The sequence below is a fragment of the Schistocerca gregaria genome, chromosome 3, assembly GCF_023897955.1.
Source record: "Schistocerca gregaria isolate iqSchGreg1 chromosome 3, iqSchGreg1.2, whole genome shotgun sequence".
NCBI classification, from domain to species: Eukaryota; Metazoa; Arthropoda; class Insecta; order Orthoptera; family Acrididae; genus Schistocerca; species Schistocerca gregaria.
In genome coordinates this window covers 380,006,221-381,084,088 of record NC_064922.1, presented here as the reverse complement: position 1 = coordinate 381,084,088, position 1,077,868 = coordinate 380,006,221, and the positions used below count along the sequence as shown (strand labels likewise).

The window sequence follows — 1,077,868 nt, the reverse complement described above, 5'->3', positions numbered from 1 at the left end:
GGGGAAGAACAAAGATTATTGCAAGTGATCCAAAAGAGGAAAAAATCATGGCTGAGACATGCACTGCATAGGAATTTCTGCCAAAAGAATTAAAGAGAGGAAAAATGGAAAGAACAAGAGGAAGAGGTAAAAGAGATTTGGATGATGGACATCTTATAGAAGAGGACGAAGTTGCAGACAGATGAAGGAAGATGCAGAGAACAGGAGACGATGGAGAATCTCCAGTTGAAACCTCTTGTAAGACAGATATACTAAAGAAGAAGAAGAAGAAGAAGAAGAAGAAGAAGTGATCAAAAGTTTGGGGCTAGCTTTGTACACCCTATTTTTTGCTAAAGACAATGTGAATGCGAAATAATGAATATAATTTTTTTTTCCAGATATGATAGTTATGTACATACTTGTTGCATTTGAACTGTAGTGGGTTAATTAAACAACTGCAAAAGGGAATAAAGATAGTGTGAAGCAGTTGTCAGAATGCCTAGTTCCTCAAACAGATGTCTACAAGATGATCGTGGGTGAGCTCCAGAAGATTTGCAATGATGTGAAGTGCAAATGTATCTGAGCCAAGTTGCTTCAGGTGTTCCGTATTTTCATCAATATGAAAATCTAAAGTTTTTATCCCAGTTATCATTTCCTCACCATGCTGTACACTTCTCTGCAGTGCAAAATTGAGTAGGGGAGACCGGGGCAAAAGTAACATATTGCATTTTTTAATTACCTCCCTGTAAACTTTTGGAACATAAGGAACTAATGTGTGTGTTCTCTGAAGCTTTCCTAACACAAATGAATTTAATTTCTACAAATTACATATATTTGGTATTTGTAAAACTAATTGTAAGGCATCAGTGTACCTGTTACTTCTGTCCCCGTTACTGGGGACAATAGTATCACAGGTAGGTTACAAAAGTAACATAATAAGTTAAGCCACATTATATTACCTAAAGGACGCATACAATAACTTAAAGTGCAATACCATTACAAAACATTAATTAAACATCAATAAATTTAAATTCTCATTCATTTACAATTATTATATTAATTGAAATAGCAATTAATAGCACTGAACGAACTCGGGCTTTATGAGTAAATATTCAGTGAGTCAATAAAAGAGAAAAGTAATGCATATCTTAGTCCTATTCAGATTCTAAATTGTGGAACACGTAAATAACACCCCCCCCCCCCCCCCCTTCTCTTTTGGTACAAGCAACATGAGACCAACCCTTACATCCCCAACACTGAATCCACTTCTCTTTGGGTTGACTGTGTCGGAAAGGCTCAATACATACAAGCCAGTAGCTATCATTGTCTTCCGATAATGATTCTTCAGGTTTTTTTCTGCTTTTGCACTCTTGGCGACTGCTTTTTAAATTTACCTTCTTTTCCGCTTTTTTGCCTGGGGACGGACCTTTAGCTCTTCTTCTATAGCCAGTTTCTCTGGAGTGTCAGTCAAAACTGCAGACTTTCACCTTTTTCTTCATTTTCTTGTTTCTTGCCTTGGACCTGCTTTTGGTAATAGATGAACACCACTGGGTCCTGCATTACAGGCTGTGACATTTGAAAGTGTTTTCTCGCATATTGCTACTGGATCAGGATTAGATGTCCTCCCAGCTTCAGCTTGGTAACTAGAAATCACTAATGATTCTGCTAAGGACATAGTTTGCTTTCCATAGTTGGAAGCTTGTGCTGGGTGATCAGTGACAGAAGATGGTGCAAAATCGATTTCACTGAACACATTCCTATTAAATGGTACTATGTCTGTGCAGTGAAACCCTGCTGCGGTGTTTTTGGGAGTTATAGCAAGTGGAAGTGCTTCCCTTACAATTGAAGGGATTTCGTAAATTGACATGGTCTTTCTGGATGATTCTTGATCCAGTTGTCAGCAAAAGCATTCACCTTCTTTTTAAATGGACCGTAAACTGAATGGTCTAGAGGCTGCATCATGTGTGTACAGTGCGGTGGGAATGACAGCATAACAACCCCTTGCTTTTGCGATAATTCAGGCTTCTGATGGATATATAAGATTCGTGATTGTCGAGAAGCAGTAAACATTTGTGCTCAGCAGTTGGTTTAGCAAATTTTATGAAATGGTGCAAGAATAACAAATATTCTTCCTCTTGCATCCAGCCACTCGCATTTCCTGCTCCGAAGCAAGCAATAGGACCGTCTTGAATAAAATGGTCATGATACCTCAAGTGAGGGAGTACAAAGAGAGGTAGTGTACCTTTTCCCTGAGCATTGATGGCGATAGCAACATTGACAAGAGAGCCTCTTTCACCCTACATGATAGCTCCTACCTACTTTATTCCCTGTTTAGCAACAATCCTGTTTGATTTATGAACAGTGGTGACACCTGTCTCATCCATATTCCAGATGTCCATAAGCTCGAATTTATATCTCTCCATAACGATAGCCACATTGTTGAAAAAGGCATTCACATTTGTTGGATTATATCTTGTTGCTCAAGCAAGACTTGTGGGCTGAGGGTACTGAATAGACAACTGGAGATTCCTTTTCATGAATGCTGAAAACAGTCTGGACCAGCAGTTTGATTGTCCACCCAAGTTGATGGAATTGGTATGTTGTTTGTTGCTGCTAATTTACGGATATCCTTAGGGCAAAGTCTGTATAATATCCCCGACACTTTAATCACATATTCAGTTATAATTTTTTCTAGTTCATCAGAGAACACTTGTTTTACACTTCTATATCCAACACGAGGCATTGGTGTGCTGCTATCACTCATATGTTTCTCTTTCTTTTTAATGTACCGATGCAATGCACATGGCATACACTGAGTTTCTTTGCTGCTGCTCTAATACGTACATTATAATTTGGAACATCATCTGCCGCAGTTTGATATACAGTGGTAAGTGTTAGTCCTTTTGTAGTCATCCTAACCCGTGTTTGTGGCATTATTCCCTGTAACAAAATAACTAAGTAAATAATGAGTCTGTTCAGTAATAATGAGTTTGTTCAGCAAGACACTGATACTCCTAACAATATCATGCCTAATTTACTGTTCGCTATTGCGGGGGGGAGACCTGCAGCTAATAATACTTTTTCAGTAACGGGGACGAAAGAAACACTGTTACTTTCGTCCCCAGCAGTAATATTTCTTTTGTCTCCGACCACACTTTTCTGTTTAATTGATATTTTAGACACAGTCTTTACAAGTAATGAAAAGTTGATAAAGGTGGCATAAAACTGAAAGTTCACATAGTTAAATTTTTACAGTAGACTTACGTTTACAGTGTAATGCCACTGTTATCACAAAACTAAGAAAATTGAGGAAACTTACATGGGACACTGAAAAAACATTTTACTGCTCCACACTCAACAGAGACTCTCCAATACTGCCCAACAATTGGTAGGCAGTTAGAAACATGAAGGGATTACAGTGTTTGAATTACGTGATTTTTGGAGCTACATGCGAATGTAGGGGAGGGATGTCACTTTCATACCCTGTTACTTTTGCCCCGATCTCCTCTATGTTACATATTTCTGAAACAAAGAGAAAGTACATTTGTAAAAAATACTACTTTCAAGAAAATTGCACAAAAATTCCTCTGTTATTGTATGTATGTTTGGATTGATTACAATACAAGCATCATCTGCAAAAAGAACTAATTCTCCTTGATGTATATTAGATGAAAGGTCATTTGCTTACGTGAGAAACTATAGAGGACCCAAGATTGTGCCTTGTGGAATGCCATAAGTGATTTCTCCCTAGACAGAAGAGTCTCCCATACCTACATGTTTGAATTATTGAGTGCAACTTTCTTTTTTTTATTTTTATTTTTTTTATTTTTTATTTTTTTTACATGACATTTATTGATTGGCAACACCATCAATTCCACAAAACTTCTCCTTATTCAGGAAGACATTGCGCATCATACAGTCAAATGCCCTCGACAGGTCACAGAAAATACCAGCAGATTATATTTTGTTATTTAATGCTTGTAAAATTTGGTGAACGTGTAAGTGGCATTTCAACTGAACATCTCTTCTGAAATCCAGACTGTAATATACAGCGTATATTATTTTTGCTCAGTTGGGATACTATCCTAGAAAACATCACCTTCTTAGAAATTTTGGAAAATCGTGCCACTAGTGAAATGGTTCAGTAGTTAATGACTTTTCTCCATTCTAATTTTAACTGTTAATGTGACTGCCTTTTGAGAATATTGTACCGGCAGTTTAACTGATCAAAGTTAATCACATTTAATAAATTTTGCCACCTATAGGTGTTACATTGTGCTTGGATAGTTCACTTATTACAGCACTGCCTACAAAAGTTAATAGGTTGAGATATTGAGATATGTGTCTTGCACTCGGTTTTCTGTGTTTCTTTGTTTAATTTAAACTGCTTAGGAGGTATGTAGGTCTTAAGAAGTGAACAGTTCTGGACAGCGGAGTGAAAAATGTACCTATCTTGTTGGACGCATAGTTGCACTGGGCCGGAGAGATGCTTAGCGTTGAGTGTGGTCCTCCTGAGCCTGTTGATTCCATGTTGGTGTGCCAGTCGTATCACAGTGAACAGGAGCAGCAGTATCACAGAACAATAAAGCACTTCCTTGATGGGCCAAAATCCTGCCACTGTTGAAGTCCAACAAATGCTGATACATGTTCCTTCTTCTTCTTCTTCTTCTTACACAAGGCATAACACAATCTCCTCACACACAAACAATATGAAAATATGATTTTTGGATGAGAAACCCACTTCAAAATCTTTCTTCATATGCACAATGTAGATGGCATTACTCCTATCTCCTTTGTATCATTGTACTGAAATGCTAATCGTTTGCATTGCGACGCCTGACAATTTGACTTTTTTTACATGCTGCCATCATGAGCTTGCAATTTTAGTTGTGAGTGGTGTTCATATGATATATCTGTTTTTATATCTTGTTCCTAAGTATTTCTTGTATCCATGTCCTAGTTCAGAATTAATGTTTCCATTATATAGATGGATTGTAGTTTAATGGTGGGGCTGGTAGGTTTGTATGTTTAGAGGTGCACAGTATTGGTACACAGTTGCTGGTTTTTGATATTTGACTTCCTTAGCTATACTTTTGATTCAGTTTTCGTGATTTGGAAATAAAATCTTCAGGAAACCTCATTCTGCACTTTTCTTAAAAAATGTATTCTGTTTTTGGGCTGCTGCAATACTAGGAGTTGTAGACTAACAGATCATCTGCATTTGGAAAGGGGTCTGTTTCTAATGTTGTTGTTCTTGTACAAATGTAATTGGATGAATTTCAAAACTTTATTCTTGTATGCTCCTGTCTTATGATGCTTTGCTCAGGGACTAAGCTGAGGAGCAAATGACAGAGTTGATCACCATTTCTTTTATTATTATTTTTATTAGTGAATTGACCACTTAGGATCATGCTACAACTTCATTTCTTCTTTGTCTGAAGTTTCCTCTTTCTTCAGTATTCCTTCATATGGACGCTGTGCTGTTGCTTCTGTTCATCCGTCCAGGCTCTTTCAATCTTCTTAATTCTTTCAACTTGAAATCCTTCCAAATTTGAAATGTATCCCTATTTAACATCTGAACTTCCCGAATGTTGAACCTTTCCAGGTTTTATGAGTGTTCTTAATCCATGTCATTGTTGTCTTCTTTCTCCACAGGTACTCGTATATCCTTTGGGTTAATCTGGTTTAGTCCTCTTTTTCATGGTCTTGAAGTTTTTTGTCACCTTTTTGTAGATTTCATTGTTACTCGGATGTTTTCAGCCAGTTTCAACCTGGGCTGAACCCATGATTTTCTGTAATATTCTTCTTTCTAGCATCTCCAGCTTTTACAACTTGTAATTCATTGACAGGCATTCACTGGCATACAGGCTTTCTGTTTTTACCACAGCGTTGCATTGCTTTATTTTGGAATTCCAAGAGATGCATTTTTATTGTAAATTTTTTTAGTTAATCTGTAAGCTCTCTCTCTATTTTTGAGATCTGGTCCCCCACAGCAGCTTTCTCCAGTTCATTCTCTTGTATTGCTTCACCAAGGTGTTTGAATTTTTTTACCCTCTCAATCCCATCCAATCTCTGTTTCAAGGAATTGTGGATTAATTGTGGTCAGTACTGCTGCTGCTGCTGCTACTACTACTACTACTACTACTACTACTTCTACTACTAGCAGCTGGAGAACTGTCTTAGGTTAATAATTTTTTTTTTTTACAGACTAAACAATGATTAGCTAGTTATATATGAAAAGTTCTGTATAGCATAAGACTCTTTTGATGATTGTGTACAGTTGAAATAACATAATAAATGCCTGACCACATTTCAAAAAATAGTAATGCACTAAATTCCTCATTTCAAGGTATTGGTGCTGTGTTCAGATAGTGCATGAAAACAATCTTGTAACACAAGGTAACTTTGTCATGTGCACCATCACAATATCACTAATGCGTGCCAGAAACTGCAGTTGGTATGTTGCATAAATTGTTATCAGGGGAGTCATACTGCTCCACATAGAATAAGCCTGTGACAGTGTTACAAGCAAGAGTGAATTGGCATGCCTTCCTTTATTCAATGAGCCAATGACTGTGGTGAGGGATGTGGTTCTTATGAAAAGCCATGTGCTACTAGACTGGTTGTGATGTTGATTGGGGTGCAAGGGCATTCCATAATGCTTGTACCCATTGGTGTGTCTTGCCTTTATCCATTTTCAGTGACACTGCTGTTTGGGACAAGTTTAGATATATAACAAGAAAATGTTTAGTCTTCACTGTTTTGATTGAAGAATGATGTATAACGACCATCAACATGATTTTGTGCTTGCAAATAATTTTGTAATAGCCGGAGAGATAATGCAGCTATAGGTGACTGCTGGAAATATCTTAAAAAAGAAATTGGATTTAAAAAATTAAAATGGCCACAATAATATTGGATTTGAATGGACAATACCACTTGTTGTTGTTGTTGTTGTTGTTGTTGTTGTTGTCTTCAGTCCTAAGACTGTTTTGATGCAGCTCTCCATGCTACTCTATCCTGTGCAAGCTTCTTTATCTCCCAGTATCTACTGCAGCCTACATCCTTCTGAATCTGCTTAGTGTATTCATCTCTTGGTCTGCCTCTACGATTTTTACCCTCCACTCTGCCCTCCAATACTAAATTGGTGATCCCTTGATGCCTCAGGACATGTCCTACCAACCGATCCCTTCTTCTAGTCAAGTTGTGCCACAAACTTCTCTTCTCACTAATCCTATTCAATACCTCCTCATTAGTTACATGATCTATCCACCTTATCTTCAGCATTCTTCTGTAGCACCACATTTCGAAAGCTTCTATTCTCTTCTTGTCCAAACTAGTTATTGTCCACGTTTCACTTCCATACATGGCTACACTCCATACAAATACTTTCAGAAACGACTTCCTGACACTTAAATCTATACTCGATGTTAACAAATTTCTCTTCTTCAGAAACACTTTCCTTGCCATTGCCAGTCTACATTTTATATCCTGTCTACTTCGACCATCATTGGTTATTTTGCTCCCCAATTTACTACTTTAAGTGTCTCATTTCCTAATCTAATTCCCTCAGCATCACTCGACTTAATTTGACTACATTCCATTATCCTTGTTTTGCTTTTGTTGATGTTCATCTAATATCCTCCTTTGAAGACACTGTCCATTCCGTTCAACTGCTCTTCCAAGTCCTTTGCTGTCTCTGACAGAATTACAATGTCATCAGCAAACCTCAAAGTTTTTATTTCTTCTCCATGGATTGTAATACCTACTCCGAATTTTTCTTTTGTTTCCTTCACTGCTTGTTCAATATACAGATTAAATAACATGGGGAAGAGGCTGTCTCACTCCCTTTCCAACCACGGCTTCCCTTTCATGTCCCTCGACTCTTTATAACTGCCATCTGGTTTCTGTACAAATTGGAAATAGCCTTTCGCTCCCTGTATTTAACCCCTGCCACCTTCAGAATTTGAAAGAGAGTATTCCAGTCAACATTTTCAAACGCTTTCTCTAAGTCTACAAATGCTAGAAACATAGGTTAGCCTTTCCTTAATCTTTCTTCTAAGATAGGTCTTAGGGTCAGTATTGCCTCACATGTTCCAACATTTCTACGGAATCCAAACTGATCTTCCCCGACGTCGGCTTCTCCCAGTTTTTCCATTCATCTGTAAAGAATTCTTGTTAGTATTTTGTAGCTGTGACTTATTAAACTGATAGTTCGGTAATTTTCACAACTGTCAACACCAGCTATCTTTGGGATTGGAATTATTATATTCTTCTTGAAGTCTGAGGGAATTTCGCCTGTCTCCTACATCTTGCTCACCAGATGGTAGAGTTTTGTCAGGACTGGCTCTCCCAAGGCTGTCAGTAGTTGTAATGAAATGTTGTCTACTCCCGGGGCCTTGTTTCGACCATTTAACAAGAGCAGTTAATAAAGTCCAGAAAGATAAAATGCTTCACTATATTCACTGAGCACACATTTTATGCCAAACTGTGCTTGTATATCAGAAACACGTGGTCTCCTACTTAGGGGCAAAACGAAAATAGGTTAAAATAATTGTATTGTGACTAAACTGAGGAAAGTTTGTGATGCTGATGATAACAGTAAACATCAGTGGCATAGGTATTCGATGAGTAGTCAAGGTTTTAACTGTCACTTTAGATTAATCCAGGTGAGACGTGAAACTTGATGATGGTGTTAGGCGTTTCTACACATTCATCGTTCGATGAAGCCATTCCAGTCCCAGAACCTTTCTTCGTGATGATGATTGAGTCTTCGCTTTTTGCATACCTGTGAATCTGCGTGTTTCCACTGCTTGTTTTTTTCCTTTGTCTCAAGCTTGTAGTGTCATCCTGACATTAAGTCCGTGGTTAGACAGCTAAATTGGCTTGACACAGCTATAGCTTTTTCACCACTGCCTCAGTTCAGTGTGCTCTATGAGTGGTTGTCAGCAGTCATGGAACCCAGTGGGTAGTGACCTTTGTCATATTTAAAAAATTGTGCAAAATATCGAAAAGAAATTATTTATCGGTTTTCTTTTTTTCCTTGTTGTCTCAATTGTTATATGTTGGTCTTTAAATACCTGGGCCTCCATTTCTCTTGGTGCTGCCAATCCTTTGCAGAGAGATGACCTGCCATTTCTTTCTTGATCATTCAGACTTGGTTGACCATACTGGAAATGTGAGCTCCACCTAACCACTGTGCTACATGATGATACATTGTTGTGTGCACTTTCACATCTCAGCATGGATTGTTTTAGCATTGTTCCCCTTCATGTGTAGTGAACAAATTACTATACAGTACTTAACTTTATCAGTAGGCTTCATCATTTTGTTTTGACTCCTCTAGCAGCTGGCTTTAATGTGTACCAGGTCTGTAAAAGATACTTGCAAACAAGCAAGGAATTAATTATGCAATTTAAGTGTCTCGACATAATGATTAAAATTTGAAGAACAGCAGAATAGCAAACATAGTCTAAACACCCCTTCAATCACTCCAAGGTGGATGCTGGGCACAAAAAAACTATGCCATGGTTAGTATTCCTCCTCTTGTCCGATCTAAGCATTTGCTCATATCTCTATTGCTCTCTTTGTGATGTTAAAGTATGAGCTTCCTTTTTTTACTTTTGGTTAATTCTGTGATTACGTAGTTAGCATCAACCGACTGGAAAGCTTTTCTGACATGGTAATTTGATGCAAGATCTTTTGAAAAAGGCTTTCTATCAGTAACATTTCCAAGATAATTTTTGTTTTTCTGAATTAGTTGGAATGATTACATAGAAGGAAAGAGTGGAAGGTGATGGACACTCAAATCTGAAGGGAAATACCTGGAGACACTGATGGACACTCAAAAGCAATTTTTAAAAGAATAATTGCACAATAATGCTTTATTTCAGTTCCATGGCGGAAAACACCGAATACTGCTTGCAGCACAGTGTAGGGCTTTCTTATGTCTTTAATAGTTGTACAGTGTTGCATCTTTCTGGAAGTACGGGTGCGGAGCAGAAGTCAGTCATTCTCAAAACATCCAGAATGTCTGTTATATAAGAACGAAAAAATTGTTCATGAAAATGTGAATGATGTAGGTAGGAGTATTTTCATTTTATAAGATCGAGTCTACTGTGTTAAGTCTCAAATCTGAAATTTTCTACTGTGATAAATGTATAAATTGGCCATCAGATGTAAGGAGAAAGTTCTAAAATGTTTTTATTCATCAAAATTCATTCCAGCAAATGCTCCAGGTACAGATTTGTTGACCAACAGTGCTGATGATATTTTACTGCTTGATGAGATTTTTGGGGCAAGTGATGGACAGAGCAGTTTCGGCTCCCAGTGGGATGAAGTTTTTGGTGACAACCCACAAGAGGATTCATCAACATCTTTCTTGCTGGATCACTTAGCTTCACTTCAGACTACAAATGATAATGGTAAATTATGCAATTAATGTTAGAGATATTAATTGTTAGGTAACATTCATAATGTTTTGTTTTTATAAGTTGTGGTTTGTTCAGATAGTTTTTGTAGCTATATGAAAATAGTGGATGTGTTCTTTCAGCTGAAGTTACCTCAAATACATCACTCAATTCTCCAAATATGGCACTGGGCAATGTGACAGAAAATAAAACTGTAAGTTCCCCAGTTCATGGCCCTAGCCGAGTTAAGGAAAAGGCAAGTATAAAAAAGATTTTTCTCATTAGTTTTTACAATGAATTAAATGGGAGACAAAGAATTCTGACATGTTTTATGTTAGGCATATCTGTAATGCTACTGTCTTCACATTGCACACATCTTAAAAAGAAGTGTGTGTGTGTGTGTGTGTGTGTGTGTGTGTGTGTGTGTGTGTGTGTGTGTGAGGGGGGGGGGGGTTTATGTGTGTGTGTGTGGGGGGGGGGGTGTAGGTAGGTCGGGGGTAGGGTGGGTGAGTGGGTGTCAGTTTTAATGAAAGATAGGCAGAATTTTTTAAATCAGTTTTATAATGAATACTGAGGCTTATTACAGATTGTATTTTGGAGTTTTGATATATGCAGTCTAATCACATTAATGTGACCACTGACTGTATTGGAAGTCAACGTGCAGTAATGACACACTGGTGGCAGGTGGCAGCACTAGCAGGATAGGATAGATGTAACGTGTCGGTGGACACAGAAAACCATGCATTTGTTGGTGTAATGCGGAAATGGGACGATTTATTTGGCATCAAGAAGGGCATGATCATGAATTTCAGGTCAAGGATGGAAGCATTTCTTAAATGGCTAAGCTTGTAAACTGTTCGCTTATGCCTGTGGTTAATGTGTACTGAGCATGGCAGAATGGTGCTATAGAAAACTGGAGTCGAGGCAACTGTGGTACACATGTGCCATTGATGATAGGGGCGAACAACGACTGCGGAGATGTGTACAGGTGAATAAATGTGCAACTGTTGAGTAACTGACTGCTTAGGTGAACCAAGGGGCTACCAAAAGTGTCTCCTCAATGACTGCACATGTAATGTTGCTGCGTATTGGTCTCTGCAACAGACATCTGGATGATGCACCCACGTTGATTGCTGTTTGGATCACACACACACATGCTGGCTGCTGTTGATCAGTGACAAAGGCTGGAATTTGCACATCAGTATCGCATCACTTAGTGATGGTAGGTGGCCTTTTCAGATGAATCACATTTTATGTTCCACGAAATAGATGCTCTTTGGTACATGTGGCTCTGCTGGCAGGCAGGAGGAGGGAGCATGTATTCATGTCATTCCCTGGTGATCTCATTATTCAGGAAGGCACAATGGGTCAACTCATGTATACATCTGCCCTTGGGGATTATGTCCAAATTTACATTACATGCAGTTTCGTTTTCCTCGGCACAGTGGCACCTGACAGCAGGACAGTGGAAGATGGCACACAGCTCACAGTGTAAGTGCATGGTTTGAAGAATACCCCAGGATCCAGGATGAGTTGACCATACTCAAACACCTCCCCCTCCCCACCACCACCACCCCCAGATTTAAGCCCAATCTAGATCTGTGTGGTCACATTGATCTTGCTGTTTGCACCGTGGATCCTCAGCTGAGAAACCTATCACAGCTGGCCACGCCACTGGAGTCGTCGTGGCTCCACATTCCTATTGGTATCTTCCAGAACCTCATTTGACACCATTCCCGCATATTCGTGCTGCAAAAGATATTTACTCAGGCTTTTGACAGATGTGAGTGGACCATGTAGAAGAAGACTGAAGAATTATATTAATTGTCCATCAAGAAATATGTAGCCCATTTCCAGCTTTTTGTTGGTAAACCCACAGCCAAATCTCTCCTTCCTGAAAGCGGTTTGTGTTATGGTATGTGTGACTGTTGCATAAAGGATAGGTTCTTCATCAAATCATAATACGATTCACAGAATTTGTGACTATCTCTGTAACAGCCATTCTTGAGATTGTAGAATACCAGCTAATTTTACATTATTTTTCTCAACTAAAGAGTGATATGGTCTGCAAATTTTTTGTAATTATTTTTATTGTTGCTGAAGAGTCAAAAATATGTAAGGTATTATATTTGTTTGAACAGTAAATGGATGCGTGAATGTGTGTGTATAGTAGATGGACCTATGTGTCACCTATATGTGACAGATGGGACTGATAGACCAAAGGAGGGGTGAGGAGTAAAAGAGAGAGAGAGAGAGAGAGAGAGAGAGAGAGAGAGAGAGAGATGTAAGTTGCAATGCCTACAGGATAAAAACATGGATAAATCTGTTCAGGAGTTATACTTAATGACTAGAACATTTTTGATGGGACTCCCTTTCTTTATGATTTACCATCTCTTTTTTTGTCATGCTGACCTCAATCATATGATTATTCATAATTTAAATGATATTGTTTTGTGCTATTCCAAATTCCTCTTTAGTTATCCAGAGGGTAGCATATTAATATGACAATCATGACAAAACATGTTTTCAGGACAAGAAAGCTGCTTGGTTCAATCTCTTTGCTGAACTGGATCCTCTTGCTGATCCAGATGCCCTTGGTTCAAAGAATACGGATGGAGAACATAACTGTTAAGACTGTCCAAGAGTGTCGTGTCTCATTATTATTATTATTGTTATTTTATGAAGTAATCCAAACATTCCATTATGATTTTTAATACTATTTCAGTGGTTTTGTATGTGTGTTTATGTTTTTTGTTGATGTTTTATGAAAACCTAAAGATCTCTACAGTACTTGTTATTTTGTGCAGTACGAATTTTTAACAGAGCACCCTTGAAAGTGTCTCTGGACTCCTAGTCAATGCCCAACCAAAATTTTTCTCTTCCCACCTCTGTTGTGGAGTTAAATTTAAGTAATAATTTAGTTTTATAGCACCAATCGCAATGGCAATTCAAATAATTGAAATTGAAATAGTTATAAATATGCTTGTGATTTATTTATCATGTCGAGGATATTTCTATGGAGAAATGGAAATCGGCAGTAAACGTGATGAACTTTTTTGTTGAATGTTTTACCCAAAGATTTTTTTTTCAGTGCAACTGAGTATAATAAAATTATATGTGACAAGTTCAGTATTTCTGTCTTTAATTATAATGAGAGCTGAGAGTGAAATCCTAATCCAAACCTTCTTGATTCCTCGATACACTCTGAAGTTATATATCCAATTAACTAACTTTTTTGGAAACTGTAATTCATTGTAATAAGTCGGTGTTCAACATGTACAAGGATTTTCTTTAAAGTGTATACATAAGCCAAATGCAGTGTTAAAATCCATATTATGCTTATTCACACTTTAAAAGCAGTTATTTTATTGTGTACCTCTGGTGTACTACTTGTATATCTAGATTCATTATGACCCCGTGTTCCTATTACCAGTGGAGCAGTGATGTGTAGTTTGTACCACTAGTCTTCAACAAAAAATTAAGATCACAGAATAGGACCAAATGTGATACAATGTTTTGTAACTGGCTGCAAGGTGCAGTATGGAAACAAGTAATGGTTTTTGGAGTGTGCTGCTGTTGAATAAGAGACTTCAAAGATAGCAGCATCATTGATGGGGGGAGGAGTTGATTGCTGGTACCGTAGATTTGAGTTGTTTGATTTCCAGCATTGTTTATCTATATGTTTATTTAGTGTTTGGTAATACGTTGCAACTTTCTTGTGGTAAGTAAATCTATACTCTTCTGTATTTGTCTACATCAGGTTCCAGTAATTGGAAATTCTGTATTTGTAGTGATGTATTTCTATCCAGTAAAATGTCATTGTATGGTTATATATTGTGACTAATTTTTGCATATCCATAGTTTTTATCGTTTCTCATTTCCACTGAATGGAACTTCTCTGGTTTGTTTTGCAGTTAATGTCATATACAGTGTTACAGTTTTCATGTTATAAGATGTCTGAAGATTAATGCAATCTGATATTTCCTTACAGTTTTTATTCATATTGCCGCACCAGAGACACATGAAAAAGATGTCAACCAATTGTTTAATATGTTTTATACCATTGATGGTGGTGAACAAACATCATGCTTTATTCTGAAACAACATTAGAGAATATAGGTAAAGTAGTACATAAAAGAAAGGAGGCAAGTGCTCATCTGTAGTGGATTGATATGTGGAGCATAGTAACACACAATGAAAAACAGCATTCACGCTAGTTTTGAGCACTAGCTCTTTTTCTAGCAGTAGTACACACATTCACACAGACACCTAAGCCCACACTTCGGTGGCCGTGACAAGAGTCTTGTCATGGCCATGGAACCATGCATTGCTGTCTGTGTGGTTGTGTGTATGAATGTGTGTAGTATCGTGTGTGCTGTTGCCAGAAACAGTGTGTGTACTATTGCTGAAAAAAAGAGTTAACTACTTCATTTTCACACAGTATTTCAAAGACTGATCTAATCATTGTCATCATCATCAGATGATGTGAATTAAGTTCTGTGTGTTTTTGTCACTAATTGTGAACCACATTGTGCATAAAAATGGGAAAAAGTTGAATAGAATGTCATAGCAAACATTTGTTATCACATTAAATGCCTCAAGACAGTCATGAAGTGATTTAGAGGTATGGCTCTGAGCACTTTAACATCTGAGGTCATCAGTCCCCTAGAACTTAGAACTACTTAAACCTAACTAACCTAAGGACATCACACACAACCATGCCCGGGGCAGGATTCAAACCTGCAATCGTAGCAGTCACGCGGTTCCGGAGTGAAGCACCTAGAACCACTCGGACACCGCGGCTGGCGATTTAGAGGTATCATCAGTTTCAAGATTATAAGGTGAATGTCATAATCTACTTTGCCAAATGGAGTGTAGTGGTTTTCTTTGGCTCCAATACTTCCAGTATTATTTAATCTGGCTTGAACTAGCAGTGTTCTAGGAACTCGTTTATGGCAACTGTGCCTTTAACAACCTACACTGGGCTCAAAGTGTTTGGCGGGACATAGAAACTGTGCTAGACCTCAGTGAGCCATGTATGCCACAGCAATCTCAGCCCAGACCTTCTGTCCCAGAGCTTGTGATCAACACAAACAGTTTTCATGCTGGCCATTTGTCACCAGAATCTTCAAGTCTCTAGACCATACCATGATTTAACAGACACTCAGTTTGTTTGTCATCCACATTGCAGTTATTTATTGCAGGAAATAGTGGACTTTGTCACACCACACTGTCTAAATGCTAATGGTGACCAGCCGATCCATATTTGTTCTCATTAAAGTGACCCATTGAAATTGATACCTTAGGGGTACTAAGAGTTGCATGGAGTAAAGGCCTGGATCGGATGTAGGACTCTACGTTAATTGGTTCCTGTAATCCTCACAAAGATGTTATTGAAGGCTCTCCTCCCAGTTTTTAAGCTGTATTTTGCAGCCATGGTATATAATTTGAAGTTTTCCCTACAGGATCAGTCTATGGCTTCGTAACATGTATTTTGGCGTGTGCCTGGAGTTGTGCTGATAGGGAAGGAAGTATCCTCAAAAAGTTCTGTATTTTTGTTTATGTAACTCTAGATGGAAGTTTTCATTAAATGTTTTGCAGTGTTCTATGTCCCACAGTTACTCTTTAGAGTAAAAGTCTTGATTGGATTAGGTAACCCGGCTCCCCCAGAAAATTATGCTTTCTCCAGTGACTGAAGCAAAAGATCCATGGTACTCATTTTTGAGCTAAATCAGGGATATTATTTAAGAGGTTTTATCCAACAATGGAAACTCCTTGTAGGAATGTCAACAATGTAGGAAAAGACAGATTCCTACTTACCTTAAAGAAGACACATTAAGTTGCAGACAGTTACAATTAAAGGACACTTGTATACAAAAGGACACTTGTACAAAAGGACACTTGTACAAAGCTTTTGGCTACAGCCTTTATCAGTAAATAAGAGACCACACCATTCATACACACAAGCAAGCACACCTCACACTTGTACAAAAGGACACTTGTACAAAGCTTTTGGCTACAGCCTTTATCAGTAAATAAGAGACCACACCATTCATACACACAAGCAAGCACACCTCATGCGCACATGACCGCCAACTCCAGCACTTGGGCCAGAACGCAACTATCACATGGGATGCAACCAGCAATCTGGAGGGGGGCAGGGAAGTGGAAGGGATAGCCGTGTATGGATGGGGGGAGAGACGAATGCTGTCTGGTAGTGTGTGCAGGGACTAGAATACCAACAGGTGCAGTTTCAGGAGGTTGTGGACAGTGAGGTGAGGAAAAAAGGAGAGGAGTGGGGAAAGACTGGTGGATGTGTCGGCAGAGGGTGGCAAATAAGAGATGAGAGTGGGGAGGAGATGATAGGACAAAGAGGTTGGAAACTGTTGGGTGGAGGCTGTGGGTAGAATAGGTTTCTGTAGGTTGAGGTCGGGATAATTACGAGATGTATTATAAGGAAACTCCCATCAGCGCAGTTCAGAAAAGCTAGTGATGGAATGATGGCTCGGGTAGTGAAGCAGCCATTAAAATCAAGTGTGTTATGTTCAGCTGTTGTTCCACAGGGTGGTATACTTTGCTCTTGGCCACAGTTTGGCAGTGGCCGTTCACCTTGGTGGACATTTGGTTTGTTGTAGTCATACCAATATAAAAAGCTGTATGGTGATTGCAGCAGAGCTGGTATATGACATGGCTGCTTTTCTCGGGTGGCCTGGTCACTGATGGGGTAGGATAAACGTGTAAACTTGTGACAGGACTGGAATAGGGAGTGCTGTGTGTGTGTTGGGGGGGGGGGGGGGGGGGAGGATTAGACAGGTTTTGCACCTGTGTCTTTCACAAAGGTATGATCCTTGTGGCAAAGGGTTGGGATTGTGAGTGGCATAGGGAGGATAGAGTAGGATGTTGTGGAGACTGGGTGGGTGACAGAACACCACTTTACGAGGATGGAAAGTATCTTGGGTAGGATGTCCCTCATTTCAGGACATGATGATAGGCAATCAAAACCCTAGTGAAGGATTTATTTCAGTTGTTTCAATCTGGTGTGGTACTGGGTAATAAATGGGTCACTCCTTTGTTGCTGGTCATTGTGGTGCTTGGGGTGGTATGAGGGGAAATGGCATGGGAGATCTGTTTGTGGACTAGGTCTGGGGGATAGTGCCTGTCTATGAAGGCCTTGGTGAAACCCTCAGCATACTGAGTAAGAGTGTTTTTGTCACTACAGATGTGCCATCCCAGATGGCCTTTTGATGAAACTACTCATTATGTTGGGTAACCCTGAGTGCTGAATGCAGGTTATTTAGATAACTTCTAGAAAATGGGTAACAATGAGATAATCTATAGTTCTCCATTTTATTGTGTTTATGTTTTGTATGCAGATTTAAGAGGTTTGTGAGATAAACAAGAATGTTCAGTTGACTCACCTTTATATCCACATATTACTCCTCAGCATGTTTTATTTACCAGCACACCACTGCATTTGATGCTGTATGACAGTGTCCAGTTGCACCCCTTAATTATAGCCTACTTGTTTTATGAGGCATAATTGACTTATGGTGAAACAAATTATATTCAGTTGCTGTCAGACAGTCCATAAGTAAAAATTATCAATATACTGTGATATTACACGCAACTGAGGAAGACAGAGCTACAAAAGTTGAAGAATAATTTAGCTTCAAATTATTTTTCAACTCACATTTTTGCTTCCTCACTGTTTGCCAAACACTTTTATTAAACCTTTCAGTTTTACAGCAGACAATTGCTGTTGAGTTATGTGCATAGAGGATGATTTCAAACTAAATGGCATATCATTTATATAACCCAAATATATGTTTATATATTTGTATAATATATTTATATAATATTGTATTTATGTGATACAGATATACTGTTAGCCATAATAGCCATCATATAGACTCCTCAGAACAAGAAATTGTGTGTCCTATCAGCCAGAGAGGAATTTCTTGCTGTTGTGAAGTACTTTTTAAGTTCTGTTCATTAACAATGATACTATCCAGCTCAGAGAGTGTTCTGGGAAACTATAGCGCATTAATTTGTAAAACAAGTCATGGTTTCCAATACTAAAATCTATTGAGAGATCACAAAAGATACCACACACACATGCTTTTATCAAGGCAACTACTTTCTTCTGTGATTAATTTGTTTGTTGCAAAAATTAACTATACATTTCTCTGAAACTACTCGTTATGTTGGGTAACTCTGTGTGATGAATGCAGGTTATTTAGATAACTTCTAAAAATTGGGTAACACTGGAATAAGTCTATAGTTCTCCATTTTATCCTGTTTGTCTTTTGTATGAATTACTTCAGATTTCTTCAGTTGATCAGGGAAACAACTGGGAGTATCAGTATTAGTACTACTGTTTTTGCAGAAACAGCAGTATCAATTTTCGCAAAATTATAGCATGCCACTTGGCGAAACTTTAAACCTGTTCATTTTCTCTCCATTATTATATGATTTGTTTTTTGATGGTTTGAAAGTACCCGTTTCATTAGAATTTATCAAGTAGTAGTCATTATTAAATGGTTCCCTGATGACACTGGAATCTGTGACAGCAGTAACATTTATCACTACTTGAGAGTGTAATTTTTTTGTTTTTATTTTTTATACTTACTACTACTATTATTTTATTATTCTTATTAATGCTGTAGGAATAGTAGAATGTAAATGTTTTTGGATCAGAGGAGACCACTCACCAAAAAGCAAAAACATTGAGTCATCAGTAGGCACACTTTTCGATTACTTAATGCTTCTGCTTTTTGGTGAGTGGTCTCATTTTATCCATAAGTATTTATTATTATTTATGGTAGACACAGCAAATTTGTTCTCTGTGCTGGGTTTCATATTTTACCTCCGTCAAGGATTGCTGTTGTGACTCGCCGATCTTTCAAAGTGCCGCCCCGCAGTTACGCGCGTCCTCTACATGCGGCGCTGTCTGCCAGCCATGCAGCAGCAGCGCCACCTAAGGGGCCAGCCAGCCAACGGCTGCTAGACTCTAAGCAACTGCAGCAAAACCCGTGGCAACTTCCTTCATGTCCGCAGTGTTTTACGAAACATTCACGAGAAGATTGTCCACAACGTTGGGTCGTGTGTCACAAATGCTAAAAAAAAGGGTCATGTGTCATCTGTTTGCAAATCCGACTGCATACATGATGTTCATGAACATGACGCTGATTCTGATTCTGTGTTGTCTGTCAATTGTACTTCTTCCCTTTCAGGGAAGTTATTCCTCACTGTCCAAATACTTGGTCGAGATGTTCGCATGCAGGTGGATACTGGTTCTGCTGTCACTATCATCAATTCTCAGATGTATCTTCAGTTGGGTTCTCCAATCCTGTCACCTGTCACTAGGCAATTACGGACTTACAATAAACGGAAGATTTCTCTCTTGGGACAATTTGATGCTGAGGTATCTTACAAATCTGTCATTCGCACTGTTCCCATATTTCTGGTCGACCATAGTAACATGGAGAATCTTTTTGGTTTCGATGCCTTTCGCGTTTTTGGGTTCTCCATAAATGACTCGTGTCAGTATCGCCTCTGATGCTATTCCTTATGCTCTATTGGATTCCTTGTCGACGACATTTTCGTCCCTTTTTTCTTCTGGGTTAGGCCGTGCAAACGACTTTGAAGCTCATATCACGCTCAATCCCACTGCTCGGCCTAAGTTTTTCAGGCTCCGCCCATTCCTGTGGCCCTTCGTGATCAGGTCGAACGGGAGCTGGATGTCTCACTGCTTCAGGGGTCTTGCTTCTTGTCACTTCCAGTGAGTGGTCCTCTCCCGTCGTCGTCATTGCTAAGCCAAATGGTGATATTCGTCTCTGTGGCGATTTCAAAGCCACTGTAAATTCTCATGCTTTATCGACACTTACCGTATGCCTTGACCTGAAGAATTGTTCACTAAACTTGCTGAAGACCAGTATTTTTCTAAACTTGACCTTTCAGGAGCTTATCATCAACTTCCTCTCGACCCTGCTTCCCGGCAGTTTCTGGTCCTTAACACGTCTTTCAGCCTCTATCAATACCAACGATTGCCATTTGAGGTAGCCAGTGCCCCTGCTGTCTTTCAGTGATTCTTGGAACAATTATTGCTCACTGTCCCTGGGTGTATAAATTACCAGGACGACATTGTTGTCACTGGCTCCACCACTGATGAACATCTTCAAAATCCCCGCACACTTTTTCATGTCTTACAGACTGCCTGTCTTAAGTGTAATCTTCAGAAATCTAAATTTTTTCAGGCATCTATCACGTACTTGGCGTTTCAACTCTCTCGGGATGGTATTCGTCCGCTTCAGCAAACTGTCACTGCGATCGATGCCCTTCCTCGCCCTGCACCTGTTAAGGAATTGCAAGCCTTCTTGGGGAAAATAGCATACTATCACAAGTTTTTACTGTCTGCTGCTTCGGTGGCTCAGCCGTTGCATCGCCGGTTGCATAAAAACGTGCCTTTTCACTGGTCCGCGTCATGCGATGCGGCTTTCCAGAAATTGAAGACTATACTGAAACAGGCCCTGTGCCTGGCTACTTATCGACCTGGCCAACATCTTGTTCTTGCCATGGACGCCTCTCAATACGGGGTCGGTGCAGTCCTTGCACACCGTTTTTCTGACGGTTCTGAACAACCCATTGCTTATGCCGCCAAAACGCTCACAGATGCCCAACAAAAGTATTCTTAAACTGAAAAAGAAGCTTTGGCCATTATTTATGCTCTTCATTAGTTTGGTGTTTTTCTCTATGGATCCAAAGTTCATCTTGTTACGGATCACAAACCACTTGTTTCCTTGTTTCATCCATCAACGTCACTTCCCAACAAGGCTGCACACTGCCTCCAGTGGGGCTCTTTACTTGTCTCGTTTCAATTATGAGATTCATTTCCGGACGACGGCTCAACATGCAAATGCTGATGCACTGTTTCGCCTTCCCATGGGTCCTGATCTGGCATTCGATTGGGGCGAACTTTTGTGTTTCCACCTGGATGTTGCCAAGCAGCGGGTTGTGGACAGGTTCCCCATCACTGTGGACAGGCTGGCAGCTGCTACTTGTTCTGACCCTACCCTCTCCCGGGTTTTACGCTGTATTCAGAAGGGTTGGCCAGATCATCCGTCCGCTAAGACTTCTGATCCGTTGCGGAACTACTACGCTTTGCGTTACCGCCTCACGGCTCAGTATGGTGTTATCCTCCTTTCCACCGAAAATGCTTCGCCGCGTGTTGTAGTACCTGTGTCTTTGCGTGCTTCGGTCTTGCGCCTCCTTCACCATGAGCACTGGGGTGTCTCTCGCACAAAATCTCTGGCACACCGTCATGTGTACTGGCCCGGCATAGACTCTGAAATTGCACACATGGTCGCTGCCTGCGGTCCTTGTGCGTCACAGGCCTCCGCCCCGAAGTCACCTTTGTCATCGTGGCCTTCGCCTGAGAAGCCCTGGGAGCGTATTCATGCTGACTTCATGGGACCTTTTTTTAGGTACTTATTGGCTTCTCGTTATTGACGCCTTCTCTAACTTTCCTTTCATTGTCTATTGAACGTCGCTTACTACCGCGGCAAGCACCAATGCTCTAGCTCGCATTTTCTCTTTGGATGGCCTTCCCTCTACTCTTGTTACTGATAATGGTCCGCAATTTGCCTCTTCCGATTTTGTGGATTTTTGTGCCCGTCATCGTGTCATGCATGTCACGGCCCCTCCATTCCATCCACAATCATATAGTGAGGCTGAACGACTGGTCCGCACATTTAAGGCTCAGATGAGGAAACTCCTGACTTCTGCTGTTGATGATGCGCTTCTTACCGTTTCACCCCCATGGGCGACCATAGCCCAGCTGAGCTGTTACATGGCCAACAGCCCCGCACACTACTTCATCTTCTGCGGCCTTCCACCTCACGGCCGTGGGTGCCTTCGCTTGTCTGGTTCACCGCCGCCGACCTTGTATGGGTACGGGGATATGGCAGGCAGCCAAAATGGAGTCTTGGCCGCATCTTACGACACCGAGGCCCACGGCTGTATGAAATCCAGACGGACACGGGTGTTGCAGTGCGTCATTTGGACCAGCTTCGGCCTCAGAGCAACTCTACTCACCTCCTTCTCCTATGGACGCGAACACATCGCCCATGGGGTCTCCTTTTATTACAATCAGACTTGCCGCAACGGGCAGATAGGTGCCCAGGGCCCCAGCAGATTCGACCCCCACGTCTCCTGTCATCTCAACCCGTTATCATCGGGGACACTTCCGTCCGTACAGGAAGCCTCCTCCTCGAGACTTTACGGCCAGTCAAACAACACCTATGGGCATTAGCAATCTACAAGCCACCTCCATCAAGACCTGTGCAAAAACTTCAAAGGAGGATCTTTTAAAGTGTCGCCGCGCAGTTACGCGCATCCTCTACATGCGGCGCTGTCTGCCAGCCATGCAGCAGCAGCGCCACCTGAGCGGCCAGCCAGCCAGCGGCCGCTAGACTCGGACTCAGTTATGATTTGACTGTTACAGTGTACACACGTCTTACTCTGTTTACTTGATTTGTGACTTTCATGTATTGCGTCTTCCTTGAAATATATTTGTTCAACTTGAAGTTATAACATCTGTACCATTAATTGGCAGATAATTTCTGCATGTCCCAGTAAACTGGATTATTGTAGTTGGCAGATGGTTTTCAAGTAACCACTAAGACCTTTTGGTACTGCTACCAATTGGCAGAGAACCACTGGGACCACTTTCATTGTGTCGCTGTACGTTGATTTTCAAGTAGTTCTATCTGACAAACTTTTCAAATTGTTTCTCATCGATTTTCTATCGGTGATATACGTTTGCTTTTTATCGACAGTTGTTACGTCTGGTGTATTGTGTCCCAGTATTAGATCTGTCTGAAGCCCAAAGCCCTACAGTGATTTGGTGGCCTGCGGTTCCATCAGTTTGTTGCCACTAGCAGATGGTAATTTTGGTATAAAGTCTAGTGGGTCATTCACACGACACCGTTATACCTTTGCTTGTTGTCAGTCTGAGTGATCTTTTGCAACAGCTCAGGATAGTGTCAGTTGTTTCATCAGGAGTCGGCACTTTGGGTCTTCTGCTGCTTTCTTGCTTCTTGTTTTGATCACATATGTCTGATGGCTTGCTCTTGTGCCGCATAACTCAGTCTTTCAGGTTCCTTCTTTAGGATTCTGTTGGTCAGCCAAGTGCAGGTTTCTTCTGTGTGTATTATGTCCCCAATCTTCTCCAAAAACTGTCCATGCAATGCCGTTTTGCACAGACTGTCAGTCCCACATTGAATTACTGCTTTATGGTATTATTTCTTTGTCTGGTTTACTTCGAGAAGTATTCTGTTGCTGACTTCAATTAGACCTGATTCTTAGCTACCTTTCACATAGTTTGCCAATGCATACTTTTCTTCCACACACTGCCAAGAATCCTCTACCACCTGCTTTTCAGGGCATGTACAGCCTGTCGACATCTCTGCGAGCAACTCCACTTTTGTCCAGTAAACAATTCCTGCAGTGTATGTGATTATGGGTGTGCCCCGAGCATTTATTGCTTTCATGTTATTGCTGTCAATCAGTTTGCTTTTCAAAATTTTTTGGCCCTTTGTACTTCTTACGTGCCCATGCTTGATGTTCTCCAGCTGCAGAAAGCTTAGGTATTTGTAGGCTTCTGGCAGCTGGTACTTGATGGCATATCATCATCATGTAAAAACTCATTAAAACAAACATTATTAACATTCTACACCTTTATTCTTCATGTCTTCATATTTGCAGCCCTTTGCCACTAGCTGGCTCCAAATTGTAGCTTGTAACATCTACATCCATACTCCGCAAGCCACCTGACGGTGTGTGGCGGAGGGTACCTTGAGTACCTCTATCAGTTCTCCCTTCTATCCCAGTCTCGTATTGTTCGTGGAAAGAAAGATTGTCAGTATGCCTTTGTGTGGGTTCTAATCTCTATGATTTTATCCTCATGGTCTCTTCACAAGATATATGTAGGAGAGAGCAATATACTGCTTGACTCCTCGGTGAAGGTATGTTCTCAAAACTTCAACAAAAGCCCGTACCGAGCTACTGAGTGTCTCCACTGGAGTCTTCCACTGGAGTTTATCCATCATCTCCGTAACACTTTCGCGATTACTAAATGATCCTGTAAAGAACCTACTCTCCGTTGGATCTTCTCTCTCTCTTCTATCAACTCTATCTGGTACGGATCTCTCACTGGTGAGCAGTACTCAAGCAGTAGGTGAACAAGTGTAGTGTAACCTACTTCCTTTGTTTTTGGACTGCATTTCCTTCGTATTCTTCCAATGGATCTCAGTCTGGCTTCTGCTTTACCGCCGATTAATTTTATATGGTCATTCCATTTTAAAGCACTCCTAATGCCTACTCCCAGATAATTTACGGAATTAACTGCTTCCAGTTGCTGACCTGCTATATTGTAGCTAAATGATAAAGTATCTTTCTTTCTATGTATTTGTAGCACATTACACTTGTCTACATTGAGATTCAATTGCCATACCCTGCACCATGCATCAATTCGTTGCAGATCCTCCTGCATGTCAGTACAATTTTCCATTGTTACAACTTCTCGATATACTACAGCATCATCCACAAATAGCCTCAGTGAACTTCCGATGTTATCCTCAAGGTCATTTATATACAGGGTGTTACAAAAAGGTACGGCCAAACTTTCAGGAAACATTCCTCACACACAAAGAAAGAAAATATGTTATGTGAACATGTGTCCGGAAACGCTTACTTTCCATGTTAGAGCTCATTTTATTACTTCTCTTCAAATCACATTAATCATGTAATGGAAACACACAGCAACAGAACGTACCAGCATGACTTCAAACACTTTGTTACAGGAAATGTTCAAAATGTCCTCCATTAGCGACTATACATGAATCCACCCTCCATCGCATGGAATCCTTGATGCAGTCCTGGAGAATGGCGTATTGTATCACAGCCGTCCACAATACCAGCATGAAGAGTCTCTACATTTGGTACCGGGGTTGTGTAGACAAGAGCTTTCAAATGCCCCTATAAATGAAAGTCAAGAGGGTTGAGGTCAGGAGAGCGTGAAGGCCATGGAATTGGTCCGCCTCTACGAATCCATCGGTCACTGAATCTGTTGTTGAGAAGCATATGAACACTTCGACTGAAATGTGCAGGAGCTCCATCGTGCATGAACCACATGTTGTGTCGTATTTGTAAAGGCACATGTTCTAGCAGCACAGGTAGAGTATCCCGTATGAAATCATGATAATGTGCTCCATTGAGCATAGGTGGAAGAACAAAACTAAAATGAGCTCTAACATGGAAATTAAGCATTTCCAGACACATGTCCACATAACATCTTTTCTTTATTTGTGTGTGAGGAATGTTTCCTGAAAGTTTGGCTGTACCTTTTTGTAATACCCTGTATAGCAACGATCCTACAACACTTTTGTGTGGCACACCTGAAATCACTCTTACTTCAGAAGACTTTTCTCCTTTGAGAATGATATGCTGCATTCTGTTATCTAGGAACTCGTCAATTCAATCACACAATTAGTCTCTTACATTGTTCATTAAATGACTGTGAGGAAACTGTATCAAACTCCTTGCGGAAGTCAATAACAGCATCTATCTGGGAACTCGTGTCTATGGCCCTCTGAGTCTCGTGGACGAATAGTGCAAGCTGGGTTTCACACGATCGTCTTTTTCGAAACCCATGCTGATTCCTACAGAGTAGATTTCTAGTCTCCAGAAAAGTCATTATACTGGAACAAAAATCTGTAGATTCATGAGAAACAGTGGGCTGTATAGAGTTTTGAATTCGAAGAGTTCATCCACAGATGGAGCACCCTCTGCTTTAGCATGACAATGCCAGGTCACACAAAGCACTGCAGCATCTGCAACAATTTGACACCTTGGGTTCACTGCCATCTATCATCCTGCTTGTAGTTGTGACTTGACATCATCCAATTTTCATGTTTCCAGAACTTAAAGAGTGCCTTTGAGGACTTCACTTTGATAGTGATGAAGTAGTGCAGGCAGAGCTGAAGAGCAAATTCTTCATCAGCTTTTACACATGTGTTGGAGGCACCAAAGATAACTGCTTTCTTATGCAACAATTCAGTTTTTAAATTGTATGACAATATTTCAAATTCACTCTTGAGTAAAGAGCTTATTTTCTACCCTGGGTTGCAATATTTGCTTATGTCTAGCAGGTTATGATCTTTATGTTCTATGTAATAGCTTCAAAATGTAATTTCTTCATTCAGATAGCTGGAATTCTGACTAATTTCATGGTTTACTGAGGAGTGGACAAATACGCAGAAAGTAGACAGGCCTTTGGTCGACAAAAGTGGGCTGCCAATTTATAGCCTAAGACATTTGAACTTTTTCATGTTAATTGTTCCATAAAATATTATTTTAAGTGCTAGATGCTCATTATGTGAACCACAATACGTTAGTCCAGTCTTCTGGCCATCGTGAGGTGTAACACTAACATCTGGCAGTTTTCCTGAAATTATTTTGGAACAATTTGTAGCTGGTCTGTATACTGAGAAAATTAATAGTTTTGGTATTCATTTAAACTTATTACATGCATTGTTTCATACCATAGCCTAAAGCTTCTTACCATTTCTTCAGGCAGACTGCTCATAATTCAAATGCATGATCAAATTGCTCCTGTATACATCAAGTAAAGTATGTTTACAATTAATTGGGTTATTAGATAAATTAACTTCCTTCCAATTATTGAATACTTGCTTTGGATTTTAAATCTTGGGTCGAACTTTTCACTAACTTCTCTAGAGTCTCTGAGTGGTGGCTAATTTGTTTTTACTATTGTTTTTTCAATATTTCTTTAATGGTATTGCTTGTAGCTGTGTCACGGGTTAAATGTCCATTTATTGTGATGATAGAAGTTTCATAACTTTTCACTCAAGAAGTATTATGTTTAAACTTCAGGCAGAAGTATTTTAATTTCTGATTAGTTAATCAAATTTTATTCTTCATGCAAAAGCAGTCCGCTAGAAAAAATCGCATAGACATATTTGTTAGTATTACATTTGTAGCTGACAGCAGCTGTGATGTTTCGTGTTTTTCAGTATCACTATGAGAATAGGAGCAACTTTTTGTTATTTGAAGACATTTATTTGCCTATATTATTGATCATATTCTTGTATTCTGCTCCAAGCTTAACAACAATGGACACATGTAAATGCATCCAAGAGGAGTGAGGACCAAATCCCTGTCTGGCTGTCCAGATTCAGATTTTTGGTGGTTTCCATAAATTTTCAAAGTAAAATGCTTGGTTGGTTCCTTTGAAAATGACGTGGCAAGTTCTCATCCCTGTACTTGTTTGATATGAACATTTGCATGTGGAGTGATGTCATTGCCAATTTAATGCTAACATCTAATCTTCCTTCCTTATTGTTTAGTATTTTGATGTAAGTTTTTATATAACTCACTCCACATTGTTTTTATGCTACATTTGTTGTTGTACAGCTGCAGAGGAGTTTTTTAAAATATATTTTTAATGTTAGATCACGAGAGTCCACTTCATAAAAGTATAAAAGTATTTGTAATGCAGAACTGATGTCAACTGCATTCTCAGATGCAGTCTTTTGTCTTGTTTATGTTTCTGTTATGTGTAAAGCGCCATTCTGTGCACACTATTGTGGCACTGTTTTTTCTTGTAACATTTTTTTCTGGGCGCAGTATCTTTCCTGTTCATGTATGTAGTCGTTTTGAAACATTGCTATTTTCTAGAACTCTCCATTTGTCTTATGCAGCAGTGCATTTCATTTTTAACAAATGAAAATCACTTTGCAATATTTTTATTACTTCATCCCATATATCTTTACAAATGACACGCACGGCCACAATAGTAGACAGTTACCATTTTGATGTTTATTTTGCAGCATTATTCATAATATCAACAGTTTTACAGCTGTTAGACCAATCTGCACCATCTGTCTGCCTTTAGTGTTTTGTTATTTTTGTGCAACTACATGCAAAATGAAACTATGGAAATTAGTGGCCTGTGACTAATGAGGAATGCTACATGTCTTGCAGCTTCTATATCAAAGCAATTTTAGTTAGCTTCTCAAGGCTATGACCTTCTGATAAAATTGAACAGTAGGGCATACCATATACACACACACTGTCTGATGCCAATAGTCCCCATGTGTAGCACTGATGGTAGAGGAAGAGAGAAATAACTGAGGAAAAGTGTGTGTGTGTGTGTGTGTGTGTGTGTGTGTGTGTGTGTGTGTGTGTGTGTGTGTGTGTGGCAACTGCACTAGTTGCTAGAATAAACAGTACCTCCTTGAAGGTTGTATGTGGTTAAATAAGTTAGAAAAAAATTCACATATAGTAAAACTGCATTGATGTCTATTGATATTGCCATAAAAACCATTCAGAAAATAATCTAAGATATTTCTAAGCAGAGTTCCTTAGTATCATTATGTACTTTATGATGAAGTCCTTTCATATCAAGCTTCACTTCCTACAGGAATATAATATGAAAGACAGTAAGTGTGGTTTTTTGGTCATAGTATTCCTGGATAATCTTGCAGTTTTTGAGATTACTGTTGTAATCATAATATTCATCATCTCGTATTTGAATTTTTCTTCATATGCTCCCTCACCATGCTTCGACAGGCATTACTATCATGTTTGATGTTTTCTAAACCCAGTTTACAGCAAAACCAAACACCGTGTTTTTCTCATTGCTGGTAAGTGATAATGCTTCTGCAGTGGTACCACAGACCTCCACCTGGACTATTGGTTGCATAATTGGTCTGGTACATCATCCTCCAACACTGCAGATTGTCAAGAATTCATCACCAATAAGGTGGTATCAATATATGATACCATAGAGACTGCCTTGCCTATACACTTATTACCATCTGTACCAGCACCATTGTTCACCTTGCTTCCTCCACTTCCTCAATTTTCATTTGTTTCTGTGATGTAGCTTGTTCCTCAAACAAACACCCTAGTATGGTGACTTCACACCTTCTCTTTCTCCTGTGCCACTTCAGATCTTTCCTTACTCTCATAAATATATCTGCTTCTCAACTCTTTGTGTAACTGTTTGAGCTTTGCCTTCAGTATGGTGTTCAGCACAATTTACATTCAACCCATCTGTTCTTTATCTGCTCTGCATAGCAATGGGACCTGTTGTTGCTGCTAATATTAACTAATTTCTTTGTGAGAATATCAGATACCTCCTGGTGTTCAAGTTGATGATTTGGATATTTGTGACATACAGTTAAATTTCAACTATATTCAAAAGCATTCCTGTGTTCTTGTATTCAGTTTGCTTTCGCTTTGACCGATACTTGGTTTGAAACTGTTCCTGGAGTTCTTGGAAAGTCCATACTTTCTTAGACCATTCAAGTCGCATCATATTTTACCTGCCAAGAGCGACATAGCTTCTATGACCTAATCCTTGTCCATCCAGTCTCAGGCCACTGAAAATCACATTCTGGAAAACACTGTCCAGCCTTTGATTGAAAGCTAGTGCACACAGTTTGTCTTTTGGATCACATTTCTGGCCTCTGAAATTTAGTCCTTTAATGTTTTGTTCTGCTGATAATTCTACAATTTCTGGATGCACCTTACCTACTTCTTTGTTCACACCTTGGACTTTATGTTCAAAAACATTTATAGTATTAAAAGATATCTTTTTCTCCCGAATCATTTTAATTTTTGGTGGCTTTGTTTGAACCCTTTCTAAGTTTATATTGACTTCTGTGGAGTTTCTGTACAAGGTCCTGTTTGGATTTATGTTAAATTATTGGGTTCCCCCTTACTTTGCTTTTAAGTGGATAAAGTGGTGTTTTAAATAGCATGTAAATCCTCCCATGAGTGATTTTATTGTTGCTGTCTGTGGGTCATCTTTGGTTGCTGCTCTCTCTACCTAAGCATTGACAGAGTTTCAGACATTTGGTTATTATATAGTCCCAATGATCTCAATGGTTTCTACACCAACGTGTATGCCCTCTCCACAGACTACCTCTTCAATAGCTTGCTGTACTAAGGATAACTTTTTCTTAGCTTTGGACCTCAAAAGAATTAAGCGAGACCCTGACCTTCTGCCACTCAGTGGTTCAGGTTCTGATAAAATTGAACAGTATGGCATACCATATACACACACTGTCTGATGCCAACAGTCCCCATGTGTAGCACTGATGGTAGAGGAAGAGAGAAATAACTGAGGAAAAGTGTGTGTATGTGTGTGTGTGTGTGTGTGTGTGTGTGTGTGTGTGTCACTGATAATAGTGTATATCTTATTACTACCTCCCTCGGCCATTATCACATGTGTCCCATTACCCACATTACACTACTTGAAAACATTATACACAATAGCACAAACATGCAGCAGTACTGCCAGCCTTAATAGGGAGATCCTTGTTTTCACCAAACTGGTAATTTTTGCCTGCAGGAAAGTGAGTGTAGTGTGACATCAGTTGACAGTTGTACAACATGCTCCACAATTCAATGGGTACAGAACTTTAACTGATGCGAAGAACATTATTTGAATAGGAAGAATGTATTGAGATTATCTGCAGAATATAGTTTCACAACAACTCGCAGCAGTTCTCTGGTTACAACTGTGAATAGTCTCTTGCCATCCCATATTTTGTTTCATTTCTTTGTAGCGCTCTGGAATGCTTAGAGCTCCAGTGGTTTATTATCAGTTGTTGTGGCTTTTAACACTAGAACTGTGTTTGTTATTCTAAAGATTAAGTGGCAGTCACTTTTTGAAGTATTTCAAATATCTTGTTTTCTTCTAATGCTAATGTTCACTAGTTTCTTAGGATATGTCTGCTAGAGACAAAACTACGCTTTGCTCTGTCAGATACTTCAAATGTCACTGATTTTATTACACACACACACACACACACACACACACACACACACACACTTTCACCTTGAAACAACTTATGGGATTTAATATTACATGCCAAGAAGAAGAAGAAGAACTGGGATCTGCTGTGTTTAATGCAGTATTGTTTGCAACATAAATAGGTCTATAATTTTTAGATTCATAATTCTTATTTTTGTATTCCAGCCCTCAAGTAAAAAATATTCAACATATAAATGACACAAGTTGTTCTTATTTTATGCACTTTCTGTGTTTAATGTTGGAATATTTTCTAGTATAATAATAACCAGATTTTTGTATGCACAAGCCTGTTCTATTTATCAGCCATAGTACAAATCAAACCAGTCCAGAGTGGTAACTGCTACATAGAAAAATATATTCAAATTAAAGGTACTCTCAAAATTCACGTGCATGCCCTTCGTTGTTACTAATTATTCCTTCACAGCCAAGTGAGAACTGTTACCACAAAGGTTTTTACAGACTATTTGAAATGGAATTAAGGAAGGAGGTCTACAGGCAACCACACATTAGTAAAGAGTAAATAACTGGAGGACGGGAAGTGACAGACCCAGAGGATTCTTAACATATTTGGTATGCATGATGAACTGGTGGAATATTGCACTTATTCACAGTATTTTTGTCACTGTCTGTAGATCTTATAACCTTTTGTGCAGATGATGTATGAGCTTTAGAGAGTATTATTGTTTCATTTTCTAGGTTGGATACAGTGCTCTTTAAAAAAGCTTTCTGCCAAATTAATAAAAAAAAGAAAGATAGTGAAGCAAGTATCATGTTTGTATCAGTAATTGGTAACAACCATCCATCCCAAACAGTACACTGGATTGTACTTCTCTTTAGTAATGAAGAATACTATAAATGTGCTGTTGGAATATTAATTTAAAAGAGCAAATTAGTAAGTTAAGAAGGTATTGTTTTCACTGGATCATGAGGTTGCTCGAATATCTTACTAGTGTACTGTGTATGAAGGATACTTTCAAATGGTGGAAGATTCATCAAAATCACAATGTTTACTAGACATCACCAGCAATTAGTCATTTTGGAAAGATTTTTTTTTTCCTTTGTCATTAGTGACATATCCTAATAGTCAGTGGAGGATTTTTCATGTTTTAAGAATACTATGATGCCCCATCAGAAAAAGTTTTTATTTTGCTTAACTCCACATTTACCACAGCTTAAATTTTCTAATTTTGTAGTGTGAAACTTTGTTTATAGAAGCAAAAGTTTTTCTCTAGTTAAAATCTCCAATTAACCTTGCCTAGATCTGTAAGGGAATAAGCCTGTATTCTCATAAAGCAGGAGGTTGTTTTTTAAGGGTTTGATGCTAGACTCTGCAGAAAGAATGTAGATGTTTATTAACATAAATTTTTTCTTTTATTCATACAAACAAATGCACAAAGCAGTTGTTAGCTTTGCCTTGTGAATTAATGCCACAGTCTCTCTTCAAACTACTTTTTGTAAAATGTATTACACAGTAACAGTCTCCTAATAAAAAAGACAAATTAATGTTGTGAAATTAACAAACTGTCCATAAGTCAACCCTCTGAAAACTGCGTCAATGCTGTCTTTACCCTGTAAAGAGAAGATAAATTGGTGCATAAGTTCTGTTACTTTGAAACAAACAAACACATAATAAATAAATCAAATGATGGAAACTCCAGGTAAGGATATCAACAATGTAGGAAAAGATAGATTGCTACTTATAAAAGAATACATGCCAACTTGCAGACAGGCATGATTAAAACAGCCTTCATCAGTAAAGAGACACACACAACCACCAACTCTAGCATCTTGGGCCGGAATTCCGGCCTGAAATTCTGGAGTTGGCAGTTGTACGTACATGAGGTATGCCTTTCTCTCTTTACTGACAAATGCTATGCTCGAAAGTTATTTGTGAGTGGCCCTGCTTGTCTGCAACTTGACATTCTTTTCCTACATAGTAAATAAAATTAGTGCATGTGCTGTTTGACAATTTGCAAAACCGGAAAAGTTGGTGCAGAATATGTAATTAACCCAGTACTTTCTTGAACTGCTCTTCAATTGCTGTCTTTTGACAATGTTGGCCGTTGGTACCACATAAGTTCTGACAAATTTAAATAACACAAGACGTCTCCAGAAACCTGTGGTTCAATATGAACTTCTTGTCTGCCAATACTGCCAACAATGAAAAACATGTATTGCTCCCATTTACAATAGGACATTAATCATTTTTTTTAAAAGTGATACTGATTACGCTGTTGAATCAAATCACAAACTGCAGCTCCACTATGTTGTTTACCACTCTGCAGACTGTGGCAGTAGAACATACTGTAGGTGATACTTTTCCAACATTAGCCTGTGGAATTTGTTTCCCACATTTAAAATAGTGCCACCTACTTCATAACACTCAAAAAGCCATTATCTGTGTCTATTTCTTAATTTCACTGATAAACAAAATATCTGTTACAAGTAAGACCTGAAATCAATCAAACTCACTTGTCAAAAAGCAGTGTGTCACTAGTGAGGATAAGCTGCTGAAGCAGTTTGACCACACCCAGCTCCCGTAACCTGGCTTGCCTTTCACCGGCACCAGGTTCCTCTCTCCACACCAAATTTGAGATGCAGAATATGGCAGCTATCTGTAGTTTAACATTTGAGTGCATCTGAAAATATTTACCACAAAAAATTAGAATAAGACTTATTTTTGAAAGTGTTCTTTATGAATATACTGAGACATTATTCCTTACCATTTATTCTTTTATCAATGTTTAATGTGCTCTGCTAATCATCAAAAGGGGTAACAAAGCACTTACTTAAATATTTGCGAAGGATTAAATGGTTCAAATGGCTCTGAGCACTATGAGACTCAACGGCTGTGGTCATCAGTCCCCTAGAACTTATAACTACTTAAACCTAACTAACCTAAGGACACCACACACATCCATGCCCGAGGCAAGATTCGAACCTGCGACCGTGGCAGTCGCACAGTTCCGGACTGCGCGCCTAGAACCGTGAGACCACCGCGGCTGGCTGCGAAGAATTATTCAGTTAAACATTGGACATCTCTCAACAGATTGTCTCAGGGGAGGGGGAGGGGGAAATAAGTTGCTACATGTGTGTTCACAACAATATCAAATGTGAAGTTTCCAGCACATATTCATTCCTTATATGCTGATTTATGAACTCACTACAGTCATCAAGACACAAGCAGAAAAATCAATATTTGGTTTCAATGTATGTCATATAACCAATTCCTAATTTTTCTTTAATATACCCTACAAGCTGACACAAATCTGTTATCATCAAGATCATGGATCTTCACCAGTTTAAGCCCTCGTAAGCCTGTAAGTGTTTGGCACAAACATATGTACAGCAAAAATCTCTTCAAAAATAAGTTACAGTGTGGTTAGCAGAATAATTGAAATTCTTGTACGAACCTGACATTGGACCACCCTTTTCTTGTTATAATTCATGTGGAATGTACGCGTTATTATCAAATAAATTTTAGACAGATTATGCATTTTTTCTTTTTAGCAGATTCTGAACTGCCACAAACGTGTAATAAAATTATGTCCCATGCCAGGACTGAAATCTGGATTTGTACCTATCACTGTGAAACTCACTCCCCCCCCCCCCCCCAGGGAACGTCTCACACCAGACAAGTGTAACCCTTATGTTTGTGTGGTAGAGTACTGGTGGAGTATGCGTACGTGGAGAACTTGTTTGCGCAGTAATAGCTGTCATAGTGTAACTGAGGCGGAATAAGGGGAACCAGCCTGCATTTGCCGAGGCAAATGGAAAACCGCCTAAAAACCATCCGGCCATGGTTCACCGGACCTAGAGACAAATCTGCCGGGGACCAGGCACTCTTCCCGCCCGGTAAGCCGTGCATTAGACGGCACGGCCAACCGGGTGGGCACTGCTATATAAAGTTCATTACCATGTAACATTCAAAGTGGTTGATTGAGTTTGGAAGGCAGAGGTACTGAACTTCTACAAATTCATGAAGCAATGAATATACACAGCTAGTTATGTGTACAGGAGGCACTTGGCATTCTTGAGAGGTGGTACTCGAATCAGGAAACATACATCTATGCCATAATTCTTTACTTCTGTCCATCTGCAGAGAATAACAATAAGGCAACAAGAGTACATTCAATTGTGACCCATATCATCACAGACCTGTCTCTATTATTACTGCCTATTGGCAATTTTTCGACCTGTTTTCTCTCTCTCTCTCTCTCTCTCTCTCTCTCTCTCACACACACACACACACACACACACACACACGCTCGCAACCTTACACAAGTTGCAGCAAGTAAATAAAAAAAACATAAATTTGCTACGATGCCCAGTGAGGTACGCAAATCATACAAATCATATTGAACATTGTTGTTCTCAATAATATTTGCATTTTTTTACAAATTGTTCCATGCAACTAAACTCAAACAAGTAGGCCTCATTGAAAATCAGAATTTTTTTTTTAGGTGTCTATTATTACCATGGACTGCATTTTTTTTTACCAAAAAAACACCCTAGCCATGTCCAGTATCTGCCAGCACTTGTCAGATCAGTAAACTTCTCTTCCTTGCCTAACTTGCCCTGTCTCGTATGCTTATCCGTACTGCACTGTCTGTCTGCTACCTACATTATTCAGTCACTGCTAGTTTACTACTTATCCTTTGTGCTCTGCTGTCCCTGTTAACACACATAATTAAACCAAGTAAAAAGTTCAGTGGTAAATGTGCCGTGCATTGCTGAGAGACTTACTGTAAAAATTCTGTGGCTAAAATTACAGTATGAGTCATGCTGCAAACTGCCCAAAAAATAAGTTATACACCACTCTCATAATCTACATAGTTGTGTTTTTGATTGGAAACCACCTTCAAATCACTCTCTTGTCCTTAAAAATTGCTATGTACTCAAGCTGTGTAATGGAGGTACACTTGCATTCTCAGAGCAGTTAAACAATTTGCCCTGTGCCTCTAATCATAAATGGGACAATATAGCATGTGCACACTTTTCAGTCCGTCAATGTGCCTCGAAAGATTGTTACAACCTCAGGCCCTATGTTCATTCTCATTTTATGGCAAAAATGGTCGTCAGCATGGGAAGTGTCTGCTGAGTGATGTAGACCACAGTGACATCGTTTGAACATTCAGCTACTATTGTGAGACAAAAAACACTGAGGATGTGCCCTGGAGTAGATGCCCAATGTCAGCACTGCCAGCTAAAGTCCACTACTTATAAATAATGGCTCTAATACCTCAAGGAGAATGCACCAAATCTGCATCCTGCCTTTCTGAAGACCTATCTTCACATATTCACTTTAGCTTCTTGGTAATCCATTGCAGACAACAGTATGTAATCCTACTGTGGTGGGTGAGGAAGTTGGTCAACGTAACACTTCGAATGGAACCTGGATTGCTAGCACCGAGTTCTTTTCACAAATGAGTGCAGGATATGCCAGACAAATGAAAATCATCTTGTGTGGAGAGGGAGCTCTGTACCAATGCACGCCTCAGGCAAAGAAGCAGCAGCAGCTCCCCCCCAAATCAAATTCTGCAGGGAGGTGGATCAGTCACATTTTGGAACAATAACATGTACAGATGCTGAATGCCTCTGCCTATTGAGAATAATTTGAGACAATTAATTTGCCTCTCAAAATGAACACACCACACCATGTAATACCTTCCTCTAGGAGGCAGGAACTGACTAAATGAAGAGGCTCCTGGTATATACTGATGTGAACTGATTGGACACATTTGGAGTCAACTGAAACTTGCTATGCATCGCCACTATGAACCTCCGCACTTCATGATGGGGCTTCCATTGAAGAATGGTTGGGGCCAGCAACATCTCGAACACCTTCTGAAAAGCATGGTAAGGATGTTACACTGTATGGGGGTGGAGGAACACAACACTGAATGCTATCCAGCAGTAGGTTTAGATTTCACACATGTGTCAAAATGTGTACCTCAAACAGCTAGCCTTTTTTAGTCACTTTTTGTTTGTATTTCATAGTAAAGTATTTCTTTAGTGTCATCTTGGTTATTCTATCAAACATTGCTTCCCTTGTATCTGAAGCCCACAAACCTTTACGATATGCAGGTGGTTCAAAACTGCAATTATATGTCCAAGGATATGGAAGGGGAACAGTAGTTGAGAAGGAAGGGAGACAGGGTGTAGTTACCCTTATGTTATTCAATTATGTCCTGAGCACACAGTAAATGTAACCAGGAGATATAATGGGAAGGGAATGAAAATGTAGTGAGAAGAAATAAAATGTTTAACTTTTGGTGATAACTCAATTCTATCAGAAGTGATAAAGGACATGGAAGATCAATTTAATGGAATGGTGGTGTCTCAAAGGTAATGGTGAGAATCAGGGGATACAGAGAAAATTAGATAAAAGACACAAGTTAAAAGAAGTGGCAGATGAGTTATGCTGTTTGGTCAGCAAACTAACTTATTATAGTTAAAGTACATACAATATAAAATGCAGAGTGGCAACACCAACAAAAATGTTTTTTGAACACTGTTTATAAATTTAAGTGTATGAAAACAACAAAAACAGACAGTTTTTAAGCCTGTTGTTTCAAAAGAATGCTGAAGAGTAGATGGGTAAATCAAGTAACTAGTGCAGAAGTAAAGAATCAAATTGGGGAGGAAAGGTAAGCTGAAAGAACAGATCCTGAACATCAAGGAATAGTTAGTTTGATAATGGAGGGTACGGAGAACTGCATCAAACTGGTCTTTGAACTGAAGATTGCAGTAGCAATAACAATAGCAGAAAGCACACCTACATGTATCTGTCATCTAATTGTGACTATAGTGAGGGAGTAATAGTAGAAAGCAGAAACTGTGTACACCTTTACAGTAGGTTGATATAGACTTAGCAGGTGGACACACATTCTGTACTGCTACATGAAGTGAAACAACATATCGTAGGTTACCCACCTTAGTTCAAGAACATCCAACTGCCAGAATAACTTGCCCATAATACTATGCTGCAGGAAAACGGTCTCTTAGATCTTTAAGAAATAGTAATAGCATAAAAAGCTTTGGAATAAAAAGAAGGATCATAAATGTCTGCCTTGTTTGGAAAATGTATGAACAATAAACAATAAAATAAAGTCTGAAAAGATATAAACCATGAAGACAATAAGTCATCAAAAGTGCAACAGAATTCACAGTCCTACCTATTAGATAAGTAGGTCACATAAAATTTGGTGTACAGTGAGGAACTTTCCGAGAGTGTTGTTGAAAAAGTTTCATACTACTTTGGTAAAGGAATCAGAAATCCTCTTTGTCATACACTATGTAATCAAAAATATCCAGACACCAGGCTGAAAATGACTTAAAAGTTCATGGTGCCCTCCATTGGTAATACTGGAATTCAATATGGTGTTAGCCCCACCCTTAGCCTCAATGACAACTTTCACTCTCGTAGGCATACATTCAATCAGGTGTTGCAAGGTTTCTTGGGGAATGGCAGCTCATTCTTCCCGGAGTGCTGCACAGAGGAGCGGTATCGATGTCGGTTGGTGAGGCCTGGCATGAAGTCGGTGTTCCAAAACATCCCAAAAGTGTTCTATAGGATTCAGGTCAGGACGCTGTGCAGGCCAGTCCATTACAGGGATGTTATTGTCATGCAACCACTCCGCCACAGGCTGTGCATTATGAACACATGCTCGATTGTGTTGAAAGATGTAACTGCCATCCCTGAATTGCTCTTCAACAGTGGGAAGCAAGAAGGTGCTTAAAACGTCAATTAGGCCTATGCTGTGATAGTGCTATTCAAAACAAGGGGTGCAGGCTCCCTCCTTGAAAAACATGACCACACCCTAACACCAGCACCTCTGAATTTTACTGCACTACACAAGCTGGCAGATGATGTTCACTCAGCATTCGCCATACCCACACCCTGCCATCGGATCGCCACATTGTGTACCATGATTCATCACTCCACACAAATTTTTTCCACTATTCAATCCTCTAATGTTTATGCTCCTTACACCAAGCGAGGCGTTATTTGGCATTTACTGGCTTGTTGTGTAGCTTATGAGCAGATGCTCCACCATGAAATCTAAGTTTTCTCATCTCCTGCCTGACTGTCATATTACTTGCAGATTGGACTTTCTGTGTGATGATGGTCTGGATAGATGTCTGCTTATTACACATTATGACCCTCTTCAACTGTCAGCGGTCTCTGTCAGTCAGCAGATGAGGTCGGCCTGTACACTTTTGTGCTGTATGTGTCCCTTCACATTTCGACTTCACTATCACATCGAGAACAGTGGACCTAAGGATGTTTAGGAGTGTGGAAATCTCGCATACAGACATATGAAACAAATGACTCCCAAGCACCTGACAACGTTTGAAGTCCATGAGTTCCGCAGAGCATCCCATTCTGCTCTCTTATGATGTATAGTGACTACTGAGGTCGCTGATATGGAGTACCTGGCAGTAGGTGGCAGTACAATGCACCTAAAATGAAAAACATATGTTTTGGGTGTGTTCGGATACTTTTGATCACATAGTGTAGCAAATAGTGGAAAATCCAGTATGGAATGTAACAATATTATGAAAAAGAAGTTGCTGCTCACCATATAGTGGAGATGGCACAATAAAAAGACTCACAAATTAGCTTTCAGCAAGTATGGCCTTTGTCAGAAGGACAGACATTGAGTATAGTGATGCATTAGAAAATAGTAACAAAGGAAAACAGCACTGGGCTAGGATCGAAGAAGAGCCATCAGGCATATATGACTTTGTGATATGATTCTTTCATTACAAGGAGTAGTTCCGCAGCATGGGAGTGTCAGACAGTTCAAAATGTTACACACGGGTGTACAGGTCTTTCATTGCAGCAGCTTAGGTTCCATTATGTGTGTCCCAAATCTGTTCATGCTTCACTGCAGTATGGTTAGCATTCTATGGATGCCATCTCAACCTTCCCACATTTCTGCTAGACAGGGAGCCTACACAAGGTGGGTTGGAGAACTGCTGACTTGTTTATGCAGATATCAGTATGTGTAACTTCTGTAATGCTAGTCAGACACAACTGGTGTTGTAACTCGTGATTTTCTTCCCCTTCAGTGGCGTGTCATTGGCTTGTGGGACATTTTGTGAATTTTATTTTCCTCTGTTTGGCATTTACTTTTTCTTCCCTCCATTTTCAAAAGATGCTATTTCTCTTTTCACCAACAGGCTTAAACAAAAATTTTGTATTGCTACAGAAACTTACTTTTTTGGTGCAGGTGCATTATATCTTTTAGAGGGAGACTTCACACTAGATAAGTCCCAAATATGTTATGTTGAGTGCACCAGCATACTATTTCTTCATTTACATATGCCTTTTGGATCTTTCAGTGCTGATATGAAAGAAGTTGAAAATGTTGGAAGAGGCATCCACTTTGTTACTTTCAGCTCAAACCTTCCTCCACATTGGACACTTAGTTGAACAGTCAATGTGCATTTATAGTGAAAAATACATGATGGAACCCATTGGCATGTGACCAAGCTACTGTTGCCACACGGGGCTTATCCTTTGAAAAAAAAAGAGTAGTGTACCCATATTTCTGCAAAAACAACTTGTTGGTTTTGGAATGAATGGCTCCACTTTAATTAGCTGGTTCCTATGACTCCCCATTCACTCTCTTTTGTGTATCAGGCATGGTAGCAATTTCTGCACTAAATCAGTTTTGCTGCAGATGTTTCAACATGAGTATCAGTTATTGAAACAGAGGCATTCATCTAACAGTAAGGATACAATGGTCTACACAATGGAAATATGAAGAACTACATTTCAATTTTTGGGTGCGTAGACTTCTTCCTAGAAAATTCCATGAAACAGAGAAAGGGGGAGTGGTTAATTATTGGAACAAAGAGCACTCGAAGCAAATGGTAAAGTTCAGTGATCTTTTTTCCCTGTGTGCAAATCCACAAAATGATTGGAGTTATTGGGACTTTTTGCTTATGTGACAGATGACCTTGCTGTTATACAAACTGTTACATTTGTCTGTGTTCCCTCTCTGTATATGTAGGAAGATTATGCTTTAACGTCCTATTGATGAAACAGTCATTAGAGATGAAACACAAGTTCTGACTGAATGAGTGTAGGACAGGAAACTTCAAGCTAATTTGATAGTAGCACGAGGAGTTAGTGCAACTGCAAGCTGCACTTTGCAGTAGTAATGTTATGGCTCATACAGAAGACATGACATCTTCCAAATCAGTGAAAGACCCATTAGACACTTCTAAACTGATAGTTTCACTCTAGATATAGATAATAGCTGTAATGTCTTGGAGATTGTGGACAAAAGCATATCAACAACCCAACAAGTTCAGAAACAGTCTTACAATACAGGTCAAAGGTACGAGCTAAAGGCACACAGGAAATTATGTGGTAATAATCAATGCTCCTCACACTAATGTGAAGATTAAGTGGAGTGATAGGCCTTGAATGAAGTGCTCTATGGAACATTTTAATATAAAACTTCAAAAACCACCCTCGGAGGGAGAGAGGTGTTCACAAATGAGAGTGAGCTATGCCTCATCCCTCACTCAGTTGCATCATGGAATGGTTTTCATCTGAATACTTCTGGTACGAGACGACGTGTGGTAAATTACTTAAGTATTCTCTCTAACCAAAGCAGTATCCATCCTATAATGTGATTTCCAACATGTTTCCAAGGACCTTTTTAGGGTAAATTCATCCAACAGCCAGAGCTGCATAGTAAACATAGTAGAAACAGCTACAAGCACAGCATGTCATGAATATTAAAGGATATTTATCTTCAACCAAAATATCAGAATACTTAATAATTAAAAGGTGAACCTCCAACACCCATACAGGAAAATGAAAGAGCACATGGGATGTAAGCACATGCATTGTGCTTACTAGAACTATTAGAACATCACATAGGAATCATTTAAATCAAAGAAATACAGGACACCAAAAATTGTTGATGTCCAGGTTTTGATTATTAATCACACTAAAATTCCCAATGATTGAAGGAAATACTGTTTGCAACAGCCATGTACAATTTGGTTCAGACTTCAACAGTGGGTTCAATCTTGCTCTTAATTCTGCATAAATGATTGTCCAATGATTTTTAAGGATGATTCAAAACTCAGTCTTGCTAGACACCTGAACAGACCTACAAGAGATTTACAGCTAATGTACAGTCCAGTTACACTAATGTGACGACACCTATGTTCAATATCAACATGCAAGAACCACTCCCAGACAGCAGGTGGCAACACTAGCAATGGAATGTATATAAAGTGTTTGAAAAAATCATTTTTGTGCCTTCAGGTGGTCCCTTCCTGCATGTCTTATAGTGGTTTGCACTGCAAAAGAGGTTATTTAGGCTTTCGACAGGTGGTCACATTAGTGTGACTGGACAGTGTAGTTCAAGTCTTAATCTCACAGAGATTCATGTTATTTAATTTCAAATGAACAAAAGCAACTGATGGCACCAGAAGTAAACATTAATGGTCATACACTAAGATACTCTACATGAAATGTGTCCTGGGATGCATTAACCGTGCAGTCGAAATGTGGAAATGGTGTGATTTAGCTACGTCCAAAAGGGCATGATCATTGAATTTTGGGGCATGGGTAAAAGCATGTCTGAAATGGGTAAGTTTGTAACTGCCAATTTGGTTAAAGTATACCGTTCATGGCAAAATGGCACTATTCAAAACCAGCCCTGAGGCAATTGTGGTGCACCACGATCCATTGATGACAATGGTGAACAACAGCTCAGAGATGTGTACAGGTAAGTAGATATGCAACTATCGAGCAGCTGACCACCCAGACGAACCAAGGGGCTACCAAGTCTAAGTCCATTCAGCGAGTGTTGCTGTGTATGGGTCTCTGCGACAGGCCCTGGTTCATGCACCCATGCTGACTGCTGTTCATCGGCGATATGATGCTAGAATTTGCATACCACTACTGCAAGTGGATGTCCTGAGTGGTGGTAGGTGGTCTTTTCAGACAAGTCACATTTTATGTTCTGTTGGTGTGAAATGTCTAATAAGCAAACAGCCTGCAACAATTGCTGCAAGGGTCCAGGCCAGAGGAGGGAGCATTATGGTCTAGGAAATATTTTCGTGGTATTCCCTGGGGAATCTCATCATTTTGGGAGGTGCAATGGATCAACACAAACATGCATCTCTCCTTGGGGACCATGCCCATCCCTACACACCGTTTGTTTTTCTTCAGCATGATGGCACCTACCAGCAGTACAATGCAATATATCGACAGCTCTCAGTGTAGTGTGCAATTTGAAGAACACCAAACTCCCCAGATTAACACCCAATCAAGAATCTGTGGGACCACCTCGACTGGGCTCTTGGCACCATTGATCCTCAACTGAGAAACCAAGTGCAAGCAACCAAGGCAATGGAATTGGTAGGCCTCAACATCCCTGTCAGTACCTTCAAGAACCTCACTAACACTCATCCTGACATCTTACAGCAATCTGCAATGCAAGAGGTGGTTATTCAAGCTTCTGACAGGTAGTCACATTAATGTGACTGGATAGTGTAGTTGAAGTCTTAATCTCACAGAGACTCATATTATGTAATTTCAAATAAACAAAAGAGACTGATGGCACCAGAAGTAAATATTAATGGCCATACACTAAATGAAACACTTTGCAAAATACTTTCTTGTCCAACTACATAACAATTTAAAATGGAGTCAACACATAGCACGGTACAGCAGTTTATGATCTTAGAAATATATCTCACTGAGTTGATCTAAAAACAAGTGTTGGTTTATTTTGCATATTTTCACCCTCTGTTGTCTTATGGAGCAGAGACAACCTAAAATAAATAAAGAAACTATTTATTAAACAGAAGCAACCAATCAGAATAATCTGTAAATTAGATAACTGCACGTCTTTCAGATGCTGTTTTAAGCATTGAAATTCTTATGTTAACTTTAACAATTAATTTACTCCTAATCATTTCCATTGCTGATGATAAAAATCACTCAATGATAATACAAGCCACAAGAATAAATTTCATGTAGACTCTGTCTTCTTGTTTAAATTCAGAACTGAGTTACATACTCTGGTGAGAAGGTATTACACAAGCTGCTGCCTAAAATTAACATAAAGCAAAAACCTGGGACTGCCTGGCAATTAAAAATATACTTCATTAGCCACTCTTTTGGTGAATTATCTGAATATCTATATAAAAGGATTGAAAATCTCTATTATCTACACTGCAAGTGGCATTGTTCTTTGGAAAGTTGCATGACAAGCAGTAGGGTGTTGTAAACAAGTCTCTATTGTTACATTGTTGGTAACTACTTTCTCTGAAAATGTACGTAAGTAAATATTAAGCTACCAACAGAAGGTAAACAACAGCTATTTAATATAGCTAAAGAAGCAATAGTTTTTTTTTTTCAAGGTAATAGCTTTCCTTGTTATTTATTAGGTTAATTTAGCTGACATAAACACACACAGCATTAAGCAATATAGCTGTAATTTACTGTCAATGCAGTGCATAGATTAAGTTTCTATGATTTGTGCCTTTTGCTAAGATAAACCTCCTCTTGTTCGACAATCCAGAAACTTCCTTTTATGGTATCTAAAGAGCACAGTGAATTAAGAGCTGAATTAATTAATGAAAATGAGTGATGTCATTTTTCAAAGAAACTGTTCCTGCATTACTTAAAGTGACTTAGGAAAACTATGAAAAATGTAAATGAGGGTGGCTAGATAGGAATTTGATCTCTGTCTCCTCCCAAATTGTAGTCCATTGCTTGCTCATATGGCTCAGCCTCTAATGGAGATACTGAGTGTAGTATTGACAGTTTCTGTCTCATCCCCCTTTTCTCTTCCATTCTACTAGCTGATAACAAAAAAAATATTCAGTGCTAAATTCTTGAGTTTCAGAACTGATGTTTACTTGATGGTGTGATTTCAGCTTTCCAGAAGCCAATCTTTTCCCTGCACCTACATAATATGAACAGTGAAGTGAAATACAAAACTCCCCATTAGAATAATGATACAACAACAAGGCATCCTAAATAAATTGAGACTTTATTGCCATCAGTAAACATGGGGCCACAGACAGTATCTACAATTTTGATTGTTACACTTTCTTAATGTAAGTAGAAACCTTCCGATCATCTGAAGCAATTCTTAGCACATCTGTTGGTTTTTACCCTTGTACAGGACCCAGTAATGGTCTGCTCAGAGTTCCTTAACGTGAAACAAGTAAAATGAGTTTCCCCCAACGAACCAATATTTTTAGAAATGTATTCTTTATTCAGTTCTCCTTGAAATAACATACATCATTTGCCTCTAAAAAGGTGTGCAAGCCTAGTCAAGGTTCAATAACTGTAACAGCTGAAAAAGTATGTAATTGAAATCATTGAGACCCAGAGTCCTGAGTGAAATATTCATATAACAGATGTAATTGTCACAGACTTGTGCTTAGCTAAGCATCTCAAATTAAGTGGGGCCATTCAAATTTGGAAAGCAAGTGACAAACACTCATATAGCTGACATGGCCAAAGAGACTAGTTCCATTCAACTGGGGAACAAAAATAAATAAAATAATATGACTGACCAACTGGTACTACTAGGTACAAGATACCAGTAAAATTGGAAACAGACACAGATACATTTATCATAGACCAAAAGCCGGGAGACGTGTGAGTGTGAGTGAGAGAGAGAGAGAGAGAGAGAGAGAGAGAGAGAGAGAGAGAGTGTGTGTGTGTGTGTGTGTGTGTGTGTGTGTGTGTGTGTGGTTTTTTCCCCCTTCTCTTTTAGCTCTTAGAAAGGACATTTGTCTGAAATCTCAGTTATGATTTCAATCTTATTTATGTGCTCAACAATACAGTGAGTGGTTACTTTTATTCCTTCAAATATTTGTATTTCCAGTATCATGTTACCAAAACTGCAAAAAATGGTATGAAGAGGAAACATATAACTAAGCAACAAGACACCATTCTGAAGAACAAAAGAATGATGGTTAACGTGTTGAGACAATGGAAAAATGGGAGTGGGGGAGCACTGTGTGATTGACATAATAGCCGATGTTATTTGATTTCCTTATTCTCTAGCACTGAGAAGGAAAACAAGATAAAACGAAGAACAGTAACAGAAAGAAGATAGTCAACAGCATGTCATCATGATCTTAAGGCTAGCCTGTTAGACTACTAATCAAAACAGCTTTGGTTTCAGATTCAATACCAGCCACTGCTCAGATTCTTAATTAAAAGTATCAGCAATGGTGGCTGAAAACTTTGGATACAGAGTCATCTGCCAACAGCTTTGCAAAGAAGGTGGAGGGGCTGATAAAAGTTCAGCGTATCCTCTTGCCTCTGGTGAAGAACTGCCCCTAAAAGCAACAGACTCAACAATGATCAATGGCACAAGGATGCAGAAGGCAATATATATCCATAAGAAATGTTGCCTGTAATTGAAAAAGTATCATGATGATTTCTCATTGGTAAAAGGTTCCAGATTAGCTCCCCATTTGGGTCTCTTGGAGTGAACTGCAAAGGGAGAGGAATATTGAAAAAGGTACTATTCTGCAAGTGTGGCATGCCTGAAGCATATATGTAAATAGGGAAGCTAGAAAATGAGAAAAGAGAAATCCAAAGGCTCGATCTGGTTATAGTTGGCGTCAGTGAAGTGAAAAGAAAAGAAGATAAGGATTTCTGATTAGACAAATGTAAGTTAACATCAACAGCAGCAGAAAAATGGAATAAAAGGAATAGACTTTGTTATGAATAAAAATAAAGGGCAAAGAGATCAGTGATAGCATTGTTCTGAATCAACAACAATAGTTTGGGTATACAATGTGGTTATAATTACACTTTTACTACTTGAGCCAAAGTAGATGGAAAACTATTTACCATATGGGTATCCAACTTTATAGGAATTATGATGCAGACTGTGTGCTGCAGGATCTGTGCTGTTAGTGGTGTTGGTGTCATGACTTCTTGTTACGTGCCGGTACTGGTATGACATTGTAGGGTTTAAACATAGGCATCAGTTTGCATTACAGTCCCACACAGTCAATGTAGGTCTGGACAATACGAGCAGGGCTTTACTCTTACAAGTGTTTATCAAAACAATAGCAACAGTGCTGCTGTTCTTCACAAGTAACAACACATTACAGAAAGAAGAAAAGATTCTCTTTCCACACCGAGGCTAAAGAAAACAATTTGGAAGTTTGAATTAACTGGCGATTTGGGAAGGAGATAGCTAATTGTTGCACAAATTGTTGAAGTTACTGTTGCCATGATGGAGAATGCTGGATGCAATGTGCGTTCTATAAGTAGCACATGAGCCGTGTCATGACAGCTGAACATTCCAGGGTCCACTGTTCGAAAAGTGCTGCGAACAATTCTGAAATGATATCCTTACTGCAGTTCCAGGCTGTCATGAATGCATATGGTTATAACATTGAGCAACATTTGTGACTTGGAACATAAACATGGCATGCAATTAACAAATATTACCCTTGAATGCTTGGTGCTCTGCAGCTTTCAGATATTTATTAAATGACATCTTCTATACAATTTGAGTTATACTGGATATGTTTTACCTGCCAAAACCAGTTTTGGGGTTTATAACCCATCATCAGTGATATATTATGCACTTCTGAAGCAATAAAATGCTTGTCATTTAATACAACAAAATCTGAAATACGTACTATAAACGTAGCACAGTTTGCCATGTATGTTATTGCTGTCAAATTTTAGGCAGTAACAATTCTTGATGATGTTTGACATAACTGTCATATACAATAAACCTGTCTATGTGACAGTTATGCCCAACATTATTAAGAACTGCCATTGCCTAAAATTTGACAGCGGTATTGTACATAACAAGCTGTGTACCATGTAATCATGGCAGACTGTAATGCTATACCAGGGGAAGAACCTGAAGACAGATTTTTTATCGACCCAATTAAATCATTTTATCAATAATTGTTTGAAGACAGATTTAGATATAATATTGGCTCATTAGCAGGAATAAAAGAAGAGAGAGAATCCTTGTGTTCAGCAATAAATTTCAGCTAGTAATAGCAAATAAACTGCCTCAGGATCATAAGAAGAGAGAGTATACCAGTACCTGAAAAAGGCCTGGAGACATGGGATGTAACCAGCTGGATTAAATCAGAGAGAGAGAGAAGCTGAAATCAAATACTGGAATGTAAGGTGTACCTGAGAGCAAATATAGATGCAGGAACAATTTGCTAATGGTGAAAAGGAAGCTGAATTTTATGGAGATCATCAAGAAGAACCAATGTGTGATACTAAAGTGTTGAGGAATGATAATGGTGAGGGGGGTGGTGGCGTGTGCGTGTGTAGTTCTCTGGCACTGTAGATGCAATGATAATTAATGTCATAATAGGCAATTACATTGAAGACAAATGGAAATTTCTAGAAAAAAAGGCAACCACTGTAACTGGGCAGACGTATATTAATACAAAGATGGTAACTGTGAAGAAACCTTGGATAACTGATGAATTAATTTAATTGATCAATGAAAGAAGGAAGTACAAAAATGTTCATTAAAAAAGAGACAGGAATACAGTAACATATGTCACTTAGGAATGAAGGACAGTGCAGGGAAGCTAAAGCAAAATGGCTGCAGGGAAAATGTTAAGAAATCAAAAAGTAAATGATCATCAGGACAGTTTCAGCTTATTGAAAATTTAATATAATCTACAATGAAATTAAAGGCAAAGGTTTCAACATAAAGACTATAAAAGGCATTACACTGTTATTCACAGAGGAGAGAGAAGATATGGGGAAAGAGTACACTGAGGATCTCTATAAGGAAGAGGAACTACATGCTGAAATGATAGAAGAAGAAATGGTTGCTGATTTGGGAGACATATGGGGGTCCGGTATTAGAGCCAGGTTGGAGGCAGAAAGGATAAACAACATTTCTTCAAAATTTCTATATCAGTAGGGGATGTGGCTGTCAAATAATTATTAAAGCTAGAGTGCAGAATCCATGAGACTGGAGAGACACCTTCAGACTTCCACTCACTTGTGACGGAAATCTGAGAATTATCACATAATCAGCTTAACAGCTACTTGGGATCTGTCAGATGACGATCAGTTGGGCTTTAGAATGTTGCATTTGATAATGGAGGCACAAATTAGACAAATATTAAGACACATTCACTGTATTTGTTGACACAGAAAAAGTGTTTGGCTACATCAAATGATGCAAAGAGGTTCAAAATTCTCAGGTAAATATGTATATACTATAGTGAAAGATCAGCACAATACAATATGGACAAGAAGCAGGAGGGACCAATAACAATGGAAGATCAAGATAGAAGCCCTTTGATTTAAAAATAGTATGAGACAAGAATGAAGCCACTTTTCTCTACTATTCAACTTTAATATCAAAGAAACAATGAAAGAAATAAAACACAGATTCAGACATGGGATTAATAATCAAAGTGAAAGGACATCAATGATAAAATTCACTGATGACATTGTTTCCTTCTACAGAAACAGAGTAAATCTATGAAAGTATTAAGAGTTAAAAGAGATCACTAACAAAGGGTGAAAACAGGGAGCCCATGTAGTAGACTAACTGAAGGAATTCTGCTACCTTGGAAGCAAAATAACGCAACTGCATACAGCAAGGCTGACAGAAGAAGCAGACTAGCTCAGGCAAAGAGAGCATTTGTCACCACAAGAAGTCTTCTATCATCAAAGATAGACATTAATTTAAGGTTCACTTTTCTGGGAATATATATCTGGAGCACAGTACTGATTGGAAGTGAATCAGGAACTGCAGGAATAGTGAAGAAGAAAAGAATCAAGGTGTTTTCAAATGTCTCTAAGCACTGTGGAACTTAACATCTGAGGTCATCAGTCCCCTAGACTTGATGATGATGACGAGTCCCATACTTTTTTACAGGGCATAGGGGAGCGATGCGGGAGACCCGTGCCGCCTTACTAGGCAAGGTCCTAGTGGAGGTGGTTTGCCATTGCCTTCCTCCGACCATAATGGGGTTGAATGATGATGATGAAGACGACACCCAGTCATCTTGAGGCAGGAAAAATCCCTGACCCTGCTGGGAATCGAACCTGCGACCCCGTGCTCGGGAAGCGAGAACGCTACCACGAGCTGCGGACCCCTTAGACTTAGAACTACTTAAACCTAACTAACCTAAGGACATCACACACATCCATGCCCGAGGTAGGATTTGAACCTGTGTCCATATTATTAGTGAGACAAGGAACATGTGGGGGGGGGGGGGAGGGGGGGCAGGAAATGGGACAGGATCATAACATGTGTTCAGGCATCATGGATTAAAGGAAGCCACAGAGGGTAAAATCTGTAAAAAGAGGCAGAGATTGCAATATATTCAACAAATAATAGAAGGCACTGATGTAAGTGCAATCCTTGAGATGAAGAGATTGGCACAGGAAAAGAAGTTATGAGGGGCTGCATCAAACAAGTCAGCATACTGATGAAGGTGAACAGATATGTGAAAAACCAACACTCACAAGAAAGAATGTTACTTAATGAGGCAATATAAAAAGCAGATGGGAGTGGGCAAGGAGCAAGATTCACGTTCCTGGCAAAAGAATGATTGAAGTATTCCTGGCAAAAGAATGATTGAAGTATCTCTTCTTTGACATGTTCTTTTGAATTCAAACCCTCCACCTCCTCCCCTCCCAAAAGGACCATACTCACTGATCTCTCATAAATTTTTTGTTTCTCATTCCTTTTCACATTATACTGTCTTCCTTTCCATCACTAGACTTGATCAAAACTTCTCATTTCATTAACATGACACTGTCTTTTACTAAGGTTTTTATTGGTTTGATAACTTTACTGATGTTAGTATTATTGATTACTAGTAACAGTGAGGTACTGAAACTATTTTGGCAATGACAAAGACTGAAAATGTGTGTGAATTCCTAAGGGACCAAACTGCTGAGGTCATCGGTCCCTAGATTTACACACTACTTAAACTAACTTAATCTAACGCATGCTAAGAACAACACACACACCCATGCCCGAGGGAGAACTCGAACCTCTGGCAGGAAGGGAACAAAGACTGAGAAAGTCTGCAGTCATAATCTTATTTGATAAGAAAATGAGATACTAGTCTTGAACAATTTGGGAAAACTCCTCAAGACCTGAAATTGAACGGTTAGACTCAGATGCATGTTTGGCTTCTTATAAATACATCTGCAGTACTCCCTTGTCGTGGCAAAACCTGATTTACATGTTTATACTTAGTGCTTCCAAATGCTGATATTATCACAGTACACTCTGTGTTCAACATTGTGTGGAAACAATCAAATGATTAACATCCAATGATCTTCTGGTTTTCATTGTTGGTTAGTTCATTCCAATCAATTTCCAATGCATATCCAGCATTTTTAAAGCAGTTTTGATTTATTCTTAAAAGCATATTATTCCATATTACTTGAAATATCAATTTTACACTTTTATAGCTTTATAATAATTCCATTTTTCAGCTATTTTAGCAGTAACACTTACATAACACATTTTCCCTTGGGTAATGGATACATTTCACAATAAAATTCCGTCACCAGTTGAAAAATTTGGAAATTTATTTCACTTTAGCTGTTTCAGCAGATTAACTTGTCATCTCCAAAAGCTTAATATTGGTTTAGCAGATATAAATACCTTCTTTGAAGAAGCATAATGCCATGCTATGTGAAGAAGTGTGCATATTGTAAGTGATAAACACAGACTGATAACTTATAGTAAATGAATCATACTTATTTGCATGGTGAAATGCTAGAACAACAACTTGACTATGTAATAAATATGATTCATTTATTGTAAAATTATCAATCTGTATTTATAATTATCACTTACAGTACCTTCATTTTCAGCACGTCATGGTATTATGCTTCTGCAAAGAAGATACTGGCATCTGCTAAACCAATATTAAGCTTTTGAAAATGACAGAATAATCTTTTGAAACCAGTAGAATTGAAATAAAGTTCCTAACTGTGTAACTGATGACTGATTTTTATTCTGAAATATATACCACAGCTGCTGAGGAAATAATAGCTATGAATAAAATATAATGGATTTTTAGGAGGAAACGGGGAATTTAAAATCTAAATGCCATTTTATTCATACCATGAAGAAATGTGTGCAGTACATTCCAATGGTCAATATGCCATTTTATCAGCTAATGAATGTGCTCGAAGTGGCTACCACATGTCGTCGGACATTTATGCACATGGCAGAACAATACTTCAAATGCACCAGCCTGCATGTAAATAGAATCCTGGCAGCATAAATGTATTCTTACAATGTCCCTCATGTACGAAACACCTTTCATGCACTAAGGCACAAATCAAACTGGTTAAGTCCAGTAACATGTGGCATTATTATGTAGCAACCATACAATCCTTCATACCAATAAATGCATTTGTGCCAGCAGGGTAGGCAGTGCATCCTGCAGGACATTCAGGTACACTTAGCCTGTGGTGTCACCAATAATTCCACTTAGATTAAGTACTGATGGTTTGAAGTCACCATGCCACCGATACTTTCCACAACCACACACTTTATTTCATGGATAGTTGTCATGACGAGTGACTGGAAAGGTAAATGATAGGAATCCTGAAATGGTAATGGCATGGTGAACAAATCTACATCTACATGGCTACTCTGCAATTCACACTTAAGTGCTAGGCAGAGGGCCACTCTTCAATAGCACTCAGGAAACTAAATCTTTCTGTACAAGTTCTGATTGCTCTTATTTTATTACAATGGTAGTTTCTCCCTGTGTAGGTGGGAATAAATAAAATATTTCTGCAATCAAAAGAGAAAGTTAGCGACTGAAATGTTGTGAAAAGATCAGGGGGGAAAAAATTTCTTTTAATGATTACTACCCTAACTTGTGCATCATATTTGTGTCACTCTCTCCCCTATATCTGATAATATAAAATGAGCTGCCCTTTTTTGAACTTTTTCGATGTCCTTCATCAGTCCTCTCTGGTAAGAATCCCATATAGCACAGCAGTACTCTAGAAGATGACGGACAAGTGTAGTGTAGGCTATCTCTCTAGTAGATTTGTTCACGTTCTAAGTGTTCTGCCAATGAAACAGTCTTCGGTTATTTCTGTGTGATGGTTCCAATTTAAGTTGTCTGTAATTATAATATCTACATGTTTAGTTAAAGAGACAATCTTAAAATTTGTGCACTTTATCAAGCAGCTGAAATTAAATGGATTCCTTTTAGTACTCATATGGAGGATACACCTTTTATTGTTTAGAGCCAACTGCCACTTTCTTGCACCAATCAGATATCCGGACAATCATTTTGTAGTTGGATTTGTTCTTCTGATGACTTTACTAGGTGGTAAACAACAGCTTCATCTGCAAGAGGGGCTGCTCACAATGTCTCCTAAATGATTTGTGTAGATTAGGGTTGGTGACTTTCTGTCAGTTACTATAAACTGTAAATCACAATTCCAGTCACATGTCTGTGACAATTCTCCATAGGCATGCCACTTGATTAGATACTACTAGTGAGAAATGGTGTCAAAATCTTTCTGTGAATCTAGAAATATGGAATCAGTTTCAGGCCCACTGTTAGTAGCACTTGTTATTTTGTGCGCATAAAGATCCAGTTGTGTTTTGCAGAATGATATTTTCTGAAGCTTTGCTGACTGTGTGAATAGATCATTTCCTTTGAGGCATTTCATAATTTTCAAACACAGTATAGGTTCCAAAATCCTACTGCAAATTGATGCCAGTGATATTGATCTACAATTCAGTGGATTATTCGTATTTACTTTCTTGTGTATTGGTGTCACCTGTGTAATTTTCAAGCCCTTAGATGAGAAACTTTTGTTGAGTACGTGATTGCATATTATTGCAATATGGAGTTATTAAATCAGCATACTCTGAAAAGAACCTGACTGGTATAGAATTTGGACCAGAAAACTTTGCAGAGGATATCTCATCATTAACGTACCTTGCACACGTTGCATGATACAGGTAGTAGTTTTCATGAAGAAAGTTCCTTTTAAAAACCTGGCATATCTCACACTCGCAGGCCACCTGCTTAGTGTTAGTGCATGCATATAATTCACTTGCCCCCCTTGGTAAGCAATATTATAAGAATAAAATGGGACCTAGCATGGAAACCAGCATTTCTGGATATCTATTTATTTGGCCTCATTTGTTCCTTACCCTCTTAAGAATCATATCCTACAGCCTTACTCAGTTGCTCAGAATTATGCTTAATTCATCAGCTGCTATAACGTTATTACACATCATGGGCATCATTTTGTGTATAAATACATAATATGATAATGTATCAGCGTGTTCATTTATCCACAGACTCATGTCCATGATATGAAATACATGTTATAGTGATAGTAGAAGCAGAATATAACTTTTTATGTAATTGAAGGTGGAGGGGGTGCGAGTGGGGGGGGGGGGGGGGGGGAGAAAGGAAAGAAAAGAAAAGAAAAGAAAAGGGAAGGGAGGGGAAGGGATTACTGAGGTCCACTGCATCAGGACATAACGTGGATTCAGTGGCAACAAGTGAAAATGCATATTGGACCGGAATTCGAACCTGGGATCTCCTGCTTACTACACAGGTGCATTAACCATTGCGCCATCTGAGACAAAGTGTTATCACAACTGCATGGACTATCTCAGCATACCCACATTCCCAATCTACAGTCCCTATCCATTTCCTCCAAGCTCGCTACTCACAGGAAGTCAGACATACTTGTGTATTCACACACAAGGAGGTGGATCCATTGCCCATCTAGGTGAATCAATTTTATGAATGCGGGTTGTCTGCTCTTTTGGACATGTCCAAATTTTTTGTTACACTTTTTACAGCCACTGCCATGCTTGTTACCCATTGCTATGTGTGGCCTAGCACCTGCTCAGACTTCTGTAGCTGGACCTGCTGCTGTGCTGTTTGTCAGCATGGTATGGTTGGGCAGCATGTCCATACTCCAGTTCGTGATTTTCCCGAGAGTGTAGTGAGGTTTACTCACATCCATAATAACAAGTTTAGTCCCCTTATCTCTGAAGGTCAGCAGTACCTGCTAAATATCACCCATCATTTCAGATGCTGGCCAGAGCCAACATCAACTGCTGGAATCTTGGCTGAAACTGTGGCACGTGCATTTTTGCCTATGTCGATAGCTCTCTTTGGTTCCCCACTCCACATCACCATGAACTGGGGATGGCAGTTTGAATCCTAGCTGTTCACCAAGCTTTCCCAACTCTGTGGAACCCATCATCACCGCACAACACCCATCCAACCATAGTACGGTTGATCGATGGTATCATTCTTTAAAAGCTGCTCTGTTTTCCCATAACACAGAATGGACTACTGCACTCCTAAATGCATCTGTAGCCAAGCGGGTGTATGGTGAGGCCTTTTGAAAACCTGGAGAATTTTTTGAGTCCTCTGCTACCACACTGCATGCATCTATCTGAACCCAAATCTTGGCATAGCACCCTATCTTCATATGTTCATACAGATTTCGGCACTTCCTCACACGTAATGGTTTGGATTGAAGGGGTCAGGCAAAGTCTCTAACCTCCATACTATGGTCTTCACAAGCTTGTTGGGCATGGTCAGCATACCCTTGAGGTCTCCATCAATGGGAACACACAGACAGTGTCGTTGCACACAATAAGCCAGCCTACACCTTCTCATCTGAACCTGACACTACACTCCCGCTACCCCTTCAGATGGTCCCACCATGCCTCTCCAGCCAGCACAGCCTTCAATTCGAGACTATCAATCCTGCTCTGGATGACAAACGCACTTGTGTGCTCAATTTTCTCCAACACTCCACTACTCAAAGGAAGGGAGGAGAGGATAAGGGGCGGGGGGGGGGGGGGGGGGGGGCTGTGTAGCAACTACCATCCACAATTTCCAACCACAGCTAGCCAACTTATCACCATCTCCAAGGTGCAAACTTAAAGCACAGACTGGTGCCAGCAACCTTAGCCAACCTGCACTGACCACAGCACAGCACTGCTACATAGTATGCGGATGGAACAGCCCACATAAAAGCAGAAATACAGGATCTTAATAATAGTGCTTCCAAGTGTGGCATCTGGTTCTTACCAACTGTAGATCATTCCACTGTGTGCCCAATTTAGGGAGCCCAGCAGGATTATGTAGCAGAGCAGTCTAATGTGTTCCCACTGCTGCAACTTCTCTGGACCCATATATAACTGCACACAAACAGATGCACATTAGACCATGCTGGTTCATTGTATGTGCTGTAACAGTGCTATGATTTCAATGGTTGACAGAGTGAAAGACTGTGTAGTGTTATCAGTGATCAATTGTGCGACAGGGTATGCTGCGATTTCAGGGGTCACCTGAACAACAAATTGTGTACTGTCTTCAGTGTTCACTTGTGCGTTGGAATACATCAGAGACTGTGGTGGTTGCTCTGATGGGCTGAGCACAGTGTTTCCAGTGGTCACTTGTACAATGGGTCCTGTTTCGTGACTAAGTGCTAGGCCCTTTGATGGAAATGTTTAGTGATCGTGGTGACTGTTTCTGTGACCGCTTTCTTGTATCAACAGTGATAGCAACAAATGTTTCTTTAGCGATCAACAGTGTGTTTCATGTACCAGAACATTCCTGTCCTACTTCCTATGTAAATTATCCCACAATCACAACACATTCAGCAACACAATAAAATCAATGATGGAGCATTATACAGGTAGCACCCTTCCTGAAGTTCTTATTGTTTTTGACTGAGATTTCTAGTTCTTTAAGACTGCTTTGGTAAGTGATTGTGGTGGCAATCTTATCATGATCATCACAATTCATTTTTGCATAACTTTTTAAAAAAAAATGTCCTCACAAAGCAATGCCAAATAAAACGGTAGAGTTAACAAGAGCAAAGTGCACAGTTCTCTTGGTAGTCAAGACACCCTTTTTGGCTGAAAGCCAAAGGTTTAGCAGAGGCTACTCATTTTTTCCAGCAATTAATCTCCTTGAATATTCTATTTTAGTGAATTAAATATCCACAGTGTTGATATCAGTGCCATTGGCCTGTTAGTGTCTACGATTCTTTGATGGACAGTAGATAATATGAGCTGTTTTATCCATGTTGAGTACAAGGCTGGTATCATAGAGTCAGTACATGAGCCTTTTACTGCTATTTTTAAATCAATAACTTTTGTCTTTAGGAGTGGTAGTACTTGGTGCAGAAGTTTCACTTTGTCCTTAAGGTGTAGAAGTGGCTCTTCATTCTTTTGACTAGTAAACAACACAACTCCACATAATGACTAAATGAAATAAGTACATCAAATGTCATCAGCTTGAAAGATGATGCTACAATTTGAAATTCATACTGAAAAAGGCAGATAATACTTCACTTTTGGCCAGAGTCAAAATTAAACTAAAAATGTTCTTATTACTGGGTGGATACATCAGTTCAAAGGTTGATGGAAGACAAGGTCATAATATCAGCTCCACCAGGACCACACTTAGAAAAGCAGAATGGTATTCAAACCAACCTTTGAAAACCTTCGATCTGAGGACAACTTTGCTTTTTACTTTACATGTAAACATAGTAACTCCTTGAAAATGTCCATGGAATTGTTTTAAACCAGGCACTAATATTCCACAACAGAAAAATCCCATAAATTCTATCACTGACTCTTCGATCATATTCTAGCAGAAGGTGCACTATGCACCGCTGTAAAAAGGCCTCTCATACTACATATGTGTTCTGTATATAATACTGAGCTACTAAACTGTACACATACTACAAACTCGAACTATGGTTCTTGTCTAATTTGTTATGGTTATTATATATAAAAAAACAAAGATGCTGTGACTTACCAAATGAGAAAGCACTGGTAGATGGACACAATAAAAAACCCACACAAACACACACTAAAATTTCAAGCTTTCGCAATCCAAGGTTGCTTCATCAGAAAGAGGGAAGGAGAGGGAAAGGCGAAGGGATGTGGGTTTTAAGGGAGAGGTAAGGAGTCATTCACATCCCGAGAGTAGAAAGACTTACCTTAGGGGGAAAAAAGGACAGGTATACACACACACACACACACACACACACACACACACACACACACACACACACACACACACACACACACACATCCATCTGCACATATACAGACACAGGCAGACATATGTAAAGGCAAAGAGGTTGGGCAGAGATGTCAGTTGAGGCGGAAGTACAGAGGCAAAGATGTTGTTGAAAGACAAGTGATGTTCGAGGGGCGGCAACTTGAAATTAGCAGAGGTCGAGGCCACTAATTTCAAGTTGCCGCCCCTCGTACGTCACTTGTCATTCAACATCTTTGCCTCTGTACTTCCACCTCAACTGACATCTCTGCCCAACCTCTTTGCCTTTATATGTGTCTGCCTGTATGTATAATGTGTGTGTGTGTGTGTGTGTGTGTGTGTGTGTGTGTGTGGACGCGCGCGCAAGTGAGCGAGTGTATACCTGTCCTTATCCCTCACTAAGGTAAGTCTTTCCGCTCCCGGGATTGGAATGACTCCTTACCCTCTCCCTTAAAACCCACATCCTTTCGTCTTTCCCTATCCTTCCCTCTTTCCTGATGAAGCAACCTTGGGTTGCAATTTGTGTGTGTGTTTTTTATTTTGTCTATCTACCAGCACTTTCTCGTTTGGTAAGTCACAGCATCTTTGTTTTTTTATATATATTTTTCCTACGTGGAATGTTTCTTTCTATTATATTCATATCATTAACTTGTTATGGTTATTTATATTTTTACAGCTGAAACAGTAGAGATCTCATTTGTTTGGCACTTCACATTAGAATATGCACGTGCACAGAGCTTGGGTAACATCAAATTGCTTTCATCGCCAGAGGCCACCCTTCTGCCAGAATCTGACACAGAATAATCAAAACTTATAATGTCAGACATTACTACCATAATTTGACTATAACAAAGTGGAGCAATCATGTGGAGGTCTCTCAGACCTGTATGCAAATGATCGTGCATCCCTAATACAGAATAAGGCTTTCTTCTGGATGCCTGTGTGGTTCCTGCCAGAAAACTGTATACTGTCAGTCCTGTCAACATCTTGGTAGCTCATGCAGAGAGTCAAGAAGTTGCAAATTCTTTGATGTACCTACAAAAAATGATTCTAGTATTTCATCTGGCAACTGTGCAAACCAGTACACAGAAAGCTGCTAAAGGCATTTGAGACTTTGTGAAAATGGGACTCATGGTCAAGATGGCAAGAAGAAATCTGGGAAATGTAACACTTCACTAAGCAAAAGATTACATTCTAGCAATACAGGTAATTTTGCAGAGTCTTTTTTATGTAAAATCTCAGAAATGATATGTTGTTGAAGGTAGTATATTGAAATTTTACCTTCAATTTTGGATCTTATTGTTAGCACAGCAGTGACAGGACAACTATTAGCACCCGATTACAAAGCATAAGTGGACACAAAATATAAAGCTGTGACTGGTTTTTGGCCATTTCATTCACCACTTCCCTATTTTGGAGTGATACATAAAGAATACCACTGCCTGCGACAACACTAAATTGTCTCCAAAAGGATGAAGGCTCACAAACTTGGGTCAGCTTTGTATCATCTTTGTATTATGGCTATGCTGCTTTCAAAATGGCAGCAATTAGATGATGTGAACAACTCATAATTAGTGGTAGTTTGTGAATTTACTATAGTTTCAAGAGTAAGTAGTTTGTGGTAGCCAAACCAATGTAGATACAGACAAACTGTTTCATATGCAGGAAAATCCAATAGGCCAGTTGACTTAGCAGGAAGTTGCCCACTGCAGCAGTTCAGCTAAGGAATGGTCACCTGCCAGCAGCAGGGAATGTGAAACCTGAAGTTTAACCAATTATTCAAGCATGCTCTTACAACTGATGCCACATACATCTTCCCTTGCTCATCATTACATACCAATATAGACTAGCAGCAATGGTAGCGACTATATTTACAGTCAATGACAGTCCAAAATAATAAAAGCACAGTGGTCACACGTTGTTCCATAAAAATCCTTGCTTGGCATTTATGATTTTTGGGTGATGGTGCAGCTTTGCAACAAGATTTTTACAGAGACACCTTTGATTCGAAACACAGAACTTACTCCCTTATAAATACACAATTGCATAAAAACCAGCCCTGAGTACTAGACCGCTCACTGTTTCCCATCAACTGCCATCTATTCTTTCGAAGCTGTTTCGACTAAAATTCGTGTTGTCACTACGAAGGCTGTTGCAACTTGGTTAAGGCATGTGAAGTAAATAACTCAGTGATATGTATCCTCTTCTAGAAAGAATTGCAACACTGGATGATGATGATGATTAGTGTTTTAGGTCGCACAACAAGGAGGTTATCAGCGCCCGTGCAACACTGGAAGGCCATTTCTGTAAAGAATTTTTCTGATGTTTTCACACCAGCAAAGGGCAGTATACAGTATTTGGTGACAAAGTTCTGTACTACAGGATCAGTTTCAAACGTGAAAAGGAGTTATGCCCCATCTATTTGTACATCTGCTGTTATTGCAGATATTCAAGCATAAATGATCCAGAGTCCAAAGAGGTCAACATGTAAATTGTCACAATGGTATGCATCCAAGAACTAAAGGAGGAAGATAAGGGAAAACATGTAACTTGCTCTAAGTGGCTATGTAAACAATTGAGAGCCAAATGTTGACTCCACTGCTGTATATCAGGAATGATGAAGCCTGGCTCCATCTGACAGGGTATGTGATCTTCCAGAACACCAGATACTGGTCAACAAACAATTGCTATATACTAATGGTAAGTAACCTCTTCACTGTGAAAAAATCAGAGTGTGGTGTGGAGTGTCAGCAAGTCAGACACCCATGTCAGATCCCATGTTTTTTTCAAATAATAGTGAAACTGCTGTGTGTATGCGAATCTTTAAGGATTATGCAGTTTTCTACCAGCCCCCCCCCCCCCCTCCCCAAACCCCCATACATGTACATGCACTGCCTGCCAAAGGATGGGGAAACCTGTTGAACGTCACATGAGTCAAGGACTCCCAGCAAAGGATTGTTGTCACTTCATTTTCCAGATATAACCACTTGTGACTTTAATCTGTGTGGGCGTCTAAAGTGAAAATTGTATGCAAATAACCCAATAACATTAGAAGACTTTAAGAACAATAACCGTAATGAAATTTTGAGAATGGATGTGGCAGAATTGTGAAAAGTTTATGTTAACATATTAGGGCACATGCAACAGTGGACTGAAGCACAAGGTGGTTATTTTCAGAAGGTAATGTAATGTACTGTACAAGATGAGATCAATTCAGTAAATACAGACCATGTCAGCTTATTTGTTATTTCCTTATTATCTAATTATTACACAATTATCTATTTGTTGTTGCATCTGCTTGTGGCTGGCAACAATTTTTATGTAATTGGCAAGCAGTCTATACTTCGGGATGATTTCTTGTGGACCACCCTATACAAGTTCAAGTCCTGCCCAACAAGTTGATGCTGGAAGAAATTCAGCAATCATCTTCCTGTTTTAATTATAATGGATATTACTTAAAGTAAAGGATGTCCCACATTTGATCAACACTGCAAGTGACAGAAATCAGATATCATTCAATCACCTTTTAGTGACCGTTTAACTGGGTATGGTATCCATTGCCACAAAACCTACCATGGAATGTGTAACACTCAGCTTGAATTTTCTCTAGGAATTGCTAGGGTACTGGAAAAGGAAACGACAATTAAGGTTTAATGTTCTGTCAATTTCCACAGCTGCTTGGAATGACTATAAAAAGAATCCACACCTTCTGTGAACAGCAAGGTACCACAAGTACATTCATAAAGCACCTGCTAAATTCTATGGTACAGCAACACAAAATGTTTTGGAAAATAATGTCTTTCATTTGTTGTATACAGTGGGTTCTCGCTACTCATGTGAGGGCACAGGACTGTCAGTGAGCCAGAAAAATGAATTGGTAGACACGGTTGCTATAAACTTTACCTGAATACATGACTCATCTGTTGCAGTAGTTATCACTTCGATGGCGGAACATCTCCCAGTATTCTGGTAGCTTTCTGGTGGAGACAAAAACCATACAGGTCATCCAGAAAACGATGTTACTCAGTGGTTTTGACATGCCAATGGAAGCTGATCAAGCAGATGCTTTCCAGATGTTGCTGCTTACCTAGTGAACTCTTTAACAGCAGTCTGTAGATATGTGATATTTTCAAGAGCAGCAAGGATCTCCAAGTTCTATACAACCACTATCTTGCAAGTCTGCAACTATATTAATCTCAAAATTTTCAAAAACATATTCCTGTGCCACCTACTGTAATGTACCAAAGTCAAACACCAAATTCTGTGGAAGAATTCTGCATATAGAAAGTGGTGGTCACGTTTCACTGTACAACACTTCGTCACTGAGTAGCACATTTTGAGCAAAACACATTCATGTATCTGATTTTTCAAAAGCTGAGTGAAATACTGTCCTCTTGTATAAGGATTTCATTTACATACATGTCACTACTTAGAGGTCAAGTCCTTCCATGTACATATACATGTGGACACTTCTTCACACTAGCAGATACTTACACCCAAGCCACCTCCAGATGTCAGACACTCAGATCAGTTCCAAATGATGTGTGTCAATATAGTACCAACCAAAACACTGATTTAATTCAAGCTGTGTGCTCTCATCCAGAACATATGTAAGTGGTAATTAAAAGTAGCACCAGAATTACAGAACATATCAAAAGCGTATCTGTGAGCTGTACACGTGGATAACTTTGGTAGGTGAGTTGGTAGAGCATCAGACTAAAATTCCTGAGTTCAAAACCCACTGATGGCGAATTCTTTTTTAACAGTTTACATGTAAAATTGTTACATGGGAGAACATTTTTCTGACATCTAAAAGGACATTCTGAGTTTGTAGCACTGTTCTTTTGAAAATATGCTTTTCCTTCATTAGTTGAAAGTAGCAAACACATAGAGTACATTTGTATACATAGGTGTGGTGATATTTATACAAATGTACCCAATAGGTTCGCTGCTTTCAACTAATGAAGCAAAAGTAGACTGCCAAAAGAACAGTGCTACAAACTCCAAAATGTCCTTTTAGATGCCAGAAAAATGTTCTCCCATATAACAATTTCACACATAAACTGTTAAAAAAACTTTGCCATCAGTGGCTTTCGAATGCGGGGACCTTTAGTATGACAATCCGAAACTCTAGCAACTCACCTACCAATGATCTTCACATGCGCAGCTCACAGATACGCTTTTCCTTAGTTCTGGTTTTACTTTTAATTACCATTTATGTGTTGTTTACTGGATGACAGCACGGAGTTAATCAGTGTTTTAGTTGATACTCTATTGACACACAACGTTTGGTATTGATATGAGTGTCTGAGATCAGGAGGTTTGGGTTTTAGTGGCACAGAGCAATGACCTATGCTTTATTTACTGTGAACATCAGATTTACCACCTGCTTCCTACAACAGTAGCATCATTCAGCAAAAGTAAGACACCACAGTGTCTGCAACTGGGTTATGTTACCTTCAGAGAGAGGTTGTAGAATGGTGACTACCACCCAGTGCCACAAAGATGCTTGTGAGGATCACCTACTGCTGTGTCATTAGGGAGCATTACAAAATATCTGAATGGAGCATATGACTGGCACCTCACCTGGTACACGAACTGATGCCCAGATGGGGATTTGAACCTCACATCTTCATATACAAAGGTGTTCTGAATGCAACTGGATGTTTAAGAACACACTGTCTTTTGCCAATTCTAAAATTTTTGTTACCTAAACAGCTCAAAATGGCATTTTAAATATTGTACAAAACCTCACACCAAACCAATCTGAGGATTTTCTTGCCACAGAGTACCACAAATTCTCTGGCATCCAAGTGAGTCAATGCATTGGTATTAGAATAGTAAATTGTGGGCTCTAGGGAACAGGATAGATAGATACAACACCATACTATGGTCTGGCATGTTGGCAACTAATGAAGTTGACAGTAAAAATAAATCAAATTAAGCAAGTGTGTCAGCATCAAATAATGAGGGAACACTAAATTCTAACTATAGGAGAAATGTAGGAATACCCAGCACAGTTTTAACCTCCACAAAAATCTACAGTCTGGTAGCTTGGCTCACAGCAGTCCTGTGCAAGCACAACAGCAACAGACTCAGAAGTGATATGTCTTAGGGAAATAGTTAGATGAAACACAGATTATGGAACATGTAGGTGAAGGAGGTATGACTATTTACATAATGGTACAACCAGCACATGAGACAAAGCACAAACCATCAATGACACTGGACTGAAAGATCCATAATGATTATACCTAGTGATAACAAAAGGATTGTGTAACAGGCACTGTATGAGCTACTACTTACTTTCAGCACCAAAAAGTTGTATGATGAATGCATCCATTATACAGAAATGCTTTCTTGGCTACCTCTAAAATCAGCGAAGACCATGGTGGTACTTCAAGAAGTTATGGATGCCACTTTTGTTTAAGTAGCAGTAACTAAAAATAAATGTTTGCAAAAAAATAAAAAATAAAAAAAGGAAGGAAGATTAGTGTTCAGTGTCACATTGACAACAAGGTGATTGATTACAAGCTTGAATTGGACAAGGATGGGGCAGGAAATTCTCCAAAAGGATTCTCTCAAGACTTGTTTTAAGTAATATGAGGAAACCAGAGAAATCTGTAAATCAGGATGGCTGGATGGAGAGTTGAACCTCACATCTTTATATACAAAGACATTATTGCTAATGCTGCAAAGCATGGTCAGCACCACTCAATGTGCTGGCGTCATAGTATGATTGACTATAATAGCAAGACACATGCAGTATTCCTTCTACGTACATTAGTAACACATTGTTATGCTGAGGATATCCAGCACATAGTTGTCCATTACCCTCAATCTTGTTAGCAGGGTAACATTGCTGCAACATGAGTTTTGATCTACAACATTTATCATATTAGGATCATACCTGAAGCTACCATCACTACTCCATGACATGCAGTGTTGCCTAAAAATTCCGTAACAGAAAATATACAGGGTAAAATTCAAGCAATACAGAACATATTTCCACAACGCAGTGACTGGGAACAACATGCAGAGATCTGAGTTGCCTGCAAAGGATTATATTTAAAAAATATATACCTAAGAGTGCACACAGTAGCCCGAGTTTGTCATTATTATTTGCTCTATTTCAAGGTTTCAAATTGAAGAAAAAGTGACAGTTTGCAATTTGGATGTGACATACACTACCAGATATCTAGACACCCATATGCAATGTGGAATTGACCAATTGATGTCATGAGAGGTGGGCCTTCCAGTATAAAAGGAAGCAGGGACTATTGTGTTGTCAATGAGGAGAAGTAACGGCAGACTGGGTCAGTCACTAGAGCTCAGTGGCTTCAAATGTTGACTAGTTATTGGATGTCACCTGAGTAACAAATCCATCAATGACATTTTAATCCTTCAAAAGCTGCTAAAGTTGACTGTTGGTGGCTTAATTGGAAGTGGAGACATGACAGAACAACCACAGCTAAACCAAGACTAAGCAAGCAGAGTGAAGTTGTAAAAAATCACAAGAAACCAGTGGAAGAAATCACTCAAGAGCTCCATAGTGCTATCAGCTATCCAGCTAGCACAATGACTGTCCATAGGGAGTTAGAAAGAATGGGATACAACGGTTGAGCAACCACTCATAAGACATACATTTCTATAGTTAATTCTAGGTGATGCTTGAGGTAGTGTAAACAGCAATTTGACATGGTGTATTATGCCGTACTTTGTGGCAATCTCATAGGAGGGTTTAGGATTGGTGAATGCCAGGAGAATATTACCTGCTGCCACGTATAGTGCCATCAGTGAAGTATGGAGAAGCTGCTGTACAGTATGAGAGGTTTTTTATGGTTGGAGTGTGGTTCCCTCATTGCACTTAAGAAAATACTACATGCAGAAGGATATAAATACATTTTACAGCATTATGAGCACAATACAGTATAGGAACAGTTCAGAAACGATGAGTTTTTGTATCAGCATGACAATGCACACTGTCATGAAGCAGCATCTGTGAGGCACTGGTTTGTGGACAGTAACAATCCTGAAACGGACTGGCTTTCCTGAAGTCCTGATCTGAACTCAATGGGACACCTCTGGGATGGTTTAAAAGGTTGACTGTGTTCCAGAACACAGCACCTGTCATCACTACCTCCTCTGGTTTAGGCTTTTGAAGAAGAATGGTTTGCAATTCCTCCTCAGATATTCAGAAACCTCATTGAAAGTGTCCCCACTAGATTAAAAGTTGCCATAAAGGCAGAGTGTGGACATATCCCACATTAATGTCCAGATACTTTTGGTCTGACAATGTATTAAAATTTCTGTGAAAGATACTGTACAAAGGGGATGTATTTCAAAATGAAGAAAGTTCTTGACAAGGTCTAAAAAACTATATTATTATATAGATAATGAAAAGTTTCAAGTTGCTTTAACTTCATTGACAGAGGTCAATTACTTGTCCTTGGTATATGTAAAATATAGCTTAGTTGGTAGCTGGCTTACTTAAGTAATTCATTTTAAGCAGTTTGTAGACGGCTCTTAACTAACAGTGACCTTACAACAAAGTCAAATTAGTTACTTCATGCAGTATTATTAAGTATTTCAGCTTAAACCCTTGTCTAATGTGGCAAAACCACATGAATACTGATACAATCAGTATCCAAATATTTGTCTCAAAAGAACAGACAATCTCTGGAAACAAATATTAGAGAAAACAGGAAAATTCTTAAAAACTATTTTGTTAAACCTCTCAATTGCAAGAAAACTAAAGAAAAATTACACTTCATGAAAACAGTACCAAACCCAAATTCAAAACCACCTTCAATAACAGATTTAGAAGAGATTATAAAACAGCTAAAAAACAACAGAGCCCCAGGAGAAGACATCATTACCTCCAAGAGCAGGAAACTCAAAGACCAAGCCATGACAAAGAAAATCCATAAAATCCTATGACAAATAAAATCCATAAAATTCTCACAGAAATATGGAATACAGAGAAAATTCCACAGGAATTGAAATGTGGGTTGATTCACCCACTTCACAAAAAAGGTGTCAAGACAGACCCTAATAACTACAGAGGTATCTAATTACTACCAGTCACCTACAAAATTCTTTCCAAGGCATTACTCACCAGACTAAAACCACAAGCTGATACAAAGACAGATGAATACTAAGCAGGCTTCAGAAACAGAGCTTCTGTCTCGAATGGATTTCGAACCTGTGAACACTCATGAAGGTCACACAGACGAACAACACTGTAGTCATATTTGTGGACTTTAAGAAGGTCTAAGACCCCACAGATAGGCAGATTGTCTTTGACACACTAGAAGAATATGGAATAGGCAGAAAAACTAGGACACTTATACAACAGACATTTACAGACACTACATCCAAAATAAAATCTATGGGAGAAATCTTAAACCCATTCAAGATACCTGTACATATGGGGATCAGACAAGATGATTATCTCTCAGTGCTTTTCTTCAACATGATCTTGGAAAAATTATCAAACAATGGGAAGAAAAAGTAAAAGGAATTCAGTTAGAAGAATCAAGACGATCATAAAATGCCTTGCATTTGCTGATGACCTGAAAATACTCAGTAACAACAGACAAGAAGCACTGGAATCCTTACACAAAGTTTCTGCAAAAACATGTCTACAGACATCATGTGAGAAAATGCAATACATGGAAAGAAAGAACAAACAAGCCATGTACACAAAATACAGAAAGGTTAGAAGAGTGGAAAAATTAAAAAATCTTGGGAAATATATACAAACGGGGGGATCAAACAAGGCATCCAACATAGAAAGAACAGAAGAACAGAAAAACTTCAGAAAGTGTATAAACTGGCATAGACACACTACAGTAAAAGAAATGTTTCAAGACATGGCAAACAGAGGCACTACAGAACAGCTGTATCACCAGAAGCACTCTATGCATCAGAAACAAACACAATTGGAGTGTCAGGAATTGCAGAGACAGAAAAAATAGAATGTAAAATAATAACAACAATTTTTGGAGCAGTACACAGAGATGGTAATGGATAAAGAAACCAACCAAAGAATTATATGAACACACAAATAGGCTCATAGAAATGATCAAAAAGTGCCGACTAACATTCTATGGACGCATACATAGAATGAACAACAACAGACACAAGAGGATTTTTTACGTAGTAAACAGTTCAATAGAAAAAGCTAATTGGATTCAAGAACTAGAAGAAAATTTAAATTTGCAGGGACCCGTAATCAAATGATAAATGAAAGAAACAATTTCAGAAACAAAATTATCATTATGAAATTTGAAGTAAAAGAAAGGTAGAATACAGGCAAAATAAGGACAGCGCAAAGGAAACAGGAACACAGCCAAAGAGTGGTTTTGGGAAGAGACAAAGAAGAAGAAAAAACAAGGAAAAAAAGGAATAATCATGTGACATTCAAGTTAACCACTGCCCTGGGGGCAAAAATTTGTAACAATAACAACAATAATAAAATCTTTCGTAAGTACCATGTGTAACTACTATGGCTACATGCACCTTGCAGCAGTGTGTTCTTCACATATAGTAATGTATTCCCATTTACACTACAGTATATTATCTTCACTATGTTACTTCTTACAAATATCCACAGCTGTGACGACATAAGTTCCAGTTAGATTGCTTTCTAGAGAACAGTCACAATTTTTATAAGACAGGATGACGTACATTTTGATTCCACACTCAAAGCACTGCTAGTATTCACGTAATAAGTCTCTGTGGATACTTAATGCCCAAAGCCACATTTTGCATGCATTATTGAAACAATTTTCCCTATCCTAACCAGTATACTGCATCCCACTGTCTGTGTTTTAGGTGATGGACATGCAAGACCTTTCCAATCTTTCTAGGTCTAAATATTGCAATGAATGCAAAATTTTAACCACCTTTTGCTATATATTTTAAATACAAATTTAATAATGCATATTTTTGCAATTCAATTCTTTGATACAAAACATTCTTTTAAACACACATGCATAAATATATAAATACACAGACAATACATAATAAACACAAACTAGTTTGGCCCTCATAACACAGAAGATCTCATTTCATCTACCAACAATTCCTGTTTTTATTTGAAAATAGTTAACACACTGTCATCAGTAACAGAACAATCATATACATTCCTCGTAATTAGCACGTTACGAATGGGCACAAGAGCATGTAAGTATTGATAATACAAAACATGCTGCAGTAGACATTTGATAGTAAGATAAAAGTTATTCTTGCATCTCTGAAAAGACAAAAATGAATGAGCAGGGGAGAAATGGCAAGTTTTACAAAAAACATGATCTGCTCTTTTCTCTTCAAGTTCGAAAAAGCAGTGACATGGCTCTGGAAATTCAATACTTAATCTTTCAGTATAATCACTTTGTATTACATTTTTCCTTGCCTGGTAATTATCACAATTTCATCATAATTATACATAACAACCAACCCACCCCAGCTTCAAATAGGTAGTAATCAGTATCTACGGCTGGACAGCAGTAATATTTTTGATGGGCCACTGCATATAGTTATGACAAAAATTCTGGGAACAATGTTAGGTAACTGAATTTTGGCACTTTCATAGAACATTCAATTTATGCAGCAAGTGCATGTCAGAAAAATTCTCCGGAGGCATAAAAGTTATCTGTTCAATACTTAATTTCTGTTGGAAGTGACATCTTGTGGCAATAATAGGATCTGCAAGCCACTGTGCCATCCAGTCTGACTGATTGCAGTGCCAGTTTGTCTCCAGCTATGGCCACTTGCCAGCTGTCCAACTCCAGTACCACTCTGGGGCAAGCTACATTTCCTTTATGATCTTTTCCCATACTTCCACATGTAACACTGTTACAAAGCATGTCCTGAGATATATATATATATATATATATATATATATATATATATATATATATATATATATGCTTGTGTCTGTGTATGTGTGGATGGATATGTGTATATGTGTGTGTGTGTGTGTGTGTGTGTGTGTGTGTGTGTGTGTGTGTGAGAGTGTACACCTGTCTTTTTTTTTTCCCCTAAGGGAAGTCTTTCCGCTCCCGGGATTGGAATGACTCCTTACCCTCTCCCTTAAAACCCACATCCTTTCGTCTTTCCCTCTCCTTCCTGAAGAAACAACCATTGGTTGCGAAAGCGCTTTCCCCCTTATATATATATATATATATATATATATATATATATATATATATATATAGAGAGAGAGAGAGAGAGAGAGAGAGAGAGAGAGAGAGAGAGAGAGAGAGAGAGAACTTCCACATGGGAAAAATACATAAAAAGTCTAAGGTAAGTCTTTCCGCTCCCGGGATTGGAATGACTCCTTACCCTCTCCCTTAAAATCCACATCATTTCATCTTTCCTTTTCTTCCTTCTTTCCTGACGAAGCAGCCGCCGGTTGCGAAAGCTCGAAATTCTGTGTGTGTGTGTTTGTGTGTTATTTTATTGTGCCTGTCTATCGGCACTTTCCTGCTTGGTACGTCTCGGAATCTTTGTTTTTAATATATATATATGGCCAGCTTTACACATCCGTCCACATCAAACCCACCAACAAGCAACAGTACCTCCATTATGACAGCTGCCACCCATTCCATATCAAACGGTCCCTTCCCTACAGCCTAGGCCTTCGTGGCAAACGAATCTGCTCCAGTCCTGAATCCCTGGACCATTACACCAACAATCTGAAAACAGCTTTCTCATCCCGCAACTACCCTCCTGACGTGGTACAGAAGCAGATAACCAGAGCCACTTCCTCATCCTCTCAAAGCCAGAACCTCTCACAGAAGAACCCCAAAAGTGCCCCACTTGTGACAGGATACTTCCCGGGACTGGATCAGACTCTGAATGTGGCTCTCCAGCAGGGATACGACTTCCTAAAATCCTGCCCCGAAATGAGATCAATCCTTCATGAAATCCTCCCCACTCCACCAAGAGTGTCTTTCCGCCGTCCACCTAACCTTCGTAACCTCTTGGTTCATCCCTATGAAATCCCCAAACCACCTTCCATACCCTCTGGCTCCTACCCTTGCAACCGCCCCCGGTGTAAAACCTGTCCTATGCACCCTCCCACCACCACTTACTCCAGTCCTGTAACCCGGAAGGTGTACACGATCAAAGGCAGAGCCACGTGTGAAAGCACCCACGTGATTTACCAACTGACCTGCCTACACTGTGACACTTTCTATGTGGGAATGACCAGCAAAAAACTGTCCATTCGCATGAATGGACACAGGCAGACACTGTTTGTTGGTAATGAGTATCACCCTGTGGCTAAACATGCCTTGGTGCACGGCCAGCACATCTTGGCACAGTGTTACACCGTCCGAGTTATCTGGATACTTCCCACCAACACCAACCTATCCGAACTCCGGAGATGGGAACTTGCCCTTCAATATATCCTCTCTTCTCGTTATCCACCAGGCCTCAATCTCCGCTAATTTCAAGTTATCGCCACTCATACCTCACCTGTCATTCAACATCATCTTTGCCTCCACACTTCCGCCTTGACTCACATCTCTGCCCTTACTCTTTGCCTTTAAATATGTCTGTCTGTGTATGTATGGATGGGTGTGTGTGTGTGTGTGTGTGTGTGTGTGTGTGTGTGTGTGTGTGTGTGAGAGAGCGCGCGCGCACGTGTATATACCCATCCTTTTTCCCCCCTAAGGTAAGTCTTTCCGCTCCCGGGATTGGAATGACTCCTTACCCTCTCCCTTAAAACCCTAAAACCCACATCCTTTCATCTTTCCTTTTCCTTCCCTCTTTCCTGACGAAGCAGCCGCCGGTTGCGAAAGCTCGAAATTCTGTGTGTGTGTGTGTGTGTGTGTGTGTGTGTGTGTGTGTGTGTGTGTGTGTGTGTGTGTGTGTGTTTTATTCATTGTGGCTATCTACTGGCACTTTGCTGCTTGGTAAGTCTTGGAATCTTTGTTTTTAATATATCACTATACATCAATAGTCATAGCAATTTGTATAATTGCTATATGGCATGAACATTAAGCTATCAGGCATCATCCAACTGGAAACTAATTATATAGGGAGTCCCACGATGTTCTATCTCAGGGTCTTTGCTTTTTCTTTTTGTATCAATGACTTTCATCAGTAACATTACCAGATGCCAAGTTTGTTTCGTTTGCAGATGATACGAACATTGCAGCAGTAAACAACAAATCAGGCATAGTCTTAGAATGATTGGCTAATGAAATTTTCATAGACATTAGTAAATTGTTCCTAGTCAATATCTCATCACTTGAAAAAACACACTATGTGCAATCCAGAACTTTTAACAGGATTCCCACCACTACATGCCTAAAATATTATGATCAACAGATAGAAGAAGTGTTAAATTCCTGGTACTACAGCTTGATAATGAATTCAACTGGGAGGAACCCACTACAAAATTGTTGAAGCAACGATCTCTACTTGCAATGTGAATATTGTCAGACATTGGGGACACAAAAAATGAAAAAGGTGGTATACTATGCTCACTTTAATTCCAAAATGCCATGTGGGGTAACCCATCAAGCCAAGCTAAAGTTTTCTGGATACAAAGATGTATAATAAGGATTATTTGTGGCATGAACTCAAGAACATTCTACAGAGGCCTGTTTAGGGAATTTGGGATATTAACTACCGCTTCCCAACATACAGGTATATGTTCCTTAAGGAAATTTGCCACTAAAAATATTTCCCTTTTCAAACCAACAACTCAGTTCATGGAGTCAGTACCAGAAATAACAATAACCTTCACAAAGATTTAAAGTCACTTACTTTGGTATAAAAAGGTGTCTGTTATTCACAAACACACATTTTCAGAAACTTGCCAGCAGCTACAAAAACTTTAACTACCTATATAAATGAAATAGAAAGAAACTTCCACATGGGAAAAATATATTAAAAACAAAGATTCCAAGACTTACCAAGCGGGAAAGCGCCGGCAGACAGGCACATGAACAAAACACACAAACACACACACAGAATTACGAGCTTTCGCAACTGGCAGTTGCTTCGTCAGGAAAGAGGGAAGGAGAGGGAAAAATGAAAGGATGTGGGTTTTAAGGGAGAGGGTAAGGAGTCATTCCAATCCCGGGAGCGGAAAGACTTCCCTTAGGGGAAAAAAAGGACAGGTGTACACTCGCGCACACACACACACACACACACACACACACACACACATATCCATCCGCACATCCGAGTGTACACCTGTCCTTTTTTTCCCCTAAGGGAAGTCTTTCCGCTCCCGGGATTGGAATGACTCCTTACCCTCTCCCTTAAAACCCACATCCTTTCATTTTTCCCTCTCCTTCCCTCTTTCCTGACGAAGCAACTGCCAGTTGCGAAAGCTCGTAATTCTGTGTGTGTGTTTGTGTGTTTTGTTCATGTGCCTGTCTGCCGGCGCTTTCCCGCTTGGTAAGTTGGTAAGTCTTGGAATCTTTGTTTTTAATATATATATATATATATATATATATATATATATATATATATATATATATATATATATATATATATGTGTGTGTGTGTGTGTGTGTGTCTGTGTATGTGTGTGTGTGTGTGTGTGTATGTGTGTGTATGTGTGTGTGTGTGTGTGTGTGTTTTAATAATAATATAATGTGAATATCAGTACAATCTGACTGCTGTACAACTTGGTGCTCTGGTGTGATTGTTGCAAATAAGTATTGTGAACTGAGTCTTCTATTCAGTGTTTATTACCTCATAAACGAAAATATGTTTAAACATTGTTTGACTTGTTCCACACCCATTCATTTGGGATCTGTGGAATGTGCATTAGCATACTCATATTTGTCTTTCATTGCACATATTTACTGTGTGTTCTTGTTCTTCTGACATATTCTACATCCTCGTCAACTTCCTGACTATTATCAACTGTAGTGAAAAGTACATTAAATCTAACTTAATATTAATTTTAAAGTGTGCTGTCTAATGAGAACTCATCTGATACAGAAAGGTTCAAGAGTAAATTATACACTGAGTTTGATATCACATATTTACAGTGCTGTGTTCATGTTTAGGAGGAGCAGAATTCAGATCTTTGTTTAGTCATCCAGCTTAAATTTATCTATGGTTCCCCTAAATCATTCCACGTGAATGACCAGGAGGTTCCTCTGAAAATCCCACAGATAATTTTCTTCCACAATCATGTCCAATCCAAGCTTGTAAAATGTCACCAGGATGTTAAACTGTTATCTTCCTTTTTTTATTTTAATCTACTCTTTAGCAAAATCACTGCTGAAGTGTTTGGGATGCTCTTTTCACAAAACACTGCTGTGAAAATTTAGAGAACCAGCATTTGCAACTAACTACAAAACTATTCTACTGCCACCAATTTAAATTTCACCCCAGGACCACGAAGACAAAACAAGAGAAATTAGGGCTCATACAGATAGTCTTTTTTTCCCTCACTCCATTTGCAAGTGGCACAGAAAAGGGGTGTCTGGTAGTGGCAAATGGTATTCTCTGCCATTCACCTTTCAGTGGCTTGCTGGTAGTAGATAGATGAAATGACTGTCATATTTTGTCACACTAAAATATAACTTAATTTATATAATAAAAGATAATAACATGTGGGTAAGCTACAAACCCCTGAATCAATGTGAAAAGGTAGAAAAAGACGTAGCCCCATGGACTCAGCCTATATATGGCTGAGCAGTTCTTGGTATGCAGCTTACTGGAATAAAAGATTACACTTACTGGTCAATGACTTTATTTTTAGTATTCAACTTTATGAATTACACCAGTCTGTTTTGCACTGACATATGCAACCTCAGTAGAGTCAGTAATTCCTATTCTTTCAAAACATTTAGAAACAGTATGCTTCCTATTGTGAGACAGGAAAAATGACTGTATGGTATTATTGTCCAGAAGACCCAATCTGGGGTTGTTTGGCCAACTGGTGCAAGTCTTTTCATTTGATGCCACTTTGAGGATCTGAACATCAGTGATGATGAAATGATGATGAGAACCACACAACACCCAGTCCCCTAGTGGATAAAATCTCCAACCCAGCCAGGAAGTGAATCCAGACCCCTGAATGGCTATCAGCACTCAGCTTCAGAGGCAGATGTCTTATATTTATTAATTACTCATAATATCACTTGGGCCAGCAATCCAACATGCTAATATGTAAGCTCTTTGTATACTTAACATGAGGATTTAACTGCAGTACAATGATGCAAATGTGTCCCAGTTATGTTGCACAATCTGACTATGCTTGTGCAACAAAACCATACTATCTAAGCCAGGAGTGATTACCTGCAGCATAGTAGAACCAGGTGTATATGTGGAAAAGTAACAAAAATATATATATATATATATATTCCCTTACTACCCGGTTAGAAATAGACTTTTTCCTGGGAGAAATTAGATGTATAGAACACTTTGACATTTTATGAAGTGAAACACAGGAAAAAAAAATGGAAATATCTTTGATGTGTGACAATGCATACAGTTCATATTTTTGTATTACGAAAGTACAAATATGAATTCCACCAACCACAGCTCGGTAGCTTCTGAACCACTGAAATAAGAGACTGAGATGCGCTTTTGTCAGCTAGTCATACCTCAAGTTACGTGATCTCGGCACCCAATGATACCAGATACTTAAAGCATAGAACATGTGATGTAGTCAGACAATAGCAACATGACTGTTAGGTAGTGTAAACAAACAAATAGGAAAGGTCAATGATTTAAATTAATATACATACTGCACAGCTACAATAAAAGCTAAGCTTTCACATATAATATTGCTTTTTAGTGTGTGCCAATAAAATTTTAAGTAATGGCATAAATGGCTGGTCTTATGGGCCAGAAATTTTACTACATGGCTGGTCCTCAAGCAACAAGTTTTGAATGAGATCAAACACTTCGTTATTTAAGAAATTCATCAGACATTCTCAAAAGTGCCATAATTCATCTTGAATAAAAGAAAATTTACTTTGAAAGTAATGCTTCTCAAACTACAACTCGCAATATTTTCCCGCAACTTGTTAGAAATGTAAGTGGCTGTAAAGTCATGCTCATGAAAATCTGTTTATTGTTACAAAGAATTGCATAGTCTTTGTCCTAAAGCCTATTACTCATTTTGCTGTCAGCAGACACTTGTGTGTGCACTGCATTTTTTTTTTTTTTTTTTTTTTTTAGGAGGTACATTTTCTATGCATCTGAAGTTTAATTTTGGTTTTATTCTCTCATTTACATTATACTGCTGCAGTATTATTCTGCAGTAGAGGACTAAAGCACAATTCTCTGTTGGTATATGAGTCATTACCAGTCAAAATTAAAAACATTTTACTGAAAACTATAACAATGAAACATTCCTGGAATTCTTAAATTTTCCATTATTTTCTGGGATTTTTCCCAGATGGAAAAATCTCCTGGTTTTTCCCAGATTTCCCAGTTATCCTGGCATGTATACACCCACAGATGAACTACATAAAAGTAAAAGTTACAACATTACTCTAGCTTTTGGAACTATTACTTACTTCTTTGGGGAGGAGAGACGGACAGGATGAGAGGGATCCAGTACAAGTGGGTACTAAATATTTTGCCTCCTGAAGGAAAGTACTGCATTTCTGTCTCATAGTTCATGTTTCCTCGATTGAATTTTCCTTCGATACAATGATACACGAGCCATGTGTTTTATACGAATGCATGTCAATCTTGTTAAGTAGAATTGATAATGACATTCAAAATAAAACTATGCAGTGCGCTGAAACTTTAAAATGCATTCATGTATGAGGAAATTGCTGCGTGTATTTTAATATATGGACACTAAATATCTTTGAAACATAATATTAAACAAACACCTCTGCCTGTTGGGAGCATTTTACAAATTTTTTCTTTCTTGTTCACTTTCACCCTCATCATCACACAGCTTTAGCAATATCATATTTCTTGCAAGTTACTTGTTAGAAGATATGGCCAATCTCATCATTGTCAGTAAAGCAACACTAAAATCTGGGGCTGAGTTGGGTTGATTTGCGAGAAGAGACCAAAAATCGAGGTCATCAGTCTCATCAGATTAGGTAAGGACGGGGAAGGAAATCGGCCGTGCCCTGTCAAAGGAACCATTTGTCTGAAGCGAGTTAGAGAAATCGCAAAAAACCTTAATCAGGATGGCCAGATACGGGATTGAACCATTGTCTTCCTAAATGCGAGTCCAGTGTGATAACCATTTCACCACCTCGCTCGGTTAAATCTGTTAGGAATATCAACAATATAAAAGGGCAGATACTACACCACATAGAGGAGGCACTTTGTGGCAGACAGGCACAATGAAAGAGACTGATAGATAATATTCAGCTATCGGACCAACACACTCTCCCCCCCCCCCCCCCCCCAATCTCTCTCTCTCTCTCTCTCTCTCTCTCTCTCTCTCTCTCTCTCCAAACCCCCACCACCCACCCACCCACCCTATAGACCCACAACCCACACGGCCACTGTTGTATCTGGGCAGGGCACAGACGCCCAACTTCTTTTAATTTTTACTTTCACTTTAATTTCGTCCTGTTTTCCTGATTATTTTATTTCATTCTCATCTCATTTTTGACTACACTTACTTGGGTTTTACCTTGTCTTTCCTGCACTTCATTCATTACATTTTGTTGGTGATTTTTTGTCTATGCTCGTATATCTTTACATAATTTTAAACTTTTTTTATCCTTCATTATGGATCCTTGTTCTTTCCATCTGCACCAATACAGGAAAATTTCCCTACCCCATGCCAATCCAAACTCAAATAGTGTACCAGCATTGGTTACCTTACTCTTGGAATCCTCCCAAATGACCTGACCATCAAATTACACATATCCAGCTAGAACTCTCTTTTCCACAATGACCTCTATCCATTAAAGCTCCTTTACTCCATATTCCCCACCAACTTGGTGAAAAATGTCAGGTCTTCAGGCCCAGAGAACACATTGGTCATGTGTATGTGTGTGTTGCACTTGTGTGAATGTGAGTTTTGTTGTCTACATCTGACATAGGATTTAGTCTGATAGTTGAATATCATCAAGCAGTCTTTTCACTATGTCTATCTGCCACTCTATGCCGCCTCTATGTGGTGAACAACATATATCCTTTCATAATGTAGTTAAAACAACACTAACATATATATGGTCATGCTTCAACTTAGAAGGAACTTCATCAGTGAAATATATTCAAATGGCCAATGATAATTCTTTTTTAACAACTGAAGAAAGAACTAATGCTACAACACAGTTTTTGAAGGCTCAAGTTTAGGAAGCAGTACTCTGTCGAACATGCTACTACACATGGACATTAAACCTGCCATTTCCTCTCAACAGTATGTGCTGGTTAACCTTTACTCAGGATAGTGCTGCACCTATTGCAACAGAACATAGATTTGTAATATCAAGAGAAAATGAAAAGAAAATGTTGACTGACTAATGTACTAAATAGTTTAATTTGTGTATTTTCATAAAAAAAACACGAAGGAAGGAAAATATTTACAGTAAATTATATAGTATCACAAATACATAATGTTGTCTCATTTTTGTGACATAACCACATGTCAAACACTGAATATATTCAAGAAAACTACCATTTTCAACAATAAGGGATAAAAATATCTACACAGAAATGCAAGTTTTTGAAAAAAAAAATTCTCACATGAAAAGAATAGTTTAAATTGTTTCAATCTAGGTTGAAAATGGGCTTCCATCATCTCCTAAAGAGTACACTCATGCTGACACTTCCCGTTTTCATGAAGTAATGCATGACGCAGTATAAAGGCACCTGCTATTTCTGCCTTGCAGACCACTTTTTGCGTTAGCCCATAAAAAGCAGTCCAATTTATTTAGATCTATAGAAAAAATTTCAATAATTATGAAAAATAGAATTAAATGACTCACTTGTCTCCTAAAATGAAAAAGGTGCACAATCTTGTATGAACCACATTTTTGTTTCTGTAGCCCAATTGGCAGTTTGTAATCATTCTGAAAAGTTTTGTTGTAGGAATGTTAAAGTTTGTAGGTGTAAATAAATGTTACAGGATGTGAGGTCTAAGTTTTTACCAAATACACTCCAAAAATTGTATTTGGTGTTTCTTTAATTTATAAGTGTTTTCTACTAACAAGATGCAAGAATTCTGTGTACTGAACACTCAATAGCATATTTAGGAGAACTAAGGCATACTTGTCACATCCAATTGGAGAAGTTTGCAAGCACCAACCTTCAAACTCATTTGGTGTGATGCAGATGGTACTTACGAATGTGACAAATAAAAAGAAGTGTGTGCCTGATCATGCATCTGTCATGTTTAAAATGATTGGTTGGAAACAGTGTCTACCATTTGTAGTATAAAATTTTCTGGTATTTTGAAGCTTTCTTATCTAGCCTCTACCAGTGTACAGATGAAGCACTTCTTCAGCATTACCCTGTCTGAGCTGTAAAGTATTTGTTAGAAAACGTTTGCACAATAGAATTACGTTATGTTGTTGGAAGAGAAAAGTTCACTGTGCCCGACACAATGTGACTTCCTATGGACTGGCATGAGTGAGGCTCACATATGGGTGTGGGTAGCCATGCTTGTGACACATTAAACAATACAGCATGTCACAATAGTGTGAAGTCCTGTTCCAAAGTTGCTCTTTGTCTCTTTCACAACTCTAACTTCACATATTTTGTGGCGATCACACACGTTTTCCCTGCAAAACTCCTTGAGTTGTTTATGAAATAACTGTGTTATTCGTAAACCATTTCATTGTATGCTGTTACAATTTTTAGTTTGCGAGACTGAAAAATGTAGTGATAAGACAGTAAGTATTCTGCTGTGTGAAGAATGTAATATAACTTTTAAGTTCTCTTACATGCAATGTTTGCAATCCATACATACTACAAAGCCTAGAAACCTAACAGGTGCCACAGGGATAGGTAATTCACCTGCAGATACACTGCAATACATACAAAGGAAGTAACACTCACTTAGGCCCTTCACTTTCGCCTTTAGTTTCTTTCTGCTTCAACAGATTGAGATGTAGCAGTATCATTTTGGGCAGGATCGTAATGATTTTTCAATCTGATGACTACATCTATTTACCTATATATATCAACATTTACATTTCACAGAAAAATATTAATAAAAAATTAAATAAAAGAGAAAAAGTAATGGAAGGCCACACCCTTTGATCACTGGCTAGAAATGCAACTGTCACTGTGAGTTCAATTCTCCAGAATATTGTGCCCTTTAAGATATATACAAATTCATCACTGCAATGTTTTAAAATTAATTATTTACAATTATAAAATGTGCAATAAAATACAACTGTAGACCATTTCTAGCCACTTATGAGCTAAAATAAATGGCTTCTGGATATTTAACAAATCTGTATTCAGTAGCTCCATGTACAAAACTGCAGCAACACCGACTTTCAACACTTATGTGGAAAGAAAAAAAATAGTTCACTGTTTAAAAAGCACTACTAACCATATAGTCTGTCAGTTTCTTCAGAACATCTTCATTTGCCATTATGTACTCTTTGGCACTTTCCCCGTCCCCAATGTTTGCAAGGATACATAGCGCCTGCTCCTTCACCTCTGCGCTGTGGTTGCCCTCAAGGATAAGTACGACTGCCTGGAGCAGAAAAAAAATGAACTTTGTGAGTGGCACATCTTAGTCAAAGACCTACAAAAATAACACTAGCTTGTCCATTCCAATACTGATACTGTTTTAATGTACAAATCTAAGATACTTACAAATAAATAAATAAAAATAATAAATATAACAGTGAAAACCTTGGGTGCAATACAGAGGCTAGATAAAATAACATAGGATCTTGGGACAAAAATTTCATTTATGAAGCATGTTCTGCAACTTCCTTACAAACACTGAGGTTGCCTTTTGTTTTTCCTCTTGCTATAACAATGTTTTCAGAGCCACCAGTATCTAATGACTATTATGATATTTTAGTAATCTACTGTGAAGTAAGACATTATAGTAATTCAATAAGAACGAATAGTTGACAACAGTTGCAAATCTGCTATGACAATCAACAGCTACTACCTCTAGTCTCATGACAGCGTACAGAATTCAAGGGAAAACATCACCTGCTACACATGATAATCGAAGAGATAGTTATTGATACGAACAAGGTGCATCAAATCATTGCTGTCTTTAATGAAAAAATAATTAACTGCCCATCATCCTCCTGTAGCACTTCAAATAAGCAGAATAATGTCTTAGCACAAACAGTTATAAAACCCAACTGCATGCTTTTTTTACTTATATTCACAGATCTTGAGAAGGATTCAGGCAGTTTAGTATGCCAAAAGTGATGCTACACAGTATGTTCACTTGTTTTGCGAATATATCACTAAAAACATACCTGTTACTGTGTTTACATTTTGATAGACTGCAAAGACATGACAAGTGAGTTGCAAAATAAAAAGTGTTGTATTCCAAAAGAGTGTTTGGCTTAATTGGATTTTGTGCCAATCATAAGGAATGAGCTCACTCAAGTGATGATCCCAACATGATTTATTAGGTATGACAAAAAAGTAAAAGATCATGGAAGTCACCACCAAAAATGCTGCAGCTCCAGGAAAAGTTGAAGTGGACAAGATCATCATGATATTACCACCATTTGGTGCTACCAAACCTGCTTCTGCAAAGGTGAAGCACAATTTCAAGTACCCAGCATAACAACTGAATCTACAAAGTTTAATTATTTACTAGGAACCTGGGGTCACAATTTGTTGAAAATATTTGGGCACCTATCACAAGTTCTAAGTTAAAGAAACATTCCTTACATAAAAAGATCCTCTTAACAGTGTTGAAGAAAGTGAGCCAAATGAAAAGCTTAGTCAACAAACTGTAGTTATGCAACCAAAAACCAAACTCAGCTGTTGTTAATAATGAAAGGTTGTGCAGTAAAAAATGTGACACAGAAGACTCTGAAAACTTTATGTCGTTAGACCAACTTACAGGATATTTTTGAAGCATTGTAACTATTTCTGAAGAGGGTGTAGATAAGTAGGGTCTCGTGATAAAATAAATTATAGGAACTGGATCAGCTAATGAAATCCATTCAATTTCATAAGAGAGGTTGTCATCAGCTGTATATTATACATTACAGTTACATGAATAGCACGCATGGATCAATGAGTAAGCTGAGAGAAAGCAGGAATCAAAGACAACAACATTCTCGTAACAGATGCAGAAGCCAACCGAGATACATTAACAGAGGGAAGTACTGCTACTATCATTTTCTTTTTGAAGCAAGTTGGAGTGAAGAAAAATGTGCTCCACCTTGTGAATGGCAAAATCAGAAATGAGAGATGAGGCAGACACAATGGTGGTCAGGTGTTTTGTTGTTACACATTGCCAATATTGACTGTATGTCAAAGATTATACCTCAAAGGCTACTGTTTCTGGTAGACAACAGAGCATACATCTCTGTCCTACCAGCAACAAAAAATTACAAAATGAAAGTGGCTGAGTTTACAGCCAATGGTTCTCAAATTGCAACCTATGACTCAAAATTACTGCATAATGATATTTGATTAAGGTACAATATTCAGTCATCATTTATTGTCACAAGCACTTCAAAACACATATTAAGACATCTTTTTTTTTTAAATAATTTTCATTTTATAGTTGACACAAAAAACAGAAGATTAGTTGAAAATGAATGGATATGTGACATGTATTCAGGCAACTGATACATTTAATTCCCATAACATTTAATTTCAGTTTTCCAGGATATATAAAGAATGTAAACAGTGGCTAAAAATACACTATTTATTTTAAGTAGTTCCAAATTATATGTTCACCCGTTTCATAAAAATTTATTCAATAAATGTTACCAGGTCTACATTTTAATTTTGGTTCTTAAGGAGCAAAGACTGTAATGAAGTGAGAACTGAGTTGTGAAATACAAAAGATTGCAGTCTGAAATGGTGTAATAATTAATACCAAATACAAGATAGCAGCAACATCTGTATACGAGGATCATGCACATGCTTTACATAGAGTCCATGATGAGGAAAGCAAGTATAAGAGCTGAGTTAAATGTTCAACAACTTTTTAGGCTTTTATATCTCATTTGGTACAAACGGAACTCTAAAGCATCACTTCATTGTCCATCTGTTTATCTGTCTGACTGTCAAAAACATTTTTCTGCGAAACAGATAGACTTATCAAGTTGAAATTTATGTCACATATTAAGGTCTTCAGACCCTTGGCAGTGCAAAAAATGTAAGTTTCTAAGTCAGTGCTATCATAAGATATGTCCAGTTAGATTGCATATTTTGATACTCAAAAACTCACTCATCAGAGTACTTCCTGTTGACCTAGGGTCATGAAATTTGGCAAGAAGCAAGGTTTCGCAGCACTGGGGGGGGGGGGGGGGGGGGGGGGTCAACTAAAATTGTTAATTTGTAATTATATCACACACAAAATTTTAAAAAAGGGTTTTGTCATTTTTCAGACTGTATGTTCATCCATCCACCTGTCCATTAAGCCACCTTTTCCTTGGGAACAGGTAGCCATACAACATACCAAGTTGAAATTTACACCAAATATTGAGGCCTATAGTCCATCATTTGTGTAAAAAAGTTAGGCTTCTGGATCAATACAATCAAAAGATATGACCATTTATGTCTCATATTTTGATACTCCCGAACTCAGTCATTAAAACATATAGAATACTTCCCATTGACATAGAATCATGAAATTCAGAAAGAAGCAAGGTTTCACTGTACAAGTAAAGGACAAAAAATCAGAAAACTGAAAATCTGTAACTATGAGTAGATCACACAAAAAAATTCATTTGTTATCCATTGTTAAACTTGAAATTAAAACATTCCTGAAAGTCTGGGAATCCCTGGGACCGACATCTTACCAGCATCAACTATGATAACAGGCAAAAATTGTCAATATTCTCAATTCTGGGAACTGATGAACTGTCTATATACATAATTATATTTGTACAAAACCCCCAGCATGCATGTTCTGCTAGCAACTGAGCAACTTTTTATGTCTCTACCTGCTGCTCAACACATTATCTGTATGTTGAGTCAGTATCTGTTCACATATTACATACAAACTAAACAAACATTCAAAAGTCTTTTGACTGCCTATTTTATGTGAAATAAAGCAGTAACCAGCTTGAAAGTTACTTTGTAAACCTCAATATTTTACTAGCGATGGTCCTATTGTAGATAATACAGCATCTGAGAACTGGTCCCCATAACTGTCCCACCTCTCTCTCTCTCTCTCTCTCTCTCTCTCTCTCTCTCTCTCTCTCTCTCTCTCTCTCTCAACACTGCAAGCTGGTTAATAATTACATAAAACATGCTTATGTTGAAAAATGTGGCCTTTAAAATTTTCCTGATGCAGAAGCCCTTTGCTCTCATGTTTAACTGCTGGAACTCTAACTCTGATCTCCATGGCATGAAGGTGTAATGATCACAGACAAACAGTGACACACATGAAGACACGAGGATGTGGCTAAGTCTTTGATGTACAATGTTAATTGGTTGCTGTTGTTGTGGTCTTCAGTCCTGAGACTGGTTTGATGCCGCTCTCCGTGCTACCCTATCCTGTGCAAGCTTCTTCATCTCCCAGTACTTACTGCAACCTACATCCTTCTGAATCTTCTTAGTGTATTCATTTCTTGGTCTCCCTCTACGATTTTTACCCTCCGCACTGCCCTCCAATGCTGAATTTGTGATCCCTTGATGCCTCAGAACATGTCCTACTAACCGGTCCCTTCTTTTTGTACAGTTGTGCCACAAACTCCTCTTAATTAGTAGGGGCCTGCAAATGTGGCATCTATTTTTGGTAAAATTAGCATCAATTTTTTGGTGTAATAAAGAATTTTAATGTAAATAAAATAGAAAGAAACTTGCACATGGGAAAAATATATTAAAAACAAAGATTCCAAGACTTACCAAGCGGGAAAGTGCCGGTAGACAGGCACAATAAATAAAACACACACAAACACACACACAGAATTTCTAGCATTTGCAACCGATGGTTGCTTCTTCAGGAAAGAGGGAAGGAGAAGGACATGTCTGCTTGTGTCTGTGTATGTGAGGATGGATATGTGTGTGTGTGCGCGCGCGAGTGTACACCTGTCCTTTTTTCCCCCTAAGGGAAGTCTTTCCGCTCCCGGGATTGGAATGACTCCTTACCCTCTCCCTTAAAACCCACATCCTTTCGTCTTTCCCTCTCCTTCCCTCTTTCCTGAAGAAGCAACCATCGGTTGCGAAAGCTAGAAATTCTCTCTCTCTCTCTGTGTGTGTGTGTGTGTGTGTGTGTGTGTGTGTGTGTGTGTGTGTGTGTGTGTGTTTATTTATTGTGCCTGTCTACCGGCGCTTTCCCGCTTGGTAAATCTTGGAATATTTGTTTTTAATAAAGAATTTTAATGATTAGATATACAATATAAAAGTCTGCCCGGCTACATGACTGAAGATGAAACTGTTTTTTTTTTTCCTTTTTTTGTGGTAGAATTGTTACTGGATATAAAATAATAAAATGACATAAATAGTTTTTATTTTCTATAATAACAGCTTTCTGAAAGAAATATCTGCTTCTGCTAAACCTTCAACAGGGATTATTTTTATTTTATTTTATTTTATTGCAAGATAGTCTTAGCTTGTTTTCTCCTTTTGGCTCTACAGAGGGGTCCAAAAAAATGTATCCAAAGTTTAAAAGTCCGTAACTGGCAAACTAACTGATGGAGTTGTCTCATCTTTGCTAGTGTAATAATTTGTAGTTCTGGCAATTGCCACACAAGCATTGTATTGAGTTGTTTTGTTTTGTCAGATGGCAATCGCCAGATAGTCGGTGTATTGTTCTTAGTTGCACCTAGTTGCAAGGCTGGTGCAAGGCTTACATTCAATGAAAGGAATTAAGTTTTGAAGTGGTATTTTAAGTACAAAAACATTAATGAGGTTCAACGGCAATGACGAAATGAGTATCAAACAGAGCCACCAACACATTTAACGATTTGTCGCATTCGACACAAATTTGAAGCCGAATGCTGTGTTAAGATGCACACAAACAACGATCTGGATGACCTGTAACAGTAACAAGTCCAGCTAACTCCCGCTGTGTGTTACAACAATTCACTCTCTCACCACAGAAGTCTGTGAGACAGTGTGCCCGTGAAACTGGAGTGAGTCGCTCAAGTGTTCAGTGAATTTTGAAGACAGCAAAGTGCAAGTGCTACACACAATGAAAGAGGACGACCCAGAGTGTAGAATGGAGTACTGCGAGTGGTTTACTAACATGGCGCGCAACGATGAAGAGTTTGCAGAGGTGATTGTGTGGTCTGATGAGGCACGGTTCAAACTCAATGGTACAGCAAATCGCCACAACTGCATCTACTGGACCGCTGAAAATCCGAACGTCCATGTAGCCAAGCCGTGAATTTGCCAGGAGTAAATGTGTGGTGTGGGTTGTCTTACCGGGGCTTGATTGGGCCATTCTTCTTTGACGGCACAGTTACCGGTCAGGTGTACCTTCAGAAGCTACAGACATCCATTTTACCTGCCATCCGAGACTTGCATGGAGACGGAAGAGTTTACTTTCAACAAGATGGTGCCCCAACCGACAGCCAAAATCATGTTAGGGCGCATCTCGACGAAAATCTAGCAGGAAGATGGATAGGCCATAGAGGTGCACTGGAGTATCCACCACATTACCCAGAGTAACTTCTCTAGACTTTTACCGGTAGGGAACTCTAAAGGACGTCATTTATCAACAAAAGCCACACCCATTGGATGAACCTCGAGAATCCGTCGTACATTCATGTGCAAATATCCAACTGAACACGTTGCAGTCAGTAGTTCATGCTGCAGTTCGGCGGCATCGTTTGTGTGTGGATGTTAATGGTGAACATTTTGAACACCTACAGTGATATCTTTAAGTTGGACTTTAAGCTACACTTTCTCCAAAAATGAGAAAACTCTGTCAATTAGTTTGCAAGTTATGGACTTTTAAACAGTGGATACATTTTTTTGGACCACTCTGTATTCAAGTTTTCAGCAAGTGATTTGTTTCTTTTGAGAAGCAATAATTGCTTCTTGCTGGTGAACAGAGATTTTCTCATAAAAATGTTTCTCAGTATTATGTATCTTCCTTTTCACCACCACCCACTCCAATAACCATGAAACCTGAAAAACACTGATTTTGAGCATGCAGCATATAAGCCCTGATTAGCCTTAGCCCTTTTTTGAGCTGTGCAACCTGTACTTGACAATGTTATGGGTAGAACTGAATAGGTACCTAGAGTGGAAGTACAACTGAAAACAACTCTATTCATCTTTTTACTGGATGTCTCTCAGCATGGTCGCTATCATGCAGGTATTAAAATGTAGCAGGGGGCTGTGAAAGTAAACAAATGAGACCCTTTGACTGCCCTATAGGTAAGAAGCAGTGCAGGGGGTGGAGGCAGCACAAAAGACCTGCTTGCTTCTCGCCATCCAGCCTATACCCATGTACTATGTTTATGTGAAAGCAGAATTCATACATGGATCATCAACCCCTTCTGGTGTCATTAAGTATCGTAATCTAAGGCTGTGGTGGACTAGGATTAGCCTCTTTGCTCACTGCACAATAAGAAAAGAAAATAAGCTACACACAATGCAAAGCAAAGCTGAGTGTACAAAGTATTTGTTAATAACTACCACATACTTGCTTGCTGAATTTGGCAATAGTGTAAGTGAGGTAGCTCAAGCCCAAGCTCTATCAGTATCTCATGCAACTGTATTTCAAAACACACTGCACACAAAACTACCACATAACAGTGTCTGCAGTTTTCCATAATACCAACTTTAGCCAGAAAACATACAAGTCCCTTGTTATAAGATGTTAAACCCCACAGCTGAGTTCTACATTGCCATATATGATGTATATCTTATACAGACCAGGCAGCCATCCACTGTTTGATGTGGGTCCAGAGCTTAATGTAAAACTGCAGCAATACATTACTGCATTCACGCATAGCTGCAATCTGTATTCTGCAAACACATTCTACATATGTTCTCTTTTCAAATTTGGCTTTGCCAGATGTTGTGCAATTTCAGCAACAAAAAAATTAGTTACTTGATCGGTATTTATATGCAAAAAATAAAGTCATTTCAAATTATCTCAGATGAAATAGTTAATTTGGATATAATTTGCTATGAAATAGCATTGTGTAAATTCGTATTTTTGCATTTTGAGGCAGAATTTGCATATATATTCGCATTTAATCACAAATGCTAATCTTTTAAGGCCTCAACTACAAGGGTGGCTCACGGAGTGTTTCTTTCAAAGATGAAATGATAGGTGTAGCTTAAATAATACTGAAAAATATGAAGTACTTGTAAAATCTTAATTGATGAGAACCTCAACAGCTGGGTCAAAATGATTTATCAATCATGACTGGTTTTGTGACATTGTAGTCACATCTTCAGGTAAAAACTAGCATCCTAAACGTGGAAAAAAACAGGCCCCCCCCACAACAAGTTTATCGGACATATGTGGAATGTCTTCTCAGGCAGCAGCCAGCTACACTGGTGTCACATAGACAGAATAAGCACCCCCATCCTAGGAAGACTGCACACAGGAACATGCACTGAAACTAGGAGAACTGACACAGCAGGCCAAGAGCCAGCAAGCCAACATGAGAAGCATCTATCTATATCTACATCTATACTCTGCAAGCCACTGTGAAGTGCATGGCACAGGGAATGTCCCACACTACTAGTTCCTGGAGTTTCTTCTCGTTCCATTCCTGTACGGAAAGTGGGCAGAATAATTGTTTAAATGCCTTTGCGTATGCTGTAATTCATCTAATCTTCCTCACAATCCCTGTGTTAGCAATGTGTAGTGGGTTGTAATATATTCCCAGAGTCATCATTTAAAACATGTTCTTGAAACTTTCTCAGTAGACTTTGTAAGGATAGTTTACATCTACCACACGGATATTAAATTAACTTGACACAGTATCACAAAAACAAGTCAAAAGTTAAGTCATAGAAAGAGGTTATAAACAGTGTTTAACAAATCTGTACCATAGACATTAAAGATATCCAAATGGTGTGACAATTGGCAGCTGACCCTAAATAAAGAGAAGTGTGAGTTTATCCATATGAGTGCTAAAAGGAATCCATTAAACTTCAGTTACACGATGAATCAGTCAAATCAAATGACCATAACTTCAACTAAATACCTAGGAATTACAATTACGAACAACTTAAACTGGAAGGAACACACAGAAAATGTTGTGGAGAAGGCAGTTTGGTGAACCCTCTGCCAGGCACTTAAATGTGATTTGCAGAGTATTCATGTAGATGTAGATGCAGAGAGGGACCTCTGTTCAATAGTAAATTGTGATAAATATTCTGATTAATGAACTCGAGAGGTCCATTCATTTTTTTAAATGTTATTCTGAAAATTGCAAATCTAATGTTCAAAATAGGAGCTTTTGGGATTGATGGATTGTTTGGTAAGATTTATTTGAAAAGTCATTCTTTTCCATATTTTGTGTAATATTTTGAAATCCATTTTAATCTTAGACTTTAAAAAAAATTAATTATCCTATAAATTTCATTTGTTTCTTGCTTTGACAAGTATTTCACATTTTGCAATACTTGATTATGAAAATCCGACACGGTCAATAAAAATAAAAACTGTTACAGGATTTCATAAATCTCAGAAAAGAACTTGACAATATTGTAAAATGGTATCATTTGTACTTTGCACCAAAGAGTTGTGCTACCTTTTATATAGATTTGTATCATGCTGTCTTTAATCAGTATTTGTGCAAATTAGTCTTGGGCTCACTTTCATGTAAGCTGGAGTAAAAAAGTGTTCGATTAGATGTGGAGTCAGCATTGTTGTTTTAGGTATGGAACAGAAGAGTCTTTGTTGAGTTGTGTAGACATAATGGTTATGTTGAGTCGAATCTTGGACCCGCTTTCATTTAAGATGGAGAGGAGTATTAGTTTTTGGACTTATTACTCTGAACACCGTGTGTAACACGACTATCAATCTTGCTATAATTCGATAACTATGGAAAGCAATGCAATCTCATCAATCATGGTATCAGTGTCTATTAAACTATGTCTCTCTCTCTTTACGAAGTTTCAAAAATTTTAAACATGAAGTTAAGTGTCGTGTGTGTGTGTGTGTGTGTGTGTGTGTGTGTGTGTGTGTGTGATGTATATATTGTTGTTGTTGTTGTTGTTGTTGTTGTTGTTTTACTCTGTCTCATCAAAGGTTAAAATCAGAAAGCTAGCAAATTTTCTTCCTTGTGTGTTTGCTTTTCGGTGAGTGGTCTCCTTTAATCCTTAAGGAACTTCTATTATTTACCCTTAAGGAGTTCTAAGGACATTATAAACTGAAAGAGCCATATATTCCACATTTCAGTCAGAATTGTATTAATTCTGTGTTTTGTTAAGATAGTTATTGTACCTTCTTTAGGTCAACAGTTTGTTACCGGGAGATGGAACTATAAAGTCACGAACTAGCCATGATTAATACATCATTTTGATGCATCCATTGCAGAAGATGTGGGAGATCCAAGGTTCAATGATGACACACTAGGATTGAAGGCTATATGCCCAACTGGCTACAGACATGACTGACTTCATTCTACAAGGACACCATATCATTGTTACCTATTTACTGGTAAAACATTTTGATATTCTCTGAAACCACCCAGAACAGAGTCAAAAAATTATAATTTACATATTTATGTGATATTCAAGAAGATTTGCAAGCAGCTACTGAAAAAATCAGAGAACACATTAAAATCTTGAAAAATAACAAAGCCACTTGAAGTATCATAACAGCTAAACTTTTAATACGGTCTAATTTCACATTTTTCAACCGTTTTTTCTTTTGACGCACACCAAAGTACATTTCAAACTTTTGTGACACTCCCAGATGTCGATTTTTTTCAGATAAAAAATAAAACACACACACACACACACACACACACAAGTACATACAACACATTTTTTCTTTATGTAACAACTATGAGATACAAATTTCCCAGATCTATTACTCCAAGAAACAATTTGGTGATATTTTTTTATGTTCTAGATATTTTATCTGTGGAAGATTAGAATACAATAAAAATCTTGCAACACACCTGACATGCATTCACAATATGCCAATGTGTCAGGACATGGTGGTTGAGAAATGCTTGTCTAAACAAAAAATCAAGGATAATCAACAAATAAGATCCCAGAGGAATGGAGGCAAACTTGTTTCTGGCTCACATTACCACCTGTGACAGTATGTGGTTTCATTATTACATTCTCCAATGAAATGAAGCAAGCTGGAAATGGAGAAAGAAGTGGGAGGTCAAACCATATGGCAGCTTACTTTTTTTTTTTTTTTTTTTGACTGTTGTGGGGTTTTGCAGATCAATTTTCTGCATGTGGTGCTGTATACTACTAACACTAGACATTCATGTCATCACAGATTATGTGACTTACTGATGAGAGAAGTAATTAATCTGCACGGCAATGCATAACTTTATAAAGTAGCCCTAACCAAACAAAAATTGGAGTAATTCAGTGGAAAACACTTGAACACCCTTCATACAGCGTAGACCTATTTCCCTGTGGTTTTTATGTCCTTGGTTACTGAAAGAAGATGAGGGAGATCAAAGGTTTAATGATGACATTGGGATTGAAGGCTATATGTGCAAATGGCTACAGACATGCCGACTTCATTCTACAAGGACAACATATCTTTGTTACCTATTTACTGGAAGAAATGTGTTTTGAAAGCAGGGAGCATTGCACAAAAATGACCTGCACTTGCACTTCTTATTATCAAACAAAAAAGTCTTGTTTGTTTGTTTCACTCTCATATGGCTGCACTTGCATTTATCATGAATCTCTCACCCAGCACAAGTCCCAAGTGACTGTAAAAAGTGTAGTTGGTTCCTGTATATCAGAAGAGTACAAGAACAGACCCACGAAATTACAGACCAACATCGTTAACATCAATTTTCTGCAGAATTCTTGAACATTTTCTGAGTTCAACTACAATAAATTTCTTTGAGACAGAAAAACTTCTGTCCACAAATCAGCAGACTTACAAAGCATCACTCACTTGCTCTTTTCTCACATGATATCTAGCGAACCACTGATGAAGGGCAATAGGTAGATTAAATATTCTTACACATTCAGGAAGGGTTTGACATGTTGCCCACTGCAGACTGTTAATGTAAATTTGAGCATACAGATTAGGTTCTCAGATATGTAAGTGGCTCAAAGACTTTTTATGCAAGTAATCCCAGTACACTGTCATTTGCTACAAGTGTTCATCGGAGTCAAACAGAGTATCAATCATATTCGGTCAAAATGTACGCTAGGGCAGAACTGAGTTGCAACAGAGCCAGCAACAGGCAGGCAAGGGTGTTATGCATTGCGAAGCAAAATGTGGCCGACAGGCACTGCGAAGCAGAGCCAGCTGGACATGGTACAGCAACAGCTTGCAATACCATATTTTAGAAGAAGGATCGAAGCCTTTCCTCAACTGCCACCATGGAAGTGTTTAGAGCACATGCCTTAAGCCCTAAATGAACACAGTCTGGAGCATTTATGTATTCAGTCATTCGTGTACTAAAATATTCTCGTCTCCATATCACAGCCTACATCACTAGCCTGTGAGGTCCGCTGTTCGACCAAGGGACGGGCCAGCCTGCCCCGAGTCATGAGACCAGCCATTGACAGAGCAGGAAGCATACGCTCACTGGGGGGAGGTCATGGCCACCTCCACAGCATTGCCAATGGTGGTGCTGTGCTGTCATCACAGTCACAGCTGGAGACGTTGCTGACAGCAACATTCAAGTGACGCCACACCCAGGCCCGCTCTTTGTGCTGTCAACAATGAGAATGCTGGACATCTATTGTCTTGCATGAGAGGCAGCTGGACACATCCAACAACGTGTTCCATGTACTATGGATGAGGTCTGGAATAAAGAAGTTAATTAAACAAATCTACTGCCTTTCTGGCATCATATTTCACTCTCCACAGGTGATAATCCATGGGTCATCTAACACAAGGATATTATCAGAAGTTCCCCAGGAAAGTGTGACAGGACTGTTCTTATTCTCTCCGTACAGACACGACCTGACAGACAGACACCACTCTGCAGGTGTTTGCTGATGACACTGTGGTGTATGGGAAAGTATCATTATTGAATGACTGTAGGAGGCGACAATATTACTTTTAAAAAAAATTTTGTTGGTGTGATGAAAACAGCAACTTGCTCTCAACGTAGAAAAATGTAAGCTAATGCTGATGAATAGGATAAACAATCCCATACTGTTAGAATACAGGATTGAAGATGTGTTACTGGGCATAGTTATGTCAGATAAATATCTAGCTGCAACACTTTTTAAAGTGACTCGAAATGGAATGAGCATGTAAGACTGGTAGTAGGGGAGGTGAATGGTTGTCTTAGTGTTATAGGGAGAATTGTATGAAAGTGTAGCTCATCTATAAAGGAGACCACTTATAGAACACTAGTGCAATCAATTCTTGAACACTGATCAAGTTTGTAGGATCTGTATCAGGTCAGATTAAAGGAGGACATCAAAGCAATTCAGAGGAGAGTCACTTGTTTAGTTTCTTACTGGTAGATACCATCAACATGCGAGTATTACGGAGATGCTTCATGAACTCAAATGGGAATCCTTGGAGGGAAAGCAATATTATTTTTGAGGAGCATTATTAAGAAAATTTAGAGAACCGGCATTTTAAGTTGACTACATAACAATTCTACTGCCAACATATATTTCACACAAGGAGCCCTAAGACATGATAAGACACATTACAGAGGCATATAGACAATCATTTCCCCTCACTCTATTTGCAAGTGGAATAGGAAATCACTAGCAGTGGCAAGAGGTATCCTGTCGTCTGCATCTACATCTACATACATACTTTGCAAGCCATTATAAGGCACATGGCAGAGGGTACCATGTACCACTACTAGTCATTTCCTTCCTGTAGAGATAGGGAAAACAACTGTCTATAAGTCTCTATGTGAGCCCTAATTTCTCTCATCTTATTTTCATCGTCCTTACACAAAATGTACATTGCAGTAAAATCATTCTGGCGCTTCAAATGCCTGTTCTCTAAATTTTCGCAATAGTGATTCACAAAAAGAATGTTGTCTTCCCTCCAGCGATTCCCATTCAAATTCATGAAGCATCTCAAAATATTTGCATGCTCACTGGATCTAACTTAGCAGCCCACCACCATAAAGCTTTGATGCCTCCCTGTAATGTGACCTGTTGGGTATCCCACACTGGCTCACACTAGTGTAAATTCTCCCTATAATATGAAGTTGACCATTCGCTTTCTCTATTACCAACCTGATATGCCTTCCATTTCATATCGCTTTGCAACACTACACCTAGATTACGGTATATTGATAATTTTTACTTTTGGACCGTCTGACAGCAACTGAATAAAACACAATTTTAGTGCCATATGCTTTTTGCCTTTATTTTCTGCAAGGCATCATCAGTGGCAGGTTGCGTGGACAATTGCTTACATATTACGCTCCTGTTGCATTTTTGGTGTTGTTGTTCTTCTTATGCTCGCCAATTTGCGTTTCCCCCCCCCCCCCCCCCCCCCCCCCCTTCGACATTCCACAGCACTATGCACTGAACGCTTGTTTTAATGCAATGTTTTGGTTTCTGTTGTTGACTGGCAGTCAGATCATTTATGTACACAGAGAGTAAGAATGGTCCTATCACACTTCCCTACAGTACTCCTAAAAATACCCATGAGAACATTCACCACTGAGGAAAAGAGACTAGGTTCTATTACTTAAGAAGTCTTTGAATACTCACATATTTGGGGAGCCTAATCTGTACGCTCGGACCTCCATCGACAGTCTGCAGTGGGGCACCATGTCAAACACCTTAGGAATTAGGAATGCAGAATCTCCCCGTTTCCCTACATACATAGCTCATTGGGTATCGTGTGAGAAAAGGGCATGCTAAGTTTCATACAAGCTAAGATTTCTAAACCTGTGCTGATTTTTGAACAGAAGATTTTCTGTCTCTAGGAAATTTCTTATATTTCAACTAAGAATGTGTACAAGAATTCTGCATCATATGGAGACTTGTGGAGTATGTATGTAGAAGTACTTGTACTAATTAACATAGATAATGAAGTGTGAAGTGGGCAACAGTCTGCCAGCACTGAAACCATCAAACATTGACGTAAAAGGTCAAGAAAAATGATGCTTTATGAATTTGTTCTCATAAAATAGGTCTTCTCAAGTTTTAAGCAATATCATTAATGAAATTATTAGGGTAATTGTGTTAACAACTAGGTAACAAACTTGCTAACAGATGTGCACAAAACTGAGTAACAAGTGCTTTGAATCTTCTTCAGAAGAACAGCAGTGAAAATGATAAATATCTAAGTTGAAATGCCAATGGAGACAAAACATTGGTGTCTTATGTTGTACCAGAATCAAAACAACAGTCCATCAAGCAGAAGCATTCAAAATTACCAAAGAAAGTTAAATTCAAATAAACAATTCCATCTTGAAGAGCCATGTATGCTGTGCTCTGGGAGAGGCAGAGTAAATTGCTTTTGGTCTTTTGAACACAATCAATTCTGAGACACTGTGGGACCTTAACTAAACTGAGCCAAGCATCCAAAACAAAGGCATGGAAAGTTTAATACAGGGATATTTTTGTGCCAAGACAATACTTAGCCATATGTACTTCAATGAACACAAGAGCTCATCACATCTTATGGCTGCCAACAACTCAATCACCCTCCCGAAAGTTCTGATCTGATTCACATTGATTAACACCTGTTTCTGTACTTAAAAGAACATTTGGAATTTCCTTATTTTTCCCCTCAATGCATGTGTCTGTGTAACACAAACTGCATGCGTTTTTGAAGGCGGTTTCATTCTGCATCACCTCCTGTGTTTTTACACATTACTGCTGTACTGATACATGTCTAAAAACACAAAAATACAGAAATTCAGTTACTATGGCTCACTGACACTGCTAGTTGACTTTAGAAATTGAATAACTCAAACATAATGGCTTGGATCTAGATAATCTTTCAGGAAAAATAGCAAATTTTCAGGAGACTATGATTACTGATGTGAGCTGGTGATGAAAACTTAACTGTGTACAGAAAAGATGGAAGTTGTTATGAAGCTGAAGGGTGAACAGAGAGAGAAGAGATAAGATACAATTGTAAGTAATGTAACACAGATGTCTGTGTTCCCAACTGATTTTAAAAATGTCATATCAAAGCAATGTTTTCTAATCAGTAAAAAATTTCACTCAAAAGCTAGATTTTCACGCATCTAACATTCATGATGTGTTATACATCGGACAATGATATAATTTTGCAGGTACATTCAGCAATCTATGAGGATGCTGTCTGTGGACTGTGTTAAGAATACAGTTAGCAGTAAGAAATAATAAATTAAAACATCATGTCTGATGCTGATGTTTGACTGCGTGAACAGCAAAAATGTGGTAAGTGATAAACTTTTATTTCTTTTCATCGTGTGTGTGTGTGTGTGTGTGTGTGTGTGTGTGTGTGTGTGTGTGTGTGTGTGTGTGTGTGTAAATTTTGTTGCATATCAGTAAGCAGTCTCATTCTCAAATACTGGATGAATGAAGTCCATGAACTTTTGCACCATCAGTTAATGTTTCTAACTATAATACTAGTAACAAAGATTCCAAGACTTACCAAGCGGGAAAGCGCAGGCAGACAGGCACAATGAACAAAACACACAAACACACACACAGAATTACTAGCTTTCCCAACCGATGGTTGCTTCTTCAGGAAGGAGAGGGCAACCATCGGTTGCGAAAGCTAGGAATTTTGTGTGTGTGTTTGTGTGTTTTGTTCATTGTGCCTGTCTGCCGGCGCTTTCCCGCTTGGTAAGTCTTGGAATCTTTGTTTTTAATATATTTTTCCCATGTGGAAGTTTCTTTCTATTTTATAATACTAGTAATATTGTTCCAAACCTTTAACATAAGATTACATCATTTAACGAGTAGATTGTGGTATCATTTTAAATTTTTTTTAAAAATTCAGTCAATAATTATGTGAAATATTGGAAATCGAATTTCTATTGTGTTGCCCTAATACTGCAACTGGTACAACGTTCCAGGTTATTGTTTTAGTAGTATAGCTGATTGCATGAATTATTTTTGTAATTGACTTCAATGCTTCACATTACAGCTGTTAATTCCCTTTATCATTTGTACCAACTAGGACCAGCAGTTATGATAAATTAATGAACTACGTCTTATTAGATGTAAAGGCAAGCCTTGTGGCCTCATCTTGAAATGTAAAATAAATGTGCAAAATTAATGAATAAATGCTGCATGTATTTGGGGGGGGGGGGGGAGTGGGAGAGAACAATAATAAGGATGTAAAAATTAAAAGACTTGTCTAAGGCAGCAGAAATGGTGGGTGTAACTACATATGATGACCATAAGGTATTTGCAGTGAAACACAAAGGAAACACATGTACAATTGCTGGAACTGAAGTGTGTAAAATATATCTGGTACAACCTGCATTATCTGGTTTCCATGTCTTCCCATGATGAGGTCAATGTGTGGTTTGGTAGACAGAAGATTGCGGAGCAGTCCCAGTGTCTTCATGAGTACATCCACTTCAGGATCCGACAGCAGACGGAATATTTGGTCAGTACCCAATGTGTCCAGGATTTGCGATTTTATTTTCTGTTCGGCTTGGAAGGCCATGTTCTGAAGAAAAGAATATATATATATAAGTTAAGATCTTAAATAAATCATTTCTGAAACAACTAAGAAAAATTAAATCAACTGTACCAAAAACTACTTGTTTGTATTTTCCCGATTTCTCAAGTTCACAGCGTACAAAATGCAATTAGTTACTTTGAGTAAACACAGTTGTTAAATATGTATGGGAATTGGATGTATGGCCTTATCTCCTTCTCCCCCATCTCTTTGTCTGTCTATCTCCTCCTCCCTCCTGTCTGTGTTCATTTCCTCCTCCTTCCCTTACCCCACACTCTGTCCATCCTCTCCTTTTCTCCTCTCTATGTCTGTTTCCTCACCTCTCCTCCTTTCTCAGTGCACCCCCTTCTCCCCCCCCCCAGTCCCCTCTGACCTTCAATCCTGTTTATTGGTACTACAATACTACAAACAAAAGCTTGATCGGGAACTGAAGTTGCTTAAATGAGTGGGTAAATCAGTTGGGAACATTGGTATACAGGCTATGAGAGACATCTCTCCAGCTGCTAGATCTGTGAGGATAGTAGCTTCAATGACATTATTTCACATATTTTAACTTGCAAATGGGTAGGATTACAAGGTTTTGTACAATTCAGATTCCATAGCAGTGTTCTAACCATAAGCTGATAAGCCATAAACACAATTTTACTCTTTTCTGTTAAACAAAACAATGTAGTATTGTGTATACAATTTTTGTTTAAAATTATATATAAGGAGAAAGAATATGCATGGGAGAAACAATTTTTCTAATGGCTCTAATGCCCTGATATCATAGGTAAAACTGACACGAGAAAGAAAATGAAATGGAAATGTACATTTTCACAACACAGCCTTTTTTCCCCTCATGGTCAATTTCAACAGGAAACCTGTAAATTATGGTTTAAAAAATGTGTAGTCTATGTATATCTGACTGTTTATTACAGTATTGTGTAAAAATCTGAAGTATAACGATCAAGAACTTTTTGAGATTTTTGCTAACAATGTTTCCTCTTTATATACTATATACAAGGTAGTCAGAAACAATTGAAAGGTTTGTCAGGATGTTGCAGGGTAGGTTGTGCTGGGAAATAATTGTTAAGAAAAAAATTTGATGTGTTGCACTGTTTCCAAGTTAATTAGCATTTAAGTTAACCAATCAGTCCTTTGCGTGCACAAATTCAAATGGCTCACCAGTTGCAATTAGTGCCACTTTCTGTCATAGCATAGACGATAGTGCAAAGACTGCTCAGCCTTTAGTTGACATTCAGTCATTACTATTGTCCCATGTCCACTTTTTGTATTGCTCTCTTGTTCAAATTAAAGAAATAATGTGAAGGTAATGTTTGATGAACTGTCTTCGTCATGATGCTTGTATTTTCAGGCACATAAGCCTGATTGGCTAACTTCTATGCTAATTAACTTGGAAACAGCTCAACCTACCAAATTTTTTCTTAACAATTATTTCTCAGCACAGATTACCCCGAAACACTCTTACAAGCTTTTCAGACTGTTTCTGACCATCCTGTGTATATTTATAAACTGCAGATATTAATAAGTGGCCATTATCTGTCCACCATTCATTAGTGTATCATGGGAAAATCTGAAGTAATTTGGTCAAGAACTTTGTGAAGTTGGATAACAACATTAAACAATATAGCTCCTGGCTGTTATAATTAAACTGACACTATTCCAAGTGCTGCAGTGGGGGCTGTATATATCACAGGATGCTGAAACATCATAGGTATGTTTTCATTAATTGGTGCACTCATGGAATATGCTGAAAAAAAATATTTCCACTTTCTGCCACCAGGTGAAAATATGGCATTGTAAGCAATCAGAATGTGAAATGTTTCCTGTTTTGACATCAGTATGTTGACTGTCACTTGGTGATGCGCGTTGATTTCTTTTGTGAAGTGAATGTTAGTGTAAAGGGTTAAGAAGATAGAAGGTTTCTGTAAGAAATGCTATTGCTATTGAGAAAAAAGGTGTTGCACTCCTCGTAAAGTTGTTTTTATCACAATAGCAGAAATAGCAGTGCTGCATTTTGGGAATATTGCCAATAGAAACTAGTGCAAAGAGGCCCCTTGCCAATAAATGGACTAAAGAACACGATCAAGAAATCTGAAGAAACAAGTGAGTTACGTAATGCAGCAGGAAGAGGGAGGTGATCTATTTCCATGGCAGTTGTTAATGAAGTTGATCCAGCTAAAGCTGAGCATGCACTGCACGCCTCAAATTCTGCAGCTAGTGCTCCAGCTGTGTCACAGGAATCCACTCTCAATAGTTAAAAATTTTTTGCAGTATACTTTACACTCGAATCCATACAAGATTCAGATTGTGCACCAAATGAAGCCCCAAGATAGGCTACAACACTGTGATTTTACCCTTCATTTTTTGGCACACATGAAAATGGATGACAAAGTGGCCACAGAACATTCTTTGGAGGGATGAGGCACATTTTATGGACAAGGCACATTTTACTCTGCAAGCTGCCACGAATGCACAGAACTGTCACATTTGAGGTTCTGCTCGATCACGTGTTGTGGAGAAAGGTTTACTACACTCAACTTATGTGACTGTGTGGTTCCACAAGCTCTTAGTCAGTTTTTCTTAGAGGGGATGAAACATCACGGGCCTGTTAGCTGTACAGTGACATCTGCACATTATAATGACTTCCTTGTGCAACATGTGATTCCAGTTTTCGAGGAACGCAATTGTGTCCACATCGCTATTTTCACGCAAGATGGAGTGACATCACATGTTGCTTGGCAGGTGAAAGATTTGCTTCAAGAAACCTTCAGTAACAATTGCATCATCTCTAGGCAATTTCAAGATGTGTGGCCTTGCAGATCTCTGACTTAAAGCCACTTGAAAGATTGTATCTATTGTTGCAGCCACATGTAGTATGTTGCATCATGCAGTGGAGAATGGCAAAACAGAGGCACGCCGGCGACAGAGGCGTTGCGAAGTAAGCACGGACGGATAGCTTGCTGACAGCAGCAGTCTACCAACAGACTGATGCAAGGACGCACACAGACTGAGCACCGAGCTAAGCCTGCAGAGTGCTGAGTAAGGGGAAGTGAGGCCAGCATGCTAAGTTACGCTGCAATATACTGTGGGAGTAATAACAAAAAGCTACCACCGAGGGTAAAAAACGTCCTCCTGCCAGATATAAATAGCAGAGCGCAGGCAGCAGCAGACAGAAGCCATTAGGAAGCAGTTCAGATCCGAATGTTCAATCTTCATAGGTGACGATTCCGGAAGTCTGTTCCAGCTCACAGGAGTCATCCGTTCGCCGCCAGATGTCAACTTCAGCTCTAGAGGTCGGCCCAAGGTCGGTCGGCACCATGGCTGACTAATTACAGAGAGAACTTCCAGCAGGACCGGCCACAGCGCGGTCTTGGTCACAGGCGCTGCCACGAACTGACGCCAGGACTTCACGGCAACCCGGCCGTGGTCCGTCCATGACGGCACCAGCAGCTGACCTCACAGCGATGTGGCTTCATTGGCGTGCCCGTACTGGGGCGCCGAGTTAATCTCAACCACAGGGGATCCTGGCTTCAACGGAGCACTGGTGGCCTGAGGCTCCCGAGTGCGATCAGCGGTGCGCATTGCGAGCATTGGCGGAGAATCTACACAGCAGCAGCCAGGCGGAGGGACCCACAGGGCTGGGCAGGGGCAACGAGGGAGAAATTGTAAAGAAAGTTCAATAAATAATTGTAAAACTCCACGCCGCCTTAGTCTTTGATGCAGCCACTGTGTCTGCTGCTAACAAGTGGTGCAGAAGCAATAACACCATCAGGGATGTATCTGGTCTTTTCCTGATCTGAAGGATCTGCTTACGCTGCAAGCAACTGACGAACTTTCTATGTTAAGGATGCAGTATGTTGCTGAGTTACGAGACCACACTGAACAAGTAATAACTCGGGACCATGTCATACTAAACGAGCCAGAACTGCCATCATCATGTGTGTAATTGTTCCTCCCCTTCTTTTCCACCACATCACATTCTGACTTCTTATAGTGCTATATTTTCACCTGGGGGTGGCAGGAATCATGACTGTTACTTTTTTCAGTACACTCCACAAGCACACAGATTAATGAACACACCTCTGATGTTTTGGTGTCCTGCGATACGTGATGTCCATACTGCAGCACTCTGAACACTATCAGTTTAATTATAACCATCTGATAGAATAGATAATGCAAGAAGTTTTGTGGAGAACATTGTCTCCTTGGAAAAAAAAAAGAGGGAAGACTACACTTACACTGAAAATAACATGCTGCATGCAGAAAATAATTGTGAATGTCACTGTCATATAAAAACATGTACCACAGTCATTGTGACAGATCAGTAGCTCATTCCTATATACAAGAAAGAGAGATTACAGTTTAACACACTGTTGATGTCAAGGCCATAAGAGATAGAAAACAAGTACAGCCAGACAAGGATGAGAATCTTAACTTGCCGTGGCACTGTTGTTGAGTTGACAGAAAATCTTAATAAGTTAACACAGAAAAGGCAAAAAAATTAAACATCTTTATCCAAAACTGTTTCACAGAGGAAGATTGCAGTTAAGTTTCTCCTTTAAATCGTCGTGTGGATAACAAAATGACAGATGTCAAAGTAAGTGACCAAAGGCTAGAACACAACTGAAATCAATAAACAGAGGAGAGGCCACTGGACCTGATGGGATACCAGTTTGATTCTACACAGAGTAAGCAAAATAACATGCTCCTCTTCCAGCAACAGTGTACCATAGGTCTGAGCAAGCATTCCTTAAATATTAGAATAAATCACAGGTAATACCTGTTTAAAAAAAAAAAAAAAAAAAAAAAAAAAAAAAAAAAAAAAAAAAAAAAAAAAAAAAAAAACCAGTCCTCAAACACACACACACAAACCTGTATTATGACATTTCTGGAGACAAAAATCTTTTCTGCAGAAATTGACATGGGTTCCAAAAACAACATTTGTGTGAAATCCAGCTGATTCTGCTCATCCATGAGACCTAGATAGCAGCAGATAAAGGTGTCCAGGTATGAGGAGCTGCTACAAAAAATTCCTGGCTTTGTTGCCTTGAAGTTGAAATAAAAAACAAGTGGGGGCTCATCTGACAGTTTGAGATCTTAATATGTAACTGTGTAAATGTCAAGTATTCACTATTCATATGATTTGTTCTGTTGCAGGTGATAGGCAGGTTTCTCGTCAATGGGCTATCGTGAAGTGTTTGATACTTCAGGGAAAGTCTCGGAAAGGACATTCACACTGAGATATCACAAACAAGGGAACAGAAGTGGGGTTCCTACAGCACTGTGAAAACTTGGATATCTCATTTATACACAGATCATTTCACTGTTGAAGAGGAGCCCTGCAGTGGTCGCCCTCAAACTGCAACGGACAATGCAACATCTGATGCTGTGTGTGAGCTGACTCTTCAGGACCGACGAATATCCAGCAGAACGGTAGCCAAGATACTGGACATCTACTAGGAGTGTGCTGGTTTCATCACCACAATTTTAGACATGTGCAAGGTTTCAGCGAAATGGATGCTAAAATATCTGAACTGTCATCAGCAGAAGGGAAGTGTGCTGAGACTATGAAAACCATTTTGGAGTTCCAGTTCTCTTTGACAAGTTTAGTGACTAAGGATGAAACTTAGCTTCATATTATGACCTTGAAACCAAAGAAGAATCACAAGAATGATGCCACAATGGGTCCCCACAGCCAAAGAAGTTCCGCACCCAGAAATCAACCAAAAACGTGAAGGCATCCGTTTTCTGGGACAAAAACGGCATTTTGTTGGAGGACTATTTACCTCTGTGATCTACTACAATCAGACAATTTATGCTAACCTGCTGGACCATCTGAAGAAAGCAATTAAGAAGAAATGCTGAGGAAAGTTGACCAAAGGGATTCCTTTGCTGTATGACAACGTACCTGCGCACACGTCCAATGCTGTTGCTGCCAAATTGATGACCCTGGGCTTCCAACTAATCAACCATCCTCCCTGCTTGCCAGATCTAGGCATCTCAGACTGTTATCCATTTCCAAAGTTGAAGAAATATCTGAAGAGTAACCATTTTCAGGACACTGAAGGCGTCAAATGGACTGCGGAAAGATGGTTTTGCAATACACCATGCTAGTTTCATTTGCATGTACGAGAAAAGCTTTAGCAACAAGATATCCAGCGTATCAGTCAAGGAGAAGGACTACTGGATGACTGGGTCATTTCAAAACTCTATCTCTATTCTTTCTATGCACAGCCAGGAGCTTTTCAGCACCACCTCGTAGATGCCATTTTCCTTGACTTCCACAAAGTTCTGATACAGTTCCACACTGCCACCTAATGAACAAAATACGAGTGTACAGATTGTGACTGACTGGACTGAAGAGTTTGTAGCAAACAGAACACAGATTGCCCACTAGAAAACTGTAGCGAAATGCAGGAAGACCTGCAGAATATCAAAGCTTGATGCAGGCAGTGACAATTGAGCCTCAAAATACACAAATGTAACCAAATAATTATAATTATAATTATTATATATAATTATTATATACAATATAATAATGTAGCTATAATAATAATAATAATAATAATTATTATTATTATTATTATTATTATTATTATTATTATTATTATTATTATTATTATTATTATTATTATTATAGCTACATTTTATGAAATTTAATTTCAATGAGTCTGTATAAATTACACCTTATCTTCCCACCATCACATTTGTCCAACAAAACTGAAAATGCTCAAATATACATTGCTTCAACTTGTTATACATTCTGCTAATGTATCTGGATGTGAATGGCTTCTATAAGAGGAAGTCTCTTTTACAAACAGTTTTCTTAATACTGCACTTACTTCCAAATGGCTATGAGATTGACCCCACCTTTTCTTGAAAGTGACACATTTTAACTTTACTAGATGTTTCACCACTTCAAAAGAGAAAAAATAGGATGCACTGCTTTGTGACAACCCTAATATTTGATGCAATTGATCTGATGCTAAAACCTCTTAAAGTAAGCTCTATTTCTTGGAGGTGATGGTACATATAGTGTTCGTCAACTGTCAGCTTCTGAAAGTGATGAAGTTACTGAAAAGTAAAATATTACATATCCTATTCAGGTAATTTACATTTATCAGCCAGAACACTATGACCACCTGCCTAATAGTATGTCCACCTCTGGCACAGATAACAGCAGAAACACATCACGGCATGGAAGCAATGCGGCTTTGGTAGGTTGCTGGAGGGAGGTGGCACCACGCCTGCATTCACAAGTCACCTAGTTCCCGTAAATTCCAGTGAGGGGGCAATGACCTCTGAAACCACATTTAATCACATCCCAGATGTGTTTGACTGGGTTCAGATCTGGTGAGTTGAGGCGAGGGGGGGGCGTGAGGGGGGGGGTGGGGGGGGGGGAGGCAAGCACATCAATTGGAAACCGCCATTGTGTTCCTCGAATCACTCCAAACACTCCTGGCCTTGTGACATGCCACGTTACCTTGTTGAAAAACACCACTGCTGTCGAGAAATGTGATCGTTATGAAGGGGTGTACATGGTTTGCAACCAGTGTACAATACTCCTTAGCCATCATGGTGTCATATGAGAACTCCACTGGACCCATGAACACCCATGTGAAAGTTCCCTAGAACATAATGGAGCCACCAGTAGCTTGTCTCTGTCCCGTAGCACAGGTGTCAAGGAGCTATTCCCCTGGAAGACGATGGATTTGTGCCTTCACATCGGCATGACGAAGGTATCAGGATTCATCAGATCATGCAATGCTCTGCCCTTGTGCCAATGTCCAGTGCCAATGGTCACATGCCTCTTTCAGCCACAATTGCCGATGTTGTGGTGTTAACACTGGCACATGTATGGGTCGTCGGCTGCGGAGGCCCATTGTTAACCATTTGTCAGTGCACTGTGTGCTCAGACGCACTTACAATCTGCCCAGGATTAAAGCCTGATGTTATTTCAGTTACAGTTCGCTACCTGTCCTGCTTTACCAGTCTGCCCAGTCTACAATGTCCGACACCTGTAATGAGGGCCACCCGCACAACCCCACGATGTCGGGACGTAACTTCACCTTGGTTTCGTCATGTGTTAAAGACACTCACCACAGCATCCACGAACATCTGACAAGTTGTTCAGTTCCTGAAATGCTCATGCCTAGACTCCAGGCCATCACAACCTGCCCTCGGTCAAAGTCTGATTGATCATGCACCTTCCTTATTCTACACACGGACAGCATGCTCACTGATTGTAATTGCACCGTGTGAGTGTCTGACTAGCAGCTGTTCCTCGTCAGATGACACTGCTATCAGCTGGACAAGTTTATATCTATAATAGATCACTGGTCATAATCATTCTGGATGATCAATTTGTATATGCAGACTTGATAAATTCAACACTGTCTCTCCTATCAACACCTGTATGTCTTATTTTCTGAAGCAGTTTAAGCAGGTATGCACTGGACATAGCTACATGTAAGTGCGTTGCAAGTCCATCTAATTTCATTATTTTCGCTCTTGATGTAACATTTATTTGCATTTCAATTACATACTGCTGATAGCCTGTATCAATGACTGAGCCATTCTCCACAGTACTTCTGTAGAACATAGTAATGCACTGACAATACAAATAAAAGGATATATTGCTACTCACCCTAAAGACAACCCACTGAGTTGCAGACAGGCACAACGAAAAAACTATTACACATTATAGCTTTCGGTCAAAGCCATCTTCAGCAGAGAAAATACACACACACACACACACACACACACACACACACACACACACACTTTCACAAAAGAAAGCACACTTCATGCACAGATGACCACTACCACCAATCAGTTGTCAACTGAACTGTTGAAATATCTGACAAAGACATATTTTTATGTTTTGTACCTACAAGAATTCTAACATTATGTGCATGTTCCTTGAGTTTTTAATAACCTTTCTTAGTAATTCTGAGTAGTCCTTTAAGTGTACAACTACTGCAGGAGTTTTCTTGTTACTGCCAACACATATATTTCTCTTTTCCTTTCACAAGCTACTTTAATCCCTCTAGTGACTAGTGATTCGTGGTTTTTTATGTGGCTGTTTAAAGTCCATTCTGATTAGCTTATGTGGAAAGCTATTCTCAAATAATGATATGAATTTATCATGGAAGAGATTAAATTTTATGTCAGCATTTGGATCTTTATCAATTTCATCCCAGGTTATCTCTTGTAAACTATTCTTAAAAACATTTTCCCTGATTACTGCTGTAACTGATTTCCATTGAGTAGTATCCCTATTAACTGTGAATCATGATAAGAGGAAGCCTTTGTTACTGGGTAAACAGTGTTTTATTGCTTTCAGCTCCATCAAAGAAAACATTACCAATTATAATCCTACTGTCTTGATCCACCCATGTCAGAAAGTTAATTACTGAGATCAAATTGTAGGATCCACATAAGAAGTCCAGGTCATTTTTCCTATCAGAAATGTTTAGAAAATCTACAATGCAGTCATCACAGACTATTAACTGCACAAGCTATTAAAATACATTTTCCAGCCAATGAAATAAAATAAGTGGAAAATGTTAAGTTTTAGGCCTACAGATGACTCAAAAATTTATTTGAAAACCCAATGAATACAATCAATGAAGTAACTTAGTACAGCTATGTCCCCAGTAACTACAATTATGCCTATAGGTGGTTTAAAAATGAAGAAATTAGTTTATTCTGCAATTTTTTCAGGGATTCAAGTTAGGCAGACAGTAGTTTAATAAGACAGATGAGATTTCACAGAAGTAGTAAGGTCTACCAAGGAGGTGTGCTGCATCTGCGTACTACCTACATCAGTAAACTGACTGAAAAAAAGAGAAAGATATTTTAGAAGCAAATCAAGAACTTTTAATTTAGCTTGTAGGCAGATGGATTCTATTCCAGGGTGTATACGCAGAGAAGGAAAAAAAAATTCCCGGGTTTTTGCCGGATTTCCCGGTTAAAAATACACTTTCTCCCGGATGAAAACACACTTTTACATGCTAGAAGATGGAAACGTGCACTTGAAATGCAGCGAGCAGTTGAAATTAGCCAATAGTGTGGAACTAAACACTTTGTTTCAAACACATTGACTGCCTCAGCGTAAAAGATTAATAAAAACCAAATTTCTTTAGCAAACCGACAAAAATAACTTCATTGTTCTACAAGACGATTAATGCATGGCTGTCAGAAAAGTGGAAATAAAATAAAATCTGAAACTAATAACGTATATTAGCCTTATGTAATTATGTGAATGTATTTTAATCCACTTGATAGCAATTGGTCACAGAAATCCATTTTGTTTTTATTTGACGTGAGAGCAATAAGCTAATAGGAAACAGCAAAATCATTAAATGTAAACACGGGTCACCTGGAGACTACACACTTCCCCACTATAACTCAGACTGCTCTGCACATCAGCCTCGGATCTATGGTATTTCCGAACCGGGGCAATACTAAGACAGTGGCACCACAAACCCCTCCCACACCCTCTCTCGAGCGTTTGAGATACGCCAAAAATTAAAAAAATCGAAGTTTCAAAAATATGTTTCTTTGTAGTGCACATCTTTCTGAAAAGTCTGATACATAAAACATATATGTTTGAGGAAATGTAAGACATGTTATTTTGTCTTTAAGTGTGCCAGAGTGCAGTGCCACCCCTCTTCACACAGCATTCTTCTATCGCCCGTCACTGTATTTCACTCCGTGGAATTGAAATGTGCATATTTTGTACTGGATGCCATCAAACTATATTCAGGATAGTGGAAATTAAAATGTTCTTAAAGAAAAATGTGCATGCAGCCCTGCAAATCATGCCGATAACGCAATCTCATGCTACTCCAACACAACATGACTGTCACACAGAGTAGCCTACATGCCAGGGACTTGAAAACTCCCCCCCCCCCCCCCCCCCCTCCACACTCAACATGTAGGCTGTCCTATAACACAGCTCATATGGCAGGCTCATACTGTTCCAATGACACACACCTGTTGTGCTGGGCAGGCTACAAGTCAATTGATGGAAAATCTTTCCTTGACCCCGATGTTGGGGGCTGGCCTGTAAAGCAGATCAGTAAGGCCGGCTGATACTATTCCCACCTTATCTCTCCTCCTATTGGAGCTAGGAGGTTATAAATGCCACAGTGCTGATACTTGTGAAATTTTCTGTTTGTGTGCCTTATTTGGTTGAATTTGATCCAAGGGTGTGTGTGTGTGTGTGTGTGTGTGGGTGGCCGAGTATCAGCACTGTTGGATTCATAACCTCCTAGCTCCCGTATGGGCACAGATATAGGCAAAAACATGTTTTTTCCAGCCGCTGCTACATTAGGTGCCATGCTATCAGGGACAAGAAATGGTTTTTCCAGGCCCCAACATGTAGGGTACCCTGCACCACAAGTGTGTTGTGTTGGAGTAGTGTTGGTCTGTTTTATCGACCTACTTTGCTTGGCAGCCTATGTGTCAGGGACAAAAATGGTTTTCTAGCCCTTGATGTGTAGGCTGTACTGCACAACATGTGCGGTGTGGGAGTACTGTCAGCCTTCTTTATTGACATCTGTTGCAGGCACTACACTTGCAGATGCTAATGGCTGGCAGAAGGTTGACAAAGATAATGGAAGAGTGCGAGAGAGAGAGAGAGAGAGAGAGAGAGAGAGAATGGAAGAAGATGTAGGAAGCTGAAGGAAGGAAGGTGTGAAGGGAAGAGGAAACAGATAAAGAGGATGGGAAGAGGATAGAGACAGGTTGAGGGGGAGGAGGAGATGGACAAGGAGACCAATGAGCACGGAGATAGACAGAGAGAGTTTCCTGCATCTTCTTCCATCTCTCTCTCTCTCTCTCTCTCTCTCTCTCTCTCTCTCTCTGTCCAACTCTTCCACTATCTTTGTCAACCTTCTACCAGCCATCAGTACCTGCAAGTATAGTGCCTGCAAGTATAGTGCCTGCAACAGAGGTCAATAAAGGAGGCTGACAGTACTCCCACACCACACATGTTGTGCAGTACAGCCTACACATCAAGGGCTAGAAAACCATTTTTGTCCCTGCCAAGCAAAGTAGGTCAATAAAACAGACCAACACTACTCCAACACAACACACTTGTGGTGCGGGGTATCCTACATGTTGGAGCCTGGAAAAACCATTTCTTGTCCCCGATGGTATGGCACCTAATGCAGCAGCGGCTGGAAAAAACATGTTTTTGCCTATATCTGTGCCCATACGGGAGCTAGGAGGTTACGAATCCAACAGTGCTGACACTCGTGACACACACACACACACACACACACACACACACACACACACACACACACACACAGAGAGAGAGAGAGAGAGAGAGAGAGAGAGAGAGAGAGAGAGAGAGAGGAACCAAAGACAATCAATTTTTCACAATATACAGGAATTAGATAGATAAAATATCTACTCACCAAGTGGTGGTAGGAGAACAAACATTATATAAAGAAGGATTTAGGTATGCAAGCTTTTGGAGCCAGTGGCTCCTTCATCCGGCAGAAGAGTTGAAGGGTAAGGAAGAGGGGTGAAGAAAAAGGATTGAAGAAGTTTATGAAAAGCAGCAGAGTTCAGAAAAGTCAGGAGAGTCTTATCGGAAGGGATAAGAAGTAAAGAGTGATTGTTGGGGATTGCACTGGATAAGATTTGAAAACTTGAGAGCTTAAAGGGAAGACAGGATAATATGCAAGCAGAGATTACTGCTGAAACATAGTGAAAGCGTTAATACGAGTGAAAAGCTAAGTTTATTTTATGTATTGGAGGCGAGTGCGGGACAGTGTAAAATAGACGGGTCAAAAAATGAAAGATGTAGGGGGGGAAAAAAACGGGGAGTAGCTACTGTGAAGAAATGGTGAGATGGATAAATTATAAGGACATGTTGCAGCACTACTTCCCACCTGAGGAGTTCTGGGAAAAAAATCCAGATAGCATGTGTGATGACATAGCACCAAGGTCACAACTGTCATGTAGAGCACACTCTGCAGCAGGATATTCTGTGTTACCCGTATACTACCCCTGCCTACACACATTCATCCTAACTAATAACTTGCTGGCAGTCATGCCGATGTAAAAGGTTGAATATTATTTACATAACAGCTGGTATATGACGTGTCGTTTCACAGATACTATATGTTTTGCTAACTACAGGGCTGGTATAGGTGGTGGTAGGAGAGTGCAGTAGGGACAGTCACATGGGTAGGAGCCATAGGGCAGAGAGATGGGTGTAGAGACAGCACAGGGTCTGACAAAAATATTGCAGAGATTGAGAGGGCAATGAAAAGCTATTCAAGGCTTGTGGGCAAAATCTCAGACAGACAAACTCGTTTCAGGATATGATTTTAGGGAGTCAGGGCCTTGTCGAAGTAGCTGATTAATAGATTCAAGACCAATACTGAGTGACAAGTGGTGTGCTCCAAAGTTGTTTTTTGGAGGGGTCAGCAAGACGAGGGTTGGATGTAATGCCTGGGATATCTGATTTTGAACTAGGCTGGTGGGGTAATTACATCCACTGATGGCTGAAGTGAGACTGATGGTGTATTGCTGTAAAGAGTCTGCATCCAAACAAATACATTTGCCCCGAATGCCAAGGCTGTATGGGAGAGAACATTTGACATGTAAAGGATGGCAAAACTGTGAAAAGCATGAATATACAGGGTGTCCGAAAAAGAATGACCCAATTTTAACTTGTAATAATATTGAGACAAATGTCAATAGGTAACCGAAACAGCACTAGATGTAATCGGCATGGTCTAGAGTTTCAGAAAAAATCCGCTAGATGTCGATGTCGCTACGAGCGCTGACCTGGAGTGTGCAGCCAGTCTTGCGCAATATGGTGTCCGTGCAACAGAAGGCATATTGTGTTATTGAATTTAGTCGTACTCAATCAGTGATCAGCGGGCATTTCATATTCGATTTTGTGCTAAACGTTCCTCCCTTACCTCATGACATTGATGAACTAAAAACCAGGATATCAGCTATTGTAGCTTCAGTGACAGAAGACACCTTACGCTCAGTTTGGGATGAATTCGGCTATCAACTAGATGTCGTCCGAGCAGCCGTTGGAGGACATATTGAACATTTATGATGGATTTTTATAAACTTCTGTATTTTCTGAGTACTTTAATATGCAATTTTTTTAGTGTTAAGCCCTTCTTTCTCATAAATAATTCTATTTAAAATCAGGTTATTCATTTTGGGACACCCTTTATAACCAGGACCAAACATAACTTCTACAAATACTTCAGAGGGTCACAACAGTAGTACAGAAAGTGTTTAGACATATTGGTACGTATGTATTCGATAACCTACTACAGCACATTAAACATTAATAGATAATGTGGTGGAATTTAAGAGTGAATTAAAGAACTTTCTGCAGGGCAAGCTCCTTCTATTCCAGTGAAGAGTATCTACTCAGAAACTCTTAAATTTGATGTTTTGGATTATTAAATATTTCATAATTTGCATGTAATACAGTAATGATAAGTCATTTCACTGTATTGTACTTAAATTAAATTACATGTACATCTTTGACTTCCTTCCACATCTCAGGAACTACAATCCATGAGACTCACTGAATATGACAAATGTAACAATGAACTTCACTTTCTTGGATGTGTCATATTTTCTGTATTGAACTGAAGTAGAGTGGGGCTATAATTCTCTCTCACATTTTATTTTGAAATAAACTGTTCACTCACCTCAGCACATTAACTTTATTTTTTGTGTAACTGTTTAATATTCTTTGGCAATGTACTGTGCCATTTTCTACATGAAGTCCATCATTGTTGAGAAAAACTATTCTCATTAACCCACCATTAATTGTCTCCAAAGTATTAAAGCTATTAGTAACTCCCAGTTGCTACTGTTGTGTCAACATTTGTAGCTGCCAGATGACCACTCACAGTAACCAGATTTTGCCTACTGTGGTGTAACGTCATGGTCACGGCAACTCAACTGAATAAATTTCTTTCTGCATGGGTGTTTGCCACAATTTTCCTTCGACGAAAACATAATCATGCTTTCACATGATTGGCAGACACTAACACACTAACCACAAGCTTTGACTCCCTTTTAAATAACCACAAACCAAAGGACTTAATTGTCATTTGTTATTATCAAATTTCTGATTCTTAGTTAGTCTGTATTAGCTTTCTTTTTCTTTTTTTTCTCAGACAAAATTCATATTGTGTTGTTCTATAATACTGTGATGTTTATGATTACACATAACTCTATTGCAGCAAGCAAATTCTTGTTGTCTGCTTCAACTGAAGTGACTTTTGTTTACAGTTATGATAATGCTGAAATCAGAACAACATTATGACAATAACGTTTTTATTCACTCATTAACTTTAAAGTAAAAAACAGAGAAAAGCAACTGTAGAGATGAAATTACTAACCTTGCTCTGCTCAAACAGAACATTGTTGCTTAAATATTAATCCTGAATTTTTTGAGCTGTTGGTTGTATCTCAGTTACATTAATGAGAATATAAAATACAGAATGCAAGAAACATATGATAGTAGACTGTACAATTAGTTATGATTTAAAATACATCAAGATTTCCTTGCACCAAAACACTTACCATTAATGCCCATATTCCATTAAGTCTCAGAAAGGGATCTTTGTGTTTTGTGAGCCCACAAAGCAGATCAACAGCACCAGATTCCAGAATTGGCTCTTTTGAAGGTGAGAATTCAAGAAGAAGATTACAGAGTGTCGAGGAAGCAACAGTAAGAATGTCGTCAGAAGCCCCCTGCAGCAATGCCATCAACGGACGCCACACGGAATGGTCCTGAACAAGAACAGTCAGTGAAATCAGTTGCTTAGTCCTAAAAGCATTTACACATTTAGTACAAATGTAACAGTGCTCTGAGATATACACATGAGAATGAGAATTAGAATTAGCTGTGGTGCTAATATTGCACGCACTCATTTAGCAATCACCTGTAGATAACAGCCAGTGAAGTGAATTTACTCAGGAATTGATGCTATTCACGTATCAAAACTAATCAGTAGGGACAAATACACTGAGTCAAAAAATTATGACCATGACCTACCGCAAGATTAAATGCTGGTTGGTGGCACTTCGGGCACATGACATGGTACAGAAAGAATAAAGCACGGCAGAGATGAATAGAGAACGATTCCAGTGAAGATACAGGAAACATGAATAGAGAAATCCACTGACATAGGTGATTTTGACAAATGATACACTGTTACTGCCCAGCAAGTACAAACAAGTATCTCGGAAACGGCGAAGCTGGTCAGCTGTTCATGAGCATCTATGGAAAGTGTTTCATGGGCAGTTAAGCCAGGAGTAACCGGTGTTGGGCACCCATGCATCATCAAAGTACTTGGAGGTCAGTGACTTGCCCACTCCATTAAGCATGAAGGGTGACGATCTGTGACAGATCTGAAAACACAGCACAAAGCTGGTGCAGGCACAAGCACGGCAAACATTCCGTTCAGTACACACGACTGAACATGGAGCCTAGAGAAGATGACCTCTAACTGCTCTCATGTTGACTCAAAGCGTGCCCCCCCCCCCCTCCCCCCTCACACACACACACACACACACACACACACACACACACACACACACACACACACACAAGAAAAATGGTTGATGCACATCATGAGTAAGCTAAATAAGTTCAGATGGAATGTTGTAGTAACAAATCTAGACTCCCCAGTCATGAACCTTTATTTTATTGAGTGTATGTGCCCTGCACTGTCCTCAGTTATTGGTACAAAAATCTGACATATTTGCAAATTGATATGTTGCACAAGTGAAATTGACAACAATATTTCTACCTTTTTCTAGATGTGTAATGACTAAAAAGTGCTCAAAAATATATACTAAAGGGGATGCAAATTTTAAAAAAAAAAGGTTAAAATGGTTCTGAGCACTATGGTAGTTAACATCTGAGGTCATCAGTCCCCTGCACATTTACAAACCAGGCAAATGTGCCTGGGGAGCACATAAATGTAAGCTAGCAAAACAGAAGCAGTTTGACTTTGATGACATGAAACGATGACAGGAAAAGACAGAAAACATTAAAATTAAACAGCCTTTCATTAGGAACTCAAGATGATGTATGAAGGCGTGCTGAAAAGTAATGTCTCCGAATTTTTTATGCGATAGCTCTTAAAGTTTTTTTTAATAAAACGAACTTTATTAACTTTAACTATGTCTTTATTCATGTCTGTATATTTATTTTTTAACAAGGTCACCCTGGCAACAAACACATTTCTCTCAACAAGAGACCGGTTTGTTGATACTGTAGCAGTAGAATCTTTGACTTTTGTTGACAGAGCTACAACCTCACTTCTGCTTGCACCACTTCATCACTATCAAAGTAAAGTCCTCGAAGATGTTCCTTAAGTTTCGGCAATGGATGAAAATCAGATGGGACCAAATTGGAGCTATTAGGAGGATGAATGATGATAGTAAACCCAAGGTGTTAGATTGTTGCATATGTTGCAGCATCCATGTGTGGTCTGCCATTGTCATGCTGAAGGAGAGGGTGCTCCATGTTTGGACAAACTCTTCGAATTTGTGCTTTAAGTTTTCTGAGGGATTACAGCAAGCTGTTTCTCATACAGCAACATAGTTACATTAAACACTGCAAAAGTGGGAAAATCAACCAAGTAATATGCATGACATTTAATATCTCAACCAATATTGAGAACAAAATAAAAAATTCAGGGCATTACTTTTCAGCAGAAAATTTGGATCTAGAAAAGTTGCAGTGGAGCAACGGAGATTGTATAATTGTAAAGTAGAGTATTAATATGATTTAACAAGTGAGATTGAATTTCCACACACATAACACAATTTCTTCAGGGAAGTCGTCATCCTGCATAGGTTGTTCTTATTTTTGAATTAAACCTTTTCCATCATGATTTTACACTATACACTAGTTTCAGTCTCTTGGCCATTTTAAAGCTATGTAGGTGTAAATCCCATATTGTTTGTCACCATGCCAGCCACATTAAATTCATTTGTTTCATGTTTAAAATAAAACTGGACATGATGTAGTCACTGTCTTCCCTGAAAACAATCCTAGCACCTGTGGATCCATATACAGGAACCAATGGATTTAGTGTGGCTGACGCTGACACGGAAACAAAGCAAGGGTTGCATTTCATCATTTTAGAGACATAATTTGCATCTGTTGTTGTCCTGCATAGGTTGTTCTTATTTTTGAAATAAACCTTTTATATAAGGATTTTTCATTACTAACTAGTTTCACCCACATTGGGCATTTTAAAGCTATTTAGGTGTAAATTCCATCTGTAAAATGATAAAATCCAACAATTATGTGGGTTGGCAATGCCCAAGGGAGCAAAATTAGCTATTAGCAAAAAAATCATGAAATAAAGTGTTTATTTCAAAAATAAAAACAAGCTATGGAGGATAATGACTTCCCCGAAAAAATCTGGTGCGATTGTGGACCCATATACACAGAAGACAAACAACAAGTATAATGATCAACTATAATTCACTAGACAGGTCTATTTCCATGGGGTCTTTTTCTGTGTGTGGTCACATATCAGAGCTACTTGCAGTACAAATACAAAAGTTTCATTGGACTGACCATTTTAGCCCAAAATTCTGAGATATAATTGACATTATTAAATTTTAGTTCACTTATAACATGATTTTGGTGCTGTGTAGTAAAATAATACATTTATGTCAAAGCTAATATTAATGTCCAATATAAATACAATGGAGCTTTATGGTAGTCACAATTTAGCAACACCTATAAAGGAACACATTATTTGTTTGAATCTACAGAAGGTTATCACATTTGGTAACTAACCAGACAATTTGACGACAAATAATGAAATCAGTATCTTCCAAAAGTCAGACGTGTGCTGACCTGAAGGAAGAAGAAATTTTCAATATTATCATTTTTGCTAACCTTCAGGAGGAGGAAAGGAAAACTGTTTATACTTCTAGAAGACTACCTAAGCACTGCTTGATTGCAGCCAATCAGTGCATGTTGCTGTTTTGCTATGCTGATGGCAGTCTTACATAAATGTTTATAGGTTAGAAATTGTACACATGTGAGTGTACAATTTCTGACATGAACCATTTGTAATGACATACACTGAATAGTGTGTTCCAAAATATTTGTCTCTCATCTGATAGCTAGGTTGCTGTCTACAACATACAGTGAGCAAGCCTGAACATTCACATTCATGGAATGAGGCATTGATAAATTCACTTTCAATACACAGGATTTCCAGAAATAGTCTGAAATGTCTGTAAGGGTGTTGCAGGTAGATTGTGCTGAGAAATAATCATTAAGAAAAAAAAAATTGATATGTTGTGCCAAGTCCAAGATAATTAGCACTGAAGGTAGCTAATCAGGCCATTGCACAAACAAATTCAAGCAGCAGTGTCAGTTGTTCTCATAAAACAGATGGCAGTGCACTAGACTGCTCAGCCTTTGGCTCGGGTTCAATCATTACTACCATCCCATGTGCAGCTTTTGTTTCACTCTCTTGCTCAGTTTTAAGGAAACCAAACAAAGAGCACACATGGCGATGGCATCTCTGTTGGGCCACTTGAATTTGCACATGCAACGGCCTGATTAGCTAACTTCAACGATACTTAACTTGAAAATGGTGCAACATACTGAATTTATTTTCTTAACAATATTATGAAAAGGTAAGTTGCTAAACACCATATAGCGGAGATCGTCCATGCAACTTGCGCATACGTCTGCAGTCTCAGATAGCTGAAACCACACTTTTCATAATATTGTTACATTCCATCCTGGATTTTCCATTGTTTGATTTTTTTCTTAACAGTTATTTCTCAGCAGAAACTACACACCAACACCCTAATAAGCTTTTATGACTGTTTCTGACCATCATGTGTATTAATAATGGCTGCTAGTTAACATCTAGTCTAATCTGCCTTGCTCCATTTATTCACACCTGTTTGCCCACCATCATCTGTTCTTTACCTGTATTTTCTTAAACCAGCAGCTGCCCCAAACTTTTGAGTAAGGAGTTAGTCACCTTAACAGTTTTTTCTATATCGCTATAAAACATTCAGTTCTCAGGCACATGCTACTTATGTTCCTCAGGTTTGCCAATTATCAGCTTATGGTTAGTGTCAATACTTTGTGTGAACAGTGTTTCTGATTTTCAAATACAGAAGGTGGACAAAAATATGGAAATGTGGGGAAAAAACATACCTAATATGATGCAAGAAAATCATTGGCCTTCAAAACACCTGCCAGTCATCTTAGAATGAACAAATAAATACAGGTCCTGTATGGTTCGCAAGGAAATCTTATACCATTCTTCCTGCAAAATAGTGCAAGTTCAAAAAACGATGATGGAGGTGGATAGTGATCACACACCCTTCTCTCCAAAGTAGACTACAAAGACTCAATAATATTGAGATTTGATGGCTGTGGTGGCCAGGTCAATGCGACATTTCATCCTTGTGCTCACAAAACCAGTTCTGGACAATGGAAGCTGTGTTAAAAGGGGCACTGTCATCTTTGAACACAGCATCACCACTGGAGGATAAAACACTGTATGAGATGGACCTGATCAGCCAAAATGGTGGAATAATCCTAGGAAGTAATGTAACCTTGCAGAGTAACCGTGGTGCCCATGGAATACCATGATATTGCTGCTGAAATCATCACTAAACCCCTGCCATGTTTCAGTCTTAGGATGTAAACTTAAGCCAGAAGTTGGAGCAGTGTGAAAAGAGACACATCCAATCAAATTAATTTCTTGCATTGTATCACAGTCCAGATTTTATGGCTTCCATGCCACGTTTTCCTGTGCATTTGTATCATGGATGAATGGTTTCAGAATTTCAGTTTTCCCTCCAATTCTACCTTTCCCAAGTTCCCTTTATGTTTTTTTGGCACTGATAAGAGTTCATGAGTGTAACATCCAGTTCTGCAATAACTTTCATAGCTGTTGTCCAGTTCTTTTTTCATCACAATCTTCTGCAATGGTTGCCTGTCACTAATGCTCAACACATGCTTCTGACTACATTTGACTTGGTGGATGATGTTTTCCTGCTTTTCCCTGTATGTGGTATAAATCTTCTATACAAATCACTATGATACCTTGGTTACAGAAGCACCCACCACACGAGCATCAACAAGTCACCCATATTTGAATTCACTTAGCTCTGGAATAATGCATGCACAACTACAAAGAACACTGTTCTGACCATGACTGACACTCGCAACATATTGAGCACTTTACAAACATGTCATTTGTGGTCAAATACAACAGCCCAACCTGCAGGTCTGGCTAGCATCTGCATTTATGTTCCAGCATGCATTTCATTTCTCAAGGTATTTCCATATTTTTGCCTAACCCCTGTATTTACCTCCAAGCTGACATGATACAGTCATAACAGCCTTAAAAAGTGTTTCTGACAAGTCTTGTTACGTCCATACCATATAAATGACCATCAGTGGTCACAACTGTATAGGCAGGTAACAGTGTGATAGCTACAAACCTACAAACTGGATGGGAATCATTGGCTATTGGTTGAAATAGACATTATTACTAAAGAAATGAAAATAATCAATAAGTGGACATTATTAGCAGACACTTTAGTCTTTATGATACACTGTAACTGTTAGGTTAGAATGCTTTGAAACAACAAATAATTACCTGTCAAATTAGGCAAAAGGCACTGACATGTAGTATTTCATGATAAAGAATATGGTGAGTATCTTTGAAAGCACAAGTTGCATCCCCCATGGGATGCAGCTTAAACACTGAGAAAACACAGATGCTGCCACAGAATACTCTGACCATAAACAACTAAAACTCCTACTTCAGTGCTTTGAAATTTATTGCTCCTGGGTTGTCTGCTTGTATGACACAGATAAATTTGATACATATATTGATTTTTGCAAATAGTAAAATTTTCATTGCAGAAAAGATGAAATAGTCTTTTGTTTCTTGTCTAGGTTGTGAAGTATAGATGCTGTGGCATGAACTCATCTTCAAATGTTATAATGCAGTTTTTAAATTTGTTTCACATGATCTTTTGTAGAATTTGGCATTAATTATCATAACTGAAGATGATGTGAGTGCTATAGATGCTGTAACTTACCAAATGAAAGTGTTGGTATGTTGATAGGAGACAATAAAAAACACACACAAAAATTTCAAGCTTTTGCAACCCAAGGTTGCTTCATCAGGAAAGATGAAGCAACCTTGGGTTGCGAAAGCTTGAAATTTGTGTGTGTGTTGGTGTGATTTTTATTGTCTCCTATCAACACACCAACACTTTCATTTGGTAAGTTACAGCATCTTTGATTTTAGATATATTTTTCCCACATGGAATGTTATATATCGCAACTCATGGTTGCTTCATCGGGAAAGAGAGAAGGAGAGGAAAGACGAAAGGATGTGGGTTTTAAGGGAGAGGGTAAGGAGTCATTCCAATCCCAGGAGCGGAAAGACTTACCTTGGGGAGAAAAAGGGACAGGTATACACTCGCGCGCGCACACACACACATGTCCATCCGCACATATACAGACACTAGCAGACACATATAAAGGCAAAGATTTTGGGCAGAGATGTCAGTCGAGGCAGAAATACAGAGGCAAAGACATTATTGAATGACAGGTGAGGTATGAGTGGCGGCAACTTGAAATTAGCAGAGGTTGAGGCCTGGTGGGTAACGGGAAGAGAGGATATATTGAAGGGCAAGTTCCCATCTCCAGAGTTCTGGTAGGTTGGTGTCAGTGGGAAGTACCCAGATAACCCGGTCAGTGTAAAACTGTGCCAAGATGTGCTGTCCATTGTCCAAGGCATGTTTAGCCACAGGGTGATCCTCATTACCAACAAACACTGTCTGCCTGTGTCCGTTCATGTGAATGGACAGTTTGTTGCTGGTCATTCCCACATGGAAAGGTTCACAGTGCAGGCAGGTCAGTTGGAAAATCACGTGCGTGCTTTCACACGTGGCTCTGCCTTTGATCGTGTACACCTTCCGAGTTACAGGACTGGAGTAGGTGGTGGTGGGAGGGTGCATGGGACAAGTTTTACACTAGGAGTGGTTACAAGGGTAGGGGCCAGAGGGTAGGGAAGGTAGTTTGGGGATTTAGGAGTGTTGAACCAGGAGGTTACGAAGGTTAGGTGGACGGCAGAAAGACACTCTCGGTGGAATGGGGAGGATTTCATGAAGGATGGATCTCATTTCAGGACAGGATTTGAGGAAGTTGTATCCCTGCTGGAGAGCCACATTCAGAGTCTGATCCAGTCCCGGAAAGTATCCTGTCACAAGTGGGGCACTTTTGGGATTCTTCTGTGGGAGGTTCTGGGTTTGGGAGGATGAGGAAGTGGCACTGGTTATTTGCTTCTGTACCAGGTTGGGAGGGTAGTTGCGGGATGCGAAGGCTGTTTTCAGGTTGTTGGTGTAATGCTTCAGGGGATTCAGGACTGGAGCAGATTCGTTTGCCACGAAGACCTGGGCTGTAGGGAAGGGACCGTTTGATATGGAATGGGTGTCAGCTGTCATAATGGAGGTACTGTTGCTTGTTGGTAGGTTTGATGTGGAGGGATGTGTGAAGCTGGCCATTGGACAGATGGTCAACATCGAGGAAAGTGGCATGGGATTTGGAGTAGGACCAGGTGAATCCGATGGAACCAAAGGAGTTGAGGTTGGAGAGGAAATTCTGGAGATGTGTTTGGAAAGATCTTAATGTGACAGAGACAAATTCATATTTTCGAAATCTGCAGTATGAAAATAAATTAATCTGGGAGTTTTCAGATGTTACACATTTATTTAAATTAAAGAGGAATGACTTTCTGGGTGACAGAATAAGACTTACAGATGGCAAAAATTGTTAATATATGTGTTGTAGAAAGACTGCTTGCATTAGATAGGAGTGAAATGAAGTTGTCTCCTAAGCCATCACAAATTCACCACACTGTCAGGGGCAGAGAACATCAAAATGTTTATTTAGCTACGCAACTTTTTTTTGAGTATGAAACAGGTAAAGTCATAAGATACCTGATGCCCAAAGAAGAGGAAGCAACAAATTTTTTTCAGCTTGCAGATGACACATTTGACATCCTGAATGCCTGAAGATTGAACGAGAAGAATATGTTATCCTGTGGTTATGGGCTGCACATGGTTTTTCAGGAAAGAATATTAAGGGAACAGTACACATGCAACAAAAAAATGCATGCAGGCAGTACAAATCATTTGCTCTCATTCCGGAAAGACATCATGACAACTGTTCAGTCATTATTTGGACTGTTTTCAGACTCCAGCCACTGGAGATGAAATATATTTTAACTGCACGATTGAAACAAGCCCCACTCGAAAAAAATTTCTCACATATAAGAGGACTTGGTCATTTCAGTTGAATCCTTCTCCAACTGAAGTGAAACATCAATTATGCCTGCTACTCTTGGGTCAAAGTACTCTTAATATTCCTGCACCAAATGAAACTTCGGTAGAGCCAGATGACAGTGATGCATCTTTGACGTTATACGAGGGGGGACCCAAAAGTAACCAGAATCATAATTCTGCACATCATGTACTTGTAGCAGCAGGTTGCGCCGCCGAAGGGTTGTAGTAGGAGCTCTGCTGAGTCATTCTGCCACGCGGCGTCACCCAACAGTGAGAAGTGTGGTTTCTTTGGCAGTTCTTTGAGTGCGTACAGTGCAGACGTGACACATGGAAATGGCTAGTTCTAACGAACAACGTGCGGCAGTGAAGTATTGTTTTTTGCACGGCAAGAACGCAGTAGAAACTGTTGCGATGATTCAGACAGGCTACAAAGACCATGCCCTTAATAAAATGCAAGTGTACGAATGGTTTTCTCAGTTTAAAAAGGGAGAAATAGTGGTTGAAGATCAGCTCTGTTCCGGTCGACCTTCAACTGCTGGAAGCGAAGACAACATCAACAAAATCTGTGATCTCATCAGTGAAGATCAACACAGGACGATCGACCAACTCGAGAATTGGTCTGGGTTGTCCTGTAGCTCAATTCAGTGCATCTTGACCATCGATTTGGGGATGCAAAGAGTGGCAGCAAAATTCGTGCTGATGTTTCTTACCAGAGATCAAAGGGATCGTCGCGTCCAAGCCTGTCTCGAAATGAAGGACGCGTTCAAAGATGATCCACATTTTTTTCAACAAAATCATTACAGGTGATAAGTCATGGTGCTATGGGTACGATCCAGAAAGTAAACAGCAGTCATCACAATGGAAGTCACCTGGCTCACCTCGACCAAAAAAGCTGGACAAGTGAAATCAAATGTGAAAACGATGTTGATCTGTTTTTTTGACATCAAAGGGATTGTACACTCTGAACTTGTCCCTGAAAACCAGACAGTAAACCAACAAATCTATTTGGAGGTTATGAAACAGCTTCACAGAAGTTTGTCACAAAAACGTCCGGCTTTGTGGGATTCTGGCGTGTGGTACCTGCATCACGACAATGCTCCCGTGCACACGGTTCTCAGTGTTCCCCAGTTTTTGGCCTCAACGAAGATGACTACCTTGACCCACATGCCCTATTCACCAGATTTAGCACCCTTGGAGCTGCCTTGCTTTGCTCCTGTAGTTATGTCACTACGCCAGTCAATCGCAGTCCGTGTCTCTTCAAGCCCAACCTCCAGTTAAATAACCTTGGATGATACTACAAATTCCGCATCCAGAAGGTAAACACTGGCCAGCAGTTCAGTCTCATAATTAGTTCCCACGGTTTAATTATTCTCCTCTGATACAATATTATGAAAAGATAAGTTGCTGCTCACCATATAGCGGAGGTCAGTAGTCGCAGATAGTCACAACAGAAAAGACTGTCACAATGTAAGCTATCAGCTAACATGGCATTTGTTGAAAACAGACAAAACACACACACACACACACACACACACACACACACACACACACACACAATTGCAGCCTCTGGGAGCTGAAGTCACACTGCTATCAACAGCAGCAGTGCATGATGGGATTCGCAACTGGGTGGAGGTAATGAGGAGGCTGGGGTAGTGAGGGGGAGAATAGCAGGGTGGTGGTGGTGGTGGTGGTGGTGGTGGTGGTGGTGGTGGTGGTGGTGGTGGGGGTGGGGGTGGGGGTGGGAGACGGTGAAGTGCTGCTGTGGAGTGCACAAGGACAAGGTGGAGAGAGGGTAGGGCAGCTAGGTGCAGTTGGGAGGTTACACAGAGGGCAGGGAAGAGGTAGAGGGAGATAGGGAAGGGGAAGGCTAGGGAAGGGGAGGGGGGAGGGGGAAGCAGAAAAGGAGAGAAGTAAAAAGACTAGATGCATTGGTGGAATGGGAACTGTGTAGTGCTGGAATGGCAACAGGGAAGGGGCTGGAAGGGTGAGGAAAATGACCAATCCAGGTGGAGGCCAGGAGGGTTACGAGAATGTAGGATATACTGCAGGGAAAGTTCCCACTGCGCAGTTCAGAAAAGGTGGTGTTGGTGGAAGATTCCGTATGACACAGGCTGTTAAGCAGTCACTGAAATTGAGGATGTCGTGTTGGGCAGTGTGCTCAGCGACAGGGTGATCCACTTGTTTCTTGGCTGCAGCTTGTTAATGGTCTTTCATGCGGACAGACTGCTTGTCAATTGTCATGCCCACATACAATGCAGTGCAGTGGTTGCAACTTAGCTTGTAGATTTCATTACTGGTTTCACAGTTAGCCCTGCCTTTCAGCGAATAGCTAATGTTTGTCACAGCACTGGAGTACGTGGTGGTGGGAGGATGTATGGGAGAGGTCTTGCATCTATGTCTATTACAGGGATGTGAGCCATGAGGCAAGGGTTTGGGAGCGGGGGTTCTGTAGGGATGGACAAGGATATTGTGTAGGTTCGGTGGACTGTAGAATACCACTGTAGGAGGAGTGGGAAGGATAGTGGGAAGGATAGTGGGCAGGACATTTCTCATTTCTGGGCACAGCAAGAGGTAGTCTAAACCATGCCGAAGTATTGCTCCAGTCTTGGGTGGTATTGAGTTATGAGGGGACTGCTCCTCTGTGGCCAGACAGTGAGACTTTGGGAGGTCATGGAAGACTGGGAAGATAAGGCACCGGACATTTGTTTCTGTACAAGGTTGTGAGGAGACTTACAGTCTGTGAAGACCTCAGTAAATTTCGACAGAGATCGCTTGTAACTGCAGATGTGACTACCGCAGGTGGCTAGGCTCTATGGAAGGAACTTCTTAGTATGGAAAAAGTGGCAGCTGTCGAAGTGGAGGTATTGCACGTTTGGGTGGTTAGTAGGTTTGTATGGACAGAGGTCCTGATCTAGCCATCTTTGAGGTGGAAGTCAACATCTAGGAAGGCAGTTTGTTGGGTTGAGTAGGACAAGGTGAAACAACTGGGGCAGAAGCTGTCGTGGTTCTGGAGGACTGTGGATAGAGTGTCCTCACCCTCGATCCAGATCGAAAAGATGTCATCAATGATTCTGAACCAGGTGAGGAGTTTAGGATACTGGATATTTAGGAAGGATTCCTCTGATGGTCCACAAATAGGTTGGCATACGAAGGTGCCATGTGGGAGCCCATAGCTGTACCCTGAATTTGTTTGTAGGTAGTGGCTTCAAAGGAGAAGTAATTGTGGGTGAGGATACAGTTGATCAAGGCAACTAGGAAGGAGGTTGTTGGGCTATTGGGAAAGGTAGTGTTCAACACCAGTAAGGCCATGGGCATTAGGGATGTTAGTGTAAAGGGAGTTGGCACCAATAGTGACGAGCACAGCACTGTGTGATAACTTGACAGGAACTGTGGAGAGACGGTGGAGGAAATGGTTGGTGTCTTTTATAGAGGAGGGGGTTCCATGCAATAGGTTGAAGGTGTTGGTCTACTAGGGCAGAGATTCTCTCAGAGGGGGCTCAGTAACTGGCCACAATGGGGTCATCCTGGATGGTTGGGTTTATGGACTTTAGGAAGCATGTGGAAGATAGGCGTGCACGAGAGTGATAGGGGTGAGCAGATAGATGGACACTCCGGGGAGAGGTTCTGGGATGGGCATAAGGATTTGAGGAGAGACTGGAATGGGGTCACTGTGGCAAAGTTTGTAGGTGGGTGTATCTGACGGCTGGCAGAGTCCTGCAAGGTGGTGGAGCCTTTGTCTGCAGGTAGGATCATAAGATCATTCTCAGTTTTTAGATAGTGGACTGTGGTTATTTCTGTGGATGTAAGGTTAGTTTGTATGTTGAGGGATTTGGGGAATAATGGTGAGGCAAGGTTCCAGGTTAGGAAATTCTGGAAAGCTAACGGGTGATTTGGGGGCAGTGGGGCTGGATCATGGTTAGAGAGAGGAGTGAACTGAAACAGGCAAGGTTCAACATTGGTCTTTGGTTGAGTCTGATTGGTAGGGTTGGTGTTGAAAAGTTGTTTGCATAGTAGGGACTCCATCTCCTACCTCACCCTCCAAAACTCACTCCCACTACCACACAGATTCCAGACACTAACCTCTATATACATAACCTACATATTATAACTTTGGCTATCCACCATTTCCTTCACACCCCCCCCCCCCCCCCACCCTTCCTTCCTCTTTAGATCTGACAATGAGCTATTCATCAGATAAAAATCAATCATAAAGAAACTGATCCAGCAAGTGTCTTCTTTCATTATTTTTTTCCCCTCTTGTAATAGACTTCATGTGTTTCCTTTATCATCCTAAAGACCAGGTACCATTTCTCAGCTTGTGCCTTGTTCATAATCAGCCATATTACTAGCCAAAAATGTGGCATTATTCATCAACAATACAAATTTGTAGTAGCCACATACTGCTAGTGCAATGTTTGACACCGTATCTGAGTTGAAGAGCTTTGTCTTATGAAGTACCCTGAATCTGTCAGATAAAATTATGAATTATAATCAAATATTATCCACAATAGTGTTACCTGCTTAGACTTTCGTGTGTACTCATTGATTAAAACTACTCATTATTTGGAAATTGTCACATATGTTTTCACTGCAGCCAGTGACAGTTAAATTGATTGCTGTCAATGTCCTGTAACTTAAACACTTCAACTGAACTCACACTCTTTTACCACTCATTAACTAATTTTAATCAGACTGCAGTAGTTTCATTCCATACAAATGTATATCTGATTTAAATTCATAGTCAGAATATTGTCCTCAGTCTTTTCCATTCTCCTGTTTTCTTTCAAAACAAATAGTATCAGCATGAAAGTGGCTACATGTTTTCCCTCAAACAAACACACTTTGAAAAGTGTCAACCAGTGGCTACAAATACTACCTAGTGGATGGAAACAGTCTGGAGACTATCACATGAAAACCCACTGTGGTGAGGTCATCACACAGTTTTGAAATTAAATTTCACCAATATTGACTCTCAGGTGGATGGACTAGTACTTGGGCTAAAGACCATTCAAAATGGACATGCACTTTAACTGTACCTTGACATAAATATAACAGGAAATACACAAGATGGTGATGTATGTTGTGGAATTATTACGAATGGGCTTTCCTTGGATATGTGATTGTTTCAGAAGGCGTCATCATAACTGAAATTGTGTCAGTATTATTGATGATCACTTTCATGTTTTTTTCATTGGAGACACTGGCTATCCAACAAGGCCAGAATAATGCTTCACTGGTTAGAGGAGCTGGGCAACTGAGTACCACTTGATGTATTAGACCACAAATGTGATTGATGAAAAATATTATTTTAAATGCAAGAAAACATTTTGTTAACTTTATAGTTACAACCTGGATATGAAAAAAAATACATTTACTGGGTAGAAAAAAAAAAACAGAAGTTGCACAAAAGCCAAGAATAAAGGTATTGACAGCAGTCATGGAGCAGCACATAAGCGTAAACCTCAAGGAATTTTTTCTATTCTTTTCTTTTAACACTTCCTCCAAAAGAAAAAATCATGAAATTATTGCTTCACTTTCTGCGACTGACTTGGCCATGACACTGCACCAACTGAGTACTTTGCAAGAATTCCAGTTGTTGAGCGCCTTGTCTGGTTATCACCTGCGAAATCTGCATAGGTAACTCTTCTTTGGTTTTGCAATACTTCAGTATTCATCGGACGGTCAACCAGAACCCAGGTATTGTTTTTCTTTAGTGATTGAGGTTCTTCACTGATAGCTTGCATCCATTCTTCCTTCTCGTTTGACTGCAATATTTCTGAAAAACAGTTTGTATCTTTATGTACAAGTGCATCAACTTTTGTTGCCATACAAAATTCACCACTTTCCATCCAGGTTGGTTTTATTCATTGTCTTTTATTCTTCTGTTTCTCTTCATTAGAAGATTCAGCAGCTTCTGCTTTTAGAAATTCTGTTAATTCTTTATTGTCATCAGATTCACTCAACTCTTGACTTTCTCTAGAACCGAGAGTGCCAATTTTTTCTTGAGTTTGACTTCCTCCAGAAGTTTACAGCCTAGGAGATTTACATTGGTCATCTTTCGATGAATTCGGATCATTAAATTCTTCCCGAGGGACCTCAAATTCAACATGATCACTATGTAAATCACAAACAATTTCTGACTTAAATTTCACATCGTGACTCAACACCACTTTCCTTTTAGATGGAATCCAAACTCTAAACCCATCATTGTCATTAACATATCCAACAAGTCAGCCAAAAACTGCCTTATCATCAAACTTGGAATGGAATTGTTTGTTAATGTGAACATAGCAGCCTGTGCCAAAAATTCTGAGATGATCAAGTCATCCTACTGGTTGGTTAAACTATAGTTCATAAGGGGTTTTATTTTCAACTGAAGATTTTCCTGTACGATTTATTAGGTAGACTGCTGTGTTACATGCCTCTGCCCACAACCCTTTAGGTAATTCACTCGGATTTAGCATTAACCGGGCATCTTCAACAATGGTCCTATTTTTCCGTTCAGCCACACCATTTTGTTCAGGAGTGTAAGGAGGAGGAATCAGAAGCTCTATTCCCTTGTCTGCAAGCGGTTCACTGACAATCTTATTGTTAAATTCTTTGCCACCATCACATCTAAATTGCTTGACAACATGTTCATTAGTTCGTGCTTCATTCAAAAACTGCTTAAGCCCAGTACACACTTCACTTGTGTGTCTTAAAAAGAAAATTCGACGAAATTTACTAAAATTGTCTTTGAAACAAATATAATAATGCTTACCTCCAAAATATTTCGTGCTCATTGGTCCATTGACATCCGCGTGGATTAATTCACCAGTACTGGTAGAGCGTATTGTTCGTGTTTTGAATGGCAGCCTATGCATCTTTCCAACCGCACAGCCGTCACAAAATTCACTCTTGGAATCTTTCACATTAATGTTCATTCCTTTTAAAATATTCTTCACATGTTGTTTATTTTTATGACCAAACCTTTCATGGTACTCTTGCAATGTTTTGGATGAAGTCATCAAGTTCACATGATTCATTTTTGCATTTCTAACAACACGCATGTTCAACACATAAAGTCCATTTTTCACATAACCTGTCATAACAATATTGCCATTGACTTGTTTTCGAACAAAGACATTATTGTAACTAAAATTAGTACTATAGCCTCTGCAGGCAATGGATCTCGCAGAGAACAGATTAGCACTTGCATCAGGGACATACAAAACATTGTCCATTCTAGCATTGTACCATTTATTGTTTCGTCGAATTTGGATGTAAACTGTTCCTTGACCGTACGCACACATTCTGACATCTTATTTTCCCAATGAAATTACTTGAGGAGCATCAAATTCACTATATGAAAGAAAATACTGTTTGTTGGTAGTGATATGATTTGTAGGGCCACTGTCGCAATACCATTTATTTGGGTCAATGTGATTACTGGTACACACACCCATAGCGTATGAAGTAAATGCAGCTTGTTCACTTTCTTGCTTCTTCTCTTTTCTTTTATTGCTGTCACGAGTGTTCTGTGGACACTCTGCTGCCCAGTGACCTAATTGTTTGCATACATTACACGGAAACCTCTATTTTAATTGTGACTTCCTCATCTTTACTTGCTGATTACTTGTTTGCAGTTTTTTTGTTTTAGAAATGACGAAAGCTGCACTTCCATTAATGTCTTGTTCACGCAGTTCAATAGTACAGTTTTTCAATTAATAAATTCAAGCTTTGCTTTTCTGTTGGTATCGTATCTCAGATATCCTTAAAATTGTCGTAGTCTTTTCCCAGTGTAGACAAAATTCGACCATTTAAGGTTCTTTCAGATAGCGTATTTTCTTCATGTTTTGCTAATTCATCGTTCAGGTCCACAAATAACTTTTGCAGTTTGGCCACATGTGCACTAATATCTTCCGTTTCATCACGTTTAACACAGAACAATGTTTCAATCAACATATTCAAACGCTGAGTACGGCTATGTTCCAATCGGGCACATAATTTGTCCCAAATTTCTTTAGCATTCTTGCACATTAAGACGAGTTCTGCAACAGGTTTACTTCACGCAGTTGCTATAAGACTTGCTGCCTTTGCATCGTCCTTGTGCCCTTCCACATACGCTTCTTTTTGTGAGCTTGTCGCATCTTGCGGCAACTCTAAATGTTCACGCGTACCGTTAATATTATCTTCTAGTCCATATGAATGCAGCACCATAGAAATATGCCATTTCCACTTGGCCCAGTCCTCAGGTCCTTCAAGCTTATCAATGCTCACCTTATAATCGCCACTAGCAGTCATGTTTCTTTACAGACATAGGCTCATTTCAAATATTGTTTTAATTAAACTCTGTTGTTTGCCTTTACACATGTACCGGGCCCATAACCTGATGAAAAATATTAATTTAAAGGCAAGAAAACATTTTATTTACTTTATAATTACACCCTGGATACGAAAAGAAACACATTTACTGAAAAAAACACAGAAGTTACACAAAAGCCAAGAATAAAGGTATTGACAGCAGAGTCATGGAGCAGCACATAAGCATAAACCTCAAGGAATTTGTTCTTTTCTTTTAACAATGATGAATATCAGCTCTATAAAACACACTCAGCTTACTAGCTAGCTGCAATCCTGTAACCCACCAGCTAGTAATCATATAGCAAATGTATTAATTGGATAGCAAGTATAACTGCAATTGGCCATATAGAGAACTTGTAGAACTGATGCCATTATTGTTACAGTTTTTTCTGCTGTAATGGGCGATACGTGATACTAATTCAGTTGTGAGAATGTTCTACCTTATCAGTGTATATTACAGAGGAGGTTTATGGAAATAGAGCAACAGAAAATATACGCTGGATAATGATCATATATATAAGAACATATCACTCCTAATCCAAGAAATAAGTCATTGAGTAGACAGGCAGATAGAGATGAATTGCCAGTAAAGGTTAGCCCCATTTGCAATAAATGCACATACACACACATGTGCATGGATGCATAGGCGTGCAAGCCCTCTACTCACTCACTCACTCACTCACTCACACACACACACACACACACACACACACACACACACACACACACACACAAAGAGAGGGAGCGGGAGAGTTTTGCAATCCAGCAAAATTGCAAAATAAATTGATATGCAAACATACTCACGGAATGCGAATGTATGCTTTCCTGACATATACAGCTGGTGAAGAGTTCTTGGGCTTCCAGCTGGGTGACAGTGTCTTCAAACTGTTTGAAGACATCGCCACCCGGCTGGAAGCCCGAGAACTCTTCACCATACTCACGGAAGTATTAGTTGTTGTTTGTGTGTGTGTGTGTGTGTGTGTGTGTGTGTGAGAGAGAGAGAGAGAGAGAGAGAGAGAGAGAGAGAGAGAGGGAGGGAGGGGGGGGGGGGGTGCAACCCAGCTCTATTTATTTTTTAAGATAAATGGATGAACTATTCATTGTTATGCAAATATACTTACAGAAGTATTCCATGTAATAAATTTGTCTGTATTTGATGTATCACATTAACCATGCAATGAATTTTCTTCTTCAGGTTCTCCATTGGTAGGACTTGGGGTTTGGTAACATAAACCCTTTCTTTAAATATCTTTGCAGTAATTATGTCTGAGATTTTTTGCTATGGAAATATTTATAGAAAACACATGTATTACCACCCTTGCCAGGTGGAGTAGCAGGATACATGGGAAACATGTATTACCGCCCCAGTCATGTGGAGTAGCAGAATACAGATGATGTCACAATGGGAAGTAACATGTTCAGAAACTGCTGCTTCATAATTTTAATTGGAACCTAGTTGGATGTTTAATTCTGCTATCTGGTTGGAATCACACATGATAGTTTGCAGTGTATTAGTTGCATAGCTCTGGTGCCGAGATATTGCTAAAAATCCCAATACAGCTATCTTTGTTCATTGTCACTGCATGATCCTTCTCTTGGGAAAGAACAGACCAATTATCCTAACAAACTGACATCATACCACAGTATCATTTTTTCTTTGTTATAGTTTGTCACACTTATTGCCTAATGTGCATTCCAAAAATTTCGTTTGTTCTTAAAACTGGACTAATCACCACAACACCCAGTATTTTCAGCAAACAGTTTGAAGGTCCTGGCGGAGTTCAGTTTAATCTGGAAGTATACTTTTTATCAATTAAAGCAGACAAATCTAATAAATCACACTTCCAGCATAGCATGTGCACAAGCCCTTTAGTTTACTTAAACATCATCACTGCACAACTTTGCCACAAAAAGCATTTTTAGGCATGAAAATTTAAGTTCAGATGCAGAACTCTTCTTACTGACTGAATGTATAGATGCTGGGCCTGAAAGTGCTGATGAACATCAAATGCTGTCCCTAGTTTCCACACTAGAAGGCAGTCCGTGAATTTCCTGCTAATGCTTTAATGCAAAAGCAACCAGGCAAAAATGTTCCCCCGTAACAAGACTGTACCACATGCAAAAATACATATATGAAATCCACAAGATATTGTCAAAATTGATGATGAGTACAACGACACAAGCCTTTCTTCACATATACCTGTATTATAAATGTTTGATGTATAAAATTACACAGCATCACGCAAACTAAAATACTATCACAAATAGGGGTTCATCCACACTATTCATTTTCATTAAGTGACAATGTTACCATAATATTATGGCTTTCAACTGACCGCTGGGCAAAATTGCCATGGTAGCAACATGAGAAGAGACAGGAAATCAAAATACAATAAAATACCTGGAATGTTGTTCGCAGCTGCTGTACAGAGCGTGACAAGGAATGCAGACACCTGACAGCTGCTAGTCGTACTTTTGGGCATGGATCTTGAAGTCCACTCACTATGTGGTCCATAAGATTGTCTGTATCAATAATTTTCTTTCGTATATCCTCATCGTTTGCTCCCAGTGAAGCAAATGCCTGAAAAATCAGTTAGTAAAATAATACTACTGTTGTGAACACCTTTCACAGCCAAATTCAGTCTATGTTTAAATTTTCTTTGTGTTTTGCTGCACAAAGTAATGAATTGAATCCTTCATTTTTGTCATTACTACAGATGATCATTGTCAAGGTGATGAATACCACTTTCAGTGTGCTAATACTCCTTGTCAATATACTACTGACTGTTGCTCTCTGTAATTACTACATAGTAAAAGCTATATATGTTCATTTGATATGAAATTATAGAAGGAAGGATATTGATTTTATTTTATTGGTAGGTTTCAATGAATCAGATGGACCGTGTTGTCAAATGAAGTAGCAACAAAACCAATGGCAGAATATCAAAATTAGTCACAGTACAATTGCACAGTCACAAGCGGCCTGCGTGACACCTAGGCAGAACACACTATTATAAAGAAGAAATAAAACTTCAAGAGATTGCAAAATAATTTGTTTGTACAAAATATGGTGATGCACTCCAAAAGGAGTTACAATAATTGCTGGCAGTGAGAAAAAGAAAAAGAAAAAATGTCACTGAGTGGCAATCAGTCCAGGTGTGGACATAGAAGTAAACACAGTAAGAGAACTGAATTCATTGTGTATTTCTAAACACTGCCAAGAATCAGATTCTGAGTCCATTAGTGCAGTAAGTGAGACAGAACATACAAAAGGCTGTGGTCAGGTCCAAATTTTTTTCCTGGCACACAACTTTCATTTGCGGCTAATGTTTCACTGCTGAATACATTCTAAGAGTACAAAGGCTGTCATCTCACTGCTGTAGTAGTGGCAACATAAGCATGTGGGTGTGCAGGTTTTTTTTTTCCTTAACTTTTTACATCACATAACACATATTACAGTTTTTCTTTACTACAGAAGGAAATCTAAGACATTCAGCCAAGGGTTTCTGCAGTTGTAATACCTAGGAATATCTACTTTTAGCATACCTAGTAATGTCTACATTTAGCACACAGTCAAGTACATTCGTGACTTTCACACAATCATTGCACTCTTGCAGGAAACTAATTAATGTTTAATGGGTGCCTGTGCCTTGCGGTAACACAGTAATGCATAAAAATAAGTGAAGCTGTAAAGTAGTCTCATAAAAGTTACTCTGCTTCACTGAGTGAGGCATAGAAGTCAGATACCAAACTTTGTTCTGCTTATTTAAAAGAACTGTCTTTACTTTGTTTCAATGTGAGTTTTCTGATATACTAACAATGGATATTACAATTAATAGAATATGAATGAATACACTTTCAATGACATCACTGCATATACTTCGATTGCACAGTTGATACGTCAGTAACAGATATCGTGAAAGTGCATATAATTCTTTTGTGAATTTAACAATTTAGGGAAAGATACACATAGATTGCTACTTACCACAAAGAAGACATGCCGAGTTGCAGACAGGCTTCAAATACATTAGAACTAGGCAGAGCAAAATCAGAGTTAGCATGGCACTAGGTATCTCAACACTCGGGGTCACGGTTACCTGACACATACCACCCTAATACTGTTCCACATGCCGCAACAACTGTTCTGCAGTGGTCCCTACCTCCAGTGCTGTTATCACCCAACTTAATGGACTGTCAGCAGGTGATGTCTGAAGTGGTCACTGTGGCAAGTAGATACCTGTAATACCAGTATCGCTGGTCCCTACTTCGATCACAAGCAAGGTAGATTATTCCTGCACATCAGTCAGGGGCCTTGAGATGGCATAATAAAGTACCGATACTGGTTGGATAATAAAATAAGTTTGAAAATAGGTGGCTGAAAGAAATTTAATTTGACATCATCAATCGAACAGCCGAGTCCCGTGACCATCACTAAAAAAAATGGACATACAGAGACTTAGTGTTTTTGCTTCTATTCACTGGTGACATTGGGCAATAGTGACACATTCCCATTATTCTCTGTTCATTTGCCATAAACTCACAAAACTGTGTTCTTAGACTGTATGTTAATCACAGGTTTAGAGATTAAATGAGTAAATAAATGGATTATATATGTACAGTTTTATATACTGTAACACATTTGAGAGAAAAGAATTGATTGGAATTCTGCATCCACAATAGTGGCATAAAAATAACATACCTATTTTCAGTTGAGCTACTGATGAAAAACAATTAAACTTATTGAATTTCAAATACAAAACCTTTCTACACATACCCTGAATGCCGCATGTTTCATGTCCTGAGCTACACGCATCTCTTGTTCAGTGCGTGATGGGCTGAGGCCATTGGTGTCTGGCTGATAGCGTAACAACTCAGCCAGTGTTGAAACAAGATGATTTGAGATTGAGGCCAATCTCTGTAATTCTGTGTCCACTTCTGTTAAGTATGCCAATGTCTCAGCTGCCAGCACACGTTCTGTGTTTGGACGATCTTTCTTACACAACCTCACCTAGGACAGAATGCAAGTCATAGCACCTCTATTTTCAGAATTAAAACACATTTATTTTTTATACAGACAATGGAGGTATCTTCAATGTCCATAAGAAAGTAATAAATATGATTCACTGATTTCTTTCCCCTCTTGAATAAATCTGTCTATTCTTCGGTGCTACACAAAACTCTTAAGAAAGAAAAATAAGATGAGAAAGATATAAAACAAAGATTACAAGACTAAACACAAGACTGCAGCAAGGCTAGTGCACGAAAATAGTAGTTTGATGGTGGTAGTACTAAAAATCAGTTGGAATGAGAGCTAGCAGAAACAGAAATACATTTCAATGGACTTTCATAACCAACAATTACGGGAAGATAAAGAAACAAAAATTAAAATGAACTGGAAAAAAGCACGAAATGACTCACATAAAACACCAACAATATAAATCATCGTGAAACTAATGATATGTTTCAATGTCTGTTTGGGACACTTTCTAATCTCACACCATAAAATACTGCCTAGATTCATATTCTTGTTTACAGGCTACAGAATGGGGAGCATTATCTCATCAATCAAGATCTTGTTTGCTGACCAGATTCTTTGATTTGAAGAGTAGATAGTGTAACAAGCTATATAATCTGGATCTGGTTAGGGGTTGTCTCAAGCACACATACATACACACACAAACTCTCTCTCTCTCTCTCTCTCTCTCTCTCTCTCTCTCTCTCTCCCTCCTTTGCCAGCTAAACTTTTTTTCCTACCTGTCTGCCCATTTTCCAACTCCTGCCCTCTCCAGCCTCACATGGATATACACACTTGGAGAGGGGGAGAGGAGAGGGGGGAGAGTAGGGGGAAGGAGGGGGAGAGGTAGAGGAAGGGGGAGAGTAGGGGGGAGAGTAGGGGGGAGAGTAGGGGGGAGAGTAGGGGGGAGAGTAGGGGGGAGAGTAGGGGGGAGAGTAGGGGGGAGAGTAGGGGGGAGAGTAGGGGGGAGAGTAGGGGGAAGGAGGGGGAGAAGTAGAGGAAGAGGGAGAGGGAGAGGTAGAGGGGGAGAGAGAGGGGAAGGGGAGGGGGGTGGGAGGAGAGTGTAAGGGGAGTGGGGGAGGAGAGAAGGGGGAGGGGAGTGGGGGAGGAGAGAAGGGGGAGGGGGAGGGGAGGAGAGGGGGAGGGGAGGGTAGGAGATGGGGAGGGGAGGGTAGGAGATGGGGAGGGGAGGGGAGGAGAGGGGGAGGGGAGGAGAGGGGGAGGGGAGGAGAGGGGGAGGGGAGGAGAGGGGGAGGGGAGGAGAGGGGGAGGGGAGGAGAGGGGGAGGGGAGGAGAGGGGGAGGGGAGGAGAGGGGGAGGGGAGGAGAGAGGGAGGGGAGGAGAGGGGGAGGGGAGGAGAGGGGGAGGGGAGGAGAGGGGGAGGGGAGGAGAGAGGGAGGGGAGGAGAGAGGGAGGGGAGGAGAGTCGGAGGGGAGGGGAGGAGAGGAGAGGGGGAGGGGAGAGGAGAGGAGGGGGAGGGGAGGTGGAGGATGATATGAGGGGAGGGGGAGATGAGGGGAGGGGGAGGGGAGAGGTGGAGGGGAGGGGGAGGGAAAGGTGGAGGGGAGGAGAGATGGGAGGGGAGAGAGGGAGGGGAGAGGGAGAGAGGAGGGGGAAGGGAAGCGAGGGAGAGTGAGAGGAGGCAGAAGGGGGAAGAGAAGGCAGAATTGGGGGGGGGGAGGGGGAGGGGGAGGGGGAGGGGGAGGGGAAGGGGAGGGGGAGGGGAAGGGAGGGAGAAGAAAACATGCAATGACGGCATTATCCAAATGGGATGCAAATCGGTAGATGTGAAGTACATGTACAGACAAACAAATGATTAAAATTTCACAGAAACTGGTTCATTTATTCAAGACAAAGAGCTTCACAAATTGAGCAAGTCAATAATGTGCTGCTCGACTCTGGATTTTGGCAATCTATGTCACGAATTGCACAGAATTTGGCACGATATCCCCCAGGAGAACATCCAACAACTCTAGCAATCAATGCCAAGCCGAATAACTGTTCACATAAGTGACAGAGATGGGCCAACAAATTATTTATTTGCTCCATTAGTGAAGCTCTTTCTCTTGAATACATCATCCTATTTTCTGACATTGTAATCATTTGTTTGTCTGTACACATGCATCACATTTATTTATTTCCATTCTATTTGGATAACTCTTTCATTGTGCATCATTTTCCTTTGTCCTAAGTGCATATTACTTCCTAAACGTAAGTGACATGTCTTATACTGTGCCATGATGGTAAAAAAAAATAATGCCTGAAACAATGAGCAAATCAAGATAGGCCCTGTTTCTACATCACAAACACAAATCTATGATAGTGTAATGTGCAAACATGTGTGTTAATGAAACATTTTTTATTACAATAGAAAATATGGGACAAAACACAAATAATAAAAAACATAGCTAAGTACTGTCTTACCAAACATGGAAGTGTTTTGTATAGTATCTTGGGGTCTTCTGCACTAATTGCACCAGCTCTGTGCATATATGTTATACATCTAGCAGCTGCCATTTGCATCTCACTCGGCTTGTCTCTTGCCATTAATGACACCAAGATGTCTGGCACTGATTTGCCACCATAACTATTGAAATCAGATCAAAAAACACAAATGCATAAGACAAAAGCTGATAATCCACAATGTCATTCACACATCACAAATATCTTACCTTCAATTACATGTAAAGCTGCTAAAACAAAAACAAGCAGACAAAAACTGTAGATCAAAATTCATAATGTTCTTTCTTCTCTTCTGTCATACTCTATTGGCTGAAGATTGTCCTACGCAATTCCCTGTAGCTAAACAAGTCATAGTCAAAAGTAGTCTTTTTGTCTGTAAGCAGTCAATCAGACTGCTGGTGACCAAGCCACGGATGACTCAACAACAGCCACATGTGATGCATCAGAAACTAACCACCAAACATTAGCCCACTGAAGGAGACAGATCCCCAAAATGTAACACCTTTAGCCACTAGCCATCTGTAAGAAAACCAAGCAGCAACTGAGTGGGACCTTGCGGAGGTAGTATTGTCAAAGAATCTAGACTGCAAGTGTGATCACAGAGGTCTCAGTTGGCCTGACCTAGACACAGTGAAGTCCATGTTGCCAAACATTCTTAGCCAATAACTACAGAAGCCATTACACTCATGTTGGCAAGATTTATCTCACTTTATTCACTAAATTTCTGCCAAGTACATTAGCATACTACTTCCACAGCACTTTTCTGCAAACAGAGTATGTCCATTACCATCATTAAGAGAATTGATTACATATGTGTTTAAGGATAAGCACTATGCCATCCACACAGGAGCTTCAATACAACATTAGATACTAGTGAATACTGAACATGGAGCAGCTGTTCTGGTGCCTACTCAAAGGCCCACTGTACTTCTTCAACCACATTTGACAAATTGGTGCCTAGGACATCAACACCGCACAACTCTAATGCTGGTACACCCATTGCCGACATACATGGTGCTGAATAACCCACATACACCTATAGGGGCAGACACCAGTGATGTGCCCAAAAGTGGTGTGGCCCCAAAGGGTACCCTCATTCTACTAAATTCCATTATGTTAAGGATCACCATTTCAAACATCTGTCATAATGTATTACAACTAGCATATTAATTTTATCACTGTCAATAACTAAACTTGATGCTGAAATTATGATACATCCAGGTGAATACCTGCCACCTCACTAACAATTATCAAAATGGGCCACAAATGATTATAAATGGAGTATTCACATTAAAAAAAAAAAAAAAAAAAAAAAAAAAAAAAAGTGCTACTAACGGCTGAACCATTCACAGTAATATACGAGGGTCACTCCAAAAGAAATGCACACTATTTTTGTAAAAATACAGTTTTCATTCTGCACGTGTGAAAGTTTTACAGTGTGTAGATACAGCCTTCCTGCTTGTTTTCAAACTTAGTTCAACCTGTTCCTGTGAGTGGCGCCGTCACAGCATGTCTTCAATGTGGATGCTACACTTGACGTTCGTCAGAAGCAATGTGCTGTCATAGAATTCCTGTGCTGTGAAAATGAGAAAATGGGAAATATCCACAAGAGATGCTGCTGTCGATCATAGTACAGTTAGTCGGTGGGCAAGCAGGTTATGTGATGAAAACGGGCATGGCAATATTGAAGATTGTCCTCACAGCAGCAGGCCTCATACTGCACACACTCCAGACAATGTGCAGAGAGTTAACAAATAGGTGACTGCTGCCAGATGCATCACAGTGAACGAATTGTCACACTACGTTAAGATAGGGGAAGGGAAGTGTTTGCAGAATACTGAAAGTGTTGGTGTTAAAAAATGTTTGTGGCAGGTGGGTTCCCAGGATGTTGACAGTGGCTCACAAAGGAACAAGAAAAACGATATGCAGCGAAATTTTGGAACAGTGCGAGAATGGTGGAGATGAATTTCTTGGAAGAATTGTGGCAGGTGATGAAACATGGCTCCATCGTTTTTCACCAGAGACAAAGAGGCAATCAATGGAGTGGCATCATGCAAATGCACCCAAATGCTGCAATGTTATCATTTACTGTTCCAGACAGTAAACTGACACCAGGCAAATAACCAATTCTGCAAGTGAATCTATATATGCTCTCAAGTTAAATGCCTTAATTAGTGGCCAGATCATTAAGAGAATTTTTTTAAATTTCACATTAAAGATGAAAAGCATTTGCAACAATAAATATCTACATTTATGATGCAAAAAATAGAAACTTTAACAAATTCGTAAGGATTGGGTTTCCTATGAGCTGCCAGATTCAGATGCCAATCTTAAGACATTCAAAGACAGCATAAATTCTAAAGCATGGAATTACCCTGATCATAATATGATAACAGAAGGCGATTTGTAATTTTATCAATAGTGTCTTGAATGAGTTAGTAATCATGAGGCCATAATAGATTTCTATAATATATAAAAAAAAAAGAAAAAGGAACAAAGGAACAACAGCCACCCCACGTTACTGGGTGTCTATTGTGCTCTGACACGTCACATGATTTTTGTGACACATACTGGAGCTGCAGCATATTTCTTTGGCACACTACTATAAAAGATGCATTTTGAAGATGCATGTAAGATTGTCTGAACAACACTCAGTATGAAGGAAGGGTAAAAAATTACAATAAGATCATTTTATCGACCACCAGATTCTTCTCCTGCTGTAACAGAAAACTTTAGAGAAAACTTCAGTTTGATACTTTAACTATCCAGCAATCAATTGGGATAATTATAGTTTGTTAGTGATGAGTGTGACAAAACATCCTCTGAAATATTACTAAATACCAGCTCTGAAAACTGGCTCTAGCTGCCAGAGACTTGGTCTTGTGTGTGTGAGTTGCCTTTGTGTGCATATGTGCGTGTGTGTATGTTATCTAATTTTGACAAAGGCCTTGTCGGCTAAAAGCAAATTGTGTGCCAATCTTTCCGTTCTGCCTTTCTGCGACTCAGCATCTCCGCTATATGATGAATAGCAACCATCCTTTTCATTATATTGTTCTGAAAACTACTTAGAAGAGGTAGTTCAGACCACCACTCATTACAGAAATTTATGAGATCTAATAGCAACAAACAGACCTCTGAGGAAGTCTACATCAAAACTGGTACCAGTGTCCATGAGACAGTTATTAGAACAATGAACACCAAACACAAAGAGCAAATAAAAACAAGCAGAAGGATTTATATGTTCATTAAACTAGACAGAGAAACAACAGTGTCATATCTCAATGAGGAACTTGAAACTTTCAGCACAGAGCAGGAGCATGTAGAGGAACTCTGGTTCAAATTTAAAAGAATAGTTGACCATGCACTGGGTAGATTGAACCCAGTAGAACAGTTCATAATGGGAAGGAACCTCCGTGGTATACAATCAATGTAAAGAAACTTCTAAAGAAACATAGATTACTGCATAATAGGTGTAAAACAAAGTGTAGGACTATAGATAGAGATATGCTGAATGAAATGCATTAGGCTGTCAAGGCAGCAATGTAAAGGTTGTTAGTGGCAATAAAGTTAGTGTCCATTCACTCATGGAAGAGACTGGAACCGAAATTGAGAATTGCAAAGCAAAGGCAGAAATGCTTAACTGTTTTCAAATGTTCTTTTATGAAGGAAACCTCAGGAGTATTACCCCAACTTAATCCTCATACCACTAAGAAGGTGAGTGAAATGGATGTTATTGTCAGAGGCATTAAGAAACAGCTGAAATCATTAAAACTGAGCAAAGCCCCAGGGCCCAATCCCTATCAGATTCAGTGTCAAATTTGTGGGTGAGTTAGTCCTTCTGTTAACAATAATCTATTGTAGATCCATCAAACAAAAATTTGTGCCCAGTATTTGGAAGATAGCACAAGTAACACCTGTCTACAAGAGGGGTAGCAAAAGTTATCCACAAAACTACCATCCATTACCCTTGACATTCACTTGTTGTAGAATCTTGGAACATATTCTGAGCTCAAATATAATGGATTTCAAAAACACAGGTCATGCGAAAGCCAACCTGTCCTTTCCTTGCATGAAATCCTGAAAGCATTGGATCAAGGCAGTCAGGTAGATGTATTTCTCAATTTCCAAAAAGCATTTGACGAAGTACCACACCCATGTTTATTATCAAAACTACATGTCTAGTCATATTTGACTATAGTGAGGCTTTCTTGGTAGGGGAGGATACTGCATGTCATCTTGGATAGTGTGTCACTGACAGATGTAGAAGTAATTGTGGGTGTGCCCCACTGGTGATCTTGTAGATATATTAATAGTAACCTCAGACTTTTTACAGATGATGTAGTTATTTACAACAATATACAATATGAACAAAGCTGTATAAGTATTCAGTCAGATAAGACTTCAAAATAGTGTGATGATTGGCAACTTCCTATATTGTTCAAAAAAGAAAAATTTTGCTCTTCACAAAAGAAATTAAAATAAAACATAGTATCCTATGAGTACAATAATAATAATTATTATTGAGTCACATTTGGATTTTATTGATTCATACAAATAGTCAGGGGTACCACTTAAAAGGGATACGAACTGGAAAAATTACATATTCAAAGTCATAGGTAAAGCATGTAGCAGACTTCAGTTTATTGCTAGAATAATAGGGCAACGTATTTGTTTTGTTCGGTCTGAGATATATATTTCATAGATCCAGTATGGCGTGATTACGCATGGATGTGGAACGAGTCAAAGCAGCTACAATATAGATATCATACAATACAATACAATACAATACAATACATACTTGTATATTACACATGGTAGATGAACAATTCAAAACTGGTACAATACAATAATATAATCGAGATAATAAACAATACAATACAAAAATACAATACTGATAAAAAACAATACAGATACAATGACAAAGGAAATAATCTGAATTACTACTCAAATTATTTATCTCTGCTGAAGAATTCTTCTAAAGAATAGAAACATTTTTCCAGTCGGAATTCTTTTAGCTTTTTTTTTAATAGCATTTTCTTTTCTTTTAGACACTTTATGTTACTTGGGAGTGCGTGAAAGATTTTTGTACTTGTGTACTTTACCTCTTTTTGTACCAGAGAGAGAATTTTCTGTTCACAGTTGCATATCACATTTCCGTCTTGTGTTATAATGACGGTATGCCTCATTTGTTTCATATTCAGAGGAATTGAGAAGTGTGAAAGCCATGAGTGAGAGGAGATATTGTGTGGTAGTGGTTAATATACCTAACTGTTTAAACAGATTGCAACATGAGGTTCTTGGAGGAACACTACATATAAATCGGACTACTTTTTTCTGGCTTACAAAATCTTTTTTTAAAGTGGTTAATTGCCCCAAAAGATTATTCCATAGCACATCACTGAATGAAAGTACCCAAAATATGCAGACTTTGATAGATTGAAGTCTCCAATTTTAGAGATTATTTGGATGGCAAATGTTGCTGAGCTAAGCTTTTTTTAGTGTTTGCTGTATGTGGAATTCCCAGTTGAGCCAGTTATCTATGTGAACGCCTAGGAACTTAGTGCACTGAGCACTCTGTAACTGTTAGCTCTTGTGTGCAATGTTAATCTCTTTTGGGCTTATGTAACTGGATTGGAACTGCATGTAGTTTATTTTACTGAGGTTTATTGCTAGAGAATTTGCTGTAAACCAGTTCAGGGCTGTTGCAAATGCTTGGTTGGCATTTAACTCTAAGTCAATGGAGGTTTTGCTGGATGTCACTATACTTGTGTCATATGCAAACATTGTGATATTGCTAGCACTGTTTGAGGACAGGGGTTGTTGTTGTTGTTGTTGTTGTTGTTGTTGTCTTCAGTCCTGAGACTGGTCTGATGCAGCTCTCCATGCTACTCTATCCTGTGCAAGCTTCTTCATCTCCCAGTACTTACTGCAACCTACATTCTTCTGAATCTGCTTAGTGTATTCATCTCTTGGTCTCCCTCTACAATTTTTATCCTCCACACTGCCCTCCAGCACTAAATTGGTGATCCCTTGATGCCTCGGAACATGTCCTACCAACCGATCCCTTCTTCTAGTCAAGTTGTGCCACAAACTCCTCTTCTCCCCAATTCTATTCAACACCTCCTCATTAGTTATGTGATCTACCCATATAATCTTCAGCATTCTTCTGTAGCACCACAATTCGAATGCTTCTATTTTCTTCTTGTCCAAACTATTTACCATCCATGCTTCACTTCCATACATGGCTACACTCCATACAAATACTTTCAGAAACGAATTCCTGACACTTAAATATATACTCGATGTTAACAAATTTCTCTTCATCAGAAACGCTTTCCTTGCCATTGCCAGTCTACATTTTATATCCTCTCTGCTTCGACCATCATCAGTTATTTTGTTCCCCAAATAGCAAAACTCCTTTACTACTTTAAGTGTCTCATTTCCTAATCTAATTCCCGCAGCATCACCCCACTTAATTCGATTACATTCCATTATCCTCGTTTTGCTTTTGTTAATGTTCATCTTATACCCTCCTTTCAAGACACTGTCCATTCCGTTCAACTGCTCTTCCAAGACCTTTGCTGTTTCTGACAGAATTACAATGTCATCGGCGAACCTCAACATTTTTATTTCTTCTCCATGGATTTTAATACCTAATTCGAATTCCTCTTTTGTTTCCTTTACTGCTTGCTCAATATACAGATTGAATAACATCGGGGACAGGCTACAACCCTGTCTCACTCCCTTCCCAACCACTGTTTCCCTTTCATGCCCCTCGACTCTTATAACTGCCATCTGGTTTCTGTACAAATTGTAAATAGCATTTCGCTCCTGCCACCTTCAGAATTTGAAAGAGAGTATTCCAGCCAACATTGTCGAAAGCTTTCTCTAAGTCTACAAATGCTAGAAACATAAGTTTGCCTTTCCTTAATCTATGCTCTAAGATAAGTCGTAGGGTCAGTATTGCTTCACGTGTTCCAACGTTTCTGCGGAATCCAAACTGGTCTTCCCCGAGGTCGGCTTCTACTAGTTTTTCCATTCGTCTGTAAGGAATTTGCGTTAGTATTGTGCAGCTGTGACTTATTAAACTGATGGTTCGGTAATTTTCACATCTGTCAACACCTGCTTTCTTTGGGATTGGATTTATTATATTCTTCTAGAAGTCTGAGGGTATTTCACCTGTCTCACACATCTTGCTCACCAGATGGTAGAGTTTTGTCAGGACTGGCTCTCCCAAGGCCGTCAGTAGTTTCAATGGAATGTTGTCTACTCCGAGGGCCTTGTTTCGACTCAGGTCTTTCAGTGCTCTGTCAAACTCTTCACACAATATCATGTCTCCCATTTCATCTTCATCTACATCCTCTTCAATTTTCATAATATTGTCCTCAAGTATATCACCCTTGTATAGACCCTCTATATACCCCTTCCACCTTTCTGCTTTCCCTTCTTTGCTTAGAACTGGGTTTCCATCTGAGCTCTTGATTTTCATACAAGTGGCTCTCTTTTCTCTAAAGGTCGCTTTAATATTCCTGTAGGCTGTATCTATCTTACCCCTAGTGAGATAAGCCTCTACATCCTTACATTTGTCCTTCAGCCATCCCTGCTTAGCCATTTTGCAATTGCTGTCAATCTCATTGTTGAGACGTTTGTATTCCTTTTTGCCTGCTTCATTTACCGTGTTTTTATATTTCCTCCTTTCATCAATTAAATTCAATATTTCTTCTGTTACCCAAGGATTTCTACTACCCCTCATCTTTTTACCTACTTGATCCTCTGCTGCCTTCACTACTTCATCCCTCAAAGCTACCCATTCGTCTTCTACTGTATTTCTTCCCCCCATTCCTGTCAATTGTTCCCTTATGCTGTCCCTGAAACTCCGTACAACCTCTGGTTTAGTCAGTTTATACAGATCCCATCTCCTTAAATTTCCACCTTTTTGCAGTTTCTTCAGTTTTAATCTACAGTTCATAACCAATAGATTGTGGTTAGAGTCCACATCGGCCCCTGGGAATGTCCTACAATTTAAAACCTGGTTCCTAAATCTCTGTCTTACCATTATATAATCTATCTGATACCTTTCAGTATCTCCAGGATTCTTCCATGTATACAAACTTCTTTTATGATTCTTGAACCAAGTGTTAGCTATGATTACGTTATGCCCTGTGCAAAATTCTAACAGATGGCTTCCTCTTTCACTTCTTAGCCCCAACCCATATTCACCTACTATGTTTCCTTCTCTCCCTTTTCCTGCACTCAAATTCCAGTCACCCATGACTATTATATTTTCGTCTCCCTTCACTACCTGAATAATTTCTTATATCTCATCATAGATTTCTTCCATTTCTTCGTCATCGGCATAGCTAGTTGGCATATAAACTTGTACTACTGTAGTAGGCATGGGCTTCGTGTCTATCTTGGCCACAATAATATGTTCCCTATGCTGTTTGTAGGAGTTTACCCGCACTCCAATTTTTTTATTCATTATTAAACCTACTCCTGCATTACCCCTATTTGATTTTGTATTTATAAGCCTGTATTCACCTGACCAGAAGTCTTGTTCCTCCTGCCACCGAACTTCACTGATTCCCACTATATTAACCTATCCATTTCCCTTTTTAAATTTTCTAACCTACCTGCCCGATTAAGGGATCTGACATTCCACGCTCCGATCTGTAGAATGCCAGTTTTCTTTCTCTTGATAACGACGTCCTCTTGAGTAGTCCCTGCCCAGAGATCCGAATGGGGGACTATTTTACCTCAGGAATATTTTACACAAGAGGACGCCATCATCATTTAACCATACGGTAAAGCTGCATGCCCTCGGGAAAAATTGCGGCTGTAGTTTCCCCTTGCTTTCATACGTTCGCAGTACCACAACAACAAGGCTGTTTTGGTTAATGTTACAATGCCAGATCAGTCAATCATCCGGACTGTTGCCCCTGCAACTACTGAAAAGGCTGCTGCCCCTCTTCAGGAACCACATGTTTGTCTAGCCTCTCAACAGATACCCCTCCATTGTGGTTGCACCTACGGTACGGCTATCTGTATCGCTGAGGCACGCAAGCCTCCCCACCAACGGCAAGGTCCATGGTTAATGGAGGGAGGAACCTTAGTTAGATTACAGAATATGCCAACGGGTAATTTTTTCTTGTCAAGGCATTCTAAAACGTTATTTGTAAGTGCATAAATTGCTTTGGTTGTGGATATACCTGATCTGAAACCAAATTGTTGTTTACTAATTAGTGCAAATTTTTCTATGGGTGACTGACGATCCTGACATATAATAATTTTTCACAGACTTTAGAAAATGCTGTTGCAAGAAAGATAGGATGATAATTGGAAACATCTATCGGATCACCTTTTTTGTAGAGGGGCTTCACAGTAACATACTTCATTCTGTCAGGGAAGATGCCTTGATTTAGAGAGGAATTGAATATATGAACTAGAGCTTTAAGAGAGTTGATTACAGCTCGCTTTTAGGAGTTTGCTGGAAATATTGTCTACACCCGATGAATTTTTACTTTTTAGAGACACTATTGTTTTTCTTACTTCTTGCACAGTTATGCGGGCCATACCTATCAGGTCTACAGAGTTAGGGAAAAGTTCTTTCAGAGTTTTTATTGCCTTTTCTGAAGAGCTTTTGCATTCTGTTTTCTCAGCAACAGTTAAAAAGTGTTCATTAAAGATTTTAGTTGCAATATCTTGATTTTGAACTAGCTTACCTTCATTGTTAAGAGCAATATTTTGGGTCTTGTTGGAGTAATTTGCACCAGTCTCATTTTTTATCACTTCCCATATAGTTTTGATTCTTTCAGTGGAGTTATTAATTTTTGATCACAAATACATATTTTTTGATTTCTGAATGACTTTGTTCAATATTTTACAGTATTTTTTATAGTTATTTAAAAGGTTAGGGTCATCTGATTTTTTTGAGGCAATGTACAACTCACTCTCTCTCTCTCTCTCTCTCTCTCTCTCTCTCTCTCTCTCTCTCTCTCTCTCTCTCTCTTTTGCAAGACATCCTAATTCCAGTGGTAATCCAAGGCTTGTTGGTGGATTTTTTACTGTGGGTTTTAAATATCCCTTTTTGGCAAGGTAGTTTCAAATATTAGAGCCACTTCATTACTGAAAAGATTGTATTTGGAATTGGCATTTTCTACATTATATACTGGACCCCAGTCTATGTTTTGGAGATGTGATTTAAAGATCTCAACAGTTTCATCAGTAGATTTCCAAGTAATTTTCCAGTTCGGACCACTGTTAATCTCACAAATAGTTGAATTGTTAATGATGAGTCTTTGTCCATCATGGTCAGAGAGACCATTCAGGACTTGCCTGACAGCTATATCATCAATCTTGGTTATGTCAATAAATACATTATCAATTAATGATTTTGTTCGTGAAGTTAATCTGGTGGGACACTTTACAACAGAAGCAAGATTATATGAGGGCATCAACTTCTCAAGATCTACTCTGCCTCTGGAGTTTGTTAGGAAATTTGTATTGAAGTCTCCAACAACTATGACATATCTACTGAGTTTAAATATGTATATTAAGAGTGCATCTAACTGTTTATTTATTTTTTTAAAGCTAAAGTTACCTGAAGGTGCCCTGTATAAAGCTACTACTGCTATATAAGAATCATTTAAAGCCATCTCTATGGCACAAGCTTCAAACTGTTGATCTATACAAAAATTCTGCACATTAATTACACTACATGTGATGCTGTTTCTGACATAGACTGCTACTCCACCTTTTTCTATAAATTTCCTACAGTAAGATGTTGCTAAGCAGTAATTATTCACAGCAAGTTTTTCAATATCTGACATAACATGGTGCTCACTAAAGTACAGAACATGGGCACAATCTATACCTTGGGGTTCCTGGATATTAATTAAGAGTTCATTAATCTTGTTGCTCAGGCTACATATGTTTTGATGATAAATAGTCAGATTTTGATTTCCAGAACCACTTACACATTTATCCCTAAAAAAGAAATATTAGTTGACAGAGTGGGTTTGGTATTTTTTCACTATACATTTATTCAAGTTGGTATGTTTCCATGTACTGAGAGACTGGGAAGAATCAGCTTTATCTGGTGTTTTCAGCAGCCATTTGTCCAAAGTTGTCTGTCTATACCCATTCCTGCAGTCTTCTTGTGTTGTGGAGCACTCATTCTATGATATGTGTCTTTTGAGTGTATGTTGTTCCTAGCATTTATGACAATTTCACAAATAATGGATGCTAAGTGACTTTTTTTCACGCCAATTGAGGAGAAGGCCGTGAGTAGTGTACAGATCTCTACTAAAATTTTGCATGTTAACCATTTGTACATTTGTGTAACAATTGCAAATTTCTGCATATTGACTGTTTGTATATGGTACAGCTATCTTAACACACAAGAATTGAGGCAAGTCATACCTGTGTGGAATATTGAGAACAATGACGTTTGAGTCATTTAGGTGGTTTAGAGCAAATTTTAAGTCATTAACAGCATGCAAACCATCGTTGTGTGCAACATCATTTGCACCACCACAGATTACAATGAAGTCTCCCTTCACTGTCTTTCGAGAGATATTGTTTACAGTTGAAAGCACTTGGTCAAGACAAATGCCAGGTTTAATAAAACCTAAAGCATTTACTTCATTGTTTTAAGCTTTTTATTTCGTGTGCAAGGCCTCTAAGATAACTATCACCCATTAAACATAATTTATTCTTCTTACTGCATTTGTGGTGTTAGTTAAATTAACTGTCATCTTAAATGATGAATTTACATTGCTTCTGTTTATGAGTGATGGTTTTGGCTGGCAAGGTTCCACAGTCTGCTTAATAACAGGCTTTTCTTTTATATGGTGCACAATTTGATCTTTTGTAGATAAGCCTACCGTTTTTTGGAGCATGGCAGGAGAATTTATTACTAAAGATGACGAAATGATTGTGCTATGGTTAGTGTTACTGGTACACTCAGAATGTGTTGGAATACTTGAAATGGCAACAGAATCTTCGGTCACTGTGTACACTTTATTTCCATCGAATTCTCTTACGCCCTGCTCGGAGGTTTTTAGTTTTAGTCTAAGAGGGTCTATACAAGGCCGATGTACTTCAGGGAAATTTTATGGAAATGGAAGAGGATGTAGATGAAGATGAAATGGGAGATAAGATACTGCTTGAAGAGTTTGACAGAGCACTGAAAGACCTGAGTCGAAACAAGGCCCCAGGAGTAGACAACATCCCATTAGAACTACTGACGGCCTTAGGAGAGCCAGTCCTGACAAAACTCTACCATCTGGTGAGCAAGATGTATGAGACAGGCGAAATTCCATTAGACTTCAAGAAGAATATAATAATTCCAATTCCAAAGAAAGCAGGTGATGACAGATGTGAAAATTACTGAACTATCAGTTTAATAAGTCACTGCTGCAAAATAATAAAGCGAATTCTTTACAGACGAATGGAAAAACTGGTATAAGCCAACCTCGAGGAAGATCAGTTTGGATTCTGCAGAAATGTTGGAACACGTGAGGCAATACTGACCCTACGACTTAGCTTAGAAGCTACATTGAGGAAGGGCAAACCTACGTTTCTAGCATTTGTAGACTTAGAGAAAGCTTTTGACAATGTTGATTGGAATACTCTCTTTCAAATTCTGAATGTAGCAGGGGTAAAATACAGGGAGCAAAAGGCTATTTATAATTTGTACAGAAACCAGATGGCAGTCATAAGAGTCGAGGGGCATGAAAGGGAAGCAGTGGTTGGGAAGGGAGTGACACAGGGTTGTAGCCTGTCCCCGATGTTAATCAATCTGTATATTGAGCAAGCAGTAAAGGAAACAAAAGAAAAATTTGGCATAGGTATTAAAATCCATGGAGTAGAAATGAAAACGTTGATGTTCGCCGATGACATTGTAATTCTGTCAGAGACAGCAAAGGACTTGGAAGAGCAGTTGAACGGAATTGATAGTGTCTTGGAAGGAGGATATAAGATGAAGATCAACAAAAGCAAAACGAGGATAATGGAATGTAATCGAATTAAGTGGGGTGATGCTGAGGGAATTAGATTAGGAAATACGAAACTTAAAGTAGTAAAGGAGTTCTGCTGTTTGGGGAGCAAAATAACTGATGGTGGTCGAAGTAGAGAGGATATAAAATGTAGACTGGCAATGGCAAGGAAAACGTTTCTGAAAAAGAGAAATTTGTTAACATTGAGTATAGGTTTAAGTGTCAGGAAGTCGTTTCTGAAAGTATTTGTGTGGAGTGTAGCCTTGTATGGAAGTGAAACATGGATGATAAATAGTTTGGACAAGAAGAGAATAGAAGCTTTTGAAATGTGGTGCTACAAAAGAATGCTGAAGATTAGATGGGTAGATCATATAACTAATGAGGAGGTATTGAATAGAATTGGGGAGAAGAGGAGTTTGTGGCACAACTTGACTAGAAGAAGGGATCGGTTGGTAGGACATGTTCTGAGGCATCAAGGGATCACCAATTTAGTGCTGGAGGGCAGTGTGGAGGATAAAAATTTGAGAGGGAGACCAAGAGATGAATACACTAAGCAGATCCAGAAGGATGTAGGTTGCAGTAAGTACTGGGAGATGAAGAAGCTTGCACAGGATAGAGTAGCATGGAGAGCTGCATCAAACCAGTCTCAGGACTGAAGACAACAACAAACAATGATCATTTTCAAGACTTTTGAGTCTATCAGCTAACACTTTGTTTTCTGCCAAGAATCTGCACACAATTTCTTGCAACGAATTAATAGTTTCAACTAGTTTTGCTTTGTCAGGATAGACTTTCACACATTACACACTTACATTTTGATCTGGATGATTTTTCACTGCGCATTTTTTTGCGTGGCACTAGACTTGAAACTTTGTGAAGCACTTTTGTTGATCATCTTCTCGCTATTGATGCCGGATAACATTTGAAAATTCGAAATAACTGGAGGCACAAATTCACTAAACTTCTCAATTGCCGCCATCTTGTTTTGTAAACAGTCTAGTGTGGAGACTGCTGACAAATCACAAGTGTGATCCATCCTAAAATATTGCTCAAGTGTGTGGAACTCAGGCCAAACTGGACTAGAAAGGGATACTGAACGTATAAATAGAAGGCCAGCACAAATGGTCACAGGTTTGTTTGACCCATGGGAAAGTGTCACTGAGATGTTAAAAGAACTGAACTGGCAAATTCTTGAAGACAGACAGAAACTATACCAAGAGAAGTCTAATAACAAAGTTTCAAGAACAGGCTTTAAAAGATGATGCTGGGAGTATACACATCGCTCCCACAGGCATCACTAGGATAGGATTAGATTAATTCAAGCATGCACAGAGGCATTTACACAATCATTTTTTCCCATGTACCATATATGAATGCAAAGGGCAAAAGCCCCAGTAACTGGTACAGTGCCGTGCACACTCTGCCATGCACTTCACAGTCATTCACAGAATACAGATGTAGGTGAAAAAGAAAATTCACTGCAAAAACAAGAAATGGAAATGAAATTTCAAACTATGGTAGAGTTTTCTAAACTTTGGAAGACTTCAGAAAAGAAATGAAAAAAACTCCATTGAACAGACCTCAGGCCTAACAGTACCAACTGACTGCCACATCATCCTCAGCCAAGAGGCATCACTGGCTGCAGATATGGAAGGCCAGGTGGACAGCACACCGCTCTCCCAGCCGTTGTCAGTTCTCAAGACCAGAGCCACTTCTTCTCAGTAAGTAACTCTTCAATTGGCCTCACAAAGGATGAGCGCGCACTGCTTGCCTACAGAGCTTGGCAGACCTGGATGGTCACCTATCCAAGTGCCAGCCAAGCCCAACAGCATTTAACTTTGGTGTTTCTGATGAGAACTGGTGTTATTGCAGTAAGGCCACTGGCCAAAAGAAATGAAAGATGATATCAAAAATGTTAGTGAACAAATTTAAAGAATGAGCCTGCAGAACAATACAACCTTACAGACAGCAAAGTAGAAAATTTTAACTGGTAACACTGCTGAGAAGAATATCTTTAGCTCTATCAGAATTCATTACAGCAGCATGTGTAAAAAAGCAGAGGAAGATGTGACATTACCTGACCATTCTGGCATTTATGCCAGATATAATTAATTCCAAAGCTACTCTGGAAATAAAATACAAACAACCAAAGACTGGAATAAATATCATTAAGTAAAGGGTGTCATGAAGTAATCCTTCACAGGGAAGCTCGAAGTTTTGTACAGAACTTATGACACCATCATCATTGGCCATTTGACACCCACTAAGGGATAAATGCTTCGTTTAAAACTTGTCATGAATTGCACCCATCAGTTTCACACATCCATGTAGCTCCTTCATGTTTCCTAATATCATCTACCCATTTTGTACCCATCAAAGTCAGTGGTACCTTGTAATTCCTTCAAAGTCTCTGGCACTGACTTTGATGCACCTTTATTTTATATTTGAAATTGTATGGCCAATCCAATAGTCAGATCAATAGATGTCAGCTAGGAGGGGGAGGATGTCGTAACGAGCTATCTGCACTTTGTGTTATACCATCTCTGTACTCCATACTATGTTTGCTTTTCTTGACAGCAAATAAATGTTCTTGTTGTTGTGTAAATTTAATATTTACTTTAGGTCATCCACGATCACAGCTGATCTTCCATAACCAGATTTCCATTAATGTGTGAAATTTTCAGTTTTTGTGACACTTGAATCACAATGAGAGTTCCAATTTTCTTCTCTTTCCTTTTCAAACTACTACTGCTACTACCAATAACAATAATAAATATTATTATTATTATAACAACACTAACTCAATTATTTTAAACACAATTAACAACTATGTTGGAAAAGACAGATTGCTAATTACCATAAAAAAAAAAAAACACGTCAAGCTGCACACAGGCACAATTAAAAGACACTCACATAAGCTTTCAGCCACACCCTTAGTCAGTAAAGGACCGACAGTAATCTGGAGGGAGTTGGAAAGCAGAAGGGATAGTACAAGGTGCATTCAAGTTCTAAGGCCTCCGATTTTTTTTTTTTTCCTAATTAACTACTCACCTGAAATCGATGAAAATGGCGTTACTTCTCGACGTAATCGCCCTGCAGACGTACACATTTTTCACAACTCTGACGCCATGATTCCATGGCAGCAGCGAAGGCTTCTTTAGGAGTCTGTTTTGACCACTGGAAAATCGCTGAAGCAATAGCAGCACGGCTGGTGAATGTGCGGCCACAGAGAGTGTCTTTCATTGTTGGAAAAAGCCAAAAGTCACTAGGAGCCAGGTCAGGTGAGTAGGGAGCATGAGTAATCACTTCAAAGTTGTTATCACGAAGAAACTGTTGCGTAACGTTAGTTCCATGTGCGGGTGCGTTGTGTTGGTGAAACAGCACACGCGCAGCCCTTCCCGGACGTTTTTGTTACAGTGCAGGAAGGAGTTTGTTCTTCAAAACATTTTTGTAGGATTCACCTGTTACCGTAGTGCCCTTTGGAACGCAATGGGTAAGGATTACGCCCTCGCTGTCCCAGAACACGGACACCATCATTTTTTCAGAATTGGCGGTTACCCGAAATTTTTTTGGTGGCGGTGAATCTGTGTGCTTCCATTGAGCTGACTGGCGCTTTGTTTCTGGATTGAAAAATGGCATCCACGTCTCATCCATTGTCACAACTGACGAAAAGAAAGTCCCATTCATGCTGTTATTGCGCGTCAACATTGCTTGGCAACAGGCCACACGGGCAGCAATGTGGTCGTCCATCAGCATTCGTGGCACCCACCTGGATGACACTTTTCGCATTTTCGGGTCGTCATGCAGGATTGTGTGCACAGAACCCACAGAAATGCCAACTCTGGAAGCGATCTGTTTAATAGTCATTCGGCGATCCCCCAAAACAATTCTCTCCACTTTCTCGATCATGTCGTCAGACCGGCTTGTGCGAGCCCGAGGTTGTTTCGGTTTGTTGTCACACGATGTTCTGCCTTCATTAAACTGTCACACCCATGAACGCACTTTTGACACATCCATAACTCCATCACCACATGTCTCCTTCAACTGTCGATGAATTTCAATTGGTTTCACACCACGCAAATTCAGAAAACGAATGATTACACGCTGTTCAAGTAAGGAAAACGTCGCCATTTTAAGTATTTAAAACAGTTCTCATTCTTGCCGCTTGTGGTAAAATTCCATCTGTCGTATGGTACTGCCATCTCTGGGACATATTTACAATGAAGGTGGCCTCATTTTAAAGCAATGCGCATGTTTCTATCTCTTTCCAGTCCGGAGAAAAAAAATTGGAGGCCTTAGAACTTGAATGCACCTCGTAGTGTAAGGGGACGGGGTGAGACGAATGCTGTCTGGTGAGCTGTGCACAGACTAGACAGCCAACAGGGGCAGCATCAGGAGGTTGTGAGGTGGGGGGGGGGGGGGGGGGGGGAGGGAGAGAGAGAGAGAGAGAGAGAGAGAGAGAGAGAGAGAGAGAGAGAGAGAGATGGCCTATACACTGGCAGAGGGCTGCAAATACACAGAGTAGGAGATGGAATGACAGGATAGCGGGGGTGGAACCTGTGGGGGGAGTGTGTGGGGACAGTATGATACCCTAAGTTGAGGCCAGGATAATTACAGGCACAGAGAATGTGTTTTAAGGGTAACTCCCATCTGCACAGTTCAGAAAAGCTGGTGGTGGAGGGAAGGATCCAGTTCACTTGAGTAGTGAAGCACCCATTTAAATAAAGTTTGTGATGTTCAGCTGCATGCTGTTCCACGTGGTGATCTACTTTGCTCTTGGCCACAGTTTGGCGGTGGCCATTCAGCCTGATGGACAGCTGGTTGGTAGTCACATCAATATAAAAAGCCGTCCATTGATTGCAGCAGAGCTGGTAAATGACATGGCTGCTTTCACAGGTGGCCCGAGTGCTGATCGGGTATGATAAACCTGTGACAGGACTGGAATAGGAAGTGCTGGGTGGGTGGATTGGGCAAGTTTTGTACCTGGGTCTTCCACAGGGGTATGATTCTTGTGGCAAAGGGCTGGAATTGCGAGTGGCATAGGGATGGACTAGGATGTTGTGGAGGCTGGGTGGGCAACAGAACACCACTTGAGGAGGGGTGGGAAGTATCTCAGGTAGGATGTCCCTCATTTAAAGACATGGTGAAGGATAGGGTTCAGTTGTTCCAGTCAAGGGTAGTACTGGATAATGAATGGGACATTCATTTGTGGCTGGCTCTTGAGCGTGGTGGGATGATTGGGATGTGAGGAGGAATGGCATGGGAGATCTGTTTGTGCACTAGGTCTGGGGGATAGTGTCCGTTAGTGAAGGCCTTGGTGAGACCCTCAGCATACTGAGCAAGAGAGTTTCTGCGACTGCAGATACACCGTCCCTTGGTAGCCAGGCTATACGGGAGGGATTTTTTGGTGTGAAAGGGATGACAGCTGTCAAAATCTGGTACTGTTGTTGGTTGGTGGGTTTAATGTGGACAGAGGTGTGGATGGAGTCATCAGAGAGGTGGTCAACATCTAAGTAGATGGCAAGCTTAGTTGAGGAGGACCACGTGAAGTGGATGGGAGAGAAGGTGTTGAGATTGTGAAGGAACAACAATAGTGTGTCGTGACCCTGAATCCAGATCATGAAGATAGCATGAATGAATCTGAAACTGACTAGGAGTTTGGCGTTTTTGGAGGCTAGGAAGGTCTGCTCTAGAAGGGGCATAGAATGGTTGGCATAGGAGGATGCCATGCAGGTGCCCATGGCTGTGCCACAGATTTGTTTATATACCTTCCCTTCAAATGAGAAGTAGTTGTGGGTCAGGATAAAATGAGTAGGTGTATGAGGAATGAAGTAGTGGGTTTGGAGTCTGAAGGACATCGTGAAAAGTGGTGTTCAATAGCGGTAAGACCATGGGCATGAGGGAAGCTGGTATATAGGGAGGTGACGTCAACAGTGACGAGTTGGAATCCCGGAGGTAAAGGGGTGGGGATGGTGAAGAGTTCGTTTTAAATACAATTACATTTAGATAGTGTCTGCAGATAACATTGGCAGAAATAAGGAGTACAGGAGCCGCAAATGTTACATAAATGTAATATTCATAGTTCAACAATTGTGCTACTGACCACAAGGAAAATAAGAGAACATACACTGGGCAAGAAGCATCAATAATAATAATAATAATAATAATAATAATAATAATAATAATAATAATATAATACTTATTATTATTCTTGTTATTATTTCAGAATAAAACAGTAATCAGTTGCACAATTAGGAAATTTATTTTGTTTCATTGGTTTCAACAGATCTGTCTGTCTCTCTTCAGAAGCTTAATATTGATTTAGCAGATGTCAGTATCTTCATCACAGAAGCATCACTCCACGACATGTTGAAAAATGTACATGTTGTATGTAATAAACACATGTTGATAACTTACAGTCTTACAGTGAATCAATCACATTTATATACAGTACATAAATCTTGACTGTGTACATAAACATGATTCACTCACTATAAATTATCAATAAGAGCTTATAGCAACCACATAAAATAAGTGAATTTTTTGACAAGTCATGGCATTATGCTTCTGCAAAGAAAATACTGACATCTGCCACAACAATGTTCAGCTTCTGAAGATAACAGATTAATGTGTTGAAAGTGGTAAAACGAAATACATTTCCTAAATGTGAGACTTACGATGGAATTTTATTCTGAAATGTATTCTACAGTAGTTGAGAAAATAACATCTATGAGTGAAATCAGTAGTAATAGTAACAACAACAGCAACAATAACAAGAGCAATAACAATAATCCTTAGCTGTAGCAAAAATTACCTTGCTGTTGCTACAATAGCAGAAACTTTCTGATTTTTGAAACACATGTTGGCCAAACAGCTAAGGCTTGGCATCTGCACTTTGTAATGTGGTGAACACAGCAGTGATGCTAAAATAGGAATTGCTCCCTGGTTACATAGTAGTGTTTGGTTTTCCACTGTCTATAAAACAAATAAGTTTCTATTAACTTTGCACAAGATCACATTAGTTTAAAATATGAACACAAGCAAAAATTGATCTATGGATTATAATTAGCATAATAGTTATCATCGCTAGCCATTTACAAGATTTAAAAAAATAGTAAATAATTTGATTAAAAATTTAGTTCCACACATGCAATGGAATGGTGGAGGGAAAACGAGGAAGAGGGAAAAAAAAGATATCAAATGCTGGACACTATCAAAGGAGGCAAATATTCAGAAATGAAAAAACTGGCTATGGACAGACAAAAGTGGAAGAGGCTTCATCCATGACAAGACCTGCTGTAAGGCAGAATACCATACTACTGTTACTACTAAATGCAAGACAGGAAGTTCAGCAAAAGAAATAATGATGATAACCATACAACAAATGTGTGCACTTTGTCACATAATACTATACTTTTCTGGACTACAGTACTGAACTTCCCTGCCAAAAAAATGATTTCCTATACTCATGTCACAAAATATAGCCTACACAATACGTTGTTAACAATTTTTCAAACATCACGTAAAGTAACTTTCTGACATCCGTGTATCATATTTGCCTGAATGTGTACCCCATCCCTATTTGCTTGTAATAAGATTCATATCTTTCTGATTACTACTACTACTGTTAAATTTGTTCAATATACTTTCTTGTGCTACTACCTAATCTAGCCCCACATATTTCATCAACAGCAGAAACCTTTGAGGAAAATCATGTTTTGGTATGATAAGCATAGAGATACCACTGAGAATAACAGATTTAAAGAGAGTGGCACTATTAACAAATGATACCCTAGCACTTTATGTTGCTGGCAACATGATGTCTGTGTTGTTGGCGGCTTCTTCACTACAGAACCAGAACTCTGGATGTGAAAATTTCATGTACAGTGTAACTTGATTCAACACTGTACCTAGTTCATAACAGATACATTCTAGTGACTTTTCTAGCAACTATTTTGTTTATTTCTCCCATTATTGTTTACCTTCTTTCCAATTCTCCCCATCTTCTCATCGTCTCATAACATTTTCTTGAGTCTTAAAATCTAGATTGAGAAAAGAATACGTAGAAACCTAAATAAGGAAATTGTGTCAGTGAGAAATTAATATTGCGCCACTAACTCTGCTGTCGTGCCTTCAAATGCAATCTGTTCCTATTTTTTAACTGCAGGAATTTATAACATGGAGAAACATCTCTGAAAGCATTCATTTATTTCATCAGCTATAAAATGTATACTGTGGCTTCCTATGAACCGAATAAATCTCAAAAAAATTTACTTTTGCCTGAATAGGCATACAAAAACTATGCATTCGTAGTACCCCATGGCAGAGAATGCTCGTTTTCATCACTAAATTTATTTCCTGAAATGACCCAAAGTGAGAGGGTCAAGGGTAAACTTCCCACAACATTGCAGTGAGTCGCTATGGTTTATAATCTATTTTATATGATCTGCCTAACATGAGTTGTTGCAACATTCATTATGTATTGCCAGAATGAATTTTTCACTCTGCGGTGAAGTGTGCACTGATATGAAACTTCCTAGCAGATTAAAATTACATAGTGGATGGGGATTTGTACCTAGGACCTTTGCCTTTCCTTGGGCAAGTGCTCTACCAACTGAGCCACCTGAGCATGACTCATGGCCTGTCCCTCTCAGCTTTACTTACCCTAGGTCTCAGGTTTGAGTCCCGTCTGGCACACTGTTTTAATCTGGCAGGAAATCAATCAAAGTTTTCTTATGTACAGCATTTTCTTCCAGCCATCTAGAATATGCTGTAAACACTTTTAAAAACATTCTATTCGTGCCCCCATTCTCTACATTCTGGTCTGTGCTGTCATTTATCATATCTCACTCACTGTACCTTCATATATGTCTTTCATAATCCTAAATACTCTTGCAATATTTCCCACATTTAGCTGTTCTGTTCTTTCAGACTGTCTGGACATATTCATTGCCCACTCCATTCCTTTTCTGACATACACCTACATCTACACTTTGCAAGCTGCCTTGCACTTTGAAGTGGAGATTATTTTTGATAGCACTCTCGCTTCTCGCTCTTATCTGTACCATTTGTGAAAGGTACAAGGGAAGAACAGTGGCCTATAAGCTTTAGTACAAGTCCTAAGTTCTCTAACTTTCTCAGTGGTAATCATTCTACAAGATGTATATTGGAGGAAAATAATTCATTCCTCAGTTCTTTTTGAATGCTTGTCCTCAAAATTTGAACAGCAAACCTCTCCATGAAGAACAATGCCTATCTAGTAGCTCTGCTGTTGGAATTTGTTGAACAGCTCCACAATGGTCTTGCACTTACAAAATGATCTTGTCACAAAATGAATCACTCTCCTACACACACACTCTCTCTCTCTCTCTCTCTCTCTCTCTCTCCCCCAGTCCCTCTCCCTCTCTCCTTTTACTCCAACCTGGTAAGGATTGCAGACTGATGAGAAATACACATGAACTTATCAAACATAAACCATGTTGCTTCCTGTTTTTCAACATCTAACACTGCTTTGTTGCTCACCATTTATTCCCCCAATTAAATTTGTCTTCTTTGATGTCACAATGGTATTCTGCTATTCAGAGAATCATCTCATTATCATTATTATCCTATTCACTAATTTTTTTTGAATACACATTGCTGCAACTGGGACTACTCAATTCTTGATTTATTGTTCAAATATTCATTTATCACATTTATTTTTATTGTTGTTGTTATCAACAACATTATTATTTAATAATCTGTAGATAATTTATCTTTGATTTACTGCTGCAATAATACTGTTTTATTTTAGAGTAGTGACTATGCTACAGGAGGTTTCGACAAATCAGTCGTCCAATCCTCTGTTCAAGAGTTCTTTCAAGTCTCCTAAATAATAAATTTATCTTGATTGGGCTTTGAATTACCCGCATCCTCCTTTCATCTCAATTCTCTGTGTTCTCTATAATCAGTTTCTTCACCATTAGTCAAGAAAATTGAACCTACTTTCTGGAAGTGCAATAGTTTGTGTTTGTTAGTTTTGTGGTGGTTTTCATCATCTTTTGTGATTATACTCATTCTATTATGTTTTATTCTAAAGAAACTTATCATTGATTTTAAATAGACCAAACCATACCAAGCATTACAATGAACCACTCCCTACTCTTGAATGAAAGACAATTTGCACACATAAAAAGACAACCTGTATTGCCTATAAGAGTAAATATACACAGGTGTGGGATGAATAATTTACCTTGCATGCTGCAGAAAGTATTGTAGTAACACACACTTGGTTGGAAACATAAAAAGACAACCTGTATTGCCTATAAGAGTAAATATACACAGGTGTGGGATGAATAATTTACCTTGCATGCTGCAGAAAGTATTGTAGTAACACACACTTGGTTGGAAACCGACTGATGTGTAAGGTTTAACAAATGTAATGGAAGGCCCTCATCTTGACATATTAGCCCCACTGGTGCACATGGAGACTGGAATATTGTCCGCAGGCAGCAGAGGCTCACTTCAACTAACTTAGTACTTTCACTCACCAGACCTGGAGAATTACACATACACACACATTTTCAATTAGCAATTTTTTGAAAAACATATTTTTGATTAAAATTTGATTTTTTTGTTGATAAAAATCCCACATGCACATACATGCCAGCAATCTCTCTCTCTCTCTCTCTCTCTCTCTCTCTCTCTCTCTCTCTCTCTCTCTCTCTCTCTCTCATCCCTCCCAAACACAGAGAGAAACCCAGCATTGCCCAGGTGTTGATTTATAGCTATGCGTCCACACCCATATCACAAAGTGTCTGCTCTTGTACTTAATGTTTATAACATCATATCTCTTGAACTATGTGTCAAATGAGGATATAATTTAGTAGAGACATTCAGTGACATATGTAGTTACTGTCTGTAAAATGTTTTGTGTATGGAGTTAGTACCAACAAAGAAATAAATTTAATCATCTTGCACAATGTGGCTGTTTTTCACATGTCTCCATTTTTATGATATCATATTTTTTTAACTGTGTGTCGTACGATGATGTAATATCGTAGGAACATTCAGTGACATATGTGAATACTGTCTGCAAAAAGAAATGATTGTGAATAGAGTTAATGGCAAAGAAGTAACAAATTTAAATGTCACGCAAGATTTGGCAGTTTTTCAAGCATCTTATTGTTTATGACATCATATCTCCTGAACTATGTATCACACAATGATACAATTTTGCAGTTACATGCAATGCCATATATGTATACTGTCTGCAAAATACGTCACAAATACAGTTTGTAGTAAAGAAGTAATAAATTACAATGTCGTGACTCATACGGAATTTTTACTGCATGAACAGCAGAAAAGTAGTAAGTGACATACTTCTTTCTTTTTATCATTTTGTAGGGATTGTCAGTGAGAAAAAGATTCTGTAAAGATTGGAAATTGTATGTAAAATTTGGTGCAAGTTGCCAAGTACTCTCATTCTCAAATACTGGGTGTATAAAGTCTGGGAATCCATGTATTGCGGGCCACACTTATTTTTCACCTCCAGCCTTTCGATATGTAGTTTGTTCTTACCCCCATAGCGACTGATGCCTGACAAAGATGTGTGTATCACGACTGCAGAGGCACAACAAGCAGTGTACAAGTAGCTGGAATCTATGTACTTCCTATGTGCTGGAGAAAGTGTGTTGAACAACAGGGAGACAAGATACGTCAAAAAATGACACACTTGTGTTCCACTTTCGCTCAATTTAAAAAGTATTTCAGGTTTTCATTTCACTCCCCTTCACGCAGAAAACAGCTGAGGCGGGAGGGGGGCAAAACTAATAGTGTGAATGAAGTAGCCATCAATAAGGACTCAATAAATATATACAAAATTTTGTTTGTACTTCACATATTTCCACATCTGCTCTCTACACTACAACTGAGAATCATTTCTCACTGCAAGTTTAAGGTGTTTTTTAGGTGTTTTTGTTTGATATAGTAGGCACAAATTGCTTTAATGCAATGTTTTAGTGCAAATCTAAAAATAATAATGTTTTCTCTCACAAAAGGACAAGGAAAAATACAATTATTCACAGTAACATTTGAAGTGATAATAAATGGCGCTACTGTGGAGATCAGATAAGAGGGGAAAGGGAGGGGGGAGGGGGAGAAAATGCACCAGTAAATGTAAATCTTGATTTTCTTGATTATCGTGATGAAGTGAGTCTTTTCAGTTCTAGACTCATATGGCAGGTAGATCCATCTTAACTTCAATTGATCACAACAGAACATGCACTTACCTCTCATATCAGAAATGTTTCCGACATAACTTTTGATACAGTAAATATGAGGGAGTGCTGGAAAGTAATGCCTAAGATGTTTTTTACTTCTCAACAGTCAAAGACTAGTTTGTTGCTGCCATCACTGTAAAATGTTTGACTTTGTTGATGGAGCCACAACACCACCTCCGCATGCACCACCTCATCACAAACAAAGTGAAGTCTTCGAAGATGTTCTTTAAGTTTTGGAAGATTGGATGGAGCCAAGTCAGGACTGAATGGAGGATGAGTGACAACAGTGAGCCCAAGGCATTGGATTGTTGCAGATGTCGCATCGATCATGTAAGGTCTGGGCTGTCATGCTCAAGGAGAGGGTGCTCCAGGTGTGGATGAACTTCTCATTATGGGCATGCTACAATTTGGAGCGCTCTAGAGACAGAGGGTTACAGCTTACGTCTGTAAAGTGGGAAAGTCAACTGAGTAATATGCATCATATTTAACACCTTAACTGATACTAAGAACAGAATAAAAGATTTGGAGGCATTACTTTGCACCACACTCTCATACCCTCAACAACACCCCATCTGCCATGCCTTTCATCAAAGTTTTAATTTAGAGTCTCTCACAATAACGATATAACACAGATACACTCCTTTTTGTTCCCATAATAACTTTTCCTTAACCAGCTGCAGATGTTCAAAAATTGGACTATTTTCTAGTTCTAACAACAATTCTTGAAGCATATGTACATAATTTACAGAACTGACAACACTATTAAAAAAAGTTTGATTCACCCACTGCTGAAAATGCCTGCTAATACACTCAAACCATGCGAGTTTAAGGCTGTCCCCATCGCCACATGTGGATCTGCAAATCCCAGCAGACACAGCTGTGACTGCTCACTCTGCCATTCACACTAACAATAGCTTAATCACTCTAAATAATGCTTTTGTAAAATATACAAATGGAATGACGCAATTTCAGAAACTTGACTGGTCTCATACAGATATGATTTTATGTATATAGACTGAAGCAGCGAGTGAAAATTTCTACCAAGGCCAGGAATTGAAAACGGGTCTTCTACTTATGAAGTATGTGTGTTAACCATCAAACCACCTTGGCACACCTGTTCACACAACTGCATGGATTACCCTGGCTTGCCTACCTCTTCGATCCACATTCTAACTGCTGCACCAGTCTACTTTAAATCTCCCCTTACACATGAACAGAATGGCTGAGGTTCTCCACGTTCTGGAATAGCACCTCAGTAAGTAAGAGACCTAGGTCCCGTTCCCAGCCTTGGTACAAATTTTCACTCACCACCTCAGTCTATATAAACAAAATCATATTATTATGAGACCAGTAAACTCTCTGAAATTGTGTCATTTCATCTGTATGTTTGATGCTGGAGGTGGTATTCCAGAAAATGGAGAGCCTTAGCAATTCTGTTTGAGTGTAAAGTGGAATTTAAAGTAGACTGGGGCAGCAGTAAGAATTTGGATCAAGGAGGGAGACATGCCAGGGTAATCCATGCAGTTGTGTGAACTGGTGTGCCAAGGTGGCCTTGTGGCAAAAGCACCTGCCAAGTAAGCAGCAGACCCGGGTTTGATTCCTGGCCTTGGCACAACTTTTCACTTGCCACTTCAGTCATATACGAGGGTTGGAACTTAAATAGTGCAACTATTTATTTACAGGTCGTACAAAATAGGTACGTGTTTCAGAGTTTTACTGACCTTGAAAGTAGTCACCAGCATTGTGTATAACCCATTGCCAGCGATGTGGAAGTCGTAGAAAACTCTTTGCAGTGTCAGTTGTGTTGACAGTTCAAGCGGCGCAGTCTATTGCCGGACGAATTTGTAGCCATTCTGAAGCGAATGCTGTGAAGTATTTACTTCAGTTTAGAAATAGAGTTGAACTTACGAGGGCTTAAGTCAGGGAAGTGGAGTAGATGGTATAGCATGTAGCAGCCCCATCAGTCAAGTAAATCAGTAACAGCTTGCACTGTACGTGATTGAGCATTGCCCTGCAAAATGATGGTCAGGTCCTGCAGAAAGTGTCGTCACTTCTGTCTCTATGCTGTTCATTTTTGGAACACAACCTACAACCAGCTTGGATACAGAAGTGATGACACTTTCTGCAGGACCTAACCATCATTTTGCAAGACAATGCTCAATCACGTACAGTGCAAGCTGTTACTAATTTGTATGATTGATGGCATTGCTAAGTGCTATACCACCTACTGCACTCCCCTAACTTAAGCCCTTGTAAGTTGTTCAACTCAATTTCTAAACTGAAGGAAACACTTCACGGCATTCGCTTCAGAACTGCTACAAATTCGTCGGGCAACAGACCGCGCCGCTCGAACTGCCAACACAACTGGCACTTCTAAGAGTATCCTATGACTTCCACATCGCTGACAAGAGGTTATACACAATGCTGGTGACTACTTTGAAGCCCAATAAAACTTTGAGAGACTTATCTATTTTGTACGAGCTCTAAATAAATAGTTATCACTATTAAAGTTCCAACCTTGTACACAAAATCACTTTTCTATAACTTGGGATCACCTTCTTGTCAGATTTTGTACAACTTTAAGAATTGCCTGTCCAATCATCTTCATTTACGACTTTAAGTAAAGTAGGCCTATATGGTCTCACTTTCAGCATTCTCTGAATCTATGTAGGCTTGCTCTTGCTATTCCATTCTGCAGTAACAGACTTTGGCCTATCTGAACAAAGAAGCTCCACTACAAATGTAGTCTTCAAATCTTACATTTAATTCACAAATACCTTGTCAAGATGGAGGATGGATGTTTGGAAAAAGTCCCACAAACAAATCACAAACATCACTATAATTATGAAAAAACAAATACATGCTGCTCTGTGGTTAACTTTCTATTCACTGTTTCTTACATAACAACACAGATCATAATTTCAAATTACTAGTGTCAAGTGACTTATGGCTATTACACACTAGTCCATTTGACAACTGACTACCACTACACTAGGCAAAACAAAGTACGAGGATTACTGGTGATAACTGACTTACAGCACACCCCGCATTTGTACTTTGAAATTTCAGATTGCTTTGTTGTGACACTTACCATTTATGAGAGCTGGGACCACTTCAAGATCAATAAGAGCCTTAATATGATCTTCAGTTCCCTTTGCTAATGAACCCAAAGTTATAGTTGCTTCAATTTTTATCTGTACTGGTATAGCTGCATCAGCCAGCAGCTGCAGCAGACGTGGCACCACACCTTGGGATATTACATTTCCTTTCTGCTTGTTGCTTCCAATTACAGAATTCTTAAGACATCTAAATGAATAAATGAGCGTAGATAGAAACAAGAATTGCAATTTAAACAACCATAAAGGACATGCTGTAAAATTCGCAGAAAAGAGAAACAGGCTTACATATAAATTACATAACTAAAATAAATAATACAAAAAAAGCAGAATGTCAAAAGTGCACACAAAATAACTTGTCACTTCTCATGGGGGTGCTGTGAATGCATCTGTTTCATCCCCACTTCACAGTCACATTGCTCTTGTATGGATGCATAGAAAACAGCTTATAAAAGAAACAGATTTGTATCTCTGTTCTGCAATGGCAAAAATGACATGGAATGTTCTGTATAATCAAAGATGAAATCTTACTGATACAAATTACAGAATGACACTAATAACACTTCTACAAAATGTATTCTTCACTAAGGTTGGTACTAACCAAAGGTAAGTCAACAAGAAATGGCTTCTGCCAATTCCTCTGCTCCAAGCAACCCCCCGTAAAAATAAACACATAATTGTGTGTGCACAGCTTATGTATTTTTCTTCCTGCAGTGGAGTGAGCACTGATTTAAAACTTTCTAACAGATCAAAACAGTGTGCTAGACCACAACTCAAAGCTGGAACCTTTGTCTTTCTGTTGAATGAGTGCAGAACTGACTGAGTTCTCCAAGCATGAACCACAAACCACAAAAGGCACAGGTTTCACGTTCAACCCCTGGTCCGGCCAACAGTTCTGATCTGGCATGAAGTTTCAGGTCTAAATTTCTGTGTCGGTGTAAGAAAATTAACTGCCACATATCTAATGATGTGATGATTACCAGTCATTAAGAATTAACTGAAGATCATGACATAATTACTGAACTCCAAGAAGTTAGCTTCCATAATATACACTGCTGGACATTAAGACTACAACACTAGGAAGGATAGCAAACAACAGAATTTTGTTTAGTAAAGCAGGAAGAATACGTGATTAAATCTATAGGTGATTTGGGGGTATAGGACATGAAAAATTTAGTACACAGAGTTGACATTCCTGGCAGCAACATTGCCTCCAACATAGCTGGGCATGCTGAGACTGGAAGGTAGATACGGTTATGTCATTCCAAGATGTTTCAACTTTTGCCTCGAGTTCATACATCATAGTGGTGGTAATCAATAATGTGCCAGTCTCCCAGCAGCCCACAATCAGATGGTGAGAGATCTGGAGAGTGTGCTGACCACAACAGTCAAACACCCTCCATACTGAGGTAGTTCAGGACGGTCCAGGCAAGATGCATTCTTTTGTTGAAAGATAATTTCACAAAGACCTCAAAGATATGGAACAGCTGTCAGCCTTAACATGTCAGAAATGAATGTCTGTTGACCACATTACCAGCTATGTGAATCGGAGGTGATTGTGTTCTTTACCTAATTGTACTTCCCACAAAGTCAGCTGACATTCCTGGCAGCAACAATGCCTCCAACCTGGCTGGGCATGCTGAGATTGGAAGACAAATATGGTTATGTCATTCAAAGCTGTTTCAACTTGCGGCCACAGTTCACAAATCATTCATTTGGCAACATTCATTCTCATCAGTGATACATCCATCATGATGCTGTATCTGGAGCCAGGACTCATCTGAAAAGATGGTGTGGTGCTGCTCCTGTGTGCAGTATTGTTATCGGATGCATCAATGTCTGAACAGTGCAGCTGTGTCATGGGAAACTGCAACAATGGTCACCAACATGACAGCATGTGTATTTTATATGTTCTAGTACTGTCCGTGTTTTACCTAGAAACATACAGGACAATGGTGTTACTACAGGTTTGCTAGACACTTGTGAGTTACTGTTTTTAATGATTCTGCATCACAGTGCATATTCCCATCTGTGAGCACCATAACGTAATGACTGTCTCTGGCTGCAATTTTTAAAATACATCACAAACTTGACTGGCAGGGTTAAACAAAGTCTGTGGTACCACCTGTCTCTTTGAGCTGCGACATAAATGTTGGGTTTTGTGACGTCATGGTGGCACAATGTATTTGAAACGGATTGCGGTGCAAAGTGCGTGTTGGAGTATACAGTGGAACTCCTTACTGTGAGATGTTTATGTTTCTAAATTGTTTGTGAGTAGTGTTATTGATTCACTGGACTTCTTGAAGACTGTTCATGGGAATACACTGGAAGATTTCTGGTGGTTTGATAGCGAGTTATTTTGATGTCAGCGAATGTGGGCAATATATTAAGTTTTGGTTTTGGATTTATTGGAGTGTTGTGTTGTTTGCAGTTGGAGATTTAATTTAACTTTTTGTGTTTTGTTCATTATGGACATGACAACAAAATTCACAACTAGGTCGCTGCATACTGCAATGGGTGATAACATACTGATCATGATTAAAATCCTATAGTTATATGGTTTAACTGTTGATTATGTGAAGTTTTATGTTTGTGGAGAAGGAATGAAACTGGCCAAAGTCACTACATCTCCGAGCAGAGGCCAGTATGCATATGTGGCATTATCAGTGGGATAATGGCAGTCTATCCGGAGGTGTTCCTGGCTTGAGAAGTCTAGGTTAGTCATCTGAGAGATTGAGCTGATAATGTACCATTTTTGCAGTTTCAATATTTGTGTGCCAACTGAATTTGGCTGGTAAGTACGCTTTCAAGGTTTTACTTTTATTAATTGTTGTATACATGGAAAGTGTGTTTACGTGCATAATTGTGTTTTTTGTACATCAAAATTAGTGTTAATGAATTTTTTTTACAAATTTGTGTGTTGAGTCGTTAGTTGTTGGCAGTTATATTGGATTGTGATTGGTAGATACTGTGGAGTTTGTTTTACCTATATTGTTGAGATCAGGTTTTTGATGTTAGTTGTATGAGCGAATTTGACTTATTGATACCTTGGAATGAGTTCCAGCTATATAGGTCAAAGTTAGTGCTACGTGCCAAATTTGTCAAGATGTGTATGGTTTTGCGGTACCATGGATTTCACCTGAGCTACACATAGGTCAACTGAAATTTACGGTATTGGGTTTTGGAGCTATGTGCTGGCTCACGGTATCATGGAATTTGTTTGAGCTACAAGTCAATTGAAATTTCCTGGTATTGAGGTTTTGTTGATTGCTGTTGATTTCAGTTGCTTCATTTTTGCATCAGGTACTTGTTTTGATATATCTTTATAACCAGGATTTTCATACATTTAGTTTGTTTCCACCTAAAACCCTGTAATTCCTGTGGTTGTCCCATTACTTTCATGCTGTTTTTGTAGTTAAATTTTTTGTATTATTTGTGCCTGTTTGGGGGTTGACCGAAATGGCTGATCCCATCCGTCAGCTTTGACCCATGACGTAAGGGTGTTGTGGTGTGTGATGTCGTGACGGTGCAGAGTTTAGTTTGTAAGGTAGCATGTTTGTAGGTGTCGTTTTGATGTGATCAGTGATACTCTCTGGTGGTGTGTTTATGTGTTATGTGATGTTTTTGGTTTAGTCTGTGTGTGTGTCACGTTTATAGGTGGCATAATTGTTGTGGTCAGTGGTTCTCTCTGGTGGTGTGTTTATGGTTAGCGTGTTATGTGGCGTATGGGGTTCATTTGCAAGGTTGCATTGCACATATGTGGTATCGGTGGCGACTGCTTTCAGTGGAATATTTTTCAGTGAATTAACAATTTTGGTTTTGTTGTGTCGACATTATTGTAGTTTTTTTTCTGTTCATCATGTGTCAATTTTGGTAAATCGCTTTATGTCTTTGGTAGGTGTGGATATGACTCACTAGGTCAACAGTTTTTTGTTGTTGGCAATGATGGTGGACAGTGTGTTGTCTCTAATAAAATTTCTTCAGCTATTCGGCCTGTTGGCTGAAGTCATTAAGTGTTCAGTGTGTCGTGAAGAAATGAGGCTAGCTTAAACTTCCGGCATCTCGGATCAGGGACGGCTATATGTGGAGATGTCGTAAGGATAACAGCTCAAGGGAAGTGTTCCATTCCAATTTTGTTGTGTTTTTTAAGTTAGTGATGACTGTGGACGTGGATAGAGTTTTGGGTTTCATGATTTGGTAGTTTCTTCTGGCCTATATAGGTCAAGGGAAGTGTTCGATTTCAGTGGATATTGTTTTTAGTTGATTTTGGGAATGTTGTGGTTGTTTTATGTTATCGTTTTTGTCATTTGGTTTATTGGGGTGTGTATTTTTAGTTTGTTCCCGAAAACCCCCAGTTTCCCACACTTGTCCCGTTGGTTTCCTTAAGTTTTTTGTGGAACGTGTGTTTCTTGGTTTTTCGATGTATTTTCGTGTTTGTTGTCATGTTGTGTAATGACGTCATAGGCACCATATAGGAGACGTGGTGTATGGTCGACTCCACCATATTTGTGACGCCAGGGATCAAAGCAGACGGGTGGAATTGGACGCTTCTGTAATGTGTTATGAGTGACATCATGGTCACCATATTGTTTAAGCATGAATTAGGGATGTCCTTTATCTTAATGACATCATGGACCAAAGCTAACAGGTAGTAACGATATATTTTGCTACCCCGAATGCAGGTCAATAATCATGACATGATTCTTTTGGACAATCCAGTGTCATTTATTACTACTCACTATGATTAGGTAGCTTCCTCCTATCATTGCTTCAACTTGAAATGGAATCCTGTCACATAACTGAGACATTGCATCACATTTACATGCCTCCAAATTTTTACTAACACTGAACACTCTTAACACCAGGAGGACCAATATGTGAGTATTGTCTCACTTATCAATAGTGTCTTGACAATGTGTTCAATTGAGTAGACTGGTCTTTTTGCTCAATTTGAAGTTATACTGTATATTTACACTTCAATCTGTCGTAAACGTGGTATATTCCACAGTGTGCATCAAGGATGTTTAGTCTAGTCATATAACTGATGTGAACATTTATAAGTGAAGCACGGAACAGGCCAAAAGCGCACTTAGACATACAGATATTTCATTCAGTGCATTATTTTGTTTCTCCAACTATCAATAGTAAACCTCTTAGATGATATTATATTTGGCATTGTATATTAATGACAATTGTACAAATAATTTGTAAACACCACCTCTATAATATATTCTTGTTGACTATGCAGTACTTCTGAGCCTGCAAATAATACAAATATTTTAAAGCTTATATTTAGTAACATTGACAAACTGAATATATTTTACACATGACAAAGAAATCCTGTTTATACTACAGAAGTTGATGGCTGAGGTTGATAAGCACCCATTGAGCTGTACCAATTATTATTACACACAACTGAACAATTTTTGGAGATTTGCTATATAGAAGTTTACTGATTTTTATTCAGTGGTGAATAAGTGAACATTTATTTTAAATTAAATAATGTCAGTAGCGTGTACTATATGAATGTAGGCATACTGGAAAAAGATAAAAGCATTTCAGTCACTTAAAAAAATGCATAGCTACCAATAAACAAACAGCCAAGGATATAGCAACCATTCACGTCACAGATTTTAAACGCGCGCTAACAGATCAGATGAGAAATTTAAAAAAATATTAAAACTGCGCCTAATTTTATCAGTATTCATCCAGTTACACAGAACGGGCTTAATCGAGACTGAATGCAATGTATCTGTGCTAACTTTGAAGCTGTGAGGTGACAGCTTTGCAAATAACAATCATTACAAATATTTGGTGACAATAGCAATTTTTCTCTTTTAGTGATTGTGCTGAATGTTTCCTCCCCAACTTGTCCCAAGCGCAGCTTATTCCACACTGCATTTGCTGGCAGTCACACTATTGTTGCCAATTTCATCAGCAAAAGATCGTAAGGGATGCGTAAACTATGCCATAAATTACTTTGTTTGAAAAGAGGAGGCATTACTATGAAGCGTTAACAACATTATCGCTATGCTAGTTGGCACTACTTACACGATTGCCTGCAAACACTTCTCGGCATCACCCGAATACAACTCGTCAATATACGACCGAGAACTCTCAACATCCTGCAACCAAAAATTTTTGTGCATATTATGGACTTGCAATTCTCTGTTTACCTCTGGATGAAGGATGCATTTCTGGGGAAGAAATTTATTTACTTTCAATTCAGCAAATTTAATTATCAGTTCGGGCAGCAACAAAACTGTGCAAAAAAAGTGAGGTTAGGCTCTATAAGTGCCGGTATCAAAATGCAAAGCAAGTAGTCTTAGGCGAAAGTAAGTACCATGAATGGATGCATAGCGGTAACCATTGTAAATATTTTTGTTTCTCGTATATTGCAGTTTCATCACATTTGCTCCCTCAATAACCTAAATAACAACTGTCACCTTACATCTCAGAGATAATACGCCTGCCATAGATTTCTTTGAACCTGTTTACCGCGACCACGGCCGCCAGTATTGACTAGGAGGATTCTAACTACCTTGGCTACTAGCGTACTAATAAGTTACTTGGCTGTAGAAAAACGAGTACCAACATAGACCATTTAGTTCTTTGGTGGTCAAAATTCATAGGGAAAGTCAAGGAAATATAAACTGTAAGAATGAATAATAAAATTCCAGTAAGAGACCCCTGTTATATATATTTTAACGAAGGTTGACGCCTCTATATAATGAAGAAGCACGTAAATATATTTGATTGATACGGACTTGACAGTTGAAAAGAAACAATGTTATTTACTTACATACTAACAGACTCACTTTATGGTGGTCAAATTTGAAAACGGAAATACCAATTAAAATAAAATTTTACGATTTCAAGAAAAGGGAACTATCTTCTTAGTAAGTGCAAAGAAATAATCGTACTTTGTCAACAGAGAGAACGTAAACAAAATATTGTGCGTGTGTGTTGTCATCGAATTTTGCAGAGGACTGCGTCATTTCATTTTGGTCTCACATTTATCTTATAGTGACAGTAAGTCTTTATCTTACTCATATGTGATATGAATGTGTATGTGACATAGATTGTGCTGCTTACAAGTACGGCTATTTGCAACACATCTGTCATCGCAATGAATCGTGCCTGCGGCTGTAGCAATACACAGATTCAAATCGTATTTTATTAGCATTTCAGCAAGTACATTGACAATAACCAAAAAAATCGTTGCTTCGTATGGATACAATTGATGGAGATGACAGCACACTGTTGTTTATTCGTTGCAGTACACTTTCCCTCATGGCACAACTCTTTCAGCTGTTCATCAGTGATTTCTGAGGTTGCGTCTGTGCTCTATCTCAAATTTACGTGATTACAGAGTAGTTAATTTCATGTTCCATGAATCATTTTGCATGATAAAGCATAATGATGTGGAACGAGTCGTTTTACATTGACATTGGAAAATAATTTTTAAATATTGCCACATGCTGAACATTTCTAAGATATGTGAGCTTTATTTATTTATTTTAAATACACAGTCTTGAGTTTGTGACCTCTACCCATCACCTTTTATAATTTGTAATAATAGAAATTCTTCTATAGAAAAGGAGTAGTTGTCAAATAGAGGCTTTTTCAACGTGTTTTCAAATTTCACTTTTCTGTCTTTCAGACGTTTTATATCTTTGGTGAATGACAAAAAGATTTTATATAGCATTGTGCACCCCTTTTCATTCTAAAGATAACCTTAATGTGGAGTGATGAATGTCATTTTTCCTTGTGGTCTTGTAATTATGAACTTCATTGTTCCTTTTGAACTGTCGTGGATTATTTACAGTATACGTCATGAGAGAAAAAGTATACTGTGAAGCACTAGTTAGATGGCCTAACTCCTTAAAAAGTGTCTACAAGGTGATTGTGGATGAGCACCACTTGTTATTCTTACAGCACAGTTTTGAGCAGTGAAGACTTCCTTTCTCAAAGATGACTTAATCCACATCAATTCTGTACGAATCACACTTAAGTGAGTGGCAAAGGGTTCATCGAACCACCTTCACAATAACTCTCAGTTATTCCACTGTCGAACAGCAGGCAGAAAAAATATACACCTGTATCTTTCTGTGTGAACTCTTTGTTTTTCATTGTCTTAGTATGGTGATCATTTCTCCCTGTATAGGTTGCTGTCAACAAAATATTTTCTCCTTCGGAATAGAAAGTTGGTGATTGAAGTTTTGTGGAAAGATCTTGCATCAATGAGAGATGTCTTTGTTTTACCGATGTCCACCCCAAATTCTATATCTTGTCTGTGACACTCTCTCTCCTATTGCAAAACATACTGTCTTTCTTTCAACTTTCTCAACGTACTCCATTAACTCTATACGTACTACAACAGAGGACAGACAAGTGTAGTGCAGGCAGTACCTTTAGTAGACCTGTTGGACCTGCTAAGTGTTCTGTCAATAAAACACAGCCTTTGGTTGGCTAGCCACCCCCCCCCCCCCCCCAACATTTCTGTGCGTTCTTTTCAGTTTAATTTGTTTGTAATTGTAATTCCTGGGTACTTAGTTGAATTTACGACCTTTAGGTTTGATTGATTTATCATGCGTTTGAAGTTTAGTAAGTTTAATGGATTCCTCTTAACACTCATGTTGTTCATTATTTAGGTTCAATTGCCAGTTTTTGCTTCTTATAGATGTATTTTCTAAATCATTTTGCAGTTTGTTGTGACATTCTGATGACTTTAAGTGATAAAAGACAGTATCATCTGCAACCAAACAGACCGTTGCTTAGCTGAGCGAGGTGGCACGGTGGCTAACACACTGGACTCACATTCGGGAGGACGACGGTTCAATCCCGCATCTGGCCATCCTCATTTAGGTTTTCTGTGATTTCGCCAAATCGCTCCAGGCAAATGCTGGTTCCTTTGGAAGGGCATGGCTGACTTCCTTCCCCAGCCTTCCATAATCCGATGAGACCGATGACCTGCTCAGATTGTCTCCTAAACATCTATACAGATAAGGAACAGCAGGGGGCCTGTAATACTGCCTTGGGGAATGCCAGGAATCACTTCCGTTTTGCTTGATGCATTTCCGTCAACTGTTTCTAAACTACACTATTGGCCATTAAAATTGCTACACCACAAATATGACGTGCTACAGACACGTAATTTAGTCGACAGGAAGAAGATGCCGTGATATACAAATGATTAGCTTTTCAGAGCATTCACACAAGGCTGGCGCTGGTGGCGACACCTACAACGTGCTGACACGAGGAAAGTTTCAAACCGATTTCTCATAAACAAACAGCAGTTGACCGGCGTTGTATGGTGAAACGTTGGTATGATGCCTTGAGTAAGGATGAGAAATGCGTACCATCATGTTTCCAACTTTGATACAGGTCGGATTGTAGCCTATCGTGATTGCAGTTTATTGTATCGCGACATTGCTGCTCTCGTTGGTTGAGATCCAAAGACTATTAGCAGAATATGGAATCGGTGGCTTCAGGAGGGTAATACAGAACGCTGTGCTGGATCCCAATGGCCTCATAACACTAGCAGTCGAGATGACAGGCATCTTATCCGCATGGCTGTAATGGATCGTACAGCCACGTCTCGATCCCTGAGTCAACAGATGGGGATGTTCGCAAGACAAGAACCATCTGCACGAACAGTTTGATGATGTTTGCAGCAGCATGGACTATCAGCTTGGAGACCATGGCTGCGGTTACCCTTGACGCTGCGTCATAGACGGGAGCGCCTGCAATGGTGTACTCAGTGACGAACCTGGGTGCACGAATGGCAAAACATCATTTTTTCGGATGAATCCAGGTTCTGTTTAGAGCATCATGATGGTCGCATCCATGTTTGGCGTCATCGCGGTGAACGCACATTGGATGCATGTATTCGTCATCGCCATACTGGCGTACACCCAGCGTGATGGTATGGGGTGCCATTGGTTACACGTCTCGGTCACCTCTTGATCACATTGACAGAACTTTGAACGGTGTACGTTACATTTCAGATGTGTCACAACCCATGGCTCTGCTTTTCATTTGATACCTGCAAAACCCTACATTTCAGCAGGATAATGCACGACCGCCTGTTGCGGGGCTGTACGGGGATGTCTGGATACAGAAAATGTTCGACTGCTGTCCTGGCCAGCACATTCTCCAGATCTCTCACCAGTAGAAAACGTCTGGTCAATGGTGGCTGAGCAACTGGCTCATCACAATACACCAGTCACTACTCTAGATGAACTGTGGTATCGTGTTGAAGCTGCATGGGTTGTACCTGTACATGCCATCCAAGCTCTGTTTGACTCAATGCCCATACGTATCAAGACCGTTATTACGGTCAGAGGTGGTTGTTCTTGGTACTGATTTCTCAGGAACTATCCACCCACATTGTGTGAAAATGTAATCACATGTCAGTTCTAGTATAATATATTTGTCCAGTGAATACCCGTTTAGCATCTGCATTTCTTCTTGTTGTAGCAATTTTAATGGCCAGTAGTGTATGACCTCTCTGACAGGAAATCACAAATTCATTTGCATAACTGAGATGATATTCCATAAGCACACAATTTTTGATAACAAGCTGCTTGCAAGATACAGTGTCAAAAACCTTCTGGAAATCTAAAAACACGGAATCAATATGAAATCCCTTTCAGTAGCAATCAACACTTCTTGTGAGTAAAGAGCTAGTTGTGTTTCTCAAAAATGATGTTTTCTAAATCTGTGTTTGAACAAAACAAAAACATTGGTGTTTTTTTCCCGGTTTAAGTTCTCATCAATTTGGGCACCTAAATATTTTGAAGTTTACACCCCATTTATTATTTCCTCTCTGTCTATTATACTTATCATTGACTTGCAGGCTTCCCATTTTGTACTATGTTTATTCTGTTTGTTGTGTAACAAACATTACAATAAAATATACATGTGCCCTTTTATTCTGTTTGTTGTGTAACAAACATTACAATAAAATATACATGTGCCCTGTTCCTGTAGCATGAGTTCCATCTTCCATGAAGCATCATTGTATATGATATTGCATAGTGTATTTATGCTTACCTGCATGTACCTATTTAAAGCAGTATTCTGATGTTAACCTTCAACACTCAGTAATGAAGTATTTGATGCTTTTTACTAAAAGCCTTGATCAGACACCTTTTTCTTTCGTTTCCTTCATTATGTCATCAGTTTTTTCCCCCTCTGTGTATTAGTATATTATCTGTACAGTGATAGTGTAATGGGATTAAGAATTTTCAAACCACCAGTTTACTTCTAATATCAGTGTTCTCAAGCGTTAAATATAAAAATAACTACTTCCATAGCCCTGGGTCGTATCAGAGGCTCCATGAAATTGTTAAATTGTGGGTAAGTGTGCATATCTCAAGAGGGTTTGTACTTAGTGAAGTGTACAGTATTTATTATGGTATGAAGAATGGGTATCGAGCCAAGTACAGCATCTTGTATTTTATATATGGATCTCAAGTACAGCGAGAGACTGACTTTAACAGAGAAGACTGATCTTAACTTATGACACTAAAAATTGATAAAATTGGCTGTCCTGTTATTACTGCAGAAAAATATATTTAGCTGAGTTTATGTAATGTCATAGCATTTCATTCCACCTACATGAGTCTGGTAGGATCTCTCACTTAATTTTCGTCATGATGGCAAACTGATCAGGGCCATAGCCTGACATATACAGCCTGACATATATGTTAGATTGGAATATGCCTATATAGATATATCTATATATGTCTGGATGATACACAGATCTGGCCTTGTAACATCAAGCAAAACGACCTTCCTGTGCTGGTACTGCCAACGGCTGAAAGCAAGGGGGAACTACAGCCATAATTTTTCCCCAGGGGATGAAGCTTTATTATTATATGATTAAATAATGATGGTGTACTCTTGGGCCAATTATTCCAGAGGTAAAATAATCCCCCATTTGGGGTCGACAGAAGCGTCCGATCCCACGCGTCGACTTTGACCCGTGACGTAAGGGTGTTGTCATATGTGACGTCATGACGGCGGGGAGTTTCGTTTGTGAGTGTGGCGTGTTGTGGTTTGTTGTGCTCTCCCGTTGTATGTTCAGGGTTTTCGTTTGTGTGGTATTATGGGGTCAGTTTGCTTTTGCTTATTATCCAGAATTGTTAGTGTCGGCTGTGTTTGTAGTGGAATTTGTTTCAGTGAGTTAACGATTTTATGTGAACGTTAATATAGTGTTGTTCACTGTACGTCGTGTGGTAATTTTAGTAAAATTAATCGGTTGTTGTTTTTGTTCAGGGATGGATTTGACGGATAAAATTAAGTGTGCACGTCAAGGGAAGTGTTCGATCCCAATGTGTGGCTGTGTATGTTGGTATTGGTATCGGGAGATATTTTTGAGCTATATAGGCCAAGGGAAGTGTTTGATCCTAATGTATGGGATCGGAAGCTGCTGTTGAGCTATATAGGTCAAGGGAAGTGTCCGATTCCAGGTGATATTGTGTTTAGTGGTATTTGGGGAGTTTTGTGATGTTGGTTATTTTTGTCGTTTTGTGTGGTTTTGTATGGGGGTGGGTGTCTAAATTTGTTTATATTTAGTTTGCTCCCACCCAAAATCACTCCATTTCCCATGCTTGTCCCGTTAATGTCATTAGGTTTTTATGTAAAGTGTGTGTGTTTGTTTTTCAATGTATTTTCGTCCTCATAATGTGTACCTAACGACTTTATATCCGCCATATTGGAATCGTGGTTTATTGTCGTTTCCGCCATATTTGTGACGTCATGGGTCAAAGCAGACGGGTGGGATCGGATGCTTCCGTATTTCCCCCATTTGGATCTCCGGCCAGGGACTACTCAGGAGGACATCATTATCAGGAGAAACAAAACTGGAGTTCTAAGGATCAGAGCATGGAATGTCAGATCCCTCAATCAGGCAGGTAGGTTAGAAAATTTAAAAAGGGAAATAGGCAGGTTAAAGTTAGATATAGTGGGAATTAGTGAAGTTTGGTGGCCTGAGGAACAAGATTCCTGGTCAGGTGAATCTAGGGGTATAAATACAAAATCAAATAAGGGTGATGCAGGAGTTGGTTTGATAATGAATAAAACAATGGGAGCACAGATAAGCTACTACGAACAGCATAGTGAACCCATTATTATGGCCAAGACATACACAAAGCCCACACCTATCACAGCAGTACAAGTTTATATGCCAACTAGCTCTGCAGATGATGAAGAGATTGAAGAAATGTATGATGCAATAAAAGAAATTGTTCAGATAGTTAATGGCGATGAAAATTTAATAGTCATGGGGAACTGGAATTCGATTATAGGAAAAGGAAGAGAAGGAGAAGTACTAGGTGATATGGCTGGTGGTAAGAAATGAAAAGCGAAGCTGCCTGGTAGAATTTTGCACAGAGCATAACTTAATCATAGCTGATACTTAGTTTTAGAATCATGAAAGAAGGTTGTATACATAGAAGAGGCCTGGAGACATTGGTACGCTTCAGACAGATTATATAATGGTAAGGCAGAGATTTAGGCACCAGGTTTTAAATTGTAAAACATTTCCATGGACAGATGTGGACTGTGACCACAATTTATTGGTTATGAACTGTAGATTAAAACTGAAGAAACTGCAAAAAGGTGAGAATTTAAGGAGGTGGGACGTGGATGAATTGGAAGAACCAGATGTTGTGAAGAGTTTCAGAGAGAGCGTTAGAGAAAAATGAACAAGAATAGGGAAACGAAATACAGTAGAAGAAGAAAGGATACCTGTGAGAGATGAAATTGTGATTGCAGCAGAGGATCAAGAAGGTAAAAAGACGAGGGATAGTGGAAATCCTTGGGTGACAGAAGAGATATTGAATTTAACTGATGAAACGAGAAAATATAAAAATGCAGTAAATGAAGTTGTTGGAAAGGAATACAAATGTCTCAAAAATGAGATAGACAGGAAGTGCAGAATGGCTAACATAGATGGTCAGAGGACAAATGTAAGGACATAGAAGCACATATCACTAGTGTTAAGATAGATATTACCCACAGGAAAATTAAAGAGACCTTTGGAGAAAAGAGAACAACCTGTATGAATATTAAGAGCTAAAATGAAAAACCCGTCCTAAGCAAAGAAGGGAAAACGGAAAGGTTGAAGGAGTATATAGAGAGTCTGTACAAGGGTGATGTACTTGAGGGCAATATTATGGGAATGGAAGAGGACTTAGATGAAATGGGAGATATGATACTGCATGAAGCATTTGATAGAGCACTGAAAGACTTAAGTCAAAACAAGGCCCTGGGAGTAGACAACATTCCATTAGAACTGCTGATAGCCTTGGGAGAGCCTGTCATGACAATACTCTTCCATCTGATGAGCAAGATGTATGAGAAAGGCAAAATTCTCTCATACTTCACACACCGTCAGGTGGCTTGCGGAGTATGGATGTAGATGTAGATGTAGAAGGATATAATAATTTCAATCCCAAAGATAGCAGGTGTCAATAAATCCGAAAATAACTGAACTATCAGTTTAATAAGTCACAGTTGCTAAATACTAACATGAATTCTTTACAGACGAATGGAAACTTGTAGGAGCTGAACTTGGTGAAGATCAGTTTGGATTCCGTACAAATGTTGGAACATGCGAGGCAATACTGACCCTACAACTTATCTTAGAAGATAGCTTAAAGAAAGGCAAACCTATGTTTCTAGCATTTGTAGTCTTAGAGAAAGCTTTTGGCAATGTTGACTGGAATACTCTCTTTCAAATTCTAAAGGTGGCAAGGGTAAAATGCATGGAGCGAAAGATTATTTGCAGTTTGTACAGAAACCAGATGGCAGTTCTAAGAGTCGAGGGGCATGAAAGGGAAGCAGTGTTTGAGAAGGGAGTGAGACAGGGTTGTAGCCTACCCCCCATGTTATTCAATCTGTATATTGAACAAGCAGTAAAGGAAACAAAAGAAGAATTTTGAGTAAGAATTAAAATCCAGGGAGAAGAAACAAAAACTTTGAGGTTTGCCAGCGATATTGTAATTCTGTTGAAGATATCAAAAGACCGGGAAGTGCAGCTGAACAGAATGGACAGTGTCTTGAAAGGAAGATATAAGATGAACATCCACAAAAGCAAAATTAGGATAATGGAATGTAGTCAAATTAAATCAGGTGATGCTGTGGGTATTAGATTCGGAAATAAGACACTTAAAGTAGTAAATGTGGTTTGCCATGTGGGAATAACTGACGATGGTTGAAGTAGAGAGGATATAAAATGTAGACTGACTATAGCAAGGAATGTGTTTCTGAAGAAGAGAAATTTGTTAACATCGAGTATAGATGCAAGTGTCAGGAAGTTTTTTTCTGAAAGTATTTGTATGGAGTGTAGCCATGTATGGAAGTGAAACATAGACGATAAATAGTTGAGACAAGAAGAGAATAGAAGCTTTCAGAATGTGGTGCTGCAGAAGAATGCTGAAGATTAGATTGGTAGATAACATAAGTAATGAGGAGGTACTGAATAGAATTGGCTAAATAAGAATTTGTGGCACAATTTGAATTGAAGAAACGATTTGTTGACAGGACACACTCTGAATCACCAAAAGATCACCAATTTAGTACTGGAGAGAAGCGTGGAGGGTAAAAATCATAGAGGGAGACCCAGAGATGAATACACGTAGCAGATTCAGAAGAATGTAGGTTGCAGTAGTTATTCAGAGATGAAGAGGCTTGCACAGGATAGAGTAGCATGGTGCGTCAAACCAGTCTCTGGACTAAAGACCATAACATCACAGATATATACATGTCACATTAGTGAGTTATGGATGCTAATGCTATTAGATTCATGTAAATTTAAAGGAAATTTTATTTTCTCTGAAGCAGTAGTGTGAACAGCTCTCTCTTTTACCAACAGTTTGATTACATTCCATGCTTTATAGCAGGTGGTATAACTATAAATGAGATTCTTAGGAATCAAATGGTATTTTAAGAAGTTGGGAAGATTCATGTCACCTATGGTATAAAGTACTGATAACATCCATCTTATAAAGATTACTTTGTTATACTGGCTGTAACTAAATTCCCATTACATACTTCGAGTACTTGTAATGGGGACTAAGATAGTTCAGTTAGGCATAAGACCTCATGTTGAGAAATGTACCATTTTTCTGCTACATGCAAAATACCGCACCCCAACACATATTGCTCTCTGATTCCTGCTGCTCGTCGTATGGGTTACAAGTATGGCTTGATGTGACAGCTGCTGATGTCAATACACATACATTACCTCCATACCATGTTCCGGTACACACGATCATGAGTCCCTGGTCCACTAGCATCCACCATAGCCATAACCCTCACCTGTAGGCCTTCCTCAGATGCCACAGCGTCCTCTTAAATCAAGCATTCCATGTGACTCCACAGGTAGTAGTAGTCTTGTGAATTCATTTCAGGAGAATGTTCAAGGCAAACAAATGCACCTCCATGACCTATCTATTGCTGCCCAAATAACTGGTACAGATGATCACAGACCATATGTGAAAAATGAGGTGGTGCATCATTGTGATGAAACCAAGTGTTTTGATGCACGTGCAGTGGTACACATTCCAAGAGACCATAAGGGATCACGTGTACACAACCCCTGTGAGATGTAGTGGCATTATAATGGCCCAGTCACAAGTCCATGCGGGAACTCTGCCTAAATGTTCAGACTGTATTGCTCCTGTACAGAATGCAGGTTTTCATCAGCCCAAACATGACTGTTGTGGGAATTGAGAAAACATTCCTTGATGAATTATGTTTCATCTGTGTAAGGGATCTGCCGTGGGAAGCTGAGCTCATTCACACAGTGGTGCAAGAACCACCTGCAGAAGTAGGCTTTTGGTGCAAAGTCCTGTAGTTGCATTGCCTGTACCTTTGGTGGGGGGGGGGGGGGGGGGGGGGGAGTGTGGGTCAGTTGCTGCTCATGCCGAACACCCAAGACAGTCTGGTGATACACAATGTACCTGCTATGTTTCCTGTATTCGTCATCACATCCGCTTCCACTGTATGGAGCATAGCATCTTCAAACTCTGGTATGTGGCACCACCATGGAGCACTGCAGTCAGCCCTACTGGCGATTAATGTACCCATCTCCAAGGCCCACTGGCATACCATAGCAAAGAGGGACTGTGAAGTTGCCTGGCAGTGTGGAAAACGCTCTGCATACAACTTATGAACAACATTGCTATTGCATCGAGCTTCACCGTACAGTAACATCATGTCGGCATATTCTGCAAAAGTGTAGTTCACCAGGGTCAACAGCAACACACTAATAATGAAACATACACACAGCTTGGATCCTGTACTGTAGTAAATGCTTACTGCAGTACAATGGTATGGTACTAACAAAGACCACAAGCAGGTACAACCCTCTCTGGGAAAAACACAACCTCAACCGCATGCCATGTGAACAAACCTGTAATGGGCATGGGACATCAGATAATTGGTGAATGACGTACCTAATATCTTAGTCATGGTTCCAGAAATGTGGGAGACTGCCAGGTGTGTTGTGGTATTTTGTGTGTGGTGGCAAAATGGTACAGTTCTAGATCTGCGTTCCTATGCTAAACTTTTAAGTTATGGTTGCCACTACAAGTCCTCAGTGCCTGTAAAGGGAGGTAGAGTGCCTGTTCTGAGTTTCCTGTTCTGAGTTTTGAGTCAAGTGGTGGTGGTGTCTCATCTAATCCAGTAGATGACCTGACAGTCGTTGTTATCTCGCCAATCTGTGGAAATTAACTAATAGTGATCTGAAAATCATGCATACTCAAATACAGTGGGTTACATATTTAAAACTACATTTATGGAAATTGGAAGGAATTACAGAAAGTTGTGATTCCACCCATCTGCCTTGACCAATGACACCATCAAGATATCAGACACCCCTATTGCAAGTACATACATTATGACGATCATGACACCACACATTACACCTGTGAACAATCTTGAATAACATATGAAATATGTATCTCTATATTTATAAAATGAAACAATGGCACAACAGTAAGAAGTAGAGGGTTAGAAGTGGTGACAGATTACTTGTACACTTTAATATCCCCACCAGCAGACGACATAATGAAGGCAGACAGGCTGGTATGGGTAGCACAGCAGAATAGTATGGAAACCTGCCATGGACAGTACACATGACACATAGTATGGACGGACCCGCATAGTGTGTCACAGACTCATATCCCATTCTGCAGCAGGCAGAGTTGTTGGCAACTCAGAGCAGGTGGGAAAGGGGGGGGGGGGGCAATGTTTTTCCCACATTGACTTGTGTGATGATTGCCTCCAGTTGCCGTTGGCTTTGGTTTCTCATTCTTTTCGGGTCATGAATACCCTCTTTCGGCTTTATTAGTTTAACCGCTTGCCTTTCGGAATCTCATCTGCACCAGGCATTTACCAACAGTATTTGGAGCAGTTGTTTCAGGACATTTTATGTTGCATCATTTACCATGATGACATCTGGGTCAAGGGCTGTACTTAGGAGGAGCATTTACGAAATCTTCAGTCAGTTTTCCAACACCACCTGGAGAATGGTCTTCATTGCAAGCTGGATAAGTGCAGTTTTTTCTCCCTAGAGGTCCAATTTTTGGATCATATGCTAAGTAAAGATGGTCTTGTGCTCACAGATGATCACATCAAGGGTATTTTCAGTCTAACAGTGCATAAGAACCTGAAGGAGCTCCAATCATTTTGGAAGATTTTGTATTATGCTCTGTTCACCCCAGAGGCCGCGCTTATTTGCCAGCCTCTTAATGTGATTCACCTGGAGCGTGTTAAGTTTGTCTGGTGTGTGGAATGTCAGTCGCCTTTTCAGTCTCTCAGGCAGTTTTTGTGCTCTGCTCCCTGTGTGGCTTTCTTTACACCAGGTAAACCTTTAACCCTATCCTGTGATGTGTCCCAATATAGCATTGGTGCAGTCCTGCCCCCATAGGAACCGAGCGGCACCAAACAGCCCATTGCTTATCAACCAAAGACACTTTCTACTGTGCAGCATAATCATTCACAGGTGGGAAAGGAGGTGCCAGCTATTATTTTTAGGGTTAAAAAAAGTTTCATTTCTACATAAGGGGCAAGGTTCCTTATCATTGCCAACAACAAGCCATTGGTTTCCTTATTTGGCCCTCATTCCAAGTTGGCAGATAGGACTTCCCACCAGTTGCGATAGTGGGCCCTCTTTCTCAGTAACTATTGCCGTGATATTTGTTATCACTTCACCACACAGCATGCCAATCCTGATGCGCTATTGTAGTTACTCGTGGGGCCCAGTTGGCAAGAGGCTCATGTATTCATGTTGGATGATGCCTTGCAGCAAACCCAGTCAGACTTTCCATTGACTTCACACACAATTGCGACCAACACCACTGCTGACCCATTTTTCCAGCATATATTTTTGGCAGTCCAGTTGGACATCTCTTTGGCTGTGGACCAGGTGTGCCATATGTTTTTCATCTTACGTGAGTGGCTCAACATTGTCCAAGGGGTAATCATGCTTGCCACAGAGGAGCAATGCTGTCATGTGGATGTTTTCCTGGCTTTGCGTCCACACATACTATAGTTGTGGCATGCGTCACTCGGTGTGTTATGACTTGTGTGAAGGCATTGGCATGGCGTCATGTCTACTCGTTTGGTGATTGATTGTGACGTTGAACATCTGATGCATTCTTGTAGGGCTAGTACATAGAACCAGGCTGCACTACATTGCCAGTTCTCTCCTTGACTGGTCCTGGAATCCCCATGGGACATGGTGCACATCAGTTTGCCACGCTCTTTTTGGATAGCTTGTGGTTATTGGTGCTCAGTGAATTGTCCAATATCCCACACATAGCCAACCTGTTTTCCATGTTGTTGACAGCCATGGTTCACACAGTGTTGGTTATTTTTGCCATTGAGGGATCCCCAGGACCCTGGTATTTGACAACTGTCAGGAATTTGTGGTTGTGCGAGTTTGAGGACCGTACATTCACAATGGTATCCACCATCTGAATACTGCTTCTTTTCACCCAGTTTGTAACTTAGAAGTGGAACACTTCATGCATACATGGAAGGCCCAAATGAAAAAGTCCATGTCTGCCACTTCCCATGATGATAGATTATCGAGCTTTCTAGCTACATACCAGGTAGGTGATGCTGGTGCAGCCCAGCAGAGTGTTTGCACGAGTGTCAGTCAGAGGGCTTTTTGATTTGCTGCACCTGAGTTGTATGCTATGGACTACCGTGTTTCATTCATGGGTCTGCTGTATGTGCCAGGTCCTTCGAATGGTGGCAGGGGTGACTGCTTCGTGTCATGGTGGACCACAAAGCTCGGCAGTTGTTTGTGGTGGATGTAGTTAGGAAGAGCTGACCTGCCATGCATATCAGCTGCGCCCGTGCTCTGTTGGGCCATCACCACAGAAGTCTGATGGTTTGCTGGGCTGCTTGTTGGTTCATAACATTATTCGAGGTGAGGGGTCCCACTTGCAGCAGTGTGCTTACCCATCTTCCCCATTGCCAGCCCCTCCACACTGTCATCCTGTCACCTGCAGCAGTGGACCTCCAAATGAATCTCACATGTGCCATTGTGGAGCTCATTGATTTTCATCCACCCTCCCTCTGCTGCCTCCTCACCCCCTCCCCGCCTCCCTCACCCCTCTCTTCGCAAATTGATTGGAATCACCACCAGTGGATCTCCCATTGCTACAGCTGCTGTGCCCTTCTGCCATTTAGTAAAGCCATTGCTAGTGGTTGGTCTACTGTATTCTCCAGGGCCCTCTCTGGTTTCGTGCTGCAGGCTTTGGCCGAAGCCTGGTCATTTTGCCCTTTTGTGGCCTTTTTTTTTGGGGGGGGGGGGGGGGTTATTGTTTAATATCCCCCATCAGCACACTACATGAAAGAGTTAGCATGGGTAGCGCAGCACTGCGGGTGCAGGTGACATGAAAGATGGGCAGATCTGCAGTGGCGGTGTTTATCTGAGGGCATTCGTAGGCTGGGGAGGCGAGTGCTTACTCATAGTTCAACCAACATGGACGTCACTTAGCATATTGTGCTGTGTGTTATGCCAAGTGCTTAGCCATTAGCCGTCTGCACCAGCCATATGCTGAGTTCTTCCTCTGTATCTCAAATATCATTTGACCTACATGGCACCTAATATGAAACCCACAACACCAAATTGTCGAATGTATTATCCAAACATTCACTTACCCAATCTATCTAAATGAAGTCCCCATAACAGCAAACAAAAAATTATCTCCCATAACTAATATCAAAAACATAACCTTACCTACAATACAGTCACAAAAAAATAACAAGAAAAACCTCAAAGTTGGTGAAAACTTGCAGTGAAATCAATTTCAGTACACACAAATGACTGCAAATGTAAACACACATACCATACATATTGCAATAAAAAGCAACAAGCAATGACCTGCTCTTAAATTTCTCTCATGTCCAATAATGTTGTAAAAAAAAAAAAGTTAAATTTTCGATCATAAGAACCACACAACACTTATAATGCCAGATACAAACACAAATTCATCATGAACAATACACAGAATTGAAGTAACTCACTAGCGAACCTCAGATACCTGACAAACAACTTTGAGACATAAACAACCAACACAACAGAGCAGCAGCAAATACTACAACATGCCATCTGCAAACATGACCCAACTCAAAATCACAATGCCACCACACACCACAAACACAGTTACATTGTGGGTTGAAGCAGACTGGTGGAATTGCAACTTTCATTTGACCTAACTGGAAAATAAAGAAATAGGCCTAACACTGGAATAAGGGACACTGAGTGTAAGTTGTGTAAAATGTGCTCGGATGTTCATCAAGCTATAACACAGAACTAAGATGTTGCTGGTAAGAACATTGTACCACATTGAAAACAATTACAAAGAAAGTTAGTAAACACCTCTGCTGACACATTTCACTAACCTCAGCCTATCTCTCTCTCTCTCTCTCTCTCTCTCTCTCTCTCTCTCTCTCTCTCTCTCTCTCTCTCTCCCCCCCCCCCCTCTCTCTCTCTCTCTCTCTCTCACTCTTTTTTTTTTTTTTTTATTTTTTTTAAAGGGGGAAATGGGCAGGAATGTTGACTCATTTATCTGACCAGAACTTGTTAACTGCCTCTCAGTTTGGCATTTGTAAATGATACTCTTGAGAGAAAGCAATAAAAATCTCATAAATGAAGTAATGACAGCACAGTACAAGAAACATTTCCTGCTGTTACATTTTGTGACCTAGCCAATTTATTTCATTGTGCAGATCACGAAATGCTACTTGGCAAAATAAAGTAACATGGCATCCTTCTTGCATAATTGGAGTCTTATCATTATAACAGAAACCAGAAAGTTACATGGACAGATTCTGTCACAGGAATGAATACAACATCAGTATGAGGGAATATGACATGTAAGACCCCCCATGGACCAGTACTGGTTCTACTCTCATTCTTAACCTCTGTAAATGATCTTACAGTGACTATAAAGGGATGTTTCAGAAACTGTAACATTTGTTGATGACACAAGCATACTAATCAAGTGTCCAAACACAACATTGCTAGATGCAGGCCTACAACTGTTCCACAGCATGTAGTTAAGTCTTAATCTTACAGAGAAATATATATTACATGATTTCAAACAACCAAAAACAACTGCTAGTTCTGGAAGTAGACATTAATCATCATATACTGAATGAAACATTGTATGTAAAATGATATTAATATCCTGCTGAATAATTAAATTAAAATAGAGTCAACATGTAGATAAACTACCTAGAAGCTCTTATAATTAATTTTCCTCAAGACATTTAAGTCTCATCTTTATCTACGATAATGATGTAAGCTGAAGAAATGAATTAAAATTTGTGCCACGGCCTAGTAAGCAAGGAGATACGGGTTCAAGTCCCTGCAGTGGCACAAATGTGTCATCGTCACATTTCTATATTCCACACGTGTATTTGTATATGGCCAGCCAGAATGGATGTTTTCATGGTATCATAGAAATATGGTTTTCCATTACTACCCATTCAGTAAGTTGAATGGACGGAACGAGTGCCAAGCTGATGGGAGTGCACATGGAGTGGCTGTGCATCTTGGTACGCATGTCTCCCCCCCCCCCCCCCCCCCCCCTGTTCTTGTGCCCTTTCAGTTTGTTTCTGACCTGGCATTCCTTACCTTCATGTGCCTATGCAGGTATTCATAGTCAGTGCATGCTATGTTCATAATGAGTGTATAGATGGTGAGAGCCTTTTATAGCAAGTTGTACTGTTTTGGCGCTTACAATACCTAAGACCGTAGTGCCAGACAGGTAAAGCCCAGCATACCAGGTTTTAATCACTCGTCACATTGTATCTAAGTCGTGCTATGAACAGCTTACTATGTGCATATTCATGACTTTCATACATGAATAAGGGTAAATTATAATATGTAGTTTTGTATGGCACTAATGAATAATGCCTTTGCTTCAGATGTTTTTACTCTGTAATTGACATACTTTATAGTATGTATGGTATGAATAGTATGCATGGTATGAATAGTATGCATGGTATGTATAGTATGTACAGTAAGTGTAGGTGAAAGTGTTCCTTACATGGGTACTCGATTAGCAGTAATAGTAAAGTTGTATTCTAGTAGTAATGAGTGGTTATATCGTGGGACTGTGTGTGCACTGCTTGGACAGCGCTATCTAGTGGCTGGTTGTGAACCACTAGAATCTCAGCAGGTATACCTGTGTGGAATAAAGCAGTGTGATCCCGACCAGTGTTAGTCGAGCAGCGGTCATGTGCCAAATAGTTTTATCTTCTGGCTGCGGTTTTACATATCTTATGGAAAAGAATGACCATGAGGACAGTTGTTTTTTATTTTTTGTGACAATAATTTTATATCAGCTGGTCTGCCTCATGTATCATTATATGCAAATGGTTTACAAATGTTAATCTACATTCAGGTATGTGGTACTGTATTAACAGTAATGTATATAGTGTAACTCATGTAAGCCCTCCCTCAAACCTGTCATGTTATATCTTCACAGATCCAATGATGGCATCTTTAGTGTGTTGAAACTGGTAATCCAGTAAACGGTATTTAAGCGATCTTGGTTTTAAATTACTTCTACAACAGTGTGATCACCACACTACGCACTATGTGTTTACTGCAAAAAAGAAAATGTGTTCAAGTGTAGAGTCAAGTGTAGAGAGACAATGGGGGGAGGGGGGGGGGGGGAGGTCGCCATAGCTTAATATACACAGCTAAAAGAAATAATAAATGCAAAATTAATGAATTTGTGCCCACATTTCCCATGATTATTGTGATTCAGCTAGAGGCTGCTGCTAGTGGGTTTGGTGGGTGAACTACAGAAAGCAGCTCATGTACACATCTTCACACGCTAAGGTACTTATATAGCATTTCTTTTCAGTGTTGTACTTTGCTGGGCCGACTTATGTATTCAGTGGTGGTGTCTCCACACAAAAAAGAAGGAAAATTTGTATTGGTGTCTGCAGACATCATTGATGCATGTGTTTTTAAAATGTTTGAAAATGCACGGTAAAATAGAAGAATCACGGCTCAGTCTTTGGAATGTCTCTTTACTTGACCAGGGGATAAATTTCTTATTGCCCAAAGGCACTGATAAAAAATTATTAAAAAAAACAACTGTGGCTATTTGGTATCTTTTGTGATTTATTGAAGGCTTTCACCTCTGTATAAAATGTAATGTTTCTGAAGAAATTAGAACATTCTGGTATTTGAAGTAAAGAATTGTGTTAGTTCAAATCTTATCTTACCTGCAGTAGGAAGACATAATTCAACATCTGTCTACTTTGTTGTAATGTGGGATTTATGTAAGTGTAACATACATGGTCCACTTTTATTCCTGATTGACAGATTTGTTACAATTAAACTTTCGCTACATGGGAGGACCCCCCCAAGAAAAGCAAGTGATCGAAGGATAATGAAACTTCGTGGAAACATTTGTAAGGACATGTGGAAGAGAAATAATGGATAATCCACTGAAATAAACACACTTTAATTTCCACGTGGGAGGATAACATTTGTTAATTGCAGACCATGTTTACATTCCAGGTTACAAACGTTGCTCTATCCAGTGACATATGCAGTGTCTTTCTGTCTTTCATAGTTTGTATTAAACAATTAGAATCTGTCCTTTCTTTTTTAATCACCCTGTCCTTCCTCACCCATCACACAATCGTGAGTTAAGCCCAACAAATGATTTGTTTCCCAAATTGAAAGAACAATTCTATGTAACCCACTTTGATACTATTGATGAAGCTTCCAGTGGGGTGATCCAAGTAATCAGAGAGCTCAACAGTGAAGGTGCCCTATTCAGAATACAGAAGTTGCCAAAACACTGGGAAGCTATCATAAGCAAGAATGGAAATTACATTGATAATCTGTAAATGTATTTTGTAAAATAAATTATTTTCTTCAATTTTATCTGCAGTGTGCAGAACTTTTGAAATCACCCTCGTAGTTTCCCGTTTACACTGGTTCAAGTAACCGAAGTTTAATTATAACCACCCTTTACATTAATGACTTGCCTTCAGATATAGCATAGAACTTTGAAGCTGTTTATTCAAACATAAGTAAGCAGATTTAGCATTGTCTGTGTTGTGGAGAGAAACAGCCATTGCATTAACTAAAGAAAACACTTTTTGCCTTCTGAAACAAGACAAGAAGTGCTTAGGTCATATAGTGTCTAATGTTTCATCAAGAAGCCCTAGTTGAATCAGTTAAAATAACTTGTGGTTTGCAAATATTAAGCTGACTCAGTTAAAAGAACATGTGGTTTTCAAATATTAAACTGACTCTTTATTTCCAAATAGAACAGATACACTCATTTTTTACACATTCTTCTGTTACCACTGACAATCACCTTTCTTATGTTGGTAACACTACTACTGAATCAGAACACAGCAGATTTGTTGGACTGAGGATGGAGGGTAATCATCAATGGGATGTGCCCCCTGTCACACACCTCATGGTGGCTTACAGAGTATGTCCTGTAGAAGATGAATGCAGCTACTTGAACATTTAAAATATTGCCTATGATTTGTGCCTTTGATACAATAAAATTTGTTTACTTCACATACTTTTGAGTCTTTAATTTCATCTGGGATAATATCTGGATGCAAACCACTTCAAGTAGAAATAGTATTCTTAACCCAGAAGTGAGGCATTTAGAACAAATGCCGTTTCAGTTTCAATAAGCTCATCTAAGCATTTATATAACAAAGTGGGATATTATACATCTCTTATGAGATTTGAAGCTGGCAAACACAAGACAGTTCTTCTGTTGGCAAGTTTGGGATCTCAGCTCTCTCATGGGGACTGCACTTTCTTCCTTAAGCAATGACATTATGATCTCTCCAGCGGTTTTCCAGCTTGTTTCTGTTTGAATGCAACTTATATAGCATGTCAGATTGAATTTAAGTTCTTTTATATACAAAGCTGTCATCCTATCATTTTCTGACGGTTTTGAATTAATTAAATTATATAATTTTGGCATAATACAAAAATCCAATTGAAAATGGCCTGCCTTGGGCACCTGGTATTGTTTCAGATACTAGGGCATTGAGATGCCTAAGAAATATGTAATGAAATCAGAACAATAAATATGTGATGTTGTGATGGCACTGGCCAAATTAAGCCCTTATGTCGAGAAAAGTAGCCATAATGTAAGCCTTCAGAAGAAAATGCGTATAGTTCCTGTATGTTATTTTCTTTTCCACTTAAAATATTTGGTGTGATACCTCATAAAACATTGGATCAGAATGTGTTAGTGGCAACCATGGTTTGGGTAAGTTCAGTTTTCCTTAGAGTGGTCCTTTTACTCCACCTTCCCCTACAAACTTCGTACACTTGTCCCTTAGTTAAGAACATTGTAGGTATCTGTAATAAAGTGGTAGAATTAGTATGTTTCATGTTAATAAACACAGTTTTTCAGTAGTTCCAAGTTTTATTTTGCAAGAAATTGTGCCTAGTTTCTGCCATCCTCTCCCTTCTGCAAAAACATATGTCAGTTGCCCCACCATATTGCTCTAGCTCAGATCCATGGCATGCTACACCTCTAGTAGGTCGGTGCTTGTCTGTAGTGCAGAGATGAGGCCAGAGCCAGAAACGCATTTCAACATGACAATGATCCAAAGCATACGTGGCCTGAATACTGAAATATAGTCCCTTTACAAAGCTCTAAGCAGCGATCACTCCTGTTTAGACTTCTCATTTAAATGTGACTGAAAACTGCTGGAGGATCATAGAATTCCATTTTATAAGCTACGGCATCATACTGCAAATCATAGCGACATAAAGAAATACTTAAGGAACAGTGGGACAAAATCAGAGAGCTCAGCAAAATGTCAGAAGTCGAGATATCAAAAGCAGTGTAATCAGTCAATAAACGCTCTAAAAAGTACTTCTTACTCAGAAAAAAACAGAAAATCGTTGATAACGCCACTTTAGAGCCCCAGACACCCGCGCACCGACCGATAAATTGGACGTGTATAAGCGGTTTGTTCACTTGACTTGTTGGGCTGTTGATTGAGTATGGCCACCAGATTCTTTTAACTCTTTCCCACAGTTCTAATGGGATAACCTTCACTGTAACATTCATGCCCGCTCATATGATTTCGATTGACGAGATATTGAAAGCTGTGCAGTCATGCAGAATTTGTAGCACCATGTGTGAGCGGTAGCACAGAACTTTGAAGCTGTTTATTCAAACATAAGTAAGCAGATTTAGCATGGTCTGTGTTGTGGAGAGGAATATCTATTGTATTAACTAAACAAAACACTTTTTGCCTTCCGAAACAAGACAAGAAGTGCTTCGTTAGTAAAGCACTCCGTCGTCAGGCCACGAGTGGCCTACCGGGACCATCCGACCGCCGTGTGATCCTGAGTGGAGAATGCGGTTAGGAGGGGAGTGGGGTCAGCACACCGCTCTCCCGGTCGTTATGATGGTATTCTTGACCTAAGCCGCTACTATTCGGTCGAGTAGCTCCTCAATTGGCATCACGAGGCTGAGTGCACCCAGAAAAATGGCAACAGCGCATAGCGGCCTGGATGGTCACCCATCCAAGTGCCGACCACGCCCGTCAGCGCTTAACTCCGGTGATCTCGCGGGAAGCGGTGTATCCACTCCGGTAAGGCCGTTGCCAAGTGCTTAGTGAGTACAGTATATAATGTTCTATCAAGAAGCCATAGTTGAATCAGTTAAAATAACATGAATCGGGCAGAAAGCAGAGTTCCTGTCTGTACGCACTGCGTGAAATGGAGCTGACAGTTACAATTTCCCTCATTTGTAGCTGCATCAAGCGTGGTTTCGACAATTCAACGAACTGTAGTACTACTATTACATATGTAGTAGTGCAGTTACCTAGTTTCTCCGAAATTCCTGATAATAAAGCGGTGGCTACCGTTTTTACATGTGGTGAAATTGAAACGTATTTTTTTTTTCTTTTTCCGCTATGTATTCTTGTAGTTCTCTGCTTCCACGGGAGTGTCAGACAAAATAACAATTTCGAACGCAGTATTAGTTTTCTAACGATTCCACAAGAATATGTGTGAAATGCTTTTTTACGAAAGGAAATTCGTTTATGTGCAAAACGTCAGGTATTTACACAAAATAAGGACGAACGCGTTTTGACTTTTGCGTAATCCAGTACAGATACCGAAACGATATCAAGATAGGAAACGCAATATGTAACGAAACGTTGATTGTACTGGTGTAGTGATCTGTCGTCTCAAATTCGTGGTCATTAATCAAGTTTTACATCCAAAGACCAACCTCCAGCCTAACTTTCAAATTATGGAAATACCTCTGCAAGTATTTTAAATAATAAATTTACACAGCTGAGATTTTCGCCATTTTACCTAATCTGTAGGATACAAAACAAGACTAATCTGAGCATATTTGAAGGTTTTTACTTCTGCATCTAGTAAAAACCACAACATTTGATCTGTAATAAAAATGTCATAAATGTGCACTGTAAATGCGTAATGAAATGCTCGGCTTCGTGCCCCGAGTCACGTGACTTAGATGACGGTTTCAGTCGAGGCCTACCAAAAAAGAAAGGTCTGCGCTCTCTCGCTCAGCTCAGCATAAAACTAGGTTTCTACACCTGTTAACTCGTAACTGGGTGTATACGTACAAAACGAAAATTGCATCTTTTACTGTAATCCGTTATTATGGAGTGTTACTGTTGTTAGTCCTACAGTGATGGGAAGTCCACAGGCCTACTTAGAATGTTACGGCTGCACTGGGTTAAAGTAAAATTAAAATCATGCCAAACAGATTATCAGTTGCATAAGGTGCCACTTCTTGAATGAAATGAGGAGTGTTAAGTAGAAGAGACCAAACGCTATAAACAAGCCGTTATACCATTTATATCCAGTACTGAACTTAAATTAAATTTTGTTGTACAGTGTGCGGCGCGTGAACTTCCTTATTTGAAAAGCGCAGCACACAGCGGCTCTTCCTCATATTTGCGTCGGTTTCTGTGCAATCAAAAGTGTGAGACTTTAAGTTTTTTTTTTTTTTTTTTTTTTTTTTTTAAGGTTAGTTTAGTAGCGATCATGCGGCAAGAGAAGAGCGGCGTTCGCCGTTGCGACCTACTTTTCGAATGGACGTTCGGTCATCAGGACTCAGCGTGCATTCAGGAAACAGTTCAACATCGCGCCTGCAGGTCGTGTTCCTTATGGGAAATCAATAGTTATATGGGTAGACACCCTTATGGATACTGGAAGTGTACAGAAAAAGAAACCAGACCTTCAAGAACCACCAGAGCGCCTGAAAAATCGAGAGGGTAAGGTTGTCGATTTTGAATTCCCCCAAGCGATCTGCGCGCAAACATGCAGCTCCCCTTGCAATTTCTGAACGCCCAGTGAGACGGATTCTTCATGAAGAGTTGAAATTTCATCCGTATGAGCTGTCAGTGGTGGACACACTTCATCCACATGATTTTGTTTCACTAAAAAATGTGTGAGAAGCCTTGATCGATGAGCTGCCTCATAACGCCTTAGTGTTCTTCGGCGATGATGCACATTTTCATTTGTCAGGCTGCGTGAATAAACAAAATATGTGATATTGGAGTGGCACGAACGTCCGAGAACTTCATGAGCAGCCCCTGCATTCAGAACGTGTGACTGGAGTGCACTATCGACCTAAAGTTGGCATTATTGGCCCATGGTTTTTCGAAGAAAACGGTAAGGCGTTATATTCAGATGATTGAACTGTTTTTTTCTTCCAGGACTTGAAGAAATTGATGTGGGTGATGTCTGGTTCCAACAAGAAGGCGCCACAGCTCACAGCACGAACATCGATTACAATGTTGCGCGAACACTTCCCCGATCGTCTCATCTCTTTGAGGGGCGATCTCCAGTGGCCAACAAGCTCGCCAGATTTAGCGCCATGCGACTTTTTCTTATGGGACTCTCTCAAGTCCTTGGTGAATACCAATAGTCTGCAGACCCTAGCAGACCTACGGAACAATATTCGTGTTGCTATTGCCAACATCGACAGAGACGTTCTCGGAAAAAGTGGACCGGAACTTCCGATTTAGACTCTCCAAATGCATTGAGCAGAACGGATGCCACCTTCAAGATATCATTTTCAAAACTCAAAGGAACAAAACTTCAGAGGTTTCTCTTTGCAAAGAAACAAGAATGAAATTGATGTCTCAAATACTTTCTAATTTATGATTTTTTTTAAATAAGGAAGTTCCCGCGCAGCACCCTGTAGTATTATTAATCAGTAAGACTTCATAATTACAGATTCCAGTAGAAGATGCAATTTTCGGTACTACACACGCGCCCAGTTGCGAGTTAACAGGTCTAGAAATGCATTTTTTCTGCTGAGCTGAGCTGAACAGGCGAGTTAAGGCCTGCCTTCGGAGGAAGAATGACATACACAGCGAGCATAGAAATTTGAGCTTGGAGCAAAATGGTGTACACTACACTGAAACAAAGCTCTTCCCCCTGAAATACAGACAGAGATTCATAACAAGAGTAAATTTAAGAAAGCATTTATAATATTTCTGCTGGAAAACGCTTTTTTTAAGTAAATTTATTAAGTAAATAAATTGTAAAGTTTTAATAATGCAACTAAGAATGTTATTTAACGTGAGCCGTGTATCCATTTATGCTCTGTGTCTGTTTTTCCCGTGACACTTTAATTATTCTAAGGAAATATGTGTAGTCTCTTTTCGGTACTGCTGCTCAAAGAATTTACTGTATAAATTTTTATATAATTGTGTCCTCAAATTCGGGTCTAGTGAAGCATGGGATACAACCCGTCAGCTTTGACCAATGACTTCAGAATTTTGCAGAGATTATTTATTACACAGATGTGACAGCTGACAAGAGCATTCAGAAACAAAGGAATACGAAAGACAAAAAATATGTTTGACATATATCAAGGCAAGTAATATTTTCACGTTAAGGATAACGCGTGTTTATATTGTATTATTTCTGTGGAAAATGAAGGGGAAAAATGGATGGAAATATTGGTAGCATAGAATACCTCATCACATATACAGGGTGTTTAAAAAATGACCGGTATATTTGAAACGGCAATAAAAACTAAACGAGCAGCGATAGAAATACACCGTTTGTTGCAATATGCTTGGGACAACAGTACATTTTCAGGCGGACAAACTTTCGAAATTACAGTAGTTACAATTTTCAACAACAGATGGCGCTGCAAGTGATGTGAAAGATATAGAAGACAACGCAGTCTGTGGGTGCGCCATTCTGTACGTCGTCTTTCTGCTGTAAGCGTGTGCTGTTCACAACGTGCAAGTGTGCTGTGGACAACATGGTTTATTCCTTAGAATAGAGGATTTTTCTGGTGTTGGAATTCCACCGCCTAGAACACAGTGTTGTTGCAACAAGACGAAGTTTTCAACGGAGGTTTAATGTAATCAAAGGACCGAAAAGCAATACAATAAAGGATCTGTTTGAAAAATTTCAACGGACTGGGAACGTGCTGGAGGGCGACCGCGTACGGCAACCACAGAGGGCAACACGCAGCTAGTGCAGCAGGTGATCCAACAGCGGCCTCGGGTTTCCGTTCGCCGTGTTGCAGCTGTAGTCCAAATGACGCCAACGTCCACGTATCGTCTCATGCGCCAGAGTTTACACCTCTATCCATACAAAATTCAAACGCGGCAACCCCTCAGCGCCGCTACCATTGCTGCACGAGAGGCATTCGCTAACGATATAGTGCACAGGATTGATGACGGCGATATGCATGTGGGCAGCATTTCGTTTACTGATGAAGCTTATTTTTATCTGGACGGCTTCGTCAATAAACAGAACTGGCGCATATGGGGAACCGAAAAGCCCCATGTTGCAGTCCCATCGTCCCTGCATCCTCAAAAAGTACTGGTCTGGGCCGCCATTTCTTCCAAAGGAATCATTGGCCCATTTTTCAGATCCGAAACGATTACTGCATCACTATCTGGACAGTCTTCGTGAATTTGTGGCGGTACAAACTGCCTTAGACGACACTGCGAACACCTCGTGGTTTATGCAAGATGGTGCCCGGCCACATCGCACGGCCGACGTCTTTAATTTCCTGAATGAATATTTCGATGATCGTGTGATTGCTTTGGGCTATCCGAAACATACAGGAGGCGGCGTGGATTGGCCTCCCTATTCGCCAGACATGAACCCCTGTGACTTCTTTCTGTGGGGACACTTGAAAGACCAGGTGTACCGCCAGAATCCAGAAACAATTGAACAGCTGAAGCAGTACATCTCATGTGCATGTGAAGCCATTCCGCCAGACACGTTGTCAAAGGTTTCGGGTAATTTCATTCAGAGACCACGCCATATTATTGCTACGCATGGTGGATATGTGGAAAATATCGTACTATAGTGTTTCCCAGATCGCAGCGCCATCTGTTGTTGACAATTGTAACTACTGTAATTTCGAAAGTTTGTCTGCCTGAAAATGTACTGTTGTCCCAAGCATATTGCAACAAACGGTGTATTTCTATCGCTGTTCGTTTAGTTTGTATTGCCGTTTTAAATATACCGGTCATTTTTGAAACACCCTGTATATGGGTTGTATCTCGAACTGTATTGGTTAACTGCAGTACGGGATACAAGTTTAGCGTACGTCCATTTCTTCGTTTTCGTTAGCATTAATATCATGTTGTTCAGCTGAACTGTATAGGTCAACTGAAGCATGGGATACACATTTTACATGTGTTGTTTCTTTCGCCTCCGCCACCACTAACAGTTTGTTGTTACGTAGATAGTAGTACTGCCGATGGCACAAGGAGCTACGTACATAATATTTGAATCCCACACTTCCGTTGACCTACATATATTGTATGCGCTATAAGACTGTCGTGTTGTATTTATAAAACACTGACTCGTTCCACGCCATTGTGAACCCAACACAGTTGGACCTATGGAACACAAAATGAAATGAAATAAAATTAATCAAATCAAATCATGTGACGTACGCTCCGCAGCCTTCTTGTGGGCCTCCGTTGTTGTAAAATGACGTCATACGCAGTGTGTGTTATCTATGGTTTACGATTCAAACGCAGTCTAAGAAAAACAGACAACAATAAAAAGTTGGGATAAATTCTAGTGTCCGATACCACCCGTCGGCTTTGACCAATGACGTCATACGTAAGGCAAAGACGCTGCAATGGACAATCTATGAATCGAATGGATTATACTCGTAAAAAAATGAATGTAGTATACCATAAAATAATACATTTTATGCGACTATTATTTACGCGTGAATTTCATTTAAACGAGTTGAAGATGACTGAAATAACTAAGAACACGAGAGCAATTACGTGTGCATATATCATCTAATGTAATAGAACAGTGTTGTGTAGAATCTGTTGCCAGCGATGTGGAAGGCGTAGTATATCGTTAGCAGAGCCTGTTCTATTATATTTTCCATACGTACTGCAAAAACAATCTAAATAATGAATCGTCGAATAGTTGGAATCGGTAACTAGAAGCAAACTATGTAGGAGGTCATTTCTAGTAACCGATTCCAATATTACTGTTTGTTGCGCAAAAGTCTTATAACATATCAGAAACGTGCGTAAAAAATGATCTTGTTAGTGAACTACAGAATACGACTAGACTTTCAAAAAATGGAAATCTTTACACACATTACTGCACACCAAAGAAATGAAATGCAAAAAAGACCGAATCTTGCAACCGATAACTATGCTACACGAAAGTGACACCAGCTGATGTAGCTCCAAATAACACCAAGTAAACCGATACCCCGGGAGTGACAGTAAAAATAAGACAAGTGTAGCAAATACATCAAAAAGGGAAAGATAATAGAGGCTACATTAAAAGAAACTTACCGCATACGAACTTCCAAACGAGTCAAAGATCGAGGCTGACAAGAACGAAATAAGGGCATAACAAGACATGATAATGTTAGAAGGTCAAACTGTAACGAAAGAAGCAAAATCCAGAATAACTAATGAAAAAATAATAAGAAACACAAACTTAAGGCACGAATGAGGTACCACTCAAATCAGTTCTTCCCGCCCTCAATCAGACGCAAAAATTTAAAACAATAAAATAAATGAAACCACGAGTCAATCACAAACCCTCCGGCAAAGACACAGCAATATCCCTCGGCCCACCATTATAACCAGAAAATATTAAAACGACAGAAAAACCTTCCTCTAGAGAAACCAAAAAACTAGCACTCGCACAATACAGTAACATGAAAAAACGCAACGTAAAACAAAAAAAAAGTATCAGACCCACCAACACCTAACTAACAAAACGAGTCCTGTACATTTTGCTGACTACTTTCATAAATGCAAGAAATAAACAATAACGTTTAGGAATACTCTTCCTGCAATAGTATTGCTCTAAATGGCCTTGCAACACGGAAATCCTTCTCTTTCCTCGCAATGACGCCCAATGATTTCAAAAATTTTGTAGTTGATTTACGGTCACTCATTTTCTGAAGCAGAATTTTCGCAGTAAAAACAACTGACTCATCCGTAACGAACAGCGTGAGAAATCAAGACCTTATAAATCACTACTACTTTCATTAACAAAATATGGCGAAAACAAATTACGAGATAAAAACAAAACAATCTACATCGAATTTTTAATATACGAGCGTAAGGCCCGTCCACACGCAACGATCTGTCTGCGCACATCACATCTGCGCAGACAGATCGTTGCGTGCGGACAGAAGATTTGCACCAACCTGAGGTGTGTGCAGACCTGGAAGTTGGAGTTGGAGGTTTGAGCTAAACTTCTCAAATCTGTGAGTTCAAACCACATCTGCGCAGACAAGTTGGAGTGTGTGGACAGGAGATAGCCGCAAATCTGGCGCGAAACAGCTGTTTGCTCAGTCTAATGTTAGTATTTGTGCGCACAGTTCATTAAAATGGCTGATACTCGTCAGTGTTCTCGAGAGTTTGTAAGTGAATTCATTGAAATATATAGAAACCACCCATGTTTGTGGAAGATTAAAAGTAAAGAATATAGTGTCCGAGACAAAAAGACAGCAACATACAATGCTCTAATTGAAAAATTGAGGGCAGTTGACGCCTCGGCAAACACAGAAACAGTAATAAAAAAAATTCATTTGTTGCGAACTGTTTACCGAAAAGAGTTACCCAAAGTTCAGAAATCTAGAAGATGTGGTGTAGGAGTAGATCTAGTATACCAGCCAACGTTACGGTATTTAGATCTGCTTGGCTTTCTTAGTGATCAAGAAACGCCAAGACCAAGTAGGAGTACAATTGAAGATGAAATTGGAGTGTCAATGTTACCGCCAGCCCTTTATGAGGAGAAATCGCCCTTCTCATACAAGTATTTTTTGTCATAATATGAGGGGTTACAAGCTTTAAGAGATAATTATAAGTTTCGGCACCCATCCGCAAATAATTTCGCCAGTCGTTAGGTTCGCCCTGCAACTCTCGCAGTAAATTTACGTGAGAAAACTGCTTTCGCTTTAGTAGCCACTGCCTACACCATTTTGACCGCTTTCTCTGTTTCCTGCGGTTGGTCTGAATGTTTTTTGCAACACAAGTTGCGAACACAGGCCACAACAGAACTTCCTCCATTTCTATATTTCAAAATAACTGAATTAAATTTTTAACCTTTACGGGGAGCGTAGTCGCTTGGCACTGATATTTCTTTTGTACGCCGACAGATGGCGGGCGAGTAGTAGACTGGGGTTTGTGTCTTGTGAACACACCACATTTGCACCGATCTTTTGCATGTACAGACATCTGCGCCGATGTCTGCGCAGACAGATCGTTGCGTGTGGACCGGGCTTAACGAGGAAATTAAGAGAAATCATTTAACGTTCATCGACAGCAATCTGCGGCACAAACAAAATAACATCACACATTACGTCATTGGCCAAAGCCGACGGCTGGTATCGGACACTAGAATTGACCCAACAAATCAAATCATGTGACGTACGCGCCGCGGCCTTGCTTTCTCGTGGGCATCGGTTTCTGTAAAATGACGTGTACATTAATGATCTCTCATCAGTTACACTGCCAGAAACAGAGTTCGTTTTGTTTGCAGATGACACAAGTATTGCAATAAATAGTATGTCGAGTGTAGTTCTAGAAAGATCTGCTAACGATATTTTCATGGATATTAATAAATGGTTTAAAGCCAACTCATTGACATTAAACCTTGAAAAGACTCACTACATGCAATTGAGAACCTGTAAGAGGTTTTCACCCAGCATATGCAGAAATGATGAAGAAGAGCAGATAGAAGAGGTTGACAGTCTTAAATTCCTGGGATTACAACTTGATAATAAATTCAGTTGGGAGGAGCACACTACAGAACTGCAGAAACGCCTTAACAAATCTGTATTTGCAATTCGAGTGTTAGCAGACATAGGGGACATAAAAGTGAAAAAGCTTGCATACTTTGCCTACTTTCATTCCATAATGTCATATGGTATAATATTTTGAGGTAACTCTTCAAGTCAAACAAAAGTTTTCAGAGTCCAAAAGCGTGTAATACGTATTATTTGTGGAGTAAAGTCGCGGACGTCTTGTAGAAACCTCTTCAAAGAACTGGGTATACTAACTACTGCCTCCCAGTATATTTACTCCTTAATGAAATTGGTCCTAAATAATATATGTCTTTTTCCAACAAACAGTTCAGTTCATACATACAATACCAGGAACAAAAATCATCTGCATAAGGACTTAAAAGCACTTACTTTAGTTCAAAAAGGGGTCAACTACTCAGGAACACTCATCTTCAATAATTTGCCAGCAAATATAGAAAATTTAGTTACAAATAAATTTCAGTTTAAAAGGAGCCTGGAAGACTTACTAGTGGCCAACTCCTTCTACTCCATTGACGAATTTTTTAATAGAAACAAATGATGTGTTGTATATATTTATACTATTAGTGTTGTTATATCAGCTTTTTTTTTTTAAAAAAAAAAAAAGGTGATATGTTCCACATCCAGGAGGATCTCCTCAACACGGATGTATTGAACGAAAAACTAATCTAATCTAATCACGTCATGCGCTGTCTGTGTTATCTATGGTCTACGGTTCAAACGGAGTCCTTGGATTTCAGAGGTCAAAGAAAAACAGACAACAATAAAATGTAGCGCGTCCGCTTCTTTTGCGCACAGAAAAAGCAGATATTCTACATCAGACCCTCCGTTACTGAAATTGCTCTGGACGGAATTAGCAACGGTTAAGTTGTGCTGTCGGGCGTAGCGACTGCTAGCGGCGAAAATCGCGCGCCGTACGGTCATTAGGCACAGCGAGATGTATTCGAGACTGCGCGACTTACCCAACATGGTGGAAGACGTGCTGAAAGGCACGGTGCTCGCGAACCCGGACCTGTCGCTGCTGGAGGGGGAGCGCGTGGTGATGGTGCGCGACCAGGAGCAGCTGCGCGGGAAGGTGAAGGTGGTGTCCGGCGGCGGCACGGGCCGCGAGCCGTGGCCCGCGGGCTACGTGGGCGCCGGGCTGCTGGCCGCCGCCGTGCTGGGGGACGCCAACACGGCGCCGCCGCCGCGCCTCATCTTGCGCGCCCTGCGCCACCTCGCCTGCGGCCACTTCCAGGGCATCCTCGTGCTCGCGCGCAACATCACGGGCAACCGCCTCAACTTCGGCGCCGCCGTCGAGATGGCGCGCGCCCAAGACATCGAAGTCAGGATGGTGCTGGTCGGGGCGGTCGCCCGGCCGTCAGACAAGCGACGAGCGCTGCGCGACGTCGACGCCACCGCCGTCCTCTGCAAGATCGCGGGCGCCATGGCCGAGAGCGGCTTCTCGCTCGACGAAATCTTTCACCTGTGCCAGACTCTGGCTACTAACGACTTGACAACCGTCTCCACGAGCTTGACGGCGCCCTCCCTCGCGGGTTTCGTCACCGGCGACACTGACACGCACTACCGTTGCGCGAAGAAACGACACCCGAGTCTCTCGGCCAGTCCCGACGCCGTGCGGACGGCGCTGAATCCGTTCTTCGAAGACGCGTGGGAAGGTAACAGACGTATCGATACGGAGCACCAGGTCGTCGTCTTTATCGACAATGCGGGGAAGTCGCCCAAGCTGGAAGAGAATCTCGTCGTGTGGGAGACCGTCAGCTGCCTGCGCGAGAAGGGCTACGAAGTACCGAGGGCGTACTGCAGCGCTTTTATGACGTCCCCGGAAGACGCTACATTTTTCGTAACTTTACTTCGGATATCCTTCGCTTGCGTACTGAAGTACTTGGACGCACCCACGACTGCCGTGAGTTGGCCTCGCCACCTTCAGTATACTACTGCAGGTGCAGAAAGTGTGACGGTCGAGCTGCCGCTGACTGTGGAGCCCACTCTTTCTCAGGGTGACGAGGACGAGGACGTTCTTCCCGAACCGGAGTACGCTGTCACCGATAAGTTTGCTTCGTGTGTGCTGCAGGTGATTAAGTGCACTGTCAAGTCGCTGATCGACTGTGAAAAACAGTTGAATTTGTACGACGAGTTCGGAGGAGGGAGGGATTGCGGAACGAATGTGAGGAAAGTGTCGAAAGCGATCGAGCGGGCAGTTACGAACGGAGACCTCGACGGTCACAATTTGTTCACGTTATTTCGCGATATGAGCAAAATTGTGGAAGGTGCACGGGCGGGTGTCTCTGGCCTTTTGTATACTATATTCTTCGAGGCTGCTGCTAAGGTAAACCTCATTACATTTCCTGTACACTACGTTGTCTTGTTGTTATAGATGATATGTAGGTCCTGTTTGTCGGTATTTTGACGGTTAATTTGTAGTTCTTAGTGGCCTTGTGACGCTTCAACACAGTATTGTATAGTGTATATATAGGGACTAAAGTGACGAATGAAAATTTGTTACAAGGCTGGGATTCGAATCTGGGCCTTGTGCAGACCTACTTAATTTTTCCTATAGAGGCAACATTGTCGAAAGCTGGAAAAATTATTTTTCATTTTGAGAATGAACATGATTCCAGAGATGGTGAGCTGTTCATTGAGGCTGGCCGGTGTGGCCGAGCGGTTCTAGGCGCTACTGTCTGGAACTGCGCGACCGCTACGTGATGTCCTTAGGTTAGTTAGGTTTAACTAGTTCTAAGTTATAGGGAACTGATGACCTCAGCAGTTAAGTCCCATAGTGCTCAGAGTCATTTGAACCATTTTTTTGTTCATTGAGCAGCTGTATAATTGTCTCATTCTGTTTTAACTGATTATCGACCCGGATGCATAGGAATTTGATATGTGGTACTGCATCAATTTTCTGTTTCCAGAATGAGATTTTCACTCTGCAGCGGAGTGTGCGCTGATATGAAACTTCCTGGCAGATTAAAACTGTGTGCCCGACCGAGACTCGAACTCGGGACCTTTGCCTTTCGCGGGCAAGTGCTCTACCAACTGCGCTACCGAAGCACGACTCACGCCCGCTACTCACAGCTTTACTTATGCCAGTATCCGTCTCCTACCTTCCAAACTTTACAGAAGCTCTCCTGCGAGGTTCTGCAAGGTTTTAATCTGCCAGGAAGTTTCAATTTTCTGTTTGTTTATTTACATTTCAGGAACTTGGTTTTTTTTATTTACTGTCTGAAACTGAATAATATTAGATTTTGAAAACTGTTGTAAAGATATTGAACTTATAATCGATTTATGAATATACGTATATCTTATATAGTAACGATTATTACAGGAGAACTATTTATTGGAAACAAAACAAATCAAGTACCGTAAAATAAACGCTATAGCTGTAGTGGAGAGGAACAGTTAAAAAGACTGATAAATCAGCGAAATACTATGACCCCTCCAAAACATAACAAACAATATTTTGTTTCTCATACACAGCTAAGGTTAAAAAACAATTTTCCTGAAAACCAACAGAAATATGACAACGAATGACGCTATAAAGAAATGCAATCCCAAATACGTAACAAAAAGTGACATCCTAATTTTAGCCAGTTGCCGGTACCTGTACTTGTCAAAGCGGATGGCTAGTATTGCAGATTCCTCCTAGTTGTTCACAGAACCACTACCTGTACTTGTTTTGTAGAGTGAGCTATTAGTATTTTATATCGGTTATTTCCGAGAATCGGTGCACATCGGAGTTGCAGACTGATTTCGATATATATCAAACTGTTGACACTTGAGATGTAGACAGGAGATACGACAAAAGACAAACGTATTGAAAACAGCAAGATACTACTTCGTAATGTATTTGAACATAACGACGTACATCGAGAACTAGTCACTATATGGGCACAGTTTAACGTAACACTCGCGACTCTCCGTCAAGTTTCTGTTACGTACAACGATAGCTGCGCCCCAAACTACACTTTCTAATACCATGTCGGATGAGTGCGAATATTAAGTTGATACTGATTTGTAACATAGTTTTTTTTTACAATAGAGCGTATACGTAGTGCCATAAAAATAGATAGTAACTACAAAATGACTGTTTTCGTTCTTTAATTACGTGTAGATGCTAGAAAGATAGGAAATGGTGCATTACAGCACAATTTATTTACGATTCTCTTCTAACTTTCAGATATTTACCGAATCACATCGTTTCCCTTCAATAATAAAAAAAAATTCTTGTAAACACAGGAAGATTTGGCCTTATGCAGAAAGATGTACAGACGGATTTTTCGAGAGTCTACTACTTCAAACCGTGGACTACGTTTCATACCTCCCATAGTCTTTATGAAACTGAAGAATGACAAATGCGCTGTCATTTTTTAGCTATTCTCGATTTTTTTGCACTACGTATGCTCCCTACTGTATAAACTATGTTACAAATCAATACAAACGACAATACTGGATTCTTATTGCTTTCAATAGTGTCGCTCGCTGGCCGCTTGGTGCGCTGCTACCGCTGTGGGTAACAAAAAAAAAAAACAGACGGAGTGTCGCGACTGTTAATGTATACTGTTGTCGAGTCTCGAAGCGGGTATTGGGTAAATTTGGATATTGTTTTATACTTTGACATGTTTATACTTTGACAGCGGAACGTCGGCTGAGAGCAGTGAAATACTACACGATGAAGGTACATAGATTATTGAGACGCAACTTTTCGCTAAAAGTATGGCCCACCAACTGTCACAAACAGTTGGCAAGTGCTTTACCTGAAGGCATGCCCCAACACATGGGCTCCACGTGCAAGAAGTTTTGTGATAATTGGTACTCACCCAACGAACGGAAGGAGAACGACAACAAGGACCCATAAACTGCTGTGGATGGGAATTACAATGCAGCGAATGATATAAGAGCCCGTTGAGCCCTGAATGGGTTAGGTCAGGCATTGCCGTCGTGCCACTGCAATGGAATCATTAATGGCGGTGACATGTAATGACACGGCACGAAGTGAGGCCACTTGAGGTACCCCACAGGGCACTGGGAGCCGTTTACCATGCACACCTAATCGTGCCAGCAGTCAGTTATCTGAAAGGATGTGCCTTGCCGCCACTGTAAGCTCATGCGAGTCCACATTGTGGACAACATCGGCTGAAGAAGGCTCAGATAGAGTCAGCACCCTGGTGTGAACTTCAGTATCAGAAGCTAATTGGACTATCATTTCCCAAATAACCGAGTCTGCACAAGAGGTAGCATATTTGGGGCACTCAAAACAACACCTGTGCGAGAGGCCCTGCAAATTGGTGACACTCGGCGCGTATGATTGCCCAGGGCGTTTGTGGTATTGGATCAGCTGCATCCATGCTACCACCACTTGTGTTTGATGACCAAAATAGTCCAGAAGCATCTGACAAAGCTTGTCAAAGGGACGTTTCTTGGATTCAATGGAGGGCTTCAAATTTTGGACAGTTTTCTACAAGCCCACGCCACTGGATGACAAGAGGGGAACTTTATCAGCTGGGTTGATGATACACATTTCCTGGCATTCCAGCAAGAACCTTTGCATACTCATTGAAGCTGATGAATAGTGTCAGGGATAGAGAATAAAAGTTCCCAGTGGGTGCTTGCCCCCTCCTGTGGCAAAGCAAGGGTGCAAAGGAAGTTGGCATCAGTGCCTGCATCTGTACCTGTTGACGTTACCAATGCTGCTGCTGCTGCCACTGCTGCTGCTGCTGCTCATTCTGTATAGGCATGTTCATTCTGTAGGCACAGCTGTTCCCATCAGGATTGTAGGAACACCAGATCCATTGTGGCTCAAAGTTAACACTACAAAAAGGGAGAAAAGTATTGTGTCATTACTTGCTTCAGAATGTCCTTCATCACCATTCTGCACAAGCTTGATAGTGCTATTGCTCTATGCTGTTGGCATGGGTACATCAGTGGCTGATGGTTGCCCAATTACAACCGAGGAACAATAGAAATGAGACTGATATTGCAAATTTGTGTACGTTGAATTAGTGATAGTTGGTTTCAATGTGTGACCCATTTATGTCCACAGATTCATTTGTTTCAGTGCTCAGGCGATTTTGGTGTCTAGCTTTCTGTGGAGCTGTGGTAAAGTGTTCATTTTTTGGCACTGAGTTGCTCAGTTTTTATGCATGTAAAAGAAAGCAGCCTCAATTGTTTTGTGTCTACTCGGTAGGTGGTGATCACGTTTTTATAGACATAAATGGTGAGTCTCACAGAGGTCATTTAGTGTACGTCATTTACAGGAACCCATGATCAGTGCTACCCTGGGATTTTAATCCTATTGAAATATGTTTGGGTTCATTTGGGAAATGTGTTACACCTAGATTAACACCTTCTGTGTCTTTTACAGAGCTGAAAATAGCTCATTGTGCGAAATAAATTTGATAAATAATCTCTTTAGACTCTTGTCATGTGAATGTTGAATAGTGTTATCATAGTGACTGCACAGCTTCTTGAGGACTGGACTCATCCTTAATTACATTTAGTCCATCCCATATAAGTGTGATACAGTTTTGCCACACACCTCGTTAGAGGACAGTTGCTCTACCTGCTGCTGAACTGCATTGTTTGTTAAAAAAATTGTCTTCCTGCTATGTAGAGTAAGCAGATTGGTTTATTAATTATATTATACTGTATATGAATATATCATACGTCCTCCTGTGCCTATCACTGTGATTTAAAATGTAACCTTTAAAGAAATCAAACAATAGAAAATCCAGGATGGAATGTAACAATACCAGAGAAGGAAACTTGCTACTCACCATATAGCGGAGATTCTGAGTGGTGATAGGCACAACAAAAAGATTCACACAATTATAGCTTTCGGCCGTTCCCGTTCCGTTAACGCCTTTGTCAGATACACACACACACACACACACACACACACGCACACACACACACACACCTGCAGTATCAGATACTTGAAACTACACTGTGAGTGCACACACACACACACACACACACACACACACACACACACACACACACACACACACACACACACACACACACACACACACACACACACACACACACACACACACCTGCAGTCTCAGATAGCTGAAACTACACTGTGAGTGCACGATGAGAGTGGTGACTGGGTGGGGTTAAGGAGGAGGCTGGGGCTGGGAGGGGCAGGAGATAGTATGGTGGAAGTGGTTGACCGCGAAGTGGTGCAGTTTAGACGGAGGGCAGGAGAGAAGAGGAGGAGGGGGGGGAGGTAGTAGCAGAAAGGAGAGAAATAAAAAGAAATTAAAAGACTGGCTTTGGCTGTGAAATGACGGCTGTGTAGTGCTGGAATGGGAACAGGGAGGGGGCTGGATGGGTGAGGACAGTGACTAACGAAGGTTGAGGCCAGGATGGTTATGGGAATGTAGGATGTGTTGCAGGGAAAGTTCCCACCTGTGCAATTCAGAAAAGCTGGTTTTGGTGGGAAGGATCGATATGGCACAGGCTGTGAAGCAGTCATTGAGATGAGGGATATCATTTTTGGCAGCGTGTTCAGCAACAGGGTGGTCCACTTGTTTTTTGGCCACAGTTTGTCGGTGGTCGCTCATGCGGACAGACAGTCTGTTAGTTGTCATTCCTACATAGAATACAGCACAATGGTTGCAGCTTAGCTTGTAAATCACATGACTGGTTTCACAGGTAGCCCTGCCTTGATGGGATAGGTGATGTTAGTGACCAGACTGGAGTAGGTAGTGGTAGGAGGATGTATGGGACAGGTCTTGCATCTAGGTCTATTACAGGGGTATGAGCCATGAGGTAAGGTATTGGGAGCAGGGGTTGTGTAAGGATGGACGAGTATATTTTGTAGGTTCGGTGTATGGCAGAATACCACAGTAGGAAGGGTGGGAAATATAATGGGCAGGACATTTCTCATTTCAGAGCACGACAAGAGATAATCGAAACCCCTGGTGGAGAATGTAATTCAGTTGCTCCAGTCCCAGATGGTACTGAGTTATGAGGGGAATGCTCCTCTGTGGCCAGACTGTGGGACTTTGCGAGGTGGTGGGAGACTGGAAAGATAAGACAGGGGAGATTTGTTTTTGTACAAGGATGGGAGGATAATTACGGTCAGTGAAGGCTTCAGTGAGACCCTCGGTATATTTTGAGAGGGACTACTTGTCACTGAAGATGCGATGACCATGGGTGGCTAGGCTGTACTGAAGGGACTTCCTGGTATGGAATTGGTGGGAGCTGCCAAAGTGGAGGTATTGCTGGTGATTAGTAGGTTTGATATGGATGGAGGTACCGGTGTAGCCATGGCTGAGGTGAAGGTCAACATCTAGGAAGGTGGCTTGTTGGGTTGAGTAGGACCAGGTTAAGCAAATGGGGGAGAAGTTGTTGAGGTTCTGGAGGAATGTGAATAATGTGTCACCACCTTCAATCCAGATAGCAAAGATGTCATCAATGAATCTGAACCAGGTGAGGTGTTTAGGATTCTCGTAGCAACCACTGTGCTGCATTCTATATAGGCATGACAACCAACAGGCTGTCTGTCTGCATGAATGGGCACCGACGAACTGTGGCCAAGAAACAAGTGGACCACCCTGTTGCCGAACACGCTGCCAAACATGATACCCCTCATCTCAATGACTCCTTCACAGCCTGTGCCATATGGATCCTTCCCACCAACACCAGCTTTTCTGAATTGTGCAGTTAGGAACTTTCCATGCAATACATCCTACGTTCCCGTAACCCTCCTGGCCTCAACCTTCATTAGTCACTGTCCTTACACATCCAGCACCCTCCCTGTTCCCATTCCAGCACTACACAGCCGTCATTTCACCGCCACACCCAGTCTTTTAATTTCTTTTTATTTCTCTCCTTTCTGCTACGTATCCCCTCCCCCCTTTGCACCTTCTCTCCTGCCCTCCATCTAAACTGTAAGACTTCACTGTCCACCACTCCCACCATACTATCCCCTCTTTTTGTTGTGCCCATCGTGACACAGCATCTCTGCTGTATGATGAGTAGCAACTTTCCTTCTCTGGTATTGTTACCTTTAAAGTAAGTGTGATAACTCATCTAATGTCGTAATTGTTTTGTTCAATGTACTGAGTAACAGAATAGTTAACCAATAAAATTAAAAATTAATTTATGGAAGGGGAAGTATGAAAGGAGATTATGAAGAAATATATAAAGAGGAATAAAGATTAATTTAAAGTGCACAATGCAATTAAATTTACTTTCATATTTTCAGTTGACATTTTTTCTTCCCCCCCATCACCCATGTGTGCTTACTCATCTGCATCTCAAGTCATCATTTGATCCAGGCATTCCGTGATGTCGAAACACAAGAAGCCATAAGTGAACACTTGTGGCTGCAAGCTCTGGTGCTTGGAACTGAGGGATTGTTTCGTTGCACAAGCAGTCCAACTGCAAATGGCACTATGATTGACGCCTTATCAGCTGCAGTGAAAGAGTGGCGGCAGCAGCTGATTCTAGATGAAAAGTCCCCTTCTGACTGGGTCACAAGGCTAGCTGCAGTGGTGAAGGCTGCAGAAAGTGCCGCATTGCGTACAGCGGAATTACGACCTGATACTGGCATTTCAGTTATTCCCGATCCTGGTGCATACACTGTTGGTGTGTGGCTCAGGACTTCCTATGAAGTTAGTCAAATGCTTTTCTGATGAAGAGTGTATACCTGTATTTATTGTATGAATAAATGATCAAATAAACTTTAATAAAAAAGGAAATGTTTCTTTTATGCTCTGCAACTGTATTTTGGCTTCTTATGCAATTATCAGGTGGAAGCTGAATGCTGCAACCACAGATAAAATGATGTTTTACCTACCCGGATACTAGTGGTACAGATACAGAGCCATTATTACAAAGAAAAACATTACATAAAAAAATACAAAGCAAATATTTACGTTTTAAACAGGAGTAAAGAAGTTGATTTTACTATTGCAATCCACTTCTCTCACATATGCAAAACTGAAAATGTAGTTTAACAGTGGGGAAATTGTTCCTGCCCATACAAAATTAAGGTAACATTCTGTGTCATTGTTTATTGCTTTCAAGTATTTCCAGTAGTGTCATCTCACATCTGTAATCTTTTCCTGACAATGTGTAGAACATCACAGTGTTCACCATATAGAAGGTTTTCTATTAAAAGATATTCTGCACAGGTTGAATCTGTTTTTTCTAGTATTCAGCATCTTTCCTGTTCTGATAAAGTAGTGCTGCAGCTCTGTGTGATTGATCGATATATGCTTTTCTACAGTACTTGTACGTGACCTTACATACACCACTTTGATCATGTCTTTGCTGTTAAAGAATACTGTAGAAAAGTCAGTGTAGAATGTAAATTCTTTAGGATCAAAGGAGATGACTCACCAGAAAGCAGAAGTCTTGAATTGTCAATAGGCACCCACAAAACCAAGAAAACTTGCTACCTTTCAGATTTTATCTTTTGATGAGCTAAAGTATGATGAGCTGAAGTGTGGTAACTTATGCTTTTTGGTGAGTGATTTCCCTTAATCCTGAAGTATTTGTTATTTATTAATATCTTAGCTATATTGTCGTAATGGGTAATACACTGCTCTATAATTGAGTTTTTGACTTTTGTTTTGTAAGCTATTTTAAATTATACTATGTTATAGCAGACAATACGGTGAATTATCTGACATATGTAAGTAATTTTTCACGTTTATAGCTGCCAAATCAGTCACCAACTTGAGTGTATCTTGATTAAAAAGTAACACGATAACAGTACTTCAAACCACGGTTTCACCAACACAAGAGGTCTCAAGAATATCTGTCCTACTTTATCAAATGTAAGAAAACACACAACTCAGGTACGGTTTGTGTGTTTTTTTTTTATGACTGTCACAGCAACTGCACAAAATGTTGACTCAGAACTATTAAGTGTTTCGAAACGGACATTACTGCCTGTTGAATTTCATACAAGCTTATCACAACATAGGTCTGATTATATGGCATCTCATGTCTTTTGAATTGTCAGGGTTTCCTTGTAATGCTATTGTTTCAACTTTCCCAACAAATAAACGTTAATAGGTGTTAAGACTAATGAGCATGAAGCCCATTTTGTATTCCTGAACAACTGACCCAATGACTAATGTCTTATCAAGAGAATTTGTAATTATCTGTCCAGAATAAGTGATACATCAATCATGTTTTTACTGCGGGGATTGCCTTATGTCCAGTGGGATGTCTTACAATAATTACGGCAGGTATTGTAGATACTTGTGGTTTAGTAGAGACTCGGCAACAAAATAGAGACCTATGACACAATTCTTGAATATTCTATATCATATCATGATAGACCATAGTAACTGTTTATCCACTTCTTTCAGCCAGAGTGGATTTTCAACCGACCAGTAGTGCATATTGTGAAGATTGATTTGACCATGGTCTGTAAAAGTTACTTCTTTCATTAACAAACTCTTGCATAGAAATATTGCATCACTTGCAATTTTTGTAGATACTATTTGTAGAACTGTAACAGATTTTTAAAATTATATGCCATGAAGCTACTGCTGGAGCAAAATGTGGAAAGGATAAAATGTGTTCGAATATAGTATCTGTCTGATCCCACTCGCACATTTCAGGTGCCTCATAATTATATCTAGACTGTGTGTTACAGCTGCTAAAATGTGAATTGTATTTCTCTCATCAGTTGCTGTTGTTTTTTATTGTCATATTTTGTTCTTCACATTTGTAGATTCTTGATATTTTTATTGTCTTTACAAAAACAAATCTAGGTCTGACGGAATCAGGATACCTTCCAGTGTACAGCCATTTGCTAACATGCAATGTTCCAGTGTTACTGAGTGGCAATGTTAAGTTAGCTTGTGAGAAACAATTCCCTGTTGTTGATTTGCTCACCTGATTATTTCTTCACAATCACCAATATCTCACCATCGGGCTTCATTTCTCAAAGTGCTGCGGTTATCACTGGCAGTCAAGAGTACAATCCAGTATCCAAATTCACCAAATAAAAATGAAAATTCTGAGAAGTAACATGACAAGCACCCTCCATCTATAATGACTGTTCATAAAAAAATTCTTGTTACTTGGAACACCACATATATGTTGGTATGGACAATGTCAGTTCCAGGTAACAGAATCAAATTTAATTTGACAGATAACAATTTCTTCCTTCTTCCTATGACATCATTGTGATTATGATGGCCATTGTTCTTGCATGACATACACCATATCTACAAGGCAGGAGCTGACTACACAGAATAAACCTCCCAAACAGCTGGTATCACAAAATATTTCCAGATTGCTTTCATCATCCTGGCTTGCAGATACACTGCTTCGGTAGATGGCATGCAACATCTTCATCTTCACTTCATCTTCATCAAGTGATATGTTATGATACAAATTCCTTCCATTAGACAAATGATGTCATCTTTCTTGTAAAGACAAAAACAATTAACTTTTGCAATTGAGATCTATTTCTAACCTCCTTAAATAAAAATGATTGGCAACTTGTGTGTAATACATTTGTTCATTCATTATACTTCACATGGCTATCGGTGCATCATGTTTACAACAAATTTACTTATTTATATCTATAATATGAGGATTTTTCACAAAGAATTCTGAACCACTAATCATAATTATGAACTTGAATAATGTCAGTTTGATCAAGGTTAAATCACAAAGTGATCATTCAATACAAATATGAATTCTCATAGTAGTTTATACTTATGATGAATTCTGATCATCAATCAGTTTTACATTATCTTTATTTCTTTGTGTGTGTTAACTAGCTACAAGGGGACTGGTAAAATATACACATCTCTTTGTTTTTTCATCTATTGTATTGTCCGCCCCCAGTAGCTGAGTGGTCAGTGCGACAGAATGTCAATCCTAAGGACCCAGTTTCAATTCCTGCCTGGGTTGGAGATTTTCTCCGCTCAAGGATAGGGTGTTGTGTTGTTCTAATCATCATAATTTCATCCCCATCGACACGCAATTCGCCAAAGTGGCGTCAAATCGAAAGACTTGCACCCGGTGAACGGTCTACCCAACGGGATGCCCTAGTCACCTGACATTTACATTTTTATCTATTGTATTAGACTGGTTTCCACACCAGAGACTTGGGAAATGCGTTAAAGCATGTACAGGTAAGTAACACTTTTAATAATTATGGGACTTCCTCCAAACCAGATAAGTCGTGTTTTGAACAGTTAACAACCTTTTGTTTGTTGGGCATTCAATAATTAATTGCTTATTGCTCCAAGCATGAAGACTAGAGAACAAAATTTAGAGACTTCTGTCTTTAATATTCGGTCATTAACTTAGTGTATGGGAGTAGATTAATGAACTTAGGTAAGTCCATTTATTTGCTGCTTTGGAGGACATCTCAAAACCATTGGTATCCTCCTCCTGCAGTAACCATCAAAACAGCTCTTTCTGCAGAAAGATACTCCATGAACAATCAGTTAGCTTTCTGAAGTGATAGTGTCCCTCAAAAAGAAACAAGCCAGAGGCATAATTACAGAAACAAGTACCTGTATGTTAGAAGTATTTACGCTGGCTGTTGAGACACTTGTCCCACTGTGACACTAGGCGGTGAATGGCTGTCTCATAAAATTCCTGGGATGTGATGTTAACCAGTTCCACATGTACAGCTGGACATCGTCATCCGAGATGAATCGTTTGCCCCTCAGAACCTTTTTAAGGGGACCAAAAATGGCGTAATCACAGGGAGAAAGGTCCAGACTGTACGGAGGGTGGTTAAGAACATCCCATTTGAATTTCTGCTTGAGTGCCATGACTGTGTTGGCGATATGAGGCTTTGCATTGTCGTGGAGCAGAATAACACCACGTGTGAGATTGCCTGGTTGTTTCGATTTGATCGCTTGGTGAAGGGTGGTCAAGGTATGCGAGTAATGATGGGCATTCACTGTTGTCTCATGCTGCAGGAAGTGAATGAGAAGGGAGCCATCTTTGTCAAAAAAGAACGTCAGCATAGGGGAAAACGATTCACCTCGGATGATGACATCCAGCTGTACATGTGGAACTGGTTAACATCAGCCAGTCGCCATCTTGTGTCACAGAGGGACGTGTCTCAACAGCCAGAGTCAATACTTCTAACATATAGGTTCTCTTTTCTGTGATGATGCCTCCAGCTCATTTCTTTTTGAACCCCTCTTATACATGTAACCCTATGTCATGAGTTACACACAAGTACAACTTTGTGTATTAAGTAGATATTTTACTGTATGGAACTTACATAGCTTTTGAAGCCTGGTAAACCATGTGTTTTGCTAATGTTCTCAGCAAAAGCCTGCACACTATCACTTGTAATATCTTTCTTTCTTTAAGCTGTAAGGTACGCTACAGACATATATATTGTAAAAGTCTTGAATAACTTTACAACCAAGTTACCTGATTGGTACTACATCAAAGCAAAGACTGGCTGGCTTCAAGCACACAAGTAAATACATGAATCACAGTTAACTTACATGTTTGCTTACATTTGGCACAAGATGACAGATGTTTTTTGTACCTCATCTCCTGACAGCAGAACAGTGGTTTGTTGTTCTGTTATCTTGTGACTACTTGGTCAAGTTCCACACATTAGGTTGTTGAAGTTTTTTTTGAAGACTGGTTCCAATGCCCCCCCCCCCCCCCCCCCCCACCCCTCCAAAAAAAAGCTTCACTTTAAAAAAAATGGTGTCATCATTCAGCAGCTATAAACATTAAAAATCCCTTGTATGTGTCAGAGAATTAGACAATTCACCACATTGCCTGCTATAACTTAGCAAAGACCACATTTCGGTGAATTTACTCTTAGAGTGAAGAGATTGGCAGTTGACCTTCCCCATAAATAAATTGCACATGGATATATGGAAAGACGTGTTATACTTCTAAACAAGCCAAATGTTCAGCACAAACCCAAGTCTACAGCTGAGAAATTCAAACCAAACACACCTTAAATTAAGGAAGGCCAGAGGGGTTAAGGGAACGTAGTATACATTGTAAGGAGGGTTCCCTCCTGTGCAATTCAGAAAAACTGTTATTGGTAGGAAGGATCCGGAGGGTGCCGGCTGTGCAGCAGTTATTGAAATGAAGTGTGTTGTGTTAGGCAGCATGCTCAGTAACTGGGTGGTCCATCTGTCTCTTGGCCAATGTTTGTTGGTGGCCATCCATACAGACAGAGAGCTTGTTGCTTGTTATGCACAAATAGGAAGCAACACAGTGGTTGCAGCTTAGTTTGTTGATCACATGACTACATTCATAGGTAGGCATGCCTGTGATAGGACAGGAGATGCCTGTGACTGGGCCGGAGTAGGTAGTGGTGGGACGAAGTACGGGGCAGGTCTTTCATCTAGGTCTGTTGCAGGCATATGGTTCATGGGACAAAAGGTTGGGAGCAGGAGTGGACTGGGGGTGGACAAGGATATTGCATAGGCCAGGTGGGTGCAGAATACCACTGTGGGATGGTTAGAAGGGACAGTGAGTAGGAAATTCCTCAAGACATGATGTGAAGTAGTCCAAACCTTGACGTTGCTCAAGTCCTGGATGGTACTGAGTCATGAGGGAAGTGCTCCTTTGTTGCCAGACAGTGGCTGTGTATGAGGGGTATGTGACAGGAGAGTCAAAGCAAGGGAGATCTGTTTGGTTGGCAGGGTAGTTTTGGTCTGTTGCTGTCTCAGGAAAACCATGGTATATTTGGACGGGGACTGCTTGTCACTACAGATGTGATGGCCACAGGTGGCTAGACTGTATAAAAGGGACATGTTGTTATGGAATGGATGGCAGCTGTTGAAGTGGAGGTATTGTTAGTGGTTGGTAGATTTGATACAGACATAGGTATGCAGGAAGGTCCTCCAACCTCACTTACAACCGTTTGCTCGTGGCTCATACTCCTGCAGTAGACCTGGATGAAAGACCTGACCCGTGTATCCTCCCACCACCACCTACTCCAGTCCGGTCACAAGCATCACCTTTCCCATCAAACACAGTGCTACCTGAAAAGCAGTCGTGAACTACAAGCTAAGCTGCAACCACTGTGCTGCTTTCTCCATGGGCATGACAACTGACAAGCTGTCTGTCTGCACGAATGGTCATCGACAACCTGTGGCCAAGGGACAGCTGCACCACCCAGTTGCTGAACATGCTGCCCAACACAATGTTCTTCATTTCACTGACTACTGCCATCTGGACCCTTCCGACCAACACCAGATTTTCTGAATTGCACAGGTGGGAGCTCTCGCTGCTGTGGAGTGCTCTATGCACCTGTAACTCCTCTGCCCTGAGCCTTCACTAGGCCTTGTCCTTCATCTACTTGTCCCCTTACTTGCTCCCACTCCAGCACTACACAGCTTTCTATTACAGCAACACAGGCACTAGTCTTTTCCCCCTCCTCAATTTCTCACCTTTTCCACTCCCTCTCCCCTCCCCATCATGGCCCTGTCCCCCCTGAAACCACCTGACTGCACATACCCTACCTCTCCCATGATGTTCCTACACACCCCCATGAGCAGCACATCATCTTCTCCCATCCCTACACTGGTATTTCTCCCTCTTCCCACCTCCTCTTTATCCCCACCACATATATACATATCTGCAGATCATACTGAATTGCCTGGCAGAGGGTTCATCAAACCACCTTCTCAAAAATTCTCTATTTTCCACTCTCGAACAGTGCAGGGAAAAAACGAACACCTCTTTCTTTCCATATGAGCTCTGATTTCCCTTGTTTTATTATGATGATCATTTCTTTCTACGTAGGTTGGTGTCAACGAAATATTTTTGCATTTGGAGCAGGAAGTTGGTGATTGAAATTTCATGAGGAGATTCCACTGCAAGAAAAAATGCCTTTATTTTAATGGAGCCCATCCAAAATCATGTAACATGTCCGTGATGATCTCTCCCCTGTCTTGCAATAATACAAAACATGCTGCTCTTCATTGAACCTTCTCGATGTACTCCATTAATCATATCTGGTAAGGATCCCACATCGTGCAGCACTACTGTGAAAGAGAACGGAGAAGCATAGTGTAGGCAGTCTATTTAGTAGATCTGTTACATTTTCTAAGTGTTCTGGCAATAAAACAGAGTCTTTGTTTTGCCTTCCCCACAAAATTTTTTGTATGTTCTTCCCAATTTAAATTGTTCATAATTGTAATTCCTATGTATTTAGTTGAATTTACGGCCTTTACATTAGATTGATTCAATGTGTAACCATAGTTTAATGGATTCCTTTTAGCACTCATGTGGATTACCTCAGACTTTTCATTATTTAGGGTCAATTGCCAATTTTGTCACCATTCAGATATCTTTTTTAAATTGTTTTGCAATTTGTTTTACTCTTCCGATAAGTTTACTAGATGATAAATGACAGCATCATCTGCAAATAACCTAAGACAGCTGCTCAGATTGTCTCCTAAATCATTTATATAGACAAGCAACAGCAGGGGGCCTATAACACTGCCTTGGGGAACGCCAGAAATAATTTCAGTTTTACTCAATGGCTTTCCATCAGTTACTATGAACGCATTATTGTGGCCAAGATAGACATGAAGCCCACACCTACTACAGTACTACAAGTGTATATGCCAACTAGCTCTGCAGATGATGAAGAATTTGATGAAATGTATGATGAGATAAAAGAAATTATTCAGGTAATGAAGGGAGATGAAAATTTAAGTCATGGGTGACTGGAATTCACCAGTAGGAAAAGGAAGAGAAGGAAACATAGTAGGTGAATATGGATTAGGGCCAAGAAATGAAAGAGGAAGCCACCTGGTAGAATTTTGCACAGAGTATAACTTAATCATAGCTAACACTTGGTTAAAAATCATAAAAGGATGTTGTATACATGGAAGAAGCCTGGAGATACTGTCAGATTTCAGATAGATTATATAATGGTAAAAACAAAGATTCCAAGACTTACCAAGCGGGAAAGCGCCGGTAGACAGTCACAATAAAATAACACACAAACACACACATAAAATTTCGAGCTTTCACAACCGGCAGTTGCTTCTTCAGGAAAGAGGGAAGGAGAAGGAAAGATGAAAGGATGTGGGTTTTAAGGGAGAGGGTAAGGAGTCTTCCAATCCCGGGAGCGGAAAGACTTACCTTATGGGGAAAAAAGGATAGGTATATACTCGCACACACCACACACACACACACACACACACACACACACACACACACACACACACACAAATCCATACATATACAGACACGAGCAGACATATTTAAATACACTGGTTGTAATTAATTGAATATACTTTATACTAGGCTCTTCCAAAGCGGCACCATGCAGCAGGGACACACATACCAGCACCTCGTCATGCTCAGAGGCAGGTACAAGTAGTATAGGCTACCTGCCAGAGGGGCTCATTGCATACATTATATGCAAGTGCAGGCGTTTTGGCCACTCTTGCCCATAGATGCTTGATCAGTAGAGTACAATCCTGTATGCTATGGCCTGGCTGCAAGACTGCCTACATGTCAGCCATTTGCACACATCGGCCCCGCTGTACATTGTGCACTGTAACAGTTAACTTTGTAGACATAGCATGCAATTGCTGCATCTATCTGTTAGTGTATAATTTGCTTCATTCTACATCCATGAAGGCTCTCATTCATCATAGAATTTATGGAAGCATGCAATTACTGCATCTATCTGTTAGTGTATACTTTGCTTCATTCTACATCCATGAAGGCTCTCATTCATCATAGAATTTATGGAACATGATGTATTAATGAATTAAAATGAATGTCCATGATCATGACTTTTCAGTCTTCTTTAGCTGACTGGTTCCTTTGTGTTCAGTAACCTCAAAGCTATTGCTGAGGTGCCCAGCTATCATGTTCATTGTACAACTGTTCTGTTTATTTTTTTGAATAGTGATTTTATAAGGTGTTTCATAATTAATTAATATTTTGAGAATGCTGTTTTTTCCTACTTGCTTCATAAGTAATATATTGAGTTCCCAACAACTAATTTTTTTTCCCTTGTATGTCCATCTGAAACCCATTGGAGGAATTTTCTCAGTCCCAACAGAAGAGGCAGGCAGTTAACACTTATTAATTTCTCTTCTTGTAACTGATGATGTCACATTGCTACAGTTCCCACTTTACATGTGTAATTGTATACTTAGTCATCATTTATACAGAAAGTTACCTTGAAATGGTAACATTCATAGTACTGCAGTCAACAAAGAAAAATTGGCAGAAGAAATTCATGTAATCTTAATTTTTTGTACAGTTAGAGGGAGTTCCATGAGCAATATACTAAAAATCTTGATCAATGGTGTGTGAGAGTGGGAGTGTGGTGCAGCATTTGAAGGTAAGTTTTTTAGGTTTTTCTTGACTAAATAAAAAATCATGACTACTAGCAAAAAAGTTTACAAGTACAAAATTAAAGTACATTAAATTTACTACAAAAAGATCTTTTTTATTTTTTCTCTGGGATCAACAGTTTCCATGCTGCGGGGGATGGAAAAATCAGAGATTATAAAATAGTGTTGCAGTGGTATAAACTAAATGTTTATTTTAAAGTGAAGCAGATTAAGATCAAATATTAAATGTATGTACCACATGTAAATGCAGTAGAGAGAAATTGTGTTCTGGGATGGATGGAGGGGTGGTGGTGGAGGTTAGATGCATGAGGGAAGACAGGTCACTGGATTGTGATCATGCACGTCCCTCCTTCATAGATCTGCGAAATGAATAGTGAGCTGCTAATTCCTCACTCACTCTACTGCATTACATCACAAGAAGCAAATACAGCGTGTGTCACAAAGTTATATCGCCTCTTCTGTGGCACACCTTGTGAATCACTGGTGACACAGTGCCTACAGGATATTTATTTTCCACAAGTGCATTAACACTATTTGTAATGTACATATGAGTCACTAATGACACATACACAGGAAACTCGTGTAGACAGAATCTGAATAAATCTCTGCACACAGCTCTGCTCTGCTAGATGATTCTTAGTCATCACGTACAGCGGCTATAGTGTTCTTTGCTGAAAGGCAAGTTCCCCCACCTGAAGTGCTGCTTGCTTCTCAGTTTATAGACAGGTTATATCTCCCCAGCACTTCTTGTCCAATTCCCTTATGTGAGTAGATAAAGTAACTTAATTGAGCTAGTGTTTACATGGAAGAGTTATTTTCAGTTTATTAAATGAGTTCTTATTTGCAGTTGTTAAGTGGGCTATTATGTAAGACAGTCCAACACCTGTAGTTGCCAACTCTCTACCATTCTGAAGACCCGGCCCTAAGTACAACATTTTCAACAATGTTGGTTCCATTATCAATGGCTGGAATACATTTCAGAGCATGAGGGATATGAAATGCGTCACCTCAGCCTCAGCTCTTACAACATCTCAAGAGGCCCAATGGCTTAAATCGGTTCTGTCTGCAACAGAAGGAGGTCATCTAGATGTTATGAAACAACTTCAGACATTTCAACATAAGTCAAGCAATGCATTGCAGCAGATTACTGTTCTAGACTTTAACATGATTAATCCCACTCCATCAGACACATTCACACCCACCTCAGAAGATATACTATGGATGTTTGGCAAGTGGCTCCAATCACTGCAGCCCACTCTACAAGAGCCAGCAGTTTCTGAATGGAAAAGATTTATGTAGCCTTATCAGTAACACAATTAATGGTGAGAGGAGCCCATTAACTTCTTGGTCATCCATGAATTCACCACCAAGTAACTACAATGTGGTTACACAGATTTATGATAGATAGCAATAACATGCCACATTTACCAATCCAATCCCTTTCCTCCAGTGCTAGATAAGTCTCTGAGAACATCATACCTACGCTGCATTGTTTATACCAATATATTTTATATAAAAGCTCACTTAACAACTGCAAATAAGTTCTCAGTTAATTGATTGTCAATCTTGGTGAAGTTAGTTTCTCTACTCGCATAAGAGAACTGAACAGGAAATGCTAGGGACTTATAGTTCACCTGTAAACTGAAAAGTGAGCAGTGGTTTAGTGAGAGAATTTGCTTTCACCATAACACAACAGCTGCCGTACATGATGACTAAGAATCAATTTACCCTCTAGCAGTGTAGAGCTGTGTACAGAGATTTACATAGATTCTGTCCATATGTGTTTCCTGTGTAAGTATTTTTGTAACACAAACATATATTTCATGTAGTGTTAATGCACATTGTGGAAAATAAACATCCTCCAGGCAAGTTTGCACACTGCATCACCACAAGGCACACTGTAGAAGCATTGGTATAACTTCATGATATGCCCTGTAGTTGCTTTTTGTGACATATTGGGGCAGAAAGAATGAAGAATCACCTGCTCTATCTTCAGTTTGCAGACCTGTGAAGGAGGGAAGTGCATGACCACAATCCCTTATGCATCTAATTTCCATCTTCCTCCCTCCACCCTGCTACAGCCAGCGAACCGAGTCTATCATTAATATTGCTCTACTGCACTTACATGCGGTACACAATTTAATATTTGATCATAACCTCCATCACTTAAAAATAAACATTAATTTTATACCATTACAACACCATTTTTATTAGTCTGTGATTTTTCCGCCCCTCCCCCCCCCTTGCCAAAGTGGAAACTGTTAGTCCTAAAGAAAACAAATGAAAAGGGCCTCTTTTGCTGTAAATTTAATGTAGTTAATTGTTTACTGGGGAACTTTTTCACTAGAAGCCATGGTTTTCAATTTACTCAAGAGAAACCTAAAAAAGTTATGTTTAAAGGCCCCCACACTCCCATGCTCACATTCCATCAATCAAGATTTGTAGTACAGCTACAAAAATAATTGATTTTTGGCTATGTAATGTAACTGGATAGATCATAAGGCAGAAACCAGGCAGTTTCAACTAGGCAGACTGTGTTCTCCTGCCACTGCTTGGTGAGTAGATTTTTTATCTGTCCAATTCCAATTACATTAAGATGTTTAGTATGTTATTAATGGCTCCCCCTCCTAATACTGTTCAAAAATTTGTAAATACAAGAATTTTTTCACCTATTCAACCTTTTTTTGGTCTACAATGACAGGGCTGTAATAACTTATCATACATGTGGTATATAAAACACAAATATTAACTTCCTCAGTATAAGACATTTGTCAGACAGAATGTCTGCATTTTAGTACCATATTTTACAGAGTACAAGACACACTGTTTTCTTCAAAAAATTGCCTCCAAAATCAGGTACTTGAAATTAATTTAAAAATGTCCAGTGTTCGATTTACACTACTGGCCATTAAAATTGCTACACCACAAAGATGACGTGCTACAGATGCGAAATTTAACCGACAGGAAGAAGATGCTGTGATATGCAAATGATTAGCTTTTCAGAGCATTCACACCAGGTTGGCATTGGTGGCGACACCTACAATGTGCTGACATGAGGAAAGTTTCCAATCGATTTCTCATACACAAACAGCAGTTGACCGGCATTGCCTTGTGAAATTTGGTTGTGATGCCTCGTGTAAGGAGGAGAAATGCATACCATCAAGTTTCTGACTTTGATAAAGGTCGGATTGTAGCCTATCGTGATTGCGGTTTATCATATCAAGACATTGCTGCTTGCGTTGGTCGAGATCCAATGACTGTTTGCAGAATATGGAATCGGTGAGTTCAGGAGGGTAATACGGAATGCCGTGCTGGATCCCAATGGCCTTGTATCACTAGCAGTCGAGATAGGCATCTTATCCGCATGGCTGTAAAGGATCGTGCAGCCACGTCTCAATCCCTGAGTCAACAGATGGGGACGTGTGCTAGACAACAACCATCTGCACGAACAATTCGACGATGTTTGCAGCAGCATGGACCATGGCACGAATGGCAAAACATCATTTTTTCGGATGAATCCAGGTTCTGTTTACAGCATCATGACAGTCACATCCATGTTTGGCGACACTGCAGTGAATCACATTGGAAGTGTGTATTTGTCATCGCCATACTGGAGTATCATCCGGTGTTATGGTATGGTGTGGCATTGGTTACATGTCTCGGTCACCTCTTGTTCGCATTGACGACACTTTGAACAGTGGACGTTGCATTTCAGATGTGTTACGACCTGTGGCTCTACTCTTCATTCGATCCCTGCGAAACCCTACATTTCAGCAGGATAATACGCGACCACATGTTGCAAGTCCTGTACGGGCCTTTCTGGATACAGAAAATTTTCAACTGCTGCCCTGGCCAGTACATTCTGCAGATCTCTCACCAACCGAAAATGTCTGGTCAATGGTGGCAGAGCAACTGCCTCATCACAATACGCAAGTCACTACTCTTGATGAACTGTGGTATCGTGTTGAAGCTGCATGGGCAGCTGTATCTGTACACGCCATCCAAGCTCTGTTTGACTCAATGGACAGGTGTATCAAGGCTGTTATTACAGCCAGAGGTGGTTGTTCTGGGTACTGATTTCTCAGGATCTATGCATCCAAATTGCGTGAAAATGTAATCACATGTCAGTTCTAGTATAATATATTTGTCCAATGAATACCCTTTTATTATCAGCATTTCTTCTTGGTGTAGCAATTTTAATGGCCAGTAGTGTAAAATTCCTGCCAGTCTTAAAAATGGCCACGTATTCTGTATTGGCAACATTGTATTCAACTGGCAGCAGTAGTGCACTGATGCAATTAACATGCGTTGCAGGGATTCACAAGCTTTCTAACACTGTCTCCCTCGCGCCCCACCATCAAAAACTCCGAACTCTGCCTGGCCTATTATGCATCATTGCAGTCTACGGTGCCAGTGAACTTGAATTGAAGGTGATTTGTGTTATCAGTAACGGTACAATGGTTTTGTTAATAGCTAGTTTTTTAATGGGGAAACAAATAAAAGGCATTAATGTTATGCGGGTTTTAAATGGAAAGTAATAGCATATGCAGAAGAACATGGAAACAGAGCAGCTGAGTGGCATTTCAGCCCACCACCAACACAAAAAACCATTCACTATTGGTATGTAGCAAAGAAGTAAAGAAAATGAGGAAGACTAAATGTGCAAGTAGAGGACTGAATGCAAAATAGCCAATGATTTATTGAAATGGATTCAAGGATACCGTCAAAATGCCATTGAAATTAATACAAAAATGATTTAAAAACATGCTCGTAAGCTAGCACTACAGTAGCTGGCACAGACTTTAAGGGTGGAGTTGGTTGGTCGTACAGCTTAACGAAGCGTCATGGATTTAGCATGCGAACCAAAACGAAAATATCTCAGAAAATGCCACAAAACTATGAAGAGAAAATATTATCTTTCCATTGCTTTATTATTCAACAGTGAAACAAAACTAGTGTGGAACTAAGCCAAATAACAAATATGGAAAAAACTCCTCTGACGTTTGATGTGGAGAGTAACAGAACTGTTGCCATAAAAGGTGCTAAAACTGTAGCTAAAAAAAAAAAAAAAAAAAAAGTGGACATGAAAAGATGAACTACCTTGTGGCCCTTTCATGTTGTGCACACAGTACTAAACTTAATCCAATGATCATTTTAAGTCCAAAAACATGCCAAAACCTTCTGAAATACCACCAGTGTACATGACAAGGGTTGGTTGGAAGCACTGGTACGAAATTGTGGATTAACAGAGTGTGGAAGAGAAGGAAAGGTGCTTTATTGAAAAAAAAGTTCTCTTCTTGCTCTAGATCAGTTTAGTATACATTTGAAAAAGTCTGTGAAAGAGAAAATAAGAGACGGAAATACTAACCTAGCTGTTATTCCAGGAGGACTTACTGCACAATTGCAGCCTCTTGATGTCTTGATAAATAAACCATTTAAAGCATATATAAGAGCGGAATGGTACAAATGGATGATGGATGAAACCCAACATGAATTCATGCTGTCATGGTCTAGAGCAAGAGAAGACATTATTGTTAAATGTTTCAATAAATGTGGCATAAGTAACACTCTTGATGGCAGTGAAGACCACCTTATACATGAAGAGTGCAACAGTGACAATGAGGAGAAGGAGGAGGAGGAGGAAGAAGAAGAAGAAGAAGTAGAAGTAGAAGTAGAAAGTTCAAGTGATGATGTTCAGAGATTTTAAAGGTCAGTTCAGTTTTATTAACTAAGAATTTTTTTAGTGTGGCTTTGCAATCTAATAACAACAGTGGCAGAACTGTTATTTCAAAAAAAATTGTTAATACTTAAAGTGTGTCTTATAGTCTGTAAAATATTGTGAATATTAAGTATTGTAGAAGCTTTCCTGCTCTGGAGAGACATGATCTCTATTGCTTGACACTCAGTTGCTTTGAAATGAGAATGGTTCTAAAACTTCACTCTAAGCCACCAAATACCTCCAAATGTTCTGGTGATGCTTTGCCAATACCAGGAATTATTCTGCAGGAGTTATTCTAGAACTTATTTACATGATTAATGGAATGCTGTTAAAACAATGCTGGTTACTTTGTGTGTAAAGCACAAATATGAAGTATCCTCTAAAGAGAGGACTATGTATCACATGATTTTTTTTGATCATCTTACAAACTGTTAGCATCTCAGCTCACTGATATTTAATTCTGAGCTTAAATTGGACTATAACTCTTGCTATTTTATGAGGGAGGCTGAAAAGTAATGCCTCCAGATTTTTTCATGTGAAAACTCTTAAGGCTTTTTAAATAAAATAAGCTTTATTAACATTCCATATTCTTATTGTTCATGTCTATATATTTGTTTCTCACCTTGTCAATGAACACATTTCTCCCAGTGAGAGACCAGTTCGTTGTTACTGTCACTGTAGAATGTTTGTTTTGTTGATGGGGCCACAACCTCACCTCTGCTTGCACCGCTTCATCGCTGTCAAAATGAAGTCCTTGAAAGTTTTCTTTAAGTTTTGAAGACACGTGAAAATCAGATAGAGTCAAGACGGACTGTATGGAGGGTCTCAGTGACAGTGAACCCAAAGCATTGGGTTGTTACAGGTGTTGCTTGTGCATGGTCTGCATTGTCATGCTGAAGGTGAGGGTGCTCCATGTGTGGACAAACTTTTTCTGCAGTTAGAAACTCTATTATGGTGCACTGTTTCTCATGCACTGACATGGTTAGATTACTTATCGCCATATTACACGCTACAGTTCAGAGCCCCATAGCAACAGAGGGCTGCAACTTGCATCAGTGAAGCAGGAAAGTCGACCAGTAATATGCTTGACCTGTAACTCCTCATCCAGTACTGAGAACAGATTAAAGAATTCGGAGGCATTACTTTTCAGCACACCTTTGTTGTAATGAGGAAGGGGGAAAATTCACACTTCATTCTGCTGAGAGGGAATACCATACTAGATATGAAGCAGACAATATACAAATCTGTTTTGTTCTCTTCCTATGAGCTGCAGATACATATGTAATATATCCTCACTGAGACAGTAATTCTTAAAATGAGAAGGAGCAGTGCATTTTTGTTGATGTTAGTCGTCATGAAGGCATCATAACAAATTCTGAGTATTTTACAAGGAAATATTCTGATAACGAGACTGCTTTAATGTACAGTAGGCCATTAGAATAGTTCCCAAGGTTTCCTTTCATTGAATGTATGTCAGTTTACATTAACTTACTAATTTGTTTATAGATAGAGTAAGAGCAATTTGTTTGAATTGCACAAGAGTGTTCTCTTTTCATGAGACAATAATGGTGGCAGTTCTACATGCTTCCATTGTGACCACAATTTTGCATGTCCATAGCATATAGTTAAAATGGCATCATAAAAAGTTTAACAACATTGTTAACTTTGAATGTTGCTTTCCTTGATGGTGAAAAAATACTTTTATTTTCAGGTACTAATGTGATCAATTGAAATGAATGCTGTGATATCATTGAACCATTTCTGTGAACTCCATGGACCCAGTGTGTTATTTTGCACACAGACCTTTCATGATACTGAAGATGATCCATTGTATAATGCTGCTACAGATGAAAGTAAACACAAAAAGTTCTATGGAAAAGTTAATGTTCTCAACTCAGCTGCAGAATCTCCTGCAAGCAATTCTTGTGAGGTTTGTCAAACTTATAAAAGGGATGATATGTTTATTCAGTAAGAACATTAGTTATTTTTTTGGATTGTGGCTTTCTTTGTAATGTAATATGCTCATTGAAATTTAGTAATCATCTTGTTTTATGGCAATATGATTTAGGGCTTTCAACAGTGTGGACTGATGAAGTATGTGTAAACAAAATGCAAGTAATTAAATTGGAATATAAATTTAGCCTGAAATATTTGTTCATAGGCATGCCAGTCATTCAATATGCAATATCTTGGGTTCATCAGCAATGACCATGAAAACCGTACAAGTTATGTCAGCACACGCCATCCGCTTCACCATAGCATCGCAACATTAGTTCGTCAGGCTTGCATCCGTAGTCTTAGTTGTGAGGTAAGAGAAAGATAAGAATCACAATTTTCATTTTGTTAACTATAGTTGATTTACAGTATTTATATCACAATTGGAATGTATGCCAGGAGTGTATTCCTTGCAATGTAAGAGGTATGAATTTTCACATTTCATTATGTTTTTTTCCATACTTAGGTAAGCCCAGGGAAAGAAGGGCCTGTATTTTTTGGGGATGAGATAAGAGGTCACGTTTTAAGTCATACCTTTTTTCTGAAAGACGCACAAGCAAGGGGCTTTCATCGATGGTACAGCCTAACAATACTGATGCGAGATAAGTTATTCCTACTGAATTCGTGGCCATTTCTTGTCAAGAACATGAAGGCAATTATTGAAGAGATGCAGGCCAAAGCATGTAAGGTAGGAAATAAATCACTTTTTGCACTATTTGAAATTAAGTAGTTGCAATTTGGAAGCAGTTTGATAAACTGAAATTCATGATGTACAAAAATTTATTCAGTGTCTAAAAATAATTATTAAATGTCTGAACTTCAGAGAAAGACCTAAAAATGAGGTATTTCTTCTCACAATAATTTAATTGTGGTATTTTAAGAATTAATAATAGATAAATGTAGTTTTCAGAGTGAGATTTTCACTCTGCAGCGGAGTGTGCGCTGATATGAAACTTCCTGGTAGATTAAAACTGTGTACAGGACCAAGACTCGAACTCAGGACCTTTGCCTTTCGCGGGCAAGTGCTCTACCAACTGACCTACCCAAGCACGACTCACGCCGCGTCCTCATAGCTTTACTTCTGCCAGTACTCGTCTTCTACCTTCCAAACTTTACAGAAGCTCACCTGCAAACCTTGCAGAACTAGCACTCCTGAAAGAAAAGATATTGCGGAGACATGGCATTATCCACAGCCTGGGGGATGTTTCCAGAATGAGATTTTCACTCTGCAGCAGAGTGTGCGCTGATATGAAACTTCCTGGTAGATTAAAACTGTGTGCAGGACCAAGGTGAGTACTATAAACAGAAAAAAATTACACAAAGAAAAAAAAATATGCATCAAAATGAAAACTAGAAAGTCTGAGAGACAGACTATTAGAAAGAATGAGAACTTCATGTCAGACACATTGTGGTGTTGTCTGGCTGGGGTCTTTGAATCATGAATGAGGTGAAGACTATTGACTGTGAGGCTCCTTTCACCTACTTGCTTAGAAGTTTATAAACTCTTGTGTAAGTTAAAATCAGAAGACCACAAAAAATATACATTTTTTAATACACAGCATGCCATATTTGGCTAGACCAACGTAAGTCTAGAATATTGCCTTTGAGTATTTTTCTGTGTAATGTTGACAAATAAAAAGAAGCAAAATTTCTGGCATTGCCTTCATGAAAATAGACAATTACATGCAAAGCTAAAGTTACTGAACTAATATGTTTAAGTTGTTTTAAACTATGAGGTTTCCCTTCAGTTTATTAAAAGTTTGCATTCAAAAATCACGTGTACTGTGCCTTATTTATTGTCATTTGCTCATTGTAAAGAAGTAATACATAAGGTATGGGTTACACAAAATTGTAAACATCTGCTAATAGTAACTTTATTAAGTAAATAAAATTCCCTGCAATGGATGAAGTTATAACTCACGTCATATAAATTAGTACAATGAAAGTGTGGATGCATTAACTTAATAGAGTGTCTTGTCCTCTTGTGCAATAATGATCACATGAGTTGACAATAATGTGACTGTAGAGCTATAGAAAGATAGATCACCATTTAGAGAGAAAGAGAGTATGTGTTAAGACAACAAGTTTGTGTTAGCACACTGCTGATATGAAGATACAAGTGAGAATGTTCCACATTAATGAACAATAAAACAATGAACTGTGTCACAGATCATTTAGTGCAGAAAATTATAGTCCATTTTTAGTGTAGACTATTTGGGGGCACATTCTCATAACCATTTGCAGCCATCAACTGAATCAGAACATAGAGTAGTATCTGCATGTTTGCTGATGAAGTACATAGATTTATAAGAAATGCAGACCCTCATTTGCCTTAAAGCTGTAATTATAAATTGTAGGTGGGTCCATGGAATAAATATCAGATCTTCTACTGTTATCAAATCCTACAAACTTATATTGGAATTCAAAGTCTAGTACAGACACTCTTTCATGCCTGTGAACTGTGTGCAGAATCATGTTGACTTGAGATGGGAAGGTAGATAATGTAACTTTTATTTTTAGAAGAAATTGTAGTCAAGTAGATATGATTTCAGTTTGTGTTTGAAGTTAATTTTATTACTTATTGTAGGGGACCGATGGCCTTTGTAGTCTGATCCCTTCAACCCCTGCAAACCAACCAACCAACTTATTGTAGTGGTACCACTCAACATCACTATGGAAACTGAGTAGCTGGTTCAACATTAACTGACGACTACTGTGGTGCCACTATCCAGATGACACCTATCATCAGGAGCCCCTCTGATGTGACCACGCCATACCTTCTCATATAAACTGGCCCAGTCTGAGTTGCTGCAATTCAATCAATGAAGTACCACGTATTGGTATATTGATTTTACAATTCTGGCTCTGTTTGTTATTGAAAAAACTCTGATTTTGTGCGAGCTGGACTTTTTGGCTGACTGCTTTTTTAAAATAGCTAGCACTCCTCTGGAAGTAGTCTGTAACCAGTATAACTTTGTCAAATAAATCAGTGTGAGTTCCCACTTGCCAGCATGTTTTGTGTGTAACTCGCCTTTACAAAAGTGGCAATGATGTTATACTGTGAAGCTTGCAAATCGAACCTTGGAAATTTTTGTAATTAGACAAGAGCATGGTTTTTCAGCTGTGGAGGAACTTCAACAACTACTGACACCAACCAAGGGAGATTATCATTACCTTAAGGGAGCAATATCACAGCCAGTGCAAGCACTAGCAATTTTAACAAGTATGTCTTCTGTGCCACACGCGTTTACAGCATGATTGTGTGGCTTTTGTCCAACTCACAAGGAACCCCTTAGTGCAAGTTTAATCCTTAGTAAGGCTCATTTGCAAGCAATGTGTTAACAATTGTGACAGGAAAAATATTTGCTGCTAATGACTCACCATGTGCATCAGGAGGGTGACAGGAAAAGAGACTGGAAGGTGCAGAAATCAATCTTCTACAGGATGTGGTCAACATTCCAGAAATGTTCAAAACAAACCATTAACTTGGACTCTGAACACTGAATGAAAAATGTCATCCCAGAATGATCACAAATGTTCACACTATCAATATTGAAAGCAAACTCCTTGGGAGTTACAAACCAACCAGGACGTTCAGCTAGGTATCCACTCTTGAAGAATGTGTATAGAATCATGTTGGTGTAACAGGGTAATGAAAACTGATGGAATGTGATAGCATGCAACTGAATGTGAAACAGTCTGTTGTGGGGCTTATAGTGAAACTGGCTATCTTTTAAGGCATAGCTGCAGGTAGTGTGATAATATGTTTTATAGGGGGAAAAAGAAAACTAATGGTGGCTGAATTAATCCAGTGGTTCCAGGTAGTATGAACTGTAATGTCACACACTTTTCAGAAGGATTGTTTGCTCTGAAGTTGTATAATTTTTATATACAGACCAGGAATCAGGCAAAAGCAAATTATATTAACCAGCTGTTCTTACAACACTCTTGCTTTCTGTGATGTAAATATTCCCTACTGCCCTTGCAAGATCACACAAAGGAGAAAGAATCATAGGTGGAAGAGCACCTCCAACTTCTCGCAGCACAATAAATAACTTTCCAGCCAGTTTACTATCCATGTAACCGTTGGCATAATTGTATACAAATGTGTTAAGGCATTGATGTTAGGTGATCTTGATACATCTCTGATTTCCATGGTTCCTTTCATACACATTTCCTCTTCAAATTTCAATTGTTCAGAGCTTGCGACAAATTTCATACTGAACTAAAGAATAAGTTTGTTTATTTCATCTACAAATATTTGGTCTGACTCCACAGTTTGCTGTGCATTCTCAAGTTGACACTTTATTAGAAATTTTGTTATCTTATGTCTTCCAATTTTGTAGCACTCTTTGAAGTTATGCAACAATCAACTGTTTCCCTTGAAATCACTATAATCTATGTCATGTGTAATTTGATATGCATAACATAGTAGGTCACTGTCATGTTGTTGTTGTTGTTGTCTTCAGTCCTGAGACTGGTTTGATGCAGCTCTCCATGCCGCTCTATCCTGTGCAAGCCTCTTCATCTCCCAGTACCTACTGCAACCTACATCCTTCTGAATCTGCTTACTGTATTCATCTCTTCGTCTCCCTCTACGATTTTTACCCTCCACGCTGCCCTCCTACGCTAAATTTGTGATCCCTTGATGCCTCAGAACATGTCCTACCAACCAATCCCTTCTTCTAGTCAAGCTGTGCCACAAACTTCTCTTCTCCCCAATCCTATTCAACACCTCCTCATTAGTTATGTGATCTACCCATCTAATCTTCAGCATTCTTCTGTAGCACCACATTTCGAAAGCTTCTATTCTCTTCTTGTCCAAACTAGTTATCGTCCATGTTTCACTTCCATACATGGCTACACTCCATACAAATACTTTCAGAAACGACTTCCTGATACATAAATCTATATTCGATGTTAACAAATTTCTGTTCTTCATAAACGCTTTTCTTGCCATTGCCAGTCTACATTTTATATCCTCTCTACTTCGACCATCATCAGTTATTTTGCTCCCCAAATAGCAAAACTCCTTTACTATTTTAAGTGTCTCATTTCCTAATCTAGTTCCCTCAGCATAACCTGATTTAATTTGACTACATTCCATTTATCCTCGTTTTGCTTTTGTTGATGTTCATCTTATATCCTCCTTTCAAGACACTGTCCATTCCGTTCAACTGCTCTTCCAAGTCCTTTGCCGTCTCTGACAGAATTACAATGTCATCGACAAACCTCAAAGTTTTTACTTCTTCTCCATGAATTGTAATACCTACTCCAAATTTTTCTTTTGTTTCCTTTACTGCTTGCTCAATATACAGATTGAATAACATCAGGGAGAGGCTACAACGCTGTCTCACTCCTTTCCCAACCACTGCTTCCCTTTCATGCCCCTCAACTCTTATGACTGCCATCTGGTTTCTGTACAAATTGCAAATAGCCTTTTGCTCCCTGTATTTTACCCCTGCCACCTTCAGAATTTGAAAGAGAGTATTCCAGTCAACATTGTCAAAAGCTTTCTCTAAGTCTACAAATGCTAAAAACGTAGGTTTGCCTTTTCTTAATCTTTCTTCTAAGATAAGTCGTAAGGTCAGTATTGCCTCACATGTTCCAACATTTCTACGGAATCCAAACTGATCCTCCCCGAGGTCTGCATCTACCAGTTTTTCCATTCGTCTGTAAAGAATTCGCATTAGTATTTTGCAGCTGTGACTTATTAAACTGATAGTTCGGTAATTTTCACATCTGTCAACACCTGCTTTCTTTGGGATTGGAATTATTATATTCTTCTTGAAGTCTGAGGGTATTTCACCTGTCTCATACATCTTGCTCACCAGATGGTAGAGTTTTGTCAGGACTGGCTCTCCCAAGGCCGTCAGTAGCTCTAATGGAATGTTGTCTACTCTGGGGGCCTTGTTTCGACTCAGGTCTTACAGAGCTCTGTCAAACTCTTCACGCAGTATCTGATCTCTCATTTCATCTACATCTACATCCTCTTCCATTTCCATAATATTGTCCTCAAGTACATCGCCCTTGTATAAACCATCTATATACTCCTTCCACATTTCTGCCTTCCCTTCTTTGCTTAGAACTGGGTTGTCATCTGAGCTCTTGATATTCATACACGTGGTTCTCTTCTCTCCGAAGGTCTCTTTAATTTTCCTGTAGGCAGTATCTATCTTACCACTAGTGAGATAAGCTTCTACATCCTTACATTTGTCCTCTAGCCATCCCTGCTTAGCCATTTTGCACTTCCTGTCAATCTCATTTTTGTGACGTTTGTATTTCTTTTTGCCTGCTTCATTTACTGCATTTTTATATTTTCTCCTTTCATCAATTAAATTCAATATTTCTTCTGTTACCCAAGGATTTCTAGCAGCCCTCGTCTTTTTACCTACTTTATCTTCTGCTGCCTTCACTACTTCATCCCTCAGAGCTACCCATTCTTCTTCTACTGTGTTTCTTTCCCCCATTCCTGTCAATTGTTCCCTTATGCTCTCCTTGAAACTCTGTACAACCTCTGGTTCTTTCAGCTTATCCAGATCCCATGTCCTTAAATTCCCACCTTTTTGCAGTTTCTTCAGTTTTAACCTACAGGTCATAACCAATAGATTGTGGTCAGAGTCCACATCTGCCCCTGGAAATGTCCTACAATTTAAAATCTGATTCCTAAATCTCTGTCTTACCATTATATAATCTATCTGATACCTTTTAGTATCTCCAGGATTCTTCCATGTATACAACCTTCTTTTATGATTCTTGAACCAAGTGTTAGCTATGATTAAGTTATGCTCTGTGCAAAATTCTACCAGACGGCTTCCTCTTTCATTTCTTAGCCCCAATCCATAATCACCTACTATGTTTCCTTCTCTCCCTTTTCCAACTGACGAATTCCAGTCACCCATGACTATTAAATTTTCGTCTCCCTTCACTACCTGAATAATTTCTTTTATCTCATCATACATTTCATCAATTTCTTCATCATCTGCAGGGCTAGTTGGCATATAAACTTGTACTACTGTAGTAGGCATGGGCTTTGGCCACAATAATGCATTCACGATGCTGTTTGTAGTAGCTTACCCACACTCCTATTTTTTTATTCATTATTAAACCTACTCCTGAATTACCCCTATTTGATTTTGTATTTATAACCCTGTATTCACCTGACAAGTCTTGTTCCTCCTGCCACCGAACGTCACTAATTCCCACTATATCTAACTTTAACCTAGCCATTTCCCTTTTTAAATTTTCTAACCTACCTGCCCGATTAAGGGATCTGACATTCCACACTCCGATCCGTAGAACGCCAGTTTTCTTTCTCCTGATAACGATGTCCTCCTGAGTAGTCCCCGCTCGTAGATCCGAATGGGGGACTATTTTACCTCCGGAACATTTTACCCAAGAGGACGCCATCATCATTTAATAATACAGTAAAGCTGCATATCCTCGGGAAAAATCACGGCTGTAGTTTCCCCTTGCTTTCAGCCGTTTGCAGTACCAGCACAGCAAGGCCGTTTTGGTTAATGTTGCAAGGCCAGATCAGTCAATCATCCAGACTGTTGCCCCTGCAACTACTGAAAAGGCTGCTGCCCCTCTTCAGGAACCACATGTTTGTCTGGCCTCTCAACAGATACCCCTCCATTGCGGTTGCACCTACGGTACGGCCATCTGTATCGCTGAGGCACGCAAGCCTCCCCACCAACGGCAAGGTCCATGGTTCATGGGAGGGTTCATGTATCGAGCATCCTTGAAATGGGCAAACACTAGTTTTTGTAACAAGTGCGCCTGGTCCTCCCTTATACATCTGTAGTTTCTCTTATGCACTACACAGTCATATTATTGCAGACTTATTCAAAATCTGTTCATTATTGTTTTGTCACTATGTTGTAGAGGTTCGTCCATTTGAATAATTACGTTTAACAACACTTGGCTTTTACTATGTTTCACTGGAGATGGGCTTTGCTGCTCCCTTTCAAATGGTTCAAATGGCTCTAAGCACTATGGACTTAACATCTGAGGTCATCAGTCCCCTAGACTTAGAATTACTTAAACCTAACTAACCTAAGGACATCACACAAATCCATGCCCGAGGCAGGATTTTAACCTGTGACCGTAGCAGCAGCACGGTTCTGTTGAAGCGCCTAGAACTGCTTGGCCACAGCTGCTCTCTTTCTGACAAGAATGGGTAACTATGTGGCTCAATACGTATGTCGGTATACTTTTCACTTGTTAAGCATGTGTCATCGTCATTGTACTCCTCATGTACATTGTTCGCACAGTTGAATGTATACAACACCATGTGTTCCACTGGCTCATCTTTCAGAAACAATAATATTTCATCTGCCTCTTCAGTCTCACTCTGCAAAATTCCGTGGGTTCCTTTCAGATGAAATGTCAACTTTGGCAGCTATTGTCGTAGATATAATGCAATTTTGCTTTGTTTATCATAGCTGTTGCTCTGCTTTGTATCAACACCACTAGCACTATAGCACTGTTGTGAGTTACTCGATGACAAAGCAGTTCAGCAACACTCCTTAGCGTTATGCTGTGTTCACCAGTGGATACCGCCAGTCCCGGCCCCTGTTGCCATTAACAGCCAATGTTGTGATTGCATGGTTGACAATATTTGGGAATGCTGTAAACTTCATTGGCCCTTTGCAACCTTGCATTCAAGGGGTTCCTTGTCAGACGTGAGGGACCACACATTAAGGATCCTGGATCCTTCTCTGATGGAAGCAATGCAAATAACTGAAGCCCATGAAACTGCTCATGCACCGTTTAGTTTGTTTATGATGGAAAACGACATTGTGGTAGTCAGTTCTCTGGCACCTGTATTGTGAGACATCATCTCCAGTGGTGCCCTCACCTGCTCGGGAGCCTGGATGACTTCATAAACACCTACACCACTGACGATAGGCCACATCAGCAGCAGCTGGTCCCTAACTGGCTTGCAACTTTCAACAGGAGTGACAAAAAGGAACATTTGTAAATAAAATGTGCCCCAACTTATTGAAGTGAACCAAGTGAATGATAAATCTGTGGAGGTGCAGATGTCTCAGAATACAAACTAGCAAATGTACTTAGATGTATTTCTAGGCAAACACCCTTTAAAAATACTTCTAGACACTGATGCTTTTGCAGCCTTTGTAAACTAGTCCACTTCCTTGAGATTATGGTTGCCACCCTTGCAGGTAGCCGAGACAATCTTTTGGGCCTATGGATCTCATCACGTGCCCTTGCTAGAAAAACTTCCAGTTGTATTCACAACCAGATCACTCATCCAATGGATTTTCTTGTGGTAGCTGATGCTACAGTGGATAACGTTTTTATAATACTCTGTTTCCAACCGTTAAGATTTCTGTTTATCAAACACTACATTTCATGCAGTCCTAAGGGCCTAGCATCAAGTAAAGGCCCTCTGTGATAAACGTGCTCAAATTTTCTCACTTGGATTAAGAGAGGCAACTGATTTTGAAGCTCATGTAACTCTTGAGGAGACTACAGCCTTGCACTTTTCGAAGCCTGCCTTGCACCCATGGCTCCGAAAGATGCTTTTAAAACAGAACTAGACAGACTTGTGTTAACACCTATTGCCCATAGTATATGGGCCACTCCATTGGTAACAGTACAAAAACCTAATGATACCATAAGAATTCATGATGATTGTAAAGTAATGATAAATGCACTGGCTAGAGTGGAAACATATCCCCTACTGACCCAGATGAAAACTACCAAAACTTTTCAAAACTAGCCCATTGTATGTTATTCAGTGAAATTAACTTTTCACATGCATATTTTCAAATTCTCTTGGACACTGCAGCACTAGCTTACATAGAGTAAGTATGGCCTATAACATTAAAATTGGAAACAGTTTGCAATCTCTTCAGCACTGTCATATTCCATAATTTTATGGATCAATTAATACAAGGTCTTTCAAACTATGCCACATACCTTTGTGATATCCTAGTTATCAGTGCATCTCCAGAGGACCGTCTCCATAACCTTGAACTCACAACCATCCATGACGTATTTTGTGTTCCTCCTCTTAATCAATGGACTTGAACAAATGGAGGATTATATAGTGGCTGTCTCATACAGAAAAGTGATGCCCAAACCTGTAGTTTTGTAGCAACTTACAGGGCCACCACAATTGAAGGCCACAGCCCAATCACTTATCGCTGCACCCACTCAGACATGTTGCACCTGGCACTGGCGCATGTCGTCATAAAGGCCTCTTTCTTCTGGATGGGTCCTCCCGGTGGGATTGTATGAGTTTTGATATTACTCAACCTGTTGGTCCATAATATATATATATATATATATATATATATATATATATATATATATATATATATATATATATATATTGTGCCCTCGTCCCATGGACTTCTGCAGTGCCACTAAAATCAACTTTGCCTTCAACACTCTGTTCAACAGCCCTCTGTTTCTCCACCCATGATGGACCTCTAGCTTGTACATCTTCCATTGAGCCTTGTCCTGCCTCAGCCTTTCACAGTGGCACCCATGGACTTCGGTCCACCAACTACCCTCCCCTCCCCCAGTGGCAGCTCCTCCAGTTTCACATTACCTACATTTTCCTGCCCCCCCCCCCCCCCCCCCCCCCCCCCCCGTGGTCACTGCTGGGGGGATTTAGTCATATCACCCTACCTCAATGTGGAAACTGAGTAGCTGGCTCAACATTACTGTTGACTGCCATGGCACCATTACCTAGATGGCACTTACTCTGAGGACAGTGCCAGGCTCTTGCATATAGGCTGTCCCTGAACTGGTCTGAGTCAGTTGTAATTTGATTAGTGAAGTGCATGCGTATCTGATATTGGTTTGGTTTTCAGTACTTACAGTTCTGTTCGTTATTGGTAGAACTCTTGTGCAAACTAGCCTTTGATTGGATTGCTTACTTAAAATAGCTTGGAGTGCGTGAGAAGTGTTCTATAACTGATCTTACTCTGTTAAATCAGTCGAGGTTAGGTTCTGCTTGTTTTCTGTATAACTTGCTTTTAAGAGGATAGGTGGTCAAAGGTTTTATAACTGAGTACCTCACTCCATTCTGTGCCACACTAAGGCTGAGTAATGGACAGTTTAAGTCATTTCTATCTCTAGTATTATATTTGCAAAAGTGGGGTCTGGTGGTCTAGTGGTAAAGTGTGTGCCTGGAAACTGAGAGATTGCAGGATTGAATCCCAGTCAGAGCAAGGAAATTTTCAGTCTGCCTTAATCCAACCCTCACCTCTCCACAATATGTGGAGTCACCAAGAAAGACATATGGTTCAAGTTCCACATTAAACTGTAGGTCTCCTTTCCCCATTTTGATAACTGAGGTAGGTTAGGATACACTAGTCACCACCGTGACATCCGAGCTACATGCAGTTATTATTATTATTATTATTTATGAATGTTACTGTTGTTTTCATACTGTGATTGATTGATGATGACAAACTTCATAAGGGAGTAAACGTTGTCAGTATGCTCAATTGTTTAATGATTTGTCTACAGGTGGTTGTATAAAGGACACCGTGTATTCTCTCTATTAAACCTTCTGTGCAACGAAAACTTTTTTCTCAGTGTCAAATTTCCCCAGACTGTGAAACCATATGACACAGATGAATCAAAACAGGAAGACTTAGATAACGTTTTAGCATTTTCATCTCCAAAATCAGGTGTTATTTGTTGTGCAATGGTTGCAGAAGATCTGTAACATGTGACTGCAGTTCAGGTTCTCATCAATATAAGCACCTAAGAATTTGGAACACACTGTTTCATTATTGATGGACCCCCATGCATTTTTCTAATTATATGACAGATCTTGTGCAGTACAGAATTGCATTAATTAGTATTGTCCAAGTTCAGTGACAGACCATTTGCAGAAAACCAGTTATTAATTATGAAGAAAATTTCATTAAAATTTTCAAGTGTGCTAGTCTTTCCTTTAGTTTTGATTACAATATTTACTTTGTCAGCAAAGAGAACTGTTTATGCTTCTTGACTGTATGATGACAGATCATTCATATATAACAAGAATGAGACTGGAGTCAGTATTGATTCCTGTTGTGGTTGGCAGGAGAGCCAACACCGTGTTACTAGAGGAAGCCGAAAGGCACACGTTTCAGCTCACGCAGGCTGGTGTCAGGTCTGGAACAGGACAAGGAAATTAGAATTTAGAAAATTGGACATAGCTGGTGGAATACTTAACTTTAATCCATTAATGACGAATGTCGGTCTTGACAGTACATGATTCACAATTTCAATAGTAACTGATAATGGCACCTTGCTAGGTCGTAGCAAATAACGTAGCTGAAGGCTATGCTAACTATCGTCTCGGCAAATGAGAGCGTATTTTGTCAGTGAACCATTGCTAGCAAAGTCGGCTGTACAACTGGGGCGATTGCTAGGAAGTCTCTCTAGACCTGCCATGTGGTGGCGCTCGGTCTGCAATCATTGATAGTGGCGACACGCGGGTCCGATGTATACTACTGGACCCGGCCGATTTAAAGGCTACCACCTAGCAAGTGTGGTATCTGGCGGTGACACCACATTCCTCCCCCGCAAATCGGTGTACAGTTGTGGCATAAGGCTTCCACCCGCTGTGGAGAGGACCCCATGTTGACGTATGCAACGAGGTGGGGAGCCTAACAACAGGCGAGGCTGTGCCACCCGCACCCTGCCATTCGGACCGCGGGGAGCTAGGAAACACCTGAAAACCTGCTCCAGGGTGCACGCCAACATGCGGTGTATGCACCCGTAGAGAGACAGGAGGGGCCGAAGGGTCGACCTCCATCGGGCCGGGGCACCCGACGGGCGAAGACGACAGATGGTCTGGAGCGGGCAAGAGTTCCATGTAGGAGGACAACTGCTCACGGGAAGCGATCGGTGGTGCGCGACTCAGGGGGGTGCCCGACGGCTGCACTGCAGGCGTCGCTGGTGGGAGAACAGGCGGCGATGGCGGTGGCGGCGGCGGCGGATCGCCATGGGGCAAAATGGGAGGCAGTTTCGGTAACACCTGGGTCTGAGGCGAGCCAGTAGATGGGTCCCCAGGGCGCTGACCAGACGGCACCGTCGCTGAAAGCAGACGGTGAGTGGCAGATCCTGTGCTACGACAGAGGCGCAGCTGATTGAGATGCCGACGCACCTCACCAGAGGCTCCCAAAACCAGATACATAGCGCTGCCAAGGCAGTGAAGAATGCGCCCTTCGAGCCAACGCCATGAACCTCGATAGTGGCGATAGTAGACAACGTCGCCTGGAGCAAAAGCAGGTGTCTGCCGCTGCACCCGAGGCAGCGAAGAATGCACCCTTCGAGCCAACGCCATGAACCTCGACTGTGGCGATAGTAGACAACGTCGCCTGGAGCAAAAGCGGGTGTGTGCCGCTGCACTGGAACCTGATGCAGCAGATGTAGCAAAGACATCAAGGTTCGATGATGAATACCGTGGAGCAACTCAGCCAGCAAGCGACCATCTCGGGGCTGAGAGCGATACGAGGACAAAAAGATCAATAACGCGTCCTCCCAAGAATGCGACTCTTTCAACTTCAACATCTGTGACTTGAAAGTCCTGACCAGTCGTTCAGCAGCACCGTTTGACTGTGGCGAAAATGGCGCAGACGTCAGATGCTGAATACCATTGGCCTTGCAGAATTACTGAAATTCTGCGGACATGAATTGTGGGCCATTGTCGGAAACAATAGTCTGTGGAAGACCTTCAGAGCAAAAGATAGCGGATAACGCTTGGATGGTGGCAGATGACATCGTGGAAGACGTCCGGACAACAAAAGGAAAATTACTGAATGAATCTACCACACCCAATCATCGAGCATTCCAGAATGGACCAGCAAAATTGATGTGTAAGCGTTGCCAAGGGGAAGTGGCTTTGGGCCATGCAAAGAATTTCCACAGTGGTGCTGGTTGGTGTTCGGCACACATCATTCAAGAAGAGCACATATTCGTAATCGCGGCATCGATTCCGAACCAAGTACAGTGCTGACGAGCAAGTTGTTTCGTTCTCACTATACCCCAATGTCCTTGGTGGAGAAGCTGTAAGACAGAGGACTGTAACGAAGGTGGCACCACGACCCTGGACTGATCATTATCAGAACGCAACAGCAAAACACCACGTTGTACAAAAAGTCTCTCCTTGTGAGCAAAAAATCGTCGAACCAATGGGTCCCCGATCTGTGACTGACAAGGGCCATTGCGTAGCAACAAAACGAAGAATGGAAGCAAGGACAAGGTTGGTAGCTGTGGCTGTAGCTACACGGCGAAAATTAATCGGAAACGATTCAAACACGTCATCGGTTTCCGCTTCAATGAACATGCAAGCAAGTTCAGAGAAATCGAATGCCCTATCCTCAGCAACAGGCAAGCGGGACAACGCATCAGCGTGTCTGTGCTTAGCAGTGGACCGATACAAGATATCGTAGCGGTACTGCGAGAGGAAAATAGTCTTGTATGGCACGAAGGTGCGTGGGACTGGGATGTATGCCTTGGGCATTGAGTACATGTCCCAAGTATGGCAAGTCATGAGCAAAAAACACACATTTGTCCTTCCGCAAGTGAAGACCATTTTGTCGCAAGACCTGAAATAATGTTCTGAGATTGGACAAATGTTCTTCTTCCATCTTTCCAGAGATCACAATATCATCCAGATAATTTGCTGCAGTAGGGACTGATGCACAAACAGTTTGTAGATATTGCTGAAACAATGCAGGGGCGGATGCACGCCCGAATGGCAGTCGTTTGAATTGATACAACCCAAGATGCGTGTTAACCACCAAAATGCGCTGGGATTCTTCGTCCACCGGTATTTGCAAGTACGCATCTGTGAGGTCCAACTTCGAAAAATATTTACCCGGACACAGTTTGTCAAAAAGATCTTCCGGGCGGGGTAAAGGAAAAGTTGCAATCACTAGTTGTGGATTCACTGTTGCCTTGAAGTCCACGCAAAGTCTCAACTTTCCAGAAGGTTTTGGCAAAATTACTAAGGGTGATGCCCAGAGAGAAGCCTGCACACATTAAATTACATCTTGTGATTCCAAGTCGTGTAATGTTTTTGTGACCTAATCACGCAATGCGTGGGGAACATTGCGCGCTCTGAAAGTTTTCAGTTGCGCGGAAACTTTTAGTTCCAAATGTGCTTTATAGTTCTTAGCGCAACCGAGGCCCAGTGCAAAAAGTCTGCAAATTCTTCACATAGACGAGAAACACTGTCTGAAGGCACCGTCTGATTCACTGATAGGACCTGATTTACTATAGACAATAACTGAAATAAATCGAAACCAAACAAGTTCACTGCAGAAGAACAAAGGACGTAAAATAACATAAGTTTTGTTTGTCCTTTGTATGTTGCAAGAAGGCCGCACTGTCCTAACACAGGGATCTCTTGACCCGAATAGCTAGTTAACTTAACATTTGCGGCACACAACGGAGGTGTGCCCAGCAGTTTGCAAGTGTCTTGATTGATCAGTGAAACTGCAGCTCCTGTATCAAGCTGGAATGGTATCACTTTGCCATTAATGTCCAAGTCTACAAAAAGTTTATTGTCCTGCTGACGACAAGAGCGACTGTCTCATGCAACGTGAACTGACACTGGTACATAATCACTTGCGACTTGACGGGAGTTCCGGCGATGTCGACGCACACTATTTTTGGGACAAACACAGTCACTGTTAGAGATAGGGGCTCTACACAGAGTGGAATGAACTACATGAATTTCCATGGGGGAAGTTTCATGAGCCTGAGTATCCTTGGTTCGATTCCGATTCAGGCGCGAAGGAGATGGCCTGGAACGGTTTTGAGCTTCCGATCTGAGCTTTTTTTGGCAAACATTCTGAACATGTCCTTTTTTATTACAATAAGCAAATAGCTTGGCGTGATGGGCAATTCTCACGTGAATGTTTAGTAGCACACCGCGGGCATGATTTGATCACTGCATTTTCTTGCCGGTGCGACACACGTGACTGAGAGCCTGGCGGCAGCAGCGCGGCCGGGCGTGTGGGCTGTTTACTGCTCCATGCAGCTTGCCCGGCGGGCCGGTTAACCTGACACACTGCTGGCAAAGTTTCAAGTGATTCCTGAGCAAAGTCAAGTGTGTCCTGCCGATCCAGTATGTCCATCATTTGTTGAAGGGAGGGATTGACTAGTTTCAAAATCTTTTCCCTTATACGAACATCAGAAATGTTCTGTGCAATTGCATCACGTACCATAGTATCTGAATAAGGGAGTCCACATTGACACTCAAAAGCACAATCCCTAGTAAGGCCTTGCAAGGTTGCAACCCACTCCCGATTAGTCTGACCTGCCGTACGTTTTGTACGAAAGAAGGTATACCTTTTTGCAACTACATTGACTGATTCTTTGAAATATGCATCTAATGCAGACAAAATTTCGTCGTAGGACAGAGTTGCTAGGTCGCGTCGGGGAAATTATTTGACTATCACACGGTACGTATTCACGCCGACCGAAGACAACAAAAATGGCTTCCACTCATTACCTTGAATTCTGTAGGCGGTGAGATGGAATCCAAATTGGCGTGACCACTCCGTCCAGCTTTCCAGTGCAGCATCAAAAGGTTGAAAAGTTGGTGCAACAGCGTGTTGTGGCTGCATTAGCGGTGGAGTGGCGGCTGTGGCATTGTTTTGCATCGCACATTGACCCTGGACGAGGTGTCCAAGGGCATCCAGTAATGCCTGCGTCTCCTGATTCTGTAAGCGATAAAATTTGGACAGTACACCTGGAGATTGTGGTGAAGCCATTACACAAGTAAATCAGGGCAATATCGATAAGAACGCGGTTTTGCCTCGTCGCCAATGTTGTGGTCGGCAGGAGAGCCAACACCGTGTTACAAGAGGAAGCCGAAAGGCATGCGTTTTAGCTCACGCAGGCTGGCATGAGGTCTGGAACAGGACAAGGAAATTAGAATTTAGAAAAACGGACGTAGCTGGTGGAATACTTAACTTTAATCCATTAATGACGAACGTCGGTCTTGACAGTACATGATTCACAATATCAATAGTAACTGATAATGGCGCCTTGCTAGGTCGTAGCAAATAACGTAGCTGAAGGCTATGCTAACTATCGTCTCGGCAAATGAGAGCGTATTTTGTCAGTGAACCATTGCTAGCAAAGTCGGCTGTACAACTGGGGCGATTGCTAGGAAGTCTCTCTAGACCTGCCATGTGGTGGCGCTCGGTCTGCAATCATTGATAGTGGCGACACGCGGGTCCGATGTATACTACTGGACCCGGCCGATTTAAAGGCTACCACCTAGCAAGTGTGGTATCTGGCGGTGACACCACATTCCTCCCCCGCAAATCGGTGTACAGTTGTGGCATAAGGCTTCCACCCGCTGTGGAGAGGACCCCATGTTGACGTATGCAACGAGGTGGGGAGCCTAACAACAGGCGAGGCTGTGCCACCCGCACCCTGCCATTCGGACCGCGGGGAGCTAGGAAACACCTGAAAACCTGCTCCAGGGTGCACGCCAACATGCGGTGTATGCACCCGTAGAGAGACAGGAGGGGCCGAAGGGTCGACCTCCATCGGGCCGGGGCACCCGACGGGCGAAGACGACAGATGGTCTGGAGCGGGCAAGAGTTCCATGTAGGAGGACAACTGCTCACGGGAAGCGATCGGTGGTGCGCGACTCAGGGGGGCGCCCGACGGCTGCACTGCAGGCGTCGCTGGTGGGAGAACAGGCGGCGATGGCGGTGGCGGCGGCGGCGGATCGCCATGGGGCAAAATGGGAGGCAGTTTCGGTAACACCTGGGTCTGAGGCGAGCCAGTAGATGGGTCCCCAGGGCGCTGACCAGACGGCACCGTCGCTGAAAGCAGACGGTGAGTGGCAGATCCTGTGCTACGACAGAGGCGCAGCTGATTGAGATGCCGACGCACCTCACCAGAGGCTCCCAAAACCAGATACATAGCGCTGCCAAGGCAGTGAAGAATGCGCCCTTCGAGCCAACGCCATGAACCTCGATAGTGGCGATAGTAGACAACGTCGCCTGGAGCAAAAGCAGGTGTCTGCCGCTGCACCCGAGGCAGCGAAGAATGCACCCTTCGAGCCAACGCCATGAACCTCGACTGTGGCGATAGTAGACAACGTCGCCTGGAGCAAAAGCGGGTGTGTGCCGCTGCACTGGAACCTGATGCAGCAGATGTAGCAAAGACATCAAGGTTCGATGATGAATACCGTGGAGCAACTCAGCCAGCAAGCGACCATCTCGGGGCTGAGAGCGATACGAGGACAAAAAGATCAATAACGCGTCCTCCCAAGAATGCGACTCTTTCAACTTCAACATCTGTGACTTGAAAGTCCTGACCAGTCGTTCAGCAGCACCGTTTGACTGTGGCGAAAATGGCGCAGACGTCAGATGCTGAATACCATTGGCCTTGCAGAATTACTGAAATTCTGCGGACATGAATTGTGGGCCATTGTCGGAAACAATAGTCTGTGGAAGACCTTCAGAGCAAAAGATAGCGGATAACGCTTGGATGGTGGCAGATGACATCGTGGAAGACGTCCGGACAACAAAAGGAAAATTACTGAATGAATCTACCACACCCAATCATCGAGCATTCCAGAATGGACCAGCAAAATTGATGTGTAAGCGTTGCCAAGGGGAAGTGGCTTTGGGCCATGCAAAGAATTTCCACAGTGGTGCTGGTTGGTGTTCGGCACACATCATTCAAGAAGAGCACATATTCGTAATCGCGGCATCGATTCCGAACCAAGTACAGTGCTGACGAGCAAGTTGTTTCGTTCTCACTATACCCCAATGTCCTTGGTGGAGAAGCTGTAAGACAGAGGACTGTAACGAAGGTGGCACCACGACCCTGGACTGATCATTATCAGAACGCAACAGCAAAACACCACGTTGTACAAAAAGTCTCTCCTTGTGAGCAAAAAATCGTCGAACCAATGGGTCCCCGATCTGTGACTGACAAGGGCCATTGCGTAGCAACAAAACGAAGAATGGAAGCAAGGACAAGGTTGGTAGCTGTGGCTGTAGCTACACGGCGAAAATTAATCGGAAACGATTCAAACACGTCATCGGTTTCCGCTTCAATGAACATGCAAGCAAGTTCAGAGAAATCGAATGCCCTATCCTCAGCAACAGGCAAGCGGGACAACGCATCAGCGTGTCTGTGCTTAGCAGTGGACCGATACAAGATATCGTAGCGGTACTGCGAGAGGAAAATAGTCTTGTATGGCACGAAGGTGCGTGGGACTGGGATGTATGCCTTGGGCATTGAGTACATGTCCCAAGTATGGCAAGTCATGAGCAAAAAACACACATTTGTCCTTCCGCAAGTGAAGACCATTTTGTCGCAAGACCTGAAATAATGTTCTGAGATTGGACAAATGTTCTTCTTCCATCTTTCCAGAGATCACAATATCATCCAGATAATTTGCTGCAGTAGGGACTGATGCACAAACAGTTTGTAGATATTGCTGAAACAATGCAGGGGCGGATGCACGCCCGAATGGCAGTCGTTTGAATTGATACAACCCAAGATGCGTGTTAACCACCAAAATGCGCTGGGATTCTTCGTCCACCGGTATTTGCAAGTACGCATCTGTGAGGTCCAACTTCGAAAAATATTTACCCGGACACAGTTTGTCAAAAAGATCTTCCGGGCGGGGTAAAGGAAAAGTTGCAATCACTAGTTGTGGATTCACTGTTGCCTTGAAGTCCACGCAAAGTCTCAACTTTCCAGAAGGTTTTGGCAAAATTACTAAGGGTGATGCCCAGAGAGAAGCCTGCACACATTAAATTACATCTTGTGATTCCAAGTCGTGTAATGTTTTTGTGACCTAATCACGCAATGCGTGGGGAACATTGCGCGCTCTGAAAGTTTTCAGTTGCGCGGAAACTTTTAGTTCCAAATGTGCTTTATAGTTCTTAGCGCAACCGAGGCCCAGTGCAAAAAGTCTGCAAATTCTTCACATAGACGAGAAACACTGTCTGAAGGCACCGTCTGATTCACTGATAGGACCTGATTTACTATAGACAATAACTGAAATAAATCGAAACCAAACAAGTTCACTGCAGAAGAACAAAGGACGTAAAATAACATAAGTTTTGTTTGTCCTTTGTATGTTGCAAGAAGGCCGCACTGTCCTAACACAGGGATCTCTTGACCCGAATAGCTAGTTAACTTAACATTTGCGGCACACAACAGAGGTGTGCCCAGCAGTTTGTAAGTGTCTTGATTGATCAGTGAAACTGCAGCTCCTGTATCAAGCTGGAATGGTATCACTTTGCCATTAATGTCCAAGTCTACAAAAAGTTTATTGTCCTGCTGACGACAAGAGCGACTGTCTCATGCAACGTGAACTGACACTGGTACATAATCACTTGCGACTTGACGGGAGTTCCGGCGATGTCGACGCACACTATTTTTGGGACAAACACAGTCACTGTTAGAGATAGGGGCTCTACACAGAGTGGAATGAACTACATGAATTTCCATGGGGGAAGTTTCATGAGCCTGAGTATCCTTGGTTCGATTCCGATTCAGGCGCGAAGGAGATGGCCTGGAACGGTTTTGAGCTTCCGATCTGAGCTTTTTTTGGCAAACATTCTGAACATGTCCTTTTTTATTACAATAAGCAAATAGCTTGGCGTGATGGGCAATTCTCACGTGAATGTTTAGTAGCACACCGCGGGCATGATTTGATCACTGCATTTTCTTGCCGGTGCGACACACGTGACTGAGAGCCTGGCGGCAGCAGCGCGGCCGGGCGTGTGGGCTGTTTACTGCTCCATGCAGCTTGCCCGGCGGGCCGGTTAACCTGACACACTGCTGGCAAAGTTTCAAGTGATTCCTGAGCAAAGTCAAGTGTGTCCTGCCGATCCAGTATGTCCATCATTTGTTGAAGGGAGGGATTGACTAGTTTCAAAATCTTTTCCCTTATACGAACATCAGAAATGTTCTGTGCAATTGCATCACGTACCATAGTATCTGAATAAGGGAGTCCACATTGACACTCAAAAGCACAATCCCTAGTAAGGCCTTGCAAGGTTGCAACCCACTCCCGATTAGTCTGACCTGCCGTACGTTTTGTACGAAAGAAGGTATACCTTTTTGCAACTACATTGACTGATTCTTTGAAATATGCATCTAATGCAGACAAAATTTCGTCGTAGGACAGAGTTGCTAGGTCGCGTCGGGGAAATTATTTGACTATCACACGGTACGTATTCACGCCGACCGAAGACAACAAAAATGGCTTCCACTCATTACCTTGAATTCTGTAGGCGGTGAGATGGAATCCAAATTGGCGTGACCACTCCGTCCAGCTTTCCAGTGCAGCATCAAAAGGTTGAAAAGTTGGTGCAACAGCGTGTTGTGGCTGCATTAGCGGTGGAGTGGCGGCTGTGGCATTGTTTTGCATCGCACATTGACCCTGGACGAGGTGTCCAAGGGCATCCAGTAATGCCTGCGTCTCCTGATTCTGTAAGCGATAAAATTTGGACAGTACACCTGGAGATTGTGGTGAAGCCATTACACAAGTAAATCAGGGCAATATCGATAAGAACGTGGTTTTGCCTCGTCGCCAATGTTGTGGTCGGCAGGAGAGCCAACACCGTGTTACAAGAGGAAGCCGAAAGGCACGCGTTTTAGCTCACGCAGGCTGGCATGAGGTCTGGAACAGGACAAGGAAATTAGAATTTAGAAAAACGGACGTAGCTGGTGGAATACTTAACTTTAATCCATTAATGACGAACGTCGGTCTTGACAGTACATGATTCACAATATCAATAGTAACTGATAATGGCGCCTTGCTAGGTCGTAGCAAATAACGTAGCTGAAGGCTATGCTAACTATCGTCTCGGCAAATGAGAGCGTATTTTGTCAGTGAACCATCGCTAGCAAAGTTGGGTGTACAACTGGGGCGAGTGCTAGGAAGTCTCTCTAGAGCTGCCGTGTGGTGGCGCTCAGTCTGCAATCATTGATAGTGGCGACACGCGGGTCCAATGTATACTACTGGATGGCGGCCGATTTAAAGGCTATTACCTAGCAAGTGTGGTGTCTGGCGGTGACACCAAAATTCCTGTAGTATATCTTTATAGATAATTCTCTATTCCAAAGATGCAGTTTTAATGTGTACTCTCCCTGGGTTTCTTTATGTGAAACTCTGCAGTCTTTCAATTAGATGGGATTCACACCAGTTACCAGCCAGATGTCTGATACCATAATATTCAAGCTTCTCTTGGAGAATGTCATGAATTGCACAATGACATTGTTTTGACACCTCAAAAAAATACCAGTTGCCAATATTTTATCATTTAAATTTTTAGTAGCATGTTTTTATGTAATTACAAGTGGCTAGAAAGTGTTCTTTAATTTAAATCTATCAGACACAAAGTTAAATATGAAGCACAACTGTCATTGAGATAATTTTTTGAAAAGTTTAGACATATTTAGAGAACACAGTAAATTTGAAAAGACTAAAGCACAGTGTTACAGAATAATGAATTTATTGTGTTGCTGCTTTGCGTAAAATATTTCTGTTTGTTTGACAGGTATAATATTGAGAACACACATAAAATGTAAACATTATATACCTGTAGTTCATCACTTGATGTATTACAAACAAATAAGTGAACCCCTATGTCATTTAGCACCAGAAAAAATTCTATAATCGTTATTCTAGTTAGATATCATAGATATCATTTTATAATTATTTGTTTTCTGACTGTTAATCACTGACAGCAACATCTCAGAACCAGACATTACACTATAGTATGCCAAGAATAAAATATTCTTAAATATTACAATAATATGTATACTAGATCACACTATTCTCAGGCTTACTGTAATACAATAACGGTGCTATGATAGAGTTTGCAAGAATTTTTGTTTTTAATAAATTATGTCTTCTTTTGCAGAAGGTAGAATTTATTAAAAACTAAATTTAATTTGCAAACTCAGAAAAATGACAACAAGAAACACCAATATGATTTAATTTATGGGAATTAGTAACAGCTATCTCCTTCATACTTTTTGCTTATGTGGGGCTTGTTACCCAAAAAGAGTAATATTAGATGTCAGTTTTATTTCATGTAGTCTGCAGAAGACTGTGTTTGCATTTAAGAGTTGTGTCAGTAGATGGCAGATATATTATGCACCTGGAAGTGAAATACATTGTACACCTGGAAGTAAAAGCAACAGCAAAATAGCTGATGATGGTAACAGCAAGTAAAGATAAATACATTAACATCTAATATAAATCTAAGGGTTAGGAGGTCTTTTTTGGTTGTATTTGTATGGAATGTAGCCTTGCACAGAAGTGGGAAGTGACACACAGGCAATAAGCAGTACAGAAGAGAATGGAATAGAACCTCATGCAGTGAGTTTCTACAGAAGAATGTGGTTGAGTGAAAGGGTTGACTGCATGACTAATGAAGATGAACTTAATTGCATTGGAAAGTTATGTAATGTGTGGCACAAACTGACTAAAAGAAGAAATTAATTGAAAAAAAAACACACCCTGAAGGTAAAGAAGTTGGCCGTTTGGTAAATGAGGGAAGTGTGAGGCGTAAAAATTATTGAGGGAGTCCAAAGCTTGACTTCAGTAAGCAGATTCAAGTTGATGAAGGTTGCAGTTGTTACTGAGAGATGAAGAGGCTTGCACAGGATAGACTCTGTAGAGTATGGGATCAAACCAATCTTCTGACTGAAGGCCACAACAACAACAACAGCAGTAGCAGCAGCAGCAGCTAGTAATGATGTTCAGCTGCATGCTTTAAATGACAAAACTTAGCATGTGTTAACTGAAGTAAAGGAATTGATAAAGTGTGAAGGAAAAAGAGTGATGTACTCCATAATGTAAAGAGTCTGTAAAATTACAGAGAGCCAAAATGTCTGGCCATTACTTACACTCAGGAGGTGAAATTCCAGTACTGCCAATAGGCACATTTTAAATTGAAAGCACTAATCCTAGCTATAAGACCATAAAAAGGATGGTAGCTAAAATTTTGTCATCTTCTGGCACTGTTGGGCTCAGAAATGGAACTATCAGGCTGAGTAAGTGTGTGTAAAATAGAAATGTATGGTATTATTGCTTTAAAAAATATGTATTGAAAAGTCAGGGTTTAAGAAGTAGAAACCAGTAAAGAGAATTTAGAATTGAGGACAAGAAGAACACATAAAAATAGAATGTTTTTAATCATTTATTTGTCACAAGCAAACCTAATTAAGGAACATAATATACAAATTTTAAAATATTTAATGTTGCTGACTTGTTTGACCCAAAAATTTTGTTGTCTGTATATGCTTCTGATTTTGTGAGGTTGTTGGAATAAAAAATGTAAGTGTGTGCTAAGTGTATAACTTGTTGATCTTCACAATCACTAAGTATTTAATTATTATATCTGTTAATTTTATTTTAAGATACTAACCACATCATGTTTATTTTCATTTTAATTGTTGCACTAATACATTTTAATGTGTTGCACTCTGGTAAAAACTGTAGAGGAGGACAGAGGTTGGAATAGATCCACCAAATAATTGAGGATGTTGGTAACAATTGTTTCTCTGAGATGAAGAGGTTGGCCCAGCAGAGGAATTTGTGATGGGTCACATCAAATCTGTCAGAAGACTGATGACTCAAAAAAACACTGGCACAGAATCCGCCCTAAGGCTCACATTTTTCTCTTTTTATGTATAGGTTTCATGTCTGAGATATTTGTTCTCATAACTACCATGATTGTGACAAACCGTTGCTAAGGATGCCACCACTTGTTGCTTCCTCCACACAGATGTGTGGAATATTTGTTGCTATAGGCTTATAATTTTTTACTGTGGTGCAGGTAACTGAGGTAGCTTGAAAGTGTTGGAGGAGGCAAAATTAGCTAAGTAAAGTTATTATTTTAAAATAAAACTGCCCATACAAGGTGACTTCCCTCAATCTTAAGAACTGGAGAGGAAACAGTTTAATAAAAGTAATCCAGTGTATGTTCAGGAGAAGCATTTATTTTTTTCCAAGTATCTGGAGAAATAAAATTGCAAATAAGTGGCTGGGCTGAAAAGAATGGAAAAATATTAATGAGAATCCTGAAGTTTTCAGCATCAAGGTGTAAGTGTTAAAAACTGGAGTCATGATAAAAGGACTGGTGAGTTATTCAAAACTCGAAACATATGCCAACAAAAAGACAGAGAAAGAGTAGAATGAAAACACTGAGATTAGTTCCACAAAATTTGATGATGAACTATACAATATAAAGCTCTTGAGTTTACTAGGAAATGTACTGTGAAGATATGTTGTCTGTAGTTGTTAAAGGGTAAAGAATAGAGGAAGATCAGTGGGTGAAAGAGAAAATCAGATAGTGAACAGATGTGAAATTATTAGAAGGGGGAAAGAGAGAGGGTTGGAGAGGGAGCAGATTTGAAAATGATTTGATCGGTGAACTGAATACTCTGATTAAAAGGAGATTTAGTGTATGGATGATTGGATGATGCGTATATCTTGTGTAATTCAGGACACTTTTTCTCTCTATCAAAGCTTGTTACTTCCTGTTTTTCTTTTCATTTTTTTCCTTCTCCCCCTAACAGAAATTAAATTTGCACTGTAAGAGATGGCATGTAACTATTCTGTTCTTTATTTTCTGCACTTAACTGAAACATTTCAGTTTAATCACAGTGTTTAACAATTGTTGTAGGTGTATGAATATGAGCAGTCTCAGTGCCCACAACGTGCCCTCAGATTGTCAGCAGACAGTTCAGTATACAAACAACACTCAGCAAATAAACCGTCTCGTTCTGTAGCTGAGCTCACCAGTGATAACAACATATTTCCACAGTAAGTTTGATGCTAAATGGAACTGTCTGACTCTTTTTGTCGTATGTTCTTGTATATTTCAGACTTGAAATGTTGATGTTGATCCAATATTTTATGTTAAATATGATTCCACAGTGTGTTTTCCCACTTACACTATATGCCAATAGTTTTCAGTCATAGTTTTTCATAAGTTCAATTCCAGTCATAAAGCAAGAAATGTTGCCCAAATTTTTGTTTTTGAAGATGATTGAGTTTGGTGCTTTTTATGTCACTAAAGAGGCACATCAGATAATGGATTTAGCTGAAACAAATTTAGTAAGTCATGCTATGTGTGTAATAACTGTGTTACATTCTGCAAATTGTAAGAAGTGTGTGTCTCAGCTTCATCCTTGTTTAATATAAAGCTAATTGAGATAAATTAATAACCAGAGTTGTTGGATGTTTGTATGCTCTTTAGAGATGATCACATTGGTAAATATACTGATCGAATAGTGCATAGAGCCAGTCATATATTAACTTCTATGTTATGTACAGGTCACTCAGCCAGCTTTACATTTTTAATACTTAAACTATGGGCACAGTTGTAGTATGTATCAGCAAGGTGCAAGTGCCTGTTTAAAGCCTTTTGCAACTGGACAGCACCAGGCCACATTAACAGCAGCCAATCAAAAAGGTTCATTTTTGTCATGCCATGATGTCAGGACTGACAACTGGTTTCTCTTAGCCTCCCTTGTAATGGAGCTCAGAAAAAACAGATACTCCCTCAGTCCCAGCTGTGAGGTGAGCATAAATGTCAGTGTTTCACCTTCATATCTTCGTGAGACATTTATCATGTGAGTCCTTATGTTTCCAATTGTTTCCTATAGGAAAGTCACAAAAGAACTTAATGTGAGCCTGGCTAGCAAACCCATTGTGCAAACTTGTCTGTATACCATTCTGATATGGGGCAGGAGCTAAGTTGTGTTACCTACTGTAGAAGAGTACGTTTTGTATTCTTTTTCAAATCCTCCTGGATATCCACACTCTTCTGTCATTCCTGATATTGCCCTCTAACCCACTAGCCTTGTTAAGAACTAAGCAATAAAGCTTTTTCACAACTTGCAAGCCATTGCTCTCCTGCTTTCAACACAAGCATGGTTTATACAAGAAAACCTCAATTTGGAAGTTCAGATTACTTTTTCCAAATTACTAATAATGCAACAACTACAAAATTTGGTAAGTTAAATTGATATGAGATTTCAAATACAATGTGAACATGTAGAGCTTGGGGTACGGGCACCTTTGAATGCCCACAGGCAGGCATTGGCTGGGTAGGCTACCTGCCAGAAGGCCTTACTTCATGTGTTCTACACATGTGTGAGCCACTTGTCTATCTCTGATGCCCATGAGTGGGAGCTCAAGCTGGAATAGCTCAATATAGAGAGAGTAAATTGAAAATACAAACTTCTGTAACCAATCATGTTTATTATTATACCCACTATCTATTTCGAAGCATTGTACTTCCATCATCAGCTTGGTATACGTCAATTAATTAACCATAGACCATTGGTACATACAACTTTTTGTTAACAATCTGTGGCACTGTGTTTCAGTGGTCACAAACTACCTTTCCAGTTGTATTTAACTGAACTAAGCAAAGGGGCATATTAAGACAGTCTAAATGCTGCATCTTTGCGTAGTTCCATTTATAGAAAATGTACAGAGAGTGGACAAAAATATGGAAACACCACAAACATAATATATTACCATACCTAATATGATGTAGGAAAACTGTTGATATTCAAAGCAGCTTCCAGTCATCTGCAAATGGACAAATACAGGTCCTGTATGGTTTTCAAGAGAATCTTACACCATTCTTCCTGCAAAGTAGTGGCAAGTTTAGATAATGATGATGGAGGTGGATGGTGGTCATGCACCCTTCTGCCAAAAGTAGCTCACAAAGTCTAAATAACATCAAGATCTGGTGACTGTGGTGTCACAGGGAAATGAAACAATTCATCCTCATCCTCACAAAACCAGTTCTGGACAATGCAAGCTGTGTGAATGGGGGAATTGTCATCTTGGAACACAGCATGACTGTTGGGGAACAAACATTGTATCATGGGATGGACCCAATCAGCCAAAATGGTCACATAATCCGTGGCAGTAATGCGACCATGCAGAGTAACCAAGGGGCCCAAGGAATACCATGACATGGCTGCCCATGTCATTGGCAAATCTTTGCCATGTTTTACTCTTGGGACATAAACTTGGCCAAAAGTTGGAAACATTGTGAACCAAGACTCATCTGACCAAATGACTTTCTTCCATAGCTCCATAGTCCAGATTTTATGGCTTTGGCACCACGTTTTCCTGTTATGGGATTTGCAGCACTGATGAGTGGTTTTGGAATTGCAGCTAGCACTGCAGTTCCCTGCTTATGGAACTATCTTCCTGTTGTTTTGGTGCTGACAGTGTTTGTGAGTGTAGCATTCAGTTCTGCAGTGACTTTTGCAGCAGTCGTCCTCATATTTTTCATCACAATCCCTTTGATGACTATCCATCATCATCACTCAACACAAATTCCATCCACATTTTGACTTAGCAGATGATGTTTTTCTGCTTTCCCTGTAAGTGCTATAAACCTTCAATACAGTGCCTCTTGAAACTGAGCACTTCAACTACACTGATTACTGAAGCACCCACCAATCAAACATAAACAATTACTCGTGTTCTAATCCACTTAGCTTCAATATAATGCACTCACAACTACACAGAATGCTGTTCTGACATCCACTGAAAGTTACAATGTAGTAAGGACATTGCACATGTGCTGTTTGTGGTCAAATACAGCAGCACAACCTGCAGGCTTGGCAAGCACCTGCATTTATGTTCAAGCACACATTTCACATGGTTTTCCATGTTTTTGTTCAACCACTGTATGTGATGTAAATAGAGTTGGAAATGCAGATTGTGGCACAAAGTGACAGTGCCACAGTTTGGCCACAAAGAGTTGTACATACAAACTGCCCATAACGTAATAACTTATGAACTGACATAAATCGACCTGATGATGGAGGTATAATTCTTAAAAATGAACAGTGAAAAGAACAATAAATGTGACTGGTTATAATAATTTGTCTTTTCAGTTGATATTCACGTCTCGGTCAAGATTAACCTAAAATGTTCATGTCTAGAGAATACTGTGGACTTACATATATATGATTTATCTGTGTTGTCATGTCATTAGTGTCGCTGGCTACTGATGTGGAAGCTCCACATTTGATTCCTGATGACTATTTCAGAATTTTCTGGTCTAAAATGGCCTTGCATGGGGTCCAGCCAGTCTCATGAGGCCAAATGGGAAGTTGGTTGAATTGCCATGTAATTTTCTAAAGTGACATCAAATCAGAATCATCTCTTCAATAGAGATGGATACAGGACAGTATAAAAAAAAAGTGATGCTTGAAGCAGTGTAATGCAGGGTGATCTACAGGAAACTGACAGATTTAGATTGGCTAATATGAGGTGTGATCGAAAAGTGCTGGGAAGTCCCCCCCCCCCCCCCCCCCCCCAATGCAGTTGTTTATTCATGAACCTCAACTTGCTCCCTTCAGAGTAATCCCCTGTAGATATAATACACATGTGCCAGAACTTTTCCAGTGTTGCAAACACTTCTGGAGCTCACTTTGCACTGTTCAGCTCCTTCAGCGATTCAGTTTTTATCTCATCTGTGGTTCCAAAATGACATCATTTCATAGTTCTCTTCAGCCTCAGAAATAGAATGAAGTCACAAGTGGCTCAGGCAACATATTTGCCAAAAGTCACTGCCAAATGCTGAGGTGTGAGTGGGAGCATTATCATGGTGCAGTTTCCACGAGTGGTTTTGAGACAATTTTGGTGGTTTTCTGTGGATTGCTTCATGCGAACAGCACACAACTTCCAAATGGTATTCCTTTTGACTGCACGATGGTTAGGCAGGAATTCATGATGCTCTGTCCCATTGTAATGGAAGAAAACAGTGAGGAGAACTTTCGCATGTGGTCAGACTTGCTGGACTCTTTTCAGTCTTGGTTCTTCAGGTAGTTTCTTTTGGGATGATTGGACCTTGGTTTCAACATCATACCCAAATACCTATGTTTCATCACCTGGTACAACGTTACTTAGAAGTTCTGGATCATGGTCGGCTTCATTCAGCAATTCCTGAGCGATGCCTATGCAACGTCATTTTCAGGTGAAATTCAACAAGTGCAGAATTTTGCTGCTACATGTTTCATGCCTAAAACATCCAAAAAATTGCCTGGCATGAGCCAAAGGATACGCCAACATCATTAGCAACCTCTCTGATGTTGACTTGGCAATTTTCCACAATCATTTTCTTTACTTCTTCGACATTGTCATCAGTAATGAAGTGGTAGGGCATCCATGGGGTCATTGTATTCAACACATTCTTGACACTCTTTAAACATTTATACCACTCTTAAAATTCTTCTCTTACTGATAGTAGCCAAAAGCCACAGTCAACATTTTGAATACAGTGCTGTGATTTATTCCATTTTCAGGTGAAATTTAATGCAAATAGTTTGATCCATCCTTTTCAAAAGTAAAAATTAGCTGAGTACTCGACAACATGTATAACCTTCTCAACTGTCAACAATAAACTAAATATTCAAAACAGCTGAAAATGCAAACATACAGGGTAAGCACAAAGACTTTCCCTGACTATAGCAATTTATTAGAGAATAACCATTTACATTTGATGCCATTTCATAGGATGGTGTTACTAGTTTTTTTTAAGACCACTTACTTTAGTAAACCTCAATGTGTGCTCCGTTGGTAGCTTGGAGAATGTCGAGGCGGTATTCCAGTTCCCGCCAGATGTTTCATAACATGTGTTCTGTCACAGTACCCACAGCAGCTTGTATTCTAACATCCAGTTTGTCAACGTCAACAACTGGTGTGGTGAAGACTCTGTCCCTGATGTAGCCCCAGAAAAAAAAAAAAAAAGACAAGGGGCGTAATGTCTGGAGAGCGGGGTGCCCAGGGTGTTGGACCATTCCTTCCAATCCACCGATCCAGAAATGTTTCATCCAGGAAATCACGCACTATCAAAGCCCAGTGTGTGTGTGGGGGAAGGGGGGGGGGGGTTGCTCCATCTTGCTGGAAAATTATCCATGGTTGATATTCTTCTAACTGTGGGGCAATGAACTGTTGCAAAAAGTCTAAGTAAATGATAGCGATAGTGGATTTTTCCGCGAAGAAAAACGGCCCAAAAATCTTGTTACGCATGAGGTCGCACCAAACATTCACTGTTTCGCTGTGTCGCTGTAACTGTACAGTAGCATGTGGAGACTCTGAACTCCATATATGGACATTATGCCTATTTACCATTCCACTGACAAAGGTGGGTTCATCGGTAAAGCATATGCGATTTAAGTAATCGTTAGTGCCATCAATCCTGTTGAGAATCTCAGTTGCAAATTCAGCATGTTTCAACAAATCATTTGGTTGCAGTGCCTGCATGATTTGCACTTTGTAAGCATACAACCTAAGCCTTTCATGAAGAATCTTCACCACACTTGCTCGTGGTATTTGAAGTTCACATGATGCTTGATGAGTTGATTTAGATGGACTATGGTGAAATGATTGCCGAACATGATCAACAGTCGCATCACTCACAAGAGGCCTGCTACTTTGTGGACGATCTTCAATGCCGCCCGTTTAGTTAAACTTTGCAAAACATCACGTTATTTATTTAACATCAGGAGGGCTGCATCCGTAAGAAGCCCGAAATTTATGCTGGACACTGATGGGCGATTTTGTTTTGTGAAATCAAAGCACACATTGCACTTTCTCCTGCATCGATGCCATTTTTCCAGCAACTAACATGACCTAACAGACCGCGTAAGTGTTGTGGAGCACTAGCACCATCTATTGGTCACAACAACTAGTAACACTAACCTATGTAATGCCATCAAATGTAACCGAGCGAGTTGGCGCAGTGGTTAGCACACTGGACTCGCATTCGGAAGGACGACAGTTCAATACCGTCTCCGGCCATCCTGATTTAGGTTTTCCGTGATTTCCCTAAATCGTTTCAGGCAAATGCCGGGATGGTTCCTTTGAAAGGGCATGGCCGATTTCCTTCCCAATCCTTCCCTAACCCGAGCTTGCGCTCCGTCTCTAATGACCTCGTTGTCGACGGGACGTTAAACACTAACCACCACCACCACCACCACCACCACCACCACCACCATCAACATCAAATGTACCTTATTATGTCAAACTGTTGTGGCGTGCAGCGCCGTAAATATCGATATTTGTAAAGAGTGTAAGTGTGCTATCTTTGAGATGGAGAGTTTTGGAGGATGTTTTCCGCTAACGAGTTAGTTAGCCTCATGGACTTGTATCGGTGTAGACGTGAAGTGCTAATAAATTGTCATATGAGAGAATACTAGTTGTTTACCTACAACTATCACCCAATTCCCTCACTGGTGACCCCGTTTTGTGTAATACGCGTTCAAGTTGCGGCACGAAGTGTTATTTACGCGCCTACCGCGTCGGTTTTCTTTTCGCGATCGCGAGGGCCGGTGTTTTAGCTTCAGACAATGGCCTTTCAGCACTCACCGCTGCCCGGATCTCAGCAACATCTCTCCAGTATCCCTGCCGTCGTAGTGGATATGCCGCGAGATCCTTCGGAATCTTTCAGCCCGAACATGCAGTGGAATTCATCGAGTGCAGCCAGTTTCTGCCATCCGCCAACGGTCGCGGACTCTGGCTTTGTTAGCCTAGACTTTTCCACGTGTTCTCCACAGAGTGTTATTCGGAACATTCCTACTCCTGTGTCGAATGCACAATTCAATACAGTTCGTGGTGTCGAGCGGAATCTTGCCACTTTGGAAAATCCAGCAGTAAATTCAATCCCGAGCCAGTTCCCGCCACGTGTGTATCCTTCCGCGCCGGTTAGTCAACATGTGCTCAATGCTCGCCAAACAGACAATATCACATCGAGTGTGCATCCTTGTGGACATGTGTGGGATCCTTGTGTTGCTCATAATCAAGTCAACAATTCTGTGCTGGACAGTAATTACCCGGACATTTACAACCACCCCCACCATTCACGGCCGAATGAATACAGAGTGCATAACGGACATTCACCGGCGTACGTAAGTACTAGCGGCTTCTCTCCGAGCTATCTAGTCAATGAGAATGCACATTGTGACTACGATTCTCACACTGTTCGTGCGTCCGTCGCTTCTCAGCCGCCCCCCCCCCGGCGTCAAGTGAACTTTGCGATACCCGCATTACAGGACGCCAATAATTCGGACACTCTATCCTCTTCGTGCTCTACTCCCATCCGAAGAAATAGGTGCACCTCCACAGTGACTGCTGTGCCGAATCTGCCGAAACTACCAGACTTCAAACCCGCTCACCCGGAATTTTGGTTCAACCTGGTTGAGCAAACATTCAATGTCTGTGCTTTGGACGACGACGCGCGCTTCGTGTGCCTCATGAACCACCTTCACGACCGCGTCGATTTAATTTATGATCTGGTCAAAGCACCGCCCCTAGCAGAGAAGTATGCTATGGCGAAACAGACGATACTGGAGCGCGTCGCAAAAACCAGGAGAGAAAACGTGCGACAGCTAATTTACGAAGAGCGTCTCGGCGACAGGTCTCCGTCCCAGCTGTGGCGGTGCATCCGTCTTCTCGTCGACGAGCAAGTTATGCCTGATGACACACTCGCAGAAATCTGGACAGAAAAGCTGCCTCTGCCTGTCCAGACTGCAATCTCTGCGTATGAGGATAGGCCAGTAAATGAATGTTTACGTGCCGCCGATAGAGCTTACTCCGCCAGGGAGCGTGAGCTCCACGCACTGCATTCTGGACGTGACCGCACTAAGAAGCTGTCCAACACCACGCCCTTGTCTGGTGCTGCTAATAACAAGTTTGTTAAACTAGCCGCCCTACCTGCACCTCCAGCTCCGCCCAACGACAGCGCACCGGCCTCGATGGAAGATTCTGGGTCGCATACTCCGTCACCTAGTTACTACCCACAGGAGCACAGGCCCGCTCAATCTTACTGTTTCTTCCACGCGAAATTCGGGGAGCAAGCACGCAAATGCCAGTCGCCGTGCTCTTACCCAAACTCCAACCGCAGGTAGGCAGCGGTGCCACCTCCTGCGACATAAACAACGTGCACCATCCAACTTCGCATTCCGTTTTGGACAACAACAGTAAGTGTGGTCGAGTCTATGTCCGAGATTTACAATCGGGTGTACGGTTTCTGGTAGACACTGGCGCAGATGTCTCTTTGCTACCGGCTCACCTAGCAACCAATAAAGTGCAACCGCACAAAACAGTACTTCGTGCAGTGAACTTGTCTACCTTACAGTGTTCGGGTTCTACACTGTATACAGTGAAACTTTCGCCCGAGTGCAAGCTGAAGTGGACGTTTTTAGAGTCAACAGTTGAAGAACCTATTCTCGGAATTGATTTCCTCAGGCACTATCAGTTGTCACTAGATTTTGTGAAAAATACTGTGTTTTACCCCCCACTGAACAAACATATTCCTTTCGCTCCGCCGAGTGACAGTTCGGCTAGCACCAAACATGTGCGCTGGGCTAAGAAGTGCCCAAACCTATCTTGGACAAACGAGTGGCTAGCGGAGCGCGCCGAGTCTCCGAACTTGCGGATGGAACGTAGGGAAATGCTGTTGCATCCCCGTGACATACATCACGAGTTGACCTCCACACAACAACGCCTCGCGTCACTACAAGCGGACGACTCGTCGGCTACAGACAAGGTTAGTCCATGCCAATCTGGTGTTCCCGTGCCCGCACACATTAATGACAATGTTGTGAACTCTGCAAACTGTGTCAGCATTCCCCCTTGTAATGACAGTGTATGCCTGTGTGCTCATGTTCCATGCGTTTCGAATGAACAATTAACCTCCCAAGCCCGTGGCAATGAAATACAGCCGTCTGCTGTTAGGCCACACCCACTCGGGCCTACAGCGCGCGTAGCGGCACGGCCCGCTACCAAAAACCAGTGTACCAACCTCGTCCAGGTTAACATGAGTGCGTTCGCTACGCAGCCTTCGAGCGATTGGCACGCCTCAGCGCCACAGCTTTGCTTGCCTGCCACCGCCTGCTCCACTTCACGGACATCTGACTGTTTTGCCGCGCCACGTATTGCAGTAGTCACTAATGGCACAGTTCACGGTTACGTCTAACCGCTGGGCCGCCCATATCGCAACGCCCACGCCGCCTCAAGCCGGAATTTATGAAAATTGCAAAAGAAAAATTAGATGATTTATTACAAAAGGGAATAATTGAACCTTCTTCCGGTTGCTGGGCTAGTCCTATCTTGTTTGATCAAAAGAAAGACGGTTCTTGGCGTATGGTCGGAGACTATAGGCGTTTAAATGCCCGCACCACCATTGATAAATACCCGGTCCCACACATTGCGGACTTCAATCATGCGCTCGCAGGTGCAGAGTACTTCTCTGTTTTGGACTGCAAGCACGCATTTCATCAGATCCCCATGGCTCCGGAGGATATTGAAAAGACTGCCGTAACCACTCCCTTCGGGTTGTTTCAATACAAATTTATGCCGTCTGGGTTGAAAAACGCCCCCCAAACGTGGCAGCGTTTCATCAATCAAACCTTATCCAATTTAGACTTTTGTTTCGTATACATGGACGACATATTGGTTTTTGCTCATACTTTGGAACAGAGTAAGGAGCGTGTTCAAGTCGTGACAGACACGTTAGCAGCTGCTGGTATAGAACTGAACAATAAAAAGACTCAATTGCACCAGTCATCCGTCACATTCCTAAGTTATGTTGTGTCGTCGGACGGTCTGACACCACCGCAGGACAAGATCAAGCCTGTTCTTGAGATGCCACGCCCCCAGACCTATAGGGAATTACGCAGGTTCATCGGAACAGTTAATTATTACCGTAAACATTTGCCAGCTGCTTCTGCGGTGCAGGCACCTCTCACAGATGCACTCGCAGGCTCACAAACTTCCGGCACCCGCCAGGTCCCATGGACACCAGACATGGACAAGGCATTTAACGAACTCAAACAGCTGTTGGCCTCCGCTGTCACTATTGCTCACCCACGTGCGGACGCGACAATGTTTATCACTACTGACGCTAGTGACAGTGCTGTTGGCGCAGTACTGAGTCAGACATACAATGATGTTACGACACCCCTGCAGTTTTTCTCAAAAAAGTTAAACACTGCACAGAAGAAATACTCAGCATTCGACAGAGAATTACTTGCAGTGTACGAGGCCATAAAACACTTCAGAACTGATGTTGAGGGACGAGATTTCTATGTGCTCACTGATCACAAGCCGTTGGTTCCTGCGATAAAAAATCCTTCGTCTGATCCGCCCCCACGACGCTTTCGTCACATCGACTACATCTTGCAATTTACAAATGACATTCGCTACATCCGAGGAGCGGACAATGTGGTTGCTGATTTTCTCTCGCTTGTAGGTGCTGTCACAACCTTAATTGACTTAACAGACCTACCTCGGTTGCAATCGGCAGACCCTGATACCATGCAGTTGATTTCGGACCACAGCTCCTCTCTCAAACCGGTACGCTCTACTTTCCCCGGCATACCTGAATTAGTGTGGTGTGATGAATCGACTGGTACGTTACGGCCGTTCATTCCTAAGCCCCTTCAGCGCCAGGTTTTTGACAAATTACACACATTAGCACACCCCGGTGTCAAAGCTTCCACCCGTCTGGTATCTGAACGGTTTGTTTGGAGAGACATGCGCCGCAATTGTCAGTCTTGGGCCCGGACATGCTTGTTGTGTCAACAGAACAAAGTTTCCAGGCACACTTCCCCATCCCTTGGCTGTTTTGCCCAACCGCCAGGCCGGTTTCATCATGTTCATGTGGACCTCGTAGGACCTTTGCCCCCCTCCGAGGGTTTCCGTTACTTGTTTACAGCCATTGACAGGATGACTCGGTGGGCTGAGGCCGTGCCTATTCCAAACATTACCTCTGAGACAATAAGCCGAGCATTCTTAGATTCGTGGATCTCTAGATTTGGCTCACCTGTTTACCTCACTACTGACCAGGGACGGCAGTTTGAGTCTTCAGTTTTCTCCGATTTATGTAAAATGTGTGGTATTGTCAAAATTCATACTTCTGCATACCACCCCCAAAGCAATGGGCTTGTCGAGCGATGGCATCGTACCTTAAAGTCTGCCTTGCGTTGTCATGACTCACTATGGACAGAAGCACTGCCCTTGGTGCTTCTTGGCCTTCGTGCGACTTTCAAGGAAGATCTCAAGGGTTCCGTAGCCGAGTTTGTGTATGGCCAACCGGTGGTTTTGCCTGGAGAATTAGTCGCTCCCACCCCACTTCCTCGGCCCTCCAAACTCCCTTCACTTCTCGAGCGAGTGCGCTTGCACTGCAGCAAACTTCAGCCGCCACTTCCGGCTAGTCATACACCTCCGCGCGTGTACATACCGCGCACTCTAGACTCTTGTGGGTATGTGTTTCTCAGAGATGACTCAATCAAAGCCCCACTTCAGTCACCCTACACAGGTCCTTACAAGGTTGTCAAATGCTCCGGGAATAACATGGACCTCCTCATAAAAGACTCTGTAACCACGGTCTCACTCAACCGAGTGAAACCAGCTTTCATTGAGCCTCAGGTGGACCCCCCTGATTCGGCCCCTATCTCTTCCAGTCCTACTTCAAGTGGCCACTCATCTTCTCATACCATACATTCGGGTACTGATTCTCCACAGCGGGCTTCTTTGCCGAGCACTGCTTCTTCTCCGCTCTCATCTAATTCGAGTGGCCAAACTTTTCGAGGCTTCACTCCTCCCAGCCCTCGCAGTCGAGCTGCCAACCACTTGGATTCTACCAATTCTACCATTGAGTCACCATCTTCGTGTGACAGCTCTTGGTCACGCCGTTCAATCCATGTGGGCTCCTCGTTGCCTTCGGCCACACTCCCTCGGCCGTCAGTTGATCACCCGAGGTTGTCGCCTGCGCAGTCCAGTGCACCTGCCACACCCCTCTCCGCAAACGCTTCTCCCTGCCATGGCTTCCCCACACCTCCCTGCCGCCCCCCCCCTGGCTCGTACAGGTGCAACCCAAGAATTCACAACACATGTACATCCTGATGACATACATAAATTATCTGTTGTTGTTGATGGTGATAAGGCGTGTGTGTTACTCTCGTGTGACAAAATTGAGAGAGGAAGTGCAGAAACTCGTGTGGTGCATCGCTTTAAATTAAGCACAAGTGCTGCGTGTGGCAATTTGCGTGCCTTTGTTAGGCCTTCTGGCAAGGTGATTCTCCGCCTGCCTGCAGACGAAGTGCTACACCTCCACTCCAGGACAGGACGTCGTCTTCGGCTGCCGGCTTCGCTTGCTGATTTTGCCATCGACGTACCGGGTTTCACCCCCCGGTCTCCTACCAGTCGACCGCTTCCGCCTGACGCTGAAGAACTGTATGTTACCTTCCTAACTTCTCACCCCCCCTCCCCCCATTCACAGGGACGTACTCCATACTGCGCGGGGGGGGGGGGGGGGGGGGGGCTATGTGGCGTGCAGAGCCGTAAATATCGATATTTGTAAAGAGTGTAAGTGTGCTATCTTTGAGATGGAGAGATTTGGAGGATGTTTTCCGCTAACGAGTTAGTTAGCCTCATGGACTTGTATCGGTGTAGACGTGAAGTGCTAATAAATTGTCATATGAGAGAATACTAGTTGTTTACCTACAACTATCACCCAATTCCCTCACTGTTATCATGTTATAAATTTTTGTAATCAGGGAAGACTTTGCACTCACCCTGTATATCAGGTACACAGTAACAATGAAATCTGAATGTTAGGTGCACATGTGAAGCATGTTCTTTCGCTAGAATTGCAGAGGCAATAAATAAACATGATGAGTGTTTATTTTTAACAGGATGGTGAAACATTACACACTAAAAGTGCATCCATGGCAGTTTTGAGGAATGTTTTCCCTGGGCACCTCATTTCTTATTTTGGTGATATGCTGTGACCACCGAGATTACCAGACTGGTTGGCCTGTTTTCCTTGTGAGAGTATTTGAAAGACTGTATCTGTGTTAACAAGCCAGTTTAATGAGCCTGTAATCTGCAGTCAAAGCAGATGTGTGATTCATTAATCAGTGCATGTTTGCCTGAGTTATGAGTAACATCTGATAGAGAGTAGAAAATTATGTTCATTAGAATAGCTGCCATATTTTTGTAACTGACCAGGTAAGTCAAATAGAATGTTAACTTATATTTTTGTATAAATATTTTTGTTTAAATCAACACATGACTTTTCAATTTAAAACCATGGAGTTCCTGTAGGTCATTGTGTATAATCACAACGATTGTCATACACCCTTGCATGCCAATAAATCAGTAATGAGTGTGCCTGCTCAGCAGTGCATAATTTTGAGTCGTTTGTGACAGACTTTTTAGGTGTATTTTCTTTCCACCCTCATTGTGGTTTGCAGCTTCTAAGAGGCTAAAACCATCTGTTTAACATGGGTCACAAGACCATCTCAAAAATGATATGTGGATTACAGGTTGGCAGATATCCAGGCCACTCCGATTGCTTGTAACTACAGTAATCAGTTTCTCACTAACCCTGATAGTTCAGAGGGAGTGTGGCTATTATCATCTGTGAAAACAGCATGGTCACTTGCTTGAAAAAGTCCTTCCATTGTCTTGGTATAGCACCATTTCCCTGGAACTGATTCTACTGTGAAGATAACCACAGTGTTGTTATTGTGTAGCTCATGATACCCTTCCACACTATACATTCATGTCCACTAGGATTGTTATATTCCAGTCCATAATGGTAAGGCAATATGTTCCATTTATCTCCACTGCAGTTCATATCCAGTCACTTTTTATGCAGCAGCTAGAATTTATCTGGGAATATTATTGAGGCTTACTTCCATTTGTCCCAGTCATGATGGGCTGTACACTACAGCACTCAGCCAAGAACATTGGTGAAAGTCACTAAATGGATCCTGAGGGTTTCTGAGCATACAGTCAACCACTATAAATTTGTCTGGAATGGCTCTGGAGTTAATGCGGGTGCCTATAGCACTAACTTTTTGATCAGCGTAAAGACAACTAATGTTCTCTCATGATCATAATCTCATAAGATGACTTGTTGACTTCTTCCAACAGCTTAAGTCACAGTGAAAAATATAATTCAAGAACTAATTGACCTGTCTAATGGCCTATTGTAGAATACTGGCTATTACAAGGGCTATCCAGAAAGTAAATTACATTTTTGCCTACAGCAACAGTGGGTGGGACCACGTTGTTGTCTGAGCATTTGTCCATTCATTTGGCATCCAACCATGCCAACATGATGAGGTCTGTGTTGTTTCCCGTTATTTTGCAGTAAAAGTTTTAAATGTATGCTGCAATTGAAAATTCCATAGGTTGTGAAGTGTGTTCAGTAATAAGGTTTTTGTTGGCAGAAAATGATAATTCAATTGAAATTTATTGCCAACTGTGTGAAGTGTGTGGAAACAACATAATCACTGAATGTGGACTGTGCCACTGGTGGATTAGGTTTAAAAGTGCCTGAATTAATGTTCAGAATGAAGAGCGAGGTGGATGACAAAGCATTGTGACTGATGAACTAGCTGCAAAATTCAGTGAGGAAATTGAATAAAACTGCTCTTATAGTTTTCCACAAATTTCACAAAGTTTGTTGCATCAAATCATTACACAGAACATAGGATATCGCATATTTTGGGCAAGAAGGGTACTAAAAATCCTGACAGCAAACCATAAGTACCAGCATATGGCTGCATCATTGATACTTCTGAATTTTTACAAAGAAAGATGTTGACTCATTATTTGATCATATCATAACTGGAGATGACTCTTGTGCAAACAAGTGAACAGCGAGACCAAATCACAGTTTGGGGCAAGAAAAGAGCGCTTCTTGTCAATTTTCTTGAGCATGATATGACAATAAACCCTACAAGGTATTGCCAAACTTGAGAAGAGCATTTCAGAATAAGCTTAGAGGGAAGTTGAGCTCAAAACGTTTTGCTCTTGCATGACAGCACTCTACCACACACGGCAAATCGCACTCAAGAAATACTCGATGCTTCCAAGTGGGTCCGTGTACAGTAGTGATCTTGCTTCCAGTTACTACCATCTGTTTCCAGTGATGGAGACTGGCTCACAACACTGCACTTTGTTGATGATGTGGAACTATGGGAGAGTGTGGCTAACTGGTTGAAGTATGCCACTGTGATAAGTGCCTAATTTTGAGTGGAGACTATGTTGAAAAGTAATATTTAAGTGTCACTTTCAAATGAATAAAACATATTTCTTCTCTACACTTTTTTTTATACCAAAATGTAATCTACTTTCTGGATAGCCCTCATGATTTTGAGCAGAGCTGGTTAACTGCCTCTAAGTTTAGCTCTTTGAAAGGATTCTCCACAGAGAACACCATACAAGACCTACAAATGAAATGCTTGAAGAACTTAACAGGAAAAACCTTATGCTATTTGTATAGTTGGCAACCTTTATTGTGTGAATCACATTATTTTGCTTGGAAAACTAAAATGTAATGGCATTTGGATAGGCCTTTTGCATAGATGTGGTCTTACCATAGCCTAGAGTCACATTGACAGATATTGTGATAGGAATTAAATTAAGCCCAGAATGGGGGAGCATAACATGTGGGGTCCCACAAAGATCAGTACTGGATCCAGTCTTGTTCTTAACCTGCATAAATAACATTCCAGTGGTCTGTAGGGGGTTAAAAACTATAAATTTGTTTATGACACCAGCATATTAATTAAGGATTTAAACTCAACCTTACCAAGCTGAGCTCAGATGGTAACTGAAAAGGACTTCATCTGGTTCATACCAAACAGTTTAGTTTGTAATCTCACAAAAACTCAAATTATATGATTTCTTTTTACTTAGACAATTACAGCTACTGCCAGCATTAATTAGGAAGAGAATTAAAGGTCATACACTAAATGAAACTCTGTGGGCAAAATTCCAACAACAACTGTCAGCATTAATTAGAAAGAGAATTAAAGGTCATGCACTAAATGAAACTCTGTGTGCAAAATTCCTGGAGTCCAGTTGGGTAACAAGTTAAAATAGAAGCAGCACATTTGGGTGAGAAAAGAAATTTGTGACACAACCTAACTATCAGAAGCAATCGGTTGATAGGACAAATCCTGAGACATCAAGGGATCACTACTAATTTAGTACTGGAGGGAAGAGAGATAGATAGATAGATAGAGAGAGAGAGAGAGAGAGAGAGAGAGAGAGAGAGAGAGATGTAGATTGTGGGGGTTATTCGGAGATGAAGAGGGTTGCACAGGTTATAGTAGCATGGAGAGCTGCATCAAACCAGTCTTCGAACAGAAGACCATAACAACAACAATAAGCTCAAATCAATCTGTTTTGTCCATTGTTTGAACCTAAAGACAAGGGTGCAAGCTTATTTCACCCATTTCCCCTCCCTGTTTTATGAGCTTCTAGGGTAGTGCACTTATTAAGGATCTTGGAATTCTTACTCTCACTTTCCAGTACATTTACTCCTCAATGGTTTTGTTATGGATAATAAAAAGCAGTTACAAAGCAATTTTAGCTGAACTGTAATGTGCTTAAACACAACATGGGGCACAGAAATAATTTCCATTTAGCCTTCGCATCATCAGTTGGTATTTGGAGTGGAGCTAAGTATCTGGAGCAAACATTTCTTACTTGCACTGCTGATCATGCTATGTGATGTGAAGCCACAGGCAGTATTTATTCATTGAGTTAAATACTTTGTGACACACTCATAATTGTTGTAGCTTGTCTTTGCAGTTCTTGGAACTGAAACTTCTTTTCTTAGCAATGTTTGAGTTGTATTTCCGCTGCTACTTCCAAGATGAATGGCAAGTTATAAACTATAGACCCTCTTTTCTTCTTCTTCTTCTCTCTCTCTCTCTCTCTCTCTCTCTCTCTCTCTCTCTCTCTCTCTTTTTTAAGTTCAGTTTACATAAGGGATATGGTTTCCCAGTGGGTATCCAACCCTGTATGCCTGCTCCAAACTAGAGCTGCTGTTACTGTTGGAAACACACACATGAGAGCATATTTTGAAGCACTTGCTTTTGCACATCCTTTCTAACTGCCTGTTCCAGTCATGGCTGATAAATTGCATGATAAACAATACTCAAATGGAATCTACATTTACTTGTTTTTCCATTGAATCATTGTTCATTGTTGTTCAGTGATTACTATTTTCTTTCCCGTGAAAATTTGTTGCCTTACTTTAATGATTCTAGGTACATTTAAATAGTAAATCTTCTGGAACTGTTGCTGATTTCGACAGATAAAAGTTAAAAAATGCCATCAGTCTGTTGAGGCTGGCTTATATGCATATAATATTTCATTTGTCACTCATGGCCAATTTTGAACAAATCAAGTGTCATGTACTTACATAATACATTGCTAAGAGCAGATAATACATGCAATTCTAAATTTTAAAAGCCTCTGCAATTATAATGACCTGGTGGTCTAACCTGGCCACTAATGATTATTAAATCATTTTATTCAAATAAGATAGACACAGCAGGACCACGACATCTTTTAACCGATATGTGAGAGCTTTGAATGAAAGTAAAAACAAAATTTCAACAGAATTAATGTTTTTGTCTGCCAAAGTGAAACATTCCAGCTGAGGTTAACTTGTAGCAGACTTTATCAAACCCGGAATTACAAATTGACAATAATACATGGCAATCAAATGTGTGATGCATCTGTCATGATAGTTGAAAATTTTTGCCAGGCTGGAATTGGGACCTGGCTCTCCTGTTGTTGTGAGTAATTTCCTTAACTAGTTGGTAACAAGTATTGGTATTTCATGCTTCACATGTCAGATAATGATGTATGAAAGGAAAATTCTGTCAATAACACTAATGAATATGAGACAGAACAGGTGGCCAGTAATTAGCTTCAGGAGGCAAAATAATCAGTACGCCTGATGGACGTATGTAAAAAGAAAAATGATGACATTATTCTAGCTTTTGTAAATCCTCAGGGAGGAGGGAGAGATAAGTTGCGGAAGGTTAAAAAGGAAAGACAGGTCACTCAGACCCCAGGATAAGAGGGATCCACTTCTCACTCCATCCGTATCACCCCTGGAATGTAGGTGCCACAGTGCTTATCATTGTACCTTATACTCTCTCTCATGCCTCCCCCTTCATCTTTTTCTACCCTCATCCTCACTCAACGATAGTGAGGACGAGAATAGACAAAGTGAAGGGAGAGGCATCACAGAGAGTCAAAGGTCAGTAGCGTCACACTGATAGGCACCATGCCATTTGCAGTCCGAGGTTGACACGACTAGAATGAGAAGTGAAGATTGAAGATGCATTAGGGAGAAGAGATATGACTAGTTCAATTTAGAACTAGGACACCGGGGGGGGGGGGGGGGGGGGGGAATAAAAGACCAGAGCTAAGTGAAAACAGAGGGAGGGGGCATAGGTGGATGGAGAAGAACTTCAGGAGGATGTTGGAATGCGAGGATGTTTCGGAGGGAAAATTCTGGATCTAGTGTGGGTGGGAGGATGCAGACAGCCTGTGTGGCATAACAGGCACTGAGGTCCCTCAAGTCATGCTGTAGAGAGTGTTTGACAACTGGATGTCCCTGAGGTAAACAGTTCATCTGTGACCACCAGTTTGCTTTGGGACACCCATTACCCATTTGCCAAACATGTTCTACACCATGTAGGCTGTTTAAATCCCAGCTACCACTAGTTCCCAAGCACTGTGGAGATGAGGAAATTGCCCTCCAAACCATCCTTTTATCTCAACAACTTCCTTGATTAATCTCCATTAACTCCACCACCACCACCACAACCACAACCTTTTTTTTTACACCTTAAATGAGTGGCAAACAAGTGAACAACCAGGCTGTTCAGTGTTCACTTGATTTTGTCATTCATGCATCAGCAACTGACATTGAGAAACACTGCATTTTATCTGACAGCACACAACGTAATTACCAATACTGAACAGATGGGTTGATGGTATGCTCCCTTATTTTTAATGCTCTGCAGTGGTAATAGGTGTGATTTGCAGACATGGATTTCTATACTCAGTTTGTTTAATGAGGCGCACTTATCACATTTCTGTGCTGTTTGGTATCTATTGAAACAACTTATGGAAGTGACACATAGTGTATTATCAAGATATTTAAATACTATAGTCTTCCGTTTATTTGTAAAGCTGTTCTTTTTTTTGTTATTTGTGGGAACAATATGAAGAAAGACAGCCACTCAGTATGTCAAACTGTTTATAGGCATGTAAAGTGTAGGCAAATTGAGAGAGAGAGAGAGAGAGAGAGAGAGAGAGAGAGAGAGAGAGAGAGAGAGAGGGAGGGAGGGAGGGAGGGAGGGAGGGAGGGAGGGAGGGAGGGGGAGGGGGGTATATTTATTTACTTTCTCTTAGTGTCATTGACAGATGATTTTTCCCATACTAGTTTGGTCAAAGTTCTGGAACAGTGGAATATGCATATGCTACTTTTTCTATTACCAGGAAAATATTTTAATCAGATTGGCAATTATTTTAAAAAATAAATCGATGGTGCAGGAAAACAATTGATTTTTTCCTCATATTGTGAATCATTAAGTGTTCACTGGTGATAATACAAGATTTTTTTTATTTAACTTACTAATTTATTTGTCTACACCATTGATGTGATTAACAAGCTGCATCATATTTTTACTTTTAGACTTCATTGGTGGTTCACGTGGCTCCTTAAGTCTGGAACTAGTTATATGGTGGAACGTGCTATTGATGTTCTTCCAGTAAAGGATCCAACACCTGCCTGGGAACAGCAGCATGGTAAGTACAAGAAACTAAGTAATAACTGGTACTCTGTAATTAAAGCAATTTGTTTTTAAGATAAATTTGTTGAGCTACTTTGTAAGGGAGGAAGCACATGATATTTGACTGAATGTGCCCTCCATCATATAGAAATTGCATGTATCAGAGGTCAAACATAAAAGCCATCGAGAGAGGGCTCTTAAAACAAGTTGTTGCTTTTAGTGCCAGACATTTATGTATATGAACTATCATATTTCAACAGTGAATTGATGCAATTAATGTTAAACATTGTTTTCACAGCAATAACAAATACTGATTAAGTCATAATTTATGAAACAAAAAAGTTACTTCTGAAGTTGGACACCTACAGGCTCCACAAATCATTTGAGTGGTTTTTTTTAATGAAAATGATATGGAACAAGCCAGTGAACAGAATGTGTGTACCTGATAAGTTACAGTGGGTGGCTACATGCTGGCCATTTATATGTTCCTAAAAGTCAGTGACCCACATTTCAAATTAATGAACATATTATTTTTTAATCCTATCCTTCAGCTGTACTTAAAGCTAGTTTCCTTTTTCTACATTCTACCAGTTTTTAAACAAAAACTCGCCTATAGCATAGAAAAATTGCTCCAGAAGAAATGAATTTAGGTTAGATTTAAAACTTGCTTTGCTGCCTGTCAGTCATTTTATGTTATTTGCAAAATGATCAAAAAATTTTGCTAATTTATATTGAACTCCTTTCTGAACCAAAGACAGCTTTACTAATGAGTAATAAAGGTCATTTGCTCTGCTAGTATTTTAGTATAGTAGATATGGACATTGCTACTCTTGTCAAATTGTGGTGGACGATTTATGGCAAATTCCTTTAGGAAATGTAAAAATAGTATGAGAAGGAAAGTTCCTACTCACCATATAGCAGAAATGCTTAGTCACAGATGGCTATTAAGGCCTTTGTCAACAATAGACAAACACACACACACACACACACACACACACGAACAAATGCAACTCGCACACACGACTGCATTCTCAGGGGACTGAAACCACACTGCTAGCAGCAGCAGCACCAGTGCATCATGGAAGTGGCGGCTGCGTGCTGGTAAGGAGGAGGCTGGAGTGGGGAGGGGGGACAATAGAATAGTGGGGGTGGCAGACAGTGAGGTGCTGCAGGTGAGACAGAGGGCAGGGGAGAGGTTGGGAGTAACAGAAAAGGAGAAAAATAAAAATACTGGATGTGGCAGTGGAATGACAGCTGTGTAGTGGTGCCTTATATTTCCAGTCTCCCATCACCTCCCAAAGTCCCACCATCCGGCCACAGAGGAGCATTCCCCTCGTAACTCAGTACTACCCAGGACTGGAGTAACTGAATTACATTCTCCACCAGGATATTGATTGTCATGCCCTGAAATGAGAAATGTCCTGCCCACTATCCTTCCCACCCCTCCCACAGTGATATTCCACCATCCACCAAACCTACACAATATATTCGTCCATCCTTACACAACCCCTGTTCCCAATCCCTTATCCCATGGCTCAAACCCCTGTAGTAGACTTAGATGTAAGAGCTGCCCTATACATCCTCCAACCACCACCTACTCCAGTCCTGTCACTAACATCACCTATCTCATCAAAGGCAGGGATACTTGTGAAACCAGTCACGTGATCTACAAGCTAAGTTGCAACTACTGTGCTGCATTCTATGTAGACATGACAACCAATCAGCTGTCTGTCCATATGAATGGCCACCAACAAACTGTGGCCAAGAAACATGTAGACTACCCTATTGCTGAACACACTGCGAAACATGATATTCTTTATTTCAGTTACGCTAGTGGGAACTTTCCCTGCAATACTCCTACATTCCTGTAACCCTCCTAGCCTCAACCTTCATTAGTCATTGTCCTTATCCATCCAGCCCCTTCCCTGTTCCCATTCCAGCACTACACTGCTGTCATTCCACCAACATACCCAGTATTTTTATTTCACTCCTTTTAATCTATCCCCCCCCCTCCCCTCCCCATGCTCTCCGAGTAACCTGCAGCACTTCACTGTCCACCACACCCACCATACTACTCCTCCCCCTCCCCACTACAGCCTCCTCCTCACCCACACCCAGCCGCCACTCTTAAGATGCACTTGTGCTGCTGCTAGCATTGTGGTTTAAGTTGCCTGAGACTGCAGTTGTGTGTGTGAGTTGCATTGCCTGTGTGTGTGTGTGTGTGTGTGTGTGTGTGTGTGTGTGTGTGTGTGTGTGTGTTACATTCCATCCTGGATTTTCCACTGTTTGATTTTCGTTTACGAAATGTATGTATGCATTGTGAAGGTGCAATTAAAATGCCTTCTCTTTGAAGAGGTGCCTACAAGATGACTGCAGGCAGAAACCACAGATTAGTCTTGCTGTTTGCTTTTGGGCAATCTATTTTTTTCTTTCTAAGTGATATATTACTCAGAAAATTATTCCATAAGACTTTATTGACTGGAAATTTGAAAAATAAGTTAGGAGGTTTATTCATTTGTTTCCAAGCCTAGCAATTATACAAAGAGCTAAAGTAGCGGAACTTAATTCTTTGAGCACTTCAGTAATGTATTTCTTCCAGTCAAGTTTTTGTCTTTCCAATTCTGTAATATTCAAGTTATATGTAAAAGAGAGAGATTGAGATTGAGAGAGAGAGAGAGAGAGAGAGAGAGAGAGAGAGAGAGAGAGAGAGAGAGAGAGAGAGAGATTACAGTCTGTATCTAAAAGCAATTCCTGATTTGAAAGAGAGAGGGCCCTGTACTGTGACCTTCCCAGGTGTGCTCTTGTAATTTAAACTTCTTAAAATTTCATTTTAATGCTTCTCTAAGACATTCAAAAGTGTGAATACAACAAACTAAGTAGGCATAGTTTTACTTCGCTTGAACCGCAGCAGGAGTTGTGTTGTACCACATCTCAAAATTTGCGGCTCTGATTTTTTCATCAGAAGTACTGATGTGTACCGTCATAAATCAAGCACTATCTAGAAGTAGCCACTTATAATGATAATCATACTTCCTGGAAATCTTAAAAATATTAGCTCTTGAGCCCAAGTCATTTCTGACAAAGGAAACGTGGACCAAGCACATGAGAATTGTACTCAAGAAAAACATTTATATTGGCAGGGCAAATGAACCACAGCTTCCATCTGCAGTGAATATTTCATACACTAATAAGAGATTGAGACAAATCAGTAGTGTCTCTCCGGCTATATGGCAAAAATAATATATTTTACATATCTTAATGAGAGCTTTTGGGTCTGGTAAAAGATAATTTAGCTGTCTCAGTGTACCAAAATACATTTCTTTCAAATGGTGTGGACAACTGAAGAGAGGTAGCATGAACACTATCACTAAATGGAACTCTTTATCAGTCCATTAAATCAAGCACATATAACACCATGTACAAACATGTCAGAATGTTGACCACAAAGAGATATCAGTATCTTCTTTACACAGCAGATATTGAAATGAGGCTACATGATAATTTGCATCATATGGACTCTTTCTACGCTATTTCTCATTACGAAGGCTGCTTCTGTGATTAACTGAAATATGTAGAAATTTGACAGATTCATAAAAACTATATAAAAATGACATGTGGAAGCATAGACACATGCACAAAATTATAGACTAATATTCAAAAGCCAGTGTGCTGCAGGATCCTTGAGCATAGTCTAAATTCAATTATAATTGGTTTCCTATAGGGATAAAGACTTCTGTGCATAACTCAGCACGGAGTTAGAAAACACTGTTTATCTGAATGTGCAAAACACAATTTACTCTTTTCACACACGAAAGGGCACTAGGCAGATTATATATTCCTAGATTTGTGGTGACTGTTGACACTGTATGACATAATGGACTGGTAACAAAGGTTCAGGTATACTGAATATGTTTTAAAATATGTGACAGGCTTGAAGATTTCTTAAGTCCTAAAATTCAGTATGTTTTGCTTGACACTGATTGTTCATTAGAGAAAGTAACATGAGAAGTGTCCCAGGGAGTGAGATAGAAATGCTTCTGTTCTTCATGAATATAAATGAACTGCCAGAAAAGCCAGGCAGAAATGTCAGACTGTTGACTGATGACTCTGATTTGTACTGAAAAGTGTCATTGTTGAATGTCTATGGGGATTCAGGATGACAACATACATTCTTTTTTGGAGGAATGGATGCCAGCTTGCTTTAAATATGGATAAATGTTAGTTAATTGAAACAGGTATGGGAAACCTTGCTGTAATTTTTGATTACAGTGTTAATGGTATGGTGCAAGACTTAAATATCTAGATGTATTGCTTCAAAACAATAAGAAATAGAATGAGTGCATTAGGTCAGGTGTTGAGAATGCAAACAACAGATTACAGCTTATTGGGATAATTCTGGGAAATTGTGCACCTATAAACAAGTTTGCAGGCAGAACATTGTGCAAGCTGTTTTTGAGTATTGCTCAAGTGTTTGGAATCACCACCAGGTTGGATTAAAGGAACACCTGGAAGAAATTCAGAGACATGCTGCTAGATCTGCTAGTGAACAATTTAATAAGAGTTTTGTGGAAATGTTTCATGATTTTCGGTTGGTATCCGTGACAATCTTGTCAAAAACTATTGAGGAAGTTTAAAGAACCAACATTTATGACTAAATACAGAATGATTCAGCTGCTGCCAACATTTATCTGATGTAAGAGCAGTAAAGAAAATTATAGGAGATTATCATTGAATGTAGGCATGCAATCAGTCTTCCTCCTTGCTTTTGCAAGTGGAACAGAAAGGGGAACAACAAGCAGTGATACAAAGCACTCTCTGCTATACTCTGTACATTGGTTTGCTGAATATTTTTATAGATGCAGGTGTCTCATTGTTACTATTTTTCTCAAAATATTTTAAAGAGTTGCAAGTAATCGGATAGAAAGTTATAATTCATCACACTGCAGTTACCTTATGTAACCAAAAGTTTTACAAAAGTCTTTAACAAAACTTATGCATATCATTAAAGGCCATAATACTATAAACAATGACTTGCTTCACCTTAAGCGTATGAGGTACGGCTTCTAAGAAAAAAAAAAACAACCTCTGAGCTAAATGTCATTGCATCTAGCAAACAGAAATCAAACAATATTTGTACACAGCTGTAGCAAAAATTACTCTCAGTTGGAAAGACATACAATTAGGAGATCCCTAAGATTTACTACCATGTTCACTAGCATTTTGTATTGTATAAAGGATATACCATGTCAAACAATCCATTCCCTCAATCCAGTAAACACTAATTAATTGAACACAAAATTAGTTTCTGGACATTTCAGTTGGCATCAACAGAAGCAGAAATGTGTAGTATTACTGTTTGGGAACCAAGGTTGTAGATGGGCAGCACCTATGTTGTTTGTTGCAATAAACTGCAGTCAAAAAACGTACGTAACTTGAATTTCTAGTTGCTGTCAATGTAGGCTCGGCTAATTGTTCTGTAAAAAAATCAGGGAATGATCTCTGCAGAGACATTGCTCTTGACATGGTTAAGAACAAAATATTCTCCTGGTAATAATGATTATTAAAAATAAGTTCTGTCAGTAATAAGATTTTGTTCAGTTATGTAAAAATGTGATTTAATAAACTTGTAATCTTTTCAAATAAACACTTTTTATAATCCACTTTCCTTATATTTCTGTATGAACATATGCAAACTGTTCTTGAATACAAATGACTTCATGCGTCGTAGAATTTCAGTAAATACATTTTACCTAGTTGGAATGGAGACAAGTCCCTGACTTGACTCTCCAAGTGTGATTCCCACCATCACTTCACATAGATCCTTCCAGCTCTCCCTAAGATTTATAAAGTTACATGTTGACAGTACAAAGAGTTTGTTGGATGACATTGCAGTAAGACTGCAATAACTTTTGTGTGGGAAATATTATTTGGAATACAAACATATTTTGTAAAGAAGAATGATTAGGTAATCTTAATTACAATTTCTATAATGGGTTTTTAATACTTTGTGTACTGCCAAAAGTAAGCTTAATTGCCCGTAACTGACAAATGAAACAAAACCGACTTCATTGGATAATTAACATTTTCAGAGCCGAAACGAAACTGTAAAGAAATGGAAATATAATGGTAAAAATGTAATATTATAAATGAAATATCAAACAATAATTGACAAACATCTTAGTAGTCATGAAAATTCCCACAATGAAAATAAGTTTTACAATTACACATAAACATCATTACACTATGAGTGGTATCAAATGATTCATTTGACACAGCTGTATAGTGTTCCATGGTTGTGTTGGTACAGACCAAATGAAACATTGTTTCTGGTCTGCTAGCACTAAATGCCATTATACAACAGTAGTGTGTGTTTATGCTCAGTCCTACTTTGTGCAGTGTTGCATGTTCTGTTGTGTTGCATGTTAAGTTTCATTTTGGAAATTGGAGTGGACATACTATGATCCAGAAGAGTGCCTCTAGAATGGACATAATGCAAATTACTAAAATATTAAAATGGAGGCGGACTCACCCTAGAAAGTCATTATGCTGCTTACCACCACCAGCAGCAGTGATGTGGAGAAGAAACTTAGTCCTGTCATAGTTCAGTATGGATGTGAGAAAAGAAAAAATTGAAGAGAGCAAGAAACTGGCAGTGGTACTAAATATCTGTGTAAACCAAAGTGATATAGTTTCAATTGTTTACAGTCCTTGGATGATGTTTGGGAACCAAACAAAACAAAAGACCCAATCAAAAAAGGATTTTTACAAGATTATGCTTGCTTATGTTTATTTGTATTCTGTACTTTACATTGATATTCAGCTGTAATTATTTTGCCACGTTACCACTCTGTGTGGACTTAGAAGAGTAATTTACAAATTTGTCATGAATTTATTTGTGCTTGAAGTTCCCTATGGTATATTGGGGAGTGCAGTAATAGATGACACAGCAGCATCACGTCTCTGTACCCTTGGGATCACTTCCCTGTCTCTAAGCAACAAAAATTGAAGCTTTCTTGTGAGCTGTTATAGCTCCTTGACTAGGCATTTCTCTTTAAGAAATTATGTAAACATACTGCTGTCATAGTGATAGTTCATGCCTTTTCAGGTTGCAACAACATTATAGCTCCTTGACTAGGCATTTCTCTTTAAGAAATTATGTAAACATACTGCTGTCATAGTGATAGTTCATGCCTTTTCAGGTTGCAACAACATTGGTTTTCGGAAGAGTAAAACACTGAGGCTGTAATACCAAAGATATTTTCTATGCCCATCCTTGCCCTGAACAATTGGTAGTTAAAAATTCTATCTTTTGAGCCTTGGTTATTCCCTTCTGGATAAGGCTTCATAAAATTTTCTTGTAATGGGACAGCATCCTCTGCCAGAAATACATATGGTAGTGGCTTAGTCCCTCCAGGTGGTATGAGGAGACAAGTTTGGTTTTTTTGTGGGATTAGTTTACTTATGGAGGCATTCTTAAAAACAGCTCCCTTTGAAATCCTTCCTTGGCAGCCAACCTAACATACAAAAAGTTGTAATTAGCATCAACAACAGCAAGCACCATAATGATAAATGACCCTTCATAACTATAAAATCTGCTTCCACTAGCAAAAGGGTGCTGTAGGAGAATATACTTCCTATCAATGGCTTTAATTCATGAAAGTGGATTTTGGTGGCTCTCCTCCGGTCCTGGATACACTGGATCAGTGTAGAAGAGGTGACACACTTAAATACAATGTACATCAGAAGTTAGAACACTCTAACCTGCATGTTCAACCCCCTTATTAATCACAGATTAAGGACATTTATGCAACTATTGCACAGTGTCAGACCAACCTAGAGTGGGAACAGATTGTTAACTGAAATCGTAAACATGCGAATTATGTACAAAATAAATGACTGAAAGTGTAAGGCACTTGCTTTTAGTATCTCTCAAAATGGGGAGGGGTAGGGGTAAATAGCCAGAAGTATTGTTGATGGTTTTATGGTTTTCAGGGATGCTGGATTTATAGGTGGCAGTCCAAATGATGCATTTTGGTTTCAATTTCATTCATAATTTCATATTTCTTGTTTCATATCAGTTTTTATTGGATGCTGTATGTAGAAAAGGAATGTCTTACAAGGAAGGTAAGATCCTTGACCAAGTGCAATCAAAAGCTAGCAAAATGAAAAAAAAAAAAACAGCCTGGATAAGAAACCATGTTGGAGATCAGTTTAAGACTAGTAATGTTGCATGAGAGAACTTTTACATCTTCTGCTTCAGAGACTACTTCCAGTACTTGAGGAAATATTCCCAATCAAAATTTTAAAAATACTGTCATTAATAGTTGTGAAATCTAGATTTTTGAATGGCAGAATTTGCATGATTAGACCTTCAGCAAGTAGTAAAGGAAACCAAGGAGAAATTTTGGAAAATAAGTTAAATTTCAGAGAGAGGAAATAACAAATGTAAGGCTTTCCATGGCATTGTATTTCTGTCAGATAATTAGAGCAGTTAAACAGAATGTATAGTGTCTTGAAAACATATTATAAGGTGAACTTCCATAAAAGTAACACAAGGGTAATGGGGTGTGGTCAGATTTAAGTCAGGTGATGCAGGGGAAACTAGATTAGGAAACAAGATACAAAAATTAGTTGTAGAGTTTCGCTATTTAGATAGCAAAAACTGACAGTGGCAGAAATAAAGATGATGAAAATTTGGACACAAAAGCAAGGAAAGCTTTTCTGAAGAAGTGAAATTTTCTAATGTCGAGAATAAATGTCATTGTCTTTTTCTGAAAGTATGTGTGGGGACTGTAGTATTATTTGGAAGCGAAATGTGGATGGTAAGCAGTGCAGACAAGAAGAAAATAGAAGCTTTTGGAATGTGTTACAGAAAAAATGGTGAAGATTAGATGAATAGGAAGTGTAACTATTGAAGAAGTACTGAATTATTGGATCAAATTGGGAAGGGAAAAGAAATGTGTTGCAACATGACTAAACAAAAGGATGGGCCAATAGCACACATCCTCATGTATCAGGGAGTAATTAATTTAGTAGTAGAGAGAAAAAGAGACCAAGGCATAACTACAGAAAGCAGATTCAAATGGATGTAGCTTGCAGTAGTTGTCTAGACACAACATGACTTGGACAGTATAGGCTATAGTGACAAACTGCAACAAACCAGTTGTGGGGCTGAAGACTAAAGTAGTGAAAGCTGCAACAAACCAGTCGTGGGGCTGAAGACTAAAGTAATGAAAGCTTCATAAATTAGAATTGTGTTTTATCTGTAAGGACTAAAGAAAGAAAAATGCCTCATAATTTTGACCTGCATTGAAAATTGTTAAGCACCTCAAAGTTCAACATTAGTTCATGCAAGAAATGTAACCAGAATAATGAATGGATATTATGATTGAAGTTTCTAAAATCGTTACGAATGAACTTTCCAAAAAACTGAATAAAATTGTCTGTGAAGATGATTTTGGCTTATCTCACACCATTATTTACATTCTAGTAAAGATTTTTCATGGCCAGTTTGATTTCTGTGTTCCTGTATGAAATAAAATGAAACAGGCTTTTCTGCAGACTGAAAAAAAACATTAATTTTATTTGCATATGATTTTATAATGTTAAACCTGGTATATTGTATTACAACTGTTCATCTTCTTGGACATAATGCCCATATACTAGAGAATTAAGGAAACTGTCTTCATTGTCCAGTAAACAGTTAACTATCTGTGACTAAGGATTAAAAGTGTCACATAGTACCTTGAAATTCATGGGTGATATTTGTACTAGGAGACTTTTGTTTGAAGTGCACTATTTATAGAAGTAAAGGTAGTAGGAAAAGGGAGAGAAGGAAACGTAGTAGGTGAATATGGACTGGGCAAAGAAATGAAAGAGGAAGCCGCCTGGTAGAATTTTGCACAGAGCACAACTTAATTATAGGTAACACTTGGTTCAAGAATCATAAAAGAAGGCTGCATACATGGAAGAACCCTGGAGATACTAAAAGGTATCAGATAGACTATATAATGGTAAGACAGAGATTTAGGAACCAGGTTTTAAATTGTAAGACATTTCCAGGGGCAGATGTGGACTCTGACCACAATCTATTGGTTATGACCTGTAGATTAAAACTGAAGAAACTGCAAAAAGGTGGGAATTTAAGGAGACGGGACCTGGATAAACTGAAAGAACCAGAGGTTGTACAGAGTTTCAGGGAGAGCATAAGGGAGCAATTGACAGGAATGGGGGAAAGAAATACAGTAGAAGAAGAATGGATAGCTTTGAGGAATGAAGTAGTGAAGGCAGCCGAGGATCAAGTAGGTAAAAAGATGAGGGCTAGTAGAAATCCTTGGGTGACAGAAGAAATATTGCATTTAATTGATGAAAGGAGAAAATATAAAAATGCAGTAAATGAAGCAGGCAAAAAGGAATACAAACGTCACAAAAATGAGATCGACAGGAAGTGCAAAATGGCTAAGCAGGGATGGCTAGAGGACAAATGTAAGGATGTAGAGGCTTATCTCACTAGGGGTAAGATAGATACTGCCTACAGGAAAATTAGAGAGACCTTTGGAGAGAAGAGAACCACTTGTATGAACATCAAGAGCTTAGATGGAAACCCAGTTCTAAGCAAAGAAGAGAAAGCAGAAAGGTGGAAGGAGTATATAGAGGGTCTATACAAGGGCGATGTACTTGATGGCAATATTATGGAATTGGAAGAGGATGTAGATGAAGATGTAATAGGAGATAGGATACTGCGTGTAGAGTTTGACAGAGCACTGAAAGACCTGAGTTGAAACAAGGCCCCCGGAGTAGACAACATTCCATTGGAACTACTGACGGCCTCGGGAGAGCCAGTCCTTACAAAACTCTACCATCTGGTGAGCAAGATGTATGAGACAGGCGAAATACCCTGAGACTTCAAGAAGAATATAATAATTCCAATCCCAAAGAAAGCAGGTGTTGACAGATGTGAAAATTACCGAACTATCAGTTTAATAAGTCACAGCTGCAAAATACTAACACTAATTCTTTACAGACGAATGGAAAAACTAGTAGAAGCCGACCTCGGGGAAGATCAGTTTGGCTTCCGTAGAATTGTTGGAACACGTGAGGCAATACTGACTCTACGACTTATCTTAGAAGAAAGATTAAGGAAAGGCAAACCTACGTTTCTAGCATTTGTAGACTTACAGAAAGCTTTTAACAATGTTGACTGGAATACTCTCTTTCAAATTCTGAAGGTGGCAGGGGTAAAATACTGGGAGTGAAAGGCTATTTACAATTTGTACAGAAACCAGATGGCAGTTATAAGAGTCGAGGGACATGAAAGGGAAGCAGCGATTGGGAAGGGAGTGAGACAGGGTTGTAGTCTCTCCCCGATGTTATTCAATCTGTATATTGAGCAAGCAGTAAAGGAAACAAAAGAAAAATTTGGAGTAGGTATTAAAATCCATGGAGAAGAAATAAAAACTTTGAGGTTCGCCGATGACATCGTAATTCTGTCAGAGACAGCAAAGAGCAGTTGAACGGAATGGATAGTGTCTTGAAAGGAGGATATAAAATGAAGATCAACAAAAGCAAAACGAGGATAATGGAATGTAGTCAAATTAAGTCGGGTAATGCTGAAGGAATTAGATTAGGAAATGAGACACTTAAGGTGGTAAAGGAGTTTTGCTATTTGGGGAGCAAAATAACTGATGATGGTCGAAGTAGAGAGGATATAAAATGTAGACTGGCAATGGCAAGGAAAGCGTTTCTGAAAAAGAGAAATTTGTTAACATCGAGTATAGATTTAAGTGTCAGGAAGTCATTTCTGAAAGTATTTGTATGGAGTGTAGCCATGTATGGAAGTGAAACATGGACGATAAATAGTTTGGACAAGAAGAGAATAGAAGCTTTCAAAATGTGTTGCTACAGAAGAATGCTGAAGATTAAATGGGTAGATCACATAACTAATGAGGAAGTATTGAATAGGATTGGGGAGAAGAGAAGTTTGTGGCACAACTTGACCAGAAGAAGGGATCGGTTGGTAAGACATGTTCTGAGACATCAAGGGATCACCAATTTAGCATTGGAGGGCAGCGTGGAAGGTAAAAATCATAGAGGGAGACCAAGAGATGAATACAGTAAGCAGATTCAGAAGAATGTAGGTTGCAGTAGGTACTGGGAGATGAAGAAGCTTGCACAGGATAGAGTAGCATGGAGAGCTGCATCAAACCAGTCTCAGGACTGAAGACCACAACAACAACAACATATTTATAGAAATGACAGCCCCTTATTTCTGAAATTACAATCCAGGTTTATAAATACACTCCTGGAAATTGAAATAAGAACACCGTGAATTCATTGTCCCAGGAAGGGGAAACTTTATTGACACATTCCTGGGGTCAGATACATCACATGATCACACTGACAGAACCACAGGCACATAGACACAGGCAACAGAGCATGCACAATGTCGGCACTAGTACAGTGTATATCCACCTTTCGCAGCAATGCATTCTGCTATTCTCCCATGGAGACGATCGTAGAGATGCTGGATGTAGTCCTGTGGAACGGCTTGCCATGCCATTTCCACCTGGCGCCTCAGTTGGACCAGCGTTCGTGCTGGACGTGCAGACCACGTGAGACGACGCTTCATCCAGTCCCAAACATGCTCAATGGGGGACAGATCCGGAGATCTTGCTGGCCAGGGTAGTTGACTTACACCTTCTAGAGCACGTTGGGTGGCACGGGATACATGCGGACGTGCATTGTCCTGTTGGAACAGCAAGTTCCCTTGCCGGTCTAGGAATGGTAGAACGATGGGTTTGATGACGGTTTGGATGTACCGTGCACTATTCAGTGTCCCCTCGACGATCACCAGAGGTGTACGGCCAGTGTAGGAGATCGCTCCCCACACCATGATGCCGAGTGTTGGCCCTGTGTGCCTCAGTCGTATGCAGTCCTGATTGTGGCGCTCACCTGCACGGCGCCAAACACGCATACGACCATAATTGGCACCAAGGCAGAAGTGACTCTCATTGCTGAAGACGACACGTCTCCATTCGTCCCTCCATTCATGCCTGTCACGACACCACTGGAGGCAGGCTGCACGATGTTGGGGCGTGAGCGGAAGACGGCCTAACGGTGTGCGGGACCGTAGCCCAGCTTCATGGAGACGGTTGCGAATGGTTCTCGCCGATACCCCAGGAGCAACAGTGTCCCTAATTTGCTGGGAAGTGGCGGTGCGGCACTGCGTAGGATCCTATGGTCTTGGCGTGCATCCGTGTGTCGCTGCGGTCCGGTCCCAGGTCGACGGGCACGTGCACCTTCCGCCGACCACTGGCGACAACATCGATGTACTGTGAAGACCTCACGCCCCACGTGTTGAGCAATTCGGCGGTACGTCCACCCGGCCTCCCGCATGCCCACTATACGCCCTCGCTCAAAGTCCGTCAACTGCACATACGGTTCACGTCCATGCTGTCGCGGCATGCTACCAGTGTTCAAGACTGCGATGGAGCTCCGTATGCCACGGCAAACTGGCTGACACTGACGGTGGCGGTGCACAAATGCTGCGCAGCTAGCGCCATTCGACGGCCAACACCGCGGTTCCTGTTGTGTCCGCTGTTCCGTGCGTGTGATCATTGCTTGTACAGCCCTCTCGCAGTGTCCGGAGCAAGTATGGTGGGTCTGACACACCGGTGTCAATGTGTTCTTTTTTCCATTTCCAGGAGTGTAATATTACTCCTTAGGTCAAAATTAGGTGTAAAGTCACACCTGGTGGCTACGATATGTCCCTGCAAATGATTTAGCGGCAGGTATGTTGTTTGTTGGATAAATATTTTATCAGATCATTTCAGCACAGTATGGAATCTCAGTAAGGAAGACAAACTGAGGTGAGAATGTATTAACTCTGCTGTTAACAAGTCGGCTGTATGCATCTATAAAAGTCCCAGGGATGTGAAAACTCCTTAGTTCTAGAAATATGAAAACTCCATGGTTCTGTTAGACTTTTCACTCCTCCTTTATTTGAAGGACCATAAAAATGAACCCTGCTACTCCTTAATTTTTTAGGACACTATATGTGATGGCAGCCAGATATGACTCTTATCATTCTGTTCTGTGCCCTGTTTTGGAGAAAAGCCTAAACAACCAGTATTTTACTGTGTGTGTGTGTGTGTGTGTGTGTGTGTGTGTGTGTGTGTGTGTGTGTACAAAATGATGTTAAATATTTATCATCATATGAGTTTTCAACATAAATCTGTTTCCTTGCCACACACTTGCAACACTGGTATACAGTCGCTGGAACATCTCAGCAAAACCTTCACTGAAGTGCTGTCACATTACATTGATTCATTTCAACACCCTTAAAATACTCCTACTTGAGGGCAGATCTGAGTTTGGAAAAGGGCAATATGATGCTGGGGCAGAATCAGGTGAAAATTGGGGTGGGGGATTGTTTGAGGACTGTTGTCCCTCCTTTAGCTAGTAACGTATGCACAAGAACACTGCTGTGGGCCAGAAAAGACTAAAAAGAAATAAACACACACCATCACAGGTCTCATGTAATCAAAACCTATGTTTGTGAACTGCTACAGCAGAAGCAAATTACTGTTAGTACAAGAAACTGCAGTTTACATGGATCCATATGTGTTTGGATAATAGCACCAATTTATCTCATGCAAAAATTTAAGTCCAGCACTTCTGGAAACAACTGTGTGTAGTGGAAAATTGTAACTAATACTCTTGTCATATCCCTTACCAAGTACCTTAAAGTAATAAAATATAGCATTGTTCAAGGTTATTTCATCAATGTTTATTTAAAGGTTGCAGCTATTAGCACAATATGAAATATGAGTATGTTTTTCTTACCTATAATTTGCTGCATGAGTTTTCATTTCCTGCGATTATTGAAAAAAATTATGTCTTCATGTGATTCATGTAATAGAATTCTGTTCCCTTTAAATATTTTCTTACATAATATATGCTTAAATATTTTAATAAAAATATTGTTTTCTGGGAATGTTAATATCCTTCGTCTTATTGTCTCTCTGTGTGATTCCCATAATAGAGACAGAAGAAGGCTTCATGTTAGTGACAGCAGCCACACCTCCACAGCCATCCAGGAGAAATGTGCCAGTTGAAAGAGCTGCACCTGCTTCAGCCCAGGAGGTAGACGATGAGCTGAATAATGATGAGAGCAAATGTGTGTCAGAGCTGCGTGCCCTACGAGAGGTCCTGGGCACGCAGTCATTCCTGACACTTGCTTATGCACTTATGGTTGGCTACCAAGTTGTTGTTCGTGGCCAGCCACGCTCTCTCGTCATATCTCTTATAAAGAATCTTAAGGTAATAAAAATATTAAAATTGTTTACAAATTACTGTTATTAAAAACAACAGTCCAAATTCTTGCAGACAAATCTTGCATGATTTCAACACTGGAAAAAATACAGCGACATAGTATCTTTACACTGTATGTTATGTAGGTCAGTAATGTATCATTAATTTCTGCCAACATCTAAGAATCAAAACATATTTCTCTCTTTTTTTTTTAATATGTTCACTTCCATTTAGTGTCCTTATTCAATTTCATTTTATTGTTGCATGTCTTTTTAGGGCAGTCAGTTTTCACTTATGTGTATTAGGTCTTATTCATTAGTTGTAGCTAGTTTAACATTTTAATACATACATTTTTGAAAATGTAATGTAATTGGATAGATGAAAAATCTACTCACCTAGTGACAGCACAAGGATGTGCATATTCTCCTGCTGCCACTTGGTGAGTAGATTTTTTATCTATCCAATTACTTAATACATATACAGTATTACAACATTTTATCAGTAATGTACAAAGAAGACAAATTACTGCACCATATGATATTGATTTCAAACCAGACTCAAAATATAGCCTACATCTGCCTCAATTTAACTATCTACAACCACAAAAATAATCAATTACTGATAATATAATGTAAATGGATAGATGAAAAGTCTGTGTACTGAGCGGTGCAGGGGAACACATGCACAAAAGGATTTAACTTTTACAAGCTTTCGGAGCCAGTGGCTCCTTCTTCTGGCAGAAGAGTTGAAGGAGAGGGAAGATTTATGAAGGAAGAGGACTGGAGAGGTTTAGGGAAAGGGGTACAGTTCAGAAAAGCCACTCAGATCCTGGGTTAGGAGAGACTTACCAGAAAGGATTTTGGGATGATGGGAAGTCTCCCCTGATGCAGAGTTCTGGGTGACTTTTCTGAACTGTACCCCTTTCCCTAAACCTCTCTAGTCCTTTTCCTTTACCCCTGTGTGCTGTCTGGCAGAGCAAGCAGTACTAGGAGGCAGCAGGACAAGGCTACCTGGCACAGCATCGGGAGGTTGTTGGGTAGAGGAAGAGGAAGCAGGTAGCAGAAAAGAAGAGAAGAGAGTGGAAAAGACTTGTGGGTATGTTGGCAGTAAGTGGTGTATATTGAGGGTGGGGGACCTGAGGTGGGGGGAGGTGATGGGACAGAGGGTGCAGAAACTGTTGGGTGGAGGGTGTTGGAACATTAGGTTATCATAAGTTGAGGCCAGGATAATTTCAGGAGTGGAGAATATGTTGTCAGGATGACTCCCATCTGTGCAGTTCAGAAAAGTTGGTGTTGGAGGGCAGGTTCAAGGTCGCCAGGGTTGTGAAATAGGCATTGATATCTATCACGTTTTGTTCAGCTGCATGTTGTGCCACAGGTTGTTCCACTTTGCTCTTGGCCACAGTTTGGCAGTGGCCATTCATTCTGGTGGACAGCCAGTTGGTAGTCATACCTATGTAAAAAGCTGTGCAATGATTGCAGCAGAGCTGGTATATGATGTGGCTGCTTTAACAAGTAGCCCGGCCTCTGATGGGGTAGGAGCCCATGACAGGACTGTAATAGGAAATGCTGGGTGGGTGGATTGGGCAGGTCTTGCACGTACTTCTTATACAGAGATATGACTCCTGTGCCAAGGTATGGAATTTGGAGAGGCATAGGGATGGAATAAGATGTTGCGGAGGTTGGATGAGTGACACAACACCACATTTGGAGGGGTGGTAAGGACCTTGGATTGGATGTCCCTCACTTCAGGGCATAATGGTAGGTAATTTGAAACACGTGGCAAAGGATGTGGTCCATTTGTTCCAGTCCATGGTGGTGTTGGGTGATGAAGGGTACACTCCTTTGTAGCTGGTTCGTGGGAGTGGTGGGAGGATTAGGGGTTGTGGGGATATGGCACAGGAAATTTGTTTGTGGACTAGTTCTGGGGGATAGTGACTGTTTGTGAAGGCCTTTGTAAGACCATCAACATTCTGGGCAAGGAAGTCCTTGTCGCTGCAGGTATGCTGTCACCGGGTAGGCAGGCTGTATGGAAGGGATTTTTTGGTGTGGAAGGGATGGCGGCTATCAAAATGAAGGTACCGTTGGTGAGTTTAATGTCAACAGAAGTGTGGATGGAGCCATCAGAGAGGAGGAGGTCCACTTTCAGGAAGGTGGCTGATTTGGGAAGGACCAGGTGAAACGGATGGGAGAGAAGGTGTTAAGGTTGTGAAGGAATGAGGATAGCATGTCTTGTCCCCAAGTCCAAATCATAAAGATATTGTCAGCAAACCTGAACCAGACTAGGGGCGTAGAGTTTTGTTAGACAAGCGAAGTTTTCTCTAGATGGCCCACTAACAGGTTGGCATAGGAGGGTGCCATGTGATTGCCCATGGTTGTGCCACGAATTTGTTTGTATACTTTCCCTTCAGTGTAGAAGTAGTTGTGTGTTAAGATAAAGTTAGTAAGGTGTATGAAGAATGAGGTCGTGGGTTTGGAGTATCAAGGACACTGGGAGCAATAGTGTTCAGTAATGGCAAGGCCATGGGCATAAGGGATGTTAGTGGATAGTGAAGTGGTGTCTACAGTAATGAGTAGGGATCCATGAAGTAAAGGGATGAGGGTGGTGGAGAGTCAGCGAAGGAAGTGGTTAGTATCTTTGAAATGGGGGGCTAGATTTTGGGCAATTGGTTGGATGTGAATGAGGGCCAAAATTCATTCAGTGGGGTCATAATAACCATCTACAATGGGGCACCCAGGATTGTTAGATTTGTGGATTTTGGGGAAAGGGTAGAATATGAATGTATAGGATGCCATAGGCGTGAGGAGGGAAATGGATTCAGGAGAGAGGCTCTGGGAGGGGCCTAAGGTTTCAGCAGGAAGTGGCAGTTATGTTAGACTTCTGGGATGGGATCATAGCGGCAGAGTTTATAGGTGGAGGAATCAGCCAATTGGCAGAGGCCTCTCACAAGATATTCACTGTGATTCAAAATGACAGTGATGGAAACTTTGTCTGCAGGTAGGATGATTAGGTGAGTCTCTATTTTGAAGCTGTATATGACTGTCCTTTATTCTACTTGAAGGTTGTTGTTCTTAAGAAGGGACATGGGGAATAATGGTGAGGCCAAGTTGGAGCTAAGGTAATCTTGGAAGGTGACCAGTGGGTGCTTAGATGGGAGGGGAGGGTCACAGTTTGATGGTGGTAAGAGCCAGTATAGACAAGATTGAATTTTAAGATTACGTTGGCCTCAGTTGGAGGGATTGATGTCAAAGAAGTGTTTCCATTGCAAGCAATAGAAGAAGAGAGTAAGTCTTTGACAAGTCCTCCACCTGTAAATTCTGTCAGAGTGATCTCATCCCTGAAGTCCATCATCATCTCCAGTCTCTGCTTAAAGCCTTAGACCCTCCCCAGAACCTCTCCCCTACGTCCATTTCTCAGCACACCCCTATGATGCCCCTCCCTCCCCCCCCCCCCTCCCCCAAACCAACCTTCTATATACCACACAAAATCCTCAAACCTAACACTCCCAGGTGCCCCATTGTAGCTAGTTTTTGTGCCCCACTGAAAGAATTTTGACCCTCATTGTCTAGTTGTGCAAAATTTATCCTATAAGGTACCAACTGCTTCCTTCACTGACTCTGCACAATCCCCAGCCTGTTTCCTTCCTGTACCTTACTCATCACTGTTGATGCACTTCCCTATACACCAACATACAAGGATGGTTTGAAAAATTCTTGGACAGGATAGGAAAAAAGTACTTACATCACTGAAACTGTTTTTATTTTTCAATGTAGTTTCCTTGGAGATTAATACACTTGGTCCATCAATGTTCCAGTGCCTTGATCCCATCTCGAAAATGAGTTTCCTCCAGGCCTGCAAAATAGTTGTCAACTCCAGCTATCAATTCTTCGTTTGAAGTGAATCTTCATCCACCATGAAAAATTTTCAATTTTGGGAAGAGATGGAAGTCTGATGGAGCCATATCAGGAGAATAAGGCAGGTGTGGCAACAATTCATACTTTAGTTTGTGTAATTTTGTCATAGCGATGGCACATGTGTGTGGGTGTCCATTGTCTTGATGGAACGTGACTTTCTTTCTTGCTAAATCTGGCCTTTTTCACATATCTTTTGTTGCAGTTTGTCCAGGAGGTTAGCATAGTATTCTCCAGTAATTGTTTGCCCAGTGGGGAGATAATCTACAAACAGAATCCCCTTCACATCCCAGAACACTGATGCCATGACCTTTCCCACTGAAGAAATTGTCTTTGCTTTCTTTGGTGGTGGAGAATCAGCATGTTTCCACTGCTTTGACTGTTATTTTGTCTCCAGGGTATAGTAGTGCACCCAAGTTTCATCTGTAGTCAAAAACCAGTGCAAAAAATATTGTTTGTTTTTCCTGAAATGGGCCAAACATCGTTCCGATATGTCCATTCTCATGCATTTTTGATCCAGTGTCAAAAGTCGTGGCACCCAATTTGCAGATAATTTTTTTTCATTTCTAATTCTTCAGTTAAAATTTGATATATCATTTCAGATGACATTTGGCAAGCGTGAGCAATTTCACGCACTTTCAACCGGCGATCCCTGATGACCATTTTGTGCACTTTTGCAATGATTTCTGGAGTAGTGACACATCTTGGCTGACCACTGCACAGATCATCATCTATGCTCTCCCAACCAAATTTAAATTCATTTGTCCACTTGGCAACAGTTGATTATGAAGGAGCAGAGTCCCCCAGTGTATTCTGGAAATTGGCATGAATGTCCTTTGCTTTCATACCTTTCTTTATGAAGTACTTAATCTCTGCTCAAATCACAATTTTTTCCATCTTTGCAAATCACTATGCCGGAACAACAACAGAGCCACATCACCACCACAGCTCTCTTCCAAGAGCACTGACGTGGCACTTGTTTACAGACAACAGTCCAATGAATATCACGTGAAGAACTTGTTTTGCTAGCGCTGACTTCTCTTGGTGATTCTGAGAACTTTTCAGACCACTCTCATACTTCATGTGCATGGTCTTGCTGCTATTGGACACTACCTCTACCAATGTCCTTTAGATTCCAAACCCTCTACCTCATTCCTCAACAACATTATTAACTTTACCCTAACACACTACTACTTTTCCTTTGAAGCAAAGCTGTACAAACAAATCTGTGGCAAAGCCATGGTCACTTGCTTGGCACCCTCCTGTGCCAACCTCTTTGTGGCCTATCTAGAGGAAACCTTCCTAGTCTACCAATACTGTTAACCCCTGGTCTGGCTCTGATTCACTGATGATATCTTTATGATCTGGACTCAGGGCCAAGACAATCTACCCTCATTCCTTCACAACCTCAACACCTTCCCTCCCATCCACTTCACCTGGTCCTCCTTAACCCAGCATACCACCTTCCTGGAAGATGACCTCCTCCTCTCTCACGGCTCCATCCACACCTCTGTTAATGTTAAACTCACCAACAGAAACTGCATTTTGATAGCTGCCATCCCTTCCACACCAAAAGATCCCTCCCATACAGCCTGGCCACTCAGGAGCAGTGCACCTGCAGTGACAACTCCTTTTCCCAGTATGCTGAAAGTTTCACAAAGGCTTACAGACAAGCACTATCTCCAGATCTAGTCTGCAAACAGCTTTCCCATGCTGTATCCCCAAACACCCCTATCATCCAACCACCCCTAAGAATCAGCATCGCCTTCGTCATCTAATACCACATCGGACTGAAGCAACTGGACAACACCCTTCATTAGGGCTTTGATTATCCATCGTAACTCCCTAAAATGAGTTACATTCTACCTAAGATTCATTTCTTAATGGTGTTCTGCCACCCACCCAACTTCTATAACATCCTAGTCCATCCATATGCCACTCTGAACTCCAGCCTCTTGCTACAGGGATGATATTCCTGTGGAAGACACAGTTGCAAGACTTGCCCAATCCACTCACCCAGCACTTCCTAGTCTGGTACTGTCAGAGGCTTATCCTACCTCATCACAGGCCAGGCCACCTGTTAAAGCAGCCATGTCGTATACCAGCTCTGCTGCGATCATTGCACAGCTTTTTATATTGGTTTGACTATCTACCAGCTGTCTACCAAAATGAATTTCCTCCGCCAAACTGTGGCCAAGAGCAAACTGTAGCACCCTGTGGCACTACATGCAGCTGAACAAATCACGCTTGATTTCAATGGCTACTTTTCTGGATGGTGCAGAAAGGAGTTATCCTTACAACACATTCTACACTCCCAAAATTATTCCGGCCTCAACCTGCAATAACCAAATGTCCCCACACCATCCATCCAGCAGTTTCTGAGCCCTCTGTCCTTTCAGTTCCTTCCAATAGATGTTCCCCACTCTTACTGTGCTCTGCCCTCTGTCAACACACCCAACAGTCTTGTCCCCTCTCTACTTTTCTTCTTTTCTGATCCCCCCTTCCCCTCCCCTCCCCTCCCCTCCCCTCCCCCCCCTTCCCAACAGCCTTCAGACACTGCACCTGGCAGCCTTGTCCTGCCATCTTCTAGTCCCTGCTCACTCTGCCAGTCAGTGCTCTTCTCTTGCTCCACCAACACCCTGCTATCCCTCCCTCTTCACTGCCCCACATCCAAGTGCTGCTTTTGTTCAATGCAACAGTTGCAGTCTGGCTAGAGCAGGCAGATATCATTCATGTATGTGCATGTATGAATGTGTGTGCATTTTCCTTTCTTTTCTGATACAAGCTGTGGCCAAAAGCTCAGTGTGTAAACAATGGACTCGCATTCGGGAGGACGACGGTTCAATCCCGCATCTGGCCATCCTGATTTAGGTTTTCCGTGATTTCCCTAAATCGCCCCAGACAAATGTCGGGATGGTTCCTTTGAAAGGGCACAGCCGACTTCCTTCCCCATCCTTCCTAATCTGATGAGGCTGATGACCTCACTGTCTGGTCTCCTTCCTCAAATAACCCAACCCAACCTCAGTGTGTAACAGTCTTTTCATTGTGCGTGTCTGCAACTCAATGTGTCATCTTAACAGTGAGTAGCAATCTATCCTTTTCATAATTGTTGGTGTCCCAACCAGTACTTTCCATTGTTTGGCATCTTCAGTTTTCTTTTGCATTATTCTGTATATTTTGTTAGCAACTTGAGTGCATGAGATATTAAGAAGACTGCCTTAACCATATGAACTGCATTATGGATAAATCAGCGATATCGGAAAGTTTCAAACTAATACACCAGCAGGTAAAATGACCTTTCTTGAACAGATAGTGGCTCATTAGATGTGAGTTATACTGACTCAAAACTGTTTTATAATTTTCTGAGAGGCATAAAAATGTATCAGCTCTCAAAAGAACTTTAAAATGAATGATGTTTCTTCATGGTAGCTAATGTTGTGAGGTTGAACACTTGGATGTAAAAAAGTAGTGTTTTATATGGCCAACTGAATTTATTTGTATTGTCAAAATTTGTGATACCTTTATTTGTAACATTAATTTTGAAATGTCACTATACAATCATATATACTGAAGCATCATGAATACAGTCTTAAAGATGTGTTAGATTCCATGGACACTGTCATACACCTTGTCTATGGAACAAAAAGTTGTCTAATGAAAATAACTTCATATAACTCTAAAAATCATAAGAACTGGGAAGAGAGACTAATTTCAAACGGGTGGTAATGACATTGCAACTGACAGTTTCTTTAACACACATATTTTCTTTTTGTTTGTATTTTGCATTACTACCTCCAGTGCTAAAATGTTTGCTGTATGTGTGATACTTCTGCAGGTCCTTATACCACAGACATGTTGCAGAGCTGTTCTTCACTCTGAGGAGTATTTGGATCCCACTCATTGCAATTTACTTGGCCTTGATTCATGGGTAGCAGCACCACAACCAAGTTATACTGTATTACGTGTGGACATTCTCCCAACGAACCCACCTCAGTACAAGCTGACCTGGGGAGGGACTCTGCCAATGAAGTGTAAGTCCAATGGATTTATTCACATTATTCTTAAAAAAAGAAATAATTAAAAAAATATAAAATTAAAAACATTGAAAAAAGGTGTAACTTTACATTGATATAAATTTTATATAAGAAAGCTTAAAAGTTGATGCCTCTCTAATTGCATACATCCTAATTTCAAAACAAGTTATGCTGCAGAAAACCAGTACTGAGATATGGGTGGGATGGATATTGTTACACAGTGTCCAGACACTTAACACCCTCATAAGTGAGCAAATGTGTTTGTCAAATTCACCCTTGTCTAGCTGTGGATGTATCAGACATACACTTCACATACAAACAAACTTTGTCAGTTTAACTTCACTTCGATGCAAATGCTGTTTGTGTTCATGAATATTCTGACAGTAGTGAGAATGGCCGCATATGTGGACAAAGTTGTTCTCGCATTGATTTTGCACTGTGCTTAAAGAAGAAGAAGAAAACAAGACACTGGTCTAGGGAATTGTTTAAAATGAGAGAGAGATTTACCAATGAAACTCTGTTAAAGGAAATATTACTCTCAGAACCTGATGATTACATCAAATTTCTTTGAATGGTCAATGAAACCTTTAATAGCTTGTTTATCAAATTCTCTCTTACCTAGCCATCAATGTGTCAAACAGCATGTACCAACAAAGCTTGTCAACTTAACCTTGCTTTTGAAACAGACACTTCTCATGTTCTCTGTATTTTTACATTAATGAGAATGGCTAGAAGTGCAGATGAAGAATATCTGGTATTGACTTTGGCACTGTGCTTAAAGAAGAATAACTAAACAAGGTACTGGCCTAGTGAATCATTGAAGTGGATAGAGAAAATATACACCTGAAAACCTGTTATAGGAATTGCTACACTCAGAACGTGATGATCACATTGTATGTGGAGAACAATTCAAAACAAACCACATAACACCACAGTATAGATGTTATTGTTGGTGGTGTTGAGCCATGTCCTGATGGTGTCACTGTCAAATTCTAAACAGAATTGGCAACAAAATTAGCTCCCATTTTAAACATAATATGTAAAGATTTTGAAGATAAAACTGTGACATCTTGACAAGTCTTTTCATCAAAATAAACCATAAAGATGACAAAACTTTGTGAAAGATATCTTAGACCAACTGTAAAAGGACAAAATTGATATTCAACATCGTAGATGACATTGCTACGACAGTGATGTCTGATTCTAAGAAATTTCTGGGCAAGATGCAATGGTGGTTTACTCTTTGGAACTACACAATAATTCTGTATTTTCTTTTCTTGAATTGGCATTATACTAAAAGATACTTAAAGGAGCCATGTGTATGGTCCTCAACATTGTATCTGAGACCAGCTAGAGAGTCTGAATAGATTATGTGCATCCCATCAGGAAGACACTGTAAAGATTTTGTGACTGCTGTGATTCTGAGACAAAACTATTACCTCCGTGGGCAGAATTCATAAAGGGCTCCAAAGTCCTTCAATGAACTTCAACTATTCTGCACTACATCTGGTGACAAATTCTGTGAAGAAAGACAGGGGTTAGTGGCCAAGCCTCTTCAGGAAGAATCATACCTGTACAAGGAATAGGATGTCTTCATTCCGAGGCTTGACAGTTGAAGAAAGTTTGGTAAAGATTTTGTGTTCGTGTTGGATGACACACACTACTAATACCACTGTAACACTGCTGTTATCGCTAAGATTTAGATACTAATGAAGAAATTCTAATTGTTCGAGTAGATAAAATTTTGGACTTATTAAAACCAGGAAGCTACAGAAAATTTAAGGGAGATCTCACCACTTCTCTTCTTAGTATAACGAATAAGGTAATGAAGGCCTCTTCAGTTTCTCCCATCGACAAGATGGGTCTTATCATATCAGAAGCATTGGCACCAATGTGTATGGCATACCAAAAATTGACAAACATGGCATTTCACTGAGACCTGTTTTTAGTGCCATTGATTGTCTGACCTGTCGGATTACCAAACACTTAGCCACTCTCCTGTAGCGATTTATAGGGAAAATTGATACACATTAAAGATTCTGGTAATTTTATTGAAAATTAAAATCCTTCACACTGAGTTGAAGTAATATTACAGTCAGTTTTAATGTTGGTTTTGTGTTTACAACAGTTCCTCTAAATAGGGTGATGTCACAGTTCGAAAGTATTTTTGCAATGGATATAACAGATCTCTTAATGTTGTCTCATGCTGACTTACTTTCAATGTGACAACAAATTTATGAACAAAGTGATGGTGTAGCTATGGGGAACCTACTCATTGCAGTTTAATGAATTTTTGTGTGGAAAAATATGAAGCAGCATCCCTTCAGGTGACAAAGAAGGAACCCTTATGTTGTCTTTTTCATGGATGATACTGTCATTATGTGGACTCAAAGAGAAAAAGAACTGTCTGAATTTCTAAATTTTCTTAATAATATTAATTCTAATGTAAATTTCACTATTGAAAAGAGACAGAAAATCAAATTTCATTTTTGGATGTACAGGTACTTAGAAAACCTGATGGAACTTTAGAGCATAAAGTCTACAGAAAGCCCACTCATACTGATAGATACTTGCACAGAAATTCTAATCACCATCCCAGACAGAAAGGAGGAGTGATTAGAACATTGGTGGACTGGGCTAGAAGAATCTGTGAACCACAATACTTGGAGGACAAGCTCGATAATTTAAGAATGGCCTTCAGAAGAAAAGGCTACCCTGACAAAGAGATAAATAGGGCACCTACATCCTAAAAAGCGTAGAACTTCTAATGAAAAAAAGAACCAAATAAAGGGAAAATTTTCCTTACATTTGTAAAAGCTGTCACAAATCACATCAGTAAAGTACTTAGAAGATACGGTACTGATACCGTGTTTAACCCAAAATAAAAGGTGCATGAATATTAGAACACTGCAAAGGACCTGCATCTGCTGCTTGCTACTGCAGGAGTATATAAATCTCTTGCACTTGCAGCCAAGTGTACATAGGAATTACAAAAAGAAGCATTAACACCAACCTTAAGGAACGTAAGCAATTATTGCCTGGGAAAGACGGATAAATCATCAGTAGCAGATCGTGCACTAGAACTGGGAAACCACCAAATTCGTTTCCCTGACACTGTGTTTTTAGCAGGATCTAATAGTTGCTATGCTTGGTTGTACACAGAGGCTGTAGAAATTCAAAATTGCAAAAACTATTTCAAGAGAAAAGAAGAAGAAGAAGAAGAAGGATTGAAATTAGGCAAGTTGTGGGCCTTTCTGCTAAATAAAACATAGCACAACTCTTTACCAATTCAACCTCTGTAGTATATGTCGGTGTGACTCCATGGTTTTAGACAAGAATATGATGATGTCATGAACCATTTGTTGCTTGGACACAGATAAGCAGTTGAGCTTGCTGAGCTTGTAACTGCTTTCTCAGTTGTTAATGCCTCTGATGTTATATCAAGCATTGAAAGATGAGACAATAAACAGAGAATTATGCTGTATACTATCACCTTATGCCCATAAGGCAAATATCAGCAATAAAAGTATGCAAACACTGGTGATAACAGCCTGCATTCTGTTAGTCTGTTATCTGCAATTGATTGACCTCCTCCATGCCAACCAGCAGAGGGAGGGGGGGGGGGGGGGGTAGACAGTAATAAGAAATCGAACTTACATGTTTCTTACAAGATAAATACAATCAAGTGGATGCAGTTCAGTTTTTGACTTCTGTAAATTTCTGACTGACTTGAGGATTTCATATTAGGAAGAATGAGTGCATGTTAGAATCACCAACAGATTTAGATTTAACTTCAGGCTAGTCCCAGAGAAATGTGTTGAGACCCTTGTTGTGCATACAGTATGTTAATGACATGGCAGGCAGTATTAATAGTAACCTCAGACCTTTTTCGCACAGCTGTACAAACATCCAATCGGGTCTTGACAACATTTCAAAGTGATGCAAAAATCAGCAATTTGTTTAAATGTTCAAAAACATAAAATGGCACACTTCCCAAAATACAGAAAAGTGGTAGTCTTTGACTACAAACGACATCAATCAGTCACAACTGGAATCACAATTCATGCAAATTCCTGGATGTAACAATTTTAGTAAGTGTTATTCATCCTACTACATCTTGACAGGAAAACTTTATATTGAATTTTAGGTTATGTCCATCCAGCCCATGTGGCATAGAACCACAACCTATAATATTTCTATCCTTTTGTGACCCTGTGTAATCACAAAGTTTTGATTTTTTCCCGATGCTAAAAAATAAAAATAAAAAAAACTGCAACCACATTGGAGTGACTCTCTCTCTCTCTCTCTGTCTCTCTCTCTCTCTCTCTCTCTCTCTCTCTCTCTCTCTCTCCTTGTAAGTTTGTAAATGTTTCTTAATTTAAGGTATTAACTAATTGACAAAACTAGTAGGCGATACTCTATATTGGATGATATCATTGAATAAATGTTTATTGCCTATCGCTATTTGAAATTGTAATTTTACGTTCATTTTCATTTGAGCATAACGACATTAACTCATCTCACAACTGTAATAGATCAAGGAATTTGTAACACATTACCTATAAGTAATGCCAGTGCATTATGGTTGCACTGGCTTATTGTAGTTCCTATATGTGAACAGGTACGTCTGAAGATAAGGCTAATGGCCTTGAAATTGATCATTGAGATAGTTCAATTGCAGTCCGAGGCAAATTCGTTTTTACTCTCAAGGCAAGTTTCCTTTTGATTACAGTTTTCATTTTTGTTCCTGTGTAGTGTCTGAATATATTTAAGATGTAGCACGAGACCTCCCAAGTTTTTATGTTGAAAAATATACGTTTACCTAGAGACAATAAAAATTAGTTTTTGCAGAAAATTTTGAGTTTTTGATGTACATTCTACATTTTAAAGTGTTTGACAAACTGATTTTAACAGGTAAATTATACTGTGTTTCTCTTTTCCTGCAGTAACATAATTTTAACATTAAGGTTGTCTGTTATCACAGAAATGAAGAAAAGAGATTTAACCACATTACAGTTAGGTGAAATCAAGTTCCTAAGAAGTAGGATAGGATTAACAAGGAGAGAGAGGATGAGAAATGAAAGAATAAGGAAAACTGTGAAAAAGGAATTCTTGCAAAGCAGGATATAAAATCCTTTGAACATGAGTCATCATTTCTCTATACTCACTATCACATTACCGAGCGAGGTGGCGCAGTGGTTAGCACACTGGACTTGCATTCGGAAGGATGACGGTTCAATCCCGTCTCCAGCCACCCTGATTTAGGTTTTCCGTGATTTCCCTAAATCATTTCAGGCAAATGCTGGGATGGTTCCTTTGAAAGGGCGTCTCTATTGACCTCGTTGTCGATGGGACATTAAACACTAACCACCACCACCACCACCACCACTATCACATTATCCAAAATATGCTCATAGCAGATACTGAGATACTGAATGTGTACGCTTAAAAAAAAAAAAAAAAAAAAAAAAAAAAAAAAAAAAAAAAAATCTGTTATCTTTTGTGCTTGGCAGTTTTGACAATACCTAACAACAGAAGTCACTTACTTTCATTCATAGTTTTTATTTCCACCTGAAACTCTTCCAGTAGAATAGTCTGATTATTGATTGGCATTCCAGTTTTAGAAGTCCACATTGCTTTCATGTCTTCTAGATGCTACATGATTATACTCAAGCCAGAACACACTGTGATGAAGTGTGACGTGATCATCTTGAAGATAACAGTGATCCAGTGTAAGACAATATGTAGAAACCAAAACAGTCTGTCACTGCAAATATTCTTTTTTATGCAGTGACTGGTTTCAATCATAATGATCACCATTAGATTTATCTGACTCATTGAAGTTCATAAAAGAGGCAAATAAAGTTTGTAGTCATGATTAGCATTGTCACATACTACACTACTGGCCATTAAAATGTCTACACCATGAAGATGACGTGCTACAGATGCGAAATTTAACCGACAGGAAGAAGGTGCTGTGATATGCAAATCATTAGCTTTTCAGGGCATTCACACAAGGTTGGCGCCGGTGGCGACTCCTACAACGTGCTGACATGAGGAAAGTTTCCAACCGATTTCTCAAACACAAACAGCAGTTGACCAGCATTGCCTGGTGAAACATTGTTGTGATGCCTCGTGTAAGGAGGCGAAATGTGTACCATCATGTTTCTGACTTTGATAAAGGTGAGATTGTAGCCTATCACAATTGCAGTTTATCGTATCATGACATTGCTGCTCACGTTGGTCGAGATCCAATGACTGTTAGCAGAATATGGAATCGGTGGGTTCAGAAGGGTAATATGGAATGGCGTGCTGGATCCCAACGGCCTTGTATCACTAGCAGTTGAGATGACAGGCATCTTATCCGCATGGCTGTAACGGATCGTGCAGCCACATCTCAATCCCTGAGGCGTTGCCTGGTGAAACGTTGTTGTGATGCCTCATGTAAGGAGGAGATATGCATACCATCACATTTCCGACTTTGATAAAGGTCGAATTGTAGCCTATCATGATTTCGGTTTATCGTATCGCGACATTGCTGCTCACGTTAGTCGAGATCCAATGACTGTTTGCAGAATATGGAATCGGTAGGTTCAGGAGGCTAATACGGTACGCCGTGCTGGATCCCAACGGCTTCGTATCACTAGCAGTTGAGATGACACGCATCTTATCTGCATGGCTGTAACAGATCGTGCAGCCAAGTCTCAATCCCTGAGTCAACAGATGGGGACGTTTGCAAGACAACAACCATCTGCATGAACAGTTCGACGACGTTTCCAGCAGCATGGACTATCAGCTCGGAGACCATCACTGCAGTTACCCTTGATGTTGCATCACAGACAGGAGCACCTGCGATGGTGTACTTGACAACGAACGTGGGTGCACGAATGGCATAACGTCATTTTTTCAGATGAATCCAGGTTCTGTTTACAGCATCATGATGGTTGCAGCCGTGTTTGGCGACGTCACGGTGAATGCACATTGGAAGCGTGTATTCGTCATTGCCATACTGGCGTATCACCCGGCGTGATGGTTACACGTGTCAGTCATCTCTTGTTCGCATTGATGACACTTTGAACAGTGGACATTACATTTCAGATGTGTTACGACCCATGGCTCTACCCTTCATTCGATCCCTTCGAAACCCTACATTGTGTGAAAATGTAATCACATGTCAGTTCTAGTATAATACATTTGTCCAATGAATACCCCTTTATCACCTGCATTTCTTCCTGGTGTAGAAATTTTAACGACCAATAGTGTATAAAAACTTGATAAAATTTTAATAACCTGTTATGCCGGACTGTTGGTAGCACCCTATATGCATATAATTTGGATCTGGCAAACAAAAAGAGTGAGTAGTATGTTTTTACATACAGAATTGCAATAAATTCAACAAATAATCTCTGTGGATATAATGTGTAAGGAATGCTTCTGTATGTCGTGGATTGAAACAACTACGCAGGAGAAGTTTGTTACTTGCTGAACTACGTAGTGTCAGGTGCATAAAATTTCAATGTTATTTTGAGATTTAATAACATTATGAGATTAGGCAGTTTCTGAAAAAGTTGCACAGCAATTCCTAGTCTCTCTTGAGTAATAATTAATAATACCCAGTCATGCTGTAGCGTTGGGAATGAGAGTAGCTGTCTGTATGTGTGTTCTCTCATAAATAATGCAAGCTCTAAGGCTGAGTTACAGTCAACACCTTGTTGATGTGCCCATATACTGCTCAATGCTTGTTTTATATGGTGATTGGTTGTGTTATCTGATACCATTAGTTATTTATTTTATATGCGTATAAATCTAGTGTTGTACTGAGTACAACAGACATTGGACCAGTCCTTAAATACTACAAACATTTCTTATACTGAATATAATATATAACAATAATGGAAATTCCTGGACGGAGCAATACATAAAATAAGGTAAAGCAATCAATTATCTATAGCGGACTGATGCATGGAGCATAGAGACAACAAGAAATAATATTAAATATGTTAGATAACATTTTGTTAGGGAGAACATTATCTGTAATAATACTTTTCATTTATACAGGCCCAACTGTGCTCATAAAAATTGAAAAGGCCCTGGAAAATACAAAACTAAGTGATACTGTTGTCCAGTATCAGCTAACGGCCTTGAAGGAGGAATGGATGAAGTAAGTTATTAGAAAATTTTTACATTTCTGTTATAGAGTCTTTCTGAATCAAAACCACAGTTTGTTCCTACCAATTGTGTAATAGACAATTCAGACAGAAATTTATCTATTGTCAGCATTTGGTCTTGACTGATTTTGTTCTTTTTGTAATTTCCTACTTTATTTTATTTTATCAAGCTCTTTAATGGTTATACAATGTCCCAACATGGATAGAGGAGGTAGTCAAATAAACAGAGGAGACATCATCCTATTGAAGCTCCTGCCACTGATGTGAGTACAATGTTAGCAATTCATCTATATCAAAGCCACATGATCATACCCTAATACTCATACATCTAAGTCTACAACTACTCACCACAAGCTATCTCATCATGTGCAATGGAGAGTATTCTGTTTACAACTGTCACTGTGAACGAAGGGTGTGAAGGAAGGATTGCTGGTAAGAATCCATGTGAGCTCAATACTCTGTTTTCTCGATATGGTCTTTTCTCAAGATATATTGCTACATGAATCTTTCTGGCAGATTAAAACAGTGTACTGGACTGAGACTTGAACTCAGGAACTTTGCCTTTCATGACCCACCCTCATTCCACAGCAGAGTGAAAATCTCACTCATGTTGCTACATGGTCTGGTGCATCTAGTATGGTGCAGTGGTTAGAGTCACTGGTTCAAACCCGACCACCAGAATTATTTTTATATTTTATATTTATCATTTCTGGAAGATTCTTAAAGTCTCATATGTTCATAATGTTTGTATATTCTTGAATATTCAATGTTTGTATACATACCAGTATTTCAGAATATTTTATGTTTGTATAAATACACTCCTGGAAATGGAAAAAAGAACACATTGACACCGGTGTGTCAGACCCACCATACTTGCTCCGGACACTGCGAGAGGGCTGTACAAGCAATGATCACATGCACGGCACAGTGGACACACCAGGAACCGCGGTGTTGGCCGTCGAATGGCGCTAGGTGCGCAGCATTTGTCCACCGCCGCCGTCAGTGTCAGCCAGTTTGCCGTAGCATACGGAGCTCCATCGCAGTCTTTAACACTGGTATCATGCCGAGAGAGCGTGGACGTGAACCGTATGTGCAGTTGACGGACTTTGAGTCCACAGTACATCGATGTTGTCGCCAGTGGTCGGCGGAAGGTGCACGTGTCCGTCGACCTGGGACCGGACCGCAGCGACGCACGGATGCACGCCAAGTGTTACGGAGATGATAGATAAACTCCAGTGGAAGACTCTATAGGAGAGATGCTCAGTAGCTCGATACTGGCTTTTGATGAAGTTTCGAGAACATACTTTCACCGAGGAGTCAAGCAGTATATTGCTCCTTCCTACGTATATCTCGCGAAGAGACTATGAGGATAAAATCAGAGAGATTAGAGCCCACACAGAAGCATACCGACAATCCTTCTTTCCACGAACAATATGAGACTGGAATAGAAGGGAGAACCGATAGAGGTACTCAAGGTACCCTCTGCCACACACCGTTAGGTGGCTTGCGGAGTATGGATGTAGATGTAGATGTACCAGTAGAAAATACCATGGCCAACCATTGGCCAACTCAGACTTCCACCACTGCCACCAAAACAACAATCCGGCATCTGACAAGTGCAGGTACTACCATCTCTTTCTCCACATAAAGTGCCCTACAAAAGAACAGACAGTTGTTCACTCATGCAGAGAAAGAAGATAAATGTTCAATAACTGTTATGCCATAAGACACCAATCATCACAACAATCCTATTCACGCCATTCAATTGCAGCCAATTGTAGTCCACCTGTGGGCTGAAGCTCACCACAGTGCTTTCTTAGCAGTCGTATAATCATACAAGATTGGGTCTTTCTGCCAATTTATGCATAATATTTTACATTTGTTTATGTTGAGAGCTAGTATTCTGCAGGTATTCCCATTTTCACTATAATTTTCTCATGTTACAACTCCTCTGTAAACAATTGCATCATACATGAACATACATCTAGGAGATGCAGTTGCTATCCACTGGGTTATATTTGTATATATTGAATAATTCCCATTTTCACTATAATTTTCTCATGTTACAACTCCTCTGTAAACAATTGCATCATACATGAACATACATCTAGGAGATGCAGTTGCTATCCACTGGGTTATATTTGTATATAGTGAATATTAATGGTACTACAATGCTCCATCAGGGTACATCTTCAGTTTCTTGTAAATTTGAAGATTTTCAACCATTAAGAATGATATTTTGTGTTCTGTCTGGTAAGAGCTATTTTTATTTTTTAGGCGACAGTGAGAAACTGCATTGAATGCAAGGCATGAATGGAAGGCATGGAACATGTCATCAACTTGTGTACCGGTATCTTCTGCCTTCTGGGTCTTACACAATCATTATTTGTGGGATCCATGTTGATTCTACAGAGGAGATGTTCTGTCTCCAAAAAGGTCATAATATATGAGAATAAAGTGTGTGCTAAAATTCTACAAGCATCTGATGTCAGTGATATAAGCCTGTAGTTTTGTGCATCTGTTCAGTGATTCTTCTTGAAAACAGGAATGACCTGCACTTTTTTCCAATCAGTAGGACCCTTTGTTGCTGCAGTGACCTTTGATAGAATGCTATCAGAAGAGATGTACATTCTTGTGCATACTCTGTGTAGGGCATCTTCCCTTTTGAGTGATTTTACTTGGGTTTCTGTTTTGTGGTTACTTATTTAGACATCTGCTGATTTGATGTTCCTGCTACAAATGAAAGAGGGAACCATGGTATTGTCGTCATCAGTGAGAGAATTTAAGATCCCCCATTTTGATGCCATTATGGTCACTAAGTGTCTAGACAGATGGCTGTCATCCATTAACTGATGTAAAATTAGACCAAAACTTTTTAGGATTTACTCTCAGATGGGTATGATTTTACTTTTGAATCCTTCATATGTGGCTGCCATTGTGCTAGTTTTTGCTTTGTTTATATTTTATTTGTCGACAAGGTTTCAGCAGCATGTAAACCTGCAGTAAATTTCTCTTTGCTTTCAGAGATGCTTTATAAGGTGGCTGTTGAACTGTGGTGTGTCTTTCCCATTCCTCAAAATTTTGCATGGCACATACCTGTGTAAGGCATATTGTCCAATACTTTTTCTCAACATTTTCAGTCTGTGACAGAAATGTTTTTTGTTGACTGCTCATGTAATGTGAAGTGTATTTCTTGTTGCACTTATTGAGCACAGCACCTTTATTTACATTCCTGTTTACACGTGTGGGTAGTGATTGATTGTGGTTGCTGATTCCCTTCTCTGTTTTAAATGAGTCCTGGACCTGTTTATAACCAGGAGATAATTTCTAGATAAGGCATTCACAACAATTTCCATGATTCCATGCCCCCACTACCAGCCCTTAATCACTACAGTCTCCAGTGTACAGCTGTTGAAATCTCCGCCTAATACAATAATGTGACCAATAAAGGATCCACTGCTGCTCGGAGGCAGGGAGTCTATTCAGAGTTTCTGATTACCATGTTTGATCCACTTTTAACACTTATCTTTACCCAAATTATTCCACATTAGTATTCTGTACTAACCTCACTAGGTAGTGTTGTCCTGTTTATTCCTATAAATTTTCTCCACCACTGGCATTTAGTCTAGCTTTGTTATCTATATTTGAAGTAAAATTTAGTATTTTGTTGCTTTCAACATTTGGTTTCAGCTAGATTTCTGTCCCTGGTCTCTAGGGTATTATTACCATTTATAAACAGCCCTTGCTCTGGGAGATTTCAAAGGACACTCCTGCAGTTAACTAAAACTGTATTGATATTGTCTTTCTCCTGCAGCCATCTTTTAACTTTTTAACTCTGGAATCTGGCCAAGAGGACATGCGATGCTGACAATATCCAAGATTGTCACAAAATTGTCTGAGCCTTTGGCTGAAGCCTTCCACTTCGCTCCAAATTAAAGGACTGCAATAACCACAGAGAACAATACTGCAAAATGGTAGCTGAGCTCCACCCCACATATAAGGCTATCTGTTTTCGTCAATACAGTCAGCCACTTATATAAGCTGAACATGGCTTCTGAGAAACCAGGCAACAGATATCAGCCACGCCAACATGAGACAGAATTTGCAGCTGGCTGCATCCAGTGTGCTAAATACCCATTGTTAAGTTTTCCTGCATGTCCCAGATGAGACTCCCTAGCAAGCATATGGAGTGGACACTGGTTTTCCTTCGAGGCCTGCCAGCTAGGTTGCTAATGTTGCAGTTCCTAATGGCCAGCAAAACCACCATATGTGCTTGTTCAGACCTCTCAGGAAGAATAGCCCCAGTCCCAACAGATCCTGTGTTGTCTCAGATGCACTTTCAGATGTGGCAAAAACTCAGTCCTGTTTTTGAAGTGTAATGAGTCAGCTACGTGGCCAGTGCCAACTTTTGCCTTCCACCCAGACATTTACATCTGGCCACCATTTGCCATTCACACTCAGGGAAATGTCAACTAACCATAGTGAAAAGAAATTGCTGCAACATCAGGCATTATAGGCACCAGAGATACTACAACTTTTGCTTCAGTTGTCTCAACACCACTGTGCATGTGGCAGAAGCCTGAAGCTTTTTGACCAAAGTCAACTCATCTTTCATCTGTTTTCAGGCAGTGGCTAGTTCCCGTTGCATCTGTACACAACAGATGCAGTCCCTGTCCATCTTTAACCTGCATTGGTCAATGCAACAAGACATGTAACACTAAAGTGGACAGTCACTAGATGCAATCTAAGTACTGCTGCTACAATGCTTCTGTCTGTCACTACACACTCATATCACACAATACAACTGCTCTACATCTACATCGTTACTCCGCAGTTCACAATAAGTGCCAGCCAGAGGGTTCATCAAACCACCTTCAAGCTACTTTTAAACAGCATGTGGGGAAACCAAACACAAATCTTTCAGTGTGAGCTTTCATTTCTCTTTATTACAGTGATCATTCCTCTCTATGTAGGTGAGTGCCAACAAAATATTTTCGCACTCTGAGGAGAAAGTTGCTGATTGAAATTTCTTGAGAAAAAATACCTTTGTTTTAATGATTGCCATCCCAATTTGTGTCTCATATCCATGGCATTCTCTCTCCTAACTCACTCGAAAATATGTAAACACATAATAAAAGTTAATAGACATACTGACATGATGCAACCATCTGAATTTAACACTTTGACTGCCAGTGCCATCAATTGATGTGACCTTAAAATTTCAGTAACTGCTGATCATGTCATTTCTCCCATTTTAAAAATGAAATCATTTATACTGACAGGCTTAATCGGTATTCATTGTGTTGAAAGGGACATGTAGTTTCTAAAACAGCCGTAAAAATGGCTGACGCAAGGTTTACATGGCCAGCAATCAAAGAGTTAAAACGAGGGAAATTTATATATCATTTGAGGAGTAACAGATAGCTATGTCATAATTTTACCTTTCAAAAACATTTTCCTGTTGCATTTAAGAAGAATGTACTTTTGTCAGCTATTCCTTCATGACCAGATCCAGGAAGAAGGATTGTATCATTGGTAGCCAAATGAATCGAGATGCGATATTATAGGCAACTATTAACTGTTTAACTTTACGGTGAATGATTACCTTTCCTCCTTCCACCAGGACTTTCCACCATCATATATGTAATACAGGAAAAGTCCTAGATGGGTTTAATTATATACTGCCTAACAAAAAAAGTGAAGCACCTAGAATACGTGGTTGAATGTCAGTGTAATTTCAGAGATGTCCATTGGCTGGTATGTAAATAGAGTTGTAATTTTCTGTGATAGGTAGAATGGCCTCTAGAGTGCATAAGTATTGTTCATGTTTAGTGTTGTTACCAGGCTTGGTAGGGTATGCAAGGGGCATGAACAGTGTCACAGGTTGAGTGATTACCACAAAGGGCACAGAAATGCTGTATCTTCATGTAAACTACCATTATCAGCAACTGATGGAGTTTTTAAAGGGGTCTCATTATGGGCCTCCATTTAGCCAGTTGATTGAACTGTGCAACATCCAGATTTGTGGGGCATTTGGATGTGACACTGGTTCAGTGTTGGACTGTATTGAAATATGAGGCCAGGCATAGTTTCCATCAGTGTTCCTGTTGACCATGTCTCTCCACCTATAACCCCTTCACATCTGCACCACAACATTTTATGTCATCCTACATCTTTGATCAATGACTAACAACAGTTGGAGTAGGGAATTACTGTCCAATGCACTGTGCCATTAACACCACAACACTAACTGCTGCATTTGAAGTGGTGCCATGACTGGGAAACACTGACTGCTGAAGTGTGGCATCAAATTGTGTTCAGCAATGAATCATGGTTCTTCACTACCACTGATGACAGCTGTTGGCAGGTATCGTGGCAACCTGAGGACAGTTCCCATTTGGAGAAGCACAACAGTATTAATCATGGGATCATGGTGTGGGGAGCTGTTGGATGTGACTATAGGTTATGGCTGGTATGATGGAGAGAACTTTGATGGCACAGTGGTATGTCACGGACATCCTACATCCTCATGTGTTACACCTCATGCAACAGTATTGTGTTGCCATTTTCCAATAGGACAGTGCTCGTCCACACATGGCAAATGTCACTGTGAAATGTCTGCATGATGTTGAAGTATTCCTGTGGCCAGCAAGATCCCCAGATCTGTCCCTGACAGAATATGTGTGAGATCGGTTCAGACATAAGCTCCATCCCAGTGCTTGTATCCAGGATATCGAAGACCAGTTACAGCAGTTGTGGGAAGCTTGCCTTGGGAGGGGATACAAAGGCCTTATGGCACACTTCCTAACTGAATCAATGGATAACCCAGCCCAGAGGGGATGCAACATCATACTGATCAGTGCTTTGTTAATTTTACTCGATTTTGTAATCACTAAAATAACATCACATACCTTCTCAATTTGTGAAGTATCAATTTGTTTCCTTCCTCTGTTTTTTGTCAGGCAGTGAATGTTAATTATAATCCTCAGTCAGCATTAGGGGACAGGGGTCATAGAATGCTGATGAAAGCATTTACTAATCATCTGCTGGAATCTGTAATGTTATAAGTTTCAAACTATGCTCGGTATTGAAATGTACTTATCTGAGAACAGTTCAGTCTGCTTCTTTTGAATATCAGTAGTCATGTTCATTTCCTATAGCAAGGAGTGTGTGTGTGTGGGGGGGGGACAAGATGACACTGGTCAGTCAACACCTCTCCACAGCTTACAGTAAAGTCTGCAAAGACAGTGGTCCTGATTCAAGTATCACTCCAACATTGAGTTATAATCTGTTTGGAAATTTCAACCTGAGTCCCTTAATTCTTGGAACATTGTGATTGTCGTCAAAATCGTACTGCATTTGTTCAGTAACATCAACATCTTGATACCAGTAAAGGGTTATTGTGTGTTATGCATGCACTTTATCTAGCATCTGGGGTCCTTAAATCTGAACTGCTTGAAGTCAGAATATTATTGACCTGTAATGTTATGTTTCTGGACACTGCCAACCTCAGCTACCAACAAATACTGCGTGCTAATAGCTTATCTGTGATGGCAGTTATAATTGTGACAATATCATTACAAAAACAGTTTTAATTTCAATTGTGATTACTTGAAACATCTAAATCTATGTTTGCTTCATGTGTCTATAGTACTTTCAAGAGCTGCTTGATGTGGGACACAGGTAATGTGCCTCAAGTGCAAACAAAGTATAGTTGAGAATTCCACTCATGCATCACTCCACCTCTGCAACAATCTGTATGTGGAGTGGTTCATGCTTTCCCTGCTACCCACAATGATCCTTAAAATCAATCAGTTTAAAACGCTGCATATACTATGTCTGTGTGGAAACTGGGCAACAATCACCATTATTTCTGTGTGCAGTAGTAACCTACCCCTCTGTCCTCATACTATGATTTGTCTTCCATTTAGTATTTTTCATTCTGTGAAAATGAAGTATAATTGGCTTTCTTTTTTAAAACTGGCTGGAATTTTCAGTATTATTTTAATGCTGAATATAATCTGGTATTCATTATCAACATTTGCTGCTGTGTCATGAGGCAATGTTTTGTCTTTCAATACTTCATATTGATCTCTGCACAGCTGATTCAAGTCTCCCTCCAACCACCATAAATTTACATTAGTTGTGACAACTTAAGACATGAATTCAGACACTTGTCTTTTACCAACAGTTCCCTTCCTGTTGAGCAACTTAAGCACGACCAACAAAGCAACTCAAAGCTTCAGATTCTCGCTGGCTCCTTCTGTTTATTCCAACTACACAGAAGCTCTCACATGATGGTTTATGACTGGCACGGAGACTTCATCTTCACTATAGCCTCAGAGCTGTAACTGAGCTGAATTGTGTCATAGTACACTATGTACTGAAATGTAGGAAAAGATAGATTGCTACTTACTGTAAAGATGACACATTAGTTGTACACAGCCACAATTAAAAGACACTTACACAAAGCTTTTGGTCACAGCTTCCATCAGAAAATGAGAAACACACACTATTCATACACAAAAGGCAGAACACTTCATGTACATATGACCCCTATCTCTGACAGCTTGGGCGTCCATGGTTCAGCTCGACATGTCTATGGGCAACCAGGTAGGCTCGACCTGTGTATTGGTAACCAGGTTGGGTAATTGTTGCTGATGTAAGGTACGTGTTACAAGTCCTGGCCCAGCACACTGTTTTGTCGCGTTAACTTGACATAATTGATCAGTACAGCATTAGCCATGTTGAATAATGGCTGCAGAAGTGAGGTTTTTTTTACCTAATAGGCACAAATGCTTGAGAGTTGTGTGCACCTAATAATTATATATATTTTAAATAATTATATATAATTATATATTTTAATATATCTAAAAACAAAGATGATGTAACTTACCAAATGGAAGTGTTGGTATGTTGATAGACACATGAACAAACACAAACACACACACAAAATTCAAGCTTTCGCAACCAACGGTTGCTTCATCAGGAAAGAGGGAAGGAGAGGGAAATACGAAAGGATGTGGGTTTTAAGGGAGAGAGTAAGGAGTCCTTCCAATCCCGGGAGAGGAAAGACTTACCTTAGGGGGAAAAAAGGACAGGTATACACTCGCGCACACACACACATATCCATCCGCACATATACAGACACAAGCAGACATTTGGCCTTTACAAATGTCTGCTTGTGTCTGTATATGTGCAGATGGATATGTGTGTGTGTGTGTGTGTGTGTGTGTGTGTGTGTGTCCCTAAGATAAGTCTTTCTGTTCCCAGGATTGGAATGACTCCTTACCCTCTCCCTTAAAACCCACATCCTTTCGTCTTTCCCTCTTTCCTGATGAAGCAACCGTTGGTTGCGAAAGCTTGAATTTTGTGTGTGTGTTTGGGTTTGTTTGTATGTCTATCAACATACCAGCACTTTCATTTGGTAAGTTACATCATCTTTGTTTTTAGATATATGTTTCCCATGTGGAATGTATCCCTCTATTATAATTATATATTTTAAAGTATTCTGCACTGTTGAAAAACTGAATAATAGCTGAAAATGCTGAAAGTATTCACAATTACAGTAAAGTGAGGTTGTGGTTTGATATAACTCCTCATACTAGTCTATCCTGAGCAAGCCTCCTCATTTATACATACCTGCTGCAACCAACATCCCCTTTATCCTACTTGTTGTAGTGAGCCCCTGATGTTCCTCTACAATTTTGACATGCTACATTTACCTCCATTGATAATTGATGACTCGTTGATGCATCTGGATCTGCGGTATCAACTGATGCCTTGTTGTAGTCAAATTATACAATAAATTTCTTTTCTCTCCAGTTTGAGTCCGTATCATGTCATTAGCTACCTGGTCTTCTGGAGTTTCTACTCTCTTGTGGTCCGCACTGTTTATCATCCATGTTTCACTTCCATATAAAACCACGCTCCAGATGAATACCTTCAAAAAAAGCTTCAGCCTCCCTACATCAGCCATCATGAATTATTTTGCTGCCCAAATGGTAAAACTCAACTAATTTTGTAATTTAATTCCCTCAGCATCACTTGATGTACACTGTCTAGTCAAAAGTATATGGACACCACTGTGTAATGTGGAACTGGCCACTAGATATGATGAGACGAGGACCTGCCAGTGTAAAAGGAGGTAGACAGTATCGTGTCAACAGTAAAGAAGCAGTAATAGCAGAAAGGGTCAGTCAGGAGAGCTCAGTGACCTCGGACATAGATTAGGCTTTTGGATGTCACCTGAGTAACAAATCCATCAAGTACATTTGAACCCTTCTAGAGCTGCCAAAGTCGACTGTTGATGATGTGACTGTGAAGTGGAAATGTGAAGGAATAACTGCAGCTAAACTGAGACCAGGCAGACCTCATATACTGATGTACAGGGACTGTCGGATCATTGATGAGGGTGGCTTTAAAAAAATTGCATGAAATCAGAAGAAGGAATCACTCGTGAGCTCCAAAGTCCGACCAGTAGTCCAGTCAGCACAATGACATGTGGGGAGTTAAAAAGAATGGGGTATAATGGTCGAGCACCTCCTTTGCAAGCCACTTATTTCTATAGGTGCTGTAAGTGACATTTGAGGTGATGTAAACAGCAATGCTATTGGACAGTGGGTGGCTGGAAATGAGTGAGTTGGTTATTGCACTTAAGAAAAAGCTAAATGCAGAAGAATATGAACACATTTTACAGCATACAGTAGAGGAACAGTTTCGAAACAATGATTGATTGTATCAGCATGACAGTGACAGTGACAGTGAGGCTATAGATTTTGAACAATACATAACTGAAAGGGATAGGCCTGCCCAGAGTCCTGATCTGAACCCAGTGGCATACCTTTGAGATGCATTAGAATGTTGACTCTGCTCCCGATTGTGGCTTCCATCATCACTAACTTCTTGGTTTAGGGTCTTGAAGAATAGGCTGCCATTCCTCCACAAACATTCAGATATCTCATTAGTAGTGTCCCCAGCAGGTTCAAGCTGTCCCATGTTAATGTCCATTATTAGGTGTCTGTAAATTTTTGATCAGATAGTGTAATTCAACTATGTTCCATTACTTTTGTTAATATTCATCCTAAAACCTCTTTTCAATACTCTACTTATATTGTTCAACAATTCTTCCATGTCCTTTAGTGTTTGTGACAAATTTACAACATTGTCAGCAAACTTAGAAGATTTTATTTCTTCTTCTGCTTCTTGGACTTTATTATATTTTTATAATTCCTTCTTGGTTTCTTTTATTACATGATCCATTAACAAATTGAAATCAGAAATAAGTTGCAACCCTGTCTCACTCTCTTCTCAACTACTGTTTTCCTGTCATATCATTAAATTTTGTATAACTGTTGTCTCATTCCTGTACAAACTGTATACAATCTTTCACTCCATGTGTTTTATACTGCTACCTTTAGAATTTGAAAGTATGTATTCCAACCAAAATCGTCAGAAACTTTCTGTAAATCTACAGTTCATAATTGTGTGGTTGCTTTTTTCAATCCATCTTCTAAGATAAATCTGAGGATTAATATTGCCTTGCACGTTCCTGTTACAGTATATATGTGGTTTGGTATTATTGCACATCTGTCCGCACATGGCTTCATTGTAATTGGAATTATTACATTCTTCGTAAAGTCTTTTTACCCAAGAGGATGCCATCATTATTAACTATACACTAGAGCTGCATGTCCTCAAGAAGTGTAAAGGCTGTAGTGTTCCTGTGCTTTCAGTCATTCTTAGTACTAACATAACAAGGCCATGTTTATGGGAAAGGTTTGTCATATATGTTTTGATTTTGGTCACATGTTATATATTGTTAATTATTTTGCATGGTATGCAATGAAGTTCCCCATTTCCCTATCCTCTCCACAACCAAATAAATATTTGTTAATATTTTATTTGCAGCTACTGGTTTATGTAGCCAGTTTCTGCTTATTACATGATAAGGAATTATATTTGTATTCATTAGTCACACCCAGATAGCTGAATGCATTAAATCACCCGCTTCTGGAACACCAGGATGCACATCGGCCACCAAATCAAATCCACCTGGTGATTAATAACAGGGGCTGGAGTGCCAACCAGCCTGGATGTGGTTTTTAGACAGCTTCCCTCATCGACCTAGGTAAATACAGGGCTCATTCGTGTGTACCAATTCAGGTAAATGTCATATTTGACCTTCTATTAAACTAGATATAGTTTGGGGGTACGTAGATTCCTCTCCAGTGGGGAGCTGGCAGTAGATATGGAATGTCTCTGAGTGGTAATCCCATTATAATAGACTACATATGGGAATGGTTGGTTCTCCACAAAATAGCAAAGTTCCATGCCAATCCCAAACCACTTTGGCTGTTAGGCACATGGTAGAAAGGATTTTTTATGTATCAACAGTGGTAAGAAAATTTGTGAGCTACCACTTCCTGTCTTTTTCGTAAGTCTGTGCATTGACACTAATGAGAACATATGAATACACACTGACTTCCTAATATTACCATTTATATTATGGCTATTGTCTTTTCCTTGTATGATAGTTAACTTGCACTGGACATTGTTCTCATTAAATTAAGGTTATTGTATCTGTTTTTATCTATTTCTCTTGCACACCCAATTGCAGTTTTCATTTGCATGCCATGTAGTTTTATATTGTGCACATCCACATTTTAAAAGTTCAGTTTACTGGTAGGAGTACTTTAGTGTCTACTGGTGTGTGTGTGTGTGGGGGGGGGGGGTCGTCTTTTTTCCCCTTCATACAGTTGCTATAGCCCTGTTGCACTAAGTTTCCACTTGCCTCATTTAACAGTTTAGCATAGGTCTATGGACAATTTTTTTGTTTACGTGTTCACATTGCAGTTTTAGTGGATGTTTGGACTTGAATTTGTATCCTCGCCATTGTTTACCTGTTTGTATATTAACTCACAAAAATCTACAATTCCTATCTGGTAGGTGTTGCATATATGAACTAATTCTCATGTGGACAATAGTAAACTATTATCTTGTGATTCAGATTAAACAATGTATTTCTGCTAGACATTCATTGCATCAGTACTTTACAGTTGTTAAGGATTATGTATTGTCAGATGCATGGATGTCATGCATAGCCTGCAAGTTGAGTATTTCCTTTGAACGTTTGATCCATAAAGTCTTGGCGTGTGTTCTAATTTTCAAAAATTTAATTGGAATGTTTTTATGGGGGATATATGATAAATAACTTGCATATCTGACAATTAATTTGGTATGTAATGCACTTGGTGGATTGGTTATAATAGTAGTATGCTGTCAGGAATCAAATATAAGTTCTCCCATACCACAGTAGAGACAAGCTGCAGTAAATCCGATTACAGAAAACCATGTTGTACAATGTGCTTCAAAATGAATTAGGCGTTTTCAGGCTTGGTTGAATTTATTGTTTTCAACTTATAAATAATACATCAAATGGAAGAAAAACTCAAACACCTTAGCTTTTATGCCTGTGCACATGCATTCTTTCCTTTGTCTTCCATTATAATATGCAAAAGCAAATATGTTGACTAGTAAACAGAAAGCTTTTTGTGTTTTACAGTTTGCAAGGACTGAATCTGTTGTTACAATGCCATTTGCATTCCACTGTAAACCTCCAATTGATAACACTATCCGAAGATGGTATCATCAGTTTGAAGGCACTGGCTGTGTTTGCAAAGGGAAGAGTACAGGTTGACCAAGGGTGACTGAGGAACATGCTGAATGTGTGAAAGTGTCACATGTACTGGAAGGCTGGTGTATTAGCAATTCCAGTGACATCTGTCTGAAGACTTTTAAGGAGACACATCTAAGCCCTTACCAATTGCAGTTGTTACAAGCTCTAAAGCCTACAGACTATGATTTACGTGCCAACTTTGTAAATGAAATACTGTTGCATGGTGATGAAGATTTTCTGCATAATGTCACCTTCGTTGAAGAATTGACATTTAACTTAAGTGAAACTGTTAAAACACATAATGTGCACATCTGGATGTCAGCAAATCCCCACTAGATGGTATAGTTGCAAGAAGACTCCCCTAAACTGAATGTATTTTGTGCCATATCCTGACAAAAGTTTATGGGCCTTCCTTTTTAAGTGAAACAACTGTAGCTGGTATTCTCATCTGGATGTACTAGAAATGTGTCTTTTTCCTTAATTGGAAGAAGCTGAACACAGGAATTTAATTGGCCATAAGATGTTGCACCACCTCAATGGCACAGTACATGATTGGATAAACAATGTTGTTACTGGTCCTCAAGGGGCCGCATGACAGAGCTCGTTTCACATAATCTATATGCTCACTGAATCTGACACCATGCCATTTTTATAGTTCATAAAGGATACCGTGTATGTGCACTACCAGCTGTTCTAACAAACATAAGAAACAGGATTGAAGCAGTTTCAATAATTGCTCCAGACACACTGATCAAGGTTTAGGAAAAACTTGCCTATTGACTCGGTTTGTGTTGTGTGACGAATGGTGCTAACATGTAAGAAAAACTGGGTTGGTCTTTGAGTTGATGGATTAGTTATAATTGTAAGTTGAATGTAATAAATGTAAAAAGCCTTAAAACACTGATGATGTGCATTTTAAAACACCATAGTTTTACTCTTAGGTAACTGGTATGATCACTGATTTTTATTAAGAGAAACAGCTCTGTTGTCTTAATTAAGTGCCTGTTCTAGTGAGAAATAATTTCACTGCACAATTCTCTTTGCAACTAATTCTGCAAGACTTTCTTTTCTTACACAGCATAGCGAAGATAACTAGCCAGGTGCACCACCTAGCAGCCCACACACAGGATGTCACCAATCTGATGCAAGCATTGGGAGCACAAGACCATGACAGAAGTTTGTTAAACTTCTGGGCTACAGCTGTTTAGTTGCTTTTGAAACTATACTGAACAAAGGATAAAGAAGTGTAGTTAAATCATTGTGATATTGTACATAATGTAAATAATTCAGAAGATTATGTTTACATTGTACAAATGTTTGTTATCATCATCATCATTAATATCATCAATTTTTGCTGTATCACATTACATGTAACATGTATAATTGCCATCACAAATGACTTAAGACGAAGTAGTTTTCTGTTAATATGTTATGTGGCAGATTGCAATAATGTATAAATTGAAAATGATATGACACTAGACACACATACAATGTAAAAGTATGTAAATGACCATTTATTGAAGGGAAATGTATATAATTTAATGACTTAAGTAATATAACGTAAAACTGTATCTGAAGTTCTTATGTTGGGTAACTGATGTTTTCCACTTTTTTCTGATGACTGCTAATACGTTAAAAAATTCTGAAAGGTCCTGGATTAATGAATAAATCATAGATGAAATACCTCTGTACTGTGTGAAGTAAGGAATGAATATGAGACACTGTAAATCAGAGGTTGTCAAACTGCAGACTGCACATGGACCAAATTGTGTTTCTGTGGCCTACAGTTCTCAGTTGCATTTTACACTGTCCTGTGACAATGTGACGATCTGTCAGAAGCCTAAATAACTATCTTTAGCAGCACGGAACACTGAGACAGGCAGGAAGGTACTGGCAGGAATGTAGAGCCATGCCGACTCCATGGCATGGCCAGCTGCACCAGGTTTCTCGGTTGAGGATTCATGACATGTACAGCCCGAAGGAGATGGTCACACTGAATTTTAATTCTGTTTAAATTGGGTGGCTAGGTGTGTACAATAAACTCATACTGGTGCTCTTTAAGTGGTGTGACACATTGCATTGTCCTGCTGGCAGATGGCATGATTCAGAGGAAAAACAAACCATGTTTAGGTGTGGACATGATCCCCCAAGGATATGTGCATACTTGTGTCGATTGTATTACGCCTTCCAGAATGAGATCACCAACCAGGAACAGAAACAAAACCATCCCCCCCCCCCTCTTAATGCTCCTTCCTCCAGCCTGTACCCTTTTGACAATTGCAGTGTGTTTGCTTTTAGGCATTTCACATCATACTCGCCAACAGCCATCTGTCTGATAGGGCATAAAATGTGATTCAAGTGAAAAGGCAACATCTAGACACTCGTTGAACATGCAGCTGCAGTATTGGTGAGCTAATTCCAGCTCTGGAGGCTCATAAGTAGCAACATTCACTGAATGGTCTGCTGGTTCATCTGGATGGTCAGTTGCTCAACAGTTAGACATGCATTCAGTTGCACTCATCTCCACAGCCATCGTTCACCTGTTGTGTATGGCCTGTGGTGCACCACAGCTGTCTTGGCACCAGTTTTAGACAGCACCATTTTGCCAAGCACAGTATACGATGACAGTGGCATGCTAGCAGTTTACAAACCGAGCCATCTCAGAAATGCTCCCACCCTTTGCCACTTTTGAGCACTTGATATCAAACGTCTGGTGGTCATGTCATATTAATGTGACTGGAGCAATCCAAAAACTTCAACTAGCAATAAGAGTGTCTTAAGAGATTATTTTTCTTGCTCAGTTACAAACAAAAATGCTAACAGAGATGGTAACACTTTAAGGTGCAAGGGGGTAGCCAGTATGGCCACAACCACATTAGAGGGAGATGATTTTTTTTTCCAGTGCTGACAACTCAAGTACACAACCGCATTCAGCTGTTCTGGTACAAATTTTAAGCATGATACATGGTTGTAGCACGTAATATGAAATGAAATCAAGGCTGTTGTAATACAATGCAATGAGTTGAAAAAAAAAATGGCATGCAGTAAACATTTGTGATTGTGTCTCATATTGCAATTACTCCTCCCCCCACCAACCATGGACCTTGCCGTTGGTGGGGAGGCTTGCGTGCCTCAGCGATACAGATAGCAGTACCGTAGGTGCAAGCACAACGGAGGGGTATCTGTTGAGAGGCCAGACAAACGTGTGGTTCCTGAAGAGGGGCAGCAGCCTTTTCAGTAGTTGCAGGGGCAACAGTCTGGATGATTGACTGATCTGGCCTTGTAACCATTACCAAAACGGCCTTGCTGTGCTGGTACTGCGAACGGCTGAAAGCAAGGGGAAACTACGGCCGTAATCTTTCCCAAGGGCATGCAGCTTTACTGTATGATTAAATGATGATGGCGTCCTCTTCGGTAAAATATTCCGGAGGTAAAATAGTCCCCCATTTGGATCTCCGAGCGGGGACTACTCAAGAGGATGTCGTTATCAGGAGAAAGAAAACTGGCGTTCTATGGATCGGAGTGTGGAATGTCAGATCCCTTAATCGGGCAGGTAGGTTAGAAAATTTAAAAAGGGAAATGGATAGGTTAAAGTTAGATATAGTGGGAATTAGTGAAGTTTGATGGCAGGAGGAACAAGACTTCTGGTCAGGTGACTACAGGGTTATAAATACAAAATCAAATAGGGGTAATGCAGGAGTAGGTTTAATAATGAATAGGAAAATAGGAATGCGGATAAGCTACTACAAACAGCATACTGAACGCATTATTGTGGCCAAGATAAATACGAAGCCCACACCTACTACAGTAGTACAAGTTTATATGCCAACTAGCTCTGCAGATGACGAAGAAATTGAAGAAATGTATGATGAAATAAAAGAAATTATTCAGATAGTGAAGAGAGTTGAAAATTTAATAGTCACGGTTGACTGGAATTCGGTAGTGGGGAAAGGGAGAGAAGGAAACGTAGTAGGTGAATATGGACTGGGGCAAAGAAATGAAAGAGGAAGCCGCGTGGTAGAATTTTGCACAGAGCACAACTTAATCATAGGTAACACTTGGTTCAAGAATCATAAAAGAAGGCTGCATACATGGAAGAACCCTGGAGATACTAAAAGGTATCAGATAGACTATATAATGGTAAGACAGAGATTTAGGAACCAGGTTTTAAATTGTAAGACATTTCCAGGGGCAGATGTGGACTCTGACCACAATCTATTGGTTATGACCTGTAGATTAAAACTGAAGAAACTGCAAAAAGGTGGGAATTTAAGGAGATGGGACCTGGATAAACTGAAAGAACCAGAGGTTGTACAGAGTTTCAGGGAGAGCATAAGGGAGCAATTGACAGGAATGGGGGAAAGAAATACAGTAGAAGAAGAATGGATAGCTTTGAGGAATGAAGTAGTGAAGGCAGCCGAGGATCAAGTAGGTAAAAAGATGAGGGCTAGTAGAAATCCTTGGGTGACAGAAGAAATATTGCATTTAATTGATGAAAGGAGAAAATATAAAAATGCAGTAAATGAAGCAGGCAAAAAGGAATACAGACGTCTCAAAAATGAGATCGACAGGAAGTGCAAAATGGCTAAGCAGGGATGGCTAGAGGACAAATGTAAGGATGTAGAGGCTTATCTCACTAGGGGTAAGATAGATACTGCCTACAGGAAAATTAGAGAGACCTTTGGAGATAAGAGAACCACTTGTATGAACATCAAGAGCTCAGATGGAAACCCAGTTCTAGACAAGGAGGGGAAGGCGGAAAAGTGGGAAGGAGTATATAGAGGGTCTATACAAGGGCGATGTACTTGAGGACAATATTATGAAATTGGAAGAGGATGTAGATGAAGATGAAATGGGAGATAAGATACTGCGTGAAGAGTTTGACAGAGCACTGAAAGACCAGAGTCGAAACAAGGCCCCTGGAGTAGACAACATTCCATTGGAACTACTGACGGCCTCGAGAGAGCCAGTCCTTACAAAACACTACCATCTGGTGAGCAAGATGTATGAGACAGGCGAAATACCCTCAGACTTCAAGAAGAATATAATAATTCCAAACTCAAAGAAAGCAGGTGCTGACAGATGTGAAAATTACCGAACTATCAGTTTAATAAGTCACAGCTGCAAAATACTAACACGAATTCTTTACAGACTAATGGAAAAACTAGTAGAAGCCAACCTCGGGGAAGATCAGTTTGGCTTCCGTAGAAATGTTGGAACACGTGAGGCAATACTGACCCTATGACTTATCATAGGTAGACTTAGAGAAAGCTTTTGACAATGTTGACTGGAATACTCTCTTTCAGATTCTGAAGGTGGCAGGGGTAAAATACAGGGAGCAAAAAGCTATTTACAATTTGTACAGAAACCAGATGGCAGTTATAAGAGTAGAGGGGCATGAAAGGGAAGCAGTGGTTGGGAAGGGAGTGAGACAGGGTTGTAGTCTCTCCCCGATGTTATTCAATCTGTATATTGAGCAAGCAGTAAAGGAAACAAAAGAAAAATTCGCAGTAGGTATTAAAATCTATGGAGAAGAAATAAAAACTTTGAGGTTTGCCGATGACATCGTAATTCTGTCAGAGACAGCAAAGGACTTGGAAGAGCAGTTGAACGGAATGGATAGTGTCTTGAAAGGAGGATATAAAATGAACATTAACAAAAGCAAAATGAGGATAATGGAATGTAGTCAAATTAAGTCGGGTGATGCTGAGGGAATTAGATTAGGAAATGACACACTTAAAGTAGTAAAGGAGTTTTGCTATTTGGGGAGCAAAATAACTGATGATGGTCGAAGTAGAGAGGATATAAAATGTAGACTGGCAATGGCAAGGAAAGCATTTCTGAAAAAGAGAAATTTGTTAACATTGAGTATAGATTTAAGTGGCAGGAAGTTATTTCTGAAAGTATTTGTACGGAATGTAGCCATGTATGGAAGTGAAACATGGACGATAAATAGTTTGGACAAGAAGAGAATAGAAGCTTTCGAAATGTTGTGCTACAAAAGAATGCTGAAGATTAAATGGGTACTAACTAATGAGGAAGTATTGAATAGGATTGGGGAGAAGAGAAGTTTGTGGCACAACTTGACCAGAAGAAGGGATCGGTTGGTAGGACATGTTCTGAGGCATCAAGGGATCACCAATTTAGTATTGGAGGGCACCGTGGAGGGTAAAAATCGTAGAGGGAGACCAAGAGATGAATACAGTAAGCAGATTCAGAAGGACGTAGGTTGCAGTAGGTACTGGGAGATGAAGAAGCTTGCACAGGATAGAGTAGCACGGAGAGCTGCATCAAACCAGTCTCAGGACTGAAAACCACAACAACTACAACATTGCAATTACTGTTACTCATTAATAATTTATGTTGGTTTCAAGCTGATAGTAAGACCAGTAGGAGAAAGTAGGAGGGGCATTTGAGAAGTCTGTGCAAACATAAAAAGTACTCACGTGTTTGGAGTAAGCCTTATTTATTTTTCGACATAGTCTCTTTTTAGACTTATACACTTTGTCCAATGCTGTTCAAACTTGTTGATCCCTTCCCAATAACAGGAATTGTCCAAGTCTGCAAAATAGCCATTAGTTACTGCAACCACCTCCTCATCTGAAGTAAAATCTTTGTCCCACCAGCCATTTCTTCAAACTGGGGAACAAATAGTAGTCCGAGGGAGCCATGTCTGGAGAACAGAGGGGGTTGAAATGAGTTGGAGTCATATTTCCATTAATTTTGCGACCACAACTGCTGAGATGTGTGCTGATGCATTGTCGTTATGGAAAATGACTTTTTTACGGTCCAGTCGTCAGCATTTTTCTTGCATCTCGGTTTTCAGACGGTCCAATAACGATGAATAATATGCACCTATAACAGTTTTACCCTTTTCCAGATAGTCAATGAAGATTACACCTTGTGAATCCCAAAAGACAATTGCCATAACCTTCCCAGCCAAAGAATGGTCTTTGCCCTTTTTGGTCCAGATTCTCCCTTGGTAACCAATTGTTTAGAGTGTTGTTTGGTCTTAGGAGTATAATAATGTATCCATGTTTCAACCACAGTAACGAAACGCTTTAAGTCTTGCGGACTCTTCCTGAACAGCTGCAAACCAATGTTGCAGTTTTTGGTCAAGCATGAGCAATCGTGGAACCCATCTTGCGGATAGCTTTCTCAGGTCCTAGTGTTTATTCAAAATATTATGTACCCATTCATTAGAAATGACCACAGCACTATCAATCTCATGCACCTTACCTCTTCTGTCATCCATCACCATATCATCAATTTCATCAATGATTTCTGGAGTCATAACCTCCACAGGGCGTCAGAACGTTCAGCATCATTTATGCCAGTAATGCCATTCCGAAAATTTTGAAACCACTTATACAGGGTGGTCCATTGATCGTGACCGGGCCAAATCTCTCACAAAAGAAGCATCAAACGAAAAAACTACAAAGAATGAAACTTTTCTAGGTTGGAGGGGGAAACCAGATGGCGCTATGCCATAGGTCAAATGGATATCAACTGTGTTTTTCAAATAGGAACCCCCATTTTTTATTACATATTTGTGTAGTACGTAAAGAAATATGAATGTTTTAGATGGACTACTTTACATGCTTTGTGATAGATGATGCTGTAATAGTCACGAACATATGGCTCAATTTTAGATGAACAGTTGGTAATAGGTAGGTTTTTTTAAATTAAAATACAGAACGTAGGTACGTTTGAACATTTTATTTCGTTTGTTCCAATGTGATACATGTACCTTTGTGAACTTATTATTTCTGAGAACGCATGCTGTTACAGCGTGATTACCTGTAAACACCACATCAATGCAATAAATGCTCAAAATGATGTCTGTCAACCTCAATGCATTTGGCAATACGTGTAAAGACATTCCTCTCAACAGCAAGTAGTTCGTCTTCCGTAATGTTCGCTAATGCATTGTCAGTGCGCTGACACATGTTGTCAGGCGTTGTCGGTGGACAGTGATAGCAAATATCCTTCAACTTCCCCTACAGAAAGAAATCCAGGGACGTTCACTGGTGAACGTGCGGACCATGGTATGGTGCTTCGACAACCAATCCACCTGTCATGAAATATGCTATTCAATACCGCTTCAACCGCACACGAGCTATGTGCCGGGCATCCACCATGTTGGAAGTACATCATCATTCTGTCATGCAGTGAAACATCTCGTAGTGACATCGGTAGATCATTACGTAGGAAATCAGCATACATCGCACCATTCAGATTGCCATCGATAAAATGGGGGCCAATTATCCTTCCTCCCATAATGCCGCACTGTACATTAACCTGATAAGGGCGCTGATGTTCCACTTCTCGCAGCCATCGCAGATTTTCCGTTGCCCAATAGTGCACATTATGCCGATTTACGTTACCGCTGTTGATGAATGACGCATTGTTGCTAAATAGAATGTGTGCAAAAAATCTGGCATTGTCCTGCAATTTCTGTTGCCCAGTGGCAGAACTGTACACGACGTTCAAAGTCATCGCCATGCAATTCCTTCCACATAGAAATATGGTACGGGTGCAACCGATGTTGATGAAGCATTCTCAACACCGACGTTTTTGAGATTCCCGATTCTCACACAATTTGTCTGCTACTGATGTGCGGATTAGCCGTGACAGCAGCTAAAACACCTACTTGGGCGTCATCATTTGTTGCAGGTCATGGTTGACTTTTCACATGTGGCTGAACACTTCCTGTTTTCTTAAATAATGTAACTATCAGGCAAATGGTCCGGACACTTGGATATGTCGTCCAGGATACCGAGCAGCATACATAGCAGACACCCGTTGAGCATTTTGATCACAATAGCCATACATCAACATGATATTGACCTTTTCCACAATTGGTAAACGGTCCATTTTAACACGGGCTATGTATCACGAAGCAAATACCATCCGCACTGGTGGAATGTTACGTGGAACCACTTATACGTTTGTGACTATTACAGTGCCATCTATCACAAAGCGAAGAAAGTGGTCCAACTAAAACATTCATATTTCTTTACTTATTACGCAAATATATAATAAAAAATGGGGATTCCTATTTTTTTAAATGCAGTTGATATCCGTTTGACCTATGGCAGCGCCATCTAGCTCGCCAGCCATAGCGCCATCTGGTTTGCCCCTTCAAGCTAGACAAGTTTCGTTCTTTGTAGTTTTTTCATATGATGCTTATTTCGTCAGATATTTGGCCCAGTCACGACCAATGGACCACCCTGTATACTGTTCTAATCGAAGGTGCAGAGTAACTGTAATGTTTATCAAGCTTCTCTTTAGTCACCTAAGGCGTTTTGCCTTTCAGGAAGTAATGTTTAATCACCACACGAAATTCTTTTTTGTCCATTTTTTGATAATCACTGGACTTCCTCGATTCACATGAATGTCAAACACAAAGAAATAGACAAATATGGCTGAAACTAAGCATGACCTCGATATGTGCCGATGAAGCCATCTCTCGGACTTTACACTGACTTTTCAAACGACCCTCATATAGTAAGTGCCCAGGACAGAAAAGTAATCATTGCATAGTGTTTGCCTGGAACAGTATTTCTGCCTGCTGAGCAGTAATCAAGAAAGTTCTGATAATACATCACCAGTATTGTCAGGGAGACTGAGTGAAAGCTTGTTCTGTTATTTTTTATTAAAAACTTTGATCTTGAGTTACCTGACATAAGGCAAGTCATTTATTTTCAGTTCATGATATACACAATCAGTTGCAGAAAGTATTGTAATAAGCCTTCAGACTTTATGCACAGTTGCTACTGTCAGCCATGTTTAAAATTGGTAAGTTACTTGTATTACTAGTTACAATATCAATGTTTGGACAACGTGATTTGGCCTCCAAATAAGTAGTTCCTCATTTTCTATGTACATCTTCTGCGGATGTCATCATAGCATCCGATTGGGGAAAGTGATCAAGAGATGCATAACCAGCTGCAACTGCTTGGCTTTAATGTTTGGGGAAAAAGATGCCTAGACAATATGTCCAGAAATCGGAAAGAGACATGCGATACTGCTGCATTGACAGTGGCCTTGGTCACTACGTAAGCCTTCAGAAAAATGCTTTTAGCCCCTTTACATCACTTTCTTTTTCACTTAAAAATATTAGGTGTGATATCTTACATGTAGATTCGAAATGTGTTAAGTTGTAAGCTTCTATTAGTAACCTTGGTTTGGTGAAAATTCAATTTCTCTCTGAGTGGCCACCTTAATTCTACTTGCCCCCCCCCCCCCCCACACCCCCAAGGGCACCAACATAGAAAAAATATTGGGTGGGGGGGGTCTCGCCTCAGGAAATTTTATAAATTTTAGACAAAAAATATTGAGTTTTTAAGTTTTTTTAAGCATTTTAGAGTCATACGATCAACATTAGAACCCAAAAACTGAACTATCGATAACTCGACTCTCCATGAAACTCGACGAGCCTGACACATTTTTTGGCTTTGAAAAAAGAAACAAAACAAACATGCGTCATATTTTTGTAAAAAGCCAATTTAATTTACAGTAATAATCATGCTTATAGACTATTACAGAGCAGTGAATATATAACTCTGAAAAGACTTAAGTTATATTTAAATAAATCCTAATCTATCTATAAAAGAATAAAACAAAATATTGTTGTCGCACGGTAATAGCACTTTGATTAATAAGTGAAATAGTTAATTTAAGCTTACTTTGAAAAAGGCTCAGGGTTCATTAAATAAAAACAATATCTCAAAGTTAATACAGTATGCCTAATACTTTCAGTCAAAAAGTATGTAAATAATTGGGTCTTACACCCTAAAAATACGTTAAGTATTTGAAAATAACTAATACAGTACTAATATTTCGAAACTGAAAATTCAACATTATGTATGTATTTAATTCTCTATTTTATTAAGGTGTTTAATATTGCTCTAAATGCCATGATTAGGACTAGTGTCTTTAGAAAGATGCAAATGTCAACCGTCTGACGATTACTGAATAGGAAGTCATCCATGACTGGTCAGATATCAAATTCATCTTGGTGGGCATGAAGAACAGACAAGTTGTTCAATTGCTTCTGTCCCGTTGCTGATTGGAGATGTGACTTCAGACATCTAAGGGCACTAAATGACCATTCTGCTGTTGCTGTCGTGATTGGAACTACTTGGAAAACCTTAATGCACTTCACTAACATTTCTCCAATTGCAGGTTCTTGTGTAATGTAGTTTCTTACATCACACATGTTTTTTTAAGACCAGTTGTTTTTATTAGCGATATTGGCTAACATATTCAAGTGTAAGTGCAGTCTCTCAATGTCTAGGTCATTTTTAAAGAACTCAGTTGATGTTTCCAAATTTGTTTCACCTGTGTTTACTAAAAGCAAGCATTCTTGGTCAGCCAAAATGACCTGTGCAAGATTAGATTAATACTTTTTCCATAGATCATGAATACGAAATTTTGTAATGATGTGGAACATGTCAGGTTAATACAAGATGTCTACAAGATATTACAGTACACAAAATATTACATGACACTAATGTTTAAGTTCCGCCCCCCCCCCCCCCCCCTCCCCTAATTTATATCTAAAAATTCAGCCAATGAGTAGAAGGAGTTGTCATCTAGAATTCTTTTAATTTATTTTTAAATGTTAGTTGGCTCTCTGTCAGGCTTTTGATGCTGTTTGGTAGGTGACCAAAGACTTTTGTGGCAGCATAATTGGCACCTTTCTGTGCCAAAGTCAGATTTAACCCACTATAGTGAAGATCATCCTTTCTCCTGGTGTTATAGCTATGCACACTGCTATTACTTTTGAATTGGGTTGGATTATTAACAACAAATTTCATAAGTGAATATTTATACTGTGAGGATCCCTAGATCTTTAAATAGATGTCTGGAGCATGACCGTGGGTGGGCTCCAGCAATTATTCTGATTACATGTTTTTGAGCAATGAATACTTTTCTAATCAACGATGAATTACCCCAGAATATGATGCCATACGAAAGCAGTGAATGAAAGTAGGCATAGTGAGCTATTTTATTGAGATTCTTATCACCAAAATTTGCAATGACCCTAATAGCATACGTAGCTGAACTCAAGATGTTTCAGCAGACCATCAATGGACACACCTAAAAATTTTAAAAATTCTACCTTAGCTACAGACTTCTGTTCAAAGTCTATATTTATTACTGTAGTTGTGCCATTTACTGTACGGAACTGTATATACTGTGTTTTATCAAAATTTAAAGAGTCCGTTTGCTGAGAACCACTTAATAATTTTGTGAAAAACATCATTTACAATTCAATCACTTAGTTCTTGGTTTTTGGGTGTTATTACTATACTTGTATCATCAGCAAAAAGAACTGACTTTGCATCTTCATCAGTGTGAAATGGTAAGTCAATGTATATCGAGAACAGTGAAGGACCTAAGACCAAACCCTGTGGGACCCCGTACTTGATAGCCCCCCAGTTTGAGGAATCATCTGTTGTTTTACATGAACCACTTATTTCAACTTTCTACATTCTTCCAGTTAAGTATGAATTAAACCTTTTGTGCACTGCCCCACTCAAACCATAATGATTTAGCTTATCTAAAAGAATTCCATGATTTACACAATCAAAGGCCTTTGAGAGATCGCAAAAAATACCAATGGGTGATGTCCGGTTATCCAGAGCATTTAATATTTGATCAATGAAAGCGTATATAGCATTTTTTGTTGAAAATTCCTTTCTGAAAACCAAACTGACATTTTGTTAGTACTTTATTTTTACAAATATGGGAGGCTACTCTTGAATACATTACTTTCTCAAAAATTTTTGATAGAGCTGTCAGCAGAGAGATTGGGCAGTAGTTGCTGACATCCGACGTATCCCCCTTTTTATGCAATGGTTTTACAATTGGCATATTTCAGTCTATCGGGGAAAACACCCTGCTCCAAAGAGCTATTACACACGTGGCTGAGAATCCTACTTATCTGTGGGGAACAAACTTTAAGTACCTTGCCAGAAACGCCATCAATTCCGTAAGAGCTTTTACTTTTCAGTGAGTTTATTATTTTACTGATTTCAGAGGGAGGTTGGTGGAATTACAGTTCAGTTATTTCAAACTGCACAGGTATGGCCTCTTCTAGTGAAGATCTAGCTCCTGTTTTCTCCACAACATTTAAAAAATGATTACTGAAAATATTTTCAATTTCTGATTGTTAGTACACTTGTCATTCAGTTGAAGCAAACCCCTCAGTGATGCAAGATTGCCCGTTTCACAAACTTCACTGTAAATAGCTTTGTAGTGTTCCTTTTGGGTTTTGAAAATGTGCAGTGAGCTGGCTTCATTGTCTTCATACTTCTTTGGTATAATGCGATTCCGAGAAAGCGTAGGATCATCATCTTGTGAAGGTTTTTCTTTTAAACACAATTCCCAAAGGTGTTCAAAACTATCATGCCTTCCATTCAATATACAGATCAAGCCCTCATATTTTTACCAGATCAGAAACACTTAGGTGAGGGCATTGAAGTTTTTCATTGAAATCCTCTACTGGATTCATTGCATGGCAATAAAGACTTAAAAAAGAAACAAGACTTCAATTGTACCATTGACTCAAGGTAGCCTGCACATTTGTAACCTGCCTCCATTTTGGCCTCTGCAAAAAATGTTTCAAAAACGCTAGAACTTCTTCAAAGTTATTATTATATTATCAAACTACTAGAAACTCGCAGTCCATCGAGTTGGGAAAAGGGGTTGTAAACCAGCTTGGCCGTTGGCGCTCTCACAGCGTATGCTTCTGGAAAAGTCATCCTTCTGTTGTATTCTCTTATGGTGTTCATTAAGTCCTTGGCTAAAGCCATAATAGTCCTCATAGACGTAAGATGATGGAGACTGTCTACAACTGCCAAGTCTAAACTGTGAGCAGTGCAGTGCACATAACGTTCTTTTGATTGTGTATCCAAAAGTTTTTAGTCCTTTGAGCTTACCTCTCATATTCAAGGCACAATCATGGCACTGTCCTCTTAAGTTATTCATTGACAAATCAAGACAAGCAAAAACGTCTTAAAATATTAAACATAGTTTGTGATTCAGTTTTGGGGAGTCTCGTATAAGCTAATAAAGTCCTCTATGATGATTAAGGAATCAGCTACAGTACGAATACAAAATGACACTTGTTCAAAGAATCATTTGGTTCTTCAACCATAGTAGAAAAATGTTCAGTCTTCTTGACTGAAGCCAATACCTTTCTCAACACAGACTTTCCTAGTAGAACAACAGTCTCATTTTGAATATCATGGGACATCCACTTACACCCCAAATGCCCTAACCAACCTTTATAACTCAGGTATGTCATTCTTTTGGCGTTCCAACAATTGAAAAAAAATTGAGTTTACATCTTCATGCCCTGTAATTGCTTGTCCTTGTCAGCATAGAAACTGAATGGTAGCAAAAATTATCTCAAGAGCTAAACGGCCTTCTATCTAACTGTTCATTCTTGGGAAGCCACTCTTCAGTTAGTGATATAATTTAGACTTGCAACACCTTTACACGTAAACATATTTTCCAAAGCATTTTTCCAGTTACAAAACCCTAAATTTTTTTTTTAAGGAAATCTTAATGGACTTAGCATCTGCCTCCTTACAAGTTTTGAACAAACTTTTTTTGATAAATGCTTCATATTCTAGCCATGTGTATTTAATCAACCAAGACTTCTGAAATGATCTTCCGTTACCAGATTGTCCAGGTTTCAGCTGTGAACGATTCTCACCTGAAGACGACGAAGCAATTGACGACAGAAGAATTGTTGGAGGTTGACATACAGTATCAACTTCCAAGCATGCCTGTTTGGTATATATTATTGAGTAGCTCCACCCCCTCCCAAATAAAGTTTTAAGGGTGCTTGGGTCTCCTAAGGCCCCATGGAGTCAGCTCCTGTGATCCCCCCCCCCCCCCCCCCCCAAACCACGAGGTGTTGCCCTGCAGTGTCAGTATTGGTTCTCGAGCAGAAAAGTTTTACAACCACCAGGAGGAATAAATGCTCAGTTTTCTATCCTTTTTGTCTGTGTTCTTTATCTCAAAGTAAGAGTGTGTGTGGGTTCGTTTCAGAAATATGTATCTGCATGAAACATTGCAATACTGACACTTGAAACCATTCCACAGATACACTAACCATAAACAAACAGTCTTAAGAGATTTAGGTCCACGCAGTGCCAGATTATCCATGTAGCAAGAGCTAGCAAATGCCACAAGCCCCGCACCTGGGGTAAAAAATTTATGACATGAGATATGAATGGTATTCCACCTATCATTCAGTGGAAAGAGTGGTGTCCAATCCTGCAATGAGTAATAATTTTAGTTCATTTGTAAAAGTGACTGCTAGCCCCACCATTCAGAGTGTCTTAAGTTGACAAGAGCATAAAACTTACAGAGGAATTCCCAAATGTTCAGGCTCCTCATAATAATCAGTTAGAATACCGTACTTTAAGCCTACTATTACAGTCATCCTTTTCTTCCAAGTGTGTTTAATTTCCTAACTTTTGATATGAGTGAAGGTTGTTTTCATGCAGATGGACTATTATTATATAGTGTGTTGAGTTTTGCAATTCCTGCGTTTGTGTGTCAGTGTCTCTTTGACAGTCACTGCGGACTTAAGGGCAAAATACTACTGTTTAAACAACAGTAGAAGATAATTTGGGTGTTTCATCTGATGATAAAACATCATCATTGTACTTAATTTACTTCCAAATACAGAAAAGATTTGTCACAAACACCAGTATTGAGTATTTGAAACCACCCATACGGTGGTTTAGGATTGGGTGTCAGGTTTCACATTGTGCAGCCATCTACCCTGGTGGCCCATCGTTTGTAGAAATGTGACAAACATTTTCTCCTGAGACCAGTCAAACTGAAACAGGTCAAAAGTATGGACAGTTACACTTAGAACCTCACCACACAGTGGAAACTACTTACATTATTACAATTGATAATCAAATTTGGCTTCTTGCCCAAAACCTATATATTCGTGCAAATAAAGGGACACATGCCATTTGCTGAAAACAACATATGACGAATTTATCCCTCTAAATGAATCATATATACAGGATCATATTATTTACTAATTTAAGAGACGCAAATAAACTTGCCTGAAGCTAACTAGATGTTTTACACGAAAATGATGACATATCAAAGATTGTCCCAGGCAAAACTACAATGCCAGTAACATAGGTGAAAAGCACAAGGCTAAAAGAATGAATTCAGATAAATACACCATGGGCATTCACCAAATTTCATTACCAAGTGTGCTGCAGAATGTTGTGCAGAGATAGCCTTCTTCTTTGGTCTTCCTGAAAGCCCCTATACAGTTTTTCCACTTATACCTATTAATGGTATAATATTTTGAAAGCACCAAAAGAAACTATTTCAAAAATTAAGATTTTGAAAAAATTGTTGGACACAATGTGGTCAGCCCGAGCAGATGCTACGAAGCCACTTATGTGGTTTTACGACTATCAAGCACATTTTGGATTCCATATCTAATACTATGGACAAAAAAGTAGTGTCACAATCTGGCTTACAGACTACTTTCAAAAATCAAAAAGTTAGAAATGAGATTAATGACTTTCTTGGAATCAAATTTTAGAATGCTTGCCAAGTGATTAGCACTTCATCGCTGCAGTCTGATCAAACCCTTAACACAGGATACACTGTTTAGAAATACGCACACCAAAAAGGAGTTATGCATCACCCCAGTTCCCAGAATTCCTGAAAACAGACGTTTACTGTGGATATTGTATCACAGACACAGTCCCTTTGACTGTTCAGAGATGTCACTAAACCTACCCCAAGATGTCAACAACCACACACGAGCAGCACCTATTACATGGAGGGGGTCTGACAGCCAATCAGTTCCAGTCATTCCTTCAGGAAGGAGGTACGTGGCTTGTGTTGTCTGTAGTTCAACCATGCCTAGACGGTGAACACCGCAATTTGAGTGCATCTGCAGGACGGGCTCTCTACACGGGAAGTGTCCAGGCATCTGAGTGACCCAGAGCGATGTTCAGATGTGGAGATACAGAGGGATAGGAACTGCTGGTGACATACCTCACTCAAGCTGCCCAAGATCTACTACTACAGTGGATGACAGCTACCTATGGATTATGGCTCAGAGGAACCCTGACAGCAACACCACCATGTTAATGCTTTTTGTGCAGCCACAGGACTTTGTGTTACGGGCTCCAACTGTGTGCAATAGGCTGCATGATGCACAACTTCACTCCCGACGTCCATCTTTGCAACCATGACGCCATGCACTGCAGTACAGATGTGCCCAACTAAATGCCGGATGGACCGCTCAGGATTGACATCTCGTTCTCTTCACCAATGAGTGTCGCATATGCCTCCAACCAATCATCGGAGACGTGTATGAACGCCTTAGACACTGTCCAGTGAATACTGCAAGGTGCACTGTCCAGTGAATACTGCAAGGTAGAGGTTCCCCCTGCTGTTTTGGGATGGCATTATGTGAGGCCGACATACTCCGCTGGTGGTTATGGAAGGCACCGCAATGGCTGTATGATGTGTGACTGCCATCCTCCGATCGATAGTGCAACCATATCGGCATCATATTGGTGATCATTCATCTTCGTGGATACAATATGACATCACTCTACTAGAGTGGCCAGCACGTTCTCCAAACATGAACCCCATAAAATATGCTTGGGATAGATTGAAAAGGGCTGCTTATGGAAGACATGACTCACCACCCACTGGGGGATCCACACCAAATCGCCTTTGAGTAGTGGGAAGATCTGGACTAACAGTGCCTTGATGAACTTGTGGATAGTATGCCACGACGAATACAGGCATGTGTCAATGCAAGAGGACGTGCTGCTGGGTGTGTACAATCTGGACCACCACCTCTGAAGGTCTTGCTGTATGGTGATACAACATGCAAGGTGTAGTTTTCATGGGCAATAAAAAGGGCAGAAATGATGTTCATGTTTATCTCTATTCCATTTTTCTGTACAGACTCCGGCTCTCAGAACCAAAGTGATGCAAAACCTTTTTTGATGTGTGTAGTCCAAGCAATGTAGTTCATATTTTCAGATACTGAAGCAAAAACCGAAGTGCTGAGCAGCTGTGAAGAACATGAGCAACAAACTAAATTTAAAAACACAAGCAAAATACAAAGTACGAAAATTTCAGCGGCTCTACTACACTCGAAGTTGGAGAATATCAAACACCTGCACAACATTTTGAAATCTAGGTGTTCCTTAACTGATAATGTGCTGTCTGCATTAGCTAAACACAAGGAAGTGAACCATTAATTGACTATTTGAAATACTTCAGCAATTCAAGTCTGACAGCAGAAAGAATCTTGAAAAGAACTCCAACTGTTGTTAGTCTTTATCCAACATTTTGGAAGAAAGCCCAGGAAATGAACTGGTGTAATGTGCTGAGTTGCCCAAAATATACATGGCTGCTGTTATCAACAGCAAAAAGCATGAGCCCATGGAACTGCAGTTTTATAAACCCTTTAACTGAAAATTCACTGGAATCTTGTTTCCTACACATAGAAATAGTCTTATGCAATTACTTGTCTTTGATGATCAACTGTGGTGGAGAAAGTTCTTTTTTCACTTTAAAGTGCATTAAAAATGAGTTAAGGAACACCATGGGACAAGACAACTTGCACCTAAATGAACATAGAATTATTGGCTTACACACAATGATTCAACTAGTGTCATCTAGTTTTGACCGAATTATATCGATAAAAGTGCTTTTGTCAAGAACTTATTTTAATGCCCTAAATTTTGTGGCCTGAAGCAACCAAAGGCCTGTTCTTCACATTTGCTACCGGCTTAATCCGACAAAGGGTCCTTCCAAGGAGGTACAAACTTACTTTCTTAAATTTATGCTCATCAAATTTGCTTAAGCAGCAGATTGCGACTTGCAAGTCATTAATTTTATGTAGACGAGCAACATGTAGTTTTAAATTTCAATGTATTGTTCCAGTTTTCTACATGACCTAAGTTATACACGAGACACTTATAAAAAGCAGCCAACAAGGTGACTCCATATTGTTTATGGTAATGAGATACTTTCACTTCCAACATATTGCCATTGTGTGTCAAGTACACTGCAGAAGTTTCACTGGGAAGCCTCTATATATCCTCCATACAGCCCCGATTTAAAGGCACACGAGGCTGTGTATTTGCTGCAGACAAAAAGGAGCATGCCTGGGTACAATCATGGTTTTGTACACAGTCATATCTTATATCACAGTGGGGTAAGTATTAAGTTAAGGTCATTACTTTTACCATCTGCTTGTTTTCATTTGATTGCCCCCTTATAAGATATAGACTTTTTACACAAGAGAGAATTCTAGATCTGTTGCTCCTACATCATGAACACTACTGGCTGGTTGCGAGTGTAGAATGGCTGGCTGTTCCCACTCCTAATGCCCTCCCCCTTCCCTCACACAAACCTACCAACCACAGATGCTCGTGAAAAAATTAAACATATTTGGTTTACACATTATTTTGGCTGTCAAAACTGTTTGGTAAATACTAGTCTTGAAAATTCAACCTCCATGGATTTTCTTCACTTCAGCTAAGCATCATTTGTAATAAATGTGTTAAAAGTATCTTATGCTAGAATTATCTTTTGTGAGTTTGCAAATATCGTGTTGACTGCAGTTTTACTTGCCAGTCACAACTGAGTCAGCTCTGCATTTGCAAAGAACTATAAATCTCCTGCTTACAATCCCTTTTTCATGTATCTTTATACCACTTCCCTTCCCAAATTTTTTGGGCTACACGTATGCTTTCCCAGAAACACCCCTGGGCACCTAATGCAACTAACAATTCTCCATAAAGGATTCAAGACCTTTCCCAATCTTCTAGCAATTTGTGCACCACTTTGGATGTTTAACTCTGGCCACAAATACTTATTTTTCCTCCATCAAATGTGTGAATTATGTAAAAAAACCAACTGGTTTAACTTGTTAATACAGTTGTATTCCATGTTGATGGTGATTGCTTTTAATGTATAGTTTCTCCAACAGCCAAAAAATGAGATACTTAAGATTAATTATTTCAAGATCCCTCACTCAAAATTCAACAAAGCTTAGAATTATTAGACAGCTATATCTCAACATGAATGTCACATTTAACGATTCTCCCATCTACATCCATACTCTGCAAGCCACCTGACAGTGTGTGGCGGAGGGAACCTTGAGTACCGCTATCGGTTCTCCCTTATATTCCAGTCTCGTATTGTTCGTGGAAAGGATTGTCGGTATGCCTCTGTGTGGGCTCTAATCTCTGATTTTATCCTCATGGCCTCATCGCGAGATATACATAGGAAGGAGCAATATACTGCTTGACTCTTCGGTGAAGGTATGTTCTCGAAACTTCAACAAAAGCCCGTAGAGAGCTAATGAGTGTCTCTCCTGCAGAGTCTTCCACTGGAGTTTATCTACCAACTCTAACGCTTTCGCGATTACTAAATGATCCTGTAACAAAGTGCGCTGCTCTCCGGTGGATCTTCTCTCTCTCTCTCCTATCAACCCTATCTGGTACGGATCCCACACTGCTGATTAGTATTCAAGCAGTGGGCGAACAAGTGTACTGTAACCTACTTCCTTTGTTTTCGGATTGCATTTCCTTAGGATTATTCCAATGAATCTCAGTCTGGCATCTGCTTTACCGACAATCAAATTTATATGATCATTCCATTTTAAATCACTCCTAATGTGTACCCTTAAATAATTTATAGCATTAACTGCTTCCAGTTGCTGTCCTGCTGTATTGTAGCTAAATGATAAGGGATCTTTCTTTCTATGTAGCACATTACACTTGTCTACATTGAGATTCAATTGCCATTCCCTGCACCATGCGTCAATTCACTGCGGATCATCCTGCATTTCAGTACAATTTTCCATTGTTACAACCTCTAGATATACCACAGCATCATCCGCAAAAAGCCTCAGTGAACTTCCGATGTCATCCACAAGGTCATTTATGTAAATTGTGAATAGCAACAGTCCTACGACACTCCCCAGCGGCACACCTGAAATCAACTGCTGCTCATCAACCACTCTAGGAAAACAACTAATACAAACATAATCACCTAAGGTGTTGTACCTTTCCACACAATTGTCTTTGACTTAACACTGACAGTTATGGATTTCCTGATAGGAATGAAATATTTAGCACACTGCTAAACTGTATGATGTGTAACTTCAATCATATGAAAACTGCCAATATTGTTTGAAGGACCGGAAGATGAAATCACCCGATTCGGATACCAAGAAATAAAATCCATCAGGCAACATTTCAGATGTAATTGGACATTCCATCAAATTCTCTGTCAGTCCAAATTTCTCTTACCTTCTAAAGCTCCTCTTCTAGGGAGAAGCTCACAATATCAGTTCTAATTGCCAGGTACAGTCATGGTTCCAGAGGCAATTATGTAGCATTCTATTTGAATAACATTATATGGAAAGCACCAGATCTTACTGGGAGTAGCAAAAGTTGTGGTTCTACAAGACTATAAAGTCAACAATGTCTCAAAAAATCATTAGGCAAATAAAATGAACCACATATCAGAACTAAAGAACACAAAAACTTAATAGAATCTTAAGTGTGCTATAGCAAAAAATTGCTGTTAACATCTTGGGTATTAAGGGACAGCCACACATGAGGACTGACAATATGCTCCTTGCAAAAACTATTGTTGCAAGCCAGAAATATAACATACAGTACATGCAACCAATGACAATTTGGAATTCCATACACATGAAAACAGCCAGACAACCTAATCTCCAGAAACACCATCAAATTTTTTTAGTATTAGATAAAGTATTTCGTTTGTTCTACATATTCCTGTTTTCATACATACAAGACAGTTTCAACCACCACCCCCCCCCCCCCCCAAATTTTGCCAACAAAGCAAACCTGTTTCTCTCAATCACAGTTATGATCTTAAGCATATCAAATTAAGAACACAGTATCCTAAACTAAAAAACAATGAGGTAGGTAAATTTTTGTTTTCCTTGTTAGTTTCACAGGGTCCATTATTTTATTTCAAAATCATTAACAGTAGATGTCCACAAGCAAAAAGTAAATTACAATTATTTTTTGTAACCACAGCTGCGCCTGCGTCCTCGAGCTCTCTCGAATTTGCGTCCCTTAGACCGCACATAGGGCTTTGTATGACTGTGGGGCACACCAGGAGCCAAACCAAAGTGCTTTACAGCTTCTCGTGCATTTCGGCGACCTGAAAGTGAAAGTGACATGCATTTATTCCACTATGAAAAACTACTGTTTATTAGGTAATTCTTGCCTAACTTATCTACAAAAAGAAACAGATGCTACCTAAACATAAAATCATGACAAGGAAATTTCTCCAAATAATTTACTGCTACCAGTACACAATTTACTGAAAGATAAGGAAATCCATACTGCGTGGAAAGGGAAAATAGAATGTTCAAAATTTCCAGCAAACTAATGTAAACTTATTGAAATCGATCAATTCTTTGAAAGAACAAAATAGCGCCCACTATTAATATGCACAAACAACATGGTTGGTGCAAATATATAACATTATCAATAGTGGCGAATTGCTGCTGCCTCCTACATTTTGTACACAGCCACAGTCTCAAAATGTCAATTTTCGCAAACAGTATTAACTTAAATCAGGTTGTGTGTGTTAAATAACAGCCACTGAAACAGCAATTTTTGCTAGAATACAAGCAGAGAGAGTGAAATGATTTATAGAAACAGTTGTAAACATCCCACACCAACACCATTTCGCCAGATACAAGCAGTAAGACATATTACACCAAGTGAAAAATTGTTGAAATAAACCTTTTTTCCCATGCTGTTCTGACAAAGACAATTTGTCGTGACTTAGCTTTCTTTGATTTAGTTCATATTGCAAACACCTAATCTTTTCATGCCAATTAAGGCCATAAAAGCATGGTCTTTTCCAAAAGTACTTCTGTCCAAAAATAGATTCTGGTAGTTGGAGTCTGAGGTTTTTGTTAATACTGCCTTCAGCATCTACACACTGCATAGCACAGTGAGGTGCAGGGCAGAGGGTACGTTCCATTGTACCAGTTATTAGGGTTTCTTTCTGTTACATTCACATATGGAGCACATGCAGAACGAACTGAATTCTTTGCATGTACAGTAATTATTCTAATCTTATCCTAACGATCTCTATGTGAGCGATACATAGCAGGTTGTAGTATATTCCTAGAGTGATCATTTAACCCTTTCGATGATGCATCTTTTTTCGATGACATCTATTTTGTAGCAACTGAGTGAAAATAACTTTATTGCTATCCTATTAGAATTGTGGTCAATTGACCATTTTTATGATTTAGGATAAAAAACTATGGTGATACATAAAACAGAAAGAAACTTCCACATGGGAAAAATATATTAAAAACAAAGATTCCAAGACTTACCAAGCGGGAAAGCGCCGGCAGACAGGCACATGAACAAAACACACAAACACACACACAGAATTACGAGCTTTCGCAACTGGCAGTTGCTTCGTCAGGAAAGAGGGAGGGAGAGGGAAAAATGAAAGGATGTGGGTTTTAAGGGAGAGGGTAAGGAGTCATTCCATATGTCTGCTTGTGTCTGTGTATGTGCGGATGGATATGTGTGTGTGTGTGTGTGTGTGTGTGTGTGTGTGTGTGTGTGTGTGTGTGTGTGTGTGCGCGAGTGTACACCTGTCCTTTTTTTCCCCTAAGGGAAGTCTTTCCACTCCCGGGATTGGAATGACTCCTTACCCTCTCCCTTAAAACCCACATACTTTCATTTTTCCCTCTCCCTCCCTCTTTCCTGACGAAGCAACTGCCAGTTGCGAAAGCTCGTAATTCTGTGTGTGTGTTTGTGTGTTTTGTTCATGTGCCTGTCTGCCGGCGCTTTCCCATTGGTAAGTCTTGGAATCTTTGTTTTTAATATGGTGATACATATATTGAAGAGCCAAAGAAACTGGTACATCTGCCTAATATCGGGTAGGGCCCCCACAGGGACATCTATAATGTTCATGTATGGGGCATTTGGTGGCCAGTGGAAATGTCTAAATTCAGAAGTGTGTTTCTGGAGCCACTCTGTGGCAATTCTGGACATATGGGGTGTCACACTTTTCTGCTGGAATTGCCAAAGTCCGTTGGAATGCACAATGGACATAAATGGACGAGGGTGATCAGACAGGACGCTGATGTATGTGTCACCTATGAATGTCATATCTAGACAAATCAGAGATCTCATTGCACTTTAACTGCACATGCCCCACACCATTAGAGCACATCCACGAGCTTGAACAGCTCTTGCTGGCAAGCAGAGTCCATGGATTCATCAGGTTGTCTCCATACCTGTACACTTCCATCCACCCGATACAATTTGAAACGAGACTCATCCGACCGGGCAACGTTTCCAGTCATCAACAGTTCTATGTCAGTGTTGACAGGACCAAGACAAGACACAGAGCCATGTATCGTACAGTCATCAAGGGTACAAGAGCAGGCAAGCCTTCGGCTCCAGAAGCTGATATCTATGATGTTTCATTGAATGGTTCACACAATGACACTTGGTGATGGCCCAGCACTGAAATCTGCAGTAATTTGCAGAAGGGTTGCGCTTCTGTCATGTTGGACTTTTTTCTTCAGTAGTTGTTGGCCCCATTCTAGCAGCATCTTTTTCCGGCCACAGTGAGTGACTTGATGTTGTACCGAATTCCTGATACTGACAGTACTTGTGAAAGGGTTACATGGGTAAACCCCACTTCATCACTGCCTCGAAGATGCTGTGTCCCATCATCTCTTGCACCTTCTATTACACATGTTCAAACTCATTTACATCTTGATAACCTGCCATTGTAATAACAGTAACTAATCTAACAACTGTGCGAGACACTTGTTGTTTATATAGACATTACCAACTGCAGTGCCTTATTCTGCATGTTGACATATCTCTGTATCTGAATACACATGCCTATACCAGTTTCTTTGTCACTTCAGTCTGTATCACCATGAGTTGGCCAATTATAACTGACTCACTGATTATTAATAGTCACAGGATACTCAGTTTTGTGACGTGCAAAATTTTACACTTCCAAACGTTTAGAGCATGTGTCCAATCTCTACACCAAGTTGAAATCCTATCATGATATGATTGGATATTTATGCAGCTTCTTTCAGATAGTACTTCATTAAAGATAACTGCATCATCCACAAAATCCTGAGGTCCTTAATACACAATATGAAACACACCCGGAGATACTCCTATATCTGACAATGACTCCATCAAAGATAACAAGCAGTATCCTGCCAACTAAAAAAGTCCTCAATCCAGTCACAAATTTTACTTGATACCCCGTACAATCATATTGTTGACAATAAGCGTAGGTGCGGCAATGAATCTAATGCTTTTCAGAAATCAAGAAAAATGCTCACCTTTTGAAAATATTGTAATCTAATCATGTATGTCATATTCTTAAATTTTGAAGAAACATGTATTGTTCTTAACAATTTGTTATACAAGATTCTATATTTGTTTTGAATTCTTCAGTAAAACACAAAATCAAATCTTAGTACTGAATATGGCTTTCTGCAAAAAATATACTGCTGAAGCCTGACATGGTTAAGGCCGCAATTTTCCTATCACAACTGAAGTTCAATAACCTAAGAAAATTATGCACTCACATTACAAAAACCATGTACCGAAAAACGGAGAGCTAATTGAAGTAAAAACAAACATTTGACAAAGCCACTAATGATGTAGTACCATCTATGTCAATACTTATGTAATATACCATTCAAAATAAGAAGGGGCTGTGAATAAGCTCTGGGCTGCATTGTGAGCTGCAGTTGTGCAACAACATGCATTTGTAAGTACCAAAACAATAATTGTACATAGTTAACTTCACTACGATTGAGCCAGATCGTAGACCAGAAATCTCAAAGCTTACTCTACATACAAATGGATTTTAAAATAAAAGATAATAATGGTTGGTTGGTGTGGGAGTTAGGTCACTGGGTTAGGGAAGGATGGGGAAGCCCTTTCAAAGGAACCATCCTGGCATTAGCCGGAAGTGATTTACAGAAATCTGGGAAACCTAGAACAGGTGGGGAAGATAACTTCAATTTAAAAAAAGGCAACCCACATTTGCCACCAGAACTGCATTGAATGTCAGAAAACAACACCAAATTTGGCCACGAAACTATTTCCTGTTCCAACTGACATATATGGCACTGCTTTATTCACCGTAGAATAAATGAGTGAATTCTGCAGTAGCACATTTGAAAGTTTTTGGTCAACTTTCATTTAAATTCCACATTACACATTGTGGAGCTGCTTTACTCCCTTGACAACTTGAAACAAACTGTCATCATTTGTTTGTGTTTGTCCACCCCTCACAGTAGGCATTAACACTGCCCTGAGGAAACATGAGCAACAACTTTGGAAGTTATCTGTTGCAACTATCTATGTTAAAAGTTAACAAGCAGTTTTGATCAGGGTATAAAAGTATCTAACAAACATATGAACCTGGTTAAGCCTGGTTGCTCTCTTAGTAGATTACCACACTATGTGTAGCATGACAAGGTACCATCACACCACCAGACTTACCAACATCATTCCACACAAAATCATAATATGAAATCTTAAATCTTCCAGTATTACAGCAAAAGTTGTTTGGGTCTGGTAGGCTATCATAAGATTCAACCACATTAGCAATGTTATGACCACTTGTATTATAACCACATCCAGATGGGAGGCCAAGTACTAAACTCTTGTTTCAACAAAGCACACAGTTATTTCCTGAAGCTAGCAGATATTTTAAGGCATATTAAGTCCCCCATCAGTACATCAACTGAAAAAACAACAGAGCTATTGTCATACCTTTAACACCCATACTGTCTACAGTATCTCGTGGCACAACCATGCCCAGTGTTCCAATAATTGCAAACATCACTCTCATTGATGCGTCCACAACCTAATATATAATAAAATATGCCACAGAGCTATCTGCATCTGAATATACACATAGCTCAGAATTAAGATTCAAGACCAATATGTGGAAAGCAACAGAACAGATCCACAGCATATACTTTACCTTGCATCAGAACTGTCTTCTTTCCAGTTGGTGCACGAAGAGCAAGCTGATCAAATGTAATGATTTCACCGCCAGCTTTTAGGATGCGTGCACGTGCCTTCTCAGTCACCCTTAATGCACAAATCTGGAATGAGGATCTCGTATAACTAATTGAAAGATATGCACAATGAACAATATCCCCATACAGATACTATCTCACATACGGTACTCCATAAAAGTAAATACATGTAAATGTTACCCACAGTATGTATAGCGGCACCGTCTGAGACGATGTCAAAGCCAGCAGAAAAATCAGTTACAGTAAGTTCATAACATAAAATTCAAAATAAACTAAGGTATACTCCATGTCAAATTCTCTCAAGGTACTTACTGTTAGTTTTGGAACTTCAAAAATTCTGTCATCATTTGTGACCGTTCCAACTACAACAGCAATCAGGTTTTCTCGGCCAGGCTTCTTCATAAAACGCACTACTCTTGCGAGCGAGATAGGTGGCCTATTTATTTTTGACATGAACAACCTCCGTAAAATTATCTTATTGAACTTCGCTTCCGTACGTCGAGCGAGATATCGGTACAACTGAAACACAGAGCCATTTCTTACAGAAACTTGTATCACAAATACGTGTGTTTCTTTTAAAGGCTTATATCACAAACACATCACACTAAACAACACAGAAACACACAGAACGGGAAGGAATACTGATTAACATCGTTACCTTAACCAGAAGCCTAAGGTATACATCTTGCGACTTCGGTTCAGTGCGCCGAACCTTGCGGTCCCACTTGTGATTAATATCAATACCCTGCAAAAACAAACACACAACTTATAACAAAACAACCTATGTCTCATAATTTTGAATATATTGCACGGTGAAGCGGATGAAAACTGATTTTTGTAAATAAAGAATGCCACATGTCCACCCACCATTGTCACAAACCGGAAAGAAGCATCGACTCAATGAAGACTTGTGGGTACACGAAATCCAAAGACATTACATTGGTAGTAATCGGCCTGTACAGTTACAGAGATGTTATTTGCGATGAATGTCATTTCGACCTTCTCGCAAATTAAAAAGATTATAGCAGGGAAGCTTGTAAGTACCTTTTCTCAGTAGTTTGATTTAAGTTTATGAGCAAGATATCCGCTGAGCGAAATACAGGCAATTTCTTCGTCTGCTAAAAGAACTTATTTAAGAGGAAATAGTGTCAAGTTTAAAATTTCAATGTTTTGTATACTTGCTGTAGTGTCCATTCTTGTCACAGAACTGAATATTCGAGTCCTATCAGAGCTTGTTCTTGAAAAAACTTGTTCATTACCTGAAGGCCCGATAATTGTGACATAACCCGAAATTTTGCGTGACACAAACACAAAAATTCTATTCAAGTTTTCTACATAGTGCAAAATTCGTTTAAGAAAGACAGCTACTAGTTTCATCAGTGTCTGTTGTCGCAATAAAAGTGTAATTAAACGTTTCTAAATTGTATTTAACTAACACATTTCGTATTTTTTATTAATTAGATGGACGCGATCAAGGTCTAAATTTTCCGAGTAATAAACGTTTAAAAACCCGACCAAACAAGCCTTATAAGGTAAATTTTGCTTTTAGAGCGAAGTAATTACAAATTCATTCTTCCGTTATTGTACCTCTCAATCAGTAAAAAAACGACAACCACCGCACATAAGACCTCTGTGTCGTTTTTTGCTTACACACAGCCAATCTCGTGTCCTTGACAAATTTAAAACACGGAACCTCCTGGCAGATTAAAACTGTGTGCCGGACCGAGACTCGAACTCGAGACCTTTGCTTCTGCCAAGTTCGAGACTCGGTCCGGCACACTGTTTTAACCTGCCAGGAAGTTTCATATTAGTACACACTCCGCTGCAGAGTGGAAACCTTAGTCTGGAAATTTAAAACATTCTTTAAACTTAACTATTCTTTCGAAACTGACAATGAGTGAGAAATGTGGGACCTGTTGTAGGGTAGTGAGTAGAGGGATTTGTTGCTTGTCTTGTAGGAAATATTTTCACTGGAGGGGGGGAGGGGGGTGCAGTAGCGAGAATGTTGGGAGAACAGAAGAGGCTCTCTCCTGGAACTACAGAGTATGCAGTAAGATCATTTTCACTGGGGAACAGGAAAGGAAAATCTGTGCCCTTCAGACACAGTTGGAGGATGTGAGGAAGAAACCGATAAGGATCAAGGGAGATAGGGGGAAGGAGGGTGGTTGGGAACTGGCAGGTGGTAGGAGAATAGGAAGAAAGAGGACGCGATCTGAAAGTTTTATCAGCAACACCAAGAACAGGTATCTACCACTGCCAGAGCTAAGTGGAGAAAGGCCTCAAGTAGAAAGAGGAGCACGAAATGTGCAGCACACTTCAACCGAGGCCAAGAAGCCTAGGAATGTACAAAGTGTTAGCAAGAAGAAAGTGCTGCTGCTAGGTAGTATCCATGGGCGAGGTGTAGGCCCTCACTTACAGGAAAGTTTAGGGGCAGCATACAAGGACACTAGTATCTTCAAGCCAAATTCAGGGCTAAGTCATGTGCTAGAGGACCTAGGGTCTTTATGTAAGGACTTTACTAAATAGGGCCATGTAGTGATAGTGGATGGGGCTGGGAACAGTTTGGACAGGGATGGGGCATATGGCATAGGTGGTGACATGGACAACATAGCTTCCCTCATTCATGGCACCAACATACACTTTGTTCAGCTGATCCAGCGTCATAATCGACCACACCTTGATGGAGCTGTGAGGCGAATCAATGTGGGGTTAGGAATGGCTCTGAGGACAGCCAACTTTGCTCATGTTTCACTGGTGACCATAGGGACTACCAACAGATGGAGGTTTCACTAGGCATGCCCTACACCTAAACAGGACTGGCAAGGGAAGATTGGTACAGCTGATTCATGAAATTATAAGGGGTGCATCTCCGGCCACACATGGGTAGATACCTGTCGTCATAGGTAGGAAAAGTAGGTCTTTTATAGGATAAATCCAGACAACATGTTCCCCTACCTAAAGAGTATCTCCAGCAGTTTAAAAAATACTGAAACAATCACTCACAAGATAGATTTTTAACACTTCAAATATGACACACACCAGATGTCACAGAAAAAAGCATTGGAAAGTATAACATGGGGAATTTCACAAACTTAACAATCCTCCATGAAAACATGCAATCAATAAAAAACATAATACAACTATTAGAAGTTGAGCTCAAATCTCTGAACCGCACAGTAGTTTGTATTACTGGGAACTGCTGTAGAGACAGAGAAATCCAACATGTAGTACTATCACTGTATGAAAGGGCAAATTAAGACATTACCTCAGTACAGTAAGTGAAGACAAACTCTTTAAAATATTAACTACTGAATTAACAGGGCTTGATATCACCAAGAAATTAATCATTTTGTTTGTGTATGGATCTCCTAGTGGTAGTGTAGACACTTTTTCCTACAAATTAACAGAAGTTTTAGATAAAGTTCAAGTACAAACGTCAACATAACTCAGTTTGGAGACATTAACATCAACACTAATATCATAAATGAATCCAGCAGCACCTGCAGAAATATCCTTCAAAGGTTTGGCATGTCCCTATTGGTCAATAGTGCAACAAGGTCTACTACAATGACTGCGTCAGTAATTGACCATGTGGCCACAAATATGGACAGGGAAAAATGTCATGTAGCTGGAAAAGATCTCGTACTATCAGACCATCTACATCAAATAACAACAGTAAAATCAGGCATTGAATCATTCCCTAAACTACAAGCCTACAAACGACATCTATCAGAAATCAAAATAAAATATTTTTCAAAAGAACTAGAAAAACAAAGCTGGGATGAAGCGTATAAGAAAACCAATGTGACGATGAAATTCTCTAAATTCCCCACATTGTTTAAACTGAGCTTTGAAAAGGCATTTCCAAAAGTATGCATGTCTCTGTCAACATCTCACAAAACAGATGGATAACAGCAGGTGTTAAGAAGTCCTCCCAAACACTTAAACACCTCAGTTCCATGAAAAAGATTCACAATGATCCAGAATCCTTAAATATCTGTCATAGATACAAAAAGATCTATAGGAAGGTGCTGATTACTGCAAAAAGCCATATAATGACAAAATAATAGATAATGCAGAGAATAAAAGCAAGTCAATCTGGGACGTTATAAAAAAAGGAAACGGGGAGAGGTAAACAAACACAGAATAACACATCGCTGATGGAGGGGGATAAGGTAATAAATGATCCACAACACTTAGCACTTTGTAAACGAGCATTTTTGAAGTATTGCGGAGAAGTTACAGCAAAAATTCCCCAAAACAAATACGACACCTTTAAATAATGTTGCACTAAATACAATGATGTTACTTCCAGGCACAGAGAATGAAGTCAATAAAACTGTTCAAAAACTAAAAAATAAAAAGTCAGTAGGCTTAGACGAAGTACCAATGTGTGTACTGAGACAATGCATAGGGATTATATAGGCCCCTTAACAAATATAATAAATGAATCCTTCACATCAGAGAAATTTCCAGAGCAGCAAAACAGGCAAGGGTTGTACCTTTGCTTAAGAAAAGTAATGCAGAAGACATAGAAAATTACTGACCTGTTTCCCTTCTGTCAGCATTCTCAAAAATATTAAAATCAATTATAAAAGAGAGATTAATGAATTACCTGAATAAATACAATTTTTTAAGCAAATCACAGTTTGGTTTCTGAAGTGGCAAAAATATGGAATCTGCCACAGTAGAACTCACAAAAGTTGTATTGATGCTCTTGATAACGATGAGTGTGTCACAGGGATATTTTTGGATCTTTCTAAGGCGTTTGATACAGTCGACCACAAGATTCTATTAAATAAATTAGAAGCATTAGGAATACAAGGGGTACTAATGACTGGTTTCGATCATACCTAGCAGATAGGGTACAAAGAGCAGAGATAACACATACGTCAGATAGATCTAAACAGTTAGTAAAGCACTTATCAGAACCAAAATACATTAATATAGGGGTTCTGCAAGGTAGCATATTAGGACCAATACTATTCCTGATATACATCAATGACTTTCCCAGTAGTATTATTCAGGGTGAAAAAATCCTCTTTGCAGATGACAGCAGTATTATAGCCACTGAGAAAACGAGAGAACTCCTTGCCAAGAAAGCAAATGAAGCTCTCAAGAAAGTTTATGATTGGTCAATAAGCAATAAAGTGACATTGAACATAAAGAAAACTAATGCCATGAATATCAGTTTGAAGAGGAAAAAATGACAATTTTAAATTAAATGTAGATGGCACCTGTCTAGACCATGTAGCACATGCAAAATTTCTAGGAATGAATACTGATTCTCAGTTGAAGTGGGGTAAACACACAAAGGTACTTGCAAACAGAATTTCATCAGGATGTTATGCCCTTAGAATCCTATATCCGTGTGTAACATGCAGTGTCTTTTAGTTACTTGTTATTCACAAGTACACTCAGTTCTTAGCTAAGGCATTCTTTTTTGGGGAACAAATGCACAAAATATGAACACAGTTTTCAAACTCCAGAAATTAACCAAAAAAATAATAACCAAAAATACTATTTGAGCTCATTGTAAAGATCTGTTCAAAACACTGAGGATTTTAACTGCTTCATGTGAATACATTTACCAGTCACTTGTACACATCAAAAATAACATTGGTAATTACTGCCAAACATTTCTGTCCATGACCATGCAACAAGAGACAAACTCAACTTACATTTAACAAGAAAAAATAAACATGAAACTCAAAACAGCATTTTCTACCAAGAAATAAAACTGTGCAATAAATTACTTATTTAAAAAGGCAGCTAAAAAGTACATGTTATGTAATACATTTTATACATTGAAGGATTACTTAGATAAAACAGAGTATGAGTTTGACAAAAATGTTATACAAATAAATAATATAATTATTATTATAAAACATCCAACATTCCACATAACACCTTCACTTCAGGTTTTTTCCTCTTTTTTTCCTTTCTAGCAACACTCTCCCCTCAAGCTATGCATAGCACAATACTAAAACCTCTTTCTCTTTCTGAGGTCAACATTTCACTCATTATGGACAGATGCTGACTCAGTTTTTCAGGATAGCAAATGGGAAGTTGCAATACAGAGAATGGTCCAGATATCACCAGTGCATATACACTCCTAGAAAATGAAATAAGAACACCGTGAATTCATTGTCCCAGGAAGGGGAAACTTTATTGACACATTCCTGGGGTCAGATACATCACATGATCACACTGACAGAACCACAGGCACATAGACACAGGCAACAGAGCATGCACAATGTTGGCACTAGTACAGTGTATATCCACCTTTCGCAGCAATGCAGGCTGCTATTCTCCCATGGAGACGATCGTAGAGATGCTGGATGTAGTCCTGTGGAACGGCTTGCCATGCCATTTCCACCTGGCGCCTCAGTTGGACCAGCGTTCGTGCTGGACGTGCAGACCGCGTGAGACGACGCTTCATCCAGTCACAAACATGCTCAATGGGGGACAGATCCGGAGATCTTGCTGGCCAGGGTAGTTGACTTACACCTTCTAGAGCACGTTGGGTGGCACGGGATACATGCGGACGTGCATTGTCCTGTTGGAACAGCAAGTTCCCTTTCCGGTCTAGGAATGGTAGAACGATGGGTTCGATGACGGTTTGGATGTACCGTGCACTATTCAATGTCCCCTCGACGATCACCAGAGGTGTACGGCCAGTGTAGGAGATCGCTCCCCACACCATGATGCCGGGTGTTGGCCCTGTGTGCCTCGGTCGTATGCAGTCCTGATTGTGGCGCTCACCTGCACGGCGCCAAACACGCATACGACCATAATTGGCATCAAGGCAGAAGCGACTCTCATCGCTGAAGACGACACGTCTCCATTCGTCCCTCCATTCACGCCTGTCGCGACACCAATGGAGGCGGGCTGCACGATGTTGGGGCGTGAGCGGAAGACGGCCTATCGGTGTGGGGGACCGTAGCCCAGCTTCATGGAGACGGTTGCGGATGGTCCTCGCCGATACCCCAGGAGCAACAGTGTCCCTAATTTGCTGGGAAGTGGCGGTGCGGTCCCCTACGGCACTGCGTAGGATCCTACAGTCTTGGCGTGCATCCGTGCGTAGCTGCGGTCCGGTCCCAGGTCGACGGGCACGTGCACCTTCCGCCGACCACTGGCTACAACGTCAATGTACTGTGGAGACCTCACGCCCCACGTGTTGAGCAATTCGGCGGTACGTCCACCCGGCCTCCCGCATGCCCACTATACGCCCTCGCTCAAAGTCCGTCAACTGCACATACGGCTCACGTCCACACTGTCGCGGCATGCTACCAGTGTTAAAGACTGCGATGGAGCTCTGTATGCCACGGCAAACTGGCTGACACTGACGGCGGCGGTGCACAAATGCTGCGCAGCTAGCGCCATTCGACGGCCAAAACCGCGGTTCCTGGTGTGTCCGCTGTGCCATGCGTGTGATCATTGCTTGTACAGCCCTCTCGCAGTGACCGGAGCAAGTATGGTGGGTCTGACACACCGGTGTTAATGTGTTCTTTTTTCCATTTCCAGGAGTGTATGTGTGTGTGTGTGTGTGTGTGTGTGTGTGTGTGTGTGTGTGTGTGTGTGTGTGTGTGTGTGTTTGTGTGGGTGGGTGGGTGGGTGGGTGGGTGGGGGGTGGTTGTGTGTGTAGAGTGAACAATGTGTGTATTACTTTGTGCAGTGACTGATAGTGAGATATGAGTGAATAATGTTACTTTACATTATTTAATAAGTTATTTGCAAAAAAAATGTATTATACTCCAGAAGCAAAAGCTAATGATTGCCTCCAACTAGAATTCTGTAAATATATGTATATACGAATTAGCTTATTTTAAATTGGTCTAAACTTGTAAATACTTTGACATATCCTACATCCTTCACTTAGCAAAATGACTCATTTCCTGTAAGATAATAAAAACTCCATCAAATCTGCACTGACAAATAGTAACAACATTTACACCATAGAAAAGCTGAGCATAATTGCTCAAACCTATGGTCAGACAAATTTGTGGATAGGTGAGAGAAAGGAATACATAGATTGGGTTAAAACCGTAGCTGCATATAATTCTAAAAGTCTGTTCTGCAAGACTTCAAGCACGGAATTGAATCCAAAGATACTTAGAAAAAAAAACAGATATGTCACTGACCACTACCAAAAATTATCTTTAACCTATTGCTACTGATATATTATGTAACTGAGGTATTATATTCCATGAAATCCTTTTTCAGAACAGTGTATTTTGCTTCGTATGTGTTAAAAATTCTATTTTATTATATCTTTCCATTGCCAGGAATTGTAATGTCGCTGTCAGTTGCTGTTGTGTTGAAAGTGCTTTCTCCATAAAAGCATTTGGTCATATTATGTGGGGAGTTAAGTATATCAATAGACATCTGTACAGTCTCACATCCACTAATAAATAATTTCGCCAGTCATCGTCTCTGGCCTAAAACTAGTGAAGTAAATTGATATATAAAAATGTCCTCTCTTAAGGAGACATCTTCTTCCCCATTTAGATAATTCTTCATACCTAACAGTTTGTTAGCACTTTTATTTTTTGCAGTACACGTTCACAGAAAACAGATCACAGAACAATCTTCTTTATTACGAGTTAGTGTCCTGAACTGAAATATCCTTTGCAAGCGCGTAGCCACTTCCAGTGAAAGTCCTTTCCTAGATGGACAGACGGTGGGTCAGTTTAGAAACACGAGATTTGGAACAGTTTATTGCAAACACAGACATATGCACAGACATATTTTTGCATAATCACTGGCTTTTGTAACAGTATAGACTGGTAAGAGTAAAGTTATGAAGCACAGTCTGTAAACATAACGTCGAAATAGACTATCAAAATTAAGGGACTAGTGTTGATAATGTCTGTTAAAGATCAAAGGAAAATTCATAATGGATGTTCTCGACGAAGTTTGCACGATAACCTGCAGAAACGATAGAAAAAGTGAAAGAGTGAAACTTCCTAGGAGATTAGAGCTGTGTACCAGACTAAGACTCAAACTCAGGACCTTTGCCTTTCGCCAGCGACTGCCTAGATGAATGCTCTTGTAGGAGAGCTGTTGTAAGATCTGGAAGGTAGGAAATGAGGTATTGGTGGAAATAGAGGACAGGTTCTGGGTTGTGGTTGTGTAGCTCAGTCTGTAGAGAACATGTCTGCAAAAGCAAAGACCTCGAGTTCAGGTCTTGGTACGGCACATAGATTTCATCTGCCACAAAGATTCATACACTAAAAAGCCAAAGAAACTGGGACACTTGCCTAATGTCATGTAGGACCCTCATGAGCACACAGAAGTGCCACAACACAATGTGGCATGGACTCAACTAATGAGCGATTAGAGCTGGAGGGAACTGACGTCATGAATCCTGCAAGGCTGTCAATAAATCCGTAAGAATGTGAGGGGTGGAATCTCTTCTGAACAACACATTGCAATGCATCTCAGATATGCTCAATAATTTTCATGTCTGGGGAGTTTGGTTGGCAGTGGAAGTGTTTAAACGCAGAAGAGTGTTCCTGGAGCCACTCTATAGCAATTACGGACGTGTGCGGTGTCGTTTTGTCCTGCTGGAATGCACAATGGACATGAATGGAAGCAGGTGATCAGACAGGATGCTTATATATGTGTCGCCGGTCAGAGTCGTATCTAGAGGTCCCATTGCACTCTACTGCACATGCCCCACACCATTACAGAACCTCCACTAGCTTAAACGGTCCTCTGCTGACATGCAGGGTCCACAGATTCATGAGGTTGTCTCCATACCCTTACACCTCCACTTGCCTGATACAATTTGAAACGAGACTTGCCTGACCAGGCAACATGTTTCCAGCCATCATCAGTCCAAAGTCGGTATTGATGGGCCCAGGTGAGGCATAAAGGTTTGCGTTGTCTAGTCACCAAGGGTACATGAGTGGGCCTTCGGCTCTGAAAGCCGATATCGATGACGTTTCGTTGAATGGTCCTCTCGCTGGCACTTGTTGATGGCCCAGTATTGAAATCTGGAGCAATTTGCGGAAGGGTTGCACTTCTGTCATATTGAATGATTCTCTTCAGTCGTCGTTGATCACATTCTTGCAGGATCTTTTTCTGGGTGCACTGATGTTGGAGATTTGATGTTTTACTGTATTCCTGATATTCATACTACTCTTGTTAAATTTTCATACGGGAAAATCACCACTTCATCGCTGACTCGGAGATAATATATCCCATTTCTCATGCGCCAACTAGAACACCACGTTCAAACTCACTTAGATCTTGATAACCTGCCATTATAGCGGCAGCAGCCGATCTAACAACTGCATCCGGCACTTGTTGTCTTCTATAGGTGTTTCCGATCTCACCGACATCTTCTGCCTGTTTACATATCTCTGTATTTGAATACACATTCCTATACTAGTTTCTTTAGTGTATAACCAAACTCTCCATTGCAGAGTGAAATTGTCATTCTGGATTAGGAAAAGTGTATTCCAGTTATTTCAAAATAGTTGCTAGAAAATACAATGCTTGATTTGAGATGATATGCATCGGTGTTAGTACTGCAGACTTTAATATGTGGTACAATATAACTTACTTTTTACCAGAGCAAATGTTATTTCACACTTTTAGAATGCGAAGAAAAGCGTTAAAACAACATTTTAAAAAGTCTAAGATCCAAACACCCCGCCATCAAAGCTTTCAGTACGGAACCTCTTTATTTTTACAAGTCAAGTGTGCATAAATAAACACATAAAACAACAATCAGAAAGTAATACATAGAGTCTTATTACATTACACATTGTATTTTTTCTTAGTATCAACTAAAATAAAGAACTTTATTTTTTCTATCAGTGGAACTGACTTTTTCGCTGTTATCGAAAGGTTGATTGCTGGAAATTGCTTTATTAATTTATATTCTTATTTTGCACAGAGTGGACTTTCCCACTGTCCAAGTATTGTAAAACCTAAGTCATTTTTCACTTTCAGATAAATGGGCTCTCTTAGGGAAGAACACTCATAGGAAAAATATTCCAAGTTGTTTTGGAACCTTTACTACACTTCTATACCATCTGTGAGTGCCGAGAGAATAGTTCCAACTTTAGTAACCCTTTCGCAGACCAAAGTAAACATCCAAACTTTCTTTATCAGCAAGTCTGACGTTGATGTATCGGTATGTTCGTTTCCGGTGCCGATCTGTGTGAATGGTGCAATTTGAAATGCACTGTGAAAAATTTTTATTTTCCATTTCGTAAAGTGTGAATGAACTATGTTTATTTCGTACGTTTGTCTTCTCTATCTGCCTCCTTTTAACATGCATCGCTCCACCAAAAAATTGTTCATGTGGACTAGACAGTAACTAAGATGCAAAAGTTTACCTACTACTAGAAACGCTCAGCTACCTGAACAACTCGAATATGACTCACGATCTGACTCTTGGCATCGATCAGTCAACAGTTTTGTGTTGTAGCTCTACTTTGTAGTTACAGAAATAAGTTCAATGGCAACTTATAAGACTGTAATAACATGTGTAATAAGATTTTGTTTTAATTGTATGCAAGAAGACTTCTGTCATGTGTGGAAAGTAAGAGAGAGGTTATGTAGCTCTGAGGACAGATTAATAGAAGTTCCTAGGTATTTCTTGTTGTAACACCGTCTCCTGTGAAAGACAAAGTTCATGTCCAGTCTGATATACAATATTAAGATGTCAGGATATTTCACCATAAATTTTCTTTCCTCTAATAGCTGTTTAATGTATTCTCTTAAGCTGACAACGGCTGTCTGTTTTACTTCTTTCTGGTGCTATGTTGTGTTGGAAGCTGAAATGTCCATATATGTAATTAATTAGCTCTCCACATGGATTACCAAGACCTTTTAGAAGTCAGATGTGAATGACATTTGTATATAAATACTGAACTGGTAATTACGAAATTGTAAAGTAACTTAACATTTTCTCGTTTCCAAGAAATATTTCTGAAAATTCAATTTGTCTGGCAAACTATTTCATCTTCTTCTTCTATGTATTTTCCTATTTCTCTACTTGATCGGCATTATTTAATGGGTTAAAGCAATTTTAGGTATCAGTTGGTGAGCAGATGCCCTTCCTGCTGCCATCACTATGTCTGGGTCAATAGTCTAACAATATTTAACTGACATATTTCGTAAAATGAATTGATATTTCGTTTTCGCCAGAAGATTCCACAGATTTTATATTATAGGTCGTTTATTTTGCATTTTTTTTTAGTAACTGGCATCTGTAAAAATTACTTTATTGGTACATTAGAGAAGCAAATATTAAAATTAGCCTTTTTTCCTCATTAGTTTATAACATTTGCAACAACACTCCAAAGAATATTTGCAACTCTCCTTCGATTTTTAACTATAATGGTAGCTGCTTGAAGTGGATATGATATTTGTTTTATTATCTGTCACCATCTACTACATCTTTTGTCTACCTTCATAGCTCAGTGGTCAGTATGCATAATTGCTATGTGAGGGACAGAGGTTCGATTCCTGGAACTGCTAGAGATTTTCTCTTGGTGGAAGGATTGGACAGGGGTGCACTCAGCCTCACGAGGCCAACCGAGGAGCTACTTGAAAAGGAAGTAGTGGCACCAGGGTCAAGAAATACGACAACAGCCAGGATACCACTCTGCTGATCCAACATCCCTTCATATCTCGTCTGATGATGCCATTGCGACATTGCGACTGGTCAGCCCCAATTTGCCCACTAGGTCCAGAATGTGGAGCTAATGAAGATGATTACCTCAGTCCTCATAATTACATTAAATTGTGGTTTCATACTACATTTTGACTTTTTTGTAGTGTTAATTGATGTAGCTCTTGATTTTATTGGCAGTGATGTGCAGTTATCTGGACAGAGTGTATATTTTTCAAACCATCCTTAAGTTTTTTAAGATGATCAATGTTTCCTATACAGTTCATATGACAGTGTGATTATGTCTTCAAACAACACTGTATAAGTGTATATCAAACATTTTTATAAATGTGAACACTGAGAGGTGTAGCATTCATTTTAAGAACATGGCGGCAAGAGAGGGACTTGTGTTAGCTTGGCTCACAAGTTTACGTGAAATCTGGAGGTGTTTTAAGCAGTTAGGCTAGTGTACATATACTAAAGCCGTATATCTACTGCCAAGTGTCGTATTTTACATCATATACTGAGCACCAATTACACAGAATCGCACTTAAAATGGAAAATCGCCGAATAACGCGCAGTGCAGCCAACGGCCAGGCTGGAGACAGCGCAGGCGTGGAGTCTACACCGGGAGTTGCGTCCGCTCCGCCCGGCATCGCTGCCATCGGCGCACTCGTGAAGGCTGAGGTCAGTGCCACGCTGCAGGCTAAGGAGACGCTCGGGCTCGTTGTTCAAACCATCACTGATGTTGTCACTGCAGAAGTGATGGACAAAACACTGAAAACTCTGGAGGCGAATGGGAGCGAGATCCGCGCACTGGACACATCGTTAAAAGCAAGTGAGGAGAAAGCACGACTGCTCGAACAGAAATTGATCGAGAAGGCGGACGAGGTCGAACAATATCAGAGATGCAATAATCTCAGACTGTTTGGCATTCCAGAGAGCAGCAGAGAGAACACAGATGAACTAGTGATAAACCTTGTCCAAGAAAAGCTAGGCGTACAGGCGACTCTGAGTGACATTGACAGAAGTGATAGAGTGGGTCGTAGGTTGTCAGGTTCTACAATACCAAGACCTATAATAGTGAAATTTGTGTCCTATAGGAAAAGATCTGAAATATTTAGAGCAAAGAAGAATTTCGCGAAGTTGGGTCAGACAGTACGCGAGGATCTGACATCTGAAAGACTAAACATTTTGAAGACTGCGATTTCGAAATTTGGGCTACAGGATGTATGGACAAATGACGGCAGGATAATGGTTAAGACCGAAAACGGAAAGAGAACAGTTTGCAGTGTTAATGAACTCGAAAGCCTGTGCTTTAGAAGCTAAATCATGTCTAATCTTGCTGCCACTAACCTGTATGTTTATATTGTTTACACTGTCAACCATAACTTAACTAATGTATTATCAAATTCTTAGATTCTCCACGTAACTATTTTTTATCTCCAATTGTTTTCTCATGTAATTTTGTTATTATTTGTATTATCAACTTTTCGTTTCTTCACATTACTATTTTCATCTCTAATTGTTTTCTCATATCATTTTGTTAATTATTATATAAGGTAGTCTCACTTCCATCTTTAATTAGCAACCCACCATCATACTTTAGTTGTTATCCTCATAAGTGCAATTAATATCACACTCTACCGTTATGTGCAGATTACTCCCGTTGTGTGTAGCGAAATTCCTTCCCCTGCCAGCCCACAGCTACTTCCAGAACCGTTGCAGACCTTGTTGACCTTGGCCGCAGGTCCCGTTGCCTCCCTAGGACCCACCTCCCCCTCTCGGCCGCTTTCACTGCTCCCTCAACCCCTCTCCTTCACACGCCTTCCAAATTCCTCATGCCAGACCCTCTTGTCACCGCTAACCACGACCCGTAAACATCTGCCGGCAGTCTCCTTGGGCAGTCAACACCCAAACGCACCAAGCTGCATATTTCGCACATGCAAATGTGCAATCTCTGCCAGCTCACTTCGACAAGTTCAAATACATATTTCAGACTAATATACACATAATACTTTTGTCAGAGACTTGGCTGAAACCAAGTATTCCTACAACTTCCGTAAACCTAGATGGCTATATCTTTCTCAGGCACGACAGATGCAACAGAAAAGGGGGCGGAGTAGGGGTGTACATACGCTCTGATTTGTCACCTACTGTACGACATACATCCGACAACAATGTAGATAAACAAGAGGAATATATTTTCATAGAGATCAAATCCCTTAACCGAAAGTGCTTAATATTTGTCCTTTTAGAAACCTAAAGTAAGTGGGTTCGCCCACTTCGAAACTGCCTTGGCTGACTGATGAACTAAAACAGATGATGAAGCTCAGAGGTGCTGCACATTGAGCATACAAGATACACCCTACACCTGAAAATCACACTGTGTACAAGCAGAAGAGAAACAAAGTCAGTCAAGTGGTGAGAAACGCTAAGCTCAGGCATGCCCTTAAATTAGCTGACAATAGATGTAGACCAGCTATCCTGTGGAAAAATCTCCGTAGTCTCGGTTTAGGCAAAATAAAAGTTGCAGAAAATCCCATGGCCCAGCTAAATAACTAAAATGATTCTTCACATTACCTGCAACCACAATTAAACAGCAAAAAAAACAGAGAATCATTTATCACTTCATGGGAATGAACGACTGTAGCAAAGCTAAATTCTATCTGCAGCATGTCACTTGCAATACTGTCAAGAAATCCATAATGAGGATTAGATCAGCATCTACTGGACATGATGGCATCACTATCCAGATGGTAAAACTTATTATTGATCAACTACTGCCCTCTATAACAGACATTTTCAACGATTCATTAATCACAAGTGTTTTCCCTAAGGCCTGGAAACTGGGACAAATTAAGCCACTGCCTAAAAAGGACATCGCCACAGCACCCTCTGACTACCGCCACATCTGCCTTCTTCCTGCACTATCAAAGGCCTTAGAATATATAGTCCATGACCAGCTCACCAATTACCTAACTACTAACAACCTACTAGGTTTCCGTAAACATCGAAGCACAACATCCGCACTGATAAAGGTGACAGATGACCTGAAACTTGCCATGGACAGACAGGAAGCGACTATTATTTGCTTCTTAGATTTCAGCAAAGCATTTGATACTGTCGACTTCGACATCGTACTAGCCCAACTTAGCGGTCTAAATTTCTCACCAAGTGCAGTGCAATGGTTTCGCTCTTACATGACGTCTCGTCAGCAACGCGTCTTGTCTCGGAATATAAAAACACAATGGCGGCAGGTAGTGTCAGGCATTACCCAAGGCTCAGTACTAGGTCCCATACTCTTCTCTCTGTATACCAATGATGTGTCATCGGTTTTAACCTATTGCAAATATAATATGTATGCTGATAACCTTCAGCATGCCTCTGTCCGATATATCTGTGACATTCGACTTTTTGATGACATTTCACCAGCATATGCGAAATTTTCCTGGCTGTGTGCAGACAAACGCAGAGATTTCCATACATTCTGTCTCATCTACTGCCTTATAAATGTTCACTGTCACTCACATCTCCCCTCGTCTGTAACGCTTATGTCAGTACAACATGACCGAAACACACGTTCCCATCATAATAAAATCCTCTCTGTTCTACTGTATCGCTCAGTCACCTTCTCCAAGTCCTTTACAGTAGCGGGAAACCAACTCTGGAGTAACCTCCCTCATTATATTAGAGAACTTAAAAACATGTCCAGCTTCAAAAAACAGTTAATGACATATCTACTTAAGCAACAGTAATGCCTTCCTCTGCACATGAATGCACTTCACCTCATTACTTCCCTCTTTCCCCCTCCTTAAATCTCCCTTCCCCAAAACTTGCTATACTAGTAAACATCTACTTTACACACCAAGATATTAATGTAAATCTGCACAAATATTCAGTAGTATTGCCAATTTTTCTCATGTTTATCGTTATTATTTGTTTTTTTTACTGTCACTATTATTGCTTTTATCACAGCACCTGCTGTAAAAATACTGCCAGCACTTACTTTATTAGGTCTTAGTCATTACTCTTTATTCATATTGTCACTAGAGTAATCTAATTTTCTTATTTAAACTATTGTCTTGTTGTAACTCTGATGTGTGAGATGCTGCATGTGTGAAAAACTGGTCCGATGTAAGAGATAAATAAATAATGTTATATACAAGGAAACAACGAATGGAATCTCAAAATAATTGATAATTCTAACGGGTGCAGGGCTAATGGCGATTAATTCTGCTGCAGTTATGTACGATTCTGAATAAGTTAGTCAACTCTTACCTGTGTCATCCATGGGAAAGGGTCTTTTAGAATAGAGCTTTTATTTTTGCGGACACTGATTCATGTGCTTGTAGATTTTGTAGTTGCATGTATCACAGAAAAATATGCTGACACTAGATTCTGTTTTCTATTAAGGAAATCAGATATGGAAACCTTCTGGATATAATCCAAAGAGCAAGCATGAATCTAACCAATAGATAACTGCCTTATCATCATAGTTGTAGCAACGAAAATATATGAGATGTAATGTAAGTTATTGTACTAGAGGTGAATGGTAGAGAATGCATACATTTATTTCCAACAATATGACAGTTAATTATCATTACCAATTTCAAGTGCTAAAATTATTACACGAGGCACTAAACGTAATACAGACACCACTTGTGATCAAAGAATTGAAATACGGTAGAGAGGTATTTCAAAGACATTTAAAAAATAGCAATTAATTCTCAGTCATACTGTATGCCAAACATATGTCTTTAAAAACTATTTCCTTCAATAGATGAAACACTTAGACAAGCACATTAGAGCCAATGTACACTACTTTGAAGGAGATACATCGAACACATAAGTAAATAGAATTCAGACCGTGAGACTGATAATCGTCTACTAGTAAACTTTGAGCCTCTCCCCTTATGTTTGTACCCACTGTGGATGTGAATTCAATAGGGGATACAAATCAACTGCATCATGTAATGGATAGATGCATAGACTGGACATGGATGAAGCTTCCTCAAATACCATGGAAACTACAATCAGGAGTGCTGTGTGAGGCAGTTTAATGTCGGCAAATTCTTCCAAATCGGCGATGCTACACAGTAACAGAGGATATGCAACTAATGGAGGACGAAGTAAACTTTCTCAGTGGCATACTGACTCAACACGCAACTCAATTAACTTTGGCTACAGGCTACAAGTCTGTTACTTTAAGTCTGACTCGACCTCACTACCAAAAAAAGAATATCTCTCATCTCTGGAGAATGGTGTAGATGCGATAACAATGGAGAAGACCCAATAGCAATGCAGAAGATCGATGCTAAGGACGATGCAGATCTGTATAGGAGAAGAAAATATATGGCTACACTATTTCTGACGTAACTGATGATGAACACTGTGGAACTGGTGCAAACCTCAAGTCACAGCATACAGATTTCAAAGTAACTCATGAGGTTCAATCAGCAGACGCATTTGTCCTGGCAGCTGACCTATCCAATATCATGATGGTTAATATCTAAAAATGTCTGAGAGCATAATAGCCACCCTCCCCCCCCCCCCCATAAGGTCTTTCAGTCAGCCTGCAGTATATACTGTGAATTTTAATAGCTATACTCATGAAAGGAAACATGTGAAATAAGATGGAAATGTATTACTCTCAGGGACTAAATGAAGGTGAACATTCTCCACCTTGTCTACAATTTTAAATATACAGTTACATTTACATCTGGCAGACAGCAGAAATGGTATCCTCCTGACCCCTGTGTAGTGCCTTCACCGAATTTCGGCAATGAAACTATGACACAAAGGAAATCTGTCAATTCCACAGAGTCAACACAGTCTAGTCATGACCCAAAATAATATGAAAATTCCATTTATTACCTCAGTCCTGCAACTTCGATGGAACTTTCTCTGTGCAGACTGGAGCCAATAGATCTCTCCAATCTCAACCAATTATGACAGTGTTGGTCATGCTCTACAATTTAATGCAAAGAAGTTTATATTACTTGGATTTCAATATCTGTACATATCCGGATGAATGCGAGAATGTGACGAAATGTACATAATATGAACAGTCACACAGGGATATAACAGTTGCAGATAGATTGAAAGATCTCAGTCACAACAAAAGACATAAATGCTACAAGAACAAAGCTAGAGTGAATTTTAGGTATCCAGACATAAAGACTGAAATCTTATAAGGAAATTTCATATGTATTTCCCTGTACCAAGAATAACACATATTTAAAGGCTAATGCAGTTTATGTCAGACGAATAAACGTTTAAAAAGCTACAGTGAAAAACTGTAATCAAACTGGGAAGAAACAGCTATACACAAGTAGATTGTATTTGGAACCTCACCCTCAGCATGCATATGAATTTGACATAAATGAACTCTACTTACCATTGAGCTCCCTGAAGGCTAAAGACGTTGATGGAGTGTCTTTGTTCATTCTCGAAAAATACGTTAAACGCAATTAAGTTTCAATCTCTAGCACGAGACTATAAAGGCCCCCACACACAAGTCATTGTTTTCTCACAATTCCAATGCAGTCTGGAATCGTATGGAACTAATCAGCCATGTGTGGGGAAATGGCTATATGTCTGTGTCTCGTCTGTCCACACTGCTTTCATCATAAGAATAAACCTGATGTAAACTTTACACTAGGTAGTCTTCTGCTTTCGCTTGAGTCTAATTGGGCTTCATTTCATATGGACCAGGAGCCAAGCTATCTCGAATTCAGTCATGTATAATAAAATTGATGAGTTCTGTGTTGTTCATTGTGCATACATCGACTCAGCGATAATATGGGACATCAGCTTTACTGGTGCATTTACTGTGGACAGACTGGCTAGCCAGTTGGTGTAAGTAGACTGCAGTGATGTGAACAGTTGTAGTTGTACAAAGAGACGAGAAGAGAAACAATACAGCTTACAATGTCATTTAATTTTTAAAGGTAGTTAAATAATACAGGGAAAAACTCTGGCAATAAACTTCTTAAGGTATCGGACACAAAACATAACATGCCCTCATTCTTAACTATCATAGTACTGTAATCAAAAACAAGAGTGACGAAAATTCCTCACTTAAACACAGGGTAACTTTGTTGCATGAGCCACATGTCATGGAAATATGTATTGCATGGAGTTTCACCCTATAGTTCACTATTGAAGTCACTGAAGGTAATAGTCATAGTGAGCTGTCTGGTAATGACTGAACACCGTCCATATCTGAATCCATGGAATACATATAATTATTATAATTATAATCTGCTATGTTAATAATGAGGTTATCAACAATAGAATCCTCAGATCCAACTAAGCCCCACATTTTCTCCTCTTCTTCTAGGGCGTGCTGTTATGTATCTTGTCAGTGTTCAGCGGTGATGTGTGATGTAGCTTTCTCCATTAGTTTGCAGAAGGAATTCTACATGTCGTTCTTAACAAAGGAATATAGACGGGTGGAAAGATAATTTCGTGGGTGCCTCAAGGAAGTGTGATAGGACCATTACTGTTTGCTAAACATGAAAATGATTCAGTAAAATGTTTTGAAAGCTCTTTAAGCCTGTTTGCAGATGAAGCAATTGTCTTTAAGAAGGAATGAATGACAGAAGAAAGTAACGGTTGCGGAAGGGCCTACAGAGAATTAACGAATGGTGCAGGGACTGGCAGTTAATCGTGAACGAAATAAACGTGATATATTGCTCATACATAGGATAAGAAATACGTTGCTTTACAACTACACTATTCGTGACAAATTGCTGGAAACAGTAACCGCCATAAAAATAGCTAGGAGTATCTATCTGGCGCAACCATACATGGAATGACCACATAAAACAAATAGAAGCAAAAGCAAATGTAGGATTGAAGATTCATAGGAAGGATCTTAAGCATATGTAATTCATCCACCTAAGTTGTGTCTTTCAAGACGCCTGTTCGAGTGATTGTAGAGCATTGTTCATCAGTCTATGACCCTTACCAGGTAGGACCAAAGAACAGAGAGAGAAGATCCAATGAAGAGCGGCGCAAGTCGTCCTGGGATCGTTTAGTCGGTGAGAAATCCTTATAAAGATGCCCAAAAAAAATCCAGTGGCAGACGCTACAAGAGCGCATTGTGCATCACAGCAAAACTTACTATTGAAATATCAGTGAGTACTTTCTGCAAATACTCGGACAACAAATTGCTACCTTCTGCTTACATCTCACGAAATGACCACAAAAAGACAAAATTCGAGAAATTGAAGCTAATGCAGAACCTTTCCAACAATCATTCTTCCCACATGCTGTTTGTGAATTGAAGTGGAAAGGCGGATCACTTATGGCACCAGAAGTATCCTCCACCACACGTCGTCAGGTGGCTTATGGACTATTTTATGTAGAAGCTGATTATCCCTAGTATATCTCACAGCTTAAATGTCTTATTATTTCTTGCAACAAATCCCTTAACTTGACTCTAGGTCTGTTCTATTGGGTGCAGATTGCGGAGGTAAGGTAGCATCTGCAAAAATGCAATAGCGTGTTTGATACCATGAGACTCATTGCTTTCTTCCTTTTTATGACTCTTATCACTCTGGCTCATTTGAGACCACATTTGTGTTATCAAACAATGGACATATTCAAAATAAATAGCAGCCGATTTAATTTTTCACTTTTGTCCGAAAAATTTAATTTGTAATGTTTTCTTCATTCAAACAATCTTTATTAACTTCCTTTTATAAAATATTGATAATTAAGGCTTCACATTTAAATGAAAACTGAATTTTTTCATGCAATATGTATTTAGAAAGAAGAACATGTGCATTTATTTACAAAAATCGATGATTATGTATGTGTTATTAGCATATATATTAGACGAATGTTGTATTTAAACTAGACTTTTCCCTATGACTTCAACCATATATATGTTTGACACATATACTGAACACACCTCCTCCTTCCCCTCTCTGCAGCCATCACTTACTCCCTCTGTCTGTCCACCTCATTCTGCCACTGCTATCTGTTTATCTACTCCTCCCCACTCGACCATATCTTCCTACCCTTTCAGATCATATTTTCCAACCTCTCTATCTTCACCTCCCTCTTTTCATTTTCTATCTGTCCACTGCCCCTCTACACCTGTCACTGGCCTCACACACCTCCACCTGCTGCCCTCTCTTGCGGCATTTTCTCCTCGCCTCACTCTGTCCACCCCACCTCTATCCAACCCAACTTGAGGTCATCCATGATCATTGGCATGTGTAGCTCCTGCAGTACAGTTCAATAAAGCCAGCCATACAATTCCCAAAATACGCCTGACATGCAGGGAAGACCACATCATAGGCTTAAAATTCATTTATTTGTCACTGAAATATGTGCTTCCATGAAAAGCAGATCAGTAAAGCAAGTTAATACTACTCTAACACAGCATGCCTGTCATGCAGGGCCTGTGATAATGAACATGCAAAAATGCAAGTTCATGAGGGTAGCACAATATATTTCAGAGTTGATTGTTGCGCCACAAGGGATGACATCAAACAGAATAACCAGTGCACAGTCCCTGAAGATTGTCGCCATGACATTACCGGCAGAGGGTGCGGCCCATAGTTCATTGCCTGCGGCGATGTTTGATAAAAAATCAGCCTATGAAATTACAAACATTTCTGAACAGATGATCGTTCGTTGCTCTTTATGGTATGTAGAAAGAAACACAGGAGATACTCACCTTCGAGTATCCAAACTGGTGGATGTGTCAGCATTACCAACAGAAACGTCCAGATGTTCAGTGAGGTGTTTGATTGTGTTCAGCTGATCACCGCAGATGAGTGTTCCTGCATGTTCCAGCATTTCAGGAGTCACAGCTGTGTGCAGCTGCCCAGCACATAGGAGATTAGATGCATTTGTACAGCTTCGTTGCGAAGATGACAGACACATCGCTCAGTGACCCACAGTGCTTCTGCCAGTGCTCCGTAGACATTACACATCTGCCTATGAGTATTTGCAATGTCATTGTTTTCCGCTAAAGAAAACTTAATGACAGCTCTCTGTTACACACACCATTTTGAAGGCTATGTGTAGGCCACCTATCGAAACTTCATGAAACTGTAGAGGTTGAAGTGGAAATATCCCAATATGCCCAACAACAAATTAGTCTTTCTTTTCCATCGAAATTGGGCAAGAAAAAAATGGCTGCCTTTCTTATTGAATGCGCTCATACAACGAAATAATGGGAACCACCAGTGCTGCATTTGATAACATTTTTATTGAATATCGAGACAGCACATACTTGTAGTTAAGCTACAAGACTAATAAATGGGAATGGAATTGAGGTATTTGTGAAACTCTCAAAGGAATTGCGTGGTTGCATTCTTTCTGAGAGATCTGAGGAGTTTCGAGTATTATTTGTTACTATTGTAACACTACACATCGAATTCCGACCTTGCGTTATTCATGCTACAATTTTTTTAAATAATGTTTTAAACTACTTAGAACCCATTGTTTTTTTACGTACCTCACAAAATTAGCCTCTAGATGTCTCCAATGATATCCAGAACTTCTACTTCATTGCTTGATTCTACACTCCTGGAAATGGAAAAAAGAACACATTGACACCGGTGTGTCAGACCCACCATACTTGCTCCGGACACTGCGAGAGGGCTGTACAAGCAATGATCACACGCACGGCACAGCGGACACACCAGGAACCGCGGTGTTGGCCGTCGAATGGCGCTAGCTGCGCAGCATTTGTGCACCGCCGCCGTCAGTGTCAGCCAGTTTGCCGTGGCATACGGAGCTCCATCGCAGTCTTTAACACTGGTAGCATGCCGCGACAGCGTGGACGTGAACCGTATGTGCAGTTGACGGACTTTGAGCGAGGGCGTATAGTGGGCATGCGGGAGGCCGGGTGGACGTACCGCCGAATTGCTCAACACGTGGGGCGTGAGGTCTCCACAGTACATCGATGTTGTCGCCAGTGGTCGGCGGAAGGTGCACGTGCCCGTCGACCTGGGACCGGACCGCAGCGACGCACGGATGCACGCCAAGACCGTAGGATCCTACGCAGTGCCGTAGGGGACCGCACCGCCACTTCCCAGCAAATTAGGGACACTGTTGCTCCTGGGGGTATCGGCGAGGACCATTCGCAACCGTCTCCATGAAGCTGGGCTACGGTCCCGCACACCGTTAGGCCGTCTTCCACTCACGCCCCAACATCGTGCAGCCCGCCTCCAGTGGTGTCGCGACAGGCGTGAATGGAGGGACGAATGGAGACGTGTCGTCTTCAGCGATGAGAGTCGCTTCTGCCTTGGTGCCAATTATGGTCGTATGCGTGTTTGGCGCCGTGCAGGTGAGCGCCACAATCAGGACTGCATACGACCGAGGCACACAGGGCCAACACCCGGCATCATGGTGTGGGGAGCGATCTCCTACACTGGCCGTACACCTCTGGTGATCGTCGAGGGGACACTGAATAGTGCACGGTACATCCAAACCGTCATCGAACCCATCGTTCTACCATTCCTAGACCGGAAAGGGAACTTGCTGTTCCAACAGGACAATGCACGTCCGCATGTATCCCGTGCCACCCAACGTGCTCTAGAAGGTGTAAGTCAACTACCCTGGCCAGCAAGATCTCCGGATCTGTCCCCCATTGAGCATGTTTGGGACTGGATGAAGCGTCGTCTCACGCGGTCTGCACGTCCAGCACGAACGCTGGTCCAACTGAGGCGCCAGGTGGAAATGGCATGGCAAGCCGTTCCACAGGACTACATCCAGCATCTCTACGATCGTCTCCATGGGAGAATAGCAGCCTGCATTACTGCGAAAGGTGGATATACACTGTACTAGTGCCGACATTGTGCATGCTCTGTTGCCTGTGTCTATGTGCCTGTGGTTCTGTCAGTGTGACCATGTGATGTATCTGACCCCAGGAATGTGTCAATAAAGTTTCCCCTTCCTGGGACAATAAATTCACGGTGTTCTTATTTCAATTTCCAGGAGTGTATTTGTTCGCGGTCGAACAGACACAGCAATTTGAAGGATGATTCAAAACCAGTACAGTGTGGTTTTTCTCTTTTTAAGCAAAATCTGGTGCTTAGCAAAGCACTTACTAAATATATAGAGCACATATTCCTGAGTTTATTTTTCATGCAGGAAAGTACTGACAATAGACGTTCAGCTGTAGCATTGGATATAGGCAGCTGCAAAATTGTCAGTATCCAAACATTGGGCGTTACCAGCTGTTTCTGCATCTTGCACAATATCTGTTGAGAAGTTTACAGAGGCTGAAACGTTTTTCCACTTGTTATTTGGAAGTGTGTAACATTCTGAGATGATGTCATCTATTTTACCACTTGACTTTGTACTTATGAAGCTGGAGACAATTGGAAGAAAATGTAGTCTCTGCTGCAAAGTTGCAATGGGAGGTCAAATATAGTCATCTTTTGCAAAAGTGCTATCATTTTTGGCAGTCACTTTTGAAATTCCCTACAAAATGCTACCAGTAACGTATTACATCTCTCAGGGATTAAGAATTTGTCGCACAGATAGAAATTCATAAATCAGTTACAAGGCTGAAGTATGCATTACGTGATTCTCAAAATGAAATGTTACGAGTTTGTCATCTTTTGGTTCTTCTAGCTTAGTGGGAACACCAATCTTACTGAGTAGATATCCATAGATCAGCAAGACATCTTCAAGAGTTTCTCAGCCTCAATACTCTCACTTTGAAAATGCAAAATTTATTCTGCTTACAGATTTTAATTCATTCCTTAGAAACATGAATAAGGTTTTGTATGGTGGACAATCTATTATCTTGTAAAGTTGTTCAGGCCATGCAGAACTTTTTAGTCTCCTTTAGCAAGAGGAAATAACAACTTCAGTTGCTCCCAGAGCTTCAAAATTGTATCAACTGTAGAACACCTAGCTAGACAACGTGTACCAGAGGACTGTACAAAAACTAATTATGTGTTTCTCTAAAAGGGAATTCTAATTGGTGTGGAAAGGCTGCTGAAGTTTTTCTGCACAAGGATGAAGAGAATGACATGTAGATTTAACAACAATTAAGTCTGGATTTATTTCTTTCAGAAGAGCAGTTACAGAACAAGGGACTTTTATTATTACTCTTTCACCATTCACCCCAGTTTCTGTCAAATGTTTACACTTTAAAACTATCGCTTTCTAATGTTGAATTTACGACATTGAAATGGTTTGAGTATCATGTTGTGTTGTTGTGGTCTTCAGTCCTGAGACTGGTTTGATGCAGCTCTCCATGCTACTCTATCCTGTGCAAGCTTCTTCATCTCCCAGTACCTACTGCAACCTACATCCTTCTGAATCTGCTTAGTGTACTCATCTCTCGGTCTCCCTCTACGATTTTTACCCTCCACACTGCCCTCCAATGCTAAATTTGTGATCCCTTGATGCCTCAAAACATGTCCTACCAACCGATCCCTTCTTCTAGTCAAGTTGTGCCATAAACTTCTCTTCTCCCCAATCCTATTCAATACCTCCTCATTAGTTACGTGATCTATCCACCTTATCTTCAGTATTCTTCTGTAGCACCACATTTCGAAAGCTTCTATTCTCTTCTTGTCCAAACTAGTTATCGTCCATGTTTCACTTCCATACATGGCTACACTCCAAACAAATATTTTCAGAAATGACTTCCTGACACTTAAATCTATATTCGATGTTAACAAATTTCTCTTCTTCAGAAACGCTTTCCTTGCCATTGCCAGTCTACATTTTATATCCTCTCTACTTCGACCATCATCAGTTATTTTACTTCCTAAATAGCAAAACTCCTTTACTACTTTAAGTGTCTCATTTCCTAATCTAATTCCCTCAGCATCACCCGATTTAATTGGACTACATTCCATTATCCTCGTTTTGCTTTTGTTGATGTTCATCTTATATCCTCCTTTCAAGACACTGTCCATTCCGTTCAACTGCTCTTCCAAGTCCTTTGCCGTCTCTGACAGAATTACAATGTCATCGGCGAACCTCAAAGTTTTTACTTCGTCTCCATGAATTTTAATACCTACTCCAAATTTTTCTTTTGTTTCCTTTATTGCTTGCTCAATATACAGATTGAATAACATCGGGGAGAGGCTACAACCCTGTCTCACTCCTTTCCCAACCACTGCTTCCCTTTCATGCCCCTCGACTCTTATGACTGCCATCTGGTTTCTGTAGAAATTGTAAATAGCCTTTCGCTCCCTGTATTTTACCCCTGCCACCTTTAGAATTTGAAAAAGAGTATTCCAGTCAACATTGTCAAAAGCTTTCTCTAAGTCTACAAATGCTAGAAACGTAGGTTTGCCTTTTCTTAATCTTTCTTCTAAGATAAGTCGTAAGGTCAGTATTGCCTCATAAGAATGCAATAAAATGTAGTTGTAATGCATTTCTTCAAAACAGAAAAGTGCTGGTCCCCAAGTGAAATGCAAAGCTACATCTGAGCTTTCATCAATAATTAAAGAATATCGAAAATTTGCTATTTCTAGGATTAATCCTATTGCACTCTAGCACCAATTACCTTTTTAATGCTCATAATACATTTCGTCCCATGTATTTTTAGACTTTGCAAAGAAGTTGAAGGTCCTAACATTGTCAACATTTCTCTTGGGTGATTTACATTGTTAATTGGACGAATATTGTGAAAAATGAACAGGAAATTTTAATTCTGCCCTTTTAACATGGTTGTTGGAGAGACTTCATTTTTTGTCATGATTTTACTGTTTTTCCATTTTACATACTTCTTTGCACTTCTTTACTTTTTGAATGATCTAATAGACCCTTTTTATAAGCTTTAACTGTAGAATGGAAATTTTTGCTAAAGGCTTTCCATTCTTGGCTGTGTCAGAGGCCAACCAATCTGAAAAGCAGCGGGAGGGAATCAGTTAATAATTAATAGCATGCATCAAACACAGAGAGAGCAGTAATATCGGTAATTTTGACAGATGAAATGTTTCATTAAAAGTCTGCATGTTGAGCTACATATTCGTGCACTCTTTGCAAATGTTCATTGCACAAAAATACTAATTTTAATACTGTACACTTTAGTGTTCTCAAAAAGACAGTAGTATTAGATATTAAGATGTAAATCGTAGCATCCAGGGCACAGGAAAAGCTAAATAAATGCTCAGCTTTATACATAAAATCAAACAAACAAGAGATGGAGTATCTTTCAGCAGTAGATCTGGTTCTTATGTCTTTGTGTATCTCTGGAAACACCCTTTGTCTCTGGACGCTATATTCACTTAATATACGTACACGCACTTAAAACGTTTTCAGATGTCAATTCACAAGTTTCACTGTTTATTGACCGAATGCTACTAACCTTTCTGATCTATACACTTTCTATCGAGACACTGACTAATCGTAATCGAGGTAATCCCCAGTTCAAGAATAGTTGAAGTTACGAAAGTGGTTGTATAGAAGAGCTGTCCACGAAGAATCAAGAATTAAATGTTTTAGTGTTAGCTAGGGCTAAACAATGTTTTATTGATATGCATACTCATAGTCGAGAAGCCCTTAAAATTTCCTAGCAAGGCACACTTCCCCTCACATTTTCACTTGAAGCTCTTACCCCTAAATTTAGGAGAAAAAATCGCCAAGTTGACAACTCTGGCTACAAGTTGATTTGATAGTTACTTATTAGCTTGCCCGCACTTTTCTTATTAGTGCGACCTCAGGATACCAGAGACTGTGTGTATCATTGATGTCTTCAACATGCAAAGACATTTAAAGCACCTATACTTTGAATAAAGAGAATATTTTTATTATATTTGCTTTCAAAGATGCACCAACTGGTAATATACCAAATTACCTGTGATTTGCTACTATATCATTTAGTGCATAAATCTTTCAAACTTCATGGCAATGGTGCTCAAAATACTGGTTGACATTGCTTGGTAAATTGCTCATGTGTGGTAAGGACGAAGCGAGCGACAAACTGTAGACATTTACATTATTGCTGGTGATACACGGTTCGTGTGTGAGCGATTTACTGATCACTCTCAACAAATTACAGCTCATCAAAATTACACTGATAATCTTATGGTAACCTTACATATCTAATCTACAACCCATGGGAATTTGGGGATATTACATTTTGCTACTGGAGGCTCCAGCCAAACCAAAGTAAAACAGAGAATTGGTTGGACGCTGTCACTCAGACACCACTGCACAAACTTCTCGAAGAATCTTGGCTCAAGACAAAATCTTGTGCATAAAACAGTTGGAAACAATTATAGATACTTCATTTCATTATTGTGCGACCATATGCTTGCAAATTGCGAACCTCATATTCCATGTAACTAGATCTGTAAATAAAAAGCAGTATACAGAATGAGTTAGGAGGAATGTCACATAATATGTGAGGTGATTCTACTTGTGAAAATAAACCGAAAAGTCCTATGAACATGTGTCCAATTTTCGATCATTATGGAATTGGAGTGGGTTGACGACTACACACATTCATGAATGATTATGAAAATAAGTGTGTATATTGCTTACTGAAAAGCTGTGTAGGCACTGTGGTGGAGAGAATAATGGGCCTACAGATGACTAGGCCATCCTACATAAAGTGTTCAAAACATTCCCCATCCATCTCAATGAACTTGTCAACATATTGGAGGGTGTGTTGTGTTGCAGGACAAACATCATCTTGGCGGTCTTTAATGTAAGCAACATAGTCGGTTGTGAGAGCTACAAGTTCTTCATGTGTATTCACCTTAGTAGCATACACATTCTCCTTTAATCAGCCTTATAATCAGAAGTCTAATGGGGTTAGGTCAGGTGATCTAGCATGCCAGATAATGAGCCTGCCACATCCAATCCAACACTGAGAAAATATGTTATTCAGAGACTGGAATACTTGTCAGGTACAGTGAATCTGTGATCCATCATGTTGCAGGTATGTTTGCCATCGCTGCTCTAATCCCAAAAGTGCAGATAGGTCTTCTATCACGATATATGCACACGGTGAGGTTATCATGCGATTTGGCAAGAACACACGCGTTATCACTTGGTCATCAAACACACCACACCAGACGTGCACTAAGAATCTACCTTGGAGTATGGTTCCCCTAGTGTTATGCAGGGTTCTCTATCACTCATATATGAGAATTTCGGATGTTCATGATATGATTGCGTGTAAATGTAGCCTCATCTATTAATAAAGTGTATTGCATGTCATTTCCATGCACAGCGAACAATTTACAAAGTTGTTGTCTGCTTACTGCATCATCCAGATGCAGATGTTGCGTGGTACTGAAACTTCATATTTAAAAGATTTTACTTGCTTAAAATGAAATAATTGAGAAGGCGAAACGTCTAAATTTAATTCTGAAATTGCTGAATGAAATTGACCTACTGAACCTATTGTCTCTTTGCAATTTTATCATTTCAACACTGACCTACTGAATTTGCCCTAACAAACAAAACTAAAACTTTTCCTATTCATTAATTATTCACAATATTCAAGGATAACGCGATCTGGCTGCATTAAAATTAACTAAAAAAAATGACCCTCAATTAGGAAAAATCCTGACTATAACCTATACATTTCATAAGTCGCTCACCTTACAAAAATCTTCATTACCCGAACTACAACAATACAGCAAGCACCAATACTGCCAGCTTAATAAAAGATTCTAACTATTCAAGTCTATAACTAGTGATAGGCATATGGTTAGCAAAGGAAAGATTTTGTTACAAACCAAAACAATGTATATTTACCTTAATAATGTGACATCTAGTTCCAAAAAAAATAATTATCAGTAATAAATCTCAGTGGTGGGTATACATTCAGACCATCCAAACGCACTAATAATGCAAACCTCCAACACTGCTAATTATTAACCTCTAACCTCCATCACTGCTGACTACTTACACCCAATTTCCATCACTGCTGGCTGTTCACCTCCAACTCCTGTCTGACCAGCCACAGAGTCTCTTACAGAGTGCGCACAGTGCTGTCAGAGTTATTAATGCAGAGTGCTACATAGCGCTGCAAACATACAAACACATAAACAGCCTACTTACAGTACATGGTGAAAGACCCCAGGATATTGCAGAGTTAAAATTTATTAAAATCAAAGAGTGAAACACTGATCAAACATAAGACATTAATTATGAATGTATGGTAAGGCATAGACAAAGGAAGAAAAAATACCATCATTCATTTTTCCTCGTACATAATTTTGTTTCTGACTCCCTTGTATGTAGAAGTTTCTGTTAAGAAGTGTGGCTTGGAGTATGACAGCCTGCGAGTGTTTTGTATCATATATGCTGCAGAATTGGAGAAGATCTGATATCAATATTAAGTGTTTTTATTGAAGTGAAGTGAAACTAAGTAAGAATGATTTTCTTACTTTTGACATGCACTGGTGTACCTAAAGTCCGCTGCCTGCATCTACAATTGAAATGTAAGAAAGGAAATCCGATTTGCCAAAAATTGTGCTACATTTCTAATAATACAGTTGTAATATACCTAATATTAATTTTCCTTCCATTCATATATGTAGCAGTATTAATGTTATAGTGTATTTTTTTATTATTACAACATAACTGACGACCTGATAGCCAGGACTTCAGGGCACCGCCAGTGATTAGAGTTTGCTAACTACTATTATAGTAAGAAATTTCTATGAAATTGTTATTGGTAATAAAAACGAGTTGTCGGTATTTTCTGTTTGCATGAATCACATTGGGAAGCAAATAAAGCAAAAAGGCAAAAATTGAGGAGAAAATTTTGGAAAGCAATAAGAATTGGTTCCAGGTCACGCAAAATGTTTCATACTAAACTGTTTTGTACAGCGCAGCAAAGATAGGACGGCTCTGCAAGTTTCTTGCATGGGTACACTTGGTAGTGCCTCTTTGAAGTAGAGAGAAACCTTTTCTTCATTATTCCCTTCCTTGAATTTCATTGTGAAAAGTTTTCAGGAATTTTACAGGATATACATTGTCAGTAAAACGTAAATAATTGCAATACACAATTATCAAGTGTAATAATTGGCACATGAAATTTTAACATTTTTGTGAAATTTTAATTTTTGCATATTCATATAGCATGGCAGAAAAATATATGTCAGTTATTGATAGCAATAGCGAAAACGCAATCAGCCAAGATGGCGTAGAATTGCGAGACCGAACAATTTCAGTAGGTCTCAGATGAATGTCACAAGTGTGACAAATGATAGCGACGCTGCACATCAGAATTACCTTGACGGGCTGGCCGCGGTGGCTGTGCGGTTCTAGGCACTTCTACGGTCGTAGGTTTGAATCCTGCCTCGGGCATGGATGTGTGTGATGTTCTTAGGTTAGTTAGGTTTAAGTATTTCTAACTTTTAGGGGAGTGATGACCTCAGATGTTGAGTCCCATAGTGCTCAGGGCCTTTTGAACCATAACCTTGACGACACAATGCTTACAATTGACAAGATAATGTCATGCATCTCCCAGAGCGACGTGCCGCTCATAAATGTAAGATTGGGGAGCGATTCCAATATGAATTTTGACAGCACACTACAAACACCACTTGGTTACATCCAAACATTAATTTGGAGAGTACAGCTGACAGCAACCACAGTAGTACAACTAAAGCACTGCTATGGCAGTTATTATCTAACATAAACACGAAATTAGATAGTATCAATACAAATTTCAGTGATATGAAACAAGATATGAACATGGTAAAACAGCAACAAAACACTGTTACACAGGATCTAAATACAATGAAACAAGAACAAAAACAAGTAGGCTTATTCAAGGATTTGCAAGACATGGTCTCACAGGCATTCGATGACTTATCCAAAAATTTTCACACTGAAATCGACGAAACATTGAATGGTATGAAAAACCAAGTAAAGTAAAAGTACTTTCTGAAGTTAACAGTAACATTACAGAGCTAAACAGAAGGTAGAATCTTTTAACGATCATCATGATCGAGTAGAGCAACACATAAAGAAAATCACAGCCAAAAACACAAATAATGATGCCACACAGTACCAGTTGGTTTCGACAGTAAAAAAAAGTAATCACTGTCGTTAACAAACTAAATAAAACTGTGAAGGAGTACCACTAATTGTAGAAGAGTTCACTTTAGGGGAGCAACGTTAGAAGTTGACTCACCATGTGTTAAGAAGGAGAGAGAGATCAATGAAAATCTGAGTGATATAATTAGTCAAGCTGAAGCAGGTACGTTAGATAAGGGTAATACCATTGTGGAGAAGTTAGTAACCGATTGTAAGTTCTACAGAGATGTAGTAGAAAAGGCTATTCAGAAAAAAGAAAACGAAATAGTGAAAAAAGATAAACATTAATCTACAAGCTACAGAAGAGAGGATCCGCAATCTTTTAGAAGAAAATATTACCAGATCTCGAAATATGGTTGGAAATAATACATAAGCTACAGAACAAATTACAACCTGTCGGTAATTAACCACAAATTGTTATGAGTCCCACAGCAGGTACCAGTGACAGTTGTAGAGTGCACAATGTAACTATACTCACGACTCCAATACCTGAGCAATTACCAACCGGAATTACAGGTAACTACAATAACAACATAAATATGACTGAAGATGCCACGTGTCTATCAACTATTTTTGCAGACAAACGTTTACTGAGACATCGACAGTTTCCTAGATTCACTAACAAAGGTAAAAGAATGAATGCAATAATGTTTATCAATGTTTTTCGTCATTTATTTCCACACAACTGGACAGAAGCACAGAAAATCAGATTTCTCGTGGATTATACGCAAGGTACGTTTTTTTATGGGCAACTGAAGTGTCCAAACATTGGAGCACTTATATCGAATTTGAACGAAGTTTCCCTCGACAAATACTGGTCTGAGGCAGTGCAAGAAAGACTCAGACGCGAGGTTTTCTAGCCCACACCATTCAATGGCAAATATGGTAGTCTACATAGCTACTTTGAAAAATACCTGAACAAGACACACTATTGGACGAACCCAATGTCGCAGGTAGACGTGTTAAAAATTTGGAAAAGTCGTTTACCATCGCACATTAGAAAAAAATTAGTCACAACTCCAGAGCACGACAGTGAATACCTTCTGTAAGTGCTTGAATCTATCGACTTAATGTATGAGGAAATACCTGTGCCCAATAGAGCAACAGAAAATCAGGCACAACAACAACATAGTTATGTAAATCAGTTAGTAAAACGTGATCTAAACACAGGACAAGGATGGTACATACAACTGCAAAATTACGTACCAAGAGGTAACGAATATGGTAACGGGAACAGAAAAAACAAACGATTTAATAGAAATTTTCAAAACAACAGGAGTAATTTCAGTGCATGAGCGAATTACAATCTACCATCACGAAGCCCTATAATCAAACGTGAACAGAAACAGTCAGCCGCATCAGTGGTCGACATGCAGCAACAATGCCATGCCTTACACTATACCGCGGCCGACATTTGGGCAGCAAAATAACGGCACAGCAGCTAACGACACAAATTGGCAAAGTACCCACACAGTGCAATTAACTGAAAGTACTCCAGCTAATGGATTAAGTCACACTACGTCATCGGAAAACACCAACCGGTCGTAGTTAAGCCCCATGGTATTGATCTCTCTGGGAGTGGGGCAAAGCAAAACATGTTTCAAGAGGTTTGACAAACAAAGTGGCATCAAGGATTATCAGTATCAGCATGAGTTAGATACGACAAATCAAGGGAAATCAAATACAGGCAACCATTAAGGTGAAAATATTTAATATTGACACACTGTTAATTTTAGATACCGGTTCAACTGTCAACCTAATTTCAAATGCATTTTTCTGTGAATTGAAGAACAGAGGCGAATTCCCATTATTTCCTGGCCAGAATTGCAAGGTGCAAACTGCTACAGGCAGTAACACTAAATTGGTTAAACATCAAGCATTTATTCAATTACAGTGAACATTTTACAGTGAAGTGCAATTGTCTTATAATTGACAAACTTATAGTGCTCTTATTGGCATGGACACATTTAGAACATACAAAACTCAGATTTACGTAGGTAATGGTAAATGCCACTTTTATGTAAAGGATCTGATTTTTTTCTTTTGATTTGATCAAAACACCTGATGAAAGTAACAAAAACAAACAAGAGTCAACTGTAATAGTACAATATTCCTTTCCAGCTGTGTATTACACAAACTACTTTGATAGCGAACAAGAAGCAAACACTGAGTTTAGTTACGAAATGGTAGAGCACAAAGTAAGTGAATCACAATACTAAATGATACGCAACGATAAGAACTTTCAAACTTGTTATTTAAGTATGCAAATGTTTTCAGTAAGGATCCAGAGTTAATCAAAGACTATGAACATAAATTGGAAGTCTATGCAGATGAAAGATTTTGTATAATGTCATAACCTATTCCATGGGCAAAGAGAGAGGCAGTAAAGGGAAGAGATCAATCATATGATTAAATGGGGAATTATACAACCTTCATTTTCACCCTATTGTAGTCCTACATTACCAGTAAGTAAACTGGACAGTTCCATAAGATTAGTTATCGATGCTAGACATGTCAATAAGATTATAGTAGCACTATGCATAAGACCAGACAACTTGGACAAACTGCTTATAAAGTTTTACAGTACAAAATATTACAGTATATTCAATCACAAGTTGTCCTACTGGCAAATTAAGCCCCACAAAGAAAGTCGAAAATATATGGCACTTTTTGTGGTGGCAGACGTTACGAATTCTGTGTTCTACCTTTTGGACTGAACATTAGCGTAGGTGTGTTTATATCTGCATTGGACAAGGTTTTAGGACCAGAATTGCTTAGCAAAGTCACTGCTTATGTAGGCGACATGCTAATAGCCACATCCACTTGACTTAGAACATATTAGGCTCATTGAACAGGCGCTTCAACGATTTGCAGATTGTGGAGTAACAGCCAATTAAAAAAAAAGTCTAGTTTTGGTAGGCAGCAAGTCAAATTTTTAGGACATGTTGTGTCGAAACAAGGTATATTACGTGATCCGAAAGATACTTGATGCCTTAGGCAATTGTCCAGCTCCAAGGAATACATAAAAACTAAAAGCCTTTTTAGGACTAGCATCCTTTTCTCGTAAATTCGTATCACAACAACTGATGAACAATGATGCATTACTCAATTTGTTACGAAAAACTAGGTTTTGGTTATGGGATGATAAGTGTCAGGAGGACTTTAATAACATTAAGCAGGCATTAGCCATCCTGATATGTCTAAGGATTTTAGCCTATGCGCAGATGTCTCGTTTCAAGGGCTGGGGACATGCCTGTTCCAGATGCGAGGAGAAGAAGGTAAAGAAGTACGTAAGGTCATCAGTTTTGCTAGTCACACGTTATCAGAAACAGGAAGACCTTACTCTGTGTCAGAATTATAAAGCTTAGCTGTAATTTGTGTATTTAAGAACTTTTAATATTTTTTGTGGGACAAGAATACAAAAGTTTAATGTGACCATCAGTGACTGTCATTTCTTTTAACATGTAAACTATTGCACTATAAATTAGCTGGGTGCTGTCTATATTTACAAGAATTCAATTTCCAGATCATATTAAATGAAGTCAGAATGTCTTGTCTAGGTTACCATAAGGATTAGAGGAATTAACAGAGCAAGATGCAGCAATCAAAACATTATAAATGCAAGATACAACATGAAGTCTAATTACCATAAGTTTTGTAAGCAGTTGTAAATTATACAACAGCAAGATCGCAGATGAAGTAAAATCGTGCAAAACCTTAAGCAGGATGAAGGTAGAAAGGTAAGAAATGGTGTCAGGAGTATAAGGGCGTTTTTTTCATAGGAAACATGAAATATGTAATCAATACTGTGTGTGTGTGTATTCCTGCAGATTATACGACGAATTTATAAGGCACACACATGAAGTATGGGGACATTATGGAGCAGGCAATTGTACTGAAAAAATTTCAACACTTTATTTTCCAAATTTGAGAAGGTGAGTCGTACAGGTATTAAGAAAGTGTGCAATAATTCAAAAATCAAAACAATCCAGTGTGTCAAAATATACTGAGCTACACCCAACACTCACAAAAAACCCTCTAGATATTGTATCCCTGGACATAGCTGGTCCATACCCAAGAAGTAAAGGAGAAGTAAGATATGTAGTAGCAGTACATGATATTTTCTGGGAACATATCGGTATCAAAATGTATGCCCTTAAAAATGCAGAAGCCACAAATATCAGAAAAAGAAATGAGGGAGACTATTTGAGAAGAGTAGGTAAACCAAAGGTACTAATAACTTATAATGCTTCATATTTCATATTTCATTGGGCAAAAGTGGAAAAAATTTACGACCTCACAGGGCATAAAACATGTACTGATAAGCCATTTTCACCCAGAACCAAACCAGTAGAATGAGTCTTTAAGGAATTTAACCAGTTTATTAGGACATACACCCCTCACAAACACACCCAATGGATAGAATACGTAACTCCTTTCATGCAAGTTGTTAATAACTTTCACATTATACAACAGGTTTCACACCTAACGAATTGATGTTCCAGATAAAACAAATGAATTAGTGGGAGTAGCCCATACCAAAGGTACCCACTACAGAAATAACACTACAAGACAAAATCAGACAAGCCATAGTTACACTAGAAAACAGGGCCGAGTATAGAAAGAAAATTTATAATACGAAACTGAAAGGTGTTACACAATTTTTGAAGGGCAATGACTCCTCTTAAGGACACACGCTAAATCGTCAAAAATTTGGCAAAGTGAATAAGAAGTGGCAATTACTCTATTCAGGACATATGTAATTTCCAAAATACCATACCCTGGGATGTACAGATTAGTCTATGAGAAAATAGGGCTTGACAAGGGTCTCCACCCTCACAAAGATATTAAAACTTTTATAGAATGATGAAGCTAGGTAGCATTTTTCTTTTTATCAGAAGATAATTGTACATAGTGTACATAACTGAGTGAAATTTTTCTCATCGAGTGTATTTTAAGATAAAGTAATATGTATAGACATACGTAATTCTTCTTATTTGCACATATAGGCATAAAATGAAAAGTGATAAGAAGTAATACACCCCTTTATGCAAAGCGAAGGTATAAACAAAATTAGCTTATGGCTCAGCTGTCCGCACTCAACAATACATGCTGACGTCAGTAGTAGGAGAGGAGGCACTAACCACTGCGCATGGGCGACATACTGGCAGAAGGCGCAACCAAGTAGGAATGTGATATGGACAAGTACTTAACTTAAATACAAAGTAAACAGAAATACTACGCAATTACATTTACTGTCTAAGAACTAAGGAACCTATTGATATATGTATTCACAGATTTAATTAAATAATAAGCTACACAGAGTGGTCCATTGATCGTGACTGGGCCAAATAGCTCACGAAATAAGTGTCAAACGAAAAAACTACAAAGAATGAAATTTTTCTAGCTGTAATAGTCACAAACATATGGCTCATAATTTTAGACGAACAGTTGGTAACAGGTAAGTTTTTTAAATTAAAATACAGAAGGTAGGTACGTTTGAACATTTTATTTCGGTTGTTCCGATGTGATACTTGTACCTTTGTGAACTTCTCATTCCTGAGAACGCATGCTGGTACAGCATAATTACCTGTAAATACCACATTAATGCAATAAATGCTCAAAATGAAGTCCCTCACCCTCAATGCATTTGGCAATACGTGTAACGAAATTTCCTCTCAACAGCGAAAAGTTCCCCTTCTGTAATGTTTGTGTTGTGGTTGGCAGGAGAGCCAACACCTTGGTACTCTCTTGTACGTAGAAGTTTCTGTTAAGAAGTGTGGCTCGGAGTATGACGGGCTATGAGTGTTTAGTGTCATGTACGTTAAGAAATAAGAGAAGATTTGATATCAGTATTAAGTATTTTTTATTGAAGTGAAGTGAACTAAGTAATGAGGATTTTCCTGTTTTTGACACGCACTGGTGTACCTGAAGTCCGCTGCTTGCATTTACAATTGAAATGTAAAAGAGGAAGTCCGGTTTGCCAACAATCGTACAAGCACAACATTTCTAATAATGCAATCGTAATATACTTTAAATTAATTTTCCTTCCATTCATATACGGAGCAGTATTAGTATTATACTAAATCTTTTTATCATTACAACACAATGTTCTCCATCGCCTATACAGGAGAATTTCGGGTATTCGTGATACCATTGTGTGTATATGTATCCTCATCTGTAAAGAAAGTGTATTGCATGATATCTCTGCGTACTGTCAACTAGTCACAAAATTGTTATCTGACTACAGAATCACGAGCGTGCAGAAGTTGCACAGGTTTCACATGGAATGGGAACAAGCCCTCAGAATTTCACGTACACTACAATCGTGTTTGTGGAGTATTGAGCTGATGGCTAATGTGCCACGTACTCGTGGTGGGACTCCAGTGTACCATCGCAATAACGTCTTCCTTTTCTTCAGCTAACAGGATAGCCTCACGTTTTGATATTAGGTGTTTATTGGTTAGTGTTCCAGATCCTGGCACAGGGGGTTCATTGATCAGGGAAGTAACTCTGGTATTCTGTTACAGCTGCATGAGCTCTGCCATTACAGTACCTCTACAAAGATTAATGTCTGCTTATTCTGAATATGTGAATGTATGTGGCATTTTTGTATTCATGGAGACAATGAATTAGGTCACTTAACAACACTGAAGTGTGACATGCACACAGCCTCAATACTGCTGACTGATCCAACCCAATACTGCACACTGGGAAAGCTTCCAGCTTTTCCTGGGTGTGACATCATTGTGCTGTTATTTGTTGGGTGGCCGGACGGTTCTAGGCACTACAGTCTGGAACTGCACGACCGCTACGGTCATAGGTTCGAAGCCTGCCTCTGGCATGGCTGTGTGTGATCTCCTTAGGTTAGTTAGGTTTAAGTAGTTCTAAGTTCTAGAGGACTGATGACCTTAGCAGTTAAGTCCCATAGTGCTCAGAGCCATTTGAATCACTTTTTTTGTTATTTGTTCGGGAACCCCTACACCTCTTGCAGGGTGGATCAGTCATTTGTCCCACCACTATTCTGTCCATCAAAGCGCCTACACGGCTTTTCGGTAAGTAATATTCACACTTGTCTTTATAATCATTCTTGCATGTGTGTAGTCTTCAACCTGCTCCCGTTCTGTAACGAACGGAAATCGGACACATGTTCATAGGATCACCTCACAAATTATGTGATATTCTTCCCAAAATACCCTCTATATACACTACCTAACTAATGGTATCATGGAAGCGTTGTGTTCCCTCCGGAGAAACTATGGCTCACAACTGTTGTGTATTGTCCTTGATATCCTGGATACCAGCAATGGAACAGATTGAAGACCGAGAAGGTCCCATCAGGGACAAATCTGGGGATCTTGGTATCCATGAGAGTACCTCAACATCAAGACAACAGTTCACAGAGATATTTGTCATGTGTGTACGAGCATTGTATTCTTGAAAATTAGCACAATGATACTGTCATAAGAGAGGTAATTCATGAGGATGCAGTTCGTTTATGGCGTACTGTTGTACCATATGAATTCCCTCTCTCACTACCAGCACGATCTGAAGTCATACCCAATGGCTTCCCTCATCATGATTCCTGGAGTAACATACCTGTGTCTCCCCAGAACATTTGAAGAATGGGTCCTCTCCTTAACTCTTTGCCATACTCACTGACGTGGTCTTTCAGGATAGTACAGAACCACAATACATCGCTGAACACAATGCAACGCCACTCCATGCTTTCCCAATGACAGCACAGCTCCAAACGAAGCTGTTTGAGTTGTAGTGTTAATGGCAGCCAAAGCACAGTATGAGAAATCCCTTGTCTGGTTGCTGCTAATTGCCAACTAATGACACAGAATGTTGTAGGGAGTCAATTACATGTTAATGGATGGCATGTGCACATGTGAAGGGGTTACGATATACACTCCTGGAAATTGAAATAAGAACACCGTGAATTCATTGTCCCAGGAAGGGGAAACTTTATTGACACATTCCTGGGGTCAGGTACATCACATTATCACACTGACAGAACCACAGGCACATAGACACAGGCAACAGAGCATGCACAATGTCGGCACTAGTACAGTGTATATCCACATTTCGCAGCAATGCAGGCTGCTATTCTCCCATGGAGACGATCGTAGAGATGCTGGATGTAGTCCTGTGGAAAGGCTTGCCATGCCATTTCCACCTGGCGCCTCAGTTGGACCAGCGTTTGTGCTGGACAAGAAGACCGCGTGAGACGACGCTTCATCCAGTCCCAAACATGCTCAATGGGGGACAGATCCGGAGATCTTGCTGGCCAGGGTAGTTGACTTACACCTTCTAGAGCACGTTGGGTGGCACGGGATACATGCGGACGTGCATTGTCCTGTTGGAACAGCAAGTTCCCTTTCCGGTCTAGGAATGGTAGAACGATGGGTTCGATGACGGTTTGGATGTACCGTGCACTATTCAATGTCCCCTCGACGATCACCAGAGGTGTACGGCCAGTGTAGGAGATCGCTCCCCACACCATGATGCCGGGTGTTGGCCCTGTGTGCCTCGGTCGTATGCAGTCCTGATTGTGGCGCTCACCTGCACGGCGCCAAACACGCATACGACCATAATTGGCACCAAGGCAGAAGCGACTCTCATCGCTGAAGACGACACGTCTCCATTCGTCCCTCCATTCACGCCTGTCGCGACACCACTGGAGGCGGGCTGCACGATGTTGGGGCGTGAGCGGAAGACGGCCTAACGGTGTGCGGGACCGTAGCCCAGCTTCATGGAGACGGTTGCGAATGGTCCTCGCCGATACCCCAGGAGCAACAGTGTCCCTAATTTGCTGGGAAGTGGCGGTGCGGTCCCCTACAGCACTGTGTAGGCTCCTACGGTCTTGGCGTGCATCCGTGCGTCGCTGCGGTCCGGTCCCAGGTTGACGGGCACGTGCACCTTCCGCCGACCACTGGCGACAACATCGATGTACTGTGGAGACCTCACCCCCCACGTGTTGAGCAATTCGGCGGTACGTCCACCCAGCCTCCCGCATGCCCACTATACGCCCTCGCTCAAAGTCCGTCAACTGCACATACGGTTCACGTCCACGTTGTCGCGGCATACTACCAGTGTTAAAGACTGCGATGGAGCTTCGTATGCCACGGCAAACTGGCTGACACTGACGGCGGCGGTGCACAAATGCTGCGCAGCTAGCGCCATTCGACGGCCAACACCGCGGTTCCTGGTGTGTCCGCTGTGCAGTGCGTGTGATCATTGCTTGTACAGCCCTCTCGCAGTGTCCGGAGCAAGTATGATGGGTCTGACACACCGGTGTCAATGTGTTCTTTTTTCCATTTCCAGGAGTGTACATGGTGCAGAATACGGCACTCCTCCTCTGCGGTAGTCAGATGTGGTTCACTGGAACCTTGATGACAAGTGTGTCTGCCCTTGTGTTTCCACAGAGTCCAGCAATGGGCCAATGTCACATCAGGTTGTCCAGAAATCTGGATATTTGCACGTTTCGACTAGCCAGTTGAATGGGGATCGACAATGAGACACCTTTCAAACTATTTCAGGTGATGACAACATTATCTCGGACCAGTACGTGGAATTGCACTGCCCTTGCCGGCCAGGGTGGACGAGCGGTTCTAGGCGCTACAGTCTGGAACCGCGTGATCGCTACGGTCGCAGGTTCGAATCCTGCCTCGGGCATGGATGTGTGTTCTGTCCTTGGGTTAGTTAGGTTAACGTAGTTCTAAGTTCTAGGGGACTGATCACCTCAGAAGTTAAGTCCCATTGTGCTCAGAGCCATTTTTTTGAAAATTTGAATTTCTTAGGTACACTGAGAAGATAATACGTAATCTTTCTTACCTGTCATTCCTGTTAGTATTTTATTTCCACTCTGATTTCGCTAATAATTATAACAACGCTGATCATTCGCACACCCAGTAAACATACAGCGATTGGCATTCACGCGTTCTGGGTTATTCGGCTCACAATCAGCTCATATAGCCCCGTCCCCTTTTGTCTGCGTAAATCTTATTTCTAGATGCGACGGGAATTCCCCTGGTAGAGACATCATGTACACTATGCACGTATTCACAAAACAGATTATGATTCGTTCAGAAACCAACTTAGAATGTGTTTGAAAATGATCAAAAACCAACTGGGATGCGTTTCAAAATCGTATGAATAATCGACAGACCAACATGCGTTGGATGCTAGACGCTTTTTGAAACAAAAGTTCTTTTCCTCAAGAATATGTATTTGGCGTTAAATTGTTGCCGGGGCAGTTACTCCAGTTGCCTGCCCCCCCCCCCCCCCCCTCCTAGATCTTGGCCTTGTAGCAGCAATAACAAATGCGGAAAGACCGACCGAATTGTGAGTAAAAGGCACGTAATGTAATTGTATAGTTTACGTACGATACATGTACACAATATGCATACAAACGGGCGATTATTCGTTATCTAATATACGTTTTCTGAATTTACCTTGTAGTTTTTAGTTTTTATGACGAAAAGTGGATGAAATACAGCGAAATGCATTTAAATACGCCACAGGTAAATCTGGTACCACAACCTTTACTGAGTTCACATTCGCTGGCTTCGCTAACTGCACGCTGCGCCATAGAAGGAGAATGAAATGCTTTAGTGTGGTTATTGTAGCTTGGCCATCCATATTTCGCTGGAAAACCACAAGGAATGCAGAAGTAGCCTTTGAGTAGGGCAGCTACGATACGCAAACTCGAATGCTTAACAGTTTATGATTTTGTGCCGTTGTAGTGCTCTGCGCCTTGCCGAGTGATGTTTTCTGATACTCAATGCTGCTGTAGGTTCGCGCTACTTGTGTTTGTACTTACACCGGTTTGGCTAAATCGCAGCACCGATTGTAGGCTAATGGTTTCGCAATGTTCATTGCCATTTTAACATTACTGAAAAATGGACTGCTGTATAAGTATTTGCTTGTTTTGTAGTGCAACGTGCAACGCATACAGTAAACTTGCAAAGGCATATTAATGCCAAACATGTGAATAATGGGGCTCAGATATTTACGTGCAAGATTTGTGATTATAACATTTCTAGCATGATAAAAAATTAAATGATCGTGTGGCATTGTTGGCCTGGAGGCCCCCTCTGGAGAATTTCGGCCACCAAGTGCAAGTCTTCTCTTCAGTCGACGCCACATGGGGCAACTCGCGTACCGGTGATGAGGATGAGATGAAGATGAGGACAACACAACACCCAGTCCACGAGCGGAGAAAATCTCCAACCGGGCCGGGAATCGAACCCGGGCCCGCTGCGTGGCCACTTACCACTTTTTTAAACTCATTTTGTTCGTTAGTGTTCGTTGTATTTGTTCTGGGTGGACGTCCCATGACATCCATTCCAGTTCATCGTCGATCCGTTTCCTCAGTTTTTAAATTTTTTTTTTATTACAGAGGGCAGCGAACCCTCTGACCGAACACACTGAGCTGCAGTGCCGGCTCACTCAGCTAAGCAGGCGGTGTCTAGCATGATAATTTTAGGAGACTCAAACACCATAATGTACGCGAAGACAACATTTTGTGTCTACTTCGCAGATACAAGTCTGCAGATGATACCAGATGCGTCAGCAGTATTGCGTTCACCACGAGATTCCCGTAGATCACGAAACTCTTTAATTTTGCAGAGATAACGTATTACAAATGTGGAAACTCAGAAAAAAAAGAAACAAATACTCGATGAAACAGTTCGTGCACAACACGGGACAGCAAATTAGCGATGCAGATAATAGTTCCAAATTGCTGTTACCCTCCCATCGTAACGATGTTTACAAACCTAGAAGAGCAAACAAGCCTCATCGGAAGTTGTTTGGTAGCAACAAAATCGGAGCTTACTGCGAGGTCAGCAAGGGTGTTACGTGTCATTTCACAGGTAGAGTAACTGTTTCCTTTCCCAAGACACACGTCGGCCTCATTCACAGTGAGGCCGCTTAAAGCTTTCAAGAGGAGACAATGAAGAAATCGCTGGAAAAATTTCAATGAAAATCTTTTTGCTGACATCCTCGACTCCGTGAGAGACTCGAGTACAACCGACGAAATGCAAAGTCGTCACTTGCTGCCGAGGAATCAACTGTACAATATAGTATGAGACTATAATCTTAAGTCTGAGGCTGTGAGACATACAAATGAGAGTACTAGTGAGAATCTTGAGTACAATATATGTTAGAAGTAGGTTCTATAGTGCAGCTCTAGAAACATCAGGTAGCAGAATCAGAGACTCCGCAACTGAACCGCGAAGACTGAATGAGGCTTAGACCAAAGCGTAGCGTCGGTATAATGCTAACTGCATTTTCGCGTTCGGTACACATTGATTAAATACCTAAGGTTTTGAGTTAACAACAGTTTTCGTATTGGATGACTTGCGCTATGGCTTCCCTTGTGCCTTCATTCTTTGTCAATGTATTGGCTTTTGGGCCGCGCCCGTTCAACCATCTTAGTAGCGTAATGTCAGTTATGACGACACGAAGGTTGTTGTTGTTGTGGTCTTCAGTCCTGAGACTGGTTTGATGCAGCTCTCCATGCTACTCTATCCTGTGCAAGCTTCTTCATCTCCCAGTACCTACTGCAACCTACATCCTTCTGAATCTGCTTGGTGTATTCATCTCTTGCTCTCCCTCTAAGACTTTTACCCTCCACGCTGCCCTCCAATACTAAATTGGTGATCCCTTGATGCCTCAGAACATGTCCTACCAACCGATCCCTTCTTCTGGTCAAGTTGTGCCACAAACTTCTCTTCTCCCCAATCCTATTCAATACTTCCTCATTAGTTATGCGATCTACCCATCTAATCTTCAGCATTCTTCTGTAGCACCACATTTCGAAAGCTTCTATTCTCTTCTTGTCCAAACTATTTATCGTTCATGTTTCACTTCCAAACATGGCTACACTCCATACAAATATTTCAGAAAAGACTTCCTGACACTTAAATCTATACTCGATGTTAACAAATTTCTCTTCTTCAGAAACGCTTTCCTTGCCATTGCCAGTCTACATTTTATAGCCTTTCTACTTTGACCATCATCAATTATTTTGCTCCCCAAATAGCAAAACTCCTTTATTACTTTAAGTGTCTGATTTCCTAATCTAATTCCCTCAGCATCACCCGACTTAATTCGACTACATTCCATTATCCTCGTTTTGCTTTTGTTAATGTTCATTTTATATCCTCCTTTCAAGGCACTGTCCATTCCATTCAACTGCTCTTCCAAGTCCTTTGCTGTCTCTGACAGAATTACAATATCATTGGTAAACCTCAAAGTTTTTATTTCTTCTCCATGGATTTTAATACCTACTGCGAATTTTTCTTTTGTTTCCTTTACTGTTTGCTCAATGTACAGATTGAATAATATCGGTGAGAGGCTACAACCCTGTCTCACTCCCTTCCCAACTACTACTTCCCTTTCATGTCCCTCGACTCTTATAACTGCCATCTGGTTTCTGTACAAATTGTAAATAGCCTTTCGCTCCCTGTATTTTACACCTGCCACCTTTAGAATTTGAAAGAGTGTATTCCAATCAATATTGTCAAAAGCTTTCCTTAAGTCTACAAATGCTAGAAATGTAGGTTTGTCCTTCCTTAATCTTTCTTCTAAGATAAGTCGTAGAGTCAGTATTCCCTCATGTGTTCCAGTATTTCTACGGAATCCAAACTGATCTTCCCCGAGGTCGGCTTCTACTAGTTTTTCCGTTCGTCTGTAAAGAATTCGCGTTAGTATTTTGCAGCTGTGTCTTATTAAACTGATAGTTCAGTAATTTTCACATATGTCAACACCTGCTTTCTTTGGGATTGGAATTATTATATTCTTCTTGAAGTCTCAGGGTATTTCGCCTGTTTCATACATCTTGCTCACTAGATGGTTCACTTTTGTCAGGACTGGCTCTCCCAAGGCCATCAGTAGTTCCAGTGGAATGTTGTCTACTCCGGAGGCCTTGTTTCGACTCAGGTCTTTCAGTGCTCTGTCAAACTCTTCACGCAGAATCATATCTCCCATTTCATCTTCATCTACATCCTCTTCCATTTCCATAATATTGTCCTCAAGTACATCGCCCTTGTATAGACCCTCTATATACTCCTACCACCTTTCTGCTTTCCCTTCTTTGCTTAGAACTGGGTTTCCATCTGAGCTCTTGATGTTCATACAAGTAGTTCTCTTATCTCCAAAGGTCTCTTTAATTTTCCTGTAGGCTGTATCTATCTTACCCCTAGTGAGATAAGCCTCTACATCCTTACATTTGTCCTCTAGCCATCCCTGCTTAGCCATTTTGCACTTGCTATCAATCTCAGTTTTGAGACGTTTGTATTCCTTTTTGCCTGCTTCATTTACTGCATTTTTATATTTTCTCCTTTCATCTATTAAATTCAATATCTCTTCTGTTACCCAAGGATTTCTATTAGCCCTCCTCTTGCCTTCCTCTTTTTACCTACTTTATCGTCTGCTGCCTTCACTACTTCATCCCTCAAAGCTACCCATTCTTCTTCTACTGTATTTCTTTCTCCCATTCCTGTCAATTGTTCCCTTATGCTCTCCATGAAACTCTGCACAACCTCTGGTTCTTTCAGTTTATCCAGGACCCATCTCCTTAAATTCCCACCTTTTTGCAGTTTCTTCAGTTTTAATCTACAGGTCATAACCAATAGATTGTGGTCAGAGTCCACATCTGCCCCTGGAAATGTCTTACAGTTTAAAACCTGGTTCCTAAATCTCTGTCTTACCATTATATAATCTATCTGATACCTTTTAGTATCTCCAGGGTTCTTCCATGTGTACAACCTTCTTTTATTATTCTTGAACCAAGTGTTAGCTATGATTAAGTTATGCTCTGTGCAAAATTCTAGCAAGCATCTTCCTCTTTCATTTCTTAGCCCTAATCCATATCCACCTACTACATTTCCTTCTCTCCCTTTTCCTACACTCGAATTCCAGTCACCCATGACTATTAAATTTTCATCTCCCTTCACTATCTGAGTAATTTCTTTTATTTCATCATACATTTCTTCAGTTTCTTCATCATCTGCAGAGCTAGTTGGCATACAAAACTTGTACTACTGTAGTAGGTGTGGGCTTCGTATCTATCTTGGCCACAATAATGCGTTCACTATGCTGTTTGTAGTAGCTTACCCGCATTCCTATTTTCCTATTCATTATTAAACCTACTCCTGCATTACCCCTATTTGATTTTGTGTTTATGACCCTGTAGTCACCTGACCAAAAGTCTTGTTCCTCCTGCCACCGAACTTCACTAATTCCCACTATATCTAACTTTAACCTATCCATTTCCCTTTTTAAATTTTCTAACCTACCTGCCCGATAAAGGGATCTGACATTCCAGGCTCCGATCCGTAGAACACCAGTTTTCTTTCTCCTGATAACGACATCCTCTTGAGTAGTCCCCGCCCGGAGATCCGAATGAGGGACTGTTTTACCTCCGGAATATTTTACCCAAGACGACACCATCATCATTTAATCATACAGTAAAGCTGCATGCCTTCGGGAAAAATTATGGCCGTAGTTTCCCCTTGCTTTCAGCCGTTCGCAGTACCAGCACAGCAAGGCCGTTTTGGCTATTGTTACAAGGCCAGATCAGTCAATCATCCAGACTGTTGCCCTTGCAACTACTGAAAAGGCTGCTGCCCCTCTTCAAGAACCACACGTTTGTCTGGCCTCTCAACAGATACCCCTCCATTGTGCTTGCACCTACGGTACGGCTATCTGTATCACAGAGACACGCAAGCCTCCCCACCAACAACACGGACCATGGTTCATGGGGGGGAGGGGGGGGGGAGGGAGGACATGAAGGTAAGGGCAACAAAACACCTTAATCACTGAACGGAGAAAATGTACGACCCAGCCGAAAATCTAACTCGGACCCCTTTGCTTGGCAATTCGTCACCCTGACCATCACTGAGGACTACTGTGCCTTCTCGTTCTACTATAGGGATGATCTTCCCTTTATGGAAGAACATTGCCGAAACAATTAAAGCGTCACTTTTTTGATAATCCGTCATTTTCCACACAACATTTTTCTGTCGCACGTCACTGTATTTCGCTCTGTGGAATTCAAACGTGTGTTATGTAACGGAAGCCATCAAACCTATTTTCACGACAGTGGAAATTAAAATGTCCTGTTGGGCCTCTCCTATTTCCAATCGGTCTGTCTGACACCCCTCAAAACAAAGTCAGAATGCTTGGAGGGATTATTTGTGAGCATGAGAGTAAGAACTCTTCAGAAAATCTGTACTGTTTATTGCTATTAAATAATAACTTTCTCTTCTTTGTGATATAAAATTAAATATGGAAAACATAAAACCAGTAAAGACAAGAGACAAACAGACAGTACACATTTCTTCAATCTTTAGGGCCCAGAATTTTTTCTCCCTAATTTTGCTACAGCTTTAACGGCGTGCTTGCCTTTCTGCGAAGAAATCTTTAGCCTCATCGAAGTTCGTCAAACGATTTGCTACATGAAAAATCAAAATGTCATTGTCTAATACCGAAAAAGCTGTTAATATGAATAGTACTCTTGAGTCGTGTGGCTTCTCGATTTGCTTAAGTCTATTTTGTCGCTGTCTGCTACATAAAAAGAAATAGGTCTTTCTAATATTGCAGTAATTTTAACACGCCGAATAAGCGAGACAGTTTTGGCACAAATGGTCAGTTTTATCTACTTCATTTACATAAATAACACGACAGAATGTAATTCACAAAGTACCATTATCAAATGCCTATTAGCCTATTACAAGCAAAAAGTTTTATGTTAGAAAATAGTTTCACATTTCATCCATATGCTCCAGTTTCTCAAGCATGAGATCGGAAAGTAGCAGTACAGTAGAAATTTATATATAAATCTGGAATCGTCACATTCTTCCATATAATTTGTGTGATGTCTCCGTTTCTTCTCCTTCCTCATTCTAACAATCTTGTCATCACTCGGTTTATTCCTCGTTTATTCTTCTGTTAGGGATTATCACGCGTTCACACAAATCGTTTTCCGTGCTAATCCGAGAATAGAACTTACGTGGCTGCTAACCGGGAACTGTACAACTGGCCCCTAGTAGTGTAGCTATCTGGCAAAAATTTTCTGTCAAAATTTCATTTTCTTGGATACACTGAGAAGACAATATGTAATCTTTGTTACCTGTTATTCCTGTTAATCATTTATTTCTACTCTGGTTATCTGTATCTATGGATTTCACTAATAATTATAACAGCGCTTATCTTTCAGCACACCCAATCAACCAAATAGAAACAGCGATTGTTTTTCTCCAATTAGGATTTATTCGTCTCAGCTCATATAGCCCCATCACCTTTTATCTGCAGATAAGTCCATTATTTCTTAATATGAAGGGGATTCCCCTGGCAGAGACACCACGTACACTATGCACGCATTCAAAAATCGACTTACGATTCGTTCAGAAATCAACTTAGAATGTGTTCAAAAATGCTCATAAACGAACAAAGGTGCATTTCAAAATCGTATGAATAATCGATAGACCAACGTGCGCTGGATGCTAGGCGCTGTGCAGAACATGGGTTTTATCTCGAAGAATATTAATTTGGAGCCCCCTGAAATTGCCCGTATCCCCCCTCCCCCCCTTTTCTCTTGACTCATCTACGATGTAGGTCACAACCACTATGCCCATCATTGAAATCACACTGTTCTGCGATAGGTGACTGACGAAAACATTTAAGACACACCGCCGCTCAGAATCCACATGAAAAAGCCAAAGGTGGTGGCAAAAAATGTGTCAATGAAACCACCCCTTCACTTGGAGCATTCATACACACCAATTTTGCGGTTGAAAGCAACACTTTGCAGTGTGATGTACAGCAGAACGATGTTCTTTGGAACCTGTGACATCACTGACACACCACTGACAGTTTAACCCTTCGCCAAGAAGATGTGGTACCGCAATCCTACTAAACATGAGCTGATCTCACTGTACTGTAGTACAACTGCAGTTTTTGCTATGGTATACAGGGTGGAATCATTAGGGGCTGTTCAAAACCATTTGATGAAATTTGAAAGTGATCCAAAACATCAACAGGTGATAATGGTTTTTCAGCCATTTTGTTTCACACTCTCATGTGATGTGATCATGGGGAAATATGACATTGATACATGCACGAATACAATGGCAAAGTCGCTCTAAGATCCCCAGTTTTGCAACAACTTCAGTGCCATTTCTGCACCTCTGTTGTTCTCTTTAAAGATTTAGCTGTACAGAGACAACCCTTGACCTATTCCTTGGAGCAGGCAATCCCTCTAACACCCTTCAGCGGAGTGCCGCTACACTGTTCTTCCAGTGCCTACTTGTGGGCATGTGCAATATGTGCAGGTGCATTTTTAAAGTGCTTAACAAAGGTGTGCAAGTGGTACGGAGGGTGTTGCCAATGGAGAGGGGGGAGTGGTCTTAGAGGAACACTTTGCCATTGTATTCATGCATATGTCAATGTCAAACCCTCCCCCCTCCCCTCCCCACAAGCCACAGGAGGGCACGAAATTGGGTGTCCTTAAAAGCATAAAAACACTTTGATGCTTTGGATCACATTCAGATTTTGTTGAATGGTTTTGAATAGCCACTAATGGTTCACCCTGTACACCAAAGCAAAAATAGCAGTTGTGCTACACTCCAAAGGGGTCAAATCACATTCAATGAGGCTGCAGTGCCATGATGTCCTTGGAGAAGGGTTGTGTCATTCAGAGGGTGTCAGCAGCATCAAAGGTTGTCAAGAATGTCACTGTGTTGCATACTGCGCTGAAAACAGTCCTTTTTTTTTTTGGCTGCAAAATGTGTGTAAATGAATGCTCCAAGGGAAGATCCGGTTTCAGTGACGCCCTTTATGCCATATCCTGAGTCCTTTTCATATCAGTTCTGAATATCTGTGTGTCTGAAATGTTTTATCAGTAACCCATAAGAAAAACATGTGATTTCAGCTATCTGCATTGTGGTTCTGATCTTTGTCGCAGAGGTGTCAAGAGAAGGAGTAAGATGTGGGTAAGGGGGAGGGTGTGTGTGATAACCCTCCCATTGTGAGACATGTCCATGGTGGCTTTGGACAGAATCAGAGTAATATTTGGTGCTAATGTGACATCATTAACTCACCTTGCACCTCACTTGAACTTATGAGCTCTGGCATTTTTTTAAATTTTTTTTATTTTTATTTATTTATTTATTTATTTATTTATTTTTTTTTGCATGTGTCTACACCTAGTTGTCTGAAGCATTGTTGAGCCTGAGGGTGACATCTACAGGACAGGACATCATATTTTTGTACCATTACACAGGAGAGCCAAACTTCAAACTCCTGTATCACAATGGCGGAAAATGGATCTGCATCAAAAAAGTGATGCTTTAATTCTTTTGCACAGTTTATTGTAATGGTTATGAAAGTTGCTGTGGGAAGCCTTCTTAAATCAAATGCATTTGTGTTTTATATGGCAGAGGTATTTCAAAATACCTGGTCAAATGTCATGGAGCCACTGAAACACAGATTACGTTTCTCCTGAGATCTATACCGTGCTTGGAGGAAAAACATCTACAAGATCAGAGGATGCAACAAACAGGTGGAAGTATACAAAACCATTAAAACTTTAAAAGAGCAGGAATATCAGGAGGATTTTCATAATTTGTCCAATGAGGATGTAATCATATGAAAGGGGACCTTGATTTATTTTGAAAACATATATAAATCAAATGTCATTTGGTTCTATTGCTACTGCCAGTGTACAGTTCTGAGTACAAATATGCACTTAGAACTAATGTGTGGCATAATAAAAGACATAAACTAAAGGAATTAGATCTAAGAGATTAGATATTGCCATTCATGCACTCATATGGTACTTGTGAAACATCTACATCTACATCCATACTCTGCAAGCCACCTGACGGTGTGTGGCGGAGGGTACCCTGAGTACCTCTATCGGTTCTCCCTTCTATTCCAGTCTCGTATTGTTTGTGGAAAGAAGGATTGTCGGTATGCTTCTGTGTGGGCTCTAATCTCTCTGATTTTATCCTCATGGTCTCTTCGCAAGATATACGTAGGAGGGAGCAATATACTGCTTGACTTTTCGGTAAAGGTATGTTCTTGAAACTTTAACAAAAGCCCGTACCGAGCTACTGAGCATCCATTGGAACGCTACGCTCTTCTAGAGACCTACGGTACACCGCTGCAAGAAGGGGGGCAAGTTCCTTCGCGTTCTCTGTGTAAAATCGAACTGGTATCCCATCAGGTCCAGCGGCCTTTCCTCTTTTGAGCAATTTTAATTGTTTCTCTATCCCTCTGTCGTCAATATCGATATCTACTATTTTGTCATCTGTGCGACAATCTAGAGAAGGAACTACAGTGCAGTCTTCCTCTGTGAAACAGCTTTGGAAAAAGACATTTAGTATTTCAGCCCTTAGTCTGTCATCCTCTGTTTCAGTACCATTTTGGTCACAGAGTGCCTGGACATTTTGTTTTGATCCACCTACCGCTTTGACATAAGATCAAAATTTCTTAGGATTTTCTGCCAAGTTAGTACATAGAACTTTACTTTCGAATTCATTGAACACCTCTCGCATAGCCCTCCTCACACTACATTTTGCTTCACGTAATTTTTGTTTGTCTGCAAGGCTTTGGCTATGTTTATGTTTGCTGTGAAGTTCGCTTTGCTTCCGCAGCAGTTTTCTAACTCGGTTGTTGTACCACGGTGGCTCTTTTCCATCTCTTACGATCTTGCTTGGTACATACTCATCTAACGCATATTGTATGATGGTTTTGAACTTTGTCCACTGATCCTCAACACTATCTGTACTTGAGACAAAAATTTTTTGTTGAGCTGTCAGGTACTGTGTAATCTGCTTTTTGTCACTTTTGCCAAACAGAAAAATCTTCCTACTTTTTTTAATATTTCTGTTTATGGCTGATATCATCGATGCCTTAACCACTTTATGATCGCTAACTGTTTCAAATAGTTCGGGTCTGTTTATCACCAGAAGGTCTAATATGTTATTGCCACGAGTCGGTTCTCTGTTTAACTGCTCAAGGTAGTTTTCAGATAAAGCACTTAAAAAAATTTCACTGGATTCTTTGTCCCTGCCACCTGTTATGAATGTTTGAGTCTCCCAGTCTATATCCGGCAAATTAAAATCTCCACCCAGAACTATAACATGGTGGGGAAATCTACTCGAAATATTTTCCAAATTATCCTTCAGGTGCTCAGCGACAACAGCTGCTGAGCCCGGGGGCCTATAGAGACATCCAATTACCATGTCTGAGCCTGCTTTAACCGTGACCTTCACCCACATTATTTCACATTTCGGATCTCCGTTAATTTCCTTTGATACTATTGCACTTCTTATCGCTATAAATACGCCTCCCCTTCACTGTCCAGCCTGTCTCTGCGGTATACATTCCAATCTGAGTTTAGGATTTCATTACTGTTTGCGTCTGGTTTCAGCCAACTTTCTGTCCCTAGTACCATATGGGTGTTGTGACCGTTTATTAATGAGAGCAGTTCTGAGACCTTTCTATAAACGCTCCTGCAGTTTACTATTAGCACATTAATATTGTTCTTCCCTGTTCCATTTTGCCTACTCCTACCTTGCCGCGTCTCAGGAGGCGTCTTGTCAGGCCTATGGAGGGAATTCTCTAACCTAAAAAACCCCCATGTGCACTCCACACGTACTCCGCTACCCTCGTAGCCGCTTCCGGCGTGTAGTGCACGCCTGACCTATTCAGGGGGACCCTACATTTCTCCACCTGATAGCGGAGGTCGAGAAATTTGCACCCCAGATCTCCGCAGAAACGTCTGAGCCTCTGGTTTAAGCCTTCTACTCGGCTCCAAACCAGAGGACCATGATCGGTTCTGGGAACGATAGTACAAGTAGTTAGCTCTGATTCCACCCCGCGAGCGAGGCTTTCCGCCTTCACCAATTCCGCCAACCGCCTGTACGAACTGAGGATGACCTCTGAACCCAGACGGCAGGAGTCATTGGTGCCGACATGAGCAACAATTTGCAGTCGGGTGCACCCAGTGCTCTCTATCGCCGCCAGTAGGGCCTCCTCCACATCTCGGATGAGACCCCCCGGCAAGGAGACAGAGTGAACACTGGCCTTCTTCCCCGACCTTTCTGCTACTTCCTTAAGGGGCTCCATCACCCGCCTAACGTTGGAGCTCCCAATAACTAATAAACCCCTCCCCCATGTGCCAGCTCGGACCTTGCTGAAGGAGCAGCCATATGCCCACTCACAGGCAGAGCGGGCGATGCCACACGGCCAGCCTCAACATTTACCCTTCGCCTCGTGTGCCACAAATGCCGCTGAACCTGCCACTCCCCTTGGGGAGAGGGTGGACCAACCGCACTCGGTACCCGCGAAGATGTCTCGACCTCAGGGACAGTGGGTGAAGCATGTAACACCTGGGATGTACCTTCCGACACACCAGGCTCCCCACTGCCGCTACACTCCGGGGCAGCAGCCTGAAGACGGCTGACCGCGGCCATCAACACGTTCAGCTGTTCGCGAACAGTGGCCAGCTCCTCCTGCGTCCGTACGCAGCAGTCACAGATCCTATCCATCCAAAGGAATCAATTTACTGAAGAGAGTTAATCAACTTTTAACTAGACTGCTAATTCACTAAAGGCGGCTGATTATTGACTAAACTGTGATTGCTAGCCACTTCTTGTAGAAAACAATGAAAATAGCACTACCTGTCTCTGGACTGTATTGAAAACAAACACTAGCACTACTGGCACTATGGTTGACTAAAGGGACTCTCTCTGACTGTATTCAAAACAAACACGAAATCTATGGAACACTATTAATAGCACTTGACAATTAAAGCTTCGTAAAAGCAAAAACACATGGAAGAAGAAGTTACCAGTAAGAAAAATACAGTTAATACTTAAATTAAGGTAGCTCACCGCACAGCAGACGTGAAGCAGACGGCGGTTAGGATGACAAATTGTATGACAGGACAATACATTTAAATAAATGCAAAATAACATCAAAGCTTCCATCCATAAGGTAGTGGCATAAGATCTCTTTACAGATAACAACTGGAGACATGGTTTGTGAAAAAGGTAATTAGAGATATTAAGTGAAGAAAATAAATAACAGTACATGCAAATCAGATCTTATGTGCAATGGCTATCAAACCTGTATTCATGTTTTCATTTTGTCACATGTAGCTTACTGATTGAACAGTGAAGTTTAACATGTGCAAACAGTCTCCCTGAGTTGCCAAGTCACAACTACAAAAAATTACAGTGATGCTGAAAAATTAGACAACAGTTTAGTTACAAATGAATCAGGCAGTTCTGGACACCATGTAATAGTGAAGCAGATACAACTTTTTCTTGATTACATGCTCACCAACAGATATTGAATACATTAATTTATTTGTAAAGTATTCAGAAATTTCAAGCTGTTGCATTTAAAAATTTCTGCATAAGACTGTTCAGATGTACTGTCAGGTGAACATTCAAAAACTGTGGGGAAAATTGTGTAAGAGGAATGCCAACTTGATGAAAGCCAGGACTGGTCCCTGCCAAGCTGAGTGCACCCGTACTACTTGTGGTATGAGTGCATCGCCAATGGCCACTCAACTGAGTGCTCCTGTGAGAACCCAGGGGAGTCTGAAGCTGCTCTTTCTTCTCTTTACTGCCCTAAGATTTATGTGGCTGTGAGCACCCATGGAGCACCACAATCAACCCTCATAAAAGTGGACACACTCTTGAAAAACCATTAACGTACGTCTCTTCTAAAACCCCTAGAAGCCTGTAAGAGGAACTGTGAAACACCACATATAACAAACTTCAGCCTGTTCTTTTTGTCATAATTGAACTTCTCATGGATTAGAAATATTTTCAGGTGATAGCTTTTGACACTCGCCTTGCATGATGGATAGCCTCTTGAGAACAGATAGATACTCCATGAGATGGTTCTTTGACAAGAGAGATCACAGTTAATCAAACAATTTCATTATATTTCTGTTTAGGGTATGATTATTTCAAGGTATCTTAAGTAAAATCGAGGATTAGAGATATATGGACTTAATCCAAGTATTCTTTGATCTCCCCTTGCTGAATCCCTGTTTGAAATTGATCTACATCAATTCTGTACCAAGTGTTTTGAAATATTTTTCAAGGTTGGTGTAGTCAGACTTCTATTTCTACAGTTCATCCTCTCCTCAAAAAAGCTTTTCTTTTCACATTTTTGATGATCTTGCAAGATATTTTTAGAGTTAACTAATTCTAGTATGCAATTACACAGCTCATGTGTTGGAATTCATTATTTTGTCCAAATAAACCTTCACTTCCTGCACAGCTAATGTGTCAGTTTTATACGCAGTTAATTGACAAACCAGCAAACTGTATTAATGTTTGTCTGGCATATTGCTTCTATTTATTTCATGTGAGTAATACCAATACACCCAGTAAATAAACTGAAGATGAAGACATTGTCCTTGCTATGACTACAACACTCCATTTAAGAGAAAGATGACTGAGATCATCTGAGCTGAGTCGTAAAAAGTTTAGGGTCAGCATGCTGTGCCCTCTCTGTACTGGCTTGCGATCACTAACCCATCATGCCACCTGACCAGCATGACTTTTCTGAGAACACTGTGCATGCAGCTAAGGAAATAAAAGCCAACATTAGGTACCAATGAATTTATCATGCAGAGATAACAGCTCTGCAAATTTGATATCTTTTTCTGGGTTTTTCCATTCTGAAGTTCCATGTGCCCCCTTTCCCCTTATCCTACTGAGATTAATTTTCACACAGCTCCATTCTACGTGGACCAAACTGGGTGGTGGTGGGGGTGGTTGTTTTTGGGGTAGAGGTGGAGGGGAGAATTCAAATTTTTTACAAATTGCCTACAAGAGCCACCTTAATGACACTTTGAATTTTTGGTGATTCAAACCATCAAATCCATTCTCCACTATTCAGTTTCTAACTATTTTGATTACTTGCAGTTATATGTATCCCACATATATTTGTAGTAGTACAGAGTGTATAGGTAACTTGTAAAGGTAAGCTAATAATAAAATTATAATATTATTGCAGATGTCAAGATTTTCACTATCTGGTTGTACATTGTAGTACAACTATAATTTTAAAAAAAAGAGGCAGAGTGAGGGGAATTCAGATATTTCAAAGCCATCATCAGCATTGCTGGAGGCTCAATGGGTAACTTAAAAAGGCATCTGAGAAGGAAATGTCACAGTGCCATTGAAGAAGATGGGTTCCCAATGTAGATCTCTGTCTCCAACAATAAAGTACTTGCAGAAACGAGTTCTACATCTTCAACTGAATGTTGCCAGTGATCCACCCCAGATTCAACCATTTCAACCTCTGCTTCAGATACTGAAGGCAGGAAGAGGGAATCCATTAGTGAAGCTGTTTCATTATTATTGAGAAATTTGATGTAGAGGACACTTGCACCTGGCACCTTAGAAACCACTTCAATAGGAGTAGCATAAGCCCTTTGACAAATTTTGTCAACATTATTAATCCCCTCCCATTTCTAAGAGCAAAGAAAACAATCTTCAATTACTTAAAATGATTTGTAAGTAGTTCCATAACTGGGATGAGGTATAAGTGGAAAGATCATCATGTCAAATTCAATTTATCCCATAATAAGTTTGTGTCAATGTTTGAGAGTTGCTTTCCTAAAAAATTACCCAGAAGATCCATTAAAAAACAAGTAAGCTGTGGATAACTAAGGGATAAATATCACGTCATAAGAAGAGGGCTAGATTAAGCGAAGATCCTACATTCGTTGCATACTAAAAAAAATACTATAGAATTTTAAGGAAAATCATTAAAATGTGCAGAAGTATGCATGTTATGACAGAAATAAATAATGCCAATAATAAAATTAAAATTATAGGGAACATTGTAAAAAGGGAGAATGGTACAGTTGGTCACTGTACAATACTCCATAACAATTAAACTAAATGACCATGTTGTTACTGATAACCCATAAGCTGCATGTCCTTTTAACAATCACTTTCTAATGTACCAGCAAAAATAGGATTAAATGGTTGAGTTAAAGAAGCAAAAGAATGCATTAAAATGTCCTTCCACAAAATTTTAAGCAACTGCAAATGGCACCAACATCCTTCAGTGAAAGTAATAGAGTTATAAAAGTTCTAAAAAACATCAAACAGAATTCTGAAAAGTTTTACCAGCTTAAAAAGTAATATACTTAGTGATATATGCAATGCAACATCAGCACAGTGAATTTTTCTAGACAGGTTAAAATGTTAAACCGCTCCATAAGAACAGTGTCAAGAAAGACTTAAACAATCATCATCCAATTTCCTCGCTGAGTCCTTTTTCAAATCGCTTGAAAAAGTAATATACTCAAGAGTAGTTGCCCACTTAAGTAGGAACAATTTACTTAGCACATCAGAGTTTGAATCCCAGAAGGGCTGCTCAATTAACAATGCTATTTATATATTCAGTCATCAAATAGTACAAGCCTTAAATAATAATATATCACCAGTTGGTATTTTTTGTGATCTTTCCAAGGCATATTATTTTATAGGAGATAATACTCTCATAGGAAAACTCAAGTTTTATGGAACTGATGACTTTATAAATAGCTGGTTTGAGTAATATTTAACAAACATAATGCAAAGAGTTGTGCTGAATGATTCAGACAATGGCAGAAAGGTAGAAAATACTAATGTTGTAATAAATCCCATCAGAGAGAAAGAAAAGAATTATTAAGTGGTTCTCTGAAAATAGACTCTCCCTAAATCTTGAAAAAATAAATAAATAAATAACAATACTTCAGTTCTGTGCAAGAGTTAGAGTAATACCAACAACTAATGGAGCATATGAGCAGGTATCAATTTTTGGTTGTACATATTGATGAAAATTTGAATTGGAAGAGACATCTTATTCAGCTTCTCAAACAATTAAGTTCACCTATTTTTGCTCTTCATACAATTGCTAATCTTGGGAGCAAACACAGTTTGTATATTTCCCTTTAATAATGTCATATGGAATAATTTTCTAGGATAACTGATCACTTAGAAAGAAAGTATCGATTGCACAAGAGTTAGCAGTAAGAATAATATGTGGTGCTCTCCCACAGAACTGTCACAATACTAATATCTGCTAATGAAAGTCATCAAAAATAATCCATCACAATTTGAGAAGAACAGTGACATATGTACCTACAAAACTAGAGAGAAAAAGACCTTTATTACCCTTTGTTAAAGCTTCAGTGACTCAGAAAGGAGTTCAATATTCAGCAACAAATATTTTTTATTATTTGCCCAATAACATAAAAGTCTGAGAGGTAGTGAAGCAAGTTTTTAATCTAATTTAAAATAATTTCTCCTGGACAACTCCTCCTATACCAGTGATGAATTTCTACTTAAAAACTGGTAGCCAAAAAAGGAGGAAAAAGTATAGATGCATGAGTAGGTGTAAAAATAATAATGTGTTCATAAATCTTAATATTTATCATGTTTGCATATCTGATAAACTGACTCATGCCACCTGATTTAGATAAAAGAGTGAGTCAAATGAGCTATGGAACATGCAACTAACTAACTAAGTTTAGTGTTGTGGAAGATAAGGAACTGAGGAAGTTTGTTTCCTTGCTCCGTGCAATCGCCAACTTTTGATTAGGAAAACATTTTCAACCAGCACCCTGCCATGGCCATCAAATCAGATGTTCACAAATTTGAGAGAGAAATTGAACTTTACAATAATAGTCACTTTCATGACTGACAGGTGGTCTTCATTAAGTAAACAAAGTTTTGCTGCTAGTGCTGTGTGCTGTTGTGATGGTTATATGATGTGTTGTACAAGTGTATTCAATTGCCTGCAATTTTCACCTTGGCACACTGCCAAAACTATAACTAACTTAATAAAAATAAGAAGTAGCCAACTGTACAATACATGATAAAATAGTGAAAGTTGTAACTGACAAGGCAGCACATATTGTTGCTGCTGGCAAAACTTGTAAATGGGATCATATCCCTTGGTAAGTCTATATTATCCATTTAATTGTAAGGTCAGGTATAATCCCTAGTGAGTGTGGTTGAAGAAATTAATTCTCTTCTCCAATATTTTTAAAAAAGTTAATTTGTACCAAATAAACTTTCAGAAATGCAGCAGTAAATGGATTTGTGAATATTAAAATTAAAACAAGAATTTTGGTCTCATGGACTCATATTAAAACTGAAACAAGAATTTAGGACTCATGGAAACAGACTTTTCAACACGCTAATTAATGTTTTTTTAAAAACAAAGTGCCAATAATTCCCACTTACCTATTCTTGATAATGATGAACATAAATAGGTGCCAGAACAACAGGAAAACATTGAATATTTGATGAAATCACAACAAATCTTTTATGAGATAAAACTGACTAAACTGTGTTGTTGCCAGAAATGGAGTATTTTACTATGGCACTTCTACACTTCATTTCTACATTTAAAAACTAGGAAGGGGCACAACTAGCAATAGTTCAAATGTCCAAGAGAATGATAAAGCTGCTGAAGACCAGTTTGTTAATATGCTGGACAAATGACATTCCTTGACCCACAGTTTAAGAGAACTGGGTTCAAAAAACAGGCAGCACAGATCTGGGCTGGTATGTGACAGAATTATTAAGAAAATTAATCAATTGTCAGCACAATGCGAACATCATTTTCTCTTTACTCAATAACAATAAAATTTTAATTTGTGGGAAGATTTTGACAAAGCAATGGCTAAAAAAATTATATAAAAAATATAACAATTCACAGGCTATGGCTGTCATTGAAATCAACTAGTACATTTCTGAAATGTTGCTCTCAATGGATAGTGAACTTCTGTTATGGTGAGAATGAAGAAAACTTGATTATCCCTAATTATATTCAATGGCCCTAAAAAGTGCCTTCAGAAAAAAAGATTTTCAATAGCAGAACAAACAGACTGATAAAAGAAGCCAAATGAGGCCATCACCCTGCCCACAAACTATTTATCAGTGTCAGTTGTTAAGTTTGTATGTTCTGCAAACTGTTAGAAAATAAAATTTCGAAATGTTTTATGAACTTACCAAAACAGTTCCCTTAACAATTTTTACTGGCACCTTCAGAGGCACAGCCAGTCATCCTTCAAAGCAATTGCTGAGCAGTTGGACCACCAAGAGTAATTTCTAACCCCATTTTCAGTCACTCAGGTCACCAAATCTTTTTTTATTCAAATTTCAACAAGCGTAGGTATGATAACTATCCAAGCATTTCAATTATTGAACTAACAGCTGTTTTATAACCTATGTATAACTGTTTCTATTGGACAGGAGTACATCTACATAGATATTCTGCAAATCACAATTAAGTGCCTGACAGAGGGTTCATCAAATCACTTTTACAATAATTCTCTATTATTCTAATCTCAAAGAGCACATGGAAAAAACAAACCTCTATATCTTTCCGTGCAAGCTCTGATTTCCCTTATTTTATTATTATTATCATTTCTTCCTATGTAGGTTGGAGTCAACAAAAATTTTTTTTTCATTTGGAAGAAAAAGTAGGTGACTGAAATTTTGTAAGAAGATTCTGCTGCAACCGAAAATGCCTTTGTGTGATGATGTCCACCCCAAATCCTGTGTCATATCAGTCACACTCATTCCCCTCTTTCTCAATAATACAAAACATGTTACTCTTCTTTGAACTTTCTTGATGTATTCCATTAATCATGTCTGGTAAGGGTCCCACATTATGGAGCAATACTCCAAAAGAGGATGGACAAGCATAGTGTAGGCAGTCTCTTTAGTAGATCTCTTGCATCTTCTAAGTGCTCTGCCAATAAATCACAGTCTTTGTTTTGACCTCCCCACAACATTTTCTAGGTGTTCTTTCCAATTTAAGTTATCTGTAACTGTAATTCCATAGGTATTTAGTTGAATTTACAGCCTTTAGATTTGACTGATTTATCATGTAACCAAAGTTTAATGAATTCCTTTTAGCATTCATGTGGATGATCTCACATTTCTCATCATTTAGGGTCAATGGCCAATTTTTGCACCATACAGATATCTTTTTTTCAAAATTGTTTTGCAATTTGTTTTCATCTTCTGATGACTTTACTAGTTGATAAATGACAGCATCATGTGTAAACAACCTAATACAGCTTCTCAGATTGTTCCCAAATTGTTTGTATAGATAAGGCACAGCAGAGGGCCTTGGGAAATGCAATAAATCACTTCCGTTTTACTTGATGACTTTCTGTCACTTACTACAAACTGTGACCTCTCTGACAGGAAATTACAAATGCAGTCACATAGCTGAGATGGTACTTCATAAGCACACAATTTGATTACAAACCACTTGTGAGGTACAGTGTCAAAAGTCTTCTGGAAATATAGAAATTCTGAATCAATTTGAAATCCCTTGTCAAGAGCATTCAACAGTTTGCCTGAGTAAAGAGCTAGTTGTGTATCACAAGAACGATGTTTTCTAAATCTATGTTGACTGTATGCCAATAGACCCACTGTCTTCAATGTAATTCATAATGTTCGAAAGCATACATGTTCCAAAATCCTGCTGGATATGGAAGTTAGTGGTATGAGACTGCAATTTAGTGGACTACAACTACTGCCTTTCTTGAATATTGGTGTGATCTGTGCAACTTTCCAGTCTTTGGGTATGGATCTTTCGTTGGGTGAGCAGATATATATGATTATTAAGTAAGGAGCTATTGTATCAGCATACTCTGAAAGGAACCTGGTTGGCATACAGTCTGGACAAGAAGACATGCTTTTATTAAGTGATTTAAGTTGCTTCATTACTCTGAGGATATCTACTTCTAAGTTACTTGTGTTGGCAGCTCTTCTTGTTTTGAATTCTGGAGTATTTACTTCATCTTCTTTGGCAAAGGAATTTCAGAAGGTTGGGTTTAGTAATTCTGCTTTAGCAGCACTGTCATTGATAGTATTTCCATTGCTATTGTGCAGAAAAAGCAGTGGTTCTGTCTCGCCATGTCTTATCATGTCATGAGAAAAAGAATGTTCAGATTAAAAGATTACTGCTATAATTTTCATTTGATATTCTAAAACATGGTTATTTTAAGATACAATACTCCTAATTTTCCATTTTGGTGTGTTTAAATCTCAAACAGCACTGAACAATAGATAAGGAAAGGATATGTGAATGAGTAAAAATGAACAAATCCTAAAAAGGACCTCTCACCACTGAACTACTTCCAAAGATAGAAAAAGAGTAGACTGCTACTCACTGTAAGGTGACCCATTGAGTTATGTACAGGCACGATGAAAAGACTGTTGTACATTATAGCTTCAACCCAAAGTCCTCTTCTGGAAAAAAAAAAGGAAGGGTAGCAGCATACATACATGTGGGCAGAGAGAAGAGAGTTGCCTGGTGGGGCATGCTGGGACTAGAGACTGCCAGGCACAGTGTTGGGAGGTGGGGTGTGTGTGTGTGTGGGGGGGGGGGGGGGGGGAGGAACTGGGGAGTGGGAAACAGGAAATGATGAGTAGGTACATTGGTAGAGGGCAGTACACAAAGAGGGTGGAGGAATGGCAAAAGTGAGGAAGTGGTAGGATGAGGATGTGGAAACTGCCAGGTGGAGGGTGCAGCGAAAGTGGGATACTATAAGCTGAGATCAGGATAACGTTGGGAGTGGAGAACGTATTGTAAGGATAATTCCCATCTGCACAGTTCAGAAAAGCTGGTGGTGCAGGGGGGGGTTCCACTCCTCTTCTTTTCTGCTCCCTGTTTTCTCCCCCCCGCACCCCTCCTCCTGATGCTGCCCCTGGCAGTCTCTTCCCTGCATGGCCCACCAGACGTCACTCTTCTCTCCCCCACCTGCACCCTGACATCCCTCCCCCTTCCCTGCTCCTTCCATATTATGTGACTCACATTCCAGACGGAGCTGCTTGTGGTGTAAGTAATGTGTGCATGAGATTTTCTTGCTTGTGTTTACTGAAAAAGGCTTTTGTAGAAGACTATACTGTGTAACAGTCTTTTCACTGTGTAATTCCAACAGACTGGTAACTTTAATATCTACAATTTGTTTCCTTAATTCACAAATAACCATGTTTATGGCCAATAGCTCCTTTCCTAATGCACTAAAATGAAGCTGATGCACTGGAACAATTTGTGACTCTAAGCATCTCATATCTACAACTCCAATGAATTGTCACTCTAAGTGTCCCTTGTCTACAACTTCAGCATCATCAAGTTAGCACTTACTTCTATCATATGCTTCTTTGCAGTGCAGGTCTCACAATTTACACATAACCAGAAGGGAAATCAGTGTATTGTGGACTGTTTCTATGAATAATGTGATTCAATTTTTTGTCCAATTCTGTGGTAGTCATGTACATCTTATTTTTGTCAGAGGCATAATTTGACTCCCCCGGTGTTTTAAAAGTACTAGATATAATATTTGTTTGTCATGATCAGTGTTACTTGAATCATACAAGTTAAGTAAAATACAGCACTCTCACTGGTAGCTGAACTGTTGGAAGTGGTAACTGTAATTTACACGAATGTATCACTCTCTTTGACTTTGATCTTACTGTCCATTTTGTGTAGTGCATGCTGTCTCTCTCTCTTCCTCTCTCTCTTCCTCTCTCTCTACCTCCCCCTCCCTCACTCCCTCCCCATCTTCTTTTTTGTTTAAAAATAGAAAGCAACTTCAAGTGTATAGGTGCAGATGGTTTTACTCCTGTGACATAAGCTGCAGAAAAGTGTGTTACTGTCAAAGTGGAAGCATGAAGTGAAGAACTAATTGTTATTTATTTGAAGCTTGATTAAACAATCAGTAACATTTATTTACATTTTTTCATATTGTCTGACACTAGAAACTAATGTGATACTTCCCATATCTTATCTCTCAGTTGATTATTTTCTTGTTTTTGTCTAGCTATTGTTTAGTTATTCAGAAAACTGCTTGAATTTATGTTAAATGTTGTTGTTGTGGTTTTCAGACCAAAGACTGGTTTAATGCAGCTCTCCATGCTACTCTATCCTGTGCAAGCCACTTTATCTCCTACCAACTGATCACTTCTTTGTGACTACACTCCATACAAATACTGTCAGAAAGGAATTCCTGACACTTAAATTTGTACTCAGTGGTAACAAATTTCTCTTCTTCAGAAATTCTTTTATTGCCTTTGCCAGTCTACATTTTAAATCTTCCCTACTTTGATCATCCACAGTTATTTTGCTTCACAAATAGCAAAACTCATGTACTACTTTAATGGTCTCATTGCCTAATCTAATTCCCTCAGCATCATCTGATTTAAATTAACTTCATTCCATTACCCTCCTTTTTCTTTTGTTGATGTTCATCTTATAGCCTCCTTTCAAGACACTGTCCATTCCGTTCAACCGCTCTTCCAACTCCTTTGCTATCTCTGACAAAATTACAATGTCATTGTCAAACCTCAAAGTTTTTATTTCTTCTCCCTGGACTTTAATTCCTACTCCAAATTTTTCTTTTGTTTTCTTTATTGCTTGCTCAGTATACAGATTGAATAACATTGGGGATAGGCTACAACCTTGTCTCACTTCTTTCTCAACCACTGCTTCCCTATCATGCCACTTGACTGTTACAACTGCCATCTAGTTTCTGCACAAATTGTAGATAGCCTTTTGTTCCCTGTATTTTACCACTGCCACCTTTAGAATTTGAAAGAGAGTATTCCAGTCAACATTTCCAAAAGCTTCCTCTAGGTTTACAAATGCTAGAAGTGTAGGTGTGCCTTTCCTAATCCTACCTTCTATGAGAAGATGTAGGTTTAGTATTTCCTTGCATGTTCCTAAATTTTTCTAGAATTCAAACTGGTCGTCCCTGAGGTCTGCTTCTACCAGTTTTTCCAATTTTCTGTAAAGAATTTGTGTTAGTATTTTGCAACCATGATTTTTTAAACTAATAGTTCAGTAGTTTTCACGCCTGTCAGCACCTGCTTTCTTTGGCACTGGAATGATTATATTCTTCTTGAAGCCTGAAGGTATTTCACCTGTCTCATACATCTTGGTCAATAGAGAGAAGAGTTTTGACATGGTTGGCTCTCCCAAGGCTATCAGTAGTTCTAGCAGAATGTAGTCTACTCCCGGGGCCTTTCTTCGATTTAGGTCATTCAGTGCTCTGTCAAATTCTTCACCATATCTCCCAGTTCATCATCTACATCATCCACCATTTTCACAGTATTGCCCTAAAGCACATCTCCCTTGTATAGACCCTCTATACACCCCTTCCACCTTTCTGCTTACCCATATTTGCTTAGGGCTAGTTTTTCATCTGAGCTCTTTATATTCAAACAGGCGGTTCTTTTCTTTACAAAGGTCTCTCTAATTTTCCTGCAGGCAGCATCTATCTTACCCGTAGTGATATATCCTTCTACATCCTTACAATTGTCTCCTAGCCTTTCCTGCTTAGCCATTTTGCACTTCCTGTCAGTCTCATTTTTTAAATGTTTGTATTCCCTTTCACCTGCTTCATTTATTGCATTTTTATATTTTCTCCTTTCATTAATTAAATTCAATGTATCTTGTGTTAACCAGAAATTTCTACTAGGCCTCATCTTTTTACCTACTTGATCCTGTGCTGCCTTCACTATTTCATTTATCAAAGCTACCCATTGTTCTTCTACTGTATTCCTTTCCCCTGTTCTTGTCAATTGTTCCATAATTCTTCCTCTGATTCTGTCTACAATCTCTGGTTGTTTCAGTTTATCCAGTTCCCATCTCCTTAAATTCCTGACTTTTTGCAGCTTCTTCAGTTTTAATCTGCAGTTCATAACCAAAAAATTACAGCCAGAGTCAACATCTGTCCCTGGAAACGTCTTACAGTTTAAAACCTGGGTCCTAAATCTCTGTCTTACCATTAGATAATTAATATGAAATTTCTGGTATCTCCACTTCTCTTCCATGTAGACAGCCTCCTTTCATGCTTCTTAAACCAAGTGTTAGCAATTATTAAATTATTCTCTGTGCAAAATTCTACCAGGTGGCTTGCTCTTTGATTCCTTACCCCCAGCCAATACTCACCCACCTCTTTTCTCTCTCTTCCCTTTCCTATTATTGAATTCCAGTCCCCCATGACTATTAAATTTTTGTCTCCCTTAACTATGTGAATAATTTCCTTTATCTCATCATACATTTCCTCAATCATCTCCTCATCTATGGTGCTAGTTCACATAGAAACTTGTACTACTATGGTCGATGTGGGCTTTGTGTGTATCTTGGCTACAATAATGCATTCACTATGCTGTTCATAGTAGCTTGTCCATATTCCTATTTTTTTATATTAAAAACAAAGATTCCAAGACTTACCAAGCGGGAAAGCGCCGGCAGACAGGCACATGAACAAAACACACAAACACACACACAGAATTACGAGCTTTCGCAACTGGCAGTTGCTTCGTCAGGAAAGAGGGAAGGAGAGGGAAAAATGAAAGGATGTGGGTTTTAAGGGAGAGGGTAAGGAGTCATTCCAATCCCGGGAGCGGAAAGACTTCCCTTAGGGGTAAAAAAGGACAGGTGTACACTCGCACACACACACACACACACACACACACACACACACACACACACACACACACACACACACACACACACACACACACATATCCATCCGCACATACACAGACACAAGCAGACATATTTAACGGCAAAGAGTAAGGGCAGAGATGTCAGTCGAGGCGGAAGTACAGAGGCAAAGAAGTTGTTGAAAGACAGGTGAGGTACGAGCGGCGGCAACTTGAAATTAGCGGAGGTTGAGGCCTGGCGGATATCGAGAAGAGAGGATATACTGAAGGGCGAGTTCCCATCGCCTTTCCGCCGTCCACCTAACCTTCGTAACCTCTTGGTTCATCCCTATGAAATCCCCAAACCACCTTCCCTACCCTCTGGCTCCTACCCTTGCAACCGCCCCCGGTGTAAAACCTGTCCTATGCACCCTCCCACCACCACCTACTCCAGTCCTGTAACCCGGAAGGTGTACACGATCAAAGAGAGAGCCACATGTGAAAGCACCCACGTGATTTACCAACTGACCTGCCTGCACTGTGACGCTTTCTATGTGGGAATGACCAGCAACAAACTGTCCATTCGCATGAATGGACACAGGCAGACAGTGTTTGTTGGTAATGAGGATCACCCTGTGGCTAAACATGCCTTGATGCACGGCCAGCACATCTTGGCACAGTGTTAACCCGTCCGAGTTATCTGGATACTTCCCACCAACACCAACCTATCCGAACTCTGGAGATGGGAACTCGCCCTTCAGTATATCCTCTCTTCTCCATATCCGCCAGGCCTCAGCCTCCGCTAATTTCAAGTTGCCGCCGCTCATACCTCACCTGTCTTTCAACAACTTCTTTGCCTCTGTACTTCCGCCTCGACTGACATCTCTGCCCTTACTCTTTGCCTTTAAATATGTCTGCTTGTGTCTGTGTATGTGCGGATGGATATGTGTGTGTGTGTATGTGTGTGTGTGTGTGTGTGTGTGCGAGTGTACACCTGTCCTTTTTTACCCCTAAGGGAAGTCTTTCCGCTCCCGGGATTGGAATGACTCCTTACCCTCTCCCTTAAAACCCACATCCTTTCATTTTTCCCTCTCCTTCCCTCTTTCCTGACGAAGCAACTGCCAGTTGCGAAAGCTCGTAATTCTGTGTGTGTGTTTGTGTGTTTTGTTCATGTGCCTGTCTGCCGGCGCTTTCCCGCTTGGTAAGTCTTGGAATCTTTGTTTTTAATATATTTTTCCCATGTGGAAGTTTCTTTCTATTTTATTTACATCTTCCTATTTTTTTTATTCATAATCAAACCTACTCTGGCATTGCCCCTATTTGGTTTTGTTTTTCCAATCCTGTAGTCACCTGACTGGAAATCTTGCTCTGCCTGCCACTGAACTTCACCAATTCCCACTATATCTAAATTTAACCTATCCACTTCCCTTTTTAAATTTTCTTACCTACCTGCCCAATTAAGGGATCTGATATTCCACATCTGATCTTTAGAATGCCAGTTTTGTTCCTCCTGATAACAATGTCCTTCTGATTAGTCCCTGCCTGGAGCTTTGAATTGGGGACTATTTTACTTCCGGAATGTTTTAACCAAGATAATGCCATTATAATTCAAACATACAGTAAAGCTGGAAGCCCTCAGGAAAATTTACAGCTGTAGTTTCCCCTCACTTTCAGCTGTTCTCAGTGTCAGCACAGCAAAGCTGTTTTGGTTGATGTTACAAGGCCAGATCAGTCAATCATCCACATTGTTGCCCCTGCAACTTCTGAAAAGGCTGCTGCCCCTCTTCAGGAACCAAGAGTTCGTGATTAAATATGAATCGGAAACATCATTGAGGAACTTGTGAAAGTTTTGATTGAAGTTAATTAGTTTGTAATCTTGTAATCAAGTGTACGAAAAAGTCAATGCTAAAATGCAAACTGGTGTTGTGCAGTCCTATCAGGGTGGTCAGATGTGCTGTCTCAGACTAGAAAATGGCTTCTTTCATGTTATTTGCTCTATATTGCAAAAGATATGTTCACTGAACTGTATTTAAGATAAATTAAATCTGTCACAGTGATGATCTACTAATGAAATTAATGTATATACACACACACACAAAAAACTGTATTTTATGAGTGTTTCTGATAATGCCAAAGAATAAACAGGGTTGTAGAGTGAAATATTAGTCTCAGTTTTCTGGTAATATTCTATTTTGATAATTTAATTACAGTATTTTGAAAAATCATGCTAGTGGATGGAGGTAAATGCAAAAAGACTGACAACAAGTCAACAGAGAAAATATGAGGATGAGTCAACTCCTAAATCTCAAATGGCAAGGTACTGCAAATTCATAATGAAGTCCACACCCTTGCATTTCTAGATGGTGGCAGTACATGTTGGGTGAAAGACAGCTGATTTTGTTGTTAACATTTACTGAATTTCAGCCAGAGCAAGATGGCAGATGGACTACCAGAATGTGTCTGCTTAAAAAAGAACACAGTTGTGCAATTTTTGTGTGCTAAGGGCCTGTCCACAGAGGAATTTCATCGTGAGATGCATCTTGTTTTTGGCGTGAATTCTATTTCACAAAAAGCTACATCCTATTAGACACAGGAATGTATAAAAAGACAGAGATGGGCCTCACTGGTTGCTCTGTTGAGTTTCCTAGTAATATCACATTGCAGTGTGATAAAAATTGTTGAGTGGGAACTACTGATGTGGTTTGTGCCCTAGGTTTTTCTCACTGAACCACATACAGTTTTGTGTGTGTTACATCCCCTGTGAGAGTACAAATAAAATAAAATGGGCCTATCCATGCAGCACCTCTTCTGCAACAGTGAAGAGGAATGCTGACAAGTACAGTGAATGAGTCATGAGTTCACCACGACTAGCCTGAGTGCAAATGGTCCTCCATGAAATGTTCCATCATGACACAAGCCTATGTTGTTGTTGTTGTTGGTGGTGGTGGTGTTGGTGTTTTGGTGCCTGCAGAGTGTCTTATTACTGAAATCACAGTAGTTTCATGATGCAACTCTTAATTCTGCATTCTACTGTACCACCCCCATTGCAAACATTTTTTTGAAACATCCATCATATGGTACCAACTATAGCAAGAATTTTATGCTGCAGGCTTTCAAGACATTATCAAACACACCCATAAGTATTTTAATTTATAAAGGGAATATGTTGAAAAGTAAAATAAACTTCAGCAAACTTCTAATGGCACTGATGTTACTGCCTGGTTTTTGAATTTATGTAGTAACTCTCATTATAAACATCAAGGAACTGATTCTAGGAGCAGTAACTTGAGAGGACTTCAGAGACACTGTTAATGCCATAGACAATGCAGCTATGAAAATGGTATCAGGTTTGCACATTTCCACCAGAAAGGAGTTTACATATTTTTGCAGAAACTCTGAAAATATTAAATATTGGACATTAGTTTTAGTATTAAATTATTGCATTATTACATGAAACTCATTACATTGGTTTTCTTTGATTCTATTTTTTTGTTTTTTTTGTTTTTGCATATACAGTCACTCACAGCTTGTTTATTTTGATCACAGAGTACATTCTTTGTCTGTTAAGTGAGTAATGTTCTATTTTGATCTTAAAAAATGGCGTTTGAACTGTTTCTGGCATTCACACGGCAATGTCAGAATAAAAAAGTGTATTTTGGAGCAATTTTTTTTATTAAAACTGTTCATAAAATTTTTTTATACAAATAATATTCACAAAACTGATTGGCACAACATTCAAACACAGGCACACTGATACAACAGCAACTTTGTCAGCTTTCTGTATACATATACAACATCAGTAATAATTCAAATATTCAACATTCACTTAAAACTTTTTATATTTATTCTGTTTATGTGTGTCTTTAAGAATACCTTATTAACTGTCACAAACTTTTCTGCTCTTGGTACCAAAATGTATGTGATGTGAAAACAGATACACAATTTGCAAGACTACAGTGAGATCATATCATCAAAGTCAGATCATAGTTGACTGTCTTCTGTAACTTCTCTCTCCACCCTTCTGCACTTATTTTGCAGAACATAAAAATCATGAACAACTGATCATGAATATATGTATGATCATACTAACAGATGTGTAAAAACAACATGAATAGGAGAAATATAAAAAAAACAAAAAACTACAGCAGATTGAAATTTGAAAGTTTTTTTTAATATATTTACTGCTTCTCTTTTAGAAACATTATACTGACAAAAGAAGATAGAGCTAATACATATGTTGAAAGTTAACTGAATTTTTTAAAATTTTTTCTAGATTTTTAGCTGGTGTTTTGTCAGGTTATTCTGTATACCAGACTATGCTTAGAGTCTACATTCTGTCTTTTTACAGACAAAATTTTTATTGTGTGTGCCAGTCTACTTGACAACACTTCACTGATTTGCACACATTTTTTATTCAGTTTTCTGCTAACTTTCTCTTAATTTTTCACATGTCACACAAAAGTCTTCAACACCTTCATTTAGTTAAAGTTTCATTCAGTGGTTATTTCCTTTACAGTATGAAACCAGATTTTATGGAACAGTTGAAGCATTTCTGCCTTTAATAACTACAAAAATAATTTCTGCTAAAATTTTACACTAATGTTTTAAAATTATGCACACTTTTGAATTTTTGAAAATTGATGCACTTGGCTATGCACTTCACAGTTGTTTGCAGAGTAGGGACATAGATCTTCAGAGGAGAGAATTTGAATTTTACTTTCTAATTCCAATGTATAGATTTTATACTGAATTTTAATTGAGTTTTTATTCAGTTTTCTCTTAAAAATAAAGTAAATAATAATGTTCTGTGATGCTCAGATGATCAATATATCTATTTGCTTCTTGATTAATTTCATATCATAAACAACAGAAAATTTTTTTCTTTATAGCAGTAGTTTGTCCTTAGTTTTTGGCATAGTTGAATTGCTCCTCAAAAGGTATATTGTCACTTAATATTATGATATTTGACTAATTAATTGGTTGAAGGAAATGAAAAAAAGATTCACTTTTATCACTATGTGAAACAGTTAAATACCACAACCTGAATATGTAGTACTGTGGTCGTCTGTATCATATGTCTTACTAAAGCTTCTCTAACCTTAGAATAAGAAAATTTGTAACTGTTGATGAAATCAGGAGAGATTCTGGTAGTTACTGTTTATGTGGATAGAAACATAACATTGAAATAACAAAATAAGATAAGAAAATTAGGGATTAACATCCCAATGATAAAACAGTTATTCAAGATGGAGCACAAGCTTTGTTGGACAGGGATGGGGAAGGAAATGGGCTGTGTTCCCTTTAAAGGAGAGAGCCTGGCATTTGACTAAAGCTGTCTATGGAAACTATGGAAAAACTAAATCTGCAGAGCTGGATGGGGATTTAATATCATAAATTACGAATATAAGTATAATGTTTTCGTAGCTGTGCCACTTTGTCCTGCTTTATGGATGAAGTTTGTTAATATTGAGCTGTGTGGCAATAGCTAGAAGATAAATTGTTGGCTATCCACTGAAAAGGCAAGTGGAAGTAAATGCTAGAGATAAGGTACTGAAACCTGAAATTGGTGGCAGAGAAGTGTACATATGTGTTCTTTGTGTGCAAAAGTGAGATAAAAAAACACTTTTTAATTGATTAAACTGTGTGTTTTTGTGAAACACTGTAAAACAGTTTTTAATTGATTCAACTGTGGTTTTTATAGTGAAACACTGTGTATTGTGTTAGCTACTGAAACACTTTTTTGCCATGTTTCACAAATATTTATTATTTTTATGTGGCCTAAGTTTTTGATTACAACACAAAACCTTGGTAGTACAAAAGTTATAAAGTTTTGTGAAACAAAGAAAAAAAGTGTTTCATTTTGTTAATATAAAAAAAGCTATGGTAGTACTGGGAGACCAGAGAAAAACCAAAAATAAATGACACACCTTTTTTTTAAAAAAAAGTGAAATTCATAAGAGATGTGCAATAATTGTTATGACAGATGCTCAGTTCCTCCTTGTTGAAGTTATATGTTGATCTTCAATGCCCCCCCCCCCCCCCCCCCAATTCCCACACTCCCCACCAACCTTCCTGACAAACATTATAAGAAAATGTTGCTTTGTGGAAATATTATTTGTTGATTTAAGGCATATGGCATTTTCACAAGCTATACTGTAACTGTGTATTCAGTATACTATTTAATTTCTATCTGTCTATCTTTTGTTTCCTTAGAATATTATTCCAAGATTTTTTCATACATCATACCTTTAAGTATTAATGTAGTGTTTATTCCTTAACAATTTAATGTGTTTATACTGTTCCTTGTCTGTACATCACATAACATTTTAACTTTTACCAACTATAGACAATGAATGATCCACTGTGTGTTAATGGCCATTCCATTCTCGTGAATAACACGGTGCAATTCCTTGTTTTGTAGCTTATGAACAAAGATTGTTTCTTGTTGTAATCTAAATGATGTGAACAATTGAAAAATCAATAACAGCAATGTGTCAATGGACAGTGCAGCTATTTAAGTAGAGGAAATTTTTCAGAATTTATTTAGACATATAACTGTACTGAGGTAGAAGTGTTCATCAATCTATAAAATGTTAAAATGAAGCATTTTCAGTACTATTGATGTTTACTATGATGCTAAATATAGCTTGGATATATTTATCAATGCTTACTATAAACAGTATTTATATGTAGTACCAGTATTGGTTTCATACAGGGCAACACATGATTTGGCTTACTTATGCTTTTTAATGGTCATGCTGATGCTTAAGATAATATTTTACAGACTAAAATACACATTTGTAGTTACCATCACATTTCTGTTTCCCTTCTTAACCTCCTTTCAGTTGTGTATATTTATCCATCTACTTGATAAATCTATCACTCTTTCCTTCTGGCATATAAACTCTTCATTTCTTTCATTGACATTTATCTCCATGCTGTTTAAAAAGTCTGCACCTGTCTTTGAGTCATTTTCTGCAAAGTTTCCTTAGTCACCATTTTTTGATTTGCATATTCTCTGTTTGCAAGACCACTGGATATGGGCACTAGCATAAGGCAAGGAATTGCCTATAGAGAACACAGTTGGTACTTTCTGCATACCAAGAGTGCTAGTAAAACTATACAGGATACACAGAAATCCAAAGAATAGTGGATCAAGTGGTTTTAACTACTGCAGATGCTAAATCAAATCATAAATTAAGAGTGCTTATCATTACATATTCACCACCACACAAGCTTACAAGAGTTAAAGTTTTAGTTCATTGTCAACATAATAAGTAGATTGTGTGTGATTAGAGTTTTTGTCATTGATCAACTGTGCTATCAGCACTAAAACTGCCAAAATATTTCAAGCATACTGAGAATTAACATTTCTCAAATTTATTCTGTTATTCAAATTTAACAGTTCATTAAATATTCATTATAAATATAAAAACAGTACCTTTTCTTATACAATTATTTCATTTGATTCCTTAAAGTGCAGCAGAATAATACTTTTAGACCATAAAAAATAATATATTTAAAATATTTTCACATCTCAAGTTTGCAAATTAATTTTACTAAAATGGCAGTCAGTGTATCCTCACTCATGAAGTTGAATTATTTCCCTCAATACTAAAAATACCACTAATCCAGTAAAATAAAATTAGGTCAAAATGCATTTTAAGGTGGCATTTTCTGAGTTGCTTTTCAAACACTGAAGAAGCACACAACAGCATGGCTGATCACTCTCATTTCTACAAAGCCTGCATAAAAAAGTGGTGTCCCTAACAGGGCTGACCATTAAGATCAAAAAATACCATTAACTAAAGGGCTGTTTTTTCTGTTGAAATACTGTTTTTAACAGAGAATCACATCACGTAAAAATATCTATTACAATTAACATTTTAGACAGAAATTATTTTCTTTCCCTGTTCCTGTAATTTTTTGGTAGCTTGGAATTCATGAGCTTAATGGTCACCCAGTGCAATAGTGATTGTAATCTAAAATATTTTCTTATTGTGGGAACCTTCAAGAAGTGTTAGGATTCCTCTTCTATTTGAAGCAAGTCTCATTTGTAGCGAATAAACACCTTCTTCTTGTGAGGCTGAAATAAAAATTGTTCAATGTTAAATATTTGTTTTGGGATATTGGCATACTAAAAAGAGTGGCTGTTAGCAATTTCTTCATCTGCCAGATTATGTATAGTAGACACTCTTCTACCAATAGTGAGTTTTTCCAAACCTACATCTGAAAATGATTTACTTCATACATAAGCATTTATTGCTGGTTTGTTATTTCTGTGAGTTTGTTGATATCTTCACATAAATTACTGTAAAATATTATAATGCAAACAGAATGGCAGAGTAAACTCACAGCAGTTTTTTACTGTATATCTGAAAGAGGCAGTGGAGGTGAAAATCAGCTCATGACACATTCAAGAGTAACTGTGTAGGAATAAAAATATATGTAGCTATCATTGGATGTATTGCAAAATTTATGAAACATTCACCTTTGTGGTAGTGTTATTGGTAATGGTAGTAGTAGTAGTAGTAGTTGTTGTTGTTAGTAACTGTTGATATGAACTTCTACTCCACCTGAGCATGTGACATTTTTAAACCAGTGTCACCTCAATGGTCACTCACTAATTTACAGTGTTCTTCCATATGGTCTGCCTATTGATTGTTGTAATAATGATGCAGTGCTAATTCTTCATGGAAACAGTGTGCATGGATAAAAAGTACACTACAGTATGAAACACTTTTTGAGCACTCTACAATTATAACACTAAAAAGATTGAGGTGAAGGTAACTGAGATTCCAGACAACAGCTGTGGCAGAGATGATGGCAGCATGAAATCAAAAACCAATGATTTTAATGATTCCTTCCCAACAGCAGATATGGCATGTCCTAATAAACAATTAAATACATATGCATTTGATTTATTCCTTAGAGACTGTTTCACAACTGAAGGACATTATTTTAAAAATGAAACCCTTAAGAAATTACAAAAATATTTGGTTGCCAAAAAGTGGCAATTCTGTTGGCTATGATGCTACTTATGCCACAGTATTAAAGCACTTTAGTACCTTGCTAGTGCCCTTTTTAAGGGGAGGGGTCTATAATAGACCACTGACTCATAAGCGTCTCAATTTGGCTTGTGCAAAGGTTTCTTTGCAGAGAAAACATTCTTTCCCCCACAGCTGATGATTCACTTCTATAAAATGCTCTTCTCCAGATGTACAGTTCTGAAATTTCATTCTCAGGTTAAAACCTACATCTGACACTAGCATTTCTCTTTAAAGAAGAAACACCTTCTTTATTTATGCTGTACTGCTTCTTACATACTCTTTGCTTCATCTGTTAAGTGTTATTTTGCTTTCAAGATAGCAGAATCCTTCATTTCATCTATTATGTGATCCTCAGGTTTGATGTTAAGTTTATTGTTAATCTCGTTTATGCTACTCCTCATCAATTTCCTCTTTCTTTGGTTTACTCTTAGCCTACATTCTGTGTTTGTTAGATTGTTTATTATATTCAACATATCCTCTAAGTCTTCCGCACTTTTACTGAGGACAGCCATGTCATCAGTGAATCTTAGCAGTGATGATGTTTCATCCTGAATTTTATTTCCGCTCCTCACCCTGTCTTTTATTTTCATGATTTTCTTCCTTGAGTGGCTAAAGCACCTGCCTAGTAAGCATGAGATCCCAGCTTCAAATCCCAGTCCAGTACACATTTTCACTCATCGCCACTGATTCAGTGTAAAGTCTTGATGCAGCTTATAGTAGTGATCCCCTCCATTTCCTGTCCTTTCCTTTCCTTTCTTCCTTTCTCCACCTTCAACTTACATACTTGTGATCAAACAAGACAGAAGGCAAAAATAACATTCTTTCAGAATTCCTAATATCATTTGGAGAAGTGCCATCCAATGATCAATTAAGTTAGTGTGTAGAATCTATAATATTTCATCCTTAATTTTATTTCCACTCCTACTCCTGTCTTTTATTTTCATCATTTGCTTCCTGGAGTGTTTAACGCCTAATAAGCAGGGGATCTTCTTTTGCTATGCAAGGTATCTTCACATTTACCTTCCTTGTACCAATATTTGTCCAACTACTAAGATTACCATTTTTAGAGATGTCAACTCCTCATCAACTAAACTTGCAGTTGTGGTATTCATTAGTGCATTGTTTATAGCCACAGAGAATTTCATACAACCATCATTCCCCTATACTTAAGTATCCTGCTGCTTTACATATTGGTTCTCCCTAATGATTGTCATGAGGTTTAACCTACACTTCATCATTAATAAATTGTGATCGGGGTGTGTATCTACTCCTGGGTATGTCTTACAATCCAATATCTAATTTTGGAATCTCTGTCACCATTATATAACCCAGATGGAATCTTCCTCCACCTCCAGGCCTTTACTAAGCCTCTCTCACTGTTACCACTGAGCCCATATTATTCTCTAACTCTGTCTTCTATTTGTTTACCTACTACAGTATTGCAGTGACCCATGATGACCCATGATTATTAGATTTTCATCTTGCATTACATACTGAATTACACATTCAATGTTCTTGTATACTTTTATTTCTCTCTCTTCATATTTTGCTTGTGATACCAACATGGATAACTGAACCACTATTTTTGTTATTGGTTTGCTGTTGATTCTGATGAGACTAATCCAACTGATAAAGTGTTCGTAGTAACTAACTCTCATAAATGCTACAGGGCTTATAACTGAGAAATGCTATTGTAGGAAATTGTGACAGGTTGATAACAAAGCAGTTAACATTTTATTGATTTTAAAACTATTTACACTCATTGTCTTCAGACAAATTGGCATAAGGGTTCTAAGCAGTTTTTACTCATGGCAGTATAATAACACATTACGATATCTTGCAACAGCACTTAATTAGATATTTTTTCTGGTTTTAAAACTGGGTTTAAGCACTATCACTCATGAATAAAAGTTAGAAATCAGAATAAGCTGTTACCGGTAATATGCTGAACCAGCATGTGAGATCTTCTGATACACCAAGGACAGCTCCAGCATTGTCAAATTCTCCACAGTAATTTGGTGCTGAGAAGAGAGTAAGCATTGATCTCTGGGCAAAGAACTGGTACCCATCTTCAACAACTTGATGTGCTCTCACAATAAGTGAACAGTCATGCCTCTCAAGGAAATGGCGAACTACATCTGAACCAAAGACATAGCTCACGCCCCTGTCATTCTGAGCCCATCCAGTCAGCCCCTGAAAATAAACAATGAATGAAATTAGTTTCTTTTCTTAACTTTAATAAAAATTTGTAGCACACAGTAATGCATAAGTGATTCAGTAAATTGCCTGTAGTCATAATATTTTCAACACACCTAACATTTTAAATTTCATGACAAACTGAAATATATAGCTTTGTTTCAATGATCCAACATAACATATGCCATAAGAATGTTTCCAGCACTGTCTTCACATTACAAATTTAGTATTCATATTCCTCAATAAATATTTTAAATTTAGCACCTGTGTCCAGTGAAAAAATGCATGCAACACATTAAAACATCTTTGCTTTCATTGATACACCATAAATTCATTCACTTATCCATTCATTCATTCATTCATTCAATGTGCTCCATAGATATTGTTATGGAGGAGAAACTTCAGTGGCATGGAATGAGTCAAGTTAATGGTAAATGTGTCCCTATTTTGCTTTACTATGAATGGTGCTATAGGATGTAGCAGTTACAATGGGACCAACTAACATGGGCTGTGAACCATTGTGCAATTTGGCACTTTTCACATTTACAAATCATTGCCAGAGGTGAAAGAAAATGTAAGTAACAGAAAAAAATCTGGTGATTAATTGGGGATCAAACCAGTACCTCTGGATTTGTAATCTGAAATGACCAACTAAGAGGTCAAGCTACTATATGAACAAGTACAAGTATTAGCAACTGCTTGAAACTCAATTAAAATTTAACTATCATTAAACTGCTATTAATTGTTTGTGTCTGCTTAAGTTAAATCCAACACACTGAAATTAACAGAAATGCAGCTAGTTTGGGAAAATAGGAGAAATGCTGCTTCTGCAGTTATATTAAATAGCTGCTCTTTATCATCTGTTGCTGATTTTGATATTTATACAATACTGGAAAATCCTGGATTCAATAGGAATAATGAAAGGAGTTGTGCAATTGAGTGATTGACAGGCATATAAACAAGATTGAAACCACTGCTGAGCTAATAGACAATGGCATTCCTCAAAGCTAACTGACTAACAAAATCAGACACATATGCACAAGCACAGTTTTATTGTTGTGGCTGGCACTGCACTGCACTGCAGTCCACCTGGGCTAGCAATATCTAAGACCACACTCCAACATTTGAATTTTACTGATTACTTCATCATGTGATAAATAATGTGATAAGGAAGACATACTCATCAAAAAGCCTGCAAGGAAACTCATTGACAACTGTTGGGCAGGTCATGCTACTTCTCAATTACATAGATGTCCTACCCATTGTGAGCCCCATATCAATTTCATCAATACTTTTAAATGGTAATTAGACATGTAAAACTTTAAAAATGAAACTGCCACTGCAGGGTACTAAAACTCAACTTTAGGCCAGTTGGATCAGCACCTAGACAATACAAGGGAAATAACACTCAAATGGACCATACTTATAAATATTGTCATGTTAAACATTATTGTTGGTTTCAAGAAAAGAAAAGGAAAGAAACTAGTTCATTAAAATCAACATAGAGTACCAGAACAAAAGCTTTTTCCTTATAAAAATGTTTAGAAATCTTACCTCTGCAGGATCTCCCCACAAAAGGTCACACACCAGTCCAGAGTCAGGTACATCAATTGGTCTGGGAATGTTTCGAATCTGTGAAACAAGTTATAAAAATCTGAAGATATTCCTTACGTCAGTTTATTCATCTTTTGATTTGTAACTAATTCATTTCTTGCCTCCCCCCCCCCCCCCAAAAAAAAGATAGACTGTTTAAAGTTTTTTATTTCTATAGCAGTTCAGTATTCACTCACTCACTCATTCATTCATACATTCGTACATTCATTCATTAATTCTTTCATTGTGTTCCATGATTTCCACCAAAAGGAAAATCTTTAGGAATGTGAACAGATCTAGGTAAATATATGAACATAAGAGAAGCAGATCTTAGAAACTTAATCTGTACACTGTATTAAAAATAGACTATGGCTGTATTGTTTAGTGTTATGGTAGCTAAGTTTAACTTGATAAATTACAAGGAAAGGACTGTATTGAAAAAGTTTTTGCTTCCTTGGTTACATTCATTAACTGTTGTTTATCTTCTAATAGTAATGATTCATTTTCTTGATACCACTGGTATTTTTGTAAGAAACTACAGAGGCCTACTACTTATCAGCTGAATTAGGTGTACTGAAATGGATTGAACTGATTTATGGGGATGAAATCATCACTTGTCTTGCAACTTTACAATGAACATTCTCATTTGCTACCCTAGTAACTTCAGTTGAACTGAATTGAATTGAATTGAATTGAATTGTATTTGACTCTGTAAGATTACATTGTGTACAGTAAATATACGTGTAATATAGGACACATCAAAAGTATTAACATTCATTATCACTTATTTTTCTACAGCTTTAGCTTACATTTTTACATCATTGATAATGAATAACAATATATACAAATTTAATGGCAACACTGTAAAACTCTTTTTCAATGAGATAGTCTTTAAGTTTCTTTGGAAAGTCATTGCCAAGTACACTATCTTGCAGGTTTTTAGGCAGACTTCTTAGCAGTCTGATACCAGAGTATTGGGATCCTTTTTCTAGCATTGCCAGTTGGTGGGGTATGCTCTGTACTTCATTCTTCCTTCTTGTATTGTGGGTGTGTACACTAGCATTTGTAATCCAGTCCTCATTACCTTTTGTCATGTACATTATTGTTTTGTATATATACAATGATGAAAAAGGTAAGGTACCTAACTTCTTGAAACAGTTTCTGCACGTTTCAGAGGTTTTTCTTCTTAAAATGGCCCTAATTGCTTCTTTTTTTTTGTAATGTGAACACTTGTTTTGTCTCTTGTTTTTTGAGTTTCCCCACACAGTCACTCCATACTATAAGTATGGTTCGAAAAGTCCATGATACACTGTACACAGAAGGTTCTTGTCTGAATACTGTGATAGCTGCATCATTAAGAATATTACACAGCTCAGTTTCTTACAGACATTATTGATGTGTTTTTCCGTTTCAGTTCATTATACGCAATAGTACCTAAGAATATAGCAGATTCTACTTCTTCCAGCCTTGTTCCATCAACCTCTAAATCCATCTCTACAGCCTTCTCCTTCTTTTTAAACACTACATACATAATCTTTTTTAGATTTATAACCAGTTTCCAACAGCCATTGAGCTGTGACATTCGAAGATATGTATGCTCTCCTCTCAGGCTGTTCCATATTTTGGTCACTATTTAGTATTTTCATGTCATCAGCATACAATATTTCTTTTTCTTCCTCCTCAGCACCTATATCATTAACAAACACATTAAATAACAATGGCCCCATTACTGAATCCTGCGGCACTCCATATTTGATGGGTTTGGTTTCTGATTGGTATGAGTTTCCTAATGATACATACTGCTTGCGGTTGCACAAGTTTGATTTTATCCATTCACCTGGTTGTCCTCGAATGACATAGTCAGATTATCATGTATTAATATCAACAGCTGATCATGACTGATAAGGTAATGTGATACTCAAGCTTAGTTCAGTAAAATGGTAAGTTAATTGACATACAAATGCAAGTAATAAGTCACACTAATATGAAAAACATAATTGCGTGAAAGAAACATTTTAGTAGTAGAGTGGGTGTATGTTATTCATGGCTACATAACTCACATAATGTAACATTTAATAGTGATGGCTCCTTCTTCTGGCAGAACGGTTGAAGAGGAAGGAATAGGGTTGAAGGTAGAGGAATGGCGATGTATAGAAAATGGGGGGGGGGGGGGGGGGGACAACCTCAGAACATACTGGATGGGATGAGAAGGACAGAGTGATTGTTTGTACCTGCATTGGACAAGACTCAAAAACCTGGGACTTAAGGGCAGAATACTGGGAAAAGTCCCCACCCCTGCTCAGGATGTAATTTGTGACCTCCATGGCCAGACTGTAGTAATCTACCCACTAGACCAACATGACCACTATAAAACCTGGTTTTACATTCTCAGATTTTCCATTGTCCTGCCATTTATGATGTTTTCTGTTAGTCCCATCACAAACCCTATCCTCCTCACTAAACTGTTTTCCTACTGCAAAATATTGTTTAAGCACATAAAAACAAATTTAATATTTATTTTGCTTAGCATTCACTACTTATGCACTGAACACAATTAGATCTAAAGTAACTGCCCAGGAAAAAAGTCGTCATCTGTAAAATGAAACTAAACTAAACTAAGCTTTGTCCAAACAGGCCTTGGAAGGCCCAATGGTATCATCCGGCCACCATGTCATCCTCAGCCCACAGGCGTCACTGGATGCGGATATGGAGGGGGGGGGGGAGGGGGGGAGGGGCATGTGGTCACCACACTGCTCACCCGACCGTATGTCAGTTTATGAGACTGGAGCTGCTACCTCTCAATCAAGTTACTCCTCAATTTGCCTCAAAAGGGCTGAGTGCACCCCGCTTGCCAAGAGTGCTCGGCAGACCAGATGGTCACCCATCCAAGTGCTAGCCCAGCCCAACAGTGCTTAACTTCAGTGATCTGATGGGAAAGGGTGTTACCACTGCGGCAAGGCTGTTGGCATATGTAAAATTAGTCAAGTATAATTTCATTGCACTGACAGAATTGCGAATGATGGTTTCAAGTGATATCCTCTTATTTTAAAGCATGTGCCTGCCAAGTGGCCCTACACTGTTTTAGATTAGATAAGGAAGCTGCATGTGCTACAGAACTGAACCTTGCAGGGAGCATTACACATCTCACAAATAATTCGGATTGTGAGCTACCTGTGAAGTGAACATCCCAGCCTTCCTACACCACTCATTTCCAAGTCATTATCATTTTGAACTCTCGTGTCCAAACCATCATTATCTCACTAATCATCAGTCACTAACCAGTTATTTTCATTACGTATCAAGCAGTTCCTGTAGAGTTAATGCCATACCCTGGCACACAATACTGAAATAAATGAAAAGAGACAATAACCATTTGAGGTTTATGAAGATGTGTAAATATCGTGATGTGGGATCTTCCTGGTGAGTTTTTAATTCCCTGGGAGGGAAACATTTCTGAGACGGAACTTTCACCATGTCTATCCTTCTTAATGGCATTGCAGGCACATAGTAGTTTTGTCATTTAGTCCAGTAGCAGCTCCATTTCATTTTATTATAGCTTATTAGTAATACCCAGAGTTTGCTGACATTTATTCTTTCATAGATACTAAAACCCTGAATATTCTAGCTATAGGAATGTAAATTTAATTTTGTATTTTTCATCAAATAGATACTGCACTATGCATAATATTTCAAAGAGGGTGTCTTTTTAAGATTTTAATTCATTGTTTACAAGTTTTTGTTTGATTTACATTTTTGACATAACAATTCATTCTTTTAATGCTAGCAAGAATGAACAATGCACACGCCTCTAAAAAAATTAGAACATTGCTCCAGAATGTATTCATACAAGTTGAAAAGAAATTGATGGTTCATTTGTTTATTATCACTGTCATGTCATTTACTGTTGTTAACATGTACAAGGTACAGAGTGCTAACTTTAAGTTGTGGTTTGCACTAAGACAGTATGATATGCAATACAACATGTTGCAATGAAGGTTATGTCATGCAACACTTATCAGTCCAACACTCATGTTTCACACTGTATTAATATGTTACATGATGTGACTCACCATACGGCAAACAAAAAGACAGCATGAATCATGTTTATGTTTCCGTTGCAATTATGATCTTTTTGGAAGATGACGTTATTGGAAAGTACTGGGTGAATCTGTACAGTGCTATAAAATATAAACATCAAACATAGTTCAGTTGTGTTTTCTCATGAGGCTCCTCAGCATGAAAAATTCCAAGAATACTACAGAATAACCCTAGACAGTTTCCACTTTTTGGAGCAACCAGTATCATCTACTCTTACACAGTTTTGAACTTGCTGTAACTCCTGCTGATGAGCAACCCCTTACAAAATGGTTAGTTGGTGGAAATGTGTGAATGATGTCAAAAATGCTTCCATGGAAAGTTCATTTTTTCAAGACTCCCTGGTACAGTACTTTATTCAGTGCAGTACATATATAAATAATTGTTACAAATTAAGAAAACTAGGATAGTGTTTCTAGTGTGTGGTTCAGCTTGAGGAGTACTCAGAAGAAGCACAGCAGCTGGATTTATGTGAGATCAGTCACAGTCAATGGTGTACCAGTGACTGGTGAACTATGAATAGGGTAGACAATGTGTTTGAAGGGTGGTGGAAGCCCATGATGAAGGGAAAATCCTGGCATGTCCTTGGCTTTCTCCAGCTGCTCATTCAGAAGTAACAGGAGTTTAGTTTTCAGATATCTTTTACCCACATCACAAAGCTTCCTGAAATCATGGTGTATAGACTGACAGAACATCCAGCCAGCATTGTCAGCTGATGAGTCCTGGTGCCTTTTTATTTCACAAAGGTTTCCACTTCCAGCTTTGGCTTCTATCACTGGCAAATAAGAAAGAGAAACACGAGGCAGCTCCACTCTCCACATAGCAGAAAGCAATAACCTCACTTGTGGTATGTTGCTGCCAACTTCATCATTGATAATTCCAATATATCATATTTTTCTCAAGAATTGAAAGAGGTATCATTCTTCTTCCAATGTTAAAAACAATTTCCACATGTTAACTATATTTTGTGCACAGCACAGTATGGCCTAAAACCCACTGAACATAAACTGGGCTGTGACTAAATTTTTTACTTCAGGCATTTCAAAATATAATGCGTGTTTTACTTATTTGTGAAATATCACAATAACTAATGCAATAATCTAAGGAAAACCAATTCATTATCAAGCTGTGATTTGAGACAATTAGTTGAGGAATACTTTTTTTCCTTTTTTCCTCAAACAGTTTCCTCAGAATCAAATGATAAAGCCTACAGATTGGAAAACTCATGCTATTTTTTTATGCAAACAGTAAAAATTTTACTTAGAAACTCTGTAAAGAATTGGATGTAGCTTTGCTTCACTTTTATAAAACAAGTTTTTTAAAGGCACATGTGATGACTTGATATTTGTGTTATCTGATAAAGTTTCACAGAGCAACCAGCATGCCCTGTTGTCCTGGGAAATAAAATACAGACAGATATGTGTGGGTGTTGTATTGCTGTCATCCCAGCTTGAACCACTTAAGTTGCTTCAACTACTTTTGTGTGCATTCCACCATTGTGGATTGCTTCTGCATAATATCACATATAATTTTGCCTTAGTGAGAACTGTGCCTAAGTTGGCTGATCTTCTCCATAATTCTGAGTAAGCAGATGTCAGTAAAAGTTGGAAGGCTTCTACTATTAGCCACTAGTTCTTGGCTGCAGGTGATGTTAGTTAGCTGACAGTACCGTGTGGGGTACCCATTATTGTCCACTGTGAGATTTTCCTTTCCTTGCAATAAGTGTGGATAATTGAAAAAGTCGGGATCTTTACTAAACATATCAATTTGTAAGATGATTTCAGTTTTGATTTTGAACAACAACAAAGCTATTTTTACTCCCATTTGAAGCACAGTTTATGCTGCCAGCACTGCAGGGGGCAGGTGTGGCTTGCTCTCCCAACATGGCTCTGCATGCTGCGCCAGTCTATGTGGGTGACTTTACAGTTACCACACTGTATGGGAACTGAACCAAAAATATTGATACTTTGTATCGAGAGTGTACCAAATGTAAAGGTTGGTCCACACGCAATGATCTGTCTGCACAAATATCTGCACATATCACATCTGCACAGACGCGTCATAGTGTGTGGACTGGAGATTTGTGCAGATATAAGATATTTTACCCCCAATACTAAATTGACGATTCCTTGATGTCACAGAATGAGTCCTAGCAATCCCTTATTTTAATCAAGTTACGCCACGAAGTTCTTTCCCCCCAATTCCATTCAGTACCTCCTCATTAGTTACATGACCTAGCCACCTAATCTTCAGCATTCTTCTGCAGGATCACATTTCAGTAGCTTCATTCTCTTCTTGTCTGAACTGCTTATCATCCACGTTTCACTTATGTACTAGTAGGCTACACTTCAGACAGTTATGTTCAGAAAAACTATTCTTACTGAGCTGGGCAAAATACCATTTCCAGCAATGTTTTAGGAAATCATAGCCCTCAGAACAGTGGCAGTTGTGAACTCTGCGACTGTTTTACCACACATGCCATCTGGATTCTTCCTCCTAACACTAGTTTCTCAGAACTTCACCTGTGGGAACTGGTTTCACAATATGTCCTTTGTTATCACCATCCACCTGATGCAAATTTATTTTAATTTCTGTGGTCTCAACATATCATTTCAGTAACTATTCCTCTTTTAGCTTTCTTTTAGTTTTACATATTTTTTGTTGCTTATGGCAGACAGGGAAACAGTAACTCTAAAAAGCATTGTTGCAGACTTAACAAAAATGATTGATTCTGCATCCTTTGGGCTTAGAAATTTTATCATTTTGACCCTTACTAGTCCTTTTCCTTCATCCCTCTTCCTTTCCCTTCAAACATTCTGATAGAAAAAGGAGCCATAGTCTCCAAGCGCTTGCATGTTTCCACACCTTTTATGTGATTCCCCCTGTTGCTGTTTGACAAGTGGATATTTTAACCGTCCATATAATATTTTCAAACAATGATTATTTTGATTGATAATATAACATGTCTTACGTTTGAAACTTATAAAATACTAAAATACTTAGTAGGTAAAGGAAGAATTACCTCATTCAAATCTTGTAATTGTGGAGAGAGGCCACCATGCATACAGAAGATTGTCCCCTCAATAAGAGCAGCTGTAAACAAATGAGTACATCAGTGCTAATATATTAAAACATTGTAAATAAACATTAATCACTTGAATAACAATCTTTCTCTTGTATATTCATCCCTTGTTTAAAAATGAGCTCTCACCAAAGTAGCACAATAAGGAAAGTAAGTATCTTTTTCTTTCAACACATCAACAAGGAAATTAGAGGCATTATTTGCCTTAGGTCATTTGATATCCAGTTGTTTTCAATTGTGTTATGATCTTCAGCTTGTTCATTCTCTGATATTCTAACAAGTATTGATGTCAAGCTTTGTTTCAAAAGGAAAATTCACTTTAGAAAATTATAAAATTATGAGAATTGCTGGTCAATACTTACCTTCACTAGGCAAAACTTACTGCTGATAGACATGTAAAAGTATATGAGACTAGTTTGCTTTCAGAATTGTTAGTTCCTTTCTTGGGGAGGAGAGAATGAGAGAATAATAGGTTGTTGTTTGTTGTCTTCATCTTCAGTCTGAAGACAGGTGATGCAACTTTCCATGCTATCCTATCTTCTGTAAGTGTCTTCATCTTTGAATGAAAACTGCAACCTACCTCTATTCCTACCTTCTTACCATATTCATTCCTTAGCCTCCCTCTGCATTTGCCCTACCTCCCCTCCACATTTCCTTACTGTTGTGACAGTGCCACGACATTTAACAGTGCCGCCACGACAGTACGCGCAAATGGCGATAGAGGCGCCCCCCAAACTCAGCTGAGCGTGAGAGTGCCACCTAGCTACACAGCACGGCAGTCAAATAAGAGACACTGAGTTGTTATCATATAACCAGCTATTGTTTCTAAGTGAGTGTGTTTGAATATCCACGCAATTATTGGTGATAAAAGGTTATAACACTTTTTGGCAACGAGGTCGGGTATTTTCACTGCGTTGTGGATTTGTGTGTTTGTGCGGGGCAAACATGGAACAGCTTATGCAAGCGCTCATTGAACAACAAACACAGCTGACGGCTGCTATTCAGGCACAACAAACACAGCTTACGGCTGCTATTCAGGTGTTGTCGACGTCGCTTACTCATCGTCTGTCTTCCTCTTCTCCGCCTCCATTCCCTCCTTACGACGAGGCCGCTGAAGACTGGGAGCATTATGAGAAGCGTTTGCGGCAACACTTCTTGGCTTTTGGCGTTGTCGATGCTCCTATATGTAAGTCGTTATTTCTATCTTGGATTTCCCCAAGGATCTATCAGCTGCTATCTCAGTTAGCCCCTCTGCGGGAACCTGCCTCTCTGTCCTTCCAAGAAATGTGTGACTTATTGTCTAACTATTACCGAAAAAACACCCACGTCATTGTCGCCCACGTGCCGTTCTACCGGTGTCGTAAACAGCCCCATCAATCTTACCAGGCTTGGGCGGCGGAACTACACGGTCTGAGTAGGAAATGTCAGTTTCTCACGGACACTAATCATGAGTCTTATGCTGATTTAGTGGTTAGGGATGCTATTCTACGGCTTGCTCCTGATAAAGAAGTTTGGCAATGTGCCCTACAACTGCCAAACCCGTCGTTGTCAGAAGTTCTAAGCATCTCTCAATCCTTTGAAGTGTCTCACGCTGCTGGTGCGCAAATAGACGCGTGGTGTGATGTAGGCACTGTACAGTCAACTTTCGACACGGACAATTTGCCTGTTTCACAGGAGAACGAAGATGTGGTGGCGATTCACTTGCATAAACAATGTCGCGTTGGGCCACAATGCTCGCAGCAAAAACAGCAACCACAGAAGCAGGTTCATTCCGCACTTCCTTCTTGTCCACGTTGTTTCGTACAGCATGACAGGGCCGCATGTCCAAAATGTTGGGCCACGTGTAATTCATGTAGGAAAAAAGGCCATATTGCTTCTGTGTGTCAGTCCCCTAAAGTTCCTGTCAATGAGGACGAGGCATCGGACATGGATGTTAACTGTGTGCTTTCTCAAACAAATAAGTTGTTTGTTACTGTTCGTGTTCTGGATAAAGACATTCGCATGCAAGTGGACACTGGCTCTGCAGTAACTCTCATTAATTCTCGCACGTATTTGGAGTTGGGCTCCCCTCCCTTGTCTCCAGTTACATGAAATCTGAGAACTTATAATAAAAAGAAAATTCCTATCATTGGCCAGTTTGATGCTTCCACTGCATACAAGTCTGTTGTTAGGCCCCTCACGTTTTATGAGGTGGATCATGCGGGCACTGAAAACCTGTTCGGTTATGATGCTTTCCAGTTGTTTGGGTTCTCCAATGATGATTATGTGCACCTCATATCTGAGGATATTCCGTGTCAACAGCTGGATGGAATGTGTTCTGAATTTTCGTCCGTGTTCTCTGCTGGTCTGGGTTGTGCCAAAAATTTTGAAGCCCAGATTACCCTTAAACCTACAGCTCGCCCTAAGTTTTTCCGAGCACACCCGATTCTGGTGGCGTTGCGTACACCTGCTTCACCCTGTCAGGCCTTTTGCTGTGTCCCCTGGTGCGGGAAAATACTTGTTGGGCACCGACGTGTGGGCATGAGGGTATGGATCTCGCCTTAAATGGATTCCAGGGGTGGTCAAGGCTCTTCGTGGCCGCCGGCTTTGTGAAATACGTACGGTCGACGGCATGGTTGTTCGTCATTACGACCAGATGCGCCCATGAGTGGTGGCCACGCCGGTGCCACCGCCCCTTCCTTCTCCTCCACCAGCCCGAGAAGCCAGTTCTGTCGCTGCTGCCGATCTACTGTACGTGTTGATGCAGCCGACATCGCTACCGCTTCCGAATACACCGGAACCGGCCCCAGTCGCGACGCCACCTTCTCTGGGACCCATCTCGGTGGAGCACACCCCCTGGTCCACGACACCTATGGATGCTGCTCTGGAGTTTTCACCCATCATCTCATCCAGGAGGCACGTTTCATGCATGAGCTTCTGACCTGGACATTTTCGACCGTACTCTTGTGTCTCTCCACGGGATCTTGTCGGGGACTTACAAGAGGCTATGGATGTCTCTGCACTGTCCATGTCTCCAAGGAAGTGAGTGGTTTTTTTTTTCAAGGGGGGGGAAAAGTGTTGTGACAGTGCCACGACATTTAACAGTGCCACCACGACAGTACGCGCAAACGGTGATAGAGGTGCTCCGCGCAACTCGGCTGAGTGCGGGAGCGCCACCTAGTGACGAACGGTGCCGGCCGCATGTCACGGCACGGCAGTCGAATAAGACACATTGAGTTGTTATCATGTAACCAGCTATTGTTTCTAAGTGAGTGTGTTTGAATATCCATGCAATTATTGGTGATAAAAGGTTATAACACTTACATTACCAAATTTCCAAGCCCTTCATGTGTCAACTGATCCTTTCTTGTAGTCTGTGCTATAAATTTCTTTTTTCCCTAATTTCATTCAGTACCACTTCATTAGTTATCCTATCTAGCCATCTAATCTTCAGTATTCTTCTGTAGCACCCCATTACAATAGCTTCTATTCTGCTCTGATTTAAAATGGTTTTTGTCCATGTTTCACTTCTGTACAAGGCTACACTGCAGAAAAAGGTATGATAAAAGTACCACAGGACACTGTTTGGTTGGTTTATTGATTAAAGGGATCAAAGTACAAGGTCATAAGTCCCTCCTACCTGGAATAAGCAAGTCAATAAAACTAAATGGCATAGAAAGTCCTAGTGTGCAAAACTCAAGGAAAGAAACCCCAAGGGCTACTGAGGTCATCAAGACCTAAAGAAAGGAACAAGGAAGAAGAAAAGGGGGCAAAGGAAGAAAGGCATACAAGGTTCCCTGTCCCAGGAGTGCCAGAGTCGCCCAAGGCAGAAAGTGTGATCGGGGTCATACGCCTGCCACATACCAGAGGCACCCCACCCAACAATACCCAAAAAAGACTAGTGACAGGTCCAGGGTGAGAGAAGCGTAAGAAAACAAAGGGAGAACACTAGATCAAACAAACATGTGAGAAGGGGGAAGAAGAGCAAAAGACCATGTAGGGTAAGGGTTGGGGTGTCACCACCAAGCCCTGACAGTCACTGTCCATTCAATGCAGGGGAGGCAATATAGCATACCGCAAACTCCTCAATGGGCTGACAAGGCTGTGTGTAGGCAACATAGCATCCTGTCAACTCCTTAATGGCCTGACAAGGCTGAAGTGCTCTTCCTTAGAGAGAGTAGTAAGAACCCCTCCTCAAATAAACCATAAAACCAGGCTAGTCTCTGAGACTTGATCCACTAGCACTAGGGAAGCAACTCAGGAAGATTTAGTCTGCCACAGGGCGACTAGGTTAGGACACCCTAGCAAAATGTGGACCACTCTCAAATGGGCACCACAATGACAGTAGGGTGGATCCTCACAATGGAGGAGATGTCCATGAGTCTGCCAAATATGGTGGATGCGGCAAAGGACGATAGAGTCCTTGCAAGGGCCTGCATGGAGGATCTCCACAATTCATAGTATCCTTTATCAACTGTAGGTTGTTTGGCGAAGTCAGAGTATGCCATTTCGTATTCCATATCCTTAGGATTTGATGACATCATATCAATCAAAGGTCCAGTTATGGAGTGCTGATCTCAAGAGGCAGTTTGCCAGTAGCCAAATTGTCCAGCCTGCCATCGAGTTCATTCACTGGGATCCCAACATGACCTGGAGTGCAAAGACCACCATGCATCCACATTGTTTGAGATCAAAAAATGAATCCCACATATTCAGAACCAAGAGATGGCAAGGATAACACTGATCAAGAGCTTTTAAACTGCTCAAAGAGTCACTACTGATGAGAAAGGACTCGCCTGTGCAGGAACAGATAAGCTCAAGAGCATGCGAGACGGATACCAACTCCAAAGTGAAGACACTGCAGCCATCTGGCAAGGAGCAGAGCTCATTACATCCCACATGAATGTAAGCAAAGCCAGCTTGGCCAGCAACCATTGAGCCATCAGTACAGGCTACTTCTGAATCCAAAAACATGCCAAGAATGAAAAAGAATTGGCAGTACGGGCCTCGGGCTGAGTGGAGCCTTTTGAACCTTGTGGTTGTGCAAGAAAGAGCTGTGTATGAGGGATGTCCTATGGAGGAGTACATGTGTTGGTCCAAAGAAGAGGTGATAGAGGTGAAAGCTTGAGTTTTGAAAAAAGGGACTGGATGTGAATTGTGTAGTAACCAAAACCAACCGCAGGAATGCCTTGGGCTGCGGAATCAGCTAACGGTTGTGTATGATTGTCAAGTATGGAGCTAATGCATCAGAATACTCTGTAAGGAACCTAATTGGTATACAGTCTGGGCCAGAAGACTTGATTTTATTAAGTGGTTTAAGTTGCTTCACTACTCTAAGGATATTTACTTATACGTTACTCATGTTGGTAGCTGTTCTTGCTTTGAATTCTGAAATATTTACTTCATCTTCTTTTGTGAAGGCATTTCAGAAGGTTATGTTTAGTAACTCTGCTTTGGCAGCACTGTCTTCGATAGTATCTCCATTGCTATTGTGCAAAGAAGGCATTGATTGTTTCTTGCTGCTAACATACTTCACATACGACCAAAAGCTCTTTGGATTTTCTGCCAAGTTTTGAGACAAAGTTTCGTTGTGGAAACTGTTATAAGCATCTCCCATTGGAGTCTACAGTAAATTTTGAGCTTCTGTAAAAGAGCACCAATGTTGGGGATTTTCTGTCTGTTTAAATTTGGCATGTTTGTTTTGTTGTTTCTGCAACAGTGTTCTGACCCATTATGTGTACCAAGGAGGATCAGCTCCGTCATTTGTAAATTTATTTGGTATAAATCACTTAACTGCTGCTGATACTAATTCTCTGAATTTGAGCCACATCTGGTCTACACTTTTATCATTAATTTGGAAGGAGCGGAGACTGCCTCTCAGGAAGATGTCAAGTGAAGTTTTATCTGATTTTTCGAATAGGTATATTTTTCGTTTATTTTTGGATGATTTGGGGGTTGCAATATTCAGTCTTGCTATGACAACCCTGTGTTCACTAATCCATGTATCCGATGCTCATTATTAACTAAGGATTATTTGTTGCTAAGAGGTCTACTGTTCGCATGGGCTCACGAACTAACTGCTCAAAATAATTTTCAGAGAATGCATTTAGCAAAATTTTGGATAATGTTTTATGTGTACCTCCAGAATTAAACGTGTATTTTCGCCAACACATTGAGGGTAAATTAAAGTCACCACCAACTATTATCACATGAGTCGAGTACATGTTTGAGATCAAACTCAGGTTTACTTTGAACCTTTCAGCAACTGTATCATCTGAATTGGGAGGTCGGTAAAAGGATTCAATTATTGTTTTATTCCAGCTGCCAATGATGACCTCTGCCCATATTAACTCACAGGAACTATCTACTTCAATTTCGTGACAAGATAAACTACTTCTAACAGCAACATACACACCACCGCCAACTGTGTGTAGCCTAACCTTTCGGAACACCGTTAGGTTCCTTGCAAAATTTTCAACTGAGCTTATCTCTGGCTTTAGCCAGTTTTCAGTACCTATAACAATTTGAGCAGCAGTGCTTTCTATTAGTGCTTGGAGCTAACACAGCAACAACAATTTACAACTGTTATACCAATGGTTCCTGTATCTATGTTCTTCCTGTGTTTGGCGTGCACCCTTTGTAGCTGAAGCCCTTCTTGTGTTTCTCTGAGACTCTCTAACCTAAAAAAACGCCCAGTCCATGCCACACAGCCTCTGCTACCCGTGTAGCCGCCTCCTGCATATAGTGGATACCTGATCTAATCAGTGGAACCTGAAAACCAATCACGCGAAACCCCACCACTAAAATGAGAGCGACTCTCAAAACAAAACCCTTCAGAACTCCATTCTCCTATACATAGGAGGCGCTATAGGAGGTGCCAACCTGTAACTGGAAAGTGTGACGTGAAAAAAATACAAAGTTTGGGAGTGGGCTATGGAGGCCCACTCATGTAAGGTGGAAAGGATGTGGTGGCACCATGTGATATTATAAGCTTTATGCAGATCAAAGACTATTGGAAAGTATGTTGATACTGGGTAAAAGCCATTCAGGTATCAGACTCAAAGTGGACTAAATTATCTGCAATAGAAAACCACCCGGAGTCAAAGCCGAAAGGTCCCAGGACTCAAGGATCCAATACAACCTTCCACTCACCACACTTTCAGGTAACCCATAGAGGACATTGGTTAAACTGATTGGACAATACCTGTTCATCAGATGAAGCAATTTTCGAAATTCAAAACTGGAAAACTTACATTTTCTCACCAATGGGAACGGAATTCGCCCTCGCTTGAGAGATGCTTCAAAAGGGCTAGTAAGACAATGGCTAGCCACAAATAAGTGCTGAATGATTTGGGTATGCACCCAGCTCAGTCCAATTCAGGAGCCATGTCAGGACAGAAAATGAGGGTGCTGGCGAATTCTTGTTCACAAAATGGGTTGTTATAAAGCTCCAGGCAGCAGGAAACAAAAGATGAAGGGAGTCGCTCCAGATGGTATTTGAAAAGTTGGAACATGGGCAGATAGTGGACTGATGTTGAGGCCTGGATGAAATTCTGAGCAAAATGCTCAGTGCCAGAATCTGGACTGGTGAGGATAAAGTCATTCAGAGAAATTCATGGGATACCTGTAGGAGTATGGAGGCCAAAACTGCACCTGATCTTTTCCCATACCTGGGAAGAGGGAACTGCCCTATGGCAGTGATATGTTGTTCCCAACAAATCCTTTTTGGGTATTTAATAGGATAATGGGCCAAAGTACAAAGCCATTTATAAAGGTGAATAGGATGCTGTTTGTAGTGATCTTTAATAGCCACAGCAATTTCAGGCGTCCACCAAGGGATAGTGTTCCATCAGGCAGAACCTGAGGAAGAAGGAATAAGCAGTTTCCAAGAGGATGGCAAAGGTAAACTCCACACAGACTCATCAGTGTCATGTGATTGAATGGTTGGGATGGTATCCAAGGAAAAGGATCACAATTCACATTAGTAAAGGTCCAGCTGGAAAGGTGTCTAGGAGATTGATGATGATGAAAAGATAAGATGATCAGAAAATGATCAGTCACACAAATCATTATGTTCGTTGGTTGGTTGTTTTGGGGAAGGAGACCAGACAGCTAGGTCATTGGTCTCATCGGATTAGGGAAGGATGGGGAAGGAAGTCGGCCGTGCCCTTTGAAAGGAACCATCCTGGCATTTGCCTGGAGCAATTTAGGGAAATCACGGAACACCTAAATCAGGATGGCCGGATGCAGGATTGAATGGTCTTCCTCCCAAATGCGAGTCCAGTGTCTAACCACTGCGCCACCTCGCTCGGTAAATCATTATGTATTATCCATTGAACAGAGGGGACAAATCCAGGCAGATGGAAAGATTGATGGCTGAGAAAGTGCTGTGTGCCACACTTAAGTGTGTGGGGGCTCCAGTGTTGAGGAATGAGAGATCTAGCCCTGTTAGTGGGTTGTCAATAATCCTGTCCCAGTCAGTGGTTGCAGTGCTGCCCCACAAAAGGGTTATGGGCATTAAAATCTCCAAGGAGAAAGAAGTGGGGAGGTCGCTATTGAAGGAGGGCAAAAAATGTTGAAGTGTAGGAGGCTGGTCCGGAGGGAGATAAATATTGCATATCATTACTGCTGAGTCTAAATGGATCAGAATGGCTTCCACTTCCAGTGCTGTATGAAGAGGAAACCAGGAAGTAACAATACCCATGTGTTCCAATATACAGACAGCATCAGAGGCTGGCAAAGAGCCAACTCAGTGCTGGCAAAAAGCTGTGACCTTTGCCAATGTTCAATGTCAACATGCAGTAACCATTCACAGATGGCAAATGGCAGCACCAATAGTGGAAGGTATATAAAGTGTGTCAGGCTTGATGCAGAAAACAGGGCAGTTTTTGTCATAATGTGGAAACAGAGCAACTTATTTGACACACAAAAGGGGTCAATAGCTGGTTTTTCATCTAAGGATGGAAGCATTTCCAAAATGGATAAGTGTAAACTGTTTGTGTGCTGCTGTGGTTAAAGTCTATTGTCTACAGCAAAACAGTGCTATCCAAAACCGGCGCCGAGGCAACTGTGGTGCACCAAGGACCATAGATGACAGGGGTGAAAGATGACTAAGGAGTTGTGTGTGGGTGAGCTGACATGCAACTGTTAAGCAACTGACCATCCAGATGAACCAATAGGCTACTAACAGTGTCCCCTCAACAGCTGTTCAGTGATGTTGCTGCATATGGCCCTTTGCAGCATATACTTTATTCAAGCACCAATGCTGTGTGCTGCTCATCAGTGATGAAGCCTGGACTTTGCACACCAGTACCAAAACTAGACGTCTGCTGAGTGGTGACAGGTGACTTTTCCAGATGGATCATATTTTATGTGCCATTGGACTGATGGTCATTGGCATTTACAGCATGAAGCATTGGAAAGTAAAGACGTATGCTGAAGGAGAGAACATTATGGTCTGGGATACATTCTTGTGGCATTTCCTGGGCACAATGGATCAGCACAATAATGTATGCACCCCTATATGCAGTTTGTTTTTCCTCAGCTCGATGGCACCTATCAGCAGGACAGTGCAACATGTCACACAGCTTGCAGTGTATGTGTGCACTTCCAAGGGCACCAGGAGTAGTTTACCATACTCCCCTGGACACCAGACCCCCTAGATTTAAACTCAATTGAGAATCTGTGGGATCACATTGATCAGGCAGTTCATGCCATGGATCCTCAACCGAGAAACCTAGTGTAGACACTGGAGTCGGCATGGCTCCACATACATGTCAGTACCTTTCAGAATCTCACTGACACTCTCTTTGCTAATCTCACAGTGGTCTGTGCTGCAAAAGGCAGCTAGCTATTGAGGATGTTGGCAGGTGGTCACATTAAAGTGACTTGACAGTGTATATATCTCACTCGTGAAGCAGGCACTCACTCGGATCCTTTGAGTCACACTGTAGAGCATGTGCTGCGACTGGGTACTAAGTTTCCCCAAGGCAGACAGTTTTCTTAGCCTATTAAAGCGCTTTGTCAGTTTAGTAGTGGCAGTTTCATGTACTTCTACAAGTGTCTATCAGCACAACTAAAAATTGTGGCTCCTGAAGGTCATAGGCTGCAATTTTGTCTCATAATTTTACACCAGGCTTTACATATACTAATTATTTTTCAACATAATTACTACTGAAACATATATCACAGCAGAGTAATAGCTTTCTACCACTATAAAAATGAGTTTGTCACTTATCCATCAAGTCATGCTGTGAACCTGCTCTGCAGTTCTTCACTTCAGGAGGTCACAAGACTTAATGCTATCATGAACCACAATCCGTGCAGCTGCATATTGTGAGACATTGGAAAGGCTACACCTTTTAAATCTATGTATACTCACAACTGATCATTCTCAATGAAATAGGCTTTGTCATATATAGTGTACTCACACCAAAAGGTACAGTTAGAATCTTTAATTAAAAAAAAAAAAAAAACACTGTTCTATCAGATGAAAGAGTAAAGTATCAATCTTAAATATTAAAATCAACATTGTAATTATAAAAGAAATCTTTACTATTTTAACATTGATTTGCCGTCAGCCAGTTATGTAATTGTTTTGAAATTTTTAAATGTCATGGATTGTGTGGAGAGAGGAAATGTATTAAAAATTCTGAGGGCATTCACTTGATTCGAGTTTCTTTGTCTCACTAGCCTGTGCCATGAAAAATGTCAATGTTTGTGTTATTTCTGATGTTGTGTTTGTGAATTGCTTCTCTCGCAACACACTCTTTAATATTATTCGCGACAAAGAATGTAGCGACACTGTAGATTCACAGCTCTTAGTATTCTACACCAGGTAAAAAAAAGGGGGGGGTTGTACTCCATAGGAGAAGTGTTGCATATAACCTACTGTACAGTCATATTTTTCTATGTTTAAAATGTTACTGACATGAGTTAGCCACATGAAATATGAAACTGAAAGAGTCTAAAATATATCATTCCAGGGTAACTGCTCCTACACATAGATTTCTGTTTCCACATGAGGTAGGACACTTCTAAGATCTCCTTGCTAAATTGGTTGATACATTCTTCCAAAGTAGGTCTGGCTGCATGATGTATAAATGCTGCTGTTGCACCAGCAATGAGTGATGAATGCCTATCAGTGTCAGCCACTTGTGCTCACAAAATGTCGGAATAATTGTTAAATGTTGGCCAAAGATCCTGGGATAAAAGCCAATAAGCAAGAAATAAACAAGTGGCAGCAAAAGCTTCAAAAATTTTGTTTTTCAAAATATTTTTTTAAAATTTATTGTACATGAATGATTCAAATATTTTAGATTATTGCAGAACAGAGATAGGTCAGTAACTCTGGAGGAGCTATTTTCACCATTTTTGAGAATGGGGATAAATGATTTTTTTATCTCTCAGGCAAGCATTGTAAACCCTGATTATCATCACTCACTTTTATCTATTCAATTCAAAATTAGATAAATCTTTTTTTGCCAGTTCTTTTGTATATCAATTAACTGTTTTATTTTTATGTTTATCTGTGGAGCTAAGATTTATTAATAAGAAAGAAGAATATCACAAATGTCAATATTAAAAAAAAATTATCAAAATAATTGTCATCTATTTGACACTCATACACTAAGTTCAGAATAAGTTGGGTGCTTATGACAGAATGTTAATAGCAATAAATCATAGTCTGTGAATTCTCCTCCTGCCAGACTAGCTACATATTCATCTCTATGTAAATTAACAATAATATTATCTAAAGATGTATCATTATATGTTTGACATTTGTTTGTGCAGTGCAAGTTTAATGATTTTAAAATGATAAAATATGTACTGGAATTTTGTTGCCCTTAATTAGCCATTTCAATGTCAGAATCCCCACACCCACCAATATTTGCTTTAAACTTCAACAGCTTTTTTTAAACCACTAATTCAGATTTACCAAAAATGCATTTACATTGCCATTTGGAGATCTGTATGGACTAACAACTATTATATTTCACTCAGTCTTAGAGGGCTCCAGACTGCATCTATATCTGAATAGTATGATGTCATGCTCAGTTTGGAAATTTTAAACCATGTTTGACTGAAATACCAAAAAAAGAATTTCAAGAAAACTAAGTGACATGCTTTGTCCAGTTTCATTCTGTGGCACAACAATATGCAAAACCTTAAAAAATTTTCACTGGTGTCAACTATAGGTGGTGATTTACCTTCCCTACAGTCTTGATTGTGCAAAAAGTGACATTCACATTTTTTTTGAAAATGATGAAGTGGTTAAGGAGATGATGTGTCATCTGAAATGACTTGCAGATGTCAATATTTTTGCAGAGGGGATTAAAAAAAATTTCATTTTCCATGTTAATTATGTGGAAAAATAGTCTTAATATATATGTAGCATCTATATGTAAATCATTGAAAATGGTTTTCAACATTCACATTTGTTTTTATTTTCAGTCCTTTCAGAGACAGAAAAAAAAAATCCTCACTTAGATGACGCAGCAGCAAAATTTATGAGCTCAGATACATCAATAATAATAATAAAAAGGCTATTTGTTGGTAAGTTAGAACATGCAACTATTTCTTGTATTACATTATTTAGTAAAAGAAGGTCAGTTGTATGCAGCATTGTGTAACCTGACAAAAATTTATATTAGTGATGGACTGACATTTTTAATTTCAATTAATTTTGTGGTAATCACTATATTTACAAATCTGCTTCTTTCTAAAAAAATTATTTTATTTTAGTTCTGTCTCAACTGTCTAGACACTAGAGGGAGAGTAGTGATGAGGTTGAGATTGTTGCCTCCTGGTGCCATGACATTCAAATTGAGGCTGATGAGTGTAAATCTGACACAGTTCTCAAAAAAACATTATAATTAGAATCTGGTCCAAAGAAGGGAAAGAAGAATGCCAATGTACATAACAGAATCAACACTGTTACTTATAAAGTTTCCTTCAGGAACATCACTATTGACAGCACTGTTTCGGCTTTTCAAGATGACTAGGTCGTACAGTGTATAGCCTCCACACACTCCTCAACTCATAGCAAGTGCTTGCTCCTCTCAGAGTTTATCTGTGTAGTGTGCATGACCGATGAAAGCCTTTCAGTGTGACGACTTTAGCTATCATTGTAATCTTTCACTCACTAAATGTAATCCAAACTTTAATTTGATTTAAGTGAAAATGATAAGTGTTTCTCACCAACTGGCAGGCAGTTGAACAGATCAGTAAAAGTCTTCCACAATTTCACACTATATCGCCTTTTGCACTCGTCATAGAACCCATATACTCTGAAAAAAAAAAAAGAATGGTATTATGGAACAGTTTTGTACACAACATAAATTAATATCAGAGTGAGAAAAAAGTTATTTGAAATTAGTAATGCCAGTTTCATTACCTGTTAATGCTTGCACATTCATGGTTCCCTCTTAGTAAGAAGAAGTTATTGGGATACTTTAGTTTGTATGCTAACAGCAGACAGATTGTTTCTAGAGAATTCTTTCCCCTGTAACAAAATGAGAAAATAGTTGTTAGCTTACATCATATGAAGTTTTCTTCTGCTTACAGCTCTATCTTTACTGTAACATCGGGCATATTTTATGTGGCAGATGCAAAGTCAAGACAGCAAATTACAAAATGTTTTAGTATGTTGTCTAAATAGCACATCAAAATTCTATTCATTTACATTTTCTTTAATGTAGAACAAGTTATTCACTTTTAACTTCACACAGACAAAACATAAAGTTACAGTTAAGCTAAGAACAGTGTCAGGAGCAAAAATAATGCCATTTGTATATGTTGTGGTATATTAGGATCATGATTAAGTTTTCTCCTTTGGTTTTCAATGGGATTCCTGTACATATAACAGTGTACCAATGGTTCCTAAACTTCAGAGATATCAGTACAACATATACTAGCATATTAAGTCAAACCACAATTTGCTGTCTCCTGCCCATGAAGAAGCTTTGACAGGGGTACTATTTTATGCTGTGGAAGGTGAGAGTGAAGGTATGAGTGGATGAAAACTAGATAACATGGTTTCATAAAAAAAACCCTGCAAATAGTAAAAGTAGAGAAACTAACACTATGTTCTTTGAGGTGAAAAGGTAAAGTACTATGGCATTGTAGGCTAGGAGACATGTGGGATTTTGTTCAGCTACCTAATGCAAAAGCCTTTTCTTGCTCATATACAGTGGAACCTGTCCTTTTTGAAGTCTATGTAAAAGTTTTATCTCTCCAGTGCAGGCGATAGTGATGGATGTATATAGGATTGATAGGATTTCATGTTGTTTTACTGTTATTATTCATGACAAAGGTGTGTGTGTGTGTGTGTGTGTGTGTGTGTGTGTGTGTGTATTAAAAACAAAGATTCCAAGACTTACCAAGCGGGAAAGCGCCGGCAGACAGGCACATGAACAAAACACACAAACACACACACAGAATTACGAGCTTTCGCAACTGGCAGTTGCTTCGTCAGGAAGGAAGGAAGGAGAGGGAAAAATGAAAGGATGTGGGTTTTAAAGGAGAGGGTAAGGAGTCATTCCAATCCCGGGAGCGGAAAGACTTCCCTTAGGGGAAAAAAAGGACAGGTGTACACTCGCACACACACACACACACACACACACACACATATCCATCCGCACATACACAGACACAAGCAGACATATTTAAAGGCAAAGAGTAAGGGCAGAGATGTCAGTCGAGGCGGAAGTACAGAGGCAAAGAAGTTGTTGAAAGACAGGTGAGGTATGAGTGGCGGCAACTTGAAATTAGCGGAGGTTGAGGCCTGGCGGATATCGAGAAGAGAGGATATACTGAAGGGCGAGTTCCCATCTCCGGAGTTCGGATAGGTTGGTGTTGGTGGGAAGTATCCAGATAACTCGGACGGTGTAACACTGTGCCAAGATGTGCTGGCCGTGCATCAAGGCATGTTAAGCCACAGGGTGATCCTCATTACCAACAAACACTGTCTGCCTGTGTCCATTCATGCGAATGGACAGTTTGTTGCTGGTCATTCCCACATAGAAAGCATCACAGTGCAGGCAGGTCAGTTGGTAAATCACGTGGGTGCTTTCACATGTGGCTCTCCCTTTGATCGTGTACACCTTCCGGGTTACAGGACTGGAGTAGGTGGTGGTGGGAGGGTGCATAGGACAGGTTTTACACCGGGGGCGGTTGCAAGGGTAGGAGCCAGAGGGTAGGGGAGGTGGTTTGGGGATTTCATAGGGATGAACCAAGAGGTTACGAAGGTTAGGTGGACGGCGGAAAGACACTCTTGGTGGAGTGGGGAGGATTTCATGAAGGATGGATCTCATTTCGGGACAGGATTTTAGGAAGTCGTATCCCTGCTGGAGAGCCACATTCAAGGTCTGATCCAGTCCCGGGAAGTATTCTGTTACAAGTGGGGCACTTTTGGGGTTCTTCTGTGAGAGGTTTAGGGTTTGAGGGGATGAGGAAGTGGCTCTGGTTATCTGCTTCTGATCCCGCAACTACCCTCCCAAACTGGTACACTCGCACACACACACACATATCCATCCGCACATACACAGACACAAGCATATTACTGGTGCACAACCTGCTTGTGTCTGTGTATGTGCGGATGGATATGTGTGTGTGTGTGCGCGAGTGTACACCTGTCCTTTTTTTTCCCCTAAGGGAAGTCTTTCCGCTCCCGGGATTGGAATGACTCCTTACCCTCTCCCTTAAAACCCACACCCTTTCATTTTTCCCTCTCCTTCCTTCCTTCCTGACGAAGCAACTGCCAGTTGCGAAAGCTCGTAATTTTGTGTGTGTGTTTGTATGTTTTGTTCATGTGCCTGTCTGCCGGCGCTTTCCCGCTTGGTAAGTCTTGGAATCTTTATTTTTAATATATATGTGTGTGTGTGTGTGTGTGTGAGAGAGAGAGAGAGAGAGAGAGATGTGGACATATTACTGGTGCACAACCTGCTTCTCACTCATATACCAATGGTGCCATGAGGCTAACATTGGCCTCCTACAGACAGATAACTGTAAGTAGTGTCATATGCCCTCAATTCATGATGCACTGTTTAAATGGCATTTTGGTAAGTGATTCCTGATAGTCTTTAATTAAACAGGAGTGTTTGTGGACGTGGTGCATTTCGAAATTTATTTCCCAGGTACATATAACTATTCTGAGTATGGAATTTAACCTAGGACATGGATGCAAAGTTTCGTGGTCAGGGATTTTATCCCACCAACTCTCCTCCACTTGCTGGCCAAATGAGGCAATGGAAATTTCTTCATGTATCAGGATTAGAATCAGACACTTCCAAGTTAAGTACTATTGCACAAGTGTGTGTTAGCACTTCTGGCTACAGAATAACTGCATAATGCACTTATGTAAAAGAGAAGTGATTCATTGCACTAGTGTTGGGTCTTATGAAACTAGTTAGTTTTCAGTTGTTAAGACACTAGACTTACATTCTGGAGGATGATAGTTTTGATCACTCATATTTTGGTTTTCCATAATTTTTTGAAATTGTTTGTGTAACGCAATGGTAAGAAGGGGTTCCTGTGATTGCTGATGGCCAATTTCCTTGCCCCTCCTTTCCTAATCCAAGCTTGTGGTCCATCTCTAATGACCGCATCACTGACAGGGCATTGCATCTTAATCTTCCCACCCCAATGGTCTCTTTTTGGTTTCATTTGTGGAAAAGATGAAAAATATTCAGGAGTGTTTAAGAGTTCTTAAAAAATGTAAATGTATTTGTGGGCAGTCTGTTCACAACTGATGAACTTATTTTGGCAGGGTATGTCATTTTAGCATAGCTACTGAATAATACTCATAGGTTTATGAACTACTGCTTGGTGTCAGATGTGAACCATCAGTACGGCTTGGTAGAGAGACACAACACAGTTGGTTAAAATGTAATTTTACTTGAGTTAGTCCCGAGTTCCACTAAGTGATATTACTCTCAAACTACATGTAGTTACACCTGAGCTCTATAATGAATATTTATTTATACTTATCACTTTTGTGGGGGCACTTAAATCTGAGCTGAGTAGCCAATTTGAATCATGGTGTTGGAAGAAATTTTTATTTCCATTATTTGTTTGGCAAGCTGGGTAATAGGTGATAGGTTCCTGGTCAGCAGACTCCAGGCCCAAGTCAAAATGATCATATCCCAAAGCTCTCTGCAGTGCCTCTTGGAGTGAGGATATGTGTCAATGTTGAAGGTAAGACATCTATCAGATGGGGACCACTTTCTTAGTGGTACTAGCTATGTACTGGCTCTGTGGTTCACTATCTTCTGCTCCTTTTATTCCTCCTCCTCCCTCCTCCTACCACCCCTTCCAGAACTACAAACAATACAAATACATACAGAATGCTACAAGCATTCATCACTACCACTTTCATGAAATAGCTGTGTTTAAGAGGCAAATACATGCTTTGCAACCGAGAGGTGGGCAATGGTTGCAAATTCAATTAACATTTACAGCTTATGAGTGTGGGCACCAATGAAACATCCAACAAAGAGTGTATAATCATAACTTTAACGGGGATTGCAGCCATACCCCTAGTGGTGTATGTACACAGGCACATGATGCAGAAAGGCTACAGAGAAATAACTAACTCATCCACCATATAATGAAATGAACATTACTACCAACATTCTACCGAGTGAGATGGTGCAGTGGTTAGCACACTGGACTCGCATTCGGGAGGACGATGGTTCCATCGAGTGTCCAGCCATCCTGATTTAGGTATTCCATGATTTCCCTAAATCGCTCCAGGCAAATGCCGTGATGGTTCCTCTGAAAGGGCACGGCCGACTTCCATCCCTGTCCTTCCCTGATCCGATGAGACCGATGACGTCGCAGTTTGGTCTCTTCCCACAGTCAACCCAACCCCCAACCAACATTCTTCAGTAACAGATGTCGACATAATCTCTGGTAGCATATGGGAGTTCCATGACTTTGTGACATCTATATGATATAATTTTGCCAACTAAATGAAGTACCAATTGGCTTATTAAAATCTCTAGATGATGACAACAGAGGAAGTCATTGAAAGCTTGAGACCGAATACAAATCTGATATGGCAATAACTCTGTGAAGCATTTATTCACTGCCACATGACATATACACTAGTTCTTGAGGTAGTAGAAATATAGCAGTACCATAGTATTAACAATGTAGTGAATTGCCTATGACTCAGGAAACACCTTTTCCCTCACTTGATCTCATCAACACAATGTAATTCTCAATCTTAAATCATCTCGCTAAATTCTCCAACTATTGTTCTTCCGTTTTTACTTGTACAGGAGATTTTGCGTACCAGAGTCCTTATTTGTGCAGACAGGTTACGTGCAATTCTTCTTCGAGGACTTGTGTGAGATGATGGTGTCTTGCAGCATTTCACTGGAGACGCTGAAGGACCCATGCTTCAGGCGCTTCTTGGAAAAGTACACAACACATCCAGTTCCATATGAATCAACACTGATAAAAAACTATTTATCTGTGTGGTACGAGGAGGTGCTTAGCAAAATAAGAATTAGTGTTGCTGATCAAAAGGTCTGGGCGTCCATAGATGAAACCACTGATGTGGGTGGGTGTTATGTCGCAAATGTTGTTGTTGGTGTTCCAAAAGCTGACGGGTTTGGAGATAAGTTCCTCTTAACATGTGAAGCTCTCAAGAGAGTAACCAGATTGACGGTTCTCCTTTTGTTTGACAACTCTATGAAGTTACTGCGGCCGGATGGTGTGAACAGAGACAGTGTTTTGCTGCTAGTAACAGATGGTGCTTAATAGATGGCTAAAGCAGCCAAGGGGCTTCAGATTCTCTAACCCCCAATGTTGTACGTCACTCGTCTTGCACATGAGTTACACAGTGTTGCAGAGGATGTGCGATCCAATTACCCTGATGTGAGCAAATTAATTTACTGTGGCAAGAAAATCTACGTGAAAGGTTCGTTACAGCTGCAAAAATTCAAGGACCTAGCACCTTCACTGCCTCTCCCCCATCAACCCGTTCTTACACAATGCTTTTCTTAGCTTAATGCTGCTGTGTATTACTGCACTAACAATACCAAAATAATGACGACTTTTTTTTGGGCTTGATAGTATGAATCGAGTTCCATCAAAACTGTGAAAGAGGTCTTTACAGATACCTTGTCTGGAAGCTTGGCATACATGAACGCCAACGTTTCAGTGGTATCAACAGCCATCACATGCCTGGAAGCTGCTGCTACTCAACTGTGTGACGTCCTGGATATTGTGCAACATGTGCAGAGAGTTGGGAAATGTCGTGGTCATGTGGTTGACAAAGTGAACAACAAATTGCGAAGTATCTTCCAGCAGAATCCTGGCTATTCTACAATATGCCAAAGTTAGCAACAGTCTTTCTGGGAATGTTGATGATCATCATGAAGTGGTATACGTGGTCTGCAACCCAGTGTACGATACTCCTTGGCCATCATGGTGCCTTGCACTAGCTCCACTGGACACATGGATGCCCAAGTGAATGTTTCGCAGAGCATAATGAAGCCGCAGCTGGATTGACTCCATCCTGCTGTACTGGTGTCAAGGAGCTGTTCCCCTGGAAGACAATGGATTCGTGCCCTCCCATCGGCATGATGAAGAATGTATCAGGATGCATCTGATCATGCAACGCTCTGCCATTGTGCCAACACCGAGTGCCTATGATTACGTGTCCACTTGAGTCATAGTTGCTGATATCATGATGTTGACATTGGAACATGCATGGGTCATCAGCTGCGAAGGCCCATCGTTAGGAGTGTTTGGTGCACTGTGTGTTAAGACACACTTGTACACTTCCCACCAATGAAGTCTGATGTTAGTTCCGCTACAGTTCGTCGCCAGTCCTGTTTTACCAGTCTGCCCAGCCTACAATGTCCGCCATCTGTAATGAGGGACAGCTGCCTAATCCCACGCCGTCTGGACGTGTTTTCACCTCGGTTTCGCCACATACTGAAGACACACAGTGCAGCACAGCACTCCTCGAACACCCAACAAGTCGTGCTGTTTCCGAAATGCTCGTGCCGAGCTTTCGGGCCATCACAGTCTGCTCTCCATCAGACTCAGATAGATCGCAAGTTTTCCCCATTCTGCGCATGGACAGCCTGCTCACTGATACTACACGGCAGCGACAAAGAAAATGGAATAGGCATGCTTATTCCAATACAGAGATATGTCAACAGGCAGAAGATGGCACTGAGGTCCAGAACACCTATAAAAGCCAACAAGTGTCTGGCGCAGTTGTTAGATAGGTTACATGGCAGTTTATCAAGATTTAAGTGAGTTTGAAAGTGGTGTTACAGTCGGCGCATGAGTGATGGGGCACAGCAGCTTCGAAGTAGCGATGAAGTGGGGATTTTCCCAAACGAAAATTTCACGAGTGTACCGTGATTATCAGGTATTCGGTAAAACATCAAATCTCTGGCATTGCTGCGGCCAGAAAAAGATCCTGCAAGAATGAGACTAACGATGACTGAAGAGAATTGTTCAGCGTGACAGAAGTGCAACTCTTCCGCAAATTGCTGCAGATTTCAGTGTTGGTCCGTCAACAAGTGTCAGTGTGCGAACCATTCAACAAAGATAATCGATATGGGCTTTCGGAACCAAAGCCCAGTCGTGCACCCTTGATGACTGCACGACACAAAGCTTTACGCCTTGCCTAGAGTCATCAACACTGACATTGGACTACTGATGACTAGAAACATGTTGCCTGGTCGGACGAGTCTCCTTCCAATCGTATTGAGTGGTTGGAATTGTACGAGTATGGAGACAACCTCATGAATCCATTGACCCTGCATGTTAGCAGGGGACTGTTCAAGCTGGTGGAAGCTCTGTAATCGTGTGGGGTGTGTACAGTTGGTATGATATGTCTAGGAATGACTCTGACAGGTGAAACACACGTAAGCATCCTGTCTGATAACCTGCATCCATTCATGGCCATTGTGCAATCCGACGGACTTGAGAAATTTCAGCAGGACAATGCGGCACCCCATATGTCCAGAATTGCTAGAGAGTGGCTCCAGGAACACTCTACTGAATTTAAACACTTCCGCTGGCCATCAAACTCCCCAGACATGAACCTTATTGACCATATCTGGTATGCCTTGCAACGTGCTCTTTAGAAGAGGTATCCGTCCCCTTGCACTCTTTCTGATTTATGGACAGCCCTGCAGCATTCATGGTGTCAGTTCCATCCTGCACTACTTGAGACATTAATCGAGTCCATGCCACGTTGTGCTGCAGCACTTCTGCGTGCTCGTGGGTGCCCTAAGCGATATTGGGCAAGTGTACCAGTTTATTTGGCTCTTCAGAGTATAAGCACCGTCCGTGTGACCCTGCTGTCTACTGGATGGGTTTATATCAATAGTAGGTTGGTGGTCATAATGTTCTGGCTGATTAGCGTTTTTGTTTTGGATATTCTTTGCAGGGAACAGTGCCAGAGAGTTCAGTGGGGTCATCCAATTAATAATCATAAAAAAAAAAAACGCTTGGTGCTTTTCGAGAAACTGAGAAGCTAAATGAACAAGTTTTAAAATTTCGCTCAGATGTCTGTTGCAGGTTTCGACTAGCTGGATTGTCATTTGAAGAAACATCTACAACTGCAAAATTCCGCCAGAAGAAATTGTATTCAACCGATTGAAATGCTTGAAATTACAATAAGGTGGTGGTCTAGATGCCATTCCCTGTTGATACGACTGGCCTGGCAATCCTGTTTTCTCTTTAATGCTCTGTATGCGACTCATTACTGCCGTTTGGAAACGGATGAAAGGATTCTCATTTAAATGTCATATTGAAGATTTACTGCTTCTAAAAAAAATTACATGTGGGGATCATTGTCTGATTCCCTCTGCGGGCATTCTAGGGGCTTTAAATCACCTTCTTCCTGAAGGTGCAGTTGCAACCTTTGCTGAAATTTCAGAATATTCCTCAATCAAAGACACACCACGAATGGTCACGACACACTCTTAAGGGGTAGCGATACTGAGGTTAAAATCAAAGACTACGTTGAGTTTGTGGGAGAAGTAAGTAGTCGATAATTAATTAGGAAATTTTGTTAATCAGTAACTAATAAAAATGGAATATTAATTTAATATATGTTCTGGGGACGACTTGTGACGGAGATTTTCTCTGTCGCAAACTGACACAGCGTATTTTCAACGATACATATGATGATTTAATGTAATTTGTACATCATTAATTTTTTGATATAAATGTAAACTAATTCAGAGATTTTGAAAATATGTTATTACATTCTGCGTAATTTTGTCTGTATGTAAATTATATGGAAAATTGAATGCTTTGAGCTGATAGGGGAAATGTAGTTCCAGAAAATTTCTATTAAGAGGGAAGTGAAACGAAAAAGGCCGTTGAAGGTGGGACGTGGCAAGGTAAAGACAGCCAGAAGGGACGTGTCGTTTATTAGTGGGTAACTGGGATAATTTTGCAGAAAAGAGGCAGTTTTCTTTGTTGTAACAGCGTGAAGCGATAACTTCGAGACGAGAATTATGGTACGGAACCAGTAGAAGCAATGATAGCAGCATTTTTGCACTGAAATACCAAAATTTAAGAGGAGATCACAATTCTTCCGAGTCTATCAATGGAGAAAATAAAGACAGAAGAGGAAGAAGACTTAACAGACAAGATTTAAGAACTAAAGATTTAGTAGATCAACGCGGAAGGTAGAAGATGATCAAGACATCAAAAGTACGAGAACGGACCAGCCGTGATCACAAACCGCAAGTATTCCTGCGCTAACAGAGACTGCATTATTTTGACAAAGAAAAGAGGAAGTTCACCGTGAACTACAGTGGTGGTAGTCGATAATGGATTCTGTTATAAAGGCGACTACTAGCGATCATTTGTGTTTGTTTGAGAAGTGGACTATGAATTGAGAAACTGTTTGTTAAAAGCTTTTACTGTGAGGATCACAAAAATTTTAAATTTGGCAGTAAATTATTAATAAATGGACGCCACTCCAATACTTTGTTACACGAGCGTCCATTGTTGTGCTTACAACTATATTCATATATCAGGCCAGCACACCCCATTCCAATTTCCCTTTCTGGAGAGTTAAAGAGTCTTTATCAGCAAGCCAGTAGTTTAGGCCTTTACCATTTTACAGCCAACTTTACATATGAAGTGTGATTGGAAAGTTGTAAGAATGGCCTTGTACTTGTACAATGGTGATACTTACATGCTACTGAGATGCTTCTGCTTCAAAATAGCTCCTTTCTGACTGAACACGCCCACTCCAACGGTGTCTCCATTTCTGGAAATATTCCTGGAATTTTTTTTCCTCTAGTGTGTCAAGGACGCTCTCCATATTTGCCTGGATGTCTTCAGTGGAGTCAAACTGCTTTCCTTTCAGTGAAAATTTCAGTTTAGGAAACAGACAGAAGTCCGCAGGGGCCAAATCAGGGGAATATGGCGGTTGTGGAAGCACAGTAATTTTGAATTTGGTCAAAAATTCAACGATGGAGAAGACACAATGAGCCAGAGCATTGTCACAGTGTAGCACCCGTCTTTCCACAATGCAGGCCTTTTCTTTCACATCTTCTCGCGCAAACGCTCAAGGACACATTTGTAGTATTCCTGGTTAATTGACTGTCCTCCAGGGGTAAATTCAAGATGCACAATACCGGTAGAATCGAAAAAAATCATCAACATTGTCTTCACCTTCGACTGACATTGCCATGCTTTTTCGGTCGTGGTGAACCTGGATTCTTCCACTGCGAAGACTGCACTTTGATTTTAGGATCATATCCATATACCCACGATTCGTCATCTGTAATTATCCTATTTAACAAATCTGGGCCATTTTTACTACGATTAAGAAGATCTTGGCATCCTTCAACTCGGTATTGTCTCTAGTCACTTGACAACACTTTTGTAATGAATCTTGTGGACACTCGACGCATGTTCAGATCTTCAGTTAAAATTGACTGAGCTGCATGGAAACTTAAATTAAGTTCATCAGCCATCTCCCTAATTGTAAGCTTACGACCAGAACGCACGAAGTCGCGAACGTTCACAACATTTTCATTCGTTTTTGAGATGGAAGGACGGCCGGACCGTGTTTCGTCTTCAGATGATTTGCGACCATTTTTAAATCTGTTGAACCAGACAAAAACATTTTACTGACTCATACAATTATCTCTGAGAGCTGTTTTTAATAGTTTGTAAGTCTCAGAAGCTGATTTCCTGGTTTTAAAACAAAATTTCACACAAACTCGTTGCTCTGTTTTTACATCCATTTTCACGTAAACAGAATCTGTCAACAAGTCCTAACAGACCTGCACTCAACCAGCTGCCAGAACGAACTGAATAAAACGCAGTTTCCTATCAGAGAGGGATCAAGGGCAAGACAATGACTCACTCCCCATCCTCCGTGTGCCTGCCCGCCAAACCAGTAAGCAGTAGCGGATCCATTCTTAAAATTTTCCAATCTCACGCCGTTTGTTGGAGACGACTCATTGCAAGATGAGGAAAAATTGATTTTTTTTTTACCGCACAGTTTCCTCAAAGTCGAATGAGAAAGACTGCATAGAGGAGAACACGCAAGAATCTCAAAAGAGCAGTATCCTGCAGCCGCTGACAATCGCTGGAGCTGTACATCAGTCCAAGTGGTTCGCACCGGGGCAACACCGAGTGCTGGGCGCTCCACGCAACTTGCGTCGAAAAAAAAAAAAAAAAAAAAAAAAAAAAAAAAAAAAAAAAAAAAAAAATCAAGTAGGTGAGGCGAAGCTACGTCCGTCGCTGTAGTTAGTTTACCAGTAAAGCTTTTAATTTTGGCGCTAATTTTTTTTGAGATTGGTGTATGTTTTACATATAAACCAAATAGCACGTATCGGATTTTAAGTAAAGATAAATGACAGTGAAGAAAGTTGAAACTGCATCAATTAATTCAGAACAATAAACTGGCATATATTCGATTTCACACTGAAACACAGAATTTTCTCTCACACCAATGTTTTGCTCCATTCTATGGCTCCAGTAATGAAATCATACTTTCTTCACAGCAAAGCGTTGAACAGTCTCATTTATTAACTCCTATGCCTTTAGTGACTTCGCAGTTTAGGCGAAATTTTTGTTTGTAAAGATACGTTCATTTGTAACATTTCCCGTTAACATATATTAATAAAACAGAACTTGATTGACACGATAGCACCTTTCGGTAGACATTTCATGTCATAAGCTTCTGTCCGATTGTAATTTTACTTATAGATTGCTCAATAAATTTCAATAATTCACTTTAATTTAATTTGTACATTCCTAGTTCCACACAAGAAAAGTCGCACTAACTGTATTAACACACAGCAAATCAGTCATAACAGAGAAGTAACTTTTCTATGTGAATAGCTATAGAAATGTTAACGTCGTTCCTTATTTGTACGTGTTTTATGTACATGTGACTGTGCGTATCTGCGTGTGTGGAATTAAGCCACCTGTCATAGGCAAGAAGTTATTGAATTATTTTGGCGTAACAGTAGCAGGGGAAAGGACACCATTATGATTGTGGTCATGGATAGCGAACCATGTCCCGTGATATTCAAGTGTGCTTCTGTAGTACTACAGTAGTATTCCAGATTGCTCAGGTAGTCAGTCAGACATATTAAATTAATTATTAGCGTTTTAGACAGAGATGATAACATAATGATTTTCCGCAGGTATACAAATATTTTCCTCCAATTTTACGACCAAATAATTAAAAGCACTAATAAGTTACATGTTATCGCCAAGAATGCGAGACCCGTTGGAACAGAGTCTCTTTAAATAAGAGCTCGCCTTCACTAAGAGAGATCTACCAGAAAGCGGAAGTTGGCCATACGAAGGTCGCCAGATCATGGCATTCAGAATGGTTCTTTCGGAAGTTGCTGCAAAAAGCCGAACCATAAAAGGAGTGCCACTCTGGTTAGTCGAATGCTCGGTGCAGGGACTTTCAAATAGAAGCACGGACGAACAGCTACCCTCATTCTTCGGCTGTACTTCAAACGAACAACACAGTGCTTCGGGTGACCATTGTCGTCAGGCACCAATTACATCACGTGGACCGACAGTTTAGGCGCTATGGTGGCAGAAGTTTACCTAATTGCTGACACCTCAGGAGCTTGGGTAAGGCTACCGTATCAAGCGAGCAGCCATTTCAAGCGTGTTATTGCTCGTTGATTCGCAATGACTATCTAATTGTCCGCCCCCGGTAGCAGAGTAGTCAGCGCGACAGGATGTCAATCCTAAGGGCTCGATTTCGATTCTCGGCTGGGTCGGAGATTTTCTCGGCTTAGGGACTGGGTGTTGTGTTATTATTATCGTTTTATCCCTATCGACGCGCAAGTCGCTGAAGTGGCGTCAAATCGAAAGACTTGCACCAGGCGAACGGTCTACCCGGTTGTAGGCCCTCGTCACACGACATTTACATTTTTACTGTCTAATTCAGTGACCGTAGCGCGATTGTACGGGTACAAACGCCACCGAACCACTACATTATGCTTGCAGTCACTGTGACCTAACGAGGTTTAGGTTAGCACAGTGGGGTCGCATTCGGGAGAAAGCCGGTTTAAATCTCCGTCTGGCCACCCAGACTTAGGTTTGCCTCGATTTACCTAAATCACTTAAGGCAAATACCATGATGGTTCCCTTGAAAAGGATTACGCCAGACTTTCCTTCTCCATCCTTCCGAATCCTTTTTAGTGCTCCGTCTGCAATGACCCCGTTATCGACAGGGCTTTGAACCTAATTTTCGTTCCTTCCTTTTTTGAACCTCTTATGGCAAGGCCAGATGTTGTACTGCCGTTGTATCGTTACCTGAATTAGTATGTCCCTCGCTCTCTCATTATCAAAGACTTATTTACCCGTGATTTTCATTGTCCAATTATTAGAGTAATTTTTGCCAGATATATTCTTCTATTATAGTTCTATGAAGAAGGGACTCTTCGCTACCCATTTCAGTCTAGTTAAGCTCGTCTGTGTTCTTTCTTGGTAGGTGCTTTAAAAATCACAATATGTCTGTTTTATTCAAATCTGCTGAGCTTCGCGGTACGCCAGTGCTCTTAGCGATGATAATGGATAGTACAACTGGGTATTACTAATTGTATACACAACTGTGTCGAAAACGCTTAGTACTGTTGTGAATCACGGAGAAACTGACCTTCTTGCTTGTGACAGGAAAGCTGAATGTATGCAATAAAGGTGTCGCAGGAGGATTGATCAATATTCAGTGATGAGGCAGAAAAAAATTCTTGTAAACATGGGCTCTAAAATGCATACTTCAATAGGTGCAATCACTTGTCCATTAGAAGAGATGTGTTTCACATTAGCGTAGATGAAAAAGTCATCACTTTTCGGGTGCAGTTTGACGACGACTTTTACCTTCCAACTGTTTGCATCGTCTTGAAAAATGAGGAGTGCCTGTGGTTTGTTTTAGAGCAAAGAATTCGGTACACACTTTGCGACTCAACATTTCTGATGACACCAAGAGTCGGTCTGTATGAGGTATGGCATAGAACTGTCTAGAGGCAAGTTGTACAGTGTATCCATCCACCTCATAACGAATTCAACTATACTGCAAGTTAATGATAGTCGAACGCTAGCTCATTTTATTTCCATTATTCTGATAACTGTCTCTATATTTTTTAAATTTATGGCCGGTTCTTTACAACTCAGAGATTCGCCTCAGATAAGATGGCTTTACATTTGGATTCTTATTGTCCACAAATTTGCAAGCAAATTTGAAATTATTTATTGTTATCTTAAATGCTGCCCTTTATTGTTTTCTTTAGCAAAGTGTATTAATTTATTCAAATTATGACGACATCGACTGCATGTATAATGTTCCAAGGTAATTGAATAAATTCAGTTGAATCCATTTGCATGCTAGGTGAATCTTAAACTGAACAGTAGCGTCAGTTAGCGAACTCGGTTACGAAAGAGGGTAGCTTCAACTGGTTGAGAGTTCATGTTAACGGCCGACCTGAAAGTAACTTTTCATAATGCGTCAGAAACATTTACGGGTAATCTGTCCAAAAACTCGCAACATTTAATCTCAAGTACGATATCCCACCTAATCACCGCTGTATGCAGGGTGACTATTATTAAACTATATTAAATAAAATCGTCGTTAACTTCTGAACGACTTGCGTTAGGACGTTCAAACTGCTCGGTTGGCCGCGGGGCATGATGGTAATTAGTATGGGCAGGTACGGTTTGGTTTAGCGACGAAGCCCAGTTTCATTTGGGTAGGATTGTCAGAAAGCAAAACTGATGCAACTGGGGGACTGAGAATCAACGGGTGACTGTGTGGTGAGCATTATTCATTCACGAAATAATTAGTGCGATATTCCTTGATCGCACGGCGACTACCGAACGGTACGTGAAGGTTCTGGAAGATGATTTCATCCCCATTATCCAAAGTTACCTGATTTTGACAATATGTGGTTCGTGCAAGACGGAGCTCGACCCCATCGAAGCAGGAGTGTGTCTGATGTCTTGGAGGGGCACTTTAGGGACCGCGTTCTGACTCTGTGGTACCCAGAGGTCACTCGCGTGAGCTTCGATTGGCCGCCATATTCTTCGGATCTGAACATGTGCGACTCCTTTTTGTGGGGGCATGTTAAAGACAAGGCGTACAGCAATAACCCCAAAACCATTACTGAGCTGACAACAGCCACCTAGGAGGTCATCGACAGTATCGATGTTCCGACACTTCAGCGGGTCAAGCAGAATTTCGCTATTTGTCTGCGCCACATAATCGCCAAGGATGGCAGGCATATCGAACATATCATAACCTAAATCCGAATATCTGTAGCGACGTTTACATGTTTAATAAAGTGACTGCACGCTGTGGTTTTCAACTAATTTACGTTTTTTTCATATTGTTCAATAATTGTCACCCTGTACTTGTGTGTAACTACAATTTTGGTCGAGGAACAAAATGTCAGTAGCCAGAAATGCCTTCATAAACAAAGCCAAAATGTTTATCAAGAATTTGACAGCTGCATGAAACGTGATGTTTGGCTAAATTTCCGAAGGAAAATGCCTCACTGGTTGTCTTGAAGCAGTATGGCAAGTGAACCCTGAAATTTACGCTTGCAGCAATGTATAAAACAGGAAATTTTGTGCTTAATTTTGTATGTAATATACCATTGGAGATCTGATAATGTAAGTTAACTAATGCATAACCTATAAAATATGACTTCTTTGTATAAAAGGTGGAGTTGTAAACTTTGCGATAGTTTAGTAGCAATGTAACATTCTCCCCCCCCCCTTCCCCTCCCTTTAGTGTTCTAGGATTAATAACAGTTCTCGGCTGGATGATAATTACTCTGTATCCATGCCGGGCAGAAACATTATGTTTCAGTGAACCGAAAGCCGTGGAGTGGTTTAGCCTGGTGCCATAAATCGGTATTGCGAAATACGACTCACGCGGAACATCTGTGGACGATGGAGGGAGCAACAACTTCACTTCTACAGATGTCTCTCGGGAGCTTTGGCCGTTCATCACTTACAATGCAGACACGCAAGTTCATTAGAATCAAGCACATTTTAATCAACATCCAGATCTGTTTTGGCGTAGGAATCTGTTACGTAAGAGTAGCGACTGCGTCTGGCATCGCTCCAGAATTGGCTGGAATGCTTTTGGCAGCACCCAGTCGTTAAATTCACAGACACGTCTAACAGCCTTGTGGCAAAAATATTGCATCCCTTGACAGATGTTATCTCTTATTCCATTACTCGCTTTCCTTCACTGTAATCAGCCTTCAAATATAATGCATCTTTCGATTTATGTACTACTATCCTCTCATCAGCACTGAGGAATGGAGACAAATTAGCAACGCTCAACGGTTTTCTCTGTTTTTGAATTTTACACGTATATTTTCCTGAAACACTTGATCTGACTTATTTGCAGTTAGAAGTATTTGTCACTGAAATGACTGGTTTATTTATTTGCTGTTTTCTTTTAGTCTGTGATTTAGACACAAGAACAGACCAAATGTTCCACATTAATTGGCATGAATATAGCACATTATACTTGAATATAATTTCAAATGTTTTACAATTTTGTGGGTGGTTGGAGCAGCAACAAGAAAATTTCAAATGTATTAGTATTCTAAACATTAGGGTATTTAAGAGCGAAAAAATCTACACATAATATCTACATAAAAATATAATTTTTGAAAAAGAAAAAAATGTGAACGTAATCCACTTGGCCGTCTGGTGCACAGATATATGTTCATCCGGGATCTAGAAGACACATAATACTGGTCTGGTACACTATGCTGCATTGTTAGGCCATAAATATTGTAATTTATAATTCTGACAACACTACATTACACTACACAGTAGTACACTACATTACTGTAATTGATATCACAGCCAAGCTAGATTTATCATTGTCCAGACAGTTAGCCCCCACACATTGAGATACAACTCAGGACTCACTGGAGCTGTGCTACTGTGCCACTCAAGGCGTAGTGATTTGGAGACGGCTGTCAGGATCCCAGAAAATCCTCCCTGGTCGTTCCCAAGGCTCATCTCATCATTGCTTCCAGAAGGATGTTGTAGGTGGATGAACGTTATCTTATTTCGCATACTTTCTGCTGTGTCCACCGGTCCATCCGCACACAGCCGTTCTCAGAGAAAAGCCATATGGTGAGGCCTGCCTACAGTGAGGCGCTCACAACATGCAATATGTTATGTATCAGCCGTACTTCGCGCGCAAATAGTTCTAAAGCGAACATCCATCCGCCAATGCGGATACAAGGGCACGCACGGCTCCACTCAGGTAGTACATTAGATTAGATTAGATTAGTTTTTCGTTCCATAGATCCATGTTGAGGAGATCCTCGTGGATGTGGAACATGTGACTTTTTTTTTAAGCTGAAATAACAATACTAATAGTATGAATATATACAACACATCATTTGTTTCTATTAAAAAATTCGTCAATGGAGTACTGTGTATCATCACATGGTACTACAGTAGCATCACTGAGTCTCAAATACTGTCCAGAAGAGCCCAAATGGACATTCTGCTAGTTATACACTGGTGAGCTTAACTTTCGCGTCCAAGTAACATAGCTCGATGAAACTTGAACCATGCATAGAAAGAACTGCTACAGTACAGTGCAGAGGGTTACTGGAAGAAATACGCTAAGAGACGAACAGAAATTACACTTTCATTGAAAGACAATGATTACACTGAAGACATTGTAATTCGTGTGATTGTCTAGACATGACAAACAGTGGCAAGTTTTTCATTCTGGTGTGTGATCATCCTGGGCGAAAACCCACGTTCTGCTATGTGCTCCCATGCTGGCCACGAGTTTTATAAGGAGTTACGGGGGTCACTCCAAAAGAAATGCACACTATTTTTGTAAAAATACAGTTTTCATTCTGCATATGTGAAAGTTTCGCAGTGTGTAGATACATCCTTCACGCTTGTTATCAAACTTAATTTAACCTGTTCCCGTGAGTGGCGCCGTCACAGTATGTCTTCAAGATGGCTGCTACACTTGACGTACGTCAGAAGCAACATGCTGTCATGGAATTCCTGTGCAGTAAAAATGAAACAGTGGGAAACATCCACAAGAGGTTGAAAAAGGTGAATGGAGATGCTGCTGTCGATCGCAGTACAGATAGTCGGTGGGCAAGCAGGTTACGTGATGAATGCGGGCACAGCAATATTGAGGATTGTCGTTGCAGCGGCAGGCCTCGTACTGCACACACTCCAAACAATGTGCAGAAAGTTAACTAATTGGTGACTGCTGACAGATGCATCACAGTGAACGAATTGTCACGCTACGTTGGGATAGGGGAAGGAAGTGTTTGCAGAATACTGAAAGTGTTGTCGTTAAAAAAGATTTGTGCCAGGTGAGTTCCCAGGATGTTGACAATGGCTCACAAAGAAACAAAAAAAACGGTATGCAGTGAACTTTTGGAACAGTACGAGAATGGTGGAGATGAATTTCTGAAGAATTGTGACAGATGATGAAACATGGCTCCATCATTTTTCACCAGAGATGAAGAGGCAATCAATAGAGTGGCATCATGCAAATTCACCCAAGAAAAAAAAATTCAAAACCATACCTTCTGATGGAAAATTTATGGCTACGGTGTTTTTCGATTACTAAGGACTCAAGCTTGTGGACATCATGCCAAGTGGGACCACCATAAATTCTGATGCATAAGTGACAACACTGAAGAAACTTCAAGCTCGACTAAGTCTTGTTCGACCACATCGGCAAAAGCAGGATGTTTTGTAGTTGCACGACAATGCGCGGCCACATGTCAGTCAAAAAACCGTGGAAGCGGTCACAAAACTCGGATGGACAACACTGAAGCACCCGCCTTACAGTCCTGACCTGGCTCCATGTGACTATCATCTCTTTGGGAAACTGAAAGACTCTTCGTGGAACAAGGTTTGAAGATGATGTCCCGCTTGTGCATGCTGCCAAACAGTGACTCCAACAGGTTGGTCTAAAATTTTACCGTGCGAGTATACAGGCCCTGGTTCCAAGATGGCGTAAGGCAGTTGAGAGGGATGGAAATTATGTGGAGAAATGAAAATATTGTTCCTAAAGGATGTATCTACACAATGTAAAACTTTCAAACATGTAGAATATAGCCGGCCGGAGTGGCCATGCGGTTCTAGGCCCTACAGTCTGGATCTGAGTGACCGCTACGGTCGCATGCTCGAATCCTGCCTCGGGCATGGATGTGTGTGATGTCCTTAGGTTAGTTAGGTTTAATTATTTCTAAGTTCTAGGCGACTGATGACCTCAGAAGTTAAGTCACATAATGCTCACAGCCATTTGAACCATTTTGTAAAACAAATGATGGATTTAAAAAAATAGTGGGCATTTCTTTTGGAGTGACCCTCGTATTATGGCAGGTCGTTCCATTCCTCCAGCAGGGCGGTAGACCACAATGGGTGGTCGGCGTGCTGCAGTATGTCTTCCCAACACATCCCACACATGCTCAATGGAATTTTAGTGTGGAGGCATTATGTTGCATGGGTTTACTGACCTTTAAATATTTCAACACACCAGTAAACATTGTTGCGACACTGTAACTTCCTGACAATTGGCTTTTTTTCAGTGATGCATTCGACCCAGCATGGTATTGTATGTTAACTGGGGGTCTAGAAACAACGGGAGACTCTGTTCCCACCGCAGCCGCAGTGGTCCACAACCCCACGGCGACTACCGCAGTCCAATTCACTCCTCTGCCGCCCTACATCGAACCAATCTTTCAGGGTTACTGTGTGGTAGGCCCCCGGTGGATGCCCCTCCCCCCCCCCCCCCCCCCTCCCCTAGAGAACGTCTCACACCAGACAAGTGTAGCTCCTATGTTTGCGTGGTAGAGTAATGGTGGTGTACGCGTACGTGGAGAACTTGATGCGCAGCTATCGCCAACATAGTGTAGCTGAGGCGGAATAAGGGGAACCAGCTCGCATTTGCCGAGCCAGATGGAAAAATCATCCACAGACTGGCCAGTTCACCAGACCTCTACACACGTCTGCCAGGTGGATTTGTGCCGGGGACCAGGTGCTCCTTCCCACTCGGAAAGCCGTGCGTTAGACCGCACAGTTAACTGGACGGGCTGCATTCGACCCTGACTTCGTTGCTATGGATGACAATGCGCTGGTGCATGGAACAACTCACATGGAAAAGCTCTTGGAAAGAGGGGATATTCGGCGAATGGACTTGCCTGCATGTTACCCTGACTTAAATACGAACGATCCCTTGTGAGATGTGTTGGGGAGGCGTATAGCAATACGTCTTCATGTGCCAACGACCATTCAGAAGTTGTCTACCGAACTGGTGGAGGAATGGAAACGCCCTACCATAACGACCCCTTACCAACCTTGTGGCCAGTATGGGAGCACGCTACAGAGCATGAATTTCCGTCTGTGGTGATCTCACACACTATTAAGAACCAAGTGCCGAAGTTTGTTGTGTCCAAGGGACCGTCATAAATAGTGGTGACTTCGGTGTAATTATTGTCTTTGTCTCAAGGTATAATTTCTATTCGTCTCATAGCGTACTTTTTTTGTTAACTTCTGTGCTGTACTGTACCAATTCTTCCACGTATGGTCCAAGTTTCATCGAGCTACGTTACTTGGCAGTGATGCATCATGAGAAAGTTATTTTCGTCCTTAAGTTTCGCACATCATATAGTTTAATTTAATAGAGAACATTTAAATTTATGTGACTTATCGTATAACATGTGACATCCAGGGTGGTGTAGCGGATTACAAGTGCACATATGAACTGGCAGTAGGTCACTGTGTCGCCTGCCATGAGAGGCGTATCAGGTGCCCAATTCAAGTCATGTAAACGTCGTCCAAACGAGAGAACCTTCACTATTTACCCAAATGGACCTTTATTGGTAAGTTAGATGCACTGTCTTCAGTAGATTAAGGTGCACTCATGTCCTGCCATTGGCGTGTACCGACGAGTAGTGTGACACACCAGTTTAGGGAACCTTTTATCATGATGCCAACATCCAATGACGATGTTGCAGATCCCTTGCTAATTGTTGTACCCTGTGGCATGTGTTGAGCCGACGTATACATGTGGGCACTGAGAAAGCGGCTTCTGATGGTCTGGTAGCTGCTGTTGTTGCCCAGAACTGCTGCAGTATCATCCACCTACCCACTGTTACAATTGACAGCTGTCTGAGACTCGGCACTGTTATACTATCTCACTGGCCGCGCTCATTTCTTAATGCAAAATTTAAGTAATTGAGTAAATGAAGTAAGAGAATAATTTGTGGTGATGCATCTCCCAAATATGTGATCTAACTTCCATTTTACAATTGGTGCAAACCGCATGTTAATCAAGTATCTGAATCAACAGTTTTTTAATAGATTTAACTGAATGAACACATCAGGATTCGCTAGGGTGCGCCACGGCCGTGTTCGTCCATTGTAGCAGTGAGGCCACAGAGCGCCCCCTGAAGGTGCAAGTCATCAATGATGGCGATGAAGCGAAGCCTTTGGAGGTGTCTGGAGGCTTGGCTCAGGAATACTACCAGCAAAAAACTTAAAGTAAGACACTGTTTTATTGCGAAGACACACCTTAGGAGCTCCAGTTGGACTCATCTGTGGTCTAAAGGTGTGGGAGAAGAAAAAGTAATTCATCCAAAAAAATACGTTTTTCAGGAGATAGCACAGTTACAAAAATGTTTCAAGCAATGTTGCTACAGAGTTGGAGCAGTGTGGAGCATAATAATAATAACAACAATAATAATAGTAATAATGGTTCAAATGGCTCTGAGCACTACGGCACTTAACATGCAGAGGTCGTCAGCCCCCTAGAACTTAGAACTGCTTAAACCTAACTAAACTAAGGACATGACACATCCATGTCCGAGGCAGTATTCGAACCTGCGTCCATAGCAGACGTGCAGTTCCAGACTGAAGCGCCTAGAACCGCTCGGCCACATTGGGTGTTCAATAATAATAATAATATTAACAATAATAATATCAAATTTATATATTGGGTGTAATAGGTGTAATTGTAGATATTATGATATATGGTACCCTGATATGAACACACATTAGTGTGTTAGTTTATTTTCCTCTGTATCTAACAGTCTTCACGCAAACATGCCAAATAATTTACTATCTAATGTTTTCTGCATGGCTCTGGCTCTGAGCACTATGGGACTTAACTTCTAAGGTCATCAGTTGCCTAGAACTTAGAATTACTTAAACCTAACTAACCTACGGACATTACACACATCCATGCCCGAGGCAGGATTCGAACCTGCGGCCGTAGCGGTCCCGCAGTTCCAGACTGTAGCGCCTAGAACCGCTTGGCCACCACTTGCATGGCCATAACTACACCATTACATGTACTACACCTGTCAGTATAGGCTAACCATCCTTCGTCCACGCAGCCACATTTCAACACGTCACATGCTGCTCAGAGGAAAACAAACATTAACAGGTTGCTCTTCCACATTTACGTGGAGGTAATGTGGTTCTCGGTCACCAATAAAAATATCTGTACTTACACCCACTACACCCTGTATAAAGGGTGTATCAAAAACTAATAAATACATTCAATGAATTTTGTTTTCAGATGGGAACGGAAAGCGCAGAAAGTTTTTTTTTCATAACTTTTCATAGGTGTTCAGTATGCCCCCCTTGAGATGCACTACATATGTCAATGCGGTATTCAAATTGTTCCCACACTGCAGCGAGCATGTCTTGAGTTACAGCTTCCACTGCTGCTGTCATGTGATATCTTAGTTCATTCACTGCAACGGAGGCACATAAGGAGTCTTTTATAAGCCTCCACAAGAAATAATTACATACAGTCAGGTCCAGTGATCTTGGAGGCCAGTAATGTAAGGCTGAATCGTTTGGTCCAGTGCGACCGATCCATCGTTCAGTAATCCTTTGAATTAAAAATTCCTGCACTTTCAGATGCCAGTGCGGCGGTGCTCCATCCTCCTGGTAAATGAAGTCGTTCGGATCAGTCTGCAACTGGGAAAAGGAAGTTCTCAAGCATATCGAGATAGGTGCTTTCTGTAACAATGTTCACGGCAAAGAAAAATGGACAACACACCTTTTTCTGTGGAACTGCGCAAAACACAGTAAATTTTGGAGACTCCCTGTCGTTTTGAACGACATTATGTGGTTGTTCCTAACCCATACTCTCACATTATGACGGTTTTCCTTTCCATTTAACTGGAACACTAAGTGTGCAAGAAAACTGCCATTCTCTACCTTGCCAAGAATTACAGAACTTCACACGTTGTTGCCTGTCACCTTCACGAAAAACTTGCAGTAGCTGAATTTTGTATGGTTTCATGTGTAAACGTCGACGCAACACATGCCAGACCCACATGTTGAGCTTCGAGCTGCACGGCGAACGGATTTCTGAGTATTCCTTGTAGAACTATGGCGAATGTGTTCGACGTCTGTGTCAGACACTAGAGGACGGCCCGGCTATTTGCCTTTACACAAACAACCTGTTTCTCGGAATTGTTCATTCCATCGTCTATTGCTCTGTGCTGTAGGAGGATCCACACCATACCTAGTACGAAAAGTCACGGTGAATAATTATTACTGACCCACACTGTGCAAAATACAGAACACAAAACGCTTTAATCTGCCAGGAAGCAACAAATCTCTTATCACCATCACCACTTAACATCAATAAGAGTTATCAGAATGTAAGAAATAGTGTTATCAAGGTCTTTGCATCACAAATCGTATAATAGTAATAATAATAATAATAATAATAATAATAATAATAATAATAATGTACAATGCTTCAGAATGCCTTTCGTTAAATACAGCTAAACCATTAGGTGAATTAGAGGTGAAGGAAAGCAAAATAATCAGGAAATTCTTCGGACCAAAATATGAGATTCGGAAATGGAAATAAAGGAGTAATAAAAAATTTATGAAAAAATAGAACCAATATCAGACACAATGAAGAAGAGAAGAGTTACGTTCTATGGACACCTAAAATAGCTAGATGAAAAGAGGAAAAGAAAAAGAATTTTTACCAGAACATTTTTTGACTGAAACCCAAAAACATCAATGACAGGGATAAAAAAAGTTAAAGCACACCTGAGATGGAAATAATGAAGACAGAAATAGGAGAAAGGGTCGAAAGTTCAGAGAAAAAGTAAAAAAAAAATTAAAGAGTTTCCAGAAGAAAACAAAGAAATGAAGGCGCAGTATGGACACAAGAAAGAAGGCAAAAACACAGGGAAAGAATGAAAAACTACTGGAATGAAACAAAGGAGAAAAGAAGGAAGATATAAGTAATTTCATGTAATCCTTAAGAGGCCAAATCAATAAAAAATTTAATATCCAAATCTTTCCTCCCGATGACAGTGTCCTACCAGACAGATTAAATGTAAGCGAAATGTAAGTGACTGATGAGTGAATTTTTAGTGCGTGCTGTCATCATCATCGATGTTGATAGAGGAGAGAAATCTGATGACCGCCTACTCCTCTCGAGTAGGTTCTACTTCATATGTCTTTATTTTAAGCTGAAGGCCAATGTCCTGTACGGTCCAGCCTCTTGCAGTCGCTCACAGAGCGCCGGTTGCGTGTGCACCAAATCACGTTCACAGTACGGGTTTATTCATTAGTACCTGTGGAGTTTCAGGAGACAACTGTGTGGAAAATGCAAGACGTACAGAAAATAGACGCATATAGTGGACAGACCGTCTCTGAAGTTTTTAACTCATATTACTGGTGTTCAAGATGAGCACGTTGTTTAACACCAGTAATTTGGCACAGCAAACGTCAATATGTGCAGTGTAATTCACTGAAGTCGCTGACCCACATTGCCCGGGAAGGCGCGACAACAGCCTGATGCCTGTCTACAGGAGCGAACTAACTCTATGCGACAAAACGGACCAGAAGATTTGCGTACATATTCCGAAACGCCTGCCCCTTAACCCTTTGACTACCATCGGAACGTACGTGTCCCGCGATAAGTTATCAAAGAACCAACTGGAATTTGTTGCATGTTATTGCTTTGTACCAGTGTCCCACTGGTAAAGGGAAGCTTTATAATTACAAGCTGCACCTGTAGGTTATGCTGTCCTCAAGTTTCATTGTGAACCCTGTCTCCGTATTGTCACATCGAATTAGTTCGCACCTGCAGACAGGCATCCCAATTACCAGATTCGCAAAGGGGGCTGCCTTCGCGCCTTCATCGCGTCAACGACTTGTGCTCACGAATTGACGCTTGCCACATCACAAACGAAGGCCATATTAAGCACCTAAAGTGAGAGATTCTCTGCCCATTAATGTGTGTGTGTTTTCAGTATGTGTTGTATGTTTTGAGGAGTCGTCTTCTGAAACCCTGGAGGTGCTTACGAAAAATTCTGTATGTCCCCCCCCCCCCCTTTCCCATTCCCTCAATCCAGTTGGAAAAGGAAACGACGGGAAAGACTCTGTTCATAATGATACTAAGACATTAATTAAAAAAAACATACATTAATGATTTTGAAAGGAAATGTATAGTCAAAGGTTTTTTTTTTTTTTTTTTTTTTTTTTTTTTTTTTTTTTTTTTTTTGCACACACACAGAGTTGTCACTGGCCTTGTGAAACCCCGGAGGTACTTACGAGCGACCCTGTAAGTTGATTGACCCGAACTGATGTAAGGACGCAATGGTCATAAAATTTGCCTTAAGACAGCCAAAATAAAAATTGAATAGCTTGTTATTATTGCGTAAATCAAAAAGCAGCATTTCATTTGGGAAGTAAGATTTGGAATAAAATTTTGTCAAAGCAATATATTTGAGAAGTAATCGTTGCATTTTTATGAGGTTTTAATTATGCGATATTAACTGAAATACCTTACGAGAAAATAGATCCCGCTTCGATTGAGATAGAACAGTCGATCAGGAGGCTGTTTTTAAAAAGCCCCGTAATATAAGTGAAGCACTGCTTCCGGTTAGACTCGGTGGGATTAGCTTATGGAAGCTATGCCCCACAACTATTATCTCAATGCAAATTAAAATTGGTTCTAACTTCAGTAAATGTTTACAACGTTAAGCATAATTTCTAAAAAGGAAAACAAGAGCGACAACTTAATCACCATAATGGGAGTTGTCACATGTTTTCAGCCAATAAGACACTAACGAGAGGATTAGGATTTGAGCAGGGCTTTGGTGTAGAGTCTGATCAGATATTTTACGCTGTCACTTCCCCTCCCTTGCCGCCCTAATATTGGCGATGGAAGAAAAAAAAACGGTTACATATTCAGGGATAGGGGTAGATCAGAGATGATTATGTAACTATATGGTGCCTGTGCACGCTCTAACTGCAACGGGAGATCGTATACGCTGACACACATTAGCGTAATAACATCTGCTGAGGCTTCATTAATTTTGTGACACGTACTGTTCCCTGTTGCTGGAAATGAGTCCGAGAACAGATGTGCTAGGCTGAATGACCTTTACATTTGACCTATCGCTATTCTATGGGACATCAGCCACGCGAAACGAAATTCGCAGCTGTACGCGACATCAAAAACACGCTATTACCGATGAGTACCAATTTGGTCTCAGGGCAAGCGACTGACTGCATCAGGATTTGACATCCCACAAACAGTGCTACAGTCAGTCACTGATCCCAGAACGACTTACACTCTGACAGAAGAACGCGACCTGCAGCGCTATAATGTATCACCTCCTTTTATTATGAGCCTTTCGATCAGCTTCGACGCGTATCCACTGTATGGAGAATACGTAGACTGATAATGATATCGTGCAGTCCTGTTTATTGTCACTTTGTCACCAGCTGCAATGCGACACTTTGTACCAAGATAATATTGACGCCTAGAAACTTTTAGGCTAGAGGAACCCTCTTTTGGGATCAAAGACGATTTCGCTGATAAATTAGCGACTGTGTATTCAGAGAACGTTCGTAGTCTCAGATCAGAGATAGAAAAAGTTAATATGATTTTAGTAAACTGCAGGAGCCTCCAAGGTAAGGTCCCAGAATTAGTATTGCTGACTGAAGGTTGTAAAGCACAGGTAGTATTAGAAACAGAAACTTGGTTGAAACCGGACGTTAATGACAACGACATCCTAAGTTCAGATTAGAATATTTATCGCAAGGATCGTAGCCAGTGGTGGCGGCGACTTTATTGCAGTAAAGAATGCGATAAAATCTATCGAGGTTGTCACGGATTGCGATTGTGTGTTAATCTAGGTGTAGTTATGTACCAAAGATCGGTCAAAAATGGTAATCGTCTGGGTCGGGAGCACTAGTGGTAGAGCGCTTGCAAAATATCGCTAGCAATTTTCCTGATCATGCCGTTGTACCTGGTGGTGACTTCAGCTTGTCACGTATAGACTGAGAGTGTTATGCTATCAAAACTGGTGCCATCGACAGGGATTCGAGTGACATTGTTCTGAATACCTTCTCCGAAAATTACTTTGAGTAGATAGAGGACCATCCCGCGTAGGTAACGTCTTAGACCTCCTGGCAACAAACAGACCTGAACTTATCGAATCAGTTAAGGTAGAGGAGGGTATCAGTGATTATATGGGTGTGATAGTATCTATGACAACGGGTCTGACAAAGAATGTTAAGAAAGGTAGGGAGATACTTTTGTGTAAAATTTCGGAGTATCTGAGTAGTCAGAGTGACAGTGACAGGATACAAATTTCAGAGTATCTGAGCAGTGATCATCAAATATTCGGTGATAAGGACGAAAATGTGGAAAACAAATGGAAAACATTCAAAGGAATTGTGTAGTATGCCCTACACAAACATGTTCCAAGTATTGTCTTAAGGGTTGGGAAAGAAGCATCATGGTATAATGACAGTGTTAGAGAACTACTAAGTAAACCGAGTTTCGCCTCAGATTCAAGAGAAGTAAAAACCTAGCTGACAAAAATAAAACTGAACGAAGCGAAAATGAACGCAAGGAGAGCAATGAGAGAAGCGTTCAATGACTTTGAAAGTAAAACCTTGTCAACCGATCTGAGTAAAAACCCAAAGAGGTTTTGGTTGTATGTAAAATCAGTAAGTGGGTGAGAATCATCTATTCATTCATTCAGTGACCACACAGGCACCGAAATGGAATGTGACAGAGAGAAGGCCAAAATACTGAATTCGGTCTTCCAAACTTGCTTCACCGCGGAAGGTCGTAAACACGGTCCCTCCTTTCAATCGTCGTACGGACGTCAAAATGACAGATATTGAGATAACCAATCGCGGAATAGAAAAACGACTACAATCGCGTAGTAGTGGAAAGGCGTCAGGACCAAATGAGATACCCATAAAATTCTATAAAGATTATACGAAAGAACTTGCTCCACTTCTAGCAGTAATTTATCGTAGATCGCTTGATCTAGCGAATGGAAGACAGCGCAGGTCATTCCCGTTATTAAGAAGAGCCGTAGCACAGATGCACACAATTATAGACCAATTATGGTACATTTTTTGTGCTCAAGAATTATGACGTTCTTGGAAAAGGAAAATCTCATCTACAAAAATCAACATGTTCCGTAAACAGAGATTCTGAGAAACTCAGCTCGCTCTGTTCCTCCATGACTTCCACAGCGACATGGCACTCAAGTTGATTCCGTGTCCCTTGACTACAGTAAGACATCTGACACAGTTCCGCACTGCCATTTAGTGAAAAAAAAGCGAGCTTATCGACTATCGGAGCAGATTTGCAGCTGGATTCGAGACTTCCTTGCAAACAGAAGTCAATATGTCACTCATAACTGAACAAAGTTGACAGATGTATAGTTAATTTCTGATGTACCCCAAGAAAGTGTGATAGAACCGTTACTGAAACTTCCAGACAGATTAAAACTGTGTGCCGGACCGAGACTCGAACTCGGGACCTTTGCCTTTCGCGGGTAAGTGCTCTACCATCGGTCGGTCCGGTACACAGTTTTAATCTGCCAGGAACTTTCATATCAGCGCACACTCCGCTGCAGAGTGAAGATCTCATTCTGGAAGCATCCCCCAGGCTGTGGCTAAGCCATGTCCCCGCAATATCCTTTCTTCCAAGAGTACTATTTCTGCAAGGATCGCAGGAGAGCTTCTGTGAAGTTTGGAAAGTAGGAGACGAGGTACTGGCGAAAGTAAAGCTGTGAGGACGGTGCGTGAGTCGTGCTGGGGTAGCTCAGATGGTAGAGCACTTGCCCGCGAAAGGCAAAGGTCCCGAGTTCGAGTCTCGGTCCGGCACACATGCCAGAAATTTCATATCAGCGCACATTCCGCTGCAGAGTGAAAATCTCATTCAGGACCGTTACTGCTTACAATTTATATAAATCATCTAGTAGAAAGTGTCGGATGCTCAGATGATGCGCAGATGATGCGGTTGTCTATAACAAGGTAGCAACGCCTGAAGATTGTAATGATTTGCAAAATAACCTCCAGAGAATTGATGAATGGCGAAGGCTCTGAGCTTCAGTCCGGAACCGCGCTGCTGCTACAGTCGCAGGTTCGAATCCTGCCTCGGGCATGGATGAGTGTGCTGTCCTTAGGTTAGTTAGATTGAAGTAGTTCTAAGTTCTAGGGGACTGGTGACCTCAGATGTTAAGTCCCATAGTGGTCAGAGCCATGTGAACCATTTTTTTTGAAGGCTCTGAAAGTTGACCCTGAACGTAAATAAATGTAACATATTGCGCACACATAGGAAAAGAAATCCACTACTATATAGCTACACTACTGATGGCAAACCGCAGGAAAAAGCATCTGCCATAAAATATCTAGGAGCAACTATCCGGAGCGACCGTAAGTGGAATGACCATATAAAAGGATTAGTAGGACAAGCAGACGCCAGGCTCAGATTCATAGGAAGAATCTTAAGGAAATGTAACTGATCCACGAAGGAAGTGGCTTATAAGGCGCTTGTTCGACCCATTCTTGAGTATTGTTCATCTGTCTGGGATCCCTACCAGATAGGATGATAGTAGAGGTAGAGAAGATTCAACGAAGGGCAGCAAGTTTCGTCACGGGATCGTTTAATCGGCACTAGACGTTACGGAGGTGCTAAAGAAACTTCATTGGCAGACGTTACAAGAGAGGTGTTGTGCATCACAGAGAGATTTACTATTGAAATTTCTAGAGAGCGCTTTCTGGGAAGAGTCGGACAACATATTACTTCCCCCTACATACGTCTCGCTGACCATGAGAAGAAAATTCGAGAAATTAGATCAAACACAGAGGATTACCACAATCATTCTTCCCAAGCGCTATTCGCGAGTGGAACAGCGTTCAACGGCTCAGTTTGTGGTATAAAAACTACCCTCCGCCACACTCCACTAGGTGGCTTGCGGAGTATGATGTGGATGTATGTGTTCAAACAACTTAAGGGAACGCATCGAGATTACGTCTTCGAAAATCGCCGATATTTCGACAGGTGAACATCTTCATTTTCAAGACACAAATAATACACTATGCACAGAAAGACAATACACACGCCGTAAACAGCTAACCCCACCACACAACCAAAGATGGCCATCGTCAGAAGTTATCGATAGTACATATTAATTGCCATACTGGTCACCACATTATGATTCTTGGTCGTAATTCTGGGCAACGCTCTCTCGCTGAGACTGTACCTTCAAAATGCCAGGATGTGCATCTGTCGAAATCTCGACGACTGTCGAAGACGTCAAAAATGGCTCTGAGCACTATGGGACTTAACATCTGAGGTCATCAGTCCCCTAGAACTTAGAACTACTTAAATCTAACTAACGTGAGGGCATCACATACATCCATGCCCGAGGCAGGACCGTAGTGGTCGCGCGGTTCCAGACTGTAGCGCCTAGAACCGCTCGGTCACCCCGGCCGGCTCTAAGACGTCGCCCGCCTGCATTCCCGTGAGCTGTTGGACAGTTTATACGTCGGGAGAAACTCATGTTTCACTCATACTATCTATGATAACAGGCGACACTAAATGCTATGTGTTGTCGACTAAGGACATATTGGTAGCAGACATTTGTTATTCGGTTGCGTACTAAATGTTCTTGTTTTTATGTCGTTAATTTGAATAAAACATCCTAAACTTCAAACAAACGGCAAGTTGAACATAATCCGTATTCAACCGCTTTGAAAACGTATGGAACAAATAAATAATAAATCCGAATAATTCTGCAGTGATATCGCTATAGCATTGAGCGAAATAAAATTCGGAAGAGCCGTTGATTAAGTAGAACTGTGTTAAGTATTATCCTGCAAGGATCAAGTTCCACAGTGCTGCTAGAATACCTACCGATCAGTAATTTTATATACAACTGCAACACAACTGCAACGTAGCCTTTTCTACTAACAACAGCTTGCACAGCAACCTTAGACAGAAATTAAAATCAGGATGGTCTTCCCTCCAGAACTCAGGAATCTATAAGATTAGTTGTGACACATGTAAAGCCTATTACATAGGCCAAACAGGTCGCGCTTTCTCTGTTAGATACAAGGAGAATCTTTTAGGGAAAAATGATTCTAACATTCATAGCTCAACCTTCACGGACCACCTGTTGATCGCAAGCCACAAACCTATGGAAATTAATGACATCGGAATTTTGCACTGTGAAAGAAAAGGTTTTAGACTAAACATTTTGGAAGAGTTACAGATCTTCAAACTTCTTTCTCTGACTGATGGCGTCATATTAAATGAACAACTCTAGTCACGTAACAAAAATTTTTTCAGTGGCTTAAAGCCGTTACTTAAAGATGTCTGACAGCAAATGTTGGTTATCCGCTTCCCTGTTAGGCTCTTAAATACTGTTTTCCTCTCCCTTGCTTTTATGATTTACATTCTGTTAATTTGTCAATCACTATTACATTAATTTCATACAGATGTTGTTAAAGCTTTGTAAATTCCGCTACTACGGCCCGCTAGCGCAGTCGCTGCTATTCATTCGTGTCCTATACCGCTGTAGTGTCCTTAGTGGTATATTTATATATTGTTTTAAAATTTTGACTATACTTGTTATGTATCAGGTGGAAAAGGTTTTAATGTTTTTATTAGAGCGATGTTGTTCAAATTTAATTTTAACCACATGTGAGTATTTTTATGCAATTTAGTTTGTAAAAATTTTGTGTTTGTTCTAATGCCTACATGCAATTAATGTACCTTACTGTGATATTGTTAGATAATTGAACAGTTTCTTCTGAAGAAGGCGCCGCTACTTAGCGTTGAAAACTAGTTAAAGAATTTTAAATTCTATTTGCAACCGGTTGGCTGGAAATTTGTGACATTATAGTTCTATATTTGTAAATATGTTGAAACTCTAACAGGTATTTACTTCTATGTATATCTTTTGAGGTGGCATTAAACTTTTTGTTTGCACCATACTTTCAAGCTGTCGTGTTTTAAGATGCTTACCGCCTGGTGTCCGACACTTTAGTCGGACTTTTTCGGGCGTTTGTCCTTGGAAGCGGAATTCATTTATACGAACTGGTTGAAACAAAAGCAGTGTTGCCTTGAAATGGTCTGTATTCCGTTGCCTTGGTTAACTACAACGACAACAGTTTGACTTCACAGTGTAGACGTATATGTAGTTCGTAAAACCAGCTGTGTAAGGCGATTAAGCATTCAGGTGTGAAATCTATTACTGTTACTGGTAGTCTCTACATAATCAGCTCGATTTATGTGAGCTTATACTTATCGTCATTCTTGTTACGTTTTCATGTTGACCCAGAAAAAACTGGTTTCATGCCGTCTTACCTACACTAATTTACAGTGTTTTCCAATTTTAATCACAGGTAGGGCCTCCAAATCTGACATTATTCCGCTAAAAACAAGTTTGAAACTGGAAGGTATGGAGCTCGCCGGAGTCTGAATTTTATACAGTTTCCAATTATCATTGATGAAACGTCAACCACTTCCTCCGATTAGAAGTCATCGGCGTTTTGCGATGCACAACGCTGCTCAACATTTTGTTATTTAATACTCGTGACAGCAGGTCTTGTGTTTATAGGCACCTCAATTGTGACAGCGTCAGGTTGACAATGTAGTTTTATTATTTCACATAAATTTTGGAATGTTATAAGAATTATCACTCTTCCAAAACTAACTTTTGTGCAGATTTTACTTCAAGCCCGACATACACTACTGATGTAGCCTAAAAGAAATATAAAAATCTCGTATCTTCTTCTTTATGGTATCAGCATTTCGCGGCACACAAGCGTATATGAGAACACATTTACATTTAAGTTAAGTGATTCCAAACTGTTTATAATGAAGGAATAGTACCTGAAGAACTGTGTTTTGTAAATATGCGCTATCTCTTACGTTTCATTTTAACTGCCAAACTGCTCTCCTACTGAAATCTTTAAGAATAAAAATTCAGACCTCGTGTATTTGTGCTCACAAAAGTCTATAAGCAATAAGTCGATTGAGTTGAAATTTTGACACATCATTGCTTTCGAAGACGCGCATGCTTTGATGTATCTATTTTAATATGTATAATGTATAATAAATATGTAATTTATAAAGGGGAAACGTTGTTACCAAAAATTTCGAAAAGTTCATCGATTTACTTCAAATTTTTTAGCTCAATACGTTAATGGACATTCAGACGGACATAGGCTTAGTATATGAATGGGAAACACTCTTACCAAATAAAACTTTCAGGAAACATTCCTCACACACAAATAAAGAATATATGTTACGTGGACATTTGTCCGGGAACGCTTAATTTCCATGTCACAGCGCATTTTAGTTTCGTCAGTATGTACTGTACTTCCTCGATTCACTGCCAGTTGGCCCAATTGAAGGAAGATAATGTTGACTTCGGTGCTTGTTTTGACATCTGTGAACGTTTGGGCAGACATTGTTGGTGATGTCTTGATTGGGCCAAATGATCTTCCACCTACGCTCAATGGAGCACGTTATCATGATTTCATACGGGATACTCTACCTGTGCTGCTAGAACATGTGCCTTTACAAGTACGACACAACATGTGGTTCATGCACGATGGAGCTCCTGCACATTTCAGTCGAAGTGTTCGTACGCTTCTCAACAACAGATTCGGTGACCGATGGATTGGTAGAGGCGGACCAATTCCATGGCCTCCACGCCCTCCTGACCTCAACCCTCTTGACTTTCATTTATGGGGGCATTTGAAAGCTCTTGTCTACGCAACCCCGGTACCAATTGTAGAGACTCTTCGTTCTCGTATTGTGGACGGCTGTGATACAATACGCCATTCTCCAGGGCTGCATCAGCGCATCAGGGATTTCATGCGACGTAGGGTGGATGCATGTATCTTCGCTAACGAAGGACATTTTGAACATTTCCTGTAACAGATTGTTTGAAGTCACACTGGTACGTTCTGTTGCTGTGTGTTTCCATTCCATGATTAATGTGATTTGAAGAGAAGTATTAAAATGAGCTCTAACATGGAAAGTAAGCTTTTGGACAAACATAACATATTTTCTTTCTTTGCGTGTGAGGAATGTTTCCTCAAAGTTTTTGTAACACCCTATATATACATACATACATATATATATATATATACTATTAATTTATATGTTATGCATAAAGGGGAAGGATTGTTACCAAAATTCTCCAAACGTTCTTGAGTCATTTACTTCAAATTTTTACATGTTACTGTTACAAACGTTTGGACAAATATAGACAGTATGTTTTTACATATACAACGTATAAATATATAATAGTGAAATGTTATTATTAAAAATTTCAAATTGTTGACCGATTTACTTCGAATTTTAAACGAGGCTCTATTAAACATTCAGACTATCCAATCTGAATTTGTAATAACAATAAACGTGGGTGAAGATGAGAGGTGGAGTTGAGCAGATAGACAAAGAACAGAGGGATGGGAGGAAATAGGGAGAGAGAGGTGGGAGAAGACGGACAGAGAGAGGAGGAGGAGATAAAGAAAGGGGGAGGAGGTAACGGACAGAGAAGGGAAAAGTGTGCCTTCTCTTTTCTTTCTCGTCTCTTTATTCAGAATGAGCCACAACAACATGTCTGGGTACATCTAGTTGTTTAATATAAATTTGCAGTGGGGTGTGGAGTATCTTTCCAAATATACACTACTGGTACACGACGAAGGTGACGTGCTACAGACGCGAAATTTCACCGACAGGAAGAAGATGCTATGATATGCAAATGATTAACTTTTCAGAGCATTCACACAAGGTTGGCGCCGCTGGCGACACCTACAACGTGCTGACATGAGGAGAGTTTCCAACCGATTTCTCATACACAAAAAGCAATTGACCGGCGTTGCCTGGTGAAACGTTGTTGTGATGCCTCGTGTAAGGAGAAGAAATGCGTACCATCACGTTTCCGACTTTGATAAAGGTCGGATTGTAGCATATCGCGATTGCGGTTTATCGTATCGCGAGATAAGTGCTCGCGTAGGTCGAGATCCAATGACTGTTAGCAGAATATGGAATCGGTGGGTTCAGGAAGGTAATAAGGAACGCCGTGCTGGATCCCAACGGCCTCGTATCACTAGCAGTCGAGATGACAGGCATCTTATCAGCATGGCTGTAACGGGTCGTGCAGCCACGTCTCGATCTCTGTGTCAACAGATGGGGACGTTTGCAAGACAACACCAATCTGCACGAACAGTTGGGCGACGTCTGCAGCAGCACGGACTATCAGTTCGGGGACCATGGCTGCGGTTACCCTTGATGCTGCATCACAGACGGGAGCTCCTCCGATGGTGTGCTCAACGACGAACCTGGGTGCACGAATGACAAACCGCCATTTTTTCGGATGAATCCAGGTTCGGTGTACTGCATCTTTATGGTTGCATCCATGTTTGGCGACATCGCTGTGAACACACATTGGAAGCGTGTATTCATCATCGCCATATTGGCGTATCACCCGGCGTGATGGTATGGGGTGCCAATTGGTTACACGTCTCGGGTCACCTCTTGTTCGCATTGACGGCACTTTGAACAGTGGACGTTACAATTCAGATGTGTTACGACCCATGGCTCTACCCTTCATTTGATCCCTGCGAAACCCTACATTTCAGCAGGATAATGCACGACCTTATGATGCAGGTCCTGTACGGGCCTTTCTGGATACAGAAAATGTTCGACTGCTGACCTGGCCAGCACATTCTCCAGATCTCTGACCAATTGAAAACGTGTGGTCAATGGTGGCCGAGCAACTGGTTTGTCACAATACGCCAGTCACTATTCTTGATGAACTGTGGTATCGTGTTGAAGCTGCATGGGCAGCTGTACCTGTTAGCGCCATCCAAGCTCTGTTTGACTCAATGCCCAGGCGTATCAAGGCCGTTATTACGGCCAGAGGTGGTTGTTATGGGTACTGATTTCTCAGGATCTATGTATCCAAACTGCGTGAAAATGTAATCAGATGTCAGTTCTAGTATAATATATTAGTCCAATGAATACCCGTTTATGTGCATTTCTTCTTGGTGTAGCAATTTTAATGGCCAGTAGTGTAGTAAACTGTATACATCTGATGCTTCACTTATGTGTATTTTAAACAGTGTAATGTCCAGGGAGTACATATACTGCTTATGAGAATAGTAGTTTCCCTGTTACTTTTAGTTGGGTCAAGGCTGGCAAGATTTTTTTTGTAGCAAAGTTGGCACTACTGTGGTTCATTGAATCGCTGGCCAGAGATGCCAGCTTGCTTCCTCTGGCGAAAACGGTGACATCACGCGGCTCCGTGTTGGATGGGGCCTTCACTGTGAGCCGTGAGGAGTGTTGTAGACTGTGGAGTGCGAGCGGCAACGGACATCAGCAGTGGAAGCAGCTTGTGTCCTATCATGAAATGTATTCGCAGTTGCGAATAGGAACAACCGTTAACAGTACAAGGGAAAATGAAAATTTGTGTTTGACCGGGACTCGACCTCGGATTTCGCGCCTTACGCGAGCGGTCGCGTTAACCGCTTTGGCTGTCCGTGAACCACTGACGACCTGATTGAAACTACCGTATGTCATCGTTACTGCGTCACAACCTGTACTCGTACACACATTATGTAATTCCGTACAGTGGAGGACATTTTAATTGCATGCATGTCCAAAGGAACATTGCGTGACTCTTCTTAACAACACAGCAACAATGGCTCTCTGGTTCTTTGTGAGGAGCTGTGGCTGTGATTTCTGACATGTTATTGCAAGTAAATGTGTTTAGCATATGCCTAGAGAGTTGGCGTTTCGCTCAGATACTGTAAGCTGATGTTCTGCTAATTCTGCCTCGCTTAGCTACAGTGACTGCATTGTTTATGTTCCATGAAAACTGTTGTAACTTGTTTTTGATGTACTGGCCGCAAGCTGCCTTTCCTGTCAATAGTTGCACCGTTTGAGAAACAGTTATTATTTAAAGCTATTTAAACTAATGATGTTACATGTTGTGTCTTGTGGCTAACACTGAATTGTTTGAGGGAAATATCTTCGATGTTAATTGTGATGTAAATTGTGCTTGATGATGAAGATTGATTGTTTACCAGTCGCTTGTGTAATGGAAGCAGGTGGATGTTAATAGAAGACAGACTGTGTGGGATTTAAACCCGGAATCAGTGATGAATTATTGAAGGGAAACTGCTGTTTTTAAAGTTTGATTTTTATGTTATAATCATTATGTAGTATGTTTTAAATTCCGCTTTTACTATCATTAAGCTGTTTTTGAAAGGTGGCCTGATTTTAAATATGGTCTTATAACAGCTCTTCGTCTTTTATAAATTCTTCAGAAATTTCGAGTGAGCCTTGCTGAATGGTGGTTGATAGGAGTTACTTTGTTGATTTGTGGTATTTGGGTACAACTCATAGGTTGTGGGTTCTTAATTGCTGGAGATCAAGTGAATTTTGCGACTGAAGGCTTTTTGCTGTCATTTGTTATGCATTTTCAAGGTTATTGTAAAAAATGTACAAATTTTTGTTATGTTGTAACTCAGCTCATAGAGTCGGCCTCAGCTTTCAACACTAGTGCCCAGTGCTGCCACATGGTTAGGCACGCACATGGTGAATTGCAGGTGTTGTTAATCAGTATAGCCTATTCAGATTATATCGTGACTGATAGGCCAAAATTACCGTTGGTGTTACACAAATGGCCTCAGTTGGTGGGACGCAATGACACTTAGGTACTGGCGATGAAGCAGTCTGTGGGTCTGTGGAAGAGTGTACACTAGACGGAGAACATGATTTGTACTTTGCAATTACTTCCTTCAGCATTTTACGGTAAGGTGTAGATTATAAAGCAAGTTTCTTTTTCAGTAGTCTTCCATCAGAATAGCAAAAAAAGTGATAACGTTCGAATGTACGTTGAAAAGTTTCCTTGTGGCTCACTCCTATTCTGTACAGAAGCTTTCGCAGTGGGTTGTAACCTTTCTGTGTGAAGTGTTATTTATTCGTATACTCTCGTAATATTTGTTTTTACCTACTCTTTAGTTTCTTTTGTTTATAAAACCTTTTAGTCAGCATTCTGTAACTATGTACTGACTAGTTCCATGACCAAATAACTTTGGTTCGCATGGTCCAACGGAACGTGATAAATGTGTAAAGAAATAGTGTCCTATGTTGCAGTATTGCTGCTAGTATTTTAGAGACTCGTGTCGCCGGCTACTCTCTGGGTCTTCGCGGAGATGGTCCTTGTGACAGATTGATACTTTTCCTCCATCGGACAGCTCTGCCAATAAGACGGCGACTACCAACGAGAAATCCAATAGCAGGAGCCTCTAGAGTAGAGCATGCTACTGCTAGCACGCTGCCACCGCTTGAGGCCGGCTTTGAAACAATTGAGACAGAATATTATTTGGCTCGTCATACTGCGTTACCATTGCATTTTGTCGCTTCTTCCTGCCTCGGGCGTGGATGTGTGTGACGTCCTTAGGTTAGTTAGGTTTAAGTAGTTCTAAGTCTAGGGGACTGATGACCTCAGATGTTAAGTCCCATAGTGCTTAGAGCCAATTTTTTGAATAACGCGTTGGTCCACCTCTGTCCCTCATGCAAACAGTTATTCGGCTTGGCAGTGATTGAGAGAGTTGTTGGATGTCTTCTTGAGGCATTTCGTGCCAAATTCTGTCCAATTAGCGCCTTAGAGCGTCAAAATCCCGAGGTGGTTCTAGGGCCCTGCCCATAATGCTCCAATCGATCTCAGTTGGGGAGAGATCCAGAGATCTTGCTGGCTAATGAAATGAAATGGCACCCCAGATTATGACGCATGGTTGTCGGGCGGTATGGCGGGCGACAGCCATGTTAGTATCGCACCGCTGCCTGGAGCGTCTCCAGACACGTTTCCACTGGTCATAGGGTCTCTATTGGAAGCGGGATGCATCAATGAAGACAATTTTATTCCATTTAATGAGTTTCCAGGCCGAAGACAACTATGAAGACGCCCCGGACAGCCGTATATAGTTACAGAATGCTGACTGAAAGGTTTTATAAACAAAAGAAACTAAAGAGTAGGTAAAAACAAATATTACGAGAGTATACGAATAAATAACACTTCACACAGAAAGGTTACAACCCACTGCGAAAGCTTCTGTACAGAATAGGAGTGAGCCACAAGGAAACTTTTCAACGTACATTCGAACGTTATCACTTTTTTTTCAATTCTGATGGGAGACTACTGAAAAAGAAACTTGCTTTATAATCTACACCTTCCCGCAAAATGCTGAAGGAAGTAATTCCAAAGTACAAATCATGTTCTTCGACTTCTGTAGGCGTACACGTGTTCTCCAATGCTAATTGTACGATGTAAAATAAAGTCGGATACAATAAGTAAAGTCTGCAAAGGGCTTATAAGGTGTAAGAGGCATTATAGTAATAAAAAGCAACATCGACGCCGGCCAGGGTGGTCGAGCGGTTCTAGGCGCTACAGTCTGTAACCGCGCGACCGCTACGGTCGCAGGTTCTGAATCCTGCCTCGGGCATGGATGTGTGTGATGTCCTTAGGTTAGTTAGGTTTAAGTAGTTCTAAGTTCTAGGGGACCGGTGACCACAGCAGTTAAGTCCCATAGTGCTCAGAGCCATTTGAACTATTTGAACCAATATCGCTACTTGAGCGTATGTCAATTACTATCTCTTAACTTTTTCCCTTTTTAACTCTCTAACCTTTGTCTTGTTTTATCTCATTGCTTTTATTACCGTAAGGCCTCTTGCACCTTATGCGCCAATTACAGACTTTACAGATTGTATCCCCCCCTTTTTTTTTACATCGTACAGTTTGCATTAAGAATATATGCACGCTTATAGTAGCGACGTCTGGCGAACTTACGACACAAACATTTTGTGGTTACTGTACAGCAGTTTGATTTGAACAATAGTGCTTCTGATAAGATGATTCTTGTGTATAGTAATATTTATATATGTTTGACGATGCTGGCGCTGGTTTTGCGTTTAGCATTTGAGGATGCCACTGTGGCTCCAGCGTATTAAGACAATATTTTATAAAACAAGTATGTCTCATGATATTTGAAGTGCCCAAATGCACACGTACATCAGTAATACTTTTCATCATAGTCTATTTTATTTGTTTTAAGCTGTAGACACTCTGCTAGTTGTATTTGTGTTTTTTTCCCCATATTTTGCTGTAGATCTGAAGACGGTCATTATAGACCGATACCGGTAGACTGATGACATAAAAATTTGTCTCCATAGACGTCAAGTAAAGGAAATTCATTCTATTTTTGGGTCACTGTTCAATTCGGGACCATGTCGCATGCTGCTGTATCCTTGCGACTTCGTCGTCTCGCCCCTTTGTACTCCAGCGGGACTCTGTGAGCAGCGCTGGACTCCAGGTAATAAATGGCCTCTGAAACATTTCTTCAGGATCTGTGCTACTGTGGTCCACACCACGTGGTAGTCTCGGAACTTGCTCACTTTATTATCAAATGTCCCTGGGTGCATCATGTGATAGACGTTGCATTTATGGATCTATCAGTGTCAATTCCTTCTACTCCACGTATTTTCTTACGGACTTCAAATTTTTCCATATACAGGAGCCTGGCCATTAAAGTTGTATTAATGTCTGGTGGCCAGAAAACACTGCAACCGTGAAAGTAGTTCTTTATTTGCTGGAGGTTACAGTAGTACATGACACTGCTGGGAGAGGGTAAGTGGATGCGGGAACTGGGAACTTGGGAGGGGCGGAGATTGGCAAGAATGAGGATGGGACGACAGGGGGCCTGGTAAGTATGTGTGGCAGCCGAGGTTTTTAGTAACCGCGTTCGCCGATGCGAGGCAGGATGTAATGCGGCGTGGTTATTGGCCCGGCGGCCTCCACCGAGTTGGGGATCCGGCGGCTGGGAAGGGCAGCGCTTCGTCTGCTCGCTGATCGATCTCCACGGTCTCCAGAGGAGGCGCGGCCGCAGGATTCAATTGAGACACGGGACGCCGCGCTACGGAACCGGAGCTGAGTGGAAAACGCGGCGTGCGGGAATCCAGCACCCAGCCTGTCTGCTCCGCTGCCGCCCTCATAGGCGAGGCGCGACGCGCTGTCATCGCCTGCACAAGCTGTCCTCCCCTCTGCGAGCAAATATCAGCCATACTTAACGAAGTCTGTAAGAAAAGTATGAGATAGATTTTTTATTTACGAAAGTTTTTATTTTTTCAAGTAACAATATCGTCACCTTCAAAATAGTACACTTCGCCAGTTTTTTGAGAAGAAAAGTCACAAGCACTCAGATCAGGTGAATAGAGAGCTGTGGAACAACTGGTCAAAAATTCCGTGATGAAAGTGGCCGTATGACATGGGGCGTTGTCTGATCCAGCATCCATGTGTCCGGTCTCACTCGATTTACTCTTTTCCTGAGCCTTTCAAGGGCATCTTTTTAAAACACTTGGTTGATAGTTAGTCCAGGAGGAGCAAATTCCTTATGCACGGTATCCCTGCTGTCAAAAAACCAAATTAGTATTTTTTGATCTTTGATTTGCTCATTCGAGCTTTTTCCGGTCCAGTGTGCCACTCCTCACTTTTCCACTTTGTCTCAGAATCGTACTCAAAAATACAGAACTTATCGCCTGTGATCACACGTCTGAACCATTCGCGAACATTGGGAATCTTCTCAAGATGATCGACACACACATTTCTTCGACTGTCCTGCTCAACTGTGAGGTTTTTCGGCACCATTTGGACATAAACCTTTCGCATGTGCGAAACTTCGCTCAAAATTTGATGTAAGGTGAAAGTGATTAGCAGGTCACCAACCATCCTTATTGTTAAACGTCGGTCTAATCTCACAAGAGCACGCACACGTTTGACGTTTTCGTCAGTTTTTGAAGTTGAAGGTGTCTCTGAGCGAGGTTAATCTTCAACCTGTTTCGGCCTTCCAAAAATGATTTGCTCCAGCGAAAGTTTAAGACAAAACTTGATGAACTTCCATCATCTTTGAATAACTGTAGGTCAGCAACTTCTTTTAATCAATACAGCGAAAAAATAGCCAAAGTTGCAAAGTTCACTTTCTTTTATTCACTCAATGACTAGTTTCTGGCCGAGACCCATTTTCAAATCATCATAACAGATAGTCTTCTGTTACAATGGTTTGAAAATGGGCCCAGCCCAAAACAGGTCATCGTAAAGTGAAATTTGCAGCTTTGGCTGGTTTATCGTTGTACAGACAAAGCTTGATGCTATAACTTTGCTCTAATTCCGCTGTTCCGTTTTCTTAATACACAACAAAAGCACAGCTTCACTCGTGGCGCTCTCAGAAATCATGGCTGTACGTAGCTGAAACTCGGACTGAGCATCTGGTAGGGATGAACACACCGGTCTACACAAGTAGAACAACACAGCGTTGCCAGATCGCTTGCACTGTTGTCAGTCTCATTACGTTTCTCAAACATCTAGTAGTCTCTGCTTTGAGAACAACTTTCAGTCCTATTGCAAATCTGCATTTTATATACTGGCACCATGAACGCCTGATGCGATATCAATGTAACTTCGTACTCATACAAAACATGTGCAGACATCTACAGGATGACATCTACAGTTCTCTGTGACAGATAGAACGCTCACCAGAGTGCATTAGCGCGTGTTTAGTTTTGTTATCAGGCCTGGTAGAGTCATAATAGGGTGTGAACGTGTCATGCACTCATGTGAGACTGTGTTATCAATACCTGACAGAGTTTGAAAGGATCCTTATCGGGGTCTCCATTTGGCCGTCTTGTCGAATTGTGCAATATCCAGATTTGTGGGGCATTGGAATATGACAGTGACCTGATGCTGGACTGTTTGGGAACGGAGGACATCGATACTCGTCGTCAAGGTTCCAGTTTACCATTTCTTAGCACCAGAATGGAGTTGTACACTACTTCTCATCTGCGCCTGCCACCCGAGAACATGCAGTGGACTCTCTGCAACGCTGTATGTCGTTACGCACAATTTGTCGGAGAATAGTAGGAGCCGGACTAAGCGATTACCATCCCATTCGTAGTCTGCCGTTAACAACACAACACAGACGGCCGCGTTTGTAGCAGTGCAGTGGCCGGAAAGCATCGATTGCTGATTTAAGGCGTCGCATTGTTTTCAACGACGAATCACGGTTCTGCACCATCCCGGATGACCATCGCCGCAGAGGACGATGGTGATCTGGGAAGAGGTGCCTTTCTTCCAGTGTTTCGGAGGGACACAGTAGTATTACTCGTGGCGTCGTGGTGTGGTGAGCCATCGAATACGATTTCAGAAAATGGTTCTAATGGCTCTGAGCACCATGGGGCTTAACATCTGTGGTCATCAGTCCCCTAGACTTACAACTACTTAAGCCTAACTAACCTAAGGACATCACACACATCCATGCCCGAGGCAGGATTCGAGCCTGCGGCCGTAGCAGCAGCAGCGTGGTTCTGGACTGAAGTGCCTAGAACCGCTCAGCCACAACGGCCGGCGGAAAATAAGTACAGTGTAGTGATAAGACGTGGTTGCCAAGTCCTAAACACAAATGTTAATGGCATATAGCCCACAGAAACTTAAATTTTGTGCATGACATCCAGAACAGAAAGCTCACCTAGAAATTATCGGTGACGTCACGACTGATGTACATGGGTCACGTCAACAGATTCGAAGTGCCCACCGCTTGCATCAGTACACTTGTGGAGACTGAATAACTAGCCGTAACACATCTTAAAGTGTTTCCACAGATACTGCCGCACACGCAGCGGTAATGCGTTGTTGTATACCTTCTGGTGTCCTTGGGGGTTTGTGGTACACACACTGTTTCACTGCGCTCCGGAGAAAGAAGTGTAACTGCGTCAGCCGGCCGTTGTGGCCGAACGGTTCTAGGCCCTTCAGTCCGCAACCGCGCGCCCGCTACGGTCGCAGGTTCAAATCCTGCCTCGGGCATGGATGTGTGTGATATCCTTCGGTTAGTTAGGTTTAAGTAGTTTCTAAGTGTAGGGGACTGGTAACCTCAGATGTTAAGTCCCATAGTGCTTACAGCCATCTGAACCTAACTGCGTCAAGTCGGGAGACGGGGCTCTCCAGCTCACAGGACCTCCTCGTCCTGTCCACCTCTTTGGAAGCATTGCATCCACAACTTCCCTGGAAACTCGAGTGTAGCGTGCGGGGCGCCCTTCATGCTGGAACATCACTGATAGACGAGTTTCCAATCCCACATCCTCCGTGAGAAGGCGTAGAGTGTCTTGCAGAAATGATGCATATAGCCAACCGGTTAATGCTCCCTGATAAATGTAGGGACTTACGACACGAGTACCAACGACTCTGCACCAAACTTGACATCCCACTGTCGTTGATGGTCAACTACGCGAAGCCAATGGGGATTTTGGACGGACTAGTAGCGCATTTTCCGTCGATTCACATGACCATGATTTGTGTACGAAGCTTCGTCCGTAAACAACGTATCACGTTGGAAGTCAGGATTACCCTACAACCACTGAAGGGCGAAACGCCAGAATTCAATGCGAGATTCAAAGTAATTCCCGTACAGTTCTTGGTAGAGTGAGATATGATATGGGTGGAACTGTAAAATTCTCTGCAGATCACTGCGGCTTATTCTAGAACCGCGTGGAATCTGTCATACATTCCCCTCTACATTGTGCGCTACAGCAACCAAAACAACAATTTCGTTGTCATTGTTAGTTGCCGTGTTTGTGCGTTGACGCTTTTCTGGGTGTCCATCTGTCTCTTCCCACGAGCCTTGAACAGGCGTTGGAAATGGCAGGACATGAAGTTCGCCGTCCATCTGGGTAGAATTCAGCGTAAACTGCTACTACAGTTGTGGTTGCATTGCTGTGACATTCGCCGTAAGTTGAGATCATATCTAGTTTTTATTCATTACTGAAGACCAGCATATCGACGAAACGACAGCAAATGTCACAAGCCATATTAAAACAGGGAAATTACTGTCCGAAACGTATGTGAAATGCGTCAGTGTTTTTTCTGTTTGACACTCACAGAGGCACAGCAGGGCTGATCAGGAAACATTAGTAGATTGAACAGTGTAGGTAGAAAGTGCGTACTGGTAGTGGTCTGTTCGCAACAGGCTGCAGGATTGTGTAGGCAACCCTTGCCCTACGCATTGCCATCCCTTAACACATTGACTGCCACTTGAGCCAGTGTCGGCTCACAGTTACACGTGACGCCACGTGAGCTATATTTGGTTCACGTATACATTGTACTGTGGGCTGCGTGAGCCATAACTGGCTCACATGAAGAGTTGTGTTTAGAGACCTCGTGAGCCTCATAGGGCTCACAGATAATGCGTTTCAACTATGTGTTTAAAACTGCTGACCCCACTAAACCCTCATGTTCGTAGCACCCAGTATTCTTGCAGTTGGTATCCATGGTGACCCCTATCTTCAGCGTACAGTTAAATGGTACAGTAATACCGTTTTTGAAATCCTTTTTGGAACATTTGTTGTAAATGATAAAGTGCTGTACAATTTGGCAAACAAAGAACCAAGTCTCACATATAAATAATTCCTTTCAGGAAGCGCTGACTCTACTACTATTGAATGGCAAAGATTCACAATCACGAACAACAGTACAAGCGTTCCACGAAGATAATAGCCATCGCCTTGTGACAGTAGAGGGACCAAAGCAGAGCAGTCGAAGAAGATGTTTGGGATGTTGTAAGCGCCTGCGAAGAACAGAAGAAAGAAAGGATGCTGCTAAGAAAGTGAAGAGGGTGTACACTAAAAGCAATAAATGTGGCAGTTTTATCTGGAGCGAGTGTTTTAGTGACATTCAAAATGTTGTGTTGAAGAAGTAGAATATTCTAAGATATTTATTCATTAACATTATTGTCGAACCAAGTAAAAAATTTGTAAATAATATTATATGTAGCTAATATAATCAAATAAACTAAGTGTTTGAATCATTTCTTGAAAACCGATTTTTAATACCTCTTGTGATTTTAAATCATGTGAGCCACATGTGGCTCATGTGGCCACAGATTGTAATTATGTTAAAATGTTGTTATTGGGCCACGTGAGTCATATATGGCGCACACCTGTTATCACTCCAGATCAGTAATAAATTGACATTTGATCAAGTACCTTAATTCTACGTTTTCAAAAGAAGACATCTGATACAAAAAATCAGTTTGGCTCCAGAAGTAATGTTCGTGATTTCAATTTGCCATAGCAACTCATGGTCCAAATTTCATCATGGCAGTCAATTTGTTAAAGTCCAATATTTCAGAACATATAAGGTTCATAATAATGGAACCAAGTCTACCACAACCAATTGTACGTCTAGTTTTTATTTCCTTAGAAAAAAAAACATAAATCTGCCATAAAAAACTTTGTGTTGAAAGTGATGTTGATTGACTTTTATGTATTATGCAATCCTGCCAATTATGTGAGCCCTTGACATAGGTGCATCCCTGGCCAACTGCATTTTTCATATTTTGTTTCATTTCGGAAATATATGACGTGGCAGAGTTAGGTGGGACACGCTGTACATATGTATATAATTAACAGTTCAGACTGTACCACACTGCAGAGTGGTACGCCAAAAGCTGTGTTCGCTTCTGACGATGCGTGCTGTTGTAATTGGCAGAAGAGCGAACACCGTGTTACTAGAGGAGTACGAAATGCACGCGTTTTAGCTCACGCAGGCTGGCGCGAGGAGAGAAGGACTATACTGACGTGAGGCCTGGAACAGGACAAGGAATTAGAATTCAGAAAGCATACGTAATTAGTTTGATAAACTTTAATCCATTAATGATGAACGTCGCTCTTGACGGTGCACGATTCACAATATTTTCTGTTCAGATTATAGTAAATGAATATGGCGCCTTGCTAGGTCGTAGCAAATGACGTAGCTGAAGGCTATGCTAAACTGTCGTCTCTGCAAATGAGAGCGTATGTAGACAGTGAACCATCGCTAGCAAATTCGGCTGTACACCTGGGGGGAGTGCTAGGGAGTCTCTCTAGACTAGACCTGCCGTGTGGCGGCGCTCGGTCTGCAATCACTGATAGTAGCGACACGCGGGTCCGACGTATACTACCGGACCGCGGCCGATTTAAAGGCTACCACCTAGCAAGTGTGGTGTCTGGCGGAGACACCACACGTGCTGTTCTGGATCTCGTGAATGAACAGTCTTTTATTCCACACTGTCAGTTCTGGCAGTAAATGCTTTCTATCCCACCCACTTCGTTACAAAACATTAAGACAGACGCTGCAAGCACTGGATATTCGGAGTCCGGTACCTCGCAAAATGCAATTGCACACACTTGAGTGCCGGAACGCACCTCTTCAACCATACAACACCCCCCCCCCTCCCCAAAAAGAAAAAAACCTCCCTCACAGCCACAGAAATTATAAGTTTCGATTTTTTAAAACATATAATAAAACTTATGAGTAATGGTTTTCTACAAACGCAACACAACTAAGGAACGAAGACCAACTTTTACCTTTAAGTTGTGATTTAATACATGTGTACTGTTTTAAATCTCCAGTGCTGACTTGTACCAGAGAGCTAAAAAGAAGAAAAAACAAAGAGAGAGAGAGATACCCTGGGAGGTGTCCGAAGGCCGTTTCGGCGCGTTCCGGCGGAAATTAAGCCATGCACACAATGGAACAAAAACCTGCACGCCTCTAGTCGACCAAACAATACAAACTGAGTAGCCGACTGGAGCCGTGTAGTGTGGTCTGACAGGTTGCGATTTCTCCCTTTTCGAATGATACAAACCAAGTGCACCGGCGCCCCAACGAGGCTGTGACACGTCAGACGGAAAAGAGCCCCGAGGTGTTGTGTTGTGGTTGGGCGCGACAGCTTGTCCGCTGGGCAGCGCGCGGCAGTGACGTCCGACGGGAGCTCTGCGTGAGACAGCAGCTCTCAGCGCACACGGAACTGTCAAACTCGCGAGTCCGGATGTGACGTCGCGCGGGCTTTGGGATTCGCACAAAAGGCAGCCAGCATTGGACACACATATCCACGTGAAGCGTAAATCATAAAACTTACGTCATAGTACGATACACCAACTTCAGAGAGATTATTCGGATATACGGAGGTGTTAACTAATATGTGAGAAACCTCTGCTGAATGTTGTATCCGCCGTCGTAACTTCTCGAGAGCTCCTGCCCTCTGCGTTTCGTAGGTTAAGCAAATTCGCTGCTTCACCTGGGTTGATTTGTTGTGGTCTCTCGTTGCCGTTCTTCATCCCACGGTGACACGCTGTTGGCCCATTTCGTACTGCTGGTGCGTGTTTTCCCACTCACGCATGTCCGGCCATCTGGTGGTCGCTTGAGAGTGCACGTAGTTCTCCAGGCCACTGACGAATTGATTATTATAAGATATGCGCGAAGTTACGTAGAATCTCGTCGCTGTACGCCTGAATTGATATTTCAGCATCGGGATTCCGGCAATTCGCAACGTTTTCTGCTACAAAGGCACGAACGTGTTGATTGAACACTATAGTGAATGGCACTTAGAAGTAATCTGCAGTGTGAGAGTCGCTATAGGAATGAGGGCGTTTACTTATAGGAAACAACAGATGGTATCCCTATTTCCAGAATGAGATTTTCACTCTGCAGCGGAGTGTGCGCTGATATGAAACTTCCTGGCAGATTAAAACAGTGTGCCCGACCGAGACTCGAACTCGGGACCTTCGCCTTCCGCGGGCAAGTGCTCTACTGCCTTTTTTTTAATCTCAGTTTTTGTTCGTTTTCGTTCGTTGTATCTGCTCGGGGCGGACGTCGAAAGACACCCGTTTCAGTTCGTTGTTGATCCATTAACTCATTTTTTTTTATTACAGAGGGCAGCTAACACGACACACGCCCGGTCCTCACAACTTTACGTCTGCCAGTATCTCGTCTCCTACCTTCCAAAATTTACAGAAGCTCTCCTGCGAACTTTATAGAACTAGCACTCCTGAAAGAAAGGATATTGCGGAGACATGGCTTAGGCATAGCCTGGGGGATGTTTCCAGAATGAGATTTTCAATCTGCAGCGGGGTGTGCGCTGATATGAAAGTTCCTGGAAGATTAAAACTGTGTGCCGGACTGATCGATAGTAGAGCACTTGCCCGCGAAAGACAAAGGTCCCGGGTTCGAGTCTTGGTCGGGCACACAGTTTGAATCTGCCAGGAAGTTAGTATCCCTATTTTTAATTGGAAGTAAAACCTGTTAGAAGGCGGTAGGAATGTGTGGTTTCAATCCGGACAAAAATGATAATAATACAACAGGTTCCCAGAAATGTTACAATGCATTCTTCTGCATTCAGGGAAATTCTAACTTACATTTAATGATCCAGATGCAACGATCGTTTCACTATAGTACGAGTAAATACTAGATGATCTGTATAAGGCTATTTAAAGAAAAAGACAATTCTTCTCAGATATCTTTCGACTATATGCAGCATTATTTTTCGTATTTGGAAAACACTGCCCTAAGAAGTATTATTCTTCTAAGAAACATAAATACACATTACGCACTCCGTAATTAATTAGCCACGCGGGATTAGCCGAGCCGTCTGAGGCGCTGCAGTCATGGGCTGTGCGGCTGGTCCCGGCGGAGTTTCGAGTACCCCCCTCGGGCATGGGTATGTGTGTTTGTTCTTAGGATAATTTAAGTAGTGTGTAAGCTTAGGGACTGATGACCTCAGTAGTTAACTCCCATAAGATTTCACACACATTTGAACATTTGTAATTAATTAGCTGTTTGCGTATTATTACTGCGTTTATCTCTATGATGTGGAACGAGATTGTTCTAGAGTTTTAATACACTTTCTCAGAGAAAAATATGACGATATACTGAACCTCGGGGAAGATCAGTTTGGATTCCGTAGAAATGTTGGAAAACGTGAGGCAATACTGACCCTACGACTTATCTTAGAAAATAGATTAAGGAAAGGCAAACCTACGTTTCTTACATGTGTAGACTTACAGAAAGCTTTTGACAATGTTGACTGGAATAGTCTCTTTCAAATTCTGAAGGAGGCAGGAAGCGAAAGGCTATCTGCAATTTGTTTAGAAGCCAGATGGCAATTACAAGAGTCGAGGGGGCATGAAAGGGAAACAGAGGTTGGGAGGGAGTGAGACAGGGTTGTAGCCTCTCCTCGATGTTATTAAATCTGTATATTGAGCAAGCAGTAAAGGAAACAAAAGAAAAATTCGTAGTAGGAAGTAAAATCCATGGAGAAGAAATAAAAACTTCGAGGTTCGCCGATATCATTGTAATTCTGTCAGAGACAGCAAAGGACCTCTGGAAGAGCAGCTGAACGGAATGGACAGTGTCTTGATAGGAGAATATAAGACGAACATCAACAAAAGCAAAACAAGGATAATGGAATGTAGTAGAATTAAATCGGCGATGCTGCGGCAATTATATTAGGAAATAAGAAGCTTAAAGTAGTAAATGAGTTTTGCTGTTTGTGGAGCAAAATAACTGATGATGGTCGAAGTAGAAGGGATATAAAATGTAGACTGGCAATGGCAAGGAAAGCGTTTCTGAAGAAGAGAAATTTATTAACATAGAGTATAGATTTAAGTGTCAGGAAGTCGTTTCTGAAAGTATTTGTATGGAGTGTAGCCATGTATGGAAGTGAAACATGGACGATAAATAGTTTGAACAAGAAAAGAATAGAAGCTTTCAAAATGTGCTGCTACAGTAGCATGCTGAAGATTAGATGGGTAGATCACATAACTAATGAGGAAGTATTGAATAGAATTGGGGAGGAGTTTGTGGCACAACTTGACAAGAAGAAGGGATCGGTTGGTAAGACATGTTCTGAGGCATCCAGGGATCACCAATTTAGTATTGGAGGGCAGCGTGGAGGGTAAAAATCGTGGAGGGAGACCAAGAGATGAATACACTAAGCAGATTCAGAAGGATATAGGTTGCAGTAGGTACTGGAAGATGAAGAAGCTTACACAGGATAGAGTAGCATGGAGAGCTGCATCAAACCAGTCTCTGGGCTGAAGACAACAACAACAACAACAACAACAACATCAACATATTGACCATTCATATATTGTTTCGAGGATCCCGTTTGAGTTTACAAAGAATCCCCGTAATATTCTCGTGCTGATCGTACCTACCGGCAACAAATATGGTTGCATGTCTCTGAGCTGATTCGATGTCTTCCTTTAATCCGGCCTGGTGGGCATCCCAATCACTAGAGCAGAATTAAAAAACGTGTCGCACTAGTGTTCTATACGTGGTCTCGTTTATAGATGAGCTAAACTTGTCTAGAGTTCTCCTAATAAATCGAAGTCGACCATTCGCCTTCCCTACTGCCTACCCAGTGTGCTCGCTCCATTTCCTATCGGTCTGCAGCGTTAAGCCGTCGGCACACAGACCGTGCTGTCGAACGTCAGCGTTGAGCGTTCTAAGTTCAACGTGCTTCTGAATGCTCAGAAATGATGCGACTTGTGGATACGATACGTAGGCCCCAACGTGGTATACGCGATCACAACGCACTCCAGCAGCAGCTGCAGGGTGTTTCTAGTTTGTAAATCACACTGTTTACGAAACGGGCGTGCCTAAAATTCCCACGTTAGCTCTATTAAAGCACACATTTCTTCCATCGTCCACGAAAAGGAAAGTACCATGCCCAATCAGTGACACAGGCTTATAAAAGTTCCATTACAAACAGCGCGATACAAATTTGCAATACTTCTTCACGTAAGATAAACATTATTTCATCATTCGCACATTTTAGCAAAACCCCACGGTCAGTCTTATTTGATCACTGTTCCTATCCAGTGGCAGAATCTTTGCAACATGTGAATTACAAAGCGAAAAAGAAAAAGGAGCAAAATATCTTTATACAAGTAGTGCAAGCTGTTCTGTAGATTAACTCAACCCTCCAAAAAACGTGAACTTATATTTACATAACATCAAATATTATAGTATATACTTATATTAAACTAATAAGAAAGTATCCAAACCTAATAAAAACGCAAAAGGAAAAATAATCGAAAGTTCTAGGACGCAAACCACCGCCCTAAGTTTCAATCTTTGAGGATTGGTGACGCCACTCACTACGCTAAAGCTACGACACACTGCTGCTAACCAATCAGAGCACATTACCACTTGCTGAAAACTTTAATCGTAGATATGTTACTGATTGAAATTTAACTATAACAAATTGTACCAAGAACAATGGGTTTTGGGTGGATCTTCAGTGTGTCGCTGCCTTCAAATAGCATACTCTTATAATATGCAAGTTACAATAATTCTTTTGCCACGAATATGATGTTTCTCATTATTTTATTGGAACTAATCACACAGTTAACAACAGGTTTTCCAGTGATTCTCAATTTGCTGGTGCTCAAAAACGGCGTATATACGTATAAGCTCGAAGTAAATGCCAATATTGCGCCTCACAACTCTGTGCTGAAGGGAGATGGCGTGCATGTGACGTAGGTAGCGTTGTGCCATCTCATTGGTCAACGCTCAGAATATATGACATGCTAGATATTGCCCTGCACGTTCGGAAAGACTCCCGAACGTGCTATTCCACGCTTTGACGTCAGAAACTCGGCACGCTCAACGCTCAACGTGCTGATGCACGGTTGGTGTGCCGACGGCTTTACACCTAGAAACGTAACCGACGTGACTGTGTCAAAGAGCACGCCACTGACACTGTATACGAACATTACAGGGTTTTTCTTCCTACTCGTCTGAATTTACTTACATTTTTATACATTTAGAACAACCTGCCATTGGTCGTACCAAAAAGAAATTCAATCCAAGTAAATCTGTATCCTCCTGCATTCTCTCTACGCCACTTTCCCGTACACTATAGCGCCATCAACAAAGAGGCGCAAATTACTGCTCACCCGATCCGTCTGATCATTTATGTATACAGGGAGTTTTAAAATTTTTTTGCCAACTTTGGAGACAGGTTCCTTACACTGAAACAAAAAAGTGCAGTAAACATAGGCTCTAAAATACATACCTTAAGAGCTAGGAGCACTTGTTCATCTTCAGTACTGTGAAACAAATCTCTTCTACTGAAAGCTCTTTGCTTTCCATATTTTGGGAAGAGGCAGTGTGGATAAAAACAAGAAAAAAATGTCCAGTCACATAGGCTCTAAAAAGCATACATCAAGAGCTATGAGTACTCGCTAGTCTTGGCTATTGTGAAACACATCTCTTCTGCTGTAAAACAGTTCTCGTAACTCGTAAGGTATGCATTTTCGAGCCCATATTTACTAGACTTTTATTCTTGTTCACAATTGTAAGGAAACTGTCACCTAATATTGTAAAAATATTTTTGAAACACGCTGTAAAGGGAACAAGAGCTTTTCTGTCCCACTTCCCTGGGGCAGTCCTAAGGATACCTGAATGTGTGAGAAGTATAAGATTTCAGTTTTTATTTGAAGTTAATTTTATCTGTTACATTCTGTTATGGCTCTCATGCCTTTCTGTGCCACACTATTGCTGTGATGGGCAGTGTATTTTGAGCAAGTCATTTCCAGTATTAAACACACATCAAAAAGTTTTACATTACCTCGGTTCCGAGAGTTTCGGAACCTGTACAGAAAACTGTAATAGAGATCAACATAAACATCATTTCCGCCCATTTTATTGCTCATGAAAACCACACATTGCATGTTGTACTACCATATAGCGAGACCTTCAGAGGTGGTGGTCCAGATTGCCGTGCACAACGCTACCTCTAACACTCAGTAGCAGGTCCTCTTCCATTGATGAATGCCTGTAATTCCTCGTGACATACTATCCACAAGTTCATCAAGGCACTGTTGGTCCAGATTGTCCAACTCCTCAACGGCTATTCGGCGTAGATCCCTTGGTAGGTGACGTCGTCCATAAACAGCCCATTTCAATCTACCCCAGGCATGTTCAATAGGGTTCATGTGTGGAGAACATGCAGGCCACTCTAGTCGAGCAACGTCGTTATCCTGAGGGAAGTCATTCACAAGATGTACACGATGGGGGCGCAAATTGTCGTTTATGCAGACGAATGCCTCGCCAATATGCTGCCGATATGGTTGCACTATCGGTCGGAGGATGGCATTCAGTTGTCGCACAGCCTTCACCGCGTCTTCCATGACCACCAGCGGCTACATCCGCCCCACATAATGCCACCCTAAAACAGCAGGGACCTCCATCTTGCTGTACTCTCTGGACAATGTGTGTAAGGCTTTCAGCTGACTGGGTTGCCTCCAAACACGTCTCCGACGACAGTCTGGTTGAAGGCACATGCGACACTCATCGGTGAAGAGAATGTGATGTCAATCCAGAGCGGTCCATTCGGAATGTTGTTGGGCCTATCTGTACCGCGCTGCATGGTGTCGTAGTTGCAAAGATGGACCTCGCCACGGACGTCGGGAGTGAAGTAGCGCATTATGCAGCCTATTGCGCACACTTTGAGTCGTAACACGCCGGCCTGTGGCTGCATGAAAAGCATTATTCAACATAGTGGCGTTCCTCTGAGCCATAATCCGTACGTAGCGGTCATCCACTGAAGTAATAGCCCTGGGCGGACTGAGCGAGGCATGTCATCGACAGTTCCTGTCTCTCTGTATCTCCTCCATGTCCGAACAAGATCGCTTTGGTTCACTGCGAGACGCCTGGACACTTCCCTTGTTGAGAGCCCTTCCTGGCACAAAGTTACAATGCGGACGCGATCGAACCACGGTATTGACCGTCTAGGCATTGCTGAACTACAGACAACGCGAGCCGTGTACCTCCTTCCTGGTGGACTGACTGGAACTTGTCGGCTGTCGGACCCCCTCCGTCTAATAGGCGCTGCTCATGCTTGGTTGCTTGCTTGGGCGGGTTTAGTGACATCTCTGAAGAGTCACAGGGACTGTGTCTGTGATATAATGTCTATATTCAGGAGTTCTGGGAACCGGGGTGATGCAAAACATTTTTTGATGTGTCTATATATGAACGTGTTGTTGTTGTCTTCAGTCCAGAGACTGGTTTGATGCAGCTCTCCATGCTACTCTATCCTGTGCAAGTTTCTTCATCTCCCTATACCTACTGCAACCTACATCCTTCTGAATCTGCTTAGTGTATTCATCTCTTGGTCTCCCTCTACGATTTTTACCCTCAATGCTGCCCTCCAATACTAAATTGGTGATCCCTTGATGCCTCAGAATATGCCCTACCAACTAATCCCTTCTTCTAGTCAAGTTGTACCACAAATTTCTCTTCTCTCCAATTCTATTCAATTTTAATTCCTACTACGAATTTTTCTTCTGTTTCATTTACTGCTCGCTCAATATGCAGATTGAATAGCATCGGGGAGAGGCTACAACCCTGTCTCACTCCCTTCCCAACCACTGCTTCCCTTTCATGTCCCTCGACTCTTATAACTGCCATCTCCTTTCTGTACAAATTGTAAATAGCGTTTCGCTCCCTGTATTTTACCCCTGCCACCTTCAGAATTTGAAAGAGACTATTCCAGTCAACATTGTCAAAAGCTTTCTCTAAGTCTACAAATGCTAGAAACATAGGTTTGCCTTTCCCTTATCTTTCTTCTAAGATAAGTCGTACGGTCAGTATTCCCTCACATGTTCCAACGTTTCTACGGAATCCAAACTGATCTTCCCCGAGGTAGGCTTCTACCAGTTTTTCTATTCGTCTGTAAAGAAATCGTGTTAGTATTTTGTAGCCGTGGCTTATTAAACTGATAGTTCGGTAATTTTCACATCTGTCAACACGTGCTTTGTTAGGGATTGGAATTATTATATTCTTCTAGAAGTTTGAGGGTATTTCGCCTGTATTATAAATCTTGCTCACGAGATGGTAGAGCTTTGTCAGGACTGGCTCCCTCAAGGCTGTCAGTAGTTCTAATGGAATGTTGTCTACTTCCGGGGCCTTGTTTTGATTTAGGTCTTTCAGTGTTCTGTTAAACTCTTCACGCAGTATCATATCTCCTCTTTCATCTTCATCTACATTCTCTTCCATTTCCATAATATTGTCCTCAAGAACATCGCCTTTTTATAGACCATCTATATACTCCTTCCACCTTTCTGTTTTCCCCTCTTTGCTTAGAACTGATTTACATCTGAGCTCTTGATATTCTCTTTTCTCTAAAGGTCTCTTTAATTTTCCTGCAGGCAGTATCTATCTTACCCCTAGTGATATGCGCCTCTACAGCCTTGCATTTGTCCTCTAGCCATCCCTGTTTAGCCATTTTGCACTTCCTGTCGATCTCATTTTTAGACGTTTGTATTCCTTTTTGCCTGCTTCATTTACTGCATTTTTGTATTTTCTCCTTTCATCATTTAAATTCAATATCTTTTCTGTTACCCAATGATTTCTATTAGCCCTTGTCTTTTTACCTACTTGATCCTCTGCTGCCTTCAATATTTCATCCCTAAAAGCTATCCATTCTTCTTCTACTATATTTCTTTCCCCTTTCTTGTCAATCGTTCCCTAATGCTCTCCCTGAAACTCTGTAAAACCTCTGCTTCTTTCAGTTTATCCAGGTCCCATCTCCTCAAATTCCCACCTTTTTGCAGGTTCTTCAGTTTTAATCTATAGCACATAACCAATAGATTGTGGTCAGAGTCCACATCTGCCCCTGGAAATGTCTTACAACTTAAAACCCGGCTTCTGAATCTCTGTCTTACCACTATATAATCTGTCTGAGACCTTCCAGTATCTCCATGCTTCTTCCATGTATACAACGTTCTTTCATGATTCTTGAACCAAGTGTTAGCTATGATTAAGTCATGCTCTGTGCAAAATTCTACCAGGTGGCTTCCTCTTTCATTCCTTACTTCCATTCCATATTCACCTACTACGTTTCCTTCCCTTTCTTTTCCTACTATCGAGGTCCAGTCACCCATCACTATCAAATTTTCGACTCCCTTCACTTTCTGAATAATTTTTTATCTCATCATGCGTTTCATCAATCTGTGCGTCATCTGCGGAGCTAGTTGCATATAAACTTGAACTACTGTGGTAGGCGTGGGCTTCGTATCTATCTTGTCCACAATAATGCGTTCTCTATGCTGTATGTAGTAGATTACCCGCATTCCTATTTTCCTATTCATTATTAAACCTACTCCTGTATTACCCCTATCTGATTTTGTATTTATAACCCTGTACTCACCTGACCAGAAGTCTTGTTCCTCCTGTCACCGAACTTCACTAATTGCCACTATATCTAACTTTAACCCATCCATTTCCCTTTTTAAATTTTCTAACCTATCTGCCCGATTATGGTATGTGACATTCCACGCTCCGATCCGTAGAACGCGTTTTCTTTCTCCTGATAACGACGTCCTCTTGAGTAGTCCCCGCCCGGTGATCCGAATGGGGGACTATTTTACCTCCAGAATATTTTACCCAAGAAGACGCCATCATCATTTAACCATGCAGTAAAGCTGCATGCCCTTGGGAAAAATTACGGCTGTAGTTTCCCCTTGCTTTCAGCCGTTCGCAGTACCAGCACAGCAAGGCCGTTTCGGTTATTATTACAAGGCCAGATCAGTCAATCATCCAGACTGTTGCCCCTGCAACTACTGAAAAGGCTGCTGTCCCTCTTCAGGAACCACATGTTTGTCTGGCCTCTCAACAGATTCCCCTCCGTTGTGGTTGCACCTACGGTACGGCTACCTGTATCGCTGAGGCACGCAAGCCTCCCCACCAACGGCCAAAATATGGCCCGAAAATGAGAACTCTAGTTAAGAAGCTTCCTTATCCAAACAAACTACTGAAACGTATTCAAAGCTACTAGATTTAAGGGCAGGAAGTGGAAATGTAATTAACAAGCTTCTGCTAACCACAAAGAACGGCAAATCTCTTGAACTGAAGTCTAACGAGGACAAAAACTATATATCTGAGATCTTTTAACGCAATATCGATATGAAGCTTCAGTTCCTGCCTTCGCTGCCAGATTCCACAGGTTCTACTAATATCTTTTGTGTTTCTCACTTCATCTGAACATCTTCACGCAAGCTTGAGTGCCGACGAGTGACTGAAGCAGCCGGCAATACGGTAGACCAGTATCTGCCGCGAGTCCGCTGCTCCGAGGAGGTGGGGTGCAGGCTTGAGCGCGGTGCCGGTCGTATTTATGCGCCAGACACTTCAGGCGCTTATTTTTGCCATCAACATATCACGAAAAGCTCGTATTAACTCGGATCCGGAAATTCTTCGCTAGGGAGGTATGAAAGGTTTTATTACTCACAGCATAAAAGTGATAACGTTTACGAAAAAATTTACATTCACAAAAAATTGTAGTGATCACCACCTGCTTGCTCGCGTCCCATGAGCCTGCTCTCCATACTTTGCCGCACGTTGTGGCAAGCTACTGGTATGTTACATTTTTGGTCATATCCATTTTAGCCAGAAAATCAGCATCTAAGGATATGACAGGCCACGCAATGGATTCCTCTCGACCTATGCCCCTGATCGGAAACTGGCTCTCGAGATACTGGCGAACTATTTGTCGAAAGTGAGGTGTAGCACCCTCCTGCTCTGAACGCATTTGCCGGACGACCTACAGAGGTACAGCATCAAGTAAATGAGCAGCTCTTGTCTGAGGAATTGTGGACACTTTTTTCCAGTAAGACGCTGCGGGGAGAAGTAGGGGCCTGTGAGATGTTCGTGAATGCGTCCACCCTACATGTTGAGCCTGTTGATGTCTGTCTCATCACACTTCATGAGAGTTTTCATAAGCCCAAACATTATAAGAACAAAATCCAGTATCATCAGTAAATAAGCCAGATGCTAAGAACAGCAGACACACAACGCACTGCCTAGCATGCGCTGACAGAGTGTTACACTTGGCTGCAAGTCTGCAGACGTTGAAGGTGATGCGGATACAGGAGATCTTCATGCAGAATTTTCTAGATCGCTTCTCGAAATTTTACATGTACTAGCTGGAGTTTCATCCAACGTACAAAAAACCCGTTGAAGCTCAGGCGTTCGTCATTGTGTGATCTTCAACATTCTGTAGCTCTCTTCTCAAGTGAGCATGTCTCTCGCAAGCGTTTGATGAGTCGTATAAACGCTCTTGCACAAGGTAACTGCTTCAGCATAAATTTACGTGCTGCTTCCGCGTTCTCATCTGCTGGGCCATGGACGTAGAGCATGTCTTTCATTTCGGACATTAAATACGTCGTTGTGATGGAAGTTACAGTAAAGCAGAACAAACGACAATCAGGCAGAACAAAACAAATGCCACGTCCAAGAAAGTGAGCAAAAATACCGTTTGACATAAATTACACTACAGGTTACTACAGCGAATTCCTTTCGTACCTTCTTAATGGCCCACGTCCATATGAACTTTTTCTAATGTTTTGATGTCAAGAATAAGTCCTTGAAATTTCTGAGACGCTTTTATACTCCTTGTGTCTGAGTGATGCGCCACGCCGCACTCGTCGGTCGCCGCTGCAGCAGTCGAAGGCCGTACCCGCGGGAGGGAGCGGAACAGCAGAGGGGTGCGGCCCGTGCAGCTGACGTCACCGTGTTTCCAGAAGGTCAACATGCCCACCACGTTGTGCACCAAGCACGGGAGCCTTCTCTAACACTGGTCGATCGATGCTACAGCCGGTCACCTTGCCTACTGGCAATGTCACGTACGGGAAAGGATTTGCTTACGGGCAGAAATGTGACGCTAGAGTTGAGGTTAATTGCGTATACAGAGTAAATTTACTATCGCCCAGTTACAGAGCTCCGTCTAAAACATTTCAGTGGAACTTAGGAACCTGGGAATAATACCTTGAAGAAGTGGAATTTGATGTATGTTGTTTTTAGGGACTGTGCTGCATGGCCGTCTGTACCTTCGACCGCCGTTGTGACCGGAAGATGTATGCGGCATTTTCAGGCGTTGTGAGCTGTCAATACTCGTCTGCTCTAGGTTAATGCTGAAAGTCAACAGGATAATACGCCCCATGGCAGGGACACCTGCGCTGGACTCTGCTATTGCATGGAATTTTCGAAAGAAAATCCTAAGGCCCCAACACAGAAGTAAAGTAAGTAGATAGAACCCAGTACGTTGTCCTCGATGGTGAATGTTCATCGGAGGTGAGGGTATCATCTGGCGTGCCCCAGGGAAGTGTGGTAGGTCCGCTGTTGTTTTCTATGTACATAAATGATCTTTTGGATAGGGTGCAGCAATATGCGGCTGTCTGCTGATGATGCTGTAGTGTACGGGAAGGTGTCGTCGTTGATTGACTGTAGGAGGATACAAGATGACTTGGACAGGCGTTGTGATTGGTGTAAAGAATGGCAGCTAACTCTAAAGACAGATAAATGTAAATTAATGCAGATGAATAGGAAAAAGAATCCCGTAATGTTTGAATACTCCATTAGTAGTGTAGCGCTTGACACAGTCACGTCGATTAAATATTTGGGCGTAACATTGCAGAGCGATATGAAGTGGGACAAGCATGTAATGGCAGTTGTGGGGAAGGAGGATAGTCGTCTTCGGTTCATTGATAGAATTTTGGGAAGATTTGGTTCATCTGTAAAGGAGACCGCTTATAAAACACTAATACGACCTATTCTTGAGTACTGCTCGAGCGTTTGGGATCCCTATCAGGTCGGATTGAGGGAGGACACAGAAGCAATTCAGAGGCGGGCAGCTAGATTTGTTACTGGTATGTTTGATCATCACGCGAGTGTTACGGAAATGCTTCAGGAACTCGGGTGAGAGTCTCTGGAGGAAAGGAAGCGTTTTTTTTCGTGAATCGCTACTGAGGAAATTTACAGAACCAGCATTTGAGGCCGACTGCAGTAAAATTTTACTGCCGCCAACTTATATTTCGCGGGAAGACCACAAAGATAAGATAAGAGAGATTAGGGCTCGTACAGAGGCATATAGGCAGTCGTTCTGTTTGGGAGTGGAACAGGGAGAGAAGATGCTAGTTGTGGTACGAGGTACCCTCCGCCACGCACCGTATGGTGGATTGCGGAGTATGTATGTAGATGTAGAGATACTTACCATAACCAATTAAAGACAGGTTTACATGGCATGTCAGGGCTATGGAGAGGAACTGCGCAAATTACGGGTCCTAAATGGGAATAAGAACAGGCACCACGCGAAATCCAAAGTCTTACGTGATCCTGGTCCGAAGCCGACCGTCACAATCTCAGTGCAACTATGCTTGACACCGAATGGAACTGAAAAAGTAATAAAAAAGACCGTGATGATTTTATGGGCTAGGATCTCTCTTTAACTCCTTCCCCCAGTGGGTGGACAGGAGAGGCGGGGGGGGGGGGGGGGGGGTTAATACATTTCCGAATGCACCACGAAACTACAAGAACTGTGTGTGACACTTTCTGGTGCCTCAGTGAGGGCGGCGGGTTCCTTGCCCTTTTATTCCACAAATAACATTAAAAATTGTCACCTGAACTACGCATATGGGGAGGGGGTGGGGTTGGTAATGAGTGTTATTTCTATTTCGGCAAAGTGGGGACACTCACGTGTAATCCTTTGCTCACTGTTCCCAAGTCTAAATGACTGCTCTACTATAAACTAGCACGAGTTGAAACTAGCGATCAGTGTGCGATCTCCCTTTCTACACTGTTAGCCACGGGAGTTGCAATATCAGGAAGGATGGCAAATAATGACGATTTAATTATTGTGTGCTTACACTGCAGTATCCGCCTGGATAGCCGCGCGTCCTGAGGCACTGTTTCTGGGATGAGGAGGTCGCCGACCCAGGATTGGATACGCCAAGAGGATTAACAACAAGGATTTGTACGCCGGCTAGCCTGGTTGAGGTTTTAAGGCGACTAAATGCAGTGGTACTGGTGTAAAGTAACATTTTATTATCTCTTAATAGTATTTAATCTCTCCTGAACAGTTTTGTGTATTATTTGTCAAATATTTCCAATTGGAAATGTATTTTTCATCATTTCAAAGTGAATGGCGCACAAGTAATAAAACCCCTTGGAATGGCAATAAGATACACCCCATATGACCTACAAGAAAGTAAAAAAACAATGTTGGCTAATTCTTCCCCAAATAATCCGCTGATGACACCCCCCCCCCCCCCCACATGATCTTTGTCCATCGGATGCTGATTCACGGTGCAAGTACTGCGAAGCTCAGGCAGCTTAGGCACAAAAAAAGCGTACCTTCTACAATGATGGAAGCTATTAAACCGATGTACAGAGTGTTAGCACATCCTGACCTTCTTTCCAGATGTCTCCATGATCGAACGAAAAAGCCATCCCACAAAATGTGTTTCTGGGAATGTAAACGCTATTCTGGATGTTTGTGATGCTGCGATAATGTGTAATGATGATAACAAGGGAAGAATTAGGGTACTACAGAACATGCAACGCTAGAGGAGCACTAGGTGGCGCAATGGTTAGATCACTGGACTCGCAATCGGGAGGACGACGGTTCAATCCCGCGTCCGGCCATCCTGATTTAGGTTTTTCGTGATTTTCCCTAAATCGCTTCGGGCAAATGCCGGAATGGTTACTTTGAAAGGGTACGGCCGACTTCCTTCCCCATCCTTTCCTAACCCGATGAGACCGATGACCTCGCAGTTTGGTCTCCTCCCCCAGATCAACCCAACTAGAGGAACCTTCCAACGAATGGATGGGTTTAGTATCACGAAAGCCCAGCTTGCAGTAAAAGGAATGATTAAAGAAGCAAGAGGCTTACAAAGAGGAAAGAGTGTAGGCTTGCAGGGTGATCAAGAACAGATTACAGAGAATACTGATTATGGGCCCGGCTGTTTCTTGGAGCATCCAGTCCTCGCGTGTCAGTTGATATTATCTGAAACATTGAATTTGATTTCATAAAAATAAATGACCCATTATCTCAGGAACTATAACAGATATCTATAGCTAATTTTACACTTTGTTACCTCTCAGTACACTGTAGCTACTGAACCGGCTACACACATCTGCCTGTAACTGTTTCTTTACTTACAGAGGGAAAAATTGGAGTTTATAAAGAAAACATTGAATATAATTTTTAAAAAATTGTAAATAATGCATTATTTGTCTGTATGTTCTGTACCTGGTTCAGCAATCAGAAAATTAATTATGCCACACTTCGCAAAATTTCAGGGCTCTATCAAAGTTTTTCATATAATTGGTCATCAGTATTGCAGTTTTAAAACTGTCGGTATAGGGCGTACGTCCCCGCCCCCCTCTCCAAGGTGGTTTTCCACACCCTGAAACAGGTCGATTGGGAGTTTTTATTTGTATTTTTGAATTTGTGCATACTTTGGATGTTTCAAACCCGAAGCAATTATTTTGAATCGCTTATCATTCGCGCGCAGTCTTTGGTGAGTAGCTGTGTCGCTGGAAGATGTGCTCGTTTAGTCATCGCTGCTTGGCAGCAAGGAGCGCGGGAGTTCTGTCGGTGAGGAGTAGTGGGAGAGACGCCGAACAGAGGACTCGTAGCAATGTGGACGTAAAGTTAAGTGCATCTGTTTGAATATTGTGTAACAGAGGAGAAAGATTCCATTAGTGATTTGGAATGAAATGAGATGTAATGAGATTCGAAAAGAGTACGAAGAGGAATGAAGAGAATATTTTTTATTTAGTGACACTGCAGTGCGTGTAGTTTATTATCATTGTTGAATCTGACATACATATCAGGGAACTTTAGATTTTTCATTAAAGATAGAGTTATTTTTGGGCGTAAGGTATTTTTCTTCTTTATTTTGCCTTTTGTTAATATTAATGAGTGTTATAACATGAATTGCATACAAGTAACAATATATCACATAATTTAAAAACAGTTTGTTATAGGAATAGTTCACCTGAGAGCATTGTCCACATGACGATCCAAGTAATTTTTATTTAAAATGCACAACGTCACACAGAGCTTAACAACAGCAAAGCTACAGCCAACCAACCAAGCCAGTAAGAGTTCAAAATCTAATCAAAATGAAAGAATTTACAAAGGAAACATTCAGCCCTGTTAAGTGAATACCGGGCTGGTTCCAAAGATCCGCTTCAGTTACACGATTCGTAAGCATATAGCAAATTTTCGCTCACTTTCACATGAATATACGCAGACAGTTGGGGTGCTCTTATTCCGTCCCGGGAGTGGTGACAAAGGGTTTCAGCCACCCTTTAAAATCCGTTAATAAACGTGCCGAGCCTACGCCGATGCGCAAAAGGGGCACAAGAAAAAGAACAAAAGATTTTTGTATTCGGTGCAGTAGCAAGAACGAGTGATTAAATCTGTAGGTGGTATGGTGATATACAGGGGGCGAAATTTAGTACGCAGATCTGCCACCTTGTGCAGCAAAACTGGCTCCTAACCTGGCTACGCATTGAAGATAACTGAGCTCGATGAGGGATACGGCTACGAGATTCCGCGCTGCTTGTACACTGCGACACAGTTCTGCGTGGTTGCTAGCGATTGGTGGCCTGGCAGTCGCCGGAAAAATCATGTCCATATCATGTTCGATTCACATGGGAATGATTGTGCTCCACAACGATGATGTAACACACGAGAGAAAGGAGGTCAGCGTCGTTCGTAATGCCATCCGTCTTTTCTTGCTGCAATGCAGATCTAGACTTCAACTGACAGTGCAGCTATCACCAGTGCTATACATACAAATACAAAAATCAGACACAGAAGCAGCACACTGATCAAACGCCATGTAGCAGTTGTATACAATTACGGTTCTGCAGCTACATACCGTTGTCAGTAGTCATGTAGAAAAGGTAATTATAACGATGTGTATACCAACGTAACTCAGGAATGTACAACCATAAGTACAATTCAGGCTGCTGTTTACAGATCCAAACAAATAACTTCGGGTTGCGTCATACTAGATAGACAATGCCCTCTATTTATCGCCCATATGTAAAAGACTGGGTTAAGATAAATAAGTGTTATACAATAAATACAGGGAACTGAAAATGTAATTATAATAAAATACAGTTTTGTCTGCAGGCATATAAATTTTAAAAAATCGTTCTGAGAAGTGTTACGTCATACTGGGTAGCCAACGCCCTCTATTTGTATTCCTCTTATGTGAAAGAATGGGTTAAGACAAAAACATTTGTATACATAGAAATACAATGAATTCACAATGAATTCAGATAACAATTATAATAATTTACAGTTTTGATTGTTATTTTTATTCACTGTATTTGTTTGCATAATGCAATTTATCTTCACCTATTTCTTTTACATAAGAGGATAAAATTAGGGGGGGCATTACTATCCAGTGTGATGTAATGAAACACTTATCATAATGATTTTTTGAACTTGTGTGCCTCCAGACAAAACTGTTCTTTATTATAACTATCATTTGAATTCCCTGCAATTTATGTATAATTTTTTTTATCTCAACTCATTCTTCTCATATGGGCAACAAAAGGAGAGGGCGTTGACTATCCAATATGATGTAACCGAGGTTAGCTGTACGGATCTGTAAAACAGCAGCCTCAATTGGACTAACGCTTGTACATGACTGAGTTAGATTGGAATACGTGTCGTTATAATTACGTTCAGTCCGCAAGACTGCGAAGTGCACAGTGGTTCTCTGGAGACTCGTCCATAATGCATCGAATCATCTAAGGTCTGCGTGTATTTGATATCAAGTACTCAAGCGCATGCTTTGCTACAGCGTAGGACCAATGTCTATACGTGCACTTTCAGAGGCATGGATGCAGATACGAATACTACTGATTTTTCAAATCAGCTCTCGATCTATGTCTATAAAACTAACGAGAGAGCGAGAGAGAGAGAGAGAGAGAGAGAGAGAGAGAGAGAGAGAAAGAACAACTAGAGTTAAAGATGAAGGACGATAAATCGTTGCTAGTACGAATCATCGGGCGAGGTGCCTCAGTCGTTAGCACACTGGACTCGCATTCGGGAGGACGACGGTTCAATCCCGCGTCCGCCCTTCCTGATTTAGGTTTTCCTTGATTTCCCTAAATCGCTCCAGGCAAATGCAGGAATGGTTCCTTTGAAAGGGCGCGGCCGACATCCTTCCACGTCCTTCCGTAATCCGATGAGACCGATGACCTCGCTGCTTGGTCTCTTCCCCAAACAATTCAATCCAATCCAATCCTTAAGTACGAATCAGAAGAAATCTAGAAATATTGCCCTGATGCTCTAATTCAAAAAATCTTGAAGGACACTGGAATTCATGTAACTGGTACTTATTTTTCTCATTATAACTGAAGCTAAGCTTGAAGAAAGCAGTACATCAGATATCACCAAGATTTGGACTCGTGCTCCCAAATCACAGTTATGTCTGGCCAGCATTCGCAACCATTGTACTGTTCGTAGATGTGTTGGGTATTGCACTCATTCTATATGTTTTCAACTCTTTGTCTTTCTGGTTATAACATACCCTTAGGCTCGATGAATAATAAACGCTAATGTAAACCTTTTTCTATTAATCATTCACAAAACGCTAAGAATCATTGTGCGTTGAAACTGTAATGCGAATATTATTTATCAATAACTATTTTTTGTAGTTATTGTAATCATCAAAGAATAACTATATATTGAAAAGATGTGCCTTAGAGTTGCATTATAATAATATCTGAGGTCATGTCAATTTTTCGTTATTAATAAAAGAGCACCATTACAGGTTTCGCACCCTCTTTTGTTTCCTTTGGATGTTAATAATCGAACTGTGTGTGAGTAATCAGGTATGTGTGTGTGTGTATGTGTGTGTGTGTGTGTGTGTGTGTGTGTGTGTGTGTGTGTAAATCACTATATGATTGCGGAGCATTTGTTGGAATTATTTTAAGTACTGTCGATACCCTTCCATGTTGAATTCATTAAGATTTTTCATCATTTATCATTTTTACCCATCATTGACGAACTGTAGCCGCCGCCATAACACTGCAAATATTAATTGAAACTAAACGTGCCAAAGGCGCACAACCTGCAACGATTTAAATTGTTTCATTTTCAGAACAGCAGAGAAGCTGAGCAGTACAATTTCTAAATATTTTCTCACTAAATTTTGGCCTAAAGCCTAACTGGGCACTTGGTCTGGATTAACGTAGACACATATAATATTTCTGTGAACAGCAAAGACATTTGGTATATAAAGTCAATGGAAGCATTAACTAATATAACAGTGAATTATTTCTCTCGCTATCAATATTACTACAAATGCTAAATAAGTTCTACGTAATGGCACTATTTTTAATAACGAGAAATTAACATGACTTCAGATATCATTACAATGTAATTCTAAGACACATATTTCTTAACATATAGTTATTCTTTGATGATTACATTAACTACAAAAGTTGTTATTGGTAATTAAATACGCATTACACTATCAACACACAATGATACTTAGTGTTTTGTGAATGTTTGATAGAAAACGGTTTACATTATTGTTTATAATGCATCGTCCGTAAGGGAATGTTATACGTTAGCGTAACAAATTTCTGCTTTAAATGAAAAACTACGTTAGGTAATGATAATACGAGGAACAGAACTACACATTTCATTCGTAAGACAAAACTCTACAAACAGCCGTTTAACACTGAGAAGTCCTGTCATTTAAGTTTATGCAGGTTAAGATATGATAAACCGAAATATTAGCGGAACTTGGTACTGGTCGAGTACATTCTCACATCTCATACTTAGTATCGTGTCTTAAATCAGAAACTCCGCCAATCTACTATGCTTTTACCACTCAGTGATTGACGAGTGCTTAAAATACAATCGAAATATGGCCTGCGTAGAGTTAGAACTTCAGTCAGAGTAAAGTGGAACAAAAAATGATAGGAGTTGTCCAAGAGTAGCGGAAGAGCTTACGCACAAGTATACCCTCGCTGGTATGCAACTGCCGGTACAAGCAGAGCTTAAGAACTCTTCCTAAGCCGGAGCCGTAATCTCGGATCTTTCAAGAAACAGCTGCACCGCGTCGGTCTTACGCTGCACCCTCCATGTGCTATGACATTCAGAACGTTGGTAGGCTCCTTATAGTTTCGGTTGTTATTGTGGGACAAGAGCCACATAAAGTTAAAATATTCAAATGGTTCAAATGGCTCTAAGCACTAGGACTTAACAACTGAGGTCATCAGTCCCCTAGAACTTAGAACTACCTAAACCTAACTAACCTAAGGACATCACACACATGCATGCCCGAGGCAGGGTTCGAACCTACGACCGTAACAGCAGCGTGGATCCGGACTGAGCGGCTCGAACCGCTCGGCTACAGCAGCCGGTGCGTTAAAATATTCGTACGTATACAGCCATGGAAGAAAGTGCCTGTGCATGGAAAAGACTGTTGAGTTCTCTGTGATTCACGATAAGTTTACCATACCAGTGAAGTGTAATGGTACGAACATTGTTCGATTCACGTAGTCAGATATTACAAGTGACAACTGTATGTCACATACACTTTCTGATAAAAAGTATTTGGACAACCATTAATGGATACTAATATGGAGTGTGTCCGCCCTTCATCTTTAAGGTGGCTTGAACTCTGTTGGGGACACTTTCAATGCCAGGCACTTAAATGTGATTTGCAGAGTATCCGTGTAGATGTAGCATGAGGGGACGGTGAAAGAATGGCGGCCCATTGCTCCTCATGAGGCGGAACTAGAGAAGGTAACGATGTTCGACCGGGATATGAACTAAAGTCTACGTTCTGACTTAATCCAAAGGTGTCCCACTGCGTTCAGGTCGGAAGTTTTGGGAGGCCAGGACATTTCAGGTACGTTACTGTCCATAAACCACTGCCTCACAGATGCTGCTTGGTGACAGATGTATTTGCTTGCTGATACAATCTACCATCGTCTCCTAATTGTGCCTCTACTGTGCGCAGTACTAAGTGCTGTAGTAAAATGTGCCTTCTGTGCTTAGCGTTTTTTTTAAGGGCAGTAAGAAACTAACGCCACCTCCTTCGTACTTTAATGTTGGCAATACACGTGGTGTCAGGTAACGTTAGCCTGGGACTCGTCGAATCCAAATCGTTCCATCGGTTTTCCGTATGGAATAGCGTGATTGATCACTCTCAGTTACTCCATTTCCAATCATCCTATATCCAGTGGCGTCACAGCACCTCAAGCGTCGCTTATAAATGTGTGGATCCTTTTTAATTCCTTACGCACAGTAACTGGGCTACCTGGACTGCTGGTAGCACCTTGGAACTCACGAGTGTTTCCTTCTGCTGCTTTTATACAATTATTTACAACCACCCTCCAGGAAACTCGACTGTTTTTGTCGGTCTCTGTTTAGCTGCGGTTGTTTCCTAGCATTTCCACTTCACAGTCACTTCACCAACAGTCGAACTTAGCAGCTTTAGAAGAGTTGAATATCCATGAAGGATTTGTTTCCCAGGTCCATGTTCGAGGTCACGGGCCCATCCTGCTTTCCAGCTTCTCTGCCGGCAACACAATATTCAAAGCTTCCTTTAACAATGACGAGACCGCCTCTCGTGACATCTAGTGGTCAATTCTTCATTACATGGGGGTGTCCGGTTACTTTTGATCAGGTAGTGTATGTATAACGTCCGCACCTCTTGGTCTAGTGGCTAGCGTTGCTGCCTCTGTATCACGGGGTCTTCGATTCCTGGCCGGGTCGGGAATTTTCTCCGAATTGGGACTGGATGTTTGTGTTGTTCTTATCATTTCATCATCATTCTGGAAAGTGGCGACTGGGCAGCAAAACGATTGGGAATTTGTCCGGGTGCTGATAACCACGTAGTTGAGCACCCCACAGACCAAATATCATAATCATCATCATGTATACGTAACGTGTAAACACTGCTTTACTTCTACATATGTATTCCGCGAGCTACTATTTGACGTGTGGTGGGGGGTTAAATAATGTATTAGTATCGTACACCCACATTTCCCTCCATCCCCTCCCTCCCACCCTCATCCCCGCCATTCCCTACTATCCTGTGCAATTCACGTACGGCACGCGGTGAGAAACACGCCCTCTGTATGAGCCTGCGTTTCTCTAACATGAGTATCGAGGGAACAACGCGAGATGTATGTTGGAGCAAGTAATATATTTTCTTAACTCGCCAGGGAACACGAGCTCTTGGAATTTAGAAGGCTGTATGCGATGTGCAACGCCTTTCTTCTGGCGTCTCCCATTGCAATTTGCTGAAAATCTCTGTAACATTCTCACGTTTACTGAACAAATCACTGACGAAACGTGCATCTCTTCTTTCGATCTATTTAATCCGTTCTGTTAACTCATCTTTGTAAGTATTTCAGATCTACGAACAATAAGAATACGTCGAACGAGGGTGTTGTATGCGACCTCTTTTGTGCGTGGATTACATTTTTTGAGGATTAATTTAATAAATGTATAAGTGGAATCTGTCTGTTCAATGGCTAGATTTATGAGCACATTTCATTTTCAATTAAGCTTAATGACACTATTGTGGCTGATAATTCAGAAGTTGCGTGCACTTTTAACAATTACTTTCTAAACGTAGGAGCAAAAATAGGTGTAGGTGATTCAGTGGAAGACGCAAGAGAATGTATTAAAAACGACGCTCCACCAAACTTTAAGCTACTGGAAGTAGCAACAGCATCCTTTGCTAAAATTAACGGATTTCTAAAAATTCTAAAAAAAAACGAAAGCTCATATGGTGGTGATGGAATTTCAAATAGAATTCTAAAGACTTGCTGTAACTTAGTAAGTAGCGCCCTTAGTGATATACTGTATGTAATGTATCAGCGGCACAGATAATTTTTCCAGATAAATTAACAAATGCAATTGTAAATTCTCTTTATGACATAGGCCAAAAGAACGATTTAAATAATTATTGACCAATTTTATTACTGGCTTTCTTTTCAAAATATATAAAAAAGGAATATACTCAAGAGTAGTATGACATTTATGTGGAACCAATTTACTTATGTCTTAGCATATCATAGTTTGGATTCCAGAAGGGTTGCACGACTGAAAATACTGCTTTTACATTTAACCACCAAATACTGTAAGCCTGAAATAATAAAATACCGCCAGTTGGAATTTTTGTGGTCTTTCTGAGACGTATGACTGTGTAGATTGTGTTGCAGTTAGAAAAACTCATGTTTTATAGAATTAATGGCTTTATTCTTAGCTCGTTTGGATAACACTAAACAAAGAGAATGCAAAAAGTTGTGATGAGCAATTGAAACGACGTTGGAAGGGTGAAAAATTTTAGTGACTGAGGAGAAATCACTAAGGGAATCAAACAGGGTTCAATTTTGGATCCACTTCTATTCCTTGTGTATGTGCATGATTTTTGCACTTAACATTCAATAGACAGAAATTGGTACTTTTTGCAAAAAGATATTAGTATTATAATAAATACCGTTAGACAGAAAGCAACAGAAGAGATTGCTAATATATAGTGGTACTCTGAAAACGGGCTCTCCCTAAATTTTGAAGATAAAACCTGTATTCAGTTTTTGTACAACTAATTAGTCATGACCGGCCGGAAAGGCCGTGCGGTTCTAGGCGCTACGGTCTGGAGCAGGACGACCGCTACGGTCGCAGGTTCGAATCCTGCCTCGGGTATAGATATGTGTGATGTCCTTAGGTTAGTTAGGTTTAGTTAGTTCTAAGTTCTACGCGACTGATGACCTCAGAAGTTAAGTCGCATAGTGCTCAGAGCCATTTGAACCATAATTGGTCATGCCAACAATTGATGTAGACATGGAGTCAATAAACAGGGTAGAATACTCCAGATTTTTAGGTGTACATGTTGATGAAAACTTGGACTGGAAGAAGCATATTACTGACCTTCCCAAACAATTAAATTCACCTACTTTTGCTGTTCTCTAATTGCTCGTCTTGGAAACAAATGAATGAATGTACTAACGGATTTTGCAAATTTCCACTCAATAATGCCTTATGGAATAATTTACTAGGGTAACTCATCACTTGTAAAGAAAGTGTTGATTGCAAAAGGCGAACAGTGAGAGCAATACATGGTGTTCACTCGCGGTCGTCATATAGCTATACCTTGAGGAGTTAGGCATTTTAATTGCACCATCATAATAAATATATTCGCTCATGAAATTTAGTCATAAACAATTCATCGCTATTTGAGTAGAATATTGATGTCCATAACCACAGCACAAGAGGAAAAAAGACCTTTAGTACCAACTACACTCCTGGAAATGGAAAAAAGAACACATTGACACCGGTGTGTCAGACCCACCATACTTGCTCCGGACACTGCGAGAGGGCTGTACAAGCAATGGTCACACGCACGGCACAGCGGACACACCAGGAACCGCGGTGTTGGCCGTCGAATGGCGCTAGCTGCGCAGCATTTGTGCACCGCCGCCGTCAGTGTCAGCCAGTTTGCCGTGGCATACGGAGCTCCATCGCAGTCTTTAACACTGGTAGCATGCCGCGACAGCGTGGACGTGAACCGTATGTGCAGTTGACGGACTTTGAGCGAGGGCGTATAGTGGGCATGCGGGAGGCCGGGTGGACGTAGCGCCGAATTGCTCAACACGTGGGGCGTGAGGTCTCCACAGTACATCGATGTTGTCGCCAGTGGTCGGCGGAAGGTGCACGTGCCCGTCGACCTGGGACCGGACCGCAGCGACGCACGGATGCACGCCAAGACCGTAGGATCCTACGCAGTGCCGTAGGGGACCGCACGGCCACTTCCCAGCAAATTAGGGACACTGTTGCTCCTGGAGTATCGGCGAGGACCATTCGCAACTGTCTCCATGAAGCTGGGCTACGGTCCCGCACACCGTTAGGCCGTCTTCCGCTCACGCCCCAATATCGTGCAGCCCGCCTCCAGTGGTGTCGCGACAGGCGTGGATGGAGGGACGAATGGAGACGTGTCGTCTTCAGCGATGAGAGTCGCTTCTGCCTTGGTGCCAATGATGGTCGTATGCGTGTTTGGCGCCGTGCAGGTGAGCGCCACAATCAGGACTGCATACGACCGAGGCACACAGGGCCAACACCCGGCATCATGGTGTGGGGAGCGATCTCCTACACTGGCCGTACACCTCTGGTGATCGTCGAGGGGACACTGAATAGTGCATGGTACATCCAAACCGTCATCGAACCCATCGTTCTACCATTCCTAGACCGGCAAGGGAACTTGCTGTTCCAACAGGACAATGCACGTCCGCATGTATCCCGTGCCACCCAACGTGCTCTAGAAGGTGTAAGTCAACTACCCTGGCCAGCAAGATCTCTGGATCTGTCCCCCATTGAGCATGTTTGGGACTGGATGAAACGTCGTCTCAGGCGGTCTGCACGTCCAGCACGAACGCTGGTCCAACTGAGGCGCCAGGTGGAAATGGCATGGCAAGCCGTTCCACAGGACTACATCCAGCATCTCTACGATCGTCTCCATGGGAGAATAGCAGCCTGCATTGCTGCGAATGGTGGATATACACTGTACTAGTGCCGACATTGTGCATGCTCTGTTGCCTGTGTCTATGTGCCTGTGGTTCTGTCAGTGTGATCATGTGATGTATCTGACCCCAGGAATGTGTCAATAAAGTTTCCCCTTCCTGGGACAATGAATTCACGGTGTTCTTATTTCAATTTCCAGGAGTGTATTAAAGGTATAAGTAACTGAGAAAGGAGTTCATCAATAAAACTCTTTGATCATTTGCCCAAAAAATAAAATATCTGACAGGTAGCAAAGCAAGTTTCAATTCTAGCCTAAAATCATTTCTCTTTGGCAATCCGTGTTAGATGGACGCATTTCTGTTTGTAACCTGGTAGCCTGTGGGAAGAAAAGAAAGAAAGAAAAAAAAAAGAGGTCGAGTGGAGACTCGCAGTCTGAGGGTTCTGTCCAAACTTAACAATGTACAATATTTGTCTATTGGTTTCGTTGCCTGAGTTTGCGAGTTTCAAAACGTGTCAAAAATGGCGATATCTTATGTTTTCATTGACTTAGAAGCTTAAATATTTTACACCGCCCCGGGACCGCATATTTTGGCATCTGACACAAATTTCGACTTGATACACCTATCCGTTCCTGAGGAAAATGGGTCTTAATAGACGGTCAGACAGGCAGACGGTCAGCAAAGTAATGCTATAAGGGCACCGGTTTATCCAGATGAGGTATGGAATCCAATTTAAAGAAAGAAAACACTGGGAGTAATACCAAAAAATAATGTGCTGATTGATGTTACCGCTAACCATGTATACGTATCCTTTAAACAGACTCGTTCCGCATCATTTCGATAAAAGAATCATTCGAATTATATTTAGAGCATGTGACTAACTAATTAACTAATCAGCCGGCCGCTGTGGCCGAGCGGTTTTCGGCGCTTCAGTCTGGAACCGCGCGATCGCTACGGTCGCAGGTTCTAATCCTGCCTCGGGCGTGATGTCCTTAGGTTGGTTAGATTTAAGTACTTCTAAGTTCTAGGGGACTGATGACCTCAGATGTTAAGTCCCACAGTGCTCAGAGCCATTTGAACCATTTGAATTAACTAATCGCTCGGGACAGATGCTCCACAGTAAGCACCCTCCACTCAAAATTTGTCTTACCCAGGAGACATCACGCTGATATCATGTAGCACCATCCGTAACCTTGATATGGCTTCGATTCGGCGAGGAGATCGAAGCGGATCGTCGTCGACAAGGCGTGGTACTCGTCTCCGGTCACCATCGGTTAGTCTTTCGTCCACTCTTCTTACGCCGTGTTACATGGCTGTCATGGTACACCATTCCCTGTAGAAGCGTTGGCCAGTCCATGTTGATACGTCAACAATTCGATCAATGTCAGTGATGTTGTGGCTATGGACACGTCCAAACACTACAGCTTCTTTCCACTATTGTCATGTTTCCACGTTGGCCCATCTTACTGAACTGATTTCACAAACTGATTGGCACAAACACGCGCCTTCTGCAACGACTTACGTCATCGCTGGAGGGTCACATGACCGCATGGCACCTCTTCTAGGCCGTTTCGACCGTTCCAGAAATGAGAGTGTGCTCTTTTAAAGGGGCGATGGGAGGGATAATTTTTTTTTCGGTCGGCTTACCTGAACGCTGTGATTGCATAGTCTAACGATATCGGATCTTTTCATCTATTGGCATGTCCACCCCCGGTAGCTGAGTGGTCAGAAAGACGTCATGAAAGTCAAGAAAATATACCAAAACGCAATGAACTTTCAGACCTAGAACATCATAGAACTAAAATACGTCGGTCACTCTTGGCATTATATCTGGAGGAACATACACCACCCGCATTTACCAACAAAAGTGCGGTAATTGTGATATTATTTTGTGAATAGTAAATTTCCAACGAACTCCAGACTACCCTCCATTCATCTGGCTGATTCCCCTTTGTGTACCACTTGCAACCTGACTGAAACAGATGAACATAAATTTGTCTGTGGAAATGCAAGAAACATATGGTTGTCAATCAGAAAAAAATTAGCAACTATGCAGAGGAAACCGCCGTATTTGATAATGCAACCGTGCCTTTTGTACCCGGAAAAAGAACTATACCTCACCTCGAAGGAAAATGCCGTCAATTGGTTGAAGGGACACGCGGTGTTTCACCTACTGTCTACTAAAGAAAGGAGCAAAGGAGATTTTTGTACGTAGTTCTCCGACCAGTATCACAAGCTATACGCATAAATAATTACTATGATACATACGCCAACTTCCTCAGAAGAACCGTCATGTGAACTCCATTTTCGATGATATGATTCTGAACATAGAGAAACGAAAGACAATTTGATCTTTGAAAAACACATACCATGAAATGGCGAACATCACTCTCTGGTCTAGACTTGGATTTCTTCGAAAATGACAAAGAATCTGTAATTAATTTTAGTTTGTTTTATTACTTTTAAATGTCAGTTGAAAATTATGTAATACTGTGGAATGTTATGACCAATTGGTCAGCGCTACGAAATGTCAATCCTAAGGCCCCGGGTTCGATTCCCGGCTGGATCGAGATTTTCTCCGCTCAGGCGCTGGGTGTTGTGTTGTCCTAATCATCATCATTTCATCCCCATCGACACGCAAGTCGCCGAAGTGGTGTCAAATCGAAAGACTTGCACCCGGAGAATGGTCTACTTGACGGGAGGCCCTAGTCACACGACATTTATTTTATCTATTAGCGTGGCAACTCCTTCTTTGAGAACTATATTTGTGTATTATCCTTTACAAACAGATTTATTTTATTTTTAGTATTTTGTGTATTTCTCTTCTCTTGTACGACTCGTCATAACTGATTCACTTGAAATGTTGTATATGATATAACATTTGTCCATGTGTAATTCAGTCCGCAAATGTTTCATATGGATTACATCTGGTGGCCGTGTTTTCAACGTTCGGGTGATGCTGAGCAGTAGCCAAAGACGGAACATGTCTGCAATATTCTTTGCGTCGTCGCCTTGATGCCGTTATCAGTTGCAGCCAAGGCTCGACGTTTGTTCACTTTCCTTCACATTCTCTTGCAGGAGAATCGAGTACTGAATCCTGTCGATGTACCATTCTATAAAAACTAGTTGTTCTACTGCCAAGTAGACTACATCCCCACATCATGACACCACGGTATACTTTATTGCGATTTTCCCGTGTTGTTCATCATCTGCTGCATTTTTTTTTTACCTCCGTACCAAAATTCTATTGTCGTTATCAACAATATTTCACATAGAAATGTGACGGAACTGCAAACAAGCGTATGCGTCATTTGTGGCTACATATTTCGTCGTTCTGTCCACTGAAGACAAAGTTAACAAAACTGTGCACAGAACGTTACTTTGTTTAGTACAACTTAAGAACCGTGATGTATCCATATCTATTGTGCTCTTGACAATCAGCACAAGCTCGAAGCCAGTCAGTAGTGTTACACACAGAAATAATTTAAATTTGTTGAGACTGTCGTGCCTGCCCAGAATAAGTAGATAAATAGTAATCTGTTATGTTTTAAATTCTGTGGGAAGTACGATTCTTGAAGTGGGCTGACTCGCATTGAAATAAAATATAACGTTTCTCAGGTGCAATTCCATATGGAACGAATGTAGTCAATGAATTATTTAATTTTGAGAAAATGTTCAGCAATCACTCACTAATATTCTTTTTGTTGCCGATCTAGATTTCACCAATTGTGTGGCTATCATCAGTGTTAAAAACATATAATTATACATTGCAATAAGACACACACACGAATCAAAACGTATTATGGCTGCATAAAGTTCGTACAAGAGTAGATGGTAAGGTAACATACCGGTAAGACGTAAATCATCATTATCGTTTACCTATACAAGTAGCCCGTACTAGAGGCAATCCATCTCAGTATTTCATTGTCGTGGGGGGTGGCCGTGCGGTCTAGGTCGCCTTGTCACGTTTCGCACGGCTCCCCCCGTCGGAAGTTCGAGTCCTCCCTCGGGCGTGTGTGTGTGCGTGTGTTTTGTCACCGTAAGTTTAAGCTGGATTAAGTAGTATGTAAGTTTAGGGAGCGATGACCTCAACAGTTTGGTCCCATAGGATCTTATATCAAATTTCCAAAATTTCAATATTTCATTTCATACTAAGGCCGCTGTTTACAGACATGTACACGGGGTCAGCTTAGTAATAATCGTAAACACCGGCCTCAGTTTGAACTGAAATGGATATTCTAGTAAGGGATAATTGTATAGGTAAGCAATAATGATGATTTGATTTACGTCTTATCAATATGTTATTTTATCCTGTACTACTGTAAGAAGCTTACACAACTAATACGTTTTGATCCGTGCATGCATATTACAGTAATGTATTATTATATGCATACATTATATGTACATATTATATGCACTGATGATAGCCATACAGAGGTTTCAATCTAGATTTTCAGCAAACAGACTATTGATTGCTGTTTATTTTCTAGTTCAAATTTTCTTGTGTTTCTCATTAATAATATCGGTTTAACAGTCTCGATTTATCCAGACTATAGTTTCAATCTCGCACATGATTTATCATTACCAAGCCAAGAGCCTTTCTCTCAAAAATCCTTCGAAAGTATATACTACGCCGCTACACTGTTTAGCTATCTAGTTTATATTATGAAATTCTTAAACAATACAAACACTTTACATTTTTGAAGAAAATAATAATAATCTATAGCAAACATTCTTCCGCGGCATTTCCGTGAACACACTTTCCTTTCGTCAGAGTGTTTGTTAGCACTTCAAGAAAGAAAAACCTCCTTAAAGTCTGTACGAGTGCATAACAAATAGCGGGATATTGTTTGCAGATTATCACTTCTTCGTATACGTCATGGAAACCGCCGAAGTTAGCTTACGAAACACGGTATTCTCCAAAAGCGGTACAGTACGAAGTCGTATACGCCTGAGAAATTAATTTCTACGTTGGTGGACTCCAGCAACACAGCAGGTGCTGTGGACCTGCTGATGGAGTGATTCTGTGCTGCGCGCACTGCTACGACTTCCCGGTGCGCCGCGAAGGTCTCGATTGACGTCATCTTGCAGGCTAGGGCCACCGTTAACGCATGTAGCACTCTTCGTGAAAAGTAGACTCTCAGCTGGGGGTGCGTCTTCGAAAACACCTACGACCTTTCTACGGGGCAAGTGTTATGTCGAAAACTTTTTTACAGTAAAATAAATATGGTACCCTGCATCATTTCTGGATATTGTTCGTAGAATATAATTCACCGTATGTTTAGTGCTAACTGCCCAAGTTGGCCTTATGAAACACGCTACTCTGCAAAGGTGATACCCTAAGAAGTCTTATAGGTATGAGAAATTGATCACAACAGTGGTGGACTTCCGTACGGGATTACTAGAACCATTTTGGAATTATTTAATTCTTTACAACTGCACTCGAAAATCCTGTACAACAGTTATAAAGTTAGACACCTACAAGCGTATTGCTGGAACTGAAACAATTTTATAAATGTTCCTAAATGTTCTGTAACAACTGTTTATACTTTTACGTATATGTGAAGCACCACCTCGGGAGATGAGGCGATGTTTTACATACAACTTGTTTCAACTGACTACTTCTAACTGGTTTGATGTGGCCTGTCACGATTTCTTCCGTTGATAAATTTCTTCATTTCACTGCAGCGCTTTGACACAACGTCCTCAAATATTTATCGGATGTATTCTAATATCTGCCTTCCCCAACAATATTTGCTCTCTACGGCTCTAGCGCTTGAACAGATTTATGAGGTATTACGATAAGACAGAATCCCGAGGTGTTGAAGTTGTAAAACTTATTAATTTTATTCCCACTAGTCGCAGCGACATATCACCCTAAAGCAATTTTTTTAATATACAGTAAACGTGTTAGCTGCAATTTTTTCCCCAAATGCCATAAGCAGCTGTTATATACACATATCTGGCGTCTGTTCTTTCGGACGTGTCAGTAGTGTGTGGACAAGTTGGAAATTTGGGTGGGGCAGGGGCGGTGTCCGGATAGCCGATGCTGTCAACGCGAGCGTTCGAGAGAAACGGAAAAATCCGGGTCCGAGTACCGGTCGCGCACAAATTTTCAGTATTCCCCACTGAATTAATTCAGTGCCCACTAGCAGCTAATGTCATTATTTCTTCGATTCATTCTTCTACATACATTTGAGTGACACCTACATTCGCTTGTGATAGTTCCCTTTTACTGCAAAATTCACTGTGGTGTGATAAAGTTGGCGACAGTACAGAACATTTCGTTCCACATCTTTTGAGATGTTCATAAAAAATTCTAATACGTGCTACTGGATGAGAGCTAGAATGATCATTGCTTATCTTTGAAGTTTTCACGAATGCAAGAATGTGAGCCATTTTACATTTACGCTATAAAAAGTGCACGCAAGTAGAGGGGAATAGTTTGAACAGAATCATGTGCACACTGAAATGGAGTAACAAACATCTGCGAAAAAAATCAGTCTTTATTGATCAGTCCTCGCACAAGAGCAAAGTTTCATTTTACTTTTGCATCTTCTTCGTAGAACAATTCCATATTTAGGTTGAATAACAAGTACACTGTTTTTGTTCTACTGATTTTTGTTTGTTTCAAACTAGTTTTCAGTTTATTAGGCCATCTTCAGGAAGCAACTGAGTGTCGCCTCAAAGGAACACTGATTCTTGGGCAGCCATATATTACAGGCAAAGATACAATCACTTGCATAAAGTGTAGTGCGTCAAACATATTTCTTAAAGTTGAAATTACAATCTACACAAGAACAATGTTCAGCACAATAAATAATTAAACTACACAATATTACATTTCAAATGGTTATAATGCTATCTTATTTTGTAAGGTGTTGACATTGGCTGAGCAACTGTTAAACTGAGCACTCTTCATTTATGTTGTGCAACAAAGATGTTTTTTAACATTTAATGCAAACTTTAGGCAATGAACAGAATGATGCACAATAATTAAAATAGATGATCTTACAGAATTATAGGTTATATGGTTACGATGCCATAGTTTGTAAGGTCGTGCCATTGGTTGAGAACCATGGAACGCAGCACTCGTAACTTACTTTGAGCAAACGACATGTTTTACATTGTAAATAACGTTTTTATGTATTGAGCAACATTAAATACAGTACATGGTTCAAATGTACAGTATTAAATTATTACATCTTGTTACAAGTTATTACAAATTGTTACACTTTCATATTGTGCATTTTAACCATTAAAACTTGTTACAAGCTATTAAAAGTTGTAACACTTCAAAATTTTACATATTAAGCACTTACTGTGTTTGATATTTCCCATTACATAAAAATGTTATTTACAATTTAAAACATGTTGGTTGCTCCACGTAAGTTAGTAGTGGTCAGTCAGATAGTTCTCAGCCACTGTCATGATCGCACAAAAAATATGGCAACGTAACCATATAACCTCTAATACTGTCAAAATATGTATTTTAATGTCCGACACCGTAGCTGAGTGGACAGTCCGCTGGCTTGTCATGCTGGGGGGCTCGGTTCAATTGCCGGCTGGGATGGAGATATTTCTCCTCTCAGGAACTGGGTGTATGTGTCGTCAGCATCATTATCATTTCATCCTTATCGAGGCGCAAGTCACCGAAGTGGCGTCACCTCAAAAGAGTTGCACCAGGCGATCGGGTCTCACCGCAAGGTATTTTAATTATTGTGTGTAATACCATCCATTACCTAAAGTTTACTTTACAATGTTAAAAACACATGTTTGTTGCCAACGCAAATGAAGAATGCTCACTTTAACACTTTCTCAGCCAATGTCATGACCTAACAAAAAAGAAGAAAGCATTATAACTATATAACCTGTAATATTGTGTAGTTTAATTATTTATTGTGCTTAAAAATAGTTCAAATCGCTCTGAGCACTATGGGACTCAACTGCTGTGGTCATCAGTCCCCTAGAACTTAGAACTACTTAAACCTAACTAACCTAAGGACATCACACACATCCATGCCCGAGGCAGGATTCGAACCTGCGACCGTAGCAGTCGCACGGTTCCGGACTGCGCGCCTAGAACCGCGAGACCACCGCGGCCGGCTATTGTGCTTAACACTGCCCATAGTGCAAAGAGTCATTTCAAAGTTAAGAAATAAGTTTGCTGCAGAACTCTCTATGTAAGTTATTGTATCTTTGACTATAATTATTGGTTATCTAAGAACCAGTGTTCATTCCAGACACTAGCCAGTTGTTTCCTCAAGATGGACGGCGAAGTGGCCGATCGGTTCTAGGCGCTACAGTCTGGAGCAGCGCGACCACTGCAGTCGCAGGTTCGAATCCTGCCTCGGGCATGGATGTGTGTGATGTCCTTAGGTTAGTTAGGTTTAAGTAGATCTAAGTTCTAGGGGACTGATGACCTCAGCAATTAAGTCCCATAGTACTCAGACTCAGCCGGCCGGAGTGTCCGTGCGGCTCTAGGCGCTACATTCTGGAGCCGAGCGACCGCTACGGTCGCAGGTTCGAATCCCGCCTCTGGCATGGATGTGTGTGATGTCCTTAGGTTAGTTAGGTTTAATTAGTTCTAAATTCTAGGCGACTGATGACCTCAGAAGTTAAGTCGCATAGTGCTCAGAGCCATTTTTTTTTAACTCAGAGCCATCTGAACCATTTGAATTCAAGATGGACTAGTAAGCCGAAAACTAGTTTGATTAAACAAAAATAATGTAGTTGTTATTAGGTCTAAAGTAAATTTTTGTCATTTTCTATTCTTCCTAGCCTTGGAACTTTAATAGTCGACAGTGTAAACTTCAGTCTAGAGGAAGTGCCAGCCTAAGGACTGATGATCTTGGGAGTTAAGTCCCATAAGTTTTCACACTCATCTGAACATCTGAAGTGCCAGCTCTCGACAAGTCGGTGACCCGCAACGCTGCGGTGTGGAGTGGGTTGCGTCGGATTTACGAAGAGGCGCAGACGGGCTAGTGGCGCACGGCGGGAAAGCTGCCAACTGGCATAGAGCGGCGTCTACCAAAAGGCCCCGGGAAGAAGGCACGGACGGCGCCGGCTGGGCGGCCGAAGCCATGGCCGGCCAGTGAAAGCGTCGGATGGGAAGCGCCGCCTCGTGACAGCTGAATGGCTTTGGCTCAACTGCTACGGGCGAGCCATTACTGTGCATTCGGGGATCTGAACACTGAGGTACCGACAACAGTAGCCTGGCTCAGACAGGCTTCTCGAGTGGTCAGGCTCGCTATCAAGAAGTTACAAAGAGTAGTTTTATTAATGGTATGTATTGACATGTATGCTTGTATTGTGCCCACAGCTACGTAAGACGTTTTATTGGGGACGAATATTAATCAAACGGCTATATTGGAATTTATACGAGGAGGAGCAGTTTTGACGGAGCGGCAATCATCTTCAGATCGACAACAGATAAGATAAAGCATTGTTTGTGAACTGTTGTTATTACGTAAGGTACTTAATGTAAGTAACAGTTGACGGATTAACGAAGAACACACCATTAAAACCTAGATACCGGAACTCGTGAAATGCAGTATAAAAACATACTGAGCCAGTGAAACTGCTGTACCTTCTATGATGCTACGTTTTAAGACAGAAGCAAACATCGACCTGTTAGGGAGTGCAAAGGAGCGCACGTTGTGTAGGTTGCTTAGGAAAACTCTGTCCTGTATGTCGGTTCTCGGTTGTTTCTTACATAAAAGGCCGGCTGAGATCAGAATTAACACTATTTCCAGGAAAACTGTTATCACAGAACGGAAGAAGTTCTTCCGATGGTGGGCAGAAATTGGCGACGGATGAGGAAGGAAATAGGCCGTATCCTTTCAGAAGAAAAGGATTTGCTCTAAGCTATTCAGGGAAACAACGGAAAACGCAAAACTGCATGTTTTGACAGGAATTAGACCTGCGCACCTCCTGAATGCGAGTTCACGCTTCGCCCACTGCTCCACTTCCCTGCGTTTCGAACAAAGAATGCCGTCCGATAGCTTCACAAGCTTGCGGCTCACCGTCTTCGTCGAGCTTTGGCATACTTGTCTGCGACCACTCGCCACTTCAAAGAAACTCCTGTGGGAGAGCATTGGTCACTACACTTCCGTTCTTGAACAAATCTAGAGCGAAGTTCATAATTCTGGATCTGTTTTCGAGCAGACGGATTCGTTAGCACACGAAAAATTAGAAAATTTAGTTCATCCATAGGAATCCCTAATCTTAATAGTTTCCGGGAAATTAGATAATGAGTGATTTCGAACCGTTCCTGACATATACTACACTACTGGACATTAAAATTGCTACACCACGAAGATGACGTGCTACAGACGCGAAATTTAACCCATAGGAAGAAGATGCTGTGAAATGCAAATGATTAGCTTTTCAGAGCATTCACACAAGGCTGGCGCCAGTGGCGACACCTACAACGTGCTCACATAAGGAAAATTTACAACCGATTTCTCATACACAAACAGCAGTTGAACGGCGTTGCCTGGTGAAACGTTGTTGTGATACCTTGTGTAAGGAGAAGAAATGCGTACCATTACGTTTCCGACTTTGATAAAGGTCGGATTGTAGCCTTTCGCGATTGCGGATTACCGTATCGCGATATTGCTGGTCGCGTTGGTCGAGATCCAATGACTGTTAGCAGAATATGGAATCGGTGGGTTCAGGAGGGTAATACGGAACGCCGTGCTGGATCCCAACGGCCTCGTATCACTAACTGTCGAGATGAAAGGCATCTTATCCGCATGGCTGTAACGGATCGTGCAGCCACGTCTCCATCCCTGAGTCAACAGATGGGGACGTTTGCAAGACAACAACCATATGCACGAACAGTTCTACGACGTTTGCAGCAGCATGGACTATCAGCTCGGACACCACGGCTGCGGTTACCCTTGACGCTGCATCACAGACATGAGCGCCTGCAATGGTGTATTCAACGACAAACCTGGGTGCACGAATGGCAAAACGTCATGTTTTCGGATGAATCCAGGTTCTGTTTACAGCATCACGATGGTCGCATCCATGTTTGGCGACATCGCGGTGAACGCACATTGGAAGTGTGTATTCGTCATCGCCATACTGGCTTATCACCCGGCGTGATGGTATGGCGTGCCATTGGTTACGCTTCTCGGTCACCTCTTGTTCGCACTGACGGCACTTTTAACAGTGGACGTTACATTTCAGATGTATTCCGACCCGTGGCTCTACCCTTCATTCGATCCCTGCGAAACCCTACATTTCAGCAAGATAATGCACGACCGCATGTTGCAGGTCTTGCACGGGCCTTTCTGGATACAGAAAATACAATTCAACTGCTGCCCTGGCCAGCACATTCTACAGACTGTCACCAATTGAAAACGTCTGGTCAATGGTGGCCGAGGAACTGGCTCGTCACAATAAGCCAGTCACTACTCTTGATGAACTGTGGTATCGTGTTGAAGCTGCATGGGCAGCTGTACCTGTACACGCCATCCAAGCTCTGTTTGACTCAATGCCCAGGCATTACGGCCAGAGGTGGTTGTTCTGGGTACTGATTTCTCAGGATCTATGCACCCGAATTGCGTGAAAACGGAATGACATGTCAGTTGTAGTATAATATATTTGTCCAATGAATATCCGTTTATCATCTGCATTTCTTCTTGGTGTAGCAATTTTAATGGCCAGTAGTGTATTTGGTGGAAAACCTCAGGCTACCCCTATGTAATGCGGAATTGCTCACTAGATGCCAGGAGAGACTAATACGACTGCATAAAGGGAGGGAAGCAGTAACAGCGGAATGGGTTGTTCAGGAGAGCGCAGTGACTTCGAACTTTGGCTGGTCAGTTTACGTCACCTGAGTAACACATCCATCAGGTACATTTCAACCCTTCTAAACGTGTCAAAGTCGACTGTTGGTGATGTCACTGTGAAGTGAAAACGTGAGGCAGCAACCACAGCTACACCGAGATTAGGCAAACCTCACGTATTGATCGAGAGGAACTGTCGCTCATTGCGGAGGGTGGTGTAGAAAACTGCATGAAATAAGTTGAAGAAATCACTCGTGAATTGCAAAGAGCTACCAGCAGTCCAGACAGAACACTGATTCTGCGTAGGCAGTTAAAAAGGGTGGATACAATGGTCGGGCAGCTCCTCGTAAGCCACACATTTCTGTATTCAGTGCTAAGCGAAGCTTGAAGTGTGTAAAGGCCGACGCCACCGGACAGTGGATGACTGGAAACGAATGATTTGTAGCGATTATCGCGCTATACGCTGTGGCAATGCGATGGAAGGGTTTGAGTTTGGCAGTTGACTCCACAGCTGTTTGATCATAAACGTCCGTGCACCCCTGTGTAATGCGGATTGAGCACTAGATGCCAGGGGAGACGAACGTGACAGTATAAAAGAAGGCGCTCTTTGTTCTAAACGGAGGAGTGTGGGATTTTACAGTATGGGTGTGTTGTTCGTGGTTGGGGGTATTGTCCAGTTATTGCGCTTAAGAAAACAGTCACTGCGGAAGGATATTAACATATTGTACAGCATTGTGTACTGCGTAGAGCAGATCTTCATTTCGGAGACCATGATTGTATCAGCATGACAGTTCTCCCTCTTACAATCAGCATTTTTTGAGGCAATAGTGAGTGAACAGTAACATTTGAACAGCCGGGAGTTGCGATCTAAACTCGATGGAACACCTTTGGGATCAGCTAGAATATCGACTTCACTCCAGACCCCAGCACCCTCTTTGATTCCGGCTCTTGAGGAAGAGTGGGTGCCATTTCTCCACAGACATTCGGACACCTGACTGAAACTAGTCCCAGCAGGGTTCAAGCCGTATAAGCCGAAGGGTGGGTACACCCCACATTAATGTCCGGATACTTTTGAGAAGATAGTTTACTTGAAGAGGAAAGCAGTAACTAACTAGGGCGGTGGTCAAGAGTTACAGGGCCTACGTTCAAGTCACCGTCAGTTTCGATACACTTGCCTTGGAATTATACTTCCTGCGGAATTTATTATGCTGTGGAAAAATATTGAAGGTTTTCGGGAAATGAATCTATTGTTACTATTCTAAATACGATAAACGTGACAATGAACATGCGACGAAGTGATCAGGGTAAGTGTCCCCGGCACGTATGTGATTCTTGGTACAAACCGTACGTGTTTGTTTTTCTCCTGTTCCTTTTCTTTTCATGAAGTATATAATCCGTTTGTAAGGGACCTAACTCTTGCTGGTCGGTCGGTATCTCTCTCTCTCTCTGACAAATTGGTCCTCTCCTGGTAGGCCTTCACAAACATTGGATGATACGCATCGAAGAAGGTGTGAGTTAAGAGAGTGTTCGACAGCGAATTTCTTTATTTATATGCGTATAGAACATTATTTCAGTAAGTCTGAGTTAATACGTACTGCGCCTTTATCTGTTATTTGTCAATAGTTGACCCCCGATAAAGATAGGATTTCCATCTGTACAATTCAAACATGTGCTACATCATTTGCAAAAAATGTCTTATAGTTAGTGGGATACAAAAACAGAAAGATTCCAGCAACTGCATAAGAACTTGTGTAGCTTTTTTATCTTCTTCATAAACTTCACGTCGAGGATGACATATCTGTCGCCAAAGTTCATAGACACGTTCACTGATCGCTTTTTTCTTGTTCAAGAATATAGACATTTTAAATAATGTTGTATAAACAATGCAAGTTTTCACTATCTTCTCAAAGACATAATAAAATGGGAGAAGTCAAATTCAGATCCCGTAAGCGGTTAGATATGTAAGAATAGAATTTTTTATTTTCGAATATTCCAACGATTTCACCTGATCAGAAACAAACTGATATCATGACCAAACTGATTTTTTCTTCTAAATCACAAGCTTATTGAAACTTCCTGGCAGATTAAAACTGTGTGCCTGATCGAGACTCGAACTCGGGACCTTTGCCTTTCGCGGGCAAGTGTTCTACCATCTGAGCTACCGAAGCACGACTCACGCCCGGTACTCACAGCTTTACTTCTGCCAGTATCCGTCTCCTACCTTCCAAACTTTACAGAAGCTCTCCTGCGAACCTTGCAGAACTAGCACTCCTGAAAGAAAGGATATTGCGGAGACATGGCTTAGCCACAGCCTGGGGGATGTTTCCAGAATGAGATTTTCACCCTGCAGCGGAGTGTGCGCTGATATGAAACTTCCTGGCAGATTAAAACTGTGTGCCCGACCGAGACTCGAACTCGGGACCTCTGCCTTTCGCGGGCAAGTGCTCTACCATCTGAGCCACCGAAGCACGACACACGCCCGGTACTCACAGCTTTACTTCTGCCAGTATCTCGTCTCCTACCTTCCAAACTTTACAGAAGCTCTCCTGCGAAACTTGCATAACTACCACTCCTGAAAGAAAGGATATAGCGGAAACATGGCTTAGCCACAGCCTGGGGGATGTTTTCAGAATGAGATTTTCACTCTGCAGTGGAGTGTGCGCTGATATGAAACTTCCTGGCAGATTAAAACTGTGTGCCCGACCGAGACTCGAACTCGGGATCTTTGCCTTTCGCGGGCAAGTGCTCTACCATCTGAGCTACCGAAGCACGACTCCCGCCCGGTACTCACAGCTTTACTTCTGCCACACAAGCTTCTGCTTCCTCAAGCTTATTGACCAAGACCGTACCACAGTAGTTAATTTCAAGTGACCTCCGACTAGTATGCTAACCTCACCGCTGGGTTTGAGCTGATGTCACTGAGGTCATGAGGCTGCAGAAAATATTGTTAAATGCACGACGCCGAAGACACACCCTGTGGTAGTTTCAGTTTTCAAGGAGGGTCGTCGAGCAGATGCGCAAAACTATAGGCCTATATCTCTGACATCGATCTGTTATAGAATTTTAGAACATGTTTTTTGCTCGCGTGTGATGTCATTTCTGGAAACCCAGAATCTACTCTGTAGGAATCAACATGGAATCCGGAAACAGCGATCGTGTGAGACCCAACTCGCTTTATTGGTTCATGAGACAGGCTCCCAGGTAGGAGCCATTTTTCTTGACTTCCGGAAAGCGTTCGATACAGTTCCGCACTGTCGTCTAATAAACGAAGTAAGAGCCTACGGAATATCAGACGAGCTGTGTGGCTGGATTGAAGAGTTTTTAATAAATAGAACACAGCATTTTGTTCACAATGGAGAGACGTCTACAGACGTTAAAGTAACCTCTGGCGTGCCACAAGGGAGTGTTATGGGACCATTGCTTTTCACAATATATATAAATGACCTAGAAGATAATGTCGGAAGTTCCATGGGGCTTTTCGCGGATGATGCTGTAGTATACAGAGAAGTTGCAGCATTAGAAAATTGCAGCGAAATGCAGGAAGATCTGCAGCGGATAGGCACTTGATGCATCGAGTGGCAACTGACCCTTAACATAGACAAATGTAATGTATTGCGAATACATAGAAAGAAGGATCCTTTATTGTATGATGATATGATAACGGAACAAACACTGGTACAGTTACTTCTGTAAAATATCTGGGAGTATGCGTACGGAACGATTTGAAGTGGAATGATCATATAAAATTATTTGTTGGTAAGGCGGGTGCCAGGTTGAGATTCATTGGTAGAGCCCTTAGAAAATGTAGTCCATCAAAAAAGGAGGTGGCTTACAAAACACTCTTGCGACCTATACTTGAGTATTGCTCATCAGTGTGGGATCTGTACCAGGTCAGGTTGACAGAGGAAATAGATAAGATCCAAATAAGAGCGGCGTGTTTCGTCACAGGGTTATTTGGTAAGCGTGATAGCTTTACGGAAATGTTTAGTAAACTCAAGTGGCAGACTCTGCAAGAGAGGCGCTCTGCATCGCGGTATAGCTTGCTGTCCAGGTTTCGAAAGGGTGCGTTTCTGGATGAGGTATCGAACATTTTACTTCCCCCTATTTATACCTCCCGAGGAGATCACGAGTGTAAAATTACAGAGATTCGAGGGCACACGGAGGTTTTCCGGCAGTCGTTCTTCTCGCGAAACATACGCGACTGGAACAGGAAAGGGAGGTAATGACAGTAGCACGTAAAGTGCCCTCCGCCAGACACCATTGGGTGGATTGCGGAGTATAAATGTAGATGTAGATGTAGATGGATGTTACAGTGAAAGCTTTATAACGACAGAAAAAAGGAGAAAATATTTTGGACACATATTTAATACTATTACGGAGGAATTGCTGTGACATGTACTTGCTTACAACTAAAGCACTGAATGCTCTGCTTCTTATTCCGGCCTGTTGTGCTTTCTTTAAAGAAAAGTCCATTTAGGAAGATATTATAATAACTGAGGTACGTTGGTAACGGCTAAAAGTCGCACGCACGTGGCATGCCTCGGAGCGGATATGAGGTGGTTTCGACGCTGTGAGCTCGCTGCCGTCGTCAGGACCGTGCGCACACAGGTCGACGTGGTGCAGCTGCCGTGCTTTGTGCAGCTTCTCTTTCGCCGGCGGGCGGATTCATTATTTCCAGGACGTGCAAGAGAAAAAAAAGGAAAGCCTTTCAGGAGGTGCCTCGCAATAAGGCTAACTTTTGATAAGGCCACGCAGCGGTGCATGGACGCACGGCGGTCGCTTCTGTGCCACCAACAAGAGGCTTCTGACTGCGCCTCAATTGTAAGGCGTCAGACGCTCAGGACAACGTAACGATCTACAGCGGGTTCCCCTAACACAGATTTATCTCTGAATAACACCAAAGGTCAGATGGTTATATTGACATCTCGTCTCAGTATTCAGGAAGTGTTACTTTTAAAATAATTGTTACAGTGCATTCTCTGATTTTTTAAGGGGAGACGGTAGGCAAGGGGGCTTCAAAAATAGATTTTTAGATTTTAACATATTTGAAATGCCTAGTCTTTCCTGTGTGAAACAGTTATTGTTTTATATAAATACAGTTTTTTTTCGTGAGATATGATGGTTTCCCTGACGCTGTGAGCAGTCTGGCACTTAAATGCCACGCCTTCCTTTTTGCGCCATTCAGAGATAATGCACAGCATTCTTTTACTCTTTGTATATTATTTCATATTTTCATCAGTAATGAATGAAATTAAATCCATGTTTACAGACCTTTGTAAAGATACCTTGTTGAAGAACTGTCTTCATGGGAAAACCCAAAATATAAATGAATGTGTGAATTCTGTCATTTGGAACTGGTTACCGAAAACTGTATTTGTTCAGCTTATAACCATCAGATTTGGTGTTTATGATTCTATTTTATGCTTCAATGACGGTATAAATAGAAAACTGGATGTTTTGGAATTATTGGGCATAAAATCTAGTGGAAATACTGCAAAATCCTTGGTGCAAATACACAAAGAGAAAAACAGCAAAGCAGATATTGCAAATTTAAAATGCACAAAAAAAGCGAGAAAGAAAAGAAGAGGGACCAAGAGAAGAAAAGAAGATCAGTATGATTCAGATGATGCTCAGTATGGTGCAGGAAAATATTAGTGGTACTTCATTTTCATCAATAACTATACTAGAATTGCAATGTTAAACTTTAAATGGATTTTTCTCAAAACTACATTTTTACTTTCAGCTACCATTATTTGATAAACTAATGGAGTTAGAAACATGAAATTTGGTCAATTTGTACTGCAGATGGTAATAAGTTATTACAAGTAAATTGAGAACCAACAAACATTCAGAAACCGTTTTGTAACAATTAATGTACAAAACAAGTTACATTTTTACTAGTGAAAGAATAAATTTTTTCCTTCAAAACCATAAGATGTATCATGTTCATTTTACTTGTAAATTGAGACATATCTGCTGTGTATACATATGCAGTAAAAATTTCATTATTTTATCACTTATAGTTCTTTTGAAAAGTGTACCTATTCAAAGAGTAAAATAGCATTGGCAGAATAGGGATAAAAATTGCCTTTCGTCTCCCCTTAAACAGACTGTATGATAGCAGGTTCCCCTTCAGTTAACATAAAATTGTTATTCGATTTCCGAATGTTTGGGAGTTGAAACACGCAGAAAATTTAGCGTGAAATAAAGTAACTAGTGTGAAGTATTCAACAATGGACGAAGAAATGTACGTGACGAAACTAGAACCGGAGGGTAGATACTCATCACAGATGACTTGAGCAATCAGTAGTAGAACGAAATATTGCAAAACAGACGTTTAACCCAACAGAGCTACTTATTTCATTCCCAATTATTTCTGTTTCTTTGCGCGGTGAAAGTGCATTCGAAAACATTGGCTGTAGCAAAATTTGTGCATCGTGAGTTCCCAGGAAATTTAGTGACCATCCCAAAACACAGAGAATGGCTCCGGCACCTAAATTTTTAAAACGTTATAAGAAATACGAAAATTTCTTTATAAAAGTGTTACCAGTGTGACACATGGAGGTCTTACTTCACTTCTCTCACCATCGATTACCCAGAACATCATGGTAGGCCGAAGTGGCCGACCGGTTGTAAGCGCTACAGTCTGGAACCGCGCGACCGCTACGGTCGCAGGTTCGAATCCTGCCTCGGGCATGGATGTGTGTGATGTTCTTGGATTAATTAAGTTTAAGTAGTTCTAAGTTTTAGGGGACTGATGACCTAAGATGTTAAGTCCCATAGTGCTCAGAGCCATTTGAACCAAAAAATCATGAAAATTCAAACAAATTCTGACATAAGGAAACTCATGGCAGCGGCTTTTTTTGGGGTCCTAACGATATCCTCTTCGCAGATTCTATGCCAAAAGGCTCTGCCATCAATGCAGATCGATATTTTGACTACCTAAGAAACCTGCAGCGATCAATCCTAAATTGCTGGTGTGGAACTCTTCACCGTGGTGCTAAGCTGCGTTACAGCAATGCCAACGCCCGCCGTCACCCCGCGTCTCCTAAAATCAGAGGCTTGTTGAAGATTGGATGGGAAATTTTGGTCTTCCACCCTCCAGATCTTCCTCCTTGTGATTTACACGAAGCTCAAAGGGTTACTCGGCGGGAAATGTTTTGGAGGTGATGTGGAGTTGCAGAAGGTGAAGATCGCAGTGAACAACTCGCTGAAGGGATCGGCGGCAGAAGAAATTCTAAGGCTCGTGGTAAGACCTGATGAATGCATAAATGGTAGACTGTGATGTTGTAGAGAAGTAAAGCAAGCATTAAATTTGGTAGGCGGTAAGATTTATTAATAAAATATGTTTCTTGAATTCATTTACGTCAAAGAATCATTACTTTCTGGAAGCCAATCAATGTATGCCACGAGAGTTCGTTTTGAACGGCTGTGTTGTGAGACCATTGACTTGGTTCTGTCCGCCCACGTGGGCTTCGGTTGCTACTCCACTTCATGTTTCCGCAAATGTGTCTGTCGGTATCGCTGCATCCTTTTGGCTCAAGCGAAGCATTGTAAAATTAATCGGCTGCGTTACGTGAGAAGAACCTTTTTTTATATGTCGTGCTTATGAGCTTACTTCTATTTAACATTCTGACTGAAAATGGAACTTGGTTCTCTGTTGATGGGTTTGAGTCGTGTGCACACATAGACCACACATTACATTGCAGTCCGCTCTCAAAAGAGATGCTAAATCGCCCTATCTCTCAGTAACAAGCCAGGTTGATTCTTTCACATAATTTTATGTAACCTGTAAAGAGATCTATTTGTTTTCTACTTTGCTGGAATCTCGATGTTGATTAACGAGCTTTAAAGTACATCTGTTATTTTGCAAAAGAGGTGGTTTTCTTAACGGAGCACATTTTTAGAATATCATTGTTTAGCGAAACTTCGTTGTTTTTTCCTAAAGTACTACTACTACTACTATTATTATCATTATTATTGCGTGCCTTTCAGCATATTTAGGTAAGTAATCATACAGGATACTGATAGTAAGCGCAACAGCGGAGTCATCACTTCCTGTAGGTCTGCTTTCGTCAGCTCAGGTGAATTTTCGGTTTGTAAAAAATGGTTCAAATGGCTCTAAGCACTATAAGACTTAACATCTGAGGTCATCAGTCCCCTAGACTTAGAACTACTTAAACGTAACTAACCTAAGGACATCACACACATGCATGGCCGAGGCAGGATTCGAACCTGCGATCGTAGCAGCAGCGCGGTTCCGGAATGAAGCGCCTAGAACCGCTTGGCCACAGCGGCCGGCTTCGGTTTGTATTCAGAGATTAGTGTTGGTGCTTAAGTAAGGCTTCACCTCGTATAAATTTAATTATTTTTTTCTGATATTGAAGTCTGGTTTCTGTTGCCCTTTGGAAGGTTAACTGTCATCGATATGTGGAATAATAGTCACGCACGTCTTAAATGGGCTTACTATATAACATGATTGTCAAGAACTGAAGAGATTAGGCATTACATCTCATTTGTGAAGTCAGAACCACTTTTAAAGTTCACAGGCCTGATACTGAATAAGAAACAAGAAATAGAAGAAACAGAGAAGAATGAAAGAATATCCTTGGCCCGCAAAAGTAATACGACGGGACATGGAAGAAGAGAAAAAACGATCTGTATGAACATGTTGAGACGATCAGACACAACACGCAAGAGAAGGATGAAGTTTTATGGGGTTCTCTGCATAATGACCCAATGCAAATGGGCGAAAAAAAATCTTCAACTACATTATCAAACTAAAAGCGACCACAAAATCTGTTGAGGGAATAAGGAAGGACATGGAGGATCAAAAGCTATTTGGAATGAAGTTTAACGAAGATGTTCAGGAAAAGCAAAGTACAGGGACCAAAATTATTTAGCCGGAGGAGAGGAGGAGGAACCTTAACGAAAGAAGAGAAGACTAATCAGCAAGCCAATTGTTTCCCGTAGTTCACCGTAGACAAAAGTCGAAAAAAAAGTTAACTAACCGTTAAACGGAACAACAATGTGAACAAGTAAGTTGTGCCTCCTCCACGTACAGGCGCACAGTTCTGTTCGACGTCAGTTAGCATTAATTCAGTACTCACTAGATCAACGTGATTAGTTTATAGGACTGGTACATCGATTATTGATACATACGTTGATCACATGGTCCAAGTTTACTTAATATTTATTTATTAAATGGTAGTTATCGTTTAGTAGACTAACCACATTCCCCGTTTCATATAACTATTTTCCACCACGCTTGTCCACATCGCAGTGTGCCAGGCCGACTGCGACGTTCAAATGGTTCAAATGGCTCTGAGCACTATGGGACTTAACATCTGAGGTCATCAGTCCCCTAGAACTTAGAAGTACTTAAACCTAACTAACGTAAGGACATCACACACATCCATGCCCGAGGCAGGATTCTAACCTGCGACCGTAGCGGTCACGCGGTTCCAGACTGAAGGGCCTAGAACCGCACGGCCACACCGGCCGGCTGACTGCGACGTCACAATGGTAGGACGGAGATGTGAACTCCAACGCTCCGAAATGCGAGTGCAGTGTCTTAACCTTGAAGACACCTCCTAGAATATGGCCAATAGTGATTTGACGTGCGGTGTCAGAACTTGTGTGTCTGCCTACAAACTTGAATGTGTTCCGTTAGAGTTTTGAAACATTTTACAGGTTTTCATTTGCTAGCTTGTAAATTACACTATTTTACACCTTTGCAACCTCAAAGAAGAAAACGGTACTGTTTGGAACTTTATTGTTACTGTCCCAACCCCCCTCCCTCCTCCTCCACGCGCGCTAGCGCACGCACACACACACACACACACACACACACACACACACACACACACACACACGTAAGCCGGGGATTTGTCGCAGATGATGTAACGATCTAGCGACGAGAACTGACCCACAATTTTTTATCACCGTGCGTAGCTCTATTTCCCGGAAACATATCTGGAATGGAAGGACAGCACCAGTGGGGGCGGAGACGCAATATCTGGGGAAATGCTGGATCGAGTACCGCCGTTACAGGAATACCCAGATAAGGTACGCAGAGCATGTGGCGAAGAATTCCAATATAGAGCAAGAAACGCGAGGAGTCACTTTTTTGTTCGGCATTTGTCGTTAGGTACTGGCTTTTGTGTAAGCTGAGCAGTGCTCTTATGAAAGTCTCACCTTAGTTTTCAATATTTTACAGAGCATTCTTAGTAAATACATATCACAGAGACTACTTATTTTTGATCGAACAAAGAAACTGTTACGAGAAATGGTCGCCACTATCTGGCTACGTGTGACACTATCGCGCTAGTCACATAGTGCGAGGGCAGATGCACAATTCGCCACGGACGTAAACGTGGCTACCCTTGCGACCCCTAAAGGGGTAATACAGACGCACGTACCGAAGTGACATAAATTTTCTGTTGCCAGTACGTATTACTGAAACACATGCTGTCGGAATATTTGTTCATTGCCACAACGAATGCGACAAAAACTAAGTTTAGGTTTAGAAAAAAGTTGTGTGTTTATTTAGGAACTGAATCAAAATTTTTACACTTGTATTCATCTTTGATGTTCTAGATAATGCTAAAAAGGCACTTCGAATAATTATACAAAGATTCATAGTATGTCAATGTTCTTTGCATAGCTACGGATGGGAAGTATCTTATTTGTGAGACGCTGCAGAACGATTCTACTACCACCAACCTACATCTTGCATACGGACCACACAGACAAGATAAGAAATCAGGGTTCATACAGAAGCATACAGTCAGTTGTATTTCCCTCGCTTGCAAGAGGAAGATGAAAGGGAATGACTAGCAGTGGTACAAGTTAGCCTCTGCCATGTACTTCATTGCAGCTTGCAGAATATGCAACCAAATTTCAATAAGACAATCTTTGGATTGTTTATGTTTTTGAATGCATCCAGTGGCAAAAGGTGAGTACATGTCAAAACCTACAGTGTTCAGCTTAGTGTAGCAACCTAAAAATACATATGTACACCACACTATCTACCTCAGAAAGTCGCTGAAAACCCCTGAAACGCGTTTTGATTGTTAGTAAAAGGTGAGGCTGGAAAGATTTAAGTTTCTTTCTTCTGTGTCTATTTTTAGACGTATTCATTTAAACGAGGTATTTTTTTCGTACATCGATCGGTTGTGAAATGGAAACCATAGTGAAAATCAAAAATTTTTATTTGCAACATCTTCCAGCTACTGCTCTACGTAGTTACCTCACAGATATTTGTCATAGCTTGGTACCAACTTTCCAATACCATCATCATAGAGGGCAGCCACCTATGTCTTTCGTCAATCCCCTACGCTGGGCTGCAGCTCATTACTTGTGCTAAAATGCTGTCTTCACCGTTATCAGTTCATGTGAGAGATATGTGAGTATGGTTGATGATCAGACAGTCCCCATCGAAAACACTGCAAGAAAGCCTTCCTTGCCCCTGCAGGAAAAGCATGCCAGTTGGATTATGTGGGCTGCCTGAAATCAGGCGGAACTCCTCAATGCGGTTTCACATTTGGCAGGAGACACTACAGTTCTACGCATCTTTACACGCTCACTGTGGGGTCAGAACTGGAACGTACGACGTGTCGTGACACGCAGGCATGGGAGGGAAGAGAGGCATTTGGACAAAACTTCACCGGATTTTCATCGTGGTTTTAATTGCGCGATCGAACGTAAATTGAAAAATAAAAGCCCTTGCACACTGCAGCGTGGATCTCTAAGAATTTGTACAGGCTACTTGCCTGGAGTATTTTTAAATCTCCTTAGCACCATTTATAGCCTTCGTATTGTCTTTTTCTCTTCAAGTCGAGACTTAGCCCAAAGAACAGTGAGTTTCTACGAATGAAGAGGTCCTGCAGATGTAAAAAATAAAGAAGATTAGGACTTTACGACGAGGTCGTTAGAGATGGAACAAAAGTACGGAATGTGGAAAGATGGGAAAGAAAATCGTCCTTGTCCTTTTCAAAGTAACTTTCCTCGAACACTCTTCAAATGATTTGGAGAGATCAGGGAAACGTGAATATGGATGGCTGGACGGCTGTTTGAACTGCCGTCCTCCCGCACGCGAGTCCCGTGTCTTTTCACTGCACCACCTCGCTCTATTCGTACCCAAGTATTAGAAATTAGAAGATACAGACACTTAGAAGATTTTTTTCTGACGTGTTGTTTATGTAATGATCTTTATCACAAACACGTATTTGAAAAACATTGTTACACACTTATTCCACAATAACGATCCATCCTTGATAACTTCATTTTGCCTATTAGAAATGGTTGGTAAAAACCTGCTTATGAAGCCTGATTTTTATGAAGCGTCTTTTTCTGCTGCCAGTCACGAATTTATTTTCTTTGTTTCTTGAAAGACACGTTTGGGGAAATGATACGCAATTTAAAGTGCGCTTTTTGGTATGTTATGCCATTTATGCGTGATGTTTTCTATGTATGAGGGGCTGCAGTATTCTGGGGCCTTTACTGTAATATATACAGCGTGTCCCAGGAGGAATGGTCTAGATTAAGGGACATGACAGGAACGATCATACGAAGTAAAAGAATCCAGTAAACGTAGGGTCTAAAAGGCATACTCTAATGGCTACGAGCACTACTTCATCTTCGTTAATGTGAAGCAAATCTTTGCTAGTGCAAACCCTTTGCTTTGCGTATTTTTGGAGGATATAGTATGGACTAAAACAAAAAGAAGGGGATAAAATTGACTAGTGAACAGGGGCTGTAAAATACATACCTCCAGAGGTATGAGCATTTGTTTATCTGCGCTGGTTCGAAACATATCTGAACGTATGCACTTTATAGCCTATGTTTACTGAATAATATTTCTTGTGTCTGTCCATTTTTTTTTTTTTTTTTTTTTTTTTTTTTTTTTTTTTTTTTTTTTTTTTTTGGTCATCAGTCTACTGACTGGTTTGATGCTGCGGCCCGCCACGAATTCCTTTCCTGTGCTGACCTCTTCATCTCTGAGTAGCACTTGCAACCTACGTCCTCAATTATGCTTGACGTATTCCAATCTCTGTCTTCCTCTACAGTTTTTGCCCTCTACAGCTCCCTCTATTGCCATGGAAATCATTCCCTCATGTCTTAGCAGATGTCCTATCATCCTGTCCTTACTCCTTATCAGTGTTTTCCACATATTCCTTTCCTCTCCGATTCTGCGTAGAACCTCCTCATTCCTTACCTTATCAGTCCACCTAATTTTCAACATTCGTCTATAGCACCACATCTCAAATGCTTCGATTCCCTTCTGTTCCGGTTTTCCCACAGTCCATGTTTCACTACCATACAATGCTGTACTCCAGACGTGCAACCTCAGAAATTTCTTCCTCAAATTAAGGCCGGTATTTGATATTAGTAGACTTCACTTGGCCAGAAATTCCTTTTTTGCCATAGCGAGTCTGCTTTTGATGTCCTCCTTGCTCCGTCCGTCATTGGTTATTTTATTGCCTAGGTAGCAGAATTCCTTAACTTCATTGACTTCGTGACCATCAATCCTGATGTTAAGTTTCTCGCTGTTCTCATTTCTACTACTTTTCATTACCTTCGTCTTTCTCCGATTTACTCTCAAACCATACTGTGTACTCATTAGACTGTTCATTCCGTTCAGCAGATCATTTAATTCTTCTTCACTTTCACTCAGGATAGCAATATCATCAGCGAATCGTATCATTGATATCCTTTCACCTTGTATTTTAATTCCACTCCTGAACCTTTCTTTTATTTCCATCATTGCTTCCTCGATGTACAGATTGAAGAGTAGGGGCGAAAGGCTACAGCCTTGTCTTACTCCCTTCTAAATACGAGCACTTCGTTCTTGATCGTCCACTCTTATTATTCCCTCTTGGTTGTTGTACATATCGTATATGACCCGTCTCTCCCTATAGCTTACCCCTACTTTTTTCAGAATCTCGAACAGCTTGTAGCATTTTATATTGTCGAACGCTTTTTCCAGGTCGACAAATCCTATGAACGTGTCTTGATTTTTCTTTAGCCTTGCTTCCATTATTAGCCGTAACGTCAGAATTGCCTCTCTCGTTCCTTTACTTTTCCTAAAGCCAAACTGATCGTCACCTAGCGCATCCTCAATTTTCTTTTCCATTCTTCTGTATATTATTCTTGTAAGCAGCTTCGTTGCAAGAGCTGTTAATCTGATTGTGCGATAATTCTCGCACTTGTCAGCTCTTGCCGTCTTCGGAATTGTGTGGATGATGCTTTTCCGAAAGTCAGATGGCATGTCGCCAGACTCATATATTCTACACACCAACGTGAATAGTCGTTTTGTTGCCACTTTCCCTAATGATTTTAGAAATTCTGATGGAATGTTATCTATCCCTTCTACCTTATTTGACCGTAAGTCTTCCAAAGCTCTTTTAAATTCCGATTCTACTACCTCTCAAAACACGAAAAGAGCAGGGGGTTGCAGTTTTACAGTATCTAAGATACAGTAGCGCACGCAGCTCTGAGGGTATGCTTTTTAGAGCCCGTGATTACTAGACTCTTTTTGCTTCGAATGATCCTTCCTGTCACATCCCCTAATATCAATCATTCCTCCTGGGCAACTTGTATAAGTAATTAATGATAGATCTTTTGCTTAAGTTAACTGAGAATTTGGATAAATCTTTTTTACTTACGGTTTGCTTGTAGTCCATTTACGCAGAAACACACATCACTCACACATTTTACAGCGCACAGTACACGTTGAAAACAGCAAACGTAGAATAACAGTCAGTCACGAAGATATTTTAGGTATAATTAACATAGATAACGCCGTAGATCGCCCATATAGTATGTATACAATTCTATCGTGCACAGCGTACTTTTTTCTTTATAATCTGAATCTATTTCTTTATATATTATTTACTGAGGCGCTTATTTCTGTGTACTACTGTTTTATTTACTTACTAGTGTACGCATTCGCCACGTATGTTGGACATATTTCCTCATACTACACTGTCTGCCATCTCCTCCTCGCCCCTTTCTCATTGTCCATCTCATGTTCCTCCAAAATCTTTGCTCATCTCTTCTTTCCTGCTCTCTCTGTCCATCTCATCTTCCCCCCTTCCCTCTATTACTTTTCATCTTTTCCATCCTACCTTTTTGTTCTGATGTGCCCATCCACACCTGTAGAGCCTGCAAGGCAAGCCAATACTGCCTGCACAGCATACCTCCTCTTCTTTCTTTTTCTGTCCCTCTCCTCCTCCCTGTTCTCTCTATCCATCTCAACCTCAACCCCTCTCTTTCTCTCTTTCTCTATCTGTCTCTCTCTGTACTGTACCTGTACTGTACATCCCCACCTCTGTATCTGTCACCTCTCCCCATGTCTGTTCCTGTTGGCTCCTCCTACCTCTCTCTCTGTCCACCTCCCCTTCCTCTCTACCCCTCTGCCCATCTTTTCTCACCCCCCCCTCTATCCCCCTCTCACTGTGCATGTCTTCTCTATCCATCTCAACTTTCCCCCAGCCATGCCCATTTGCAGGTGCAGTCCCTACAAAACAGGTCGATTAAGCAGATCAACACTATTCCAACACCTCTATAAGGCAGACAGCCTAAATGCCATGGGCCTGAAACCAGTTTCTTGTCCCTGAGGTAGGTTGCCCAGCAAAGCCGGTCGATAAGGCAGGCTGATACTATTCCACTAAACAGGTATGTCCTGCAGTGCAGACTTTATGACAGGAGCTGAACAGACATATTGTTTGCACTTATCTGCATTGCTATTGGAGCTAGGAGGGTATAAACACCACAGTGTTGATACTTATGAAGTATGCTATTTGTGTGCCGCAGAGGGCTGAAACTGACCCAAGAATTAGGAATGCGCTCCCAGACATACATAAATACTGTTTTACGTATGGGGTGGTACAATAGTCATTCTCATTGTATCCCACTGAATACATCAAGGTAATCTTGTCTGTTTGTGATATTTATAGATACAAACACCAGAGTGTACTGCTGCATTTTTACAGATAATTGTTAATGCAAACACCAGAGAGCACTGCTATTAAATCAAACATTTCAGATATTGTTCAATGTTGATTGTAATCTGTTTTGAAGACGTTTTTTTAACGAAGAAATAGTTTTTGCTTTAAAGCATGGTACAAATGCGGTTATAATTTAATAATAAATGAGTGGAATAATAATTTCAACACTGTTCCACCTACAAGGAAGGCTGTCTACAGTTTGCAGAAACGTCTTGAGAAAAGTCGATCTGCAGCACATTGCCACAGGTCAGGTATACTATCAGTAAGTGATGAAACTGAGCTTATAGTTTTATAAGCAGTTATACAGATCCCTAAAAAGACTACTCAGGCTATCTCTCGAACAAGATACTTCTAAAAGATCTACATGGAAATATTACATAAGACCCAATTCAAACCTTATATACCTCATCTCATACATGGGTCCTGATCGTAGGCTTCACTTTTATGAGACAATGTCAAAGGAATTACGAGAATGTATCAACAAAGACGGAAAACAATGCGAGAAAGGATGTTATTAGTAATCCTGTAGCTTCAATAAGATTTTTAGAATTCCAATTCTTTGATTGGTATTCTATTAGGTTATGATAGGTAGTGACTTTTGGCCAACCTGTATATATACATTTAAGGCTACTATTAAAGTATTTGAAGAAATTAATTGAGTCACAAAATAGGTATATTTGTACCTAACATATGAGAAAGTAATTATTGAGATTACATACGAAAAATGCCCTCTGCAGGAAAGAATGGTATACATGTATGTACTAACTGGGGACCTAGAAACGACGAAGAGGCTTCGTCGCCGCAGTAGCTCTCAATGGTACACAATCCCACAACAGGCTGCAGGAGTCCACTCACCCCACCGCTGCCCCACACAAAACCCAGGCTGTGCGGTTCGGCCCCCAGTGGACCCCCCTCCCCTCGCCACGATTCCATGATTCGGAGTCAACGTTAAGCCATACGTCACCATGGCTGCATGTGCCAGGTCAAAGGTTGTACGAAGGCAAGGGCGTACAACCTTCAACATGACTGTGGCTAATAAAGCAGGGGGCGAGGAGAGTTTTCAAACAACCCTTCGGATCGACATCAGCTTTATATTATACATTTCGTAAACGTTTAAAAAACGAAATTTGTATATATCATATGACTGTACAGACACCGACGAAGAACACGAAGCAGAGTGCTGAAGAAATGAAATTAACAGTACAGTAAGTAAAAGGTCTATGAATATCACGTATTACTGACAGGACATTACTAACGGCGCGGGCGTTTATTTACTTTCAGCTCTATTTTGTATTCTGAGAGTCATCTCACAGTCGCCGATATGAGAACGAGAGAGCGGTTCTAGGCGCTTCAGTCTGGAACCGCGCTACCGCTAAGGTCGCAGGTTCGAATCCTGCCTCGGGCATGGATGTGTGTGTTGTCCTTAGGTTAGTTCAGTTTAAGTAGTTCTAAGTTCTAGGGGACTGATTGCCTCATATAGTCTTCAACTGGCTGCCTTTCCTTGCACATTGTGAACAGGAGCGGAATAGTTATCCGCTTATACACTGCAATTCACGAGTAGCCAAGTAAAATAATACGTTCAACTGAGAAAATCTCTTTAACCGAATCAACAGCATATGCAGCACAAAAGTAGGCTACTTCTAGCAATATGTTCTTCGAATGACGATTTAAGTGTAGCTCAAGTGTAACGGAAATCAATACAACGCTTTCCCATTTACTTGGCTACTGTCCCACATTGAAGCAGAGTTGCACGGCGGCAGTTTGCGAAAATGCTACTATCTGTCACAGATAGTATCTCTGTTTCATGACAAGAGCTAGTTGCAGTCTCAGTTTAGAACGGTTCCAAAGCAACAGTTATTTATCACGCAACAGTTTGCATGATAATAACCGAAACAAATATAGCATGCGAACGACAGCGAAGCAACTCCTTTCCCTCGTCTTTAACTTACTGAAGTTCGTTACTGCATTCTCTGGTTGCACGACGGTTACCGACGTCTTGCTTTCTTCTCTGATGAACAAGAGTCTTAGTTTTTGTTTGCACGATTGTTTTCTGCTTTGCCATACACTTTGCAATCAATTTTCTGTATGTTCTAAAGAAGCCTTTTCTGCAGTATAACAAAGCACGCTCTCCACTTCAGAGATGGAGCTTGGCGGATACGCGTACGAAGGCCTTTTCGCATCATTTGTCCTTAGTCATAATGTCAGACGTATGGTATTACCAAATAAAGATGTAGCTCAAGTATGGTTTTTCAAGATTCACTTTTTGCAACAGACATCGCTTTAAATTTCCAGCCAAAAAGTGTGGACTGCTACGTATATTGTCCCCAATTACTGTTTAATTCTGTAACTATACACAAGTAGTTATTAACACAGTCGAATGCCAAGGTCGATACATAAACCAAACTTTCGACTCAAGCATTAATTAACACAAACATTTGCTCATTTTTTTATATGTTTAGAAGATAAAATGGTGCGCCTTTCTAACAACAATATTATATGGTAAAATATAAAAATATGTAAATTTTAATACTATAGGACTCACACCAAGTATTCCTCTCCCTATCGCGCGCCGAATTTTTGTCATTGTCTAGCACTGAATTGGTGGGAGGTTAAGAAACATGTTATAGTCTAAAGGTTGATTTAGATCCCGGTTTCACGAAGAGTTTTGCATAGTATAGCCATGTGGTGTACGAACCAGCCTTCGGACTGATGATTCGTGCTGTAGAACATCTCATCTGACCATCAATAAATGAGCCGACAGAGACGTGTGTCTCAAGCCACTGACGCTGATAAATGATCCTGACGGAAGTTGGGGTTGCGCTAGTGAGCTATCTGCACAGTAGTTACATAGCTTCGGCTTAGGCCGACTATAGTTTATTGAGAGAGTTTTGGGGTACAGCGCTGGTATTAAGGAAAGTTCTGCGCACCTCCAAAGTAGACCGAGTACAAAGGCTTTGGCGACAGATTCTTTAGAATTGCTCAAGTATTTGGGATCCTTAATAAGTCAGATTACATGAAGACCTCAAGCAATTCAGACGTACGCTGCTAGATTTGTTACCAGTGAGTTCGGTCGGTACGACAGTGATTGGGAAATGCTCCGTGAGCTTAGTGGAAATCTTTCGAGGAAAGAAGCTATCCTTACACGAAAAAGCTGTTGATGACGTTTAGGAAACAAAATTTGCGGCAGACTGCAGAAAAATTTTACTACCTCCAAGTTCTTCTGTCGCACAGAACATATGGCCAAAATAAGCGTTGGGGTTGGGTTGTTTGGAAGAGGAGGCCAAACATCGAGGTCACCGGTGTCATCGGATTAGGGAAGGAACCATCTAGGCATTTGCCTGGAGCGATTTAGGGAAATCACGGAAAACTTAATGCAGCATGGCCGGACGCGAGATTGAACCGGCGTCCTCCTGAATGCGACACCAGTGTGCTACAATTTAAGGGAAATTAGTGTTCTTACATAGGCATACAAGGAGTCACTTTTTCTTCGCCTCGTTTTCTTAGTGGAAAAAGTAAGGAAATAACAAGTAGTGGAACAAAGGATTGTGAAGTGGACGCATGTGCGTACATGTAGAATCAGACTATATGCAGGAACTTTGGTGCGCCATCCAGCCTTGGGACACCGGAAAAAAAAATCTTCTCAAAGAGAAACACGCTAGCACCATGTGACACCGCATCGGTACGGTGACGAACAAACTCTACAAGTTTCTACAGGTATTCGATAGACATCTGAAGGCACTCACTGAAGCCTATAATCTGTAGAGCTACTAAATAGCTTGAGTGCTGATTGCTACGTTTCACCCGCTGTTGGAAATAATACCAGGCATTTTCTTTCGGATGAAGGTGGTTAAAAAAGCGGCCCAGACGCAGTGCGATAGGATGCCTGTGTGTTCGTGAAATCAGGAACATATGAGTGGAGACCTGTGAACACAGCTGTCATCATCTTAGAAATGGCTCATGAAGATAGGCCATCGGTACATTTAAAACTAGTAGTGAGAAATAGACATACCAGGACGATATTCATGGGAAGAATCGTAAGGCATTTTAATCCATTCAGGAAAGAATAAGACAGAAAATACCTGAAGGACTAATAGTGCCACTTTCAGTCTCGAATCCTTGCTATGTCGAATTAATATGGCCTGTGTCCAGGGTGTTTGATTATTAACGGTAAAATAAACATGCGAGCGGAGAACTGTAAAACAAGCAAATAATTATGATGAACATAGGCTAGGAGATCAGTGGTTACCGCGATGGGACCTGTTACGACTTATTACATGAACAATTTATAGCAGAGTCGCTAAGGATCCAAACGGCAGATATACATTTGAGGGCGCACACACTACAACGAGTGTTCGACATGGCCACCGTTCATGTGAAAGTAGTCTTCAGCACCTCGCGTCATCGACGCCCGTACACGATAAAACATCCGTGGCATATTCCGAATGCACTGGCAACAATCTACAATGCTTTCCCAGAGTTGACCGACACTACCGACAGGGCTGGAATGCACCAAAAACTTTTAAATAGCCCACACAAAAATTCCAGATTGTTGACGTCGGGGAACCTGGGAGGCCGTGATACTAGCGAGCCACAACCTATACACTCTTGCCGAACCGGTATTTACTAGCACCTAACTATCCGGAACGATGACAAAATCCAACGAGGGACATTTATCTCTTTGTAATTTACGGTTAACAGTGTTGTGACATGGCGTGACAGCACTTGTACATACGTCGTATCGAGCAAACCATTGGTGTTTATTAAGATTATTCACTTGTTTCATTGCCGTCGGCTCGTCCCTTTCGTTCGCACCTACGTTAGTCTGACACCCTACATAAGACCTAAGGAAGAGCGGTGTACTTCGTCCAATGAGAGAGTAGTAGAAATGGAGGCCCTAGAGCAGGCCTGGCCAAGATTCGCGCTCCCGGACACGGCTACACGCTGCAAGCTGAGCACCCAGGAAACTGAGGAAGACGTGTTGGCAACACAGAGCAACTACTTGTAAGAGCGAAAATCGCAGAATACTTTTATAAGCAGGATTTTATCACACGTGTTTCGTTTCAACTTGTTTTTCTGCCAAAGCAGCAACTTTTATTACTTGATTAAAGATGTACATTCGGTAGTGCTAATTTGGTGAGGGGAACTACAAAAAGATTTACATACAGACATTTAACATTAAGCTATGATGTTTACAAGTTTATACATATTTCAATTTTATAATACATAATATATATAGAAAGCTGGTGGAACATTTTCAATTTCATAACGGAAAAAAAGTTCGCACACACGTGTTAAACCAAACATTGAAACAACTTTAGTGTCTTGTCTGTGCAGTTGAGGATATTGCTTTTGCGATGACAGTTTGTAAAAGTTTTATAAATATCTGGACTGGACAAACAGGACGTTGAGCTGCGTGCTACACTGTACAGCTAAAGTTGGAAGTAGTGAGGTATATTAACAGCAAAAGAAAGAATGATCTGAGAAATAAATAGAAATCCGTCTTCAGTCGTGAAGTATCTTGGAATCATGATAAAATGTTTCAGTTACTACAATGTAGACAGTCATGTATGGCCCACAAATGACTGCCTTGATCTATGGAAGTGTTCCATGTCGTGAACTATTAGCTGATTTTTCCTTAGGACTACTTTCTGTTCGATGGCATAAGTCCTGTCCTCCATAAGTTATCGAATGATTCTGCCCTCGCATTAAGGGACTTAGTGCATTCAAATAATATGTGATTTTGACTAAAAAAGATTTTGTCACAACTCTGCTTACCCTTAACTCAGTTTTTACTTTCGGTTCAGCCATCATTCACCGTAGTTCGTCAGAAGACAAGTGTATCATATCGTCTTTCCGGTTTGAGCTGTAATGAAATTCCAGTAGGTATTTACAGCCATAATAGTGCGCGGCATATTAAGCACTTTGCTTGGCCTTTAAAGGCTGCGTTCTTAATTCTCCTGTTCCTCCTCACCCCTCAGCACCTCTCACCGCTGCGCTCGGAGTCCGAGACAGATTACGGCTGGAGCGTTCAAACATTTCGCTGACGGGTTTGTCTTTCAAGACGTTAATGCACGAGCGTATCGCGCTCGCCTCGTGAACTGCTTCCTCCATGAGGAGACGCCGACCAAATGGAATTATCTACGGTATCTGCTGATTGAGCAAGCTACAAGTTCCAGTGCTCGGTCGAAGGGAACTAACATCCTGACGTGACAACTTCAAGATGGACAATGAAGAAGTGTGGGGCGAGCTTGGGCACCAACGTCTCGACTTCCTCCCAAGGAACATACAAACGTGTTTCAATGCGTGGGGTGATTCAAAACCGTGTGGAGAAATATGTGGTCATCTATAAGACTGGAGTGTGCACTAAACACTCATCATGCAGTCAATGCATTGCATCATTTGAAAAGAGGCAGAACGACTATACGTGTCCCTGTGGGAAATGGGCCTTTGCCGGTACCCCAGCCAAGACACCAACTGCATGCAATTATCTTCGCAATGTTCACTCGGAAACCGGCTGAGATGGCCGAGCTTTTACTGACAGCAGCAGGTCCTGTCGGATTGGAAACCGTGAACTCATCTCCGGTCGGTTAGAAATTTTTTTGACCACTGATCGTAAGGTATGCCACAGGGCTGCGAGTGGTACATGACTCCTTGCAGGTTAGTTGGAGAGTTGTTCATAGTGTGGCCATGGATACGTACAAATACGATAATCCTTTGTGCCATTGTTCCTGCCATCTTACTGTTTTGGTTTCAAGGAGCTTACTGGCATAGACACGCCGCCATGACTTAACAGTGGTGGGCCACATAGCAACCTTGTCCCAGTTCTATGCCGTCCATAACGTCCAGCGTGCTCTTCGACGGGGAGGGGGGGGGGGGAGTGTTGCATTGCCAGCAGATAAGCAGTAACAGAAGAATGAGTCCGTCAGGAGAACTCGGTAACTACGATCGCGGACTAGTCATTGGATGTCACCTTAGTAACGAATCCATCAGGCGCATTTCAATACTTCTAAAACAGTCCAAGTCGACTTTTCGTGATGTAAAGCAGAAAGCTAACGAACACTCACAGATAAACCAAGTCCAGGCAGACTTCATGTACAGACGGACAGGGGACCGTTGAGCGTTGGAGAAGGTGACTGTAAAAAATCGTATGAAATCAGTGGAAGGAGTCATTTGTGAGTTCCAAATTGATATCAGCAGCCCAGTTAGTACAATTACTGTGCGCATGGAGTTGAAAAGAACGAGGTACAATGGTGAAACAGCTCCTCAAATGCCACAAATTTGTGCGGCGGCGCGCGGGGTTGCCGCGCGGTCTTGGGCGCCTTGTTATGCTCCGTGCGGCTCCCCCGGCGGAGGTTCGAGTCCTCCTTCGGGCGTGGGTGTGTGTTGCCCATACCGTAAGTTAGTTTCAGTTAGGTTAAGCAGTGAATAGGCTTAGGGACCGATGGCCTCTGCAGTTTGGTCCCGTAAGACCTTACCACAAATTTACAATTTTGTGCGGTCAATGCTAAGTGGTGTAAACAGGCAGTGCATGACTAAAACTATTCATTTGCACTGATAAATCACGCTATACCCCATGGGTGTCCTATAGAATGCCCGCATCTCGTGGTCGTGCGGTAGCGTTCTCGCTTCCCACGCCCGGGTTCCCGGGTTCCCGGGTTCGATTCCCGGCGGGGTCAGGGATTTTACTGCCTCGTGATGGCTGGGTGTTGTGTGATGTCATTAGGTTAGTTAAGTTTAAGTAGTTCTAAGTTCTAGGGGACTGATGACCTAAGATGTTAAGTCTCATAGTGCCCAGAGCCATTTGAACCATTTTTTTTTTTGTCCTATAGAATGGTTTGGGTATGGCGAGTGCCTGGAGAACGCTACTTTCCATCTTGTGTAGTGTCAACAGGGAAGTAAAGATGAGGTGGTGTAATGGTGCGATGGTGTTTTTCGTTGTTGGGGTGAAAGACTTAACGCTAACTCTGACTTGTATAAGTACGATACTGATTGTCCTGTCTGATTCATATACTGTTTGTTTGTACCAATGTCTAGAGGACGAGTTCTCAGGGACATATGTTTTATTGCATGTTTCCTATACCGCTCTATATGATCAGCAGCCTTTATGCTGTGCATACTCTGCACCCTGTATGAGATGCTGCAAGTTTTAACGTTGGCAGTCGACTGAAGCAGGATTCTTCTCTTAGCTTTGTCGGGACAATAGCATGATGGACCTCCCAAAAAATAAGCAGGCTGGACACTGACACATTTCTGAGTGGCCTATGTGATGCGTTCGGCGTACACGAGGTGTAACTTCAACGGCACAAGCGAGGTTTCCTACTTATTTTAAAAGCAAGACATTTCATTGGCTCCTCTGGATTCTTTGTAAAAGCTTCGAGGAGATTCTACAAACCTTTCATCTGATCTGGAGGGAGATTAGGATAACTTCTTCCTGCGCTTCCCCCAGACCCTGATTGGGCCAGTGCATCACGCTTACGGTGCGGTACCGCGGATTGGTCATTTAAGACTCAACAGAAAATTCAGTCCCAGCATGTTGCGTCTGCAAGAGGATAGATGGTAGCAGTTGGTAAGAGGACATAGGATGGGGCTGTTGGGAAGAGGAAATGGAGGAAGCGAACTGTTGCTTCTGGAGGCTGGTGATTGGAGAGGGAAGATGTAATCGTAAGTCGGGTGAGGTAGGATAATGTTGTTGTTGTGGTCTTCAGTCCTGATACTGGTTTGATGCAGCTCTCCATGCTATCCCTTGCAAGCTTCTTCATCTCCCAGTACCTACTGCAACCTACATCCTTCTGAATCTGCTTATTGTATTCATATTTTGGTCTCCCTCTACGATTTTTACCCTCCACCCTGACCTCCAATGCTAAATTTGTGATCCCTTGATGCCTCAGGACATGTCCTACCAACCTATCCCTTCTTCTAGTCAAGTTGTGCCACAAACTTCTCTTCTCCCCAATCCTATTCAATACCTCCTCATTAGTTATGTGATCTACTAATCTAATCTTCAGCATTCTTCTGTAGCACCACATTTCGAAATCTTCTATTCTCTTCTTGTCCAAACTAGTTATCGTCCATGTTTCACTTCCATACATGGCTACACTCCATACAAATACTTTCAGAAACGACTTCCTGACACTTAAATCTATACTCGATGTTAACAAATTTCTCTTCTTCAGAAACGCTTTTCTTGCCATTGCCAGTCTACATTTTATATTCTCTCTACTTCGACCATCATCAGTTATTTTGCTCCCCAAATAGCAAAACTCCTTTACTACTTAAAGTGTCTCATTTCCTAATCTAATTCCCTCAGCATCACCCGACTTAATTCGACTACATTCCATTATCCTCGTTTTGCTTTTGTTGATGTTCATCTTGTATCCTCCTTTCAAGACACTGTCCATTGCGTTCAGCTGCTCTTCCAAATCCTTTCCTGTTTCTGACAGAATTACAATGTCATCGGCGAACCTCAAAGTTTTTATTTCTTCTCCATGGATTTTAATACCTAGTCCAAATTTTTCTTTTTCAGATTGAATAACATCGGGGAGAGGCTACAATCCTGTCTCACTCCCTTCCCAACCACAGCTTCCCTTTCATGTCCCCCGACTCTTATAACTGCCATCTGGGTGGGGGGTAGGGGGGGGGGGGGTAGGATAATATGACCGAAAAATCCTGATGGCATCAGCGCTTTTCGGGATAGTGCATGTTTGTTGGTATTCAAATTACGTTTGCGAGAGAACTTAGCCTTTTAGAGTCAAAATTGGTTCTATGATTTCAGTGCTCGAAAGGAGCCAATGTCCTCACGTGTGGAAAATCTTGATTCATAGAAGTCCATCCTGTTCTCGTGAGTAGACATCTTATGTGACTAAACTCTGGCCTTTCCACTCCTGTTTGGCTCTGGGTTCGCTCTACTATAAATGCAAAGCAGAATTCAGTTTTCTTTCCTTCCGCTGTTTAATACAGAAGCGTTAGGGCCCACATGGCTAGGGACCGAAACGCCGGTAGAGTATCAGTTCAATACACAGAGGCGTCCGATGCTGACAGAAGTGCGGACTTTGTTCCATTTCCACAATAAGTACCAGATAATCTGAGTCAAAAAACATAAAAAAGGATGTTCTTTGATATTCTGTCTGAAGTTCATCTCATATCAATCAATTGTTAGCTTCACCTTTTCTTTATTGTTTGTTGGATTCATTCATCTTGTTCCCTCTTCTACTGCATCCTTAGCATGTGGTATCTGAGATGTGATAGGAGTGAAACTGAATATGAAACGAAGCAAACCTTCACCGTAAGTTCATACTGAGTTAGGGCTCTTTCCTTGCGCAGGATTAATTTGGGCATATATCAGTTCAACTTCATGAATAACTTAACCCGGTGTGGCCATTGCACTTATATGCTATGATGGTAACATAGTTAGTACACTCGAAGAACAAAAGAACATTTTGGTCATCGGGGCTCAGTTCCAAGCACGACTCAACACTAAAGACGGTAGTAGAGCAGTGAATGAGATTCCAGCCCAAAGACCTGTCTATACACACCCCGGACCGTGGTTGGATACCAACTTGGATTTCACCCGCCATATGGCCACATAACCAGGAGTGATGGTCTGGGGTGCCATTTATTTTCGTTGCAGGACCCCTTGGGTTGTCATCCGCGGCAATCTTACAGCACAGTGGTACGTCGACGATATTCTACGCCCGTTTTGTTGCTCTCCGAGGAAAACCATTCTGGGCTTACGTTTCAACTACGTAATGCCCGCCCGCCTGCAGCGAGAGTTGTCTTCGTGCTTGGCAAACCCTGCCTTGGCCTGCAAGGTCACCGGATTTCTCCCCAATTGAGAACATTTGAAACCATCTCGGGATTCTGACGGTCTAACGCGCCAATTGGTCTGAATTTGGCACGACAACCCTCAGGATAACATCCAACAACTCTATCAGTCAGTCACAATCCGAATAACTGTTTGCATAGGGACCAGAGGCTGACGAACGCGTTATTGACTTGCTCAGTAACTGAAGCTTTTTCTTTTGAATAACTCATTCAACTTTTTTTGGAAATTGCGTTCATTTGTTTGTCTGTACATGTACATCCCACCTAGTGATTTCAGTTTTATTCGGTAACTCCTTCGTGGTGTGTAGTTTTCTTTGTTTTATAGTGTATGTAGCAACAGGACATAAATCAGTAAGAGGATCAGTAATAGCTATAGGTTTCCCTTTTCGTAATTGGTAACTACCACTGTAAGTAGGTTGCTTAGGTTTTTATGTTGGTAACGCCATGTAGCGCTCTGTATGAAAATCACTGACTGTGCTATTTGTAGTCTGTGGCTGGTTTGCATTGTTGGAATATTTGCTATTGTAGTGTTGGGCAGTTAGATGTGTACAGCACGTAGCGTTGCGCAGTTGGCGGTGAGCCGCCAGCAGTGGTGGATGTGGGGAGAGAGATGGCAGAATTTTGAGAGCGGACGATCTGGACTTGTGTCCATCAGAAAGAGTAAATTTGTAAGACTGGATGTCATGAACTGATGTATATATTTTTGAACACTATTAAGGTAAATACATTGTTTATTCTCAATCAAAATCTTTCATTTGCTAACTATGCTTATCAGTAGTTAGTGCCTTCCGTAGTTCGAATCTTTTATTTAGCTGGCAGTATTACCGCTCGCTGTATTGCAGAAGTTCGAGCAACGAATATTTTTGTGAGGTAAGTGATTCATGAAGGGTACAGGTTATTGTTAGTCAGCGCCATTCTTTTGTAGGGATTATTGAAAGTCAGACTGCGTTGCGCAAAAAATATTGTGTCAGTTAAGTGTTGATCAGAATAAGTGAAGATAGAAATGTATGAGTACGTTCAGTTGTTCTCAGCTGTTTGAAAATCAAATAACGTAAGAGCTTTATCAGCACTGTAATTCTTAAATTCTTCTAAGGTGACGTTTCACCACCTTTACCCTCAACAGATCCTCCCACAATCGTGTAATTAAACACCTTTTCAAGGGTGTAGTCTCCTTATGAGGATCAGGAAAACTAAATGAAAACTTACATGAGCACATTTTATGGTATTGTGTACTACAGACAGTAGAGGAACAGGGCTGGCCTCCAGGAGTCCCGACTTGAACCCAATGGAACACCTTTGAGATGAGTTAGAAAGTCGACTTCACTCCACACCCCACTGTCCAGCGTCCCTACCTTCTCTGGGTTCGACTCTGGAGGAAGTATGGTCTGCTGCTCCTCGACCGACATTCAGACACCTCACTGGAAGTGTCCCCAGCAGAGTTCGAGCCTTGACAGAGGTGAAGGGTGGACACACCGCGTACTAAATTCCACCAATAAGTGTTCGGATAGTTGTGATCAGATGATGTAATTCTTCCAGAGGGATTATTGAAGCTGGTTCACACCTTCGAACTGGGAAAGCCAAAAAACACTCTCTACAGCATATGGACTGTCCTGCAGTGTCACCGACGCGTCTGCGGGTGTGCGTAACTGAGGCCCTCCACAGCGCACCTGGGCTGCAGCGGGCCGCGCCGCTCCGTATCGACTGCATGCGGCCCAAGCCCAGCCGCTGACGCTGACGCCCACGCGCCGCGACGCCTCTGCAGCAGCTGCTGCCGGAAGGCCCGAGCCTCGACCACCTGGCGACCACCCCGCACCTGGCGCGCTGGTTCAGTTCGTTTTGGCGCAGGACACGTTCGAGACAGACTTCTACTGTAGTCTCGATATCTGCTAGGGGTATTCAGTCATAACCTCGAAAAAATGAAGTTACCTCATTAATATTTTTGTTTATTTACAGGTAAATGTTCCAAGGCTTGAACACATTGAAATTCCCACGCCACAGTATGTATCAGGCCGCAGCAGCAAGGGAAAAGATGACGCAGCCAATTGTTAAATAGGAATATCGTGCGGAAATTCGATTTCGGTGGCCGCGGAAATGTTGCAGCTGCAACAGACAAATCAACGTGACTAAAGAGGATCTATCGTACATCTACGTAAATGCTCCTCAACCCACACTACCCTGTTCATATTGTATATTACTGACGTTCTAGAAAACATTATAGTACTTTCATACTTCCTCGCAGATAATGCGGTCATCGGTAATTTCCACGAATGATTGCCTATCGAAGTTACGGTATTCAAACGATACATATCGAAAACGCGACCTTAAATCTATCATGCGACTCTGGTGGCGGGCGTTGTGATCAATTATTTGTGATCGTCATTTTTGTCTGTTTTCCGTCGTTCCCCTAGTTGCTCTAAGTTACAAATCTCCACGAATTATTTGTGAGTTGCTAGGGAATCCCAAACGATTTATGTCGTTAGTGAGTGGGATGTCTGGTGTTCTTGACGTTCCTCCAGAGGATTCTCTCACATGGAAAAATCTAATTCCATGGTTATCCAACGTAGAAAATTGTTCGACTTTTTGTCGCAAATATGGAGTACTACCGGACGAGGAAAGAAGGAACTATGGACACTGTGGTGGTGCGATGCGTCTAAAACTTCGTAAGAACAGTTTCGATGCTGAAATACCATTTACAATTTCATTGTGGACAGTGGGGAAAACGAACGAGTATCAGGAAGAATATATAGCTCGACTCTTCCAAATTATCCATCCAGACCACCGAATTGGACTTTCACATGATGACAACACCGACGCCGAGTAAGGTAAGTCGTCTCCTTTGTAATTACAAGTATTTTTGTAACGCTCTTCTTTTGTCGTTGCTGTAGCGACCATCGTAGACATACTCATAACGCCCGCCACCAGAGTCGTATGACCGATTTACGATGGCACGTTCGATATGTATCGTTTGGACCCCGCGACTTCGGTAGGCAATCTTTCTTGGAAATTACCCGATCATCTACAGGGGCTGTAAATTTAGTAGTGGCAACGTTAATACAACACATTATTTAATGAACTAATACGTACAGTTGCATTACAGTCCTTCAGTGTAGTCACCTATCAAATCTGTTAGCTTTAGCCAAATGCCAGGAAGCCGTTGGGGACCGTCGGCAAGGCGTTCTCTGTCGATGACAGCGGCGGAGTGCTCTCCTGTACCAAGGACACACGCCACGCCACGAAATCAGCGGCCGCGAATGTGTTCCTTCAGCTTCGTTGACAGTTCGAAGACACAAACACTCGTGTCTCTTGAGTAGGCAGGGTGTACCAAGACCTTAAAATGCCACCGTTGCATTAAGATGTGACACTGTTTGCGACTCGACAACGTGCGTTATCAAGGAACACGGTACAACGATCGTCTCGGACTCAGCCTGGCTATTTGCACCGCGTAGCCGGACGTAGACGTTGCTGCAGAGACGGCCAATAGTAGGCACGGTTGACAGAGTTTGTCCCTGAAGCACAGCATGCAGAAGATTCACTCGACTGCGTTCCTGTCAAAATTTCTGTGGACTTGGCGAAGCCGTGTGACGCCATCATTCGAATGAAGCTTTAATTCAGACTCCTAGATTTGCGCGCTCGTCTCCGGAATGGTGACGTTACGCTGCAGAAATGGTCTCCTTCATAGCGGTATCTGTCCAGATGGATGTCAGACAGTGCATACTCTTGCCATTCCTGTAAGTAGGTGCGTCTACGTGGAAACTAACGGAATGCAGTTTTCCTCATGCTAAAGACACGTCGTCAGTACGTGTCAGCCCGTTTGATGACCGAGACTCTGCGGATAATTCCCGGAGAGGCCATCGACGGTCTGTGGAAAGGACATATACCGTCCCCAGTGAAATACTAAGAAAATTCTTAAAACAGTATTTATAAAGAAGAGACATTTAAAAATTGAATAATGTTGACTTCACTCCACACCCCACTGTCCAGCGTCCTTACCGTCTCTGGTTTCGACTCTGGAGGAAGTATGGTCTGCTGTTCCTCGACAGACATTCAGACACCTCACTGAAAGTGTCCTCAGCAGAGTTCGAGCCTCAGGAGAACAAGTATTTTTCTCATGTATCTATATTATAATAATTTCTCTGTGTAAGTTTCGAGGGCAAAGAAATATAAAGTTGCACTCGAAACAAAATGATCTAAAGATACGGCAGGAAGCGATCTTTTGTTAATTTTTTTAGTCGTCTTCACTTCTTCTCTTGCCTTGGTTGCGAGTGCTGGCAAATGTAAGCATATTTGTACTAATTAAGCAGATAATATATTGATTAAATATTATTGCTAACTTTTAATTTGTAAGAGGTGATCCTGATTTCATGTCCGCCTTCCTTGAATTAATCTGCATTCGAGTAATTTACAGTGCAACAATCGCAGCGGCCGATGCAGCCAACGACTTCATTACGAGGCGATATTAACTTATAAAAATTCGCGGAAGCGAAAAACTCGCCCGATGTTAACATAATATACAGTTTTCTCCACAGCCGCCCGACGTTGCAGAAAATACGTTGCTTTAACATCTTTATTTTCAGTACAACAGGCGAGAGCCAGAGCCAGGACTCCGACTACATTGCAATGGTTAACGCAGCTAAGGAAAAATACTCTCGCGCGTGTGTGGGCCGCAATTATAATTAATAACTAAAATGTTTTGCTTTAAAGTGAACTGAATAGCTGAGGGAATTAATATGAAAAGTTTATTTCATTGTTCAACTTATATGTTCATGTTTTAAGATTCAGCGAGCCTTACAGTGATTAACGTAACAAACAATTTCCACTGAAGATTAATATTGTTAAAAAAGAGACAACTTCACAAAAGCATTTATTTGTAAATCAAAATTGAATGAAGTATCATTTTGATAAGGCCCATCACGTAAGTCGGCAACAACCACCATTAACAATCAATTTCTGTAGTAAATAATAAATTAAATTACGTCGGCCGAAGGACGCGAGAGACACCACTCACTATGTCAATCTGATATTGAGGAATGGACGGCTGACCTGTGCCGTGCACATCCGTAGTCTCACACTACCCCGCGTGGAACGTTCGACACATCGTGCAACCGTACTGTATGCTACTGCATTCTCGCCATAGACTTCACGTGATTCTCGATAATATTCTGATACATTTTTACCATTGACAACATCAGTTTTAACCCACGAACTTTGATCATGTTCTCAAAACATGTTTTAGAGCGGTGAACTCGACAGTCTTCACTTCAACGCCAGACAGCAACAACACATTGAGCTGGGCATTCCTCAAATGCACGCTACACGTCGGCAACAGAGCTGCCTGGCCGCCGCCATATCCTGTTTGCGCATGCCCGATCTTCTGCGAATGTCTGCATTAAGTTGCCAGTGCTTCATTTGCAACCCTTGTATAATGAAATGTTCTCTGGAAAAAGCTACACAATTATCCCGATGCTGATATGATTTCAAAAACTAAAGAAACCGTAATATCCTGTGATTACGATGTCAGTGAGTCACAACTGGAAGCGGTTCTCTGATACAAACTCCGCCCCAATATCTGAGTGGTCAGCGTGACGGATTACCGTCCTACGGGCTCGGGTTGGATTCCCGGCTGGGTCGGAGATTTTGTCCGCTCACGGACTGGGTGTTGTGTCGTCTTCATCATCATTTCATCCCCATCCGGCGCGCAGGTCGTCCAATGTGGAATGTAATAAGACCTGAACCAAGGCGGCCGCACCTGCCTCGCAAGAGGCCTCCCTGCCACAGACGCCAAACGCTTATTTCCATTTTTTCTGATATAAAAACCTTGGTGTATAAGTACGTAGAGATATTAACGGTAACGATCGCATAGTCTCAGGGCGTAGGTGAAACAGGTGGAAGACTTTCGTTCATTGGTAGCGGACTGGGAAAATGCAACCACTCTACAAAGGAGACTGCTCAAAAAAAATCTCGTGCGTCCGATACTAGAATACTGCTGAAGTGTGTCAGACTTATACGAAATAGAATTATTGTCACAAGTTTGTTCGACGCACTGAAGCGTCAGAGATGCTGAAAATCCTGAAGTGGCAGACCCCAGCAGATGAGCTCCAACTATAAATTCTTCCTTCACGCTATACGTAAATGAGACGGGAAGAAATCCTAATAAACAGCACAATGGCAAGTACCGTCTGTCATACACTTCACAGCAGTTTTTAAAAAATCGCTGTAGATGTAGATACATACCTCCCAGTTTTACAATCGCATCGTTAACTGAAATGTAGTCTGATTTGGACAGAGATGTGCGCGGGATTAGCCGAGCGGTCTCAGGGCGCTGCAGTAATGGACTGTGCGGCTGATACCGGCGGAGCTTCAGGTCCTCCCTCGGGCATGGGTGTGTGTGTTTGTCCTTAGGATAATTTAGGTTAAGTAGTGTGTAAGCATAGGGACTGATGACCTCAGCAGTTAAGTCCCATAAGATTTCACACACGTTTTTTTTGGACAGAGATGGTTTCAATTCCGGGACGGCCAAACCTTGCAATCTCTCGTACCAAGCATGTTGCCAGCTCGAAAATTCTCCGCCTAATCATTCGCCATTTAGCCCAATCCATCAAGATTAGTGTGGAGCCAGTAGATAAACACCATCGAGGAAAATCTTCGTATGCATAGGGCATTCGCTCGCTGGGTTTCCCGGCGGCTCACACCAGTGCAAGAGGACGAATGAGTCGAGTGCTCACACATTCTTTTGACGATGTGTCATCACTTATTTAGCAGATCAGTCATCATGGATCGAAACTGAGTCCATCACTTTGATGCATTGACTGAAGTCAAGTCGACGCAATGGAACCATCCAGCCACAATCTGCAAAGCAGACACAAAACTTCTAAGAAGGCAGAGTCGTAACCAAAGATGGTCACGCTCACAGTATTCGTAGCAACATGGTCTGGATTGATTTCCTGTTAAAGGGTACCGGCATAAGCTAAAGAGACGTGCCGTGCTGACCAAAGATGCTAGCTATCTGCATCGCAGTTCCCCAGTTCACAATTCAAACGGTACGGGAATGGGAGCATGCTACTGCAGCATTGAAATTCAAAATGTACCTAAATTACAAAACACCAGTCTTTCATCTGAGAACTTGCCGTATTTCTTTCAAGATGAATCGACTTTATGAATTATGTTTCAGCGATGTCACGACCTTCTGGTTAGCTAGGACGTAACAAGGCAATGATTCTGCGCTCCACTGTGAAGTAGTAACGAAGCTTATAATATTGTGCCTATATGTTTTGAAGTATTCGTCGGCTGAAGATATTCCCACAAAAGAAGCCCAGGTAGCGCTTGAAAAGTTATTCACAGTTTGCAAAGGTCCAGTACAAATAACTATGTTAACAAAAGCTCGCGCTTCAAGTTTTATGTAAAGTACCAACAAAGCAGAATGACTCACCGTGCTTTTGCCCACTACCAGGTTTCCGTAGACTTTCTGCAAACGTCTATGAGTATCTGCGATGCTCTGGTTTACCGACAAAAGAAACTGAATGACAGCTCTCTGCTTGGAACGTAGATCCATTACAAAGGCCATTTTGGACATTACTTACTGTGTTGGCACCTACCAGAACTGCATGAAACTACAGGGGCTCAAGCGGAAATTTTCCACAATGTCCTACAAAAAAATTCTGCATTTTTGAGAGCGAAATTGTACGAGGGAAAAAAATGTATTGCATTAACATATAACGTAATGGTAAGGATGTATCTAGTGCATGTAGTACTCCACAGTTGTAGATATTAAAAAAAGTCGCATATACGAAAAAAAGAGACCTACTGATGAAATAAATGTTTATTCACTACCAGTTCGATCAACTAATCATCAGGTAACAGACAGCTAGTAAAGAATCATTTCAACACCTCTCTGTGGTTCTTAAAGATTACTTCCTCCTACTGTTTATGCCAACTGCTCGCAAGCTGACGGGAATTAGAGTTTCCGTCCTGATTTGGCAGAAATTTTCATCAGTCGTGACGTACTCATTGCATAAAGCATAACGTTTCGATTCAACGGCAACACTTAAATAAAATCTCCCTAGTGTTGGCGAGAAGTGGAATTATTAACAAATGGCTAGCATGACAGACCTATGATTAGTACCCGTTATTGCTAAGTACCATTAAAGCAGCCGAAATGGGACATCATGACACGCGTGATTAACTAATCATAATTAATTACTGCTATTTTAATACGATATTGCAGTGCCTGTGTTGTTCCGAAGTTCAATGCAGTGTTCCTTCGAACAGGCATGCACCGGGAAATCAGGATTCGAGTCCTGGCCCGGCTCAGATTTTCTATCATCATTTCATTAGACAGCTGACAGCTGTCCATATTCGCAATTGCGAGTACCATTCATGCCCTGTTTTTAATAGTTGCTTCACACTATCATACACATCTTTCAATTTTCTGCTCATTCTCTCCACGCCATCAATTTTCACAAAAGTCACTCTATTTTCACGAACGTAAAATAAGAGCAGTCATTTCCCAGAATAGGTTTGTTTAACTAAATTTGTTTACCTAAAATGATTTCGTGCGAGAGAGAGCCAGAAATTTATTTTCCATTATTTGTTTGTATAAATCCGTATTTTTTGCCATAACTTTGCTTTTGAGTCCGTGGTCCTTTCCTTCTCCCATAATGGGCTTGTTTTCTATCGTCGATCAAATGTCTGGGGCTTTTCTGTTACGCCAGCTGCCCAGCCCTGAAAAATCTGCCAAAATCTTATCTTTCTAGTATAAAAATAATATAACCAGAATGAAAGATGCTCCTACAATAGCACAAAAAAGGCGAATATGTCCCGGCCAGTTAGGGATCTTAAAAAACTGAACTAACTTTTTGACTTATCTGGTAGCTTGAAAGACGTTTAAATCAAAATATCTTGACATATCCGCACTTTTTTAATAGATAGTTTTAGTACGCATGTCAAGTAAAATAACGCATCGTGTCAAGTAAAGTAGCGTGAAACATAATGCATGTCGCATAAAATGAATCATGCCATCACGTCATCGAACATGACATTTGTCATGTCGTGCAATACAGCACAAGTTTAGGATGCATGCAGATGCACTGTAGATGCATCCTACTCTCTAGAAGCACAGAAATTTGTGTGTATTTATTCTTACATCCCTCACCAAGCATTTAACCAGGGATGGGTTTAGGGGAGCAATGGTCTCCTCGGGGAAAAGGTCTCTCCCACAAGACGTTTCGACCTACATGTCTTTGAAGCTGCCAGGTAAGTCGAAAAGCTAGTTCCCTTATTTTACATCCCTATCTCTGCCCGGGAGACATTCACCTTTTTGTGCAATGATAGAAGAACTACCATAATTTCGATATTAGACGGCCATAACTTGGCAACCGATGTAGATTATTGTTGACTCGGCTCATGACTGATCCTGTATAGTTTTGTTTTATTCTCTCTAACCATGCTGTTTATCTCGTGGCAATGTATCAAGCTTCCACAGAGCAATAGGACGATCATTAATTACATTACCATTATCTACCTTCTTACAAAATTTGAACCGATTCGCACAAATTGGACACACCGGAACGGTGCTCGTAAAAATACTCACAAAACACTTGTTTTTTGCACTGAAAATCCGAATGAAGCTAGATTTTTTGAAAGTGAGTTTTCGGTTGTTATATCGTACGAATTCATTTTTCATTTATTCGATTCACTTTAAACACTTTCCGCTCATCCAGTTCACGTAAGAACGAATTTTACGTGCTATATTTAGCTGGACTTTAAACCACCGTATCTCGACAATGGATAAAGATTATTGGATTATCCATTTATCTGCCTTTGTGCAAAGTTTGAACTAATTCGTACAAGTTTAAAGTATAGAAATGGTGGTCTTCAAACACCTCACAGAAAAATTCTATTTTGCATGTTTTTGCACGTATAATCCGAATGGTGTGCACACAAACTGTGCCAAGCTGAGCATTAATTTCAGCCTAATTAATATCTTTTGTAAAAGGAATTAACTGATTCGCACAATTTTCCTAGGCGTCAGTTCGTCGTTTAAAGCTTGCTTAATATACCGTAACAGAGCTACAGCAAAACAGATGTTGGAATGGTTACACAAGTAGCCTTTGGTCCGGGCTAAACTAAAAACTTTTTACCCTACATTCATAATTCAAACAGGGGCGAAGCACCAAGACCATTCCCCCCCCCCCCTCCCCTTACCAAACCTTTTCAGACATGTTTGTTACAGGGGTGCCGCGCTGTAACGATTTCGTTTGGCGCAAGGGCATGGTTTAAGTCTCTCAATTGCACTCCACGTCGTCGACTTGCGTGTCCGTAACCTACCGCAGTAATCAATCGTGCCGCGAAAAGGAGACCTGCAGTTTAATGTGGAATCCGAACCGCGCGTCGTCACACGAGAATATCGACGTCTTGAAAAGGTGAGGGCTAGATTAAAGGCAAACTGAAACATTTGTTTGGTTCGATCGGGATTCGATCCCTCCACCTCTCGATTTGCAGACATGTACTTTACCACTAGGCAGCATTCCCGACATCTACTGATGTGTCAAATTGAATTATTCCTCCTTCCTTCATGTCTTCTCTTACTGCATCGATCCATTTTTCTCATTTCAATTTTTGCTTCACTGCGACTTCCACAGAGACAATTTTATAACTGGGACAGCCACAGCTAAAACAATTATACAAGACTGATTGACAATTCATGCAGTACAACAGGTATTTAAATATAGGTGTTAAAACTATTAAAATATAAAACTGAATGAAAAGTCAAATAAATCTGCTATATTTATTTAAGTCGGGTAGAGACCCACACAATCGGTTTCACAAATTTTGAGTTTTTCTTTCTGGCGTATATAAATGCTATGCCTTGTGCGACAGCCGGTCGCGGTGGCCGAGCGTTTCTAGGCGCTTCAGTCCGGAACCGCGCGACTGCTACGGTCGCAAATTCGAATCCTGCCTCGGGGATGAATGTGTATGGTGTCAGGTTAGTTAAGTTTAAGTAGTTCTGGGTTCTAGGGGACAGATGACCTCAGATGTTAAGTCCAATAGTGCTCAGAGCCATGTGAACCATTTCTTGTGGGGCAGGAAGTTGTTACAGAGAGCCGCAGACGAACAGTTGGCGAGGCTAGGCATTGTTTTCAGTCCTCCTTCAATGGTAAAACCCATAGCCAAAGATGAATGTCCAGTCTGTGTTAAAATCACTAACTGTCGTCACTTTACCTATTGAAATATGTTCGTGTCGGCCTATGTCAGGCAACAGACAATATAAATAGGAAAGTACTGGGCGCGAAAGCCGACACGCTGACATAATAGTAACCGTAGCAGCTGACAACATGAGCTACGAGTGTCTCTGGTGACACTCACACACATAAGTATGAGGGCTTTCGGGAGCAATACTTTCCTAGATAAAATTTACGAGAGGCAATGTCTGTTGCCTGACATAGGCCGACATGAACATATTTTAATCGGTCAAGTGATGACAATTCTTGATTTTAACGCAGGCTGGACATAAATCATTGATGATGGTTTTTATCAACCGCGAAGCGACGCCAACTGCTATTCTGCAGGATTCTTAAAATCTCCCTATACCATACGACTTAGCATTTATTTACACCAGAAGAAGCAAATGAGAATCTACATGACTACTCTGCAATTCACATTTAAGTGCTTGGCAGAGGGTTCATCGAACCACAATCATACTATCTCTCTACTATTCCACTCCCGAGCAGCGAGCGGGAAAAATGAACACCTAAACCTTTCTGTTCTAGCTCTGATTTCTCTTATTTTATTTTGATGATCATTCCTATCTATGTAGGTTGGGCTCAACAAAATATTTTCGCATTCGGAAGAGAAAGTTGGTGACTGAAATTTCGTAAAAAGGTCTCGCCGCGACGAAAAACGTCTATGCTGTAATGACTTCCATCCCAACTCGTGTATCATATCTGCCACACTCTCTCCCCTATAACGTGATAATACAAAACGAGCTGCCCTTTTTTGCACCCTTTCGATGTCCTCCGTCAATCCCACCTGGTAAGGATCCCACACCGCGCAGCAATATTCTAACAGAGGACGAACGAGTGTAGTGTAAGCTGTCTCTTTAGTGGACTTGTTGCATCTTCTAAGTGTCCTGCCAATGAAACGCAACCTTTGGCTCGCCTTCCCGACAATATTATCTATGTGGTCCTTCCAACTAAAGTTGTTCGTAATTTTAACACCCAGGTACTTAGTTGAATTGACAGCCTTGAGAATTGTACTATTTATCGAGTAATCGAATTCCAACGGATTTCTTTTGGAACTCATGTGACTCATCTCACACTTTTCGTTATTTAGCGTCAACTGCCACCTGACACACCATACAACAATCTTTTCTAAATCGCTTTGCAACTGATACTGGTCTTCGGATGACCTTACTAGACGGTAAATTACAGCATCATCTGCGAACAGTCTAAGAGAACTGCTCAGATTGTCACCCAGGTCATTTATATAGATCAGGAACAGTAGAGGTCCTAGGACGCTTCCCTGGGGAACAACTGATATCACTTCAGTTTTACTCGATGATTTGCCGTCTATTACTACGAACTGCGACCTTCCTGACAGGAAATCACGAATCCAGTCGCACAACTGAGACGATACCACATAGCTCCGCAGCTTGATTAGAAGTCGCTTATGAGGAACGGTGTCAAAAGCTTTCCGGAATTCTAGAAATACGGAATCAACTTGAGATCCCCTGTCGATAGCGGCCATTACTTCGTGCGAATAAAGAGCTAGCTGCGTTGCACAAGAGCGATGTTTTTTGAAACCATGCTGATTACGTGTCAATAGATCGTTCCCTTCGAGGTGATTCATAATGTTTGAATACAGTATATGCTCCAAAACCCTACTGCAAACCGACGTCAATGATATAGGTCTGTAGTTCGATGGATTACTCCTACTACCCTTGTTGAACACTGGTGCGACCTGCGCAATTTTCCAATCTGTAGGTACAGATCTGTCGGTGAGCGAGCGGTTGTATATGAGTGCTAAGTAGGGAGCTATAGTATCAGCGTATAGAAGTTGCGAAACCGGTTGTGTGGGTCTCGAATCTTAAATAAATACAGCTACAGCGGACTATTGGACTTTTCCTTCAGTTTTATATTTTAATAGTCTTAACACATATATTTAAACACCTGTTGTTAAACAGTCATATGTGACTTTGAGAGAATTCCAGATTTCACGGTCTGTCTTGTTAATCTGCTTGATTGCATTCTTTTAATTTGCACACAGAATTTCAGTCTTTGTTTTTTCATTTGTAATCTACTATGTCTACAAATTTGCTTCCGCCGTTTTTTCTCAAAGTTCGATACTTTTTTATGAAAAACTTATTAAAAATTTACGATTCAAAATATTGGCCATCGCTGGTCACTGATTTCTCCTAGCTCTATGGCAGCATACAAATCCCGCAATGTATAAACTGGGCACCTTTTGAGGGAAACCATGAATCGATCCAGCGTTTGCACTTGTTCATATGACCGCAAGTGCTAGTCAGCTAGGTCGTGTGTCATAGATCGAGAAAGTTGGCAGACAGGGGGAGGGATATCTGGAGAATACAGCGGGTGGAGTAGAACTTCCCATTCAACGTTTCCAAGTATGTTTTGACGGGATTTTCGACATGGGGTCATGCACTGTCATGCTGCAAAATCTTTTCTTCATGTCTATCGCTGTAGTGTGGCCGTTTGTCTTTCAGTACTCGGATCAAACACATTAATTGCTTTCGATAGCGGCCTCCTGATTGTTCCCGTTGGTTACAGTAGAATCGAAAGCTCTCTCTCTTTCATAACCATACCGGTCTTCAACGTCAAAATCACCATTCTTGAATCACGATATGAAAAGGAAGGTATAGAAGCGGCGCAGAGACGAATGGGGAATCATTCTAGCGACGATATGGCCTGGGAAATCCACTGACATAAGCGATGAAGGGCAGAATGTTATGGCCCGACTCCTGGGATCGAGTATTTCGAAAACGGCGAAGCTGGTCGGCTGTTTACGTGCTGCTTTCGGGAATATCTACGGAAGTGACTGAAGTACAGTGAAACCACGAGTTGGGTGACAACGTGTCGAACGTTCACGCCTCATAAAAAATTCCTCTACTGCAAAACAGGATATGCGGCGATCTGTGAGAGATCTGATGACAGATGACAATGCTGGTGCACGTACAAGTGATTCGGAGCATACGTGCAGCGTACACTGTTGAACATCGGGCTCCACAGCAGATGATTTTTACGTGTTCTCATGTTGACCCAACAACATCGTCAATTACGATTGCAGTGAAAATGCTACCATCGAATGCGGACCGTAGGTCAATGGGAACGCGTCTTTTGCTGCACCGCGCTGCTGGTGGTGTCCGGATAATTCGCCATCCAGCCGAACAGTCACTCTAAAAATGCAGAGCGCCACGGGTTTCAGGTCGATAGGGGAAGTATTATACTGTGGGGTACATTTACTGGGGTTTTCTTGTACTTATGGTAGTAATCGATTGCACTATGACAGATTTAGACTATGTGAACATTATTTCGAAAAAAAAAATGCAATACGTTCCTGTTTGGTGTCTTCCTCGACTGCGATGACACCGTTCAGCAGGATAATTGTTCCTGTCACAAGGTCAGAATCGTGCTGCAACGGTTTGAGGAGCTTGATGGTAAACTCTCGTTGACATCTTGAGCATCAAATTCACCTATCCTGAACCCAGTGGAGCACATTTGCGACGCTATTGGGCACCAGTTCCGCGTCCACAGACCACTGGCCCGTAATTTACGGGAATTGCGTAACTAGTGCCCAGACATCTGATGCCACACAGCTGTAGAAAACAACTGCTGTCTTGTCGAATCCATTCTACGCAAATCGCCGCAGAATTGCGTTACCAAGTTGGAGCAACACAAGATGGTAATAATTTTTTGGCTCATCAAATAGCGAAACAAGAAAACAGCGAAACAGAAAACTGTAGCGAAATGAAGGAAGACCTACAGAGGTTTGAAAACTGTTGCAGGGACTGATGGGTTGATCGACAGTCTAAACAAATGTTACGTATTGTGGGCAGATACACGGAAAGATCCATCACCCTTCAACTGCGCGATTGGAGATCTATCACCGAAGACAGTAACAATTATAAAATAATACGCTCAATAATGTTCATGTCTGCAGAATCTGGTGGCCAGCGGAAGTGTTTAAACTCAGAAGAGTGTTCATGGAGCGACTGTGTAGCAATTCTGGACGTGTGGGGTCATTCTGGAACTGTCCAAGTCGGTCGGAACACACAATGGACATGAGTGGATGCAGGTGATGAGACAGGATGCTTACTCGTACGTATGACGTGTCAAAGTCGAATCTTGACGTATCAGGGGTCCCATATCAGTCCAACTGCACACGCCCCACACCATTACAGAGCCTCCATCAGCTTTAAAGTTCAACTCTTGTAGTCCTGTCTTTCTCAGTTGCGTGTAATATTACGGTATATTGATAATTTTTACTTATGCACCGTCTGACAGCAACTGAATAAAACACAATTTTAGTGTCATACGCGTTTCGCCTTGCATTGAAACAAGCGATCAGTTCATAGTGCTGTGGAATGTGGGAAAAAACCACACATTGACATCCATAAGAAGAAGAACAACACCAAAAATGCAACAGGAGCGTAATATGTAAAAAATTGTTCACGCAACCTACCACTGATGATGCCTTGCAGAAAATAAAGGCGAAACTCGTATGGCACAAAAATGGTGTTTTATTCAGTTGCTGTCAGACGGTGCATAAGTAAAAATTATCAATAAACCGTTCCCTGCTGACATGCATCGTCCATGGATTCATGAGGATGCCTTCATACCCGTATACGTCCATCCGCTCAATACAATCTGAAACGAGACTCGTCCGACCAGGCAACATCAACACCCTATATCGATAATGTTCCTTTGAATGGTTCGCACTCAGACACTTCTTCATGGCACAGCGTTGAAACCTGTAGCAATATGCAGAAGCGCTGCACTTATCTCACTTTGATAGATTCTCTTCAGTCGTCGTTGGTCCAGTTCTTGCATGATCTTTCTCCGGCCGCAGCGATGTCCGAGATTTGATGTTTTACCGGATTCCTGATATTCACGGTACACTCGTGAAATAGTTATACAGGAAAATCCCAACTTCTTCGCTACCTCGGATATATTGTGTCCCATCGCTCGATGGCCGACCATAACACCATCTTCAAACTCACTTAAATCTTGATAATTTGCCACTGTAGCAACAGTAACCGATCTAACAATTGCACCACACGTTTGTTGTCTTATATCGGCGTTTCTGACCGTAGCAACGTAGCCTGCCTGTTTACATATCTCTCTATTTGAATACGCATGTCTACACCAGTTTCTTCGGCGCTTCAGTGTAAACTATGACTTAGCCCAAATTTCTGTGGCGAGGTGAGTGTCAGCTTGCTCTGAATGTAAAAGAAAATGTAAGTTAAAGCCGATGAGTAGGAAAAACAGTCTCGTAAATTTCGAATACAGCTTGAGTAGGATGCAGCTTTACAAAGTCACTTCGACTAAATATGTACGGGCAACGTTGCAAATCGATATGAAATGGGATGAGCACATCAGTTTGGTAGTAGGGAAGGCAAATTCTCGCCTTCGTATTGTTGCTAGAATTTCGGGAAAGTGGAGCTCATCCATAAAGAAAACATACAGAACGCTAGCCCGACATATTTCTGAATACTGTTCGAGTGTTTGGTACCTCCACCAGGCCGGATTAAAGGAACACATCGAAGCAATTCCGAGGCGGGCTGCCCAATTCGATACCGGTAGCTTCGATCAGCGGGCAAGTATTACGGAGACGCTTCGCGGACTCAAATGGGAATATCTCGGGAACTGGGTGATGTATTATCCTTGCTTTCTTATCGTCATAAATCACATTCCATTGTTGAGATGGCTGTACGGAACGTCCCGAAAGCCAATAACTTAAAAAAAACCTTGTTCGTCAAATTCCCCCTTTCCTATCCACGGTCTTCTCAAACAACCGCGCAAAATGGTTCAAATGGCTCTGAGCACTATGGGACTTAACGTCTAAGGTAATCAGTCCCCTAGAACTTAGAACTACTTAAATCTAACTAGCCTAAGGAGATCACACACATCAATGCCCGAGGCAGGATTCGATCCTGCGACCGTAGCGGTCGCGCGGTTTCAGACTGTAGCGCCTAGAACCAACCGCTCGGCCATACCGGCCGGCTAAACAACCGCGCACACGTACCAATCAAATGTCTCAATTTAACCTCACTTTTGGAGCAGACGCATTTATTGCAGTTAAGTGTTGCGACACTAATGAGAATGACTAAGAATTCAGGCAAAGCATTTTTTGCATTGACTGATACTACGTATAAAGAATAAAAAGAAAGCAAGACGCTGGTCAAAGAAATGATTAAAGTAGAGAGGGAAATATACCTAAGAAAAGTCTGATAATGGAAATAGTGCACTCAGAAAGTGATGATTCCATCAACTTTTTCGAATGGACAGCCAAACTTTTAATAGCTTGTTGAAGTTTCTTCGCCCTCATGTTGAAAAAGGAGACACAAGCATGCGAAAATTCATTCTCTTGTACTTGGTCCTCTAATGACAGTTCATTAAAATATAGCACTGGGGGAACATACTGCCTACATCGCCCGTGAAAGAACTGGAGAACTTCAGTTTTCTTTTGATTTCATTGTATGTTGTGCGTGGAATATTGGTTTTCTTCGAACGTCTTCCCGCGTACCTCTACCATTTTGATAATTGCCAGGGCTTTTTTTGTTTTTATCCTTGATCGTAGTTTCCACAAAAGTGGAAACTCACGTTACAGTGAGAAAAATTGTAATAAAACCTTTTTTTCACTAAACACTTGCAGCGAAATATCAACACAGAGAACGTCCCCATCTTGTAAAATCTTCTCTCAAACAAGTGAAACGCAATTTATGTTAGACGGACACGTTACAAAGCGGTGCACGGTCAAATAATTGACAAAGCTAAAAAAGTTCGATAAATTGTTTGATTGTGTTCAGAGACATTTACCAGCTAGCATCCCGCAAGTGCTCGCGTGGCGCCCAATTCCCCTTTCCGAGTTTCCTCTATGTCTTAGCAACACCCTCAATTACTTCTGTGTCTTCAAGTATTCGCCAACAAGTGCCGAAAACTGACGAAGAATGTGTAAAAGTATACGTTTCTACGTTTTCATTGCTATAGATTTAACAGTTTTGCTTTGCCTGGGGGGTATAGTTTACTTACGACGTCTATTACTCCTTAGTGGCATACTTTGAAGTCAACAGGTTTCTCCCTCGTTCCTAGCAAAAGGCGTAAGTGTAGCTCGGCAGCTGTATGGTCAGTGTGGTGGATTGTTAACAGAAAGGGCCTGGCTTAAATTCACGGCAGTGTCAGAGATTTTATACCGTCGGGGACTGGGTGTTGTCGTGTCTTTACGTTCGTATCGTCTTTCCACAGTTGAAATGTCTGTATGGTCGCGTCCCAAAAGCTAATTAAAAAAAAAAAGGACGTAAGTAAAGTATACACCACATTCATAAGCGAAACTGATTTTGATCGATATCAACACAACCGTATTTTGTACAGAATCCTCTTGCTCAGGTTGGAAGCTCCTGTTGACGTTTTTTCCATATTTGCGAATTAATGTTTTTTAAAGTCCATTTTATGCAGAATAATGTATTTCTTTTTCTATTCGTCCAGACATGTTTCAACGTCTATGTACCATCTTCTGTATGTATCAATTTCTTTCTATAAATATTCATAATGACTAACTGGGACTGCCAGACGCCTATTGCTCAAATGAAATCATAAAAAAACTTAGAAACGTGAGTGAACCCCCTCCCCCCTACTCCTGCTCCCGAATAAGAGTTTACTGCCTTGATGACAGCGCCACGCCGCTCTTGGGAATCTTGCAGTTAAGCATAAACACGGACAGATCACCCAGAAACATGCTAGTAGTCATTGCTCCTAAGTTGCATCCGTGTGCGGAACAAGAGGAAATCCTCTTACGTAAGATACCGTAGAAGGAACCCTTTAAAAGAAACTGATGGAAATTGCTTCCGCCTTTTCAGGCGAAGCCCAGCTAGTGCTAAACCCCTGCTCGCAAGACGGCGAAGAAAGAAGTTGTAAATGCTTTTACTTGGAACTCTTATTAATTTAAAATATATGTTCTAGAAATATAATTTATTCTGAGACAGATTTTTTTTAGGTTTAAAAGTGCATAATGAAATACACAGCTGTAACAGTATTTTCTTATTAAATACGATCGATTTCGGTCTAGGATCATATAATCATCGGCTCCAAAAAACATCTTATCTATGAGTTCAGTACATGATAACAAATACACGCTAGCGTCTCTGAAGTTGACAGAACATATATGTGACTCACATACAGCTAATTTTTTTAGTGGAACAACTTATAGCTGTTATTCCGGTTGTGCAAAGCACAGCTCATACGTTTTTTTGAAGCTGATGATGGTCTGGCCCTAGACCGAAACCGATCGTTTAAAATAGTAAAAGCCGCGCGGGGCGTGTTGTCACGGTTAGTGCTGCTCCCCCCGTCGGAGGTTCGAGTCCTTCCTCGGGCATGGGTGTGTGTTGTCTTTAGCGTGAGTTAGTTTAATTAGTGTGTAAGCATAGGGACCGATGACCTCAGCAGTTTGGTACCACAGTCCTTACCCCAAATTTCCAAATTTTTCCAAAATAGTAAATATCGCTACATCAGGCAGTCTTCAACATTTTTTGAACCTGGTGGTGGTCTGATTCTAGACCAAAATTGACCGTTTAAAATTAAAAAAAATACTGCTATTGCTTTGTTTTGAATTATGCAGTTTTCAACCTTCATTAAAAATGTACAAGACTACGTACACAAAGATTTCATTTGCTCTTTGTGGATATTATTTGCCTTATTTATTATTAAATTTAAACTCGTGAAAAGATTCCATTATCATGATCATCATCGCCACGTTCTATCGAAATGGTATCAGTAAAATTTCCATGAATGTCCAGCTGAATTTAGTATGGCGCCTGACGGGCAGGGTTAACACTATATCGTCTCACGTAACGAAATTTGCAATACGTACGAATATGCTCTATCATACAATAATAACTGTTTCCTCAAACCTTCAAACTGACACACAAGACATATTTACTGTTCTATCGACTTACAGATTTCACATTCTCTCAAAAATATTCACTGGAACAAGAGTATGTTGTTGTTGTTGTTGTTGTGGTCTTCAGTCCTGAGACTGGTTTGATGCAGCTCTCCATGCTACTCTATCCTGTGCAAACTTCTTCATCTCCCGATACCTACTGCAACCTACATTCTTTTGAATCTGCTTAGTATACTGATATCTTGGTCTCCCTCTACGATTTTTACCCTCCACGCTGCCCTCCAATACTAATTTGGTGATCCCTTGATGCCTCAGAACATGTCCTACCAACCGATCCCTTCTTCTAGTCAAGTTGTGCCACAAACTTCTCTTCTCCCCAATGCTATTCAATACCTCCTCATTAGTTATGTGATCTACTAATCTAATCTTCAGCATTCTTTTGTAGCACCACATTTCGAAAGCTTCTATTCTCTTCTTGTCCAAACTAGTTATCGTCCATGTTTCACTTCCAAACAAGAGTATATTAATTTAAAAAACACACTATCTTATCGAAAGCATCTGGAACCTATTAGTAAACACTAAAGTGAGCTGTGTCCATCCTTTGCATTTGCCCTTGTGAGCCCATTCTTCCTCAATGGCCAAAACCAGAAGTTGGACGGTGTGATATTGAGCGGAGTCGACTTTGTGCCTCGGCCCACAGGTGTTCCATTGGGTTCAGGTCGAGATTCTGGGCATGCCAGTACAATTCATGAATATTAATTATCCACAAACCATTGCCTCAGCTATGATTCCGCATTTCACGTTTTCTTAAGAGCAATAAGCGAACAACACCCTAACAAAGAAAAACGGCCCATACCGTAACATCACCTCCTCTATATATCACTATAGAAACTATAAACGATGACAGATAGCGTTCGGCAGGCATTTGTCAAAGCAAAACGTGAGAGATTGCAGGGCAGTCTCACTTCTGATTCGGTGTTATGCCGGTACATGTTCTTAGGGAATATGATCTTTATTTCTATTTGACTTAATACATCATGATGAAATGATGGGCAGTAGATAATGCTCTTGCTTGCGTGCTCTAGGGAAGGAATAACAGTAAGCTTTACCTGCTTTCAGAGGAATATGGTGCTGATTTAAATGACTGCAGTAAAAGCGTACAGCGACGGTGGGCCGAGGGAAGTGCGTTTTTTCTGTGGAACATGGGTGGAAACATTTCCGCACGGCCGAGTTCCGCGGTCTCATTGTGCAGACACGTTGGTTGGCGCCAGTCGGCTGGCATCTGCGCCCAGGTAGACTGACAAGCGCCGAGAAGTCGCCGCTGCACTGGCCAGCGCATTGTAGACCGGCAATAAAGCAGAGGACGGGCCCTTGTTAGCCATGAAGCTGAAGGGACATCTGTGTGCGTGGGACAGGTCACTGGCGTCTAGAAGTCCAGACTCTGTTACAAAACATATATGCGAAAGGACGAGGCTTTTAGCGAGTTTATGGCCATTCTTTGAAAACTTCGAAATGGGTGCAACATAAGAGATAACAAGCTTTTTATGGAGGGCTGTGGTTCCATCCCGGTCTTGTTGTTAGCAAAAGTCACGGCGTAAACGCGTGGGTAAGAGGCCGCAAAGTTGAATCTCTTTTCCATTCCTCCCAATTAACTTTAAAGTCTCTGATTGGTCAAATCGGTGTATGCAGAGCAAAGGGCGCTCTCCCGGCTTCAAATACCGCGCTCCAGCTCGCCATTGGCTTGTGGGGGAAGTCTAAGATGTAAATGGGATTTTGATACCAAGCTGAAGAGGAAGCGCTTCTCTAGTAAAGAACTGCAGGTCTCTACCTAAATGGTGAGACTTGTGTCCTTTGCTAGTGTGCCACTTAGAGCCTGTGTCAGTCACCTTCTGAACCATTAGAGGTACTGCTTCTAGCATTACTCACACAACGCGTGATGTGTGGGTGTACTTACTTGTCTTCAGTCGGCCGTCTAAACATTTGACATATTCCGTCACGCGTAGTTGTGGCATGGAGCCAAATTGGTTTGGGTTTGGCAGCCCAGCAAATGGGTCCAACTGCGCACTGGAATCCACCAGGGTTTCAGAGGCTCATCGGAAAGTACTTGCATTGCGAATTAACCGAATGCGAGACTACATACTTGCATTTGTCAGGCGCCTTGCCATTAACAGATTGCGGCCGTCCACGACTTCAGTCGCCGAACGCAACATGGTGTGCCGCCCTGACCAGCTGGACGGTAAGGTATTCGCTTCTACGGCGTAGGGCTCCAAAATATATTTTTCAGCACCCTGTTCTTTCGAACCATATTTTTCTTTTTGGAATGGTAGAATATAGATACTTGAGGGTGGTGCAGTTTTTGTGCCGTAACCCAGATCCACGTGTATGAAGTCAGATAAAGCGATTAGTGTTCCGGTTAGTGTCGTGTTTCGATCCCCAGCTCATCACTTTGTCTACCATAGACCCCATGTTAGTGAAAGCGTTTGTCAAAAAAAATGTTTGTGCGACGTTTCTTGAATAATTTTTGTTGTATTGTGATGTTAATGACGAATAAATCTGTTGTCATTTAGATCACAACTTCTCCCTGAGTTCTGATTAACAGTAGCTTTCCATTTTATTATTAAAGTCTAGATTTGAAAGGTAAGTAGAACGCTTTCAAACGTTTCCGTGGGATCCCCACAGGACATAGCGCGATTCATCACAACAAATCATCTGTTTCCAGTCATCCACTGTTCAGTAGCGTCGATTTTTAAACCACATCAAGCGTCTTGTGTCATTGACTACAGAAATGTGTGGCTTATGAGGAGCTACTCGGCCACTCTACGCCATTAGTTTTTAACTCTTTGCGTACAGTCATAGTATTAGCTGGCTTGCTGGTAACACTTTGGAACTCACAGTGATTGCTTCCGCTGATTTCATGCGATATTTTAGGACCACCGTCCGCAATGCTCGAATGGTCTAAGGCGCTGCAGTCATGGATTGTGGGGGCATGGGTGTGTGTGTGTGTGTTTGTCCTTAGGATAATTTAGGTTAAGTAGTGTGTAATCTTAGGGACTGATGACATTAGCAGTTAAGTCCATAAGATTTCACACACCTTTTTTTTTTTCGCAGTACTCGAAAGCCCCTGTCCGTCACTATATGTGACGTACCCGGTCACTGTTTATTAGTGATTGTTCCTTCGCGTTTCCACTTCACAATCACGATTCGCACCCGAGCAGACGATCCCAGGGGACCGCTGCTCTCTCCAAACGGCGTAGCTGCACGAGGATTGCTCTAACGAGCGGTCGCAAACAAACTAAGGCGTAACTGCCGTTCGTAAACATCTACTGACGATCTCGAGCGCACAGCGGATAAGATTCTACGACTCGTAACTTTCGCAACTCTTGTTGCAAACTTCCCCAGCGGGACTCTTCCGTCCTTCGTTAGCTACTTCGAAGGCAGTACCAGGGCCCAGTTTATGTCGGTCATTCCCGCGTGTTGCAGGCCTTCTTTATCCCTCCCGCGCTTCCTTCTAGCGCCGCGCATTCCACTTTGCTCTGACAGATTTTAGGGACTTCCCACTTACGTAGGGCACATTTTAAATCTTTTTTCTTTTCAGAAAAAGCAAAATATGCCGGAACCTTACAACCAAATAAAGTTTCATGCGCTGGGGAGACGTCGAATTCCCACAATCGATCTCACCCAATTACACGCACCATAGGTGCAGCACAAGCGGCGGAGATGCCGTCTGACCCCGCCAGTGTCTCCACTCCACTCCCCACATTTCAGAGCTATATAGACCTTTCCACAACTGCACGGAATTTTATGAACGGAAATATCTATATAGGCACAAGAAAAAGAAGCGTCAACACCCGTCTGGGTGAACATAATAGGAACTGCCGTCCCGGACATATTGATAAATCGGCTGTAGCGGAACATGTGTTTCAGGAAGGTGACCAGGAAATAGTGTTTAGTGAGACGACCGTCATAGCAAAGACGTCGCATTATTATGCGTGAATGTACAGAGAGGCCATAGAGATTGCCAAACACTATAATAATTTTAATAGAAAAGATGAAGGAATTAAGCTGGGTAAGATATGGCTGTCGACATTGCAGCAACAGTGTGACAATCGATTAATATCAGAGATCGTAGTACAGCCGACGTCACGCGATTGACAGCGGCGCCCTCTGGATGGCTTATATATTCGGCGCTCACTCGTGCTTTCGTTCGCCGATTGTCCTCGGAGGATGCCTTCCGCAGTCGAAGGCGAAACTTCAGGGGAGAGTCTTATGTATGGACCACGGCATCTCAGCCCAGAAGTGTTAAGTGCTAACAACACCTGCCGTAAAAGCCTTCATTCTATGATGACGGACTCTTAACTGTTACAGGTATGGTGATTCTGACCTAGAAGACAACGCTGGTACCCATCTGGAGCCGCCGAGTGACGAAGCCCCGCAACGACAAACGTATACGCCTGCGTGATACCCACTACTAATATACCTAACTCTTACATGATCTGTAGCAAACATCAAGCAATTCGCTACTCCTCTTGCTACCCGACGCGACCATCGCAGAGGTTTTTTTCCGTTGGCTCTTGCCTTGGCACTTTTTTTTTCTTCTGCGGTTCAAACCACTACTCTTCAATTATTTTACGACCCAATCTATCTCCATGTGAGAGCAAATTGACGGTTAATCGTAAGCAAACAGCGCAGTATCCACATCCTGCGAAGACCTCAGTTCGTGAACACTGACCTCTATGCTGAGATGGTTGTAGACCTTTTGTGTTGACCATCATGGCAGCGTTGGGCGTGGACGGGCTCCATCCTACTTTTTTTCTAAAAAAAAAAAAGCTTCACAATCATATCACCAACAGTTGCGCAAAGGGTTGAAACGTTACTCAGCTCTCCTGACAGACCAACATTCCGCCTTTACCGTTTTTCTACTGACAACGCAATAGTCCCAGCATTCTTTTAGACTGGCGGGCCCGCCTCTTGTGACATCCGGTGGTCAATTTTGGATTATATGTGTCTGGATACTTCTGAACAGATGGTGTATATTACTGTAAAACATTTCTGAGTACGCTCATGGCTTGAATAGTTTGTTTATTCCAGGGAAAGTCAATTTTCTTGGAGTTGTATTTTTTAGCTTAATTTTACTGTTCAGCTGGAAGGAAATTGACCTCCATTGGAGTAAATGAATAAGAGATGGTAGTTCTATGGGTATTCGTTATGTATCCGACTCAACAAAAAATGCTTAATTTGTGTATTTTTATCGGAAATTTTTTCTGGGAACTGTTTTGATCACAGTAAATCTCGGTAGACCTGCGTTATGAAGGTAAGAGTAAGTCGGCGATCTCTATGCAGATCAGTACAATGCGCTGGTGTCCAACAGCGAATGGGACAATTTGACTAGCGTGCACTGACCACCCAATGACGTTTTCAAAGGATCATTTCTAACATAGTCCGTGCACACATTGTCAATACATCATTCCAGCACTGAATCGTTTCAGTGAGACGCAAAACACTGAACATGTGCCTAGTAGTGCTGGTGCCCAGGCAGCACCAGCCATCTTCAAATTATGGACAGTAGGTAGCTCGAAGAGAATACAGCAGAAATGCGCATTGCCTTTCTGGGAGTGCTCGGTCTACCACTCGACTGTAGGCGTCCATTATCGACAAAACAGAATAAGCCCGCCAACGCGAAGGAGCTGTGCGAGGGAATACCTGAAATGAAACTTGCATCAGTGGCAGGATTTCTCTGGAGCGCGATGATAGTCGTAGAAGAGTGTGGGAGCGGCAGCTACCATTGCTGACTTCAGGCATGGAGTCTCACGGGTTCAGCAGGGAGACGGACCAGTCATGTTTTCGGCTGGTATCAACTACGACTACCTGACATCAGTCAGCTTTCAAGGGCATTTTTCAGCTGTGTTGGCACAAGATTATCCAGCGGAATGGAGTGGACTGCTACCATAACCCCCACTGCGCACACGCGGTGCCAGTGGAAACTTTCATGTGCCGACACAGGCCCCTCTCACCCAGCCCACCTGCTCACATACTGGTTGACTTCACGAGGACCGTCTTTGGAAAGCGAGACAATCAGTGCGCTATTAGAATGCAGAGTCTCGCTGCGATAACATTCAATTTTTTGGGTTTACAGTAGCCTCAAGTGGTTAAAACGCCACGAGCTTTCGACCAATCACTCCTTGGAAGCTATCAATTGCAACGGGTGCTTATTGGCTGCTGGTAGGTCCTGATACACAGTGTCTGTCGACTGTGGCATTCTGAAGGCATCGCCACACATGGAAGTACACTGACTTTTGTGCGAACTGCTTCAGCATCGCGATCGCTGGATCCCACACTGCCGTAGCAGCAGCGCGGTTCCAGAATGAAGCGCCTAGAACCGCTCAGCCACAACGGCAGTATTAGTGATTTTTATTTCGATAACTTCTTCAATACGCAGTCTCAGAAGCCGATAGCGCGAGCCATGACACAGTTTTCTTCAGATTTGATCCCGTGACCGTTTCCTACAGCATGCTCCGCTGAAGCGTATTCTTTGGGGTAGAATAAATGATAAAACCTCTCGTGCCCCTTCCTGCGTTGTTCCAAAGTGCGCACTGTTTGTGCATCGTGAGAAAGTCCACATTCGCATAGTATCTTGTAGACCCAAGGTTTTCTGAGGCCTGCCACATCTTTAATTTGTCTCAGCAATTGTGGGAGGTTTGATGGAGGTCTGCAGATTGATTTGATTTTCAATAGAAGGCTTATCGTATCGTACAGGGAACCGCAGAACGGCAAAAAACCGAGTAGCTTTTCCTGTTCCTTGTCTGGCCACGTATTGAGATGCTTGCCTGAGATCATTCCATTTATTTGGTGCACTGTGTAACCTTTTTGTTTAATGCCTTTCTTAGGTGCCTCAGCTCATTAGGCAATTTATTGGCGTCTGATATTGTTCTTGCGAATTGTACCAATGTTTGTAACACAGTGCGCTTCTGTGTCGTGTGACGATGGCTGACGGCGTGAGATTTAGAGGTCGGTGTCGCAGGTTTTCTGTAGACGCTGTGGCCAAGGCATCGTTTGCGGCAGACGAGGACGTCGAGAAAGGGAAATATATCTTGTTTTCGACTTCCGTAATGAACTGTATATTACTGTTAATGCTGCTGAGACGTTCCAAGTTTTTTACGTTTGAGGGGCCAAATGATGAACATGTCATCAGCGTAACAGCAGAAACTAGTAGGATTTAAGGAGGTCGTGTCTAAGGCAATACTCCATGATGAGGTTTCACTCAAGCGGTGTGGTGTTCTTTGTTTCCTACCACCAGATTTTGATTTCACAAAGACGTGCATTTTTCAACCGCTGTCTTTAGTTCGGTAATTATTTTTATTTTACATTACAGTTACTTTTCTTGGCTTCGCAGATATACTGGTTCTACAAAACTTTTGTGAACTTATTGGAATATTCACACTGTTTTTATTTAATGTATGTTCTCATCATAGATGCATACCATCTGCATCTTACTATTTGATAAGTAGTTTCAGCCTTTTTAGTGCAATTTTATAGATTATCTTCACTAAAAGTATTCATAGACTCAGGTTCGAATCCCGGTCGGGCACGAATTTTCAACTCTCCCCATTGATTTCAATCAATTCAGAGGTCGAGGTCGACGTGCAATGAAAGATCTAACAGAGTTCCAAAAAGGGCAGATTGTGGGGGCCCGTTTAGCTGGTGCATCAGTAACCAAGACAGGCAGCTTATTGAATGTTTAAACATCAACTGTTTCAACAGTCATGACAGCCTACACAAACGTGTAAACGTAATAATGGGACGCAAATCAAAACTAAATAACAAAGATCGTCGTATCGTAACACGAATTGTGTCAAAACAACACAAAACTACAGCGGCTACAGTGACTGCAGAGCTCAAAAGCCATATTCGAGACCCCGTATCTATCGATACTGCCTGCCGAGAACTCCATAAAGCGAATGTTCATGGGCGAGCTGCTGTACCGATATCATTAGTGACGACAAACAACGCAAAGAAGCGTAAAACATAGTGCCAGGAGCATAAATCCTGGACGGCTGATCAGTGGTAACACGTCATACGGGCCGACGAGGCGACTTTTTCGTTTATTTGCAACATCCGGACGGGTTTATGTCTGGAGAACGCCAAAAGAAGCCTACAGTCCTGATTGGTCGATTCCAACGGCTAGGCAACATGGTGGAAGTGTGATGGTGTGGGGAGCCATATCACCGAGCGAGGTGGCGCAGTGGTTAGACACCGGACTCTCATTCGGGAGGACGACGGTTCAGTCCCGCGTCCGGCCATCCTGATTTAGGTTTTCCGTGATTTCCCTAAATCGCTCCAGGAAAATGCCGCCATGGTTCCTTTCAAAGGGCACGGCCGACTTCCTTCCCTAATCCGATGAGACCGATGACCTCGCTGTCTGGTCTCCTTCTCCAAAACAACCCAACCCAGTCATATCATGGTATTCTGCCTGTCCCGTCATTACTCCTAAAGACCGTGTTACAGCCAACGATTACGTGAACATTTTAGGTGATCAGGTACGTCTCATGATCCAAATGTTGTTCTCCAACAATGATGCCATATTTCAGGACGATAATGCACCCATTCACACATCGGGTCTATACAATCGTGCTATGAGGAGCATGCAACTGAATTGCAGCGTCTTCCCTGGCCAGCACAGTTTCCGGACTTGAACATTATCGAAGCCTTGTGGGCGGTATTGGAGCACAGACTCCAGAGTAGATTTCCGCTTCCCTCGTCACTACAGGAGTTAGAAGAGGTTCTGATTGAGGAGTGGCAGAACATTCCACTGGAGACTATACAATCATTATATGCCAGTATTCCAAGAAGTATCGCATCTGTATAACGGGTAAATAGGGGTCCAATCCCTTATTAATAAACTATTTTCAGGTAAGCACAGGTGTTCACAATATTTTGCCTAATCCCTGTATATCAATCGGAGCTTTCGCCGGTCACGTAACGCTGGTCCGCCAGCCGTCACTTGGCGCTTTCGTCTCCTCCGTTGCTGGCCTTCCCCGAACTCTAGTTCTCAGCTGCTATTAATGGAAGATACGCAACAGCATCCGCACCTATCTGTCAGCCATCATCCTCTCATGCTGGCCTTCTCCAGATTCGGTGTCTCCGGAACTGGTATTCTTGTATGGGAACCCTCACCAAGCGCTATAGTCACGAGGATCTATTTTCAAGACCTATGTCATTACATCGTTACCGGAAAGGTCACGAGAGACTATTGGCTTCGCCCCGTTCAAACTAGATTTGTATCTCTTTCGGCTGTATCAATCAGAATCTATACTAGCTCATGTTGAATTTTGTTCTTTATGTGTTGTACTGTGTTAATAAAGTTTCACTTACATGCTATTTCGGAACTCATTATTCATAGCGTCCAGTCTAGCATTCTCTCTTAACTTTTAAGCCTATTTTAATTTTTTTATATCTTGAAGGTATGATGGCCAATTACGCCAGAAAGCGGAATTTCTTGTTAAAATTGGGTGTGACGTCTCCATCACGACCGGAACGTCTTTCTTACCAAAATTTTTCTCACAATGCTTCTGGCGAGTGCTGGGTGCCTCGCGCATCATACCGTCACAGAACGACAAGAAGCGTATGTGTTGTCTGAGAAGGAGTGAGCAGTGTCCCCGAACGAGAGACGCAACAGCGCCGTGACGTCAGCGCGCCACGCCGTGTGATCATTACGGAAGCAAGACACGCCGCGCCGCAACGGAGCACAAGCCGCTCTGACGGCCGCATTAATGGCGACCGACTTGTTAGCTGCCTCTTAGCCGACTTCGCGGAGAAAGCAGTTACGGCTGCTGTCGATTCATGGGAAGCAAGTTGGGGAGAGCACTAGAGGGTTGTAACAGCGTAGAATGAGCAAAGATCTATCGCTCCAGCGAACTGTAAACGTCTGTGCCAATCGTGAAAATCGCTTGAAATTCCTAGTGCGTGGGTTTAGAAATTGCTGTTGGGAACACTGATCTCTCTCTCCCGGCAGAGCGATAACACATAAATTTTCGTATATTAATGTGTTTATATCGCGTTTCTCTTTGTCTCAAATGGAGTTAACGGGAATCGCGACACCGAGGACCGTTTCTTTTGTTAGACCCTCGCAGTGCTCGATAAATCTATTTTGTAGACGATGACCACCAGTGGCGAGATTATGGCAGTCGCTTTGTCAAGATAGCTTACGACTTTTATCGTAAAACAAAAAATTAAAAAATAGCCACACATTATCAAAGAACAATTTCATTTGATACGAAGTTAATATTTCCCTGACGGTTAAAATCTGCCGTCCATGTATTGACTCTGGTAAGTTGATGACAGCAGGTATCCCTGCAGAGAAAAATTAATATATCTTATTGAAGCTGAGCTGTCTACAGAAGAGATTATAGAACAGAGTTTCATATTTTTCTGAAGAAATCTGTTTAATTTACGAAACTGAAATAACAGGATTGGAGACGAAGGAAGAAAAAAGAAATTTTGATTAAATAAGTTATTTGAAATTTTACTAGAGTAAAAGACTAGAAAGAATGTATTTACAGTTTTTCGTAGAAATGAGTGGCAAGCATTTCGCCTGGCTAACCGCGAAATATTTCAACGAAAGGAAAAAGTTAGCCTTTCTGAGAAATCTCTCTCCTGTGTCGGGAAATACAGAAACTACAAATTCGAGTAAAGAAAGAACATCAGTAATTCGTAAGGAACTAAACACAATGTGTGTACGAGAGAAATAATGCAAGTGTACGTCATATTACTACGACTCAAAAAGCAGCATGTAACCGCTGAATGACGGTTGTGCATACAATGCATACTCTCTTTATTAATCAACATTAATGCTCGTGACGATGGAGGTATAATTGTCTGGAATATATAATAAATGTGACTGCTTACAGTAACTTGTAATTTCAGTTGATATTATACGTTGTTCTGTTATCCTGCAATGTATACCGACCGACTTCTTTACGCACACAGTAATCGAAACTCCACACAGCGATGTCATTTCCATGAAAATGTATATAAGAAAAAGAATATTCAGTCAATAAGCGGAAACCCAACAACTGTCAGAAAACGTTGGTCGAGTGGAATTTTATCCCATGAATAGCGAGAAGCAGCTCTCTAGGTGACGTCCGTATCAGGAAGACGGGTTAGTTAACTTCGGTGGTGTCCACGTGAAGGTCAGTTTTTCAAGTCATACACAGACTGATGAGGAATTCAATCACAGGTAGTCACTGCTGAAGATAGATAGATAGATAGATAGATAGAGAGAGAGAGAGAGAGAGAGAGAGAGAGGGAGAGAGAGAGAGAGACAGAGCGCTCGCCTTTCTAGTTAAGGCGACTGGTATAGTCTGGTATGGCACGTGGCTGGAATGTCGTTATACCCTTTACTGTTACTACTCATGGGCACTCATGGGCAAGAAGCGCTGGGTCATCGCGTAAGTCCTGCAGACACTGCGCTTTTCAACTGGCATGTACTATATGATCTCGATTTAGGGAAAACAGCTACGCCAAAGTTAGGTAATGTCAGCAATAGCGTGTTGATGAGAGAGGTTACCATAGCCTATCACTGCTCGTAACACAAACCATTCACCTCGTTAGTGCTGGAGAGAAACAATCGGTGAGTAGTTACAACATCTAGAATCAAAAGAGCTTCTGTGAAGTTTGGATGGTAGGAGACGAAGTACCGGCAGAATTGAAGCTGTGAGGACGGGTCATGAGTCGTGCTTGGGTAGCTCAGTTGGTAGAGAACTTGCCCGCGAGAGGCAAAGGTCAGTTCGAGTCTCGGTCAGGCACACAGTTTTAATCTGCCAGGAAGTTTCATATCAGCGCGCAATCCGCGGCAGAGTGAAAATCCAATTTTGGATCTAGAATCAAATTAGTGGAAACTGGGCATGTGGACTGATGAATCACGCTGTACAAATTGATACATTCTCACGACCGCGCACGATTACGTCGTAAACCATATGGGTAGCGACATACACCATGACAACAGGACACGGTGGAGGTGCATTCACGTAGGAAATGTTAATGCGGGATGAAATGGGCCACGCTGCTCGAGTGGCCGGATATGTCATCTGACCTTCAACCTATCGAAACGTATTTGGGAAGCCACAGAACGTGTTGTTGGACCGTGGACACTATTCCGACCATTCTTCATGATCTGTGGACAGCGGTTGATAACTTATGGATCAGGACGCCTCCTCAACGCTTTTAGTGTGTCGCGGACTCACAGCCATGATGTGTCGCAGCGCTATACACAACAAATGAGGGTGCTACACACCATCAGACAAGTGGGTGTAATTCAATGGCCGTTACATATGAATACAGGAATGAAACAATGCTTCCTGCTTTCATAAACGATGCTTCTTCTCAGACCAGTCGACTGGTCTGAGAGACTAACAAAAATCTCCTTCAAAGACCTCTCTCTAGGGTCGAAATTTGTCTCTTATCCAACACACTTCAGAACCTTGTACAACGTCGTGGTCTCCCACCTTCTTTGCATACATATTCCACCCTCAGTCATATTACGCACATCAAGACGCTTCATTCGAACCCAAACTCGATAAGATAAAGTCAGTGTTGTATGAATTCATGTAAACGATATGCAAATAACTAATAAATCGCAAGTGCACAACGTGGTTGAAATACTCGAGGCTGGCGTACAAACATACATTCCAGACATGATGGTCGCAGGGGCTTTTAGTTTGAGAGAGGCAACTGCACTCCAGGAGGCCAGTCGCAACCCATCTACGTCGGCCGGTGACCGCCCGTAGAGCAGACAGCGTTTGCCCGGGTGAAAGGGCGACCCCGTGTTCGGCTTAAAAGCGAATTCCGCTACATTGTGTGGGAGCGGCCAGCCTACTCATTCCTTACACATAGCACGCAGTTTCAGAGATTTTCACGGGGAGACAGCAAACGCCAAACGCCGATACTACAGATTTCCGGATTGGTCGCCTTAAACGAAACGTCATTCTCCCGTTTTAGAAGAGGAATACCGATTGGGAGACGATATTTCTGACGCCTTGAGCTGAAGGAGTAATGGAAGAGACCGAAAGATATACCCCTTCACGTCTGGCGTGGAGAGGGGCCGTTCCGTTGCCGCTCTTGGCGCGAGAACACGTAACGAGAGCGTGTGCGCTCGCTCGTACGTGTACTCAAAGAGCGAGGAACTTGTCTCTCCTCAGTACTTCACTGGGAGAGCACCTCTGTCGAGAGCGAGTCGAAGTGCGGCTCTATATTGAGTCCTTGCGATTAAGCATTGTTCACGGTGTTGGCCGCCACACTTGTGCGTTGTGAACGGGCAGAGTTATAGTTAAACGCCTGTGAGCGAATTTTTGAATGTCATCACGGTGGACTGGTTATATGACCGGTGTACCACGCCAATAGTTAGACTAGGGGCGGGTGGGAATCCTTGACTTCATCAAGACGTAGGGAGAGTTTGATTGGTGAAGGTCAATCCAGATAGAACGACAGTTATCTTATTTGTCAGCAGCGAGCGGCGCAGACAGCAGTCATCGCAGCTTACGGTATTGTGCGCTACAGCTCTTGCGAGCCCCATATTTCCTCCACAACAGTACACTTCACTGCATTTCACATGCGACAGCCTCGATCGTATCTAGCAACATTCTAACGGATAATTATTCAAGTTGAGTAGGTGCGGCTTTCAGCCATTCTGCCAAGTCAGTAACAACTTTGTTCAGAAATTTCATCAGCGAATCCTATCCTTGAGAGATAACTTCACATTCCGAAAAGAACCAGGAAATAACGGGTTAAGTTCATAACTAAAAGAGCCATTGTGATTTCTCAGAATTTTAGCAAAATAAATAATAATTTTCGTTAGTTTCATGTTTTTCTTACACTAACTAGCACTGCTCCACTACCCAAGTATCCCACTAGTTACGTAGGAAATTTTGTGAATTTTTGTGTCATTTCCTTACAGCGGACGACTCCAGAAGCTATTTATTGCCAAAAGTTTTCCAGGCATTTCTCTTTAGAACGTTAGGAGCGTCTGTCTGACTTCTGTAGTAATGTCGGGGTGGAAATTGCTTCTTGCAGGAGCCACAGGGTAAAGGGTTCATCTCAGATTAATCCGTTGCGCAGAATAACAGAATAGCACCGACACGCTCACAACCTGACATCAAAGTTTCAAGTCACAGCCAGACTACTTGCAACTTGCCTAAGAGAAATGGCATAAATTCCAAAGAAACACGAAAAAAACAATCAAAAGAAGTAGTTAATAGATGTAAAATAGAGAAGGAATGAATCCATCTTTCACTACTTTGGTATCGGTATCGCAGAGGACGAGGATGCGAAATGAACGTCGAATGCAGCGTTCAAAAACACGAGGAGCTTTCGCAAGACTACGGCCAATCGGGAGAGCGGAATCGCTGGAGGAAAAAACTTAGGATCTGCTGCGAAACATAGAAGGTACTCAAGCAAATAGTGAGGAAACGGCAAACTTTTATCAGCAGGTATCTAGGTTTCAGTTCATTTGAGGCAGAAGTAGTTTTTGAAACTCGGCATATCAGATCAGCTGCCAAGGGATGGAAACACTCTCATAGAACCAGAAGGTATCACCAAGTGCTTATTTGAATGGAATGAAGACTACGGACTGCTTGGGGAAGAACATCTGCGAAGGACACAGAGCGTAGTTTCCGGATCCGAAAGGAAGTATAGCACTTTGTCGAAGAGCGAGACAAATGGAAAATAAATTTTAACTGCTCTATGTTCCACTAAGAAAGAAAACCATATGGCGTCATTAATAACTATGTTAACGATAAAATCATGACGACGACAAGGACTTTGAAGACGATGATGGTGATACTACTTCTGTGTTTATTAAAGAGACGTTTTGAATACCATCTCTCACGCACTCATGTACTTAGGAGTAAATACAACTTATTCTGAACATCTATCAAACTGAACGCCACATCGCACGGAAGCCCACGATATTACTGTCAAAACTTTGAATCCATCAGAAGAGTCGCTGCAACATGACTCACTGATTTTAAATGAGCCATTTTGCCTATACTTTTAGATATTACACACCAATTGTTGTCTTTAAGCGGCTTCTCCCCCTGTCGACTTCCACGCTGACAGCGACATGGACTGCCGCACTGGCTGTCGGCAGTCAAAGGAGCTGCAGTTAATCATTTCAGGTATACGTTACGTGCAGCTTGTTTATGAGGAGTGCAGACTTCGTATTTGCATTCAGAGGCCGAGGTGGACGTGCAATGAAAGACCTAACAGGGTTTCAAAGAGGGCAGATTGTGGGGCCCGATTAGCTGGAGCATCAGTAACCGAGACAGCCAGCTCATTGGATGTTTCAGGAGCAACTATTTCAACAGTCATGACAGCCTGCACGAAACGTGGAAAGACGTAATCTTGTAAACGTAATAGTGGACGCAAGTCGAAATTAAATGACAGAGATCGTCGTACGCTAACACGAATTTTGTCAAAACAGCACAAAACTACGATAGCTAAAGAGGCTGCAGAGCTCAACAACCATCTTCGAGACCCCGTATTTATCGACTCTGTCCACCAAGAACTTCATAAAGCGAATATTCATGGACGAACTGCTGTAGCGAAAACATTAGTGACGACAATCAACGCAAAGAAGCGTAAAACATGGTGTCAGGAGCATGAATCCTCGACGGATGATCAGTGGAAACACGTCATATGATCCGACGAGACAACATTTTCGTTATTTCCAACATCTTTGGTCGGAATTTAAAGATATTGTCCACCACATGCTAGAGAAATATATGCCTACCAGAAAATACAGGGGAGGGAAAGGATACACCTTGTTTCAACAAACATGATACGAAGTTGCTGAGAAAGCAGAGAAATTTGCACAGTCGTTTTAAACGTAGTCACGGCCCCACTGACAAACAGAAATTATGCGAAATGAAAGCAGTTGTCAAAAGATCAATGAGAGATTCTTTTAACGAATTTGAAAGCAATATTTTATCTGCATATTCTAAATATAACACCAAAAAATTTTGGTCGTATGTAAAATCCATGAACGCTACAAATAATTCAATACCTGTTCTTGCTGACAGTACGGGTAATGTAACGGATGATGATAAAGAGCAGGCCGAAATTCTAAACCTAGCTTTCAAAAACTCGTTTACGGCAGAGGACTGCAGCACCATTCCCCCTTTCAATTATCGAATAAACGCAAGGATGGCTGACATAGTTTTTAGTGTATCTGGGATTGTAAAACAGTTAAGATCCTTAGGCGGCAGGAAGTCATCTGGCCCAGACGGTATCCTCGTAAGATTTTATGTTGACTATGCTACAAATATAGGGCCATTCATATCCATCATCTATCAGAGATCATTGGAACAGGGGCAAGTTACACGGGACTGGAAGAACGCCCAGGTCATAGCAATCTATAAAAAGGGTAGAAAATCGGGTGCACAAAATTACCAGACAATTTCACTGACATCGATTTGTTGTGTAATCATCGGACATATTTCGTGTTCAGATATAATGACCTTTCTAGACTCTGAGAAGCTCATCTGCAGAAACCAGCACGGTTTTAGGGAACAGTGATCGTACGAGACACAGATGGCCCTCCTTGTGCGTGATATACCAGCTCTAGATACCGGCTCCCAGGTTGATACCATATTCCTCGACTTCCGAAAGGCGTTCAACTCAATTCCGCACCATCGCTTGCTCCAAAACGTGCGCGCTTAGGGTCTATCCGATGACATATGCGGTTGGATAGAAAGTCTTCTAACAGATAGAGAGCAGTATGTAGTCCTGAGTGGGGAGACTTCAACAGAAGCGTAACACCAGGTGTGCCCCAGGGCAGCGTAATAGCTCCATTGCTTTTTACGATTTACGTAAACGATCTGGTTGATGGTATTGACAGCGGCATTAGACTGTTTGCTGATGATTCTGTAGTCCACAGGAAAGTAGTATCACACGAAATCAATGAGGATTTGCAGAAAATAATTGCATGGTGTAATGACTAGCAGTTATCTCTCAATATTAGTAAGTGTAACCTACTGCGTATAACAAAGCGAAAATCACCATTAATGTAAGAGTACAAAATAAATGCCCAGTCTTTGGAAGCGGTAACATCCATCAAGTATCTGGGTGTGACTATTCGAAATGATCTCAAATGGAACGATCAGATTACACGAGTAACGGGTAAGACGATCTCTAGATTGCGGTTTATTGGTAGAAACCTGAAGCGATGCAGTCCTCCAACATAGCAAATCGCTTACTTTAGTTCGTCCAGTCTTAGAGTATTGTTCATCTGTATGGGACTCTCACCAGTTGGGTCTGATTCAAGAGATTGAGAAGGTTCAAAGAAGAGCGGCAGGATTCGTGACTGGTATTTTCAGCCATCGCGAGAGCGTTACAAATCTCATAGAAAGTTTGAAGTGGGACACACTTGCAGATAGTCGACGCGCTAAACGGAAGGGGCTGCTCACTAAATTCCAAAATTCGATCTTCGCCGAGGATGTAGAGAATATATTATTACCACCAACTTTCAAATCACGCAATGATCACCATTTAAAGATAAGGGAAATTAGAGCTCGTACTGAGCCCTTCAGACAGTCGTTTTTCCCTCGCGCGATCCACGAGTGGAAAGGGGGGGGGGGGGGGAATATGACTTTGGCGCGAATTGTGCCCACCGCCACACACTGCTTGGTGGCAAGCGGAGTATACATATGTAGATATGTAAATGTAGATCGCGCCAAAGGAACGCCAAAAGAAGCCTGCAATACCGATTGCTTGATCTCAACAGTTGAGCATGGAGGTGGAAGATGATAGTGTGGGAAACCATATGATGGTATTCTGCCGGTCCCATCATTACTCTCAGCCAACGATTATGTGGACATTTTAGGTGATCAGGTGCACCGCATGATTCAAATGTTCTCTGCCAGCAATTATGCCATATTTCAGAACGATAATGCACCCGTTCACACAGCGAGGACATTACAATCGTTCTATGAGGAGCATGCATCTAAACTGCAGCGACTTCTCTGGCCAGCAGAGTCCCCGCACTTGAACATTTTCGACCCCTTGTGGGCGGTATTGGAGCGCAGACTCCGGAGCAGATTTCCGCCTCCTTCATCACTACAAGAGTTAGAAGAGGTTCTGATCGAGGAATGGCGTAACATTCCACTGGAGACTATACAATCATTATATGCCAGTATTCCAAGAAGAAACTCAGCTGTATTATGGGTAAATGGGGATCGAACCTCTTATTAATAAACCATTTCCAAGTAAGTACAGATGTTCACATTATTTTGCCTCTCCCCTGTACTTGGAGCGACCGCGTGAAGTACCTTGGATTCCTCCTGTATAATAAACTACTAATCAAGCAGAACAGACGGCACAAAAGGGTAAAGATCCTTCGCCCGATCGCGCAACTATACGCTCTACTGGCAAGCTTCCACATGCACGTATGAACGAAACTGAAATCTTACGGAGCAACGGTCCTCCCGGTCATCCTACACGGTTGTTCTACATGGGAAACAACTAACACCTCTAGCTTGAAACTAATACAAACCCAGCAAAACAGGTGCTTACGTCTGATTTATGGGGACCCCATGTGGGCGCTTACCTGGGACATACGTCAGGAGCTTAATCAACTTATGATTCGAGAACGTATTATCCAAGCTACGCAAATACTTTTGGACAAAGCTGAAGCGAAGCCATGCGTCCCACGTCACGACACCTTGGATACATAGGATCCGTCGCACGGCAATGCTGGTTGCGGATGAGGGTACCAAGAGCAATCGTTGAGATCCTACAGTAACAATAAACCAGAAGAACTAACATGTCGTACGGGCTAGAGGACCATGAAACCACAGTCAAAAAAATGGTTCAAATGGCTCTGAGCACTATGCGACTTAACATCTGTGGTCATCAGTCGCCTAGAACTTAGAACTAATTAAACCTAAGTAACCTAAGGACATCACACACATCCATGCCCGAAGCAGGATTCGAACCTGCGACCGTAGCAGTCGCGCGGTTCCGGACTGAGCGCCTAGAACCGCGAGACCACCGCAGCCGTAGAAAACACAGTCATTAAAAATCAAATAAAGAGCGTTCCTTGTCTTTCCATCCGCGTGATGCTGCGATGGATGTGATCTGGCCTAGTAAAATAGTGCTCTGCCGACAGCACTCTGTGTAGCGGCAAGCACGCTGCCTGTTGGCAAGGTTGCCGCCCCCGTACGCCGTGGAGGCGACGTGTACCTCTATGGTAAACAACTCAGGCCACAAAAGGAAAATACCTCGGTGGTGATGAGTGCCGTTTACGCACGTCTTTCTGGTGGTACGGCTAAGAGCACGGCCTGCTTGGTGTGCGGACGAATCGACTAGGAGGAGGGTACAGCAAACATGAATAAAATAATTTAAATGCTGAAACTACCTGACAGATTAAAACTGTGTGCCCGACCGAGACTCGAACTCGGGACCTTTGCCTTTCGCGGGCAAGAGCTCTACAAACTGAGCTACCCAAGCACGATTCACGCCCCGTCCTCACAGCTTTACTTCTGCCAGTACCTCGTCACCTCATTCTGGGAACATCCCCTAGACTATGGCTAAGCCATGTATCCGCAATATCCTTTCTCTCAGGAGTGCTAGTCCTGCAAGGTTCGCAGGAGAGCTTCTGTAAAGTTTGTAAAGTATTTGTGCAATTGCCAATGACCTACTGAGTGATCTTGGTTGATTTAATATTCCGCAATCACTCATAGCAATATGTAAAACCTCGTAGTTCGCGCGATGATTTAAAAAATGTTCAAATGTGTGTGAAAACTTATGGGACTTAACTGCTAAGGTCATCAATCCCTAAGCTTACACACTATTTAATCTAAATTATGCTAAGGACAAACTCACACACCCATGCCCGAGGGAGGATTCGATCCTTCGCCGGAACCAGTCACACAGTCCATGACTGCAGCCCCCTAGACCGCTCGGCTAATCCCGCGCGGCGCGATGATTTAAGGAAGAGTCTAGCCGACAGCCGAGCGGTTCTAGGCGCTTCAGTCCGGAACCGCTCAACTGCTACGGTCGCAGGTTCGAGTCCTGCTTCGTACATGGATGTGTTCAAATGGTTCAAATGGCTCTGAACACTATGGGACTTAACATCTGTGGTCATCAGTCCCCTAGAACTTAGAACTACTTAAACCTAACTAACCTAAGGACATCACACACATCCATGCCCGAGGCAGGATTCGAACCTGCGACCGTAGTACATGGATGTGTGTGATGTCCCTAGGTTAGTTGGTTTAAGTAGTTCTAAGTCCAGGGTACTGATGACCTCAGATGTGAAGTCCCATAATGTTCAGAGCCATTTTTCCACAGTCAGAATTGAAGTTTATCTTAAGGAAACCCTTGAATATGGATCACAGCGTATTGGTTAGAACAAATAACTGATGCCACCATTTCTTCTGACGGAATATACGACCATATCCATTAATCGTCCGTTCTCTAACAATCAGGCGTCAGAGAGAATGGCTCCAATAATGAACAAATTATTTATGCAGTATTTCGCATGCCTCTGGCGGGCTGTACAGGCGATAAGGGATATATTAATGTGCCGCATGAAGAGTGTAAGCTGAAATAAGAGTGTAGAGTCGAGGTACTCGTCGTGTCCCAGAATCGCAGGCTTTCCAGAATGAAATGAGTGCTGGTGCATTCTGTCGCCCAGGCAGCCCAGCAATTTAATTAACTGCAAGCGAGGCCATGCTTTGCCGAATGCAGCGCTTCTCCAATTAAATGGCGCGTGTAGTTTAATTCCCCAGCGGAAAGTTGAGGCGCTGCCAGTGCATTGTGCTGCCAACGCTCTATAGGTTCTCATTTCGTTTTCTGTTCTGTTAAATTCACATGAACTTCTATTGCTCACACGAGTTCATAGCGATTTTACCACATTTTTCGCTCACGAGATGGTGTGTCGAAATTGGTATAAAATTAAATCATCGCGGTTTATATGAATGAGAGCATCATTATTATTGAGGTATTCGAAACTACAAGAAAATGTGTGTTTTTGTCACCAAACACGTATTGTTCCATTGAAATAAAACGCCAGCAGTCCTCAATGACAGAGATCAGGAAATTCCGTCTGCATGCACGGTTTTGGGTTATTTCTTCGTTTCACAGTGTTGATTCTGACGTAATCCCACGTTGTTTTGCACAACTACGAAATTTTTATGTTAAACATAACACAATATAGCATCATTGTTACTTTAAACAAAACTTACAGTTCACAAGAAAACGCAGTGAGAATGTGTGTCCCGAACACTTCACTTTCTTCAGTAACAAATTAGCGTGTATACAACATTTACATGCCTTACATATACACAATATGTTAACTGTCGACAGAGCAACTTCGTCTACGAAGGACGATGTCTCAGAAATAAATTAATATGGTTCCAGTGCCCTGGTTCCGACTAATGTTTTCAGAGGTTACCCTTGGATCCAAGGCATATGTTGGAACTGGTATGCCCCTCCCATGTATTTCCGGCTGGGATTTCTCCTTTTACCCCACTGCAGCTGTACTGATATTTGGCTGAATAGAACAGTGACTGTTAATGGGCCGGATCCCGAAGAAAGAGAGAGAGAAAATTGCCGTCTTGTGGCGAGGAGAGTTAATTAGCCTTCCATTCTTACTGAATTAAAATGTTATATGATCATCACGTGCGGACTTGTTTCCCTACAGGTAAAGGTATGGATTTGAGTCATTTTGTTGCAGACTTCAGCGTACTATCCAAATTATGCCATCTACATAATTACACGATTGCTACATCTCTGTGTGCATCGTTGAGGTAGCAGAGGGATAGATAGAATTGATTTTGATGCGAAACTGTATAATGCACGTCTATGTTAGAGCTAAAGTTACATAATACTCCGCAAACCCCCGTACGGTGCGTGGCGGAGACTACCTAGTACCTCTGCTAATCATTTCCTTTCCTGTTGCACTCGCAGACAGAACAATGGAAGAACGACTGTCTTATCTTCGTGGTCCATACGATAATTTGAATTGCCGGCAGTAGAATCGTCCTACAGTAGACTTTAAATGCCGGTCCTGTAAATTTTCTCAATAGCGTTTCGTAAAAAGAATGTCCTCTTCCTTCCAGGGGTTGAGTTTACGAACCATCTCCGTAACACTCGCGCCTTGATCGAATCTACCGGGAACAAAAAAACATCACACCTCTGAATTACTTCGATGTCTTCCTTTAATCTGACTCAAGATTGGGTTGCACAAAAATGGTTCAAATGGCTCTGAGCACTATGGGACTTAACTTCTGAGGTCATCAGTCGCCTAGAACTTAGAACTACTTAAACCTAACTAACCTAAGGACATCACACACATCCATGCCCGAGGCAGGATTCGAACCTGCGACCGTAGCGGTCGCGCGGTTCCAGACTGAAACGCCTAGAACCGCTCGGCCACTTCGGCCGGCTTGGGTTGCACAACGGACCTCCTTTACAGATGAACCAAGCTTTCCTAAAATTCTACCAATGAACCGAAGTCGACCATTCGCTTTCCCTACCAACATCCTTACGTGCTCGTCGCATTTCATATCACTATGCAAAGCTACGCCCAGATATTTAATCGACATGGCTGTATCTAGCAGCACACTACTAATGCTGTATTTGAACGTAAGGGATTGTTTTTCCTATTCATCTACATCAATTTACATATTATTACATTAAGAGCAAGCTGGCGTTCATCACACTAACTAGAAATTTTGTCTAAGTCATCTTGTATCCCGCTATAATCACTCAACGAGGACACCTTCCCGCATACTACAGCGCCATCAGCAAACAGCCGCATACTGGTGCTCACTCTGTCCGTAAGATCATTCACGTATGTAGAGAATAAGAGATGGCCCGCCACTCTGGACTGTGGCACTCCTAATGCTGCCCTTGACTCTGACGAACGCTCCGTATGCTCAGACCTTCGTTAACAGTCTGCAGTGGGACAGCGTGTCAAACGCCCTTCATCCATGGTTCGCAGGATACCATCTCAGAAAAGGGCAAACTGTTGAATATTTTAAGGTGTGTGGAAATCTCCATCTCTGCTGCTGTTTAATTCTCCTTACCAATTGTGTTCATTGAACAACCAGCTGATTTGTGCCTGGGATCTTGCGCAGTATTTTGACATACATCAGAATTTAAGCAGCAGTATTTTTGACTGTCAATGACTGTGCGGCTGTTCCCGGAGGAGGTTCGAGTCCTCCCTCGGGTATGAGTGTGTGTGTTTGTCCTTAGGATAATTTAGGTTAAGTAGTGTGTAAGCTTAGGCTCAAATGGCTTCGAGCACTATGCGACTTAACTTCTGAGGTCATCAGTCGCCTAGACCGCAGAACTAATTAAACCTAACTAACCTAAGGACATCCATGTCCGAGGCAGGATTCGAACCTGCGGCCGTAGCGGTCGCTCGGTTCCAGACTGCAGCGCCTAGAACCGCACGGCCTCTCCGGCCGGCGTAAGCTTAGCGACTGATGAGCTTCGCAGTTGAGTCCCATAAGATTTCACACACATTTGAACATTTGATTGTCAATGGAAGGCATTTGTGAAGCTCGCATATCAGATAAGCACAACCTCCTTTCTCCTTCTCTCGGGACGGTCCACTGTCTTCTTGGAACCGTGGTGTTGTTTGCCAGATACACTCGGAAAGACAAAGTACAGCTACAGAGGAGCCAAGACTGTAAAGCTATTGTACAATACAGGCACTGTGCTTCAAGGTTTCCTGTTCGTTTGCTGTTTCATTTTTTGCTCACTATATTTTTGCTTTCTTAAAAAGCAATGTTACCATTGCAATCCTTTGCGTATTTCTACTACAGTCAGATTGGTGGAAATAATCTCTTTGAGAAATCTCTCTGTATGACCACTAGGACATTTCGCATCTTTGGAGATCGGCATTGGCAATCCGCCAGTGAGAAACAGTCGCACCTCAAGGTGCTCTAGTTTCGAATGATCATTCGCTATTTGGTGCTTTTTTTGCGGAATCCTATTCTGTTTGATTTGAAAGGAAGGCTGGATTCGTATGATGTTGGCCTCAGCTGGATTGTAATTTCTGCAACGATAAAATAAATCTGGTGAGGTCTTTTCAATAACTTTCTGTGGTGACTACAATGCCAGTGCGTAAGTTAGTTCAGAAATGGATTCAAAAGTTCAGCATTATTAACTTGCGATTACTCCACGTACAAATTCGCCAGGATACGCCTCCGCGTGACGAAATGGAACGGTATAGATAGCTCACATTTTTTAAAATGAAAGCTGATTATAGGAGCGGACAGTATCTTTTCGATCCGTCGTGTTTCAAACTTTTCATCCTTTCCTGAACTGTAAATAAGTTATTGCCTTGCTGGAAGCAGTGTGTTGCGATCGTTTCTTTTCATTACTCATTCCGAAAACCTTATCTTGTACTTGCCTCATGGGAATCCATGTAGGCTTTGTAGCTCAACTTCATTATTTGAGGGCAATATACGTATACCCAGAATGAAATTTTCACTCTTCAGCGGAGTGTGCGTTGATATGAAACTTCTTGGCATTTTAAAACCGTGTGCCTGACCGAGGCTCGAAAGCGGGAGCTTTGACTTTCGCGGGCAAGTGCTCTGCCGACTGAACCAACCAAGCACGACTCACGACACGCCCTCCCAGCCTTACTTCCGCCACTACTTCGTCTCCTACTTTCCAAACTTCACAGAAGCTCTCCTTCTAATCTTGGAAAACCATCACTCCTCGAAGAAAAGATATTGCGGAGAAATGGAAGGTAGGAGATAAGATACTGGCCGAAGAAAAGCTGTGAGTACCGGCTGCGAGACATGCTTGGGTAGCTCAGTCGGTGGAGCACTTGTCCGCGAAAAGCAAGTTCAAGTCTCGGTCCAGCACACAGTTTTTAATCTGCCAGCAAGTTTCGTATAACTTTATACGAATGGATCAAGGGCAGCTGCGCGTTTCCGAGGGGTCACGTCAGAAAAGTCCGAGGCTGAGACACACCGGGGATGCTCTTTCCTGTGTTCTGTTCAATGTTCTCTTAGAGAAAGTAATAAGGGAATGTAGGGGACAGGAGTATAGGTGGACGGTAATTTCAGTTGATGATGATGATGTTTGGATTGTGGGGCGCTCAACTGCGTGGTTATCAGCGCCCGTACAAATTCCCAACCTTTGATCAGTCCAAACTCGCCACATTCATGAATGATGATGAAATGATGAGGACAACACAAACACCCAGTCATCACGAGGCAGCTGAAAATTCCTGACCCCACCGGGAATGTAACCCGGGACCCCGCGCTCGGGAAGCAAGAACGCGACCGTGAGACCAGGAGCTGCGGACGGTAATTTCAGTTATGTGGCGTATACAGATGATATAGTGCTGCTAAGTGAATCAATGCATGAGTTGAAAGAAATACACCGGAAAATGGACAACTATGGTTCAAATGGCTCTGAGCACCATGGGACTTAACATCTGTGTTCAACAGTCCCCTAGAACTTAGAACTACTTAAACCTAACTAACCTAAGGACATCACCCACATCTATGCCCGAGGCAGGATTCGAACCTGCGACCGTAGCTGTCACGCGGTTCCAGACCGAAGCGCCTAGAACCGCACGGCCACACCGCCCGGATGGACAACTATCCTCAGAAGGTTGGGCTGAATGTAAATCAAGACAAAACGGAGTTCTTGCAATTAGGAAGAATACAAGAGCAGAAAGAATTTCTTGAGACAGAAAGCACGACGTTCAAGAGAGTTCACGAATTCAAATACTTCAGATCTTTGTTTACCAGCAACAATGTACACAGAAATGGACATCAAGGAAAGAATAGCAATGGGAATGAAACGCCGGGAGATGCTCAGCTCAAAATCTATATCAGCGAATACTACGATGAGAATCTATAATACAGTGATATGCACAGCAGTCATGTGCGGTTTAGACACTCGGATTATGACAAAACGATAAAAGGAAAAACTAAATATTTGAAAGGAAAGTAATGAGGAAGATATGGGAACCAATGTAAGATAAAGGAGAACAGATGAGGAGCAGGAGGAGGAATGAGGAAATCTATCTCTCGGCGGAACAACCAACAATACGACAGAAACTGAAGAGCAAGAGAATCCAGTGGGCAAGCCATGTAGTCCGTACGCCAGAAGAAAGACAGGAAAAGAAAGCATTTGAGGGGAAACCAAATACCAGACGTCCCATAGGATGACCAAGGCAGCGCTAGATGCACGACCTGGTAGCCCTGGAGACTGAAGGCTGCTGGAGGAACCGAGCACAAAACAAAAAGGAATGGAGGCTTGTGATCACTGGATATGTACTTATGTATGTATGTATGCATGCATCCATGCATGCATGCATGCATGCATGCATGTCTATATTCATAGTCTTTCCTTTCAATTATTTGATTCCATCCAAGCTATTTGATTTACGATGTTTACTAAAAGCAACTACATGCTGGCACGCCACCAAACTAAGCACACTTGTTGAAGCCAAATGCAGCACGTAAAAGTTCTAAGACGGCAAAATCGTAAACTGAATTAATTACGTTTTGAATTTGCAAACCACTAGCAAAGCATATTATCTCTTTGCAAGAAATTAGGTTTTAGATGAAGAAAGGCAGGCCGTCATCTGCTGTCACGTGCGACCAATGTTTCCCAAATGTACTGCAGAGAGACCTGGCATGATAGTGAGATATATTGTGGAATACAGGATACCAAATGGCATTCCAATTACAACATTAGAAGGAAATTAAATTTTGACTTGTGTTCTGATGTTAATGGTTCAAGACAGTATTGGTTTATTATTCTTTCGCATTCACAGTTAGTGATTACACATCTGCGAGAACATTCTTATTTTCACTGGCTGTAGCTGTCTTCTGGGAAATAAAGGTATACTGCATAACTTAATTATTCACGGAATTAACTAACTATTTGTGGTAGCACTTCATTTTTCACACACACACACACACACACACACACACGTTACAAGTTGACTAATTACACATTAAGGAATTATGATGCGTAAACTCGGTACGATATATGTGTGTATAGAATAAGGCACAAGATGTCAGTGGATATGTCACCAGTATGCCCGTGCCTCTTGGTCCAAAAGCTACAGGATCTCTGTTGCGGCTCGGGAAAATGCGTTTTTATCTTCCTGAGATCCTAGACGATTCAACAATACTACTCCAATCTTTGCCCTCGCTGTATATTTGGCAAACTTTTTTTCTGCTTCATTAACACGCACACACACACACACACACACACACACACACACACACACACACACTCAAAATAAGGGCTAGAATTGGATTTCCAATGAATGTTTTGTAAAACGAAGCTCTTAAATTTATTTATATGATTATACAAATACACGATATTTACCACAGAGATTCTTGAATGTGAAATAGTCAATGTAGTTACCGAGAAATTGAGCTTAACGTTTTTTTTACACAACTCAACATTACGAGGACAATTTCCTGAAATAGTCTCTCTTTAAACAATCTGAAAGTTAGGGTTCCTAAGAATTTACTTCGGTAACATAAATTTTGTTGATAATCCGGGAATGAAAATAAATTTTTATGCAGACGATGGTTGAGATGTATTTTCCTGCCTTCTTAATTCTTTTCCGCCTCCTATCATCTTAATTTGCAATTATTTACGTATCTCTGTGTCCCAGTTTGTCGTAAGTTTAAGTACAACGTCCCGTGGAACAAACAAGTCTTTTATTTTGCCACATATTAAAATCATTATATCTGGGAGCATTGTGACTCTTTTAACCATTCTCTACAACATTTCTTTTCGTATTACATGTGTCGACGACTGCTATCCCATAATGTAACCATTAAGTTCATACGTAAACCATAATGGGCAAGAACTATCATAGGTTCGGGCCATACCTTTTGCTATATGAGAAGAAGTTATCGACGACAACCTGGTTAATTTTTGCAAATCAGCAAGAACTGGTTTAAGCCTACTCAGGCAGTAGCATTATCATTCCCCCTTCCATCCTCAGCCCCCACCGCCATATCCTAGGAGGAGGAATTTCTTCCAAACTTGCATCCTGCCCTACCAAACAGATAGACGTATAAGTTCGCGTCACTTTGAAGAAAGAAGAAATATGCAATAGATACTTACTAGTGACATGGCAAGTGTAACCCCCCACACACACATACACCAGAGCACTTTCAGATCCTAGGCATGTGTCAGGTAAAACTCATAATTTTGCTCAATACCTCTCCTGCAGATATTGCAACATTTTTCAAGTAATGAGTGGAAATTAAAATACTCATTGAAAGACAACTTTACTTTTGGAATCACATTCCATCATTTTCTCCATAAATTTTATTTAATATCATCGCTTGTTTACTGAATTTCAGTCCGATATCGTTATCTCTTTGCGATATGTGGAGGTTAATCGAACACAACGCGTCAAACCAGTTCTTGAATTTACAGTGAGGTGACATAAAATCATGGGATAGTGATATGCTCATATTAACTTTGTGGTGCTATCGCGTTAACGAGGTATAAAACGGCAATGCATTGGCAGATCTGTTATTCGCACTTAGGCGATTCGTGTGAAAACGTTTCCGTCGTGATTATGGCCGTAAGACAGGAATTAACAGTCTCTGAACACGGAATGGTAGCGTGGGACTTTCCATTTCGGAAGTCTTCAGGAAATTCGATATCCCGAGATCCACAGTGTCAAGAGTGTGCCGAAAGTACCAAATGTTAGGCATTACCTCTCACCATGAATAATGCAGTGATGTGAGACGTAGAAAGAACGTATCCGTTAAGAGAGTGCGGCTAAATTTGACATTAGTGGGCTATGGCAGCACAGTACCGACGCGACTGCTTTTCTAACAGCTCCTGTAGGGACTCTCCTGGGCTCGTGGCCATATCGATTGGAGCCAAATGACTGGAAAACAGTGGCCTGGTCAAATGAGTCCCAATTTCAGTTGACTAAAGTTGTCAACAACGCTGTGCACAAACTGGTGGTGGATCATAATGGTGTGGGCTGCGTTTACATTGAATGGACGGCGTCCTCAGGATGTTCCGCTACCTGGAGACCATTTGCAGCCATTTATGGACCTCATGTTTCTAAACAACAATGGAATTTTTATGATTGATAATGCGCTATGTCACTGGGCCACAGTTGTTCGCGTTAGGTTTGAAGAACTTTCTAGACAATTCGAGCGAATGGTTTGGCCCCCTGCATCGCCCGCATTCAATCCAATCGAACGTTTTTGGAACTTAATCGAGTGGTCAGTTCGTACGTAAAATCCTGCACCGCCAACAATTTGGCAGTTATGGACGTCTATGGTTGAATATTTATGCAAGGGACGTCCAAAGACTTGTTGAGTCCTGTCGCATGGAGTTGCTACTCCACGTCGGGCACCGGAGGTCCGACAGGATATTAGGATGTATCCCATGACTTTTGTCACTTCAGTGTAAACAAAAAGTTATCGTAGGTTTCCAACTGTTCGTTAAAAAAAATCTCTTCCTATATGAATTGTACTGTACTTTGATCGACATCTATATATCGCTTCCTTTGTGTGACGCAAAATTTCCAACAGGCAATCCTTATTTGTGCCTTCCACATTTTCAAACATGAATCATTTCCAATAAATGCCTTCTGATCAGTTTCATTATGTGTAGTGTATCAGCAAAAACAAATCCTTGTCTTCAAGGGTCGGTGGCGTTGCTAAAGTATCTCAGTGATGGGCATTTCATCTTCCCGATCGTATTCCTACACCGGTAAAAATCACAATTTAGAAATCAGAAAGTATAAACCACTTTATGTCATAGGCTCGAATATAAGCGAACGTCTGAACTCGCACTTTGGCTCGCACTTAACGTCACAACACTTGCCGTTGAGAGGGAACGATGCGCAGTTGCACTCTCTTGTTTCCTTCCTCCATTTTTTGAACCATTCTGCTCATTCTCCTCTACCAACACACAGCAGCCAATGACATTTTCTTCTTCAGCACGTTTTGTTGTGAACGGCGCTGGACGACGATGAAGCATCTCTCCCGAACTGCGAAGTAGTCACATTTCGGTGATGGCGCAGTTTTGTTCATTGTTGTGGCAGCAACAGTCTTACTATTCACACAGATATACGTCTGTCTATACCTACATCTGCTGTTATTTTTTCCCTTCCTGCTCCATTAGTGAATGGTACACGAGAAGTTTCGGCTACTGGAGTTGGATCAGCGTCTCCGTGACACTTTCGCGCTTACTAAATGAAATAGTCTCGACACGTGCTGCTCTTCTTTGGATCTTCCCTACTTCTTCCCCAAACCTTCCTGGTACGCCGGCCGGAGTGGCCGAGCGGTTCTAGACGCTTGTCCTGTCCTGAACCGCACGACCGCTACGGTCGCAGGTTCGAATCCTGATTCGGGCATGGAAGTGTGTGATGTCGTTAGGTTAGTTAGGTGTAAGTAGTTCTAAGTTCTAGGGGACTCATAACCTCAGCTGTTAAGTCCCATAGTGGTTCAAATGGTTCAAATGGCTCTGAGCACTATGGGACTTAACATCTATGGTCATCAGTCCCCTAGAAATTAGAACTACTTAAACCTAACTAACCTAAGGGCATCACACAACACCCGGCCATCACGAGGCAGAGAAAATCCCTGACCCCACCGGGAATTGAACCCGGGAGTCCCATAGTGCTCAGACCCATTTGAACCTTCCTGGTACGGGTCGTAAACAGAAGAGCAATATTCCAAGTACTCAATGAACGACAGTTCGGCAAGTTGCCACATCTGTGGATGGACTACATCTCCTGAGATTCTTTCATTGAATCTGTCGGGCACCCGGCTTTCCAGCGATTATTTTTACGTGTTAGTTCAAGTTTCAATCACTCAAACACTCACACTTTCTCTCTCCCTCCCTTTCTCTCTCTCTCTCTCTCTCTCTCTCTCTCTCTCCCCGACCAGGTAATTGCTGGATGTGAAGACATCGGTGATTGTTCTGAAATCGTGTAATCACACAATAACGGGTCTTTCTGCCTATTTATGCGCAATGCGCTACATTTATCTATGCTGAGGGTCAACTGTCAGTCTTTACACAAAGCGCTGATCCGTGCAGGGCTTCCTGCATTTCGCTACAAATTCCTACCGCTGCATGTTGTCAATATACAACAACAGCATTCGCGATAATCATGCAGTCTCCAACTTTATCCATTGGGTCACTTTTATACTGTGAACAACCGTGGTCCTATAACACACCCGTAGAACACACAGAAGCTACTTCTTACATCCAGGTTTCAAATACTGCCCTCTGTTTACTACGAGCTCTTTTCTCCAAACAAAAGCTGATCCGATAAGGCGTAAACTCGTATTTATTGCGTTGGTGTATCACTTCGTAGCGTTTTTCCGTAAGTTTCATAAACACAACAGGTACACATAACAGATACTTTAGTCATCAATAATATATTTTCCTTCACTATTTACAACAGTCTGTCAACGCTGGCGTAACTTTTTCGATTCCACGAATGTAGGAATCTCGGGGGTCTCAGGCCAGGAATTCGTCGAGCCATGTTCGGAATGCATTTCCATCCGGAAACGAGGTTCCTTAAAGGTGAAAATCTGAGGGCACAAGATGGGTGGGGAATGACTTCCAAAATCCAACCCCCGTATAGTGTTTTCTATCAGTCTAGCACATTGCGGGCATGCGTTATCGTGGAGTAGCGATACGTCAGGCAGTCTTTCTGGTCGTTGATTTTGGATTGCGTCTGCAAGACGTCTCAGGTTTAAAAGTAAATGTCGGCAATGATGGTTACACCTCGAGGAAGCAATTCGTAGTACACCATAACGCCGCTGTTCCACCAGGTGCGTAACATTATCTATTGTGGATGCGCATAGGTCTTTGTCCGGGAGTTGTTACTTTACTTGGGCGCAACCATTCCTTTCCTTTCCTTATGATGGCATAAAGACACCATTCCTCGTCACCCGTAATGCAGAAGATACACTAGTGGCCATTAAAATTGCTACACCACGAAGGTGACGTGCTACAGCCGCAAAATTTAACCGACAGGAAGAAGATGCTGTGATATGCAAATGATTAGCTTGTCAGAGCATTCACACAAGGTTGGCGCCGGTGGCGACACCTACAACGTGCTGACATGAGGAAAGTTTCCAACCGATTTCTCATACACAAGCAGAAGTTGAGCGGAATTGCCTGGTGAAACGTTGTTGTGATGTCTCGTGTAAGGAGGAGAAATGCGTACTATCAAGTTCCCGACTTTGATAAAGGTCGGATTGTAGCCTATCACGATTGCGGTTTATCGTATCGCGACAATGCTGCTCGCGTTGGGCGAGATCCAATGACTGTTAGAAGAATATGGAATCGGTGGGTTCAGGAGGGTAATACGCAACACCGTGCTGAATCCAAATGGCCTCGTATCACTAGCAGTCGAGATGACAGGCATCTTATTCGCGTGGCTGCAACGGATCGTGCAGCAACGTCTCGATCCCTGATCAACAGATGGGGACGTTTGCAAGACAACAACCATCTGCACGAACAGTTCGACGAGGTTTGCAGCAGAATGGACTATCAGCTTGGAGACCATGGCTGCGGTTACCCTTGACGCTGCATCACAGACAGGAGCGCCTGCGTTGGTGTGCTCAACGACGAACCTGGGTGCACGAATGGCAAAACGTTATTTTTTTGGACGAATCCAGGTTCTGTTTACAGCATCATGATGGTCGCATCCGTGTTTGGCGGCATCGCGGTGAACTCACACTGGAAGCGTGTATTCGATATCGCCATACTGGCGTATAACCCGGCGTGATGGTATGGGGTGCCATTGCTTACACGTCTCGGTCACCTCTTGTTCGCATTGACGGAACTTTGAACAGTGGACATTACATTTCAGATGTGTTACGACTCGTGGCTCTACCCTTCATTCGATCCCTGCAAAACCCTACAGTTCAGCAGGATAATGGTTGCACGTCCTGTACGGGCCTTTCTGGATACAGAAAGTGTTCGACTGCTGCCCTGGCCAGCACATTCTCCAGATCTCTCACCAACTGAAAACGTCTGGTCAACGGTGGCCGAGCAACTGGCTCGGCAGTGACACGCCAGTCAGTACTCTTGATGAACTGTGGTATCGTGTTGAAGCTGCATGGGCAGCTGTGCCTGTACACGCCATCCAAGCTCTTTTTGACTCAATGCCCAGGCATATCAAGGCCGTTGTTACGGCCAGAGGTGGTTGTCCTGGGTACTGATTTCTCAGGATCTATGCACCCAAATTGCGTGAAAATGTAATCACATGCCAGTTCTAGTATATAATATGTTTGTCCAATGAATACCCGTTTATCATCTGCCATTTTAATGGCCAGTAATGTAGTAATGATCGGTGTTAAAAAAAAGACTGTGTTTGAAATCTTATGGGACTTAACTGCTAAGGTCATCAGTCCCTAAGCTCAAACATTAATTATCCTAAATTATTCTAAGGGCAAACACACTCACCCATGCCCGAGGGAGGACTCGAACCTCCGCCGGGATCAGCCACACAATCCATGACTGCAGCGCCATAGGCCGCTCGGCTAGTCCCGCGCGGCAATGGTCGGTATTGTTCATGAGCCAATTGATGATGAGGAAGCAGAGATTCACATATGGTCACCAGCTGATTTTTTTTAATTTTGGCGTGTAGCATGCGCTATCCATAAGCCCGACTTTTGAACCTTTCCTATTGCATGCAAATGCCGCATGATAATGGAATGACCACAGTTCATCATATTATCCAGCTCTGGAGTACATTGACGTGGATCGTTGTGAATTAATGCGTCTAAATGATATTCATCAAACTCCGAAGGTCTTCCTGAATGTGGATAGTCACTAATGTCAAAACTATCCTCCTTAAAACTAAAAAAACATTTTCTGACCGTGCTGCGTCCAGTGACATTATCTCCATACACGGCGCAAATATTTCATGCTGCCTCCGCTGCTGTTACCCCTCTATTGAACTCAAACACAGGACATGTTCCGATTTCTCCACTTGGCACTCCATTTTCTGGCGTCCACATCTCCACCCACTATCTCAATATGACAATGTGTAAACTCAGATAGCAACAGTGAACTGCCAATAAAAAATGAAAATCGATAAATAAACCAACATACAAAACAAAAACGCTACGAACTTATGCACCAACCTAATGGTTCATAGGCGATAGTGCGGAACTGCATCGACTGCCTTTCGGAAGTGAAGGAACCCGGCGTCAACATGGACGCCGATATCTTCCGCCTTCCGTTGTTTTCCTTCACCTACTTAGCTGCATTGATCGCATTACTATCGTGCTCTTACAGCCGTGTCTGCCGCCGTTCTTGCGGGAAGTGAATGGGTGCCTCGGAAGGCGATAACATTCGCTGGGAGATGGGCCGTAAACATCACTGCGCTCAGGATTTAGGGGCTCCGGTACCTATTCGGCCGCAGCTTCTGAACGCTTTCTCCTTATGAATGACGCATCTCAGTAATTGCCGGCCACAGCAAGAGACAATGTAAGAGAAAATGAAGTAGAAAAACAATATTACGACAAAAGGAATTACTCAATAAACCTGCGCTCCTTTTGAGAAGGGAATTGCTTCCTAAACAGAGGCAGTAAAGGAGTACAGGAAACTGACTGACTATTGAAATATTAGCCTCTAAAGTTTTGTAAGGTTTCTAGTTTATTTTTGGTATTCAACATGAGTGATGTCAGCTTTATTTTCACTCTATGTGTCATATTTCTCGTATACAGGATATTTTTCGAACACAAGTTCCGGTAGTCGATATGTTACATCACAGAGGTGCTAACTACAAGCAGTGTTATCTTTGGTTATCAGTAGCATTATCGTTGCAATGCATTCTAAGCGAAGCTAATGAGAGACTGAGGTTTCGGCTGTACTGCTGGGCGGATGGAAATAATAGCTTGCACAGCACAGAGATAAAGACTCAGAGAAGGATGAATTGTGATTTGGATAAGATTCATTAGACAATTGAAGATTATGAAGTAAAGTTGTTGCTGCATTGCTTGCGTGCGCGTAGTTTAAGACGTGTTTGAATAACGAAACCTTTCAGTGGATTTTTTCTTTGTTGGCGTGAGTCAGTCAGTTTCATTAATCATATCTGACTTAGCAACGCTATCAGTACATGGCTCGCACTCAGGAATTCTAGATTCTACCACTCCTTTACCACTTACACAGCATGTTATCTTGGATGAAGAGTCATCGTCAGACGTAGAAGTTACTTCGGGTGCGCCCCAGGGAAATGTGTTGGGGCCTTGCAGCTCATATTCTATATTAATTATATTATAGACAATATTAACAGTAAAATCAGGTTTTGCAGATGATACAGTTATCTATAATGACGTACTATCTGAAAGAAGCTGCATACATGTTCATTCAGATCCGGATAAGATTTTCACGTGATGCAGAGACTGGCAACTTGCTCGAAATATTCAGAAATGTAAAATTTTGCACTTCACAAACCGAAAAAATAGTATCCTATGACTATTATAGTCATAGGAGTCATTGTTGGAATCGGCCAACTCATAGAAATACCTGGGTGTAACATTTTGTTGGGATATGAAAAGGAATGATCACATAGGTTCGGTCGTGAGTTAAGCTCATGGTAGACTTCGGTTTATTGGTAGAATACTGGAGACGTGCAATCAGTATACAAAGGGGATTGCTTACAAATTACTCGCGCGACCGGTTCTAGAATATTGCTCAAGAGTGTAGCAAGCGTACCAAACACGATTAACAGCGGATATTGAACACATACAGAGAAGAGCAGCACGAATGGTTACAAGTTTATTTAATTTGTGGGAAAGTGTCACAGAGATACTGAAGGAACTGAACTGGAAGACTCTTGAAGATACACATAAAGTCCAATAGCAACGTTTCAAGAACCGGCTTTAAATGATTACTCTAGGAATATACTACAACCCCCTAAGTATCGCTCACGTAGGGATCGTGAGGACAAGATTTGAATAATTACTGCACGCACAAAGGCATTCAAATAATCTTTCTACCCGCGCACCATACGTGAATGGAACAGGAAGAAGCCCTTATTACTGGTACAATGGGACGTACCCACTATCATGCACCTCATGGTGGTTTGCAGAGTGTAGATGTAGATATAGACGTACAGTAAATTTGGCAGAGTTAAACTTGTTATAAAAGACAAATTTTGTGAAGATCATTGTAATAGCCGGGCAATGACTTCCACGTTTTACAAAACAGTTTTTACAGGTCAATTTTCGTTCGGTCACTTGGATAGTTCCGATTCCACCACCGTCGTCTTACGAAAAAATTTCATATTTTCCGACTATATGTGTCGCCGCATTGCCACTCTGCGGGGCACAGTGGCTAAAATCAAAGCTGAACCTGTATAGAATAGTTGCACGCTCTTGCACTTTCTTTCACATTTGGCTTGCTTGCTGCTAAGCTGCGCATTTTATGTTAATCACTTCGAGCAGTACCAAGTTTAGCTGTCAACGGTATGGTTTCAGTTAGATCATTCACAGTCAGCCTTTTTTTCCAAATTCAGTATCAGATTTAGTTTAAGCAGAGATCATTTCAGATTTCATTTCATATGCACAGAGTCTTATTCCTACAGTGCAGTGTTACATTTGCGTGTGTATCAATGCGTGTTTTGTAAGTTTCCTTAGATTGCGTACGTGAATTTACAGGAGATGTCAGTAGATACACTTTGGTATATATTCTTTCAACATTCCAATGGTTCTTTCATTCTGTTAGCTTGCTTTTTAGAATTGTAAGTCATATATTGTAACGTAACACACAAGACAGTTTCACAGGACAGCTTAGGCTTTATAACTAATTTGGCTACAGTTAATTAAAATACAGATAAGCAGTTTCAGTTTTGGTGATTCATTTATCAAAGAGCATTTATTACTCCACCTACATTCTTCAGGGATACAACACAGACATATATGAATACACAGAACAGTAGCACAGTTTAGTCCAAGTTCACAAAATTAAAAGGTAGGAAAGTTACAGTTTATAGCTGGATATTGATAGCTGATGGCGGTGAACTCCTACAATGGGCGTCACATAGCAAGGCACCTCTGAGTTGAGACGGAAGGATGGAGGCTTATGCATCGTGGTAGAAAGGGTGCAGGCACCTTCCCTGTTGCCCAGTTTTGAGCCATAAAACTGCGTCTAACATTGTCATTTACATGCTATAACTTACTCCAGTTTAAAAAGTAATGAACATGTTTTAGCAGAACTGTTATCCTCACTGATCCTCTACGGACTACTAACAAAACAGCATTTACTGTTCACAAAATAACATTCAAACTTTTATCCTCCCTATGTCGCTTTCGCGAATGTAGCCGCAAAATTAATGGAAACAGCCTCTGCCAACCCACTGAAATGATGTACAAAATATAGGAGTTAACGCTGCTAAACCTGTAGAATGTGCTCTTAAATTCAACGTAATTCTCTTCTGGTAAAAGTTAAAGGATTATTAGCTTAGCAGTTAGAAGTCTCGCGAATATAATGCCTGAGTGATTGATGGAGCAGTCCCGTGTAAAAAGATCAGACAGGCAACCTAAAGTTACCCGTCTCCTTAGAGCCACTTCTGGACGTAATCTCCTTGTGCTCCGAACGTCGGTTTATAACTCTTATCACTTCCCCGAGTTGCAACAGCTTTACAGAGTTTCCTTTTAATGTCTGAGTAATGATCCTCTCATGGCTGGTAACTCAAACTTGATAGTATGGTACATACTGTATATTACAGAAAGGAAACATTATTAGCTGTCACCGGAGAGTTAACAAGATCAATGACCGCCACGAGGCCGAGGCTTTTATGTGACTACATTTACATATGTAAGTGTTATTGCCTTCTGTTTTGCATAGCGAATCCAAATAAAGGAGTCACTCACACCGCTTCAGGAATTAGGTGATGTAGCTTCTATTGTGTGGTCTCACTGTTCCCCTGATTTAACTTAAACTACCTTTAGCCTTTAGGAGTAAACTTTCATTGTCTGTTCTTTCCTCATACTGATTTCAAATGATACTGAGTCAGTCTTCCACTGATACTGTATGTAATTCATTATTCTCCTTTCCGTTTCTCAAATTTTAGATAAATATTTCATCTATTAAAACGAATTTATGTAATATTTATACAGGGTCTTGGCTGTAGTCCTAAACATATGCAAATATTTACTTGTTCTATCGTTACATTGTCATTGGTCTTTTTGATCTGCCCTTATAAAGGTCATTTATTTTGTTTTCTTGAGAGTGAATACTTAAATAGAGATCCTTTCCAGTATCAACTAGTAAGATACATCAAGTTTATATAGAAGTCAACGGAGTACAACACTCTTGTGTGGGTAGATGCCTTTACAGAAATTTCTTTATCCTCTGTTGTGAAACAGAGATCACTGTTGAAAACAATCCTACTATTCTCCTCAGTGAACCATCTATTTTCTAACAAATTTTGCCTAAAATTAACAGTTTTCTTATAGTTTCACGCAGAACTTTAGCTGTTACTGCCTTCCTTGGTATTCCAAATTTCCTTCTGGTTTTTTAGTGACCTACTGAATAGCAACTACTGCGTCAATAGTCGAGTGGCCCTTCGTATTTGTCGGCGCCGTTATCTTTGTCGTTGCTTGCGTACATGGGTTAGGTCTTTGCTTGTTCCGTCTAAATAAAGTGTACGTGCATCGTCTCCTTAGTCGACCTACGTGTCTCCTTTCGGGTTATATGTCAGCATATTCTTGGACAATTTCATTTCCCTTTTTGTTTACATGTTGTTTCCATATGTCTATATGTTCAATTATTTCCTCGTTTATTTTATATATATTACGAAAGTTTCCATTTCTAATTATATATTTTCTTTCGTAGTCCTTCTTCTTGCTCAAGTAACTCATATCTATTGCTTGTATTTTTTTTTGCTGTATTTGTTTTCGTATATCCAACTCTCGCTTCCGTACAACAGTGATTGTATTGTCATAGTTTTGCAAAAACTTATTTTAGTATCTGTTCGAGTTAAGTGTGTAAGTGCTGTTGGTCCGAAAATAGCTTGAAATTTGTGCGAGGTTTAATAAATATATTGTTATCGTAATGTTGCAACACAGACACTCAAAAAGTTCACTTACTTTGTTCTTAATTATTATCTTCCACAGCACTCTGTTAGTACCTTGAAATGACATACTATTGGTCTCGTGTAAGGATATTTTAAGATTGTTTCTCAATACTTGATTTAGTGCACGAACTGGGAGCCTGAACTGATCTCCACATTCTTGTACTATTACTTCGACATTTGCAAATAGTAGCGTACTTAGATTAGCGCCTTTATCTAATTTAATTTCTGGATAATTCTCTGATATCCAGCTTGTAAGGGCATCGTCAGTTTGAACAGGCAAAAAGAGTGGATGGAAGAGAAGTCTCTTGTCTAGCCCACTTGTCCATTCTTATGATATCTACTACTTTGTCTCTCGTATTTATTGCATTTTTCGTGTCACGAGTTCAAGTCTTGTCGCCGTCCGCAGCTGAGCTCTTTTCTTTTTTTTTTTAAGTTACTTGTTTTTGGACGTGCCCCTACAGCCATATAAATAGCTGAAAGTCAATTATAACGATACGAACGTGAGGAAAATACAACAGCCGCTCCCCGAGCGAAGAAAATCCTCTAGCCAAACGGGAATCGAACCCCGGCCCCTTCGTTAAGCAAACCGCCGCGCTGACCGCTCAGCTACTGACGCGGAAAGCACCTAAGCGGTTAGCGTGTCTGACTGCCACGCGGAGGATCCTGATTCAACTCCTGGCATTGCCAGAGAGTTTGCATTGGTCCCTGTACTGGAACAAGATACATGCAGCCTTGTGAGACCAATGAAGACACTTTCTTTAGTGAGAAGTGTCGTCTCTTAAGGCTGGAAAGCTGGAAATGGGTTCGCGAGCTATGAACCGGTCCCATGCCCCTCCACACCGTATTTACATGACACCATATGGCAGAGGACGCTACGGTGACCGTTCGGCAACACGTGGTCTTCAGGACACGACCGTGGAATTAATTGACGTAAGGTGCAAATTCAAATGGCTCTGAGCACTATGGGACTTAACATCTGAGGTCATCAGTCCCCTAGAAGTTAGAACTACTTAAACCCAACTAACCTAAGGACATCACGCACATTCATGGCAGAGGCAGGATTCAAACCTGCGACCGTAGCGGTCAAGCGGTTCCAGACTGAAGCGCCTAGAACCGCTCGGCCACAACGGCCGGCAGGGAACTTTCTGTGAGCGAGCGGCATTGACATAAGGTTTTAGTCGCAGGTCGAGATGTGGTTGGGTAGACACTTTTGTCATTTTAGCTCACAATTTTTTGTCATCTCCATTGAACGATCTTCAAAATCTACAAAAGCACCATGGCTTCAATATTACATTCTGTTCGTTTTTCTAACAGTTGTTTTATTCTAAAAATATTGTCTCTGCACGAACATTTTTTTTCTCCCTAAATCCAGTTTGATCTTCTTTAAGAAGTTCCTCAGTTTCAACTGTTCTACTACTTTTCTAGATTTTTGAGTAGATATTGTACGCAGTATTTGCGGACCAGTAAACATGTAGATGGTAAAACCGAATACATATTCAAACCTGTTTTTATAAACTATGGCCAATGGTTTTGTCACTGTGGTAACACTGATTCCCTTCAGATCACCTTGGCGAGCAGTTTTATGGGTCAGCAACTGGGGCTGCTGAATGCTGTTGGAAAGTGGAGAGCCCTCAGCCCTCGTGAGGCTAATTGAGGAGCTACTTAATTGAGAAGTAGCGTCATCGGTTACGAAAACTGACAACAGCTGGGAGAGCGGTGTGCTGACTACATGTCCCTCTGTATCTACAACTGGTGACCCTAAAGGCTGGGGATGACACAGTGACTGGTTGGTACCGTTGGGCCTTCAAGGCCTGTTCAGACGGTGTTCGTTTTTTTTTAATTTTTTTATAATAATAATGGCAATACAATCACTGCTGTACGGAAGCGACCGTTGGGTACATGAAAATAAACATAACAAAAAAAATGACAAGCAGCAGATGTGAGTTCCGTCTCGTGGGCCCCTACCACCACGGCACAGCGCGTCCCCAGGTTGCGGATAGGGGATACGGCCTTCAGCTATGAAGGGTAGCTGCGAATACAAAAAATAAGCGATCGCGGACAGCCGGTGGGGAGTAGGCGATGGAGTGATGAACCATCCCTGTTTCTTCTTATCTTACTATCAAATCTATTCATAAAAAATCAGGAACATTAATGGGCATGGGTCCCTTTGAAGTAAAATATTCCGGAGGTAAACTAGGTTGCCATTCGGATCTCCGGGCGGAACCTACTTCGAAGAGATTCAGCCCGGAACTTTCAGGTTGGGAACATGGAACGTTAAAAGTCTGAACAGGCCAGGAACGTTCCAGACATTGTTAGACGAATTAGATAGATACGATGTAGACCTTACAGCTATTCAAGAAACTCGGTGGCAGGGGGAGGGTAGCATAAAGATGGGTAACTATACATTTTTCTGTGGATATGCGGAAGCTCACAGTTTCGGCACAGGTTTCGTAGTACAGAGAAAAGTGCTTCACGCAATCAGAGATATAATGTTCATTAGTGACCGACTATCAGTTATAGTGTTGTCCGGATGGTGGAATAGACTAGTAGTAATTAATGTACACGCACCAACTGAGGACACTGAAGAAGTTGTTAAAGACGGCTCTTATGAAGAACTAGATCAACTGTGGGATGAACTCTCCTCGTACGATACAAAATTAATCATAGATGATTTTAATGCGAAGATAGGGAAGGAGGAAGCATTCCGGTCTACAACTTGGAAAGAAAGTTTGCATAACATTTCGAATGATAATGGCACAAGGGTGGTTAATTTTGCTGTTTCAAAAGACATGATTCTTGAGAGCACATATTTCAAAAGGAAGGACATTCATAAAGAAACTTGGGTCTCTCCGGATGGACACACCCGAAAACAAATTGATCATGTTCTTGTAGATCGGAGATGGCACACCAGTATAGAAAATGTTAGGACTTTCAGGGGAGCAGACTGCGATTCTGATCATTTTCTTGTAGTTGCCAAAGTTCAGCAACGGCTATCTACAGCAACATCAAGATGTCACAATGTAGAACTTGTTAGGTTCGACACTAACAAGCTAAATGATGAAAACGTTAGAACAAGGTACATGATAGAAATTTCAAATAGGTTTGATGCTCTCAGGACACACGAAGATCAAGACGAGGATGTAAATAAACAGTGGATCACTGTGAGGAATAATATCAAAGAGGCAGCGAAGGTCACAATAGGTACAATTAAAAAGAACAGGAGGAAACCGTGGTTTGATGAGGAATGCAAGAAATTGGTAGAGGACAGGAGAAAAGCGTGATTAGATTGGGGCAGAATAGGAGACAGAAAACGAGAGGAGTTCTTGAACAAGAGAAGGGAAGTTGGTCGTAGGCTACGGGCAAAGAAGAGGGATTATTTGAACAATCAAATTAAAAAAATGGAAACAAACAGTAAAATAAAAAACATTAGGGAACTTTACCTAGACATAAATGGGTATAGGAAGGGGTTCAAGGCTACGACAAATGCACTTCGAGGGGATGTCGGGGGAATACTGACAGACCTCAGTGCTATATTAAGTAAGGGAGGGCGTATTTTGAGCATCTATTAAATGTACACTAGGAAGCAGGAAATGAGCAGGCGTACGAAATACATACAGCAGAACCCCAGATACCTGAGCCAACGTTAAAGGAAGTAAGAGATGCAATCAACAAATTGAAAAACCATAAAGCACCACGATCAGATTGCATAACTGCAGAATTAGTTAAAAATGGGGGACGGAAATTGGTGGAAGTAGTTCACAAAGTGATAACTGAAGTATTGAACTCAGAGATGATACCTGAAGAGTGGCAGCAGTCGATTCTGATCCCTATTTTTAAGAAGGGGGACAAAATGGATTGTAGTAATTGTAGAGGGATATCGCTACTACCAGTACGTTCCAAAATTTTCTCCAATATTCTGCTAAACAGGCTTACACGATATGCAGACGAAATTGTGGGGGATTACCAAGTTGGCTTTCGGAGGAACAGATCAACTATAGACAAAATATTCACCCTGAGCCAAATTTTGGAAAAGAAATGGGAATACAATAAACCAGTTCATGACATTTTCATAGATTTTACAAAAGCATACGATTCAGTACTGCAATCAAAATTGTGCAGAATTCTTTTGGAACTTGGAATTCCAAAGAAGTATGTTAGACTTACAGAAGCGAGTTTGAAAAACACAAAACGTAGAGTACGCGTGGGGAAATTGGGGTCAGAAGAATTTGTAATAAAGAACGGAGTTAAGCAGGGAGATTCCCTGTCTCCGCTACTTTTTAATTTAGTCGTAGAATATATTGTACGAGTGGCAGCAGATAATTCAGAGGGTGTGGAGTTAAATGGAAATATTAAGATATTAGGGTATGCAGATGATCTAAACATCATTAGCGATAGGAAAGAATCTGTAACAGCAAATGCGAACGCGTTAATCAAGGCTAGTGAAGATGTAGGTCTAAGGGTAAGTGAAGACAAAACTAAATACCTGGTTACTACTAGAATGCCTACAGCAGTAGATCAGGGAATGTTAAGAGTTGGAGACGTGCAGTTTGAAAAAGTGAACACATTTAAGTATCTAGGCGTGGACATCACTTCGAGAAATGAGATTGAATCCGAACTGAAGAAGAGATTACGGGCGGGAAATGCGTGCTACTTTTCACTGAATAGACTACTTTCATCACGGATATTGTCTAGGAGTTTAAAGATTAGAATATACAAAACTATTATTCTACCAGTTATGCTGTATGGATGTGAGACTTAGTCTCTCACTGTGCAAAATGAAAAGACGTTTCGAGTACGTGAAAAAAAAATTTTGAGGAAAACTTTCTGAGCAAAAAGGGATGACATTAGCGGAGAGTGGCGAAAGATGCATAACGAAAAGGTTCACGAACTCTATTCAAGCCCTGACATAACTAGTATTATTAAATCAGGTAGGCTGCGATGGGCGGGTCACGTTGCTCGAATGGATAAGGACAGCGCAGCGCGCAGGGTACTGGTAGGGCACTTACAGGGAAAACGTCCTGTGGGGAGACCGAGGCGTGGATGGGAGGACAATGTGAAGGCTGACTTGAGGAGCCTAGGTATTGAAGGTGAATGGAAGGAAATAGCTGCGGTAATGGACTCTCGAGTCCGGTATGACCAGTGTGTGTGTATGTGTGTGTGTGTGTGTGTGTGTGTGTGCGCGCGCGCGCGCGCCGATGTGAGTTTCTTGAGCAGAGTGTAAGGTTTCAAGAGAAGATATACGTGTGGTTTTTAGTAAGTAATGCAACACATTTTTTTTTTTTACTGAAATCAGGTTGGTCGGAAGGAGTGAGATTCGGGCCGTAAGGTGGATGACGAAGAACAGTCAGAGACGTTTTGTGAGCTCCTCTCGGGTGCGCAGACTTATATGAAGTCTTGCATTGTCTTGGAAAGGGGAGGTTCGTTCGCATTTTTGTGGCGATGAACACGCTGGAGTTGTTTCTTCAAATTCCTGAGTGTGGCACAACACACTTCAGAGTTGATCGTTGCGTCTTTGAACTTTCTCTTCAGTGGAGAATAGGTGTGGCGCCGCTCTAGGGTTGCTGTTTTGTTTCCGGTTCGAAATTATGAAGCCATGTTTCAACGCCAGTGACAATGTTCTATAGAAAATTGAAAGGATCAGCCCTGTAACGCGCAAGCAATTCCGCACAGATTGTTCTTTGTTGCTCCTTATGGCCTTCTATTAGACCGCGAGTTACGCAGTGGGTACAAACCTTAGAGTACACCAATAGGTGGACGAATGTGTTAGCACCACCAACAAAGACGTCCAGTTGAGCAGCCAGGTGTTTGATTGTGATTCATTGATCACCTCAGATAACAGTGTCTGCACGTACCAACATTACAGGAGTCACAGCTTTGTGCGGTCGGGCGGCACGCGGGACTTCGGACAGGTTGGTTCAAATGGCTCTGAGCACTATGAGACATCTGAGGTCATCAGTCCCCTAGAGCTTAGAACTACTTAAACCTGACCAACCTAAGGACATCACACACATCCATGCCCGAGGCAGGATTCGAACCTGTGACCGTAGCGGTCAAGCGGTTCCAGACTGAAGCGCCTAGAAGCGCTTGACCACACCGGCCGGTTGCTTCGGACAGGTTTGCGATAATGACACACATCTCGCCCAATGACTCACCGTGCTTTTGTGCACTGCCATGTCTCCGTAGACATTCTGCAAGTGCTTATGAATATCTGCGATGCTCTGGTTTTCCGCCAAAAGAAACTCAATGACAGCTATCTGCTTGGAAGGTACCTCTGCTGCAGGCCACATTTTGAAGTTTATATATAGCCCCACCATCTATTGAAACTTCATGAAACTATAAAGGCTGAAGAGGGAATATTCCACGATGTCCCACAATAAATTACGAATTTTTAAACCGAAATTGGTCGAGAATTGAGAAGTGTTGAACGCCCCTCGTAGCACTTAGTTGGCCACACAAACTGCAGTCAGTTCATTCTCTCACTCCTTAACCGTTTCCATTGGTCGTTGTCACTTCCCTTGTTCTCATGGACTTCCAAGGTTTCCAGGTCTTTGTTGACTCCATCTATTCACCTCATTTTTGGTCCGAAGAGGGATCTAGTGTCTTGTAGCTTCTCCTCCAGCTCTGCCTTCACCATTATTTTCCTCTTCTCAATACATGTCCCACCAATTTAATTCTTCTATTCTCTATTGCAGGTGTCACATTTTGTTCACTAAATAACGTGAGGGTTTCTGTGTTTTCCTGTCTTCTAAACATTACATTTACTGACAAGTGCTAAGATTTTGCTTAACAACTTGTTTTTGAAGGTCATAATTTTTCTCCATGTTCTTCTCCAAGTGTCCTTGTTTCATCCCCATACATTAGTACCGGTCGCACAGTTGTGTTGTACATGTGGAGTTTCGTTTTCTTGTTAGTAGTTCACAGCTGAATTGTTTGCTCATTGAGAACATCTTCTCTTTACAGATTTTATCCAGTTCATTATCTCCTCCTCCATGTTGGGACCTAATTTTCTTAAATTCCGTATCTTCTGCTGCCAGTGATCCCTCGTTTCCTCTTCATCGTTTCTCGTTTCAAACGTACGCTCTATTTTATCTTGCTTCATGATCTGACGCACGTTTTGTGCCTCCTCTATTAGCACTTTAGGTGTTCTTATTACTCCATCTGCCTTGCTATAATGACAGTATAATGGCCAAACACTAACGCTTTCACTTGAACACCTTCATTTAAACCTCTTCCAATCGATGAAGCCTTTTTAGGACCTTTTCAAGAATCAAGTTAAAAAGGTTGGGGAGTTGCAGTCTCCATCATAAGACATTAAAACTCCATACCTTCAACCATCACTTTGCATTTAATATTCTCCATACACATTCTGGTCAGCCTGATCAAATTCTTTAATTATCCTCCACTAGCTTTCTCTGTGGACACTGCCATAGGCTTTCTTGATATCTATATATAGGCAGCGTACCTTCTTATCCGATTCTCACGTCTTTTCAGTTACTTGTCTGAGAATGAATATTTGGTCTGCCGTTGACATTAATTTGTAATTTTTTGTGTTAAGCAGTGTGTCAGCAGCAGATTTAGATTTCTGCTGGTGCAGCAGACTTCGGGAGAAGTGTTTGGGTTTACGGTTTTACTAGCTGAGAAACCCGCCGTTTCCCAATCTTCTATTAGAACTTCTCCTCCCACCTCTTCCGGTCCATCTCTTCCTTCCTCTTCTCTCTATCCATCCCCTCTCTTTATCCATACCACCTGTCCCAGCCCATCACCTCCATACCTTGCCCTCTCTGTCCACCTCCTTCACCCACTATCTCTGTCCATCTGCTCCTCTCCCCTGCCTCTGTCCATTTCCTCCTCATCCCTCAAAATCCATCCCCCCTCTCTCTTTTAATTCACTCCTCTCCTTCTTTCTATTCATCTTCCCTCCCACATCCCTCTGCCTGTTTCTTCCTCCCCCTATCTCTCTCCATCTCCTCCTCTCCCTTCTTTCTATCGATCCCCTCCTCTTCTCTCCTCTCTCTCCGTCCAATTTCGTCACCCCTAACTCTGTCTATGTTGTCGTCGTTGTCGTCGTCGTCGTCCTCCTCCTCCTCCTCCTCCTCCTCCTCCTCCTCCTCCTATTTGCCTGTCTCCTCCGCCTCCCTCTCTCTCAGTCCATCTTCTCCTACTCCCTTCTCTCTTCAGGTTATCACACCCACCCCAGTAGGAGGCTATAGCATTTCTTTCCAGATTGTAACTAAAATTGAATAAAATCGTTCCAGATGTTCAGTAAGAGCTTTTTACCCATAGTCTTGCTCGCTTACGCACCTGTCCAATATATTTCACATATAGTTAACGTATTTCGCACGTATTTGGACACATATTTCACCTGTATAACTAGCGTATTTTGCCCTACCGTCTCAATTTCACGCAGCTCAATGTTTATGATGTAGTTTCGTCTTCTAGTATGTGCTGTATAATTAGCTAATTTTGCATGTACATACAGTGATGAACGTGTCTACTGTCTGCAAATGTTTGTCAACAGAATTAATAGTAAAGCAGTAATACACTGACACGTCATGCATGTTGCGGCAGTTTCTCACGCATCTCAGTCTTTAAGACGTCGTACAGTGACATTTTTCTAGGTACATTCAGCGGCAAATGTCGATACGTCTGCGAAAAGTATTGCGAATAGAGTTAGTAACAACGAAGTAATGAATCTGAACGTCTTGCAAGATGCGGTAGTTTTTCACACGTTCAGTGTTTATGACGATCTCCTGAACTAAGTGCCGTACATTACGTAATTTTTCTGCTACAGTCAGTGAGATATGTGAGTAGTGTCTGCAAAATGTGTCACGAATACAGTTAGTAGTAAAAAAGTAATATATTAAAACTTCATGCTTCATGTGGTAGTTTTACTGCAAGCACAAAGAAAATGTATTAAGCGACAAACTTGTTTCCTTTCATCGTTTCATAAAAGTTTGAAATTATGTGCAAAGTTTGTTTTCAGCTCTACCCCCAATCCTTCGATAGGTAGATACTTCTGACCTCCTCGGTGATTCTAGACAATGAATGATACGTGTACCAGGCTTGGTTGAAATCGGTCGAGTGATGAGATGTGGATCCTACATACATACGCCCACTTTTATAATTTGTATCGATGTGTGGATTAACAGTGGACAGATTCGCGCTAATCGAGCACTGTACTGGGCCAGCGTTGCTTATGAAAAGAACTCTTCTACTAACAAGTTTTTTGCGTGGCTATCCACCGCCCGTGGTCTAGGGGTAGCGTCTTTGATTCATAATCAAAACGTCTTCGGTCCCGGGTTCGATCCCCGCCACTGCCTAAATTTTGATAAATAATCAGCATTGGCGGCTGAAGACTTCCGGCATAAGAAGTCAGCCTCATCCTGCCAACGGCCTTGTCAAAGAGGGCGGAGGAGTGGATAGAGGTTCAGAGCACTCTCTTGTCCTAGGGGTGGGAAATTGCCCCTAAAGGCGGAAGAATCAGTAATGATCAGAGTCGGCCTTTGGCTGTGGAGCGGTGCGGTACGTCCCGGCCGCTCCGTGTCGCGTTTCCGGGTGTGTTGTTGTTTACCGCGCCGGCGCGCTAGTGTTACGTATTGCCGTCACGTTCCTGACACACGATGGCTCTTTCGTATCGGAAAGCCACGATCAAGCTGCAGTTCGACACTACGTACTCTAGACCCAAGGCCCACGAAGTAGAGCGTTTTTTACGCGATGTGGTACATGTTGATCCTAACGAGCTGATCGGTATCCACTTATCTATTGTCTCCAGCGTCGTATATCTTAAGTTCACTGACGACGAAGCATGTGACAAACTTCTCAGACGCTCGACGGCAGGTTATCGGTTCTGCCACTCAGACGGAAACGTGGGTGTGGTGACGCTTGAACGTGCTGGATTGGGAATCCAAAATGTGCGCGTGTTTGAGCTCCCTTTTGAAGTTCCAGCGGATTTGGTCACCCTTGCTCTTCGATCCTATGGAACAGTTCTCGGCCACACGGCCGAAAAATGGAAGACCTTCTACACCTACCCTGTCCTTAACGGGGTGCGACAAGTCCGTATTGACCTGCGTCGCCATATTCCTTCGTATCTCACGATCGCTGGTTGCAGGGCAATAATTATTTACGACGGTCAGCCGAGAACCTGCTCCGGTTGTGGCCAGACGGGACACATGCGTACCGAATGCCTGCAACGCCGTCTCGCGCAGACACCCTCGATCGACCAGATTCGTCCGTCGACACCGACCTCTCTGCCGATTACGTATGTTTCGGCGGCGAGACGGGAGACGCCAACTGTATATGACGACCCCACTGTATTGGTGCGATCTTTGGAGGACCCTGCAGTAGCTTCCACGGAGCCCCAAGCGTCTTTCAGTGCTGATGCTACTGATGTCCTTTCGTCGGACCCCGGCGCACCGTCACAACGGCTCGTCGACGGTGCGATGGAAGTTGAAGCACAGGATGCAGCGTCCTCCCCTTGCCCTACGTCGGAAACAGAGGCGCGGCAGCGTAAGCAGAAATCACCCAAGCGTCATAAGAAGCGGCGCAAGACAACCGACGACGTAGAACAGCCCGAGGCGACACCGCTGGATGACGAGGTGCCTCAACCGCTCCACCGCGCCGACACAGGCGACCCTACCGTCTCACACGGTTCGACGTCTTCTCCCACTACCGCTGGGTCTGGACCACATGGGGATGCAGGAGATCACCGCAGCTCCGACACCGGGGATGCACCCTTGCCTCCGTCTGCCTCTCGAGATCCAGTGGTGTCAACGTCCCTGGGCGACTGGGCGCAGGAGATGGAGTTACAGGATGCGTTTCAGAACCAAGACGATGCACCGATGCCGATGGCAGCGTCTACGCGGCCGGCGACAGACGCCTAGGACGGCATGAGCACCTCTCGTCGCTGCCTAGCACTTCGCAAGACCGGCGCTCCACGTCACGACTACTGCCCTCCTGTCATACCATGGTCACCTCCCGAGACTTGATGGACCAGGCATACCGCTTCGCCACGATCAACGTCAATGGCATTACATCTGATGTCAAGACCCGTATGCTGAAGGATACGTTACGCGCTGCGGATCTGGACGTTGTTTTCCTTCAAGAAGTCCGATCAGGACTCTGTCTCGATGCCTACGGATATGACGCCTACACTATGCCTGCAGATGTGGGCGGCGGAGGTACGGCGATTCTACTGCGGGAAGGGATAATGGCCACTGATGTCTCCTATTTACCGTCGGCCCGGGGGGTCGCACTCACGATTGGTACAGTACGTCTGGTGAACTTATATGCTCCTTCAGGCACCGGCAAAAGGAGAGAACGGCGCACCTTTTTTGCCGAAGATATAGCCCCGCTCTTCCAGGGCAATACCGACCACTTGGTAGTAGGCGGCGATTTTAATTGTGTGCTCCGCCCATCCGACCAGGAGCCACACTATACCACCTGCCCGGCACTCCAGGCACTTGTACAGGACTTGGCCTTGTTGGACACCTGGATCATCCAACACGGCGACCGTCGAGCACACACCTACTTTACTAGTCACTCCGCGAGCCGTTTGGATCGAGTCTACGTCACCCGCGGCCTACGATCGGCCGTTGTCGACGCTGAGATGTGGCCGGCAGCGTTCACGGATCACCTCGCATATGTGTGTACTCTCACCCTTCCCCGCCAGCGCGTCCGCCGAAGTAGGGGTCCGTGGCGCCTCAATGTGGCCCTTCTTGATGAGATAAATTGCAGACGCGCAGTCGAGTCCACATGGAGCACTTGCCACCGGCGTTTACCCGCCTACCGTTCTGTACTTCAATGGTGGTTACGGTGTGCAAAACCCGCACTGTGCCGAACATTAGTCAGCTATGGACGCGACCGAGCGCGCTGGTATACTGCGACTACTGATTTTTACTATACTGCGCTCCGCGAACTGGCTGTACAACCGCCGTCGCCAGAGCGACAATCAGCAGTACAACGCGTCAAGGCACAATTGCTTCGTATCAACGCCGTACGTCTTGCGGGTGTGCGGGTGCGAGCGAGGACGACTGATGATGTTCGTGGTGAACGACCTTCCCTCCACCATATCATTCAAGAACGCCGAAGACGCAAGAGGCAGCTCATTACCGAGGTTGAGACGGAGGACGGGCGACGCGTTGACGCACAAATGGATATCGTCCGAGCGTTCACACAGTCATGTAAACTTCTTTACGAGAGGGAGTCCCACATGAATGTAGGGGTCAGGGAAGTCCTATCTGACCTACCAGTCTCTCGGAACCTACAAGATGATGCTACGCTCTTGTCGGCGGTGACTTTGGAAGAACTGCGAGAGGCTCTGTTGCGTGGCTCTCCCAACAAAACGCCTGTTCCTGACGGCCTCCCTCTTGAATTTTACAAGCGGTTCTTTGATCTCATGGGCCCAATGTGGGTCAGGATGTACAGTGAACTCCTGGACGCCGATTTTCAGGTACCATCTGACTTTACTGAGGGTCTCTTGATCCCTGTGCCCAAACCCGGCGGAGGCCGTCGCCCTCTTGATTTTCGCCCGTTGACAATGCTAAACACTGACTATAAGCTGTTGACACGCATGCTCCGTGAGAGGCTCAAACCTACGGTAATGGCGGCCATTCACACTGATCAAACCTGCCTCGGGGGCGACACTAATGTGTTTACGACTTTAAGCACCTATAGAGACGTGGTGGCGCTCATGCAAACTTGCCGCCTCCAAGGCGCTCTTGTTGCGCTGGACTTCGACCATGCTTTCGACCGCGTTAACCATGGTTTCCTGCGTGCTGTTATGGAACACATCGGTGTCCCGCGTCTGACGACGTCTGTTGCTTCGATTGATCCATGGGGCTGTCACGAGGATTATGATCAACGGCTGTCGGTCCGCCCCCGTCCGTGTCAACAGGTCCGTCCGGCAGGGTTGTCCTCTTTCTGCCATGCTCTTCGCCGTTGCCCTCGAACCAGCTCTTCACGGACTACGGCGACGCTTAGAAGGACTTACCCTCCGTTCCGTAACCTTTCGATGTGGTGCATACGCCGACGATGTGATGTTCTTAGCTCGGTCTGGTGACGAAATACACACGGCGTTTTCCTGGCTCCACCAGTATGGGGCGGTGGCAGGCAGTGTGCTCAACCTTCGGAAATCACGCTACATGGAGGTAGGACGAGGAATGCCTGCAGGTCTGGCCGTACCTCTGACAAAGGTCCCGATGCTCAAGTGTTTAGGGATATCACTCCATCGACAAATACAACGCACGGCGGCCTTTACGTATCGTATGGTCTTACGACGACTCCGTTTAGAGGCTCGTCTCAATAAATTCAGATCATTGAACATTTTGCAACGCGCCCAATACGTTAATGTGTACATGGCTTCTCACCTTAACCATTACGCCCATGTACTGCCGATAACGGACACGATGGCTTCCAGGATACAGGCAGTGTTTGGACACGTGGTGAACGATGGTGCTGTTTTCAAGATCCGTTTTGTTACGCTTACTTTACCCTTCGACAAAGGCGGTGTTGGACTCACTCACGTCAAGCACAGAGCGCTGGCACTGTATCTCCGTTCCATGAGGCGACTCTGGCTTTCACCAACAGCCAGTCTCCCAGGCCTACTGATTGAAGAAGTGGCCCCACGTACGCTGTACCCACCGGTACCAGTTGGACATTTATCGCCCTCGCTGTCACACATTAGAACGTTTTTCGTAGAGCATAGCTATGTGTTGCGGGTTATATCGGAGACACGGAATCCGACAGCGAAGACTTATTATAGTGCTCTCCAGCACTGGACTCCGGATAACGACATTGTACGGCGCCACCCTACTGTCGACTGGCCACGAGTATGGCGAGCCATCCACGCGCCGTTCCTGTCTACTTTCGTGCGGTCGACGTGGTATGTGGTCGTTAACGAGAAACTTCCAACCCGACAACGGCTGCATGCCATTCACCTAATTGACGACCCTGTGTGCCCCCGTTGCACCACGTTAGACACGGACGAACATAGACTGAACTGTGGCCCCGCACGTGAGTGCTGGAAACTGATCCGCCAGATCATGGCTTTCCTGCTCCGCCGCCCCTACGTTTCGATTTTACCCCAAGAACTCTTTCATCCCGACGCTGTCTATTTCCCTATGACCCGGATGAATGCGGTTAATTGGGTACGAGGAATGGCGATACACTGCATATACCGCGATGGAGACAAAGACGTCCTCGATTTATGGTACTATATGATCGACGAGTTTCTGGTCTTAACGAACAGACAGGATTACCGGAACCTTTTTGCGAACTATTTGGGTTCGTCATTCATGGACCCACCACCCAGCTGGGGTGTTCCGGGTGTGAGAAGACATTAACTTGTAGATGTGATCTTTCCACGATTCCCCTATGGTAACAGAAACAGTCTCTGACTGTGTGCAGCGGCCCCGGACGCTCCAACGATTGGTGGCTGGTGATGTCCAATGCAATGACGACCGCCCGTTCCTGGCCGCCCGCCTAGCAATGTGACCGCGGCGAGCAAGATGGCCCTTTTTAGTTCACTTTATTGGCAACTTTTTGCGCATGGCTGCCTTGTTTTTTTTTTATGCATTCTCAAAAAAAAAACAAAAAAAGTAGTTAGTAGTTTGTGAAATAAGCATTGTAGGCTGTGATTATATTTTTGTTGAGCTTAATAATTAGTGTGTGTAGAAACACCATTTTCTTTAAGTATTCATTGACATATTTCTGTACATGTTATTTGCATAAGTGCCTTAGTACAACTTCAGTTTTGTGGCTTTGTCATCGCATTTCCATGAAAGTAACCAAAAAGATGCGAGGTTATTTTATGCACAGACTGATTTTTTCTTTTCTTTTTTTGTAATATTTTTATTTTCCATTTGAAGTGTAAAATTTGAGCTTAATTGTTATGTTCTGCACCACAAAGGTGAAGCTTTGTAAGACTTTTCCCAATAAGTTGTTTTCTTGTGTACTATTTTGTAATTGAATCTCATTTGTATTAAAAAATAAATTTTGTACTATGAAAAAAAAAAGTTGGTAGAGCATTTGCCTGCGAAAGGTAAAAAAAAAAAAAAAAACGTTGGTAGAGCACTTGCCCGCGAAAGGCAAAGTTCTCGAGTTCGAGTCTCGTAAAAAAAAAAGGGGTAGCGTCTTTGATTCATAATCAAAACGTCTTCGGTCCCGGGTTCGATCCCCGCCACTGCCTAAATTTTGATAAATAATCAGCATTGGCGGCTGAAGACTTCCGGCATAAGAAGTCAGCCTCATCCTGCCAACGGCCTTGTCAAAGAGGGCGGAGGAGTGGATAGAGGTTCAGAGCACTCTCTTGTCCTAGGGATGGGAAATTGCCCCTAAAGGCGGAAGAATCAGTAATGATCAACGACATGAGGATGCAGAAGGCAATGGAAACCACTGCATTGGCAAAAGATTCCGGAATAGTCCTCCATTCGGATCTCCGGGAGGGGACTGCCAAGGGGGAGGTTACCATGAGAAAAAGATTGAATAATCATCGAAAGGATAATGTTCTACGAGTCGGGGCGTGGAATGTCAGAAGCTTGAACGTGATAGGGAAACTAGAAAATCTGAAAAGGGAAATGCAAAGGCTCAATCTAGATATAGTAAGGGTCAGTGAAGTGAAGTGGAAGGAAGACAAGGATTTCTGGTCAGATGAGTATCGGGTAATATCAACAGAAGCAGAAAATGGTATAACAGGTGTAGGATTCGTTATGAATAGGAAGGTAGGGCAGAGGGTGTGTTACTGTGAACAGTTCAGTGACCGGGTTGTTCTAATCAGAATCGACAGCAGACCAACACCGACAACGATAGTTCAGGTATACATGCCGACGTCGCAAGCTGAAGATGAACAGATAGAGAAAGTGTATGAGGATATTGAAAGGGTAATGCAGTATGTAAAGGGGGACGAAAATCTAATAGTCATGGGCGACTGGAATGCAGTTGTAGGGGAAGGAGTAGAAGAAAAGGTTTCAGGAGAATATGGGCTTGGGACAAGAAATAAAAGAGGAGAAAGACTAATTGAGTTCTGTAACAAGTTTCAGCTAGTAATAGCGAATACCCTGTTCAAGAATCACAAGAGGAGGAGGTATACTTGGAAAAGGCCGGGAGATACGGGAAGATTTCAATTAGATTACATCATGGTCAGACAGAGATTCCGAAATCAGATACTGGATTGCAAGGCGTACCCAGGAGCAGATATAGACTCAGATCACAATATAGTAGTGATGAAGAGTAGGCTGAAGTTCAAGACATTAGTCAGGAAGAATCAATACGCTAATAAGTGGGATACGGAAGTTCTAAGGAATGACGAGATACGTTTGAAGTTCCCTAACGCTATAGATACAGCAATAAGGAATAGTGCAGTAGACAACACAGTTGAAGAGGAATGGACGTCTCTAAAAAGGGCCATCACAGACGTTGGGAAGGAAAACATAGGTACAAAGAAGGTATCTGCGAAGAAACCATGGGTAACAGAAGCAATACTTTAGTTGATTGATGAAAGGAGGAAGTACAAACATGTTCTGGGAAAATCAGTCGCTGAGGAATGAAATAAATAGGAAGTGCAGGGAAGCTAAGACGAAATGGGTGCAGCAAAAATGTGAAGATATCGAAAAAGATATGGTTGTCGGAAGGACAGACTCAGCATACAGGAAAGTCAAAACAACCTTTGGTGACATTAAAAGCAACGGTGGTAACATTAAGTGTGCAACGGGAATTCCACTGTTAAATGCAGAGGAGAGAGCAGATAGGTGGAAAGAATACATTGAAAGCCTCTATGAGGGTGAAGATTTGTCTGATGTGATAGATGAAGAAAGAGGAGTCGATTTAGAAGACATAGGGGATCCAGTATTAGAATCTGAATTTAAAAGAGCTTTGGAGGACTTACGGTCAAATAAGGCAGAAGAGATAGATAACATTCCATCAGAATTTCTAAAATCATTAGGGGATGTGGCAACAAAACGACTATTCACGTTGGTGTGTAGAATCTATGAGTCTGACGAAATACCATCTGACTTTCGGAAAAGCATTATCCACACAATTCCGAAGACGGCAAGAGCTGACAAGTGCGAGAATTATCGCACAATCAGCTTAACAGCTCATGCATCGCAGCTGCTTACAAGAATAATATACAGAAGAATGGAAAAGAAAATGGTGAATGCGCTAGGTGACGATCAGTTTGGCTTTAGGAAAAGTAAAGGCACGAGAGAGGCAATTCTGACGTTACGGCTAATAATGGAAGCAAGGCTAAAGAAAAATCAAGACACGTTCATAGGATTTGTCGACCTGGAAAAAGCGTTTGACAATATAAAATGGTGCAAGCTGTTCAAGATTCTGAAAAAAGTAGGGGTAAACTATAGAGAGAGAGATGGGTCATATACAATATGTACAACAACCAAGAGGGAATAATAAGAGTGGACAATCAAGAACGAAGTGCTCGTATTAAGAAGGGAGTAAGACAAGGCTGTAGCCTTTCGCCCCTACTCTTCAATCTGCACATCGAGGAAGCAATGATGGAAATAAAAGAAAGGTTTAGGAGTGGAATTAAAATACAAGGTCAAAGGATATCAATGATACGATTCGCTAATGACATTGCTATCCTGAGTGAAAGTGAAGAAGAATTAAATGATCTGCTGAACGGAATGAACAGTCTAATGACTACACAGTATGGTTTGAGAGTAAATCGGAGAAAGACGAAGGTAATGAGGTGTAGTAGAAATGAGAACAGCGAGAAACTTAACATCAGGATTGATGGTAACGAAGTCAATGAAGTTAAGGAATTCTGCTACCTAGGCAGTAAAACAACCAATGACGGACGGAGCAAGGAGGACATCAAAAGCAGACTCGCTATGGCAAAAAAGGAATTTCTGGCCAAGTGAAGTCTACTAATATCAAATACCGGCCTTAATTTGAGGAAGAAATTTCTGAGGTTGCACGTCTGGAGTACAGCATTGTATGGTAGTGAACCATGGACTGTGGGAAAACCGGAACAGAAGAGAATCGAAGCATTTGAGATGTGGTGCTATAGACGAATGTTGAAAATTAGGTGGACTGATAAGGTAAGGAATGAGGAGGTTCTACGCAGAATCGGAGAGGAAAGGAATATGTGGAAAACACTGATAAGGAGAAGGGATAGGATGATAGGACATCTGCTAAGACATGAGGAAATGACTTCCTTGGTACTAGAGGGAGCTGTAGAGGGCAAAAACTGTAGAGGAAGACAGAGATGGGAATACGTCAAGCAAATAATTGAGGACGTAGGTTGCAAGTGCTACTCTGAGATGAAGAGGTTAGCACAGGAAAGGAATTCGTGGCGGGCCGCATCAAACCAGTCGGTAAGAAAAAAAAAATCCTCGCAGCAAGCACAGAAATACATGTTTTGTAAATAAAACCATCTTTTCTTGCAGCAACTTAATTTATTCTTCACAGGCGCGTTTCGGTTTTTTCTTGCTTTAAGGTATCATCAGTGGGATCTATAACAAAACTGTATTGTTATAGATTCCACTGATGATGCCTTAGAGCAAGAAAAAGGCGAAACGCGTCTGGGAAAAATAAATTAAGTTGCTGCCAGAAAAGGCTGTTTTATTTAGAAAACAAGTAACTCTACTACTGTCCACCACTTACCCAAGCAGGTGGTGCAGTGGCTAAGCCACTGGTTCGGTTTCGCTCGGGAGGAGAGCGCTTCAAATCGCCGTCTCACCAACCACATTAAGGAGTTCTGTAGTTTCCTTAAATAACGTCAAGAAACACTGTTTTTTTTTCTTTTTGGGAATGATACGGCCGATTTCCTGCCACATTGTTATCCAGTCCGACCTCGCTTTGTCCCTAGTGTATTCTTAGTCGAAGGGACAGTCAGCCATAACCTTTCCTCCTTCTCCTCCTCCGTTGCACAAGAAAGTGTGAATGTGGGGATACATCAATGTAGAGAGTTCCTATTAAATATGAGATACACTGCAGTAGAATCTCTGCATTGTACATAAGAAGAATGTTAATTTTTGGATCAGTTATAGTAGAACATGTAAGCTCACCATCCAAAAAGTTAGTGATCCCTGTAAAAGAGCACACTGATCACTTGGGAGTGCTACAGATGGTGTAGAAGTGGTACCATTCGGTCATGCGATCCCGCACCGCTGGCAAAAGTCGGTTGTTTGGAGTCATCGCACTCACATGTGAATTCGTACAGAATGGTAGAAAGGAGCTATCGTGTATGGACTTGATCATGGCCAAACCATCAGCTAAATAGGACGATCTGATCATGTACCGACAAGGCCTGCACAGCGAGTCCACAAGGAACAGTACATCACTTGAAGTCATGTACAAATACCGACAATGACCAGAGACGTGTCACGATTTGTAAATCGCCATCAGCTTTAAATCCGACAGAAATTGCTACTGCCAGTGCATATAGGTCAGTCTCAACCAGTTTCCCAGAGAACATTCCTTATGCTACTGCATAACATGGACATTTGGAGCCAGGTATTTCCAGAAAGGCCATTGCTCACAGAGGCACGTAACGCTACTCGGATTCAGTGCTCTAAAACAACACAAACTGCTCAGTAACTGACTGGAGGCGTGTGATGTGTATGGTTGGATGAGTCGCGATGTTACATCTTTCCAAATGATGCAAAGCGTAGAGTGAATGTAGGTACTACTGTCGTGTTTTGGGGCTGCTATTGGTACGTAACTTGGGTCATCCAGGTTACCGTGAATAGGAACCTCGACGTTATTTCAGTATTCTCTATGACCAAGTGTTGCTTTTTCTTCTACATCTTCATGATGAGTCTTGCAAGACGACAACAGTAGTGTTCCCTGACCTGCGTTCGTTCGTTCCTGGTTTACCAGCTCAGGCACGCCATCGCACCGACTATCCTAAAAAATCACCTGATCTGAATCCCAGCGTAAATGTCTAGGACTGTTTGGAACATAGTGTGAGATGTATCAAACATCATCCTGGCAATTTATTAGCTGTACGGGATCTAATCAAGAATGTGTGGCTTCAGGTGGATACCGCAAACATGTAGGAACTCGATATCTCTCTTCCCTGCCAAACTGAGGGCGTTGTCGAGACTAGGGTCTGTGTTACATTATATTAGCGTCATGTCTCCTGACGTCACTTGTTCTCGCTTCTGGAGTGATTGTTACTCAACTGAACTTCGAGCTGCTGGTTTTCTTTGAGTTTTTACAACCACCCTCTGCATAGCTAGACGGTCCCTGTCCTTCAGTACATGAGGTATACCTGATGCTGGCTTAGCTGTGGTTGTTGCTTCAGTTTTCCACTTTCTAATCACATCACCAACAATCGACTTTGTCAGCTCCAAGTCACTGAACTCTCCTGGATGTCCCATTCTTCTGTTACTGACTCTCTACTGACAACACAATACAAGCCATCCCTTGACGGGTTCTCCTCTCATGAAATCTAGTGGTCAATTCCACATTACATAGAGGTGCCCAGTTAATGTTAATCAGACAATGTGCTGGCGTAATTTGTCATCAGCACACCAGTTGGCAAATATGTTGCAAGATCGATAATAGGTGAAGGAGTAAGCGCACCTTTCAGGAGAGAGGCCAAAGACAGACTCGCAAGCGATGTGCCGCCAACGCCTTCTCAACTGCAGGTATTTAGATCGCTGCCACGGACCGGAGGGCCCAGTCTCAGCTATTAGCTCAGCCTCAGTCTCTAGCTTAGTTGCAGTCACAGTCACTAGCACACTAACTCGCATCCTAGTTTTGCAGGACTTGTACGTCACCAGCAGTGAGGCTAACATAGACTATTATTGGTGTGCTTGTACCACAACTCATGGACGCTGTAAAGTTAAGTAGCAGCTATCTGTTTAGGTAAATAAAGAACCCTGTTAATACATGTGTGGTGTTGTGTTGTAGAAAGAGAATAGCAGCCACCAAACATCGTCTCCCTTGATTCCTATGGTACTAGACTAGAGTGTCGACGAGGACACAAAAGGAAGAATACGTATTGGAAATAAAAATCTAAAAAGGAAAAAGCAGAGGATCAATGGACTTCTATTAATAAAATCTATGTCCGAACAAATGCCTGTACGCCTCAACATTAATTAGATTCATCTATTTCACTGTCTCTGTGTGCGACTCGAAATCATTATGGGTTTATTTTTTCAGAATGTGCAACTTTAACTTATTCATGTTTCTTAACCAAATGAAACAATAAATGAGAAACTTGTTGCCTGTAATTAACTGTTATAACATGCAGTCTTTCATTTTCCGCAATATCGTCTAATTCTGGGCGAATTCTCACGGGAATCTTTAAAATGATATTTGTTGCACAATAAAAACTGCTGAGATGCAGTGTTGGGAGAGACAGGCTAGCATTACAACTGAACATGAGGATGAATATATCGTTGCCATTTCGTGGTGGTCGTGGATGGAGGGTGGTGGCGGCGGTAGGGGCTGGTTCCATTTCGCTGGTGATAAGAAAATGAAACCGATATACAGATTCCTAGTTTTATCGGCTGAGATATTACTATTATGCCGAATGCATTTTGTTTTCGGAAAATTTCTTTGGAGATTCGCATCTGAGGTTGGTGCAATCCTAGGCTTCCCACGTGCTTTTATGTATCCTACAAGTTATAGTGTCTGGGAATATCAATTTATATACGGCAAGGGGTGTTAGCGACGCTTTTTGAGAGGTAATCGTCTTCGGTTTATTGGTAGCAGCGGAATCGGAAGAAGCGACCATTTCAAGAAAAACTCACAAACTCAGATGGGAAGAACGTCATGCAAGAAAAATAAACGGCAGTAAAAATGGCTCAGGGCGTCCTAAATATGCCCGCCTCACAAATGGGATTATAGGGGTGTTTATCATAAGCAGCAGTAAACTGCTGGCATGGTAATAAGTGAAATAATCTCCTGAAACTTGGGTCGTTTAACTCTGAAGTCGTGCCAAGTGCAACGACGAAACAAGGAGCTAACGCCTCGGCAGCGACTGAAGGAGAAATAAAACGAGAAATGAAGAGAGATCCCGAGTCCATGAAACATTGCAGGCCGGGCTTTTCGAGCTTTCACCGAATCTACCAAAACGTGGTGCGTGCAGCGCGAGCTTTCATTTCCCTTCCGTGCTACATTTTTTTCCCCTTTTTACACATTAGCTGAGTCGAGAGTCAGCAACAGGGGCTATTGAAGAGATTCCTCGAACAGTGTTTTACTCACCGCCTAAAAGTGGATTTTAGATAAATAGGAAATTATTTATGTATAATTTAAATTGTTTGTTAATATTTAGAGTTATAAATGAGAAAACGGAGGGAAACCATAAATTATTGTTTACAAATAAACTATGGCAGATAAAAGAAAACTGATAAGAGCCTAATATTTCTTGAAAAATTTCCGTGTCATCTGATGTACCTTACGCGTAAAAAAAGTTAAAGTGAAGAATTTCATCAATTTTCATGTTCAGTAGTTTAACTGACTTCAGTGGGGCTTGACCGAGGTTTCCTGGGCGAACAACGGGGTTTTGGCAGAGAGTCTATGTTCGGACGCCGTTGGATGTGGTCAGGCTGTATTAGACTATGTTTGGAGGAAGTTTTATCTGATGAGCCGTGAAATAACCGCTAGTTCACGTGTGTGATTTATTCAGAGTGCCTGCTTTCAGACATCGAATTTTTTTTCCATCTGATGGACTTTTCGGGCTGCGGGTGATACAAGCCGCACTTAGGTTTCAGAGTGTAGCCATTGTGGAATTTGTAGTTTGAGATACTGTGGAACTTTAACGGTTTTCTTAATATAACTCACGCAATTAATCTTGATTTATTCAATCGCCTCCAGGGTGTTAAGAAATTCGGCAAGGCTCTGAAATTAATTTTTGTGAACTGTGGCTTTCGAAGTTTCTGTGTTCTTATTGGAAATAAACTCAAATTTGTGAATTAAAAAAAAAACGATGTTAGCGCGTACGTGATTTTTGCATAGAAAAAATTTGCCTGCATTTATATTAAATACTTTTGTGGAAAATTGGATGCATTGCGATTAATGTTAGTTGGCGCCCCATAGACGAAACGTTGCCAAACTTTTCAGTCTAACCGCATTTACGGGAGTCTATTAAAGTATTTGTGCTGCGTAATGTGTAGGTAAATCTTTCCGTGCAGTAGCACATGGGGCTCAGAGTTGATACAGAAATTATCAACAGTTTAGAAAGTTGATTTTTGCGGAGTTGATGAGAGAGATTGTATTTTATTGCATCATCTAGATGTCACGATAGTTAAAATGGAAGGCCATGATAGGGTTAAGCTTCTCTTCTGATTTATCTGTGTCTGTAGGAAAACAATATGGGAACTGAGTCCAACTTGTTACAAATACGATTTGTTATTCCCAAACTAATTTCAACCCTACCTCGTCGTCAGCGTTAGGATTTTTATTCTTTGAATTTTTCTACTACTTACTAGCTTATTGGACATAATATTCATCTGTCCCTTGTAGGTGAGCAGTGGTCAATTTGGAATGCCGTAGGTAATGTAAAAATGGCACCAGGTGGTGAAGTGACCCTCCACCAATGATGTGTCATGGTACTGCGCGGTTGTATGGGGTCGGCGCAGCAACATGGGTCCGAATGGAGGCGGGACATAATGGCAAAAAGGAACTCTTGTGTCTGGGGGTATCCATGGCCATACCTCAATGGAGTGGTCGACTTTTTTTGGCGTATCAACGCAGACTGTACAGTGTGTGTACAAGGAATGTTGTACAAGTCGCAGCCATGTAACATGGCGTAAAACCGATGGTCGTGAAAAGATCACGACCGACAGGGACCAGACAAGAGTGTCACGCCTTGTCAATGACGATCGGTTTCAGAAGAGACAGGGATTTGCTGTCAGTAAACGTGAGTATATTTCAACCAGTTTCCGGGTGAACACTGCAAAGGGAACGGCATGCAACGTACAGGGTGGCTACACTTAAACATTCGCTACTTGAGAGTCCATCCTTGAAAAACGAGTCATCGTAGGAAAATGAAAGTTTGTGGCAATATTTTTAAGGACATATGTACCAGTTCGTGCATTGCTTGAAGTTCGTGTACTGCTTAAAGATCGTACATTGCGACCAGCGTTCTCAGCCAAGGCAATAGCAAGTTCAGCAATTTGTGGACCAACTGGCTGTCGGCACCGGCAGGGGACAATTCCCAGATCGCCAGTTTATTCGAACTTCCAAATCATGTTCTTCAATCCTGGTGCGGGAAGAGGCTGCTGCTGTTTTGATGAATCACGTTTGTGAGTAAACCCCTATTCATCTTGTGCAGATCCATGTTGACTATCTGCAACCGTAATTCACATTGATGCTTGTGCTTCAACCCAACGTCGCCGTTCCAGTACCGGCGGCTAACGGCAAGTCATGACATTAACACTACTAACAACGCAAATCCTGCAGCACACAGTCTAAACATCAATCCTATAATACTGGTTGTCCGTATGGTACACAGTTTTCAGTCTACGCTGGCTCAAGTAACGAACGGTTAACTATAGCCACTCTGCATATTTGGAGTCGAGTACCATGCAAAAGGCTGTTGCTCACTATGGCATATATAGCTGATAATCTTTAGTGATTGAACAATACAAAAACAAACTTAGTCCGAACTGAACTTGAAGAGCCATTGGTACCGACCGACCGTCGTGTCATTCTCAGCAGATATGCGTCATTGGATGTGGATAAGAAGCGGCATGTGTTCAGCACACTGCTGTCCCGGTCGCTGTCAGTTTTCATGACCGATGCCGAACAACAAAGACATTATAAATTAGCTGACTGTAGGCATGCAGTGTAGTCCGCAGAGTCGCAATTTTGGCTCCTTTCAAATTACGCAAAGCATCGAATGCACCAACTGACAATGAGGTGCAACTCGCGGTGTGTAGAGGGTGTGGTTCAAGCAGGAGGACGTTCGTGATGCTTTGGGGTGTTACTTGTACCATGAATTGGGTCCTCTAATTCAAGTTACCGTGAACGTGAGCCAGGATATTTAGTTTCACATCCTCAGTGATCAAGCGTTGCTCTTCCTTCTAGATGATGAGTATGAGGTGGACACTCTCATCTTCCAAGATGACCACAGACTTGTTCACAGGTCCTCACTCGTAAGTTCCTGGTTTGATAAACACTCAGAAAACTTGCTACACCTTGACTGATCGGCTCAGTCACGTGATCTTAATTCCAGAGAAAATTTTGGGACCGTATGGATCAGTGGGGGAAACGTAGTAAGCCGGCCAGAGTGGTCGAGCGGTTCTAGGCCCTACAGTTTGGAAGCGCGCAACCGCTACGGTCGCAACTTCGAATCCTGCCTCGGGCATGGATGTGTGTGATGTCCTTAGTTTAGTTAGGTTTAAGTAGTTCTAAGTTCTAGAGGACTGATGACCTCAGCAGTTAAGTCCCATAGTGCTCAGAGACATTTGAAGTGGCGTTTTTTTTTTTTTTTTTTGTGCAACGTAGCAGTCAACATCCCCATAATTTAGTAGCTGTGTGGGACCTAACAGCAAATGAGTGGCTTCGGCTGGATACGCCACGTCTGTAAAACTTTGTGGACTTACTTCCTCGGCGAACTGAGAGCAGTATGAAGGCTAGAGGTGGTGTTGCGCGCTATTATCAGTGTCTTCTGTGGACGACATATGAATAGTCCGATTTGCTTATTTAGTACTTTGACAATTGTTTCCTCACTCATCATGTCATTAGCTGGCCTCGATTTACTAGATCACTGCTTTGAAAATTTAATTTTCATCCGTAAAAGCATAAGTAATCAGCCAAACACCTGACGAGCCCATCTGCTAATGAACAGGACTGCTGATACTTCAGTTCTCATGACGGTCAGTAATAAAAACTATTTCTTTGGCAGCCATACGAGTTGTTGACAAAGTAGTGACAGTAAATCGAGGCCAGCAGGTTATGAAAGGAGTGACATGTTACGCAAGGAGTGAAGCGTAAAGAACAGAAACAATAAATAATAAAATATGCCAAGGAACTAGTTTATATTACCATCAAGGCGGAGCAGCAGATCCAACATCTAAATCAAAGATGTAAAATTTCTAAGGCGTCGAGTTACTGGTAAGTTCGTATTGATAACTTACTGCAGAAGCGGTCATCGCAACTACACAGACAACCCTAGCACGCCTCCCGTCAGGCTCAAATTCTCGACTTATCTACACTCCTGGAAATGGAAAAAAGAACACATTGACACCGGTGTGTCAGACCCACCATACTTGCTCCGGACACTGCGAGAGGGCTGTACAAGCAATGATCACACGCACGGCACAGCGGACATACCAGGAACCGCGGTGTTGGCCGTCGAATGGCGCTAGCTGCGCAGCATTTGTGCACCGCCGCTGTCAGTGTGAGCCAGTTTGCCGTGGCATACGGAGCTCCATCGCAGTCTTTAACACTGGTAGCATGCCGCGACAGCGTGGACGTGAAACGTATGTGCAGTAGACGGACTTTGAGCGAGGGCGTATAGTGGGCATGCGGGAGGCCGGGTGGACGTACCGCCGAATTGCTCAACACGTGGGGCGTGAGGTCTCCACAGTACATCGATGTTGTCGCCAGTGGTCGGCGGAAGGTACACGTGCCCGTCGACCTGGGACCGGACCGCAGCGACGTACGGATGCACACCAAGACCGAAGGATCCTACGCAGTGCCGTAGGGGACCGCACCGCCACTTCCCAGCAAATTAGGGACACTGTTGCTCCTGGGGTATCGGCGAGGACCATTCGCAACCGTCTCCATGAAGCTGGGCTACGGTCCCGCACACCGTTAGGCCGTCTTCCGCTCACGCCCCAACATCGTGCAGCCCGCCTGCAGTGGTGTCGCGATAGGCGTGAATGGAGGGACGAATGGAGACGTGTCGTCTTCAGCGATGAGAGTCGCTTCTGCCTTGGTGTCAATGATGGTCATAAGCGTGTTTGGCGCCGTGCAGGTGAGCGCCACAATCAGGACTGCATACGACCGAGGCACACAGGGCCAACACCCGGCATCGTGGTGTGGGGAGCGATCTCCTACACTGGCCGTACACCTCTGGTGATCGTCGAGGGGACACTGAATAGTGCACGGTACATCCAAACCGTCATCGAACCCATCGTTCTACCATTCCTAGACCGGCAAGGGAACTTGCTGTTCCAACAGGACAATGCACGTCCGCATGTATCCCGTGCCACCCAACGTGCTCTAGAAGGTGTAAGTCAACTACCCTGGCCAGCAAGATCTCCGGATCTGTCCCCCATTGAGCATGTTTGGGACTGGATGAAGCGTCGTCTCACGCGGTCTGCACGTCCAGCACGAACGCTGGTCCAACTGAGGCGCCAGGTGGAAATGGCATGGCAAGCCGTTCCACAGGACTACATCCAGCATCTCTACGATCGTCTCCAAGGGAGAATAGCAACCTGCATTGCTGCGAAAGGTGGATATACACTGTACTAGTGCCGACATTGTGCATGCTCTGTTGCCTGTGTCTATGTGCCTGTGGTTCTGTCAGTGTGATCATGTGATGTATCTGACCCCAGGAATGTGTCAATAAAGTTTCCCCTTCCTGGGACAATGAATTCACGGTGTTCTTATTTCAATTTCCAGGAGTGTATACACTGCTCATGCAGTAGCCCTGCCCATTATCCTTGCTACTAGCGGCGTTCCGTCGATTCCCGTAGGAGTTCAAGAGTGGTGTGCATCCGCACTGAAAAGATCATTGAACAGTCTTGCCTTAATTCTATATGAGGTGTCTGTTTTTCCAGACTCGTTTCAGAGAGTACCGAGCGGATGGAACGGTACGGGTACTGATACAACCTCAGTAATCCATCGACCCTGCATGTCAGTAGAGGACTGTTCAAGCTGGCGGAGGCTCTGTAATGGTGTGAAGCGTGTGCAGTTGGACTGATATGGCACCCCTGATACGTCTATGTTCGACTCTGACAGGTGACACTTTCGTAAGCGCCCTGTATGATCACCTGCATCCAATCATGTTCCACATTGTTAAAATTAGTCTGGATGGAGAAACATTAAAATATGTGTAAAACTCTAAATGACTTGGAAGCAGAATAGAAAGCGACTGGAAGAGAAGCACAGAAATTGAAACCAGGACAGCAATGGCGAAAGAAACGTTTTGTAAGTATATGAAAGTTTTGTGCAGCAATATGCAAGAAGATTTTAGGAAAAGAGAGATTAATTGTTTCGTATGGAGTGTCCTCCTGCATGATGCTGGACGTGGCAGTGAGGTAGAATGGTAAAGGCTGGAGGCATTTAAGGTGTGATATTTGGAAATTTGTGGTAAGATCCTATGGGACCAAACGGCTAAGTTCATCGGTCCCTAGACCTACACACTACTTAATCTAACTGAAACTAACTTACGTTAAGGACAACGCACACGCACACACAATGCCCGAGGGAGGACTCGAACCTCCGAAGGGGGGAGCCGCACGAACCGTGGCAAGGCGCCTAAAACCACGTGGGTACAACGCGCGGCTGAGGTGTGAAACGTGGCCGACGATGGAAAGGAATGAACAGAAGTAGTTGGATGGACAGGGCATAAAATAGCGTATTTCTGAGGAGAGTGGGAGAAAAGAGAGAATTACTGACTGTCATAAGAAGACGGAAAATGAACGTTACACGACACACATAAAAAGGAGCCTTATAAGATCAATCTTTGGAGGGTATGTAGTAACGAAGAGAAAAAGGGGGACGAAGAGATTTCAGATCCTAAAGGTTGTGCTGGACGGTAGCACATACGAGCAGCATTAAGAAGGAAGCGATGACTAGCGTGAAAATAGGCATAAAATAACTTGATAAAATAGCAGAAGATGATCAGTTCGGTTGAGTTTTGCCCACTTTGGAAAATCGTTAGTAGGATGGACTTGTTACGTTATTCAATTCAAGAAGCCAACTTGTATTCGTTACAATTATCAAACACAAAAATTTGTACATGCATGCGGCGTTTTCAATCAATGTCAAATACAAGTAGTGGGCGCACAATGTGCTGGAATGTAAGTGGTATACACCTATATCGGGTTTAATTTCACAAAAAATTATATTTTTCTGAACCACGGCCATATTAATTGATTGATCTTTTCTTTTGGGTGGTGGGGGGCGGGGAGGCAGGGTGTTATCAGACTTCTGGCAGGTTCTATGTGGCCCGCCACGACTTCTCCTGCGCCAGCTTCTTCATCTCAAGAGTGACACTTTCACCCAACGTCCTGTGTCATCTGTTGGACATAAACCAAACTACGCCTTCCCTATAGTTTTTGCCCGCTACAGCTTCCTCGAGTACATCTATATCTACCATCTACATGAACGTGATAACTCAACAGTTCATAATTAAGTGTCTGGAGGAGGTTTCTTCGAACCATCTTCAAGCTATTTGACTAACGTTCCACTATCGAACAGAGCACCGGAAAGACGAACATTAAAATCTTTCCATACGAACTCTGATTTGTCTTATTTTATTATGATGATCATTCTCCATGTGTAGGAGGGCCTCACCAAAATATTTTCACTTTAGGAGAAAATTGGTGATAAAATTTCACGAGAAGATCCTGCAGCGACGAAAAACGCCTTTTTAAAAAAAATTATAGTCACCCTGATTCGCTTATCATATTCGTGGCTTGCTCTCCTTTACTTCACAATAATACGAAAAGCGCTGACTTTCTTTGAACTTTTTCGACGTCCCATACCGCAAAGCAGTACTCCAGAAGAGGGCGGACAAGCGTAATGTAGGCAGTCTCTTTAGTAAACCTGTTGCTTTTTCTATGTGTTCTGCCAATATATCGCAGTCTTCGGTTCGCTTTTCTCACAAGGATATTTGAACGTTCAAATTTGAGCTATTCGTAGTCATAACCCCTACGTCCTTAGGCGAATTCACAACCTTTAGCACGGAAGTTATTCCTTGGTTTTTAAGGCACATTGTATCATTCTTGTCAGTATTTTCCAAATATTCCTTTCCTCGTCGATTCTGCTGAGAGCCTTCTCACTCCTTTTAAGTCCGTCTAATTTTCAACATTCTTCTGTTGCACCACATCTCAAATGCTTCAATTCCCTTCTTTTCCGGTTTCCCACAGAACATGATTTACTTCCAAACAGCTCTGAGCTCCAAACATACATTCTCAGAAATTTATTCCTGTTATTAAGGCCCATGTTTGATACTAGTAGATTGCTCTTGACCGAGTAAGTCCTCTTGCTCTGCGCTAGTCTGCTTTCTTTGTCCTCCTTACTGCATCGTCCGTCGTTCATTATTTTGTTTCCAAAGTGATAAAATTCTTTCACATCGTCTCCTGCGTGATCATCAATTTTGGCGTTAAGATTCTGACTGTTCTCGTTTGTACTTCTTCTCATTACTTTCTTTGCTTTACTTCCAATCCATAGTGTGTGCTTATGAGACTTCTCATTCCGTTCAACCGGTCCTGCAATTCTCCCACACTTTCATTGAGGACTGGAGTGTCATCAGAGGCTGTGGTATCTTTTTATCCTGAATTTTTGCTCCACTCCTAAACCGTTCTTTTATTTCCGTCATTGCTCCTTAGATGCACAAATTCCATCCCGATCTTACACCCTTTTTAATCCGAGCATTTCGTTCTTAAATCTTCCATTCATATTTGTCCTTTGTGATTCTTGTACATATTGTATGTTACCTGTCTTTCCCTATAGCTTACCACTATTTTCCTGAGAATTCCAACATTTGTGCCATTTTACGTAGTCGAACAGTTTTTCCAGGTCGGCAAACCCTATGAACCTGTCTTCAGTTTGCTAAACTCTTGCTTTCATTATCAAACACGTCACAACTGCCTCTGGGGAGCCTTTACCTTCACTAACGCCTGCTAATCGTCACGTAACAGATCTTCAATTTTTTTTCAATTCTTCTGTGAATTATTGCAGCCAGCAACTTGGATGCATGAGCTGTTAAGATGATTGTGCAATACTTGTCGCACTGATCTGCCACTGCTATCTTCTGGTTTGTGGGGATTGTCTTTTTCGAAATTTACAAGTTACTCTTTCACAAAACCTATTCTGCGACAGTTAATATCTTTCCACCATGTAATAAGATCAAATAAGAATAAAATACGGTGCTAACTGTATCAGTGATTATGCCAACGTTACTCATCACGCCTGATGGTCTAGCGTTTCGGGAAACCCAAAAGGTCTGCGGATCGATAACTGGTCGGACCACGGATTTTTCAGTCCGCGTTTTAACCTAGCCTGCACCTGTCAGCGATATGAGAGTCATCAGGCACGACACGTTGTTTGGATTCCACGTTAAACTGTAGAATCTCTTTCCCCGTTTGGATAACTGGCCAGTCGCCGAAGTGGCGTCCAGTTGAAGGACTTGCACCACACCATTGAGCCACACGAAATTATTATTATTAACTGCCAACATTTTAGTTACCACTTTAAGACCAACGGAACAATAGGAGGCGGACATTTACCTGACTGCTGTAGAGCACATCGGTACTATGTGGCGAGCGCTCAGCTGAATTTCTGCCACGTAGAGTGGCTGCGCGTGAGATTCGGCTAGAAGAAAGTGCGAGCAGCGGGCACTGAGTGAAGGCGCTGACTTTGGAACTGGACCAGGCACTAAAAGCAATCAATTATTCAAAAACAGTCTTAATCGCATTTATTATTATTATTATTATTATTATTATTATTATTATTATTATACCGCCAAACTGTTTCAACTCGACGTAGGGGTCATCTTCTGGGCGTTTACACTGTGAAATTATAGATATCCGTCAGAAAGTCTCTATTCTAAACAGCTAAAATTATGTAAATTTAGCTGTTGTATAATAGAGTTTTTCTGATGGATTTCTATAATTTCACAGCGTAAACGCCCAGAAGATGACCCCTACGTCTAGTTGAAACCGGTTGGCAGTATAATAATAATAAATACGATTAAGACTGTTTTTGAAGAATTGATTAATCATACTAATCGCTGTTTCATCTCCACAACCATGTTCTCCAAAAAACTAAAAGCAATGTCTCTGTTTCATAGCGACTGGGCTCAGAACCAAAGTAGTGACCGATCTCCCCGCAGGTAGTGGAGTGCCTTACACGAGGTAGAACAGCTGTGTCCCACACTATGAAATCTCTGCCCTAACATTCTGAAAAAATTTCTGTGATAATGTCCACTAGAAGTGCGTCACTCATGAAGGAACGTGTCCAAAGAAACGGTTCTCTAAACGGAATGCAAGAGCAACCGAACCGCCGTTCAGCGTTCCGTTCAGCTCAGCCTTGTTCCCGCCCCGGTTTCGTTATTTGCCGAGTGGTCACTCATTCTTCGTCAAAGTTTCGCCGAGGTCCGTTCGGCAGCGAGAAGTAGTTCCTTTCGTTCATTGCTTTCGCCCGTCTACAAAGCACAGAAGCAGGCAGCGACACATCTATGAAGGGTAATGGAAACGTCATTGTCGCACTCCGATGAGGTAAATGTTTCCGTTTATTTCCGCGGTTTACAATCTTCGTACTTTTGCTTGTTTTTTGTCGATACCCTTTTGCGAAGTCAGAGGGTTCAAAAATGGCTCTGAGCACTATGCGACTTAACTTCTGAGGTCATCAGTCGCCTAGAACTTAGAACTAATTAAACCTAACTAACCTAAGGACATCACACGCAACCATGCCCGAGGCAGGATTCGAACCTGCGACCGTAGCGGCCGCTCGCTTCCAGACTGTAGCGCCTAGAACCGCATGGCCACTCCGGCCGGCTCAGAGGGTTCAAATGGCTCTGAGCAGAATGGGAATTAACTTCTAAGGTCATCAGTCCCCTAGAACTTAGAACTACTTAAACTTAACTATTCTAAGGACATCACACACATCCATGCCCGAGGCAGGATTCGAACCTGTGACCGTTGCTGTCGTGCGGATCCAGACTGTAGCACCTAGAACCGCTCGGCCACCCCGGCCGGCTCAGAGGGTTCGTCTGAGAAATTAATACCGTTATCAGTATGTAATTAACATGTCATCAAGGCACGAAAGTAAAAGGAAGGAGACATGGTCAATATTTTCGCTTGTATGAATCTAAAAAGTGCGGACGGGAGCATGATTCATTTCATTAATTTCTAGTGTCATAACCTTAATTCACGTTCATTTTCAATTTTATTGTACGAGGACGTGTCAAAATAAAGGAAACCAGATGATGTTTGCATTCTTTTTATAAAGGTCATGTTTCATGTTGTCTGAGTAACACAGTCTAGTTCACAATTTATTTATTTTTTATGACCATTTCAGTCAGTGTATGCATTCGTTAGATCTGATTACCTAAAAAGTCGTTGAAACTATTGGACACGCAACAGCTGCTGTGACGATTTTTTAGGTAACCATGTCTGAAGATGGCCTATTCTGGCCGAAAACAGTGACAGAAAATAAATATACTGTGATCAGGACTGCTTGACACGCTAAATATACAGATCACTATGGTGTCTCCTCGACATCGTAATAACGTCTTCTAGTTTGTATTTCATATCTGTCAGTAACTGGAATCTCCTTGAGCCACTGCATCTACATTTTATAATGTAACTCTCGTCTCGATCACACAATATTGATTGCTAATAATTAAACTCTTGTCTTGGTCCAAACTTTGCAGTTTGCACTTAAGCTTAATAATAGTATGTTGAAACCGATACTTTTTAAGAACAGTGTTGTGTTCCTTTGACAATGATGAAATGGAAGCAAGTAAGACATATATAAATAAATATTTTATGGTCAAGACGAGAGTTTCATTGGAGTGCAGAACAAGACCGCCACGTCTCAAGGCCCTCATGCAATATGTGTCGCAGTTATAGGTGTTCCTGATGAAATGTAGAGTGAAAATAATATCACTTACTTCTGTGGACCGAGCAAGGTGGCGCAGTAGTTACCCACTGGACTCGCATTCGGGAGGACGACGGTTCAATCCCGCGTCCGGCCATCCTGATTTAGGTTTTCCGTGATTTCCCTAAATCGTTCCATGGAAATGCCGGGATGGTTCCTTTGAAAGGGCACGGCCGACTTTCTTCCCCATCCTTCCCTAATCCGATGAGACCGATGACCTCGCTGTCTGGTCTCCTTCCCCAAATAACCAACCAACCAACTACTTCTATGGTAGGAACTATATTTACAAGATGCCTGCTCGACGTTTATGGAAAATCAAACGATGCACAGATAACGTCGGAAGGAACTGAAAAGTTTTCCTTGTACGTATCTATCGTGTATTTTCAGTACGCACCAGGTACTTTCCCGGGCGCAGCCACGAATCCTGCCGCGGTCTGAAAAATTGTACCGAATCCTCCCAAGCCCGCAAGGGTATGAAAAACAATGGAACCGAATCCTCCCGTTTGAAGCAGGTAGCAGTTCTAAACGTTATGAATACCCCAAGCAGACAAAGAAAAGCATATGAAGTTAGAGTAGAAGATGTAAAAAATTTTCGCGTGTATTGTATGTTTAAAAGTTTTGTCTTTTATCTTATTGAGATAAAGTCCAGCCGGTACAGCGCCAGCGACAAAGTCCCGCTCAAGGTGACGCGCAAAGCGTGCGTAGTGGATCAATAATTTTTGGTTAAAACATCGGAGGGGTGGGGGAAGGAGATAAGGAACATGACAGAGATAATTATATTATTGTCCGTAATACAACATACAATGTGTCAGTTTGGGGGGATTGGGGGCTGTTACCTGCTTACCTAGCCGGTTTCGGGAGTATTCTGGGTTGCGCCCACTTTCCCGCATGACTGCTCGTTCTGATATCTGCACGTGGCTGTCATTTCGGGCTACAGTCGTTCCACTGAACAAATAACTCTGATATTAATTATTGACTAAACCGTCTGATTAACAAAAAAGCTGGATGAGGAATTACCGGTGACATATTATTTGTGTTGTCTGCTGATGACGCTTCTCCGTGCGTCGAAAAATTACTGCGCTCGCGCGTGCGTGCGTGCGTGCGTGCGTGCGTGCGTGCGTGTGTGTGTGTGATTAAAAAAGGTACTGCTAAAAAGCGGACCAAGCTATTAAAATTGACAACAAAACAATGTTTTCCCTCGACAGCTCGACAGCCGTTCTATCATGGCTTGAAGTATGTCCGCTTACTCATCTCGCACGCAGCGTCCAATACTGCTCAGGTCTGTACAGTTGTGTACGGAGCAGAGTTCCGTGTAGAGGGAGAACGACTGGAGCGGAAGATACTAGAAGAAAGGCGGCTGCTAGAGTGGCGTCGTTGTCGAAGCGACTGGAATTGAAATTGTGGAGAAAAGCCTCAGTATGTGGTCGAGCAGGCATGAGGCTCTCCCAAAGTTACAGCGCGAAGGGCGAGAAAATGCTGCCAAGTAATGGAATAAAGGTTTATGTATAACTTTTCTTGATTTGCGCCATTTACAAAGCGCGGTTTATGAAAAAAAGCATACTGTGCTTCGAATTAAAAGTCAAACTGCAGCTGCCTTCCAATATTCAACTAATTCTAGAGAGTATTACTCTTTTTTATTAAAAAAAATGTAAAAGACATTTTCTGACTCAAGCAAGACCTACAGTCTATGCTTCCTATAATGTAAAGCTGCTAATAAAATAATCGACACCGTGATTTTCAGCTTGCTTCGACCTTTTATTCGTCTGAATTTCAAATCTGAGACTGATTTAAGTACCGCAAAGTGAAGTAAGACAACATAACTCTCACACAGGACCGCCGCCATACCATCCAGACGTTGCAGAAAGTGCCAAGCTGAAGAGCTGAAAGCAACAGTTGGGACACTGCGATGGGGTATGCAGAGGTGACAAGCCTAGGAAACGGGGCCAAATTCGCTGCATTGGCACGGCTCCGTAACGTCGCAGGCGCGAGGTAACCAGTATGTTGCCATCTCATGCGGATCTGTTGGCTTCTAACCAGAGCGCAAACTACGATGACCGTCTGCCAGGCACTTAAATGTGATTTGCAGAGTATCTATGTAGAGTATCCGTGGTAGCCGACGAGAGTGTCTTACAGCAGCGGTTCTCCAGGCTGCTGGCGCGACATAACGGGAGGTGTCGGTTAACCTCCGGGTCGGCGACCTGTACGACGCCGCCTGTGCAAAGTGTGCGGTCCTTGACCACAGCAAACAACGTCGACGTTTCTTAAATTGTTTGCAGGTGATGCTGTCCTTCACCGTCATGTGAAGTCATCAGATGATAAAAACGAATTGCAAAATGATTTAGACAAGATATCTGTACGATGCAAAAAGTGGCAGTTGACTCTAAAACAAGAAAAGTGTAAAGTCACTCACGTGAGCACCAAAAGAAATGTGTTTGCAATAAAAATAACATAAAAAATTGAAAATAAAAAATATATTTTCCCATACAGATGCGACCCCAAGACGCTGGTATTCCCGTTCTGTACTATTTCCCATGCGCCATCCGGTACATGGAAGATGTTGTTGTTGTTGTGGTCTTCAGTCCTGAGACTGGTTTGATGCAACTCTCCATGCTACTCTATCCTGTGCAAACTTCTTCATCTCCCAATAGCTACTGCAACCTACATCCTTCTGAATCTGTTTAGTGCATTCATCTCTTGGTCTCCCTCTACGATTTTTACCCTCCACGGTGCCCTCCAATACTAAATTGGCGATCCCTTGATGCCTCAGAACATGTCCTACCAACCGATCCCTTCTCCTAGTTGTGCCACAAACTTCTCTTCTCCCCAATCCTATTCAATACTTCCTCATTAGTTATATGATCTACCCATCTAATCTTGAGCATTCTTCTGTAGCACCACATTTCGAAATCTTCTATTCTCTTCTTGCCCAAACTAGTTATCGTCCACGTTTTACTTCCATACATGGCTACACTCCACACAAATACTTTCAAAAACGACTTCCTGACACTTAAATCTATACTCGATGGTAACAAATTTCTCTTCTTCAGAAACGCTTTCCTTGCCATTGCCAGTCTACATTTTATATCTTCTCTACTTCGACCATCGTCAGTTATTTTGCTCCCCAAATAGCAAAACTCCTTTACTACTTTAAGTGTCTCATTTCCTAATCTAATTCCCACAGCATCACCCGACTTAATTCGACTACATTCCATTATCCTCGTTTTGCTTTTGTTGATGTTCATCTTATACCCTCCTTTCATGACACTGCCCATTCCGTTCAACTGCTCTTCCTAGTCCTTTGTTGTCTCTGACAGAATTACAATATCATCAGCAAACCTCAAAGTTTTTATTTCTTCTCCATGGATTTTAATTCCTACTCCAAATTTTTCTTTTGTTTCCTTTACTGCTTGCTCAATATACAGATTGAATAACAGCGGGGATAGGCTACAACCCTGTCTCACTCCTTTCCCAACTACTGCTTTCCTTCCATGTCCCTCGACTCTTATAACTGCCATCTGGTTTATGTACAAATTGTAAATAGCCTTTCGCTCCCTGTATTTTACCCCTGCCACCTTCAGAATTTGAAAGTCAACATTGTCAAAAGCTTTCTCTAAGTCTACAAATGCTAGAAACGTAGGTTTGCCTTTTCTTAATCATTCTTCTAAGATAAGTCGTAAGGTCAGTATTGCCTCACGGGTTCCAACATTTCTACGGAATCCAAACTGATCCTCCCCGAGGAACACATCTACCAGTTTTTCCATTCATCTGTGAAGAATTCGCGTTAGTGTTTTGCAGCTGTGACTTATTAAACTGATAGTTCAGTAATTTTCACATCTGTCAACACCTGCTTTCTTTGGGATTGGAATTATTATATTCTTCTTGAAGTCTGAGGGTATTTCGCCTGTCTCATACATCTTGCTCACCAGCTGGTAGAGTTTTGTCATGACTGGCTCTCCTAAGGCCGTCAGTAGTTCTAATGGAATGTTGTCTACTCCTGGGGCCTTGTTTTGGACTCAGGTCTTTCAGTGCTCTGTCAAACTCTTCACACAGTATCTTATCTCCCATTTTGTCTTTATCTACATCCTCTTCCATTTCCATAATATTGTCCTCAAGTACATCGCCCTTGTATAAACCCTCTATATACTCCTTCCACCTTTCTGCCTTCCCTTCTTTGCTTAGAACTGGGTTGCCATCTGAGTTCTTGATATTCATACAAGTGGTTCTCTTGTCTTCAAAGGTCTCTTTAATTTTCCTGTAGGCAGTATCTATCTTACCCCTAGTGAGATAAGCTTCTACATCCTTACATTTGTCCTCTAGCCATACCTGGTTAGCCATTTTGCTCTTCCTGTCGATCTCATTTTTGAGACGTTTGTATTCCTTTTTGCCTGCCTCATTTACTGCATTTTTATATTTTCTCCTTTCATCAATTAAATTCAATATTTCTTCTGTTACCCAAGGATTTTTACCAGCCCTCGTCTTCTTTCCTACTTGATCCTGTGCTGCCTTTACTACTTCATCCCTCAGAGCTACCCATTCTTTTTCTACTGTATTTCTTTCCCCAATTCCTGTCAATTGTTCCCTTATGCTCTCCCTGAATCTCTGTACAACCTCTGGTTCTTTCAGTTTATCCAGGTCCTATCTCCTTAAATTCCCACCTTTTTGCAGTTTCTTCAGTTTTAATGTACAGTTCATAACCAATAGATTGTGATCAGTCCACACCTGCCCCTGGAAATGTCTTACAATTTAAAACCTGGAAGATAAATGACTTACGACTCACCCGGCTAGAGCCAAAAATGTTTTTCCTTTCTTTTCTAAACACTTGGCCCTCTGGAGCTCCCACTTTCGTCACTGTCTTTTTTGAACAAACATTGCATATACCACAAATCTGGGGGAAATTGGTAAGACGATTAGGCGAAGTAATCTTGTTAATTTAGCTGTGGTTGTTCCTCCTCGTTTCCACTTCACGATCATAACTAGGAACAGGGGGAAGTTACTGGAAAGTAACAGATACGTAAAAATTCAATTCAATTAAATACATTATTTGAATAAAACAAGAAAATGCGAGGCTGCCTGTACGGTATGAGAAAACCGACGATCCACAATGTCTATCAGCGGTCACTGATCTCCACGAGAAAAAGAATTTACACACTCATGCTCATAAATTAAAGATAATGCTGATACATAGTGAAACAACGCTCTGGTAGGCGGTTTGCGGGTTTAAATCACCTCGGGATATGACTACACGGTGCATTTGACCAGCGGTCGAAGCACGGTGGTGCTGGCAGCAGTCCACATTCGCAGAGGTGTGTTGGTGCATGTCAGAGTACGGTGCAGCGAGTGAATGTGCAGACGTTTTCAGACGTGCTAATGGCGACTCAGTTGAAAATGGCCGAAAGAACTCATATTGATGACGTTATGAGGGGTAGAATACTAGGGCGGCTGGAGGCTAGTCAAACACAGTAGGGCGTAGCGCAGGCCCTTCGTGTGCCACAAAGTGTGATCTCAAGATTATGGCAACGATTCCAGCAGACAGGAAACGTGTCCAGGCGCTACAGAACGGGACGTCCACAGCGCACAACACCACAAGAAGACCGTTGAGGAGTGGGACAATTTGAACCAACAGTGCCGGCCGTTGTGGCTCTAGGCGCTCTTGGCGCTTCAGTCTGGAGCCGCGCTGCTGCTACGGTCGCTGGGCATGGATGTGTGTGATGTCCTTTGGTTAGTTATGTTTAAGTAATTCTAAGTTCTAGGGGACTGATAACCTCAGGTGTTAAGTGCCATAGTGCTCAGAGCCAGAGCCCAAGTTATGTTCACGGACGAGTCCAGGTGTAGTCTGAACAGTGGATTTGGCGTGAACCAAGAACCAGAGAGCAACCCCTAATGCCCTTGAAAGGGACCTGTATGGAGGTCGTGGTTTGATGGTGTGTGGTGGGATTATGATTGGTACACGTACACCCCTGCATGTCTTTGACAGAGGAACTGTAACAGGTCGGGTGTATCGGGACGTCATTTTGCACCAGTATGTCCGCCTTTTCAGGAGCGCAGTGGGTTCCACCTTCCACCTGATGGATGACAACGCACGGTCCACCGAGCTGCCATCGTAGAGGAGTACCTTGAAACAGAAGATATCAGGCGAATGGAGTGGCCTGTCTGTTCTCCAGACCCAAAGCCTATCGAGCACGTGTGGGATGCTCACCGTCGACGTATCGCTGCACGTCTTCAAACCGCTACGACACTTCAGGAGCTCAGACAAGCACTGGTGGAAGAACGGGAGGCTATACCCCAGCAGCTGCTCGACCACTTGATCCAGAGTATGCCAACCCGTTGTGCGGCCTGAGTACGTGTGCATTGTGATCATATTCCATATTGATGTCGGAGTTTGTTCCCTATGTGCCTTTGCTATTAGCGCCAGTTTTGTGTAGTGCCACGTTGTGTGGCACCACAATCTGCAACTATCCTTAATTTATGAGTGTATAAATAAGAATACAAGCGATTTTCAGTCCGTTGTAGCGCCTCGAGAGTTCAAGACAAAGGACGCGTAAAACCACTCAGATTAAAAGAGGAAACGTTAGTAGGCCACGAGACTAATCGAGGCTCGTTGCAAAGGGTGGCGTGTACGACAGAAGTACGAAAGTTAAATGTCCTAGTTGCAGTCGGCTAGCAGGGCAGACTGCCGGCCCGAGTGGTCGCGGCACCCGCGGCAATCGAGTACCTCTTCTCGCGACGCGACCCAACTGCTATAGCGATTAAACTCTGCACGTCTGTCTCTAAGTTGATGGAGATTAGAACAGACTCTAAGCTAACATGGCGTCTGCGCCAATCTACATAAATGACCAATACCAATCTTTCGTGCCGAGAGACTGGGTAAAAGCCTTTGTGGTCTACTTTGGAAAGAAGGATGCTTGATTGCTGTACACCAATATCATCCTTATCTCCACTTGCAACTATTTTGCTGGAAGAATTGTATAAGGTTCTTTCTAAAACCATAAAGGACATTTTTTATCTATCCCGAGACGATTCTTAGCTGCGTCTAGTGAGAATGGGTTTCCTGGATCGTATAGGGCATGTGTTGAGTTTTTTGTTTGTATATTTTTGTCCAAACCCTGAACATCCATACCACTCAAGGCGCCTTTGTGATGTATGGCAGACGGCACTTCATTTAGCACTTCCCTCTTGGTTCGTTGCTCTCATACCGTCATAGACTTTTCACGAGATTCAATATGTCGGTTGATTCTTCTACTAACATACGATGTCAGAATTTTAACGGCCCCGACGCCTCTATTGTTACGTCTGCCATTGCAATTGGATTAACATCTCCATTATACTTTTGCGCTTGTTGAACAAATCTATTACTAATCGCGCTGCTATTCTTTGTATATCATCTGCTTACTCTACCAAATCTATCTGGCAAAGGTCCGAAACTAACTAGCAGTACTCAATAATCGGCAGTACGTGGTACAATATCCCTTCCCCAAGTTAAATGCAATAATGTACTAACTCTGTCTCGAATTAATATGTACTGTACTGGAAGACTGTTCAGATAAAAAAATGAAAAAGAAAAACAAGAATATTATGAATGTTGGTGAAGTTAATTGCAGGACTTTTCCTAACAAAAATCTTGAAGATTCTCTGGAAATAATAATAATAATAAATGTATAATTATTATAATTATAATATTATAATTATACACTATTTATATAATGTATAATATATTATTATTATTATTATTATTATTATTATTATTATTTCTTTCTTGTCTCAGACGTTATGTCTGGTCAGAAGTAGAAAGTGACACGGACCTTGATCAAGCGTGACTTCCTTTTAACTGTACGGTATATGTTATATTGCATTTAGGAACTTTCGGGTAATTGAACACGTATCAATAATTACGGATTTCTGTAGTTGTATATATAAGTTTGGATGTAGCTGTATTGCATTGATGTACTGGTGGATATTGTGTGGTATGTGGTATGACTCCTGTAGTTGATAGTATAATTGGTATAATGTCAACTTTATCCTGATGCCACATATCCTTGACTTCCTCAGCCAGTTGAATGTATTTTTCAATTTTTTCTCCTGTTTTCTTTTGTACATTTGTTGTATTGGGTATGGATATTTCGATTAGTTGTGTTAATTTCTTCCTTTTATTGGTGAGTATGATGTCAGGTTTGTTATGTGGTGTTATTTTATCTGTTATAATGGTTCTGTTCCAGTATAATTTGAATTCATCATTCTCCAGTACATTTTGTGGTGCATACTTGTATGTGGGAAGGTGTTGTTTTATAAGTTTATGTTGTAAGACAAGCTGTTGATGTATTATTTTTGCTACATTGTCATGTCTTCTGGGGTATTCTGTATTTGCTAGTATTGTACATCCACTTGTGATGTGATCTACTGTTTCTATTTGTTGTTTGCAAAGTCTGCATTTATCTGTTGTGGTATTGGGATCTTTAATAATATGCTTGCTGTAATATCTTGTGTTTATTGTTTGATCCTGTATTGCAATCATGAATCCTTCCATCTCACTGTATATATTGCCTTTTCTTAGCCATGTGTTGGATGCATCTTGATCGATGTGTGGCTGTGTTAGATGATACGGGTGCTTGCCATGTAGTGTTTTCTTTTTCCAATTTACTTTCTTCGTATCTGTTGATGTTATGTGATCTAAAGGGTTGTAGAAGTGGTTATGAAATTGAAGTGGTGTAGCCAATGTATTTATATGAGTGATTGCTTTGTGTATTTTGCTAGTTTCTGCTCGTTCTACAAAGAATTTTCTTAAATTGTCTACCTGTCCATAATGTAGGTTTTTATATGTCGATAAATCTCCTTCTTCCTTCCTTTCTGCTTAATGTGAATCTTTCTGTTACTGAATGTATGTGATGTATTCTATATTTGTGGCATTGCGATCGTGTAAGTGTATTGAGTGCTGCTAGGTCTGTGTTACTCCATTTCACTACTCCAAATGAGTAGGTCAATATTGGTATAGCATAAGTATCTATAGCTTTTGTTTTGTTTCTTGCAGTCAATTCTGTTTTCAGTATTTTTGTTAGTCTTTGTCTATATTTTTCTTTTAGTTCTTCTTTAATATTTGTATTATCTATTCCTATTTTTTGTCTGTATCCTAGATATTTATAGGCATCTCTTTTTTCCATCGCTTCTATGCAGTCGCTGTGGTTATCCAATATGTAATCTTCTTGTTTAGTGTGTTTTCCCTTGACTATGCTATTTTTCTTACATTTGTCTGTTCCAAAAGCCATATTTATATCATTGCTGAATATTCTGTTATCTTTAGTAATTGGTTGAGTTGTTGATTTGTTGCTGCCAGTAGTTTTAGATCATCCATGTACAGCAAATGTGTGATTTTGTGTGGGTATGTTCCTGTAATATTGTATCCATAATTTGTATTATTTAGCATGTTGGATAGTGGGTTCAGAGCAAGGCAGAACCAGAAATGACTTAATGAGTCTCCTTGGTATATTCCACACTTAATCTGTATTGGCTGTGATGTGATATTATTTGAATTTGTTTGGATATTAAGTGTGGTTTTCCAATTTTTCATTACTATGTTTAGGAACTGTATCAGTTTAAGATCTGCTTTGTATATTTCCAATATTTGTAGTAACCATGAGTGGGGTACACTATCAAAAGCTTTTTGGTAATCAATGTATGCGTAGTGTAGCGACCTTTGTTTAGTTTTAGCTTGATATGTCACATCTGCATCTATTATCAGTTGCTCTTTACATCCTCGTGCTCCTTTGCAACAGCCTTTTTGTTCTTCATTTATAATTTTGTTCTGTGTTGTATGTGTCATTAATTTCTGTGTAATGACTGAAGTTAATATTTTGTATATTGTTGGTAGGCATGTTATGGGGCGGTATCTAGCTGGGTTTGCCGTGTGTGCTTGGTCTTTAGGTTTCATATAAGTTATTCCATGTGTAAGTGTATCAGGGAATGTGTATGGGTCTGCAATGTAACTGTTAAATAATTTAGTTAGATGTGAATGTGTTGAGGTGAACTACTTTAGCCAGAAATTTGCTATTTTATCTTTTCCAGGGGATTTCCAATTGTGAGTAGAATTAATTGCTTTGGTGACTTCATGTTGCAAAATTATCACTTCAGGCATTTATAGTATCATCTTGTATGTGTCTGTTTCTGCTTCTATCCACCGTGCATGCCTGTTATGTTGTACTGGGTTTGACCATATGTTGCTCCAGAAGTGTTCCATGTCTGTTATGTTTGGTGGATTGTCTATTTTGATGTGAGTGTTATCTATTGTCTGGTAAAATTTCTTTTGGTTTGTGTTGAATGTTTGGTCTTGTTTCCTTCTATTTTCACTTTTTATGTATCTTCTAAGTCGTTTGGCCAATGCTTGTAATTTCTGCTTCTTTTTATCTAATTGCTCTATCGCTTCTTGTTGTGAGATTTTACCTAACCTTTTTCGTTTTTTTTCTGACATTTGATGTCTTATAAATTGTGTTAGCTGTCCAGTGTCTTTTCTCAGTTTTTCTATTCTGATCTGTAGCCTGTATTGCCATGCTGGTTTTGTGGGTTTCTTCTGTGTGTTGGTTGGTTCTGATCTCTGCCTAGTGTGTATATTTAGTGTAGTGAGTGCTCCTATATAAACCAGTAGTTGTAACTCTTCCATAGTTGTGTTTTCATTTATTTTGTTGTGTATGATTGTGTTGATAGTTTTTATTGTTGTTTCGACTTGTGGGTTATTTGGCGGTCTATGCAACAATGGTCTAATGTCTGTATTTGTGTCTTTGTGTTCTATTTATGTCAGCTGAAATTCTTCTTCTATATCTAACATGTGTGTCACTTCGTGTTCTATTTGTACCTGTTCTGGTGGCAGTCTTAAGATTTCGTTTCCTCTGATTGTTTAATTGATGCGTGTTGTTCTTTGTTTGTTTCCTCTGGGATGTTTGAGTCCATTACTGTATTTTCTTCTTCTTCTGATTGCACATTATTTTGTTCCAGTATTTGTTGTACTTGTTGTTTGATGTTTTCTAATTCTGATTGGGGTATCCTGTTATTTTTGATTATTACACGGATCTGATCAGCTAGTCGTTGTTCTGTTAAAAATTTTAATTCTGGGTATCTGGTAATAAATGTTGTGTATACTTGTGATCTGTAGCCAGTTGTGTTGGTTCCTAAGTTTGTTGCTTGGTAATAACAGAACATGAGGTGTCGATTAACTTCATCTGACCATCTCATCCTCTGTCTTTGTTTTCCTTCTAGGCTGGTTGCACGAAGCCTATCCTGCAAAACACCTCTATTTGGATTTAAATCATTTTCCAGCTGGCTAGCAGTGTCGTTACCATTGTGGGCGAGCGTAGGGTTCAAGCGTCGTCCCCGACCATGACGGCGTTTGTCCGAGGCTTCTTTAGTTGTGTCCTGAACCAACTAATCACACTAAAAGGGAGGTTAGCCCTATTAGTGGTTTGTTCTTTTCGTCGCCTTTTACGACTGGCAGAATATAACGGAGGCCTATTCTTTTCCCGGGCCTACACGGGGAAATTATTATTATTATTATTATTATTATTATTATTATTATTATTGTATCTCCAGCAATATAGATTCGCTGGAGGAACAATTCTTCTTCTGAATCGTGGAAATATTGCTGGTAAAATTTAAACATATATAATATCCAACGTGAAGTGGCGGGTTTTCAAAAGTATGAATTACCTTTTCTTGTTTTGTTGTTTTTTACGATGATTGTATTCGCCGTTTAGTCATCAGGATGAGCTCTTTCAGGTTACATTGGTTTTTAATCCTTCCACCTTTCCTATATAGACACCAAACATTAAAGTCACAATTCTGATTGCAATAGCGGACTATCCCTTTCATAAGAATATATACCTCTATGTGCTGCCGCTAGGAAGACAACATAAAACAAATATTAGAAATCATATCCAAGTCGGCTAACGAAGCCAGAGATACAATGTACTCGTACAACAGTCTCTTTTTAGTATCGCTGCTGTCAATCGCAGCCAGTATATCTTCGAGTGTGAACATTGTCGTTGTACTTTCTATGACATACTACATGCGTAGTGTTTTCAGTGTGTATTACGCATTACATTTCGTAACATATGAGAAGTAAACCTTGCCCACCACCAACTCTTAACAAAATTTAAAATCATTACCTCCATGTTGACACTAACACCGCTTTCACATACGCGTCGTAAGACAGAGAGTACAATACAATATCAAATTCTCTCAACGTCATACAACAGTGGGGGCTGTAAATTGCCTCCTTCGTGGGCGGATGCACTTCCTGACTATACGCTCAATAAGCCTAACTGGTCTCCACCGTTTGCAAGACCAGTTTTATGCGCTCGCCCCATTTCAAACCGATCCTCCTTTAATAACCACATCGTCTACACACCGTTGATCGCCAGTTTCCTTCCTCCACATTCTGCGCTTGTAGCTCTACATTTAACAGAAATAGTGAGAGCACATAACCTTTAAGTACAGTACTGTCCCAGTATACAATTAAGTTTTACATCAAATAAATTCGCAATTGCGAATAAAGGCTACAATCAGCTGCAGGATGCATGTCTAAAAGAATAAGACAGGCACTGCAATATCGCAGTTATGTTTTACTGATGCTGCATGTGCCCATTTAGTAAGACTATTTCAATTTAACTATCCCAGTCTGAACTACGCCAGTTTGTTAACCTTCTGAAACTCAGCACTGTTCATATGTAGTCTGCCCTGAAAGTTTTCCTCCTTATTTATATCGACATAATTTTTCTTGTATCGATATGTAAGTCATAAGTTTCACTTTAAATTCAGTTATTCCGTTTAATATCACTGCCTGTCTTCTAGGTTCCTACAAGCGCCATTCACGTTTTTAGTTAAAGCCCAAGTCACATTCTCATTTACATGCGAATACAACCGATTATTACGATTTTAGGTTTCATTTTATTACATTATGCTTGTTATTTGTCACCTGTTCTTCAGAATATGCTGCTGAAATCTTTCAGTACTAACAATGATATTACTTATTATGTATTCCAGTAAGATTCACACTGCAGTCAGTTTTTGGAGTGAATTGCATGCAGATCCAAAAGCAATCTCAGCCTAAAAGTAGAGGTATGTAGTATCTGGCAAATCAAAGAGCGCTGTATCAGTAACGCAGTAAACAAGGCATAAGACATTATTAATTATTCTTTTCATTATTATCATTCACGCATGGACCCAATAGGACCACGATAGGTAAAAGAAATCAATGTCGCTTTTGATGGTTGACCTTCCTTTGTGTCCAAATTTGCTTCATCCTTTCAGAATGAAGTCTCTTTCTTTCATCATACCGCGGTGATCCAGTCCGTTTTCTAATTTCCCACTGATCAAATTACCAATAAAATATCTTTTATTTGTTTTTCTATCTGTAAGGTCTCTCTGAGCTATACCGGCTACGTTAAGATCCTCCTTAATGGCACCGATCCATTTAATTGGCTCAGTTTTGACCTTACCTCTGTTTTCGTAGAATTCTGCTATTTCTAATAGTAATATATATTATATAAATATTTCTATATTATTAATATTATATATGATGAACTAAAACTCCACCGACAAACTTACAGAGGTGGTTGTATGGAGCAAAACAATAACGAGTTCTCCAAAGCGCATATCTTAAGAGCTATGAGCATTTGTTCATCGGTACAGTGGGACGCATCTCTTCTGCTGAAAGCTCTTTGCTTTCCATATTTTGAGAGCCGTTAGTATGGAGAAAAATAAGAAAAAGTGTCCACTAACGTTAGTTCTGAAGTGCATACCTTTATAGGTACGTGCTTTTGTTCAGTAGAAGACATGCGTTTCACAGTACCGGACATGAAATGTCAGTATCTCTTAACATATACTCTTAGATTTGTTTTTACTAGACATATTTTCTTGTTTTGCTCCATATTACTTTCACCACTGAAAGTTTGTCAGTGGATTTCTGGTTCACCAGGTATGATTGACGGAGGGCACTGAAAAACGTCAAAGGAGGGCAGTTCGTTTTGTATTATCGCGAAACAGTAGAGAGTGCCACGAACATGAAAAGCGAATTGGGGAGGTAATCAATACAACAAAGGTGTTTTTCGTGTCGGAGGGATCTATCCACGAAATTTCAGTCACAAACTTTCTCCTCCAAATGTGAAAATATTGGGTTGAAGGCCAGCCCGCATCTCGTGGTCGTGCGGTAGCGTTCTCGCTTCCCACGCCCGGGTTCGATTCCCGGCGGGGTTAGGGATTTTCTCTGCCTCGTCATGGCTGGGTGTTGTGTGATGTCTTTAGGTTAGTTAGGTTTAAGTAGTTCTAAGTTCTAGGGGACTGATAACCATGGATGTTAAGTCCCATAGAGCTCAAAGCCATTTTTTTTTTTTTTTGCGTTGAAGGCCACCTACAAAGGAAGAACATCATAATAAACTAAGAGCAATCAGAGCTCGCACAGAATGATTTAAATGTTGGTTTTTCCAGCGGGCTGGAGAGTGTAACGGTAAAGAAATAGCCTGAAGGTGGTTCGATGAATGTACTTCCAGCAATCACTTAAGTCTGAAATGCAAAACAGTGACATAGCTGTAGCTACAGATTAAAGATGCAGGTAAGTAGAAGGTCGGTTTCGTAGAAAAATTAAGCCTCAAGCAGACGATTATATGCAGACTGTATTCAGCAGGAACACAATGCAATAATAAATTTATTCAGCTCTTGATGAGAGAGATTACACTCGAAATGTGTCGCATTAATAAAACAGTGACTGACGCAGATACGTGTTTCGCTTCCTCTCTGTCTCAGGTAGTGGTATGTTTCCAATAACCGATCAATATGGAGAGAATAAAGAGGTCTTTGGTGTCAACAAGAATTTCATTATTCATGCCACTGAGTTGTAGGAAACGAATTAAAAATACAACTAGTGGAAAAAGCAATTTCTCATATTTGTTATACTTGTATCTTGGGAGTGATATAGAAGTCATCTTTGCACACTGAGGTCGTGGGATACCTCGGATATCTCCCAATATCGTGTCGGATCTTTTTCAGCCAGGCGTAGTACAACAACTCGACGTGGCATAGACTCAACAAGTCGTTGGAGGTACCTTGCAGAAATACTGAGCCATGCTGCCTCTATAGGCGTCCACAATTGCGGAAGTGTTGCCGGTGCAAGTGTTTATGCACGAACTGACCTCTCGATTATGACCCATAAATGTTCGATGGGATTCATACCAAGAGATATGGGTGGCCGAATCATTCGCTCGAATTATAAACAATGTTCCTCAAACCCATCGCTAGAAAATGTTCTACGGCGACATGTCTGAGAGTATGAAGTACATGAATGGCTGTAAATGGTCTCCAAGCAACCTAACATAACCATTTACGGAGAATGATCTATTCAGTTGAACCAGAGGACCTAGTACACTCCATGTGAACACAGCCCACACCATTATGGAGACAGCACGAGCTTACACAGAACGTTGTTGACAGCTTGGGTCCATGGCTTCGTGGAGTCTGCGCTGCACTCTAACCCTGCCATCTGCTCTTACCAACCGAAATCGGGACTCATTTCACCAGGGCAGTGTTTTCCAGGTGTCTACGGTCCTACCGGCATGTTCACCAGCTCAGGAGTGGCGCTGCAGGCGATGTCGTGCTGTTAGCAAAAGCACTCCGTCAGTCGTCTGCTGCCATAGCACATTAACGCCAAATTTCGCCGCACTGTCCTGTCGGATACGTTCGTCGTTCGTCCCATATTGATTTCTGCTATTTCACGCAGTGTTGCCTCTCTGTTAGCACTGACAACTCTACGCAAACGCCCCTGCTCTTTATCGTTAAATGGAGGCCGTGGTCCACCGTGTTGTCTGTGGTGAGAGGTAACGTCTGAAGTTTGGTATTCTCGACGTACTCTTGACATTGTGAATCCCGGAATATTAAATTTTCTAACGATTTTCGAAATGTAATGTCCCGTGCGTCTATCTTCAACCACCATCCCGCGTTAAAAGTCTGTTAATTCCCATCGTACAGCCATGATCACGTCAGAGACCTTTTCACATGAATCACAAGGGTACAAACGACAGCCAGCCAATGTACTGCCCTTTTATACCTTTTACGCGATATTATCCCCATTTGTCTATGCTTTTTACCGTAAGAAAATCCTGTAACGTCAGAAACCCCTGTCGGCTTTTATTGAGAGGAAGCTGATGAGTCGCAGCGTGCAATATGAGAGTCGCTAAAAGCAGAGACTGCGCCGAAGACGTGGCTTGTGGGCGGGTCGTGATTTACGAGCCAAGCTGCTTCCCGGCCGGCCCTGCTGATCTTGATTTATACCGCACTGCGCCGCACCGGCTTCCGGGCGCCGATAGCCGCCAGAACGGCTCCCAGCGAATAACAAAAGGAGAAAAAAGCCAGCAGCGGGCCGCCAGGGTACCGTTTACAGGTTGTAGTTTCAGCGGCGACGGCTTCCTCTGCATTTTCTGGTACTACTCTTGAAAACAGCAGTCTCAAAGCTTCAATCTTGGTTGCCAAAATAGACGAAATTGCTGGTTACGGTAGTCGATATACGACGTCAAAATTTGGAAAGTTGTGTAAGTTCCTGTGGGACCAAACTACTGAGATCGTCGGTTTCAATACTTACACACTACTTAATCTAACTTAAACTACTTACGCGAAGGACAGCACACACACCCATGCCCGACGGGGGAGAGGGGGGGGGGGGGGCACGCAATCGTGACAAGGTGCCCTAAACCGCGCGGCTTGATGACGTCAGTTTCCGTATAAAATAACATCTGTGGGCTGCGGCCTATATTTCGAACCGTGTTCCACAAACAACTGTAATACATAATCTTGTGGGGTTGAGGTTTCATTTGGGTAATTACAATGCAGTTTAAGAGGTTATTTTGTACAACTACACTTACAACTTCAGCAACCTTGGAATATGATCGCATTGAAGCTGGCATGATTCGTAGGTAAAGATTCCAAGTTTCAACACACGTCATCACAAGATTCAAAATACTTCATTGAATAAAAAAAATGACTAAGTTGTCTTCGTTTCCGTAACAGTCCCCTTGTTGAAAACTATCTCCGTTCTCACTGTGGAGTTCCCGTGGGCATAAGCATGTATTGCTCGATTTTTTGTCACGGCTTGTCTTCCTGGCTGTTCAGTATATCGGGACACCTGCGGGCACCACACGTACACATCTGTTTGCACATCTGAGCCATCTCATGTTTACATTACACTGTGGGCAGCTGCGCGCGTTACAATGTAAATATATATATTTCTTGACAGTTCAAGTGGTTGAACTTGATAGATGAAACGATAATTCATCTGCAGAGACAAGAAAAAACATAAGACGTCCTGTGCGGACGTTCAGCTGACGGTATGAAGGGTTGTAATCGTTCTGGTATACTTTTACTGAGAATCTCTGATGGCTTTTTCACTCCCTTTCCTACTCAGAGAGATCTGAGAAAGTTAAAGATAAACCGCTTTCGCTATGAGTTTCACCAAAGTAGATTACTGCAGCGATGTTCAAGAATGCTGCAGTACCTACTCTCTCGAATAAACTGTGTTCACATTCCAGTCGGCCTGTCTCCATAGTCTGTGACGAATAAAACTGAGTGGCATTGTTACTGCGAAGGACTCGCTTTAACTATCTAGTAAGCAAGTGTTCGCAAATTCTACTACGGAAGCTATAAATTTGGCATGTTGTGGGACGTTAGTTCAAAACAGCCCACCATAAATTGTTATTTAGTATTTTTAATTTCTATAAAGTTCTCAACCCCATAATTTTGGTATATTCTGAATATTCGATGTTGTATAAATAACTGTACTGTCCACAGAAGTTCATTTCTGTAGTGGCTGCACGTTGGTGTCAGTAACAAACATGCTTTCAGTGCTAAGTACAACAGTGCCTTCGGATTGTGGAAAAATTTGGAAATTTTTGGTAAGTTCCTGTGGGACGAAACTGCTGAGGTCATCGGTTCCTAAACTTACATACTACTTCATCTAACTTAAACTACCTTACGCTAAGGACAACACACACACACCCAAGTCGGTTTGTGGTTTCGATGTGACAATATTTATTTAATCTGCTTCCATTATCAAGCGCAATATCAAATTGCTTCTCGAGCACATTTTACATTCCTGAAATCAAACTCATCTTCATCCAGCACGTCTTGGACTTTTCTTTCTGTTTTTCTGCTTATTATTTGTGTCGGCATTTTACAAAGGTGAGTTGTCGTAGTAATTTTTTCACATTTATTCGTACGTGCTGTCTTCGCGAAGATCGCATATACAAAATAAAATATTCGCTACTAAAATATTGGATTAAATTTTTGCAAAGAATTTAAAAAGGCTGTGTGGTTGCTTAACAGTTGCTGGTCTTTTTCCGAATTTATCAGCTGTCGTTTCGGGTTTAATCCAACACCTAATAACGTATTGTAGACTGATAAATGTGACAGATGTTATTTTACTACTTTTACAGAATCGCAAATTTTTTTATAAAAATCAGTGATACACGAACAGTATTCAAGAACAAAAGGCTTTTTGATACGGAAATTCATACAGTTTTAGATATAGCTACATGAGGCTTTGATACGGACATCAAGTACCGTCATACTGGTTGGTAGAATAACAGGATGCACCGTTAGCTGCTCAGTTCGACCCTAGCTGTTGTCATAACACAAGCGATACCCAGCGCCTTGGTGTGTGCTGGGAGGTACACTCGGTGTTGCTGGTAGCGTAACCGTGTGCATGGACGTCTAAAGAGGGCCCAACAGATTCGTTGCCAATGGAAATATTACATTTAAATTTTTAAGGGACAATTGCCGAAAGTGCGTTTCAATATACAAAACATTTAAAAACTGCTCTCCCATACATAGGATATTTGCCCATCTCACTTATAAAAATTGAAGTTACATATTACATAAAACCAGAGTATAAAAATCTTTACAAGGGCTTTTGTTTGTACACATATGTAAAATTGTCAAGAAATGACCAAATAACATATTTTACAGTACAAATTATGGTACCTTAGCATAAAAATACAGGGTGTATCAAAAAGAAGTATCCGATTTACAAAAAAAGAAAAAACTCCACTGTAAATGATAATAGCCAACCAGTTGCAGAATAAAAAGTTATTGAAATCCTTGTCCACGGTTTCGGTATATCTAAATATACTTTCATCAGAAGCAAAAACACACTAACATCACATACCGCAGTTGGAGATGCATAAAACAATTGTGCCAAAGGCGTCGTCAGTAGTTAATTATAAAGAGCTTGTTTTATGCATCTCCACTGCAGTATGTGATTGTTAGTGTATTTTTGCTTCTGATGAAGGTATATTTAGATATACCGAAACCTTGGTCAAGGATTTCAAAAAATCTTTTTCTGCAACTGGTTGGCTGTTATCATTTACCGTGAAGATTTTCAACAGTTGCTGCTTCAGCCGGCTTCAAAATTTTGAAAAGAAAACCATAGCAGTTATATTATTTGAGATATATGGGTGAACAACGTACTGTTCTAAAGAGCAAACCCTCGAGTTTTAAATGGTTCCCGCTAGGTCGCAGCAGTGTGCGCCCACTTCAATTCTAATAAAAATGGTGTCGGGACAACAGAAAGCGTTTCGTGTTCTACGTTTTGCGCAGCGCGGATCAGTAATAACTATTCAGCGTGAGTTTCGTACTAGGTATGGTGAGGTTTCTCCTACTGCACAGAGCATTAGACGATGGCATGAACAATTCCGAGAAACAGGTTGCTTGTGCAAAGGCAAATCGCTTTGCTCTCCCTGAGTGACACAAACGTCGAACGCATCCGCCATAGTTTCACACTGAGGCCGCAGAAATCCATTCACCGTGCAGCTCGACAGCTCAACATGCCCACGATATCTGTCTGGCGTGTGTTGCGTCGACATTTACACATGAGACCACACAAAATTCAGCTACTGCAAGATCTTCGTGAAGGTGACGAACATCAAAGTGTGGAGTTCTTGGCAAGATGGAGGATGAGAGTTTTCTTCCACACTTAGTGTTCAGTGACGAGGCAACAGTCCACTTAAACGGAAAGGCGAACCGTGATAATGTGATAATACGGGGTACGGAACAACCACACGAAGTTGTAGAACCTGAGACAGACTACCAAGAATTTAATGTGTCGGTGCAGTTTCATGGGAAAAAAGTGTACGGTCAATTTTTCTTTGCCGAGAACACTGTTACAGGAAGCACATATATCGATACGCTTGAGAATTTTCTTTTCCCACAATTGGAGGCTGATTCGAACGACTTCATTTACCAAGAGTGTGGGGTAGCGCCACACAGGCATCTGGATGTGCGGAATTTGTAAATCAAATGATTACTGAACGATAGATCGGTCGCACTGAACCAAATGACTCAGCCTTACATTACTGGCCTCCAAGGTCACCGAACTTGACTCTATTATTTCTTGTGGGGTTAATAAAAGACTCTGTTCATGTGCCTCCGTTACCAACAACGATGAATGGACTGAATCATCACGTAACAGCAGCTGTGGAAGCTGCAACTCAAGACATGCTCGCTGGAGCGTGGGAACAACTTGAATACTGCATTGACATATGCCGTGAAACTCAAGAGGGATGGTGAATACCTATGCAAAGGTGTGAAAATAACTTTTTCAGTTTCCCGTTCATCAAAAACAAAATTCATTGTATTTGTTTATTAGTTTCAGAAATATAGACGTACCAAATCGGATGATTCTTTTCGATACGCCCTTTAGATTTTGATTTTTATTACGAAGTAAAAGTTCTGGCGTCATTGATCATCTAATCGAGTGCGAATACGTACATTAGATAGCGTTAAAAGTTCCCAAATAAATTTATAATTTCAGTTTCACAACTGAATCACGTATCGTCACTCATCCGGCCTAGTGTGAAATAGGTGTAACATTAGATGAAGTTAAAATCTAATAAAAGAAAGGTCGTCAATAGCTCAGATAATGGGAAAAGCAGGAACGGGGTGATATGCACACATCAAAAACAGTTTTGTATCACCTCGATTCCGAGAGTTCCGGAACCCGTGAAGAAAATTGGAATAGAGATCAACATAAACATCGTTTCCGCCCTTTTCATTGCGCATAAAAACCACACATTGCATGTTGTACCACCGTACAGCGAGACCTTCAGAGGTGGTGGTCCAGATTTCTGTACACGCCGGTACCTCTAATACCCAGTAGCACGTCCTCTTGCATTGATGCGTGCCTGCATTCGTCATGGCATACTATCCACAAGTTCATCGAAGCACCGTTGGTCCAGATTGTCCCACTCGTCAACGGTGATTCGTCGTAGATCCCTCAGAGTGGTTGGTGGGTCACGTCGTCTATACAAAGCTCTATTCAATCCATCCCAGGCATGTTCGATAGGGTTCTGGAGAACATTCTGGCAACTCTAGTCGAGCGATGTCGTTATCCTGAAGGAAGTCATTCACAAGATGTGCACGATGGGGGCGCGAATTGTCCTCCATGAATTCCTCGCCAATATGCTGCCTATGGTTGCACTATAGATCGAAGGATGGCATTCGCGTATCGTACAGCCTTTACGGCGCCTTCCATGGCTACCAGCGGCGTACGTGGTCCCACATTATGGGTCCCAAAACAGCAGGGAACCTCCACCTTGCTGCAGTCGCTGGACAGTGTGTCTAAGGCGTTCAGCCTGACCGGGTTGTCTCCAAACACGTCTCCGACGAATGTCTGGGTGAAGGCATATGCGACACTTATCGGTGACGAGAACGAGATGCCAATCCTGAGCGGTCCATTCGGCATGTTGTTGGGCCCATCTGTACTGCGTTGCATGCTGTCGCGGTTGTCAAGATGGACCTCGCCATGGCCGTCAGGAGTGAAGTTGCGCATCATGCAGCCTATTCCGCACAGTTTGAGTCGCAACACGACGTCCTGTGGCCGCACGAAAAGCATAATTCACTACGGTGGCGTTGCAATCAGGGTTCCTCCGAGCCATAATCCGTAGGTAGCGGTCATCCACTGCGGTAGTAGCCATTGAGCGGCCTGAGCAAGACACGTTCCTGTCTCTTTGTATCTCCTCCATGTCCGAACAACATAGCTTTGGTTCACTCTGAGACGCCTGGACACTTCCCTTGTTGAGAGCCCTTCCTAGCACAAAGTAACAATGCGGACGCGACCGAGCCGCAGTATTGACCGTCTAGGCAGATCTTCGGACAATACGAGCCGTGTACCTCCTTCTTGGTGGAATGACTGGATCTGATCGACTGTCGAACTCCCTCCGTCTAATAGGCACTGCTCATGAGTTGTTGTTTACATCTTTGGGCTGATTTAGTGACATCTCTGAACAGTCAAAGCGACTGTGTCTGTGATACAATATCCACAGTAAACGTCAACCTTCATGAGATCTGGGAACTGGGGCGATGCAAAACTTTTTTTGATGTGTGTATTATTTTATTTTATTTTGGTGGAAGAAAATTTCATCGAATAGGCTGAAGAACCAATTACAGTTGCTTGTTGTCTGCTAGTTAATCAAAATGTTTGGGTTCGATCGGCTACTGACGTAAACTTCCATTTCTTGGCATATACTTAAATTATGACCCTTATTTTCAGTGTGCAACATTGATAAATAGTTTTCATTGGAAGCTTTTCGCTCTCAGCTCGTGGTCTCGTGGTCGCGTTCTCGCTTCCCGAGCACGGGGTTCCGGGTTCGATTCCCGGCGGGGTCAGGGATTTTTACGTGCCTCGAGATGACTGGGTGTTTGTGTTGTCCTCATCATTTCATCGTCATTCATGAAAGTGGCGAGATTGGGCTGAGTAACAGTTGGGAATTTGTACGGGCGCTAATAACTGCTCATTGAGCGCCCCACAAACCAAACATCTTCATCATCATTGGAAGCTTTCCCTTAAGTGGTACCCCAGGGTACTACAATTACTAACGTATCCATACTCCCTAAAACGTATTTTGAACTCCCTACCCGTTTACATACAGTTTCTCAAATGTAACAACATTAGGAATTCAATAAACGTGAAACACATTAGTAGCTCATTGATGGAGAGTATTTTTCTTTACTGCTATCTCGTCTGTAAGTACTGAATGCGTTAAGGTTGGTGATACGTATCAGTACCAGTTACCCTCTAATTTCATGCTAAATGGTCTCGCATAGAACGGAGTGCGGTTCTAGTCTCCACCCAATCACCCATATTCAAGATTTTCGTGGTTTCCCTAAGTCGATTAAGGCGAATTCTATTGTCGTTCCACTGTAAAGGACTCAACGAATTTCCTTGCCCATCCTCCTCATGCCTGTACATTGTCTCTTCTCTACAGACCTCGTGGTAAACGAACACTGTGTGCTAATCGTCCTTCTTTCGTGTGAATTTCCCGCTGGTTTTCTTTTTCTTCATTATGGAAAGGAAAATATGAGGGAGTCACTATGCAGTCGCTGTGTTGGAGCAGTAGAGTTACACCGAAGGCTGCTTCCCTCCGGCGTCACGCCCACTGCTGTATGGCAGGATTCCAAGGCCAGCCGAACACTGAGAGCCCCACGGGAGCTATATGGGTGTGTTTATTTTCCGGAGGCGCTCTTTTGCGCCCGTCTCTGCAGTTTATTCTGAAACACAGCACCTTCTGCCTCTCCCGTGCAAAACTCAACTCGTCATCCGCTGTTGAGACAGATGTAGCATACGTTGACGTCGGAGAAAGCTGGGCTATTGACCCTGTTTCTCTCTTAACATGTCTGCTAACTGACTGTGGACTAAGTCCTAGAGTTACTCAAACACTGAGTATTTTGTGCAATTTTAAGTTCAGTATTACTGTCTAGTTATACACTGAAGAGCCAAAGAAACTTATCACTTGCCTAATATCGCGTACGGCCCCCGTGAGCACGCGGAAGTGCGGTAACACAACGTGGCGTCGTCTCGATTCATGTCTGAAGCAGTGCTGGAGGGAACTGACACCATGAATCCTGCAGAGCTGTCCATAACTCCGTAATTAAGACTACGAGATATGCTCAAATAATGTTCATGTCTGGGGAGTTTGGTGACCAGCAGAAGGGATTAAACCCAGAAGAGTGTTTTTGGAGCCACTCTAGCAATTCTGGAGGAGCAAAGTTCTCCTTGAGCAACTAGCGTTCTTATAACGGCCACTGGCATATATGTTTCTTTTGTGAGTCTGAGTACCTTCTTCAGTCGAGAAAAGCTTCACATTTTAACTCAGCAGCTCGACTGACGAGACACACATCGCACTGATGTAGGCGGAAAAACAGTATCTTCAGTAAACACCAAGAGCAGTCTTTATGTGTGCGCTTGTTATGTGTGCCTCGTCGCTCTGGAGCTCTTATCTTCCATATTATATGACTGCTTGTGATGCCTGCAAAAATTCCCATCCAAGAATATCGTTGTCATACATTCTTCCAAGACGACAAATTCGAAGGGCTGTTATCGTCATTGATAGTTATTCTTGCAGGATTTGCTCGACGTATTTTCCATTTGCGATTTTCAGCACAATCGCTCTCATATCACAGATAATAATCTTCGTTAGCTGACGATGACAAGTAGCGCCTGAACAGATTGGCTGTCGATAATGACCTCAATGAGATTTTATGACATCTTGGTGACTGTCGTCCAAGAAGGATTTCATCTGTGGCGACCTCACCAATATTCACCGACGGAAAAAAAATTGCAGCAGCAAGTAGACGTTGAGAGACTGCAACGAGAGTTGGTAGGCGTGTTTCTACATCTGAAAGATGATGTCTAGTAAAATTTAGCGCCAGTCACACAAGAGTGCGTCTTAGTGTCACTAAGAAGATTCCAATCAGGTTTGTTTTAAATACATGCTGTAATGGCCGTAAGCGACAGTTACCTTTGAGATTGGACGTGGTGAGTTGATGTTAATCAAGAATCCCTTTAAGGCTAGTAAGACGTCATGATCAATACCTCACTGATTTTGAACAAAGTCGTGTAATAGTGCTTCTAGGAGTTGGATGTTCCTTCTGCGAGACTGGAAAAACACATGACAGGAATGTAGCCACTGTATATGGTTGCTGGCAGCGGTAGTCACGGAAATGTACGGTCGCAAGAAGACCAGGTTCCGAATGGCTACGTGCTACTGCCGAAAGGGAAGACCATTGTGTTCGGTGCATGACTCTGGCGCATCGTACTGCAGCTGCAGCAGTAATTTGAGCAGCAGATGACACAACAGTGACACAACGAACTGTTACAAATCAGTTACTTCAAGGACAGCTCCAAGCTAGACGCTCTGTAGCGTGCAGCCAACTGACCCCAAGCCACCGCCATTTACGTCTTCTGTGCTGTCAGGCAAGATCTCTTTGGATGGCAGGATTGACGCCTGTTGTTATCTCTTAAGAAAGCTGGTTCTGCCTCGGTGCCAGTGAAGGCATTGTGTTGGTTAGGAGGAGGCCAGTTGAGGTCTTGCAACCAACCTGTCTGTGTACAGGACACACTAGACCTACACCTGCGGTCATGGTCTGGGGTGCGATTTCGTATGACGGTAGGAACACTTTCGTGGTTGCCTCAAGTATCCTGACTGCAAATTTGTACAACAGTCTGGTGAATCGATCTGGGAAATCATCGGACGATATCTCCAGCGGCGTTAACCGCCCTTGTATTGACTGACCAAGTGCAGTAGTTGTGCAACTCCATCCCCCAAACTGACATCCAGCAACTGCACAACACAGTGCGTCCACATTTGCGTGCTTGCAATCAACATTTGGCTGTTACACCGGTTATTAATGTACCAGCATTTCAAATTTGCAGTGGTTTATCTGGCTTATCTCGTCCTTACATTAATCTCTCATCTCGCAATGTTAATCACTTAAAAATGTTACTTAGACAAATTTATTTCCGAAATTTTATCACTCTTCGTTAATTATTTTTCTGTGTTAGGATTTTTCCGTCAGTGCATATTTTCAGCTCGCTTAGTTTTCCTGACTTCCACGATTACGTAAGAATCTGATACCTCTGCCCAGCGACAGGAGTGGCTATGGCGTCTTGGGGAGCGAATTCGTCCAGGGTACGGCAACTAGTTTCGTCCAACAGGTCGACTACAGTCGTCTACAGCTGACTGGCGTGAACAGATCTGTCGCGATGGTTGCAGAGTAATAGTCGTCAAACACTCGCCTTCTGTCTTTGCAGTAGCCTAAATCGTGTCCTAGGTGTCCACAGCGAAAACAGCGGCGTGGTGTTCTTCGTCCTCCAAATGTTTGTTCTTTTAAGATGACGCATTGCATTCGGAGGAGGAGTTTGTAGCTCTTGCGATGGTCACATGTTGTCATATGACGGTTATGGTATGAGATCGAGACCAGAAGAGTTAGGTACATTTATTGTGCACTTATTTCGTCAAATGTGAGATTTTTTAGGGTTCTGTCATATTGGGATTCACGATTTGGCATAGGAACAAAACATTCATGTGTACTAATCTGTCGTTCTCCCATGACGTTAGGCCCCGCTCTTTAGTTGTTCTTCCTCTAAGCGAACTTGCTGCTCATTGTCCCCCAACGTTTTCTTCAGTTCACCCTGCAATCCGTTTCAGCTAACAAGCTTCTCTTCATTGTTCTCGAACCACTGCTGGGCCCTGCTGTCCAATTAAAACTACAAATTTGCCAAAAACATCATCTCATCCTACCTGCTGTATATTGTAACTTCGCAACTCGTACGAATCCTTCCATCCATTTCATCGCGTCTTGACCAATGTCTCCAAAAAACATTGATGGATACTGTGATAAGCTGTTGCGAAATCCATATTTCTCTTGAATATGCGGATTAGTTTTTGAATCTCTGCATGTTAATCTAATTTATAAGATACAGTTCTTGTGTTGTGGTCAGTGTCTACAGAAGAGTTCCATAGCATGGATTGATAGTCTTTTGCTTGCCTGTGTAGTGTAGTTTTCCATGGTATTTAGTATGGATAGGGATTGTAATTTTGTGTGTGGATGCAAGTTGGTAACACTTTGCTCTCAGCTCCAGGCTGTGATGGCTTCGGTTACACAGCTTGAGACTGCAGTGGATGGGATTCACTGTTGTGGGGCGGCTGTGTGGATCAAACAGACGTCCAGCACGACTCACGAGTCCACCGATCGCCCCACACTGGCAGCCAGCCCAGTTACTTCTCTTACTGGGGTTGACCTCTCACCTGTAGGCGAGTGGGAGATCGCCTTGGGGTGTAGCATGCAGCGAAAGAGTTTCCAAGGGGCCTCCCCAGTTAGACTGAAAAACAGGTTCCATATACTGTCTGTGGCTGACACTGTCCCTTAGCCAGATGCAGTTGCTTGTCCTGATTCAGAGGGAACCTCTCAGCCTGCGAGATCCAGGCAATCACAGAGGGTGGGATTATTGGTAGTCAGGAGCTCCAATGTTAGTCGCATCATGGGGCTCCTTAGGGACACTGCTGACAAGGAGGGCAAAAAAGCCAACATGCACTCCATGTGCATACCAGATGGAGTCATTCCAGATGTGGAAGAGCTCCTTCCAAATGTCATTAAGAGCACAGATTGCTCACATTGGTACCAAAGATACGTGTCACTTTGGATTGGAATATATCCCCTGGTATCGAGAGGCTGTCAGAAATGGTACAATCTGCAGTATCGTCGGTCAACAGTCTCAAAAGGTGGATGCCAAACACAGGACGAACGTTGTCACTGTGTTACGAAAGTATCAGAGCTCGAAACGCTAATAGAAAGCACTGATACTCAAATCGTTATAGGCACTGAAAGGTGGCTAAAGCCGGAGATAAGTTCACCGAAATTTTTCCGAAGGACCTAACGGTGTCCAGATAGGATAGGCTGAACATAATTGGTGGTGGCGTGTTTGTTGCTGTTAGAAGTAGTTTATCTCATAGCGAAACTGAAGTAGATAGTTCCTGTGAGTTAGTATGGGTAGAGGTCATTCTTGGCAACTGGAATAAAATAATAACAACTGGATCCTTTTACCGACCTCCCAACTCCGATGATACAGTTGCTGAAAGGTTCAAAGAAAAATTGAGTCTAACTTCAAACATGTACCCGATTTGTACAATTAAAGTTTTTGGTGACTTCAACTTACTCTCTTTTTTGTCATCAGTCTTCTGACTGGTTTGATGTGGCCTGCCACGAATTCCTCTCCATGTTAACCTCTTCATCTCAGAGTAGTACTTGCAACCTACGTCCTCAATATTTCCTGAATGTAATCTAATCTCTGTCTACCTCTACAGTTTTTGCCCTCTACAGCTTCCTCTAGTACCATGGAAGTCATTTCTTCATGTCTTAACAAATGTCCTATCATCCTGTCCCTTGTCCTTATCAGTGTTTTCCACATATTCCTATCCTCTGCGAATCTACTTAGAACCTCCTCATTCCTTACCTTATCAATGATCCACCTAATTTTCAACCTCGATATGTTGGCGAAAGTACATCTTTAAATCCGGAGGTACGCATAAAACGTCTTCCGAAATTGTGCTAAACGCATTCTCAGTAAATTATTTCGAGTATTTTGTTCATGAGCCCACGCGAATAGCAAACGGTTGTGAAAACGCAGTTAAGCTCTTAGCAACAAATAATCCTGAGATAATAATGTGCTTCAAAACGGATGCAGGGATTAGTGAACACAGAGTTGTCATAGCGAGAATGAATACCGTAACTCCCATAACCTCCAGAAATAAACGAAAGGTATAGCAATTCAAAAAAGCAGATAAAAATTCGCTTCATGCCTTCCTTAGAGACAATCTCCAGTCCTTACAAATCGACAATGTAAGAGTAGACCAGATGTGGCTTGAATTCAAAGAAATTGCATCGACAGTAATTGAGAGATTTATACCAAATAAATTAACAAATCAGAGCTGATCCCCCTTGGTACACAAAACAGTTCAAACACTCTTGCAGAAACAACAAATTTAGCGCGGTGTTAATGCGAGATGCTTATAATAGTTTCCACAACGCAACTTTGTCTTGATACCTGGCAGAGAATCCAAAAAGATTCTAGTCGTATGTGAAGTGCGCTAGTGGCAAGACACAACAATACCTTCTCTGTGCGATAACAATCTCGACGAGGACGCTGCCAAAGAAGAACTACTGAACACAGCCTTCCGAGATTCCTTCACCAAAGAAGACGAAGTAAATATTCCAGAATTCGAATCAAGAACAGTTGCCAACATCAGTAACTTAAAAGTAAATATCCTCGCAGTAGTGAAACAACATAAATCACTTAATAAAAGCAAGTCTTCCGTTCCAGACTATATAACAATTAGGTTTCTTTCAGAGTATGCTGACACAATAGTTCCATACTTACCAATTATATACGACCGTTCGCTCGACGAAAGATCCATACCGAAAGACTGGAGAGTTGCACAGGTCACAACATTCAAGAAAGGCAATTAGCGTAATCCACAAAATTACAGGTCCACATCATTAACGTTGATATGTAACAGGATTTTGGAACGTATATTGTGCTCTGACATTATGAATTACCGTGAAGAGATCGGTCTACTGACACACAGTCAACACGGATCTAGAAAAAATGGTCCCTGTGAAACACAACTAGCTTTCCACTCAAACGAAATGTTGAGTTTTACCGATGAGGGATTTCCAAATGATTCCGTATTTATAGATTTCCGGAAGGCTTTTGACACTGTGCCAAACAAGCATCTTGCAATCAGATTGCATACTTACGGAATACCGTCTCAGTTATGAGACTGGATTCCTGATTTTCTGTCAGAGACGGGAAGTCATCGAGTATAACAGAATTGATTTCTGGCATTCCCTACGGTAGTGTTATAGGGCCTCTGCTGTTCCTTATCTGTATAAATGATTTAGTAGAGAATCTGTGAAGCCGTCATAGGTTGTTTGCAGATGTTGCTGTCGTTTATCGACTAGTAAAATGATCAGAAGATCAAATACAATTGCAAAATGATTTGTATGGCGTGAAAACTGGCAATTTATCGTAAATAATGAGTGCTAAAAGTAATCGTTTAACTTCGGTTCCACGATAAATCAGTGAAATCTAAATGCTGTAAATTCAATTAAATACCTAAGAATTACAATTACGAAGAACTTAAACTGGAAAGAACACACAGAAAATGTTGTGAGGAAGACGAACCAAAGACAGTTTTATTGTCAGAACACTCAGAAGATGCAGCAGAGCTACCAAAGAGATTGCCTACACTACGCTTGTCCGTCCTCTTTTTTGGAGTGCTACTGGGCGGTGTCGGATCCTTGCCAGATAGGATTAACAGAGCACATCGAGAAAGTTTAGAGAAAGCAGCACGTTTTGTTTTATCGAGAAATAGGGGATAAAGTGTCACTGAATGATGTAGGATTTGGGATGGACATCGCTAAAACATAGGCGCTTTTCGTTAAGGCGAAATCTTCTCAAGAAATTTGAATCGCCGGCTTTGTCCTCCGAATGCGAAAATATTTTGTTAACACTGACCTACATAGAAAGAAACGATCATCAAAATTAAATAAGGAAAATCAGTGCTCGCACGGAAAGATATGGCTGTCCGTTTTTTCATGCGCTGTTCGAGTTCAGAATAATAGAGTATTATTATGAAGATGGTTCGATGAACCACCTGCCACGTACTTAAGTGTGATCTGCAGAGTATCCATGTAGACGTAGATGAGGATCCACTAATAGGTCTCCGTAAACTTGTGATCAGATAACATGTTTTATACAGCCCAGTCACATTGCTGTGACCACGGCCTATATTCGTGCAGTAACCACTCACAGACCGCAGGTGGCAGCACTATCAATGGACGGAATATAAAAACGTGTCAGGGGGACGCGGAAAACAATGTAGTCGTTGCCGTAATGCGGGAACGGCGCGATTTATCTGACGTCCAAAAGGGCATGATCATTGGTTTTCGGGCCAAAGGTGGAAGCATTTCCAAACTGCTGAGTTTGTAAACTGCTCACGTGCCTCCGTGGTTAAGGTATGCCATGTATGGCAAAATGACGGTGTCTAAAACGGGCGCAGAGACAACTGCGGTGCACCATGGGCCATAGATGACAGGGATGAACGACAGCTGAGGAGATGTGTACTAGGGAATAAAGGTGTACTGTTGAACAATTAACTACCCAGACGAGCCAAGAGGCGACGAACAATGTCTTCTCAAATACCGTGCAACGAATGTTATTGCGTATGAGGGCTCTGCAGCAGGCGCTCGGTTCATGCAGCCGTGCTAACTGCTGTTCAGCGGCAACGAAGGCCGGAATATGTACGCCATTACTGCAAGTGGACGCCCACTGACTGGTGACAGGTGGCCTTTGAAGATAAACCACATTTTACGCTGCATCGAACAGATGACCGTTGTCGCCTATATCGTAAAACGTCTGAAATGAAATACATTTGCAACCTGGTGGGATCGTTACGGTCTAGGAGATGTTTTCGTGCCATTCCGTGGATGAACTCGTCATTTTGGAAGACACAAAGGATCAATAAAGTATGCATCTATCCTTGGCGATCGTGTCCACCCATACAGGCAGTTTGTTTTTTCTCGGCGCGATGTCATGTACTAGCAGGCCAATGCATTGTCATACACCCGCAGTGTATGTGTGTTAGATTAGATTAGATTAGTTTTTCGTTCCATAGATCCGTGCTGAGGAGATCCTCGTGGATGTAGAACATGTCAATTTTTTTAAGCCGAAATAACAATACTAATAGTATGAATATATACAATACATCATTTGTTTCTATTAAAAAATTCGTCAATGGAGTAGAAGGCGTTGGCCACTGGTATGTCTTTCAGGCTCCTTTTTAAACTGATCTTTATTTGTAACTAAATTTTTTATGTTTGCTGGCAAATTATTGAAGATGAGTGTTCCTGGGTAGTGGACCCCTTTTGAAGTAAAGTAAGTGCTTTTAAGTCCTTGTGCAGATCATTTTTGTTCCTGGTATGTATGTATGAACTGAGCTGTTTGTTGGAAAAAAAGATATATTATTTAGGACAAATTTCATTAGGGAGTAAATATACTGAGAGGCAGTAGTTAGTATACCCAGTTCTTTGAAGAGGTTTCTACAGGACGTCCGTGAATTTACTCCACAAATAATACGTATTACACGCTATTGGAGTCTGAAAACTTTTGTTTGCCTTGAAGAGTTACCCCACAATATTACACCATATGACATTATGGAATGAGTAGGCAAAGTATGCAAGCTTTTTCATTTTTATGTCGCCTATGTCTGCTAACACTCGAATTGAAAATACAGATTTGTTAAGGCGTTTCTGCAGTTCTGTGGTTTGCTCCTCCCAACTGAAGTTATTAGCAAGCTGTAATCCCAGGAATTTCAGACTGTCATACTCTTCTATCCGCTCTTCTTCACACTTTATGCATATGCTGGGTGGAATCCTCTTCCAGGTTCTGAATTGCATATAGTGAGTCTTTTCGAAGTTTAATGTCAGTGAGTAGGCTTTAAACCATTTATTAATATCCATGAAAATATCAATTGCAGATCTTTCTAGAACTACACTCGACATACTATTTACTGCAATAATTGTGTCATCTGTAAACACAACGAACTCAGCTTCTGGAAGTGTAACTGATGAAAGATCATTAATGTACACAAGAAAAAGCAAATGCGTAGTTCGAAGAATACCACGCTGAGTTTACAGTACTCCCCTATCCACTAAATTCCATGTATTGAAACCCAGTCGAGAGCTGTGGATTCAGCTGAATCGGGTTTTTCTTCACATGGATCCTCAACTAGGAAACATAACACAGATGGCCACGGCACTGTAGTCGCCATGACTCTACATCCCTGTTGGTACCTTCCAGAACCTCACTAACACCCCTTCTACATGTCTCGAGCAGTAAAAGTTGGCTATTCAGGCATTTAACAGGTGGTCACATTAACGTGACTGGACACTGTATCACTTGAAAGAATATTAATTTGCTCAGGCCGCCTTTTATTGACGCTGATTATTCAGCAACGCACATGATCGATCTGGTAATACACATTTATTCATCAGATGTATCTGGGAAACAATCACATCTATGTCGATTCGATAAAATACGTCAACGCACGACCAACCTATGACCCCGTATGATGGCATACCACTCTATAACGTTGGAAAATTACCTAAATTTATGGAAAAACTTTTGTTTTACGCCACTCATATACTACTAAAACAGGTTTGCACATGACTTTAGCTCAGCTCAGCCATTCTTGTAACTAGTACGGCGAGAGGAATTAAGGTGTCGGGCAAATCGAACACCTTCCATGAAAACCCTGTCATGATAGCAAATCCGGCAATATGTCACATACCTTCAAATAAATCCTGACATTAAATTAAACAAAGTAATATGATCAACGAGTGAGCAAATGGAATACCACAGACTAACACAAGAACGTCTAAACGCATGTCATACCTTCCCACCATGAAACAGATGCAGTTCCGAGGGGAGAAACGAGAACAGAAGCCGACAGCAGAGCCATGTAGGCTAGAAGGCCCTACGATAAGAGCAGGACAATGCGACACCTGCATCGCTGGCTGACCGCCAAAAGGTCCATCCCCCAGCCCATATTAAAAGATAGAGCCCTCCAGAAGAACAGAATAGATATTACGATAACACTAAAAGGGCCACACCAGCTGCAAGTTTTAGTGTGAGACTATACGCGTCTCTGTTACATAACAAACATTAAAAACATTGCCTCACCACAAAAAGTATAATGTTTCTTATTGGATAGACATAATTTTTGTAGGCGGAGCTTAAGGTTAACATTGAGATGCTGATTGGTCAGTTGAAAACACAGCCAGATACCTTTTTCTTAAACCAACTTCGGTAAACAGTAGTAAGGATAACCACCGACAACGTAATGAACTTACGCGATACCGCATAAGAGCGCACAAGGCTTCACTCAGAACTGCAGAAGTCTCCTCTGTTACCCCCTGTTTTACGTAATACTAGTGGATCGTCAATTAAACTTCGTAGTATTCACTTTTGCTACTTGAAGTTAAAATATGAAATGCGATGATTTTTCTCTTATATAATTATTGAGAAGCCACATCTGCCACTGTAATTTACGACAAGTTAAATTAGTAATTAAAGATAATTGACGGTCACTGTAAGCCATTTTGGATAGTTTTCTCTTTTATGAAACTTAATTTAAACCTAGATTATAGATGTGATATGGCATAGGTCATCCTTCAATCCATTATAGAATTTGGAAACCCATTCAGGGAATATTCGTTCACATTTTTGTTGAACGCAATTGGTATTAATGATCCTGTATAAAAATATTTCCTTTTATCAATTTTACAATTTATAAACAATGTTTTGTGACTAAAATAAAAATTCCATTGGTAAACTTAACTGCTTTTTCGATGTTATTTTACCAGCTAACTAAAAATAGGAAAGCCTTGAACATCTTCCACTAAATTTAGTTAGTATTGAGATTCTTTTACAGGGAGTGCAGTTAACTGCTTTTTCGATGTTATTTTACCAGCTAACTAAAAATAGGAAAGCCTTGAACCCCTTCCACTAAATTTAGTTAATATTGAGATTTACAGGGAGTGCAGTGGAGCTGACGCTGAAATCATTAAGTATTTGGTTATACCATCGCTAGTCTCACTGAACTCTTCTGAATTCTACATGCCATGTGTGGTCTGGCGTCTCCTTACCAGCAACAGGTCCCAGGTTCAAACTAGTCAATTCCCTAAAAAACACGCTCAGAGCGTCGTTGCGCGAAAGTGGTAGGGAGACACGACTTAGAAGAGACACCACGCAGAATGTTAGAAGGAAGCATGGCGTTAGCAATGAGGTGGCTTCGCAAATCCTAGAAACTCCGGCAGCCGTTTCTTCTGTCCGGTAAAGAACGGTCTCTGCCGAGAATGAATAGCAAGTGTCTTAACTGCGCCCTGAATATCTATTCTGGCCTGGAGCCAACTGCCTTTATCAAGTTCAATTCGACAGTATAAAGGGAGCCTGAAGCACGCTCAGCGAAAGGCAGTAGATGGTCTTACGCTCGCTTAAGTATTTCTTGAACATTAAATTTTGGTGACTGAAATCGTATTTATTATTGTGATTTTACTTCTATACTCGTTAAGGATTTGGTGCGGTTCGAGAACTAAAACTGTGCAGCACTATACGGAACATTGTGATGTGGTTTCAGTATTTAATGCAGCACTCACCTACCGTCATAAAGAAGGAACCGAAATAACGTTGAGGAGCTCGACCTAGAAGCAGCCTGTTCGAATAACGACGGCAACAAGATGAAAGATGGTGGCGTGCAGTTACAGAGCTGCAATAAGTTATGGAGACACTGATGAGACGCTCTTAGTGATGGTTTGACCATCAGACCATAGCGAGAAGAATGAGCCACTTACTTACTAACTTACTTACTTGCTTTTCTCGTTTCAAGCATCAACAACTGAAACATTAAAATATCCCATGCACTGAACAGCAAGGCAGGTACTCAGCGCTATATTAGTAATAATTTTTAGCATTCAACTACTTTATCTGTATTTCACATAATCAAAACACGTGTTATAAGAGAGAATTCTCTTATCATGTTGCCAACACTCCGTTCATACTATAAAAACTCCAGCAACGAATTTGCGGCGTTCATGAAAAATATAATACGCACTGGACTGAGGGTTTCTGTCTTATATTAATGTGTTTTATTTTAGTACTTCTTGAGAACATTTTTCGTGGAGAGAAAAAACAGCAGTCGGGTTAAAATAGTTTAAAAATAAATGAAACAAGATTCAAGATAACCCACTAAACTCTGACAATTTATCAATTGTCTAACGACGGTCTGCGAGCACAAGTTCAATATTTTCATCGATTCGGACACGTGATGGACGTCTAGAACGAGGTTTGTCATCAATCGACATGTCGCCACTTTTAATTCGAGCAAACCACTCGTACACTTGCGTTTTTCCCATAGCGGCATCTTGGTAAGCTGTTTTAAACATTAAAATAGTTTCAGCAGCATTTTATCGAGTAGAAGACAAAATTTCGCAGCAGTACGTTGTTCGCTTAAACTTGCCATCATAAAAAACTAAACAAGATCAAAACAGCCCCAGCAAAAACTATCACTGCAGGTGAACAGAACAAGGTCTACAACACAGGCGGCACTGGACTGCCAATGAGTTGCGCTATATATGCCTAGCGGCAGAAATGGGTACTATAGAATCTCCGTCCACAGCAATGTTATTCGGTTTCTTTTTTTTTTTTGGGGGGGGGGGGGGAGGATAGGTACCACCTCGTACACTGCACAACCTCGGGAGTAACACGGGAAGGAAAGAAGAGTCGAAGATAGAGTCGGGTTTAATGCCGACGAGGAGGTCGTTATAGACGGAACATATGCTCGGATTGAGTGAAGATGGGGTAGGAATCGCCCGCGCCCTTTCAGAGTAATCGCCAGGAAAATAAGGGAAGCCTAAGTCTGGTAAGCCAGTCTGGAACTTGAACAGCCTTTCGTCGGAATACGAGTCGAGAATCTAACCACTGTGTCAGATATACAATGCCTTTCAACAAACCAACAGTAATATTAATAACAATGGAAACTCTTCTTAATAAAAAAGAAGAAGCAAAACTATAGTCATCACATCTAGGAGAGCAAATACAACACTACATATTTTTGAGATCTGATCAGTGAACATGACAGGACTAAATAACATGAAGAGTACACTAACAAGTAACTCAGTTTCAGACATCTGCCTAATAGCCTGTACAAGCCTCACTTCCCTTTGGTGATGCCTGTCTAATATTAACTCAGGACCGATCGAGGCGGTCCACTGGCAACGCAGTTGCCTCGCATTCGAGAGTACTTTGGTTCAAATTATCATCCAGCTTTCCTGCCTAGTCGCTTAAGGAAAATTCAGACGCGCGACCGCTACGGTCGCAGGTTCGAATCTTGCCTCGGGTATGGATGTGTGTGTTGTCTTAGGTTAGTTAGGTTTAATTAGTTCTAAGTTCTAGGCGACTGATGATCTCAGACGTTAAGTCGCATAGTGCTCAGAGCCATTTGAACCAAGTATCTACAGTAAACAATCTAGGAATAACAATCCAAAGCGACCTTAAGTGAAATGACAACATAAAACCAACAGCGCCGGCCGGTGTGGCCGAGCGGTTCTGGAGCTTCAGTCTGGAACCGCGCGACGGCTACGGTTGCAGGTTAAAATCGTCAGATGTTAAGTCCCATGGTGCTCAGAGCAATTTGAACCAGAGCCAACAGCAGAAACAACTGATGCTAGACTGAGATTAGTAGCAAAAATCTGAATAAAATGTAATTCACCCAAAAAAATAAATCGGTTACAAAATAATTATTTGACCGATTCTTGAGCATCGCTCATCACTCTGGGACACTTGCCAGCTTGAATTAATAGTAGAGAGTACCAGTATCCAACGAAAATCTTTGGTTTCGTCCCGGGATAGATTTGTCGTGGCGCAACGAACACCTATGGGAGACTTTACAAGAGAATACTAATGCATCACGGAGAGGACTACTATTGAAATCACGAGAGAGTACGTTCCGGGACGAATCAGACAACATATCCTTTCCTCCCACATTCGTCTCGCGAACTGATCACCACGATAAAATTCGAGGAATTAGCACTAATGCAGAAGTTTACGACAATCATTCTTCTCCAGAGAGGAGGGGGGGGGGCAGATAATGGTATCAGAAGTACCCTCCGTGTCCACGCCTTCAGGAGGCGTGCGAAGTATAAGTGTAGATGTGGACGTAGATGACGACGTCATTGACGGGCTGTTAAACCCGGAACTATTTTCCTTTTCGCAGCCTTATGCAAGGTGGCTATAGTTATCCATGAACGGCTCAATAATTGCAAAACCTCACTGCGAACCATAGGAGCAGGGTTTAAGGAGCCCACATTGCCCTCCACAGCGTCCCCGGTTCTCCCAACATGTAGAGGGTTATGATCTGGTGATGCGGGCAAGTACCATCATGTCCCTTGAGTCTTCCTAGAACCACTGAGACAGCTAGGGACCCTTGGTGTGCTGCACCGTTTCGCTGAATGAGTAGGTCTCCATGAGGGAGATGTAGGCGAACAGATGAGTGTAAATGAACTGTTGTCAAGGCTGCGTTTCCATGCGGGTGTCAGCGATAAGGTACAAGGAAGATGTTCCAGGGTTTCCAATTACAAAACACAACCACCACCACCACCTGAACTGTTTCCAGCTAATATCAGAGATTCACCGTTTCACGTACTTTTCGACGCACTCGTTCGAACCTACGATACGACTCATATGTCTAGGGGTCCGTTCTCCAAGCTTTGAGCGTGCAGTGACGGGTTCCTTGCCCATGCTAACCTTTGCGTCCTATGCTACATGGTGCGCACCATGGTTGTGGGCATTATAGATGCATGGCTGTTGCTTGCTACCCAACACTGAAGTGGTGAGTCCCCTGCAACACATTGTAATCGAACGATATAAATGAATAATGGGATAATCAAGTGTATTCTTTATTCACCGAACGAACTGCTGGCTGGAGAAGTTAGCGTGGTTCGTGGGAAACTAATGAAGAGGAACCCACGCATCCCTAGTGTGCCACAGGGGCGCACGGGTTCAGGAAATGTCTGGAAATGCCCATAGGGCGTATAATCAATTACACTCTGAAGGTTATACTTTCAATGACACAAATAATGCAGTCACTAAGTACTTATAATATACACTGCCACGGTGGGAATAGTTGTTCTCCGTTGGCTGACTGGTATCACTTGGTTCAGTTCAGGTGGATAACGCTATACTCACTGTCCCGACGACGATTGAACGGTTTGGAGATTTTTTTTGAACAACTCCCGACCTCGAATTAAAATCAGCCTTTGAGACATTCACTTTTCTTTCAGGACTAAGTCAACTATTTCGTGAACTAAATGATATTAGCGTGAATATAGTTTTAGAGATAAGGATAATATGCGTACAGCTTCTTTTCATTCTTGAATGATATCAGCTCCTCGCAATTAGAAGTCGAGTAACTCACTAAATGATTAAAATTACATCTAATTGTTCTTATTTCTGCAACGGGCTTCCAGTAGTGACCCATTGCGGCTGTAATTTTCTCTTTCTTTCATACTGTGTGTTACATCATCTTGTTTTCGCAGCCGTTGCGCGAGCGTATGCACGCACGCACTACATGTACGTGACTTCCAAATCCGGTTTCGCGTAAACCAATTTCCCAATTCCGCTTTGCGATGGCCACATAAACAATCTAATATGGATTCTGGAAATGAGGTTCGGGCTGCCGGGTTTTAATTTTCACAGTCGATTTTTGCTCTGTGTATACGTTCTACCGCATTTTACTCGTGAGTAGATTGTCAGGTTGCTACGTGCTTTTTAAAATGTTGGTTAATGTAAATGAAGTGATGCGGTGAGATGTCAAGGGAAAAGAAGAAGTGTCGGACAGACCCGGTAATTATTCTTTTATTTAATTGACAATGGGCACATTGTATATGTATTACACGGAAAAAGATACATATGGTACATAAAATACACGCTGCAACATTTACTCAATGATAAACATCGAGCTGCTTGGTAACATCCCCATATTCCGCGTAATTTGTAAACTGCTAAGTTCAGACAACCGCCATTTGCAACTGAACTCAGAACGATTATGCTGTCACGTATATCTCTGTAAGGTGAGCGAAGACAAGATAGGAGAAATCAAAGCTCTTAGGGAGGCACCTAGGTGATCGCTTGCCGCTTGCTCTGTTTGCAAGTGGGACAGGAAAGGAAATAACTAGCAGTGGTAGAAGGTGCCCTCCTCCACGCACCGTATAGTTGCTTGCGGAATATATATGTAAACATAGATGTCTGTAAATGTCACACTGAACATGGATTTTTCTTTTAGTTTGACTTGACCAAACTTCATTTAGTTAAAAATCCTGCTGTTTTATTCTCGACTTCTGTTCTGAACTTAAACCACTTTTCCTTGCGTTGGTAACTGTTGTAGCAACAGTGTGTTCGCTAGTCAGTTTTGGTGATTTCCTCTACCATGAAAAAAGGTGAAAGTTTGTCTCTGACTGATGAAAATATCGACATACCAACACCTACAAACGGTACACTAAAAACTAAGAAACGAGCAAGGCAAGCCTTGTAGCTGTAGACTGGAGTATTTTGACAATGTTTAAGCCTCTGGATGACCAATGTAATTAATAATTAACGAGTTTAATATTTTAACTATTTGGAAAGCATATTCTTGGGAGAAATAGTTTCCGTTTATGAAAGAAACGCAAGGAGACCGTCAATTTCCGTGAAAATATTTTACATATAAAGAATGAGTTTCTAAAGAAGGTAGATACAGAAGTAGCCTTTTTGTTCCACACGAGATATAAAAACAGATATTAGAAAATACATAAAAATATTTGAAAGAGGCAGAGTTGATCCACAAGACATGCAAGATAATGACGTGAATAGGCCTAACAAACTTTCTGATGTCACAAAGACGAACGTTGTCACCTGTATATCGTCAAGTAAGAGAGAAAATAAATACACGTGGTCAAAAGCAAGAAACAGTTTACCAGAAGTGCTAAGTCTAAAAACTAAAAAAAAACGCATGACGTGCGTAAGGAAATCTATACCGCCAATAGCGTATCTTACGAATCCTAAAGATAAATTTTTTGAGAGAACTTCATTATCGGATTTGGTTACCGTCAAAGTGATACTTATACTACATATGACAAATTAATGTACCAAGATAAAAGAGACAAACGAAACAGTCAAATGAAATTTTTGAATAAATAAGAAAACTTGAAAGTACAATGTTTCTAAGACAGGAAAAGAGAAATAATAAGGAAGATTGCGGTTTAGCGTCCCGTCGACATCGATGTCATCAAAGTCAGGAGAAGAAGTAGGTAGTACACGTGTACAAAGACATTGTCTATGGGATTAAAAATGTTACCTACTCCGAATATCAGCAGAAACATGACTTACTGCAAACGTCAGATTTCTTTGTACTTCTTCAGATTCAGGGACACACAGATAACAGATTGTTTCTCTATATATCATGAAACTGAGGCAATAAGGACAGAAATGAAGTTGTGTCTCCCTTCGGTCACTTTATATTTAGCGAAATGAGTGAGCAAGTTGATCATCTATACAAATATTGTGCCTCTGCAAGTTGTCAGAACAAGAATTACAAAGCAATATGCTAACCTACATTACCCAACGTACCTAAACTAAACGTATTAATATACAGGGTGTTACAAAAAGGTACAGCCAAACTTTCAGGAAACATTCCTCACACACAAAGAAAGAAAATATTTTATGTGGACATGTGTCCGGAAACGCTTACTTTCCATGTTACAGCTCATTTTATTACTTCTCTTCAAATTACATTAATCATGGAATGGAAACACACAGCAACAGAAAGTACCAGCGTGACTTCAAACACTTTGTTATAGGAAATGTTCAAAATGTCCTCCGTTAGCGAGGATACGTGCATCCACCCTCCGTTGCATGGAATCCCTGATGCGCTGATGCAGCCCTGGAGAATGCCGTATTGTATCACAGCCGTCCACAATACGAGCACGAAGAGCCTCTACATTTGGTACCGGTGCTGCGTAGACAAGAGCTTTCAAATGCCGACATAAATGAAAGTCAAGAGGGTTGAGGTCAGGAGAGCGTGGAGGCCATGGAATTGGTCCGCCTCTACAAATCCATCGGTTACCGAATCTGTTGTTGAGAAGCGTACGAACACTTCGACTGAAATGTGCAGGAGCTCCATCGTGCATGAACCTCATGTTGTGTCGTACTTGTAAAGGCAGATGTTCTAGCAGCACAGGTAGAGTATCCCGTATGAAATCATGATAACGTGCTCCATTGAGGGTAGCTGAAAGAAACTAAAATGACCTCTAACATAGAAATTAAGCGTTTGCGGACGCATGTCCACATAACATCATTTCTTTATTTGTGTGTGAGGAATGTTTCCTGAAAGTTTGGCCGTACCTTTTTGTAACACCCTGTATATACTAAGATGGTATCTGTTCTTTCGGACATGTCCGAAAGAACAGATACCATCTTAGTATATATGTAGTTTAGGCTCACCGGCCACTTGACTTTTTCTGTGCGAAGTGCCCGAATTCTTACGGGAATCGGCAACGCGTCGTGAGTAATGAGTTTAATGGGCGGGGCCACTACGAATGTAGTGCGGGACAATACGTTGAGAATGTTGGTTTCGCGGGAGGCGTGCCAGAGATAAATCCCTGCAGTCGCACTGTCGTCTGTGTACTCGGTGGCTCAGATGGATAGAGCCATGTAAGCAGGAGATCCCGGGTTCAAGTCCCGGTCGGGGCACACATTTTCATCTGTACCCGTTGACGTATGTCAACGCCTGTAAGCAGCTATGGTGTTCTTTTCATTGTAATTTAAACGTATTAAGTCTACAGTGGTTACTAATGCCCTTCGAGGTCACTCGTACCTCGAATGTGACGAAGAGAATGTCAGAATTAGAGCTCAGCTGCCCAAAGAGCGGGAAGACTTTTTCAGAAAGCTTGTTTCAAACAAACGTTTTTTTACAGTAAGAAATAAAAAAGACTACAATAATGGACTGAACATCACTTTTTATTTCAATGTAGAGGAAAATCTCACCATTGAAACACATTCAGCTAGACATTTAGTCATATTCTGCCATACATGGTGAGGTATAAAATCATAAAATGGAAGTCATATAACTTCCCCACTGATAGCAAAACAACCGAGGAGACCTTGGAAATAAATGGATAAAAGACTCAATTGAGGAGACTGTGGATCTTTAAAATGGATGCCAAGGTAAGAGTCATATGCAGAAAATTTAGATGATCAATGTTTGTCGACTGCCAGTGCTTTATATTAAGCCTTACAGGAAGTGCTATTTTTTCAGATCTCCTGCCAATATCTCGAGGGAAGCTCTTTTGGTTAAACATATTTTTAAGTATTTTACTCCACTAAGGCTGTTGCTGTTCACTATCATATGATAAAATTTATTTTCTTCATTACCTCATGAGTTAGATATTATTACTTTGATTACATTAAATAGTGTTAAACGGTTTACAGCACGCTTGCAAATTCATCATTTTTGTGTTTTTGTAAAGGGTCAACATTAATAAAACAACATTAATAAAACGTATTACTGACTGAAAATGGAGGAAAAAACGTCCTATGAACATGTGTGCGGAAATGAACGCTGTGCGTCCAAACACAACAGTAAAGAGCTCCATCGCATCTACGTCACAGTATATGTTCAAAGTGGCCTCCACGGGATGCAGTGCAACCGATCATACGCCGCGTCATTGACTGCTGAACTCTTTCACACGTTGCGGCCTCTCTCCGAATAGCGTCACAGAAGTTGTGAACACGCTGTTGAAGGGTCTGCACATCACGAATTGGTTCAGTACACACAACGCTTTTCAGATGTCCCCAGAGATAAAAACGCAGGGGATTTAAGTACTGCAATTTAGCAGGCCGTGCTACGGGGCCTCCGCATCCTATCCAACGTCTCGGAAAGATGGTGAGGTGTCGGTGAAATGATGTGGAAGTGGTGCGGTGGTCCGTCGTGCAGTAACGACATAACCTCCGTACTGCCAAAGGTACATTCTCTAGCAACACCGGTAGAGTATTCCGCATAATGTCCAGGTACGCCCCTCCGTCGAGACGTTGTGGAATAATAAACGGTCCAAATATCCGGTCACTAAGAATCCCTGCTCACACACTGGTGCTGAACCGATGCTGAAGAGACGCCTCAACCGTTTCCCGATGATAATCTAGTCCACAGATGACGATTACGCAGATTGATTATGTCAGTTCTGGTACAAGTTGCTTCTTCGGTAAAGAGGAATGGCGACAGAAATCCTGTTAGGTGCAAAAACCATCGACAAAATCCTTCCCGTAGAGGGAAACCCGAAGCTGATAATCCTTGCATATGTTGAAGGCGATAGGGATTGTAGTGATTGTCATGCAGGGTACACATAATAGTACTTTGTCTTACATCACGTTGGTAGGCCACTTGGCTGGAGCCTGTACTGGGGTTCGTCTCAATATTCCGTAGAAACCAGTGCTCCAAATCTGGTGTACGCAAGTCCGGTCCTTCCGTGGACGTCGTCTGTCTGAAAGGACCCATGATCACACAGACGCCCAAAAAGGGTTTCAGATGTTGTGTGATGCGCTTGGTGTCTGTGAAGATACTTGTATTGGTATAGCCGTGCTGCCCCTGGACCGTTTCCATCTGCGTGGACCGTACGAAAACACGATCTCAGTCGGCTTGTTCCGGATCATTCTGCTGCTTACAGTAGGCTGCGTCAATCACACTGTCTACAACACACAAAGAAGTAATGGTACGTGATCAGAGGAACTTCCATTCGTCAGCGCCATTTATTGTGGCAGCCATGCATTTCCAGATACATGCTCATAGGACCTTTCTTCCTCCATTTCCAGACAGGAATCCATCGCTGCAGTTTGTCGGTTTTTATTAATATTCATCCTGTGTAGAACCCCAGAATAAGCATACTGTGTTTTCGTCCAAATAATTTGCCAATACCTCCTTTGCCACTAAGGAGCTTCATATGACACTAATTTCCATTATGGTTTTTCGTTATTCTGAAAATAATCTAAGAACAACTCAAATGTGTGTATGCTACCAAACATACGACGGTTTCAAGTATAGTATATTGGTGTATGAACCACTGTGTTTTATTTTTTTGAAATTATTCTGCTCTCATATTTATCCCTATGGGCTTATCCCCTTTTCCTCCGTACTCTTCATTTACAGGATGTATGATAATTGATAGCGAAAACTGATGCTGATGAAAGTATGCGGTAATACAAGCAAAGACGTTCCCCTAAAACTAGATCCGCAAACGAGCCGTTGCGTGAAATTTGTGCCAATTTGTGCTAGTAAGTCCAACATCACACAATGAAAGCAGTGAAAGCTCGAAAACATTGTCGGAATTATCTCGCAAACGTCTCGTCTGCGAACCCATGTTTACAAGACGTTTTTGCTTCGGCTGTCGTAGCTTTTCAACTGTGCTTCTTTTCGCTATTAATTATGATACATCTTTTATATGCAGGGGATGGACAAAAGTATGGGAATACCAAAAACACAACAAATTGCCGTGCATAATACGGTATAGGACACCAGTTGGAATTCAAAAGAGCTTCGAATCGTCTCAGAATGGATAAATACAGATGCTCCATTGTTTTTAAAGGAATCTTATACCGTTCCATTCTTTCTGCAAAATAGTGTCAGCTTCAGGCAAAGATGATGGACGTGAATAGTGATCACGCACACTTTTCTCCAAAACCGGCCACTGAGGCTCAATAATATTGCGACCTGGTGGGTGTAGTCGTCACGGGAGGTGCGACAATTCATCCTCATACCCACAAAACCAGACCTGGACGGCGCAACTGTGTGAACACATTACTCATCACTGGGGGACAAACATTGTAACATGAGATAGGCCTGATCATGCAAACTGACCACGTAACACTTTGCTGTAATGCGACCTACCAGGGTAACGACGTTGCCCATGGAACACACAGTGGCTGTCCCAGTCGCCACCCAGTCTCCGGCATGTTTCACTCTCGAGTCATAAACTCGGCCACAAGTTGGAAACAGTGTGAAAGAAGACTCATCTGACCAAATGACTGTCTTCCACTGCTTCATAGTCAAGCTTTTAGTCTTCGGCACCACGTCCTCCTGTTACAGACATTTGGATCATTTATCGTCGGTTTGTAATTCCAGCTCACGCTGTAGTTGCTTGCTTTTGGAATTCCCTTCGAGTCGTTTTAGTGCTCACACGCTCCGCGAGTGCAACATTGAGTTCTGCAGTACTTTCGCAACTGTCGTCCTGTCACTTTTCATTGCAGGCCTCTTCAATAACCGTCACGATCATTCAACTCGTTGTGACTTAGCGGATGACGTTTTCCTGTCTGCAGTATAAATCTTAGATATAGTGTATCTTGAAAAAACCAAACATTTCGGCTCTCTTTTTTATAGAACCATTCACCATACGAGCACCAGCATTTGGCCCAAGTTCCAATTTACTTAGCTCCGACATAATGTACTCACAACTACACACAACACTGTTCTGACCGTAACTGACACTTTCGAGGTACAGAGGACACTGTACAGGGGTCCTCGGGTGAAATACGAAGCGTGACCTGCAGTCTTGGCTGATATCTACATTTTTCCCATATTTTTGTCCGAGCCCTGTATACAACATACAAACCGATACTAGGAGTATTAACAAATAGGACAAAATTACAAGAATTTAATACACTACTGGCCATTAAAACGACTACACCACGAAGACGACGTGCTACAGACGCGAAATTTAACCGACAGGAGGAAGATGCTGTCATACGCAAATTATCAGCTTTCCAGAGCATTCACACAAGGTTGGCGTCGGTGGCGACACATACAACTTGCTGACACGAGGAAAGTTTCCAAGCGATTTCTGGTGAAACGTTGTTGTGATGCCTCGTGTAAGGAGGAGAACCATCACGTTTCCGACTTTGATAAAGGTCGGATTGTAGCCTGTCGCGATTGCGGTTTATCGTATCGCGACATTGCTCCTCGCGTTGGCCGAGATCCAATGACGGTTAGCAGAATATGGAATTGGTGAGTTCAGGGGGGTAATACGGAACGCCGTGCTGGATCCCAACGGCCTCGTATCACTAGCAGTCGAGATGACAGGCATCTTATCCGCATTTCTGTAACGGATAATGCAGACACGTCTCGATCCCTGAGTTAACATTGGGGACGTTTGCAAGACAACAACCATCTGCACGAACATTTCGACGACGATTGCAGCAGCATGGACTATCATCTCGGAGACCATGGCTGCGGTTACTCTTGACGCTACATCACAGACAAGAGCTTGCGATGGTGTACTCAAGGGCGAACCTGGGTGCACGAATGGAAAAACGTCATTTTTTCGGATGAATCCAGGTCTTGTTTACAGCATCATGATGGTCGCATCCGTGTTTGGCGACATCGCGGTGAATGCACATTGGAAGCATGCATTCGTCATCACCATACTGGTGTATCACCCGGCATGATGGTATGGCGTGCCGTTGGTTACACGTCTCGGTCTCCTCTTGTTCACATTGACGACACTTTGAAAAGTGGACACTACATTTCAGACGTGTTACGACCCGTGCCTCTACCCTTCATTCGATCCCTGCGAAACCCTACATTTCAGCAGGATAATGCACGACCGCATGTTGCAGATCCTGTACAGGCCTTTCTGGATACAGGAAATGTTCGACTGCTGCCCTGGCCAGCACATTCTGCAGATCTCTCACCAACTGAAAACGTCTGGTCAATGCAATGATGGCCGAGCAACTGGCTCGTCACAATACGCCAGTCACTTCTCTTGATGAACTGTGATATCGTGTTGAAGCTGCATGGGCAGCTGTAACTGTACACGCCATCCAAGCTCTGTTTGACTCTATGCCCAGGCGTATCGAGGCCGTTATTACGACCAGAGGTGGTTGTTCTGGGTACTTATTTCTCAGGATCTATGCACCCATATTGCGTGAAAATGTAATCACATGTCACTTCTAACATAATATATTTGTCCAATGAATACCCGTTTATCATCTGCATTTCTTCTTGGTGTAGCAATTTTAATGGCCGGTAGTGTAGAAACCATCCAATACTTTTGCGCTCCCTGCAGTAATGGGAAAGAACGGCAATGAACAGAAACAATGGACGAGCACCACGTGGCCAGTAGTTCAGGAGGAAAGAAAGAGTTTAGCGCCGCGAGCTGCCGCAGTCCGGTCTTCCGGCGTTCATTGAGGAGCCGGCAGCTGCCGCCGAGGTCGATACGGCCCGCGGCTACGCCAGGGCAGCGCAGGCGGCTAATCCCGGTGTCCGGCCACGGTTTCTGCTGCCTGCAGCCGCAGACGGCCACTACCCAACCGCAGGTGACCACGTCATACCTCAAAAAACACTCTCCCACTTCAGCACGAATCTCAGCCGACTACTGTTACGACCGTTTTCAGCGTGACACCTCACTTTTTTTTCGGTATCAATCATTTCTCTTCCGTTACATTTCCCGCCTCTAGTAACTTAAAAAGATCTCTACGAACTAAGCTCCGTTTTCTACTGCAAGCGGAAACGGCCATCTGGATGGCACAGCAAGTGTGGATTGCAAATGGTTTGCTTTAGATTAGACAACAGGGGATACTGGGCAGAACTGCCTGGGCGGGTCAAATCGACTCCTAGAACATTTCCTGGTAGGTGCTACTGTCGGGTCGATTTTTTCCCAAAATGTTATAACTACCCTGTTCAGTTTTCCATTATTCTTTATAAAATAACTAGAGCTCCGAATTAGTGATATTAAGTGTTTCATCAAATTTAAGTGGGTATGGAAGTTAAATGAAATAAAAAGCCTTTGGCCAAATTTTTTACTTTTTACGTTTTATTTTACATAAAAATTGGTTTACTTGTGACACAAAAAAGTTAAAACCACAGGAAATTGGTATTTTTAGTAGGCCTAAGGTAAGTTTCTATTTCAAGTAAAGTGCTCCCTTCAAATTAATAAAATCTCTTCTTTAATTGTTTAATACTCGCAGCAAACAATGTTATGTGTAATTTTTTTAGGTTCTCAAACTAGTTCACCTACAATTTCTTTTCAGATATGGCGAGGAACTACGTGCGAAAAGCAACTAGGCAGAGTTTGTGACAAGAAGGAATGAAGGAGGCAGTAAATGCGGCTCTCGAAGGATGAATGGGGTACACTGCAGCATCTGAATCTTTCAACGTAACTAGAACAACCTTGACCGACAGGGTAAAAAAAGCGCGAAAAATTAACTGCCGTCCGAACTGGCTTCTGAAACGCTATTAGGTCACTGCGATACTGTGTTTTCTGAAGCTCAAAAAAAGAAATAGTTGAGTATGTATTATTTATCTTTGGCCTCACAGTTTCTGATCTGCGCCGGCTGGCATAGTATAAACCATGTGTATTATGGTTTCGTTAACCGACATAAATTAAAACTAAGGTCACCAGAGCTTACATCTTTAGCCCGAACTAATAGAGTTGCCGTTGGGAAATTTTTTGATCTTCTGGAGTCAATTTACACAAAGTACAAAACTAATCCAACCGAACTGTAAGGCATCGTCCCACGAGACTTGTTAAAGTTGTGAAGAAGATTATGACAATTTCGTTTGTGACTTTTGTTCTTAAAACTTAATCACGTAGTGTTAATTTCTTATTTCATGTTGATTAATATCTCATTACTTTTAAAAAAAATTCATTTGTATAGTTTTCTTTTTTAAATTTTGGAATAAACTTTTTATATTTAAATCTTATGGGCATCTGTTTTACTCCACATATGGGGCAAAATCGTCATTTTGACAACGTCAGGGAGAAAATCACAAAAATTAAACCACTTATAATTAAAGCATTATACGTAAAAATCATACATGTTTAATACGCACATATTATTAATAACCTCATTTTATAAAAAAAAAGTTAGCAGAAGCCCAATTTTCATAAGATATAATGTCGGTTTTGCCGCACTCTCCCCTACTCCGTTGTTCCCAGTACTAGAAAAAGCCAACAGATCGGATTTCAAATGCCGAGACTGAGAATCTCAGTATATCAGCCGTTAACTGCCATAGTATTCACTGTAAAGTTGCAGAATTCACGGCTCTCAAAGAAATTAATTGCCCTTACCTCATACGAGGAACTGTGAGTTGGTTGTAACCTGAGTTACAGAGAAGAGAAATTTTCGACAACGCTCTAACATATATCGGAAAGATGGGTTAAACTACCCAGAAGAAGGAGTGTTTATTGTAACAAACAGAAGTATTACAAAATGTACCCTATTGGGAAGTAATATCGACAAGTATAACAGAGGTCTTTGAACTTAGATTAACACTCGGGTGTTTCTACCAACCGCCAGATGCGCATGCATCGGTCTTTGAGTAATTTACAGATAGCCGAAACTCGACAGCGCAGAAATACCCCGAGCACAATGTAATGGTAGGTGGTGACTAACTTGCCTGTACTGAGTGCGAAAACTATGCATACGTTAGCGGCGGTAACGGCAAACAGTCACGAGGCAGTATTGAAAAGTTTAAAAAATGTTCAAATGTGTGTCAATTCCTAAGGTACCAAACTGCTGAGGTCGTCGGTCCCTAGACTTACACACTACGTAAGCTAACTAACGTATACTAAGAACACGACACACACCCATGTCCGAGGGAGGACTCGAACCTCCGGCGGGAGGGGCCGAGCAGTCCGTGACATTGCTCCTCTAACCGAGCAGCCACTCCGCGCGGCAGTGAAACGTTTGAGAAATGCCTCGAACAAATAGTCCGGAAACCGTTGTACAACAGAAATATTCTGAACCACTTACCTACAAAAACAGGCCGGATCTTTTCGAGGGTGCCACCAATGAGAGAATGGTTAGCGATCACGAAGCTATTATAGCAACAACTGTCACTTAAGGCGAAAAGGTCATCAAGAAAGCTAGAAGAGCTATTTTGTTTAGTCGATATGAAAGAGCGTCAGTATTAATTTATTTAAAAGACTAACTACAAATATTTGTCGAGAATCGCATATCCTGGCATTTGCGTATCTAGAAAAATAGTCGTGTGACCTACTGTGCACCATCTTTGTGTGAAGACCTTAGAAACGAGCACCAGTTGCACAGTACGTGCTGAATGATGCCAAAGTTTCGTGATAATCCATATATATATATATATATATATATATATATATATAGTGAAACGTGAGTGATGTGTGACGAACTGACAGTCACAATGGGAAATGCCAGATAGATACCAATTACAAAGGTGCTCATACTGTCGCAATAAGTAGAGAATTTATTTCTGTATACAAATAGTCATATAAACACCACTCATGTTCACAGAGCCAGTACCCAGCATAACGCAGTAAAATAGTTTCGAAAACCGGTTTATGAAGTAAACAAATATTCTGAAAAAATGAGTGATTGCAGTCTTGCGTAATTATACTGAATAACCAGTCACTGGCTCATAAATGACGGAACAGACTCAGCCTGGTTTAATGGTACGTAGAGTAGAATGTTGCGAAAACGGAGACTTAGATGCTCGCTAAAAATAGAAAAAATATAGCTGACGTCAATCTGTTGCAGGATCCAAGAGAATATTCTGAACTGGATCGTTATGACGTTCCTGGAGGATAACAAGAATTCCTGCAGACGCAGTTCTTCTGCGGTACGGATAAAACGTGCATCATAATGTGTGACTGAAACGACGCAGCAACTTCAACGATGAAGTACACATGACAGTACAATTCTTGTGGGCAAAAAATCTAAATCGTGCACATTTTCATCGTGAAATTCTAACTGCATATGGACAAAATGCGATGTCGCGTCGAACCACATGTGTGGGTGTCCAGACCTTGCACCATGTGATTTCCTCCTCTTCGGAGAGGTAGAAAAAGCCATCTGGGACGAAGGGGTGGGGCAGTTTTCCAAAGATGATGACATATCGTCGAGTAACTCAATGATTTGTACAACGTTCCGACCGTTGTTTATAGGAGTTGGCGACTGTGTTGAAAAATAGTGTCATATAACTCTGGCACATGGAAGAGTAATGCAGCGTTTAGTAAAAGTTATTTGATCTGCATTAATAACGCGTAACTTACTTCTTAAACTATACCTACAATTAAGGCTAAAAAAACTGTGGTTGAAAGACTGATATTGTTTAAGAAACAGTGTACTGTCGAGCGTTACTGAGCAGATCAAAATCAAAGTCAAAAATACACACAGACCCGGAATCTGATCCTACATTCTGAAGCAAAAAAAAAAAAAAAAGTGGGAAACCTGGGTAAACACTACTGAATTAAGATACTGGTCGTAAATATGAGTACAGTGTTGCCAAATAGCCTTTCTTTGCCTCCAGTTTTCTACCGAATGTATGCACGAGTTTTGTTAGAGCTCTTTTTATATTGCCAGTATGCAAGAAACCGTTCTGTGGCGTCCGAGTATTTGAGAGTATTCTTTGAGACGAACTGGATCATAACGATCCAGTTTCGAATATTCTCTAGTATCCTTCAACAGATGGACGTCAGCAAGATTTATCTGCACACCTGTACGTCCCATCTTTTACCCTCTTTACAAACAGTTGTCACCTCTGATCTTCCCAGTCACACAGTATTATTCGCTGCACAAACGATTCTCGAGAAGTATGCTCTAGGAAAAGAGCTAATTCCGCAGCGTATTCAGTGTAAAATCTCGATGAAATTCCGTCACGGCCTGGAGTCTTGTTCACTTTCAGAAGTCTTAATTGTTTTCCAATACCAGGGATGCTAATATTCAGAGTGGTCCAAAACAGACTGAAAAGCTTGTAAGGATGTTTGCAGAGTAGATTATGCTGAGAAATAATTGATAAGAAAAAAATCGATACTTAGCACCGTTTCAGAGTTACATAGCACTGAAATTAGCCAAATAGGCCGTTGTGCATGCAAATTGAAGCAGCTCGACAGATACAATTTGTGTCAGTTGTTCTCACAGCGTAGGCGACAGCGCATGAGACTGCTCACCCTTTCGCTTGTACGCACAATTATTTCACCTGTGTCTCTAGCGAATTTCGCTCAGCAGTCTCGCTTTCACACAGATAATGTTTATCAGTCATATCTCCTGAAATATGTGTCATACAATGATATAATTTTTCTGCTGCATTCGGTGACACATGTGAATATTTTGTGTAAAACGTGTCGTGAACACTTCTTTAAAGTATTAAATTAAATCGCCGCATTTCATGTGGCAGTTTTAGTGGATCAACAGTGAAAATGTAATAAACGATAAACTTTTTCCTTTCGTCATTCTGTGGGATTGTCAGCGAGAAGAAGTTTCATAAAGATTTGATGTGTGTGTAAAATTTGTTGCAACTCGCAAATTGCTCTCCTTCTCAAATACTGGATGAATAATGTATGGGAATTCGTGCGTTGTGGTCTACACTTCTTTTTCACTCCCACCCACACACTTTGCTAGGCAGGTGAAGCCTATGTGTTAACTCAGGGTATAAACTATCTCCCTTCCAAACTTCATCCAAATACGTCCAGCCATCAGCGTGAAGAAGTAACACACGAACTCCAACTCTGACTCACTCACTCTCTCTCTCTCTCTCTCTCTCTCTCTCTCTCTCTTTCACACACACACACACACACACACACACACACATTCCTATTTTTGTTATATGTGAGATATAAGATTATATGCAAATATTTATCTTTTGCGTTAAACACCATAATGCTGAGTTTTAGAAATACATTTGAAGCGTTGTATTTAAATACTTGTTACATTCACGTATAACAATTTACGTCCAACATTTGGTCTATTCTTATATCTACATAACAAACGAAAAGAAAATAACTAATGAAAAATAAGTAAATAGCTCAAGTAACAGTAACACCCAAACAATGTGTGTGTTGTGAAATGCAGCGGCGGACCATTGCTTATGACAAACGAATTGGTCCACACTTAGAGGAAAAATACAAAGAAAAAAGAAACAGGATTCACAAAGACCTCAGTGTCTACGGAATAATTTCCGTGGTCGCAGCACCATGAGACTGTGTCACACAGCCGTAACTTCCTCAAGTCGTGTACTCTTCCACTGACAGAGTATCAGATTGGTAAGAAGTGGTCTACCGTTTTCGACACGATGTTGCGATGAGGGCAATTACTTTTGAATGCTCAGTTGGTGTATGTTCGTACTTGTTGGCGCATAAATTGAAGTTCCAGTTGCATATCGATCCTCAAGTCCTTGTGTCTGAGTATGAAGTCTGCTAGCCTTGCAATTCATGCCTTGTAAACTGAAGAAGAAAAGAAAATGGAGATGAGTGGATAAGAAATGAAAAGGAGGAAATAAAAAGTAGTTCTAAGCTCTTAGCAGGTGATGGCACTTGCATGTCGCATCGTTATGGAAACTACCACGAAAGGAAAAGACATTATCCTTCACAAAATTTACGTTAAAATTTCGAGAGCGTACACTCAAGACTCGTCATGACACGCATTGCGTTCTCCCACGCATTTTTACTTTAAACTAGAGAAATTCGTGCATACACTGGAGTACATTTCGCGCTCTGCTCGACAAGGACCGAGCGGTGCTGACGTAGATTACTAGCACGGCAAGCTGGAGTGGAGCGGCTCCTCCAATAACAGAGTAGCAAATTTGGTCAGACAACAGCACGCAGTGCGCTGTGTGTATTTGCAGCGGCTCCACCTGCCCGTAGATGAGGCCGGATAATCGGCAGCAAATACAGCCCCTGAGCGCGAGCGTGGACTAGGGCGACCGCGCTATAAGCATCCGGCTAAAGGCAATCCCCTGTCACACTGCCAGCAAACAATACCACCTCCCCATGTCGCTATCTGAAAGAAACAAGCCGGTAAGAACAGGAGAGGTGTCGGAGATTGACCATCTTCTCCAAACGTCAACCTTCCCCCCCCCTCCCCTCCTCACGCAAACAAACACGCACACACACGCACGCACACATACACACAACCATAAGTAACGAATCTTAAGAATACAGCAATTTTTCGGCAGAATTTTAACATCTCCGTGTTTATAACTTTCGGTTGAAGAGAAAAGATAAAGATCCAGTGGAAGATCAGTATTCTTCGCAAGAATATGTTAAAATTTACGTCTTGTAAAGATACCGTAGACAGAGCGCCGCTTTGTTGTCGAGGTGAGTGGGAGTGGCCCGCTGGGTTAACTGCCTCACATTTGCTAAAATTAATAAACAGAGTGTACCACAACTCCACCGACAAAATTTCGCAGATCATTCAGAGATATATTTGTATTCTACGTGGTCTAAGGAACTCATGGTCTCGCATGACTCGTTACAAATAATAATGTAACGACACTGCTCTGCAATACTTAAAGGGTGACATAGATAAAGTAACATAACATATTAACAGCTCAGCGGAAATGACCGAAAGTCCCAGGGATCTGCCACTCATCCACAGAGAGCTGGATGTCACATGATATGAGGTCAGCGTGACTGTAGCGCTAAGTGGAGCTGGCCATGCAACACGAGGCAACTGAAGAAACCGAGAAGGTACCGAGTGTCAAGCAGTCAGCAGTTACGGTGTGCAGTGGTGGCGTCATTCATTTCAACATGGCCTGGAGACACCATTTGGAAGACTTCAAAGGGGGGAGAATCATCGGAAAACTGGAAGAAGGATGGAATGTGACGGGTCTGCCACGGTGGTCTCGCGGTTCTAGGCGCGCAGTCCGGAACCGTGCGACTGCTACGGTCGCAGGTTCGAATCCTGCCTCGGGCATGGATGTGTGTGATGTCCTTAGGTTAGTTAGGTTTAAGTAGTTCTAAGTTCTAGGAGACTGATGACCACAGCAATTGAGTCCCATAGTGCTCAGAGCCATTTGAACCATTTGTGACGGGTGTAGCTTAGAAGTTTGACGTTGTTCACAACATTCTTTCACGTGCATGGGGAGCGTTCCGAACCTCAGGCACCGCTGCACGAACGACAGGAGCTGTTCGACCTCGCTGAGCTACGGCAGCAGATGTCCGCTACATTGTGCGGTTGGTAAGAAGGGGCCCTCGTCAAACAGCGGCTGCAGTTTCAACTGCATTTGACGGGACTGCAAGGCACACACTCTCACGGTCCACATTGGTACTACGACTGCATTGGGGGTGGTTTCTTTGCTCGACAACCAGTACATGGTGTTCCGTTCACACCCGCGCATCAGCAGAATGGACTGCGGTGGTTCCAACAGCAGAAGATCCGGAACCTATCCGATGCAGAGACATTTTTCTCTCTCAGCGGACATACAGAGGATCCTCCGCAACATAGAAGCCCTACCACCTCGGTCGTATGGATTACCAAAAATCAATAAGAAGATCGATTGTTAGTGCTCCTGGCTCACCGACGCTTTGCCTCTCTGCTCCAGCCGCACGTACGAAAGACACACGCATAAAGGACTTAGACATTTCACTGACAAGCTGACGAAACTAAAACTTGGACATAACTACATCCCGGTCTGCTTGGATGTTGTTTCCTTGTTTACCAAAGTGCCACTCAATGATTCTCTGGAGTATGGCCGGCCTTTCTGCCGTACATTCGCAGAGTAACCGGCAGAATCGCCGCATAGTGCACGAACACGGCGTACATTCATAAACCGACAAAGGAGGTCAAAAAGTGTCTCATATCAGCAAAGGAGAAAATCTACCCAATTGCCATGTCGGAAATATATCATGTATACATAGAAAAATCTATGTTGGAATGATTGGACGATCAATAAAAACACCTGGATCACCGAACATGAGTGGCATAAGCTGGTTCAGGCAGGTAGCGAAATCGGCCCTGGCGAAGCAAGGGCTTTGTGAGACCGACTACATACTGAAATTCCGTGACTCAGCTTCTTGCTGCAGAGAAGAACTGTTACACATGCTTGTTCAGAGAAGCTATAAAAATACACAAACGTGACAACAGCTTCAACGAGAAAGAAGAAAGCCTCGAGGTGAACGGTTACTGGAATCCATTGTTGCAGAGAACGACCGTTGCAGGTAGCAAAGGAGGAACCGCAGCGCGTAATGACAGGGAGAAGTCCTTCGGCGTTCGCGCGCCAAGTACTTATACTCGTAATGTGCGGCCGTGAGCTCGACTCCAGTCCGCCACCAGGAATGGAGGGTCAAGCCTTGACAATGCCAGCTACTCGCTCTGGCGAAAGTCAGATAAATTATCAAACAAATCTTCTTACCCTTGTTTCTGTGAAAATAATTCACTGTAGCTAAAGAGCTTGAAATGTGCTATCACTAAAACGTACAACACACAATAGAGTGTAAGAAAACTTACTGAGTAAAGTTCCGTGCTGTGGCTGTCGTCGCCCTAGCAGCAACTCAGCGTAGCATCATCGCGCAACTCTTCTATTGCATTCAGTGAATCCATACACGAGCGACCAACTCTTCATTAATGAACCTATCCATGCTGTTGTGTTTCACTGGCGGAAAAACAAAGCCGATACAGAACCGAACATCAGTGAAATTTAAGCTTGAGGGTTACGAGGGACACTGACGTTACTGCCCTCCAACAGCTAGTACCGTTAGTGAATTGCACAGTTTTTTTTTTTTTTTTTCACAAACACCATCGAACTTTGCCTTGTTGTGCTGGTATTTTCAGTGTAGAGTAGACACAAAGATAAACGGGGGTAAGAAATCAAACGAGATTCAATTACTCTGTAACGAGCCACTGGTGACCACTGGTCCCCCACACCAAAATATCGATGAACAATCTCTGAAATTTAGTTGGTGACTGCTTGTTCAGGAGCTACAGGGAAACAACGAAAGATCTAAATCAAGCTGCCCTCAAGGCAAATTATCTCAGCGTATTCTACATCAGGAGCTGGGAGCTCTTGCCGAATAAGTTATTACGATTGTGACGTTTCCTATGCATGGCCTTCGTAAAAATCAAGTGTGCGCTCTCATTTATTACAGCACGTCACAAATGCAGCTTGTGGATTTCATCAATTTCATGTGATAATTTTTAATGGCGGCCGTCAATTCCAAGTTTCTGTTCCCACAGTTTACTTGCACTGTCAGGTTACTGCAACTGTGTGCCGTATAAATACTGGTAACACAAAACATGCCTTCATATCACAATATTAATTTTGAAAACGACTCAGGAACGAATTTTACAGTAACAACTGACATCGAACATGTTCATGCACTATGGTCCACCTATATTTGGACGTCGTTGGTAGAAATGAAACGTATTGTACGTCTACACTACTTACCATATCAATTCAATCTGAAGTGCCCTTTCATGCGCTATACACTGTATTTATACACAACCCTTTGCCCACAAGTTTAAGGGACGTCACAAAAATGAAATATAAATATGAAATTAATAATATAATTAAGTTGCCTGCAGACTAGCGCTGTTTTGATTTATATTAGTATTAACGTAAGAGTTTTTACTTTGCATATTAACTTTTTTGAATGTGCGTGAATGTGGTAGCAACCATACTTGAGTACACTAGTATTTCCACAACCCTGCCCACCACCTTAGTTAAATAATAGATGTAATTATTACGAAACTGAAAACGACTGAAAATTGATGTGTACAGTACTTCATCTTGCCGATTCCAAAACTGATATTAGATTTTGCTACTCTGTAATATTTGGTTCAAATGGCTCTGAACACTATGGGGCTAAACGTCTGAGGTCATCAGTCCCCTAGAACTTAGAACTACTTAAACCTCACTAACCTAAGGACATCACTCACATCCATGCCCGAGGCAGGATTCGAACCTGTGACCATAGCGGTCGCGCGGTTCCAGACTGAAGCGCCTAGAACCGCTCGGCCACCCCGGCTGGCTTCTGTAATACTATATCCGAAGTTACAGAGAATTTAATATTATGATTTATTAATATTAATTCAGCTGATTCGGTTGGGTTACACCTGTATGTGTAAAGCAATCTTTTGTCATCCGTCATCATTTGAAAAATGACTTTTAAAAACAGTCGTTTAACTGAATTTAAATGTTGTACGAATTCCTTTGTTAATACGTGATAAAATTATGCAGTTAAGGTCTTTAGCTGTTATACATCCTTAATTCATCGTATCATGTGAGATGATGAATTAAATTCTTACAGGAATCCTAAAATAGTGTTTCAGAAGGATTGTATGATGTCTATGGAATCATCAAGTTATTGTACGCGTAAAAAAAATTGAATTCAGTTGGTTTAAGTGTAGGTTAGGATGAAAGAGTTTGTTACTAGGCGTTGCGATCGACTTTGCTTCGATACTCGCTAATCGATTATGAAATTACACCGTTATTCTAAATGTTCCGAGATTGATTTTATTCTTGACGTATAAGCGACATCAGCACAGTAACTACAGCGACAGCTGGAACCAACAACTGTAAACAACAGATGCGCATTCGACCAATCAGTTGTGAACAGGTGGAGTTAAGTAGTGGACGTGGGTCCATAGTAAGTCAACATTGTTGTGTTACAATTCGTACCGGAACAATCTCTCTAAATCAAGTGTTCTAGAAGTTATCCAGAACACTTTGAAGAAGAGAAAAGTATCTGCAATTTTGTCGTGTTCATCTTGACTCCCGAACAAAAATAACGAGACGTCGAAACCTGCCGCGACTTGACTGAAGTGATGAATGTGGACAATTCTTTACTGGAAAAAATCATCATGGGTGACGAGACTTATTTTAATAAATGCGAACCTACCACAAAAAGACAAAATGCAGAAATGCACATGAAAGGTCAACGCTTTGACGAAATGACCGACATTCAAGCCAATGTGATGCTCGAGTTGAACATCCCAAACAAGGACTTTTCTGACAGTTACACATGGTTGTACCCAGATGGCGGGAGACTATGTAGAACCAATGAAGAATTGGCTCTGAGCACTATGGGACTTAACATCTATGGTCACTTAGAACTTAGAACTAATTAAACCTAACTAACCTAAGGACATCACACAACACCCAGTCATCAAGCAGAGAAAATCCCTGACCCTGCCAGGAATCGGACCTGGGAACCCGGGCGCGCGAATGAAGAATTAAAACCTCCATCTTAACGTCCCTATTTTATACTAATCCAATCGGGAAACTTTTCGGACTGATGGGATATGTCATAAGATACAAAATCAGACATACGCGACAAAAAACTTTCTTATACACAATAGTGCCATAAGATTTTAATTAGGCAATTACAGTTACTTGGAGACACGATACAATCTACTCAAAAGTATTTTTTTTGTCGCCTAAATAATTGCGAACTTATAGGAGTTCTATTCAAGGAAAAGAGAGAACGTAAGAATAAGCTTTAAGAAACTAAAAAACTTAAAAAAGGTTACTGTGAAATAAATGTCAAATAATAACTAAATAACCGCAGTATTTTTGGAAGAGCACATTTCCCCACATGAGTGAATTTGTTTCATTTTATGAACATGGACCAACGAGTCATTAACTGATTCGATCACAATTCAGTATTTATTCATTCTAGTTTCAGAGGTTCATAATTCTTTATAACTTTGGGCACATTTACCATGGGGATCAAATGTTTCAAGTCTTGTGTTTCACGTATCTAAAAATGTGGCTATTGAATAGAAACAGCGACCAAGTAAGAACGATATTGCGGTTTTGCGGGAAAGTGGGAACGACGTGAATGACGCAAAAATTTTTCTTATGTGGAAGACTGTTTTAAATTTGTACCGCACTAGCAGTAGTTAAGTGAAGACGTTTTTCGTTGCGGGAAGATCTTTTCACGAAATTTTGATTACCAACTTTCTTCTATGAATATGAAAATATTTTGTTGGCGCTCACCATTACTGGGAGAAATGATCATTGTAATAAAATAAGATAAATCAGGACTCGCAACGGGAGATTTAAGTGTTCGTTTTTTCCCGCGCGCTGTTCGAGAGTGGAACGGTAGAGAAATAGCTTAAAGGTTTTTAGGTGAACCCTCTGCCAGACATTTAACTGTGAATTGTTGAGTGGTTAAGCAGATGTAGATGCAGAGCTTTTATAAGCCGATGTCCTTACTGACTGGACACGGAACTTACTTTCTTGCATTATAATATTTTCGTGGTTACTGAAGTGGCTGTTTGTGCATACTACAGACAGAACAACATGGCTAGTATATGGACAAGGGAAGAAATATGATTTTAATAGAGGTAATGTAGGAATTTTACACCCATTCAGTTTCGTCAACAGTGTGATTTGTGAGCTACATATAGCCGACAAGTGCAGCTGGATAGTGCTGCAGTTGCAAACCATGTTAACTATCACGTCCGCGGCGCACGAGAAATACAGACCCCGCTATGTACCTGTGACGTCACACTAGTCGCCTTGACCGACATACAACGCGAACGCTCGACTATGTCGGGGGCCAGACGGGAAATCAGCAAGTTAGTGAATATGTATCCAATAAAGTAATTAATTTTGGAAAATGTTATCGAGACCGTGAGCCTATTCAAGGGCGCAGCTACGAAGCATTAATGTAGTCCCAGACTGCAATTCGCTCTCCGTTGGAGACGGTCGCTGCAACTCGTAAAACACGTAGTGTCTGGTGCTGTGACGTATGCCACAGGGCCCGTATATCTCGTCGGTCCCGAGTGCGTCCCAAGTGACGCGACCTCCGTCTCGCGTGGCTGGTTTTAGCGACCACGTCCACGTCAGCGGCCTCGTCCCGCGTGAGGTTTGGGACGCCCCTTGAGAGCCAGCAACGCGCTGCCGGTGCCGTGACACCGCCGGCGCCAGCGTCCGCGCCGCAACGTGTCCCTGGCGGAGGCGTCCCGAGCCGCCAGCTCGTGCCTTCTATATATACGCGACCGTGGCGGGCTGGGCTCTCACGGCCGCCAGCCGCCAGCACGGTGCAAACAAATCGCCCACACCTGTCGCCGCCCACATGTCGCACACGTCGCTGGCCATTTCTTATTGAGAATGGCACGGCACGTCGCAGTCCCTTCTCCCACTGCCAAAACGTACAATGGCACTTTGCCAGCGCGTTATAGCGCACGAATGTGAAAAAAAAGGATGTTTCCTATAGCTGTAGAAGTTTAAATTTTTTTCTCCAACCGGAACTATTCACAAACAGAGAGAAAATCGGAAATAGTTACTAGTTTTCTATTTGCTTGGGACACCTACTTTAGTGTACAACCATGTCACAGAAAAACTGCCACCTTCAGTATTGAATTATTAGATGAAGATAACATTACTGTAGAGACGTCGAATTTAAAAGATCAACTCCTCCAGTAGAAAACACACACGTCTAACAGAGACCAAGGCAACTCGAGCGAATCCTTGGAACTGAAATATGCATTGATATACCACCGTCATACGTTAGCAAAAGATCTTGCTGAAAACCCAAGGATATTCTAGTCTTACGTAAAATTGGTAAGCGGGTGGAAGGCTTCCATCCAGTCACTCACTGATCACTCTGGCCTGGCAACGGAAGACAGCAAAACGAAAGCTGAAATTTTAAATTTAGCATTAGAGAAATCTTTCACGCGGAAGGATCGTACAAACATACAGCCGTTTGAGTCTCGTACAGATTCCCGTATGGAGGACATAGTGATAGACACCCCTGGGGTTGTGAAGCAGCTGAATGGGTTGAAAATAAATAAATCGACAGGTCCTGATGGGATTCGAATTCGGTTTTGCAGAGAGTACTCTACTGCATTGGCTCCTTACTTAGCTTCCATTTATCGCGAATCTCTTGCCCAACGTAAAGTCCCGAGAGACTCGAAAAAAGCGCAGGTGACGCCTGTATATAAGAAGGGTAGAAGGACGGATCCTCAAAATTACAGACCAATATCCTTAACATCGGTTTGATGCAGGATTCTAAAGCATATTGTCAGTTCGAATATAATGAATTTCCTTGAGACAGAGAAGTTGCTGTCCATGCATCAGCACGGCTTTAGAAAGCATCGCTCCTGCGAAACGCAACTCGCCCTTTTTTCACATATCTTGCGAACCATGGATGAAGGGTATCAGACGGATGCCATATTCCTTGACTTCCGGAAAGCGTTTGCTCGGTGCCCTACTGCAGACTCCTAACTAAGGTACGAGCATACGGGATTGGTTCCCAAATATGTGAGTGGCTCGAAGACTTCTTAAGTAATAGAACCCAGTACGTTGTCCTCGATGGTGAGTGTTCATCGGAGGTGAGGGTATCATCTGGAGTGCCCCAGGGAAGTGTGATAAGTCCGCTGTTGTTTTCTATCTACATAAACAATCTTTTAGATAGGGTGGATAGCAACGTGCGGCTGTTTGCTGATGATGCTGTGGTGTACGGGGAGGTGTAGTCGTTGAGTGACTGTAGGAGGATACAAAATGACTTGGACAGGATTTGTGATTGGTGTAAAGAGTTGCAGCTAACTCTAAATATAGATAGATAAATGTAAATTAATGCAGATGAATAGAAAGAAGAATCCCGTAATGTTTGAATACTCCATTAGTAGTGTAGCGCTTGACACAGTCACGTCGATTAAATATTTGGGCGTAACATTGCAGAGCGATATGAAGTGGGACAAGCATGTAATGGCAGTTGTGGGGAAGGTGGATAGTCGTCTTCGGTTCATTGGTAGAATTTTGGGAGGATGTGGTTCATCTGTAAAGGAGACCGCTTATAAAACACTAATACGACCTATTCTTGAGTACTGCTCGAGCGTTTGGGATCCCTATCAAGTCAGATTGAGGGAGAGCATAGAATCAATTCAGAGGCGGGCTGATAGATTTGTTACTGGTAGGTTTGATCAACACGCGAGTGTTACGGAAATGATTCAGGAACTCGGGTGGGAGTCTCTGGAGGAAAGGAGACGTTCTTTTCGTGAATCGTTACTGAGGAAATTTAGAGAACCAGCATTTGAGGCTGACTGCAGTACAATTTTACTGCCATCAATTTATATTTCGCGGGAAAACCACAAAGATAAGAGAGATTAGGGCTCGTACAGAGGCATATAGGCAGTCATTTTTCCCTCGTTCTGTTTGGGAGTGGAACAGGGAGAGAAGATGCTAGTTGTGGTACGAGGTACCCTCCGCCTCGCACCATATGGTGGATTGCGGAGTTTGTATGTAGAAAACCTAAATCTGGATGGCCGGGTGACTTTTTTGAATCGCCGTCCTTCCGAATGCGCTAATCACCGCGCTGTCACGCTTGGTAGAGTTTATGTGTAGGAAGCATAAGTATCAACAAGTGACAGCGGATTATTTTCTCTCAGACACATTTATTTTGCTTGGCATGTGGTGCTGGTTGGACTACGGAAGTGGCAAGATTCATAAAATTCCTCAGGTCAAGACGCCAAAGACATTCGAGTAACCAGCGACTTACTTCACACTGCGTTGGTGTGTCGCAAACAAATGTTGCGAAAATGGAAGCAAGAGAAAAAGGAAGGATCTCTTATTATTCTGTTCGTAGTGCATCCTTTCCATTTTTTTATGCAGTCCAATAATGGCAGTTTCAAGGGAAGAGTTTTCTACGATGTATTTATTTGCATTTAAAGAAAGTAATAGTTGTTTAAACGAATGATACCAAAGAAAGGAGATTTTTACAAAAAGTAGCAGATAAATATGATAAATGGTGGAATTCACAGATTATTTAGTAACAAGAGGACAAAGGAGCTTTGGAATTTTTCCCGGAATAATATAGACCCAAAATATTGATTATCTGCATTCTCTCTCATTATGACATGATTCATCTCCGCGAGGACAGAAAAGGAAATCTTTTGGAAAAAAATTACTTTGTACGCTGAATTAGTACGTAGACTTGACTGGCCACTGACATTGTAGTATAAAATTAAAACAACAAACCGCTGTTTCCCCGTCCTGAGTCTAATTCGCAATCTGTCAACAGATGTCCTTACGATCGTGTTCTACACAGAAGATGGAATTTCGGTCAACGGGAAACCAGGCTAACGATGACGTCAGGGCATCTATCAAACGGAGTAGTCTTTGTCGGGTAGACCTACATCCACAATCGCTGTGTACACAGTCACAGACTGTGCAGCATGCACAGAGAAGACGCCCACCAGACTCTCTGCAGTAGAGGGCCACTGGAAGAATGGAAGGAGAACTGTCGCAAACTCATGTGACCCGATAGCCTAATGTGAATTGTTCTGTTGTTTCTCCGATGAGGCGACAGTTTATAGAGACCGAAACTGTATCGCGAAGACCAAGGGAGGGCCGACCACATGTGACATCAGAAATAGAGGACCGTTATTTGGCTAGAAAGGCAACACGGTACCACCTTAGTACTGTGCACCAACTGGCATCGGACTCGCAGCATCCACTGGACGTGTTGTATCGATGCAAACGTGTAGAGAAGGCTTCGTCAGAGTGGCCTTTATTGTCGGAGACCTGCTGTATGTGTGCCTCTGATGCGTCTTCACCCAGACAGTCGAAGAATGGGCCAATGTTTTTTTCACTGTCAGGTCCCGAATTGGTCTGGAGAGTGATTCTCGACGGATTCGCGTCTGAAGGGAATGTGGAACACGATATCGAGGAGGATCACTAATGGTGTGGGCAGGGATTATGTTGACCTCTGGAACACTTTTTTATGAAACTGTACGGGTGAATTGGAAAGGTCTAACTACCGTAACGAGGTCTTGGGACAGCATCTAGTGTTGTTGCGAGGTGCTGTGCGGCCAAACTTCGTACTGCTCGACCTCATACAGAACGAGTGGCTGATGTTTTATTGGAAACGGAATATACTCCACTCATGGCGAAGCCTGCTCGCTATCCCGATTCGAATCCTATAGAGCAGATCTGGGATGCACTAGGGAGACGGTTCGCATCGCGTCAACATCCATCAGCCACTCTCCAAAACTTGCGAGCAGCGCCGAAAGAAGAATGGACGTTGTTGCCCCAACATGACATTTATGACGTCGTTCACAGCATGCTCCGTCGCTGACAGGCCTGCATTGCTGCTATAATGTCACATCCCACAGTGAGCACATTAACCAGTTGTCGCAATGAGTGTGCAAATCTGTTAAGTTGGAAAAAACTAAGAACTTCATCGTCTATTTTATGCATGGTGCAGTTGTTTACTTTCTGTATTCTTTACATTGTTTCTACTTCGCTATCAATCTTGCAAAATTTCAGTTTGTTGCTTTAATTTTCGACACCAGTGTAGCAGTAAGATAAAGCTGCCATCATACCGAAGGTAGTGTTTATCCGGAGACTTCTGGGGAAGTGTACTACATCTACAAAGGAGACTCCTCGAACACAACGCGTGTACGACTACAGTGCTCGGGTGTTAGGATACCGGTCAGGTCAAATTAAAAGAAGACATCGAAACGATGCAGCGGCGTGCAGCTAGACTTGTTGCCAGTCGAAGCGATATGTACTACTGTGTTGTGGAAATGCCCCTTGAGCTTATGTGGGAATCGTCGGAGGGAAGAACACGATCCTTAAACGAAACGCTGTCGAGAAAGTTTAGAGATCCAGCATTGGCGACACACTTAAGGGCAAAACCACTGCCTCTAGCGTTCGTCTTATCTGAAGATCAGGAGAATAAAATAAGGGATGTCACGGGTTGTACCTTTGCGAACAACCAATCGTTTCTCCGTCACTCCATTTGTGAATGGAACAACATATGGAATGAGTACAAAAGGCACAAAGTACATTCTGCGCAGTGTTTTATGGAATATACGAGAGAAGTTCTATAATCAATTCAACGATTTTTTTTCTGAAAGCAGGTTTGTTTTACTCAGAATTTCAGTTCACTGTATTATTTCCCACTCTTTTGGCTACACCATATTTTTCAACATAATCTCCTTATGCCACCTTTCTGGGAGGGCGTGTATGCTCGATCTACATCGAAGCCAACGTCTTGTTGCATTAATAACCTCCCCACCATACGCGTGCCTCTTCCTGCAGAGTGCCTCCATCAGTGGGCCAGACGGATGGAAATCGGGAGATGCGAGAACCGGGCTATATGGTGCTAAGGAAGAACAGTCCAAAGAAGCTGTGTGAGCTCCTCTTGGGTGTGCATTCTTGGTGAGGCCATCCGTTGTCACTGAAAAGGAGAAGAACGTTAGCATTATTGTGGCGACGGCTGAAGTCGCCAAACAGCACGTTGCCAAACAGCTGCTGCCCAGTTTTGTTGTCTGGACCGTTACGACGAGCAACTTTATGGGCTACTTTGAGTAGTGACCTTTTCGACGGTACCCGGCTCCAAATGCGCACTGCATCCAATCCCATCTTCATTCTTCGCTCAGAAACTCTCTGACATCGACTGACAGCAGCAATTCCTGTCGGTTCTTACGTCTTATTATAAGGGGTGTTCCATAAGTACTGCAACACATTTGTTTTCGGAAATCAGGTTGGTTTTATTCTGGAATTCAGTACACCATATTATTCCCTACTCTTTTGGTTATAAAATCCTGTTTTTCAACGTAATCGCCGTTCAATATGACGGCCTTGCCCCGCCTTGGCACGCCCGGTTAGCCGAGCTGATCGAACGCACGGCTTTCCGGAGTGGGAAGGAGCGCCTGGTCTCCGGCACGAATCCGCCCGGCAGACTTGTGCCGAGGTCTGGTGAGCCGGCTAGTCTGTGGATGGTTTTTAGGCGGTTTTCCATCTGTCTCAGCGAATGCGGACTGCTTCCCCTTATTCCGCCTCAGCTACACTATGTAGGCGATTGCTGCACAAAGTTTACTCTACCATGCGAACGTAGCGGTTACACTCGTCTGTTATGAGACGTTCCCTGCGGGGGTCCACCGGGGACCGGGCCGCGCAACAGCCCTGGGTTCCGTGTGGGGCGGCGGAGATGTGGACTGCGGTAGTCGTCGTGGCCTCTCCGTCGTTTCTAGGTCCCCGGTTAACATGCAACACCCCGCCTTACTGGAAGGGCCTGCACGCTGTTGTACCGCTCTACTGGTCGACGTCGGAGCCAACGTCGCCCTGCATCAGTAACCTACCCATCATCCACATACAGCTTCCCCCATAGAATGCATTCTTCGTTGCGCCAGACAGATGTAAATCAGAAGATACGAGATCCGGGCTGTAGGGCAGATGAGGGCCAACAGTCCATTTCAGGTTTGTGAGCTCCTCTCGGATGTGCAGACTTGCGGGAGGCCTTGAGTTGCCTTGGAGAAGACGTGCGTTTGCATTTTTGTGGCGACAAACACGACGAAGTGGTTTATTCGGTTTCGTGACAGTAGCACAATACACTTCCGGATTGATAGTTGTACTATGAGGGAGGACATCAAACCGAAAAACCCATTGAAAGTCCCAAAAGACCGTCGAAGTGACTACTGGTTGCGGGTGCGCCACTGAATTTTTTATTCCGAGGAGAGGTGGTCTCGCATCTGTCCATGGATTGCCGTTTTGTTTTCCGTTCGAAGTTGTGAACCCACGTATCATCGCCTGTGACGCCGTTCGACAAAATATTGTCCCGGTAAGCTTCGCAACGCTCTAGAAATTACGCGCAGGTGGTCCTTCGTTGCTCTTTATGGTCTTGTGTTAGACGGCGAGGAAACCAGCGGGCAAACACCTTCGCGTAGCTCAACCCTTGGGCGAGTGTGTCAGCATTACATAGTCAGACGTCTAGTTGTGCCACCACCTACTGTAACTTCATTAAACTATAACGTTGAAGAGGTACTATTCCACGACGCCCTACAACAAATTCCACATTTTTGCAACCGAAATTGGCAAATTGGCAGAGAAAAGATGTGTTGCGTTACTTATCGAACGACCCTCGTACTTGGCTGCGAGTGGGACACTGATTCTTGAAGATACACTGGACAGTCCACGGTTATACATTAACAAGTGAAGCAACTTCAACGAATGGTCACTGGAATGTCCAAAGACGATAGCTCATTGCTGCCGTTCTGTCACGTCCGTCTCGACTCATCTTGCTGTGTTGATTCCGTACAATTGATTGTCACATACTTCACTGTCATCGTTTACATAGGCGGTGGAAGGTCGAATGACCGCCTGCAACCAATTCTAGACAACTACAGCACAACGCTCCAAAGTGACCAACGTGCTGTTTTAAGAGTCTGACTAATACATTTTCCTGTGAGCTTATGCAGTTTCAAATTTTTCGTCAAGGTAATACTGAAATTTGAACGAGAAATTATGCTGGTTGTTTGATGATGGACGTAGCCACGAATCTAGTTAGAAATAAATGATTTTTTGACAAATGCCCTGTCTTATCAGTAGTGCAGTGCGGAATTGTCCACTAGGCGCCACAAGAGGCGGACCCGCTAGTATAAAAATAGGGGGGGGGGGGAGTTATTGTGTCTCTTGACGCCTGGAGAGAAGCAGCAGTGTCAGGAGAATGGTTTGGTCAGAAGGGCTCAGTGACTTCGAATGTTGGTGATGTGACTGTGAAGTGGAACGCGAAGGAAAAAACCACAGGTAAACCAAGACCTCGAGTTTTGACGATAAAGGACCGGCTACCAATGTGATGGCTGATTGTAAAACGTCGCATGAAATGAGCGGGAATCGCCACTCGTAATTTTCAAAGTGCAGCCTGCAGTCCAACAAGCACAACGGCTGTGCATCAGGAATTCATTATGGGGGAACAGTGGTGACCAGCTGCTCGTAAGCGAGACGTTTCTATAATCAATGCGAAGCCACCTTGAGATGGCGTGTAGAGCAACGCAACTGGACGGTGGGTGACGAGAAACGAGTGACTTGGACGGAGGAATCACACTATGCTCTGTGGCAAACCGACGGAAGGGCTTGTAATAATTCTTTCAGAATGTGGGGCCACAGTCATAATATATTTCTTTTAAGTCAGTACCGCCATTAGACTGTTTTATATTTGCAATGTTACATTTACACTATCATGATTTCGGCTTTACAGTGCCATTATCAAGTGTTTTAATGTTATACAGTGCCTAAGATGGCATATTGTCGTATTTAAAAAAAACTATTAGACACATTGTCTAAGGGTCAATATTTTTGTGTAAAAGCCTACTTCTTTGTTTTATCAGTGAGTGCACCAACTTGACCCTTTTTTTAATGCCCGCAATCTTGGTGCTACAAATCTTATTTACATGTTATAGTAGTAGCATCTTACTTACATGATTTAAAGATGACATAGTAATGTTAACACATTAATCAGCCACCACATATGAAATCGCCAAGTGGGTTAATTCCTATTTCTTAACAAAAAAGACAAATGTAACATTATTGATGATAGTTACTTGTTAGAGAGGTAATAAACAATTGAGAAGAAACACAAGGTCCAGAATACTATGAATCAATCATTGAAGAGTGTAGGCATATGGAGTGTAAGTGTAAGGGGGGTGTAGAAGGATGGATTTGGGGGGGTTATAAAATGACTAATAAAAAGAAGAAGGAGCTATTATAGTTTGGGGGGGACAAAAGGGTAACTAATAAAGGAATAAGAATATACATGTGAAGTCTATGACTACTTTTTTGTGTTAAAGCCAGGACCAAATATAACATATGTTAGGGCATTGTGTGGGATGATGCGTCCAAAGTGAAGGTATGGCTTAAGAGTGTATCAGTATATTCTCTGTGTGGATTCATATATCCTAATTTTATGTATTAAATAGTTGTGATACTAAAATTTAATCCGTACATTTAATAAAATAAGACGTTTTATTGAAATTTACTCAGTTTGTCATTTGGTTAATGATAGAAGTTTGGTATGAGGTATGAAGAGGGATATTGAATCCTCATGACAGTAGTATGTCTCAAAGCGAGGAAAGGGCTAGTGAATCAGTGGTTAGCAATATTTCCTGAGGGGAGGTGATGGACATGTTAACCATACATCCAGGGAAGGGGGAAGTGGATTGCTGAAGGATAAAGGAATTATGCATAACCATGTGAATAAAATCCTAATGAAACAGAGACTAGGCAGGAGAGAATGTCATTAAAAGCTAAGTCAAGATGGTATACACAGTGATAAAGCAGTACGCTCTTTCCAGAAATATTGACCCTTTGACAATTTGTCTAATCGTGTGTGTTAAATACGACAGTATGCCATCTTAGGCACTGTATAACATTAAAACACTTGATAATGCTTGATAATGGCACTGTAAAGGCGAAATGATGATCGTGTAAATGTGACACTTCAAATAAAGAACATTCTAAAGGCGGTACTGACTCTAAAGGAAGGGCTTGTGTTCGTCGATTGCCTCCTTGCCATGACGTGTAATGTGAACAGCAAAGCACGCGGTGGCGTCACCGTATAGCGATGTCTTTCGCGGTTAGGGTGTTGTCCCCTTCCCGTGCGGTTAAGAAAACGCTAAATGCGGAAGTATATGAACACGTTTATCAGCGTAATGTAGCGCGAACAGTAGAGGGACTGTTGCAATACGAATAATTGTATCAGCATGACAATGAACTCCATCATAATCTGTGAGGCAGCGGTTTGCGGACTGTAACATTCCTGAAATTGACTGGCTTATCCCGAGTCCCGACCTGAACCCAGCGGAACACTTTTAGGATGTGTTACAATACCGATTTTGCTCGAGACGTTCTCTGATTTCCGCTCGTGGGGAACAATGGTCGTCATTCCTCCACAGACATTCAGACAGCTCATCGAAAATGTCCCGAGCAAAGCGCAAGACGTCATAAAGGTGAAGCGTAGACACGCATCCGATATTAATGTCCACTAATTTGGTTCGGACACTTTTGATCAGACAGTGTCGATGTAGTTGCAGTCGGTTTAGCGCGCGTTTTCGACAATCTCACAGACGGGCCTATCCATCACGTTCGATGTCAGGGAAATCCGCTGAACCACTCGCGGGACGTGTTGTTGGATCGGTGGAAGCCTTCGTGCCTCGGAGGCATTTTCGAGTTAAGCGCCATCGGTCAGGGCAGCTGTGCAGAAAGGCGCGCTTTGTTATTTTGGGCGGCCGCTGGGGGGCGCAGAGGGCTGTCAGACGGGCCCATTAGCGGCTCGGCGAGACACCGGGGCGCCGCGGGCTGCAACTGCCACAGGCAGGCAGGCGGCGACAGCGACAGCTAATAACAGCCGGCGGCGCCGCTGCTTTGCGGCACGTCAACGTTTCTAACGCTGTACAACTACACGAGATTTCCCACAACACTGGCGTATTCTGTTGTGATTTAAATAATTGAAGGGTAGTAGTGTAACATAACTGCTCTGTTTCATGTCACTACACGAACTTTATACAATCTGATAATGTGTGTATTTACTTAACTGTGCTGGGAGAAGGGACACATTTAGCGACGGGGGGAGCCAAATTACAATTTTCTCTCGTGTGAAACGACACACTTTTGACAGTGTTGACTGGAATCCTCTCTTTCAAATTCAGGAGGTGTCAAGGGTCAAATACAGGGAGCGAAAGGTTATTTACAATTTGTACAGAAACCAGATGGCAGTTATAAGAGTCGAGGGGCATGAAAGGGAAGCAGCGGTTGGGAAGGGAGCGAGACAGGGTTGTAGCCTCTCCCCGATGCTATTTAGTCTGTATATTGAGCAAGCAATAAAGGAAACAAAAGAAAAATTCGGAGTAGGTATTAAAATCCACGGAGAAGAAATAAAAACTTTGAAGTTCGCCGATGACATCGTAATATTGTCAGAGACAGCAAAGTACTTGGAAGAGCAGTTGAACGGAATGGATAGTGTCTTGAAAGGAGGATATAATATGAACATCAACAAAAGCAAAACGAGGATAATAGAATGTAATCGAATTAAGTCGGGTGATGCTGAGGGAATTAGATTAGGAAACGAGACACTTAAAGTAGTAAACAAGTTTTGCTATTTGGGGAGCAAAATAACTGATGATGGTCGAAGTAGAGAAGATATAAAATGTAGACTGTCAATGGCAAGGAAAGTGTTTCACAAGTAGAGAAATTTGTTAACATCGAGTATAGATTTAAGTGTCAGGAAGTCGTTTCTGAAATTATTTGTATGGAGTGTAGCCACGTACGGAAGTGAAACATGGACGATAAATATTTTGGACAAGAAGAGAATAGAAGCTATCGAAATGTGATGCTACAGAAGAATGCTAAACATTAGATGGGTAGATCGCATAACTAATGAGGAGGTATTGAATAGGATTGGGGAGAAGAGGAGTTTGTGGCACGACTTGACTAGAAGAAGGGATCGGCTGGTAGGACATGTTCTGAGGCATCAAGGGATCACCAATTTAGTATTGGAGGGCAGCGTGGAGGGTAAAAATCGTAGAGGGAGACGAAGAGATGAATACACTAAACAGATTCAGAAGGATGTAGGCTGGAGTAGGTACTGGGAGATGAAGAAGCTTGTGCAGGATAGAGTATCATGAAGAGCTGCATCAAACCAGTCTCTGGACTGAAAACCACAACAACAACAACGAAACGCCACAGGCAACTCGGCATCATTCCTGAGAAGGGTGGACGCTTAGGAACAGAGTTCTTTCCCTAAGCTTTTCAAGGGTTGTGAAACTCTAAGAACTAACAGGGTGCCTTTCATAGCTCTTGTTTGTCGGCATGACAGAGCACTCCATTTTTTAGTTAGGAAGTTCCGTTGAGATCCGAAAGTATTTGCAAGCGTGACGAATCAGCTCTCCCTGCAGCGTGCTGAAGTCTGCAACTCTGCCATTTTATGCATCCACAGTGTGAAAACTTTTCGTTTTCTGGGAGCTCCAGCAGCTGCCCCCTCCGGGTTTGGTTTACCCAATGGGCGGCGAGATAGCAATCTGTGTGCAAGCCTTCAGACAACTAAGGAACACACAGTGGGTGCTGTTTAAGAATTTGAGCAGTTTCTCCCCTGCGAAATGTGCTGCAAAGAGAAACCCTGGATCTTCAGTCTCGTAATCGTGATAGACTTCTCCCTCGAGGACATTGTGTTCTGTAGCGAGTAAGTGTGGTGGCATAGTGGGCGCAAAATGCCGTGGCCGCTATGTGCGCCGTCGGATGGGGAAGCGTGGGGAGAGCCGCAGTGGTGGGGAGTCGCTTAGTGAACGGTATGGCGAAGTGCCGTTCTGAACTCAAGCCTACGGTCACATTCTTTTGTAAATACTAAGTGGGGCCGCTACACGCTCACACTTGCAAGGCGGCCTTTTACGATGATCTATGGTCACATTTGCCTTCGTTAATATCCAAAAAGAATTCCGCCGAAAATGCAGCGATTTAATTTTGCTTGGCTTGTTAACAATTTTTTAACTTAGAGAATAGCGTCATGGGGGGTAAATTTTATGTAAAACCTACACATTCCTCTGGTTGCCCCTTGAAAACTAGGGTCATTTACAGAACATAATGGAGATTACGTTGTCTCACCTCACTAACATGTTGTGCAGAAACAATTCCGAGAGAATCTTGAGAAAGTGGATTATTAAGATTTTTAAGTGAGGAACTGAATGAAAAAATGTCAGTAGCTTATGAAAAAGCACATCCTCGGTATAAAAAAACGATTAATGTCTTTACATATGTTGCAAAACCCGTAGCATTTCCCGTTTCACTAGCTGTCAATGACGCTTAAAAAGTACATTCTTTCACCAAAAAAAGTCTGTAGTTCTTGGAATCACATGATCTTTGGGTGCTATCATTTGTCAAAATCTCATCTCCATTTCTGAAACTGTTTATGAAATATGAGAAATGTTTTGGATATTTCACTTTGGGCTTACTGTCAGCGCAGCGCCTTCACAAATGACTGTATTACATCAGATCAATTTTCTAGAGATTGGTGACAGATACCACTACCCAAGTCTAAAGAAAAATTCAATATGTTGGCTAAATTTCATATGCAACAACATATTATGTAATCTGCTCTATTTTTCATTGTACACTTTTCCGAGTTTCGCGCAGCGTCTCACTTCCACGAAAATATCACAATGACTATGGCGGTAAACGAAATGATGGACACATCATCATTAACATGACGTATAAAGCTATCACTAAGTCAATCATGTTTCTTTTTTACCAAATAGTTTCCGTAAAATTGTGTGAGAAAGATTGCAGAGTGTACTTCTCGATTGTGTCACTGCTGACAGGCTGAAAGGTGCAAAACGCTTACCGGTCTCCCCTTCCGAAGAAACGAATGAACTCGTCCAGGATTTTAGACGAGAACTGGTCACTGCGCATAGGCCACCGTGCCCTGCGCGAGCCGTAGCGAGGGCGGAGGGCAGCGCGTGGGTCCGCGAGGTCCTGTTTCCAATCGCCGAGGCGCTGGGCTGTGGTCTTCGATAGGTTTACTTTTAGAGCAATTGTCGAAATTTCGCAGCAGCGCGGTCCTTTTACCTCTGACCAACTCGCAGCTTGCGTGCCCTTTAAATCACAGCTCGTGTTGCACTTATATTAATTCAGAGTTGGGATTTAGTGTTAAATAGTCACCTTTAATAGGATCTGTGAGCCCCTCAGACCGATTGGATCGCCATATGCAGGTCCGCTCGCAACCTTCCTTGTTACTAGTTTTAGCTGATCATAAATAATGGGCCTACAATCTGGTTTGATATATCTATCATCTTTGTGAAGAGTTTTTTTCTTTTTTCTTTTTTTTAAATACCCAGTTAAACGGCGCTCCACGCGCAAGTTCATCCCTCTTTTAGCATTTTTGTGGATAGTTAAGATACCACAATTTTTAGTTTCTAGCTAGCTTTTTATTATTGTACATCCTTGCAACAAATTCTATTTTTTTACGAGTGTCTTTGACACCAGAATATATTATACATTCTACATCAACAAAATACACTAGATTGATCCACTTAACTTATTTCTCTCAACTTCAGGACTCTGAACAGGCTGCCCTTCACTACTGAAAACTCATAAATATGCCCAGTCACACTGGCATGGCCGGCCGAAGTAGCCGTGCGGTTCTAGGCGCTGCAGTCTGGAACCGCGAGACATCTACGGTCGCAGATTCGAATCCTGCCTCGGGCATGGATGTGTGTGACGTCCTTAGGTTGGTTAGGTTTAACTAGTTCTAAGTTCTAGGGGACTAATGACCTCAGAAGTTGAGTCCCGTAGTGCTCAGAGCCATTTTGAACACTGGAATGTTTTAACGTGTTTACATCGTGTCAGTGATCCTTTGCAATACAATTGCCCCTAACTGCGATCAATTTTAGGACTTTTCAGTGGAAGGATTTATCGTTATATTTCGTATGAATGAATAATTTTTTGAAGGCGTGAAATAGCTGGGGTAGGTTTTTTTTTTTTTTTTTTCTTTTTGCTGAGTTCGTGAGTATGGTAGGCAGACTGCACGACCAATGACGGATCCCAGAACGACTCATAGCAAAACAAAACCAATATAAAAAGAAAAATCAGAAGGAGGGAACATTTCAGTAGCACTGATGCGATATTTATAAGAAGAATAAAGAATCCAGTCTCAATTTACACTAACAGAACAAAGGTATCAGGACTTCTATTGGTGGATATAAAAATGGGATCTCTCCACCCTAGAAAAGCTTGAACTCTGCTGGACACACACTTTCAGTTTGTGGTCTGATATCTGTGGAAGAATACCAGCCGGTCCTTCCTCAAGAGGTGAAACCAGACAATGTAGTGAGGTCTGGGGTGAATTCACCCCAAAGGTGTTCCACTGGGCTCAAGTCTTGCCTCAAGGCAGGTCAGTCCATTTCAGGTATCTTACTGTTAACAAACCACTGCCTCACAGATGCTGCTTTATGACAGGGTGTGTTGTTATGCTGGTATAAACAACATTGCCTCCGAACTGTTCCTCTATTGTACGCAGTACATATTGCTGTAAAATGTGATCATACACTTCTGTACTTAGCGTTTTCTTAAGCGCAATAAGAGGACCACACCGCTTTACCACAAAAAATACCCCCATAAAATAATACCAACACCTCAGTCCTTCACTATAGGCACATGATGGCAGGTATCGTTCCCCAGGTATTCGCCAAATTCAAACCCTTCCATCGGACTGCCACAGGGTATAGCGCTTTTCACCATTCTAAATTACTGGTTCCCAGTCATCCACTGTCCAGTGACATTGCTCTTGACACCACATCAAGCATGGCTTAGCATTAACTACAGAAATATATGGCTTATAAGGAGCTGCTCAATCATTATAGCCGCGCGGGATTAACCGAGAGGCGCTGCAAAGTAAAGCCTCAGCTGCTGCACTGGGTTAGCCGAGCGGTCTGAGGTGCTGCAGTCATGGACTGTGCGGCTGGTCTCGGCGAAGGTTCGAGTCATCCCTCTGGTATGGGTGTATGTGTTGGTCGTTAGGATAATTTAGGTTACGTAGTGTGTAAGCTTAGGGACTGATGACCTTAGCAGTTAAGTCCCATAAGATTTCACACGCACACTATCATTATACCTAGGGGGGCACGAAAGAGTTCATGTCAGTAGAGTCAAAACATTTCCCTATAAATGTGATTACGATATTTTCAGTACTTAGTTATGTGGTTATAATTTCTCCTGTTGATCTATGTCGTGCACATTTAGAATCTAGTCAGTGTTATATTGGCTGGTTAGAAACAATCTGAGAAGCTTGTAAGGGTGCTTCAAGGGTTGGTTGTGCTGAGAAATAATTGTTATGCTGAGAAATAATTGTTAAGCAAAAAATTCGATACACCACCCGATTTCCGAGTTAATTAGCATTGAAGTTAGACAGACGACTCAGCGCGCCAGAGACCATGTCACCGAATGTGTTCCTCGTTTCGTTTCCTAAAACTTAACAAGAGAGCGAAACAAAAATTGGACGTGGGACGATAGTAAGAATCGAACTCGAGCCAAAGTCTGAGCAACCTCGTGCGCTTTCATCGGCGCGAAGAGAACAAGCGTCTAGCGGGCCGTCTGAATTTGCACATGACGGACTGACTGGCTAACTGCAATGCTAATTAATTCGGAAATTTGTGCGAAGTATCGACTTTTTTCTTGAAAGTTATTTCGCAGCACAACCTACCCTGCAATACCATACAACTTTTTCAGACTGTTTCTGACCATCCTGTATACATAAACAAGCTAACCGGATAACTATAGCAAAACTTGTTTTTACATTCCCAGATTTTGTGCATTTCCGCCATCTGCGTTATTTTCTGTTGGTACTGCCGTTGCTGTTGTAAGCCCTATTCTATCAGTTAATTGTTCTATCATTAAAATTTTCGGATGGATAATAGTCCCTCATTTTGCGCTTTTGAGCCACTATAACTTTTTTCAGCATCGATTTTCAAATCGATTCATGTAGAAGCTATATCGTGTTCTCACTCACATACAAACTGTAGGATAATGCATAACGTAAAACTTATGTTTCAGAATCTAAACCAGTCTGGGTCTATGGAAAATATTAGTGGCATTTTTGGGGACACTTTCAAAATATTTCTTCAACGTTTCGTCATCTGCCTACTCTAAGACGCAATCATTATCAAAAACAGCATTTGAATCTGGTTTTCCTACATATCAATAACAAAGTTACTTAAATTTTTAGCTGCTTCTTTATGTCATTCGCATTTCATTTGCATTTTTGCACATACATCATATATTTTTTAAGTTGTTGAATGGACTGCTTAAGAATGGGCTATAATGTCTACCACGACAAAGAAACACACAGCTTACAAACCGCGCCTTTAGCTGCTTCAGAATAGACCGACGATAGACATAATGGCAACCAGTCCAATAGAAATGTTCTCTTTACGCCATCCTCATTCCTCAAATGTCGGCGAGACATCGTTACATGCTTGCATGTTTCAATTTTTTTTGTCGTCTCAGCATCGACTGAGTGTGGCGTTACACTCAACCGTACGGTCACACAAGAGAGGGCGCCGCTGATCCTGCTTGTGCACCATCTGTCTGTCATTTTAATCACTCCTTATAGTCCCACTTTTCTACACATAATCCGATTTCGGCGTGATTCCCGCATTTCATTCTGAGCGTTGCAATTTTGACAAACAGGAGTGTAGTAGCCAGCTATGGCGTTAGGGTGGAGGGGTTGGGGGAACAGACTGTATGACACACTCCCCTCTCAACCCCCCCTTCCCTTCCCCTCCTCCAGCGTCGAACCCTCTATCTGCGCCTGGTTGTAAGTGAATGAAAATAACTGCAGTGTGACGGGGGCTTAATGCATTTCATTGACGCGACTTGACTCTTGGCATTCTGGTCACGAATGGCTGTGGATGCACCAGTCTCGTTACGGATGGCGGAGCCGCTGCACTAATTACGTCCGGAACAGGACGACAACAGCGCTCGTCAGTCGCTTCGGTTTAACGAGTACCGCTAATTACGTTGGCCACGAGTCGCTAATTGCTATTACATGGCTCACTAATTAACAGAATGCGATGCGATGGCGCAGCGTCTTCGCGTTGCGGGCACGAGGTGCTGCGCCGGGAAACCGCGGGCACTGCGTGGCGCGGCGAAATTTTCTCAGGTCACGTGGTATCTCAATCACGCCACGCGAAGTTTAAGGAGCCGAGTCGTCGGCACCCGTCGCTGCATCTTCTGAAGCAATGCCGGCATCAAATGACAGTACTCCATGTTTCCATCCGGTGGTATTAGAAATTCTTCCGAAAGAAACGTGACAGGATCTTTCGTTAGCTTATTCTGTGTAAATGCAAATCCACATAATACAAAATTTTGTAAATATTCCTGCATAATGTAACTGCAACGCTGCAACGATTGTTAACATGTGCATGGGATATTACATGTAATATTCACTGTAGTATGCTATACTCTCAGAGAGATAGAAAGAGAGAGAAAGAGAAAAAGAGAGAGAGAAAGAGAGAGCTAAAGGAAGTAAAGGAGTACGTAAAATCTGACGCATAAATGAACCCCTTCATATTTGTCATTGTGTTCCTTAAGGGAAGAATTTGCCAAAAAAGTTTATCAGTGAAAACAGATTTTCCACTAATAAAGCCTTTTTCGTTTGTTGCAGTTCCTCTATCTGGCGACTCGTGCTTGTTAAACAACAGTTTAATTTGTTGTCTCGTCGTGGCTGTTTAGCGTACTCTTGCAACAACCAGCTACCAGTTTGCTACTCACGAATGCTTCTGCTAGCGTGCGCCATCTACACTGTTTCTAGCAAACGCATATTTGTAACTTGTGTTTGAGGTTTAAGAGTTATAATGTTTACACCATAATGTAGTTAATTGTCGTCTTCAGTTCTGACAAACAGACGGCAGATACCTTTGCAATTTGGGCGCCTCTTCTCGTCTGTCCAGTCGATGAACGTAACCGTGCTCAAGTATGTATCGTCGTGTATAGAAGTTTGTTCCATTTGTCATTTAGTTTCCTAGTGTTTTACTACACCCCTTTTTTTAGTTAACAGATCGTCTGACAATGACATGGTAATAAGTCGTAAAAGGTGAACATATCATCGCTGACACCTGAGTCTAAAATACACTCCTGGAAATTGAAATAAGAACAAAGTCAATTCATTGTCCCAGGAAGGGGAAACTTTATTGACACATTCCTGGGGTCAGATACATCACATGATCACACTGACAGAACCACAGACACATAGACACAGGCAACAGAGCATGCACAATGTCGGCACTAGTACAGTGTATATCCACCTTTCGTAGCAATACAGGCGGCTATTCTCCCATGGAGACGATCGTAGAGATGCTGGATGTAGTCCTGTGGAACGGCTCGCCATGCCATTTCCACCTGGCGCCTCAGTTGGACCAGCGTTCGTGCTGGACGTCCAGACCGCGTGAGACGACGCTTCATCCAGTCCCAAACATGCTCAATGGGGGACAGATCCGGAGATCTTGCTGGCCAGGGTAGTTGACTTACACCATCTAGAGCACGTTGGGTGGCACGGGATACATGCGGACGTGCATTGCCCTGTTGGAACAGCAAGTTCCCTTCCCGATCTAGGAATGGTAGAACGATGGGTTCGATGACGGTTTGGATGTACCGTGCACTATTCAGTGTCCCCTGTGTGCTTCGGTCGTATGCAGTCCTGATTGTGGCGCTCACCTGCACGGCGCCAAACACGCATACGATCATCATTGGCACCAAGGCAGAAGCGATTCTCATCGCTGAAGACGACACGTCTCCATTCGTCCCTCCATTCACGCCTGTCGCGACACCACTGGAGGCGGGCTGCACGATGTTGGGGCGTGAGCGGAAGACGGCCTAACGGTGTGCGGGACCGTAGCCCAGTTTCATGGAGACGGTTGCGAATGGTCCTCGCCGATACCCCAGGAGCAACAGTGTCCCTAATTTGCTGGGAAGTGGCGGTGCGGTCCCCAACGGCACTGCGTAGGATCCTACGGTCTTGGCGCGCATCCGTGCGTCGCTGCGGTCCGGTCCCAGGTCGACGGGCACGTGCACCTTCCGCCGACCACTAGCGCCATTCGACGGCCAACACCGCGGTTCCTGGTGTGTCCGCTGTGCCGTGCGTGTGATCATTGCTTGTACAGCCCTCTCGCAGTGTCCGGAGCAAGTATGGTGGGTCTGACACACCGGTGTCAATGTGTTCTTTTCTCCATTTCCAGGAGTGTAGATAATAAGAAATTACAAAACAGTGTTAGTATGCATAGTCTGCGCCTACCCTGTATGAGCTGATATTAGTAGATGTAGTAACTATTACCTGATTTTCATGTCCTTATACAAGGTGAGTCCAAGATTACGTTATAAACTTTCAGGAATGATGGAGAAGGGTAAATGTACAAATTGAAGTAAGGAATCCTGATCCGCAAACGACCGATTCATAAGTTATAGCCGGAAATTGTCTTGATACCTGCGACAGTGGAATAAATGTATCGGTGCTGTTTTTGCTAAGATTGTGGGGTACGCAAATTTCAGAAGTGGTAGTATCGACCAAAGCAAGAAAAAAATATTCAGAAAATATGGGCTCTGAAGAGCATATCTTCAATAGAAGAGATATGTTTCACCGTAGCGAAGATGAAGAAGTGCTCATAGCTCGTAAGGTATGCACTTCACGGGCCATATTTGCTGGACTTTTTTTCGTTTTGGTCCACACTAGCACCTCTGAAAACTGCCTACCCTGCAGTCTTAGCGACAACAGCACCAATACATTGTCGGAGGTATCAACACGATTATCGATATAACTTTGGACTCCATTGTTTCCGGACCAGGGTCCCTTACCTCACTTTGATCTCTGTGTATGCTTGGATATTTCTCATTATCCATGAGTGTCTGCCTAAGCTGAATGATTAGGTTTGAGGCGAATGTTGACACGTAGCATATTAACAGCAGCAGCAACAGGATATAACTTGAGATAACGTCGTGCCATGTAATCTAAGAACGTTTTATAAGTAGTCTCGATACTCCTCATGAGACTGTATGAAGTATTCCTGCGATGTACTGACTATATCTTCCCATTCTGTGTACGGACAATACATTCAAGCACTGCTAAAACTGAAAACTGAACAGTGACAGGGCGCGTCTCGAAGATAGAAGGGAGAATCATCCGAACATTAATACAACGAAAACATATTCATTGTCGTGTAAAACCACAGAACTCATCAAAATCCTCGTTATGTCATATTTTTGCATACTTCTTCCAGGCAGCAGAGACCTCGTTATGCTACTAGATGACCAGTTTTCACGTGCCAAAAGATATAGGATAAGCATCGGTTCATATTTTTGAAAACGACCTACGAATTCAGGGCCTAGTATTGCTCATATCCTTGTAATGCGACAAACTGTAAAAAAGTAGCGATGTCTCAACAGCAGTCAATCCTGACGCTTTTAAATCGCTTTGAGTGCCAATGTAGTGAGTATACTGCCCATTCCGAAAGAGTGCCATCCTGGCTACGTACTGTTTGTAGGAGGTATTATGACACACTTTGAAAGTGGTCCTAAAAATGTCAGCTGTGAAGTTATTCATTCTTATGTGCGCCGTGAGTCGCAAGTTTGTTGCAAATACATTCTTTATCAGAGTTTACCAATTGCTTACTAGTCTTTGGCTAGTCGGGACAGCATGTAAGGACCAATTACAGACCTGCACAGCTCTTAATTATACGATGTTGGTGGGTCCCGTTAAAAGGTGGAGAAAGCATTCTGTTCTGTTCTTGGCTTTTGGCTCATCTCGCTGCTTCATCTCGCTACAGAAGAAAGGTGTGAGGGCTTGCTTATGAGCGTTGGGTTTTGCATTGTGGTTACTTTCTTACGGCTATTCTTATGCAAAGAGCTCCGATAATTAGGGTGAGGTGGCGGCTTGCACTTACAGCTAGGCGTAATATCTTGCTTGCAGCACTTTGAGATCTTTGAATCTCCCTTCAATTACGTTCAAACTAAAGTTTCGTTGTTCAGAGATGTAGGTCATGGTCCATGCACGTGATACAGTACCGGTTTTTCACTCCTTCAGCTGCATGGTAGGCTTACTGGCTGAATCACATTCCACTTAACCCTTTGAATCACAGTGGAGTCTGCCTGAAACTACCATATTATTAATTTTTTTAAGTACCAGTGCCTTTATCACGAAACCATCGATTTCAAGACAGAGACATCCAGTAGTATTGCTAGATACTTCAATGAATGTAGTGCATTGTAGCAGCCACGTAACGCCCTCAAAGCAAAATTCAGCGTGGAGGTTGTGCTATGTGTATGTAGGAGATTATGACATGCCTCTTTTTTAGCGGTCATACTGAGATCATTAACAGTGAAAGTAAGTATTACATGAAATTGTGGGTGGTTAAAACTGTATGTCCCAGTGGTACCCAAGTGAAACCACCTTCTTAAAACAGTTGTTCACTTTTTGCCAGTGTTGGTCTCAAAGGACAAAATCCAACGTGTTCAGGATTTTCGAGTGTATTTAGAGCTTCTATTTGTTCAATTTTTCATCTGTCGTGGCCATGTATTCCACCTAGTCCATCACAGGACTACTTTGGAACTGAGTCTAAATAATCAGGAACTTAACTAATATATCTACTATGTATCTTCCTTTCAGTTCATTTAGGAAATCCATGCTAAACCTCGACTGCCCCCATGGCTTTATATCAACTTTGTTATCTCTTTGTTTAGTTGGAGCAAGAACTTTACAGTAAAAAAGAAAGAACTTTATCGTAAAGTTTTCCTTTATAAGGTATCAGGCAAATCCAACACCTTCTATGAAAACCCTGACATGATAAGCAAATCAAGTAGTATGTCACATAGCTCCGAATAAATCGTGACATTAAATTAACCAAAGTGTGAGCAAATGGAATACCACAGACAAACACAAGAATGCCTAAATGCATGTCATATCTTCCCACGGTGAGACAGACGCAGTTCTGAGGGGAGAAACGAGAACAGAAGCCGAGAGCCGAACCATGTTAAGGTAGAAGGCCCTACGATAAGGGACGGACTGGACACCCACGTCGGCAGCTAACCACTAGGACAACCCCAGCTGCAAGTTTTAGTGTGGGACTTTTTCACGTCTCTGTTACGTCAGGACAACCCCAGGCCCATGTTAAAAGCTAGAGCCCTCCAGAAGAACAGTATAGATCTTACGATAACACAAAAAGGGCCACCCCCAGCTGCAAGTTTTAGCGTGAGACTTTTTCGCGTCTCTGTTACGTTAGGACCACCCCCCAGCACATGTTAAAAGATAGAGCCCTCCAGAAGAACAGTATAGATCTTACTATAACACTAAAGGACCACACCAGCTGCAAGATTTAGCGTGAGACTTTTTCGCGGCTCTGTTAGGTTGGAAACTTTAAAAACATTGCCCCACCACGAAAAGTATAACGTTTCTCATTGGATGGACAGAATTTTTGTAGGTGGAGCTTAAGGTTAACATTGAGACCTTGATTGGTCAGATGAAAACACAGCCAGATAGTTTTTTTTTAAACCAACTTCGGTAAATTGTAGTAAGGAGAAGTTAGGAGAAAAGTTGCTTGCGAGACGGCGAGGTGAGCGGAGCTGTGCTGCCCGCCGCCCCCTGACGAACACCGACAAGGTAATAAACGCACGCGATGCCGCATAACAGCGCATAAAGCTTCACTCAGAACTGCAGAAGTCTCATCTGTTACACCCCGTTTTTGCGTAATAATAGTGTCGATCGTCAATTAAAGCTCTTGGTGTTCACATTTGCCACTTGAAGTAAAAATCTGAAACACGATGATTTCTCTGTTATATAGTTATTGAGAAGACACATCAGCCACTGTAATTTACGAATAGTTAGATAAGTAATTAAAGATAATTGAGGGTCACTGTAGACCTTTTTGATAGTTTTCTCTTTTGTGAAACTTAATTTAAACCTAGATTATAGTTGTGCATGGCATAGGTCATCCTTCGATCCATTGTAGAACTTGGAAACCCATTCAGGGAATATTCGTTCACATTTTTGTTGAACGCAGTTGGTTTTTACCATCCAGTATTAAAACATCTCCTTTTATCAATAGTGAAATTTATAAACAATGTTTTGTGAGTAGAATAAAATTTCTAATGGTAAACTTAACTGCTTTTTCGACGTTATTTTACCAGCTAACTAAAAATAGGAAAGCCTTGAACCCCTTCCACTAAATTTAGTTAGTATTACGATTCTTTTACAGGGAGTGCAGTGGAGCTGACGCTGAAATCATTACGTATTTGGTTATATCATCGCTAGTCTCACTGAACTCTTCTGAATTCTACATGTCATGTGTGATCCGGCGTCTCCTTACCAGCAACAGGTCCCAGGTTCAAACTAGTCAATTCCCTAAAAAACACGCTCAGAGCATCGTTGCGCGAAAGTGGTAGGGAGACACGATATAGAACAAACAGACACCAAGCAGAATGTCAGAGCTTCAGCAGAAACTATTACTCAATGCGAAATCAAACTCCAATCAACAGAAGCCTTTCTCAATTCTCTGCATGTCTTTACAGCTCAGACGGTGCATCGTCATGCTGACACTCCGAGACTACTCGTTATTTGGCTGCCAGATTGAGGCTCGTTCACCGCATCAGCTTATGAAATTTAGAGAAGTCATGACACACTCGATTCTTTCATTTTGAGTTCCTTTTTGTCATAATGACTTCCCCCATGCCACCACCCACTTCATACCACAATTTCCCAAGAGTCGATAAAAAGTCCTTCTATTTTTTCAGAACTCGTAAGTTAACCAGTCTACCCTATGGCATCAGAGAACTTCAGTTTCAGAAATGAAACAGATCTAATATGTTGCAATAATTTTTGCTCTTCATTTACTTCACATGGGGTCCGTGTACACTTAAGATTACTTCTTAGAGGCCGGCCGGAGTGACCGAGCGGTTCTAGGCGCTTCAGTTTGGAACCGCGCGACCGCTACGGTCGCAGGTTCGAATCCTGCCTCGGGTATGGATGTGTGTGACGTCCTTAGGTTAGTTAGGTTTAAGTAGTACTAAGTTCTAGGGGGCTGATGACCTCAGATGTTAAGTCCCATTGTGCTCAGACTCATTTGAACAATTTTGAACTTCTTAAAGCCTAACACAGGTCTTCCTACTGTGTCTATAATTCTTTCTTAAACATCGTGACTGGGATATAAATTCCGAAGAAATTTCCTGTAACGCAGAATCGTCGAAGGAAAGACTGAATTGAAGACAAGGAGAGTAAAATTAAGGCTTGGAGTATCCTACGACATGAAAAATGGACGAAGCTGCCAGCACGTAAGAATGAGGCACAGCACAGAGGAAAGTGAAACGCGGCCAGCCGAAACCTGTCCTCTGAAAGCTGGCTGTAACATAGCCACTTCCAATACTTAAATTTGCTGTTCAACAATTCAGTCATTTTAGCGCGCTATTTATCACTGGGGTATTGTAAAAATTCTGTTCTGTCCCGTATGTCATCTACAAACACCTTATTTATCCTTGGGATTAGTATGTGAGAGTCCCAGGAACACGTCCTTGGTCAGCCGATGATATCACAGGTAATGCTGAGAGTACATATTTGAAGAACTACTCAGATACACTGAGGTGACAAAAGTCATGAGACAGCGATATGCACATGTACAGATGGCGGAAGTACGGCGTAAATAAGATATAAAAGGAACCGCACTGGCACAGCAGTCATTTTTACACAGGTAATTCTTGTGAAAACGTTTCCAACGTTATTGTGGCCGCACGACGGGAATTAACAGACATTGAACACAGAATGGTGGTTGGAGCTAGACTCATGGGACATTCCATTTCGGAAATCGGTAGGGAATTCAATATTTCGAGATCCACAGTGTCAAGAGTGTGCTGAGCACACGGCATTTCAAGAGATTACCACTCACCACGGACAACGCAGTGCCTGACGGCATTCACTTCCCGACAGGGAGCAGAACCGTCTGCATGAAGTAGTCAGTTGTAGCAGAGAACATTGCGTGAAATAATTGCAGAAATCAATGTGGGACGTACGACGAACGTATACGTTAGCACAGTGCGGCGAAATTTGGCGCTTATGCGCTATGGTAGAAGAAGATCGACTTGAGTGCCTTTGCTAAAAGCACGACACCGCCTGCAGCGCCTCTCCTACGCTCTTGACCATATCAGTTGGACCCTTGACGATTAGAGAACCTTTGCCTTGTCAGATAAGCACCGATTTCAGTTCGTAAGAGCTGATGATAGGGTTAGAATGTGGCGCAGACCCAATGAAGCCATTGACCCAGGTTGTCAACAAGCAAGTAACAACTGCGCAGGCGGCCGGTGTCGCCGAGCGGTTCTAGGCGCTACAGTCCGGAACCGCGCGACCCCTACTGTCGCAGGTTCGAATCCTGCCTCGGTCATGGATGTATGTGATGTCTAAGATTAGTCAGGTTTAAGTAGTTCTAAGTTCTAGGGGACTGATGACCTCAGCAGTTAAGCCCCATAGTGCTCAGAGCCATTTGAACCATTTCAACTGCGCAAAATGGTTCAAATGGCTCTAAGCACTATGGGACTCAACATCTGAGGTCATCAGTCCCCTAGACTTAGGACTACTTAAACGTAACTAACCTAAGGACATCACACACATCCATGCCCGAGGCAGGATTCCAACCTGCGACCGCAGCAGCAACGCGGTTCCGGACTGAAGCGTCTAGAACCGCTCGGCCCCAGAGACCGGCTCAACTGTGCAAGATGGTGGTGGCTCCATAATAGTGTGGACTGTGGTTACATGGAATGGACTGGGTCCTGAACCGATCATTGAATGTAAATGGTTATTTTCGGCTACCTGAAGACATTTTGCAGCCATTCATGGGCTTCATGTTCCCAAACAACTACGGAACGTTTATGTACAATAATGCGCCATGTCACTGGACCACTATTGTCACGATTGGCTTGAAGAACATTCTGAACAATTCGAGCTTCCGATATGAATCCCATCAAACATTTATAGAACACAATCGAGAGGCCAGTTCGTGCTCAAAGTCCTATCATGGCATCACTTGAGCAATTATGGACCGCTGCAGAACCAACACGGCTCAATATTTCAACAGAGGACTTCCAACGGCTTTTTGAGTCAATTCCAAATAAGTTGCTTCACTATGCCGGGCAAAAAAAGGCGATACAATAATGGAAGATATCACGTGACTTTTGTCACCTCAGTAAATTCCGCATTTTTCGCCTCCTGTCGAATGCAGCGGGTCGTTGTGTTGCTATACAGTGAGGTGGTAACACGTAGCTTGGTTGCGTGCAGGAAATACATACTTGTAATACGATTTTGCCAATTATTCACGACATATATGTACTTCGCACTTAAGCTTTCCTTGATTCGCATCGCGAAATTGCTGTAACTTTCATATATGTCTGACATGTGACCACCGCTTCTAAGTGAGGCTACTATGTTCCGAGGCTCGTTACAGGAACTGTCTGCGATAACTTCATTCGAATGGTAATACAGACACTCCCTGTTGGTGAATCTTGGTAAATGCTTGCGACTTACATATGGAACACATTTCCTTTGATTTTTTTAAAACTTTGATTACTTGTGTGCCACTTGTTCGCTAATCACAAGAAATACGAGAATGGCTCTGCTGTCTCACTCTCCTGATGGTTCAAAAATAGTTCAAATGGCTCCAAGCTCTATGGGACTTAATATCTGAGGTTATCAGTCCCCTAGAGCTTAGAACTACTTAAACCTAACTAACCTAAGAACATCACACACATCCACGCCCCAGGCAGGATCCGAACCTGCGACCGTAGCAGCAGCGCGGTTCCGGACTGAAGCGCCTAGAACCTCTCGGCCACAGCAGCCGGCCACTTTTCTGAGATCAATTGTTTGAATTCATATTTACTCTTCAGTCATTCTCCTAGCCGGGGACATTCCTAAAAAAACGAATTAGACCGATCTATACTGAACAGTTGGTACACGATAACTTGTTCAGGAACGTTGTGACTTGGCTATTTCAAGTGCTACAATTCACCGCTTGCCTCACTGTAGTTCACATCAAGAACTATAGAAATCACTACGACTATTGTTCTTCACATTTCTGTGTATGTCTTCAGCAGACAAGGCAGGGTTTGATGACGACACATGTGGCAGATACGCAGTACTGTTTTACAGAAAGTGTGTTTATTCGATGACTTACAGGTTTTGTAACATTGCAACCACCTGGGATTACTGTCCCATTGCGCTGCTAATGACTGTAAGAAACGTTGCTTAAACATTCTTGTGCCTGACGAGATTTCTGGCATGGTTGCTTATAGAATGAATTTTGACTCTGCAGCGTAGTGTGCGCTGATATGAAACTTCGTGGCAGATTAAAACTGTGTGCTCGACCGAGACTCGAACTCGGGACCTTTGCCTTTCGCGGGCAAGTGCTCTACCATCTGAGCTACCGAAGCACGACTCACGCCCAGTACTCACAGCTTCACCTCTGCCAGTATCTCGTCTCCTACCTTCCAAACTTTACAGAAGCTCTCCTGCGAAAGCACTTGCCCGCGAAAAGCAAAGGTCCCGAGTTCGAGTCTCGGTCGGGCACACAGTTTTAATCTGCCAGGAAGCTTCATATGGTTGCTTATATTTACTTAAATTCGATTTCCGTTTTTCTGTGCCCGCTAACAAAGTAAGTGGTAACTGTCTAGTAACTTCAATTTCTTTGCAGTCATATCGCCTGCTTTAATTTGGTTTAATGGTCAAAATTTTGCATAAGAAACGGAACAGTTCACAAATCAGGCAATTTTTGGATTCAGTTTGATTGGTAATCCGTATTCAGAAAACTTATGGTATTCTGATTAGATATACCAAAGAAGAAAGTAAAGCCTCAGTTGAAGTCTCTAACAAATGATTCGAATAGTGGGACGAAGGATCCGAACTGGCAGTCGTGAGGAAGGACACACCCAGGGCATAATTTTGCAGAGTGCGATGAGACAAGAGATATGGAGCCACTCCTATTGTCCATCATAGGGACTGTGACAAAGTATAGCGTAAGATTTGCCCTCGTAGTCTTTCTGAATTTTTAGACTTCGGGTGGCCGCCATAATGTGAGTCTCTATGACGGAGTAGAGAATGGAGTGCGGCCCGCAACGCTGTCCCATTGCAGTTTATTGTGCTGGCTTTGCGCCAGCAGCCTCGGCAGAGGAAGCAATGGATCGCCCTGCCGATGAAACATGTAGTTCCAGGCTGGAAAAGTTGCTCAGATACAGATAAAAGGAAATACTGCTGGAGATACATACCACGGCGGATGACTTTTTATGCTCTTTCATGCTGCATTCATCTTCCGATGGTCAAGAATCTACTTAGCTCAAAATTCTCGCGAACCAGTGCTTCACCGTCACTCTCATCCGCTGTTCACAATCGAGTGACTTGACAGGCACTACTTTTGCTATTACATTGTCCTATCTTTTTCGATTAGAAAAGTACGCTTCACAAAGAAGAAAAAGAAGGAACTTTGAGTTTAACGTCACATCAAGAGTGACCGTAAGAGACAGACACAAGCTTGTTTTTGGGGTGGATGGGAGGAAAACCTGTCCACGTCGTTTTCAAAGGAACCTGTCTGGTATTAGCCTTAAGCTACTTATGGAGCCCTTAGGATACTAAATTGGATAACCGATAGAGTATCGGAAAAGCCAAATGCGAGTCCGGTGATTTAGCCACTGTACTATCTCGTTCGCTACAACTGTTTCGTTGCCAGAATGTAAATGGCTTTGATCAGTTCAGGTAAAAATAATATTTCTTGTGATTTTTCATCAGATCGTCAGAGAAAAATCTTATTTTTGATTTGACTGACTTCAGCTTTACTTTGTCGGCAAAGCAGTATCGCCGGCCGCGGTGGTCTCGCGGTTCTAGGCACGCAGTCCGGAACCGGGTGACTGCTACGGTCGCAGGTTCGAATCCTGCCTCGGGCATGGATGTGTGTGATGTCCTTAGGTTAGTTAGGTTTAAGTAGTTCTAAGTTCTAGGGGACTAATGACCACAGCAGTTGAGTCCCATAGTGCTCAGAGCCATTTGAGCCAAAGCAGTATCTTCGGACAACTCCGCTGAATCACAACGGGTCTTTTCTACACCTTACAAACTTGCTTGGCGTAATCACGCCTGTCGCATATTGTGCAGTACTCCAGAATGTTATCCGTTGACACTCCACATCCGGTCCCCATATATGAATGTTTGAAGTCGACTGCTCAGTGTGTTTCCTGTCCGACAAACTTAAGAAAAGGTTTCCTCACCGTACCTTCCTTGACCTTCTTTTAAACACTGGTAATCACTGCCTACCTTACGGTCATGGATTTCCACGCCGGCCGCTGTGCCCGAGCGATTCTAGCGCTTCAGTCCGGAACCGCGCTGCTGCTACGGTCTCAGGTTCGAATCCTGCCTCGGGCATGGATGTGTGTGATGTCCTTAGGTTAGTTAGGTTTAAGTAGTTTTAAGTCTAGGGGACTGATGACCTCAGATGTTAAGTCCCATATTGCTTAGAGCCATTTGAACGGATTTCTACGTTAACGGAATCGAGAAGATCGGTTTCGTTGGTTACTCCCTTTAGCCAGTTCTCTTGACTGCTCAACATTATAAAATGTTCACTTTACTTTAAGCCTTCTACATGGCACCCACATTAATCACGCCATTCTCCCACTCTATAGTTAACAAGCTGAAATTTTCCCTCTACCATAGTGCGAATAGTACATTTGCAAGAGGTGGCCATGTTTGGCACGCCTTTGACTCTTACTTTCACCTACATTATTTTGCTTTCAGGATTGATAACAGCTTCACAGGGTGTTGTAGGATTCTTTACGGCAGTACCACCACTGTAGTCTAACCTATTCTTGGGCTATCCTTGCTGTCCCTCTTGAGAGCCGTCGGGAAAATTTTTTCTAGTGTTCGACAAATATTTGAAATAAAGATTTTGTTATTTCTAGATGGAGACAGCTCAAACAATTACTGCTCATCGCACGTTTCATGAGATGCCGAGCGTTAACGAAAAATGTCTATTTGTGTCTCGTTATAAACAAAATATTTGCTAAAGCGGAATTTTATGTGCTCAAACGACAGGGCGGTCGCAAATTATTCGATCTAACGAAACTTGAAAGCAAAACACGGACGATAACCACTACTCCAGCAGTGAATGATGTACTGCGGTAGCAGACAGACGGTTCTAGATCATTGTTTATTCTTCGTGTTCTGCTTGCCCTGTAAATACGGAAGACCGGGCTAGACCAATCTGGGGCCGCTCTATTAAATAGGCACTCATAATATTACTTTTAAATACATTTAGTTACTAACGATCAACAAACCGACATTTTTCGTTAACATCGCGCCGCGCACGCTGTTGGTACATTAGTGTGACCGTAGCACACACGATGGGTTGTCCTGTGTACGGTGTACCAACACTAACGTCACACATGCCTCAATAACTGAATCGCCCGTGTTCCGCGTTTACGCGAAGAACACGTTAGCTGCACTGCAGTGCCACACGATATGTTTATCAAGCCTCCCTTGCCTCGCCACATAACTTGACGCAAATGTATGGAATTTATACACAACCTGAGTTTCTTTCAGTGTATAAAAATTTTCAAATAACTTACGGTAATGCACCTGAGTGACGACTTCGACAACCACGTATATTTTGATCCTTGCTACTATGCACACTAGCAGGTCGTTGTGTACATCACATTAGGAACTCGGAGATTTCTTTCGTCAACTAGAGGGACTACGTCTCGTATTTTATTGTTTTGATGTGGTCTCTCTCTTCATTTGCGTTCCACTGTCTTATTCGGTACGGTTAATTGAGGTCAGGTTTGGCGTTGAATTAATATTTCCACGTGTGTTGACTTCTAATTACTTTTTATGCAATGACCAATTCTATGAGCAGACAGTTAGTGTTCTGATGGGGAACCATTTGTCACCTGTTACAGCCAATCTGCTTATGCAAGCTATCGAGGAGTGCGCTCTAGAATCGACGGCATTGAAATATGCATTGGAATATTCGCTTTACTGCATGATGGAGAAGGATGGCACCCTTCTATTCCTTGATGTCTTGTTCTCGAGGGAGGTTGGTGGTACGCTGGGATATGCCGTTTGTAGGGAGCCTACTCACTCTGATTTTTATCGTCAGACTGATAGTTGTCACCGTCCGAATCAGCGTGAAGGGATTCATCGTGCCTTGGATCATAGGGCTCACGTAATCTCAAAACCTGGAAGTTTGTAGCTGAGTTTTTTTTTATTTTTTCATCTCAGAGTAGCACTTGCAACCTACGTCTTCACCTGTTTGCTGGATGTGTTCCTATCTCTGTCTTGCTCTACAATTTTTGTCCTCTAGAGCTCCCTATAGTGCCATTGAAATCATTCCCTGATGTCTTAACAAAAGTCCCAGCAACCTCTCCCTTCTCCTTGTCAGTGTTTTCTACATATTTCTTTGCTCTCCGATTCTGTACAGAACCTCCTCACACCTTACCCAACGAGTCCAATTAACTTTCAATCTTCGATTCTCTTCTGTCCCGGTTTTCCCACAGTCCAATGGTACCGATCGGCCTCCGTGTCATCCTCAGCTGACAGGCGTCACTGTGTCCGGACCAGGAAGGGGGAGGGGGAGGGGTTGGGAGGGGGGGGGGGCGGCATGTGGTCAGCAAACCGCTCTCCCGGCCGTTGTCAGTTTTCGTGACAGGAGCCGCTACATGTCAGTGAAGTAGCTCGTCAGTTGGCCTCACAAGGGCTGAGTGCACCCCGCTTGCTAACAGCACTCGGCAAGCTCGGACGGTGACTCCTATGAGTGCCATCCAATCCCTGCAGCGCTTAAATTCGGTGATCTGAGGGAAACCGGCGATAACTAACCTAAATACATATTACTCGCAATAGATATTATTATATTGCAAATGAAGTAAATACCGATGTAATGTTGTTCAGTACACTGCATCAGTCATGAATAGAAATATCTGCCCTTGTACCCTAACACCCCGTACGTATACCAAGAATCGTCAGACTTTTTTTTCTTTGGTTGTTTTGGAAGGTATCTGCGATTTCGCTTTTGCAATCTGTTGCTGGAGTCAGCCCAAACAAATGTTGCTCGACAGGTCTTTCATGCGACGTCCAGCTTGGACGGAAACCGTCGGCTTGCCTCCCATTATTAATAAGGTGATTTTTAAAACTGTATTTTGTGTGTCCATTCGATAGAGCGCCCCAAAATTAGTGTAGTGCGATATCGTTTCACTGGCATGTATTAAGAGGGACAGTAAAACACGATGAATAGCCACTACTGCAGCAGCGACAGCACCGCTCTGTTCAACGCTGACTGCTGCCGCTAAGCAGTACCGCTGCTCAGTCATTGCTGGAGTACGGCTATTCATCGTGTTTTACTGTCCCTCTTAACACATGCCAGTGAAACGAATATCGCACTACACTAATTCTGGGGCGCTCTATCAAATGGACACACAAAATACAGTTTTAAAAATCACCTTATTTATAATGGGGAGCAAGCCGACGCTTTTCTTAGATGCTGGACGCCGTATTAAAGGCGTGCTGATTGGCGTTTGTTGGGCTGACTCCAGCCACACGTTGCATACATGATTTTGCAGACATCTGTCAAAATACCAGAGAAAATTCTAGATTCTTAGACACATTTGTGTGTGTGTGTGTGTGTGTGTGTGTGTGTGTGTGTGTGTGTGTGTGTGTGTGTTGTCTTTCTGCATAAGTCATGTTATGTTTCCTCGTCGCTGTAGCCACGCCTACCGAGGGTTTTAATTTCTTTGCACAACGCTCTCTCGTTGCATTTCTGCCTAGGGCGTCCATCTGACGAAATATCCACGATTATCAAAGAGTTCACCCGGCTACATTCCCATAAATAGTTTGACATTGTGGAATTGCGTTCGCATCCTTTAGGTTCCCAGTTTTTGTCTCATAACGCAGTGGGTAATCGAGATGGTAACAAGAAATTGCATTATTAATTTGACAGATGATTGCTTACAATTTCTTTGCTAAGGTGCTTTATGATAAATTAAAAGCAACAGTGCGAGAAGTGCAACTGACAAGGGAACATTCACAGGTGTGTGTATAAGCGATACTGCTGAAACTTGTCGGGTGTGTAGAACGGTAAAAATAATGCAATGCTATTTTTTTCGTTTTTGCCCAATTTCACTTTTAAGGGGTAAAACACGCCCCACAAGGTAATCTGTCATTTTAGGTTTGCAGAGTATATCTTTGAAAGTATGGTATATAAAACATGAATTTCATTACAAGGTTCAAATGCAATTAAAATTCTTGAAAACTGTGTAATCAACTTTTGTAACGATTTGAAATTTTGGAAAAAACTCCACCACCCTTAATGAATGTTGAAAAATGCAACCTTTTGTTACATTACACGTTAAAGAAGCCTTGGTGCCACATCTATCTATGTATAATAAAGCTGATTTCGGTAATACCATTTTAGGAAAATGAGCTTTGCACTGTGTGCTGTTGGAGTATTTTCAACATACCTAACTAAAATATCTAATTGTTTATTATTGTTCTAGTTATTTGTTTCACTGTTTTCGTTTCATGTTTTAAATTGTTACTTTAAGTTTTAAATTCCTGATGGTCTTTTGCCTGCTTTTCAGTTTACCGTCTCACACATGTGTGTTTTGTTAATTGAAAATAATAGATAACTCATTAATATCATACAAAAGCATTACAATAATGATTGTCTGTAAAGAAATTCTTCAAAAACAATATTTTTTACATCTGGCACACAAAACGAACGAAAGTTGTTCACATAATACACACGAGCAACAAAGAACAAAATTTAACAATGTATCAAGCTGCACTCACCAGTACATAATCGGTTCTTTTTGCCAAGGTTTTCCAATGTACTGAACTATTCCTGATGCACTTAGGCTACTTACGAGATTCCCTACCACAATTGGACAATCTTGCTGATTTTTGTTGTATATCGTGCTGTCCATCTTGTGTATTATGTAAAGAACTTTCAGTCATTTTATGTGCATGGTTTAAAAAAAGTCATGTTTTAAGCATTTCTCTCCAGATGATCATTACTGTAACGTTTGTAAATAAAAACACCAAACAAAAAATCATGAATTTAAAACGTAAAATAAGAATTTAAAACATAAAACAAATAATTAGAATAATAATGAACTTTGGTACATTTTGATTAGGTGTGCTGAAAATACTCCGATAGCAAATTATGTTCAACTTATTTTCCTAAAATGCCATTTCAGAAATCGGCTTTATTACACGTGGATGGATATGGATGACTCGCTTCAACGTATTAACTTAGCGGTTGGCAAGTATTAAATACGTGATAAATGGTTATAAATGTATATGTTCTGTAACGAAAGTCTCTATGTGTGCAGCTGTCGTAGAAAAGCGAGATTTTGACCGCGCTTGACAGAATGAGCAAGTTGCGGCAAAGCGTCTTCTCACGCTGGCAGCAGCAGACATCAGCTGTCCGAGCCAGAGAAATCGTCGCATCGAGCTGGCTGCTATTCAACGAGACGCAGGCCGCCGAAGAACTTCAATCATTTAATTGTTAAAAGCAGCCGCGTGGCCTAGGGCTCCTGCCACAGTCCGCGTGGCTCCCCACGTTGGAGGTTCGAGTCCTCCCTCGGGCATGGATGTGTGTGTCGTCCTTAGCGTAAGTTACTTTAAGTTAGATTAAGTAATGTGTAAGCTTAGGGACCGATGACCTCAGAAATTTGGTCCCATAAGGCCTTACCACAAATTTCAAATTGTTTTGTTAAAAGCAATGGAATTGTGTAGTTATTTCTAAAGTGGTTCCCCTATGGGATTTACAAGTTAAGTTTCTGATTTGAGTCTTGTTAGGGAAGCCTACGCTAGAACCGGTAGGTGCAAGCTTTAATTAATTATCTTAACTAACAGTCACCGGAACGGACAATAGATCGCGGATATAGGTGGGATCGCGACTAATAAATTTTGTGAGAATATCTTCAATAAGTTTAATTGAATTATTGAGTTAGTATTCAGTCTTGTTGTAGATCAGACATGTTTAGCAGTCTATCTGCTTCAATTTACATGGTTTCGCGTGAGCAAGTAGTGTACGTTAAAGTAATTTATTTGAGTTTATTTTGGGTCTTAGCGGTGGAGAGATTTTGGTTACGACCGTGTGTGGGGGGAAATTGGTTAACTGACGCTGCAGTAGTGTGGATAAAGTTTATTAACGATCACTTCGTATAGGAAGTAACAGTCTAGGGTGCTGTTGTAAAGTTATGCTCTAATTTTGGAGAAACTATGTTTCATATCTGGAGAAGCTGATGTTTGAAAGTGTTAGTCAGTCATTGGACTGGACTTGGAGTGCGATTCGTGGTATTCTGGTGCTCATAAGACTCTAGAAGTCGTTGTGGTTTAAGTTGGTGTATGTTGTATTCATGCATGCTCTAGAGTAATTGAACACTTGTGGTATGTGTGTGATTTTGGACGCCCATTCTATGGTAGTTGAATGCTGAGCGGTTTATGCTGATGTATGTTTTCAGTACGCACTACGGGGTTAGTGGCGTGATAATTGAGTTTTTGTACCATTGAGTTTAAGGCTCAAATGATGTTTTGTAAAGCAAGGAACCAGGATCTGTACGATTTGTGTAAAAGAGGACACAGTTATTGTTGCCTGTAAATTTTGTGACCCTACTCTTTGAAGATAGACTTCGTACCCTAGCGGAACCAATTAATATTATTCGACATATTCAACTCCATTGCTTGGTAGGGCGACAAGCGGCAAATTAACTTAGGGACTGTTAGAAGGAACGCGATTGCCAACAGCTGAAGTGGATGAGCCTTGATTGTTGTATCAAAGACAGTAAAAGTGGACGTGGCACGTAGAATATTTTTGTGTTTTTGTTTTGTCTGCCCTATCCCGATTTGAGTAGGGCTTAGATTTTCTGAATTTCACTCGTTTGCATGAAAGTTGTATTGAGATACTAATTTGATTCGAATAAAGAAAAGGCAAACTTACTTCTGCGTTCGGAGTCTAATTGTACAGTGGAAAGGATTGAATGCCCACTGAAAGATACGCAAGTGGCGCAAATAATAAAGAGCTACACTGATGTGAAAGTAGTTGCAAGCCGGTGTTGCAAAGAAAAGTCAGTTATTCCAGGTTTCAAAGAGATAGACTCAATGAATTAATGTCTTATTGAAATTTTATTACGATTTAAAACCAGAAATTAGAGAAAAAGGATTTAATTAGATTTCATTTAAGAAAATGCAAAGGTATTAACTTCTTTATTCACGTCGCGGTTATGTGAAGGATTTAAAGAGAAAGAAATAAGGAAAAGGGAGAATAAGAAACAACGTTTACGGATCATAAGAGAGTTAATAGCATTGCAGAGATAATTGTCGCTGTTCGCTGGTTTGCAATAAAATTATAACTTCGGTTCCTACATTCGGAATTACCGTAATAAAAAAACTGTTGATTAAATTTAACTGAGCAAGGGCGCACGCAGCTGCGATTTACCTTAAGTAAGTGAAATGTTAGTCACGGTAAATATTTACTACGCATGTTTAGGTAATTCTGTTTTATAGTAGTTAGTGAAAGATTTTCGAGAAGTAAACTATACCGATCGTTAGCGTGAATAGCGTAAATAATAGCGGTAGTTATAGTTATTTAGGGTAACAGAGTTGTTTTCTGTCATGAAGAGGTTTTAATCATTTAAACTGTGAATAATAACGCCATAGTCGGCGCAAGTTACGGGTTATAACGTACGTTTTACCGAGTGAAGTTGAACTGTTGTTGTCAATAGCAATAGTTACGGCTCACTAAACTAGCGTATTTGTTTCAGATAAAATGTAGTGTGCATTCTTTATCCTGTAACAGATGTCTTCATTTTAAAAAAAATTAATAAGTGATGATGGGATATTTTACAAAATTTAAAATTATTACAAAAGTTGATTATACAGTTTTCAAGAATGCTAATTACATTTCAATTTTTGTATAAAACAGGTTTTTCATATATCATCCTTCGAAGATGCCTGTAAACATTTTGGGGTGTGTTTTGCCTCTTCAAAATGAAACTGGGCCAAAACGAAAAAATACGTATTGCATTATTTTCACTCTCTACATACTAGCCAAATTTCATCAAGATCGTTTATTTACACCTGGGAACTACAAAGGCCAAAGATCTGATAACTTGAACAGGCAGCTAAAATTCAAATAAGAATCATGACAGTAGCAACCATCAGGTTGTGCAGCGGAGTACAACATTTTCTTATGCCTACGTTCACGCTTTGAATTGAACCCATAGAGAGGATTACACGAATTTAACAATGTAAATTCGAACTTGAGCCTCAAAGTCAGTCATAATAAGATCAAAATTATGTATAATCAGAACTTAGGAAGGAAACTAGCATAATTAACAAGGAATTCTTAGAATCATTTGATGTGGTGTGATATTTTAGGGCAGTTGAAGGCAACAAATGGATGGACAGCAAAAGAGATAAAAAGAATAGTAAAAATAGCCTGAATTGCTTTTGGTAAAGTAAATAGAATTTCAAAATTAAACTAATGACTTGCCTGAAACGGAAATTTTGCAATCAGTCTGCAGTATCTGTTTTGACTTTGTGTAATGCGGCGGTGCATTTCAATGTGAACAGCGCTCGAAAAAAGGTAATGTAGAATTATTTTTTATCTGACATTTCGTCTATACCCAACACTTCAGAAGTTGAAATCTTTTGCGTAAAATTTTGTGTTCATTATATTGGTTACGTAAGTGAAGTTAAAATTCTACGCCAAGCCGAAAGTAACTCTTATACTCGCACCTGCGTGTGATTCACTGTGCGCTACCTGTTAGGCTTGTTAGTGGGATTTGGTTTTCTGCTCTTGTGTCGACTACACGCTGCACTGAAGTTCGGCAGCGATAGTGCCTGTAACGAGAGAAGTTTTAATTCGTTTCACGAGACGTGCTCCGACAAGTATCGGAGTTAGAGTATCTATCCGCCACAGAGTTTTGACTTGTCATACATAATACATATTATACAGCATATAGTCTGCAGAAGAGCAGAAAATATTCGTACTGTTGAGTCCGATACAGAACATCGCATAGTTAGTGCGCTTTTTTCCTTAGGAATTAGGCAAGTTGTCTATCCAAGCCTTAATCCATCATTCTGTGCTTTCAGATTCTTCTTTTTCCTCTACGCCTGTACTGTAGCGCTCCATTCGTGGCATGCTGTCCTCTGCCATCTTTTATGTGTGTTTTATAGCCACTTCCCTCGACATTTACTTCGTTCTTAATTACGTTGTTTTCGACGGGACGTCAAACTCTAATCCTCATTCCTTCCTCCCCTGCTAGACTCCTTTATGTCATTTACTGACTCTTTCCGCCCCAGTTCACGTCTTACGAGCGCCACTGCGTTTCGCTGTAACTCAAAGTGCAGTCTCTGTCTGGTCTCATAGCCCCCAAAACTGCGGTTTCAGTTCTTGCATCTTTCTTCCTTATAACCAAAGTCTCACCGTCGTAAAATAGAACTAGTGAAGCCATCACATCATACAGTTCAGGAGACTGTTGTTAAAGCCTCATTCTTAAATATCCTTAAGATACGCCTTGTATTGACTAAAATCTTTGAATTTTTTTGGACTGCTTCTCTATCGACTGGTATGTTACTTCACATCACAAATGTTTAAAACAAGTGGCTTGTAAATTTCGATTTTATTTCAGTAAGCTATGATTTTCGCCTTTTTAATGAATTTTTTGTTGTACATGAATAGATCTGTGCATTTCATGTTCTGCTTCTTATATTACAGTTTTTTAGTCAGCACATAGCAATATGTTGAACCTTTCATTCCAGATTAATTTTTGGCGATGCCCCATTTTCCAGTTTTTGTTGTTGGTTAAAAATATAGTGTAAATAGCTGGCAGTTATGGAAGAGGGTTGGGGGGGGGGGGGGAGCTGTTTGTAAATGTTTCTCCAGTATACAGGGTGTTACAAAAAGGTACGACCAAACGTTCAGGAAACATTCCTCACACACAAATAAAGAAAAGATCTTATGTGGACATGTGTCCGGAAACGCTTAATTTCCATATTAGAGCTCATTTCAGTTTCGTCAGTATGTGCTGTACTTCCTCGATTCACCGCCAGTTGGCCCAATTGAAGGAAGGTAATGTTGGCTTCGGAGCTTCTGTTGACATGCGGCTCATTGGTCTACAGTACTAGCATCAAGCACATCAGTACGTAGCATCAACAGGTTAGTGTTAATCACGAACGTGGTTTTGTAGTCAGTGCAATGTTTACAAATGCGGAGTTGGCAGATGCCCATTTGATGTATGGATTAGCACGGGGAAATAGCTGTGGCGCGGTACGTTTGTATCGAGACAGATTTCCAGAACGAAGGTGTCCCGACAGGAAGACGTTCGAAGCAATTGATCGGCGTCTTAGTGAGCATGGAACATTCCAGCCTATGACTTGCGACTGGGGAAGAGCTAGAACGACGAGGAGACCTGCAATGGACGAGGCAATTCTTCGTGCAGTTGACGACAAACCTAATGTCAGCGTCAGAGAAGTTGCTGCTGTACAAGGTAACGTTGACCACGTCACTGTATGGAGAGTGCTACGGGAGAACCAGTTGTTTCCGTACCATGTACAGCATGTACAGGCACTATCAGCAGCTGATTGGCCTCCACGGGTACACTTCTGCGAATGGTTCATCCAACAATGTGTCAATCCTCATTTCAGTGCAAATGTTCTCTTCACGGATGAGGCTTCCTTCCAACGTGATCAAATTGTAAATTTTCGCAATCAACATGTGTGGGGTGACGAGAATCCGCACGCAATTGTGCAATCACGTCATCAACACAGGTTTTCTGTGAGCGTTTGGGCAGGCATTGTTGGTGATGTCTTGATTGGGCCTCATGTTCTTCCACCTACGCTCAATGGAGCAGGTTATCACGATTTCATACGGGATACTCTACCTGTGCTGCTAGAACATGTGCCTTTACAATTACGACACAACATGTGGTTAATGCACGATGGAGCTCCTGCACATTTCAGTCGAAGTGTTCGTACGCTTCTCAACAACAGATTCGGTGACCGATGGATTGGTAGAGGCGGACCAATTCCATGGCCTCCACGCTCTCCTGACCTCAATCCTCTTGACTTTCATTTACGGGGGCATTTGAAAGCTGTTGCCTACGCAAGCCCGGTGCCAAATGTAGAGACTCTTCGTGCTCGTATTGTGGACGGCTGTGATACAATACGCCATTCTCCAGGGCTGCATCATCGCATCAGGAATTCCATGCGACGGAGGGTGGATGCATATATCCTCGCTAACGGAGGGCATTTTGAAAATTTCCTGTAACGAAGTGTTTGAAGTCACGCTGGTACGTTCTGTTGCTGTGTGTTTCCATTCCATGATTAATGTGATTTGAGGAGAAGTAATAGAATGAGCTCTAACATGGAAAGTAAGCGTTTCTGGACACATGTCCACATAACAAATTTTGCGTGTGAGGAATGTTTCCTGAAAGTTTGGCCGTACCTTTTTGTAACACCCTGTATAGTCCTTCCTTCCATACCATTACCTACCTACTCTCTACGACATTCATCAGTATTTGACACATACTTGTTGAGGTACTCTATCGATAGCTATTCTGTATCTACAAAATTACGACCATTTCTTTGATACACTCCCTTTTCGTTCTACGTGGTCAATAATTGTTCATCAGACAATAATGGTTCCCTGTAGGCGAGCTACTAATGCAGGCAAGTGAGATGGTGACCTAGAAGCACCCGGATGGACACCCGGTGAGAGAAAAAAATTTCGCCAGTATTCTGTACCCACCAAGGGGAGCAGAGCTCGCGGTTTGAAGTTCTGGGTCAAATTCGAGAGGAGCACATTACGTGCAAGTACGCGATTTCATCCTCTCGCTACTCTCATACATTTCCTCCTATCCTCACCATCATCATCATCATCATCCACAGCAATATCGTCATAATCGCCAATGTCATCGTCATTCTCATCATCCACATCACCATGACCCACATCATTACCCATCATCATTATCATCATCAAAAACAGCAGCAACAACCACACACTACTTACAGACTCATTACAGTCACCTACACGGGACAGACATGACGTTAAAGCCATCGAAATGGCGTCAGTCAGAAAAGACTTGCAACAGACCTCGAAGCACATTAGTTCACTTTGCCGACAATTAATAAACACTGCGCACCTTTCTTAAATATGAGCATTATTTATAAATTTCATCTCATAATTTTAGGAACTGCCTAAATTTAAGGAAATCTACCCCATGTTTACTCAATTACACTTTTATACCACCTAAATCACAATTTTTTCTACTTTTGCGCCCCTTCCTTTCAAATCGGCGTCCATAATATTCGGCCAAATAGACAGAAATCTATCACTTTATCTGTCGCCCAGAAGCCGAGGCTGGAATGTTGTCGACGCAGCATAGTACGAGGCACCAACTGTCACCGTGGAGACCTGGGTTACACTACGGCCGAGTCCGGAACTGTGCCGCTCCTGGGTTTTACGTGATCAAACATTATGCCCTGTCGGAACACGCCATAAACATCTCGTGCTCCAGCTATGCAGCAGTTATCACCCACAGCCAGTTCTGAGAAGTACTCCAGGTCAGTCATTAACCTGACGTGGGTCATCCTGCTTCCACTCCTACGAGACTACAAGATGCCGCCTCAGCTAGCTGCAGATCTATGCACTGGGCCTAGTCCTGATACTGCCGGGAGCTGAACTGGTGCTTGCCAGCTGAGGGCTTCAACCAACTCCAGAGCACCTACACACCTTCACCTCACTACTGCCGAGCTAATGTCTGCCCTCCGCTACCGCAGGCTTGGATCCGTGGGCAGCTGACACTGCCTCCTACATGGAGGGTCTTTGGTTCGCCGCCACACTCTGGTGCCTCTTGCACCGAGTATGACAGGCTGTCAGCTGGTCGTGCATTTGCGGCAAACGGCGTGACCGCTGTGCACTGGAGTTTTGCCGCTGCTGCGTGACAGCGTCCAGGTCCCGACGCAGCTCTGCACTCTCTAAGCAGCTGGCGACTTCGACCTGTGATACTGGGCACTGGCATATCGAAATATCGATACAACTAAATCAATTACACAATATTTATAATCGATATTTATATGATTGATATAACGGTAACACCGATATTTGGGCGCTATATTCGGATAGCATCATCACCATCATCTGACTAATAAAAGAGGAAACTCAACTCTACTTCCTTTCAATATTGATATATTTGCGACATAAGAATGCTAAATACAATATTTTAAACGTAGCTGCACAACAGCAACGGTTTCACGTAATAAAATTATAAACCGCCGACCAATTGCAATGGGTAAAGAAATTCTTTATCTAGGTTTCGACAAATATAAATTTGTCTTCTTCAGAAGGTAGCAATTTTACATTATTAAGGACTAATGTACCACCGCCGTTTTTATAATTGTCGGCATAGATCCATGTGTCAAAAATAAAATATAGCCCTAGAATTAGGGTTTGTCACCTAAATATAAAATAGCTCATGTATCTTGCAGAGCTCACAACCGACACATACATGTTTTTGATGGACTGGGATGACTTTGGTGTGCAAAAGCCTCTCATGACGTTTACCGGTTACGGTAAAGGGAACAGGGCCCCCACGACTCGTCCTTTCCAAGAAAATACACTCTTAAGATAAACGATGCCGTCAACCCGCATCACACAGTCACTTTTGAAGAATCACCAGTTAATGTGGGTGCAAATTTTCAGTTGCCCATATTCTCTAATTCTGCATATTTTCATGTCCTTGGCGGAGGAAATGAGCTTCGTCTAATCCACAGAATGTACCATGGCCATTTATTGTCCTTCTGTATGCGAGCAAGAAATTACAGAGCGAACGTTTGTTTTGCTGGCAGGTCATCAGGAAGCAATTCCTGAACATGGGTGATTTTGAACGGACAGCAATGCAGGATGTTCCGTATGGTTTTATGTTCCATGCTTGCAGACACGTCGAACGTTCAGGCAATTTTCCGTGCACTGCATATTTGCACACCACCGGTCACCCTCTCTAGCAATGCTGTGGCCACATCTTTGACAGATGTCGGATTAACTTCTTTTCTCCCTCTGCTTCATTGAACTTCAAAAGAACCTGTCTTTTCGAATTTTGTATTCATTTTCTCCAGATCTTTAGCAGACTTCGGACCAATGCCTTTCTGCATACCCATGAGTGCCCGGAACTTCTGCACGGTTACTGGCGCTTGGTCACCGTTCTTGTAAAAGAGCTATACCAGCAGGGCGCGATCCTTCATGGAGACAGTGAGGTTGGGTGTCTCGGACGCAAACATGAAGAACGGCCTTCCGTTTGTGTACATATTCTGAAGCTTACAGCGCCATCTATTGGTCATATTTTCGTTATTTTTTTCCGTGACGTTCGCCCATGCATCAATAATATGCAGCTCAAATCTGACCTCATTCTAAGCAGTAGTTCTCTTTCTACAGAGTTTTGGAACTGTAACTTTAATTCTGGACACGCTGTAAAGAATCATAAATGTCGTATACACACTGATATTTCTTGTACCTTGGTTTTGTTACGCTTGGGAGCATACATGAAAGAGAGTGGTTATGTACTTTCGATGCCCAGTGAAATTATTCCATCCTCTCCCGCCATATCCATCAGCACCTTAATCAACACCACCTCCTCCCCCTTACCCAGTGTGGCTTCCTCCTTCTGCGCTGAAGACCAACTCCTTAACCTTCTTCACCTTCTGTTCCTCCAGCTTAACTCCCGTCACTCCACCAGTTTTGCTTCCCTCGACTTTCAAAATGCCTATGACCGTGTATGGCATCCCGGTCTCCTCTTTAAACTCCAAACTTACACCCTGCCTAACAATTTTGTCTGTCTGGTCGCTTCCTTCCTCTCGTGCCGTCCTTCCTACGTCACCCTCCACAACACCAAATCTTGTATCTTTTATCCAATCGCTGGCGTCCCCCAGGGGTCTGTCCTCTCCCCTCTCGTTTATCTCTTGTATACAGCTGATATAAACAAGCCACCCCCACCTGTCCACCTCCTCCAGTACGCTGATGACACCGCCTTCCTGGCTATCTGTCCTACCCTTCAATGGTACCAAAGCACCCTCCAAACCCACCTTGACCAGTTCACCACTTGGTGTAACTAGTGGTTCTTCCGTCTCAAACCCCTCCAAAACCCAGGCAAACATCATAGGCTGCACCACGCGCACTTTCCATCTCCATGATTTCTACCTCACCCTTTATGGTCGTCCCATCCAACTCACCCCCACCCTGAGACACCTTGGCCTCACCCTCGACCGTCACCTCACCCAGACCCCTCACCTCCTGACCATCCAGCAGAAAGCCCATTCCTGCCTCAGCCTCCTGAAGCTCCTGTCTGGCCAGACATGGTGATTGCATCCCTCCACCATCCTCCACACCTAAAAATCCCTCATCTGTCCTATCCACTGTTATGCCAGCGTTGCCTGGATCTCTGCACCCACCCGCTTTTATAAGGTCCTCCAAATCATCGAATGCCATGCGCTCCGCTTGCCTTCTGTATCCACCCTTCCCCAACATGGCTCCTGTATGAATTCATCCGCTTCTCCCACCTCCTCCTTTACCTCCAACATCTCCAACTCCTTTACACTGTCCACAGGCCTGATCCCCCCCACCCACCCCTGATTTCCTCCTTCCTCTCCATCCCCCACCCATTGCTGCACCCATATCGCTGTATTCCTCCCTCTCTTCACCTCCACACCCTCCATCTCCTTCATCAGGGAAATTTCCAGCGACTCCCCCTCCCGGGTGATGAACTTCACAATGACATATACCCTTCCTTCTAACTATAACCTTGCCTTGTTCCCCCCCCTCCCCCCTCCTCCTCCCAGAGCGGATTTCCCTCCTCCCCCCTGAGACCCTGCACCACATCCTCACCTCTTTCCCTCCCACATCCCTCCCTCCCTGGCCCTCTTTGGCGCCCCACCCACCCATCTCCCCCTTCTCTTCCCCTCCCTCCCTTCTTCCCTTCTCCCTCATTTCCTTGTGCCTGGCAGATCCTCCATTTTGCTCATCGTCATAAGCGTGCCATGTCAGAGTTGTGTCTGGTGCTGTTCTCCTGTGCGTCGAGAGGTCTGATTTTAATTGTGTGCTGGCCTTGTACTTAGTGTTACTGTTAGTGATTGTTATGTGCTACGCCATCCGTCGATACTTTTATGCTCCGGTCACACTGCGCCTTGTGTTCTTTTAACTGTCTCACTGGGCGGTTTATTGTTGCGCTACTTTTTGACTGTTTTATCTCCATTTTACAATCGCCCCTTTTTGTCTATTGTCTTCCATAATGTTCCCCTTTTTTATATCTAAGTACACCATGTTTTCTCCTTTATGTTATTTTTAAATGTCTTCCATTGCATGTTCTCTGTCTTTCGGCTGAAGAGCAGCGAATATGCTTCTGCCAGCGCGGCCCGATGGGGAATTGAAATACAATAAAGAAAAAAAATAATTATGGAAGCTGTACTCCTGTAAATGCAGCGATGCTGTAGCTGTATGGACAGCCTTATAGCAGTGTATGAAAATCGGTAGTAGTTGTTCAACACACCGATGCGACGTGTTACTCGTGAGGCGGCAGCAGCTGCGCGACTGACCTGTCGACGTAGTCGCCGAGGAAGAGGTAGTTGGCGGCGGGCGGGTGTCCCAGCTTGTCGAAGTGACGCAGCAGGTCGTCGTACTGGCCGTGGATGTCGCCGGCCACGTTGACGGGCGCCTCCAGCTCCAGCAGCATCGGCTGCTGCAGGAACAGCTCGCGCGTCGACAGGCACAGCGTGCGCACCTGCCACTCCGCCAGCGACGCCTGCCCGCAAACACACACACACTTTCCTCATCGTCCTCTCTAACTTCTACATGGTCTGCCAAAACTCTGCACACCAAATACCAAATTTTGGGTCTACTCAAAAACAGTACAAAGAAGCAGCAGCTTGAACAAAAGTTTTGGACTGAAATTTCGTTCACAAATAAGGAGGCTTCTGCTTTCCTCATCGTACTCTCTAACTTCTACATGGTCTTCCAAATCTCAGCACACCAAATACCAAATTTTGGCTTTACTGTGGGGTAGCCACATGGTCTGGGGCGCCTTGTTACGGTCCTAACGGACCCCCTCGTCAGATGTTCGAGTCCTCCCTGGGGCAAAGGTGTGTGTTGCCCTTAGTGTAAGTTACTTTAAGTTAGATTAAGTAGCGCGTAAGCATAGGGACCGAGGACCTCAGCAGTTTGGTCCCATAAGACCTTACGACAAATTTCCAAATTACTCTACTCGAGATCATTACAAAGAAGAAGTAGCTTGAACAAAAGTTTTGGATTGAAATTTCGTTCACAAGTAAGGAGGCTTCTGCGGCTCGTGTCGCCATAATTAAAATTTTGTGTGTATTCCTGTAACGTAGCAAATTATTCTGAATCTGAACGCCTTGCAGTGAAGTACGCGATCTTAGTGTGCCTTGCCCAGTACCCGATGAGAGAGCTTTTTAGTTCTCTCATAAGCACAGCTTTCTCTGTCCACTGGGGCACCGCGAGCTAGCTATCGCGGGCGTATGTACCGCACCGTAAAAATCTCAGTTCAATACCCTAAATACTTTTCTAAATATTAAATTCTACCTAAAACTAAGCTAGAGTCTATACTGTATTCATCTATTGTATCAGTTGAAACTGTAACAAAAAGAATTCAGTTCATAGAAGTTAATTTTTATAGACTTTCGTTTGCTTTCATTGCAATAGCTGCTGACGCAATAGTAACAATTTCCAAAATTATTGTTTAATTATGCTTTGTTGTGTGAATGTTGTGGAGAGAGTGAGAGAGAGAGTATGGAGGACATATGTAAAGTGTGGCTCTTTTATTTTATTAAAAACTGTGTAAAATGTATCTTTGGAAAGTTCCTGTGTAATCATGAACCATGTGACGTATCTCCCAGTGTACATGCTTTTGTATAAAAGCAGCCACAAGAGAAGTTCGAAATTGAATCAATTACTATTTCATTTCCGGGAATAAGCCTATTTTTTTAAATTAAATTTGGTTTCGTAAAATTAGAATCTCTAAGTTTCCTTTAATTTACGTCTATGGTCACAAACTTTTTGTTAATAGATTACCGGTTTCGGTCTTTAATGACCATCATCAGATTTGTTTCATAAAAACAAAGTCATAACGTGCTGCAGCCATAGTGGCATCGTCTAATGTTAAATGAGGAATCAGCACCAGCATCGTCAAATACATTTAAATAATATCACATGCACGAGTCATGTTGTGAGTAGTACTATTGTTTAAAACATGCGCTATGGCTGCGGTACGTTAGGACTTTGTTTTTATGAAACAGATCTGATGACGGTCATTAAAGACCGAAACCGGTAATCTGCTAACAAAAAGTTTGTGACCATAAACGTAAATTAAAGGAAACTTATTACATATAGGGGTCACTGTTTTTCGTGACGATGTCGCAGCTTGTGAAATTAGAATCTCTTTTATAAATTGCTCTCTGTGATTCTATTGGATGACTTAGGAATTACCGTAAGTGTGAGCACGCGAGCTGTTCCAATAGCCTGCCTAAATCATCAGTCAATAGAAATTAAGCATCTTCCGTGCTTTGTGGAGGGGTTTGTAATAAGGTTCTGCGCCTCTAAGAGTCAATCGGGAACCTTCTTGCAGTGCACACCAATGTTAGACCACTCTACGCAAATTCGTTCCATGATGAAGAAAATCTTACGTTTTGTCGCTTCTCGTATTGTAAATGTAAAGCAGTTGCATTATTGATAAATTTGGTGGAAGCTTGCATATTTTAAGTGGTTTTGTTTGGAAATTGCGCGTGAACTTTCTTGTCGTACTTAAATCCCGCGTGGCGTGTTTCGCGAACATCATGACACATAATGGCGAGCACGTTTTCATAGGAAGGCCACTGAACGACTTCATGTAGTACCTCGCGAACAGCACCGGGTTAGAGATTGTCGAGCCCGTTAAAATTATTTTGGTTAGAATGATAAACTTCTGGCTGCTTTCGTGTGGAGAGCTTGTCGTCGTAACAGCTAGCAGCTGCACCAACACTACACTGAAGAGCCAAAGACACTGGTACACCTTACTAATGTCGTGTCCCCTAGACTTAGAACTACTTAAACCTAACTAACCTAAGGACATCACACACAACCAAGCCCGAAGCAGGATTCGAACCTGCGACCGTAGCAGCAGCGTGGTCGCGCACAGAAAGTGGATGTAACGGACACCCTTGACATTAAGTCTCTCTTCACCAACATATCAGTAGAAGAGACTATCAGCACCACTCACGAACGGATACCACCTGATGTGTGTCCTAGCTCGTGGTTAGCATCGCTGCATCTAGATGGAGGGGGCACGGGTTGAATTCCCATGCCCAGGTCGGTGATTTTCTTCGCTCGGGGACTTGATGTTTGTATTGCTTTAATCATTTCATCTTCCATCACAAAGACTCGCAAGTCGTCGAAGTGTCGTCAAACAGAAAGACTCGTAGCACGTGCCTGAACAAACACAGACGGGCTCCTCCAACCAGTAGTGCCACACGATCATTTAATTTCATCGAAAATCGGTGATGTGGCGTTATAATGTTTGTGGTCGACATGTTGCACCTAACGGAGTAAATATTAAGAACAGACGTACGGATTTCTTCATTCAAGCATTTGAGAGAACTGCTTTTAGCTCCGCAGAGTTCTGCTCACGCTGTCGGCTGTGATACGTGGCCTACACATTCGTCATGTAGTTTCATGGAGAAGCACAGTTGCGTAAGTTACAGCAGTATATTAACAGTCTGTACACGAACGTCCAGTTCACGCTATAACAGGAAGATGACGATGCAGTTCCTTTCGTGAACTTGGACGGCCTACGAAACTCTCGGTGACAAACTGGAGCATAACGTCAACAACCTGCCCACATCAGTCGCTATCTACTCGCCTAATCCTATTCTCATCCGGCTCAGAACTGAACCGTCCTATACACACTGATTTCCCGAGCCCACCACATCAGCGGTAACAACAGTATCAAACAAGAACGGAAAAAGTTGCTAACACCTTTATAATCAAGCAGTATGGCCATAAAATAGTAAGAATAACAACTAAATTCAGTAGTAAGTTAAATACGGAAAATAAATAAATCAACTCCAGTGGCGCACTTATTTCAAGGAAGTCGGTGGTGGAGTAAGCACGGTGCTTTGCAGAGGATGTATCAAACCGACAATACAAATCGGCCCTAATGGAGAACCAGCGTGATTGTGGGCAGGCTATGAATTTCCAAGAAGAACTAATATTTACAGGATGGCCGTGTATGCACACTCGCAAAACATGGAAGGCAACTGAAATCCTCAGGCACACTGAGAACTTTAACAGGGAAGGCGACTACAAGTCACTGGCGTCCTGGATGCCAGCGACCGCGGTACGACGGGCCGCGAGAGATCACAGAGCAGTGGCCAACTGCAGATCACGCCACACAGAAGCTTGTCGCTGACTCGTAGCGGGCTACCAATTACTACCAGGCGTGTCACCCACAAATATTCTGAGACATATCCCCTCCCTCCGTTCTTACACCGACCAGTGGCCCTTCAGAGCCAATAACAATAAGAAATGTGGCGTCGTTCACCTTATGACACATTTAGAAATGCAGTTCACTAAAGTACAAACTGCCCAATACTTTAGTCTACGCCCAGGGAAAGGCCGCTGCAACATGGCCGAAACGTCGGTTACTTCATTTTAGGACTATCTGAGAAAGGTGACATTGCCAGAGTATTTGTTTATTGCAAACGTCTATTAGTCCATCTCCTCCTCCCCGCTCTCTCTCTATCTCCTCTTGCCTCCTCTCTCTGTACATCTCCTACCCCTTTTCTATTCACCTCCTCCTTTCCCTCTATCTACCCATCCCCTCGCTCCTTATCCAACTCTTCTCCCTCCTTTCTCTATCTATGCCGCCTGCCCCTATCCATCACGTCCACCCATCCCTTTCTCTGTCCACCTTCCCTAGACACTTCCCTAACAGCCCGAAATTTAAGTACATTTAGTTTGTTTCTTTTCGTTAATAATCTGGATAATTCACAAATGGAAAATTTCCGTAGTCAGTAACAGAGCATATCAGTCCGTGGTGTAACATGAGGAAGATGGCCGATTGGACTACCAACCACACACGACTTGCGGCACCTAAGACATCAAGAGATTTTTCTGTTTTCGTGACTTATAATTGACGTGATTAATCCAGGGTAGTCTAATATCCAGACGAAGCCCCAATACCTTTGCTGATGTTCGTACGTTAAATCTAAAAGGACCTAAGCTTATAGTATTCAGTAGTTACGTTCATTGTTTTCGTGTAAAGAAAATTACACAAGATTTTTCATGCGACAAATTGACACCGTTCCTCAGCGAACTTTTAGATAATAAATGAGTACTATTATTCATTCACGACCAACACAGTTCCAAACTGGCAAGTGCAGTACATAAGCAGGCACAATCTGCATATTGTAGCAAATGAATGATGGGACGATGCATGTTTTCCACAGAAATAAATAGGGGACAGAGTAGCTCTTCGAGGTATTCCTTTCCACGCTGAGAGGAGCCTCTACAAACTGTTGTCTTCGTTTCTAATGTAAACAGTCCTATGGCAGGTGAATCACCTAAGTGTTTCACCGCAAACATTGCGGAAATGAAAAGTGCTGTTGATGTGCGGTTTTCACAGAAGGGGTTGGTAGTAAGGGGCTCGTATTGTTAGCCAAGAAACAAGTTGTAATAATACTTAGAAAGGATATTTTTGTGCAGACATACACGTTTTTAATTGGAATAATGCCTATTGGCACTTACAAACTTAAAGTACGGAAAATTAGAATTTCAGGGGCGTTTGTTGCCGGTTTCTAGTGCGAGTCGTTCACAAGATGTCGTTTTTTGAAAAGTTCCCACACCGACCCTAGTACAATACCTGTGGTAGCACACACTACATCTACATCTACATCTACATCTACATTTATACTCTCCAAGCCACCAAACGGTGTGTGGCGGAGGGCACTTTACGTGCCACTGTCATTACCTCCCTCTTCTGTTCCAGTCGCGTATGGTTCGCGGGAAGAACGAAGCCTCCGTGCGCGCTCGAATCTCTCTAATTTTACATTCGTGATCTCCTCGGGAGGTATAAGTAGGGGGAAGCAATATATTCTATACTTCATCCAGAAACGCACCCTCTCGAAACCTGGCGAGCAAGCTACACCGCGATGCAGAGTGTCTCTCTTGCAGAGTCTGCCACTTGAGCTTGCTAAACATCTCCGTAACACTATTACGGTTACCAAATAATCCTGTGACGAAACGCGACAAAAGAACAACACAAGTGCATACAGTAGTTACGTGTATTATGACCAGTAACGACACAATTGACCACCACAGGTTGTGTTCAGAATGACCACCGGCAGCGGCAATGCACGCTTCTGGTCTGGTATGGAATGATTGGTGCACACGTGCTACTATTTCAGAGGAGATTTCCGAGCACGCTTCAGTAATAAGCCGTTACATATCGTCAGGTGTAGTTGGTATGTCGTTGCAGCCAGCGTCTTTCAGCTTCCCCCCTCAGGGAAAAGTATACAGGCGTCAAATCAAGGAACTGGGCCGGCCAAGGCACGGGTCCTCTGCCTCCGATCCAACGATTTGGAAACAAATTGAGACGGCATGATGCAGTATTTCGTGCACTATCGACTGGACAGCATCATGTTGATACCACAGACTCCTCTTAGTCTGCAGAGGAACTTCTAGCATCCGTGGAAGACGGTCTGTTGGGAGACTGCGACACGTGCGCGTTAAGTGTTCCGTCTATGAAACTCCGGCCTATGAGTTGATGGTTCACTATCCCACACCACAAGTTTACACTCCACGGTCGCTGACATTCCACCTGACTAAACCAACGGGCATTGTCAGCAAACCAATAGGGCTTGTTTCAGCCATGACTGGCAAATGTGGCATCATCACTAAATAAGATACATCTGTCTTAAGGACCATGTACAGAAGTTAATGCGATTCTCACAATCGTTTTCGTCCAGCTCTTGATGGAGAGAGATGTGATAGGGATGGACCCTATGTCGATGGAGAATACGTAGCACACTTGCCTCACTCATGCCACTTCCTCGTGCGATTGTGCGGGTGTTAAAGTACTGATCAAGTGCAACAGGCAAGAACATTAATTTTTCCCTCTGCTGTCGTCACTTTTTTCATTCTGTTACATTGTCTAGTTGTTACATTACCACTTTCACATAACTGGTGGAAGAGGTTGATAAATAATTGACGAGATGGTTGACGTCTATTGCGATATCTTACCGCATAAACCGTACAAGAAAGCGCTGCATTCTTCCTACACTTTCCACACCCCATGCGCATGTTTGCTTTTTCCGCATTGGTAAATCCCATTGTTCTCTCACGACATGCTACTTGGACTGTATCACACTAAATGACTAGCAAATCGCAATGACCACGAGGAACGCACAAGCATACTAAGCAAACATCACAAAAGCGTAGTTAGAGGCTACGCAGCTTTAGTGGCACAGACAAGTGTCAGTGTGGAATCTTTTTAAAATGCGATCTCACGTAAACGACTCGCACAATATAAACAGACATTGTTCAATTTAAAAAAAGTGTAAGTCTGCAAAAACCGCACTTAGTAAGTATTATTACAATTTGTTTATTGGCTAACAGTACTAGCCCCTGACTACCAATCTATTCATGAAAACCGCAAATCACTAGCACTTCCCATTTCCGCAGTATATGCGGTCACAATTTAGGTGATGAGATACATGTGTGTGTATCTGTCATAAATAATCAATCACAATTTGAGAAGAACAATGATGTTCATACCTACTATACTAAATGAAAAAATGACTTATTACCAATTAATAGAGATGACTGTAGATTAGAAGGAAGTTCAATATGTATTAACAAAAATTTTGGATATTTTATCCAATAACATAAATTGTCTGACAGATAGAAAAGCAAGTTTGGAATCAAAATTGAACTAATTTCTTATGTAGAACTCTTTCTATTCAAGACAAATTTTTGTTTAAAATCGGCTGAGTATTGAAAAAGTCTAGTTTTTAAGTGTAGTTGCAGAAGTAGGACTGAAAAATATATTAATGTTGAAACTATACATGTTTCGTACCCCATAAACTAATTCGTTCAAATTGTATGTGGAACTTGTAACAAACAAACACGCTAACTAACTAACTATTAAAGTGTAATAATGATGTTGGGGAGCTTATATGATAGTCTTCCGAAGAAAGGTGACGCAGTTTTCACGAAATCCGTATGCGTAAATTTAGAAACCTAGTACATAAGGAAGCTGGTGTAACAATTCTGCTGCCTTGATCGTGTATCTCGTGTAGACATCATGAGAACAATATAAGAGATTACAATGCTTATCAATGCTGCTCAATATATGAAGAGTATAGGATGGAAAAGCACTGACATTGGTACGAAGTACTCTCTGCCATGATCAAAAGGTTGTTTTGCTTGCTGTGTATGTAAGTGTAGGTATGGATATGATTTCCTGATTGGACTACTATATTTTATAACATTAATAAAGGTAGTCCTTGCCGTAAGGATGACCGTTTAAACTGTCGCCATTCTCCCCAGTTCGCCTCTCATATTCCTATCGCTGCGGTCTTCTTTTCTGATTGGGGCGCTAGAAGCTTTTATCAAAGGAGTTGTCTTCCCCCTAAGGCGCTCTCGCACGAGGGCTTACTTAGTCTGTTTAACTTGTCGAGTGCACTTGGGCACGCTCTTGCAGACTCACTCTCGCGTTTAAGCTGCAGCTTAGCTGTACGAGAGTACACAAAGCGACAGGACTTAAAATCTAAGCAAAGTTAAATTTAATACCTATTCCAGCCACAGCCGAAGATGTTCTCCTTTGGTCAAAACCGCTTTTGCCTGAACTGGGAGTTCCTGTTATGCATTCGGCTGATTTCCCATCTTATTTATCTAAAATTTTGAAAGACTGTTAACCTCACGTGGGCAGATGAAGCTATTAGCCCAGGATGTAATGTAATGACATCAGTGGGGCAGTGCATCAGAGCACTCGTAATACCTCAAGGAAGGTAGAAGAGAGTTTCACATCTCTCTTACGCCTGACTTTTGGAAAGCAAGTTTGGCACTAGTGAATGTTATGTGACAAATAGTTCACATTGCACTTTTTCAAGTCTTAACAATGCGTTTGGATCCTAAATGAAAGTGTTCAAAGTAAGGAGGCATTTTGAGCGATCTCTTTGCAAGCAGACGATCAGAATGTAACAAAAAGTTTTTGGAGTGGAGATATTAATAAGGAAATAATGATTACGGAGCTCTAAAGGTGCTGAGATTCAGTTGGCATTGTGTGAAGCACTACGGCTTTCACCTACGGCTCTTGTATCTTTTTTGCACTTGTCCAACTGCTCCAAGGTATACATGTTAGTAGTACAGGTCCTCCGCTTCTACATCATATTTCACCTTCATATGTACAGCTACCCTGGCTGCGTGCAGATAACTGCGTAGATTTCCATACAGACTATCTTCTCTGCTGTCTTATTAATGAATACTGTGCCTCACATCTATCTTCGATCACAACGCTCTTATCTGAACATCAAGACTGAAACACCCGTTCCCGTGAGAGTAAAATCCTTTCTGACCCGCCCCATCGTTCAGCCACTTTCTGGAAGACCTTTTCAGTGGCATGAACCGGTGTATGGAATAACTTCCGCATTATATTAGAAAACTGAATAACATCTCCAGCTTCAGAAGACAGCTAACTTAACAACTAAAGCAACAATAAGGATTACCATAGTTCCTGTACGCCCTCGTTACTCTTTTATACTCTTCTTTCCAATTTAGGAAACTATGATGTAAAAGAAAGTTCTGTGTGTATGAAACCCTGCTCCGATGTAAGAGGAGCCTGACGGCCCTAATCATATCATGCAGTCAGCTTTCAAAGCCCGCCGCTAGGTGCGTGCTGCCAAACACAGGAAATTACATTGTAAATGGGAGTTAAATTTTGCGTCCCGTCGCTCAGTATGTCCTTGAAACCTTTACGTATTTGAAACATAACATATTGGCTCTTATGATACAGGTCACTGTTTCCCGTGCGTCTGTGTAGGAATTAAACCTTTCACTAAGATTGGGACGTGTGTCGCACGATCGGATTATTGCCAGAGAACAAAAGGAGTAGTTGTGCACGCTATTACAGTGTGTCAATGTCCCAGTAGTAGAGGGAAGCCCGCTAATGGCTTGCAGATTTTTTGTAATAACAGATATTGCCTGTAGGCTGTGTTGTTTTCAAGTTTCACTGTTAACTCTCTGCTCCGAATTGTCGCATTGAATTAGGTCGCGCCTGCAGATAGGCAACCTAATGAACAGATTTGCAAAGAGAGCTACTGTCGCGCCTTCCCGGAGAGATCGTGTCAATGAATTGCATGAATTTATTGACACTGGCCGCGTCAAGAACGGTGTCCTTGTTGGACAGATGTAATCCAGTTACGAAGTTGGAGAGACGCTCCATCTGCGCTCTATCCACCTCCCTGCGTTGGAAAACGAAACATTAAGAATCATTTTTTCGCGCTGTCACTTGTTACTACGACATTAAGTAAAATAACAATACATTAATGTCTCTCATTCCGTAAAGGAATTGGAAATGAAAGAGTTAATATGTTGAACTAAGTGGTTGTCAGAATTTATAAAAATCTAATGCTTTGTGTTTCTATACCAATCTGACAAAATCTCATTTGTCTTAGTTTATTTCACTAAAGCAGTAAGTACTTTTTTTCTTTTTTCTGAGTCATCAGTTTTCTGACTGGTTTGATGCGATACGCCACACGAATTCCTCTTCTGTGTCAACGTCTTCATCTCAGAGTAGCACTTGCGAACTAAGTCCTCAATTATTTGTTGGACATACCCAATCTTTGTCTTTCTCTACAGTTTTTATCCTCTATGGAAGTAATTCTCTGATGTTTTAACAGATGTTCGATCATGCTGTCCCAACTCCTTGTCAGTGTTTTCCATATATTCATTTCCTCTCCGTTTCTACGCAGCATTTCCTCATTCCTTACCTTATCAGTCTATCTAATTTTCAGCATTCGTCTGTAGCACCACATCTCAAATGCTTCGATTCTCTTTTGTTCCGATTTTCCCATAGTCATCAATAGTGTAGCTGTACAGTAGTGGATTGTGACACAAACAGCTGGAGACAGCGTCTGCCGTAAAATATTTAGAAGTAACTATCTAGTGTGACCTTAAGTGGAATGACCATATAAAACAGATTGTGGGAAAAGTAGACGCCAGACTCAGATTCATCGTAAGAATCTTAAGGAAATGTAACTCATCCACGAAAGAAGTGGCTTATAAGGCGCTTGTTCCCCCGTTTCTTGAATATTGTTCATCTATCTGGGATAGAGGAGATAGAGAAGATCCAACGAAGAGCGGCGCGTTTCGTCACGGGATTGTTTAGCTGACGAGAGAGCGTTACGGAGATGTTAAACAAACTCCACTGGTAGACGTTACAAGAGAGGCGTTGTGCATCACGGAGAGATTTACTACTGAAATTTCTGGATAGCACTTTTCAGGAGGAGTGGGACAACATATTGCTTCCCCTCCCTCGCGCCCCCTACATACATCTCGCGTACTGACCACGAGGAAAAAATTCTAGAAATTAGAGACAATACAGAGACTTGCCGACAATCATTCTTCCCCCGCACTATTCGCGAGTGGAACAGTGTTGGAGGGACCAGATAGTGGTACCGAAAGTACCCTCCGCCAAACCCCATTACGTGTCTAGCGGAGTACGATGTAGCTGTAGATGTAATGTAAAGAGGAACTGAAACAAACCTGACAGTTACCAACTGTCTCCCTTGTAGTGTCATCGAAATTGAAATCGACTGACGAATTTCAAACACATAAGACTGAAAAGGAGAAAACAGTTATTTGAATGAAGATTGAACTTTTAATACTACGTTTTTAAGCTGACCTAACAAGTATAAAATTTCTCCTAACCTTATCAGATTCCTGTTCCCACACATGTATTTTGAAAATTTGTCTTTGTGAATTTTTTACAACTATGTAAGTATTACAAGATTATAAATGAAGTAGTTGGGCGCATGCAATACGTAATTTATCCACGACTAGTTCACCTCCTTTCTATATATCTACTTACTAAGTGATGCGTGAACTGTTCACCCTCTTTACTATTATTTCTTTCATGAGTGCTATATTTTTCGTCTTTCACAACTATTCAAAATTCAGAGTCATAAATTTCCAAGACTATCTGTATGGGGTTAGTAATGTGTAGGGATTAGAAAAAAATTTTGTACTTTCTAGTCAGATTTAAAGACGCAGTATGTTAAAAACAGATTTTTATTTAAATAATTAGTTTTGTTTCCACTCGTCTAACGACTTGCTACGACATTGTGACACAGAGATTTCACTGTTCAGCAGGACTAGAGATCTATATCTACAAACAAACATTAATTACCTAACAATTTTTTAGGAAAGCTCTTACTGTCTCTCGTACTCACGTCCTTTACAAGAAGCCACCTTCAAGAGATGCACTTAACACACAACAGACACGTAAGGTCATTGTGTTCCGAGGGAGCTCTTCCAGCCAACAATTCCATACTTCTGTTTTATTTTTTTTTAATGTCCCATAACACAGTCTTGGGGCACTTCAGTGACTACTTTCGCGTTTGACAACATAGTGAGATCTGTTTGCTAGTCAACAGGTAATTGTGTATGGCCAACCGATCTGTAACGTGAAGGAATGGGATTTAGGAGCTTCAGCACTACCCCAACTCGTGGTTTACGAGCGCCGGATGCCGTCTGGCCGCCTTCCAGCCTTGGCACATAAAAGTGGAAGTGTGCGGAGGGAATGCGTGACCCGGCAGTGTTTACCGCGGGCAGCGGGCGTAAACTCCGTCTGGCTGGAGCGGCGCCCGCATACAAGACGCCGCTGCCTTGGAACCCGGAGTCGGAACCGAAGTACTAAACAAAGGTCAAAGGGAGGCGTGGCCGGCCCTGGCTCCCGCACACGCGCATGCGCCCTGCTACCCCGAGGGCTGACCTAGATGCCTGCAGCTGGGAGCGTGGGGCGCACGTGTGCTGCCCGCCAAGGTCGCAGCGCTCAGCCCAGCGCCTGCAAATAGGCTTCCGTGCGCTGCATACACATGAGCCTGCGCACAGATTGGCTTAGCGCGTCGCTGCTGTACGATGTTCTAGCAGAAGAGTGCGCGCGCGACCTCTACCAGTTAAGCTGCCCTAAGCATGTTCTATACGGCCAACTTTCTTGTCCTTATCGTCTGCTTTTGGCAACTGAATTGCGCCTGTACTGAATTTCATCTGTAACGAAACGATGTTTTCGTTAACACTCCCGCACCAAAATAGCGTGCTTTGTGTGAGCTGCGTACGTTGTAGCTTGGCACCCAGGCGGTGAAAGTGTGTTTATGTGGGACCGTCTTTCTTACAGAATGTCTAAACTTAGTTACGGAATTAAAGAACTAGCAATGACAAAATAGTTAATTAACGATCAAAGCAAAGTCCGTAATGGAGCTCTTCACACTGCTGAGGACTGCTAGAAAAACTGTCGTCCAGATATTTTAGAACAAAAACATCTATAGCTCTAGAAAATATGTACATACAAACTCATCAAACAATGTTCAGGAGGCGGTAAATAGTGCCTGTTACCTTATCCTTTCTATCTTGTTTTCTTTCCAAGTGGGCAAAAACTTCGAAAATTATTTTTCTCGTTAAACAGATCTTAGTTGTTTGCTATTGCAAACCATTTTCATTGAAACTTTTATCTATTTACGTCTCTATTTGGGTTGTAAAATTTAAATGCTTTCTTGTCGTCTACATTTTTGCCTCTCTTGGGGGAGAACACTAGCACGAAGTATTTAAAATCGTCATGCAGATTTAGCTATGTATCTCGAAAACAAAGCAGACAATAAAATAACCATTAATAAGACACAAGAACACAAAAAATCATCACAGTAACAAGGGTGACAACTGCCTGAATAGGCTGACTTCCGACGTGAGCAGACGACGTTACAGTTCCGTCTTCTTACGAATACGCAGTTTGCAAGATAATCAGAATTTTAGAACTCTACACCCGGCACAGTCAATTGATCATTGACGTCACTGACCGCTAGAGGCTTAGTTGAGGACTGAATTACACACAGGGACATGATGCACACATGGAGCTGTCATTTCGACCGGAAAGTCGTTTCAGTAAAACTGGCTCCAGACGTTCAATATTTCTTTAGGGGTGGCGGTTATCGCTGAAACAACCGGTTTTAGGTAATATCAGTTTTTTCCACATCCTTTTAACCTGAGTGTTAAAGATGTTCAAAACAACCGGTTTCTGAAAACCGATTGTAAGATATTATTCCTATTATTTCGTGTAACAAACGTAGAAATCGAACAAAGGTTGGAAAACTTTCACTCTATCAGTTACAGGATACATAGAATCAAAATATTAAATTGAATGCGTAAATAAAAGAAAACTTAGTCCGTTCACCGTCCGCTACTTTTCTCGAAAAGTGATAAGTGATTGAAACTACAAAAACTCACCATTTTCTCCCGCTGAGTCTAATTTTATGATTTTCTGCGCAAACCTCATGTTGTAATCGGGGATCAAACCACTATTTAGGCATTTCCGATAGGGTCAAAACTGAGGTCGGAGAAACTCCGTTTCTCGTGAATGTTTGTTCGTCTTCAAGGGCACAAGCAGATAAACGCATATTATGTACACAAAGGCAACAGGTCAGCAATTTTCTATTTTTATTATGTATTGTGAATGAAATGTTATTGAATTTTCAAATTATTACTGTTACCATGATTTCCTCCCTCTTTTATAATTTTGTAGAGGTAACAGACACATTTTTAATCTTTTAAGGTAAATATGATCAGACTGCTGTACAACAGGTAATCAGTGACAACAGCGAGTAACTACAGTATAGACAAGGAGGGAGGAAGTCGTGCACATTGCACGTATATGCGTACCATAAGCCCAACAGACGGCAACACGAACGTTATTCTCTCAGCAATGCTCTATCAGTTCTTATGCCGTGTGTTTGTTAATCGTTTCAGTCAGCATTCTTACTAAAATAACACTGACCGCTTTCCCCATTTTCATATGTTTAAGAAATTCAAATTTTACGAGTGAAAATTACTCCTTCAAAAAAAGAGGTTTATTTAAAAACTGGAGATTTTAGCACTGCTGCTATGGCTAATTGATATTTCGGTTTCTTTACTCGATTATTAGGAAAAATAAAAAAAACTCTCATGATCGAGACTAAACAAATACCGAAAAATACTGGTTATTCTGAACTAACATACCGGTATCGGTTTTAAGGAAGGAAGCTTGGTTTTAACGCCCCGCCGAGATCGACTTCATTAGAGACGGAGCACAAACTCGGAGTGTGTCAAGGATGGGGAAGGAAACAGGTCGTGCTCTTTCAAAGGAACCGTCCTGGCATTTGCCTGGAACGATTTAGCGAAATCGCCGAAAACCTAAATCTGTGTGGTCGGACGCCGATTTGAACCGTCGTTCTCCCGAATGCGAGTCCATCGTGATAATCACTACGCCACCTCGCTCGGGGTATCGATTTTAACCGACTAACAAATTCGGTGGCACAATCAGTCGGTTTCGTTCGCGATAACTTACGATTGGCAACAGTTAGGCCCATTTTGGCTGCGATTCATCATTATCTCATTACTTGTTGCCTATCGATACTTATGGTGGAACGAAACTGACCAATTTTGCCATGGAATTCACCGGAGAAGGATAATCTTATTATTTTATCCATTTTGGTTGGAGAACACCGCAGCTGTTTTCGTAAATTGCACTGTACGAAATACTGCGACCAGCCACAAGTTTCTTGAAATGATTTTATTATACCATTGCCAGTTTCGAGCCTAAGCGCATCGTCGGGTGGTAACGTGCTCTCTTTTACATTTGTGTCATCCTGAAAAGCTCTCATTTACCTGACGATGGGCCCAAAATTAGTTTAAATGGTTCAAATGGCTCTGAGCACTATGGCACTTAACATCTGGGGTCATCAGTTCTCTAGAACTTTGAACTACTTAAACCTAACTAACCTAAGGACATCACACACATCCATGCCCGAGGCAGCATTCGAACCTGCGATCGTAGCGGCCGCGCGGTTCCAGACTGTAGCGCCTAGAACCGCTCGGCCATACGGACCGGCCCACAACTAGTAATGGTATTATAAAACCATTTCAAGAAAACTCGTAAGTGGTTGCAGTATTTCCTACAATGTAATTTACAAATAATCTCGTTGATAGGTAACCAAATCAGTTGGAATTTTTCTTCCCATGTTGTATTATTATTCTTGTGATTGCTATGGTGTAATGGAGCCGTATTTAAAATTTAATAGCAGTATAATTAGCAGTTTAAGAGAAAGAAAAATGTTAGTCGGAAAACAAGATTTTTAACTATATCTACAACAACAACGTTAAATCTCCAAAAGTATTACAACTATAGCAGTGAAATGTTAACTATAAACTCTTAATTCAGATCGCTAATAACATCATGTAAAAAATTGATTGAAATATTGTTACTTTGGTGATACGTGTGATTTAGATATGTCCCTGAACTTTCTGCAAGCACTTGATAGAATTGACGAACTGAAAGAGGAAATATTTTGTTACAGGGATGTCTCCAATGTTCGACTCTTTAAGTCGGAAGAAAAGACCGACAGTATTGTTTCAAACATTGTGACTGATTCCAGAAACACTACAGAAACGGAGAAAGCATCCGCAAAGAACAGAAAATAAAATACCTAGAGGCGCCTACGGAAGAATACATGAATGTATTTCTAGTGAACATAGGTATTGCTATGAAGAGACCCCACCCCCACTATTTTAGTTGAGACAAAAAACATATGGAATTTAGTAGTTAACTGATGGGTACAAAACTCGAAAACCAGAAGTTTAAAATTTTCAGAAGAGACTGGTATTTGAGAATTGTGATCTTAAGGGCATGATTCATTCTCTTTTAAAATAAAACTAAAGTGTTGTTTAATTTTTAGTATATTTTGTAAGTATATTAAAAGGGCTTACCATTTTAATGAATACATTTTATATTAAGTTCTCTCTCTTCAACGTTGCTGTAAACCAGTCGATCGTGGGAGATAAATAAAGGCTTATATCACAGTGATTCAGTACTATGCAGAAGTTATTACCTAAATGATATGCAAGAGTGTTAGAAAATAGCTATTTCCCAAACGTTTCAATGTTTTCACCTTAAAGGAGAAATGTGACAGCATGTAGCAGGAACGGATTCAATTACCATCTGAAAACATTCGTTCTTAATAATAAATGAGGAATTACTTGTCGGTCCATGAAGTGTTAAAATTTTACAAATTTTTAAGCTTTTGGAACTATGACAAACATAAGTTATTTTAATAATTTTAAGCAAAAATTTCATAATTACAGAAGGAAATAAGTCACTGCCAGTTTTTCACCTGAACTGATGAGTTTCTTGAATAGGTTCCATTTTTTTCAGTAGGGTAGAAAATAAGCGCAAACTAACCTAAAATAAAATCTGAGTTTGGTGTCGTCGTTTACAAGGTGCATGTTAATCAGAATGTTATAACAATCTTCACCGTCATGTGCCTCAAAAACACTATTAATCTTTCTTCTCTATCAAGTTGAGCAGCAACGATAATATTTCCGTGTCATTTTCTTTTTTTAGTAAAGTATCTAAGTAGTTCAACGTCAGATTCAATTTGACCGCGCTTCTCTCCATCCCGTATCCACTGGTGCCGCAGCTGTTACTAGGCCGCGCTTTGGTAAACAGCGGCGACTGCGGACGAAATTCTGGCGTTTCGCCGTATACCTGTGCGAGCAGGCTGCCCATTTCACCGTGGGGAATATGGTTCAAAAATGGTTCAAATAGCTCTAAGCACTATGGGACTTAACATCTGAGGTCATCAGTCCCCTAGAACTTAGAACTACTTAACCCTAACTAACCTAAAGACATCACACACATCCATGCCCGAGGCAGGATTCGAACCTGCGACCGTAGCGGTCGCGCGGTTCCGGACTGAAGCGTCTAGAACCGCTCGACCACACCGGCCGGCGCAGGGAATATGTCGCTGCCGAAAACTGTTTTCGTGACTTGGACACCGCACCTTGAACTGGTAAATCACAATTGCAGCTCACAAGGTTTTTTTTATTACATATTGGTTTACAACCGAGTTCTTTATGAGTTATGACCAAAAAAGATGTGCTTTAAATCTTTTTAATATGTCATCCTATAGAAACAACTCATATTTTGAAGTGGTAAAACCCACATAAAGGAAATTGCCTATAAAATGAAATAATGGGAGTCGTAGATGTCCATGGTGAAGAAAGTGCGCATTCAGTTTCCAGTCATGATATGTTATTCAATACTTGAAAGCATTGCCGCTGTCAACAGTGTACTATCCGAATCTCTAGTAAAAGGTGTGAATTTTGTGAATTTTGAAATGATGAATCAAGAATCAGTGTTCATTACAGTAAAAAAAGTTTAAGTATTCGAAGTAGCTTAAGTGCCTTAAGCACTCAGTTTCTTCTTTCCTTATCCCGTCAAATCATAAAGTGTCAAGCGGTAGTATATAGTGTACAAAATGTACCAAAATAATATTAAACAGTTTGAAGTGTTGTAGACGATGGTTTGAGAAATATATAGTCGACAGGATGGCTCAAATGGCTCTGACCACTATGGGACTTAACTTCTGAGGTCATCAGTCCCCTAAAACTTAGAACTACTTAAACCTAACTAACCTAAGGACATTACACACATCCATGCCCGAGGCAGGATTCGAACCTAAAACCGTAGCAGCAGCGCGGTTCCGGACTGAAGCGTCTAGAACCGCTCGACCACACCGGCCGGCTCGATAGGATGGAAACCTCATCAAATAGTACTACAAATCTTCAGACGTCCTAGCAGATGTGCTTCCAACAATACATACCAGGAGAATACGAACACTGGATTGACGAGTGCAGTTGTGCAAGAAGGGTGAGTGGTGGCAATTGACAGGCTGAAGAGCCCAGTGAAAACAACTCTAACAATAAAGGCTTTTGTTAAATCTCTGTACATGCTTCGTCGTTGGTCGGCGAGGTAAATCAGGCCTCCTTCTGTAGACCCTGGCCAGCGCTGACGTACGATTGGCGGCTTCCACCCTAGTGATACGATGCAAAGCTGACGGTAGGCCCGGTCTCGACTTGAGCGGCGCGCTACTGCTCCGTCGGTAAAGGCGCCTGGGACGGACCCTCAGCTCCGCACGCGTCCGCTGTGGCGGCATTCGGAGACTGCTGTGCACGGGATTCAACCCCGGTGCTCGCTGGCAGTAAGTCCTCGGAGGGCACTCAGTGCTGGCAGCCACAGCTGCACGTGGAAGGTCGACGGAACTTACGAGAACACGGCAAGTGCCATAAACAGATACTCGACAGTTTCTGAAAAAATGACGGTCAAAATGTTTGAGGTGTTATCGAGGTACTTTATGAGGCTTAAACCCTGGCGCCATATCCTCAAACGAAATGGTGGCACACTGGATAGTGTCGCCGCTTCTTAAGTTAACGCCCCGTGTTCGAAACCCGATTATTACACCTATTTTTGTTTTTCCATTTTTATACTCATATCTGTGGAAGATGTATTCCGTTGTATATCGATAATACGTTGTCCTTATTCGTATACTAATTGTGTGTCAGATAAATTATTTTTTAAAAAAATGAGAAAATTGTTTGAAATTGTTTTTGGTGAAAATCAATTTGTGTATCTTAACTCAAAATCAATTTCAAGCGCCAGTTTTTGGAAAAGTGATCGTTTATACATGATTTGCCACGAAACTATTTCCAACGCCTGGTACCTGCAGCAACGTTAACGACGTTTCTTTGCTGAGTGAGATTCATATGAAGAAAGGTCACTGTGGTAAATCCGCCTTCGCATGGTTCCCATGGTGTTGGGAATGTCCGTATTTCGAACTTTTCTGCATCCATATCATCCAAAGGCATTCCTGAAGAATAAAAATATGAATGAAACGCAAGAATTAATGTAAGAATTGATATAAGAATGAAATATCAGAATACGTGGATTTAAAAGATGTAACCCCTCAACACAAAATACATTTTTTTATAATACAATACATTTACGATATTTATAGTTAAATCCAATTCTAACTTTACAATTTATATAACGCCTTTGTGTTCCCTAATTTGATAAAAATCATTTGTGTAGTAACCTTCTATGGACATGGGTAGATGAATGAAAACAAAATAAAACAAGCAAAATCAAAAACTGGGCATCGAATACAGGGTGCAAAACTAAAAATACGTGACGATAAGCACCGTGGCACAATTTCGTTTGAGAATATCGAGCGATAAAAGGCATATACAGAATCTCGAATGCTTTGACCGTCGTTTTATCACAACGGACAAGCTGAGAATCGCGTTCGTTTGTTTTAACTCCTCTTCCACTGAGGGAATTTCCTGAGAAATAGGGTTATGACAATTGACGTGTCCTCCTCGTTAGTACTGGCGGAAGCAGGTGCCGTCCGGTCTCGAACCCATGGCTGCTGCTGGTGATACCCAATCATCTCGCTCTCCGGCGTGGCCCTGGCATCCCGGTGGTGCGGCTGGGAAGTGTTTCTACCTAAAAATGCAGATATGTTTATACCGCATTTGCCTCGTTAAAAACTGGTACTTAGTCACTTGGTCCATAGCAAGAGGCTTACTCTGGTGTGGTGACATCAACCTGCCCACTAAGTTCATCACTGCTGCGCAGGGCAGTCTTCCGCTAAGCGCAGCTAGCCTCGTCACACAATCCCGTTACGTTTATGTTATTCTCACGCACTTGTCGACACATCGTAGCTACCAGCTTGTGGCAGCTGATGCACTGCCGCGTGAAGTGACCAGCCGGTTCGAGGCGCCATGTTACGGGTTGCGTGGCCCCTCCCGCCGGAGGTTCGAGTCCTCCTTCGGGCATGGGTGTATGTTGCTCTTCGCACAATTTAAGTAAAGTTGGTTTAAAGTAGTGTGTAAGTCTAGGGACCGATGACCTCAGCAGTTTGTCCCTTAGGATTCACACACATCTGAACATTTTTGGAGCTAATGCATTGCTTCTCAGTGGCTCTCTCATTGATTCCTTCTGCTTTAATTAAAAGACTCATTACTTTTGGTAAAAGACTGAGTAATGACGCTCCCAGTATAGCTAATATTCTCCAGCTTCTTCTGCTGCACCCTGCTGTCTCCCATAGGGGATTGATGTACGAGGATTACTCGGAAAGTAAGGAACGATCGGTCGCGAAATGGAAAGCACAGTGAAAATCCGATGGATTTTTGCACAAATGTGTTGGGCAGTGTGTCTAGTATGCCTGTCGATCGCGTTACGCCGTCCTTTTTAGTTCTGTGTCTCCCGCCAAGTACGATGGTCTGGTGAGAAATTTCGCCTGAAACTAGACAGCAAACATTACACAACTGTCGTGCGTATTCTTCTTCAAGACAATTTTGAGCCGCATTCTGCAAGGGCAATGAAGATGCTCCTGTATCGTTTTCAGTTGTGAACGTTTGATCACCCACAATACAGATCGTAATTGTCTCCCTCTGAGTTTCATCTCTGCTCACATGAACCGCTGGCTATGAAGACATTTTGGCACAGACAATGAGCTGTAGGCCAGTGTAGAGAATTGGCGGAAAGCACTGGCGTCTGCCTTCTATAACGATGGTAATGGAAAGTGGTACAACGCTACGACACACGTCTAAGTCGGATCGGTGACTAAGGAGATAAGTAGCTGGAAGTTGTAGCTAACTGTTGCAAATAAAATAGTTTTGATTTGCAGTGTGGTCTCCATTTCGCGACCTGTCGTTCCTTTCTTTCCAAACAGCCCTCGTATTTCCTGTCATTTTTCTGAGAAAAGTCTGAACTACTATTTAAATGTAGTAAAATGCAGTTTTCTATCGTGAGTCTTTCACTTTGCAGAGGAGAATGTGCTGTTTTTTGAACTTCCTGATACATCAAAATTGAGTGCTTGTAAGCTGAGACGTAGAAGATCTGTAGTTTTTGTAATGGTACTTTTATAAACAAATTAAAGTTGGAAAAAGCTGTAGCCTATATTGAATTAGTTTAAAGGATTTATGCAGCTCAGCAGAAGTGAGAAGGATTTGCTAAGCGTATCTGTGTCTGAAATTAAAGGCACCGCATTGAAAAGCTATACATTAAATCTCTACACTGAACCCGCACTCCGCCCAGATAAACTTAGTTTAAATGACCTTTGATGTTTGTATTACATTTAAAATGCTATCAGACAGGGTTCTCAGTATGAAAAACACTCATAATGTCAACGAAATATTTCGATTAGCGACAGCCGAAGCTCATTCTTTCTTTGTTGTTTCCTTTCCTATCAAAGCAACCTAACAGTGTCTCCAGTGTAGCTCCATTTGAACAGAAATTTCGGAGTGTAAGTATCACTTCATGGCAGCGTTTTTAAACCTACTTAATAAGATTACAGTATCGCCAATTATGGCTTTGTTGGAGACTTGGACCAAAGTATATTATGGGATGCCTACAGATTATGTGAACGTAGTTTGTGTCAACTACCAAAGACGGTGTGTGTGCCAAAAGGACCATCGCACGAACAACGCTTTCTTAACGGTTGTGTGAACCGGAAGGGAAGCCGCCATATTTTTTGCTCTCACTCTTTCTCACTTTCCACATTCTTTACTACTTGGCACGCGACACCGCAGACTTCGGCGCATTACATGTGGTTTCACCGACCCCCGAGAATAGCTGTTGCTCCGCTGGACAGATATTACATCATACGTTGCAGTCAGCAGTATCCACGTATCTTTTTTGCGTTGCGGAGGTAGCACACCACCACAGTTTGGAGGCGCAAGAAGATACACGGTGTCAAAGTTATTGCATCTGTGTGTTGCTCGCGTTGGAGAGAGGGGGTGGGAGAGAGAGAGGGGTGGGAGAGAGAGAGAGAGAGAGAGAAAGAGAGAAAGAAGTGCCTGTGAAACTAACAGTTTTTCTTCTTTATACTCTCATTACTCAAGATAATTTTAAACTAAAAAGTAAAAGTGTAATTTTAGTAAAGAAATAACAAAGCAAAGCTTGTCCTTTATCACGGTTGCAACAAATTTGAGAAATACAAGCAACTAGGCGTTTACAAGTTCGCGAGACCTGACTGTTTCTGTTTCTTGATAGTTAGGACAGGTAGACAGGTTGGCATACTGTGTAATGAACACATGTCAGTTGTACATCTAAATGTGCTCCACCAGTCTACAATGGTAACTCACTTCATGACAGTTAACACAACCTATCAGACCTTACTTATGATCTCAGAATTCGCTATAGACAATATTGAAACACAAAATTTAACATACTAGAGGCCCTAGAAATACATAGGCCACAGATTTTTCAGCCCACTATTGCTCTTAACTGACAACGAATATAGTAGAATACTTCCCATATTCAGTAATGACAGTCTTTCAATGCAGTAGCCTCACAAATATTCATAAACTTGGTTCCTTCCTTCCTCACACATACATAAATAAACCCACTCCTCTCTTGTCACTTCCACGCTCTCCATCACTTCTATCTCGCCATCGCCTAATACAGTATATCACAACACAGCGGTCCTGTGGTTTAGGAGGAGATGTGGAACATACTGAATTATGAAACTTCCTGACAGATTAAAATTGTGTCCTCACAACTTTAATTCCGTCAGTGAGGACGGGTCGTGAGTGGTGCTTGGGTAGCTCAGTTGGTAGAGCACATGCCCGCGAAAGGCAAAGGTCCCGAGTTCGAGTCTCGGTCCGGCACTCAGTTTTAATCTGCCAGGAAGTTTCATATCTGCGCACACTCCGCTGCAGCGTGAAAATCTCATTGTGGATACTGAATGATGTTCCCGTGCCTATTCGTCACCGCACTCGATTTCAGCACGACAGAGCTCCGACGCGTTTCAGAAGTTAAGTGAGGACACATCTGCAGGAAACCTTTCCCGGCAGCTAGATTGGTCGCGATCGGTCAGTCGCATGGCCACAACTACCACCCGATCTGCCCCCAGTCGATTTTTTCCTATGGCGGTATCCGAAGGGCCTTGTATATGAAACGCTTGCTACGTCTTCGAAGAAGATAAAGGGCAAGGATTGTTACGGCAGCAGGACGTCTTCGAAATAAACCAGGTACCTCTGAGAACACGCGCCGTTCTATGCAGCGTCGATGTCAGACGTATCTCGATACATCTGGACAAAGCTTTGAGCATCTTCTGTAACGGGCGTTCATATGAAGTAGTATGTGAATATACAACGCCAACTCCATTTAGTAGCCCCGGACGGCATTTGGAACTGTCTGTTACTATGTGATTATTGATGCTTGTTGTACGCCCGATGTACCATGTCAGTTTGTAAACGGTTTTTTGAATCACGCTGTGTACGTGCATCCATTTGTATAACATGTACGGATTTTCGGTGACTGTGTATTGATCTTTCTTCTATATCTTCATGATGAAAATGCCGTGGACAATCCCGTGTTCCAAGATGGCAACACCTGCGTTCACAGGGCTGCGCACATAGATTCCTGGTTTGCGCTGGCTTGATGAATACTCAGGCACCATACTGCACATCGATTGGCCCGCAAAATCACCCGGTCGAAATTCCAAAGAAAATTCCTGAGACTGTTTTGACCACCGGGTGAAGCGTAACAGTCAAAATTTCCGAAATTTTTGTAGCTCTACCGACTTTAGTCATGAATGAGTGGCTTCAGCAAAATGTGGCGTACCTGAAGATGCTTATGGAACTCTTCCTACCCGAAGTGAGGCCACAGTCAAAGCTAGAGGTGATGTTACACTGTGATGGTGCGGTGTCTCCTAGGGTTCACCAACTTTCTGTCCAGTATGCCTTTTAGGGACAGACAAAAACTAGAATATGCGAAACAGATTATAGAGAATGATGACTGCAGGGTGTGAAGATATGTAAAGATCAGCATAATATGGTGAAAAGTGAAGGACAGCAGCCAATATGTAATTTTCCAAGTCCAAAAACGGGTTATACGAATGTTTTATCGTGTGAACTCAAAAACTACCTGCAGAGGCTCTTTCATGGAACTGGGGATACTGACTACTGCTTCTCAATACATTTATTCTTTAGTGAAATTTGTCATCAATATTGTCTCTCTTTTCCAAACGTACAGCTCAGGTCTTGAAATGGATAACGGAATAAAGAAAGATTTAAAGTCGCTTGCTTTCGTCCAGAAAGTTGTCATTATTTAGGGACATACATTTTCAATACCTTACCAGCAGCCAGAAATAGTTTAACTCCTAATAAAGTTCATTTAAAGAGTAGAGTAAACGATTTGTTGATAGCCAAATCATTCTACTTCATTGTCGAATTTCTTCCGTCAGCAGAACCGACCGATGTGTATAAGTTATTAACAATATCAAGTAATGTATTATGTAAAATTTGTGCAGTATTGTAAGCTATATACGTAAGTGTTTTAACTGTGTTTTCTCTTTTATGACGCATGGCAGAAATGCCCTAAGAATTATCATACGCTTTCAGTGTACTACACATTTACCTGTGTTCTCACAACTTTCTTACGTTTTAATATTTTATTTATTTATTTATTTATTTATTTTTACTTATTCAACATCCATGAGAAGTATTTCAACTGTGGTCCATGGAAGAACAGTACATCCACACATAATAAATAAATAAAAAGCACTCTCACATGGAATGACACATTCCTACATAACAAAATACATACACACACACACACACACACACACACATACACACACACACACACACACACACACACACACACACACCAAGTGAAAAACATCAAAACACACACACTACGCAAAAGACGAAAGATAAATACACAATGACAGTTGGCAACACTGTACACTGTAAACACAAACGTCATGGAATGACACATTCCTACATAACAAAATACATACACACACACACACACACACACATACACACACACACACACACACACACACACACACACACACACACACACACACACACACACACACACACACACACAAGTGAAAAACATCAAAACACACACACTACGCAAAAGACGAAAGATAAATACACAATGACAGTTGGCAACACTGTACACTGTAAACACAAACGTTAATCACACAATGAAAAGTGTATGTGTGGGTGAAGAAACGCCGAAAATCGGGCTGCTGGAGTACGGAGACCGGATCAACACATCTCAAGGACAACACACATGGGCTGGGGAAAATGGAAACCGTAAGTGACATCAACGATAATTTAACCTCAAGAAACTTGTGCTACAAAAGTTGTTTCTAATCTTAAAAACAACAGAAAACATGAGAAAACTTAACAATGTAACATATTTTTTCAGTACATACATATAAACGAAGATGTATTACAGGCCACTGCCTTTCATTTAGATGCAAAGACGGAACATACCTCCATGAAGAATATTTCTTGTTTCATGACATGTTCTGAGGACCTCCTCACTGTGGAGGCATAGAACGAAAAGCACAAGAGACAACTACGTTGTGATAGTTTCATTCTACTCTGAATCGTTTTAATTAGAGGTCGTGCACGTGTTTGTTCACACGTGCGAATACGCAAACATCCTATTTTAACGGAGAGACTTTGAAGACAAATTCTCCTCGTGTGTCCTTTGATTAAACGAGCGTTTACTAACAGACCGTAGCGGTTTCCACCCGAAATCTGCTTTTGATGGGAGCTCTTCGCTCAGAGTAACGTTTGCAGGCTGAATTATTCCCCTGTTTCCTTTCATGTTCATAAAGCTGTTTTCGTCTCTGCGCTTCCGCAGAAAAAGAACAGCGAAAAGAGTGGTACGAGCGGTGTGTCTGGCAGACGAAGTAAGGAAACCGAGTTCGTAATTACGTGGTTGAGGCGGGCTCCGCGCCAGAGACTGACGCACCACACTTCCAGTGGCAGGTAGCGAGTACTGAGTAACCGGCCGCTTACGCTGACTCTCACCCCGGTAGTGGCAGAATCTTAACGCCACCACAGATACACGCGACTGCACGTCGCCTCTCAAAGCACTGACATTCTTTGTTTTTGTTTTGTTAGTTTCAAGCAAAGCCAATTTCACCTTACATAATGTTCAATTGCATACTGAACTCTGCTAGACTACCAACCAGATACAGAGTACAATTATGTGACAGTGTCGCGTAAACCGCCTTCACTAGTAGAGCCTGAAGGATAGAGGTAAAAGTGTTTTGAGGCCCTTGCTTTTTTTATTATTTGTATATTAATAACGTACCAGGCCGTATGAATAGTAACATCAGGCTTTCCACAGATGGTGTACTTTTACATAATGATGTTTGTCAGAAAAATGTTGCGCAAATACTCGATAAGATCTTGATAAGGTTTCAAAGTGTTACAAGGATTAGTAACTTGCTTTAAATGTACAGGAAGGTACAACTGCGCACTGTTAAAGACATAGAAAAATAGAACATTATGTCTACAGCAGAACTGGACCCAAATCGAATCAGTCAGTTAGTACAAATACCTTGGTGTAACAGTTTGTATGGAGTGATCACATAGGCTCAGTCGTAGGTAAAGCAAAAAAATGGTTCAAATGGCTCTGAGCACTATGGGTCTTAACAGCTGTGGTCATCAGTCCCCTAGAACTTAGAACTACTTAAACCTAACTAACCTAAGGACATCACACACATCCATGCCCGAGGCAGGTATAGAACCTGCGACCGTAGCAGTCGCACGGTTCCGGACTGCACGCCTAGAACCGTGAGACCACCGCGGCCGGCCGTAGGTAAAGCAAGTGGTAGACATCGATTCATTGGTAGGACACTGGGAAAAATCAGTCAGCCTGCAAAAGGGGTAGCTTACAAACTAGCTGTGCGATCCATATAATACACTCCTGGAAATTGAAATAAGAACACCGTGAATTCGTTGTCCCAAGAAGGGGAAACTTTATTGACACATTCCTGGGGTCAGATATATCACATGATCACACTGACAGGACCACAGGCACATAGACACAGGTAACAGAGCATGCACAATGTCGGCACTAGTACAGTGTATATCCACATTTCGCAGCAATGCAGGCTGCTATTCTCCCATGGAGACGATCGTAGAGATGCTGGATGTAGTCCTGTGGAACGGCTTGCCATGCCATTTCCACCTGGCGCCTCAGTTGGACCAGCGTTCGTCCTGGACGTGCAGACCGCGTGAGACGACGCTTCATCCAGTCCCAAACATGCTCAATGGGGGACACATCCGGAGATCTTGCTGGCCAGGATGGTTGACCTACACCTTCTAGAGCACGTTGGGTGGCACGGGATACATGCGGACGAGCATTGTCCTGTTGGAACAGCAAGTTCCCTTGCCGGTATGAATGGTAGAACGATGGGTTCGATGACGGTTTGGATGTACCGTGCACTATTCAGTGTCCCCTCGACGATCACCACAGGTGTACGGCCAGTGTAGGAGATCGCTCCCCACACCATGATGCCGGGTGTTGGCCCTATGTGCCTCGGTCGTATGCAGTCCTGATTGTGGCGCTCACCTGCACGGCGCCAAACACGCATACGACCATCATTGGCAACAAAGGCAGAAGCGACTCTCATCGCTGAAGACGACACGTCTCCATTCGTCCCTCCATTCACGCCTGTCGCGACACCACTGGAGGCGCGCTGCACGATGTTGGGGCGTGAGCGGAAGACGGCCTAACGGTGTGCGGGACCGTAGCCCAGCTTCATGGAGACGGTTGCGAATGGTCCTCGCCGATACCCCAGGAGCAACAGTGTCCCTAATTTGCTGGGAAGTGGCGGTGCGGTGCCCTACGGCACTGCGTAGGATACTACGGTCTTGGCGTGCATCCGTGCGTCGCTGCGGTCCGGTCGCAGGTCGACGGGCACGTGCACCTTCCGCCGACCACTGGCGACAACTTCGATGTACTGTGGGGACCTCACGCCCCGAGTGTTGAGCAATTCGGCGGTACATCCACCCGGCCTCCCGCATGCCCACTATACGCCCTCGCTCAAAGTCCGTCAACTGCACATACGGTTCACGTCCACGCTGTCGCGGCATGCTACCAGTGTTAAAGACTGCGATGGAGCTCCGTATGCCACGGCAAACTGGCTGACACTGACGGCGGCGGTGCACAAATGCTGCACAGCTAGAGCCATTTGACGGCCAACACCGCGGTTCCTGGTGTGTCCGCTGTGCCGTGCGTGTGATCATTGCTTGTACAGCCCTCTCGCAGTGTCCGGAGCAAGTATGGTGGGTCTGACAGACCGGTGTCAATGTGTTCTTTTTTCCATTTCCAGGAGTGTATAAGGTTGAAATGTCTCTAAGCACTATGGGACTTAACATCTGCGGTCGTCAGTCCCCAAGACTTAGGACTACTTAAAAATAAGTAACCTAAGGACATCACATGCCAATGACCTTGCCGCAGTGGTAACACCAGTTCCTGTCAGATCACCGAAGTTCAGCGCTGTCGGGCTGGGCTAGCACGGGTATGGTTGACCATCCGGTCTGCCGAGCGCTGTTGGCAAGTGGGGTGCACTCATCCCTTGTGAGGCGAACTGAGGAGCTACTTGATTGAGAAATAGCGACTCCGGTCTCGGAAACTGACATACGGCCGGAAGAGCGGCGCGGCTACAAGATCCTCCAACACGGCAGTTTCAGGTAGCATCTGAAGAAGGCAACGAGTTACGTGGACGGACTGTTGTGCCAGAGCAACACAAACATCCGGCAGTAGACCCGATTTTTCCACATGTCAAGATCTTGCCGGGAAAGCCTGAAGAGTTACAATATTTTCCTTCATTATCTCAAGTTTTTCTGCAGTTCCTTCCTATCGTCCAACGACTGTACTTTCCAGCAGACAGCAGCATTGTCAGCGAATAATCTTGTAGTCCTTCTGACCCTAACCGTATGCACGTGCATACGAGATTTTCCAGTGATCATACCTCGGGTGTTACTGGTGATGAAAAGGCACGGTCAGCTATTTTGGATAGCTCTTGGACTAGCGACCATTTATATACCCAACAGAAGGACCTTCTTAATGACTCTGTCCTGCAGTACAGGGGCAATATACGAACAAAAAATTTAAATGGCTCCGAGCATTATGGGACTTAACAATTGAGGTCATCAGCCCCCTAGAACTTAGAACTACTTAAACCTAACTAACCTAAGGACATCACACACATCCATGTCCGAGGCAGGATTCGAACCGCTTGCCCACACCTGCCGGTCAATATACGAACATTATGCACTTATTCCTGTTTAGGTAAAAGGAGGAAATTGGTTAGTTCTTTTTGAATTTGATGTGTTTTACGGCGGTCTTGATGGAATTTATGGACGCACCGTTCGTTTATGGGTGGTTCCTTGGAAAATCCCCAAAGTATATGGTTTTTCCTGTATTTTCGCCGTCACCAGCGGATAAAAACCCAGCCGAGAACTGCAAGATGGTTATGCACATAAAACGGCTGAAATTCATACGATATACCAGGGTTGACTGAGAAGTAATACCTCCACCTTCGTAAGTCTTCAAGAATTGGCAGCATTGGTGTGCGGCAGGTACTGGCTTGTTCTCTAGCCTCTTCTCTACAGCTCCAGTTGGCGGGAAGCCTTAGCATTGAGCGGTTGAGTTGTTACAGAGTAAAGTATGGAACCCTGCGCAGATGGTCGGTCAATGCGATTTAAGCAAAGTGCAGTCATTGAATTTTTGACAGGAAAAGGTGTCACCCCAAAGGAGATTCATCCATTGAAAGCAGGTTATGGTGATTGTGCTGATGTGAGTACGGCGCGTCGTAGAGCGAGTAAGTTTATAGATGTTGAGGTGGGAACATCTGACCTGCGTGACAAACAAAGAGCTGGACGTCCTGTGACAGTAACCACCGAGTTTCACAAGCACAACGTTGACAGATTGATTCAGGACAATCGTCGTATCACTCAGAGAGAAATTTCAAGCACAATCGGCATTTAACAAGAACGTGTGGCTCACATTATTGCTCTGCTTGGCTGTCGGAAGATCTGTGCACGATGGGTACCCCGGATGCACAGTCCCGAAATGAAAGCGCACAGACTTCAAATCTGCCAGAAACTCCTCTCGCGTAACAAGAATGAAGGTGACGCCTTTCTCCATTCTGCTTTCACTCTCTGATGAATCTCCTTTGGAGTGACGTCTTCTGCTGTCAAGAATTCAATGACTGCACGTTGCTTAAATCGCATTCGCCGACCGTTTGCGCAGGGTTACATACTTTACACTATAACAACACAACCGTTCCATGCTAAGACTTACCACCAACTGGAGCTGTAGAGAAGAGGCTATGGAACAAGCCAGTACCTGCCGCATACTATTGCTGCCAACTGTCGAAGAGTTACCAAGGTGGAGGCATTACTTTTCAGTCAACCCTCGTATTACTAAGATACTGGCTTCAAAAAACCTAGAAAATTTTCTTCATATCTTCACCCGTTCCCGTGATATAGACGTTCAGTTACCCTACTTGTACACGAAAAATATGCGCTTAAAATACGCTGTGAGGCGGAAACGTTGTTTACAAAGTGACGTAACATGGAGAAATTTGCTGCAAAGCGTTTCCATTATCATCTGGAAACCCCGCGTTGGAGTACTGCAGCATATACAGAATTTTTTTGCACGTAAAGTGCGATCTCAGGTGTAAAATTAGTTTTGCGTTACATTAATTTCACATAAGTGCGCTATCTTAGTTTTACTGACCAGTAAATTTCTTTTCATAGGAGTTCCATGCACTACTGCAGCAGGAAATATAAGGGAACCAACAGGAAAGTGCTCCTGTCGGAGTACAAAAATGTGAATATATCCTTGTTTGTTTAAAAGACTGGCTGAAATGTGAGGTACCAGCTGTCTCATTCTACTGTCCTCACAAAATTTAAAAAAATTTCCCATAAATTTTGGAATGTGAACACTTTGTGCTTTTTATGCTGAGAGAAGGAGACAGTAGCATTGCGAAAGAGAAGGACAAATGACAAGCGCTGGAAGATAGTAGACAATGGTTGTATTATCGAAAGAGCGAAGAAGGCAATGGCAGTGAAAAAAATAGTGGAACACAATGGCAGGGGAACATACCTTCTAGCGACAGAACAGTGGTAGGAAAAGAGTGAACGAGATAGTGCCAGGAGGAGGAATAAAGAGAAAGTTGAACTGGATGAGAGCCAGTGATAATGAGAGGTATATGACAATGACAACGAGGAAGAGAGAGGGTTAGTGACAATGAGAAACGACAGTAGAAATGAGAAGGAAGAAATGAGATATTGGCAACAAGAGAGGGCAAGAGGAATACAGGGACACAGAGAGAAGACTGTTGTAGTAGGACAGAACGAAGAGGACTGTGGATGTGGCAGGAGACAATGACGGAGAAATTGAGAAAGAGTTGGGGTGAATGAGTGAGTGGAAAAGGGCAACTGGGAGCGAACAGGTATGAGAGACTTACTTCAATGGACTAGTGGGTGTGAGTTACAGTTAAGAGAGCTGAGATAGTTTGAGGTGAGTTGCATCTTAAAAAAGCACGGTTACGATCACTTGCCAAAATTTTTTGGGAAAATTTTTAAAGCTTCTGAGGAATGTAGAATAAGGCAGCTGGGACCTCACCTTTCCGCCAGAGTCTTTTAAATAAACAGGAACAGATTCGCGTTATGAGTCTCCGATAGGAGGATTTTTCCGCTAGTGCTAAAATCGTTTGTTGATTGGACGGGCAACTTCCGGTGCTGATAACCGACCTAGGTTTATATTTACCTACGTTACGCAAGCGTGTATCCGTAGCGATATCCTGTTGTCGGGAGGGGAAAGAGCATTCCGATGGAACAAACACGAACTACGCAGGCTATGAGTGTGGAGTAATTTTTTTTTCTGAGTGAATCGCGAACAACAAACCGGCATCAACTGGCAAGCGACAGTCCTCCCTGGGGTCCTCTAGAAACCGTGACGCAGGCGGGCTGCGCCGGCCAGCAGGTGTTGCTGAACATCGATTTATGCAGATGCCGGCACAGCCAACACCTGCAGCACCGCGCTCTTTGCTGGGCTGACTTCCAGTGTAACGCTGCATATCCTTGCACACGCGCTAACGTGTACATCTATACTCCCCAAGCCAACTTGAGATTTTTGGCGAAAGGTGCTTTGTGTACCAGTGTCACTCCAACCACCCTCTTCCCCTTTTTCTTGTTCCAGTCGTAAATGGTTCGCAGGAAGAATAAGCCTTGGTAAGTCCCTTCGGAAGCTCGAATTTCTCTTATTTTACCATTGTGATCTCTACGCGAGGCAGGAATCATATACAGGGTGGCCCATTGATAGTGACCGGGCCAAATATCTCACGCAATAAGCATCAAACGAAAAAACTACAAAGAACGAAACTCATCTAGTTTGAATGGGGAAACCAGGTAGCGTTGTGGTTGGCCCGCTAGATGGAGTTGCCATAGGTCAAACGGATATCAACTGCGTTTTGTTAAACAGGAACCCCCATTTTTAATACTTATTCGTGTAGTACGTAAAGAAATGTGAATGTTTTAGTTAGACCACTTTTTTCGCTTTCTGACAGATGTTGTTGTTGTTGTTGTTGTTGTTGTTGTGGTCTTCAGTCCTGAGACTGGTTTGATGCAGCTCTCCATGCTACTCTATCCTTTGCAAGCTTCTTCATCTCCCAGTACTTACTGCAACCTACATCCTTCTGAATCTGCTTAGTGTATTCATTTCTTGGTCTCCCTCTACGATTTTTACCCTCCACGCTGCCCTCCAATGCTAAATTTGTGATCCCTTGATGCCTCAAAACATGTCCTACCAACCGGTCCCTTCTTTTTGTCAAGTTGTGCCACAAACTCCTCTTCTCCCCAATTCTATTCAATACCTCCTCATTAGTTATGTGATCTACCCATCTAATCTTCAGCATTCTTCTGTAGCGCCACATTTCGAAAGCTTCTATTCTCTTCTTGTCCAAACTAGTTATCGTCCATGTTTCGCTTCCATACAAGACTACACTCCATACAAATACTTTCAGAAACGACTTCCTGACACTTAAATCTATACTCGATGTTAACAAATTTCTCTTCTCCAGAAACGCTTTCCTTGCAGTTGCCAGTCTACATTTTATATCTTCTCTACTTCGACCATCATCAGTTATTTTGCTCCCCAAATAGCAAAACTGCTTTACTACTTAAAGTGTCTCATTTCCTAACCTAATTCCCTCAGCATCACCCGACTTAATTCGACTACATTCCATTATCCTCGTTTTGCTTTTGTTGATATTCATCTTATATCCTCCTTTCAAGACACTGTCCATTCCGTTCAACTGCTCTTCCAAGTCCTTTGCTCTCTCTGACAGAATTACAATGTCATCGGCGAACCTCAAAGTTTTTATTTCTTCTCCATGAATTTTAATACCTACTCCAAATTTTTCTTTTGTTTCCTTTACTGCTTGTTCAACATACAGATTGAATAACATCGGAGAGAGGCTACAACCCTGTCTCACTCTCTTCCCAACCACTGCTTCCCTTTCATGCCCCTCGACTCTTGTAACTGCCATCTGGTTTCTGTACAAATTGTAAATAGCCTTACGCTCCCTGTATTTTACCCCTGCCACCTTCAGAATTTGAAAGAGAGTATTCCAGTTAACATTGTCAAAAGCTTTCTCTAAGTCTACAAATGCTACAAACGTAGGTTTGCCTTTCCTCATACCCAAGAGGACGCCAGGTCATTGAACCATACAGTAAAGCTGCATGCCCTCGGGAAAAATTACGGCTATAGTTTCCCCTTGCTTTCAGCCATTCACAGTACCAGCACAGCAGGGCCGTTTTGGTTAATGTTACAAGGCCAGATTAGTCAATCATCCAGACTGTTGCCCCTGCAACTACTCAAAAGGCTGCTGCCCCTTTTCAGGAACCGCACGTTTGTATGGCCTCTCAACAGGTACTCCCCCGTTGTGGTTGCACCTACGGTACGGCCATCTGTATCGCTGAGGCACGCAAGCCTCCCCGCCAACGGCAAGGTCCATGGTTCATGGGGGGCTGTAATTGTCACAAACGTATAAGTACGTGGTATCACATAACATTCCGCCAGAGCGGACGGTATTTGCTTCGTGATACATTACCCGTGTTAAAATGGACCGTTTGCCAATTGCGGAAAAGGTCGATATCGTATTGACGAATGGCTATTGTGATCAAAATGCCCAACAGGCGTGTACTATATAAGCTGCTCGGTGTCCTGGACGACATCATCCAAGTATCCGGATCGTTCGCCGGATAGTTACGTTATTTAAGGAAACAGGAAGTGTTCAGCCATATGTGAAACGTCAACCACGACCTGCAACAAATGATGATGCCCAAGTAGGTGTTTTAGCTGCTGTCGCGGCTAATCCGCACATCAGTAGCGGAAAAATTGCGCGAGAATCGGGAATCTCAGAAACGTCGGTGTTGAGAATGCTACATCAACATCGACTGCACCCGTACCATATTTCTATGGACCAGGAATTGCATGGCGACGACTTTGAACGTCGTGTAAAGTCCTGCCACTGGGTACAAGGAAAAATTACGGGACGATGACAGATTTTTCGCACGCGTTCTATTTAGCGACGAAGCGTCATTCACCAACAGCGGTAACGTAAACCGGCGTAATATGCACTATTGGGCAACGGAAAATCCACGATGGGTGCGACAAGTGGAACATCAGCGATCTTGGTGGCTTAATGTATGGTGCGGCATTATAGGAGGAAGGAAGCCCTAATCTTATCGATGGCAACCTAAATGATGCAATGTATGCTGATTTCCTACGTAATGTTCTACCGATGTTACTACAAGATGTTTCACTGCATGACAGAATGGCGATGTACTTCCAACACGATGGATGTCCGGCACATAGCTCGCGTGCGATTGAAGCGGTATTGAACAGCATATTTCATGACAGGTGGATTGGCCGTCGAAGCACGTTCACCGGATCTGACGTCCCAGGATTTCTTTCTGTGGGGAAAGTTGCAAGGATATTTGCTATCGTGATCCACCGACAACGCCTGACAACATGCGTCAGCGCATTTTCAATGCATGTGCGAACATTACGGAAGGCAAACTACTCGCTGTTGAGAGGAATGTCGTCACACGTATTGTCAAATGCATCGAGGTTGGCGGACATCACTTTGAGCACTTATTGCATCAATGTGGTATTTACAGGTAATCACGCTGTAACAGCATGCGTTCTCAGAAATGATAAGTTCACAAAGGTACTTGTATCATATTGGAACGACCGAAATAAAATGTTCAAACGTACCTACGTTCTGTATTTTAATTTAAAAAACCTACCTGTTACCAACTGTTCGTCTAAAATTGTGAGCCATATGTTTGTGACTATTACAGCGCCATCTATCACAAAGCGAAAAAAGTGGTCCAACTAAAACATTCATATTTCTTTAAGTACTACACGAATATGTAATAAAAATGGAGGTTCCTATTTAAAAAAACGCAGTTGATATCCGTTTGACCTATGACACCGCCATCTAGCGGGCCAACCATAGCGCCATCTGGTTCCCCACTTCAAGCTAGACAAGTTTCATTTTTTGTAGTTTTTTCGTTTGACGCTTATTTCGTGAGATACATTTTGGCCAGGTCACTATCAATGGACCACCCTGTATATTGGATGACTCTTCTAGTAACATACGCTCTCGGAATTTTAACAGTAAACCATACCGCGTTGCAGAACGCCTCTCTTGCAGTGTGTGCTTACTAAATGAATATGTAATGAAACGCGCTGCTCCTCTTTGGGCTTTCTCGGTTTATGCTACCAATCCTATTTCCCACTCCCGAGGATGCGATAAATCACGCAATGAATACTGTAAACACTTCAGAAAAGTATCTTATAGGCATAATGATTGATATATCGGGGGTGTTTGATAATTTGTGGTGGCCTGCCCTACCCAAAAGACAGATGGGTGCCGAAGGTGTATTACTGCACAGACAGGCAGGTGCAATTAAAACGTCTTGGAAAGAAAATTGTGAAAAGTTTCACTAAAGGTTGCCCACAGGGCTCTGTTTTTGATCCAGAGTTCTGGAATGTTAACATAGAGCCATTACTGAAGCAGCCTCAGTGTATAACAAACACAAGAGGCCGCATCGCATACGCAGGCGATCTGCTAATTATAGTATCTTCTAACACAAGGACCAAATTAGAGGAAAACAGTGGGGTAGTTCTTGAAAGAATAAGCAACTGGTGAGTAGCAAACAAACTAACGTTAGCAGCGCAAGAAACAATTTTTACGTATGTAACAAAAGAAAAATTATGAAGGACGAGAAACCCTAGGATCAGAATAAATGTTCAGCTTGTGAAAAGAGAATGACCTTAGAGTTAAGGTCGAGGAAAAACAGAATTTTCATGCACATGAAGAAATCCTCAGCCAGAGAGGCATTAAAACGCTAAAATAAATAGCAACAATTGCCCAAAGAAGTTTTCAGCTGCCACTAGTACGAACGTACCACAAAGCAATCTTCATCGCTATAGTGGGCTACGGGTCGATCGTCTCACCAGAAAGGCGAGGACAGCGCAGGCTCTGAGGCGAGCACAGAGATATATCCTGCGCTTGACAGGCGTGTATAAGACAACACCGACTGAGGCGCTTCTGGTGATATTGGGCTTTCTGCCTCCAGACACAGCAGTAAGAAAGAGAGATGCACAATATTGGCTGAAAAAGCGTGAATGTGATAAAGTAAAAGAGATACTGGGAACAAGAACAATATCAAATAATGAAATAAATGCATGATTCATAGAGAACGGCTAAAGATCTGGGACGGGGTAGAAAGAGGGAGGAGAACCTTCAAGTTCCTTCCTAACATAAGAGGAAAGAAGAAAAACATCATACTTCCGTCCGACCAAAGGAGCTATACACTGCCTGTCGGGACATGGTCCATATCCCAGATACTTACTGAAAATACGAAAACGCATCACAGACACTTGTGAGTGTGGAGCAATCGAGATCCCGGATCACATAGTCTGGGAATGTGCTGTTAGACAAGATGTTACAGACAAGGACAGCAGCGCATTTGGTACGAGAACAGTCTGTAATAGAATAGGAATGAGGAACTGTGGTATAAGCGGAATTCGCTGACAGCTAAAATATCAGCTTATGAACTGCAAGCTTTCGTGGCTGAGGGACAACCAAGAAGGGGCCATACATCATGACAACGGGTCGCGCCACTGCAGGCATCCACCTACAACAACTTCCCAGAAGCAGTGAGGAGACGAGCCTCGGGGAGGACCAGGAAGGACTTCTGAGACCCTGACAGCCATTTCACAATCTCTACACCTTGGGTGGCACAATCCTGAGTTGCACCTCAGCGCACCGTGGGAAATGAGAAATCCAGGTTGGTTCTTATACCAAGTATAGTAGTGTAGCTTTGTATCGTAGTGTCGTCGAGAATTATAAATTAAAAAATTTGTGATCTACCAACGCTGCACAGTGTAGCAGACTAGCAGCGTGTGCCTTCTGGATTACGGTAGTACGTAGATATTCTTTCTTTTCCTCTTTTTATTAATTATAATTATTATTTTTCTTGTTATATAGGTATTTTATATAATTCCCCCCCTTTAAATACCATAATGCTTGGTTATACTAACACATTTGAAATTATGTTAAAAAAGTATGTTCTATATTCATGCCAATTCATGTGCAACATTCTGTCTGTTGTTGCATATAGATAACAGAATAAAAAATAGCAAACAAACAAATACACGAATAATAATAAAATATCAATTGCCGGATCAAGACACATACCTGGGCAGCGTCCTCCAGAGTCCTTGTGAAAACGCATTTTCTGTTGTTACCAATTCACCGTAGCCCACCCTCATGCTAATGATGTAATGCATTACGTACCCAGTGATGAGTTGTCTACTATGGAGTCCCACCCCCGTTTCCCTTCTCCTCCTCCTCCCCCCTCCTCCTCCTCCTCTTCCTCCTCCTTCTGCTGCTTCTGATGATTTCCACATAATCATTAATATTCACGAAACCATTAAATGTCGCATTTCCCCCTGAATCACAGAGGTGGACTGCGAGAGTTAGCACCTTGTCAACTAGAGACTTTTCTAACTGTTAACACTCATACGTTGGAGAGGTCCCAACGACCGTTTTGTCCAGCCTTTACAAAGAAGGGCTTACGAAATATATATAGTTAATATAAAATTCAATCACAAATTCGAACTGTAGAAGAGATTACGAACCAAGTCACAGCAATCATGAACCGATTGTGTGCAGAAGAAATGAACTGGAAAATCTGATAGGCAAATTTCTGCCACAAAAGTAATTTTCCCCGCGATTCCGAACAGGCCGATGCGTTGTCAAGAAAAAGAAGGGGATACTAGGCACATTTACGCGCGGGACATGTTAACGACGAGTACTTTTCTCCGGAACCAACGTTGCTAGAGCGTTACCCACAATGAAGATCAGTGCAACCATTTAGTGAGGTTTTTCACAAACTTCGTGGCAACAGTTGAGTGTTACTCAAATGTCAAAGCTGCTAGGAAGCATACACTTTAGACCTGAGAATAGATAAATATATGTTCGTTTACAGGGTATTATTCTACTTTACAAGGTCCATCTGTATAATCTGAAAGCTCAAAAATGGTTCAAATGGCTCTGAGCACTATGGGACTTAACATCTGAGGTCATCAGCCCCTAGAACTTAGAACTACTTAAACCTAACTAACCTAAGGACATCACACACATCCATGCCCGAGGCAGGATTCGAACCTAACTAACATAATGACATTACACATATTCATGCCCGAGGTAGGATTGGAACCTGCGAGCGTAGCGGTCGTGAGGTTCCAGACTGAAGCGCCTAGAACCACTCGGCCACACCGGCTGGCCAGTTCCGTAAGTAATCCAAACTTAGCGATGGGATACGTTTACGCCGTTCTGTTGGAAGCACGTTTATACAGCGTTTTTCATCAGCCACCCTTACTGATATCCAAGTCAAGGAAAATTTAAGACACCAACGACTGTAAAAGCATTAAAACAAATGACGATTTAGGAGAATCAAAGGAAGAAACTGTTAAAAAATCTATTTGAATGTCATGAATATGAAGCAGAATGATTTAATTCTATGAGCGCAACGACTGAGACGAGGAGAACGCTGAAAGCAACAAGGGAAAATAAAGAGGCCTACTTCTTGTGAAGAGTACGAAAATTGCACTTCTATTCACTCATTGGCACGATGCAAGCAATCAAAATTACATCGAGATTGGATCCAGTATCTTAGATGTATAAGGGGGCTCATGACGATTGAGCCACTGGACACACTTTCTTTTGTGCATAAACTGCGGCCCGGGCAGTGATGATGAATAGACATGAGACTTCAATGTAGGCCTTATTATGCTGACAATATTTTTTTTATTTTATCATTGTTACCAGTAAGACACATTTGAAAACTTTAGTAGTGCATTTTGTTTACTCATTATTGTGTTCTGTGAGTGAGTAAACCTGACCCATACCTGTGTCACGTTTACGCGGTCGATTTGAGCCTGTATACAGTTACTCCGCACTCTGAAATGTAATGTTGAGTTAGAAGTATATACATCGAATTATAGTTTAATATCCAAGACTAAATTTTAAATACAACAAGTCTAACCAAGAAATTAAAATATTCCAAAAAGAAATTCGCGTAAATGTGCCCTGTCTCCCGTGCCACAGGATGAGAAGGTCCAGAAAATGTTGAGATTACCGGTACTAAAACAGTCACAAGATGGTCTGTTCGTTAGAAAGGAAGAAAGGAACCGTTGCATTCAAACTTGGTTCCTGGCGACAACATCGCGGAAGAACATCTTTCTCTTTGCAGCGTCTCTGGATTGACGGCACTCTGGCCTAGCCAGGGTAAGAAACTGAAGTGCCCTCTGCAGCTCAGCGACGAAACAGCGGGAGAGGTCAACGCCACCTTTTCTAAAAGGATGGCTGTGCGGACTGTATTTTGCAGGAGATGTACAACGAATAATGAAATAAAACCGACGTGGATACGATCTTCATGGCACTCTCAACTCTGAAGCAGTATCCGGTCACAGTTGGTTGGCTGGTTTCAGCTCAGGTTGCAGATTAGCGTGCAAGTCTTAGTTGGAACATGTGGTGCACTTCATTACCAGAGAGTCGGTCGTATACTGGAAACTCACGGTCGCATCTCAAGAAAACGCAAGCGATTTTCGCGATCGCTGTAACACGCAATCCCAGCCGGTGATGCGTACAACCTACCACCGCCTATGTTTCGGTGGTAAGCTACACGCAAAAGCGCTCGCACCTTAGTTTTCGTCTCTATTACTCTCATGGCTCGTTAACGTCTTACTTATCTCCTTGAGATTAATCCTCTCACATACATACATACATAAAGTAATTTTCTCTAAAACCTGGAACAAACTCCCATCTATATTTTCTTTGCCTGCTCATTTGCATTACTTGCTCGGGCCAATGTCCAGAATTGTGGATTGAGGGGTTTTCCCGCGCAGTGAAGGCTCTCTCGCTTTTTCCCCATGTGTCTGAGATTAGTAGACGAATTTTGAATTCAATTGTAGCATCTCTGTTGTTTGTCTGTAGCCTTCCCTTAGCCATAAAAACTCGAACACGGCGCTGTTGAAACACCTGCTGCAGGTTACCAGCAGCTCCGATGCTCAACAGTCGAGAGGACAGGCAGATATCTCACGCAAGCCATAATGTATGTGAACAATCTACATCTACATCTACATTTACACTCCGCAAGCCACCCAACGGCGTGTGTCGGAGGGCACTTTACGTGCCACTGTCATTACCTCCCTTTTCTGTTCCAGTCGCGTATGGTTCGCGGGAAGAACGACTGCCGGAAAGCCTCCGTGCGCGCTCGAATCTCTCTAATTTTACATTCGTGACCTCCTCGGGAGGTATAAGTAGGGGGAAGCAATATACTCGATACCTCATCCAGAAACGCACCCTCTCGAAACCTGGACAACAAGCTACACCGCGATGCAGAGCGCCTCTCTTGCAGAGTCTGCCACTTGAGTTTGCTAAACATCTCCGTAACGCTATCACGGTTTCCAAATAACTCTGTGACGAAACGCGCCGCTCTTCTTTGGATCTTCTCTGTCTCCTCTGTCAACCCGATCTGGTACGGATCCCACCCACACTGATGAGCAATACTCAAGTATAGGTCGAACGAGTGTTTTGTAAGCCACCTACTTTGTTGATGGACTACATTTTCTAAGGACTCTCCCAATAAATCTCAACCTGGTACCCGCCTTACCAACAATTAATTTTATATGATCATTCCACTTCAAATCGTTCCGTACGCATACTCTAACATTCTGCGTGGTGTCTGTTGTTCTATATCGTGTCTCCCTACCACTTTCGCGCAACGACGCTCTGAGCGTGTTTTTTAGGGAATTGACTAGTTTGAACCTGGGACCTGTTGCTGGTAACGAGACGCCAGACCACACATGACATATAGAATTCAGAAGCGTTCAGTGAGACTAGCGATGATATAACGAAATACTTAATCATTTCAGCGTCAGCTCTACTGCACTCCCTGTAAAAGAATCTTAATACTAACTAAATTTAGTGGAAGGGGTTCAAGGCTTTCTTATTTTTAGTTAGCTGGTAAAATAACGTCGAAAAAGCAGTTAAGTTTACCATTGGAAATTTTATTCTACTCACAAAACACTGTTTATAAATTTCACTATTGATAAAAGGAGATGTTTTAATACAGGATGGTAAAAACCAACTGCGTTCAACAAAAATGTGAACGAATATTCCCTGAATGGGTTTCCAAGTTCTACAATGGATCAAAGGATGACTTACGCCATATCACATCTATAATCCAGGTTTAAGTTTCACAAAAGAGAACACTAACAAAATGGTCTACAGTGACCCTCAATTATCTTCAATTACTTATCTAACTTGTCGTAAATTACAGTGGCTGATGTGGCTTCTCAATAACTATATAACAGAAAAATCATCGCGTTTCAGATTTTTACTTGAGGTGGCAAATGTGAACACCATGAGCTTTAATTGACGATCGACACTAGTATTACGCAAAAAGGGGGTGTAACAGATAAGACTTCTGCAGTTCGGAGTGAAGCTTTATGCGGCATCGCGTGCGTTCATTACCTTGTCGGTGTTCGTCAGGGGGCGGCGGCTGGCGCAGCTCCGTCCAGCTCGCCGTATCGAAAGCAACTCTCCTCTAACTTCTCCTTACTACAATTTACTGAAGCTGATTTAAAAAATTATCTGGCTGTGTTTTCATCTGACCAATGAGGGTCTCAATGTTAACCTTAAGCTCCACCTACAAAAATTCTGTCTATCCAATGAGAAACGTTATACTTTTCGTGGTGGGGCAATGTTTTTAAAATTTGCAACGTAACAGAGACGCGAAAAAGTCTCACGCCAAAACTTGCAGCTGGTGTCGTCCTTTTAGCGTTATCGTAAGATCTATACTGTTCTTCTGGAGGGCTCTAGCTTTTAACATGGGCTGGGGGGGTGGTCCTGACGTAACAGAGACGCGAAAAAATCTCACGCTAAAATTTGCGGCTGGGGTGGTCCTAGCGGTTAGCTGGAGACGTGGGTGTCCGTCCCTTATCGTAGGGCCTTCAGCTTAACACGGTTCTGCTCTTGGCTTCTGTTCTCGTTTCTCCCCTTGGAACTGTGTCTGTCTCACCGTGGGAAGGTATGACATGCTTTTAGGCATTCTTGTGTTAGTCTGTGGTATTCCATTTGTTCACTCGTTACTCGTATTACTTTGGTTAATTTAATTTTATTTATTCGAAGCTATGTGACATACTGCTGGATTTGCTTATCATGTCAGGGCTTTAACGGAAGGTGTTGGATTTGCCTGACACCTTACAATACTCCCAGATATTTTACAGAAGTAGCTGCTACCAGTGTTTGTTCCGCTATCATATAATCATACAATAAAAGATCCTTCTTTCTATGTATTCGCCCTTTCTGTACTTGCCCGAGGCCATCTAAGAAGAAAGCGTGAGACAGTTGCAAGAAGACTCGATCATCGACAGGAAACAACCATCGTATATTCACGTTAATTTAGTGTTGTCTCATGAGACTATCGCACCCTACCTTTTTCAGTTATCAATCTCGTCACGAGTAGTGACTAAGCATCGTTATAAAATCTCTCCTGTGCTCGGAAGCCTGGAACATACCCAAAATAGGTTACAACTTGAACTTAATTTTACACCTAATTTATGTACAGCAGCAAGTTGTTGATAAAGAAATGAATGTCGCGAGGAGCTGAATGTCGAAACAACTAATGAAACAACTGATGGAATGTTTGATTTACAGAGTGCTCGATAAGGGCTGACTGACAGTTGCGAAGTTGTAGCACGTGTGTTGGTTAGGACAATAGCTGTAGCCATAGCTGGGACCTCAGACATTGTTCTGTAGCAGATCACTCACCTCGCACCTGCTGGACTTTTTTCCCAGGCGTCTGACTTCGTTTCCAGTCAGGAAGGTCACAGTTCGAAGTAAATAACGCAAAGTCGTCGAGTAAAACAGGAGTGATATCTGGAGTTCCCCAAGGAAGTGTTACGGGCCCTCTGCTGCTCCTAATCTACAAAAACGGTATTTAGGAGACAGTCAGAGTAGCACTCATGGATTTTTTGCAGATGATTCTGTCATTGACCGTCTTCTAAAGTCATCAGATGATCAAAACAAATTGCAAAACCATTTAGACACAATATCTCTATGATGCGAAAAGTGGCAATTGACTGTAAATAACGAAAAGTGTGAAATCCTCCACATGAGTCCTACACGGAATCTACTAAATTTCGGTTACAGGATATAACACACAACTGTAAAGGCTGTAAATTCATCTACGTGCTCACAGATTACAATGATGAGTAACTTAAAATGGAAAGATCATATATACTCCTGGAAATTGAAATAAGAACACCGTGAATTCATTGTCCCAGGAAGGGGAAACTTTATTGACACATTCCTGGGGTCAGATACATCACATGATCACACTGACAGAACCACAGGCACCTAGACACAGGCAACAGAGCATGCACAATGTCGGCACTAGTACAGTGTATATCCACTTTTCGCAGCAATGCAGGCTGCTATTCTCCCATGGAGACGATCGTAGAGATGCTGGATGTAGTCCTGTGGAACGGCTTGCCATGCCATTTCCACCTGGCGCCTCAGTTGGACCAGCGTTCGTCCTGGACGTGCAGACCGCGTGAGACGACGCTTCATCCAGTCCCAAACATGCTCAATGGGGGACACATCCGGAGATCTTACTGGCCAGGGTAGTTGACTTACACCTTCTAGAGCACGTTGGGTGGCACGGGATACATGCGGACGTGCATTGTCCTGTTGGAACAGCAAGTTCCCTTGCCGGTCTAGGAATGGTAGAACGATGGGTTCGATGACGGTTTGGATGTACCGTGCACTATTCAGTGTCCCCTCGACGATCACCACAGGTGTACGGCCAGTGTAGGAGATCGCTCCCCACACCATGATGCCGGGTGTTGGCCCTGTGTGCCTCGGTCGTATGCAGTCCTGAATGTGGCGCTCACCTGCACGGCGCCAAACACGCATACGACCATCATTGGCACCAAGGCAGAAGCGACTCTCATCGCTGAAGACGACACGTCTCCATTCGTCCCTCCATTCACGCCTGTCGCCACACCACTGGAGGCGGGCTGCACGATGTTGGGGCGTGAGCGGAAGACGGCCTAACGGTGTGCGGGACCGTAGCCCAGCTTCATGGAGACGGTTGCGAATGGTCCTCGCCGATACCCCAGGAGCAACAGTGTCCCTAATTTGCTGGGAAGTGGCGGTGCGGTGCCCTACGGCACTGCGTAGGATCCTACGGTCTTGGCGTGCATCCGTGCGTCGCTGCGGTCCGGTCCCAGGTCGACGGGCACGAGCACCTTCCGCCGACCACTGGCGACAACATCGATGTACTGTGGAGACCTCACGCCCCACGTGTTGAGCAATTCGGCGGTACGTCCACCCGGCCTCCCGCATGCCCACTATACGCCCTCGCTCAAAGTCCGTCAACTGCACATACGGTTCACGTCCACGCTGTCGCGGCATGCTACCAGTGTTAAAGACTGCGATGGAGCTCCGTATGCCACGGCAAACTGGCTGACACTGACGGCGGCGGTGTACAAATGCTGCGCAGCTAGCGCCATTCGACGGCCAACACCGCGGTTCCTGGTGTGTCCGCTGTGCCGTGCGTGTGATCATTGCTTGTACAGCCCTCTCGCAGTGTCCGGAGCAAGTATGGTGGGTCTGACACACCGGTGTCAATGTGTTCTTTTTTCCATTTCCATGAGTGTAGCTAATGTTGTGAAGAAAGCAAACCAAAGACTGCGATTCATTGGGAGAACACTTAGAAAATTCAGCAGGTCTACTAAACAGACTGCTTACACTAAGCTTGTCCGCCCTCTTCTGGAATACTGCTGTGCGGTGTGGGCTTCTCATCAGGTAGGATCGACGAAGAATATCGAAAAAGTTCAAACAAGGGCAGGGAAAAGAGCGCCATGGATATGATATGTTTTTCCGTGCGGCAGGATCTTCTCATGACATTTCAGTCACCAATTTTGTCCTCAGAGTGTGAAAAATATTGGGGGGGGGGGGCACATTCTTAGGGCGGAATGATCGTGGTAATAATAAAATAAAAGGAATCAGAATTCGAACAGAGAATTTAAGTGCTCGTTTTTTCCTCATGCCATTCGAGAGTGGAACACTAGAGAAATAGTTTGAAAGTGGTTCGGTAAACCATATTCCAGGAACTTAATTGTGAATTTCAGAGTAATCATGTAGGTGTAGATGTGGATGTTGATGAAATTAATTTAAGTAAGATCACCATGGTAGCAGTAAAGAAAATAAAAGGATAATAACGCTGTCGCTTCTATTGTGACTGCGTTACTAACTGCTTCAAGCTAACAGCGGAAAGGCGAAACGCAGATCACGGGCCCTGAGTACGCTGCGCACTGAAGCAGAGAACGCGAGCGCATTGTGCGGCGCTGGCGGACGCGATCGCCTCAGCCGTCGTTCCACACAAACACTCGAGTGGAAATGTTTGCATGCGCCGCCCACCGGTCGTATATCCTGCTTTATGTTCTCTGGGCGGGCGCCGTCTATTGTAAGAACGTTTTCTAGTGGAAGTACAGCAAGTGGTGCAAACTGCGTACGCCGATCTGTGCCAAGGGGCAATGTCCTGTTTTTGGGTTTCGCACAAGTTCATCTACCTGTACTGAAGAATTCCACTTACACATAAATCACAAACTACTGAATAATACATGGCAAAGTGTACATCATGCGAACGTAAGTACTACGCTCGTAAAAGGGAAAAACTACTCTGCACCTTCATATTGCCTGTATGATCATTCGGGGACAAATATGAAGGGGTGGCTACTGGAATAGTTTTAACATTCCGTCCCACAAACTGGTTTTCTAAACAGTCAAAAACTTTTTATCGGTAGGACTATCGCCTTTATTTTTTATTTATTTGTTGCAAATTCACATTTAAGACATATGAGTCCCTCCGTAATAGTCCTGCACTGGTCTAACTGACCAGCAACAAATTCAGAAACGCACCTATGAATTCGTCCGATGTCCTTTAAATCCTACCTAATGAAGATTGCCAATTATCAAAGGCATGATGATGAAGAAGGCAATAAGAACCACTGCATTAAAGAGACATTATATGTATTCATACTATATGTGGAACGTAATTAAAATAGTGTCATGGTGATCTCTCCACTGGCAAAAGATTCAGCATTAGTCCCATTTACATCTCTGGGTGAGAACTGCCAAGGGGACGTAACCATGAGAAAAAGACTGAACAACTAACGAAAGTACAACCTTCACGATCAGGGCGTGGCCTACCAGACGTATGAACGTGGCAAAGAAACTACAAAATCTGAAAAGAGAAATGGAAAGCTAAGTCTAGACATTGTGCGGGACAATGAAGTGAAATTGAAAGAAGATAAGGGTTTCTGGTCAGGTGAAAAGAGGGTAATACTGTATCAACAGCAACAGAAATGATATAACGATAATAGTTTCGTCATGACTAGGAATGTATGGTAGAGAGTGAGTTACTCTGAACAGTTCAGTGGTAGTAATCTCTCATTGGAATTGACAACAATTGAACGCGAACAACAGTTGACGTATACATACTAAAGTCACAAGCAGAAGACGAAAAGAGAGAGAGAAAGGATATGAGAACAATGAACGTGTATTACAGTATCTAAGGAGAGATGAAAACCTAATAATCATGCAGGATTGATACGCTGAAATAGGAGAGGGAAATGAAGATAGAATTATTGAGAATACAGGCTCTGTAATAAAGATGAGAGAGTAATAAGACTGAGTACTGCAATAACTTTCAGCTAATAACGCGAATACACTTTTCAAAAACCACAAGAGGAGGAGGTATACTTGGAAAAAGCCCAGAGACATTACAAGGTTCCAGCTGGATTACATCATGGTCAGATAGAGATTCTGAAATCAGATACTGGATTTAAGGCGCACCATAAAGCAGATATAGGCTCGGTTCACAATTTAGGGGGGGGGGGGGGGGGGAATCAAACAGCGAGGTCATCGGTCCCATTGGATTAGGGAAGGAAATCGGCCGTGCCCTTTCACAGGAACCATCCCGGCATTTGCCTGAAGCGATTTTAGAAAAATCACGGAAAATCTAAAGCTGGATGGCCGGATGCGGGTTTGAACCGTCGTCCTCCTGAATGCGAGTCCATTGTGCTAACCACTGCGCCAACTCGCTAGGTAGTAATGATGAAGAGCGGGCTGAAGTTAAAAGACTATTCTGGAATAATCATTACGGAAGAAGCTGGGATACTGAAGTACTGAGGAATGATGAATGCGTTAGAAGTTCTCTAAGACTGTAGAAACTGCGATAATGGATACCATCAGCAGGTGGCTCAGTTGAAGAGATAGGGACACGTTTCAAAAGGACAATCACAGAAGCTGGAAATAAAAATATAAGTATAAAGAAGGCAACCGCGAAGAAACGTAAGGTAACAGAAAACATACGTCAGTTGACCCCTTGCCTACATGTTCGTGATTAATGCCCGCGTCGCAGTAGCGCTGGGTTGCATACACGCTGCAGCAATGCCCTCAAATGGAAATTTTTTGAACGCCCTTCACATATTTTTTCTGCTTACACACCAGATTAAACAAAAAATGTATAAATAACAATGTGTTGATTAGTTTTCTTCCCCAATACCAGTTTTAATAGAAAACAGGAAGGATTTTTTAGCTTATTGGATTACGGTCAGAATACTACTACACAATCTGAAACGTCCGAAACTTTGTAATCCTACTTGTTCGCAGATTAAGACTATGTGAAATACTGTCACTGAAGCTACCTCTTCTCGCAGATTCAGCAGCTCCAGAGGTTTCTGTCATACCACGTATACCAATTAATGTGATCGGTTTCCCCTTTAATTTTAACCGTCTTAATTTACCAATCAATGTTTCTTTTGCAATACCAATAAACAAGATTCAAGATCAAAGAGAGGGGAGAAGAGGAGATGGACAGAGATGGGGGAAGAAATGAACACATGGATGAGGAAGATGGAGGCAGAGAGAAAGGGGAGAGGAGAATATGGAGAGAGAGGGCGGGATGAGGAGATGCAGAGGGAGGGAGGGAGGGAGGGAGGGACGTGATAGAGACAGTCAGACAGACAGGCAGAGAGAGGGGGGAGGGGGGAAGTTATGGAGACAGGCAGACAGAGAGAGAGGCGGGGGAAGGGGGGGAGGGATACGAAGATGAAAATTTGGAAATTTGTGGTAAGTTCCTATGGGACCAAACTCCTGAGGTCATCGGTCCCTAGGCTTACACACTACTTAATCTAACATAAACTAACTTACGCCAAGGGCAACACTAACACTCATGCCCGAAGGAGAACTTGAACCTCCGATGGGGTAGGGGGAGGGGGGAGGAGCCGCGCGAACCGCGGCAAGGCGGCTTAGACCGATGCGAGGGTGGACGCAGAAAAGGGGGAGTTGGAGATTGGGACGTACATCCAATTCTCACACACATTTCCGAGGGTCGTTCAATAAGAAAAGCCCCACATTTTTTTCTCAGAACATGTTTACTGTTAAGAGTCAGAATTTGGTGGTAACATACATCAACATGTCATGTCCTGCTGGTAAAAGCTCCTGTCCGTAGGCGTAGCCATATTTTCACTGCAAGACCGACACTCTCGTCATCTTCAAAGTGTATTCCCCGTAGAGAATCTTTAAGCGGCCCAAATTGATGGAAGTCCGAGGGTGCCAGGTTTGGACTGTAGGCTGGTTGAAGCAATGTTGTCCAAGCCAATTTGGCGATGTGTTTCCGGGTTCTCAGACTTGTACGTGGGCGTGCATTATCGAGTTGGAGCTAGATTTCTGCTGGATTCTTGTCCGATCGAACACGTCGGAAACGATTCTTGACTTTATTCAGAGTCTTCATGTATGCCTCTGAATCGATAGTTGACACTCTTGGCATCACATCCACAAAAATGACGCCAACGCAATCCCAGAAGACTGTCACTATGACTTTTCCGGCAGAGGGGGTTGTCTTGAATTTCTTCTTTTGTGATGAATGAGGATGATGCCACCCCATGGACTGCTTTTTTGTTTCCGGCACAAAGTGGTGCAACCAGCTTTCGTCCCCCGTAAAGAGCCTTGACAGAAAGGCCTCTCCGTCGGTCTCAACACGCTCAAACAATTCAGATGAAATGGCCTTTTGTTGAATCTTGTACTCCGCTGTGAGCATTAGTGGAACCCATCGTGAACACCTCTTCGAATATCCGAGAATCTCGATCATTGCAGACGCAGTTCCAATGCTATCCGACAACTGTAGAGCCAATTGTCGAGCTGTGATGCGCTGGTCGGCATGAATAATGGCATCTGCACGATTCAGCATGTTTGGAGTAGTGGCTGAGACAGGACGTCCCGAGCGTGGCTGATCATGAAGCTCTGTTTATGTATTTCCTGAGGCTGTAACTTTCTTTCCCATCGCCCAACTGTACTCCTATCAACGGCAGCATCGCCATACTCTGGACACAAACGTTTATGGATGTTCACCACAGTTTCTTTTTCTGTACACAAGAATTCAATGACAGCACGCTGCTTGTAACCTGAGTCGTATGTAGACGCCATTTTGACTCTGTACTACGGCTCTGCCATCAGCCAAGACGGTTCGAAAATTCACCGGTGCACAGAACAAACATCAAATGTGAAGCACCAACAACGACGTTTGTCTATGTACATTAATGGATTTTTAAAAAGCTGCGGGGCATTACTTATTGAACGACCCTCGTAGCAACTGCGAAGCTTTGTCGGCTTCACTAGTATATAGTAAGTACAAAAACGAAAATGGAACAATGAGAATGAAAGACCAAGAACGAAGTGCTCCGATGGAAAATGCTGTTAGACAGGGATGAAGTCTTTTACCACTACTGTTTAGTCCGAACATCGAGGAAGCTATGATGAAATAAAATAAAGTTTCAAGATCAGAATTGAAATTCAAGGTGAAAGTATGTAAATTCACATTCATTAGCTGGTGACATTGCAGTTCTTAGAGAAAGTGATGAAGATTTACAGGACCTGTTCAATAGACTAAACAGTCTAATGAGTGCAGTGAATGTACTCAGGGTGAAGGGGGAAAAACTGAAGTAGTGAGGAGTAGTAGAAATGAGACTAATGAAAAAACATCAAAATGCGGGACCACAAGTAGACGAAGTGAAGGAATTCTGTTACCTCGGAACCAAAATGATAAATGACGGACGAAATAAGAAGGAAGCATAAAGCAGACTTGCGCAGACGAAGAGGACTACCTGGCCAAGAGGAGTCTGCTATTACCAAACATCGGTCTTAATTCGAGGAAAATTTATGAAAGTGTACTCTTGGAGAAGAGCATTGTCTGGACGTGAGCCATAGACTATGGAAAACCCGGACAAGAATAGAATCCAAGCGTCTGAAATGTGCCATAGAACGGTGTCGAAACTTACACTACTGGCCATTAAAACAGCTACACTACGAAGATGAGGTGCTACAGATGCGAAATTTAACCGACAGGAAGAAGATGCTGTGATATGAAAATGATTAGCTTTTCAGAGCATTCACTCAAGATGGCGCCGCTGGCGACACCTACAACGTGCTGACACGAGGACAATTTGCAACCGATTTCTCATACATAAACAGCAGTTGACCGGCGTTGCCTGGTGAAACGTTGTTGTGATGCCTCGTGTGAGGAGGAGAAATGCGTACCATCACGTTTCCGACTTTGATAAAGGTCGGATTGTAGACTATCAGTCTAGTATAATATAGTCAGTTCTCGTATAATATATTTGTCCAATGAATACCCGTTTATCATCTGCATTTCTTCTTGGTATAGCAATCTTAATGGCCAGTAGTGTAGATGGACTGGTAACATAAGGAATGAGCAGGTTCTCCGCAGAATAGACGATGGGAGAAATTTTAGCAGAACAATGACAAGAAGAAGTGGCAGAGTGATAGGAGATATGTTAAGACATCATGCAATAACTTTGATGTTACTGGGAGGAGTTGTAAAGTGTAAAAACGGTAGGGAAAGGCAGAGAACGTAAAATATCCAATAAATAACAGAGGACGTTGGGTGTAAGAGCTACTCTGAGATGAAGAGGTTGGCACAGGAGAGGAAATCGTGGCGTGTCGCATCAAAGCAGCCAGTAAACTTGTGATAAAAAAAGCGAAGGTCCCAGACGCTTTAACTGTAGTCATGAATAGCTAGTCACACCTTTCGAGAGCTCCATAATACTGTAAAATTATCCCAGTTAATGTAACTCATTATAACTTATGTGGTCGTAGTGTCGTATACTGCTTTGCGATGTTAGGCCTGTATACGACTGAATCCAGGGTAAGGAATAACGCTGCACAAAAAAAATGGGACTCAACTGCTGTGTTCATCAGTCCTCTAGAACTTAGAACTACTTAAACCTAACTAACCTAAGGACATCACATACATCCACGCCCGAGGCAAGATTCGAACCTGCGACCGTAGGAGCAGCGCGGTTCCGGACTGAAGCGCCTAGAACCGCTCGGCCACAGCGGCCGGCATTCGGTGGAAGGAATGAGGTCTTGGTAGGTCGCTGGAGGGAGTTGGTACCACATCTGCAACAAGTCACCTAATTCCCGTAAATTCCAGGAAGAGGGACGATGAGGTGTGACGCGAGTCACATCCCAGATGTGTTCGATTGCGTTTAGATCTGAAACTCGCCACTGTGTTTCTCTAACCACTCCATCACATTGCTGGTCTTGTGGCGCATTATCTCGTTGAAAATTGCCACTGCCGTTTGGAAATATGATCGTAATGAAGGGGTGTACGTGGTCTACAGCCAGTGTGCGACACTCCTTGGCTCTCATGGTGTCTTGCACGAGCTCCACTGTACCCATGAATGCCCACGTGAATGTTCCCCAGAGCATAATGGAGCCACTGCCAGCTTGTCTCCCTCCCGCAGTACAGGTGTCAACGAGCTATTCCCCTGGATCGATATGATGAAGAAGGTATCTAAATTCATCAGACCATGCAAAGCACTGCCACTGCTCCAACGTCCGCTGCCGATGGTCACGTGCCCATTTGAGTCATAGTTGCAGAAGTTTTGATGTTAATATTGGCACACGCATGGGTCGTCGGCTGTGGAGGCCTATCGCTAGGAGTGTTACGTGTACTGTGTGTTCAAACACACTGTTACTCTGCACAGCATTAATGTTTGATGTTAGTTCCGCCACAGTTCGCCACCTGTGCTGTTTTAGCAGTCTATCCAGCCTACGACGTCCGACATCGGAAATGAGGGGTGGCCACACAACTATCGTGTTAAATTAAAACAATGGTCCAACAATGCATGATGAGTTGGTGGAATTGTTCGACAACAATGCACAATAATACGACACAGGTGTTAGGCAGCGCAGAAGCATCCTGTGTGTTTAAACATGTGAGAATAACGAAGAACGAAGTGGCAGGCAATCTGTGTGAAAAAGCGGCAATCACATGAGAGATGGATTCACAGGAGGTCGAAGGCCGCCGTATCACGATCAAGGCGACAGTAAAAAAAGTGAGTAAGTCAGGGATCAGTTTTCAACACACTGTACGGCATTTCGAAAATTATAGAGATCTCCGCAAGGTGTGTTCCGCGAATGCTCACAGCTGTTCAAAAAGCTCGACGAACCGAGGCAGCAGCGGCAACAGACGCTGCAGCTTTATCAGTCCAATCTAGACGACGTATTTAGCAGTCCTATCACCATCGTCAAAATTTTTTTGCTCAAGAGCCAATACCTCACTGTGGGGCGGCATCTCTGGCCGCGTATATACCAGTCTTACTATTGATTGGTACCTTACATAAATCAGTATGTTACGAACCCCCAACAGAGCAGCTACAGTAATTGCGCGATAAGTTAGTCGCTGACCCCCCCCCCCCCCCCCCCCCAAGTAGCTACCGATCGTTAAAATCCGGCACGATTTGAAACACTTCGTGTCAACTCTTATCTGTTCCGGACTGCTGCCACTCTCACCGGCCCCGAAGTTATGACTATAATTGCCTAACTGCAATCAAGTCCAGTTCCTAAGACACAGTCGTCTGTGAAGTACAAAAGTTAGGACCGGAAACACGTCTACTACGAACAGCAACGCACAACCAGACAAAAACCGACTTCCTTGATGGGGAGTGCAGGTATTTATACAAATTTCGAATACTAAATAAGATATTCCAAGGACATTTCAGATATGATAAACACTAAATAATAAATAACTACTGGTGGTCGGATCTGAACTGTCTCTAAATATTTTTCTTTGTTACTGAGAAGGAAAACTACACTCTTAAGAAGCGCTTAACGTTAGTTGACAGGTTTGGATACGGCTGTTAGTTGCTAGATGCACATTTTTATAGACTATGGGTGACAAACGCGGGAGGCACGAATTCATGATTCGGGCCGCATTGTCGACCATTGCCACAGAGGAATGCTTGGTGTTTCACAATGATTCCGAGATAAAAGAGCAACGCAAGCACTGGAAACGTTTGGATTAACCCTAACGATTCACCGAAAAACCTTTATGGGTTACGGACACGGTAAATGATTTTTGGGACTGCAATGTTAAGTTGCTAACAGGAGCATAGTACCGAAAACTCCTTACGAGAGGCTGCCAAAACGAAGTGTCATTAAATTCTGTCCAAGAAAGCGTTTCTGCTCTCATTCGGCACCGGACAGGATCCAAAATGCTGTTTCTTTGGGCTAGCGGACTTCGCCTCACCCTCCGTATACCGCTGACATGGCACTTAGCGACTTATTCGTCTTCTTTCCTTAGGCATTTCTAGAATGACGACGAGTTGAGTTTTTAGGTTAAATATTTTCTGAACGGCCAAAATGTAGGTTTCTACAAGTGAGAAATTCGCCAACTTACATATACTTGGAAAAAAATGAGTCACATTTAGAGTGAACACATAGAGATGAATTAAGACGATGAGCTTGTTTCATGGTCACATATATTTTTTTCAGGTAAAAGCTAAACCTTTACCCTCGTAATTTGTTTTGAAATAATTGAAGATGTGTTTCTCAATTGAGAGAAGTCTTCCGAAGTAAGAGTGATTTCAGGTGTGCCGCAGGGGAGTGTCGTAGGACCGTTGCTATTCACAGTATATATTAAAGATCTTGTGGATAACATCGGAAGTTCACTGAGGCTTGGCGGCCGGAGTGACCGAGAGGTTCTAGGCACTACGGTCTGGAGCAGCGCGATCGCTGCGGTCGCGGGTTCGAGTCCTGCCTCGGGCGTGGATGTGGGTAATGTCCTTGGGTTGGTTGGGTTTTGGTGGTTCTGGGGGGCTAGTGGCCTCGGAGGTTGGGTCCCGTGGTGCCCAGAGCCATTTGAACCAAGCCATCACTGAGGCTATTAGCGGATGATGCTGTAGTATATCGAGAGGTTGTAACAATGGGAAATTGTATTGAAATGCAGGAGGATCTGCAACGAATTGACGCATGGTGAAGAGAATGGCAACTGAATCTTAATGTAGACAAGTGTAATATGAGGCGAATGTATAGAAAGAAAGAGCCTTTATCATTTAGCTACAATATAGCAGGCCAGCAACTGGAAGCAGTTAATTCCATAAATTATCTGGAAGTAGGCGTTAGGAGTGATTTAAAATGGAATGACCATATAAAATTAATAGTCGGTAAAGCAGATGTCATACTGAGGTTCATTGGAACAATCCTAAGGAAATGCAGTCCGAAAACAAAGGAAGTAGGTTACAGTACACTTGTTCGCCCACTGCTTGAATACTGCTCACCGGTGTGGGATCCGTACCAGATGGGGAAGATGGAGGAGTTAGAGAAGATCCAACGGATGTCGTGGTCGTGCGGTAGCGTTCTCGCTTCCCGCGCCCGGGTTCCCGGGTTCGATTCCCGGCGGGGTCAGAGATTTTCTCTGCCTCGTGATGGCTGGGTGTTGTGTGTTGTCCTTAGGTTAGTTAGTTTTAAGTAGTTCTAAGTTCTAGGGGACTGATGACCATAGATGTTAAGTCCCATAGTAAAAATTAAAAAAAAAAAAAAAAAAGATAGATGGAAGTCCAGTGGACGACTCTGCAAGAGAGACGCTCACTAGCTCGGTACGGGCTTTTGTTGAAGTTTCGAGAACATACCTTCACCGATGAGTCAAGCAGTATATTGCTCACTCCTACGTATATCTGGCGAAGAGACCATGAGGACAGAATCAGTGAGATTAGAACCCACACAGAGGCATATTGACAATCTTTCTTTCCACGAACAATACGAGACTGGAATAGAAGGGAGAAGCGTTAGAGGTACTGAAGGTACCCTCCGCCACACACCGTCAGGTGGCTTGCGGAGTATGGATGTAGATGTAATACTACAGCTCATTCGCCACTGCAGTTATTCGCGTTCGAGGTATGAAGGCAGGAAACCCCATCGATATGTTCATGTTTCCGTATAAATGATTAAAGTTCCAGTGCGCGAGCAACCTTTGTTCTCTTCAGCAAAACTTCTGGTGTGTGAGCGCGTTGCCTTGTTTTGTAGACCAACTTTTCTACAACTGTTGCAAGTCGCATTTATCAAGATAACTGGGCTAGTTCAGCTTACAGATCTTGTGTAGTGGAATATCGTCCCGTTCGCATAATCATCTAGCCAAGAACGTCGAAGTCTGCCACTGAGCTATCTTAAGTGTCCTTTCGTAAACTGGATTGTTATTTATAAGATTTTTGGTCCAATTTTGTCCGAAGACATGTTTTTAGTTGAGGTAGATCATTAACTCACATCAGAAGGCATAACAACAGACCGAATTTTACTTGCGAAGCCCCCTCCCCCATTTCCCGCAATCTAAGGTGTAACTTACTTTATCTGCTACAATACTCAAAAACGGAGAAAGTCTTTCCTTGTAACACAATATTCGGATATTTCGCTTAATACATGGTAACACTGTAAGGTTCTCATATGTTTTGTGCTATTGTAAGTAATTCTCCTTTACTGAAGTGGGACAAAGATGAATGAGCGCACTGCATGGATGCTGAATAAGATCCTTGACTCTGTGTTTAGTTTTATATGTCATTGACTTGTTGGTCAGTCAGTTGTGTAACGCCTGGGCATTCGTATTTGAGGCATAGTACGAACAGTTGAGTTTTTCAGTGAATGATGTCTATTATTTACGAATGTGGAAGAAAGTATCTGGAATACTTTATTAAGAAGATGAAAACTCCTTTATAGTACTTTCTTGTGCTTTATGCTGGTATAGAAAATTTTGGAGAAATTTTATAGGTAAAGAAGGCATGCAAAAAAAATGAAATGTATTTCAAAACTATTAATTATAGGAAATCTTTGTCCCTCAGATAACTAATAACTTTCACGATTAGTGTTAATTCGATCTCGCTGTTTTTCAGTATGTCACAAATTCCCCTACTGGCTGTGATGTTTGTAATTTTTGTAATGAGAGAATTTTGTAACTGTCACTGTCTTCTTACTTTGTGCAGTTTTCTTGTCAAGACAGAGTTTGATTTCTCGAGAACGATTTTCCTTAGAGTAAAACCCACCTCCATGATTCATACTAAAGTTGTGAAGATTTTGTCGTGTATGCATTGCACCTTAAGCCACATGAAGTCACAGATTGTTCCCGACAATCAAACAAATTTCGAGCAGTTTATTTACCTTTAGCTGCTGCATCTGCTGATCTCTATTTTTTTCGAGAAAATCAGTACATCACACACAAAACCAGCATGCTGACAAGGGAACCTCCCCATCGCACCCCCCTCAGATTTAGTTATAAGTTGGCACAGTGGATAGGCCTTGAAAAACTGAACACAGATCAATCGAGAAAATAGGATGAAGTTGTGTGGAACTATGAAAAAAATGAGCAAATTATACAAACTGAGTAGTCCATGTGCAAGATAGGCAATATTAAGGATGGTGTTAAATCGGGACCGCCGTGGTCCCGTGGTTAGCGTGAGTAGCTGCGGAACGAGAGGGAGGTCCTTGGTTCAAATCTGCGCCCAAGTGTTGCCGGCACGGTAGCTCAGCGTGTTCGGTCAGAGGGTTACGCGCCCTCTGTAATAAAAAAACTGAGTCACTCGATCAAAAACGAACATAAATGGATGTCTTACGACGTTCGCCCCGAGCAGATGCAACGAACAAAAGCGAACAAAATGAGATTAAAAAAAAAGTGTAAAGTTTAATTTTTTACTTTCAGACAACTATTATCTGTCCGTCCGTCCGTCAAATGTTTTCGGTTCCCATTGGTGAGGCACGGCCTTTCGTCTACTAATCTCACGGTTTTGCGGTGCGCCCGCAAAACAGACACTAAATGTATTATAGTGATCAGAGACGTCAATGAACGAACGGTCAGATCATAACTTTGCGAAAATAAAGGAAGTAAACTTTTCACTCGAGGGAAGACTTGAACCAAGAACCTCTCATTTCGCTCGTGAGCTCACACTCTCCTTGATGTTGCCTATCTTGCACATGGACTACTCAGTTTGTATCTTTTGCTTATTTTTTTCGTAGTTTCACTCAACTTCTTCCTGTTTTCTCGATTGATCTGTGTTCAGTTTTTCAAGGCGTATCCACTGTGCCAACTAGTAACTAAATCTGAGGGGGGTGCGATGGGGAGGTTCCCTTGTGAGCAAGAGATAAGTCACTTTTATTTCAGGGTGGATCTCTGATTGCATCCTTGAGCAAACAGTGTATAGTAAGTTTCTCAGGTGTCGTTCTAGCAAGCAGATTAATTTTCAGCGAACAATACTAGTAACTTCAAACACTTACTTCTTCCGAGTAGAGCAGTTATTTTATTTTGTGGATATTCAAAGTATTGAATTTCATGTCGCGCAGTGTTCGTAATCTATGTCGGTACTGAGTTTTAGCTTTCATTGACCGCACAATTAGTTTCTCTTGACATTTAATTAAATGTATTTTCTCTATTTCAAATTTTGTATTTCGTGAACGTTAAAGTGTTATTTCACGCCATTGTTCGCATGCGCAACACATGACCAACGAACAGTCAGTTTTGCTCAGCAGTTGAACACGATAACGAAAGTACATGTTACATGAGGAGAAAGTTTTTGAAATCAGTACATTCAATTTTCTCACATACACTCAATTTTTTAATACCAAAACAAATTACGTTTCACGATCTGTTTGGCGACTTGAGTGTGTGTTAAGTCCCTTGTGAGGGGAAGCACTTCGGCTGACTTGCGAGGTCAGACACATTAGCGTCAGCGCGTGTCAAGGCTGGGCCGTCCCGTTCGCCTGTGTGCCCGCGAGATAACACGGCAGACGGCTCCCTGTGGACACAGGCCACACAATGGACACTAACTGAGGAAACGCGAGGCCGAAGGCGAGCACGCGACGCTGCCGACGACGCATGCGCCGTACATCTCCGGCAGGGCGCAGCGGCCGTTAACGGGTACGCTTTTAGGCCAGCGTCCAAAGAAGCCTGGTGTATTAATCTCCACCTGCACAAAGGCCTGCTACAGAACCATCATTTTAAGAAGCCACGGTTGCAAAATAACTACGGAAATGATGGTAAAAGCTGACTGATGGAAAAGTCAGACTGGGTCCAGAAGCAGTGCAGGAACACGAGAGGCAGTACTGACTCTTACGACTTAACTTACAAGGTAGACTGAAAAAATGAGGGCCAACCCTTATGGCACGTACGGATACAGAGAAAACTTTTGGCAGTATTGACTGTGATGTCCGCCTCCGCAGCCGATTTGTCAGCGCGTCTAACAATGCGGTTGACCTGGTTTCTATTCCCGTTCCTGCCGGGGATTTTTTCTTGATGGGAGAACCGTTACGAGGTGCATTCAGCATCGTGATGCCATCTGTGGAGCTACTCGACCGATTAGTAACAGTTCCGAGTTTAAGAAACCCAACAACGAGAAAGAGTGTTGAGCTGGGACCATGGCCATCCACAAAGCATCAAATGACGTCATTGGAAGAGGATGATGCGGCGGTCGGTCGGGCCCGATTACCCCTACTAGGGCTAGGACGCTAACTTTACCTAAATTATTGACTTACACACCCTTTGAAAAAATATAGAGAGCGAAAGGTTATATACAGCTTGTACAGAAGCCAAGCTGCAGTTAAGAGCCTTTATTTTATTTTTATTTTTGAGTATGGCAATACAGCGACAATATTTTATATAAGTAGAACAATATGTAAATGAAATGTATAAAACAAAACAATATGTAAATAGTACATGTGTAAAAAAGCAAGCAATAGCACAAAAGGATGAAGCAAAAACACTCAAGACAAAATAACTACACGTTAAAAGCTTGGCAAGCCTGACTACAAACTCATTCATATATTTACAGCTCAGTATCTAGATTGCACAGCCAATCCAAAGCAGAGTGTTTCACATATATAACCTCAGTGACAGGTCCGGCGTATCTTCTTAAGGGGCATTCCTCAATAGTATGGCGGACAATCTATTCTGGTGTTCCACAGTCACAGGCTGGTGAGTCGCATAGACCCCACTTGTACTTATATGCACTTGCACGGCTTAATTTAGTCCAGGTACATCTCTTCAGGTCAAAGCCCGGTAATTCCAGAGTAGAATCTTGGATACCTTGTTTATTAATTCCAGAATCATGCCAAAAGTGCCGCCATTGCTCCTTGATGTCAGGTTGATGGAGGAGGAGGAGGAGATTAGTGTTTAACGTCCCGTCGACAACGAGGTCATTAGAGACGGAGCGCAAGCTCGGGTGAGGGAAGGATGGGGAAGGAAATCGGCCGTGCCCTTTCAAAGGAACCATCCCGGCATTTGCCTGAAGCGATTTAGGGAAATCACGGAAAACCTAAATCAGGATGGCCGGAGACGGGATTGAACCGTCGTCCTCCCGAATGCGAGTCCAGTGTGCTAACCACTGCGCCACCTCGCTCGGTGGGGGTTGATGTTCTTGTGTATGAACCCATATAGGCTTCCGCGACTTCAAGCTGGTCGATGGTATTTCGTTCAAAACATCATGGATTTGTAGATTCTGTGGGTAATCATCAATTTTTGACCACTCTCTTCCTGCTGCTTCTTGCCTTCTCAGTTGTGGAGGTGGAATATTGCTTAGAGTATGCAGCCAAGGGACTGGGATGGATTTAATAGTACCCGTTGTTATCCTCATACACTCGTTCAACTGGACGTCGATTTTCTTAGTATGAGTGCCAGAGAGCAGAGCCGACAACATGAAAGAGAAACAGCGTTGAGGAGAGATTGACACTGGCTTATTCAGTCTGTACAGTGAGCAACCTGTGAAGGAAACCACGGAGGTACCGAAAGGTAGTGGTATTGGGAAACGGAATTAAAGTTCAGTGAGAAGAAAAGTAATGAAGGTTTATCGATCACACTACAGTCCCGATAGAGACGACAAAGGACTTGCAAGATCAGGCGATCGAAATAGAGGGTAGGTGAGTTTTGCTATTTGGGTACCAAAATAATTTACATTCATCATAGTGACGAAACCTTTTCTGAAAAACAGAAATTTGATAACATGTAACATTGATTTAAGTGTAAGGAACTCTTTACTGGAAGTATAGTTTATTCTCGATAGTCCGAAGGTCAGGAGAGCTCATAAGAAGTTCGAGTAATTGAGAATTTGAGTTAAACAATATTTCGCCGATCAAGATCGACTGAAGAATAATCGAATTAGTTTCCCCCCCCCCCCCCCTTAAATTATATGAAACTACTTTTCATTTTTAATATCATTCTTATTTCTTTACAAAGGGTAACAGAAAATAAGAACTAGAACACACATTTAAAACAAGTTGATTTTTAATCGTTGTACTAATATTACTGATTTTATATTTCAAATAAAGTGCACAAATTTTCAAGATGACATAAGAAAGCTTCAAAATTATGTTCGAAGGAAATCAACCACCACTTTCTGTTTCAGTGATATCCAGCATGCTGTGATCAAAACGAAGAACATTATTCTCTACTTCCTTCCGGCCTTGTACTTGCATATTTCCAATGAGAACTCTGCCTGTTTTGGAATCACAGATGCAATCGACTCCATCATCATCATCGTCGTCGTCTACATTTGCGGGGGGTTGGAACTTTAATAGTGGCAACTATTTATTTACAACTCGTACAAAATAGATACGTGTTTCAAAGTTTTGCTGACCTTCATAGTAGTCACCACTATCACACCCGCTTGTTCAGAGAAGCTATAGAAATACACAGACACGAGAATAGCTTCAACAAGAAAGAAGAAACCCTCAAGGTAAACAGATCCTGGCTTCCCGTACTGCAGCGAACGAGCGTTGTACGTAGCAAGAGAAGAACCACACCGGAAATGACTGCGGAGATGCACTTAGTACATATGATGCAGTGGAAATAGAAGTGGAAGATTAGGGATGTGGATGTACACCATCAGTAAAATTATCAGTGAGAGATCGCCATAAACTGAAAAAAAGCCACATCCACTAGTGAAGGTGGACCAACAGTGTACGTTAGCACATTATCCACTAGTGAAGGTGTATCATCGCTGCAGCCTGGTTATTAACGGTGCGTTCAACAATGCTACCACGCATCAGCGTGAACCGTCAGCTCGTTATTGTTATGTTATACAGCAGTGCAGTTATTATTGACAGCAGTACAGTAACGGTTTACAGTAGTGCAGCTATGGTTGACAGTAGTGCAGTTGCAGTTCACATCAGTGGAGCTATAGTTGAATCACTGAAGTTCTACGAACATCTTAGAGTGGAACGGGGAAATCTCAGTTATAATTTTGCCTTCATGCACAGAGAAAATACGAGTCACTTATCAGCAAGGCTAAATCACTAAAACCTGGAAGAAAGAGGAACGACAACGGCTACAAGTTTTTGAAGATATATGAAGTGCTGGAAGTGAATGTAGTATCCAAGTTAATACAACCTGTAACTGAAGAAGGTAAGTTTCAATAATATGTTTTATGATGAAGAGCTATTTGATATTCTGCATGATGATCATGTAATGACTGGCTACAGTGGACTCGACCGAATGATGAAATGCTTGAAGCCAAAGTTCTGTAATATAACATACAGAGTTGTCCAAATTTATCTTAGTTTGTGTGAACTTTGTTTACAAAAGCAAAAAGGTCAGAAACAAGGAATAGTAGTGAAGCTAATGCTGTTCAAGGAGCTAAGTTCCAGATGTCAAGTTGATTTCATCGACTTCCAATCGCAAACAGATGTAAATTACAAATTCGTAATGGTTCATTAGGACCAACTCACTAAATTTGTTTTTTTTTTTTCAGGCCACTGCAGTCCAAAACAACTGAAGAGGTATGTGATAACATTATTGAAATTTTTACGTAGTTAGGCGCTCCCTCAGTATTGCAGTCTGACAATGCTGGAGAGTTTGTTAACAAAATAATGAGCAGCTTAACTGAACTATGGGCCAATTTTAGGATTGTCCATGGTAAACCTAGACATAAAGTCAAGGCAGCATAGAGCAAGCAAATCAAGACATAGAAAATATGCTAACTACATGGATGCAGGAGCACAACAACGCGGAGGTGGATCCTTGCATTAAAGATTTGTGCAGCTGATGAAGAATAGCGCTATCAATTTTGAAATTAAAAGATCTCTGTATGAAGCGATGTTTGGCTGCCCTCCTAAATGTGGTTTGTATTCAGCAAGTTTACCTTCTGGAGCAGTGATGAACGTTCACTCTGAGAATGACTTTGAAAATGTAATTAATCAAGTGCGAGTTGGCAGTGACACAGGCATTGAAACGTTGGAGGATAATGATCACAGTAAATCTCCATTGCAAGAGGATGAGAACAGAGAGAAAGAAAGTATTCCTGACAGTGACTACTGCCTGATTGATATACACGAGTCAACTCGTGCTATAAAAATTACAGAACTGAAGCGTACAAGTTCTTAGAAGAACAAGCGCAAAGAGAGTGGCAGTGTTCAGATCGCTGCTTTCCAACAGCGGAAAAGGGCTGTACTGTGAGAGTTTCAGCTCCCGACTTCGATAGAAGAGGAGGAGGAGGTGCTAGGTCGATCTTGGGTGTTGTCCTCGAGACAACGGCCGATGGCTTCTACCGAATCGGGACGAGAGATGGTGTGCCGAGCCAACTATACGCACGGTAATAAATTGTTTGTATGGGACGGACGATACGATATGCCACTGCAGCTACAACTACAACATTTTGTTTCAGGTCCCAGTTCAGTACTTGCCTCTAAGAATAATCTCAGAGGAGGAAGTTCCAGCAGAGAAAACTGTTGTCCTGGGGGCAGTTGCGACGTGTCAGTCGATTGGAAGCGGCCAGACATTTTCCAAATGCAACTACGAGCAAAAATTTCAAACTCTGAGATGCTTTTGCAAAAACAAAAGCGTGTTGTGCAACTCAAAGTACCATGTGCACCGTCCTCCCTGCAATATATAAATTTTACGTATTGTGACTGTGTTTTCAAACTACAGGTGATAAATGCAACTTTCGAAGTACGACTGTTTTGTTATTACAGCCATGGTTCACATTCCTTACCTCTTGGCAGTAAAGGAGAATTCATTCACTAGAGATAGTGCACTGTCCCTAGTCAATGTGTATTGTTTTACAGAACAGGAATCAGTAATCCACTTTCACTAAATGGGCCAGTGAAGGTGCACTACCACCGGTGACTGTATACTTTAGCTGGAACTTCCATTGCCGGCCGTTGTGGCCGAGCGGTTTTAGGCGCTTCAGTCCGGGACCGCGCTGCTGCTACGGTCGCAGGTTCCAATCCTGCCTCGGGCATGGACTTGTCTGATGTCCTTAGGTTAGTTAGGTTTAAGTAGTTCTAAGTCTAGGGGACTGATGACCTCAGCTGTTAAGTACCATAGTGCTCAGAGCCATTTGAACCATTTGATTTGAACTTCCACTTCTACTTTAACACATATAGTCTGCTGCCGCGAGCTAGGCTTCAGTCCACCATCAGCAATGGAGGGTGAAGCTTTGACAATGCCAGCCACTCGTGCTGGCGAAACGTCAGAAAAATCATCAGACGAAAGTCGGCCGAAGAGCCTTAACAATTTTATATCAATAATATAGAATCGTTATAATATACTACACAGAACAGAGCCCTTAGCGTAATAAAATTAAAGCATTAGCATACGTTTCCAAGGACAATGATGGTATACTATCCAATTTTCTTTACAGTCGTATGAAGTAGGTCTTTATAGTTTTCTCCATTTCGATCAGATGTGTCTCAGACCTCTTTAACTACGTCTTTCAGTACTTATTTTGCTCAAATAAAATATGAAACTGTGTAAGAAATAATTTAACGACTAGTGTTAATGCGCAAATGATGGTGTGATCGAAACAGGAATTTTCATTCTTAATTAAGTACCTGAATTCATCTGAAAGATGTCAGTGACAAAAAGGACTAAAAGCAAGTCTTCGGTATTAGATAGTATATGCACAAGGGAATGAAGTATTTACCAAGGGTCAGAGCAGTTGACTCGCATACAGGAACACAGCAGTTCAGACCCCGTCCAGACATCCAGATTTAGGTTCTACATCTACAAGCACACTTTGCAAGCCATCGTATGGTGCGTGGCGAAGGGTACCTCTTACCACTACTAGTTGTTTCCTTCCCTGCTCTACTCACAAACAGAGCGAAGGAAAAAAGCCTGTCTGTACGGACCCTATTTTTCTTACCTTCGTGATCCTTACGCGAAATGTACGTTGGTCACAGTAGACTCGTTCTGCAACAATGCAGTCAGCTTCAAATCCCAGTTCTCTAAAGTTTCGCAGTAGTATTCTCCGTGGTTACCCGAAATTGTTTGCAGTGAACGCAAAATGATTCCTCCGAAAAGGTCAAGACCGACTTCATCATCCCCCATGCTTCTCCAAGCTGAGATGTCATTACACTCTAATGAACCTATCGTCGACGGGCCCTTAAGAGATCATCTTTCATTTTGCATTACGAAACAAAGTCAGCCTCATTGCATCTATTTCAACTCTCGGAGTCAGTCTGCTTCTCCAGAGATTCAAGAATTTTCTGGAATTATTCTTTACATTATTTAAATTAACGCTTTGCGCGTGAGTGGAGCAGTCATATCTACGAACATACCTATGAATGCCAAAATCGAGGTTGTGTCAGAATAGTGGCCGGAACTGCGTCACGTCGGTCGATGGTGTTATTCCGTCCTTGTATATAATTTGAATATAATTTTGCTATCTCGTTTGTTGTCAGCAGTGCCAGCTGATAAATTATTCATGGAAATTCACGTGCAGATGCATGTATGCAAATGAATGTGTTGCGCGACACTGAAAACATGTTGCAGTAAGTTGATCTTATTCCTGTAAATAGCCTTCATCATGGAAATATTTTCGCGCATCACGTAATCATCTTTTAGCCAATAATAAAGGAAAATTAAATTCACTATCGGATTTTGAACCAACGAAACTAGTTTTCTGCATGCCCCCGCTAGAACTTTTTCGCTGTAACTAATAAACTCATAAAAATTGCTGACTTAAAATTACTTTAAAGTTACACATAAAAATTGACGACATCTAACTTCTATACGGACACACATATTCGGACATACATATTCCATGACCAGTCCTCTCTCTCCTCTGGTAGACATGACTTGGTAGAAGTTAAACTAAAAGTTTTCTGGTGATATGAAGATACTTTATTAGTGTGGCCCCATGGTGCAGAAAAATTGTCACACCAATTTCAGCATCTGAATTCAGACCACGAGAATGTGGAGTGGAGGAAGGCGGATGCCTACCGTTTCTGGATGTCTTTGTCAGCCAGAAAGTGGATGGATCAATAGGGTATTTCGTTTATCATAAGCCCACACAGACAGGCGTTTTTGCAGGCGTCAAGCTGCCACCACCCTCTCAAAGAGGGCGTGAAACTCGACAGACGTCGCTCATGTAGCAACTGCCTTTGTGCATGCGTCTCCGCGCCAAGCTTTGGCATCAAGATAGGGATATACGAGACGCTATCAAAATTTTTGGGACTGGTGCTGCCATCTGCTGAAAAATTTACCTTTGGATTAATGGTCACCATTACCCTCGAAGTGGTTCCCATCTGCACTTACACACCGGTCACCGCGTTTCCGTCACTGGTCAAACGTTTTCTGGAAGTCCTGTTCTTTGAGCGTGTTTATCACTGCCAGCGTTGCTTCTTGAATCCTCTTTAGAGTATCGAACCGACGGCCTTTCAATTTGAGTATCAGTTTTGGGAAAAGCGCAAAGTACAGTGGATGGGGTACAACCGCCATGTTGAAACTTCCTGGCAGATTAAAACTGTGTGCCGGACCGAGACTCGAACTCAGGACCTTTGCCTTTCGCGGGCAAGTGCTCTTCCAACTGAGCTACCCAAGCACGACTCACGACCAGTCCTCACAGCTACCTTCCAAACTTTACAGAAGCTCTCGTGCGAACCACCCTGTTCTTTTTAGCCGAAAAGGTCCTGGTGACCAAGGACGTGTGATATGGCGCGTTATCGTGATGCAGCAGCCAGTTCCCTTGACGCCAAAGTTCGGGCTGCTGTCGCCGCACGTTTTCACGGAGCCGTCGCAAAACGTCACAATAGTATGCGGAATTCACTGTTCGGTTGGGTGGGACGAATTCTTTGTTCACAATTCCCTTGGTATCAAAGAAAACAATGATCATGCTATTCACTTTACCCTTCATTCGTCTCGCTGTTTTGGGTCTTCGAAAGCATGGGTTTTTCCACTGGGACGACTGTTGCTTTGTCTCTTGGTCCTAACCGTAAATCCAGCTCTCGTCGCCGGTGATAACCCGCGACAAGAAGGTTGGATCATCAAAAGCGGTCTGACGAAGGTCCGTGTGTACTTCAACACGCTGTGCCTTCTGATCGACAGTAAAGAAAAAAAAATTGTTCAAATGGCTCTAAGTACAATGGGACTTACCATCTGAGGCCATCAGTCCCCTAGACGTAGAACTACTTAAACCTAACTAACCTAAGGACATCACACACATGCAGGGACGATTCGAACCTGCGACTGTAGTGCAGCCAACATCCTTGACACAAATTTTGTGGCGACACGATGCATGCCCAATTCATCAGCCAACATTTGTTGACATGACCCATAACCAATGTCCACTTCATCCGCAAGGTCATGAATGGTTCGACGTCGATCCACACGAACCAATTGTTGAAGTTTGGCAATAATGTCTCACGTTGTGCGGCTAACGGGCCTTCGAGTGTGAGCACCATCTTAGGCGTCTGTACGGTCCTGAACCAAGCATGCCACTCAAACACATGCGTATGGCTCATGTTCTGTCCCCCAAACACTTGTTGAATCATTGCAGGGGACTCTGTAGCACTTTTCCTGAGATTCGCACAGAATTTGATACACACGCTCTGTTCTGTTCGCGGATCCATCGTAAAATCGCCACACACCAAACACAGAGTATTATATAAATCACTGTGGACACTCAACACTTCCTCCCAGCTGAATGCCACCCCCCCACCCTGACTCATCAGAGAGGCAGTTCCCGCCACCTAGTGGTGCAAAGATCTACTACTCCTACTTTCCAGATGGCAGCACCATTCCCTAAAATTTTTGATTCCACCTCGTACACTACCTACCTCCAATGCAAAACACTCACCTGAAGATGGCAGAATGAAGCCGACGTCATCCGTCTGTAATCCCTAAACTTCAAGAAACATTAAGTTTGCTTGCAGCAGCTAAGTAAACCTAAAGTGTGCTGTAATAATGCATAAGACAGCCATCAGTTTCCAACAGACGGCTGAAGATTAGTAATAGTGCCATACCAATTATCAAGTAACATCACTGGACCAAAACTACAGCAAATCCTGTAGATTGCGGTTGCATGATTCAATCTTCAGGAGACCATCATCTAATTATAGATTATTTTATATTACTGCATTTTCCACGATAAAACTAGGCAACAAGAGGAACGTAGCAAAATAGGACGAGTAGCAGAAGCTCCTCAATGAGGAGTTTGAAACTTTTGGGGCAGAGTAGGAGGACGCTCAGGAACGCTGGCTCAAGATTAAAAGAATAATTGACCATGCAGTGGATGGATATGAACCCAGTAGAACAGTTCATAATGGGAGCGAACCTCTATGGTAAGCAGTCACTGTAAGGAAACTTACAAAGAAACGGAGACTACTGCATAACAGGTGTAAAACAAAATATAGATAGATAGACAAAGATAGAGAGATGGTAAATGAAACGAGTTTGGCTGTCAAGACAGCAATGCGCGACGCCTTCAACGACTATCGTATCAGAATACTGTCAAATAATACTCAAAAAACCCAAATAAATTTTAGTCGCACGGAAAGGCTTTTAGTGGCACAAAAGTTAGTGCCCTGTCCCTAGCGAATAAGGCAGGAATTGAAACTGAGGGTAGCAAAGCAAAACCTGAAATGCTTAGCTCCAGTTTCAAATGTTCCCTAACAACGGGAAATCCAGGAGAATTGCCCCAGTTTAACCCTCGTACCAGTGTTAGTGTGAGTGGTTTTGAGAAACATCTGAAATCGTTTATATGGAACAAAACTGCAGGGGCCAGTGGAATCCCTGCCAAATTCTGCACTGAATCTGCTGCTGAGTTAGTCCCTGTTCTAACTATAATCTATCATAGATCCCTCAAACAAAAATCCGCGCATAGTTCTTGAAAAAAAAGAACAGGTCCCACCAGTCTACAAGAGGGGTAGTAGAAGGGATCCCCAAAACTACCATCCAATATCCTTGACATCGATTTGTTGCAGCATATTAGAACACTTTCTGAGCGCAAACATAACGATGTAGCCGGCCGCGGTGGTCTCGCGGTTCTAGGCGCTCAGTCCGGAACCGCGCGACTGCTACGGTCGCAGGTTCGAATCCTGCCTCAGGCATGGATGTGTGTGCTGTCCTTAGGTTAGTTAGATTTAATTAATTCTAAGTTCTAGGCGACTGATGACCACAGATGTTAAGTCGCATAGTGCTCAGAGCCATTTGAACCATTTGAACCATAACGATGTATCTTGAACAGAATGAGCTCCTCACTGCCAACCAGCATGGATTCCGATCATGTAAAATCCAAGCCGCACTTTGTTCACATGACATACTGAAAGCGTCGGATCAAGGCAATGAGGTAGATGCAGTATTTCTTGATTTCCGTAAAGCATTTGACTCAGTACTGCACCTAGGTTTATTGAAAAATCACGATCATATGGGGTGTCAAGTGAAATTTATGGCTGGAGTGAGGACTTTTTGCTGGGAAGGCCGCAGCATGTTATCTTGGATGGAGAGCCATTGTCAGATGTAGACATAACTTTAGGTGTGTCCCAGGGAAATGTGCTGGGGCCTTGCTCTTCATGTTGTATATTAATGATCATGCAGATAATATTAAATCTGACCTCTGATTTTTTGCAGATGATGCGAGTATCGATAATTAAATACTGTCTGGAAGAATCTGCATAAATATTCAGCCAGATCTTGATAAGATGTCAAAGTGGTGCAAAGATTGGAAACTTGCTTTAAATGTTCAGAAATGTGAAAATGTGCACTTCACTAAACGAAAAAATGTAGTATCCTATGGCAAAAATATCAAAGAGTCACAGCTGTAATCGGCCAACTCATACAAGTACATGGGTGTGACGGTTTCTAGAGAAGTGAAACGGAATGACCACGTGGGCTCAGTCGTGGGTAAAGCGGGGGAAGTGCAATCAGTCTACAAAGGAGATTGGTTACAAATCACTAGTGCGACCGGTTCAAGGATATTGCTCAAATATGTGGAACTCATACCAAATAGGAGTACTAGGGTGTGCTGAAGGTATAAGAGAAGGGAAGCACGAATTGTCACGAGCTTTTTGACCCGTGGAAGAGTGTCACAGAGAGAAACTGAACTGGCAGTCTCTTGATGATAGACGTAAACTGTCCCGAGAAAGTCTACTAACAAATTTGAAAGAGCCTGCTTTAAATGATGACTCTAGGAATATGCTGCAACGTTCCACGTATCGCTCCCACAGGGATCGTCAGGACGAGATTAGAATAATCACAGCAAGCACAGAGGCATTCAAAACAATCATTCTTCCTGTGCTCTATACATGAATGGAACGGGAAGAAACCTTGATCACTGGTACAAGGTGACGTACCCTCCGCCATGCATTTCACGGTGGTTTGCAGAGTATATATGTAGATACGCAAACCTTTGAAAATAAACAACCCACTACTTGCATATATTTAATTGGTACACTCGTACTCAAAACATTCATATACTGAGACCACACAGCTTGTGGTTTACTTTTAGAACTCTGAATGAGCAACAAAACACATGAACAAAGAAAAGACAGAGAGAGAGATAAATGCGTATAAAATTGTCTGTGGTACATGTGAATCTTTTTATAAAGACCAAAATGGAAGACGTAATCAGATCATACTAACAATTACTCCAAAGAACAAGCAATCTTCATGTTACTGGATTCAGACAGACCTTCACGTATTACATAAAATAACAAATGGTTCAAATGGCTCTGAGCACTATGGGACTTAATATCTGTGGTCAACAGTCCCCTAGAACTTAGAACTACTTAAACCTAACTAACCTAAGGACATCACACACATCCATGCCCGAGGCAGGATTCGAACCTGCGACCGTAGCGGTCACGCGGTTCCAGAACCGCACGGCCACACCGCCCGTGCTGTACAATAACAAAGATTATAATAATTATTTATATAGGATGCTCATCTTAACTGAAGGCTTTGAAATATCTCGGATCAAAAAATTTATAATTCCAATTTATTTGTCTCAGAGGGAGACGTCCAGTAATATCATACCCGACCCGCCACCCATCCTGCTCCGTGCATGGATGGTGAGGGATAACGTTGAAATCTTCAATGGGAACCCTAATTTTTTATTGCAGATTACGATTCTGCAGTAAAATGTACATACGTTTTGTCTATGTATTTTCTTCGTTTCGCCACATATGGCACTGTGATCGGAAAAATAGAAATGGGTATACAATCGTCATTTACGACACGCTGCTCAATGTCCCTGGAATATCCAATAGCACGTGGGACCCCGCCTCCAAGCTGTGAGGACAGGACAGGCCTGTACTTCATAACTTCAAATTGGAAACCCCATTCAGAACGTTGTATTCTCCGACATATCGCACAGGGGACTAGTCGAAGCGCCGCTGTGGCTGTGGCTCGAGGCGAACGCTACTCTGATTTTCCAATAAGAATAAGTGTTCAGACGTAGTACTGCGAACTGCAACACGCTTAGTGGACCGCTTTCCAAATGACCATACACAGGGAAGACGCATATCTGCGGAAATGTCAGAACAGGCGTTTCTGATGCGATCGACCGTGTATTCACGGTCTGTTGGTATGTGTTGTTACACCTCGTCTTTTACATATCCGAATAGAAGGAAATCCGGCGACCTAGCGGGCCAATTAATAGGGTCACCTCTGTCAATCCACCGACCTGTGTAATCGCGGTCTAATACCTCCCGTGCTTCAATTGCGTAATTTGCTGGGCAACCGTTATGCTGAAACCACATACGTTGTCGAACGTCCAGGGTAACATCCTGCACTAATATCGGTATTTCCTGTTCCAAAAATTTTCGATATTTACGTCCATTCAGTGTGCCGTGGACCAATGAGTTTGTTCTCCATGATGCCACATTACACGTTAACCGACCAAGGATCCTGATGGTCAATGTGCCGTAACCAGTGCGAACTGTCATACTACAGTAATGCATGTTATGCCAGTTAACTCTACCATGGTTTGTGAATGTAGACTCATCGCAAAATAGTACCTCGGCAAAGAACTCGTGAGTCGTTCGCATATGTTGACGTGCCAGTTTACAAGACACTTCCTGGTAATGGAAACCGGCATCATGAAATTCTTCATGAAGTGACACTTGGTATGGTTGGTTGGTTGATTTGGGGGAGGGGACTAAACAGCAAGAGCATCGGTCCCATCGGATTAGGAAAGGTTGGCGAAGGAAGATGGCCTTGCCCTTTTAAAAGGAAACATCCCGGCATTTGCCTGAAGCGATTTTGGGAAATCACGGAAATCCTAAATCGCGGCCGGACGCGGGTTTGAAACCGTCGTCCTCCCGAATGTGAGTCCAGTGTGCTAACCACTGCGCCACCTCACTCGGTGACACTTGGTATGCATGGTACTTATGACGATGCTGTATTGTGACAATACTACCTCTGGACATACTTCAATTCGGTAAAATTTACGAGCGCTTAACCATGGGTTGTGGTGCACTGCCGCTAGTGCAGCTATTTCATTAGCTCTTCTTGATCCACGTCTGCTTTGTATATTAGAAGTTATGAAATGCCGGCCTGTTCTAATCTCGGCTGCACGAAGGTGGAGCCCCCGTGCCATTGGATATTCAAGGACCATTGACACCGTAAATTAAAATTGCCGGTTTGTACACTGCCAACAGACAAGAAAGCGTTCACAACTTTGTAAAAGAACAAACGAGAGCGAGCTTTCTCTGAAAAACGCTCGGCATACAAGGCAACAGCAGTCTCAACATTTCTCTTACATTCTCCGTAATTAGGATCATTCCAATCTTTTCTTCTACTGCTGCAACATTCGTCGTCCACTTTCACATCTGTTCTCCAAATGACAGGTAAGTGTGCTGGAGCAAACAACGCAGAAATAGTTTTATGTTTAGAGCGGCTATCTGTTCTACGAATACATGATACGTGAGCTCCGTACGCAGTGTACTGCCTGTTACGATACGTCGTAGTGACATGGCCACGGTGACTCGTCGAGTAGTCGCCTTTTCGATATATCGGAGAACAAGAGATTGCGAACGCTGATTCCAATTGGAAGTTATAACATGCCGGCCTGTCCTAATCTCGCTGCACGAAGGTGGGGCCCCCGGACCATTGGATTATCATGGGCCATAGAGTTTTATGACGTAAATTACGATTGTGTATCCATTTCAATTCCTCCGATTACAGCGCCAACTGTGGTGAAACGAAACAAATGCTTAAGAGAAAACATATGTAGATTTTGCCGTAGAATCGTGATATGCAAATAAATAAATAAATCATGGGAGTTCCCGCTGAAGATTTCCCCTTTTTTTCACCATCAGGACATTTTCTTATGACCAATGGAAAAAAACCAACTCATGCTTCTAGATGAGAATAAAGATTTCCCACATAATTTAAAATCAGGAATAAAGATAAATGATCAACCAAGTACAATCAAAATAAATCTAAAATCTTACCAGGTCACTCTTCTTCATCAGAATATACAGTCACTTGGGAAGAAAGTAAGAGAGCTTGAAATCTTGCTATCAAGTGAACTCAGATAGGTTAATATACTTTGTTTAACTGAACACTGGCTGAAAGAAAATGAGTTAAAGACAGTGAAAATAACGGACTATTTGTTAGCAGCACAAACTTGTAGAAATCAGTTTACACATGGAGGAAACTGCATATACGTAAGGAAAGATATCAAATTCAATAACTTAGACATTATTGAATCCTTAAACATTGAGAAAGATTTTGAAATATCAGGCATAGAAACTCCAACATTCAAATTAATTGTAATATGTTTATATAGATCTCCAGATACCCACCTAAAAAAATTCAACACTCGGCTTGATACTTTACTAAACAAAGTAGTAACAAATCGAAAAACAGTTATTATATGTGGAGACCTACATGTAAACTTTAATAAGCGAAGCAATTCAAAATCTGAGCTGATGAACATATTAACTGCCAATAATTTGGAGATTAAAATCCACTCCCCTACATGTGAAATGAATCATTCTAGTACTACTATAGACCAAATAATAATTAGCTCTAAAAAAACTATAAATCGGTTGTAATCAAAGCTGGACTGGCATGCACAGGCAATAAGCTTTTGTGTAAACAGTAATCCATCCTATAATTATATGAGGAAGACTACACGCATGGCAGAACTTTCAGTAATACTGCAGTACAAACAATCCAGAATTATCTCCAACAAGAATCATGGGAGATAGTGTATAGTACAGAAAATATATCTGATAAGTTTCAGACATTCATGAATATTTTTAAATATTATTTTGATCTTGCTTTTCTATTGAAAGTCAAAACAACCCAAACCACTAAAAGTAACAAGTGGATTACTAGTGTTATAAGGAAATCTTGTGCTAGAAAACGGTACCTTCACAATATTGCAAGAAGCTACAACAAAACTCAGGGGTTTGATAGTTACTTTAAAAAATATAAATCTATCGCAAGTTAAATAATAAAGGAGGCAAAGAAACGAGACAATGACAAATACTTTGAAGATGCTTCAAACACAACCAAAGCAATCTGGCAAGTTGTAAAGAAAGAAACCAAATCTTACAAAAATAGCCAGTATTAAAGACTGGCTTGGAAAACATTAATAACCCACAGGAAGTAGCTAATATGTTTAATAACTATTTCATAAATTTAACAGAGAAACTACTACAACAGACTTTAATAGAAAACAGCATACAGGAACAGTGAAAAAAGTATCAAGCAGATCAATGTTTCTGTACCCAATAAATGTAGAAGAAGTACAGGTTAAAATAAAAAGTCTCAAAATGAAACACACTGCAGGTGTAGATAATATACCTAATTTAATTATAAGGAAGTGTGGGGGACTTGATCACTCACCTATGTAACCTATCTTTTGCTACTGGAAGTTTTCCTTCATGTTTGAAGATCGCAAAAGTAAAGCCATTATACAAGAAAGGAAACAAAGATGATATTTCCAACTACAGACCATTGGCACATCTGTATGTTTTCTCAAAAATATTACAAAGGCTCTTCAATAAGAGACGAACAGACTTCTTAGAGGACTATGGCATTCTGTCAGAACCTCAACATGGATTTAGAGCAAACCCTTCAACCGAATCACCAGTTCACTGCTTTGTATTAGAGGCACTGATAGCATTAGACAAAAAATAACTTACTATGGGCATATTTTTAGATTTGTCAAAGGCATTTGACACCATAAATCATGACAAATTGCTACACAAGCTAGAAAACCTTGGCATTAGGGCAACAGCTAACAACTGGCTCAGCTCTTATCTTAAGAACAGGGAACAATATGCGGAAATAGATCAAGAAAGGGACAATGTCATAAGGAAATATAATTCCAAGTTACTGACTGTTAAATATGGAGTGCCACAAGGGTCAGTAATGGGTCCTGTTCTGTTCTTACTCTATGTAAATGACCTAAACATAAGAAATGGCAGCAGGAAAATATTTCAATTTGCTGATGATATGAATGTTCTAATTACAGGAAACTCAGAAGAAACTCTTGTAAAAAACATAAAAGAAGTCACTGACAGGCTGTCATGTTACTTTGATGATAATGACTTAATAATAAACACTGAAAAAACTGTAGCTATGAATATACACACAGCACAAACAAAAAATCTGATATCACCCAATCTAGAACTATATGGACAGACAATTGCCAAAGCAGCCTGTACCAAATTTCTTTGACTTCATCTACAAGACAACTTGAAATGGAAAGCGCATATTGAGCAAATTAACAAAAAATTAAGTACTTTTTGTTTTGTGTCACATATATTAAAAAACTGTACCAGCTACAACACCCTTTAGTGTGTATATTATGCAGTTGTACACTCTCACCTCTGGTATGGGATTATGTTCTGGGGATATTCTGGAGATGCCATCAAAACACTCAAAACTCAAAAAAAAAAGAATAATGGAAGGGGCAGATAATCGCAAATCATGTAGACCATTAAAAAAAAAGCATGATCCTGCCACTTCCTTGCATATATACACTTGAAAATATAATGTATTTAAAGCAAAACTTACATACAAACAGACCACTCATCACTCAGAATCACACAATGCACAGCTATGATACAAAACAAAAATTGGATGTACATGTTCAAAGCGCCAACACAAAGTTCTTTCAAAATGGCCTTATCTATCCTCGTATCAAACTATACAATGCCTTAGCAGGTTCCATTAAGCACATACAAAACATTGGTCACTTCAAATCGAAAGCGAAGTCGTACTTGGGTGATGACTGCTTTTACACAGTAAATCAATACCTGCAAACTAAATTTTTCTATGTTAACCCAATGCACTCTCATTCTGAAGGACATTTGTATTTTATCTCTCTGTATATAGAGTAACAACATTTATTTAAGTATTCATCATTAATTGAGATATTAATGTGTGCTATTATGTATAAAGGTATATTATATGTAAAACTGTTAATATTAACATAAAAATCCAAATATCTCAAATCCAAATATCTCTTGCACATTGTGCAACTGTGGATGTAAATTGATCAATAAATCAAACTAACTTCACTGACACACAACAAGAAAAACGAAACACAAGGAAGTGCCAGACCCAAAACAAACCTCACATTTCCTTTAGCTTTTGTCTAATGATGTCACTTGACATCCATCTATGATAATTACTAATCAACAGAAGCTTCTTATAGGTTAATTATGATTGTGTATATTATTGCAGAACACTTTCGGCTCATTTAACTTCTGAAAATATGTTTGGTGTGTCAGAACACAAGCCATTTGTAACCATAAAGGTAATTAATTTTGGCGTTACTAAAACTGACACCCTCAATAGCTGACATGAAAAATACTAACTGCATTGGCTCTAAAAACCGATCACAAAATCATCATTATTATTCTCTGAAGGATCCTTACTTCAAATACGTAGAAATACTAGGCTTTGAAACTTGCCGGCACATTCAAACTGTGCTCCAAACTGGGACAACAACCCGGAACCATGAATTTCGGAGGTAGTGTCCTTACCAACGAAACTACCCAAGCATAACTCCCTTGTCTTCCAGAAGTGGTACTCTAGCAAAGTGTCCACAAGGGTTTCCGTAAAGTCTGTACAGTGGAGAAACGATACCGACAGAACTGAAGCTGTGAGGAGGGCTAAAGAAAGCTCAGCCAGTAAGAGCATTTCCAACAAAACGCTATGATCTTGGTTCGGGTCCCAATGCAGAACACAGCAAAATTGTGAATAGCGCACACTCCGTTGTTGAATGAAGATACATTCCAGACATATTGTTTTGCACACGTACTTAATCTATAATATTTGTCTAAGACTACTGTGCAGTACCAGTAAGAACATAACGGGGTCAGCGAAGAAAAGATGTTTGTGAATCACACTTTACATAACGTCATGGCAATTTGCAAATAATGTGTGTGTGTGTGTGTGTGTGTGTGTGTGTGTGTGTGTGTGTGTGTGTGTGTGAATGTGTGGGTGTGTGTGGGCTGTGTATGTGGGTCTGTGTGTGTGTGTGTGTGTGTGTGTGTGTGTGTGTGTGTGTGTGTGTGTTTTATAGCCTCAGGTCGCACAAATATTATCACTAAAGAAGTATCGATTTGTGAAGACTTCGTACTAGAGATAGGGGAACCGCTCCTGAACTAATTCATAGAGTTGAATCTTTCAAAGGAGTGAACAATCAGTGATTCAGAAAAAAAGAACGGTAGCTCCAAATGTTTCCCACAGCAAAGAGAGAGAGAGAGAGAGAGAGAGAGAGAGAGAGAAAGAGAGTCGGAGCAGATCAGTGGGGCCTGTGCTAGTCAGAGCGCACTGCACGCCACACAACACAGCCAGCGCCGGCCTCTGCCCTGCTTCTGCCTTGGCTGCCTGCATTGTGCAGTGCCCAATTGGATTTTGTGTTTCACATATGCCGTGCCCTCTGGGCAATTGATTCAGTTGATGCGAGCAACAGGACAGAGAGCGTCCTAGCGGAGAACATAAGAACTACTTGCAACAACCTGCTCGCAAGAGAACGGACGATTTGTCTCCGAGCTCAACGCTCACCCCACCGTTCTCGACTCTAGCCAGAGCGTTGAGCAAAGTAACTCAGGTGTCACTCTAGTCTCTGCAGTCTTAGCTCATGCAGTAATACAGCTCGCGGCTCGACCTGCTTGACTCAGTGCCTCTGCATCGGAGTTCGTCTCTACTGGATATTGTTCTTCGTAGTAATACAGTTATGTATATTACATAATTATGTTATGTATACATCATTTGTTTTATATTATTTTTATTTGTTTAAACTGATCAGATTAGGTTCCTGATGGCTCCTCTTACTATAGGATTTTTTATAACGGACATTCGAATTTACGCTTTAATTACGAGCGAACCGATAAACGTATAGCAAAATGTGATACAGCAATATTTTCCTTCTTTTATTCTGTGGAAGGCTATATGCAGCACTTTGGTCTTACAGTCAAATTTATATATTTTTTTCTTGTTGTAGTACAGATTTTGTGATTTTAGGTGTCTTCAGAAGGAAACATTCACTTTAAAAATATATGGCTTGCGATGTATTTGTACAAGGTTAATGAAATTTTAATACATTATAGCCAAATATATTGTTAATGCAAATTTCAAGTTACAACATTTTCTGATCACCCAAGAAACCACGATAGTGCAAAATAAATCAATAATCAAAAACTTTGTCATATCGTGGAAATTTCAATAAACAATACAAAATTCTTACTCATTATCTGTGTTACTTCAAAATAGGATCAAATAAGATCAAAATACAGGTATAGTACTGGAATAAATCAAGTTTAAAGGGCAAAGCGCCTTCCATTTATTTTCTATTGTGAATGAGTGGTGAGTCATGAAAAAGAGCTAGTTCATTTGAGGGAGTGAACAGTTCTGATCCGATCTCTGAAAAGAACTGTTTTGCCCATTTCTACTTTGGACCCGAACAGTATCTATCGTATGCAACTATTTCCGAGTGACTATTTCCTTAGAATGATGTTTGTTAGTTTCGTTTATCCTGCATGTGCCAGCGTCATCTGTACATGTTTTCTGTGAATTATGCAATAAAATATCGCAGTTTAGTTCTTCTACACGCAAGTGTTATTTGTATACCTATTCATTGGGATTTCTTACCAAGCCATCATCACATGATCTGCTTGAAAAGATAGACAACAGGGGGATAGTAAAATCGTAGAGAACTAAATTACTAGGGTAGTACCTTGTCGAATGAACACTAGTAGAGGGGCGCTCAGAACGTAAACATTTCTGCTCTGTAATTGTTGGAGCTGAAAGCTACTATTAACTATGTAACAGTATGAAGTTAGGAACTCGTAAATCGCAGATATAAGTTTAGAAATACGCACAATAAGTAGCTGATTGTGCGAGATGCTTTCTCATAAAGAAAACTAGTATAGAATTGAGTGATGGTACCACTAAGCTGGACGTGTAGTAGATGCAGAATAGAAGACGCTCGCCTGTAGACGCGATCCCTGAGTACCAAACTAGTAGAACTTGTTCAGTAAACAGCCAGAATGAAAGAACTGTTACATAAAACTTGTAGTAGACAAACGTGAACCGCAGGAAAATGTATCCTGTGGATGCTCGCCTCGTAATTTCTGCCTGGAGTGAAACATCTTGTGTGCCGGGGGAACCCAACGCAAATCCTTCTTTCCCGCAGGCATCTGTCAATATCTGGCGCATTGCGACGGCTTTGCAACTGGTATATTTTAATGCACGTTAATGGCCGTCATTTCATAAAAGCATTTCATCAATATCTTTCACCAAGATAAATACCCTATGACGTGGCAATATTTACTGTGAGTTTCAATTTGTAATTTAATTAGTAGTTTCAGTGCACACTGCGTAATTAATCTGAACCCTTTGCAAACGTCTCTCGCAGTTTGTAATTTTAACTATTATAATAACACAGTTGGAACCGTTTGAATAAAACATTTCGTAAAATAAAATCTTGCAAATTTATTAATAAGTCAGCGCTGCGCTTTCCTATAGTTCGTTCGACCTATTGCATGTGAGAAAGTTAAAATGGCCATGGCGCAATAGCGAGCGCAATTTTGTTTACGTTTCTGTGGCACGTTATCAATGTTGCCGCAGTTCTAAAGAGACTATGATTTGTATTCTGCGTTCTGAAGCTTTTTGTTCGAAAAGTTTACGTATATAAGTTCACGTATTCTAAGGTCAGTGTCATGATGTTTATCGCGATAAGCAGCTTCTCATAGGAGGTGAAGGGTCGACGAACTCTGGAAAATGTGGTGCGCTGAAAGGTCGAGCACGTAGGTAAGGTGTGTAAAAGAGCATATAGTCTCCACTTCTCTCTCGGGTTCGATTCCCGGATGGGTCGAAGATTTTCTCCGCTCAGGGACTGGGTGTTGTCCTAATCATCATCATTTCATCCCCATCGACGCGCAAGTCGCCGAAGTGGCGTAAAATCGAAAGACTTGCACCCAGCGAACGGTCTACCCGACGGGAGGTCCTAGTCACACGACATTTACATTTATTTACTTAAAACACAAAAATGTCATCGTTAAATCATGTAACTTTTCTGTAGCAAAGTAAACTGTATGATAGTCCTACTGGATACTCAGACAGGTTATATTGCTATCGACATGTTATATGATATTGAAGGTGACATTTTTATGTTCTATGTTTGACTATGATTTTATTACCCATGTTGTAGAAATACTCTCATTTTTGTTGTGATGGGACAACCAAAATATTTCACTGATCTTGCCTCTGATACAAAAGCAAGTTACTGCATGATATGTTTATCTAGGCAATTAAAAATGGTTTGAAAAACGTTTTTTTTAATTTTAAGAAATTATAATAAGCTCGCTTTGTCCTTCTCTGAAAATGTCAGGTACTATTAGTATCGGCAGTTGCTGTTACGACATTATTTCTTAGTGCATATTTAGATTTGTACTTTCTATAGCGTTAACTCTCAAAATTTTCTGATTTCAAAAGAAATGATTTTTTAATCCATGCAATATATTGGAAAGTATGTCTTTACTGTGTTGGCGGCAAGTATTAAAGACTTTTTCGAGTTATCAATCTTTTTATACTGCGAAATATCGAGGCAGTCTTGGGATCCAGTGATACGCCAGATTCTGCTCATACTGTTCTAGGGGGAGTATTAACAAATATCTTTTTAGTCTGTACTGTTTTTTTTATATTCTCCAATCCAGCTGCACAGCTTGTTTGACATGCAACATTCGTTTTCTTTCCGATAAATAATTAAACGTTTTGCGATTAGCGCTTCAATTTATTATTGACTCGTACATATATTTGGAAGTGTCTATAGAGTTAAAATTTTTTTATATATTAGCTTCCATTTTTAAGATAATGTGTTTTCTTCTTACAACGTGTATGATAAGTTTCTCCAATTCAGCAGTAGAGTTTTTTTACGAGACTCGATTCGTTTGATTTTCGATATTGTAAAATCTCTGGCTGAACGTCGTAGCTGTAACTCAAAATATTGTCTTCTGAAATACAAAATTCTCTTAATTAAAACTCTGTTTTGTCTAGTCTTCAATATACTGCCAAAGACATTATGCTGTTGTCGCCATATTAGTTCCGCAATGGAACGATATTAGCATTACATCAGCGGCCAAGACAGTCACGAAGTATCGCAATCTTAACTTTATTTAATTACTATACAGATTACGTGTTTACTTAGAAGGAGAAGGGTTAATGGCGGTCACTTGATACCAGTCATTAATGAAACCGACAAAACTACTGAACTTGTATGGGCTCAAATTATGGCGGATGTCGTGGGGTGAAATTATAACTCTTACGGTGTGACATACGAGGTGGGTGGTGAACTAGTTGTCACACGAATTACGCCAGAGTAACATCGTGAACAACGTGTGGAGTGATATTAAAAGATCGAATGAACAAGAAGAGGCAAATGAAGTAATAATACCAAATATTGTGGTACAATATTTTTATCTGACGACGACGACAACAGGAGTGAAGATGACGACTTCAAAATATCAGTGTTTATCAAACTATTATCCTCCGTACCGTTGACAATTGCATTTCGTGGCTAAAATATGGCAATGGTGCTTGTCACATGCCAGGGATTTTCTGTCGGCAAATACTTGACTAGTTCTGTATTCACTCAATATTAAAGTAACATTTCCTCCACAATCGTGCGGGAGTCGGTCTTTGCCTGAATTATTCCAGTTAAACACATCAGATCATAGTTCACTGACGCATCAATGCTATTTTTAGTGTATATAGCCTCTACCGCGGTATCTGCTTACTGAATCGTTAATTTGAGTCACCTCATGTCGCTAAAACTTCACCGTTCTGGCGGGCATAGGATTCAGTAGGACGATGCCCCCATGCCGCGCGTATTACCAATACAGAAAACACTGAAAAGCGACGATGCAAGTAAGACTATGATCTGACTATACTGGCAACATCATCAATGGCCGTACCTTTATAATGAGTGCAATCTTTAGAGGCTGCCCGTAAGGGCTAGATGCAGAGACATTGGTGTCTTGGGCCAGAGACTTTTCTGCTCCCCACATCCCCAACAACACTATCCTTTGTTTTCTCAGTTTTCATCAAATGTTATTAAAATCTTTCTCTACTTAACGTTATCACTGCCAATCAGACGACAGAAAATCATTTGCAAAATCTCTGAACTTAAACGGCATCTTCTTGCTTTCGTTCAATATTTCTTTCCAATTTTGTGCACCACTTAGTTTCTGGAAGTCGCTCACTGTGTGGATATTTCACGCGATTAGATAATGAAGGCGACTATACAGCAATTACGACCAGCTACATTAACAGTCACCCTCCAACTGAACTCATAATTTTAGCAAATGCTTCGCTGGCGACACTTGTGATGGCTTACCGTTCATGTTCTCAGATCACTCGCATATACAAGGGTTGCCCAGAAAGTAATACACCACATTTTTTCTTCAATAATTCTTTTTTTAACACAACGAGGATTACGCACACGAAAGAATGGTGTTTTATCTACGACCCCATTTTTCCACGTAATCTCCATCCCGTTCTATGGCCTTCCTCCAACGCGAAACAAGGGCGTGTATGCCCCGTTGGTACCAATCCCTGTCCTGCTGGCGGAGCCAGTGCTTCACTGTGTGAATCACCTCCTCATCGTCTTCAATATGACTGCCAAGTCGTAATGCGTCTGTCCTCGCGAATGACATCAGCTCGCTGTAACATGTCAGGTGTGACAACCGTAGATGGTCTCCTCTACCGCTGCAAATCGTGGAGCTCCGTCGAACCAACCGCCTTCTGATGACCCAGCGACTAACTGCACTTTTGTCGACAACAGATGCTCCATAGACTTTGCACAGGCGTTTGTGAATAACCCCGACAGTTTCTTTCTCTGCAGTGAGAAATTCAATGTCGGCACGTTGCTTGTAACTATCACATACAGACGCCATTTTGAAACTGTCCTGCAGTTACGCTATCTGTCGGAAGTGATGAAAACTACGCGCTCTCACTCAGGAAACTTCAATAAGTACATACGTAACATTTTGCATTCGTAGCACTGTTTTCGGCTGAGCAAAAATTCTTGCACTGCTTTATGGGCAACCCTTGCAATTTTGCCGTTGTTAACGCCTTTTAGGACGGCAAAATTAAAATCCGACTTACTGGATATTATGGTGACTTACTTTTTGTGTCCGACAATTTTTAGGCTTTGACATAGGCTAAAGACAATTTTTCCAGACGGCCGAAACTACAGTACTGAGTGACCAAAATATCATTTAAATGACTGTGAATCACAGCAATGGATAGTTATAATTTATTCGTTTAGTTACCACAGTTACAATTTTAGCTACTAAAGTATCTTCACAACAGTGAAAAAGCCTATAATACAGCGTCACCAAAATGTACAACACAGAACACAGAATAATGCAATAATGTCCAACTACTGTCTTGTGAGTGCCGTTGCTTTCGGAACGACTCAACGTAGAGTCGTTGTACCGTTCTCCCATTGTTTTCAGTGACCCCCCACACGACGTTTACATCTATCAACTCTTCATTAACAAAACCTACGTGCCCTGTATCATTGTTGACACATAACCAACATCGCTGGAAAAACAAACCTGCAACACAACCGAGAAATAGGTTATTTTTGATAATTTTTGGACCTTACAAAACTACGTTCTCGCAAGTTAGTGGTACGAGTGTTATGCATACGCAACTTAATTCGTAGCAAATCAGCGTTTGTGCTTCACAGTTACTGCCAAAGAAGATCATCCCCGAATTTTATTGCATATCAACCCACTTAAACGTGCAGTTTTGAGAATTTTCGGAAGCTATCATTGTTCTGTGCATTATCTAATTCTTAGTAAATCGGCGTTTATGATTTAGTTGCTGTAGCAGATATTCCAGCATATAGTGTTGTATCTAGTTTTCCCTTAAATTTAAGGGGAAACTATATATATTTCAGTTTGCTAATAACTATAAAAATGGTTCAAATGGCTCTGAGCACTATGGGTCTTAAGTACTTAGGTCATCAGTCCCCTAGAACTTAGAACTACTTACACCTAACTATCCTAAGGACATCACACACATCCATGCCGGAGGCAGAATTCGAACCTGCGACCTTAGTAGCAGCGCGGTTCCGGACTGGAGCGCCTAGAACCGCTCGGCCACTTCGGTCGGCCGCTAATAACTAAAATTAACCTCAATAGTTTGAGGAAATTAGTAACTGTTACTGCAGGTTTTTCTGTTCCTTAACAAGAGATTAAAAGATAAACATCGGGCTTAATTTACATTTATTTGTTCAGCTACCTGTAATACATCGCACCAGCTAAAATGAAGCTCCATTGCGAATGCTGTTCTTGAACACAGAATGAGTTGGTTGACATTGGTAAGCAGCCGGAAATCGCCCTGACTACTGTCAAAGGATTGGCAACTGCTGTGAGTAGTTGTGTTGGAAGATCTCACGAAAGCCATGTACCTGCGGTACTGCTATCAGAGGTACCACAAGTACAATCCACTATTGTGAATCCTAGTCCGCAGCTCGTGGTGTCGCGGTCGCGTTCTCGCTTCCAGAGCACGAGGTCCAGGGTTCGATTCTCGGCGAGGCCAGGGATTTTCACCTGCCTCGAGATGACTAGGTGTTTGTGTCGTCCTCATTATTTCATCATCATTCCTGAAAGTGGCGAGATTGGACTGAGCAAAGGTTGGGAATTTTTACTAATGCTGATAACCGCGCATTTGAGCGCCCTACAAACCAAACATCATCATCATCATATTCTGGACCAAAAAAAAAAAAAAAAAAAAAAATGGTTCAAATGGCTCTGAGTACTATGGGACTCAACTGGTGTGGTCATTAGTCCCCTAGAACTTAGAACTACTTAAACCTAACTAACCTAAGGACATCACACACATCCATGCCCGAGGCAGGATTCGAACCTGCGACCGTAGCATTCGCACGTTTGCGGACTGCGCGCCTACAACCGCGAGACCACCGCGGCCGGCTATTCTGGATCCTGTCTCCTCTGCGGACAGTACGGGATCTGTCATTACTCTTCCACTTGACTTTGAATGGGCGTCCTGTACAGAGTGGATGGGGACCTGGGAGGACTCAGGGTGTTGTTTCGATCACCCTGAACAACAAATCTGAGGTGCTGTCTGTCACTGAAACTGAAACTCAGCCAGTTGGAGTCACTTCACTTCAAACGTGCGGCAAATGATGGTACCTCTTCAGGAAACAGCTGCAAGGAGCAAGAAATGACACCAGGTGCACTCAGTGTGTATGCCTGGAGGCCTCATTCAACATGTTGAAGAGGCTACTGCGGCAGCTGATGAGACCACGGGGTGCATACAGCTGCAGATTGTGGCTCACGTTGGAACAAATGATGCCGGTCGCCTCTGTTCCGAGGTCGTCCTTGGGTCATTCCGTCGGCTGGCAGAGAAGGTTGAGAAGACCAGCTTTGCGCATTGAGTTTTAACGAAGCTCACAATTTGCAGAATCGTCCTCGGAACTGATCGTGGCCCCTGGTTCCGAGTCGAGTGGATGGACTGCGCCAGAGATTTTGAAGATTCTGTGACAAGCTAGGCTGCAGCTTCCTTGACATGCGCCGTATGTGTTGAGAACTGTAGGCTCCCGCTAAATGGCTCAGGTGTGCACCACCTCTACAGATCAGAGGCTCATTTTCAGGTAGTTGACTGTGTGTGTGTGGAGGGGGGTTGGGGGGGGGGGGGTGAGGGCGCACAAGTGTGTATCGAAACGATACGCAGATGGTAAATGGAGTTGGTGTACTTGTCACAGCAGGCAAGAAACTTAATTCCACCAAGACAGAAATTGAAACTGCATATGGGATCGTTTGGGCAGGGCTCAGTCAGGGGTGGGCAAAGAATGGTAATTGGATCCTTCTATTACCCGTGAGACTCATCTCCTGATGTAACTGAAAACTTTAGAGAACTTGCACGTAAGTTCCCCAGTCATACTGTAATCATTGATGGAGACTTTAATTCTCAAACAATAAATTGGGAAAATTACAGCTTTGTTAGTGGCGGGTGTGATAAGACATCTTGTGAAACATTACTAAAGACCTTCTCTGAAAATTACCTAGAACAGATAGTTCGGAACCCCATACATGATGGAAATATATTGGATCTAAAATGGACCTGCCCTCTTTGGGGATTTCCACACGTAAATGATATACATGACCCTGACACAGTTTTGGCAACAATAATTACCAAAGTACAAAGGGCAACTAAAACACGCTGAAAGATACATACGTTCAATAAACTAAATAGAACAGTTATGTCATATCTCAATGAAAACTTGAAAGTTTCAGCACAGGGCACGAGCGTGTAGAGGTGCTATGGCTCAAGTATAAAACAATAGTAGACCGTGCACTGGATAGATATGTACCCAGTAGACCAATTCACAACGGGAGCGATCCTCCACGGCATACAGCGACGGTAAAGAAACTTCTGAAGTAACAGATTACTGTTTAATAGGTATAAAACAAAGCAAAGAGCTATAGATAGAGAGATGATGAATGAAACATGTTTAGATGTGAAGAGTGTAATGCATGGAGCCTTAAGTGGTTACCGTAGCAGAATATTATCAAATGATCTTTGATAAAACCAAAAGAAATTCTGGTCGTTTGTAAAGACTGTCAGTGGCACCAACGTCGGTGTCCAGTCCCTAGCGAATGAGTCAGGAGCTGAAATTGACATTAGCAAGGCAAAAGTTGAAATGCATAACTCCGTTTGCAAACGTTCCTTACCGATGAAAAGGCCAGGAGAATCGTAAATTTAATACTCTTACCACTGGAAAGATGAGTGAAATGAATATTAGTGTCTGTGGTGAGAAACAGCTGAAATCGTTAAAACTGAACAAGGCTCCAGGGGCCACTAGAATCCCTATCAGATTTTATACTGAATTTTCAGCTGAGTTAGCCCCTCTTCTAACCATAATCTATCGTAGATCCCTCAAACAAAGAATTCTGCCCAGTTCTTGGAAAAAAGCACAGGCTACACCTGTTTGCAAGAAGGGTAGAAGAGGTGATCCACAAAACTACTGTCCAATAACCTTGACACTGATTTGTTGTAAAATCTGAGAACATTTTCTGGGCTCAAACATAATGAGATATCTCGAAAAGAATGCCTACATACCAAACAGCGTGGATTACGAAAACATCGAGCATGTGAAAACCAACTCACCGTTTTGGATCAAGGCAGGCAGGCAGGTGATTTCTGACAAGCAACTGACTCAGCACCACACACCTACGCTAATTGTCAAACGTACAGTCATATGGGGTATCAAGTGAAATTTGTGACTAGACTGAGGACTTTTTGATAGAGAAGACACAGCATGTTATCTTGGACGGAGAGTCATCGTCAGATGTAGAAGTAACTTCTGGTGTGCCCCAGGGAAGTGTGTTGAGACCCTTTCTGTTCATATTGTATATTAATGGTCTTGCAGGCAGTATTAATAGTAACCCCCACATTTTTGTAGATGGTGCAGGTATCTGTGATGAAGTACTGTCTGAAAGTAGCTGCATAAATATTCGGTCAAACCCTGATCAGATTTCAAAGTGGTGCAAAGATTGAAAACTTGTTTTAAATGTTCAAAAAGGTAAAATTGTGCACTTTACAAAACGAAAAAATAGTGTCTTACGACTATGATATCACTGAGTCGCTGTTAGAAAAGGCCAACTCATATACATACACCTGGATGTAACACTTTGTAGCGATGTGAAATGAAATGGTCACAAAGGCTCAGTCGTGGGAAATCAGTCGGCAGTCTTCGGTTTATTGGTAGATTACTGGCGAAGTGCAATCAGTTTACGAAGAAGATCGCTTACAAATCACTGTGACCGGATCTAGAATACCGCTCAAGTGTGGGGGACCCGTACCAAATAGAACTATCAGAGGATATTGAATGTATACAGATAATAGCAGTACGAATTGTCTCAGGTTTGTTTCGCCCGAGGGAAACTTTACAGAGATGCTGAACTGGCAGACACTTGAAGACAGGCGTAAGCTTCCCCGAGAAAGTCTACTTACAAAGTTTCAAGAACCGGCTTTAAATGATGACTGTAGGACTACAGTACAACCCTCTACGTATCGCTCACTTAGGGATCGTTAGGATGAGATTAGAATAATTACAGCTGAGGCATTCAAACAATCATTCTTCCGGCTCTTCATACGTAATGGAATGGATAAAAACCCCAATAATTGGTACAGTGGGATGTACCCTCTGCCATATACTTCACGGAGGTTTGCAGAGTATATACACAGATATTGATGTATGACAGTACCGTGTGCAAGCTTGAGGGAGAATAGTAAAGTGGTCATTACTGCGGTCAACAGCAAACGCTATGAGTGAACGGAACAAGTTTCCAAGGGAGACGGACAACTCTCACCGTCAGCATTTGCATCGTTTTGCAAATATTTCCAGTTCACCACCAGTACTTTGATAAATGTGGGTAAGAAATCAAACGAAATGCAATTACTCTGTAACAAGCCCCACATACCATAATATTTAGAAAATATTCCTGTACAATCTCCAAAATTCCGTTTGAGTTCCGGTTCACCCTGCTGTAGCCGTTTATAGGAAAATAATAATTAAGAGACAAGTTTACATACCTAACCATATTGCTAAAAAATTAAAGCTTCTAATACTAAATACTATTGCTAACTCAGTAGTTCGCCTTAATGGTCGAAGGTTTTGAAAGTATATGACGATATGCAGTTACCCCAATTTTAGGCAGATCTGATGTTTCAAATGTTTAATTAAAACCTAAAACAGATGATACATACAGTATGTATTAAAATTAATATACTGATCAGTACATTAAAGCACTCTCCCATGTTCAGTCTAAGACTTTGGACAGCTCGCTCTTCAACATTCTACAGAATATGAAATCGTCTTTCGTATTTCTCTCTTATGCTAAATAGCAATGTAAAATGGTTTCATACCATTCTTTTAGAGATAGTTTTTGGCCTTAAAATGCTCTGGGTTGTTTGTAAATAACTTTTCTGTAGTTATGATTTTGTTTTATTCATGTTTTACATGACATGTTTCAGGAAGTGATTCCCATTGTCAAGTGCGTTTTCTCTAAGTACTAAGCCATTTTACGTATTGTACGATGGTATTTGCTGTGTGAGGCTTTGCTTTGTTTTGTTGACTTAACTGCAATATATAAAAAACTTGCACTTTTAATTAGCTATCGATTTTTGTATGTAAAGGGCATAAAATGGATTTGATGGAACTGGAGATATATTCACATTACAGACAATATAAAGATAAAATGTCTTGGAAATGAATCACCGGTAGCGTATTTCTTCAGATGCTTTGACAGTACACTTAAATAAAAATTGTAACACCAAGAAATAAGCACCAATGTACATATAAGAAAATTATGATCCAGATTGTTAAGATAAATATCTCCTGTACAAAAGCATACCATACTATGTGGAAGACTTGTAAAATTATCTCTGTCGACTACATCTGAAGACATCTATGTAACTGCCTGTTTCTGTAAGTTACTCTGAACTGGTTGGACAGAAAATTGTGTGTGATGGTTAACATGTGTGAGACTCTGCACAAATGGAGCATAAGAGAATTGTAAGGCGTAGTTCTTCCAAATTTCGCCACTAACTACATACATAAATTGGTAACTAACGAAAACCTGCGAGTTTTCTTACATTTTAGTAAAGTCAACAAAACATAGCAGGATCTCACATATCAGAAACATTACGTAAAAATGGCATAGCACACAGACAAAACGCACTTAGAAATGGGAATCATTTCTCGAAACCTGTCATGTAAAATACGAATAAAAAAGATCGTGACTGGTAGCAGAAAAGTTATTTATAAAGAAACAGAGACTTTCACGAAATCATTGATAATGGACAAAATCAGACTTGAAATACTTACTGGCTCTGAGCACTATGGGACTCAACATCTGAGGTCATCAGTCCCCTAGAACTTAGAACTACTTAAACCTAACTAACCTACGGACATCACACACATCCATGCCCGAGGTAGGATTCGAACCTGCGACCGTAGCAGTCACGCAGTTCCGGGCTGAAGTGCCTAGAACCGCACGGCCACCGTGGCCGACCTTGAAATACTTACTCAGAGAAAGTTCAGATTCCCTTGTATTCGCAGTCCCTATGTGTTCCTGTACGGCGGTGTGCCGCACCATAACTCAGTTGAACAGCCTGTGGTAGGCGCTGCGCCCGCACTTTGTGCGCCTGACCGCATCCAAATAGGCAGCCCGCAGCGCACGTGTCTCGACTTCTGACAGCCGCAAGCGCGTCAGTGGCCAACTTCCTTTGCTTATCTCATTACGAGCAGAATTTCGTAGTTCACTCTAAACATCCAGACGAAAGGAGAAAACAACTGCAGGTTTCGCTGGGACGAATTTTATTGTTCGTGAGGGGATTTAGAAAAGTGAATTCTGTATGCGTATTTGTATAACACTAACACACATTACTTCTTTTTAAAGGTAAAATCTTACTCTACTGTTCGATTTAATCTCCTGACACATTAAAGAACTTACTGAACTCACACACAAACATGTATAGTTTCCCTGGAGAAGTAAGGTTTACTTTTGGATAGCTGGAGAATCTGATACACGGAGATTGCGGGAATGTACCCTTTTTTCTGAGTTACGTGACGTGAACTCACGGACACCTGTGCCCTGCTTCCAAACATTTCAGTGTGGTGGGTGAGGCGACGTTCTGGTTTTACATGCCGGCTTAGTCAGAAGCACCAGCGTCGAGTCTGGTTACTAGCGTACTGCCAGAGCTTTGGTAATCTACTTCCACCAGGTTCAGCTATGTTATTTTCGGAGTATAAATCGAATCCATCATATAAGAAGGCGCTCGACTTTAGGCGCAGCCATTTAGTTTTCAGACCCATTTGCGGACTTTAAATTTTTGGCTGTAAAAACCACTGCGCATGTGGGACATGGTCAATTCCCGCAGCATCGCTTGCTCTAAGTCGAATACTTTCGATTTCCCTTGATTGATATGATTTATATTTGTTGTTGTTCATATTAGAACCTCTTTACAAGACACTATTCAATAAGTTCAACGTACCATTCAGTCTTCATGATGTCTGACGGAATTATATCATCCATAAACGTTTAGGTTTTCATGTGTTCGCCTGGAACTTTAATCACGTTCCCAAGTTTCCCTTCTGTTTCCTTTACTGCTTGTGTACTTAAATGTTTCATAAAACGGGAGATGGGCTAGAACTCTGTCTCATTCATTCATATACTGAAAAATCTGCGTCAGTTGCGATAATTTTCTGGTCTTTACCAAGGTTTCGGCTAGAATAATCTACCCTGCAATCAGACCGCGTGGTGAAGTGATGCCGGGGCTGGACTTCAGTTAAGAAGTTTTAATTCGACATGATACAACGCTACTGTAGGTTTTAATTTTTAATGTTGACTGTGCCTTACTTTGGCATAATACAGTAATTTTATGCTTCTGAAGAAGGCTAGATTATTCAAGACGAAACCATGGTAAAAACCAGAAAATCATCACAACTGAGGCGGATTTTTCAATATATCAGTCTATCACAGTTGCTGACAGGGCTGCAATATGTCAAAAATTCTTAAACTGTCTCACTCCCTTCCCAGATACTACCTCTCTCTTGTCTCCTTCGACTCTTAAACGCAGTCTGGTTCCTGTACAAGTAATAGACAATCTTTCAATGCCACATCTTATAAAATGAAATACTGACACCAACGATCGCACAGTTTCACACAGACGCCGAACCACACTCGTGCAGTATTTGCGAAAGATTTTTCTGTTTGCGGGTGGAAACGTTGCAGTAGAGTGCTTTCCAAATATCAACCGTGTACAAACAGCTAGTGTTGACCAAATGCAAATAACTTCAGAGAGGAAGATAAATTCAAATGGTTCAAATGGCTCTGAGCACTATGGGACTTAACATATATGGTCATCACTCTCCTAGAACTTAGACCTACTTAAACCTAACTAACCTAAGGACATCACACAACATCCAGTCATCACGAGGCAAAGAAAATCCTGACCCGGCCGGAAATCGAACCCGGGAACCCGGGCGCGGGAAGCGAGAACGCTACCGCACGACCACGAGCTGCGGACAGAGACAGAGAAAGATGACGTTTAAAAAACTCTCCGTCGACAGACGAGAGCGATTAATCTTGAATGTCAGCCAATCACTGGAGGCGGTGGATAAGGTAATGGACTCCTATTCGGAACGAATGCAGCTGAAAGCCCATTTCGGCCGTCTCAATCGAGACTTCTCGCGGATGGAGTAAACAACTTGGAGAACGTCCGCGTGTTTCCGTAAACAACGCCACGCCACATCTCTTACCCCCTGTTTCTACAGCCGAACGTGTGCTCACACAGCAATGCTGTCGCTATATGGCAGTGCTTCCCCGCCATTCTGATAACACTACGTTTAAACTTAACTGGATCACAGCTCATGATCGCAACAAAAATTAGCACCAAGAATACTTAAGATTGAATAAAGTGAACACTCTTGTTTTTGTAATATCATCAAACATATAAAGTTACTGTCCAAACAAGTGTAACTCAGTGTGTCGTTGTCTGGGGGGCGCAGCGGTTAATGGTGAGACGAAGTGTACAAAGGCCTCTGATAGGTTTCCAGTCCTCGGATTTTTGTGTGTCACTTATCACTTCTTTCACCTCTGTTCGTGTTAGTTACTGTGGTAATTACCGAGCTGCACCCTAGTTGAGAAGCCAAGTAACTGGGTAAGTCAATCTAAAGGTCAGAGGAAGGTTACGGCATACCAACTGTAATAGGACCACGTGTAGTAAAGCAGTGTTGTATTCAAATCGGCCTTCGAGTTGTAGACAGCTTTAGGCTAGTGTTCAAACAAAAAAACTCATCGCGTGAGGTAGCGGCGCGATCTGGGGCGCCTTGCCACGGTTCTCGCGGCTTGCCCCCGCCGGAGGTCGAGTCTAGCGCATGGGTGTATTTGTTGTCTTTAGCGTAAGTTAGTTTAAGTTAGCTTAAGTACTGTGTGAGCCTAGGGACCAAGGACCTCAGCAGTTTGGTCCCGTAAGAAATTACCCAAATTTCCAAAAATTTCGCCGGCCGATGTGGCCGTGCGGTTCTAGGCTTTTCAGTCTGGAACCGCGTGACTGCTACGGTCGCAGGTTCGAATCCTGCCTCGGGCATGGATGTGTGTGCTGTCCTTAGGTTAGTTAGGTTTAAGCAGTTGTAGGGGACTGATGACCACAGATGTTAAGTTCCATAGTGCTCAGAGCCATTTTGACCATTTTCCAAAAATTTCCAAATAAAACTCAGTTGTTTTGGTAGGGGCTTTACACTGATGTGACAGAGGTCATGGGATAGCGATATGCACTTTTACAGACGGCGGCAGTAGGGCGCACACAGGGCATAAAATGGCTGTACATTGGTGGAGCTGTCATTTGTACTCAGGTGATTCATGTGGAATAGTGTCCGACATGATTATGACCACACGACGGGAATTAACAGACTTTGAACGCGGAATGGTAGATGGCGTAGGGCAATCTCTTTCGGAAATCGTTACGGAAATCTACTGATCAGTGTCAAGAACGTGCTTCGAATAGCCGATAACAGGCATTACCTCTCGCCACGGACAACGCTGTGGTCAACGGTCTTTACTTAACGATCGTGAGTTGCAGCGTTTGCGTAGAGTTGTCAGTGTTAACAGACAAGCAACACTGCATGAAATAACCACATAAATCAATATGGGACGTACCACGAACGTATCGTTAGGACAATGCGGCGAAATTTGACATTAATACGCCATGGCAGCAGACTACTGATGCGAGAGACTTCAGGATCAGCACGACATCGCCTGCAGCGCCTCTTCTGGGCTCGTGACCATATCGGTTGGAGACTAGACGAGTGGAAAACCGTGGCCTGGACAGATTAGTCCGGTTTCATTCGTTAAGGGCTGATGGTAGGGTTCGAGTGTGGCCAGACGCCACGAAGCCATGTGCCCAAGTTGTCGACAAGGCACTGTGCAAGTTGGTGGTGGCTCCATAATGGTGTAGGCCGTGTTTATATGGAATGGACTGAGCCGAGCCACGAGGAGCGCTCTAAGGGTCTGCAGTCATGGACTGTGCGGCTGTTCCCGGCGGAGGTTCGAGTTCTCCCTCGGGAATGGATGTGTGTATTTGCCTTAGGATAATTTAGGTTAAGTAGTGTGTAAGCTTAGGGACTGATGACCTTAGCAGTTAAGTCCCATAAGATTTCACACACATTTGAACTTTTTTTTGTTTGACTGAGCCGATCGTTGACTGTAAATGGTTATGTTGGGCTACTTGGAGACCATTCATGGACTTCAAGTTCCCAAACAACGCTGGGATGTTTATGGATTACAATACGAACTGTCACTGGGCCACAACTGTTCGCAGTTGGTTTGAAGAACAGTCTGGGCAATCGAGCGAATGGTTGTTCGCTATTGGCGTGAAGAACATTCTGGACAATTTGCGCGAATGATTTGGGTACCCACGTCGCCCGTCATTAATCCCAAGGAATATTTATGCGACATAATCGAGAGGTCAGCACGTGCACAAAATCCTGCACCGGCACCAATTTCACAATTATGGACGGCTGTAGAGGCAGCATGGCTCAATGTTTCTGCAGGGGACTTCCAATTACTTGTTGAGTCGATGCCACGTGGAGCTGCTGCACTATGACTGGCAAAAGAAGGTCTGACACGATATTAGGAGATAAATCAATAAACGATGAAGTCACTGACACGGTAGCGCACTACTTATTTCCAACAGTTGTTTTTCCGAACACAGTTTAATATCAGCTAACGCAAATCGTTAGTAACCTTCCAAGTTCATTCAGTTCCTATGGTCGGACATTTGTGGGACGTCTTCTCCTGACAGCGGTGCAATGATGCGCGACACTGTTTTCTGGTTACTATTTGAGCAGGTTCCACTCTTTCTGTTGTTTTTTTTCTAATTGTTCATTTGATGTAGCTCTCGGCGCTCTCCATGTCCGCGTAACTGCTGCAACCAACATCCGTTTCAACAGCTTACTATACTCAGCCCTTGGTCTCTCTGTACAGTTTTACTCCCCTCCTCCCTCTCCCCCACACACCCACACATTTATGCCCTCTGTTACCAAGCTGGCGATTCCTTTGTGCCTCAGAATGTTTCTTCCCTTTAGCCAAGTTATGCCGTTAATTTAATTCCACTCGAATTCCATGAAGTCCATATTCTTGTGTCCGCCCATCTACCTTGAGAAAAGATTTGCTAACATTTAAATTAAAACTTAATATCAACATTTTCATGTTTTTCAGAAAAACTTTTCTTGTTATTGCTGATCTGCATTCGATATCCTCTCTACATCGGCCGTCGCTGCCCACGTAAAATACTCAGCTACTATTATTACCTCATTTAGAAATATAATTCTATGAGCGTCAAGTGATTTAAATCGACTACATTCCATTGTCTTTGTTTTCGTTGAAAACCTGATTGATATTTCTTTGGAATGCCACAAGGAAGTATGGCGTCCTATTTTTTAAAAATTGGACGTTGCAATTCAGCAACTATAAATGGTTAGAATATATCTACATCCACAGCTACTCTATTTCTCTATGATTCACAATTAAGTGCCTGGCAGAAGGTTCTTCGAACCACCTTTAAGCTACTTCTCTACCGTTCCACTCTTGAACAGCGCGCGGGAAGAACAAACACTTAAATCTTTCCGTGCGAGCTCTAATTTCTCTTATTTTTTATGATAATCATTCCTCCCCATGTAGGTGGGCGCCACACACTCTGAGGAGAAAGATGGTGATTAAAATTTCAAGAACGTCCTGATGCACTGAAAAACGCCTTTGTTTTGCTGATTGCCACCCCAATTCACATACCATTTCCGTGTAGCTCTCTCCCCTATTTCTCGATACTACAAAGTGAGATGCCCTTCTTTGAACATTTTTGATGTCGTCCATCATTTCCATCTGATGCAGACCCCTCACCGTACACCAGTATTCCAGAAGATGGTGTATAAGTTTCGTGTAAGCAGCCTCTTTAGTAAATCAGTTTATTTTATAAGCTTTCTGCCAATAAATCTCAGTCTTTAATTTGCTTTCATGAAAACCATTATTTACGTAATCATTCCAATTTAAGGTATTCGAAATTGTAATCCCAAAGTATTTAGTTGAATTTTCAGCCTTTACATTTGTGTGATTTTACCGTGTATCAGAAATTCAACGGAATCCTTTTGGTACTCATGTAAATGAGCTTTCATGTCAGTTGGCACTTTTCGCACCACACAGATATATTGTCTAAACGGTTTTGCAATTTGTTTTGATCATTTAATGACTTATCAAACGTGCAAATGACAGAATCATCTGAAAACAATCTAAGAGGGCTTCTCAGATTGTCTGCTAAATCGTTTACGTGGATCAGGAACAACAGAGGGACAAGCTGACGACTTCCTTGGGGAGCTTGCTTTCTTGGGTATTGGTGTGACTTGTGCAAGTTTCCAGTCCTTACGTATGGATCTTCCGATGAGCTATCGGCTGCATATGATTGCTAAGTATGAAGCTATTGTATGAGCATACTACGAAATGAACCTATACAGTCTGTACAGGAGGCCTTTCCTTTATTAAGTGATTTAAGCTGCTTCGCTACACCGAAAATATCCACTCATAAATTACTCATGTTGAGAGTTAGTCTACATTCGAATTGTGGAATATTTACTTCGTCTTCTTCGGTGAAGGAGTTCCGGAAAACTGTGTTTAGTAACTCAGCTTTAGCGGTGCTGTCAGTTGTTAATTGCATCTTACCACTGGCGTACTCTACATATGACCAGAATCTCTTTCGGCTTTCTGAGTGACTTCGAGACAGACTTTCGTCGTGGAAACTATTGAAAGCATCTCGCATTGAAGTTCGAACTCAATTTCGAGCTTCAGTAAAACTTTGCAAATCTTGGGGATTTGTTGCTTCTACAACAGTTTCTGGCCAGTTTTGTATACCGTGGAGGATCAATATCATCCCATATTAATTTATTTGGTTTACATCTCTCCATTTCCGCCGCCACTATTTTTTTAAATTCAAATCATATCTACGCTTACAGAGGTCGATCGGAAGAAGCGATGACTGTTTCACGTAGATGTAGATATACTATTATTTTTCTCTCATTTTGAAATATCATTCCATGAGCATCATGTGATTTAGTTGGCCAGAAAGTTGGCCACATGGCCCTCTATACCTCAGTGATATGTTTACTCTTTCTGGATATAGTGCTGCCTCTTTTAGCTGACTCTCCTTGAAGTGTTGCATCTGTACGCTTAGTTTCTGCCGAGACCGATGGGCGCGTGTGATTTTCGCAGCATCAGTATTTCGCCGCTGCAGCAGCAACAGCGGTAGTTCTGGTAGGGAATTACGAAACCAGCTCACTGCCTCCGCCATATGTCACACCTAATTACTCTTCAATAGCGGAGAGGGGCAGCGGCGCGTGATGCCACTTACAGACTGCCGTTTCCATCACTTCGCGGCTGCGAGGACACCCACAAGCTTCTCGGTTCGGTCCATCATGCCCGAAGAATTTATGTTTACTAGTTGGCAAGACGGGCTATTACTTGAAAAATTAAAACCAATTAAGTAGTTTATTTATATTGAAAGCTGGTCGTTAAATCTCCTCTTTCAAAATTTTATTTCTCTTTCCCTATGTTGTCATTGCTTCGTGAAATAATTACCGAAGCTTGAATGACGAGATGATTCTTTATCAGTATCGACTGCAGATGGTCACTACCTTTGAAATGTTCTCTCTGTCTGGGTTGGTCTCACACCTCTGGGGACGGTAGTCAATGACCGCGCAGCCGGGCAATCGAGAACGATGTAGCATAGCTTTTCAAACAGTTAACTTGTTTCCAGAATGAGATTTTCACTCTGCAGCGGAGTGTGCGCTGATATGAAACTTCCTGGCAGATTAAAACTGCGTCCCGGACCGAGACTCGAACTCGGGACCTTTGCTTTTGGCTGGCAAGTGCTGTACCACTGAGCTACCCAAGCACGATTCACGCCCCGTCCTCACAGCTTTACTTCTGATAATACCTCGTTCGCAGGAGAGCTTTTGTATAGTTTGGAAGGTAGGAGACGATGTACTGGCAGAAGTAAAGCTGTGAGGTAGAGGCGTGAGTTGTGCTTGGGTAGCTCAGTGGTAGAGCACTTGTCCGCGAAATGCAAGGGTCCCGAGTTCGACTCTCGGTCCGGCACACAGTTTTAATCTGCCAGGAAGTTTCATATTAGTTGACTTGTTCTCTGTTCTTGACGGCGTGATGCCGAACGCGGCGTCACAGGATGGCAGTTTTCTGATACGGTTGACATTATCTGAAGGTATTGCTTATCTGCAAGTTTACTTTCCGCTAGTACTGCTCCATCAAATTTTCCCTATTTCACGTTGGAAAATTGCTATGAATCGGGGGAGTGAAGTATGCTCCATGTGCCGTTAAGATCTTCTGGTGTCTTTGTGAAGTCAGATACGAGTCTCCTTACAGAATCCGACGTTAATCCTTCGATCTGTAATAAATCAATTTATTGTATTTAAAATAATCTGATGAATTTCGATGTTCATTTTTAAAATATTTGAGGTACGTTTCGCCTCTTATCACTTGTCACGCTCTACCTCGTACGACTTTCATATTCATGTTATTTGCTACTAGCGATTCGAAATAATAACTGTGAAAGTGAACAGTCTTTGTTTTATTTATCAAGAATGATGTTACTACCCTGTACTAGTGTAAAGTTTATTATGTTTAAGTGCTAATTATGTGGTTAAGGGTCAGTTTGGTGACGACGATTTGCTTGCCACCCGAGTGCCGTTACGTGCAGAATTGCGCGATAAAGAAAAAATCGAAATTGCAGTCTAAGTTTCTTTAACGAAGTCCAAGTCATGTTTCATAATGTAATGCAAATAATTTTGTTGCATTACATTACACGCAATCATATTTCGCCAGCACCAAACTATCTGCTCGCCAACAGAGGTTCTGAGCCTGATGACTAACAAAGCAGGTGGCAAAATCAACTTAGACAATCAGCAAGATAATTTATTAAGAACTGAAATTATCTTATTATGCTTTCCATTTTCAGTTCCTTCGGTGCTTACTGTGACGTATCCCGACTTCCGATCAATTGTATTTCGGAAGAATGCAACATTAGCATTTCAGTTTAAATTCCAAAATTGTTCCTCATTGACTGGAGGTACATTCCAGAGCCGAAGAATTATTCAGTTACTTCAATCAGCCTTCCCTCCAATTAAGCGTATTAAACTCTTTTGGCTTTGCATTGAAACATTGTTCACAAATTAAAGACTTCACTTTATCTAACAAGAGAGGATGTGCAGTCAGAAGCCATCTGTCACTCTCTTCAATTGACTTTACAAACCAATTACAGGAAGTCAAGTTCACACGTCCTTACTGATCGCGATTCCTTGGTCACTTATTTGTTATTTAACTACATGAATGTAACATATTCTGTGTCCGTTATACAGTACTACAGTGTAATACGTAATCGTTGGCTGTATAAATTCATCCATTACAATAATTCTTGATGGCTTTTCATTTCAAAACTATGTTGCATTATTCTAAATGCTGAGCATTCCATTTCGTGAATTTTTATAGAGAATAAAGTAGGTTCTGATGCTGCTAGAAGTTACGGAGACGATGTATGTGATTCTCCAGAAGTGTGTAGTATTTCATATTTGAGTGTTGCAGTACGGGGTCTGCATCCTCACTGCACTGTGGCTAATTATCATTGGATCAAAAAATGGTTCAAATGGCTCTGAGCACTATGGGACTTAACATCTGAGGTAATCAGTCCCCTAGAACTTAGAAATACTTAAAGCTAACTAATCTAAGGACATCACACACGTCCATGCTCGAGGCAGGATTCGAACCTGCGACTGTAGCGGTCGCGCGGTTCCAGACTGAAGCGCCTAGAACCGCTCGACCACACTGGTCGGCTAAGTTGGATCACTGGAACAAACTCAATAATGCTAGCTTCTTAAAAATGATATTCCATGATAACTCGTGGGTGCAGTTTACAACTGATAAGCATACTATTTTTCCGATGGACGATTTAATGTAGGTGTGTTCTACTTAAATAACTTTTTTCCTCATAACGAAGTCAGATTCATTAATTTATAATACGCGTCATAATTTATCTACGACAAGGCACAGTTATTTCCAAATCAGGGCTTGTTGGGTTTACTTTGCATTAGAAAGACAAACTTCAAATCGTGCACACCACTTACAACGTGAACTTGAAAAAAATTTCCCGTGCAGCAAACTTATCAATGCAATTACAAAAATAGAACAACTGATATTCGAAAGAGAGGTGTGCGATTTATTCACCCTCTCGATGGGGTCTAGCAAGCAAGTCTTGGGTATCTGGAAGAATGCTACTGCGTCAGTCATTTGTTGGATTAACTGTACTGTATGGGTGCTGCTCGTACCATCCTCTTTGGACCTGCCAGGCACCGGCGAAAGACCCTAGTGGGGGTCTTCTCCCCTGATATGTACGGTACAACTGGTCAAAGGAGATAGTTCGAAAATGGGAAACTTGCTGTAACATGTCATGTATTAATTACTTGACTGACATCATTAAACAGATCTTTCGTAAATGAAGAGTTACAATGTCCTTTGGTCATTTACTCATGGCACCCCAGCGGAAACCGTCACATTGGACTGTGAAATACCGGTATGAAGGTTACCGAAATGAGAGACAGCGGTTCCTTAGGTAGGAAAGAGGGCATTCCTTTTATTCACTGCCAGGCGATCTACATCTACTCAGATACTCCACAAGCCATTATACGGCGTGTGGCGGAGGGTACACTGAACCTCTACGAGGCATTTCCTTTCCTATTCCACTCGTAATTAGAGCGAGGGAGAAACGACTGTCTATACGCCTCTGAATGAACCCTAATTTTTCGTATCTTAGCTTAGTGATCCTTACGTGCAACGTATGTTGGTGGTAGTAGAATTGTTCTGTAGTCGGCTTCAAATACCGGTTCTCTCAATTTTCTCAATAGCATTCCCCGAAATGAATGTCTCTGTGGTGTGCGTACTGTAAGATCTTCGGTACACACACCATCAGATTATTTGACTTGTCACTCAAGCGAAGTAGGCGAGTGTCAACAATATGTCTCGAGGTCTTATCGTGGAGCATTTATCTTCTGCCGTTAGGTCAGACGATAGAAATGCCACTTGCAGGCTTAGAGTAGCAGATTGACGCTGACCAACTTTAAACAGAACTTGATTAATTTTCACACACATTTATTAAAATAATAAAAAGCATAGAAATTACTTAACTTGATTCTGGATGCTGTTTACAATTGACAATCTGAAGTTCCTTTGGTCTTGGTACGTTAATCTTATTCTCACATATTTCTGATACTTGACAAAGTGTCTATTCATTTATCTTCATGGCTATGTACAGGAATATGATAATCTTATTAAGCGCAGACTGAAATGTGACTATAGACTGGTACAAACAAATGTAGACTGGTACAGACAGGTGCAGATAAATGCAGACTAATGCAGACTGACTAATCGGAGGTCTGTACACTCATTATAATACCTCCCGCGTTCAGGTATCACATCGCGAGTGTGATCCGCGAGAAGAAAAGGTTATACGTTAGCAGCGATCTCATTGGCTATGTTAGACATTAATATGCGGATCGGCGGAAGCAGAATTTGGTTCATCTGTAAGACAGCGCCATCTCGTGGTGCCAAGACGGATGAGCGGTGCGCCTGCGCTGTTGTGCTTAGCGGGGCGCGCTCTATTGGGAAAGTTGTGTACGCGCTGACTACGCAGAACTATGTACACAACAGTCTCCTTCCCTCCATGATTTCCCATTTGAGTTCTCGAAGCAACTCCATAACATTTGCGTGTTGTTTGAACTTAACGGTACCAAATCCAGCAGCCCGCATCTGAATTGCTTCGACGTTTTCCTTCAATTTGACCTGGTGCGGATACCAAACACACGAGCAGTACTCAAGAATAGGTCGCACTAGCGTCCTATATGCTCTCTCCTTTACTGATGATCCACACTTTCCCAAAAATTCTCCCAACAAACTGAAGTCGACCACGCGCTGCCTTCCCTACCACAGTCCTCACATGCTCGTTCCATTTCATACCTCTCTGTAACGTTACGCTCAGATATTCAAACGACGTGACTGTGTCACGTAGGACATTTTCTAATGCTCCGAACATTACAGGTTTGTTCTTCCTATTTATGCACATTAACTTACATTTTTATACATTTGGAGCTAGCTGAAATCCATCAAACCAACTAGAAATATTGCCTAAGTCTTCTTGTAGCCTCCTACTGTCACTCTACTTCGACGCCTTACCGTCCACCACAGCAAAATCAGCAAACAACCACAGATTGCTGCCCACACTGTCCACCAAATTATTTATGTATGTAGAGAATAACAGCGGTCCTCTCATTGTGGCACTCCTGACCATACCCTTGTCTCTGATGAACACACGCCTTCGAGGATAACATACTGGATTCTGTTACTTAAGAAGCCATCGAGCCACTCACATATCTGTGAACCTGTTCCACAGATTCTTACCTTCGTTAACAGGCTGCAGTGAGGCACCGTATTAAATGTTTTCCGGAATTCTAAAAATATGGAACCTGCCTGTTGCCCTTCATACATAGTTCGTAGTATATCATGTGAGAAAAGGGCAAGTTGAGTTTCGCACAAGTGACGCTTTCTAAAACCATGCTGATTCGTGGACATAAGCTTCTCGGTCTCAAGAAAATTTATTATACTGGAACTGAGAATATGTTCAAGGATCCTGCAGCAAATCGATGTTAGGGACATCAGTCTATAGTTTCATCAGAAAATAAAGAAAATGCAGGCTTGGCTAGAATATATCGATTTAACATGCCATTCGAAGCTCTTCTCGGCTGTCAAGAAGAAAACTAGAGCAGAAGCAAGGTCTTATTCCTAATTGGTGAATTCCGTGGCTCAAGATGTTTGCTGTGCTCGCACCGTATGTAGGTGGAAACGCCTTGGACCGTAGATACTGGCGACGCCTTTCGACGACCCTTAAGAACGTTATCCCTCTGTCTGTCGGGGTGGGGGCTCATGCAGGGTGTTTCAGTCTTTGCATCAAAAGTCTAGGTGTGATAGATCACGTCATGGGGAACAACTTTTGTTAGAGACAAAATGTTCGGTGACGCTTCCCAGCAACGCTAGGCATCGGCTAATATTCACTGGTCCTGAGACGACGAGATTTCACCGAATTAGCACCGTCTACTAATCATATGTGCTGCACACTACCTACCCCAGCAAGCTTAAGATTGAGTGTCTCTAAGCGAATAAAGATATTTTAGAGGTGAATCAGGAATCCGGCCTATACCCTTTTACACAGAGTAGATGACTAGATTACAGCCAACAAACATTCCATCCTAACCCACAGTGTGCCTGCTCACTTCCGCCTCTCGGTCGTGTTGTTGTTGTTGTTGTTGTTGTTCGTCTGGAACCGAGCGACCGCTACGGTCGCAGGTTCGAATCCTGCCTCGGGCATGGATGTGTGTGATGTCCTTAGATTAGTTAGGTTTCAGTAGTTCTAAGTTCTAGGGGACTGATGACCTCAGAAGTTAAGTTCCATAGTGCTCAGAGCCATTTTGACCATTTTCCAAAAGTTTCCAAATAAAACTCACTTGTTTTGGTAGGGGCTTTACACTGAGGTGACAGAGGTCATGGGATAGCGATATGCACTTTTACAGACGGCGGCAGTAGGGCGTACACAGGGCATAAAATGGCTGTACATTGGTGGAGCTGTCATTTGTACTCAGGTGATTCATGTGGAATAGTGTCCGACATGATTATGACCACACGACGGGAATTAACAGACTTTGAACGCGGAATGGTAGATAGCGTAGGCAATCTCTTTCGGAAATCGTTACGGAAATCTACTGATCAGCGTCAAGAACGTGCTTCGAATAGCCGATAACAGGCATTACCTCTCGCCACGGACAACGCTGTGGTCGACGGCCTTTACTTAACGATCGTGAGTTGCAGCGTTTGCGTAGAGTTGTCAGTGTTAACAGACAAGCAACACTGCATGAAATAACCACATAAATCAACATGGGACGCACCACGAACGTATCGTTAGGACAATGCGGCGAAATTTGACATTAATACGCCATGGCAGCAGACTACTGATGCGAGAGCCTTCAGTATCAGCACGACATCGCCTGCAGCGCCTCTTCTGGGCTCGTGACCATATCGGTTGGAGACTAGACGACTGGAAAACCGTGGCCTGGACAGATGAGTCCGGTTTCATTCGTTAAGGGCTGATGCTAGCGTTCGAGTGTGGCCAGACGCCACAAAGCCATGTGCCCAAGTTGTCGACAAGGCACTGTGCAAGTTGGTGGTGGCTCCATAATGGTGTAGGCCGTGTTTATATGGATTGGACTGAGCCGAGCCACGAGGAGCGCTCTAAGGGTCTGCAGTCATGGACTGTGCGGCTGTTCCCGGCGGAGGTTCGAGTTCTCCCTCGGGAATGGGTATGTGTATTTGTCCTTAGGATAATTTAGGTTAAGTAGTGTGTAAGCTTAGGGACTGATGACCTTGATGACCTTAGCACTTAAGTTTTTTTTTTTTTTTTTTTTTTTTTTTTTTTTTTTTTTTTTTTTTTTTTTACTGAGCCGATCGTTGACTGTAAATGGTTATGTTGGGCTACTTGGAGACCATTCATGGACTTCAAGTTCCCAAACAACGCTGGGATTACAATACGAACTGTCACTGGGCCACAATTGTTCGCAGTTGGTTTGAAGAACAGTCTGGACAATCGAGCGAATGGTTGTTCGCTATTGGTGTGAAGAACATTCTGGACAATTTGCGCGAATGATTTGGGTACCCACATCGCCCGTCATGAATCCCAAGGAATATTTATGCGACATAATCGAGAGGTCAGCACGTGCACAAAATCCTGCACCGGCACCAATTTCACAATTATGGACGGCTGTAGAGGCAGCATGGCTCAATGCTTCTGCACGGAACTCCCAATTACTTGTTGAGTCGATGCCACGTGGAGCTGCTGCACTATGACTGTCAAAAGAAGGTCTGACACGATATTAGGAGGGAGATAAACCAATAAACGATGAAGTCACTGAGACGGTAGCGCACTACTTATTTCCAACAGTTGTTTTTCCGTATACAGTTTAATATCAGCTAACGCAAATCGTTAGTAACCTTCCAAGTTCATTCAGTTCCTATGGTCGGACATTTGTGGGACGTCTTCTCCTGACAGCGGTGCAATGATGCGCGACACTGTTTTCTGGTTACTATTTGAGCAGGTTCCACTCTTTCTGTTGTTTTTTTTTCTAATTGTTCATTTGATGTAGCTCTCGGCGCTCTCCATGTCCGCGTAACTGCTGCAACCAACATCCGTTTCAACAGCTTACTATACTCAGCCCTTGGTCTCTCTGTACAGTTTTACTCCCCTCCTCCCTCTCCCCCACACACCCACACATTTATGCCCTCTGTTACCAAGCTGGCGATTCCTTTGTGCCTCAGAATGTTTCTTCCCTTTAGCCAAGTTATGCCGTTAATTTATTTTTCACTCCAATTCCATGAAGTCCATATTCATGTGTCCGCCCATCTACCTTGAGAAAATATTTGCTAACATTTAAATTAAAACTTAATATCAACATTTTCATGTTTTTCAGAAAAACTTTTCTTGTTATTCCTGATCTGCATTTGATATCCTCTCTACATCGGCCATCGCTGCCCACGTAAAAATACTCAGCTACTATTATTACCTCATTTAGAAATATAATTCTATGAGCATCAAGTGATTTAAATCGACTACATTCCATTGCCTTTGTTTTCGTTGAAAACCTCATTGATATTTCTTTGGAATGCCACAAGGAAGTATGGCGTCCTATTTTTTAAAAATTGGACGTTGCAATTCAGCAACTATAAATGGTTAGAATATATCTACATCCACAGCTACTCTATTTCTCTATGATTCACAATTAAGTGCCTGGCAGAAGGTTCTTCGAACCACCTTTAAGCTACTTCTCTACCGTTCCACTCTTGAACAGCGCGCGGGAAGAACAAACACTTAAATCTTTTCGTGCGAGCTCTAATTTCTCTTATTTTTTTATGATAATCATTCCTCCCCATGTAGGTGGGCGCCACACACTCTGAGGAGAAAGATGGTGATTAAAATTTCAAGAACGTCCTGATGCACTGAAAAACGCCTTTGTTTTGCTGATTGCCACCCCAATTCACATACCATTTCCGTGTAGCTCTCTCCCCTATTTCTCGATACTACAAAGTGAGATGCCCTTCTTTGAACATTTTTGATGTCGTCCATCATTTCCATCTGATGCAGACCCCTCACCGTACACCAGTATTCCAGAAGATGGTGTATAAGTTTCGTGTAAGCAGCCTCTTTAGTAAATCAGTTTATTTTATAAGCTTTCTGCCAATAAATCTCAGTCTTTAATTTGCTTTCCTGAAAACCATTATTTACGTAATCATTCCAATTTAAGGTATTCGAAATTGTAATCCCAAAGTATTTAGTTGAATTTTCAGCCTTTACATTTGTGTGATTTTACAGTGTATCCGAAATTCAACGGAATCCTTTTGGTACTCATGTAGATGAGCTTTCATGTCAGTTGGCACTTTTCGCACCACACAGATATATTGTCTAAACGGTTTCGCAATTTGTTTTGATCATTTAATGACTTATCAAAAGTGCAAATGACAGAATCATCTGAAAACAATGTAAGAGGGCTTCTCAGATTGTCTGCTAAATCGTTTACGTGGATCAGGAACAACAGAGGGACAAGCTGACGACTTCCTTGGGGAGCTTGCTTTCTTGGGTATTGGTGTGACTTGTGCAAGTTTCCAGTCCTTACGTATGGATCTTCCGATGAGCTATCGGCTGCCTATGACTGTTAAGTATGAAGCTATTGTATGAGCATACTACGAAATGAACCTATACAGTCTGTACAGGAGGCCTTTCCTTTATTAAGTGATTTAAGCTGCTTCGCTACACCGAAGATATCCACTCATAAATTACTCATTTTGAGAGTTAGTCTACATTCGAATTGTGGAATATTTACTTCGTCTTCTTCGGTGAAGGAGTTCCGGAAAACTGTGTTTAGTAACTCAGCTTTAGCGGTGCTGTCAGTTGTTAATTGCATCTTACCACTGGCGTACTCTACATATGACCAGAATCTCTTTCGGCTTTCTGAGTGACTTCGAGACAGACTTTCGTCGTGGAAACTATTAAAAGCATCTCGCAATGAAGTTCGAACTCAATTTCGAGCTTCAGTAAAACTTTGCAAATATTGGGGATTTGTTGCTTCTACAACAGTTTCTGGCCCGTTTTGTATACCGTGGAGGATCAGTATCATCTCATATTAATTTATTTGGTTTACATCTCTCCATTTCCGCCGCCACTATTTTTTTAAAATTCAAATCATATCTACGCTTACAGAGGTCGATCGGAAGAAGCGATGACTGTTTCACGTAGATGTAGATATACTATTATTTTTCTCTCATTTTGAAATATCATTCCAGGAGCATCATGTGATTTAGTTGGCCAGAAAGTTGGCCACATGGCCCTCTATACCTCAGTGATATGTTTACTCTTTCTGGATATAGTGCTGCCTCTTTTACTGACTCTCCTTGAAGTGTTGCATCGGTACGCTTAGTTTCTGCCGAGACCGATGGGCGCGTGTGATTTTCGCAGCATCAGTATTTCGCCGCTGCAGCAGCAACAGCGGTAGTTCTGGTAGGGAATTACGAAACCAGCTCACTGCCTCCGCCATATGTAACACCTAATTACTCTTCAATAGCGGAGAGGGGCAGCGGCGCGTGATGCCACTTACAGACTGCCGTTTCCATCACTTCGCGGCTGCGAGGACACCCACAAGCTTCTCGGTTCGGTCCATCATGCCCGAAGAATTTATGTTTACTAGTTGGCAAGACGGGCTATTACTTGAAAAATTAAAACCAATTAAGTAGTTTATTTATATTGAAAGCTGGTCGTTAAATCTCCTCTTTCAAAATTTTATTTCTCTTTCCCTATGTTGTCATTGCTTCGTGAAATAATTACCGAAGCTTGAATGACGAGATGATTCTTTATCAGTATCGACTGCAGATAGTCACTACCTTTGAAATGTTCTCTCTGTCTGGGTTGGTCTCACACCTCTGGGGACGGTAGCCAATGACCGCGCAGCCGGGCAATCGAGAACGATGTAGCATAGCTTTTCAAACAGTTAACTTGTTTCCAGAATGAGATTTTCACTCTGCAGCGGAGTGTATTGCTTACCTGCAAGTTTACTTTCCGCTAGTACTGCGCCATCAAATTTTCCCTATTTCACGTTGGAAAATTGCTATGAATCGGGGGAGTGAAGTATGCTCCATGTGCCGTTAAGATCTTCTGGTGTCTTTGTGAAGTCAGATACGAGTCTCCTTACAGAATCCGACGTTAATCCTTCGATCTGTAATAAATCAATTTATTGTATTTAAAATAATCTGATGAATTTCGATGTTCATTTTTAAAATATTTGAGGTACGTTTCGCCTCTTATCACTTGTCACGCTCTACCTCGTTCGACTTTCATATTCATGTTATTTGCTACTAGCGATTCGAAATAATAACTGTGAAAGTGAACAGTCTTTGTTTTATTTATCAAGAATGATGTTACTACCCTGTACTAGTGTAAAGTTTATTATGTTTCAGTGCTAATTATGTGGTTAAGGGTCAGTTTGGTGACGACGATTTGCTTGCCACCCGAGTGCCGTTACGTGCAGAATTGCGCGATAAAGAAAAAATCGAAATTTGCAGTCTAAGTTTCTTTAACGAAGTCCAAGTCATGTTTCATAATGTAATGCAAATAATTTTGTTGCATTACATTACACGCAATCATATTTCGCCAGCACCAAACTATCTGCTCGCCGACAGAGGTTCTGAACCTGATGACTAACAAAGCAGGTGGCAAAATCAACTTAGACAATCAGCAAGATAATTTATTAAGAACTGAAATTATCATATTATGCTTTCCATTTTCAGTTCCTTCGGTGCTTACTGTGACGTATCCCGACTTCCGATCAATTGTATTTCGGAAGAAAGCAGCATTAGCATTTCAGTTTAAATTCCAAAATTGTTCCTCATTGACTGGAGGTACATTGCAGAGCCGAAGAATTATTCAGTTACTTCAATCAGGCTTCCTTCCAATTAAGCGTATTAAACTCTTTTGGCTTTGCATTGAAACATTGTTCACAAATTAAAGTCTTCACTTTATCTAACAAGAGAGGATGTGCAGTCAGAAGCCATGTGTCACCCTCTTCAATTGATTTTACAAACCAATTACAGGAAGTAAAGTTCACACGTCCTTACTGATGGCGATTCCTTGGTCACTTATTTGTTATTTAACTACATTAATGTAACAAATTCTGTGTCCGTTATACAGTACTACAGTGTAATACGTAATCGTTGGCTGTATAAATTCATCCATTACAATAATTCTTGATGGCTTTTCATTTCAAAACTATGTTGCATTATTCTAAATGCTGAGCATTCCATTTCGTGAATTTTTATAGAGAATAAAGTAGGTTCTGATGCTGCTAGAAGTTACGGAGACGATGTATGTGATTCCCCAGAAGTGTGTAGTATTTCATATTTGAGTGTTGTAGTACGGGGTCTGCATCCTCACTGCACTGTGGCTAGTTATCATTGGATCAAAAAATGGTTCAAATGGCTCTGAGCACTATGGGACTTAACATCTGAGGTAATCAGTCCCCTAGAACTTAGAAATACTTAAAGCTAACTAATCTAAGGACATCACACACGTCCATGCTCGAGGCAGGATTCGAACCTGCGACTGTAGAGGTCGCGCGGTTCCATACTGAAGCGCCTAGAACCGCTCGGCCACACTGGTCGGCTAAGTTGGATCACTGGAACAAACTCAATAATGCTAGCTTCTTAAAAATGATATTCCATGATAACTCGTGGGTGCAGTTTACAACTGATAAGCATACTATTTTTCCGATGGACGATTTAATGTAGGTGCGTTCTACTTAAATAACTTTTTTCCTCATAACGAAGTCAGATTCATTAATTTATAATACGCGTCATAATTTATCTACGACAAGGCACAGTTATTTCCAAATCAGGGCTTGTTGGGTTTACTTTGCATTAGAATGACAAACTTCAAATCGTGCACACTACTTACAACGTGAACTTGAAAAAATTTCCCGTGCAGCAAACTTATCAATGCAATTACAAAAATAGAACAACTGATATTCGAAAGAGAGGTGTGCGATTTATTCACCCGCTCGATGGGGTCTAGCAAGCAAGTCTTGGGTATCTGGAAGAATGCTACTGCGTCAGTCATTTGTTGGATGGAAAGCAGTATTAACTGTACTGTATGGGTGCTGCTCGTACCATCCTCTTTGGCCCTGCCAGGCACCGGCGAAAGACCCTAGTGGGGGTCTTCTCCCCTGATATGTACGGTACAACTAGTCAAAGGAGATTGTTCGAAAATGGGAAACTTGCTGTAACATGTCATGTATTAATTACTTGACTGACATCATTAAACAGATCTTTCGTAAATGAAGAGTTACAATCTCCTTTGGTCATTTACTCATGGCACCCCAGCGGAAACCGTCACATTGGACTGTGAAATACCGGTATGAAGGTTACCGAAATGAGAGACAGCGGTTCCTTAGGTAGGAAAGAGGGCATTCCTTTTATTCACTGCCAGGCGATCTACATCTACTCAGATGCTCCACAAGCCACTATACGGCGTGTGGCGGAGGGTACACTGAACCTCTACTAGGCATTTCCTTTCCTATTCCACTCGTAATTAGAGCGAGGGAGAAACGACTGTCTATACGCCTCTGAATGAACCCTAATTTTTCGTATCTTAGCTTAGTGATCCTTACGTGCAACGTATGTTGGTGGTAGTAGAATTGTTCTGCAGTCGGCTTCAAATGCCGGTTCTCTCAATTTTCTCAATAGCATTCCCCGAAATGAATGTCTCTGTGGTGTGCGTACTGTAAGACCTTCGGTACACACACCATCAGATTATCTGACTTGTCACTCTAGCGAAGTAGGCGAGTGTCAACAATGTGTCTCGTGGTCTTATCGTGGCGCATTTATCTTCTGCCGTTAGGTCAGACGATAGAAATGCCACTTGCAGGCTTAGAGTAGCAGATTGACGCTGACCAACTTTAAACAGAACTTGATTAATTTTCACACACATTTATTAAAATAATAAAAAGCATAGAAATTACTTAACTTGATTCTGAATGCTGTTTACAATTGACAATCTGAAGTTCCTTTGTTCTTGGTACGTTAATCTTATTCTCACATATTTCTGATACTTGACAAAGTGTCTATTCATTTATCTTCATGGCTATGTACAGGAATATGATAATCTTATTAAGCGCAGACTGAAATGTGACTATAGACTGGTACAAACTAATGTAGACTGGTACAGACAGGTGCAGATAAATGCAGACTAATGCCGACTGACTAATCGGAGGTCTGTACACTCATTATAATACCTCGCGCGTTCAGGTATCACATCGCGAGTGTGATCCGCGAGGAGAAAAGGTTCTACGTTAGCAGCGATCTCATTGGCTATGTTACATATTAATACGCGGATCGACGGAAGCAGAATTTGGTTCATCTGTAAGACAGTGCCATCTCGTGGTGCCAAGACGGACGAACGCTGCGCCTGCACTGTTGTGCTTAGTGAGGCGCGCTCTAGTGGGAAAGTTGTGTACGCGCTGACTACGCGGAACTATGTACACAACAGTCTCCTTCCCTCCAGGATTTCCCATTTGAGTTCTCGAAGCAAATCCATAACATTTGCGTGTTGTTTGAACTGAACGGTAACAAATCCAGCAGCCCGCATCTAAATTGCTTCGACGTTTTCCTTCAATTTGATCTGGTGCGGACACCAAACACGCGAGCACTACTCAAGAATCTACATCTACATCTACATCTACATGACTACTCTGCAATTCACATTTAAGTGCTTGGCAGAGGGTTCATCGAACCACAATCATACTATCTCTCTACTATTCCACTCCCGAACAGCGAGCGGGAAAAACGAACACCTAAACCTTTCTGTTCGAGCTCTGATTTCTCTTATTTTATTTTGATGATCATTCCTACCTATGTAGGTTGGGCTCAACAAAATATTTTCGCATTCGGAAGAGAAAGTTGGTGACTGAAATTTCGTAAAAAGGTCTCGCCGCGACGAAAAACGTCTATGCTGTAATGACTTCCATCCCAACTCGTGTATCATATCTGCCACACTCTCTCCCCTATAACGCGATAATACAAAACGAGCTGCCCTTTTTTGCACCCTTTCGATGTCCTCCGTCAATCCCACCTGGTAAGGATCCCACACCGCGCAGCAATATTCTAACAGAGGACGAACGAGTATAGTGTAAGCTGTCTCTTTAGTGGACTTGTTGCATCTTCTAAGTGTCCTGCCAATGAAACGCAACCTTTGGCTCGCCTTCCCGACAATATTATCTATGTGGTCCTTCCAACTGAAGTTGTTCGTAATTTTAACACCCAGGTACTTAGTTGAATTGACAGCCTTGAGAATTGTACTATTTATCGAGTAATCGAATTCCAACGGATTTCTTTTGGAACTCATGTGGATCATCTCACACTTTTCGTTATTTAGCGTCAACTGCCACCTGACACACCATACAGCAATCTTTTCTAAATCGCTTTGCAGCTGATACTGGTCTTCGGATGACCTTACTAGACGGTAAATTACAGCATCATCTGCGAACAGTCTAAGAGAACTGCTCAGATTGTCACCCAGGTCATTTATATAGATCAGGAACAGTAGAGGTCCCAGGACGCTTCCCTGGGGAACACCTGATATCACTTCAGTTTTACTCGATGATTTGCCGTCTATTACTACGAACTGCGACTTTCCTGACAGGAAATCACGAATCCAGTCGCACAACTGAGACGATACCCCATAGCTCCGCAGCTTGATTAGAAGTCGCTTGTGAGGAACGGTGTCAAAAGCTTTCCGGAAATCTAGAAATACGGAATCAACTTGAGATCCCCTGTCGATAGCGGCCATTACTTCGTGCGAATAAAGAGCTAGCTGCGTTGCACAAGAGCGATGTTTTCTGAAGCCATGCTGATTACGTGTCAATAGATCGTTCCCTTCGAGGTGATTCATAATGTTTGAATACAGTATATGCTCCAAAACCCTACTGCAAACCGACGTCAATGATATAGGTCTGTAGTTAAATGGATTACTCCTACTACCCTTCTTGAACACTGGTGCGACCTGCGCAATTTTCCAATCTGTAGGTACAGATCTATCGGTGAGCGAGCGGTTGTATATGAGTGCTAAGTAGGGAGCTATAGTATCAGCGTAATCTGAAAGGAACCTAATCGGTATACAGTCTGGACCTGAAGACTTGCCCGTATCAAGCGATTTGAGTTGCTTCGCAACCCCTAAGGTATCTACTTCTAAGAAACTCATGCTAGGAGATGTTCGTGTTTCAAATTCTGGAATATTCCATGCGTCTTCCCTGGTGAAGGAATTTCGGAAAACTGCGTTCAATAACTGCGCTTTAGCGGCACAGTCGTCGATAACAGTACCATCGGCACTGCGCAGCGAAGGTATTGACTGCGTCTTGCCGCTTGTGTACTTTACATACGACCAGAATTTCTTCGGATTTTCTACCAAATAGGTCGCACTAGCGTCCTATATGCTCTCTCCTTTACTGATGATCCACACTTTCCCAAAAATTCTCCCAAGAAACTGAAATCGACCACGCGCCGCCTTCCTACCACAGTCCTCACATGCTCGTTCCATTTCGTACCTCTCTGCAACGTTACGCCCAGATATTCAAACGACGTGACTGTGTCACGCAGGACATTACTAATGCTCCGAACATTACAGGTTTGTTCTTCCTGTTTATTCAAATTAATTTACATTTTTATACATTTGGAGCTAGCTGAAATGCATCAAACCAACTAGAAATATTGTCTAAGTCTTCTTGTAGCCTCCTATTCACTCTACTTCGACGCGTTGCCGTTCACCACAGCAAAATCAGCAAACAACCACAGATTGCTGCCCACACTGTCAACCAAATTATTTATGTATGTAGAGAATAACAGCGGTCCTCTCACTGTGGCACTCCTGATGATAACGTTGTCTCTAATGAACACACGCCTTCGAGGATAACATACTGGATTCTGTTACTTAAGAAGCCATCGAGCCACTCACATATCTGTGAACCTGTTCCACAGATTCGTACCTTCATTAACAGGCTGCAGTGAGGCACCGTATTAAATGTTTTCCGGAATTCTAAAAATATGGAACCTGCCTGTTGCCCTTCATACATAGTTCGCAGTATATCATGTGAGAAAAGAACAAGTTGAGTTTCGCACAAGTGACGCTTTCTAAAATCATGCTGATTCGTGGACATAAGCTTCGCGGTCTCAAGAAAATTTATTATACTGGAACTGAGAATATTTTCAAGGATCCTGCAGCAAATCGATGTTAGGGACATCAGTCTATAGTTTCGTCAGAAAATAAAGAAAATGTAGGCTTGGCTAGAGTATATCGATTTAACATGCCATTCGAAGCTCTTCTCGGCTGTCAAGAAGAAAACTAGAGCAGAAGCAAGTATTCTTAATTGGTGAATTCCGTGGCTCAAAATGTTTGCTGTGGTCGCACCGTATGTAAGTGAAATCGCCTTGGACCGTAGATACTGGCGACGCCTTTCGACGACCCTTAAGAACGTTATCCCTCTGTCTGTCGGGGTGGGGGCTCATGCAGGGTGTTTCAGTCTTTGCATCAAAAGTCTAGGTGTGATAGATCACGTCATGGGGAACAACTTTTGTTAGAGACAAAATGTTCGGTGACGCTTCCCAGCAACGCTAGGCATCGGCTAATATTCACTGGTCCTGAGACGACGAGATTTCACCAAATTAGCACCGTCTACTAATCATATGTGCTGCACACTACCTACCCCAGCAAGCTGATAGAGTAATTTTCAACTGGAAAACCTTAAGATTGAGTGTCTCTAATCGAATAAAGATATTTTAGAGGTGAATCAGGAATTCGGCCTATCCCCTTTTACACAGAGTAGATGACTAGATTACAGCCAACACACATTCCATCCTCACCCCACAGGGTGCCTGCTCAGTTCCGCCTCTCGGTCGTGTTGTTGTTGTTGTTGTTAGTCTGGCACCGAGCGACCGCTACGGTCGCAGGTTCGAATCCTGCCTCGGGCATGGATGTGTGTGATGTCCTTAGGTTAGTTAGGTTTAACTAGTTCTAAGTTCTAGGGGACTAATGACCTCAGAAGTTGAGTCCCATAGTGCTCAGAGCCATTTGAACCATCTTTGCCTTTCGTGGGCAAGTGCTCTACCAACTGAGCTACCCAAGCACGACTGACACCCCGTCCTCACAGCTTTGCTTCTGCCAGCATCTCGTCTCCAACCTTCTAAACTTCACAGAAGCTCTCCTGCAAACCTTGCAGAAGTAGCACTCCTGGAAGAATGGAAAGCCTATACAGACTCCCTGGTTCCTCACAGCTTTGCTTCTGCCAGTATCTCGTCTCCAACCTTCTAAACTTCACAGAAGCTCTCCTGCAAACGTTGCAGAAGTAGCGCTCCTGGAAGAAAGGAAACCCTATGCAGACTCCCTGGTTCCTTGGCACCTTCACGTCCTTTTCTATTCTGTTGTTTTGAACAAATGTGATCAAAGTTTTCTACACGTGAAGGCGATCTTTGGCAGCCCGAGAATAATGTTGGTCTCCATGACGACGATGCCGTGATAAGGGGAAAAATAACACTATTATGAAACTAATGGTGGCCTCGTCCTTTGCGGAATTACGCAGTATCGCTCTCCAGTTGTATCCCTGCTCCTGAGCCCTACAGAGAAAGGATCCAGAACGCTAAACTCACCATGTCGGCCCTTTATTTCCTCAGCCTGTCCTGGCATTCTACTTCCACGACGATATTTATTTAAAGTTACAATAGGTCTCCTACATCAGTTTATCTGCTTGCCCATTCAACATATTTATACACAAATGCAAGCAGTTACGAACAGCAGTAGCATACACATCAGATTAAAGCGCTACTTCGATGCACAAAAAGTAAACAGCACAGAATAATGACGTACAGAATAAGCGACAGACATTGCAAATAAGGCCCTATTGACATATCTCTTGCGCACCAGTGATCAAAGTGAGCTTATCACTGACACACGTCCCTCGCCACAAATTCCGAACCTCCTTTTCTTTTGGCAAACGTAACAGCTCTAATGTTAGCGAGTGCACGCCCACATAACGCATACACTGACAGACTTCGGAACGGAACCGCACAGCTACAATAACAAATGTAGCAGTTATGCTTGCCGCGTCACGGGTTGAACACACCCGGATCTGTGCACGGAGCTGAGTTAGCCGCGTCGAATTGTAAGCAAACTTGGGACCGACAATAAACACAGCGGACTGAGTATTCAGTGAAGAACTATGTCGAATGTCACGTCGTCTGCAACGCATTATATGCGGGTCGCCAAAGTTATCTAATCCATTCGCGAATGAAACAGGGATGAGGGAACGCAGTTGTAATAGAAGTACTCTCCGCCACACACCGCAAAGTGGCTTGCAGAATACAAAAGTAGACAATAGATTATAAAAACGACCAAATGCTGTTCAGAGATGCCATAAACAAGAAATGAATGGACACCACGCTACGTACCCTAAGGGTGGAATCAACTGCTCGCTCACATACAAAACCGCTTTTTCGTGCTGCAGTGTAAGTACTTATAAACTGAGACACATATTTCATTTTATGTCGTCTTCAGTGGATTTCTGGATCAGTATACAGTTTTTCTTTCATACGAATAAATCACGCATTTAAAATAATAAACCTCTTGATTTTTTCCGTAATTGAACTGGTACTTAGCTTTCTATCCACGTACAAAAGATGTTCAAAAGAGAGAAACATATAGTAGAATTAGCTGCATTTGCAGACGTTGATACCTCACCCATTTCATATTGTACGAAAGAGGTGAGGTGAAAGAATAAAAGATAGAACCATTCAAATATTTCACCTGTGCCGGCCACTGTGGCCGAGCGGTTCTAGGCGCTGCAGTCCGGAAGCGCGCTGCTGCTACGGTGGCAGGTTCGAATCCTGCCACGAGCATGGGTGTGTGTGATGTCCTTAGGTTAGTTAGGTTTACATAGTTCTAAGTCTAGGGGACTGATGACCTCAGCTGTTAAGTCCCATAGTGCTTAGAGCCATTTGAACCATTTTGAACTTCACCTGTATGAGAAGCTGTTTTTAATCTCTGTTTATTAACATAACATAAAGAGGGCGACAATTATCGACAGGAACAAAAGCATGTACTTTCTGAGAGTATAAGTAATAGTTGTTGTTGTTGTTGTTATGGTCGTCAGTCCTGAGACTGGTTTGATGCAACTCTCCATGCTACTCTATCCTGTGGAAACTTCTTCATCTCCCAGTACCTACTGCAACCTACATCCTTCTGAATCTAATTATTGTATACATCTCTTGGTCTCCCTCTACGATTTTTACCATCCACGCTACCCTCAAAATTTAAATTGGTGATCCCTTGATGCCTCAGAGCATGCCTTACCAACCGATCCCTTCTTCTAGTCAAGTTGTGCCACAAACTCCTCTTCTCCCCAATTCTATTCAATATCTCCTCTTTAGTTATGTGATCTACCGATCTAATCTTCAGCATTCTTCTGTAGCACCACATTTCGAAAGCTTCTATTCTCTTCTTGTCCAAACTATTTATTGTTCACGTTTCACTTCCACACATGGCTACACTCCATACAAATACTTTCAGAAACGATTTACTTACACTTAAATCTATACTCTATTATTAAATCTACTCCTGCACTACCCCTATTTGATTTTGTATTTATAACGCTGTATTCACCTGACCAAAAGTCTTGTTCCTCCTGCCACCGAACTTCACTAATTCCCACTATATCTAACTTTAACCTATTCATTTCCCTTTTTTAATTTTCTAACCTATCTGCTTGATTAAGGGAACTGACATTCCACGCTCCGATCCGTAGAACGACAGTTCTCTCTCTCCTGATAACGACGTCCTCTTGAGTAGTCCCCGCCCGGAGATCCGAATGGGGGACTATTTTACTTCCGGAATATATTACTCAAGAGGACGCCATCATCATTTAACCATACAGTAGAGCTGCATGCCCTCGGGAAAAATTACGGCTGTAGTTTCCCCTTGCTACCAGCACAGCAAGGCCGATTTGGTTAGTGTTACAAGGCCAGATCAGTCAGTCATCCAGACTGTAGCGTAATCAATACACATGTCTCCAGATTACACACTATTTTGAAGCAAATGTCTCAAGACATTCTGAAGCAAATGATAAAAGTCTTAAAAGAAAATCAATGCTTGTGATTCTTCCATCTTCTCCTGGCGTCATTCGTGGTTATATATTAATGGCAATTAATAATTTTCCGTTTGAGGAAGTTGCTGCAGCTCCGTCTCTGATATGTGTATATAAACACCGACATATAGGCAAGGGATCAGTGTAGCGCTCGTGCCTTCTTGGCCTGCTTGCGGTAAATGCGGAAACATGACTTATGGCGATGTTATTACCAAACGCGTCCAAACACCACCAACCCGATATTATTATTTTCTTTGCTGCCGTAGGAAAAACACCGGCAGACACCCATCGGGTAATGAATAATGTGTATGGAACAGCTTGTTTGTCTAAAAGACCGTAGAGGATTGGTGCGCCAAGCGGTGCCGCTTTTCATGATAACGCACGTCCCCATATCGCAAGTGTCGTAACGCAGAAGGTAAGCCAACTTAAGTGCGCGACACTCGACCACCCGCCCCATGGTCTCGATCTTTCCTCGAGCAATTATCACGCCTTCGGTCGCTTAAAAAAGGTCTTGAAGGGCCGACGATCGCTGTCGTATGAGGATGTGCAGCAGGCAGTTACAGACTTCTTCACGCAGCAGGACACAATGTTTCGCCAAACAGTTATGTTTAATCCGGTGAGTCGGTGGGATGACTGGCTGAATGCTCACGGCGATTTGGCCGATTCTGTACTGTACGGCCCCCGAACGAAAACTTTTTGATCGGCCCTTATAGTTACGGACGAACTGCCGGATGTTCGTGTCCAACGAGCACAGTATTTCGTCAACTGACACTGTTACCACTGTCAGATGCGCTGACGAGTTGACTGCTTAGGAGCTGGCGCGTCGCTTTTCTCTTTTCCTCCCTGCTTCCCTCCCCTCCCCCCCCCCCCCTTCCCATCCGACCGACAGCTCTGTCCGCAGTTGGTGCTGCAACACCCCAATTATAGAACCCATAATGAACACCCTTTTGTTGCAAAAAGAAATAGAAAAACCAGTCATCCTGACTGTGATGACAGCTACTGACAACAAAATTTACACTCTCGACAGTTTGATTAACAAGAATGTTATGTAAATACACTCCTGGAAATGGAAAAAAGAACACATTGACACCGGTATGTCACACCCACCATACTTGCTCCGGACACTGCGAGAGGGCTGTACAAGCAATGATCACACGCACGGCACAGCGGACACACCAGGAACCGCGGTGTTGGCCGTCGAATGGCGCTAGCTGCGCAGCATTTGTGCTCCGCCGCCGTCAGTGTCAGCCAGTTTGCCGTGGCATACGGAGCTCCATCGCAGTCTTTAACACTGGTAGCATGCCGCGACAGCGTGGACGTGAACCGTATGTGCAGTTGACGGACGTTGAGCGAGGGCGTATAGTGGGCATGCGGGAGGTCGGGTGGACGTACCGCCGAATTGCTCAACACGTGGGGCGTGAGGTCTCCACAGTACATCGATGTTGTCGCCAGTGGTCGGCGGAAGGTGCACGTGCCCGTCGACCTGGGACCGGACCGCAGCTACGCACGGATGCACGCCAAAACCGTAGGATCCTACGCAGTGCCGTAGGGGACCGCACCGCCACTTCCCAGCAAATTAGGGACACTGTTGCTCCTGGGGTATCGGCGAAGACCATTCGCAACCGTCTCCATGAAGCTGGGCTACGGTCCCGCACACCGTTAGGCCGTCTTCCGCTCACGCCCCAACATCGTGCAGCCCGCCTCCAGTGGTGTCGCGACAGGCGTAAATGGAGGGACGAATGGAGACGTGTCGTCTTCAGCGATGAGAGTCGCTTCTGCCTTGGTGCCAATGATGGTCGTATGCGTGTTTGGCGCCGTGCAGGTGAGCGCCACAATCAGGACTGCATACGACCGAGGCACACAGGGCCAACACCCGGCATCATGGTGTGGGGAGCGATCTCCTACACTGGCCGTACACCTCTGGTGATCGTCGAGGGGACACTGAATAGTGCACGGTACATCCAAACCGTCATCGAACCCATCGTTCTACCATTCCTAGACCGGCAAGGGAACTTGCTGTTCCAACAGGACAATACACGTCCGCATGTATCCCGTGCCACCCAACGTGCTCTAGAAGGTGTAAGTCAACTACCCTGGCCAGCAAGATCTCCGGATCTGTCACCCATTGAGCATATTTGGGACTGGATGAAGCGTCGTCTAACGCGGTCTGCACGTCCAGCACGAACGCTGGTCCAACTGAGGCGCCAGGTGGAAATGGCATGGCAAGCCGTTCCACAGGACTACATCCAGCATCTCTACGCTCGTCTCCATGGGAGAATAGCAGCCTGCATTGCTGCGAAAGGTGGATATACACTGTACTAGTGCCGACATTGTGCATGCTCTGTTGCCTGTGTCTATGTGCCCGTGGTTCTGTCAGTGTGATCATGTGATGTATCTGACCGCAGGAATGTGTCAATAAAGTTTCCCCTTCCTGGGACAATGAATTCACGGTGTTCTTATTTCAATTTCCAGGAGTGTACTAATGTTTATCATAAAGAAAGGACTGAATGAAACAATACCATATGATTGGAAACAGAAACCTTAAAGAAAGAATTCAAAAAATTATTAATTAGGAAGTTTAAAGCCCAGACCATAAATCGACCAGAGATAAAATTCATCCTAGAAGAGAGTTGTAGCCGCATCGAGCTGTAAGTTCGCTGTGACTACATTGTAACTCTGCAATGGAGATGTTAACTTCACTTCTCTCTTGTATTCTAGCAATAGTAGTACGCATGTTAAGCGCTACTAGATTGTTTTAAAAACCGACCTGAAGTTTAAAAGTTTTACGGTTGGAAATATTAGTCAGAAGTCGGACTGAAGTATAATCATCTTTACCGTTTAGACAGATAACGGGATAGATGTGACACAAAAATAACTCGTGTGATTGCCGATTTGTAATGGGACTTGGCCTTCGTCATACTTAATAGTCACGAACATCAAAGGGCACAGAAAGAAACTGATCGCCTACATAAACTCAATTATTAGACTTGAGTAGGCAACAGATAAACGCAATGATGAAGAACTTACAGTTGCGCCGTGTTGTCGGAAGCTTTCGTCAAAGACAGAATTGCAGATGCTAACAGACTCAATTCCCTGAATGAAAAATCGGCGTGTGTGTGCTCAGTGTAGGGACAAATAATTACGAAGAACAATAAACTTTAATTCAACTTTAATTCTTCGTGTCGTCTACATTATTTGATGGACATTTGATGTGTATTTGTGGAATTAACTGATTATTCGGATAACATAAAAGTGAAAAGTGATTTAGTGACAATTCAACTGTGAATAGCAATAAGATACACTGAAATACGTCGCATTCTGAACATTGCTCAAGGGTATGTTATCTCTGGAATTACGTCGTGTAGTTGTTGAATACGCAACGTGGCGACGCCTTGACGACGGAATAATAATTAACAACTCAATATCCTCGCAAAAATCGTAGTGTCACATCGTCTTGGGTGATGGATTGATGATTCAAGACATTATATTTTCAACGTTTAAATACCCATTCTCAAACCGGGCATAAGAACTACAGTCAGCAACTTCGCGTAAACTGGAAAATCTGTCGCGAACACCCAAAGGACTTTTGGTTATCATTTCAGATCAAGGGAGTCATTGCGTTATCGAGTGGTGCAGTCGCCATATTTATAAGTAGAGATCGATAGACATCGAACATCACTGCTTTAATTACAAGCAAGGGCGGCGCACACACTCCGGCGTGCTGCTCCATCGAGACGTTGATATCAGTTTTGAGAGACAGTATCTGAAAAACAACCCAATCGCGCGAGGAGTTTGTTTTTATAATAGTTACAGATTGCCGTTGTCATAATCGACGGAAGCCATTCCACGTCATCTCTACTGGGAAAACCATCATCATCATCATCATCATCATCATCATCATCATCATCGAGCCGTGACAAAACGAGACGTCACAGTGCCCGGGGCTGTGAACGCGTCGAGCATCTGCTCCCCCACTGCACCCGCCGACACATTGCTACGTCCTCGGTTCGGGACTGGGTAAGCGTGCTGTCGCATCTCTGCTGCTGTTCCACCTGCCCCTGAAGTCAGTTCGTTGTGCGATAACTCCTTCTTCATGAATCTTTAAGCAGCAGTTTTCTGTCTTACATATCCAATTTGTGATGTTCGTTTTTCTTTCAACGCTCTGGAAGAAATAAAAATAGAACCAATGCTATAATTAAATGGAGCATCTTCCCAAGACGAGACATCCTTCGTCTATCAAATGAAATGTCGGTCCAGCAAGACGTTGCGAAGAGTGAATACTACCAGCTTTAAATGGCTCTTCTCCGAAACAATTTGTGGTTAGTCTTACTTAGCTGCAGTGATCTATCAGCTGGGCATGACGGTTACGTACGATAACACGAACTTAGACATTAGGCGACAATCAAGCTACGTATATTAGTACAGAGAATAAAATTTTTATTCGTCTCTTTTATACACTGACAGCAGAAAGTACCATAATTTCGTTGGAGAAATTTGTGGTAGTAAAGATAGCTCTACAATTAATATTTCTACGAAAAAAACTATAAATCCTTTACTAACGACTTCCTTAAAATTAATTATGATGAAATCTGAAATACACGGTTTTAATGGTTCATCTACACCTACATGATAACTCTGCAATTCACAATTAAATTGCTGGCAGAGAGTTGGCTCTGAGCACTATGGGACTGAACATCTATGGTCATCAGTCCCCTAGAACTTAGAACTACTTAAACCTAACTAACCTAGGGACATCACACAACACCCAGTCATCACGAGGCAGAGAAAATCCCTGTATCCTCCGGGAATCGAACCCGGGGACCCGGGCGTGGGAAGCGAGAACGCTACCACACGACCACAAGCTGCGGACGGCAGAGAGTTCCTCGAACCAAGTTTAAGCTACTTCTCTACAATTCCACTCTCTAACAGCGCGCGGGAAAATCGAAGATTTAAATCTTTCCCTTGCGCGCTCTGATTTCTCTTATTTTATTATCATGATCATTTCTCCCTATGTAGATGGGGCCAACAAAATATTTTCGCAGTATGAGGAGAACGTTGATATGGAAATTTAATGTGAAGGTCCTGCGGCAGCGAAAAACGCCTTTGTTTTAGTGACTGTCATCCCAATTCGTGTATCATATCCGCGACTCACTCTCACCTGTTTCGCGATTATACGAAACTAGCTAAACCTCTTTGAACATTTTCGATGTCCTCCGTCAATCCTATCTGATGCAGAGCCCACATCGCACAGCAGTAATACAGAAAAGGGCGTACAAGCGTAGTGTAAGCAGTCTCATTATCAAATCTTTTACATTTTCTAAGTTTTATGCAGATAAATCGCAGTCTTTGGTTTGCCTTCCTCACATCATTATCTATGTTCCGTAAACATTCATTTTAACAGCTTAGACGATCAGCCCTGTATATTAATCGATCGAAACAGAAGAATTCTTAGTAAAGACAAAGGCCTATGGTTTTTCCCCTTGGTTTTAATTCTAAAGTTGTGTAGCACGCTCTCTCTTATATGGCACTTTTTTTAAATTCTTCATAATTTTCTTGTGATTTCCGCTATTTTTGTCTCATTGGGTGTGAAAATGAGATGAGTGAAATTAGGGTTGAGTAAGAAAAGGGGAAAAGGTGCCGCTGGGCATTCAAAAGCGGAAAATCCACAGATAAAAACTTCGCATAATACTACTTCTGCTACTTGTTTAATTCAGTCTCGTTCTCATTTCGCACGCCACATTCATCGGATGACGTGAGGGGGCAGCGCTCCCAATGCACGTAGAGCAAGAGCAAAGCGAATCGAGCAGCCGGCCGCGGTGGTCTACCGGTTCTAGGCGCTCAGTCCGGTACCGCGCGACTGCTACGGTCGCAGGTTCGAATCCTGCCTCGGGCATGGATGTGTGTGATGTCCTTAGGTTAGTTAGGTTTAAGTAGTTCTAAGTTCTAGGGGACTGATGACCACAGATGTTAAGTCCCATAGTGCTCAGAGCCATTTGAATCGAGCAGTTCCTTCTTAGGAACCCACTAGTCTGTCACTTCAGAGCAGTCATAGTAAGTGCTCTCTCTTAATCTTTCAATGATATGGTATTACTCGCATGAAATAACCTAGAAGAAAGATGTCATTTGCCAAAGAAGCGTTACAAACTTTCCTTCGCAATTTGACGGTGTGTAAACTAACAGTGTTACAAAATACCTGTCTGTGTTTGGCAATGCATAGGACACAATCTCAACACCTGCGTGGCAGAATTATGAGCTCCACGATTTGAGAGTGTGTAAATTTACAGCGTTTCAAAAGGGCGTACAAGCGTAGTGTAAGCAGTCTCATTATCAAATCTTTTACATTTTCTAAGTTTTATGCAGATAAATCGCAGTCTTTGGTTTGTGAGATATAGTTTTGTGAGATATAGTTTTTTTTTTGTTTTTGTGAGATATAGTAGGCAATTTTCACATCTTCATACCAAATTTATCGACAATGAAGACGTGCTTAGTTTTGAGCTTTATCGGCCAAACACCATCTGCGAGAGAATGTTTCCGTACTTGAGACGCTATTTAACATGTGAGAGGGAGGGTTAAAGCTACTTATTGCTTCGAAATGTCTAAATTTTTCGATAAACTTGAATTATCCTCACAAGGTGACAAAGTATTTCACATTTTTTTCAAAATTCCATAAGTACCGCGTAGGTGATTTTGATATCTCTTGCGTGACTTCATAAAAATTGAAGTCATTTATAGCATCTATCCTCGGAATATTTCTCGTAATGGCGTTCTCAACGCCAATTTTTGTATTCGGAAAGAAGTGAAAATGGTACGTAGATTGAATCGTAAGGCAATTTTTTACACTATATGAATTATGACTTGAGTAACGAGTCCCTCATGACAGATTCTTTGCATAAGGTGCGACGTTAAGATGCTTGCGATGATAACATAGGTCGCTGGAGTAACTGGTCTCATTTCCTTACTCTGTTATGCTCTACTTACTCAGGGTCCATTAACCTCTTTGTTATAGCAATCTGTTTTACTAGTGGCCACACACTCCTTATGTACCATTTCGTCTTGTTACGCTACAGCATATGGCACCTCTTGACAAAGTTCAAGCACCTCCTTTCCCTTCTCCGTCATTTTCTGACAGATGTAATTGCTTTAGTTTACATGCGCACAGCTTTTTAGTGTTCTTATTCTACAACACGAGTTTCTGTGACTAAAATATCAGTTTCTACAATCCTTTAAAGTTAGCTTACTTTTATTTTATTTTTTATTTTTTTGTACCGTACATAATTCTCTCTTCACATATTTCTTGTTTTTTATTTGTTAATTTACTTATAGTGTCTTTCTGTTACGCCATCTTTGAGTACTGATGCTGACGGCTGGCACTTGGCTCCATAATTCGTGTGAAGGCTTCTGTTTCTGATATGTCTATATTTTGAGCATTCTTTACAATAGTTTTCGTAAATTTACTCAGTGACTCGCCGATTACGCTACTGTTAATGGCTACAATTTCCATTGGCAGATGATGTGATAATGGGCTGTGCCTGGAACTCCTCAGTAAATAAGAATTTTTCAACAGCAACTGACCAGTTATCCCAGCGAGCTATTCTAGTCTCCGCAATATTCTTAACAATCGCTTAAAAATGAAGATTTCCATAAAGCACTATAGTTTACACCTAACCAAATCTACACCCGTACAATCTACGTCAAATTAATAAAAACAAACGAATTACAGGCATTGGCAGCGAGTGGGTATTGATTTAAGGTTGAGAATTTTGCCGGACTGGGATTCGGACCCGGGTCTCCTGCTTGCGAGGTAGATGCGCTGACCACTGTGCCACCCGGACACAGCGGCCATCGCAACTGCACAGCCTACCTGAGCACGCCTCCCGCCAGACTGGAATTTTTAACCTGTCCACACACTACGAACGAAGCGCCCCTTACGCATTATTCACATTAGTCGCGGCACTTCGCTAATTTTCGTAAGGGTTCGAGCCTGGTATGCATCCATAGTGAAGAGATCATTGGCTGTCTCGCCTTAATAATGTAGCCCATATGTGGTATTTGTTCTTTCGGTCTCTCTGAAAGAACAGTCACCACATATATACCAAGTTAATAAACTGGAGGTTTCAAAGAAACTACCTAAGAGAGACGTCTGGTTCATATACGACCACAATAAATTATTTACATTTAAGAAACACAAACAGTATGAGCTTCAGATTGCATTTGAGTATCGTCATAAGTTTCCAGGGCACAAAATAGACTATCAAAAAATAATGATTTTTAACCAGAAGTGTGGTTTTATGATACTTACTTCATAGATATTTGTACGTAGCAGTGTTGTAGAGTATGTTACTGAATCGAACGCAGAAGTATCAATAATGAAGTTGAAACCAATAAAGTTTCTGGTTAAATTGCCGGCCGGTGAGACCGAGCGGTTCTAAGCGCTGCAGTGTGGAACCGCGCGACCTCTGCGGTCGCAGGTTCGAATCCTGCCTCGGGCATGGATGTGTGTGATCTCCTTAGGTTAGCTAGGTTTAAGTATTTCTAAGTTATAGGAGACTGATGACCTCAGATGTTATGTCCCATAGTGCTCAGAGACATTTGAACCATTTTACTGGTGAATCACCTATTTGTTTACAATGTTTTCGAGATGAAAGCGCGATTTCTATGGGCGTTTTCCTCCTCTTGTTGGGTACAAACTACTCATCTCGTTGTGCGGTAGAACCAAACTGAGGAAGTGACACAAAGGAAAAAATATCAAACTTGACAAATAAGAGCGACCCCGGTGTGCAGTTTCATTTGGCGCCGCACCCTTCGCTGAAAATGGCGGCCTGGCGTGTCGAGGAGACGTAAAAGCAGAGGCCCGGCCACAGACATCCCACAAATAGCTTCTATATCGGTCACAGGTGGCTGCTACCTCACAACCCTTGAACGGGGTCGCAAGTGATCACACGTTCTTTCCCTTAATGTATGTGCTCGGCGAGTACCGCAGTAGGAGAAATTACAGCACCTCTGTGAGAAGCCTTATCATCTCCCTTCACTGATTCCGGTACACAACAATAGTTTTACTCGCCAAGCATCTGTGAAGAGCTGTCGAAACGTTCCACCAACTGTTAACTTCCTCAACGATAGAAATTCGCTTCTTGATCACAGAGCCTTTCGAAACTCGTTGTGTGAACATACGCATCGTTGGAAAATCTCTGTCCCCTCTCCCAGAATTTCTTTCAGTTTGCCGAAAAAATGGAAATCATAAAGGAGGCAAGATCTTTCCTACTTCCCGATCAACACCACCTACGCTTACGCAGTATCTTTTAAATTGTTGGTATTATTTCATTACAGTTGGACGCGACATCGCATTTCACCCATCTACCGAATCTGCGTGCAACTTAGACATTTTGCCCGCAAGAACCGTACTTCCCCGTGTACTTCAAGTTTGGAGGACATTTACAGTTGTCGCCTCATTTAAGTCCCGCGCTGTGATGCACCTGTTATCCGTATTGCAGCAGAGCTATGTCTGTGGGAAACTCTGAACATACAGTATACTCCCTTTTGATAATGTGTCATTTTTGCTGCGCATTGGTCTTAGTGTGAGGCGACATGTGTGACTCACTTTCTAAAGCCCCTATGCAAGTATATAAAAAAATATTTAGTCACTTATCTGTTAAGGGCACCGTTTGACATAGATAAAGGTCACTATGTAAGCAAAATAAGCTCAGTTTTGTCAGTAACAGGGAAATATAATGTAGATATTGTAATGGAGCAGGGGTTCCCAAACTTTTCCTCTGACGGAACACTTTGAGAATCTTGGTACTTTCTTTTTTTTTTCATTTTTATTTTGAAGTTCAATCAAATTTTTAAAAAAATTAGATAAACTTGTTTTATTCAATTGTTACTTCAGTTTTAAATTGTAAATTCAACTAACACCCCAGATTACAGTTACAAATAACCTAAATTGGCACGATCACATAGATAATGTTGTGGGTAGAGCAAACTATAGACTGCGATTCATTGGCAGAACACTTACAAGGTGCAACAGGTCTACTAAAGAGACTGCTTACAACACTCTTGTCCACCCTATTCTGGGGTATTGCTGTGCGGTGTGGAATCCGAGAAAGTACAAAGAAGGGCAACTCGTTTTGTATTATCGCGAAATAGGGGAGATAGTGCCACAGACATGATACGTGAATTGGAGTGGCAATCATTAAAACAAAGGGGTTTTTCGGTGGGACGGGATTTTCTCATGAAATTTCAATCACCACTTCTCTCCTCCGATTGCAAAAACATTCTGTTGGCACCGACCTACATAGTGTAATGGTACTTGAAATACGTAACCATTATGGTACCTCAATTCAACCTCTCGATACCAGCAATATTCTACTGTGTTTCTGTTAACTACTTAACATATTTCTGAAACAACATTCAAATTTGATTTCATTTGTGATACGTCGATATGTTTATATTGCAATGATATTATTCTTATGTGTATTCTTTCTTTTATCACTACGATCTTTGACGTACTTGTAACTCCTGTTTTTTGGCCGCGTAAGCGATTATTAGTTAGTTGTTAGAGTCGGACCTTGAAAAAGTCAAGTCTTGGACGTCATGTTGGAAAGACGCATAACGTAGTCAGCTTATAAAATGTGAACTTTAACAGTGAGGAAGATGTTTTCAAGTATGTTTTGTATTGTGAAGTGATGTTTTGTGTGTTACGTGATATTGCATTAAAAGCAATTAAAAGGAAGTGTGACTTAAATTCGGACTGCTGATTATTTTTTTACATCACCATTGTGCTTTGAAAGGCTTAATCTTCAAGAATGGCTTGTGAAGCGCATCTACAAAACTTTTGAATATAGCAGAATAAAACCTAGGCCTCTTTGCATCCGAGCTTGGAATCATCACCACCTAGATTTTCGACGATTGAGCCATGATTTTACAACGAGACCAGCGTGGGAAACACGAAAAGATGAGTGCCTAGTTTATTCATTATTACATGAAATGAGTTTATTAACTGTGCGCTAATGACACCTGCCACATAATAACTTTGTTGTTGCCCGAAAATGCAATATTTAGTAGCGTGAGCAACACCACAATCGTTAAATTTTGATCTTTCTTGTGGTAGGGTTGTTAGAACAGGGATAAACGATCATCACGATAAAATAAGAGAAATCAGGGCTCGCACAGAAAAATTTAAGTGCTCGTTTTTCCTGCGTGCCGTTCGAGAGTGGAACGGTAGAGAGACAGCTTGAGGGTGGTTCATTGAACCCTCTGCCAGGCACTGTATCGTGAATAGCAGAGTAATCACGTAGATGTTGATGTAGATGTAAATCACAGCTAATAACCCAGAAATAGTAATAATGGTTTAAAGAGATAATTAGTATCACCAAAATGTCGAAAAAAGAAACCGCCATGGTATCAATAGTTTTTCGAACAGCACTTATTCACTTCCCTCGAACCAGAGTTTGGGGAACCCTGTTATAGAGATTATGTAGTCGTTCTTTGGCAGTGACGCAAGGAAACACATAGGTCTTTCGTTACGACAGCAGCACTGACTGATTACGATTCATGGCTTTTGCTGCGGTAATACCCCGCTAGGTTTTAACACCTAGGAAACAGACACCAGCAACAGTCTATTACTAACAGATGACGTTGCAACACTGATCACACCAGAGAAACAGGGTCTGAATCATTCGCCCCTCTTCGGCAGCATGACGCACACCGTTTTGTGCTGCCTGCCTCGCGTGACAGATAGAAAGCTTGTTGAAAGGAAAGACCTGAGAGCGATCTACAAAGAAGCCAGAATAGGGGAGCTAAAAGCGGGGGCAGCAGGGAAGGGCAATAAACGCGGCGGGCTCGCCATTCCGCTAAACGGCCGTTCGTCACTGGCCCTTCCGACAGGAGGCGGCGCCCGCTACAGTACACACTGAACTGTCTGGCTGCCCCCAGCGCGAACCGGCAAACACGTGAATCACCCGAACAGCTCACTAAATGGACTCTTCGGAGAGTTACAACGCGCCACCGCTTCTCTCCAGTCAGTTTTAAAAAACAGCGCCACAAGTGAAGTGCCGAGAAATGGCAGACAACCTTCCGTTCACAATTATTACAAGGCAAACATGGAATCTGTGTCGAGTGCTAGTGGCAGAACTCAGTTTCATGAGAATCACCGACCGAGATGCTCTGCCGGATAGCCGTATACAATATATTCTCATAGCAGTAAACCCCCTATTCTTTAAAGGATCGCCGGCCGCTGTGGCCGTTAGGTTTAAGTAGTTCTCAGTCTGGGGAACTGATAACCTCAGATGTTAAGTCCCATAGTGCTCAGAGCCATTTGAACCATTTTAAAGCATCGAGCTCCCATGTTCACCAACTTCGAACGTCTAATTATTTTACAAATGAGTCAATGTGGTAAATATTTGTCGATAAGCTTGTAAGCGAGAAAAAGTTAGAAAAGGTTTGAAATTATGCTTAAAGTTTGTTGGTTGCCATCTGTTCTCATAATGAAGCACTGGATGAATATAGTCTGGGTAATTTGTGTACCACTTTAAGCAAAAGGAGTTTTTCTCGCATCTAAATATCTATGACATCATCTCTCCTTAACTATGGGTCGTACAGTGATGTAATTAGGCAGGTACATTCAGTGGTACATGTGGATACTATCTGCAAACTGTGTTGAGAATATAATCAGTGGTAAGAAAGTAATAAATTAGAACTTCAGACCTGATACCGAAGTTTGACTGCACGAACAGCGAAAATGTTCTAAGCGAGAAGCTTTTTCCCTTCCATTATTTTCTGGAGGGTGTCAGCGAAAAAAATGTTTCGCACAGGTCTGAAATGGGTGTGTTGAATAAATATGTAAAGAACAATTTATTGAAAACAAAAGTACAGATGTTTTGTATTCTTCACAATAGCACTCTTTGGCCTCAGTACACATTTTCCAGCGATTCTTCCAGATCTTGTAAGCTTCTTGGAACACGTAGACGGGAACCTCCTTCAGACGTCTCATCGCGGTATGTTTCATGGCACCTACCGTCCGCCGGCCTCTGTGGTCGAGCGGTTCTAGGCGCTTCAGTCCGGAACCGCTCTGCTACTACGATCACAGGCTCTAATCCTGCCTCGACAATGAATGTGTGTAATGTCCTTAGGTTAGTTACGTTTAAGTAGTTCTAAGTCTTAGGGGACTGATGACCTCAGATGTTAAATTGCATAGTGCTTAGAGCCATTTGAACCATTAGAACCTACCGTCCCAAAATGGTGATCCTTTAAGCTTCTCTTTATTCGAAGAACCAAAAAGGAGTCCGCTGGTACCAGATCGCCACTGTATGGTGGCTGGGGTAGCGTTGCCACACTGTGCCTGGCGAGGAACTCGCTAACAACAAAAGCGGTATGACACGGCGCGTTGTCGTGATGTAGTCGACACTTTCCCACGATCTTCCTGACGTAAAGCACCCGGTTTCGGAGCCTTTCAGAGATTTGCAAGTAAAATTGGACAGTTTGTTTCCTCATGGACAATGCCTATGGAATAAAAAAAAACGATGCGCATCGCCTTCTTTTTTGGTTTTGGCGAAGCCTCCGTGTCCCAATCTGCTTGATTTCCCTAACTTAGACAAATTTAATGGCCTGTCGCAGCACCTGTCACTGCTCCTCTGTTCAATCGATCGTGGCATTTTTATCTCCTGACACGTCACTCGAACACAGGTACACACTACGAGCATACCGCACTGGGTAATGGCCAGCAGGCAAGTAGAAGAGAACGCATTGCCTTCCCAGGAACCCCCGCCAACTTTTGTCCCACTAATCTCAACACTGCGCCCTTCCACGTTGGCAGGAAAGAATCATTCAGCTTACTTTCCATATATACCCAGTATGTTTGAAGTTTGTTGAAAGTCGGTAAGTGCTGTCATTCTCAAATTCTGTATGAATAAAATCCGGGTATTTGCGCTCCGTCAGTTGCGCTGTAATAAGAAAAACCTTGTTTCTAACTCTAATACTTGTCTTAAAGTTGTAAGATAAGATTAACTCTCTTAATGAGTAGATTATGGCAGCATATCAACTTTTTAAATTCGATCAATACCCTAAATATTTAAAATCAATTTTTTTTGCTCCTGGAAGCAATTATACACGCAATCTCCAACCTGTACGTTTCAGGGATAGCGGATTACTAATGTAAATGGGATTCCATTGCTCTACCAGCTGGAAAACTTCTACATTCACAGTTAGCTATAATGGAAACGGCTCGAACACAAATACTTGTAGGGCTCGATGGGGCCAATAATCTCTTCTGTGCAGATGGACACCACACGCTCGAACTCATAAGGGTATCAGCGAATGCTATGAGTATTGAGGCCTTATGGACGGGGACACTACGTCAGTAGTGTGAGGACAAGTCGGAACTTTGCAACGGTCAGGGACCATGTAACCGAACGGTTAAGGCAACTGCTCGTGAGAAACAGTAACTCCGGGTTCGAGTTATGGTCTGGTACAAATTTTAAGCTTTCCCAACTGATTCCCATGCCCACTAGCAACCGTTTTGTCTTTCCTTCGATTCACAATTACTTGACGTTCGAAGCAATATTTTGTTCAAGTTTCTGCTGCTGGTTCTACATATAAAAACACTTCAGCAGTAGGGTGTGCATTCTTTGCCCCCAAGCACGAGCAATGTTGACTTCCCTCACAATGCTCTGTGTTTACAGCGGTACGAGAAGTTCAAGTTTGGTCGCCACCTTTCGAGGTTCCATAGCCTCCTTATAGCATTACACCCAATAGTATATTGTAGCCCATCGAAAAGACAAAGTGGGATAATAAGATGAACCGAAAATTTTACAATAAAGACATCACAACAAAAGAAGAAATATGGTAATCCAGTTTCTATGGGTTCCACCTCGTGCAGCTTTGGTTTTCAGCGAAGTGGGCCAGTTGGTGAAAGAGGCTAGTCTCACTGGCCCTGTGATGAACAGTCCTCAAATGTAGACAACTGGTTACCGAAACTGGTCGATGAGAAATGGGTGTAGAATTTCCACCTTTAATTCTACCACTAAGATTCAACCCGTAATTACAAACTATCCCATGTGTCACACGTTTCATGAAACAAAACTACCATGGCAATAACGCATACCAGTCATGGTAAAACTTCCACTAATACCGGATAGCTGTCAAGAACATTGCTCTCTGCGAATGCCAGACAAAAGAAGATTTCCAAATACATAAAGCCCCGTTTTTTATATGGGACAACGATGTGTGGCAATAAAAAGTAGTATATTACTAGTGGTTACAAGGATGGAGTCGTGGGTGTCAGAGGGAAGCCAAAGATATTACTGAAGAAGAAAAAGTGCTTAAATGACAGATTTAAGTGATAGCTAACAAAAGGGACAAAACAATGAAGGGTGTGGACCAATTAAGTGATCTAAATGATTAATGGAAAATCTCCCTCTGACAACTATGCCTCCATCCTTGCTACCCTCCCTGTTTACCTTTCCCTGTTGCTTCATAACCTGCGTTGTGAGTAACTGAACCCACTTTCCCTTCTTCCCTTTTCCCCCCTCTCCTCCCTGACGAAGGAACAAAGTTCCGAAAGCTAGGAACGTAAATTTTCTGTTCTGTTTTGTAAATCTATCGGCTGTACTGAGCTGAGGTAAGCACTGGCCAGCCTCTCTATCTTTTTGTTAGTATTTGTTCATCTACATAGACTATTCGATGAAAACAAAATAGACATCTATTAGTGGACAATTATATGGGATGTGTCCATCCTTCGTCTTTATGATGCTTGAACTCTGCTGTGAACACTCGTAATTAAGTCCCTGAACGTCTTTGGAAGAATGTCAGCACATTCTTCCTCAAGAGCCGAAACGAGAGGAGGAAGCGATGATGGTCGCTGGGGTCTGCAGCGAAGTCGACCGTCTAATATCAAACGTATTCCAGTGGGTACAGGTCGGGACTATGGCAAGGCCAATCCATTTCAGGAATGTTAATGTCCACAACCACGTAATTCACAGATGCCGCTTTATGAAAGAGTGCATTGTCAATCTGATACAATCATCGCCTCCGAACTGCTGTTCTATTGTGCGTAGTACATAATGCTGTAAAATACACTATGTGATCGAAAGTATCCGGACACCTGACTGAAAATGACTTACAAGTTCATGGCGCCCTCCATCGGTAATTCTGGAATTCAGTATGGTGTTGGCCCACCCTTAGCCATGATGACAGCTTTTACCCTCGCAGGCTTACGTTCAATCAGGTGCTGGAAGGTTTCTTGGGGATTGGCATACCATTCTTCACGTAGTACTGCACTGAGCACAGGTATCGATGTCGGTCGGTGAGGCCTGGCACGAAGTCGGCGTTCCAAAAAACCCAAAGGTGTTCTATAGGATTCAGGTCAGGATTCTGTGCAGGCTATTACAGAGGTGTTATTGTCGTGCAACCACTTCGCCACAGGCCGTGCATCATGAACAGGTGCTCGATCGTGTTGAAAGATGCAATCTCCATCCCTGAATTGCTCTTCAACAGTGGGAAGCAAGAAGGTGCTTAAAACATCAATGTAAGCCTATGCTGTGATAGTGCCACGCCAAACAACAGGGGGTGCAAGCCCCCTCCATGAAAAACACGACCACACCGTAACACACCGCCTCCGAATTTTACTGTTGGCCCTGCACACGTTGGCAGATGACGGTTACCAGGCATTCCTCGCACCCACACCCTGCCATCGGATCGCTACATTGTGTACCGTGATTCGTCACTCCACACAGCGTTTTCCACCGTTCAATCGTCCAATGTTTACTCTCCATACACCAAGTGAGACGTCGTCTGGCATTTACCGGCGCGATGTGTGGCTTATGAGCAGCCGCTCGACCATAAAATCCAAGTTTTCTCACCTCCTGCCCGCCTGTCACAGTACTTGTAGTGGATCCTGATGCAGTTTGGAATTCCTGTGTGATGGTCTGGATAGATGTCTGCCTATTACATATTACGACCCTCTTCAACTGTCGGCGGTCTCTGTCAGTCAACAGACGAGGTCGGCCTGTACGCTTTTCTGCTGTATGTGTTCTTTCACGTTCCCACTTCACTATAACATCGGAAACAGAGGATCTAGGGATGTGTAGGAGTGTAGAAATCTCGCGTTCAGGGGTATGACACAAGTGACACCCAATCACCTGACCACGTTCGACGTTCGTGAGTTCCGCGAAACGCCCTATTCTGATCTCTCACGATGTCTAATGACTACTGAGGTCGCTGACATGGGGTACCTGGCAGTAGGTGGCAGCACAATGCACCTGATATGAAAAATGTATGTTTTTGGGAGTGTCCGGATATTTTTCATCACATAGTGTATTTTCATATACCGCCGCATTTAGCGTTTCCGTAAGAGAAACGAGAGGACGACACTGTAACCACGAAAAACACCCACATGCCCTAACACCATCTCCTCCTTATTTCAATTTTGCTGCTACACGTAATGGCATGTAACATTCTCCAAGCATTCGCCAAGTCCGAACCCTTCCATCGGTAGGAGAGGGTGCAGCGTGATTCGTCAACCCAAATGACTTGTTTCCATGCATCTATTCCCCAGTGGTATCGCTCTTTACACCACCTCAAGCGTTATTTACCAGTAAGTACAGAAGTGTGTGGCTGATGAGGAGTTGCATGAACACTGTGCTCCCTTGAACTCCCTTCTCACAGTCACAGTGCTAGCTCGCCTACTGGAAACACGGGTAGTTCCTTTCGTTGATTTCATGCGATTTTTTAAAACCTCCCTTCGCAATGCCGTACGGTACCTCTCAGTCAGTACACAACGTCTGTTCGGCCGTGGTTTAGCTGTGGTTATTCCTTCGCATCTCCAGCTCACAATCACATCACCAGCAGTCTCTTGGGAATCTTTAGAATGCTGAAATGTCAGTGATTGATTCGTTACTCACGTGACATCCAACTAGTCCACGTTCTAAGTCACTAATCTCTACTGACCGACCCATACTGCGGTTGCTGCTTTTCTGTTGACCACATAATACTACCCGCCCCCATTTAATTTATACACACGGGTGCGCCTCTTGTGACATGTAATGTTCAATACTGCACTACATAGGTGTGTGTCTATGATTTTGATCAGGTAAAGTATAATCGTATGCAATCGATTTTTTCTCTGTATTATGAGCATTGTCCTCTATTTGTCGAGGAAGCTGTCTGTCATTGTGCACATTAAGTGAAAATTACTGTCTACATAGTTCTGAGTTTCTTTACGTTACCCAGACACGATAATTTCCTATAGATAACAGTCAGTGAACAACCCGCCATCTGAAACACGTATGCAATATTTCATGGTTTATACTCATCGCAAACAGCTGGGGTACACTGATTCCGTCCCGGAGGGGGGGGGCGGTGGGAGGGGGAGGGGGAATGGGATGGCGGCAGGAAGAGCATCCGGCCAACCCCTTAAAATTAACCGTGCCAATTCCGTACTTAGCCCTGCCGACCCCGCACGCCATGCTGGACAAAGGCAGTAGCAAAAGAAGAAGAAGAAGAAGAACAGTCAGTGATCAATCTGAAAGTGCTGGTACACCTTGAGAATATTAGTCTTCCTACTAAGACTCCCTGAAATGCATATGATTTTATTTTGAATTCTGACAAATTCGTGCTCAAATTTAGCGGTCGAAAACAAGAAACCATCGGTTAAAGCCCTGGGAGGTGTGAATGTTCAGAATTTTGTACAGTCCTCCAGATTGAGATTTTTGGTGGCTATCTAACTCGCCGAAGGCAAATAACAGGATACGTCCTTTCAAAAGAACACAGCTGATTTATTTACTCACCTTTTCTCTCAGAGGCTGCGCTCGGTCTCGTAGACCAGACGTTACACCCTAGTTTATCACAGTCCTTACTTTGTATTAATACTAATTGAACTGTCACGTTGTAATAAGCTGCCCTCTGATGTCTGCTTTAAGTCACATTACATGCAAGTATGTATCCTGAAGTATGCCCTGAGCTGAAAACGCGCTCTCAAATATAAAGGTTAGACCCATGAATAACACGATAGCGCTATCTGGCTACAAAACTCCTAGAGGAAGATCATCGGTGACAATAGGGGTGCCGAACTTTTCCGCAACATACTAATAATAAGGAGCGTGAATAGACATTTAACTGACTTCCATGGACATATTAAATTCTGATAAGCACATTTACGATGTGTAAATGGTTCAAATGGCTCTAAGCACTGTGGGATTTAACATCTGAGGTCATCAGTCCGCTAGACTTAGAACTACTTAAACCTAACTAACCTAAGAACATCACACACATGCATGCCCGAGGCAGGATTCGAACCTGCGACCGTAGCGGCAGCGCAGTTCCAGACTGAAGCGCCTAGAACCGCTCTGCCACAGCGGCCGGCGAAGTGTAAATATCACAGCTTGCAGTCTACTTACAGGCAGTGGGTACGTTTGCCTCAGCTGTTAGCCTATTTATTCTGTTTAAAAATATGAATATTCAGGCACAAAATCTTCACATATATAGAGGGTGATTCGGGAGGAATATCACATAATTTGTGAGGTGATTCTAAACTGAAAATAAAAAAGTCTTGTGAATATGTGTCCGCATTTCAATCGTTGCGGAACTGGAGCGGGTTGAAGACTAAACACATCCATCGATGGATATGAAGACAAGTGTGCATATTACTTATCGAAATGCTGTGTAAACGCTTTGGTGGACAGAATAATGGTGGTACAGGTGACTGATCCATCCTACAAGAGGTGTGGGGATTCTCCAGACGATGACAACACTGTGATGTCGCACCGAGGCGACAGTTGCAAGCGTACCCAGTCCCAGTGTGCAATCGTGGGTTGGATAAGTGGACAATAAAAAGGTCGTGGGCATGTCGTGCTTGATTGTTGTTTAGTTGAGCAAGGACCATTGTGTCTTTGGACGTTGACCAGTACAGATTATGCAGACGTGTTGTCTGTACACGGGTATTGCAATGACACTTCCCATGTGGGTGTGACAGAATACCAGAGACGTTTCTCTGGTCGACAAACCGTCTACGCCAATCTATTTCCCAGGATTTTACAAACATTACGTGAATCCGGAACACTGTCCAGTGTACACGTAACGTTAGACCGTAAGGCTGTTCAAATGGCTCTAAGCACTAAGGGACTTAACATCTGAGGTCATCAGTCCCCTACACTTAGAACTACTTAAATTTAACTAACCTAAGGACATTACACACATCCATGCCTGAGGCAGGATTCGAACCTGCGACCGTAGCAGCAGCGCGGTTGCGGACTGAAGCGCCTAGAACCGCTCGGCCACAGTGGCCGGCCGTAAGCCGTCCAGTCATTTAAAGAAAGGGAAGAGGTCATTGCAACGATACAACGGCGTCCCACCACCAGTGTAAGCCACATTATCCATCAGCTTGATATTCCACAAACGTGAGTGTGGCGTAAATTACATTCCTAGGGCTTGCACCCATTCCATGTGCATCCTGTGCAACATCTGCATCCAAGTGACTCAGTAAGCAAACGATAATTTCATGAATGATTGACTGTACGCAGAGACCTTGTCCAATGCACTGTTTACAGATTAGGCTACGTTTACTCACAATGGTATCATGAACACACGCAGTTCTCATACTTGGACGATAAAGAATCGAAAAGACACTAGGGAAACAAGATTCCAGGTTAGGTTCTCAGTAAACGTCTGCTAAGGTATGATTGATGACCTGGTAACAGAGCCTGTGTTTCTGCCAAATTACATGACAGCCATGGCATACACACATTTCTTGATAAAAGACCTAACTTCTCTTTTGGAAGACGTGACATTAGAGCAACGACGGCAAATGTACCTGCAACATGATGGATCACCGAATCACTGTACCAGACTAGTATCCCAGTTTCTGAATAACACATTTCCTCGAGACGGATTGGCCGTGGCTGACCCATTAACTGGTTTGTCAGATCACTCGACCTAATCCCGTTTATGGAGCCAGTCAAAGGGGGATGTATACGCTATGAAGGTGTACACACAAGAAGAAATTACCGCACACATGACCGACGCTTTTGCCCGCATTAAAACCCGCTGAAACGATGTTCGATGTGCAACACAACACACCCTCCCACGCGTTGACAAGTACATTGCGATGGGGGGGGGGGGGGAGGGAGACTTTTTGGTCGCCTCTTGTAGAATGGGATGCATCAGTCACGTGTTCTATCACTATTCTGTCCACCACAGCGCATTTCGGTAATAAATATTCACACTTGTATTCATAATCATTCATGGACGTGTGTAAAACTCAAATTCCGAATTTATCTTCTGTTCTGAAAGATCAAGCAAATAATATTTATTGAAGTATGTATATATTGATCGCAACGACAGTTCAGCAAATTGGCTATTTCTGCTAAGGCCACAATGAGTATTACATGGAATAACGTGACAGCGATTGCAAAGAGTAGCTTGGTCGAAAAGACATCAGAATCTGAAATAATGACAAGTGGCCTTAAACAACATTTAGGACCTCTGAGCAGAAAAATATATAATTGCGTTCAAAGCATAGCAATGCTACCATGATGCACACAATATTAAGTGCTTGTAACACACAACTCGTGAAATAACTGAACAAAGACAAACTACATGCATCTGAAAATAATGAAAGCTTATTAACGGGAATGTGATGAATTCAAATGTCATTATCAGGATGGATTAGCGGAAGCCCGATTCTGCACGGTGCTTCGCAAGTCACCCGTCTTACAATGCCACGAACGTAAAATTTCGATACACAAAGTTCAATCCAAATTTATGAAAATTTTGTGAAAATCACTATGCCAAGCCTTGCAATACGAACCAGAAAATAGGCACATATTTATGGCACCGTCTCTACGGGTAAACAACAGACTAACTTGATTAGAACTCAAATTTTAGCTGACTATAAAGCGTCTTATCACACCTGGCCATGCCAAGCCTCAGCGTCCTACTAGGCTCTGGTTCGTCCAATCAAACACAACGTTTTCGGAAAACCACATGGCATGCTCATTTACCATTGGCTCCCGCAGCTGCCTCGCCATACTGCTTACTCAAAGCTCCTACTGATCGATTCAAAGACAAGATACTTTCATATATCGATTGCTCAGTACAGAATGTATTTTTGCAGAGTGTCAGCGATTTAAGAACACGTGAAAGAAATTCAGTACTTAAAATTATGAACGAGGCTCGTAACTTTCAAGGCATCTGATACTTCTTATGATCGTCATTTGGTATTCAAGTGACAATGCCATAGAGTACCTAACGTGTTCCTGAAACCTAGGAAAATGTAACATATTTTTTCACTGGAGTGTAATGGCCGCAAGACAACGTTAGCGAAACAGCACTCCTTCTTCAGGCCACGAGTGTCCTACCGGGACCATCCGACCGCCGTGACATCCTCAGTGGAGTGGGTCAGCACACCGCTCTTCCGGTCGTTATGATGGTATTCTTCATCGAAGCCGCTACTAATCGGTCGAGTAGCTCCTCAATTGGCATCACGAGACTGAGTACACCCCGAAAAATGGCAACAGCGCATGACGGCCTGGATGGTCAACCATCCAAGTGCCGACCACGCCCGACAGCCCTTAACTTCGGTGATCTCACGGCAACCGGTGTTGCCAGTTTGCGAAACAGATGAGCCATTATTTATAGGTACCGTTCGTCTGATTCGGCGATGATGCAGTGAATTGATTGTTTTATTTCTTTTATAAACGAGACTTGCTCAATTTTCCAGTCACAAAGGACTGTTCGCTGTACGAGAGAATCTCAACAAACATGAAGCGGGAAGGTACTGACTCCGGAACGAATTCCATGTAACATTTAACAGCAGTTCTATGAGGACCTGTTGCGTTGTTGGCTTTGATGCGCGTCATTTGCTTTCAATACCATAAGAGATTGTTTCAGCATCAACTATTTGTGAGTGTGTCTGGTGTCTACAATTTCAGTACCAGATTGATCTACCCGAGACTGTACGGAGTGTTTGGACCGTTCCGTTGATTTCATAATAGGACCAGAACTTCCTAGGAGTTTTTGGAAAACATTTTTTCAAAGATATTGCGTGGAAAATTATTGTATGCTTGTTGGTGCTGAGTCTTTCCTATGGATACGTCAGTTGCTATTAAATTTCCCCCTCTGGTTCCTAACAGTCTCTGTTTCTGAAACATTCTCAGAATACTATTAAACCAACGTGGTGTTATGTCGGTTGTTATTACCTTACGTGGCACGTATTTATCTAGAGTTCGATTTATGGTGTGTTTCGTGACAGGACGGCCACGTTAGGCAAACATTTCTGCCAGTCGCGACGAGTAGACACTGGGCAACCACTCATTCGGAGCAGCAACGCTGGAGGCATCTGGAACGGCCATAATTCGTTTACGTTTGAGGATCCCGACTTCCCTTATGAAGGATCCGTTACCGGCGAGGCTACGGCCTGCACAAATCACAACGGTACTTCGTGGCTGCAGACCGGCCGTTTTGTGGTTGGTAACGTAGCCAGGTGGTAGCTGCAAGACTGTGAACCCTCAGGCCGTTTCCAAAAGGCAAAACACACTCAAAGGTATGCAGGTTTTAGTATAACTGACTGGCCGACGTACAAGGGCACTTAATTAAAGTGGAGTATGGCATTTTAGTTAAGAAATAAGTTGTCAATTAATGCCGTCAAAAATCTGTACGATTATTGTCTAAACGATAGAGAGAGAGAGAGAGAGAGAGAGAGAGAGAGAGAGAGAGAGAGAGAGAGAGAGAGAATTCTTATACAGGGTGTTACAAAAAGGTACAGCAAACTTTCAGGAAACATTCCTCACACACAAAGAAAGAAAATATGTTATGTGGACATGTGTACGGAAACGCTTACTTTCCATGTTAGAGGTCATTTTATTACGTCTCTTCAAATCACATTAATCATGGAATGGAAACACACAGCAACAAAACGTACCAGCGTGACTTCAAACACTTTGTTACAGGAAATGTTCAAAATGTCCTTCTTTAGCGAGGATACATGCATCCACGCTCCGTCGCATGGAATCCCTGATGCGCTGAGAATGGCGTATTGTATCAGAGCCGTCCACAATACGAGCACGAAGAGTCTCTACATTTGGTTCCGGGGTTGCGTAGACAAGAGCTTTCAAGTGCCCCCATAAATGAAAGTCAAAACGGTTGAGGTCAGGAGAGCGTGGAGGCCATGGATTTGGTCCGCCTATATCAATCCATCGGTAACCGGATCTGTTGTTGAGAAGCGTACGAACACTTCGACTGAAATGTGCATGAACCACATGTTGTGTCGTACTTGTAAAGGCACATGTTCTAGCAGCACAGGTAGAGTATCCCGTATGAAATCGTGATAACGTGCTCCATTGAGCGCAGGTGGAAGAACATGGGGCTCAGTCAAGGCATCACCAACAATGCCTGCCCAAACGCTCACAGAAAATCTGTGTTGATTACGTGATTGCACAACTGCGTGCGGATTCTCGTCACCCCACACATGTTGATTGTGAAAATTTACAATTTGATCACGTTGGAATGTAGCGTCATCCGTAAAGAGAACATTTGCACTGAAATGAGGATTGACACATTGTTGGGTGAACCATTCGCAGAAGTTTACCCGTGGAGGCCAATCAGCTGCTGATAGTGTCTGTACATGGTACGGAAATAACTGGTTCTCCCGTAGCACTCTCCATACATTGACGTGGTCAACGTTACCTTGTACTGTAGCAACTTCTCTGACGCTGACATTAGTGTTATCGTCAACTGCACGAAGAATTGCCTCGTCCATTGCAGGTGTCCTCGTCGTTCTAGGTCTTCTCCAGTCGCGAGTCATAGGCTGGAATGTTCCGTGCTCACTAAGACGATGATCAATTGCTTCGAACGTCTTCCTGTCGGGACACCTTCGTTCTGGAAACCTGTCTCTATACAAATGTATCGCGCCACGGCTATTGCCCCGTGCTAATCCATACATCAAATGGTCATCTGTCAACTCCGCATTTGTAAACATTGCACTGACAGCAAAACCAAGTTCGTGATGAACACTAACCTGTTGATGGTACGTACTGATGTGCTTGATGCTAGTACTGTAGAGCAATGAGTCGCATGTCAACACAAGCATCGAAGTCAACATAACCTTCCTTCAATTGGGCCAACTGGCGGTGAGTCGAGGAAGTACAGTACATACTGACGAAACTAAAATGAGCTCTAACAGGGAAATTTAGCGTTTCCGGACACATGTCCACATAAAATCTTTTCTTTATTTGTGTGTGAGGAATGTTTCCTTTTTGTAACACCCTGTATAATTAACCTTGTAATTGTTAAATATGTCATTTTGTTGTAGAGATACAGTTGAAATGGTCAATATTCAGGGGTGTCACAGGATCGGTCATTAGGAGGAAAAAAATTCTAGAAAACATGGTCTCCAAAGGGCATGCATTAAGAGCTATGAGACTTGTTCACTAGAAGAGATGTGTGTCACAGTAGTGAAGATGGAAAAGTCCACACTCGACCAACAAACCTCCAATTCTTTAAAGAATCGAACTGCCTAGTATGAAATGAGCTTCCAACATCAGAATACACACGAGTAAATGTGTTAAATATTTGCTTTAAGGATGTAAGAGAGAAAAAGTTTAGGGATACATTTCAAGTTATGCTTAAAATTTGTTACCATTCGATAAATGGTGTCATTATGAAGCACTGGGTGAATAGAAATTGTGTGGTTTGCGCTGAATTTGGAGCAAAAGCTAGTTTTTCACGCATGAAGATGTTTGATGTCATGTCGCCCGGACTCGTGTCGTACAAAGATATTATTCTGCAGGTACATTCAGTGGTATCGTATGTGGCTACTGCCTGCAAACAGTGTTGTGAATAGAGTTAGTGGTAACTAGTAATAAATTAAAACGTCATGCCCGGTGCTGAAGTTTTACTGAAACAATAGCGGAAATGTAGTAAGCGATAAACGCTTTACCTTTGATCGTTATGCAGAGAGAAAAAGTTTTGCAAAGATTAGAAATTATGTGTTTAGTTTGTTGGAGTTGCAAAGAGCTCTCATTCTCAAATAATGGATGAATGAAGTCCGGGCATTTCCCCGCCATCAGTTACATTTTCTCAAGACAAACACAGTGTTTCTAACGTTACCTAGTGTGTTACTTTTTTAACACAAGACTGTACCTCTTATTAAGTAGGTTATAATAGCATTTTAAATTAATAGACCTGGTCAATAATAGCGCGAAATATTGAAACTCAAATGTTTGATGCCCTGGAGGCTACATACATAAAAAGTTTTTTCACCACCCCGGTTCCGAGAACTCCTGAAGACAGACGTTGACTGTGGATATTGTATCACACACACAGTCCCTCTGACTGTTACTGTGACATAAAAGCCGCCCGGAGATGTAAACAACCATGCATGAGCAGCGCCTATTAGACGGAGGGGATCCGACAGCCGAACAGTTCCAATCATTCCACTAGGAAGGATGTACACGGCTCGTGTTGTCTGTAGTTCAACCATGCCTAGGCGGTCAATACCGCGGTTCAATCGAGTCCGCATTGTTACTTTGTGCCAGAAAGAGCTCTCAGCAAGGGAAGTGTCCAGGCGTCTCGGAGTGAACCAAAGCGATGATGTACGGACATGGAGAAGATGCAGAGAGACAGGAACTGTCGATGACATGCCTCGCTCAGGCCGCCCCAGGGCTACTACGTGGATGACCGCTACCTACGGATTATGGCTCGGAGGAACCCTGAGAGCAACGCCACCATGTTGAATAATGCTTTTCGTGCAGCCACAGGACGTCGTGTTACGACTCAAACTGTGCTTAATAGGCTGCATGATGCGCAACATCACTCCCGACGTTCATGGCGAGGTCCATGTTTGCAACCACGACACCATGTAGCGAGGTATAGATGGGCCCAACAACATGCCGCATGGACCGCTCAGGAATGGCAGCACGTTCTTTTCGCCGATGAGTGTCGCATATACCTTCAACCAGACAATCGTCGTATTTGGAGGCAACCCGTTCATGCTGAACGCCTTAGACACACTGTCCAGCGAGTGCAGCAAGGTGGAGGTTCCCTGCTGTTTTGGGGTGGCATTATGTGGGGCCGACGTACGCCGCTGGTGGTAATCGAAGGCGCCGTAACGGCTGTACGATACGTGAATGCCATCCTCCGACCGATAGTGCAACCACATCGGCAGCATACTGGCGAGGCATTCGTCTTCATGGACGACAATTCGCGCCACCGTCGTGAACATCTTGTGAATGACTTCCTTGAGGATAAAGACATCGCTCGACTAGAGTGGCCAGCATGTTCTTCAGACATGAACCCTATCGAAGACGCTGGGATAGATTGAAAAGGGCTGTTTATGGACGACGTGACCCACCAACCACTCTGAGGGATTTACGTCGAATCACCGTTGAAGACTTGGACAATCTGGACGAACAGTGCCTTAATGAACTTGTAGATAGTATGCCACGGCGAATACAGGCATGCCTCAATGCAAGAGGACGTGCTGCTAAAGGTACCGGTGTGTACAACAATCTGGACCACCACCTCTGAAGGTCTCGCTGTATGGTGGTACAACATACAATGTGTGGTTTTCATGAGCAATGATCTCTATTCCAATTTTCTGTACAGGTTCCAGAACTGTCGGAACCGAGGTGATGCAAAACTTTTTTTGATGCGTATAAGGTAGGCAACCTGCAAATGGACTCGTGCGTCGTGCCCCGGCCTTCGGGACAGTCGTTTAGTAACACAGTTATTGTTATCAGCATGTAGCAAAGGCATCAGTGAACAGTCTTGGATTGCTCATCCAACGCATCCTCATGAACAGCCGGCAGATGATGCTATAGTTAGGGGTAGCCCCGCAAAGCTGTCGTTTCCCCTTATGGAGCCATAGTATCCCAGCTACAAAGCACCGAATCTCTTTCTATGGATTCCACTTGTCAGAGGGGCTTGATGACACGGAAGGTGCACAGTCATAACTGCCTACTATGGTCGGGGTTGTCGATAAAGGTATGAAACTGCTCACAACTGGTACATGGGCAGTGTGATATCAGTTTAACATCCCAAGTACTACATTACTTGGTGCTCACTTCAGATGAACTTTATATGACGTATATCAAGTAGTAACAGTGGGAACAATATCAGTAACACGAAACAGCAACAGTGAAATACTTTTGCCGTAGCTCTGAAAGGTATTTCTACGTGTGTCAAATTCAAGTTTCCTGTGTTCGATTAAGTACTTTTGAAAAATTATGTGCAGTTAATTACGGTATGCAAAGGGCGTTCATATCGGTTACCTTTTCTTTTCAAAAAATTGAAAGGGGACGACTGCTGTGAGCTGCAGCGGGACATTAAGCGGAATCAGCGGCGACCAACGAAAATGTGTACCAGACCGGGATTCGAACCAAGATTCTTCCGCTTTCTAGGCTGCTGGGGTAACCACTGCGTCATCCGGGTCACAGCGTTATCGCCACTGCACGGACTATCTCTGTATGCCTCGCGGCACCGACCGAGGTGGCGCAGTGGTTAGCACACTGGACTCGCATTCGGAAGGACGACGGTTCAATCCCGTGTCCGGCCATCCTGATCTAGGTTTTCCGTGATTTCCCTAAATCACTCCAGGCAAATGCCGGGATGGTTCCTCTGAAAGGGCACGGCCCACTTCCTTCCCCATCCTTCCCTAATCCGAAGAGACCGATGACCACGCTGTCTGGTCTCCTTCCCAAAAACAACCAACAACCAACCTATGCCTCGCGGCCGATCCACACGCCCATCGAGAGCCACCAACCCGCGGTCGCTGTCCATTACACTGATATTCGATACTTAGAGATTACCACAGGAAGTCGAACGTATTTGTGCATTCACACAGACACGACGCAGATGCCACAGCTATAAAACAATGTATGTAAATCGAAGGGGGATGACTGCTATCAGCTGCAGAAGGACAGTTTACTGGTTTTCTTACATCGCTTGAAGTGACAGTGTGTGCAATCAGCACGGTGACTTAATTTATCGGTTAGTGATTTTTACTTAAAAGTAATCATGAGCAGTGTAAGGCGATTAATAATTATTCTTAGATAACTGAAGATTTCTTACTATTAGCTTGCAGGCACCAATTTAAAGTCCACGCAACCTGATGCAGAACATTTTAGACAGAGCCATAATTATGGAATGGAATTTGTTTTTGGCCCCTTATTGCTGGCGATCGCACCTGGACCGGACTTAACATTCTTTGTGTATTCCGGATCGGGAAGGTGCGAGATCAGAGTACAACAGCATTCAACATTCATCTACCGACAGGCAGACCGCCATAGTTGCTGGGTTGTAGGAGGGCATACCTTGCACAGTTATACAAGTGACACACGGGAGACGGACGAATTTTAAATAAAGAATATTCGGTGAATTTTAAAATTAACGTATGGCATTAAATTAAAGCTCCTTATTTCCCATTTAATTTAGGTCAGACTTATTTGCGAAAAGTAATCCATAATTTTAAATGCATGATTCAAGTCTCTTCTCGAAATCCTCCATCACACGGTCCAATATGTCTGCAGGAGAGGCAGCAATTTCGCGAATAACTGCATTCTTCAACCGGTCTAAATTTCGCGGTTTGTGGTTCTAGAGCTACCCACAAAGAAAAAAGTCACACTCTGACAAGTTGGAGATCTGGAGGCCAAGGAACACTGTTAAAATGTGAGCTAACCTGTCCAGCGCACACGTGTCGAAGAATTGCCACTGAAACGTTCGCACTGTATGATGTAGCGCCATCCTGCTGGAATCAGACGTCTTTTAAGGGGATTCCTTCGTCTTCTCAATTCTGGTTTCAAAAAGGTTGCAAGCGTATGAATGTATCGAGCCGAATTAATTGTGACTGTGGCCCCATTTTCTTTGAAAAAATACAAGTCGATAATATCAAAAAAGCCAAGAGCACACCAGACTGAGTTTTTCGGATTGTAAATGAGGCTGGTAAATAAGTTGTGGTTGCTCAAGAGCCCAGTAACATAGGTTTAGCTTATTGACGATCCCGTTTGAATGAAAATGAGTTCTGTCGCTCATCACATTATCACTAAAAATTGCTTGCATTCCCAAATCAAAGTCTTCGCGTACACTAAAGTCAGTTGGCTTCAGTTGTTGCGCAATACGAAATTTGTACGTACGGAATTTCAGTGTATGCAAATTCGTCAAACAATTTCACAACTGATTGTTCTGATTGCTGTATCGCTAGCATGAAGTCTAGCTGACCATCGTGATCTTCTGACTATCTCATCCCTCACCCTTGTAACATTTTCTGCATCGTTGCACTGCGTCTTGGGCCAGTACGCTTCTTATCCATTATGTTCCCAGTTGATTTGCAATGTGCTACCCATCTGAGGATTTTGTTACGACTCTGAACAGCTCCGTGACGATCGAAATTTAATTATACACGAAACATTCCCTGTGTCACTGTATCAGACTTACCACTGCTAACGAAACTGTCGTAGACGAACAAACAATGTTGTAAGTACCACTGTGCCATTGTAACTGAAATAGTGACTTTTGTCGAGAAGAACTACCCCTACCATAATGTTCTCCCGCCACCACACTCTCAGTACTACGTAGTTCAAAACCATCCGTCTGACCGTCTTCCGTTTGTCACCCTGTAACTCCGTAGCACACGTCTCTTCTACAAGGAGAGAAGAGAAGCATTTATATTAATATACTGCATGAACGAGCTTGAAGATCTTGGTTGCAATTTATTTTCCTTTAATTTATGTTAAACATCCGTTTTTACGCTTCATTTTGCCGCGGAAGTTTGCTTACTGACTCGTATTTCATGAACCATACTCAGATTGCGTTGTTATTCATTTTATTCAATGATAATCCAAATTTTATGTAAAAGAGAAATAAGTTCAGGGCGTTAATACCGGAGTCACAATTTTCTGCACACCCAGGTTAAACAACAGGCAGTAGCGACATTCAGTCTCTACACTAGTACGTACTAACGCTACCTTCTGTTCCAAAAATCAGAGCGCAGGTATGTTAGATTGTGAGCATCTCTACTGGACTGTTCAGTTAACAAGTAACGGTGTAACTTATTCATGCCATACTTGTACGTACGACGGACAGAAAAAAGTAATCTTTTATTTCAGAAGTTATCGCCGTAGCCTTTAACTACACTCCGGGAAATTGAAAAAAGAACACATTGACACCGGTGTGTCAGACCCACCATACTTGCTCCGGACACTGCGAGAGGGCTGTACAAGCAATGATCACACGCACGGCATAGCACACACCAGGAACCGCGGTGTTGGCCGTCGAATGGCGCTAGCTACGCAGCATTTGTGCACCGCCGCCGTCAGTGTCAGCCAGTTTGCCGTGGCATACGGAGCTCCATCGCAGTCTTTAACACTGGTTGCATGTCGCGACAGCGTGGACGTGAACCGTATGTGCAGTTGACGGACTTTGAGCGAGGGCGTATAGTGGGTATGCGGGAGGCCGGGTGGACGTACCGCCGAATTGCTCAACACGTGGGGCGTGAGGTCTCCACAGTACATCCATGTTGTCGCCAGTGGTCGGCGGAAGGTGCACGTGCCCGTCGACCTGGGACCGGACCGCAGCGACGCACGGATGCACCCCAAGAACGTAGGATCCTACGCAGTGCCGTAGGGGAACGCACCGCCACTTCCCAGCAAATTAGGAACACTGTTGCTCCTGGGGTATCGGCGAGGACCATTCGCAACCGTCTCCATGAAGCTGGGCTACGGTCCCGCACACCGTTAGGCCGTCTTCCGCTCACGCCCCAACATCGTGCAGTCCGCCTCCAGTGGTGTCGCGACAGGCGTGAATGGATGGACGAATGGAGACGTGTCGTCTTCAGCGATGAGAGTCGCTTCTGCCTTGGTGGCAATGATGGTCGTATGCGTGTTTGGCGCCGTGCAGGTGAGCGCCACAATCAGGACTGCATACGACCGAGGCACACAGGGCCAACACACGGCATCATGGTGTGGGGAGCGATCTCCTACACTGGCCGTACACCTCTGGTGATCGTCGAGGGGACACTGAATAGTGCACGGTACATCCAAACCGTCATCGAACCCATCGTTCTACCATTCCTAGACCGGCAAGGGAACTTGCTGTTCCAACAGGACAATGCACGTCCGCATGTATCCCGTGCCACCCAACGTGCTCTAGAAGGTGTAAGTCAACTACCCTGGCCAGCAAGATCTCCGGATCTGTCCCCCATTGAGCGTGTTTGGGACTGGATGAAGCGTCGTCTCACGCGGTCTGCACGTCCAGCACGAACGCTGGTCCAACTGAGGCGCCAGGTGGAAATGGCATGGCAAGCCGTTCCACAGGACTACATTCAGCATCTCTACGATCGCCTCCATAGGAGAATAGCAGCGTGCATTGCTGCGAAAGGTGGATATACACTGTACTAGTGCCGACATTGTGCATGCTCTGTTGCCTGTGTCTATGTGCCTGTGGTTCTGTCAGTGTGATCATGTGATGTATCTGACCCCAGGAATGTGTCAATAAAGTTTCCCCTTCCTGGGACAATGAATTCACGGTGTTCTTATTTCAATTTCCAGGAGTGTATATATTCCTCTGTGAGACAAGACAGTCACTGCCTCCATGGGAAATTGTCAGCGGTTCCTGTGGAACCATGATGCTATCCAAGATTACACCTCTTCGTCTAAAGAACGGCCGTGAGTAACTCTTTTCAGGGCTCCAAATACATGAGTCAAGCACACATGTTGCAAAGGTTATTTCGAGTACACTGCTGAAGTGTCCCCTGGAAGCCCTAGCACAACCTCGGTACGTTCCCGATCTTTTCCCAAGCGATGACTTGCTTAGAATTCGAAATTAATAACAATATCATTTGTGTGACGTGAGGCTGAAACATACAAGAATTTCGCTTCTAGATAGTCACTGTTGCAATCAGGCAGTACACCCAGTCTCTGCAGCGACCGACGGCTGCTATGCTACGTGGCCACGTCACATATCTCTGAGCAGAACGCGCCGAGTCTGCGGAGCGGCTGCCTCCAAAGGTCCCTGCCCTCAGAGGTCCGCTCTTCTGGAAACTTTATAGCTTTCTCTCGGTACGACGGATTTTATTACTTCGGATCTGTACGTCCGAACGGACCCTCTGCTGCTGCTCCGCCAACCTGTACAGCATTCGCTGCATCGCAGTGCCCTCCTGCTTTTACGATTCCCTTCCTTTCCCTAGACGCCATCTCAGGTGCAACCTGCAGTACTGAACTCCCAACCCCAGTCGAAATCGATAAGTCACTTCTTGTGAAACACAGCTTGGCTGTTCCGACATGAAATCCAGAGCGCCGTAGAACAAAGGCATTCGATAAGATTGCGCCCTGTCGTTTAATGAAAAATGTACCAGCCTACCGAGTGTCCGAATAGATCGTGAATCCAGTCAAGATCTAGTCCGACACTCGGTAGACCCGTACATTCTTCACTAAACGACAGTGCAGAGTCGTATCAAAAGCCTTTCCTTACGCCGGCCCTATGTGGGCGAGCGGTTCTAGGCGCTTCAACCCGGAGCCGCGCTGCTGCTACGGTCGCAGGTTCGAATCCTGCCCCGGGCATGGATGTGTGTGATGCCCTTAGGTTATTTAGGTTTAAGTAGTTCCATGTCTAGGGGACTGATGACCTCAGGTGTTAAGTCCCATAGTGCTTAGACCCATTTAGCCTTTCATTACGCTTTAATTATAACGGGGTAAAATCGACAGAATTATACGTGATTTTTGGAGTGTTACAGGGCCGTTATCGTTTACAATGTACATGGTAAAATAGAACACAACCGACAAACTTTCAGAGGTTATCCAGTGATGCCTTCTGAATATTTGGCTATAAGGGACACAATGTCTGAGGTGGCTCGTTACAGACTAATAATGCAAAAATGATCGATTCAGTTTGCTACCCCAGTTACCTTTGTTTCTGAGGAAATACCACCTCAACAGTGAAAAAGCCTGCAACATGTAACAGCGAAAATGTTGAACACAGAAATGAGTATTTGGTTTCTCGCATGTGACAGTGTCCAGCTGACGTGCTCGGCGTCACTGTGGGATTCAGTGAAGCCATACAAGAGATGCAAAAACGAAGGAAGATTAGGGTTTCAGGTCGCATCGACGTTAGGTCATTAGATACTTAATACAAGCTCGAATTGTTTTGGTAAGGATGGGGAAAAAAACCGGCAGTGCTCTTTCAAAGGAACCATCTAGCCACTTGTATGGAGCAATTTCTTTGTCCATCCCCTCTTCCTTCCCTTTCTCTCAGCCCATCACCTCCTCCCCTCCCTCTGCCCATCTCCTCCCCCGCCCTCTGCCTCTACCACCTCCTGCCCCCCCCCTCTCACTCTTAGTCATTTACCTCCTCCGCTCTTTCTGTGTCCATTTTCTCCTACCGCTCTCTCATTCTCTCTCTCTCTCTCTCTCTCTCTCTCTCTCTCTCTCTCCCCGTCTCTTCCTGCCCCTCTCTCTGTTCATCTCCTCCTCCCCGTTTTCTACGTCCATTTTCTCCCACCCCTCTGTCCATCTCATCTCCCCTCCTCTCTCTAACCTTGAGCCTTGTTTATTGTCATTGCAAATTCAGATGCTGTAATTGTATTCTTAAGCATAAATCAATAAGCCATTAATACAACTTTCCTGTTTGCTAACATCGTCTCACTATATATAGAGGTTTATAGTCTATATGTGTCTAAATGTTTATTACACTAACGTTTAAAAAAGTGAAGTAAATCACAAAGGTACATTTTGTGACTTTAGTAACGATGTTTCCCCTTTACATTTTACATACATTATATTAAAAATATACATATATTAAACAATTAGGTATCTAAAAACACGCCCATATTAGAATGCAACGTTGTGTCAAAATTTGAAAACAATCGATCAAGAGCTTTCGGAGATTCATTATTTTGAAAAACCAACATTCACATTTTTATAACGTTTCCCTCGCATTCGTGTGCACGACGGTTCAAACCCGCGTCCAGCCATCATGATTTAAGTTTTCCGTGATTTCCCTAAATCGCTTCAGCCAAATGCCAGGATGGTTCCTTTCAAAGGATACGGCCGATTTCCTTTCCCATCCTTTCCCAAGCCAAGCTTGTACTCTGTCTCTAATGACCTCGTTGTCGACGGGCCATTAAACACTAATCTCCTCCTCCAACGTTTCCCCTTTTGTTACATGTGCCAAGCGGCGTTCCATTAGGCATCTAAAAACACTTGAGTGATCGAATGCAAAAATTGCCTGAGAATTTCAAAGCAATCTATGAAGAACTTTGGCAGATTTGAAATCTTGAAGAAACGAACGTCTGTTTGTACTCATATAGAAAATGTAAATGTGCCTAACCACAAATTCCCGAAAGTTTTTGACTGATTGCATTGAAATTTTGGTTATACTCGATTGTTTTATGTACCTTTTTATAAATGTATATGTAATACATATACATATACTTCTATAAATTTAGTAATAGGGAAACGTTGGTACAAGAAATCTCAAAAAGCTACATATATTATACGTTATATATAAAAGAATAGGTACCTAAAACACGCCAGTATTAGAATTCAACGTTGTGCCAAAATTTCAAACCAATCGTACAAGAAATTTTGGAGGTATTCGATTCTGAACAAACGAATATTTACATTTTCATTTATAAAAATTACTTTGATGGTTATGGAAAGAATGGTTGCATAATTATTACATGTTTATCAATAATATCTTAACTCACATATTAAAACTGTGGCTGATGGAGCATCATTTGAGTGGACCAATCCACAATTTTAATTAATTGTAATCTTTGTTAATTTTAATTAATTGTAATCTATGTTAAGTCAAATTTCTGGTCTCATCGATTTACCAAATAGATACTGGTTTATTCTGCTTTATTAATCATCTGTCAGCTGATTACTATCACGATTAAGTGTATTTTACTGACATTGTTGTGAATATGTGACGGTGTTATAGCAATCTTTAGCACTCTATCATGTAATCTCATGGATGATTCAATAATAATAAGCTAGTGTCATAGCCTTGAGTTTTTATCTTTGGTGTTCCTTTTCCTTTAACGCATGAAACTTTTGTGAAACAGAATATGGTTAAGACCAATCGTCACTCACAGCTCAACCCAGCCCTCATTCCCATTAGGATCACCTGATTAATACTGTACGCCAGTACAACAGCGGTGTATTAGGCGAGTCGTTGTTAAGCTTCTGGTTTCATGTGGTACCATATGTCGACGCACAGGTTAGATTAGATTAGATCAGATTAATACTAGTTCCATAGATCGTGAATACGATATTTCGTAATGATGTGGAACGAGTCAAATTTTCCAATACATGATAAGTTAATATAACAAGTTTTTTAAAAAAAATTTGTAATTTTTGTTTGTTTTTTTCTATTTTTTCTTAATTTATATCTAAAAATTCCTCTATGGAGTAGACGGAGTTCTCAGTCAGAAATTCTTTTAATTTCTTTTTAAATACTTGTTGGTTATTTGTCAGATTTTTGATACTATTTGGTAAGTGATCAAATTCTTTAGTGGCAGTATAATTCACCCCTTTCTGTGCCAAAGTTAGATTTAATATTGAATAGTGAAGATCATCCTTTCTCCTAGTATTGTAGTTGTGCACACCGCTATTACTTTTGAATTGGGTTTGGTTGTTAATAACAAATTTCATAAGAGAGTATATATACTGAGAAGCTACTGTGAATATCCCTAGATCATTAAATAAAAGTCTGCAGGATGATCTTGGGTGGACTCCAGCTATTATTCTGATTATACGCTTTTGTGCAATAAATACTTCATTCCTTAGTGATGAATTACCCCAAAATATGATGCCATATGCAAGCAATGAGTGAAGATAGGCATAGTAAGCTAATTTACTAAGATGTTTATCACCAAAATTTGCAATGACCCTTATTGCATAAGTAGCTACACCCAAACGTTTCAGCAGATCATCAATGTGTTTCTTCCACTTTAATCTCTCATCAATGGACACACCTAAAAATTTTAAATATTCTATCTTAGCTATATGCTTCTGATTAAAGTCTATATTTATTAATGGTGTCATAACATTTACTGTATGTACTGTGTCTTATCAAAATTCAGTGAGAGTCCATTTACAAGGAACCACTTAGTAATTTTCTGAAAGACATTATTGACAAATTTATTCAGTTAATTCTTGTTTGTCAGGTGTGATTAATATACTTGTATCGTCAGCAAAGAGAACTAACTTTGACTCTTCATGAATGTAGAATGGCAAGTCATTAATATATATTAAGAACAACAAAGGAGCCAAGACTAACCCTTGTGGAATCCCATTCTTGATAGTTCCCCAGTTTGAGGAATGTACTGATCTTTGGATATTATGAGAACTGCTTATTTCAACTCTCTGCACTCTTCCATTTAGGTACGAATTAAACCATTTGTGCACTGTCCCACTCATGCCACAATACTTGAGTTTGTCTAGCAGAATTTCATGATTTCCACAATCAAAAGCCTTTGAGAGATCACAAAAACTCCAAATGGGTGGTGTTCGATTATTCAGATCATTCAAAATTTGATTGGTGAAAGCATATATGACATTTTCTGTTGAAAAACCTTTCTGGAAACCAAACTGCCATTTTTACAGATATGTGAAGCTACTCTTGAATACATTACTTTCTCAACAATTTTGGATAAAGTTGTTAGAAGGGAGATTGGACAGTAATTGCTGACATCAGATCTATCCCCTTTTTATGCAAAGGTATAACAATAGCATATTTCAGTCTATCAGGGAAACTGCCTTGTTCCAGAGAGCTATTACACAGGTGGCTGATAATCTTACTTATCTGTTGAGAACAAGCTTTTAGTATTTTGCTGGAAATGTCATCAATTCCATGTGAGTTTTTGCTTTTAAGCAATTTTATTAGTTTCCTAATTTCAGAGGGAGACGTGGGTGAGATTTCAATTGTATCAAATTGCATAGGTATGGCCTCTTCCATTAACATCCTAGCATCTTCTAATGAACACCTGGATCCTACTATATCCACAACATTTAGAAAATGATTATTAAAAATATTTTCAACTTCTGACTTTTTGTTTGTAAAGTTTTCATTCAATTTGATGGTAATACTGTCTTCCTGTGCTCTTGGTTAACCTGTTTCTCTTTTAATAATATTCCAAATTGTTTTAATTTTACTATCAGAGTTGCTGATTTCAGATATGATACAAATATTTATGAATTTTTTAATAACTTTTTTTAATATAGCACAGTAGTTTTTATAATGTTTGATAGTTTCTGGGTCACTACTCTTTCTTGCTGTCAGATACATTTCCCTTTTCCGGTTACAAGACATTTTTATACCCTTAGTATGCCGTGGTTTGTTACATGGTTTCTTACGTATATATTTAACTATTTTCTTGGGGAAGCAGTTTTCAAATGCATTTACAAAAGTGTCATGAAATAAATTATATGTTTAATTGGCATCAGGTTCACGGTACACCTCATCCCAGTCTAACTGCTGTAGGCTTTCCCTGAAATTTACAATTGTTAATTCGCTGACTGAACGTACTACTTTGGAGGACTGTTTAGTACTGCTGAATTGAGCTATGTCATATATTGTAACTAGCTGTGCACCATGTTCAGAAAGACCATTCTCAACAGGCTGAGCATTTATCTGGTTAAACTTATCTATAAAGAAGTTATCTATCAGTGAGCTGCTATCCTTTACCACCCGAGTAGGAAAATCAATAACGGGTGTCAAATTGAAAGAACTGAGTAATACTTCAAGGTCATTTTTCCTATTACCCTCTTTCAGAGAATCTATATTGAAGTCCCCACAAATAATAATTTGCTTCCCTCTGTCTGACAGATAGCACAACAACGAGTCCAAATTTTTCAGAAATAGATGAAAATTTCCCGATGGGGACCTATATACAGTTACAATTATAAATGTGCCTTTATTTGATTTAAGCTCACAGGCACATGCTTCTATATGTTTCTCTACACAAAACTTTTTTTTTGTTTCTACACTTTTTACACAATGATAACTTTTGACATATATGGCAACTCCTCCTTTCTCCATATTTTCTCTAATTACATGTGCAGAGAGCTTATATCCACTTACATTTACCTTATCCATATCAGTAACAATCTGATGCTCAGACAGGCATAGTATATCTATTTCATCCTCAGCTTCTAAATCTTCTAAAAAAACAGAAGTTCATCTATTTTATTCTTTAAACTCCCAATATTTTGATAAAATATACTTACATTATTTTTAATTATACCTTTCCTTATTCTAAGATTTGCAGTACTCTCCTGTCTGAGTTTCTCATTGTGCTTAGGCCTAGTTCCTATACCAGCGGTCAATTGGTGTTCAGAGAGGCAGATTATGTCAACTGGGTTGGGTGACTTTAATTTATCAATGCAATTACCCAGGACTGAGATACAACTTGGTGGCGATAAAATTTCTGGTGATTGGTGAATTACGGGCCAATGATTTGTGGGCACGAATGTGTTCCATCAGTTCAGATCGGAGAATTTGATGATCAAGACAATGTAAGTTCATTATCATGCACCTCAAACGACGTTTCTGGCCCGGAAATGGCCTGCAATGACGTTAACGTAGTCCACAGCTGTCATGGTGCGTTTGATTAACACCACAGATCTTTCTGAAGGGCAGGTGAATAGCATAAAAGTTCCCACACCGGCATGCGTCTTTGGCGTTATGCGTGGATGACGCCGCGTCCGGACACGATCATACACCTGATTTAAGAAGAAATGTGATTCGTCCTACCAAGTGATCCCTTTGCATGGATTTCAAAGGTCTCGTGGCCACTGCAGTCATAAGTGACGATGTAGTTGCTCAACGTGGGAACGCCTAGGAGTCGTCTGCTGCGAACTCCCATGTTCAGCAACATGCGCTGAACAGTTTGCTCCTAAACACTTTTGACTGCAACACCATTGTTTTCTGTTGTAACTGCTACAGATAGCCGCTACGCTGCTTTACAGAGCGACAAAGCCTCCGACATAAACGTTTGTGATGAGTAGTGAACGTCCAATATCCTGTCATCTACTCTTGGCTTCACCGTCCTTCAACCACTTTCTATGGATGTTCACGAGAGTAACACGTGAACAGTCGACAACCTTCGCCGCTTCCTAGATTCCCCGTTCACAAGGCGTTGACGGAAAACAATCTGCCCTTTGACAAGTCGTTTGTCAGTGGATTTCCCCACTTGTGACCCGTATCGTCGCTAGACTCATTCGTCATCCTATGATATCTTCTTTATACTCTTCACCAAATCAGCTTCAAATTGTTTATTTCTTATTGATTACATAGGTTCACGACAAGCTTGTCTCAGCATATGTGCCATTTTCAGGTGCTCCTGTTGACATTACATTTATATATCATTTTATTCTACATCACAGTATTATAAGATTTTATTTTGTACTTGCTGCTAGAAGAGGCGACGTCCAGAAAACATCTTGGAACGTACTTTTTTTTATGTACTGTGTTATTAACATAGGTCATGTATTTACTTTGTACAGAAATTTCGTGATATTTTTTGACTGTTGTAAAATGATGCTTAATGATTACCAGTAAATTATGTCCTTGGTAATCAGAGATATTTTTTGCCAGAGGTATTACGTAGATGTGCGATTTTAATGTTGTGTATTGTTTTTTTTCTTTATCGTGTTGTGTTCATCCATTTTTTTTCTATTATGTCAATACAGTTTTCAGATAATTTTTATGTTTGACGTCCGTTTGATCGTTTAGGACGTCATTTGAATATATATATTTATGTGTGCATACATTTTTACTTCTTCCAAATGGTTCATGCTTTGATCTTTTGGTATCCTATGTAGAATTTTGAAAGCGTTTTGACTGTTTGCGGTCTACAATTTTTATTTATTAAGTACTGTAGATAAAAACTTGATTGGTTGCTTTCGCATCATTAAGGTTGCACATCTACATAAAGCACAACGTCTCTGGAAAAAATATATCTTACTCCCTAAGATATAATTTACTTCAAACGTAAAGCGTAATTGAAACGATTTGTCATTTTACAACTGTAAATAACAAAAAAACTCAAAAATTCTGTACAAAGTAAATGCGAGACCTATGTTAACAACGTAGTACACAGCAGAAATTACGTTCCAAGATGTTTTGTGGATATCACTCGATCTAGACATATGTGTGATATAAGATTTCATAGTACTATTACACAGATGTAAAATAAATCGATGTTGTTGTTGTTGTTGTTATCTTCAGTCCAGAGACTGGTTTGCTATTCTATCCCGTGCGAGCTGCTTCATCTCCATGTACCTACTGCAACACCTACATCCTTCTGAGTCTGCTTAGTGTATTCATCTCTTGGTCTCCCTCTACCATTTTTACCCTCCACGCTGCCCTCAAATACTAAATTGGTGATCCCTTGATGCCTCAGTACATGTTCAACCAACCGAACCTTTCTTCTAGTCAAGCTGTGAAAAATACCTCTTCTCCCCAATTCTATTCAGTACCTCCTAGTTACCCATCTAATCTTCAGCATTTTTCTGTAGCACCACAATTCGAAAGCTTCTATTTTTTCTTGTCTAAACTGCTTATTATCCATGTTTCGCTTCCGTACATGCCTACACTCCATACAAATACTTTCAGAAAAGACTTCCAGCCACTTAAATCTATACTCGATGTTAACAAATTTCTCTTCCTCAGAAATGCTTTCTTGCCATTGCTACTAGTCTATATTTTATATCCTCTCTATTTCGACCATCACCAATGTCATTTTAAAGAGTGATATTTTCAAGTGTTCCTGTTGACATTACATTTAGGTATCATTTTATTCATCACTGTTGATATTACATTTACGTTTCATTTTATCCATCACTGATGAATAAAATGGTACGTAAATGTAATGTCAACAGGAACTCTTGAAAATGACACATATACCGAAATGAGCTTGTCGTGACCCATGCAATCAACAAGAAAAACTGTTTGCAGCTAATTTTGTCAAAAGAGTAAAGAAGATGTCATATTACGACATTATGCAAGCTGCGGACCCAGCAGAGAAGATTCGCCACTCGTCTATGCTCCTCTGATATAGTTTCTTTACTGAGTCAAGTGCCCACAACGCTGCCAAGTGGCTTTCAGCCTCGAGATGGACAGTGGTCATAACGTTTTGGCTCATAAATGTGTGTAGCGTAGCGGCTTTCGAAGAAAACTGAGGTTGGTGCAGTTTTTGAGGAGAGAGAAGAAAGAGGAAAAGCTTATTTTATTCAGTGATCCTGAAATTAGCAGTCAAGAAGGCGACGACGATTAGGCGTAGACTCCCAAATCTAAACGGAAGGTTTCGCGTGATGGTGATCTTAATAAAGCCCCGCCTTCTGCCCGATAACAATTCATTAGAGTGCGAGCTGAATGTTTCCTGCATGTTTCTAAACGATATTACTAGCAAAGTTGTAGCCGCAACAAATGTGTACTCAGCAGAATGATATACTGGCAATAACTCCACACATTAAACATTCAGTGTAGCACACGTTTAAAGGAGTTTCATGAAAAGAAATGAAGGTATGCCCTGTCGCAATACCGAGACGGCTCTCAATTCCAGAGTAGAATTGGAGTGTTACTTCAGCGAAGATGGGATAGACCAAACGCCGTTCTTCGAGGAGTTTCTTTCTCGTTTTCGATTTTACCAAACATCCATTAACCTTATGTCATAAGGTCTCCACAGTACGAAATCAACTTCAAAAGTTTTGGTGGAGTGCCGACGGTTCCCAGCCATCCTGTGTTTCAGGCGTGAAGTGATGGATCCACATCGCATCCACAGTATTGATTCGGAGTACAGCGTCCGTTGTATTCCTATTAATGACTTAACCATTTCTGAAAAATTATTTTCCGCGTGTGCTTTTGATCAGCATTGAACAGAGTTTAACAGAGCTTTGGATGACTTACAATTAAATATGGTCTGAGGCATAGATAACAATGGGGAAAGCTGTAAGCGAACAACTATGGAACTTCGTGTGTACATAACAATTAGAATTTCGGAAAAATATCATCCACACAAAGCGAAAGAGAGAAAAGGCAGAGAAGTGCGAGAACTATCGTACAATCAGCTTAACGGGTCGTGCATCCAAGCTGCTGACAAGAATAGTATACAGATGAGTAGAAAAGAAGGTTATGGATCTGTTACATGTCGACAAGTTAGACTTTAAAATGGTGAATGCATCAGAACAGTTCTGACGTTGCTCTTGATAATGGAAGCAAGACTGATGAAAACGTAAAGACACGTTCACAGAATTTGTTGACCCACAAAAAGCGTTCCTCAATACAAAATGGTGCAAGATGTTTGAGATTCTCGGGAAAATAGATGTAAACTATGTGGAAAGGCGGGTAATACTGAACATGTACAAGAACCAAAAGGGAACAAAAACAATGGAAGACCAAGAACCAAGTTCACGGATTAAATTGGAGGTAAGACAGGGACGCAGTCTTTCTTCTTTACTGTCCAACCTATTCATTAACTAAGAAAAACGGAAATAAAAATTCAGAAGTGAGATTAAAGTTCAGGATGGAATAACATCAATGATAAAATTCATTGATGACATTGTTATCCTTTGTGCAAGTGAGGAAGCATTCCAAGACTTGTTGAACGGAGTGAACAGTGTAATGAGTATACGCTATGGACTGAGAGTAAGCCGAAAAAGAAACCAAGTAATGGGGAGAAAAAGAAATGAGATGAGCGGCAAACTTATCGAAATTGGGCAGCATGAAGTGAAAGGATGTGAAGGAATTCTGCTACCTTGAAAACAAAATAACAAAAAAAAAGTTCAAATGTGGGTGAAATCTTATGGGACTTAACTGCTAAGGCCATCAGTACCTAAGCTTACACACTACTTAAATTATCCTAAGGACAAACACACACACTCATACACGGGGGAGGACTCGAACCTCCGCCGGGACCTGCCGCACAGTCCATGACTGCAGCGTCCAGACCGCTCGGCTAATCCCGCGCGGCTAACAAAATAACACATGACGCACCAAGCAACGAGGATAAGCAGCCTAGCACAGGCGAAAAGCGCATCCCTTGCTACTAATGTCAAAAATCAGTCTTAATCTGAGGAAGAGATTTCTTAAAATGTGCCTTGGTGCACAAGATTGTATGAAACTGAATTACTGACTGAGGAAACCGGAAGAGAAAAGATGCAAAGTGTTTGAGATGCGGAGATAGAGCCGGGTGTTGAAAGTTTGATGGACAGATAAGAAATTACGAGATCCACATAATCCTAGAAGAAACAAGTATGCACAAACACTAAGTAGAAAAAGGGACGGGACGGCAGGACATGTGTTAAGACACTAGGGAATAACTTCCATAGTACTAGAAGGAGCTGTAGAGTGTAAAAACGGTACGGAAAGACAGAGATTTGAATACACCCTACAGATACTTGAGGACGTTGGTTCTAAATGCTAAACTTACATGAAGAGGTTGGCACAGAAAGTCTTGACTGGCCCCATAAAAACAATCAAAACCGATGAGGAAAAAACTCTTCCGTGTGCGTATTGCTTCAGTGTATTTTCGATGAGATGGAAAACTACATCAGCTGAGCTGTAGCCGTCCTTAATTTGTTTTATTTTATTTTATTTCCGTTTTGTTCGTTTCTTGTCATATGATCTCCAATGAATTATTTTTTCCACATTACCATTAAAAACGTGCCAATATTCCGTATTTGAAAGACGTGTAAGCATCATCCAGTGCGTTGTAGCATATGTGTGGGTGGTGGGTGGAGGAGGAGAGATGGGGGTTTCAGGGTGGAAGGGGAGTTCACGATAGCGTGCATGCAGGTAAAGAGGACACACAAAAAGAAGAGGAACCATAAGAGGACACACAACAAAATAGAAAAAAAGGAATTACTTCAATAATTTCACTAGCTACATACAAAATTTTATGCCCCTAAATGTATGGTGTGAAAATCGTACCAAATTTATTATGTTGCTGGGTGTAAGGTCCTCTAATCAGTGTAGAGTCTTATGGCACTACAGGTAGTTCGCCGGTAGCAAAGCTTTCCTTCGTTTTCGCGCCCTTAGAGACGATTGCCACGCAAAAGTAGTTGGGGAAACCCCGCAGGGGTTTAGCTCGCTTTTCGGAGTATGACGCAGGCGTTCGCTATACATTCTTAAATACCTGCAGCGCCGAGTTCCCTACGCTACAAGCGTCGAATTGTGAACTAAACCACAGGGATCAATCGCGAAGGTGTTGTCAAGTACAATGTATGCTGATCGCAAACTTAGTATCGTGAATCTGAAATTGAATTGAATGATTATCACCATGGACAAAATACCATTGTATTCACAGGTAATCAGTCGATAGACTTGTATGAACTCGCCCTAAGAGGGATTCTAATGTCTAAATAATATTAGTATGCGAACAGTACACCCAATTGAAGTCAGTTCAAGAAAATAAAACAATTTTTGCCAGAACTATCTTAGTTTGAATAGTAGATCAGCACCCACTCCCTCCTTGTTGAGCTGTTGCTTTGTACTTCAACATTACAGCATTGAAACCTCCTGGCAAATTAAAACCGTGTGCCGGACCGAGACTTGAACTCGTGACCTTTGCCTTTCGCGGGCAAGTCTCTAGCATCTGAGCTACTCAAGCACGACTCACGATCCGTCCTCACAGCCTCGATTCTGCCAGTGCCTCGTCTCCTACCTTCCCAACTTCACAGAAGCTCTTCTGCATACGTTGCAGAACTAGCACTCCTGGAAGAAAGGATATTGCGGAGACATGGCTTAGCCACAGCCTGGGGGATGTTTCCAGAATGGGATTTTCACTCTGCAGCGTAGTGTGCGCTGATATGAAACTTCCTGGCAAATTAAAACTGAGTGATCGGTCCGGCACACAGTTTTAATTTGCCAGGAAGTTTCATATCAGCGCACACTCCGCTGCAGAGTGAAAGTCTCACTCTGGATTACAGCATTTCTAGCAAAGTACTACCACGGAGGAAGAAGCAACACACCATAAAATTACAGGTAGGCCACGGTTGTTAATCATTCCCGTCATCTTGCTGTTCAGTGAAGAGTGAGAACATTATTAATCTCGTGTATATACTGGCAGCCCAAAATGTTCTAGGCTGATTTTATTCCTAGCGGACAAGCTATGTGAACGCAATAATTACAATGGCACTTTTAACTAACAACTGTAAACTCTAAACAGTATCATAAAGTAGTGGGCGTGCGGCCGTCGTTTCAACGTCGTTGTGTTACAAACCACAACGGAGCAACGAACTGAACATCTCTAATTCATTTGTTCAAGAGGGTCTCCAAAAAATTATGAACAAAAGAAACGTGTGTCTAAAGTTTATCCCACACACCATGACTACTGAACAAAAACGATGCGTGAGCGCCTGCCGCGACTTGATTGAAATGCCGAAGTGCACAGTTATTTTCTGGAAAAAATCATCACGGGTGAAGAAACTTGGAGTTATCAATACGGACCTCCCACAAGACGACAAAGCGCAGAAATTCACATGAAGGGCCAATGCACTGACGACGTAAGTGCCTTTCAAAGCAATGTGGCATGCGAACTGAACGACGTCCCTGAGGAGGAGTTTCTGACTGTTTCACATGGTTCTATGAACGTCCTGTGCGTTGTACTCACGTGTGGGGGACTAGAACAGAAGCTGCATTAAAATCACAATATTAACCTCTCTGCTATTTGTTAATGCAGTCTCGAAACTTTATGGACTAATGGCGTATAACGCCGTTATATTCGAGCAGATCGCTTACACACCCTTGTGCCGGAATTCTACAAAAAAGGAAAGAAGTCTGTCTAGTACAAAACGAAATTTTACGAGAAGGTGACCTACTTCTATCGTCCCAGTGGCTAAGGACATAAAGTAGCGACACTGTAGACAAAGTTCACCATGCGTCTCCAGGCTGTCGGGAAAGTAGGATACAGTGTCCCTATTCCACCTTCCGCGCTGCGCACAAGAAGTTTTCCACGAGGGCGGAGACCTACTCTTCAGCCGAGGGATCCTCGACTCCGTAGCCGCCGCAAGGAACCGGCTTCTGGGCGAGGGGTCTCCTGCGGAAGGCTGAAGCCGAATAAGTAAGTAGCCATCTCAGAAACTTGCGGCAATACGAGGGCAGAGAAAGGCCTGAGTTCCATATTACTTTTCTGCCGAAGTGGTAACTTCGGTAGGCGAGGGCGGGGGATGCGCTGTGAGGATAGGGCTGGGCAGAGGTGCCGCATCGAGGCGGCCCGGAATGGGGCCACAAACTGGGTCACGGACCCAACGCGCCCCGACCATCATTCCCTCTCTTCTGTGCTCCGCTTACGAGCCAGCCGGATGGATGAACGGGCGGCCCACTTCCGTGGCAGAATAATTGCTCTGCGGGCTGCATCTCTTTCCTCTTGCAGGCGCAGGGCAAGTCGCGGAGAAATCCCAGCAATGACCGGGGCAGCCACTTTACTCCCGGCCAAACCAGGTCGAACTCACTAAACACCAAAACAACTGCACTTCACTTTCGCTTACAAGGAGACCGGGCCTATTCGTCACAACCTATATCGTCCAAATTTGTGGTATATGCAGGGTTTTTGTCAGAAATGAAAGTGACAGAAGTGGAAGTTGTATACAGCCAAGCGTTTGGAAAAAATTGGCCAGGTGCGAGGGGAACTGAGGATTTCGTACAAACTTAATTATGTATATAGGCAGCTTACCCATTCCTGGAATCGAGAATCTCGACCATTTTTGCATGTTATCTACAATGGTACTGGCAAGAAATCGGTCCCAGGAACTCTAAAATTTTAGTGAATGTTTTAATTTCAATAATATAACAGCTACAAACTCATACAGGAGGCAGGCGATCATTATTATAATAATTAGTAGTTTTCTATTCAGGTTCAGTGGGTCGAAATGTGTAACCCCTCGTTACGTAACTGGTCTTTTCTTCAAACTAAAATCTATTCGAACTGGCCTTGAACAATTCCTCTATTTCATATAAAATCACGAATACTCGTTTTAAAGCAGAAAATATTAAATAAAAGTATAATAAAAGCCAATGGAATAAACTACTGGCCATTAAAATTGCTACACCACGAAGATGACGTGCTACAGACGCGAAATTTAACCGACAGCAAGAAGATACTGTGATATGCAAATGGTTAGCTTTTCAGAGCATTCACACATGGTTGGCGCCGATGCGACACCTACAACGTGCTGACATGAGAAATTTTCCAACCGATTTCTCATACCGGCGTTGCGTGGTGAAACGTTGTTGTGATGCCTCGTGTAAGGAGGAGAAATGCGTACCATCACGTTTCCGACTTTGTTGTCTATCGCGATTGCGGTTTATCGTATCGTGACATTCCTGCTCGCGTTGGTCGAGATCCAATGAGTGTTAGAAGAATATGGAGTCGGTGGGTTCAGGAGGGTAATACGGAACGCCGTGCTGGATCCCAACGGCCTCGTATCACTAGCAGTCGAGATAACAGGCATCTTATCCGAATGGCTGTAACGGATCGTGCAGCCGCTTCTCGATCCCCGAGTCAACAGATGGGGACGTTTGCAAGACAACAACCATCTGCACGAACAGTTCGACGACATTTGCAGCAGCATGGACTATCAGCTCGGAGACATGGCTGCGGCTACCCTTGACGCTGCATCACAGACAGGAGCGCCTGCGATGGTGTACTCAACGACGGACCTGGGTGCACGAGTGGCAAAACGTCATTTTTTTGGATGAATCCAGGTTCTGTTTACAGCATCATGATGGTAGTATCCGTGTTTGGCGACATCGCCGTGGATGCACATGGAAGCACGTATTCGTCATCGCTGTACTGGCGTATCACCCGGCGTGATGGTATGGGGTGCCATTGGTTACACGTCTGTCACCTCTTGTTCCCACTGACGGCACATTGAACAGTGGACGTTACGTTTCAGATGTGTTACGAACCGTGGCTCTACCCTTCATTCGCTCCCTGCGAAACCCTACATTTCAGCGGGATAATGCACGACCGCATGTTGCAGGTCCTGTACGGCCCCTTCTGGATACAGAAAATGTCCGACTGCTGCCCTGGCCAGCACATTCTCCAGATCTCTCACCAATTGAAACATCTGGTCAATGGTGACCGAGGAACTGGCTCGTCACAATACGCCAGTCACTACTCTTGATGAACTGTGGTATCGTGTTGAAGCTGCATGGGCAGCTGTACCTGTACACGCTCTGTTTGACTCAATGCCCACGCCTACCAAGGCTGTTATTACGGCCAGAGGCGGTTGTTCTGGGTACTGATTTCTCAGGATCTATGCCCCCAAACTGTGTGAAAATGTAATCACATGTCAGTTCTAGAATAATATACTTGTCCAATGAATACCCGTTTATCATCTGCATTTCTTCTTGGTGTAGCAATTTTAATGGCCAGTAGTGTAGAACATTAGGTGCAAGGTAGCAAGGGGCTTTATTCAAAGAGTTTCTAACGAACGTCCCTTTTGTTTGATCACTATTATATAAACCCAATGGATGTATTGTTAACGTTTTTAACGTCTGTTAGTCTGTAGCTTTTGTGGGCCTTTAGCATCTGGAAGTCTTTGTGTTCGAGATCCTGGTGTCCAAGATTTTAGCATTGTAGTTCTAAATATTCACGACTCAAGTACATGCGCTACTGCGTGAAATAGTTGGCCTCTCTGGAAGGCGGGACGCCATTTGTCACGCCTCCTGTTGCTACCTGTTGGTACTTCCACGACCGGCGAAGGTGTAATATTCTTTTTCTATGCGCAGCCGATGCTCTTTACCTCGTCGATATACGTGAATGCGAGGCGGCACAGCTCTATCTTTCACTGCAGTCGATATTACTAGCACAAAAAGTTTAAATTCAAATTATTATCATCAGCTAGCGGCGGTGTTTAGCGGTTGTTGTCAAAGATGCTCATTAACATTTATTACGAGGCCACTTCGTTTTTTCTAAATGAATCGATATCTTTGGTTTTGCGTAGCACATGTACACCGAATTAATTCCTTCAAAGTTCACAGAGTTCACTTAACAGAGTTTATTTGATAGGATTTACTATGAAGAATGTTCATACTTGGGCCCGATAGTAAATGTGTATAACCGAAAGTCAAAGGGATTTGCTTTCAACTAGTCCTGTTGCCGGAGGTGCCAAGTATTTCATGCAGTGACGAATGAACTTACGAGTCGCGAATATTCAGAAGTACAACGCTAAAAGCTCGGATACCACAACCTCGAACACAAAGACTCCCATGTGCATACGACGCACAAACGGTAGAGACTAACAGACGCGAAAGACGTTAACAATATGTGCGTTTGGTTTATATAATAGTTATGAAACAAAAGGGAGGTTCGTTAGAAACTCTTTGAATAAAGCCCCTTGCTACTTTGAATATAATATTCTGGTCCATTCACTCTTATTATTCTTTTATTTAATTTTTTTCTACTTTTTAAACGAGAATTGGTGATTTTATATTAAATATGGGAATTGTTCATGCCCAGTTGGAACAAATTTTGGTTTAAAAAAAAAAAGACCAAATATGTAACGACAGTACAGTAAACAATGCGAATTTTTGTTTCAAAGACAACTTGAAATGCGATATTTGTGTACAGTAATCGCTCCTGGACACCTGATAATGGATAATTTCCGAAATGAGTCATATGAGCAATGGTTGACTTTCACTACTGCGATAAATTAAGCCTGAATGCCGAACTGCTGAATATTTTAATTTCAAAATTGACGTCATGTGATTTACAGTTTACGCATTTTTTCCTTTTGTTATAATGCGAAACCTTCCCTTTTGCGAAATTTCATGATTTTTATGCCAACAGGAAGCAGCTAGTAAGTTTTGACGAGTGAGTTTGTGAGTTTCAAAGTATGTGGCACAAATGACTGTATCTTTTGATTGCATTAATATAGATGCTTAAATTTTTTATGTCGCCAAGGAACCGTGGATCTTAGTATGTGACAAATTTCAAGTTGATTCGTCTACCCGTTCCTGAGAGAAAGAACAATCCAACAGACAGACAGGCAACAATTCATTTCTTCAGCTTCTATTACTATCGTAGATAAAGTTGACACTCATATATCTCAAGGAAAATTTAATTATATTAGATCTATAGATAGGTACAGGCAAGATTTCCCTGTTATGTACAAAGCTGAGGTGCTATTCCAGTAACGGAGAGCAAAAATAGCATTCTTGGCCCGGATCGATCGAGGCGTGAGTTGGTTGCGGTTGGGTTGTTTGGGGGAAGAGACCAAACAGCGAGTTCATAGGTATCATCGGAATATGGAAAAACGGGGAAGCGAACCATCACGGCATTTGCCTGGATCGATTTAGGGAAATTACGGAAAACCTAAACCAAGATGGCCGACGCAGGATTGAACCGTCGTCCTCCCGAATGCTGAGGCGTGAGTGTTATATGTTAGCTGTGCTCCCAGGCAACGGTTGGCGCGGCGGATGGTGTTTGGGTCGAGTCCTTTGGAGGAAAACTTAGTTTCTTCCATTTTTACGTTGCGCTGCAAATAAACAGAAATACTGCTCAGTATATTGTATCTATTAATATTTTCTTAAAGAAAAAGGCTCAGAAAAATTTGCAATTGCAAATAAATTTCGAGGAAAGCATTGTAACACATACACGAGAACTTCGTATATAAAATCAGATACTTTTATTGTTTTACGGTTGCTGACATGCTGGGGTAGTATTCATCGTAAAAACAGGGGAAGCAGGAAATTTTTTCGTCATAGACTCCACATTTTTACAGTTGCGTGGTTGTTTTAAAGTACCTATACAAAACGAAATTGGTTCAGATTCATAAAATGTTCTCTCTCATGCAAAGTTTGGCAGCATACCACGCGTAACGTATCATTTCGTCACATGTTGGCGAGATAATCCGTAATGTACAATAGAATGTATTTTGATACAGTCTTCTCGGGATCTGATTTCTTTTTCTCTCTCGACAAGATAAGATGAAGATTTTTTTATTAAATTCTGTAGCTGATGATAAAATTGGACATGGCGTGTTTGCATTAGTGGAGTACATCGGAGGGGAGGGGAGAATCGATTTAATACTGCACAATGGCTGATGGCATCGTCAAAAGACTTGTATAGCTGTGGATTTCCTTGTCCTCCACACGAGGCTGTTAATAGACGAAATTTGTTCTCCTGCACTTCATCAATTCAATTACAATATATCCTGATTATCTCTGTTTATTTGCAGCTTGCGTAAAGTAAAAACTGAAAAATGTTTTCGCATAGGGACTAATTCTCAGGACACTCCGATTACCCTTCTGTGCTCTTTCCGTGTGAAATATGGACGATAAACAGTTTAAACGAAAATAAAATAGAAGCTTTCGAAATGTGGTGCTACAGCAGAATGCTGAAGATTAGATGTGTCGACACGCCACTAATGAAGACGTACTGAATAGAATTAGGCAGACAACAAATTTGTGACATAACTTAACTAAACAAAGGGATCGGTTGAAAGGACACATTCTGAGACATCAAGGATCACCAATTTAGTATCGGAATGAAGTGTGTGTATGTTTGGGTGGGTGGGTGTGGGGTAAAAATCATAGAGTAAGACCAATAGATGAACACAGTAAGCGGATTCAGAAGGATGTAGGTTGCAATTGTTATTCGTAGATGAAGAGACTCGCTTAGGATAGAGCAGCATGTAGAATTGCATCAAACCAGTCTTCGGACTGAAGACCCCTACAACAACAACACCGACACCCTTTCCGCTGGGCCAAACGCTGCCTGGAACCTACGCTGACACAAATGGCAAATGCCTCGCCAGACAAGCGTCAAAAATGATATTTTTCTAAACGCTTGGCCAACTGTAGCTCCCACTTCTGTCCCAACATTCATTTCTGGCCAAGTTCCTCATACACCATATATTTGAACAAAATCTGTGGTGACGACATGCACGATGCCTGTGTTAGTGAAGGAATGTGGACACTGCTACACGAATCGTTTAGTGCTCCATAGTAATAATACTACCGGATGTAGCGCTGAACCGTCTGTGTAACCTTTAGAGAGTCCTTTTATCGTACATGATAAATTATTTGCATAGCGCACTGTACATCTATATCTATACATCCGCATCTACATACGTACTGCGCAAGCCACTCTATGGTGCATGGCGGAGAGTACCTTGTACCACTAAAGGTCATTTCCTGTCCTGTTCCACTCGCTAACGGACCACGAAAAAAGGACTGTCTATATATCTCCGTACGAGCCCTAGTTTATCTTGTTTGTCTCCGAAGGCTTTTTGCGAAATGTATGTTGGCGACAGAAGAATCGTTCTGCATTCAGCCGCAAATGTCTGTTCTCCAAACTTTCTCAGTAGTAGATCTTATAAATGTTTCCCTGGGACATTTAATTCTCTCTTTATTATCTACGATAATGATCGAAGCAGACGAAATGAATTAAAGTTTGCGCTGCGACCGGGCCTCTAACCTGGGTCTTCTTGCTTGGTAGGCAGAAATGCTAACCATTACATCACCGCAGGATGATGGAGCCCCATAATATTGTGCAACGTTATGCCATTTCTTTTTGCGTTATATTGGAAGAAAACGCGACGACAACTCACGGTAAGCTTCAGAAGGCTTTTGGAGAGGAGGTTATGTCAAGAGCTCAATTTTTCGTTGGCATAAAATGTTTAGTGAAGGAAGAACGAATGTTGAAGATGAAGACCGCAGTGAATGACCATCAACCTCACGGACGGATGTGAACTTGGCCAGGCTGAGTGAACTCGTACGATCTGATCGAAGATTATCCATGAAAATGATTGCAGAAGAACTGAACATCAATTGAGAAACGGTTCGTCTAATAATAACTGCAGATCATGGTATGCGATAATGCGCCATCCTCACCGTCAGTAAAGCAATTTTTAATGTCAAAACGAATTTCAGTACTACCATAGCCACCTTATTCACCAGATATCACTCCCTGCGACTTTTTTCTATTTCCAAGACTCAAAAAGGCGGTCAAGGGATACCATTTTCAAACAACACAAGACGTCCAAAAAGCTATGACGAGGGTCTTGGAGGCTATTACAGAAGATGAGTTCCAGAAATGTTGCCATCAATGGCAGAAGCGCTGCAATCAGAAGAAGACAACACTAAACTTGACTAAACCGGTAAGGAACATTTTTTTTAAATTAGTCTCATTACTTTATTGTCAAACCTCATATTCATAGGCTTCTGCAGAATGTCTACGGAGACCTGAGCGTGAACAAAAGCACGGTGAATCGTTGGACGAGGCGTCTGCCATGACTCAAACAAGGTCGCGCAAATCTGTCCAGTCTCCCGCGGGCCGACCGACCGCTCGAACCTGTGCCTCCTGCAATGTTGGACACACTCGTTCGATGTGATCGACGGATCACAATCAAACAGCTCGCTGCTCAACCGGACGTCTCTGCTGGTAGTGCCGACACACTTGTCCACCTTTTGTTTGGCCCAGTGATGGATGCACTCCGCGGGAAGCATTACGTGGATGATGGGGAAGTCACTGTTGCAGCAAGACGGCTCCGACGTCGATAGTAGTGTGGTACCATGCGGGCATAGAAGCTCTCCGAGTAAGGTGGCGTAAGGCCGTCGCATTGAACGGAGATTATCCTGGAAAACAGTGTTCTGTAGTCAAAACAATGGTGAATAATATGGTGTATTATGTTCGGGTATAATGACTTTTCTGGAAACTAGAAATCTACTCTGTAGGAATCAGCATTGGTTTCGAAAAAGACGATCGTGTGAAACCCAGCTCGCACTGTTCATTCACGAGACCCAGAGGGCCATAGACACGGGTTCCCAGGTAGATGTCGTGTTTCTTTACTTCCGCAAGGCGTTCGATTCAGTTCCCCACAGTCGTTTAATGAACAAAGTAAGAACATATGGACTATCAGACCAATTGTGTGATTGGATTGAAGAGTTCCTAGATAACAGAACGCAGCGTGTCATTTTCAATGGAGAGAAGTCTTCCGAAATAATAGTGATTTCAGGTGTGCCGCAGGGAAGTGTCGTAGGACCGTTGCTATTTACAATATACGTAAATGACCTAGTGGATGACATCGGAAGTTCACTGAGGCTTTTTGCAGATGATGCTGTGGTGTATCGAGAGGTGGTAACAATGGAAAATTGAACTGGAATGCGAGAGGATCTGCAGCGAATTGGCGCATGGTGCAGGGAATGGCAATTGAATCTCAATCTACACAAGTGTAATGTGCTGCGAATACATAGAAAGAAAGATCCCTTATCATTTAGCTACAAAATAGCAGGTCAGCAACTGGAAGCAATTAATTCCATAAATTATCTGGGAGTCCGCATTAGGAGTGATATAAAATGGAATGATCATATAAAGTTGATAGTCGGTAAAGCAGATTCCAGACTGAGATTCATTGGAAGAATCCTAAGGAAATGCAACCCGAAAACAAAGAAAGTAGGTTACAGTACGCTTGTTTGCCCACTGCTTGGATACTGTTCAGCAGTGTGGGATCCGTACCAGATAGGGTTGATAGAAGAGATACAGAAGATCCAACGGAGAGCAGCGCGCTTCGTTCTAGGATCATTTAGTAATCGCGAAAGCGTTACGGAGATGATAGATAAACTCCAGTGGAAGACTCTGCAGGAGAGACGCTCAGTAGCTCGCTACGGGCTTTTGTTGAAGTTTCGAGAACATACCTTTACCGAGAAGTCAAGCAGTATATTGCTCCCGACTACGTATGTCTCTCGAAGAGACCATGAGGATAAAATCAGAGATTAGAGCCCATACAGAGGCATACCGGCAATCCTAATTTCCACGAACAATACGAGACTGGAATAGAAGGGAGAACCGATAGAGGTACTCAAGGTATCCTCCGCCACACACCGTCAGTTGGCTTGCGGAGTCTGGATGTAAATATAGATGTGGAATCCTGAATGAAATCAACCCACTTGAGAAAAAAACGTGTTGCATTACTTATTGAATGCCCGCGTAATTGTTATATTCCACATGACTAGGCAGTCTAAATTATGACTCACGATCCATGTAACTAGCCAGCTAAATAACGTAATCACTGCGCCGTCTCACTCCAATTTGGCGACAGTACCATACCTGCACAATTTGGAAAATATTTCTTTTTCCTGTCGCATCAGTCTCATGCTAGGGCAACAACTACAGGCAGTCTCTTTTCTTTATTCCACATAATAGCAAGAAGCGGAGGGAAGCGGCTTGCGGGTCTGCCTTATTTAAGTCGCGTTCCGATTCTCGTCGGACACAGTGGCTCGGCCAGAGACCGCAGAGGAGGGGCATACAATAGTTATGAGGCTGAGCTGAACAATGGCTGGCGTGGCCGCCCGCAGGGTACGCTAGTTCCGTAATGGGGCGGCCCACAGCCGCCAACTTGCGGCAGAAAGCAGCCAGCAGCCACTTCTGGCTGGCAGGTAGCGCAAAGCATTCACTCCTGCGGTCCTCCGAAGGGCCAGCGCTAAAACTCCCTCCCCTCGCCCACTAATCTGCGCCCTTGTAGGACAGCTCAATTTCCGTAGTTTCACTGAGACACAGCACTAGAGTGTCGAGCTCATATCAGACATGTAGCCGAGTCCCTAGTCGTGTGTGTAAGGGTACCATTATCGATACCCTTACTTAAAGTCGGTAACAGTCACCTACTTCCGGTGACTACTATATCGTTGGCTTTTCGGAAGGTTCCAGACAGGGCACTTTCACGCCAACGAGAGTCTCATATTAGACTACATGCGCTTGAAAAATATAGGAGAGGAAGCAGCGGGATACAAGTGACCGAAGGTGACGGCCTGCCTGCGGTCTACAAGCGAAAAAAATTGTATTTCAGGAAATTCGCTACAGGCCATTAAAACTCCTACACCACGAATATGACAGGAAGAAGATGCTGTGATATGCAAGTGATTAGCTTTTCAGAGCATTCACACAAGCTTGGCGCCGGTGGCGACACCTACAACATGAGGAAAGTATCCAACCGATTTCTCATACGCAAACAGCAGCTGACCGGCGTTCTCTGGTGAAACGTTGTTCTGATGCCTATTGTAAGGAGGAGAAATGCTTACCATCACGTTTCCGACTTTGATAAAAGTCGGATTGTAGCCTACCGCGATTGCGGTTTATCGTATCGCGACATTTATGCTCGCGTTGGTCGAGATCCAATGACTGTTAGCAGAATATGGAATCGGTGGGTTCAGGAGGGTAATACGGAACGCCGTGCTGGATCCCAACGGCCTCGTATCACTAGCAGTCGAGATGACACGCATCTTATCCGTATGGCTGTAACGGGTCGTGCAGCCACGTCTCGATCCCTGAGTCAACAGATGGGGACGTTTGCAAGACAACAACCATCTGCACGAACAGTTCGACGACGTTTGCACCAGCATGGACTATCAGCTAGGAGACCATGGCTGCGGTTAGCCTTGACGCTACATCACAGACAGGAGAGCTTGCGATGGTGTACTCAACGACGAACCTTGGTGCACGAATGGCAAAACGCCATTTTTTCGGATGTATCTAGGTTCTGTTTACATTATCATGGTGGTCGCGTCTGTGTTTGGCGACATCGCGGTGAACGCACATTGGAAGCGTGTATTCGTCATCGCCATATTGGCGTATCACCCGGCGTGATGGTATGGGGTGTCATTGGTTGCACGTCTCGGTCGCCTCTTGTTCGCATTGACGGCACTTTGAACAGTGGACGTTACATTTCAGATGTGTTGCGACCCGTGGCTCTACCCTTAATTCGATCCCTGCGAAACCCTACATTTCAGCAGGATAATGCACGACCGCATGTTGCACGTCCTGCACGTCGACTGCTGCCCTGGGAAGCACATCCTCCAGATCTCTCACCAATTGAAAACGTCTGGTCAATGGTGGCCGAGCAACTGGCTACTCTTGATGAACTGTGGTATCGTGTTGAAGCTGCATTGGCAGCTGTACCTGTACACGCCATCCAAGCTCTGTTTGACTCAATGCCCAGGCGTATCAAGGCCGTTATAACGGCCAGAGGTGGTTGTTCTGGGTACTGATTTCTCAGGATCTATGCACCCAAATTGCGTGAAAATGTAATCACATGTCAGTTCTAGTATAATATGTAAACTATGAAAATTAACACAAGTAAAACAAAAGTATTGGCACTAGGAGGAAATAAGGAAATAAAAATTATGCTGAATGGATAATCACTAGAACAGGTGCAAAATTTTAAGTATCTTGGAAGCAGGATAGACACCGACTGGAAGTGCACCACAGAAATTAAAACAAGGATAGCAATGGCAAAAGAGGCGTTTTATAATAAAAGGTCTGGACAGAGAACTCAGAAAGAGACTCATAAAATGTCTTGTATGGAGTGTTCTTCTATATGGCGCTGAAACATGGACTGTGAGGAAAGAAGACAGAGAAAGGCTGGAGGCTTTTGAGATCTGGACATGGCGGAAGACGGAAAGAATAAGTTGGATGGACAGAGTAAAAAATGAAGAGGTACTGAGAAGAGTGGGAGAGAAAAGACAGTTATTAGATGTAATAAAGAGAAGAACAAGAAATTGGATTGGGCATATATTAAGAAAGAATGACGGACCGATAAAAACAGTTTTAGAAGGTTATGTAGAACGGGAAAGGAAGCGAGGAAGGAAGAGATTCCAGATACTGGATGACATGATGGACGGTACAACATACAGCAGTCTTAAGAAGGAAGCAATGGATCTCAGAAAATGAAGAGGCAAAGGGCCTGCTAATATAGCAGATAACTGATGATGATGTTTGTCCACTGAGTACCCGTTTATCATCTGCATTTTTTCTTGGTGTAGCAATTTTAATGGCCTTTAGTGTAGAAGTTCACTTGAAATTATGAGAAGTATCGTGGATAGAGGATTTTTTATGTACGCTTGGAAAAAGTTTCGTGAATTCATAAGTAAATCATTGAAAGCTGTAACTAATAAGAAAGAGGACCGTGCATTTACCCGTCAGTGGCAGCTATACATGGCCCATGGCAGTTTGAATATTGTAAAATGTGACCGCCACCGTTATTGGATACCGGAAGAACCGATAGCTTATCGAGGGAGTCACAAGCACATAACTTTTCGAACGGAAATTACACGATGAATCTTTTCTTTGTGATTAAACAGAATGGATGACGTGGGACTGTGAAAGACTGATGAGGGCAATGCACTTGTTTTAACGGAAAATAAACCGTGCTAAAGCTGAGAGACGTATATCATTCTAATATTGTTAAGTGCATATCCCTATACGCGCAGGAAGCAGTGTGTAGGTGGCTTAGGTAGGTAGTGAATATTCAGTATCTGATGTAAACGCCATCCCTTGACAGGTCAAGTTATCGTAAATAGATGAGCTACTGCACATTTTATTGCATATTGTGATTTATATGACGTAACAATCAAATGTGAACGCTACGTTTACGGACACAACCATGTACACAAGGGTCTTTTGATTGTTAATGTTTTTATTATTGACAAACATTTTTATAACTTGCTACATTTTATACACTAACGTAACAACTTGACCTGAGGCTCCAACCCAACATACAGACGCTTTTAACAAAAATTGTGAAGACCTGTCGAAGCTGGTTGTTGAAAATAAAGAAATATTTATGTGGTCTTGCCTTTAGAAAGCTTTTCTACCAAGTAAAACAGAACGCTCCTTCTCATTTCTCAAACGAGGAAATTTGTTCTTATTTTATGGACTTTTATAAACCGAGATCTCCTTTTTTCTCGTTAGATAAGATTCTTTTACAATTATGGATGTACGTGATGTACATGCACGATCTCTACTCTCTGTGCTGCGTTCCTTTGCTTCTGAACAATCATTTATGCTTTCAGATGTTTGTCATGTGTCATCTGTGGCTTAGTTATGACGTCATTGGTCGAAGCTGACGAATTATTATGCCATTCTTCACTATTCCTGTGGTTCCAATAATACGTAGCACTATGATGCACATAAATGACGGGTACTGCCCGTTGTGTTTTCCTTGTCTACTTCGTAGTCTGCATTATTTGTACCCAGTCGTTCTTGAATAATGTTTGCATTTTGCTGAACTATCTGGACCCGGCATCCGTTTCAGAGCCCCCTTTTCTTTCAAAGCAGATACAACCTTCAAAGCAGACATTTACCTGCACAGAGTAGTTTAAAATGGTTCAAATGGCTCTGAGCACTATGGGACTTAACATCTGAAGACATCAGTACCCTAGAACTTAGAACTACGTAAACCGAACTAACCTAAGGACATCACAAACATCCATGCCAGAGGCAGGATTCGAACCTGCGACCGTAGCAGTCGCGCGGTTCCGGACTGAAGAGCCTAGAACCGCTCGGCCACCTCGGCCGGCTGCACAGAGTGGAAGTCTTCGCCATTCGCGCAGTACATTCCTGGTGATACATGTTGACCTTTCGTTCGCCGCAGTGCCCACGCATCATATCCATTTTGCCAAAGTATACACATGCCTGCAGACTGCAGTCTCGTTGCCACCGTACTGGAGTGCAGCAAGATTCAAGTCTACATGCGCTGTTCGTCAACATCGAGTAGCTCTTAAACGCTCTATTTCTGCTGTTGTTGTTCGCTAGTCTTCTGATTTTGTTGTATGGGACTGAGCAACTCGAAAACGATTTGCTTCGTTGCTTGCTTGTCATTCATCCATTGTTTGAGAAATGCGTAGTCGCTTACTGTTCCGTGCTCCGCTGGTACAGCTACCAACTAATCCGCATTTAAGAGGTGTGATTACATTGATGGATAAAGCAATAACAACTGCACGAAAAGCAACTATATTTTTAATTTATTTAGATCTTTCAAGTGTCGCTTTTAACATTTTTTAAACAAACATCACTTAACCACTTCAAAACACAATGTTTATACGCTTGAAACAAATCAATCTCAAAATGGAAGTACACTAGCGACAGATTTTCTATTTGATGCGACTTTTGCCAGTGATATGGCCCAGCTTAAGCCGACTCTGCTTCTAAGTGAAGTAATATCATGTTTAATGTGCATATGGAGCCACAGTACAATCATGTGTCCACTTGGCGTTCCTTCGCATCCTACATTGTTCCTAGACCGTACTGATCACCACTATATATTTTTGTTTCAGTGATGACAAGATCAGGCCGTGGCTGCTGGGGAATGGTAATGTGGTCAAGCAAAGAAAACAACGTATCGAAGAGGCAGTAATCCACCTCCAGGAAGTCAGAATTCTCCTCCATGGTGGCACATTCTCCTTTGCAACATAAACATCACCCAAACAAATGTAGTAGACTTCGGTGGTCTGTTGAATCTCTAGTAGCTTGGTATGTGAAGTGACCTAATAAGGGATCACTAACGCAAGAACAAGCTCCTAGATAGACAAATAACAATTAATATTTTCTTAGCAATAACATAGTCACAGAAAAACAGCTACAGTTACTGGATAAAACGGAAAACTCAACTGTATGTGTTATCCTGACAAGTTTAAAGCAAGAGTTTCGTAGTGACACTATCAAGGTGAACCTAACAAAAACTTCCGCAGGTGACGGACAAAAATATGAAAATACCAAAAGCACAACACATTATCATGCCTCAAACGGTGTAAGAAAACCGTTGGTTTCGAAACAGGTTTTTAGTCGTCTGGGAACGGATAAATACAAGTTCTGCTTAGTTGTGAAGGGAATTTCATACCGTTCTTCTTGCAAAACAGTAACAAGTTCAGGTAACGATGACTGAGGTGGGTACCTGTCACGCACCTTTCTCTTCATAGTAGACCGCCAAATCAGCACTCTGTCTTTAGGTCGCAAGTGGCCCATCGGGACCATCCGACCGCTGTGTCATCCTCAGTTGAGGATGCGGATAGGAGGGGCGTGTGGTCAGCACACAGCTCTCCAGGCCGTTGTGATGGTTTTCTGTGACCGCAACTATGTGGTCGAATAGCTCCTCAATTGGCATTACGAGGCTGACTGCACCAGAAAAAACGGCAACAGCGCATGGCGGCCTGGATGGTCACCTATCCAAGTGCCGGCCACGCCCGACAGCGCTTAACTTCGGCGATCTGACGGGAACCGGTGTAGCCACTGTGGCATGGCCGTTGCCAGTAGAGCACCGAGGCTACATAATATTGTGTTCTGGTGACTGGTGCCCAGGGGAGATGCAACAATTTAGCTTCGTGCTCACAAAACCAGTCCAGGGTGATGCGAGCTCTATGAACAGGGGTCCTGTCTTCTTGGAACAAAGCGTCACTACTGGGGAACTACCACTCTATCATGGGATCACCAGATACGTTCACATAGTCCTTCGCAGTAATGTGACCTTGCAGAGAAACCATGGGGCTCTTGGAATACTACGATATGACCGCCCAAATCGTCTCCTAACCCCACCATGTACCACTCTTCGGACGTAAACCCGGCCGCAAGTAGTAAACTGTGTGAAACGACCAAAAGACTTTGGTCCATTGCTCCATACTCCAACTGTTATGGTTTCTGTACCACGTTTTCCTGTTACGAGCATATGCATGACTGATGGGTGGGTTTGGAATTTCAGATCGCCCTCAGATTTCCCGCTTATGAAACTCCGTTCTTGATGCTTTGGTGCTGAGACGGTTCGCGAGTGCGAAATTCAGTTCTGCAGTAACTTTTACAGCTGTCGTTCAATTATTTTTCAATTCTGTTCAATGGCCGTCTGTCATTGTTACTCGACACACACTTTCCTCCGGTTGAAATGTAATGGATGATGTTTTTCAGCTTTCCTTGCGTGCAACGTAAATCTTGTCTACTGCGCCTCTTGAAACATCAAACATTTCGGCTACCTTCGTTACGGAAGCTCTCATCACACGCGCACCAACCATTTTCCCACGTTCGAATTCACTCAGCTCCGGCACTCATTTCTCGCGGTGTTTCAACATGTTTCTCTAATCTCTGTATGTGCAGACGGACCACAGCTCGGACGGCAGCCCAGAATTCACAAGCACAAAAAAACTCTGAGATCACTGAGTACCAGGTGCTGGCATGGGAGTAGGCTGAGGTGAAAGACTCAGACCGTTGCTCGTGGTGGACTTATGGCGGCTCATAGAAGGCTCCTGAGGCGCTGATGATGTCTACGGTGGTGCGTAGGCTTCCACTGGCCCAGTTGTGACCGTGCAGAATCCTTAAATACAGTCACGGCAGAAGGAAATAGCCTATACCACATGCGGTCATGTGATCTCTCGAAAGCAAGTTGGTTCGCAATAGCCACGTCTCCAGTTGGCGATTGGAACGCCTCTAGTTGGCGGAAAGGCCGCCTTGGACCGTACCAGGGGCTGTCGGAATTACTCATCACAACAAACTATTCTCGTCATTTTTGTTTTTGGCTTACGCCACCGTGGCGTTGACTGTTGACAATGTTGACTGGAATACACTCTTTCAATTTTGAAGACGGCAGAGATCAAATACAGGGAGCGAAAGACTATTTACAATATATATTGAAACCAGATGGAGTTATAAGAGCGGAGGGGCGTGAAAAGGAAGCAGTGGTTGTTAAGGGAGTGAGACAGGGTTGTAGCCTATCTCCGATGTTATTCAATCTATATACTGAGCAAGCAGTAAAGCAAAATGAGGATAATGGAATCTAGTCGAACTAAATCAGGTGATGCTGAGGAGCCGACAGGAGTGGCCGAGCGGTTCTAGGCGCTTCAGTCTGGAACCGCGCGACCGCAGCGATCGCAGGTTGGAATGCTGCCTCGGGCATGGATGTGTGTGATGTCCTTAGGTTTGTTAGGTTTAAGTAGTTCTAAGTTCTAGGGGACTGATGGCCTCAGAAGTTAAGTCCCATAGTGCTCAGAGCCATTTGAACCATTTTGATGCTGAGGGAATTAGGAAACAAAAGAAAAATGCGGAGTAGGTATTAAAATCCATGGAGAAGAAATAAAAACTTTGAGGTTCGCCGATGACATTGTAATTGTGTCAGATACAGCAAAGGACTTGGAAGAGCAGTTGAATGGAATGGATAGTGTCTTGAAAGGAGGGTATAAGATGAACATCAACAAAAGCAAAACGAGGATAATGGAATGTAGTCGAATTAAGTCGAGTGACGCCGAGGGAATTAGATTAGGAAATGAGACACTTAAAGTAGTAGATGATTTTTGCTATTTGGGGAGAATAATAACTGATGGCGGTCGAAGTAGAGAGGATATAAAATTTGGACTGGCAATAGCAAGGAAAGCGTTTCTGAAGAAGAGAAATTTGTTAACATCGAGTATAGATTTAATTGTCAGGAAGTCGTTTCTGAGAGTATTTGTATGGAGTGTCGCCATGTATGGAAGTGAAACATGGATGATAAATAGTTTAGACAAAAACAGAATAGAAGCTGTCGAAAAGTGGTGCTACAGAAGAATGCTGAAGATTACCTGTAGGTTGGTTAGATCACGTAACTGAAGAAGAGGCACTGAACAGTAGTGAGGAGAAGAGGAATTTGTGGCACAGCTTCACTAGAAGAAGAGATCGGTTGGTAGGACATGCTCTGAGGCATCAAGAGATCATCAATTTAGTATTGGAGGGCAGCGTGGAGGGTAAAAATCGTAGAGGGAGACCAAGAGATGAATACACTAAGCAGATTCAGAAGGATGTAGGTTGCAGTAGGTACTTTAAGATGAAGAAGATTGCGCAGGGTAGAGTAGCATGGAGAGCTGCATCAAACCAGTCTCTGGACTGAAGACAAGAACAACAACAATACATAATGTAGACACCGTTACTCGTAGTTATTTTGCGCAGATCATCTATACTACTACTAGCATATAAACATAATACGTTGTTTAACTTTGTTACCAAAAATCTCGAAAAGAAATCGACCGATTTACTTAAAAATTTTCCATGTCGCTATAATATATATGCGATGAACTGCACGGACTGATTCCTAACTGGAAATGGAGGAAAAAAGGTACTATAAACATGTGTCCGGAAATGGTCGGTGTGTGTCCAACGACAAAAAATCGTTCCGGAACACAATACGGACCTGCATCTCATTCATGTCACAACAGATGTTCAAAGCGGTCTTCATGGGACTGCTGATTATAGGGATAGTAGCAGTTCTCTTGCACGACACAAGTAATCGTACTTTGGCTTACACTATGTTGACAAGCCAGTTGCCTGGAACTTTTAAGAGGCTTCGTCTGAGCATCCTGTAGAACCCGGTCCTCCAAATCTTGTGGATGCACAGTCCGCCGCCTCTTTGCCGCCTCTTTGCACGTTCTTTTGCGTAGGTGGAGTCGTGATCACACAAACGTCCAAAAAGGGCTTGAAATGTTGCTTGATGTGGTTGCTGTCTGCGAGGGTACTTGGTTTGGTATACCGTGATGTCTCTCGAACATTTCCATCTGCTTAGCTGAATACAAACACCATCTCAGGAATTCCGGACCATTCTGCTGCTTACAGTATTCAGTATTCTACATCTACATCTACATCTACATCCGTACTCCGCAAGCCACCTGACGGTGTGTGGCGGAGGGTACCCTGAGTACCTCTATCGGTTCTCCCTTCTATTCCAGTCTCGTATTGTACGTGGAAAGAAGGATTGTCGGTATGCTTCTGTGTGGGCTCTAATCTCTCTGATTTTATCCTCATGGTCTCTTCGCGAGATATATGTAGGAGGGAGCAATATACTGCTTGACTCTTCGGTGAAGGTATGTTCTCGAAACTTTAACAAAAGCCCGTACCGAGCTACTGAGCGTCTCTCCTGCAGAGTCTTCCACTGGAGTTTATCTATCATCTCCGTAACGCTTTCGCAATTACTAAATGATCCTGTAACGAAGCGCGCTGCTCTCCGTTGGATCTTCTCTATCTCTTCTATCAACCCTACCTGGTGCGGATCCCACACTGCTGAGCAGTATTCAAGCATTGGGCGAACAAGCGTACTGTAACCTACTTCCTTTGTTGTCGGATTGCATTTCCTTAGGATTCTTCCAATGAATCTCAGTCTGGCATCTGCTTTACCGACGATCAGCTTCATATGATCATTCCATTTTAAATCACTCCTAATGCGTACTCCCAGATAATTTATGGAATTAACTGCTTCCAGTTGCTGACCTGCTATTTTGTAGCTAAATGATAAGGGACCTATCTTTCTATGTATTCGCATCACATTACACTTCGCTACATTGAGATTCAATTGCCATTCCGTGCACCATGCGTCAATTCGCTGCAGATCCTCCTGCATTTCAGTACAATTTTCCATTGTTGCAACCTTTCGATACACCACAGCATCATCTGCAAAAAGCCTCAGTGAACTTCCGATGTCATCCACCAGGTCATTTATGTATATTGTGAATAGCAACGGTCCTATGACACTCCCCTGCGGCACACCTGAAATCACTCTTACTTCGGAAGACTTCTCTCCATTGAGAATGACGTGCTGCGTTCTGTTATCTAGGAACTCCTCAATCCAATCACACAATTGGTCTGATAGTCCATATGCTCTTACTTTGTTCATTAAACGACTGTGGGGAACTGTGTCAAACGCCTTGCGGAAGTCAAGAAACACGGCATCTACCTCTGAACCCGTGTCTATGGCCCTCTGAGTCTCGTGGACGAATGGCGCGAGCTGGGTTTCAGACGACCGTCTCTTTCGAAACCCATGCTGATTCCTACAGAGTAGATTTCTAGTCTCCAGAAAAGTCATTATACTCGAACATAATACGTGTTCCAAAATTCTACAACTGATCGACGTTAGAGATATAGGTCTATAGTTCTGCACATCCGTTCGACGTCCCTTCTTGAGAACGGGGATGACCTGTGCCCTTTTCCAATCCTTTGGAACGCTTCGCTCTTCTAGAGACCTACGGTACACCGCTGCAAGAAGGGGGGCAAGTTCCTTCGCGTACTCTGTGTAAAATCGAACTGGTATCCCATCAGGACCAGCGGCCTTTCCTCTTTTGAGCGATTTTAATTGTTTCTCTATCCCTCTGTCGTCTACTTCGATATCTACCATTTTGTCAACTGTGCGACAATCTAGAGAAGGAAGCACAGTGCAGTCTTCCTCTGTGAAACAGCTTTGGAAGAAGACATTTAGTAATTCGGCCTTTAGTCTGTCATCCTCTGTTTTTGGTCACAGAGTGTCTGGACATTTTGTTTTGATCCACCTACCGCTTTGACATAGGACCAAAATTTCTTAGGATTTTCTGCCAAGTCAGTACATAGAACTTTACTTTCGAATTCATTGAAAGCCTCTCGCATAGCCCTCCTCACACTACATTTCGCTTCGCGTAATTTTTGTTTGTCTGCAAGGCTTTGGCTATGTTTATGTTTGCTGTGAAGTTCCCTTTGCTTCCGCAGCAGTTTTCTAACTCGGTTGTTGTACCACGGTGGCTCTTTTCCATCTCTTACGATCTTGCTTGGCACATACTCATCTAACGCATATTGTACCATGGTTTTGAACTTCGTCCACTGATGCTCAACACTATCTGTACTTGAGACAAAACTTGTGTGTTGAGCCATCAAGTACTCTGAAATCTGCTTTTTGTCACTTTTGCTAAACAGAAAAATCTTCCTACCTTTTTTAATATTTCTATTTACGGCTGAAATCATCGATGCAATAACCGCTTTATGATCGCTGATTCCCTGTTCTGCATTAACTGATTCAAATAGTTCGGGTCTGTTTGTCACCAGAAGGTCTAATATGTTATCGCCACGAGTCGGTTCTCTGTTTAACTGCTCAAGGTAGTTTTCAGATAAAGCACTTAAAAATATTTCACTGGATTCTTTGTCCCTGCCACCCGTTATGAACGTTTGAGTCTCCCAGTCTATTTCCGGCAAATTAAAATCTCCACCCAGAACTATAACATGGTGGGGAAATCTACTCGAAATATTTTCCAAATTATTCTTCAGGTGCTGAGCCACAACAGCTGCTGAGCCCGGGGGCCTATAGAGACATCCAATTACCATGTCTGAGCCTGCTTTAACCGTGACCTTCACCCAAATCATTTCACAATTCGAATCTCCGTCAATTTCCTTCGATACTATTGCACTTCTTATCGCTATAAACACGCCTCCCCCTTCACTGTCCAGCCTATCTCTGCGGTATACATTCCAATCAGAGTTTAGGATTTCATTACTGTTTACGTCTGGTTTCAGCCAACTTTCTGTTCCTAGTACTATATGGGCGTTGTGACCGTTTATTAATGAGAGCAGTTCTGGGACCTTTCTATAGACGCTCCTGCAGTTTACTATTAGCACATTAATATTGTTATTCCTTGTTGCATTTTGCCTACTCCTGCCTTGCCGCGTCTCAGGAGGCGTCTTGTCGGGCCTAGGGAGGGAATTCTCTAACCTAAAAAAACCCCATGTGCACTCCACACGTACTCCGCTACCCTCGTAGCCGCTTCCGGCGTGTAGTGCACGCCTGACCTATTCAGGGGGACCCTACATTTCTCCACCCGATAGCGGAGGTCGAGAAATTTGCACCCCAGCTCTCCGCAGAATCGTCTGAGCCTCTGGTTTAAGCCTTCCACTCGGCTCCAAACCAGAGGACCGCGATCGGTTCTCGGAACGATACTACAAATAGTTAGCTCTGATTCCACCCCGCGAGCGAGGCTTTCCACCTTCACCAACTCCGCCAACCGCCTGTACGAACTGAGGATGACCTCTGAACCCAGACGGCAAGAGTCATTGGTGCCGACATGAGCAACAATTTGCAGTCGGGTGCACCCAGTGCTCTCTATCGCCGCCGGTAGGGCCTCCTCCACATCTCGGATGAGACCCCCCGGCAAGCAGACAGAGTGAACACTGGCCTTCTTCCCCGACCTTTCCGCTATTCTGTGTCAATCACACATCTTGCAACGCACAAGAAACACAAGGCATATGGGCAGAGGAACTTTCATTCGTCAGGCCATCTACGTGGCAACGATGCATTTCCGAACACTTGTTCACAGGACCTTTCCTCCTACATTTCCACTCAGGAATCGTTCCTTGCAGTTTGTCTAGATGGCCCACTTCATCCATAATGGGGAATAACGGGAGATAGGGATGAGATACAGCAATATGTTTTAGATAAAAGCTATAGGCGGAAAAGAAGGTTATGTATTGCTACTAATGGCCGTGACCTTGAACGTGATTTGGAGATCAAACTGATATTCTTTTTTTCTTTTTTGGAAAGAGCGTCACACTTTATGTGCAAAATGATACATCCTTCAAAATCATAGCAAGTTTCAATGAAGGTCAAATACGTAAATATGTTAGTAGTTCTACTACGGATTAACTGGGAATACGACAAAATACAATGTTGCATACAAATCGGAAGGGGTATCCCGAAGAATGAGAGGCGAGAGAATTCACGCAACGACTTGTAAATCAATGATCTATGTTTTATTTATGTTTTTTTGTCTTGCAAATGTTGAAATAACATACGTTGTGAAGTGTTTATTTTCGCCAATAAACAGGTTAATTAACACTTCAAGATCAAATCCCTCTTCGTTCTTTCCAAATCAGACGTCACAAATACGGGTTTATTTGAAAAAAACATCAACAGCCCGAATGTCCTTCGATAATTACCTATAAGATAATCGTTATTGGTAATGATATGTGACCCATTATGTTCTTTCCAGTTCGTATCTAACAGTATATTTTGCTGTATCCATCCTCTGCTCCGAGTTAATTCCTACCAGAACTAAAAACATACTTCCTTATTTGATCTTCACTGGACTTTGTTACGCCCTTGAACAATGTATCATTTCATACGTAAAATTTGCCACTCTTTCCGGATCTTAAATCAAATATTAGGATTCCCATTTTAAAAAACATCACTTTAACCTCCAAATCACCTTGCAAGTCATGTTCAAGGTCACAGCAATTAGTAGCAACGTGCGATCCTCTTTTTCAGTCTACAACTTTTATCTGAAACATTTTGCTCTGTCCCGCATTATTCCCCATGTATATATAGATGTATATATATGCCATAGAAAATATCTTCCTATTTTCCATTAAAACCAATGGCGACGAAGAAAATAAAACGGCACATTGTTGTGTATACAATTTATGTTTAGAATTATATAAAGAGTAAGAATATATTTGAGAGAAACTGTTTGTCCAATGGTTTAAATTCCTAGCTATCGTAGTTAAAACTGACTGTGAAAATGTTAACGAACCTGCACATTTTCACAACACAGCATTTTTTTTGTCGCAGTCATGATATAGGACGCTTCACGCCAATTTTCATAATGGAAGACAAGAAGTCTTTATAGAGGTGTGCGACCTTGATGGTTTTATAAAAAATTGTCTGTCTGAATCGTACTTTATTTCTTCAAATGGGTAATGCGTTTCGGCAGACTGCCATCAGCAGATCAAAACTTTAAGTGTCAATATATCTATTACATCAAGTAGTAAATGAGGGTACTAAGTACAAGCGCATACTCTGTACGACATGATGACTGATTCTTTAAGTTTTGATCTGTCGATGTGAAGAAAAAGTGCGATGTAGATAGACTGTTTTTGAAACTAGCATGTTTGCAAATAACAAGTCAGTTATCAATGTGTTTTAAACAATTCTAAATTGGAATCAAGAAGACACTGTCAGGTGCTTTTAATAAAGATTAAAAATTAAGGCTGCAGTTAAAGGTCTGTGAGAACCACTTGCGTAGAAGAATCTTGGGCAGGTTGCGCCCTACTGGTGCCAGTCATGAAGAAAACTGATACCACACCTAACAGATATAAGCCAGTGACACAGTGGGAGACAGGAAATGAGAATAAAACTTGTGCACCTCTCAGATTACAGTGAGGGAAGGATAACAAAGTGTAGCAGAGAGCGCCTCTCGTGTCCTGTTCGCGCGATGGCGTGAAGAGATCCGTTTATGCCCTTCCATCTGGGTGTCAATTTCTCATGTCAGTATTGTACTCACTGAGCTAAACAAAGGCGGTGACAAAAACTATGTTGGACCCATGCAACTTTGTCGAAAGACGCTGACTTTTAATGCAATCTGTTCAGAAATCACTACCGATACTCTGTCCTGAAACTATGTGATATATACCGAGTGATCAAAAAGTCTGTATAAATTTGAAAACTTAATAAACCATGGAATAATGTAGATAGAGAGGTAAAAATTGACACACATGCTTGGAAAGACATGGGGTTTTGTTAGAACAAAAAAAATCAAAGTTTACAGAACGTCCGACAGATGGCGCTGGACAGCAAAACGTCAGTGACTGCGCATGACAATCGTGTATAAAAGGACCTGTAATGACAGAGAGAATCAGATGCGCCAGCAGTCGCAGCATGTTGACGTTACGTGAAAAGTGAAGCTGTGTTATCAGAATGGGGAATGTGCTAGCTCAGCGTTACGATCCTATCGCCATAGGAAGGGGATTCGAACGGGTAAAGGCCCGTTGACAAATGCAGCCTGGCTGATAAACACCTTCTGGAACGTACGATGTTTATGCAGGATGGCGCTCCACCCCATATTGCTAGACGCGTGAAAGATCTCTTTCGCGCGTCGATTGGTGATGATCGTGTGCTCAGCCACCACTTTCGTCATGCTTGGCCTCCCAGGCCCCAGACCTCAGTCCGTGCTATTATTGGCTTTGGGGTTACTTGAAGTCGCAAGTGTATCGTGATCGACCAACATCTCTAGGGATGCTGAAAGACAACATCCGACGCCAATGCCTCACCATAACTCCGGACATGCTTTACAGTGCTGTTCACAACATTATTCCTCGACTACAGTTATTGTTGAGGAAAGATGGTGGACATATTGAGCATTTCCTGTAAAGATCATCATCTTTGCTTTGTCTTACTTTGTTATGCTAATTATTGCTATTCTGATCAGATGAAGCGCCATCTGTCAGACATTTTTTGAACTTTTCTACTTTTTTGGTTCTAATAAAACCCCATGTCATTCCAAGTAAGTGTGTCAATTTGTACCTCTGTATCTACATTATTCCGTGATTTATTCAGTTTCCAAATTTATACTGACTTCTTGATCACCCGGTATAATAGGTGGGGTATGAGAGAAGGTCCAATTTCTCTTTTCTTTAGAATAAGACATTATAAAGTTATTATGTTGGTAGTTGCGCATAGCACTCGATATAAAATACAACAGTTGACAAGAAAGTGCACTGCCATAAATGATACAAGAGGCACACTAATTTCATGATCTACCTGTTTTCAAAAATCCACTTATTCTTCTACGTTTTCGGTTATTCAGCTGTTAACACAAATTGTGTTGTTTATATACAAAGTGTTTATAAATGAATATCGGGGTTTCAACGCTTTATAATATTTATTATATTAAATTTACAGTTATAAATGACATGTCAAATGAAAGAGCAATTCGAACAGTTGTGTTTGGCACTAGTGCGCATGCGTAGCACGCAATGTTTCCGCCGCAGTCCGCTAGACAATCATGGTACCGAAGATGGTGACTAGTGAACAGAAAGCGTTTTGTTTTTTGCAGTATGCAAACACCGAATCTGTAGTTACTGTGCAACGTGCGTTCCGGATGAAGTTTGGTTGTGATCCTCCGAGTGATGATAACATTCGTAGATGGTATCACCAATTTTGAAGATACCAGCTGCCTTTGTAAAGAGAAGAGCACAGGACGACCAAGACTTAGTGAAGAGACTGTTGAGCGAGTGAGACAGTCGTTCACTCGTAGACCAAAGAAATCAGCCCAGAAGCCTAGTCGTGAATTACACGTTCCCGTGTCGACTGTTTGGAGAGTTTTAAGAAAAAGCGTACAACTACGTCCTTATCACTTACATTTTTTGCAGGCTCTAAAGCCGGGAGACCATGGGTTATGTGCAACTTCACAAACGAAATGTTGTTTCATGACGATGAAGATTTTCTGGATCATGTTGTCTTCAGTGATGAATCGACCTTTCATCTAGGTGGACATGTTAACACTCACAATGTGCGCATCTGGGGCTCAGAAAATCCTCACAGGTGGTACAAATGAAACGAGATTCCACTAAAGTGACTGTTTTGTGTGCCATATCCCGGCGGAAAGTTTATGGCCCTTTCTTTTTTGGTGAACCTATTGTAACTGCACTTCTTACCTTGATACACTAGAGCAATGGCTCTTCCCTCTGTTGGAAGAAGATGAGCCAGAGAACTTCATTTGCCAGCAAGATGGTGCACCACCTCACTGGCATAGCGAAGTACTCTACCCAAGCACTGGATAGGAAGCTAGTGGCCCAATGACAGGGCTTGATTCCACGTTCACACGACCGAACGCCATGCGATTTTTTCCTTTGGGGCTTCATCAAGGATCGTATGTACGTGCCTCCGCTACCTGAATTAGGGAACCGAATTGAGGCAGCTGTTGCTACAATCACTGAAGACACACTTATTAACGTTTGGGAAGAACTCGGCTATAGACTTGATGTGTGCCCTGTGACAAATGGTGTTCCCATTGAATATTAATAAGGTTCTTGGTAAAACTGTTTGAGTTGCTCTTTCATTTGATATATCACTTATAACTGTAAGTTTAATATAATATAATAAATATCATAAAGCGTTAAAACCCCGATATTCATTTACAAACACCCTGTATACTGCTTGACAAAGAAGGTACAGCAACGAGAAGACGTGGTCGAATGTCAATGTAAACTCGTGCACGTATACACCATTCGTGGTTATGTAAATGATTACAGTTGCGTTTAACTGTTACAAGTAGAACGGCCACTAGAGCACCTTAGTATTGTTCGTGTTTAGTGCGTCGCAAGCCTTGGTAGGCTGTGCAAAGAGCGTGAACAACGTCAAATGTCGACTGACCACTGAAGGACACGGGGATGCCGCTTACAAGTGTGAGAATTTGAAAGAAGCCTCATTATTGGTCTCCGTTTGGCCGACTGGTTGAATCGTGTCCAGATATTTCGGCTATTCGAATGTGACAATGGTCTGAAGTTGCAATTTACTGTTACAGGTAGAATGGACATTAGTGTGCAAGCATACTCGTCTGACCACCACAAGGGAGAATCGTCGTATGGTGCACCAGACACCTCTTAACCTCCTCGCATCTACGCCTGTCATTCGAGAACAGGCAATGGCCTTCCTGCAACGTTCTGTGCCGTCCCGCAAGTAGCAGAAGCCGGACTAGGGTAGGCTCCTCTTCAAACAACAACACAAACAGCTGCATATGGAGTAGGGCCTGACCCGGAAACATGAACTGCTGATGATGGTGTTGTATTCAGCGATGAATCGCGGTTCTGCTCTACCCTGAAACACCATTGTCAGTGAGCATAGCGGCGACCTGGACAGAGAGCCCATTCGTGCAATGTTTTGCAGAGGCACAGCAGTGTACTCTACCGCGGGGGAGGGGGTGGGGCATCGGGTACGAATTCAGATCATGTCCGGTAGTGATGAAGGGAACTATGATGGCACAACCAAGTGTCGCGGACACCCTTATTCCTCGTGTGTTACTTCTCAAGCGACAGTATCTTTGTGTCCATTTCAACAGGACAAACCTCGTCCACAGATATTCCCTGATCTGCCTCCAGTAGAACATGTTTGGGACCAGCTCATGCATCGACTCCATCCCACTGCCAGTATGTGGGATATCAAGGAGCAGTTGCAACAGCTGTGGGGCAACATGCCACAGGAGAGAATACAATGGCTGCCTGACACCTTTCCCAACCGAAGCTGTGCATTTTTTCCTGGTCGGAGTGGGTGCATTGTGATACTGACAAGTGGACTCTGTCAAGTTCTTTGCAAACTTAACATGATTTTGTACTCACTGAAATAACATCATATGTTCTCTCAAACTATGAAGTTCCATTTCGTTTCTCCTTCCCTTCTGCATGCTTCAATTTTTTTGTCAGGGAGTGTATAATTCCATCATGGTCAGTCATAGTCTCAGAAATTTGTGTCATGAAAAGACCAGCGCCAATCTGACAAACGACGCTTGGAAAATGCTGTGACTGAAGCTTTAATTCTTTTTTCTTCTTTTACTTATCTGGACTACAATCACAGGTTTTACGTCTGCAGTTACAGATTCCAGCCGTACTCTGCAGCAATCTTCCTACTGAACTGGGACTTATAGTCGCAATGACAACAAATAATTACCTGAATCTGAAGGACATACTATCTACGCATTTCTTCCTTCTGTTACTTTTATTTTCTCGATGAAATGTAATTAAGTTAAACATTCTGAAATAGTACATTGAGCGTCACATTGTTAAAAACATTTCGCCTTTATATATAACTAACTTAGCGCCCGCTAGTTTGCTTGCGTTAACTGTATGGTCTGTACATATTTTATTTGTATTTTTTTCCCTTAATAGAATTTTAGTTGTTCGCAAATTACGTGCCGGCAGTTGTGACCGAGCGGTTCTCGGTGCTTCAGTCCGGAACCGCGCTGCTGCTACGGTCGCAGGCTCGAATCCTGCCTCGGGCATCGATGTGTGTGATGTCCTTAGGTTAGTTAGGTTTAAGTAGTTCTAAGTCTAGGGGATGACCTCAGATGCTAAGTCCCACAGTGCTTAGAACCATTTGAACCATTTTTTGCTGAATAAAGAAACACATGCGTGTGGCAAAGCTCGTGGCTCTGTATTCTGCAACACTGATTTGAAGACAGCTATAGATTCAAGCTGAAACCGAAAATTGTGCAAGCAAAACCTGTGACTGCTCTCTGTGTAAAAACAGAATCCCGGCATTAGCGTTAAGAAATTTAGGAAACTACGGAAAACCTAAAACTGCTAGGCCAGACGGGGAACTGAACAGATGTCGTCTGGAATGCGAGTCCAGTAGGCTTGCTACTACTACGGAAATGACAGTTTCCCGCCGATTATTTCGTACATGCGTCTGCTTTGAAAACGATAAATTTTTTACGACCTACACGAATGGAAAAATCAGTGGAAACTACACTTTCCACAGACAGAAGTTGGCACACTATCCAACCCAAGAGCACGTTCTGCAAGCACAAGAAATGCAAGCAGAAAACATGTTTCGCTGTACCTTGAAAGTAGTCTACTGCGATACACTTGTATGTGGCACCCGAATATCATAATAATACTAATGTAAACTAAAGTTAAATTACTATGTTATAAACGATGTGTGTCGCTGATAGGCTTTGTAAACCGAATCGCTGACTGTGCACGCCCGCAGAGCCAAAAATACCGCTTCTGGTCTGAGACTGCACTGTTGGAGTAAGTGAGTGCTTGGCCCACAGTAGTTGTGAGTTTTGTGGTGTGTTCTTTGAAGGCACCAAGTATTAGATTATAATGTAGGAATTATTAGTACATGTGTTATTGGAAACAGAAACTTGGAAGCAGACGTTTTCTCGCATGCAAGGGAAAGATGTTAAATACTAATTACCCTCATTTTCCCAGAGCGTTAGTGTAGATGAGTTGGCTAATAATTTGTAATTGTTGAGTACCCTAGAATGTACGTAAACTGATTTGATGTAAAGGCTAGTTAGATATTTCGCTTTTGTAATTTTTCTAAGATTTGTTAATACAGTTACATGTAATTTGATGAGTTTTATTTATGCTTTTTTAGTGAGGTTAGATAATACTTGCTGTATAAATCTCATTGCTTGTGAATCAATTAGTAAAAAAGACGTAATTTTTCTGAGTAATGTAATTTCCATTGTCAGATGTTCTGAAAACCCAAACTTAAAGCCGGCCGGGGTGGCCGAGTGGTTCTAGGCGCTACAGATGGAACCGAGCGACCGCTACGGTCGAAGGTTCGAATCCTGCCTCGGGCATGGGTGAGTCATGTCCTTACGTTAGTTAGGTTTAAGTAGTTCTAAGTTCTAGGGGACTGATGACCTCCGAAGGTAACTCCCATTGTGCTCAGAGCCATTTGAACCATTTTTGAACCCAAACTTAACTTGGAATATAATTTCACTACTAAACCGGCAGTGTTAGTAATTCACCACAATCGCTACCCCCTCCCTTTCCTACATATGTTTTTCAAAGACGCTGGATTTCTCTTAAATGTTTTCATTTATCAGCCAAAAGACTTTCATGTACACTTCAAAGTACACTACTGGCCATTAAAATTGCTACACCAAGAAGAAATGCAGATGATAAACGGGTATTCATTGGACAAATATATTATACTAGAACTGACATGTCATTACATTTTCACGCAATGTGTGTGCATAGATGCTGAGAAATCAGTACCCAGAACAACCACCACTCGCCGTAATAACGGCCTTGATGCGCCCGGGCATTCAGTCAAACAAAGCTTGGATGGCGTGAACATGTACAGCTGCCCATGCAGCTTCAACACGATACCAAAGTTCATCAAGAGTAGTGACTGGCGTATTGTGACGAGCCAGTTGCTTGGCCACCATTGACCAGACGTTTTCAGTTGGTGAGAGATCTGGCGAATGTGTTGGCCAGGTCAGCAGTCGAATATTTTCTGTATCCAGAAAGGCCCGTACATCACCTGCAACATGCGGTCGTGCATTATCCTGCTGAAATGTAGGGTTTCGCAGGGATCGAATGAAGGGTAGAGCCACGGGTCGTAACACATCTGAAATGTAACGTCCACTGTTCAAAGTGCCGTCAATGCGAACAAGAGGTGACTGAGACGTGTAACCAATGGCACCCCATACCATCACGCCGGGTGATACGCCTGTATGGCGATGACGAATATACGCTTCCAATGTGCGTTCACTGCGATGTCGCCAAACACGGATGCGACCACCATGATACAGTAAACAGAACCTGGATACATCCGAAAAAATGACGTTTTGCCATTCGTGTACCCAGGTTCGTCGTTGAGCACACCATCACAGGCTCTCCTGTCTGTGATGCAGCGTCAGTGGTAACTGCAGCCATGGTCTCCGAGCTGATAGTCCATGCTGCTGCAAACGTCGTCGAACTGTTCGTGCAGATGGTTGTTTTCTTGCAAATGTCCTCATCTGTTGACTCAGGGAACGAGACGTGGCTGCACGATCCGTTACAGCTATGGGGATAAGATTCCTGTCATCTCGACTGCTAGTGAAACGAGGCTGTTGGGATCCAGCACGGCGTTCCGTATTACCCTCCTGAACCCACCGATTCCATATTCTGCCGACAGTCATTGGATCTGGACCAACGCGAGCAGCAATGTCGCGATACGATAAACCGCAATCACGATAGGCTACAATCCGACCTTTATCAAAGTCGGAAATGTGATCGTACGCATTTCTCCTCCTTTACGAGGCATCACAACTACGTTTCACCAGGCAATGCCGGTCAACTGCTGTTTGTGTATGAGAAATCGGTTGGAAACTTTCCTCGTGTCAGCACGTTGTAAGTGTCGCCACCGACGACATGCTTGTGTGAATGCTCTGAAAAGCTAATGATTTGCATATCACAGCATCTTCTTCCGGTCGGTTAAATTTCGCGTCTGTAGCACATCATCTTCGTGGTATAGCAATTTTAATGGCCAGTAATGTATTACAACCAGCATTGCACACCCCTGAGCCTGTAGCTAGCATATTTTTTATTTTTTCCATGAAAGACAAGAATATATCGCGTTTTACCGTTGCTGCTTTAGAGGTAAGACAGTTTAATTTATTTGTTACGTGTACTGGGACCAAAGTTATCTGTTTTGAACAGGGCCATAGGATTCAATGCCAAAGGGGCTGAATGTATTTTGCAGCGGCCGTATTTCTTTATTGGTATTGGGAGTTGTATGCCCAATCAAGTCGTATACCGTTTTTGCTAACAATAACACAGAGCAAGTACACAACCTGCAGTTACAACTCGCTACACGATAACTCCAGTTATGTATGCGCAATCATTACGTTACAACTTATACGTGTGAATATTATAAACCTACAAAATTTTATACGTTTAAAGCTGTAACAGACTAACAGTAGGAATTCACTGTATAGAAAATACAGCCTCCAGTAAGGTGGACCGAAGGTACGAAGCATTTTATCTGAAATAATCCAACAATTTACGTATTCTCCTCCATGTTGAACACGCTGGCATATCACGTTCCTTTGGTGACTGCACATACTTTCCCTTTGTCTCTTCTGTGCTGTCAAAAACAGGAAAAACAACAAAATAATATATACTCTCATTATACTTTTTAAGGTCAGTTGGTAAGCGGAGCTGTAAAGCTCTTAATCTCCTGAAAGACGCCTGTCTGCCTTTTGTAATAGAGCTGCGTGCTGCAAAAGCCGCCCAGGTCTCCCCGGCTCTCGTCTGACAGCGCCGCAAGCCCTTTGTTCGCCCAGAATGTCACAGTGGCGGCTCTTTTGAAAAGGTTCTCACTGTGTAATAAGCTCCTTATCTCAGGAAACCATATTCCTGAAATTGTCAGCATCATTCCTTCCTGTTCTAGAAGGATTCGGGGTCTTTCAGAAAAAAATGGGTTGCAGAATACCTGAGGAATTGAAATCTACTTAAATTTTCAGCATTTCTTCAATTTTCAATAAAGTGGCGCAATAAACATATTAACAGTTTCATTTCTACTTACAACAGCTTGAAGCAGATGATGACGACGATGATGATGACGATTATGATATCACTCAGTTAAGCAACAGGTCATGAATGCCGTTTTGCATAGAGAAATAGCAATTTCTTACAGCACCACACGATCAGGTAACGGTATCGAGAAACTACCGGAAGTAACTTGTATCCTAAACGAGCAAGGAATACATTATAGGTGCACCAAGAGCGGGGAGGCGTTATCACATGTCACATCTACGATGGACGTTTAGTAAGTAGTGCAAAATTTTCTTTATGGTTTGATTCTGGATTCCTATACACCGTATTATTCAGTCCTCCCCGCCCCCCCCCCCCCCTATCTTGGTTACAAAACCGTATTTTTCAACTGTGGTGTGCTTACTGTAAGACCTTCAGTACACACACCATCAGATTATTTGACTTGTCACTCTAACGAAGTAGGCGAGTGTCAACAATATGTCTCGTGGTCTTATCGTGGTGTGTTTATCTTCTGCCGTTAGGTCAGACGATAGAAATGCCACTTGCACGCTTAGAGTAGCAGATTGACGGTGACCAACTTTAAACAGAACTTGATTAATTTTCACACACATTTATTAAAATAATAACAAGCATAAAAATTACTTAACTTTGGTTCTGGATGCTATTTACAATTGACAATCTGAAGTTTCTTTGGGCTTGTTACGTTAATCTTATTCTCACATATATCTCTGATACCTGACAAAAGTGTCTATACATTTATCTTCATGGCTATGTACAGGAATATCTTATTAGGCGCAGACTGAAACTTGACTATAGACTGGTACAGACAAATGTAGAACTCGTACAGACTGTTGCAGACAAATACTGACAAATGCAGACAAATGCAGACTGACTAATCGGAGGTCTGTACACTCATTATAATACCTCGCGCGTTCATGTATCATTGCGCGAGTCTGATTTGCGAGGAGAAAAGGTTCTACGTTAGCAGCAATCTCATTGGCTGCGTTACATATTAACACGCGCATCGGCGGAAGCAGAATTTGGTCCGTCTCTAAGACAGCGCCATCTCGTAGTGCTGAGACGAACGAGCGCTGCGCCTGCGCTGTTGTGCTTAGCGGGGCGCGCTCTAGTGGGAAAGTTGTGTACACACTGACTACGCAGAACTATGTACACAACATCAACAATCTCCGTTTAATGAAACGGCCTTCCACCGTCATACTGGGAGGGCCTGTCTACCCGCATGATACAATTCTACCGTCCACGTCGGAGCTAACGTCTTGCTGCATCAATAACATCCCCATCATTTACTTACTGCTTCCCGCGGTGTGCATCCTTCTTTGTGCCACACTCGTTGGAAATCGGAAGGTGTGAGATCTGGATTGTAGATCTGATACCGGGGGTACACACCTTCAACTACGCCAACTGGTGGACGAGTATGTCAACACAAACAAAGATGTCCAGTTGAGCAGCGAGGTGTTGTGATCAGTCGATCACCTCGAAGGAGAGTGTCCGCACGTTCCATCAATGCACGAATCACAGCTTTGTGCGGCCTGCCAGCACGCGGGATATTGGACAGGTTCGTGCGACGTCATTGCCATGATGACAGACGCCTCGTCCAACAACTCACCGTGCTTTTTATTCACCGCCTGGTCTCCATGGATATTCTGCACGCGCCTATGAATATCTGCGATACTCTGGTTTTCCGTTGAAAGAAACTCAATAACGACACTCTGCTTGAAATGCACCTCCGTTAAAGACGCCATTTTGAAGGTTACATATAGCGTCCCAACCTATCGGAGCTTCATGAAGCAATAGGGGCAAAGCGAGAATATTTCACGACGTCCTACAACAAATTCCGCATTTTTTTTTCAGCTGACACTGGCTGAAAAAAATTTGTTGCATTATTTATTGAACGGCCCCCTTGTAGCTGTAGAATCCTGGCACACGCTGATTACTTAAAAAGGCGTTATGAGTCGCCAAAATAATGCACCACAGATTGAGACAGCAGTATCAGTGAAAGAAACTGAGGAAACAATTGAGCATATCTTGAGCTGTTTCGATATGATCGCTCGCGCTTATTACAAGGAGATGCACAATGGTGTGACGTGAACGAGCCACTGGATCTAATGCCAGTGTTATAAACAGATGGAAGCAAGGAACTGGTGGAGCCACAAGCCAGAAAGAGTTTTCGAAAGCGAACATAGCAAATTACTGTGAGACTTCTGACTGCGGATAGGGCGAGTGCTGGAACACAGTACACAAGATATCAAAACTGTGGAGAAGAAAACATGTGGGTCACTGACATTGCCGCCCCAGGTGACGGCAGAATCGACGAGAAACAACTTGAAAAACGCGTTGGGTAAGAAGATTTCGAAATCGAACTACCAGAACTCTGGTGTACACCAATGAATGTGGTCCCAGTGGCTGTCGGGGCTGTGCGAACAGTGCCAAAAGGTCTTAGTGGCCACTTGAAGATCATTGGCAGTGATAAAACATCCAACAGCCAACAACAAGCAGAAACTTTCAGGGATCTGCACGAATTACCTCCCCCCCCCCCCCCCCCCCCAATACACTACGCAGTCCTAGACGCTTAGAAGTGTTCGATTAGTGATAAAATGCGAAATCCAGCTAACTAGGAGGAGAGCTGGCTACAAATACAAAGACCAGGATTCAATCGTCCTAAGATTTTTTGACTGTGGATGAGTTCTTCAGCTGTAGGAGGGGTGCTGAGAGTAACATCGAACTTTTTACCCGAAAACTTTTGAAGTTCTTTAAATAAAACACACGTTAAAAATATTCTGCATCTTAATTCTTCACCCCTACATGCGAGTATTTGCAGCCCTCTGCCGCAAGAGGTATCCGAATTTTAGGGTGTGACTTGGCTGTGTGTAATATAACTACGTCGGTACGTGAAAAACAGCGTGCTGTATCCGAGTTTCGAAGTCTAAAAGTTCGTCCACACGTGGAACACCCCCTCCTTCCGCATGACAATTCCAGATTGAGTTCACTGTCATCGCTCATCCTCCATACAGTCCCAACTTTGCCCCACCCGATTTTCATCCGTTTCTAAAACAGAAAGAATACCTTCGAGGACTTTACTTTGATAGTGATGAAACAGGGCAAGCAGAGATGAGGTTGTGGCTCCGTCAACAAAATCAGACATTCTGCAGTGACAGTATCAACAAACTGATCTCTATTTGGGGGAATTGTGATCGTCGCCAGGGTGACTATGTTGAGAAATAAATATGTTGTTGTTGTTCTTGTCGTCTTCAGTCCTGAGACTGGTTTGATGCAGCTCTCCATGCTACTTTATGCTGTGCAAGCTTCTTCATCTCCCAGTACCTACTGCAACCTACATCCTTCTGAATCTGCTTAGTGTATTCATCTCTTGGTCTCCCTCTACGATTTTTACCCTCCAATACGAAATTGGTGATCCCTTGATGCCTCAGAACATGTCCTACCAACCGATCCCTTCTTCTAGTCAAGTTGTGCCACAAACTTCTCTCCTCCCCAATACTATTCAATACCTCCTCATTAGTTACGTGATCTACCCATCTAATCTTCAGCATTCTTCTGTAGCACCACATTTCTAAAGCCTCTATTCTCTTCTTGCCCAAACTATTTATCGTCCATGTTTCACTTCCATACATGGCTACAATCCATACAAATACTTTCAGAAACGACTTCCTGACACTTAAATCTATACTCGATCTAAACAAATTTCTCTTCTTCAGAAACGCTTTCCTTGCCATTGCCAGTCTACATTTTATATCGTCTCTACTTCGAACATCATCAGTTATTTTGCTCCCTAAATAGCAGAACTCATCTACTATTTTAAGTATCTCATTTCCTAATCTAATTCCCTCAGCATCACCCGACTTAATTCGACTACATTCCATTATCCTCGTTTTGCTTTTGTTGATGTTCATCTTATAACCTCCCTTCAAGACACTGTCCATTCCGTTCAACTGCTCTTCCAGGCCTTTGATGTGTCTGACAGAATTACAATGTCATCGGCGAACCTCAAAGTTTTTATTTCTTCCCCATGGATTTTAATACCTACTCCGATTTTTTCTTTTGTTTCCTTTACTGCTTGCTCAATATACAGATTGAATAACATCGGGGAAAGGCTACAACCCTGTCTCACTCCCTTCCCAACCACTGCTTCCTTTTCATGCCCCTCAACTCCTATAACTGCCATCTGGTTTCTGTACAAATTGTAAATAGCCTTTCGATCCCTGTATTTTACACCTGACATCTTCAGAATTTGAAAGAGAGTATTCCAGTCAACATTGTCAAAAGCTTTCTCTAAGTCTACAAATGCTAGAAACGTAGGTTTCCCTTTCCTTAATCTAGCTTCTAAGATAAGTCGTAGGGTCAGTATTGCCTCACGTGTTCCAATATTTCTACGGAATCCAAACTAATCTTCCCCGAGGTCGGCTTCTAACAGTTTTTCCATTCCTCTGTAAAGAATTCGTGTTAGTATAAATATGTACTATAAATATGTAGACATGAAAAAAAAGATGTAGAATATTAATAACGTTTGCTTTATTTAAAAAGCTTTAAGAGCTTTCATGTAAAAATTCGAAGGCATTGCTTTTCAACGATCTCTCGTATTTAAAGATTTTGGTGAAGGTTACACCCATATTCGTAAAAAATATAGAAACACTTGGTGTCCCTCAGTCAGACTGAAAATGGATATACGAAGATTTGGTCTGTCATTTGTCGCATCTTTCACCTCTACAATAATTTGTTGACGTGTAAAATTCCGAGTTGCGCCGCACTTCCTGAGTCCACGTCAAGTTGCAGAACCCCCACATAACTGACTATAGAGGTCAGTTCAAAGGTCTGAGGAAGACAAGCGAATACCACTCCAATAGGATCTAGCCTACTAATGTAGTGTGGTGTGCAGACCAACATTAGCGTTGATAACTGCTTCACTTTTAAGCTGTTGCTTGCTACCCTCCATCTATCGTTATCTGAAGATGTTTGTATAGAGCTGCTTCGAAAAACGATGTACGAAATATTGTGATGACAGCTGACAAGCGGTGCTAAACTTTCGTGACATTTTCGGGGGGGGGGGGGGGGGGGGGGGAATAAGAAACTTGGGCACACTACTGTCCCTTGGTCGATGTGGCAGCAGTACTCTGGAGAATAGGTCGTTACTCTCCAGTCTAGCTGCTTTGGTAGTCTATTTCTGGGCACAAGCAAGAAACGGAAGTTTGTATTCTTTTAAACTCGTGTCGACTGTTCGTTGCAGACAGCCGTCATTTACCCGGCATCCTCGGTTCCATTTGCTTTCTTTCTTTTCAGTTCTAATTCTGTCTCCGTGTAAGGTGCTCCTGTTGAATCAAGTTTTAATAACTATTTACCAAGTTTTCATTGGAATTCTTTAACGTAGCCTATGTTAGCGCAACCAGACGAAAAAGAAAACTCAGTATTCTGAGGATATTAACTGAGAAAATAGTGACTAACAGTATACTTTTAAACAGTTTTTACGTAGAATCCGCTTTTAACGTGTTCATTAACTCGTAAGCTTCTTTCCGATGTGATGATAGGAATTTAATTCCCAAAACACGTAGTGCATTTTCCGCAACAAAAATCTGTGACTGAAGCAGTTACTTTTATTGTTTTGTAAACGTTGTTTAGTTTTGTACGTCTGACTATTTGTAAGTCAGCTCAACGCCTTCACCTGAGAACTTGTTATAATTCGTTGGGTGAAGTAACGGTAAACAATCTGACTTTATGCCACATGAACTGAGTATGACACGGAGTAATGCTCAGAAATAGTGACTTATTACCAGATTAACTGCGTCAAACTTTAATCCAGTATGGATGTGAGACGCTGCGACTGTGAGGAATAAATGTTTTCAAAAATGACTGCAACCGGTCCCTTTGGATAAGGGGAAATTTTTTACATTACCAGTTTCAGGCCGCCTAGAGACTCATTTTCAGGTGGTTAGAACAGTTCTTGGCGATTGTTTATAGCAATGTGCGGGTTGTTTTGTAGCTGTGGCAAGAAAAAAAAGAAGATCGAAACAAGCAAGCTAACGATGAAACTAAGTATCATATCTGGAATTATTTACGACGTAAGGTAGACTTGATGGCAGTACTTAAACTTACTTGAAACAATGGGATTAATCCTGGTGCGAAAATAACCTTGGAAAACATATTTTTTCCAGTTATATCAGATACAAAAAATACACAGTTAACAGCTCCAGCGCGCTTCACAGAATCTAAACAAACCAAAAAGTGTGACTAAATCGAATATCCAAAGAATATGCTTCGAAGCAGAGATTTTCTTTGTCCTACGTGCATTCTCTAAAGTTGCACACTGATCCTGAAAAATAGTAAATCTATGTATGGATTTAAATTACATTCGTTGTTGTGAAATAACGTGCGAGTATTGATGAAAGAAAATTTGTAATCCAATCCAGAATTTTTAATATTGCCTAAGGTCATACATTTTTGTTTAGCACGAGGGGGCTATTATCTGTGGCAAAGATTATGTAGTTAATGGCCGGCCGCGGTGGCCAAGCGGTTCTAAGTGCTTCAGTCCGGAACCGCACAACTGCTACTGTCGCAGGTTCGAATCCTGCCTCGGGCATGGATGTGTGTGATGTCCTTCAGTTAGTTAGGTTTAAGTAGTTCTGAGTTCTGGGGGACTGATGAACTCAGATGTTAAGTCCCATAATGCTCAGAGCCATTTGTAGTTAATGTAACTGGAAAACAAACTATGTTTTTCAGTGTGATTTCTGCACCAGTATTAATTACATGGATTGAAATAACTGTAAGTAATACCAAGTCTACCTTTCCATGCAAATAAGTCTAAATACTTCGCACATTCCTTATTTAGTGGTCTCGATTTTTTCTTGCCGCAGATACACAGCAATCCCAACAATGCTGTAAACGGTGACAAAGAATTTTGTACCATTTAATCTTTCTATCCTCCTTGCTTCAATTTTACGGATTGAGAATCAAGTATCACACACTGCGATTGTCAGAATAGGCCACAAACATCTGTATGTGAAAACTGGGCGATAAACTGCCGTCTGCATACATTTTGGATCTAATTTTATCCACTGTTTGTTGATGAAGAATAGCCTGACCTAGTTACACAGCGCTTAAAGCCACCGAGGAAATTATGAAAATGGGTCTGTTTATTGGCTGTCCTAATGTTTGGCGCGTTCCAGTGTGGAACAGAAGTCTCGAAATCCAGGGAAAAATGTTAAAAAATGGGAGTACCGTAATATCAAAATCTTGAAAACCAAATTCGCGTGAAGTAGCCAGCACAGGGCTGCAATTAATCGGCACTGTTTCTTAACTTTTTATCCCGAAAAGCAATGAAAGGCAGAAAAAGAAATTAGATCGGGAACAAACGTACTAGGGAAAAGGATACCAATTCGTAAACGCCACAGTTCTTGTATCCAAAAGAAAGTAAAACTAGGAATCACTGTTAACTGAAATGTGCAACTTACTTGCTACTGAATATCGGCTGAGGGCGGTAAAGTAAACAGAGACGAGAGTGAAGTAAGGAGATCAGCCACTTGCTAAACAACAGTACTCTGTGATGACACAGCAGAAGAAGAAGAAAAACTTTGCTGTGTAGAAACACTGATTGCGCTAAAAGGGCGAAAAGGGAGGAATCAGTAGCAGATTACTGGAAAAGAAGAAAGCTTCCAACAACAGAAAAGCTATCCTGGCGTCAAGTTTTGACACTGAATTGGGAAATATGTTCATGAAACGGTCTGGAGCACAACACTGGATGGAAGTGAAAAATGGGCCTTGAAATAATCAGAGTCGAAGGAATTGAAATTGTTATAATTAGTTGCTATAAAAGGGTTCTTAAAATAAATAGAAGAAAGTTCAAAGTCAAGTGGTCCTAAAACGATATTTTTGATGTTGTTGACTTTGGGAAAAATTTATATTTTATCTCCCAAATACAGATAGCCTTACGGCTGTTTTTCTGGCGTATTCCTAAGCCCTTTATGCACACAAGTGTTTTCTTTTCAATTACTAATCATATGTACAAAAAAGGTATATAATCATGTAGAATGATGTTTTTGCTGTGCGAATGTGTTTGTGATAGTTAAAAAGTGACTAAACCTGTAAGCACATTTAGAGTTTAATAGAATTTCAACATAAGTTCCTACATAAAAAGCTGCATTAAAATGCATAAATTACAATATGCAGCCATACACTCTTGCAAATATAGATGCTAACGATTTTTAAAATCCTAACGAAGTCAGGAAAATACAAGTGGTGGGGGTAGTTGTCCGTCTCTGCACTCTTTACTTGCATGATTCTAGAGCAGTGGTCGTCAAACTGCGGCCCGATTCAAGTATTCGTGCCGTCCGCGGTTGCCAGTTGCATTTTTATAATAATATGCTTCTAGTAGCTAACAGTAGAATCTGAAAATGTTAATTAACGTTAAGAGCTTCTTAAGGTTGTACTCTTCTCGCTCAGTAACAAACAAAAATAGTTACAGAGACAGCAATATTTTAAAATTTGCTTAATTGTAATTGATGGTTAATGCGACCGTGAGCTAAGTAAAGTTTGCCGCTTACGTCAGGGCCAGAGTGGCATGTAGCACGGCCATTGTGAGGTTAATAGAAGTGGGAGGAGGAATAATTTATTGCCTGTCATCCAATGCTGACAACTCACGGGCGAGCGTAAGATAACCAATCAGGTGCTGTGATATAAACGTCAAACAGAAGTAGCGTGGATTCTGTAAGTGGGCTGCTTTTGTGTTGGCAGCGCTGTGTACCGCTTGGCATTGGATCTCTGACTGCGCTTTCTTTGTAAGAGACTCTGTGGCTGGTCGGACTCGTTGTTGCAAGTTAATCGCCAGTATTTTTGAGCAGTTGGAAGTTAGGCGCCAGCAGTGATGGAAGTATTGTTGGGCAGTTGGAGGTAAACAGCTAGCAGTGATGGATGTTAGACGTGAGAAGTTAGCACTGATGGAGGGTAGAGGTCTGAAGTGTTAGCGTAGGCTAACGATCTGTACATGTTCTACTTGGAGACTGAATATTATTCATGATTATATACCTTTGTTCTAGATGTCAATGACGATTTATATTCGTGTTTGAACTAGATGTCACATTATTAAGGTTAAAAATAATTATTTGGTTTGCAACAAAATTCCTTTGCTAACCACATGCCTATTAGTAGTTAGTGGCTTTAATAGTTTAGAATCTCTTATTTAGCTGGCAGTATTGACGCTCGCTGTATTGCAGTAGTTCGCGTAATGAAGATTATTGTTAGGATTTCTTTTTACTTAGGGCCATTCTTTTGAATTAATTATTTGAAGTCAGGTTATCCTTTTTTGAGCAGTCAGATTGCGTTGCGCTAGAATATTGTGGGTCAGTGTTGATATGATAAGAAAAAGTAAAGAGAAGGTAGGCTCAGCACATTCAGTTTTACTCAGCTGTTTCAGAATCAAATAACGTACAAGTTTCATCTTCTCAGTCATTCTGCAATTTAAGTACAGACATACTCCCTTAAATTAAGAATTTTCAATTCGTAAGTGCGCGTTACAGAGGGGGTCATCTTTATATGTGAAACATGTTTGTAGCAAGTAATAATTTTTTGCCCTGAATAGTGACGCTGCCTACCGAGAAGTGATTACATTACTGGTAATATACATCGCCACTGTTGTCAGTTACACTGATAGAACAAGCTTGTTCCGTAAGTTTTCAGTAATGTTCAAATGGCTCAAATGGTTCAAATGGCTCTGAGCACAATGGGACTCAACTGCTGTGGTCATCAGTCCCCTAGAACTTAGAACTACTTAAACCTAACGACATCACACACATCCATGCCCGAGGCAGGATTCGAACTTGCGACGTAGCAGTCGCACGGTTCCGGACTGCGCGCCTAGAACCGCGAGACCACCGCGGCCGGCTGTCCGAAAGAACAGACACCATATCTATATATCGGACATGTCCGAAAGAACAGACACCATATCCATATAAGTATATAGTTATGGCAACACCGGCCATGACCTTCTTCTTCCGTGCGTATGCACACATATTCCCCGAATTCTTGCGGGACTTGACAGAGCGAGGTGGCGCAGTGGTTAGCACACTGGACTCGCATTCGGGAGGACGACGGTTCAATCCCGTCTCCGGCCATCCTGATTTAGGTTTTCCGTGAATTCCCTAAATCACTTCAGGCAAATGCGGGGATGGTTCCTTTGAAAGGGCACGGCCGATTTCCTTCCCCATCCTTCCTTCACCCGAGCTTGCGCTCCGTCTCTAATGACAGCGTTGTCGACGGGACGTTCAACACTAATCTCCTCCTCTCCTCCTCTTACGGTATTTGGCAAGAATGTCTTCCACGAGTAATGAGTGTGTTGGGGACACTACGAGTGTAGTGTGTGGACATTCAAGGTGAGAATGTGGGTCTCGCGGGAGGCGTGCGCGAGATAGTCGCTGCTCGCACTGTCCTCTGTGCCCTCGGTGGCTCAGTTGGATAGAGCGTCTGCTATGTAAGCAGGAGATCCAGGGTTCGAGTCCAGTTGAGGCACACATTTTCACCTGTCCCCGTTGATATATATCAACGCCCGTCAGCAGCTGACAGTATTAATATAATTCTAAATGTAAATGTCTTGTGACTACGGCCTCCAGTCGGGTAGACTATTCGCCGGGTGCCAGTCTTTCGATTTGACGCCACTGCGGCGACTTGCGCGTCGATGGGGACAACACAACACCCAGTCCCTGACCGGAGAAAATCTGCGACCCAGCTGGGATTCGAATCCGGACCCTTAGGGTTGACATTCTGTCGCGCTGATCACTCAGCTACCGTGGGCGGGCATTTTTCAGGTAGCAGGGTGTGAAGATGCCTAGAAAAATTGTCCGAAAATTAGAAAAAGAATCACAGGATCGTGCTGCGATGGCACTGTTAGGTATGGAAAATTGCTCACTATGTAAGCCTTTAAGAAAAATGCACGTAGTTCTAATATATGACTTTCTTTTTCCCTTAAAATGTTTGGTGTGATGCCTTATAATATGTAGATTCAAAATGTGTAAATGGTGAGCTTCTATAAATAACCAGAGCTTGGTGAAAACTGAATTTCTCTTGGAGTACCCGCTTCCCGAGCCCCACTCCCATCCCTTCGTATGAGGCCTGAGTAAGTCCTATAATGTCAATATTGCGTCTTGTGCAAAACTTTTGAGGACCACTGTTCTATGATCACAGTCGCAGAGTTCTTCGGAGTGTGCCTGGACAGACAGTTGCGACAGAGAACGAACTGAGCGCAGACATTCTTGTAATTGCAGTCGTCTCTGATTTAACTGACTTCATCCGTACTGCACAAGCCACGTTACGATGTGTGGTGGTGGTTACACCCGGAACCGCTATCGCCGTCCACTCTCTCGTGCCTTCCCTGCTACATTAGCAAATGGTGCGTGGGAAGAGCTGACTGTTGCCAATTGAGCGAACTACGCAATCTCCGCGAATGGCAGCGATAAACAGTATTGAAAAATGGCCATAAGCGCCTTGGCCGATAATTGCCTTCAATAATTTGCCAGACAGCTCTTGCGTGACAGACATATTGACCCACTGGCAACTAATCCTTTCAAACTTGTTAGCGTATGGGGAGAGATTAGCACCCACGAAGCTCTGGAACTCAAATGAGTTATCGGAACGACTAGGAGAAAGAGCTGAGCTCATTGTTGATAGAATGAGAAACAGTTACGGGTACATGGTGGACGAAAGCAATGTATGTACCGCAGCTCGATATATAAAGAAAAGATGTAGACAGATAAGGCGAGTCTGATACAAGAGCAACATCAGTGAATACTAGATGAACAAAGATCATTACAGTTTTGTCTGAAAGAAAAAACACCAAGGGTTAATAGTCCAATAAGATCAGAATGACATAGTTGAGATATAATGTTTACCCAGAAACTCCAGTTGCATTTACATGTACCATAGAAATTGCATATCGCTGTTAATATAACCAAGGGACATTGCTGACTAATCGAATTTCAGGCACATGTTCGGCAACATTGCCAAGCACTGTTGCCGCCAGATGGACGAAAGTGTACTACAGTTGCCGTCACGAAACCAGGCGACTCAAGGTCACTCATGTCTGACCTCAGAAGTTGAGTCTCATAGTGCTCAGAGCCATTTGAACCATTTTGATATGTTCTCAAGTTAAACGGGATATAACAAAAAGGGACACCACTTTTAAGGTTTCCAGTACTGAACGCTTTATGCCTGAGGTTCTGGCTCGTGTTACGAAAGAGGATTCGGCTAAATGCGTAAAACACGCGGGGAAGATGTGCGAAAAGGAACTACGCTAAGCAATAGGTTAGGGATGCTGTATTTGAACCAGTCTCAATATGAGTGGATGAAACCATCGATAGTGAACTTTAAGCAGAACCAGAAGACGAACAAATTTAGGTCTGTACAAAATCTTAAACAGCATTCAGCATTTAACTGCTGTTAATTAGCCAAGCTAAGAACGTTGCTACCACACTGCATGCGTTTTTCTCCTTACAGGGTGTACTGCGCAAAATTTCCGTGTGCTAAAATGTTTTTGCATTTGAAACTCCAGGACTAAACAGCATTTCTGGTAAGCAGTCACTGAATTGTTTACTTCATGCACTGTCTCTATAAATACGAATGGTAATCAGATTCGACAGAACTCTTAGAGGCACTAAATGCAAGTTTATCCTACTGTGCTTGTAAGATACGGCAATTTCCTGTGCAATTTTATGCAGTGTATTTCGGCGTTTGAAGTGATGAGTCTGTAACAGCTGCCAATACAGGACTTAACGATTTTGGTGTGATACAGAAATTTACTGAGATAAATTACAGGATCAGTACATGTATCATTTTGTAGCAAAGAACCTCAAATTTCGCATAAAAGTGTCAAGTGTCATTTTGGATCGATGTGATTACCATTTGTGATGCTGCAAACATCCCACCGGTAATCAATTTCTTCTCACACTCGTTGCAGGAAATTTGACATAACTTGTGCAACGGCAACGTAGATTTGATTTTTCAGGTCGGCTAAATTGTTCGGTAGTGTCGGAACATACACACGGTGTTTAATGAAAAGTCAGAGAAAGAAATCCAGTAGTGTCAAGTCTAGAGAGCGAGTTGGCCATGCGATTGGCCCTTCACGGCCAATCCACGACCTGGGAAGCGATTATCGAGGAAACCTCCAACTTCCAAGAGGAAATGAGGTGGTGCACCGTCTTGCTGGTAGTAACCCATCTCATCTGTATCATCTTCATCGATCTGAGGAATTAAAAAAGTTTTCAAGCTTATCCAGATAAGCAATACCACTGACAGTTTCCTCCATGAAGAAGGAAGGGCCATACATTTTAAATTTGCTGCCGGCCGCGGTGGCCGAGCGGTTGTAGGCGCTTCAGTCCTGAACCGCGCCACTGCTACGGTCGTAGGTTCGAATCCTGCCTCGAGCATGGATGTGTGTGATGTCCTTAGGTTAGTTAGGTTTAAGTAGTTCTAAGTTCTAGAGGACTGATGACCTCAGATGTTAAGTCCCATAGTGCTCAGAGCCATTTGAACAATTTTTTAAATTTGCTAAGGGCACAAAACACATTAACTTGGGGGCTGTCACGAACGTGTTCCAGGGTTACACGTGGATTTTCACTGCCCCATATTCTACAGCTGTAGGTGTTCACCATGTCACTGATATGAAATGTTGACTCATCATTGAAGATTATTGTGTTCAGAAATGTCTCGTGGTCCTCTATCTGATGCAACAGTTCCACACGGAAATAATTGTCTTGTGGTGCAGTTCTTCTTGTTATGTCCGTGCTTCCTACGAAAATGGGGTGATAAACTGCGCCTTATGCAAGTCGCCTTTTTCTGTTTTGTTTCACCCACACATGTTTCAGCACTTTTGTGCTCTTCAGTGAGTTTAATTTTTATTTTTAACTGTTAAACTGTTATTACATGTTAATATGTAACAACAATTTTACAGTTAAAAATAAAAATTAAACCCACTAAAGATAGCACAAAACTATTGAAACATGTATGGGTGAAACAAAACAGAAAAAAGGTGTCTTGCATAAGGCGGAATTTCTCATCCCATTTCCACACGGAATTACCCACGAGCAACCTTATTTGCATCACTAGTGGTATGCCATTGTGAATCTGTGTGGTTTCAAATGTAAACGTTCACGCAGTACTCGGCAGTCTTCTGTGGAATGCCAGTCTCACGAGACGCACGTCGCGTTTATTTTTGTGGCCTGCTGGGAAAGCTCTCCCTAGCCTGTTCGACATAATCATCAACACATGGGCGACTTAGTGATTCATCTTACCGTAAAGAACAGCCCATTTCAACCAAATTCTTATGCCGAGAGTAAATTGTAGACTTGCTTGTAGGTTCTCTAGTGCATTTGGCGCGGAATTTACTCCGAACAGCTGTTGAAGAGTTCGTTTCATGCAACCAAACCATACAGCGAGCACGCTGCGCACCAGTAAAAGCAGCCACTTCAACTGTGCGCTACGCTGACGCTCACGGTGGGGAATGAGTGGTGCCAAAGGGATCAATTCTGGGGCCACTCCTCTTCCTTATTTATACACTCCTGGAAATTGAAATAAGAACACCGTGAATTCATTGTCCCAGGAAGGGGAAACTTTATTGACACATTCCTGGGGTCAGACACATCACATGATCACACTGACAGAACCACAGGCACATAGACACAGGCAACAGAGCATGCACAATGTCGGCACTAGTACAGTGTATATCCACCTTTCGCAGCAATGCAGGCTGCTATTCTCCCATGGAGACGATCGTAGAGATGCTGGATGTAGTCCTGTGCAACGGCTTGCCATGCCATTTCCACCTGGCGCCTCAGTTGGACCAGCGTTCGTGCTGGACGTGCAGACCGCGTGAGACGACGCTTCATCCAGTCCCAAACATGCTCAATGGGGGACAGATCCGGAGATCTTGCTGGCCAGGGTAGTTGACTTACACCTTCTAGAGCACGTTGGGTGGCACGGGATACATGCGGACGTGCATTGTCCTGTTGGAACAGCAACTTCCCTTGTCGGTCTAGGAATGGTAGAACGATGGGTTCGATGACGGTTTGGATGTACCGTGCACTATTCAGTGTCCCCTCGACGATCACCAGAGATGTACGGCCAGTGTAGGAGATAGCTCCCCACACCATGATGCCGGGTGTTGGCCCTGTGTGCCTCGGTCGTATGCAGTCCTGATTGTGGCGCTCACCTGCACGGCGCCAAACACGCATACGACCATCATTGGCACCAAGGCAGAAGCGACTCTCATCGCTGAAGACGACACGTCTCCATTCGTCCCTCCATTCACGCCTGTCGCGACACCACTGGAGGCGGGCTGCACGATGTTGGGGTGTGAGCGGAAGACGGCCTAACGGTGTGCGGGACCGTAGCCCAGCTTCATGGAGACGGTTGCGAATGGTCCTCGCCGATACCCCAGGAGCAACAGTGTCCCTAATTTGCTGGGAAGTGGCGGTACGGTCCCCTACGGCACTGCGTAGGATCCTACGGTCTTGGCGCGCATCCGTGCGTCGCTGCGGTCCGGTCCCAGGTCGACGGGCACGTGCACCTTCCGCCGACCACTGGCGACAACATCGATGTACTGTGGAGACCTCACGCCCCACGTGTTGAGCAATTCGGCGGTACGTCCACCTGGCCTCCCGCATGCCCACTATACGCCCTCGCTCAAAGTCCGTCAACTGCACATACGGTTCACGTCCACGCTGTCGCGGCATGCTACCAGTGTTAAAGACTGCGACGGAGCTCCGTATGCCACGGCAAACTGCCTGACACTGACGGCGGCGGTGCACAAATGCTGCGCAGCTAGCGCCATTCGACGGCCAACACCGCGGTTCCTGGTGTGTCCGCTGTGCCGTGCGTGTGATCATTGCTTGTACAGCCCTCTCGCAGTGTCCGGAGCAAGTATGGTGGGTCTGACACACCGGTGTCAATGTGTTCTTTTTTCCATTTCCAGGAGTGTATAAATGATTTGCCCTTTAGTATCACAGGTGATTCTAAAATATTTCTGATTACTGATGACACTAGTTTGTTAGTAAAGGATATTATGTGCAACCCTGGCACTGTTTCAAATAGTGCAGTTCATGATACAAGTTCATGGCTTGTAGAAAATTAACACTAAATCACAGTAAGACTCAGTTTTTAAAATTTCTAACACACAATTCAACAAAACCTGACTTTTAATTTCACAGAATGGGCATATGATTAGTAAAACAGTAAACTGTCGTGGAAAGCCCGCGTTTATGGTTTTGTCCAAAGATTTAAGGCTGCCATTTTTACTATTCCAACGGCATCTGAAGTCAATGATAGTCTACTTTGCTTATTTTCATTCGCTTATGACGTATGGTATTACATTTTGGGGTAACTCTTCCCATACGGACGGGCAGTTCGGAAAATAAGTGGTGTAAGTTAGCGAACCTCTTGTCGACCGCTGTTCATTAGTCTGGGTTATATGTGTGTGTGTGTGTGTGTGTGTGTGTGTGTGTGTGTGTGTGTGTGTGTGTGTGTGTGTCGTTTCTTGTTAACAATATCAGTTTATTCCGAAGAATTAGCATCTTTCACTCAGTTAATACTAGGCAGTAATCCAGTCCACATTTGGATCGCATTTCCTTTACTCTTGTGCGGAAAGGTGTGCAGTATACTGCTGCATCCATTTTCAGTTAGCCAACACAAGAATTCAAAAATCTTAACAGTAATCCACGCGTTTTCAAATCCACACTGAAGAGTTTCCTCATGTGTCAATCCTCCGATTCTTTCGAGGAGTTCCTTAAAAAAATAGTCTGATTTCCGTGTTATATTGTTGATTGCATTTACATAAACTTATAGCTTGTCTTTTTTTGGGTTCATAAACATTTTATTTTGTCTGTTATTACTTTTATGTTGTAATTTCATGTGCTGTCACATTCCATGACTTTGGAGATCTGCTCCTCAATTTGGTCCTACAGAACTAGACGTGTAAAATAAAAATAAATAAATGCACTACGTGAATCAAGTTTGAGGTCGTTTGCTACAAAATGACACATCTACAGATGCACCAAGTTATCTCAATGAATTTCTATATCATTCCAAAGTTGTGAAGTCCTTTCTGACTCACCCTGTATAATCGTTTGGGGAGGTGGGGAATCTTCTCGATCCTATTGAGCTTAGCAGTCGGTGCAAAGCTCTGGCCGCGACATGTAAGTCCTCGCGTTGCCGCGTACGGAGAGTCTCGTAAACAAATCCCGTTCATAGGTGACACGATTCATTAGTGACTCGGACGTTACCAAATTATTTTTATCATATTCTTTACAACTTTGTCGCTGGAAGTTTCTATCAGATAAAACAGAATACAAATTAATCAGCGACGAATTTTTCGTTGTACAGGCGAAACAATCTCACTCCTCTTATGGCAATTTAACTGCCATCTCTGAATATTTGTATACTTTCACTAAACATTAGCAAAAAAGAGAAAATTGGTATTGTTAACTTGTTATTTTTTAAAAATAAATGAACGTTTCCAAAACTTACTCTAGTGAACTAGTAATGGATACATACATTTTCCAGAAGTTCATAACATGATCATGAATGAACGTATATGATGAGAGAAATTGATCTGAAAATCAATAAGACCAATACGACATTCTGTAAACCAGTTGCAACTAAAATTACGATCACACCTTGTGGCTACTGTTAAATACGGAAGCTTGATGTACCACTTAAAAGGACAGCTCTCATCGATATGCTTCTTGTGACCAGGGGAACTCCACATTTGATAGACGTGATATCTACGACCGGAGTTACAGGAGATGGAAAATGATGTACTAAAGGACGTAGAAAAAGGACTGTTGACAAGTTTCTGTCCTAGAGCTCGGAAACACACAGAAATAAAGCTCACAATAAATTTAGAGGTTTTAGAATCTTATGCGGCATTTGCGGTGGGTTCTCAGTCTTTAGAATATGCCCAGCTTAGGTAAATAGACGTGCGACTGTGTACTGTGTTTTTGTGACGTAACAATCATATATATATATATATATATATATATATATATATATATATATATATATATATATATATATATATATCCTAATGTGCTGTATTTTATTTACATGACAACTTGGCGTGAAGTCCAACTTAAAATGAACACATTTGATAACAAAAAGATTTTTTAAAGCCTGGAACGACAGCAAAGTCTGTCAAAACCGGTTGTTTGAAATAAAGAAATATTTATGCTACCTTGGCATTAGAATGTTTTTAGAAAATAAAGCAGATCTCTCCTCCTGTCTTTACAAAATGAGGAAATTCAACCACTTACAATACAGTTGCGTCTCACTGCTGCCACTGATGCTCCAATACGATGGCAGCAGTTAGAAAATCTTTTTAGATTCCTCTCTTTGTATAGCTTACTTTCTAGGCGCTGCTGATTTGGTCGCAGATGTACCACATTTACGAAATTCATTGTGCTTTGGTTTGTCCACGTTTTGATTCCAGCTGATAACGAATCGAGTGCATGTAGATACGAAATATACTCCGCTTTTGGTTCACAACCCGGCAACACCTTGGCAATACATTGCAGCTACCTGCACCAGCGTCCTCCATCGTCATTATTGTCGGGCCATACGGAAATATTGCCATGTATTGGAGTCACATTTCAACAAGGTTGACGTTAACACTATTGAGGCCTCACATTGCCGAAAATTTGGCCTATGTAAACACACCATCGAGAAACGTCGGCATTTAATCTAAAGCGTCTACTCACTCTCTGCTGAACTCATGAGCAAAAAGGCAGAGGACATCAAAACGTTCAGTCCCTATTCCCCACTAAAACAATCATGCCACCCTCCCACAGCCACCAAAAAATTCTGAAACCGAAGAGTAGAAATCCGGGCATAACGTAAAATTTGGAAAAGAACAAAATATAAACGTCTAACGTACTTTCTATTTAAAACAACCTTAATTGGGTCCTTGTCAGCCTTTTCGTGTCTTTTTAAGTGTCTCGTGCGAGGGACAGTGTCAAAACGCTGGAGTGAACCGCAGTAAAATAACAGTGCACGAAGATAACTAATGCCCTGGAAAGTGTGTGCTTATGTCTGCTGTATAATACAAGAGCATTAAGCTACCTATAACATGGAGGCTTTTATTAAAAATACAATGCTTCTGTCAAATTATTGGCGCTTAAGTTCGCAGCGTTTTTGTTGTGTATTTTGGTATTCCGGTTGCTACGGCTTTATTTATCTATTACCATTTTTTTATTTGTAGCTCAGTGTTGCTGTTTGAGTTTACACGTTGTCATTTTGTCATTTGAAGATAGTGAAGGAGCTTGGTTATTGGCACAATGACCAAGAATAATGTCTGAGATAGATTCGAAAACGGTTGTGCTCAGATGCTTCGCTCAATAAACTAGAACACAAGTGCAATATAGCCGATATTACCCTCCCGTTTCATTAGTAACGAAGTACAGACGTAAAGTCTGTGCAAAGAGATATCATTCACTGGAACGCCATTTTTCGTCATTCAGGAAAACAAAAGAGCTACTCGGAAAATAAGTTCCGATCGATCGCAAGATGGAAACCAGTGTGAAAATCTGATATTTTGCACAAATGTGTTGGGTGGTGTCTCCAGTATGCCAGTCACTAGCGGCACGTCGCTCTTTTCAATTCTGAGCGCACAGTGAGCGCATTAAGAAGCCTAGAAAGTGGTGTCTCTCGCCAAGTGTGAGGGCCTGGTGAAAGATTTCGCCTGATGTGAAGGCCACAGAACATAATTGTCGTGCTTTTCGTTCTTCATGAGGATTGTCAGACGCACTCTGCTGAGGCAATGAAGAAGCCCCTACAGCCAGCGTTTCCTGTGTGAAGTGTTTGATGGCCCGCAACACAGCCCGTAATTGGCTCGTCCTGAGCTTCATCTCGGCTCACACGAGCCGCAGGCCAGGGAGACGACATTTTGGCACAGACAACGAGCTGTAGACGAGTGTAGAGAATTGGCGGAAAGCACAGGTGGCTGCCTTCTGTGACGAGAGTACTGGGAAGTAGGTACAACGCTACGATAAAGATCTAAGCTGGAGCGGCGACTATGTAGAGAAGTAGCTGTAAGGTGTAGCTACACATCGCAACAACAAAAATCATTATGGTTTCTATCTGAAATTACTTTCCGAATGGCCCTCGTACTCATGTCTCTTAAAAATCGATGTCAACAGTGTATTGCAATGGAAGGACAACAAAATGTTGACTGTAGTTTTCTAACTGCAAATTCGGCTGTGACTGGGTTATAGACAGGATGAATGCGAACTATACCAACAAATTTCGGAGATTGTTCGGGGATACTTTCTGAGTATTGGCAAATAAGGCGCCAGTGATCTCCGGCTGTTCATTGCAGAGTTATCATGTAATTGTGATTTATTCGGTTTGTCGCTCCAATTATCTTTGTTCTTTTGAAAATACCTCCACAACACTGGAAAAGTTTGTAACATGTGACATGCTATCAAAAATGGTTCAAATGGCTCTAAGCACTATGGGACTTAACTTCTGAGGTCATCAGTCCCCTAGAACTTAGAACTACTTAAACCTAACTAACCTACGGACATCATACACATCCATGCCCGAGGGAGGATTCGAACCTGCGACCGTAGCGGTCGCGCGGTTCCAGACTGTAGCACCTAGAACAGCTCGGCCACTCCGGGCGGTGACATGCTATCACTGAAACGCACAACACAAGACACCAAGTAACGTAACGACAGTGAAAAGCGAGAGCACTGCGATGTTGTTGCTGCGGCTGCAGGAAGAGACAGCAATATGGTCGTCGAACTGGTCTTCCATTTCATTCAGCGACTCCATACACGAGATGCGTACCGGTCTGAGTGACAGCTTGAGGTTGAAGAGTTGGGATTGCGGTTGTCAGTAGCAAGTACGGTGAGTGGATGGAACGAACTTGTTTCCAAACAAGGTACATAGCGCATAACGACGACATTTTCACTTCTTTGCGTGCATTGCAGATGCGAAGACAAATGGAGGTCAGAAACCAAACGAAATGCAATTATTCTATAACAAAGCGCCAGAGACTACGGAACCATTATAGAAAAATACTCAGACAACATCGCTGAACAAGCTCTGTCGTCGGTAAAGTTTACGTTCACTCTGCATATACTTCGAACATTGTCCAGCACTGCAAATAGCAATGGCAATAGAGCTGCGAAAATACACAGTGAGCGACCATTTTATGTTATTTTTTCGACGGAGATGTGCATGTTTACGGAACTCACGCATCAACAATAGTCTGTTTCCCTTTAGTGCAAGTGCGCTGGAATAAAAGAATGTGGTGGGTGGTGAGTCGCACCTGCTTCTCGCCCTTTTTGCGGCCGACGAGCAGCTGGCTGATGACCTTGTCGACGTCGAGCGTCTGCGCGCGCGACTTCATGGCTGGGGGCTGCCCCGTGCTGGATGCGAGATGGGCAGCGCGGCGCGGCTGGGCTGCTACTAGCGCGGGCCCCACAGGCGCGCAGCGAACGCCGCCGGTTCCCGCGCATGCGCGCTCTGGCCGACATCTGCAAGCGCGATCCGTGAAAACATGCGGACCCTTGCGCTGCCGGGACGGACGGGGAATACCAGAGGCAGTCGCAAAGAAGTGATTATCACCTAGCAGAAATTAAGTTATGCAATTAACTTTTTTGTTTGGGGCTACATCGTAACACAGTGGTTAGGTGGCACAGTGCTTCCAGTGTTGTCAAACAGGTCTGAATGTTGAACGACGTGGCATACCATTTCCCTGTGAAGAAGCGAGTATCCCAAGAGCCGTGGTGCACGAAGACCAAAGGATCACAATCGACGCAACAGTCTTCTTCTTCCTCTTCTTATTCCTGGCTTTATCCCGTTTCGTAACAGGGTAGCAACGTTAATCTACACTACTGGCCATTAAAATTGCTACACCACGAAGGTGACGTGCTACAAACGCGAAATTTAACCGTTGCATGTTGTAATATGCAAATGATTAGCTTTTCAGAGCATTCACACAAGCTTGGCATCGGTGGCGATACCTACAACGTGCTTGCATGTGGAAAGTTTCCAACAGCAGTTGACCGGCATTTCCTGGTGAAAATTTGTTGTGATGCCTCATGTAAGGAGGAGAAATGCGTACCATCACATGTCCGACTTTGATAAAGGTTGGATTGTAGCCTATCGCGATTGCGGTTTATCGTATCGCGACATTGCTGCTCGCGTTGGTCGAGATCCAATGACTGTTAGCAGAATATGGAATCGGTGGGTTCAGGAGGGTAATACGGAACGCCGTGCTGGACCCCAACGGCCTCGTATCACTAGCAGTCGAGATGACAGGCATCTTATCCGCATGGCTGTAACGGATCCTGGAGCCACGTCTCGATCCGTGAGTCAACATATGGGGACGTTTGAAAGACAACAACCGTCTGCACGAACAGTTCGACGACGTTTGCACCAGCATGGACTATGAGCTTGGAGACCATGGCTGTGGTTACCCTTGACTCTGCATCACAGACAGGAGAGCCTGTGATGGTGTACTCAAGGACGAACCTGGATGCACGAATGACAAAACGTCATTTTTTCGGATGAATCCAGGTTCTGTTTACAGCATCGTGGTGGTCGCATCCGTGTTTGGCGACATCGCGGTGAACGCACATTGGAAGCGTGTATTCGTCATCGCCATACTGGCGTATCACCCGGCGTGATGGTATGGGGTGCTATTGGTTACACGTTTCGGTCATCTGTTGTTCGCACTGACATCTCTTTGAACAGTGAACTTTACATTTCAGATGTGTTATGACGTGTAGCTCTACTCTTCATTCGATCCCTGCGAAACCCTACATTTCAGCAGGATAATGCACGACCGCATGTTGCAAGTCCTGCACGGGCCTTTGTGGATACAGAAAATGTTCGACTGCTGCTCTGGCCAGCACTTACTCCATATCTCTCACCAATTGATAACGTCTGGTCAATGGTGGCCGAGCAACTGGCTCGTCACAATACGCCAGTCACCACTCTTGGTGGACTGTGGTATCGTGTTGAAGCTGCATGGGCAGCCATCCAAGCTCTGTTTGAGTCAATGCCGCCGGCCGAAGTAGCCGTGCGGTTCTAGGCGCTTCAGTCCGGAACCGCGTTGCTGCTACGATCGCAGGCTCGAATCCTGCCTCGGGCATGGATGTGTGTGATGTCCTTAGGTTAGTTAGGTTTAAGTAATTCTAAGTTCTAGGAGACTGATGACCACAGCAGTTGAGTCCCATAGTGCTCAGAACCATTTGAACCATTTTTTGAACTCAATGCCCAGACGTATTAAGGCCGCTTTTATGGCCAGAGGTGGTTGTTCTGGGTACTGATTTCTCAGGATCTATGCACCCAAATTGCGTGAAAATGTAATTACATGTCAGTTATAGTATAATATAGTTGTCCAGTGAATACCCGTTTATCATCTGCATTTCTTCTTGGTATAGGAATTGTAATGGCCAGTAGTGTAGATTTGTTAGTGGGTGAGGGTGGCCGGTTGCTCTTCCTGTCGCCACCTCTTCCTCCCGGGACGGAATTATTGCTCCATCTATCTGCGTCTACCGTTATCCTATGTGAAAGTATCACAATGTATTTGAAATGTTTGTGAATCGTGTATCTGAGACAGCACTTAGGAACCAACCCGTTACTCACCTAGTCGGATGTGGGAACCACATAAAAACTACTGAATGGTTAAAATTAAGGTGCAACTGCTCACGGAGATCCAGTGTGGACCATAATTAACGTATGTGTAATGTGCTGCAAATACGTAGAAAGAAAGATCCCTTATCATTTAGCTACAATATAGCAGATCAAGAACTGGAAGCAGTTAATTCCATAAATTATCTGGGAGTAGGCATTAGGAGTGATTTAAAATTGAATGATCATATAAAGTTTATCGTCCGTAAAGCAGATGCCAGACTGAGACTCATTGGAAGAATCCTAAGGAAATGCGATCCGAAAACAATGGAAGTAGGTTACAGTACACTTGTTCGCCCACTGCTTGAATATTGTTCACCATTGTGGGATCCGTACCAGTAGGGTTGGTAGAAGAATAGAGAAGATCCAAGGGAGAGCAGCGCGCTTCGTTACAGGGTCATTTAGTAATCCTGAAAGCGTTACGGAGATGATAAACTCCAGTGGAAGACTCAGCAGAAGAGACGCTCAGTAGCTCGGTATCGGCTTTTGTTGAAGTTTCGAGAACATAACTTCACCGAGGAGTCAAGCAGTATATTGCTCCCTCCTACGTATATCTCGCGAAGAGACCATGAGGATAAAATGAGAGATTAGAGCCCACACAGAGGCATACCGACAATCTTTCTTTTCACGAACAATACGAGACTGGAATAGAAGGGAGAACCGATAGAGGTACTCAAGGTACCCTCCGACACACACCGTCAGGTGGCTTGCGGAGTATGGATGTAGATGTAGATGTAGATATGGCAGCGAAACTTGGTAGATACGCTAATGCTTTAATTTGGAATCGAATCACACTGAAAAAAATCGTTCCAATTTTGGCCACCAGGTACAAATCTGGCGCTGTACAGCATCTCATCGACGTCTCCATTGATCAATTGAACAAACAGTGTAAGTGGCGTTTAATAATAAAACCAAAATTATGCCTTTCTCACTTATTTCACCTTTCCTGCCCACCTCTCAATTCAAATCGACTACATATGGAAGCATTTATGTTTGTCTTCCTTGTAATCACAGCACCAGATTTGCACCTGGTGGCGAAAACTCGAACCAACTTTTTCTAACGTAAATCGATTCCGCGTTAACAAGCTATAACGCCTACCAAGTTTCGCTGTCACACGAAAATTACAGCCCTCACTGGAACTCCTTTAGTCGCTGCATTTTAATTATAAATACCTGTACAGAGAGGCCGGCCGGCACGTAGGCCGCCGTCGTTCGTCTGCTGGGCGAACTCAATCCGGGACCGAAGTTCTTAGCAGAATTCTGGAGGTGGCGTGCTTACGTTTGCGGCTTCCCGGACGGGTCAGTCGAGGTGACGTTAGACACGTGGAAGTTAGTCATGCATCACTTTTGAAAATATTGCACGACATTTTGAACACAACAGACGTCGCCACACGCTGCATTCCGTCACTGCTCACACCACTCAAAACACTGGGCGAACCGAGGCAGCAGCAGAAACATTGTAGCCGTGTCAACGCAATCCAGAAGACTTCTCTAGCCACTGAATCTGCGTATGCGAGTCTTGGATATATCACTATGACCCTGAGGTAAAGAAGCAAAGCAAGCAGTGGAAATATGTGAGTTCACCACTGCCGAAAAAGGCGAAAACCCAACCATGATCAGGGAAAGCTGGTGCACAGTATTTTTTGGAACTGCCACGGTTTGGTGCTAACAAATTATGCTCGTAAAAGACGGACAGCCATTGGATCAGACCACCGAAATCTGACGAGATTAGGAGGCTGCGAACGTGAAGCGTCGCCAGAAGCCATCTAAGTGGTTGTTTTGTTCCACCACAACGGCCCAGCTCATTCTGCACAGGACGGTTACACCTGCTGCTTCTATGGTTCATAAAAATTTGCTAACCCAGTGACTTTGCAACGCTGTGACTTTGTCAAGTGCACAACGCACGTGGCGACGCCATAGCGTCTGTCCAGACTAGTACCCACCACAAAGGAAGAGAGAATATTAAAATTAATCCTTTAATAGACCACAGATCTGAACTCCAAATAAAATTCAGAGTACATTGATACCGAACAGACATCGCTAGGTTAATTAATTAACAAGTCGTCAATATGAATGACTCAATTAATGCTACGGAACTAACGGATGTTCCTAGGTCCACAGACACCACCGAAGTATTGCCGACACAGAAGATGATCGGTTGGAGAGGCGGCATAATTTTGGCATTCCTAGTTTATTTAATATAGAAAACGGCCGAGATGGCGAAATCTACACTACTGGCTATTAAAATTGCTACACCAAGAAGAAATGCAGATGATAAACAGGTACCAATTAACGAAATATATTAAACTAGAACTGACATGTGATTACATTTTCACGCAATTTGGGTGCATAGATCCTGAGAAATCAGTACCCAGAACAACCACCTCTGACCGTACTAACGGTCTTGATACGCCTGAGCATTAAGTCAAATAGAGCTTGGAAGGCGTGTACAGGTACAGCTGCTCATGCAGCTTCAACACGATACCACAGTTCATCTAGAGTAGCCAGTTGCTCGGCCACCATTGACAAGACGTTTTCAATTGGTGAGAGATCTGGAGAAAGTGTTGGCCAGGGCAGCAGTCGATCATTGTCTGTATCCACAAAGGCCCGTACAGGACGTGCAACCTGCGGTGCTGCATTATCCTGCTGAAATGTAGGGTTTCGCAGGGATCGAATGAAGGGTAGAGTCACGGGTCGTAGCACATATGAAATGTCACGTCCACTGTTCAAAGTGCCGTCAATGCGAACAAGAGGTGACTGAGACGTGTAACCAATGGCACCCCGTACCATCACGTCGGGTGATACGCGAGTATGGTGATGACGAATGCACGCTTCCAATGTGCGTTCACAGCGATGTCGCCAAACACGGATGCGACCATCATGATGCTGTAAACAGAACGTGGATTCATCCGAAAAATGACGTTTTTCCATTTGTGCACCCAGGTTCGTCCTTGAGTACACCCTCGCAGGCTCTCCTGTCTGTGATGTAGCGTCAAGGGTAACCACAACCATGGTCTCCGAGATGATAGTCCATGCTGGTGCAAACGTCGTCGAACTGTTCGTGCAGATGGTTGTTGTCATTTAAACGTCCCCAATGTTGGCTCAGGGATCGAGACGTGGCTGCACGACCCGTTACAGCCATGCGGATAAGATGCCTGTCATCTCGACTGCTGGTGAAACGAGGCCGTTGGGATCCAGCATTGCGTTCCGTATTACCCCCCTGAACTCACAGATTCCGTATTCTGCTAACAGTCATTGGATCTCGACCGACGCGAGCAGCAATGTCGCGATACGATAAACCGCAATCGCGATAGGCTACAATCCGACCATTATCAAAGTCGGAAATGTGATGGTAGGCATTTCTCCTCCTTACACGAGGCATCACAACAACGTTTCACCAGGCAACGCCGGTCAACTGCTGTTTCTGTATGAGAAATCTGTTGGAAACTCTCCTCATGTCAGCACGTTGTAGGTGTCGCCACCGGCGCCAACCTCATATGAATGCTCTGAAAAGCTAATCGTTTGCATATCACAGCATCTTCTTCCTGTCGGTTAAATTTCGCGTCTGTAGCACGTCACCTTCGTGGTGTAGCATTTTTTAAGGCCAGTAGCGTATTTTATTTCGATTCGTCTTTGAAGCGACGAGGTGGCGGCGACAAACAAAGTCTCCCGAGTTCTGGAAATCTGCGGCGGTTCATGCCACCCAATTAGAAGGCAGGAACTCGGCGTCTCCAGTTGGCCAGGACAGCACCAATTCTTACACCTCCAACTTCTGTTGGGTTGGCTACAAGCACTATTTGGTATACAGCGGAGGTGCCCTGTAGTTCGTCTATCGAGTCTTTAAATGCCCCAGATAGCAGCTCTCTACCCCATTCCGTTGCAGTTACTAACCGTGTCGCCATCACGAGGTTTATTGTGCGGCAGTTCCCACCATCCTTCCATTGGCTTTGGAGCTGCCTTGTGTTAACCATCCACGAGTTGCTCGTGATCTCCACAGCTACGAAGCACGCTGCAACTACGGTCGTTGCGTCTGCGCTGTCGAGGGTTGTCCAGAAAGTAAGTTCTGATCGGTCGCGAAATGGAAATCACTGGGAAAATCCAGTAAAGCTATCAAAGATGTATTAGGCAGTGTCTCTAGTATGCCCGTCGATCGTGTCGCATCGCTCTTTCCAGTTTTGAGTGAACAGTGAGCACGTAAAGATGCGTAGGAAATAGCGTCTCCCTCCAAGTATGAGGGCCTGGTTAGGGATTTCGCCTATCTCACGCAGCCCACATAACACAACTGTCGAGCAGTTCCTTCTTCAAGCCAATTCTCGGCCGCACACTGCAGGGGCAATGAAGACGCTCCTGCAGCGTTTCCGATGAGAAGTGTTTGATCACCCACAATTCAGTCCGTAATTAGCTCCCCCTGAGTCTCAACTCTGTTCATGAGAACCGCTGGCTATGAAGACACATTTTTTTCCACAGACAATGAGCTGCAGACCAGTGCAGATAACTGGCCGAAAGCACAGGCGGCTACATTCTATTACGAGGATATTGGAAAGTTGATACAACACTACGGCAAAACTCGAAGTTGGAGCGGCGTCTATGTAGATGTACCTAACTGTTGCAAATAAAACGTTTCTGATTTTCACTGTGGTTTCCATTTCGCAACCGATTGGAACTTAATTTTTGGACAACCCTCGTGTTTGCACCACGAGATATCGTTTTCTTTTCTCTGTCTCTATGGACTGGTCTTTATTTCTATGTGAACTTTTGATTTTTTGACTTGTCCTACAATACGTCCGTTGCTCTCCTAGCGGCTACTTTATCATAAGTGAAACGTTAGGAAACTTGTCTCAAGGCTACCTCTCATTTATGTGTCCATTTTTGCATTTTCCAGACGATACTGACTTCACTGTTGCCTCTTGAATCATTTCTTTACTACGTGGCCAAACACTTGCAGTAAGAAATGAACTCCGACACCTGTGGCAGAAGATCAGCACGTGGTTATCTACTAGGGGACAATGACAGTTTGTACAGTTTATTGAGACTCTTGAAAGGAGAGGTGACACAGATCCCAGCCACATCTACAGCTATTCTCACAACCAATACACACGCTAAAACTTCATGGAGGTGGAGCAGTGGTTACCACATTACATTCGCATTCAGGCGGACAACAGTTCAAATCCGCATTCGGCAATTGAGATTTAAGTTTTCGGTGATTTCCCTAACATCGCTCCGATCAAATGCCGGGATGGTTCCTTTCAAACGTCATGGTTGATTTTCTTCCCCTGTCTTGCAACATTCCCAACTCGTGCTCCGTCTCTGTGACCTCTACATGTACATATATACTCCGTAAGCCACCTTACGATGTCTGGAGGTCATCCTCCTTTTCCTGTTCCAGCAGTGAATGGTTCGCGGGTAGAACAACTGCTGGTAAACCTCCGTGTGGGCTCAAATTGTTAACTTTATGTTCATGATCTATTCGCGAGATACACACAGCAGGAAGGAATATATTAGATGATTCTTCTAGGAACGCAATTTTAACAGAAAATCATACCATTATGCAGAACGCCTCTCCTACAGCATATGCCACTGAAGCTGACTGAGCATATCCGGGACGTTTTCGCACTTACTAAATGGACCTGTAACAAACGTGCTGCTCTTCTCGGATCTTCTTTATTTCCTCCACCAATCGTATCCCTCGCGGATCCCACATTGATGAGCAGTATACAAGAAATTGTCGAACGACTGTTTTGTAAGCTACTTCCTTTGTCGAAGGACTACGTTTCCTAAGGATTCTGCCAATGAATCTCACTCTGGCATCTGCCTTTCCCGCGATTAATGCCATGTGGCCGTTCCACTTCAAATCGTTCCATACATCTACTCCTATATATTTTATTTAAGTAACTACTTCCACGGATTTTTATGCAATAGTGTAACCATGTAATAAGGGAGCTTTCTGTCTGTGTATGTACAATACTTTACTTGCGTTGATCTTGATAGTCAATTGCCACTCCGTTCACGAGACGTCGATTTTTTGCGGGTCTTCCCACATTTCACTACAATTTTCTAGAGTTTCGACTTCTCTGCTTATAACAGCATCATCTGCGAAGAGCCTCAAGGATGACGTTATCTCCTACGTCATATGCATAAAATGTGAAAAGTAATGATCCTGTGATACTCTCTTGGAAGTTTTACGTCTGATACTTCTCTCCATTAAGAATGACATGCTGTGTTCTGTTTGCTAGTAGTGGAGCCGAGTGGAGGGTCTCAACCAGAGGGTTCGTCGACTCTGTGACGGTCTTGGCTGCAGATTTCTAGACTGCGCTATTGGGTGGGGAATTGTAGGACGCCCCTAGATAGGTCAGGGGTGCACTACACAAAGGAAGCAGCTGCTCGGGTAGCAGAGTACTTGTGGCGTACAAATGGGGGTTTCTTAGGCTAGGCAGTAGTGCGAGGTGTCCTGATGAACACTCACCAGTAGACGTGCAGGCAGGGAAATCAGGACGCGCTCAGTGTAAAGACACTTCAGCTATCAAGATATTAGCAGTAAATTTTCAGAGCGTTCGGAATAAAGTTACTGAATTTACTGCCCTCCAGGAAGCGTGTGGCGAGCAAATTATTCTCGGGACTGAGACCTGGCTGAACCCTGAGATAAGAAGTTCTGAAATGTTTAGTGAGGGTTGGAACGTGTATCGGAAAGACAGATTAGACACCGTAGGAGGTGGTGTCTTCATTGAAGTTGACAAAAATATTGCGTCTACTGGCGTCGAAGTAGAGTGTGATTGTTAAGTTATCTGGACACGTTTAACAGGGCTAGGGGAACTATAGTTAATTGTGGTTTGTAACATTGCAGAGCGATATGAAGTGGGACAAGCATGTGATGGCAGTTGTGGGGAAGGCGGATAGTCGTCTTCGGTTCATTGGTAGAATTTTGGGAAGATGTGGTTCATCTGTAAAGGAGACCGCTTATGAAACACTAATACGACCTATTTTTGAGCACTGCTCGAGCGTTTGGGTTCCCTATCAGATCGGATTGAGGGAGGACATAGAAGCAATTCAGAGGCGGGCAGCTAGATTTGTTACTGGTAGGTTTGATCATCACGCGAGTGTTACGGAAATGCTTCAGGAACTCGGGTGGGAGTCTCTAGAGGAAAGGAGGCGTTCTTTTCGTGAATCGCTACTGAGGAAATTTAGAGAACCAGCATTTGAGACTGACTGCAGTACAATTTTAATGCCGCCAACTTATATTTCGCGGAAAGATCACAAAGATAAGATAAGAGAGATTAGGGCTCGTACAGAGGCATATAGGCAGTCATTTTTCCCTCGTTCTGTTTGGGAGTGGAACAGGGAGAGAAGATGTTAGTTGTGGTACGAGGTAACCTCCGCCATGCACCGTATGATGGATTGCCGAGTATGTATGTAGATGAAGATGTAGAATTCTTCAATCCAGTCACGCAGTTGGTCTGATATTCCGTATGCCCGTATTTCGCTCATGAGGTGGCAGTGCAAGTCAAGGAGCGTGGTATCAACCTGGGCTCCTGTATTTATTACTTTCTGCGTTTCGTGGACAAACAGAGCCAAATGGGTTTCATAGGATCGTTATTTATGGAACACGTTCCTAAAGAAGAGATTATTGATCTCCAGAAATTTCATAAATTGGATGCATAAAAATTCCAAAATTCTACAATTGACGTTTTGCGCGTCTGTTCGACAACTCTTCTTGAAAGCAGGAATGGCCTGTACTTTTTCCAGCCATTAGGAATGCTTTACTCCTCCTAAGCCCTACAGTACATCCGACAGACGTGCAGCCCCTCTCACACCTGTGGTATTCCAGTGGCCTAACCCTCAAAGGGGTACATCAGCAGATGAGAGACTACGATCAGTACGCTGATTACGCCAGCAGGAAGCAGCGTGAGCACTGCAAGAGCTTACTGACCACAAAGACCTATTTGCTTCTGTACGCCACACGATCACAAACATTTCCTCTAGCAATGCTGCTCCCGTGGGTATTTAGGCTGGTGCAGAGCCACTCCAGGCAGACTTCTATTGACTCTTTTGGCCAGGTGCGAGGTGCACCAGCAGTTCTTTAATCAGTGTGTAGTTGGAAACTTCGCAGCTTGCAACGCCATGCCGTACACCAGCCACTACTAGCCAAGGGATCCTCCTCTGCCTGTCAGTGCCGTCACCAGAATGTGGCCTCTACACCAGAGGCTTCGAGGACTTTTGGTATTGGCTGTCGACCCTACCTCGCGTGATATTGCTCCGCTATCAAGTGGTTCAAATGGCTCTGAGCACTATAGGACTTAACATCTGAGGTCATCAGTCCCCTAGAACTCAGAACTACTTAAACCTAACTAAGGACATGACACACATCCATGCCGGAGGCAGGTTTCGAACCTGTGACCGTAGTGGTCGCGCGGTTCCAGACCGAAGCGCCTAGAACCGCTCGGCCACTCCGGCCAGCAAGTGAGTCTCAGACTTGACATATTCTCCACTGGGGCTGTCAGCCCAAGTTCAAACATGTGTCAACTCAGTGCACATCAAAAATCTTCACGAACTGTTATGATTATTTTTTTTATCCAAAAGGCATTATTTCTTAATAAATACTGTTCTACGTTGTAATCTGGCCTACTTATCAAGAGGCCATGAGAAAGAATCTGGTAACGCAAGAAACGACTCTCCTGGGCTCGTGACCATATCGGTTCAACGCTAGACGACTGTAAGACCGTAGCCTGGTCGAATGAGTTCCCATTTGACTTGGTAAGAGCTGATGGTAGGGTTCGAACGTAGCGCAGACCCTACAAAGGCACGGACCCAGGTTGTCAACAAGCCCCTTTCAAGCTGATGCTGGCTCCATAATGGTGTGGGATGTGCTTACATGGAATGGACTGGGTGCGCTGGTACTATTGAACCGATCATTCACTGGAAATATCTCACCCATGAATTACGCTTTGGACGTTGTTCTTGTAAGTGTTTGTTCTATGATTTTCCGAGTCTTTCGGTCGATTCTGAATTCGTCCATGATTTTGAAGAGGGTTTCGCGGACTACTGGGACATAAGCTTTCCTGTAATCGATGAATTTAATTACTGTATTCCTGCATTTTCTCATTTGTGGTATCGTTTTCAGGCTGAAGACCTGTTCCGCACATGATCGCCCTTTTCTGAATCCGGCCTGGTATTCACCAAGTAATGGATTCGCCTGGGATTCTATTCTGTTTGGAAGTGCTTTGGAGAGGATTTTGTACGCCACTGGGAGGAGGGAGATTCCTCTGTAGTGTTAATTGGTGTTATCACCCTTCTATGTAAGGGTGGATAAGAGCGCATTTACAGTCTTCTGGTACTTCCTCCGCCTCCCATATGTCTGAGACTAGGTGATGAAGTTTTTGTGCCAGTGTAGGATCGTACAGTTTCCAGAGTTCTGCCTTGACGCCATCTTCTAGTGGTGCTTTGTTGTTCTTGAACCTCTTGATTATCGCCGTAATTTCTACAAGATTCACACACCCCGGGTGTGTGAATACCGGGGGTGAGAAGTCAAGTTTTTCCTGTGGTAGCTCACAGTTAAGAAGGGAGCAGAAGTACTAGGTCAATATATATTGCAGTTGTTTTTCGAGTTTGTTTTCAATGAGCCGTCGGGTCTATTGGAGCACAGACTGGTTGCTTGGTGTCTGTATAGGTTTTCTCTAAACGTCTTGTAGAAATTTCTTTTATTATTTTTGTTGAAATCCTGTTGTATTTAGTGGAGTCTCTTGTTGTCATATCCTCGTTTTTCTTTTCTAATTGCCTTTGTTTGTGGTCTGATTACGAGTTCTAACAAAGTTGTACCAGTTTTCCTCGGTTTTGTGGCTGTTGAGTTTTTTCCAGGCTGTTATTCGGTTGTCTATTGCCTGATCGCAGACTGTGTTCCACCAACGGTGTTTTCTGGTGCCAGGAGGTGGGTCTAGTTTCATGGCTTCCTGAATTTTCCTTGTTAGTTTCATCCAATCTGTCGACTTTGCATGATAAATTTTTTTGGTGTTTGTGCTTTTTAGAGTTTCAGGTATTCCGCATCTGGCTTCATTCTTTTGGGTGGATATCTTTTCCTGGCATTGGGTTGAAAATTTGTCTTTATTTGTAGGAGATGATGGTCTGATACAAAACCGCCTTTGCGAGGTGTGACGTTAGGAATTTCTTTCATATTTTCCTTGGAAATCGTGATGTGGTCAATTCTCCCTGCCTCATATTGGGCGATCTCCATGTGGCTAGATTGTGTGTAGATCTTTGAAATTGGTTGCTCATAACTTTAAGTCTAAAGTTCCTGCCGGAGTTAATTATTTCTCACCGTTCTTGTTGGTCTGTTTGTGTTTGGTATAAGGGCCTGATATATCTCTGAATTTTCTCTCTTTTCCTAGCTGTGCGTTAAAATGCTGTTTTGATGTTTTGTTGGTTTCTTCTTCGAGAGTTTCCCAGAAATTATCCACGGCTTCAGGATCGGTTTTGATATATTGATTCTTAAGAGCATGAACATTGATTAGGGTGCAAGCTCTATTAGCTATTACTGACAGCAATGAGATTCCTTCATTGGGAGAGGTGAAGTCAATCACTGAGTCGAGTGCTGAGTTGTGTGCGGCGAATCCGGTTCCAGGAGTGGTAGTTTGTCACTAACTTTTACGGAAGGTTTGTCCTTATATAGTCTGAATTTTTCTGCATTAAAGTGTTCTTTGACAGTAAATCTGGTCTCTTGTAGTGCGGCGATTTTTATGTCAAATTTCCCCAGTGTGTTGGCGAAATCTTTTAATTAGCCTGTTTTGGTAAGTGTTCACATCGTGCCAATAAAATTCTTATATTTAGTCTTGAGAGTGTTAAGAGTTCTTGAGGAGCTCCTATTCTTCCTCACGTGGTGTCCCTGATCCCCCAGAATCCGATGATCAGATGAGACCAGTCTATCGACTGGTGCCTGAGGTAGTGATTGAATGATAGTCTTTTCCATTCCAGCTTTTGTTATGATCTCGACTGAGATGACGTGTGTACGACTAGATTTTTAAGTTCGAGGAGCCTTTAGTGCAGCCGCCTCTACTAGAGCAAAAGGCGCTGACCACTGTCCGTCGGATCCCAAACAGACGCCAGTGGGTTTGTGATGTTTGTTAGTTTTTGGTCCGCCCTGAGTATTTCATTTCCCCAGTACCACCTATATCTAGGAGGCTTTCCCCTATCCGCCATCCGCCAAACCACTTTCTTTTCCTTTTTGTAGGTTTGGATCGCTGACGATGCTCCACTTTCATCCAGTCCTCGAATACGGATCGCACAGGCCCGTTCAGTCACAAAAAAACCAGACGACAACAACATCCCACATCGCACCTGCAAAAGAGCAGTACTAGACATCAGCGAGCAAAACGCATAAACACAGACGCTTCTATACTCAGACCAAAATTCCGGTACGCCACTTGCTCGTCCACAACACAACTCTAGCACTGCGTTGTGTCCGCCACTCACTTCCTCCTCGCGCCACTGCCAGAACTCTTTCTCCCATTAACACTCTGCGACCCCACGAGAGGTCGCCTCAGCTAGTGTCAATCTAAACCCACAGTGCCGTACAGGGCACAAACTGAGCGCACTGAGCTTCATAACGCCAGTTGAGGAACTACTTCGTATACATCTGCGTGACAGTTCTTAGGATTCTTCGATCTATCTTCAGACTATTTCTAAACCTTGAAATTACAATTAAATGTACACCCCTAGCTGCATACAGGCGCTGATATAAGTCAACGGGGACAGTTGAAAATGTGTGCCCCGACTGGAACCCGGGACCTCCTGCTTACATGGCAAACGCTCTATCTATCTGAGCCACCGAGGACACAGTGGATAGTGCGACTGCAGGGACTTACCTCTGGCACGCCTCCCGTGAGGCCCACATTCCCAACTTATTGTCCCGCACTATATTCATAGTGCCCCTGCCCAGTATACTCATTACTCGCGGCTTTTTGCTGATTCCTATAAGAATTCGGGCACTGTTTGTGCATCCGCACAGAAGAAGATGGTCAAATGGCCGGTGAGCCATATATATATATATATGAAGATGGTATCTGTTTTTCCGAACATGTCCGAAAGAACAGATAACATTTCATATATTTATACATCTTTCCAGTCTCTAATAGCGCATGGGAAAAATGAACACTTCAATCTTTTCCTATTTATTTTATTCCGATTATCATCTCTCCCTATCTAGGTTGACGGCAATAAAATATTTCCGCATTTACGCATTGAGAGCAGAAAGTTGGTGATTGAAATTTAGCGAAAGATCTCATCGCAGCGAAACACGCGTACCACATCCGTGGCACTCTCTCCCCTGTTTCACGGCAGTACAAAACGTGCTGCCCTTCTTTGAACTTCATCAGTCTTATCTTGTAAGGACCTCATACTGCACCCCTGGCTACAGTGCTCCGCAAACCTGCCATTACTCACGGTACATCCAGACAGATCTAGATTCAAAGCTTCACACCAAAATGTTTGTCCCCTCAAAATCTTGTGGATCTTGATCTAATTTAGCTTTATTAAGCCATTATGTAATCAATTATTATCATTATTATTATTATAAATCAGAAAGACATTCACGCATTTATTAACAAGTTGTTAACTTCAATTCATTGTAGAAAATAGGCATTCGTAATATGACTTTTGAAGTAAATAATTGCACTCATACATTCAGTTTAATACATGAGCCTGCTTACGAGTGGACCGTACGAACTTCTCCAAGCAACTCCATTCATAGTGACAGGCTGTATAGCTCACACTAAGACTTCAACATGTGTAAATACCAAGACGCAACTATCAACCATTTTCGACAAAATCGAATTTGAGTATTTCACGCCCTTACATACAACGTAAGGTCAATAGTAACCAAAGATTCTGCAACCAAGCGAGTAAGCCTTTAGTTTCATAAGCCCGAAGTCTGCGAATCGTCTCGCTTCCGGTACTTTTTTTAATTAATTTCCATGTAATTCTAACAACAGATTCGCGCGGTACACTGCGAAATTGTGTGATGACCGAGCACCGCTTATGAATCTAACCCAAGTTTGTTTTGCAACAGATAGACGCATTGGAAAAGCCATGCACATGCAAAGATTCGATGTTCATGACAACTGCTGTTTGTCGCAGTAATTATTGTTTCTCATGTTTCTACGGTCAGTATCATTCTGATTCGTACAATACTGCGTAGGTTACATACTATGCTTTTCACATATGTAGGTAAAATAATACAAATAAAACGACCGTACTGATTCAATTGAAAGTTCTTTTTCCAATCCAGCTCCGAAAGCTTTTTCTCCTTTTTTTCAGAATTAAATGTTATCTGCATCTACATCTACATGATTACTCTGCAGTTCACAAGTACGTGCATGTCAGAGGATTCATCGAATTACCTTCAAACTATTTCTCTACGGTTCTGCTCTCTAACAGGATGCAGGGAAAACGAGTACTCAGATCTTTCAGTGCGAGATCTGATTTCTCTCATTTTATCACGATGATCATTACTCGCTATGTAAGTGGCAACCAACAGAATAATATCGCATTCGGAGGAGAAAGTTGGTGACTGAGATTTCACGAGAAGATTCTGCCGCAACGAAAAACGCCTTTGTTTTAATGACTGCCACCCTAATTCACGCATCATGCCCGTTGCACTCTCTTCCCCATTTCGCAATAATACAAAATGAGCTGCTCTTCTTTGAACTTTTTGATGTCATCTGTCAGTCCCACGTGATGTGGGTCCCACACCGCACAGCGATACTCCAGGAGAGGGCGGACAAGCCTGGTATACGCAATCTCTTTTGTCGAGCTGTTGCGTTTTCTAAGTGTTCTACCAATAAATCTCAGTCTTTGGTTTGCTTTACCCGCAACATTATCTATGTGATCGTTCCAGTTGAAATTATTCGTAATTGTAATCCCTAAGCATTTAGTTGAATTTAGAGCGTTTAGATTTCTGTGATTTATCGTGCAACCGAAATTTAGCTGATTTCTTTCAGTACTCATGTGGATAACTTCACACATTTAATTATTTAGAATCAATTGCCAATTTTTATGCCATACAGACATCTTGTCTAAATCACTTCCCAGTTGGTTTTGATTATCTGATGACTTTACTAGACGATAAGCGACAGCATCATCTGCAAACAATCTAAGAGGGCTGCCCAGGTTCTTTCCTATGTCGTTTTGTAGATCAGGAACAGAAGACGGCCTGTAACACTTCCTTGGGGAACGCCAGGTGTCACTTCTGTTTTACTCAATGTCTTTCCGTCAGTTACTTAGAACTATGACCTAGCTGACAGGAACCTTCGAATCCAGTCTCACAATTGAGACGATACTACATAGGCACGCAATTTGATTAGAAGACGCACTCATTGCTTCGTAAGAGTAGAGAGATAGTTGCGATTCCAAAAACGATTCTTCCTCAATCCCTGCTGACTATTAGTCAATAAATGAATCATTCAATAATGACCCTTTGCATTGTCACAATAATTATATGGGAAGATAAAAAGAAGTGCACGCAGCAGGAATATTCGATCCATGGACGTCGCGCTCCTGAATCCAGTCGCTTAACACACCCAGTTGCAGACTTCTTCGCTGCTGGCGACCACACAAAATTTACAATACGCGTAAAATTTTCAAGCTCGATATTCTCGTAAACGATTTAAAGTTACATTTTCCTGTTTACGTCTGCTGAAGTCGTAGTCATGCCCTACACATCCCGTCAATATGCATAAAATAACTTTGTACAGTCCACTTGTTAGATGGACACAGACGACTACTTCGTGGCGGAATCGTTGACAAAGCAAGCCTAATTTTTTCATCGATGAACCTGACTTTTTTTAAAATTTCTGCCTCCGCCGAGAAGCCCAGTTCACATAAATATGTAGTTCAAAATGATTATAACACATTAACTGCTATCTCGGATACAGCCGGGTATTCACTCCTTATTAACAACCAAGATGTATCCAAAGGCACTTCGAAAAATTTTCATTTCAGTTTCCTCTCTGCTTTTAAATCTGCCTGTTTCTCTGTTAGCGTAAATCTAAAATATTCGGAAGATGTTTCACATTCATGAACCGATATTGACCACTCAATACTTGCAGCATTCTATCCAAAACTATTTTTTTTTTTTTTTTTTTTTTTTTGAAATTCTGCTGCAAGAGTACTAAATGAAGTCCATCAACACATTATTGTCAGTAAGGAACCTTACAGTTGGGAACATCTCACACTACCCATTTCCAACTGTCTGCTTTAACAAATTTAGCTTATTAATAAATGCTTGAATATTATCCAAACTAGACAGAATGTTTTTGCTTACTACTTTCCAATTTTCTGTTAGTTCATTGAAGCGTACGAAAATATCGCAAAGATATGCCAACTCAAAGACCCTTTCATTGTCTGCAAGTAAATCAGCATACTCATGCTCCTCAACAGTACAAAATGCATGTACCTCATCTCTAAGTTGAAACACTAACGGTAGTACTTTATATAGAAGATAACACTCGTACTTCTGTATACAGCAGAAGTGTAGTGTGATTTGACTCCATTTCTTGGTACAAAACGTTAAAAAGCCGCACATTTAGGAACCGTGATTTGATGGAGTTTGCGGGTTTTACTAATTCATCCGTCAGAATTTTCAGAGGAAATAGCAAAGACTTAGCAACTATGGCTTCGCGGTGATTGTCACAATGGTCGGTTCGTAAGTTAGGATTTACTTCGCGTACTTTACCCACACGCCCTTTCACTCGACCTGTCATAAAAGTCGTTCCGTTTGTACAAACACTAGCGCAATCACAAAATGACCAAATTCAGTCTCCAGATCTCTTTCTCTTATTTGATTATGGTCGGTTTCGAACCATGTGCCCATCTGCAGACCTATTACAAAAAATGATTTTATAATTACAACTGATTCAAATTACAAATTGCTCATAAAATTAATTTATAAAGATTCAAGATTCTTAAGAAATTACTTAAAATACCATTTATTATAATTACAGAGTAACTTGTCGAATAGGGAACTGTAAGTTCATTGCCACAGCTAGCCGTACATCAGTTTTCTGCTGATTTATAAATAAATTATTAAGAAACCTGATTCGCGCAACGGCTACAACGGTAAAAAAACGCCCTCTATTTACTGTTGTTTTTTGAGTTTACATATTGTCATTTGGATAGTGACTGGAGGTGTGGGCGCTAGAAAATGGAATTCCCAGTGAAAACACCAGAACGTTTCCGTCTTGTTCTTCTGTTTGAGTTTAACATAGAGTGACAACAGAGGAGGCAACCATGAATATTTCCGCTGTGTATACGGAAATGCTAGTTGACAGAACGTGGCAATAAAATGGTTTTCTCGTTTTAAGGAGGATCATTTTGACATAAGTGATTCTCCACTTTCAAGAAGACCTTCGGGTTGTGAAGAATTTAGTTTAAACACATTAATCCACTATGATACACGTCCAAGTATTCGAGAACTGGCAAATGAGATCATTCCACCATCGTGCCACATTTTCATGCAGTAGGGAAGGTCCAAAAATCGGATGTATGGATACCGCTTGCTCTAAGTCAAAATCTCAAAAATCAGCGGCTGGCTATATACAGGATGTTACAAAAAGATACGGCCAAACTTTCAGGAAACATTCCTCATACACAAATAAAGAAAATATTTTATGTGGGCATGTGTCCGGAAACGCTTAATTTCCATGTTAGAGGTCAGTTTAGTTTCGTCAGTATGTACTGTACTTCCTCGGTTCACCGCCAGTTGGCCCAATTGAAAGAAGGTAATGTTGACTTCGGTGCTTGTGTTGACATGCGGCTCCTTGCTCTACAATACTAGCATCAAGCACATCAGTACGTAGCATCAACAGGTTAGTGTTCATTAAAAATGATTCAAATGGCTCTGAGCACTATGGGACTCAACATCTGTGGTCATAAGTTCCCTAGAACTTAAACCTAACTAACCTAAGGACATCACACACATCCATGACCGAGGCAGGATTCGAACCTGGGACCGCAGCAGTCGCGCGGTTCCTGACTGCGCGCCTAGAACCGCTAGACCACCGCGGCCGGCTAGTGTTCATCACGAACATGGTTTTGCAGTCAGTGCAATGTTTACAAATGCGGAGTTGGCAGATGCCCATTTGATGTATAGATTAGCACGGGGCAATAGCCGAGCCGCGGTACGTTTGTATCGAGACAGATTTCCAGAACGAAGGTGTCCCGACAGGAAGACGTTCGAAGCAATTGATCGGCGTCTTAGGGAGCACGGAACATTCTAGCCTATGACTCGCGACGGGGGAAGACCTAGAACGACGAGGACACCTGCAATGGACAAGGCAATTCTTCGTGCAGTTGACGATAACCCTAATGTCAGTGTCAGAGAAGTTGCTGCTGTACAAGGTAACGTTGCCCACGTCACTGTATGGAGAGCGCTACGGGAGAACCATTTGTTTCCGTACCATGTACAGCATGTGCAGGCACTATCAGCAGCTGATTGGCCTCCACGGGTGCAGTTCTGCGAATGGTTTATCCAACAATGCCTCAATCCTCATTTCAATGTAAATGTTCTCTTTACGGATGAGGCTTCATTCCAACGTGATCAAATTGTAAATGTTCGCAATCAACATGTGTGGGCTGACGAGAATCCGCACACAATTGTGCAATCACGTTATCAACACAGATTTTCTCTGAACGTTTGGGCAGGCATTGTTGGTGATGTCTTGATTGGGCACCATGTTCTTCCACTTACGCTCAATGGAGCACGTTATCATGGTTTCGCACGGGATACTCTACCTGTGCTGCTAGAACATGTGCTTTCACAATTACGACACAACATGTGGTTCATGCACGATGGAGCTCCTGTACATTTCAGTCGGAGTGTTCGTACGCTTCTCAACAACAGATTCGGTGACCGATGGATTGGTAGAGTCGGACCAATTCCATGACCTCTACGCTCTCCTGACCTCAACCCTCTTGACTTTTATTTATGGGGGCATTTGAAAGCTCTTGTCTACGCAACCCCGGTACCAAATGTAGAGACTCTTCGTGCTCGTATTGTGGACGGCTGTGATACAATACGCCATTCTCCAGGGCTGCACTGCGCATCAGGGAGGGTGGATGCATGTATCCTCGCTAACGGAGGACATTTTGAACATTTCCTGCAACAAAGTGTTTGAGGTCACGCTGGTACGTTCTGTTTCTGTGTGTTTCCATTCCATGATTAATGTGATTTGAAGAGAAGTAATAAAATGAGCTCTAACATGGAAAGTAAGCATATCCGGACACATGCCCACATAACATATTTTCTTTCTTTGTGTGTGAGGAATGTTTCCTGAAAGTATGGCCGTACCATTTTGTAACACCCTGTATATATGCATCTCTGATTGTTATCAGTTGGTCTGTGAACAATGCTGACCATTCCTATCCCGTTTGATTACTGGTGATGAGAAATTCTGTCTTTATGCTAACACAAGGAAAAGAAAGGAATGCCTGAGCCCAATCAAAGCATCTGCTCCCAGTACAAAGACCTGCACGCATCCACAAAAGATAATGCTATGCATCTGATGGAACAGTGACGGTGTGGTGTACTAAAAATTACTTCCCCGAGGTGTAACCATCATTGCTGTCGTTTACTGTCAACAACTGAAACGTCTTGCAGACGCAATCCGAGAACAACGGCCAGGAAGGTTGTGCGAAGTGATGCTACTCCACAATAACATACGCCCACATTCTGCTACACAGACAAACACTGTATAGGAGTTGGGAAGTCAGTCCACACCCATCTGATTCACCTGATCTTGGGCTCTCAGAATTTCACCATTTCTACTTTCGACAAAAAAATATTCAACGAACTTTCCTTACAGATGAAACTGCGCTCTGACAGTGGCTCGACGTGTTCTTTGCCTCAGATCCGCGTGGCCCATTGATCAGCTCATCTGCCTGGTAAGCAGGAAACTCAAGTTCGAATCCTGGTATGGCACAAATTATCAAATTTGCCCATTGATTTAAATCAATGCTCACTGGCAACTTTCTTTCTTTCGGTTATGCCATAGTCCCACAGTGATCGAAGGGTCGGCATGATTACAACGGATTTGGCAATATTAGTGTTAGGGACAGCCGGATGCCCTTCCTGCCACCACCCCGTACCCCCCAGGACAGAATCAGTGTACCCCAACTGTCTGCATCTAGTGTAAATCGTGAAATAAAGCGTCCGTGTTTCAAATGTCTGCGACGCGTGTAACTGAGGCAGAACGTGGTGACCAGCCTGGTATTCACATAGCGGGATGTGGAAAACTACCTAATAACCACATCCAGGGTGGCCGGCATACCGGCCCTCGTCGTTAATCCGCTGGGCGGATTCGATCCGGGGCCGGCGCGCCTACCCGAGTCCAGGAAGCAGCGCGTTAGAACGCTCGGCTACCCTGGCGGGTCCAATGCTCGCTGGCCACTAATGTCATTATTTCCTTTGTGTCTTGATACATAGTAACTACAGAATCAAAATGGCGTCTGTTCTTTCAGACATTCTTTTGGAATGCCCGAAAGAACAGGCACCACCTGTAAAATCCGGCGCCAGGCTGATGCCTGCATGTGCTGTGCTCTTAAGCACACAAGAGCCAGATGGTCTCTCTTCTCACTGCACTTTACAGATCGTGTATTTGCATCATCCTCGGCCTAGCGGTTCTCAGAATATTGGCTTCCTGCAGGGTGCAGGACATTACGAGACCGCATATCCCGTCACTGATAGCTCACGACGGGCCTCCATGGCGCTGGTTGACACGGCAAGTTAAAACAGTACACAACAGCATACTGTCGTTTAGAACCCAAACACAGACAGCTCACCTCAGTCAGAGCATAGCCCACACGCAGTATAATCGGCCAACTTCTTCCTGCTTCTTCTCCTTTGCTCATAGCGTCTTTGGAAGAGGACTGCGCCCGACAGCCTAATGGCCTGACGTTAGCTTATTCTCTACTGTTCTGCTGGTCTCCGGTCAACATGTAGTCTGTGTAATTCCCATGTACACATTTAGACAATCCTCAGGAATAAGAAATTAATATGGAATTTTAGTAGTTAAATATGGACATCACTGATGTTAACTTTAACCGTACATACAGGTTAGACGGATTATCAATTTAACGGGGTATTGAAGAAATTCGAAAGACACAAAGAAAGATTACTTGGAAAATACTAGCCCTCAGAATTACTGATGGAGAAACTTATAGGCTGAGAAGAAATAAGGAAATAGAAGAATGTACAGACAAACACCGTGAAATGAGAAAACGAAGACATTAATTTTAGAGGCACATTAAAAGAATGCCACCCACTATGTTGACAAAACAATTCTACGAAAACAGAAGTAAGGCCAAAATTGAGATAGTTAAATGGATCGCTGCGATTAAGGAGGATCTTAAGTAGCCGGTATAAGTCAGGCAGGCGTTACAGACAGAAAAACATTCAGACAAGAGATATTTGATTGGGAAGTTGGTCAGAGGGAAATTAGAAAACGGACTGGAAGACTGTGGTCTGATGAAAGGATGAAACAAACTTGGATACAAAGGAAGGCCAACCATCAAAAGCGACGTTGATTGATTGTACCTCGCGTAGCCCTATTGGACTCATACGCGAATAATAATAATTAATGTAGTTTGATTATGATACATGGCCTTTTTGACAAGAAGGGTCGCGTAACACACCCACCAGTCAATGCTATTCTGACATGGTACTCGTTTCCTACGTGTATCTTCTCAAAGGGAGCATTCAGAACTGACTTCATCTTTATGTGGTTATATCATGCGGTGATGCATGTCTCTTAGCACTGACAACGCTACTCAAACGACGCTGTTCTCGGTCGTTAAGTGAAGGTTGTCGGCCACTGCATTGTCCGTTGTGAGAGGCAATGCCTGAAGTTTGGTATTCTATGCACACGCTTGACACTATGGATCTTCGGAAACCTTTCGACATGAACCATCTGAGTACAAATTACAACTCCGCCAATGCTCTCCCCTGTAATGATCTCAACAATTTTTTTAAGGGACAGTCTCCATTCCGTACGATCTTATCACGTAAGATGTGTATGATTTCAAAGAGATAGTATCGACGGCAATTGAAGGATATATACCACATAAATTTATAAGTGATGGTACTGATCCCCCATGGTACACAAAACGGGTTAGATCTCTGTTGCAGAAGTAATGAAAAAAGCATGCCAAAATTTAAAAAATCGCAAAATCCCGAAATTGGCAAAGTTTTGCAGAAGTTCGAAATATAGTGCGTGCTTCAATGTGAGATGCTTTTAAAATTTCCACAACGAATCTCTGTCTCGGAATCTGGCAGAAAACCCAAAGAGATTGTGGTCATATACAAAGCACACCAGTGGCAAGATGCAATCAATACCTTCACTGTGCGATAATAACGGTGAAGTCCCTGATGACAGTGCCAGCTGGCTCCTTCAAGAAAGAAGACGAAGTAAATATTCCCGAATTCAAATCAAGAACAACTGCGAAGATCAGAAATGTAGAAGCAGATATCCTCGTAGTAGCAATGCTGCTTAAATCACTTAACAAAGGCAAGGCTTTCGGTCGAAATGGTGTACCAGTCAGGTTTCTTTCAGAGTACGCAGATGCAATAGCTCCATATTTAGCAATTATATACAACTGCTCGCTCACAGAAAGTTCGGTACCTAAAGACTGGAAAGTTGCTCAAGTCACACCAATACCCAAAAAGGGACATAGGAGTAATCCGTTGGGTTACACGCCCATACCACTAACGTCGATAGGGTTTTGGAACATATACTGTATTCGAACATTATGAAGTACCTAGAAGAAAACGATGGCTAGCATGGGAGCACAGTGCAGACCATGCAGTGTCGTCCGTGGTGTTCACACACGCTATCAAGAACCATATTTTATCTTTCGTAATGTCTAGGAGACCACCATGAAGCGCGACGACTTCGGAGTAATTACTGTGTTTGAATGAAAGTATCATTTCTGTTGGTGTCACTGCCTATTTCTTTCAGTTACCTTCTGTACTATACTCTAGCAGTCCTTTCTATGGATTGTAATGGCGACTTCCGCCACTGAATGTATCAGGATGACCAAGTGTAGCAGGAAAACACCCAGTGTAGTGGATGGGTGCTAGGAGGTGCCGTATTAAAACTCGGCGAGAACTTTCCAAATGATTTATTGCTTCGAAATACAGTGTTCTCGTTCACCTCGGACTGTGTCACTGGGCCCTGCAATGCTGAGGAAGCACCCCAGCGGCCTGTGCACTGTAATGTTGTGCAGTGCCAGCCTTGGCCAGTCCACTGAGTTCCGTAGACGTCAGGATGGCTGTGCCAGCAGCCGCTTCAGCGGCCACCATCCTCACTGTCTCAGCGCTGCTCCACCAGGAGCCGTAGAGCAGCCCGCACCGTGTTCCCTCGCTGGCGTGTGTTGGAAGCCAGGACGACTGCCCGCAGTAGCGAGCCGTGGAGTGGCCCGCTGCCGGCTGGCTGGCCACGGACCCCGCGTCGGCCTCAGAGGGTATTCCAGCGACCAGCTGTGGACTGGAACGCTGGCGCCCCATCTGCTGCTGTGGGTAGCCGGTAGTGTGACACGCCCTGCTGTCCAGGAGAGCTGCCACACTCGAATAAATCTCGCTAGAAAACGGCACCTGTTTATACTCGGCTGTGCGCCTCTGTTTTGCTAACGCACCGCTTCGCGTCACCTATGCATAACACTTAGGTTAGCCAGTGGGCCCCTTCTGCCTGTGACTTGCGCCATGAAAACTGCTGTGTGTGCTCTCTCCGGCAGTCCAGGCCCCGGGGGTCTCTATTTGCCTTCGCAACTGCTGGTATGCGTAACTCACTGCAATCCGGCTTGCACCTGGCTGTAACTTGTGCGCTCAGGGATGTTGCACCGAATCTAACTTTCCTATCTTAAACTGCGGTGCCGCTACAGTATGGTCATAGTTTCATTGAGCTATTTTACTTGACAGTGACACACAGTGCGTAATTTTTCCACATACTGTATTTGTCATTAAGGTAGACCTTGAACGAAATTTGAACCCCTATGCAACATTATGCTTTCCCATACCATAACAACTGGAGCCCCAAAACAATCGTGTTCGACCGTGATGGACATGTCCTTATTTGGAGAGAGCTAGCAACTCGTCGTTCACCCAGGAATATTGCCTAACATGTTAGTTTTGACGGTGCTGATGTAATGATGTGTGATTTCTCATGAGAGCCCTGGCTTCAGGCCTCTTTGAATGACGCACACTCGCCGGCTGTCATTCCTGTGACACGTTCTCCTTCCAATGCATGTCTTCACCAGTGGATTTAGCCCTGACTTCATTTATAGCGTTCCGTACCTCAATCGGCAAAAACGGAACCTTTATAGAATCGCTTTGTTGTCCATCTGTCTGTCTTTCTGACAGGTAACAGCCCTTTTTCTCAGCAGGTCCAAGTTGAAGTGTATGTCACGTACTGTGGTCTATGGTCCCTCGGCAGTGTAAAACACTGAAGCTTCTAAGACAATGCAATAAAAAGATATGGCCATATATTTAGTATTTTGCCCATCTTCAACAACTGTAGTTGTATATAATGAAATAATAAGCAGCCAGTTGCAAACAATAAATTTAATTTCTCGACCAGTCTCTGGCACTTAGTGCCCCTCTTCAGAAAGATATGCCTATCGTAAAATGTGTTAGGCATATCCTTATGAAGAAGGTCGGGAAATTAAATTTCTCATATGTGGCTGGTTGCTTATTATTTCATTACATTTTGGAGAAATTTCTGGTAAGTTCCTATGGGACCAAACTGCTGCGATCATCAGTTCCTAGGCTTTCACACGACTTCATGTAACATAAACTAACTCACGCTAAGGACAACACACGCACCCATACCTGAAGGAAGACTCGAACCTCCGACGGGTGGAGACGCGCGAACCGTGACAAGCCACCTAGACAGCGCAGCTACCCAGCGCGGCTTTTCATTATACAGGGTGTTACAAAAAGGTACGGCCAAACTTTCAGGAAACATTCCTCAAACACAAAGAAAGAAAATATGTTATGTGGACATGTGTCCGGAAACGCTTACTTTCCATGTTAGAGCTCATTTTATTACGTCTCTTCAAATCACATTAATCATGGAATGGAAACACAGCAACAGAACGTACCAGCGTGACTTCAAACACTTTGTTGCAGGAAATGTTCAAAATATCCTCCGTTAGCGAGGATACATGCATCCACCCTCCCTGATGCTCAGTGCAGCCCTGGAGAATGGTGTATTGTATCACAGCCGTCCACAATACGAGCACGAAGAGTCTCTACATTTGGTAACGGGGTTGCGTAGACAAGAGCTTTCAAATGCCCCCATAAATGAAAGTCAAGAGGGTTGAGATCAGGAGAGCGTGGAGGCCATGGAATTGGTCCGCCTCTACCAATCCATCGGTCATCGAATCTGTTGTTGAGAAGCGTACAAACACTTCGACTGAAATGTGCAGGAGCTCCATCGTGCATGAACAACACGTTGTGTCGTACTTGTAAAGGCACATGTTCTAGCAGCACAGGTAGAGTATCCCGTATGAAATCATGATAACGCGCTCCATTGTGCGTAGGTGGAAGAACATGGGGCCCAATCAAGACATCACCAACAATGCCTGCCCAAACGTTCACAGAAAATCTGTGTTGATGACGTGATTACACAATTGCGTGCGGATTCTCGTCAGCCCACACATGTTGATTGCGAAAATTTACAATTTGATCACGTTGGAATGAAGTCTCATCCGTAAAGAGAACATTTGCACTGAAATGAGGATTGACACATTGTTGGATAAACCATTCGCAGAAGTGCACCCGTGGAGGCCAATCAGCTGCTGATAGTGCCTTCACACGCCGTACATGGTACGGAAACCACTGGTTCTCCCGTAGCGCTCTCCATGCAGTGACGTGGTCAACGTTACCTTGTACAGCAGCAACTTCTCTAACACTGACATTAGGGTTATCGTCAACTGCACGAAGAATTGCCTCGTCCATTGCAGGTGTCCTCGTCGTTCTAGGTCTTCCCCAGTCGCGAGTCATAGGCTGGAATGTTCCGTGCTCCCTAAGACGCCGATCAATTGCTGCGAAAGTCTTCCTGTCGGGACACCTTCGTTCTGCAAATCTGTCTCGATACAAACGTACCGCGCCACGGCTATTGCCCCGTGCTAATCCATACATCAAATGGGCATCTGCCAACTCCGAATTTGAACGCATTGCACTGACTGCAAAACCACGTTCCTGATGAACACTAACCTGTTGATGCTACGTACTGATGTGCTTGATGCTAGTACTGTAGAGCAAGGAGTCACAAGTCAACACAAGCACCGAAGTCAACATTATCTTCCTTCAATTGGGCCAACTGGCAATGAATCGAGGAAGTACAGTACATACTGACGAAACTAAAATGAGCTCTAACATGGAAATTAAGCGTTTCCGGACACATGTCCACATAACATCTTTTCTTTATTTGTGTGTGAGGAATGTTTCCTGAAAGTTTGGCCGTACCTTTTTGTAATACCCTGTATAGGGTGAGACACTAACTATTGCCACTTAGAATAACTCCGAAAGTATGATAGTAGCTGAAACGTTTGTGCGACAAATGTTGAATGGGACAACGGGGGGCCATAATATGACGTCGGTTTTTTGTTGCTAGGCGGGGCCGCTTCAGAGGCATGAAGGGCAACCTTTTTTTTTTTTTTTAAATGGGATGCTATACTTTGATAATTATTTTCTGAAAGCGGTTATCGAGGCGAATCCAATGAACTGCAAGAGTAAGGTCTTCGAGGGTCAACGATTGTCAAAAAGGTGGCATGAACGTCAATTTACGGAAGCTGATACCATTGGTATCAGTTCAGTGCTCCAATTTCTCTTGTCGTGGATTGAGTGGTATTCCTTATCACTTCGGAAATTATCGAAGCAGATGCTCTGACAAATCTCTCTCGTATATCGTGCAAATAGTAAATATTTGTAGCGCGGAGTGGCCGCGCGGTTTGACACGCCATGCCACGGATTACGGATATTCGAGTCCTCCTTCGGGCATGAGTGTGTGTGTTGTTCTTAGCATAAGTTAGTTCAAGTTGTGTCAGGCAAATCCAACACCTTACATGAAAACCCTGATATAATAAGCAAATCTACTAGTATGTCACATAGCTCCGAATAAATCGTGACATGAAATTAACCAAAGTAATACGAGTAACGAGTGAGCAAATGGAATACCACAGACTAACACAAGAATGCCTAAATGCATGTCGTACCTTCCCACCGTAAGGCAGACGCAGTTCCGAGGGGAGAAACGAGGACAGAAGCCGAGAGCAGAACCGTGTTGAGCTAGAAGGCCCTAGGATAAGGAACGGACGGCCCAGCCTACCTGTACAACTACCACCCGCACGTTTTAGCGTGAGACTGTTTCGCGTCTCAGGTACGTCAATGACCACCCCCAGCCCATGTTAAAAGCTAGAGCCCTCCAGAAAAGCAGTATAGATCTTACGATAACACAAAAAGGGCCACTACCACCCGCAAGGTTTAGCGTGAGACTTTTTCGCGTGTCTGTCACATTAGGACAATCCTCCAGCCCATGTTAAAAGATAGAGCCCTCCAGAAGAACAGTATAGATCTCACGATAACGCTAAAAGGACCACACCAGCTGCAGGTTTTAGCGTGAGACTTTTTAAAGTCTCTGTTACGTTGCAAACTTTAAAAAACATTGCCCCACCACGAAAAGTATAACGTTTCTCATTGGATAGACAGAATTTTTGTAGGCGGAGCTTAAGGTTAACATTGAGGCCCTGATTGGTCAGATTAAAACATAACCAGATAGTATTTTTAAACTAACTTCGGTAAATTGTAGTAAGGAGAAGTTAGGAGGTTAGTTCCGAGACGGCGGGCTGGATGGCTGCTGCGCCGGCCGCTGCCGCCCTGACGCTGCTTAGACACCGACAAGGTAATGAACGCACGCGATGCCGCATTTTTGAGCGCATAAGGCTTCACTCAGAACTGCAGAAGTCTCATCTGTTACACCCCCTTTTTGCGTAATACTAGTGACAATCGTTAATTAAAACTCATGGTGTTCACTTTTGCCACTTGAAGAACAGATCTGAAACGCGATGATTTTTCTTTTATATAGTTATTGAGAAGCCACATCAGCCACTGTAATTTACGACAAGTTAGATAAGTTATTAAAGATAGTTGAGGGTCACTGTAGACCATTTTGATAGTTTTCTCTTTTGTGAAACTTAAATTAAACCTAGATTATAGATGTGATATGGCATTGGTCATCCTTCGATCGATTGTAGAACTTGGAAACCCATTTAGGGAATATTCGTTCACATTTTTGTTGAACGCAGTTGGTTTTTACCATCCTGTATTAAAACATTTCCTTTTATCAATAGTGCAATTTATAAACGATGTTTTGTGAGTAGAATAAAATTTCCAATGGTAAACTTAACAGCTTTTTCGACGTTATTTTACCAGCTAACTAAAAATAGGAAAGCCTTGAACCCTTTCCACTAAATTTAGTTAGTATTAAGATTCTTTTACAGGGAGTGCAGTGGAGCTGACGCTGAGATCATTTAGTATTTGGTTATATCATCGCTAGTCTCACTGAACTCTTCTGAATTCTTCATGTCATGTGTGGTCTGGCGTCTCCTTACCAGATCCCAGGTTCAAACTAGTTAATTCCCTAAAAAAAACACGCTCAGAGCGTCGTTGCGCGAAATTGGTAAGGGAGACACGATATAGAACAATCAGACATCACCATGAATGTTTAGAAAGTGGGTTTAAGTAGCGTGTAACTCTAGGGACCGATGACCTCAGCAGTTTGGTCCCTTCGGAATTCACACACATTTTTTGAACAATCGCCGAAAACGGCATATCCATCTAACGTGCCATTTACACGTAAACACCATTAGACGGTTTCGCAATACAACACTAATAGGAATGGTAAGATTAGTATCGTTGAATCAAGAGAATGTGAATGATGTATTCCTTCGAAGAACAAGTCTGCATGCTTCTCATTTACGGAGAACAGCAACGAAATTCAGTGAGAGCTAGATACTTTAATGCTGAAAGACATCCTCAAGGTAATCACCCAAAACGTCGTTCATTTAAATATGTGTATGGTAAATTGAGAACAACTGGATCTTTAACGCATCGTAAACATATCCGGCAAAAGTTGTTAACTAGGAAACGGAAATTGGTACTCTTGGCACTGGGGTTCGAGATCCTTGTGTTAGTTCGCGTCAAATCGTAAGGGAATCTGGCATGAGCCAGAGTAGTGTTGTTCGTCTTCTGCATCGCCACAAATGTCATCCTTACCATACTAGTCTCCATCAAGAATTAACTGATACGGATTGTATCCATCGCATTGAATTCTGCCGATGGGCTCAACTTTAGATGCAGAGGGATGACACATTTATTAACTTGATTTTATTTGCTGACGGGGCTACATTCACGAAACATGGAAATGTTAAGTTGCATAGCATGCATTATTGGACAAGTGAAAATCCATGTTGGCTGCGGCAAGTTGCACACCAAAAACCGTTGTCGGTGAATGTATGGTGTGGGATTCTGGAGGACAGAATTATAGGCCCCTATTTCATCGAAGGGAATATTAATAGAAGTAAGTAAACCACATTCCTGCCAGAAACATTAGGTCTGTTATTGGAAGAAATAGCTTTAGGAACAAGGAACAGAATTTAGTGTCAACACGATAGGTGTCTGGCACAATTTTTGCCTATGGCTAGAAATGAGTTACAGAGACCATTCCCAAATCATTGGATTGGACGCGGAGGAGATGTGTCGTGACCAGCTCGTTCGCCAGACTTGACGCCTCTAGATTTTTTCTTGGGAGGATTCGTAAAAGACATCGTTTGTAAAGACGTTCCAACTACACCTGAAGATATGCGAGAGAGGATTGTCAGAGCATGTGCTTCGATAAGTGACAATGCGATAACGAGTACCACTTAATACATGATAAGAAGACTGCAGCACTGCACTGATACCAATGGTCATCACTTCGAACACCTTCCGTAAATGGACTTTCATGCCACCTTTTTGACCTTCGTTGACCTTCAAAGACGTTACTCTTACAGATCATTGGATTCGCCTCGATAGCAACTATCAGAAAATAAGTACCAAAGTACAGCATCTCATTTAAAAAACAAAATTGACCTTCATATCTCTAAAGCGACCCCACCTAGCAACCAGAAACCATCGTCATATTTTGGCCACCATTGTGACATGCAACTTTTGTCCCACCAACTTTTCAGCTCCTATCATACTTTCGGAGTTAATCTTGGTGGCAATAGTTAGTGATTCACCCTGTATTCGGCCGTATGTGTCACACATTTTAATACTCGCAAACTCACTCATCAAAACCTTTAGGTTACTTCTCGTTGGTTAAGAATTATGAAATTAGGCAAGAAGAAAGGTTTCACAGTACAATCAAAGGAAAGAATGCTTCCGAAACGCTTCATATGAGCATTGCCTGATGTTTGACTATTACCATTGCAATCCAGTCAGCCTGAATGAATTACTGATTATTATAACAATGGTCGCCTGCCTCCTGCTTTACCTTATGTCGCATTTATCCTATCGAAAATAAAAAAAAACCTCTCGAAAATCTTGGAATCCTGGGGATCGATATCTTACTAGTATAAATGTCGATATCAGTAAAATAATGGTGAATATTCTCGATTCCCGGAATGGATGGACAGTCTGTATATATAATTAAGTTTGTGTTGAACCCTCAGTGCGCTTTTCCTACTCGCACCTGGCCAATTCTTATAGATGGAAATGAGCGTTTGGGGTCATTGGCCGGGAAGCCCTTTACGGGGCACGTCCGGCTGCCTTGCTGCAGGTCTTATTATATTCGACGCCAAACTGGACGACCTGCGCACAGGATGGGGATGGAATGATGATGAAGACAACACAACACCCAGTAACTGAGCGGAGAAAAATCCCCGACCCAGCCGGGAATCGAACCCGGGCCCGTAGGACGGCAATCCGTCACGCTGACCACTTTTTTTTTTTTTTTTTTTTTTTTTTTTACCACTCAGCTATCGGGGAGGACAATTCTTATAGATGACAGCGCGATTGCAGTAAACAGAGCAGGTGGAACAGCTGTTGGAACGAGAAGATATTCCTCTCGTGGACTGGCACGCCCCTTACTTCGACTTAAATGTCATCGCTTGCGTGTAGGATGCTTGAGAGCCGATCTGCAGCACGCCCACATCGGCCAACGACCAGATGTCAAGAGGTGTCGGAAGAGAACGTCCTATCACAAGAATGGGAACACGTTGCATGGCACACAGTCGCGTCACTGGTAATCACACACCCTGTTAAAAACATGTCCCGCCCTTTGTGACGTCCGGCGGACCATCATGAAACGCAGTGACTTCGGAGTAATTATTGTCTTTGAATGAAAGTACAATTTCTGTTCATCTCATTGCGTATTTCTTTCAGTTATCTTCTGTACTATACTACAACAGTTCTTTCTGTGTATGCTCCAAGTTTTATAGAGCTGTTTCACTTAGCAGTGACACAAAGGGAGAAAGTTACTTTCGTCCTTAAGACTTCCATACTAATGTATTTTTCGTTGGGCATTGGGTGAAATTTGAGCTAAAAAAGATAGAGAATTTATCTAAAAGTTTACATTTGAAATGTATTTGTATTATGTAGGTCAATATTTCGTCCTGAATTCAGTGGCGGCACATAACCACAGTTCAGAACTATCTCTCAAACAGTAAACCTAGGTTTACTGTGACGTTTTTGCTTCTATAGTAGTACACCTTTACCCGTGTCAGTTTTCGCTTGTACTTATGATACATTTTATATAGAGTGTTCGGAAATCCCCGTTGAGAACTTCTACGACTTGTAGAGAGGGAATGGGTACATAATATTTTGAATGGGAACCCACGTCCAGAAACGACTTCTGCCGCCAGGGCTTACGCCAGTCGAAATCCTGGGAGAACCTATCCCATGGAGTGGGACGGCGAAATACCTAGGAGTCATCCTAGACCGCAGGCTCACCTGGAAGCATCACATCTGCGATGTCAAAGGGAGAGCAATAGGACGCATTCACGCTCCGTATCCGCTGCTAAACCCGCAGTCGTCATTGCCACTGCAACAGGGCATCACGATATACATAACATTGGTCCGCCCACTGTTAAGAGTACGCGGCCGTGGTCTGGGAGAAAGCCGCAGATGCTCACATTGCGACTCTGCAGCGGATACAGAACCGCGCCCTGAAGACCGCCAGGCATCTTCCGAGGCGCTACTCGACGCACCAATTCCACGAGGACACCGGGATTCTGCCTCTCCGAGACAGGATTCGCGCCATCGCCAGGAAGTTCTACAAGAAGGCGGGCCGCTCCCGCAACCGGCTCATCCGAGGACTGGACCAACAACGTCATCACAGGCCAACCACGCGTTGGCCTGACCTGCTGAGGGATTAAGTTTTACTAATCCCCAGTCAGAGTGCGTCGACCTCCTTTACAGGCTCCACCAGCAAGGACAAATCGACAAGAATGGTAATCTCTTTTCTCTCCCTCCTAGGAACAGCAGGAATGACAATTTTGTCTAAACTGCACCATCTCGAGCCAAGGACAGGCTCGTCTTTTCAGCGTCAGCGTCAGAAACGCACCATTTCCGTTCTACGACGGTTCCAGTTCAAGTGTGTAACACGTCCACGACTGCTGAGGAAAAGATAAAAGTCTCAGAGTTGTTTGTCCTGTGATGCAATAGGGTAGACAGGATAACGTGTAGCACAGTAGACGGTCACTGATGTCAAGATTGTGGTTTCAGCATGTTGGTGCACCACCTCACTTCTCACGTGCGGTTCGGAGACATCTCAACAGACGGTATGGTGAAAGATCGATAGGGCGAGGTGGTCCAACTGAGTGGCCGCCGCGAGCGCCGAATTTAACTCCAATGGACTACTTCCTGCGAGGTCGCATGCAAAGTTTAATTTATGGCACTCCTGTATAGATAGAAGAAAATCCGCTGGCACGAGTTTTGCCGCTGCACTAGAAACTGTCCAGACACTAGATGGCATGGAGATTGTGTACCGAAAGATGCCTCGTAGGTACAATGTCTGTAACAATGTTGGTGGTCGTCACATCGACCTGCAGTTGTAATGCAACAGGAGTGTTCTGTACGTACAGTATTCTGGGTTCTTTTTTGTTTTGGAGTAATGTCAATACGTAATGTTGAAGTGTTGATACAAAAAAATGTGCTTAAGTGATAAATTGATGATTCGTTACGTCTCCTTTCGAATCGTTGCCTAATAATTGTACTGCGTCATGCCTACTTTAATTCCTCAAACATAAGTCGATGAGTTAAACATCTGAATTAAAACCGTCGTAGAACGGAAACGGTACGTTTCCGTACATGCATTTCTACTCAAAATGTTATGTACTCATTCCTCTCGACAAGTCCTAGAAGTTCCTAACTGGGATTTACACCCTGTGTACAAATTTTGCACTTTGTCACCTCTAGCTTCCCTTTTATCTTGGCACGCAAAGCAGCCTCTTTGTGTCGTATGGGACTTAAACCGGCCCTGGTCTTGCAGAAAGAGCGTTCGCCTGAAGTAATCTACGGAAAACTTAGATGTGGTAGTCTAGGCGTAGATGTGAATCGCGGATCTCGGGAAGACGGTTTGAATATCAACTACAGCGTCTAGTATGATAAAAGTAAAAAAATTAAATTAAATGTATTTCAAATTTTTCAATTTTAATCTGATAATTATATATGTATTGTGTTTCATACTAGAATGTCGTGTTCCCAGTTTGGCACAGCTTCGCCGCAGGAAACACGAAAGAGGTCGAAGACGCCCGTCTTCTGGTCCGCCCCTGATAGTTGTCAGAAGGAGGCTAGTTTTTGATTACGCAAAGACTTCTATTATTTGGAAAAGAACAACCCGGATTCCTTTACGTAATCAGTATGAATTTTATAATTACCTAAGGGACCTTTAACAATGAACAATAAAAAAATTGCATTTGCAAGTGACATCATTAATAATTGGGACAGCTATGAGTTGTATAGAAGACAAGGAGCGGCCTTCTGTCTACGACCAGGGTGCCGCAGTATTCTCTGCTGGAGTAGAGGCTGTTTGATATTCACAAAAATAATATGACATGGAGGTAAAAAATATAAAGGAAAAGAATAGAATAAGAAATCTAGTAAACAGTAAATATATTCAAACAATTCTCACAAGCAATTAGGGCTTATTTATGAACAGTACAACTTACGTAAGTAATTTTCTGACTGTGTTGGTGCGATCAGATTTCAGTCTGCCCTGTGCTCGCTTCTTGGTTCACGTCTTTATCACAAATTACACTCATTACTTTTCTCCTTCCTTCGAGACAATTCTTGCACCGTTCAACGCCTTCATAACAATAACTTGCCGATTTACAGTGTTGAACATAAATTAATTGAATTTTATTAATTAATAACTGTTGTCTGCACGCTGGCAAGACCGCTCACTTTTATGGCTTAAAGACGACCTTCTTTACGCTTTCACATTACAGGTAGAAGTATGATAAAATCTGAAGATCTACAAAGGTTTTTACCGTCATATTTTTTATTTAGATCGAAGTGGAACGCTCATTTCAGCTTCTGTTAAAATGTTCCTTTGACTGCGCAATCCATGTATTAGGGTTCGCGCTAGATACGGATCTTTACAGTTACATAAATTATATAAAACAATTGTCTTTCAAAGAATAGGTCTCTTCTCATAAGTGACCATTTAATACACACCTAGGTGAATGCCTTTCCAAGGTTACTTACAGCTTTCATACGACGGTAAGCCCAATAATATTACAAGCGCCATCTTTCTCGATACATCGAACTATTAAACTGATGAACACAGAAATCAACATTTCCAGAGGGAAAAAACGTCTCTGCTTTGAAAGTCGGGCTGTTTCTGGTACACGGAATTGATGGAAGAATACTAAACTCTGCGCGTGTGGATCTAGAAAATGATACCGAAAGTGTGAACTGATGAGTGTGTACGTAACTCATTGTAGCCGGCTTGGGGAGCCAAACAAATGTGACGCAACCATCTCGTAGGTGATGCGTCATCCCGCACTAACTGCTGATCTCCGGCCGGGCTTACGAGCTCTACTTTGGCTAGGTTCCTGTCTGGCTTTTTCACTAAGCACTTTACGCCACAGGCCAAAGCCAAAGACAAAAACGATTTCACTGCGACATTGTGGCATTTTACAACACATACACGTGAATGTGAGGTCGTCGCGAGAACGGCTTCCTTCAAAATAACACTTACTATGACTTATTATCAACGTTGACACCTTTTGCATAATTATTCTTCGTCCAACATTTGGCAAATGAGCAGACTCCATCCCTGAAGAACGATGCAGTAAATTCCCCTACCGTTTTCATAATACCTCCATTTATCTCAAAACACAAACACAAATTTCTTTAGATGTGGGAATGGGTGGGTGTGAGTCAGAAGCCACCAAATTTGGTGATCAGGGAGGATGTCCAACAATTGGCCCCAGTTTCCGTCTCTTCAAAGCCGCAAACACGTTTCCATTATGATGAAAGAGACAGGAAATTAACAAAATGCAATGTGCAAACAATTGCTTTCTTTTATGAAGCTTACAAATTCAAGCCTCAAAGTTCCCAACCTAAGTCCGAGACTGCAATTAAGTGATTGAATTTTTTTTTTTTTTTTGTCGTTGCATATTGCGTGAAAATTATAAAATTATGGGTAAGCGTGAACTGGAGACTAATTTTGTCTTAGCGTGTTTTCAAAGGAGTCACTTAGTGTGGGTTTTGGTCAAGTGAATAAACTATAACATAGTGACTCCATATCTTTTGACTGTTTTTAACCAACTGAAACACACCCAAAGTTGATAAAGGCTTACAAGGAGTATGATCTTCCACGGTCAGTGTTTCCTGGCACGCAAAAAGGATAGTTTCCTGCTGACGGCTTGCGTGTTTCATTGAAATGGATAAACTGGACTACTGGCCTGCAGTAAGTTCGCTCTTTTTTACCGACTAAAACATTCAAAATCGGTTTATAAGTAGTCCGATCGTCCACTTCCACATTTAATAAATAGATGGCCCTGTTCAAACGTGGTCGCACATCTTTTGAAGATGACGCACGCCACCCCATATGACGTTTCTCTTAGCACCTACGAAAACTCTAATAAAGTGTGTAACATGAGCTGTAGTGGTTAAGATTGCTGAAACAGCTGAGACCAGATGAGAGAGCGCGAAACATTGAAGATGAAGGACTAACTGTGAGAAACGAGTTTCTAGTGAGAAATTTTTGTACTTGGCAGGTGGGGCATTTGTTGACCACTGGCTAAAAGCAAATCCGAAAATAATTTTCTGAGGGATGTGTAGACTATTTCAAATAGACCTGAACTGATTTGTGCGTCGATTTGTTTCCACATCTTACTAGGTACAATACGGCAACCAAACCAGTGACTCGAAGCCAATTGCCCAGCACCAGAAATGGCGCTGCCGATTTCATCTGTAGGGAGGTTATGACCACTATTTTCTGGCTTGCAAAAGGGATTTTTTCTTAGTTGCTGCTTCCCTTCATTGTCCTTCGACTACCATAGCTGCAACCTGGTTTTTACATAAAAGTTACTGGTAAGCTTTCGTTCCCCGTTATTTTAACTTTGATAAGTTCAGGACCTCGAAGAGCGTATTCCAGTCAAGTTAACATTGTCAAATGTTTTTCTAAAACTACACATTAGTTCTATAAATATGGGCTTTCCTGTCTTCAATCTGTCTCATAAGTTAGCGTTTTTTTAAATTTGTTTTGGCTTTGAGCAGCAAAGATCATGCAGCCAACAGTAGTTACAAAAACGTAGTATTGAGATAATTGGAATTTCCACAGCAACTTGTAACTGAAAGAAGAACAACGATGTCGTTAACAAACATACACTCCTGGAAATTGAAATAAGAACACCGTGAATTCATTGTCCCAGGAAGGGGAAACTTTATTGACACATTCCTGGGGTCAGATACATCACATGATCACACTGACAGAACCACAGGCAACAGATCATGCACAATGTCGGCACTAGTACAGTGTATATCCACCTTTCGCAGCAATGCAGGCTGCTATTCTCCCATGGAGACGATCGTAGAGATGCTGGATGTAGTCCTTTGGAACGGCTTGCCATGCCATTTCCACCTGGCGCCTCAGTTGGACCAGCGTTCGTGCTGGACGTGCAGACCGCGTGAGACGACGCTTCATCCAGTCCCAAACATGCTCAATGGGGGACAGATCCGGAGATCTTGCTGGCCAGGGTAGTTGACTTACACCTTCTAGAGCACGTTGGGTGGCACGGGATACATGCGGACGTGCATTGTCCTGTTTGAACAGCAAGTTCCCTTGCCGGTCTAGGAATGGTAGAACGATGGGTTTGATGACGGTTTGGATGTACCGTGCACTATTCAGTGTCCCCTCGACGATCACCAGAGGTGTACGGCCAGTGTAGGAGATCGATCCCCACACCATGATGCCGGGTGTTGGCCCTGTGTTCCTCGGTCGTATGCAGTCCTGATTGTGGCGCTCACCTGCACGGCGCCAAACACGCATACGACCATCATTGGCACCAAGGCAGAAGCGAATCTCATCGCTGAAGACGACACGTCTCCAATCGTCCCTCCATTCACGCCTGTCGCGACACCACTGGAGGAGGGCTGCACAATGTTGTGGCGTGAGAGGAAGACGGCGTAACGGTGTGCGGGACCGTAGCCCAGCTTCATGGAGACGGTTGCGAATGGTCCTCGCCGATACCCCAGGAGCAACAGTGTCCCTAATTTGCTGGGAAGTGGCGGTGTGGTCCCTTACGGCACTGCGTAGGATCCTACGGTCTTGGCGTGCATCCGTGCGTCGCTGCGGTCCGGTCCCAGGTCGACGGGCACGTGCACCTACCGCCGACCACTGGCGACAACATCGATGTGCTGTGGAGACCTCACGCCCCACGTGTTGAGCAATTCGGCGGTACGTCCACCCGGCCTCCCGTTGCCCACTATACGCCCTCGCTCAAAGTCCGTCAACTGCACATACGGTTCACGTCCACGCTGTCGCGGCATGCTACCAGTGTTAAAGACTGCGATGGAGCTCCGTATGCGACGGCAAACTGGCTGACACTGACGGCGTCGGTGCACAAAAGCTGCGCAGCTAGCGCTATTCAACGGCCAACACCGCGGTTCCTGGTGTGTCCGCTGTGCCGTGCGTGTGATCATTGCTTGCTGCCCTCTCGCAGTGTCCGGAGCAAGTATGGTGGGTCTGACACACCGGTGTCAATGTGTTCTTTTTTCCATTTCCAGGAGTGTATCTTCTTACTGCAAAACAAGAACAGACGTCCCAGTTTCAGAACCGGGTTGGTTCCATAGGAGGACGAGATCCATAAAACCTATAGACTGGCGTCTTTTTAAATATTTCGCAAGCAAATAATACCTATATATCAAATCGACAAAGCAAAGCAGTTACAAGTGTAGGAAGGGGATATCCCCTTGCAAACAATTTTTTGTACCAGACCGACAGTGTGGCCGAGTACTCGGAACACGTCAGTATGACACGATTCAAACCTGTAGCGTTAATATTGCCTCGCAAATTCGCGCATTTCTCCGTAGCTCTTAACTGATCTTTCTCGAGGTCGGTTTCTAGCAGTCGCCCTACGCTTCTATTGATAACTCTTATTAGTTACTTGCAAGCGTGACTTACTAAGCTCATTGTCTGATAATTTTCTCACCTGCCAGGTGTGAACTTGATATTGGGATTATTAGTACACTTTCCTTGAAGACCGCGGTTATTTCCCCTATACTCTACATGTAACAGATGAACAGTTTTCTCATAGTTGTTTCTGCCAAGGGTGTCAGTAATTTGAGGGAATGTCAAGTACTCCATGTGCCAATTTGTGACTGAAGTCTTTCTGTCAAATTCTTCTCGCAGAACCGTATCTCTTACACTTGCTGTCCCCTTTCCATAGTATTGTCAAGTTTCTTTTTTATATGTCCGTCAAGTTCCAATACGTGTTAACATGCTACCTACAACACATAATCTCTAAAATCATTATTACTCAGCAGTTCATCGAGACGTGACGCTGACATCTGAACCATTGCCGACCTCAGCACATAGTTAGCTAGACATTAATTGAAACTGCTATATAAAGATAGAACTGGCACGAAGGAGTTTTGAGGGCAACTTTTGAGTAGTAATTGCTAAGCTCTGTTACTTTACTTTATACTAACAACAATAGTTCATACATCTTTGTTTATGTTCGTAGACTGTAGTTTCCTATTACCAACGTCAGTTCTTATCGTTATCAGTGATATAATATTGTAAAAACGTTATTGTGGCGCGGCTTTTATAAACAGACTTTCCCCGAGATCTGTGTCTTTAAGAGTTTCTGGCTTTTGTTAATAACGTCGTTTAGCGCCTATATAGTCAGCCTCTTAGCGCTTAGCACGACACACGTTCGTTGCCACGCTGCAGTGCTCATGCGGCGGCGCGTGAGCAAACGGAAAACCGTGATTATCATAAATGTGATATGCACCTCTATGACCAGAGCTATCGAATACAAAAAGTGAAAATATACAGACCACACTCCGGCAGGTTTCTCTGCCTCGTGATGACTGGGTGTTGTGTGATGTCCTTAGGTTAGTTAGGTTTAAGTACTTCTAAGTTCTAGGGGACTGATGACCATAGATGTTAAGTCCCATAGTGCTCAGAGCCATTTGAACCATTTGAACTCCGGCAGGAAATAAACAACCTATTTGGTGCCGTTGTAATAACGGTTCTGCAGCAATGAGCCGTAACTGTATTCTACGTAGCTTCTTAAAACTTCTAAATTTTTTGATACTTCTTCCAGCGTTTTTCCATGTTCATAGGCAGCAACGTGTCAGTTGTCCTTTTATTTATTATTATATTTGTATACATTACTTTACACGTCCAACACTTTCGTTGTATACATATGTGTCGCACTTATGGCACTCATAGCCTTATCACTGTACTGCTAAACCAAAATAAGCAGTCAACAAAAAAATTTGATTGTTATTTCATACAGCTGTAATGGATTCCTTGAGTCCTCACATTAAAATGTTGCAAATGTCACGTATCAAGAGGCTTACCGATGAGAAGTGTACTTTAAAAAAGTATATTCGACTTTTATATAAAATACCAGTAGCCAAAAGCCGAACTGTGATCGCAAGACTTGTTGCAGCTGGTATACATTCTTTCATATTGGCAGCGATTTTACCAAGTCTCGAACGAATTGCTTTTATACGATATATTCAAAATCGTGTTTCAACGTTATGCAATAGACATGTATCGAGCAAAATTTCAAGAGTTAAAGTTTCGTTAACAGTTCGTTTACTTAAAGGAAACAAAATAACGCATCCACAAAACCCGATTTCTGATTTTCTTGTTAGCTTTTTTGCCTTGTGGAATGCAAATCCAGGAGTGCAGCATTCACTCCCACTAGTTCGCTTTCGTCCATTTCGCGGCCATAGTGTGCCCAATGTGAGCACTTCTGATGCGGAAATGTATTGCTGCAAACAGTGCTAGGAAACAGTGGACGCAGTGTTGCCGAACATGCGGCTGCAATTCGTGCACCCAGCAATTTTTCTGCCTATGATTACCGGAACATATTAATTATCAGCAACATGCAATTTCTATTTTCTGTGTAATCTTTTAGTTACCTTCGTCTGATTTTTAAGGGCATACGGTGAAAGCAATATTTTCTTTTTTTTATGGATACGTCGCAGACCCTCCAAGGTACCCATTCGTTTCCTATTGTAGCCAGATTTAGATTTTCTGTGTTTTCCCTTAAGGCGAATTACGGGACGGCTCCACTGAAAATAGACACGGCCGATTTCCTTCCTCATCATTCCCAGTCTCAGTTTGTGTCTTCCTTAAGATTAGTGTGCATGTTTGCGTGGTTTAGCAGTTAGCGTGGGGACCGCCGAAAGACTGAACTGTTCCGATGCTCTATCGACTGCGACTTTAATCTAGCATCCATTGACTAGGAAAATTATACGTTTATCACAGGGGACAGAATCAAAGATTCGTGTGAAGTTATTCTCGGAGCGCTCTCAACATACAACCTTGAGCAATTGGTTAGAAAATCAATTCGAGATGAGAACATATTAGATATCTTGGCGACAAACATACATGATCTTTTTGAGGAAGTTAATCTAGAAGAAGGTATTAGCGACCATAATTTCGTTGTGGCCTATATGTCAGTGGAAGTTGCAAAAAAACCAATGAAGCAGCGTAGAGTTTTCTTGTTTTGGAATTCAAATAAAAGTGTAATCAATGAATATCTTCATAGTCAGCTCCAAGCATTCATCGCGGGACACAAAGATATTGAGCATGTTTGTCGGAATTTAAAGGTATTGTCCACCATGTGCTATAGAAGTATGTGCCTAGCAAAAATATAGGGGATGGAAAGGATCCACCTTGGTACAACAAACATATTAGGAAGTTTCTGAGGAAGCAGACAATTTTGCACCATCGTTTTAAACGTAGTCAGTGCCCCGCTGACAAACAGAAATTATGCGAAATGAAAGCAGCTGTCAGAAGGACAATGAGAGATTCTCTTAACGAATTTGAACGCAATATTTTATCTGCAGATTCTAAAAATAGCCCCAAAAAATTCTGGTCGTACGTAAAATCTATGAACGCTACAAATAATTCAATACCTTCTCTTGCTGACAGTATGGGTAATGTAACTGATGATGATAAACAGAAGGCCTAAATTCTAAACCTAGCCTTCAAAAACTCGTTTACGGTAGAGGACTGCAGCACCATTCCCCCTTTCAATTATCGAATAAACGATAGGATGTCTGACATAGTGTTTAGTGTATCTGAGACTGTAAAACAGCTAAGATCCTTAGACGCCAGGAAGGCATCTGGCCCAGACTGTATCCCCGTAAGATTTTATGTTGACTATGCTACAAATATAGCACCATTCTTATCCATCATCTATCAGAGATCATTGGAACAGCGCAAACTTCCACGGGACTGGAAGGAGGCCCAGGTCATAACAATCTATAAAAAGGGTAGAAAATTGGATGCACATAATTACCGGCCAATTTCACTGACATCGATTTGTTGTAGAATCATGGAACATATATCGTGTTCAGACATATTGATCTTTCTAGACTCTCAGAAGCTCATCTGCAGAAACCAGCACGGTTTTAGGAAACAGCGGTCATTCGAGACACAGCTGACCCTCTTTGTGCATGATATACAACAGGCTCTACATATCGGCTCCCAGGTTGATGCCACATTTCTCGACTTTCGAAAGGCGTTCGACTCAGTTCCGCACTGTCGCTTGCTCCAAAAAGTGATCCCTTACGGTCTATCCGATGACATTTGCGGTTGGATAGGAAGTTTTCTAACAGACAGGAAGCAGTATCTCGTCCTGAACGGGGTGACTTCAACAGAAACAAGCGTAACTTCAGGTGTGCCCCAGGGCAACGTAATAGGTCCTCTGCTTTTTACGATTTACGTAAACAATCTGATTGATGTTATTGACAGCTGCCTAAGACTGTTTGCCGATGATGCTGTAGTCTTCAGGAAAGTAGTATCAGACAAATGTTGTGAACAAATCACTGAGGAATTTCAGAAAATAAATGCGTGGTGTAATGACTGGGAGTTATCTCTCAATATTAGTAGGTGTAATCTACTGGCGAAAATCCCCAATAATGTACGAATAAAAAAAAAAAAAACAATGCCCAGTCTTCGGAAGCGGTAACGTCCGTCAAGTATCTGTGTGTGACTATTCGAAATGATCTAGAATGGAATGATCAGATTAGACAAGTAACGGGTAAGGCGAACTCTAGATTGCGGTTTATTGGTAGAATCGTGAAGCGATGCAGTCCTTCAACATAGGAAATAGCTAACAATAGGTTAGTTCGTCCAGTCTTGGAGTATTATTCGTCTGTATGGGACCGTTATCAGTTGGGTCTGATTCAAGAGATTGAGTAGGTCCAAAGAAGAGCGGCAAGATTCGTGACTGGTACATTTATCCATCGCGAGAGCGTTACAAATCTCATAGAAAGTTTGAAGTGAGACACTCTTGCAGGTAGACGGCGCGCTAAACAGAAGGGGCTGCTCACTAAACTCCGAAATCCGACCTTCACCGAGGATGTAAAGCATACACTATTACCACTAACTTTCAAATCGCGCAATAATCACCATTCAAAGATAAGGGAAATAAGAGCTCGTACTGAAGTGTTCAGACAGTCGTTTTCCCCTCGCGCGATCCGCGAGTAGAACAGAGAGAGGGGGGGGCATATGACTTTAGCGCGAATTGTGCCCTCCGCCACTCACCGCTTGTTGGCTAGCGAAGTATATATGTAGATGTAGATATTCTGCTCTAGGCACGCGGATATTCAAACTGCAGCGTTCGTTTGATCTTCGGTAAAAATTTGAATGTACAGCGAAACTCAGTGCCGGTGAGCTCACCCGCGAGGAAGATAAATCGGTTAATGAGCAACGGCGGACTGCCTGATACAGAACGAATTGGCGTGAGAGAAGCCTCCATTCAAGTGGCTCGTTAGCTGGCGGAGTGACCTCGCTCACTTCTCTCACCGCCACTGGCTGCCCGCCACGAGCTCTCAACACTGCGCTAACCACGCACACATTTGTTTATTTCGCTTGTGGAGTAGCGCACAGCAGTTTATCTTGTTGTCGTATTGTTGTTAAAGGGCTCGCTTAACGCCAAGGCTGCTGAACTGTGTTGCCGTTTCGTCTATTACAATACACGATCATTAAGTCATATTTACATACTTTCGAGCAAGACACAAAAAACTTTCCAGAGATTGGAAGACTTTATAAACCGGCCTTACGTTTTCCCTACCTTTATTTAGGCCACTAACAGACTGTAATAGCTTATTATACAACAAATTACTGAATTTTAAAAAATTGGTCTTGCTTCACTCTTGCACCAAACAATTTTTGTATATGTCAACAAATAAATAATTAGAAAACAACTACTAGCACTATACAGGTTACTGAATATGACAACGAGTCTGAGAATTACAAGAAAAGGATACCCTAAAAAAATCATAGTTGGGGAAAGTTAACAGGAAAAATTACATGTCTGATTGTGGCCCGTATTTATTGACAAACTTAATGACATCTTCATCAAATGAAACAACAAGTTTACTGTTACCAGTCACCATTTTATTTCCACGACACGTTTCAAAGGTTTAAACCTCCATCATCAGGTGGATTTACATTAGTTAGTATGACATTTGTGTGTGTGTTGTGTTACGATTTTTTGGAGGAACTTGTGGCACTGCCTAGTGGAGAAACAAGACACTATTTCAGAACATGGTTTTTTGATTTCTTCTGACAAAAAATTAAACTGATGTCTAATGGTAAACATAAAATAAGTACTCTATTTTACGACATTTTACATGTCCGAAAGAACACACACCATATCCATATAAGTATATAGTTCGGGGAAGACTAGCCAAAACCTTCTTCTTCTGTGCGAATGCACATATATTCCCCGAACTCTTACGGGACTTGGTAAGAATGTTTTCCACGAGTAATGGGTGTGTTGGGGTGGGACACTACGAATGTAGTGTGTGGACATTCAAGGTGAGAATGTGGGTCTCGCGGGAGGCGTGCGCGAGATAGTTCCTACAGTCGCACTATACTATGTACCCTCGGTGGCTCTGATGGATAGATCGTCTGCCATGTGGGCAGGAGATCCCGGGTTCGAGTCCCGGTCAGAGCACACATTTTCACCTGTCCCCGTTGATATATATCAACGTCCTGCATCACATAAAGGTATTAATATATAATTCTAATTGAGCCAGTAATTCGCGAATTCTGGCTGTGGCCACAGAGAGTGACTTCCCGCGGCGCCACGGGAGTTCCGAGGCACGGACAAGAGGAACGTTTCGGTACAGCTACATGACTCTACCAATTTGCCCACAGAAGTGAAATGTCTGACAGGGAGCCAAAGTGTTTTCGTGTATAGATTAAAGCTGTCTCTTTAATAAGTCCTTCTACACCAAAGGCAGTGTCTAATTTCATGGAATATACATGTATACTCAGGGTGTCTCAAACCTTCTGGGTCAGATTGAAACAGGTGATAGTGATTCCAATTATGCCGAGATAGGGAACCAATGGTCGAAAATATTTATTGTGTTATGGACGCACTCAGCATACACCGGGTAACTGAACGAAGTAACAAACGCCAGTCTTAGTGTATGCATGGTAACAGTGCATGAAGTCTGCCGCGCCCTGACCAACTTACGAGAGACGAGATAGTTCACGGCATAGAGAGCCGGCCAACGTTCCAGCCAAAGACATGTCCGAGCACTAGAGTTTGAGAAAATGATGTCTGATAGTGTGACCGATCACCCAGCAACAAGCACCTTGTAAGGGGTTCACCACCCTGCTGGAGCAAATGTAATTTCGATGTATTCCTCAAGCGCTGACTGCGACAGAAAATATCTTTGCTGCAGTAGAGTCGCAGGTCAGAGCAGTCTCGGCAGTTGTAGCAATCCCTCGCTGTTACAGGGCAGTTGTATTCTGTCACTGGTACACCGCAGTTTATAGCCATGTATTGTAAGTTAAATTTTATTATTTTTATTGGAATACGCGTAGTTAAGACACTTGTCTGAGATGTAAATATGAATTTCTTTCAATCTTTTTGTGATTCGTCAGCACCAGTTGACCCAGATTTGTAATATTCAATTTTTCATATAATAGATTGCAGATCTTTATCAATAATGTAACGGATTTTCAGAATATAATTTTTACCAGCTTACAAAAAAGGAAGGAATTATTTTGCCTTAAGTCATTACCAGTCCCGATCCAGTCATTTATTTAAATTTAAATATTTCAGAAATTTTCGCAGATCATTGTTATGTGTTCTTTAGTAATCAGATGACCACCTATGCAGCTGTGTCAATAAGCAAAGTCAGTTTTTCTAATAATTCAGCTCTCAGACAAATGTTGTCGTATTAGTAGAAAGGTCAGCACTGCACTAAGCTGTGCCATTCACGAGCAGATATATAGACAGCGTTGTCCGGCGACACCATCATGAGGTAAGAACTTTTCAGTTTATTCGGATTGATTTCACAGGGCCATGACGTAGCGCTGCTTACGTCAAAAAATTTGTCAGTTATCATGAGTTACTATATTAACAAAAAAATTATCATTTTAATTTTTTATACGGGAAGGTTACACTTGCGACTCTATTGCAGAAAAGATATTTTATGTCTCAGACAGCGCGTGAGCAATTCATCGAAATTACATTTGTTCCAGCACGGTGGTGAACCCCTTACAACCTGTCAACCTGCCCGTGGAACCGACATTTCGAAACATACAGTATGGACAGTACTCTTGGTACAGCTATTAAGCCACAATCATAAAGAACATGTGCAGTCACTGGGACCAACGGATTTCGAGTCCCAGGTTCACTTCCGTCAATGGATTATCCACCGCCGTGCTGTAGTGCTGAACTTCGTACAGCTTGTATTGTTCACAGTGAGGCCTCATTCACCCGCAATGGTGTTTTCAACAGCCGCAACAGCTATGTCTGAAGTGAGGACAATGCCTACACTACCCACATCAGTGGCCACCAGCAACGATTCTCTGTCAACGGGTATAGTCCAAGATCATCTAACAGGTCCTTCTTTGCTGCCTCCCCATTTGACTCGTCCACTTTACCTGGTATTCCTGCGAGATGTGCTGCCACAGTTCTTGGAGAGTGTACCCCTTGTAGTCCGCGAAAGGATGTGGTTTCAACACGATGGTGCATCAGCCCTCTTGGAAGTTAATATCCGAGAGCATCTGAACGACACATGCCCTCTTTGTTGGATTGGAAAGGGAAATCCTGTCCCACGGCCAACGCGATTACCGGATCTCATGCCTCTGGAGTTTTTCCTCTGGGGATACGTCAAGAAACTGGCGTTTGAAATCCCCGTAGAAACGGATGAAGACCTGCTTGCTAGGATACAAGCTCCCTGTCTCCTGATACAACAGACACCAGAAATCTTTGAGAGAGTTCGGCAGAACTTCATGCGCCGTTGCCATGCATGCACTGAGACTGACGGTTGTCAGTTTTTACAATTGCTATGAGCAACGCTGTTGTTATGCGGTGCATGCTATGTATGTCCATAACACAATAAATTGGTCTCCTATCTCAATATAATTGGTTGTGAACCCACTATCACCTGTTTCAATTTGACCCAAAAGATCTGAGACACACTGTACAGCGCGTTTCAGGAGTCATAGTAAATATTTTTTAGAGGTGGTACTGTGATGTAGTCAGAGATGTCAATAAATTCTTCTGGGCCGTTGTCCGCATTGAGCGAGTCATCTATGATGAAGACTACTCGCAACAGTGGCCGAAACGCCGGACAATTTTATATAGTGACAATACGGTCAACAGCCCAGAAGTATTTTATTGACAGTGAGAACGACCGCGGAAGCCTGCTCTTACATAATCAGAGATGATCAAACGACATTGTATGAATGGACACAGTATTTCGAAGATACGCTCAGTACAAACTCAGATCATGTACTGGAAGCTCATTTTCAAGAAAGCCTAGTTGAAGGCGCCCTGTCAGAGGATGCTGTAACACAACTGACATATACAACTGATTGTGGTATCACACCACACATTTTCAGAGAAGCGTCCTTGAAAATATATCTCCAAAAAGGCATGCGGGGTTTCGTCCGACCACTGATATGAGTAACGAATATTACTGATACCATTACAGGTGAAAGTGGCCTCGTCAGTAAACAGCATTCTGAGATTTCTCGGGCGATTTGCATTCAGCCAACGACAAAATTAGTATTGTCTACCCTCATCTCATTCACGAAGACGTTTCAACCACTGTAAATGATAAGGAAAGAGCCAACGCGTACGTAATGCCCGCCATATTACTTTATGTGAAACACCGAGAGGCGGAGGAATTTGCGTGTGGTCGTTGAAAGATTACTATCTACCACCTGAATAACATCCACCTCGTCCACATTCAGGTCATTTGCACATTCAGGAGGAATATGATTGCGAAGTACTGCAACAGCGTCAAACAGTACTGTAGAAACACGTGATATAGCTGTTGATTCTGGTTCTCTGCGGCTGTGAAAATTCCTACCATATTCTCTAGAAGCAGCTGCAGCGTTTCCATTACAAAACCCATACACAAAGACCACTTCAGCGTGCTCAGATTTTTTTTTAAATACATGTGGCGTGCGAAACCGATACTGTAGATTAGACAAACAAATCGCAATCACAGGTGGAAAATACAGTTATGTAAACGCAAACACAACTTCCCAAACTGAACCTTAAAACAAAAATGACAATCGATAAATAAACCCGTAGCAAACGGAGTATCGAAAAGCGAAATGAAAGCTTACGCCGATAACTAGCTGTACATCCGTAATCATTAAAGAATGGACACATGTTATACATACTGTGCCTGAGAAACAAAGTACTGGGGCGAGAAGGGAAGGAGAAAACGAGATGAAACTTCAAGGGTTGAGATTTTATCATATGTGATGTTATTTCAGTGGTCACAAAATTTAGTCAAATTTACAAAGAACTTTGCAGTATGTGTCCACTTATCAGTATGACATTGTACAACCTCTGGCTTGGACGCATGCGCTGTTTTAGTTTGGAAGCGTGTCATAAAGCTATTATATATTTTCGTAAGGGAAGCTATCCCACAAATGTTGGAAATGGCCCTTGATAGCCTGGGTACTAACACTAGGACGGAGTTGACGTCCGAGACGGCCCCGATACGTCATCTATCGCGGCAGATCTGGGGATCCTACTGGCCACAGAAGTACCTCAACATCACACAGAGAGTACATAGAGAAAATATGGTTCAAATGGCTCTGAGCACAATGAGACTTTAGCATCTGAGGTCATCAGTCCCCTAGAACTTAGAACTACTTAAACCTAACTAACCTAAGGACATCACACACATCCATGCCCGAGGCAGGATTCGAACCTGCGACCGTAGCGGTCACGCGGTTCCAGACTGTAGCGCCTAGAACCGCTCGGCCACCCCGACCGGCAGAGAAAATACCATGTATGGATAGTCACTGCGTTGTCAAAAAAACGGCAGGATACAGTCGCATGCGAGGCAACACATGAGGACACAGGATGTCCGTAATGTGCCGTTGTGCCGTCAGAGTTCCCTTTCGTCACTACCGTTCATACTGGACGGGTCCGCACTCCACAACCTCAGGAGTAACACCGCTGTGCCTTTCCAAAACAATGGAAGAATGGCATCCCTTCCAAGATCGCTGCCATACTCTACGACATTATATTAATGGACTGAGAACCGCCTCGATTGCGAAAAAACACCTAGTGTTTACCTAGGTTTCGGTGTAGATAACTACACCTTCTTCAGAACAATAAACTCAAAAGTGTCTATAAAGACCTTTGTCAATAATTAAAAGCTCAGCGTAGCTATATATTTATAAAAGAAAAAGATGACACATAAAAGTACATGTGAACAAAGTCAAAAGAATAACTTAACTTAATGGTGTACACTCCACCTCACATCAGCATGTGTTCGACGGGCCGTGTCCCGTCGCAAACTGCGGCAACCAAACGGTAGCTCGCTTACCAGCTAGACACGCTATCTATGCACATGCGCAAGAAATAGGAAGTTACTTAATGCGCATGCGCATAAAAATACGAGAAAGCCCGTATATTCCCAAACGTGGATCAACGTATACCAAAATTAATGTATACCTGCAATGTTGAAGGTTCTTATACTCTACGACGATCGTCATCCGGGATAGTGCAGAACCGCCATTTATTTTCGGTCACGACACCAATCCGAACACAGCCATTTGTTGATCTTATAATTAAATGTTTCCCTGAGACATTTAAGTTCCTTTTTATTATCTACGATAATGATCGAAGAAATAAATTAAAATTTGTGCTGTGGCCGGGACTCGAACCCGGGTCTTCCTGCTTGCTAGGAAGAAATGCTAACCATTTTTTTCTGTATTGTTCGTTGAATTTGTTCGTGGCGGACGTCCGATGACACTCGTTCAGCTTGTTCGTTGATCCGTTGACTCAGTTTTTTTTTTTTTTTATTACAGAGGATAGGTAAACCCTCTGACCGAACACGCTGAGCTACCGTGCCGGCGCCATTAAACTACCACAGCACAACGATCAACATTGCTGCACGAACTACCTAAGCTCAGTGCCCTCCCCAACAAAAACTTCAGTTCATTTTTCCCTTATATATTGTCACTACTTCCAGGGCTCTCCGATATTGGCAAGCACCCCCGCTGGCAAGGGCACTCAGCTTAGGTAGTTCGTGCAGCAATGTTGACCATTGTGCTGTGGTAGTGTAATGGTTAGCATTTCTGCCTAGCATGCAAGAATACCCGGGTTTGAGTCCCGGCTGCAGCACAAATTTTAATTCATTTCGTGTGCTTCGATCATTAGAGCCATTTGTGTCTTTTTTTAACGGTAGCCTAAGCATGGGGCAGTAATTCCCTACTCCGGCTGCTGTTGTTCTCCGACCAATGGTGTGGGATGACATGGAATGTTGGAAGGAATCGATTACTTGTTCTCGGATGGTATGCGACGATGTGAATCAGTTACAATGTGCTCAGTGCACAATATGGTGGTCCTTGCTTGTGGTGGTCAGCCATGGTCAACTGGAATTTTGACAAGTATGCCTGCTCTCATGTTTCCATGAAGTCTAGCACCGAGCCACTGTCACATCCGAATGCCCCACAAATCTGGATATTACACTAATCGACCAGGAGACCAACAATGCGGCGCCTTTCAACCTCTGTCTCGCACGAGTATGAGGAATCTCCGTGTCCTTCACAGGGATCAGTCATTTGGCGCTGTTCATTCCCCTCATACAGTGAAGAGCCGAAGAAACTGGTACACCTGCCTAATATCATATAGGGCCACCGCAAGCACGCAGAAGTGCCGGAACACGGCGTGGCATGGACTCGACTAATGTCTGAAGTAGTGCTGGAGGAAATTCACACCATGAAACCTGCGGGACTGTCCATACATCCGTAAGAGTGTGTGGGAGTGGAGATCTCTTCTGTACAGGACGCTGCAAGGCACCCCAGATATACTCAATAATGTTCTTGTCTGAGAAGTTTAGTGGCCAGCGGAAGTGTTTAAACTCAGAAGAGTGTCCCTGCAGCCACTCTGTAGCAGTCCTCGACTGGTGGCGTGTCGTTTTGTCCTGCTGGGATTGCCCAAGTCCGTCGGAATCACAATGGACGTGAATGGATGCAGGTGATCAGACAGGATGCTTACGTACGCGTCACCTGTCAGAGTCGTATCTAGACTATCTGGGGTCCAATATCACTCCAACTGCTCACGTCTCACACCATTACAGAGCCTCCAGCAGCTTGAACAGTCCCGTGCTGACATGCAGGGTCCATGGATTCATGAGATTGTCTCCATACCCGTACGTGTCCATCCGCTTGATACAATTTGAAACGAGACTCAATCGGCGAGGCAACATGTTTCCAGTTATCAAGAGTCCAATGTCGGTGCTGACGGGCCCAGGCGAGGCGTAAGGCTTCGTGTCGTGCAGTCATCAAGGGTACTCCAGCGAGCCTTCGGCTCCAAAATCCCATATCAATGATGTTTCTTTGCATAGTTCACATACTGACACTTGTTGATGGCCCAGCATTGAAATATGCAGCAATTTGCGGATGGGTTGCACTTTTGTCACGTTGAACGATTCTCTTCAGTCGTTGTTGGTCCCGCTCTTGCGGGAACTTTTCCCCGCCGGAGTGATGTCGGATATTTGATGTTGTACCGGATTCCTGATATTCACGGTACACTCGTGAAATTGTCGTACGGGAAAATCCCCACTTCATCGGTACTTCGAAGACGCTGCGTCCCATCGCTCGTGCGCCGACTGTAACACTACGTTGAAGCTCACCTAAATCTTGATAACTTGTCATTGCAGCAGCAGTAACTGACCAACAACTGCGCCAGACACTTGTTGTCTTACATAGGCGTTGCCGACCGTAGCGACGTATTCTGCCTGTGTACATATCTTTGTATTTGAACACGCATGCCGATACCAGTTTCTTTGGCGCTTCAGTGTATATACTACCAGGCCTGGTCTCAACACTAAACACGAACAACACTAATGCACTCTCGTGACAGTTCTAGCTGACACAGAACACCGCAACCCTGTTCATCCACATACTCGCCGATGGTGTACGGAGTTACATTGACATCCGACCGTGTATTCTTGGTGCTTCGCTTATTTTTGTCGCACAGTGTGTTATACTCCACACCATAAAATTTATCCTGAATATGATCTATGGAATACTTGCCAACGATACTGACTCCGTTAGCAGAGGTGTACTTGCTTATGTCACACCACTGTCAACTTTTCGCTACTTCAGAAACCTATTCTTGTTTTCAAGCGAAGTACTACCCGTATTCATGTGATCTAAGCGCATTGCACATTACAAATGGAAGTCAGTGAGAAGCCATTGTCTGACTAGTACCACAATGTATTAGCGCCAGATGAACTTACTTGGGCGGCTCAGGACGCCAGATGTGACGGGATGCGCATTCTTCGGCGAAAGTACTCTACACTCTGGACAGTCTGAGCTACGCCTCGAGCTGTCTGTAATGGCAGCTGAGCTCTCTGCTAATATTATCCGTCCATCATAAGCGCAATTTATCTAGAGCAATCTCGAAAAATTTGAGTCGGGGTGGCCGAACGCGGATTTCGGTTTGGTTACTCCTGGACACGGGTCGAGGTACTTAAACACCGCCGCACCTGGGAAAGTCTCAAAGTTTAATTCTCCACATTGGTTCAGATTAGCAGGCAGAGACGCACACACGGAGAGAGTTATTCCAGTACTCCCCATTCACTTTAATACTGCTCGGTAAGACATTACTTAACGTACGTATCGTTGTAAAACATAGTTATTGAGTACAGGACTTTGTGTCTCATTGTAACGAATACTCTTTTCTACTGATGTTGGAACAATCACCATCTGGGGATAACGGACGATGTGCACTAGCTATTAGAAGCACTGCTCCTCCGTCATTATCCTTGCGTGATATGCCAGCTGCATAATAGGTGGTCGCGTGCCGCTCAGAACGTTACGTCTATTGCGAACAATTTGTCATGGCTGAGTTACGATAGCGGTCTCCGTTGCTCTGCCAGCGCACCCTAGTACTGCAGAAATCACTACACTCTCCCTCATCACTATCTCCGAGGCAGTATGCCTTGTTTGCCGTAGCTCCAGTCCGAAACCTACAGAACTGCAACGGAATAACAAGGAGGAAGTGCTGTCAACTACGCTGGATAGCCGTAAAGCTGTAATTATCACCTGGAAAAATCTTAACTGCGACCATAGAACTTGGGATCTTGGTGATGTGTTAGTCCTTTACTGCGCTACACGTTTCTATTCTTTTCTTTTTTTCGTCAATGACGGATGGCTTGGTAGATATGTTGGTTGTAGACGTGTGCGTTTTGGCTGTTCAAGAAACGTTCCATCGCGAAAATCGCCTCTTCATCGTTCTGGAAATCCCTACTACGAGATCGTTTCTTCATCCGAGGAAACAGGACGAACTGAGCGCCACGTCAGGAGAGTACGGAAAGTGAGACAAAATTTGACAGTCCAAAAAGCAGCATGCACCGTATTGGGAAAGTTTTGGCCAAGTTTCAAGTGGAGACAATCTTTCGACCTACCAAGAAAACTAGTGAAAGTTTAAGATCGGTGAAAGACGCACGAGACCCCTTAGCTACCCTAGATGTGTATAATATTCAGTGTAGCTGTGGCATGGTTTATATTGGAACAACTAAAAGGAGTGTTAATACCCGCCTAACGGAACACAAAAGGAACTGTAGACTGGGACAAATTGACAAATCAGCTGTAGCGGAACATGTTTTCAAAGACGGTGATCACGAAATAAAATTTACTGAGACAAATGCGATAGCTAGGACCTCACATTATTATACCCGCATGTATAGAGAAGCTATAGAGATCTTCAAGCACGAAAATAATTTTAATAAAAAAGAAGAAGGATTAAAACTAGACAAGATATGGCGGTCGACTCTGTACCAACGAACTGACTATCGATTACCTATAATCGAGAGAGATGGCACTTGCCATATAGATAGTTTTAAAGTCAAAAGCACGTGATGAGTGATGGCGCCATCTAAGCGCTGTATATAAGCAGGACCTCCAGCGCCTAGCAGCCAGTCACCGACTCACCTCAGAAGATGTTGCTCGCAGTATGCAACGAAACGTCAGGAAGGAGAAGCAGTTTTATATATGGACCACGGCACTTCAGCCCGGAAGTTTTAATTAATGAAGACGCCGGCCGTGAAAGCTTACATGTTATGCAGGATAGTGTTCTGTGCAGAATAAGCTGTTGTGTCCCTTGAACATCTTCCCGTGACCTTCGTCCTGGCAGCCTCTCACAACTTCAGGAGATTTCGGTAGCACGTTCCTGCGACGGTTTGTCCCTTATGAGCATAGCCTGTGAGCACCACAGCATGGGAGTCCCAAAAAAACAATAAGATTAACCTTTCCCGATGGCGCTTGCATCTTCGCCTTTTCGGCGGTGAGGAACCCTCATGCTCCCATTGTTCCCTCGTCAGCTTTTCCTCGGAGTCATACTGATACACCCAGCACTTGTCCACGATGATTAGCATTCGTGCAGCACTCAAGTGTGGTGATTAGGCGGCTAAAGGAACGATAGCGATTGATCTCACATCACAGACTTCCATAGGTGGAAGGAGAAGGGGGGGGGGACGAGAGGGGCTCCTTGTCGCCCCCTCCCCTCCTCCGGAGTCTGGAGTACACAATTTGTATTCATTACAGGTGTCTCACACACCTCTAGAAATGCACAGCTCACACTAATAGGCAAGAAAGGAAATAGGAGTCATCCGCTAAATTACAGCCCAAATCACTAACGTCGATTTGCCGTAGGATTTTGTAACGTATACTGCGTTCGAACATTATTGATGACTTCGAAGATAACGGTCTAATGACACACAGCCAGCACGGGTTCGGAAAATAACCTTCTTGCGAAACACAGCTTGCTCTTTATGCGCACAAAGTGATGAGCGCTTTCGACATGGGATCTCAAACTGATTACATATTCCTAGATTTCCAATAGGCTTTTGACAGCGTTCCGCACGAGAGATCTCTAATTAAATTACATACCTATGGATTACCTCTTCAGTTGTGCGGTTGTATTTACATCTATCCGGTGATCTAAACGTCAATATAAATTTGAAAACTGAACAAATCAAGGAATAATGTAGATAGAGAGGTACAAACTGACACACATGCTTGGAATGACATGGGGTTTTATTAGAACCAAAAAAATACAAAAGTTCAAAAAATGTCCGACAGATGGCGCTTCATCTGATCAGAATAGCAATAATGAGCACAATAAAGTAAGACAAAGTAAAGATGATGTTCTTTACAGGAAATGCTCAATATCTCCATCATTCGTCAAAAATAGCTGCAGTCGAGGAATAATGTTGTGAACAGCACTGTAAAGGATGTCCAGAGTTATAGTGAAGCATTGGCGTCAGATGTTGTCTTTCAGCATCCCTAGAGATGTCGGTCGATCACGATACACTTGCGACGTCAGGTAACCCCAAAGCCAATAATCGCACGGACTGACGTCTGGGGACCTGGGAGGCCAAGCATTACGAAAGTGGCGGCTGAGCACATGATCATCACCAAACGACACATGCAAGAGAACTTTCACGCGTCTAGCAATATGGGGTGGAGCGCCATCCTGCATAAACATCGTACGTTCCAGCAGCTGTTTATCAGCCAGGCTGGGGATGATGCGATTCTGTAAGATATCGGCATACCTCTCACCCGTCACGGTAGCAGTTACAAAACCAGATCACGCATTTCCTCGAAGAAAAAAGGCCTGATAACGGTAAATGTGGTAAATCCAACCCAAATGTGGTAAATCCAACCCATACCGTGACTTTCTCTTCGTGCAATGGATTTTCCACGACAGTTCTAGGATTTTAGGTAGCCCAAATTTTGCTGTTGTGGTCGTTGACAGACCCTCGGAGCGTGAAATGAGCTTCGTCGGTCCACAACACGTTACACATCTTCCGCCATCTTTTGAAACGCCCACACCGCAAATGCCCTCCGCTTCACTAAATCGCCAGGTAACAGTTGGTGATACCGATGGATTTTGTATGGATAGCATCGGAGGGTACGCCTCAGTGCCAACCAAACAGTAGTGGTATGGAATGCCGGTGCGACGTCCGACTGCACGAGCGCTGACTTCCATGTGCATAGACGAACCCGCTACAGTCTTCATTTCTTCCTGAACTGTCTCAGCAGCATTACACCTTCTGCTCGGTCGCCCACTACGGGGTCTATCGTCTAAACAACCCGTGGCTTCGAACTTCAGAATCATTCTCGCCACAGCTGCATTTGTCAACGGACCTTTACCCGTTCGAATCCCCTTCCTATGGCGATAGGATCGTAACGCTGAACTAGCACATTCCCCATTCTGATAATACGGCTTCACTAAAAGCGTGTTTTCAGATAACGTCAACATGCTGCGACTGCTGGCGCATCTGATTCTCTCTCTCATTACAGCTCCTTTTATGCACGATTGTTATGCGCAGTCACTGACGTTTTGCTGTCCAGCGCCATCTGTCGGACATTTTGTGAACTTTGTTTTTTTTTTTTTGTTCTAATAAAACCCCATGTAATCCCAAGCATGTGTGCCAATTTTTACCTCTCAATCTACATTATTCCGTGATTTATTTATACTGACTTTTTGATCACCAGGAACATCTACATCTACATGGTTACTCTGCAGTTCACATTTAAGTGCCTGGCAGTGGGTTCATCGAAGCATTTTCAGACTACTTCTCTACCATTCCACTCTCGAATGGCGCGTGGGAAAAAAAAACACCTAAATCTTTCTGTTCGAGCTCTGATTTCTCTTATTTTATTGTGATGATCATTTCTCCCTACGTAGGTGGGTGTCAACAAAATATTTTCGCATTCGGAAGAGAAAGTTGGTGATTGAAATTTCGTAAACAGATCTCGCCGCAAAGGAAACAGCCTATGTTTCAGTGACTGCCACCCCAAGTCGCGTACCATATCATTGACATTCTCACCCCTATTGCGCGAAAACACGAAACGGGCTGCCCTTCTTTGTACTTTTTCGATGTCCTCCGTCAATCCTACCTGGGTAGGGTCTCATACCGCGCAGCAATATTCCAGCAGAGGACGGACCAGTGTAATGTATTGCTGTCTCTTTAGTGGGCTTGTCGCATCTTCTAAGTGTTCTACCATGAAAGCGCAGTCTTTGTTTCACTTTCCCCAAAATATTATCTATGTGGTCTTTCCAATTTAAATTGCTCGTAATTGTAATTCCTATTTAGTCAAATTTAGTCAGCCCTTAGATTTGTGCAAATTTATCGTACACTCAAAATTTATCTGATTTCTTTTAGCACCCATGTGGATGACCTCACACTTTTTTATGTTTAGTGCCAATTGCCACTTTTCGCACCATACAGAAATTCTCTCTAGATCATTTTGTAGCTGGGATTAACCGTCTGATGATTTTACTAGACGGTAAATTACAGCGTCATTTGCAAACAATTAAGGGAGCTGCTCAAATTATCACTTAGATCATTTATGTAAATTAGGAAAAGCACAGGGCCTATGACACTACCTCGCGGAAAACCAGATATCACTTCTGTTCACCTCGATGATTTACCGTCTATCACTACGAACAGTGACCTGTCTCAGAGGAAATCACGAATCCAATCATACAACTGAGACAATACTCCATATGCATGCAATTTGATTAATAGTCGTTTGTGAGGAACGGTATCAAAAGCGTTCTGGATATCTGTGATGTTGTTGTTGTTGTTGTGGTCTTCAGTCCTGAGACAGGTTTGATGCAGCTCTCCATGCTACTCTATCCTGTGCAAGCTTCTTCATCTCCCAGTACCTACTGCAACCTACATCCTTCTGAATTTGCTTAGTGTATTCATCTCTTGGTCTCACTCTACGATTTTTACCCTCCACGCTGCCCTCCAATACTAAATTGGTGATCCTTTGATGCATCAACACATGTCCTACCAACCGATCCCTTCTTCTAGTCAAGTTGTGGCACAAACTTCTCTTCTCCCCAATCCTATTTAATACTTCCTCATTAGTTATATGATCTACCCATATAATCTTCAGCATTCTTCTATTCTCTTCTTGTCCAAACTATTTATCGTCCATGTTTTACTTCCATACATGGCTACACTCCATACAAATACTTTCAGAAATGACTTCCTGACACTTAAATCTATACTCGATGTTAACAAATTTCTCTTCTTCAGAAACGCTTTCCTTGCCATTGCCAGTCTACATTTTATATCCTCTCTACTTCGACCAACATCAGTTATTTTGCTCCGCAAATAGCAAAACTCCTTTACTACTTATAGTGTCTCATTTCCTAACCTAATTCCCTCAGCATCACCAGACTTAATTAGACTACATTCCATTATCCTCGTTTTGCTTTTGTTGATGTTCACCTTATATCCTCCTTTCAAGACACTGTCCATTCCGTTCAAGTGCTATACCATGTCCTTTGCTGTCTCTGACAGAATTAAAATGTCATCGGCGAACCTCAAAGTTATTAATTCTTCTCCATGAATTTTAATACCTTCTCCGAATTTTTCTTTTGTTTCCTTTACTGCTTGCTCAATATACAGATTGAATAACATCGGGGAGAGACTACAACCCTGTCTCACTCCCTTCCCAACCACTGCTTCCCTTTCATGTCCCTCAACTCCTATAACTGCCATCTGGTTTCTGTACAAATTGTAAATAGCTTTACGGTCCCTGTATTTTACCCCTGCCACCTTCAGAATTTGAAAGAGCGTATTCCAGTCAACATCGTCAAAAGCTTTCTCCAAGTCTACAAATGCTAGAAACGTAGATTTGCCTTCTCTTAATCTAGCTTCTAAGATAAGTCGTAGGGTCAGTATTGCCTCACGTGTTCCAACATTTCTGCGGAATCCAAACTGATCTTCCCCGAGGTTGGCTTCTGCTAGTTTTTCCATTCGTCTGTAAAGAATCCGCGTTAGTATTTTGCAGCAGTGACTTATTAAACTGATTGTTCGGTAATTTTCACATTTGTCAACACCTGCTTTCTTTGGGATTGGAATTATTATATTCTTCTTGAAGTCTGAGGGGATTTCGCCTGTTTCATACATCTTGCTCATCAGATGGTAGAGTTTTGTCAGGACTGGCTCTCCCAAGGCTGTCAGTAGTTCTAATGGAATGTTGTCTACTCCCGGGGCCTTGTTTTGACTCAGGTCTTTCAGTGCTCTGTCAAACTCTTCACGCAGTATCGTATCTCCCATTTCATCTTCATCTACATCCTCTTCCATTTCCATAATATTGTCCTCAAGTACATCGCCCTTGTATAGACCCTCTATATACTCCTTCCACCTTTCTGCTTTCCCTTCTTTGCTTAGAACTGGGTTTCCATCTGAGCTTTTGATATTCATACAAGTGGTTCCCTTTTCTCCAAGGGTCTCTTTAATTTTCCTGTAGGCTGTATCTATCTTACCCCTAGTGAGATAAGCCTCTACATCCTTACATTTGTCTTCTAGCCATCCGTGCTTAGCCATTTTGCACTTCCTGTCGATCTCATTTTTGAGACGTTTGTATTCCTTTTTGCCTGCTTCATTTACTGCATTTTTATATTTTCTCCTTTCATCAATTAAATTCAGTATTTCTTCTGTCACCCAAGGATTTCTTCTAGCCCTCGTCTTTTTACTTATTTGATCCTCTGCTGCCTTCACTACTTCATCCCTCAAAGCTACCCATTCTTCTTCTACTGTATTTCTTTCCTCCATTCCTGTCAATTGTTCCCTTATGCTCTCCCTGAAACTCTGTACAACCTCTGATTTAGTCAGTTTATCCAGATCCCATCTCCTTAAATTCCCACCTTTTTGCAGTTTCTTCAATTTTAATCTACAGGTCATAACCAATAGATTGTGGTCAGAATCCACATCTGCCCATGGAAATGTCTTACAACTTAAAACCTGGTTCCTAAATCTCAGTCTTACCATTATATAATCTACCTGAAACCTGTCAGTATCTCCAGGCTTCTTCCATGTATGCAACCTTCTTTCATGATTCTTGAACCAAGTGTTAGCTATGATTAAGTTGTGGTCTGTGCAAAATTCTACCAGGCGCCTTCCTCTTTCATTTCTTACCCCCAATACATATTCACCTACTACGTTTCCTTCTCTCTCTTTTCCTGCTGACGAATGCCAGTCACCCATGACTATTAAATTTTCGTCTCCCTTCACAATCTGAATAATTTATTTTATTTCATCATATATTTCTTCAATTTTTTCGTCATCTGCAGAGCTAGTTGGCATATAAACTTGTACTACTGTAGTAGGCGTGGGAACCGTGTCTATCTTGGCCACAATAATGCGTTCACTATGCTGTTTGTAGTAGCTTACCCACATTCCTATTTTCCTATTCATTATTAAACCTACTCCTGCATTACACCTATTTGATTTTGTGTTTATGACCCTGTGGTCACCTGACCAGAAGTCTTGTTCCTCCTTCCACCGAACTTCACTAATTCCCACTATGTCTAACTTTAACCTATCCATTTCCCTTTTTAAATTTTCTAACCTACCTGCCCGATGAAGGGATCTGACATTCCACGCTCCGATCCGTAGAACGCCAGTTTTCTTTTTCCTGATAACGACATCCCCTTGAGTAGTCCCCACTCGGAGATCCGAATGGGGGACTATTTTACCTCCGGAATATTTTACCCAAGAGGACGCCATCATCATTTAACCATACAGTAAAGCTGCATGCCCTCGGGAAAAATTACGGCCATAGTTTCCCTTTTTTTCAGCCGTTCGCAGTACCAGCACAGCGAGGCCGTTTCGGTTAGTGTTACAAGGCCAGATCAGTCAATCATCCAGACTGTTGCCCTTGCAACTACTGAAATGGCTGCTGCCCCTCTTTAGGAACCACACGTTTGTCTGGCCTCTCAACAGATACCACTCCGTTGTGGTTGCACCTACGGTACGGCTATCTGTATCGCTGAGGCACGCAAGCCTCCCCACCAACGGCAAGGCCCATGGTTCATGGGGGGGGAGGGGGGGAGGGGGGGTAGGATATCTGTGATATCCTGTCAGAAAAATCACACTACGTAGTAATCGACGGATGATCGTCGAGCAAAACAGAAGTGCTACCGCCGCGCGGGGTAGCCACGCGGTCTTAGGCACCTTGCCACGGTTCCCCCTCGTCGGAGGTTCGAGTCCGACTCTGGCATGTGTATGTGTTGTCCTTAGCGTAAATTAGTTTAAGTTAGATTAAGCAGTGTGTAAGCCTAGGGACCGATGACTTCAACAGTTTGGTCCCATAGGAACTTACTACAAATATTTAGAAATGCTACCCGGCGTTTCCCAAAGAAGTGTTACAGGCCGTCTGCTGTTATTAACCTACATAAATGATTTACTACATAGCCTGAGCAGCCCTCTTATATTGTCTGCAGATGATGCTCTCATTTACCGTCTATTAAAAGTCATCAGAAAATAAAAACCAATTGCAAAATGTCTTAGACACGAAATCTGAAAAGTGCGAAAACTGGCAATTGTCTCTCAATACGAATAAGTGCGAGATCATACACACAAATACAAAAACAAATGCTTTAAATTCAGATTACCCGACAAATATCGTAGATTTAAAGGCCGTCAACTCGATTACATACTTGGGAATTACAATTCAAGATAGAACGATCACATAATATTGTGGGGAAGGTAAACAAAAGACTCCGTTTTATTGAAAGTACATTTAGAGGATGCAACATGTCTACTAAAGAGACTGCATACACTACGCTTGTTCGCCCTGTGCTAGAGTATCATTGTTCTTTAAGGGATCCTTACCAGATAGGACTGACGGAGGATGCGGAAAAAGTTGAAAGAAGGGCAGCTTGTTTTGTATTATAGCGAAACAGGGGAGAGAGTGTCACCGATTGGATGAGCGAGCTGCGTTGGAAATCATTAAAACTAAGGCGTTTCTCCTCTCATGGAATTTCAGTCATCAACTTTGCCCTCTGACTGTGAAAATATGTTATTGTCGCCAATCTACATACGGTGAAATGATCATCATAACAAAATAAGAGAAATCAGAGCTCATACAGAAGGAGTTAAGCGTTCATTTTTCCCATGATCTGTTAAGAGAGTGGAACGTTAGAGGAACAGTCCTAGGATAGTTCAAAAAACCCTCCGCCAGACACTTAAAGTGAGAATTTCAGAGTAGTGATATAGATGTAGTGGAAAACCATCTACTCTCTGGAATATAGTAAGTTTTTTATCTTAAATACCAACTGTATGTCGAGTCCAGGAACCGCTGAAAATCTCGTATTTCAAGAGGATAGAGCGCCTCCCTGCTGTCACCTGCTTGTAAGAACACTTCTTGACAGTGAGCTGCCTCATCGACGGCCCTAAGGAGCGTAAGGATTCTGCACTGCCCTGTTGGTCTCTTAACATCGGCTCCCACTAAGATGCGATTTTTTTTTTTTTGGAGGGGGGAGGGTGGAGCAGGGGAGCTTGTTAAAACTCTACGTATCTCCCCTTCCAGTTACTCTGGATGATATGCGACGCAGCATCGCAACAGTAGTGGATGCAGAACTCCACACATGCCTGTAAAAGTGAGGGACAAATATGCGTATCGTCTGGATATTTTCTGTGAGCCGGGCGGAAAGCACAATGAACATTCGTGAAACTTAAATGATAATTTGGATCCTAAATTTAATTCTTATAACTACTCCCATTGTTGTACCTGTGTGCATGTAAAAGTCATACCCTTGTAATATCGGATGGTTCTTTTCAAAACAAAAATTTTGTTGCCCTTTGCGTAAGTTAAAATTCGTCCCAAGTTTCTGTCTTCAGTCCTGTAGGAGATATGGTCTTACAAAATAAGATGAAACTCTTTAGAACATGCTGTACTTTAAAGAAGTAAACGTATGGAAATCAGCAGCTCTGCAAGCCAATATTGGTACTTCTAGCCTCGGTTCAGAAGCGAAGATCAAAGAACTGTTCTTCATCAGTGGCAGTGTGTCTGCTTTTATATGTAAGACGAAAAGTATCATTGCCATTGAAGTGAAAAATAAAATTTTAAATCTGTCCCTAAAGCCGTCTTGTGCAATTCACTGTGAGAGGGTATCGTATTTTTTGTTTTACCACATATAAAAATTTCTTCTATTTTCAGTCACGAACTGAGCATCGGAACAATGTCTCTTTACAAGGTGTTTGCCTTTTCACGATAATCTTCGTGATCGATACGTAGAGAGGCTGACAAACATTCCTAGTTCCTATAGTTTAGGTTTTCCAAGCAGGTTGTCGCGAAATCTGCGGCATCTTTGAAGTGTCTGCCACTTGAGACTTGTCATCGTATTTGTTGTAACTGTCGCAACTCAAACTGTTTAGGAATAAATGAGGAGAAACTGCCACAAAGAGGTGTGAGAAAGCTTTTCACACAAAGTAAACGGTGAACTAGTGTTTACATGTGAACGTAAACTAATACTCATTAAAACGGAATGATAAGTGAAAAGAATACTCCTTTTATCTTGTTCATGACTTCTCTAAAATCAGGAATGTTTCAGCACCTGATGACTACGTATTTATTGGAATCAAAAACTCCTGCTGTCAGTTGTGTCGAAGGATTATTCACACAACTGGTGTCGACTCAAATGCGAACCATTCTCGAATACGACAAATGTTATTCAATGAGGAAGATTCCATTATGGTTCATCCCTTAAATCATCGCACGAATGTCAAAACGACAGCTATCGAAATAAGTGGCCACGGGATAGAAAATCAACTGAAAACTCTCAACAGAATAAAGGCCACTAGACCTGACTGGATGCCAACACATACAACGTACAAAAGAACTCGCTCCTCTTATAACAGCAGTGTACTGCCGATCACTGGAGGAGCGAAGCGTTACTAATTTTGGGAATACATTTTATGTTTACCTTTCCGTAGAACGAAAATCTCCTCTCTAGAAAGGTACCTGGATTTCGAAAACAACGATCGTATGAAATCCACCTCGCTTTGTTCGTCCACAAGACACAGCAAGCAGTGGATACTGGCGCCCATCTACATCTACATAACTACTCTGAAATTCACATTTAAGTGTCTCGCAGAGGGTTCTTCGAACCACCTTAGGACTACTTCTCTACCGTTCCACTCTCTAACAAATCATGGGAAAAATGTACACTTATTTTTTTCTGTTCGAACTTTGATTTCTCTTATTTTGTTATGGTGATCATTTCTTCCTACGTAGGTGGTGTAAAGAAATATTTTAACATTCAGAGGACAAAGTTGGTGACTGAAATTTCGCGGAAAGATCTCGCTTTGTTTTAATGATTACCATCCCAAATCACTTATCACATCCGTGACACTTTTTCCCCTATTTCGCGACAGTACAAACCGAGCTGCCCTTCCTTGAACTTTTTAAATACCCTCCTTCAGTTCTCTCTGCTAAGAATTACATACAGCACAACAATACTCTAGCAGAGGAAGAACATGCGTAGTGCAGGCAATCTCTTTTAGTAGACTTGTTGCGTCTTCTAAGTATTTTGCCAATAAAAAGCAGTCTTTAGTTTGCCTTCCCCACAACATTATCCATGGGATCTTTTCAACAAGTTGTTAGTAACTGTGATTCCTAGGCATTTAGTCGTCTTGAAAGTCTTTTAATTTGTGCGATTTATCGTGTAATCGAAATTTAACGCGTTTCGTTTGTACTCCTGCGAACGACCTCACTCTTTTCCGTATTGACAGAAAATAGCCACTTTTCGCGGCATTCAGATATCGTGTCTGAGTCATTTTGCAATTGATTTTTGTTTTCTGATGACGTTACTTGAGGGTAAATGCCATCTGCGAGAAATACACTCCTGGAAATGGAAAAAAGAACACATTGACACCGGTGTGTCAGAACCACCATACTTGCTCCGGACACTGCGAGAGGGCTGTACAAGCAATGATCACACGAACGGCACAGCGGACACACCAGGAACCGCGGTGTTGGCCGGCGAATGGCGCTAGCTGCGCAGCATTTGTGCACCGCCGCCGTCAGTGTCAGCCAGTTTGCCGTGGCATACGGAGCTCCATCGCAGTCTTTAACCCTGGTAGCATGCCGCGACAGCTTGGACGTGAACCGTATGTGCAGTTGACGGACTTTGAGCGAGGGCGTATAGTGGGCATGCGGGAGGCCGGGTGGACGTACCGCCGAATTGCTCAACACGTGGGGCGTGAGGTCTCCACAGTACATCGATGTTGTCGCCAGTGGTCGGCGGAAGGTGCACGTGCCCGTGGACCTGCGACCGGACCGCAGCGACGCACGGATGCACGCCAAGACCGTAGGATCCTACGCAGTGCCGTAGGGGACCGCACCGCCACTTCCCAGCAAATTAGGGACCCTGTTGCTCCTGGGGTATCGGCGAGGACCATTCGCAACCGTCTCCATGAAGCTGGGCTACGGTCCCGCACACCGTTAGGCCGTCTTCCTCTCACGCCCCAACATCGAGCAGCCCGCCTCCAGTGGTGTCGCGACAGACGTGAATGGAGGGACGAATGGAGACGTGTCGTCTTCAGCGATGAGAGTCGCTTCTGCCTTGGTGCCAATGATGGTCGTATGCGTGTTTGGCGCCGTGCAGGTGAGCGCCACAATCAGGACTGCATACGACCGAGGCACACAGGGCCAACACCCGGCATCATGGTGTGGGGAGCGATCTCCTACACTGGCCGTACACCTCTAGTGATCGTCGAGGGGACACTGAATAGTGCACGGTAAATCCAAACCGTCATCGAACCCATCGTTCTACCATTCCTAGACCGGCAAGGGAACTTGCTGTTCCAACAGGACAATGCACGTCCGCATGTATCCCGTGCCACCCAACGTGCTCTAGAAGGTGTAAGTCAACTACCCTGGCCAGCAAGATCTCCGGATCTGTCCCACATTGAGCATGTTTGGGACTGGATGAAGCGTCGTCTCACGCGGTCTGCACGTCCAGCACGAACGCTGGTCCAACTGAGGCGCCAGGTGGAAATGGCATGGCAAGCCGTTCCACAGGACTACATCCAGCATCTCTACGATCGTCTCCATGGGAAAATAGCAGCCTGCATTGCTGCGAAAGGTGGATATACACTGTACTAGTGCCGACATTGTGCATGCTCTGTTGCCTGTGTCTATGTGCCTGTGGTTCTGTCAGTGTGATCATGTGATGTATCTGACCCCAGGAATGTGTCAATAAAGTTTCCCCTTCCTGGGACAATGAATTCACGGTGTTCTTATTTCAATTTCCAGGAGTGTATAAGAGAGCTGCTCCGATTATCTAGTAAATCCTTCATGTAGACTAGGGACAGAAAAGGGGCTATAATACTTCTTGGGGGAACGCTAGGTATCACTTCTGTATAACTCGACGATTTTCCATCAATTAATACGTACTGTAACCTTTCTGAGAGGAAGTCTCGAATCCACTCGCACATCTGAAACGATACTGCACAGGTAATGTAATTTGATTACCAAGCTCTTGTAAGGAACTTTATCAAAAGACCAGAGGTTGAAAATACCGCTAGAGTTGTAAGGTAATTTTATGTAACTCACGCCTGGTTTTGGGCTCTTATACGCCCATCTTCAAGTGTCGTAACTGGACGTGTACAAAACGCGGTGTGCTACCAACGAGCGCAGAGCATACTCTGGTCACAGCACGGACACAGCACCAAGTTACGACACCTGAAGATGGGCAATAAGAGCACGAAACCGGTCGTTTGTTAAACAAAATAACCTTACAACTGTACCGGTATTTTGAACCTCTTGTACAATGCTCAGTTGCTGATGTTCCTCCGACAGGATTGTTTGTCAAACGACTTGTGGAAATCTAGTAATATTCATCAATTTGCGATCCCCTGTCGATAGCACTCATTACTTTGTGTGAATAGAGATCTAGTTGTGTTTCACAAGAAGGATGTTTTCTGAAACCTTGCTGTCAATTGACTGTTACCCTCATGGTAATTCATAATGTTCAAACACAGTATATGTTCCAAACTCCAACTGCAAAACGACATTAATGATACGAGTCTGTAATTCAGCGGATTACTCCTATATCCTTTCTTGAGTATTGATGTGGCCTGTGCAAGTTTCCAGTCTTTTGGTACGGATCTTTCTTCAAGCAAACTGTTGTTCCAATGGCTCTGAGCAGTATGGGACATAACATCTGAGATCACCAGTTCCCTAGACTTAGAACTACATAAACCTAAGTAACCTAAGGACATCACACACATCCATGCCCGAGGCAGGATTCGAACCTGCGACCGTAGCAGCAGCGCGGTTCCAGACTGAAAAACCTAGAACCGCTCGGCCACAGCGGCCGGCCGAACGGTTGTACATGATTGCTAGTATGGGGCTATTGTATCAGCGTGCTCTGATAGGAACTTCATTGGTATGCTATCTAGACGAAGGGCTTGCCTTTATTAAGGCTAGATTCTCATTTAAATGAGCAAAAAAGTAGGCAAAGTTTGGAAATTTTTTGAGACTATAAAAAGACATATAAAGGATCTGTTTGGGGATTATGATTGACCATACCATGAACTTTATTTTAGATTTTCAATACAGAAACAAAAAACAAAATTCTTCCGTAATTATGATTTGATCAGTGGCCTGTGAGTTTGAACTAGCCAGGCTGCGTGCAGTGTATCCCCTCAAAAGTTATCTGAAATAAAAAATGGATAACTTCAGTCGATAATATATCACATTTAAAGGAGCTTATACCCAGCCACAATGAAATAACCTGAAATTTAACGATATGGTGCTAACTCGAACTTTGAGTTCAATTTTTGGGGGTTTATTTCACTCCTTATAGCTTTACAAAAAATAGTTGATGTCAGCCTGTTTCATATATTATAGATATAAACTAACAATAAAAGTGTTTACGTTTCGGGGTCAAAGGTAGAAGTTAGTAGGTTGAACTGTTATTATTTTATGCTGCACGCAGTTTTGAAAAACCTTATCTCGAAGAAAACTGTTTAAAGTTTAGGAAAACATTTAGATGCATTGTTAGTTAAATGTGCATAAACTACGTGTTGTTATATATTTTTGATGTCGCTGAACACGAATCTGACGTTAGATTTTCAAAATTCAAAATGGCTAATCCAATATGGTAGACCAAAAATTACATTTTGACCAATTCTGAGCAAAATTTGACCGAAAAAAGTATTTTCTTAACTTACTTACTTCCAGGACGGTATATCAGCTCTTCCTCTAAATCGAATTGTGCCTGGAGGGCAATTCCCTCGTTCTTGTTTGCGAGAAAAGATGATCCGGGTGAGCTGGATATGCTGCGTTCTGCTGCCTCCACACGTAGTTCGTCAGCTTTTTCGGCGAATATGTTTGCATGCATATTGCAATATAAATCATTTTGTGAACGTGCACCAGTTCTCTACGTGAGCCAGGCGTCTCCGGCTGAGAGTGTCCCATGGGGGCCGTGACACTGCTTTGAATAAAGGGCCGTAGAAACGTTTGTTACGCACAGATTAGAAAACCTTTTCGTACCAACATTCTAAACACATACACCTATCAAAAAATGCAATTACAAAAAAATTGAATTATCGACCATTTTAAAATGAGAACTTGGCCTTAAGTGCTTTAAGCTGCTTTGCAACGCCGAGTATATCTGCTTCTAATTTGCTCATGTTGCGAGTTGGTCTTGATGCTGTGTACCTTTACTTTCGGGAGGCGTTCGATACAGTTCGGCACTGCCGTTTTATGAACAGAATACTGGCGTTCGGAATGTCGCCTTAGCTGTGTGAGTGGACTGAAGAGCTCGTAGCAAACAGAACACAGTATGTCATTCTCAACGGAGAGAAATCTTCAGCCGTAAAAGTAACTTCGGGCTTACCCCAAGGGAGTGTTACAGGGTCATTACTTTTCACGATACATATAAATGACCTAGTGGATAACAACGAACGCACTAAGAGGCTGCTCATAGATGATGCTGTTACATGCAGAGAAATCTCAAGGCTAGAAAACTGTAGCGAAATGCAAGTGGGCGTACAGAGGGTCGGGACTTAGTGAGGGAACTTGTAGTTGACCCCCCAATAAACACATGTAACATGTCTCGCAAAACAGACGGAAAGACTCGTTATCACGTCATTCTAGTGCAGAACAATCGCGGAAGGCAGTCATATCCAGAAAACATCTGAAAGTATGCGTACCGATCGATTTAATGTGGAACGAACTCGTAAAAGTAATCGTAGGAAAAGCAGATGCCAGAATGAGATTCATTGGAAGAATTCTTAGTAAATGAAGTCCACCCACGCAGAAGATATCTCACAAAACTCTGGTTCGAGCGATTCTTCGCTGCTTCTCCTCCGTCTTGGACCCTTACCACATAGGACTGATATAAGAAATGGAGAAGATCCAAAGATAAGCAGCGAGTTTTGTCACATTTTCGTTTAGTGAGTGAAAAGCGTTACGTTAGTAGTAGACGCTAGAAGAGAAGCGTTGTGCATCACCCTGTTATATATTATTAAAACCAACGAATGCGTATGTTTGATAAATAGTTATCTGGTATATTGCTTCCTCTTTTGTATATCCCGCTAAAAAACAACGAATGAAAAATTAGAAAGATTCGAGTTTACCAACAATCGTTCTTCCCCCCGCACCATTTGCGACTGAAAAGGGAAAGGGGGGGGGGCGGTGTTGCACTAAGTATCCTCCACACATGTATCCGTGGACAGTAAACTCATATAATAACGTTTCCTATTTGTTTACTGCTTGTTGGCTATTGTAGTCCATTTAGTGACGGAATGTCTTTTCCAGAAACAATATTGCAGCTCATAGACGTGTCTAGCAATACAGTAGCGAAAATGATGTGCTGCGATGAAATTGACCTTATAAGCACGTTGTCGTGCGTAAATGACTCTGGAAATAGGATTTAGTGGGCGTCATTATAAAGTTTTGGGCCCCATGAGATTGGCAACTTAGTCGGAACGAAGTACTTCCACACACTCCTGCGTAGCACGGTATTTATATTTCAGAAAAAAAGAGATGGGAAATGGGAGCAAATGTCATAGTGTATTCATACGAGGTAATTACGTCACACCAAAAGGAACATCTAAATTATCAAAGCAATAAATTCACACAGTGTGCGGCGTCAACATATACCTCTATACCTGTGAACCACTATGAAGTGCATTGCTGGGAATACTTCTTTATTGTACCGTGTGTATAAGTCTCTTCACGCCGCATTCGCAAATGAAGCGTAGGAGAATTAGTTCTTCATCTTCATCTGTACGAGCAGTTATTACTCTCGCTTTACAGCGACGGTCGCTAAGCAAGCTATTCGAAAAGAACTGAAGAACCTTCGTAAAATGTAGTGGTCCAGTATTACTTCTTCATCTGTAGATGACTCGCTGACCAGAACAACGGACTGTGTTATGCATGTCACGACAAGAAGTTTATAATCCAGTTCATATCTGTGTAGATACCAGACGAAACCCTTTTATTTAATAAATGTTCGTCTGGTACTACACGGAAAAAAATGCATGGAAAAACTGAAACCTTCCTACTTACCAGTAACCTGGAGATATCGTGCTAACAACGAATATTTTTTTTAAATTCTTTATTCACAAGTCTTTATAATTATACATATGCAACCCACCACCTTACATGATTAGTCGGTCGTTAAATGTTACATATCATTGTAAATGCAGCTAATTTACAGTTTTTACAAGTGAACTACAGCCTGTACAGTATTACAATGGGCAACTTTATTACTACTAATACTCTAATTTGTAATGGCTACTTATATCTAATCCCTACTGCCTGCAGCATCACAGGTGTGACAGCAACAAATAAGCCTACTATGCAGCCTTGCTCACCGAGCTAACCCTGATGAGCGTGCCCGTGACACTAGGCAGGCCGATGATGTCTATCGCTGCAGGTTCCTATTTTAATTTCCTGTTTCGGTGGTTCATGGTGTGGGTTCCTGTAGTCATGTTCCAGTTCATGAACGACGGGCAACGTATGAGTGGCCAAGTAAGGGGTCCCGACAGTCGGGATACCAGTTACTTTGGAATAAGGCTGGGCATCTCGGACATATTCTGAGCCGTGGTCACCTTTGTGCTCATACGGCAAAGACTACCAAATCCACCGGTTAGTCCCTCAACCGTTAGGGGTAAAACTCAATGGGACTCGGGGCAAGTAAGGCTAGCAACCTGCTTCCACGATACTTTAAATATGATGCTGGCAACAATCAGAGCAAAATTCCTCGGACCTTTGGAGGTGACGGAGTCCCACCTCTAACTGACAAACCAGGGACACCTAAGATACGACTTGGCAAACAAATGGTAATGAGATGGGGCGCTATTAATATCAATGGGGGCTACTCTGGGAAGAAGGTAGGGCTAGCAGGGGCTGCAAGTAAGATGGGGCTGGACGTTTTAGCTGTTAGTGACATTCGGGTAAGGGGTGAGAAAGAAGAGGAAGTGGGAGAATACAAGGTCTACCTGTCAGGAGTCAAAGTAGGAATAGCACAATGGGGTGTAGGGCTTTACATCAGGAAAGAAATGGAACCCAGCGTAGTTGCAGTAAGGTATGCAAACGAACAACTGATGTGGATAGATTTGACAGTGTCTAGCAAGAAAATTAGGATTGTGTCAGTATATTCGCTTTGTGAAGGGGCAGATCAAGATAAGGTGGATAGTTTTTATGAGCCACTCAGTGATGTAGTTGTTAGAGTAAAGGACAAGGACAGTGTTCTGCTCATGGGTGATTTTAATGCCAGGATTGGAAGTCGAACAGAAGGGTATGAAAAGGTTATGGGTAAATTTGGAGAGGATATGGAGGTCAATAGGAACGGGAAACAACTCTTGGATTTCTGTGCCAGTATGGGCTTAGTAATCACAAACTCCTTTTTTAAACATAAGAACATTCACCGGTATACTTGGGAAGGCAGGGGAACCAGATCTGTCATTGACTATATAATAACAGATCAGGAATTCAGGAAGGCTGTTAGGGATACACGAGTATTCAGGGGATTCTTTGATGACACTGATCATTATTTAATCTTCAGTGAAATTGAGATTGTGAGGCCGAAAGTGCAGGAGGTCAGATCCATATGTAGGAGGATAAGAGTGGAGAAACTTCAGGATAAGGAAATCAGGCACAAGTACATAACAGCGATCTCAGAAAGGTACCAGTTAATTGAATGTAGTCAATTACAATCATTGGAAAAGGAATGGACAAGGTACACGGACACAGTACTAGAAATGGCTAAAGAATGTCTTGTAAAAGGAAAAAGAAGGCGTATCAAAAATGGCTACATACTAGAACTCAGGTAGACAGAGAAAGTTATGTTGAAGAAAGAAACAAAGCCAAACAGATAATTGCAGCATCCAAGAAGAAATCTTGGAAAGACTTTGGAAACAGGTTGGAGACTATGGTTCAAGCTGCTGGAAAATCATTCTGGAGTGTAGTTAGCAGTCTTCAAAAGGGAGGTAAGAAGGAAATGACAAGTATTTTGGACAGGTCAGGAAAACTGCTGGTGAATCCTGTGGATGCCTTGGGCAGATGGAGGGAATATTTTGAAGAGTTGCTCAATGTAGGTGAAAATACGATCAGCAATGTTTCAGATTTCGAGGTAGAATGGGATAGGAATGACGATGGAAATAGGATCACATTTGAGGAAGTGGAGAAAATGGTCAATAGATTGCAGTGCAATAAAGCAGCTGGGGTGGATGAAATTAAGTCGGAACTCATCAAATACAGTGGAACGTCAGGTCTTAAATGGCTACACAGGATAATTGAAATGGCCTGGGAGTCGGGACAGGTTCCATCAGACTGGACAAAAGCAGTAATCACACCAATCTTTAAACATGGAAACAGAAGAGATTGTAACAACTACAGAGGTATCTCTTTAATCAGCGTTGTGGGTAAAATCTTATCAGGTATTGTTGAAAGAAAAGTGCGAGTATTAGTTGAGGACCAACTGGATGAAAATCAGTGTGGGTTTAGGCCTCTTAGAGGTTGTCAGGACCAGATCTTTAGCTTACGGCAAGTAATGGAGAAGTGTTATGAGTGGAACAGGGAACTGTATCTATGCTTTATAGATCTAGAATGGCATATGACCGGGTTCCAAGGAGTAAGTTACTGTCTGTTCTACGAGATTATGGAATAGGAGGCAAACTTTTGCAAGCAATTAAAGGTCTGTACATGGATAGTCAGGCAGCAGTTAGAGTTGACGGTAAATTGAGTTCATGGTTCAGAGTAGTTTCAGGGGTAAGACAAGGCTGCAACCTGTCTCCACTGTTGTTCATATTATTTATGGATCATATGTTGAAAACAGTAGACTGGCTGGGTGAGATCAAGATATGTGAACACAGAATAAGCAGTTTTGCATATGCGGATGACTTAGTTGTGATGGCAGATTCGATTGAAAGTTTGCAAAGTAATATTTCAGTGCTAGATCAGAAATGTAAGGACTTTGGTATGAAGATTAGCATCTCCAAAACGAAAGTAATGTCAGTGGGAAAGAAATATAAACGGATTGAGTGCCAAATAGGAGGAACAAAGTAAAGACAGGTGGACAGTTTCAAGTACTTAGGATGCATATTCTCACAGGATGGCAACATAGTGAAAGAACTGGAAGCGAGGTGTAACAAATCTAATGCAGTGAGCGCTCAGCTACGATCTACTCTCTTCTGCAAGAAGGAAATCAGTACCAAGACTAAGTTATCTGTGCACCGTTCAATCTTTCGACCAACTTTGTTGTATGGGAGCGAAAGCTAGGTGGATTCAGGTTACCTTATCAACAAGGTTGAGGTTACGGATATGAAAGTAGCTAGGGTGATTGCAGGTACTAGTAGATGGGAACAATGGCAGGAGGGTGTCCACAATGAAGAAATCAAAGAAAAACTGGGAATGAACTCTATAGATGTAGCAGTCAGGATGAACAGGCTTAAATGGTGGGGTCATGTTACACGCATGGGAGAAGCAAGGTTACCCAAGAGACTCGTGGGTTCAGCAGTAGAGGGTAGGAGGAGTCGAGGCAGACCAAGGAGAAGGTACCTGGATTCGGTTAAGAATGATTTTGAAGTAATAGGTTTAACATCAGAAGAGGCACCAATGTTGGCACTGAATAGGGGATCATGGAGGAATTTTATAAGAGGGCTATGCTCCAGACTGAACGCTGAAAGGCACAATCAGTCTTAAATGATGATGATGATGATGATGATGATTCCCAAGTCTTACTAACTAAAGTTATATTCTATGTCATGTTCGGTGCATGTCCTGATTTGGCGTTATTGCACCCCACTCACCCTAGCCCTGCACGTGGCGGATTCCAGCTATAATGTAAGTCGGCCTGTCCACGCACAGACGGTATTTGATTAGGATACTGGACACATTTGGTGTTTGTTATTACTCACGGATTAGTAATTAATTAATATCCCTAAGATATTATGTCAACACTTCCCGTGATACCTTGTTTGCCGAACTGTTCAGAGTCTGGAATGCATCTTCACGTCTTAGTAATTGGTAAGTGTCATTGTTAGGTAACTGGTCTCGTAGTGTGGTTGCTACATCACTGAAAAGGGGGCACTCGTAAACCACATGGTCTGGAGTACCCTCCGATGCGCCACAGTCACATGCGGGCGTAGCCCTCTTCCCAAACCGACATTGGTATGTCGGGTTGGGACTATGACCAGTGAGAAAATGGAACAGTCCCCGGGTTGGTTCGAAGTACTTCATACCTAGTCGTTCCTTCACGTCTGGTAAAATTTCAAATGTTCTTCGGCCAGTTGTTCCGTTTCCCATGATTCCTGCCACAACTCTTCAGCTCTTCTCCTTATCGCACCCCTGTCATCAGCCCTGACGCCCAGTATGTCCCCTGTTTTCGCTATATCCCCTTTCTTGACCCAGTACCACACTGCTTGTTCTCTAATTCTGATGTCCGGAGGACAGGTTTTGCATGTACGGTATTTTCGCAGTCCATTCTACAGGATGATCAATCCTTAACAGAAACCCCGCGGTGGGGATTTTGTTGCCCGGCCGGCGGCGGTTCTGGCTACGAGTATATTTCTCTTCTGCTGCGAGGCCTCTGTTTGCGCAGATAGCTCGTATTTCTTAGGCGACGCAGTACAGTGTATTGAGTGAAATTGTTTCAAATGACATGGCGAAATAAAACTGATCTATGCTCAAAAGAGTAAAGTGAAGTGACAGTGCGATATTACTGGCCGGTAGACATTATGTCAGGTTGTTCGTCCGCCTAGCGCAGGTTATTTTATTTGATGTAACTTGATGGAAGGACGATCGCATAAAATCTCTACCCCATCCAAGAATCCAACCCTGGCCTCTCGCACGGCAGTGAGCCGTGCTCACTACTTAGCTACAGAGGCCGAGCAACAAAGAGTATTCATTTGTTACTCGTACGTGTATACAGAATCAGCGAGTGCAGTAAGGAGATTATTTCAAGAGGAATTTTTTCATGTTCATGTTCCTAATCACAGTACGATTCATCAGATGATAAATAAACTTCGCGGAACAGGAAATGTACTAGACAGGAAACATGGACAACCAAGTACAGTAGTCGCAGAAGAAACTCTCGGCATGCTCTGGAAAGGTCTCCTAGAAAATCAGCTCAGCGTATATCTCAGCAAACATAAGTTTCCTGTGGCTTTGTTCAAATGGCTACAAAGTAACTGAAATGCAGCTCTATAAAATAATTGCAGTGAAAGAACTTAAACTGGAAGACCCTGCAGAAAGGCTACAGTTTTTGTGTATGGATTTTGAATAGGTTGCATGTTGAAGAAACTGACCCCTACACAATTTCCTTTTCGGACAAATCATGCTTCGACCTTAGAGGATACGTCAACTCACAAAATAACCATTGCTGGAGTTCTGAAAAGCGTTGCGTAATACACGTGGCGCCGCTGCGTAATCAAAAAATAGTAGCTTGGTACGCTATTAGCACTGAGAGAATAGGCCCTATTTTTTTTTCAGGAAACAACTAACAGTGAGAGATACGTGAAAAACATTTTGCGGCCTTTTTCTGGCCAGTTTACTGAGAAAGAGATAGATAGAGAGAGAGACAGAGAGAGAGAGAGAGAGAGAGAGAGAGAGAGAACGAGCGTTCGCGACCTTTCAGCAGGGCTCTGCGACGGCACATACAGCCAACTTCTCATTACAGAGAGTTAGTGACGTCTTTCAAGACAGAGTTGTCACTGACAACATATCGCCTCCTCCTTCTCCTTGTTTAACCACCAGCGATTTTTGTCTGTGGGGGCCATTAAAAGAGAAAGTGTACAAATCAGATCCTCACACTTTAGACGGACATTTTTCAAAACATACATTCGTTGAGAAATTGCTGCTGTTTCTTAAAGCGAACTGCAGAGTGTAATAAACAGTCTCCTGAGGAGGTGCCACAAATACTTGAACAACGAAGGTAGGCAGTTTCAGCGTCTCCTTGCTTAATATACGTGAGTAATTTCCTTTTCTTGTCACGTGTTGATGTTGTGAATGTTAGAAGTAACTGTCGCGACAAGCCGCGCTGTATCTTTTGCAGACCTCCAGTCACCCTTGCTCCGGGCACAGAAGCCTGGCTCGCCGACCGGCCATACGCTTCGAAAGCGTCGCGTTAATGATTGACCACGCCGTAGCTCCACGGGTACGGTCGTAATTCAGGTCCTTGGAGAGAGACTACGTGCTACAATTCTGCTACAAATACAGTGTGTTAACTTTAAGTTAGCCGACTGCCAGAGGGGGCTGCAGCGAGTGTTGGAAGCAATCCCAGCGACCACGTATACCTCCACGGGGTGAACAAGCGTGCGGGCGGAACGAGCAATGCCCGTCTCCTGCAGTGTAGGTACCGTAACCTGTGTGTCACGCTTCCGCGAAGGCACAGATCATGCAAAGAGGTTAAAATCTCTTAAATGCTGTTTGCAATCTAAACTGAAGTAGTCTAGTTCATTTTCAGAAACAATTACGTGCACTGAAATGAAATGATCGTATGGCATTGTTGGCCGGGAAGCCCAATGCGGGGAAGTTCGGCCGCCGTATTGCAAGTCCTTTTTAGTTGACGCCACTTCGGCGACTTGTTAGTCAATGAGGATGAAATGATGATGAACACACAACACCCAGTCATCACGAGACAGAGAAAATTCCTGACCCGCCGGGAATCGAACCCAGGACCCCGTCCGCGAGAAGCGAGAATGCTACCGCAAGACCACGAGCTGCGGACTACGTACACTTACCACGACGAAAGGAAACAGTACGAAACAGAATGAAGTACAACAAAATAGCACGGAAAGCAACAGTGGCTACCTCACACTCCTGAGGACTAGGGAGCTGATCGACCAACTTACAGTTAACACTCTGTAGATATGATTCATGTATGACTCCCCGCAGTGTTGCGGATGATACCAGCTGACCTTTACGTATTTGGGCGCGTTCCTGTGCTATAATATGGTCCCTCGATGCTTAACGTTGACAATGTTGGTCTTTTGAGACTGCACTATAAAAACAAACAAAAATTACCAAACAATGGAAATTGTTGAATACGACAAATATTATATTATTTAAGGGAATACGACAAAAAGATACACTTTCTGGCAAATCATAACCATTTACAATTTTCACAAAACGAGTTTGTCAGATTGAAATGAAAACTATCTGTAACGAATATTTGTATTTTTTTTATTTTTCTTTCTGTATATCTTAGCACATACAGAGGAATGGAGGCTCAGAAAGAACCAAGAGCTTGAGGAACTATACCAGCAGCCCAACGTAGCAGGAACAGTCAAAGCCAAACGAAAGCATTGGGCCGACCATGTGGCCCGGATGGAGGATCACAGATGGCCTCGGAAGCTCCTGGATTTGACACCTACAGGAGAGAGACCGCCAGGGAGACCCAAGAAGCGTTGGAGGGAAGGACTTCGTGAAGATTTAAACCAAGTGTCAATAGATGTGAACGGATGGCGGATAGCAGCAATGGACAGAATACAGTGCCGGCCGCGGTGGTCTCGCGGTTCTAGGCGCGCAGTCCGGAACTGTGCTACTGCTACGGTCGCAGGTTCGAATCCTGCCTCAGGCATGGATGTGTGTGATGTCCTTAGGTTAGTTAGGTTTAAGTAGTTCTAAGTTCTAGGGGACTAATGACCACAGCAGTTTAGTCCCATAGTGCTCAGAGCCATTTGAACCATTTGAACCAGAATACAGTGGAGGAGGAAACCTGTAGATGTGTGCAGTCCACTGGGCCTGATCACGTAGTAGTAGTAGTAGTAGTATATCTTAGCACGTTTCCCATTTTCTTTGTGTCTCCACACTGAGGATACGTTAAAGCTCAATAATAATCTGTAAGGGTAAAGTGGTCATCAACCCAATGGTTGGATGCTTTTACCGGCCACTCTATTCTACTGAGGTACTCCTAGAGTCATTCAAAGAAAGTCTATACCCGTATCATGAAATACCGTACTGAGGTGACAACAGTCATGGGATACCTCCTAATATCATGTCGGACCTCTTTTTGCCCAGTGTAGTGCAGCAACTCGGTGTGGTACGAACTCAACAAATCGTTGGAAGTCTCCTGCAGAAAAAGCCACGTTGCCTCTAAAGCCGTTCATAATTGCGAAAGTTGCCGGTGCAGGAACTATCCTCTCGGTTATGTCCCATAAATGTTCGGTGGGACTCATGTCGGGAGATCAGAGTGGCCATATCATTTGCTCCGACTGTCCACAATATTCTTTAAGACAATCGCTAACAATTGTGGCTCGATGACACGACGCATATGTCATCCGTAAAAATTCCATGAAGTCCACGAATGACTGCAGTGGTCTCCTAAATAGTCAAACACAACCATTTCCAGACAATGATCGGGTTCGTTTGACCATAGAACACAGTCCATTCCACGTAAACATAGCCCACACCATTATGGATCCATCACCAGCCTGCACAATGCCTTGTTGACAACTTGGGCCCATGGCTTGGTGGGGCTTGTTCCACACCCAGACCTTACCAATCGCAGTCGGACTCGTCGACCAGACCACATTTTTCCAGTCGTCTAGAATCCAACTGACATTGTCACAAGCCCAGGAGAAGCATTGCAGTCAATGTCGTGCTGTTAGCAAAGGCACTAGCATCAGTCGTGTTGTACCATAGCCTGTTAATGTCAATCTCGCCACACTGTCCTAAAGGATACGTTCATCGTACAGCCCTCATTGATGTCTGCTGTTATTTCACGCAGCGCTGCTTTTCTGACAATTCTATGCTAAAGCTGCTATTCTCGGTCGCTAAGTGTAGGCCGTCGGCCACAGCGTTGTCTTTGGTGAGAAGTAATGCCTGAGATGTGAGTTCCCTAACGATCACCTTAATGGAATGTCCCATGCATCTATGAGGTGCTGCCATCTGTTGAAAACCTCACCTTTGGACTAATGGTCACCATCACCCTCGAAGTAGTTCCCATCCGCGTGAACACACCGGTCCCAGCGCTTCTGCCACTGGTCAAACGTTTTCTGGAAGTCCTGTTCTTTGGGGTGTTTATCACCGACGGTGTTGCTTCTTGAATCCGTAGAGTATCGAACCGACGGCCTTGCAACTTGAGTTTCAATTTTGGGAATAGCGCAAAGTCGCAAGGTGTCAAATCTGGAGAGTACGGTGGTTGGGGTATAACCGCTATGTTGTTTTTTGCCAAAAAGGTCCTGGGGAGCGAGGACGTGTGACAGGGCGCGTTGTAGTGATGCAGCAGCCAGTCCCCTTGACGCCAAAGTTCGGGCCGTCGTCGCCGCACGTTTTCACGGAGCCGTCGATAAACGTCACGGTAGTACTGTTTGGTTAGGCGAGACGAATTCTTTGAGCACAATTCCCTTGGTATCAAAGAAAACGATGATCATGCTCTTCACTTTGCTCTTCGCCTGCCACGCTTTTTTTTGGGTCTTGGAGAGCCCAGGCTCTTCCACTGGGACGATTATTGCTTTGTCTCTGGGTCATAATTGTAAATCCAAATAAATCATTGCAAGGGTCTCGGTAGCACTTTTCCCGAGATTCGCACATAATTTGATACACACGCACTGTTCTGTTCGCAGATCCGTCGTAAAATCGCCACACACCAAACACAGAGTATTATGGAAATCACAGTGGACACGCAACACGTCCTCCCAGCTGAATGCCACTCCGCACACTGACTCATCGCCACCTAGTGGTGCAAAGATCTACTATTCCTATTTTCCGGGTGGCAGCCCCAGTCCCGAAAATTTTGGATTCCACCTCGTAGTTCCAACTACCATTCCGCGTTCATAGTCTGTTAATTCCTGTCGTGTGGCCATAATCACGTTGTTAACCTTTTCACATAAATCACCTGAGTACAAATAACAGCTCCGCCAATGCACTGCCGTTTTATACCTTGTCTACGCGATACTACCGCCATCTGTATATACGCATATCGCCATCTTACGACTTTCGTCACCTCAGTGTAGTTGGACTCGACTTTAACGTACCGAGTATAGACTGAGACAACTATGGATTCATTGCAGGGAGTGCTAACAGGAAGTCTTCCGAAGTACTTTCGAACAAGTTTGCCAAAAACTGTCTCGAACAGCTAGTTCGACAGCCCATATACGGTGGAAATATCTTAGACGCTGTAGCTACAAACATGCCAGATTTTATCGATTGCGTCATTATAGAGGTCATGACGTCATCACAGCGGTTATGGTTACGAAAGTTTCCACATCAGTCAAGAGCGCTAGAAGAGTATTTCTGTTATAAAGAACAGATAAGCAGTTGTCAGCATCTTACTTTGACGATGAACTGCAAACATCTAGTTGCAGTATGACCGTCATAGAGAAATTATGGCTGAAGTTTAAACAGATTGTAAATCGTGCGCTGGAGTCGTATGTGCTTAGTAAAAGGATTAAAGACGGGAAAGATCCACCAACCAAGTTCGAAAAATGCTGAGGAAGCACTCTAGGTTCAAGAGAGAACGCGCAAATCACGACACGCAAAAGTTAGCAGAGATTCGTGCGTTTGTGAAAAGATCTATACGTGTAGCATACAACTACCAACGGCATACGTTAGGAAAATATTTGGCCGACAACCGGACAAAATTTTGGTCCTTTGTGAAAATCGCTAAGCGGGTCTCAGGCTACCAATCAGTTACTTGTTGATCCGTCTGGTGCGGCAGTTGAAGCTATCAAAATTGAAGCTTAAATTTTAAATTTCACGTTTAAGAGATCATTCACACAGGAGGATCGTGCAAATATGCCGTCTGTTGGGCTGTCGCACAGGCTCTTGCACGGCGGGCATAGGAAGAGGCATCCCTGACGTATAGAAGCAACAGTAAAGGTTGACAACAAATAAGTCGCTAGGTGCGGATGGAATCCCAGTTCGGTTTTACAGAGTGTGCGCTGCGGAACTGGTCTATTACTTAGCTTGCATTTATCGCGAATCTGTCGCCCAGCGCAAAGTTCCAAGCTACTACAAAAATGCGCAGGTGACTCCTGTACATAAGATGGGTAAAATAATCGACCTGCAAAATTACAAACCAATATCCTCAATAACGGTTTGCTGCAGAGGTCTAGAACATATTCAGTGTTCGAATATAATACATTTCCTAGAGACAGAAAGCATAGCTCGTGTGAAACTTAATTTGCCCATTTCTCACATGATATACAGCGATCTATGGATGAAGAATAACAGGCAAACGGCATATTTCTAGATTTCTGAAACGCATTTCACACAGGACCTCACTGCAGATTGTTAAGGAAGGTACGAGTATATGGAATAGGTTGCCAAACATGTGAGTGGCTCGAAGACTTCTTAAGTAATAGAACAGAGCATGTTGTTGTCGACTGCGAGCGTTCATTAAAGACAACAGTACAGTCAGGAGTGCGTCAGGGAAGTGCAATAGGATCGCTGTTATTTTCTATGTACATAAATATCCTGGCGGGCAGGATGGACAGCAATCTGCGTGCCGATGATGTACGGGAAGGTGTCGAAGTTGAATGGGTGCAGGAGGATATAAGATGACTTAGACAAAATTGAATCCCATGACCATCTCCTATTTGTAATATTTCCATACCAAATAACGGTTGCTGATATAGTGTAGAATTTACGTATTTTCTGAATATTTTTAGCTTGGGGAAAGAACGTTCCGCTTTGACGGTTGTGCGTATGTTAGGGTAGCACGATATCTCTGTTATACACCAGGCAATTTCTATGCGTGCTGGAGACACAAGAGGAATCTCATGAGGAGAAGCCACAGAAAAACTTAAGTGCTTCATTTGTACGATCCTCCTCACAGGCGACAGATACGGAAAACTGTTATATTGCTCCGCATGCGTCTACGACTTCCTTCACTCTCTAAAACCATGTATTTAGCTGCGAATAAAAGTTGTCAGACATTGGGTAAATAATGTGCAATTTCAAGTCTAGTTGCGGGCTCTGTTCACCTATTGTCCTAGAAAAATACGTCGAAGTGTTTCTCTACTGTTTTTATTCTTTATTGTGGATGTAGCTCGATGCTACATCTTTCACAGATGTTAAAATTTCGCCAAGTAATTTGCCGAATTGTCCTTCTTGATCGTTCATACACTCAGATATCCTGGCCTTATGTACTAATGTATATTGATTTTGTTTGCACTGAACAACAAAGCCGTAAGAGTCAATTATATTTTTGTAGCCTGTTGTTACACATCGTTCGTTACGTTTCTTATCCGTAATAAATATGTTTGTTAGAGCCTATAGAATGTCAATTGTTTCCTCCCGAAATGCATAGATATCATTGTATCTGCCAGCCCAGCGCGTTGAAATCCTACCTACAGCACGCCGTGACCAGAAAATTTTAGGTGTTCTCAGCCGTTTAGAAACAAGGAGCTGTTTTATTTGTGTTATCATCTACATCTCTTTGAGGGATTAAGTTTAAATGTCTAAACATTCATGGTGGTGTCTGATTGTTCTATATCGTGTCTCCCTACCACTTTCGCGCAACGACGCTCTGAGTGTGTTTTTTAGGGAATTAACTAGTTTGAACCTGGGACCTGTTGCTGGTAAGGAGACGCCAGACCACACATGACATGTAGAATTCAGAAGAGTTCAGTGAGACTAGCGATGATATAACCAAATACTTAATGATCTCAGCGTCAGCTCCACTGCACTCCCTGTAAAAGAATCTTAATACTAACTAAATTTAGTGGAAAGGGTTCAAGGCTTTCCTATTTTTAGTTAGCTGGTAAAATAACGTCGAAAAAGCAGTTAAGTTTACCATTGGAAATTTTATTCTACTCACAAAACATCGTTTATAAATTGCACTATTGATAAAAGGAAATGTTTTAATACAGGATGGTAAAAACCAACTGCGTTCAACAAAAATGTGAACGAATATTCCCTGAATGGGTTTCCAAGTTCTACAATCGATTGAAGGATGACCTATGCCATATCACATCTATAATCTACGTTTAATTTAAATTTCACAAAAGAGAAAGCTATCAAAATGGTCTACAGTGACCCTCAATTATCTTTAATTACTTATCTAACTTGTAAATTACAGTGGCTGATGTGGCTTCTCAATAACTATATAACAGAAAAATCATCGCGTTTCAGATCTGTTCTTCAAGTGGCAAATGTGAACACCATGAGTTTTAATTAACGATCGACATTAGTATTACGCAAAAAAGGGGTGTAACAGATGAGTCTTCTGCAGTTCTGAGTGAAGCCTTATGCGCTCAAAAATGCGGCATCGCGTGCGTTCATTACCTTGTCGGTGTTTAGGCAGCGTCAGGGCGACAGCGGCCGGCGCACCAGCCATCCAGCTCGCCGTCTCGGAACCAACTCTCCTCTAACTTCTCCTCACTACAATTTACCGAAGTTAGTTTAAAAAAACTATCTGGATATGTTTTCATCTGACCAATCAGGGTCTCAAAGTTAACCTTAAGCTCCGCCTACAAAAATTCTGTCTATCCAATGAGAAATGTTATACTTTTCGTGGTGGGGCAATGTTTTTAAAGTTTGCAACGTAACAGAGACGCTAAAAAGTCTCACGCTAAAACCTGCAGCTAGTGTGGTCCTTTTAGCGTTATCGTAAGATCTATACTGTTCTTCTGGAGGGCTCTATCTTTTAACATGGGCTGGGGGGTGGTGCTTGACGTACCTGAGACACGAAAAAGTCTCACGCTAAAACTTGCGGGTGGTAGTGGCCCTTTTTGTGTTATCGTAAGATCTATACTGTTCTTCTGGGGGGCTCTAGCTTTTAACATGGGCTGGGGGGTGGTCCTTGACGTACCTAAGACGCGAAAAAGCCTCACGCTAAAACGTGCGGGTGGTAGACTTAGTGGTTGGCTAGCGACGTGGGTGTCCACTCCGTCCGTTATCGTAGGGCCTTCTAGCTTAACACGGTTCTGCTCTCAGCTTCTGTCCTCGTTTCTCCCCTCGGAACTGCGTCTGCTTCACTGTGGGAAGGTACGACATCCATTTAGGCATTCTTGTGTTAGTCTGTGGTATTCCATTTGCTCACTCGTTACTAGTATTGCTTTGGTTAATTTAATGTCATGATTTGTTCGGAGCTATGTGACATACTACTGGATTTGCTTATCATGTCAGGGTTTTCATGTAAGGTGTTGGATTTGCCTGACACCTTACATATGGTGAAGATTTTTATTTGCGGACCATTGTATACAAGAGTCGTGACGGATGGTCCCGTCATAGCCTTTACCCCAACACTTCCTCACATCTAATCTACAACGATTTTTAACCCTTTCATGGCTAAAATTTATGTTGGAAGAATGAAAGCCCAAAAAGTTCTTCTTTTGTGACAAATAATATAATTTCACTACCAAAAAAGTTTTAAGCTGACCAATTTTGAAATTCTGGTGAAGTGGGACACGTGTCCCAAGAACCTAACTAGGTCACATGTTTTCATGTGAACCTAGGACTTTCAGAATTAAATTTTTGATTTTATGATAATTTTATCGATATGGCAGTTGTGGGGAAAAGCATAACAAATCAGTACCAAAAACATTTGTTCTCCTCTCAATGGAAAACCTGAAATATCACAAGCAAGTTTTAAACATAACATTTGAAGATGAATTGACACACCACACTGTTACATTCTCTATTCGGCGCAGGGAAATGACGTGGGAAAATTGTTTAGGAACAAAATAAAACTTATATTTTTTCAACACATGAACACAAATTAACATATAGACTATGCAGAAGATCTCATTGCCAATCACTAACCATATAATATCATTTCACAGAGGTCTAATGCACTCAGCACAATGTATGCTAAGCACAACTACACGCACTGGAAAGTACTTTGTTGACATAGCTCCAACACAACCTCTTGAATACATATTTTTTTCAGATATTGAGCACTACATCTCAATGGTTAGACCATAATGTTTCACCAACTTTTGAAACTTGTCCTTATTGATAAGCATGGTTAGGAGATGTGATAACATTTCTTCTGTGTATAGATAATTGATGGTTATATTCCCTGCTCCCAGTGATTTCTGATAAAGTGAAGCTTTACATCAATATGTTTGGATCTCACGCTGGTAACATTATTGTTGGCAAGCATAATAGCTCCCATCTTATGACAAACTATCACAGTTGGTTTTGTTTTTGTAAGAGATTCTGTTTCACCCACCAGTGTTCTGATCCACAGAGCTTCTTAGATGGTGGAAGGTAAGGCCACCTATTCAGCTTCCACAGTACTTATAGCAACTGTCCACTGGGTCTTACATGACCAGGATATCAGTCCTCCCATTAGTTCAAAGCAACTTCCAGTGACGGAGTGTCTGCTTTCCAGCACACTTCCCCAGTCTGTATCAGTGTACGCTTCTAAATTTGCATTTCCCATTTTTAAAATTGTTCAGCTTATAATCAGTAGTTTCCTTTAAATATCTGCATATTCTCTGATTGTTATCCAATGGTTTTTCTCTTGGATCATTGCAAAACTTGCATACAGAATTTGTGACAAGTGCAGTATCTGATTTGGAAGTCTGTGCTGAGTACAGTAGACTTACTACAGCTTCCAAATAGGGTACACTTTCCTTACATTTCATGTCTTCATCAATTATTTACAATTGAGCACTATTCTCCATTGGGGTAGAAATAGGCTTACGAGCTTCCATGCCCAACTTTTCTAAGATTTTTTCTATACAGAGATTGATCATCCCTAACTCTTCTCTGTTTGTACATCTCAGAATATTCATGCCTAAGTAGTGACTAACATCATCTAAGTCATGCATATTAAATTCTGACTCTATCTGGTTTTTTTAAACGATCCAGTTTATTTTTGCTATTCGTTCAAAGTTTAAAAAAATCATCTACACATGTGACTATTGATCATAATTTATGCCTTGCTTCTTTTATAATACATATTTGGAACTAATTTGGCTGTGGGATCATATATATTTCCTCTTCCAGCTTTCCATTCGGATATGCTGTTTTCAAATCAATTTGATGAATTATTAGATCTTCACTTTTGCAAGAGTTAAAAGGTATCTTAATAACGGATATTTCACCACTGGTGAGAGAGTTTCATGATAACCTGTTCCTTCCTCCTGAAAATATCCTTTAACTACCCATCTGACCTGGAATTTTGGTATTGCACTCTCAAGATTTTTAATATTGAATATGTGTCTTGTTCTTAGTGCGTTTTTATTTTTAGACACATCAACCCATTCATATGTATCATTATCCACAGGTGATTGTAATTCTTATTCCATAGCCTCGTACCAACTTTCAGAATTGGTAGGTGCCAAGGCTCCATCGAGTGTCATCGGTTTACTGTCGAAGGTTTGGACAACTTACATTTCATTCTATGGATATCTTTCCGGTTTTGTTATGCGTGTAGAACGCCATAAATTGACTTCCTCTATTGAATCTTATTACTTAGCGCGACTCTCATGAAGAATATCAAGTTGCTCTTCATTTTTATCTTCCTTTTTTTCAGTTTCCATCTCTTATTCATCATTATCACACATTATATTTAGTTGAATTACCGTATTATTTGGACTATTTTCCTTTATTTTATGTTTAGAATTTTCTAAATATACTACATCTCTACTGCTTATTATCTTCTTATTCCCAGGATTACAAGATCTATATCCTTTTAAATCCTCAAAGTAGCCAACAAAAATATATTTCTGAGATTTGGCATCCCATTTACCTCTTAATTGTTTTGAAATCTGAACCATGGCGTCACATCCAAAGACTTTTAAGTGGCTCGGCTCCAGTTTCTTCCCAGTCCATACTTGTTAAGGCGTCCTGTTTCACATAGGTGATCTGTTAAGTAAATGCACAGCAACTGACACTGCATCTGCCCAAAAACACTAAGGTAGCTCAACATCGCTCAGATTACTTCCTGCCTTCTCTGCAATGATTCTGTTGGCACGTTCTGCAATTCCATTCTGAGAGGGACTACAGTGAATGGTAGTGTGATGCCTGATACCCATTTCATTCAACTGTTCCTTAAACTGTCTGTTTACACGTTCTGATCTATTGACTGATCTAATAATTTTAATTTTTTCCCCATCTGACATTCGACCATTTTGCAATAAAGAGCAAATAAATCGCTGACTTGATCCTTGTTACTTATAAAATAAACATGACTGTATCTAGAAAAATCATCTCTGAAAGTCAGGGAATAGGACATATGTCCACAGAGATCTGTATGAATAAGTTGCAAGACTGCCGTAAATCTGCTTTGACTAGATTTAATTGCCTGTCTGGCCTGCTTCCCTTGCAAACGCGCCTTACATTGTACATTATTATTTCCATAATTTTCCACCCTAGTTCAGTGGCGGATACTGAAAAACCTCGAGGAGGGGGCGCTAAGGATATCTTGAGCTACCTTTACTTGTACCGCAATAAAAAATAATCAAGTCACATGCAAAGTTTAAGAAAGTTTTATTTAAACTTATTATACACATATACAAGATAATGCCATCTTACGATATAAAAACATTACAGTTTTGGTTCTCTTCCTTAAAAGATGAATTCTATGCACCTCCTCTTTCTGGCAAATTGGTTGATTACGTCGTCCACAGGATAATCAATGTCAGGGAGAGTGTTCAATAGAGCTAAGCCATTAAGTCGATCCTCCTTCAATGTCGATCTCAGCCATGTCTATGTACGCCACAATGTTGAAAAACGTCTTTCTACTGTAGAAATCTATGCAGGTAGACAAACAAATATTTTGTAATACGATGACGCAGACGCGAGTGCTACATAGGAAAGTAGAACTACTCGATAACTCGGTTCACTTTAGTCTATTGACGAAAGAAACGAAAGAGTGGCGTGTGGGCTGACTGGCGGGGGCGGCGCGGGTGGCAAAGCGGGCAGTTCCCAGGGCGCCCCCCCCCCCTCCCCCTATGTATCCGCCACTGCCCTACTTGCCATATTCTTAATGAGGGCATACTTTGTATAGTAAAATGTCGAGGTCTCCTATGCCACAAGAAACCGTTTCATAGCATAACTAGGGTGATTTCCAGTTTCAGCAATATATTCAAATGTATATAATTTGCAATTACTTGCATTAGATGAAGTAGTTACACTATCGCATCAAGAGTCTATTACTTTGGCACCCTCTATATCAAAGACAACCTTGTTGCCCTTCTTAACTATTTCACTTCATCATCATTTACTGGGGCCTTTGTCCCACTTCAACGTGGGGTCGGCATCGTTACTATAGATTTGGCGATGTTAGTGACAGAGGGTGGCCGGATGCCCTTCCTGTCGCCACTCTGTACCCCCCAGGGTGGAATTAGTGTACCCCAGCTGTCTGTGTCTAGTGTAAGCCATGAAATAGTGCGAACGTATTCAAATGTCTGTGAGTCGTGTAACTGAGGTGGAACATGGGGACCAGCCCTGTATTCATCTAGTGGGATGTGGAAAACAGCCTAAAAGCCACATCCAGGTTGGCTGGCACACCGGCTCTCGTAGTTAATCCGCCGGACGAAACGATACGTGGCCGGCGCGCCTACCCGTGTCCAGGAAGCAGCGCATTAGCACTCTCGGCTAACCTGGCGGGTCCTTCTTTACTATTTCACTTACCGGCAGCAAATTAGTTGCAATATTTTTCACATAATGTACATCATGAGCAGTATCAATTTGTTGTCCCCATTCACTAGCAAATTAAGCTGAGCTTTCCCTGCGAGTTCACACTTTAACTCAGGCCCATCAACCGTGGAAATTCCAATGTCTGTCCTTGACTGAACATCATACAAAATTGGTGGAGCTTTAATAATATGCACAGATGCTCCTGAATCTAGAAACCATTCTGCATGATCGTCACTCGCTTCACTAAAAGAATAAAAAGCAGAAAGTGCCTTACCTTTGTGGGTAGTTTTCCTTTAAGGACTACTAGAATTCCTTCCTTTAATTAATATTGAACCTTTCGGTTCACTGTGATGGAAAGTGCCCAATCTTCTGACATTCTGGAACATTCTATTGACTTCCTCTTCTTGTATTTAGAGTACAAAGCCAAAGCTGTTTCTGCCTTTGGATCATAAGAATCTGACTCATTTTCCATGTCCTGTAGGATCTCTACCTTCACGCTATCTGTTGTAATCGGTGTTCCAGAACTTTCCAAACACCCAATCGTAGGTGAATATTTCTATGGTAGTCCAGCTAAAAATGAAGTAAAAATCTAATCCTCCGCAATTTCAAAACCAATAATCCTCAGACGATTTGAGATTCAAATTATTTTATTCACATTTTCGCCCACGTTCAGTCTTGCAGTTGTGTATTCACTAAGTAATCCTACTTTGCCGAGCGGGATTAGCCGAGCGGTTTCAGGCGCTGGGGTCATGGACTGTGCGGCTGGTCCCGGCGGTGGTTCGAGTCCCCCCTCGGGCATGGGTGTGTGTGTTTGTCCACGGGATAATTTAGGTTAAGTAGTGTTAAGCTTAGGGACTGATGATCTTAGCAGTGAAGTCCCATAAGATTTCACACTCATTTGAACATTTTTTTGATCCAACTTTTCGGGTTAAACATCCATCTTCAAATGCGCTTTCCAGTTTGTCCCATACCTTCCTTGCTGACGCAGCATTTTCTAAGTGAACATACTTTGCTGGATCAATCAAAAGGGTCAGTTTTGATTTTGCCTTCCGATTCTTATCAGAAAAGCTTGATTCCTTACGGTAGGTTTAATTGTACCATTTACAACGTCCCACAGGTGATATAAATGCAAATATGCCTCAACGGCGTATTTCCAAGTTGCATAATTCTCACGACCTACTAGCAGCTCTATTTGCGGTATCTGTTTTGTACTTATCTTAACAGTCACTTTTATTCACCGTATACAAAGTGCAGCTTTATACGAACTTCTGGGTACGTTTGCGCAAAAACACGTCACCGTGTAGTTTATTATTTCACTTCAATTCAGCACTGGGCCCATAACCGGTTGGATTCTTTGTTTAAGGCAGCGAAATGAGGTGCAAAAATTGTTTAGGGACAAAATAAAACTTATATTTTATTAACACGTAGCTATACCAACAAAGTATTTTCCACTATGTATGGTTGTGCGTAAGAAATATTGGGTTGAGTACATCAGACCTCTGCGAAATGATCTTCTGTGGTTATCGATTGGCAATGTGATCTTGTGTGCACTCTACGAGTAAAATGTGTCAGTGTGTCAATAAGATATGTTTTATTTTGTTCCAAAACAATTTTTCCACATCATTGCGGTGCGCTAACGAAGAATCCAACAAACACACACCGCTGTTTTCTACGATTTTCTGCAGCATATATGCCCCACTACATAAAACTATGTACAAAGCAGCAGACTTACTGAGGTGTGCAGTAATGTTTCAAAACAATGTTACTTCAAACAATCTTGAAATGGAGAAGATGCTGATTTGACCTTATTTTCGTGAAACAGACGTACTGTGATAATCAGAAATACACTTCATCCTTTGCATAGATCTTATACAATTAAATATCCCCCGAGACATTTAAGTTCCCGGAAGCACCCCACTACATGCTAGAACTAGACAGATACGACATAGACTATAGGCGTCCCAAAGTTCGAAACTGCGTATAACAGGACATACAAAGAATATGCAAAAAATGTGAATACCTGTACTTACTTGGGAATGCTTTATTGATAAGGGATTGAATCCCAATTTGCCCGTAATACAGCTGCGATTCTCCTTGGAATACTAGCATCAATGATTGTATAGTCTCCAGTGAAATGTTACGCCACTCTTCGATCAGAACCTCTTCTGTCTTCTGTAGTGACGAAGGAAGCTTAAATCTGCTCCGGGGTCTGCCCTCCAATACCGCCCACAACGGTTCGATACTGTTCAAGTCCGGGGACTGTGCCGCCCAGGAAGACGCTGCAGTTCATCTGCAAGCTCCTTATACCACGATTGTACTGTCCTGGCTGTGTGAATTGGTGCATTATCGTCCTGAAATATGGCCTCATTGTTGGGGAACCACATTTGAATCATGAAGTGCACCTGATCACCCAAATGTTCTCATAATCGTTGGCTGTAGCACGGCCTTCGAGAGTAATGATGGGACCAGCAGAATCCCATGATATGGCTGTCCACACTTCCACCTCCTCGCTTAACCGTTGGAATCAAGCAGTCATGGTTGTAGACTTCTTTTGGCGTTCTCCAGAAATAAACCTGGCCCGAATAACGAAAACATTGACTCGTCAGACCATATGATTCGTTTTCATTGATCAGCCGTCCAGGATTTATACACCTGGCACCATGTTTTATGCTTTGAGTTGGTTGTCGTCACTAATGGTTTCGGTATAGCAGCTCGTCCATGAATATTCGCTTTATGGAGTTCTCGGCGGACAGTGTCGATAGATACGGGGTTTCTAAGATGGCTATTGAGCGCTGCAGTCACTTTAGCTGCCGTAGTTTTGACACAATTCGTGTTAGCGTACGGCGATCTCCGTCATTTGGTTTTGATCTGCGCCCACTATTACGTTTACACGATGATGTCCTGAGGCCTAGTATTTTCCTAATAGTCTTTCTTTCTTTCTTTCGAATTTCTTCAATACCTCATTAAATTGATAACCAATCTAACCTAAATGTACGGTTAAAGTTAGCCGGCCGCTGTGGCCGATCAGTTCTAGGCGCTTCAGTCTGGAACCGCGCTGCTGCTACGGTCGCAGGTTCGAATCCTGCCTCGGGCATGGATGTGTGTGATGTCCTTAGGTTAGTTAGGTTTAAGTAGTTCTAAGTCTAGGGGACTGATGACCTCAGATGTTAAGTCCCATAGTGCTCAGAGCCATTTTTGATGTCAGACAGAATGTTTTGTGTAGGCTGACAGGACTGCTGATACAGTTGCACTTGAAACATTCAGCAAGTTGGCTGCCCTGGTTACTGATGCTCCAGCTCATCGGTCCCCAACAATCTGCACTCTTTGGAACTCTGTTAGGTCTTTCATTGCACGTCGATCTCGGCCTCTGAATGCAAATACGAAGTGTGCGCTACTGGTAAACAACCTACACTGATGCCTAGTCGTACTGAACACGCACAGGCCAGCGTGGCACGTGTCCTACCTGCAGTGTTGACCGTCAAACACAACTATCCCATTACTACCACTGTTCACACTATTTTGCCTATCCTCTGTGTGTAACCAATCATCCACGAAACGGTTAATATGGTAAAAGGAGGAAATGATTCTCTGAAGGATATCCAGAGCTATTTTTGATTTCCAGAATGAGATTTTCGCTCTGCAGCGGAGTGTGCGCTGATATAAAACTTCCTGGTGCTTCGGTAGCTCAGATGGTAGAGCACTTGCCCGCGAAAGGCAAAGGTCCCGAGTTCGAGTCTCGGTCGGGCACACAGTTTTAATCTGCCAGGAAGTTTATTTTTGATTTCTTTTGCCCGGCGAAAGATCTCACTTGATTGACTGATTCTACAAATTTTTCTACTTTTGCTTTCCATTTTAATTTACCCTTATCCCTTTTTAACTTTTCTCTTTACATACACCATGGGCCCCTTCTTCTCAGGGCATTGCCCCAGACTAGATACGCCAAGATCTTAGTGCTGGATATTTTCCGTAATTGTGCAACGTCATTCCGTGATTACGGACGTAAAATTAATACAATTAAAACTGAAGTATTAACGAGACAATAAAAAACAGATAGACCTGAATACGGACAACATATAGCGAAGGTGTTGATTTGCCACTAATCAAAGGAACAGAAAGCCTTACAGAAGTAACACGCTTTTACCTTTTCATAGGATGACCTTGCGGTGATAGTTTTCCATAGGTCACTAAGAGCAAATGACGACAAATCTTGACGTGCCGTAATTCTCAACAATATGGGAATCCCAGCAACGAGCCACGCCGTTGCTTAGCATCAGTCAGAAACGAGACGATTGGCGAGCAACATGTGTATGTCCGCCTCCAGTCAGCAAAAATTTCAGAAAACAATTAAATTTGCCCGTTGCAACAGTAGCAGTCAGAAGGTAAGCCAACAACAAACATTTAAGTTCTGCCAATTTGTGGCACCCAAAGAAATGAAGTCAACACAAATTCTCAAAGGCACAGACACATAATGTACATGGAGGTCTTTCACGGGGCCATTACATAGACTGTTGACCACTGATATCTGCAGTATTTTACGTTGGAGAAGCTTAAATTTTATAAACATTGCAATTACGGGGAAATCACAATACGGCATTGCAAATGGTATTTTGTCTTGAGAAGTTTCCGTGCAAGATGCACTTCTGCACTCGCTCGCATGTAGGTTTACCACGCGGCAGCATTTATGCGAACATGTCCGGATTTTATTCGTTTAATGTAGCGTCAACATTCCTTTTTACGATTTCTGCTAATATCCGCGCTCTTTAGCTCTGGGAATTAATATCTTTTAATTTCATCTCATAGCGTCAGCAATTTATATACTTTT

At 41.8% G+C, this 1,077,868-nt stretch overlaps 7 protein-coding genes, 1 non-coding gene and 1 pseudogene across 11 annotated transcripts in view; 5 read left to right on the top strand and 4 right to left on the bottom strand.

The window, feature by feature from the left end:
• LOC126355011 (islet cell autoantigen 1) overlaps window positions 1-13,520 on the top strand; it is a 47,490-nt gene extending 33,970 nt beyond the window's left edge. The window contains exons 8-10 of the mRNA XM_050005151.1: window positions 10,206-10,403; window positions 10,532-10,644; window positions 12,919-13,520. Coding sequence (XP_049861108.1) covers window positions 10,206-10,403; window positions 10,532-10,644; window positions 12,919-13,020 — 413 coding nt within the window. The 3' untranslated portion in view covers window positions 13,021-13,520. The remainder of the gene's footprint in view (window positions 1-10,205; window positions 10,404-10,531; window positions 10,645-12,918) is intronic.
• A 19,108-nt stretch (window positions 13,521-32,628) lies between these two features.
• LOC126355010 (armadillo repeat-containing protein 8-like) lies at window positions 32,629-173,345 on the bottom strand. Its single transcript, XM_050005150.1, has 13 exons — window positions 173,104-173,345; window positions 172,812-172,885; window positions 166,736-166,950; window positions 161,728-161,918; window positions 158,199-158,359; window positions 138,348-138,510; window positions 135,684-135,917; window positions 133,311-133,490; window positions 113,777-113,986; window positions 97,970-98,164; window positions 80,861-81,007; window positions 33,766-33,932; window positions 32,629-32,862 (listed from the first exon to the last, which is right to left on the bottom strand). The coding sequence occupies exons 1-13, from the start codon at window positions 173,128-173,130 to the stop codon at window positions 32,826-32,828; spliced, it is 2,001 nt and encodes a 666-aa protein (XP_049861107.1). The 5' UTR covers window positions 173,131-173,345; the 3' UTR covers window positions 32,629-32,825.
• A 310-nt stretch (window positions 173,346-173,655) lies between these two features.
• LOC126355007 (folliculin) lies at window positions 173,656-322,984 on the top strand. 4 transcript variants are annotated; one of them, XM_050005138.1, is made up of 11 exons: window positions 173,656-173,792; window positions 230,361-230,579; window positions 230,811-230,957; window positions 231,111-231,332; window positions 256,324-256,463; window positions 276,208-276,320; window positions 291,348-291,625; window positions 299,363-299,558; window positions 307,620-307,722; window positions 307,900-307,992; window positions 322,486-322,984. In XM_050005138.1, the coding sequence occupies exons 2-11, from the start codon at window positions 230,382-230,384 to the stop codon at window positions 322,613-322,615; spliced, it is 1,620 nt and encodes a 539-aa protein (XP_049861095.1). In that variant the 5' UTR covers window positions 173,656-173,792; window positions 230,361-230,381; the 3' UTR covers window positions 322,616-322,984. The 4 variants fall into 4 exon arrangements, with proteins under 4 accessions (XP_049861095.1, XP_049861098.1, XP_049861096.1 ...); XM_050005139.1 differs by lacking the exon at window positions 173,656-173,792 and adding an exon at window positions 220,483-220,563; XM_050005140.1 differs by lacking the exon at window positions 173,656-173,792 and adding an exon at window positions 228,621-228,639.
• On the top strand, window positions 204,579-205,693 carry LOC126355379 (triokinase/FMN cyclase-like). Its single transcript, XM_050005673.1, has 2 exons — window positions 204,579-205,611; window positions 205,686-205,693. Exons 1-2 carry the CDS (start codon window positions 204,579-204,581, stop codon window positions 205,691-205,693), a joined length of 1,041 nt encoding a protein of 346 aa, XP_049861630.1.
• Window positions 205,774-213,390, top strand: LOC126355008 (uncharacterized). Its single transcript, XM_050005142.1, has 2 exons — window positions 205,774-205,940; window positions 212,902-213,390. Exons 1-2 carry the CDS (start codon window positions 205,863-205,865, stop codon window positions 213,256-213,258), a joined length of 435 nt encoding a protein of 144 aa, XP_049861099.1. The 5' UTR covers window positions 205,774-205,862; the 3' UTR covers window positions 213,259-213,390.
• A 20,431-nt stretch (window positions 322,985-343,415) lies between the features above and the next one.
• LOC126355006 (60S ribosomal protein L18) lies at window positions 343,416-349,531 on the bottom strand. Its single transcript, XM_050005136.1, has 5 exons — window positions 349,435-349,531; window positions 349,226-349,312; window positions 348,880-349,086; window positions 348,510-348,633; window positions 343,416-343,655 (listed from the first exon to the last, which is right to left on the bottom strand). Exons 1-5 carry the CDS (start codon window positions 349,435-349,437, stop codon window positions 343,510-343,512), a joined length of 567 nt encoding a protein of 188 aa, XP_049861093.1. The 5' UTR covers window positions 349,438-349,531; the 3' UTR covers window positions 343,416-343,509.
• A 70,834-nt stretch (window positions 349,532-420,365) lies between these two features.
• On the bottom strand, window positions 420,366-982,707 carry LOC126355005 (serine/threonine-protein phosphatase PP1-alpha-like). The gene is made up of 8 exons (XM_050005135.1): window positions 982,572-982,707; window positions 762,449-762,654; window positions 450,104-450,211; window positions 449,908-449,996; window positions 436,669-436,739; window positions 429,513-429,590; window positions 427,698-427,955; window positions 420,366-424,798 (listed from the first exon to the last, which is right to left on the bottom strand). The coding sequence occupies exons 1-8, from the start codon at window positions 982,650-982,652 to the stop codon at window positions 424,763-424,765; spliced, it is 927 nt and encodes a 308-aa protein (XP_049861092.1). The 5' UTR covers window positions 982,653-982,707; the 3' UTR covers window positions 420,366-424,762.
• Window positions 943,871-943,988, bottom strand: LOC126356669 (5S ribosomal RNA; annotated as a pseudogene).
• A 51,567-nt stretch (window positions 982,708-1,034,274) lies between the features above and the next one.
• Window positions 1,034,275-1,034,347, top strand: Trnaa-agc (transfer RNA alanine (anticodon AGC)). Its single transcript has one exon. It is a non-coding gene; the product is annotated as a tRNA-Ala (tRNA).
• The last annotated feature ends 43,521 nt before the right edge of the window (window positions 1,034,348-1,077,868 follow it).

What these genes read in the sequence shown, in the direction of transcription:
- LOC126355010 (XM_050005150.1), bottom strand. Translation starts at nt 173,130, where the DNA reads ATGGTTACCGCTATGCATCCATTCATG. An exon ending in CCGCTATGCATCCATTCATG is followed by an intron (nt 172,886 to 173,103) that starts GTACTTACTTTC and finishes TTTTGGTTGCAG; the next exon opens with GATGTTGAGAGTTCTCGGTC. An exon ending in GCTATTGTAGCAACAGCAAG is followed by an intron (nt 138,511 to 158,198) that starts GTAATTTTTGCT and finishes TGATTTCAATAG; the next exon opens with TTATGGTGGCAAATCAGTGC.
- LOC126355007 (XM_050005138.1), top strand. Translation starts at nt 230,382, where the DNA reads ATGAATGCTGTGATATCATTGAACCATTTCTGTGAACTCCATGGACCC. An exon ending in CTGCAAGCAATTCTTGTGAG is followed by an intron (nt 230,580 to 230,810) that starts GTTTGTCAAACT and finishes ATTTGTTCATAG; the next exon opens with GCATGCCAGTCATTCAATAT. An exon ending in TGCAGGCCAAAGCATGTAAG is followed by an intron (nt 231,333 to 256,323) that starts GTAGGAAATAAA and finishes CAATTGTTGTAG; the next exon opens with GTGTATGAATATGAGCAGTC.
- LOC126355008 (XM_050005142.1), top strand. Translation starts at nt 205,863, where the DNA reads ATGAGCAAAATTGTGGAAGGTGCACGGGCGGGTGTCTCTGGCCTTTTG. An exon ending in TCTTCGAGGCTGCTGCTAAG is followed by an intron (nt 205,941 to 212,901) that starts GTAAACCTCATT and finishes CATTTGATCCAG; the next exon opens with GCATTCCGTGATGTCGAAAC.
- LOC126355006 (XM_050005136.1), bottom strand. An exon ending in TTGAAGTTCCAAAACTAACA is followed by an intron (nt 348,634 to 348,879) that starts GTAAGTACCTTG and finishes TCCTCATTCCAG; the next exon opens with ATTTGTGCATTAAGGGTGAC. An exon ending in GAAGACAGTTCTGATGCAAG is followed by an intron (nt 343,656 to 348,509) that starts GTAAAGTATATG and finishes TTTCACTTTCAG; the next exon opens with GTCGCCGAAATGCACGAGAA.
- LOC126355005 (XM_050005135.1), bottom strand. Translation starts at nt 982,652, where the DNA reads ATGAAGTCGCGCGCGCAGACGCTCGACGTCGACAAGGTCATCAGCCAG. An exon ending in GCAAAAAGGGCGAGAAGCAG is followed by an intron (nt 762,655 to 982,571) that starts GTGCGACTCACC and finishes GTTTGCGGGCAG; the next exon opens with GCGTCGCTGGCGGAGTGGCA. An exon ending in GAATGTGCAAGCATTAACAG is followed by an intron (nt 449,997 to 450,103) that starts GTAATGAAACTG and finishes TTTTTTTTTCAG; the next exon opens with AGTATATGGGTTCTATGACG.
- LOC126355379 (XM_050005673.1), top strand. Translation starts at nt 204,579, where the DNA reads ATGGTGGAAGACGTGCTGAAAGGCACGGTGCTCGCGAACCCGGACCTG.